Source organism: Antechinus flavipes, chromosome 1 (assembly GCF_016432865.1).
Source record: "Antechinus flavipes isolate AdamAnt ecotype Samford, QLD, Australia chromosome 1, AdamAnt_v2, whole genome shotgun sequence".
Lineage (NCBI taxonomy): Eukaryota > Metazoa > Chordata > Mammalia > Dasyuromorphia > Dasyuridae > Antechinus > Antechinus flavipes.
The window spans coordinates 359,326,413-360,479,845 of NC_067398.1; the positions used below are offsets into that span (position 1 = coordinate 359,326,413).

A 1,153,433-nucleotide genomic window follows, 5' to 3' on the forward strand; every position below is an offset into this window, starting at 1 on the left:
TGTGAATTCCGCCCCCATCCCATGTGTACATTATTATACTTGTTAACTTTACCCTTATTCTATCTAATTTTTACTATCCCTAACATTTAGAAGTATCAGTTCACCAAGGTCTGAATCCTCGGATGTCCGTGGAAGGTGATTGGCTCTGACAAACAGCAAATAAGATCAAAATAAGGCCGCCTAACTAATAATCTAAGATTGTCCTAGAAGCCTGACCTACTGAGATCCGAGTCAGGTTATTCCAAGAGTGAAGGCTTGAAGCCATTTACCAATTAGATGACCATATAAAACAAAATATAAAGGGCAGTTGTGGGAAGATGGCAGCATACAGACATTCACAAATCCCCTGTAAAAACTCCACTGGGACTGAGAGATAAAACCCTCTAATGGGAAACAGAATCACCTCTAGACTCCTCCATCCAATCCAAAAATACCCAAAGGGATCCAGAGAGTTCTTCAGAGATCCTGGGATAGACAAACCAGAACAGGTTGAAGACAAAGTCCTGAAAATATAGAGTAGTCATGTCTTTTATGCTGCTTGCAAGAACTTTCTGAGCAGAGCCTTCTCAGAATCCAAGGCACTAAGAGTGACTTGGGGGGGGGGAGGGGGGAAGATTGAGGAGGAGGTGGGCAGTAGTGCCTCTGGCATGTTCTGACTAAGCCAAACAGTGTCCTGAACTTGGCCTGAATCGTCAGAAATGTGCAAAATCCTGAAATCCACAGGAAAAGGGAAGGGTGAGGAAACATCCCAACTTTCCAATTGTGTTAAAGGCAGCTTCTGACTAAAAAAGATTGTCATTGTTAGTAACAATATTAAAAATAGCTAAGGAAGCATCCTGGAATAGTAGATAGAAAGCTGGAATCAAGACCAAGGTACTGGGAACAAGTGATTTAATTTCTCGGTGCTTCAAGGAATTCTCCAAAACCATCAGTTGCAGATTAGGCATCCAATCCATTTCAAAGATGCTGAAAGTGTGATTCAGAAAGATTAAGTACCTTTAAACCCAGATCTCTTCTTCAAGTGAGCATTAAAAGAAGTACTTTATATCACAATTTTTAAATTGAGGTTTTCCCCTCCTCTATCCAGAAGGTCTTCCCTTTAATCAATGATTTTTAAAAGAAAAAAAAAATCGGCAAAATGCACCAGTAGACTCCCCACACCTGAGAGCAAATGTTATATTCAACACCCGGTGTACCTCCCCTTTGAAACGAAGGGAGGCAAGTGCACTTTCTCATTTCCTTCTCCAAGGCCAAATTCAGCCACCATAAGTACACAGGTTTCAGTTATCTTTAATTGTATTTTCTCCCCATTTTGTTTTCCCTGTTGAGCTGACTTCCCTTTCCATCAGATCATCTGTGTATTCACATGTTTCTCTGAAATCTTAATTTCTTGTGGAGAGCAACCTTCTTGGCCACAGTTTCTTTAGCCATTCAGTCATCCAAGTACGTCATCCATTAAAAAAAAATTATTACAACGAATTACAACAGAAACCAAAGGTTGTTGAAAATAAAAAGGTAGATTTTTTTCAAATGTCCTCATCTAAGTTCATTGTCCCTTCTATTTCCCCTGAAAATCTATGAAATCATGAAGCCATGAACGCTAAGCTCTGGTCTAGAAGAAAGTGCTTAATGTTTTTTTTTTTCCCATGTCGGAGAACATTTGTCCTACTCCTTTTCTAATAATGCCTTTTTTTTTTTTAATTTTATATTTTTGAGGAAAAGTAGTCCTCTTTCCAACAAGATTCTTTGAAAAAAAAAAACAAAAACAAAAACAAAAACCAGTAACAACATCCTTTCCCCACCCACCCCGATCCCACGCCTCCCCGCTTCACTTTCCTGTTTTTCTAGTTTTTTTTTTTTTTTAAGGTAATTTTGAGATAATCCCTTCAGATAACTTTAGATCCTAGGTCTTTTAAAAACATTTTCCATCTTCCCTTTCTCCTCCCTTGCTCCTCCCTCTTCCTCTTCCTCCTCCCCCCTCCACGCCTCCAACCCTCTCGTTCCGGAACTAGAACTCTCGCGAGATTGCCGAGTTTTCTTCAAGGCTCCCGAAAGCCTTTGCTCTTCCTCTTCCCTTGAACCGTCCTAGGTGAGTAAAGCGCCGATTTTTGAGTCACGTCTCCAATCCGCTGGGTATCTCCCCCATCGGCCCCTCAACCCGGCCAAATTGAAGGCCTCCGTGAAGGGTAAACCCGAGGCTTCCTTCTGGGCCGCCCATTTGTCTCCCGATGCCTTGGGATGCGGTGTGGAGGAATGGGGGGAAGCCCGGGCCTCCCGTTTGCATCCCGCTCCCACCGAGGGCGGAGCCGGTAGGGTGAGGGAGCAGAGAAGGGGAAGGCGCGCTCGTTCACCCCCCCATTCCAGGCCTTTCTCCTTGCCCCCGTCCCCGGCGTTCCCGCGACCGTTGGAGCCTCTTGGGAGCAGGCGGTACTCCCGGCCTCGCGTCGGGATCCCACCGGTCTCCGCGTCCCTGCCGCGTGGAGGAAAGCAAGGTTTCGTTCTCGGACCTAGTGTGGGTCTCTGAGGGAGGTTAAGGCGGGCGGCTCTTGGCCACGAAGCTGTGTTTTACCAGCGTGGTGATGAGATTTTTCAAAGCTGGAAGTCTGGAGAGAATGAAACGAGTGCTTTTCCCTTGCTTGCCAAGGGAACGGGTCGGATTGGATTCCAGGTCTTGGCACCGTCATATACGAGGAGTGACCGTCTCCTGGATTTGTCGGATCTCGGTTTGTTCCTTAGACCTCATAAACCAGTGTTACTGGCCGTAAAGCCTTAGATAGGCTAAAATTAAGTCTTTTTAATCGTGCCTAACCTTTCGTGACTCCATTTTGGGATTTTCTTGGCAAAGATACTGGAGTCGTTTGTTATTTAGTCTTCTGGCTCGCTTTATAGATGAAGAAACGGAAGGTAAAAGTGACTCGCCCGGGGTCACATGGCTAGTGTCTTGAGGTTACATTTGACTTCAGTCCTGATGAATATTTCTAATTCCATGACTGAGGCTTTATACGCTGTTCCACATTGGTACCCAAAATTACTTCAGCTCTGTTTGTGTACGTTTGTTGTGCAGGTAGTATTTGTTGAGAGTGTACGCAATTAGGGCAGTTACAGCTTGAAGAAATTTAGATATTCTGGAATCGTTGGCTGCAGTGATGACTATTCTTAGGACACCTTTGGATTAACCATGAAAACAATCACATTCTGAGCAGCTACTTCATTTTAGCTTGATGTTGGGATTTTCATTTTTGTTTCCACAAATTCATTTTGGCTATTTAAATAACTACAAAATATGTAATTCCTCCTCCAGTATATTTACCCAGATGCCTATTTGTGAGCCTTGTGAAATTGTCTTTAGAAAGGATACTGAATTGTTGTCTTTTTCCCCTAGGTAATCAATTAAAATGGTGAGGTATTCTCTTGATCCAGAGAACCCCACAAAATGTAAGTGGAACATAAGATATTTTAAAGTGTTTTGTTTTTATTTAATGTGTTTCTTTTTATATCACATTCAAACATTAAGAATCAGTAATGGATCCTTCAGATGAGAAAATGCTGTAGCACTAAGACTACAGAAGTTTTTGCAATAAACACTTGCCCTCTACTAATTTGAATTTTTTTTTTTAAACTTCAGCATGCAAATCAAGGGGCTCAAATCTCCGGGTCCATTTCAAGGTATGTGAAATGGTTAGATTCTGAAGTGGCTTTTCATTTTGCATATATTTCATGGAATTAGGGCTATGTATTTGAAGCTGCAATGATGAGTTTTCTTAGGACACCTTTGGATTAACAATGAAAATAAAACAACACTGAGCAGCCACTTTTGTGAACTGAGGTCCCTAAAGTTATAGTAGGTGTTAAGTTAATCTTAATCAAAACATTGAAAACAGATGAGGCAAAAGTATAATAAAATAAAAACACTCAACTGAAAAGTCAGTTGCTCTACTAGATAGCACCAACATATTAAGGTGTGTAATTTTGAACATATTGTACAAATGCTGAGCTCAATTTGTGCTACATAATGCAAATAATTTTGACAGTGTCATATAGAAGAAATCTACAAAAATTCATAATGCAGTGCAACCATATAATATATTGGTCAACTAATATATTTCTTTAGGAAAATAAAACACGTATGATCTGAACAATGATATGTAGAAAATTGGGGTCTTGTGTCATTTATGCCCTCAAGATATACTTACCTAGGAACAAATGAAAACATACAAAGTAAGCTATGTACAGGATGAAAGCATTGGACTAGGAAAAGTGTTCTATAGAAGGTGGGGTTTTAGTTGAAGAATATTTGTTGGAAAGTGATCGTCTTTTTTTACAACTGCTTCTCTTGACTCACCAATTAAAAAATTTTTGTTTTTTTTACAGAATACCCGGGAAACAGCCCAAGCTATCAAGGGCATGCATATCAGAAAAGCTACCAAGTATTTGAAAGATGTCACATTGAAAAAACAATGTGTGCCTTTCCGCCGTTATAATGGTGGAGTTGGCAGGTGTGCTCAGGTAAGATTTTTTTATTTATTTGTGGAAATATGTGAAATTGTTTTCTAAATATACTGTTAAGTAATTAATTTGGTAGAATAAGTTTAAATAGTAAGCTTTGCTTTAAATACCCGTTGCTGTGATGACAATCTTAGGACACCTTTGGATTAATCATGAAAAGAAATCTGTTCTGAGCAACTTATAAAAGTGCAATTAACTGAAAACTAAGCAAATTTGTAATTATCAGAAAAATTGCTGAATAAAATGACAATGATTTTTTTTTTTGTTTTAATTTTCAGGCTAAGCAATGGGGTTGGACACAAGGTCGGTGGCCCAAAAAGAGTGCTGAGTTCTTGCTGCATATGCTTAAAAATGCAGAGAGTAATGCAGAACTGAAGGTAGGCTAAAACAATATGTCCATGCCAAATGAATGCTAAAAATTACTTATTTTGAAAAAAAGTAGCAACTATTAAATTCAATGTTACAATGGTCATGCTAGTGGTTAAGGAGAAAATTGATCTGATGGCAGTGATGACTCTCTTAGGACACCTTTGGATTAAACAATGAAAATAATCATGATCTGAGCCATCAAATTGGTAGCATAAGTTTCTGGAAGAGGTCAGTCTAATCCAAGGTCCAAATGGGATAACAAAGTCCCTAAAATTAAATGATTCTGTAACACAAGCAACTTGGTCAGATAATAAGCTGAAATTGAATCTTCATTTACAGATCTTTTTGATCTTGAACATCGCTTTGAACCTTAACTCATTTTATGTTTATTTTAACTCAAGGCATTAACTGAATTTCTTCATTTTTCTCCCCACATAGGGTCTGGATGTGGATTCTCTTGTCATTGAGCATATTCAGGTTAACAAGGCCCCCAAAATGCGACGGCGTACTTATAGGGCTCATGGTCGAATCAATCCATACATGAGTTCTCCTTGCCACATTGAGATGATCCTTACTGAAAAGGAACAAATTGTTCCTAAACCAGAAGAGGAAGTTGCTCAAAAGAAAAAGGTAAAAAAAAAGATTTTCATATTACTCTTAGATTACTGGTTGCTATGATGTCAATCTTAGGACACCTTTGGAATAACCATGAAAAAAACTTGTATTCTGAGCAACCCTGATTTCATTCTTGAACTTTATACTACATTGAAAGATCATTTAGTTTCTGGTTTGTGAAGAGTAAAATTTTGGTTTAGTAGTTGGGGCATAAAAGAATGAAGTCAGTTTTTATAGTGGAAAAAGTATATGATGGTTTCTTTTTTTTTTTTCCCCTCCAGATATCCCAAAAGAAATTGAAGAAGCAAAAGCTTATGGCACGAGAGTAAATACGACAGTGCAAATAAAAGTGAAATGAAATGTTACACTAAAATGTTTTTTACATATTTATTATATTTACGTCAAAATGCTGTACATATTTGGGTTTTTTTTTTTTTTTTAAGGTTTTCTCAAGTTTTTTTGTTATGATAGAACATTGAATTTGAGAGGTAAACTTGAGGGTTGTGACTTGACCCTACTGTGTTTTTGTGATTTTTTTTTTTTTTTTTTAACCACATGTAATCTAGCATTGGTTGGTAAATCATGTCCCTAGTATATATCATATAACTGGTATCGTAGAAAAGTATGACATTAGAGGTGGGTTGACATAAAATAGTTGGGGATAATCTCTGTTTTGGGTTAACTGAAAATTTTAAATGAGAAATCACTTTAGTCATGAGAGTAGTCAGTTTGAAAGGTGCTGACTTTTTTTTTTTTTAATAACTTATTGACAGAACCCATGCCAGGGTAATTTTTTACAACATTATCCTTTGCACTCACTTCTGTTCCGATATTTCCTCTCCCTACCTCCACCCCCTCCCCCAGATGGCAAGCAGTCCTATACATGTTAAATAAGTTACAGTATATCCTAGATACAATATATGTGTACAGAACTGAACAGTTCTCTTGTTGCACAGGGAGAATTGGATTCAGAAGGTATAAATAACCCGGGAAGAAAAAAATGCAGTTTATATTCATTTCCCAGTGTTCTTTCTTTGGGTGTAGCTGCTTCTGTCCATCCTTGATCAATTGAAACCGAATTAGATTTCTTTATCAAAGAGATCCACTTCCATCAGAATACATCCTCATACAGTATCATTTTTGAGGTATATAATGATCTCCTGGTTCTGCTCATTTCACTTAGGTGCTGACTGTCGTTTGTAGTCTTCCCTTTGTTACTGATTATACTCTTCATCTTCACTAGCTATAGAATAGTGGAAGTGAGTGAAATGGGAAAGAGTGTTGAAATGGTTTTAATGAAGATTATATGGGCAACATCAAAGTTGGAGAAAGTTGGCAAATTATGTACATTTGCCACAAAGCTTTATATAAATTTTTTTCTGCTTAAGAATGTATTTTGTTGGAGATAGTCTTGTTCAGCTCTTAAGACCTGGGATTGTGCTAATATCAGTGTAGGATCAAAAAGCTACAGACTATCATTGTCAAAGCTAATTGCTCTTCTCATATCCAGTTTAAATTCCTCTAAAATACTGAATGTGAATTACGATTTTGTACCATTTCCTCTCAATTTGCCTTAATCAAAACCTTGGAGATATTTAAAATTTTTATTCAGTATATTTGTTACACATCTAAAACCTTATTTCAGTATGATTGTTGCTTTCAAATCTTTTTCCATTATTTTGTTGAGTAATGAGGAGCCTTTTCTCAAATATTTCTCTGGTAATTTCTTGCTTTTGGCTGGAGGGTAATCCCCTTACATCCCCCCAAGATGGGGGATGGATGGGAAACTCAAAAGAGGACTAGCAACCTGTTGCGAGGACTTGCAAGAGCCAGATCCCTTTTCAGGCTGCTGAACCAACTTTGGTGTCTTATCTGACACTTCTGACTTATGGTTCCAAAAAGTTATTGGGACAGCAGGCACAATGGAAGTTCTGCAGAAGGCCTAAAACAAATTACTAAGTGATGGGCATCTCTTCGTTTCAGTTGGGTGTTTGCCTCAAACATGTGAAGACTTTTCCGCCCCCCTCCTCCCCATAAAAGAGGCCAGATGTGTTTAGAGCTTGTTCATACATCAAAGATACCAAGATCATGCGCTGTGTCCCAGACCATTTGTGTTAAATTTTATCTTACCATTGGATTTCAATAACTTGAAACTCTTGAGATTGACTGCTTTGCTCAATTCTACCTCACTTAAATCGAATTCAAGAAAACCCTTGGAAGGCCATTCTCCATCCAAGTGAGCCAGGGCCAGGACCCTTAGACCTCTGCAAGTTGCATAAAGTTTCTGGTGGTCATAACTCATTTGCTTATATAATTTGGGAAATTAGTATCGTAAGCCAAAAACTTTTAAATGTTGCAGATCACTAAATACTTTTCAGATTTCTAATCATGTAGTCCCACCGTTAAGAGCCTAATTCCAGTCTATCCTTTAAGACAACTTCCTCAAGGCCAATTAGTTTATCCCAAAATGCATGTGACCTATTCCAAAACACTTTTTGGTTTTTAAAATGGGTTGCTTCAAGATGATCCATTGTCATTTGTTGACTTAAGTTTGCTAGTAGAACAGAAGCGAGGCTGAAAAAACCATTGGGTGTGTACATATGTAGGAGCGGGCGAATCGAGGATGGAGACCCAGAAAGGACACTTGGGTCTGGAATTGGAGAAAACATGAGGAGGACCTCACTCCTACCGGGAACTGTCTGCATCATATTTCTACTTTTCTAAAGGGGAAAGGGAGACGGATCCGTGGGCACCAAGGTTGTGGGTGGTGCTGAGGAGGATGGGCTTTTTCTAACTTGGAGGCTGCACAAAAGCGGCCACCAACGGGGGAAGGGAGGAAAGTACTGAGACGGGCGTTTCTCCCGACTCCAAACTAAGTAATCCAACAAAGTATTAAGGCTTCCCGAGTCCGAGAGGTATCAAACTAAGTAACCCAAGCAATTATTAAGGTTCCGTCCAGCTCTAAACTTCACGGCTAATAATTCTCGAAAAGGAACGAAAGGAAAGTGATATATTCCAAGTAGGAAGCAGAGGTCCGGTAAAGTTTCGGGGGATTTACGATCCCCAAGAGAGGCCTGGGACAGATGCCCGCGATCGCAGGAATCCCGTTTAGCCCTTTCCCAGCAGCCATCCCATGCGTCCCAGATTGCCGCACCCTGTTGACGGCGTCCGAAGTCTAGCAATGGAAGTCCAGAGGGGCCGGAGCAATATGGGCGTTTGGGCTCCCGGAACGTCACCAAGACTACGGAGGGAGAGTTGACTCAGATCACGTGACAGGAGCAGGGCGGGCGCAGCGGTCTGACCGGCTTCTTCCTTCCGGCTACCCATTGGGCTCACTGTGGTCCCGGAAGTGGGGGCGCTTCCGTTCCTGTTTTACTGTCTCCTGGGTGAACTGGGCTGGGGCAAGCGGTTCATTCGATCTGTCGGTGGGTCCGTGGGCTGATGCGTGACAGGGGCTGGGGGCTGGGGATTGTGTGGGTCCCGCAGGGTGGGAGAGAGAAGAGGCGGCGTCAGTCCTAGAGACAGGCGGCCGTGGCTGGGAGCCGGCAGGCCTCGGCTTCAGCCGTTGTTAGGGCCCGGACCCCTTCCTCGGTGGGTTCGAAGGAGCCCGGGAGTTGGGAAGTAGCCTTCTCCGCTTGCCTGATAGTCCCTAAGGCAGGCTGTCATCTGGGCCTTTTCCCTCGCCTCCGATCTCCATGCCACCCCGATCTTGTCCTCTTGTCCCTGCCAAGCCTGTCACTTGTCTCCCTCTCCTTGTCTCATCTTCCTCTGTTATCTACCATTACCCTATTCTGCGTCTTTTACCGTTTCCATTTCATCTTCCCTCATCTCTCAAGGACCCCTAGGGTCGTAGCCTTAGAACTCTACCTTTCATCTCCTCCTTCATCCCATCAACTCTCCCTCACCCACTCTCATTGTTTAACCAGCTTCTCATCTTTCATTCTAATACTGGTATCAGCTTATATTTTAGTATACTTTGTGGTATTTAAACTGTTTTCCTCACAACAGTCCTTTGGGGTGAGTAGTGCAATTAACACCATTTTATAGGTAAGGATACTACTGAGGATCAGAGAATAACCTATAGTCACTTGGCAGAGGCTGAACTCGGAGCCTATGAACAGTCATGTTTTTCTCCATGAGCATAAGGTGTCATCGGAGAATAAATGGCAGTTTTAAAAGAATAGTATATGCAAACCCAATGTAAAAAGCAGACTTTTCTTTTTTAAGTTTTACAAAATTTTCACCAACACCTTTAACACATTCTTTAACAAAGTAAAAGAATCCAGCATATACAGTTTCTGTAATTTTGAATGCAGTTTAATACTTTGGCTTTTTGAAACAGCAAAATTAAAATCTTCCATGTCAGTTTTCACAGAACCATGCATTTCTCAATAACCCGTAAGATAGATTTAAAGGTTCAAGGTTGTAAAGTAATTTTTAAATAATAAAAATAGCTAATTTTTTCTAGTGTTTTGTATTTAATCCTATGAACGTCCTTGAAAGGGTAAATGGTACAGTTCTTATCCCATTTTATAGATAAGAATGAACTCAAGGTCTAGTTCAGCTACTAAGTATCAGAAGTTGTATTCAGATCTAGGTCTTATGATTGTATTTCCATTTGACCACATTTGCCCATATAGTTGAACTTACACAAAGTTTTTCATCTAGTATAACCCCCTCATTTTACAGGTTTGGAAGCTAAGATCCAGAGAAATGTCTGTCAACTTGCTGGAAGTTGCAGAGTCGGTATAGGAGACAGAATTTTAATCCATGTTCTCTTGACAAGTTTAGCACTCTTTCCAGTATCATTTATCTTTAAAATTTCATAAATTTAAAAATCTTTCCTTGGAAAAAAATTTTTTTTTCTATTTTTAAAGATTTTGTGAAATCAGGTATAAACCAAGCTTTAGCCCTTTTTCTCTTCCCTTGATCCTTTTTTGGGATTTAGGGAAGGTCACAGGGCATCTTTGGTTCTATACCAAGTAGACAGCAGAACTTTTCCTTAGCTTTTGACAAGAACATAGCTTTTCTCTTGTTACTTTCTCCTATTGATGAGATTGGTGCTGAATAAAGAAAACTTTTTCCAAGTTTAGAAGTTTTCACTCATTTAGAATTCAAACTCTCTTGGCACATATGAGAAATCTGTTTATAACTGATTTTAACGAAAGGCACTTAGTAGTAAATTTATTTCCTTTTTCCAACTGTGACTTCCTAGACAATCATTTTATATACTTTCTGTAAACATTAATTCAAATTCTGGATATAGTGATAGAAAACAAAATCATTTTTATCACTTACTATTTTAATTATGAAATATTTTGTGTTTAAAATTCTTAGCCACTTCTCTCTATCCCTGCCCTCAGTACAATCCCTAACTAAAGGTTTGAAGTTTAGTATACTTTCTTTTCTGCCATGCTGCTCCCAGACAGAGCAAGAAGTCTCCTTGGTACCAATGCATATTTGGAAAAATATAAAGACAGGTTTTTTTCAGTTCTCTTAGTCTGCCTAATAACTAGTTTCAGAAATTTACATTAAAATATACAATTTTATCTTAATTCATTAGCTTTTCCATCTTAAAAATATATTTTAAAAATATTACAGCTGTTTCTTGTGTATATGTGTATACATGTATATATGTGTATGTATATATGGATGTATGGACACACACCTATCACCTTTTTTCAAAAATATTCCTCTGCCCTGTTCCTACAATGAGAATTACAATTTTTCTAGGCCTTAATTTCCTTCACTTTAAAATGAAAGGGTTGTACTAAATGGCCTTGAAGGTTCTTTTCTGCTCTAGATTCTGTGTTTTTAGTGGACAGACTTTTATAGATTCTTTCAAATAACCATTTACTTGCTATTTCTTTCTGAAGCAGCTTTTGACATAAACATGGCATAAGATTGAATGGGTTTTGTTTATGAAACCTAAATTCTCCTGTTATGGTCAGTTCTACATTTTTTTGGAGATTTTTTTTCATTCTTTTCTCTACTCACCCACCCCCTTCTTCCACCATGTTTATCTGGCATGTTATCAGAATCCAAATTTCAATATTAGCTAACCAAAGCATAGGATTGTTAATTGGATCATGAATTTAGGCTAATTTAAGTAGGTAAAAAATTGCAAATGTAATCATATTTATATAATGCTGAAAGACATGCTTTCTATTAACACTAATTTCCAACTACACATTTTGTTTTAAGAAGCTTTGTTTAAAAAGAGGCAAAAATAGAGGCTTGGTCAGGGCATTTCAGGCAAATCAAAGAACTTAAGAGATCTTTTAATCTAATCCCCTCATTTTACATGTGAGGAAACTGAGAATTAGATTCAGTGACTTTATGAAGGTTATACAATTAATAAGTAGCAATCCAAGAGAATTTAAAGAGAAAATAAGTATGCTGGAAAAATATACATGGGTATATTTCTTCAAAATTGTATGTAAATTGAACTATCACAAATTGCTAAGGGAATTTAGTATTTAAAAATAATTCTCTTGTGAATCCTTTTATAAAGAAACCAATACTTTTATAAAGTATTCCACCATCCCATCTTCCCCGCCCCCCCCACCCCCCGAAATCCAGATAGATATTCATATGTTTTGGTTTAGATTTGCCTGTAATATTTTTTCCAAAGCCTCAAATCTGCTGTTATATGCAACTATTGATTATGTACTTATAGTATTTTTGCATTTGCTACTTGTGTTATGCAATATTAAAAATGCTTTCTTAGCCATAGTTTTGAAATTTTTAAAATCTTGGTAGGAATTTCCAAATTTTGCTTATGAAACTGAAAAATTCCCAGAAAACTAAAAAATTTTTGTTGAAATTTCCAAATATAATGTTATGGTATAGCATTGAGTTAGTGTTACATGTTAGCTTCTTGAAAAGTCATAATTGCATTACAATAAAAAAAAGTCATTTCAAATACATTGATAATCCCTAGGCATTCTAAGATGATATAGTAGTTTTCTAATTTGTTCCTCAGTGTCAGGTCGGTCTCCTTACCAATCTATCCTCTGTATAACTGCCAAATTGATTTTTGTAAATCAGAAGTCTAATTATATCACTCTTCTATTCAAGAAACTCCCTCTTGATTCAGATTAACTATGAATTCCTATTGGTTTTAAAGCTCTTGAAAATCTGCCTCCAATCTGCCTCTCCAGGGTTATTGTACATTATTTTCCTTCATACACTATTTATTCTACTCAATTTTCCTTCTTACTATTTTCTCAAAACATCCCATTTCCCATTTCTATACCTTTGTACAACCCATCCCCATTCCTAAATGTCTTCTTCCATAAAATTTCTAGCTTCTTACAAGCTAGAGGAAACAGAGCTTGATCCATTCTCCCTTTCTCCCCATGTGTGTTTGCTAATACCTTCCTCTGGAAATTACTCTATACATAGTTTGTATTTAGGGTTTTTTTGTATTTTTTTTCCTCAATAGAATAACTTCTTGAGGAGAGGAAATAGTTCTCATTTTTGTCTTTGTGATCACAGTACCAGGAATATAGTATGTACTTAATTAATGCTAGTTGAACCAAATGTTATCCCCTGAATCAGCAAAACATACAATTCTATTAGTGATGTTTGATTTTATTCACATTTTTAAAAAATGAATAACTCATTAATCTCTTAGGACTTCAGTTTCCTGAGCTTGGCATAAAAGGTAGTATATTAGACTTGGAATAGTAAAACAAATTTAAAGCTTTAACTCTTAATATTCATGTGACCATAGTCAGGTCATTTAACTTCTGTGAATCTTAGTTTCTTCATCTGTAAAATACAGTAGGTAGTCCCATAAGGTTTCTTATGGCATTAATGTTATCTATTTCTTCTACATACAATACATTTATGGTTATTCTTGCTTAACCAGAATTTAATAGGACACTCCATAACCATTTTAAGTAACAGTGTACTGTATTTAATTGGCACATAGAGTTCTTGTTTTTAACCCAATTTATTTTTAGATTTATCTAGGTTCTTTTCTTTCAAAAGTAATATTAAGCTTTAAAAAGTATAAATGTAGAAAAAACAATTAAGGCATTACTTCATTATAAATTATATCATTTGCACTTTTACATCTACAGTTAAGAGCAGTCAAGTCTGAGGAAATGGTGTGCATTCCTTGTATCGTCATTCCTGTCCTCCTTTGGGTCTACAAAAAATTCCTGGAGCCATATGTATATCATCTAATCTCACCCTTTGTTAGTCGTCTATGGCCTAAAAAAAGTCTGAAAGAAAGTCCTGCTGAGAAACTAAGCAAAGGAGACTATAAGGTAAAAACATAATAATATACAAATGACAAGTAAACTAAATACTTTTGACCTTGTTTTAAGACAAGTTTTAGAAGTTTTCTCTAATAACTGTCAATAATGTTTTGAATTCAGTTAGTTTTCTTTGTAAAATATCTACCAGAAAGCAGAAATAGGGCATTAAAAATATTTAACATTTCCTTATTCAAGAATTGTTCTTTGAAAGATTAATATCTTTTAAATAAACAATATGCATATTTTTTGTTTTTTCATCAGTTTTCTGCTGATTTTCACAAAAAAGCCATACGTAGATGGAAAGTTAGTTATATTTATCCTAGTTGGTTAGTGTGAAGTAAAAGAAATGATATTAAAATTAATCAATTTTTCTATGTGGTAACCACTTGGTTGAGTGAGTGAGATATAGAAATTTTCTTGAATTGAAATGATTAAATTATTTCTAGATCTTATAGTCTCTTGCACAAATACATATGTGTTTATAATTCTAGTCTTTATCATGTATGATTTTAAGTTGCTTGTGCTGTATTGAATCATTTTTAGCTTTTCAGTGTTAACTATTTGGAAGTAAAATTTTGTTCAGATTTACTGCTCTAATTTATTTTTAAAGAAGCCTCCTGTACAAGTGTTGATGCTGTAATAAATTTATATCACTGTTTCTTCTTACAGATTGCAGACACAAATGGAATCTCTACACCAGAACCAACAGAAAGCTGCAACAAAAAGATAGATTAAAGCAAATTGTCCAAAGGATATCTTTGCTTTAAAATGGAACTGATGATATGCAGCAACAACTCTGATATTGTCTTTCACACTTTTCTCTGAGACCAGATGTGGGGTAGATATTTTAGAGATCTCCCTAATATACATAGTATTTCTATTTAAATGTTTAAATTATATTTAATTACCTCATTCCTGTTCTTTTTCCTTACTGAAATAGTTTTCATCTCTATTATTGCAAATAACCTAAAGTTTCTACTTTAGGCTAACTTGTTTTAACAATATAAATAAATAGAAATTCACTTTAATAATACTTTGCCTCTCAGTATTTATAAATCCTCAAATCACTTGCATTCATGTGAATTTAACCACAACCCTATCCTACTACTTAGGATTCTTATGAAACATAGTTGAAAGTAATTTCAGATGATAAAAGTTTTGATTATGAAACTGCATCTGAGGTGTATGCTAGTTTTTTCTGTGAAATACAATGATGTGGAAAAATTTGCTATTGAAGAATATTGAAGAAAAAAATATTGCCCAGTTTACCTGTGAAAAGAGTAGTGAGATATATAGAACTTGAGTCTTTTGCTATTTTGAGAAGAAAGAGATAATGTGGATGAATGAGAGACTACTTTAAGAAGGAAAACATCTATATGTTCATATTGATCTGGATGTGGATGTTGATTCCAGTGATTCCCAATTGCAACCCATCTTTTACAAGTAAATTCCCTGAGGCAGTGAATCTAATGTACTAGGAATCCTCTTCATTTTCACTTGAAATCATGAGAGAACCAACAGAACAAGTGTAATATTTGCTAGTTATCTTATTATCATCACACAACTAGCCCTGTTTTTTTCATATCATTTCCTAATATGTTTTATGCCAGTTCTTCAAAGTTACTTATTAATGTATTTCATCCTCCCTATTCAACCCACCATGTACTTTTTCATTGCTCTCTGATTTATATTCATTTTTAATTTTTCAAAGACTAGTGTTGCAATACTCAATATGAAACTAAGAGAATATTGATATTAAGATGACAAACTTTTGATTCTGGGAGAAATTTGAGGATATTAAAAAAGCTTTGCAATTTCCCAGAGTCAGTCAAGCCACTTCTCTACTTCCTAATTCTAGGCTTCACCTACCTTTTTCATTTGTGTGGGTGTGTTTGTTACACACAAATGAACAAATGCCACAGGTTTTTGCGTTTGACTAAATATAATAATGTGAACAAGAGACATTTGGCATCTAGTTAGGTTTTCTCTTATGGATAGTTGTGGCTAAATATTTTTTTAGTGGTTATAAACCTTCCAGGAAATTCTAAAATGTAGAGACATCTTTTGTATAAGCATTCAGTATGAAGTATAAAAATCTACTTCTGTTTTCATGATTACATTTCCCAGAAATTTAATAAACATTCTCATAGCTTACACTTTTCTCTTCCAATATTTAGATACTTGTAAAATGAAAATTTTCCTCATATCATTCAGCATATTTGAAATGAACATTTTTCCTAATTTCTAACGACAGTTATTAAATCCACTGAAAGTCTTCTAGATCATCTGCAAAGCAGCAGCCTGTCAATTTCCTTGACTAATTACAGAGAAGGAAATAATCTTAATGAGAATATTTACTTAATATTCCAGAAAAAGGAAAGGGAAAGTAATAGGATAGCAATAAGTTTCCTTTAGGAGAAAAAAAAAAATACCTACAGACAGTATATGTCACATAAAGAACAAGTTCTCTGTTTATAGATTATCTGTTTACATTTCAATATTTAAGATATATTGGATGTAGACAACTTTCAGAAGCCTAGAGCTAAGTACAAAACTGCCAGTTTTGCAAATAAACTAATCAGTTCGGCAAAATTCAACAGAGTATAACCTATCTCCAGTTACAGACATTTAATGAAAATTTAAATGTTGCACCAAAATAACAAACTTTATTTAAGAATCCAATTTTTGATGTCAGAGAAAATAGTTGCTGTGAAGGAAATGTTCAGACCTTGGGAGAATTGATGATAGAGGAAAGGAAAACTGGAAACATTCTGATGTGTGTACTCAATAGGGAGAAAGATTATGAATAGTTCAGAAAAATGATGGGTAAGGACTCTGCACTAATAATCTTAGGTTTGGAGTCAGCCTTAAGAAAGATAAAAAGCCCTCAAGAATGAAATTCTAAAGGTACAAAGAGAATTCTATTCATAATGGGAAAAAAAAAGGAGTTGTCTGAACAAAATGATGCAGATGCAAAGAAAAACTATTACCAATTAATTTATATCTCTTAAAGTGTTCACAGAAGAAGGCATGCATCTGTCTAGCATCTCTGCTGGACTGAGCTTTGTTGCTTGATCACTTCTGTCTTCTAAGTTGCAATGCAAGAGCACTGTTGAGGTCTAATCAGGGAGAAATAGAACCCACACTCTAGAACTAGGAAGAAAGCCCCACTTCCTTTTCCTCTGTGACTCATCAGACACACCTCTTCCTTCCATCCCTTTACTGTAAATTCTATCCACTACTCAGAAACAAGTCCATTGTGTCTGTTGGCTTGAGTCATGTCCTTTACAAGCTGAAAATGGATTATCCTAGGTTCATACCCCTACATATCCTATTTGGTTTTTAAAAATCAACTCACATGGGGAGGTGTGGCTAGGCAACAGTTTATCTGAAAAAAAAGGTGAGACATTTTAATAGGTTGTAAATTGAATGAATCAGCACCATCCTAGGCTGCATTAAGAAAAGCACAAAAATAAACCTTCACTAAGTTTGACAGACCACATTTGGATTTTAATGTCTAGATCTGAATATCAGACAATCTGAAGCTCAAAGCTCAGAAGCCCAGAACACCAGGAAAAGCAATGAAAAGCTAGAAAACAACCAGAGTGGTGAAGAGCTTTATATACCATTGTAGCTTAAACAAATCGTGGGTACAGTTAGGATCATTGCAGGTTCAATGGATTGTGGTGGTAATTAGGAGCAAAAAATTCATGAATATTCAACAAGGATGACTTGTGGCTAGCAGCCAACTCCATCTTGATTGAACATTTATGTGTGCTGCTCCCTCCATCAGTGATATAGTGTATATATCCTGCATATTTCACCCAATTCACTCGTTAAGCATTTTAGGTAAAAACACATGAATACCAAGTATAAAGCCCCTGCATGGATTTGGCCCTGCTGTCCATGGTGTGTGCCTGTTGCTGTGCATCTCCTGTAAATAAATAGCTTGGGCTGATCACCCTGATTTTTTGTGGGGCTTTCCTTGGAATTCCTGCTTCCCAAGGAGATACAACAGGGTACTCCCATGTCTTGGTGTACCCAGGCCAAATAAAGGACTGAACATATTTAACCTGGAGAGAATGCTTTGTGGGTAATAGTCTTGAGATGTTTGAATGTCTCTTGATATTCATGTGAATTTGTTTTACTTAATTTTAAGTGGAAGAACTGCTAGCAAAGACACAAAATCAGAGTTGGAATAAAGAAAATCTCCTAATTAAAGTGATCACAAAGTAGAATGGATTACTGTGAATTGGTTTTTCCTCAATAGTTTTCAAGCAAGGACTAGATAACTACTTGTCAGATATGATTTAGAGGAGACTGTGGCTATAAACCACATTTTGTGGTGACTTAGAATTGGAAATTGGAAATCAAAAGGATGTCCATCAACTGAGAAATGGCTTAACAGGCATATTATTGTGCTCTAAAAAATGACAAGCAGGATGATTTCAGAAAAAACCTGGAAAGATTTACATGAACTAATGAATAGTAAAGTGAACAGAACCAAGAGAATACTGTGCATAGTAAAGCAGTATTGTTCCATGAAGAATTGTGAATGATTCTCAGCAGTGCAATGATCTGAGACAATCCCAAAGGATGATGATAAAGCATACTACCCAACCCTAGAGAGGTGACATTGAATACAAATTGAAGCAGGCCATTTTTCACTTTTTTTCTTTTATTTGAGTCTTTTTGTACAAAGTTACTAACATGAAAATGTTTTACATAATTTGCACATATTTGACATATCTGATTACTTACAATCTGGGGAAAGGGGAAGGGAGAAAGGGATAAAATTTGGAACTCAAAACTTTAAATTACAATGTTAAAAAATTTGAAATAATTTTTTTAAATTCTTGATACAAACCCCACTTTGTTTTCTTCTCCAATAGTCTTTGTTAATGAGGTTATTCTTCTTGCAAATGTCAACCCTTCTCCATATGTCTTATGATCCCATACCTTCCCATTACTCCCTTAGGAATATGGAGTAAAGTTGATGAATAGATTTAAAGGATTAGATCTGAAAAACTATGCCCAGAGGTATTGTGTAAGAGGTGGCAACAAAAAGCATTTCAAAGAAAAAGAGCGAGAAAGCAGAAAGGCCTTGTGGAGGCTTCACAAGCCCCAGAGCCGAGGGCTTCTGATTCGTGGGTCAGCTGGAGTGAGTCAGCCCGTGTCCAGGGGTGGGGCAGTCAAGACCTTGAGGATGACTCAGGATGCCGCCCGTGACCTGGGTATCTGACAGCTCCAAACGCTTCACAACCCCTTCTCCTGCCTCCCTGGCTGCTGGAACAAACTGTTCCAAATTTGGAGCTGACCATCCAAAGGATAATAAGAGGAAAATAGAAATGATCGGCAAATAGAAGGAACAGCATATCTAGATTTCCAGTTATATGTCAATAATAAATCTATTTGGTGATTATTAAAAATAGAGTCGGGGAAAGAAAGATTGGTGAAACTGAGTAGATAGGAAAGGATCAAAAAATCTGATCAATAATCCAATATTAATAATACTAAGAACATAAATAAATTGGAAATTTATGTTATGAAAACAGCTAGGATTTGATAGAAATTAATTTGATAGAAATTAAGTTCAACATTTTACAAAAATAAATTTTTGTAAATTTAAAATTTTTTCATTTATTTTATTATTATGTTATATATAATATATTGTATACATTATATTAAATAAATTTAATTTAAAATGAATATGCTTAAATGAATATGCAGCTAAAATGAATATGCAGCATAAATGTAACACATGAACACCATTAAAAAAAACTCTTATAGTTAGGAGAAGAATTTCTTATACAAACAAGAGTTAGAGAAGATTGATTACCTGAAATTGAAATGGTGGTTCAGTGTCACAGAGGTAATTTAGGTAAAGCCAAGATTGAAATCAGAGTCTTCTGGCTACTAGTTAAATTATAAAATCATATACAGTTATCTCTTCCATATCAGCAGAGTGAAGGGCAGAGTGCTCATCCTCTACACCCCATTTGGAAAATCAATATAAAATTTTTTTGACCCTTTCCTCATACCTGAGAAGCAGTCTAAATTATTATGACATCAAAAGATAAAATATGTGACTTATACCATATTATACATATATTTTATTCATTTCTGAGTTTCTAAACTTTTTCTGTGTCATTCGAATGATCTTCATATGTCATCTGCAACTCACAAAACTGCCCCCATCCCATTTAATTTCTTTTGCTGACTTGTGATATATTAAAACCATGATTGGGGAAAATCTCAATGTAGAATGAATAATTACAGTCTCAAAGTTGTAAGAGACCAAAGTGATCATGAGTGCATATGGTACCCAAACAGCATTCTCCTCCACATTATACTTGATAAGGAATCAAGTCTTTGCTTGAAGACTTCACTGCTCTTGTCTCTATAACATACTTCATCTCAATTTCATTGATGCATTTTTGGCCAGCAAACTGAATTATACTCAAATACAATGGGTAGATTATAAATTATAAACATATTTGAGTACAATGATCTTAAAGCTCTCCCCAATCAGTTTAAAGTTTTAATGTTTCTCAGGTAAGAGTTTTTTGGTGTCACATATACATCTATCTTTGCAACTTTAAAAATTCATAACTCATTTAGCAAAATTTTTTTTGAGATTGGAGTGAACTTGTTCTCAGATCACTTAATAACTTTAAGAAGATTTCCAAGTAATAGTTGACTGAAAATATGTTATGGAAAAAGTAGTTTTCACTGAGGAATTGAATAAAGAATATAGGGCTCTACCTGGGACCTCCCCATCATTTAGGGCCATGGTTTCATAGAATTGTGTATTTGTTTTGTTTTTCTTGAGGAAATTGAGGAAATTTCTAGGATTTATCTGAAGTTCCTAATGAAGTTCCTATTCACCTATTTTTGAGTCTTAATTGTGCTGACCTCAGAAAACCACCAATGCTAACAAACTCTTATTTTGCTTTACTCATGTTTTCTGTAATTGAGTTATGTCTTAGTGAATTGTAAGGACATTTTTGGGTCCTTTTTGCTGATTAAGCCCAGATAAGAGAGATTTGTTTTCCCAGGTAATTAGTTGATGTTTGCATGATATATTCCCAGTGCTTTGTTTAATCTCCTAACTCATTAAGAAGTCCTTGGCTTTCCTCTCCTTCTTTTCCCCAAACTTGGATGAATCAGCACCTTTGGAAAATTAATCCCCTTGAGGGGAATTTCTCTGAGACTAGATTGAAAAGAACTGACTTCACTAATATTAAGCTTTCCTGATTCCTTGGAGCTAACATTCCTGGGTTCTAGGCAAAGATTGTGCCAACCTATACAAGGTGCTATGTATATACATGACTGGAATATTCTGTACCCCCTATTAATTTTTTCTTTTCATCTTTATTTATAACCATTTTGTTATTTTTATTTATTATTATTTATTGTATTTATTTAGTGCAATTTGTACAGTAAGTAGAGCATTATATCTGGAGTAAGGAAGACCAGTTCAAATTTGGCATCAGACTGTGTGTTTCCCTAAGCAAGACATTTATAACCCCTTTTTGTTTCAGTTTCCTCATCTGTAAAATCAGAATAATAATAGTACCTACCTCCTGCGGTTATTGTAAAGGGGTGAATGAAGTATATTTATAAAGTGCTATATAAATGATAACTATTGTTACTACCATCATCATTTATTTTGATTTTAAACATGAACCTGAAAGAATATTTCCAAGCACATAGTAGTAAAAAGGAAGATTCTTTATGAAACTAGAAATCTCCATTTAATACTGTTTATCTTTAAATATATATGATAAATTCTATATATTATGGAATGTTATTGTTCTATAAGAAATGACCAACAGGATGATTTCAGAAAGCCCTGGAGAGACTTACATGAACTGATGCTGAATGAAATGAACAGGACCAGGAGATTATTATACACAGCAACAAGAAGACTATACACGATGATCAATTCTCATGGACATGGATCTCTTCAACACTGAGATGACTTAGACCAGTTCCAATGTCTTGTGATAAAGAGAGCCATTTGCACCCAGAGAGAGGACTGTGGAAACTGAGTGTAGACCACAACAAAGCATTTTCACTCTTTCTGTTATTGTTTGCTTATATTTTTGTTTTCCTTCTCAAGGTTTTTTTTTTCTTTCTAAATATGATTTTTCTTGTGCAGCAAGATAACTGCATAAATATGTATACATATATTGGATTTAACATGAAAAAAACCAAAGTGTGATATGAAAAGAAAACTGCCAATTTGAAAAAAAATCTATATATTATTTTCAAAACTGTCCTTGTCTATGCTTCCTTCTGCAATTATTTCTGTTCTCTTTCATATATTTTAAATAATATTACAATGGCATCTCTTCTTTTCTCCCCCATTATTATTGCTAACTTCCTGTCCCTCATCTTCCTATCCCAATCAAAAACAGAAAGAAAAAAATTAGAAACCATTATAACATATAAGCGTAGGCAAGCAAAATTTATTCACACAGTGGCTATGTCCAAAAGAGAACATTATTGAATCTTATGAGTATCATTTCTCTATTAGGAAGTGGGTAATATAATTTCTCAAAGATCTTCTAGAGATGTGATTGGTTGTTGTGTTAATCAAAGTTCTTAAGTCTTTCAAAGTTGTTTTCCTTTACTAAGTTGTTGTCCTTGTGGAAATTGTTCTCCTAGGTCTGCTCACTTCACACTGCATCAGTTCATACTATCAATTTTTCTCTGAAATTGTCTCTTTTGCCATTTCTTAAGGCACAATAATATTCCTGTAGTAAGTTTGGGACACAAAATGATGCCATCCACAGGAATTATGATTTGTGGTTTGGGGGAGATTAGAGAACAGATGTATGTGTGGAAATCTTACACGAGGATTACCTTTTGCTCTAGCTAAGTATCCAAAAATTGATTTCCACTTTAAAACTACCTGTTCTTTCTTCGCAGTCTCTTTCTTCGCAGCATTTGCACTGAAGGATCTGGGAAGAATGCTTTATTATTTATTTTTTATTAATATTATTTGAACCTAGCTTTGTCGCTAGAAATTGTGTAACCCAAAGCTTACAGCAGAGGTCAGACTTAACAAGTTCAGAGCTCCCAGAAGCTGGATTGCTGCAAAAAATGCTTAGATCTCATTTAGATCTTGTTGCAGGGCTAACTAAAGTCTGTGTTTTGGATTTCTCAAATATATTTTTTAATATTTATTTCTTAATAATAAACATCCCAAACTGCTTTTCTCTGGAAATTACATAATACCAATGTCTTCACGTCCTTGTCTGAATTCTATATAATGTAACATCACAAAAACTGGGAAGGGGATTGTTCATTTGTCCAACTCTCTCCTTTCTCAAATGAATGAATAAAATTCTTTGTAAAACTATTTCCAGTTTTGTGATTTGTTCTCATGACTAACAATTATGGTGTAACCAATGAGATTCTCTGTTGGTTCCCTTGAATAAACCCAAAGGCTCTTCAAGACTTTGAAAGCTCTATGATTTTAGGATTGAGATGGCCAAGACTTGACCAACACAGGATCAATTTGAATGTGGTGAGAGCCCCCTAAATCCCCTAAAGTTCAAGTCAGATACCATCAAGAGTTAGGACTGAAGACTACAGTTATCCAGAAAATTAAAGACTGTATTTGGCTTTAACCAAAATAAAGACTTGGCTGAGTAAGAATTACCCCATGCTATTCTAATCCACAATTGATCAAATAACAGGCTTGATAAGCATCAACAATAGGCTAAAATTTGGTTAAAATTAAATTAGTCCTTTCACAGAACTCGCTCTCTTTCTTCTCTCTCTTTCTCTCTTTCTCTCTCTCTCTCTGTCCATCTCTCTGTCCATCTCTCTCCTTTTTGTCTCTCTCTCTCTTTCTCTGTCTCTGTCTGTGTCTGTCTGTCTGCTTGTCTATCTGTCTGTCTCTCTCGCTTTCTCTCTATTTTCTTGTATTTCTCCTCAACCCTCCCATGATATCTGATCTGTGACTGTCTCATATCTGTTCTAATATACTGGTGAACATGATGCTATGATTCAGGTATCAAAAGCAAAGTCTGGCAATTAAACATTGTGACTTCCTGAAAGGGAGTAGAACTATTTAAGATAGATCTTCTAGTGAGCTTAATGAGGTACTCTATTCTTATCTTCATAGTGCATATAAGGTCATATTGATTTTGGTGAATTTTGCAGAGGAAAGTTGGGTCACCCATAAAAACTACTGTGAAAAAGTACAAAAAGGGAACTTAGAAGGGTAGAGAAGATGAAGTCTCAGATCTATAATAGTTTTCCCAGCTATCTATAATATTAAGCAGGAACTTACTTCCACTGACTCTTTGATTAGACTTTCAGTAGGAGATCAGAGGAGAAAACTGCAAAATGCCTTCTTTTTCGCTGCCTTAATAACCTTAGACAGGTTGAAGATTGCAAAGAGAAAAAGCAGAAGAAAAAAGAAAGGAAATCCTTTTCCTGATTTGTGAACATTTATGGCACTAGACACTAGAGACTAAAATTGTAATTGAAATATAATATCTTTACTGTAAATTTCTGCATTGTAGTTTGAAAGTTTTTGTAACTACTAAAATATTTTGATGGATTTAGGGGAGATTTGTGACTAAGATTAAGATTATATGAAAATTATCCTTTGATCCAGCAGAGTCCCTACTTGGGTTTATATCTCAAAGAGATTATAAAAGAGGAAAAAATGTGTGCAAAAATGTTTGTAGTAGTCATTTTAATAATAGCAAGGAACTGGAAATTGAATGGATGCCCTCAGTTGGGGAATGGCTGAATAAGTTGTATGTATATGAATGTAATGGAATATTATTGTCCTATAAGAAATGATGAGCAGACTGATTGCAGAAAAGCCTGGAAAGACTTATGTGAATTAATGCTAAATGAACTGAGTAGAACTAAGGAAACACTGCACACAGCAACAAGAAGATTATGTGATAATCAATTGTGATGAACTTGGCTTTTTTTAAAAATGAGGTGATTCAAGGCAATTCCTGAGGTGTTGTGATGGAAAGTAGCATCTGCATCCAGAGAAGGAAATGTGGAGACTGCATGTAGATCAAAGCATAGTATTTTCCCCCTTTTTTTATTATTGTTTGTTATTGTTTACTTGTTTTTCCCCTTTTGATATGATTTTTCTCGGGCAATATAACAAATATGGAAATATGTTTAGAAGAAATTGCACATGTTTAACCTATATCAGATTGCTTGCTATCTTGGGAAGAAGAGAAGTAAAAAGGGAGAAAAATTTGGAACATGAGGTTTTGCAAAGGTGAATGTTGAAAATTATCTTCACATGTATTTGGACCAATAAAATATTATTTTTAAAAATTTGCTTAAAGATTACATGCAAATAGTACAGATCTCTATTGCTTTCTCCCCTACTTGGAGGGCGCAGATGTATTGTTTTAATAGAAGTTAACTATTACTAGAAATAATTACTTTTGGTTTTTTAATGTTATTAGTACAGAATATCAAATTGAATGATTGATGAAGTAATTTTCTCTAGAAGAGGATTTGGAAATGCATTTAATTGAATTATGTTTCACTGATATTACTTGACAGGCAAAAAATTTTTTATGTTTTAAAAACCCATAATGTTGTTGATGTTATTAGGCTTTTAATTTTTTTGTATTGTGAATTTTGGGAAACCATTATACATGAAAGGTTGTTAATTTGAAAAATGATACCCAAAGGGTAATACAAATATTACATTAATAAACATTAGAAATCAACTGGATGCTATTAGTTTATGAGTTGAGCTGTTAAAGAATGTGGTCACAATTTTGAAAACTTAAGTATTTAATTGGATATATTTTGCTTTAAAATGGATAAAGTTTTGTGATCATTTTATTTGGATAGGATCATAAGGGCCTATGAGAGAAACTGCTGAGAGCATGTTGTGAAGTCTTTAAGTAATGAAGTGGTTTGAAAAACTAGGACTATTCTCAAAGTGGGGAGGACTTAGATATTTGCTTATAGTAAATAAGTTTGGGACAACTAGATGGGGCAGTGGATGGAGTAGTGGCCCTGGAGACATGAGGATTTAAGTTAAAATATAGCTTCAAACACTTACCAGCTGTGTGATTCTAGGCAAGTCACTTAACCCTAACTGCCTACAAAATTTAAAAAAAATTTTTGAGTAGTAGTAGATTGAGTAGTAGATTGTTTGGTCATTATTTATGAGAACTATACTTGGAATGGCATGCTTTGAAATTGTATCTTTTGAGTCAACTTAAAATAAATAGACCTTGGTTTTAAAGATATTTTTCCTTTGGGGTCAATAGACAATACAGATATCTGTTAATCTGAAGGCTTATAGTAGTCAGCATTTTTTTCTGGTTTGGTTATTTCTTTGAATGAACTATTATGTATTTACTATATGTGTAAAGCTCCAGAACATAAATATTCTTAATTTCTTTATGATTGATTTCTGTTTCAGGATGTATTTACATTAGAAATGTAATAATTTATAGATAAATAATATAAAACTTTTAAAGTATTTATATGTTCTTATAAAGAAATTATTTAAATAGCATTTTTTTTTTTTCCATTCTGGCCAGAAACACTGAGGATCATCACCTCCCAGTTTAACTGGGTTTTTTTGAGTAGGCAAACTAGAACATCTTTTGCCTCATTTCTTACCCAGCCTTAAATCACTGAAAAGGTATTGTCTGAGACAAATTCAGATCTTAACTTAAAAAGGCCAAGTTTTCCCATTGTATCCAGGATCATCTCTAATCATCCTGATTGTCTTGCCTCTGAACTCACATGATGCTGGAAGAGAGAGTGAAATTGATGACTTTCCACAGCCCTGATTCACTTAGATACAATTCACTTGCAAGTCAAGACATTCTGATTGGTCCTCTTTGAGAATGAAGGACAAACAACATCTCCATTGTGTTATTTTTTTTCTGAATGGGAAATTCTCCCATCTGGTTAATTCTGAACCTGGCTATATTATACCCTGTGAATAATGTGAAACTTTAATACATTCATGGCTATTCCAAATAAATGTTATCTAGAAACAGAGTTAAGGAAGCTTTATCCTATTGTGCTTATGTCAGCTAAGTCTATACTCTTGAAAGGACAATCTTAATATTGTCATAATTATATCCTTTCCTTTCTTTTCATAGCAAATTTTTATAATCAGGGAAGGTAGAAATATTGTTGTTTTGCAACATTAAAACATCTCTGAGTCATTGTGATAGATTGCCAGTATGAAGGATCTTATAGTTTTTTAATCTGAATTTGTGGTTAACTCCCAGGTCTAAGCAACTAGGTAAAGACTTTTTACACTTGTCTTTCCCTTTTTTAGTTAAATATTCATGCATAAGATTGAATATCTAAAGCATCTCATTCTTTCAGGATGTTATGAATTTAACATGTATTCTCAAAAGTAGGAAGGATAAAAATATAAACATTTTAAATTTTAATTGAATACTAAACTTCATTTTGAGAAATCAATAAGATTTCTGTTTTTTCTATAAACTAGTACTATACACATATATGTGTATGTATATTTGCTTTTGTATATGTATGTATGTGTGTATACACATATATATATACATATTTGGCTTCCAAATGTTTCTAATGGCATATACATAATAGGCTTTGAGTATGTTTTAATAAGTTTTCAAATTGGATTAAGGATTTTATATTTAAAATTGTGTTAATCATTGCATAAAGAAAATTTTAAATCATGAGGTTTTCCTGTTTTGAAGTCTCTCATAATATTAAGAAACAGAAGGGCTCATTTTATAAGTCTTGTCCTCATGAATCCTTTTTAAGATTCTTCCTTCAACCTGTAGGTGGTATTGTTCATATCAAATAAAGGGTTTAAACAAAGATAGAATAAGTGGTATATAAAAATTGAAATTCTCTGAACTTACAGGTGAATGATAGGTTTCTAATCTGGTGTTCTTCTTATAGTTATATTTTTTTTAACAGATTAGTTCAATAAAGTTTTAGGTTTTAGCAGAATTTCTTAAGGAAGCTCTTTGAGTGATTTGAAACCAGAGAAGTAAAGCTACTAGAAAGAATTCTATCCAGAGGTTCCCTGATAATGAGGCCTATTCCATAATTCCCAAGGGAAGAGGTTTCCAGGAACCAGATGATTACCTGTGACAACTGGGACTCAAGAAGAAATATGCTGATTAAATGAACATTAAGAATAGATTACCAGGCAAAAATATTATTGAATATTGATAACAATTATCATATTACTTTGGTTTTAGTGTTTCTTAGTATTAATATTTGCCTGCAAGAAGGGTATGTCCAAATTCCTTTTTTATTATTCTGGGATCAGGGCCATTCCTTTTTTTTTTTTTTTTTAAATAACTTTGTATTGACATACCTGGATAATTTTTTTACAACATTATCCCTTGCATTCACTTCTGTTCTGATTTTTCCCCTCCCTCCCTCCATCCCCTCCCCCAGATGACAAGCAGTCCTATACATGTTAAATATGTCACAATATATCCTAGATACAATATATGTGTGCAGAACCGAACAGTTCTCTTGTTGCACAGGAAGAATTGGATTCAGAAGGTAAAAATAACCCAGGAAGAAAAACAAAAATGCAAGCAGTTTATACATTTCCCAGTGTTCTTTCTTTGTCCATCATTTATCAATTGAAACTGAGTCTTTGTCAAAGAAAGCCACTTCCATCAGAATACATCTTCATACAGTATTGTTGTTGAAGTGTATAATGATCTCTTGGTTCTGCCCATTTCACTCAGCATCAGTTCATGTAAGTCTCTCGAAGCCTCTTTGTATTCATCCTGCTGGTCATTTCTTACAAAACAATAATATTCCATAACATTCATATACCACAATTTACCAACCATTCTCCAACTGATGGGCATCCATTCATTTTCTAGTTTCTAGCCACTACAAACAGGGCTGCCACAAACATTTTGAAGGCCATTCCTCTTGTGACTTTTTGCTTAACTGAAAGTCTGACAAAAACCTTATTTATAGAATAATGTTAATTGATATTTCTCAGGTAAATGCCAAAAGGAAATTTCAGCTTCCTAAAGTGATTCTGTTATTCCCTTAGCTGAGTAAGAAAGAATTGCCCTGACATAGAAGTTTTCTTGGTTACTTTGGTGACAAAAAAATCTCCCTTCTCAATTAATCCATTGAGAATCCTCTAAATGTAATTTAATCTGTAATTTATTTATCTATAAAGTCTGCTTTAATTTATTTATAGAATTTACTTAACAGGATATGTCTCTTTAAGGGATAAATGAGATTATGATTCTCTTTAAGTTTATTCAATTTTTATGGACACTTGTGGTTGTATGTATTTTTCTCAACTTTTGCTTTCCATGCCTGAGAAATCTCCCTGTATTGTATAAGTTTGTCACCATTCTAACTCTTACCTTTCCTTAAAAGAATTCTGTCAAAATTTTATAAAAATGAATGTTGAAGACTATCTTTACATGTAATTGGGGGAGAGGAACTGTTATTAAGTGAAATAAAAAAAGCATTTTGTCAAATTGTATACAACATAAATAAGTACTGAGGAGGATATCTCTATTGAATTGAATTATTTTAATGAAATTCTTTGAGATCTTAACCCACCTTTTTGCTTATGGAGATCCTGGGCTTTAAAAAACTCCAAAAGAAGGAAAGTGTGAGAAAAATAATTTATTGTTTATTCTTTGCTAATATTACTTGAACTTAGATTTATGTAACTAGAAATTTTATCTAAGCCAAAGTTACAATAAAGCTCAGGCTGACAAACTTCAAAGCTCTGGGGAAGGCTGCAGGGAATGCTTTGATCTCACCTACATCTTATTTTGGGGTTCCCAGAATTTGGGTGTTTGTTTATCTGTTAATTTCCATCTCAAACTGCCCTTCTCTAGAAACTTTCTACTGCCTACATGCAGCTAATCAGACAAATATCCCTTAGCCCTTTTCTGAACTCTATATAATTTAACCCCACAAAGCTTCAGAAGGGAGCCATAGCTTTTTTATGGCTATCTCCTTTGCCAAATGACCTAATAAAATCCTTTTAATAACTATTTCAGGTTGTGCGGCTTGTTCTCACAGCTAACAAAAGTAAAGGAATCCTTCACTCACAGCAAATAAAAACACTCAGTAATGAGGGGGTGGGAGGGGCAGTAAGCCACCTAAGAGCCAATCTTCAATCCAGCTACGTGGTCCCAAGAAACAGGTTTGTGGTTTTGATCTTTTCCATGTGTCCCTTTTTAGTTTTAGGTATAGTGGTAGAGTATTGGACTCGGGCGCTTGAGCCCATGGGAACTTGGAGTCCAGAATTCCAGGTCAGATGTTGAAGTTCGTTGAACAGAGTAGCCATGAAGAATAATAATTTGGGATGTCAGTCCAGCAGAATTTTGGACTTGAACTTTGTGAGACTAATGCTATGTAGTAACTGAGCTAAATTTTGAGCTTCGTTCTCTTTCAGTCTACAAAGACCAAGTTGATGTGTTAGAGGGGTTGATTATACCCAACATATTAGGGAAATATATGTTTGTGTATGTTATTTGGGTAAATATTCCTTTGTAAAAATTAGTCTGATGTTACATAATTAAATGGAACTAAGGTGCTGGTCAGTGGGCTCTTCAAAAGAGGGAAAGAGGCAGTTAGCTGGCTTAATGGATAGAGTGATGGGCTGAAGCCAGGAAGACTCACCTAATTGAGTTAATCCAGCCTCACACACTGACTAGCTCTGTGACTCTGGGCAAGGCACTTAACCCTGTTTGCCTTGGTTCTCTTTCTGTAAAATGAACTGGAGAAGGAAATGGCAAAGGACACTAGTGCTTTTGCTAAGAAAACCCTAAATGGGATCAGGAAGAGTTATACCAAAGAAAAGAAGGGCATAGTTGAAGAGAGTTTAAGCCACTGGAAGGGAAGAGAGACCACAAATACTCTTAGAGTAACTTCTTTGGGATGTGGGATTTGGCGGGGATTGGTCTTGGGATCCCTGGATTTCCTAGAGTTAAATCTTCCTGGACCTTTAAAGTTCAAACCTTTGGATCTTAGGGATTCCTTCTGCCATCCCAGTCCAGAATGTTAGCAGCTTTAGTGCCCTGGTCAGACTATCTCTCTGTGCCAAACCAGTTGCTGACCACTGTCACCACTTAGGGACCTTTCCCAAGTCTCCACCCCGAGGATTTCTGCCTCCTTTGAGATATCTTTTGCCTTCAAACAGAATCTTGCAGGCCACCAATGCTTGTGGCCATCCATGGCCAGGAGGCTCTAGTTTTGTTGTAGAGCCCCTTTCCTACTGTACTTGAGGTTCCAGTTGACAGATTATACAGTTCTGGTACAGAAGAAATTTCATATTATAGTTTCTCTTTAAATATCTCTTTTTTAAAAATTATTTTAAAGGATCAAAAATAAACATTACATTTATACATATGAGAAAACCCACCAGCAGTTATGTTCTTCGATGCACAGTTTTACTACACGACACTTTTGTAATATTTAGAAAGTAAGTGATTATTGACCATAACTGGCGTGCATGGTTTTTGTGATTCTGGCAAATAACCAAGTGTCCAATATATGTAATAAAGTTGGAATGCCAAGGTTAACTACTTGGAGAGCAATTAAGTTATCTTGTTAGCCCAGAGTCTATCAGGAGATCTTGGAGCTGTGGTTCTTATTGAAAGGGAAGCAGCTAGTATAGAGAACAAAGAAGTTGGCTCCCTGTATGACCCAATTAAGTGGGAGAGGCTAAACTGGTCACTGTGCATGGTACTGCAGAGGATGGGGAAGTAGGTCTCAGTGGGGCAGGGCTGCTGCACCTCCAGCACAGGTGCTGTCCAGCAGCAGCCATAGTCACAGGGTAGCTTCTAAAGACTGCCTTTGCAATCTCATTGATATTCCTTCTCCAGGAAAGAAACTCCTGGTGGTGGAGAGCCACTCACAAGTGCCTCCAATTTTTTTCTTGATTATTATTTTCTCTGGTGTAAGTTCTGGAGTTTTGCAGATGTACCTGCTACCCCCTCAGGTGAGATTTTTCAGACCATACAAGTGCTAGCACCCCAAGTCTTCCAGTTGCTACTCAGCTCAGCTTGTCCCCCACAGAAAGGTTATTTGGGGCCAGGCTGGGCATCTTCCATATACCAGAAATCACTTCCACTTGTGCCAGCACAAGGCATCTTTCACCTCTTTCTGCTAGCCCAATGTCCCAACATTGGTGTGAAAAAACTCCAGTACAAAGAAAAGCAACCTTACCCTCAACCACCTCCTGTGCCTATTCTTATCATGTGGATTTCATCTACTCACATCCACATTGTGAATTCCAATACTTATCCTACTCCATTCTTTCAGCTGACATCCAATATTGCATCTATAACTGCCTTCCAGAAAAGGATGTACAGTAAGCCAAGTAAACATAAACATATCCAAAACAGAATCCTCCCAAGCCCTTTCCTTTCCTACCTATAGGCAATATCATTCTCCATTCCCCGAGACTATCAACCTAGGAGTTATTCTGGATTTATGATTATATTTCACTTGTTATCCAAGCTGTTGCCAAGATCTGTTGATTTTACCTTTTCAGGACTTGATAAATCTGCCTCTTCTTCTTTAGCACTGCCATCACTCTAGTAAAGGCCCTTATCATCTCATACCTGGATTATTATAATAGCCTGCTGGTGACTGATTCTGTCTTCCTCGAGTCTTTCCTCACTCCAATCCTGTCTCCATTCAGCCACTAAAGTTATTTTTCTAAAGTGCTGGTCCAATTAGTAATTTTCCCACTCTACTTCACCCATTCCCAACTAAATTTATTCCAGTGGCTTCCTGTTGCCTCCAAGACAAAATACAAAATATTCTGTTGATAATCAAAGATTTTTATAATATAACCCTCTCCAATCTTTCTGGTTTTCTTGCACCTTACTTTCCCCCACATATTCTTCAGTCCTATGATACCGACCTCCTGGCTGTTGCACAACAAGACGCTCCATCTCTCAGTTGTGGGCATTTTTCTTTGGCTGTATCTCATGTCTGGAATGCTCTCACTCTTCCATTCTGACTGCTCATGTTTTTGGCTTCTTTTAAGTCTCAACTAAAATCCCACTTTATACAGGAATCCTTTTCTAATTCCTCTTAATTTCACCTTCTTTTGCCTTTGTTTTATTTTCAGAATTTAGCATGGTGCCTGTGAAGAGTAGGCACTTAATAAATGTTTATTGCTTGAGTGAGTAGGTAGGGAGTCTGTCTCCATTTAGTCCATTTTGATCTAAAGTGACTTTGCTATTGATTTTAATGAATCTTCAATCCTCAAATAAAATCCTATTTTCTAATCTCCAATCCTTTGTGGCAAGGGTAATTGTAGAGGGCTGAAACTCTTGAGTCGATTCACTGAGGTCGGTTCGAGCACTTAAGGATAATTACCGATTGGAAAATAGTCTATGGGCATGTGCTTGGGGAATGGCCCTTCTCACTATCCTGTGCTGGCTCGATAATTGGTGTATATAGAGAATTGTAGGAGGGACTAGGGAGTGGAGTAAGACAAGCCAGGGTCACTTTGGCGGTAGATGAGGGAGAAGGAAGGTCGCGGAGATTCTGCTTCCATCCAATTCAATCCTAACTCTAAAGACGAAGAATAAAGACTAAGGACTTTTTTGCTTATCCTGACTCTGGCTGATTCTAAGGTATCCAGGGTGCTAATGCAGTCATCACATTTGGCGCCCCAGCATGGGGCCAACGACCCCACTTTCACTGAAGAAGTCTCTGGTGACCAGGAAATTGGGTGAGTATTTAACAAACAGGGAACTTACTTTGTTAAGGGCTAAATTAGTAATCTTTTCTACCTACAATGCGGCAGATATTGGGAAAAGATTCTCCCACAACCCCAGTTCCACCCCCATCCCAAAGGAGATCTGCAGGAAGCATACTCAGACTGATAAAGAGACAGTACTTATTTATGACTTGTGAGCAGATTCCTGAATACATTAGAATTTACATCCCCTTGGTTCTTAGAGGAAGAAGAGATAAGCCTAAATAATTGGAAACTTGTAGGAGATCAGCTATGTGAATATTATAATGATAATGGTGCCGAGTCAATTTCCAAAGAAACACTATATATATATATATATATATATATTATATATATATATATATATATATATTATATATATATATATACACACACACACACATACATACACATACATATGTACAACATAATATAATTGGCCTTAAAAAAAATCCTGCAAGTTATAGGAAAAGTTTTCAGAACAGCCAGATGAGAAAGTATGACGAAACTGAGGAGGACAAAGGAGAGATTAAAAGCGATATCACAGGAGGACATGGGGAGTTAAGTGAGGATGAAGGACATGGTAAAGGGCATGATGAAGAGTGTGGTGATTCTCACTCTCACAAAGCTGCTTCAACCCCGCCTAAACTGGAACTGCTTCTTGACATGCTCCCATCAACTTCACCTTCTGGGATGGAGTGGGGAGGAGTAGTGGGAGGAGCAGTGATTCCAGCAGCACTTCACCCCTTCTCCCCCCCCCCCCCCATCACTCCCTCCTATGACTAGATTGCAAAAGGCAGTACTTAAAGCCACAGAAGAAGGGCAGGATATAGCTGATTTGAAAATAGGAATGTATCCTGTGATTCAACAGTTCAACTCTTCAGGTCAAGAAAGTAGAAGATACACTCCTTTTGATATAGAAATCCTCAAAGACCTGAAAAAGGCTTTCACTCTTTATGGGGCTACATCAGCTTATGTTAAGGTGTTATTACAGAATTTGGTTTATGAAGTCTTAACCCCTAGGGACTGGAAATCTATAGCAAGGACATGCTTAGAACCTGGACAAAACTTGTTGTGGCTTTTTGAATATAGTGAACTCTGTAGGATACAAGCCCAACAAAATAGTCATAGTGGAGTTAATTCTCCAATCACCTGTGACCAACTAACAGGTGTAGATAAGAACCTACAGAAATTTCAGTACAGATTAATTATCCCTTAGCAGCATATGAGCAAATTGCTGTTGCTGCTATCAAAGCATGGGCTTCTCTCCCCAATAAAAATGACAAGGGTGAAACCGTCACAAAAATAACACAAGGGCCAAATGAACCCTTTGTTGATTTTGTGGGAAGTTTGCAGACAGCTATCATACGAACTAATGATGAAAATACAGTAACAGACATTTTGATAAGGCAACTTACTAAAGAAAATGCTAATGAGGTTTGTAGAAGAATTATTCTAGGACTACACAAGGATGCTCCTTTAGAGAAGATCATAAGATGCTGTGCCAGAGTGGGCACAACTACCTTTTATAGCCAGGCTATGATGCAGACTTCCCAAGATCCAAACATGGGAAGGAAGACAGGGTCCCTTTTGGCAAGGGAGTTCCAGAGAAACTTGTCAATGCTTTCAATGTGGTAAAGTAGGGCATCTCAAAGCTCAATGTTGTCATAGAGACAGAGTGAGAAACCAGGGTAGGAGAACAAGACCCAAAACCCCATGTCCAAAATGCAACAAAGGCTTCCATTGGGCATCATCAGAATGTAGACTGATTCAGGGAAACGGGATAAGGGACTCAGCCCCAGGGCCCAAGGCAAAAAACACTTGGGACATGATGGCAGCCAATGGTACACCCAGAGAGTGCCTAGAAGTCCAGTACCCAGACGTTACCAATCAGCCAGGAAGCCATCTGATGGGAGAGGGGCATTATACAATCAACCAGCCAGGAAGCAACCTGATAGGAAAAAGGGATTACAATTGGGGAGAATAGAGTTATATGCAGCTGGGACAACTGAGATACCCCCTGGAGAGGTGAAATCTGTTCCTCTCCAGCCTATGGATCCCTTGCCTCCAGGCACAGTAGGCTTGACCATTTCACCTCCTGAGAGTACATACAAAACAGTGTCCATCCATATACTGATGTGAGAAACTGGGGAATGTGTAGATACTATCCTAGTCACTAGTACAGGTAGAAAATATGTGACTTATCACCCAGGAGAAGTAGTAGCATCAGGTTTACTGATACAGACTCATAATAAGCAATCTGGTGATAGTCGCCCAGATTCTAACTCCAAGCAACAAAATCCAGGAATATACTGGACAGCAGCTATGACAGCTGACTGACCTATGCTCACTATCTATATAAATGGCCTACCATTAGAAGGATTGGTAGACACAGGTGCAGATCGTACAGTCATTAGAGGTGCCAGCTGGCCCAGTCACTGGCCAAAGATTAAGGTAGACATCTACATGTCTGGCATAGGAGAATCAATAGTAGCTGAAGTTAGTGCTACCCCTTTGAGATGGACTTTTGAAAGTGAAACAGGAGTTTTTTCTCCTTTTATAGTTGAAAAAATCCCCATCAATCTGTGGGGAAGAGACATTTTACAACAATTAGGATTGAAAATGAGTACCTCAGTTTTTTAGGCAAGGCTGCTGTTGAAGGCCTGCCAACACTTTCACCTATTCCTATCCGGAAAATTGATACACAGTGTGGATAGAACAGTGGCCCTTAGGTAGTGATAAAATTCAAGCCGTATTAGATATAGTACAGGAGCAACTTGACTAAGGACACTTACAACCTTCTCTAAGGCCTTGGAATTCCCCAATATTTGTTGTAAGAAAGAAATCTGGAAAATGGAGAATGTTGACTGATTTAAGAAAGGTAAATGAACAGATGGAAACTATGGGAACTCTTCAGCCTGGACTTCCATCTCCTACTCAATTGCCTAGAGAGTGGCCTCTTTGGGTTACAGACACTAAGGATTGTTTCTATTCTATCCCTCTAGATAAGAAGGATATGAAAAGATTTGCCTTTTCAGTGCTCAGCATTAGCTGAGCCTTAAAAAAGATATGAATGGACAGTTTTGCCACAGGGAATGAAAAACAGCCCTATTATGTGTCAAATGTATGTTGCTGCTGCTCTTACTCCTGTAAGAAAAGCATTTCCAAAAGTAATGTTATTACATTACATGGATGATATACTGGGATGTGTACCTGAGGAACAAATGTTAGAAGCATGTCTACAAAAAACCATGGAAACACTAAGGTACTACAAATTGCACATAGCTCCAGAAAAAATTCAAAGACATACTCCTTTTCAATATTTAGGATACAAAATTTATCCTAAGGTACTTACAGTACAAATACTTTCCTTAAGAACAGAGAAGCTAAACACCTTAAATGACTTTCAGAAAGTGATAGGAGATATCCAATGGATGCGTCCAGTGTTAGGCTTGACTACTTATCAGTTAAAACCATTATATAACATTTTAAGGGGAGACAGTGCTTTAAACTTACCATGCCACCTTACAAAAGAAACTCAAGAGGCTTTGAGAGAAGTTGAACTGGATTTATCCAATATGGTTGAAAGAATCACTCAAAAACCCTTGGAAATATCAGTTTTTGTTACACAAGAGGTACTCACAGCAGTCCTTCATCAAGGAGACAGTGTGATAGAGTGGGTGAACCTCCCAGCACAACCAGAACAAAGCCTTACTCCTTATCCAGTGTTTGTGGCTAGAGTTTTATTAAAGGCCATTAAGTGAGCAGTACAATTATCTGGGATAAGACCTAACAAGCTATACACCTTTTATAATTGGTGTACAGGAAATTGGTGTAAGGAAAGTCGAGGAGATTCTGCTTTCATCCAATTCAATTCTACCTCTAAAGACGAAGAATAAAGACTAAGGACTTTTGCTTATCCTGACTCTGATTCTAAGGTATCCAGGGTGCTAAAGCAGTCATCACAGGTAATGACGATAATAGCTTAATATGTATTTTTTTTTTAAAAAAAAACAAAGACATATTTACTTCTGAAAGCATAGTCAGAAATATATAAATTTACTCCCCCCAACATCAACATGTAGGAGATATAATCCTTCTTTTCCATTCTGCCTTAGTCTCTAGGAAAGGGAAGGGAATATTAAATTAATAGTTTAATTCAGTTCCTATAGAACAGTCCCAGTTCCAAATATAAAGTGTACCTGAAGCTCAAGTTCCAGATATCTTGACTTTTCAAAGTTTCCATGCCAAGTTATCCAACTGTACTACTCCACCTGAAATCCTGGTTGTAAGACTACCATGGCTGAAGTTCCAGGTCCTATGAGGTGATAATTAGGTATTTGAGATTGAAGAAAAACAACACAACAGGGCCTAATTCTCAGATCCAGGGCAATCATGACATACACACCAGGCTAGCAAATAGGAGTCACCCCAAAGAATACAGCTGAAAAATGAAGGGAAAGAAACATATTTAGAAAGGACAGATATATTCAGCTTCTTCAGCTTTAAAGACCTGCAGCAGCCAATCAAAGAGACTGCTCCCATCTACAGAAAGGGGACAACAAACTCCATGCTAGACAAACTGCGTGTGCTCAATAGAAATTCCCTCTCATCATGGAGAACTTTTGTGAGAACATGGGCAAAAGAGTTACCCAGGCTGGGCAGGCATGGATAATGTGCAATCAGCATCATTGGAGGAAACTCAAGAATCTGTGAGATTGATGGGATGAATAAAACCCCAGATCCTTGGTAGTTAGATGGACCCTAGGAAGGGCAGAACAGAAGACTTTAATTGACTTTAAATGGAATTTAAGTGGGCCCTTATTGAATTCCTTGTATTCCTTACATTGACAAAAATTATCATAACCCTATAGTTACTGTATCCACTCAGAAATAGATGTCAACCCCCAGGTTATCTTTTTCCTATAAATGAACCTACTGGTATCCTGATTCTTTGCTAACTCCTTTTTAGAAAGTTACCTCTATGACTAAGCATCACAATGGCTAATTCAATAAGAATTTAGCCCAGACTTATGGCATCATCCCTCTTGTTAATCGTGAGTTCTGCTAGGAAATTTAGCCTGAGTCCCTTTGTTAATTGTTAAATTTCTTTTTGGAACTTAGCCTGCTGCGAACAGCATAATCAATTCTTTGTCTCTTGATTTGGAGATGGTCTAAGCCAACAAATTATTTTGAGACACCTCAAGACACCAGCCCCAAATCCCAACATATTTGTTCATCTTGTGCCCCAACATTTGGTGGCCCATTCAGGGAGATCCTAGAACCCCAAGCTATTTTGGAAGGTTCAGCACTTCTCTACCCCTGTATTCCATCAAAATCAGATACACATTTTAGTAAGATAATTTTTGCCCTAAATAAATTTGCATTATGCAAATTAAGTTTTATATAAAAATTCTAAAAGAAATATGAATTCCAAACAAAAACAAAAACAAACTATGCTAACTTCACTGTATAGTATTATTTTCTTTCTCTCTTTGCTTTTGCCCCTCAGCTGAACACTCCTTGGGCCTCTTACACTTACAACCACCTCTTCCAAAAAAAAATCCTCTAAGTGACTGCAGAAGAAAAGTCACCGGAGGAAATAGACTTTAGCTACTCTCTACCTATCTCCTGGCTACTCCATGTCTATCTCACCATGCGTTCTTTGGGGTTCAGATTAGACCCCCATGAGTGACTGGTCTACCCCACATGTTCTTCTTCCTGCTCTTGATTTTTTGTCTTCCAAGAGGAGATCCCAATAATAAAACTTTCCCTACTAATTTAGTTTAGTGTCTACTCTTTAATTAAAAGCTTAAGAGTTATGTGAGGCACTCAGAGGTTAAGTGACTTGAAAAGACTCAGGATCAATCAGCAAACATATTATACGTCAGAGAGTAATACAAGATAAGAAGTGTGTCCCTAAGAAGTTTGTATGCTAACGGGGGAGACAATTAATACTCTACAATGGGTGCAACTGAACTGCTCTTCCCTAGCTCTCCTTACAAGCTTCCCCACAGGAATGACTTTTCTCTTAGTGAAATCTTTCTCTATTGCTCAGTACGAAGAGGGTGGAATGTGCTGCAAGGTAGAAGACAATTAAGGAAAATGTACCTAAGGACACAGCCTTATAACAGGTTTTTCCAGTTTCCATTAACCTCTTTCACCAGAAAGTTGCTGAGTCATTTTGTGTTGGGGCATCTGAGACATTTTGAATTAGTTTAATATTTTTCTTGTGACTTCCAAATTTATAGAGAATTAAATAAGGGATTAAATAAGGGAATGGCAACAAAGGAGTCCCTTTAGGTTGAGTGGGGGCAAGTACCTCAGGTTCTTTGGATATTTGCAAGGAAAGATCATGATAGCTGCAAGTTTAGATTAATGTTCCAATGAATAAGACATAAAAACAAACAACATTGTAGGGGGATAGAAGCAGAAGTCATGGGGATAGGTATGATGTGGTGGAGGGAGGCAGGCAGTTGGGAAAGCCAATAGGAAGGCATAAAGGGTCACTTAAGTAACCATGGTTTAGAGATGCAACCACTTGGGGAGCATGGACACAGAGATGGGCAGCAAGTATGAGGTCTCATTTGTAGGGTTTTGGAGAGAGACAGATTAACTTTTTTTCTTACCATCTTGGGGTGAATTCATTAACATATCCACATCATCTCAAATTTATCAGCAACATCTGGTGTTTTGTTGGTCTTACAGAGGATCTCTGGCTTATCTGAGGTTTACAGATGACAGGCAATTTACAGGGCAAAAGGACATTAAAATAAGGGCTAGCTGGCTTTCCCTGGTGTAGCACATAGGTTTAGGATGTGGCTTTTAGTTAATTTATGAGACAATTTATAAATGTTCCCTTTATCCAAGGAACAGTCAGTAAGTGACTTCTTGGTTCCCCTTTGCAGTCTTATTTCCTGCTATTGCTACTTTAACCTGGCTATTCATAAACTTACTATAGAAGGGATGGTGGTGATGGTAAGTTTTACCTTTTTATAATTTTAACATATCTTGCTTTTGACCAGCTATGAAAATAGTATCAGTAAAATTTCTTTGATTTGTCTTAATTCCCGACTTGGTAATCTCAGAATTTAGAAAGAGAGTTCTTTCTTTCTTTTTCTTTCTCGATGTCTCTCTCCCTCTATGACTCTGAATTCTCTGTGTGACTGAACAACCACAGCTTCACTCAGTTGCTGCTTATTTTATCAAAGACACATTAAATAGACAGTGATATCTTAGAGAAAACAGTAGGCAAATACACCAAGGAGGCTATCAATAAGAAAAAAAATCTCCTAATACACCAAAATATTTATAGCAGGACTTTCTGTGATTGTAAAGAATTAGAAATAAAGTGAATGCCCATGGATTGGGAATATGATAAATACAAAGAAACATGGAAAAACTTCATATGAATTGATGTAGTATAAAGTAAGCAGGACCAATAAAATATTTAAATGATTACAACCATATAAATGGAAAATACAATCACAAAATAATCAAAACTGAATGTTGCAAAATTATAAAGAACAAGTATGGCTAGAAAAGGAGAAGATGCAACAATCTCAGTCCTTCATAGAGGTGGGAGTTCTATATAGCAGGGGTATGCTGCTTAGATTTTCAGACTTTTTTTCTTAGAGTGATCAGTTTTGCTGATTTTCTTCTTTTTTCTTTAAAATATAATTTATTATATGGGATGGATCTCTGGAATGAGGATGAGAAGAAATATTAGAGGAACTTTTGGTGATAAAACTCCAAATTTGTTTAGTCATTTTTAGTCACGTATGACTCTTTGTGACACCAACTGAGGTTTTCTTAGCAAAGATATTAGAGTGGTTATCCCTTTCCTTCTTTGGTTCATTTCACAGATGGAGAAATTGAAACAAAAAGGATCACATGGCTAGTCTTTGTCTGAAGCCAGATTTTAACTTGGGAAGATGAGTCTTTCTGACTCCAGATCCAGCAGTCTATCCACTGTACCATCTAGCTGCCCCCTCACACCCACCTCAAAAAAAATCAATAAAAATTAAGAAAATATATGGCAGCCATTTTGAAAAAAATTGGAACTATGCCTCCAGATTTATTAAATTATCCATACTCTTTTATCTAGTGATACCACTACCAAATTGGTAATCTAAATAAAGACAAAAAATGCATTTAATATGTACAAAAATATTATAGGAGTGCTTTTTTTCTGACAAAGAGCTGGAAACTGAGAGATACCCACCAATTGTAGAATGGCCAAACAAATTATGATATATGAACATAATGAAATTCTATTGTGTTATAAGAAATGATAAAGAGGACTGTTTCAGAGAAACTTGAGAAAAATTGTATGAATTGCTGCAAAGTGAGCAGCACCTAGAGAATAATTTATATAATGACAATATCAAAACAAATGACTTTGAAAAACTTAAAAACTATTGTTACCACAAAGACCAATCACAATTCCAGAGAAATAATGATGAAACATGATACTCATCTCCAGAAAAAAAGGGCCCAGAGTGGAATGAGTCATATAATTTTTGCACACAGCTAATGGAGGAATTTGTTTTATTTTTTGTATTTTTTTGTATTTATATTTATTTACATATTTGTTACAAGAGTTTTGATTTTTTTTTTCTTTTTCAAGTGGAGGGAGAAAAAGTCAAAAGTGGGAAAGAGTTAAGGTAGATTTTTATTAAATAAATTTAATTTGATTTAAAAAGAAAATACATGGTAAGTAGAAAGAAAGCAAATTCTTAATGAAATAAATGAAAAAAAACATTTGTTAAGAATTATGTGTCAAGCATTGTACTAAATTTTGAGGATATGAAGAGAGAAACTTCTAGGGCTCTCAAGGAGTTCATATTATAATTGGAAGAATCAATTTTAAAAAAGAAAAGAAAATTGATTCCTGGTGCAGATTAAAAGGTGGAAGTGGTAAGAGTAAAATGGTTGGGCAGATAGGTCTTTAGGTTAGATAAAATGGGTTGGGGTTTTTATGGTGCCAGGGGATGGGAGCATGAGGGAGACAGGTAAGAAAGGGCTTCCTTGACAGGGGTAGTTCTTCCTGATCCTGAGCAAGAAATGTAGTGAAGAGGTAGGATTATCTTAATTGATGTCTTTTTCTTTCTTTCCTTTCTTTCTTTCTTTCTTTCTTTCTTTCTTTCTTCTTTCTTTCTTTCTTTCTTCTTTCTTTCTTCTTTCTTTCTTTCTTTCTTTCTTTCTTTCTTTCTTTCTTTCTTTCTTTCTTCCTTTCTTCCTTCTTTCTTTTTTTATATATTTCTTTCTTTCTTTCTTCCTTCCTTCTTTCCTTCCTTCCTTCCTTCCTTCCTTCTTTCCTTCCTCCTTCCCTTCCTCTCTTTCTCTCTTCCTCCCTCCCTCCCTCTCTCCCTTCCTTTCTTCCTTCCTTTCTTTCCTTCTTACTTCCTTCTTTCCTTCTTCCGTCCTTCCTTCTTTCCTTCCTTTTTTTCTTTCTTTTTTCCTTTCTTTCCTTTCTTTCTTTCTCTCTCTCTTTGTCTCTTTCTTTTTTTCACCATGTTAATCCTTTATTATGAAAAGAAATGTTATGTATGGACATTGCAACACTATCCATAGACATTGATCATTATGAAAAAAGTAACAACATAATCTAATAAGTATTCAGAAATAAGCATTAAATGTTAAAGCTTTTTTATGGTTTTATGTGATTTTCCCTTCATTGCTAATGATAGTTAAGTTTATAATAAAAAAAAAATTTTCAAAATGTTAATCAAGGCAGTATTTTGAGCAACAGTGTATAGTCAAAGTGTAGCACTCTCTTAGCAGTGCTCTCAGATAGCAGAGAATTTGATATCACTAATTGACATTTTCATGAGCAGGAAAAGTCTCCTTGTGTCATTTGATTCCTGGTTGGGGTATCACAATAGCAACAGCAACAATAATTCTCTTTTTTTCTCCATTCAGTCTTATTACTTACACTTCTGGAATTTCTCCTATAACTACTACTGTGGAAGACTTTATGGACAACCATCCTACTTTTTGATTCTTGTGAGATTTTCACTTTTCTTTTCAGGACAGCAGAGCAAGGGAAGACGCTCTCATTTCAGATTCAGTTGTAGTCATCATGGTCCTTGGATCATATTACACTGATAACTTCAATGCCATCTTTCAGATAGTCATTTCAACTACATTCAAACTCTGGGTAAAGGAATGTTACATTTCTTCCTGCATTAAGAATTTTTCAACCCTTTGAAAAATTAGCTGTTTACATTTGACACATGAATTTGTTCATTACAATATCAAAATAATACACTTAACAGAACAAAGATAATTAAGCCAGCTTTCCAGATAATCATCTCAGAGTACCATTCATAGCAAATATTTATCAATTATACATGTAGTTGACATAACACATTGTAAAACAACACTTGATAAGTTGCTTTAATGGCTATGTGTCTGGATTAAAAGCATATTACAAATATAGTTTGTACTCTTCATAACTCTATCTCAAAGTCAAAGCACTTTAGTCCCTCCTCAAGATTCTAGGGAGTACCTCTGAAGGACTGTGATTTCTCTTTTCTAATGCTATAGCTCAACCTCCAATACTAGGTATGTTTTTTGCCAGGATTCCTCAGTCATATAATTTCTCCTATACCATGTCATTCCTTGGAAGAAATACGTTCAGATTTAGCATAGTTTCTTGATAATGTTGTTTCTATCACATTTATGTCAAAGGTGACATTATTGCTATATGAGTCCTTGTCTCAGCAACCAATGTCCATTTTCTGTGACATTATCCACTGGGCTGGGGGTGGGAGGAATGTCATTTGATTAGGAGTATACTTCTCCCACTACATCAAAATAAAATTTGCCTCATATTAAAGAAATTTTTGGCCAAGAAGTTAAAAGATTCTAGTTTAGCTGTCACATTTAAGATTTGTTCCTCCCTGGATATATCACTTAACACTCAGTTCTCTTTTTGGTAAAATGGAAATAATGATAGCATTTACCTCAGAGGGTTGTTTTGCCAACTACTACACAAATGAGATAAGGTCTACTAAGTAATTTCCTAAAATATTAGCAATTACTGTTACTATTACTTAATTTCTCTGAGGCCTCATGAAGTTATTAGGTGGTGCCATTGATACAGCACAGTCCAGAATTTAAATCTTACCTCAGACACTTGATAGTTGTGTGACCCTGAGCAAGTCACTTAACCTTGTTTGTATCTGTTTTCTTAACTGTAAAATGGAGATAATAGCAACACCTATGTTGCTTACCATTGTGCCTGGTCTAGGATTTACTAGGCTCTATGTAAATGCTTATTCCCTTCCTTGTGGACAAAATATAAAAACTACTATCAGTAATGCCTACCTTAGACATATGGAAGAAAAACTCAGTTTTCTGCCATTTAGGTTCAAATTTGTCAAAAACAAATTTATTAATTAAATTCTAGAGAGTTTTGAATTTAGAAAGATAATCAAGTATAGAGTTTCTTCTTTCTTGTTGAAATTCTACCTCACCCAACTCATTTTTCTTTATAACTTATAATGTTCAGTAAACAAAAGGCAAATTTCATAGAATGATCAAAACAAGGGTACAAAGTTCCATGTTAGAATTTGACTTACCAAATAGAACTATATTAGCATTGAAAAGTGTACTCTTGGAAATGAAGTTTGGAAAAACCAGGTCCAGGATATAACACGAGGGTCTCTTCTATCAAGTTAGTCTACAACAAAATAAAGAACAACCATCTTTGATTAACAAAGGACCCCACTTAAGACATTCATTCTAGGCTGAGATCTAGTTCTACTCAGAGTTTGGCCATAAGTTTTTAGGGAGATCTCTTTCTGAACTTAAGTCTTCTTAAGGTCTTTGATGAGAATTCTAGTCAGGAATTTATACTAATACGTTATTTTCCTTGGAATTTGGCTAAGTACTGATAAGATTTGGGACCAAAACTTTAGACAAAGATATCTTAATAAAAATCATTTAAAAATATTTTCTAAAGAGGAAAAGGGTCAGGGGATAAAGGGAATATGCCTTAGTTTACTTCCATATGGCATTATTTTGGAGATTAAGTAAAATTATACTTGAAAGATATTTTATCATCTATATAATATATTAAACATGAGAAGTAACCTGATGTTAGAAAAAGAGGTCTAAGACAAGAAGACAAGGCTTTAAACCCTGCTTTTGGCATGTTCTGACTATCTGGGAGAAATAGTTTATAAACCTCAAAGGATTATACAAATACAGTGAGAGACTTCCCAACAAACTTAGTTCCTAAGAGCATGTACGGAATACTGCTAGGACAATTCCCCATGTGGAAGAAACGGGGGACTCTGTTTCCAAGAGTCATGGGAGCTGAATAAAGCTTGTCAACTGATTGGTAAGAGAGGCATTGGAAAGATTTTGGAGTGTGCATAGATGTTTTGTAAACTAGCCACATTCTTTTGACTTGTTAAAATTTGCAAATTCTTAAGTTCAGTATTAATCCCCTTCATCTAAAGAAAGAAGAAAAGAACACCAAGGCAAAGGACCGAAGTCACATATTGTTCTTGGATGGAGAAGAGATCTAAAGCCTTTTTTTTTTTTTTTTTTTAGCAGTGTCTTTTACTGGATGCTGTCAGAGAAGAATCAAATTAGTGAATGGCAGTTTCTTTGATTGGCAATAGATATAAAATGGTGACTGGAGGAGATTTCAAAAAGTCTCCCTCAGTCTTGACTTCTCATTGTTGGTTGAACTTCTTTTCTTTGTTTGATTCTTCTCTGACAGCATCCAGTAAAAGACACTGCTTAAAAAAAAAAAAAAAAAAAAAAGGCTTTAGGTCTCTTCTCCATCCAAGAACAATATGTGACTTCGGTCCTTTGCCTTGGTGTTCTTTTCTTCATTCTTTAGATGAAAGGGATTAATACTGAACTTAAGAATTTGCAAATTTTAACAAGTCAAAAGAATGAGAGAACAGGGGTATCAGTAGTCTAAGAGCTTGAGAATTTTGCCACAGTCCAGCATTAATGTGTAGAGGAGCAAGAAATGACCTTCCAGAGCAAGTTCAATGGTTGAAATGAGGATTTATCCAGCGTCAATACCACATTTTGATATGAATGTGAATTACTTTAGTCACATGTGCTTCTTTATAAGTAAACTCTATGTATAGGACTACCTTTTCCATTGACAGCGAATAGTTATGGAGCATGTGCCTCCTCTTTGTGGAGAAAATATTTTGTCGTTGCTGTTCATGCTATGATCTCTTATGAGATGCTTTTGTTCTGGGCTAATTGTGTCTTCTGACTCACAATTAAAGGTACCTATGGTAACCGTCCCCAGGAGACCAATCTTCAAGTGCTAATTGGAAGTTTGCACATAGAGTAGGGACAACACTAATAAAACGCAAGCTCATGGAATATCAGTATTAAAGATCTGGGGCAAAGTTTGGAGCAGATTTGAACTAAATTTCCACCATTCACTTTTTAAAATTTTATTGAATACCTTCTTTGTAATGGGAACTGTTCAGCATACTATAGATATAAAGATGAAACGATACAGTAACCGTACTCAAATACTTTGTAAATTTCTACTTTACCTGGAAACTTAGTGGTGATGGTAGAAATAATACATATGTATATATGTATGCATACATATCTATACATGTATATAAACACACATAATTTGCATTGTTCTAAGACAAATGCACAGAAAGGTCCCCTGATACTTCTGTCCCGGACTACTGTAATAGTTTCCTTCCTCCAGTCTCTGCCCTAAGAAGAAATACGACCTTTCTGTTTAGATATAGGATGATTCTGTAAGAATTTTAAGAGTGGGAAGATAAAGAAAAAAGAGAAGGTCAAGAAGAGAAACTTGAGAGATGATTATGTTTATAGGATAGTAGTGGTAGAACAATAGATATAGTGTAATGCCAGAGAAACTGAGGCAGGAGAAGATTAGAGAGTTTTTAATATTTTATTAATGGAAGAGTATAATTGACTGGACAGGATTCTCGTCTCAAATTATCCAGTCAGACAGAGATAAAGATATACTGGGACCAAGGAATCCATGTTGGTCCCAGGGCTGGAGGAGACTGTCATCTCAAAGAATCCAGTGGATAGCATCCAGCTGCCAGCCACCAGCCTCCAGCAATGAATGGAGGAACCCAATTTCTTAAACACCTTTTCTCTAAACAAAGGAAGGGGTGAGAAGCGCGGGAAAACTTCTGTCAGGATGGGGGAGGCCATAAATCCTAAAAACCCAGAGACAGGATGTCTGAATACACAGAGATAAAGATATCAGTGAGGTATCTTGGAATATTTTAGAGGGGTATTGCAAATTCTTGAAGACAGAAAAGAGTCAGGAGGTCTACTCTCTTGTTTATCTTGCTAACAATTTATAACCTTAGAGCAAATGGTCCTCAGTCTTAGTGGCCCAGAGGGAGAGTTTATTTAGGAGATTGAGACAGAACAGTTAAGGAAACTGAGACAAGGGAAACTAGAACAGGGAAACGAAGACAGGACAGCTAAAGAGAACTGTGACATAACATTCCACATTCTCTCTCCTAAATATTCAAACCTTAGTATATTAGCACCTTCCTCTAGATACTCAGGAGGTCTTTGATCCACCCTATGTAAAGCAAATGAGTAAAAATAAAACTAGAAAAATGTAAGGACTCATATGGCAAGAGCAAGTCTCTCCCTGCTAACACTAGAGTTAACAGCTCTACAAAGGCTCCCTTGTTGCAAGCATGTTGGGTCCTCTACAATTCTGGAGCACCATCTCATCCAGAGAATCCAGTTCCAGACAGACAGTTAGGTCTGTAGTCATCTGTGCACCCAACTAGCAGCAGGACTCAAGGGCTCATTCAAAGGGCAACCCACTCCAGCAGAGAAGCGTAAGAAAGAGAAGCTTCACCTGTCCCCGCCCAGAGCTGCTGCTACTAGAATACAGATTTCTGAGCACATTATGCACAGTTAGACCATCAAGGCAGGCAAACCCCAAACTTTTTAGGTGACTCATGCCAAACTTCAAGATCCTTTGAAATGCTGAAATACTTAATGAACTGGGGTTACAGGAATGGAAAAACAGATCAGAGAGACTGCCAGTCCCAGGACAAGTGTCTGATTTCTAAAACTTTTCTAACCAAAATAATCCCCAAAACTGAGTCTGCCAGGGCAATTCCAAGAAAATAAGAGATTTGAAAGCTAAAACATCCAAATTCAGTCTGAACTAGTGAGATAGGGGTGAGGCAGAAGCACCTAAGGCAAAGTGAATAGGAGCTATGGGTTCCCAATCTTTCAGGTATTTTGAAAAAAAATATTTCCCCAATGTTCTATCTCTTCCTCCCCTTTTTTTCCTCACAGAAAGGAATTATCAAATGACCATTCCCCATATAAATCCCAAGAGTGAATCAAAATACCTATACATAACAGACTAGTACAGTAGCATTTCCTAAAAAGCCCTGAAACATAACGGCAATAATTACACAGTTTCAACAAATCCCATCCCAAATCTTAAACACACAGTAATAGATGATCCAGGCAAGGTTCAACAGTCATCAACTATTCCCAAGGTCCCTCATATCAGTCCAAAGTACATTAGATGATGATGGACAGAAGCAGCTACACTCACAGAAAGAACACTGGGAAACGAATGTGAACTATCTGCATTTTTGTTTTTCTTCCCGGGTTATTTTTACCTTCTGAGTCCAATTCTCCCTGTGCAACAAGAGAACTGTTCAGTTCTGCACACATATATTGTATCTAGGATATACTGCAACATATCTAACATATATAGGACTGCTTGCCATCTGGGGCAGGGGGTGGAGGGAGGGAGGGGAAAAATCAGAACAGAAATGAGTGCAAGGGATAATGTTGTAAAAAAAAAATTACCCTGGCATGGATTCTGTCAATATAAAGTTATTATTAAATAAAATAAAATAAAATATTAAAAAAAAAGTACATTACATGCAAGGTCCAGTCCATGGTCTCATTTAAAAAACTGCTCCAGACTGTGAAGTGATAGGAAGCTCTCATTCCATGCAGAGTGGGTGTATCATGCTGACAATCAAAGCTGATCAAAGCTGATCCAGGTTCCAGAAGCAAGCCAATATCTGTAATTTGACCAAAATCTAGAACAAAACACACAAATCTAACAAAGATTAGACCAGTCTCAGATAGAAAGACTCAGTTCACGACTGCTGCAAAATTCAAGGAGGCCAAAATAAATTATTTCCTATGTGAAGAGATGAGTTTGCTTTACAGGCCAAGCAAACGGGTGCAGTCCTAAGTTGCAACATCAGTGACATCTCACAGACCCCTGTTAATTGTCCACTTATCATGTAGAAACCTTAAAGAAACAAAACACAAATATCCAATAACAGAGAGATGACCAGGCGAAATACTCAGTTGCCCAAGCATTTAGGATACAATGATTACATATAACTAGACTGAAAATAGCAAGGCATGACATAATTGAATTGCATTAACAATTCTATTGACTATTGCTCTGATCATAGAGATCAGTTACAGAAGGAAAAATGCAAGAACATAACTATAACATAACATAAGCAGTTAAAACTCAACCTTCAGCACATACAGAATAAAATAGCCTAATAATAAAAAATAAGAATAAAATACCCTTTTTATTCCAGTCAATCGTCTCAGTAACTGTCAGAGGGTGGAGCTTTAAAACTCCCAAATAGAATTAACTAATTAATTCTAAGCCCCAAAAAAATTTACCTCCAATAACAAATTCCATTAATCAAATTTCTGATAACTCCTAAACAAAGATTTATCCTAACCTTATAGTAATAACAGAAAGAAATTTTGTCTCAGTAAGTTCACAACTTAGAACAATTATCATATCTAGGTAGATGTTACATGAGTGAACATTATACATGCAAATCATTTTGCTTTTAAAATACCCAATACATAGAAAAATATCCCAAATTGCATATTGTCTATAACAGAAACATTTTCAAAAGGACAAAGAAAAAACTATTATTTTCGGAGGCCCTTTAAATAACCTCAGAATGACCCAATACAATCAATTTAAACTTATACAAAAGACCCAATTCCACATAAAAGAATTCAAGAAGTTTTTTTTTTAAATAGCAATTTAACTTTTAGAAATATTCCTACCAAAGTATGGATCACATTTATGACCATATCTCTTAACCAAGAAAACATTTGTATCAAGAAACAAATATTCAATCAATTAATCTAAAAGAAAGCATGCCCTTAAAAAATCACAGTTTGCTGCACTGGCCGTAATCAGATAAGGAAAAATGGCAGGAACACACTTAGAGAGGAGAGGGGAGAGGATTCCACATGGCCATCCTTCCCCCACTCCTGCCCCCTAGGAAAAAACTTCCCTCAGGTTCCTCACTCAATTTCCTACATGGGGATCCTTTTCAAGATTTAGCCCATCAGTTTCCCAACATCAGATTTCTTCCCAAATCCACCCATTTCCAACTTTATCTTTCTCCCTGGCTACATACTTGAACAATCTCCTTAAAGAACTTTCCTACCACATGCTCCTTTGGTAAAATAGCAGAGGCAGTGGGAGTGGGTGGTTCCCTCCCCCACCTCTTCACCTACTCCCAAAAGTCTTTCTTTCACTTTCCTAAAACCATGCAAACCTCTAATTGCCCCTACAAATCAGTTCTTCCTAAATCACCTGTTCCTCTTTCCTTTTTCCTTCAAAAACCTGTAGGATTCATACTATAGCGAATAGCCCAAACCTCCACAAAACCCACACATGTCCAGCAGAGCTGGAATTTAAAGTATAAAGTATAACTTATGTTAACAAATAACTCAATATATTTCAGAAGGTAACAAACTGAATCAAACTAATACAGCTGTTTTTAAAAGTTTTTTTTTCTTTTCTTTTCTTTTCCACCATATTTCTTCTAACAGCTATTAGCTTCTTATCTCCAGAGCTTTTTATTGCCCAGGCCAGGCTAAGCTTGAATTTTATTGCTCTTTACTCTAGTAGGTTTTTCCTTAAAAAAGCTTAAAATCACAAGCAAATTTCCTTTTTTTATTTTGTCCCTTCTCTCCCTTTTCTCCCTTTTCCCCCACAAGACTGCTATAGTCAGCCAGAGACAGAGGGAGGGAGAGAGAAAGATTTTTCATACTTCTTGATATTTTCTAAGTCTGCAACACAGAGGCTGAATTCTTATCTCTTACAAGTATAACTTTTAACTTTTAACTTTTAACACAGACACACACAGACACACTCGGAGCTCCATTTTACTAAGCACTTACTAAGCACAGTTGCAACGTTGTTCTTAAAAATTTTTCCAACCAACAAAATAGACAAATCACACAGAACATAGAAAACACATCACACAGACTACACAGTTACAACATTAAACAAACACGTAACACATACCCAGAGGATATTTTCCAGCGACCCAGAAAATACCCGTCTCAGAACTTTTAAACCCGTCGAAATTTATTCTGAGACCACAGGTTGCTAGCGACAGACCAGACCAAAACCAGAACCAGAACCAGATGGTACCCCAGAAGGTACCCAGACAGATTTACTCTCCCAAATGCCGAATCGATTCCGTTGTCCACTGTAGGCCAGATTGAGTCTGAAGAACTGCTTCCTTTTCCCGGGAGGCTCTGGAGATATCCAGAGTGCTGATTTTTCCCCAAGGAATAGACCAAAATCCTGAGCCTCCTCAAGCCTAAGTGGAGATGGAGAGGTCTCTAATCTCTAATCCAGTTCTCAGTTTCTATTATCTTGGGGGGGGGGGAGAACGACCTCCAAAGTGTAATGCCAGAGAAACTGAGGCAGGAGAGAGATTAGAGAATTTTTAATATTTTATTAATAGGAGAGTATAATTGACTGGACAGGACTCTCGTCTCAAATATCCAGACAGACAGAGATAAAGATATAATGGGACCAAGGAATCAGTGTTGGTCCCAGGGCTGAAGGAGACTATCATCCCAAAGAATCCAGCGTCCAGCATCCAGCATCCAGTCGTCAGCCTCCAGCAATGAATGGAGGAACCCCAATTTCTTAAATACCTTTTCTCTAAACAAAGGAAGGGGTGAAAAGTGCGGGAAAACTTCTGTCAGGATGGGGGAGGCCATAAATCCTAAAAACCCAGAGACAGGATGTCTGAATACACAGAGATAAAGATATCAGTGAGATATCTTGGAATATTTTAGAGGGATATTGTAAATTTTTGAGGACAGAAAAGAGTCAGGAAGTCTACTCTCTTGTTTAGCTTGCTAACAATTTATAACCTTAGAGCAAATGGTTCTCAGTCTTAATGGATCAGGGAGGAGGTGGGGGTTACAGTTTAGGGGATTGACACAGAACAGATAATAGAAATTGAGACAAGGGAAACTAGTGCAGGGAAACTGAATCAGGACAGCTAAAGAGAACTGTGGCATAACAATAGATATAGAAAGTAGGATAGAATCAAGAAGAAAAGAAAAGAACAATATCAGGAAAGATCAGTGACAAGGAAAGCAATCAACAAAAGCGTATCAAGAAGGATGGAATGCTTCACAATGTCAAATGATGCAAAGAGATCAAAGAAGATAAAGTTATTGAATTTGTTAATTTGAAAGTCATTTGTTACTTTGGGAAAAGTTTTAATACAGTAGTGGGGATGAAGGATAATTACATTTCAACAAAAAATAAATATATACTAGTTGCATAACCCTTGAGCAAGATGCTAAAGAAGTCTGGATAAAATGAAAATTGCAACTCATAGAAACCTCATGGAATTACAACTGAATAAGATTAGGCTACCAAATCAGATAGTTACAGTATACAATAATTAGTACCGTTGGTGGGTTGGTCAGTTGTTGTCTTTTGTTCTTGAAGAGGACCAAAATGACATCATTATGTTAGAAGCATATTATGTGTCTAACTGAGGATGATCAGATTTTTGAGCTAGGACTGCTGTGCCACAGGTTGGACACAAATAGTCCCTATGAACATTTGGGTGGTTTCTCTAACTTTATTCATCTTGCATTTCTTCTGAGCTAATTTAATCCTACCGGGTTTATAGAGCACAGTGCCTTCTCTGATAAGGGCACATCATGCTGGATGGTCCTGTGCCAGTGTCTCCCAAAGACTAAAGAGCAATTGATAAAGAAGTAGAGAAAGAGATGAAGAGCTACTTTTGATTTAAGATTAGAACTTAATTGTGGCTTCCTGCTTAATCTCCCATTACTAAATTTCCAGAGTGAGAATCAGGTCGGCCTCAATTCAAGTCTTGTTTTTGATGTGGGCCACTAGTAAACTATCCTGGCCCACAAGCTTAGAAGGCCAGGAAGACTGCTTTTTTCCTCCCTCCAGGGTTCTCCGATGCCCTTAAAGGAATGGGAGGCATTTAGGCTCTCTATCAGCAATTACTGTCCCAAGAGATAGCATTCCCTTAATTATAGGGTGCAAATTTCCTGTTCCCCAATTTCATTTAGTCACTAAACAGTTGGATTAACTTTTACAAAGAAATATTTACCTCACACATATACAAATTTAAGCTTCTCCTATGTGGTAGGAGGAAAGGAGGCTGCTTTCCTTTAGTATTATCTCATACTCTGGGAATGAGAAAGGGATTAAGTTCATAGCTTAACTCAGTTCCTATAGAGTACAATCTAATCAAAGAGTTGCCCTTCCCCACCCCCATATTGGGCTGAATGCCAGAAACCCTAGAATCTCAAGGTTTTTCTTCTGGGATAGTTGGCTATACCATCCTTCCTGAAATCCTGTTTTCAGAGTCAATATAGCTGGCCTGATAGAGGTCTCTGGCACCTGAAAACTGGGAAGAATAAATGAAACAAAATAAAAACAAACACCCTTAGACCCATTTCTCTAAGCTGGATTTTAAAAAGGGGGAGCAGTGGAAGGAAAATCAGTCTTTCAGGAGTTGGCCCCCATCTCTGGGCCAAAGATCAAAGCAAGCCCCAATATATCTAGGACTATATGCCCAGATATTTTTTGCAGATGTCTTAACAGACCATGTCCAGGTGAAGATATTCTCTTCTCAGTGTTAACTTTTGCTATCTTCCTAATAGGACTTTTTGCCTAAAGGCAGACTAAAGGAAGACAGATTCCTAGCAAGCTGGCTTCTCAGTGCTAATAAACCCCTTTTTGTCATACAGATTTAGGGGTTTGTGAATTCTTTCACATAGGACCTGCTCAAACTAGAGGGGATTTCCCACCCCAATTCTCAAACCTCATCACAACTACCACTAACCTCATCATTTGCACCTCATCAAAAGAACTGGAATCTGAATTCAGATTGAAGCATATTTTTTCTTTATTTTTCTTGTTGGGTTTTTTTTTTTTTTTTGGTTTTCTTTCACAATATGACTATCATGTAAATATGTTTTGCATGACTGCATATGTATAACCTATATCAAATTGCTTGCCTTCTCACTGAGAGGCAGGGGGGAGAGGAGGAAGAAAGAGAAAGAATCTGGAACTCAAATAATTTTTTTAAAAATCATGTCAAAAATTGTTTTTATACATAATGAGGGGAAGAGAAATAAAATATTAGATTAAAATATTTATAATTTTCACATCTTGCTTAAATAGTACTGGCTCTTTAGCTTTTTAGAGATCAAGTTATGGATTATGGGTTTAGAGCTGAAACTACATATAGGAGTATTATCTAGCTATTTCTACTTTCCCCTTTTAAATTCATATAGTTATCTCTTCATGTTTCCTCTCTCCTACATAATGGCTGAGTGAAAATCATTTCACTTTTGACTTTGGATAAGAAGGCAGAGATAGAGATTATAGGCAAGTCAGAGAAAGGGTAGTAGCCTACTTGCTGGTTTCCCTACCTCAAGTCTCTCCCTCATTCCAGTCTGTTTTCCAATAAATTGTCAAATGATTATTCCTAAAACACAGGTCTGACCACGTCAGGCTTTTTCTTTGAAATTTAAACTTTTTAAAACATGGCACCTACTTTTTTCTTCTTCATATACTTTATATTCCAGTTAAACTGACACTTGGTATGTTTCATCTCCTGTCTTTATGTCTTTAGTCTGGTGTCCCTTTCCAGCTCTCCCTCATGGATTCCAGGTCCAAATTATTGCCCTCCCCCTCCCCTTACACACACACACACACACACACACACACACACACACACACACACACACACACTTTATTTATTACTCCTAGCTTCCTTGTTTTCATTCAACACAGCACAAATTCCATCCTATGTAGCAGGCTTTCCTGCTCCTCCCTATAGCTTTTGGTGCCATAGATTACCTTCAATTGAATTTTTATATGTACCTCTTTTATTTACATGTTATTTCCTCCATTAGAATCATATCTTTTTGGAAACAGGTTTCCCTGCCTCTTCCTCCAAATGGATTGGTCGCATGAAGAGCTCACTGTGCAAGCTAAGAAGATGGGGCTTCCATTGCTAGTCCTTTTGTTATATATTTAAAACTGCTTTTTAAAATTAAAAAATGCTATATAAATGTGAACTATTACTAAGTAGATTCTATTAGAATGACAAGTAATAGAATAGCCTCATTCTGTAACTTGCTGTGTTCTTTATCCTTCCCAAGTTAGGCAAATATGTTGAGATTTATTGGCCAGTCATTGAGTCCCTCTTTTCCAAAGAACACAAAATCAAAGTTACCCTTAACCCAGCACATGGGCACTATATGTGACATCTCTGCAGGTTCTTGCATACCAGAGGAAATTTCAGTTTTGTAAAATGCAATCATGTTATGTCTATATACTAATACACATTTGGTCTCCAGTGGTTTAATTCTCACTATTTATCATTGGAAACCTCTTCCACTTGGGGCTTGATGTCAGTGTCCCTTGCTTTAGGAAGGATTCCAAATGGATAATCTAACTTTGTGATCTTACTAACTCTCATTTGAGCTATTTCTGGGTCTATAGTCCAGAATAAAGAAAAGAGTGGACAAGTTTAGCAAGCATAGTTATTTGGACCAAAGATTAGGCACAGTAATTTGTACTAGAGAACTGTGGGATAAAATGGCTTTAGAGGAGGAATATTGTCTAAGCCCCTCATTGTATAAGTGAGAAAAAGGAATTCCTCTCTAGAGGTGAAGTAATTTATCATAAGGATCATAGACTTAAAGCTAGAAGGGACCTTTTGTAGTAAAGATGAGGAGACTAAGAACCAGAGAGGTTACATGACTTGTCAAGATCACATAGGTATTGGAGAGTGATTTGGATCTATGCTCAAAAAGTTATCAAACTGTGCATACCCTTTGATCCAGCAGTGTTTCTACTGGGCTTATACCCCAAAGAGATACTAAAGAAGGGAAAGGGACCTGTATGTGCCAAGATGTTTGTGGCAGCCCTGTTTGTGGTGGCTAGAAACTGGAAAATGAATGGATGCCCATCAATTGGAGAATGGCTGGGTAAATTGTGGTATATGAATGTTATGGAATATTATTGTTCTGTAAGAAATGACCAGCAGGAGGATTTCAGAAAAACCTGGAGAGACTTACCTGAACTGATGGTGAGTGAAATGATCAGGACCAGGAGATCATTATATACTTCAACAACAATACTATATGATTATCAATTCTGATGGACCTGGCCATCTTCAACAATGAGATGAACCAAATCAGTTCCAAGGGAGCAGTAATGAACTGAACCAGCTACGCCCAGAGAAAGAACTCTGGGAGATGACTAAGAACCATTACATAGAATTCCCAATCCCTCTATTTTTATCCACCTACATTTTTTATTTCCTTCACAGGCTAATTGTTCGCTATTTCAAAGTCCGATTCTTTTTGTACAGCAAAATAACTGTTTGGACATCTATACGTATATTGTATTTAACTTATGCTTAAACATGTTCAACATGTATTGGTCAACCTGCCATCTGGGGGAAGGGTGGGGGGAAGGAGGGAAAAAATTGGAACAAAGGGTTTTGCAGTTGTCAATGCTGAAAACTTACCCATACATATAACTTGTAAATAAAAAGCTAAAATAAAAAAAATCACATAGGTATTAAATAAAACCAGGATTCTGAGTCAATATTTCAGCCGGTATCATCTGATTCCAAATGGAGACCTGTTGTCATCATACCACAGATAATAAGTAGTAGAGCCAATAACCTACTACCCCAAGCATGTAAAGACATTCCCCTATAGAAGTGATGGAATGAGAACATTTTGTTCCCATAGCCATGAAGGCAGCTTAGAGCTTGGTGAGGGATCAAATACATTAAAGTAATTTACTACATCTTGGGCAATTGCCAGTCATCTTGACTATTATTTTGCTCCTGAACTTCAATGACACTGGAAGAGAATGTGAAGCTGATGATTTTGTGTCACTGCCTCACTTGAAGCCACTTCACATGCAAGTCAAAATAGCACACTGATGTGTCCTGTCCTATTTGGAAATGGATAAACAATAACATCAACAAGACCAGCAGCAGCAGAGCCAAAATTTGAATCCATGTCTACCAACTCCAAATGCTTTGCCCTTTAAACTAACTATATCGTGCTGGTTTTTCATCTTTGGCCAATTTCTTATAATCAAAGATGTGCTAGTCAGCTCAAACTGGCTCAGGAAAGGATTATTAAGTGTTCTGTGTAAGCATTTACACCTTGGAATTAGACAAAGACTACAAATGTGTTGTTAGTCTGAACTCAAGAAAGTGATGATGAAACATTAATAATGCAGATTAAATATAAAAGTGTTTCATGGGTATATTTCTTGCCTCCTCTTACCCCCAACTGATTGTTAAACATTTGCCTGCACACTACGCCTATGATCTAGCACTCTGACTGCAATCAGATGATGTGTATTCAGGGAATGCAAACTCATTTTAAAATTAACACTCTAAAAATATCACAGGCCTCAAAATAAAATATAACTATTATTGGATTTCTTGTGCCACTTCCTTTTCTCTTGAGTAGCATGTATAATTAATATAATTATATTTTAAATGTTAAAGGGAAACAAGCAGATATTTGAAAAGCACTCTATGAGTGATCATAGATGTATCATTTTAATGGAGAGATTCCCCACATTCCCCACATGGAACAGGGGATTACCCACTTTATGACTATAACAAACAAGTGGATTTATGTCATATCCAAATGTCAATCTAGGTCAGGGTAAGGGAAAGCTCAGGGATCCTTCCTAACAAAAGGCCACAAGCTGATCTTTTTCAGGTTACAAAATTGTGGCTCTTACTTGTGGGGAGTGTTATCACCCTTCTAGATAGGTGACTACCCCCTTCCTGGGCTTGGGATACTTTTGCCTTGATGTAATAGAACTGTATCTCCCTGATCTTTGTGAAAGGCGGGCTACCTGGCCTGGGGAAATTTCTAAAAATGATCCCCACCCTCCAACCTGGTTCCCAGGGGAATCTCCCACTTTTTAATTGATCTGGAAATCACTTTGGTCTGGAAAACAATCATCATTTGGAAATTAGCCCCTAATTGCTCTCTAGCCCAAATCATAGAAGGCTAAAAAAACCCCCCCAAAAACAAACAAACAAAAAAAAAAAAAAACAAGATTCTGTACTCAAACTTTTGCTATCTTCCTAATCAAGAAGCAGCCCACTGAGGGAAAGAGTTTTTCAGTGAAAAACCCATTTTGCCAAAAACCTCACTTGCAGATCGGGGCTGTGAATTCTTTCTCAAAAACCTGTGACACCAGTCTGGGGACTCATCTCTGTTAGAGTATCTCTCACCCCTCAACAGCCTCAAGGGCTTATTGCTATTAGGTCTAGAGATATGTGTCTGTATGCATATTAGTTTACATACATAGATATATGCATAGACTATTGTGTGGGAGTATATCTATATATATGAGTTTGCATATATGTACAGTATATATTAATATATTTCTTATGCGTATAGGTTATCCTATTTATAGAAACTTGTTCTTGCCTAGGTGTATGATTTTAATATGCCTCCCCCCATTTGAGACTTTCAAATGAAATCAGTGCTTGTTCTTCCTTCCCTTGCGCTTCTGCTATACTAAAGTGAGGATGTTTCTGTTGCTCTTCTCTAGAGACTGCCTCATATCTGTTCATGATAACATCAACCAAAGCAAATAAGGATTTAGATGTTTCTCAATTTTCTTTTATTTAAAAGGGAATACAGCAAAAGTTTGAAAGGACAACAGCAAATAAATCATTTTTGTATTCAAATTAACTATAAAGGACATATGAAAGAAGATGCCGTCTACATCCAGAGAAAGAATTGACAAATAAATATAATGATTTTACATACACACGCACATATACATATATGTGTGTGTCTAATGGTAGCCATCTCTAGGATGGGAGAGGAGTGAAGAAAAAATAAAAAAATTTATGAATGGGAGTGATTGAAGTATTTCTCAGTATTGAGTCACATGATCCTTGTTGCCAGAAGTGGGACCTTGAGGAGGTCATTTGATCTCTGGAGGGATGAACTTTGAATCTGGAGATACAGGAAGTCGCAGGAAATGATGTGACCTGTGAGAGGCAGACAACATTGGTGACCATTGGTCAAGGATGGTTCCGTCCTTTTAGTCTATCCAATGAGAAGGCTCAGGTCTTTTGCTTTTAAACCCTGGACAAGCTGGAAGCTGGCTAGGTCCCAGGGGCACATGGCAGAAGTTGGGATGCCTCCCAGGTGTGTCTGGGCCTCTCCCTGCAGGGATTAAATAAATGCTTTCTCTTTGTACCTGAAGATGTCTCTGATTAGTTAATTGGGAAGGGAGTCTTGCACCCCACCTGACCCCCACAATTACATGATAACTTTATTATATATATTTTAAGGAATAGTAAGCTGTTTATAATAGATTTGTAGTTTCATGTACAAGCATATTTTTCTTTATTATCCTGTTATAGAAATGCTTGTTTTAGTCCATAAATTAAAAATAAAATAAAAAATTAAAAAATAGAATAGTGAACAATTGGGGTGGGAGAAGAGAATATGGAATGGATAATACTTTGGATAGGAAGAAGCCAATAACTTTGCAGGCTCAAAATCAGCTTCTCCTCATTTAACTCCTTTTCTTTCTAGGAACGGAGGAGATAGAACTTGAATGAATTTGCAGCTAATGAGGTGTAGCTCCCTCACCTGGATAGGAAACAGGGTCATAAAGACTCTACTACTTCCTGGCTTGCCTTTTCAGGTGAACTGCTTGCTTTCCATCTCTTGCTGGGCTCATCCTCTGAGGCAGCAAGGGGCTACGTTATTTGTTTTCCACCTTCCCCAAAAGTTTCCCCTGTTCCACAGCTCATGATCCATCTATGCCAGTGGTTCTCAAACTTTTGTTTTCAGTATCTTCATGTTGTTTAAAAACTATCGAGGATCTGTTCAAAGAGTTTTTGTTCACATGGGTTATATTTATAGCTATTTACTATATTAGAAATAAAAAATAATTTTGAATTTGTAGACCCTCTGAAAGTGTTTCAGAGACCCCAACAATTCTTTGGACTACACTTTGAAGACTACTGATCTATGCTAATACAAGGCAACTTCTGGAACCTCCTGGTATCAACTAAATCTTCCATCTATTGTATGGAGAATTTCTGGCATAAAAAGGAACAATTTACTTTTTTACTTCATGTCTTCCATCTCTTGCTGTTCCTGTCCATTGAGGGAAGAAGAAGAGGAGAGTTAGTGGGAATGGGATTTCTTTCTCATACTGTATAGATTTAACCTTGATCTTTTGCTGTATCCTTTTCTTATTTAATCTTCACTCTTTGGAGGGAAGAGGAGTAGTAAATCATATATACATATACATATGCATTCTATATATAAACTATCTGATCATGCCTTATGCTGTATTTACCTCCAGCCTGATCTCCAACTTTCGTTGGAAAGGGAGCGTCCTTCACTCACTGATGAACATTCTAGATATACTCTTCATAGTCCAGTGATTCTGAACACTTGTAGACCAACTTTCAAATCCTATTCCCCAGCTCCCATCATCTAACTCTTTATTCCCATCCTTCTCAACCTTCCCACCTTAATATTACCTAGCCTATTTACTGTATTGTGTGCATTACTTTTTCCATAGCAACAAATTTCCTTTCCTCCTTAATCTTTTAATTTTTTCTACCATTCTACTCATCTACCAGCTGTTACTGAAATGGGGATTCTCTCAGATGACAGTCTCCCTGGCTATCCTTTCTATTACTATCTGCACCTTTACTCATTTTTCCTTACAGGCTGAGTTAGGGGACTTGAAATACTCTCTGTCCCCCACTGATATTTCTCATTTCTCCCCTACCTCCATCAATCAGTTACCTCTTTTCCTCTGAGAGTCATACTATTCATATTTACAATTCAATTAAATCCCAGTTTACTCTCCTCCTTAATGAGTTCAGTACCTGGTTCACAATTTTTCTCTCTTTCCTAAATCCTGTCCTTATACTAGGAGACTTCAACATATATATTGCCTCTCTCTCAAATTCTCTAGCTACTTAACTTACTTCCCATGAGCTGCTTCGAGCTGGCAAGGGTCGTAGAGATATCCTTAGTTCATTTGGGGTTCGTGCCAGGAGGGGAGGTGTGAGGTCCCAAAAACAGCACCAGAGCATCTGATTGTGTCCTGTGTCCCAATCAGTCCCAGTCAGGAGGGCAGTTAAAAATTCACAGCTTGAAGCCTAGAGAAAACAGATCTCAGGAGCAGATTAAAAGTGGGGTGTCCTTCAGGGTTGAGATGGTGACATCTGAGAATGGGGCCTTTTGCAGAAAATGCATCAAGTCCCATCTCCGGGCTGCCTTTAAGAATGCGGAAGGCCCATCTAACAATACAGAATGCCCCCACTGCCCACAGAGCTCCCCAACTGAAGGTAGTTAAGGACTTAATTGCTGGCTGGGGTATTAGAATGCTAATCAAAGAAAAATAGCTGCTGTGGGAAAAGCAGGAGAGAAAATACTAGGAGCAAAAAGTCCTAGTCTTTAGTCACCGTGTAGCCTAGAGTTTAAGGTGTCATTGAGAATCACCATTGAATAAACCGCCCTTTCTTTCCGATTTCCAGGAAAGCTAAATTCTCGTGGGGTGGAGTCAGGGAGCTAGGAGGTGAGATTAAGGTGTGCCGGACTCAGAGAATCAGGTCAGGTAGGAGATTTAATGGCTGTCCCAGAGTTAATTTTGAGGCCTCTTCAATCAAAAAGGCCCTTTCAATCAAAAGCAGCTACTGCTCTAAGACAGGATGGCAAACACACAGCTGCTGTGAGGCAGGGTCTGGAGGATGGGCGTGGTCCTGCCGGCGAGGGCTGCAGATCATTATAAGAATGCAGTTAAGCTTCTCCAAGTCTGTTAACTTTAACTAAAAGTTTGTGCTTCAAAAAAAAAAAAAAATTCCTTTGGAAGTCTGAGAAAGAGAGTTGGGTCTCACCATAAAATCACCAAACTGGCTTAGGCAGAGGGGAGATCTCAAGACAGCTGCTGAGCACCCCCTCCCCCCTGCCATCCCCACATCTCTTGGGGGAGGAGTGGGAGAGACCAGCCGGCCAGAGCAAGAGTGAAGAAGCCCCACCCATCTTATTGGCTACCAGGTGTTCCCGCTGGTGGAGCAAGGGGGAACTTGATCAAGCCCCAAATTTCTGCCAGAAGGCAGGACATTGGGGGGGGGGAGGAGAGACAGCTCAACCCCTGTACCCAGCAGCCACCAGGTGTTCGCTGTCATGCTGGAAAGGCAGTCCCTCCAGTGTTCCTCCTGCTCGAACTCAGGACAGGGACTGGGGAGTCTCCTTGGACAGTTTCCGTGACACCTACAGCATGAGCCTTCTGGGGTTCCCGGCCTAAGTCTGGGAAGTATTTGCATTATAAGGTACCTCTGCCCTGAGTGTCTTTCCCAGGAGGTAGAAATTGTTCTGAGGAGAAGATAAGAGCTGGGAGTGTCAGGTTTTTAGTTCAGGTGAAAGAGAGTTAAAGAGCCAACAGCTGTTTGTCACAGCAGAGTGGGAGAAACATGAAGGCTAAAAATTGGACCCCTGAAAAAGTTGGGTGGGATCTCCAGAGTACCTAGGTTTCTCCTTAGGCAGGGAGAGGATCGGCTTTGAAAAGGCACTTCCTCTCAGAATGTCTTGGCCAGCCACTTCTGAGGGCAGAGATCAAAATCAGTCCCAGCATTTGAGAGAAAAAAGGCGCTTTAGGAATGTATTGAGATTCAAAGGCTTCTGCTGTTACAAACAGCTGTTGGCTCCTTAACTCTATCTCTCTCACCTGGACTAAAACCTGAGACCCTCAGGGGTCATTTTTTCTTCTCCTTGGGGCAACTTCTGCCTCCTAGGAAAAACACTCAGAGCAGAGGTGCCTCTTTATTGCAAATCCCTCCCACACTGAGGCTGGGAACCCCAGAGGTCGTGCTGTAGGTGTCACGGAAACTGTCCAAGGAGACTCCCCAGTCCCTGTCCTGAGCTCGAGCAGGAGGAGCGCTGGAGGGACTGCCTTTCCAGCATGACAGCGAACACCTGGTGGTTGCTGGGTACCAGGGTTGAGCTGCCTTCCCCCCTCCCCATCTCCCCTTCTCCTCCAGCAGAAATTTGGGGCTTGATCAAGTTCCCCCTTGTTCCACCAGCGGGAACACCTAGTAGGTGGGGAGGGAGTCTGAGTTTTTTCAGCTAATCTAAACAGCGTTTTAGGCTTTTAAATTTTGGGTTTTTTCTCAATCCAAATATCTGTGCTTTTTAAAGAGACAGACTAAAGGTGAATCTTTTTGGATAGAGGAAATAAACTGTCCTATTCTTGCCACAGGCCCCAAGTCCCAAGCTTTCCCAACTCTATAGCTTTTTCGTTCTCTATAGGCATCCCTAAGAGAGAGAAAGATGTGATAAAAGCTCTCCTCAGTAAAACAGCTCAACTGTGCCCTGGGGAGTTTGAGCTATATCCTCCCCATCTCCCATAGAAAGGGTGGGGTGGTGGGCTTACCTCAGTCAGAAAAAAACCCGTGAACGGGCCACCAAATGGGAAGTCAGCCTTCACTAGAAAGACTGAATTCTTTGGTTTTTGCCTCATTTTTTTCTGGGAAAAAAAAGCTTAAGTATTCTTGATTCTATAGCTCCTCATCCTTCTCTAGAGAAGGAGAGGGACAAAATGCTCCCTGAGCAAGGGAGAATTGTCTGGCAATTCAAAGTTTGAGTGTCCTAGTTGTAGAGTAGACAACAAGTCTAGAGAGAGAGAGACCACAGGAATCCCTATAAAGGAATTCTGCTGGAGGCTGGGGCTCCTGATAATTCATAGTTTGAGTGTCCAGCTAGAGAACAGGCAACAAAAAGAAAGGCTTTTTTTTTTTTTTTTAACTTTGTCCAGATTTTGGGGTTCTGTTCGGTCAGGGAACCAAATGAGGAGGTTAGCCTCCTCTCGATTCCCGGTGGTCAGGGAACCAACAATGATGAGGTTAGTGTCCCTGGTGGTCAGCAGGAATTTACCAACCCGAAAAGTTAGAATGGTAAAAGAAGTTTATTATTGTCATTGGGAAGTCAGCCTTTGCTGTGCATGAATAGAAAGACTGAATTCCTTGGTGGCAAGGTCCTGGCAGAGAAGTAGTTTCTAGCAGAGAAATCCTGACAGAGAGGTATAAAGGAAATAGGTGAGGAAGATGAAGAGAGGGTAATGCTGAAAGAGAATATCATTTCAACGGGCAGAGGGTTGCTGCTGCTACTACAGAAAGAGAGATTCCTTGGCATAGCATGGCATGGCATGTTAGGTCCTTTGCAAGGACTGAGTCCCAAGTTGTCTCATTTTATGGCTAGAAGCTGGAGACAGTTCTCAATGCTGGACTAGGTACAGCCTGGGCTGGAATCAGAATAGAAAATCTTGGAATCTTCACCTCAATAGGGAGCTTAATCAGTAGTGAATGTTGTCAATGGGGGTCATGCCCGTCTCTCAGGATAACAGAATGAAGCTGTTTATCCTGTTTCCCTTGGGCGAGGTCTTTTACAGAGGCTAGAATTCAAGGAGACTTTCTCCTTGAAGGAATTTGAGAGTTTTGGGGTCCCCCCTTCACTTTTAGGTTCCCCTCATCACTCCTTGTATTCCACTGCAGCCATATACAATGATGATCATACACTTGATCATGCTATCACTCACAAATGTATCAGCTCTATGTTCAAGAATTCCAAAATTTCCTTATCTAATCATAATGTTGACTTTTCACTTCTCCTTTTTCCCTTACAAAATTCTACTCTTCATGGACACCTTGGCTTCTAATACCTTGAGCTCCTCAATTCTCTCCCAAGCCACCTTCCCTTGTATTAGCTACGCTCTCTTTCCCCCATCTTGGTGATCCATTTTAACTATATTCTGTCCTCTCTTAAATTAGTAGCTAAAACTAAGACAGCTTTAGATTGTTTTCATCATTCACCATCTTTCCTGAACAAAGATAGAGGAAATAATGTTGCTGTTTTGATTATGTCACCTACAAATTTATAATACACAACAAAAGTCCTAAACGTACATATTTTAATAAATAAATTTAAAAAAGAATGATGATACTGAGAACCAAGGCATTCAGAGATTTCAAAAGCATGACAAAATTGCATCAACTAAGTTTTTCAAGTTTGTTTAGAGCAAACGTTACTCATAAATGTCACACATATATTTCATACACTTATTTTCTTTTTTCTTTTTCTTTTTGCTGAGGCAATTGGGGTTAAGTGACTTGCCCAGGCTCACACAGTTAGGAAGTATTAAGTGTCTGAGATCAGATTTGAACTCAGGTCCTCCTGAATTCAGGGCTGATCCACTGCACCACCTAGCTGCCCCCATATACTTACTTTCTTCCCAATAAAAGACCTTTGATTAACATCTAAAATGTCTAGGTTTATCATAGTTGAGATGAAACTGGAATAAACATTGGTATCATTTTTAGCAAACTTCTCCTCAAATGTTATGAGTGTTGCAAGTTTATCCAACCAACCAAAATAAAAATTAAAATGACATAGCACATATCAGCTGAGAGAATGGGAGGAGGAGAAACTCTAGGAGATTTGAGGAGGGATGAAAAGATTAGGAAGAATATAACATTACATATGTAACAGGAAAGCAAACTGGTAGCACATTAAACAAAAGCTAGCTGAATATAAAGTGATGAATGTCTATTGCATAGTAAATAAACTGAAAATCATTTCTAAGTTTTACTGCTGATCTTTGATTAAAAGTTGTCTCACTCTTACATTCTAGCTTCTGACCCTATCATTCCACTGAAATGGTTGTCTCCAAAGTTACCAATGAAAAACCCAAGAGACAGACTTTTTGAGTAATTATTAATCAATATATTAATCAGACTAGCAAATAATGAATTGATCAGTAGTTTCTCTCTATAACCAAAGATAAAAGACCCTGAACATCATTGAATACTTAAATAGCTTTGGAAAAATGGATGCCTCTGACAGAGATCAACCCTAATTGGTGAACAATCAATGAGAAAGTGAACATATTAATGAGGAGATGGGTCAAGAGTTTTCAGCTCCTCCTTCTGAGAATTTGAGGTGACCATGAAATTTAAATATTTGTTGATGTTGACTCTGAGTGTAAAGAGGATGTTTTCATTCCTGCCTCTAGAATCCAACAGAATGCTTTGCTTACAGGTGGCACAAAGATAGGGGTGTGTGTGAGTGTGAGTGTGTGTGTGTGTGTGTGTGTGTGTGTGCGCGCACGTGTGCATACTACATCCAATTGAAAGGATCTTTGTAAAGAAAGAAATTGCCCCTTTGTCTCACTAAGGTGATCTATAAAAGATGCTTAGCACTGATGTTTGTCAACTCAGGATGGAGCAAAATCATGAAGTAGGCTGAACTTGTTTCAAGGACATACATCTTGTTATTCAACTTCCCAGGAAAGCAATTTGCTTCCTAATTCTGCATATTGTCATGACTATTCTTGAAGGTCTTCCTTTCAGGGGTCCTATTCATCCCAATTCCAGAGTCTTTAATCCCAATTATTCAGGGTCCTATTGGATAATTGGTTATATTATTTTATTAAATAATTATAATTAAGATGTTATGTGTGATAATAGCTTCATGTGTTACACCTCCTCAGGACTTCCTGCCCCTAGTATCTCTTACTCCTCTGATTATAGGGAGTGGAAAACGGACATCAGATAACCTCTCTTGGGTCTTCTATTTAAGGTGGGGACCCAAGGCAACAACCTCATCAATTCCTATCTGGCAGCTGGACTTTATCATACTCGCTTAAGAAAAACTTTCCTCTCCCTTTTCACCCCAGCTTTTCATTTTTTAATGTGTTATCTTTCCCTCTATTTGATTAGGAATTGCTAGAGGACAGGGACTGTCTTTTGCATTTCTCTGTATCCCTAGAATTTAACACAATGCCTGTCATACAGTAGGAACTTAAAGTTAATAAAAATAAAAATGGTAATAAAATTTTTAAAAGGAGTTAATAAATAAAAAGACTGATGTTTCTCTTAGCCTTAGGCAATGCAGTTGCATATTGATTAGGGATTTATATGCTTTAAGCCTGGGAAAGGGCTAATAAGAATTTCAGTCTTAGCATGTGGGAAGTGGAAGCTTGGGGGTTGTCTGTGTGATACTTTGGTATTTTGGTTATCTTCAAATTGCTCCTAGCAAATAACTATTCTAGTTCTAGCTCTGATAGGAACTTCCTGTGTAAACTGGGTACTTTGGTCTTCATTTAAACTAGATAATCTGTAAACTTCCTTCTAGTGTGCTACAAGACTCTGAATCCATTAGAAGAGATGGAATAATAGGAAAGGGGGTTGTTACAGATTTTAGGGAAGTCTTCCAGTTCAATCCCCTCATGTTTCAGATGAAGAAACTAAGTGACTATGAATTGACTTCCCAATTACAATTCTCACTGGCAAAACTGAGATCCCAAATCACATTCTCCCAGTCCAGTATTTTTTTGTTCCAGAGGGCATAAGTAGAAACGATATATGGAATTTTAAAAGAAGGGACAAATTTTAACTCAATATAATCAAGAGTTAAGATAGATAATACTTCTCCACATTGGAATGGATTTGCTTTTTAATAGAGAACTACCTGTCATTGAATGAATTCAGGCAGAGAACGTATGACCGTCCTGAACTATGTATATATTTCTACATAGGATGACAGGATGGATTTTCCAATTATATCTCAGATTTCCAGATTCGATGGCAGTGCAGAATCTGTAGATAGATCACTATGCAGAGAAGGAGGAATTATGACTAAGCAGTAGTTGGAAAAGGTGCTGAATTTGGAGTTAGAGACTGAGCTCAAAACTCTGATCTACTTTTTGGGAAATTTGGAAAATGATAATGATGAGGTTTAAGTTTTGGGGTTCCCTTTAGTAAGGGAACCAAATGATAAGGTCTAGATTTAGGGAACCAAAATGAGATTAGGGTTTCTGGTGGTCAGGGAGTTAAATGATTTTTCTACATAACAGAATATGTAACTGTCTTGTTTGCTTTCCCTTGGGTGGGGTCCCTCACTGAGGCAGAGTTGAAGATTTTCTCCTTCAAGGATTTTTAGAGTTTCAGGGTCCCTTCTTCAGTAATAATAATGATAGCTGAAATTTATATAGTACTTTAAGATTTGCAAGCACTTTACATATATGATCTTATTTGATTCTCACAGTAATTCTTTGAAGTAGACACTACTCCCTCATTTCATAGATGAGGAAATAGGTTAGAAGAGAGCTCCCCTGTGGAATTTAAAAATATTTTAAAATATCTAGCATTTATTTTTTCTTTCCCCCATTCTTACAAAATGTGTGATTCACCTGCACATTAAATCTATCACCTGTCTGTCATAAAGTGGCTAGCTTTTCTCATCATTTGAGGTGACATTTGAATCTAAATCATATTCCCTCCAGATTCAGTACTCTTTCCACTCTCCTGAAGACCCTTGATTAGGAAATTCACTTAGCCTTTCTGGGTTCCCTTTTCTTCAGTTGTAAAGTGAGAAACTGGGTCCAGTCTGGCTTTTAAAGGATCTTGCTCTCAGGGGCATACCGGAGTCAGCTCCTACCGACTTCAGCTCCTTACAGTTCCTAGGCATTCATAATACGGAAATCGGCAAACGCTACAAATAGGGGCTCTGTTGATTGTCTAACTTAAGAAAGGGATGGAGAAACTGAAAAGTGTGTCGCAAGTAAGTCACCCGCCCAGAACCGGATGATAAACATTAACGGCACGCAGCTGTTTGTTCCTGGCCATCTGTGATCCTGGGATCCTATGACAGGTGCCATGCACACGTGGGTATCTTCCCAAGCGGACTCCATTTCCCAGCATCCTGCAGGGCACAGAAAGCGGAGCTCGGCGCTTAGCCCACGTGACTCCCCAAGCCGTGACTCCCCAAGCCCCGCCTCCCCAATCCTCTCCGGCAGTTTATTCGCGTCGTCACCTCGCTCCGCTCGGCCCGCCCCCTTCCCCACGGAGAGACCAAGACCTAAAGAGAGAGGGACAGGACGGGTGGACGCAGGCAAGCGGGCGGGCTGCGAGAGAGAGCCGGGCTACGTGGAAAGATGGAGGACTGAGCAGGCGCGCGCCTCCTCGGACCGGCGGCGGCGGCGTCGACGGCGTCGGAGGCGTCGGCGGCCTCTCTAACTCAACTACCCTTCTCAGAGCCCGCGGTGCGGCAGACGGGACTCACCCGAGTCAGGTGAGGAGGGAACGCGGCGGCGGTGGCAGAGCTGTCCCTGCCCGCGGAGCCTGCGGGGATCCGGGGACCTGTCATACCGCCAGGGGAGAGGTCCGGGGAACCTCTGCCCAGCGGGGTGCGGGAGCGGGGGGGGAGGGGGAAGAAGCGGGGAGGACTGAGCCCGAGTCCTGAGAAGGCAGATGTGGAGGGGGAGGTGGTCCGGAGGAGGCAGATGTAGGAGGAGGGTGCCGAGGAGACAGATATGGATGGAGGAAGTCCACGAGAAGGCAGATGTGGAGGGAGGAAGGGAGGGATATGGGGAGGGTCTGAAGGTATGATAGAAGTGGCACATGATGGACTGAAAGGACAGAATTTGGCTTCAGGAGTCGTGGATTGAGGAGAGCTATAAGGAAAAAGGATAGGGAACTGAATTAGCGTTTGAGGGACAGTGGTAAGTGGGTGCATTGGGTGGTTTGGAGGCTGCTTCGGATGAGTCGTCAGATGGGGGAGTGGGAGAGTGAAGGAGGAAAGTTACAGGAGAAGAGTAGGTAGGGTGGTTGCTGATACTGATGTGAGTGGAAAAGGTGACAGGAGATTATAACAGTAGGAGAGTGAGAAGTGGAGCTCGGAAAGGCTGATTGAAGGGTGATAAAAGAACGTTCTGAGGTGCTAGAAAATTCAATCTATGAGAGGTTGGGGATTATAAGGAGAAAGGAGGGACAGCTTTTTGGAATTGAAGTGAACTCAAGATGTAGATGGAGAAAATTATGGGTATGGATTGTATTAAGAAGAGGATGAAGTAGTTACCAGGGATATGGAAAGAGGTGCATCAAATGGAATTGAGGGAAACTAAAACAATAATATTAAAGTGCAGTGGGAGATTGAAAAATTGGTGAGGCTATGGCAGTTGATTGGGATACAGAGAATTCATTTAATTGGGCTGGGATAACCTTGGAGAACAGAAAATAAGTTACTAGCAATATTAAAAATAGATGTATTTAATTTGACTTATAGAATGTGCAATCCATTGAGTATTAGGTGAGTAGATGGTATAAATTCTCTTGTTTAACAGAGGAAAATATTTCATCTAGTTATTTCCTAGTCTTTCTAGTTGGTCCTGCTAACCTTATTGTTTCATATTGTTTACCTAGGACTATACATCTGTAAGATAAGGGCAAGAACTTTAGATCCCTTTAGTAGTTGTAGGTGTGAAGGAAAAGCACTGGAGAGAAAGAAAACTGCCACATTGCTACCTTAAATATTGGTTGTTTCTTTTTATATTAATTGATAATGAAGAGCAGGCTAATTGTATATGTTTAATGTCTTTTTCTCCACAATTGGGTCTAGAAAGAAATATTGTAGATGATTTCGTTCAGTCCTGTTTTGTAATGAAAGTGTCATCTATTCATTTTATTAAGAATGAGAATTGCCAAAGCTAGTAAAGGTAGTTTTATTTTGTGAAACATTTTATAAAAAAGGATGAGAAAAACTCATGAATTTACAAATTTTGAATGTATATAGCATTGCTATAGATACATTCTTGAAATTATGATATTGTGATTCCTATCAGTTGGGTTGCCCTACGTCTTTGTGGGAGAATGTTTGGCATGTGTAGCCTGGCTCCCCTATGGAACATGGCATTACTACATAGGTGACCACTTGGGAGGTATGATAGCCTCTATATTAGAGATGAGATAGAAATGATAAGATAACTTGTGTAGTTTAAGTAGGGTGATTGCGATAAGAGACACCAACATTCAAGTCTCCTTAGCTGACCTGAGTTAGCCTAAATGAGGATTGCATTGATCCTGAAAAGCCAAGTAAAAAATGGGCATCAGCTTCTTGGCTTTTTTTGGCAGGGAGAGAATGCACTGACTCCCAAAGGTGAAAAGATCTTTTTTTAAAGAGGAAGTTACTGACTCTCAGAAAGGTGAAGAGACTTGGGCCAAAATCTAATAAATGGTAGAACTAAGACCTAATTCCTTCCTATATAAATGTTAACACCAAATTTACTCTGAACTGTGATTTCCAGAATATAGCCCTCATAGTTTACCTCTTCTTTTTTAAGATAACTAAAACTCAGTACTACCTTTCCTGATCTCTACTTTCTTGTACTGCCTATCTTGTACCCCACTATTTTGTTTGTATTTATAGTTATTCACTTGATATCTGTTCTGTATTCTTTGTACTTGTACTGCATTGCTTAATGTGGTATCTGATATACAGCAGAACTTTAATAAATGCTTGTTAAATGGAAAAAAAGAAAAAGAAAAGAGCCTTAAAAAGTCATCCAGTTCAGTGCTTTGCTTCCTGATAGGACTATATTTTCCGGTTCTCATGTCTGTCTTCCTCTCCAGGAATTTAGTTCCATAGTTTCAGTAGTCAATTCCAATGTTCATCTTCTAATCAGAAAATTTTTTTCCCCTTCAGTTTTGTCTGAATGTTTGTTGCTACTAATTCTTCTTTTATCCAATATCTTTCACTTTTATTCTTTCCACTTTATTCTCCTTGCAATACAGGTGAGTCTGTCACCAGTTTCTTTCTTCTCTAGTCCATCATAAGTAGTGCTATCAGATTAATCTTCCTAAAACATTGGTTTCATTACATGGTTCTCTTGAGGCCAGTGGAGATTTCTGAGCCAACAAAAGTTTCAAAATTTCAATGTGGCTTTCAAGGATGTTTATGATCCAGCCTCTCCCCACCTATCTTTATCTCTTTCTTAACTTATTCTCAATATGAATTTTCTATATAAGCCAGATACTTATCATAGACCTTTCAAGGCACCATCCTCATTTGATAATTGAAGATTTTGCTCATGTTCTTCCTTTTCTATTTTAAAGCAGAGCTGTAAGTATAAATTCTGGCACCTTAGGTAGGAATGGGTTGATTGGGAGAAGAAGCTTTAGGAATTAATCTTGGGGAGTTGCCAAAAGGGCATTGCTGTAGGAAAGAGCAGGGTGAATAGGGGCATGGGAAAGAACTCTCAGAGAGTTCTGGAAGGCCTTTGGATCCCCCATTTCCAGTGTATATTAACCTTTATTTTCATTGTGATAATATGTGGAATTTTTGTGAGCCATTTATGGTAGGGAAGTGGTGATCTGTCACTCAGTCTTGCCCTAGCTAGTACTGTGACCCTCTTCCCTAAGAAGGACATGGAAGGGGGAGAGAATATAGACAGGAGAGAAGGGCAGAGATGATTGTCATCCTTGATCCTTGCACTAATCACAAGGCTATTGAGGCAATGATGTATATTTAATCTTTGTTGGGGGTAGTGATGAAGTTGATGTGGACGCCAGGAATGATAATAGGGGACTAGTAGAAGGCCACCAGGCTTGGGAACCATATGAAAATTGCCTGGAGAGGAGTTGTGTTCTTCTAAATTTTGACACTCAGAGACAGTGCTCTGGTTGTCTTGTCTTAGGTCTGTCTTCCTTTCCTAGAGGTGGGGTACTACTGTGGATAAAGTGCTAGGTCTGTGAACAAGAAGAATGAATTCATATCCAGCCTCAGATAACTTCCTATTTGTGTGATCCTGGGCAAGTCAGTTAACCTTTTTACCCCCTCAATTTCCTGAGCTGTATAATGGGGATAATAAAGCAACTACTTCCCAGGATTGTTGTGAAAATTAAATGAGATGTTTTTAAAATACTTAGTTCAGTCTGATACATAAAGCAGGCACTTAATAAATGTTTATTACCTCCCCCCCCCTTTTCTTCTTTCTCTCACTGTTATTCTTCCCCCTTCAAAAACCTATCCATTATTTCAAAAAGCAGCTTAGTCTTACTTTTTTCCATAAAGCCATCAGATTGCTTCAGACCATGGTGAACAACCCACCCTCTGAACTTATTGTTGGTATATATTTTTTGATCTTTATTTGTATACAATGTCCCAAAAGCCTTGGTGAAATTTTAAGCATTATTTATTAGGACTTATTTAACAAATTTATATTTATTTATAAATAATGTGAATGATTTATAAGCTTACTTAAGCTTTAATAAATAAGGTTTAAAATTTCACTTAGACTTTTGGAATGTTGCTTTTTATACAGCTTTTCATGAGTTCACTGTATGTGTTTTATATTTCCTTTATCTCTTTTCCCCTCCTGCTCAATGCTATATACATAGGGGGCACTAAATAATTTTTTTGCTAACCGAATATATAAAACTCAGTATCATGGTTGGTCCCCTAAATCCTTCCTAATCCTTCCTGGACCTTCCTGACCCTTTTCCCCTCAATCCCAAAGACTTTTTCTGTTGAATCATGCCTATCTCTTGTCCTAAAAAACAAAACAAACAACAAAAAACCACCATTGCGTGAATTGCTATATTATATCATTCTATTAAAAATTTTTTTAAATTTGTCAAGGTCATCTTGAATTTGATTCCTGTCCCCTAAGATGTTAATTATTCCCAATTTTGTGCCACTTAGATACTTGAAGGTATGGTCAATTTCATCCTCTAGATAAAAGAAAGGTATCTGTGTGTGTGTGTGTGTGTGTGTGTGTGTGTGTGTGTGTGTGTATGGGGAGTGTGGCACTTCTTTATATGTATATCTGACTTGACTTTGAAGAACATTAGTCATCACTCTGTGGATATATATTTTTTTTTATTTGTTTGATTTGTGAGATCCAGCTTATGTGCCATTCATTTGTAGATTATAAATGTCATGTTAGACAAAAGAAAAAAAATCTTACTATATTTTTGTATATATGTTTACAAATTGGATTATTTTATTTTCCTTTACAATTGTTGTCTTAAAGTTGATTTGTAACTTCAGAAATTATGCTCATTCCCCTTTAAAAATGATGAAAATTTTTAATTTCTTTTGGTCAGCCACTTTTGAATTTTGAATTGTCATCAGTCATCTCTAGGATATAGTGAATCCAACTAATCATTTTAGATGCTGAATAATGAAGGGTTTTCCTCAGTTTTTGGTAGTTGGTCCATGACTCAAGGAAGTAATGGGTAAAGAAAATAAGAAGTCACATTCTTAAATATGTTCATTCTGTGAACTCACTAGCATCATCACACAGGCATATAGAGATGGAATTGTTCTTCCCAACTTGCATGTAAACACCTGTACCATCCTTTTGAGACTTATTTTTTATTTTATGGATCCCCTTGACCATTTAAATTTCATTTCACCTGGAAAAAATGTTAATGAGAGGTATGGAAGGGAAAATAGCCAACAATATGATTTGTGTAGGAAATAATGCTTGTTGCAATGATATTCTATATTAACAATGTATTTTTTGCACCTTTTTATGTATATGTATTTTTTCCTTATATGTCTTTGATGGAATGGAATTCAACAATTATGTGCTCTTCAAATCTGAAAAAATATTTCCAGTTTTAAGATCTTTTAAAAAATCTTGGATAAATTATTAAGTAAATAGTGGAGAGCACTAAGCTATAGTTACATGCACTTATTAGGTAATAATAATAATAGCTAGTATTTATAAAGTGTTTTCAGGTTTGCAAAGAGCTTCACAAACAACTTATATTAGATACTTTATCAATTTAGATACTTTTTCAATTTAATTAGCAGATTTTAATGAGTATTAAATATAAAACATTTAAGTTCTATGAGGGATTAAAAAAAAGGCTAATTTTTATTCTCTTTTGGAGCTTATAACCTAATTGGAAAGGAAAGACATAAGCATAAAATTATGTAAAAATAAGGCAATTATGTAAAAAAAAAAAAGACAATAATATAATGGCTATACTAAATTTAATTGTTAGGCAAAAAGTGCTAAGGGAGTTAAGAAGAAGAGATCCTAATAGACTAGAACAATCAGGAAAGACTTTGGGTGGAGATAGGACTGAAACTGGCCCTTAAATGAGAAGAAGAATATTTGTAAATAAAATATTTTTAAAATGAAAAAACAAAATCTCTTATCAGCAAAAACAAGTACTTAAAGAAAAATGAAATCATACCTAGAAATAGAAGTCTCTAACCTCTAAAACACTTACTGTTTGTTAAAAATATGTATTAACAGAAGTAGCTTGTTTGATTTTGACTTTTGACCACCTCCTTTTCCTTAATATTGTTTCTTTCTTCTCTTAGCTTCCATATTTTTATTTCCTAGTTCCTCATTTGTCCATTTGACTACTACTTTTATTTTTTCCTTAAAATGTTTTTTGATGTCTTTTTTCTTTATTTTATTTCTTTCCACTTCTACTGTTTGATTCTTCATATTTGACTGAGTTAAAACATTTTATTGGAAACCATATCTAGACAGTATGTAGAAGTCTATTTTTCTATGAAGGTAGATAAATATATGCAGATTTGTATGTAGATATAGTGTTTGATCTTGGTAGTCCTCAGATTTTTCAAGTTGCTCAGTTTGATTTCATTTTAGTGATCTTTTGTATTGTTGTACTACTTTTTTTTAGGCTCCTTTACTATAGTATTGTCAATCTCCTGCCCCTTAACTGTGGTGTCCTCCTAAAGCTTTTTCTACAGTCTTTCTTCTAAGTTGATCTATCTCATATCTGTTCTGTCAATCAGCAATCAAGTGCTGGGGAGACAGCATGCAAATAACCACGAGCATACAAGATACACAAATATACATTGTAAATAGAAAGTGAGAAGACTTTAAGAAGTGGGAGGAAAGGGAATTGGGAAAGACCTCTTCCTGAAGATAAGATTTGAGTTAATCTTGGAGGAGGCCAGAGAAGCCTGTACACAGAGATAGAAGGAGGATCATCCTAAGGGCTTGGGGCATGTGCACTGAAAAGGCCCAGAGTCTTAAGGTGGAGTACCTAATGTGCTGGGAAGAGCAAGTAGGCCACTGTCACTGTGTCTTTCAGGATGGGACTGAGAAGATGAAAGACTAGAAAGGTAGGAAAGTGCCAAGTTGTGAAGGGCTTTAAATGTCAAACACAAACAGAAAATTTTATATTTGATCCGAAAGAGAGGGGGGAAGGGGGAGAAAGAGAGAGAGAGAGAGAGAAGAGAGAGAGAGAGAGAGAGTGTGTGTGTGTGTGTGTGTGTGTGTGTGTGTGTGTGTGTATGTGTATGTGTAGGAGTATGATCATAGCTTTGAAAATTTCATTTCTGTCGAATGGAGTGGAGAATGGATTGTAGCCTGGAAAGACTTGAGGCAGGGAGACTAAGCAATAGGCTTTTGGAGTAATCTAGGTATAAAGTGAGGAAGGTCTGCAGCAAGGTGGTGGCTATGTAAGTGGAGGGAAGAGCATATATAAGGGGAATTTTGTAAAATGGAAACAATAAGGTTTGATAATAGATTACGTCTGTAGGGTAAGTGTGACTAAGAAGTAAAGGATTTCAATGGAATTATGTATCTGTGTCTGAGAAGGTAGTGGAGACCATAATAGTACTAGAAGAAATGGGAAGAGGAGAAGATTTGGGGGAAGAGACAATTCTGTTTTTGGTATGTGATTTTGAACTGCTCATGGGTCTTTCTAGTTTAAGAAGTACAAAAAGCTAGTTAACAGGTAATTCCAGTTTGGAGCTCAGAAGAGAAATTAGAGCCTCTCTAGGCATGGAAATCCCAAATCTCTCAATGTCCAGTTTTAGTTTCTACCCCAAAATTCAGTTCTGTGTTGTTAACTGCCTGTTATGTGTCTATCAATTTCTGGTTATCCTAGTGCCATTTTCCTTCCAAATGTCTAAGCTGATTATCTTTCCTTCTAAACCAAACCCTTGTGAAGACTTACCTAATCTCTTAATGGCACCATTTTCTGTTATGGTCACTTAGATTTGCAATCTCCCTGTCATCACTGTACTTGAAGTTGGAAGAGCAGTCTGGGTTTGAGTCTGTCCTCTAGGATTTTGTTTGTGTGCCTCTAGGTGAAACTTCCCTGAGCCCCAGATTCCTTATCTCTGAAATAGGAGTAATGATGCTAACAATTATGCCCCACATGATTGAGGACCAATAATTTAATGTAGTTAAAGTGCTTTTTAAACATTAAACATCAGCTTTGTTGTTATTTTCATTATCATCCTTATCAAGGCTTTCTCATTTCCCATAAATAATCAGTGATCAATTCTTATTAGTTTTGCCTCCACAGCATTCTTCATATCCATCACTTTTCTATCTTTGCCAATTTGCTTGTGCAGTTTCTCATCTGCCCTCATCTGGGACTGTTACAATAGCCTCCTACTTGGTGTCTGTCTCAAGTCTTTCCCCTTTTCAATCCATTCTATGTATAATTCATGCAAGACAAATAGTCTGATTTTATCATTTGTGTTAGTGTCCTGGATGCATCAGTGTACCAGTGCCTAGCATAATCCTGGTAGATAGTAGGTATTTAATAAATGCTGCTGATTATGTCATTCTCAGCTTGTAATGTTCTCTTCTCTAAAGTATAATGTTCTCTGGGAGCAGGTTTCTTGGAGGGCTTTTGGAGGCAGCCTTAGTTTCAGTTCAGTGTAATAATCACCTCAAATGCAGCCAGGCGTTAAAGTCCAGATCCTTTATTGTCTCCTTCAAAATAGCCCGGTTAACTTTCTTAGAGGCCTATCTCTCTCCTTGGTTCTGAGAGCTCTTGCCGCTAGTTCTTTGTCTCTTCTAGCTTCTGCCTCTAGCTCCCTCGAATCCAAAGCCTCCAGCCAGCACAAAGGTGGAATATGGAATGAATCTGACTCCGCCTCCAAGAGTGGGCTTCTGGGTTTCTGTGTCTTCCTCAGTTCTGCCCGACTGAGTTCTCTGATTTCTGAATCTCCTCGACTAAATCCTGGCTCTGAATCTCTGGAAGTCCCCAGCCAGCACAAAGGTGGAAGTTGGAATGAATCTGACTCCACCTCACAGAAAGTGGGCTTGTGGGAGTGCCTCCTTATATATGCTCTCTTAAAGGTGTGAACTCTAATAAGTACTACTGTGTTTCCCCGGTAATAAGACCTATCCCGAAAATAAGCCCTCCCCTTACTGTGTAAAATTCCTCTAAAATAAGCCCTCCCCCGAAAATAAGCCCTATTGAGATTGCTACTGTAGTGAAGGTGATCCCCTGCGCTACATGCTACATTACGGTACCCTCTATATGCACTGTTCCCCCCGCCCCCCCCCCCCCAGTGAAACGCACTCCGAGCTGCATCCAGTCAGAGCTACAGCAGTGAACACGTCATCCTGTTCTTCCCCAGTGATTTGCTTGCTGGAGCCATTAAGAGCATTAAAATAAGTCCTCCCCTGAAAATAAGCCCTCTGGTGGTTTTTCTGTCCAACAAAATAATAAGACAGTGTCTTATTATCGGGGAACCATGGTAAGTACATAAGCATTGTCTCTATCAATTCCAGTGCCTTAGCACCTTGTTTCAAGTTAAGGCCCATAACATCAGCTCTTCACTTTTCTTCAACCCTTCCTCTCTTCAGTATCCAGTCACTTGCCAAGTCTTGTCAATTTTAACTGCAGAACATCTCTCATATGTAAACCCCTTCTCCCTGTTCAGACTCCCACTATTCTAACATAGGCCGTTATCACGTCTTGCTTTTATTGTGATAGATCCCTGATTGATCTCTCTGCTGTCTGTCTCTTTTCAATCCACTCTCCACATCACAATTATCTTTTTAAAGCATGATTTATGACCATATCATTCTTTAACTTGAGAAATGTTAGTACCTCCTTATTGCCTGCAGGATGAAGTATGAACTCCTTAGCTCAGTATTTATTTAAAGCCTAACATAGTCTGTTTGGTCTACAGTCTCCTTTTCTAGATTAATTTTTCTTTACTTCTATTTATGCCTTCTCTGTGGTATCCAAATCAGCTAAATTGCTACACTTTGCCTTTGCCACACAGGTTGTCTTTGAGGCCTAGAGTTCACTTCTTCTACATTAGAATTTTTAGCTTCCTTCATAGCTTAACTCAGCTAAGTCCTACTAATAAGAAACTTTTCCCAATAAGTTTAGCTGTAAAACCACTTTTCCTCCTCAGGTTATACTGCATTTTAGAATTTGTTTTATACCACTCTATTCTTCAGCAAGTTATAAATTAATTGAGGCCTTCTTTTTATCTTTGCCATTTAGCACAATATCCTACATTGTAGACACTTAATAAATGCTGATTGAATTGAATAAAATTCCCTATTTAAGCATCTTGGATAAAATAAATTCCTCAGATTGTCACTTAAGATTCTCCACAAATTGTGACTTGATTTTTCATTAGTTATCTTAATGTTCTCTGTGCTCTATTAAATTGTCTACTAGGGACCTTTTAGGGTTTACATTCCATTTCCTCTCTCTTCATTTTTGCACAAAATATCCTATGCATCCACATTCTAATTCCTCCTCTTTTGTGCCTTAAAGAATGTCTCAGTCTTACCCAGTTGTTACTTTAGTTTTCCTTCTCAGATTACTTTCGTTTTATTTATCTTATGTATATGAGATGTGGGCAGCTAGGTGCCCAGTAGTTAAGATTGCCAGACTTGAACTCAGAAAGACTTCCCAAGTTGAAATCTGAATAGCATTGTGATCTGGGCAAGTTACTTCATTATTTTTGTCTCAATTTTTTCATCTGTAAAAATAAGCCAGAGAAGGAAATTATAAACCACTCCATTATCTCTATCAAGAAAACCCTAAATGGGGTCATGAAGAGTTTGGACAAGACTAAACAACAATGACATCATGAGATACCAGCCTATGGCATTTCAGCTCTTTGAGGGCAAGGACATTTTTAGGGTTTGTATTTGTGCTTATATCCTCAATGTCTAACATAAACCCTTAAGTATGTAGGCATGGGATAGAAGTTTGGAAAATTGCACTGAATTGCTTCTTTGGGATAGGAAGGAGTAGGATAGGAATAGAGGGAATCAAGAAATAAGAGGGGAAATGAATTGGGTATATTTGGATGATCATAAGTAGTAATTGTTGATGTTGAGTTATTTCAGTCATGTCCAACTCTTTGTGACCCCATTTGGGGTTTTCTTGCCAGAGATACTGGAGGACTTTGCCATTTCCTTTTCCGGGTATTTTAGATGGGAAACCTAAGGCAAACAGGGTTCAGTGACTTGCCCAGGCTCACATCTAGTGAGTATCTGATGTGAAATATCACCAAAAAAAAAAAAAATTTTTTTTTTGAATTTAGGTTTGACTCCAGGATTGGCGCTCTATCTGGTGGTCTTTGTAGTAAGTAGACCAGTTGTTTAGATTGAAGTTGTTGGAGGATGATAGTAGGAGGTAGATTCGAAAGGTCAGATTGTATTAGGCTTTGAATAAAGAAATGGTAAAGAGCCATTGAAGGTTTTGAAGAATAGGGGGAAATTTGGAAGAGAGAGTGTTTTAGAAAGATCAACTATATTGTAGTTCCCAAATGTGAGAGATTAGAGGCCAGAAATGTTATTAGAAGAAGTTGCAGTAACCCAGATATTAGAGTAGGATAATATTAGTGGATATTAAAAGAACAAGTGGCTTAAAGAGACAGTTTGCAGAATGAATCACTTCATTAGATTTGATGATTGACTTTGGGTCAATAGAGAGGGAAGGAAATGTTTTGTTTTTTGGGAGAAAAGATTATGTGTTTTAGAGGTGTTGATTTTGAAGTGAGGAAACAATTCAGTAGCAAGTTGAAGTCATTTATGACTAGATTTAGGGACAGGTCAGGGCTGGAGATATAGTTCTTTAAGTCAGCAAACAGAAGAAATTGTTGAAGACATGAGAGTAGAAATTTTTGGAAGACCAAGTTTTTATTGATTTTATCCTGCCTTTTATTTCATTTTGACTGCTTAGCAGGATAATATGATAGGAAGGCTTCTTTATAATTCACTTGTGAGCAATAAAATAAAGTTTAGAAAAATTAAAATTAAAATGGATTTCAATCTTAGGCTTTCAAGGTAAGTTCTGTAGTTATCTCTGAGGTTTGCTAAGTGGTTAGAAATGCTTAGAAGATGCTAATATATGAAGAAAAATGCTAGTAGCTAAGTCAAATTTTACAAAGACAAGAGTGGAATGTCTTTCTTTGCAAACAAATCAATTTCTGGCTTCCTCTGCTGGAGGAGATATTCAAATTAAGTACTTTGAGGACAGAAGATTGCAAAAGTGGAATTAACATTTCCATTTTAGCATTAAAAAGCCCCAAATTTCCTTAAAGGATTCTTTTGAAAGTTGGGAGATCTTGTCAGTTTGATATAGTCATATGATGAAGTAAACTTTTTAACACATTATTTTTGGATTAGTTTTAATCCAGCTTAAGTTGAACCTTACAGAAAAAGGAATGGATCAATAAAAATCACTCTATCCTTGTTAATACTGTTAGACTTTAAGTGAAGGGATAATAATAATTTTTCTAATATGTAGAAATAAGTAGATATAGCTTTGGAGACTTCCATTTTTTAATCTATTTTATATTCTTGATCTACCTTATGTTGCTGTTCAAAAAAAGTTTCAGAGTGATGCTGAATTGAACAGTTATTTCCATTCCCCATTTCCTCTGTGGTCTACTCTAGTAGCTGGGAAAGTGAAACTTAAAAGTTTGACTAGGACAATCTGTCAAAGTTGTTTTTTGGTGCTGTTGTTCCTTGAAGCATCATAATTATTCCAGAGGAGAAAAAAATGGGAAAGAAAACAAAATGCAAGCAAACAACAGAAAGAGTGAAAATGCTATGTTGTGATTCCATACTCAGTTCCCACAGTCCTCTCTCTGGGTGCAAATGGCTCTCTTCATCACAAGATCATTGAAACTGGCCTGAATCATCTCATTGTTGAAGAGAGCCACGTCTATCAGAATTGATCATCATTTGTTGCCATGTATAATGGTTCTGCTCATTTTACTTAGCATCAGTTCATGTAAGTTCTCTCCAGAACACTCTGAAATCAATGGATCATATTTTCGAAGAAATCATATCCTATTTGAGGATTATGATATTAGTGAATATCTACTCAGTGAATCTATCCCTTTCTAATTTTTTAGTCTTAACCATTACTCCCCTTCATACACTCTCACTGGTTTTTGTGATTGTTGCATCCTCAACTCTTCTCTAAAACTATATATCCAGTCAGTAACTTGATTTTTTTTTCTTTTGCTTTCTTTTTTCTGAGGCAATTGAGGTTGTGACAATTAGTAAAGGCATTCTCTTATTAGATAATTAATGAAGTATCTGAGGCCTGATTTAAATTCAGGTCCTCTTGACTCCAGGGCTGGCTCTATCTACTGTGCCATCTAGTTGCCCTTTAATTTTTTTCATTTTTCTTTCTCTGTAATTCTCTTATTTATTGCTCTTCTTTTCATCCTTTTTTTATTGCTTTTATTTATTTTTTTGTATTGTTATTTTTTTATTATAGCTTTTTATTTACAAGATATATGCATAAGTAATCTTTCAGCATTGACAATTGCAAAACCTTTTGTTCCAATTTTTCCCTTCCTTCCCCTCCCCTCCTCCCCCAGATGTCAGGTTGACCAATATATTCCATCTATCTTAGTACAAATCCTTATCTCTTTTCATCTGTATTTTCACTATAATCTTTTTTTTTTTTAATTAAATTTTTATTGTTGTCTTCTGTTTCTTACTTTGTTACAGTTATCCCTTGTATATCTCCCAATAAGCCATCCTATGAAATCACTAGTATTTTTTTGGAGGAGAAAAAAATAATCACAATAGATTGAAACATTGAAAAAATCTGAAAATATGTGCAGTGGATAACACCTATGGACACTGTGAAGGAGTGGGTTGTGAGATGTGTCCTCTCATTTTTTTATTTGGATCCGGCTTGCTTCATTTTTTTTTTTTTTGCATTCACTTTTGAATTTTTTTGGTCTATAGTGGTTCTTTCAGTTTACATTGTTGGAGTTAGTATGTATATTGCTTTCTTTGCTCTGCTTATTTCACTGTATATCAGTTTATATAGATTTTTCCATGCTTCTCTGTATTTATAATACTTACCTTTGCTTAAATACAATATTCTTTTACCTTAAAGTTCCACAATTTGTTTACCCATTCTTCCATTATTTCCAATTCTTTGCTATAATACAAAATGGTACTGGAAATATTTTGGTATATATGGGGACTTTGTTCTTATTCATGACCCAGTAATGGAGACTTGTTCAAAGAGTAAAGACATTTTAGTCACTTTATTTATGTAATTCCAAATTATTTTCCAAAATGATTATACCATTTCATAGCTTCACTAACAATGTATTAATTTTTTTTATTATAGCCTTTTATTTACAAGATATATGCATGGGTAATTTTTCATTATTGACCCTTGCAAAACCTTCTGTTCCAACTTTTCCCCTTCTTTGCTCCAGTTCCTCCCCTAGATGGCAGGTAGACCAATATATGTTAAATATGTTAAAGTATAACTAACAATGTATTAATAATGAATACATCTAATTGAAATTAATAATGGTTTATTTAATTATTTATTATTCCACAAATCTTTCCAATATTGTTACCATTTTGGCAAATCTACAGGGTGTAAGGTAATGTACATAATATACATAGTTTGTTTTGTACAAATAAAATTGAGAAACTGGAGAAAAGTTTTTTTTTTTTTTTTTTTTTTTGGGCAGTATCTCTGATAAACATCTCATTTTTCTTTTCTTTTCTTTTTTTTTTTTCTTTATTAAAGCTTTTTATTTTTCAAAACATATGTGTGGACCATTATTCAGCATTAGCCTTTGCGAAACCTTGTGTTCCAATTTGCCCCCCTTTCCTAGATGGCAAACAGTCCAATATAAAACATCTCATTTTTCAAATATTTAGAGGGACCTGAGACAAATTGGCAGAAAGAACCATTCCTCAATTAATAAATTGTTGAGGAATATGAACAGGCAGTTTTCATAGGAAGAAATCAAAGTTATCAATAGGTATATGAAAAAAAATGCTCACTCATTAATAGTTAATGAAATGCAAATTAAAACAATTGTAATGTAACATCAGATTGGTCAAGAAGACATACTGGAGGAAATATGCAAAAATAAATATATTAACATATTGTTGGTAGAGTTGTGAAATAGTTCAGCCATTCAGGAGAAGAGTTTGGCATTATGCCTACAAAGCTTAAAAAACTGCATACTCTTCTGAATTAGTCATATTAGTCATTCCTTACTGCACAATAATATTACATTATATTCATATGCTAGTTTGTTCATCATTCGCTGGGTGATAAGCCTATTTTGTTTCCAGTTTCCAAAAAAGTATTGTTAATGAGTATTTTGCTAATGACTTTTGCTTTTTGTCTTTAACCTACCTGCAGAATGTGATCAGTAATGAAATCATTCAGTCATCTAATACTGCTTGTATTAGGACCTTGTCACACTTGTATTTTCAAACTTTGTTTCCTTTCTTTGCTTTTTCCATCTTTTGTACAAATCTTTAAAAAAAATTTTTCTAATTTTGAATGAAATCCAACTGAAGAAAAGGTTTTGAATACCATTAGGCTATTTTCATGTGATAAAGCACTGGGTGCTGATTTGGTTTCATCTGAGATTTACAAGGTAGGGTCCATTGCCTATACAAAAGCTGATTGAAATTTTCCAGGTTAAATAGAAAGAAGTTAAGCCCTAGGAGTTCAAGGATACTTCCTTTGTTCATCTTTATAAAGATAAAAGGAATAGATTATCCTGTGACAATCATAGCGGAAGTCCCATTCTTAGTCATTGCTGGCCATATTCTTTTTTTTTTTTTTTTTTTTTTTTAATTTAAATTTTATTTTATTTAATAATAACTTTGTATTGACAGAATCCATGCCAGGGTAATTTTTTACAACATTATCCCTTGCACTCGCTTATGTTTCGTTTTTTCCCCTCCCTCCCTCCACACACCCCCCCCTCCCCCAAGATGGCAAGCAGTCCTATATATGTTAAGTATGTTGCAGTATATCCTAGATATAATACATATTTGCAGAACCAAACAGTTCTCCTGTTGCACAGGGAGAATTGGATTCAGAAGGTAAAAATAACTCGGAAGAAAATCAAAAATGCAAATAGTTCACATTCGTTTCCCAGTGTTCCTTCTCTGGGTGTAGCTGTCTTTGTCCATCATTTATCCATTGAAACTCAGTTAGGTCTCTTTGTCATAGAAATCCACTTCCATCAGAATACATCCTCATACAATATCGTTGTCGAAGTGTATAATGATCTCCTGGTTGTGCTCATCTCACTTAGCATCAGTCCATGTAGGTCTCTCCAAGCCTCTCTGTATTCATCCTGCTGGTCATTCCTTACAGAGCAATAATATTCCATAACATTCATATACCACAATTTACCCAGCCATTCTCCAATTGATGGGCATCCATTCATTTTCCAGTTTCTAGCCACTACAAACAGGGCTGCTACAAACATTTTGGCACATACAGGTCCCTTTCCCTTCTTTAGCACCTCTTTGGGATATAAGCCCAATAGAAACACTGCTGGATCAAAGGGTATGCACAGTTTGATAACTTTTTGGGCATAATTCCAGATTGCTGGCCATATTCTTGCCAGAGTCCTCCTTAATAGGCTTATTACCCTGCACCTAGAAAAAGGTCATCTACCTGAGAGTCAGTGTGGCTTCAGAAAGGGCCAAGGAACAGATTAAATGGTATTTATTGCCTGACAACTCCAGAAGAAATTCCAGGAGCAGAACAGAGGTCTATGTACAACACTTGTAGACCTGACCAAGGCCTTTGATACTGTCAGTTGTGAGGGCTTGTGAAAAATTACGTCAAAATCTGGTTGCCCAGTGAAGTTTATCAGTATAGTATGTCAGTTCCATCATGGATGCTTGCCTGAATTCTGGACAATGGGCAATGCTCTCGAGCTTTCCCACTCACCAATGGAGTGAAACAAGGCTGTGTGTTTGCTCCTGTGATTTTTACCATTATTTCAGCCATGTTGTCAAATGGCTTCAATGAGGACAAACATGGAATCAAAGTCAGCGATTGCATTGACGGTATATTCTTTAGCTTGTAAAGGCTTCTAGTGAAAATCAAAGTGGAGAGAGTGTTGATGCATAATTTTTTTGTTTGCAAATGACTGTATACTCAATGCAGTGTCCAAAGCAGAGATGCAACAATCTAATCTCTGCTGCTTGTGCTAATTTTGACCCAATAATTAACACCAAGAAAACACAGGTGCCCCATCAGCCAGCACTATATCATCCATATGTGGAGCCATTAGTTACAGTAAATGATGGAGTTTTGAATGCTGTGGATAAGTTCACTTAGCTTGACAAAATACTTTCTAGGAATGTTCACATTGGTAATGAGATTGACACATGCAGTGTTAGAGCGAACTGCATTTGGAAGGCTTCAAAGGAAAGTGTGGGAGAGAAGAGGTTTTAGACTAACTATCCAACTGAAGGTTTACAGAACCATTGTGCTGACCTAATTGTTACATGCCTATGAAACCTGAACAGTATACCAGTGCCACGACAAGAAACTAAATTGCTTCCATTTGAATTGTCTTAGGAAGATTCTGAAGATCTCCTGGCAGGATAAGATACCAGACACCAAGGTCCTTTCTTGAACTAAATTGCCAAGCATTCCAACTGTACTGCGGAGAACACAGCTCTATTGGGCTAGGCACATTTTTCAAATGCCAAATGTACTCTTGCCAAAAAAAATGATTTTATGGAGAACTCACACAGGACAAATGTTCATAAGGTGGTCAGAAAAAGTGATATAAGGACACCCTCAAGGTATCTCTTAAGAACTTTAGAATTTATTGTATGACATGGGAGACACTGGCACAAGACTGCTCTGCGTGGCAGGCCCTCATCAGAGAAGATGCAAAAGAAGAATTGAATTAGCCCAAGGAAATGCGAAACATGAAGAATTAGAGAAGCCACCCCAAATGTTCTGTGGCAGAGCATACTGAGCTTGTATTGGTCTGATCAGCCATAGTCGGACACACTGTAACTTGATTTTAACATAGTGATGTCATTTTGATCCTCTTTGAAAATGAATGACAACACGTATCCCAAAGAGATAAAAGAAAAAGGAAAAGGACTCATATATACCAAAATATTTATAGCAGCTCTTTTTGTAGTGACAAATGCTCTTCAGTTGGGAATTGGCTCAACAAGTTAGGGTATATGAACATGATAGAACAGTATTGTTCTTTAAGAAATAACAAAGGGAATTGTTGCAGAAAAACTTGGGAAGACACATAAACTAATTGATGCAAAGTGAAATGAGCAGAACCAGGAGAATAATTAACAGAATAATTAATTATTAACAGTTAACAGAAATATCATATTGATAATCAATTGTTAAAGACTTAGTAACACAATGATCTACCATAGTTCTGAAGGATTTGTGTTGAGAAAGACTATCTATCTCCCAATAGAGAACTGATGAACTCAGAGTGCAGATTAAAGCATAACTTTTCTCTTTCTTTTCCTTTTTTAGGATATGACTAATATGGAAATATATTTAGCCTAAGTTCATATATATAATGGGTATTGTATTTTTTTTTTTTTGCCTTTTGATTGGGTAAGAGAGAGAGAACATTTCAAAATTAAAATAAAATTGAACTTCCAAATGGGAGAAAAAATTTCTAGCACCATAAAAATGTGAAAATATTTTTATGCATACAGTATTAGAAGTTGAGAGGCTTTTAAAAAATGTTCAGTGTAACCTAGAATGAAATTGGAAAAAGAAATAACAAAAAATGGAGATAAATTTCTTATTGGATCTGACATTTACTTGAATCTGATAAATTTGGTCATAAACTTTCTGAGAGATTAATTTGGTACATATATTATCTGTATTTGGAGGCAGAAGAACTCGGTTTGGATTCCATAACATCCTTTTTAGAAGATATTTGTTGAATGGAGGTATCTGATTGTTCTTAGAATAAAATACAGTAGTTTGACTTAATCAAATTTATAATGCCATTTATAGTATAGATTACAAGTAGTTTCATATAAATATAAGGGAATAGAGACCCATTAGTTAACTTTTGAGCAGAGAAGTGACATGACCAAAGATCTGTTTCAAGAAGATCAGTCCTGTTAGTATTCTATAGGATAGTTTGGCAGAGTGCAAAGGTTTAAGGTAGGAAGAACAGTTAGGAATCTATTACAGTAGAGCTAGGTAAATGATAATGATTACCTGAGCAAGAGTGGTGGCAAAGAAGAATGAAAAGTGATCAAATTTGTGACATTAAAGTTCCTTGAAATTCTAATTTGTGATCACATATGTGGGCTTCCAGACTTATACGATATTTAGTGTTCTTTACCAACTGAGAACATAGTTTGTTTAAACCAAGCAAAAGTAAGCATTTATTAAGCACCTACCAAGTACTGTGGTAGGTTCTGGGGGTCAATTACAAAGAATGAAACAATCTTTTGTCTAAAGGAACTTAGCTTTTATAGGAGATAAAGAGGAGTATTTATATGAGTATAGGGAAAATAAATATACGGTAGTTTCACAGGGAAAGCACAAACAATTGGGAGGATCATGGAAAAAATCACAACAAATCCCCGTAATATTTGATCTGTATCTTAAAGGAAGAGAGTAAATTTACAAAGAAGAGGTGATGCTAGAATACAGTATCAGGAAGATTCACAGTAGTAAGGCATAGAAACAAGAGGATGAAGTGCTCTGGTGGGAAAGGCCAATTTGGTTGGACCTTAAGGAATTGGAAGGGGAATAATGTACAGAGAAGTTGATTGGTGATGATGATAACTAGAATAATTTTTATGTCATATATCTCAAAGTACATTGTTATCAACACGAGAAATTTTCTGATCAAGTTCATATGAAACATGATTTGTAACTGCTTTAAAATGGTTTTGTTGATCATAATAGAAATATTCAGTGGTCACTAAAGTTACTAGTTTGCCCTCTGCTGGCCAAGAATAAATAGTAAACATTGAGGAGCCCAGTTAATTTTATTATGTGAAAATTAGTTTCTTTTAAATACTCTTTTTTAGGAAGTGATTTCTGTATATTTCTCTGTGACCTATGAATTTGGCTTAGAAATTAGAAAATTAGAAAAAATAGAATAATGATTTATACTTGTGTTATATACATTTAAAAAAGCTAAGTTAGAAAATTAGATGAATGTGTTTCTAATGTCTTGGTATCTGACAATGCTAATTAATGAAACTGATCATGTAAGCATGAAAACGTGTAAGTATTAAAACAATAACAGAAGCATTTTATGTTCTCAAAGTGTCAAGCAGCTTTTTTATAATTCAAGTATATAAAAAACACTTTGTCTCTAGTGATATTTGAACAACTATGCATCTTTTTTTGTTTTTGTTTTTGTTTTTTTTTTGGTGGGGCTCATTTATCACAGTTGTAAAATGAGAGGGTTGAAATAGATGAACTCTAAAGTATTTTCTAAGTCTAAATCTATAATTTTATGATAATGAGATTAATTCCAATCCTTAACTGTTTTTTAATTCAGTAGATGTGGCCCCTTCATCAGTCTAGTTTATAACATACCTGTAACTTAATAGTTTTGAAGCATTCCTATGGATATCACATTTATCACTGTGTGGTTAACTTAGTGATGAGCTGTCTTGAATTTAGCTAGGTTGTTCCTTAAATAATTGACATCCATTCTGTCACCTGGAATACATTGGAAACTTTTTCAGCTTGATATGGAACCTGCCCCAGTATTTATGCTTTGTTGACATAGTCTTTGAGAACTCCAGAGTCACTTTATCTGCAGTATTACCTATATATTATATTAAATTGGTTCATTAACTTAAGAAGATGAAAATTTCCTAGCAAGTTTGTTTGAAGAAGGAGGACTCCCATCTCTTTGTGAAGATCATATTCTCTTTTGTTTTATGTGGCAAATTAATGTGGTTGGACAATTAGGTGTCTTAATAGCAGCCAGCTACTTTTGCCATGAAAGTCAGAATCAAACTTAATGATGGTGATCACTAATTTTCATTCTCTTACATGGTAAATAACTAGCATCATCTTATTTCTTGCTGGGCCAGACCCTCAGCAGCCAAGCTGGTTTATGGTTCCTTACAACAGGTATTGCATGTTTTCCTCTTTGACTCTTTTTGTACTTAGGTTTCTTTGATTCTCTGTGTTATGAAGTTTTTTTTTTTTTTTTTTTTTTTTTTTTTTAAGAACATGGTTAACTTCATTTTAAAGAATTTTTTTTCGTAGAGGAATCATTAATTGGCATATACAGATATGTTTTCAAGAGATTATTGTATGAGAAATGTTCTTTGAACAATGGAATTCTACCTGTAGTTCATGAAGTATCACTTTGATCTTTATTCCTGATTCCTCATTGCTGTTAGTTAAGGAAGATTTTAATATTTTAATTTCTGATTTCTTAATTTGTCTCTTATCAAAGAGACATATAATTTTGCCTTAAAATTTTTAATGTATTTTCTGAGTAAATTTGTGATAGTTTTTTAATAGATTTAAAATCTCTTTCCTAAATTTGTAGGTTTTCTTGAAGAAATGAAGGTTTAAGCGATATTTATCTACCAGATCAAAAAATGGGAGCAAACAGCAGCAACATTAGTGACCTTTCAGAAAATGAGTATCTAAAAAGATTATCTGGAACAGAATCTATCTCTGAGAATGACCCATTTTGGAATCAACTTCTTTCTTTTTCCTTTACTACACCAACTAACAGGTAAGATATTTCTTAAAGTTCTGAAGATTTTTATCAGTGAAAGCTACATTTTCTTTGGTAATATTTGGAATATTGTCAATTTGAAATCATTTCATTTGGAATTGCAAAGGTTTCTGTGAACATTAAAGTACATTATTCATGTATAATTATTTTAAAGTTGCATTTTTGCTGTTTGTTTTATATGAAAAAGTAAAACAGGTAATGCTTCTTGAATTACTCACATTTCATACTGTCATTTGTAGATTATTGTATAAGATGTACTTTTGTGAGAAGAGGCTTCATTATGGTGAGGAAAAAGGGAAGTTACTTTAGTATTACATTAAATTTTTTTAAAAAAGCTTCTTATGTCCAAAACAGATACATAGTTTTCAACATTCACCTTTGCAGAAACCTTTTGTTTCAAATTTTTTTTCTCCCTTCCTTCTCCTCACTCTCCCCTAGATAATAAGTAATCTAATGTATGTTAAACATGTGCAATTCTTCTATATATATTTTTACATTTATCATGCTGTACAAGAAAAATATCAGATCAAAAAGGAAAAAAAAAGAAAGGAAAAAAATGAGGAAGAAAAAAACCCCAAGCAAATAACAACAAAAAAGGTGCAAATACTATGTTGTGATCCACATTCACTCCCCACCATCCTGTGAGTGCAGATGGCTTTCTCCATCACAAAACCATTGAAACTGTTCTGAAACACCTTGTAGCTGAAAAGAGCTATGTCCATCAGAATTCATCATTGCATAATTTTCTTGTTGCTATGTACAATGTTCTGATTCTGTTCACTTCACTTAGCATCAGTTCATGTAAGTCTCTCCAGACCTCTCTGAAATCATTTTGCTGATTGTTTCTTAGAGAACAATAATATTCCATAACATTCATATATCATAACTTATTCAGCTATTCTCCAACTGATGGGCAGCCACTCAGTTTCTAGTTTCTTGCCACTACAAAAAGGACTGCCACAAACATTTATGAACATGTGGGCCCTTTTCTCTTTTTTATTATCTCTTTGGGGTATAAGCCCAGTAGAAACATTGCTGGATTAAAGGGTATGCATAGTTTGATAGCCCTTTGGATATAGTTCCATATTGCTCTCATTAGATCAGTTCACAACTCCAGCAATCAAAACTCCAGTTTTCCCACATCCCCTCCAACAATCATCATTATCTTTTTCCTGTCATCTTAGCCAGTCTGAGAGGTATGGAGTAGTACCTCAGAGTTGTCTTAATTTACATTTCTCTGACCAATAGTGATTTAGAGCATTTTTTCATATGACTAAAATGGTTTTAATTTTGTCCTTTGAAAATTGTCTGTACAATTTGACCATTTATCGTTTGGAGAATGGCTTGTATTCTTATAAATTTGAGTCAGCATTACATTAAATTGATAGAGTTGAAAGAAAAGAAGTGATTAATCTCTTCTGTCCATGTTTGCTATGATTGAATAGCGGATACCTCCTGAATTAGGATTTTTTTTTTTTTAATAAATTTTATTTTAATTTAATAATAACTTCGCATTGACAGAATCCATGCCAGGATAATTTCTACACGACATTATCCCTTGCAATCACTTATGTTTCGTTTTTTTCCCCTCCCTCCCTCCCTCCTCCCCCCCCCTCCCCCCCCCGGATGGCAAGCAGTCCTATATATGCTAAACATGTTGCAGTATATCCTAGATACAATACATATTTGCAGAACCGAACAGTTCTCTTGTTGCACAGGGAGAATTGGATTCAGAAGGTAAAAATAACTCGGGAAGAAAATCAAAAATGCAAATAGTTCACATTCATTTCCCAGTATTCCTTCTTTGGGTGTAGCTGTTTCTGTCCATCATTTCTCCAATGAATCTCAGTTAAGTCTCTTTGTCAGAGAAATCCACTTCCATCAGAATACATCCTCATACAATATCGTTGTCGAAGTGTATAATGATCTCCTGGTTGTGCTCATCTCACTTAGCATCAGTCCATGTAGGTCTCTCCAAGCCTCTCTGTATTCATCCTGCTGGTCATTCCTTACAGAGCAATAATCTGAATTAGGATTATTGACTGCTGAAGTTTGAATGATTGCTGTCATTGTGAGTCTTGAAATCAGAAAGAGACTTAATTAATTTCTCGTCCCCATTTTATTTCCTAAATTTGTCAGCAATGGCTTCTCTACTTCACTGTACATAGTAGTAAAAAAAGTAGTAGGAAAAAAAAGAGGAAAATCTCATGTATGTCTTAGGTGTTCAAAAGAATTTTATTAAAGCATATTCTCTATGACCAACTAGTTCTTTAGAGGGAGTGATGAGGGGAGGTAGAGAGTGATCATGGTCTTGCAAGTTAGTGTTCAACTTGAGTGTGACAATTCTGGAGAAAGGGCTTCTCAGCTTTCTCCTTTTTTATACAAAAAAAGTCCTACTTACTTTTTAGGTGTAATATTCCCTTCTTTTCCAAGATTGCAGCATGGTGATTGTAAGGGAACAAAATGTTATCAGTTACTTTCCATTTCATATCTACACTTTGGGTTTTTTGAGTACTGAAATTGGTTGAGGGGATAAGAATCATAGCATTAGAATATTTCTCTTATCTTCCCCTTTCTCCCATTCAAAGAGGGTTAATAAGGGGGGTGTGAGGTATTTTATCAATGATCCCAGATATTATGGGATATTTGGGGAGCTGTAAGACATTTATTTGTGAAGCTATAATTGGGGAAGCAACCTTCTTGATTGGTTTTAGATATCAAAACAAAAGAAAGCAGAAAACAAAACCATACAAGTGTACAGATTAGTTAGCAATTAGTGTGGGATTGAGTTTTCATATATTAGAGAGAGAACCTCTAAATTGCTTGGCCATTGCCAGTAGGATATTAGTTTGTTTTCTCAGTTGAGGATAAAAAATATAATGCAGTTTCTTAGAGAATTTTTCCTTGTAAAATTCTACATAGGTATGCTAATTCTTATTTTATAGGGAAGCAGAGAATAAAATACAGAAGAGTCCCAGCATGGGAAAGTAACTTCAATTATAGTATTTTATTTTTTGTATGTATAAGTTATAGTCAAATCCCCCAAAAGGAAGGATGATATTTTCAACTACAGAATTCTGAGAAGCAAACATGCCCACGGGCATATCATAAGAAGGATTGTAAGGATCATAAACTAAGCACTGTGGAAAAATCATGTCAAAGAGACCTAACTCAGTTTCAATTGAACAATGATGGACAGAAGCAGCTACACCCAAAGAAAGAACACTGGGAAATGAATGTAAACTGTTTGCATTTTTGTTTTTCTTCCTGGGTTATTTCTACCTTCTGAATCCAATTCTCCCTGTGCAACAAGAGATCTGTTTGGTTCTGCACACATATATTGTATCTAGGATATACTGCGACGTATTTAACATATATAGGACTGCTTGCCATCTAGGGGAGAGGGTGGAGGGAGAGAGGGCAAAAATCGGAATAGAAGTGAGTGCAAGGGATAATGTAAAAAATTACCCTGGCATGAGTTCTGTCAACAAAAAGTTATTATGAAAAAAAAAAAGTAGTTATGTAAGTAGCACTAACTCAATTTTACAAAGAAATTAGCACTCAGAAAAGTTGAGTGATTTGTCCAAGATTACCATATCATTAAGTGACAGAATTCAAATCTAGTGCTTTGAAGTCAATAGATATTTATTAACAACTCTTATGTTTGCAGTAGGGTAATAGGATGATGTAGGAGATAGACAACAGGCTTCAGAGTCAGAAATATCTTAGTTGAAATCACTTCTTTTATCTATATTTTCTTGTGACCTTGGACAAGTCCTATAATTACACTGGCTGTTAATAAATTAACATATGTTGCAAAACAAAAAAAAAGAAAAAGAAAAATCATGTCAGTCATAATTTAGTGAATTGTACAATGTGCTAAAAAAATGATTTTCTTTTTCTTTTGTCATAAGTCAGTGTTAATACTTGAGAAGGGAAAAAAAGAGTTCCCATATAAAACTTACCTATTCAAAAAAGATTTGTTGAAAGATATTCTTTATCAGATACTGAGGCCTCAGGAGGGTTGGAGTTGGAGCATATTGAAAGTCTTTAAGCCTGTGACTTGATATAGGCTGCCAGAGAGCTCATGACTACTTGTGAAGTCAGAAGAACTTATGGAGAAGCTGCAACAAGGATGGCTTATCGGTTTTCCCTTTTATACAGAAAATGGCTCATCTCTGATATATATCAGCAATGATTTGCCAGATTTCCTTGGTTTCTAGGGGTTTTAGGATATATGAACATTGTAATTGGTTGAGGGAAGAAAGAAATGGGTAGAGTTTAGTTTCCTTCATGGTTAACTTTGTAAATATAGGGTGTCTTATATTTGTGCAATTTTAAACTATTCTAAAGCTTAAATTTTATAAAAGCTTTGCCCATAAGTTACTAATGCTTAAAATGGTACAAAAACTTTGGGAACACTATGTCTGATTCTCATGGCCTTGTCTGGACTTGGTGAGACATTTATTTGGAAACCCTTTGGAGATTAGACTTACTGTCAGTGAAACAATTGAATACCATCTAAAAATCATATCCTCTAATTTGTTTTGGATGGAATCTGCCAGAAAGACGAGACAGTCAGAGTTGGGTAGCTAAAGGATTCTGGGATCAGTATTAAAGTTCTTCTATGTTGACACTATTATGATGAAGAGATGAGCCTTGGGAGGTCCAGACCTTGGGGTATTACAGTTCTGGAAGCACAGGTTATATGACCCTGATTTGGAAACACCAGTGTCACAAGTGCTTGTGTTATAAGTGGTAAAGCTGTGAAAAGAGAGAGACAAAACAAATTGGCAGCATCAGTAGTTGGCCAGAATAATATGTTTCTCTCATTTTGAAAACTATAGAACCTTTTAAATAAAATTGAGACACTTTAGAATTAAATAGTTATTAGATTATGCTTTGTGAAATCACTTATGTTCCATTTGTCTGGTATTCTAAACAAAAATAATTTTTCCTTTTTTTTTTGACAAGAATATCATTGTCATAATCTGCTTTTGTTTCTGAAAAGATCACAATTGTACTTTTGTTTATATGCTTACATTACCATGATTTTGGCTTGAAATTAATTCCTGTGGTTGATACAGAAAACTTTATTATAGTATAACTAAACTATTTCAAATTTGGAAATGCCAGCATTTAATCCAGTTTTATATCAGGAAAATAATACTGTTCTGAGCAGTTTCAAAGTGAATTTTCAGTCTTTTATGAGCTCGCTTTATAAGGCAGCTGCTGAGTGGTGTGATGGCTGGAACACTGAAAGAAGACCTGAGTACAAATCCAGTATAACATATTTATTAGTTGTGTGATCCTGGAAAAGTAACTTCTGTTTGCCTTAGTTTTCCTCAATTATGAAATGGGAGTAATAATGGTACCTATTTCATTGTTGTGAGGATCAGATTAGATAATGTTTTTTAAAAGTGCTTAATTTTCTATATCTTATCTGAATGATCCTTTGATAACTTACTCCCAATTGGGGGGGGAGGGAGTCACTCTTTATGATTTAGTAGATAAGTCTTTTGGAAGTTGAATATGGCATATAGAAGTTAAGTTGATTCTCTAGTTAGTGAGGGTCCAAAGCAAAATTTGAAGTCATAAGTTAACAAGTATTTATTAAATGCTTACAATGTACACTATTCTGAATGCAGGTAGGATATAAGAGGAATGCAAAAGCTTGTCGTCAAGAATCTGGGAGGAACTCCGTGTCCAGCCTTCTAATTATTAGGCCTCCATCTCTTCTTATTAACACAGTATTGTAAAATAGTTAGCAGTACATTAATAATGATAAATTAATTTGCACATTCCAGGTAAGAATAGTTTGACAAGCAGCATATCTTTTCTTTTAGAAGTGAACCTCTTCAAGGGCTTTTTGTTTGATGTTTTGGTTTGATTTTTTGGCCTTTTGTATCAGAAAACCTTATTACACTTCCAGACACATGGCAGTCACTTAATAAATTCTTGTTGACTTAGGGAGGAAAAAAAAAAAGAAGTGAACTTCTTAATTATGCTTGAGAAAGCACTTATATTGATTGGTATAATATTAGAAATTAGTCTATCATCTTTACAGATTATCTGACTTAATACAAACCTACCAAATGCCTGTTTGTCAGAGTTTCTTGTTCTATCCTGTAGTTCCCTAGTTGACTACTTTCAGAGGCCGTGATTGCTCATCCACCCCTTCTCACAGAGTATGTACTTTCATGGAAACTAAACAATACTGAGGTGTAGTGCCTGCTAAATTTCTTTTAGATCTTTGGGCAGTTTATTTTGTATTTGCTTGTTTTATAGTATAATTTTAATAAGTTAGTAATGTATTCTAGTTTATGCTACAGAAAGAAGAGATTAATTACATTGAAATAATGTTAACAATGGTTTATGTTAGTTTATGCTATCATTTCTTTTGAAGAGCTCAGATTAATTATTCTATTTTGTAGAAGAAAGCAATTATTCTGTGTCCCAAAATTTAATTATTTACACATTAATAATTATTAAAAATAGTAATGTCCTTGTATTTCTTTATTGTTTCAAATCAATTATTTTTAGGTTGGTGACCCTTTATTTTTTAGGCATCATTAGAAAATGAATTGTTCTCTATATATTAGTATTATAAGTACTTAAAAACCACACTTTTTCCAAGAACCTAAAAAAATATATATATTGTTCATTTTAATAAAAATGTTTCTAAAATACATTAATTATATTTTTCCTTGTTTTCATAAGCAGAAGATAGCAAACATTACTTTGCTGCTCTTGATTACTTAGGGTCATCATTTTAAGCAGTAATTATACTGTGTTATCAATATTTTCACTGTTACAAGCATTTTTTTAAAAATAGTATAAGCTAGAATATTACTTTTATTCTATGCAGTTGTTTGGCTTAAATTTATTTTCTAAATAATGAGCTAATTATGTATCACAATGTAATTTCAACATTAATCATGTTGATTGATACTGACTAATTAAAAAAAAGAAAAGCCCACAATGCTCACTTTCATTTTAGCATAAGGTCTTTCATATTTTATATGTTTTATATGAATCAATACATTTGATTATCCAGAATCATCGAGGAAATAAGTTATTGCATATAAAATAATTTTTAAGTACCAAAAGTTGCTGACACAGTGACTATGTTCAATGTACATAACATTCTCCACTTTTAGTCCCCTCTTTGCTAAGAAGGGAGTTTATTTTTTATTTTCTGTTCTCTGACCCCAAGATTGTTCATTTCATTCAGTCTGATTAAATTGTAGAAGTTTTGTAGATCCCTGAAGATCATACCCTGAATTTGCTTCTTAGTGCACTTAGCACCTCTCTAAAGGTATAAATTGATGACTCACATTGGTAGGAGTTTCCTTATCCAGTAGTTTCTATACCAATGAAATCCGCACATCCCAGTCCCACTTTACAAAACAAAGACAGTATAGTCTAGAGCAATGACAGAAACTATGAGAATGTAGAGCTATTTTTATCAGTGTTTTCTCTACCAAGAAGAATGATTTACAAACTGAAAAAGTAAAGGACAAAAGTGGTTAACAGGAAATTGGAACTCAGAATGAGCTAAGATATGTTAAAAGAATTTATAGTTAAGTATTTGACACAATGGTTTCAGATATCCTTATGGACAAGGTAGAAAAATATTGAATGGATGGTAGTAATAATAGCTAACAGTTTAGGCTTTAAGGTTTGCAAAATGCTTTACATATCTCCTTTGATAATAGTCACACAGATAGTGGCAAAAGCAGGTGTATGGCTCCTGAGCTGGTTGAATGACTGAGTCAGTTCAGTTGTCTGATATGACTACCCACTCAGGAACCACTATTACCAGCCACTCATAATTCCCAGGCCCTCAGAAGAATCTCTGGCCACTGTCTAGCACAGTGCTTATACCAATCTTACCTCAGTCGGAGGTCTTCAGAGATCTTTGGCCACCACTTCATCTAGTGATGGTTTAGCATTATGATAGAGCACCCAAAGACAGTCATGTGCAAGCTCAAGATCTATTATTCCATGTGTTCACATCTTATCCTTCTGACCTCTTGTTCAGTCCTAGTGAGCCCCTTACTAGGTCCTAGTAAACTGCTAGTAAAACTCCATCTCCTTCCTGGTCTCCACAGCTTATATCATGTCTATGAGGTCACATGCACAGCCAATTAGAGAAGGAGACACTTCCTATTGATGATGCGGATCTCAATACGACCAGAGCTCCTGCCCATGAGGTGGTCCTTTTCTGATCACAGAAAACCACATCTGGGGATCTCAGGCTTTAAGACCTTTATATTTCCTATTGTGCCATGCATGGCTCCTCCCCCAATCTTTACAGTCTAATATTAGCGAATCATTTTCCTTCTAAAGGAAGATCATTAATAGAGAAATTGAAGATGATGTCATTAATTCTGTTCAGCATTTTTATCAACAACTTGGAGAAAAGCATAGTATGTGTGTATATATATATATATATATATATATATATATATATATATTGCATTTTCAATTGGAAGATGACAGAAACTAGGGGGGAATAGTTAATATGTTAGGTAAATAGAACCAGAGTCTAAAGAGATCTCAGATTATAGAATAACGGGAGCAAATTTAAAATAGAATTGAATAGGGATAAGGAAAAGGTTCACTGTAGGTTTTAAATCTGTACAAAGGAAGTGTGGGAGAATATGTGGCTAAATATCAGTGCATGTGAAACAATTCTGGAAGTTTTAGTGAATTGTAATCCCAATACTGATGAATGGAAATACATAACTACTGCAGCAGTATTTAATGTGATCTTAGGTCAAGTGACTAGAAATACAGATTGGAGAGATAATAGCCATGTATTATGCTATAGTTGAACTATTGGGAGTTTCGTCCTATCAGTTCTAGGAACTTTGAATTATAGTATTTCGGGAAGGAAGTTGACAAGCTAGAATTTATCCACCAAAAGGTGGCTATGATGGTGAATGAACTTAGAACCAAATGATAAAAATTACTTGAAAAAACTGGAGATGTTTAGTTGGTAAAAGAAAAAATTTAGAGGAAATATGATAGCTTGGCCTCAGCTTTTAAAATCCAGTTTGTATAGGTTTATTAGACTTATTTTACTTAACCCTAGGAGTCAGAATAAGTACTAATAGCTGAAAATTAAGAGAGGCAGATTTTGGCTCAGGATAAAGAAAAGCTTCATAATATTTATTACTGATTGAAAGTGGAATGGGTTGTCTTAGTAATCAATCAGTTAATCAACAAGTTTTTATTAAGTTCCTACTATGTATTAGCATCTTAACTAAGCATTGATAGGCCAAAAAATGAAAGTGCTCCTGCTCTTTAAGGAGTTTTACTTTTGATTAGAGAAGACAATATCTACTATATATATGAGAATGTACAGAATAAATGTGCAGAATCCCTATGCAATAGAAGTACAAAAACAATTATAAGGTAATTAAATACAAAATAGCTGGGGAATAGGGCAGTAGCAGTTGAGATACCCAAAAAGCCTTTCTGAGAAGGTGGTGTTTGACCTTGGGTTTGAAGAACTGTGGGATTCTGAGGTTAAAGTGAAGAAGGAATATATGGGAGAGTCATTATAAAGACCCAGAGAAGAAAGGGAGTACTCTGTTAGAAACAGGCCATTTTGTTTGGCCTATGTACCAGTGTCAAAATGTGAGAAAAAAAGTCACATACCATGATTTTGTAAAGACTGTCTGGAACTGAGTTCTGAAGGGCCTTCATAGCTCAGTAGAAAAATTTGTATTTTACCCTAGAGACAATAGGGAGCAACTGGAGTTTATTAAGTAGATGTTCTTTTATCAAATCTTCATTTCTTTTATGAAAATCATATCATTCTCCTAGATAGAGAAAAACATAAATAATTTTTTTTTCTCACCATAGACTTGTGTTTAAGGAAAGTCAGATTGGCAGCTAATGTGGAGGGAATGAATTAGAATGAGGGAAACAAATCAGGGAGACTAATTAGGAGGCAATTACATTGGTTTTAGTGAAAGGAGCTGAGGGCTTGAACTAATGTGATTGTATGAGTAGCAAGAAGGAGACATGCGAAAGATAATGTTGGAGGAAGAATTGAAGAAAATACTGATTTTGTGAACCTAAGAGACTAAAAGAGTGGTAGGTGCCCTTTATGAAAATAATATTTTTGTTTCCTATCCATGATATCTATCTAGGAACTATAAAACAATTTTATTACAAACAGGATAAACAAACTGTCAATATGGAAAGGATAATTAAAAATGTAGGTAGTTACAATAAGCCAATGATGTGACTTCTAAGGAAATTTCTGGGGAAAGATAATAGGTTCTTTTTAGGTCATAATGAGTTTGAATTCTCCTTGGGTATGTAATGAGGTCCCAGCTGTAGATACACTTTTCTTGAGGTTTTAGAAGTTATTAATTATTTCAAATATAGGTTGACCTTTGGGTATGGCTTGGCCTAGGTGACCTTGGAGACCCTGACAGCTCTTAAATATGTTTTTAAGTTCTTAGATAAGATTTTCTTTATCTTCAGAAAATTGTTTGATTATATAGATCTGGAAGGGACTGTAGAAGGGTCTTCTAGCCACAACCTTTAAACGTATAATAGAAAACTGAGGCTTTGCAATTGTAAAGGCAAGATTCAAATCCAGGTTCTCAGATTCAGAATCTCTGGAGTTCTTTGACAGGAGGATAACAGCAGGAGGTCAGATCTACACTTGAGAGAAATCACATTGGTAGTTGAATGGAGGTTGACAAAAGATCTAGTTTTTCTAGAAATTAATTATCAGGGAAAAGCCATGATGATTAATTAGGGACAACTACCCAACTGAACTCTTTCAACATTCCCCTCTAGACAACTTTAAAATAATTCTCCAAATGAGATTTTGGAGTAGCAAAACCAGCAAAGGTCAGGACGAGACATTTTTCCAGCCCAAGAAACCTTATGAAAGGAGAAGTTTTTGACACTGGGATGGAGGTCTATCTGGAGTCTACACATAAAACAGCAGCAGAAGCGGCCATAGCAGCAGCAGCTTTGGGAGCTCTCAGGCTGAAGATGGAAAGGGGGTCAAACAACTTCCCAGAAAGATTACATGGAGCAGAGCCAAGATGGCAGAGAGTAGACAGATCTTCATCTGAGCTCTTCCTGGCGTCCCTCAGATCAACATGATCAAGCCTCTGCTTTTGGAGTGACGCAACCCACGAGTATTTGAAGTATAACAAATTTCCAGCAGAAGATATTTTGGAAGAACTTCAGAAAAGATCTGTTTCAATTGGGCAGAGGTGGCGAAGGTGGAGGAGTTGAGCACAGGTGCAGTGCAGGGCCCCAGGGTGATGTAGCATCTGCAGGCAGGGGAATCTACCGGCTCTTAGCCAAAATACAGCACCATTGACTGCTCTGTCCTGGTTCAGAAGCCAGTGGATCAGCAGATTAGCTTTCAGACATCCAGTGCAAATACAAAGGGCAAATAGTGAATCTTTGAACCCCAGAATAAGTGGGCGTTGGCCATGCTCACTCAGTACTGGAAGGAAATGAGCAGGAAATGAGCAGCACTGGAAGGAAGCAGCACTGGCCCAGAGCAATGTAAATCCTGTAGAGGAAGCTTGGGACAATCTCCCCTTTGCCCTAAGAACAGACCTCAATCTTTAAAAAATGAGCAAAAAAGCAAAAAGAACTCTGACCATAAATAGCTTTTATGGAGACAGAGAACAGACCTCAAACCCTGAGGACACTAAAGGTAAATCATCTCCAGATAAGCCCCAAAGGGTGATATGAGTTAGTCCCCATCTCACAAGGCTTTCTTGGAAGAATTCAAAAAAGATCTTAAAAGAGTTAGAAGAAAAACGGGGAAAGGAAATGAGAACAAGAGAGTTTGGAAAAGGAAACACAGAAATTATCTGAAAAAAACTCCTTAAAATAGATTCTGTGGAATAGAAAGATTATAAGGGACCCCTTATTGTCATCAAGTACAACTAGGGCTGGTTGACTACTCTGTTTTCCATACTTACTTCTGGGGTACAATTCCAGGATGGAGCATAGTGCTGGTGGTTAGTCACAAAGGGGCAGGGCCTCTGGTTATAATTCCAAGGCAAAGAGGAACACTAGAGCATGCAGCTGTAAGAGATCAGAGTCCCTTTCTGGATAAAATCCAGAGCACAAGGAGGGAGGGAGAAAAATTTGGAATGCAACATTTTGTAGGGGTAAATGTTGAAAACCATCTTTGCATGTGTTTTGAAAAATAAAATGCTATTATAAATAAAATAAAAAAATAAAATGTTATTAATGCAATTAAAAAAAAAAAGACCCGGAGCACAGAGCAGAAGAGGAGTGACCACTCCTCTTTCCTGATCACACCATCTTGGAAGCATCAAAAAGTTGCAGGACCCCTCCTCCTTCTACCCCCCAGAACTAGCTCAGAAAATATCAATAAAAAAAAAACCTGAAGCTTGGCATAGTGCCTCCCCACCTTTAGGTGAGCAGATCCCAATTTTAACATAAAGTTCAAAGTCAAGAAATATGTTGGAAAAATGGGCAAATAACACAAAAATAATTTAAACATAAACATCTACTAAGTAGTAAAGAAGACCAAGACAGAAATTCAGAAGATAGCAATATGAAAATAGCTACCCAAATAAGCTTTAAAGAAAAATATTAATTGGACTCAAACTCAGCAAGAGTTCCTGGAAGGGCTAAAGAAAGGAATAAGAATTGTAGAGGAAAGAATGAGAAAAGTAGTAAGAGTGATGTAAGAAAATTAACTGTGGTAAAAGAGGCACCAAAAATGCTGAAAAAAAATATTTTTAAAAACAGATTGACAACAATACTATATGGTGATCAATTCTGATGGAAGTGGCCTTCTTGAACAATAAGATGAATCAAATCAGTTCCAAAGGAGCAGTAATGAATTGAACCATCTCCACCCAGTGAAAGAACTCTGGGAAATGAGTATAAACTACTACATAGAATTCCCAATCCCTCTATTTTTGTCCATCTGCATTTTTTATTTCACTTTCACTTTTAATTGTACACTATTTCAAAGTCCGATTCTTTTTGTACAGCAAAATAACTGTATGAACATGTATACATATATTGTATTTAACATATACTTTAACATTTAACATGTTTTGGTCAACCTGCCATCTAGGGAGAGGGGGAAAGGAGAGAAAAAATTGGAACAAAAGGTTTTGCAATCATCAATGCTGAAAAATTACCCATGCATATATTTTGTAAATAAAAAGCTATTTTAAAAAATTGCCAAAAGGCAAAAGGCACAAAAATTCACCGAAGAAAAGACCTGCTTAAAAAGTAGAATTGGCTAAATGGAAGATGAAGTATGATGAAAAAAAATAGTTCTTTAAAAATTAGAAAGAAGCAAATGGAAGCTTATGACTCCATGAGACATCAAGAAACACTAAAAAAAAAAAAAAAAAAAAAAAAGGTTAAAAAAATAAAAGAAAATGTAAAATATTTAATAGAAAAATAACAACTGAACTGGAAAATAGATTGAGAAGAGAAGAATTATTGAACTATTTTAAAGTTATGAAGACCGAGCCTAGACATCATATTTCAAGAAATTATAAAGGAAACCTGATATTTTAGATGCAGAGGGTAAAATAGATATTGAAAGAATCTACAAATCACTTCCTGAAAAAAGATCCCCAAATGAAAACTTCCAGGAATAGCATAGCCTAATTCCAGAGCTTCTAAGTCAAAGAGAAAATATTTTAAATGGCCAGAAAGAATCTACTATTATGGAACCACAGTCAAGATCCCCCAAGATTTAATGACTTCCATGTTAAAAAGAATGTAGGACTTAAAATGTGGTATTCTGAAAGGTAAAGGATCTAGGATTATAACCAAGAATCACCTACCCAGCAAAACTGAGTGTAATCTTTTAGGCAAAAATATTGATATTTAGTGAAATTAAAGTATTCTTGAAGAAAAGATAGGTGGCACAGTGGATAAAGCACCAGTCAGGAGGACCCGAGTTCAAATCTGATTTTAGACACTTAACCCTGACTAGCTGTGTAACCCACAGTTGCCTCAGAAAAAAAAAAAAAAAGATAAACACAAAAGAGTAATCATAAGGGACTTAATAGTGTTAAACTGTTTACAATCCTATATGGGAAGATGATACATAACTCCTGTCATTTTTAGGATAAGTCTATATAGAGAACACAGGTATTAGTTGATTATATTTGAATGATCTTCCCCAAAAAATAAGACGTGAGAAAGGGGGATGAAAAGAGGGAAGGGAGAGATAGGATGAGGAACATATCACATAAAAGAGACATGTAAAGAAGAGCTTTTACAATCGAGAGGAAAATGGCAGGGAGGAGGTACATGGTAAGTAGTGCTTGAACCTCCTTTTCATCAAAATTGATTCAAAGAGCGAAGAATACTTATTCACACTTAGTTGTGTATAGAAATGTAATTTATCCAATAGAGAAATAGGAAAAGGGGGTACGAGAAAGGGAAAATTATAAAGGAAAGGGCAGATTAAGAAAAGTAGCTAGAAGCAAAATAGACTTTTGAAGAGGGATAGGATAAAAAGAGAAAATAAACAGAAGAAAAAGATATAGAGGGAAATAAATGTAACTGTGAATATGAGTGGGATGAACTCATAAGTAAAATGGAAGCAAGTAGCAGAATGGATTTGAAACCAGTATCCAATACTATGTTGTTTATAAGAACACATTTGAAACAGAAACAAACAGTTAACATAAAGGGCTTTGCAGAATCTAATATGCTTTATATATAATAGTATTTTATTATTTCCCCCCAAATACATTACAAGAAAATTTTTAGCTTCATTTTTACAATATTTTGAGTTCCAGATTTTTCTTTTCTTCCCCTTCTTCCAAAGAAGGTAGCAGTTTGATCTAGTTTGTACATATGCTATCATGTAAAACATTTTCATATTAGTCACAGTTTGAAAGAAAAAACAAATCAAAAGAAAAAAAAAAACACAAAAAAGAATAAAGTAAGTGAAAAAAATGCTTTGACCTGCATTCAGAGTCTATCAGTTCTTTTTCTGGAGATGGGTAATGTTTTTTGTCATAAGTCCTTCAGAATTGTTTTGGGTCATTGGATTGCTAGAAAATAGTTATATCATTTATAACTGATCCTCTTACAATATTGCTGTTACTTTGTACACCGTAATTTTACTTTGCTTTAGTTTGTGGAAGTCTTTCCAGATTTTCTAAATCTAGAGCATCCTGCTCATTATTTCTTATATAATTACATATAACAATTTATGCAGTTATTCCCCAACTGATAGGTATTTCCTCAATTTCCAATTCTTTGCCCTCAGAAAAGACAACTATATTTTTTGTATATAGAGGTCTTTTTTTTTTTTTTTTAAATCTCTTTTGAGGTAGTAGACATAACAGTGGTATTACATCAAAGGGTAGGAATGACTTTATAGCTCTTCAGGCATAGTTTGAATTGCCTTATGAGATTATTTATCAGTTCACTGTTACACCAATAGTTTGTCTCATTTTTCCCATATCCTCTCTAATACTTTCCACCTTTCTTTTCTGTCTCATTAGCCAATCTAATAAGCATGTGTAATACCTCTAATAAGTAGTTTTTATTTTTCCAAAGAGGATTAGAAATTTTTTTCACATAGTTATAGATAGCTATGATTCTTCATCTGAAACCTGTATTTATCTTTTGATCACTTATCAGTTGGAAAATGGCTCTTATTTTTATAAATTTGACTCAGTTCTCTATATATTTGAGAAAAGAGGCCTTTATTAGAGAAAGCAACTTCAAATGTTTTTCATTTCTGCCCTATTCTCTCTCCTCTTTCACTCTGTTCCTCATCAAAAGTGTTTTGCTTCAATTGGTCCTCTTTTGTCACCCATGACTCCCATCCCTTTTTTCTCCTACTATTCTGTAGGATAGGCTATTTCTTTACTTAATTAAGGGTATTTCTTATTCCCTTTTTGAGTCAATTCTGATGAGTGTAAGTTTCACTCACTCCCCCTCATTTCTTCCTTCTTCTTGAATGTAAAATCATTTCCTTGCTTATTTTATATAAGAAAATTTATCCTATTTTATCTCTCCTTTTCCCTTTCTCCTAGTATATTCTTCTCTCACCACTTCATTTTTTTTTTTTTTTTTTTTTTTAGATATTAACCTTTCCACTAACATACCTGTTATATAAGGTCTGTCTATATAAGGAATTTTCTAAATGCCTTAATAATGAGAAAGTTCTTTTGAGTTACAAGAATCATCTTCCCATGTGTAAATGTAAACAGTTTAACTTTATATTAAGTTCTCATGATTTCCCTTTCCTGTTATCTTTTTATACTTCTCTAGAGTTTTATATTTGAAAGTAAAAATTTCAGTTCTGGCCCTTCTTCAAGAATGCTTGAAAATCTTTTATTTCATTGAATATCCATTTTTTTTCCCCTGAAGGATTATACTCAGTTTTGCTAAATAGGTAATTCATGGTTGTAATCCTACTTCTTTGCCATCTGGAATATCATATTCCAAACCTTCCCATCCTTTAATGTAGAACTTACTATATATATCTTGTTTTATCCTGACTGTGGCTTTGCAATATTAGAATTGTTTCTTTCTGGCTGCTTGCAATATTGTCTCCTTGACCTAGGATTTCTGGAATTAGCTATAATATTCCTGGGAGTTTTCATTTTAGGATGTCTTTCAGGAAGTGATTGGTACCTTTTTTTTTTTTTTTTTTAAATTATGTTCTGTTTTATTTTTTAAAATACTAGTTTTTATTTTCAAACTTACATGCAAAGATAGTTTTCAACATTCAACCTTGCAAAACCTTATGTTCCAAATTTTTCTCCATTCCTTCCACCCCCTTTTTAAAAAAATAACTTTTTATTGATAAGAACCCATGCCAGGGTAATTTTTTTACAGCATTATCCCTTGCACTCACTTCTGTTCCGATTTTCCCCCTCCCTCCTTCCACCCCCTCCCCCAGATGGCAAGCAGTCCTTTACATGTTGACTAGGTTACAGTATATCCTAGATATCTACAGTGTGCAGAACTGAACAGTTTTCTTGTTGCACAGGGAGAATTGGATTCAGAAGGTATAAATAACCCGGAAAGAAAAACAAAAATGCAAACAGTTTATATTCATTTCCCAGTGTTCTTTCTTTGGGTATAGCTGCTTCTGTCCAACCTTTTTGTGGGTTCTGACACTAGATTTTTTTTTTTTTAGAAAAATTATTTAAAGGTGTTTGGAAGAGTTTGAGGGCAAGTCATTGCATTTACTCTGCCATCTTGGCTCTGCCTTTTTAATATGCTTCAGCTGAAGTAAAAAAGGAAGGAATAGCAATCATGATCTCAGATAAAGCCAATGAAAAAATAGAACTAATTAAAAGGGATAATCAGGAAAACTACATTTCCTCATCCTGGAACTGCCACCTAGAACTACATCTTGGATCCAGGTATAGGCAAAATAATAGAAGCCTGTCTCAGTGGGTTGAAAGCTTCAGAAACAGCCACTGCTGCTGCTGATTCTATGGCTTTCAAGGCCTGTTCCTGGTTTGCTGGGGATAGGGGTTATGCTGGCATAGTTTGTGCTAGATTGTGCTCCACTTTCACCCAAGTACAAATAAACCTATCCTGCTTATCTTCTAAATTGTCTTTGGCCTCGGCAGTCTGAGAAATCTGGAAACCACCACTGCTCTTATTGATTCACTTGTGACAGTGCCTCTTTCTAGTTTGTTGGGGCGAGGGGTTGTGCTGGTGGGGCCCAGGCTATATTCCACTCTCACTCTAGTGTGACAGACTGTTCTGCAGATCCTCCAAGCTGTCCTCAGCTGGAAAATTGTTTTACCCTGTCTTTTTGTGGGTTCTGACACTAGATTTTTTTTTTTTTTTTTTTTTTTAGAAAAATTATTTAAAGGTGTTTGGAAGAGTTGGAGGGCAAGTCATCGCATTTACTCTGCCATCTTGGCTCTGCCTCTTTAATATGCTTCAGCTGAAGTAAAAAAGGAAGGAGTAGCAATCATGATCTCAGATAAAGCCAATGAAAAAATAGAACTAATTAAAAGGGATAATCAAGAAAACTACATTTTGTTAAAAGATACCATATGCAATGAAGTAATTTTTTTTTTTTTTTTACTGCAGGTTTCTCTGATAAAGGCCTCATTTCTCAAATATCTACAGAATATAGAACTTTTAAAGTAGGAATTTATAAAAATAAGAGCCATTCCTCAGTTGATAACTGCCTATTTATTATCTTTTGACCTTTTTTTAAGGAAAAGAAATCACAGCTATCTGTATTCATTTGAAAAAGTGTTCAAAATCACTTTTGATTAGAGAAATGCAAATTAAAACAATTCTAAGGTACCACATCATACCTATCAAATTGGCTGATGTGACAAAAAAGGTAAATGATGGATGGGTATTGGAAAGATTGTAGGAAAACTGGGGCACTAATGTACTGTTGTCGGAGTTGTAAACTGATCCAAACATTCTTGAGAGCAATTTGAAGCTGTGTCCAAAAGGTTATAAAACTGTGCATACTCTTTGAACAATACCATTGCTAGGTCTATATCCTAAAAGCATTCCCCCCCCGCCTTTTCCCATCTCCCCCCCCAAAAAAGGGGGGGAAGAACCTCCTTTTTTTTTTTTTAAATAACTTTTTATTGATAGAACCCATGCCAGGGTAATTTTTTACAGCATTATCCCTTGCACTCACTTCTGTTCTGATTTTTCCCCTCCCTCCCTCCACCCCCTCCCCCAGATGGCAAGCAGTCCTTTACATGTTGACTAGGTTACAGTATATCCTAGATACAATATATGTGTGCAGAACTGAACAGTTTTCTTGTTGCACAGGGAGAATTGGATTCAGAAGGTATAAATAACCCGGAAAGAAAAACAAAAATGCAAACAGTTTATATTCATTTCCCAGTGTTCTTTCTTTCGGTATAGCTGCTTCTGTCCATCCTTGATCAATTGAAACTGAATTAGCTCTCTTTATTGAAGAGATCCACTTCCATCAGAATACATCCTCAAACAGTATCATCGTTGTTGAGGTATATAATGATCTCCTGAGGACCTCCTTGTATAAAAAAAAAAAATTAAAACAGCTAAGAATTGGAAATTGAAAGGCTGTTCACTAAACAAGTTTTGATTTGTGATTGTAATGGTATATTGTTATGTTATAAGAAATAAGCAGGGTGATTTCAGAACAACTTGGAAAGTCTTATGTAAATTTATATGACGTGAAGTGAGCAGAACCAAGAACATTTTTCATAGTAATAGCAATATTGTTTGATGAAGAACTGTGGTCAACTTAGCAATACAATGATACAGGACAATCCCAAAGGACTGATGATAAAATATGCTATTTGTCTCCAGAGAAAGAACTAATATTGCCTGAATATAGAGCAAAGTATGCTATTTTTCCACTTTCTTTCATTTTTTTTCTTTTATTCAAATCATCTTGTACAAAATGACTAATATGGAAATGTTTTACATGATTATTATACTTGTGTAATCTTTACCTGATTACTTATAGTTTAGGGAAGGTATAAGAAGGGAGTGCAGGAAAAAAGGGGGATATAAGAGTTTAGAATTTAGAAAACCCCCAAATTTTGTGATTGGGGGAAAATAAAATGCACACATGTATATATGTGCACATACATATTAATATAATGAAATAACAAATACTGGAGATGATGAGGGAAAAATAGGTACACTAATGGTAGTAGAATAGCTAGTATAATAGTGAACTGGTCCAACCATTCTGAAACTGTTTTGGAGCTGTGGCTTAAGGGCTTTCAAACTGTGCATGCCCTTTGACCCAGCAATATGTATCACTATTAGGTCTGTATCCCTTAGAGATCAAAGAAAAAAAGAAAAAGGACCTCATGTGCAAAAATATTCATAGCAGCTTTTTTTGTAGTGGTGAAGAATTGGAAGTTGAGAGAATGCTCATCAATCAAGGAATGGGGGAACAAGTTGTGGTATTAGATCATGATAGAGTATTAATGTGTTATAAGAAATGATGATGGGGTGATTTCAGAAAAGCATGGCAAGATCTTTGTTAATGGATACAAAGTGAAGTGAGAAGAACCAGGAAATTATGATGCCTAGTTACAGCAATATTATAGTGTTCTCTTCTTTTTTATAATATAATAGTTTTTGGTGAGAGCAGGTTTCTTGGGGAGGTTTTCTGGAGACAGCCTTAGTTTCAGTTCAGTTCAGAGTAATAATCACTTCAAATTCAGCCAGCTGATAAAATCCAAATGTTTATTTTCTCCTTCCAAGTCTTATCTTTTTCCTTGGGCCTGGTTAGCTTTCTTAGAGGCCTCTTTCCCTTCTTGGTTCCAAGAGCTCTTGCAGCTTGCCTTTTGTCGATTCTAGCTCCCTCTGACTCTTGGTTCTCCTCCTCTGAATCCTTCGTTGTGCCCAACTGCAGTCTCTAGCTTGTCAATCTCTCAAATTGACTGACTTCACTAACTCAGCTCCTTTTTATGCTCTTTTAGTGATTTTTATTAGTGATTTGCAACAAGTTTCATTTATTTATAGTTTATAATCATTTTGGAGGAAAAATTTCTTCTTGTTTTTTGACCATTTATCATTTGCTTTTATATATTTATGTTTTAAATATCTCTTTATCATTGAATGTCCATTTTTATCATTTATGTTTACACTCTCATTTGCAGGATGCATCACCTGGGATTGCCTGCTGAAATGAATTGCTCTTTAGAACATATTATTCTATTTTGTCCTGAGTTTCTGAATTGATTTGTTAAATTAATTACTATGGTCTCTATATATTCTATCTTCAAAATCAGTATATTTTGCTCATATAGAAAGCATATTTCTTTTAATATTATTGATTTTTCCCCTCTTCTTTTAGATTGGCTCTCAATTTTGTGTATTTGCATTTGTATTTGTATTTCCAAATTTTTTTATTTTCTCTTCTGTTTCTTTGGTGACATTTGTCATCAAAGATTCCGGATTCTTTCTATTCTGCCCCTAATTTTTGTGGTGTAGGCAATAAATTTTGCCTTTATAATTCTCATTTCTCACAAGGTTCTCTGTCTTATCAAGTTTTGGATCATTTTCCTTCATTTTTCCATTGCTGTGACCTTTTCCAGTGTTCATCCCTTCTCCCTCTGTTCTTCCATTCTCTGGCTTGTATTTCAAAACTTTGCTATGCTTGATGGTTCAAGGTTGATTTATGTAGTTTGGATCTCTGAAGCTCTGGAAATAGTGGATGGAGTGGAATATGGTATTCAGCTCTTTTTCCAGTCTAGTCATGTCTACTGCTCTTTCTCTTTGTTGATTGTTATTCAGAGATCTTTTGAAGCACATACCACTCACTACCTGTGGTGGTGAGATTGACTTTGTAACTCTAATAGCTTCTGTCGTCAGGAGCATTGTAGAGGTAGGCTGGCCATCTGTCCTTCTGGCCAGGATCTCTAAGGCATTGGAAACAGGGAACAGATAAGGAGTACGGGATTGGGTTTCATTGGGAACTTCTGTTATTTGGCTAGTATAGACTGGTTATCAATGACATGGGCATGTTAGGAAATGGTGCTGAGTGAGCTCCGTGTAGCTATGAGTTCATTTTTTTTTTAACCTTTTGGATTCTAGGTGTCCCAAGTCATGGAGACATCTGAAGATTCTTTTATCTGTTTTGAAGAAGTTTGAAAGGTGGAAGGAATCAGAAAAACTGTTTAGTACATTTGTTTATTTATGTTTATTATGTGGCTCAAAACTTTAATCTCCTTATTCCTCATTCTCATCTGATTTTTTTGTGGCTATCCCTCATTGCTGTAATCTTCTCTTCTCTGCTTTCTGGTTTCCCTGGATTTCTTCAAGTTTGAACTAAAATTTGATCTTCTACTGGAAGCCTTTCTTAATCTTCCCTCTCATGTTTCCAATACTTCCCGTCTTTGAATTCCTTCTTTCTTTCTTTCTTTCTTTCTTTCTTTTTTCTTTCTTTTTTCTTTCTTTTTTCTTTCTTTCCTTCTTTCTTTCTTTCTTCTTTCTTCTTTCTTCTTTCCTTCTTTCCTTCCTTCTTTCTTTCCTTCTTTCCTTCTTTCCTTCTTTCCTTCCTTCTTTCTTTCCTTCTTTCTTTCCTTTTTTCTTTCTTTTTTTCCCCATGTATAGCACATTGATATTTGTTTACTGTTGTGGCCTCCATTCGATTGTGAGCTCATTGAGGGCAAGGACTATGTTCTGTCTTAAAAAAAATTTTTTTTTTTTGTATTTTTCTTAGTTAAGTACACTGCTTGGCACTTAGTAGGTGAGAACTTATTTATTGACTGACAGAGTATACTATTTTAGATATTTGTGTACATATGTAGAATTGTAAAAGAATAATTTCAGAGGGGCAGCTAGATGGTACAGTAGGTTATTATCTACTATATGGATTATCTTAACTACAGCATGGATTCTGAAGACTTGAGTTCAAATTCAGCTTCAGACATTGATTAGCTGTGTGACCGTAGGCAAGTCACTTAACCCTAATTGTTTCTGCAAAAATTATAATTATTATTACTATTGTTTCAGAAAGGGAATAACTGCACATGAAACAAACTATCTGTCATCAACAAGGGGATTAAAATGGGAAAAGAAAAGAAATTAACGACAACTTTTTTTAAATCTCTGGACAGTTAGGGAATAAATTATAGTAAATGAATGTAATGCAACATTATTGCATTCTGAGATGCAAAAAAGAAATGGTTTCTAATAAACCTGGATAGTAGGAACTGATTCAAAGGGAAGTGAGCAGAGCTAGGAGAATGGTTTATTCAAGAATAGCAACTTAATTTTTAAAAAAAGGAAATGAAAGAGAAAAACATGAAAGCCTTTTAAGCACTCTCATCAGTGCAGTGATCAGAATGAATATTCTTGGACATTCCCAGCATGTGTATTCGTGTTGATTAAGTATGCTCCATTTATAACAGATTTTTTTCCCCTTCTTTCAATTAATTGGGAGTAAAGGAGTTAGAAATAGTGATGCCAAAAAAAAAAAAAATGGGTGCTGAAATATTTCTTGGCATGTATGGAAGCAAACAAAAGTATGTTCAGAAAAAAGCTTGGACAGGAAGGATAGTTTTGTAAGGGAGAAAATTTATTACATCTTTTAAAAAGATAAGGATGGAGTTTATACTTTTTTCTTCTATTATCTGTGTGAAAATGATCCTTTTAAAATCATTTATTACAATGAAAAACAAAATAAAATCTCTAGATGTAGAAGAGCGTTCTTCTAAGTGGAGAATAGTATAGTGTTGTGGAAAGCGCCATTTAGCAGAATCATAAGACCAAAATTCTAGTTTATTGCAACCAAACTAGTTGAGTGACTTTGGCAAATCACTTTATCTTGTTTGGCTAAAATTTCTATAGCTACAGAATGAAGAGTTGGTCATAATGTATGAAGTTCCATTTAGCTCTAATATTATCCCTTTTACAGTGGTTGGAATGTAAATACATGGTTTGTGACAGGATTTAGAAAATAAAATCTCTTGTACAAAGTTGTAAAATGATTCAACTTATTCAACACTAGATGGTGCTCTTGTAAGGCAAGAAGGCATGTTTTGAGTCATTTAAAAAAACATTTGGATGAAAATGAATAGCAATATGTAATTTATGAAGTAAATTATATACTGTAGTAGAAATATTCATTATTTCCCCCAAATTCCATCCACTATCAATAATTTTAGATTTTTAGGTTCCTTAAGATGTCTTCCATTTGTAGCTGTTAGTAGTTTCTAGTTGTTTTTTACCTAGTATTTTAAAAATAACCTCAGTGTTTTCAAGCTGTTCTTATGTATCACAAACAGGGGAAGCTGACATATGAGACCTACTCAGAGAAAGCCTCAAACTGCAAGTTTTACCTTTTTAGATGTTTGGAAAAGAATCACAATTTGTGCAATATTTTATTAAATACATGTATTATTGCATATGCATATTCATATATTATTATTTTGTCTACCTAACAAGCCATCAGTGATGACTACATCATTGATAGCTTCAGGCTTATGATAAATATGTACAGGTTGGAAAAAAATTTACCTAGCATTTTAATGTCTGCTTCATGAAAACCTTACATGACTAAAAAAAATTCTTTCTAATTCAGTTGGCATATTATTCATTCATTTCATGACTTTATTCAACATAGAATATGATTAAGACTTTTTTGAATTATCTTCCTTTTTTGAAATACTATTGAATAAATGTAAGATTATATTCTCTTTTATTTGCGTAGGAAAATATTGATTGTACCTCACATTTATATAAATGCTTTAATTGCAGTTACAAAATACTATCCACTTTCCTATTTAGTTCTTAGAGGGATCCTAGGAAGTAGGTAGCTTAAAAACCATGATCTTTATTTTATAGATAAGGAAACTGAGTTTTAGAGGGATTGGTATTTGCATACAATCATGCAGCTAAAACATGATTGTCAGGACTGGAATACAAGTCTAACAAATTCTCTTGATGTTAGGTTCTGGGAACTTAAGAAGTTACTTTCATATAGTATTTTACCCTTGGGACAGATCCTTGTATTTTTGGATATTTCTTATTTTTAAGAAGTTTTTTTCTTTGCATCAGATCTAAATTTGCTTCTTTATAAGTTGCATCCAGTGCTCATTGTTCTGTACTTTGGCCAAAAAGAATCCATTCTTTTTTTCTTGTGCGAGGAATAGGTGATGTCACTGGTATAGGGAGCTTCTCTTTCCAGTAGGTAAATACCTTCTCTGTACCTTAAGAGATGTAGTGAGTTGTCTGGAGAACTGTGTAGGTTAGAACCTTGAAGAGGATTGGCCAGCCAATGTATTTAGAAGGATGATTAGGGTGTCCTGCTTTGGAGTCCAGCTTTTTTTCTTTCCATGCATTACACTGCCTCTTCCTTGTGATAGTCCTGAGATCCTGATGATCTTTTAAGCTGGAAGAGACATCAGGAGCCATCTAAGTGGTACAGTACATAAGGGGGTTTGATTGGAAGTTAGGAAGACCTGAGTTTGAATCCTCCTTAGTATAGTTATTTAACAGCGTGCCCCTGAGCAAGCTACTTTTATTTCTTTGTCTCAGTTTCTTCATCTATAAAATGAAAATCATAGCACCCAATGTAAAGGAATGTGGTAAAGACTAAATGAAAGAACACATGTAAAGTGCTTTACAGAAGTGAAAAGGCTATATGAATGTTGTTATTATTGTTCTAATTATTATTTAACTGTGTAGACCAATTCTCATGTTCTCTGAGCGACAAATCATCCCATTAAACATCCTTCTACTGATTTTCATAGGACACAGTTTCTAGGTGTTTCACAATTTTACTTGCCTTCTCCTGGACGGTCTTCAGCTTTTCAGTATTAATTTAAAATGTGGGCTTGATCAGGGCCCAAATACAGAGGGGCTGTTACTTCCTTAATTCTAGATTCAATACCTTTCAGAGCAGCCCTAAGATGGCATTAGCTCTTTTGGTTGCTGTGTCATACTGTGTTCTAGCCAATCTTCCCTCCAATCTTCACCTATTGATTTTTCGACTCTATATATGATATTATATTTATCTTGATTAAATATCATCTTACTAGATTTGGTCCCGTGTTCTAGTCTGTCAAGAGCTTTTGGGATTCTGACTTGTTATGTATTAGTTCTTTCCCCTAGCTACTTGTTTCTTTTAATGAAAATGAAAATTAGCTAAGTCACTGGTAAAACTGCTAAGCCTCATTGGGCTAGGCAATGAGCCTAGGACATATTCTTCCTTAATGACTACTCTCTAGGTCTAGCCATTTAACCCATTTTAATTCTAACTAATTGATCCTGTGATCTAGCCACTTCTCTCCATCTCATCCATAAGAATAGAAGCAGAGACTCAGATAAATGCTTTGTCACTTTCTATAACTATGTCTACTTCTCAGTAGTCCTACTCTAAAGGAAAGGAAGTTCTGTTTATGTTTTGTATTTTGTTCCTATTGGGATAAATACATTTATATACAGATTTTATATGTTGAAACTATATATAAAATCCTCCCAAATGCTTTTTAGGGCAGGCATTACCCTTTTTTAGTTATTTTACTACAGACTTTGCTTGAATTAGTGATTATTTCACTTGAGAAAGTAAATAGACTGTGTCATTCTTTTGTGATTGTTTTCTGAAATTACAGAGTTAAACCTTTCTTTTATCTCTAACCTCAGTTTTGAAGATTTCTCATGGAATCATAATAAAAATCTGGAGAACTACTCTTATTTTTTTCCCCCTAATATAAATGGCAAATTTGTTAGTTCTGCTTTTTAATAATATTTAGTGAATGCAAAAAATACTCTAGGACACAAAGTTTGTCCAGAAACAAGCTTTCAGTATAAAAATGCAAATATCTTCTGAGTTATAAATACTATAATTTTGTAGTTTGTTTTTTAAAAGGGATAAATATCATTAGCATTAGGTAGAATGAATGGGAAAACTTTAAGTGAATTTATAGTTGTAATTGCCTATTTCATCCTCCTTATTGATATGAGAAATATCACATTTCCTAAAATTTTAAACTTTTACTTTCTATATTTCCTCAGATTTTAGCAATTAAATGACAGTTGTCTAACTTAAAGATACAAATTTGAAAACTTTCTAGGTTCTGCTCTAGTATATTTACACTGCTACAATTAATTTTATGTGAATTGTTTTTTTGAATTTTTTCTTGTGAATGGTTCTTTTTTTAAAAAAGTCAACATTCTCACAGCTTAACTATTGAATGGACTGATTCTTCTCAGTTTAGTGAATGGCTGTCATAATTCCTTTATTACTTTGATAAGAAGTAAAAGTTGTATGGTAGTTGTTGCTCAGTTGTTTGCATCATTTTAAAATCTTCTTGTATCTGAAAATTTTCTAAAACAGTTGATGTGTTCATTATTATTTATTATGAACCATTTGAAGTATGTATGTACACTTACTTCAATACTTAGTCTTTGATTTCATTGGTGTGAAATGAGTTTACTCCTTCAACTAAAACTCCAGACATCCACTAGTTCTCTTATTAGAGTATCTTCATGAAGTACTATTGAAGCGGGTCCCTTTAAGAAACTGTATTTCCTATTGATCTGTGATTCCTTTCAGATTCCCAGCCCCTCTAGCTGAGGCATATACTCCCCAGACAAGTTGTCTTTCCAGGATACCAGAGCCTTTGATTCAATTACAAATCCTGGTCAAAAAGAATCCCTTTGAATTCCAATAGGAGATCCAGACTCTCCCAGCCTCTACTAGGTCTGAGCCCACTTGGGCTGTCCCAGCCCGTTTAAGACACTCAATATAAAAGAGCTAAACTAAAATCCTCTCTTTGCAGAAGTTCTAAACATGCCAGCTGTACCATGCTTGCTATGTCAAGGGCCTCTCTCCACTGGAATATTCTTTTCCAGTGCCACTCTTTCTTTACCCTCACCTATTTCCCGAACCAGATTTTATGCCTCTCTGTCAGGATTTCTAACCTTACTTCCAATCCCCATAATAAACCTCTTTTATCAATCTAGACCAATTGGGTCTGTAAATTCCTTTACAGAGAATCCCTATGCCACCAGAATGGAGTTTCCCAAGCTCCCTACCCTTGTGCTGAATCGCAAGGGGTGCAGGGGAGCCAAAACTCTCCCTTTGGTTCCCTGAACCCCAAATCTGCCACTAGATCTTATAGAAGAGGGGACCCCGAAACTCTGAAAATCCTTAAAGGAGAAAATCTCCTTCAACTCTGCCTCTGTGATGGACTCCATCCCGAAGGATAAACAGTTTCATCTTTGTTGTGTGGGTGGGGTTGGCTCAGTCCTGAAACACGTTGAATTCAATTCATATTCCAGCTCGAAGCTGAAACCCAGCTGGGAGCCAACTTGAGATTCCACCCTTGAGCCCCCTTCAGCTTGTAGCCAAAGCCCCCTATTGTAAAAGAGCCAAACAAAAACCCTCTCTTTGCAGAGGTTCTAAACATGCCAGTCCTATGTTTGGCACCCCAAGGAGCTACTGCTCACTGGAATATTCTTTTTCAGTGCCCTCTTCTCTTTACTCTTACCTTTTTCCTTAACCAGACTTTAACCTTACTTCCAATCCCCATAATAAACCTCTTTTATCAATCTAGGTTTTCAGGTCTGTAAATTCCTTTACAGAGAACTCTTCGCCACCAGAAGGGAGTCCCCAAAACTCCTTCCCCTTGCACTGAATCCACAGGGATTGCAGGGGAGCTCCATTTGACTCCCTGAACCCCAGACCTGCCACTAGACCTCATTTAACTCCCTGACCACCAGAAACCCTAATTTCATTTGGTACCCCAAATCTAAACCTCATTATTATCATTATTTTTGATTTTTTTTAACTAGGTGGATATAAACTAGCACCTTAATATTATACTTAAAATGTGTTTCATTCTTTTCCCCAAACCCATTCTTTTAAGAACTTTTTATTGTCTTTTAAAATTTAAATTTTCAATTAACAGGTAGTTGTTTTCTTTGTTTCATCTATCTCCATTGGAAAGGGAAAAAAAAGAACAACAAAATCCTTATAAAAAGTGTGGGTAGTCAAGCAGAAAAATTTTTTTTCAAATTGTACATATCTGATAGAGAATGGGAGTGCAGAAATGTTAGGACTCCCTCTATAGGTCACCAAATATTGGGGTATAAAATGAACCTTCAAATATATTGCTGTTGGGATCAGTGTCTCATGTCTCAGAAGAATTTATAGCTTTAGACCTCCAAATCAAGAGGCAAAGATTTTATTATGATGCTGTTGACTGGTGGTATAAGTTTCAAAAGGAATTTTAGCTGTTAACTAGGGAAAAGACTTATGTTACTTTCTGTAGGAAACTTGCCATTTACTAGGGGGTAAATGCCATATGATGAGACTGAGCTCCTAATGGACTAGCCATTGTGATGCTTACTAAGGGAGCTAAGATGCTAAACAACAAAGAAATGGGGTATCTGTACGTTCTATTATAGTAGAAAAATAACCTTGGGGATTGGATATAGTAACTGAGATTGTGGTAATTTTGTCTATATAAGGAATTTGCTAGGATAGTGGGCCCACTTAAGGCCAAGATAATTTATACCCCTCCCTGCTTGCCCCAAGGAATTCCACTAGGGTCCACTACAAGGAAGGCTCACATATTGAACAAAAACCTTCTATCAATGTCCTTTCCTGTGGCCCACCTAGCTACTAGGACCTGGGATTTTATTTATCCCATAGTATCCAAAAGTGTATATCTCATTTTATATCATGAATCTATCACCTTTCTGTCAGGATCTATATCTAATGCTTTATCAAAGGTCCCATGGGATGTTTCCCTATTATTGTTAGAACCACTGTGATCTTTCTAGTCACCCAGATTTACATTCTTGATATTATCCTTACATATACTCATCCAGGATATTCATCTAGTTGCCAGGTCTTTTCATTTCATTCTCCTCATCTTCTTTGGGATGTATTTACTCTTTTCCCCATTTTTATGTTTACCTCTGTAATTCAGTCTCTTCAACTTTCTTGCTTGGACTTTTTCAGTAGTCTCATAATTGGGCTTCTGGCTCAAAGGTTCTTGAATACACCTTCCACACAGTTAACAAAGTGAATGTAAATAGCAATTGTTTCTATCTTACCCTGTCCATACTTTTTTATCTTATTTAAGCATTTAAAAAATATCTCCTCTGTGCTAGATATTATGGTAGGCGATGAGGTTACAAAGAAAGGCAAAAGAAAACCTCCCCTCAAGGATTTCACAATCTAATCCTGTGCTGTTTTTGTCCATGCTTTCCTACAAATCCTACATAGAGAGTCTACCCCACCTAGAGGCCTTGCTCTAGAATTTTTTTGTTTCTTGGATATTGTCTCTCATTTAATACTTGGTTGACTTAACGTCTTTTGCTTTTTTTTCACATAGTTTGTTGATAAGAAATTGAGAAAATTTTAAGATATTTAAGTATATGCAGTAATTGTAATTAATTGCTGAATGTTTCTAAGAGGAGGGTTTATTTTGTTTTGGCTATTAATTAGAGTTTCATTGATTTTGAATAATGGAAAGAGTGCTCCTGACCAATGACTTCTTGTTTATAATAAATTATTTGCCTTCTCTGACACATTGTTGCTATTTGTTAAAAAACAAAGTAGATAATAACACTATTTCTATCAACATATAAAATTCTTGTCAACATCAAATGAAATAATGGAGATGAAAGTTCTTATTGAAAAGTAAGGACTTGATTTACATGCATAAAATTGCTATCCTTACTCCTTAATTATTTTATCTTAAAGAGATTAATACAACTAGTTAAGCAAAACTGTAAAATATTGTTTATTCTAATTTTTATGGTACACTTGTTTTTATTAGAAGTAAATCTAGACACATTACCATAAATGCTCAGTGATGCTTTGCTACATATATTATTTGAAGTTAATGTGTTATTTTTCATTTTTCTGTGACTCATTCATCTTTGTGGTTTTGCAAAAAAAAAAAAAAAAGAGAGAGAGAGAGAAAGAAAGCTATTTTGGCACCTTAAATCCTTCCAGATTCAGAGAAAACAAGCCATTTTTTCCTAGTCTTCAGAATTGCTTCATAACCATTTGGTAAGCTGTAATCAATTATAGCACGAGTAGACTCCTTCTGTTTGAGTTGTAATTCAAATCAACAGTCTTTTTTACTCCAAGGGTCAACAGTGGGACCAAGCAATTTGTAAGGATGCCTCTGTGTCTATCACTTTGAAAACTAAGGTATAATAAGTAGAACAGAGGGAAAAGAGAGAGGAGAAAGAAGAATATAGTGGATAAGAGAAAAGAAAAGCAAGGATAAGAAAGATTGATGTGAAGGAAAGTGGTTGAGTGCCCTAGCAATTGCCTTCTGTGACAATGATTGTTGCCTACAATTAATTTTGTAAGTTACTTTTGGGCATTACTTCTTTTAAGTTCAAATAGTAGTTTTCTTACCAACCTAAGGGTCTTTTTGTATGATCTATTAATTGAGCTGCTATACAAGTTAATAGAGATAGAAAATAAATTTCATCTCATTTGGGATAGTATTCTGAAATATTTATTTAGTTTATTGGTTGACTTTATTTTGGTTATGGAAACTAGAATTTTTCAGTTGCAGTTCAGTTGACAAACCAGATATGTCACAAGTAAATGTTCCTTTTTGTTTGTTTTTTCATTTTTGGAAAACTGCTTAAAGTCTTAACAGTGTACATTGGTTTTTAAAAATTATTATTATTATTTATTATTATTATTATAGCTTTTTATTTACAAAACATATGCATGGATAATTTTTCAACACTGACCCTTGCAAAACTTTCTGCTCCAAATTTTCCCTTCCTTCCCCTTACTCCCTTCCTTAGATGGCAGGTATTCCAATACATGTTAAAATATATGTTAAATCCAATATATATATATATATATATATATATATATATATATATATATACACACACACACACACACACATGTCCATATAGTTATCTTGCTGCAGAAAAATTGAATCTAGAAAGAAAAAAAACAACCTGAGAAGGAAAACAAAAATGAAAGCAAACAACAACAGAAAGAATGAAAATGCTAATTGTGGTCCACACTCAGTTCCCACAGTCCTCTCCCTGGGTGTAGATGACTCTCTTCATTGCTGAACTAGTCTAAATCAATTTATTGTTGAAGAGAGCCATGTCTGTCTATCAGAAATGATCATCATATAGTCTTCTTTTTGTGTACAATGAGCTCCTGGTTCTGCTTATTTCACTTAGCATCAGTTCATGTAAATCTCTCTAGACCTCTCTGAAATCATCTTGTTGGTCATTTCTTACAAAACAATAATATTCCATAACGTTCATATACCATAATTTATTTAGCCATTCTCCAATTGATGGGCATCCATTCAGTTTCCATTTTCTGGCCACTATGAAAAGGGATTTTTGCACATGTGGGTTCCTTTCCCTCCTTTAAGATCTTTTAGGATATAAGCCCAGTAATAACACTGCTGGGTCAAAGGGTATATAGAGTTTGATAACTTTTTGCTGGTCATTATGTCTTATAGCACAATAATATTCCATCATAATTACAAACCACAACTTTTTAGCCATTCCCCAATGATGGGAATCTCCTCAATTTCTACTTCTTTGTCTCCATAAAAGAACAATTATAAATATTTTCCTCTGTTTCATTGAATGTTTATCCTCCCACCTCTTTCTTCCCCTCCCCCCAAAGAATTATATTCAGTTTTGCTGAATAGGTTATTCTTGTATTCTTGATTGTAATCCTCATTTTTCCTCTTGAATACCATATTCCAGACCCTCCCATCTTTAAATGTAGAAGCTATTAAATCTTGTGCTATCCTGACTATAGCTCCATGGTACTTGATTTGTTTTTTTTTTCTAGCTTGTAATTTTGTCTTTTTGACCTGGAAGCTCTGGAATTTAGCTGTGATATTCTTGGGAATTTTTATTTTGGAATATTTTTCAGGACGTGATTGGTAGATTCTTTCAATGTTTATTTTACTCTTTGTTTCTAAAATATCAGGTCAATTTTCTTTTTAAAAAATTTTTTTTATTATAAATTTTTATTGACAGAACATATGCCTGGGTAATTTTTTTTTTTTTACAATATTATTCCTTATATTCACTTCTATTCCAATTTTTCCCTTCCCTCCCTCCATCTCCTCCCCTAGATGGTAGGCAGTCTTATACATGTTAAATATGTTATAATATATCCTATATACAATATATGAGTGCAGAACCATACAGTTCTCTTATAGTACAAGAAAAATTGGATTCAGAAGGTAAAATTAACCTGGGAAGAAAAACAAAAATGCAAGTATTCCACATTCTTTTCCCAGTGTTCCTTCTCTGGGTGTAGCTGATTCTGTCCATCACTGATCAATTGGAACTGAATTAGATCTTTGTTGAAGATATCCACTTCCATCAGACTACATACATCCTCATACAGTATTGTTGTTGAAGTATATAATGATCTCCTGGTTCTGCTCATTTCACTGAACATCAGTTCATGTAAGTGTTTCCAAGCCTCTCTGTATTCATCCTGCTGGTCATTTCTTACAGAACAATAATATTCCATAACATTCATATACCACAATTTACCAACCATTCTCCAATTGATGGGCATCCATTCATTTTCCAGTTTCTAGCCACTACAGAAAGGGCTGCCACAAACATTTTGGCACATACAGGTTCCTTTCCCTTCCTTAATATTTCTTTGGGATATAATCCTAGTAGTAACACTGCTAGATCAAAGGGTATGCACAATTTGATAACTTTTTGGGCATAATTCCAGATTGCTCTCCAGAATGGTTGAATTCGTTCACAACTCCACCAACAATGCATCGGTGTCCCAATTTTCCTGCATCTCCTCCAACATTCATCATTGTTTTTTCCTGTCATCTTAGCCAATCTGACAGGTGTGTAGTAGTATCTCAAAGTTGTCTTAATTTCTCTGATCAATAGTGATTTGGATCACCCTTTCATATGAGTAGAAATAGTTTCAATTTTATCATCTGAAAATTGTCTGTTCATATCTATTGACCATTTATCAATTAGAGAATGGCTTGATTTCTTACAAATTAGAGCCAATTCTCTATATATTTTGGAAATGAAACCTTTATCAGAACCTTTAACTGTAAAAATGTGTTCCCAGGTTGTTGCTTCCCTTCTAATCTTGTTTGCATTAGTTTTGTTTGTTCAAAGGCTTTTTAATTTGATATAATCAAAATTTTCTATTTTGTGGTCAATAATGATCTCTAGTTTGCGGTGTTCTTTTTTCTTCTTTAAAATAAATAATATAGATTCTCTCTGGGAGAGAGAGGTTTCTTGGGGAGGTTTTCTGGAGGTAGCCTTAGTGTCAGTTCAGATCAATAATTACCCCAAAATGCAGCCAGGTGATAAAAGTTCAGATCTTTTATTGTCTCCAATATAGCCTGGTTAGCTATCCAAGAACGCTTGCAGATTGTCCTTTGCTTCTGCCTCTGCTTTCTTCAGCCACCAGCCAGCCAAGTGGAAAAATGGAATGGATCTCTTTTGCCTCGGAGAGAGGGCTTCTGGCGTAATTCCACTGAAATTTAACCGAGAGCCTCTGTCTGTCTCTTTTATAGGAGAGAGGAATTGTGGGATACAAAAGAGAGGGATTATGGGTTTTCTTCCATAGTGCTCTCTGGCCCTAAGAGCTTCAAGGGAGGTGTGAATTCACAAAGTTACACAGTTAACTTTGTGAATCTCCCATACTTATGAACTCCAATGAGTAAAAGTGTGAACATAAGCATTGTATCAATTAGTTCTACTTAGTACCTTGTTTCAGGTTCTGGCCCAAAACATCTTCTTGTAAGATCGGATCAATAATCTATCAACTCTATTTACAACTTCTGAATCCAATTCTCCCTGTGCAACAAGAAAAGTGTTTGGTTCTGCACACATATATTGTATCTAGGATATACTGTAACCTATTCAACATGTATAGGACTGCTTGCCATCTGGGGGAGGGGGTAGAGAAAGGGAGGGGAAAAATTGGAACAGAAGTGAGTGCAAGGGATAATGCTGTAAAAAATTACCCTGGCATGGGTTCTATCAATAAAAAGTTATAATAAATAACTCTAATGATTTAGCAGTTTGTAAAGATTCCAACACTAGTTCTTCTTAGATCACAAATTTCTTCCTCCTCCACAAGTCTGAGAAGTAAACTATCCTATGTTCCTCTAATTTATTTATAATCTCATTCTTTATGTCTAAATCATGGACTCATTTTGATCTTACCTTGGTGTATGGTGTTAAGTGTGGGTCCATGCCTAATTTCTGCCATATTAATTTCCAGTTATCCCAGCAGTTTTGTCAAATAATGAATTCTTATCCCAAAAGTTAGGATCTTTGGGTTTGTCAAACACTAGATTGCTATAGTGGATTATTTTGTCCTGTGAACCTAACCTATTCCACTGATCAACTAATCTATTTCTTAGCCAATACCAAATGGTTTTGGTGACCGCTGCTTTATAATATAGTTTTAAATCAGGTATAGCTAGGCCCCCTTCATTTGATTTTTTTTTTTTTCATCAATTCCCTTGAAATTCTTGACCTTTTGTTCTTTCATATGAATTTTGTTGTTATTTTTTTTTTTTAGGTCATTAAATGGAATTTTGTATTTCTTGCTGTTGGATTCTGTTAGTGATGTATAAAAATGCTAGGGATTTATATGGATTTATTTTGTATCCTGCAACTTTGCTAAAGTTGTTGAGTTATTTCCAATAGCTTTTTAGTAGAATCTCTGGGGTTCTCTAACCTGCAAAGAGTGATAATTTAGTTTCCTCATTACCTACTTTAATTCCTCTAATCTCTTTCTCAACTCTTATTGCCGAGGCTAGCATTTCTAATACAATATTGAATAATAATGTGATAGTGGGCATCCTTGTTTCACTCCTGATCTTACTGGGAATGGTTCCACTTTATCCTCATTACATATGATGCTTACTGACAGTTTTAAATATATGCTCTTGACTATTTTAAGGAAAAGTCCATTTATTCCTATACTCTCAAGTGTTTTTACTAGGAATGGATGTTGGATTTTTATCAAATGCTTTTTCTGCATCTATTGAGATGATCATATGGTTTTTGTTATTTTAGTTATTGATATAGTCAATTATACTTATTGTTTTCCTAATATCGAACCAGCCCTGCATTCCTGGTATAACTCCTACTTGGTCATAGTGTATTTTCCTGGGGATGATTTTCCTGTAATTTTTTGCTAATATTTTATTTAAGATTTTAGCATCAATATTCATTAGGGAGATTGGTGTATAATTTTCTTTCTCTGTTTTCAACCTACCTGGTTTAGATATCAGTACCATGTTTGTGTCATAAAAGGAATTTGGTAGAACTCCGTCAATTCCTAATTTTTCAAAATAGCAAATTTTTTCAAAAAAAATTTTCAAATTTTCAAATCAAAATTTTTTCAAATTTTTATATAGCATCGAAGTTAATTGTTTTTTAAATATTTGGTAGAAGTCACATATAAATCCATCTGGTCCTGGGGATTTTTTCTTAGGGCGTTGTTCTATTTCTTTTTCTAAGATGGGAGTGTTTAACCAATTTACTTCTTTCTCTATTAATCTGGTTAAGCTATATTTTTGAAGGCATTCTTCCATTTCATTTAAGTTATCGAATTTATTAGCATAAAGTTGGGCAAAGTAACTCCTAATTATTGCTCTAATTTCCTGTTCATTAGTGGCAAGTTCTCCCTTTTCATTTTTATGACTTAACAATTTGATTTTTCTCTTTCCTTTTTTAAATCTGATTTACTAAGGGTTTATCTATTTTGTTGGTTTTTTATAGAACCAACTTTTAGTTTTATTAATTCAATAATTTTTTTACTTTCAATTTTATTAATCTCTCCTTTTATTTTTAGAATTTCAAGTTTAGTGTTTGGCTGGGGGTTTTTAATTTGTTACTTTTCTAGCATTTTTAGTTGCAAGACCATTTCATCAACCTTCTCTTTCTCCACTTTATGCAAGTAAGACCAATTTTCTTTGATAATTTTTTGAAAGACAATGTCTTGGGGTGTCTCTCTCTCTCTCTCTCTCTCTCTCTCTCTCTCACACACACACACACACACACACATACACACACACGATGGCTTTCAGGTAATCCGAGGATTTTTAAATTATTTCTCCTAGAAATATTTTATAGGTTATTTATTTTTCCAATATTTCATGTTGCCTTCCATTCTACTCCATTCTTTTGGTTCTATTGAATTGTTTCTTGATTTCTTATAAAGTGAATAGCTCAACTCCAATTTTTAAAATATTTTTTTTCAGTAAGCTTTTGTATCTTTTTTTCCCATTTGTCCAATTCTGCTTTTTGGTAAGCTTTTTTTCTGCAGTGAATTTCTGTATTTCTTTTTCATTTGTCAACTTTAGCTTTTTAAAGCATTCTTCTCTTCATTGACTTTTTTTCCCTCCTTTACAATTTGCTCGAGTCTGTTTTTTAAGGGGTTATTTTTCAGTCAGAACTTTTTCCTTGACTTTTCCCTCTTTGTTAAAGTAAGACTCTGCTTTCAGGGCAGAGGATTTACTGTCCCAAGCTTCAAGACTTGTATGCAACTTTTTTCAGAGATTCTTCTAGGGACTTGTGAGTTTTCAGTTCTTTCTAGGTGGTATGATCTAAGGAGAAGTGTGTTTACTTGTGCTTTGCTCTATAAGTGACCACAAACACTCTTTTTATCCTGGAACTGTGTGAGGAGGAATCCTCCTCCAATGTGACTGCTCCCTCACCCAGGGAATGCAGTCCTGGACTGTTACTGAGATCTGTGTGTAGGCAAAGCAATATAGTCCTGCCTCAGTGCTAGGAAAGAGACCCTTGTAACATACTTCTGAGCAATTTGACTGCCTACTCTGAGTAGAGAGCGCCAGAAACAGCTGCTACTACTGCTGATTCAGTGGTTCTCCAAGGCCTGCTTCGGATTTGATGAGGCTATTATAGCATAACTTGTGCTTGACTAGGTTCCATTCTCACCCAGGTGTGATAGATTTTTTCTGCTGACCTTTTAAGTTGTTTTGGTCCGCAAAATTGTTTCACTCCATTTTTTTTTTTTTTTTTTGTGGGTTTTTCTGCTTTAGAATTTGTTTAGTGTAATTATTTTGAAAGTATTTGGTGGCATTTGGGGGAGACCTCAGTTGAGTTCCTGCCTTAACTTTACTATCTTGGCTCTGCCTCCGGTCTTTTTGATTAATTCAGCAAAGGGTCATAATGAGAAGTCTTAGGGGAATGATTCTCTAGATCAGGGCTTCTTAAACCTTTTCCATTCATGACCACTTTACGTCTAAGAAATTTTTTCATGACCATGGGCAGGTAGGTATATAAGATAGATTATACAAATCAAACATTTACAGATAACAAATCATAATTTTGTGACTCCTCACACATTTTGCATTTTAAAATATTTATATTTCAGGGAATGATGCTTTGAAGATCTGGTCATGCAAAAACTGGTTTTTAGGTCAATTTTGGTCATAGTTTGCTGGTATCTGCTTTTTGATATGACTTTTCAAAACTATGTTGCATATCCATTTGGAGTCTTTTCTGGCATATGATATTTGAATACAAATATAATTCAAGTTAAATGGTCGCATCAGTGGAAGCATGGTGATGGTTGGAAGTGAGGTGAGTGGGAGAGGCAAGAATGGCTTTTGAACTGTATTTTTATCCAGAAAAATATAAGGGTCAAAGGAGTCAAATGAATAAGTAAAAATCAAGACAAACTAACAGTTTAAATAAACTCAAGCACCCTGGGATAGGGCAAATAAAAGAGGATATGTATAGGTGCTTCACAGAGGCCAAAAAAAAAAAGACTAGGATCAAATTAGTGTTAGAAGAATTAATCATAGGGATTAATTATCATAGTGCCTGGAACATGTAAGTAGATACTCAAAAATACTTGTTGGATTGCTTTAAAGGAACAATAGGAATGAATCAGTGCAAAAGAAATATACAGACAAATGCAGACTTAACAGTTATATTCTTACGTGTGATTAACTCTCCAGGAAAACACTGTTTTTGACTAAGAAGACAAATTAAACAATTTGGTGAATAAAGAAACATTGAAAAAATAAGGATAGGAACAATCAGAAAATAAGAGACTGGAATAACAATTTAAAAAAATATATTAATTCTAAAACAGAAAATTTGTAAACTATCAGAAAAGGCAAATTTAAGATTTCCATTGTTAAAGGAGACAAACAGAACAACTATATTATGTTTAAAGATTAACATAGTCCATGAAATAATATCATTATTTGATGTCTATTCAGTAAATGGCATAGCATCTAAATTCATAAAGGCAAAACTAGCTGAAATACACAATGACAGATAATACCATAATTGACTATGGTATTGTTTTCAGAGCATAAATCTAAAAACAAAAAGGAAAACAGAAATAAACAAATTTGAAAAGTTAGATTTGAAAGACAGTGTATGTTTTGAATGGGCACATAAAAGAATATTTCTCCTCAACATCATATATCCTTTTTTTTTTTTTTCAGAAAGCTTTTTATTTTCAAAACATATGCATCGTTTTCAACATTTACCCTTGTTAAACCTTGTGTTCCAATTTTTTCCCCTCCCTTTCTTCCCCCCTTGTCCCGTTTCCTAGATGGCAAGTAATCTAATATGTTAAACATGTGAAGTTCTTCTATGCATATTTCCACAATATCATGCTGCACAAGAAATATCAGATCAAAAAGAAAACGATGAGAAAACAAAATGCAAGCAAATGGAAACAAAAAGTGAAAATACAATGTTGTAATCTACACTCAGTCCTCTCTTGGGGTACAGATGGCTCTCTCCATCACAAGACAATTGGAAATGGTCTAAATTACCTTATTGTTGAAAAGATCCTCATCTGTCAGAATTGATTATTATATAATCTTGTATTTGCTGTATACAATGTTTTCTTGGTCCTACTCACTTCACTTAGACATCAATTTATGTCTCTCCAGGCCTCTCTGAAATCATCCTGCTGATTGTTTCTTAGAGAACAATCATATTCCATAACAATTCATATACTATAACTTATAAAGCCATTCTCCAACTGATGGGCAGCCACTTAGTTTCTAGTTTTTTGCTACTACAAACATTTATGAACATGTGGGTCCTTTTCTCTTTTTTATGATCTCTTTGGGGTTCAAGCCCAGGAGAAACACTGCTGTGTCAAAGAGTATGCACAAGTTGATAGCCCTTTGGGCATCGTTCTAAATTGCTTTCCAGAATGGTTAGATCAGTTCACAACTCCACCAACAATGTATTAGTGTCCCTGTTTTCCCACATCCCCTCCAACATTCATCATTATCTTTTCCTGTCATCTTAGCCTATCTAAGAACTGTGTAATAGTACCTCAGAGTTGTCTTAATTTGGATTTCTCTGACCAATAGTGATCTAGAGCATTTTTTCTTGTGATTTGAAATGGTTTTCGTTTCTTTATCTAAAAATTGTCTGTTCATATCCTTTGACCATTTATCAATCGGAGAATGACGTTTTTCTTAGAAATTTATGTTGGTTCTCTATATATTTTAGAAATGAAACTTTTATTAGACCCCTTAGATGTAAAATTTTTTTTTTTACAGTTTACTGCTTCCCTTCTTGTCTTGTCTGCATTAGTTTTGTTTGTACAAAACCTTTTTAATTTAATATACTCAAAATTATCCATTTTGCATTCCATAATGTACAATTCTGTAATATTCTTCTTTGGCCACAAATTCCTTCTTTCTCCATAGATCTGAGAGGTAGACTATCCTTTATTCTCTAATTTGCTTCTAGTGTCACTTTTATGTCTAAATCATGAACCCATTTCAACCTTATCTTGGTTATAGGATATTAGGTGTGGATCAATGCCTATTTTCTGCCATACTAATTTCCAAATTTCCCAGCAATTTTTGTCAAATAGTGAATTCTTATTCTAGAAGTTGGGGTCTGGGGTTTATCATACATTAGCTTACTATAGTTATTGACTGTTGTGTCTGATGAGCCTAATCTATTCCACTGATTGACTACTCTATTTCTTACCCAGTACCAAATGATTTTGATAACTGCTGCTTTGTTTCAGGTCTGGTACAGCTACACCACCTTCATTTGCATTTTTTTTCTTTAATTCCTTTGAAATTTTTGACCTTTTTTTCTTCCAGATGAACTTTGTTGTTATTTTTTCTAGCTCTGTAAAGTGAATAAGTAGATTAATTTAGGTAGAATTTTTATTTTTTTATATTACCTTGGCCTACCTATGAGCACTTGATATTCTCTCAATTTATTAGATCTGACTTTATTTGTGTGGAAAGTGTTTTGTAATTGTATTCATATATTTCTTGATTTTGTCTTGGCCAGTAGACTTCCAAATATTTTATATTATCTACAGTTATTTTAAATGGAGTTTCTCTTTGTATTTCTTGCTGTTAGACTTTGTTGGTAATATATAGAAATGCTAATGATGTATATGAATTTATTTTGTATCCTGCAAATTTGCTAAATTTGTGAAATATTTCTTATAATTTTTTAGTTGATTCTCTAGGGTTCTCTGTAGAATATCATGTCATTTGCAAAGATTGATAATTTGGTTTTCTCATTACTTACTCCAGTTTCTTTAATTTTTTTTTCTTCTTTTATTGCTAACACTAACATTTTTAATATAAGGTTGAATAATAATGGTACTAGGGGAAATCTTGTTTCACTTCCCATCTTATTGAGAATTGTTGTAATTTATCCCCATTATATGTGATACATGCTGATGGTTTTAAATAGATACTACTGATTATTTTAAAGACATTTATTCCTATACTCTCTAGTGTTTTTAATAGGAGTGGAGGTATGATTTTGTCAAATGCTTTCTTTGCATTTATTGAGATAATCATGATTTCTGTTAGTTTGGTTATTGGATATAATCAATTATTCCAATAGTTTTCCTAATATTGAATTAGTCCTGCATTCCTGGTATAAATCCTACTTGGTCATGGTATTATCCTGGGGGTAATTTACTGTAATCTCTTTGTTAATATTTTATTTAAGATTTTTGGCATCAATATTCATTAGGGAAATTGGTTTATAATTTTCTTTGTCTATTTTGACCCTACCTGATTTCGGTATCAGCACCATATCTATGTCAAAAAAGGAATTTTGTAGGACTCCTTTCTCTATTTTTCCAAATAGTTTGCATAGAATTGGAATTAATTGTTCTTTAAATATTTGGTAAAATTCACAATCACATAATTCTTTTACGAAAATAGGCTATGGGCTAGACTATAGAAAAACAATACATTATTTTTAAAGAAGAGAAAAAATGAACTTTGTAGATCTTATTCAGAATTCTCAAATGGTTTTGTAGTCCCATCAATTTGGAAGTTCCCTTCAGTGATAGAAATCACAACCACATCTGTGTCTTTCTGTTTACTGAGACTCTTGTTCCCATGATCAAAAATATCTGCCTCACGTTCAGTCAACAAACTGAAAGCTTTTCTTTCTTTCTCCATATAGTGATAGCATTCTTTCCTCTTTATCATCTGACATATCCATCTTCTCTTTCTGTCATTGAATCCCTATTGTCCTTTGAGATACTACTTGGTTTTTATAGTCTATTCAAAATCACCATGTGCCTCTCCATTATCCTGAATGTGATATTCATCTTAAGATTTTTGGACATAGTACTGTTCACTGACTTGCTGCCATATAGCAACACCAGTAAAATGTGAATTTTTAAAAGAATGATCTTTGCTATCATAGAAAACAATCCCTCCTTTTCACCTCTGGGCTTAATTCATTGTTCATTTGTAGTCTATGTTAGGGGTGTGTGTGTGTGTGTGTGTGTGTGTGTGTGTGTGTGTGTGTGTGTTTCTGGAAAAAATTTAACTCTAGAGGTATGAAAATTCAAATATATATTCTATATAATCTGCAAGTCTTTCTTATCTCTAATTTCTTTTTCAGGACCTATATTTTCCATTTCTCCCCATTTAATCCTTTCCTCTCTTTTTCATTGACGTCACCAAGTATCAGAGGATATGTTGATTAGAGTACATATGACTTGATATGGAAAGACTTAGCCACATTTTCCACACATTATTTTAACCATTTCAGTTCTCAACAAATGATACTGATGCATAAATTTCAGTTATTTTTATAATAGTCTTTTTGTAAATATTTGATCAGACCATGCACAGTAAATATACTAATTTATTCTAGAGTATAAGCCTTAATAGAGATTTTAAAATGTCATCTCGAACAGTCATTCAGCAACATTCATTAAACACCTGCTGTTTATCAGATACTGTTATTGGTACTGGCGATATGAAGAAAAAAATACTCATGTGAAAAGTTTATATTTTAATACAGGAGAGAGAAAGTACATATATGATTATATATAATGTAGATATTAAGAGAGTAAATAAATGCATAATAGTATAGGAGAGCACTAGCAATTAGGAAGATCACGGAAGGCTTCATGAAGATATATCTTAAAGAAAGAGAGGAACTGCAGAGGTAACAAGGAAACACATTCATTGTATCTTGTGAGATGGCCAGTGCAAATGAGTTAAAGCCAGTTTGACTGTATTACAGAGTGTGGGAAGGATAGCAGTGTTAAATAAGAATAAAAGATTAAAAATTAAGAGTTAGAAACCAAGTTGTGAAAGGCTTTAAAAGCTAAACGCAGGAGTTTATTTTTTATCTTAGACATAACAAGTAGAAAGTCATTGAAGTTGATTGAGAGTAGGAAGGTGATATATTCAGATGTTCACTTAAGGAGAATTACTTTGGCATCATTGTGTAGTATGGGTTGAAATGATGAGGAATTTAAGCCAGGGAGATCACTTAAGAAGCTATTGCAGATATCCTGAGAGGTGATGAGATCCTGATCTAAGATGATTACTGTCTGGGTTGAGAGAAAATATTGGGTGTGTATTTTGGAGTGATTGGATATGTAAGAGGGAATGAGGAGTTGGGGACAATGCCAAAAATATAAATCTCATCACCCGAAAGAATGATGTCTTTGACAGAAAAAGGGAAATTTGGAAAAGGGGAAGATTTAAAGGTAAAAATGAATTTAGTTTGGTACATTTTGAGTTGTAGATATCTCTGGTACATTCAGTTTTCCATTTCCAATAGACCATTGACAATGTGAGACTGGAAAGCAGGAAGAGTCTAGGGACGCATAAGTATATTTGTGAATCATTTACATAGAGATGATAGTTAAAAATCACCCGATCATAACTGCAGAGGGACAAAGTTTTGGGGGAAATTATAATATTTATACTCAGATCTTTGAAACAGCACAGACATGGAAGGGACCTTTTAAAAGGGAATTTGGGTATCAAGTCCAATCCTTCCATTTTGTAGATGAAGGAACTAAAGCCCAGGAGATAGTTATTTTTCTCAAGGTCATATGGGTAATAAGAGCTGAGATTTAAACCCAGGTCTTCTTACTCCAACTTAATTTTTTTTTTAAGTATATGAAAAAAGATTAAATGGGGCAAGAAGAAAATGCTGCAATTCAGTATTTCAGGGTTTAGTCAGCCTAATTGAGGGAAGAACTCTATCTCACAACTTTTGATTTGGCAGAAAATAGGTTTAAAGCAGTATGTTGCATTGTATAACATAAGTTCCATATGGATACATGCCTTAACAATTAGAAGAGAATAAAAAAGAGCCTTTCATAATTATGGCTAGTGGGAGAATATTTAGTGAAACAAGGAAGGAAAGTGACAGTGTGTATGTCATCATCATCATCTGATACAAATCATTCTGAGTACAGGATTTGTAGGTAGAGAACTTTGGCTTAAATCTGTCTTCTTCTTTCATAAAATTTGATATCTAAATTTTCTAGGGAATTAATACATAAAACTAAGAGCCTTTCCCCAAAAGGTAAGATGTGAATAATTTTCAAAATGAATCATAAACTGTCAATAAATATATGAAAAATTGTGCTAAATCTCTCATATTAAGAGAAATGCTACTTAAAACAACTCTGACATTTCACCTCACATGTAACAAGTTGGGTGGAAAATTGATAAAAAATGAAAAATAGTGTTCAGAGGATTGTAGGAAAATGGACATAGTAGTGAAGCTATGAATTGGTCAGTCAGTAAGTAATTACATATATTATATGTTAAGGACCTATTATGTGCCAGGTACTGTATTAAGTAACGAGATTACCAAAAAAAAAAGAAAAGAAAAACACAGCCTCTGCACTCAAAGAGCTCCGACTATTCTGGAAATAAATTTAGAATTATATAAGCAATATCACTAAACTGTTGACCCAGAGATCCAGCTTTTGGGTGTATATCTTAAATAGTCCAAAAAGAGGAAAAAGAGGTGCCATATATACTCAAATTTTCATGGTAAAACATTTTGTGGCAGTAAACTGGAAACAAAATGGGTACTTATTGTTTGAGGGAATTACTGAACAAGTTGTGGTATGTGAATGTCTTAGAATATGTATGTGGTTTAATATATGATAAGCTGGTAGACTATAGTGAAAGGAACCTGAACAACATTATACAAGTGATTACAATAATGTAAAATGAAAGAAGTTTAAAATGAAGCTGATTGTTGAGTAATTTTAATAACCACTTTGGACTTGGAAGAAGAGATAACAAAATATACTTCTCTGCTTTTTGTAGTGATTGTCTTTCTGGGAATAGAATCTTCAGGATGTGATCATAGGGAGTCTTTTTTTTTTTCCCCCCTTTCTTTTTCTTACTAGTTAGAGTTTATTGAGAGGGGGCAGCTTGTGGATATGTCGAAATGACTATGACATAGAAACAAATCATCAATAAAATTTATTATTAAAAAAATAAAGGATAGTATCTCTACTCAATGGCAAAGTATAAAATAAAATTATCCCTGAAATTGTAATGTAAATCTCTGGAAAAATAAAGTTTCATTTAAATTTTCAGGAATAACAAATTCAGGAATACTCCATTTCCTGCCTCTGGTACTTTATGTTGGTTTCTTCCCATTTTCTTCTGTTAGTTTCTTTGGCTTCCTTCAAGATTCAGTTCAATTCCTACCTTCTGCAAGGAGCCTTTCCTACTCTTCTCTATTGTTTGTGCTGTTTCCCCTCAAAGATTACCTTCTAGTTATCTAGTGAGTAAGTGACTGTGTGTGTGTGTGTGCACATGCACATATGTTTCAAGTTATTTACATGTCATCTCTCCTTGTCTCTTTTCCCCCCAAATTCTTTTCTTTCTCTTCTTCTTCCTCCTCCCTCCTTTTCTGCTTTTTCTAATAAAGGTCAGTTAACTTTTATCTGATTAAAAAATACAAACTAGTTAACAAACTAATAGTTAGCAATATGGTCTTACTGATAGTGGAGATCTTTCTACTTACGACAGTTATTTATGTGAAAATACCAAAGTACTCTTGCACATAGTGATTATTTAATCAATCTTTATAATTGATTGACTAGTAGCTATAAGTAAAACATTAAGCATACTTTTTGCTGTGAGTATTGTTTTCCTGTTCCAGTTCCAATTCCATACAGTAAATAATTTTGAAATATTTATGTTCCAGTAAAATGATAAACTTCTAAAAATTAAGTATTAAGAAAAGTCCACCAAATATTTTGTATACATATTATGTTCCAACCAGTCACTTCCCTTTTATATTCTTCCCAGTGCTGAACTGAAGCTTTTGGAGGAAGCCACGGTCTCAGTCTGCAAGTCTTTAGGTAAGAGAATTAATATCGGTTAATGAGCAGGTTTTATTTCAGCTTTTAAATAAATACATACAGTATGCATACAGGATTCCTCAGATGTGGATTATGTACCCATTCATAAAGTAATCTTTCTCAGGTAGGTAGTCCACTAGTCTATATTTCTATAAACAACTGAATAATTTTAATCTTAGGGCAGTCAAGGGTTAAAGCTGAATTATTTAACAAGGTGTTTAATGATATTCTTTTTTTTTTTTTTTAAAGTATTGTTCTAAAATCCTTTGCTGCTTTAGGAGGAAAGCAAATTATAGAAGAATTGTCCATTATTAGGATTCAGCAGCTTCCTTGAACTATAGTGACAATATTGACTATGAGAATTATATGCATAGTAGAATGTGCTTAAGAAGGATAATAGTGAATGTCATTTTGCAGCTAAAAGTTCCTGGAGTAATGAGTATGCTGGAGGTAGTTAAGGTGCTTCTAGAAAATAGGCAAACATAGGACTAGATTTGGATGGAGGAGATGTGTGTGTATCAGTGGAAAAAGAGATTCAGACATGAGGAAGGGCAGGAGATCAGCAAGGTGTATGTAGGAAGTAGCATCATTTTCTTTGTTCTGTGCCATATTTTGTCATTGGAGTGAAAAAACAGTAGCTGTATAGAGCTATATGATATAGTATCAGGTGTCAGATAAAATGAGTTAATCAATCTATAAGTATTTATTAAGTGCTCCAGTCAGTTGACAGTAAGCATTTATTAAGTGCCTACTGTGTGCCACATACTGTGCACTGAAGATGCAGAGAAAGTTAAAAAAAAAAACAAAAAAAACAACAACAATACAACAGTCCCTGCTTTCAAGGGTTCACGTTTTAATGAGGGAGATAGGATAAAAACACCCATGTACAAACAAAATATATATTGGATAAATTAGATGTAGTTTTAGAGATGGGGGGAGGGCACTAAGATCGAGGTCAGGAAAGGCTTCTTGCAGAAGATAAGATTTTTAAGTGGGCTTCTAAGGAGGTTAGAAGACCAGGCCAGGAGGCAGAGGAGGACAGGGAGAATTTCAGGCATGGGGACAGTTACTGAAGAAGTTTGCAATCTTTTGTTATCAGAAGGGAATACAGATTTTAGTCCATTCAAAAGATGGAAGGAGAGGGAAAAGAACAGACTTAAGATGAAAGCATGTTTATTATCTATGGAGCAGACATTCCAAAGAGCATAGTGGTAGGGGTGGGTAACTTTAGAGTAGTACATTAATTGGGTTAAGGGAGAACAGAATAGAGGCATAGACAGGGAAAGGAACAGAAAATAGGATTTAAATAATGGGTGCTGGGATTTGACTAAGAGTTTGTAAAATTGGTTAAATAGTCAATAAGAATTTATTAAGTACCATCAGGTACTGTGCCAAGTACTGGAGATATAAAAAGAGGCAAAAGATAATTCTTGCTATCAAGAAACTTATAGTCTAAGGAATGCAGGTAGGTTAGCAATAGACCCAGGGGAGATTTGGCCTTAGACAAAAAAGCTAGGAAATTAGCATTTATTAATCACTTACTATATATGGCAGACACTGTGCTAAGTTCTGGAAGATAGAAATACAAGCAAAAAGAAAGAGAATGGGGTTGAGAGAAAAAATGAAAGTATTTGGCTAGGGCTTGTGCTTTGAAATCACAAAGTCAAAAATGGGACCAGGAAGAACATGAATCTTCAAGGGGTTAGGCAGCAAGGTATAACTGAAAAAGAAGGGGAAGGGGTACTTTACTATATTTTTGGGATATGAAGAGAAGCGTATTCTGTTCTTGCAGTCAAGGGGCTTATGTTCTATGAGAGGGAGACAATGTATGTATGTATATACATATATGTGTATGTCTGTGTGTGGGTATATACATACCACATGATGTTTTGGGAGGAGAGGGTTCTAGAAACCGAGAAGATCAGGATTGTGGAGACCCTGGAATGTTTGTAGACAGTGGGGAGAAAACATGAAGTTTTGTGGTTAAAGTTACCCATAGAAAGGTTGGCCTTAGCAGGGAGAAGGGCCACCTCTTTATCAGAGATGGCAATAAAAGAGAAGAAGGTTGGGAGATGAAGAGAAGAGAAAAGGAACCTCATGTGAATGGCTTTTATTTTCTTAAAATCTGAGAGCAGATTGTCTGCTGAGCTAATAGGCGTAGGGGATATATAGGAGATTTGAGGGGGGAAAAATTTTGAAATAGCCACTGCAGAAAGAATGATGAAGATCATTTACGGAAAGGATCAAAAGATTACCTTTTTTTCAGTGACAAACTAATTGAGATTATTATTTAGGAAAAAGAGCCAGATGGCTTCATGGATAGAGCACTGTCCCTGGAATCAGGAGGATCTGACTTCAAATTTGGTCTCACATACTTACGAGTTGTATGATATCTGGGCAAGTCACTTAACCTCTATTTACCTTAATCCACTGGAGAGGAAAATGGCAAACCTTTCTAGTAACTTTGCCAAGAAAACCTTATAGATAGCATTGGTGTACTTTGGTCCACAGGATCATGAAGCAGAAGATAGGATTGAACAATAACAGCAAAGAGATTTGCAGTAGACCTACTGTCCATAATTGATTGCTTGATTTCCTCTAACACCATTCAGTATATATGTGTATATAGCATCTTCATTGATAAAATATATGCTTATTGATGGCAGGAATTGTTTTGCTTCTCTTTGTAGCATTAATGCCTGGGCATGTAATTGGTGTTTAATGAATGCTAAAGAATCTTTACTATGTTTAAAGCATTTTGGATTAATAAACTTAATAAATATCTGTTGACTTTACAACAATCCCATGTAGGTTAATGCAAATGTTAAAGGCCTTTGAAATCTTTTAGTCTAACCTAGAGCAAGAATTTTTTCTATATCTAGAGCAAGAATTGCCATATAGGCATTCAGCCTATCTATGTCCAAATGTTTCCAGCGATTTTTAGATAGTACAAAATATTTGAAAGATTAATTGGTGTTACATTGAACTGAAATTTCCCTCCTTGAAATTTCTACCCCTTGGTTCCACTTTTACTGTTTGCACAAAACAAATCAGTTCTTCAGCAGCCTGACAGCTTGCCAAATATTTTACAATAGTTACACAACCCTTACTCATGTCCATGATCATATTTATTGCTAGTTCCAGACCCCTTAATGTTTTATTTTCACTCCTCTAGTTGAAACCATTTTTTCAGCTTCTTCCTAAAGTGTGGAACCAAGAATTGAACATAGTGTTTCAGGTTTGGTCTGATCAGCCTAGAGACCAAAGGTATCATAATTTCTCTTTTTATTGGAGGTACTATACATCTATTAATGAAGGGCATAGGTTTTTGTTTGCCATATTAATCAAACATATTTGATTTCATGAACTTGAAGTCAACTAGAAAACTTAATTTTATGAATGTCTATTAAGCCACATCTCCTCCATCTTATTTTTGTTCATTTTCCTTTCTGAAGCCATATGTGGGAGTTTATTACTTATTTATTCATTGGTATCCTTTGGGGACAATTATTTTAACTAGTTATGTATAGGGAAAATAGTAAGGTTCAGTGGAAAGAGTGCTGAATTTGGAGTCAGAATTGATTTTGAACCCCAACTTTGTAACTTAATACTTACATGATCTTAGTTCTCTTTTTTATAAAATGTTAAGGTTGGAGTAGGTGACCTCTAAGGTCCCTTCCTCTTCTAAAAATTATTATCCAATGAAAATACAAGGCTCCTTTCTCCATATTGTCCATAAGGATAGTTTGAGATTTTGTCAAATTGTTTCTGTGATCTGCTTGCACAATAAATGCATTTTTAAAAAGAAAATTTTATTATTATAATTCATCACTTAGGTTGTCATGATATCTAATTATCACAATTTCTATTCCTTAACGTGCATTATATCAAAGTATTTGTAAACATTTACTTTGATTAAAATGTCATGTCTAATGTATTCAAAATTTTTTATACTTTTCCAAATCCTTGCTTTTTTTTTTCTTTTGAAAATTGGGACAATATTTTCCTCTTTTCAGTCTACTGGTATCTCTCATTCTTTAGGATTAGTGAAATAAAATTAACAGCTGTTTAGTCAGTTCTCATATGTGTAGGTTATTTCATTGTTCTAGGATAGAGTTCATCTGAGCCAAGAAATCAGAACTCATTTCCCAAACACTTTCTTTTTCCATCTTAAAGATTTGATTGACTCTTGTGCTTGTTTATTCTATTCTTTTTGGCTTCAAGATAATTCCTTATTCTCTGATAATATTTAATTTGAGTTAAGCTTCTGTCTCTTTGTTGTTCTTACTCTTTGCATACCTTTCTTTCCTCTTTGTCTTAGTCATACTCCACTCTAAGCAAATGAATCAACAAACAAAGCTCCATTTATTGTCATAATATTTTTTAGAACTTCCCCTTGGCATTAGTCATTTTAACATTCATATAGGTAAGTGTGAGTTTTTTTTTTTTTTAATTGCCTTTGTTTAAAGAAACTAAAGAAATGCATGTGGCTTCACAAGGAAGCTGGGGAACATATTCAAATTCTCAGCATTCCTTTTGTAGGTTTATATAAACTGTAAGAGCATACCGTATTTCCCACCTTCTCCCTAACACCTTCAATCCTCTTTCCATACATTTTCATATCTCTAATCAGTTTTCCCCACTTTGGCTAGCATTATGTCTAGAGTAGCAGTTTTTCTTATTGTTCCCTTTAACTTCTGAGTATTGAAATTATTTATCAGTAAGCGACACCGAGATTCTTAGATTTGAGGTGAACAAGACTTTTAGCAGATGTCTTAACAGTTGAAGTTCCTTTTGGTTCTCTTGGTTCTGTGTTAATTTTGGAATTCACCAGCATTCTATGGTGGATAGAAAACATGTAGATTGTTTTCTTCCATCATATAGAACCTGGGCAAGTCACTTAAATCTTTCAGAGTGCTTCTAACATCTAAGACTATAGGTTGTAGAGAAGGTGCCCAACCTTTATTAATAGAGAAAATTTCCTCAGCTGAGAATTTCATACCAGTGAAATAACAGCTAGTCCTTAATTGAAATTCTACATTATTGTGAATGGGTTTTGATTCTTAAATTTTTTTTTTTTTTTTTATTTGCAGTTGAAAATAATCCTCGAACAGGCAACCTTGGAGCACTCATAAAGGTCTTCCTTTCTAGAACCAAAGAATTAAAAATTTCAGCAGAATGTCAAAAGTAAGTTGCACAATGAAATTCTGGTGCTTTAATATTTAACATAATGCCATGAAGGTTTTAATTATTAATTTATTTGTTGAAATAGCCTGCGGTTGTTTCTTTGTTTGTCCATCTGGTGGCATTATGCCATTATTATAATGCCATTTATGATAAAGTAAATCCTTAGTTGTCTAGTATTAAAAAGAACTGAAACAACCCAGATAAGTGAATATTTAGTATAACTGAAATTTAATCCTTTTCTTAGAAGCTGATTTTAACCACTTTTTGAAGAATATTTTAAAAATATGCTTCCCTGGTTTCTTATAGTTACATTAATGACAGAAGGTTATCTTAGTAAAACCAGTTTGTAGCTATTTTGTAATTATTGTTGTGCTAAATGAAGTGATATATGACCTAGGTTTTTAGGTTCTAATACCAGGAAGGTACTGGATAACCACCTTTATTCAAAAAGTCCCTAATGTCATCTGATCACTTCTTTTTAATTATTTGCCTTTAAAAAAAAACAAAACAAAACTGAAATGAAGCATACCCAGCTGCATGCTTTCTATTTTTTCTGCAAAATTAATTATTGAAGTAAAAAGAGGAATCCAGCTTTTCCCAAGTAGTCATCTTGCCTTCTCATAAAATCTTTTCTTTGCTATTATTATCAGTATTTTTGACTTATCGTTGTTACTCAAAAGAATGACCTATTATTTCTGATTCACTAACAAATCGGGCACTGGAGCTCCTCTTTAGTTTGTATTCATTCCTTTCTCTTAAACTATTTGTTGCTAGAGAAGGTAGGGGATATTATTTACCATTTCAAGAATTTGTGCTTGAGTAGTTTGGGGAACATTTACTACAAATCTTAAAAATTCACAGAATCACAGAGAAGAAAATGCTTCTGCCAACTTGATATCTAGGTGAAGGTGGAGTTTTAATTTTTGCCAGAATTTCAGATAAAGTCAACAGTACAAATTAAATCTTCAATATTATAGCAACTATGAAAAAACTTGCAAAAAGCCTCCATGACGGATCAGTTTATTTATTTATTTTTTATAGCTTTTTATTTAGAAGTTATATGCATGGGTAATTTTATAGCATTGACAATTGCCAAACCTTTTGTTCTAATTTTTCCCCTTCTTCCCCTCTTCCCCTCCCCCAGATGGCAGGTTGACCAATACATGTATGTTAAAGTATAAATTAAATACAAAATAAGTATACATGTTCAAACAGTTATTTTGCTGTACAAAAAGAATCGGACTGAAATAGTGTACAATTAGCCTGTGAAGGAAATAAAAAATACAGGTAGACAAAAATAGAGGGATTGGGAATTCTATGTAATGGTTCTTAGTCATCTTCCAGAGTTCTTTCGCTGGGTGTAGCTGGTTCAAGTCATTTCTGCTTCATTGGAACTGATTTAGTTCATCTCATTGCTGAAGATGACCAGGTCCATTAGAATTGATCATCATATAGTATTGTTGTTGAAGTATATAATGATCTTCTGGTCCTGCTCATTTCACTCAGCAGATGGATCAGTTGTTTCATGAAATCTCTTCTGTGTTAACATTTAATGTTTTGAATTTAGATCAGTAAGGTAACATTGGTAGGAAAGAAAATGGTAAAAATATTTCCGGACACTGATCTTTCTTCAGGATGAGACCTATACTTATTTAACATTAGAACTCCAGGATGTTGAAAATTTCTTAATATTTCAATTTCATAGAAATATGCAGCATTAATTCACATAGGAATAGTCTATTATTTCTTTTAAACTAGGAGGATCTGATTTACTGTTACCTGTAAGAGTAAAAATTGGGAAATGTTGCTATTGTAGACCAGTTTTGTCAGCATTATAAAACTTTTGTGTGGATAGATCATTCCAAAATGAGTCCTCTGAAAAAGACACAGTATTCATTAGCATGACACTGCAATTTGCTGATTATTTTCACCAGCTATAGTTAGAATTCTAATGCTTTGCCTCATTTTCAAAAAATAAAAGCCTCCCAATTAAAAATATAGACTGCTTGATCAGCAGAATTTTTCTTTCTTTTTAAATGTTTTATTGATTTTTTAAAAAATATTTTGTCACTTTACAGTGACTATCTTTCCTCCCCTCTTTCTCCCCTTCTACTTCCATTTTCCTTTATATCAAATAAATACAATCAAGCAAAACAAATCAACATTTGTGTTATTCTGCACCTGTAGTATACTCCTCTCTTTGCTGAAGGAGGCAGGGCATATTTCATCATCAGTCTACTGAAGTTAGAATTAGTCATTTTATTAATCAGGGTTCAGAAGTTTGTTTTCCTTTATATTATTATAGTAATTATGCTAATTTTTCTTAGCATCAATTCATTTAAGTTTTCTTTATTTTCTTTACAGAGATTTTTTTCTTAAAAAATACTGTTCAGAGGTCCTGATTGGTCTGGGGACCTGCTATGTGGTGGTGCTCAATGATTTTTAGTTGGTGTATTAAAAAAAAAATCTGAGCATCCTGAAACTTAATAAAATATGAATGTAAGGTAGCTAACATCATTTTCCTATGTTTTGAGTTGTGGACAAAATTCTTCTTTTTCTTTTCTCAAGATTAAGACAATTATGTATGTATGTTTCTCCCTCCCCTCCATTTTTCCTGGTTTTTTTTTTTTTTTTTTTTTTTTTTTTGTGCATTTCATTTGAATACTTTTGGAATATATCCTGGAATGACTTCTATCTAGTTCTCTTTTTTTATATATTTAATATTGTATATGTAAGAATCTTCTGCTGTATTGTAACTTCATTTATCATTATATATAATCTCTTTGAAAACTATACTGTCTTGATTTCTGTACTTTAAGTGTGCTGCTGCTTAAATGTATTGATGCTGTCTAAGATTACAGAATGAAAACCTTGTCTTTAAAAAATCATCATTCCCATCCCAAAGGGTGACTGATGCCCATTTGTAGAATAGGGATGCTTTCCAAAATTGCTGACATTTATGTTTACTGAACATATGATAATTGGGAGAGAGGCATATGCAAATCATTTAGTACTGGTCAGAATATGATACAATGTAAAAGAATAGAAAAAAACAGTGAGCTAAGAAATTCAAAGGAGGAAGAAAAGTTGTAAGTAGGGGTGAGCAGAAAAGATTTTCGTAGAGGAGATTTTGTGAGGAGGATCTAAAAGTAGAATTTCACTAAGTGGAGAGAAGATCTGGGAAGAGAGATCTAAAGAGAGATGTTCTGTTTGCAGTTTTACCATTTTATATTCTTTATGGCTGTTGAGACGTAGTTGACTATATAGTGGTGGTATGTTTGTATGTATGTGTGTAGAGGGATATATGTGTATACTTTCCACCTTTTTATCTGACTGAAGTATTTTTTTTTAAATCATTCTCTCTTTTTCTCTAATGACAGAGTTCTGCTGCTTGCCAGTTTTCTCTTAATTTTTAAGCTTTGCTGCTACAATTGCTGCTGCTTTTGTGTATCATAGCTCTTTTTTGCTGTCTGTGCTGTTGGCTGTATTCTTCTGTATACTTTTTCCTGTTCTCTCCTCTGCATCCTTTTTTTGTTATTTGGTTTTTGTGCCAAGAATCTTCTTTTTTTCTGATTGATAAATTATCTGATCACAGCATCTCAGTTATTATCTTTAGTTCTTGGATTCTAATCAGCTGTTGTCACTGATTGTTTTTTTTTTTAAATAACTTTTTATTGATTAGAACCCATGCCAGGGTAATTTTTTACAGCATTATCCCTTGCATTCACTTCTGTTCCGATTTTTCCCCTCCCTCCTTCCACCTCCTCCCCCAGATGGCAAGCAGTCCTTTACATGTTGAATAGGTTACAGCATATCCTAGATACAATATATGTGTGCAGAACCGAACAGTTTTCTTGTTGCACAGGGAGAATTGAATTCAGAAGGTATAAATAACCCGGGAAGAAAAACAAAAATGCAAACAATTTACACTCATTTCTCAGTGTTCTTTCTTTGGGTGTAGCTGCTTCTGTCCATCACTGATCAATTGAAACTGAATTAGCTCCCTTTATCGAAAAGATCCACTTCCATCAGAATACATCCTCAAACAGTATCATTGTTGAGGTATACAATGATCTCCTGGTTCTGCTCATTTCACTTAGCATCAGTTCATGTAAGTCTCGCCAGTCCTCTCTGTATTCATCCTGCTGGTCATTCCTTACAGAACAATAATATTCCATAACGTTCATATACCACAATTTATTCAACCATTCTCCAATTGATGGGCATCTTTTCATTTTCCAGCTTCTAGCCACTACAAACAGGGCTGCCACAAACATTTTGGCACATACAGGTTCCTTTCCCTTCTTTAGTATCTCTTTGGGGGCTAAGCCCAGTAGAAACACTGCTGGATCAAAGGATATGCACAGTTTGATAACTTTTTGAGCATAGTTCCAAATTGCTCTCCAGAATGGCTGGATGTGTTCACAATTCCACCAACAATGTATCAGTGTCCCTGTTTTCCCACATCCCCTGCAACATTCCGCATTATCTTTCCCTGTCACTCTAGCCAATCTGACAGGTGTGTAATGGTATCTCAGAGTTGTCTTAATTTGCATTTCTGTGATTAATAATGATTTGGAGCATATTTTCATATGTCTATAAATAGTTTCAATTTCTTTGTCTGAGAGTTGTCTGTTTATATCCTTTGACCATTTATCAATTGGAGAATGGTTTGATTTCTTATAAATTAGAGTCAATCACTGATTGTTTAGGGACTATTCCGCTGACACTTAAAAAAACAAAGCAAAACACTCAATCAAACTTCTGAGTTTTTGGTTTGGGTTGAATCTGACTTCATTAACTGTATTACTATTCTCAGTCTAGGACTTTCTTTTGATGCTTGAACTATCTTTCTAATGTGATCATTTTTGGATGCTCTCTTGGGTTTTTATTATGTGTGTTCAGCTATTCATTGCCTTTGCTGAGAATACTTGTAAAACAATTAAAGAATCAAAAACAAAAGAACAAAGCTTTCTCCTAGGGGTCACCAGAGACTGAATTAATTTTGAATCATTTTTGAAAACTCAGATCACTTCATGTCAGTTGCAAAATTATGATTCTGCATAAAAAATATCTTTGGCCTTATAATTACTAAATGTAATTAACGGGGGATGCATATCCCAAATGTCAATAGAACAGGTGCAATGCTTGATAGAATGAGAAGGATTCAGGGAATAGACATAAGATGTTTTTGCTCATGTTTTTTTTTTTTTTCTCTCCTTTTCTTTATAGCCACCTCTTTATTTGGCAAGCCCACAATGCTTTGTTTCTTATTTCTTGTTTGCTGAAAGTTTTCATCTCTCAAATGCCCGAAGAGGAAATGCAGCTTCATTTTACTTATGAAGAAAAATCTCCAGTCACTTATCGTAAGTATTCCTTTGTAAAGGATAAAAAGTACATGGATAAACAAGACGTCTGTTTAAAAAAAAAAAAAAAAAAGAAAAACGTAAGATTAGAGGAGGAAGGCTAGTTAAAGGTTATTTTTCTTATATCCATGTAGTCCTGCATATATGCTACATTCCTGTCCCCTACAACATCTGCATTCTACACCTTTCCTTTCCTCTTACAATATTAGTATTGCCAAATTTGCTTTAGGATTTAACTAATATTGATTGTATTTCTTTCATTTATTAGGGAATATGCTGTAACAGTAAAGCCTTATCTTTTTGTGGGTAGGATATATGTTGGTGTTTTTTTTCTTTCTGAAATTTAAATATTGGTAGGGAGAGATTATAGGTAAGCATTTGCATAATAAAATCCTTGAATGGGGAGGGTGGTAAATTGATATCAATCCAAGAGGAGTTTGAATTTTGGTCAGTTGTGGATGTAAGGGTTTTTATTAGTATCAAATCATACCCTTTTTACTGGAAATCTTAAAAAGGGATTGGGCTTGGCAGTATCCTCTTCTCTAATGACCACCATATCTAAGTGAATTGCTTTTCAGCTTTAATACTGCCTTTATTTTTCTTTTCTTCTTCTTTGAGTCTGATTCATAATTTTATATATTTATACATATATGTATTTATATATGCATATGTTTATATATCTGCCTAGATTTAATATTGAAATAGAAGCTTTCATGCTTGTGTACAAAGCCTCAGTAACAAGGAAAAAATATTTTTCTCCCTTTTATTAAAATGAATATTAGTTATCTAAAATCAGATTAGGGACTTACTTTCCTTTCTTTTCAATCTTCTTTTCCTTTTCTGTAGTGTTCTGGTTGGTTTTCTATAGGTCTCTGGACCAGCCTTTGTTTTAGCAGAGTAATCACCACAAGAATAGCCAGGTGTTAAGTCCAAATTCTTTATTATCTCCTTCCTTTATTATCTCCTTCAAAGTCTAGTTTATTTTTAATTTAACAGACTCTATCAGTACTCATAGTCCTCTGACATAACTTTAAGAAATGATCACTTCCACACTAGGAAGTATTAGAATAGGATTTTAGTGAAAGAAGCATGAAAATAATGAAAAGCGTACAGTAATAGTTAAAGCTCAATCATTCTTGGCTACTTAGTATAAATTTCATTTGTCCAACGTATTTGCAGCAGTTCTTTAGGACATCTCTTTATATTCAGTAATAGAAAAGTTATAATAATGATCCTGTATCACTGGGCAAAGGTTCAGTTGGACTCGTACTTTTTTAAGAAGCCAAAGAAATTTTTAACAGTGATTTTATTTTACGCCATCTGCATTTCTTAGTCTATCCCTTCCCCGTACTTTTCCAGAGAACCAATAGGAGGAAAAAAAGTTAAGTAAAATTAAGAAATCAAAAAAGGTTGATAATATATGTATGATACCCATAATTCTGAAACTCTACAAAGAGTGGGGAGGCATATTTTATTTCTAAACTGTTTGCTTTTGTAGGCACTATGGTTAGCTTCTTCTCAATTCACCTTCAAAAGGAATTTCTTTTTTTTTAACAAAGATTTCTAAGACAAATGTTAAAGGTAATAAAAGAATTGGCTATGTATATAGCTTTAGTGATTTGTGAAATTCAACTTCTCATTTTTCTGTGCTGGATCAAAGAGAGATTTAATGCACTTTACCATAGAAGTATTTTCAGGAAGGGTTAATTTCTTTTTAAAAAATCTGCTCTTGTTAACAGTGTAAGCTATGTCTCAGTTTCTAGATTTCTGTGATGAAGGTGGATATTCATATAGGTAACATAATTTTAAGGCTATCATTCAACAAATATTTATTAAAATCCCACTATTTACCATGTGTGTTAGATGGCAGAAATACAAAGACAGAAGCAAAAATAGTCTTTTCCCTCAAAGTTCTTACATTTTTTTGGAGAGACACACATGTTCGTACATACACACATCTGCAGAATAAAGGAGGAAGGCTCTAATAGTTGGAAGTATTAGGAAAGGCTTTGTGTTGAAGATAGTGCTTGAGTCTTGAGAAAGAACTAGGTGCTGTAAGAGATGAAAATGAGAAAGAAATGCATTCTAGGTACGGAGGAAGACAATGGAGTGCATCAATGAAGAGATTTCATTGCCAAATTGAGTACCTTCTCTTTAGTCTTAGTGATGATAGTCTATGGAGTATGGGAGTGATATGGTCAGACCTCCCTTTTAGGAAAATCACTGTGGCGTCTGTGTGGAGTATGGATTGAAATGGGGATAGACTTAAAGCAAGGGGACTACTTAATAGACAATTGATATTGCTGATGGGTCCTGAATTAGGGTGGTGGCATATATGAATGAAGAGAAAGGGAATAGATGTTGCAGAGGTAGGACTGGCAACTTATTTAATATGTGGGATGAGGAATTGAGGATGATGACACTGAACTTGTGAACTTAAATCATTAGAAGTATGGCTCTCTCTTAGTAGAAATGGGGAAGTCTACAAGGCAAGGGTAGAATGGGGATGGGAGTGGGATTGGGAAAGGTAATGAATTCTGTATTATAGTCGTTGAATTTGAGATGTTTATGGGACATCCAGTTCCAGATGTTCAATAAGAAATTGGTGATAAAGTACTGGAGCTCAGAAAGAGATCTTCCTAATATAGCTTAGTTTTTTGCTCTTTAATGATATACTTCCTTAGGTAGTTATAATAGCAGTTCAGGGAATAGTATCATGATTTGTGTTTTGAATTCATGTATTTTATCCAAGGCTGGATATATAGACTTGGGGGTCATTTGCAAGAAGGTAGTACTTAAAGCCATGAGATATGATATCATCAAGTGAAAAAAATAAAGAGAAGAAAGAAATAAGAAATACCTCAGTTAGGAGGTATGATAGGAATCCAGCCAAGAAGGCTCAGAAGGAATCATTAGTTAAGTTTAAGAGAAGAGCCCAGAGAAAACAGTGTCATGAAAATAGAAAAAAAAAATCTTGTCTTTTATTCATATTATGCCCGAGTAGTGGTAATTATAATCATAACCTCTGTAATGCAAGTAAATAAGAATGTTAGAAATAAGCTAAACAGACTCCTCCATTTGACTGATAAAGAAACTGAGGCCCAGGGAAGTCAAGTGATATGTCCATGTTTACTCAACTACTTAGTAGTTCATTAAAAAAAAATTGAACTTATAGTTCATAAATGTAGGCAAATATTGCAAGAAGTTATGAACAATTGTAGAATTATTTTTCTTTTTGTCAGGATAAATGAAACTGAGTAGCTTATCCTCCCTGATGTTGTTAACTGGTTCTGCAAAAATCTGATACTAGGTGAAACGATATTAGAAAGGTAGATTAATTTGTTAAGAATGTTACAAATGGAATGGGGACAAAAATGACTGACATATTAGGGGAGTTAATGTACCTGCAGCTAGCTTGTTTTGTTGTAAAGGAAATTTTTCTTCAGATATTGGTTGGACTGTATGGTCACTAAGAATCTTTTTTTTTTTTTTTTTTTTTTAAATAGCAGATTCTTTGATTATCACTGTATGTTAAAATATTAAGCCATAATGAATATATTCATTCAATTTTTTTTTTGATTGCCTATGTTATTCTTTAGAAAAAACATTTTTCCTGTGGAATTCTGAGTGACATAATACCAGGTTTGGACTCCAGGGCTAAGAGTTTTAGTGGAGAAAAGAATGTTGTATGGGCCTAATTTTTTTGCCTAATAAATAGTTTTTCCCCTTTCCAATTATAATGGTGTGATCACCAGGTATTTGGAGAGTTCTGTGTGTATTTCCTTTGATGAAAATATTTACGGGAGAATTTTGCTTCCCAAGGAAAGTGACTTTGCAGTTCCTTTGTGGGTCAAGAATTCCTTCCTATTATTTCATTCTGTCTACTTTGAGCGATACCTTTTGCATCATGTAGATTCTGGCAGTGAGAAGGAACCCAGCCAAATTCAATCAAACTCAACTTTAAACCACCCTGGAAGTGAAGAGACCATAGAAAGCAAAACTCAGCTGTACTTCTCAAAGGGTGAGAGCATTAGTTTATTAAATACAAAGTTCAAGTTATAAAATAGATGTTATTTGTATAATGCTTAAGCCTTTTCTTGGCTCCAGACACATTCATTGTTTTAATTGAAAGCAAAAATATAATAGATTTGTGTTGAGACCCATACATAGGGTAGAACCCAGAAAGCCTATAAAAAAGCTTCTCTCCTCATTTACCCTTAAGAAAAAAGGATACTTTTTTCTTATCTCTCTTTTTCTTCTACCCATATAAAAAGGACCTACTCAGCCTTTCCCTCTTTTTTTTCCTTCTGGAAATAAATCTAATAAATCCTGAGGTAGGGGAGTTGTAAGATATTTCTGAATATAGCTCAGTTTTCTGCTGTTATTAATGTTCTTCCATAGGTAGTCTACAATAGCAATTCAGAGAATAGCATTTTGATTTGTATGTTTTATTTATATATTTATCCAAGGTATTTGGGTCTAGTGACCAAATTAGCCAAGGAATTCTTCAAAAAGTTCAGCTATTCAAAGAGTTTTATAAACCTTATTTCATTGCTAGTGGGAATTATGGAAAAGGTTATGCAATGTTTTATCAAAGTGAAGTCAGGAGATGTGGGTTTGATGCTTAGAGGCTGTGAAACTAAGAAAATACCAGTTTTCCTCATCTGTGCAATAGTGGTAACTACATTGCCTGCCTTATTGTGGAGAAAGTACTTTGCAAATTTTAACTATATCACTATAACCAATTATTAGATAGAAAAGATAGATCTGTGGGGTCGATATCATCAAACTAGACTATTTTCTTACACCATCATTATTTATTAGCTTTTTAAAAATCAGTGTTTTCCAGTTATGGTGATACAGGTACTAAGTTTGAATTTAAATGAGGAAAAAATATAATCTTTTATGCTTTGATTACAAAAGGAGAGTGTAATGTATTGGCAAATGGCATTTTTGCTTACCTAGCTAAGGTTTGAAAATTTTACCCTCCCAGATATTTTTTCCACTAAAATCTTCTCTATAAAACACATGACTCATCTTCAAATAACTCTCCTCCTTTTACACAGACTGGAATTTTCTGGCATCCAAAATGTGTGATTTTTTTAATTAAAAAACTAATATTAGAAAATGCCTTTTATTTATCCCCCTACTCCCATCCATGTTGCAATGTAGTTGACTTTAAATGATATGTTTAAGATATTTTAAATGCCTGTTTCATATGTTTAACTCATAATCAACATGCTTAATTACAATTTATATTGGATTATTGAAAGTTCATTTTGCTTTGGTCCTATTGTTTTTTTTTTTTTTAAATTTTAATTTTATTTAATAATAACTTTGTATTGACAGAATCCATGCCAGGATAATTTTTACACGACATTATCCCTTGCAATCACTTATGTTTCGTTTTTTCCCCTCCCTCCCCCCCCCCCCCCAGGATGGCAAGCAGTCCTATATATGTTAAATATGTTGCAGTATATCCTAGATACAATACATATTTGCAGAACCGAACAGTTCTCTTGCTGCACAGGGAGAATTGGATTCAGAAGGTAAAAATAACTCGGGAAGAAAATCAAAATTGCAAATAGTTCACATTCATTTCCCAGTATTCCTTCTTTGGGTGTAGCTGTTTCTGTCCATCATTTCTCCAATGAAACTCAGTTAAGTCTCTTTGTCAGAGAAATCCACTTCCATCAGAATATATCCTCATACAATATCGTTGTCGAAGTGTATAATGATCTCCTGGTTGTGCTCATCTCACTTAGCATCAGTCCATGTAGGTCTCTCCAAGCCTCTCTGTATTCATCCTGCTGGTCATTCCTTACAGAGCAATAATATTCCATAACATTCATATACCACAATTTACCCAGCCATTCTCCAATTGATGGGCATCCATTCATTTTCCAGTTTCTAGCCACTACAAACAGGGCTGCTACAAACATTTTGGCACATACAGGTCCCCTTCCCTTTTTTAGTATCTCTTTGGGGTATAAGCCCAATAGAAACACTGCTGGATCAAAGGGTATGCACAGTTTGATAACTTTTTGGGCATAATTCCAGATTGCTCTCCAGAATGGCTGGATTCGTTCACAACTCCACCAATAATGCATCAGTGTCCCCGTTTTCCTGCATCCCCTCCAACATTCATCATTATTTTTTCCTGTCATCTTAGCCAATCTGACAGGTGTGTAGTGATATCTCAGAGTTGTCTTAATTTGCATTTCTCTGATCAATAGTGATTTGGAACACTCTTTCATGTGAGTGGTAATAGTTTCAATTTCTTCATCTGAAAATTGTCTGTTCATATCCTTTGGCTTTGGTCCTATTGTTAATGCCAAAGAAATAGTAGCTCTCCTATTTTCCAAAACAGCATTTATAATGAACAGTACCAAGCAGGTGACTGTATGATAACTCCAAGATCTTTGTGGTACAGATTTACATTTTTGTTACAGTGCTAGAGTCAGTCATCTATGAGTATTGCCTATGAGTGAATCAGTCCATGTATGCAACCGAGCAAATTATTCTGCTGAAGATATCAGATAGCTTGGTAATAATTTAATATACTTGGTAGACATATATAGTGTGCTTTATCCCTAATCAATCTAAAATCCATTATCTATATTGTGTTGTAATTGCCTTGGATATGAGTATTTGGTGAAATATTTTTGGGATTTCTAGTGGGAACTGATGCTAATGTAAATATGACATGACTGTCAAACTATGAATATCCAATCAAAACCCAGAATACTGTTGGTTGAAATTTGACTAGAATGTATGCAACAAAACACTTTAAAATGATTTTTAAAAAAGACTTCTAATGATTTCATATATCATAGGACTGAGTAGAAAAACAAATAAGCAAACAGACAAAAAGAATTCTTCAGTATTCAAGTATCTATGACATCATCTTTATGCATTCTCCTATATGTTTTATATATGTTATCATTTTACAGATATATGTATATCTGTATAAATACACACATACACATATATACATATGTATAGCAGACAATACTATTAGATAATTGCTTCATCATTATTTTTTTGGGATTGATTGGATCATTATATTGCTGAGAATAGCTAAGTCATTCACTGTGCTTTATGGAACAATATTACTATTATTGTGTACAACATTCTCCGGTTCTGCTTACTTCACTTTGCATCAGTTCATGTAAGTCTTTCCAGGTTTTTTGAAATCATCTTGCTTGTCATTTCTTATAGCACAATAATATTCCATCATAATCATATACTACAACTTGTTTAGCCATTACCCATCAATTGGATATCAATCAGCCATTATCCAATTGATGGGCAGCCTCTTAATTTCTAATTCTTAACCACCACAAGAAACGCTGCTATGAAAATTTTTTGTACAAATAGATCCCTTTTTCCTCCTCTCCTCCCCTTTTATATCTGGGATAGAGACCTAGCAGTGGTATGGTGGATCAAAGGGCATGCACAGTTTTATAGTCCTTTGGACATAGTTCCAAATTAAACTCTGAGTAAATTTATGTGAGAATTTTTCTTTGCATTTACCATCTGTAAATTAATTGGTAATAGTGAGAAGTAGACCAAGGGAAAATTAGTGTGCATTATTTTTCATATTTATTGGAAGTTATTTGAATTTTGTAGTGATTAATTCTAATAGATAATTCATGATTTATTCCAAAACTAGTTCTCTCCTGAGACTTACGGTTTGAACTCCTAAATATTTCTCTCTTAATCTTCTCTGAAGATCAATGTTTAGTCACTTAAGTAATGGGAAGTGGGAGACTACATACAATCTGCAGGTAAATTAAGAAGACAGCCCTAGTTTCTTTCTCTTCTTCTTTTTCCATGTATAATAATAGAACCAACATCACTAATGTCTCTTCTTCTTATCTGTTATCATTATTATTAGTGTATTAATGTTTGATTTTAATTACTTGAAAATTGTGTAGAAGTAGTTTATCCTCTGTATTTTAACACTTAATATTGGCTGCAAGAACTCTGAACCAGAGCTACTTAAACTTTTCCCACTTACAACCCCTTTTATCTTGAGAAATTTTTATGCAATCTCATCTCAAATCTGAGCCAAGGTATTTCTGACAGTGTTTGTGCATGTGCATTGCATATGCTGCAGTGAAGCTGTAATGAAGTTGTGCAGCATAACATGGGCAAGCACTGCCAAAAACACCTTGAATTTGTTACGTGTTGGATTTCAAAAAAGATTTTTGGTAATATATATAGAAACCTTTTACTGTTCCTAAATTTTTTGCAATCCTCACATTCATTTCTATAACCCCAAAGTGGCTGGCTGGAAACTTCCTTACCTCAAATGCCTTTCCCAGGGCTGGTCTGTGACATGTATTTGAGAAGGCTTTGGGAAACAGCCTCACTTCACATGGGCCAGCAATTTGCTTGGCCATTATTCTCCTTGTATCATAGAAACTTCAGGAAACAATCATAGAATGGGTTTTCTGAGTTCTGAATTTCAGGAATATGAGATATAATAGTTTTCTTTCAGAGCTAATAGAGCACTGGATAGCTCATGCAAAGCACTCATGGTAGAGTAAATCATATCTTCTAAATCTATCCATTGTCACTTTTTTAGTTCAGTGGGATGATTGAGAAATAGTAGAAAGTGACCAGACATTTCCTCAAGGAACTTCTAGCTCATGATTTTAAAGGAGTTGCATTAACTTCATCCTCCAGGACAAATAAGTTTTTCTGGAGAAGCTTTTACCTTCTCTTCTCCATCTTCTCTTGCCCAGTGTAGTATTCAGTTCAGGCTTTTCACACCTTAGAAAAAACCAAGCTTTAGTCATGTGTGAGAAGCTAGAACCCGGTGAAAATGGACTCACACCCTGGTGTTTATGGTAGGTGTTACTTTAATATTATGCTTTTGCTGAGCAATTGTGATCCTGCTTTAATGTGTTTTGGGGAATTTATGCTGTTCATGTAAAACTTAAAAGACATCTCGTCCTTTTATTTTGACATAGCTCAAAGAATAGGCTATTAAAATCCTGAAGGACACTGGCACTTTTTAGGAAGTTCGTTTAAAAAAAAAAGTTGCCTTATAACATAGAGGGCCATAGATTTAGAGCTAAAAGGAAGTTTAGAGGATATGTAAATATATATCTATTTCTATGTTTGTGTACCTATATATGTATGTATTATATAAGATAATGTTTGTAAAAACTATTCTGTACAGTGCCTGACACATAGTAAGAACTATATAAATACTTTCCATGCCTAGGACCTCTACATCTATTTGCCATTTTACCAAGTGAACCAGAAATTTATTATTATATCAATATATTCACATGCCTGACAAAAAGCCAATGCCTCCAAAGAAAAAGGAGCCAAGACAAAATTAGTTACTTCTGTGATGAAACACACATAAGTCTCTACCAATCTACTATCATTTTATAGAATAATATAAATAATCCCAATTTCCCATAAAACTTTGTGAAAGAAAAAAAGGAAGTGCTTTGAAATCTTATATCTATACTCTTTCATACTTACTTTCCCAGCTTATGCTCAAAATACAATACCCTTGGAACCTAACTAGTCAGAAGGGATATGCTTAAGATCTCAGATGAATGGATGTTAAGCGTTCAGAATCCAGTTTTGTTGGCCATCCAATATTCATTGTTTTCTCTATCTCCAACCACTCTATTCCTTTTCCCTAAAGCCATAGAACACTGAGTCCCTCATCATTGGTTGCTTCCATTACTGAATAGGAATTTTGATGAAACAACCATTGAAAAACTAGAATCATCTAGGATACATTGTTGTTGTACATACATTTTTAAATCATGTCTGATTCTTTATGACCCTTTTTGAGGATTTTTTGCAAGGATACTGAAGTGCTTTGCCAATTCTTTTTCCTTCATTTTACTGATGAAGAAACTAAGTCAAACAGGATTACACAACTTTCTTAGTGTCATGTAAGATGTCATGGAAGATGAGTTTTCCTGACTCCAGGTCTAGCACTCTATCTAATGTACCATATAGTGCCAATTTTAATGTACAGAATATCTTAAAATTCCTTTTTAAAAATTTAAGGACTCAAGCAAATATAAGATTTTCATTAGGTGGCTGTGGGGTTATTGTTTTTCACTTTGGGCTATTTTAAGATATATGTCACATCACTGTTAGCCTGGGAACAATTAATATTTCAACGCACACAATAATTTTAAACACCTGAAATAAAAATCAGTGTTAATGAAGGGAGGTTACACTTGAACATGATTTAAATATTATCTTTAGATTTTAACACCAAAGGATAGTTACAAAGGTGAGAATATTATACCAAGGTCTTTCTGCTATTTTCAACATTGACTCTTTTTTTTTTTTTTTTTTTTTTTTTAAATAAGGTTGACTCTGCTTTTCTTGATTCTAGGCCCCCGCTGATTATCCATTATCCATCAGTGCATAATCAGTGGCCTCTATTTATGTTACTTTTAATACGGGGCTTCAGTGAGTGCCGCTTTTCCTTTAGTTGCTTTGTGGGTCCTCAGAAAAGAACAGTGAAAAATAAAAAGTTTGATGGATATTTTGCCATACTTGAGCTTTCAAAGTGCTAGACAAAATGCAAAAATTAAATGAAATCGGGTCCTTTTACATCATCAAACTTATCGCCTAGTAGCACAACATGAAATACATATAATTACAAAATAATCACACAAGAGAGATACAAACTGAATGCTTTGTATCTATCTGTTTGCTTAAGATCATTATTATTTAAAGTGAAGGATCAAAGAAGACTTTGTGGAAGTGGCATTTTAATTGTACTTTAAAGGATCAACAGGAATTCAGCAGATTGAGAATAGAGGTGGGCACTGGGAACAATATAAGCAAAGGCATGGCAGTAGAAAGATATGAGGGTGGTAGGATGACTAGTTGTTCATTTTGGCTGGAACGTAGATTACAGGGATGGAATAGTATGAGATAAAGCTGGACAGTTAGAGCGGCACAGTTAAGAGTATTTGAATGCCAGATGAAGGGGTTTGAAATTTAATTTGTAAACAATAAGAGACGTTTGGAGAGTTTTGTGCATAAAAGTAACTTGAAAATACTTATGTATAGGAATATTGGTTTTGCAATTGTATTTAGATTAAAGAGAAATTGTTACTGCCATACCTGTAATATTAAGTTGGAAGCTATATGGAGGATGATTTAGAAGAGTAGAGAAAACCATTTTAGAGGGCATTATGTTAGCAGAGAAGGATAATATTAAAGGCCTTATTAGATGTAGTGAGAGAGTACTGAACAGATAAGCTGTAGGTAGAATCAGCAGGCTCAATAACTATTTGAATACAGAAGATCAGAGAGAGAAAATGGGACAGTATGTAAATAGTGGCATCACTGAAAAAAATGATGAAGTCGGAGACTTGGTTTAAACATTTTGAGTTTGAGGTATTTATGACACTTAGGTGGAGATGGAAGAGATTTGGGTCTGGAATTCAGGTCAAGGTTGGAGATATAATTTTTGGAATAATTTGCTTGAAAGTGATTGTTGATGTTGTGGTAGGGAATGAGATTATCAAGGCAGAGATGATTAAAAAGAAGAAAGAGTATTGAGAACTAATCTGTAAAAGAGATTGGAAAACAAATGAGAAAACAGGGGAGGTGCAATTCAAATGGTAGGAAGAGAACCAGAGGAGTGTGTGGTGTCTTTGAAGTTTAGAGAAAAGATATCTAGTGAAATAAATTTTAAATACTGCAGAAAAGTCAAGGAAGATGAGAATTGAGAAAAATATTTTTTTAATTCACCATTGAGAGTCATTTGTTAATTTGAGATGGAGCAGCTTCCAAAGTTAAGTGGTAATGATACAAACCAGATTGCAAGTGGTTAAGGATAAATAGATAGGAAGAAGTGGAAACACTGGATTTGAACTTTTTTTCAAGTTTGATATTGAAGAGGAAATGAGAAATGAGATGAGAGCTTGAGAGATGGTCTTGGAGAAAGGCAATACTTTATGTGGAAAAGTTCACAAAAAGAATTAATGATGTAAATTTAAAGTTTTATTGTGAATGATACTAATTCAGTTGTGTCTGCAATAATGTATTAATTATTTATATGATCAGCATATAATTATTTCTTGTTTCCCTCTTTTCCTTTCTATTTTTCCCCTTGTTACTTCTCCGCCTTCTTTGGTAATGTTTGCTTCCTTGCCCAATGAAATGTCTTCATAGGGTGATAGAATTAGATTTAGAGCTGGAAGGAACCTTAAACACTATCTCACTGAAGGTTTATTATTGCAGTTTTAAGCAGAGGAAGATACAAAAATATCACTTGAAAAATAACTCTGTAAACTGTATCAAAGAGATCAAAGAAAAAGGAAAAACTCCTATATTTACAAAAGTATTTCTAGCAACTTGGTTTGTGGTAGCAAAGAATTGGAAACCAAAGAAATGCCTATCAATTCAGGAATGGCTGGGCAATTTCAGATATCTGAATATGATGGAATATTATTGTGCAGGAAGAAATGATGAAGGAAAATGAATTTCAGAAAAACCTGGGATGACTTGGATGGAACTGATATAAAACAGTGTAAACAGAATCAGTAGAATAATTGCTTGGAGGCTTTGGATATAGGAGCTTTGATTTTGTTATTTTCTTGTGTGTTTTGATCTTCCTTTTCACCATAGTAAATTTCTATCTTAGAATCTTTTTCTGTTATTTGCTCATTTTCCCAGCCTATTACTCAACTATTTCTTTTAACTCTGTTAAAGCCAGACTCTGTTTCTAGGATTGAGGGTGCAATGTCCCAAGCATCAGGGGTTTTGTGCTATCTTCAGAGATCTTTCCATGGACCTGTAAATTTTTAGTAAGTAGTATGATCTAAAGAAAAGTGTCTTTACTACTCTCCTGGCTATGCTCTAGCCTGTGAATGACCATAAATACTTGTTTTGTGGAACTGTGAAGAAGGTCCCTGCTTCTCTGTGGCTGTAAGTTCCAGTATGCTAAGTGTTCCTTCTTACCCTGGGATTGTAAGTTAGCACTGCAAGCTGAATCTGAATATGGGCAAAGCAGTAGAATCCTGCCTCATTGCTAGTAAAGAGACCCCTGTAATGTTCTTCTGACCAGTTGTTCGACCCTTACTATCTGTGGGCTGAAATGCTGCTTCTGCAGCTGCCACTACTACTGCAGATTGAGTGACTCCCAAGGCCTGCTCTTGGTTTGCTGGGGCTCTCCTCACATCCTAGTGTGACAAACCTTTCCTTGCTACCTTCTAAGTTGTTTTTGGTGTTTATGGGTTGAGAAATCTTGAAACTGTTGCTGATGCTACTGATTCAGATGCCCCCAAATCCACTCCTGATTTGATGGCTGACTCAGGGCTGTGCTGGTAAGATTTGTCCTGGATTGCACTGCATTATCCCTTGATGAAGCAGACCTTTCCTTCTACCTTCTAAGTTGTTTTTAGTTGGAAAAATGTTCCACTCTGTCTTTTTGTGTGTTCTTAAGCTCTAAAATTTGCTTTGAATCATTATTTAAAGATATTTGGAGGAATTTGGGGGAGAGCTTAGACTAATCCATGTCTTTACTTTGTCATCCTGGCTCTGCCTTTAGGAGAAAAATTTCTAAGATAACAGCAATATTCTAAAGATAAACTTTGTAAGACTTAGATTCTCTGATCAGCACCATGATTAATCACAGTTCAACAGATTCATGATGAAACTGATGGACTTAGAGCATAGTTTAAACCTATATTCTTTGCTTTCTTGCTTCTTTCCTTTCTCTCTTCCTTTTCTTCCTCTCTTTCCTTTATTTCTTTTCTGTCTCCCTCCCTATTTCCTCTTGCCTTCCTTCTCTTTGAATTTGTTCAGCATGAATGAATATTTTACATGGGTTTTGTATTGGGGTGGAGGCAGAAAAGCATGGAGAGAATTAAAAACTGAAAATAAAATAAAATTGAATTAAAACAAATTTTAAAATATATCTCTGTATATGTATATGTATATACAAATTTAAAAACAAAAGAAAATAGCTCATAATATAATTAGTCTGTCTTAAGAAATCAGTTCCTTTGTGTGAGACTAATAAGATTTTGGTTAAAATGTAATTGATTAGAACATTTAAATCAAGGGTCATGTTTTCCAAAACAACAATAAAAGTAGTTAAACTTGATTTTATAGTTGCTGATTTTTTTTTGTGTTATTGTAGAATATGGGTCTGTAGATTAAGTCAATTTTATTTCCAGAGGTATTTTAAAATAGGGCATAACTTTTTCAAAGAATAATTTGTAATTTATTTTGGCAGAAATTAACTTAAAATTAATTGCTTTCAAGTTACTTAGATATTCTTAACTTACTATTAAGATTGGCAGCAACCTAGTACATATTACCATGATTTTCTGAATACAGGTTTTTAAGGAATGTCAGCCAGCTATCTGTTTGGTTTTAATTTCAAGAAAATTAAGTTGTGCTCTGAGCTTGTCAGACACTCTATTAACATTTTTTGGAATGTAATTCTGTCATTTCATGGTGTGTTTTTCAGTATTTATGATGCTTGGCACTATATAGTAATGGGCAATGGTGATTAACTGGCAGTTTGAGTTTCTGAATGCAAATTTAAAGAAAATAACAATTAGCTCATTCTCTTTTAATGCTCTTTTAAAATTATTGCATCTAGCCTAACTTATATCATCACATACTTATTTCCTCTGTCTATGTTCTTTTTCTTCTTTACTTCTCACCTTTTTGGTAATTCTTCCTTCTCTGTCCAAGGAAAGGATGTCATAGGATTATATATGGAATCATAGATTGAATCTAGAGGGATCTAAGAGATAGTTATCTCTGTAGTTCTTCACTTTTTTCATGTCATGGACCCCTTTGGGAGTTTAGTGAGGCCTAAGGGCCCCTTCTCAGGATAGTGTCTGAATAATTAAAGGATATGTTAACTTTCAGCTAGAGGTGAATGAAAATAAAGGTGTAATTTTTTTCCCACATTCATTGAAGGCCTTAAATCTAATCACAGATATTTTTACCCCTACTTATTCATTTTACAGATCAGAAAGCTGATGTCTAGAAAGGTGAAATAATTCGCTCAGGATTTTGAACACATATTCCTGATGCAAAGTTTAACACAATCTTCTACACTGTGATACTTCTTGAATCCACATCTTTGATTCAAGAATAGAAACTCACCATCACACTGATGTTTTGTTGTTGTTTGGCTACCTACTCACAGTTAGAATAGGAACTGGGAAACTCCATGTGGTGATGGACTTGTAATGGAAGAGAAAAGGAGAAATGTGTGTTGTGGAGGCAGAAATAACAAAGCTTGCAACCAATTGAATATGTTGGGTGAGATAGGGTTAAAAATTGAGGATGACTATGAGATTGTGAAACTTGATGACTGAAAGGATAGTTGTGCCTTTAATGAAAATAGGGAAATTTGGCAAAGCAGTGAGTTAATAATGGGGAAAGATTGTTAGTTATGTTTTGGACACATTGAGTTTAAGGGATCTACTGCAATGCCAGTAGGCATATACAGTAAATGTGGATTGAATAGTCTCAGTAATTTATTCTTGAGTATTGTGAAACCATAACTATCTGTTTTTTGAGGAATTAGATTGTAAGTTTGGATTTTGATGTTTGTTCAGTTTTTCTTCATGAAAAGAAAATCAACTATCCTTCAAATGTCATGATAATGCTAAGTTGTGTCTTTTGGTTTCCTTTTTCTGATAGTCACTTTGGGTTTGTTCTGAGTTTTTCCTTTAGCCAAGAACATACTTTCTAGGATAGCTGGCTTAGATAGAGGTTGTTTTGGCTTTAGAATAATTTTCTTTTGTGAAGCTAATTGTTCTGTTGTCTTATCAAAGGCCAGTCTTGGCTTCCATAGAGCTGTATAATGCCCAGATGAACCGAAAATTTAGTTACCCTATGTATTCAAATGGGTTGAATCAAGGGTATGAAAAGTGAAAAAGTATAAGAGGCATTTCTGCTCCTCCTACCTGAACTATTGCAGGTCTGCAGAGGGTAAGTGATTTTTTTTCAGGCATGATTCAGCTAGTAATTGTCAGAGGCAAGATTTGAGTCCTGTTCTTATTAATGTCAAGTCCAGGGCTCCCTATCCACTATACCATACTGCTTTTCTTAGAACCAAGGAAGATATATATTTGACCTTGTGTGAAAACTTTGAAAGTTCCTTTAAAAATTATGGTATTTTGTATGTCTTAAGTTACTTGGGCTTCCCTGTGAATTCAAGAAACATTCAGTAATTGAAGATTTTTTACATAGAAATTGAACCCTACCATTTATCTGCCCCCCAAATAAGAGGAGAAACTTGATCTTTTGAAGGAATGTTCTTTTAGCAAAAGAACACTTTTAATAATTTCATTTGGAAAATGCTTATTCTTGACATGAACTGCTGTTATATTTTTGGCCTTGAAATTCCACATTTCATTTGCACTAAAATCTATTTTTCATTATCATTTTTTTAAAAATGGCACTAAAGCTGTGGTTACATTGCTTAATTGACTCAGCTGTAAACTTTGTTCATGAGGAGATGAGGTCATGCTTTAAAAGAGTGATGCTTGGAATACAGAGTAGGGAATCCTTGCCACCATTTTTATGTTTAAAATCAGGATTTTTTTCCCTCTTGGGAGAAAAAGGCTCAATCAGGCAGTCTTTGGGTTTCCAGAATCTGTTCTTTCACCTTTGGTGATAAACAAGCTCTTCTGGCTGCTTTGCTGACTAGTGGGATGTTATTAAACTGGCAAAGTTATTTGGTTTGAAATCCCCTTTAGGGATTCAGTGAGTGATTTTTAAATGATGCTTCTCAGATCTGGGTCACTGCATTTGGGAGGGTGAGCCAGAGGGTGACATTTATAACAAATCAACTTAGAAATAGATTGTTAAGTCATATCTTTTAAACTGGGCAGCTTTGGTAAAGAGAGCCTTTTTCATCAAAAATCTGTTTATTAACTGCTTTTCCTGTCATAGTAGGAGTAAATGCTGATTATATACTTTCTTGTCTGCTAAATTAAGTTAGGTCCTTTGTCTTTCTTTGACTCAGCTTTTGTACAACATAATTCTTGCAGTATACCCCTCCTAAACATTTTCTTCTCAGAAGACTACTGTCTAAGTCCTGTTCATGGTGAGGCAGAATGCAATTAAAATCAAAATCTACATATATGTGCCCCTCCAGAAAAAAAAAAAAAAGGAATTGTTCAAAATTTTGGAGAATATAAGTGGTTTAATTTATGACACTAAATTCTCATACCAGGGATTGATTATCACAGATTTTAATTAGATTCATAATTTGGGTTTCATTAAAAGATGAACATGTTTTTGATAGCTCTTTTTTTTTAATTATAGCTTTTTATTGACAAGATATATGCATGAGTAATTTTTCAGCATTGACCCTTGCAAAACCTTCTGTTCCAACTTTTCCACTCTTTCCCTCATTCTCTCCCCTAGATGGCAGGTAGACTAATACATGTTAAATATGTTAAAATATATGTTAAATACAATATATGTATACATATCCATACAGTTATTTTGCTGCACAAGAAAAATCAGAATTAGAAATAAGGTAAAATTAACCTGTAGCTCTTATTTGTATTTGAATGAAGAATAATCTGACTTTGAGATGAGAGATGCCTGTATTCTTGTTTTCTGATGAATCTTTGATGTATCTTACCAGAAGCTGACTCTGAAGATCTCATAGAAGAACTGCTTTGCTGCTTAATCAAGTTAATCATTGACATCCCTCTCTTGTAAGTTCTGATCATCAGGATTTGTTTATTTATTTATTTTTTTTGTATTCTCAAAATGATCAATTTGGTAGCATTTTATATTTTGTAGAACTAGATATAGAACTTTTATTTTGTCTTTCAAAGCCATATATTCACAATATACTTTTTTTTTGTGTGTTGGCCCAGGAGCATTCTAATTGTGTCTATACAATATGAAAACTGTTGGTCAAACTAGTCAACAGATTATAATGTTCAATGGAGTAAAAAAAAAAAAAGCTAAACCAATTTTTTGACTAAATTTGGCATTTGATTTCCACTCAGATTTATTCACTTAAGTCATCAGTTGTCTTGTTGACTTAGTATATTTCTCTCCTTTGTAGAGAATAATTATTTGAAAATTAAAAATCAGATACTTTGCCATAATAATTCTGATCCCAGTCTTTGCTAATCTCTCTATGTGTAATGGGCTGAGGCTTGAGTTGATGCACTGAGGTCCCAAGCACATGAGGCTAAATAGTAATTGGGCCATACTCTATTACTAAATAAGCTTGGAGAAAGAATGGCCTCCGCCCTCTCTTTGTGCAAGTCCTGATGTGTTGTATAGGAAATGATGATTCTGGTGGGTGGAGGCAGGGGAGTGAAAAAGGAAGGGGAGGAGAGCTCAGACCTCTCTCTCTGCTAGCATTTTTTTTTTTTTTTTTGCGATTGCCATTGTGACAACCTTTCTGTTTGTTTCTCTTCTTTTTGCTTTTTGCTGAGGCAGTTGGGGTTAAGTGACTTGCCCATGGTCACACAACCAGGAATTGTTAAGTGTCTGAGGCTGGGGCTGGTGCTTTACCCACTGAGCCATCTCCTCCTCTTCCACCCACCAGAATCGTCATTTCCTATACAACACATCAGGATTTGCACAAAGAGTGGGCGGGGGCCATTCTTTCTCCAAGCTTATATATTAATAGAGTATGGTCCAATTACTATTTAGCCTCATGTGCTTGGGACCTCAGTGCATCAACTCAAGCCTCAGCCCATTACATCTGTGTGTGGTTTTTGTTTTTTTTTGTGATTTCTTTTTTGGGTAAGGATCTGTCTTAGGGTCTTTAGTTAAATAACTTAGCAACTCATGTCTGAATATTATTGTTTATAGTTCAGAAATATTGATGCTACTCTACATTCTGTTCTGTCTTCTTTGTGTAAGTTGAAGCTGTGAGGTTAGTGTATCGCATAGGCTTCACTAAAAACTGTTTTGATTGTATCAGAGGATAGCAGAGTTAAGAGTTATTGTGAGTTATTTCTAGCCATGGAGATGCCAGGTCATTTGTTAGCTTTGGCTAGACCTTAAAACTAAAGGAAATTCATCAATGAACAAGTATGAATTTTGAGTAACAATCTTGTGTTATGTTTATCTTTATTGCCAAATGGTAATTATTCATTAAAAAATCATTTTCAAACAATACCATCAATAGATCTTAAAACTTTCTTAGTATATTAAATATTTCTTTTCTTTTATATCCCATTGTGTTTAATAGTTTGCTTTTTATATGATGAATGCCCAATTAATATTGATGAACTAATTGGAATTTTAACTCATTTCCAGGAAATTTTATTTTAGGTTTTTTAGTTTATAAAAATCTATTTTTTCTTCATTTTAGAAAACTTAAACTATAACTCCCCAAAACCAAAATCTAAAACCTTTGTAACAGTTATGCATAATCAAACAAAACTAATTCTTCCATTGGTCATTTCCAAAAAAAATATATCTCATTCTCTATCCTATGTCATTACCTCTATGACAGGAGGTGCGTGTTTCGTTATGGGTACTCTGGAATTGTAAGTGGTCATTGCATTGATCAAATTGATTTTCTTTTAAAGTTATTTGTCTTTACAATGTTTTTATGGAATTTTTTTCCTCTTGATTCTGTGTAATTTGCTCTGTATTCATACAAGCCTCCCCAATTCTCTGAATTGATTCTTTTAAAATCATTTCTTGTACCACAATGCATAAAACTGTGTATGCTAGAATTTGTATAAATGTTTCCCAGTTGATGAGCACCTTCTAGTTTCCATTTTTCTGCCAGAACAAAATGAACTGCTATAAATACTTCTGCATATATGAGTCATATTCTCCTTTCTTTGATCTCTTTGGTGGTTTTATTAGGTCAAAGGGCATGTATAGCTTAGTATCTTTCAAAATAATGCTCTTCCTATTTTCTCACAAGTCACTCAACATAAAGATTTTTAGTTTTTGTCAGTTTTATTAATCTATTTAGTGCAAGGTGGAACCTCAGAGTTACTTTAATGTGTATTTCTTAAATTATTAGTGGTTTGGATATTGATGACTTGGATTTCTTCCTTTGAAACAGCTTGTTCATGTTCTTTGGACATTTATCAATTGGATTATAGATTTGAATCGGTTCTTTATGTATTCTGGAAATTAGATATTTATTAGAGAAACATGTTACAAAGATTTTCCCCCATCTTCACATTTATAATTTTGGTCATTAATTGTAGATACCTCTCCAATGTATTTTCCTATACATTTTCCTCTCTTTGCTTCTCATCCTTCTTTACAAAGAAGAAAAGATTACCAAATCAAGAAAGAGTGTGCTGAACATTCTCTCCTCTTCCCTCTCCTCATTCTCTCCTATTTTCCTGGTGAGCAAATTTATTTCTGCACCCAATTTTATGTATGTACATATGTTTGCATATGCTTATGTGTGTATATGTAAGTTTGTATATATGTATGTATGTTCTACCCTTTTTGACCATTCAAATGAAAATGAAATTCTAGTATTGCCTACTCCTCCATTCCTTCCTCCTTTTTGAATAGTGTTCTACTTGAATACTCCAATTATATGATAGAATTTTATCTTTTCTCTCTCATTTTCTTCTCTGTTTTATGCCTTTTCCCTTTTCTTTCCATTCTTTTTTTAAGATCACAAAAACATAGCCAAAGTACTCCTAGATTCTCTGTCTCATTTAACTCCCTCCATGACTTTTGAAGATATTTTAGAGTTCTGACTTGTCACCTTTCTTATTTGAATGTGATTACTTCACCCTTGCTTGTTGTTTAGGTATTTGAACTTGTTCAATTCTTTGTAATCCTGTAGACCATACTATCTGTGGGATTTTCTTGACAAAGATACTCTAGTTCCATTTTCTTCTCTATTGGGTTAATATAAACAGAAATTAAGTGACTTGCTGGGAATCATACAGTTGGTAAGTGTCTTGAGGCTGGATTTAAACTCAGGTCTTCTTGTCTTGAGGGCCAGCTCTTTATCTATTGAGTAATTAAGCTGTCTTTTTACCTTTGTTTAATCTGTTCTAATTGCTTGCTAGTATTTACCTTTTTATGTTTGTTGACTGCTATATTTGAATTTGAAGTTCTCTATTTCAAATAAGGTTTATTTCTCCCTTTATAGATATTATATTTAATTTTTTTTGACTAACTTATTGATTTTAAACTTCTTTCTCTTACATTTTTCTGACTATGCTTCCTTTGTTGTGATTTTTTTGTTCTGACTGCTTTCAGTACTTTTTTTTTTGATGAAGATTTTGATTTTTTTGTATGGGCTTATTTTATATCTTGCAACTTGGTTAAAGTTGTTGATTGTTTCACCTAGGTTTTTGGATGACTTTTTAGGATCCTTTAAGTATATCATCATTATCATCTGCAAAGAGTGAGTTTTATCTTCTCATTGTCTATCCCTTTAATTTCTTTTTCTTTTCTTATTTGCTAAAACCAACATTTTTAGTACAATATTAAATAATAGTGGTGATAATGGACATCTTTGTTTCACCCCTGATTTTACTGGGAATGTGTCCAGCTTCTCTTCATTACAAATAATGCCTGCTGTTGGTTTTAGATAGATACTGATCATTATTTAAAGGAAAACTCCATTTTTCCCTATGCTCTCTAGTGTTTTTATTGGGAGTGGGTGCTGTATTTGGTCACAAAAGCTTTTTCTGCATCTATTGAGATGACCATATGATTTCTGTTGGTTTTGTTATTGATGTGGTCAATTATAGCAATAGTTTTCCTGATACCGAACAGCCTGGTATATCTCTTACTTGGTCATAGTGTATTATCCTGCTAATAGAAGATCTTGATTTTTTTTTATTGTGACATTCTTGGAAATTTTCCGTGAGGGATTTCAGGGGATGACTGGTAGATTCTTTCTATTTTCACTTTGTCCCTTATTTCTAAGAGACCTGGGCAGTTTTATTTCTTTTTTCAAACTTTTTAATAATAGCTTTTAATTTTCAAAATACATATAAAGATAGTTTTCAGCATTCACCTCATATTCTGAATTTTTTCCCTTCCTTTCTCCCCACCCCCTCTCCCCTAGATAAATAATCCATTATAGGTTAAGCATGTGCCATTCTTCTTAACATTTCCACATTTATCATGCTGCACAAGAAAATTTATTATTTCTTGAAATGTGATGTGTGTTGTTTGGGGATTTGTTTTTTTTTTGGGGGGGGAATCATGTCTTTTCAGGTAGTTCAGTGATTCTTAAATTTTTTTCTTTTTCACTTGTTTTGGGAGTTTTATTTCTCTCATGAGATAACATTTTTTCCAGCTTTTTAAAGTCTTTTTGACTTGGTTTTAATATATTTTTATTGTTTAGTGGAATAATTTACTTCTCTTTGTCCCATTTTAATTTTCATAAACTCTTATTGCTTGTCTAAAGTTTTGGATCTTTTTCATTTTTATAGTTGTCGTTAATCTTTAGTGTATTGCTCTTATTTCTTTTCCATTTCTTTTTAGCACTTTTGTTTTTTATAAAATAACTTATTTCTCTTTTTAAATTCTTGCTTCATTTCTTCCAGGAATTCTGGGAGGAATTGTGTCCAAGCCTTGTTTTTCTTTTAGGCCTTGTTTAGAGATATTTTGAAGATATTTTATTCTTTTGGATTTGTGTCTTGGGTATCAGTGTCTCCATAATAGCTTTTTATGGTATTTGTTCACTCATTGTCGAAGGAGCAGCTTGTATCTCTTTTGTATTCTTTTGGGTCCTGATTTCTTGGGAATATTGAGTTCTGTGTTCTTCAAGGATTTCAGAGGTGGCTTAGACTGTAGACCTGCAAGCTTTCAGCATACTCAAGAGTTATCTGAGTCAAAGATAATTGATTGTAGCCCTTCTGGTTTAAGTTTTTGCAAGTTTCTGACCCCAGTTTTAACCTTGACAAAACAACTATAGAACTGCCTCTATTTGGAGCGCTAGTAAACTGTTGCTAGCCTTAGTCACTCTCTATTACTTAAGAAGTTCTGTAGATTTGATGTGATATGATGTGTCATGATGTGACTCAATGTGATTGATTATTTGCAGGTTTCAGATTATGCCCAGGGCTGCACCTGAGATTTGACTTTTCCAAGGTTATAACTATATACTTGTTCCTCATTTTTGTTCTTTATCTTTGGTCAGTACACTGAAGCTTCAGGTCCTATGACTTCTCTCTGCCTTGAACAACCATCCCTCTATATAACCTTGTTAACAGCCTTATGGCAATGACGCAGCATCCTGTTGCCACTTTTTCCTACTCTCTGAACCATATTAGGCCTATCAATGCTGGCTTCTATCCTCCTTCTTGCCTTAGTGAACTTTTGCAGGTGCCAGTTCAGTCTTTGTGCTTTAGGCTCCATAAGGGAAGGAATCTGGGCTGGCCCTATTCTCTTGTCACCAGGCCTCTTTCTTCTAGACCTGTTTCGGCTGGAAATGGGAGTAACTCGTTCCTCATATTCCCTAGTAGAATTTGTCCCCCGTACCCTTGCTACATTTTTGTGGAGTAGTTGTGGGAAAAAGTTGGACTCTGATGCACATTTTGTCTGGTCATTTGCTTGTGACTATTACCCATAATAGGTCTGTCATAGGAAATGCCATTCATTGCCCACCTACTTTACTTCCTAATTCAGTGATAACTTCACTAAGTTTAGATAATTGATACTCAGCATGTTGTTTTGGAAATTGCCTTCTATTTGGAATTGGACAGATCTAAGTTCATTTTTTATATAGGATCTGTGTGGTCCTGGACAACCCACTTAATGTGCCTGGGGTATTTATTTTCCTGTAAATGGAGGAGTTTGGACTAGGTGGTCTCTAAAATTGCATCTTGTTTTAAATTCAGTGAAAATTATATGTTTGAGAAATAGATCTAACTTTTCTCTTTATATATGTAGGAAAGAAAGCAGATTTATATCTTTATATTTTGGAAGTGGTAGTATAAAGAAACAATAACATGTAGCATGTTTTCTTGCATGTGTAAATGTCTTAAGTTTTCTTTTTAAAGGTGATTCAGTAGTGGATGGAGGAAGACATCTTTAACATATTTGAACTCATGAAGAGATAGGGCATTTTTTGGTCTGGGCATGTGATGATTTCATTGATTTAAGTAGTTTCTTGGCAACTTTATGATCTTAGAGAGTTGTTTGGGACATCAACACATATAGCCAGTGTTTTATCAGAGGTGATATTTCAACTTCCATTGTTTTATCAAAGGTGATGTTTCAACCCAGGTCTTCCTGAGTTCTAGGTATATCTCTCTACACCACACAATGATGCCTATGTATGTATATGTTATAAATGTATATGTAATTAAAAATCAATTTATACTTATGCTTAATAAGATTTATTATCTACAAATAACATGGATATACGTGTGTTCCAAATAAATATACATTTTAATTTCATATACTATACACACACACATATTTACATACACAGAAGCACATACATAATGAATTCGATTCTCAACATGCTGAGTTTAAGATGTCTATGAGCCATATATAGTTTGAATTGTCCAGTGAATGGGTAGGGATTCCAAACTGAGATGGGAAGAGTTTAGGAGTTTAGATTGATTTTTTTTTTAACTAAAGTATAGAATTTCACATTTATCTTTATAATTTAATTCTGTTCAATTTGGTGCATAATTTTAACTGGTCATGATATTTTTTTTTTTTGGTATCAAAGCTGTCTTTTAGTGTTTTAGTTATCCCCCCAGTTTTATGTCATCTACATTTTTGATATCCCATTTTTATGGATTCTTCTTTTACTATTAAATCTTATATGGTAAATTTGTAAAATGCAATTAAAAGAAAAACATCATTAGAAGAATAATGTTTAATTGGAAAAAATGCAAAGACTTAGAATTATTTGGTAATGGGTACATCCAGAAAGAAATCTTAGACTACAACTGTATCAGGGGAGTTGATGAGTACAAGTTCTTTTAAAGAACATGGAATATTAGCCTGGCATATTGAACACATTAAATAATTTACAAGTCTGAAGTGCTGTTTGTAACTACTCTCTTATAATTTTGTAATGTGCCAGCATGATGTCTAAGGCCATGCTGGCTGACTGGAAAAATTTTGGAACTCAATTAACCAACTTGTGATCTTTTTGGTGTTAGGCATTTTCTGCGGAGTTGAAGAATCAAATAGTGGTTTTCATGTTTTTCTATTTCATCTAATATTCTTGTATTCATATTTCTATGGTATTCCTTCATCTTTACAGAAATTTGAATTCTCTAAAAATAATTTCCAATAAAAAATTTCAGTGTTGAGTGGCATTGGTTTGACATTTTATTGTTTGCCTCTGTGAAAATTGTAATCAATTAAAGGTTTAATTTCTTTCTCCCACAATACTGTGTCTGGAGCTTTCATAGCAGGCAGAATGGGGCAATGTTACTAATGTTGGAATAAAATCCTGGCTCTGCTACATTAGTTCTGCGACCATTTGTGAGCTCAGTTAACCTCTTTTGTTCTCAGTTTCATAATCTATAAAATAAAGAGGTTGGATTTACCCTTCCCACCATATTTTTGAAGTAAAAACCAAGATAAGGATTACATTAGCATTCTTAGAGTCTAGTTGAGTTGTAATTCTGCTATTTTTTCTGTTACCTTTGATAAGGCTGACATATGTACCAAAGAAGATGTTGACATTTGATTTTTTGTTCTCTTCTTTTCCCTGAGTAGGTATAGTGTAGCTCCTGGCTCTGGGAATAAACATAATGAAATTACTGTTTGATGCCCTTTTATCCTCCTCTTAAAGCATGTAACTCATTTTGTGCATGATTTGCTTTTAAACATCTGAAGATCTACTTTGAGGCATTGATCGAGACATTCTTGAATAAGAAAAAAATTTTGTTTTGTTTTAAACTCTAAAATCATCTGCAAATTTTTTTTAACCAATCTTAATAGTAACATAGAAAATATAATCAGAAAGGCCTCATTACCAAAATATATAGAGAACTGACTCTAATTTATAAGAAATCAAGCCATTCTTTAACTGATAAATGGTCAAAGGATATGAACTAGACAATTGAAACTATTTCTAGCCATATGAAAAGATGTTCCAAGTCATTATTAATCAGAGAAATGCAAATTAAGACAACTCTGAAATACCACTACACACCTGTCAGATTGGCTAGAATGACAGGGAAAGATAATACAGAATGTTAGAGGGGATGTGGGAAAACAGGGACACAAATACATTGTTGGTGGAATTGTGAATGCATCCAGCCATTCTGGAGAGCAATTTGGAACTATGCTCAAAAAGTTATCAAACTGTGTGTACCCTTTGATCCAGCAGTGCTACTACTGGGCTTATACCCCCAAGAGATACTAAAGAAGGGAAAGGGACTTGTATGTGCCAAAGTGTTTGTGGCAGCCCTGTTTGTAGTGGCTAGAAACTGGAAAATGAATGGATGCCCATCAATTGGAGAATGGTTGAGTAAATTGTGGTATATGAATGTTATGGAATATTATTGTTCAGTAAGAAATGACCAGCAGGATGAATACAGAGAGACTTGGAGAGACTTACATGAACTGATGCTAAGTGAAATGAGCAGAAGCAGGAGATCATTATATACTTCAACAACGATACTGTATGAGGATGTATTCTGATGGAAGTGGATTTCTTCGACAAAGAGATCTAACTCAGTTTCAATTGATCAATGATGAACAGAAGCAGCTACACCCAAAGAAAGAACACTGGGAAATGAGTGTAAATTGTTAGCATTTTTGTTTTTCTTCCTGTGCTGTTTTTACCTTCTGAATTCAATTCTCCCTGTGCAAGAGAACTGTTCGGTTCTGCACATATATATTGTACCTAGGATATACTGTGACATATTTAACATATAAAGGACTGCTTGCCATCTGGGGGAGGGGGTGCAGGGAGGGAGGGGAAAAGTTGGAACAGAATTGAGCGCAAGGGATAATGTTGTAAAAAATTATCCTGGCATGGGTTCTGTCAATAAAAAGTTATAATTATGAAAAAATAAAAATAAAAAAAAAGAAATATAATCAAGATCTAACTGTTTTAGAGGTCAAGATCAGTCTGTTGCTCAGCAGAGGTTATTAGGGATTTCAGAATATATAAGTAAAGTGTATGGTTTGAAGGGGAGGAAGGTGCTTCTTCTTCTTTCTGGAGTTGGGATCCTGTTTTGCTTAACCCTTCCTTATCCTATGCCTTTCTGTCCTCTGGATATGTTACTAAATTGTTTTTTAATTTTTCTTTGCAGTTGCTCTATTGTCTATATGCCTTGTCAAAAGAAAATATTTCATGTTGGGTAGATTCAAGCTTGGTTTTCTCTTGTTTTAAACAAGTCCTTTAATGTAAATAACATGGTTAACTCTGAAGAATTTCTCCCTTTTCTTCATGTTATTTCTTTCCAAATATTTTCTGCTTGTTAATTTATATATTTATGCTTAATAGTATTCTTATAATCATAGATCAGTCCATTGATCATTATTGCAAGTTATATGCTTGTTTTTAAAACTTCTTTTAAAAGGATACTTTTCTTTGGCTTAAATGATTAAAGACATTTTAAAAATAATAGAATATAGTTATACTTAATAATTTTTTTTTTGTTAAGCTTCTAGGTACCTTGTTTGTGAAATCGTGTATTAGAGTTTTAATTGTTTTTCTTTTGATTAGTGAATAGAGAAAATTCTAAGAGTGGTATAATACATTCTATCCCAAAAATGAATTAACTTTACATTTTTATAGGATGAATGAATTTTGTAATAACTCAGGAAATAATTGCCAGAATTATCTTAAGTTGTAAGGAATCCAACTAAATTAGAATTAAGTAACTAGATAATATTCAAGGAAGAAATCTGTTCCTGGATACTCAGTCTAAGATCTGAGTTCTTTGATTTCTATTAAAGGTAAAACATTTGCATAATATTTTATAGTCATTATATAATTAATGACTGGTATGATTTAGTTTTGTTTCACTCTGCAAAGAAACTTAGGTAAAATAATGGTTTCTTTGATGAGGTTTCTCAGATATATAGAGAATTTATTCAAATTTATGAGAATATAAGTCATTCCCCAAATGATAAATGGTCAGCAATTTTCAGATGAAGAAATTAAAACCATTTCTAGTCATATGAAAAAATGCTCTAAATCACTATTGATCAGAGGAATGGAAATTAAGACAACTCTGAGGTACCACTATACACTTCTCAGATTGGCTAAGATGACAGGAAAAAATAATGACAAATGTTGGAGGGAATGTGGAAAAACTGGGATACTAATACATTGTTGGAGTTGTGAAATGATCTAACCATTTTAGAAAGCAATTTGGAACTATGCCCAAAGGGTTATCAAACTGTGTATACCACACTCTTTGATCAGGGCAGTGTCTCTACTGAACCTATATCCTAAAGAGATCATAAAAAAAGGAAAAGGGCCCATATGTGAAAAAATGTTTGTGGCAGCCCTTTTTGTAGTGGCAAGGAACTGGAAACTGGGTGGATGCCCATCAATTGGAGAATGGCTGAATAAGTTAGGATATAAGAATGTTATGGAATCTTATTGTTCTATAAGAAATAATCATCAGGATGATTTCAGAAAGGTTTGAAAAGACTTACATGAACTGATGCTAAGTGAAATGAGCAGAACCAGGAGATCATTATATACACCAAAAAGATTATGTGATGATCAACTGTGATGTACATGGCTCTTTTCAACAATGAGATGATTTAGGCCAGTTCCAATGGTCTCGTGATGGAGAGAGCCATCTGCACCCAGAAAGAGGACCGTGGGGACTGAATGTGAATCACAACATTATATTTTCACTCTTTTTGTTGTTGTTTGCTTGAATTTTGTTTTGTTTCTCATTTTTTTCTCTTTTTGATATGATTTTTCTTGTGCAGCATGATAATTGTGGAAATATATATGGAAGAATTGTGCATTTTTACTTGCTGTCTAGGGGAGGGTGTGGGGAGAAGGGAAGGAGACATAATTTGGAACACAAGGTTTTAAAAGGGTGAATGTTGAAAATTATCATAGATTTTAAAAATAAAAAGCTGTTATTTAAAAAGACAAAAAGAGATGAGAAAAATTATTCTAAGGTGAAAGGCTGAAATATCTAGATATATTCATTATTTTCTTGGAAGGTATCATAGTGCTTTTGTGGTTAGTACCATAAGTCTAAGGTATTAGTTCACAAAATCTATGCATTCTATAAAAGTAAGTGAATGTTTTAACTTTTTTTTGGGGGGGGGGAATTTGAATTTTTCTAATGTGCTCTGGATTTGAATGTGAACAGCTGTTCCAAGACTCATCTACATAAACAGCAATAAAAAAGTTTGGTTTTTAGATGAAGTATACTTTCCTAAATATTTGACTCATAAAAAATTGCTTGCCCTCTTTTGCTTGCGCTATTTCTCTCTCTCTCTTTTCCTCTCTCTCTCTCTCTCTCTCTCTCTCTCTCTCTCTCTCTCTCCCTTTCTCTCTCTCTCTCTCCTTCCCTCCTGTACTCCTTCCTTTATCTCTGCCTGTTTTCTTTATCTCTCTGCTTCATCATTTTTGTGTTTATTTATAAATGTCTTAGACACAAAAATTACTGACTTTAGTTTGTGGACTACAGATTAGCCAGGAGAAAAAGGATCCATGACTTGTGACTTTCTCCCTGAAAAGTCTTTGACATTACAACTTCTCATATTCTTTATTATCTCAAACGGGGTGAAAAACATAAGTGAACTGATAATGAAAGGGAATACTCCTGTTATAAAATAATTTTTAAAAATAATTTATTTATGTGGACCTCATGAATGTATTTTCCTTTCATTACTTATGGGACATATAATTTCATAGTCAAGATTCCTGTAACTATTAGAATTTTTGGTGGGAAAATGATATTTTGGTTCCATAGAAAAATATGAAAGCTAGTTTTAATTTTTGTGAAATCGATTCATTTAAAATCTATGAAAAAGTTTAGTGAAAGTTCAGTTCTGTGAAAAAGACAAAATCAAAAACTAAATATTTAAACTCTTGTGTATAGAATACTTTATAAAATATTGCATCATCTTTCTTTGCCTTTTGTCTTCTGAAGAATATTTTAAGCTGACAGAAAAAATATCTCACCTCTATTTCTGTTGTTGTTTAGTCATTTTTCAGTCATTCTGACTCTTCATGACCCATTTGAGGTTTTTCTTGGCAAAGATACTGGAGTGTTTTGCCATTCTCTAGCCCATTTTACAGATAAGAAAATTGAGGCAAACAATGTTAAGTGACTTGCTAAGGGTCACACAGCTAATATGTGTCAGGCCAGGTTTGAGCTCAAGGAGATGACTCTTCCTGGCTCTGGAGCTTTTTTGTGCCATCTAGATGCCTTCTTATTTCTTTTGTATCCCCCCTAACTCCTATAGTAGTAGTAGTAGTCTTAATAGATTTAATACCAGAATTAACTATGGTAAATACTTAATAAATGATGAAGAAATGTATATGGTAGATATACTTGCCTCTCTTCCCAAATAAAGGTTTTTAGACTCTCAGAGGCTTCTGATCAAATTGAGTGGTAGTCAACTCCACTGTTCACTGCTCCTTCTATGAGGACCTGCAATCATTATTTTTTGATTATTGTTGACTCTACTTTAGTCTCTTCCTCTTCCAATCTATCCCACATACAGTCGACAATAGTATACTGAAGGTATACAGATCTTTATTTTGCTGACTTCTCTATTATATGCCTGTGAAACCTGAACAGTCTGTCGTCACTATGCCAGAAAACTGAGCTGTGTCCACTTGAGTTATCTTAGGAAGATTTTGAAGATTAACTGGCATGATAAGGTACTAGACATTGAAGCTTTCTCATGAACTGAACTGCCAGCATTCAAACTGCTTCAGAGAGCATTGCTCTGATGGACTGGTCACATAGCATGTTTACCTAAAGGACTATTTTACTGAGAACTTAACCCAAGTCAAGTGTTCACATGGTGGTCAGAAGAATCTGTACTCTCAAAAAAAGGCTACTCTTGAGGTCTTTCTACAGAACTTTAGTATTGATTGTGAGACACGAGAGATTCTGACACAGTTCCATCCAGCATGGTGACCTGCTTCAAAGAAGTATGCTTCTTGAGAAGCACAGATCTAGAGAAGTCTTCATTCCAGATATTCTAATAAACTACTTGTGCCGATCTGTAGTAGAATCTTCTGAGTCGGTATTGTACTGATTGGGCACAACCAAGCATGCTGTACATTCAGATATCCATCATTGATCTTCAGAAACAAAAGATGAGCAATACTGGAAGTAGAGCTCTGATTATATTAGAATGTAATTCAAAATCATTGTCAGAATTTTCATTATCTTCTGTGATGTGAGTCTATATAAAGTGTATTTTAATAAAGTCAACTGCTTCAGTTTCTTCAGCTATAAAATGGGGATCATAATAGTTACCTCCTGAAGTTATTGAAAGGATCAAATGAAATGATTGAATTAAATATTAAGAATTACTTAGTATAGTGCCTGACACATAGTAGTTACTTAAATGTTTGTTTCCTTCCCTTTCTTACCTATATCTATGCATTTTGTTTTTTTGTTTTCTCCCACATAGATCCTTTCTTCTTCTTGCTTCCTAATGAAGTCTCGCCTTCAAGGCTTAGCTCAAACTCTTCATGGAGATTTCCTTGACCTCTACAACTTTTACCAGAAGTAATAATTTTCTCTTTATTTCTATAGAGCGTTGTACATCCTTTTATGTTACTTGTCTCTTGGGCACATTGTATATTTATTAATTATTTGTATAAATCTTCACTCTTAGAGTATAAATTTATTATTATTAGGCAGCATTGGGTTTTATTCATCTTTGTTATTCACTATAGTACCTAAACATAAGCACCATGTATGAAGTAAGAGTTTACTTTCCTCTCATCATTATAAAGGTTGGAGAGGAGGGAAAAGTTTTCTTTGTTGACAGACACAGTTGCTTCTTTGATTTTGGCTGGCTGCTTTTCTTTATTACGATCAAGAGTTCAGTGAGGCAGTGATAATGTCAGGAAATGGTGGTTTAAAAAAAAAGCATCAATAATTAAAAAAAAAAAAGTAGTTTACCAAAAAACTCTGCTCAAGTCTTTTTTTCAGTCATATCTAATTCTTTGTGACCCCATTTATATGATTTTCTTGGAAAAAAATTTTCCAGCTTATTTTATAAATGTGTTGAGGCAAAAAAGTGAAGTGACTTGCCCAGGATCACATACCTAGTAAATATCTGAAGGCAAATTTGAACTCAGTAAAATAATTCCTCTTGACTCCAGGGTTGGAATTCTATCCATTTTCCCAACTAATACTAATTAGAAGTAGTTATTTTAAAATAATATGAGACAATAGAAAAACAACAACATGAAAATAGTTTAGACTGACATAAGGAATAAGAAAATTACCAGGGAGACTTCCTTAAAGAATTAAAATTTAAACTTATCTTCTTTAAATTTATTTTCTAATTAGCAAAAATCTGTCCTATTTTCCTGCCTCACTTCTAGTTAAAAACAAAAGACAACAAAGTCCATAATATCTGTGCATAATCAAGCAAAATAAAATTTCACCCATATTCAAATATATATATGTATGCACACACACACATACTCCTCATTCTTCATTGACTGGCTTATGCATCTTTTATTAGGACATGGGTAGCAAATTTCATCTTTAGTCCTCTGGAATTATGGTTAATCATTATACTGGTCAAAGTTCCTAAGTCTTTCAGAGTTGTTTACCATATTGTCATATAAATTATCTTCCTGGTTCTGTTTATTTCACTCTGCATCAGCTCATAAAAAATCCCTTTCATCTTTTCTTACAGCACAATAATGTTCCATCACATTTCTTTCCCATAACTTGTTGAGCAACTTCTCAATTGATGGACACTCTCTTCAGATTTTCATTTGTTGCCATTTCAAAAAGATCTCTTTATATTTTTGTCCATACTCATTTAATGTTTCTTTTGTATAAGATGAGCCTCTCCCTTAATATCCCTTTCATCTCAGTCTCCTATCCCACTTATTCCTTTTCATCCTGTTTCCATGTTTTTCTGACCCAGTTGTATGTGTAATATATTCTTTGCTGCTTTGATGAGTTCAGGTAAGATTGAGATTTTTTTCATTCTCTCATTAACCCTAGAATTCTATTCTTGTGTGGAGTTTTCTTCCTCAGTTTTCCCTGTATCTATGATCCCAAACTGGGAGGGAATTTTGGTTATGGTACTACTAATGTACTATGGTACATACTAATAGAATATGATACTCTAAATTATATGTTTAGTTCCCTCTATGCTGAATCTATGACCTCTGCTTTCTCTGGCACATAGCCATTTCCTTTGCTAGAATACTCTTATCTCCCTAATTGGACCCCATCATTAGTATCTATAGACTTCTCTTGTCCATGTCTCTATGCCAGTCTCAATTGGAAAAGTTACTTTCAATGGTTCTTTCCTCTTGGATTTCCTGATTAGGAATCAGTTTGGTGTATTTTTGAGATTGTTTGGAAGAGTTCTTTGGCAGGGAGGAATTCATTGTATTCCTTTCTACTACTCTGCCATCTAGACTCCTCCTTGAACTAGACTTTGAAAGAGAATATGTATATTGCTTGGATGATTGTTGTTTTAGCATCATGACAGAACTCAAAGATAATTACTATCATTATTATTTAAAATTATTTTATATTTGCATATTGGCAATTTAATAATGTCTTTTTCAGATCTTTAAGTTGTTATCTTGATATAGAGTATCATTTAGATTTAGTATATAAATCACTAATAATAATTTTCTTTTTCTATGAATAGTAGAATGATTTAACACAAAATATGTGTTCTCTTACAGTTTTCTCTCATTGCCCATTAAGTGAGATATCTATATTATTATAGAAATACATTTGTTAAATAGTGTAAATCTATTTTGGGAAGTTGAGAGTGGGAATTGAGGGTGAAGAAGGTTGCCTTTTGATTGCCTCAGATATTATCCCTTTTCTGTTTATCCTCTTATGTTACATTTACATTTTAAATTATAGACTGGTCAGCATTGCTCTATATACCATTGTAATGGATGACCCACATAAAAAGTAGCAATGTTTCATGTAGCAACAGTAACCAAGACAAATCTTATTATATGAAGGAGTTCCAAGAATCTAAATCCCAGGAACTTTTTTTCAACAGCTGGTTAAAGCTGAATATATGTAATAGAAGACATCTGGCTGGCTGAAAATTTTTAGTTCATTAAAAAAGTATAAACACATTAAAATACTGAGTTATTTATTGTAACATTATCAACTAATTCCTTGTTTGTATCTAACCTTGGTGTGTTCCTGGGATCTACAGAGTTCTAGCCTGATGCCTAATTGTGTTGTAGACGTGATGAGAGGATCTTGAAAGCTATATCAACACAGAGTACAAACTCTTGTAGACTCTACCATGCTGAAAATACATGCATTATATAATTCTGGTAACAGTCTGCTATTCAAGGATCAGCTTAGTTAAGTAGTGAGACCATCCTCACCAATAGGCAGCAAAGAAAACAGCATAGTAATCATGAAGATTATCTTGAACTAGTTAAAAAAAATAGGAAAATTCATCAGTGGAACATATTACATACATAATACCCAGAAACAAACATAGTAGCATAGTCTTTCATAAACCCAAGTAAGAAATACCTTATTCTAACAAATAAGGTAAGAATTTGAGTGGTCACAATTCAGCAGAAGTTAGGTTGAGACCAACATTTCACATATACCACATTAAGTGCCAAATGGATAGAAGACCCTGGTATAAAAATTAGTATCACAAACAAATAAGAATAGCAGAGGAGATACTTTTCATAACTCAGAGGAAGACTCCTTCCTCTTTGAAGAGGCTTTTTATTTCCCTGCCTTGTTTTACAAGTATCTGCTAATGTCCCACTTTCTACAAGAAATCATTTCCCATCTTTCTTAATCTTAGTGAGACTATATCCAATATATTCAATATCTTGTTTTAACATAGTTGTTTACATAGTGTCTTTCTCCATTAGATTATGGGCTCCTTGAGAGCAAGGACTATTTATTGCCTTTCTTTGTACTCCAGTGCTTAACACAGTTCCTGGTATGTAGTAGTTATTTAATAAATATTAGTTGGCTAATGACTAATCAAGAGATATAGATGATCACAGAAATTAAAATGTATAATTTTGATTACAGGACATTGAAACATTTTCCTATAAACAAAATTAATGCAATTAAAATTAAAAAGGAAACACATAACTAGGAAAAATATTTGCAATAAGTTCTGATAAACACCTCATATCTAGAATGAATTTGGAATTGATTCATATATTTAAAAATAAGAGCCATTTGTCAATAGATAAATGATGAAAGGATATATATATATAAATAGGGAGGTTTTCAAAAGAAGACCAAGATATCAATAACCATAAGGAAAAAGTTCAAATAGCAAATAACAAGAAAAGTACTAATTATTAAAATAACTCTCGAATTCTGCCTCATACTTACTAGATTGACAAAGATGATAACAATGTAGAAATTAAATTGTTAGAGGAACTCTGACAGAACCATTTATGCCATGTTGATTAAGCTGTGAAATAGCTAACCATCTGGTAAAGCAGTTTTGGAACTGTATCTAAAAAGTCATTGAACTGTGTATATTACCTTTAACCTAGCAATGTCATTATTAGATCTATAGCCCCAAAACAAATAGAAAAAGGATTTTTTTCCTCAATAGTATTTTATTTTTCCAAATACATATAAAAATAGTTTTTAGCATTCACTTTTGTAAGATTTTGTGTTCTAAATTTTCTTCTTCCCTCCCTTACTTCCTCTATCCCCGAGAATGCAGGCTGATATAGATATTCATATCCAGTCCTTTTAAACATAATTCCAATATTTGTTATGTTGTGCAAGAAAAGGAAAGAAAAAAGCAAACAAACAAAAAAGATGAAAATACTATGTTTTGATCCACATTTGGTCTTCGTAGCTCTCCATTTGGATATGGACATAGCTTATTCAGCCATTCCCCAACTGATGGGCATCCATTCAATTTCCAGTTCCTTGCCACTACAGAAAGAGTTGCTTCAAACATTTTTGTACATGTGGGGCAAAGGATCATATTCAAAGCAGCACTTTTTATTGTACTTCTTATAATAGGTATATGATGTTGGCTCCCTTATTATCCCAATTTTATCAGCTCGTCCCAATCTAGTACTTGATCCCCAAAGCCATGCCAGCTTTCCATGCTTCTTTACATATGACAGCTCAAATTATTTCTCTTTCTTGGTTACTGCTTTCTTCCTTGTATTTGGCATTTACACTAGTGGTGTTAGCAGCAGGTATGAAGCCAGAGATGCCTTCAAGCTTAGTAAGTCATACCTCAGCCTATTTCAGTCATTGGCTTCCTATATTTTGCTCAAAGACTAGAAATCTGCCAACTGCACTACACATTTTATCTTAGAGAATTTGGTTTCATCTTTTTAGCATCAGAATTCTTTTAATCATGTTGTATGACTATCATGTACTGTGATTCATTCTGAAGAATTAGAATTAGGATTTATGTGAAGGGATATAGAGAAATGCATGAAAAGCATGAGAAGGATTACAAATCATTGTATTATTTTAGATGACAGACTTTGTATCAGAGATTCTTGATGCAAATATTTTTCCCCAATTGATAACTTTCTTTTTATTCTAACTGTATTGACGAAAAATAAATTTTGATGATTTCTTTACTTTCCCCAGTGTCAATTATGGATATTTTCTCTTCCTTCTGAGTGGAATGTTACTTTTGAAAAAACAAATGCAATGAAGCAAAAATAACTGACACAAGTATCACATCTGAAAATGGAAGCAGTATTCTGCTCTTGTTAATTTCCTGTCTCTCTGCCAAGAGGAGAGGGAAGGGCAGCTGGGTGGCGCAGTGGATAGAGCAGCAACTCTGAATTCAGGAGGACCTGAATTCAAATCAGATCTCGGATACTTAACACTTCCTAGCTGTGTGACCCTGGGCAAGTCACTTAACCCCAATTGCCTCAGCCTCCCCCCCCCCCCAAAAAAAAATAGGAGAGAGAGAAGTTTTATTATGTTTTCTTGGGATATTATTGGATTTTCTATTACTAGTTAGGTGTCCTTTTAGGATCTTTTCATTTGCTTGCAATGTAATGTGTCCACACCTGTTGCCTTCTATTTTTTCTCACATATACTTCTTAATGTGTTTTAAAACTGCTTTCTTTTTGTACTACTGAACAGAAATTGCCATCTCCAAGGCCATCATTGTCTCTTGATTACTAAATCTAAAGACTGTTTCTTAGACTTTGTACCTCTGTGCTATGTTTAATATTGTTGATCCTACTTCCTGAGTCCTCTTTTTCTCTCCGAGTTTTTATAACATTGCTCTGTCATAGTTCTCTTTTTTGTTGGTCAGATTACTCCTTCTTGGTCTCCTTTGCCTGGGAGCCAGGAGAGATAGAGTAGTAGGCCTGGAATCAGGAAGTCTTGACTTCAGATTCAACCTCAGAAACTAATTACCTGGGTGAGTCTGGGCAAGACTCAATCTCAGTTTCCTTAACTGTAAAATGCGAAAATTCTAAATTCAGTAGTTATCTCCAGGGCTTGTGGTAAAGATCAAATGAGGTATTTGTAAAGTGCTTAGCATAGTGCCTGGGACTTGGTGAGTGCTATATAAGTGCTGTGGTAGTGGTGGTGGTGGTGATGATGAGTCTTTTATCCAGGGTCTACTTCCTAAATATGAATATTCTTCAGGCTTATGCCTTAATATTTCTTTCTTTTCTTTCTAGGATTTTTTGTTTATTTTATCAGTGCCCATGGCTTGAGCTTTCATCTTTTTTTTTAGTGGTATTTTATTTTCCCCCAATTATGTGTAAGTTTTTAACATTAACTTTTTAAAATTTTGAATTGCAAATTTTCTTCCTTCCTCTCTCTTTTATCCCCTCCCCCCCACCCTGAGAGAGCAAGCAATTTGATATGTTATATCTGTACAATCATATAAAACATTTGTACATTTCAACTATTGTCTTTATGTAGCTGAGTTCAAAATCAGCATCTTCAGCTTTCATCTTTCTCCAGAGGTATCTAGCTGGCTCAGTGGATAAAGCACTAGGTCTTTAGTCAGGCATATTTGAATTCAATTTTAGACACTTAATAGCTGTAAGTGTCCTAATCAAGTCACTTAACTTCTGCTCGCCTCACTTTCCTAAGCTGTAAAATGAGGATCATAACAGCACTAACCCTTCACCTCCTGCTATACATCTATTCCACAAGAATTCATTTTGTGGGGTTTGTTTACAAGGGTAAAGAGAAAATGTAAATTCATAAATTATTGGCAGAATAATTAGAAATTGTGTAGAAAATTGATCTACATCAATCTAAATTAGAGTGGCCCTACCTTCTTTAAGCTTTCTTATGCTAATATTTCTTTAGGCCCAGCCTGACCATCTTCATTCTTTCTAGGTCAGGTGGCTCTTCTGCTCTTCTGTGCTGCTCTTCTCCATTGTGACATGAAATGAGACATTCTCCTTTTCAGAAAACACACACACACACACACAGAATCTTGGAACTGTTCCTCTGAGCTAATTGGACCATTTTTCCAATTTCAGGTTCATTTTTAGCTACTTGAGAAATCTCCCAACATCTTAGATTGTGATAGTCACCCAAATTGCCAAAAGTCAAACTTAACTTTTTAGTCATCTCTCCTACCAAATCAATAACAAGGTAAATTTTAACAATTCTGTTTACTTCACAGAGTTCAACCTGGTACACTAGTTTCCTCCACTATTCATAAATGACAGCTTAATTTTTAACAGTGGTAGATTGATTTTAGTTTTGAATGCCAGATGCTTACAGACAGTAAGGAAATTGAAAGCAACCACTTTAGGAAGGCTTATTTGGTAGTGATAAGTGGTAAATGGAGTTGATGCACTGAGATGATTTAGATTAAAGACTGCATTTTATTCAGTTGATTAAAATGAGTTTGCTTTGGAATCTGAACAATTCACTTATATCTTTCATCTCATTTTATGACAGTTCTGGCTAAATTCAGTGTAAGTACATATGAATATCAAAATTTAAAAAACACATGCATTTTTTACTGTTGAAAAGGATGCAGTAAACTCAGGCAGAGTTGAAAAAATTCTTTATGTATGTTTAATCATATAAAAAATTTGAAGTATGTACATATTCCTTAGTCTGTAAGGAAAGTGATCTCAGCTTATATCTCTTGCTTAAATGTTATATATGGAGCATTTAAAAATATATTTATTGCTGGTTTGTAGCACTAGCTCTGAGTTTATTATAAGGAACCTTAAGAGTCATAAACAATTTGTACTTGGAAGACCTCAAGCTATTGTAAGAGACTGAAGATATTGACACAAACCTATCAGTAGGCAGTGAGTTTTACCATATTACATATTGATATTTAATAAAATTCCCATTGGATTTAGCCTCAATAGAAATGTGCAGCTGAAGTAGGTTCGAATTTGGCCTGTGTGTAGATGTATTAATTTTGTATTTGACAAATACCAAGTGCCAATCTTATGCCCAACACAGCTTCTAGGATAAATGTGATATTCTGGATACAGTATGGAATTGAAAATTGTAGCCCTTTCAAGTATACAGATGGAAGCAAAGTCATACATTGATCATCAGTAATTTTTTAAAATGATGTCATAAGACAAAGACTATAGTTTACAGTTAACTTTATTTAAATCTCTATATATGCATTAGCAAAATAATTCTTCTTGACTGTATGAAGTAAGCAGTAGGCCCTTAGTAAAAATCTGAATTGATTTTCATTTAAAATTTGTAATTTATTTCTAAATGATTTTCCTTGCTACGAAGTATTAAAAAAAACAACTATTTCTGCTATTCTTAATCTACTAATAAGTATTGATATCACAATAGTATGTGATTCATCTGGAATTTTCTGAATTTCTAGGGGAATGTTTAAGGCACAACATGTAGCATATGCATCATAATCAGTAAGTAAATGCTTATTAAGCACATACTACGCATCATTCACTGTGTTTAGTTCTGAGAATAAAAGAAAGACAAAAGAAAGTGCCTGCCTTCTTTGAGTAAGCTCAATTTCTTACAGCTTGTAAACAACTATGTGCAAACTAACTTAAGGCATACATATATTACATAGTATACATAGTAAAGAACTGACAAGACTTAAAAAGAATTAAGAAAGGATCCCTTTGAAAGGTGAGATTTTAGATGGGATTTAAAGGATTCTAAGAGGCAGAATTACAAAGGGAGAGCATTTTGGGGATGGTTCAGACTGAAAATGCTCAGAGGCATTTTCTCCTGTGTGAGGTCAGCTAGGAGATCAAGGCCCCTGAAATGGAGAGAGAGAGACAGAGAGACAGAAAGAGACAGAGAGAGTGAGTGTGTTGAGGAGATGGGGTAGAAAGAACATAAAGTACACTACAAAGGCAAGAGGGGACTAGGTTATAGAAGGCTTTATACACTAAACAGATTTCATATTTAATTTTAGAGGTGATAAGAACATCTACACACAGGCCAAATTCGAACCTACTTCAGCTATACATTTCTCTTTGAGGCTAACTCCAATGGGAATTTTATTAAATATCAATATGTAATATGGTAAAACTCACTGCCTACTGATAGGTTTGTGCCAATATCTTCAGTCTCTTACAATAGCTTGAGGTCTTCCAAGTACAAATTGTTTATGACTCTTAAAGTTCCTTATAGTCCTCTAAACTCAGAGCTAGCGCTACAATAAGATTATAGTTAATTGAGTAGGGGATTGATATGGTCAGTCCATGCTTTAGGAAAATCACTTTCTTAGTGGAATGAAAGATGGATTACAGTGGAGAAGAGACTTGAGGTAGAGAAATCAACTAGGAGGATATTGCATTGGCTTCAACAAGAAGTGATGAAGGTATTCACCAGGGGAGTGACAGTCAGAAGAAAGGGTATTTTCAAAAAATGTAATTTAGTTAGACCTTGACAACACATTGGATTTGGAGGATGAGAGATAGGAGTTGATGGTGACATGTTTTGAGATGGTGACATGTTTTGAGCTTGAGAGAATGGGAGGATGATGGTGTCTTTGATATTAATAGGAAATAGGAAAGGAAGGATTGAGAATTTGGAGAGACAGTTTGGGAGGGGGTGGCAAAATAAAGAGCCAAGTTTTAGATATGTTGAATTTAAGATGTCTACAAGTTAATCAGTTTGAAATGTCAGATAAGTAGTAGGAGATGTGAGACTGGAGCTCATGAGAGAGTTTAGGGATGGTTAGGGACAGATAGGTTATGCAGTCTTAATCAGGAAGAGCTGAGTAAAAATCTAGCCTCATGAATCAATTGTGGTATTATGAAAGTAATGGAATATTATTAATCTATAAAAAATGATGAACAAGCTGATTTTAGAAAGACCTGGAAAGATTTATATGAACCAATGCTGAACAAAACAAGCAGAAGCACGAATACATTGTATACAGTAATAGCAAAAATGTGCAGTGATCAACTGTGAAAGACTTGGTTCTTCTCAGTGGTTTCAGTGACCAAAAGCAAACCCAATAGATTTGGACAGAAAATGCCATCTGCATCCAGAAAAAGAATGAAGGAGTCTGAGTGTAAATCAACACATGCTATGCTCACTTTTTTTTTTTTTTATTTCTCCTATCGTTTTTCCCTTTTGCTCTGTTTTTTCCCTCTCAAAATGACTCATAATGCAATATTGCTCAGATAATAGCTATATGAACTTAACCTATTTTCCTTATTTTATGCATCTGTAAAAAAAGGATAATATCACTTACCTTCTAGGGTTATTGTGGGGATCAAATGAGTTAGCACAGTATGTGGCACATAGTAAGTGCTATGTAAATGTTAGTTAGTAATGGTAATAGTAGTGATAGACTTAAGAATCATCTGGATATAAAAAAATCATTAAATTCGTGGGAGCTGATACATTCATCAAGTGAAATAATACAGAGACAGAAGAGAAGTAGGCTCAATTCAGAGTCCTGTGGGATACCCATGAGTAATGAGAATGATTTGAACATCTTGCAAAGATGGCAGAAGGGAGAAGAGTGTGATTGACTGTGCCAAAGTTTGCTGAGAAGTCAAGAAGGATGAGGATTAGGAAAAGGCCATTGGATCTGACAATTAAGAAATCAAAGATAACTAGAAATAGCAGATTCATTTGAATGTGAAGTTGGAAGTTAGACTGCAGAGATTTGAGAAGAGAGTGAGAGGTGAGGAAGTAGAGATACCTATTGTAGATAACTTTCTCAAAGAGTTTAGCCACAAAAGACATGAAAAATATAGGGTGATAATTGTCAAGGATAGATGAATAAAGTAAAGTCTTTTTGAGAATGGATGAGACATGAACATGTTTGTGGATTTTTAAGGAAGTATTTGAGAGACAGAGAGAGATTGAAGATAACTGAAAGAGTAGTAATAAAAGGGGTAGTTCCTGGGAGAAAATCGTATTAAATGGGATCACTTGTATATAAAGCTTTGACAAAGAAAAAAACTAACTCTTCATGTGAGACAAGGATGAAGATGGAAGTAGTGATAGAAGGAGAAAAAAGTTCCTTGATGAATGGCTTCAAGTTTTTCAGTTAAATTAAATCACGGTTCTCAGCTGAGAGGGTGAGGAAAGTTACCATGGAAAGTCTTAGGAGGACTGATTGAAAAGATTCAAAAAAGATGTTGTGGTGAGTAGGGGAATTAGTTAATTAGGAGATGAAGAGCCATTTGAGGTCATGTAACATAAATATGTAGTGGATGCAGTCAGCAAAGTTTTATAAAGATTTTTTATGCTTTTGTTTATCAATATGTGCATAAGAACTAAGGCAATGTTATTAGGAAAGAACCAAGGCTAAGACTTGACTGAGTACAATCAGTAGAATGATAAGCACCCTTAGTATTTGAGAAGAGGACAGTGTAGAGTTAACTAGTTCACTAAAAGAACAACATGGGGAAAGGAGAAGAGGGATTGTAGGTCACAGTGTGAAAAAAGAGCAGGGTTTGGTATTGGAAGGCAGAGAAAGAGGTGGGCACCCAATAGGACATTTGATCAGATAAGGGCATTTCAGCATTCATGAACATGGAAGTAATGACTTTGTGGGTGACCATCCTTGTGTATTTCTGAGATGGAGTGGAGGAACAGGTCATTGGAAATGAGTAAGTTGGGGATTGGGAAGTTAAGAGTATTTGAGGGAGCCTCGATCCTCATGTTGAAGTTTCCTCATAGAGGCAGGAGTTGCAAAGAAAAGATTTTGAACCATATGTTGAACTCTGAGGAAGGAAGGAGAGTGTCCTAGAGGCCTGTGGGTAACAGCTGCCTAGCCTAGATCAGCTAAGTACAGATCATAGTTCACAGGATTATAGATTTAGAAACTGGAAGAAACTTTTGTTTTCATCTAATTCAGTCCTCACTTTTTTTTTTTTTTTTAACATTTTTTTCATATGAGGAAAGTGAGACTCAAAGAATTTAAACATTTTCCTATGTTTATATAGGTAATTATTGCCAGAATGGTACCTAACTCAAAATTACATCTCTTTCCTCTGTGTTGAAGAGAACAAAATTGAATGTCTCTTTGCCAAAAATCTGTTGTGTCAAACTGCAGAATTTCACTTCTTTGGCTGTTTCCTGAAATAGGTGACACCTTGGATGATGTTTTTAGGATGGGGATTTCTATTTCTTGTAGCAGTAGAACTTGATAGAAGTTACCACTCTGCTCATTTACCTAAAACTTTTTAGAAAATTGTAGACTGTTTAAAAAGGATCCAGCATTTTAACTTCATAAATGAGGACACTGAGGTCAAAAGAGGTAAACCAAATTGCCTAGGATTACTTGATGGGACATACAAAAAGGTGACCAAATGCTCCCAGATGTGATACTGTTCACTTAGTGAACATCTTCAAAGAATTTTTTGTTTACAAAAGACTGATAAGCAACGTTCATCATTATTAGCATTTTTGTATGGAAAGTGCTATCTCAAGATTTCAAATAGAAAATTTTAACCAGATCAAGTCATATAGGAGGATCAACTTAATATTTTAAGAATTAATTGCAAACAATGCATCATAATGTTTTCAGATGATTGCTTTTTTTCCTAGGTAAAATCACAAATGTCACATTTGGATGCTGACACTTGTCATTAACAGCAAATTTAGTGATATTGACCTTAGGATATATAGAGCAGCTGTACATTTCTGAGATATATTATTGAATTTGCCCATTATAGCTTTGTGCTATTCATGAATAGTAAAATGTTGTTAACAAATCTGCATTAAATGTCTTCCATATTAGCAAATTTATTTTAGTTTATTTGAGTTTTGAATTTTTTTTTTAATTTAGGTTAAAAAATTTTTAAATTAACTATATGATACCTAGTATAAGCCTTTGATCAAGTTTTAATCAAGGTGTATGGAGACAAAATACTTGAAGGGGATCATAGATTGAGAGCTAGAAAAGATCCCAGAAGTTATTTAACTAAATTCTCCCTACCCCATCTTCCACATGACAAAATTGAGACCCATTGAGTATGTGTGACTTATCTTTGTAGGTTAGCACTAGTAGGTTCTGAGCAAGGATTTGGACCAAAGTCTTGCTGCCAAGTCCTTCACCTGATCCACTTAGCACAATGCTGCCTTACTCTAGAGTAATTCCTTTCTTTTATTATTAGGAAGTTTAATTCGATGTTCAGAGGATAGATGTTTATCCCACATTATAATTTTTGGAGTTTATGGAGCTAATGAAATGAAACTCTGAGGTGTATTTTATCACCCTATGTATATTCTTTTCCATGGTGAAAAATTAAAAATCTTTATGTTAACAAAAAAAAATTGCTTTTGAAACCTATAGTTTTCTTTTTTCTTTTCTTTTTTTTTTAAATAACTTTTTATTGAACCCATGTCAGGGTAATTTTTTACAACATTATCCCTTGCACTCACTTCTGTTCCGATTTTTCCCCTCCCTCCCTCCACCCTCTCCCCTAGATGGCAAGCAGTCCTTTACATGTTAAATAGGTTACAGTATATCTTAGATACAATATATGTGTGCAGAACTGAACAGTTCTCTTGTTGCACAGTAAGAATTGGATTCAGAAGGTATAAATAACCCGGGAAGAAAAACAAAAGTGCAAGCAGTTTATATTTATTTCCCAGTGTGAAACCTATAGTTTTCAACTACTTAAATCTCAAGACTGTAGCTAAATAGTCTTAATTTTTAATAAATATAACTGTCACATTATTTTGTCTAAATGGTAAATTTTCAGCAATTAAAAGTAATTTGCTCTAGTTTTAAATAGAAATGCTGTTTCTTGGAAAATGAATGAATGCCCATCAATTGGAGAATGGTTGGGTAAATTGAGGTATATGAATGTTATGGAATATTATTGTTCAGTAAGAAATGACCAGCAGGATGAATACAGAGAGGCTTGGAGAGACTTAGATGAACTGATGCTGTGAAATGAAGCAGAACCAAGAGATCATTATATACTTCAACAACGATACTATATGAGAATGTATTCTGATAGAAAGGGATTTCTTCAACAAAGAGAAGAACTAATTCAGTTCCAATTGATCAATGATAGACAGAATCAGCTACACCCAGAGAAGGAACACTGGGCAATGAGTGTAAACTGTTTGCATTTTTGTTTTTCTTTCCGGGTTATTTTTACCTTCTGAATCCAATTCTTCCTGTGCAACAAGAGAACTGTTCGGTTCTGCACACGTATATTGTATCTAGGATATACTGTGACATATTTTAACATGTATAGGACTGCTTGCCATCTAGGAGAGAGAGTGGAGGGAGGGAGAGGGAAAATCGGAACAGAAGTGAGTGCAGGATAATGTAAAAAATTACCCTGGCATGGGTTCTGTCAATAAAAATTATAATTATTAAAAAAATAAAAATAAAGAAATAAATTTTAAAAAAAGAAATGTTGTTTCTGCATCTAATACAATTAGATTCTTATGTTTTAATATGGGTAAATATAGCCTAGCATGTGGTCATGATCATATATACACGACAGAATATTTTTCCTTAGAAAAATAGGAAACTTAAAATATCATATCTGTTTTTTCCTCCTAGTCATTTATTTATTTATTTGTTTTAATGCACAATGAATCATGTTGGGAGAGAAAAATCAGAACAAAAGGGAGAAACCTTGGGAGAGAAGGAAAAAAAGGCAGAAAAAAGAAGTGAACATAACATGTGTTAATTTACATTCAAATGTCACAGTTCTTTTTCTAGATGCAAATGGCATTTCCTATCCAAAGTCTTATTGGGATTGCTTTGGATCACTGAACCACTGAGAAAAACCAGGTCTTTCATAGTTGATCATCTCACATTCTTGCTGTTATTGTGTACAATGTTTTCCTGACTCTGGTTGTTTTGCTCAGTATCAGTACATGTAAATCTCTGCAGGCCTTTTAAAAATCATTGTTCATCATTTTTTATAGAACAATAATATTCCATTACCTTCATATACCATAGCTTATTTACCCATTCCCCAATTGATGGACATCTATTCATTTTCAAATTCTTTGTTACCACCAAAAGAACTACTGCAAATATTTTTGCACATGTGGGTCTTTTACCTCTATGAGTTCCTTGTGTTACAGATCCAGTAATAGTACTGCTGGGCCAAAGAGTATGCACAGTTTTATAGCTCTTTGAGCATAGTTCCAGATTGCTCTCCAGATTGGTTGGATCATTTCACAACTCCAACCAACAATGTCCCAGTTTTCCCACATCCCCTCTAACATTTATCATTATCTTTTTCTGTCATCTTATCCAATCTGAGAAGTGTGAGATGATACCTCAGAGTTGTTTTAATTTGCATTTCTCTAATCAATAGTAATATAGAGCATTTTTTTCATATGACTATAGATGGCTTGAATTTTGTCATCTGAAAGTTGTTCATTCATATTCTTTGATCATTTATCAATTAGAGATTAACTTGTACTCTTATAAATTTGACACAGTTCTTTATCATCAATACTGGCTGTAAAGATTTTTTTCTAGCTTTGTACTCCCCTTTTAATCTTGTTTCTGTTGGTTTTATTCTTCATTGGTCATAAATTCCCTCCTTCTCCAAAGACCTGATAAGTAAATTATTCCTTGCTTTCGTAATTTGTTTAGAGAATCATCCTTTATCCCCAAATCATGTGCCCATTTTGACCTTATTTTAGTATCAAGTGTGTGATGTAGGTCATAGCAAATTTCTGACATATTATTTTCCAATTTTCCCAGCAATTTTTGTTATTTAATGAGTTTTTATTCTAGAAACTGGAATTTCATAGTTGATCATCTCACATTCTTGCTGTTATTGTGTACAATGTTTTCCTGACTCTGGTTGTTTTGCTCAGTATCAGTACATGTAAATCTCTCCAGGCCTTTTTAAAATCATTGTTCATCATTTTTTATAGAACGATAATATTCCATTACCTTCATATACCATAGCTTATTTACCCATTCCCCAATTGATCAAATTAGATCAAATACTAAACTACTATAGGTCTTGATTATTGTGTTGTGTGTATCTAATCTGTTTCACTGATCCACCACTCTTTTCTTAGCTAATACCAAATGGTTTTGAAATTTTATTTTGTCTAATTTTAAATACAATTTCTCTATCTCTTGCTGATAGGTAAAACATCATATCTTTCTTAATTTATTCATGCTTGCATATGCAAAATATTATCAGCTAAAAATATCAATTAGATCATGACTTTTTAAAATGCTTTGTCTTCAGTTTCATTCAAGAAACATTTTTTTGTGATTTGCATAATAAGGTTGTAATCATAGAATAAATTCAGACTGGAAAGATACCTTAATTATTATTTTATAGACTCCTATAATGTTGTGACTGGAAAGTAAATTTGGAGGTCATCTAATACTTCCTTTGCATCTTGTAGATGAGAAAAGTAAAGCCCAGAGAACTTCAGTCTCATGCTAACAGTCTCATTCTAAAAGCCTTTTATAGTTAATTAGTTATAAAGCCAGGTCTTCTAACTTTCAATTGTACTTTTGATCTCACTTCATTTTGTTTTTTCTAGCAGATTGCCCTACTATGTTTATACTCTTTCTAGGGTTCATTCTCTGTTCTCTGCCTTATTTCCTACTGCCTTCAAACATGCCCTTGACTTTCTAATCCTTAAAAAAATATCCTCACTTAAGCCTTCCACACTAGTTGCCTCCATTTGTTTTAGTCTCACTTGCTTCTAAACATTTTGTAAACTGTCTTTTTTTTTTTTTTTTCAAATGTTGCAGACATGAAAAAGGGTAAGGACTGAGAAAAGGTCATTAAGAGATCATTGGAAATTTGGAGAGGGTAAATATAATTGAATGATGTGGACAGAAGACAGCTTGGGCAGCTAGGTGGCACAGTGATAGAGCACTAGCCCTGAAGTCAGGAGGACCTTGGTTCAAATGTGGCCTCAGACACTTAACACTTCCTGGATGTGGGACCCTGGGCAAGTCACTTAACCCCAATTGCCTCAGAGGGAAAAAAGGCAGTTTACAAAAGTTTAGAAGCAGCTCTTCATCACTTCTCATCTGAACTATTGAGGTACCCTTCTAATTGGTCTTCCTGTCTCTCACGGTTCCATAGTCCTATTCATCCTTTATGTAATTGCCAAGAGAATTTTTCTAAAGTGTAGGCTAAAAATGTTTGTAGCAGCCCTGTTTGTAGTGGCTAGAAACTGGAAAATGAATGGATGCCCATCAATTGGAGAATGGCTGGGTAAATTGTGGTATATGAATGTTATGGAATATTATTGTTCTGTAAGAAATGACCAGCAGGATGAATACAGAGAGGCTTGGAGAGACCTACATGAACTGATGCTAAGTGAAATGAGCAGAACCAGGAGATCATTATACACTTCGACAACGATATTGTATGAGGACATATTTTGATGGAAGTGGATGTCTTTGACAAAGAGACCTGAGTTTCAATTGATAAATGACGGACAAAAGCAGCTACACCCAAAGAAAGAACACTGGGAAACGAATGTGAACTATCTGCATTTTTGTTTTTCTTCCCGGATTATTTATACCTTCTGAATCCAATTCTCCCTACGCAACAAGAGAACTGTTCGGTTCTGCAAACATATATTGTATCTAGGATATACTGCAACATATCCAACATATAAAGGACTGCTTGCCATCTAGGGGAGGGGGTGGAGGGAGGGAGGGGAAAAAAAATCGGAACAGAAATGAGTGTCAATATAATGTAATTATTAAATAAAAAATTAAAAAAAAAAAAAGAAAAACAACAAAAAAAAATAAATTAGATTAAAATTCACTTAGAAAAAAGTTTTCTCTATAATAATATATAATTACATATAACATCTAGTAAATATATAATTAACATTATTTTATACTATTTGTATATGTATTTTTGTATATGTATATAGTATTGTATACTATATAAGTATATAATATACTTATAATACAATTTTATGTAATAATACAATCCTTGTCTCCATTTCTCTCCTCCTGTCCCTCCTTATCTTCTCTCTTTTTTTCTTACTGTATTCTCTTCTCCTTTCTCTATCTCTTTTAAGGTTTAGTTTTATCATTTGTAAAATAGAAATAATCACATTTTTCTCAAAGATTTGTTACAAAGAGTGAATAAAATGTATTTAAAGAAAAAAAAAATAAAGTGTAGGCTAAACACAGAGATAGCTAGGTGGCATAATAGACGTAGCATTGGACTTAGAATCAAGAAGATGCATCTTCTTAAGTTCAAATCTGCCTTTAGACACTTAAGTGTGACCTTGGGTAAGTAAGTCACTTAACTCTGCTTGTCTCAGTTTCCTCATCTGAATTCAAATGAGCAGGAAAAGGAAATGGCAAACCATTGTAGTATCTTTTCAAGAAAACTTCAAAATGGGGTCACTGAAATGACTGAACAAAATCCTGACTACATCACCTCTCGTACTCAATAAGCTTCCAGATAGAAAATTCTGTTTATGGGACACTGATGCATTGTTGGTGGAACTGTGAACGGATCTTACCCATTCTGGAGAGCAATTTGGAACTATGATCAAAAAGTTATCAAACTGTGCATACCCTTTGATCCAGCAGTGTTACTACTGGGCTTATATCCCAAAGAGATACTAAAGAAGGGAAAGGGACCCACATGTGCAAGAATGTTTGTGGCAGCCCTGTTTGTAGTGGCCAGAAACTGGAAATTGAATGGATGCCCATCAATTGGAGAATGGCTGAATAAATTGTGGTATATGAATATTATGGAATATCATTGTTCGGTAAGAAATGACCAACAGGATGATTTCAGAAAGGCCTAGAGATACTTACATGAATTGATGCTGAGTGAAATGAGCAGAACCAGGAGATCATTTTATACCTCAACAACAATACTACATGAGAATTAAATCTGATGACATGGCTGTCTTTGGCAATGAGAGGATCCAATTCAGTTACAATTGATCAGTGATAAACAGAACCAGCTATGCCCAGTGAAAGAACACTGGGAAATGAGTGTGGACTGCTGCATTTTTGTTTTTCTTCCTAAGTTGTTTTTACCTTTCTAAATCCGATTTTCCTTGTGCAACAAGAGAAGTTTAAATATATATTGTATTTAAGATATACTTAAACATGTTTAACATGTATGGGACTGCCTGCCATCTAGGGGAGAAGGTAGAGAGAAGGAAGGGAAAAGTTGGAATAGAAGTGATTGCAAGGGTCAATGTTGAAAAACTATTGCTAACACACACACACACACACACACACACACACACACACACACACACACACACACACACACACACTTTGTCCAGGTTTATTTGAAGTCAATACAAATCCAGGCTTATACTTATGCCTCTACTTTGTTCTTTCTTATATGTCATGAGCCTGGCTTTCTCTTGCCCTCTGCTTCAGTTATAATATCAGTTTGAGAAAAGTTTTGTTCCCCTCCTTCATAGCTATTGTAATGCAAGCTACTCTCATAATACTGTCTATCCCTATTAATGTTTCAGTGTACCAAATTTGATCTTTGGAGGTATGACCATTTCATACCATAAAGAAGGTATTTTTTTAATGAGCTATATGTAAATGGATTAAAAAAAAAAAAGGAACAGAAAGAAGAGTAGAAGAATTTGAATTGATCGGAAGCCTTCAATAACTCCTTCAGAATAAATTTAATCCCTTGGCCTGGCATTCAAATGTATCTTCTTGACATATTTGATATCAATATATCTATAACAACATTTCTAGCTATGGTTTCCCATCACATCTCTCTAAAAACTCTATGGAGTCCAATCTGTATGGGTCTATTCTGCGTTCCCTTTAGTGCACTCTGCCTTTTTGTCTCCCTCTGTCATTAAATCTTATACATTCTTTGTTTCTTTGAAATAGGTTTTCTTGCTGTCTTTTATTTTTATGTCATTTTATATTACTATATTTCTGGATATAATTTCTACCATCACCACCCCTTTTCTCCTGTCCCCAACCAAGTACAACAAAGAAAAATAGTTAAACAAAACTTATCAACATAATCATCCCTGAAATTTGCAACATCATCTGCTTGTATTCCTCTATTTTTATTAGGCAGCTTGGTATACATTATTCCACGGGCAGACCTGGGCAGAGAATAGTAGGGTTATCACTTTCTTATTCCTAGAAGCTATCTTCTATAATGTAGCTCAAGAGCGTTAGGTTTTTTTGACTGCCATGTTACTCACATTGAACTTGATGTACACTAGAATGATCAGTTCATTTTCAGTTGAATTGATGTTTTCTTTGCTTTCTCCATCTTGTCCTTGTGAAATTGATTTTGGGAACCCAAGTGTAATAAGACTTTACATTTTTACAATTAAATTTCTTTCTGTTGATTCAGCTCAGTTCTTTTATCTAATCATTTTGAATTCTGATCTTTCTGTTAGCCATTTCTGTCAGCTTTGGGTATGCAAATTTAGTAAACAAATGCCTTTGTCTGTCAATTTCATTAAGAAACAATATTAGAGAAAAAATTCACTAATTCTGTTACCACTAATTAATAACTATTAATTTTTGACAGTGTTTGTTGACTAATGGGATTATCACTTGTGTGTGTGTGTGCATGTGCACACACTATGCACACACACACACACACACACACATGCACACATCCTCACACACATACATCTACCTTCAGAATTCAGTCATTAGAAGATAGATAACTTTTAGATTGTTATTTCATAGACTTTTCAGTTTAAAACAAAAATTCATTTTCTAATGGGTAGAAACTGAATTTAATTACTTTGTTATGTGATTATTCCTGATTATAAACTAAATTTAATTGGGTATATTCAGCATTGTTTTAGTTTAATTTTTGTAGATTCTTAATTTCTTTTTGCTGGAAAGTCTATAGATTTCAGTGAGAAATTGAATTATGAAATGAGTACCATAGTTTCTGGCCTTAAACTGAAAATGGACATCATATGTAGCTCATCCTTCGTATCTTGTGACTTTCTGAATATTGATAGTTCTTATTAAGTTTAACAGATCATGTAGATGGAGATCTAGGATATGATGAATGTTTCTGTAATTCCTGTGCAAGAAGAGAAAACTTCTTGTATCATTTACTCACCAGATTGAGAATTTTCCTAATGCCTGTGTACAAATAGGCATTGCTGTTGTTTATCAAATTGTTCTGTATGTAGCTGCTTTTTTCTCAAGCTTACCTTACAAGATTTAAAAAAAAAAAAAACATTTCTTCCATCCAGTTTTTTTAGTTGTGACATTCTAGCTTGAGTTAAAACTGTTCTCTGGATGTCATGTGGTCTAAGTATTTAGCTGAGTTTATCTAGTTGCAAGAATATTTGAGTGCTTGTCAATTGGCTGCTTATTTGAAGTTTACCACTTGCTACTTACTGTTAAATATGACTAATAACAGGCACGAATGAAAATGTAAGAGAAGTTGGGTATGATCTCTTAATTTTGTTTTATTTAAAACTTCACAAATATCAAATAAAACTAGCATTTTCAAATATAGTAGAACTGGAAAAAAAATTTGGATTTAGAGTTAGTTATAGCTTTCTTGAATGTTGCTAAAAATTTTATCTGGGAATCCTCTCTGAATCTTTTGAGGTTCAAAGCATTGGACCATTTAAAGCATCACAGACAGTCTATTAGGGAACTTAGAGCTCTGAGGGGCTTTGGGTCACGATCTTTCCCCTAAACTTCTAAGGCCTTCATCCTACCTCTCTCTGGAGGCTGAGCTTGTTTGCTTGGGCTGTCACTGGCTTTGCTGATTGTTCCTTTTTTTTCTTTTCTTTCTTTTCTTTTCTTTTCTTTTCTTTTTTTTTTTTTTTAACTATTTGTAAACTTCTAGGTGACGTTTTTGGTGCAGTCTTGGAATGGTTAGTATAACTTCTTGTTTTTTTTGGTTTTCAGGTTTTTCTGGAATGAGGCAGGAAAAAAGGAGAGAGATGTAGAGGAGGGAAGGAAGTAGAAAGAGAAAGGGAGGAAGAGAGAAAGAGAGAGAAATCTAGAGAGATTCAGAGAGATGGAGGGAGAGAGAGAAAGCAGGGAAGAGAAAGAGAGACAGACAGAGACAGAGACAAAGAGACAAACAGCAGGGGAGAAGGAGAGTGGGAGTGGAGAGAAGGATAAGGGGGAAGGAGAAGAAAAAAGAAAGGGATTTATTAAGTACTCTCTGGTTTCCATATACTTGACTGCATTTTGCCCTCTTGTTCAGGTGTCCATCTTGGTTAGAAGTTTTTCCCTTTTCATCCTAATTGCACTGATTTGATTTGTTCAGGAGCTTTTCAATTTTGTTATTTAAATTGTACATTTTCTCAAATACAAAGGCAGTATACTGTGTTTGATTGCTTCTAGGTCTTTGTATACCTTATCTATTTCTCTGATTGACAGTTCTACTTTTTAAACCAATACCAAATGTTTTAAAATACTGTTTTTGTGGCATAATTTGAGATCTCATACTCCTCATCCCCTTTCCTTGCCACTTTTCTCCTGTTATTTTCTTTAAGATCTGTGACTCTTTGTTTCTCCAGATGAAATTTCCTTCTTCTCTCATTCTATTATTCTCTGGCAGTTTGATTGGTCTGACACTGATCTGTAAATTAATTTCAGTAGTATTGTCATTTTTATTATATTGGCTTGTGCTAAACGTGAGCATTTAATATCTCCAATTACTTAAGTATTTTTTCTGCAAATAGTGCTTTTCAATTTTATTTCTCTGATTTGTTTTTGCATCTTGGTAACTAGAATCTCAGTTATTTCATAGTTTCTATATTTATTTTGAAAGGAATTTTCAGAAAAGCTCTATGTACTGGGTCTTTTTGGTAATATACAAAAGCATTATTATTTTGTTGGTATAATAATTGTATCTTTTTTATATCCTACAGCTTCACTAAAGTAAGGTTTAAGTGAATTTAAGTTGAATTTCTAGAGCTTTCTATATTATCTTTAAAAAGTAAGTCTTGTTTCCTCTTTGCTTGTGTTCAAGTTACTCAATTTATTTTTTCTATGTATAATAGCAATAGCTAGCATTTCTAGAACTTAATCAAATAATGTGTGATGGTAAAGGACAGTTTTTTCAATCCTGATCTTATTGGAAAGACCTTTGGCATTTCTTCATTTCACAAAATACTAGCTCTTAGTTTTAGATAGATATGGTATAACATTCTATTCCTATACTTGATATTTTTTTAACATCAGTAGATATATTTTTGAACATCTTTTTAAAAATGTGTTGATATAATTTTTACAATACCTTGATCTTTTAACTGTTTGATTTCATTAACATGTGCTTCTTCTACTCATGCAGATTAAGGATAAGTCTTTCTATATCATCTTTCTGTGTAATTTCTTGTGTGTCTTCAAATTCTTCATAGAAGATCCATTCAGTGAACTGGAGGTGTGCATCTGATTCTTTTGATATTTTAATAATTTAATCAAAGACTTCTTGTTAGTAGTATTGTCTTTTTATTGAGTTTCTTTCTTATTATATCATTGGCATGCCTCCTTTTCTAATCATGTATGTTTTCAGTGTTGGCTTTTATGGCATTTCTGGTTTATTAGTCATTCTTGAGTATAGGCTACATTCTATTTATATTCTCTCTATATCTTTCTAGTGCCCTTTGGGCTCCTTGATCTCAATATTTCAGTAACCATTTGTTAAGTATCTACGAAAGGCACTATTTTAGGCCTAAATTAAAATTTTAATATGTCATATCAGATACTTGATTGGCTTTTGTCTTTTTACTTCATTGGACTTTAATTTCCTCATCTGTAGCATGACAGTTAGACTAAATGATGTAATATGATCTTCTTATACTAAGTATTGTTAAAATTCAAATAAGGAGAGTCCTTTACCAAGTAAGGTGGCTAGGAAAGGTTTCCTCTAGATTTTATTACATGAAGTATACCTTAACCAGAAGAACTAGGATGGATAGGAGATGGATAATTGGAAGGAATACCTTTCAGCCATTTAGATCAGCCTGAAGCACAGAGGTTAGATGGAAATGGCATGTTAGTTGAGTGAGCAGTTTGTCTGAAAGACAAAAAGAATAACATATTATAAACCTAGAAAGTTCTTTCTCAGTTGTTGAAAGCCTTTAAATGCTTAGCTGAAGAATTTGTATTTTATTTGCAAGGTAGTAGGTAACCAGTGGAGGTTCTTTTTTTTTTTTTTAAATTTTATTTTATTTAATAATAACTTTGTATTGAAAGAATCCATGCCAGGGTAATTTTTTACAACATTATCCCTTGCACTCACTTATGTTTTGATTTTTTCCCCTCCCTCCCTCCACCCCCCCCCCCATTCCCCCAAGATGGCAAGCAGTCCTATAAATGTTAAATATGTTGCAGTATATCCTAGATACAATACATATTTGCAGAACCGAACAGTTCTCCTGTTGCACAGGGAGAATTGGATTCAGAAGGTAAAAATAACTCGGGAAGAAAATCAAAAATGCAAATAGTTCACATTCGTTTCCCAGTGTTCCTTCTTTGGGTGTAGCTGTTTCTGTCCATCATTTATCCATTGAAACTCAGTTAGGTCTCTTTGTCATAGAAATCAACTTCCATCAGAATACATGCTCATACAGTATTGTTGTCGAAGTGTATAATGATCTCCTGGTTCTGCTCATCTCACTTAGCATCAGTCCATGTAGGTGTCTCCAAGCCTCTCTGTATTCATCCTGCTGGTCATTCCTTGCAGAGCAATAATATTCCATAACATTCATATACCACAATTTACCCAGCCATTCTCCAATTGATGGGCATCCATTCATTTTCCAGTTTCTAGCCACTACAAACAGAGCTGCTACAAATATTTTGGCACATACAAGTCCCTTTCCCTTTTTTAGTATCTCTTTGGGGTATAAGCCCAATAGAAACACTGCTGGATCAAAGGGTATGCACATTTTGATAACTTTTGGGGCATAATTCCAGATTGCTCTCCAGAATGGTTGAGTTCGTTCACAACTCCACCAACAATGCATCAGTGTCCCAGTTTTCCCGCATCCCCTCCAACATTCATCATTATTTTTTCCTGTCATCTTAGCCAATCTGACAGGTGTGTAGTGATATCTCAGAGTTGTCTTAATTTTCATTTCTCTGATCAATAGTGATTTGGAACACTCTTTCATGTGAGTGGTAATAGTTTCAATTTCATCCTCTGAAAATTGTCTGTTCATATCCTTTGACCATTTATCAATTGGAGAATGGCTTGATTTCTTATAAATTTGTGTCAGTTCTCTATATATTTTGGAAATGAGGCCTTTATCAGAACCTTTAACTATAAAGATGTTTTCCCAGTTTGTTGCTTCCCTTCCAATCTTGTTTGCATTCGTTCTGTTTGTACAAAGGCTTTTTAATTTGATATAATCAAAATTTTCTATCTTGTGATCAGTAATGGTCTCTAGTTCATCTTTGGTCACAAATTTCTTTTTCCTCCACAAGTCTGAGAGATAAACTATCCTATGTTCCTCTAAGTTATTTATAATCTCATTCTTTATGCCTAGGTCATGGACCCATTTTGATCTTATCTTGGTATATGGTGTTAAGTGTGGGTCCTTGCCTAATTTCTGCCATACTAATTTCCAGTTATCCCAGCAGTTTTTATCAAATAATGAATTCTTATCCCAAAAGTTAGAATCTTTGGGTTTGTCAAACACTAGATTGCTATAGTTGACTATTCTGTCTTGTGAACCTAACCTTTTCCACGGATCAACTAATCTATTTCTTAGCCAATACCAAATGGTTTTGGTGACTGCTGCTTTATAATATAATTTTAGATCAGGTACAGCTAGACCACCTTCATTTGATTTTTTTTTTCATTAATTCCCTTGAGATTCTCGACTTTTTATTGTTCCATATGAATTTTGTTGTTATTTTTTCTAGATCATTAAAATATTTTCTTGGAAGTCTGATTGGTATAGCACTAAATAAATAGATTAGTTTAGGGAGTATTGTCATCTTTATTATATTCGCTTGGCCTATCCAAGAGCAGTTAATATTTTTCCAATTATTTAAGTCTGACTTTATTTGTGTGGAAACTTTTTTTGTAATTTTGCTCAAATAATTCCTGACTTTCCTTTGGTAGGTAGATTCCCAAATATTTTATGCTATCAAGAGTTATTTTGAATGGAATTTCTCTTTGTATCTCTTGCTCTTGGATTTTGTTGGTGGTGTATAAAAATGCTGAGGATTTATGGGGATTTATTTTGTATCCTGCTACTTTGTTAAAATTATGAATTATTTCTAATAGCTTTTTAGTAGAATCTCTGGGGTTCTCTAGGTATACCATCATATCATCTGCAAAGAGTGATAGTTTGGTTTCCTCATTGCCTACTCTAATTCCTTTAATCTCTTTTTCGACTCTTATTGCAGAGGCTAGTGTTTCTAATACAATATTGAATAATAATGGTGATAGTGGGCAACCTTGCTTCACCCCAGATCTTACTGGGAAAGGTTCCAGTTTTTCCCCATTGCATATGATGCTTACTGAAGGTTTTAAATATATGCTCCTGACTATTTTAAGGAAAAGTCCTTTTATTCCTATGCTCTCAAGTGTTTTAATTAGGAATGGCTGTTGGATTTTATCAAATGCTTTTTCTGCATCTATTGAGATGATCATATGGTTTTTGTTTGTTTGGTTATTGATATAGTCAATTATGCTAATAGTTTTCCTAATATTGAACCAGCCCTGCATTCCTGGTATAAATCCTACTTGGTCATAGTGTATTATCCTGGGGATGATTTTCTGTAATCTTTTTGCTAATATTTTATTTAAGATTTTAGCATCAATATTCATTAGGGAGATTGGTCTATAATTTTCTTTCTCTGTTTTCAGCCTACCTGGTTTAGGTATCAGTACCATGTCTGTGTCATAAAAGGAGTTTGGTAGGACTCCTTCAATCCCTATTTTTTCAAATAGTTTATTTAGCATTGGAGTTAATTGATCTTTAAATGTTTGATAGAATTCACATGTAAATCCATCTGGTCCTGGGGATTTTTTCTTAGGGAGTTGATTGATAGTTTGTTCTATTTCTTTTTCTGAGATGGGAGTGTTTAGGATATTTACTTCTTCCTCTGTTAGTTTAGGCAAGCTATATTTTTGGAGGTATTTTTCTATTTCATTTAAGTTGTCGAATTTATTAGCGTAAAATTGGGCAAAGTAACTCCTAATTATTGCTCTGATTTCCTCTTCGTTAGTGGTGAGTTCTCCCTTTTCATTTTGAAGACTAACAATTTGATTTTCCTCTTTCCTTTTTTTAATCAGATTTACTAAGGGTTTGTCTATTTTGTTGGTTTTTTCATAGAACCAACTCTTAGTTTTATTAATTAATTCAATAGTTTTTTTACTTTCAATTTTATTGATCTCTCCTTTTATTTTTAGAATTTCAAGTTTAGTGTTTGACTGGGGGGTTTTAATTTGTTCCTTTTCTAGCATTTTTAGTTGCAAGCCCAATTCATTGACCTTCTCTTTCTCTATTTTATACAAATAGGCCTCTAGAGATATGAAATTTCCCCTTATTACCACTTTGGCTGCATCCCATACATTTTGGTATGATGTCTCATTATTATCGTTTTCTTGGGTGAAGTTATTAATTATGTCTATGATTTGCTGTTTCACCCAATCATTCTTTAGTATGAGATTATTTAGTTTCCAATTATTTTTTGGTCTACTTCCCCCTGGCTTTTTGTTGAATGTAATTTTCATTGCATCGTAGTCTGAAAAGGAAGCATTTACTATTTCTGCCTTACTGCATTTGAGTTTGAGGTTTTTATGTCCTAATATATGGTCAATTTTTGTATAGGTTCCATGAACTGCTGAAAAGAAAGTGTTTTCCTTTCTGTCTCCATTACATTTTCTCCAGAGATCTATCATATCTAACTTTTCTAGTATTCTATTTACCTCTTTGACTTCTTTCTTATTTATTTTATGGTTTGATTTATCTAATTCTGAGAGTGCAAGGTTAAGATCTCCCACTATTATAGTTTTACTGTCTATTTCTTCTTGCAGCTCTCTTAATTTCTCTTTTAAGAATTTAGATGCCACACCACTTGGTGCATATATGTTTAATATAGATAGTGCTTCATTATCCATGCTACCCTTTAGCAAGATATAGTGCCCTTCCTTATCTCTTTTGATTAGATCAATTTTTGCTTTAGCTTGATCTGAGATCAGGATGGCTACCCCTGCTTTTTTGACTTCACCTGAATCATAGTAGATTTTGCTCCAGTCTTTTACCTTTAATTTGCATGTATCTCCCCGCTTCAGGTGTGTTTCCTGTAAACAACATATTGTAGGATTCTGGCTTTTAATCCATTCTGCTAACCACTTCCTCTGTATGAGGGAGCTTACCCCGTTCACATTTATGGTTAGAATGACCAATTCTGTATTACTTGCCATCTTGTTAACCCCTGTTTAGGCTTTTCTCCCTTCTTACTCCCTTACCCCCCTTCCCAGTATTAAGCGTGTGAGCACCACTTGCTTCTCACAGCCCTCCCTTTTTTAGTATTCCCCCCCCCCTTAGAGTTCCTCCCCTTATCTTACCCCTTTCCCTCCCAGTTACCGTATTCCCTAAATCAGTGGAGGTTCTTGAGCAGCAGAAGAACAGAGTTGTACTTTGGTAGAGTTATTTTGGTCACTATGCAGAGGATGGTTTGAAGAGGGGAGAGAATGGAAGTCTGGAGTCTGGTGAGGATTCTATTACAATAATTCAGGTGAGAGGTGATGACCTAAGGTAGTGGCTACATGAGAACTGAGAGAAAATTAGAGTTGGGATATGTTGTGGATGTAGAAATGTTAAGATTTGGCAACTGCTTAATTATGGGGAAAGAAAAATTGTGAAGTCTGGGATGACTGTGTGGTTGCAAGGCTGGTTGACTATGAAGATAGTTGTGTGCTCAAAAGAAACAGGCAAATTTGAAGTAGGGGCATTTTATGAATTCTCTTGGATTTTTTGATTTTGATATACTGATGTCATATGCAATTAGAGATATCTAGTAGGTGATTCAGAAAGGAAGATCAAAAGAGAAATAAAGACTGAATAGGTAGATTTGGGAATTATATACTTGAAGATAAATTGAATGCATGGGAGCTGCATGATTAAGATGGAGGGTGTAGAGGAGGAGGAGAAGGCCTGGTTCAGAGACTTTGAAACACCCATGATTAAAGGTTAGTAAGTACATGGATGATAATATCACAAAGGAGACTGAACAGGAACATTCAGAAAGATAGGAGGATAACTGGAAAATTAGTGTCAGGAAAACTGAAAAAGAAAATATATATAGCAGATGATATTGAAAAAATTGGAATTGGTGAAATTGCCTTTATCATCTAATTTTAGATTATATGGTCTTATACTATAGATTTTCTCAAATTATGTTAATACATTTATGGTTCTTTTTAGTTCTTAAACATTTTCTCTTTTATCACCTCTCCCCAAGAAATCATTGATGACATTTTAAAAGGCATAAAGTGGTGCAAGAATGATTTTTTAAAATCATAATCACACAGTAATTTGACAACTCTCAATTGCCTAACATGTTCATATTCTTTTATCTTGGACATAGAAAGTAACTAAAATGTCATTTGCTTTATATCATTGGTTTTTGGTCACCATTATGTTGATATTGATTTTCCTATGTCAACATTTCCATTGCACCTTTAAATTTGAAAAAAAATATTGCATATATTATCTCATTTGGGCCTTATCAACAGCTCGATGAGGGAAATGCAAGTACTGTTTTCCCTATTTTGCAGCCCTGGAAACAGGCTTACAAAGGTCTGATTGAAATGTAGCATTTCTCAGTAGCATGCTCATTTTATATTCTATAGAATTAGGGTTGCTATGTAGGTTTTTCTCTCTAAGCATGTATGTGTGTATATAGTTTGCATTAAAAATATGTGTCATCAACAAGTTATCAAACTGTGCATCTCCTTTGATCCAACAGTGTTACTACTGGGCTTATATCCCAAAGAGATCTTAAAGAAGGGAAAGGGACTTGTATGTGCAAGAATGTTTGTGGCAGGTCTCTTTGTAGTGGCCAGAAACTGGAAACTGAGTGGATGCCCATCAATTGGAGAATGGCTGAATAAATTGTGGTATATGAATGTTAGGGAATATTATTGTTCTGTAAGAAATGATCAGCAGGAGGATTTCAGAAAAACCTGGAGAGACTTACCTGAGCTGATGTTGAGTGAAATGAACAGGACCAGGAGATCATTATATATTTCAACAACAGTACTATATGATGATCAATTGTGATGGACGTGGCCCTCTTCAACAATGAGATGAAACAAATCAGCTCCAATAGAACAGTAATATATTGAACCAGCTATACCCCGCGAAAGAATTCAGGGAAATGAGTGTGAACCACTACATAGAATTCCCAATCCCTCTATTTTTGTCCACCTACATTTTTGATTTCCTTCACAGGTTAATTGTACACTGTTTCAGAGTCTGATTCTTTTTGTGCATCAAAATAACTCTATGGACATGTATACATACATTGTATTTAACATATACTTTAACATATTTAACATGTATTAGTTAACCTGCCATCTGGGGGAGAGAGTGGGGGAAAGGAGGGGAAAAACTGGAACAAAAGGTTTTGCAACTGTCAATGCTGAAAAATTACCCATGCATATGTCTTGTAAATAAAAAACTATAAGAAAAAAAGAAATATGGATCAAGAACTGTAATAAGAGGGTCAGGAACTGTGCACTTTGATTTCAGTCATTGATTCTTGAGTACATATTTGGGATATTTCCCAAATCTTTCTAGGCAGCTATTCTTGGTGTATTATATAGTTGCCAGCATGTAATATTTGCCATCAGCAGATGTGTTTGGGACTGAATCCAAGAGGAATGATTATGTTTTTTTTCTAGCTTTTGTACTTTATGTTCTGAAACTGATAACCAGATACTTCTGAGGGTTCAAAATTTAATAGTCTCAGCACTAAAACTTTATTTTTTTATTTTTTTATTTTTTGCATTATTGATGGGTAGTCCTGACATGGCATAGACAGAATCCAAGTTCAGTGGAATTTAAAATTAATGAATAATTTTTTTGGCTGCCAACCTTAATTAGGAAATATGCTCTGAAATGTAATTTTATAAAACTTTGCATAAAAAAGAATTGATATTTAGTAATTATAATATTCCCACCAGAGCAACCAAGGTGTTAGTTGATAGATTTTGCACTTCAACCCTTGTCAATATTGAATGAACATGTGTGGTATTTGCTGTTTTGAAATAATACTTGCAGTAGCTAAGTAGGTCCCTGAAAAACTCAAAACTTTCCCAGATGTTCTTGAGCTTTACTGGGTAGTGAGTATCATAGAGGATCTGAAGATGTTTCCATTTTTTCTATGCCTTAAGTGGATATTACCAAAAGTTGATAAAATTTTGGAAAATTTCATGATTCTGGTTACATTGTATTATTACCTGTCCTAGGTCACATACAGGTCAGTGGTAGAAAGAAATTACACGTTTCTCATATTAAGAAACTATGTCATCAGATTTATGTCAGTCAGCAGGCCCTATGCTAACCGGATGGGGAAGGGAGGCAGAATTTACAAAGACATAAAAGCAAACAATCCCTTCCCTCAAAGATTTTGTAGTTTTATGAGGAGACAACATGTACACATATAACAGAATATTCAGAAAAATGCTAGATAGTTCAAGGGCAAATAGGCGGCTTAGTAGATAAAATACCAGATCTAGAGTCAGAAGCACTCATCTTGCTGAGTTCAAATCTGGCTTCAGACACTTAGTCAGCTGTGTGATCCTGGCCAAATCATGTAACCCTCTTTGCCTCAGATTCCTTATCTGTAAAATAAGTTGGAGAAGGCGGCAAACCATTCCAATATCTCTGCCAAGAAAATGTTAAATGAGGTCATGAAGCATCAGATTAGATTGAAAAGTGACTGTAAAACATTTAAAGAAAAGTTGAAAAGCACCAGCAGTTGGGATTCAGTTCAGGCATTGTATAGAAGAACACATTTGATCTGAGCCTTGGGGGGGAAATGGGCTTCTAAAAAACTAAGAAGAGGAAGAGAGTACATGGGGACTACCCTAGGTGAAGGCATGCAGATGCAGTGCTTTGTGATAAAAAACCAAAGCCTCAATTTCATCAGATAACAGAGAGCATGAAGGAGAGTCCTGTATAATAAGACTGTAAAAATAGGTTGGAACCAAGTTGTACCAGTTATATTGGATCCTAGAGTTAATAAATAAAGCATCATTGAAGTTGATTGAGCAGTGGGAGGCAAGTCAGATTTGCACTTAAAGACAAGTGCACTTTTGGCAGTTTTGTGGAGGATGCATTGAAGAGGGGAACAGGCAAGACAGAACTAAGAAACTGTTATAGTAGTCTGGAAAGTTAGTAGGCTATGAGTAGAGAGACAGAAGGTAACTGATTGGATATTTGGGGTGCAGGGAGTTAGGAGTTGAGGTTGACATCAAATTTGTGATCTTGAGTGACTAGAGGAATCCTGATGTCATTGACTGAGATAGGAGCATTTTTAGGGGATGAGTGGATTTACATGGACCAAAATGTTACCCAGACTCCAGTTTTATTGTTGGATAAACTATAAAGCTCACAGGTGATAGGGTGTTTACACAGGTGTATCTGGCCACCTAGCCAATAGTGGTTGTCTGCAGAAGTTTTTTTTTAATACCAGAAAAATTAAATTTGATAAATATTAAGATTTTTTCTTTGTTCAATCAACAGATATTTATTAAGAACATACTTTGCTATGTTGTGGAGGTACAAAGACAAAAATAAGATAGTCCCTGCCCTTCAGTTTGTATTCTTTCAGTGAGAAAACAGAGGTTAAATGCCATGCATGGGGTTGCTTGTCATTATATGTCACAGGTAGGAATTGAACCTAGTCCTGATTTACTTGGAGGCTAACTCTCTATTTGCTGTGCTCCCACTGTTCTAAGATTTTGCGGGGTATTCTGTGTATAATGTTTAGGCAAATGACTTTGAGAAACAGTGTGAAGAGAGGTAGGAAAGATAACCAGCAGAATTTCTGGTGTCCCAAAGTCCAGAGAGTAATAAGTATCCAAGGGGAGTGGGTAATCAGTAGTGTCTGAGGCTACAGCAAAGTCAAAAAGGAGAGAGAGTGAGAGAAGGCCATTATATTTGTCAGTTAGGAAGTCATTGGTTTCATTTGAGCATTGAAATTGGAAGCTAGATTATGGAGAATTAAGAGTAGTAAATCAGAGGAGAGGAAAAGGAAACAATTTTTGCAGCTTTCCCCCTAGGAATATGGTAGTAAAAGGGAAGAAAAAGTATGATAGTTTCATAGTCTAGTGAGGGGTGTATGTACGTGCGTGCATGCATGTGTGTGTGTGTGTGTGTGTGTGTGTGTGTGTGTGTGTGTGTGTGTTTGGATGGAATATGTTGAGGAAAGTGGTATTTTTGTAGGTTATATAGAAATCAATAGATAGAGATTGAAGATTAAAGAGAGAAAGGGATGGGATTACTGTTGTTATAGTCTACTAGAAATAAAAGTATGAAATCAAGGGTTGCATAATTTATAGGAGGCCGTCAATCCTAGATGCTTTCTAGCATTAAAATTGTGTTATGCTACTGTGAGATGTAGAAACCAAAGAAAGAATGCTTTAAAAAAAAAAAAAACAACTTGTAAAATTATGTCATAGTGTTGATATCATGAATGGTATAGTAGATAAGAGTGTTGGACCTGAACTCAGGAAGACTTGTCTTCCTGAGTTCAAATCTATCGTTAGACAGTTCCTAGCTGTCTATGTATATCACTTAACCCTGTTTGCCTCAGTTTCCTCATCTGTAAAATGAGCTGGAGAAGGAAATGGTAAACTATTCCAGTATCTTTGTCAAAAAATTCCCAAATGGGGGACATGACTGAATAACAAAATTTTGCAGAGTTCATGTCAAATATGTTTTATATACAGGACATTCCACTAATCTTAGTGGAGTTTTATTTTCATTTATTTATTTTGATTGTAGCTTTTTATTCACAAAACTTATGCATGGGTAATTTTTCAACACGACCTTTGCAAAACCTTCTGTTCCAAATTTTCCCCTCTTCATCCCTACCCTCTCCCCTAGATGGCAGGTATTCCAATATATGTTAAATTATATGTTAAATCCAATGTATGTATACATATCCATACAGCTGTAGAAGAAAAATCGGATCTAGAAAGAAAAAAAACCTGAGAAGGAAAACAAAAATGCAAGCAAAAAACAACACAGAGTGAAAATGATATGTTGTGGTACCACTTAATTCCCACCATATTCTCCCTGGGTGTAGATGGTGTCTTCATTACTGAACAATTGGAACTGGTCTGAATCAATTCATTGTTGAAGAGAGCCATGTCCATCAGAATTGATCATCCTAATGTTTTGTTGTCATGTACAATGATCTCCTGGTTCTGCTCCATTCACTCAGTATCAGTTCATGTAAGTTTCTCCAGGCCTCTCTGAAATCATTCTTACAGAATAATAATTTTCCATAACATTCATATGCCATAATTTATTCAGCCATTCTCCAATTGATGGGCATCCATTCAGTTTCTAGTTTCTAGCTACTATGAAAAGGGCTGCCACAAACATTTTTGCACATGTGGATCTCCTTTCCTCCTTTAAGATCTCTTTGGGATATAAGCCTAGTAGTAACACTTCTGGGTCAAAGGCTATGCATAATTTAATAAGTTTTTGAGCATACTTCCAAATTACTCTCCAGAATGGTTGGATTCATTCACAACAATGTATCAGTGTCCCAGTTTTCCCACATCCCCTCCATCATTCATCATTATCTTTTCCTGTTATTTTAGCCAATCTGAGAGATGTGTAGTTGTATCTCAGAGTTATCTTAATTTGCATTTCTCTGATCAATAGTGATTTGGAGCACCTTTTCATATGACTAGAAATAGTTTCAATTTCTTCATCTGAAAATTGTCTGTTCATATCCTTTGACCATTTATCAATTGGAGAATGGCTTGATATCTTATAAATTTGAGTCAATTCTCTATATATTTTGGAAAGGAGTCCTTTATCAGAACTTCTGAATGTAAAAAAATGTTTTCTCAGTTTATTGCTTTCCTTCTAATCTTGTCTGCATTAGTTTTGATTGTACAAAAAATTTTTCACTTAATATAATCTAAATTATCTATTTTGTGATCAATAATGATCTCTAGTTCTTTGGTCACAAATTCCTTCCTCCTCCACAGGCCTGTTCTTCTAACTTATTTATAATATCATTCTTTATGCCTAGATTATGAACTCATTTTGACCTTATCTTGGTATACAGTGTTAAGTGTGGGTCAATGCCTAGTTTCTGCCATACTAGTTTTTAATTTTCACAACAGTTTTTGTCAAATAGTGAATTCTCATCCCCAAAGCTGGGGTCTTTGGGTTTTTCAAACACTAGGTTGCTATAGTTATTGACTATTTTGTCCTATGAACCTAACCTATTCCAATGATCAACTAGTCTCTTTCTTAGCTAGTACCAAATAATTTTGGTGATCGCTGCTTTATAATATAGTTTTATATCTGATATAGCTAGACCCCCTTCATTTGATTTTTTTTCATTAATTCCCTTGAAATTCTTGACCTTTTGTTCTTTCATATGAATTTTGCTGTTATTTTTTCTAGGTCAGTAAAATAGTTTCTTGGGAATCTGATTGGTATAGCACTAAATAAATAGAGTAGTTTAGGTAGTATTGTCATCTTTGCTATATTTGCTCGACCTCTCCAAGAGCATTTATATTTTTCCAATTATTTAGATCTGACTTTATTTTGTGGAAAGTGTTTTGTAGTTTTGCTCATATAATTCCTCATTTTCCCTTGGCAGATAGATTCCCAAATATTTTATACTATCGGCAGTTATTTTAAATGGAATTTCTCTTTGTATTTCTTGCTGTTCAATCTTGTTAGTGAAGTATAAACATGCTAATGATTTACGTGGATTTATTTTGTACCCTGAAACTTTGCTAAAGTTGTAGATTATTTCTAATAGCTTTTTAGATGATTCTCTGGGTTCTCTAAGTATAGCATCATATCATTTGCAAAGAGTGGTAATTTGGTTTCCTCATTACCTACTCTAATTCCTTTAACTCATTTTCATCTTTTATTGCCAAAGCTAGTATTTCTTGTACAATATTGAATAATAATGGTGATAGTTGGCAACCTTGTTTCACCCCTGATCTTATTGGGAACAGTTCCAGTTTATCCCCATTACATATGCTATTACTGATGGTTTTAAATAGATGCTACATTTCTTTTAAGGAAAAGAACATTTATTCCTATGTTTGCTGGTGTTTTTAATAGGAATGGGTTTTAGATTTTATCAAATGCTTTTTCTGCATCTATTAAGCTAATTATATGGTTTTTGTTAATTTGGTTATTGATATAGTCAATTATGTTAATAGTTTTCCTAATATTAAACCAGCCCTGTATCAGGAATACAATATAAATTCTATTTGGTCATAGTATATTATCTTAGGATGATTTTTTGTAATCTCTTTGCTAATATTTTATTTAAGATTTTTGCATCAATATTCATTAGGGAGATTCATCTATAGTTTTCTTTCTCTGTTTTTGTCCTACCTGGTTTAGGTATCAGTACCATGTCTGTGTCATAAAAGGAATTTGGTAGGAATTCTTCATTCCATATTTTTTCAAATAGTTTACATAGTATTGGACTTAATTGTTCTTTAAATGTTTAGTAGAATTCACATGTAAATCCATCTCATCCTGGGGATTTTTTCTTAGGGAGTTGATTAATAGCTTGTTCTATTTCTTTTTCTGAAATAGGACTATTCAAGTAATTTACTTCCTCTGTTAATCTGGGCAGTCTATATTTTTATAGACATTCCTCCATTTCACTTAGGTTATCAAATTTATTGGCATAAAGTTGGACAAAGTAATTCCTAATTATTTCTCTAATTTCTTCTTCATTGGTGGAAAGTTTTCCCTTTTCATTTTTAAGACTAACAATTCGATTTTCCTCTTTCCTTTTTCTAATTAAATTTACTAAAGGTTTTTCTATTTTGTTAGTTTTTTCATAAAACCAACTCTTAGTTTTATTTATTAATTCAGTAGTTTTTTTAGCTTCATTTTTATTAATCTCTCCTTTTATTTTTAGCATTTTAAGTTTGGTATTTGATTGGAGTTTTAAAATTTGCTCTTTTTCTAGATTTTTTAGGTTGTAAGCCCAATTCAAATTTCCCTTTATTACTGCTTTGACTGCATTCCATAAATTTTGGTATGTTGTTTCATTACTGTTATTCTCTTGGATGAAATTATTAATTGTGTTTATAATTTGCTGTTTCACCCATTCATTCTTTAGGATGAGATTATTTAGTTTCCAATTATTTTTTTGGTCTGTTTTCCTCTGGCTTTTTATTGAATGTAACTTACTTTGCATTGTGATCTGAAAAGGATGCATTTACTATTTCTGCCTTTCTGCATTTGAATTTGAGGTTTTTTATGTCCTTATATATGGTCAGTTTTTGTATAGGTTCCATGAACTGCTGAGAAGAAAGTGCACCCCTTTCTGTCTCCATTTTTCTCCAAAGATCTATCATACCTAACTTTTCTAGTATTCTTTTTAAGTTCTTTAAGTTCTTTCTTATTTATTTTGTGGTTTGATTTATCTAGTTCTGAGAGTACAAAGTTGAGATCTCCTTTATTATAGTTTTGCTGTCTATTTCTTCTTGTAGCTCTCTTAAATTCTCCTTTAGGAATTTCCATGCGATAACACTTGCTGCATATATATTTAATATTGATTATTGCTTCATTATCTATGATACCCTTTAGCAAGATATAGTTTGCTTTATTATCTCTTTTAATTAGATCAATTTTTGCTTTTGCTTAATCTAAGATCAGGATGGCTTTTTTTTTTTCCCAACTTTCTCTTTTTTTTTTTTTTTTTTTTTTTTAATACTTCATTTGGAGCATAATAGATTCTGCTCTAGCCTTTTATCTTTACTTTATATGTATCAATCTTCTTTATAATGTGGGATTCTGGCTTTTAATCCAGTCTGCTATCCACTTCAGCTTTATGGGAGAGTTCACCCCATTCACATTTACAGTTAAAATGACTATTTTTGTATTTATTTCCTGTCATCTTCTTATCCCCAGATTATACTTTTTCTTTTCCCCTTTCCTTCCTCCCAGTATTTAACTTATGAGCTCCACTTGTCTCAAGCAGCCCTCCCCCTTTAGAATCCCTACCCCTTTTCTACGCCTTTCCCCTACTATTTATGTTTTCCCTTCTATTTAGCCTGCCCCTTCCCTTTTCACCTTTCTTCTCCCTCTTCAATAAGGTGAGAGAAGTTTCTTGTACCAAATATGGCTAATATTTTCTCTTTGAGCCAAATCTGAGGAGAGTAAGATTCACACAATGTTCATCCCCCTCCCTTTTTTCCCTCAAGTGAATAGGGTTGGGTTTTTTTTTTTTTTTTTTGGCCTCTTTGTGAAATGTAATCTCCCTCATTTTACCTCCACTTTTCCCTTTTTCTGGTACTACCCCCTTTCTACCTCTAATTCCTTTTTTTATATTATAACAGTAAAATCAAATTATACATGCATTCTCTGTATACCCATAACAGAAATACAGTTCTCAAGAGTTCTTTTTATCTTTTTATTTTTCTCTTGAGTCCTATATTTGGAGGTCAATTTTTTTGTTTAACTTTGGTCTTTTCATCAGAAATACATGGAATTTACCTGTTTCATTGAATGCCCATCTTCTTCCCTAGAAGAAAATGCTCAGTTTAACATCATAGTTTATTCTTGTCTGCTTTCCAAGTTCCTTTGCCTTTGGGATATCAGATTCCAGGTCCTTTAAGGTGGAAGCTGCTAGATCCTGGGTAATCCTTATTATGGCTCCTCTGTATTTGAGTGATTTTTTTTTTGGCTGCTTATAATATTTTTTCCTTGGTGTGATCGTTTTGAAATTTAACCCTGATATTCCTTGGAGTTTTAATTTTGGGATCTCTTTCAGGATGTTTGGTAATTCTTCTCTTTGATAATTTCCTGAAAAAATAGGCTCTTTTTTTTATCATGTTTTTCAGGGAGTCCAATAATCCTTAGATTATCTCTCCTAGATCTATTTTCCAATTCACTTGTTTTCCCAAGTAGGCATTTTACTTTTTCTTTCTATTTTTTCCTTTTTTTTGTTTTGCTTTACTGATTTTTGATATCTCATTGAGTCATTCATTTCCATTTGTTCAATTCTGATTTTTAGTGGATTATTTTCTTCATTTAATTTTTAAACTTATTTTTGTACTTGTTCAATTTTTAAATGTTTTGTTCTGTGGAATTTTTTTCCATTTCATAAATTCTGTTTTTAAGGGAAAAGTATAATCTAGGGATAAGAAGATGGCAGGAAATACAAAAATAGTAATTTTAACTGTAAATGTGAGTGGGGTACACTCTCCCATAAAGCTGAAGTGGATAGCAGATTGGATTAAAAGTCAGAATCCCACATTATATTGTTCACAAGAAACACATATAAAGCAGAGTGATACATATAGAGTAAAGATAAAAGGTATTTTCTTTTACCATTCCACAAATTGTTTTTTAGGGAGTTGTTTTCTTTTTCCACTTTATCAAATCTATTTTTTAATGTGTTATATGCCTTTTCTAAATTCTCTTGCGGAGTTTTCCTTTCCTTTTGCCATTATTCTTCTAGCTCTTTTTTGAGATCCTTTTTAATTTCTTCTAGGAGAGCCTTGTGTGGTAGGGATCAGGTTATATCACCCTTTGGGGCTTTATATGGAGACAATCAGCTTTTAGTCATCTCAGGGTTTGAAATCTGTTCTTCTCTTTCACCATAGAAGCTGTCTGTAGTTAGAACTCACTTTGCCTTTTTATTCATTTTTTAAAAAATGTTGGGATCTGTTTTTGTGGCTAGGAAGGTTTTCCAAGTTTCCTCTGCAGGCACTGCTGTGCTGGATCAGCTGCTGTGCTGGATCAGTGCTAACTCACTCCCGGTGCTGAGTGGGTGTGGCCAGATCCCGTGAAATCCTGGTGTTTCAAGGTTCATTATTTACCTTTTGTGTTTGTGTTGGATGTTTTATATCTTCTCTGCTGATCTACTGGCTTGCAACACTGTGATACAATCCTCCCCGTAGATTCTCCATCACAGGGAGTCTGCATCGCCCCACAGAGACCACACCCACTCTGGGTCTGCACAGCATGGCCTGGCATCAAGCCCCTGGCCTCCCTCCATGTCCAACCAAAACAGACCTCTTCTGGCGCTCTTCAAAATTATCTTGTCCTGTTAATTTGCTGCACTCCCAATATTTGTGAATTTTGTAGGTCTAGAACTAATTCACACACTGATTTTGGTAATTAGTTGAGGGTCCAGAGAGAAGTTCAGAAAGAAGCCTCTGTCTTCTCCACCATCTTATCTCCACCGTTGATCAGGCTATCAGGAATGTCTTCACATCCAGATAGCTTTTTCTAGTATAAATATCAAAGAACATTTCCCTGATAATCCCACTTTTGTCTCAAAAGGATTGGAGATAATAGGTAGAATAGAATAATTATACACCGTCAAAGGAGTGCTCAGGTGGTTCAAAGTGCAGGCACCATAAAAAGACATTAAGCATTGGGTACAGAGGATGATATGAAGAGTGGAGATAATAGTTAATCTTAAATGAGTTTGATCTCCTTTAAAAAAAAGCCTGAGCCTTTTCAGTTTTATTAGGGAAGGCTTTTACCCAATTAGTACAGGTTTCAACAAAAACCAAAAGCAACTTGAAACCGCTGAGAGGAGGGGACATGTGTAAAATTTATCTGCCAAAACTATCCTGGGTGTCTACCCCTTCTCCAGATGGGCTTCATGAAGGGAGGTGGGCGACGGTTTAAAAGCCCTCTCAGGCTTTACTTGGGCACAATCTGGGCAGGCCTGACAGACTTGTTTAATTGTTTGTCCTAGCTTGTGACCAGTGAAAATAGGTTTCCCAAGTGAGTGCGACGGGTGCAAGAGCTGCATTCCCAAATTAACTAATTAGAGACATCTTCAGGTACAAAGAAAAAACATTTATTTAATCCCTGCAAAGAGAAACCCAGACACACTTGGGAGCCATCTCAACTCCTGCCATGTGCTGCTGGAACCTGGCCAGCTTCCGGCTTGTCCAGAACTTAAAAGCAAAAGACCACAAGCAACTGAATCGGCAAGCCTTGATACCTTGGCTTGACAAGTGAATCCCCCTCTAGTGTTTTTACAAAACACCTAACAGAAACCTTTTTAGATCCATGGAAAGCTTACAATAATTTTAGAATTTGTCCTGCCTACTTAATGGGGAATCTTTTTGTTTGTTTATTTATTTTTTTACTATCAAAAATGCCTTTTCTTTCCATTAAGCTCCAAGAGCATGAAAGCCATATTTGGAGTCAGTATAGATATTCATTCTCATTCCGTTCTCCAATTCTAAAACTTTGTGAGGACAAAAATTCTCTGAACCTGGAGGAGGGTTAGAACCTCCAATGGTTGATCTAGAATGAACTTAGAGGCTTCTTCAATTAGAAGGGCTATGGTAGCCATTGTTCTTAGGCAGGGGGGGGTCCTCTGTCCAAAGATATAAAGTTTCTTTGAGAAGTAAACAAGGGGTATGGGATAAGATTCCAGAGACTGAGTCCATACCCTTGGGACCTAACAATGCCTTCCATCAATGTACAGTGTAAAAGGCTTTAGGATCAGCTTAGCTTTCAGGGTCTTAAATCCTCAGCCTGATCGGGGCCTCCTTTCGAGGGGAATTGTGTCAGGGCTTTGTATAGAATCACAGAGGGGCTTGGCACTAACTAAAGTTAGGTATAAAAGCCAGGCATGCCCAGGAAAGTACACAGCTGTTTCTTTGAGGAAGGTTCAGAGAGTGATTAACAAACTGATAGACAATGTTTGGCCTTTAGAGAAAGAAACTTCATAGGCCTGGGTAGAGGAGGAGAGCTGCAAATTAGGGATTTCTATGGCTGCAGCCAGAGAAGCCTCTTAATGGGGCTGCAGATCAAGATATCATCTCCATCCTGTATAGCCAGGGTCTGTCCAAATATGTGGGGGCTATCTCTATCTTATAGTCATGACTGCCTGTATTAATTAGTGGGGGTTATATTCTCCTGGATTTGTTCCTTCAAAGGCAAAATGAAATTGTGAATCTTTTTGGAAAGCATCTTTAAAATCTAAGATAGAAAACCATTTTGTCCCCTAGGATATCTGGTATTGGGGTCCTGGCTCCTACTGACCATTTGATCTGATTATAGAAACTTAGTATAAGAGGAAAAAGCAGAGACATGATTATAATAGTATTAAAATAGTATTAAAAACAGGTCCTTCAAGCTTCAGATTGAGAGCACATACATGACAGGATAAAGCATGCTTAGCTGTGTTTAACAACCAGTCATGCAGTAATAATTCTACCTCATAGCCAGGCTCAGGAATAATCAGGAAACCAAGAAATAGAACTGGGAAACTGAGGCAGAAGGATCCCATCTTGTGCAGAGGCTAAGGTTGTCTTCCCACCTCTTGTCCATATAAGACATCCACTTATGACAGTTCAGGAAGGCATTCCTCTGAGTAACAACATTTTTCTCGAATGGTGGGTTACTGACTTAATGATCAGATTCAAATCTCCTTTAAAAGAATATCCGTTACAGTTCCAAGAGATTTTATCTCAAATAGCATATTCTACTAATTGCAGTTTAGGGCTATATACATTATTTTAAAAGTTTATCAGGAATTACATAGGAGATTTTGTTTTTTAACATGTTTTATATGTTTAAACTTATCCTGGTGCAAAGAATCAATCATTAAACAAGCTTATAGATGCTTAGTAAATACATTCTTTAACAACTATAAATACTAAACAGACTCATTTCTCAGGGCTGATGACCTTGCTTAGCCTGATGACTTCAGAAAAACTGGCAAGCTTATAAATTAAGGGATCTTGACAGACTCCAGAGAAAGGGCTGAGTTTGCTGTTGCCCATTCCAAATATTCTTAGTGTTGTCATGGGCTGGGTTATTTGATACCCCCTCTCACTCTGTGCTGGGAGAAAAGGTGTTACACACCTCATACTTGGAGGTGAACTGATAAAGCTCTCACCTCATCCCTCTTGTTCCACACACATTGATTACCAATTTTAGGTTTAACATGATGGAAATAATTCCAAATAACTTAGTTAACAATTTTAGAATTTTCCTGATAGCCAAATAGTCTTGCAATAATTTCTATTTCCTTAAATAAGTTTGCTTTTGTTTTAGGAGAAAACAAGAGAATTCTTAAAATTGAGGTAGAACAGATTTTAAAATTGACTTTAGTTAATGAGATTTCTTAAATTCTGATTAAATGTGCTAGACAAATGGAATGACCATTGTTATTTCCATTTCATAAAAATTATTTCTCTCTTGTGAGCCAGGAAAAGGGTTAAGGTTCCAGTTACTGACAGAGCCCTCAGAAGTCTGATTCTAGATGATTCAAAAGAAAGCTGTTTGTTACCAGTCTTTAAAGTAGTAGGACCTGCTTTTCTGCTTTCCTAAAATTCTCAAACTCTTAAATTTTCTGTTACATATCCCTTTAGTTGGCTTTGATTAGAATTCCTTTTAAACTATTTTTACTATTACATCTCAAATAACAAATTAGAAATAATTTATCTCAACATTGGCATTGTATATTGGTCACATCTAAAAACCCCAAAAGTTAACAAATATGAAGCAATTATATCCATTTTATTCATACAGCATGTTTTATGCTAAGCATTTTTGCAATTGTGATCTTCATAATAAAAATTATTATTATTTATCTTTACAAATCAGAAAACTGGGCAGAGATAAAATAATTTGCCATGAATTACATAGCTGACACAGCTGATACAGAGAAAACCAAATGCAGAGGTCGACTGGCTTTCACATCTCACATTGCCATGCCGGGTGCCACCAAGTACCCAGATTCTTCCCAGGCAGTTGCTAGATAGAACCTGTCGTAGGCTGGGATGACTGGTACCAGGATATCCCTTTGATAGTAATTTTAGATGCCAGGGCTCAGGGAATGCTGACTATGGAGCTTGACATTCACTCCATCTCCATTCCTTTAAGCTGGATTGGGGAGGTATGTAGGCAAGACTATGTGGGGTCTCCATATTTTGCTGCTTCCACTATTTCTACAGGTGAGGCAGAATTTGAGTTTCCCTATAGTTCCCTAGCATTCTTTTTTCTTAATCTATTCTGAGATGAGAGGAGTTAGAAATGGGCTTGGGCTATTATCTATCTTGTTAGCAATCCCCACAATTGATATACACACTGGACTCTGGGGAGTGGAGTGAATAAGGTCCCTTAATACCTTCTGGAGTGCTCTCCAAAAGGAGCAGAAGGGGATTCCTAACAAGATAGGAATCAAGGAAGTGTTAACAAAAAGTTGCTATTTACCTAGTTTGTTTTTTTTCTTTTCTTTCAGAAGGGGGTAAATTCCTGGAATTATCCCCAATATTTCAAGAATTTTTTCTTGCAATCTTAAAATGACTAATCGCCAAACTTCTTAACTTCTTAAAACTAAGAGGCTATTTTAATTTTAATTAACTAATTTTATTTCTATAGCCCCCATCTTGGCTAGACCTGAGGTCCACAGGAAAAAGTTAGATTTTTTCCCTTTTAAGGTGGGAATCAAGGATATTGAGAAATCTTTCCCAGCATTCTAACTACAGCATGGAAGATTTTTCTTTTTGGTTTCATTTTAAATCTTTTCAGGTAACAAAATCTAGCTCACAGAACAAAATGACATTCTGCAGAGACACAGATACAGACAAAAATGGCATGAAAGTGGATTGTCCCATCTTTGCCAAAAGCCATTCTATAGTACTTTGTCTCCTCTGGTGTCCTAGAGAGGATGAAAAGGTGGCAAAGATTCTCTAAAAACTTTGCCAAAAATTGTAAGAATTTCCAAGTCTAGGTGTCCCTAGTTAAAGCAAACTTGCTAAGTGTGGAGCTCATGATGATTCAGAAAAACTTCTCCTAGTTGTTTGGGGTGTCACAGCTATAGGATTTAAGGAGAAAAAAAAAATGGGAGGTTTACCTTGATAAGGAGGGAATCAAGCCAGGTGAGGCCAGACTCTCCCCATATTGGGCCACCCAATGTTGAAGTTGTAAAGGAACTCCAAAAGGTTGGGTGTCACAGACAAGTGTCAAGAAGTGACTCAAAAGAATTTGCTGGCTTGAACCTATATCCAAGTCAAGGGGCAATTTATTGTAATTGTAATGCTAATTGAGCAGGCTAAGCTCCAAAAGAATTTAGCAAAGGACCATGAGAAAGGAGGGGCATTTATCCAGTTCTTCATGTTATTGATATGCTAATTTTATAGTCTAGAGGTAGAACTGAGGAGTGATTTCAGGAATTTGGTTATCATTGACCAGCAGATCTAAGATTATCCTAAGACTAGAAGACTTTAGAATCTTTGACAGACAAGATTGTCAGAACAATAGCATTCTAAGGTTAGGAAGTTTAAGATCACTAATATATCTTCCCTAAAGTCTAAGGGAAGAAATATATATTCTTAGGCCACAAGACTTTTACAATCATTGATGGACGGGTTGTTAGAACAGAAGCACTCTTAAGATCAAGGAACCTTAAAATTATTGCTATATTTCCCTTTAGAGAAGCTATACCATGTCACCTGGATTCTTTTAAATTTCAACTAAAAGCCTACTCTTCACAGGAAATCCTTCTATATTCTTGTTATTTACAGTGTCTGTAATTATTATTATTTCTTACTTATTAATTATCTCCTACTTATTCTATCTGTAACTTGATGTGTATATATTTGTTTGCTGCAGGAGGTGATCTTCCTAAGGATTGTCTTTTGCTGGCACTTAATGGGTACTTAATAAATGTTTATTGATTGATTGAATAAAAGTTTCTACTAGAAAGGCATGGGAGGGATAAGTTATAAAGGTTTTTAAATGCAAAATAGAAAATTTTTTTTATTTGATTCTGGTGGTAAAACCTGGACAGGAAATAGTATAATTAATTTCTTAAGCAGTCTTTTTAAAAGCCTTAATGATTGGGTAGCATCTTATAATCCAGGGTAATTTTTTTTGTAGCATATACCTAGGGAAAGAGGACATTGAGGTATTTTGTATGTGATGCAGTTAGTCTTGATAAAACAAATATTAGAGGTGTTTGAGAAATGGCTTTATTTAGTAATTATCATCTTTAAAAATCATTGGGGTTTTTTAAAATTGTTTTTTATCTTTTGACTTCAATTTATTTTTTGCTTTTAAGTAGTAAAGTTGTAAAAGTGGAATAGAGTAGAATTTCTATAAATATTAGAATGGATTCCCAAAGCTCAATTTCCCTTATTGATGAGGTATAGATATGGAGTACCTAAATGAAATTAGGGTTTAATTGAGGTCTAGTGGCAGGTTCAGAGTACAGGGAGTCAAATAGAGTTTCCCTGCAACCCCTTTGGATTCGGCGCAAGGATACTCATTAAATGAAGTCTAGTAGCAGCTTGAGTTCCCAATAAAAGCATTTATTGGCCCAAAAAGCTAGATTGATAAAACAGGTTTATTATGGGATTTGGAAGTAAGGAAGGAAATAGGTGAAGGTAGAAATAAGAAGGGCGCCGAACAGAGGGTCCAGTGGACAGAGGGTTCTGACATGGCTAGCACGTTTGAGACCTCTTCAAAGAGAGGGTCCCAGCTTGGTCCCCATTTATAATGGGAGATTTAGCTAGAGGGGCTTATGGGTGTAGCCCCAAAGTTGGCTCAGATCCGGGTTTGGGTGGGACAAGTCTGTATCTTCTATTGGAATTCAAAGGGATCAGGATTTGTGAATCAAAAGGTCCTTAGCTGATAATTACATTAACTAGGAGGGGTTGGGAATCAGAAAGAAAGGAATCTTAAAGGGACTACACCCACATAATTACTAATGTAAAAAACAAAATAACTTATCAAGAACTCAACTGACTCACTGATAAATACAGGAAGGATTTATTTTACATGCAAGAATAAGTGTCTAGGTTAGTAGACCCACTTTTGGAATCACAAAGGCAGTGTTTTATTTCTTGTCCTGAAGATCAGTCCCTCCTCCTATTCTCCATTGATTGAGTGTTACTGAAATTACCGAATGTGAGTCTTCATCTCTCATTATGTAGACAGTCCCTCCCCTAGAGAATTTACTTTTTTTAGAGAGAAGACCAAGGGCATGGCAAAAGTCCAAAGGATTCTTTTTTTCCCTCAAAAAATCTGAGACCATCACCCTTGCTTTCAAAAGATAGGCTCTAATCCCCAAGGTACTTAGATTCTTATGGAGCCAAAGTTCAAAGGGCTTCTTTTCTAAAATCCCTGCCCCAATTATTCTTTGTCCTTGTGGGGTTCAGTTTTCTAATTTGTTTCATTTTTCCAAATTAATTTTCCTAATTCTATGGAAACCTGCTAAGTTCTACCCATTTCTCACACTAATATAGGGAAAGGAATTTTGAACCTATAAAAAACGTTGAGGCAGAAAACATCTCAACAATATTAGGGTCTCCAGGTTGATGTCAGGCGCAGGATGAAAGAATTCACAAACTATCTCCAAGTTAAGGGGCAACAATTTATTATACTGCTTATAAAAGTCTGAATCCAGAGGAATTTAGCAAAGAGCCAGAAACAAGAAGATAATTTCTAGGAATGAGAAACAAAAATCAGATTTAAATCACTGATATGCTAATTTTATGGCTTAAAGGTACAATTGAGTAATAGTAGGGGTGGGGTTACACCCTTCATTGAGTTCTTTGGTTTTTTGAAGAATATTGAATGGAGGTGGAACAGCTCCCGTCATTAAATTCTATGGCTTACTATGATTGTTCTCCCACAGCCAGTGTTTGTAGCACTCTCGAGGCTTGGTAGCCTTAGGATTTCTCAGAAATTGCTACATTCTCCCCAGGAGCTACATTTATCAAAATAATGAATGAGGTAATTGAAACCTATGTAATAATTAAAAGCTGGAAAAAGATTTTAATCTTTTTCTTTGTTGATTTTCAGATTTATCAAATATCAAATTTATCAAATATTTATGAATAGAAAAAAGTTTCAAATTTGACATTGGCATTTTCTTCAGTTTTTTAAATGTCCAATTCATTTTAGAAATCAGAAATAGCTTAATACTTCAAAATGATAACTATCTTGTTATCTCTTTTCTCCACAGAGATATAACATATGGAATATCACTAGAGGCTGTGTCAACACTGGTTGTTTTCCTTTCCTGCCAACTCTTCCATAAGGAAATTTTGAGACAGAGCATAAGCCACAAATACCTGATGCATGGGCAGTGGTATGTTTCAGTCTTGAAGAGCTTTTCTTAGAATTTTTTTTTATGCTTTCTATTGTGTAAATCCTTTTCTCAATAACTGCAGATCCCTGGTTATACATTTTCACTCAGGCCTGCCACTCTCATATCTATCTTAATAATTCAAAGCCAAATTGATCATTCTCTTTAAACTAGATCTTCTTTCTGCCTTTGTCATATTGGTCAGTGGTATTATTGTATTCTCTGATTATTCTTATCCCAAATCTTTGACGATATTTTGATGTGTGTTTTTGTATGCAAACATTCACACATATATTTATATGTGTGTTCATATATATACAACATATACATATACATATGTATATACACATATATATTTATCATTTCCCCTGCTTGAAGACTGGTCCTGTTTAATCTCCTCTCATTAAATCCCTTGATTACTTCAGGATTTTATTTCTACTGTGACAGTGACTCACTTGACTTTAGTTCATGTCCTGACAGAGAATGTTTGTAAAAATTTGTTAGTATTATGTTGCTGTAGTCATAATAACGAAGTGCTAGAATTGGAATGGGAGATCCCCTCAAGTCGGAGGTGCAGGTCCTATGCAAAAGAAATTGCAAACCCAAAATCTGTGTGGCAAAAAGGAATTTATTGGCACAGAGAAGTCAGCTTGCTAGGAAGACAGACTTCTTAGTGGGCAAGGAATATAGCAAAGGTCAGTTACACTGAGAAGAAGATATCTTAATAGTGGGCAAGGCCTTGTTTAGGATGTCTTCAAAGATTCTGGATTAAGAGTTGTCTTTTATTATCTGTCTGAGGCTCTGGCTTCAATTCAAAATTGAATGAGATTCTCTCAGTGTTGACAGTGCCCCAGGGCCTAGATACCCAATTGAAAAAAGATTATTTATCTTGGGAGTTTGAGGTACTGGAAGTGGTTCTGGACTAATCTTCAACTCAATAGAGGGTGCAACCAGGTCCCTGGCCATGATCTCCAACTGAATGAGACCACTTAACTGGCTTCCCTGAAGAGTGGGCCTCTTTCAGAGGAGAGTTTTGGACAGTTTCAGGGTTCGTCCCCATCATTTCCCTTCAAAAGATTTCAAGTTTACATCAATAACACAATTTTAAGAACTAAAGATGTTAGTGAAGTACAATTGAAATCAGATGAAGATCACTGATACAGAGTCGATAGTTTTAACAAACATTTTTGTGACTCACAACAGTAGAAGGAGAAAAATTACTAGCAGAGATAGTTTTAGTCTGTACTCTTCATACCTGAAGTGTTAAGTTTTCTAAATAATTTAATTAGGAGCTAAGAATTGGGAGCAGTGAAGTAGCAATGAACAATAGGAAAGTAGGAACTTCATCCTTATGGATACTAGCTCAGCAAGAGGCTGAAAAGGGTGAGTAAGAAGTAGTTAAATAGTCAGTTTTTGTTGACGCAAAGAAATGAGAAATTTTTTTACAGAGATTAAGGAAATATGTAACTTCTCTTCTTGTCTCCAAAATTAAATAGAAAAGAAAAAGTTAAAAAAAACAAGGAAAATTCATTCATGTAGAAGAAAGTAGCATGACATAGTAGAATTAGAGAAAGTGAGCTTTAAATCCTGTCATACCACTCATTACCAGGGACTTTGGGTGAGCCACAAGCTTTCTGTGGCTTAATTATTTTTATATTTAAATTAATTAGACAAGATCATTTGTTAAATCTTTTTATGTGAAAGTATGCTCTGTAATATGTGAGACAAATAATATGGAAATTAGTAGTCTGTCAACAAGCTAAATCCTTTCTGTGGGCAAGGCACTGTGTTACAAAGAAAGGCAAAAACCATGGAAAGGTGGGTCAGGAAAGGCATAAGCATTTATATAGTGCCTACTATGTGCCAGATACTGTGCTAAATATTTTACAAATCTTTCATTTGATTGAAAAAAATTGAAATTAGAATTTTGTACTTATTTATTACTTTGTTTAAATTTTTTTTTTACTTTTTTCAATCAGGAAAAAAAGCTATCTTTTTATCAGGAAGTAAGTAGTATGTTTTATCATTAATCCTTTGGAAATGTAATTGGGCATTACACTTATCAGAGTCCCTGATTCTTTCATGGTTGTTCATCTTTACCATATTGGTGGTATTTGTAAATTGTTCTCCTACTTCCATTTACTTTACTCTGTATCAGTTCACACAAGTTTTCCCTGTTTTTTTTGAAACTATCCGTGTCATTTTTTAAAAGTGATATTATGTATATATTTATACATAAATATCCATTACCATTTTGATACTGTAATTTGTTCAGCCATTCCTAAGTTGATGGACATGCTTCTGATTCATATTTTTATACAGCTCCTGTCATTTCATCAGGGATACTTGGGTCACTTCTGTTGCATTAAAGGCCCATTTACTCTCCTATAGAATTATATTCATTTTTGCTGGGTATTTATTCTTAGTTATAATAGCCTGCTAAGTGACACAGGGAGTAGATCACTAGGCCTGAAGTTAGAAAGAATTGAATACCAATCCAGTCGTAGTTGTGTTACTCACTACTAAATCTAGGTCCTCTGAATTTATATCCAGTACTTTTTTCATATAGTAGTAATCAATGTTGGTTGAAATAGGTTGGGAAAATTTTGTGGAGAAGCTTAGAGTTGAGCTAAACCTGGAGGGAGAAGATGAAGCTTCTTAGTGCCATTATGCATAGATTATTGGATCCATTGTTAGGCAGACCTGAGTTCAGATGGGACCTAGGTGAGTAAATTAGCCTCTTTGTGCCTCTATTTGCTTAACTGAAAATGGGGAGAATAATAGCACTGTAGCATTTACCGTTAAATGTTGTGGTAAGTATCAAATGAGATAATTATTTGTAAAATGCTTTGCTTAGTGCATAACACTATATGTACACATTATGTAAATGTTTATTCCCATCCTTCACTTTCCCCAATATCCTTTGCCCTTTGTTAGATGTATTCCAACCTCTGTTCTTCTTTATAGGGCTGGCTATTAAGTCATGTCTGATTCTGATTGCCACTCCTTGAATTCTTTTTTATTCACTGCTTGCAGGGTTTTTTGTTTGTTTGTTTGTTTGTTTTTTTTTATTTTGAATTTCTTGCTTTTGGCTGGGCTATATTCCTTGTTGTGGTGTTCTCTTCTTTAAAATATAATGGTTCTCTCTGGGAGCAGGCTTCTCAGAGAGGTTTTCTGGAGGCAACCTTAGTTTCAGTTAAAAGTAATAATCACTCCAAAATGCAGCCAGCCGATAAAATGCAAAAGTTTATTTTCTCCTTCCAAAATAGCCTGGTTAGTTTTCTTGGTGGCCTATCTTTCTGCTTGGTTCCAAGAGCTCTTGCAGTTTTCCTTTGCCTCTGCTTTCTTCAGCCTCCAGCCAGCACAAAGGTGGAAGATGTAATGAATCTCTCTTGCCTCTGAGAGAGGACTTCTGGCTCTCAACCTCCCAGAGTGCTCCTTTCGAGTCTTGTCTCCTTGCCTGGGGCTGGGCAGCTTTCTGGAGAGCCTTTCAGACCAGCCTTGGTCTCAGTGGGGGAAGTGCAGAAGGCCAGCCACCACGGTGGGATGAATGAATCTGGTTGCGTCTCCTAGAGAGAGCGCTTCTCCTGAACTGACTTGACTGGCTCACTGAAGCTTTATTTATGCTCCTTCTCCGAGAGTGGGATTGTGGAATCCGAGAGTGGGATTATGGGTTTCCTCCCAGAGTGCTCTCTGGCCCTAAGAGCTTCTTGCTTATATGAGCTCTCTAAAGATGTGAACACAAGCATTGTTTCTATCAATTCCACTTCGCGCCTTGTTTCAAGTTCTGGCCCATAACATCTCCTCCTTGGATCAGATCAATCATACTGAACCATGCTAAATTCGATAATTATTGTCTCTATCAACTCTAATGACTTAACACTTTGTAAGGATTCCAACACCTTGGCCTTTATATTTTGGGATTTCCTTCAGAAGGTGATTGGTAGTTTTTCATCTTTGTACTTTAGCTTCTGGTTATGAGATAATCTGGGCAGTTTCCTTTCAATATTTCTTGAAATATGATGTTTGTCATAGTGTTCAGCTAGTTCATTGGTTATAAAATTTTTTCTTCTCAGTATTTTTTCTAGGTCAGTTGTTTTTGCCATGAGAGTCCTTATATTTTCTTTCTTTTTTTCCCCCCAACTATTTGACTTTTATTATTCTTTGTTGCCTCATGAAGTCCTTTTTTCAGAAATAGTATCATTTACATCTTTTATAGGTCTTTCTTCCATAGCTCTTATTTTTTTTTCAATTTCTTTTTTGCTTCAATGCTTTCATTCATTCATAAAAAAAGTTTTTTTAAACTTAAAAAAAGGCAACTCTTGTTCCATCTCTTTCATTTGTTTCTAAACTGTGTTTTTCATTATTGCTTTGCTTATGGATGTTTTGGAGTCATTTTTTTTCTGGTTCTCCCTATCACTTTTAATAATTTTTTATAGTATTTTTATTGTTGTTTTTTGCATATTTTTCTAATTATCTGGAAGATGACTTAGAATTTCATGTTAGGGTCAACTTTGACCACTTCTTTTATTGAATGTCTCAGGTAAACTTTTTGTTTTGTTTTGTTTTGCTGCTTTTTGGAGGTATTTATTGTTATTTTTCCTGGACCACAGAGACACTTCAGACTGGGAATTGATTTCCCATTGATCTAGGATTCTTGCTTTGATTCTTCCTTTTCAGGGTACAGACTGGGCTAGAAGGTGAATCTGAGAACTCTTTCTGCTTCTGGGATCTGAGCCATGGGGCTTCTGGTTGTTTCTGAACTGGCTTCTCTCTAAGTACATATCCTAAGGCCTATAGACTACTCTTAGCCTTGAATACCATCCTTGGGTTCAGGTTCTGTCTGCTCTTGATCTGTGACCTTTGATAAAGCTGCCAGATGACAGGAGTTCTTGTTAGAGTGCCCAACGTGAGTGTATAACTTTCTATTGCCCTTTCTTGGAGCTAGTGTGCTCCAAGAGAAACTCCTGAATATGGACTCCCTTCCCTAGTGTCAGCAGACTTCTCTGTCTGTTTTATCTGTGCTGACTTAGGCTTGAAAAAAGGCTCATAACAATTTTTTTCTTGGATTTTCTCTTCAGGATTCAGTTTCTTTTATTTTTTAGAATTAGTTTGGAGTGTGGTGGAGAGTTTTTTTTTTTTTTTTTTTCTTTTTAGTGGGGAGAGAGGAGAGGTTAATACTATTTCTGCAACTCTTGCCATCTTGATTATTATTTTTTAAAAAATTGATGATCTTAGACAGATTTGTTCTTTGATTAGTTTTGTGTTTATTTACCCAAGGATATTTTGAGGAAAAAATAAATTAATTTTGAAGATCCAGACTATTTGTTGTCTTTTAAGTTCTTAATGGGCCAAAAAGAACTAATTTTTAAATCTCTCCATGTACACTGTGTTCCAGCCAAACTGAACTAGTCATTGTTTGATGATCATGTTCTGCCACCTTTTGTATTTGCATTTTTTTCACTCTCTCCCCTTTCCTTAGACATTAATTATTTTCCTTCTGCTCCATCTGTTTTTTGAAATTTTTTCTTTTAGTCAGTGCCTATTTGGAGCCTTTTCCATCCATAAAATCTTCCCTTATCATTGGACTTGATCTCTTTCCCCAAGCTTCACTGGACCATTCTTTTGGATTTATATTCAATTTTCTTTCTAGTAGATATCTATTAGATTTGTATTGACTATCTTTTACTGGCTCATTCTCCCTGGATTGTAAATTAGTTTAGGCCGTGGATTTTTATCTGACTTGATTTTTTTTTTTTTATCACTACCTTGTAACTAATCTAAGAGTCTTATTTATATGTAAGTTGTTATTTCATAGGATCAAAGGCTTAGAACATTACTTTAAAGATTATCTAGTCTAGTGGTTCTCAAAATATGATCTGTAGATTATATTGGAGTCCCTAAGTCTCTTTAAGAGAGTCTGCAAAGTCAAAACTGTTTTCATCATAAAAACATCTTATTTGCTTATTAAAATAGTCTTCCTTTTCCCAACTATTTACCTGTGTGGGATCAAATTTTTTTCATAGTGCAATAGATTGAATGCAGAAGGGGATATAAGAATACAGCAGACTGGGGCAGCTAGATGGCACAGTGCATAGAGTACCAGCGCTGAAGTCAGAAGGATCTGAGTTCAAATGTGGCCTCAGTCACTTAACACTTCTTAGCTGTGTAATCCTGGGAAAGTCACTTAACTCCAATTGCCTCAGCCCAAAATAAATAAATAAATAAGACTACAGCAGATTTCTTTCAAGCCAGCCATTGAAAATATGTGAAAAATTACATTCTTTGCGGTAAATGTTTTTTGTTTTGGAAAATATATTTTAAAATTTCTAATGTGATAAATCCTTCTCTTCCCCTCCTCTCTTGTCCCTCTCCTTTTATTCCCCCCATATGGGATACGGACACACACACACATACGTGTGTGTGAGTGTGTGTATATGTGTGTGTATCTCCATTCCACACAAACAAAAGCTCTTTGAGTTCCTCATTAATTTTTAATAGTATAAAGAAGTCTTGAGACCAGAAAGTTTTGAGAATCTTTTAACTTTCTCATTTACTTAGGAGCAAACTAAAGCCCAGAGAGATTAACCAGCTTGATCTGAGAGACATGGTTGGCATTTGAACATAGCTATTCCAATTCTAAATCTATCCCTCTTTTCATTATATTTCATTGTCTCATGTGTGTAGATACTATATCTATTGATCTAGATTGAAACCTATACATACCTTTTCATCCCATGTGATTTTCTTTTATGTTCTTCTATAAATGTTCTAATGAAAACCTCCTGAACCCATTGTAGGCTTTCTTTAGATTTTTTAACATTCTTTGCAGTCTAGTATAACAGTAGTGTCATTAGTGGCATACCTCCTTTTCTGAGCATGAGTTACTTGATGGATATTTTTTATATCACTTCTTATCTCAAAGTCATTGCAATGTGCTGTCTCCTGACACATCTTATTGGCCATCTACAATTTTGGTTGACTCTGATTTCAGCTTTGTGGAATCAGCAGGGTATTAATGGTATTTGAGGGAACTAGAGCAGACAAAAATGTACTCTGTGCTAGAAATCCATTCTAGAGATGGTATGATCTTGGAAATGTTAACAGATCAATTTTCATGATATTTGAAAGTCTATTGGATGATCTCCCTGCCTCATGTCTCTCCTCACTCCAGTCTGTCCTGTACTAACTTACCAAAATGATCTTCCTAAAGTACAGTTCTGACCATGCCACTTTTCCCATTTATCAACTGTAATGGCTCTCCTTTACCTTCAAGATCAGAATCTATAATCCTTTTGTGGTGTTTTTAAAGACTTTCATAATCTGTCTCCTTTTTACCTTTCTAGGCTTATACTTTTCTTTCCTCCATGTATTTGCTGATTCAGTGATCATGGTCTCCTTGTTATTTGTTGAATATGACTCTCTGTCTCCTACCTGTACATTATCATTGGCTACCCACCACCCCTTGAATTCTTCCTCTTCTTCATCTCCAACTTCTGGCTCCTTTGGATCCTTTCAGGTCCTAGCTAAAATCCCACATTCTTTAAGAATTCTTTCCTGGTCCCTATTAATTCCCTGCCCCTCCCCCCAATTTTTTTAGTATTCCCTGTGTTTAGCATAGTATCTATCTTACAGTAAACACTTCAGCAATTTTTTGTTTGCCTTTTCTTTGTCAAATAGCATGATTGCAATTTCTGTTTTTTTTTTAATTTGACACGTAGCAAATTTTTTTTCTATCCCTGCATTTTTATTTTTATTATGTCTTTTAAATATGAGTTCTGTAAATAACAAATTGTAGAATTTTGTTTTCTTTTCCAAACTGTTACTCTTTTTAGTTTTTATTGGATTATTTAATCCCTTTACATTTAAGGTTAAGAGAGTTAGTTTTATATTTTTCTCCATCTTTTTCTAATACTGTAATACTTTTTGCTTTTTAATTTTATAAAGTTAAGATTTCCATTCCTTCTGCTATAAACACTATAATGTTAAAAGTACTATATGTCTCCAATTAATTTACTTTAATCTTTATTTTAAGATTACCTTATTTCCCCTGTCTTTCTTCCTCTCATCCCTGGTCTCCATCTTTTATTTATTACTCCTTTCCCTTTGGGGTTTTGCTTTTTAGTTCTTTTTTCCCATCTTGTTTTTATTTGGTTATGTATATATTTTTTCTTCTTTTTCTCTTTCTGTTAAATGGATTTTCATTTCTCTCCTTCCCTTCAACTAGCCTTCATTAATTTTTAAAATTTCAGTTTCTGTATGATTTTTCTTATTCTCTTCATTATCCATTCTTTATGTTCTACTCCAGACCATCATTCTCTGATTAATGAGCTCTGTGATAATTATCTAGTCTCTCTCTTTTCTCTGGAGAAGATTCCTTATAGAATCATAGTATCCAAAGTATCCATTTTAGGTCCTCCTCTGAAAACGATTTCTGTCACTAACTTGTATTTCCCTTTTTCATTGTGCCTCATTCCCAGAACAATGCCAATTATTTCAGGTGTAAGAGAGAACACTGCCATATGTTAGGGCCCCTCCCCTATCATATTTTTAATAGTGCTTCCTACCACTGATTTTATCCCTTCCCTTCTCTCCTTGCATATGTTTGCCTCAAAATCTCCTCCTTGGGTTCATGATATCCCATTTCCCCAGCTGCCAGTTTCCCTATGGATTCCAGTTCCTCCTTCTCAACACTGTAGTCTCGTTTTTTTCTCACAGATCTTCTCTCTTCATCTATATGAGCATTCATATAGGACCTCCCTTTCCCACTACCAAAGTAAGGCCTCCTTTCTCTGCATTCCCCCTTTTCAATTTTTCTCCTCCTTACCTACTCTTCTGTAGGTTCTGTGACCACAGAGTTTACCTTTCCTTCATCGCTAGTCTCCCTTTTCTTGCTCACCTTTCATGTACCCTCCATGTTGCAGTTCAGTCCCACAAAACATCAATTCATCTGTTTGCAAGGTGTCGCCAGCTTCTCTCTACATTGCCCCCTCTCTAGCTCTTCACTGTTAGCTCCATCTAATGTTGGTTTTCATCCCTATCGCCTTGTGCAATTTAGAAAGCCACTGTTGTTTTTGCTGTCCTTGAACTGATGTCTTCATTAACTCTTCCTGCATTTCTGTTGGAAGACAACTGAGCATAAATGGCTTGGATTGTTTACAAAAGGGGGTCCCAGATAGATAGGAGGTCTGATAGGATAGGTCAGGGCAGGGAACCATTGAATAGAAGACATTTTTATGGTAAAATGCTTTCACAAAGTGGTAGAAAACTCTAGAGAGTCAGAAATATATTTTCTGTTTGCCATTTTAGTTGCTTTCTACAAAATCTCAATAAAGTTGGAATAGATTTTAAAAAGTGATATATTTGGAAGAACTTAAAGTGGAAAGGAATTGTCATTCTTGGCTCTTGAGGAAGTCAAAGGCTATTGCATGGATGATGTTTTATAAATAAAAGATACTGTATTTTCACTTTTTTAAAACTACAAAGTGCAGAAAAGGTGCCAGTCCACACTAGCAAGGGAATTTCCTCACTGGGAACTCTGAGGAAACTTACGTCTGATTTATTAAAAAGTATATTGTTTATCTCTGCACACTGTAGTCCAGCTAAACTAGCCTTCTTGATGTTCCTTGTAAGTAATAATGATAACAGTGATAATAATTTGCTTTTTATAGTATTTTAAGATTTGCAAAATGCTTTACAGATATCAGCTCATATTATCCTTGCAATAACTCTGTGAAGTAGTTGCTATTTATACCCTCTGTTTTACAGATGAGGATGCCAAGGTTAAGTAGCTTCCTTGAAAATGTCTCAAGTTGGATTTGAGCTCTGTTCTTCTTGACTCCAGCTCTAGGACTCTTTCTGCTGCTCAACCTGATTGCCTCCTTCTTTGCTCATTCCCAGCATTCCACTTCCTACCACCAAGCCTCTGTAAGGGCCAAAGTATCTCTAGCAGCATTTCTGCCCCATCCCCATCTCTTTGTATTCACCTCAAAATCCTTTTCTGATTCTTTAGAATCTTCTGATTATGACTCTGTGATCCTGTGCATTATATACTTCATGGGGTTTTCTTGGCAAAGACATCAGAGTGGTTTGAAATGAAATTTTTTTTTAGTGGATTGCGATAGTTAGAGCTAAGTGACCTTTCCAGGTTCACCCAGCCAGTAAGAGTCTATAGTCAGATTTGAACTTGGATCTTTCTGCCTCTACACTCCATGCTCTATCCAGTGAACTATCTGGTTGTTTTATTTGGCATGTAATAGGCATTTAACAAATGTAACTTCATTAATTGATTAATATTAGCAGCTGATTCTTCATTTTCACCAAGTATAAGTAACCCAAAATTGGATAAATTTAAATTATAGTTTGGGAGATTTATCTTAGACATTAACAAAAATTTCTATTATATAATAATTGTTAACTAATGAGTTATCAAAAGAGATAGTAGCATCTAATTTATATATTTTTCACAAATAGAGGATGGGAGGATGTAGTTTCAGATTTGATAGAAGACAATGAGACAGACTTCATATTCTTTCCCAACTAATTTTGAATGTTGGTACAGGGAGTTCAAATTTCTCTTATCATTGCTTTCTGCAATATTGAGATTCATTTTATTATCTATTTTCGAGTTACTGAGTTTTCTTCTTTTTTCAATTCATTTTATGTCTTTTTTTCAGAATATATGAGCTATGTCCAGTATCATGCCTCTTTTTATGATGACTAGTTTTGGTTTTTTTTTTTTTTTTGGTGGCAATACTTTGATCCTATATTTGAAAAATTCCTTTGGGCCTTTGGAATTCAAGAAATTAGGCCTGATTTGGAGGAGCTAATTCAACAGCACTTTGGGGATATTTTTATTATGTCTTCTTACTTCCACTCCCCACAAATGGATGTAACCTCTCTCTAAGGAGTTACATATCAAATGTCACTCATGTGTTGATGTTCCCCAGGAGACAATTATTGCCTGAGAGTTTTAGGGAACTCTGGAGTGTCCTTTTACACTATTGTTCATAAACCTCGACTGGTGAACTTAATTTAAGGAGCTAGTACACACAGGTTAGCTAATTTACTGATGTGTTACAATAAAATGAGTGGCTACAAAATATCCTTCCTTCTCTCTTCTCCCCCAGCTCCTGCCTATAAACTTAGGATACATTCTTTTACAAATATACCTAAGGCCTATAGGAAGAGTTGGCAAACTTAAGAGTACAGTAGTATCAAGGCATACATATAATAAATAGATATAGTCAAGACAACTTATTTGGTACTCCATTCTCTTGTGGAGTCCTCATGGTACTTTTTCTTGGATTAAGCATTTCTGTCATGGGTCACTCAGCTAGGCTTTAAAACAATATGCAGGGGCAGCTAGGTGGTGCAGTGGATAGAGCACCAGCACTGAAGTCAGGAGGACTTTAGTTCAAATCTGGCTTCAGACACTTAACATGTCCTAGCTATGTGACTTTGGGCAAGTCACTTAATCCTGATTGCCGCAGCAAAACAAGCAAACAAAAGAATGAAAATATATATTTTTTAAAATGTAGCAACCCTTTATATTATTCATCTATTTCAGTAATAAACCATCTAAATTGGATAAATGTTAAAATGTTCCTTTTTTTTTTTTTTTAAAACAGTCTTCCTTACACCAGCAGACTTGTGAAGACCTTATTGTATAATTTCATCAGACAAGAAAAGAGACCTCCCCCTGGAACCCATATCTTTGAGCAGCAATCAGATGGTGGAGGATTGCTTTATGGCCTTGCATCAGGAGTAGCAAGTAAGTTTTTGCTAAGACTTATTGAATACTGAGATAATTGTACATAACTGTTTTCTCGTGTTTTCTATGGATTTGAGAATATTTGTTCATTTGGAAGTAGCTGTATAATGTCTGAACCTAACTGAATATAAAATATTCAAAATAAGTATAAATTTTTTTGTTCTAATTTTCTGTAGTTTTGATCCTAACTCAATGTGTTAAAATAATGACTAAGTTATTTGCCTATAATTAAAACAGTGTTTCAAAAAGACTTTTGGTAAATAAATTTGCCACTTTCTTAAGTTTAGGTACCTGAGAGAGGCATGTAAATAATACAGTCGATAGAACACCAAGTGTAGAGTCAGAAGGACTTGAGTTCGAAACCTGCCTCAGTCACTTTCTAGCTTTGCAATCCTGGATAACTCATTTTTCCACTCCCAATCTCAGTTGCTTCATTTGTAAAAGACATAAAATGATAGAATCTACTTGTCAGGGTTATTGTAAAGCTCAAATGTGATAATAATTATAAAGCATTTCACAAATTTTAACATATTGTGTAAATGATAGATATTACTATTATTGTAATATAAATCAAATTAATCATTGAAAACACAGTTTGCTTGCTGTTTATGTTTGGATAGCTGTATTAACAGCTAGTCTTTGCTGAAACCTAAATTGGTTAGTAAAGGTTCGTATGTTACTTCCAGGTGAAAAGTCCATTTATATTACATTATTATATAGTATTCAGCTCCCTCAAATAGATACTAGTTTAATAAATTGAGGAATTTTTATTGAATTTTGAATATCAGCAAACTTGGGTTTTACCAGTCAATAAGTTAGTCAGTAAACACTTATCTATTATGTGCCAGGTACTGTGCTAAGTACTGGAACGTGAAGAAAGGGATAAGATAATTCCCATTCTTAGGGATTGCAACTGTAATAGAGGAGACAACTTGCAAGCAATTATATACAAATAAGATATAGAAAGTAAAAATTGGGGGTATTCAGTAGAGTGGGGAAGGAATCAGTACAAATTTCCATATAGAAGATGAAATTTTAGCTGAGGCTTAAAGTAAGTAATGAAAGCTAAAAGGCAGAGAGGAAGATGGGGATTCTAGATATGGGGTAGAGTCAGTGAAAATGCCTGGATTTGGAAGATGGAGCATCTTGATTGGAGTACAAAAAAACTAACATCAAAGAAATGGAGAATATGTTGGGTGTGGGCTATAAGTTGTGAGGTGACTGGAATGATGGAGGAGGGGGACTAAATTGTGAAGGACTCTGAGCATCAAACAGAACATTTTATATTTGATCTTGGAGCTAATGGGAGGGTTATTGAATGGGAGAATGATGTGATTAGGATTTTAGGAATATCATTTTGACAGTTGAAAGGACTGGAGTCAGAAGAAACTTGTGGCAATGGAGCAACCAATAGGCTCTTGTTTTAATCCAGATGTGAGGTGATGAGGACCCATATCCAGTGGTCCCAGGGTCAGAGGAGAGAAGTAGGCATATACAAGAGATATTACAAAGGTAAAATTGACCTGCTTTGTCTATAGATCGCATATGGTGTGTGAGAGAGTGAGGAGTGTAGGATGAAACTTGGGTTGCAAACTTGGGAGATTGGGATGATGATGGCATCCTCAAAAATAATAGGGAAGTTTGGAAGAGGCATGAGTTTGGGGGAGAAACCGGTGAGTTCAGTTTTGGACTTTTCGAATTTAAGATGTTTTACAGGACATCTACTTTGAGATGTCTAATAGGCAATTGGGTATATGAAATTGGGAGTCAGTCACTAGAAATTAGTAATTGGTTTTGAGAATTATCAATATAGATATGATAATTGAATCTGTGGGAGCTTATGTGGTCACTAACTGAAATAGTAGCAAGAGAGAAAATAAGAGTGCCCAGGATAGAGCTCCTTTGGACTCCTAAAGTAAGTGGGCACATTAGTAGTGAATTTCATAATCAAAGCCTTCTCAGAGAAGGTTTTGTTTCTCTTCATTAAGGCTGCCTCCCATACTTTCAGTATCATTCTTAAGGAAAATAGCAAGAAGTAGTCACATATAGTTTTACAAAATGTATTTCTACTTGTTGCTTTCTCTGGAAGGAAAAAAAAAATGTCTGTTGAAGTGTTTGGATATTCATTTGGTTGTGCCTTAAATCAGTTTTCCTAAACTAGCCACTTGTTTCTATCTAATGAAAAAAAACTTTTATAGATAACTTTAGCAGTACCTTGAGACCTGGAGACATTTTTCTCTAGCCATAAAGATACTTTGAGTTTGACCATTTTAGCATCTAAAATGAAAGGATGATAATCTTCTTCTGTTTTTATAAATAGAAAAAGGTTCTGTGAATTAATCCCATAAAAGTAAAATACAGATCCACTCAATATACTTTAATAGTAATTGTGTGGATTCATGAACCCACCTGAATATTTTCTTTACTTATTTTCATCTTATAGTATATATTTAATATTAATCACACCATCTTTGTTAGTAGAGTATGGAGAATCATAAATAATAGAGCTAGAATGGACTTCCTTCCCATTAGATCCCATTAGATTCCAGCCCTTTGAATTTATGTTTGAAAAAACTGTAGCCCAAAAACTTTGAGTGACTTGCTTAAAGTGATTCAGGTATGTAGTAGCAAGGTAGGACAAGAGCTCAAGCCTATTAACTTAGAGTTTTGATTCTGTTATGTTTGTTTCACATTTTTCCTCTGAATCATTCATAGGAAATACATAGTTTTGTTTCTCTACAACTTTTTATTTTCTATATCATTGGATCCACTTTGGTAACTTCTTTTGAAAATTAGACATGGAGATAATTTACTCCAGTTTAAATAACTCCAATATGAAATCTAGTCAGTGAGTACTTTAATTAAATTATGACAAGTTGTTTTTTATAGCTTATTCCTTAAACAGTCTTTTAAAAAGCCTATGTTAAAATTCTGTCATGAAATAATCATAATTTTGTAATTGCACAATTTTAATTAGACTATTTTGAAACATAGCAAAACTATTCCTTAAAGTACTTCTATTAGGCTACTAAGATAGTAGAAAATAGCTGTTGTGAACTTTGAACTTTTTGCATACAAAGAACAATCCACTTTCAAAAATAAGTATAATTCTACAATAGTTAGCTCTGTTATCTTGGTGTGAAATTTTTCACTAGGGAGAGACCTCCAAGTTGGATACCAATGCAGGAGGGAGGGGGGGGAGAAGGGGAAAAGTAGATTTTCCACAGGGGGACAGTTGTTTAAGCTTAAGATATGTGCTTCTTCCCAGATAAGTTTCTATATCACTTTCTACCACCACCAGTTTGCTTTTAATTTAATATTAGCTCACTTTTATATTGGGCTAGGTAAAACATTAGATGATCTGATGCTTAAAATGATATTGTACAAGGCAAAATATAAACTTTTAAATTGTTTTATGATTTAGGTTTGCTAAATTTATTACTAATGGGATATATTCCTCATATATTTTGGTGTGCTGTGTGTGTGTGTTTTTTTTTTCCTGGAAAGTCTCTTATTTTAGAATCTGATTCCATTCCTCTAAACAGTGACATGTAGTAGTATTATACCTTGAGGCCATCCTTCTTTAATTACAGATTTCATCAAGCAACAAACTTCATTTATTTATTTATGTATTTTTGCAGAGGCAGTTGGGGTTAAGTGGCTAGCCCAGAGTCACACAACTAGGAGATATTAAATGTCTAAAGTCAAATTTAGACTTCAAGGCTGCTGCTCTATTCCACTGTGCCAGCTAGCCACCCATTTTATGCCAGACACTTTGGTATTGAGGCTACAAATAAAAAAATGATATATCCCCTGTTATCAAGTAGCAGATATTTTATAGTTGGGAAGGGATTAGAGTATACTTATATTTAATAAATAGAAAAGATATACAAGATGAATGTATAATTACTGAGATAGTTTAAAACAAAAAAATTTACATAATTTTCGTTAATTTTTGTGAGAATCTTAATTTTCAGGATAGAATTTGGACAGAGGGAATGATAGTGATGTAGTCTCTATATTAGGTCTTATTGGTTTTGAAATATATTTTGGTCTGGTATTTGCATATTAACATGTTTAAATCTGATTTTTTTTTTCATTTTTAACATGAATATAGAGTCTAGCCTGATTGAGAAAGAACTTGGAATCTACTTTTCCCCTTTTCTCTCCCCCCGCATTGGTATCCAACTTGGAGGTCTCTCCTTAGTGGATAAGAACAGACTGTTTTTAGATATACATGAGACATTTTTCTCTTAGAGATATTTTGGAATAGGGAAAGTTAAACTATATGACAGATAAATTCATTTAGTAATGAGATCATCAAAGTTGTCATTTAAGAGATTAAATTGTAACTTCTAAAAGTAAGATGCTTTAAAAAAAAAAAAAAGATGTAAATGTAGAAACAGAGGAGTTATCTTCTAGCAGCCTCAATCCTTTCAAAACATTTTGCTAGCCTTATGTTACGAGTATACAAAAAGTCCTCTGATGGGGGAAACAAAAAACTGCACTAAAGCAACGCATTTTTCTTAGGGCATTATTCTGAACTTTATCAATTTATAAACAGTTTAATTATCTGTGTTCTCAATTGTTGGAAAATTAGTAACAGTGCTATAGAAGAAGGGAGGTTAGAGAAGCAGAAAGGTGATGAAAGAAGTTAACAGCCAATAACTTAATATTTAAAATGGAGAGAAGAAAACTATAACCTTGTTTTATTATATTAATAATGTGTTCTATAACTTCAGTTTGTCATGTGCATTAGTTATAAAGTTATAATAATTATAAAAATATAATAAGCTTTAAAGGAATAAAATTCAATTACATGACAAATTTGCATATACTTATGGAATACTTAATTCTTAGGATTATATATAAATGTGATGGATCTGTAATTAGAATAGTGTCAGTTAATAAATTTTACTCAATAAGCATTTATTAAGTACCTACTATTTTCAGGCACTATGCTGAGTGTTGGAGACAACCCCCCTCAAAAAAAAAAAAAAAAGAATGATAATGTGGGGGCATGCTACAGAAAGTTAGAGAAGTCCCAAAGTGTATTGTTGAAGATTCAGAAAGGAGGAGATTTTCTTTGCTTATCTCTTTCCTTATGTGGAAGTTTTGTATTTCATGTCTTCACTTTCCAGTGGGAGATATAGTGGGTGGTAATAAGACAATACCAAGGCTGCTGTAATCTTTTAGGATGATGAGGTTTTCCAAATAATGGGTTTCCTGGGGTATGGTCAAAGAAGCCTCAAAGTCATACAGTCTGGTAAAAAATGAGATATTAAGATATTCCATTTTGAAAGCAAACTATATTTGAAGGTTACATGTTAACTATGCTGCATTAAATATTAATCATATCTATTAGCAATTAGTAGTTACTATATAGGCACAAAAATGCCTAATGATACTCAAAGTTATCCTTAGTAATAATTGAAATGATTAATGTGAAACATGCTTATAGTTGTTAAATCAATATATTAAATGCTATTTAAGACCAGGCATTAATTTTCTTTATATCTTCACGAAAATCATTCACAGTGCTTTGAGTACATAGATGTTTAACAATTGTTCTCTGTGTGAATCAGTGTTGAATTAATTTTGTGCTCTAAATCTTTAGGAACTAGAAACTATAACATCATTTTGTATTAATGTGTTTGAGAAAGGAAGTTGTCTCTTAGAAGTACCTACTTTTGTCAGTCTGTTTTTGATGAAGGATAATGTATTAGGGATTGTGTGTTTCTCCTGTAAAGCATTGGAGTGTATTATAGTGACATCTCTTTCTCTTAAATTTTAAAATTCATTAAGCACTAATCCCTTTAGAATATTAGAATTAAAATTTCTTTCAGCTCTAATATGCTACAATATTAAATATAGTTCTGCTTTGTAAGTCAGGGTTGGGTAGAAGGAAGGAACTAGATAACATAAAATTCATTTCAGGCTCATTAATTTAATGATAAAGCATTTCATATTTATGGAAAATGAAGCAGAAAGATTCTGGAAGAAAGAAACTATTGAAGCAGGTGATTTGTCCCATGGATAAAGCAAGAATGCATACATACATACATACATATTTACATACATACACACACACATTTACTAGATATGTTAGTCATTGTTCTTTAAAGGATATCTTATTTGGAGTCAAATGGAAATGGAATTCACTGTAAATCATGAATTTCTTCAGATCCTTTTCTTTGAAGATGACATGCTACTGACTTCAGCGAACCTTCTCTGTGATAGTCACAGTTACTCAAAGCAGATCCTACTGACTGTCCATGTTGAAATACTAAAACGAATAGGAAACCCTGTTGTCCAGACTGACTAGTGTCCAGATGCTGGAAGGGGGTACCAGGTCATTGAATCAGTTTATCAACATGCAAAATTTTGGTACTGCAGATAGACAGTAAGCCAGAACTAGAATTTAATGCAAGAAAAAGTAGATAGAATGAATTGCATTTTTTTTTCATAAGTTTTTATTATCTTTTAAAAAATTAACATTTAGAGAACCATCTAATATTTAAAAAGTGTTTTTTAAGACATAAAAAGAGAAAGAAAAAAAAATCAACATAACTGACTTACCAACACATTGAAATCTGAGAAATAATATGCAATATACAATACTTGTGAACGTCCCACCTCTACAAAGAGATGAGTCTTCTCATCTCCTTTCTACCCATACTGCTTAATTGTTTTTTGTTTGTTTATGTTTTGTTGCCATTATCTGTAATACTTTTTTGACTCTGCTTCATTTTTGCATCAGCTCATGCTGCTCTTTCTATTTTCTGCATCTATCATATTTATCTTTTCATATAACACAATAATATTCCATTACAGTTGTGTACCACGATTTGTTTATCCATCCCCCGAAATGATGGACATTTATTTTGTTTCTAAATCCATTCTATCACTGAAAATACTGCCGTAAATATTTTGGTATATATAGAGACTTTCTCATTATCAATGGCCTTTTGGGATTACAAGTTCAGTAATGAAATCTCTGGGTCAGGCAGTCTTGAAATTTTAGTCATTTTAGTTGTAGAATTGGACATTGCATTCCAAAATAGCTATACTAATTCATATTTCTGCCAACAATGCACTAGTAGCCTTATCTTCCTACATTCCCACAACATTAACTATTGACATCTTTTGTCATCTTTGTCACTTTGTAGGGTGTAAGATAAAACGTGTTATTTTGAATTACAATTCTCTTAATGATTTGGAGCATTTGTTTATATGACTATTAAATAGCTTGTATTTTTCTTTTAAGAACGATTCAAATCCTTTAATCAGTAGTCTCTCACTACTGATCCAGATTTATCTCCAGTCGTCCTGATCTATATTTTTCCACTGGATTCAGATGGCTCTGAAGGAGAAAATAAGGTTGGTGACTTTGCACAGCCACCCTCACTTAAATCCAGTTCATTTTCCTGTCATGTCATCCCCTCTATAATGTCATGGTTCTTTTTAAGAACAAAGAACAACATGATTTAAACATAAAGGGTGATACTATAAGCAAATTAGGAGAAAAGGGATAGTTTACTTCTTAGATCTATGAAGAAAGGAATTTGTAGCCAAAGAAGAACTAGAGAACATTATAAAATGTAAAGTGTATAATTTTTAATATATTAAATTAAAAAGTGTTTGTACAAACAAAACTATTGCAGCCAAAATTAGAAGGGAAGCAGAAAACTGGGGAAAAAATTTACATCCAGTATGTCTGATAAAGGTCTCATTTCTAAAATACATAGAGAATTGGCTAAAATGTATAAGAATACAAACCATTCCCCAACTGATAAATGTTCAAAGAATATGAACAGACAATTTTCAGACAAAGAAATTAAAGCCATTTGTAGTAATAGTGCATTTTTAGTGTACTATCAATTAGAGAAATGCAAAGTAAGATAACTCAGATACCACTTCACATTTGACTAAGATGACAGGAAAAGATAAGATAAATGTTAGAGGGGATATGGAAAACTGGGAGACTAATGCATTGTTTTTTTTTTTTTTTTTAATTTTTTATTTAATAATTATATTATATTGACATTCGTTTCTGTTCCGATTTTTTTTTTCCCCTCCCTCCCTCCACCCCCTCCCCTAGATGGCAAGCAGTCCTTTATATGTTGGATATGTTGCAGTATATCCTAGATACAATATATGTTTGCAGAACCGAACAGTTCTCTTGTTGCATAGGGAGAATTGGATTCAGAAGGTATAAATAATCCGGGAAGAAAAACAAAAATGCAGATAGTTTACATTCGTTTCCCAGTGTTCTTTCTTTGGGTGTAGCTGCTTTTGTCCGTCATTTATCAAGACTAATGCATTGTTGATGAAATTGTGAATTGATCTAACCATTCTGGAGAGCAATTTGGAACTGTACCCAAAGGCCTATCAAACTATGCATATCCTTTGATCCAGCAGTCTCTACTGGGTCTGTATCCCAAAGAAATCATAAAAAAAGGGAAAACAGCTCATATGTGTAAAAATGTTTGTAGCAGCCCCTTTTTGAAGTGGCAAGGAACTGGAAACTGAGTGGAGGCCCATCAGTTAGGGAATGGCTGAATAAATTATGGTATGTGAATGTGATGATATATTATTTTTCTATAAGAAATGATGAGTAGATTGATTTCAAAAAAAGCTTGGAGAGACTTATGTGAACTGATGCTAAATGGAGTGAGTAGAACCAAGAAAATATTGTACATAGCAACAGTAAAAATATGTGATGATCAACTTGGCTCTTTTCAGTAATGAGATGATTTAAGGCAGTTCCAATAGACCTGTGATGGAAAGAGCTATCTGTATCCAGAGAGGGGTATAGACATCAAGTGCAGATCATAGTATGGTATTTTTACCTTTTTTATTGTTATTGTTGTTTGTTTGCTTTTTTTTTTTCTTTCTCATTTTTCCCCCTTTTGATCTGATTTTTCTTGCATAGCATGATTAATATGGAAATATGTGTAGAAGAATTGCACATATTTTTAACCTATATTGGATTGCTTGTTATCTAGGGGAGGGAATAAGGAAGAGGGAAAGAGAAAAACTTAGACACAAGTTTTGCAAGGCTGAATGTTGAAAACTTTATTTGTGTGTCTTTTGAAAAATGAAAAGCTATTATTTAAAAAAAAGAATGAAGAACAAACAACAACAGCATCCTTTGACTACTTGTCTATATAGGAATGACTTTTGTTCTGATAGATAGATAAATAGATATTTCTATATCTGTTTATCTGTGAGGAAGTTTCAAATGCTGTAGACAAGTTTATTTACCTTGGCAGTATTCTTTCCAGGGATGTACACATTATTAGTAAGGTTGGCACACACATTGCCAGAACTTGCTTAGTGTTTGGGAGGTTCCAGAGGAAAGTATGGGAGAGGTGCGGTATTAGACTGACTACCAACCTGAAGGTCTACAGAGCATTTGTGCTGACCTCATTGTTGTATGCCTGTGAAAAGTTTACTAGCCCCCTGCCAGGAAATGGAATCATTTCTATTTAAATTGTCTTGACACTGAGGTCCTTTCTCAAACTAAAGTACCAAGCATCCAAATTGTACTGCAGAGAGCACAACTGTATTAGGTGGACCACATTGTTCGAATGCCAAATGTAAACTTGCCAAAAAAATTATTTTATGTAGAACTTACACAGGGCAAGTGCTATATAAGGTTGTCAGAAAAAGCAATACAAAGAATCTCTCAAAGTCTCTCTTAAGAACTTTAGAATTGATTGTATGACGTGGATCACATTGGCACAAGACCGTGCCTTCATGGGAGAAGGTGCTATGCTCTATGAGCAAAGTAGAATTGAATTAGCTCAGAAAAAATGCAAGCTGTGCAAAGTTAGAAAATCTACCTCAAATGGTCATAGGCACTATTTGTATTTGACATATGGGAAGGCATTCTGAGCTTGTATAGGTCTGAGTAGCCACAGTTGGACACTCTAGTTTGACTCTAACTTAGTGATGTTATTTTATACTTCTTTGAGAAGGAAGGATAAGATCAGATCAATCAATTGATCTCTCTCTCTTCCCCTCTCTTCTCACTTTCTTTCCCCCTGTCTCTCCTTCTCTCTCTCCCCCTTTTTTCCCTCCTCTCTCTCCCCTTTTTTCCCTCTTCTCCCTCCCCCAATCTTTCTCTCTCTCTCTCTCCCCCTCTCCCCCTCCCTCTCTTATATGTATATGTGTATAGATATCTGTATGTATGTTAATTATTTATGTATCTTTGATATAAACTCTTCTTAGAGAAATTTGATTTAAAGATTTTTTTTTCCATTTGGCCATTTTCCTTTATATCATAAAGGATTTTACTGATTTTATTTGTGCAGAACTTCTTCCATTCCACATAGACAGTTTTATTTATTTTATCTTTTGTAATTATTTCTATCTTTTGTTGGATTAGGAATTTGTCTTCTACCACTGCTTTGAGAGGTATATGATCCACTTCTTTAATTATTTAGTATAGTATTTAATAGTATGATCTTTAATTATAATTGTAGTTCCTTCCCTCTGTTAATTATTACTTAGTCATTCTGTATATGGCTTGTTTTGCATTTATTTATTTGATTGTTGTCTCCTCCTTTAGACTATAAGCTCCTTGAGGGCAGGAACTATCTTTTGCCTCTTTGTATCCTCAAATCTTAGCCTATAGTAAAAGCTTAATAAATGTTTATTGATTGATTACTGCTCCTGTACAGTCATGAGTGTTTTTATGTTAATAAGTACTTAAGCATCTGATATAGTCAGATACTTATGAACTGATAAAACATACCCACATGTATAGGTTTGTAACTTATAAAGTATTGTGTAAATGCTAGTTGGTGATAGAAGAGAAGGAGGAGGAAGGGATAAGAGAATGAGTTTTTTGTTTTGACTAAATTAATCCATTGACTAAAATAATAAGTATCCTGATAATTTTTAAATGTGGTTATTAAATTCCCAGTCATTTAAATTAGGAGTTGGCTAACAGAGCTTTATTGTATTTGCATAAAAACTATTATTGGCTTGTGAGTTGTACAAAAGTTGGCATTGGTCAGAGTTGGCCCAAGTTTGCCAACACTTGATTTAAAGAACTTTAATAATAGAATATGGTCGAAGCCTATTCTTTACCCTGAAGAGATTTTCGGGAATGTCACTGAAAACTGATATTGTCCCTCCGTTTCATCACAGTCAAATTACTTGTTATAGCTAGGTTTCAGGCAAATAATTTATTAATGAAAATTGTCAGGCTAGAAGATGTTGGATTGTTGTGTGGCAGGAGAAGGGGATGGGATGGATGGCATTTATTAGAATTCTTGTGAAGTCTTAGGCTCACTGTTTTGGACTTGGGTCTTTGTGTTTTTTCAAGGTCTTTGAGGCCCTGTAATTCTTTTTTTTTTTTTTTTTAAATTTTTTACATTTATATTTTATTTTATTTTATAATAACTTTATATTGACAGAATCCATGCCAGGGTAATTTTTTTTACAACATTATCTCTTGCACTCGCTTCTGTTCCGATTTTTCCCCTCCCTCCTTCCACCCCCTCCCCTAGATGGCAAGTAGTCCTATATATGTGAGATATGTTGCAGTATATCCTAGATACAATATAAGTTTGCAAAACTGAACAGTTCTCTTGTTGCACCAGGAGAATTGGATTCAGAAGGTAAAAATAACCCGGGAAGAAAAACAAAAATGCAAATAGTTCACATTGTTTCCCAGTGTTCTTTCTTTGGGTGTAGCTGCTTCTGTCCATCATTTATCAGTTGAAACTCAGTTAGGTCTCTTTGTCAAAGAAATCCACTTCCATCAGAATACATCCTCATACAACATCATTGTCGAAGTGTATAATGATCTCCTGGTTCTGCTCATTTCACTCAGCATCAGTTCATGTAAGTCTCTCCAAGCCTCTCTGTATTCATCCTGCTGGTCATTGCTTACAGAACAATAATATTCCATAACATTCATATACCACAATTTACCCAGCCATTCTCCAAATGATGGGCATCCATTCAATTTCCAGTTTCTAGCCACTACAAACAGGGCTGCCACAAACATTTTGCCACATACAGGTCCCTTTCCCTTCTTTGGTATCTCTTTGGGGTATAAGCCCAGTAGTAGCACTGCTGGATCAAAGGATATGCACAGTTTGATAACTTTTTGAGGCCTTGTAATTCTTTAAAAGTTTTAAGGCTGAAGTAAGGATATAATAAAGGGTTTAACTAAAATTTCTTGTTTTCTTAATTTTAAGACAAAACTGAAATGTGATTAAACTCTTAGTATTTGAGTGTCAATGTGTTCTGCCAAACTATAATTTCCATCACTAATACTAAGGCTTTACATAATTGTCTCTGGTATATGACTCTACCCTCCCCCCACCCCCAACCCCCACCCCAACATCTTTTTTAAGAGATATAAAAAATATTTTTTACTTTTCTGCTATGATGGGCATTCCAGCTCAATTATTAGGCCTAAATAGTGGTTTGTTCAAACAGGTAACAGTGTAGGAATACTTGGCAATTAAATATTAAACTTATTGTCATAAGTTGAGGAAATTATTAAATCATCACCGTGGTTGTGATATATAGTAATAGTGATTTATTTTATATGACAGTGGTTTTGCTTATCAGTTTTAATATTTTTCAAGAGTTACTATTTAGGGGGAGGGAAACTACAGTAAGAGAACAGAAATGGTGTATTTAGTAATAGATATGTTCATGAAAAAAAAGGTCAGTAATTTAAATGCTGAATTTTCAAGATTATTTTGTTACCAATCATTTTAGTCTTGCCATTTAATAGTTTTCTTATTATTAGCTATTCTTTAGCAAAGAGTGACTTTCTACTCTTGAAAAAAAATTTTTTTTGCATGAATTTAGGCAGGAAAATTGAAAAAAATTGGTTAACCTTTTAGTTATTATTATTTTTTAATTTTTTATTTTTTTGCTAAGGTAATTAGGGTTAAGTGACTTGCCCAGGTCATACAGCCAGGAAGTGGTAAGTGTCTGAGGCCAGATTTGAACTCAGGTCATCTTGACTTCAGGGCTGGTGCTCTATCCATTACACCAACTAGCTGCCCCAACCTTTTAATTCTTATCATAAGTCCCCAGTATCTAGTTCAGAGGGAACTTGTGGGAATCCTTTTGCTGAATTTCAAAGCAGCTACTTTTCTTAAAGGGACCAAGTGTCTTTTTTGAAGTTATTTTGATTTAAGAATAAGAACTCATTTCTAAAACTGTTGTATTTTTATCTGATGTAGCTAGACAGCACAGTAGCTAACAGGCTTTATTTGGAGACTAGAAGATCAAAGTTCAAATCCTGCCTCAGATATTTATTAGCTGAATGCTCATGGCAAAACATTTCAGCTCTGTCAGACTTGGTTTCTATATCTGTAAAATGGGGACAATAATCACAACTATTTTAAGGATTATTGTGAAGATCAAATGATGATGATGTGTGCGTGTGTGTATGTGTGTGTATTTATATGCATATATATAAGTACATATATACATACCCGCATGTATAGGTTTGTAAATTATAAAGTATTATATAAATGTTAGTTGGTAAGAGATAGAGAAGAAAGAGGAAGAAGGGTAAGAGAATGTGTTTTTTATTTTTAGCTCTCCATTAATCTATTGACTAAAATAATAAGTATCTTGATAATTTAAAAATAGTGGTTGTTAAATTCCCAGTCACTTAAATTAGGAGTTGGCTAACAACGTTTTATTGTATTTACATAAAAGTTATTGTTGGTTTGTACAAAAGTTGGCAGTGGTCAGATTTGGCCCAAGTTTGCCAACACTTGATTTAAAGAACTTTAATAATAGAATATGGTCTAAGACTATTCTTTTCCCCCAAAGAGATTTTCAGGAATGTTATTGAAAACTGATATTGTCCCTCCTTCATTTCATCACAGTCAAATTACTTGTTATACCTAGCTTTCAGGCAAAATAAAGAATTACAGAAGGACCAAGGAATTGTGGGAAATAACTGTTTAGTCTTTTGAATGAAGTGCTATTCCTTGAATATCCATGTCAGCTTATGTTTCTAAGAGTTTTGTCTAAAACTCTTACAGTGAAATAGTTTATTTAATTAAAATATTTTTATTTATTTATTTTTAAAAATAAAAACACAGTATCATGGGTTCTTAATGTTAGGAGGAAATTTACCTTCCATCTAGTTCAATATATATCCAAAGAAAAATTTCTGTTGTTATTTCACACATTGGTTGTCTGATTTATGCTTGGAGATTTCAAATATGGAAAAATCTATTTCCTCTTTAGGGAGCTTACTGTACTCTGGAGTAGCTGCATTAAGAAATCTTTCCTTATGTTAAGCCTAAATGTCCTGTGACTTCTTTACCATTTCTTCTTCTACTCTCTGAGGTCATCAAAGCTTCATTAAGTGCTTAATATGTATTTGTGACTGTGTAGAGTATGAGGATTCACAGAAAAGCAAAAAATGTCTCTGCTCTCAAGGAGCTCACATTTCATACACAATAATTATATTTATACAAGATGTAAACACTAAAGATAGAAGGTTGAGGGACATATACTAACAGACCAGGGCACTGAGAAAAGTTTGCTGCAGAAAATGGGCTTTGAATTACCAGCAAGGAAGGAAACCAGGAGGTGGAGGTATAGAGGGAATAGAACCACAGAATCCATAGATGATGGAGTATCCTGTGAAAGAAATAGCAAATAATTGACTCATACAGTGGGGAGATTAAGTTATAGGAATACTGAGACTAACGGAAGGTATGACGTTTTGAAGTACTTTAAGTGCCAAACTTAAGATTTTATATTTGATCCTAGAGATAATAGGAAGATACTGTCATTTACTGAGAAGGGGAGCGATATGGTCAGACATGTACTTTAGGAAAAATATTTTGGAAACTGATTATAGTTTTTTTCTCCTCTAGTGCCATTTGGGTCCAGTGGCAAGATAAAGATCAGGATGATTGTAGAGGCCCCAGATGCAGTGAGAAACCTAGATCTTTTTAAGCTAAGGACTTTCCCAGATCTCAATGAGTAAAGGCACATTCAGTGAGTTAGGTTGGTAAGAAATGAAGCAAAGGGTGGCTTCTTTCACTTAATCAAAAAAATAAAAAGTCAGTCTGGGAGAGGGAGATCCTCAGAGTTACTGGCCCAAAAAGAAACTCTTATTATTTACACTATGAGCCATCAGGACCCAAACAATGATCAAGTAAAGCTTGGATTGGGAGTTATCGTTGTTCTAATCACTGAGAACCACAGCATTTTGAGTTTAAGGCTTGGGACTTAAAAAAAGAAATCTAGCCTACAGACCCCAAGATATCTTGCAAGGTTTCAGTAATTAAAGATCAAAATTTATATTTCTTTGATCAGAGCACCCACAGGTAAGGGTATGTAGACAGAGAAAAAAGGGGGAGAAAGAGGAAAGGGGGAGAAGAAAGAAGGAAAGAAGTTGGGAGAGAGGGAAAAAGGAAAAGATAGAAAGATAAAGGAAGTGGGAAGAGCAAAAAGAAATTGGGAGCCTACTTCCATAATTCAAGTGAGAGGTGATATGGTTAGTAAATATACATGTCACACAACACTGGAAGGATTACTTAGCATGTCAGATAACAGAGATAGGATTCAAAAAAGATCCAGAAAAGAAGACTGAGAAGTAGCTGGATAGATGGGAGGAGAACCAGGAGAGAGCATATTTTAGAAACTTAGAAAAGAGATAGTATTCAGGAAAAGAATATTTTCAGGGGTATCAGAGGCTGAAGAGGGATTTAGAAGGATGAGAAAAATCCACTGAATTTGTCAACTTGAGTCATTGATAATTTTGAAGAGTGTGGTTTTAATTTTCTTGTGATAAATTTTTAGATCCAGAATCAGCAATTAGAGCCAAATCTAATCTCACTGCATGTTTTTATATAGCTTGTGAGTTAAGAATGGGTTTTATATTTTTAAATGCAATAAAATTTTATTGATTCTTAACTAGTAGGCTATTTTTAAAAAATCATGCTTTAAGATCTGTAGGTATAGTTTTAGATACTTAAAAACTGTTTTTGTCTTTTCCTAAGTCTTCTCTAAAACATTTTCAGTTCAGAAGATTCTTTTATGGTCTAGTCTTGAGGTCTCTCACCATCTTGATTTTATTTTCTAGTTTATCTGTGCCTTCTTAAAACATGGTGCCTAGAATTCAATACAATACTCCTTCCAGATATGATCTGACCAGAAGTAAGTTCAGTGAAATGATTATTTCCTATGTTCTGAAAACCATTCTTCTTTTAGTGAAGCCTAAGATTATATTACGTTTTTTGATTTCCATGCTGTATTCTTGACAACATTAGGACTTGGGCACTTAGCCTGTGTGGCCCTGGGCAAGTCATTTAACTTCACTCAAGCATTTTTTTCCTCACCTCAGAAATGGAGATAATAATAGTACCTGTTTCTCAGAGTAGTTTGTTAAGAATGAATTCCAAATTGCTTTCCAGAATGGTTGTAAAAATTCACAGCTCTGTCCACAGTGTGTGTGTGTCATTGATGTATCTGTGACCAGTCTTTCTCTCTTTTTTAGATAATAAATTTCCTATATGATATCTTTTATGCCACTTATTACATGCAAGTCATTATTGATAATTTATTGTAATCTGCTTATGTTTATCAGACATATCCTGTGTAATTTGTGTTACTTAGGATTTTGATCCTCAACAGAATGTGGTATTATTCCATGATTCATAAATATTGTTAAAAGGACATGTTTTTGGATCAGGGATGAACTTGAAGTTACTAAAAATACTGCATGGATTTGTGAATGCAGTTCACTTTGTTCTCGTTTTCCTACTGCTTTCAGATCCAGTTCATCACCCATCTTCAGTGCTTGTCTAATATAGAAGCACTGATGGGCTAATTCAATGAACTGCCTGTACAATTGCATGGTATATTCTAGGATGTAAGTATGTTTTATCCATTTTTTTCCTTGTATAGATTGACAGAATAATCTCCTTCAAGTGAATTTAGTTGAAGAATTCATATAGTATTTGTCTTGATGGAAGTCATTACAATAGTCTCTACAAATAGGAACCTCAAAACCTGTAGGCAAGCTTTCATCCATTTAGACTTAATGAGGGACATCTTTCATAATACAGGGATAACACAGAGTTTATGACTCTTCTTATATTGGTAGAAGGTTATTCAACAAAATTGTCTCTGAGATTTCATCTTTTGAGGTAGGAGGAGAGTAGAGAATCTTGTATTTTCTTCACATATACTTGCTTAGTAGAGAGAGAGCTTTTAGATTGCATTTTGTCATAGTTTGTCAGTTTTTAAAAACAAATAATAAAAGTAGTGGAATCTGCTATTCTTTATAACTGTCAAACAGTTGTATGACTATGAATAAGGAAGACTGTAAAACATTGTTTACAGAAATATCCTTATTCCATATGTGTATTTTCATTAATTTATTCTCATAAAGATTAAAAAAAATAAAACATTAAGCATAAGAATGGGAAATTATTGTTGCCCTCTCTATCTCCTTTTGGGGATATTACAATAGCCTGTGATTTTCTTCCCCCTCTCCCACCCACTTAATAGTATTTTTTTTTAATTTTGCCAGTTGTAAAGATTTCAACATTGGTTTTTGTAAGATTCTGAGTTCCACATTTTTTTCTCCTTCCTTTCGTTCTTTACAACAAGTGATGTAATTTAGGTTATACATGTATACTCATTTATTAGTCATGTTGTAAATAAATAAAAACAAAATAGAAAAGCCAAGAGAAAGAAAAAACAAAAAGATGAAAATATTATCCTTTGATCCATAATCAGTCTTATATAGTCTGTGATTTTCCTCTTCAATTTTTTGATATTTTTCTAGACTTAATGACTCAATACTTTTAGAATTGTGTTGCTTACTGAAAACAACTCTTAAGATATCACCACATAGCTGTCAGATTGGTTAACATGACAGAAAAGAAAAAATAACAAATGCTAGAAGGGATATAGTAAAATAGGAATACCAATGTACTGTTGATGGAGTTTTGAACTGGTTCAAACATTCTAAAGAACAATTTGCCCAAAGGCCTTTAAAATTGTGCATACTCAGCAATATCATTATTAGATCTTTGTCTCAAAGAGATCAAAGAAACAAGTAAAGAGCCTATTTACACAAAAAATATTTGTGGCAGCTCTTCTTGTGGTGGCAAAGAATTGGAAATAGAGGGCATGCCCATCAGCTGGAAATGATTAAACAAGTTGTGTACAATTGTGTTGGAATACTGTTGTGCTATAAGAAATGATTAAGGGGTGGGTTTGGAAAAACCTGGGAGAACTTATTGGGAACTAAAACTTTTTAAAAACACATAGTAAAAATAAATACTTAAAATAAGTAAAATAAAATAAAAATTGCATTGCCTATATCACAGAATTCTTTTTTGAGCATTTGATCTGTTTAGCTCTTCTTCCTAGTTCTATTTTCTTATGTACCATTTCTATTCAACAAATACTCAATTCAACAAATATTTATTTATCTATTATATGTGTGCAAAGAAGTGGATTTTTTCCACTTTGTGAAATTGAACTGTTGTTAAGAATTGTTGTAGGAGGTCAAAGGAAAGAGAGGCCATTTTAGGTTAGAGAGGTCAGGAAAGGATAGAGTCCAAGCTCCTGTTCCTAATTTGCGTTGGTGGTCACTAATTTATGTTGGCCTTAGCTGTTATTTTTTTTCCTCATTCTTTTCTTTTCATAGTTTGCATTTTGGATAATTTCCCTATAATCTTGTTTTTTAGTTGTTCTCTTCTTATGTTTGTAGGCCAATATATTCATTTTCTTTACTCTTTCTGGTTTCAGCATAATCTATAAAATTAAGGTGATATTTATTCTCTTTTCCAGATCATTAAAAAATGTTAAAATAAATTCAGATCCAACATTGGCCTCTTTAGGATAACTTCAGCCAGTTGGATGTCTTGCCAGCTATCTTTACTGTTTTTAGTTCATTTGACTGTTTTCTTATCCAGGCCAAATTGAGCTAATTTTTCAGTTAAAAATTTCATAAGAAGCCAAGTCACATGCTTTCTTACATTTGAACACATACTGCCTTCGCTAGAGTCCATTATTTTAATGTACTTGATTTTTAAAAGCACATCAGTAACAAAACATTTGTTTTTAATGCTTGCTTCCTTTAGTTGTCAGGCTTTTTTTTCCCCCTCTTTTAACAATAGTTGTTGGTTTTAGTAATCCTTGATAAATTCACAGATTTGACTTCTATGACAGACATTATTTTTAACATTTATATTATTAACTTTTAGAATTTAAATAATATACAATGTATTTGAAGATCTTGTGTACTAAAAAGTATTCAGAAGAAAAATGTTATCTAGGTATTTAAAAATGCCGTTAGTTTGGAAAATTCTCTGAATTACTACTTCTTATGAACATACATTTTTCTCATTAACTCCTTATAACTTTCTGCTTGCTCCACTTGTTTTTACCTCACTTATCATTCTTGGCTCTTAGTAGCCACAATTCCATATAACTGGATATACTGGTGCTTCTAACTGTGGTCAATACTGCTAACTTTAATAGACGTTTAGGGCTGGCACAGTGGTTCGAGTTGGCATAAGTTGGGACTTTGAGTTTGATAGTATAGCTCTGGACCAGCCTGAAAATCATTACTTATCCTTCCCTAGAGCTGGCTTAGGATCTGTGGTGGCACACTGTGTTTGGGAGCAGTGAGTGCGGAGGGAATGGAGAATGGAAATTAGATTAGAACAGCTTGAAGTTAGAATAAAGAACAAGCTGCTTTTCCCTACTCAGTTGCCTCCCTTCTGTCTTTTCCCCTGGCTCTTAATTTCTGAAAAATAGTATAATGTAGTTAAATTGGAAGAGGAGATGAGTAAGATCAGAGTAGGCAAGCTTTCACTGTATGCTGTCTAAGAGTTGTTCAAAAAGTAAATTTATAAGTTTGTTTAGAAAGACAAAAATTTTTTGTAAGCACATCAAAATTACTCATATTTCAACAACTTTCCACCTCATTTCTTAATAGATTTGTTGCTAGCTTGATGAGAGTCTTGTGAAATACTTTGTCTTTCTTTATTGTGTGTATTTTGCTGTTCTTTCTTATAATACTGCATCATTAGTGCTCTCTTCCTTCCTGAATTATTATGCATTGCTTCATATGAAAACATCCTCTTCTTAAAGTTTAATAAGATGACAATTAATTTTTGCAATGGAAACTTCCCCTCTGACTTTTTTGTTTAAAAATGAACTCATACATATGCTATTACTTTGAAAGCCAGGTTCACAGGACTACTGAGTTAGATTTGGAAGGAACTTGAAGTTTTCTAGACCAGCTTCTTCATTTTCCCAATAGAAAGCTGAGACCTCAGAGAAATCAAGTAACTTGCCTAGTCTGCATAGCTAAGGAATAGCAGAACTGAGATTTAAACTTTCATTGTCCGACTCAAATTCCTTTGCTGTTTCTAACAGAAATTTTATTTAAGATACATAGTTACAAAATTATAGCTGTACTACTTTATACTGTAGCCACAAATGTCTGATTTTTGTGCCTCTTGTTGTCAAATTTCCTAGCTGAAATCAGATCTATGACTCAATTGAGCCAATTAGACTTTATCAGGCTAAGGAATTAAAGCTGGAAATTTTGCCCTTGGATTGAGAATTGAAACCTTAGGTAACACTTGAGTTCTATGTTAATCTGTGATATAAGTCTGAGACTGGAAGGTGAGAATGCAGTTGAAATCAGACTGCTACTGAGATGGTTTTTATTTTATTTTAATTAATTAATTAAATTTACTTCTTACTGCAACTTTTGAAAGCTAGACACTTCATCCAGGACTTTCATTGTCAACAAATGAGAGAGAAAGATGCTTAGCAACCAGAATTAGTCTGTGAAGGGCTCTTCCATTTCTATCCTTGATTGGCTTGTAGTAGGGAGAACCTTTAAAGAAAGATTTGGAAGTAGAGGAGGTAGATAGAGTTTTTGCTTTTGTTGGTAGTCTTTTCCTTTCTGGAAATACCTCTCGTCTCTTCTACACTGGGCAACTTTTTTTTTCCTCCTCATGTTTTATCTACCTCCGTTTTAATTTTTATTTATTTATTTATTTATTTATTTTTTTGGTAATCTGAGGCCTGGAGTGTAAAGTCTGTGAAGAAAGACCAAGTTGAAGATGTTGATAGATCGCATTGAGAAAGCTGAAAGAGGAATTTTTTTAGTTTCTCTCACCCTTATAAGCTATAGCTTGCCCCAAGTAGTTGAAAACTCTTTTCCAGAGCTAAGAGTTCATTGTCACCTCTAAGCAAGATATACCCAGTCAGTTATGAGGTAATGACACTTAAGACAGGGCAAGAGTCAGGGAGGGGCCAGCTCCTTAGACCCAGCTAAGAGATCATACTTTTCTAAGGAATAATTACCTATGCTTTTTCCATCCCAAGAACTTTTCTTTCCCTAAAGATTTTATCTTCCTCAAATAGCTTAATCATGCCTTGTTTTAGTTTAGAATTGGGGGTGGGAGAAGTAAGTAGAGTAAGCTTGGAGCCAGGGTTCTCCAAGTACTGAAAAGTTTCTTTATCAATTCATTTGCTTGTTTTAAATCATAAAAGAGGTACCTTTGTTTTGAAAAGTTTAGTTCCTCTATTTTCCAGGTAGATGTTGCAGTGAATATTGTTGACTTCAAGATCTGCCTCAGAAAATTACTTAGCTATGTGACCTTGGAAAATAATTTAGCATTTCTCGGCCTCTGTTTCCTCTCTGTAAAATAGTTCCAATAATACCCCCTACCTTACATTGTGGATAGTAATGATAAAATGAATCAACATATATAAAGTGCTTTGCAAACTTAAAGCACTATATAAATACTCTCACTATTTCCACCACTACTACTACTATCAATTAATATTATTCTTGAGGGTTAACCAGGTTTCTTCAAGTTGCCTGCAAATAACTGGCCATTCTAAAGTTGCCTTGCTGTAGGTTTTCTCCTATTCACCAATAACTTCTAGAAAAAGTTGTCTATACTTGCGACCTCTACTTTCTTACTTCTCAACCCTTTATATTTATTTCATAGTCTGGTTTTTGGCCTCATTACTCAAGTGACACTTTTTTTCAAACTTACTAATTATGTACTAATTATATGATTTAATTACCTTTTCTCAGTCCTTAAACTTCTTAGCCATATTTAATACTATTAGTCACCTTCTTCTAGACATTCTTTCCTAAGTTTTAAAGATACTACTTTCTCCCACTATTATAGTTTAGCTATCTGATTGCTTTTCTCATCTCTTTTACATCTCAGGGTTCTGTGTTGGGGCCTCTTTTCTCTTTAACCTCTTCTCAGTTCTCATGGTTTCAGCTAGCTGTTGTATGCCAGCGACTATCAGATCTATTTATCCAGTCCTGATTTCTCTCCTGTATTACTGTTCTATATCATCAGCTGCCAGTTAGACATCTCTAATAGATTGTTTCTTAAACATCTCAAATCCAGCATGTTCAAAATAGAACTTAACTGTCTTTCCCCCAGAACCTTCCTTTATGTCCTTTTTTTTTTTTTTTTTTGACATCACCATTGTCCTTCAAGTCAACAGAGTTCACAATGTATATAATACGTTATATAGAGTGTCCCAAAAGTCCTAGGGCAATTTTAAGCATATATATATTTAAAGATATTTTAATTGTCATAACTTTCATACATATGTGTATACACACATATATACACAAACATACATGTCAATACTTTATCATAGAACTCAAAACATTAAATCTTTTCCTATGAGAATTCAAAATTATACTTATTTTTTCTGTTTTGTTCCATTTATTTTTTCTTTATCGTTGAAGATAGTTTACTTGATCTCTCTCAGGAGAAGAAAGTAATGAAATAGGAATTCCTACCTTTACCATCTCTCCTAGATTATTTTAATACAGCTTTTTCTTGTTCTTAGTTTTTCTATCCAGTCCATTGTTTGAATCACTCTCTATATAACAAAAGTTGTTTCAAACCTCTTCTTTCCTCAGATGTCTTCCCATGCTATTTTCTTCCTTTTCTCCATCAGAACAATAATCATCTCATACTTTACTGAGAAACTAGAGACCATTTTCAGTGAACCACTTCTTCCCTTCTTTACCTCTCATTTATCTTTGCATATTCTCTCACATCCACTTTTCTGTCATTTACTCTACATTACAGATTATTTTTGTTCCTTTATTCTCACTTTCTCCAATTCATTTTCTCTCATTCTTTCTGCCTTTATTCACATTGATTCCCACTTTTGGAGTGTGCTTTTCCTGTCCTTCTCTGTATAAACACTTTTCAAATGCTTTTCCTCAAAATTCTACTCCATTAAGGTTTACCAGATATCCCTTTCCTCCAATTAGAGGGTGTGTGTGTGTGTGTGTGTGTGTAAATCTGTAATACAAAACATAGGAAAGTAAACTTTCACTTAAATCGTGATACATCCAACTTTGTGGAATTCATGTGCTCTTTTTTATATAGATAGTTCCCCCCCCCCCCAATTACATGTAAAGACAATTTTCAACATTCAATTTTTATAATTTTTGAGTTCAAATTTTTCAATCGCTGTCCCCCTCCCTCATCTTCAAAGGGGTAAGCAATCTGATTAATCATGTAAAACATAATTGTACTTTAGTCATGATGGGACTAGTGAAACAGAACAAAAGAAAAACAAACTAATAAACAAATAAAGTGAAAATAGTGTCGTTTGATCTGTATTCACACTCCATCAGTTCTTTCCCTGGCTGTGGATAGCATTCTCTATCGTGAGTCTTTTGGAATTGTCTTGGATCATTGTATTGCTGAGAAGAACAAAGTCATAGCTAATCGTCATATAATGTTGATGTTTCTGTGTACAGTGGTTCTCCTCACTTCACTCAGTATTAGTTCACATAAGTCTTTCTGCATTTTTCTGAAATTTGCCTGCTCTTCATTTATCATACTGCAATAGTATTTCATTACATTTATACACCACAACTTATTCAACTATTCCCATTCAGTATTTTATACAGGATAAAGCTATCTGTAGGAATTACTTATCCTCCAAGTGATCTCTGGTTTTAGCAGTGTGGGTTCTATCTCCAAATGAAAATCATAATCATAATCATGCTTAACAGTGAATGTTCATGAATTATTTATGTCTCCCCTCTATCCCCCAAATTAGTACCAAGTCGATTATTCTAACTTAAATATTCTATTCCTTAGTTCATATTTGGAATCTTTTGGGAGTTAAGGACTTGACTGAATTTGAGTTGTGCCTTTATGAACCATTAACATTGGATATGATGGTTTTTAGGAATATTGCTTTTATCTTACTGCTTCTATGAAATTGACATATTTGTAGTTCAAACAAATATATAACTTTTGGTAGCTTAATAACTTAAATTTTTGCTTACCTGAATCCACTGATGCTTTAGTTTTATAGAAATAATAGTTTCAGTAAAAGAGTGAAAGTTCTAGATTATTATAAGATTTTACTTTTATTTAGCTTAAAAAAAAAGATAATGTATATTGTTGGTGGAGTTATGAACTGATCCAACCATTCTGTAGAACAATTTGGAACTAAGTCCAAAAGGCTATCAAACTGTGCATACTCTTTGATTCAGCAATGTTTTTTACTAGGCTTGTTTTATCCCAAAGAGATCTTAATGAAGGGAAAAGGACCCACTTGTGCAAAAATTTCTTATGGCAAGAAACTGGAAACTGAATGGACACCCATCAGTTGGGGAATGGTTGAATAAATTATGGTATATGAATATAATGGAATATTATTGTTCTTTAAGAAACTATTTGTGACCTGTCAGATTGGCTAGAATGCTAGGGAAAGATAATGTGGAATGTTGGAGGGGATGTGGGAAAACAGAAACATTGTTGGTGGAATTGTGAATATATCCAGCCATTCTGGAGAGCAATTTGGAACTGTGCTCAAAAAGTTGTCAAACTCTGCATACCCTTTGATCCAGCAGTGTTTCTGCTGGGCTTATATCGCAAAGAAATCTTAAGAAGGGAAAGGGACGTGTATGTACAAGAATGTTTGTCGCAGGTCTCTTTGTAGTGGCCAGAAACTAAAAACTGAGTGGATGTCCATCAGTTGGAGAATGGCTGAATAAATTGTGGTATATGAATATTATGGAATATTATTGTTAGGTAAGAAATGACCAGCAGGATGATTTCAGAAAGACCTGGAGAGACTTACATGAACTGATTGATGCTGAGTAAAATGAGTAGGACCAAGAGATCATTATATACTTCAACAATACTGTATGAAGATCAATTCTGATGGATGTGGCCATCTCCAGCAATGAGATGAACCAAATAAGTTCCAATAGAACAGTAATGAATTGAACCAGCTACACCCAGTGAAAGAACTCTGGGAGATGACTATGAACCACTATATAGAATTCCCAATCCCTCTATTTTTGTCCGCCTTCATTTTTTATTTCCTTCACAGGCTAATAGTACATTCTTTCAAAGTCCAATTCTTTTTGTATAGCAAAATAACTGTTTGGACATGTATACTTATATTGTATTTAATTTATACGCCATCTGGGGGAGGGGATGGGAGGAAGGAGGGGAAAAATTGGTCCAAAGGTTTGGCAATTGTCAATGCTGTAAAATTACCCATGCATATAACTTGTAAATGAAAAGCTATTTAAAAAAAAAAAAAGAAAGAAAGAAACTATTTGTGGGATGATTTCAGAAAGACCTGGAGAGACTTATATGAATTAATGATATGTGAAGTGAGTAGAACCAAAAGAATATTGTACACAGAAGCAACAGATGATTAACTGTGATAGACTTGGTTCTTTTAACAGTAGGGTGACTTAGGCCAAATCTAATAGATTTGTGATGGAGAAAACCATCTGCATCCAGAGAGAGGACTATGGAGCCTGAATGTGGATCACAACATAGTATTTTCATTTTTTTGTTGTTATTTGCTTGCTTTTTTTTCCTAATTTTTTCTTTTTTTGAGTTGATTTTTCTTGTGCTGTATGATAAATGTGGAAATGTGTTTAGAAGAACTGTACATGTTTAACCTTTATTGGATTGTATGCTGTCTAGGGGAGATGGGTGTGGGAAAGGTTGGGAGAAAAATTTGGAACACAAGGTTTTGCAAAAGTGAATGTTGAAAACTATTTTTGCATGTATTTTGAAAATAAAAGCTAATATAAATTTAAAAAAAAATGTAATGTGAAATATATCAGTATAGAACCATAGAAGAAAGGCTAAGTCCCTAAATTTTAATAATTTTTAGTATTTAGTAGAAATGAAACAGGTTATTCAATGAACATGACTTTAAAAAAATATTTATTGTTAAAACAATCATTGTTGAAAATATGGAACAATGCTTTCAACAGTCTAGTTTTTTAAAAACACATGGCATAGTGCCCAATAATTACTTAATTTATATTTTTGTTGAAAAATATTTCAAAAGGTTGTCTTCATGCTTGAGGGTTTGTTCCCCTGTTATTAAACTTTTCAGAATTTCATTGTAAATTGAGTTAAAGAAAATTTGCTTTGGCTTCCAAACTCTTATCTCAGAAGTTGAGCTTTTCTTTCTTAAAGTAATTTGCAAAAAAATCTATTTGGTTGTATTTACATAGTGGGACAGCAAAATAATTGCTTTCAGATGCTTCTAATGTTCTTTAGAATTCAAGAAATGCTTTATTCTATAAAATTAAATTTTGCATGTTATTAGTAATGTACTTTGAAAAAATGGTTTTAAATGACCTTCAAACATTATTCATTAGTACATGACTGAATTTTGTTTTCTTTTAATACTGTTTTCCTTTATATTGTCATAGTCATTTTATATATTATCATTTAGATTTTGTTATCTTCACTGTTCCTTTTTATACAAATTCTTCCTATTTATATTCCTTATTACTTGATCACAAGTGTGATTGAACACAATATCACTTGAATATTACATTATTTCACATACCACAATTTCTTTAGCCACTCCTCAATTACTAGGCACATATATTGCTTCTAATTTACTGCTGTTACAAAAAGAGATGCAAATTCTCTCTGTTTCTCTCTCTCTCTCTTTTCTCTCTCTGTCTCTCTCTGTATATGTGTGTGTTTGTACATAAATAAATTTGCAAAGGGCTATTGTGTTGCTTCATTGTGAAATGATGATTTTTCTGTGTTATTGATAGGCATGTCAGGAGAGTATACTCTTTAAGGATCAGTCTAACTACATTTGATTCTTCTCACTAGTACAATGTCTCTTTGGTGATGGATTCTTGACCATCATGGCACCTCATGAAATTAAAAAAAAATTATCCTTTTTCTTTCTTTTTCAAGGTTAACAGAATAGTACATAAATAATAACTTAGTTCTTGATACTCTAAATGTGAGACTTTTTTCCTTGTGATCAAGGAATACTGTTAGAGAAACTGACTTAAAATATTTTAAAATCCTCACCAGATAAAGGATTCTTAGCCTGGAGACTTTGAATTTGTATGTATATTTTAAATATTTTGATAACTTTATATCAGTTTCTTTGTAATCTTATAAATTTTATTTTATATATTTAAAAATATTGTTCTCAAAAATGAATCCTTAGACTTCACCACGCTGATAGAGAAGTCCATGATACAGTTTAAGAAAGCTCTGTCATGATGAAAGCACTTTACAAAACAAAGTTACAGTTAAATGGAATGATGGCTCATTTACTATTGCCAGATGAATAAGATTCTCGCACAGATATTTTTCATTTGGTTTGACATATGCTTTCCCCCTTAGTTTTTCTAACAAAGAAACCAAATGTAGAGATTCAATAGTAATGTTAATGTATGTATAGAAATCATATACAATTAGAATGTTTTAAATAAATATCTAGATATAATTCAGTATGTCCTTCATAACCCTTAACTCTTAATAGTGATTTTTTTAATGGAACCCTAGTTTCTTTCTCTCTAACTTGAATAGATCTTTTTCATCCCATATTTTTGGGAGCTAGTTATAATCTAGAACTGAGATTTCAACTTAGTTTATTAAACATTTATTAAATACATACTAAATACAGGATGGTTAGCTAGGTGGCCCAGTGTTATCAAAAGAGAGCTGCTCCTGGAATCAGAAAGACTCACTTTCCTCAGTTTAAATCTGGCTTCAGACACTTACTAGCTGTGTGATCCTGGGCAAGTCACTTAACCCTGTTCTCCTCAGTTTCCTCATCTGTAAAGTAACCTGGAGAAAGAAATGGCAAACCACTCCACTGTCTTTACCATGAAAACCCCAAATGGATCATAAAGAGTTGAATATGACTGAAAAATGACTGAACAACAATATACAAAACACAATGCTAAGAAATCAGAAGAATAAATTAATTTTTCCTCCTAAGAAATTTAAGTTCCTTTGAGTGGGAGCAGGAGATGCAGATTATGCAGAGATTGGTAAGAATGAAATAACTTGAAAGAGAGAACCAAATACTATTTGGGAAGAGGCAAATCAGGGTAGGCTTTATTCAGGCCAACCTGGTGCCAAAAATCCCATACATTTCCTCTGTCTTTTCTGTGTTGCAGTTTGTCTCTGCTATATTCATCCTATATAACTAGTTAATGGAATCCCTAACTTTTCTTTCCTTTGTAGCCACGGGAAATCACTTCCCAGGCCAAAAGGTTTACACATCTCATTCTACCCCTTCTGTTCATTATTCATTTAAAAAAAAAAAATTGTCAAGCACCTACTGTGATAACTCATTTCCTCTTTCCCATCTGTCCACTTCCTTAATTCCATTTCTTTCATACATAAACCCCAAGTGCCTTACCCCAGATTTAACCTTTCCCTTCTTTTTATTTTGTTTTCTCAACAGGATTACTTACATCTTCAAACTTTTTTTTCCCCTCACTCAATTAATTTATTGGCATTTGTTTATATCTGGCTCCCTCCTAATGACACGGCATCCTAGGTTTATCTTTCCAGTGCTACCTTGCCATTCTCCCTACCCTCACCTTATTGGTCCCTATTACCACTTCAGATATTCTACTATTATTCAGAAACCTCTCCTATCTTAATACCCCTTACTCAAATTTATCACCAATCTAGATACTGGTGGCTATTATCTATTGACTCCATGGACATTTTGCTTTCTGTGCCTGACTCACAGTCTTTCCACCACAAATCATTACCTTATTCTAGGGAACTTAAACTTTTTGAAGATCCTTGCTGTCCTTACTTCTCAGTTCCTATCTACTTAATTCTCCTGAACTATTCCTCCATTCAACCTCAGTTTCGTACAGTATTATTATCATTATAACCTTGATCTTGCCATCACTTAGAAGGTTCCACTTCTCTGAACTCTGAAATTCCTTTATCTGATCATAATCTTTTATTTTCCCTTGTACTTTGCTATCCACAACTCTGTTTTTATCCTCAGTGTGACACCCAATCTCCCAACTCCTCAGTTGTTTCTTTTTTTCCCCCTAGGTTCTATACCCTCTACTTTGCTCCATTTACCTTCTTGACTCCCTAGTGAGCCAGTCCAACTCTACACTTCTCTTTTGTCATGTCCCTTATCCTTTAAAATTTTTAAAAATTACGTGTGTGTGTATGTGTGTTTATAACATTCATTTTTACATGTTTCCATATGAGTAATGAGAGAAAAATCATAATAAAAGGGAAAAACTATGAGGAAAAAAACAAGGTGAGAACAGTGTGCTTTGATCTGCATTCAGTTTCCATAAATTCTGTCTGTGCATGCTGATAGCATTTTCCATCCAAAGTTTATTGGAATTGCCTTGGATCAATGAATTGCTGAGAAGAGCTAAGTCTATTAAAGCTGATTATCACAGTCTTGTTACTATATATAATGTTTTCCTGATTTTTCTTACTTCATTCTTTCCCTGGGTTCTCACTTCATTCTGCATCAGTTCATGTAAGTCTTTTCAGACTTCAGACTATCAGCTTGTTTATCATTTCTTGTAGAAAAATAATATTCCATTACTTTTATATATTAGGTCTTATTTAGCTATTCCCCAATTGATGGACATCCATTCTTTTTCCAACTCTTTGCCACCACAAAAAGGGCTGATACAGATATTTTTATATATGGATCCTTTTCCTTCTTTTATGATCTCTTTAGAATATAACGCCAGTAGTGGCATTGCTGGATCAAAGTATTTGCATAGTTTTATAGCCTTTTGGGCATAGTTCCAAATGGTTCTCCAGAATGGTTAGATCAGTTCACAGCTCCATCAACAATGCATTAGTATTCCAGTTTTACCTTTCCTATCTTTATCTTTTTCTGTCTTCTTAGCCAGTCTGATAGGTAAGAGGTGGAACTTCAGAGTTGTTTTAATTTGCATTTCTCTGTTTAATAGTGATTTAGAGCATTTTTTCATATGACTGTAGATGGCTTTAATTTCTCCATCTGAAAATTGTCTGTTCATATATCTGTAATAATCGCTTTAAAATGTAATCTTCTCCGTTGAGGTTCTCTTGAGATCTCTGGGAGCAGCCTTCGTTTCAGTTCAATAATCACCACAAGTGCAGCCAGGGGTTAAAATCCAAATCCTTTATTGTCTCCTTCAAAGTCTTGTCTCCTTCACTTGGAGCTCGGCTAGTTTTTCTGGAGGCCTTCTGGATCTTGGTTTCAGTGGAGAAGTAAAGGAGGAGAGCCTGCCACCACTTCTCTGGTCTTCCCTCGTTCTCATTATGGATGAGTTTGTCCAAGTTTATATGGTCTCTTATCAAAGGTGTGAATCTTGTAGAACTATATAGTAAGTACTAAGTACATGTACTGAACTAGAGAACTGTTAAAAGCACCAGGCTAAATTAGATAACTATTGTCTCTATCAATTCCACTGAGTTAGCACCTTGTTTCAAGTTCTGGCCCATAACATATATCCTTTGACCATTTATCAATTGGGAAATGTATAACTCTTATGCTATTGCCATTCTTACCCTATAAAGCCCTAGCCTTGACTTATGCCCACCATTCACTGCCCATATTCAAATACTATTGGACAGAGTTTGAATAGATCACAAAACTGGCAACTCATTCAATTACAAATTTTTAATATATAATCTCATCCACAGTAGCTGTTCAGAATATTCTCTCCTCTCCTTCAGTTCTCTTCCACCCTACCTAAATTTTTAAAAAATATTTTATTTTATTTTATTTAATAATAACTTTATATTGACAGAATCCATGCCAGGGTAATTTTTTTTTTTTACAACATTATCCCTTGCACTCGCTTCTGTTCCGATTTTTTTCCCTCCCTCCACCCCCTTCCCTAGATGGCAAGCAGTTCTATATATATTAGATACGTTGCAGTATATCCTAGATACAATATATGTTTGCAGAACCAAACAGTTCTCTTGTTGCACAGGGAGAATTGGATTCAGAAGGTAAAAATAACCCGGGAAGAAAAACAAAAATGCAAATAGTTCACATTCGTTTCCCAGTGTTCTTTCTTTGGGTGTAGCTGCTTCTGTCCATCATTTATCAATTGAAACTCAGTTAGGTCTCTTTGTCAAAGAAATCCACTTCCATCAGAATACATCCTCATACAATATCATTGTCGAAGCTTACCCCCTAAATTGAGAACCTTGCTTCATATTTCTTTGGAAAAATTCAGGTCATTTACTTAGATCTCCCTGTTCTTTTCTCCTTATCCCATAGAATAGCTTACCCTACTGTCTAGTCCTTCAACTTTATTACATGATGAGTTGGTCCTTCTTGCCAAGACAGCTCCCTCAACATGTACCCTTAGTTCCCCTTCCTCCCATTTTCCTCCAGTACTTTCTCTTATCCTGTTTCTTATCTTCATTATTTCCTAATTATATAATTCTTTTCCCAATGCCCATATCTCTTCTTCTTTTTTAAAAATTATAGCTTTTTACATACAAAACATGTGTATGGGTAATTTTTCAATATTGATCCCTGAAAAAAACCTCTGTTTTAACTTTTCACCTCCTTCCCTCCATGCCCTCTCCCTTAGATGGCAGGTAATCCCATCGATGTTAAATATGTTAAAGTATATGTTAAATATAATATATGTATACATATTTATACAGTTATCTTATTGCATAGGAAAGGTCAGATTTAGAAAGAAGGTAAAAATAATCTTAGAAGAAAAAATAAAAATGCAAGCAAACAATAACATAGTGGAAATGTTATGTTGTGGTCCATACTCATTTCCCAGTGTTCTTTCTCTGGGTGTAGTTGGTTCTGTTCATGACAGATCAATTGGAACTGATTTGGATTCTCTCAATGTTGAAGAGAGTGACGTCCATCAGAATTGATCTTCATATAGTTATTGCTGTTGAAGTCTCTCTGTAGTCATCCTGCTGGTCATTACTTGCAGAACAATAATATTCCATAATATTCATATACCACAATTTATTCAGCCATTCTTCTATTGGTGGACATCCATTAATTTCCAGTTTCTATCCACTACAAAAAGGGCTGCCACAAACATTTTTGCACTTACAGGTCCCTTTCCCTTCTTTAATATCTCTTTGGGATATAAGCCCAGTGGTAACACTGCTGGGTCAAAGAGTATGTACAGTTTGATAACTTTTTGAGTATAGTTCCAAATTGTACTCCAGAATGTTTGGATCCGTTCACAACTCCACCAACAATGCATCAGTGTCCCAGGTTTCCCACATCCCCTCCAACATTCAGCATTATCTTTTCCTGTCATCTTAGCCAATCTGACAGACGTGTAGTGGTATTTCAGAGTTGTCTTAATTTGTATTTCTCTGATCAATAGTCTTTCAGAGCACCTTTTCATATGACTAGAAATAGTTTCAATTTCTTCATCTGAAAATTGTCTGTTCGTATCCTTTGACCATTTATCAGTTGGAGAATGGCTTTAATTCTTAAAAATTTGAGTCAATTCTCTTATATATTTTGGTAAAGTGACTTTTCTAAAGCACATATCTGACTTTCAAAATTCAGAGAACACCACAAAGAAGCCAAGGCTATATGGTAACCAATAAGAATTAGAGAAATGCTTTCTTTTACCATATACTGAAAATCATCTTCAAATGAATGTAGGGATATTCTTTTCAAATGTAGATTGGACTAGATTTCTTCTGAGGTATGTTCAAATATGGAAAACATTCTGATGGAATATTATTGTATAGTGAGAAATGAAAAGAAAGATGAGGCAAAACCTAGGGAATATTTATTTGAACTATTATAGCACACAGTAAACAGAATCAAGAACATAATATACACTGACTTTGCTAAATTTTAGTTAATGTCAATAAATAATTTTATTTTCCATTCCAAATTCTATTTCTTCCTCCACTCATTTCCCACCCATTGAGAAGACAAGAAATATGATACCCATTATACATATGAAGTCATGCAAAACATATTTCCATATTAGCCATGTTGTGGAGAAAAAAAAACAATAAAAATAAAATTTTAAAAATGCTTTAATCTGTACTCAGAGTATATTCGTTATTTCTGTCAGATAGCTTTTTTTTTTTTTTTAATCTTGGAATTGTTGTGGATCATTATATTGATCAGAGTAGCTAAGTCTTTCAGAGTTGGTTATCATTACAAAACTGCTGTGACTATGTACAATTTTGTCTTCATTCTACTCACTTCAATTTGCTTCAGCTCATATAAAATGAATACTCTATTGATGGGAGAGGTGTGGACTACATGTCTGCCAAGAAGCAAGTGTTGTCATACATGATTAGATAGCTATTCACTTTGCTTAATTGTAGTTCTTTGTTACAAAGGAGGGTTGTATTAAGGGATTGAGGAGTTAGTTATTGGGAAATGACTTTGATGGGGAAAAGCAAGTATAAAATATTATAAGGAGAAAGGACACTTTTTAAAAAAAATTGAAGAGATTGAGCAGGAACATTGGAAGAGTAGAAAATAGATAAAAGTTCTAAAGTATAGAGGATAGAACTTGAAGCAATTGGCAACTAATAACCTCAATGATTTTTGGAAAGTAGAAATTGAGATAATTTATAAAGCGTAAAGGAGCCTGTAGTAGGGAATGAAAAAAAAATATGTTGGAAGAGTTAGTTGGTCTGGGTAATGGGATTAGTTATGTACAAAACTGAATCCATTTAGATGAGCAGAGCAGCATTGATAGGTTAGTTTTTCATTTTTCTCAATCCACAGGCTTCTGAAGCATAAATATTGACTAGTATTCACAAATCAATAGATGAAAATAATACAATTATACTAAGGTACAGTGTTTCACATATACTTGTCATTCATAAAATAGTTATAATACCTTATTAATATGTTTTGTTACATATGCTGTTTATTCTATCTTTCTCAGAGTCCAGTTTCTTCAGCTATTTTCTTTTAATTTTTCTTTTTACAGTAACAAATAGCCACTACACATGAAATGTGGCCAAAGAGTTGCATGCTAAGTTATTGTTGCCCATTTCCAATGTGTGTGTGTGTGTGTATACCTTCAATGATTTGCCCAGTTGTTTTGATATTTTTGTATTGAATTGTTTGTACTCCTTAGCCTGATTTCTTTTGTGAAGTTAATGGATATTCATTTGATTTTATAATTAACACAATGTGTCACTTTAACAAAGATGTGAAATTAATACCTTACAAACTCTCAATATGATGAGCTAGATAAATTATATAATTGGATTTCAAGGAAAATTAACAAGCATCTCTTCTTATATGATAACAGTCAATAATTATCATTGAGGGGAAATAGAGAATAGAGATGACTTGTAGGTATATTTTATAGGAAGATTTCTGAAGAAAGAAAACTAGACAAACAACAAAATTACCCAAATTGTATGTTTTATATGTTTTTTTATTGTATGCATGAGTAGGAGTTGCTATAAGAAGGTCTTGAATTGAGAAGGAAATAATTTCATATGTTTGAAATCCCAAATGTTTCCAATTGAAATTGAACATGAGCTATCACCCACAAATTACAGTCATGGATATATGCGAGAATCTTTATCCACCATTATCACCTCTTCATTTCAGAAGTGTGGGTGGCCAAAAAAAAAAAAAATAAGAAGCATTAAGGTGTAGTAGTTAATATACTAAAAATTATCCAGTAACAATATGTGGAGAATATTACCTCAGAAAGTGTAATCTTTCTCATTTATATCTGTGCAGTAGATTGAACACTTTTTGTTTTGATTTCCTTAAAACTGATCAATTCTTGTATGAAACTTTTAGGCATTTGGGAGAACATCTTATATTAGAGCATTTGGATCTTATGAGGTGCCAATGATACTATGGGAAAATAGAGAGAAAGAGATCCCCTAACAGCAATGGGATCTCCTTGGCTGGTGTTAGGCTTTGTGAAAGATTTTGCAAAGCCCAATGAATACAGGCACAAGGTTTGTGGCAGAGAATGGAATTTTAATTACACTAAGAAGCCAGCTTGCCAGGAAGACAGACTTCTTAATGGGCAAGGAATATAGCAAATGTGGATTACACTGGAAGAAAATATCTTCAACAGTGGACAAGGTCTTATTAGGACATCTGCCCAGATTTGAGGTTCAGAGTCACCTTTTATTTAGCCTTCTGAGACTTTTTGGAAGTTTTCCCAGGCACCTGTCTCTCTCCCCTTCCCTCTCTCCCCCTTCCTCCCCCAGCTGGGAGCAACTGCTCCTAGGAACTAATTTCCAATTCAATAGTGGGTAGTGATTATGTTATGTACCTGGTCACAATCTCCAATTGAATGAGACTACTTAACTTGGAAAGGGTGTAGTCTGGGAAAGGTGTGCTTTTCCTTGGGAAGAGCTTGAGCCCTGAATCACCCTTTCCCCACAGATTAAAGGGGACACAATTTACATCAGATCCATCATTAATTCATTGGCAGAATGAATTGTTATGCTTCTGGAATTTCTTTCACATTCAAAGTGATTTCCTTATGTATATTGAGTGGTTTTTTTTTTTTTTTAATTTACTCTCTTTATTCTGATGACCTAATGAATTAATTCCCCAAAACACATCACATTATAATGATTTTAAAGGGAAAATATTACCATTCCCCTCCCCACCTTTAATCCCATTGTTTTTGTGAATGGCATCATTTTATGAATTCAAGATCAGCAAAGGAGTATTTTCTAGCATTTTGCATGTTGGAGTTTTACTCTGTTTAAAATTTTTCTTTGATAAATCATGGTCTCCTGATTAAATTAACTGTAATATAATTTGAGCTTGTTCGAAGTGAGATTCTTTTGTTCAATGTAATAAATTGTCATATTCATGATAATTTTACTAAAATGCATTGCCTAGTATATGTCTTGTCAATTGTGTGTATTTTCTGAATAATTTTTAAGAGAAAGAAGCATACTTTTGTGTACCAGAGTATTTCATAAAATTTCGCTTCCTGTTCCTTCCCTGATTCCTTCACTCCACAAAATTTTCCCCCGTTATAATATTATTTGAAAATGTATTCAGTGAATCTTAATTTTGGAGTAAAATAAGTCAACCTGCATATTTTTCTGGCTTGTATATTTAAAAAACAACAACACTGATTATATACTGAGAAAGTAATAATGGAAAAAAGTTGAAGTTCTGGTTTAGATAGGATAGTAGATAAGAGCACTGAACCTGGAGTTAAGAACCTGAGTTGAAATCCAGCTTCAGACACTTAGAAGCTGGGTGGCCTGAGCAAGTCACTTAACTTGTTTGCTCTTCCTCTTTTGTAAAAGAGAGGTAATGATAGCACTAGCTATCATATCCCAGGGTTGCTGTGAAAATCAAGAGATAATATTTATAAAGTACTTAGTAAACCTTAGGGCACTAGATAAAAGTTAGCTATTAATGATGATGATAATAATAAATGACATTTACAAAGAAACAACATAGATTAATATCTTTTGAGTAAAGGTGAACTTTATGGTCCATGTGCAGGAAACATGGCTATATGGCGATAGCCCTGAGAACAGAAGATGGAGCAAGTGGTGTCAGGAATGTAAACTCTTGTTTCTGTTCTTTAGCACTTTTTTTACTCTTAATTTTGTCCCCATTGCTCTGATATAATTATTAGTCATTTTGATGAATATTGTTTTATTTCTAAAAGCTTAACTAGGGGGGGAGAAAAAATTCATTTCTTTGATCTTTTTGCAGCATTTATATGGCTGAGAACCTGTTGAATTCTATAATTACTGAACAATGAAATTTTCTTATCTTTCTGGCAGTTCTTATTGTGTTTTGGATATCTAGAATTGGATGTCTTATAAACTCATTATTTTCCTTTCAAACTCACTTCTTTTACTACTCTATCAATCTCAAGGAAATGATCATCCTCCCAATTGCTCAGCCTCATAACCTAGACACCATCTCTATTTCTCAGTTTCTCTTCTTCCCCCCCATCTGTAATTATTGATTGTTATAATGTTAAAAGAGATCTTTTTTAATTCCCCCGAGAATTTTATCAAAATAATTAATGTAAAAAAATAATAATAATTAATGTGTTGTTTGAATAATGATAGGAAAGAAAGCATGCCTGTGTATTTCTTACTTTTACTTTACTTTTTTTTACTTTCTTAAGAAATCAGGAAATACATATTATACATATCTAATGTGGTTAAAATTATTCCCCCAAACTTTCAGAAGTATTATTCGTGTTATTTGCTTCACTTTTTCATTTTTCATATTGATAAATAGTATTATATTAAAACATGATTGAGATTGATGTCACTTCCCAGGAAACTCACCAATTAGCTGATATTTTTAAAAGTGATAGAAGATGGAAATAAAGTAACCGAATGAATACAGAATTTTGCTGTGATGATGTAAAATAATGTCAGATTTGAAGTTCAAATGCCTGTAAGCATGGTAAAGATGATGAGTTTAGGATCCCTGGTGGTCAGGGAACCAAATGATGATGTTAGTGGCAATTTTGGGATTTAGGGAACCAAACGAAGAGATTTGGCTTTCCTTGGATTCATGCAGGACAAGGAGTTGTGGAAACCCCCTTTTGATGGCACAGAGGTCCTTTGTAAAGGAACTTACAAACTCCCAAAGCTAGACTAATAAAAGAAGTTTATTATTGGCATTGGGAAGTAAGCCTTTGCTATGCATGAATAGAAAGACTGGATTCCTTGGTGGCAAGGTCCTGACAGAGAAGTAAAGTTTCTAGTAAAGAAATCCTAACAGAGAGGTATAAAGTCTTGTTAGGGAAATAGGTGAGAAAGAGATAAAAGAGGGGGTAACGCTGAAAGAAAATATCATTTCAGTGGGCTAAAGTTGCTGCTAGGCCAGGGAGAGAGAGAGGTTCCTTGGCATGTTAGGTCCTCTGCAAGGACTGAGCCCCAAGTAAGCTCATTTTATAATAGAAGCCTAGGCTAGCAACTCTTGATGGGGCCTGGGGGCAGTTTGAGCTGGAATCAGAGACAATCTTGGAATTGAATGGGCTTATTTCCTTTTTTTTTTTTTTTTTAAATTTTTATTTAATAATTACTTTATATTGACAGAATCCATGTCAGGGTAATTTTTTTACAACATTATCCCTTGCACTCATTTCTGTTCCGATTTTTCCCCTCCCTCCCTCCACCCTCTCCCCTAGATGGTAAGCAGTCCTATATATGTTGGATATGTCGCAGTATATCCTAGATACAATATATGTTTGCAGAACCGAACAGTTCTCTTGTTGCACAGGGAGAATTGGATTCAGAAGGTATAAATAACCCGGGAAGAAAAACAAAAATGCAGATAGTTCACATTCGTTTCCCAGTGTTCTTTATTTGGGTGTAGCTGCTTCTGTCCATCATTTATCAATTGAAACTCAGTTAGGTCTCTTTGTCAAAGAAATCCACTTCCATCAAAATAAGTCCTCATACAATATCATTGTCGAGGTATATAATGATCTCCTGGTTCTGCTCATTTCACTTAGCATCAGTTCGTGTAAGTCTTGCCAGTCCTCTCTGTATTCATCCTGCTGGTCATTCCTTACAGAACAATAATATTCCATAACATTCATATACCACAATTTACCCAGCCATTCTCCAATTGATGGGCATCGAATGGGCTAATTTCCAATTCAATAGGGTTGGAATCTCCAGCTCAGCCTCGACTAGCCCCACCTAGATAACAGAACGAAGCTGTTTGTCCTGTTTCTCTCAGGTGGAGTCTTTTACAGAGCCCAGAATTCAAAGAATTCTCCTTGAAGGAATTTCAGAGAGAGAGTTTTGGGGTCCTTCTTCAAGTTTCAGGCTCCCGTCATGAAAGGTAACTAAGGGTAATAATGTTTTTAAGATGCCTTGTGCCTCTGTACTCCTAAAACTAGTTCATTCATTTCATCTGTTGACTTCTTTTGACAGTATTTCTAGAAACACAGTTATGTCTTGGCAGAGAGGTTTATTTATTAAGATGATATAATAACAGTTGTTTCAAAACTCCCTTCAAAACACGCAGGCTCACTCTCCCATAAATACAGACATCATTCCTGGGATGATTTTGTGTACAGTAAGTATAGTAATGATTAGGCAAGGATGTGAGTAATATATGTGAAGGCAACTCTTCTTGCCTTTGGTGCTACTGGACGTTGAAGTCTTTCTTATGCTTATGGAGAAGGTCTCCACAGCTGAACTCTCAATTATCAGGCCTAATTTTTGATGCCAACGATTATGTTCTTTGAAGTTGTTTCTGCATTTCAAGGACTGCTGTCTTGAATCTATATATTTCTAAAAAGGATGTCATGATGCTATTTGTAAGCATCTTTGTATTCTTGTCTTTTTGGAGAATGCTTCTGTTTCCTCAAGTATGCCTTGAACTCTCTCAAATTGACTTAACTTTTGAATTGTTGGTTGTGGTGTCCTTTGTCTACTACTAAGCGAATAGCTCTGCTGCTAAATGGTAAGGCTAAAGGGGAAAGAGAGAAAAAGAGAGAACTTTACTTTTCTCATACCCCTTGGTAACTCCCTTGACTCCTGCATTCCATTTAGTGATTCAGAAAGCAATATGATTGTTGTAGATAACTTAACGCAACTAAAATTACTGCTAGCAAGATTAAAATATACTATATCAGAAGGTTAAAAAGATACTGATTTTGTTCAGCACACAGTGCAACCAAAATTTCCCTAGTTGATCAATGTTGACAGTGACAGAGCACCAGAGTATTTCAAGTAGAAGTTAGAATTCATGCCTCTCTCCCCCCTCTCTCCATTCCTTCTTACAAGGATTAGCAAGCCAACTTAAAAAAAAAATTTAACCTTATAAAAGTCCAAGAATGGTATGAGACTCCCAAAAAGAAATTATGTATCTGGGGTTCATTGTTTAGGATTTTTATACCATGGGTTCTATGAATTTTTGTAGCCCATAAGGATCTCTGATAAACTTCCTAGTAGATGTCATAAGATAATACACAGTTACATGATAGATATTGTTATTTAAACATTAAACCATCCAGAAAGTATCTCAAAAATAACTTAAGGCTTGTAAAGGAAACAATGGAAAATTCATTGTTCAATTACACTCTAATACAAATGGAGCAAAGGAGGCTTATCAAAGAAGGGGTTGCATTGTTGCTTTGGCTGATTTGGTCAGTAATAACTGATGTCAGAAAGAACACGTTGCTGTTTGATTTTGATTTTGCCAATTTTTTCTTTGAAAAAGTGAATGACTTTTGGACTGGAAAGGATAGAACAAAAATAAATGATAGGGAGCTGATACCCAGGACAAGTAGCAAGCACTAGGATCTTAATGAGTTAAAATTAACTGACTTAGGTACCTATTTCCTTAAGTACTTGGAGATCTATAAAGTATAACTAACAAGTTTTATCAGTGATAGTTAAAAGATTGTGAAGAGCAGATGAGATACTCCAGGCCTGAAAGATGGAAAATGTATTGATTTTCAAATAAGATAAGTGAATTAAATTTGCACTTTGCAAACCAGTACTTACTTTTAGTTCCTGACAAAATTCTAGATTTATTACATTATTTTTCCTTTTTTTTTTTTTTTTTTTTTTGGTTCATTTTTTTCTTTTGCCAATTTTTATATCTATTTTTTTCTTTTAAATGTGTTCTGTTATTAAAAGGATGGTTAGTGAATATATTGAAAATAAAAGTGAATGCAAAAAGCCATTATGGCTTTATCAGTAATGAGTCATGCCAGATTAATATTATTTTTCTATTTTTGATAGAATTATTAACCTGGAATATCAGGAGATGTTAGAGACATAGTTTACTTTGGCTCTATAAAAGTTTTTGATAAAGTCTTTCATGGACTTCCAGGAGCAAGATGGTATTGTAAGCAGTTGATTGGCTTAATTTTCCCACATTCACCTCCAACCAACCATAAAATAATGTCCCCAAACAAATTCAGGAACAATATAACCAGCAAAAAGATGAGAGAAACAATTTTTGAGACCAAGAAACTTGTAAGATTGTCAAGAAATGTCTATCTTGTTTGTCTAAAAGGGGAATATAATCCAAGACAGGAAGCATTTCCGCAAGGGATCAGTAAGTGCCCCCTCAGCAAACCAGCAGTAGATCCTAAATCCCAGTGTGATAGAGCATGACTGTGATGGAGCAGGCAAATACCAACATTAGGAACCCCCACATGCTTCATTATAGTCAGGGGAATGAACAGACTTAACTCTGAAAACTATCCTATACTTTGACTTAACCCTAGACAGAGAGGCATCCTCCAAAGATCAAACTAGATATGCATTAGCAAAGGCATGGACAAACAGGCAGCCACCAGCAACCTGATCTCCATGTGCTTCAGTGTAGCCCTGAGTAAATGCAGATGTACCCCATTGGCCTCAGGACATTCTAGACACCATGTCTGGGTGTCTAAGACCCTAGCTCAGCACTAGGTCAACTGTCAGACCTCTATAGTCTTCAGCAATGCCAGCCATCCCCTTTCCCACTCTCTCAACAAAGCACTAGATATGAGGGTCTTCCATGAGCCTCAAGGCACCTTGAGTGCAAGACCAGGTAAACATCAAATGACTGCAGCCTGAGACAGTGTGCTTCCATCCTGGAATTAGAGATCAAATTTAAATGGAAGAGAAAGGCCAAAAAATATGAGCAAAAGAAAAAAACGATAAAAAAGAATCTGACCCTAGAAAGTTATTATGGTAATCAGGAAGATCAGGACACAAAACTCAAAAGAGGGCAAGAGTGACAAAAACACCTATGGGCAAAACCCCAAAAGAAAAAGAGAAGTAGTCTCAAGTCCAGAAATAACTCATGGAAAAGCTCAAAAAAAGGAGCTTAAAAATCAGATAAAAAGGTAGAAGAAAAATTGAGAAATACAAGAGAATTATTAAAAAAAAAAAAAAAAGAAGCAATAGCTTAGGGAAAAAATGGCTTAAAAACATATTTGGCCAAAGAAAAAAGGGGACACAAAAATCCACTGAAGAAAACAACTCCTTAAAAGAGCACAATTGGCCAAATGTAAAAGAAAATACAAAATTGTATTTGAGGGAAACTACTTATTTTTAAAGTTAGAATGCGCAAGTAGAAGCTAATGGTCCTATGAGACATCAAGAACAAATCAGATTCAAAAGAATGAAAAAGTGGACGAAAATGTAAAATACTTCATGAGAAAAACAATTGATCCAGAAAATAGATACAGAAGAGACAATATCAGAATTATTGGTACTACCTGAAAGTTATAATTAAAAGAAGGAACTGTACAACATCTTTCAATAAATTATCAAGGAAAAATGCCATGATATACTGGAACCAGAAGACAAAATAGGCATTGAAAGAATCTACACCAATCACCTCAGGAAAAAGATCCCAAAATAAAAATTTCAAGGAGCATTGTCTCCATATTTCAGTATTATCAGGACCAGGAAAAAAATACTACAACTAGTAGAAAGAATTTAAGTATCAGATAGCCACAATCAGTATTACACAGAATCTGGCAGCTGTAGCATTAAAATATTGGGAGTTATGGAACACAATATACCAGAAAGCAAAAGAGGACTACAGCCAAGAATCACTTACCCAGGAAAATTAAGTAGAATACATCAAAGGAAAAGATGGTCACTCAATGAAGTAGAATTTCAAGTTTTTATAAGAAGAAGATCAGAATTAAATCAAAAATTGTTCTTCAATATCAAATTCAAGGGAAGCATAAATAGATAAAATAGGAAAAGAAAATATAAAAGATTCAATAGAACTAAATGCTTTACATCTCTATATAAGAAAATGATGCTTTTAATTCTTAAAAAGTGTATCATTAATAATACGACTAATACTTGGACGGTATCAATTTAAGGCGAATTTGAAGGAATGATGTAAAAAAATTTAAGGGATGAGAGGAGACTACTGAGTTCAGGAGGAAAGGACAGATAAAATAGTGTAAATTATTTCACATGAAGAAACATGAAAATCCCATTATAGAAGAGGGTAAGATAGGAGGGTTGGACAGTGTGCATTACTTGAAACTTATTCTCAAAAGTATATTCCTCCAAGAGCAAATAATATACATGATCAATTACATGATCAATTAAATGTAGAAATCTGTTTTACCCAGCAGAAAAGTAGGAAGAGAGGAGATTAAGTAAAGTTGGTAGGGATTGGGAACTGACAGAAAGGAGGTCGGGGATGTGGTAGACAGAAACAAAACACCAGTGAGAGGAAAAAAGATGAAAGGAGAGGACAAACAGGAAAAAGAATAGAATGGAGGGGAAATACACAGTAATCATTTTTTGTTGGTTAGTTTTGTTTTTAATTTTCCCAAATTACATGTAGCGACAACTTTTGGGGGGGAGAATTCTGCATATATATTAATACATATTTCCTTATGAATCTGTTGGGAGAGAAAAATCAGAACAAAAAGGAAAAACCATAGAGAAGGGGGAAAAAAAGTGAACATAATGTGTTTTATATTCAGTCTCCATAGTTCTGTCTCTGTTTGAAAGATATTTTCCATCCAAAATTTATTTGAATTGCCTTGGATCACTGAACCACTGAGAAGAAGCAAGTCCACTATAGTTGATCATTATACAATCTTGTTGCTGTATACAGTGTTTTCTTGATTTTGTTTGTTTTGCTTAGCATTAATTCAAGTAAATCTTTCCAAGCCTTTCTAAAATCAGCCTGTTCGTCATTTTTTATAGAAAAATAATATTTCAATCCTTTCCTATACTGTACTTATTAAGCCATTCCCCAATTGTTGGTTATTTACTCATTAGAAAATGAGTTTGCTACCTCAAGTAGAGCTGCTACAAACAATTTTACACATTCAGGTCCTTTTCCCTCTTTTTTGATTTCTTTGGGATACAGTCCCAATAGTTACAACTCCCCCAGCAATGTATTAGTTTCCCAGTTTTCACACATCCTCTCCAGAATTTATCATTATCTTTTCCTGTCATCTTAGCCAGTCTGAGGGCTATGAGATGATACCTCAGAGTTGTTTTAATTTGCATTCCTCTAATCTGTAGTGATTTAGAATATTTTTAAATGTAATTATAATTTCTTTATCTGAAAATTGTCATAGTAATTATAACTGTGAATGTGAATGGAATGAACTCTTCCATAAAATCTAAATGGATAGTAGAGTGGAGCAAAATTCAGAATCCTACAATATATTGTTTACAAGAAACATAGTTAAGGCTGAGAGAGGCACAGAAAATAAATTTAAAGGGCTGGAGTAGTATCGATTATACTTCAGCTGAAGTAAAAATTTAAAAAAAAAAAAAAAAAAAAGCAGGGGTAGCAATCCTGATTTCAGACAAAGAAAAAAAATAGACCTAACTAAAATAGATAAGGAAGGAACTTGCATCTTGCTGAAAGGTACCATAGACAATAAAGCAATATCAATAACAAACTATATGTAATAAGTGACATGGCATCCAAACTCCTAAAGGAGAACTTAAGTGAGTTACATGAAGAAATGGACAGCAAAAACTATATTATTGGTGACCTCAACTGTCTCCTCTCAGAACTTGATAAATCCGACCAAAAAATAAACAAGAATAAAACAGAGGAAGTAAATAAAATATAAGAAAAGTTAGATATGACAGACCTTTGGAAAAAAACTGAATGGAAACAAAAAGGAATATGCCTTTTTCTTAGTAGCTCATGGTACAAAAATTGAACATGTAATAGGGCATAAGAACTTTAAAATCAAATATAGAAGGGCAGAAATATTAAATGTATTCTTTTCAGATTACAATTCATAAAAATTACAATCAACAAAGGGCAGTAGAAAGATTGATTATTTTTATCCAAATTCTAAAACATATGTGAGTCAAAGAACAAATCATAAAAACAATAATTTCATTAAAAGAAATAACAAGGTAATGTACCAAAATTTATGGGATATGGTCAAAGCAGTCTTCAAAGTAAATTTTTTATTTCTCTCAGTTCTTCCATTAGCAAAATGAAAAAACAAAAAAACAGCAGGTTAGTGAATTGGGCATTCAGCTAAAAAAAATTTAGAAAAAGATCAAATTAACCCCTCCCCCCCCCAGTTGAGCACCAAATTGGAAATCCTGAAAATCACAGTGAAGATTGAAAGTATAAAAAAAACTACTATTGATTTAATAAATAAATCTAGACACTGGTTTTATTGGGGGGAAAAACAACTCCAATCACAATAAGATAGATAAACCATTTGTTAATTTGATTAAAGAGAGAAATAAAAATTTCTAGTATTAAAAATGAAAAGAATGAATCACCATCAATGAAGAAGAAATTATAGCAATCAGGGAATATTTTGCCCAATTATCATCCTACAAATGTAACAATTTGAGTGAAATCAGTGAAAATTTACAAAAACATAAATTACCTAAATTAAACGATCAAGAAATAGATTGTGTAAATAATCCCATTTTAGGGGGGAAAAAACGTGAACAAGACATTAAAGAGCTCTCTAGAAAAATATTCCCAGGACCAGATGAATTCATGAGTGAATTCTGCAAAGCATTTAAAAACCAATTAATTCTAATACTTATATAAACTATTTTTTAAAACAGGTAAAGAAGGAATCCTATCAACTTATTTTTATGATACAAATATGGTGGTTATACCTAAATCAGTGCTAAAATGGAGAAAGAAAATTATAAACTAATTTCCCTAATGAATGTTGATGACAAAAATTTTGTACAGGAGCAGTTAGATGGTGTAGTGAATAGAGCACTGGCCCTGACATCAAATGTGGTCTCAGATACTTAACACTTAACACTTATTAGGTGTGTGACCCTGAGCAAGTCACTTAACCCCAGTTAAATATAAGAAAACTGGTTAACTTGTGCCCTCAGAACGAAGTCCAGGATGGTGATAGTATTCATGCTTTTGGAAGAATCACTTGGAACAATTAAAGGTACATTACTCAGAGAGATATTTATTTGATACATGAAGATTACAACATATATATTCAAGTACTTGAAGGCCTATCATATAGAGACCTGATTGAGCTTTTTTTGCTTAATCCCAGCAGGCATGTCTGGGAGCAGTGGTAGAATTGGCTGAATATGCTGACCTTGAGGAAAACCTTCCTAGCTATCAAAGTGATGTAAAAATAGAATAGGCCTTTCTATGGACAAGAAATTTTCTTATATTGGAGTGAAGTCTTTAAACAAAAATTAGGTGAATACTTTTCAGTCGTGTTGTACAGGGACTTTCTTGTCACATCAGGGTGGGTCTCAGTGACCATTCTGATTTTGTGAATTACATTCTATTAATATGATCTTACTGTCTTTAAAAGTGCATAGTTTGCCTTATTTTGTTTGATGAGTGAGAGATAAAATTAAAAATAGAATGCATTCCCCTAGAGTTCAATTGAAATCCACAGAATGTGCTTCTTTAAGACATATTAATATAACAGTAGGACAGAATACTTGCTGGTTGGGTCAGATTCCTATTGTCATATTGTGTAATATGACTTTGACAGTGGTCCTTAGGAATATCTTATTAGAGACACATTTCTTTTTATTATACCTGCTTTAGAAGGTCAGTAGAGTCTGTCCCAAATAGCTTAAGCTTTTCTCAGTAAACTTTTAAATTTAAACTAAACTTGTAATTTAATTTTAGTCCTTTTGGAATCTTATTTTTATTTTCCATTTATCTTGAATGTATTAATGAGATAAAATAATTTTACATGGAAATATTTGAGCTCAATTTTGCAATAAGGAATTAATGTTGAAAGCTTTGGGAAAAGAAGTAATGCTTGGAACTTTTATGTTTCGTCTTTGTCCCTTGAAGATTATTCTCTATATATTGTGCTCACTTACTCTGGCTGGGAATTTCAGGGAAAGAAAGATGAGTAACTTATATTTCCCAGAAAGAAGCAGGATTTTAGAACTAACCTATATCTGGCACCAAAGTCCCTTTATGTACTCAACAGCACAAAATCTGAAAGTATAAAAAAAATCTCTCATAGATACATTGTCTTTTAGCAGTTATTTTTGGTCAGGCAAGAAAAAGAACAAAGCGTAGTAAGTACAATGCCTGAAACATTATTGTGACTTAAAAAAAAAAAATTAAGTGACATCACAAATCACAATTCTGATATACATAAATAATTGTGCCACTACTAGAGATGATATTTTAAAGGGATTAGTCACAAAATTAATTGTCTCAGCTTTTTGTGGAAGTACCTTAGAAAATATTTCTGAAATGAATAATTTGTTTTCTGCTACTTGTAATTCATCAGTTCAGTAACCATTAATTAAATACCAGCTGTGTGGAAAACACTATGTTGCTTCATTTTTCTTGAATATCTATCTATCTATCTATATTTTAACAGGGGAAGGCCTCCATTATATAGGAAGGGAGGAAGAATTGTAGATTAGTGTATACTGATAGATTTGATAAATAAAATTAATGAAAAAGTTTTTTTAAACACACAAAAGAAACTGCAGATTTTTCCATTAAAATTTGTTATTTTATCTCATTGTTATCACATTATAGTAAGGCAGTCTTTTCTTTTCCTTACTAGTTGATTCTTTCTCCCACTTACTCTAGCAGTTTTTCCAAACCATTTTTCCTTTCCTCACACCTCAGAATTATCTCACTTTTCCTTTCTTCTCCTTAGCTAAGTGTTAGAATCCTAGTGTTAACTCAACTTGAAACAAGGTGACAACTCAAGGGAGATGTTAGAATCCTAGTGTTAACTCAATGTAATTGATACAATGCTTGTGTTCACACCTTTACTCATTGGAGTTCACACATTTGGGAGATTTCAGGGTTTAATATGAGATATCTGAATTCACACCTCCCTTGAAGCTCTTAGGGCCAGAGAGCACTCTAGGAGAAAACCCATAATCCCATTCTCTCAGAATATAAACCCAGTCGAGGGAGTTCAGCTGAATTATTATATTGGAGAAGAGCACTCTGGGCCAGACACAGAGCACTCTGGGAGAACCAGAAGCCCTCTCTTGGAGGCAAGAAAGTTTCATTACAACTTTTACCTTGGTGTTGGCTGAAAGCAGAAGCAAAGGACAAAGCTGCAAGAGCTCCTTGAAGGCAAGACAGATTCAATTGGTTCTGGCTCTGGACGCTGAAGAAAACAGAGGCAGAAGCAAAGGACAAAGCTGCAAGAGCTCTTAGAACCAATCAGAGAGATAGGCCTAAGCTAACCGTGCTATATTGGAGGCAATAAAAGATCTGAAACTTGGCTTCATTTTGAGGTGATTATTACTTTCAACTGCAACTAAGGCTGCCTCCAGAAAACCTCCCTGAGAAACCTGCTTTCTCCCAGAGAGAACCATCATATATTATTATATTTTAAAGAAGAAAAACACCACAGCTAAGGATGTTGGTTCAAACTTCATCAAAAAAACAAGGTGACTTTCTGTTAATTCTCTCTTCACTTCTTTCTTTCTCATCTCACTCTCCTATCTCCCTTTTTCTTTTCCTTACTGCAATCATATCTCCTTCACAATTCATCTCCTTGCTTGGGGCTCAGCTAGCTTTCTGGAAGGCCTTAGTACAGGACTTGGTTTCAGTGGAGAAATGATGGAGAACCACTAGGAGCCTGATCAAAGATGGAGTATCTCTCTCTGGCTCTGAGAACTCTAGTCCTCTGGTTTTCTCTGAGTTTGTCTCCAAGTCTTCTCTAGGTCTGACTCTGACCTCTTAAGATACTCTATTACAATTAAATCCATTCATCATAGTAGGGAACCATTATTTGTTGTAGGGTTAATTTAATCATACTGAACTAGAGAACTATTAATTACCATGCTAAACTAGATAACCATTGTCTTATCAATTCCATTGAGTTAACACCTTGTTATAAGAATCCTTGTTTCAAGTATACTTCTTCAGAATTCTGGCCCATTATAGGTAGGACCCTCTAATTTTTATTTCATATTAAATTTCCTTGTAGTACTTCATAATTTTATGACTGCTCAGAAGCTTTACTAATTACCCAGTCTTTGAAGTAAAAATTTGATAATTAGATTCTTTCATGGATTCTTTCCCCTCGCTCCTTCTCCCTCTCCCTCTTTATCTCCCTCTTCCTCTCTTTCTCTCTCTCTCTCCCCTCCTCCTCCTCCTTATGTTTACCTCTTCTCCCTATATTCTCCTCAGAATTGCTCTATTGATTATTCAACTTCTATCCTATATTTCTTCAAATTCTGTTGACTCTGGTATGGATTGCTAAATTAAGAGTTAAAAAATTCCCCTCGACTTATCCTTCTCCATCACCAAAAACCTCCCAGTCTTCTATTTCTCCATTTATCATTCCCTAGGTCTTTTCTGTAATCCTGTCAACATTAGCATTTGTTTTTCTTGGTTGGTGGAGGATGTTTCCATACTGGGATGTCCTACACCCTTGAACTCACAGATCTGGTCCAAAATAGAAAATACCACCTTAACTCTTTCCAAGTTTAGTGCTGGCTGTGGTGGTCAATTCAAGGTGAATAGATTCTTTTCCTGCTGGTGATTTACACTGAAGCCATGAAGTGAGTATTTTCTTATTCTCCCAGTTTGAACAAACAAGAACTTGTATTCACTCCATGGCAAAATTTCCTGAGCATAACCAATTCCCAGTTTGGCTGACCACCCCAGAAGGGAAGCTCTGGTTGGGTTCAGAAAGAGTAGCTGGTGATTAGCAGCCCTGGCCTGCAGCCAGAAACCTATTCTTCTCTCTTCAATTCATCCTTGCAGTTTTATCAAGGTATGTAGATTGAAAAGTTCTTAGTATTTTGTCCCTCAAGTTTTGGTCCTTCAGGCTAATAATGTAAGGTTCTTTTGCCCATTATCAAAGACTTAAACTATAAAAAGGGTACTATTTTGATGTCCAATTCTTTCAAACATAAACTGATCTCTTTAGCCTAAAAGGCTTTTTTACTCTCAGCAGATTTACTCACAAGTAGAAAATTAATATTAAAATGATTTTTTTTTTTTAGTTTAGCCAGATCACTTGGTTTAATGATTGAGGTGTCAAGTTTGTCCATATTATAGTTTCCTTCAAAGTATACTATGTTAAGGTTTTACTATTTGGACATAATAAAACAACAGTAATTTTAGGTATCATACATCCTTTTCAAATCTCATGTATTTAACTAACCAGACAAACTATTTAAGATTTATTAATTTTAATATTTGGGTTGCTATTTCAAAATTGGCAAATATAATTAATCTGTACTATTCATTATATATGCTCTTTGGATAGTATTCTATAAGAGAAATAATAGTGTAACTATTAGGATTACTATACCAAAATCGACATTATTTTGGTTTTTGACAACAAGAGTCTCTGATCCTCATATCTATACTTTTGTTATAGCCTTGTACCTTATGTTCCTGAATTGAACATGCACGTCCTTTTGCCAGATTTACCATAAGTTGTGATCCTGAGCTTGCTCTTTAGCCTCTGAGCCCTCATCTGTAAAATGAGCATTGTTATGTTCAATTCAAACAGTTACATAAAATCACACTCAACTCCACTTCTCCTTCTTTGATATTTGTTTGAGTTTAACTGTTAGGATTCTTACAAGGTGCTAAGTCAGTTATCTAATTTCACATGATGCTTAACAGTTCTCTAGTTCACTAATGTACTTAGTACTTATTAGAGTTCTACAAGAGCATATATAAGTTAGGAGCCTCAACCAGGATTCAATCGGGGACATTCAGAAGTCAGAAAGCATAAGCTCACTCTCGGAGGCTAAGACAGATTCATTCCATTTTTCACCTTTGTGCTGGCTGGAAGCTGAAGTACAGACCTTTATATTCCAAGACCTTTGGAGGGAGCTAGAGATGGAAGCTGGCAGAGGCAAAGGACTAGAGGGGAGGTCCAGAAGGCTTTCAGAAAACTAGCCAAGCCCCAAGTGAAGGAGATAAGATTTTGACTGAAACAATAAAGGATTTGGACTTTAATCCCTGGCTGCATTTGAGGTGATTATTACTTTGAACTGAAACTAAGGCTGTTCTCAGAAGCCCACCAAGAAACCTACTCCCAGAGAAGATTATATTTTAGAGAACATTACATTTAACAATACGTATTAATAGATGAGGAATAGGATTGATGCTGGGATTCAGAGTCAGGAAGATCTGAATTCATCTCTGATCTTAGACTCTTGTTGTGTTTTCCTGGGCATGTCACTTCCTTTGTTTACCTCATTCTCCCCATATGGTTCCTTTTAAGATGAATCTGGCAGGGGAAGACAGAAAAAAGATTTCAAGACAGGAATGTGTCAAAACAGGAAGGTTATGACAAAAGTATAGATGTGAAAGATACTCCTATGTTGTCAAAAAAACAAAATAATGTCTACTTTAGTGCAGATAACCTTAGTGGTTATACTACTTTATCTTAAAGAATTTTCTCCATTTAGCCTAGAATTTGAGACCTTTCCTGATCTGACTTTGACTTGCCTTTCTGGTCTTATCTAATAATAATAATAGTATTAATAACAACAATAATAGCTAATGTATATATAAAGCCTATCGTGGGTTAAATACTTCACAAATATTTTTATCACTTGATTCTTACAACAACTTTGGTAGTTAGGTTCTATCATTATCCCTATTTTACAGATGAAAAAACTGAGGCAGATAGCAGTAAAATAATTTGTTCAGGACCGCATAGCTAGTGAATGTTGACTTTGAACTCTATTCACTGCCTCTTCCTACTTTTTATACTAGCTTCAGCCAAGTGGTAATTGACTCTTCTCCCAAGAGTTTACTGCCTTCTCTCATTCTCTCCTTCAGGGAATATGTCCATTCACCTTTTCTGTCATTTAAAAATCGTCCTCATCTTTCAAGACTTAAGTTCAAAAATTATACCTAACATGATCACAGGTTGGAAGGAACTCCTTTATTTACAAATGGAGAAACTGAGGAGAAAAAAATTAAACTAAGTTATCTAAAACTATTCAAATAGTAAGGGGCAGTGTTGATTTGGGAAGCCAAGCTAGTGAATCTTAAATCCTCAGCCATCTAGGGAAATTGCACAGGGTCTATAAAGATTATTGTAGATCACAGGAGTTTTGTTTAATGCTGTCTAAAAAAGAGCATGTCACATTCCCAAACTCCAAACTTGGAGCTTCTGACCAGAATCCCCATGTGGCATGCTACTTGTTCCCTCATTATCCTTTCCTCTCCTTCCCCATTATTGCAGCTATGCTCTGATTACTATTAATCAGGAGTCCTCAAACTTTTTAAATAGGGGGCCAGTTCACTGTCCCTCAGATTGTTGGAGGGCCGGACTATAGTAAAAACAAAAACTTTGTTTTGTGGGCCTTTAAATAAAGAAACTTCATATCCCTGGGTGAGGGGGATAAACGTCCTCAGTTGCTGCATCTGGCCCATAGGCCATAGTTTGAGGACCCTTGCTATTAATTCTCCCTTTTCCCTTCTTTCTCCTCTCTCCACCCTCCAGCCTTCAAGGAATGACATGCCAAACATCTACTAAGGTGTTAAGAGCTTCTTCCCTTTGGCAACTTGAGGATGTTTTGTTCACTCTTTCAGGCAGTCTGAGTATTTCACTGAAACCTTGTTTTCATGTAACTAAAAAAAATGTTTAAGAAAACCAGCCCCTCCTATTTGTAGTGGATAGTAGTAGCCTTGTTTATTTCAAAGACCCTGTATCTGCCAATATTCCAGAAGCTTTTAATGCCATTAAAGGACTTCTTGACCAGAAGGCTCTTCTTTCTAAACTTTGTACCTCTTTTAACATAGCTTTTCTCCTTATACATTTTCATAGTGATTTTTATTTGCCTGAAATTTGGCCATCCCTAGTCTGGCTCTGGTCTACTTTTTCAACCTTACTTAACATAATTTTCCTTGATGCACTTGTTTTTTTCAGCTGGACTGGAATATCTGCTCTTCCCTGAAGTCGGGGGACCATTTCCTTCCTCATTGCACTTAACAAAGATGCCTCCCAGCTGGAACTAGGTTACTATGTGGACTTTCAAATATCTTATCTTGCCTTATGATTCAAATCAAGTGTCACCTTTTCTGACAGCCTTCTTCAATCTCTGCCTGTAATACTATTCTTTCTCTCTTCAGAAATTCCTAGAGGATTTTGATCTTTGTTTAGCATTTTTACATCATAACTTGTTCTTCTGTTTCTCCTCATTTCTCTTCATTTTTATTCATATACCCAGGATTCTGTGTAATTTCCTATTAGGTCACTACTTATGGTGCAGTAATATTCGATTACTCTTGTTACACATTTTGTTTAGCTCCTCCTTATTTCTTTTAGAAATAATCTAAGACATGCTGCTAGATTCTAATACCTTTCTTTTTTCCCTTTTTATTTCCTTCTTTAGGATCAGGAAGAGTGTTTTGCATGTAACTGAAGAGGGAACCCCCAACCTGAAAATACTTAAAGGAGAAAACCTCCTTTGACTCTGCCTCAGTAAAGAGGACTCCTCCTCAAGCACAAACAATTTCATCTTTGTTATCTGGATGGGGTTGGCTCAGTCCAATGGATTTTTAGTTTGGGGGTTCCCTCTTCATAACTATTTACTCCCTTCCGTTGTCCTTCTTTTTAATATCCATTGCCTTTCTCCCTGTTTTTCCAAGGTAAGTATGATGTATTTTTAAAAATGAGGTTCATATGATACCCTACCCCTGCATCATTTCCTTCTCCAATTACCCATTTTACTTCTTTCTACATTTGTTCTTCCTTTTATCTTCCGTTCTTTTTCTCATCCAAATCCTCAGAACAATTAGTAAATAGACATTTGTTATGCACCTATTATATTCTGAGCACATGACTTTAAGAACCAGTCTCCTCCCAGGAACTTGGTTTATCTTTTTTATTCTCTAAATTTTCTTTGAAATCATTGTAGTTCTGAAAGGACACTTGTTTCCCCTTCTTCTATTAATATGCTAGTATTACATTATCATATAATTTCTTTCAATTGACTCAAATAAAATTTTTTTCCTAGATTTCTGTCTCTTGTGTTTGTACTTTTAAGTTTCTATACATAAGAAATGCTCAAAAGTTTTTTATTCTGTTAAAGATCTCTTCCTTACTCTGCCCTCCATTCTAAATCTTAAATTTATCTTTTTTGTCTTTTGGAATACTAATCCAGTCAACCCTGACAAAAAGAATTAAAGCTCATCTTCCTGAAATTAAGTGAGCTATTGTAGAACAGTTATTAGAACGAACTTGTCTGTGTAGCAAAATAGTGAGATGATTTTACAATACTACTTAGCTGTCTTTAAGATGTCTTCTTCACATCCAGTTTGAAATGTCCAGTAGGTGATTGGTGATAGGTTGATGGAGTTCAGGGGAAGAGACTAGAGCTGAATCTATAGATATGACAGTCATTTACATAGAGATGATTGTTAAACCTGAGAGCTCATGAAGTGATTTAGACAGAATATAGAGGGAAAACAGAAGTGGACCCAGGATGGAACTTTGAAGAACACTTAGGTGATAAAGATGGTGAGTTAATAAAGATGATGGAGGAGTTTAGTTTATTATAAATATTTAGTGGGGGGGGGGAAATCCTCTTTTTTAAAATAGCTCTCAGGATTGTCAATATTTATTATATGAATAAAAGTTTATTAAAATGTAAAGAAACATTTTAATTCATTTGATTAAATGAAAATTTAAATACATTTAGTTAAATATATTTAATTTATTCTATCTGTCCTTTACTACTTGGTTGACTCGTCACAGAACTAAGAAATTGGGAAAGATGGTTAAAAATGTGTTGAGAAATAAATATCAGTAAAGAATTCAAGAGATCAAAGACTTTGTGATTAAACAAAATCAATGAGTAATTAAATATTTATTGTTAATGTCATATCTACATATGTTAGGAATTATGCTAAGTACTGCAGATACAAAGAAAGACAAAAACCAGTCCTTATCCTCAAGAGGTTCCTGTTGTAGTTGAGGAGACTACATACAAACAGCTTTATGATGGGGAATCATTGGAGATTATTCAGTAAATTGGGGGGAGGGTCCTATAATCAGATGTGTTCATTAGGATGATCACTCTGAAAGATGAGTGAAGGATGGACTCCCATGAGAAGAGATTTGTGTCAGGGAGACCAACCAACAAACTATTCCACTTATACAGGTGTAAGGTGGTAAGGAGGGCCTATACCAGGATGGTGGTAGTTTCAAAAGAGAAAAGAGGATGTATGCTAAGCCTTGGTAACAAATAGAGTACAAAAAATTCCTACTTATATATCATAAATATTTTTCACAAGTAGAAAGTTGAGAGGTGCTGGTCCTGGCAAGCATCAAATAACATTAAAAATAAAATTGATTATATTTTGACAGACTGGAAATCACTTCTTGCCATTGTGAAAGTAATTTCCAAAAGAGCTGTCATCCTATCAACTTAATACAGCAATGTTAAACATTAAAAGAAAGAATTGAGAAGATAAAGTATTGAGGCAACTCCAATATAATGGTACTTAAAGAAGCTGAGAAATTAGGGAATGGATAAATGAAGAGGCATTAATGTAGATTGTGATCATTTTCTAAATTTAACAAATATAAATCAGTTGCCACAATGAGAAGACTAAAAAAACCACCTCAGCCAGGAAAAACTTGATGTTCTTGCTAATGAAGGTAATATGGCTTCCAAAGGCAACAGTGCTTGAGTCTATAAAATTGTTTATAATATATTATTGAGGAGAATGGTGGAATATTATGAGCAGTATCATGTCATAAAACAGCAAGAAATCAGTGGAGGAAAAATACAAGTTTATAGAAAGTTTGGCAAGAGACTTAAGCCAGATCATCTTGAACATGCATAAAATTGAATCTTAGAAGAAGCCATCAGAAAGTTCTGTAACAAAGTCTTTACTTGTAGACTCACAGCTGTAGAGCTATAAGGATTCCCTTCATTTTCTAGATGAGGGAACTGAGGCCTGGAGAGCTTGATTAAATGACTTATTCTAGGCCTTACCAGTTACCTAGACTTACCACCTTAAGAAGTGACAGAAAACCCAGGTCTTCAAGTGAAATCTGTGACCTTTCTTGCTATTCCTTACTGTTTTTTGATGATAGAAGAACCATCATTTTTTGGTAAGTGTAACTCCCAAACTTTCCAATATCTTGCATGAATTGCAAAGGGAAAAGGGAAGAGGTAGGTAAATCACTTAGGAAGTGATTGCAATAGACAAGATAAGAGATTGTGAAGATCTTAAGATCAAGACTGTGGGTTAGAAGGGTTGGAGAGATAGTAAGAGGACTTGACAGCTGATTTGCTACGGTAGTTAAGGGAGAAAGAAGCATGGTGGTGCAATCAGTAGGAATAGGGAAGTGCCAAGGAGAGACAGGTTATGAATATCACGTTGAATGTGAAGTACTCCAGAGGCATCAAGATGGAGATATCTAGCAGCCAGTTAGTAGTTCAAGGTAAAGATAAGTTCTCGATGTATTGATTCTAGTATTATCTGGTGTTATCAGGGTCATAATTGAAGCATTTATGAATGTGCTTTGAGTACATCCTTGAACCTTGATAGATGTAAAATCAAAGGTCACATTGTTCCTCAACCTTCTGCTTTATTACTCTCAAGAAAGATTGATCCAGGGAGACAAATGTTTTCCAAAAAGTCTGTCAATAAGCATTTATTAAACACCTGCTATCTGTCAAACATTTTGCTGAGGGCTCCAGCTTTCACAGACGATATCCAGTGTAGAATCCAAAAGGAGAGTGATTCTCTAGACATACACATGTACTGCATTGTCCCAAATTGTTCTCACTCAGTTGTAGATTATATTGGCCTGATTGCTTCAAGCTTATACTATCAGCTAAATGAGAATCATAAGTCACTAAGCATTTGTTAATTATCTATTTTTGTCTGATGCTGTGCTAAGTTCTGAAGATGAAAAAAGGAAAGCCAGTTTCTTAAATTGTAAGATCTTTAGCATCTTACAATCTAATGGGAAAAGACAAAACACAAAAGGAAGCAAAAAACAATACACCAAAGAAAACTGAAAGAAAGGAGGGAAGGGAAGGTACCTGACATAAGAGCATAGTGGAAAAGTCAAAGAAATCCCAAATAATGCAGATATTCTTCCTCCTTACGTGAAGATTTTAGAATTTATGGTTCCACACTCCAATCAAAAGGATAAAGGGGATGAGTAGTAAACCAAAGCTGGTGAGGATCATTCAGAATATTTCCCCAGTAGTTAGGTTCCTGAGACATGGTAAAAAAGTCAATAAGAGAAGTCCCAAATAATACAGCAACGTGAAAAATGATTAGCCAAAATATCCAGGCTACCTAGATTTATAGGAAAAACTAACTGGATCCTTAAAAAATATTGTTGCGTTCCATTATTTGTAGCCATATGATTCTCTGAAAGGCTGTCTATGTTTTTTAAAAAAGAGAGAAAGAAAAAATTGATTTGACTCTACACAATTTGGAATTGCTGATATATGCAGTTTCTCAGATAGACTGTAGTCATTTGTAAATATTTTATGTTTAAAACAATTTTAACCAATCTAGGAAGTTTCCTTTTTATGACAAAGTTTTCTTTTATTGTTGTTGGAAGTCTGAACAAGCATGTTTTTAGTTTATTTTCAGTTAATGATTTTTTTTTAGATAATTGAGCCACCAAAACACAACTGCTGAGTTTTTGTTATTGAAGAAGTTCACAAATTTCATAATGCTTAGACTTTTGGGGCACCCCATATAGCATCTCTTTAATTCTATCACCTTCTCCATTCTCCAAGACCTTACTTCATAAATTATTTCTTCTTTCAGTTTTAATATTACTCTATTTCTCAGCTCCTTCTTTCTACCTGTAAATATGAAACCTAGTCCAAGAGCTGCTATCTACTTATGCTATTATTTCTTTTCTCTTCCAAATTTAAGAAAGTAGCCCAATACTTTTTTATTTGAATTCCTCAACCCTGCTCATTCTTTAGTTCCTTTAAGTCTTATTTCCTGAAGGTTGCTGGTGGCTAACTGGATAGAGAAGGGGGCCTGGAGTCAGGAAGACCTGAGTTCAAATCCAACCTCAGAAACTTATTAGCTGTGGGACTCTGGATAAGTTCCTTAACCTCTGGTTGCCTGACAAGATGAAGCCATTAGAGAAGGAAAGGGCAAATCACTCCAGTGTCTTTGACAAGAAAATCCCAAATAGCATCACAAAAGATCGAACATGATTGAAACTATTTACAACAGACCTTCTTTCTATCTTTCTAACCAAAAGTTATCCTTTCAAAGGTTGCCATAGACTCTCTGAACATCAAACCATTTTCTCTTTCTTCATTTGCCTTGATCTCTTTCCTTCAGGGCAAGTGACTAAGTGGCTAGTAAGTCATAGGGTCCAGGACAAAGAGGTATTTTCAAGTACTTATAGGACTGCTCTGGAAGAAGAATTGCAATTCTGCTTGCCTCACATAGCAGAACTAGCAGCAATGAGTGGAAGTTTCAGGGATGCACACTTAGGTTGCAAAGAGAAAACCTTTCTAACAATGTCTTCCTAGAATGGAGCAGCGTGTTTGTAGAGGCCATAAACTTAACCTCATTGGAGGTCTTCAAACAAAGGTCAGATATTGGAGGATGCTGGAAATGTTCCAGAGAGATTTCTAATTTAAGTACTAATTGGACTAGATGATATCTGAGGTCCCTTATATCTCTGTGGTTTGCTGGTAACTACAATAATGGTGGGGCTTTGATGGAGAAACATGACAGGGACTTTTCAGGAGAAAAGAAAAATGAGCTTAGTCATCTTAGCTTCACCTAAGTGACAAGGCTAGACAGAAAGCAAAGATAGACCACTGCTACAGTAGTAGAGTTGGTAGAGAGAAAGGTCTGACTCTCAAACTCACAAGTTTTGTAGGAACAAAATCCACAAGAGGAGTGCTATCATTTAGGAAACTTGGGATGTAATGTCCTATAGAAAGCAATTTTGCCAGATGGTGGTTGAACTCACAGTAGATCAAATGCCACAGTGACATATGCCATAATTACCATCAATCAAAAAATGGGAGATATTCCCTACATGACTGCTAATTCCTTGCTATTTATTTTTTTGCTTGCTTCCTCTTCCTTCTAAATATGTTTCCTGCAGAGCCTTGCTCTAATGTCATTCTTTCTATGAAACTTTTTTTGTGATTTCCCACAACTTCAAGTGATTTTTCTATACTCTAATTACAATGGTATTTTGGATCCTAATTACTGAAATTTTTACTTTTGTTTTATATTAAGCTAATTCTATATGTTTCATCTTCCTTGCTACTTGATAAACTCCATGTATATAGGATTGTCTTATCCATCTTTGTATCTTTCAGAAGGCATAGCATGAATTTCTATAAAATAAAAGTTGCTAAGTATAATGTGAATGAATTAATACAGTCTCATGCTTTGGCTGGTAACATACTTAATGTTATAATACAGTAATCATTTGGTTTTATACGTATTCAATTAAAATATTCTTATAAGTATAGTTATTGTGTTCTTGATAATTTTGTTTTTGTGTGTTCAGAATGTGTTTTCAGTGATGATAGATTATTTGCATTTAATAATCATTGTCTCATTAGATTTGTATTATCATTCCTGCAAATCATCATTCTGATTTCTTTCCCAAGATTAAATGTCCCTAAATTATTTTATTCTTTAACCCATAGTAAATATTGAATTAACCTTTTTCATTCTTTCACTTCTGAAATTCCAAATTTATTTTAATTTTAAGTGTTATTTTTATTCCAGAAACATAAGAGATGCTACTTTAAATTTTCTTGATCCCAAACTAAAAATCTTTGAAGCAGAAGAAAATATTGTAACTTTCCCTTTGTTTTTTTTAAAAACAATCTTGCCAACAGGAAAATATAGTTCTAGTAGAATTCTTGGGTAAGAGATCAGACACTTGGATCATATGAAGACATGAACTTTTTTTTTTTTTGGCAGGGTGAAGAGTTCTAGCTGCATCTATAGGCTGGTTTATACTATCATGTGGACAATTAGTGGCAGGTTGCCAAGTTTTCCCCTACAGTGAAAGAAGATGCCTCAGTTGCATTTGCCAAAAAAAGCAAGAAAGGGGATTTCAAATGAAATGCATAGAAAACAGGCTGATTCATTGCAATGTAGAAAAACTTATAAATGTACTAAGATTCAAATGAATTTTTAAAAAAAGAAACAAGCTAATAAGTTAACATTTAAAAATGAGATTCTTTTGGTCACATTCATCCAACAATTTGTAGTCAGTTTTTATTGAATCACACTAATGAAGGTGAGCAGTGTTGCATATTAAATTTTAAAAAAATTTTATATTTTCCTTTGGAAAGCAAAATTTAATTTCCTGATTATTTGGTGGGAAGGGAAAAGAACATATAACCAAGGAACTTACTAAATAAAGCTTCTTTCCTTCCATCTATCCTTCCTTCTTCCTACTTTCTTTCCTCCCCTCCCCTCTTATCCTTTCCTCACCTTTTCTTTTTCCATCTCATATTTATTAATTGTATATTGTGCTCAAGATACTGTGCTATTCACTTAAAACAAAAACATCAAAAATGTAGTTAGTTCATGTTTGCAAGGGAATTATAATCTATGATCTACATTAAGAGAATAATTCTAATACCTATATATTCTAAAATAAGTGTAATACAAGTTAGAAAATGATTAAGTATATAAAGGACAAAGAATTTTAAAGTTCTGGAATCACTTCTATTTAGGAGGGTCAAAATTTTTCAGTTCCTAGCTAAATAATGGCCTTGAAGGATATGGCTCCCGTAGTTTGTACCTTTTCTTCATGTTCTTTGTTCAATTTATACTCTAATCAAACCAAAATATTCCACCTTTCATCATCTCATCTTACCCTTTCTTAGCTCCAAGTGTTTGTGTATACTGCATACTGCCATGACAAGAAAAGACTCCATACCTCTCCTGATTTGTAACTATCAACAGTGTTTTTTCATCCTTCAAGTTGCCAACTATGAGAAATTCTAAACTGATAATACAAATGCAGGAGTCATCTCAATAGAAATAATGAAGTAAGAGGAGTAGATGATATTACCAGTGAATTTAAAGAGAAGAGGACCAAGGACAGAACTTTGAGTGATGCGAAATAAAGGAAAAAAGAGGAACTTTTGAAAGAGCTCAGGAAGGAGTGGTCAGAGAATAAAGAAGCTTCCTGAGAGAACCAGTGTCACAGTAGCCAAAAGAAAGAGTGGCCTAATTCAGCCTCAGATTCAAAGGGTGTAAGAAGTAAGACTAACTGATTTCATAATTGTTCATCAGTAATCTAGCAGAGAGCAGTTTTGGTAGAGTGACAGGGAGTAGAGGTCAAATTGCAAAGTATTTGTGGAATTGGCAAGTGGTGAAGAAGAGTAACTGAAGAATTGTACTTCTAAAAAAGGATTGCTCTTTCTTGAAGTTTAACAGTGAATGAGAGGAGAAATATGATATTAGAGTGATTTGTAATGTTAAAAGAAGATATGGCCGAATATAAAGGAGAAAAATATCTATACCTGGCTCATACTAAGCATTTAAGAAATGCTTGTTGATTGAATATTTCTATAGTTAGATAAGAGAAGACTGAATATAAGAGATGGATTGATATATGGTATAAGGTACTAGAGGAGATAGGTTATGAGACATTGGGGGAGAGATAGAAAGGTTTAGCCTTGGCAAGGAGGATGGCAATCTAATCTTAGAATAGAGACCATAATTGAATATAATAAAAGAATTTTGAGAAGTAGAGAAAATAAAGAAGTTTAAATCTAATTAGCTTCAATTTTCCCAGCAATAATGAACACGGTATTTGAAGTCAGAGTCTGATTCTGTTACCATGAGAAAATCATTTAACTTCTCCTAGTTTCATTTTTCTCATGTGTAAAAGAGGAATATCACTACAATATTACATACTGTTTAGAGTTGGGAAAAACTATTCTTACATCTTTTTTTAGTAGCTGTATTTTCTTTTAATTTGAATTTTTGCAGGGAAAACATACATTTTACAATATCTGTAAACATAGGAATATGTTTACACTGACTTTTGAATTCAGTACATTTTGGAATGTTGAAATACTCATCAAACCCAATATAATATCCAAAAGAGAGAGATGCATTAGATTGACATTTTATGATTAAAAATACATATAGCAACAGCTTTGGAAAGTAGATTTATTAAATCAAAGCATTGCACTTAGTCATTTTATTACTATAGCAAAATAAGACCATTATATCATTGTAACCATTTGTATCATTGCTTTTATTTCTGAGTATAACTAGTTGTCTTATTCTGCTCATTCATTGTAAACTTTCATGTGAACAAAACATTTAAAGATAATTTGCAGCACATTTTGTTGCATTATGATCACAGTGAGAAAATAGAAAATAAATTTCTATGACATCAAGCCTACTTTTCTATTTTTATCATCAGACAAATCTTAATACTAAAAAAAATTAGACAACAGATTTTTTTAAATTGGGAATATTCATTTTTGATGTCTTTAGGAAGATATGTGAATACTGAAACAGTGCATTACATGTCAAAAATTGTGGCATACCTATATATATTCAATACATTCTCAGATATTTCAGCATTTTAAATGGTTACCATAGATATCACACAGTTGACTCAGAGCTTTGTGCTTATGTGTGCACATTTGACAAGAACATTTAATCAATGCATGAAAATTGCACCCCTTTCAGAATGTAAACTCCACATTCCTATATAAAATAATATGGTGATATAACTCTTATGAACATTTTCATATATCTAAAAGAGCTATATTAATATGAGCTATTATTATAATAATAATATAGGAGATGTCTTTTTAGTTTTTTTAAACTTTTTTTGTTTTAGCTTCAGATTATCTCCCTTCTTTCCCCCATTCCCATCGAGAAAGCAAGAAATACAAAACCCATTATACATATGAAGTCATGCTAAGCGTTTTCACATTAGCTATATTGTGTATGTGTATGTGTGGGAGGAGTCAAAATTTTAAAAAGTGAAAAAAATATGGTTCAACTGTTTTCAGAATTTATTAGTTCTCCCTTTGTAAATGACTTGTGTTTTTTTCATTATGAGTCCTTTTTGGAATGGTCATGGATTATCATATTTTAGCTAAGTCTTTCATAGTTGATCATTTTATAATATTGCTGCTACTGTGTATAGTGTTTTCCTAGTTTTGTTCACTTTGCATCAATTCATATAAATTTTCCCAGGTTTTTCTGAAACTATCCCTTTTGTCATTCCTCATATCACATTAATATTCCATCAAAATCATATACTACAACTTGTTCAAGCGTTCTCCAATTGATGGGCAACTCCTCATTTTCCAATTCTTTGCCGCCACAAAAAAAGAGCTGATGAAAATGCTTTTGTACATATAGTACCTTTTCCCTTTTCTTTGATCTCTTTGGGATACAGGTCTAGGAGAGGTAGTACTGCCTCAGAGTCACAGTTTTATAGCCCTTTGGGCATAGTTCCAAATTGTTCTCTAAAATGGTTGGACCAGTTCACAGTTCTACCAAAAATATATTAATATCCCTATTTTCCCTACATTCCCTCCTGCGTTTATCTTTTTTTTTTTCTGTTGTATTAGCCAATCTGATGGGTTTGAGATGATACCTCAGAGCTACTTTAATTTGCATTCCTCTAATTATTAGTGAAGAATATATCTTTTGAAAGAGAAGGCAGAATTCCAGTCAAACATCTTGAGAAGAGCGGAATAAGTTTTTAACAGACACTAAAGAATGTAATTAGTCAATATGCCTACTGATGAATTAAGCGAATTAAAGGATCATAATGTAGCCATGAAAATCCTATTAGCTAATACATTGTTTTATATTATTAGCAAATATTTCAAATAACCACAAAAATTGTGAACAAAAATTCATTTGCAAATGTATCGTATAGAACTAGTAACATTTTTCCATAGGAAAAAAATTATAAATGATAATTAAGTGCCTAATTGAACAATTAATTTTTTATTAATTCCACTCATTATATAATTGAAACATTAATTTGTAAAGAAAATCATTAAATACCTTCTATATATAAAGCACCATGAATACAAATGGGAAAGCAATGTTTGTTCTCAAATAGATCACATTCTTTTTTTAAATAGTATTTTATTTTTCCAAATATATGGAAAGAGAGTGTTCATCATTAACTTTTGCAAAACCTTGTGTTCCAAATTTGTCTCCCTCCCCCTCCCAAAAAACAGAAAGCAATCTGATATAGGTTAAGCATATACAATTCCTTTAAACATATTTCCACATTCATCATGCTGCATAAGAAAAATCAGATCAAAAGTGAAAAAAAAACGGCAGAAAGAAAAAAAGCACAATTAAATAAATAGCAACAGCCACCACCACCACCCCCTTCAAAAAAAAAAAAAAGATGAAATACTATGCTTTGATCTATTTTCAGTCTCCAGAGTTCTCTCTCTTTTGGTATGGATAGCACATTTCAATTACAGATCTATTCGAATTCCGTTGAATCACCTCATTGTTGAAAAGCAGCTCACCTTTTAATAGGAATCAAAGTAGGAGGGTGAAGCTATAGAATTGATTTAGAAGCCCAGTTGTCCTTTGAATCAGCTGAAGAGAAGATAAGGCCCAATGTAGAGTCCAATAAGCTGCTATGTAGAAATGAGAAAAGTCTGACTTGTATTGTCAAGTTTGCTGTTTTAATTCATTCTTGAAGAAGACTGGCATCACTATGTTGGAGTTGACGCATAGGGTGTCCAACTATGACTGATTGGACCAATATCAACTTTGAAGTCTTTACCACAGTTCAGGCCCGAATAGTCCATATGAACATTTGGAATAGAAATGTCTCTAAGTGTGCACATCTCATATTTCTTTTGGGCTACTGCAGTTTTGCTTTGCTCGCAGAGCATAGTGCCTTTGATTCAGTATGCTATGCTAGGTGGTTAGTGTCTTCCATATCCCACAATCAATTCCAAAGTTCTTCAGGGAGTCCTTGAAAGTATTCTTATATTGCTTCTTCCAACCACCATATGTTTGCTTTGTGTGAATTTTCCATAAAATAGTCTTTTAGACAAATTTATTTGGGATTCAGGCAGCGTGGCCAGCCCATTGAAGTTGTGCTTTCTGCTGCAAGTTTTAATGCTTAACAGTTTAGCTTGAGAAAGGATCCTCTCTCCCTCCCCCCATCTGTGCCTTATTTTGCCAGGTAATCTTTAGAATCTTTTTAAGGCAACTCAAATGGAAGTTATTTAATTTCTTAGCATGGCACTGCTATATGTCCAAGTTTCACAGGCATACAACAGTGAGGTCAGTACAGCGACTCTGTAAACCTTCAGTTTGGTAGGCGGTCTGATACTTCATTTCTCCTATGATTTTTTTTTTTTTTTTTGGAGCTTCACAAACACTGAGCTTACTCTGGAATTGTGTGATCCAACCTCATCATCTATGTATATTTCCCTGCTTTGTATTGTTAGCATATATTCCATGTATTTAAGAAGTCCCTAATGTACACAGCCACAAAAATTGTGAACAAGGTAAGTGAACTTACCCACATTATTCACACTTGCCATAACTAGTATTAGCATGGCATCTGGATGGTGTGATGGTAGCTGGTGGAGAAGCTATATTTTCTTGGTTTTAATTGTTGACCCGAATAAATAGAACCTACTTTGTGGCAGTGCAGCTTCAGAAGTTGCATTAAATGCATATTCAATTGCAAAGAAATCATGCTTCAATTCTTCCTTTACTTTAATCTTGACTTATAGCCTTTTCAAGTTAAATAACTTACCATCATTGTGATAGTTGACCTTGATGCTATTTTTGTGCTTGATGATGGCATCTGACAACATTGCTAAAAAAAATTATGCAAAAAAAGCATAGGAGCAGACACAGTTTTATTTTATTTTGTCAATGACTGGAAAAGTACAAGAGCATCATCCATTATTCAGAACTTAGGCAAGCATACCATCATAAAATTGGCCTACAATACTGATGAACTACTCTGGGTAATGAACTTCCCTGGGCAATCAAATTTAACCTACTTTTCCACAACCCCTAATGAATGATGCTGTCAAAGGTCTTGATCAGATTGACGAATATTGTATATAGACTTCTATTCTACTCCTGGCATTTCTCTTGAAGTTGTCAGAGAGCAAACAGCACATCATATGGTCCTTAACCCTTTCTGAAACTGCATTGGCTTTTAGGTAGATCTCCTAGTTGAAGAATCAGCCTATTAAAGAAGATCCTGGCAAGAATATTGCCAGCAGTGACTGAGAGCCACTAAACTTGTGATTGGTCACAGGACAATCTTGCCATTATAATGATGGGCAATGGAGGCATACTTGAATCCCAGAGCGATATCCTTCTCTTGCCATATAACTCAGAAAATTTCAGTCAGTTTTTATATTTAAAGTGGACCTCCTGCCTTGTAAATATCAACCAGAACAGAATCAACACAAGGTGCTTTGACACCCAAGAGGAGCCTGATGGCATTCAAAATCTCTTCTTCAGTTGAAAATTTGACTAGAGAGAGATTGACTCAGCCTGAGTTATATGATCACTGGCTTTAGCATTGATTGAAGATGATGTTGAGAAAACTGTGGAAGTGTTCAGCCCATCTCTCCAAATTCATGTCTGTATCACTGATCAATGTGGCTCCATCAGCACTGAGTATTTGAGATGTAGCATATGTCTTTGGCCTATAATTAGCCCTTAGGGAGTCATAAAAGTGCTTTGGATTGTTTCTATCAGCATACAGCTGAATTTCATCTGTCTTCTTGTTGAGCCAAGAATCCCACATCTCTCTAAACTTTGTTTGCACTTTACTTTTAATGGAATTAAATGTTGTTTTCGTAAAGATGGATGAGCTATCATGTTGGTAAACCCATTGGAGTAGTCATTTTTCATTTAACCTAGATGAGTAAATGCAGTATACCAAATCTCTCTGAAAATCGCCCAGTCATTTTCTGCTCCATTGTTGCCAACTGTGTTGATTTAACTTTCCCTCCAAGTTAGCCATGAATTGTTCTTGCTATTGACATTAAGTCTTCTTTTGGCTTGGGGCTGCTGGTTTTTTTGGGTGCAAATGTTTAACTTGGAGGATGAATATGTGATCAGTCTTGCACTCTGAGCCTTTGAGTCTCCTTTGTCACTTTCATATCTTGCTCATCTTTTCTCCTTACAATAACCTATTCTATTAAATGCCATTGGTTACTGAGAATTCATCCATAAAGTTTTATCACACTTAGGCTAATGAAAGTATTGGTGATGCTGATACATTGTTGGTGGAATTACGAACACATCCAGCCCTTCTGGAGAGCAATTTGGAACTGTGCTCAAAAAGTTAATCAAACTGTGCATATCCTTTGATCCATCAGTGTTTCTACTGGGCTGGTATCCCAAAGAGATCTTAAAGAAGGGAAAGAGACCCATATGTACAACAATGTTTGTGGCAGCTCTCTTTGTAGTGACCAGAAACTGGAAACTGAGTACATGCCCATCAATTGGAGAATGTCTGAATAAATAGTGGTATATGAAAATTATGGAATATTATTGTTGTATAAGAAATGACCAGCAGGATGATTTCAGAAAGACCTGGAGAGACTTAGGGATGCTGAAAGAAATGAGCAGGACCAGGAGATCATTATGTACTTCAACAACAATACTATATGATGATCAATTCTAATGGATGTGGCCATCTTCAACATGAGATGAACCAAATCAGTTCCAGTAGAACAGTAATGAACTGAACCAGCTACACCCAGCAAAAGAACTCTGAGAGATGACTGTGAACCACTATATAGAATTCCCTATCCCTCTATTTTTGTCCGCTTGCACTTTTGATTTCCTTCACAAGCTAATTATATACTATTTCAAAGTTCGATTCTTTTTGTACAGCAAAACAACTGTTTGGACATGTATACATATATTGTATTTAACTTATACTTCAACATATTTAACATGTATTGGTCAACCTGCCATCTGGAGGAAGGGGTGGGGGGAAAGAGGAGAAAAGTTGGAACAAAAGGTCTTGCAATTGTTGATGCTGAAAAATTATCCATGCATATATCTTGTAAATAAAAAGCTATAATTTAAAAAAAAGTATTGGTGATGAAAAGGTAATAAAGCATAAGTTTTCAGGAGTAATTGCCTATTGCTATTGCTGTTTCTGGCTCTATCCCTCCCAAGGACTGCTAGTCTGCTTCCATGTCTGCTAGTCTATGCCTACTTTTGTATTAAAGTCACCCAGGATTATAAGCTTATCCTCTTTTGGCACATGGATGATGAGAATCTCCTGGTCTTCATGAAGTTTTTCTTTGACCTCCTCAGGGTTTGTCTTGGGGGAGTGGGGCATGATGATGGTAGCATGGTGCTTTTCCACAAATGGCAGTCACATTTTCTTCATGGCTGTCAGAATAGAGTGTTCTTATCCATCCACTCTGCTGGGGAAGTCGTCATATATGTAGGCTAAATATTTTTCTAACTTGCCAGAGGGGTTGAGATCCCTCACTTATCCATAGTCTGATATAGTCCATCTGATGAAATGGTTTCCCAGATTGTGACTTTTATATATACTATAGCTTCTTGGAGGCACAAGAGAGACTTGGGTAAGTCAGGTAAACACCAAAGCTGGATGATTTGCTTTGTAAAAGGTTCCGCAACCTTCACGCCAGTAACTTGTTTTTCCCCGAATACACCCTATTCCTCATCATTTCCATTGATTTATCCATATTTATTTGATATTGAAGTGTTGAACAGTATAAAGGATTTGGTGTTAAGAACTTTCTTTTCTAGGTCTTTAGAGTGTCTCTTGAGAAGGCAATGGCTATAGCACCAGCAAGGAGGTACCTGGCTGAATTTCAACGGACTTGCTTCCCTGGATGATGGAGGTGGAGGAGTGGGGAGGGTCCATCAGACAGCATTTGCAGTGGCTATTATTCCAGAGCTCATATGGGCTGTGTCTATCATGATCTGAGGTGGTAGTTGTGGCAGCAGCGGTTTGGCCTTTCTTCTTCATTTTGCTCTGCTGTCTTTCCCACAAAGATGTCTTTTCACTTATGGTCAATTTACTTGTCTCACTTGTTGGTAGTAGCAATGATGATTGTCATTGAGACTGTTTCCCTGAAACATTCCCTTGAAGGGAATGGTGAACATACTAATGTTGGTTCGATTCACTGGTGTTGCAGTAACAGTAGTTAAAGCAGAAAAATTGAATGAAATATTTTATTTCTCATCAACACTATTACGTCAGGATAAATAATTTTGAACAGAAAGAAAAGAATAGGGGTTAGAGATTCTGAAGGGAAACCTTTGATTCCTTTAAATCTGGGGGCAATTAAGTAGCACAGTGAATAGAGCACTAGCCCTGAAGTCAGGAGGACCTGAGTTCAAATCCAGCCTCAGACACGTAACATTTCCTAGCCTCAACCAAAAAACAAAAAAAAAAAATTTTAATTTGCTGACTCTTTCTTCTTTGGAATATTTTAGTATTTCCAGGAAATTATGGATTGCTGCCTTCTAATTCTGAAAATAAATTTTCTGGTAATATATGAGAGAATTGACAACATTTTTAATATGGTGATAAGATAATATGGTAAAATTATGATAATATGATGATAAGATAGCGTAAATCCTCAGAAAGAAGTATCATGGATCTCTTAATCATCTGAGAGTTTCAAACGTTTAAAAAATTTGAATTTTGGAGGAAACGGCATCTTTTTTTTTTTTTTTACTTTAGTAATATCATTTTTAAAAATTAATCAATTAATTTTAATAATTATGACTTTTTATTGACAGAACTCATGCCAGGGTAATTTTTTACATTATCCCTTGCATTCACTTCTGTTCTGACTTTTCCCCTCCCTCCTTCCACTCCCTCCCCCAGATGGCAAGCAGTCCTATACATGTTAAATATGTCACAGTATATCCTTGATACAATAGTTGTGTGCAGAACTGAACAGTTCTCTTGTTGCACAGGGAGAATTGGATTCAGAAGGTAGAAATAACCTGGGAAGAAAAACAAAAATGCCAGTAGTTTACATTCATTTTCCAGTGTTCTTTCTTTGGGTGTAGCTGCTTCTGTCCATCATTGTTCAATTGAAACTGAGTTAGATCTTCTCTTTGTCAAAGAAATCCACTTCCATCAGAATACATTCTCATACAGTATCGTTGTCAAAGTGTATAATGATCTCCTGGTTCTGCTCATTTCACTCAGCATCAGTTCATGTAAGTCTCTCCAAGCCTCTCTGTATTCATCCTGCTGGTCATTTTTTACTGAACAATAATATTCCATAACATTCATATACCACAATTTACCCAACCATTCTCCAATTGATGGGCATCCATTCATTTTCCAGTTTCTAGCCACTACAAACAGGGCTGCCACAAACATTTTGGCACATACAGGTCCCTTTCCCTTCTTTAGTATTTCTTTGGGATATAAGCCCAGAAGTAGCACTGCTGGATCAAAGGGTATGCACAGTTTGATAACTTTTTGGGCATAATTCCAGATTGCTCTCCAGAATGGTTGGATTCGTTCACAACTCCACCAATAATGCATCAATGTCCCAGTTTTCCTGCATCCCCTCCAACATTCATCATTATTTTTTCCTGTCATCTTAGCCAATCTGACAGTGTGTAGTAGTATCTCAGAGTTGTCTTAATTTGCATTTCTCTGATCAATAGTGATTTGGAACATTCTTTCATATGAGTGGAAATAGTTTCAATTTTATCATCTGAAAATTGTCTGTTCATATCCTTTGACCATTTATCAATTGGAGAATGGCTTAATTTCTTATAAATTAGAGTCAATTCTCTATATATTTTGGAAATGAGAACTTTATCAGAACCTTTAATTGTGAAAATGTTTCCCCAGGTTGTTGCTTGAAAGGGCATCTTTTCCAATGTCTCAGCAGATTCTATTTCTGAAAACTATCATTCCTTTTTTTTTTTTTTTTAATGAAGCCTATCATTTCTCAAAGGAATTTTTAAAAATTACAAAACTTATCTGCATATAAAACCAATTCTCCTGCCTCATCTATCTCAAGTACAAAACCAAATTGTTTTCCTTTGCCAATAATATTTCTAGTAAAATTCTTCTCTCTCTAGACCCCTTAAGTCATTAAAACTAAAGGCAATGCTTTGTTTTTCCAACTCTCATTCATGTTGGTCTCCTAAGATTGCATGCCAAAATTTCCTAGTATTTTTTTTACAGTTATTATTTGCCTCCTTATATTGAAAAATGTCTATGTATCTCTCATATATGGGAAAATATTGCCAAAGTATAACTAGTTGGTGGATGTGGTTATGGGCAGTGGATGAATAACTGATTTTTATGAAGAAATTTCAGAAATAATGTCTCCTTTTTAAAATATGATAATCTGGTTAATACTTTTATGTGGAGAAAAAAGTGATTATCTGGCAGATTATCAAATAGTTTATCCTCAATAATTTAATTTAATCGACCCTCTTTTTTCACTTCCCATCTCACACCCTAATTGTTGTTCCTCTTCCTCCTCCTCTTCGTCTTCCTTTTCCTCATTTTCCTCTTCTTCCTTCTCATTCTTCTTTTTCCAGTGGTCGTTATTGTTTATCCTTCTCCTCCCTCTTATTGTAAATGGGTGTCCTCTTATTCTTTCATTAGATAATTTCATTCTTCACACTGCTCTTAAGAAAACTTTCTAATGTATGGGCCTGGTTGTATCACATTTTAGATCAAAAAAACTTCATTGTATCTAGAGCTATTACCTCCTGAGAAAAATTCAAATTCCTCATCTTATCATTTAAGACCCTTACTCCATCATGCGGATCAAGTCATCTATTTAGGTTTTATTTTGAGCCTTTTGAATATTTTAATTATTGCTATTCCTTTGTAATCAGAGTTCTTTGGATTGAGTGAATGTCCTACGATTCATCTTCTTTGTGCTTTGGTGTGAGGGCTTACCTAACCCTTTTCAGGGATACTCAACCACCTTTGGTGTCCACTTGTCACTCAGCTCTCACTTGTGACTCCAAAGAGCTGTAGCATGTGGCCACCCCCTGCAATACTGTTTTGGCAGGTGGACTGAACCAGGCTTAGAGTAACTGACAGGCCTCAAACTCTGTGAGTTAAAGGGATGTCTAACCCAAGAATTTGAGCACTTCTTCCAGTGCAGTGGCAGAAGAGAACAATTTGTCCCAATTGTTACAAAGCACTATAAAGTGCTTGAAGCCTAGTCAGTCTTCAAAGACACGAATGTCTACTGCATTGCTAGTCATTTTGCTTCTGGGTTCAAATAACTGTGTAAGAGTGAGTGATGCTTACAACTTTCTGCAATTCTTCCTCACTTAATCCAATTCACAAGCAAGTCAACAATAGCACCCTATGATGTCATTGGTCCTCTTCAAAAATGAAGGAGAAACAATAGCAGAAATAATATGGTTCATAAATGTATGAGGAAGAATTCAAACTCAGGTTTTCTGATTCCAAAATTCCCATTCTTTATAAGGTACCATTTAGTTGTTCCATATATTTATATGGGGGCAAGTGGTGGCACAGTGGCCAGACTGGCACTGGAACCAGACTTAGGAAGACTCATTTTCCTCAGTTCAGATCTAGCCTCAGATACTTACTAGCTGGTGACCCTGGACAACTTACCTAACCCTGTTTGCCTCAGTTTACTTGTCAGTAAAATAAGCTATAGATGGAAATAATTTCAATATCTTTGTTAAGAAAACTCCAGAAGGGCTCATAGAGTCAGGCACAATTGGAAGAACTGAACAAATATATTGATGTTAACTAGGTCATTTAATAGGATTAATTCTGTTTTTTTATGCCTTCTCTTTGCCAATAGCAATTGGTTGGGAAGAGTGGCATGGATTTTCATCCAATTACTTAAATGAGTTAAAATACATAGATATATTAAGTCATCAACTACAAACCTTCCAGTTAGATAGAATATCACCAGTTCTTACTGTCGGTCCTGATGCAGCAGTCTCTAGGCTGTTAGCCATTGTCATCTGTACAACCAAAGGATACCTGAGCCTTGTCATCCAAATCCCCTGTATTTGTTGTATCTCTGGGCCTTTTTACCTTCCCTGTAGCTAACCTCTTTCATATCTTTCACTTCTTCAATTAGAGAGAGTGCTTCTTGAGAGTAGATATTGTCTAATTTTTCTAATTTACACATTTCTGGTGTTTAACAATACTTAAAAAACTACATAATTTTTTTTGGTTCATTCTAGGTAATTTTGAATGACCTTAAGGTAAAGCTAGGCAGCACCTTGGTAGTAAAAGTCTTTTAGTGTTTTTATTCTACTGAATCAAATGTCCAGTAATTACATAGGAATTATCTCCTTTATATTGTATATAACCACTTTTGTTATAGGGCTGCAGAGTTCAAGCCAGGTGCTATCTCAAACAAACTTATTATTTGCAATATATCACTTATCGTAGTATGAATAGGAATAGCCTTTCTGAGCAACTATAAGTCATTGGGGAACAGCTAGATGGCACAGTAGATAAAAGAATTGGGTCTAAAGTCAGGAATAGCTGTGTGTCCCAGGGCAAGTTACCTGATTGCTGTTTGCCTCTGTATCCTTGTCTGTAAAATGGAGGTAACAGCACCTTCCCAGGTTTGCTATGAAGAGTAAATGAGATAACCTATATTTAGTGCCTGGCACATAGTAAACACTGATAGAAATGTTAACTAATATCATCATAATTATTACTTTTGTCTTAGAAATTTTAGCAACCAAATAAAGTAAAAGAAGGCTCTGTAGACATTTTTGGAAATGAAGATGACAATATTTGGAGTGTTAGGGGTATATGGTAGTGTGGCTCCTTAAATATGATAATGTGATATGGTACTTATTGTGCTTCTGAATATTGGAATAAGATAATGGATTTTAAATTTTATACATAAACCAGAAGCTATTGAATGTGGGGCTTTTTTAAAAGTCCTAATGCTATATGGTAGAGGACAGATGTAAATTTTAATGCCTTAAATTAGATAGAAAGATCAGTATGTCAGAATACTCTAAAATAGTCTGTGTCTAATCTCTCTCTCTCTCTCTCTCTCTCTCTCTCTCTCTCTCTCTCTCTCTCTTTCTCTCTCTCTCTCTTTCTCTCTCAGTCTCTCTCTCTCCCTCTTTCCCCACTCTTTTCTCCTTCCCTCCCCTCCCATCTCCTTCCCTCCCTTCCCCTCCCCTGTATCTAATGTCTAAAACTAAAATTTTGAAGGTAATTTAAAACAGAATATTCTCACTATCCCACAATTATCTCTGCCTTTTAAGAGAAATTTCCAGTATTAACTTTCTTGGTTTAAAAAGATAAAATGAAAAAGTGAGTATAAAAATCTCATAACCACTACCCTTTTAATGGAATTCACAGTAAACTCTAGAGAAAGGTAGTGAATAAAATGCCAGGCAATCATTATTATTAATATTATTATTATTAGGAATAATTAGAGAGAAGACTTTGTGCTTCCATTTAATTATTCCATTTGGGGCATTTTTTAAAACTTAAATGACCAGAAAAGGATTATTATTACTATGGTAAAAAATAAAAATTACTGAGGAAAGTTCTTAAGAATCATTTTGTCCAAGAAATTTGTCTTTTGTTTGTGTCTAGAATAGTCATGTAATTATAATTTGTCAGAACTTTCAGGTCTTTTGAAATTTTCTTATAATTATCAAACAATACAAGTAACAACTCCAGTAAAGCTAAAAGTAAAAAATACAAATTCAAAGATGACAGAAGATATCATTCATACAATTAATATTTTAGTGATGATTGGTAGGGATGCTTTTTGGCAAAACAAAATGCAACAAAAATGCAAAAATGCAAAAAAAAAAAAAAGCAACAATAAAAAAAGGTGCAAATGCTATGTTGTGATCCCACATTCAATTCCCACTGTCCTCTCTCTGGATGCAGATGGTTCTCTTCATCACAAGACCATTGGAACTGACTTGAAATAGTTGAAAAGAGCCATGTCTGTCAGAATTGATCATCGCATAATCTTGTTCTTGCTGTGTACCATGAGTAACCAGTTTTTTAATGAGAAATTTAAAGGACTGGATTCTTAAATCCAGGAGCTTGTTTAATCCTGAGGTGTCAAACATGCACTTGGTAGACTACATTGCTTACAACACTCCTCACAATGAATGAACCAGAAGAAAATATAATTGTGAAATATTTAACAAAATAAATAAAAGTAACTAGAACAGTGTTAATACATGGGTTTCCAAGTCAATATATGCCCATAGGGATTCTTAAGTACAGTTTGGTGACCTTTGTTTTTATTGGACTTTCACCCTTGCTTCTAAGTACCTTGGTTTGAAATTTGTTCAGTTGTATTCCTGAGGTACTGGATCTCTTTTTCTTTGTGACTACTTCAACAGATTGCAGTTTAGAATCCCGACTTTCTATTTTGATTTAGACATTCTACTGCATCAAAGAGTTTATATACAAACAGAACTAAATTCAGATCTTCTGATATAATAAATTGAATTATTTATTGATTGTGTTTTCATTGGTCAGAAAAAGCAAACTTGAATGATACAAAAATATCATAAAGTCAGTTAAACTTCCTAAAATTAAAAAAAAGTATTTCTGATTATAAAATGTTACGTGTCATAATATTTGTATTCTTCAATAAGTTATGACTTAAAACACCATCTCTTCCTTTTTAGCCGGCCTTTGGACAGTCTTCACCCTGGGTGGAGTAGGAAGTAAACCAGCACCTCATCAGGAACAGTCTTCCCCTCTTGCTAGTCAGAGCCTCCTGCTCCTACTTGTCCTGGCCAATCTCACTGATGCTCCTGATAGCCCAAACCCCTACAGACAAGCCATTATGTCATTTAAGAACACACAAGGTTTGTAATGCTTTTCTGATTCTTATCAATTTTGTTTTGTTCTCCATCTCCTTATTTCCGATACTGGCGGTTTTAACTGTGGAATGCAGTCATAATCATGAGAAATTTTAAAGACTACTAAACCAAATCTCCATTATTGAAATAATTACATGAATTTGATTTGAGGACTGTAGTTCTTTAAATTCAAATTAAATTTAAATTAAATGAAAATATTTTGATTTACTCTTGTACCTTTTTGAATAATACCAAGATTGAAGACATTCTGTATAATAGTAACATTAAGTCGACTTTGGATATATCCACTAATAAATAGTTGCGTAAATAATAGAAAATATTAGATGGTCTAAGATTCATACTTTAGGTTATAATATCATTTGTATTGTTATTATTTAATTTTTGATTAGTATGTGACCAAGATCTAAGTTTCTCATTTTTAGTATGAATTCAGGGTCTTAACAATTTTCTTTCCAAACTCAAGAAATATGTCCATAGTAACAGATCAACTAAGTAGCATAATCTAGATCCAAGCCCAGGTCTTCTGATGCTCAAATCCAAAACTCTCTGTGACTTTTGCAAAGGATTTGAAGGTGATATTTTTTTCTATAGCAAATATATTTGAGTTGATCTATAATATGAACCAAGTCAATATATATTCAAATATGATGATTTTTTCCCTCAGACCAAAATATACTTAAACAGAAAAAAAAATTGTTCCATTGTACCTTTATATAATTTGGGTTTGTATTGTTTATTTCAGACAGCACTGCTTTTCCCTCTTCAAATCCACATGCTTTCCAGATTAACTTTAATAGTTTATATACAGCTCTGTGTGAGCAGCAGAAGTCAGATCAAGCAACTCTTCTTTTGTATATGTTACTACATCAAAATAGTAATGTGAGGACATACATGTTGGCTCGCACAGATATGGAAAATCTTGTAAGTATCATACTTCATATTTCATACCTTATATTTTTTGATACTTTTGAATTATAATTTTTAAGAGAGAATTAATCATTATTTTAAAGCACTTTTATTAAACATATATTAAATATAACAAAGATATTTCATAATGGTAAATTGACCAGTGATTTTTTTGTATCATTTTTGACTGTCAAGTATAGTAAAGACTATGTAGTCACAAAGATATCAACTTGGGATCACATAAGTTTCATGTTAGGAGATAGACAAAATATTTCTATTAAAATAAACACAACTAGGATAAGAAAGAAAACAGTAGTTTTGGGAGATGGAATCTTTGTATCCTATGTCTTTGATGAGATATATTGAAAATTGCTACAGAACTAATACAAATGTAAAAAATTAAGAGCCATTTCTATTGGAGGTTATCAAAGGATATAAGGCAACAATTATCAAAATAATTGCAATCTGTTATCAACCACATGAACAACTACTCCAAATTTATTAGTAATAAAAAAAATTCAGCTCTAAACAACTGTAAGGTATTTTACACCCAGAAAATTGGTAATAATGACAAAAGATTGAAATATTCATTATTGGAGGAATTTTAGAAACCCCATCATATATTTGGTGTAGCTATGGTTATATCAGCTATTCTGGAAAGCTATTTGGAATTACACTAAAAAACAAAAATGAATAAAATGTCCATTTCCTTTGACCATAGTGTCCATTACTAGCCATATGTCCCAAGAAGGTAAAGGATAGAATTTAAAAAAAGTTCCAGTGTACACAAATACTTGTTATTTTTTTTAATTTACTACTTTTTATTTAAAATAATTTTTGTTTCTTCTTTATCTCATGTTTAAAAAAAATTTTAAAGTAGATTTTTATTGGCATATTTTATTTTTCTGTCACTTAGATTTCATATCTTGCCTATTTCCCTATCTCAAAGAACCAATTTTTTTAAATAACAAAGACTTATTTTAAAAGAAAAAAGAAAATTCAAACCAAAATAAATAAATATATCCAAAAAATCTGATTCTATATGCATTGTTAACACATTAATAGAAATCCTTTCCTATTCTTCTATTCTTACAAAAGTAAAGGAGTAAGTATCTTCTCATATCTGTCTGTTCTTTGGGGCCAAGCTTTTTCTTTATAATTTTGTAATATGCATTTTAAAATGTTTTATGATACTTTTCTTTTCATATATATTATTGTAGTTATTGAACATGTTGTTTTCCTGGCTGTTTATTGGTATTAAATGTAAGTCTGTATTCATCATATTAATGTTAATGTAATGTAAGTCTATATTCATCATATTAATTATTACAGCATAGAGATATTCTGTACCATTCATGCACCACAGTTTGTTTAAATATTCCCAAATCTATCTTGTTTCCAGTTTTTTGCTGCCAAAATGTATACATCAAAAAACTTAAAGCATATTGATGTCCATCAGTGAAGGGATAGTTAGAGAAACAATGCTTAATCTGAATATAATGGAAATCACTACCATGTTATAACAAACGTCACAACCAGAAAAACAGTATTTACCATGGTTTCCTACATCAAGATAAATTGAATAGCAAGTCAAATCTAAATATTATGTTATGTTTTAATGACCAAGCTTGATCCTAAATAAGAAACAAAAAAATGTAAGTCCTCTTTTTTGGTAGAGAAGGAACCTACTTTATATTCTTGGAGTTGATTGATTTATTGCTTAATTCTTCTCAACTGCTTCCTCCCCCTCTTTCTCTCCACCCCCCCCCCCCTTTTATTTTTCTCTTTCTGGTTAATTTTTTGTTTCAGGGATGATCCTTTGGATTGGAGAGGGAAAACCAATATATGGAGAAATGAAGGTGTTCTGAAAACAAAATTTGGGTTGTTTCAATAGAAGAAACTCATACACATCATATGTCAATAGATATTAGAAAAGCCATTGACAAAATCCAACAATCATCTCTGTTTAAAAAAATATACTAAAAAAGCATTGAGTAATCAGACATTTTCTCAATATTATAACATTTGTGTAAAAGAGATAGGTTTTCCATTAAGATTAGAGATAAAACAAGGATGCTCATTGTTACCATTATTTAATAAAATAAGTCTTAAAAAACTAGTCATAGCAATATAACAAGAAAAGGAAGTTGAAAAATAAACATAAGATGAAACAAAATGTTTACATTTTGTAGATATGTTTATATTTTTATAGATAGATAATCATATCATCTATGAGTAGAGGTGTCAGATATGTAGCACAATCCTAAATGGGGAATTGATTAAAAAGTCATTAGAAAATACACAAAAATAAATTTTAAAAAACAATATAATGATAATTTGTGGTTTTCTAAATCAATATGCAGCCTCAGAGACTATCTATTTGAGTTCAACATCATTGATGTAGAAAATCCAAAAGAGATAACTAAAACTTAAACACTATAGAAAGGCATTAAAAAATTCACATAAATCACCAGGAATTTGCATGTTACAAGTAAAATACAGATTTCTGATTTTTAAATTTCCAGGGATTTTTTGGAGACATAGAAAGAAATTCCATTCAAAATAACTGAGAATATACAAAATATTTTAGAGTCTTTCTCTTTGGATACAACAATAAAAATGTCAATATGTCTTCAAAATTCACTTTTCTGAAATAACAGACAGACTTAAATAATCAAGTAAATAAATAATAAAATATAATAAAAAGACAAAAGCGCCTGAATTAATTTACACTATTCAATGCCATAACAATCAAACTACCAAACAAAGACTTTATAATGGTGGTGTCAAACTCAAATAAAATTGGAGGCCTATCTTCTGCATATTGATTTAGAAAAATACAAATTAATATTATCTGTATTGTGTTATATTGTTATATAATTTGCTAAATGCTTCCTAATTACATTTTGATTTGGTTTCTCTGGGTCTTCTCTAGGATGCCATGTGCTTTTATAGAAGCATAAATCTACAGGGTAAAAAAATCAAAAAATCTTGAGAAAAAAATGAAAAAATGTAGAAACTATTAGTACCAGATCTCAAACTATATAAGAACAAGAGTCTTTACCCCAAAAGATGAAGAGCCAAAAAATGTGAATGAACAGTTTTCAAAACCATTAACAACTTTAGGGAAATATAATCAAAATAATTAATAAAAGAAACACACTTCAAATAAGTTCTAAAATTCTACCTCATTCTCATCAGACTACAAAAAATGACAGAACAATGACAATTGTTAGAAGGATTGTAGGCAAATAGGCAAATTAATGATTTGGTAAGGCTTTGAATTGATCCAGCCATTATGGACCAGTTCCAGTTATTCTGGAATTATATCTTAGTGTCAATAAGTCCTTAAATATTACTACTAGATCTACTTTTCAAAGAAGAATGAACCATTCATTTATGCAAAAAAAAAATTGTAGCAACAATTTTTTTGTAGAAAAAACTGGAAACTGAGGGCATACCTATAAGATGAGGAATCACTAAATAAATTATAGCATAAAATGTACTAGAACATCATCAGGTAGTAAGGCAAAGACAAAAGGAATAGATTTAGAATAACTTAGGAAGACTTGTTTGAACTGATGAAGAGCAAATCGAGTGGAGCTAAGAGAACTATTTATATAATAACAACATTGTAATAATAAAACACCTTTGAAAAATCAAGAATGCTAACATTTTGCTGATATTTATTTCATTGTTCTTTATTACTATGAAGGGAATGTTTGCCATTTTATTTAAAATAATAACTTTCTGTTCTTCAAGGTTTCATTAGCTTTATAAACAGTCCTGTGCTCACATTATTATTTGGCATGACTTGATATATTAACCCCTGTCTGATTTACAAAGACTTGCTTTATTTTATATTTGATGACCCCCCCTTCCTCTCCCTCTCTCCCCCTTCCTCCCTCCCTTTTTTTTTCTCTCCTTTCCCCCCTCCCTCCTCTTTTATGACTATATATCTATAGTTGGCACCTGTTGGAATAAAAACCACACTAATATGACTACTCAGATTCATTTTGGTCCAAATTAATTACATTATAGTTATGTCACCCCGAAAATTGTGTAGTCAAGTCACAATTTTCTATTTACATCCATTAGTTTTCTAGAGATAGATAGGATAGGTTTAGAATGTGAATGAATTGAGTTCAAGCAACTACTTATTAGCTATGTATTCCTGGGCAAGTACTTAATTATCTGCCATAGTTTTCTTCATGATCAAATAGGATAATATTTTTAAAGGGCTTAGTACAGTGTATGACACATAGTAAATACTTAATAAATACTTATTCCTTTTCTCTTCCCATTTCTAATTCCTAATTTCAGAGATGTTTACACAGAAATAAATTTTGGCTCCAAAATATCATTTTACATATAACACATAAATTTATTTTCAAACTACAAAAAAATTGTTTCTTTAATTGTACCACTTAAGATCATTTGTCTTCCATAAAGTTCTTTTGATAAGTGGCAGCCATAATGAATTATAGTTCTTGGGTTTGTTGTTGTTATTTTTGATACTTTTAAAAATTACATTGTTTTAATCAGTAAAAATCTGTTTTCTCTCTGCTCTCCCCTGAAAAAAAAAATTGAGAAAAAAATAAAACACTAGCTATGAACATATTATCAAGCAAAACAAGGCTTCACATTCACCACATCCATAAAAACAGTATATCTAACTCTGTCTGAGTCTTTATCAAGAGGTGGGTAGCATACACATTTTTAGTCATGGTTGGTTATTATACTCATCAGAGTTCCTGTGTTTTTCAGAATGGTTTGTCTTTTCATTAGTATTCTCATTGTATAAATGGTCCCTATCATCCTGCTTATTTTACTCTATATCAATTTATCTAAGATTTCCCAAATTTCTCTGAAACTATCCTCCTTATCATTTTTTCTTTTCTCTTCCTCCCTCCCTGCTTCTCTGTCTCTTCACTCCTTCTCTGCCCCCTTCCTTCCTCCATTTGTCCCTTCCTTCCTTCCTTCCTCTCTCCCTTTCTCCCTCCCTCTCTCCCTCCCTGCCTTCTTCTTTCCCTCTCTCCCTCCTTTTCTTTCTCTTTTCTTCCTTTTTTCCCTCCTTCCCTCCCTTCTTCCCTCCTCCCCTCCTCTCTTCCTTCATTTCTTCCCACCTCCCTCATTTCCTCTTTCCCTTCTTCCTTTTCTTCCTTCCTTCCTTCTTTCTTTTCTTCTTCCTTCGCTCCCTTCCTCCCTTACTTTCTTCCTCTTTCCTTCCGCCTTCTTCCTTTCCTTCCTCCCTTTCTTTCTCTCTTCTTCCCTCCTTTCTTTCCTCCTTCCCTCCTTCCCTCCTTCATTCTTTTTTTCCTTTCTTTCTCTCTCTGCCTCTGTCTCTGCCCATCTCTCTTTTTAAACACAGTTGTGTTCTATCATATAACTTCTTTGTTTATTCCCCAGGAAGGAATGGGCAGTAATGGGTACTTCTTCAGTTTTCAGTTCTTTGCCACTTGAAAAAGTTCTATAAATATTTTTATACATCCTTAGTTAGAATTACTTTTACTCAGGATTAATATTTCCATGAATCTATTTTCTCTCTTCTCTCTTCTCTTTCCCTCTGTTTCTCTATTGAATAAAGTATATTTCTGTACTCAATTCTGTGTATATGTATGTGTTATGAGTTCAAATGTTGGAGGTTCTTGTTCTTCTCAAAACACAGCCGGTTTAGCTCAGGGCTCTCCGAATATCTCCAAATCCAAAGGTTCTGTCCTTCAGCCTCTGCCTCTGCTTTCTTCAGCCTCCAGGGGTGTGAGATGAAGATGAATCTGGTTGTCCACTGAACTCTCACTCGTAGCTTTATCCTCTGAAAGCTCTTCGTCTGCCACCAGCCAGCCAAGTGGAAAAAATGTATTCTCTCTTGCCTTGCCTCGGAGAGAGGGCTTCTGGCGTAACTCCGCTGAAATCTCGACTTGTAGCTTCTTTACTCTGAAGAACTTCTTTGACTGGCCCATTGAAGCTCTATTTATGCTCCTTCAAGAGAGGGATTGTGGGTTTTCTCCCATAGTGCTCTCTGGCCCAAAGAGCTTCAAGGAAGGTGTGAACTCATTGAACTCCAATGAGTAAAGGTGTGAACACAAGCCTTGTATTAATTAGTTCTACTTAGTACCTTGTTTCAGGTTCTGCCCAAAACATCTTCTTGTAAGATTAGATCAACTCTAATTAGTTAGCAGTTAGTAAGGATTCCAACATGTATGCATTTGTATGTGTATATGTAATCTTCCCTATTTCTCTCTGACCCCTGAAAATGATATATAATTCAGAGGGGACACAAATATCATCTTTTCATAACTACAATATAGACAATTTATCTTTATTCATTTATTAGTTTGTTTATTCCTTTATTTTTTGTCATTGTTGTTTGTCATTATTCCTTTATGTTTATCTTTTATATTTCTCTTATATCTTTGTTTGAATTTAAATTTTTTTAATGAAGTTCTAATAATTTCATGAAGGAAGCTTTGAAGTCTATTATTTCATCAAACTCCTTGTTTCCTTTGTAGGATAATATGTACTCAGTTTTTCTGACTAAATAATTCTTTACTTTAATAATCCTATATGTTTTGCTTTCTGGATACTGGGGTTTAAGGCATACAACTGTTATTTGCTTTAGATCATGCTCCTTTCTCAGTATACAACCTAGGCCAGTTACTTAAGTTCATCTCTGTTAGCTTCTTGTAAGTGCTGGTTCCCTCTTCATTACTCTTGTATCAGTAGCCTAGAACTTGGTAAAGAGTAACAAAGCTGTCCTTTGACACCTGTTCTTCAACCCCATATAAGTTTAGGAATCAGGAACTCCCTCTTGCTGTGGTGTATTACTTCTCCTTGAGCTAGAATCTTCTTCTCAGCTTGCTCCTAGGTAGACACCCCTCCTCCCCATCCTCAGGGTCTGCAGGCCTCTGTTTGTTCTGGTGCATTTTCAGGAGTTTTTTCTTTTCTTTTTTTTTCTTCTTTTTTGATTTGTTTTGTGGGAGAAGGAATTGAGAAGGAACTCAATGTATTTCTATTTCACTATCTTGGCTCTCATCGTATGCTACTTTTTTACCTCTTGTCGTTATACACTATTAAAAATATGTATGTGTATACACAAATGCCTTTTAATTAATCTGCACTCTTGATAATATTCAAACTACTTATATGTTTAACTATTCTAACTGCTATTAGTGTAAGTTACTCTATCATACATTCATCAAACATTTGTATGACACCTGTTATTTGCAGAACAAGATGAACTATCTTTTCAAAAAGAACTAGAACAATACAAACCAACTACTTTGCACTGATATATAAGAAAGCTTTTTTATATTTTGCAAGATGTTCATATCATAGGATCATAGATTTAGAAGTGGAAAGCACCTTCACAGTCATCTTGTTCAATCATCTCATTTTACAGATAAAAAAACTAAGGGTCAGAGAGACCGAGTTTCCCAAAATTATCAAATTGATAAGTAGAGCTAGAATTTGTATTCAGGTTTTGTATCTCCAGATAGTATTGTTTCTACCAGACAATACTTTCTCCCTCAATTAAATTTCTTTTAAACTCTTTCACTGTTTGTTACAAAAATGCCTAGAATTTATATAACATTGGTTAGGGATCAGAAACTGTACTAAATACTTGACAATGATTATCTCATTTGATCTTCACAAAAAACTCTGGAAGAAAAGTGCTATTTTTATCTCCTTTTAAGGAGATAAGGAAGGTGAGGCAAACAGGGCTAACAGAATTATCCAAAGTTACACAGCTAGTAAGTTTTTGAGACCATATTTGAACTTGTGTCTTCCTGATTTCAGACCTGGAATTCTAAGTACTTTTAAGTTTAAATAAGAGTTTTGAGCAATGTGTTTTCATTCTGGCATCTATCTTATTGTTTCAGTCTAGCTTATGCATTTACTTTCAGATACTTGAGTTATATAAAATGCTTAAAATTCAAATTGGGCTTAATGACCACGGGGGAAAATGTGATTTTCTTTATAATGCCATATATCCGGTGTGCTGTCATTAGTATCAATTGAATTGTATAATTATTGTTAGATCTTTCCAATTGATTTAGAGACCTACATTCCTTGATCATCTGGTCATTGTCATTAAGATTACTAAAGTATCTCACTATTCTGTTTTGTGAATGGTAATGGCAGAATATGGTATATTTTGCCATGAGGACTAAAAAAAACCTATGTGGATCACAATATGACTTTGTTCTTGGGTGTACAGACCCAAATTGATCATCTTTTGACATTTCAGTTCAGTTTATGAGAAGACACAAAGGTCAGTTTACTTTTGTTTATAGATTAGGAAGCTAAATTCTTTGTCATGTTAACTGAGAAGTCAAAGAATGATTTTTTTTTTTTTTTCCTGGCATACTGTACTGGGAAGTAATGGCCTTCCATTTTTAGAAAGCTAGAAGTTTAATTGGGCAAATCAAAGCCAGTTCAGTGTATCAACAGACACTTATTAAGCACCTACCATGTATCAGACCCAAGCAATAAAAAGAAAAAGCAAGAACAATCCTTGGATTTGAGGAGCTTATATTTTACTGGGGAAACCAATGCATAGAAATAAATAGAAATAAAAACATCCAACAAAGATGGAAGATAGCCCTAGAGGAGAAGCCAATGGCAATTATGGAGACTCAAAGAAGTCTTCTAGAGAAGACATTATTTGGGCCAAGTGTAAAAGAAAGCTCCTGAGTGGTTTCTCTCAGCAAGTTTACGTTCTCTTAGGGCAGATAGCATGTATATATTTTCTTTCTTTTCACCTTTTTCTTTTTCTTTCCCTCCTTATCCTTTTGTCTATCTCAGTTCCTCTCTATCTGCTTATATGTCTGTCTCTCCTCTCTCTCTCTCCACACACACACACACAAACACACACAAACACACACACACACACTTTTTGTGAGAGGCTTTGAAAGAATTTTTATTTATTCTTAAAGACAAGTATGAGCCATCAAATGTTATTGGGTTGAAAAGTGATATGGGCAAGTCTATATTTTGCGAAAATCTCTTTGGAATTTGTGTGACTGATGCATTGAAATGGAAAGAGATGAAGTAGGAATACTAATTACAAGAATATTGCAATAATCCTAGTAAGAGGTTCTGATGACTTGAAGACATTTTTGTATGAATAGAGGGGAGGAGACATATCCCATATAAGGTTGAAACATTAAAATTTGGCATCTGACTTCAAATTTATAATCTGACTTTGGATTTATAGGGTATGGATGAGTGTGGAGGTGTAGGTGATGCTTAAGTTGTATACCTGGATGACTTAAAAGATCCTGGTGCCCTTAACAGAAATTGAGAAGTTTAAACATATCTGTTTTGGATGAAAGATAATGAATTCTGTTTTGGAACATAATTTGAGGTCCCTATGAGACATCTGGTTCATGATTGTCAATAGGCATAGTTTGTGACTTGGAGTTAAAATTATGTTGCAAATACTGATAGCAGGTAAAGTTATTTGACTCCAGTTTAGGCTTCTTATGAGGAATTGTAATTGTCTAAAAACCAGTTGATATCTGGAACTTGATATGGGATACTCAGCATTGTATTTTAAATTAGTATAATTTTCCCAATAAATTACAATTTATTCTTTCTTTCCTTTTTTCTTTCCTTCTTTCCTTCCTTCTTTCCTTCTTTCTTCCTTTATAATTTATTTTTTCTTTCTTTGCTTCTCTTTCCTTCCTTCCTTCTTTCCTTCTTTCTTTTATAATTTATTTTTCTTTCTTTCCTTCTTTTTCTTTCTTTTCTTTTCTTCTTTCTTTCTTTTATACTTTATTTTTTCTTTCTTTTCTTCTTTCCTTCCTTCTTTCTTTCTTTTATAACTTATTTTTTCTTTCTTTCCTTTCTTTCCTTCCTTTCTTTTCTTCTTTCTTTCCTTTCTTTCCTTCCTTTCTTTCCTTCCTTTCTTTCCTTTCTTTCTTTCCTTTCTTTCCTTTCTTTCTTTCTTTCGCTGAGGTAATTGGGGTTAAGCAATTTGCCCAGGGTCACACAGCTAAGAAGTGTTAAGTGTCTGAGACCAGATTTGAACTTAGGTCCTCCTGACTTCGGGGCTGGTGTTCTATCTACTGCACCACCTAGCTGCCACTATAATTTATTTTCAGCAGCATCTTCACAAAGAAATGTTCCACTTAAAATCCTTGAAGAATAAACAAACTAGAAAATTATAAAAAAGGAAAAGCCATAAAATGAAATTTTAGGTTCATATGTGCTTTATGAAAACCACAATTCCTAATGCAGAGAATTGAGTGATTTTTGTTTGCTTGTGTATCGGGATACCTTATTTTCTACTTTTTTTTTTTGTGAATGCTTTCTCCCACTCTGAAAAGTCTCAACTAATTTATTTGCTATACCTCAAGCTGCATGTTTCCACCTCTTTTTCTTACCCCTTCTTTGGCCTGGGAAGCAAAATTGGCAGCCTTTATATGCAATTTTCTTACTTTTGAAAATGATTTTTTTTTTTTTTTTTGGCCTGAGCCTTCACATACTTATAACTTTTTTTAGTTGAAAATTTTAAATTATTTCAGTATGTTTTAAATTGGAATATAGCCTAATTCTCTTTCAAATCCATGTGTTTGTAAGTACTTATATCACAATTTAGCCTGTCTTAAGTCATAGTGTTTCTCTATTGGAAATAAGTGAATTATACTTGTTTTATATTAAAGCTGTCTACTCTTTTTGATTTTTTTTAACATAGTATTTTAGTTTAAAACCACAGTGTATCATTTTTTCCCCAATTAATTACTAAGTGAAACCGTTCAAAAATAATCCCAACAGTCTCCACAATTTGTTCTCAGATATTATAAATTTTATAAGATCAGTATTGGATACAATAGCATTGGAGACCTTGACAAATTCCTGAAGAAAATAATCACATTGATTCAATAAATACTAATTGAACTACTGGTAGGTTAGTGCACTCAGGTGAAGATGGGGTGTCTTGAAGAAATAGTTTAATCCCTGCACACTTGTTGAAATCTCTGTATTCTAAAATACTTAAAGATATCTAAAAAAAATTGTCAAGAGAGATACCTTGTTTACAGAGGTGGTTTATTGTGTGCCTAAGGTTTATAATATGTTCTATATATATGGATGCCTTTGATTTTTTCCATATACAATGAGAAGCTGTTAGGTATAGTGCAGAGAGCTTACCTGAGTTTCAAGCCTTAGCAATGACACATATTGGCCATATATCCCTGCGCAAGTCATTTAACTTCTCAGTGTTATAGGCAATAAGATGTAAAAAATGTGTTAATCTGAGTTGGTTTCAAGGAATGTTTTCTCAATAGAAGCTTCTCATACTAATGAAATCACAGGTGTGAACATCCCTAATCCTGACAAATACTCTCAGATGAATATTTATGAAATGGGATTTCTATCTCTCCACATACACACACTCATATATGCTTCACTGTAATATTACAAGCTTTTATTAGCTAATAATCTGGGAAATAGTATTTTTTCTTCCTTTAGGGAAACATTGTGGACAAAGATTTTTTATTGATTCCATATCTGTCAAATTCAAATTGGCTAATTACAATATTCCTATTTAGATTTCCCCCTGCCATTTGAATTGAATACTATATGTTGCAGTTTGGATATGAGCATCTGCCCAGTGGCACTGCCTAACCTGGAACACTCTCACACGGTTGCGCTTTTCAGGAGACTTGGATCTAAGTCCTGGGGTATCTGGATTTGAATTGGACTAGCATGTTAGCTGTCATTTAAAGTGACTTTGAAATCACTCTATATCACATATAATCTTGATTCAATTATTATCTGTGAAAAGCTGATTGAATATTCTTCCCAGTCCAAGACTTTAGCTCTTTTTTTGTAGGTGCTACTTACTTTGGAATCACTATGATCTTTAACTTGAATCTAAACTTTCTCATCACCTTGGAATCAACTTAAAACCAATTCACTTTCACAAATGTTGTTGAACCTCCTGCTATGTATAGAACTGAACAGAAAATGTTAGTGGAGATATAAAAACATGATATGTATCATCAAAGAGCTTACAGTTTAGTGGAGAAGATATAATATTTACAAGAATAACTGTAATATCTTTCTGTTCTTTGAATTAAAGATGATCATTCCTTCATTTGTAGTCTTGTTATCCCAGTGAATATACTTAATACTATTATTGTTTGATTAAAAGTATGTAAACTTGACAGAGCCCAATTGTACAGAGTATAATTATCAAATTAAACCATACTTTAACTTAAAAAAAAAAACTCCATGTTTCCAATATATGTGAATTAAAATTATCTGTATGTATATGACTAAATATATATGCATATATATAGTTATGATATTTAAAAATTACTATCAGGAAACTTGCTTTGTGGAATTAATTATAATGGAACATGCAAATTACTATTATTCATTGCATTGTAGTTGAGTGATTTTTCATCTTATGTCAATATCTCATAATAGTATTTGTGTACATATGTGTGTGTGTGTGTGTGTGTGTGTGTGTATGAAAATAATAAAGGCATAATTTTGAGCCCCAATTAAGGATATGGAGCCTTGGATGTTTATAGGAAGCAATTAGGTGATTCTTTAATGTTATGAAAATTCCATGACAGAATCCCTTGCTGTAAGGCTGGTTTATGTTTTAATTCATTCTCTTCAAAAATTCACTTGGTTAAGATGGAAAAGATTGCATATTCGATTTATATTTCTAAGTATAAATATAAAATGAAAAAAAAATGCTGTTAAAAAACAATTTGCATTTATTTTTACATGGTTTTCCTTAAGCTTACTTGTGTCTTATAATCTATATGAGGATGCTTATAAATACAATGTTGTATCACTTACTCTATTTTAGTTATTTTTTTCGTTTCGTTTTCACTGATAAGAGTTCTATGATCAATAGTTTTTGACAACAGAATATACTTTCATTCACAAAATAAACTTTCTTGTCACTCTGCTTTTTCAGAATGTTCACTTGAAAAGGACTCTAGTGAAAAGTACAGATCTACCCTGATTTTAGCAAATATCTATGTGAAAATGGAAATTTTCTTTAAAAAATAATTTTGGCAACAATTTCCCTTTAAAAGAATCTATGGTGGATTTTCTTTAAATAATTGTACATTTAATGTGCCTTGTACTGCTATTTCATTGGTGTTCAATTTCCCAATGAAAAAAAGATAATTTAGAGTGGCAAATTTTCTCCATCTTTAATTCTTAAAGAGTGGCCTGGGACATTGAAGCATTTAATTAACTTGTCCAGGATACCACAAATAGGATCTGTAGCAGAAGCAATATTTGAACCAACTATTTATCCAGTATCCCACACTTTCTCTCACATTTAATATATTAATAGTGCCCTTAATATGTCCAAAAATCAAAACTCAACTTTCAAGAAATTCACAGATTCCTCACATGAAGACCAATGGGATCATAGCCATGTTCTAGTTAGAAAAGACTTCAGAAACCTTCTATCCAATTTATACCTGACCAGGTATAGCATATTCTCTCTTTTTTTAAATTTTTTTAATTTTTTTTAATTTTTATTTAATAATTACTTTATATTGACAGAATCCATGCCAGGGTAATTTTTTTTACAACATTATCCCTTGCACTCGTTTCTGTTCCGATTTTTCCCCTCCCTCTCTCTACGCCCTCCCCTAGATGGCAAGCAGTCCTATATATGTTAGATATGTTGCAGTATATCCTAGATACAATATATGTTTGCAGAACTGAACAGTTCTCTTGTTGCACAGGGAGAATTGGATTCAGAAGGTATAAATAACCCGGGAAGAAAAACAAAAATGCAGATAGTTCACATTCGTTTCCCAGTGTTCTTTCTTTGGGTGTAGCTGCTTCTGTCCGTCATTTATCAATTGAAACTCAGTTAGGTCTCTTTGTCAAAGAAATCCACTTCCATCAAAATATGTCCTCATACAATATCATTGTCGAAGTGTATAATGATCTCCTGGTTCTGCTCATTTCACTTAGCATCAGTTCATGTAAGTCTCACCAGTCCTCTCTGTATTCATCCTGCTGGTCATTTCTTACAGAACAATAATATTCCATAACATTCATATACCACAATTTACCCAGCCATTCTCCAATTGATGGGCATCCATTCATTTTCCAGTTTCTAGCCACTACAAACAGGGCTGCTACAAACATTTTGGCACATACAGGTCCCTTTCCCTTCTTTAGTATTTCTTTGGGATATAAGCCCAATAGAAACACTGCTGGATCAAAGGGTATGCACAATTTGATAACTTTTTGGGCATAATTCCAGATTGCTCTCCAGAATGGTTGGATTCGTTCACAACTCCACCAACAATGCATTAGTGTCCCAGTTTTCCCGCATCCCCTCCAACATTCATCATTATTTTTTCCTGTCATCTTAGCCAATCTGACAGGTGTGTAGTGGTATCTCAGAGTTGTCTTATTTTGCATTTCTCTGATCAATAATGATTTGGAACACTCTTTCATATGAGTGGTAATAGTTTCAATTTCATCCTCTGAAAATTGTCTGTTCATATCCTTTGACCATTTATCAATTGGAGAATGGCTTGATTTCTTATAAATTTGAGTCAGTTCTCTATATATTTTGGAAATGAGGCCTTTATCAGAACCTTTAACTGTGAAGATGTTTTCTTAGTTTGTTGCTTCCCTGCTAATCTTGTTTGCATTAGTTTTATTTGTACAAAGGCTTTTTAATTTGATGTAATCAAAATTTTCTATTTTGTGATCAGTAATGGTCTGTAGTTCATCTTTGGTCACAAATTTCTTTCTCCTCCACAAGTCTGAGAGATAAACTTATCCTATGTGCCTCTAATTTATTTATAATCTCATTCTTTATGCCTAGGTCATGGACCCATTTTGATCTTATCTTGGTATATGGTGTTAAGTGTGGGTCCATGCCTAATTTCTGCCATACTAATTTCCAATTATCCCAGCAGTTTTTATCAAATAATGAATTCTTTTCCCAGAAGTTAGGGGCTTTGGGTTTGTCAAACACTAGATTGCTATAGTTGACTATTCTGTCTTGTGAACCTAACCTTTTCCACTGATCCACTAATCTATTTCTTAGCCAATACCAAATGGTTTTGGTGACTGCTGCTTTATAATATAATTTTAGATCAGGTACAGCTAGGCCACCTTCATTTGATTTTTTTTTCATTAATTCCCTTGAGATTCTCAACTTTTTATTGTTCCATATGAATTTTGTTGTTATTTTTTCTAGATCATTAAAATATTTTCTTGGAAGTCTGATTGGTATAGCACTAAATAAATAGATTAGTTTAGGGAGTTTTTGTCATCTTTATTATGTTCGCTCGGCCGATCCAAGAGCACTTAATATTTTTCCAATTATTTAAGTCTGACTTTATTTGTGTGGAGACTTTTTTATAATTTTGCTCATATAATTCCTGACTTTACTTTGGTAGATAGATTCCCAAATATTTTATGGTATCAACAGTTATTCTGAATGGAATCTCTCTTTGTATCTCTTGCTGTTGGGTTTTGTTGGTGATGTATAAAAATGCTGAGGATTTATGGGGATTTATTTTGTATCCAGCTACTTTGCTAAAATTATGAATTATTTCTAATAGCTTTTTAGTAGAATCTCTGGGGTTCTCTAGGTGTACCATCATATCATCTGCAAAGAGTGATAGTTTGGTTTCCTCATTGCCTACTCTAATTCCTTTAATATCTTTCTCGACTCTTATTGCCGAGGCTAGTGTTTCTAATACGATATTAAATAATAATGGTGATAGTGGGCAACTTTGCTTCACTCCAGATCTTACTGGGAAAGATTCCAGTTTTTCCCCATTGCATATGATGCTTACTGACGGTTTTAAATATATGCTCCTGACGATTTTAAGGAAAAGTCCATTTATTCCTATGCTCTCAAGTGTTTTTATTAGGAATGGATGTTGGATTTTATCAGATGCTTTTTCTGCATCTATTGAGATGATCATATGGTTTTTGTTTGGTTGGTTATTGATATAGTCAATTATGTAAATAGTTTTCCTAATATTGAACCAGCCCTTCATTCCTGGTATAAATCCTACTTGGTCATAGTGTATTATCCTGGGGATGATTTTCTGTAATCTTTTTGCTAATATTTTATTTAAGATTTTAGCATCAATATTCATTAGGGAGATTGGTCTATAATTTTCTTTTTCTGTTTTCAGCCTACCTGGTTTAGGTATCAGTACCATGTCTGTGTCATAAAAGGAGTTTGGTAGGACTCCTTCAATCCCTATTTTTTCAAATAGTTTATTTAGCATTGGAGTTAATTGTTCTTTAAATGTTTGGTAGAATTCACATGTAAATCCATCTGGTCCTGGGGATTTTTTCTTAGGGAGTTGATTGATAGTTTGTTCTATTTCCTTTTCTGAGATGGGACTGTTTAGGATATTTATTTACTTCTTCCTCTGTTAGTTTGGGCAAGCTATATTTTTGGAGGTATTTTTCTATATCATTTAAGTTGTCAAATTTATTGGCATAAAGTTGGGCAAAGTAACTCCTAATTATTGCTCTAATTTCCTCTTCATTAGTGGCGAGTTCTCCCTTTTCATTTTGAAGACTAACAATTTGATTTTCCTCTTTCCTTTTTTTAATCAGATTTACTAAGGGTTTGTCTATTTTGTTGGTTTTTTCATAGAACCAACTCTTAGTTTTATTAATTAATTCAATAGTTTTTTTACTTTCAATTTTATTGATCTCTCCTTTTATTTTTAGAATTTCAAGTTTAGTGTTTGACAGGGGGGTTTTAATTTGTTCATTTTCTAGCATTTTTAGTTGCAAGACCAATTCACTGACCTTCTCTTTCTCTATTTTATACAAATAGGCCTCTAGAGATATGAAATTTCCCCTTATTACTGCTTTGGCTGCATCTCATACATTTTGGTATGATGTCTCATTATTATCATTTTCTTGGGTGAAGTTATTAATTATGTCTATGATTTGCTGTTTCACCCAATCATTCTTTAGTATGAGATTATTTAATTTCCAATTGTTTTTTGGTCTACTTCCCCCTGGCTTTTTGTTGAATGTAATTTTCATTGCATTGTGGTCTGAAAAGGATGCATTTACTATTTCTGCCTTACTGCATTTGAGTTTGAGGTTTTTATGTCCTAATATATGGTCAATGAACTGCTGAAAAGAAAGTGTTTTCCTTTCTGTCTCCATTACATTTTCTCCAGAGATCTATCATATCTAACTTTTCTAGTATTCTATTTATCTCTTTGACTTCTTTCTTATTTATTTTATGGTTTGATTTATCTAATTCTGAGAGTGCAAGGTTAAGATCTCCCACTATTATAGTTTTACTGTCTATTTCTTCTTGCAGCTCTCTTAATTTCTCTTTTAAGAATTTAGATGCTACCCTATTTGGTGCATATATATATGTTTAATATAGAAAGTGCTTCATTATCCATGCTACCCTTTAGCAAGATATAGTGCCCTTCCTTATCTCTTTTAATCAAATCAATTTTTGCTTTAGCTTGATCTGCGATCAGGATGGCTACCCCTGCTTTTTTGACTTCACCTGAAGCATAGTAGATTTTGCTCCAACCTTTTACCTTTAATCTGCATGTATCTCCCCGCTTTAGGTGTGTTTCCTGTAAACAACATATTGTAGGATTCTGGCTTTTAATCCATTCTGCTAACCACTTCCTCTTTATGGGGGAGTTTACCCCGTTCACATTTATAGTTAGAATGACCAATTCTGTATTACTTGCCATCTTGTTAACCCTGGTTTATGCTTTTCTCCCTTCTTTCCCCTTTACCCCCCTTCCCAGTATTAAGCTTGTGAGCACCACTTGCTTCTCGTATCCCTCCCCCCGCCTTAGAGTTCCTCCCCCTATCTTACCCCTTTCCCTCCCAGTTCCCGTATTCCCTTCCTCTTAGCTTATTCCTTCCCTTTTCACTTTTCCCTTCTCACTTTTCAATGAGGTGGGAGAAGTTTCACCATAGATTGAATATGTCTAAAATTTTTCTCTTAAAGCCAATTCTGAAGGCAGTAAGATACCCACTATATTCATCCCCCTCCATTCTTTCTCTCAGATATAATAGGTTTCCTTTGCCTCTTCATGAGATGTACTATTCCCACTTTACCCTTTTTCTGATACAATGTCCTTTCCACATCTACTTTCTAGAACAAGGTATGCATGTATTCTTTATACATCTTTATAGACGAAATATAGTTCCCAAGATTAATATTTACCTTTTTAGATTTCTCTTGAGTTCTATATTTGTAGATCAAATTTTTTGTTAAGTTCTGGCTTTTTCATCAAAAATAGGTGAAATTCGCTTACTTCGTTGAATGTCCATCTTCTTCCCTGGAAAAAGATGCTCATTCTCGCTGGGTTAAGTTATTTTTCGTTGCATACCAAGTTCCTTAGCCTTTTGGAATATCATATTCCAGTCCCTACGATCCTTTAATGTGGATGCTGCCAGATCCTGGGTGATCCTTATTGTGGCTCCTCGATACTTGAATTGGGTTTTTCTAGCCGCTTACAATATTTTTTCCTTCGTCTGAGGGTTCTGGCATTTGGCCACTATATTCCTTGGTGTTTTGATTTTAGGATCCCTTTCAGTGGGTGATCGATGAATCCTTTCAATGTCTATTTTATCCTCTGTTCCTATGACTTCTGGGCAGTTCTCTTTGATAATTTCCTGGAAAATAGTTTCCAGGCTCTTTTTTTCATCATGCTTTTCTGGGAGTCCAATGATTCTCAGATTGTCTCTCCTGGATATGTTTTCCAAGTCTGTTGTCTTCCCCAGAAGGTATTTCACATTCTTTTCCATTGTTTGATTTTTTTGGATTTGCTTGACTGATTCTTCTTGTCTCCTCGAGTCATTCAATTCCACTTGTTCAATTCTGATTTTCAGTGAAGTATTTTCTTCACTCACTTTTTAAAGATCTTTTTCTAATTGTCCCATTGAGTTCTTTTGTTCTGTGGAATTTTTTTCCATTTCGCCAATTTTGTTTTTTAGAGAGCTATTTTCTGTTTCCAGTTCACTAATCCTATTTTTCAAGGATTTTACTTCTTTATCCAGTCTCTCTTTAACTGACTTCTCCAGGCTCTTTTGCCAAGCCTCCCTCTCCTTTTGCCAAGCCTCCCTCTCCTTTTCCCATTTGTCTTCTAGCTCCCTTGTGAGAGACTTTTTAATTTTCTCCATGAGATTCATCTGTGCTGAGGAACATATGATCTCCTCCTTTGGGGATTCACCTGGAGACAGTCTGTTTTTAGTCTCCTCAGGATTTAGAGTCTGCTCTCTATCTGTATAGAAGCTGTCAAGGGTTAAAGTCCTCTTCAGCTTCTTGCTCATTCTGTCTAATAATCAAAGACAAACTAGCAAAGAAAAACAGAAAAAACTGGAGTCTTTCTTTGGGGGAGGGGCTGGTTGTGTTACCGAGCTTCCTCTACAGACTGTGGGGGGCACCAGTGAGGCACTAGCAGGACTGTGCTGCGCCTGCGCTCTGAGATCCCAGAGCGTGCTGAGTCACTGTTGCGGGGCGGGGGGGGGAAGGAGAGGGGCGGCCAGGTCCCGAGAGACTCCAGCTGTTTGGGGTTGTGTTCTTCACACACACACCCCACCCCACCCCCCTCCCTCCCCCTGGTGTTTTTAGCTTCTCTGCTGGGCTGCTGACTTGCTGCCAGGGTAAAAGTATCCAGTCCTGTAGCAAAGCTCTCCCCGCAGAGATGGCTGTGATCACTCCCCACCCCCTCTCCAGTCTGCTCCCGTGCTCTCACTGCCGCTGCCCGCTGCCTGCGCCCCATCTAAGTCCCAGCCCTCCAGTAAAAACAGACCTTTCTTGGCGAATCTCAAGGATGTCTTCTCTTGGTAACTATTTGTGGGTTTTTTTTTTTCAGTCAAGCATTAATTCAGAGGCTTGTAATGAAATGGATAGTGAGAGAAAACACGGAGCTACACAGCTATGTGCCTCCTCTCCACCATCTGTATAGCATATTCTCGATAATATATGCAGCAAGTAGTTATCTTCCCTTTGCATCAAGATGTCCACTGAGGTAAAATCTTGTATAACCCTAGCTGTTAGGAAGCTTTTCCTTACCTCAGGACTAAATTCCTCACTTGTTTCTAGTTCTTCCCTCAGGGACTAAGCATGACAACTTTTTACATATTTGTCAACAGCTGTTATGTCCCCCCTTATTCTCTCCTCCAATATAAACATTAATTGTTTTTTTAAGTGATATTCATATGTCACAATCTTTTCATTCTGGCCACATTCCTCTGGAAATTTTTGAATATCTTAATGTTCTTTTTAAACTATAGTGCCCAGAACAGAATCCAATGTTCCAGATGTGATTTGAGTTCCTTCATCCTTCTCTATATAACTTTAAAGAGTCCTCCACAGTTAACTTCCTTTCCCACATTATAATTTGTCACCTATGTTTTTAAATCATTGTTCAGAAAGCCACATTCTCCCAAATCTGCAGTTACATGTAGGCATTATAAAGGCATATACTCTTAGGTATATTTTTCATTTACGACCTGTCAACATTTTATAGATATAAATTAATTAAAAATATTTCCTTTTTTAGATTGAACTCTTGAAATAATAAGACCTCTTGGTCTACATTATAAATAGGACTTTTGGCAACACTGAGAGCAAGCTGTCAGTGTTCCATCAAATTTTGATGTTTTCTCTCTAGGATATACTGATGTAATATAGGCCCCTTAAGTGAAGTGGCATAATAACTTTAGTAAGAATTGGCAAGAGTGTTGATTATAATGCCATTTTAGTGGAATTTGATCTCTTCATGATACTAATGATGTGTTTGCTACTTAATTATTAAAAATTCTGTAAAAATTGAAAAAAAATTCCAACATTTCTTACTTTAGTTAATAATTCAGTATACTCAGTAGGCTTTTGGAAATTTCTCATTAAAATTGCCTCAAGTTATATGGAGAATTTGCCAACTCTTATGTTTCATGGCAGTTTGAGGATTAGGAAATTACTTGGGCACTGAGGATATTCAGCACAAAGCAGTTTCAAAAAAGATTGTTTTAGTTGGATGTAATTGGAGCAATTCTGGGCTGTTGCAATAAGGTTCACACTTTATAGGGAGCTTCAGCTAGAACTTGTAAAAGGAAAAAACCCTAGGGTGACATTTTTAAAGGCTCATGCAATAGGCGTGCCACAAAAACTCACATGTCCCATTATGCAGGCAACAGCTTATTTATATGGCTAAACATGGGCTTTGGCCTCTGTTGAGAGATTGTGCTCTCTGAAGTTCATTCAGAACTGAAGGAGAGGCTTAAACCTATAAAGTTATTTCATTTAGAGTATGACTGTGCTTTTCTGCATGTTACAATTTAGCACATTCATTTAGTTTTTTATAGGTGGAGGTGGCTATATAGACCAAATGATGCATGTCAGTTATATTTCTGACTTTTGTCAAAGGTATTTACCAGACTAAATTTTTTAGAAAACATGTTTAGTTCCTTAACTGAACATAATAATATTTCTGAAACTTTTAAAACTAAATACTAATGCATATATATTTTAATTTTTTTTTATTTATTTATTTATTATTTAATTATTTATTATTATTTTATTATTTAATAATTATTTTTTTAGTAGATTTCTTTCAATATTGTCATTGAAATGTATTTAGAAATATTTGAAATTTTTCTTTTGTCTTCTGTTAATTTTAAGTTACATCTTTCTTCCCTAACAGTGTGTCAAATTTCACTATTCATTTATTATAATAGATAATCATATTAGAAAACCTTTTCATTGTATTGTGTGAGTGATAAAGTAAACTCTAAATCATATTTTATGCATATCTTGTTTCAAATTTTGTTTATATCAGTCAACTTCAGGAATTGTAAAAGTGAACAAACAGAAACTCATCAGAGGAGTAGTGTTGAAATAAATAATTATTCATTCCACTAACTAGTAACCTTTGTTCATTAGAACAGAATATTATTCCCGTTTTAGAGATGTAGAAATTGAACCAAAAAGCTTAATACTTTGCATAAGATACTAGAGAAAATGGGTAGGACAATAGGAGTGAGATTTGAAAACCTCAATGACCTGTGACCATTTCTAAACCTCTGTAAGAAATTCCTAGCACACCTTCTGTGTATGGAAGTAGAAACCCTGATTTGGGGAGTTCTCATTGATTCTGAGCTAGAAAAATAGGACCTTGGACTTGTGGTTGGTACAAAATGGTGGTGTACTTTGTGGTATTTTTATTGGTTAGGGCTAATATTCTTTTTCCCGGTCCTTAATCCGCAGGGTAAAGACATTTTAAGTATTTTTCAAAACGACAATGACCAATTTGCATTTCTTATAGCAGCCCCAAAATAGTCTTCTATTTTTTTATATCCTTGATATCTACATTTGTCAGATGATATTTTATTACAAAATATTTCCAAACATGTGGATGTTGTGGTCCTGTCACTTCTGTGTTATTTGAAAACTTGTGAAAATGGTCTTTTATGCATTCTGCCAAAACAAGCCCTCTTAGAACTGAGTGAGTTCAGTGGAATGTTTCTGGTAACTAAAAAAAAAAAAAAAAAAAAAAAAAAATCAAACATGATCCTTTTGAGCTCTTGGCATTGTTTTAGAAGACTGTCCTAGCTTTCATCTTCCATATTCAGTTTTGTTGTTAAAAAATAGAAGCTGGGGGTTTTAGTACTATTGAAGATGTTATGTGAAATTTATGCTTTTTTTGTATTCTCTGAGCCAAACACCAGACACACTCACACTCTGTGTCTTGGCATATGATTTTGATTGTTTGGTGATTATATAAAAGTTTGAGAGCTGTGATAATTGATTAAGGTAGGACCTCATATTAGAATGTGAAATTCTGTCATAATAAGGCAATTTCTTAGATTTTGATAGCTCTTTAGTAAACTAAGGTTATCTAGCAATCCTATAACTAACTGAAGCAGAAGATAGAATTAAATATGTCAGCCTGCCCTTCAAAAGGGTGGCACACAATCAAAGCCTAGATAGACCAGAAAGTGTACAGGATGGTGCTCATCTAGTCATCAATATAGTTAAGTAACTATACTTATGATAACAGTTGATAGAATGTTTTGATCTGTTTTAATCAGTTTCACCAGAAGCACATAAGAGCCAAATTTTTATACTATTGCTGAGATTTTAAACTTTAGCCACCAATCTGTCAAGACAGAGTTAATATTCTTAACAAACCTTTCCCTTTGGTACAGTGTATAAAGAGTTAATCTAACACAATTGTGAATTGAATTGAGGTGCAATGTTTATAGGAAATTGTTGTTCAGTCATGTGCCATCCTTCGTGACCCCATTTGGGGTTTTGTTGCCAGATTTACTGGCATTTCCTTCTCCAGCTCATTTTCCAAATAAGAAAATTAAGACAAAAAGGGTTAAGTGACTTGCTCAGGGTCACACAACTAGTAAATGACTGAGACCAGATTTCAACTAGGAGAGATGAGTCTTTCTAACTCCAGACTCTATGCACTGGACCACTTAGATGTCCCAGAAGGGGAATTAAATGCAAGATTCCAATCACCATTGTCAATAGCATAAAGTTGTATGTAATAATTGCAAGCAAAGAGTCCACAGACAACTTCTCTGTTTACATAATATATGTGGGAAAGTCTTCAGACATGCTTGAATGAAATAGTCTGTAAATTACATCTGAGTTCAAAGGAGAATGATAACCAGTTTATAGAAAGATGATATTTTGTTAGTTTTTCTCCAAAGAAAAAATTATTTTATGATATTAAAGGAGAAAGTAAAGAAAGAAGGTTTATACTTGTAAGCTAATGTTGTTGAAATAATGATGTTGATTATTTTTCTCCTCCACAGGTTGTACCAATTCTTGAGATTCTATATCATGTTGAAGAAAGAAATTCACACCATGTGTACATGGCTCTAATTATTTTGTTGATCCTGACAGAAGATGATGGGTTCAATCGATCCATTCATGAAGTGGTGAGGCATGGTTGCTTTGGGTCCATTTACAGAATCAGTTTTTATTTTCTATATTGATCATATAGCACTTTATTAATATTCCATTTCATTGACAGCTATCTTCCTATTAATATTCTTTTCTCTAACTAAACTAAAAATTCCTAGAGATTAGAAACTCTGTTTTCTTAATCTTTTATTGCTTAAAAGCATGGTACTTTGCACATATTAGGCATTCCCTTAATATTCAGTTGATGAAGATAGAAATGTATCACTATAAAATTAACTGCTGCAGTAGCTTTTGTTCTATTTTCCCTCCTTTCTGGGAGATGTTTTTAGGGGACCTGACATGGAAATGCAGTATGTTTCTCTAGATTAATGAAGTGCTATTCTCCTTAGGCATAGTTATTAACCACTGGCATAAATTTCCTTTCAAAACTGTTTTTTAGTGATATATGCAAATGTTTATTTTACTTTTCTTCTGAAGTTCATTTCCTCTTTTCAATTGAGAATGGAACTGGGGAGGCAGGTTGACTCATGTATGCTTGATAAGTCAGAGAAAGGAGATTGGGGAGAACAGAAGGAGATGAATAGCTACCTGTTTTATGCCATTGTAATATCCTTAAATGACTTCAATAATGTCACACACATTTCAGTTTAAAGTTCTTTTCTGAATATTCCTGTTTGTCAACTAGATATTGCTTCTTTCTTTGTATAACTTTTATTCTTCTTTGCTAGATTAATTTAAACCTTTTTTGTGCCAGTTATACAATGAAACCCAAATTTCCACTAGGTATGGATCCTGAACTTCTGTAGTAGAGGATAATAAGCACAAATATCTGTCGTTCTCATTTTTGGGCAAGTTATCGCAAGATAGAAATTATTTTCATCAGTTCTTATTTGTTCAAGCGGTTATCTTGTTTTATATGAAAAGAGAAAATGTTATTTTGGAAAAAGATGTAAAATTTTGGGAGAATTAATAAATGAAATAGTTTTTTCCTTATTGGTTGCATATATATTAGATACAAACTGCCTTTTAATATACAAAAGCTGAGGTCATAAAACACTATGACCTAGTTTAAAATATACAAGAAGAATTTAACCCTAAATTTATGAAAGTGAAAATTAGTTTTAGGACTGAAAATTGAAACTTTTTAAGTCAACATTTAATACTACATATGTTTATTCTCTCCATAAATTTTATTTATCAATAAGTAACAATATAAAAAGTGTAATTATTTAACTTCAAAATTTGAATCATCTTCGTCCAGCTTCTTAAATCTCTAAAAGAATTTTACATTGTACAAAGAAATCATTTTCTTGAATGTTAGGTCTTAATGGATCTTAGAGCTTATCTGCTCTATTCATTTCATTTTACATTTTAGGAAAATGAGGCCATTGTGTCTTGTGAAGGGATATGTATTATTTAGTGATAGAACCAGAGCAAAATCCATATCAAAATGACTTCTGTCAGAAAACACTAAGCCCTATTATATATTTATATTAATATATTATAAGTGATTAAGCCCCAAATTATGACTAGTTCTGGGGATACAAATAAAAAAGCAGTTTCTATACTTAAGGAGCTTACATTCTACATAGAGAAGTAACATAAAAAGGTCTAAGCAAGATAGATGCAAAGTAGATGGAAGATAACTTTATAGAGGAGAAGACCATTGCATGATGGGAACTAGGGAAAGGCTTGCTATGAAAGGTTAATTTTGAACTGAGGCCCAAAGGAAGGCAGAGATTCTAAGAGGTGAGATAAAGAGAAAGTATTCCTGGTATAGACGATAATATTTCCAAAGGCATAAAGACAAGAGATTATGTCATCTGTGCAAGAAGCAACAAATAGAACAATATGGCTACTCAATGGAATGGGTAAAGGGGAGTAAAGTATAAAGAGAGTGGAAAGGAATGCAGGGAGTGAAGGGGGCTATCATTGCCAAATGAAGGAACTTATTTGGTCCTATAAGAAATAGGAAGCTAATGGAACTTCTTGGGGCCAAAGGGCAGTATTTACCTGCTTCATTAAAGATGAATTGGAGTGTGGAGAGACTTGAGTTGGGAAACTTTATTAAAAATCTATAGCATAAGACCAAGAAAGAAATAATGAGGGTTTGAACTAAAGTAATGGGTTATATTAATAATGGTGAAAGAGACAAATGGGAAATATATTGAGGAGGTAGAATCAGTTCTTTCAAGAAATAATCGTCATAAACCCAAAGACTCCACTTTTGGGATAAGAATTCACTATTTGACAAAAATTGTTGGGAAAATTGGAAATTAGTATGACAAAAACTAGGCATTGACCCACACTTTACACTATACACCAAGATAAGGTCAAAATGAGTTCATGATCTAGATATAAAGAATGAGATTATAAATAAATTAGAAGAACATAGGATAGTTTACCTCTCAGACCTATGGAGAAAGAAGGAATTTGTGACCAAAGAAGAACTAGAGATCATTATTGATCACAAAATAGAAAATTTTGATTATATCAAGTTAAAAAGTTTTTGTACAAACAAAACTAATTTAGACAGGATTACAAGGGAAGCAATAAACTGGGGAAACATTTTTACAGTCAAAGATCCCATTTCCAAAATATATAGAGAATTGACTCAAATTTATAAGAAATCAAGCCATTCTCCAATTGATAAATGGTCAAAGGATATGAACAGACAATTTTCAGATGAAGAAATTGAAATTATTTCTAGTCATATGAAAAGATGCTCCAAGTCATTATTGATCAGAGAAATGCAAATTAAGACAACTGTGAGATACCACTATACACCTGTTAGATTGGCTAGGATGACAGGAAAAGATAATGCTGAAAGTTGGAGGGGATGTGGGAAAACTGGGACACTGATGCATTGTTGGTGGAATTGTGAATACATACAGCCATTCTAGAGAGCAATTTGGAATTTAGCTCAAAAAATTATCAAACTGCATCATACCCTTTGATCCAACAGTGTTACTATTGGGCTTATACCCCAAAAGAGATCTTTAAAAAGGGAAAGGGACCTGTGTATGCAAAAATGTTTGTGGCAGCCCTTTTTGTAGTGGCTAGAAACTGGAAATTGAATGGATATCCATCGATTGGAGAATGGCTGAATAAATTGTGGTATATGAATGTTATGGAATATTATTGTTCTATAAGAAACAACCAGCAGGAGGATTTCAGAGAGGCCTGGAGAGACTTAACATGAACTGATGCTAAGTGAAATGAGCAGAACTAAGAGATCATTCTGCACTTCAACAACAATATGATGATCAAATCTGATGGAAGTGGCTCTCTTCAATAATGAGATGATCCAAATCAGTTCTAATTGTTCAATAATGAAGAGAGTCAGGTACACCCAGTGAAAGAATATGGGAAATGAGTATAGACCACAACATAGCATTTCCACTTTTTCTGTTATTGTTTGCTTGCATTTTTATTTTTCTTCTCAGGTTATTTTTACATTTTTTCTAAATGCCATTTTTCTTGTGCAGCAAGATAACTGTATAAATATGTATATATATGTTGTATTTAATATATTTAACATGTATTGGACTGCCTGCCATCTAGGGAAGAGGGTAGGGGGAAGGAGGGGAAAAGTTGAAACAGAAGGTTTTGCAAGAGTCAATGATGAAGAATTACCCATGCATATGTTTTGTAAAAAAAAAAGCTATAATATAAAAAAAAAAGAAAGAAAGAACCATCATGCAAAAATAACTGATTTACCTAAACTTCTTGAACTGCTTAGCTCTAGTAATACCTCATTTTCTGGAAGAAATATTAAAAATTTGGATGAAACTCTATGGATTACCCAGTGGTAACACTATCAGGCATATTCACTGTGGAAATTAGAGAAAGATGAAAAGGACTGATAAGCACAAAAACATTTTAGTGACCAACTGAACTAATTGTGGTATACTAATGTAATGTAGTATTATTGTGACATAAAAAAAAAGATAAAATAGTTTCAGAGAAACCTGGGAAAACTTATATCAACTAATATGAGTGATGGAAATAGAATCAGAAGTGCAATATATACAAGAATAATAATACTCTTAAGGACAAATGACTGAGAGACTTAAGAATTTTGATCAATATAACGACCAGTGATGGTTTCTGAAGATTGATAATGAAACATGTTTACCTACCTCCTGACAGAGAAATGAAAAATACAGAATATAACATGTTATCTTCTGCATGTGACCTAAGCAGGAATTGGTTTTGCTTAATACTACATATTTGTTAAAATTGATTTTGTTTTTAATTAATTTAATTTTTAAAAATAGTATTTCCAACCCCTAATCAATTGAAATACTCATAGTCCACATAATGAAATTTCACAATGTGTAAGGGGCAAGCAGTAGAAACAATAATATTTTAAAGTACATATTTTCATTGATATATGAAAAAGGTAAAGAAAGCTCTTTCAGATTTTGAGTGGATTAATTTGTAACTTGTAAAGTGTGAGAACTTAAATGGTTCAGATATTGAATGATCTATTTGTAGATTGTAAAGGGTGAGAAACTGGAAGTAATCTAGTCCTAGCTTATAAAGGAAGTTTAAAGAAGTGTTTACTTTTTTTGGAGGTATGAAAAAGTTCCTCTACCATTTTGATGAAATTTTAAGGCATGTAAACATTTATTGGTTAAAGGATTGGCCACACATCTGGTAACCTTTAAAAAACCATTTGACTGACTATAGACATGGCAAGCATTTGAGTTGAGAGTTCTTACTCTTAGGCGTGTCATAGTTCCCTTAAGCAGTCTGGTAGAATCTATGGACTTCTTAAAATAAGATTTTTAATTTCATAAATTAAAAAATAAAGGATTATAAAGAAAAGGAAATTATACTGAAATACAGTTATCGTGACATTTTTAAAAAGTTTTACAATCCTTTAAGGAATAAGTTGAGTTAGGGAAGATTTTCTTTAATGAGTCATTTATTTCTGGTGGTTAAAAATCAATTAGTCAACAAACATTTATTAAGGGCAAAGAGAGAAAAGACACCTCCTTTCTCTGAAATAGTTCACAATCTAATAGAGGATATTAATTATCAAAAATGTATACACACATACACACACACACGGATTTAAAAAGTGCCACAGAATTAAGTAAGTAAAGATGAGGAAAGGGAGGATTTCAGACTTGATGTACAATCGGAGAAAATTCTCAGAGCCAAGAGATGAGTGTCTTGATTGTGCAACTATGAGCAGGACAAGAGTTGAGTGAGGTAAAGAGCTCCTTGGAGCAGCCCACCCAGCAGTTGTATGTATATAGGAGGAGCATCAGGAGGACACTACAAGAAAAAAAAGAATGTTGAGTCCGAGTTGCCTTAGCATTCTTTCTTCCCCCTGTTACTGTACTGTTTGTTCTTTCCACTGATGCTCTTTGTATTTGAAGTGGAAAGGGTATATTTTTTGCGTGGTACTTGTTTATTTTGTTACTGGTCGTGCATTTTGGTATTTGTGATTTTTGACTTTTATGTTTAAGTTGTCTCTGTACATCTTGTCCTCAAGATTGCGGTATTTTGCTTGAATAGATATCATATTATCTTTTAATGGTATTTATTGCTTTTTTGCTTCTCTATTCAAGATCGTCCTTTGTTTCTGTATTTATACATTCCCACTCAGTTACTGTCTTTTGGTTCTTTGGTAAAAGGATGATCTCTGGGATCAAATGCAAAATCCATTTGGTATTCAAAGCCCTTATAACATGCTCACTCTTCCACCTACCATATGCCATGCTATCACAACCTTCCAGCTTTCTTATACCTTCATCTTTATCACATACTTTGGATCCAGTGGATCCTTTACATCCATTCTCAGCTCCAGGCATATTCTCTGGCTTTCCCTCATACCTAGAATGTTCTCCTTCCTCATCTCTTCCTGCTGGTTTCCATGGCTTCCTTCAAGTTCTAATTAAAATTTCATCTTATACAGAAAGCCTTTTCCAAATCCTCTTGATTCTAGTAACTTTTCTTTCTTAATTATTTCTTATTTATCTTCCATATTGCTCATTTGTACATATTTGTTTATCTCCTCCATTTGACTGTGAGCTTCTCTGGTAGGCAGGGTCTATCTTTTACCTCTTTTTGTATACCTAGCATTTAGCACATTTCCTAGTACATAGAAGGAGTTTAATAAGTATTTATTGTTTGATTAGACTGTGAGCTCCTTGAGGACAAATACTGGTTTTTGCCTCTTTTTTGTATCTCTAGAACTTAACATAGTGCCTGGCACATAATTGATGCTCATTGAATATTTATTAACTGACTAACTGGTGGGACTTGCCACCATGGATTCACATTTTTCAATTGTCCCATTTATTTCTTCTGTGTAAGTCATAAATTTTCCTGTTTTTTACTTTTGACTCTTTCACCTTTCATTAAGGTTTCCCTGGAGACAGGACCCCAAAGCTATCTTAGTCTTCTCTCATGCTGAGCAGTTTATGCTTCAAAGGCCTCATCCTCTGCCCCTAGCAAATTCTGGGGGAATAGAACTGGCTCCTGGTAGATGCTAGGCTCTTTGTTTCATGCTTCCTGGTGAATCCACATACATTCAGTAATCCTTCCTCTGTTCTTCAGTTCTCTCTCTGAATACTGTTGTGGCACAGAGTACTGGAGTCCAAGCCAGTGAAAGTCTTTTGGTTTTCCATTGCACTGAGAGGATGTGAGTTCTTTTGAAAGCTGTTGAGTTAGCTTATTTAACCTTGGAGCTAGAACTTAGTAGCCAGTGGGGGAAGGGTAGCTGAGTAATTAGATCATTCTTCTCTGTTGTGAATTTATTGATTTTTTTTTTAAACCTCATTTGGCTACTTGGTGTCTTTAATGTGCAACAATTGCTTTGTATCTTGAGCATACCTCCTTTTTTGGAGAAGTCTTTTGAATCTGAGAAAATGGCTAGTCCTCCATCTTCTTGGTTGTGTCCAATTTTAAACTAAACTTCAGAGAACAACTCTCTTTTCGATCTTTTTCAATTCAGTAAGACATTTTGATATACTTGAATATTCAAACTTTTCATTAGCATTTTCTGAGATCCCTCTTTGATTTATTTAGTTCTTTCCTCTCTCTTATGTCTCACCTATTACAAATTGTATCTGTAGCTTAGCAAATAAAAGAGAATAATATTTTAGGAATTTTTCATATAACTTTTTATTAGATGTCACATGAATTTGGTGGGTTACTGATGTCTGAACACTTAGTCCTACCTAACAGTGAGTTTTTGTTGAGGAAGTTTGACAGAATTCTCTTTTTTAAGACATATTAGATCTCTCCAGGGTGAGAGTCTAGTTAATGTGTAGTTAAATGCAATGAGTACTGCACTGACTTAGAATTTTGGAAATTTGAGATCAGCTTCCAATTCTGTCACTAGCTGTGTGACCTTCATAGTCACTTTTTCACTCTGGGTCACAATTTCCTTATCATTTTCAGGATGGATTTTAATTAGGTGATATTAAAGATCCCTTCTGGATCTATTGATTGATTTAGTTTAAGTAAATAGAGTATTGACATTAGTTTTGTTGAAAAGTAACATGACATAATGGAGAAAGCCCTAACTTCGGTCAGGAGACAACTGAGGCCCCAACTCACCTTTGCCATTGTTAATCCATGCTGTATAGAGATTAAACTTTGTTGATGATAGGAGGAAGGAACTGCAGTAGGGAATAATAAGGAACATTATGTTCAACAGAGAATAAAGTTCAGATACGGCATGGTAGAAAAGGAGATAGTCAAACATTTATTTGACCATAGTTAATCCAGTATTTGGCTGTAGAATTGACTTTTTCCCTTTTTCCAGTTGAATTATTCTTAATTTGGAAATACACACACACAGATGGCTCTGCTCATCATTTCATCTCTCCTATCTTTTTCCTATCATCATCCATCTTAACAATATTTGACACACTGTTCTACTGGATACTTTGTCTTTTTTAGGGTTTCCTGACACTGTTCAATTCTGCTTACCTTTTTGCCTATATCTCTTTTGCAACATCTTCATTCAGGTGACTCTTAATTCCCCAGGGTTCTGTTCTGAGCGATTTTCTGTTCTTCTTCTTTATTATTTTATATGGTAATCTGTTGGAATCTTTACAAACTGTTAAGTCATTAGAGTTGATAGAGACAACAATTATCTAACTTAGCATGGTTCAGTATCACTGATCTGATCTTACAAGATGTTTTGGGCCAGAACTTGAAACAAGGTACTAAGTAGAAATAATTGATACAGTGCTTGTGCTCATACCAGTACTCATTGGAGTTCACAAGTATGGAAGATTCACAAAGCAAACTTTGTAACTTTGTGAATTCACACCTCCCTTAGGTGTGCCTTCAGAAGGAGTCAACCTTTGGGAAATGATATATAAGAAGCAGACTCAGTCGAGAGATCAGCTGAATTAGATTGGAGAGGAGCACTCTGGGCCAGACACAGAGCAGCACTCTGGGAGAGTCAGAAACCCTCTCTCAGAGGCAAAAAAGATTCATTACAGCTTTTACCTTGGTGCTGGCTGGAGGCAGAGGCAGAAGCAAAGGACAAAGCTGCAAGAGCTCTTAGAACCAAGGAGAGAGAGAGAAGCCTCTAAGAAAAGCTAACCGGGCTATAGTGGAGACAATAAAAGATCTGAACTTTTATCACCTGGCTGCTTTTTGGGTGATTATTACTTTCAACTGATACTAAGGCTGCCTCCAGAAAACCTCCCCAAGAAACCTGCTTTCTCCCAGAGAGAATCTTTATATTATTTTAAAGAAGAACAAGAACTCCACAGTAATCTCATGTTTTCATGGGTTCAGTTTTCAGCTCTATGCACATGGTTCCTGTGTGTGTGTGTATAACATATACATTCTGATATCATTGTCCTATTTATTAAACTTCAGTAGTTCATTGTTATTGATATATATATATGTATATATATATATATAAACATATACATTCTGATATCATTGTCCGATTTAATAAACTTCAGTAGTTCATTGTTATTGGCAGGATCAAATATAGAGTAATCCATTTGTCATTTAAAGAATTTTGCGTGGCAGAAACTAGGCATTGACCCACACTTTACACTATATACCAAGATAAGGTCAAAATGAGTTCATGATCTAGGTATGAAGAATGAGATTATAAATAAATTAGAAGAATATAGGATAGTTACCTCTCAGACCTGTGGAGGAGGAAGGAATTTGTGACCAAAGAAGAACTAGAGATCATTATTGATCACAAAATAGAAAATTTTGATTATATCAAATTAAAAAGCTTTTGTACAAACAAAACTAATGCAGACAAGATTAGAAGGGAAGCAATAAACTGGGAAAACATTTTTATAGTCAAAGGTTTTGATAAAGGCCTCATTTCCAAAATATATAGAGAATTGACTCTTAATATATAAAAAATCAAGCCATTCTCCAGTTAATAGTCAAAGGATATAAACAATTTTCAGATGAAGAAATTGAAACTTTCTAGTCATATGAAAAGATGCTCCAAATCATTATTAATCAGAGAAATGCAAATTAAGACAACTCTGAGATAGCACTACACACCTGTGAGATTGGCTAGGGTGGCAGAAAAAGATAATGCTGAATGTTGGAGGGGATGTGGGAAAAGTAGGACACCAATGCATTGTTGGTAGAATTGTGAATGAATCCAACTATTCTGGAGAGCAATCTGGAACTATGTTCAAAAAGTTATCAAACTGTAAATACTCTTTGATTCAGAAGTGTTACTACTGGCTTATCCCCCAAAAGAGATCTTTAAAAAGGCAAAGGGACCTATATATGCAAAAATGTTTGGGCAGCTCTTTTTGTAGTGGCCAGAAACTGGAAATTGAATGGATGCCCATCAATTGGCGAATGGCTGAATAAATTGTGGTATGTGAATGTTATGAAATATTATTGTTCTGTAAGAAACGACCAGCAGAATGATTTCAGAAAGGCCTGGAGAGACTTACATGAACTGATGCTGAGTGAAATGAGCAGGACCAAGAGATCATTATGTACTTCAACAACAATATTATATGATGATCGGTTCTTATGAACATGACTCTCTTCAACAATTAGATGGACCAAATCGGTTCCATCTGTTTAAAGATGAAGAGTATCAGCTACACCCAGCGAAAGAACTATGGGAAATGAGTGTGGATTACTATATAGCATTTCCACTCTCTGTTTTTGTCTGCTTGCATTTTTGATTGCCTTCTCAGGTTTTTTTTCTTGTACAGCAAAATAACTATGGATATATATATATATATACACACACACATATTGTATTTAACATATACTTTAACATATTTAATATGTATTGGTCTACCTGCCATCTAGGGGAGAGGGTAGGGGGAAGGAGGGGAAAAGTTGGAACAGAAGGTTTTGCAAGGATCAATGCTGAAAAATTACCCATGCTTATATCTTGTAAATAAAAAGCTATAATAAAAAAATAAAAAAGTATTCCCCCAAAAAAAAAAAAGTAGCAGTGCCTAATGACACTAAGCTTAATGGTCTACTCGAAATGGAAGATTACAAATTCCCAATTCCATATGGGTCTGGCTCTGAAGCCCACTGTCCTTTACTTATTAATAAAATGATACTATATAGTAAAAAAATATAATTTTGCAACCTGGCTCCTTCCTTTATTTTAGAAATACCTTCCAGCCTTCTTAGACTTTATTCCCCTCCATAAATTCTGTGACTCAGCTCTACTCAGCTCCTTGCCATCTCTCATCTCCATGGCTTTGCATTAGCTGTACACTAGGCTTAGAATACTCTCTTTCCTCAACCTGTTCATCCTGGCTTCTTCAGTTTCTTTTAATACAATTTAAATCCAATCTTCTATAGAAGTATTTTTATTCTCTTCAGTACTGCTAGTATCTTCCCTCTGATATTACTTTCTATTTACATAATAATATGTCTTTTATTTACCCAGGTATTTTCATGCTTTTTCTCTCAATAGTAGGTAGAATACAGAGGACCATATTTTTACCTTTCTTTACATCCCTATGAACCATAGCTTAGCACAGTGCATAGTATGTAGGCAGTCATTAATGCTTGTTGACAAACTTACTTTACTTTCCTTATCTGAATTGAGGATTGTAGAGAAGATAATCCTTTATATACCTTTTAACTCTTACATTCTGTAATCCTGTAATACTTTTCCTCTAAAGAACCAGACTTTCTTGTAGAGTATCTTACCTGTCTTCCTGATTCCTTCTTAAAGTTTGTAGAGGAAGTAGAAAAAGGAAGATTGAAAAATCTATACATGACATGCATACACATGATAATTCTGTGATGTGTGTGGGTCAACATGTCCCAAGGTTAATTTGTGAATAGAAACTTTTTATTTTTTTATTTTTTAGTCCTAATAACACTTTGACTCCTTTGAGACTTATATAAAGAATTAAATTAAAAACTTTCTGAAATGATGGATAAAAACATAAAATGTCAATGTGGTAAGATGATATCTTAATGAGAAATTTCTTTGATTCTAGGTAACTGGAACTGTTTGACATTTGTAAGTTAATTTGGTCCATCATATGTTGATCTAACATGCTAACTACCTTAAACTTCTTGTCTCAATCAGCCATCAATGACAAATGATCATAAAGTGAACAATAGTGAATTGAATCGAAAAGATTGAAATATGTTGACTCACCATCTGAATTATTTATCTTGAAGGAAATATGATTGATAGGAAAAACATTTTGAAATCTTGTACTCCATTTGTTTTCCTGATTAGAAAACAAATGTCCCTTTTGAAAACTTACGGTTAATTACTCATGTTTCAAAATACAAGTATATATAAAAAAGACAAGGTAAATCTTGCCAAGATATCTTTGAAAACAAAAATAAGTTTCCACTTTATCACAATATGTATGGAGATTTGAACTTAAGAAAATTTGAGGTATAGAAATAATAGAATCTTATAATCTGAGTGTTGGAATGTAGTCTAGGATATCGCCAAATCCAAGAACAACTAAGGATTGTTTGCAAAGATTTGCAGTATTTACAAATACTTAATAAAAAGTTTTAATAAGTTCTTTAAAGGTTGAATTATGTTAGATTAACCATAATATAATAATATAAAAATATAATTTGAGCTACCAGAATTCTGTATATCTACAGCATTTGGGAGAATTATTATTTACAACTAATATTTAATTGTATTAAGATGTTAAAAATAACTTTAAAAATTCTGAAGCATTTTTCTTTAAAATATAAAATGTTAGCAATAAATCAAATTTTATTTATCACAAATTTCACAAAAGTTCTCCACTTAAAAACTTTTTCTGGGTGCCTTCCTTTAGAAAACCTTGAGACTTCATTTTCAACAATAACTTAAGCAATACTACAATCCACATGATTCTTCCATTCCCAGTTTTTCTTCTCTATATTCATATCAATTTGCCCACTTTCAGGTTTAGAATATATAAGAACTTAGAGTTGTTTGCTGTATTTTGAATTTTTAAGAACTAAAAATATTGGAGAATGTTAATGGAACTATTTTATATTTTAGAATAGAATTATAGAAATTTAGAGCTGATAAATGCCTGAGAGTCACATCATTTTATTTTTGAGAAAATAGAAGCTTGGTCACAGAATCACAAAAATGAATAAATCTCAGAGTTTGGAAGGACAAGAGTGGCCATCTGCTTTAATCTATACATGGGCAAAATTCCCTTTGCAATATATATGCCAAACAGTTATCTAGATTTTTCTTCTTGTGAGGACGAAATGACTGTCCTAGGCAGTTCATTCAGCTTTAATATAATTCCAAATGTTAGTTTGCTTTTTCTTATATCAAGCCTAAATTTTTCCATTTCTTCCATTTTTTGATCCAAGTTCTGCCCTTTGGGCCAAAGAGAACCAATCTAAACCTCTTCATTGAAATCATGCCTATTTCCCATTGCTCCCCTCCTAGCTCTGTCCTTGGTCCTCTTTTATTCTATACTATTTTACTTGATGATCTCCTCAGTTTGAGTGGTTTCAGTTATTTTTGCAGATAACTCTCAGAGCTTTTTACCTAGCCTTAAGGTATCTTCAATCTCCATTTTCAAATCTCCAACCATTTCAAACTAGACATCCCATAGACATCTTAAACTCAATATGTCCAAAATTTAACTCATTATTGCTCCCACTGCCACCACCTGAAACCTTTCCTTTTGCCTGTCTTTACTGTTACTGTCAAGGTAACCACCCTCCTTAGAATTAGCCCAAGTTCCAACATAAGTGTCATCTACTTTATCTCACTTCTCCTCCAAGCCCTTAAGTCTTGTTTCTCCTACCATAGTAACATGTTTTGGATATACCCCCTTCTCTTTTCTGATACTGCCACAATCATAGTATAAGCACTCATTACTTCCTGCTCATATTACTGTAATAACTTTTTGGTTGGTCTCTCTGCTTCAGTTCTTCCAACTCCTGTCCATCCTCCACTGAGCTATCACATTCTTACCTCTATAAGTATGACCATGTTACCTGTCCTTTTTGATCAATTCCAATGACTCTATCACCTCCAAAATAAAATTAAAATCATCTTTCTTTTAAAGCCCTGATGATCTGATTCCCTCCTGCTTTTTTAGTGTTCTTACTCCCCTGAATTTATTCTTCGATACAGTGGTACTAGGCACTTATGTATTCCTCTAACAAGACATGATCTTCTAGCTGTGGACATTTTCATTAGTTGTCTTGCCTGGAATTCTCTCCTTCCTCATCCCTGCCTCCTGAATTTTTTAGTTTGCTTTAATTCTCAGCTAACATCCTATCTTGTTTTTCTTGCTAGTTCCTGTAATAAATACTTAGACCTTTGTGTTTACTGATATTTATTTGAATGCCCACAATTATTTTCAGCCATTAATATAAATCCTTTCTAGCACATCATTTTTTGGAAAAGACTAAAAAAAAGTACTAAACTTTGATTTATAGCTACTTTTACTTATGAGTTCTTTATAGAAAGACAAAAGTTTAAATTTTTGCGAGAACATTATATTGATACTATTTTTCTTTATCATAGTTCCTTGGTAAGGAAGTTTTGGCAGGGGTTCAACCTAATTTCTTTATTAATTGCAGTCATCGGAAAATTTATACATAGTGTCTTCATACTCTTTTTTTTCTCTTTTTTTCCCTTTTTCCTTCTTCCTATCTTCCTCTCCCTCTCTTTTTCTTGCTACCACCATAATAACATTATTGTATTTTACAAGGTATAGTTTACAAGTTAAGATGAACATTAAATTGATGAAACTCTTTGTTCATGTTTTGGTATGTGATTAGTACAAGAACATGAACAAAGAGTTTCATTAATTAAATTAGCAAATCATTCAGTTACAAATATTTAGATTTTACTTTCTTGCTTCATACATGCTTCATACTAAAGTATGGATATTATATCTTTGTGTTTTCTATGAAGGATGGAGAATCTTTAATTCTTTCCATGATTTCATCAAGCTCTAAGACTAAAGGGATAGTTGGTCAATGAGAAAGGATCTGAATGGACCTTAGAGAAAATTTAGTTGAACATTCTCAATTTACAAAGAAGGGAACTGAGGTTAAATGAGAGATCTAATGGCGGCCTAGCATTTTGAGCATTCTATATGTGAATATGGATTATTTCATAAAAGATAGAGGAATCAGTAGTCTATGAAAACAAACCAAAAAAAAAAAGGAAAAAACCAAAAACTCAGTAGGAATCTTTTTTTTTTTTTTTTTTTTTTTTTTTTTTTTTTTTTGTGAAATCTAATTAATAATTGTCCAGGGAAACTGGGAAAGTCAGAATCTGGGGCTTCCATCTTTATCTCTGGTTGAGAAATTGTAGAATGACTTTAAATGTTTTGGCAATCATGCCACAACTTTCTTGATATAGAAAAAGTTTCTGCATTAATGAATTTCTTTTCTTACTCTGCTCTCTATCCCATAACCTTTTCTTTATTTGTTTTTAACTCCTGTTTTCCCTATCTCATGATTTTATTCTTCTACTCATATCCTGACACCTTTACCCTTTAACTAGCCATATTATAGATCTAAAATATATCAGGCATTTTCTTCCATTTATTAAATGATTAGTCATTTTTTCATTTGAACCCTATTGAGTAACTTCATCTACTAATATAGATTAACAATTTCTCAGCTACTTAGATCCTGAGGGAGCTGCCTAAAGTGCTAAGGTGACTGACTTGTCCACAGCCAGGATATCTTAGAGGTAGGAGCAGAACTAGATATTCCTGGCCCTAACACGGGCTAGACATCCATCCTACTACCTTTTTTTTTTTTTTTTTTGGTTTTTATTTTTTCTTAAAATGATTCCACGATTTTGCTTGCGGCAAAGAATTCTTTTCCACACTGGTATTCTTATCAGTGGTCTTATCTGGCTGTGAATACATTGGCCTTTGAAAAATTGAAGTTAGGTTTTAGACCAACATGGTAGATTATATAAATCACAATAAGCACAAAATGAGCTAAATATGAAAGATTTCATCATTTTAAAAAATTAGAGGAAAATAGAAGCAACTTCGGTGACTATGGCTTTGAGAGATAATTTCCAACCATTTAAAATAAAAGGAGAGGAAATAATAAATTTAAAAATAAGCAATGAGTAGTGTACATTAAGAGACTCTTGTTTTATATAGAACCAACTATATATACACACACGCGCATGCGCAATATTAGGAAATTTGGATGTGACATTATGGGAAACCACATGAAATGCTTTAGGAGGGAAATAAAGTGTGTATATACATATATAGTTTTAAATACCCCTCTTAATAAAACTATCTTCAACTCATATTCTATGATTTTTTTTCATTTCTAGATTAATCATCTTAAAATATGAATTCATCTTTCTAATTTTTCTCCTAAAATATGGCTTCCCACATTTGCTCTCTAATCTCTAATCTGAGTGTAAAGTGTAATGTAAAAATGCTTTTGGAAAAGTAAAAAACTGTACAATGCAAAATGTTGGGGTGCAGCTTAAACTGTGGCATAAATGTACTGGTGGAATGGCAAAGTGCTTTTGACCATTTCTGCTATATTACTACATACCATTTTTTCAACAAATATTGATCATGTTCATTTAGAGACTCATTGATGTACATTCATTTGTGAGGTATAAAGTATCTAGAATAAAAATTGGTCAGAAGTTTCAAAGATTTGATTAAAAACTAAATTTTGTATGAGAAATCCATCTGCATGGACTTTGGAACACATGAACCTGTGTTTAATTACATGTTCTACAGGTTACAATTGAAAATGAAACCTTGACTTTAGACAAAGTAATTTGTTCTCCATTCTTTTAATATGTTTTAGAGTTTTCTCTACACTTGTACTTATTCTGATCTTCCAAGGCAGAGACCCTCTAGGTAAAAATAAAAAAAAAAAAAAAAAAAGGATTTATTATGATCTAACCTGAAAGGATTTTATAGACCCTAATTCACTTCCCAATAGCCAAGTTGAGGATTTTCAGAATTGGCTAAGTTGGTCCCCTGGAAACAGGCATAGCCCTGGGCTTCAATGGATGTTCCTATCAAGGAACTTTAATATATGTTTCTAATAAGAGGAATGTCAGAATATTTATCTACTAGACATTGATATATGATGTAAAAATAAAAACTAAGACTCCTAACATCTTAGGAACTTATAGAACTTTAGAAATACTTTTGTCCATATATTATATCTAGGATATACTGCAACATATTTAACATATATAGGCCTGCTTGCCATCTAGAGGAAGGGGTGGAGGAAGGGAAGGGAAAAATCGGAACAGAAGCGAGTGCAAGGGATAATGTAAAAAAAAATTACCCTGGCATGAGTTCTGTCAATAAAAAGTTGTTATAAAATTAAATTAAATTTAAAAAAAAAGAAATACTTTTGTCTGACCTTTGCATCTTGCAAATGAAGAAACTGGTAGTAGTGAAGATGTCACTTTCCTAAGGCCACATAGTAGCAAATACAGGATAAAAATCCTGATCTCTTAGATCTCTCTGTGGTATTCTTTCTACTACCAGCTATTTCCACATTTTTATTCTTCCAGGAAAATATTATTCAGCCATATTTTTCATGGCTCTTGAAAGTATTTTTTCCCTAAGAAAACAGTTTCTTTGCAGCCTTGCAAATATATTCTCAGTTAAAGAAAGTAACAAGTTATTTAGGACAAGTAGACTAGAATGAGAATTTTTCTAGTTTTTTTCCTCTTTGGTTACTTTGATTAGTAAATGATGAATAGATATAGAGAAAATTGTTTTTGCAAAAAACTATATGCATATATTTATATATTTACTTGGAAGGGGGTGTTGTGTGTGTGTGACTAAAATATTCTGTATATTACTTAAAAGGTTGCCTTATTGAGTTAAGGAGGCATAACTTTATTTTTTTGCTGAGACAATTGAGATTAAGTGACTTGCTCAGGATCACATAGCCAGTAAATGTTGAGTGTCTGAGGTCAAATTTGAACTCAGATCCTCCTGATTTCAGGGCTGGTGCTCTATCCACATAACTTTAAAATGAAAAACCTCTTTGTATATAGGGAATTATACTTTTCCAAAAAGGAAAACGTTCTTCTCTTTTTCTTTCTCTCATTTTAAAATTTCCCACAATTTCTCATTTATAAAGCTTGCCAGTTTGATGAATAATTCTTCAGTGGACAATGAAATTTCACTATGTCATCCTGAAACATTTACTGAATATAGTGAACTGGGTAAAATTCTGTAGCTCAGTAGATAGAGTGGGGTCATGAGGGATATCAAGTACAATTGTATTTAAATCTTGCATCAGACATTCAGGTATATGCAATTCTCTTCTGTGTTTCAGGCAACACTGAGATTATAAATTAGTGATGACATTGTAGGCTAAATTGATGAAAGGAATTTCCATAGCTAGAGTTCTCCACATTTATGAAAGCCCAGATCTGTCAGTCAAGCATCAAGAATTTATGTATTAAGTATTTTCTATATGCTTACTAGACATTATGTTAAGCGCTAAAAATATAAAGAAAAGTCAAACTAGTCTCTGCTCTCAAGGAGCTTTCCTTTTTTTAAAAAAATTTTTTTTATTTAAAGCTTTTTATTTTTCAAAACATATGCATGGATAATTCAGCATTAACCCTTGCAAAACCTTGTTTTCTAATTCCCTTCCCTTCCCCTAAATGGCAAGCAGTCCATTATATGTTAAATCCAATATATGCATACATATTTATACAAGTTATCTTGCTGCACAAAAAAATTTAAAGCAGAAAAAAGTTGAGAAAATAAAATGCAAACAAACAACAAAAAAAGAGTGAAAATGCTATGTTGTGAACCATACTCAGTTCCCGCAGTCCTCTCTCTGGGTGTAGATGGCTCTTTTCATCACAAGATCATTGGAACTGGTCTGAGTCATCTCATTGTTGAAAAGAACCAAGGAGGAGCTTACATTGTGGAGATGGAAGGTCCTCTCAGATAGAAAGTGCTATCTGCAGAGAGGAGGAGAGCCAAATCTTGAAGGAAGCCAATGAGACAAGATTTGCACTCAGGTCCTCCTGACTTCAGGACTGGTGCTCTATCCACTGCACCACTTAGCTGCCCCTGGCTTAATTTATTCTTTTGGAATTTGTATGATATATTGGTGCATATACATTTAATATCATTACTATTTCATTGTTTATCAAGATATATTTTCCTTCCTTATCTCTTTTAAGTAGGTCTATTTTACTTTTGCTTTATCTGAGATCAGAATTGCCACCCCTGATTTTTTCCTTTAGGTGAGGCATAATAAATTCTGTCCCAGTCTTTTACCTTTACTTTTTCTGTATTTCTCTCTTTCAAATGTGTTTCTTGTAAACAGTATATTATAGGAATCTTTTTTTTAATCCATTCTGCTATTCACTTCTGTTTTATGAGAAAGTTCATCCCATTCACACACAGTTAGGATTACCAGCTCTGTATTTCCTTCCATCCTGTTTTCTCCCCTGTATATCCTTTGGTTCTCTAGTTCCACCCTATCCTTAATAGTGATTTTTTTTTTAACTTACCCTACCCACTATCTTATCTTCTATCAACCCTTCCCCCTTTCTCTTACCTTTTTTCCTTAGTGTTTCTGCCCTCCCTTCTGTCCTGTCCCCTCCCTTTTCTTTCTTCTTTCTTCTCCTAATTCTTTACAGGATTAGATAAATTTCTATACCTCACTTTTTTTTCATAATCAATTTCTAGTTGAGAAACAGCTTATTCTATTGTACTTACTTTCCAATTTGGCTTTACTAATTTTTTCTCTAAGTTTAATTATGTCTTTACAATTTAGATATTGCCACGTTCCCCCCAATATATTAGAGAGTAAGGACAGAAGATGTTCATAAAGCTTCAAACTTTAAAATATTTGTACCATGTTCACAAAGATTCCAACTTTTATGTTGGGGAAAGGGAAGAACTAGAATAAATTGTATTTGCAAAGTATAAGAATAATTATCGAGATTAAATTTTCATATATGGATGCAAATTTATTATTTAGTAATGTTTCATACACTATTCATAATTTAATATATCATTTTTGGTAGCCATTTTTTCTTACCCTTTTCAAATTTGTCCAAATCCACTCTTTGAAAATGAATAGACATAATATTGACTTTTTCATTGATTTTAAAAATATATCACACTAGGTTTACTTCTTTTTCTAGAAGATGAAATTCTGTTTTTGATTAATGTTTTTATTTATCAAATGTGTGTCTTAGACTTTGATTTCATATATTTTAAAGCATTTGGTCAGGCTGTTGAATAATAAGACACCTGAAATCTTATAACTTTTAATATAGATTAAGCGTTTACCTTATTAGCCATCCAAAAATCTTTACTGGTAAAAACCAAATACTCAGCTACTATTCTGATTGACTTAAATCTAAAGTGATAGGAAAAATGCCTTGCATTTTAAAATCTCTTATTGAAAGTTCATTTTTAATACAAATTATTTGCTTTAGATTAATTTGGTGTTTTCAGGGAATCTGGTGTTGTGGATCCCATAAATCATATCATTTCTGTTCTCTATTCTGTGATTAAATCTTAAGCTTTATAAATATCCAAGGCTACATGAGGAGGGCATAGACTCTCTGACTAGGCCTGTCATTAAACAAGTCATTCCTTGGCTTTGGGGTTTGATTCAGACCCCTTTGTCCAGTTCTGGGCTAACTCATGATCCTCTTAAAACTTCTTGAAATCAGATGAATCAATATCCAAATCTTTATTCAGACCCCCACATCCCTAAAGCTATTAAATTTTACCTTTTCATTGCCAGAATGGTAAAAAAAAAAAAAAAAAAAAAAAATTATTATATAGGAAAAAAGTGCCTAAAGAATAAAAATGCATAGACAGGGTGCAGTTATGAATTAACATTATATTTGTGGATGATACATTATTTTAAGGGAAATATGTTAATGATGGAAGAAGTTTAAAAATAGTTTAGCAACTTCAATGTCAGCCAAAACCTTAGAAGTGATTTTTTAAGACCCTTTAAATGCCAATAACAATAATGCCAATAATGACAATTAATAGAACTTTAAAGTTTACAAAACATTTAACATATATTATCCCAATTGAGCCTCCCAAAAACCTTTGAGGGTAGGCATTATTATCTCCATTTTACAGATGAAGAAACTAGAGTACAGTGCTTAAATCATGCAGCTGGTTATGGTCAGGGGTCCTCCAGACTTACCTCTCTAGATTCCTTACACTATTCTTTAACCAATATAACCTGTGGAAATTTAGGTAAGCTACTTAACTATCAATTTCATTTTCTTTATCTATAAAATGACCAGGTGGTCTTTATGATCGCAGCTCTTAATCTATGATCCTATAGCCTCAAAAATGGGAATAATATTTTCATAAACCTTAAAATGCTTTTTAAATATGAACTATTATCCTATAAGTCTCTAGTATAAAATAAATAAATAAATAGTTTTCTTGGTTACTATTGACATATAAGATATCGCCAAATCCAAGGATAAAAAGGGAAAGATAGAAACCTATAGACCATTGTCACTAATGAATTTTTAAATATAAAACTCTAATGAAAAAGAGTACAACAATATCTTCAAGCTTGTTTTCACTATGATCAAATTAGATTTAAACCAGTGATTCAAGGATGATCTTTAGGAACATTGTTTATCATGTTAAAAAGGAAAGCACTCCAAAACAAATGATTATGTTCATAGATGAGCGGAAAGCCTTTGACAAAAAGATAGTAGTCATTGTATTTTAAACACAGGTAGCATATTTAAGTACAGGTAGATCATTTTTGATATACTTAAAAATGTCAAAATAACATCTATAAATCTATCTACTGAGGCACACTTAAAACTTGTATAAATACATTTGCCAAACATTCTTTAAGGAAATAAAAAGTAATTTTAAACAATGCATGGGCTATTCATTGGCCCATGATTGGGCCCTGCTAATATAACAAAAGTGATATTAAATCTATAAATTAATTAAGGTACTATCATACCTATCAAAACACCAAAAGCTAATTCAAAGTTAGATGAAATAATTTTCATAATTCACTTGGAAGAATGGAAAGTATAGAAATATCAAGAGAAGTAATAGTAATGAAGGCAAATTAGCAGTTTTCCTTTTACCAGGATGTTCTCTTGAACTTAACCATGGTTACCAAAACAAATCATCATCTTAAGAGGTTACCTCAAACCTAGAACCCTCTGACTGGAAAGGGTGAAGCTAGATAGGAGAATTTCTTCCAAATCCTTTATTTCAAGAGGTGCTCAGACCAGCCAATTCCTCATTTCCCATTTGGCTACAAGATGTTGTCATGTCATCAAAAGAAAGGGGGGAGGGTACAGGGGGAGCGAGCGGGAGAGGAAGGGAAGAAAGACAGAACTAAGGGGAAAATTAGCAACCAATTTGGCAGAAATTAGGTTTTAGTCAATACTATAATCATATAAAATATATATGCGAATTGTATATCAAAGATAACACACCATAGCTAAGGAGAAAATTCTTAAAACTTCTTAAACAGATGATTGAGAAGATGACAAAAAGCTTTTAGAGGACTTCCGGTTAAGATGGCGGAGAGGAGGCTCACAGCTGCATAAGCTCCACGCTTTCTCTCACTATCCATTTCATTACAAGCCTCTGAATCAATGCTTGACTGAAAAAAAACCCACAAATAGTTACCAAGAGAAGCCATCTTTGAGATTCGCCAAGAAAGGTCTGTCTTTACTGGAGGGCTGGGGCGGTTTTAGATCGGGCGCAGGCTGAGGGCAGCGGCAGTGAGAGCACAAGAGCAGACTGGAGAGGGGGTGGGGAGTGATCGCAGCCGTCTCTGCGGTGAGAGCTTCGCTACAGGTTTGGATACTTTGCTCCGGCAGCAAGTCAGCAGCCTAGCAGAGAAGCTAAAAACACCGGGGCTGAAGAATACAACCCCAAACAGCTGGAGTCTCTCGGGACCTGGCCGCCCCTCCTTCCCCCCCCACAGTGACTCGGCACGCTTTGGGATCTCAGAGCGCAGGCGCAGCACAGTCCTGCTAGTGCCTCACTGCTGCCCCCGCAGTCTGGAGAGGAAGCTCAATAACACACCCAGCCCCCCCCCCCAAAGAAAGACTCCAGTTTTTTCTGTTTTTCTTTCGTAGTTTGTCTTTGATTATTAGACAGAATGAGCAAGAAACTGAAGAGGACTTTAACCCTTGACAGCTTCTATACAGATAGAGAGCAGACTCTAAATCCTGAGGAGACTAAAAACAGACAGTCCCCAGGTGAATCCCCAAAGGAGGAGATCGTCTGTTCCTCAGCACAGATGAACCTCATAGAAGTAATTAAAAAGGCTCTCACAAGGGAGCTAGAAGAAAAATGGGAAAAGGAGAGGGAGGCTTGGCAAAAGAGCCTGGAGAAGTCAGTTAAAGAGAGAGTGGATAAAGAAGTAAAATCCTTGAAAAATAGGATTGGTGAACTGGAAAACAAAATTGGCGAAATGGAAAAAATTCCACAGAACAAAAGAATTCAATGGGACAATTAGAAAAAGATATTTAAAAAGTGAGTGAAGAAAATACTTCACTGAAAATCAGAATTGAACAAGTGGAATTGAATGACTCGAGGAGACAAGAAGAATCAGTCAAGCAAATCCAAAAAAATCAAACAATGGAAAAGAATGTGAAATACCTTCTGGGGAAGACAACAGACCTGGAAAACAGATCCAGGAGAGACAATCTGAGAATCATTGGACTTCCAGAAAAACATGATGAAAAAAAGAGCCTGGACACTATTTTCCAGGAAATTATCAAAGAGAACTCCCCAGAAGTCATAGGAACAGAGGAAAAAATAAACGTTGAAAGGATTCATCGATCACCCACTGAAAGGGATCCTAAAATCAAAACACCAAGGAATATAGTGGCCAAATGCCAGAACCCTCAGACGAAGGAAAAAATATTGCAAGCGGCTAGAAAAACCCAATTCAAGTATCAAGGAGCCACAATAAGGATCACCCAGGATCTGGCAGCATCCACATTAAAAGATCGAAGGGCCTGGAATATGATATTCCAAAAGGCTAAGGAACTTGGTATGCAACCAAAAATAACTTACCCAGCGAGAATGAGCATCTTTTTCCAGGGAAGAAGATGGACATTCAACGAAGTAAGCGAATTTCATCTATTTCTGATGAAAAAGCCAGAACTTAACAAAAAGTTTGATCTACAAATATAGAACTCAAGAGAAATCTAAAAAGGTAAAGATTAATCTTGGGAACTATATTTCGACTATATAGATGTATAAAGAATACATGTATACCTTGTTCTAGAAACTGATGTGGAAAGGACATTGTACCAGAAAAAGGGTAAAGTGGGGGTAGTACATCTCATGAAGAGGCATAGGAAACCTATTATATCTGAGAGAAAGAATGGAGGGGGATGAATATAGTGGGTATCTTACTGCCTTCAGAATTGGCTTTAAGTGAAAAATCTTAAGACATATTCAATCTATGGTGAAACTTCTCCCACCTCATTGAAAAGTGAGAAGGGAAAAGTGAAAAGGGAAGGAATAAGCTAAGCGGAAGGGAATACGGAAACTGGGAGGGAAAGGGGTAAGATAGGGGGAGGAACTCTAAGGCAGGGGGAGGGATACTAAAAAGGGAGAGCTGTGAGAAGCAAGTGGTGCTCACAAGCTTAATACTGGGAAGGGGGGAAAGAGGAAAGAAGGGAGAAAAGCATAAACCGGGGTTAACAAGATGGCAAGTAATACAGAATTGGTCATTCTAACCATAAATGTGAACGGGGTAAACTCCCCCATAAAGAAGAAGCGGTTAGCAGAATGGATTAAAAGCCAGAATCCTACAATATGTTGTTTACAGGAAACACACCTGAAGCAGGGAGATACATGCAGGTTAAAGGTAAAAGGTTGGAGCAAAATCTACTATGCTTCAGGTGAAGTCAAAAAAGCAGGGGTAGCCATCCTGATGTCAGATCAAGCTAAAGCAAAAATTGATCTAATTAAAAGAGATAAGGAAGGGCACTATATCTTGCTAAAGGGTAGCATGGATAATGAAGCACTATCTATATTAAACATATATGCACCAAATAGGGTAGCATCTAAATTCTTAAAAGAGAAATTAAGAGAGCTGCAAGAAGAAATAGACAGTAAAACTATAATAGTGGGAGATCTTAACCTTGCACTCTCAGAATTAGATAAATCAAACCACAAAATAAATAAGAAAGAAGTCAAAGAGATAAATAGAATACTAGAAAAGTTAGATATGATAGATCTCTGGAGAAAATGTAATGGAGACAGAAAGGAATACACTTTCTTTTCAGCAGTTCATGGAACCTATACAAAAACTGACCATATATTAGGACATAAAAACCTCAAACTCAAATGCAGTAAGGCAGAAATAGTAAATACATCCTTTTCAGACCACGATGCAATGAAAATTACATTCAACAAAAACCCAGGGGGAAGTAGACCAAAAAATAATTGGAAACTAAATAATCTCATACTAAAGAATGATTGGGTGAAACACCAAATCATAGACATAATTAATAACTTCACCCAAGAAAATGATAATAATGAGACATCATACCAAAATGTGTGGGATGCAGCCAAAGCGGTAATAAGGGGAAATTTCATATCTCTAGAGAAGATGACAAAAAAAATTGACAATTTTCTCCATGAATTGGAATAGCTTTTTCATAAACAAAATCATTGTCATGAGTTAAAAAAGAAATACTTTCAACAGGGGGAAAATGACTTTTCATCATTTATCTCTCTCAGATCTCTAGATCTAGATCAGAATCTAAAATATAAGAAACTAACACAATTGTGCAGTCTATTCCCTAGTGGTCAGAGCATTATGAACAGGCATTTTTAAAGAACTCCAGCCTATTTCTAATTTCATGAAATATTACTTAAAATTATTCATTAAAGAAATACAAATGAAACCACTGAAATTTTATCTCGTATCCCAACACAACACTACAGATATACTTCTATATATGAATGAAACTCTAAATTGGTCCAGCCATTTTAAAAATTAATTTGGAATTATGCTACAAAAGTCACTAAAACATTTCCTATCCTTTGGCTCAGAGAGATCTCACTAATGGGCATATGTTCAGGGCATTTATACACTAAAAATATTTGTAGCATCCTTTTTTGTAATGTAGCAAAGAAATGGAAACAGTTGTGATGCTCATTGAATAGAGAATGACTAAACAAATTGTCGCGCATGAATATTATGTAACCACAAGAAATTATAATTATGTAAGATTTAGGGAAGTATGGGAAAGTGTGTATATTGCTGAAGTGTGAAGTAGAAAGACAAGCCTAGTGACTATAAAAATGTAAATGGAAAGAAGGTAGAGAAATGAAACTGGTTGTTCTGAAGTTATACTTATCAACCTTGACCTTGGAAAAGAGAAAGGAAAATGCACTTCTTTGAAGAGGTGAGTTACTATGGTTATAGAACACTGCTTTATACTATCATATTCTTTTGATGACATATTTAGTTTTACTGAATTTTTTTTCTTTGAAGATACAGTTCATACACTGCCTTGTTTCTATATGATTCTTTTCCTATTCTTTCCAGCTGCTAGTACTCCAACCTATTTTATATTTAAGAACTTTGTGTGTTTATATGATATAGATGTTCCCATCCTCTCTCCCATTAGCATATATGCTTCTTGTGAGTAGGAAAATGTTTCATTCTATTTTTGTTCCTAGTAATTAACACAGTACTCAGCACATGGCAGGTACTTAATAAATGATTAATTAACCAATTTGAGTTTAGAATTATATATCAGAAACTTGCTCTCTTTCTAGGACTGACATCGAGTTCCCAAAGAAATACAAATTGTCCTAGCAAATTCAACCATTAAACTATTCTGGAACTCTGCTATCATCACAGATCACAGTGTTACTCACAATTGCCTAGAGAGATTACTGATCTATAAAAATTTTTAAAAAGCAATCTGTTTATAAGTATTAGGAATCTCCAAGATACATGGGATGAGAAATTATCAAATTATAGAGAACTGACCAGTGAAATGAATATTATGTAAGAAGAGATTGAGAGGTAACACTGTTCCTCTTGTCTTATCTGTGACTGGAGGTATACCAAGAATGCCCTCAGTGAACATATTAAGAATGAGTTTCCATACTGACACTTTGATTTGGCTTGGAAAAGTAGTTATTTTATCCTTCTATGTGTAATACTCCAAAGGATAGTGATGAATTAGGAATCAATAACAAATTAGCAGCACTCCATTTTTCCATTGAAAGTTGACAAAAATATAAGATTTCACAATTCTCTATACATATTATTCCATTTGAAATCTTTAATCCTTAGTCTAGACAGAGTTACTGTTTCTTTGTCTCAATGATAATTTATACTAAATGGTTGTAGTCTCATAATTTTAAGAAATTGACTATGTCTTTCTTGTACTTTATATTACCTGATATCAGTTTGAGCCTGAATTTAGAATTAAGCTTTTCTTTTCTTTATTCAAATAGCCAGAAAGTAATGGAAACAAAGAGGTGAGAGAGAAAGATAGTAATATGTAATTATAGATTTTTTTTAATGTAGAGATTTTGGAGTCATATAGGATCCCCAAGGTGTTATAGATTTTTTCTGGGAAGTTCTAAGCCGTAGCACTCCTTTTCAATTGCCTTCAGTCTGTAGTAGTTGTGATTTAAAACGGTTACTGGCACAAGATATGGTCCCTTTTTTCTGTAAAACATCATAAATTGTAACTGTATTGAAGTACATTGTAGATCATTTCAATCCCCCAGTGAGTTCAAGGGAAAAGTTTAAAGGGAATGCATGACAACCAGGATGAAGGGTACCACTGTTGAAGAAAAAATATTCACCACCACCAAAACAAATAAAACCCATATGAGAACAAAGCTTTTGTAGTAAGTCCTATCTTCTCCATGATCTGTGTTATAACAAGCACTGTGGGTCCCCACTTAGTAACCTGGTTCCAGAACAATGAACTAAAGAGAAGAGATAACTCTGCCTTCATAGATCTTCCAGAACACAAGCATTTCTTTTGACTTTTTATATCTCAGTTTGGGGGGAAAAAAATTTAATATGGTTCTCCACACTAGTTCTTAATCCCAGGAAATAAGGGATGTAGATATAGTGTTCTGGGAAGCTTAGAAATTAAATCCCATTATAAAATTTTAAAAACCTAAGAACAGATCTATCATGATGCTGTTAGCCTGGGGGAAAATAAAATAAGTTAATTAGAATTTTAGGAGTATCTAAACTTAATATGAATGTAAGATATCTAAAAGTATGATAATGTTCTGCCCTACTATAAAAAGACAAAAACAAAGCCCAAATCCATTTTAAGGGGAGGAAAAAACTCACAACAGCATTACTGCAAATCTTTAACTATCATTTGATTTAATATGTTCTGTTCTTGGCATTTGGGTCATACTTGCTAATGAATGCACATGACTTTGAGTATTCATAAATAACTTCTTTAGGTCAATTATTATTTTAGAAAGTAGATCTTTTCATTTAATTGTTTGTAGACTTATCACAACAATTATCTTTATATCATTACAAGGGGATTTTAGTGTATTTGAACATCTGTAGAAAACTGCATGTATGATTGAGTTTCCTAAAAAAAGAAAATTGAAAATGTTGCCACTATTTAAAACTTTTCAAGAATAAGATAATAAGTGCTTCATAGTAGTACTCCATAAATATTAAATGACTGACTGTGAACATTTCCTACAAAAATGTTCATTTTTTCAATTCTAAAAGAGTTATGTTGAAAAATACTATCTATATTCAGAGAAAGAACTGATGGTATCTAAATTCAGATTAAAGCATACTTTTTTATTTTATTTCTCTTGAGGATTTTATTTTTGTTTATGCTTTATTTGACAACATTACTACAGAAATATTTTGCATAATTACATATGTATTTGCATTCTCAAAGAGGTGAGTTGGGGAGGGAGAAAGGGAGAAAATCTGAAACTCAAAGTTTTAAAAACATATTAAAATTGTTTTTACATGTATTTGGGGGGAAATAATAAAAATTTTAAAAAAGAAATTAAAAAAAAAGATTTTTTTTAAATGTTCATTTTTCTCTTAAAGAGTCTGGGTAGGCAAAATTTGGAAGCCAAGAAAAGATAAATTCATGGACCTATTGGTAAAATGCTAAGAACACTTGAAATAAAGAATATACTGAACTTTCGCTTTTTGTACTATCCACAGTTAATTACTGATCCCTTTTGATTTCCCAGTACTGGTGTTGGAATCAGATGACCCAAATTTCATCTCTGTCTCTGCCATTAACTATCAGTGTAGCTATTTCCTTCTTTGCGTTTGTTTCTAAATCTAAAAAAATAAGAGTAAATGATATCTAAGATCCCTGCCAAACTCTAGTATTATCTTTTTTATGCGAACACATATAACAATCTACTGCCCAGCTGACAGTTGGTAGCTAGTATTAATTTAAGCTGTGTATTAATTAATTATTAATTTAGAAATTAATTAGTTTTTAACATTACTCTAAGCAAATCATAATTTAGAAAGTAAATTTATTATAAAATATATATATATATATATATATCCCCAAAGTAATTTTAAATTCCTGTTCCATTATCTTGTCTTTTTAGATAAAAAGTGCTATTGTTAACATAAGAAATAAAGTAACCTAGTAGTTTTTAGAAGAACTAATTGATTTAAGATCTGGAACACTTCCAAATTATTAGTTAATATGGAAGAAAACAACATGTATTTTAATCTCAGAAATGTCTTTGAGTATACACAGACCAATTTAAATCTTTTTTTGCTTTTTCCTCTTCTAGGATGTCTACTGGGAATAAATCAGTTCAGTTCATATATAGTTCTTTACTAAAAAGGGAGGAGTTGGGCTTAGGGACCTTACTCCCAGACAAACACTTAAGTTAACAAAACATTGAATATAGAATAGGCTTTATTTAACTTAGCTCCCTAAAAAGCAAATAGCTCACATTTAAGACCACAAATAGTAAATATATATATCCTCCTCTCACTAGTATACCAAGCATCTATAGAATTTTTCAGCCTTAGAATATTGTCCTTGTTAAAGATTTCTAGGATCAAACAACCTACCCTATCTAGTAAAGCTTCATTTGCTAGGGATATATTTGGTTTTTAGCTTTCAAAGAAATTGTGTATCTTAAATACCTTTTTCCCCCAAAAAGGGGAAAACCAGATTGATATCCCCATCCTCTGCTCCCCTTTCTGTCTTCAAATGTAAATTATTGAAGGCAAAGACTGGCTTTTTGGTATTGGTGTTCCTAGTGCTTGTCACAATATCTGGACATAATAAGTGCTTAATAAATGCTTTATATTCACTCATTCATCATTTAAGTGAGTTGAAACCTTATCAAGAATTTAACCTTTTGAAGAGAACTTCACCCCAAATTTACATCAATATCAGAATAGAAGGTCATATAAATAGGAAAACAAGGATCTAGGACAGTGCTTAGTCTCTCATACACACATATCTGTAAACATAACATATGATATGTTAGAATGGACCCCAAAAAGACATTTTGATAGTTTATATTTATAATATCAACATGTAATAAGGCAGATATTAAAACAGAAAAAATCTACAAGAAATTCCTTATCTCTTATCATCTCTTAAATACTTTCTTCCCATTTCTTTAGAGGTTTGCAGGGCTGGATAGGATAAATTTTACCTTGTAGCATGTGACTTTGTCTTTCAATCAGGGATATTTCCTGAATGCTTTATGATGAAAGATGTTACAGTGTTTCCAATGGTAAGAAAATGAAGAGAAAACAGTAGTAGAGAAAGAACTAGGGAGCTGTGATAGTTTTCATCCAATTTACTTTAACTTTTCAAATCATAATAAGAGTCAGCTCTCAAATTTCTGTAGTACCTAAGGTTGCTCTTTACCCACTGTAGCCTGGTGAAATGGGTATCACAAACAATATTATCCTTATTTTATTAATGGGGAAGTGTACAGAAAAAATATCAGACCAGCTGTTCTTTTTTGTCAGACTATATTGTAATACTTGCTTGTAGTTTTTGGACTGCTTGGCAATAGGAAAAATATCAGCAAATAAGAAGATTAAAAAATTAATTAAAAACTCCAGGACAATAAAACCACCTAAAGAGTATAAACAATGAAAAGGGAGTTGGGATGAATGGAATAAATAGCAGGATGAATTGAGTAAAAGAAATTAAGCAAATATGCTTTCTCTATTTTTTTTTCTTATCCTGATTTTTCAGTTCTTTAGTCAAATCAGTCCCATGACATACTCCTCTACTCAGTACACAGGGTTAATAATACTTGTAATATAACCATCTCCCACAAGTGTTCCACTTTCCTATTCAAGAACTCTGAAATTCCTTTATCAGATCAAAATGTTCTCTAATTTCCATCTTCTCTTATGCCTTTCTTCTCCTAAATCTGTTCTCTGTCCTCAAAGTGACATCCATGTCTTCCATCCTTCATTACCCCTACTTTGGATATATAATCTTAGGTCTTTAGTGAGGTATTTCACCTCTATATTATTTTCTTTCAAGTCCCATGTCCCCTTGCCTCATTAATCCTCTATCATGGACTTCCATGAACTGATGCTAAGTGAAATGAGCCGAACCAGGAGATCATTATACACTTCAACAACGATACTGTATGAGGATGTATTCTGATGGAAGTGGATTTCTTTGACAAAGAGACCTAACTCAGTTTCAGTTGATAAATGATGGACAGAAGCAGCTACACCCAAAGAAAGAACACTGGGAAATGAATGTAAACTATTTGCATTTTTGTTTTTCTTTCCGGATTATTTTTACCTTCTGAATCCAATTTTCCCTGTGCAACAAGAGAACTGTTCGGTTCTGCACACATATATTGTATCTAGGATATACTGCAACATATCTCACATATATAGGACTACTTGCCATCTAGGGGAGGGGGTGGAGGGAGAGAGGGGAAAAATCGGAACAGAAGGGAGTGCAAGGAATAATGTTATAAAAAAATTACCCTGGCATGGGTTCTGTCAATAAAAAGTTATTATAAAATAAAAAATAATATAAAAAAAATCCTCTATCATGTCAAGTACCAACCCTGGATTTTGCTTATCAGCCAATCCTGTATTACAACATGTAATATTGACGAACTTAACCAATTTTTTTTTTGTCATTTTACAAATTGTTATCTAATCACAATTGGATGTAATATTCTCTGTAAAATGTAATGTTCTCTGTTTCAATTTCCTTGGGGTCTCTGGGAGCAGCCTTCATTTCAATTCAGTAATCACCACACAAGTACAGCCGGGGTTAAAGTCCAAATCCTTTATTGTCTCTTTCAAAGTCCTGTCTCCTGCACTTGGGGCTTGGCTAGTTTTCTGGGGGCCTTTCGGAGTCTTGGTTTCAGTGGAGAAGCGAAAGAGGACAGCTTGCCACCAAGGTGGTGTGAGACAGGATGAATCTGTCTGAGTTCAAGGGCTTGGACTTGTGCTCCAGCCTTCAGCCTCCAGCCTTCTGTCTACTTGTCTCTGAATCTCTCTGGCTGAGGCTTCCAGCTTATAAACTCTGCACTGAATACAAACCAATCATTATATTACTAGGAAACCATTATTTATTGTAGTATTAAATCAGTGCTAAACTAGATTTAACTCCTCAGTTCCATTTAGTACCTTGTTTCAAGTTCTGGCCCATAACATCTCCTTGTAGGATTAAATCAATCATACTGAACCATGCTAAATTAGATAACTATTGTCTCTATCAATTCCACTGACTTAGTATCTTGTAAGAATACTTTGTTTCAAGTTCAGAGTTCTGGCCCATAACAATTGGACCCCCACTAAAGCAAGGCAAGCCATTAATTCTTCCCTACTTCTCTATTATACTGAAGCAACTATTCCAAACTTTCTCTTCTCAAGCCTTCTACAATATTTTTCTTCTCACCTTCTTATTTGAGTGCTTTGCCTCATTCTTTACTAAGAAAATCCAGGGTCTTTGCTGAGAACTCCCTCTTCTCCTTTTTACCATTTCACATCCCTTAACAGTATCCCGCATTATCTTCACTTGTATCCCTCTACATCTCTTCCCATCTTCTTCAGAATATATTATGTACTTCCCTCCCCAACCCCTGCTTTTTCTCTCCCCAATCTTTTGTCTCCTTTCTGCTAGTTCTTTACCTGTTCCCTTCAAATGAATTCATGCTTCTCTCATTCTTTAAAGTCTTACACCAGATCCTATCATCTTCACTTGCAGTATGACTGCCTTAACATCATTAAATTAGTTGGTGGCAGAGATGAAACCAATTGGATTTCCTATCTACAGTGCTTTTTCCTTTCTTGGGCAGGGCCACCTATACCCAAGTATCTCCCAAAGATTGAAAAGAAGAGAAATAAGAATGAAAATTATAGAGGACTGGAATGCTACACCTAAAATTTTGGGGATTACTGCTGACTAGCAGACAGTCACTAAGATTTTTAAGTTGGTGACTGAATGCATATATCAGTGTTTTGGAGGAAATTAATCTCATTTTCAATTAATATTAGGTGAAAGCCAGTATGTTCCTCTTTATTATTTAACATAGTTCTGGAAATATAAGTGGTATTAATAATACAGGAAATAAATTAAAAGCATAATAAGCATTATTGATGGTGAAGTGAAGTTATCCCCTTTTGCATTTTACATGATGGTTTACCTAAAAAAAATTCCATTAGGTATATTATTTCCAGTAGATATACGTTATACCATTCCTTCCTATCTTCTCCAGCAGATTTTATCATTGATTTCTCCCTTTTCTATAAAATCTTCAACCTCTTCATTATTTCACCCCTAAACTTTCCCACTTAACAAATTTCCCTTATTGTCTCCCACTTAACAAATCTCCTTATTGTCAAGGAGACTACCACTTTCTTAGTCTTCCAGTTCAAATCTTAAGTTTCATCCTCAAGTTCTCACTTCCACCCTCATATTCAACATCACACAGGCCAAGGCATGCTGATTTCACCTTTGTAATCTCTCCTGTACGTGTTCTTTTCTGTGACCACTTTCATCAGGTATGGGTCCTCATCAATTCATACTTGGATTATTATAACATCCTGTTGGTAGGTCTCCCTCCCACAAATATTTCCCAAATCTAATCTATCCTGCAAAAGTGATTGATTTTCTTAAAGTACAAATCCAACTATGTCACTCCTATATCCATTAAACTTTAAAAGCTCCCTATCATCTTTGGGATCAAATACAAAATCCTCTGTATTTAGTCTGTAATATTCCTGGGAATTTTCAATTTGATTTTTTTTTCAGGAGGCAACCAGGGAATTTTTCAATTTCCCCTCTCTTTTTATCCTAAGCTACATGGGTCATTTTATGATTTTATGATTTCTTGAAATAATTTATTTAGGCTCTATTTGCATTCATGGCTTTCATGATATTTCATGATATTCATGGCTTAAATGATATTTCAGCAAAGACTGAAGGATAAAAGATTGAAGGGGTATGAAAGAAAGTGGTCCAAAATAAAAAAAAAAATGAGAATTTCAGAGAGTATCGTGAAAGAAATGGGCAATGTTGGGTTGGGATATGTGTGAAGTGTGGCTGAAGGGTATGCAGATTAGAAATCTAAGGATAGCTGAGTTATTGATATTGATTCCAGGATAGGGGAGAAGCCAAAGTGTATTAGTATATAAGCTCACTTCAAGGAGTGTTAACAGAGGGAAATAAATGTGTTCCTTCCCTTAGGGTTTGGGGATCAGGTCTGTGTTTTTGTTAGTATCATGAATATAATGGACAAAGACCTTATCTTTTCATTTCCATTTAAGTAAAATTTATAAATAGAGTTTAATTATTTATATTTGGGAATGAAGAATATATAATGATAATAAAAGGTTTTTGCCAATATATTGTTTCTTCTGTATATTCTTGCTAATTTTAGAAAATATGTTGAAGCACTATTTTACGAAAATAAAATAGAAATAGAAATAGAAATAGAAAAACATTTTAAAAATATAAATCTATTCCTACAACTGAAAACCTGTTTTAATGTAATTTAACTATCATTCTTTGCCCCTTGTTCTTCCCAGCATTTTTGTATTAAAGATTCCTCATTGTCAAGAAAAGAAGCATGCTCTGCCTGACATTATTAATTGGTTTCATGAAAACACAATATCTTTAGTGAAATGATATTGCATGGAATTGTCAGTGCTGTAGAAATGTCATAAATGAGTGAATGACTACATGACTTTATAACATGGGATTTGGTTTAATGCATCAATTATAAGATAGATTGGTATATTGTTATGGGTGATGTGTCTATATATGATTATGAAACAGAAAAAAACCCCAAAACTTGAGAAGTTGTATTAAGCTTTATACCTCCAATTGATTGAAAACACAACATATTTAATTTTCAATTCAGTCCATACTAGGCTTTCTTAATATATTTATTTGCAATATAATCTTATTTCTAGCTTTTTACTTCACTTATTTGAGTAGGAGCAAGAAAGTTAAGACTGTCAAGGCTCCTAAGTTTTACAATACCACTGTAGTTCTTTTTAATGCTATCATACAAATCTACTCTTGAATATAGTTGTTCACAAATTTATTAATCTCTTGAATAGAGCAACAAACAACCAATAGAAAATTGGGCATTGAAAATTCTCTTTCCTAATCTCATTATGTTTAACTTTTTCCCCTCCTTTTCAGATACTCAAAAATATTACCTGGTATTCAGAACGAGTTTTAACAGAGATTTCACTGGGTAGTCTTCTGATATTGGTGGTAATAAGAACCATTCAGTACAACATGACAAGAACAAGGGTATGTATGCATTTTCAACAATTTCCTTTAACATAATTTATCTTTTTGCTTCTCCAAGTAAAACTAGAATTTTAAAAATGCTAATACTTTAAACAAATAAAATATATATAGAAGTTAGATTGTCTCATGATCATTGTATTACATGATTCTTTGCTTTTCTGAGAGTAATGGCTATATACATACAGTGCCTTTATTCAACAACTATCTTCAGTATCTTTACTCAATAATACTTGATTAAAAGGATTTAACACAAGAGTTGGGGTAAAGCATTCATTTTAAACTTAGAAGGAAGAATGTATAAATATATTTGTGAAGCATGGTGAGAGATTATTCCTCTTTTTATTTTGTGTAGGAGGTCACTGCTGAACTAAGAAAGCTAATTTGCCTTCACTAAGTGTCAGCAATGAAATATCCAAAGGAAAAAATGCTGATGGAGGAAGTGGGAGGTAGAAAGCAGGAACTTTCAAGAAGAAAAGGAAAATTTGTAGCTCAAGAGACCTTGAGTTAGCTATGTTTACAGTAGTTCTGAAGATAGCTTAAAGTGCTGATGAATTCAGAATTATTCCCCCTAATGTAGACAAATATAAAATGTGGTTACAGTTGGACTTACTTCTTCCATAATTCACTTTTTATAAAGTATAACTAAGTTCACTTTTCATTTCTGTTTTCTGGCAGGACAAATACCTCCACACAAATTGTTTGGCAGCTTTAGCAAATATGTCAGCACAGTTTCGTTCACTTCATCAATATGCTGCTCAAAGAATTATCAGGTAAATAAGTTTTTGTAAAAGTGTGAAATTTCATTTTAAAACTGAGACCTCTTTTATATTAAATATTATGTTTTCTCAATCTTGTTTATTTGTATTTGGGGGTTGGATTGAAACTTCATCTTTATGTTCGTCTCTAAGTTTTTCCCGAAATACAACAGTATTAAATTTCTTTCAATAATTCTCCCCCTTTTTTGTTTGTAATAACTTTCATTAATTCTGTATTCCTCAGTGGCAATCTGAATTAAACTTGTTATCTGTGTTTTTCATTAATTTTATACAGCACTTGAAATATTTACTTGTAATTATTTCGAAGATAATCTTTTTTAGGTTTTTTTCCCCTCAGACTTATATTGACAAGTTAACAGATTATCGAGTAAATTATAAATCTCGGGAATTAATAATGAGATGATTCATGACTCCTGTTTTTCCCTTTCTCCCAAAATATTCATTATAATTTTGATATTTTCCAAATTAAATGTTTTATAACTCAATTTAATAAGAGTGGATATGTATGCATAGGATATATATATTGCTTTGAGAGAATTGTGGTTTTCCTCCTAGTAATCCATCACCAAGTAAACATTTTGTAAGTCCCTGTTATGTGCCAGGCACTGTGCTACCTCAGGATACAGAAAGAAGCAAAAAATGGTCCCCAAGTCACTTACAATTTAATGGAAGAACTTACAATCTCATGATTCCTGATCCCTCACCTTTGTGTTTCTAGCCATTATAGGTGAGCAGCAGAACACTGGTCTTCACTTAATAAAAATCTCACCGTTAGTTAACTTGGATTTTTTTTGACAATTGCTTTGACTGATTCCATTCTTAAACAGCTGTGAATCTATCTGCCATACCTCTTGGTTAAATTTAGACATACCTAGCCTTAGGTCTGGAAATGCTTGTGAGTTTCAAACTAGTTTAAGAGATAATATAGTTGGATGTTTTTGTTCTAACCTACATTTAGAGATTTAAAAAATACTTAACAGCCCATTTAGAGACTTATAGGTAATTGGGCCTCTATGTGGTTCAATGGATAAAGCATTGAGTATTGAGGCAGGAAGGACTAAATTCAGATCCAACTTTACATTCTTTCTAGCTATGTAAGTAAGTCTGGGTAGATCCCTGCATTTCAGTTTCCTAAATTACGAAATGGGAATAATAATAAACACATCTCCCAGAATTGTTGTGAGGATCAAATGAGATAATATTTGTTTTTTAAAAAGGTGAGGGGGAAAGCGGTTAGCACATTGTCTTTCACATAGTGGGTACTATAGAAATGTTTATTCACTTCCCTCCTCTTTCTTAGGGATTCTTTTGCCTTTCTAAAGGTCATGGAACTTTTATGGTCCTAAGTGTATAAAATAAAATATAGGATTGCACAAAAAGCCAACAATATTGAAATACAGCTAGTAGATGAAAAGACAGCAACCATATATGATTTAGTAGCAGGTCTAGTAACTACAATAATTTTTAAGTAGTAATGAGCATAAATCATATCTGAGATATATCTAGCAATAGTAATATGTTATAAAAATATCTGTTATTTATGTTGGTGACAGTCATTGTGGTTTATTGCTTACATTCATAACAAAAGAAAATACTAAATTTCTGTTAAAATTTGGTGAAAATAAATATGCAGGGTTTTTTTCTCTTTCAGGTTCATGGACTCTTTAAAATCCTTGGACCTTAGGATTCTTGTGTTAGATAGTGAAAGTATAATGTCGCTTACAAAACTTTGTCCTTTGGAGGCCTGAAGAATCCTGATTACCTTGCCATTGTTCAGTGGTTCAATTGTGATTCTTTGTGACCCTGTTTGGGGTCTTCTTGGAAAGAATACTGTAGTGGTTTGCCATTTCCTTCTCCATAGATTAAGGCAGCTAGGTAGCCCCAGAGTGCATAGAGCACTGAGTCTGGAGTCAGCAAAATTCATTTCCCTGAGTTCAAATTTATTCTCACTTACTTACTAGTTATGAGACCTTGAGCAAGTCATTTAATTCTCTTTGCCTCAGTTTCCATTTTTGTAAAATAATCTGCAGAAGAAAATGGCAGAAAACTACTCCAGTTTCTCAGCCAAGAAAATCCCAATGGGATGGGGTCACAAAGGATTGGACACAATTGAACAACAGCAATACCTTTAGCAGATTAAGGCAAACAGAGGTTAAATGGCTTGCCCAATGTCCATGGCTGAATTTGAACTGAGTTTTCAAAATCATCTTCTCCTTTCTTCCTTACTCCAGCCCAGGTTTAAAATCATTGTTTAGTGATTGAATTATTTAAAATTAAAATGGATCTTAAATTAACCATAAGAATTCTTAAAAGAATTCTGAAAATGTCAAATTAGTAATTGTCATTGATTTACTTTGCAGGTTTAAGTTATTTCATTAATCAATATAAGACTTTGTTCAGCTCCTTTACCACATACCAGGCCTAAAGGTAATACAAATGTAAAAACAAACAGCTTTTTTTGCCTTCAAGAAACTTACATTGTATTAAGGAAAACAATTCTAAAAATAATTTATAAAATATGTGCAAAATAAAGCAAGAACAATTTGGCAGTGTCTCTTTGTAGAAACGGATGTGCAAACTGACTTCTGAAATAAACAAGGGTTGATTTTTAAGAAAGATGAAAATAGAGGACATTCTAGACAAGAGGAACAGGGACAGGGAGAGGGACATAGCCAGAATAAAAGCATAAGAGAGTAAACATTCAGTATTATTTGTGGGGAGAGGCACAAAGGCCTTTTTACCTTGGATCATATAGGTTGTGAGAAAAGGATAATAAGACTGAAAAAGGGAGGGTAGGCCTAAGTTGCAAAATGTTTTAAATGCCAAAAAAAAAAAAGAAATTTATATTTTATTCCTAAAAACAATAAGGACCTAATGAAGTTTACTGAATAGAGAAATGATTAGGCTTATTCTCTAGGAAAATCATTTAGATGACTATGTAAAGGATAAATTAGAGAGAGGAGAGATTTAAGGCAGGAGATCAAAGAGAAGATAAGGGTATAAACCAGCCTATTGGGGGCCCTAGAGGTAGACAAAAAGCTATGCGTGTAAGAAATTTTGTAGATATAGGAAGGTGTGATAAGTCAAGGATAACCTGGGGTTCATGGCAAGATCAAAATCTAGGTCTTCCTGACCCTAAGTCTAGTATTCTTACCAATAAGCCATACTGCTTCTCATAATCATAACAAACATTGATCAATTAATGAAGAGAATGGAAGTGGGTTTCTTAGGTTTTTAATCTGGAATACACAATCATATTTTCAGTATGATTAGTGCAAATAGCTTAAACTCTTTGTTGCACTTGCCCTTCAATAAAAAAATGTGGTAAAATTTCATGCTCTCACATCCTTAAGTTGCTTTGAACCTCTTAAAATGAGATACCTTATAATGAGAGAGATTAGTTTTGCCTAACTAGAAGTAAAGGGGGCCTTAGAAGACATCTAGTCTGATCTCGTTTTATAAAGAGACTAAGTCCCAGAGAAGTTTGATAATTTGTGGTCACATAGGCATTAAATTAGCAAAGCTGGGATTTGGGCCTTCTACTCTGACTTTACCACCCTGTATTGTGCTGCACTTTGTTAGGCTGCTTATCCCGTCTCTTTATGTAGAAGGCATATAATTTGGGGTATATTTTTAACCATATATATTTTTTAATGGAGCCACCCCGGTTTTTTGTAAAATTAGTTTAGTAAGAAATTTAACTTTAAATTTTTGATGCCATGATTCATGCTTTTTATCTTTCCCACCTCCAAATTAGAATGATCTATAGAAAAGTTCATAGTAGATTATACTGTTTAGAATTTATTTTACTTTTTATATTAATTTTTCAGGATTTTCTTTCTCTATTTTTTCTCCATCCAAATTAGTACAGTTTGGCACTGTACTAAAAAAAAGTTTAAAAAAAAGTTAGTTTTTAAAAAAAAAATCTCTGAGCAGCCACATTTATTCTAAACCAAATATACATGAGCATCTAACTATGATTATCAGAGTCTTTTTACCTACTTAGAGTATTCTACAGTTTGGGCTTTTTTTTTTCCTTGAGGCAATTGGAGTTAAATGACTTGCCCTGGGTCAGCTAAGAAGTGTTAAGTATCTGAGATCAGATTTGAACTCAGGTCCTCCTGACTTCAGGGCTGGTGCTCTATTCACTGCACCACTTAGCTGCACCCATGTTTGGGCATTTTAAAAACTACCTTTGTGATGATTTTGTAAGAAACAGCTGGGATGATATGGGGTTTCTTTAATACTTTTATACTAATTCTTTTGATCAGTTTCTCACCAAGGCTTATTAGTGAATGAGCACAACTAAATAATAAGATAATTGGCATCTTGAGCTGTTGGAGCTGTGCCTTTATTGCCTTTTCTTTCCTCATCCCTTTCCCCAGGGAAAGGAAAGATTTATAGTACATAGTGACACAGATGCAACAACATAGAAGACACAACCACAGCATGAGTGGTAAAAATTACTTCTGGAAGTGTTCACCAAGGATATTGCTGTGAATCTTTTCTAGAGATTTGCTCTGAGGTAGGCTGTATCTCTGGGGTCTTGGGCAGTCCTGGGGTCAGCAATTCCTATTGACTCATTTCCTCCCTTCTCACTGCTCCCATCTGCCCCCTAATATGAATACATCACCTAAACTGTATTGGCAGAAATAGTAACCTGATTTTATTGACATTTCTTAGAAATAGACAAATGAAACAAAAATGGAGTGCTCAGGTCACATTTATCAATCAGTCATTTAGCTAACATTTATTAAGTGCTTATTTTGTGCCACCATAAGCTTTAAGGATACAGAAAAAGAAAAAAAAAAAAAGTCTTGTTCCAAGGATCTCACCATCTACTGGAAAAGACAATATGCAGACAACTATGTACAAACATGACATATATGTGACAAATTAGGGGTAGTAATCTGAGAAGAAAGATCTTAAAATCAAAGAGGCTGGGGGAAGTTTCTAGCGTAAAGAACTTGAAGGAAACTAGGGAAGCTAGGAGGGAGAGCATTCCTAGTATGGAGGACAACCAGTGAAAATGCTTGGAATTAGGAGATGGAGTATCATGTGAAAGGAAGAGCAAGAAATTACAGAGTATGTGGCCTTGGGGGAGGGGAGGGTATAAATAGTGAGAAGCATGGAAAATAGCAGAATTATTTTATGTTCAAAGTCTCTAATATGAAGGGGACTTCTTCCCTTTGGAGAGGAAGTAAGTTTCTTACTTGTAAGTTTCTTAGGTGATAAATAAGAATTGAATGTGAACCTTCAAAAAGAAAAAAAAAGACCTTTGAAGTAATAATGAGAAACAACAATTCCTTTGCCATGACTAGTAAATAAGGGCTAATAAGTGAAAATGCAGCCAGTGCTGGGCAAGGCAGTCAGGAAAGCTATGTAATCAGGAGGGAACCAGATCTCAGTGCTTGCAAGAAGATGGAGGGAGCAAAAAAAGAAATGATAAAATAAAAATATATTTTAGATCTATATTAAAGCAATAAGTAGAATAAAATAAAAAAATGATGACTTTACATGTGGTTTCTTACTTGTGGGTGGGGATAACAGAGAATCTAGAACTCAGAAATTTTAAAAACAAATGTTTAAAAAAAGTTTTGAATATAACTGGGGAAAAAATGTTAAAAAAGCAAATACCAAAAATATAAAATAAAACAAAGTAAGATAAAAAATGAATTTAGATTCAGGTATTCCAGAAAGCATAGTTATATAGTATGTAGTCTAACAGTGTTAATTATATTTATGAAAATACAGTATTAGAGAAAGTAGTGCTATTAGGGACTATCAAATTATCTACTAATTTGTTTCTTGGTGATCAACTAGATTTTGTTTAATTTTGATAAGATTTGGCTATTGATATATGAATCACATAGTTATACATTTATTGTTGATTGAGGACTCTTTTAGTTTAACAGTATTATACCTTCTTCTCAGTGATCTCCATAATAAATTTTAAGGTCAATTCATTATGTCAGTTATATGCCTGTAATTCTTGCCATCCATATTTTAATTTTAAACTAAACTAATATCAGTGGTCCTATCAGCAGTTGTATTGTTAATGTTCTTAAAATTGCAAATTTGAATTGTCCTCAGAATTAAGGACAGTTCTTCATTTACAGAAAATAAGAGCCTGATTAAATTAGGTCTTAAAAAATTCATTTATGGATATAGTATCCCTGTTGGTCTGAGCATTTAAATTCGATTCTCCATCTTTACATGAACTTCATAAGAGTTCAATGAGTGTTGTAAAAAAACAAAAGTTTGCATTCATCAAATGAATTGCTCTAGGATTTGTCTAGTGTTTATGATTTTTAAAATAAAATTTTATTGATGTAATTTAACTTTTACATCATCAGTATTTCCCACTCTATTGTTTCCCTTATTTCAGAAGCTGATCTTTTAAATAAAATGTGAGAGAAGGAAGAAGGAAAAAAAGTTCAGCAAAATTAAACTCTATTAAAAATATCTGATGTTTTGTCTAATATACACTCAAAAATTTCTTCAAAGGATCTTCTCATCTTTTCTTTGGAGCAAAACTTAATCTTTACAATTCCTTGACTTTCAGTTTTAATTATTTTGTTGCTATTATTATAATTGGAAACATTTATATTGTTGTTGGTCATGGTACATATTATTTTTCTGGCTCTGTTTACTTCACTTTGCATCCATTCATACAAGTCTTTCCATGCTTCTCTGTAATCATTATGTCTATCATTTCTTATAGCAGATAAATGTTCCATTATGTTCGTATTCCAGTGTATTTTCTAAGTTTTAAATTGGCTATGTAATATATCTGCAAAAGAAATCAGTGTCCTGAAAGATGCAAGAAAACAGATGGTGAAATAAAAGTTTAGATGAGCTAGTATCTATCATTCTTCATTCCTTGCCAATGGGTTATCCAACTACTTCTATTTCCAGCTATTTTAGTAAGGGACATCTGAGGAGGACTTCATGCAGAGTAGAAGGCAAGATTTAATGATAATGTGTTTTATCTTAGATTGGCAAGGAGGCGTTCTGAGCAGTGGATTTACAATATAACTATTTCTTTTGAACTTGTGATTAATTTTTTAAAAGTCAGAATTAACTTTCTGTTTCTCATTGCCTAGCCAATAAAGGGATTCCAGTTTTTCTGCCTTTTTTTGGTCTTTAGTGATTCTTGTTTGATGTTGGCATAGCACTGGGCTGGCCAGCCAGGGAAATAGTAGTGTTTTGCCTTCAAAAATCTGGCTTCCTGTGTTTCTTGAAGCCAATGGTACTTTGAAGGCAGCTAAATTTTGAAGTTTCAGTTCTACCAACATATAAATGTGTTTAACTTGCTTTCTAGATTAGGTACATTTAGATAGCTATTGGATTATGATCAACTTAAAACTTGTTCAACTTTCAGAAATGCACAGTATTTACAAAGCAGGCCTGCATAACCAAATTAATAGAAAATTTGACAACTAGAAAAGTCAACTTAATTGCAGGTGTTTTTCCACCTTAATTTTTTGTTCAAAAACTTTTTAGTGTACCATATATTAGAAGCATTGTGCTTTAATTAAATTTTTATTTCACATTTTAGAGTAACAAAATATTTTACATGGTGTTTCAATAGTTGTAGTTAAAATATTTGCATAGAGCTTTTTATAATATCAGTGACTTGTAATGTGGTTCAAGTTGGGGAATGATATTATATACTTTGTGCATTTAACCATGAATTTTTAATCTTCTACCTCAGCTCTACAAGGATAGACATATGGAAATTATATACAACTGTTAACATGTCAAACTGCTATTTTTTAAGATAGCTAGTTGCTACTGCATGAAATTTTTGTAATATAAAGTAAAAAATTAGCTGGTTTATTCAATGTCTATACTATGCATCATAATGCACAAGAATCATTGGTAAGAACACTAAACCTTATAAACATTACTTCAACATACTCAGTCATTTGGAAATTTCAAAAATAGATAATAGAATCCTGTGTTTGGAAGGAACCTTAAAGATCATCATTTAATTCCTTTATTTCACAGATGAAGAAATTAAGGCCTAAATAAGTAAAATAATTTACCAAATACAAAATACAGCTGTTTGAAGGTAAAGTTGGCACTATAGCCTATCTTCTGACTTCTACTACACTATTCTTTTTATTATATCACACTGCCTCCCTATGTATTTGACATGTATCTGGATGGTTATATGAGCAAGTATTTGATTCATACCTTTAATGTTTTTCTTTTTTTTTAATTTTATTTTATAATAACTTTATATTGACAGAATCCATGCCAGGGTAATTTTTTTACAACATTATCCCTTGCACTCGCTTCTGTTCCGATTTTTCCCCTCCCTCCCTCTACCCCTTCCCCTAGATGGCAAGCAGTCCTATATATGTTAAATATGTTACAGTATCTCCTAGATACAATATATATTTGCAGAACCGAACAGTTCTCTTGTTGCACAGGGAGAATTGGATTCAGAAGGTAAAAATAACACGGGAAGAAAAACAAAAACGCAAATAGTTCACATTCATTTCCCAGTGTTCTTTCTTTGAATGTAGCTGCTTCTGTCCATCATTTATCAATTGAAACTGAGTTAGGTCTCTTTGTCAAAGAAATCCACTTCCATCAGAATACATCCTCATACAATATCGTTGTCGAAGTGTATAATGATCTCCTGGTTCTGCTCATCTCACTTAGCATCAGTTCATGTAAGTTTCTCCAAGCCTCTCTGTATTCATCCTGCTGGTCATTTCTTACAGAACAATAATATTCCATAACATTCACATACCACAATTTACCCAACTATTCTCCAATTGATGGGCATCCATTCAATTTCCAATTTCTAGCCACTACAAACAGGGCTGCCACAAACATTTTGGCACATACAGTTCCTTTCCCTTCTTTAGTATCTCTTTGGGATATAAGCCCAATAGAAACACTACTTGATCCAGGGGTATGCACAGTTTGATAACTTTTTGGGCATAATTCCAGATTGCTCTCCAGAATGGTTGATTCCATTCACAACTCCACCAACCATGCACCAGTGTCCCAGTTTTCTCGCATCCTCTCCAACATTCATCATTATTTTTTCCTGTCATCTTAGCCAATCTGACAGGTGTGTAGTGGTATCTCAGAGTTGTCTTAATTTGCATTTCTCTGATCAATAGTGATTTGGAACACTCTTTCATATGAGTGGTAATAGTTTCAATTTCATTATCTGAAAATTGTCTGTTCATGTCCTTTGACCATTTATCAATTGGAGAATGGCTTGATTTCTTATAAATTTGAGTCAGTTCTCTATATATTTTGGAAATGAGGCCTTTATCAGAACCTTTAACTGTGAAGATGTTTTCCCAGTTTGTTGCTTCCCTTCTAATCTTGTTTGCATTAGTTTGTTTGTACAAAGGCTTTTTAATTTGATATAATCAAAATTTTCTATTTTGTGATCAGTAATGGTCTCTAGTTCATCTTTGGTCACAAATTTCTTTCTCCTCCACAAGTCTGAGAGATAAACTATCCTATGTTCCTCTAATTTATTTATAATCTCGTTCTTTATGCCTAGGTCATGGACCCATTTTGATCTTATCTTGGTATATATGGTGTTAAGTGTGGGTCCATGCCTGATTTCTGCCATACTAATTTCCAGTTATCCCAGCAGTTTTTATCAAATAATGAATTCTTAACCCAAAAGTTAGGATCCTTGGGTTTGTCAAACACTAGATTGTTATATTTGACTATTCTGTCTTGTGAAACTAACCTTTTCCACTGATCAACTAATCTATTTCTTAGCCAATACTAAATGGTTTTGGTGACTGCTGCTTTATAATATAGTTTTAGATCAGGTACAGCTAGGCCACCTTCATTTGATTTTTTTTTTCATTAATTCCCTTGAGATTCTCAACTTTTTATTGTTCCATATGAATTTTGTTGTTATTTTTTTCTAGATCGTTAAAATATTTTCTTGGAAGTCTGATTGATAGGTATAGCACTAAATAAATAGATTAGTTTAGGGAGTATTGTCATCTTTATTATATTTGCTCAGTCTATCCAAGAGCACTTAATATTTTTCCAATTATTTAAGTCTGACTTTATTTGTGTGGAAAGTTTTTTGTAATTTTGCTCTTATAATTCCTGACTTTACTTTGGTAGATAGATTCCCAAATATTTTATGCTATCAACAGTTATTTTGAATGGAATTTCTCTTTGTATCTCTTGCTGTTGGATTTTGTTGATGATATATAAAAATGCTGAGGATTTATGGGAATTTATTTTGTATCCTGCTACTTTGCTAAAATTATGAATTATTTCTAATAGCTTTTTAGTAGAATCTCTGGGATTCTCTAGGTACACCATCATATCATCTGCAAAGAGTGATAGTTTGGTTTCCTCATTGCCTACTCTAATTCCTTTAATCTCTTTCTCGACTCTTATTGCAGAGGCTAGTGTTTCTAATACAATATTAAATAATAATGGTGATAGTGGGCAACCTTGCTTCACTCCAGATTTTACTGGGAAAGGTTCCAGTTTTTCCCCATTGCATATGATGCTTACTGACGGTTTTAAATATATGCTCCTGACGATTTTAAGGAAAAGTCCATTTATTCCTATGCTCTCAAGTGTTTTTATTAGGAATGGATGTTGGATTTTATCAAATGCTTTTTCTGCATCTATTGAAATGATCATATGGTTTTTGTTTGTTTGGTTATTGATATAGTCAATTATGCTAATAGTTTTCCTAATATTGAACTAGCCCTGCATTCCTGGTATAAATCGTACTTGGTCATAGTGTATTATCCTGGGGATGATTTTCTGTAATCTTTTTGCTAATATTTTATTTAAGATTTTAGCATCAATATTCATTAGGGAGATTGGTCTATAATTTTCTTTCTCTATTTTCAACCTACGTGGTTTAGGTATCAGTACCATGTCTGTGTCATAAAAGGAGTTTGGTAGGACTCCTTCAATCCCTGTTTTTTTTTTTTAATTATATTTTATTTAATAATAACTTTATATTGACAGAATCCATGCCAGGGTAATTTTTTACAACATTATCCCTTGCACTCACTTCTGTTTTGATTTTTCCCCTCCTCCCTCCACCCCCTCCCCTAGATGGCAAGCAGTCCTATACATGTTAGATATGTTGCAGTATATCCTAGATACAATATATGTTTGCAGAAACGAACAGTTCTCTTGTTGCACAGGGAGAATTGCAATCCCTATTTTTTCAAATAGTTTATTTAGCATTGGAGTTAATTCTTCTTTAAATGTTTGGTAGAATTTACTTGTAAATCCATCTGGTCCTGGGGATTTTTTCTTAGGGAGTTGGTTGATAGTTTGTTCTATTTCTTTTTCTGAGATGGGACTGTTTAGGATATTTATTTCTTCCTCTGTTAGTTTCGGCAAGCTATATTTTTGGAGGTATTCTTCTATTTCATTTAAGTTGTCGAATTTATTGGCATAAAGTTGGGCAGAATAACTCCTAATTATTGCTCTAATTTCCTCTTCGTTAGTGGCGAGTTCTCCTTTTTCATTTTGAAGACTAACAATTTGATTTTCCTCTTTCCTTTTTTTAATCAGATTTACTAAGGGTTTGTCTATTTTGTTGGTTTTTTCATAGAACCACCTCTTAGTTTTATTAATTAATTCAATAGTTTTTTTTTTACTTTCAATTTTATTGATCTCTCCTTTTATTTTTAGAATTTCAAGATTAGTGTTTGACTGGAGGTTTTTAATTTGTTCATTTTCTAGCATTTTTAGTTGCAAGCCTAATTCATTGACCTTCTCTTTCTCTATTTTATGCAAATAGGCCTCTAGAGATATGAAATTTCCCCTTGTTACCGCTTTGACTGCATCCCATACATTTTGGTATGATGTCTCATTATTATCATTTTCTTGGGTGAAGTTATTAATTATGTCTATGATTTGCCGTTTCACCCAATCATTCTTTAGTATGAGATTATTTAGTTTCCAATTTTTTTTTGGTCTACTTTCCCCTGGCTTTTTGTGGAATGTAATTTTCATTGCATCGTGGTCTGAAAAGGATACATTTACTATTTCTGCCTTACTGCATTTGAGTTTGAGGTTTTTATGTCCTAATATATGGTCAATTTTTGTATAGGTTCCATGAACTGGTGAAAAGAAAGTATACTCCTTTCTGTCTCCATTATGTTTTCTCCAGAGATCTATCATATCTAATTTTTCTAGTATTCTATTTCCCTCTTTGACTTCTTTCTTATTTATTTTGTGGTTTGATTTACCCTTTTCTGGTACAATGTCCTTTCTACATCAATTTCTAGAACAAGGTATACATGTATTCTTTATACATCTATATAGTCGAAATATAGTTCCCAAGATTAATCTTTACCTTTTTAGATTTCTCTTGAGTTCTATATTTGTAGATCAAACTTTTTGTTAAGTACTGGCTTTTTTATCAAAAATAGGTGAAATTCGCTTACTTCCTTGAATGTCCATCTTCTTCCCTGGAAAAAGATGTTCATTCTGGCTGGGTAAGTTATTTTTGGTTGCATACCGAGTTCTTTAGTCTTTCGGAATATCATATTCCAGTCCCTTCGATCTTTTAATGTGGATGCTGCTAGATCCTGAATGATCCTTATTGTGGCTCCTCGATACTTGAATTGGGTTTTTCTAGCCGCTTGCAGTATTTTTTCCTTCATCTGAGAGAGCTGGCATTTGGCCACTATATTTTTTGGTGTTTTGATTTTAGGATCCCTTTCAGTAGGTGATTGATGAATTCTTTCAATGTTTATTTTACCCTCTGTTTCTATGACTTCTGGGCAGTTCTCTTTGATAATTGCTTGGAAAATAGTGTCCAGGCTCTTTTTTTCATCATGCTTTTCTGGGAGTCCAATGATTCTCAGATTGTCTCTCCTGGATCTGTTTTCTAGGTCTGTTGTCTTGCCCAGAAGGTATTTCATATTCTTTTCCATTGTTTGATTTTTTGGATTTGCTTGACTGATTCTTCTTGTCTCCTCGAGTCATTCAGTTCCATTTGTTCGATTCTGATTTTCAATGAAGTATTTTCTTCACTCACTTTTTTAATATCTTTTTCTAATTGTCCAATCGAGTTCTTTTGTTCTATGGAATTTTTTTCCATTTCGCCAATTTTGTTTTTTAGAGAGCTATTTTCTGTTTCCAGTTCACTAATCCTATTTTTCAAGGATTTGAGTTCTTTTTCCACTCTGTCTTTAAATGAGGGGGATGACTTCTCCAGACTCTCTTGCCAAGCCCTCCCTCTCCTTTTCCCATTTTTCTTCTAGCTCTCTAGTGAGAGCCTTTTTAATTTCTTCTATGAGATTCATCTGTGCTGGGGAACAGATGATCTCCTCCTTTGGGGTTCACCTGGAGACAGTCTGTTTTTAGTCTTCTCAGGATTTAGAGTCTGCTCTCTATCTGTATAGAAGCTGTCAAGGGGTAAGGTCCTTTTCAATTTTTTGCTCATTTTGTCAGAAAAGAATCAAAGACAAACTAGCAAAAAGAAAAAAAGAAAGAACCCCTAAATGGAGTCTGCTTTTTGGGGGGAGGGGCTGGGTGGTGTTACCGAGCTTCCTCTACAGACTGCGGGGGCAGCAGTGAGGCACTAGCCCGACTGTGCTGCGTCTGCGCTCTGAGACTCGGAAAGCGTGCTGAGTCACTGGGGGGGAAGCAGTGGGGGAGGGGTTTGGGGGGGAGGGGTGGCTAGGTCCCGAGAGACTCCAGCTGTTCCCGGTTGTATTCTTCACCCCCCCCCCCCCAAGGTGTTTTTAGCTTCTCTGCTGGGCTACAGACTTGCTGCCAGAGCAAAGTTTCCAATCCTGCAGCAAAGCTCCCCCCCTCCCCCCCCCCCCAGCAGAGATGGCTGAGATCACACCCCACCCCCTCTCCGGTCTGCTTGGCTGTGAGCTGCCTGCCTGGCTCTCGCTGCTGCTGCCCGCCGCCCGCCGCCTGGGCTCGATCTAAAACCGTACCCGCCCTCGAGCAAAAACAGATCTTTCCTGGTGAATTTCAAGGATGGCTTCTCTTGGTAACTATTTGTGGGTTTTTTTTTTTTTCTTCAGTCAAGCACTAATTCAGAGGCTTGTAATGAAATGGATAGTGAGAGAAAGCGTGGAGCTTACACAGCTGTGTGCCTCCTCTCCGCCATCTTGTCCGGAAGTCCACCTTTAATGTTTTTTCAAAGCTTTAAGCATGTTATTTTATCAGTATAGATGTCAATAGCATGGCTCTGTAAAAATTTGGAGAAAGTTTTAAGACTTATTCTGACTGAAAAATTCATTTTCTCCTTTTCACTTAGGGACTAACATATAGGTGAATTAAGCTAAGCCAGGCCTGTCTTCTGATGACAGGCATGTTGTCCATCGTGTAACTCATGTTTCAGTAGCTGAAGTTGAAACGTCATTGCCTACTAAATTATCTCCCTGCTACATTGAGACTACCTGATTAAGACTATCAGGAGGAATATAATACTGAGAAATACTAGTGTTTTAGTAAAATACTTTTGAAATATTCAGTATTATTTACAGACATTTATTTTATCAATATGTCTATGAATGAGAAGACTTCTCAATACTTGTCAAGGAGAAATAGTAATTAAATTTTCTTAACAAAAGTATTTTAAAGAGCTTGAACTAAAGTAATGTTTATATATCCTGGTTGCCAAGTAAATAATTGCTGAAGGAATGAATGATAGATTTGAAGGAAGGAAGGAACTTAAGAGGGAATCTCCTGCCTTTTTACTCTGTATCATCTAATGCCTTACAAAGGCACTAGATATGGGATTTATTCAGTTGCAAGGCCTTAGCAGACATAGAGGGAAAAAAAAATTGAATCAAACAATCTCAAAGTTATAAGGAACCTAATCATCTAGTCAGTCCTGTACATGGAAGGTAAATCCAATCACAGCATACCTCAAAAGGTATCTAGCCTTCTCTGCTTCTTGAGGAACTTACTCCCTCTTGAGGCAACCTATTTTATTTTTGTATAGTTCTGTCAGTAAATTCTTCCTAATATACTATTGAAACCTTCCTGAAACTTCTACCAGTTAGTCTTTTCTCTATATGCTGTAGCAAAAAAGAAAAGTCTCTTCCCTCTTTCACAAGACTATCTTTGCAAATATTTGTCCTTTGAAAGTCTTGTCTTTTTAACATCTTCACATTAAGGACTTTGAACATAAATATTCTTCTGCCTACTTTTCCAGGCTTCTCACAACTTATATATATCCTTCCGTACCCCAAGGCCACATACTCTGTCATTTCTTGCTATTCCTTCCACATGATACTCTATCTCCTAATTCCAAGCATTTTTCACTGGTTGTCCTCCATACTAGGAATGCGCTCCCTCCTAGCTTCCTGTCTTCCTTCAAGTTCTTTATGCAGGAAACTTCCCCCAATCTCCTTGATTTTAAAGTCTTTTTCCTGAGATTACTAGCCCTAATTTGTCATATATATGACATGTTTGTACATAATTGTCTGCATATTGTCTTTTCCAATAGACGGTGAAATTCTTGAGAACAAGATTTTTTTTCCCTTTTTCTGTATTCTTAGATCACAAAATAGGCACTTAATAAATGCCAGCTAAATGACTGATAAATGTGACCTGAGCACTTCATTTTTATTTCACTTGTGTATTTCAAAGAAATATCACTAAAATCAGGTTACTATTTCTGCCAATATAGTTTAGGTGATGTATTCATATTAGGTGGCAGATGGGAGCCATGAGAAGGGAGGAAATGACTTAATAGGAATTACTGATACTGCCAAAGACAAAGAAAAGTTGGTTTCACTGTACCTTTTTATTTATAAGATTACCTGCATCTCAGTTCTCTAAACTCACTTATTAATTGAAGACAGTTGATTGAAGTCTGGAATCCTCCATGTTGTTCCTGTAAGAGATACTCATCAAAATTAACAGATGTTCAGCACAGTTGTAATTTTTAGTGATCCTTTCTCCTACCTCCTATCTTAGCTTTTTGGCTATTAATTCTAATACTGAAGAAGTTCACTGATAATTCTTTTGTTAAGATGTTTCTTTTCCCCAGAAAATGTTTTATGTCAGAATTATCATCATATTCCACTTAGGGAGGCAGTCTTCTGTAATCAGTCACAAGTATTTTTTAAACATCATGCTGTATGGGTTGTGCTAAACCCTGAGGATACCAAAAAGTTAAAAAAATTTAAAAAAAAATAAAAAAAACATGGTCTTTGCCCTCAAGATTTTGACATTCTGATGGGAAAACCAACATTAATTTTTTTTTCATATAGAGGCATGGTCTTTGCCCTCAAGATTTTGACATTCTGATGGGAAAACCAACATTAATTTTTTTTTTCATACAGAGGTAGGGGTGTGTGTAGTGAGTCCTTGATTTTGAAAACCTAGGTTCAAGACCCAGGTCTAGCCATTATTATTAGCTGCTCTGTTTTCTGAGCCATACTTTTGTTACCTATAAAATGGAGATGATAACTCTTATACTACTTGCTGCCTTAAGGAAGGCACTTTATAAACTGAAAAGTGTGTTACAAATGTTCATTATTATTACTACTGTTGCTACCTGAAACAAAACATTTTTCAACACTAAATTTGTTTTAAACACTAGATCTGTAGATATGGAAATATTATTTGTCTTAACTTAGGTATGGATTTTTCTTTGAAAGAACAAACTTTGAAAATTTGATCCATTTGGTAAAGAATAAAAGTCATCCTTTTAAATTACCTTCTTTGAACTTCAGTAAACTGTGTATAATTATGTAGTAATTTGATGGGATTCTTATCCTATTCCTCATCTATGAAATGAGTCAGTTGGACCTGATAGTCTCTAAGGCTTATTTTGGTTCTATAATCCAATGAGTTAATATTTATTGTTGAGAGAAATTCTTTAAAGCCAAATAATAGCAGAAATATGGAAACTGTAAAATGAAAATTTTGAGTGCCAGTGAATACACACCTATGAGACTTGAAGGGATTTTTGTCAGTCATCTAGTTCAGTCCCCTCATTTTACAAATAAGGAAACTAAAGCCCAGAGATATAAAATTAATTGGTCCAAAGTAACACAATAAATCATAGATCTGGCCATAAGGATAAGTTCTTTTGACTTTATATCTTTCTCCTATACTTTCTTGACTATCATCATAAGGATAGTTAACCAGGTGGCCATAATGAAAAAAGACTCATTGAGATGAGGTTATACTTTGTTTATTATTGTGACTATTGCCTTTGTGATTATTTTCAATTCACTTAAACAAGAATTTATTAAATACCTACTTGATATGAGCCATTGAATGAGTTTCTGGTAATGCAGAAGTAATCCTCGCCCTCTAAAAGCATTATTGCATACTGTAACCTATTCAACATGTAAAGGACTGCTTGCCATCGGGGGGAGGGGGTGGAGGGAGGGAGGGGAAAAATAAAAAATAATAAAATAAATAAAAATAAAAGCATTATTGCTGGCTTAGTGGAAAAGTAGGGGAAAAGTTATTATTAAGTCCCCTCAAAAAATGAAGAACTTTTTCATTTTTCTAGCAAAAGTGCTAGATTTACTTAAAAAGTACTTTGAAGGAAGAGAAACAGGGAAAGTTTCTTTTCTTTTTTTTTTTTTTTTTTGATAACTTTTTATTGATAGAACCCATGCCAGGGTAATGTTTTACAGCATTATCCCTTGCATTCACTTCTGTTCCGATTTTTCCCCTCCCTTTACCCCCTTCCCCAGATGGCAAGCAGTCCTTTACATGTTGAATAGATTATAGTATATCCTAGATACAATATATGTGTGCAGAACCGAACAGTTTTCTTGTTGCACAGGGAGAATTGAATTCAGAAGGTATAAATAACCCGGGAAGAAAAACAAAAATGCAAGCTGTTTATATTCATTTCCCAGTGTTCTTTCTTTGGGTGTAGCTGCTTCTGTCCATCTTTGATCAATTGAAACTGAATTAGCTCTCTTTATCGAAGAGATCCACTTCAATCAGAATACATCCTCAAACAGTATCATTGTTGAGGTGTATAATGATCTCCTGGTTCTGCTCATTTCACTTAGTATCAGTTCATGTAAGTCTCGCCAGTCCTCTCTGTATTCATCCCGCTGGTCATTCCTTACAGAATAATAATATAGGAAAAGTTTCTTAATATGCAGGAGGTGGCACCTGAGCTGAGTTTTTGAAAGTAAAGAATTTGACAGATGGGAAAAAACTACTATCAGAAGTATGGGGGACAGTTTATGTAAAGTAACAGAAACAAGAATGTCTGGTCCAATTCTGAGGATAGCTAATAATCCTGTTTGGCTCAAATGTAGTTTGTATAAAGGCAATATAACTTAAAATAAGCTGGAAATATAGGCTATTGCCAAATGTAAAAAGTCTTAAATGCCCACCTGAGGAATTTGTATTTAGTCTTAGAGACAATAGGAGATCACAGGAAATTTTTGGTCAGAAATGTAGCATTGTGGGGATATAAGTTTATAGTTCTGAATAGAGATTAGATTGGGATTAATAGATTTAGCCGTCACTTTCCCTAAGGATATCAATGTCATAATAGTCTGAAAGCTAATGTGAGTCTTGCTTCTACCAAATGCCATACCCTCCTCACACCCAGATTTCTTCATTTCTAAAATAATAATAATAATAATAATAATAATGCATGTACTCCATAGCTCACTGGATTAGTGTGACATAAGTATAGAAATCAAGACTGAGCTGATTTCTTTAAGGAACTATCACATGAAGACAAGCAAATTGACTTCTCTCTGCATTTGATAGACTTAGAGAGCTACCTTGAGCTCTAAGGAGCTAAATGAATTTGTTTGAAGCTGTTAGAAGCTGAGCTTGAATTTACTCCAAGGACAAGATTCCTTTCTGTTACACTGCCACCCTTTGTGAGGAAATTACTTTGTAAAAATTACAAACCACCTGTAAATGTGAAAAATTTTTTGCCTCTTTTCCACATTTACAGAAAAAAAAAAATCCTAGTTTTTTTTTAAATCAGTATTGCTATTTATACATTCCCAAATCTTGGTTATTGAAACCAGAAGCTATTGCAAAAATAAAGATTTGAGGAGATTGCACATGAAGAGGGGAGCAGAGAAGGAACTTTTATAGTTCTTATACTCGTGAGAGGCGTAGGGTTAAATTCCAGGTCTTTGGAGGCATTTTTCTGTGGAGAACAAAACAAGCTTGTGTGTTGTATTAAGCAATTGCTCTAATTAGTTTTCAAATGTCAGTTAACTGTTTTGTTTTTTTTTTTTTTAACTAAAATCTTGGATTAATTTCTTGTTCTGTAGAGAAAAGAGAAATGAAACCTTGTAAATTCAAGGTTTCCGCAGCCTACTGATATATCCTAATTATCTCATTATTCTTTTATTTAGTCTTAATTAGGGAAGAGTTGGTATGATAGTAGGGGGCCTTTTTCTGGATCATGTAGATGGCTATTTCAAATGAAAGGAAGCATCTTTAAATCAAATTAATTTGTTAGACCCAGCAACCTCTTTTTTTTTTTTCTTCTTTGGTTTAGAATTACTTATCATTAGATCTTTTTTACATGGTCAATGGTGATTTTTTTTTCTTTTTTGCTAAAAATATAAGGGGAAGGAGCGGTCTTTATGTGTATTTTAACACATTGTAGAAATTGGCAATATTATAATCTTTTTTTTTCCCTTTTCCTGTGAAGACTTAAATGGGAAAGCTAAGGAAGATGCAACTAAAAAATATTTTTGAAGCTTCCCTCTGAGTGATCAAGCTCAAATAAGCTTTCAGTTATTTGTTGTTTCACAAACTACTTCTGTTTATTATCATCCCAGTTGTTTAAATGATGTATCAATTGCACCTAATCTGGTACCCATTCAATGACAAAGCTCTAATTGAAACTCAGAATTCATTTACCACGACCTCAGTGATTTCCAGGTACAGTTAGTTTTAATCTAGATAGAACATTGTATGAAAAGAACAGTGAGCCAAATTTCCGGATAACTGGGTTCTAACTTTAACTTTCTGTTTCTTGGATAATAATAGTATAAAAACTAACATTGTATGGCACTTTAAATTTGGCAGACATGTAAAGTATTCTTTTGTCCTTACTTTCTATATTCATAAAAATGAGATTTAAATTAGATGGTCTTTAAAGGTATTTTCAAGTCTTATAATTCCATGGTGCTGTAGAAAATTAGTGCATATATCTTATATTTTTCAGAAGTAGATTCTTCAGTCCAACTTTGTTGCTGACTTTGTCCCACTTTCCCCATTGTAATAATGGGAACATTTATGGCATGGTTTACTTTATATAATAGTGGTATAAATTGTATTTTTGTTGAGTTCATAAATATTTGCATATGGAATTTTTGAAAAATATAATATTTGAAATGTACTAGAAGAGCTTGATTTAAACAAACATAAGGAAAGAATTAACTCTGCTTTATAAATTTAACCTTTTCTCATTGGGTTTACATAAATTAAGGAATAACTTAAGAAAAACACTACCAGCTAGGTCCCAATTAGTACAAATAATAAATCTTATTAAGTGGTCATATATTTTTGAATTCTTTTTTTTAATTAAAAGTTTTTATTTACAAAAAAAAAATTATGCACGGGTAATTTTTCAAAAGTGAATTCTTACCATTTTAAGTGTGGTCATTGATTCTATTCTAAAAATACTCCTAGGGCTTCTTGCTGAGCAATCGTTCTCAAACTTTGACCCTATGGTCAGGCACCATGGAAAAAGAGAAGGATTAATCAAACCAGATTTTTCCATTTCTTTATATAAAATTAAAATGTCTAAAATAAATGGTCACATTTATTTTTATCATTCTCTAATAGGTAAGCATTTTAACAATTTAGCCTCTCTTTGCTTCTTTTCTTTTTCCCTTTCTATCTCTTTTTTTCTACCTCTCTCCTCATTCTCTTCTTCCCTCTTTGTATTCTTCCCCTCTTCCTCTTCTCCATTTTCCTTCAGTTAGATTTTTGAATGTTTAGATTATTCATATTTTGTTTTACATTAAATAAGAAATATCCTTACTGAACTACTATTAATATTATCCTAAGAAACAAATTAATAAAAGTGAGACTAGGTTTATATTCACTTATATATGTGTAAATATTCAGAAATGGACATAGAAATTTGCTCTTTTCAGACAAAAAGGAGACCTAGAATTTTTTAGAGTAAATTCTTGTAAATTATAATCTCTTTTCCCATATATTCAGGAGATTGACAAACTGGAACATATTAAAAAGGAAGACCTTCCACATAATTCATCAAAATATAGTGTACCAAAAGGGCAATTAGCATATTTGTGCAAGTTATGCTACTTGTACAAATAGAAATTAGATTTCCTTGTATGTAAAAGTTCCTTTAATAAATAGACTTCTGGGGAAAGCACTTATATAAGTACAAAAATATTTATAGGAGCTTTCCTCTCAGAGCAAAGATTTGAAAATTGAGGGGAGCCCCTCAATTGAGGAATGACTGAATAAATTGTCGTATATGGTTATGATGGAATATTACTGTTTTTTGGGAAATGATAAGCAGGATGCTCTCAGAAAAAACCTGGAAAGTCCATCTTGAACTCAATGTGAAATGTACTTGCTACAAAGTAATAGCAGTGTTTTAGAGTTGTTGTTGCTGCTGTTGTTTGTCCTTCATTCTCGGAGGACCATGACATTGGAGAAGTGATGCCACGACATGCAAGTGAATTGGATTTAAGTGAAGGAGGGCTGGGCAAATGTTGTAAGACAATCAGCTTTGAATGAATCACTTTGCTATTCTCAGCAATACAATGATCCAAGACTACTCTGAAGGACTTATGATGAATAATGCTATTTATTCCCAGAGAGAGAACTAATAGTGTCTGAATACAGATTGAAACATATTCTTTTTTTTTTTTTTAACCTTATTTTTCTTGAGTTTTTTTTGGGGAGGAGGGAAATCTGTATTTTTGTTCGTGACATGAATTTTATGGACATGTTTTACGTAACTTAATCTGTACATTAATAGAGGGGGTAGGGTAAGCAAAGAAGGGACAGAATCTGAAACTAAGTTTTTTTTTTTTTTTTTTAATTAGCTTTGTTTTTTTCTCCTTTTTGAATTTTTTTTTTCGGCATGGGAATATGGTGATTTTTTTTTTAAATTTAATTTTATTTTATAATAACTTTATATTGACAGAATCCATGTCAGGGTAATTTTTTTTACAACATTATCCCTTGCACTCGCTTCTGTTCCAATTTTTCCCCTCCCTCCCTCCACCCCCTCTCCTAGATGGCAAGCAGTCCTATATATGTTAAATATGTTGCAGTATATCCTAGATACAATATATGTGTGCAGAACCAAACAGTTCTCTTGTTGCACAGGGAGAATTGGATTCAGAAGGTAAAAACAACTCGGAAAGAAAAACAAAAATGCAAATAGTTCACATTCGTTTCCCAGTGTTCTTTCTTTGGGTGTAGCTGCTTCTGTCCATCATTTATCAAGTGAAATTGAGTCTTTGTCAAAGAAATCCACTTCCATCAGAATACATCCTCATACAATATCGTTGTCGAAGTGTAAAGTGATCTCCTGGTTCTGCTCATTTCACTTAGCATCAGTTCATGTAAGTCTCTCCAAGCTTCTCTGTATTCATCCTGCTGGTCATTTCTTACAGAGCAATAATATTCCATAACATTCATACACCACAATTTACCCAGCCATTCTCCAATTGATGGGCATCCATTCAATTTCCAGTTTCTAGCTACTACAAACAGGGCTGCCAAACATTTTAGCACATACAGGTCCCTTTCCCTTCTTTAGTATTTCTTTGGGATATAAGCCCAATAGAAACACTGCTGGATCAAAGGGTATGCACAATTTGGTAACTTTTTGGGCATAATTCCAGGTTGCTCTCCGGAATGGTTGAATTCGTTCACAGTTCCACTAACAATGCATCATCGTCCCAGTTTTCCCCCATCCCCTCCAACATTCATCATTATTTTTTCCTGTCACCTTAGCCAATCTGACAGGTGTGTAGTGGTATCTCAGTGTTGTCTTAATTTGCATTTCTCTGATCAATAATGATTTGGAACACTCTTGGAACTAAGTTTTAAAAACAAATTAAAAATTGATTTATAGGTAATTGGAGAAAATGAAAATAATTAATATTAGAAAACAAATAAATAAATTTCTTTCAAATTAGTTTTAGCAAAATTTTATCCACAGTATATCCCATGGAAGTTAAATAACAAGTATGAACCAGAATCTTGATATGTAGCTCTTTCTGTGACAGGACAAAAGGAAATAAAGGTGATATCCATGGGGACCAAACATAGTATATGAATATAATAGCATATCAAGGTATGTTTAAAAGTAATAAATGTGAGAAATTCAGAGAAACATAGAAACACTTATAAACTGATGCAAAGAAAACAGAAACAAACAATAGGAGGATGCCAATAATATAACATCACAAAGTGATAACTAAACAAAATTTAACTGAAATGAACATTACCAGTCTTAAAGGGCAAATATACTTCCCTTTTTTTTTTTTTCCTGAGACAGTTGGGACTTCTCTTCTTTTGAAAGAAGCATAGTAAACATCAGATTCTGAATATTGCCATAACACTGTCATGTGATTCTACTTAACAGTCTTAGAAGGGTTCTTGTGTATGCAGATAGATGGGGGTGACAGTAGTAGAAGTCTGTTGGAAAATAACTTACGTTAAAAAAAAATTAAAGGTAAATAGTAAAATTTCAAAAAATTATGTTTGTAAAAGAATTTTTTTGGACAGTAATTTTGAGGTGTCTTGAAGACATATTTCAAGGTGTTCAATAGGACACATGACACGATGTCAGTAGAAAGGATAGGGCTAGATAACTGTATTTGAGAATCATCAGTGTTGATATAATTTAATCCATGGAAATCCTTGAAATCGGTAAGTGAAATAGTATAGAGAGAGAAGAAAAAAAAGAGCCCAGAACAGAGGCCTTTGGGACATCTACTTTTAGCAAGCAAAAATCTATCAGTGGAGACTAAAGAACAGTCAGATAGTTAGGAGGAGATCTGGGAGAGATAGGTGTCCCAGAAAGCTAAGATGATCAACAGTTTACTAAGAAGTCAAGAAAAGACCATTCGATTTTACAATAGGGAGATAACTTTGAAGAAAGCGGTTTTAGTTGAATGTAAAGACTTGGGTCTTTTGAGAGTCAGTAGAGAAAAAACCAATGAATAGGGACAGATTAAAGTTCAGTGAGAGATTAGGGATGTTTGAGGAGCCTAGAGAAGATGGGATGATCTGAGATCCCTTGGCATAAGAAGAGCTTTGCCTTGGAAAGGAGAAGGGCTGCTTAATTTTGTGAAACGGGTGAAATCAGAGATTGGCAGGAGGCATATCTCAGGAGTTATCATTTGAAGCATGACATCTGCATTATATTTATGATATATAGGGCATAAATGAAGATCTAACTTGAATTTCTTCATGAGTTTCCTTCAAGACTATCCAAGTATACAGTTAAATATATATGTAAAGAATATGTTCTTAGCTACTTAGAACCATATTTGTCTGTGTCTCTTATTCTTCACCTTTTAACAGAGGCGATGTGATGATGTTGAAAGGTTTCTGCTATTTCCAGTTGTCATCAAGAAAGACATGAAAATCAGTTGCAGTTGGTAGATGAAAAAAAGAGGGAAGTAACTATTCAAAGGGAAAGTAATGCATAGGCAGTAAGGGACAAAATTTTTAAAATTCCCTGAATAAACACTGTGCCCTGGATCCCAGTAGTGGTAACTTCTCCAAGGGCCTCATTCCACTTCTGATATTCTTTGACTCTGATGCCTTAGAAACATTTAGGAAATGAAAAACAAAAGAATGAAAATGGTAATAATTCAGAATAATTTTTACTTACAGATTTTCAGAGTTAAAAAAGAACTCAGAGGTCATATAGTCCAACCAATTCCTAAACAGAAATCCCCTATATTACATCCTAGGCAAGTGATAAGTCTCCTTGACTGCTAAGGTAGCCTAGTCTACTTTGGGAGGAGAGCTGGAATCATCAGGAAGTTTTTTTGTTTTTTTTCTGATTACATAAACCTTTATTGAATTCTTCAGTTTCTCCACACTCTTTTAAATGTTGCCCTTCTTTTGCCAAACAAATCCCTCTTCTACATAATTCTTGAAGATGTCTATTGTATCCTCCCTGGAAACTGCAAAGATGATCAGATTTGGAGGACACATTGTATACTAGCTGCCTGCTATACTTTGTGCTATACTTTTATTGTTCAAGTACATGCTAAACTATAACCTTTCGTTCAGTAAGGAGCAATTTAAATTTGTAGAATCTATGAAATAGCATAGTTTGGTTGCTGTAGTCCGGACAGCTTTTCTGTCACTAACTTACTGTTGGATGCTTAATCTGGCTGTGTCTTAGGGTCTCAGCTTGTGAAATGGGAACAATTATACAACACTAAAATTAAAAAATTATGACTGCTGTCAGGTATTTGAAGGTCTGCCCTATATAAACAGAAGTTTTTCCATAATACTGAACTAGAACCAAGAAGGAAAATTGGAGGAAAGTAGAAATGTCAGTTTATTATAAAATAGCACTAGAACAATTAGCCCCAGTTAGTGCCAGTGGGGTACATAGGCTTCTCATTGGCAGTCCCTCCAGTGAATGACCTACCTCCTCTTTCAATCACATATTTTTCTGATAACATATACCACTTCTCTTGTACAATTACTTTTTGTTAATATGTTGCAATCTGTTGATGCCAGCCATGTATGTCTCCATAACTCTTTAAGTAACCTGTCATCTAAATTCTTTGTAAATTGCTTTGCCAATCATAGAATAATCCAAAAAGGATTGGTATTCAAAATATTCATTTCAGGGAGGAGCCTGGGATCATTATAAGTATCATATAATTTCCCAGATATAATTCATCCTACTTTACTTTTCCGATTTAATTTTGGGTCCTGGTGATTGTCCAGCTAAAGTGTTTGCCAGTATGAATATAGAAAAAATAATATGGGGGGGGAGAGGAATCAGATCTGTGGGCTTATCCATCTAAATGTATATTTTGTCACCTGTAAAAAGGCATTCTTTATTTGATTTTTCTAGTGTAGATAAAATGTTTTCTTTTGAGTGTTTCTGATCTTACTTTAAAAGGGTCTTCATTGTTCTAATTCTAAGCAATTAGCCTAATGTAATTTGTCCAGAGTGCAGCTAGCTGGTTTGGTGCATAGAAAGCTGGGCCTGGAGTCTGGAAGACACATCTTAATGAATTCAAATTTGGCCTCAGACATCTACTAGTTTGTGATTCTGGAAAAGTCACTTAACAGTGTTTGTTTGTCATCTGTAAAATGAACTGGAGGAGGAAATACCAAACCACTCCAGTATCTTTGCCAAAGAAAACCCAAACAGAGTCATAAAGTGTTGGACACGACTGAAAAGACTCAGCAATAAAAAATTTGTTCACAGGAGTGTCCTCATCCATAAGTAATATCTCTTTCATTTGGATTTTGCATTAGACACATTTTTCGTGATGATGACAAACAGCTTTGACAAGTATATCTCCCTTTTTATGCTTTATTTGCTATTTATAATCAGTGAGTTATCAAAGCTAAATGTTTTGTATATTTCAAGGAAAGTACCATCATTTTAACATATCCATGAGAGAGAGCTTATTGAGGATATCTGTAAAAACTTATTCTACCAGATAAAATGTTTTTTTTAGTCAATAGCTAATAAGCAGTCTCTACATCTTTCAGCCAGTTGTGTGGCTATGATAAATAGATCTCCAGTGAATATTGGTTTCAGAAGCCTGCATGTTCCCATTACATACTTTCTTCAAAGATACTTTCAACATATAAATGAATTATTCTCATAAAGATTTTTTAGAGATAGAAAAGTAAGAATATGGATCAGTAATTAGTACTGGTTTCTGGATTTTTTTTTTCCAGTTGTAGTAATAATGCTTATGAAAGGGGGTTTGAAATAGTGGTCTCCGACTAAGGAAGTTCAAGTCTCTCCTCTGACATCTGCTAGCTAGACTACATAGTCTGAAAAAGTCTCTCTCAGTGCACCTAGCAACTCTTTATGATTGTAAATTGGAGGGAAAGTATCAGTTTGTTTTAGGAGAGGAAGCATTTCCCTGGGAGAAATTAATGAAATCTTATCAATGGAATCACCAGTCCAGTACAAAATATAACAATCATGATTTTTTTTTTTTTACCAATTTAATATCTTTCTTTTCAACCACTTCTATCTCAGTTCCCTCCTGTGATACCTACCACATGGGCTTCCTGTATTTGTACTCCACATATTCTTTGTTTCCTTAGTGCCATTTCTATTTTCTTAAGTATCACATTAGGAACTATCATATTAAACTCTAAATATAGTGATCCTATCACAGATATAAAAAATAGTTTCTTATAGTAACTCTGCCAGTTATTTACATTTGCTCTTTCATTTTCATCTTTTAAATTTTTTCAGGATTACTTGCTTTAATTAGGTGTCTTGGTAAACTTTCTGTAAACTTATTTTTTCTCCTATTAATTTCACTGAAGCAGTATAATTCATAATCTACCAACTTGTTTCATAAGATTTTACTGGTGAGTTTATATTCTTAAAAAGTACTGCTTTCAAGTGCCATTTTTCTCTATTTGGCAAATAGGTATTTGCTGGCTGAGGTAGTGATAGATTCTTTTGCTACAATTATGGTAATTGACTTACATGATTTAAACTGTCTTGGGATATGGTGATAATGTCAATATCTGTTTTTTTTTTAAATTTGACCATCAATAACGCATTTAAATGAGTCAGTCTAGAATTGTTCTAATTTGTATGGCTTATTTTATTTTTAGTCTAATAATTTGGCATTGATTTTTGTCTTTGCATTTACAACCTATCTGTATAGCTGATTCAAAAACGATCCCTATATGGATAGTCTATCACTTTCTATTAAGATATAATCAGTTTCTTTTTTTTAATGATTTTTTTGTGGTTCATCATATAGAGTTGAGCTACAGTCTTTTCTTGAGGAAAGTTTTCATGATATATAAATTTACAGCTTCTACTTATATAAGCCTTTAACTTCTTTCATATCTTATTTTCCTTAATCTTTTTTTTTTTTTTTGAAGATGGAGAGGAGAGACAGAGTGTCCTTATTTTGCCCATGCTAAAAAGGCAGGGGCCATTCATAGGCTTGCCCCATTATTGGACAGCACAGAAGCTTTGTTGTCCATTTCCAGCATAGGTTGATTTGCCCCTCTTAGGGAATCTTGTGGCTCCCTATCTGCAAGGCATCATTTTGATGGCAGCCTTAGTATGGATAAGATTTAATGTGGATATCTGATTGGCTTTAAAAATAAAGTATTTTTAAGCACTTACTTTGTATAAAACAAGGCAGCTAGGTGGGCTTGGAATTTGGGAAACTTCCTGAGTTCAAACCTACCTGAGTTCAGACTTATTAGCTGGGAGACATGTCAGACAGCCTCTGTCCTCAAGGAACTCCTGTTCTAAAGGGAAGACAACACACATGGAAGGTGCCAGCAGCAAATCGGATAGAAATGACCTGTGATCCTTAAGGCATAACAGCAAAGCTGCTAATAATGCCTCTTCTTTTTAATGTCATTTCAGTGTTAAAGTCATATCAGTGTCTGATGTTGAACCACTTGGTGGTACCTGGGACAGATCATCAATAAGAGGAAGAGTCAGATAATAAGAAGAGAATAATGTCATGAAAGCAAAGAGATTATATTAAATAATGGGGGAGGTGATAAGCAAATGGAGTTGTTGAAGAAAGATTAAGGAAAATGAAATCAAAGGAAACATTGTTGGGGGATTTAAGAGATCAGTGATGACTTTAGAGAATTTCAGTAGAATAATGATGAAAGAAATCAGATTTCAGGGAGATTCAGATAGTAGGAATATAATGATGAGAGATAAAAAGATACATATAGATATTTTTTAAACATTCTTCAGGCCTGCATAAGATTCTTAACTCGGAGTTGCTATTAATTCCAATCCAAATTGTGGAGAGATTCAATATACTAAAAAAGTAACACTTTCTTATAGCATCCTTAAATTAATTTAGAAACATACTTTCCAAATAAGGGATTCTCCCCCACACCCATAATCAAACTTTATATGCTTTTGCTAGCATATTTATGTGATATAAAAATCTTCTATTGTCCTTTTTATCTTCCTACTTAAGATTGACCAGTTTTACTCTAATATTGAAAAAATTTTATTTTATCCCTTCTATAGAATTTCATCTGCAGATAAAGCATGAATTCATGGAGAAATTGTTTTATTAATTATGAGACATGTGTTTCAAGCTACCAAAGAGAATACTTTGAGTGTTTTGATTAAATATTTAGTGTGTCATTGACCATTTCCTCTTTTACTTCCATTAAGAACCCCTAGAAGTAATTCTTCTCTGATAAGTCTTTTGTTTGTTTTGGGTCAATCTGCAGACCTATGTGGCATGAACCACTGGTATAGTATTTAGGGTGTGGTAATCTTTTCTCAGTAACTTGTCTGACTGCAATGCAAGTAATTTCTTTTTGAGACATTAACAGTTTCTGTCATTGCAGGAAATAATGTGGAAATATTTGGTTTTGTTCCCAGATCTCTGACATAAGTTCTGTTTTGAAGTAGTGAATTATAAGAGTTTTCTGAACGCTCAAATGAAAAATGAGAGAATTTTTGGTGAAAATTAAGAGATTTGATACTGTGATTTTGGGGCAAAATTTTCTTGCTTGAGCAAATTTTACAGGACTAAATTATTCTGTTATGACACTAAATCAAAGTTTAGAAGGTATAAGGATGTGAACTTATCCATGCTATCTATCTCTGTGTGTGTGTGTGTGTGTGTGTGTGTGTGTGTGTGTGTGTATGTGAATGTGTGTGTTGCTACTTCAAAAATGTAACAAATACATATAGGAGAAAAAGTGAGAAATTAGAAAAAAATCACCTTGATTTTCTTCTTTTGCTTTTGAAATGTGTGGTGGATTATGTGGATTGATTTTTTTTTTTAATTGCTATTACCAAAAAAAAATCCTTATTCTCATAGTGTAAAATTGAATCATGAAATCAAATAAAACTACATTAAAAGTTGAGACCACCTTCATTATTCTCCATGTCAATGAAATTACAAGTCTAAACTAAAAATTGAAAACAAACAAAACATAACACCTGAAAACTCTTAGAATATGTACAAGAAGAATGGGGTATGTCTCTGTATGCATGTGTGTACTGGAAAGAGCAGGATTCTTAGAGAAACAGATTGATGTTAAAATAAACAATCTTATACTATCTGAGAAGTCAAAATATGTGTAGTAGATTTCATATCACCTTTTAAATTTTACTGTTAAAGGACAGTGGCTATATTGTATGATGTTAAATGCAATGCTGATACATGCTCCATGCTGATAAATACTAAACCATTGAGCAGAAGAAATGAATTCTGGAAATTTGTAGTTTAATTTCAAAAATACTTGTGGAGATTCATATTTGAAGATGATATTTCTAATTCCCTGGTTTTTGTTTGTTTATTTGTTTTTTATTGCACAGGACAATTTGGACCACAGATAGCACAGTGCTATTTGATGGGTTCTATATCTTGTATATCAAAGCCTATAGGTACATATAAAAATTCATTTGGGGCTGCTGAAGACAAATCTGCTTTGATTTCTTGACTTCTGATGCTTGACTTCTGCCAAGATTGTGATACAATTGTCATACATTCCTACACCTGAAGCTTATGCTAAGGAAAATTGATTAACTTGTAGCCACTGCAGAACAAGCAACTTGTACCTGACTGATTCTGCTACTGCCCAGTTCTGTAATTTTAGACAAGCCCTTCAATGTCTCCCTCCTTCAATTCATTTACCTCATCTACAAAGGAAGAGAATGAGAGAGATTCCTTAATTCAAAATGATAGCAGAAATTGACATAAATAGGAAAAAAAAGCCCAGAATGTTCATTCCAACAAGCTTCCTACTATTCCTATTGTTTCATTTTAATTACCAATCAATATCTTCCCCCACCCTTCATTTCCTACTCCCATTTTTTCTTTTACTTTAATCAGTCCTGAAGCCGAAGCATGCTGGTTTAGAAGATACCATAATTATTGACTTTTTCCACCTCTACCACTACTTTTTCTCCTACACATAAAGTCTGACAGCTTGCTGCCCTTTTAGAGGGGAAAGTGGGGTTGTTGATCCTTCTCTTCCTTCCCCATCCCCACCCTCATTTCTCCCTACACATTTCTTTTAGACCCTTAGGTGGTACAGAGCCAGGAAGACCTGAGTTCAAATCCAGCCTCAGGCACTTAATAACTATGTGACCCTAGGCAAGGCACTTAACTTCTGTTTACCTCAATTTCCACAATTATAAAATGGACATAATAGCAGTATCTACTTCCCTATATCAAATGAGATAATATTTGTTAGCAATATTTGATAACAGTGAAGACAATATAACAAAGTACAAAAATACAGGCACAACACTATTGTCATAAACTTTTCCAGGGAATACAGTGAATATGACAATTTCCATGGTGGCTAAATGAAATTCTACCTAGGTTGGGTAGAATATTTTGATGTTAATGAGACCAGAATCACAAGGCCCATCTCCGTACATGTTGATTAATAGCTAAGAAAATCTTCAACTATAACTACATGTTACAATGGACTATTTTCCTAGACTCAACCAACTCTTCCTATGTCAGATTACTCTCCTTAAATTCACCATTCAGAAAAGAACAGCCCCTGTTGATGTTCTATGGAGAGTAGGTTGATAGCATCAACCCATATTCATTGAAGCAGAACAGTTATTCTTTAACGACCCTAGAAGTGTTCTAATTCTGCAAGCCATTTATCTAGGATATATCACTCTATTACTATCCCTCTTACAGATATAATATGAAGTAAATATTTAATCATACTTAGCAGCATTAGACTTTTTATGGCTTTACATGATTTACCTTCTCTGACTTAACATGTGTGGAATATATTGTCAAGGATTGAAGCTAGGTGATTTAGTGGATAAAGTACCAGCCCTGAAGTCAGGAGGACCTGAGTTCAAATGTGGCCTCAGACACTTAACACTTCCTAGCTGTGTGACCCTGGTCCAGTCATTTAACCCCAATTGCCTCAGCCAAAAAAAAAAAAAATTGAAGCTTACAATTTGATTTTCCTGAATAATTTTATTATGGTTCTAGATCTGCATATATTTTTATTAAAAGGGAATTTATGAAATATAACTTTGCAGTTTAACTTTTTGATGGACTTTTGTTAATAACTATTCATCAGTAAATATAAATTTTTAGACTCCCTCATGTTTTGCTATTTATATTTCAGTTTTAGTAAACTAAATCATATAACTTAAAATCATATAGTATTAAAAATCATTAACTTTTCAGAAGATTAGATTTAAGAAATGTCTCTTTAAATCATATTTTATAATAAATGAAATTAGAAGATAAAATTTTTCTGAATTTAAAAACTAGTTATTTTAGAATTGAGAATGTGCTTAGTTATTTTTATTTTATTATTTTTAAAAATCGAACCCCCCATATACATAGAAATGATTTTGTATTAGGGGCCATGTATTGTCACATATCATTCTCCAAAGAATATTTATTATATATATTTAGTGAAAAATTGGGCTCCTCTCTTCCATGGAACTTCTTGACCAGAATTGAATGCATAGATGAGATGATTATTAGGATCATTATATTTAAACATTAAGACAATGTTAGAGAAAGGAAATGCAGTTCTTATTTGCCTCAGTTACTTATCAGTCTAGTTAAATATATTTATCCTTTTTTTTTTATCTAAACTCCTGACAACTTACAAAATTAGCTTGTGCTAACATATTTCTGCCTATTTTGTCCTAGTTATTCTGGAAATGTTGAACATATTCTTTCTTTGATATGTACTGATGCTTTACAAAAGACAGTAGTTATATAGATATACATGCACTTGAGCCTAGCAAAGGAAGATATTCTATTTGAGGAATTTATAAAACAACCTCAAAGAAAAAATAAACCAGTATAAATTTTTATATCATCTAACCAGATTTATTTGGATTCCATTGAATATTGCAGAATTGACTTTTGTATAAGCAAAAATTAACTTCATAAAATGGCATTAGGTTTATGAGTTAGCTAAAATATTTGTCCTTACTTGAAAACTATGTGAAACAATGACTTTTTTTATCTTTTGTAATTTGATATACACATTATTTCAAAATTTAAGTTCAAAAAATCCTGATTTAGGATGATATTGCTCTGTATCTTATGTCACAGGGTTGATTCATGTTCAAAATGATATGATACTGTATATTTTAGCTGATCTTTTTTATAGTTGTGGTCAAAGTGACTCCATATTGAATTGCTTTTTTAAAAAAAAATTGAAATGATTAAGATGATGAAAATATATTATCAAAGACGTAACATTTATTTAGGTTGAGTTGTTTGGGGAGGTGGGTCTTGTTTTGTTTACTTATTTGCTTGACTTTCCCCTTTTTTAAAAATCCAGAATGTCTACAGATTTATTTTTTAAGACCTGGCAGTGGTTTATTAGGTCATCTCATTCCCATTGGGCCAATGATGGATACATTTTCCAATGCCTAGGCCAGTCTGATGGTAATCCTTATTTGCTGGTGATTCCCAGAGTGTTCATTGTTGGCAATGAATTTTGTTCCAGGAAAATTGCTTCTACTGCCAAGGAGTTAAATGACTCAAATTATAGAGGTTTCACCACTATAAGGACAACTTTCATGATATTCCTCCCAGATTTGCTTTGCTTAATTTTGTCATAGCATTCTGGTTTTACTGGCATCCTATTGAAAACCCATATAATAAGTAATTTTATATGTGAGAAACTTCTTACAAATTTTCAATCTTTTAAAATTCTTCCCTTATAACTTTGAACTTAATTAGAATGGAATGTGTAGAGAAATTAAAGGAAAAAACATAGAAGAACTTCTTTATTTGAAATGATTATGATCATGGGTATTTTAGTATTTTATTGCTTTTTTGTGTTTAGATATTTAGTATTTAAGCATTTAGATATTTTAGTATCTCATTACATTTTTGCATTTTATGATAATACACTATTACTAATGATAGGAATTTTGTAGTCATTATTCTGACTATTATATTATTGACTAATAATATTGACTAATATTATGACTAATAATATTATTATGACTTTGAAATGGAACTAAGTAACTAAGAACTGTTATGCTTTAACCCAACATTGAGTTGGGTTAAAAACTATGTGTAAAGGTCAATGGACTAATCTTAAGAGGGTAATAACTCTAGTAAAATTGCATTTTGTTTTTGTTGTCTGTGAAAGTGACAATCTAGTATTCTTTCCAATGGGAAACCATCAGTCTGAATGTAATTATGGCCAAAGGGAAAAAAAAGTGGTCAGATATCTGGAAATACAGAGAGAAAATAGCAATCAATAAGCAAGGATCTACTATGTGCTAAGCATGGTGCTATGTACTTTGGATACAAATACAAAGAATTTGACAATCACTGTTCTCAAAAAACTTACTCTAAGGAGGAGAGACATTTTTTAAAGTGTGGAGCTTAGAGCCAAAAAAGACATGAATTCAAATCTTGTCCCAAATACTAGTTCTCTGACCCCAGATAAGTCACTTATCTTTTCAGCCAGAGATTCCTTAGTCTCCCAAGGCTTTTGTCCTGTGCTTTCTTCTGTTCGCTCTCTACATTATTTCTCTTGAAAACATTACTCATTCCCATGAAGCCATTTATCATTTCTTTGCAGATGATTATAGACCATTTTTTCTAACCATTTTTTCTGCAAATGATTCTTAAATCTATTTATCTAGCTCTAATCTTTCTGCTAACTAACAAACTTATCTCCAGTGATCTGACAATGGCACAAATCAAACTAAATATTCTGTAGGCACCTCAAAATCAACATATCAAAAATTGAACAGAGTTCCTTTCTTCAAAAATCATCCAGTATTGAGAGGCAGAGCCAACAAGGCAAAGAATGGTAAGGGACTCATCTTAGGTTTCCCAAATTCTCCTTCAAACAATTTCGAAATAATGCCTCAAAGCAAATTTTGGAGCATCAAAATCCCTAAAAGGACAAGGTTAAACAGTTTCCCAAGCAACTAGACAGTTTCCCAACTAAATTAGACAATTTAGAACATGAGCAGGAAAGAGCATTTTCACTAGGGTGAGAATAGAGAACATTACAGATAAGCCTTGCCCTGAAAGCCAGCAGGTGGTTTTGAGATCATGTCCATCTTAGATAATGGAGGCAATGGCTTGAAAAGATGTTAGCCCACAGATAGTAAGACAACTGACCAAAAGATTATAGGAAACCCTTTACTAGCACTGGGAGCAGAACTCTGTTGTATTGCCCAGACAAAGAGGAGCACTAGGGTTCTAGTACTTATGGGCCAGGGTACCTGGGACCTAGGTTACAGTACTAATGTGAAGAGGAGGATTTATGACCACTCACTGACCAGAACATAGGTGAGCAGAACACACACCTTTCCTTAGATCATTGCCTTGAAAACAGTGCTGAAAACTGCAGCACAAGACCCTGATGCTTGGGATAGTACTTCCTCCACCCCAGAAGCAGGAACCAACTTTAACATAAAGTTGAAAATCAAAGTAATAAACTGAGAAAATGAGAAATGTTTGTTTTCAACAACAAAAAAAGTTACTATAGTGACAGGAAAGAACACTACAAGCTTGGAGTAAAACAATAAAATCAAAGCAGCTAAGGGCAGTGCCTGAAAGAAAACTGATTTGGTCGCAAGCTGGAAAATAATTCCTGGAAGAACTCAAAAATGATTTTAAAAATCAAATTAGGTGGAGAAAAAAATTAGAAAAAGAAATGAAAGTGATGCAGATAAGTCATGAAAAAAGAGTCAACAGCTTGGTAAAAGAGGCGCAAGAAATTCACTGGGAAAAGAATTGGCCAAATATAAAAGAAAATACAAAATTCCACTGAAGAAAATAATTTATTAAAATTTAGAATTGAGGAAGTAGAAGCTAGTGACTCCAGGAGATATCAAGAAACAACAAAGCAAAATCAAAGGAACGAAGAAAATAGAAGAAAATGTAAAATATCTCATTAGAAAAACAATGGAAAATAGATCTAGGAGAGAGAATCTAAGAATTGTTAGACTGTCTGAGTGTTATGATCCAAAAAAGGACCTAAAGATCATCTTACAAGAAATTATCAAGAAAAATTGTTGGGATATTCTAAAAAATAGAGTAAAATATAAATTGAAAGAATCCATTTCCTGAAAGAGATCCCCAAATGAACCCCCCCCCCAGAAATATTATAGCCAAATTCTAGAACTTTCATGGCAAAGAGAAAATAATTGCAAACATCCAGAAAGAAAAAATTCATATATCAGTCAGAGAAACCCAAGATTTAGCAACTTTTACCTTAAATAAAGAGCTTGAAATATTCTGGAGGGCCAAGAAGTTAAGATTACAACCAAGAATTACCTACCTGGTAAATTGAATATAATCCTTCAAAGGGAAAAGTGGATGTTTAATAAAATAGATTTTCAAGTATTCTTGTTGAAATGACCAGAACTGAAAAGAAAATTTGATTTCCAATCAAATATAAGATTCAAGAGAAGTATTAAAAAGATAGCAAGAAAACAAAATCATAAGGGATTCAATAATATTAAACTGTTTACTTTCCTACGAGGGAAAATACTTATAACTGTTAAAAATGTTATCATGATTAGGGTAGTTAGAAAGGATATATATATATAAACAGAAGGCATGGGTGTGGATTGACGAGGATGCAATGATTTTTTAAAAATGCATTGGGAGAAGGGAAAAGAAAGAGATATAGTGAAGTAAATGGTCTCACATAAATTAAACATGAAAGGAAGTTTTACAATGGAGGGAAAGATGGGAAGAGGACATATTGAATAATACTTGAAGCTTACTTTCATTTGAATTGGCTCAAACAGGGAATTAAAGTTAAGTATAAAAATCTATCATGCCCAACAGGGAAGTAGGAGGGAAAGGGGATAACAGAAGTGATCATCTAATAGATAGAAGGGAGGTCAAGTTGGGGGAGGCAGTGGGCAGAAGGCAAACACTTGAGGAAAGGGAGGAAGAGAGGGAGAGAAGGATAATAATGATAGGGAAGAAATAGAATAGAGGGAAATAAACAGTAATCATAATTGTGAATATGAAAGGGGTGAACTCAACCATAAAACAAATAAATAGTACAGTAGATTAAAAACCAGAATCTGGCATGTTGTTTACATGAAACACACTAGAAGCAAAGAGACATACACAGAAGAGATTAAAGCAAAATCTGTTATATCTGAGATGAATTTTTTTTTAAAGAATTGTAGAAATCATTACAAAGCAAAAATAGGTCTTAATTAAGAGATGAAGAAGTACTATTTTCACCTTTTTTTTTGTTTGCTTTTTTCTTTCTTGTGATTTTTTTTCTTTTCTGATTTTTCTTTCATAATTTGACTAATATGGAAATATGTTTAAAATGATTGTATGTATATTGTAATGTCCTGGTTTACTTTCTGGAGGTCTTGGGACCAGTCTTCATTTCAGCAGAATAATCATCACAAAAATAGTTAGGAATAAAGTCCAAAAGTCTTTATTGTCTCCTTCATAGTCTGTCTCCTTCACCTGGGACTCAGTTAATTTTCTGAAGGCCCTCTGGAATGGGTCTTGGTTTCGGTGGAGAAAGCAGGAGAACCACCATGTCGGGTCTCTGTCTTGAAGTCTCCCTCTGGCTGAGTTTGTCCCCAGTTTATATGCTCTGTTACAATTACATCATTACAGTATACTGAGTATATAAACCAATCACTATATCACTAGGGAACCATTATTTGTTAAGATTAAATCAGTCATATTGAACTATAAAACTCACATGCTAAACTAGATAACCATTGTCTTATCAATTCTACTAACACCTTAAATCAATCATACTGAGCCTTAAGTATATTTCTCCAAAATTCCTGTCTCTTACAATATATAACCTATATCAGATTGTTTGCTCTCTTGGGAAAGGAAGAGATAAAGGAGAGTCAAAGAAAAAAATTTGAAACTCAGAATCTTATAAAAATGAATGTTGAAAACCATCTTCATATGTAATTGGAAAAATAAAATGTTGAGGAAAAAAAAGAGATGAGGAAGAAAACTACATCTTGCTAAAAGTTGCCATAGACAATGAAGTAATATCAATAGTATATGTATGTATCAAATGATATAGCATCCACATTCTTAAAGGAAAAGTTAAATGAGCTACAGAAAGAAAATAGATAGTAGAACTATACTATTGGAGACCTCAACTTTCCCTTCTCAGAACTAGATAAAACTAACCACAAAATAAACAAGAAAGAAGTTAAGGAGATGAGTAGAATTTTAGAAAAATTAGATAAGATAGACTTATAAAGAAAATTAGATAGGGATAGAAAGGAATCTAATTTTTTCTCAGCAATACATGGCATCAGCACAAAAATTGATCATGAATTAGGTCATTAATAATCATAAACAAAATAATCATAATCAAATGCAAAAAAGGCAAAAGTAAATACATTCTTTTCAGATCATGATGCAGTAAAATATGAATATATTCATGCATGTATATATAATATTTAATAAAGGGCACCAAATTGGAAATCCTGAAAAATCAAAGAAATAAGATCATTGAATTTCACATATAATTAAAAAACTTCTAAAAGCACAAATTAAAAACCCCAAATTGAGCACCAAATTGGAAATCCTGAAAATCAAAGAACAATTAATAAAGTTGAAAGTAAAATAACTACTTGAACTAACAAAACAAGCAACTAATTTTTATGAAAAATCCAATGAAATAGATAAGCCATTGGCTAATTTAATTTAAAAAAAAGAAATGAAAACCAAATTTATTACAATGATTATGCATTATGACAAGGTGGGATTAATATCAGGAATATAGAGCTAATTCAATATTAGGAAAACTTGCAGCATAATTGACTCAATCAACAATAAAACCAACAAAAATCATATAGATGTAGAAAAGCTTTTGACAAAATATAGTATTCATTCCCGTTAATAACACTAGACGTCATAAGAATAAATGGAGCTTTCCTTAAAATGATAATTTATATGAAACCATCAGCAAGTATTATGTATAATAGGGATAAGCTACAAGCCTTCTTATTAATAAAAGATCAGTGGTGAAGCAAGGATATCCATTCTCAACACTATTATTCAGGATTGTACTAAAGATGCTAGCTGTAATAAGAAAATAAAAAGAAATTGAAAGAATTAGAATAGATGAGAAGACAAGACTCTCTTTTTGTTAAATTTTTACCTCTTCCACCTTACCTCCCTCAAATAGGTTTAAAAGTCAAATATATTTATGTTTATATATACACACACATACATATATATGCATACACATATACATATATCCACACATATGCATTATCTCCATTTTTCTGTCCCTTCTAACTCTTCTTTATTTCTATGTGCTGGCTTGCTTTTTCTATTAAATAGCTCTCTATCTCAAGGATCCTCCCAAATCCTCTTCAGCACTTTTCCTCTCTCTCTTTATTCCTTTTCCAATAAGTTGTGCATACCTTCTATACTCTATCTTGTCTTATTCTCTCCTCTTATTTTTTTAAATAGATTTTGGAGGCTATTATACCATTCTCAGTATATACATATATGCAGATATATATGATATAGCATCCACATTCTTAAAGGAAAAGTTAAATGAGCTACAGAAAGAAAATAGATAGTAGAACTATACTATTGAGACCTCAACTTTCCCTTCTCAGAACTAGATAAACACGCATATGTATTGTTCCCTCTTTAACCTATTTTTTATGTAAGATTTCAAAACTATCAGCCTTCCTTCCCCATCTAATTCCTCTGTATTGGTTCTTGCTTTTATATCTTTTTCACTTAGCATAATTACTGTTTTTATCTTTTTCCATGTGGTTTTGCATTTTAGAATCTTATACTTAGCTCTACCTCAGTTTTTTTTTTGAACGATCCAATTATTAATAACAATCTTAGATATATGGTTTCATTTCCACGTATAATGCACAAACAATTTGTCATTATTGAGTCCCTTGAAATTATTCTTTGATGTTGGCTCTTATATGTCAAATTTCCTATTGAGTTCAGGTTTGTTTGCATTAAAATCCTGAAAACCCAACAGTTCATTGAATGTCTTTTTTTTTTAATTCAGTATGTCCTTTTTTTCTTATTCTGTATTATACTTGTTTTGCTGAAAATAATATTTTCAACTGCAATCCTAGTTCTATTGATTGTTGATATATAGTACTGTAATATCTTCAGTCTTATTATAGCTAGCTGATAGATCTTATGTGATTCTAAATGTAGCTCCAGAATATTTGAATTTGTGGTGGTTGTTATTCTTGCTTGTAGAATTTTCTCTTTGATTTGGGGAATTCAAAATTTAGCAATGTTGTTCTTGAATATTTTCCTTGGATCTCTTTCAAGTGGTGATGGATGGATTTTTTTCTATTTCTACTTTCCCCTCTTGTTCTATGATTTCAGGACAATTTTCTTTATTTCTTTTATTTTTGTATCAAAAGGTTTTTTTTTGGTCATAACTTTCAGGTAGCCCAGTTTATTCTCATGTTTTTCTCTTCTTCATCTGTTCTCTAAGTCTGTTGTTTTTCTTATAAAATGTCTCACATTCTCTTATATTTTTTTCATTCTTTATATTATGTTTTATTGTTTCTTGGTCTCTTATAACTTCACTGACTTTCCCTTGCCTAAATCTATTTCAGAATAATTTTCTTCCTTAAGACTCTGGATCTCCTTTTCTAGTTAGTTGGCTTCCTTTTCATAATTTTGTTTTTCTTGGATTGTTCTTATGATAATGATTTTTTTTTTTGTTTTTTCCTCAGTCTTCATTTGATTTTTAAAGTGTTTTTTGAGTTCTTCTATGAATTCTTTTGGGTCAAGTAACCATTAAAGAGCACTCTTTGGAGCAGGAGAGGTAAATTTTTTTTCCTTCAGTATCCTCCTCCGAAGATGAACCCTCAAGTCTTCCCTATATAGTAACTTTCTATAGTTGGGTTTTTGTCCTTCGGTTACTCATTTTTAATTTTTTTTTTTTAATTTACGAACTTGTCAGTGAAATTATTTTTAGTCCTGGATGGGGTGATGGTATCTCTAGTTTTAGGTCTTCCCTCAGTTCTCCTTTCTGTCCTGGAACCAGAAGTCAAGAGTTCCCTGTTTCTGGGCAGGCAGCAGCATCCCTGGCCCACTGCCTCTGCACTTAGGGTGTGCTGGCTCCTTCTCATCAAACACTGTGCCTCAGCAGTACTGCTGAGCCAGAGGTGTTCCTGAGCAGCTGAGATTCACTCAGTCTTCCCAGACTCAGACACCTCTCTCAGTCCCCCATCCTAACCTTCCAACCCTTGCCATCCTGGAGATGAAATTTCCTGTGCTGAGACTACCTCAGAGCCTAGCTAGCTCCAGGGCTCTACCTTGCGGTTTCCTCAGAGCTATCCTGGACATGTTTTCGTTTCACACTGGCCAAACTCTGGCCTTGGATCTCTCTTTAGATCTTCTCGGGATGTCATAAAAAGGCCCAAGTTCTGTCCCAACTCTTATTTGGTTTTTTTTACCAGACTAAATTTTGTTTTGTCTGTCAGGGAAAGCTTGAAATTTTCTGGCAACAATCGCTCTTTTCTGATAATATGATAATATACTTTGAGAATCTAAAGAAATCTTTAAAAAGTAAAACCTAATTGTCATAATTAACTATATAATCAAGGTAAATATGGAGCAATAGTGTAAAGTAGATTAATCTTCCTATTTATTGTTTCCTCTTATTTGCAAAGCATTGTTCTAAGTTTTGAAGAAGATATAAAAATATACAAAGCACAATCCTCTACCTTTTTGAGAGGAATATAACAGATACACAAATAACCAATATAAAATAGAATATAACAAGTAACAAGAAGAATAAAGATAAAATGTTAGGTGAGTTGTTGGAATAAGAAGATCCTTTCTACTGGTAGGATTTTGAGAGATTTTTTTGAAGATTTTTATTTCAGTTTTGAAGGATGGGTTGTATTTTAGCAGATGAAGATATAGAGTTTAAATAATGTTAAAGCAATGGTATGGAATGTATATAGAACTAGAAAATTATGAACAGTTTGTTTTAAGAAGCATCAGAGTATCTCGAAGGCAATAAATAATGCATGTGGGGTCATCATGGGAATGTTGACAGACACGTTTCATGTAAGGCTTTAATTGCTAGGATAAGAATTTTGAATGTTATTTTGTAGGTAATTTGAAAGTCATTGAAGAATTTTGAATGGAGGAGTGTACCATGTCTAAATTACTCTAGTAGCAATGGAAAAAAGAGACAAACAGAAAGAATGGTGAGGAGACTATTAGAAAATATGAGGCAAATAGCCTTGAGGGCCTATGTTAATGATTATTTCGGAAGCAATGGGGAAAAAATGGAAAAGACAAGTAAAAGAGATATCAAAAGTTAGATGTCTAGAATTAGATAAGAGAGGCAAAAATGAAAATAGAAAACCCTAAGGTTTGAACAAAGATTCCTAGGTAAATAGGGATACCATTAACAGAAATATGGAAGTTAGAAAGAAGAAAACATTTGGGGCTAAGAGTGAGCTGAGGATTTTAATTAATACAAAGATTAACAGAAAATGTTGGGATTTTTTTCCTTAGTGTTTGAAGTAAGAACAAAGAAACAATATGATGAAAAAATCTCCAGACTGGAGCCCGAACACTTGGGGGTTTTATAGACTACAAGCTTAACATGAGTCAATAGCATGATGTGGCATTAAAAAAAATTAATATGATCTCAGGCTGTGTCAAAAGAACCATCTTGTACAGAACACTAGAGGTGAACATCCTGCTACACTCCAGCATATCCAGATGACATTAGAAGCAACATGTTCAGTCTTGGGTGCAACATCTTAAGAAGGACATTGTCTAGCTGAAACACATCTAGAGACAAGTAGTAGTGGGGCATCATTTCAGTCAGACTCCATGTAAGGGTTGATTGAAGAAACAGATGGTGTTTAGCTTAGAGAAGAAAAGACTTGAGACATGATAGTTTCTTCTAATAGATGAAGCAATATCTTGTGGAAGAAGGGTCAGATTTGTGCTTCTTAATTTGAGTGGACAGAATAAGGAATTGTGGTAGAAGCTACAGAAAAGCAAATTTTGACTTTATATAAGGAGAAACTTGTTAATTATCCAAAAGTAAAATGTTCTATCTCAGGAGATAATAAATTCTCCATTACTATAGGACTTCAAGGAAATGCTAGATGGCACTCATTGACTTTTGTTAAGAAAAGATTTTTGTTCAGATAAATAATTTCAAACTCCAAGATTCTGCACTTTCTAATAAAAACATAAAAAAGCACTGAGGTATGGGGTATAATTTAAATTTCCTGACTTTTATTTTGCTCATTTTTATAATGAGGAGATTGCTGAATTCTCAGTGATTATTAAGTTCCTTTCCAAATGTAACATTCCGTAAAATATCTTTGTGAAATACATATTAGTATATCTATAAGGCATATAATATAATGGTAACTACTGAGAGAAGGAAGGCAGAATCACTCAACTCCTATTTTTCATTCTTTTCTAAATGAGAAACAATCTGACGATTGAAAGAGATTTTAAACGTGTAAGAGGATTAGAGTCCACAATAGATGGAGATATAAAAGAAGAGCAGCTAAATCAGTTCAAATGTCTAAGCCCAGTTGAATGACATCCTAGAATATTGAAAGAACTTGAAGAAATGATCACATAACCATTGTTAATAAGCTTTATTAAATTCTAGATAAAGAAAATGATATTAGAATTTTAGAAATAGGTTGTCCCAGTTTCCAAAAAGGTAAACACTATAGGTCTTGGAAACTGCCAATTAAAAGCTTGACACCAATTCACAAATTATTGAACTGATACATATGTATGCTTTTAAAAAAGAGAGAAATATAAATATATGAGGGGTTTGTAACAATAAATCCCACAACATGAAATTTTTCTTTTGAACGGTATTATTTGAAGAATAGATTGGGGAAGAGAAGAGAAGGGGAAAGGGAGGGAGAAAAGGAGGGAAGAATAAAGGGAGAGGGAAAGGGGGTAAGGAAGAAAACAGAAGAGAGGAGAATGGAGAAAAGGGAAAGGAAGAAAGGAAAAGTAGGGGGAAACCACATTGACTGTTGGTCAGAATTGGTGACTTACAATCAATACAAGATTGGGATCCTATGGGATCATGAACAAATCATTTAATCTCCCAGCACCTCAATTTCCCCATTTAAACTTTGGACAGTAATAAAATTTAGCATTCATTCTGGCATCCTACAGGTCACAAAGCACTTTACACAATTTTTTTTTCATGTTGGCCTTTCAAAAAATCCTGTGAGGTAGGTAATTTTCTGATATTTTTATGGACCAGGGATGTCACAACTTTGATGCAAAATGGACAGTAGTTTTATTAATTTAACCATCCATGGCTGTCCTCCTTGGTTTTATCCTGATAGTATGCAAAGAACAGTGCCTTGTGAATACAATGCATCTTAGATAAATTTGGCAAGTAGTCGGTTTTTGTGCCAGAGACTGTCCAAGTCTAGCTATTTTATTTCATTCTCTTTGTTTTACTATTTGTAAGAGCTCTAGAAAAGAAAATGAGTAGTCTGAATTTCACTTTCTCTTTGCTCTCTACTATGTCTCATGTTTATCAGAGGTGTCAGTTAACAGTGATTTGCTAGAATGTGAACTTCAAAAAAGAGATTGAAGAAGAAAATAATGACGTCAGGGGAAAAACTATTCACTGGATAATAAGAAACTGTTTTCAACTATAAAATGTGCTGATCTAGAATAGATATTTATTTATGGAGCTATCATCTATCTCTCTTAGTTACATAAAATAAATGAGGCAACTCTTTATATTTGCTACTTAGTAATGAAATGGAAAAAAAAAAAAGGAAGCCAAAGAAAGGGAAATAGAAGAAGAAATAAAGGTCTTTGCCTAATTCTTAGCCTGCATATAATAAGATTAAGACACTCTTCCATTCAAATCCCTCATTTTACAAATGAGAGAAGTGAAGCCAACATAAATGAGATGGTTAGCCTAAGGTCACACTGGGCCCAGGGTTGAAACCTAAATTGGATTGACCTCAAGTCCTGTGCCCTTCTAATACATAGCACTATACTATTGTTTGTCCTTCCTTTTCAAGGTGGATCAATAACATCCCAGGTGATGACTTGTCCATGAATTGGATTAAAGTGAAGCAGAGTTATACAACATCATCAGCAGCACTCTTTTTCTATATCACTGAAGTCTGGTGGCAGGATAAAAGCCAAAGAGCCTGTGGATGGTCTAAGATGCAATACATGACCTTGGGGTCTTCAGTGCTCCACAGCACCTGCTTTAGCCACTGAAAGAAATTGTTTTCATCTGCCCATTCCACTGGGGAAAATCCTCATTCACTTGTGTAGGGTAGACATCTCCTTAATTTACCAATATGGTTGAAGTTGGTTCCTTTCAACCTGGTTTAGCTTAGTTTAGTTTTATTGTAACAGCTTCTTGGAGCCCAGATGAGAAATAAGTTAATCTGTTTTCATGCTTGTAATGTCTATGTATGCCAACATGTCTTATGTGATATATACATACTATGTATTATGTACCACATGAGTAATATTAGGTTAAGATATGCATGTATTGAAACACCTCTGAGCTGGGTTGTTGGTTAAGTTAACTTGCTGGTATGAATTAACATTGATAGAAATTAGGTCTTCCCTGATTGTATCCACTGCACCACACACATTCATTGCATTTTAGTATAAAATAAAAATGACAAAATATTTCATTTAAATAACTTTATACTAGGATCTTTTTTAGCAACATTTTCAGGTTGTTGTTTTTCCAGTGGAGTTGAGCAGTGTTTTAAGAGGATATGTTTTCATAATTTGATTTAGTTGGGAATGACAAGATTTAAAAACATTTTGGATCTATACATTGCATAATCTTGGAAATTTTGTTCTGGAAAAAGACATGAGGAGATTTTGTTTTTCTCTTTCATTCTTAAGAAGTAGCAAATGTTTTTAATGGGATAACTCCAGACCACATTTACTGATTTCCCAGGCTCTAATTTTCAAAATTTTCCAGACATTAACTATAAAGGTCAAATTGACATCTTAGAGCTTTAGTATTGAATCTCACTTTATTAAGATTCATGTTGTTTTTGTTTATCAGAAAGAAATGTTGACTTGTATCTGCTTTCTCTAGTTTGGATAAAGAACGAAAATTATGCCATAACTTTTTTTTTCTTCAAACCATTCATTTGCTTTTAAAAGTATAGTTTCTATTGTTTTAAGTTTCCTTGCTTTCCTTTGGTAGGCTTGGTGCCCAATGCACTATTACTGCCAAAAAGAAGGAACTACTTTAAAAAGGAACAGAGGAGATTTGGGGGGAAGAGAGATTGCTTGTTTTCACCAACCTTTTCTGCTTCTAAAGCATTTTCCTGATGAAATTGGACCTGAAGTATCCCTCAAATAACAAAAGATTTGCTATAGAAAATCTTTTTTTTTTGTTTAGTTCTTACCTATGAATTCAATTTGTCCTTTTTCTAAGCATCATAAGGTATTTTTAATAAATATAATAGCATTAATCTCAGTCTTTTATCACTGATTGACAGTTTTCTTTGAGCAAGAAATATAATGTCTTTTCACAGTTCTCTGTCTAATATGGGAATGATTATTTCCATTAATATCTAATTGATAGAGATATTGTGAGGGTAAAACATAGGACTTGAAAGAAAACTTGCAACAAAGTCATGATTTCCTTGTGAATTGGGGGTAAACTGTGAACTGAATTATAGTACTGTTATATGGATTTGTAGCTAGTTAAATAAGTGTATTCAAAAAGCATTTGTTGAGAACTTTGACATTTTACAGAACAATTAGGTGGAAGAGTGAATAGAGTGCTGGACTCAGATACTCAGACAAACTAGCTGGGCAAGTTTGCCTCAATTTCTTCATCTGTAAAACGTGCTGGAGAAGAAAATGGCAAACTACTTTAGTATCTTTACCAAGAAAATCCCAAATGGGATCATAAAGAGTCAGATACAACTGAATAAACAATGACAGTCTACTACAGAGCACCAATCACTTAGGAGACCTCAATTAATGATTATTAAATTGAATCTGAAGAGATTTTTTACTATCATTATTTTAATATGTTTCAATTGTTTTAATAGCATTCAGTCCTTGTCTAGTTTAACAATTGCATTAAAGACTTAGATATGTTTACCAAAATTGTTGTAAAGACATATTTTAGTATTTTGTATTTCGTATTTGAAGATGACATAAAGTAGAAGAGATAATTTATTGTGAAAATGGTAAAATACTTAAATGAACCCAAGATCTCATTGATCTCTAAAGATACAAATCAAAACCTATTTGTATCATCACATCCTATTCATCTCGTGATATACTCTCATAATTTTTCCATATGGAATTCATAGAACAAGATTAGAAAATGATTGAATAGGCTGAAAGCTGGAGCCAACCCAATAAGATGACTATAATGCTTAATGACTTATATTGATCTAGAATTCAACAAGTTTTTTTAAAGTACTTTATCATACTATATTTTGCTTAATTTTCACAAAATATCTAAAAGTTCAACTAGGCAGACAATGTTGTTCCCTTTTTATAGAGATGGAAATTGAGGATCAAAGAAATTAACAAACTTGATTCTTAATTTACTAATATGACTAATTAGTCACATGACTCTTAAGGAACTTAGCCAAATTATTAGAACTTAGGGTTTCTGACAGTTAATTTCATGTGCTTTATATTTGTAGCATGTTACAAAGACTTGGATTTGAATTAAAGAAAATAAAACATACAAGTACAACATGAGGATACACCTGACTTGACAGAATTTCATGGTAAAAAGATCTTAGGATTTTAGTTGACCACATCACAATATAATCAAAGAGTGAGATGCAGTTGTTAAAGGGACTAATGTAGTTTTAGGCTGCATTAAGACAAGCATAATGTCTAGATGATGGGAAGCAATAATGCTATTGGCTCATGGGGAAAGAGACATAGTGGAGAATATCCATAGTCAGGAGTGGATCCTAGAGAGAAATGAAGACATGGCTAGGTTGGGGGCATTTTCCTTGAAATGGAGATTCTGGGAGGAACTGACCAAGAGAAAAAGGATTGCAGGGCTAGACAACTTCCAAGAAGGTCTTGTTTCAAGGCCTGCCTCTGACACATACTAGTTGTGTAATCTTAGACAAATCATTTAACTTCTGAGGCTCCAGAAAAGTTGCTAAGCTCCTCAATTTCTGATAAATTGACAATCTACATTGTCAGAAGAAGTTTCAACAATTACAGTTCTCATACAAATAAAAACCACAAGGGATGGAAAGAATATATGAACTTTAAAACAGCTAAAGGTATCCAAAATTGAAATGGGCTGCTTTCCTTTCAGTGGAGTTATTCAGAATGATTCTGGATGACTAGTCTTTTAGGGATGTTATAGAAAGGGTTTTTATAGTAGATATTTTTGAATTTTGAATATTATCTGGCACTGCCACTTTCCAGTTCTGTAGAGATGCTAGAATTTCAGGTACTTCCCTTGATGTGGATGTTCTTTTTCCTCTTTATATTCATAATAATTCAACTTTTTGTTTCATATTGATCTAGTTTCCCTTTTTTGTGGGCTTCTTTTGACTTATAGACAAGCAAAAATATTCAGGGATTCTTTCTATCAAATCTGTCTTCTAACTCCTTTGTCTCACAAGTCTTTGTAGTATAGGTTTTGATTGATGCTGAATTTTTTGTTGTTGAAGTTAAATTAAACTTTAACAACTGCTTCCAATCTTAAAATTTTATAATTCAACTGTGAGTTCAGTGAGAATAAAGGCAGTATGGCATTGTTATCCCTAATTTTATAATTGTACCTTAAATATGTTTGAAAATGTGAATAATTTTGCTAACTACCTTTTTTTTTTTTTTTTTTTTTTTTGGCTCGGCAATTGGGGTTAAGTGACTTGCTTAGGATTACACACTTAAGAAGTGTTAAGTGTCTGAGGCCAAATTTGAACTCAGGTCCTCCTAACTTCAGGGCTGGTGTTCTATCCACTGTACCACCTAGTTGTCACCCTTTTTTTCTTGTTTTTCACTCTTTTTTAGAGGAATAGTTTTCTGTGGAGAGGAGGAAGGTAGAAGGATATTTTTGAAAATAAGATAATAAAAGATAAAAAAAAACCTTCTAAAACAGAAAATATTGTATTGATTTCATTAATTAAAAATTTAAAATTCTTAATTAAAACTTTGCTAAAAACTTATATTAATTGAGAATGTACTGTAAACCTAGTAGACTTTTTACATATCATTTGTTAATGAAAATATTGTATCAAAAGCTAATTTTGAAAACCAAGAACCATTAAGGAATTCCAATTGATTACGAGACGAATACAGAATGGCAATTTCAGTTTCCATATTTGTCTAAATTAGTAATTGAACCAACTCCACTAGTGTTGCAATGATATGTAAATATCAAAAGAAACATTCATAGTGAATTACATATAATTTTCATCAACAGTATTCATTCCATAGTATCATAAAAACATAGATTTGGAGCTGAAAGGAACTTCAGAGGTAATCTTGTTTAATATCTTCATTTCTTGAAATAATAAAAAATGCAATTAATATGAAATTAAAATGAATTATCCTTTAAACATATTGATTTGTATTTTTCTAAGAAAAACACTTGAGAATGTTTGGAAATTGAAAAATATTTGTTCAAATAAAGTCGAAATACACCAGATTAAATTATTTAAAAAAAAAAAAACAACTATGCAATATATCTTAAATATTTTTATTTGAGAAATAATTATCTACTGTATTAGTGGGCATAGTGGACAGAATGCCAGGCCTAGAGTCAGAAAGATCTGAGTTCAGATGTGGCCTCAGACACTTCATAGCTATGTGACCATGGGCAACTCACTTCACTCTGTCTATCTTGGTTTCCTCATCTGTAAAATGAGCTGGAGAAGGGAATAACAAACCATTTCTGTATTTCTGCTAAGAAAACTCCAAATGGGGTCATGGTGAATCAAACATGGTAGAAATGACTAAACAATAGCAACCACTTGTTCCAGAGGTGAAAAAAACTATTGTACTAAGATTTCAGAGCAGTTTTTTCTCCTGTGTGAGGAAGTAGGTATTGTAATGGAAAGAACACTGGGTTTGGGATCAGATGACCTGGGTTCAAAACTTGGGACTGCCATTTTCCCTGGTGACTTTTGTGTAGGCAAATCACTTTATCTCTGAATCTCAGTTTCCTCTTCTGCAGGATAGATTCCAATAAGGTTTAACATGTGATACTGGTTTTATGGTGTGCAGAAGTATAAAATGCTTTTCCTAATGTAAAGTTCTTTTTGCCATATTTGAAAATAGAAAACATGATACATTTTCTCAAGATGTCTCTCATTCTGATGATTGTTTTTCATGGTTATTATTTTCATAATGGGACAGTGTAGTGTAAATACAGTAATCATTAAAAGTATCCTAAAAAGATTCTTTAGAGAAATCCTATGTTTCATATGATTTTCATATGATTAAAAAGCTCATGAAGCTGAACAGTAGATACATTTCAAATAAAATTACTGTTCAGTATTTTATTAGGGATAAGTATATTATTTCAGTAATTAGAGAGATTTGTTAAAGTTTGTTTCTAATACCAGAACTGTACAGGATTAAATAGAGAAATATGTACAAGTAATTATATGAGATTGAAAAGTAGTTATAAAAAAGTTATAATATTCCTTCAAGTTTTATAATGCAACTTGGAACCAAACTGATTTTTAATGAAGCAAAAGAAGCCACTCTGTCTCTCTTCTGCCTGTTAACTGCCTGGGCCATTTGGAATCTTAATCCAAGATTCCAAGTCCAAAGGAACAATGTAGGAAGCCCTTTATTTACATAGCCCTGAGAATATTAAGCCAGGAAGGAGGCAAGACCAAAGAGTTGAACTGCAACTCAATGTTAAAGAGTAATAAATGCTGCCTAATTTCATCTTGTTTTAAAGGATTTTTAATTGACCAGTCAGCATTAAAAAATCTTTTTATATAGTGTTTCCCCTTTTTACTTGTTTAAATGATTGATATGATCAAATTAATTTAAATATATAAATATTGTCCATATATGGGAAGTTGCCTATTTGTAGATTTCAGAACTGTTTGGACTATTATAATTTCTTTTGAGATAAGCAGATTTTAAAACTTATGCCCATGTTGAAATGAGTTCTACTGCCTTTCATAATTATCAAAGAAGGTTCTCAATTGAATGTCTCAAGTGAATCATCTAATATGTTCATTGTTTATTTATTCTGCCTGTCAGCCAGACAGCACATTCACATTGATAACATGGACCTATTTCAAAATGCAGTTGATTTTGAATATCCTGCGATGGTTCTTGCACCAGGAGTTGATCTGAATAAAATAATATTTCTAATATAATTTCTCCTGTGTATTTCTGTATTATGTATGTGCAGAGAAAGAAAAAGAGAGACAGATTGTTTTCTAAGAACTTTTACAAACATTTCTTTTGATCCTTACAATAACCCCGTGTAGCAGTCTAAGTGATGTAGTATAAACCTCATTTTATAAATTAAGAAACTGAGACTGAAAGTAGTTAAGTACCCTGCTTCCAGAGCCTTGAATCAGAGACCAGATTTTTAGATTGTTTTCATCCAGTGTTCTTTCCTATCTCAGTGGATCAGTTTGCCTATGTGGAAAACTTATTTTCAGAATACCAGAGAGAGATAGTAGCTTCAACAGTTTTGCCTAGAGGCTTATGTGTTTAATAGTAGCATCAATTTATCTATTTTTCTCTGCCATTTTAACTTTATTTTTCTTTTTAAAACCACTTACTTTCTTTAGCATCGTCCACGGATGGCACAAAACTTTCTAGATATAAAACATTAATGTCTGAAAGGAAATATCCTCTCTTTCTTTTTTTCTCCCTTCACCTTTGTCTTTCAGTTATACCTGCCGCCACTTGCGGAGATATGTCTCTGTCCTGGACAAACTGTATTTCCCCCACTCTCACTGCTCTACGCTGCAGCATTGCTTCTCGACCCTCAGTGACAATGGAGAGGAACTCCTGTCTTTAACTTGCTCTCACATTCTCAGATCCTATGCTTCCAGGTTATTAACCTCTGCTGTCCATTGACTGCATGCTGCATGCTTTGTGGGACAAATCTTTGCATGCTTTTTAAGGGAACAGATGATAACTAAATGTTTAAAGGGGGATATTTGTAAATTAATTCTAGCTGATATGTTATGAATAATTATTGGATTTTGCTTCCTTAGAAATGTTGCACTGAGTACTTCATGCCATGCTTCACAGTAGAGAGAAAAACATTTAGTGTCAGCATATTATACATATAGAAAGAGGCATATATATATATAATCTATGTGTGTATGTGTGCACAGATAGTATTTCCCAGAATTTTCATGCAGTGATGCCATTTGGAAGCCCTTTGATTATGCTTATAACAATAAAAATTCCTCTACCTTTCTGCATTTTAAATGAACTGTACAACTAATAGCAATTACAGCCTAATTTTGAACCATGCACCTGGCCCAGAGAGCATTCTTTTTAGCTATAACAAGGCTCTGTTCTCTGATGGAAGCTAATAAGATTGAGCAGATTTGATTTATAAGAATGAAGAAATGGTCGCTTTGGTTTCTTGTATTTCATATTCATATAGATCACTTAAAAGAGTGATAGCTTGACTAGATCATGGAAGAATTTAGATCAGAAGTACTGATTGTGGGAAACATGAACAAGTATAAGACAATCCATCAAACTCAAATATCAGAGTCAACATCTCTTGCATAGTGTTGCATGTGCCAGAAGAAAGCAGCACCATAGCATTAATGCATTATCCTTTGCAGATAACATTTTAATAAGCATTTGTTATAAATCAAGAGAAATTATACCCACCCTATACTGTTAGCAAGATAGATGATTTAATATAATATTCACCTTGCCAAATGTTTAGAGACTGGAGGGAAAAAAAATCACATGATATACTTAACCAGAACATGGAAATCCTCCAAAATAAAATCACGACTTTCCAGGATAAAAAAAAAGCATACAGTATTAATAAACCATATAATAAAACAGCTTATTTGTCAGGAAAAGACAACCAAGTGTCATACAGATGGACAGAACTTTCAGTTTGTAAGAAAGAAGATTTATAGTACTCCACAGTATTGATTTGTTTTCTGAGGAGATAAAATTATTATAAGCCATTGAAAAACTAATTAAAAAGAAAAAACTTGCTAATCTAGAAATATACTACCCTGAAATATGTATTTGAAAAAAAAAAAAACACAGCACATTGACTTAAGCAAATACATATTCTTTGAATGGACCTTTTATGGCCTGATTAACTTTTCAGAGAAGCCAGGAAAGGACTGGGAAATTGAAACACTCCTGGTGAGTGTTATACAGGTGGAAGGATGCAGAGAAAAACCTGCCTTAAAGGCACTGCAGTAGGTACAAAACTGACCTGAGTCTTTAGCCTCTTCCACGTAGCACTGACACTTTCTGATTTCTTTGTCGACCAAGCAGGTCAGTGTGGTAGAGGAGGGAGCAGAGGTGCATGAAATTTGAGAGAAGCCAAGAAGAGAAGGGAAGAGCAGCAGTCCGGGTGGCAGTAGAGCTGACCTCTGTTTCTGGCCCGGGCTGCTGAGTGCTGCTGGCTTGCTTCTGCCTCAGACTTGACTGTTTACCTTCTCTGAACCTTCTTCGCGAAGTCCTGGTAGCTAGGGCTAACTCTGTGGGGGGAAAATAAGTAGCACTTATATATAACTCTGTAAGGTTGGCAAAACACTTAGTATGTATTATTTCATTTGGTCTTCAGGTGTAAGGTAAATGGAATTTGTTTCCCACCCTATTATTTCCCCTTTTAGCATCTCTTTCCCTTCTCATGGCATCCCTTCATTCTCCTGTGCCTCTTTCCCAAATGTAGACCTATTTTACCTTTAACTATCAAACAATTCTTAATTAATTCTCCAAAAATGCTTTTAAGAACTTTCCTCAGTAGGGAACTCTGTAAGAAGTAAAAAGTAGAGTATGATAAATATGTGGGGTACCTTCCTTGTGAATCGGTCCCTAGAGACAATCCTGTCAGCTTTCCGTTCCTCTCCCTCTTCTTCCTAACAATTCCACATCAGTCTTATGGTTCATAGCCTCCTCCTGCAACCCTGCTAAACTTTTCTCACAATTGCTTTGTCTTTTGATCATGCTGAGCCACATAGTGCTGAAGCTCATCCCTTATCATTTGTTCCCCAATTCCCCATTTTTTCCCTGTGCCTCTACTTCTCCCTGCTACTTGTCTTCTAGATTACAGCTGCTTCTAGAACTTGGCATTGAGGAAGATGTGACCCTTCATTCTTTGAGATTCCTTCTCTTCTGCATGTAGACTATTTTAATTTTCTTTCTTTGGTCTACTTAGTCTCTTGCTAGTCTTTATGCCCTCTTGGATATGGAGGAGGTTTGGGAATGAGGCTGTAATGAGAAAAGGGGATAATATAGTAAAACTGGACCAGAAATCATGAGACCTGTATTTTCATCTCATTCCTGCCAACTAAATTGTGGGTTTAAGCAAACCATTTAATCACTTTCTAAATCTTCAATTTCCTTATCTATAAAATGAAGGAGTAAACTGAATTTTCTCAGTTTCTATCTAAGAAATTATAATTCTATAAGAAACAAATACTCCATCCCATGCTTGCATTAAAGACAACTTATTGGCCACCCAGCTGGAATGTGGGTGTGCTCTGACTAAAACAAGGCATAAGTATTCATTTGCAAATGACTAACATCCTGTATGCACAGTGATACATAGATGTAATATGGTCTCTGAAATTGAGAAATTGTCTAATAATACTTACAAAAAAAGAACAAACTCAGTCAAATATCTAAATGGAGCAATCACATGCTCACTTTATTGACTCTAAAAAGCAAAGTATATATGCCTTTTGGTTATTATCAAGAGTGTTCTGAAAGAAAAAACCAAAAGATATCAATATCATTTATTTTTAAAGAATATTATAAAGTAGAACTAGTTATTGAGAGAAAATGCACATTTGTTCTTCACAATACTATGTCTACACCAACTGTCTCTATTCCTAAAAATAGGACCCATAGATTTTTAAATTCAAAAGGATTAGAACTTAGAACCATCATTTCATTCTGTCTTCCAACCAATGCAGTCATTTCTACAGCATCCTTGAAAGATGTTCATCCAGCAACTTCTTAAACATCTCTAGTGACAGAGTAAGTCACTCTTCCAGCCTAAACCATTACACAATAGCTCTCTTTGTGTGATATTTTTAACTGCAGTTTACCCATTGGTCATAATTTTGTTCCCGAGAGTAATCTTAAACTAATTTATTCCTTATATGTGACAATTTTAAAATACTTGAAGATAGCTATTCTGTCTCCCCTTAATTTTTTTTTCTAAGCTAAATGTTTCCAGCTTTCCTATGAGACAGCTTCTATATCCCCCATCATGTGGGCTACCATTATATGGACGATGTCTAGTTTGCTCATATTGCTTTTTAAAATGTAGTATCTAGAACTAAAACATTATTTCCCGGCTGTGTTCTGGAGACCTGAGAAAAGTAGAATTATTGCTTGTGATGAGGTTACTATGCTTCTTTTAAAATGGTCTTTAAAATATATTCAGTTTTTAAACAGCTAAATAAATACTCATTGTTCATATTGCAGACTCTCTATCCTCCATCTCTTTCCCATTGATGCCAAGCCAGACAGCCCCTAGTAAAAGTGTGCTTGTGCTTGGAGTTTTAAAAATTTTGAATGTTGTACTTAACGTTCATTTCTGTTAAGTTTTTAAAATGTCTATTTGGACACAGCATTTTTCTGCTCTAAGTGTTATGCATTAAAAACTATAAACTTCTCAATCCCACATAATCATATTCAGCCTTTAATTTGTTTCTTACTTTGGATTTGGTTAAGAACAAACCTGAGCAGGTACATGTTGGAGTCAGTGCTTATTAGCTAGAAAGAGCCAATTGTTAAAATTTTCAGTGTGAGCCTTAGCATCTTGAAAACTGGCAGATACTACAGATAAGGGCTTGACTTTCTATTTTACTAGCTTATTGATTGTCTAGATTTTTAAACTAGACAATTTAAGTTAAAATTAACAGTATACATGTTCTCCAACCAGTTCTTCTAAAAGTTGTAAGGTAGAGAACTAGTCGTTAAATATTTACTAGCATTCCACTGGGACTGATGATTTGAATTCATGGAGATAATTTGTTATATATAGAATTAAACCTTGGACACATATTCAGAAAGGATGAGATATGTTTCAAGGGTACAGCAAAATGTTTGTATCTTTATTGATTAGAAATCATTTTGGAGTTTCTGGTTATTACAGAGATCAATTAACTCATCTTTCATTTGTTTCATTGTTGATCATGTATGTAGCTCAATGTGAAAAAAGTTTTCTATCCAAATCTTATTTATTTGGTTTGGTCAATAATTATTCCTTCAACTTTCTTTTTTAAAGTTTTCTTTCCCTTTCTATTCTGCCCCAATCTTATTACCATTCTCCATCCAGTTCACCAATTTGTTTACTGATGCTACTACTTTTGGAATATTTTAGTAGGATTGTATAGTTACTATCCATATATTCCCTATAACTCTTTGGCAAGCCTTGAAGGTAATTAAATCCTTTAGGTTAGGAAATCCTGGCTTAAGTGATATGCAGTACCTATTATGTGCAAGGAGAAAGCTGGTAGAGTTGAGAGAACTTTGAATTTAAAGATGATAGATAACTGGAGTTTGTATCTCCAATTGCTTGCACATGCCTGCCTGTGTATTTAAAAAATATTTGCCATTAAATGAATAGGAATCACTGTTTTAGATGCTAATGGAGGTACTAAAAAACATAACTAGTAAAGTATGCTAATAACTAAGACTAGTAACATGGACAGAGAGAGAAGGCAAATAAATATGAAAAGATAACTAATGTGTTGTATAGACAGTGGGTGTTAGAGGAGTTACAGAAAATCACTTCCATTTAGAATGCCAGGGAAGGTCTCATAAAGGTGAGATCTGAACTTAATCTTAAAGACGATTGTAGGAAATCTAAGTCAAGGGCTTTCCAGATGAAACTCTTACACATGCAGGTGAATAGAAATAGGAAAGAACCAATTTTGGTCTTGGGACAATGAGAAAGTTCTTTTGGCCAAAAAGAAAGTTTTTGTGTGAGTCTGTTAAGGTCAGATTCTAGATTGCCTGAATTGCCAAACTAAGGAGTTTGAACTTCATTCTTTTGGCAGTTTAGAATGATTTAATAATTTTGAAGAGAATAGTGCCATGATCAAAATGCTACTTAGAAAGAGAATGAATACATGTGATATACTGAGAGAATAGACAGTAATTGTGAACTGGATGTGAAGGCCAAAAGAGAGTGAATAGTCAAACATGACCAAAGCATCACACTGAAGTGATGAAATGTCATGGTACTATTAAAAGAAATAGGAAAATACAAAATTAATTCAACTAAATGGCCATTATGAGCCCTTATAGTTCTAAGAGTCTGTGGAACACTGTTTTGGAGCATAAAATAAGTTGTTGGGGTTTTTTTAATATATTTATTTTTTAGTGACAGTGGAGTATACATCAAGCATTTGAAAATGTAGAATAGGAACTCGTGTGATCTGATTGGTGGGGTCATATTTCTAGAACTGAAAAGGATATTAGAGATAATCTAGCCTTACCCTCTTATTTTACAGACAAGAAAATGGAGGATTGAGCTATATCTAGTTGAACCCTCACTGTTTCAGATCATTTTTAGTCTAATTAAGTAATCTCTCAGAGCCTCATTTTCCTTATCCTATGACCTTGATAGTCTCTGTCCAGCCCTAAATCTATTACCAAGTAATTTGGTGTCTGATTTTTTAACAGAGTTTATTCTGTATTGAGGAAGCAAAAGTAACATGCTGTTAGAATAAGAACTTAAAGAAAAGTGCTTATATATCATATTAAATTGTGTTTATATTTTTATCCATCATTAATCAAGTATTTATAAGTGGCTTCACATATCTAGACCTCTATTATGTTCTATAGCATAACAATAGATTTGCATTCTTATCGACAAGTAATATAAAATATTTTGCAAAGTATTTAGATGTAATAAATTTGTTCCCAGAATTATTTTTAAATAATTATTGAATCATTGAAAAAATATTCTAAAATAAAAGCAACATGATTTTCTAATAACTGGGTTCATGTGTTCAAAAAGGGAAAGTGAAAAAGAATGTAATTTTAATGACTTAAATAAAATATATGAAATTACCTTTTAGATAATATTTTGAGAAAAGAGGTCATATTTGCTACCAAGAAACTACCTATCAAATAAACTATAATTATCTCAAAGTAAAATGTTCTCATTGTTCTTTTTGAATAATCCAAATGCATTTGTCCATGTTTGCCCAATGGCTAATTGAATGCTATGGGATGAAAAAGTTTTGAAATGTGTTCTTTGCTCATTAGCTCAGGAAGGCTCTATTAAAATGAAAGGAAAGAGAACAAAAAAAAAAAAGCATAAAATTCAGAAAAGGTTTAATATCCTGTTTTTGCTTCTTATGGTTTTGGTTTTTTTTCCCTTTCATTCCTTAAGAAGATGGCCTAGAACCCTGAGAGACAGTGCAGAAAAGTCATAGCCTTCATGTGTTAGAGGCAGGACTTGAATCCAGATTTTGTGTTAATGAAGCTAACTCATAACCACTACACATTAAAGAGAAATAAGACAAGAATGTCTGCAATCAACAAATGTTTTCATATTTTGGAATTCTAGTAATTCAAAACTATAAAAAATTTAGGTTTGGTTTTGTTTTGTTTTGAAGTAATAGTGCCTTCCCTTAAGAATCTTGCAATCTACTGGGTTTGGAGAATAAGATTGTAGGAAAGAGAGAGGTAGGGAATGGGGAGGGAAGGAGGGAATCTGTATACATTCACACTTAGATATAATCTAAGGTAAGGTAAAATGGTGATTAAAGGAAAAAAAAAACAAACAAATTTAGTTGAGAGAATTTGAGAAAGAAGGGCCTATTTTCAGCTAGAGAATCATCAAAAAAAAGTTTTCACCACAGAGGTAGTTAAATAAGCCTTAAAAGGATTCTAGAAAACAAAAATGAAAAAGGAGGGGCATTTCAAACATGGAGAAAAATTTATATGAAAGTTTGAAGAGACATCACATTTGGGAAAAAGCTAATAATCTTGTTTGACAAGAATATTGATACTGTAGAACCAAGTCTGACAAAGGAAAATAGACCTTTTTTTGGCGTGTGAAATTAACTCTTTTGGCAGTTAATTGACTGATTAAGCCAATATACCCTTCTCAAAATAAAATAAAATGCATAAAATAAAATACATAGACTTTCAGAAGAAACTAATTGTTCTGAAATACAGTTCGGGGTAATCAGATGGCACAGTGGATAAGGAAGAAAAATCTGAAACAATTCATATCTGGCCTCAGATACTTACTAACAGATACTGACTGAAGATACCCCATTTCCTCAGTTTCTTAATCTGTAATATAAACTAGAGAAGGAAATGGCAGACCACTGCAGTATCCCTGCCAAGAAAAACCCAAATAAAATCATAAAAGAGCCAAACATGATTGAACAACAAGCTATCAATTTTTTTTTTTAATTATTAGATCTCAGGTTAAGATCTCTGCTATATGAGTATCAGGGGTCCTCAAACTACGGCCCACGGGCCAAATGTGGCAGCTGAGACGATTATCCCCCTCACCCAGAGCTATGAAGTTTCTTTATTTAAAGGCCCACAAAACAAAGTTTTTGTTTTTACTATAGTCCGGCCCTCCAACAGTCTGAGGGACAGTGAACTGGCCCCCTATTTAAAAAGTTTGAGGACCCCTGGAGTAGATAATAATGTCTTAGAAACAACAGTGAACCAATGACAAAAGGTATTTGATCAGAGGAACAATAATCCTTTCCACAAAAATTGTTATTCTGCTAGGTGTATAAATGATAGATTGACAAGAGAAAGGGCTAAGAGAGAAAGCCTACCAGTTAGAGAACTGTTAACAGTAGTTCAGGGAAGTGGTAAAGGCCTAGTTTGATAGCATTTGAGTGGAGGAGGTATTGACGAGAGATACTATGAGAAGGGAAATGGGGAAGTTCGGATTGACTGCTGAGGTCCCTCTTACCTGGAAATCTATAAACCTATGAAGTCTGAGCACATAATTATTGGAAGGGAACAAGAAGAGTCAGAGATAATTTTGATATTTCAACCAATTAGGAAACTGGGAGAAGGAATACATTTAGGGAAGAAAATTAAGACTTTGGTTTTGTTTGCATTGAAGAAGATGATGCAGTTAGTGATAGTGTAAAGAGTTGTGTGAGAATCCCCTTCTGGTAGGCGCAGATTCAACATGAAAGAATTTACGAACTTGATAAGTTTGACTGGCAAAAGAAAGTTTTATTGGCACTACAGAAGTCACCTTTGCTAGGAAACTGACTTCTTTAATGGCAAGATCCCTGGCAAGTCCTCAAGGCAAGAGTAGAGAATGTCTTCACAGCGAGCAAGAGTCCTGACAGGCAGCTATGCCAAGGACAGAGATTCCTTGACAAGGCAGGTCCTTTGGGCCTCTGCAAAGAAATGAGGAAATATGAGACTGAAGTTTCAATTGAATGAGGTCACTGCCCCCAAGCCTAAATTTCCAGTAGAATGAGACCACTTAAGAATGAGACCATATATATATGTATATATATATATATATATATATATATATATATATATATATATATATATATATATACATATATATATATATATGTATAACGTGTGTCTAAGGCCTTTCTTTGTTAGGTTCCTTATAAAAGTATTAAGGTATTGTTATAAAAAAATTGGGAAGAGAAATAGCAACCATGGACAATCCACAAAACTTGACTCTCATTTCAGAGTTAACTATAAGTAAAGCCAGAACTTTATTGTTTGAAATTAAGGGACTTGGAGTAGTCATTTTCAGCTTATGAAGGGCTGAGACTTTGAGAAGTCTATTTGCATGTGGGCAGACACATTTGACTCCTTCCTGGACATTGGTAGCCTTAAAACTGTGAACATAACCTTGGAGATGTTTTTGTCAGAGAAAGAACTCAGTTCCTTGAATGTTGAGCAATGTAAAAGCAATTGGCACTAATTCCTAAAGTTGTCTATTCTCTTTCCCCTCTTTATTTGTGTTTCTTTCTTAACCTCCATTGTGCTGGGGTTGTAAGACTTTGACCTCTCATATACATTTACTTATTAGTTACTTGCTAGTAAAGAACTGAAGTTGTAACAATTACTGTGTTCCTGGAATAAAGGAAGTTGAACCAAAGGTGGGAAACCTGAAAGGAACACATCTTGAATATTATTTCCATCTTTAGATATATATAGATTACCTTCCTCTCATATGGGAAACGTAGCGTAAAGCCAAGTTGATATAAGAAAGGAGAAATATTAGTAGTTCTAGATTTCAGTTAGTTTTATTGCTGATTGTTGAGTCACTTTTCCTGAGTAAATAAAGATTAGGATTTCTGAGTTTAATAAAGACTCCTCAGAGGGACAGGGGTTAGCTTGATCACACCTCTTCACCAATTCTACTACATTCCAATTAAAGTATAATCATGATTTGAAGAGGGAGGTTTGAGAGGACAAAAAATCAGAACTATAGGATTTAGAGTTAAAGAATCTTACAGAGGTTTTTATCCATTTGACAAATGATAAAGGGAAGATCAAGAAAAATTTTGACTTAGCCAAATTTACAGAAGTATAAACAGTAAAATCAGAGTTAGAAGCCAAGTCTTCTGCCTCCAGATCGTCAGCTTTTTCACTCTACTACACTTAATAACTGTGAAAATAAATATAATTATTACTTTGGAAATTATATCAAGATATCTTAAGGGAAAGGGACTAGGGAGTTTGTAAATGACATCCAAGTCAGGCACAGTAAAAAGAAAGCTACTTGAAAAATGAGTTAAAATGTCCATGTATTTTATTCTTTGCAAATTTTTCCTTAGATCGTTTCAAAAATCTAATGTCTCTTTTTTATAATAGCTTTTTATTTTTCAAAATACATGCAAAAATAGTTTTTAGCATTCACTCTTGTATTTGTTCCACATTTTTCTTGTGTTCCATATTTTTCTTCCTCCCTCCCCATCTTTTCCCTTCCCTAGACAACAAGCAATCAAATATAAGTTGAACGTGCGCAATTCTAAACATATTTCCACATTTATGGTGCTACACAAGAAAAATCAGATCAAAAAGGAAAAAAGAGAGAGAGAAAAAAAAAAAACAAGCAAGCAAACAACAACAATAATGAAGGTGATAATACTACTATGTTCCACATTCGATCCCCACAGTCCTCTCTCTGGATGAAGACAGCTCTAGAGCCTGGGTTAACATTTTGGATAAATATATAAATTTGTTCTTAGGTTATAAAAATATTTTTATTCCTTTATTACAGATTAGCTCACTACAGCAAATGGGTACACACACTTGACAACATACTTAAAGCTTTCAAGAGAATGCTGTTTCAACTAATTCTAAAAAAATAAAAAAGTATATTCTGATAAATTTTCTTGAACACTTTTCTTTAAAATTGGTGCTGAACCCTTCATATTATTCATTCCTAAATATCAGTAATGCATGAAGGTTTAAAAGCAGAGTAATAATTTTCCACTCATTTGATACTGTCTTAATAATTCTGTTGTGGCTATGAGACTTATTGATTTCAGGGCCATTTCTAAGGGATAAAATGAAATTTATCATCCCACTTAAACCATTATGGTTTCCCTTTGAATTACATGTGCCCTGGGTGATCTAATCATCAGGTTTCCTTTTTCCCAAAAAAAAATTTCCCCTGCTTTGCTTAGCCTTAGTCATTTGCATTTTGTTTGGCAGAGTATAAACTAAATAAGATAGAGTTACAAGGTAGATTGATGTAGAAATAAAGTCATTCTAAATTGATAATAAAAATAGTTACCATAGATCTTATAAGTTCACTAATTCACAAAAATTAGAGGCATAAATTGGTATCTCCTTTTAGAGGAGAAATAAAAGCTTATTTTGATAGTTCCTTTGGTGGTTTTTAGGTTATTTTCAATTCAGTAAGGATTAATAGTTAATAATAATAGCTAACATCTAACAGTTATGAAGAGTTTACTGTCTATCAGGCACTGTATTAAGCATTAGTATCTCTTTTTTTTATTTTATTATTTGTTATTATCTAAATATCATCGTTTATTATCTCATTTAATCCTCACAACTACTTAGAGAGATAGGTACTGTTATTATCCTTATAATACAGTTGACAAAATTGAACCTTAACAGAAGTTAAGTGTTTTGCCCAAGATCATAGAACTCATGATTGTCTGAGACTGTATTTGAATTCAGGTCTTCCTGACTAGGATCATTTCTCTATTCTCTGTACCACCTACATGCCCCAAACTAAGCTATAAGTATAAATTATTTGTAAATCTTTCTTCCTTGCTATTCTGGACCAGCAGTGGGTAGAATAATCCTGTCATATTCTCTTTTTCTTAATCTTCTTATACTTTTAAAATAATGATCAAATGCAGAGAAGTAACTTGCTGATCCAATTTCTTGACCAGTTAACACTTCTGTTAACTAGGATAATTAATTTGGGGTTTCCTCACTTCCACAATTACTATCTCAGGTCAGGATAAAGGCACCCTTAAAGAGGACCTACTTCCCACAGTCCTGTTGGTTTTGATTTTAAGTAGTTATCTTTAGAAATGTAGCACTTTATCTAATGATTTCTGACAGATTCAGCATGCTTTCATGTAGAAAACTTAATTTATGAGAAACGACAAGTTATTTCCTTTCAAAATGAAGTTTGATTAGAAATATAAAAAGATAGTACTTTTGAAAAAAGTAAGATAAAAATGTAACTCCAAACTACTGGTGTATCTATTAACTATAATAGAATATCTAAACTAAAATTCCAGCTGTTCTAAATTGACCTCCTTCCCCACTCCTCTTTCAAATCATAGTTATAAAGCCAAATCTTTATAAATTCTGAAGAAATCTGACTAACTGATGATATATTAGCCTAATTGTTATGGATATGACCTGTGCTGGAAGCCTATCTTGGCTTTGTGCTTTTAATGAACTTTCTAAAACTTTTCTCTTTAATTTGAAGGTTTCCAACAGGTATTTTTTGAATGTAGGTCTCTTAAAACATGACTATATTTCTGAACTCAGAATATAATAGTGAAATATCCCCTTTAGGAGTCCCCAAGTGCTGCAGCAAAATTGTTTTAGAAGTATGGATGAAAAATAACAAAACCAAAATGAATCACCCTGTTGCTGAAAATTCAGACTTTATACTACTCATTTTCCAAAAGAAAAAAAAATGACATTACCTAATAATAGACTATTCTGGTTTGTGTATCATGAATTATTTGAAAGTTTCAAAAGTATTTGTGTAAAGCAGCTGATTTTTTTTATCAGAAAATCAGGAAATTTTGTAATTACTGTAGACAACCAGAAAGAAACCAAAAATGAAACAAAAATACCAAATATTAAACAGTATCATGCTTTTTGCCTGCTGTGGAAATCCACATAGAGAATGCACAAAATCATGTTATACTATTTATCTTTAAAAAGGAAACAGAATAAAAATAAAATATATAAACAAAACAAAAAAGATATTACCAAACAAATTGTTATTATAATCTATGAGCAGAGTTTCACCAGATTGTTGGCACATAAATATAAAGACTAAAGAACTGATACAATCTAATAAAAGAACATGAAATCTGAGTCTGAGCCAAATGGTAATATTCCTGTATTCCAAGTTGGCCACAGGTTGTGTTAGTAAGAAAAGGCTCCAGATTATTTTAATATCTGCATATCAGGGTTCCCAGAGGTGAGCTATATAAAAAACAAAAGTAAAAATTTCCCATGAAATTCAGACTGCCATCATGGGGAATTTTTTGGTGGGCAGAGAATTCTCCAAGTTGGATTTAGCCATTCCCCTGAGGCTGCCATTTGCAAAGAATTTTGTACACATATATCAGATGTGCAGACTTGCTTAACTATGTCTAATACACTTATACATTCAAGATTTCTTGTATATGTATATGGGTGAATGTCTTCTCACCCACTCTCCATGCCTTGCCCTGTAAATATGCAGGCCCTTGCACAATGATTTGATTTCTATGGATTAAAAGATTAAATGCTATAAACCAAATCAGAAGCCAGTGTTCTGATTTCTAGCACTGAGGACCTAAATTATCATTCAGGTAAATCTGACATATAATACCATTCACCTTTGACTACAGAATCTAAGTTGTTCTTGTGCTATAAGCCCAAGTGATTGCAAAATCATTTGTTTTCACTTGACCCAAAAAAGGGATTTTGAGCTAGAGAGAAATTAAGTGGTTGCCTAGTGTCACACAGCAAACCAGAAGTAGAGCCCTTTTCTGTAAAATCCAGACTTTGAACTAGAGCTTCAGATTACTGAATGTCATCTTATAAAATAAGATAATGATCTCTTGAAATGGACTGTACAGGAGGACTTTATTCTTTATTTTTCTTATATTAAAGCTTGCTATTTACAAAACATACACGGGTAATTTTTCCCTTGCAAAATATCTTTTCTTCCAAATTTTCCTCTCCTTCCCCTCACTCCCTCCCCTAGCTGGCAGATAGTTCAGTCATATTAGACATGTTAAAATATATGTTAGATCCAATATACCTATACATATTTATACAGTTATCTTGTTGCACAAGAAAAATCAGATCAAGATGGAAGAAAAAAAAATGCAAGCAAACAACAGAGAGAGTGAGAATGCTATGTTGTAGTCCACATTTGTTTCCCATGGTCCTCTCTCTGGATGTAGATGGCTCTCCATCACTGAACAAGTGGCACTGATTTGAATCATCTCATTATTGAAGAGAGCCACGCCCATCAGAATTGATCATTGTTGAGTCTTGTCACCGTGTATAATGATTTCCTGGTCCTGCTCATTTCACTTAGCTTCAGTTCATTTAAGTCTCTCCGGCTTCTCTGAAATCATCCTGCTGATAGTTTCTTATAGAACAATAATATTCTATAACATTCATGTGCCATAATTTATTCAGTCATTCTCCAATTGAGAGCATCCACTCAGTTTCCAGTTTCTAGCCACTACAAAAAGGGTTGCCACAAACATTTTTGCACATGTGGGTCCCTTTCCCTCCTTTGAGATCTCTTTGTAATATAATCCAAGTAGAAACACTGCTGGATCAATGGGTATGCACAGTTTGTTAACTTTTTGAGCATAGTTTCAAATTGTTCTCCAGAATAGTTGGATCCGTTCACAGTTCCACCAACAATTTATCAATGTCCCAGTTTTCCCACATCCCCTCCAACATTGGTCATTATTGTTTCCTGTCATTTTAGCTAATCTGAGAGGTGTACAGTAGTACCTCAGAGTTGTCTTAATTTGCATTTCTCTGATCAATACTGATTTGGAGCACCTTTTCATGTGATTACAATTAGTTTCAATTCCTTCATCTGAAAATTGTTCATTTCCTTTGACCATTTATCAATTGGAGAATAGCTTGAACTATTATAAATTTGAGTTAATTCTCTATATATTTTAGAAATGAGGCCTTTATTAGAACCTTTGAAGGTAAAAATGTCTTCCCAGTTTATTGTTTCCCTTCTAATTTCATCTGCCTTAGTTTTATTTGTACAAAAACTTTTTGACTTAATATAATCAAAATTATCTATTTTGTGATCAGTAATGATCTCTAGTTCTTCTTTGGTCACAAATTCCTTCTCCTCTACAGGTGTGAGAGGTAAACTATCCTATGTTCTTCTAATTTGTTTATAATATCATTTTTTATGTTTGGAGCATGAATCCATTTCAACCTTATCTTGATATATGATATTAGGTGTGGATCAATGCCTAGTTTCTGCCCTACTAATTTCCAGTTTTCCCAACAGTTTTAGTCAAGTAGTGAATTCTTATCCCAAAAGCTTGGATCTTTGGGTTTGTCAAATACTACATTGCCAAAGTCATTGACTATTTTGTTCTGTGAACCTAACCTATTCCACTGATCAATTTCTCTATTTCTAAGTCAGTACCAAATGGTTTGGATGACTGCTGCTTTATAATATAGTTTTAGATCTGGTACAACTAGGCCACCTTCATTTGCTTTTCTTTTCATTAATTCCCTTGAAATTCATGACTTTTTGTTCTTCCAGATGAATTTTGTTGTTACTTTTTCTAGGTCAATAAAATAGTTTCTTGGGAGTTTGATTGGTATAGCACTAAATAAATAGATTACTTTAGGTAGTATTGTCATCTTTATTATATTCACTCAGCCCATCCAAGAGCACTTGATATTTTTTCAGTTGCTTAGATCTGACTTTATTTGTGTGGAAAGTGTTTTGTAGTTTTGCTCATATAGTTCCTGACCCTTCCTTGGCAGATAGATTCCCAAATATCCCAAATATTTTATCCTATTGACAGTTATTTTAAATGGAATTTTTGTTTACATCTCTTGCTTTTGGCTTTTGTTAGTGATATATAAAAATGCTGATGATTTATGTGGATTTATTTTTTATCCTGCAACTTTGCTAAAGTTGTAGATTACTTCTAATAATTTTTTAGTTGATTCTCTAGGGTTCTCTAAGTATACCATCATATCATTTGCAGAGAGTGATGATTTGATTTCCTCTTTATCTACTCTAATTCCTTTAATCTCTTTCTCAACTCTTATTGCCAAGGCTAATGTTTCTAATACAATATTGAATAATAATGGTGATAGTGGGCAACCTTGTTTCACTTCTGATCTTACTGGGAATGGCTTCAGTTTATTCCCATTACATATGATGCTTGCTGATAGTTTTAAATAAATGCTACTGACTGTTTTAAGGAAAAGTCCATTTATTCCTATCTTTCTAGAGTTTTTAATAGGAATGGGTATTGGATTTTATCAAATGTTTTTCTGATTTATTGAGTATCAGTTCCATATTGGAGTTAATTGTTCTTTAAAGGTTTGGTAGAATTCACATGTAAATCAATCTGGTTCTGGAGATTTTTTCTTAAGGAGTTGATTAATATCTTGTTGTATTTCTTTTTCTAATGGGATTATTTAAGTAATTTATTTCCTCATCTGTTAATCTGGGCAATCTATATTTTTGTAGCTATTCCTCAATTTCACTTAGGTTATCAAATTTATTAATTTAGGCATAAAGTTAGGCAAAGTAACTCCTAATTATTGCTCTAATTTCTTCTTCATTGGTGGAAAGTTCTCCCTTTTCATTTTTGAGACAAACAATTTGATTTTTCTCTTAACTTTTTCTAATCAAATTAACTAAGAGTTTATCTATTTTGTTGGGATTTTTTTTCATAAAACCAACTCCTTTATTAATGCTATAGTTTTGGTTTTCTTTTTACTTTCAATTTTATTGAGGTTTCCTTTTGTTTTTAGAATTTCAAGTTTGGTATTTGATTGGGGATTTTTAATTTTTTCTTTTTTTAGCTTTTTTAGGTGCAAGCCCAATTCATTGATCTTCTCTTTCTCTAGTTTATGCAAATAAGCATCTTGAGATATAAATTTCCCCCTCATTACCGCTTTGGCTGCATACCACAAATTTTGGTATGTTGTCTCATTACTGTCATTCTCTTGGATGAAATGATTGATTGTGTCTATGATTTGCTGTTTCACCCATTCATTCTTTAGGATGAGATTATTTAGTTTCCAATTTTCTTTTGGTCTATTTTCCCCTGGCCCTTTATTGAATGTAATTTTTACTGCATCGTGAAAAAATGCAATTACTATTTCTGCCTTTCTTCATTTGATTTTGAGGTCTTTATATCCTAATATATGGACATATGGGTAGGTTCCATGAATTGCTAAGATGAATATGTACTCCTTTCTCCTTTCAATTTTCTCCAAAGATCTATCATACTTAACTTTTCTAGTATTCTATTTACCTCTTTAACTTCTTTCTTATTTATGTTGTAGTTTCATTTGTCTAGTTCTGAGAGTGCAAGGTTGAGATCTCCCACTATTATGATTTTGGTGTCTTATTTCTTCTTGCAACTCTCTTATCTTTTCCTTTACGAATTTAGATGCTACACCACTTGATACATATATGCTTAATATTGCTATTGCTTCATTATTTATGGTACCCTTTAGCAAGATATAGTTTCTTTCCCTATCTCTTTTAATTAGATCAATTTTTGCTTTTGTTTGATTTGAGATAAGGATGGCCATCCCTGCTTTTTTTTTTTTTTTTTTTTTTTTTTTTTTTACTTCACCTGAAGCATAATAGATTCTGCTCCAGCTTTTTATCTTTACTCTGTGTGTATCACTCTGCTTTAAATGTGTTTCTTGTAAACAACATAGTGTAGGATTCTGGCTTTTAATCCAGTCTGCCATCCGCTTATGTTTATGGAAGAGTTCACCCCATTCAAATTTATGGTTAAAATTTACTAATTCTGTTATTTCCTGCCATCTTATTAACTTCAAATTATACTTTTCTCTTTCCTTTTCCCTTTTCCCTCCTCCTCAGTATTTTACTTATGAGCACTACTTGCCTCAAGCAGTCCTCTTCCTTTAGAGACCCTTCCCTTTTGTTACCCCTACTATTTCTGTTCTCCCTTCTATTTAGCCTACTTTTCCCCTCAAACTTTTCTATAAGGTGAGAGAAATTTCTCGGTGAAACCAAATATGTCTAATATTCTTTCTTTGAGCCAAATCTGATGAGAGTAAGATTCACACAATGTTCATCCCCTTCCCTTCTTTCCCTCAGTTATAATAGGTTTTCCCTGCCTCTTCCTGAGATGTAATTTCCCTCATTTTACCTACACTTTCCACTTTTTTTCCGGTATATTCCCCTTTCTATTTCTAGTTTCTTTTTTGTATTATAACAATAAAATCAGATTATGCATGCACTCTCTATGTATACCTATAACAGAAATACAATTCTCAAGAATTCTTTTTTTTTTTTTTTAATCTTTATATGCTTCTCTTGAGTTCTATATTTGGAGTTCAAGTTTTTTATTTAGCTCTAGTCTTTTCATTAGAAATAAATGGAAATCACCTGTTTCATTGAATGTCCATCATCCCTTAAGAAAATGCTCAGTTTAGCAGGGTCTTTTATTCTTGGCTGCATTTCAAGTTCCTTCTCCTTTTGGAATTCAGATTCCAGGCCCTTTGATCTTTTAAAGTGGAAGCAGATAGGTCTTGGGTAATCCTTATTGTGTCTCCTTGGTATTTGAATTGATTTTTCTGGCTGCTTGTAATATTTTTCCTTGGTCTAATAATTCTGAAATTTAGCCACAATATTCCTTGAAGTTTTAATTTTGGCATCTCTTTCAGGAGGGGTTTGGTGAATTCTTTTGATGGTTATTTTACCTTCTGATTCTGTGACATCTGGGTAGTTCTCTTTGATGATTTCCTGAAAATAGTGTCTAGGCTCTTCTTTTCCACCATGGTTTTCAGGGAATCCAATAAACCTTAGATTGTTTCTCCTAGATCTGTTTTCCAGGTCAGTTGTTTTCCCAATTAGGTATTTTACATTTTTTTCTAATTAAAAAAAAAAAAAACTTTTTTTTTTGGTTTTGCTTGACTGATTCTTGTTGTTTCAGTGAGTCATTCGTTTCCATTTGTTCAGTTCTGAATTTTAGTGAATTATTTCCTTCATTTACTTTTTTTTACTTCTTTTTGGATTTGTCCAATTGAATTTTTAAATGAGTTGTTTTGTTCTTTGGAATTTTTTTCCATTTCACAAATTCTGTTTTTAAGGAGTTATTTTCTTTTTCTGTTTCACAAATTCTGGTTTTCTAGAAATTGTTTTCTTTTTCCATTTTATCAAATCTATTTTTAATGAGTTCTTTTCCAAGCCCTCTTGCAAAGTTTTCATGTCCTTTTCCCATTTTTCTTCTAGCTCTCTTTTAAGATCCCTTTTATTTTCTTCTAGGAAAACTTTGTGTGATAGGGACCAGGTTATATCACCTTTTGGGATTTCATCTAGAGATGATCTGCTTTTAGTCTCCCTTAGGGATTGAAATCTGTTTTTTTCTCTTTCACCATAAAAACTGTCTATTGTCAGAGTTCTCTTTACTTTTTTCCTCATTAAAAAAAAAAAAGTTAAGATCTGCTTTTAGGGCTGGGGAGGTTTTCCAAGCTTCCTATACAAGCAGCAGCTTCCTCTATAAGCAGGCACAGCTATGTTGAGTCAGTGCTAACTCATTTTTGGTGCTGGGTGAGCATGGCCAGGTCCTGTGAGATTCTGGTGTTTGGGGTTCACTCTTTAACTTTTGTGTTTGTGTTGGATGTTTTATCTCTGATGATCTACTGGCTAGCATCTAGGGCAGAGTGGCCAACACTGCTATAGATTCCTCCGTGTAGATTCTCCACCACATGTAGTCCGCATCACCTGGGACCCTGCGTTGTCTGCACTGGTGTCTGTGCTCAGCCTGGTTGCACTAGCTGCCTCCCTCCATTCCTGATTAAAATAGACCTTTTCTAACGGTCTTCGAAATATCTTCTGCTGGTAATTTGTTGCACTCCCAATATTTGTGGATTCTACTGGCCCAGAGAATTCAGAAGCTGGACTTGCTAATTAGTCTGAAGGTTGTAGGAGGTCAGAAAGAAATGTGTGTCCCCTCTGCCATATTGGCTCCACCCCTATAAGTCCAGGACTTTATTTATTTTATTATTATTATTATTTTTTTTTTTGCTAAGGCAATTAGGGTTAAGTGACTTGCTCAGGGTCACACAGCTAAGATGTATTAAGTATCTGAGGCCAGATTTGAACTCAGGTCCTCCTAACGTCAGGACTAGTTCTCTACCCACTGTACCACCTACCTGCCACCCAGAACTTTATTTTTTAAAGGCATTTTTAGCTAAAAAGCTAAAACTTCATAATGACAAACTATTCGTCCTAAAGTTTTAACCTGACTGATATATGTATAGACTCTGTGAGTATAGTTGTAGAAGTTCTAGACTCAGAATCAGAATTCTGGATTCAAATCTGCCTCTGACATTACCTTTGTGACCTCAAACAATTCTATATTCTCTAAGCCTCAATTTCCTTGATCCTAAAGTAAATATAAATCATATCTATAGTTGTCATAGATGTTGTATTAAATTAAATAATGTATGTAAAATTCTTTCTAATCTTAAAGATACTGTGTAAATATCAGCTAATACTAATTTTTTAATTAATAAGTAAATATCTCCTTTAATGCTTCATATTTTTCTGGATGAGTAAAAGTAGGCTTGCCAAAGGGTTGGTTTGGTTGTAGGTTTTTTTGGTTGTTGTAATATGTTTGTTTAAATCCAGTTACAAATCCTCAGTCATGCAGTTTAAAACCCCTGTATTCCAAATCTAAGGTGAAATTACCATTTAAGAGTTACTGGCTTTCAGTCTTAATATTGATCTTAAAGAATGCCAGTTGGAAATTTTTCTAGTCATATACAAACTACAAGAGAAAAATTGATTAAACTGTAAAGCAATGAGCAAAAACCCTACATCATTTTATATATACTAATTTAATGAGTTTGTTTCTTCACATTAAACAAAATATAATTTTGTAATTTTAAAAATGTGGTCAATTATATTGATAGTGTTAAAGTTCTGTGAAGTCTTATATTATTAGATTCTGATTTCAGCAATTGGGTCTTCCTGTTGTCTTTCTTTGTATCATCAGCTCTTATACACAGTTCCTTGCACATAATAGGCACTTAATAAATGCTTATTAACTAACTGACTGGAAACTTAGTTAATGTGGATAAAATGTATGTTAGTATATAAATATTGTAAAAATTATCTGTAGTAGGAATATCTATGCTTCCCTCATAACCTTTTGGTTTTTCACAAACAATATTAGCATCAACAAACTTTGATTTAATGGGTTCTAATAGTTCTTGTTTAAAAAAAGACACTTCAAATTATTTTCTGAGCTATCCCTTTCAGGAACACAGATAATCTATCACCTTGGCATTTTGAATCAACTACAAATGATGTTTGGATTACCAGACTTTGCATAATAGATGATACAAGTTTTTGATGTTTGCCCTTATCAAGAATGATTTCCATCTGACTTTCTCCAAACTTCCTTTTGCCAGTGTATTAGCCAGTGTATTTGCCAGTATACATTGTCTCTTTTTTCTGCTAACAATTTGTAGCTCTGCTAAAGATGACCAAGTTTGAACTAAGCCTGTTTCACATTTATCATAGATAAACCCTTTAAGAAAAATGAAGTAAAAAAAAGTAAGGAAGCAATCATGTTTCAAGAAATTATAATAGAAAACTTCCCCAATATCCTAGAACCATAGAGTAAAATAGAAATTGAAAGAATATACCTTTGCTTATATCTCTTCACTTCATTCTCTTTCCTCTTTTAAAACTTCAGCACAGAACAGTTAGCTAGGTCTTCTGTTTTTATTGTTAAATTCCTTCGATACCTTTGGAACACATTAAGATTTCTGAAGGAACAATAGTTTTTTCTTCCCCATTAGAAGGTGCATACTACATCTCTTCCAATTGCTCATATAAATTTATCTTTCTAGATTTCCCTTGAACTTCTATATTTATTTTTCAGAGTTTCTACTCTGCTCTGGACTTTTAATCAGATTTCTTAATAATTACTTGGTCTGATTCCATCTTTAGAGTTTTTTCTGGATTGTGCAGATGGGAGTTGAGTGCCTTGCTTCCAAAAGATATCATCTTGGAAGAGTCTTGAAATAGTGCTGTCTCACTATAGTTCTCACATTTTCTCACTTGACTGTACCTTCTTAAACTACCCTTCCCTACACTTTTTTCTATATTGGTTTGTTTTTGTTTTTTTTTAAATAAAGTATCCAGAGCCATAGTTCAGTTACCAATTTTATCCCACAAAATCTCAGTGATGCCTGTCATCTGGTTTCTTTTGCTTGTTGGGTATTTGAGACCATGTTACATAGGAATTTTTTTCCTATGAACTTCTGGTTGTCTACTTTGAAACATTTGTTCTCTGAAATTTTTAAATTGAAATGTGTCATCATAGTTACTTGCTAAATATTTTCTTTTTTAATACATAACTTAGTCAATTTTCACTTCACCACCCTCTTTTTAAAGGCCCTTTTTATTTCAGAGGCCCTGTTATTAGATTATCACTTTATTATACACAGTAAGTCTCTGGTCAATTACCTGTTATTTCTCTATTTCAAGCCATGATCCAAAAATCTAATTACCATTCTCAGAGGCCATTTACTTAGCTGAATTTTTGTATTTCCTAAGTCAACTTTTTTCTTCTGCATCCCTTCTCTTCCGGGGATACAAGTAAGGAAAACAGAATTTAAATCCTTATAATCTTCAGTTATTTGCCCAAAATATTGCAACATCTGTGGCATTGCTGGCTGGGATACTTCTGGAAGTATTATTTGTGCCTTTGTGAATCACAAGAAGTAGGTAGCAGACATCCATTTGACTCTTGGGAGTTTTTCATTTATGTCTTAAATACATGGCCTGGGAAGACAACCTTTTAATTATTGTCATCAGATATGCAAATAGCTGCTAAGGTAGCCCTGAACAAGGAGATACCAGTTACTTAATATTGAGACAATAATGGCACAGTACATAGAGTAATAGAAATCAAGAAGCCTGAATTCAAATCCAACCTCATGTCACTTACAGTGACCCTATGCAACACATTGAACCTCCATTTGACTGAGTTTTTTCAACTGTAAAAAGAGAATAAAAACAGTCCCTACTTCACAAGGTTGTTGTGAGGATCAAATGAGATAATATTAGTTTAAAAAAATGTTTTTGAAGAGCTTAGCATAGTGCCTGGAACATACTAGGTGTTTTATATAAATGATTATTTCTCTCCCTTTTCTTATTCTTTTCTTTCTTTGATGCTTAATGGATGATTACTTGCCAATTAGTTTTTATGACTGTGCTTTATCCCTCAGAATTACAAGTAGCTTTTTCTCCCTGAAAAGATCCAACTTCTTAAGGACAGCATCAAATTTATATTTTGACACTAGGCCAAATAACTAGTAAGATTCTTTTGCATTCCCTTCTTCTCTCTGTGAAATAAATATAAACAATAATTAAAGAAAAAGAAAAAACAGGTCCTGACTTAAAGGAGTTGACATTCTAATGGAGAAATGTACTTCTTACTGGAAGACAAAAGGAAGAAAGAAATAGGGTAAATACTTTCCTGTGCATCTTCTGTTCTCTCAGTTGCTTAGTTTTGAAACTTCAGATTATCTGATTCTTCTCTCTCTCACCCTCATTCTCTACATCTCTTGCCAGTTTCTGTTCTGAAGATAAAGGTGACAGCATCTGTCACCTGAAAAGTTATGTGATCTGACTGAAAGTAAGGAGTCGAGCTGAGTGATTAGAATTACATGATGCCCTCAACAGAAAGATATCTTGCATGCATGACTTACTTTTTGCTTACATTGCCTTGCTGAAACAACTTTGCAAGAATACCAGCCACCACATATTAATCTTTTAATTACTAAATCCAAATGTCTTCATCTTTGACTTCATCTGGCAATCTTGACCGTCCCTTTTTCTAGGTGCTGTCATTTCCTTGGGTTTTTGTCATGCTTCTCTTCCCAAATGTCAGGTCCTGCTTATTCTTCTTTGCCGCATTATTATCCATGTCTCCTTCCCAGCAGAGGCATTTCTGTAATTCTAGTCGCCCAGATACTTAACATAGGAATCATTGTCAAGGCTTCACCCTCCATGCCATAGCCCAGGATTCCTCAAACTTTTTAAATAGGGGACCAGTTCACTGTCCCTCAGACTGTGGGAGGGCCGGACTATAGTAAAAACAAAAATTTTGTTTTGTGGGCCTTTAAATAAAGAAACTTCATAGCCCTGGGTGAGGGGGATAATTGTCCTCAGCTGCTGCATCTGGCCCGCGGGCCATAGTTTGAGGACCCCTGCCATAGCCAGTCACTTACCAGATTTTGTCAGTATTGTCCATGGCATTTTCTTGACACAGATATTGGAGTGGATTGCTATTTCCTTCTTCAGCATATTAAGGCAAATAGAGATTCAGTGCTTGCCCAGGATCACGCAGTAAATGGCTGAGGTTGGATTTGAACAGAGGTCTTCTTGATTCTTAGCCCAACACTCTATCCACTGAGCCATCTAGACTTTCACTTACTTACCTTTAAATGTTATATACCCCTTCCAGTAGATTATCAACTTCTAGAGATCAGGGACTGTCTTTTTTGTCTGCGCATTTGCATCACTGCCCCCTGGACAGTGACTAGTACATAGTAGATATTGATTGATTCATTGATATATTACTTGGACTTTTTTTTTAAGTGGTCATCAGGGCTAAATGACTTTGCAGGACTACTCACCTTGTTAAGTATCAAGTGTCTGAGGCCAGATTTGAAATCGGGTCCCCCAGGTATTCATCCATTTAACTGCCTTCTATTGCTTGGACTTTCTGAACAGAACTTAATCCCTCAGGGATCTTCAGATTCTCCCTTGTCCAGTCCATTCTTCATGTGAAAGTATCTCTGTGTGTATAAGTTTGATCGTGTTTGTTTACTGAATAAAATATTGAGTATCTTAGCCTAGAATTCAAGGTATTCCATTAGTTGTTTATAATTTACCTTCCCAACTTCATATTCACTCCTCCTCCTATTAGATGTTCTTAACAAAACTTGATTATTTGTCACTCTCTACTTTCTGCTACTGTATAAATATCATCCCATGTGATTAGTAAGGACTCCCTTCCCATCCTGTTGTGTTCAAATTCTTTTTCGTCTTTCAAGACCCAGTTTACATAGTGATTTCTTCCATTTCAAATCTTTATTCTCTGTTAGCCATTGACTATATTATTAATTCTAGCTTATATCATAGTTATTTTGTACATGTTCCATTGACCATTCTTTACTTTTTTCTTTTTCTCTCCATTCTTTTTTCCTTAAGGACAAGAATTAGTTCATATTTTATGTTGGTGTCCTTTGAGTGTAACATAGGAGGTATTTAATAAATGTCTGTTGAATTGCCCTATGTGCCAAATATATCATTTAGAAGTTTCCTCATTCCAGTAAAACAGAACTTTTCCACCATGTACCCTTTCCCCCCTGACCCTTTCCAAAAAGGGATCATGTTCTTAGAGTCCATTTTAAGCTCTTTCAGTCTTGCTCACTGTTCCCATTGCCCTTCAATCAAAAGAATCACAACATCTAGCCTAATAAATCCTTTCCTCTGATTGCCTATGGAGAACTTTGGGAAGCCATATTTGACAAGAAGCATATTCTCAACTCTATGCACCTCCTTTCTACATTTTCATTTTCTATTCCAGATGTTTCCAGATCAGTTTAACTTATATTTTTATGGCTGGGGTCCTCCCAAAATAATCATTACCTTCTATCAGCCTAGGGAAGCTATAAAAACTAAAAAGAAATCAATGCTTTACTAATCCATTGACCTATTGACTCTGATTGATTGGCACAGTGTGCTGATAGTTTATTAAGGCTTTTGTAGCTCTTTAAATTTTTCACAGATAAATGAAATAAAAACTTTTTTTAAAAAAATAACTTTTTATTGACAGAATCCATGCCGGGGTGATTTTTTACAATACTATCTCTTGCACTCACTTCTGTTCTGATTTTTCCGCTCCCTCCCTCCACCCCCTCCCCCAGATGGCAAGCAGTCCTATACATGTTAAATAGGTTACAGTATATCCTAGATACAATATATGTGTGCAGAACCGAACAGTTCTCTTGTTGCACAGGGAGAATTGGATTCAGAAGGTAGAAATAACCTGGGAAGAAAAACAAAAATGCAAGCAGTTTACATTCATTTCCCAGTGTTCTTTCTTTGGGTGTAGCTGCTTCTGTCCATCTTTGATCAATTGAAACTGAGTTAGATCTCTTTGTCGAAGGAATCCACTTCCATCAGAATACATTCTCAAAAAGTATCGTTGTTGAGATATATAATGATCTCCTGGTTCTGCTCATTTCACTTAGCATCAGTTCACGTAAGTCTTGCCAGTCCTCTCTGTATTCATCCTGCTGCTCATTTCTTACAGAACAATAATATTCCATAACATTCATATGCCACAATTTACCCAGCCATTCTCCAATTGATGGGCATACATTCATTTTCCAGTTTCTAGCCACTACAAACAGGGCTGCCACAAACATTTTGGCACATACAGGTCTCTTTCCCTTCTTTAGTATCTCTTTGGGATATAAGCCCAGTAGTGACACTGCTGGATCAAAGGGTATGCACAGTATGATAACTTTTTGAGCATAGCTCCAAAATGCTCTCCAGAATGGCTGGATGTGTTCACAATTCCACCAACAATGTATCAGTGTCCCCTGTTTTCCCACATCCCCTCCAACATTCCGCTTTATCTTTCTCTGTCATTCTAGCCAATCTGACAGGTGTGTAGTGGTATCTCAGAGTAGTCTTAATTTGCATTTCTCTGATTAATAATGATTTGGAGCATATTTTCATGTATCTATAAATAGTTTCAATTTCTTCGTCTGAGAATTGTCTGCTCATATCCTTTGACCATTTATCAGTTGGAGAATGGCTTGATTTCTTATAAATTAGAGTCAATTCTTTATATATTTTGGAAATGAGGCCTTTATCAGAACCTTTGACTGTAAAAATGTTTTTCCAGTTTATTGGTTCCCTTCTAATCTTGTCTGCATTAGTTTTGTTTATACAAAAACTTTTCAATTTGATATAATCAAAATTTTCTGTTTTATAGTCAATAGTGATCTCTAGTTCTTCTTTGGTCATTAATTCCTTCCTCTTCCACAGGTCTGAGAGGTAAACTATCCTATGTTCTTCCAATTTATTTATAATCTCATTCTTTATGCCTAGGTCATGAACCCATTTTGACCTTATCTTGGTGTACGGTGTTAAGTGTGAGTCAATGCCTAGTTTCTGCCATACTAATTTCCAATTTTCAGCAATTTTTGTCAAATAATGCATTCTTATCCCAAAAATTGGGGTCTTTGGGTTTGTCATTCACTAGATTATTAAAGTTATTGGCTGTTTTGTCCTTTGAACCTAACCTATTCCATTGATCAACTAGTTTATTTCTTAGCCAATACCAGATGGTTTTAGTAACTGCTGCTTTATAATATAATTTTAGATCTGATACAGCTAGGCCACCTTCATTTGATTTTTTTTTTTCATTAATTCCCTTGAAATTCTTGACCTTCTGTTTTTCCATATGAACTTTGTTGTTATTTTTTTCTAGGTTATCAAAATAGTTTTTTGGGAGTCTGATTGGTATAGCGCTAAATAAATAGATTAGTTTAGGTAGTATTGTCATCTTTATTATTTTTGCTCGCCCAATCCAAGAGCATTTAATATTTTTCCAGTTGGTTAGCTCAGACTTAATTTGTGTGGAAGAAATAAAGACTTTTTGAATTAGAAGATCAAAAAAGTGATAACAAATTAATGAGTTTTTGCAAGAGTGAAATGGCCTCATTTTACTATGAAATGTCTGTCCACAATCAAAACTATAGACCTTGCTGAGTGAAATGAGCAGGACCAGGAGATCATTATATACTTCAATAATACTATATGATGATCAATTCTGATGGACCTGGCCATCTTCAACAATGAGATGAACCAAATCAATTCCAATAGAGCAGTAATGAATTGAATCAGCTATACCCAGTGAAAGAACTCTGGGAGATGACTATGAACCACTATATAGAATTCCCAATCTCTCTATTTTTATCCGTCTGCATTTTTTATTTCCTTCACAGGCTAATTGTACACTATTTCAAAGTCCGATTCTTTTTGTACAGCAAAATAACTATTTGGACATGTATACATATATCGTATTTAACTTATACTTTAACATATTTAGCATGTATTGGTCAACCTGCCATCTGGGGGAGGGGATGGGGGGGAAAGAGGGGAAAAATTGGAACAAAAGGTTTGGCAATTGTCAATGCTGTAAAATTACCCATGCATATAACTTGTAAATAAAAGGCTATAATTTTTTTAAAATGATTAAATTTCTAATCTGAACATTTTTTTAAATTTCCATTTTGTTTAAATAAGTTGATTAAATGGTACTTACTCAACAACCAAAAAAAACTATAGACTTCATTCATAGATTTCATGGTTACATTTTCCAGTTAAGACTAATAAAGTATATGCATATTATATTCTTATGTATTAAGACATACATTACGTGACAGCATAGTACAATAGGGAAAAGAAATCAATGTCAGATCAGAGGAGTAGACTTCAAATCCTGCCTTGAACACTTATTATTATCAATATGACTTTGGGCAAGTCTTTTAGGTAGCTGCAAGAGTAAAGAGGAGACAGTTGTGAGAGACTGTTGTGAACAAAGAAATTCCTGAATTAGTCTTTGATTAGTCTTGTGGAAGAGGAAAAGGGAATGGTGACGGTACCTTAGTCAGTCAACAAGCATTTTTGATGCACCTATTTTGCACCAAGCACTGTATTAAGCTCTGAGGATTAAAAAAAAAAAAAAAAAAGCCAAAAACATTCTCTGCTTTCAAGGAACTCACATTCTAATAAGGGAGATTTTCCCTAGAAATAGGGAAATTTGGAAGAGGGTGAAGTTTAGTAGGAAAGAGAATGAGTTCAGACTGAAACATGTTGAGTTTGCAGATTCTTTATTGTATAGTGATTTTGTTTGTTTCATCTTTGAGCTTTGGCTAACTTCTACTTTACCTGATTAATGTAGTTTTAAAGCATTATTTCATTGGATGTTCTCACTCAGAACAGTCATCATTGTGTAGTGATTTTATATTTAGTAGGTTTTCTAGCTTCATATCAACTGCTTTATTTACTCTCTCGGGATTATTGTGTATTGAGGTATCTGGTAGGATAGTGACATCTCTAATGTAGAAATTCATTTGGACTCAAAAGAACCTTTGTTCTAGTTCTATCATTTATTACTAGTGTTACTTTAGACAAGTCATTAACCTCTACACTCCTGTTTCTTAATCAGTAGAATTGGATTATATGATCTTAAAAAATATGATTTTATCCCAGTTCAAAATCTTCTAATCCTTATTTTACATAAAGAACCTGAGGCACAGAGAAATAAGCGATTTTGAAATTGTTTTGAAATTAATTTGTGAAAGATTGAATTAGATTTGGCATCTAATCCAATAGTTTCTAACATTACTATCTCATTTCCCCCCTCTACTTTTCTTGTCCTTTCCATCCCAGTGAGTGATAAACTGTGCCCTAACAATGAATCTCATATTTATATGACAGTGACATATTAATATGATATTTCTCAATTCCTCTCTGCATCATTTGAAACATGCCATATCTAGCATTCTTTGGAAGATCATGCCTAATTTCAGCCTTGCTTTATCAACATACTTTTTGTCAATAGACCTAGAAGTTTTGTTATTTTAAATTTATCTGTATTAACATCTCTGTTGTGAATTAAAATATGATGAACTTCATAGTATTTTTGAGTTCCCAATTTTTTAAATTATTGTCTAAAGAATTCAGTCTAGAAATAAATAAAAGAGATGGGATATCAAGTGGAAGGTAAGTCAAGTAGGCTGCACTGAAAAAAAAAATGGCTTCTATAAGTGATTTGAGAACAATTTGGTGGATTCTGTAGGCTGTTCCAGTCTTGAAAGAAGACTTGGGCTAGAGTGGGTGAGAGACAAAGACTGCATTTAGAAGAAAAGAATGAGGAGGGACAGGGGTAGGAGGAACTGAGATCAGACACATAAATTAGAGTACAATTGTGGAGCCATTAAAAAGGAGGAAAAAAATTTGAACTTTCTATGTTGAGAAAGCCACTACTCTAATTAGAGAGAAAAATATGGCAAGCACATGAAAACAAAGAGAGAAGGCTGGTAGGCCTCGCCATTAAAAAAAAAAAAAAAAAACTGTAAAACAGGCAAAGAAATGATGATCCAGAGGGGTGGTACAAAAATGTTAATAATCAATTACAGAGTATCTACAGCATATTGGTAAGAAAACTTCTGGGAGAGAAAAAAATTACTTAAGAAAACTTTAAATAATTAAATGTTTGTAGATCACACTAGAACATACATTTTATAAAGGTAATGGAGAGATGTTAGTATTCTCATTGCATTAATTCAGGTCATTTTGTGCCATTGAGAATGAATACCATTTAAATCTCTTGTAGATGTTAAAGGTAACTTCTGTCCTGGATTTTAATAGGAAATTCTGAAAATGAGAAAATATTCTGGTAGTATAAAATATATTTTTTCTCATCCCATTTTAATGCTTCATTATTCCCAGTTTAATTTCTTTTCCTCTAAACTTGTTCTCACATTTTGGAATGTGGAGACTCTTCTACATTTGGGCACCACTTATCATCCTTACTTTACTTTCTGGGAAAAGAAACATTTGAGCTAGAATTTCCAGTTTGATATTTCTTGAATCCCATACTTGTTCTCCTTCCACTAGAGCTTCAAGGGAAGCTACATATTAACATCATGGCAGGCAGAATGATACACTATGTTCAAACTGAAGAATAATCATTTCATTTTTCTTTGATATGGAGAAAATGAAACTCTGAGTGTTTTTTTTGTGGAAAAAATTATTAAGACAATGTAGCAAAAATAGTATGTATTATTAAATGTGAAATGATCACTTGAAAAGAATTTTAAGATAGTTATTGGTAATTCAATTTATAATAGCTTGCCTAACTTTTGAAGACTTGCAGAAATTTATAAACTGATTTTAATTAAGCATATTAATTTGGATATAAATACTACCACCATGAAATTTTTTCATTATTAATTTTAAAGTATAATTGCAATAGCATCATCTTTTTCTCTACAGTTCTGAGGTTGCTTTTTCTACACTGTAAATATTCTGTGTAACAAATCCTTTGTAGATGGGGGGAAACACACAAAAAAACAAAAGTCACATTGGTTTAAGTAGCTGAGGAAGGAGCAATGGTGATGACTAAGTAACAGAGCAATGTTATCCAGGCTAAGAAGGCCTCATTCTTGGAGCTTTATGCCTTGAGAGTATAGAAAGCAAACAGGGCCCTGCTTTATGCAATTAATTCCCTCACCATTGGAATCTGCAGGACTTGAGCCCTCCTCTGGCCTCAGGTATTTACTAGCTGTGTGATCCTTTGTCTCTAGTTTTTCTCATTTTTAAAATGGAAAAATATAGTACTTATATCACAGGATTATTGTGAGGGTTAAATGAGTTTACCTTTGTAAAGCATTTTGCAAACTTTAAATATATGTAAATGCTAGCTAAGATGATGATGAGTGAAAAATTGGTTTAAATGAGTCACCTAATTCTGTGGTTTCTAGCAGGCTTCATTATTTTCTCACTTTTCCCTCTGTCCTATCAATAAATCTTATTTTTTATAAGACAGTAAGGAACCCATTTTTCTACATTCTCATAAATATGCCATATCTCATAGTCTTTGGGAGATCATGCTTAATTTCAGCCTTGTGTCAAGTCAGCAACCTTTTTTCCCAACAAACCTAAAAGTTTTGTCATTGTAAAGTATTCATATTCTCTGGTATGAATGAATTTAAAATTATTAATAAAAAATCCAGATCTTAAATAGAGGGGTAAGGAAATACCAGGTGTGAGGCAAATTATGGACAGCAATGGCTAGAATCAGAAAGACCTGAATTCAGATCTGGCCTTAGATGCTAGATATATAACCTCAACAAGTCTCTGTTTGCCTCAGTTTCCTCAAATGTAAAATAGCTATAACAATAACATCTACATCCAAATGTTGTTGTAAGGATTAGATGAGATATTATTTGTAAAATGCTTAGCACAGAGTCTGACATATAGTAGGTACTTAATAAATACTTAACCTCCTTACTATAGAGAAATCATTTTCTTTGCTTCCAAATCCTCCTCTTTTCCAAAATCTCAACTCCATCCTTCCACTCACTAGATTTATGATCTTAATGTTATTCTCCACTCCCCAAAGGCATTAACAACACTTATCCAAATTAATGCTGTCTTGTCATTTCTACTTTAATATCTCTCACGTGTATCACCTTGTCTCTGCTTATCCAGCTGCTTCCTCTTACCTGGACAATGGCAGTTTGCCTTCTTAACTGGTCTCCATGCCTCAAGTCTTTGCTTACAACAATCAGTCTTCCATTAAACCACCAAAGTGATTTTTCTAAAGCATAGGACTGCTCCTGTCAACATGCCCCAGATTAATGGGTTCCACTGGCTCTCTATTACCACCAGGTCAAAGCTATTCACAATCTGGTACCTTCTTATGCTTCCCATCTTATAGTTGATCTCCCTGCCCCTCCTCCACTTTCTGGGATTGATCTACCTTGGTATACTTGTTCTTTCTCAAACCCTGTCTCTCAGTACTCTTCCCTCACCTCTACCTCTTAGCTTCCTTGCCTTCCATCAAGACTCAGTTTACAACCCATTTTCTGCAAGACACCTCTGCTGGTTTCTGCTGCTAGTAGTACCTCTTCAGATGCTGTTATGTTCTGTGTGTTTCTTATGTAGATCTAACACAGTCCTTATTTAAAGTTTCCCTCATGCAAACTCAGAGTTCTTCAGATCAGGAACTGTTGTGCCATTCTGTGAATCCCCAGTATTTAACATAGCATTCGCCCCATAGTAAGCATTTACTAAAGGTTCGTTCACTGTCTGACTCAAATATTTCTACCTTTCTAAATTTCTTGACTGAAATTTGCATTTCAAAATTGCTTTTCAGCTCTTAGCTTTTCAGCAGGAATCCTTGAAAGACCTCTAGTTCAGAAAAAAGTCAACCTCCCATCCCATAACATTATGCTCAGCTTTTTATAGGATATATTCTTGTTGTATAATCTTTTATCTCTTGCCTTTTAGAATATTGCATTCTGAGATTTTCTCTACTTTATAGTTCCTGCCAAGTTTTTTGTTAACCTGTTTCCTTAATACTTGATTTTTTTTTCTTTCATGTAGAAGCTCAGGGTTTGGTCTATGTCATTCCTAGGAGTTTTCATTTTGAGGTATTAGGATGTAAAAATGAATTATTTCCATTTCACATTGCCCTCTAGTTCTAATATATCTGGGCAGTTTCCTTTTATGATTTTTTTTTTAAATATTAAAGTCAGGGTTTTTTTGTTTGTTTGGTCATTGTTTTCAGGGAAACTAATGATTCTTAATTGATCTCTTCTTGAGCTATTTTCCAGACCATTTGTTTTTTATAGTATATACTTTACAGTTTCTGTTTTTTACTGTTTTGAGTTTGTTCTATTTTGTTGTTGTTGTTGTTGTTGTTGTCTCAGGAAGTCCACGTTCTTTTTGCTCTATTCTTACTCTCAAGGATTTCATTACTTTCATAAGGTTGTCCATCCTTTGTTCAGACCTATTTTTCCTCTTCTAGCTTTTACCTTCAGAGCTCTTTATTTCACTTATAATTTAATATTTTATGTTTTCCTTTTTTGTTCAGGTATTCATGCATCTTGAGCCATTTATTTTTCTCTAACTGCTTTGGAATTTCACTTAAGACCTGCAACCATGATATTTCTTTAACATGTTTAGTTTTTTTTTTTCTGTTTATTCCTATCTCCAGCCACATTTTCTAATTTGGAATGTTTTGCCATAACCAGGCTCTACCTCCTCGAGGAAGGGGCTCATACTTTATTTGCTCCTCACTATCATTTCCTGAGCTCCTTTCCTCTGGTTTCCACTTTATCATGTGGGACTGTACTCAGAATCATATAGGGGTCTTTTCTTTCCCCTGAGAAAATAACATTACAAGCCTCAGGTACTTCTGTAGCATTTCTGATCAGAATTTTGATAGACTTCTGACATCCTTTTCTCAGTGTCCTTAGGCTTCTAGGTGTCTGAGTTCAGTCAGACCTGGGCTAGATAAAATTGTATAGTATTTTTTCTCTTTAGATTTCTTGTTCATTCCTCAAACTGATGCCCTTTTTAAAGCTTTGTTGTATTGTATTTGGAAGAGGTTAGCTCCTCTGAAGTCCTTCAGTTTACTATCTTAAAGTGGAACTCAGTAGCATCAAGTGCTTACTGCCTTCTGCTTTCATTAATAATATGCCATTTTGTCTTAACTCTGCAGACTTTCAGTTCATTGATCTCAGTATCCAATACCAAAGACCTCACATTTATAGTGCCAACAGTCAATGTTTGTAGATGGCCGAAAAGTGTGATTCATAACTTAGTCTTGCCTCCTTTTCCTCTACTCTGCCATCATCATTGCAGATTATATTCTTCACATTAAATTATTTTTCTAAGGCCATGAAACAATGTGGCTAACAAAATTCTTCAGTGATTCCCCTACTCTCTGGGTAATAAAATATAGATCCCTTAGCCTGACACTGATTCACAATTGATGGAGATTTTCCAATCTTACTCCACCTTGCTTTCCATCACACTCCCTAAAAAGCCAATTCAAAATGGAACATCTGATATATTCCTGCCCTCTTTTGCAACTATGTAGTCATACAGACCATTCCTTCTGCAATGAACATGCACTCTTCATCTTTCTATCTGTGTAATCATTTTCCTTCAAGGTCAAACAAATATAAATATTCAAAAAAAAAGCCTTGAAAATCATCTATCCCTACTTATCTTTCTCATTGTACTGTCTTGACCTTTAAAGCAATTTCTCTGTGGCCTAGGTATAACAGGCCACTAGATGGTGTGGTGGATAGAGTTCCAGACCTGGAGTCAGGAAGACTTCATGAGTTCAAATTTGACCTCCAATATTTACGAGCTGTGTGACCCTGGACAAATCCCTTTAACCTTGCTTTTCTCAGTTCCTCATCTGTAAAATGAGCTGGTGAAGGAAATGGAAACCACCCCATTGTCTTTGCAAGAAAACCCCAAACCAGGGCCCCAAAGAGTCAAAAAGGCCTGAAAAAAGACAGAACAACAGTCCTGAGTGTCAAACCTGCTGCCAAAGAGTCTGAGGCTGATGGACTGATTAAATTTGGGAGTTCTGAGTTTAGGATTAAAGCTGATTGGTGCCTGTACTAAATTTGGCATCAATGTAATGAGTCTATGGGAGTAGAGATTACCAGGCTCTCTAAGAAGGGATGAATTTGTTAGAAATAAAGAGTATTAAAATGTTTGTGCCAATCTATATCGGTATCAGCTTGTGAGTGCTTATGTGAAAGAGACCCAGTCACATCTCCCTCCCCACCAGATTCTCTCTTGTGTCATAGTAATTTGCACACATATTCTACTTCCCCCCACCTCTCACCTTTAGAGTATAATTTCCTCAAGGGTAGCATCAGTGCTTTATTTCAACTTTATTCCTAATGTCCAACAGAGAGTCTTGCTCGTTATAGATGCTTACCATATTTTTGTTCAGTTGAATTTAATTAAATAAACTAATAAAAAATAATAAACGTGAAATTTAAACTTGTAAGATAGTAGACACTTAATGTTTACAACTGTTACTGAAGACAAGGAGATTGATATTTTTGACCCCAGTAGATTTCAGTAGTATTGCTGAACTTTTTCTCCCTTTTTCTAAGGTCAACTAATAATTGTTAGGTTTGGTTCCCTCCTCTGGGTAAACTAAGACTGTGTTTCATTGTTTAGTTTCAAAGGTGACAACAGAGACATAGGATGGTGAATAATAGATCTGTCCAGCTACAGTTTCAGTAAAGTATTCATTTTATGTTAAATAATATATAATTGTTTAAAAGGGGATGATTCAAGTGTGTCAGGCATTCTTTCTGAGGAAAATGAAATGATTTAAATATAATATCTATGTCATCAGATATATAATTTCTGATAAATGCTGGAGTCTTTTCCTTTGAGATTAATATTTCAAGTGAAGATGTTGTTCAAGCTTCTTTATCTTGTTTTTCTGACTCTCAGAGCTCTCTTATTAGTTCTAATTTTACAGAAATCTGAGGAAAGAGGAAAAGAAATTCTGAGACAACATTTAAAATCATTTGTGGGAAATTAAAAGATTATATTAATATATGAACTAGAAATAAATCTAATATCAATCTATTATCCCAAAACCTGAGCAACAAAATTTAAAATGTGGCTATCTCCTATTTGTCCAAACTTTTATCACACATTTTTCCTCTTACATTCTTATATTCCAACAAAACTGGACTCCTCATCATCCTCCTCCTCCTGTTTCTTTGTCTTTCTCAAGAGCAGTAAGATCAAAGTCATAGAGCAATGGGGCCACAACCCTACAGGATTTCTGCAATTCGACTTAGAAGACCACAAATTAACATATCTGTGTTCTATTATATTTGAAGTTATTTTGTTAAATTTTCCCAAGTACATTTTTAACTTGTTTGGGTTGTGGGCAGTATTTGAATGCCTCTGATGTAGAGAGTTAAGAGACTTCTGCTGGTTGAAGTCTGTCCCTGCAAATCCAAACCCTGAAATCATTGCTGTTGTCACAGAGTCTTCTAGGATGCCCTTTTAGGGAGTTCTCCATCTTTTTTGTGAGTCTTGTACCTCCAGAAGTCTGATAAAGCTTATGGGCTCCATCTCCAAATAATGTTTTCAAATAAATTAAACAAAATCCATAGCATAGCAAAGAAAATCAACTGTATTGCTACAGTGATCAAAATTTTTAAAAATCACAGATTTCTTGAAATCTATTTTTGATCCCAGTTTAAAAATCCCTCTTCTAAAAGTAATCTCTCAAAATTCTTATAGCACCTTCTCTGAATCTCTGCTTTACACTCATAAAATTCTGTGTTATTTCAGCTATTTCTGGGAAAAGTCTTTTACTTGTGTTCTCTTACAGATTTATTTTGAAGAAGAATTTGTGTTTTATTTCCATTTTCTAAGATCAATGCCTTGCACATAATTGGCACTTAATAGATGTTTGCTGGCTTTAAGTAAAACAGTTTGGAATTTGAATCTTCTATATTATCATAATAATAACAGTTAGCATTTATATAGCACATTAATGCTATTGGACCTCAGTGATATGCCTTAGGGGTCTCAGATGCACTGCCTCATGCTGAAGAAGAGTGATAAAGATCTTCAGTTTGCAATTGGAGTTTCAATTTCTATTTTATTTCAGTGCTGTTTTATTAAATGTTTGACCATTTAAGTATTAATAAAAATTAGAACTTCCTTCTTCTTTGAATCTCAGTATTACACTATTGTTAGATTGGAATTTATTGATACCAGTAATGTGCTGTTATAGGTCATTTATAGAATAACCTATAATATAGATTATTTGCATTATAGAAAATTTCCTAAAAGTATGCAGGAACAAAATGTCTAACCAAAAAGTTTAGGGCTAACAGTCATTGTCTGATCTAGGCCTTTCATTTTATAAAGGAAAAAAAAAACTGCAATCTAGAGTTTGTAACTTTCATGATTTTACATTTCTTGATAATATAGCCAGAACTAAGCCTTAAGATCTCTCTAGATTTCCTATGTGACAGTCTTTCTATTCCAGTATACTAAATCTATGACAGAAAAGCTAAAGGAAATAATGTAAACTGAGTTACATTGGTTGATAATTCTTATCCTTTCTAATCAGATTCCTTAAAGCTACCTATAACCTTAAATATAATCTCATTTATGAACTGTTGAAGTAATTTGTTTGGTCATCTTGTCTATGGAGGTAAATGAGTTTTCATTTACAATTAATAGGGGAATCAGCAAGCATCATATGTAATAGGGACAAACAAGAACCATTCCCAATAAGCTCAGGGGTGAAATAAGGTTGCCCACTATCATCATAACTCTTCGATATTGTATTAGGAATGTTGGTTTTGGCAATAAGAGAAGAAAAAGAGATTAAAAGAATTAGAATAGGTAATGAGGAAACCAAATTATTACAATTAACAGGGGAAACATTTAAACACTGATGTTTTTTCTATTGAACATCTTTTTTAAAAATATTTTTTGTGATGTAGCTTCTTAGAGAAATAACAAGACAAAAAGAGAACTGCTTTTGGAAGAAGGCCAAATCTGGTTCAAGTCTTTGGATTCATCATTAACTAGCAACATGACCTTCAGCAAGTCACTTAACTTCACTAACTACATCTGGAATTATAGCAGTAATAATACTTCCATTATCTGATACTTTCTATGTTATTGAAAGGATCAGATGTGTTTATGTAAAGCAGCTTATAAATGTTAAAATGCTATGTGTATAATATTAGTTGTTATTAAGCTGTAGATGGGATACTGTTGTTGGATGAGTCTCATTGGATGTCTTTGATTCTTCTGAGTCTAGGTTTTCAGAAATATTAAAGAATCTAAGCAATCATACTTTGAAAATGTATGGGAAATTGCCATGATCTAGATAACTATCTGCACCTTTTACTGAAAAATAAATGCCTTTTCCTTTGAAAATGGGACTTGTATATTCTAGATTAACAAACATTTGTTATTTAACCAAATCATATTCTTGGGTTCCATATTCTGTCCAGATTGCTGGTTTCCATTTCAAGTAATAATGATGTTGCTCCAAAGCTGTAGTGTTTTCATTTCTCCCTCATCAGACTAAGTGAAGGCATGTTGAAACTGAGACAGTTAGAATAGAATCAATCCATTTTCATTATTGCTACCATGTTGTGAAACTATTTCTGTGATGATATGTTTATTTAATATTGATGAAGTAGCTAGTGTTAGATAGTATATAGACAAAAGAAAAGCATTCCTACCCACAATGAGCTTAAGTATGGGAGCTGAGGATGACCACAAAATTAAATATAAAGGCATTTAGTACAAAGCTTTTCAATTCAAAAATTAAAAGTTATTTAATGAGAGGCAGCTAAATGGCTCAATGGACACAGCACTGGTCCTGGAGGGCCTGAATTCAAATCTGCCCTCAGACACTTAACACTTACTAGCTGTGTGCCCCTGAGCAAATCACTTAATTCCAGTTACTTCCCCTCCAAAAAAAACAATAATAATCACATTTAGAAAAAATTATTTATTGACTGGATAATATGGTAGCTTATCTCATTAGATCTGTTTTCCAATATCATTAAATTTAATGTCAGGAGAAAATAACTTAAATTTAAACTGAAAGTGTTTTCCTCTGTATAATAATAATATAAAAATAATTCATTTCCATACTGTATTATACTTTAGAAATCTTTTTCCTCAAACAATCTTTTTAAATACTTAAGTATTATTACCCCCATTTTGTATCTAAGGAAGCTGAGGCTCAGAGAGAATAATAACTTGCTCATATCATACAATTAGCAAGTATTAGAGATGCAATTCACATTCTGACTCCAGGTCAGACCTTTAGCCACTATGTGACACTACCACTTAAGAGAGGTTAAGACATGAGTCTTAACTCAGCTAGTTCAAGCAATGTGCATTACTAGGCTATTCTTTTTTATTTAATTTAGTATTTTATTTTCCCCAGTTACATGTAAGAATAATTTAAATTTTTTTTTAATTTAGAGTTCCAAATTCTCCCTCATTTCTCCGTTTCCTGAGACTGAATGCAGTTTAATAACATTTATATGTGTGCAGTCATCCAAAACATATTTCCTTATTACTCATGTTATGAAAGAAAACACAGACCAAAACCAAAAAAACAAAGCAAGAAAAATAAAGTTTTTAAAAATATGTTTTGATCTGGTCAGACTTCAGTTCTTTCTCTGGAGATGGATATCATTGTTATCATAAGTCCTTTGGAATTGTCTTAGATCATTTTACTGCTGAGAATAAGTCATTCACAATTGAGCTCACTACAGTATTCAAGTAAAAGAAAAGATGTAGAATAGGAAGAAGGCTAATATAGTGAAAAGAACACAAGGCCTAAAATCTGAGTTCTACTATTGCTCCTCTTGAAATTACTGTGGCAAGTCACTTAATTTCGCTAACTTTCAGTCAATTCCTAATAATTTATTGTAATGGAGTTTTACAGTATTGTGCCACAGTTCCCTTTTATTGTTCTGACTCAGTTTCCCTGAATAGTTCTGCCTTAATCCCCCTGGTTTATGGCCTCCCTCCTGATCATTGGGACTGATATAATTTAGGGCTAGTTACTCTAAGGTTATAAATTATCAATGTGTAAACTCAAGATAAAGGGAAGTTCAGACTGGCTCCCAACTCCTCCTAAGTCATCAAGAATTTATGGTGCCTCCCCCCACCCTGTCAGAACCGGATTGATAGTCCATTCCACTCTCAGTGCTCTTCCTTTGCCTCTGCCTTTGTCTATCCCCTGGTAGCTTGGAGCCATATGTCATTAAGAACTTGCATTGTTTGCTGGATTCTTGGAGATGATAATCTCATTCAGCCCTGGGACCAAACCATGGATCCATTTGGTCCCAGTAAATCTCTCCCTTTCAAATAAAATATTAAAAACTCTTTCATCTTTATCCTGCCTCAGTTTCTCCAGCATTACAGCAGGTACAATGGATTTCTGTGATGAGAATGAGATTTAATTTAGCCATGGAAACAGTAGAGGGAGCACAAAGAATGGAATTTTATGAAGGTACTTTGTAAAATTGGAAGTTTTATATAGAAATGTATGGGAAATAACCAAAGTTACTAAATATTTATACAGAGTATATTCCCCACACATTATGCTAATCTTTAATTGACTTATAATTTAGGTCTGAAATAATTGACATTATGCAACTAAAGTCAGAATACTAAACATACTATTTGGCAGTTATGAAGACATCCTATGAACATGATGGTCATTTAATCCTCATTAATGAGAAACATCATAATTTATATTTTAATATGTTCATATTTTGTTCACTGAAAACTTTTTTGAAGTTAATTTCAACATAATACCAAAATCATTAGATTTAATTTTAAGAGTATTTCCAGTATTTAGAATATCCCCAAATTCCCCTTTTATATATGAGAAAGTTCAAACACAGACAAATTTAAGTCATTATCCAAGCCCCATGTTTTGGGTCTTATACTTCAAGATTGGATGCAGTGTGAAACAAATATATTCTCCCTAACTATCCTGAAGGTGTGAATTAAAAGAAAAACTCTGTCATTCAAATTCATATGAGATTTAGTATTTGTACAAATATATACTTAAGTCTATGAAAGGTAAGCCTTCTGGATCATCATTTTAATTTTGACATTCTGTGAAAAAATATAATTAGTGCTTTTAAAAGCACCAAATTGACTCCTTAAGCAAAAAACAGAGTATTTAAAACCATGACTGAATCTCTTAAATGTATTCAATTATTATCGAACTTAGAAGTCTATAATTTTCCTAAGAGATTAAGATGCCTTCTTTATCAAAATCAGGAGATAAGTGGGTAGTATTGCCCATATTATGATGAAGACAATCACAAAGCACAAAGAAAGGATTTTTACATAGAGGCGCTATAAAATTCTCTAATGGCAGTCATTGCATTGATTTGTGTGCTTTTTTTTTTTTTTTTTTTTTTTTTGGAGTCTTTTTAATTATATAAATTTTTTCCTGGTTCTGCTTATTTCACTTTGTATTGGTTTGTATGAGTTTTTCCACGTTTTCTCTGAAATCATCTCTTTGGTCATTTCTTATGGTACAATGATAATCTATTACATTCATATAGGATATCCAGAAAGTCTCTGTTGCAGGTTTAAACTTATTAATAATTTCAAAAAGCATAAATGTTGCAGACTTACCAAAAAAAAACCCCATTATTTAAAGATTTACTTAAATGTATCATTTTATTAATTTTGAATAATGAACTTTTTATTTTAACAAGTTAGAGTCATGTCATTATTCATCAAATGTGCAGCAGTTTCTGGATGACACTTTTTCCAGATCTGAGGTGGATTGGTAGACAAGGTTCTCATGCTTGGCCCTTATAGTTACTTGATCTCTATTAGACTTTTTCTTATGAGATCACATATACACTGGATGATCTAATGCATTCCTTTCAGTCACTATATGACTGAAGTTTGTAATACAAAGTTTGAAAATTAACTAGAGCAATGAAAACCCAAAATGGCAGTTATGTTGAATTTGAGTAAAAAAAAATATATTGGTATTTTAAATTTTCAAATAATCTTTCAAATATCTGGAGCTCTTAAAAGCTTAAAACTGCACTAAGGCTTTTGGGATATCCTGTATACCATAGTTTATTCAGCCATTCCTCAACTGAAGAGTACCTCTTTTGCTTCTAATGCTTTGTCCCTACAAAAAATACTGGAACATATGTGTACATATCAGTTTTTTTCCTTTTCTTTCATTTGTAATGTAGGCCTAGAAATTTTATCATTTAGTCTAAGGATATGCATAGTTTATTTTCATTGCAGACATAATTCCAAATTGCTTTTCAGAATGGCTAGATGAACTCACATTTTCATCTACAGGGCATTGTTGTGCCTATTTTACTACCGACTCTTCAACATTTATCAATCTGAGAAGTATACAGTGAAATTGCATTTCTCTAATTCTTAGTAATTTGGAGCATTTTTATATGGCTATTAATAGCTAGAATTTATTCCTTTAAAAACTGTTTGTTCATATTCTTTGCTCAATTATACATTGAAGAATGGCTCTTTTAAATTTTAATCTGTTCCTTATATACCTTGGTAATGAGATCTTTATCAGATAATTTTTTTCTGCTTAACTGTTTCTCTTCTAATCCCTTTTTAAAATAACTTTTTTTATTTATTCCAAATACATGTAAATATAGTTTTCAACATTCACCTTTGCAAAACATTGTTTTCTAAATTTTTCTCCTCTTTACTATCAGTTCATTGAATTGTTACTTCATTAGGTTTTATTATGTTCTAAATTGTAAAGACAGCTGAAATTGTTTTATCTCTTGCACATAATTCCTATTATGGCGAGCTCTCCATTGCCACTAGAATATATTACACCCATCAGCTTGCCATTTAAAGCTCTACACATTCTGACTCTTGCTTATCTTTCCAGCTTTTATTTTCTTTCACATACTCTGCATTCAAACAAAATAGCTTAAACATACTTCCCTAAATTTTGCCTTTCATCTCCTTTCTTTTTTCTTTACAGAGTGACCCTATGCTTTTAGCTTCCCATCCCAACCTCCACTTTTTATAATCTTTCCCTTCATTTAAGATTGTTAGTTGTCTCTGTCTCCTCAAATTATTATGCGTATACTTAACTGCTTACATGCTCTAAACAGTCAGACATAAGCTCCTTAAGGTCAGGGAATGTTTTTAATTTTCTCTCTATCTCAAGTGCCTTGCATGTAGGCATTTAATACATGCATGTTGGATTGGGTTGGAAAATGCTTTTCAACTGTATAATCACTGTAGAATCCTGTACTCTTTTACATCCTTTCCATTCATTCTATGGCTGTGAAAATGTCTTCTGTTGTAGAAAATGATTAGTGAAAAACCACCTATTTCTTTTTCATTCTATGGCTGTGAAAATGTCTTCTGTTGTAGAAAATGATTAGTGAAAAACCACCTATTTCTTTTTCATATTCTCATCTAAGAATGCTTTTGATACCTGTCTAGATTATTCTCATAAACAATTTGTAGTTATTAAAAGATATGTCTTTTGCAACTGATGTCCTTATTTGCCTTTTTTAGCAACTAAACTGAATGTGATTTTTCAGTCTTTTGGTATTTATTTCCACCTCCTCCCTAGATATCCTGAAAATTTGTATCCCCCTATGGCTCTTCTCTGTGTGGTTGGTTTAGTTAGCTGCTTTTCCAGACTTCATTTTCTTGCATGCCATTTTTAGTTCCTTATATTGCACATCAGGGTTTGAAGTCCAGATGTGAACATTCCCTATCATCAGTGGTAAAAATTAGTTGTTTGTAAACATGTTGGCATTTTTATTACATTTTTCATTCATTTGTTGTTCTCCTTCCATTTTTGCCTATAAAAGCTCTTGGTGTAAGCTAGTTTAATTGTGCCTCACACCAAAGTTTCCACAGATTCATTTTTCCTTCTATAGCGCTTTACTATTTTATGAGGCATTATTCTCCATAATATTTTCCAAATGAGTTTCTATTCTAAACCAGTGTTGCTACTTGGCAAAGAAATGAAGTGTTTCCTGCCTGAGGCAGTTTCTTGGCTCTTTTGACTTCCCCCTTTTGGCTTTTGCTTTTTATCAATTAAATTTCTAAGGAAATGGTGATAATCAGAGTTAATGTTTTCGTCTTTATCCATTTGCATCAGGAGTTTATTTGAATAGGTCAGGTTAAAGCTATTATAATTGCAAGTGATATCTTATCATTTTAATCCTTCAAGTTTGATATTGAGTTTGACCTTTATTTGAACTAATCATTGTTCTTACTACATATATACTATTGTTTCAGAAATGATTCCCATGTTGGTATTGTGTAGGACAAGTTGGGTGCAAGACCCCCTTCCCAATTAACTAATCAGAGACATCATCAGGTACAAAGAGAAGGCATTTATTTAGTCCCTGCAGGAAGAGGCCCAGCACACCTGGGAGCCATCCCAACTCCGACCTTGTGCTCCTGAACCTGGCCAGTTTCCAGTTTGTCCAGGGTTTAAAAGCAAAAGACCCAGGCTTCTCATTGGATAGACTAAAAGGATGTAACCAGTCTTGACTAATGGTCACCAATGTTGGCTACCTCCTACAGTTCATGTCCCTTCCTGCAACTTCCTTTATCCCAGGATTCAAAGTTCATCTCTCCAGAGATCATGACTTCCCCCAGCATTCCAGTTCTGGGAACAGGGATCATGTGACTCAATACTGAGAAATACTTCATCCAATCAGTCCCATTCAGTATCTAAGTATTTCCTGCTTATTATGATATGTAAGCTCCATTTTCTTTAATGTCAGTTGGTGCTTCCATATCCAGAATGTTATTATATTAGGAAAGTATTCATGATTTAGCGACATAAAAGTTTGGGCTTTGGCCCCTTTCACTTTTTAATCCAGAATCATGTTTTCCAATTTATTTTTCACCATCTTCCCCTATCTCCACCTTTTCATTGACATCACTAAGCACCATGGTATATATTGACTTATTCTGGAGGATCTTATTAAAGTCCTGAAGAGGTAGGGAAATTCATGTGTTTGCAGTTGGTATTGTTGAATAAACTGCTGTTATCTTCATATCTTTTTCTTATATGCTCTTCATATACACCACAAGATTAGAAGACATTGTGTTGTGGAGTGATGTTTTTTGTTGCCTTTATGCACATAATGAAGTCAACTCTATCAATTCCTTCATTTCAATATGTCAAAAAATATTAAGTGCCAGGCACTGTGCTACACCTCAACAGGGAGGATCTAGGAGCCATGCTGGAAGAAAATGCAGTGGAGCAGAATGGATTAAGTTGGGGGTTTAGAATCAGGAAGACTTTGTTGCCAATTACAATTATAGTTAATGGTACCCAAATATAGTTAACTAACTTTATGATCATGAACAAATCATTCAATTGTTATCTTTTCCTCATCTTTAAAATGAGAATAATATCTTTAATGCCTGTCTCATACTCTGAGGCAAATAAAAAAATGTATGTGAAGTATTTCAGAAATCTTAATGCACTATATAATTCTGTATGAATGTTCTTATTGTTTGATGCAACTTCCTTATATCTTCTAGTTTCACATATAGCAAGAATTTCAATATTGATATGGTCATTCCATTCACAAAGGTCACAGTGATGCATTATATAGAAATGACCCTGAGTACGCCAGATCTTTGCTTGGAGAGCATAAACTCAGATTCAGTCAAGTTCTGTATATGGTCTGGATTACATTTTCTGATGATTCATCAACAGACTATTCACTAGGGAATAAATTCTTGGGACATGGCATCTCATGAAAAAAAATAGTAAATGGACTATATGATCTGTTTTAGCTTCTCCAGTAACTGTAATGAAGTCATGGAAAAGTAGTACAATAAACATTCATATACTCTTGGCGCTATCAATGTGAGATTCTTGCCTAGCACCCAAAAAGTTGGCATTTTACTCAAGGAAGATAGCAAACTTTCAACATCACCTATCTTTGGGCTGTCCTCTATGTTTGGAATAGACATCCCCTTCACCTCTTCCTTTGAGGTGTCAAATTCCTTTAGAGATTAGTTCTAGATACCCTCTAGCTGAGGCCTTTCCTGATCACTCCCCCAATGTCTCTTCTGCAAATTAATTTGTATTTACTTTACATATTTTTGTATGGATTTTAGATGTATTTATTGTTTCCCTCATAAAATATCAACTCCTTAAGGACAATAATTTTCGTTTTTTTATGTTGTATCCCCAATACCTAGCACAATGCATATATAGTAGATATTTAATGATGGGTGGGTGAAATGGCTTTTTTTTTTTTTTTTTGCTTTTGTTGCTCAGATCTAAAAAGAAAATATGCCCATAGCCCATAGCCTCCTAATTCTACAATTCTAAAAATTGTCAATACAGTTTCTCATGTTCTGATTTAAAAGATCAGTGCTTCTTTGTTTGTTAAACTATGAATGTAGGAGTTTAACTTTGTTGAGTGTTTGAAACCTATTCTCTTTTTAATGAACCCTAGTGCCACAGAAACCATAAAAGATTTGTTCAATTATCCAGTTATCTTGTATGGCAAAAATTTGTTTCTCTTACCCATGGTAATGAGCTTTTCTGACATCAAAGCATATGTGAAAATAAAAGTATCTTTTAGTATACACAGTTTTTCCCCCTTATTTTGAGTTCTTTTATCTAGTAACTATCAAAATTGATCTTGCAGTTTACATACTGAAACTTTTATTAGAGATGTTATTTCGATATTTACTATAAAAAATCATCACATAGTGCTATTAAATATGAATATATTTATAAATGAGAGATAAAGAAGAGGAATAGTTCGCATCTGGAGCCCCTCTTTCTAGGGGAGAAGTTGACCTTTATTTGACAACTCAGAAGACATGGAAAATAATTTGCCTACAGTGTCTGTAATTGTGGTATAGTGGGGAAAAAAATCCTGGATTTGAAATCAAGATGTACCAGTTTACCAGTTTTGTAACCCTGGACAAGTCACTTTGACCTACAAAGCCTTAGTTTTTGCTTCTGTAGATAAGTCAGAAGTTAGAACTAGTTCTTTTGACTCCAAATTTCTTTTTTCTTCTTTTTAAATTGTATTTTATTTTTTTCTAATTACATCTAAAGAAAATTTTAAATATATTTTTAAAAATTGTGAGTTCCAAAATTTTCTCCCTAAAATAATAAGCAATTTGATTTAGGTTATATATATTCAACATGTAAAACATATTTCCATATGATTCAAATTGTGAAAAAAGAAACAGACCAAAAGGAAACACACACACACACACACACACAGAGTGAAATGAATATGCTTTCATCTGTCACTTCTTTTTCTGAATGTGGATAATATTTTTCATCATGAGTCCTTTGGAATTATCATAGATCATTATATTTCTGAGAAGAGCTAGGTTATTCATAATTGAACTTTGCACAATGTTGCTGTTATTATATCTAATGTTACCCTGATTCTTCTCATTTCACTGTGGATCAGTTCATGCAAGGAGAGCCTCCTGCTTGTCATTTCTTCAAGCACAATAGTATTCCCTCACAAGTTTATACCATAATTCGTTCAGGCATTCCTAATTGATGGATATTCCCCTCATTTCCTGTTCTTTGACACCACAAAAAGAGTTGCTGTACATTTTTTTAAATTTAGTACTGTTTCCCTTTTTTATAATATCTTTGGTATATACACCTAGTCGTCGTACTGCTACCATTTGATTGCCCTTTGAGCATCATTCAAAATGTTCTCTAAAATGGTTGGATCAATTTGTAATTCCATCAACAATGCATTAGTGTCAAAATTTTCCCACATCCTCTCTAGCATTTACCAGTTTCCTTTTCTGTCATATTAGCCAAGGTGTAAAGTAGTAACCCTTTGCATTTCTATAATCAATTGTAATTTTAGAGCATGTTTTCATACAATTGTAATTTTGCCATCATCTGAAAACTGCCTTTTCACATGCTTTGACCATTTATTAATTGAGGAATATCTTGCATTTGGCTCAATTCTTTACATATTTATAGATATACATATACATATATATAAACTGATATATACGTATCTATTTCCCCAAAAATTTCTTTCTTGTTTACTAGTGGAATAAGGAAGTATGTTTATAACCACAGATTCTGTGCCTCTTCCCACAACTGTCCTAAAATCATAGCATCATAAAAACCAAAGAATGTTAGAACTAGAAGTCAATTTAAATATTTTCTAAATGAACATTTTTGTTTTACATATTAAGCAGAAAAGTCATGCGTCCACAAAGTCACACAAAGTAGCAGACCTTAGTTTGAACACAAATCCCCTGAATCACAATGCTTTGGTTGCTATGCAATTTGAGAATATTCCATTCCCAAATTGGAGCAACCTAGGAAAAGATACTAATAATATAGTAAAATGGGGAAAAAAAATAACAGTTGACATGGAGCAAAAATACCTAAATAAATAACTCTGACTCTTACTTGATGTATGACACTAGACAAATCAGTCTCAATTTACTCATCTTTAAAATGGAATTTTTGAAAATACTTGTACTACTTATTCCAAGGTTTCTTTTAAGTCTTTATGGGGAAGTGCAGTATAAATGTAAAATGTTATCTTGAATAGACAGACAAAATCATATTAATTTAGCAAATTAATCTTAAGCACTTAATGAATGCTTAATAGTCAAAGTATGTTTTGGAAAAATGTTGAAAAAAGTGAGGAAGAATGAGAAATAAGCAAGCATCTAACTCTCTAGAAATAGATGGAATTTCTTAGGAAGATCATAGATAACCATGGGTGGTTTAAAGGTCATTTATGACAACAAATTAAAAGTGGAGAAAATAGAACAGGGGCTTTTCTGGGGCCCAAGATAGGACCTCAATTACATATGGTAAGAAGACAACTACTGGTATTATTTGAAACCACTGCTAGCTGAGGGATAAGGAGGGACTTAAACAGAATAAAATACTCACCTTGTCCATCAAAGTAGATAAGATGATTCATAATACATTATTTTAAAATAACTAGCAACCCAAGGCAGTAAATAAATTCAGATGAATACTTAGATTTTTAAGGAACTGAGATCTGACTATAACCCTACCCGTATTCGTTTTTAAATATTGTTTTTAATAACATTAACCAGAGCAGACATTTATCTAACATTTAGAAATTTACAAAGTCCTTTATATATTAATAAATGAAAAACATTTATTAAACACTTACTATGTTCTAATCACTATGCTAAAACACTGGAGGTAAAGTTAAAATAATAATAATAGTAACTCTGCCCTAAAGAGGCTTAAGCCTCTTTAGCTAAGCCTCTTAGCTAAGTATGTAAATACAAAAAAAATATAAAGTGATTTTATGGATGAAGCACTAAAAGTTGAAGGAAGAAGGAAAGCTCTTGCATAGAAGCTGGTATTTGAACTGAATTTTAAAGGAAATTAGGAATCTGAGAGAAAGAGTTGAAGAAAGAGCGGGTCCCAGGCTTGATGGGACAACCAAGACAACAGCATGGAGGTGGTAAATGGAGTCTCCTGTAGGAAAACTTAATAAGACCAGTTTAGTTGAGACACAGTTAGTTGGATTTGGGGAAGTAACATTATCACAATCTATCCTCAAAACAATATATAGAAGTTCTCATATGCTCTCTGGAATGAATTTATCCTCACTTTACAGATGAGGAAAATGAAGGTTTTTAGCAAATATCGGAGTTAAAATTCAGGCCCAAATTTTCTTCTCAAGTAGAAAAAAATCCATTTTTTTTCTTTTTATTATTCTAGAAGAAGTCATCTTATATGACATGAAAGCCAGACTGAAGTCTGTGTAAGGTTGACATGGGCAGAGGAAAGGAAAAAGGCATTTGGGGGAAAGACAGGAAGGTGGCATGATATAAGAAAAAATTAATGAATATATAGGTGACCTGAAATCCAGCTTTGACTCTATCACTAAATTTATCACCTTCAATATGTCACTTCACCTCTGTTATGCTTCAGATTTCTTAGGATGCAATTTGAATGGGTTGGACTAGATAAGGAGTGAGAAATTTCTTTGTGGGAATGAATTATTTTTTAATGATTCAGAGGCAGTATAGCACAGTGAATAGAGAAATGACTTCGAGCCAGGAAGACTAATTTAAATCACATCATTGACAAATACTAGTTTTGTGACTCTGAACATTTCAGTAATAATCATACTAATAATAGCTGCTATTTATTTATTGCTTTAAGATTTGGAAAGTCCTTTACATATATTAACTAATTTGATCTCATTGTTCTATCCAACTTTCTGAGACTATAATTTGAAGGGAAGGTACCAACCTACATTAGTAGAGGGATTTTCCTCACTAGGGGTTTTCTATACCAGCTTAGTCCTTATCCCTGTCTCTTTAGCATGAACAGAGTCAGGAGTAACAAAGTCAAATTTCTAAATTTGTTTCTAAATTTCACAGGATAATGACTAGCAGCAACTCCAAGATACCTTCTCCACACTGATCATGCAAAACATCTGTTAGCCTATAAAAGAGCAGATCTAGCTGATTTCTTGCTGTTTTAGTTAATTGGTCAATTGCAGTTGACCAATAACTAACTCTTATACTATACAATGCCTAGGGTCTATTCTAGCTCTTACTTTCTTTTGTTGATTTGACTTGTCGACTTTGGTTCTTTAATTGAATTAGTCTCTTAGAACTTTTCCAGATTATTCTCCTTAGTAGAGAAAATAGAAGCAAAATAGGAGTAGTTCTCCCTTTTTTTTATCATTCACAAAATCCCATCTGTCTTCCCCCTCCCCCAAAAAAGGTTTTTTTAAGCAATGTTAGAAAAAGAAGCAGCAAAAGACTGTTACTTGAGATAGAAGGCCAATTATAAAAGATGTTGTTGTTTATCCTTTATTCTCTAAGAGGAACATGACTTCAGGAAAGTAATGCCACGACATGCAGGTGATTTGCATTTAATTGAGGGAGAGTTAGACAAGGTCACATGCCTCACTTTCCCTCCCATAGCCATCTAAGTCCAGTGGCCAAATCTAGATCAAAATGACTGGAAAAAGCCCTCGATCTATTAAGAGAGATTGGCCTTTTTAAGTGAAGGTCTACAACAGGTCTCAGTTTGACTGAGGCAACTGGGCCATTCAGTGATTAAGGGTAGGTAAAAAATGAGGCAGAGAATGGACTGTTTTTCCTAGTCCAGAAAAAAAAAAAATTACTTTGGGAGAAAATCTTCAAAGTTTCTAGCCAAAACAGCAGCAATTACTGAGGCAATCAGGGCCAAAAACAAAGACCCTGTTTGGGACCTTTTATTGATCAATTCATGAGAGCTAAAATGATTTGGGTTTAAGGAAGGGTTCTTAAGAAAAAAATCTAGCTCAGAAACTCCCAAGATATCTAGGAAAGAAGGAAGCAAGTAAGCAAAATATGTGGCCTGGTCCTCACTGAGGTAGCTCATACTCTCAGAGGTGGGTGGGTATCCTTTCTTAAACAACTATGACATCAGGGAGGTGATATTTTACTAAGTTGTCATCTTTCAAATTGAGTATTATTTAGTCATATCACTTCCACTTTTTATTTAGGCAGTTAACTATGTAAAACAAACTATATGATTTATTATAACGAAATTTCATTTTATCTTATATAGCCTATTATTTTAGGCATCTGACAGTTTTTAAAAAATAATTTGGTTCTATTATTCACTGTGCTACTCTAGTTTCTTATAATATGTAACTTTGATAAGCACACTATTATTCATATGTTTGTTAATAGCCAGTGACAAAATATTAAACAAAATAAGGTCAAGAACAAAGCCCCGTGGCTTAATAAAGACTTTGCTTCAGGACTGACAAACAATCCATCACTCAATATTCATATTTTGCTTTTGCTTCCATACTGAAGTTCTTGGTTCCCTGGAAATAGCATGCTATGGAGGAAAAAATACTAGTACATTCAGTGAACCTACTCAAATCCCATCTCCAATACTTATTAGCTATGTAAACATGTACAAATTTGCCTAATCTCTCTCAACTTCAGTTACTTCACCTGTTTTGTTCTGGATGTTCAACCAATTCTTAATATACACTAATATATTATTATGTGATCTTTATCTATTCTATCCACAATGTATACTATGAAAGACTCAAGTATGGATCATCTATATGATCTTTGTATAATTGGAAATGTTCATACTCAGAGTTGGCGCCTAGATGGTCCAGCAAACTCCTCCTCTACACACATCTGCACCTCCTCTAAAGAGATCTAAAAACACACCAGTAATAGTGAATTCATTTTTTCCTACTCCAGGACAATGAAGGAAGAGAGAGGGTCTGTGGTCTAGCCAGAGGAATGGGGCTACAGAGTACTCCAACACCCAGGAAGAGTCAAAAAAGGGGTCCCAGATGCAGAGGGTGATGAGAATAGGTGCTAAATGGTAACTTTGTCAACCACTACCCAGTTTCAGATGATGGATGTAGAAGAGATTGAAAAGGAGTCCTACATCCTGAAGTGCTGCCTTCTGGGATAGGAAGTACTGCCTTCTCTAGGCAAGTTAAGTAACTCTGACTCTTACCCCAGGAGCAGAGCAAGGTGTCAATTTCAGCTTCTAGACCAATGGGAAGTCTTCAGGGCAATAAAAAAGACCGGAAGCCTACAGTTTTATCACTCTAAATTAGGGTTTCCTAAACTTTTCCTACTCATACTCCTTTTTCTTTCAAGAACTTTTTATGCAACTCCAGGTATATAAGTATATAAAATAGGTATATGAATCAAACATTTACTCATAACAAATCATAGTTTCACAACCGCCGCATTCAGTTATGTGACCCCCATATGGAGTCTCAACTCACAGTTTAAGAAGCTTTGTTCTAAACCAACAGAACTTTTTAGCTGGTCAGTAGGAGCTATATCTAGCAGCATCTTCTGTTACTCAGGCCCACAATTAGGTCAGGAACTTTGAGAGCTAAGATCAGTGATTCAGAAATCAGACTTTGTGACGAACCAGACCTCTTTGAAAGCACTACAATCATATAGGTTTCCAGCTTGAAGTTTCCCTAAAAATCCTAGAATATCACAATATTTGGTACCCCAAGAAAGCAGCAATATGACCAGCCCAAGAATTCTCTCTAGAAGTGTGGGTAGGGCAGCACCCTAACAACAGGTTCAAAGTGAAGGAATAGACTCAAAGAATGAGCAAGCAAACAAAAAAAGTCTTGCGATAAAAGACCATTATAGTCACTTGAGTAACACTCAAGACATAAATCCAAAAAAAGAATATTAACTAAAACATCTATGACCAAAGCCTCAAAGTAAAATACAGTTTGAGCATAAGTTCCACTAGAATTCCTGAAAGAGAACAAGCCAAAAGGGATTTTTTTTTTAAGAGCTTAAAATGTTTTGATAAATTAAGAATGCTTCAGGAGAAAAAAATGAATAAGAAATCAAAGATTATAAAAGAAAAGAAATTAATAATAATTTGATATAGACATAGAAAACTTTGCCAAAGGAAGAAACTCCTTGAAAATTAGAATCGACCAAAAGAAAACAATAAATCCATGAGAAAATAACAACCTGTAAAACATAGTCAGAAGACTTTGAAGGAGATATGTTATCTCATAATAAAAGCAACTGATTTGAAAGACAAAGAAAAAAGGAAAAAAATTTAAGAATCATTGGACTACCTGAAAACATGAACAGAAAAACTATCCTGGTTATCATATTTTAAGAACTCTTTAAAGAAAACTGCTCTGATCGAAGTGGAAATTTAAAGAATATACTTGTCACCTCCTGAAAGAAATCCCCAAATGAAAACTCTAAGGAATTTCATAACCAAAATCAGGGCTTCCAAATTCCAGAAATACTGCAAACAGCCCAAAAGAAAGAATTCAAGTAACAAGGAGCCACAATTAGGATCACATGTAATCTAACAACCACCACTGTAAATGAGTAAAGGTCTTGAAATATAGATTGGATATTCCAGAAGGCATAGGATTGTAGCCTTCAACTAAGTAACTCACCCAGAAAAACTGAGTTTAACCCTAGAGAGCAAAATTGGACTTGAATAAAATAGACAATTTCCAGACATTCCTGCTAAAAAGACCAGAACAGAGTAAACATACAAATACAGGAGTGGAGAGGAGCATTGAAGAAAAAAAAAAAAAAAAAAGTAAATATGAGCAAGCAATCATGTGGGATTAACCAAAGTTGATTTTTTTATTTTATATTTTATATGGGGAGATGAAATATGTATCCCCTCAGAACTATGTCATCATCAGAGATCAAAGACTGACTCTATTTGGAAAAGGTATTAGTGAACCCAAGTTCAAATCCCATCTTCAAAATTTATTAACTGCATGATTATATATAATAAAGTGCTATTTCAAATGTTTAAGTAAAATCTGAAAGCATTTTACATAGATAAAACTGTTGGAAAGATTGGAATACAAGAATTATTAGCTTCATTTTACAGATGAAGGAAATAAAGCTTAGGAAGATTACGTGACTTGCTCTATAATCACCCAACTAAAAACATGGAAGTTGGAATTTGACTTCTTTATTTCAACTCCAATATCCATCCACTCATGCAGTGTCATTTACCATAACAAAATAATTGTAAGCCAGTGTATATTTTCTTTGTTTCCCTAATGCTTAGCATAGTGACTGGCAAGGTAGGTGATTAATAGATACTTGTTGACTTGGCTTATTAATCCATTACCAGAAGAGATAAAGCTGAACAAATAAATCCTATGATCTTACTTTCCATTAAATCAATAAAATATGCTCGACTACTACTTCTTTATTTTTTCCTACTTTCCCTCAATCCACATGTATTTCCTCCATGCCAGTTTATTCAAAATCCTCTTTTTGCCTGTACTGTGTCCAGTACTGACTCTGAATCTTCTCCCAAGCAATGTTTCATGCCTGTGAGACCCTGAAAAATTCATTTCCATTAGTTAAGGTACTCCTGAAATTCCAGCCATTCCAGGATATATTTCACAGTTAACACAGTGAATGCCTTTGCATAGCAAGCTCAAATGCTTGTTGAATTACATTGTACTGATAAATTGAAAAATGATAGCTATTTCTCTTGTTAAATAGTTCTAGTTGCTCCTCTTCATTCAACAAATTCACTATATAACCCTTTTGCTTTTATTTCATGTAAATAAGATATATTGGCTGCATGTCAGTATATAAAGTATATAAACTCCATATCCACCCTTATTACCCCCTTAGCTCCTAACTTATGATATCCTCCCCAATGTGCTTATCATCTTTTGCACAGAACATGCCTATTCTTAATTTGTTTAGAGGCTGCTACTTCATGAAATACCTTTCTTGGCTCCTTTATCTAACTCCTGCTTAATAACAATAGTTAGCATTTATCTAGCATCAAAAGGTTTGTCAAAGTGCTTCAAATATATTGTTTCACCTCTTCACAACCACTCAGGGAAGTAGGTGCTATTGTTATTCCCATTTTATAGGTGGGAAAACTGAGGCTGACCCAAAGTGATTGCCATCCAATAGTGACTGGACAAATCAGTGTGTTTTTCTGCATCTCAGTTTTCTTTTCCATAAAATAAGAAGGTAGGACTAGTTCAAAGGTATCAAAATTGGAGTGCATCTCAACCAGATTAAAATGTAATGGAAAAGCTACACCCAAGGGAAAGAACTCTGGGAGATGACTATGAACCACTACATAGAATTCCCCGTCCCTTTTGTCCACCTGCATTTTCGATTTCCTTCACAGGCCAATAACATGATTTCAAAGTCCGACTCTTTTTATACAGTAAAATAACTGTTTGGACATGTATACATATATTATATTTAACTTATACCTTAATATATTTAACATGTATTAGTCAACCTGCCATCTCGGGGAAGGGATTGGGGGAAGAAGGGGAAAAAATGGAACAAAAGGATTTGCAACAGTCAATGCTGAAAAATTACTTATTCATATATCTTGTAAATAAAAAGCTATAATAATAAAAAAATGTAATGGAAATATTTAACCAAATAAATAAAAATACAGTACCATATAAGTGATATTAATTTGAGGTTTTCTAAGTCTATGCAATCCATTAGGGATCATTTCTATTTGAACTTGACCTTACTGTACCAGATGACCTCTAAGGTTTCTGCCAACTCTAAATCAAAGATCTTGTGAACCTGAATTTTAGAACTATTATAATTTGTCATCTTCCATTTTAACACTGGAAGTACTCTTTAGTACTGTTGTGTATATTATGTCTGTCTCTGATTAATTATAAGTTCTTTCAGGGCAGAAATTATGTCTTTTACTTATTCTCAGTTCTCTAGAGTTCCTGGATACTTACATGATACCCAGTATGCATTTTTTTTTGCATAATTACACTATGACCTTAATATCTGGCTCATACTTATTGATTTTTAAGTAATCAGTTTCTAAAGCAATGATTTGTTTTGCTTTTATTTATGTAACATCTACCATAATGGGACACATAAAGGCTTTTTCTAAGAATTGTCACAGGCCTAGAAAAGAACATTCACAGCCAATCTGGTGCCACATTTAATTATTCTAATACTAAATTCAGTTTTAAAATAAAGCCCCGGTAGTATTTTGAAGAAAGATGTCAAGAAGTAACAAATATATTTTTCAGTTGATGGAAAAAATATATGCTTAATTGAAAAGATAAGGATAATTTATTGGATTTTTTAAAATATATTTTTAAAAATTCTCTAGGTAAGTGTACCTACACCTTTCTCCAGCTTAATCCTCACACACATGAAATGTAAGAGAGGTCATAATTCACTAACAGAATATCAACTTTAAGATCAAATTCTTGGCATGTTAATAGTTTATCATTTCCTAGAAAAGTAATCACATGAAATCAGAGTTCTTCTGGCTATTAATCTGCCATCTTCTTTAAGTCAAAAGGAAAAGTATTTTTATTAACTAAATTATTGTTTTTATTATTGTTATTGTTTTTACAGTATCATTATAGTTTTGATGCATATTTTAATAGGTAGATTCTGAACTGGAAACATAAAACTATAACCTTTTAAACCTCTAGTAAATAATTTTCCCAAATGTACAACAAAATTTGTAATCTGTCAAACTTCTTCCTATTGTCATTGTGCCCTTATAATTTAAACATATATCTAGTTTCTGATTACATAGAAAGTATTAATATTCAGCTAACAGAAACCTAAATAGACATGTACATTTTAAAAGACTGCCATACAAGAAATAATATGGTTTTATCTAGAAACTAGATCATTTGAACTTTGGTTTTCTTAAACTTTTTTCTTTTGCTTTGTTTTTTTTTTTTTTTTTTTTTTTTTTTTTTAGTTTGTTTTCTTTGCTATCTAAAAAACACAACAAAGTTCTGGAACAAGCCACACAGTCCCTGAGGGGTTCTCTGAGTTCTGATGATGTTCCTCTGCCAGATTATGTAAGTATTTACCTTAACTTACTTTAACTGTGTTAAAGTATTTTCTTTTAAACATCAAACTAACAAATGGCAACATCTCTTTTCCTCTAAAAAAGTCTGAAATTGTGATGACCCAGCAACCACCAATAGCTAAATAAAGGAACTTCTAAGGAATGATATCATGTCTGAAATTGAAGGGAAAAAACAAAAATGCATGTACAAATGGGGTGGGGGTGGAATCCAACACCACCTAACAACCCTATGCAACAAGACTTCATAATTAGGCACCTTCTGGGGCTTTATTCAGTAAGTTCATAGTTTTCAAATGATATTGTTAGAAAAATACATGACTTTCATAGGTTTTACAGGATTATTCTTTTTTTTAATTTTATAATAACTTTTTATTGACAGAATCTATGCCAGGGTAATTTTTTACAACATTATCCCTTGCACTCACTTCTGTTCCAATTTTTCCCCTCCCTCCCTCCACCCCCTCCCCTAGATGGCAAGCAGTCCTATATATGTTAAATGTGTCACAGTATATCCTAGATACAATATATGTGTGCAGAACCAAACAGTTCTCTTGTTGCATAGGGAGAATTGGATTCAGAAGGGTTTTGCAGGATTATGAGGTTAGAGTAAGTCTCCTGTCCAACCCCTTGAAAGTTGAGAATACTGCGGCCTAGATATATCACTAGATTGCACATAGTAATCTATTTATTGATTGAATTACTATAGCACTTTAATATCCCTGGCTCATATTTCTTTGTTAAGTTATCAGCTTCTGGAGCAATATGACTATTCTACCTCTTTTTTTTAGATGGCATTTAGCATAGCATTACCTATAAAGGCTCTATGCCACCTGTAATTATTTCAGCACATCTATTAAACATTCTCTTTTTTATGTCACTCCATAGATTAAAACTTGCAGCAAACTAAAATTCATGTTTCCATTGTATCTTTGGACCTTTTTTATTGTTAAAGCTTTTATTAGATTTTTTTTAGATGATGAGAAAAATCAAAATAATAAGTGGCTTATCCATCTTTTAAAGCTGGGTCATGGCATAGAAATTAAGTTTCCTGGCTCACTGAATATTATGCTAGAACTATGCTTTCTTCCCTATCACTCTTTTAGCATGCATCATCAGAACTGATCTTGACCATGCACAAATCATTGTTCAAATGATTTATAAAACAGACGTATCAGTCATCTGGAATAGCATATAGCTTATTCGATCAATTTTTTTCTTCGATTCACAATACAAACATACAGATTATAAGAGAAGTCATAGTTCACTGACAGAATATTCAACTTTAAGACCAAATTCTTGGCATGTTAATAGTTTATCATTTAAACCAAAAATTTTAGCCAATTATCACTACAGATTTGAAAAACAGTATCTGTAAAAATCATTTTCAAAAATCATATGCAAATCTATAGAAAGCATTAATCATCACCAAGTAGAAAATTACCTAGAGAGAGAATTTTCTTTATGGTTCTAAGAGTAGAGTCCTCATTTTTTTTTTTCCTTTTACATAATATAAATACTCTTCTAGCACCAATTGAAAAAGGAAGGAAAGGAACTTATGACTTTGTGCTTCTGAGAAGATGGAAACAATTCTAATGTATTTTGTTTTCCCCATTTGGGGAAATAAAGAAATTAAACAGTTTTTAGAGCTGCTGTGAACTGTCTCTGGGCAGTGCATACACAAAGCAATGGCAAACGGTGCCTTAATGTTTCACTTTGTCATCTTTATGCTTTCTGGACATGAAAGCATCTGAAAAAGATGAATTTTTGTCATTGCTTTTTTTTTCTTCTCCATCCTACTCTTTAATGGAAATGATAATAAACTATGAAGTAACAAGTAGACAAAGCAAAAGTCATGCTCCTCTATCCATAGTTGGATTCATCCATTCCTAACCATTTAAATCAAAGATTTAAATGAATGAATATATTTATCTCTCTACCTATTTATATAATATTGTTGTTACATTATATATATTTTTGTGTATTTTATAATTGTATTTCAATGTAACATTTCTTTAATAATACTGTGCGTTTCACTTAATATATTTAAAAAGAGTATTGATTCATAGACTTCCAACCTGCCAGAAGAGTCCTTGAAACAAAAAAGGTTAAGAACCTCTGTTGGAATCGTTACAAACTGCTAACTTATTAGTTCCAACAAACCTCTAGTTTAAGTTGATGGTGTTTTCACTTGAAATTTAAACTGCCACTTGTCTATTGTCTTATTTTATTCTAGGTCCAGACTAATTTCTTTTGGGCTATGGAATGTATATTCACATGGCTGAAATGCCAATCATATAATGCCTTAAGCTTGGTGTAACAGTCAACAAACACTTAAGTTCCTCCCAGCACTATACTAAGTATTGGGAATACAGAGAAAGACAAAAACAGCGTTTGCTTTCCAAAGCCATGTATATATGCAAGGGGAAGAAGAACCTTCTGTGCATGGGGGATAGCCAGTGAAAAGGCAGGGTTAGGAGTTGGAATGTCCTCAGTAAGAAGCAACAGGAGAGTGGAAATATATAAGAACATTGATGAAGTTGGAAAGAGCCTAGTTGCAAAGGACCTTAAAAACTAAACAGAGGGTTTTATGGAGATAATCAGGAGCCACCGGAGTTTGTCTGGGGGCCAGATTTGCATTTTAGGAAACTCATGTAGACAGCTAGCTGGAAAATGGAATGGAGTGGGAGGAGATTCCTGATAGTGATAAGATATCACTGGAGTTTATTAAGAAGGGAGGTAGGAAGAATATGACAGAGTGGGAATGTTGGGAGTATGCTAACCTTTGAGAGTTGAATTCAGGCACATTATCAATGGTCCACTAAAGAAGACAGATGTTTAAACTGTTTAGGGCCTTCCCTCAACATCCATCCTAGCAACAATTTGAATCAACCTGAATATGAGATTCAGGAGACCAAGATAACAGTCAGAAACAGGTAAAGGAATATCTTGAGAAAGTCCAGATGAGGCAGGAGTGGGCAACTGGATCTGATCCAAGAACATATTCTGGAACAGAAACCTGATGCTTGGATCCAAGACTGATACAGAGATTTCTTAAAAAGTCTCAAGAGCAAGAAGACAGACAGGCTATATCTGTGACTAATACAAGGGTCCCTTGAAATTTTTCTTGAAATTATGTCTTGAATTAATGATTGAATTTGAATATGAATATGAAATTGAATGTGAATATGAATTTCTTAAAATATGATTACATTTTATAAGAGAAGGTGCATACTTCTACTTAAAATATCTATCTTTAATTAATAATACAAAACATAATCCTCAAAGTCCTTTTTCTTGAACAAAATGCATGTGTGAATGTTAAAAAAAACCTTTTATTGGTTTTCATAGTGCCAAATTAAAGATATTTCTCCATTTTTGTTGACCAAAAGTTGACATGATGGAAGGCCATGGTGGAAAGATAGGGAGATTATGCACCTAAAAGATGATGGATAAAAGTATGGAAGAAGGCAAGACAACCCAATGTCTCAGAGACTCACTTAATGATAAGATAAAACCTGTAAAATCGTCAAAAGGTCTTATTGGTTGGAATAGAAGATGGCAATCATTCAAGTATCTTTGCTAAGAAAACCCTAAATGGTGACGCCAAGAGTCGGACATGACTGATGTCAACAATAATGACTTGTTGGCTGAGAAGAACAAAGATCGTTTAGGGAAGATTAAAGGAGTGTAAAACAAAATTAGTTATTTAAGAAGAAGTATAATCATCATAAATAAAACTTTAGGGATGATGGTGAGAGATCTACAGTAGGCCTTGAGTTTTTAGACTGTCTTAGATCAAAAATTGAGATTCTATTCCTGAAATCTAGTTCTCTCTTAGGGCCTTGTAGCATATGAAGGAAGTTATGTTTAGCTTGGCACTCATGAAAGACTCCACCCAAAAGGAGTGAAAAATCTTGTCTTTGGTTCTAAACCTAATAAAGGAGGATTTTTAAATCCAGTAGCCAGAAATGTCCTGCAGCCAAAGCCCATCATTTTCTGTAAGGAACTAGTGGTCAGTGAGCACAGAAAAGATAAATTAAAACTGGTTGCCCTTTAGTAATTTTATAAAAAATGATGTGTAAAGTCTTCACTTGAAAGGCTTTATGCATACTAGGCAGCATTGAGGTTATTTTGCCTGTCTCCTGTGATTTACATTATATTTCTGAGTCTTAGAGCAGTACTGATATAAGACTGTGGGAACAACATTCAGTCTTGACATCAGCTGCTGATAAACAAAGTTTGCTATGTGCATCTATGACTTGAATAGATCCAGTTTTCTTTCTTTTTTTTAATTTTGGTAATAGCGTGCCACCCCATTGAGGTGTTATGTTTATGGTTCCATTGTGTCTCCTTTCTCCTATGAATCATGGAAACTATTTTTGAGGTTTTCTGTAGGAATTCAGCAATTGCATCACATATACTAAGCTCTTTTCAGACCAATATAATCTCTCAGTTCATTCTGCACCTGTGTTGACTTGGTTATAAGACAAATCTTCATAACTGTATTCTGGCAAACTACATATATTCTTGATGGAAATAAGTGAGTAAAGCTAAGAAGAAAGTATCAAGTTAGAATTCCTTTTGTTTGCCTGATAATATTGTGTTTGCTCTTTTCACTTTAGTTATTTGGAGTATCATAGTGTTCCTATGTTCCATTTCTGCCCGTTTAAATCTTAATTAACTAAAATTCTGAAGGTTCATCATCAGCATTTGTTACTATTTCAGGGGGCCATGAAACCACTTGGTTTCTCTAGTCAACCAAAAAATGAGGCATTTGTAACACTGAAAACTCTGAAGGTAATTATTAATAAAAGGACAGCAGGTTAAGTTGAACTTCTGGCAGATGTTTAAATTAAATAACTTAATTTTATCATACTTTGAGTTACTTAAAACTGTTTTCTCTAGATCGAAAACAAAAGGAAAGAATTTTCATGAAATGTGAATGGGATTCTTAGAGCATCTGTTTTCTAAAGATGATATTTAAAATTCTATTCTGCATCAGCCATTAAAATTTCTACTTTTGATAGTTGTGGACAAAAACACGCTGAAATGGGAGATGCTTCATATTGTGAACTTGAATTTTGCAACATCTCTGAGAGAAGTCATCAAGATTAGCTTAGGAATAGTGACAGTTGCTAAGAAACATTCTATGTTTCTTTGATCTGAAACATGATAAAGGGAGACATTAATCATCTCAGAAGAAACTTAGCACTTAAAAAGCACTGAAATTTTGGCTTCTTCAGTGATAACGAAGTGTTTTATTGATAAATTTCAGTACTCAAAGACTGCATGAGGGAATTTCATTTTTGAACCTACCTTCTCATCATTCTCTTTTTAAAAATTGGATGAAATAAGCTATTTTTTCCTCAGAATTTTTACCTGACAATATCCAATGCACTTTTTTCTTAGTATTAATCCTTTAACTAAATTTTTGTTGTTGTCTTGTTTTTCTTTATATGGAAAAGAATTGAAAGGTTCTTCAACATTGGAGTTCCTGAATGCATACTTTTTGCACCAGGAATGAATGAAGTATATTAGGAAAAAGTTCAAACAAGTACTTAAAAATAAGTATATGTTTTTTCTTTTCACTGCAGTACATAGAGTACTTTTACTGTACCCAAAGATTTTTTTAGTTTTTAAGAAAATATTTATCTGCACTATCTGCACTATACTGTATAATTCACAAGTCAGTTGAGTTGTTACTCAATCCAGAAGACAGGTAGCAAGTTACAAAAACATTAGTATCAACACTTTAGCATACCTTTGTTTGACCGAGTATCTCAGAGAACACCAGAAGCTGCATCTCAACTGAGCCTTGGATAATGAGAAAACTAGCTTAATGAGGGCAAGAATTACATTTTCACTCTAGGTTCCCCTCCACATGGTGCAAGTCAGAGAAGATGGGAAAGCAAGTTCCTTTAGTGTATCCCCTGGAAACATACCAAATTTTGATTAACTTGAGTATACTTATTTGCTTGTGAGATTGAAAGAGATGTATCTCTAGTAGTAACAATAATACTACCAGAGGCCTCTTCTTGGAATGCAAACAACCCCAAGTTCTCACCAGCCTATCAGCAAAGTATAGGATCTGTAGGCTTTACTCACTGAGGAAAAGCTTCCATTAAAGCCCCAAGGACAGTTTTGCTTATTGGTCTTTCAAAGATAGCCTAGCTATTGAAGTCTTATTAGCTAGCCATGGAATGATGTATTTGGAGAGCACAGCAGCTCCCAGCAATTCTTCCCTGAGTTGTAGAAGAGTTGCCTTATACATCAGTTAAATGAAGGTCCACACAGACTCAATTATAGCTTCTTGAAGTCAGATCACCTTGCATGTAGGATTGCTTTAGAGTTTACAAGTCATTTCCACATACATTATTTTATTCCATTTACCTCATAAAATTGCTGTGAGAAAAATGCTTTAAAACTTTGAAGAGAAGCTCTGTGGAGGAGAGGAATAGCACTGCATTTGAAGTAAAAAGATTGAGTTTGGAATCTGAGCTGTAATATTTGCTAGCTATGCAACCAGGAACAAATCACAGGACCATAGATTTAGAGCTGCAAGGGACCTTCAAGTCTGATCTGTTCACTTTGGATAGGTTAGTTAACTTGCCCGAGATAGTAAAAGAGCCAGGACTCAAATCTAAAACTTCTAAATTCAGATCCAAATTTCTCTCCCATAAACCATCAAGCACTCTCTCTCTCTTTGCCCTCCAACACTCAGTTTTCTCATATTTAAAAATATACAGTGATATTTGCTCAACCTCCTTAAGTTTATTGCAAATGCTATCTAAATCTTTAAAGTGTTGAATCAAGTATCCCAAAAGTCTTGGTGCATTACAAATATGAATTATTGCTCTATATAAATGTGAGTTATTACTTGCCCTATAGAAATGTGAACTAATTGATCACATAATGTATAGAATCTTAACTTTGAAGATTCTTATATGAAACATATGCCTGATACTTAGGATCTTAGTTCTTATTGTTTTATTAATAATAATGTTATTTTATTATTTCAGTAATATATCTTTCTTCAACCAGTTCCAAGAGACCTCATAACAAATATATGAACAAGATGAATGTTATCACCTTATATTATATGAAAATATAGAAGAGCAAATAAATACTGCCATTTGTTTTACTTCAGGTGTCTTTTCCAATAAGGAAAAGAAGTAAATTGGCCTGGCCCAGAGAAATTCAATAACTATATCTGAGTCACCCAGCATCAGTAGAAGAAATAGAAATAGTATGCAAGAATCTCCAGTGCTATTACTCTCAATCTATTACTTACTTAAATACTGACTCCTGACCTTATGAAATAAATATGATGCTATTATAATCCTATCAGTAATCCTGGGACTTTTGAATTATTTTCTTAATAATGATAATGGATTTATTTTAAATGTCCAAGCCAACTTGGTAGGTTCTCTTTGCTAGTAATGTTAAGAATTTGTCAGACTGGCTAAGATTAATAAATACAGTGTGTCATTTTAGAGGAAACTTTCTGAAGGTAAAACTCAATTACATTAAGCTTCATTTGTACCATGCTACTGTACTTTTAACTTCTAAAAAAACTTGCACAAATTCTTTATTTTTTCTTGCTGATATTACATTGTTTCATTGATATTAAAACAGTACTGAATTCTATTTATAAATTTAAAAAATGATAGACTTAGCTTTTCTCAGAAATTCAGTGATTCAATGTAATTCCAATAAAATTTGGATGGAAAATGCCATCTACATCCAGAGAGAAAAAAAATTTACACAAGATGATTTTGTTAGTTACAAATTATTTCTTCCTCAGTTTTAATAAGAAATTCTCAAAATTAATGATCCTCATCCCAGTTAAATGCTTTGCTTTACTATCAGCCATTAATGACTTTACTCCAGTCCCATATTTTGTTACCAGTCCCATATTTTAAGCTATCCTGTAAACAGATTATTCATGATTTAACAGAGCCTATACTTCACTAACTGGCATAGCTACTACCATACTCTGAGAAGATGTCAAAAGGAACCTTTGGTGGAAGAACAATATATTGGTAGTAGAAGACATGTCTCTATGGTCCAAGATTGGAAAAGGATTTTATGAAGGGTCTGCATTTTAGGTGCTCAGGTCAATTTGCTTAAGCAATTCTTCCTTATTGACCAAAGATCAGTTTCTAGCTAGTAACTAGGAAAAGCAATACCAAAGCCAAAATAGTAAGGTGCTTCTTGAATCAATCTATATATAGTTATAAATCAGCGAGCATTTATTAAGCACCCTCTATGTACTAGGAGCTAAGTGCTGGAGCTGTATAAAAAAAGGGCAAGATCAGTCCCTTCTCTTAAGGAGCTCACAGAATAGATTGTCTGAGCTGCTAAGATGGCAAAGTAAGTGAATTGCTAGCACTTCCCCATGTTTACCTTTTAGGCAACCCAGATTATTGTAAAATACCTCATGGGAAAAACAACTGACCTGGAAAATAGATCCAGGAGAGACATAGAATCGTTGGACTACCATGGCTGAAAACCATTATCAAAAAGAGGATCTGACTATCCTTTTTAAAGAAATTTAAAGAAACTGCCCTGATATCCTATAACCAGAAGACAGAATAAACATTGAAAGAATCCATCAATCATCTCAGAAAAGACATCCCAAAACAAAAACTTCAAGGAACATTCTAGCCAAATATAAGAACTATCATGTCAAGGGGGAAAAAGTACTACAAGTGGCTAGAAAGAAACAATTCAGTTATCAGGGAGTCGTAATCAGGATTACATGGGACTTGGGATCTGCAACATTAAAGAATCAGAGGCCATGGAACATGATATTTTGGAAGACAAAGGTCCTAGGATTACAACCAAAATTCACTTACCCAGCAAAACTAGAGATAATATACCAAGGGGGAGAAAGTGGTTATTCAATGAAATAGAAGGATTTCAAGTTTTCATAAAGAGAAGACCAGAACTAAATTTAACAGTTTGACCTCCAATATCAAGATCCAAAGGAGGCATAACCAAGTAAAAAGGAAAATGTAAGGGATTCAAAAGAGATAAATTGTTTCCATCCTCACACAGGAAGATGATACTTGTAATTCAAGGAGCTCGAAGTCTAATAGGGAAAGCAGCATGTAAACAACTACATATAAACAAGTTATATACAAGGTAAAACTGGAAATAATCACATAAAAAGGCAAGAGTATGAAAAATTATTGGGAAAAGTTTCTTGAAGAAGGTAAGATTTTGCTTGAGACTGTGAGTTTTATAACTGCATTGTTAGAGGATATTTCTTCACCTGGAAGTTCCTTATACCAACAAAAATCACAAGTCCAGTTTCTGATATTGCCTTATAGGATTTTTTACATCAAAGTATATCCCAATTTATACCTCAAGATCATTCAGGATCATTACATTTCTAGAAAATATAACATTAAAAATAACTCCAGTTCAATGACCCTCTATAAAATGAGATTTATGTTCACCAAAGGTATTTGCCACCATAATGGAGATAATCTTCTAGGATCAGTTCTCAGTTTTAAAAATGGGAAAATAAATCATTGAGATTTACATATTGAAGAAGAAATATGTACCTAACAAGTAATCTAGCTCACCCAGCTATCCATATCTAGTTCTAGAGAGGAGCAAAAAAAGTAAAACCAAGTCCCCAAAAAAGCAGTTGTAGTTTCTGGCCATAATAAATCAATAAGTCATAATATCTGACAGATTTTTATGAAATGTACCTCTTTCACACCTTCACTTACCCGAGACTCTTTCCCCAGTAGAATCTAAGCAATACTTAATTAAGAACAATACTACTTCTATATTCAGGATCTCAGTATGAATTTTTTTTTGGTCCAACATGAGAAGAAAATGTACAGTTTCTAATTGAACCTTTTTAAAATTATTTATTTTTAAGCAGTTGGGGGTAAGTAACTTGCCTAGAATCACACAACTATTAAGTGTTAAGTCTGTGAGACCAAATTTCCTAACTTTAGGACCAGTGCTCTATCCACTAAACCTTCTAGTTGCCCCTGAACCTACTTTAAAAGTATTACTTTTGATTGTGAAGTTCCAAATGAACAGGAACCAAATCTTTAAAATGGTACATGATACAAAATATGATTCCATATAAAAGGATAATGACGAACTAAGTTACTGCTAAATCCAGAGAATATCCTTTAAAACCTAATATTTGTATTTGTTATCCTAATAATTTAGTATTTCCTTAAGGGATCCTCATCATAATCCATCTGTTCATGTCTTTCATATGATACCATGATCTCATGTTAGCAGCCTCCCTTACATCCTCTGTAAAAGGCATGTGTATCAGTGGATTACTCTCCTGGCCATATGTCATCCTTTATTCTTTCCACATGACCACATTTTTCTCTTCCTGTATACAATTCTTTTGTGGCATCTTTGGTTCTGGTTCTTGAGAATTCTTCATTGACTATATGATGTAATGTGTTTACATTGATTTTCCCTCTATTGTCCTCTGTGGGATGCTTATTTTTAGTTCTTTGGAGGAAATAATGTTCCACAATAATGCTGCTACGTAGCAGTAAAATGTTAATATTAAAAGGATAGGCCTTTGTTATTATGGGAATTTTAGGATTAGTAAAAGAGCTATGCAATTTCCTGAAGATAATCCAACACACTCTTGTCTTCCTCATCTTCCACTCTGGATAGAACTTATTGTCCATGTCCACTAAAATCTACTGTCTCTAGAATAGATACTGTTGTTTGGGCTCTTCCCAAATGCATATTGAAATCTGTCTAATAGAATAATCTTCATCCACTTGGTGTTTCCTTTGTGCTGTAATAGCTTTTTTTTTTGAGGCATTACAGATTTCTTATATACAAATAGGAGTATTAATTGTGCCCTTAACATCCATAGAGAATCTCCCTGCCTTGAACTTTGCAGCTCCATTTTTATGGTGGCAAATGATTTTTATAAACATATATCTTCCTGTGTTATGCCTCACCTGAAGTTTATTCTCAAAGGATCGTTGTACAGGAGTTTTTTCTGTTGTTACATCTTCCAAGGGATCCTGAATGATCTTGTGATGTGAATAGGGATACACTTTGCTTTAAAAGATTCTATGTGGCAACTTTTTTTTCTACCAAGTTAAATGCTTTTTCTGGTCAAGCCTAATGGGATCTTATGCAATTTCCATCTTTTAGAGAATTGTGAAATGGTAAAGATGTGGTTCATTTTTGTTGTTGATGTTTTTCAGTCATTTTAGTCATGTCCAAATTTTGTCACCCCATTTGGGGTTTTCTGTGCAAAGATACTGGAGTGGTTTGCCATTTCCCTCTTCAGCTCTTTTTTTGCACATGGGGAAACTGAAACAAACAGGTTAAAATGACTTGCCCAGAATCACATAGCCAATAAGCGTTTGAGGCCAGAATAGAACTTAGGAAGATGAGTCTTTCTGACTCCAGGCCCAGCACTGTGCCTTATGGCACCATCTAGCTTCCCCCATTCTGCCTTATTACTTGCAAAACTCTATTTTTTTCCTGCTAATATCCTTATTTGATGATATCCTTTATTATTATTATAACTTTTTTATTTACAAAACATATGCACAGGTAATTTTTCAACATTGACCCTTGCAAAATCTTCTGTTCCAATTTTTCCCCTCCTTCCCTCCCCTAGCTTGCAGGTAGTTCAATACATGCTAGATATATTAAAGTATATGTTAAATACAATATATGTATACATATTTATACAGTTATCTTGCTGCACAAGAAAAATCAGATCTAGAAAGAAGGAAAAATACCTAGAAGGAAAACAAAAATGCAAGCAAACAATAACAGAAAGAGTGCAAATGCTATATTGTGGTCCACATTCATTTCCCATAGTCCTCTCTCTGGGTGTAGCTGACTTTTTTCATTAATGAATAATTGGAACTGGTTTGAATCATCTCATTGTTGAAGAGAGCCCATGTATAATGATCCCCTGGTGTATAATGATCCCCTGGTTCTGCTCATTTCATTTAGCATCAGTTCATGTAAGTCTCTCTAGGTCCCTTTAAAATCATCCTGTTGATCATTTCTTACAGAACAATAATGTTCCATAACATTCATATACCACAATTTTTTCAGCCATTCTCCAATTGATGGGCACCCACTCAGTTTCCAGTTACTAGCCACTACAAAAAGGGCTGCCATAAACATTCTTGCACATACGGGTTTCTTTCCCTCCTTTAATATCTCTTTAGGATATAAGCCCAGTAGTAACACTGCTGGATCAAAGGGTATACACAGTTTGATAACTTTTTGAGCATAGTTCCAAATTGCTCTCCAGAATGGCTGAATCTGTTCACAATTCCACCAACAATGCATCAGTGTCCCAGTTTTCCCGGATCCCCTCCACCATCCAGCATTATCTTTTCCTGTCACCCTAGCCAATCTGATAGGTGTGTAGTGGTATCTCAGAGTTGTCTTAATTTACATTTCTCTGATAAATAGTGATTTAGAGCACCTTTTCATATGACTAGAAATAGTTTCAATTTCTTCATCTGAAAATTGTTTATATCCTTTGACTATCAATTGGAGAGTGGCTTGATTTCTTATAAATTTGAGTCAATTCTCTATATAATTTAGAAATGAGGCCTTTATCAGAACTATTGAATGTAAAAATGTTTTCCCAGTTTATTGCTTTCCTTCTAATCTTGTCTGCATTAGTTTTGTTTGTACAAAAAGTTTTTAATATAACCAAAATTAGAAGATATCCTTTATTTGTAATAACTTTCACAAAGATTTTTATCTTACTTTCCATCATATACTTTATATATCATTTCCTCAATATTGTGTCATGCTCAGCAGACATCTTTTCTCTATATACCTGGTCCAGTGTGGCTGTTTTTCCCATCTTTGTTCACTTTAAGGCTATTAATACCTGTTCTCTAAGCACTTCAAGAACTCTGGTGTTAAGGTCCAAATGTGGTAGTTCCACTCTCACTAATAAAGAAAATAGTTTATTGAAATGGTTTCTACAAATCTTTTCCATTTTTCTTCTGTGTATAGTTTTTCTTCCATTTTTATCTTTGAATGCCCCTAGGGTGACTTTATTTCATTAGATATCTTACCAAGATTTTTTTTAGAATGGTTTTACTCACCATCATTTCTCTCTGCTTTATGAGAGGATTTCATTTGTAATCATTTATCATCATTCTACGTAAGATTTTATAGGTGAATTTTATATTGTAACTTGTTTTTGCCTTTAAAGCTCTTATTTGATGATACCGCCTATCATTTTAAAAACACATTGAAATTTTATTTTTAAAATTAATCATTTATTTTTAACATTCATTTTTTTCAATTTTGAGTTCTGAATTCTCTCCTCTCACGTCCCTCCCAGACCCTTGAGAAGGAAAACGATATACTATCAATTACATGTGTGAAATCATACAAAATATAAAGAAAGCCTAAAAAAATTATACTTCATTCTGCACTCTTCATCAGTTCTTTCTCTGGTGATAACATTTTTTATGATGAGTCCTTTGGAATGATCTTGAGTCAGTGTGTTGATCAGAATAGCTAACTCTTTTACATAGTCAGTTGTCTGTATTCTCCTGATTCTGCTCACTTCCCTTTGCATCAGTTCATACACATCTTCCCATGTTTTTCTGAGATCATCCTATTCAACATTTCTTATGGCACAGGAGTATTTCATCACAACCACCTATTACAACCTGTTCAGCCATTCCTCACAATTTCTAATTCTTGCCACCATAAAAGGGGCTGGTATAGATATTTATGTACAAATAGACTTTTTTCCTTTTCTTTGATGGTCCTGCTGGATCAAAGGATATGTATAGTTTGGTTGCCCTTTGAACATTATTCCAAATTACTCTCCAGAATGACTGGAGCAGTTTACAAGTCCACCACCAGTGCATTAGTGTCCCAATTTTTCTGTAACAATACTAACATTTGTCATTTTCCTTTTCTGATGTGCTAGTCAATGTGATAGATGTGAGGTACCTCAAAGTTATTTGAATTTGCATTTTTCTAAGCAATAGTAATAGAGCATTTTTTTTTCATAGACTACAGATAGCCTTTATTTCTTCTTCTGAAATCTACCCTATCATAGCCTTCGAATGTTTTTCAGTTGAAGAACAGTTCTTATTTTTCTTCAATAGTATTTTATTATTCCAAATACACATAAAGATAGTTCCCACCATTTATTTTTGTAAGATTTTGTGTTATAAATTTTTCTCCCTCCTTTCCTTTGCCTACCCCTCCCCAAAACAGCAATCTAATATCTATTAAACTGTACAATCCTTTAAATATATTTTCATATTTGTCATGTTGTACAAAAGGGAAAAACCATGAGAAAGAAAAATCAAACAAACAAAAAAAAGTAAAAATATGCTTTGATCCACATTCAGACTCCCTAGTTATTTTTTGGATGCAGGTGATATTTTCATCCCAAGACTATTGAAATTGTCTTGAATCATCACATTGCTGAGAAGAGTTAAATGTATCACAGTTGATAGTCACATAATTTTGCTGTTACTGTGTACAATGTTTTCTTAGTTCTGCTCACTTATCTCAGGAGCAATTCAAGCAAATCTTTCTAGGCTTTTGTGGAATTCACCTGCTTTAATTTCTTAAAAAACAGTAATATTGAGCAGCGAGGTGGCGCAGTGGATAGAGCATCAGCTCTGAAGTCAGGAGGACCTGAGTTCAAATTTAGTCCGAGACACTTAACACTTCGTAGCTGTGTGACCTTGGGCAAGTCACTTAACCCCAATTGCCTCAGCAAACAAACACACAATAATATTCTATTACATTCCTATACCATAACTTATTCAGCCATTCCCCAGGTGATGAGCATCTTCTCAATTTGGGTATTTTCTATATCTAGTATCTATCAATTCCTTTCTTTAAGACAGTATTCATGACAGAGATTTAAGCTACAAGTCTTTTGAATTATATGTTCCTATATGTTTTTCCCCCATATTCTCTTTTTTCTGTCTTTGCCTTGAAGTTACTAAATATCAGAGTGTTAGTGTTGATTTGAACTGGAGCATCTTTTCAAGTTCTTTGCAGAATTTCTCTATCACTTCATCTTCAGCAATCACTGTTGGTACATAAGCAACATTTCTTCTCATGATAGTCTTCATGTCAATACTTCATGTAAATTTTTACTACAGTGGTCTGGTTACTCCCGTAGTATGTCCACTAGTTGATCATTAGACTTGTATCTCAGTTTTAGAGTACCTGTAATCAAATAGAAAAGTATTGATTGTCTAAAAGTGGTGTTTATTCTTAATATGTCACCATCCCTGTAAAGCTAGAGAGGACTGTACAGGACTGACATCCATTTTAAATTTTTTCTTTATTTCATGGGTTATCAGAGTCAAAAAAATTCCATCACTAGTAACTTGTGAATTTCCTATTAATGTGACTCTCCATAATTAATTAGTCTTCAGAAAACAAATTCTTTCTTTCACCAGGGATATGACAGAATCTATCAGAGCTGGTATTCTACTGTCATCGCTCACAATGGAGAACCTAGGATTACATCCACATTATAATGAAGCAATGCAACAAGAGTTAGGGAACAAAAGTTAAATATTCTCTTCTCCTATTATTAACCTGTTAGTCTCCCTAGATTATTATGCTTTTATCTTCTTCAGACTAATCCTATGAAAATAAGGTGTTTTAACTTCATTGACTCTTCTACTTTTTTCCCTTCTTAATTCTTGAGGCTCATCCATAAAAGTTTCTTGTAGTTACTCTATAATTTAACTTTTTGATTTTTTTTCTTGAATGGACAGAAGTCTTCAGAAAATTCCTCCAGTTATTTGTCTCTTATAATTGCTTCCTTTTTAGTTAGCATTAAAATAAATAATTTTTTTTAAATCTTTCTCAGTTTTAATTCTTTAATGGAACTGCCATTTGGATGTTTATCTATGTATCTTTGAAGTCTCAACAGTGTATTAGCAGAAGTCTGATCCATCTTTTGAAATATGTAGAGCAAAAATATAATTATATATATGTATATATAAGTAAAGGGAGAGAGATTAGACATGTTTATTTAACTATATAGTATACCTTGAACTTACTGTTGTCTCCATCAAAGCAGTTACTATCAGATAACATATTTATTCCAAAGATGTTATCTTGACTTAATTTTTTTGTAAATTTTTCTTTTGGAATTATTGACAGAACTTGTTCCTTTTTAAATTTTTAAAAAGATATCTCTAGCTAAATCAGCAAACATATTAAGCACTTAAGGGGGAGTAATTAATGGGGCATAATCCCTGCCCTCAAGGAGCATAGTCTAATAAGAGAAGATAGGATAATTAAATAAGTAAATATGGTACAGAGTAGAATGTGGTAAGTACAAAGGACCTAGTCTGAACCTTTTATTCCATTAGTATGGAAAATGCCTGCTGAAGAATCCCCCTATAACAATTCATTTCAGCAGCTCCTTTACAATTTATAGTCTTAGAAAGTTGCCTAAAGTACTGAGATTATTAGTTAAATGATTTATCATGAGTCACACAGCCAGTTTATGTTCAGAAGTGGATCTTAAAATACAGGTTTTCCTGACCTCAAGGAATATTCTCTGTCTACACTATGCCCTGCTGCCTCTACATTCAAACAAGTTAAATAGGAGTTCAGAGTAAAGAGAATATGCTGGGATCTAAAATTATCACATCTTCATAGAGAAAACAGCACTTGAACTGGACCTTGAAGAGTTTTGATACATAGACATTCTGAGGAGGACATTCTAGATAAAGGAATCAGAAATAGTAAAGGTACAAAAGTAGGAAAACAGAGGGCCCCTCGAGGAACAGTGGTTAGTCTTAAGTCAACTGAAGCACAAGACACAATATGAAAGAAAAGTAATGAGAGGCAAAGTTACAGATCCAGGTCCCAATTACAAAATGTAAAAATTGAATATCTTCATGATGGCAAAATTTTACTTTTGATTGAATTTGATTATTTTTTAAATAACCAGAAATAACATAGACCAATATCTAGATGGTCAAGTTGGGGAAGGTACCAAACATATATAGATATATAGATATGAATGTATATATATATATATATCTGCAAGATTGATTTTCTTGGTTTACTTGTAACTTGCACTGACAACTAAGTTTATAAAAGTCATTAGTATAAAAGTACTAATATAACATACATGTATTAGTACATTTGTTTAAAACATTATACCATGTAAGATCAGAAAAAAAATTTTTTTCTCTTTCCTACCTAGGCTGGAAGTTGGCCAGTCCTAACAACTACAGAGATGACTTAGCCCCCTCTCTTCAAGATTTTTCTTTTTAATTATCTTTTAAAATGCTGAAAGAACTTTTATGTTCTTTCCTTCAGCTTATAAAAGAAAATAGGATGTTTCTGCATTGAAGTCTGGCAATGATTAATTAACTTTCCAAGTAGAGTTTAAAGAATACAGACAAAATAAGCCATGCATATTAAATTCAGTAGCAATGTGCGATGGATTTGTGAGAAACATTGATCAGAAGCTTATTTTTCTTGGCTTCTTACCATTACAGTGAAAAATTTCTTACCTGCTGTGCAGAGCTAATGTTGTTTGAAAACCTCATGTCCTACAGTGTCACCAAATTGCCTTCCTTTTAATGAAATACCATTTTTGCTAGTACCTTCACGAAGTTTTTCTCTCCTTTTCTTCCCTTTCTGCCTCAGTTCATATTCTGTCATAGGAGCAAATCAAGTCCACTATTTAGAGTTTTCTTTGATTTATCCTTGATTTATATGGTAAATAGAAAGCAGCTGTCTATTTAAGCATCTAATTCTTGAAACCATAGGCCCCTCGAGCATCATCTGGAAATAATGTAACTTGTAAAACAAAGCTAAGAAGAAAAAGCAATGTTTGTTTTATGTGGGATGAATGATTTCAGTTGGGGTCCTTTAATTCGGCCATTATGAGGGTTATTAAAAAACAGTATTACAAAAGTGGTTTAAACGAAAAGAATTTTTTTGTAGCTAGTATCTTATTATTATAGTTGATTATAGTCAATGCAGCAAATACTTTATAAATGGTCCTTCATTTTAGTTCCCCCAACAGAGATACAAAGGACTAGTAATCTTCTCCTTTACTATGTGATTAGAAATTTTCTTTCTTTGATTAATTTCTACAAACAAGTTATATTTGAAAATTCAGTTCTGCAGTTTTAAAGTGAAAATTCTGTGGAGCATTGAATAATGCTTAAAAGAAGAATTCAGAATAAGAATAGTTGTGGATCAGTTTATGAACACACAGAAACAATCTAAAGAATTTCAATACCTCTAATGTATACATATATACATGTGTGTCTATATATACACACACACACTCTTATACATGCATATATTTGCACATGTATATATCTATGGTATATGTATATAATTATTGACAGACTAGCTGGTGATTCATTAAGGTTAAGTGAAGGGAGATTTTATGGTAGTAGATGAAATTGACATGGAGATGTATAGGGAATTGTTTATAACATAAAATTCAAAATTTAAAATCTTGGCATTATCTTTGATTTTCCCTTCTTCCCTACTTCTCAGAAAACAATTTACCACCAAGTAGAACTGGATCAACTTAAGTAGTATCCCTCCCCTGGAGTCATTTCCTCTCTTTTCCCATTACCACCACATTATTACAAGCCTTTAACTACTTTTCTGGACTATTTATTGCAAGTTTCCTACTGAATACTGAATTCCTCTCCCCCCCTGTTTTAATCCATATTCTATACCATTGCCAAATCAATCATCCTTATGCAGAGATCGCTCAGGTCATTCTTCTCTTCAAAAATATTGTGTCTCCCTGTTCCCTGCCAACTGGAATTTAAACTCCTTTTTCTCATATTCAAGATCCTCCTCAACTCATTGCACCCGCTCTTTCTTTCCAGCCTTATAGACATATACACACTGCACACATATACAGTCACTTGCCAAATATTGCCAATTCCATCTTCATAGCATCTCTCCATCAGACTCTTTCTTTCTCTTCACACAGCTATCACCTTAGTGCTTACCCTCATCTCTTCTCATTGGACTATTGCAGAAGCTTTCTAATAGTTTGTCCCTGATTCAAGTGCCTCCCTTTTTTAATTCATTCTTCAAAAGGCTGCCAAAGTGATATTCCTAAAGCACAGGCCTAACTAATCATGTCAAGAAAAGAATTCCAAATGCCCCCTTACCTCTAAAACAAATATAAACTCCCTTGTTCTTTTTAAAGCTCTTTGCAACTTGGCTCCAACCTTGGCTTCTGTCTTAGTAAGCATTATGTTCTTCAACATCCTGTGGTCTAACAAAATTGTACTGTTCTGTACCTCATGCAGCATTCCATCTCCCTTCTTCATGCCTTTTCACAGATTGTTTCTGGAAGCCTGGCACATGTGCCCTTTTCACTTTTGCCTCTTAGAAACGCTGGTTTCCTTTAGGGCTCATCTAAAGTTCTGCCTTCTACAGGAGTCCTCTTCTCATTCTCTCAGTAGTAAATCCCTTACCTAAAAAAATTACTTATATTTATTTTATACATTTTATACATACTTATGTACATTTTATTTTTCTGAAATTTAAACTTCCTGAGAGCAAGAACTATTTCATTTTTTTCTTCCTATTCATCTCCACTGCCTAGCTTATGGTGAACATTTATTACAATCTTTAATGATTACTCAAACTAAGTTAGACAACTCATTGTCTTCCCACATGTTACCTGTGTTTTCTCATTTCCATAGATTTATTCATAGTATTCTCCATGCCTCATGCCCTCTCTTCCCTACTTCCTCCTTAATTTTCCACCATCTTTTAAAATTCTAGTCACATGTCATCTCATCCAGCTTCATATTCCTAATCCCACCCATGGGTTATGACCTTTTCCCTCCGCTGGCCTCACAAAGCAATATGTTTATATTCCTCTTATATATATATATATGATAAATTGTTTTAGCGTAACATGATTTTATTTTTTTATTAAGTTGTATTTTACTTTCAGTTCCAAATTCTCTTTTTCATCCTTTCCTATCTATTGAGAAGAAAAACAAAATCTGTTACAGATATGTATAGTCATGCTTCATATGTATAATGGGTGTCATATTGCTTACCTTCTCAATTAGGGGTGGAGTGAAGTTGCAAAGAGGGAATTTGGAACTCAGAATTATTAAATGACTATTAAAAATAAACATCATAATTTTTTGAAAAATAAAATTACTAAAAGTTTCACTTATTTGGTCTTATGATGAAAAATTAAAACATGTACCTTTTATTTATCAGCTCCACACAGATGACTCTCAGATTTATATACATAGCCCACATCTCTTTCCTGATCTGCACTCTTAGATCATCATCTGCCTTCTGGATATATTAAATTGGATTTCCCATAGACATTTTAAACTGAATTTTTTATTTCCCAAAACTTTCTTTTCTCAACTTTGCTTTTTGTTGTTTTTTGTTTAGTCATTTCAGTTGTGACTGTTTCTTCCTGATCCCATTCGAGGTCTCCAGTGGTTTTCCATTTCCTTCTCTAGTTCAGTGTATAAGATGAGGAAATTGAGGCAGAGTAAGTGACTGATTTAGGGCCACACAGCTAGTAAATGTATGAGGCCAGATTTGAATTTAGGAAAATGAATCTTCCATAAACTCATGACTTCCCTTTTATTTTTGAGGAAATCACTATCCACTCATCAATCTTGATCTAATACTCAAGTTCTCATTCATATTTAGACCTCATAGTCCATCTGTTGTCAAGTCTTATCATTTCTAACTTCCTTTCTCCTGAATACATCCTCCTGCCTCTCTGCCCATTCCACTCGCCAAACACATACTCATACAGGGCTGCTGCCCTGATAGTCCTCTATTCCCTAGTCAGATATCAAAGTGATTTTTTCTAAACTGTGGATTTGGTTTTATCACCTCCTCTTTTCACTAAGCTCTAGGAGCTCCCTATTACTTCTGGGACAAATGTAAAATGCTATTTGACTTTTAAGACCCTTTACAATCTGATACCTTCCTGCCTTTCCAGTTTTATTATACTTTATGTACCTTCCACATATTCTGTGATCCAGAGACATTGTTGTACTTACTATCCCTTACCCATAGTATTCCATCTGCCATCTCTTTGTCCTTTAACTGATGACCTCCATGCCTGGAATTTTCTCCCTTCTTATTTTTATTCTGACTTTTTTCAAGACTTAGCTCAAATCCTTTCTTCAAGACGTCCAACAGCACCCACCATGTGCTTCCCCTGAACATTAGCTTCCAATTATACTATATGTTTTGTAAATAGTCATTCACATGTTGATTCATTAAAATGTCAGTTCCTTGAGGACAGGGATTATGTTTTCTTTTTGTTTTTGTTTTTTGCCTTTCTTTGTATCAAGAACTTAGCACTGTATCTGGAATTTAGTAAAGATTTATTAAATGCTTACTGACTGAGTGAAAGTTCCTGCCCTCAGGAATCTTACATTTGTCTAGGGAAATCAACTCATAATATCAGACCTAATTTGAGGATGAAAAAGAGTACTAAGCTAAATCAATGCTTGCAGAATAGTAATAAGTCAGAACAGGAAAGGCTTGTCAACTGTCAGAGATGACACCTTAGTAGAGCTTTAAAAGATGTTAATGATTCTAAAAAGCAAAGGTAAAAAAGTATTCTAGATTTAGAACTGGAAGAGACTTGCCAGGCTGAGTAAAAGCTCCTTGTTTTATAAAGGAGACTGAGGCACAGATAGGTTAAGTGAATTTCTGGGATCACACAGCTAGAGTGTCTTTGAGGTAGGATTCAGACTGAGGCTTTACTGAGGCTATGCTGCAACCCATAGTCAGGATTTGAGGAAATAACAAATAGTATGAACTGGAATTTAAAATATCCTTAAAGGGAAATAATGTGAAATAAATCTAAAAAGGGAGACTTGGTCCAGTTTATACAGGACTTTAAAAGGCAAGTTGAGGAGTTGGGGATTTGTTCTAGAAACAATAGGGAACCACTAAAGATACTTAAGCAGAAGAAATGAGTAGCATCACGTAGTAGAAAGAAAGATAGCTCTGTTACGTACTCCTTGTACAACCTTGGACATATTGCCTAAGCCCTCTAGATCATGGCTTTCAATAAATAACTTGGATTGGATAGTTTCTAAGATCCCTTCTAGCTCTAAATTTTTGATCTCATGATATGACTTTTGCTCTAAGAAGATTGCTTTGGCATCTGTGTGAAGAATGATTGGCAGAAGGCAAAGACTGGAAGTAGAGAGGCCATGTACATATCTAATGTCATAGTCCAGAAAGAAGATGAAGGTTTGAACTGGAGTGTTGGCTTGCATGAGTACAAAAACAAAAACAAAAAATGGATTGAGAAATATTGTTGAGGCAAATTTGACCATATTTTGCAACTTATTAGATATGATGAGTGAGAGATACAGAACATCTGAGAATGACTCTTGAGATTATGAATCTGCATGACTAGAAGAATGGTGGTGCTCTCCATTGAGAATTGGAATTGGTTAAGAGATAACGGTATAGAGTACTATTTTGAAGTTGGCATTTGAAATGCCAACAAAATATCTAGATAGAGATGTACAGTAGGCAAGTAACTGGTGATGTAGAACTGGAGTTCAAGATCAGACTTAGAGCCTGATATGTAGTTGTTATAATTATCAGCATTGAACTAAATTTTGAAACCAGTGAAGCTAATGACATAATCAAGAGAGAGGATACAGAGCCAGGATGTCCTTTCCAGGACAGGAAAGATAGAGACACCTATTGTGAAGGTTATAAATGGTGATAAAGCAAAGGAGATAATAAAACCAAGGAAGCCAGGGGAAGAAAAATATACAGATGACAAAGGCTAAAGAGAGGTCAAGAAATGATGGGGATTGGGAAAGCCCAGTTAAGAGATAACAGCTTTAAAAAGAGCATTTTCATAGGTTCATGGATGCCAAGGATGCCATCTCCTCAGTTCCCTTAGAGGAAAGACAACTGAAGCCTAAGACCTTAAATAATTTGTTTAAGGTCATATAAAAAATAAATGATGAAACGGGTCATCAAGACCCCAATTCAGCATGCTTCCCAGCACACCATACTACCCCTTTTTCATCAAGGGATGGGGTCAAAAGCTAGATGGCAAGAAGTTGAGAGAAAAAAAAAAGAAGCAACAACCGTAGATAGCTTGTTATAGGAATTTAGTTATATAAGGAAAGAAAGATTCCATCTAGCTCTGCTACATGAAATTTTAGGAGTCTAGTTGGTTTTGCTTTTGTTTTTGTTTTTAGTTGGCTTATTTAAAATTTATAAGTAAATACATATTGAAATTAGAGTTTGTTTTGCTACCTGCAAGTTTGAAAACCTATGGGAAAACTCATAAACTAGTTTTGTCCCCTATTTATTGAACTATCAGACAATTATTAATGCTTTCTGAAACTGTAGTGAATAACAATTTTTTAGAGGGGGAATTTCATTGGCATAAAGAACTCCTAATGTGAAAACACCTTTCACTGATTCAGATTGGTAACTTTGCAACTTATAAATTTGATTTTTGCTTGCCACACTGAGAAGTTAATTTGTTTGCCAATGATAACACAGCTGGTATGTGTCTGGTTATGGTTGATCATATGAACTTGAAAGCTTTACCACAAGTTGAGCACAAATAGTCCATATAATCACTTGGGAGGAAGATGTTCCAAAACTTGCACATTTCTTTTGAGCTACCACAATTCTCTTTTACTTGTAGAGCATTGCACCTTCTTTGATCTGTACTTGAAATCTTTGGTTATAACAAATGGAGAAATTTTGAATACTTTGGATAAGTTCAGTATTATTTTCCAGGGATGTAAACATAGATGATGAAATGGATACTTGAATTGCCAAAGCTAGCTCAGAATTTGAAGTATTAGATTGTCTATCAAGGCCTACAGAGCCATTGTGCTGACCTCATTAATGTGTTTTTATGAAACTTGGACAGTCAACTATGCTTGAAAACTGAGCCATTTTCATTTGAATTGTCTTAGGAAGATTTAGAAGATCACCTGGCAAGATAAGGTACTAGACACTAAGCCTTTTTCAGGCTGAACTGCCAAGCATTAAAATTCTGTTGGAGAGAGTACAACTCAGATGAGCTGCCCATATTGTTGGAATTCAGACATACATTTGCCTATTTTACAAAGAATTCACATAAGGAAAGTAGTCACACAGAAGTCAGAAGAGGTGATACAAGGGCATTCTCAAAGTCTCTCTGAAGAATTTTAGAATTGATTATGCAATATGAGAGACAGTGGGATAGGACTATCCTACATGGTATCACGCCACTCATGTATATATATTTCAATAGTTAATCAATTAGCATTAATTTCTTATTTTGTGCTGGACACTTTGCTAAGTGCCAGGGAGACAAGAAAAATACAAAACAATAAGCCAAGATTCTTGCCCTCAAGGAGCTCACATTCTCATGGGGAGATAACATGTAAAACACATGATTTATACAGTGTAAATCAAAGGAAATCTCAATGAGAAGGCACCAGCAGGGAGAATGTGGGAAGACCAGTGGCATTTGAACTGACTATTAAAGGAAGTCAAGGGATAGAGGTGAGAGAATATTATAGGCATAGGAGCTCAGCTATTGCAAAGGCAGAGTCAAGAGACAGTATCATGTGTGACAGGCTGGTCAGTGTCTGGATCATAGAGTAAAACCTTAAGGAGACTGGGGTGCAGGATACAAAATAAACCCACATAAGTCATCAGCATTCTTATATATCACTAACAAAACCCAACAGTTAGAGTTACAAAGAGAAATTCCATTTAAAGTAACTACTGATTGTATAAAATATTTAGGAATCTATCTGCCAAGGGAAAATCAGAAACTTTATGAGCAAAACTACAAAACACTTTCCACACAAATTAAGTCTAATCTAACCAACCGGAAAAATATTAAATGCTCTGGGATTGGGCGAGCAAATATAATAAAGATGACCATACTACCTAAACTAATCTATTTATTTAGCTCTATATCAGACTCCCAAAAAACTATTTTGATGACCTAGAAAAAATAACAACAAAGTTCATATGGAAAAACAAAAGGTCAAGAATTTCAAGGGAATTAAGTAAAAAAAAAAAATCAAATGAAGGTGGCCTAGCTGCACCAGATCTAAAATTATATTATAAAGCAGCAGTTACTAAAACCATCTGGTATTGGCTAAGAAATAGACTAGTTGATCAATGGAATAGGTTAGGTTCAAAGGACAAAACAGCCAATAACTTTAATAATCTAGTGTTTGACAAATCTAGAGACCCCAGTTTTTGGGATAAGCGTATTATTTGACAAAAATTGCTGGGGAAATTGGAAATTAGTATGGCAGAAACTAGGCATTGACCCATACTTAACACCGTACACCAAGATACGGTCAAAATGGTTCATGACCTAGGCATAAAGAATGAGATTTTAAATAAATTGGAAGAGCATAGGATAGTTTACCTCTCAGACCTGTGGGAGAGGGAGGAATTTATGACCAAAGAAGAACTAGAGATCACTATTGACCACAAAATAGAAAATTTTGATTATATCAAATTGAAAAGTTTTTGTACAAACAAAACAAATGCAGACAAGATTAGAAGGGAAACAATAAACTGGAAAAACATTTTTACAGTCAAAGGTTCTGATAAAGGCCTCATTTCCAAAATATATAGAGAATTGACTCTAATTTATAAGAAATCAAACCATTCTCCAATTGATAAATGGTCAAAGGATATGAACAGATAATTCTCAGATGAAGATATTGAAACTATTCATAGCCATATGAAAATGTGCTCCAAAATCATTATTAATCAGAGAAATGCAAATTAAGACAACTCTGAAATACCACTACATACCTGTCAGATTGGCTAGAATGACAGGGAAAGATAATGCGAAATGTTGGAGGGGATGTGGGAAAACAGGGACACTGATACATTGTTGGTGGAATTGTGAACACATCCAGCCATTCTGGAGAGCAATTTGGAACTATGCTCAAAAAGTTATCAAACTGTGCATACCCTTTGATCCAGCAGTGTTTCTACTGGGCTTATACCCCAAAGAGATACTAAAGAAGGGAAAGGGACCTGTATGTGCCAAAATGTTTGTGGCAGCCCTGTTTGTAGTGGCTAGAAGCTGGAAAATGAATGGATGCCCATCAATTGGAGAATGGTTGAGTAAATTGTGCTATATGAATGTTATGGAACATGATTGTTCTGTTAGAAATGACCAGCAGGATGAATACAGAGAAAACTGGCGAGACTTACATGAACTGATGCTGAGTGAAATGAGCAGAACCAGGAGATCATTATATACCTCAACAATGATACTATATGAGGATGTATTCTGATGGAAGTGGATCTCTTCGATAAAGAGAGCTAATTCAGTTTCAATTGATCAAAGATGGACAGAAGCAGCTACACCCAAAGAAAGAACACTGGGAAATGAATATAAACTACTTGCATTTTTGTTTTTCTTCCCGGGTTATTTATACCTTCTGGACCCAATTCTCCCTGTGCAACAAGAGAACTGTTTGGTTCTGCAAACATATATTGTATCTAGGATATACTGTAACCTATTCAACATGTAAAGGACTGCTTTACATCTGGGGGAGAAGGGGGGAGGGAGGAAGGGAAAAAATCGGAACAGAAGTGAGTGCAAGGGATAATGCTGTAAAAATTACCTTGACATGGGTTCTGTCAATAAAAAGTTATTTAAAAAAAAAAAAAGGAGACTGGAGTGGTAGGAAATAACTAATTTAAATGATCTTATCTAGTCTTATAGGTGATACGGATTCACTTCCATTTACTGAGGACAATGACATAGACAATTGATGGGGGGGAGGGGTTGACAGCTGAGTGGAAGATGGATTGGGGAGAAAACAACAAGAAGAGTAAGGTAGTAATCCAGAACATGTAGTGTAGCCTACACCAGGGTGGCATTAGGATATAGGAAAGATGCTGGAAAGGTAGAAGCATCACAAATTTGCAACAGATTGAATATATGGAGGAAGATTAAATGAGGAAGAATCAAGGATGACATTGAGAGTGTGAGCCCAAAGTGGAAATATTTTGGAAGATGTGAGGCAGTTGGTAGCAGTAGATTAAACCAGATGTTGAATTTTGAGTTGGTTTCTTGGCTGGGAGAAATATGAAGTAGATTCTGGTTTTCGCTTTATGTGATATCTTTCTTTACCACATAACATCTCTTTGGTTCTGTTTCTTCATAACCAACTTCACAGAATCCTTGTAAGAAATGATGATGGATTAACTCTTTGCAAATGCAAATGCTTGTTATTGCTAATCATAATAGAGTTCTTAATTGAACACTTCAATCCATTTAAGCCTATACAAGCAGTTCAGATTTTAAATGCGTGTGTGCTGACAAAGCCAAATGAAAAAGACCAAGATAAAAGTATGCTAAAACTACTCAAGTTGTAGGAAGCCTCAATCTGTCTCATCCTTCATGGTATTTGTAGCAGTGGTAGAGAAAAAAAGCAGCACATGACAGTTTGTTCTGCTTCCATGTGTCTTGAGACATGGAGATTGCATTGTATATTTTAGAATCTCTGTCACATTATGTAATAAACTGGAGCTAAAAATCATAATACCGTGCATGGTTCAGAGGAAACTCTCCTTGAAAGCATCCATAAATATGTTTTCACTTTACAAATGTTTGTTATTTTTTCCCCTCATTAATACATTGAGAAGGAGATTTTGAGAACTGAACACAAATGAAGGAAATGAGTACTGTGCAACAAAGGATGAATGCTACTATGTATGTATGTGTGTGTGTGTGTGTGTTTTCAGGCTTTTAGGAAAAGCTTTAAATGTTTTTTTTTTCTTTTTAATCTTTTATCTCAGTATAGTTAGTGTTGCTATTACTTATGTAGAGCTTTCTGTCTTTTGAATTCGAAGCTTGTACAAACATCAAGTCATTTCTTTCTTAGATTCATTGAATGTATGCCCATTGTACAAAAGCCTCTGGGCATAAGCATTGTATTATAAAAGCACACAAATTAAATGTAATAGCACAGCAGCAAGATAGAAAGCCAGCAGGATCATTCTTTCTATTGGGGAATGCCAGATCATCCCTCCCCCCCAAAAAAAAATGGGCCTTGTACCATACCCTGAAGGATTAAAAAAAAATGAGGACTCTGGTCAAAGGGAAAAGTAATTGCGACTAAGGCAAAGGAGGGACGTTTAAATTTAAAGAAAAAGACATATTCTAAGAAATTTCCTGCTTCTGGTAATTCAGATTCTAATTTAGAAACTTTAAGCCAAAGAGTGTACCGATAATGGAATCAAAATTTAGTTTAAACAGAGTGATATTATTTCCATTTTACAAATGGAAATACAAAGGGATTCATTGACTTTCCAAGGTTATCAAATAACTTGGTGAAATCAAGAATAGAATCTTTATTCCTAATCTCCCTATCCAATAATTTAACAGAGTAATTGTATCATCTTGTTTCAGTAATTTCTTAAAAGAAATCACCCATACATTATTTTTCAGTTTTCTCCTTTAAGCAGTGATTTGCCAATCAAGAAAAAGGATAGAATATGATTTCTCAACATTTAGATCTCACTGTAACAAAACTAGCACGTGTCTTAAATTGTTTGGGATGATGACAGCAACAGACAAAAGAGTTTTGGGTAATTTCTTTAGAAATTCACGCCTTGAAGAATTACATTGGTGATAGTATAAAATTTGATTATTTGTACATATATGTTTGTTTGAATACCCATAATGTACTGAGAAGAGTAGAAAATGGAAAGCATAGTCTTTTCTAGAAAGTTTATAATTCAGAATAAACAAAACATAAACTACTATATAATTTTTAAGGTTTTTTCTTTAATAATTACTCTCATTATTTCTCAACTACTGAAAAAAGGTTATGCATTATTTTAACCTGAAAACCAGAGAATTCTTAATCTTTCCAAATCAACTTCAGCATGATTTCTGAAATAAATGAGATTTCAGTTAGATTTTAAGTGAAAGGAGAATGAGGGATGTCAATTGGCCAATTTAGAGACCTATTTGGAGAATGAAAAAGCATAAAAGAAAGTATGAATGAGAGGAGAGCAGTAAAGTTTTTATGTGGAATAAAGATATTTGGAGGGATCTTTAAAATTTAGTTTAAAGCCATGGATTCTCAGTTTTCAAAATGTTTTTAGACCATTATTACTGAATTCTCTGTTAAAAATATGAGTAGGTAGATTAGCTAAAACTGTTAATAATCGTTACATGAAATTATCAGATCACTCTCTGATTTATTGTCCATGTGTCCCTTTATTTTTGAAATTGACCAGTCACAGGGCAGTTAGGTGGTGCAGTGGATAGAGCACCAGTCCTGAAGTCAGGAGGAGTTCAAACCTGGTCCCAGACACTTAATACTTCCTAGCTGTGTGACCCTGGGCAAGTTAATTGCCTCAGCCAAAAAAAAAAAGAAGAAGAAGAAGAAAAGAAAAGAAATTGGATCAATCAGCATTAATCAGTTAGTAAATTCCTAAAATTATCATATATAACCCATCAATCTATAGGAACAAGGCACTTGTTCTCAAGGCTAGGATTCATTCTTAATCTTTATTTAAAAAGGAGATCTCTAGGGACATTGTGCTAGACAGTTTATATACACTAAATGGATAAATAAAATTACTTCATGTACCCTATTAGTCTAAAAAAATAGAATGTTATAGTTGGAGAGGCTTTAGAAATAATCTAATTCAGCATCAAAATCTCCTCCTAACTTGATGCAGGACTCCCCTCTATAATATTCCAAGGGTTATCTATTTGAATACTATAATAATGAAAAACTCTACCTCACAAGGCAGCTCATTCAATTTTTTAAACAGATTCATTTGTTAGCAAGGTTTTCCTTATACTATGTTGAATCAAGATCTATCTCCCTCTATCTTCCACCCTTTGTTCATACTTCTACTCTCAGAAACTACATGATCAATCTAATCCCTCTGACATATGGCAAAAACCCTTTAATAGTTTAAAGAGAACTTCCCTAGTTGACTTAACTACTTTTAAAATCACAGTTTTCAGACTCTTCACTATGCTAATTCAATCCTTTAGACTCTCTGTGCTATCTTACCTAATTAGAACTAAAACTTCCTAAGGGCAGGGACTTTATCACTCCTTTCTTGGTATCCCTGTGCTCAACAATGGCATTTATCAGTGTCTTCTTAAAGAGTGGGCTCCCTACATCTGGACACAGTACTCTTGGGTTGGGCAAGCCAACACAGAGATAATAGTGAAAGTGGTGGGTACTATGTTTCTTTTAATTACTGACCAAGATCATATCCCCTTTTGGAAATCACACTATACTGCTGACTCATACTAAGCTTTATTTAACCAAAACCTCAATCCTTTTTTCGTATCAAAGATGCTATTTTCCCTAAGTTCTTAAAATTTCCACAATTCTTAAAAATCAGTTCTGTAAATTCTTTCAGAACCCTGAGGTACAGAGAGCAGAGCTGTCAAATATAGCTCCCACATTGTAATAGCTCTGTTGCTGCCCAAAGGAGATTAAAATACAATTGGACTTCCCAATTTAGCCAAAAGAACCCCAACCCAATAAAACACACATACACACACACACACACACACACACACACACACACACACACACACACACACACACGGAGTTAGTTAATATGTGGTTTTTCAAATCAATGTGCAGCCAGAAGACATCCTAATTATGATTTAGTGACCCTGTTTCTATCGAAGCTTAACACTACTTTGCCAAGTCAAAATGGGCCAATAGATTTGCCTTCACATAAGTAAGTTACTTTTTCTATTATCTAGTTACTTGTCTTGGACTCCAGTACTCCCTTAGCCATTGTTATTCTATACTTTCCAGCTTCATCAGCATTATGGTTGCCTTTCTCTGAGTAATCTCAAGTATGACATTTTTCTTCTTAAATTATATAATATACAAAGCAAGGCACAAAACTCCAGATGTGGTCTGACTAGCCCAAAATAAGATGTGATTAAGATAGTTCTCGCTGAGAAAATGGAAGCAGAAAAGAAATTGAGTGGCCCTGATTTCTTTATCATTAATTAATATCATATATCAATTGAAGAGAGTTATGACTAGAAAAAGGGTGAAGGACAACAAATTGATATCTCAAAAGGTATCCATAAAATATTAAAAACAAACAATAACAAACCCTAAGGCAAGATTCCCATTGAGCAGGCAGTCAATAAACGTTTATTAATTATCTGCTTTATGTCAGACGTTATGCTAAGCATGAAGGATATAAAGAAAAGCAAAAGATGGATCCTACCCTCAAGAATCTTACAGTCTATTGAGAAAAGGCAAAAGAAAGCTAAGGGGTAGTGCTAAACTAGATTAGTTCTAAAGCCTCCCCAAGTAAAATATTCTTTTTTCTTTTTCTTTTTTTTTTTTTTTTTTTTTACTAATAGGGTACTTGAGGTGATTTTATTTATCTACCTAATGTATATTGACATTTTAATAGGCTCTGGGAATATGAAAACAAAATAGACAGTAATGTCTTAAATGAGAATTTCTATCAGCTGAGGGGAACAGAAAAGTTGAAGAAGGAAAGCAATCTAGCAATGAGAGAAGTCAGGAGAGGCCAAATTATGACGAGATTTAAATGACAAAGAGGAATTTATATTTGAGGTAACTAGGAGCCACCAGAATTTAGAGAATGGGATCAATACAGTGGAGTTTGTGCTTTAAAAAGAACATCACATCCATGGCTCTATAAAGAATGGATCAGGAGGAAAGTCTTGAGGCTGAGAAATCATTAAAAGGCTGTTGCAATAGTTTAGGCAGTAGGTGATGAGGGCCTGCATTAGGATGGTAGCTGTTGTGAGTAGAGCAAATTCAAAATTAGAAAGGCTTTCCCTAATATTTAGGATAATAAGCCTAATTCTTTTAGAAATTATTTTGCCATAAAAGTCAAGCTGAAGTTAAATGAATATGTAGACTGTTTATGAAACATATGATACCCACTCTAAAAAGGCCTCTTGCTCTTTTGTAATATTGTACATATAGATTATTCCACTTAAGCCTGCCTGTGTAAATTTATACGGTCAAACAATCATTCTTAGAGAGAAGTTGGTTTTGCTATTAAGAAAAATTAAAGTACCCTGCTGCTGCTTTCAAAAATTAACAGAACAAAAAAAGTCATATCACTGGCATTTCATCCTCAAGTCAGTAATACTTTTTTTTAAGTACATGAAGATATAACAGCTCTAGAATGAATCCTTAAATATGAATAATAAAGAATCATAAATATCAGAACTGTAATGAATCTTGGGAATCAGCTAGTTCAGTCCCTTCATTTTACAAAGAAACTGGGGCCCAGAGAAGACACAAAACTGATAAGTAAAAGAGCCAACATTCTGGAGTGAGGGGAAAACGGATATGTGTGAAGAAAGCTCTTCTTTCTGCTACACTAATCTGCTTCTTTATTTCCCAGATCAATTCCTTCTTTGTCACTCTCTTAAAGCTTTTTTGAGCTCTAGTTTATGTTTTAAATTTGTCTCAAACTATAAGTTTCTTGGGAACAGTCTATGGAACTAGGGAATCTGGTACTTACCAGGCTCGTGATCTTTAGGATGGTTTCCTGAGAGTTAAATTCAATGAAGTTAAATAGCTTAACATCTGAGAAAGTATACCCTTTGAAATAATACACATAATCTAAATGTTTCTCCAGACAATTCATACTACTATTGACTTAATAAGAATCATTCAAGATAGAGTTGGGGTAAGCAAATAAGGGATATGTTCAGGGAGGGCTGAAATGGAAGATATTAAATTTCCTAGGAAAATGACAGCTTTAGTATCAAAGACCACAATAAGGGAGAGAACTGCTGTATGTAGAAGAATACTACAAACAAACAAATAGAAATATGAGAATTTTAGATTTTTTTTTTTTTGCATACCAAGGATGGTCATCTATTTTTAGGATATGATTTCGTGAGAGAAGAAACAAGGTCATCATGGAGCTGAGCAAGTTTGGTTAGATACTAAAATGATTTGGATATAGAGGTTGAATGGATGAACTTTGGTGGTTCTCAGGATTTTATCAAAACTGACTTAGAATACTAATATTCTGACTCTTCAGCCAGCTTCAGAACCTACCTGCATCCTACCTTTTATTCTTCAACTAGCTACAACCACTGAACTTATCACATCTTCAGGGCCAGATCTGCCCACATCCTCATGATAGAAAATTCTTCCTATATAAAAATGTGTGCCTAGAACTCCAAAATCAGACAACCTTCATTTTCATTTCCACATCAATTTCACATTCCTGTGTTCTGGCTGTTGATGGCTTAATTTAAATGACTCATAAACCATATTTTTGACATTTTAATACCTCTTTACACAAGCCCAAGCCTTCCCTAAATAAATTCCTAATCTCTTATCTTTTTCTCAGTTCTTATAACTGCAAACTACTTATCCCTCACTTTTTGCCTACAAGTCTTAGCTTCTGATTGGCTCATCTTGAGTTTTAGCTTTTTTTTAATCCCTCTATTACCGTTTACCCTAATATGACAACGTGATTCTTTTGGAAAGAATCCCAGTTGACCTTCCATTTACAATTTTAAAAACTTAAAAGTATTTGAATGAATAATACTACATGATGATCAATTCTGATAGACGTGGCCCTCTTCAATAATGAGAGGATCCAAATCAGTTCCAATTGATCTTTAATGAACAGAACCAGCTACACCCAGAGAAAGAACACTGGGAAATGATTGTGGACCACAACATAACATTTCCACTCTTTTTGTTATTGTTTGCTCGCATTTTTGTTTTTTCTCAGGCTATTTTTACCTTCTTTCTAAATCCGGTCTTTCATATGCACCAAGATAACTGTATAAATATGTATACATATATTGTATTTAATATATATTTATAGTGTTCTCATTATAAATTTCTCTCCTTGGTTCTGAGAGCTTGAGCTCCTACCTCCAGTCCTCTTGTCTTCTTTGGCTCTGAGTCTGAGTTTGTCACAGCTTTATATGCTCTATTCTAAGTATAAACCATTTTATAATGGTCTAAGTATAAACCAATAATTCTATCACTAGGAAACCATTATTTGTTGTGAGATTAAATCAATCATATTGAACTAGAGAACTATTAATCACCAGGCTAAACTAGATAACCATTGTCTCATCAATTCCACCGAATTAGCACCTTGTATAAATCCTTATTATTTAAGTATAGAATTCTGGCCCATAACATCACTTTAACATATTTAACATGTATGGCACTACCTGCCATCTAGGGGAGGGGATGGAGGGAAGGAGAGGAAAAATTGAAACAAAAGGTTTTGCAAGGGTCAATATTGAAACATTACCCATGCATATGTTTTATATATAAAAAGCTATAATAATAATAATAATAATAATAAAAGTACTTGAATGAGTTCCCAATGTGGAATTCCACACAACACAAAGTATATGCCACTGATGAAGAAGAGCCAGAATTGCACTGACGGCCATCATTACTCATTCAGCTTAGAAACAGTATGAAACCTATTGACCAAACCCAAAGTCTTGACTTTCCCAAAGTCCCATAGTTCTTTCATCTTTCTCTATGCTTATATGACAGGCAAACTCATATAATACTACTCAGAGAAAATGTAACATTTAAAATTCAAAATTTGATCATGGCACAAATGTCATCCCTCTATTCATCATTTTCCATTATCCATTCAGCAGATCAAAAAGATCTGCTTAAAGGGCAGGTCTGACCATGTCTATATTTTTAGTATACTCCAATGGTTCCTTATCACCTCCTTATCACCTCCAGGATCAAATTTAAAATCCCCTAAGTGTCAACCTTCCACACATCTATATCACTTTTCAAGTCTTCTTTTACCTTATTTCTCATGACATTCCCTCCTTGCCATTCCTAGAAAATGACACTTGTTCTCTTGGCTTAGGTATTTTCTCTAATTGTCCCCCATGAGTGTTCTTCCTCTTCATCTCTATCTCTTGACTTTCCTAGACTGCCTTCAAATTTCAACTAAAATCTCACCTTCTTCAGGAAGCCTTTTGCTATCCTACCTTCTTTCCTTCCCATTTATGTTGTATATATCATGTATATTTTCCTTTTTTTAATGTAATTTCTTTATTAGATTGTAAATTATTTGAGAGCAGAATCTGCTTTTATCTCCAGCACTTAGCACAGTGCCTGGCACAAAATAAGTCCTTAATAAATGTTTATTTACTGACTGAGTTTTTCTGTTTTCTAAATCAGTTTTTATGTGAGACACCTTACATTTTCTTCTAATTTTTTTCAGACTTTTGCTTGTTTTAACATTTCTTATTGACTCATGGATTCATCTTCTGTTTAACTATTCTAATTTTCAAAAGTTGTTGCTTAGGTAAAGTTTTGTACCTCTTATGTTAATTAATCTGTCCACTTCTTTCTTATATAGCTCTTGTTTATTTTTTAGTTATTTACCCTAGCACTTTTACCTGTCAAAACATTTTAAATCTCCTTTAAAAAATTCATTTCCTTGAGTATGGACCACAACATAGCATGTCCACTCTTTCTGTTATTGTTTGCTTGCATTTTTGTTTTTCTTCTCAGGTCTTTTTAACCTTCTTTCTAGATCTGATCTTTCTTGAGCAGCAAGATACTGTATAAATATGTATATGTATATTGTATTTAACATATACTTGAACATACTTAACATGCATTGGACTACCTGCCATCTAGGGGAGGGGATGGGGGGAAGAAGGGGAAAAGTTGGAACTGAAGGTTTTAATGAAAGGGTCAGTGTTGAAAAACTACCCATGCATGTTTTGTCAATAAAAAGCTATAATAATAAAAATATATATATTCATTTCCCAGGGTAGCTAAGTGGAGCAGTGGATAGAGTACCAGATCTGAAGTCAGGAGGACCTGAGTTCATATCTGGTCTCTGACACTTAACACTTCCTAACTGTGTGACCCTGGGCAAGTCATTTGACTCTGATTGCCTGAAGAAAAAAAATTTCATTTCCCCCAAGAATTCTAGTTAAATTTGTTCTCAAACTGTAGTTTTATTTTCTTTGAGGCTTTTTTTTTTTTGATTCATTCCCTTCTTCTGGGTTTGTGTCTCTAATGTCCCTATCATTATATATTTATAGTTATATTCTTCTTGTTTGTGTTTGTTTGCTTTTTCTTCCTGATTACTTCCTACCCATAGAGGGTTATGATAAATCTAACATTTGTGCATTTCTGGGCTGAACTTGAGCCCTCTAGGGTACTGCTGCTGTTTTCTTATGTTCTTGAGTGTTATCCTCTCTCTCGAGTCCAGTTCAGAATGGGAACATACAAATTTTGAGTGCTTACAGAATGGTCTTATATCTGGGGTAGGATCTAATTGCCAACCCTCCTAATCTGAGCTCTGCAAGTTCCTGATTGGATTTGGTTTTAAACAACATACCTGTAGACATGCCACTGAATGGAGACATTTTCCAAACTCTCCCATCCTTTAATGTAGAAGAATTTCAGTAGTCTGCTGCTGGTCTCAGCCATTTAATCAGCAGGAAAACTCTGCTAGTTCTTATTCTTTTTCAAAATTTATTTAATATTTTATTTTCCTCAGTTAGATGTAAAAGCAATTTTTAACATTCATTTTTAAAACTGTGTGCGTTCCAAATTGTCTTTCTTCCTTGTTTCCCACATCACTCTCTTCATTGAGAAGGCAAGCAACTCAATACAGGGTATGTATGTATAATCATGCAAAACATTTCAATAAGTCATGTGAAAAAAATAGGCCCCAAAAAAGTATGCTTTCAGCATTGTATTGCTGAGAATAGCTAAGTCTCTCATAGCTGATCATTTTACAGGATTGCTGCTGCTTTGTACACAGTACATTTCACTTTGCATCAGTTTGTGGAAGTCTTTCTAAGTTTTTTGAGAGCATCCTACTCATCATTTCTTACAACACAATAATATTCTATCATAATTACATACCACATTTTATTCAGCCATTCCCTAATTTAACGGACTTTCCCTCAATTTACCATTCTTTGCCCCCAGGGAGAAAAAAGTTGCTATAAGTATTTTTGTACATAAAGATCCTTTTATTTTATTTTTTTGTCTCTTTTGAGATATAGACCTAGTGGTATTCCTAGGTCAAAAGATATGCAGGGTTTTATAGTCCTTTGGATATTGTCCCAGATTGCTCTTCAAAATGGTTGAATCAGTTTACAACTCCACCAGCAGCATGTTAATGTCTCATTTTTCCCACATCTTTTTGTCATTTTCCTTTTCTGATCTATTAACCAATCTAATAGAAATGGAATTGTGTTAAATTTTAATGAATACAATCAATAGTGAGTTACAGCCTTTTTTAATATGTCTGTAGTTAGCTTTGATTACTTCATCTGAAAACTGTTCATATCTTTTGATCATTATCAAATGGGGAATGGCTCTTATTTTTACAAATTTAACTGAGTTCTCTATACATTTGAGAAATAAGGCCTTTATCAGAGAAAGCTTCAATTTTTTTTTCAGTTACTATTCCTAACTGTATTTCCCTCCATTTTATTCCCCCCACACACACACACATTTATTTATTCTACTCAATCTCTCCTTTCACTCTATTCTCCATCAAAAGTGTTTTGCTTCTGGCTACCTTCTCCTTCAATCTGCCCTTCCCTTCTGTCACCTCCTCTTACTCCTTTCCCCTCCTACTTTCCTGTCGTATAAGATAGATTTATATATCCAATTGAATGTGTATGTTATTCTCTTGTTGAGCCAATTTTGATGAGAGAGAAAGGTTCACTTATTCCCCCTTATATCCTTTCCCTTTCCCCTCCACTAACAAAGCTTTTTCTTACCTCTTTTATGTGAGATAATTTAGCCCACTCTACCTGTCCCTTTCCCTTTCTCCCAATATCTCTAATTTTATTTTTTTCAGATATCATCCCTTCATATTCAATTCACATCTGTGTCCTCTGTCTATATTTACTCCTTCTAATTGCTCTAATAATGAAAAAGTTCTTATGAGTATCATCTTCCCTTAAGAATGTAAACAATTCAACTTTATTAAGTCCTTTATTATTTCCCTTTGTTAATTTACCTTTTTATGTTTCTCTTGATTCTTGCATTTGCATGTCACATTTTCTATTCAATTATAATCTGTACATCAAGAAACCTTGGAAAGGCCTCTATTTCATTAAATTTCCATACCCCCCTGCCCAAAAAGATTATACTCAGTTTTGCTTGGTTGTGATCCCAACTTTTTTGTCCTCCATAATATCACATTCCAAATCCTCCCATCTTTTAATGTAATATTCTAGTGTAATCTTGACTGTGACTCCATGACATTTGAATTGTTTCTTTCTGGCTGTTTGTTGCAATATTTTCTCCTTGATCTGGGTGCTCTGGAATTTGGCTATTATAGTTCCTGGAGTTTTCATTTTGGGATCTCTTTTAGGAGATGATTGATGGATTCTTTCAATTTCTATTTTATCCTCTAATTCTAGAATGTCAGAAGGTCAATTTCATTGATCATTTCTTGAAAGATGATGTCTAGTCTCTTTCTATGTCTGTAGTTTTCAGATAGTCCAATAATTTTTAAATTATCCCTCCTAGATCTGTTTTCTAAGCTAATTGTTTTTCCAGTGAGATATTTTACATTGTTTACAATTTTGTCATTTTGTCAGTTTTGATTGTTTCTTGATTTCTCAAAAAATGATTTATATCTATTTGCTCAATTCTAATTTTAAGGAATTATTTTCTTTTTTGTATCTGCTATTCCACTTGGACAATTCTACTTTTTAAGGAGTTTTTTCCTTCAACAAAATTTTTATGTTTCTCTTTCCATTTGGCTAATTCTGCTTTTTAAAACATTATTCTTCTCATGGGCTTTTTATGTACCTCCTTTACCATTTGATCTAGTCTTTTTTTTTTTTTAAAGGTAATTTTCTTCAGGATTTTTTTGTTTCTCTTCACTAAGCTATTGACTTGTATTTTGTGATTTTTTTTTCCAATTTCTTTTTGAGCTCTTTTTAGGGCCTGGAAGAATTTCTATGTTTCTTGGAGGCTTTAGATGTAAGTACTTTTGCTTTTGTTATCATCTTCTGATAACCACAGTAACTTTCTATGGTCAGAATTTTTTTCTGTTGTTTGCTCATTTTTCCAGCTCATTACTTTATTTTTAGCTATTTGTTAAGGTATGGTTCTCCTTCTAGAGTAGAGGGTACCACTGTCTCAAGTTTTTGTGCAGCTATTTTCAGAGATTCTTCTAGGGACATATAAATTTTCAGTTCTTTTAAGGTGGTATGATCTAAGAAGAGATGTTTGTCTCCTGGCCTGTGTTCTGGTTTCTGAGTTGAGCACAAGCACTCTTTTCTGACCTGAAACTGTGAGAAGAGTCTCTGGGCTTCTGGGGTTGCAAGCTCCAGTATGCTACTGCTCTTCCTTGCCCTGACACTACCACCCAGGACTGTGATCCAGATCCAAGTATGGACAAAGCAAGAGAGTCCTGCATCAGTGCTAGTAAAGAGACCTCTGTAATCTCCTTATCAGTTCTACCCCTTTTCCATCTTAGACTCAGTATAGAAGCAATCGCTGACACTGCTCAGTGGCTCCGAAGGCCTGTTCCTCATTATATGGGGCCCAGTTTGTGCTGGCACCTTGCACTGAACTGCACTCCACTCTTGCTGGAAAATTGTTTCACTCCATCTTTTTGTGTGTTCTGACCCTCTAGAATTTGTTTCAGGTCACTACTTATAAGTATTTATAGGGATTTGGAGAAGAACTCTAGCAACTCCATGGCTTTTCTCTACTTTCTTGGCTCTGCCCCTCACCTCTGCTGTTTGAAAGTAAACTGAACTATGTGTTCTATTCAATATTCTTACCGTAGTTAATCCTCTACAAACCCCAAACTGGTTTTGAGGTTAGAACTTGGACCTCTCTCTTCTTCTAGAATCCAAATCATATAGTTCTTCCTTGCTTGTGATCTTGGTCCTTGCTCAGTACACAATCTAAGGCCTCTAGCAGTGCCCCACTTTGAAGTACTGTTTCTAGATGCAGGTACCCTCCTTGGCTCAATTTGGATCTGTAGCTCAAAACTCCAAACTGCCAGTTGGCCCCTCTCACTTTACTCTATACAAGATTATGTACCTCTGCAGGAAATTTAAAGACTCTTCTTATCTTCATACACAGCAGTGCCTTAAGCTGGCTTTGGGATACTCCATATGGTATTTCCCCATCCCCAGTGTCCACAGACCCCTCCATATGTTTTCTCATTCTGAACTAGGCTAGGAAAATGGCTCACAGTAGCTTTTTTTCCCTAGCTTTACTAATAAGGACTTGATCTGGTGCATTTTATTTCTTTTCCTTGAGGAATTGTTGGGGAGATGTCAGTTTTATTTCTATCATGCCCTCTACTTCGAAGATTTTGTTTAAAAACAAAACAAATTTGAGAGCTGTGATTTTTACTAAGTTGATATAAGAAAATGCCAAAAATGAGTTCTTTGTTAATTAAGATTAGATTTTAAATATATCCTGCAAAATGGGATGCGATGTTTACTACCCTTCTAGCCTATGCTCTGGTTTCTGAATGACCATAAGCATTCTTTTCTTCCCTAAAACTAAGAGAAGAGTCCTTGCTCTACTCAGAGACAAAAATTGACTTTAGACTAATATCTCATGCCAGATATTAAGATAAGCTCCTAATGGTTATCTGTCCTAGATATAAAAGGTTACATCATAAAGAAATTAGAAAAGTAATAAAGAAATTGCCTTCCAGATCCATGAATAGGGAGGAGTTCATGACTAAATGGCAATAGAAAAGATCACACAAGATAAAAAGGACAGTTTTGATTGCATAAATTTAAGGTTTCAAATTAATATAGTTTACATTAGAAGGAAAATAGGTAAATGGGAAAAATATTTGCAACAAGTTTCTCTAATAAAAGTCTCATTCTCCAATAGAAGAATGGTTAAAGACTATATAAACAGGCAGTTTTCAATGGAGGAAATCTGAATTGTCAGCAATTGTATGGAAAATTATCTAAATCACTAATAATTTGAATGTAAATTAAAGCAATTTTCAAGATCTAGAATAAAAAAGAGGGCAAAAGAGGCAACTGAAAAATGTTGGAAATTCTCTGGGAAGGCAACCATTCTAATGCACTGATAGAGCTATGAATTGTTCTAGGCAACTGGAAAGCAAATTAGAACTATTCCCAAAAAAATCACAAAAATAGGTCTACACTGACCTAGCTATACCACTAGTAGGTCATAAACCAAGAGATCAAAGGAAGAAAAAAAAATGACCTGCATTTCTAAATATGTATACACACACACACACACACACAAGGATGTGCTCGTGCCTTTTCAAAGTAACCAAAAATTAGAAATTAAAGAGCTATCATCCATTTGGGAATGACCAAATAAATTATAAGAATGTAATGAAATGACTATTGTACCATAAGAAATGATGAGATAGATAATTTCAGAGGAAACATCTCTACAAAATAATGCAAAGTAAAGTGATCAAAACTAAGAGAATATATTATGACAATACTATAGAGAAAAACAAATTTGAAGGAATTTAGAACTCTGATCAATACAATGATAAACCATGAATCCAGACAACTAAAGATTTAGCCTGCCTCCTACTGTAATGGGCTGAGGCTTGAGTTGATGCACTGAGGTCCCAAGCACATGAGGCTAAATAGTAATTGGACCATACTCTATTAATATATATGCTTGGAGAAAGAATGGCCCCTGCCCACTCTTTGTGCAAGTCCTGATGTATTGTATAGGAAATGATGATTTTGGTGGGTGGAGGCAGGGGAGTGAAAAAGGAAGGGGAGGAGAGACTGCTTGCACTGCCATTGCCACGGCTTTTCAGCTCAGATCCCCCTCTGTTAGCTGGCTTCCTGTCGCAGCTGCCCATATTGCTATCGCAATCCTTATTCACTTCTTCACTTCAATAAGATTGAAGATTTTTCCCTTAACCTGAATTCCTGACTCCGGCTGATTCTAAATACGCGGTCATTACATCCTACCATAAAAATGATGAACTTAAAATGCAGAAAGTCACATATATTTGGGAGCATGGCCAATGTGGAAATTTGTTTTGCTAGATACTGCTGTTTATATTGAGTTTTTTTAATTTCCTTATTTTCTTCAAGAAAGGAGAGCAATGGGAAGGATAGACTATAAATACATGTAAAAATAAATAAATTTTGAAAGAAAAAAAAACAAACATTTCCAGTATCCCAGCTACCTGTTGGACATTTCAAATTGCATATTCCTTAGTCATCTTAAACTCTCTCTTTCCATCCAAACTTGCCATTCTCCCAAATTTTCCCATTACTTTTGATCCTACCACATTCCCTGGTTCCCAGGCTCACCTGCTGTGACTTCTCTCATCCCACATTCCCAGCCTGTTGCCAGGCTGGACACTTCCCCCTTCACAATTTATCTCATGTACATCTCTTTCCTTGGACTCACAGGCACCCTTGATGCTAGCCCTCGTCCACTCTGGCCTAGACTGCTGCAGTAGGAGAAGGCAGACGTGTGATGCGCCTCTGCCTCTACACTCTCTCTTCACCCTAAGCCATTCTTCATCCAGCTGCCAAAGTGACTTTTTTACAGCCTAGCTCTAAACCTTCTTCCCTTCACCCCTGGACAGGTACACCTCGGGGCTCCCTGTTATGGCCAGCATTAAATAGAAAGCCCTCCATTTGCCGTTTACAGCTCTTCACAACCAGGACTATGCTTGCCTTTCCAGTTTTCTCATTTTTTACTCTCCTCCATGTATTTTATGGTCTGTTGATTGACAGTGACCTACTTGCTATTCCTGACACAGCATTCCTCTTAGCTCTGTGCTTTTGCATTGTCTGTTCCTCAAACTCCCTCCTCATCTCTCCCTTTTGACATCCCTGGCTTCTTTTAAGACTCAGCTCAAATGCTGCCTTCTTTCAGGAGTCACTTCCTGATAGCCCCCACCTTCTCATTCTTGTTTGGGGCTCCCTTCTAATCTGAGTGTGTCTTGTATGTACCTGTTTCTTCCATGTTATTTGTTCCATTAGCTTATAAAGTCCTTCAGGGCTTGCCCTGAAGGACAAGGATTGTTGTTTTTGTGTCTTTTCCCCTCCTTTGTATATCCCCAGTACTTAATACACTTCCTGGCACAGAGTAAGTGCTTTATAAGTCTTACCGATTTATTGATACTAGTCATTTTTAGTTGGATTTGGGGGAAGGTTATGTCTTTTGCTCTTTGACTTGATTGTTATGTGTTATCAACCCATTCAAAAGTAAGTAGCATTCTCTCCTCTTTGTAATATAGTTATCTTGTGCTTAAGAGAGAGTTGTAGAATGTAAAATTTGCAATATTTTAGTTAAAAATGTGTCCTCTTCATTCACTTTATTGTCAGTTAATTCTCAGAAATCTCCCTCCCGTATCTTTCCTGTTTTTGCTTTATGATCTACAGTGAAATATTGGAATTTGTCCATCTTTTGTGGTTATTTTCAAATCGGTCCCTGGCTGAGATGATTAAAAAAACAAAAGTAATTAAACCGAGACTGTGCTTGAAGAGGTGAAAAGATTTTAGTAAAGAAATAAAACCACATCAGCAGCCCTTTACAAGGATATACCTGTAGGCATTTTGTATTTGTAGCCACTTCAAAAGATTTCAGTTTGGCTTCTTAATAAGGCACATTGCTAATGTCCAAGACTAGTCCAACAATTTTCTAAATTGCTAATAACTCTTCAGAAGAAGGGTTAGTTTGGGTAGAATGCGTGGGCCAGCTTCTCTCTGAAAATTCTGAATTCATTTTGGAACATTCAGTTTATTGCCACATTAGAACAAGAACCATTTGCAGTATAAAGTAACTAGAAACAAATGATTTCTGATTCAGCGAACCTAATTTGTGTATATATGTTCATAGAGAAGCTTTAGGCACCTCCCTGAGTCACAGAGAGAGCAAGTGAGCTCCCATCTTACAGTAGAGAACAAGAGTCTAGCATGGAACTAGTCACTTAGTGAATCCCTTCTTAAGTTCAGAGGTTTAAAAGAGAAAAATATTTTTGACATCATCAAGTCCAAACCCCAAACTAAGGTTTCTTCCTTTATAAAATGGATTAATGTCCTGCTCAGGTCCATATAACAAGATTTGAATATAAGATTTCCAATTCCAAGTTCAGCATCCTATCCTCTAAAAGGATGTTGCAGAAAACAGCTGGCAACGATATTCAAGTTGGATTGAAAGAGAAAACTGAGGGTCAGGGCAGTTAGTCAATAAACAATTAAGTACTTACTATATGCCAGGTACTGGGAATACATAAAAAGGCAAAAGACAATCCCTCTTCTCAAAGAACTGACAACTTAATGGAGGAGACAACATATAAGCAACTATTTATGAACAAGCTAATACAGGATGAGTTGTAGAAAATCAGCAGTGAAGCACTAACATCAAGAAAGATCAAGAAAAAATGTCTTATAGAAGGTGGGATTTGAAGGAAGCCCAAAGCTTTACAGTCAGGAAAATATTAAACCTAGACAGGTGACTCTGATGAGAGGGACAGAAGTGGAGCTGAATGTCTGGTTTCTGGAGATGTAGGAAAGTCATGAGTCAAACAGGTTTCCAAAGTTTCAAGTCTGGGTGAGTTGGAGAATCATCATAGCAATGCCAATTGTAAAGTTTAGTAGAGGAACTAAATATGGGAGGAAAGTGGTTTGTCTTTAGAGAAATGATTTTGGAATGATTATGAAAGAAAATACTAAATGTATATTATTTGTTGGAATTGGAGGATGAATTCCCTCATCTCTCCACCTTTATACTTCATATCACCTCAATATCATCCTTCATTTTTTCCTCTTTGCTCCAATGCTATGAAAGTGTTGACTCTTCTTGCAAACCATATTCTCTCTACTCGAACTCAAAATTCTAACTCCTCCAACCTTTTCTATAAGAATGCCCTTTCAGTCACTCCTTCACTGTCTCTAATTTTCACTTTCTCCTTATTCCATGATTTCTTCTATATAACTTAGAAATATCCCCACATTTCACACACACACCAAAAGACTTCACCCAGCCCTACTAGCCAACTAATTATCATCTTCCTCTCATAGCCAAACTCCCAGGAAAAAAAAAAAGTTGTTTATTTTCATAGTCTCTCCTTTTTCACTCATTTGTCAGCACCATGTACCTTGGTTTCAGATCTCATCATTAAAGTGAAAATCCTTTCTAGGATTATCAGTAATCTTTAAATTGGCAAATCCTATTGCCTTTCCTCAGTCCTGATACTTCTTGTCCTCTCTATAGTGCTTGAGACTTTTGATATCCCCTCTACCTTAATAATTTCCTCCCTTCTTCATGCCATCACTCTCACCTGTCTCTGTTCCTATTGACCTGGCTATCCCTCAATATATTTTGTTGGGACACTATCTATAAAGGGTCACAATCAGTGGGGGAACTCTGGGTAAAGTATAAGACCTTTCAGCCCAGAGGAAACCTGCTGACAATGTCTGATTCGGCTCCCCATCTCCCCTAAGGGCTCTCAGCCTTCCTGAGCAGTCAAGGGATGTTGACAGCTGGGTTAAGATTGAAGCAGAGTGAGACCAGGTGGCAAACTGTAATGGGCTGAGGCTTGAGTTGATGCACTGAGGTCCCAAGCACATGAGGCTAAATAGTAATTGGACCATACTCTATTAATATATAAGCTTGCACAAAGACTGGGCGGGGGCCATTCTTTCTCCAAGCTTATATATTAATAGCCCATTACAGCAAACTATGTACAATAGCAAGTTGTTTATGTGGTCCCACATGCACAGTGTTGTTTTAGTTACATTATATAAAGGGGAAAGCCCTTGAAATAAATGGACTCCATTTTTCCACCATCCTCAGGAGTCCCACCTCATCACTTCTCCACTAGGAAGGTATATTTTAATCATCCTGGCACGGGGGCTCTAGAAAGCAGGATATTTCAATCACTCCAACTTGGGGGCTCTAGAAGCAGGACACAACAACTATCCATATCATACCTTTTCCCTATGGCTATATATCTCAGCTCTGTCTTTAGCTCTCTTCCATCTGTCTCTGTACTCTAGGTGAGCACATCAGCTTCCAGAGTTTCAGCTCTTATCTCTGCACATTGCTTCCAGATGGGTATATCTAGCCTCAGTCTCCTTGGAGCTCTAATCCTATGCCATCAGAGTCTTATCAAACATACTGAACTAACAGATATCTCAATCTCGGCATTTCTAAAAGAAAACCCATTATCTTTTTTTGGTTTATTTTTAAAGTCCTGTTCTCATATTTCCTTTTTTTTTCTTTTAAGGGTGCTATAATTCTTACATTTGCCTTAATTTATGACAAAAGTCATCCTCAACTCCTTCTCCTCCCTTATTTCTCATAGTAGGTCAGGTACCAAGTTTTATAGATTCTCCCTCTACTATATCTCTCATCTGCCCTCTTCTTTATGCTCATCCCTGGCTCAGGTCCTCTTTGCCTCTTGTCTAGATTATTGCAGTAATGCCCAATTGGTCTCTCTGTCTTCATTTTCACCCATCTTCTCGTCTAGCTACCAGATTGATAAGCCTATGAGAGGTCTGATCACTTCACTTCCCTACTTACAAAGGTTCAGTGGCTCCTTCTTTATTTAAAAAATAAGCTCCTTGTCTGACTTCCAAAACTCCATTACAATGTGATCTCAGCCTACCTGTCCAGACTTCTTATACTCTTGTTTCTTTTCACATACTCTGAGTTCTAAGTAAACTGATTTTTTTTTTTTTGCTGTTTTACAAGAGATTGAGTTTCTGATATCTGCCAAGATATTGGTAGTAAAATATATAGCAAATGAAATAAGTAGAGGAATAAGTCAGAGATTGGTTATTTATTAAAGGAACTACCAAGTCTTTTATGACTCTTATCAGATTTGACAAATGATAAATGAAATAGGTAATAAAATTAAAATAAATATGAAACACAATTCATTGTCTGGCACTCTACATTCCTAACTAGACTACTGTCTTTGAGTCAGGAAGATCTAAGTTCAAAACCAGTCTCAAATACTTATAGGAAGAATTTGGTTCAAGTTAACAGTATGGCTGAGGAATGAAGATAAGACCCACAGCATTTAAATTTACCTCTGAAAAGCAGAGGTAAGAAAGAATTATATTGCAGTTATGAGACGAAGACCCAAAGGCCTTGGTTTTTCAAATTCAGAGAACTACTTGTAATATTCCAACTTACCTGAATATAGAGTACATGAAAAGAAATAATATAGAATGAGACTGGAAAAGTAATGCCTGCTTGTGGAATACTTCAAATGCTAGCCAAAAGTATATGCAGATATGGCATAAAAATGGTCAGAGTGCATTGTGGTAGATTGGTGGATAAACTCTCATCAATGAGAAGTATGTAGGGCCCCAGAATCAGCTGAGAAGAAGGCAGAATGCCCAGAAGGACAGTCAGATGATCAGCATGCTAATATTTATTAACAAAAAGAGCATGATTGAAAAGCTAAATCCTAACCAATGTTAAGCTAATCACATATGAGTAAAGGATTCTATCTTCCAATGTCTTATAATTTTGTCATATGAAATTTTAAATTTTAAGGTTGTGATGTCTTAATCTTTTTAAAATTTGAATTATTTTCATAGCTCATGGTCATTTATCCTCATCTGAGTACTTGGTTTTTGACTACCCATTTATAAGAATGGAGTTATTGCTGTAAAAAAAATTTTTTTAAATCGCAACCTAAATCTTGTTAGGATTTTCATTACCAGTTTAGTTTTCCTTCATAACAATCCAGATCATTATCAACCATTTTTTTAATGAACAGGCATATTTTGTGAATGTCACAGAAAAGAGAATCAGACAGTTTTTGGTTTCCTAATACAAATAAAAATTATGTTTATACAATATTGTAGTCTATTAAGTGTGCAATAATGTTATATGTAAGAAAAACAATGCACATGCCTTCATTACAAAATAATTTATTGCTGAAAAAAAAACTTAAAAAAATTTAATCAGTATGATCTTTTTGCATTTATAGAAGGTCTTGCCTCAGTGTCATGCTGCTGACTGATCAGAGTGGTAATTGTTGAAGAATGAAATCATTGGGACAATTTCTTAAAATAAGAGAACAATGAAGATTGCCACATCAATTCACTTCTCCTTCCATAAAAGGAAGATTTCTGTATAGCATGTGATACTGTTTGGTAGCATTTTACGCACAGTAAAATTTATTTCAAAGTTGAAATCAATTCCTTCAAAGCCTTCCACTGCTTTATGAGCTTTTATTCAATATCATTGTGTTTTAGAGAATAGGAAGGCCCAACATGAGGGAGAGAGAGAGGAAAATGGCAGTTCACTAGAGTGGTTAGAACACACACATTTTTCAATTAGGTTTGATGTCTTATATGGTTCGTGGTACACCAAAACAATCACTATTATAATATCAAAGATCACTGATCATAGATCACCATACCAACTTAAATAATAATGAAAATGTCTGAAACATTGCAAAAATTAACAAAATGTGATATAGAGACACAATATGCACATAGGCTCTTAGGAAAATGGCACCAAAAGCCTTGCTTGATACAAGATTTTCGCAGACTTTCAATTTGTTTAAAACACACACACACACATGTACTATAATGAGATGTATCTGTTTGCAAATGGAAAGAATTCAAGATTCTTTAAAAGATGTTACCTTTTCAACTTAATTCCTATAATGGATTATAATTCATTTGTAAAGCCTCACACCACATAAGTGTAGCATTTAACTTGAAATGTGCTATATCTTCTAGTTCAACATATTTTTAATTAATTTTGCCCAGTATATTAGTTTATTAAATGGCATATTTCTATGTATGGACAAAAAAAATTTATGTTGCATCTGTAGCCAGTTCAACTACTTCAGTGAAATATTTGTGGTAAAGTATATGCTCAGAAGATTTGAGATATTTAGTCATTTCCATATTTGTTATCCTGTAACAGGCATAATATAAGGGTTTGTGCTGCCTATTAATGCTTTGAGTGTTTCATCTATCATCTCAACATTTACTACATTGATCAGATTTTTTCAACTTAATGTAATGTCTTACCTTCACGAATGATTAATTTATCTTTTAATTAAAATTAGCATTTAATTGATTTTGAGGCATAGTTCATATTTTTTGATCATTTATCAATTGGGGAATGGATCTTTTTAACATAAATCTGATTCAGTTCCCTATACATTTGAGAGATGAGACCTGCATCAGAGAAATTTGCTTAAACATTCTTTCCCCAGTTACTATTGCTAACTGTATTTTCCCCCCTGTTATTTCTGTTCTTGCTCTCTTTTCACCCTGACCTTCCTCAAAAGTGTTTTGCTACTGAATAGCAAATATGCTCTCCTCCTAATATGCTCTCTTTTCTATCACCCTTCTCCCTTCCCATATCTCCTTTCTCTCCTGTTTTCCTGCAATATAAGATAGATTTTTATACCCAATTGAATGTGTTATTTCCTCTTTGAGCCAATTCTGATGAGAGTAAGGTTAACTCACTCTCCCTCCCTTCTTTCTCTTCTCATCTCCAGTGTAAAAGCTTTTTTTTTTTTTTTTTTTGCCTCTTATGGGGCATAATTTATAACATTCCAACTCTTCCTTTCCCCTTTTCCCAGTACATTCCTCTTTCACTCCTTAATTTTCTTTTCTTTTTTAGATATCATCCCTTCATATTCAATTTACACTTGTATTCTCTCTCTATATATATGCTACTTCTGACTACCACAATAATGAGAAAATTCTTATGAGTTACAAGTATCATCCTCCCATGTAGGAATGTAAACAGATAAACCTTATTAAATTCTATATGATATCCTTTTCCTATTAACCTTCTTATGCTTCTCCTGAGTCCTATATTTGAAAACATACTTTGTATTCAGCTTTGAGCTTTTCATCACAAATGCTTGAAAGTTCTCTATATCGTTGAATTTCCACCTTTTCCCCAAAAGATTATACTCAGCTTTGCTGGGTAGATAATTCTTGTTTGTAATCCTAGTTCCATTGCTCTCCAAAATATCATATTCCAAGCCCTCTGGTTCTTTAATATAGAAGTTGCTAAATCTTCTATTATTCTGACTGTGGCTCCACTGTACTTGAATTGGTTTTTTCTGGTTGCTGCATTATTTAACTTTGACCAGAGAGTTCCAGAATTTGGCTATAATATCCCTGGGAGTTTTCATTTGGGGTTCTTTTTTGAAAGGTAATTGGTAGATTCTTGAAATTCCTATTTTACCCTCTGGATCTAGAATATCAGGGCAGTTTTTCTTGAAAGATATCTAGACTCTTTTTTTGAGCATGGTTTTCATTTTCAGGTAGACCAATAATTTTTAAATTATTTCTTCTGTGTGGTTCTTTTCAACAATGAGGAGATCAGAACAGACAATTTTCAGATGAAGAAATTGAAACTATTTCTACCCATATAAAAAGATGCTCCAAGTCATTATTAATCAGAGAAATGCAAATGAAGGCAACTTTGAGATATTACTACACCCCTGTCAGATTGGCTAGAATGACAGGGAAAGATAATGTGGAATGTTGGAGGGGATGTGGGAAAATTGGGACACTGATACATTGTTGGTGGAATTGTGAATGTATCCAGCCATTCTGGAGAGCAATTTGGAATTATGCCCAAAATGTTATCAAACTGTGCATACCCTTTGATCTAGCAGTGTTACTATTGGGCTTATATGCCAAAGAGAGTTTACAGGAGGGAAAGTGTGCAAGAATGTTTGTGGCACTGGGAAATGAATGTAAACTGTTTGCATTTTTGTTTTTCTTCCCGAGTTATTTCTACCTTCTGGATCCAATTCTCTCTGTGCAACAAGAAAACTGTTCGGTTCTGCACACATATATTGTATCTAGGATATACTGTAACCTATTTAACATGTAAAGGACTGCTTGCCATATGGGGGAGAGGGTGGAGGGAGGGAGAGGAAAAATCGGAACAGAAGTGAGTACAAGGGATAATGTTGTTAAAAACTAATCCTGGCATGGATTCTTGTCATTAAAAAGTTATTAAAAAAAAAAAAAAGAAGAAGAAGAAGAAGAAGGTTTGTGGCAGCCCTCTTTGTAGTGACTAGGAAAAAAAAAAAAAAAAGAGGAGACCAGGCCAATTCCACTAGATTTATGATGAAAAGAGCCATTTACATCCAAAGAGGGGACTATGGAAACTGAATGTGGATCACAACATAGTAGTTTCACTTTTTTTGTTGTTTGCTTGCGCTTTTTTCTTTCTCAAAATTTTTTTCCTTTTTTATGTGATTTTTCTTGTGCAACATAATAAATATGGAAATACATATAGAAGAATTGCAAAACACAAATATATATATATATATATATATATATATATATATATATATATATATATATATTTCTCCTGGATGTATTTTCCAGGTCAGTTGTTTTTCCAATGAGATATTTCGCTTTTTTTTTTTTTTCATTTTCTTGGTTTTGTTTGTTTCTTGATTTCTCATAAAGTTATTAGCTTCCATTTGCTTAATTCTAATTTTCAAGGAATTATTTTCCTCAGTGAGATTTTGTATTTAATTTAATTTTGTATTTAATTTGTATAAATTTTGGCCAATTTTGTCTTTTAAGTCATTTTCCTTTCATTAACTTTTTATATTTCCTTTTGAATCACTCTCAATTGTCTTCCTAATTTTTCTTTGCCAAGAAAGCTCCAAATAGGGACACAGTCAGACACAACTGAAAACAAGTCAGCAAAAATGGAAGACATTAACTGTCAGATATGAGTCTAGGGGAAGAGTTCGTGACCTAACAAGAGATTAAAAAGGTTAATAATAGGTTAAATGGACAATTTTGGTTGCAAAAAATAAAAAATATTTGAATCAAAAAATGCTCTAAAATTAAATGAGAAGCAGGAAATTGAAAAAAAATCTTTACAGCAAGTTTGTCTGATAAAGTTCTTATAAGTATTTAGGGAACTGATTCAAATTTATAAGAATAAGATACATTCCCTAATGGCCAATGGACATGAATAGATAGTTTTCAGAAGAAAAGAGAATGAAACTATCAATAGCTTTAAAAAAAAAAATGCATACTTGCTTCGATATCAGGAGGACCTGAGTTCAAATATGGCCTCAGATACTTTCAAGCTGTGTAACCCTGGGCAAGTCACTTAAGCCTAATTGCCTTTCATTACCACCCCATATGCTTAAAAAAAAATAGACTCTAAATCATTAATAATTAAATGCAAATTAGAATAGCTCTGAGGCACTACCTCATACCCATCAAACTGGCAAAGTTGACAAAATAAAAAATGATAAATGAAAGCTAGAAAACTATGGGAAAGCAAGAATATTACTACACATTGTTGGTGAGGCTGTGAACCAATTGAACCATTCTTGAAAGCAGTTTGAATCTGTGCTCCAAAAGCTATTAGACCTTACATATACTTTGACTCAGCAATATCGCTATTGAGTCTGTATCCCAAAAAAATAAAAGAAAAGGGCCTATATGTATAAAAATATACTAGAGTACAAATGTACAAAAAAGGCCTTGGAATAAGTCTTTTCATGGTGACAAAAATTGGAAGTTGAGGAGGTGTTCTTTAATTGAGTAATGAGTTCAATTTATGGTATGTTAACATGATGGAATACTATTATGCTGTAAGAAATGATGGAGATAGTTTCAGAAAAACTTGGAAAGACTTATATGAACTGATGCAAAGTGAAATCAAAACAAGAAGAACATGTTATATTATAATAACAATGTTGTAAAGACAGCAACTTTGAAAGATTGAGGAGCCACCATTCCAGAGGATTCATGATAAAACATGGTATTCACAGTCAAATCGAAAGAGATGGACTGAGAGTGCAAATTCTAATTTTTTTTTTTTGCATGACTAATGCCCCCTAGCCATGAGTCTTATTAATCCTTTCCTGTAAATAAAATAAGTTATTAGGAATTTGTGAATTTTCTGATGGTTATATTCACACATTTTACATAACAATTCCTGAATTTTACTCTTGAATTTCTATATAAGCCTTTCATTATTTAAGTAATTTATTATTTAATTTTATAAGTAATTTTTATTTATTTACTATTAGGGTTATACATATATGGGGGGAACATGGTATAGTGAATAGAGAACTTGACTTGGAATCAAGGGTCATACCCTAAAACTATAGTACTTAATAGCCTCATGGGTTTGGAGGAATTCATGTAATTCTCTGAGCCTCAGGTTGCTGATATATAAAAAGATGGATAATTCCTATGGTATCAATCTCAAAAAGTTGTGATAATAATATGTGGGAAACACTTTGAAAATCATAACATACTGTGAAAATATTTGCAATTATTTTACCTTATTTATGAGATTCATGACATAATATGAATTTTCAATTATTTAACTTAATAATTTAAATTTTTACAACAAATGAAAGATTATTTGGAAATAGGAGTTCCAAGCAATAACATCTTCCTTGGACCAAAAAGTGAAGCAAAAATTCAGTCTCTTTGCTGTGTCCTATAAATTCCTGATCTTTTGCATACATGACACTCAGATATTCTCTAATCTTTAAAAAAAAAAAAATTCAGTAGTATTTTGTTTTTCCAATTATATGTAAAGATAATTTTTAGCATTCATTTTTGTAAGACTGTGAGTTCTAAATTTTTTTCTTCCTTTCCCTTTCCCCTCTCCAAAATAGCCAGCAATTTAATGTAGGTTATACATAAATAATCATTTTAAACATATTTTCATATTAGTCACATTGAGAAAGAAAAATCATATCTAGTTTTCAAGCTTGTTTCTCACTTTGCATGTATTTAAACAACTTTTATTATTGACTTTGGAATTCTCTTTGCTAATGTTCATTAATTTAATGAGGGTATGTTCAATTTGTAATTTTTGTGTGATGCTTCACAATCTTGTGTGATCTACGAGGAATATTTTCACCATTTCTCTTACAGGAAGACTGTATTTTCATCTTCATTACCTACCCTTTTTTCAGTCTTTTGCACATTTCTTGATTAATTTTTGTATTCTGAACTAAAACACTGAAAAAAAGAGCATTTCCATATTTGCAACATAACATAAAAGAGCTTTCTATAGAAACCATGAATCTCTATTTTGTACTGCTTGCATTTTTTAAAAGGATAAATTATACTTGTTACCTGGTTAATGAGTTCCCTGTGCATCTGTACTGGCCTGTTAAAACAACTTAGCTTTTTTTTTTCCTCCACACCAAATTTTTTTCTCTTTGTATTCTTCAGAATTACATTCTTATGAGTTTCCCATACTGCCTAGGCAGACTTCTACAAATATTAGTGTGTGATATCCAACTTAGAGTTGAAGAATGATTCTTTTTATCTTCTTTTCACAAGACTCATCCTTTCAAAATACAGTGACATCTTTTGTGAACATGAGCAGTGAAGAGATTTGTTTTGGTTGATTATGCACATCTGTAAATAGCTTTTGGTTTTTCTTTCTCATTGGGGAAGTAGAAATAGGAAAAAGAGGAGGTAGATTTTTTCATTAATTATAAAAAAAATTTTCACTTTAAAAATTCATTCAGAAGACCCTTCCTATTGTGTGAATTATCTGAAGTTTTCTGAAGATTGAGGAGAAACTTCAGTCTTCTCATATTAATTGTAGTCATACTTTTTGTTGCAAATTCTTTGATACTTTATCATCTTAGAATGCTGAGAGAATACTTGATCATATTTTACATTTATGGAATCTGTCTCTTATAAATTCTTTCTTGTTTTTGTTAATTTAATTTTTTTTTATTCTTAACCAAACCAAATAAGATGAATATTTCTATTCAGAACAGAAAAAGAGGGTTGCACATTTAGCTGCAAATACTATAGCTTCTTCAGTGTCAAAATCTTAACTATTTAGAAAGGCTTTCCTATGGTCTTAGAGGGTCTTTTCTCAAATATGAATTTTCTAACTTAGCTCCTTGAGGGAAAAAGTTTTCACATCCTTAATAGAATCAGGATTTGGAATAGGGAAGAATCTTAGACTTATCTTCCTGAGTTCAAATCAGCCCTCAAACATTTATTAGCTATATGATCCTGTCTGGCTAAATCACTTAGCCCTGTTTTCCTCAGTTCCTCATCTATAAAATGAGCTGGAGAAGGAAATGGCAAACCATTCCAGTATCTTTGCCCAGAAAAACCCAAAAGGGGTCATAAAGAGTCAGACATGACTGAAATGACTGAACAACAACAAATCTCCTCATCTAGTTTCTTGAGAAGAATGTGAGATATTTAAAACTTAAAATACGGTAGCCATGCCACAAGTAGTTTGCCTCCCTGTAATGAAGTAGCATCTCCTATCATCTAGATGACAAGAGTTTCTTTCTCAAGATTCTCATTTAGTCTAGTGAGTCACAAATTGAATGATACAAAGGAAGGGAGAAATGGAACAGATTTTTGAACCTTTCCACAAATGAATATTTTATGGCACAGGAAATATGATAGGGAGATAGATTCATAAAATAAGAAGACTATTCAATGTAGCTCCCTTTCCTAGACACATTTTTCAGGCAGCTTTCATTATCTCAATTAGGTGATGGGATTCATTCTTCAAATGTGACATTGCATAAAATATAAAGCAACTTCTTCCTAGCAGAAGCTCAGTCTCATGGCTGACATATAGACCTGTTTTGGAGTAAAACAACCACGAAACAATGCAGCTTACGTGACAACAAATTAGTAACTCATAGATAACAGAGCTCCAAATGCTTGGCTTTGGAGGCCATTTGTGCATTGACTTTAAAGGGGGCTTTCTTTGTACATTTCCTCCTTTTTTTTTCCCTTCTTGGCAAAGTCCCATTAATTTTGTTGAAGGTTTTATTTTCAGTTGAAAATGCAGGAACTTTAGACAACTCTCTTGGAATTCTCCCAAAACTAATACAAACAAGATACATATGCTTCTCTTAAAGTACCTAAAAATAAATGATTCAAAATCATTTAACTATATAAATTCCCTCTAAAAAGGAAAGGGAAGTTTAGATAATGCGAAAAGCAATTGTAAATGCTGTTAACAAGGTAAAAAAATTCCTGCAAGTGCCAACTTGTCTATTTTATATTAAATTACAGGTTGATAAAGAATATGTAGGGTTTGCATTGCCAACATGTAAAGAAGAGCTATCGGGAACATCTGAAAATGTGATCATTCTCTCTTGGGCGTTTTTTTGGCTACTAAAATAAGCTGAAAGGGAAAAGGGAAGTGAATTTCTTAAGAAGGCTGTTTGATCTGGGATTCATTCATACTATGAAAGTTGTAAGAACTGAAAAGGGAATATTCTGAAGGATAAAGACATAATACCTTATGCAGTTTGGCCAATCTAAAATATTAATGAGTTGCTGAATTTTATTTGTCTAAATTATCTGGCAAGAACTAATTTTTATATGGGGTTTTACTGCTGAACCAAAAATCTTCTCGAACAAAAATTACTCCTCAGGAAGTTAACTCTTATGTACGTTTTCAGACATTAATTGACAATTGACCAAGGCCACTAAGTCACAAATGTAAAGTGCCCACCATACAGGAAGTAACCTGTACGTTCTTCTCAGGAAGAACAGCAAAAGTTCTGATTACCCATTAAATGAATGCTGAAATAACATTTAGCATTTAATTAATAACTGGCTCTTTAAATAATAGCATTGAATTAGCTGTTGTGTTTTTAAAATATAGAAACACACCTTCATCTTTGCCAAGCAACCAACAAGCGTTTTTAAAGGTCTGTTATATGCTAGTTACCATGTTGGACACTGAGAATACAAGAGTATAAAGAATACCTACTTTTAATGAGGTTATATTGTAATGAGAGACAAGTAGTTATAAATAAAAATACAAACAGCAAAAATATAAAGTTAGTAAATGCAGAATAATTAAGCACGAGGTAGTTTAGTAGGGAGAGCTATATTAAAAGAAGAAAGTGACTTTATAAGGTGGAAGGAAGGAAGGAAGGAATGCTCCAAGCATGAGGAAAGAAAAGAATTTACATTTCATCCTAAAGGCAATAAAAATAACATTGGAACTGATTGAATAGGGGAATCACATAATCAGATTTGCCCTTAAAAAAATTATTTTGACAACAGTTATAAGGTGGACTGGTGTCAAAAGGACCAATTAGTGATGAGTGAAGCCTGAAACTGAAGGGGGGACCCCAAAACTCTGAAACTCCTTCAAGGAGGAAGTCTCCTTAAATTCTGGCCTCTGGAAAAGACCTTGCTCAAGGGAAACAGGATAAACAGCTTCATTCTGTTATCCTGAGAGACAGAGTACCACCCCCATTGATAACACTCACTACTGATTAAGCTCCCTATTGAGATGGAGATTAGCCCAAAGATACTCCTTCAATTCCAAGATTTTCTATTCTAATTCCAGCTCAAACTGCTCCCAGCCCCCACTAAGAGCTGCTAACCTAGGCTTCTATAATAAAATGAGCCAACTTGAGGTTTAGTCCTTACAGAGGACCTAACATGCCATGTCATACTATGCCAAGGAACCTCTCTCTCCCTGGCATAGCAGCAACCCTCTGCCTGCTGAAATGATATTCTCTTTCAACATTACCCTCCTCTTTATCTCTTTCTCACCTATTTCCCTAACAAGACTTTATACCTCTCTATTGGGATTTCTTTACTAGAAACTTTACTTCTCTGGCAGGACCTTGCCACCAAGGAATCAGTCTTTCTATTCATGCATAGCAAAGGCTGACTTCCCAATGCCAATAATAAACTTCTTATACCAGTCTAGCTTTTTGGGTTTGTAAATTCCTTTACAAAGGATCTCTGCCCCACCATAAGGGGGTTCCCACAACTCCTTGCCTTGTTCCAAATCCTAAGGGAATCTAGGGGAGCCAAATCTTTTCATTTGGTTCCCTGAACCCAGAACCTGCCACTAACCTCATCATTAGGAGGCTGTTGCAATAATCTAAGCAAGAAATGATGGAGATTGAACTAAGGCGACAATGATTTAAATGGAGAGAAGAGATTAGATGTAGGAGATGTTACAAAGGTAGAAAGAGATTTAATAGAAATGAATTCTCTTCTGCAATTAGTTATTAAGCATCTACTGCGTGCTGATTATCTGTTTGGAGCCCTAAAAAAGGATAAACATTTCTCACTTCTAGGGATTTTAGGAATATTTGGAAATTTGTACCTGAACTAATGTTTGAGTTGGAATTCTGGACAGAGATGCTGAGTTCCAGCTAAGTAGATTGTGACTGAATTCTTTAGTATTCAAGATTTATATTTTTATTAAGCCAATAAATATAGACTTTTTGCTCTCAGCTTAGAGAAAACTTTTTGTCTCATTCTGTGAAATATACATCTTTCATAGTAGATAAATATGGGCAATAACTAGAAAATAATAAAATCTTATAGAAGAAAGGATGTTGTTGTGATGTGAGGGTATGTACATAAATTACTCATCAATTAAAAGTGTCATAGACTTATTATTACAATTTTGCTATTTTCCTATTTTAAGTTATTTTAAATTGCCTTTTTTCCCCTAAATAGCCCTTCAAGAATAAGATAAAGAATTTGCTACTCAATATTCAGTACAAAACTGGTATTTTATAAAATTTTCAATGGTAAATAACACCACAAATCTGATAATTGCTTTTATATATTTTTTAAAAAAAAACTACATCTAAAAAATGGAAAAAACATCTAGACTAAACCTCTGAAACTAAAGTTTAATTGTCACAAGAATTATTTATGAGTTGAGTATTTAGATAAAACTCTTGCAATCCATAAAAACATAGACTAGATGATATAATTCTTAAAGACCCATCAACTAAAATAATGAGTGCTAAGTGAAAGTAGAATAATGTCTATGAAATTTATATTTATGCCAGAGAAATAAGAATCAGTATTTTGATTTAAAAGGATTATCTTTCAGGTCTTATAAAAGGAAAGATCCTGTTGCTGTCAACAAATTTTTAAGAAAATTAAGTGTGTGTGTATATATTATATGCATACATATTCCTTAATTAATGGTGAAATCAGTTAAAATACCTCACCAAATTTTTCTTAAATTCTCACCAGATGGAATTCTGAAGTCTATCATCTTGGTCATAACTGAATACATAATTTCATTTATTTTTTAAAGTATTGTAGATTACAACATAGGGCAAAAATATAGTTAAACATTAATTTTCACTGAAATTTAATGGTTCGAGGTGTCAGTTTTTTGACATACAAAATTAATACAATCTCTTCTTTGTTCTAATTCAAAAAGTTCTCCTCTACCTATTTTCCTTCTTATCCTCTGTCCATTTTCTCCTTGTTCCTCAATTTCCTCCCAACCTTCAGCAGCATAAGTTCTGATAATTTGTATTTTCTTAGACCATAATCTCATCAGGTCCCCATAACTACCACGATGGACTAAGGGCACACATTTGTGGCTTCTGCTTTACCAATTCATTAGTGAACCTAATATAGTGTGCACAGGGAACCCAGCCTACCATTTCTGAGACTTGAAGGAGCACTTAGTACATTTCTGTCAATATTGGAATGAATATAAATAACTATGGTATCATTCTTATCTTTTTCATTATTAATTGTGGTGTTCTTTGCCCAAATATACAATAGAATGACACAGATGTACTATATGACTTTTAATAACTCTCTTCCATGAATGAGAGGGAATGCAGAAAAGAAGAGATAGTCTTCTAGTCAAAAAAAAATTATCCCCAAAAAAGATATATAGGTCTTATAGCTAATCTAAAGGCTGTGGCTCTCCTCCTTAATTAGCTTTAAAAGCCTAAACAGAGGTAATAAAGTGATTTTAGTTCTGCGGTGGGAAAACAACCTGACGACATTTTAATACTAAACTGAATTAAAACCCCAGAGCTATCTTGGGAACAGTCCAGCTTTAATTTAAGGATTCAAAGTGAGTTAAAGGAGAGTTCCATCCACACTTAGGCATAAACCAGAAATGAATCAAACAAATTAATAACAGTTAAGGAATATCAAGGAAGCTATCAACATGTTCTTCATTAATCTAAATATACATCACATTTTCCCCTCAAATTTCCATTTACTAATGCACTACATATGTAACTTTTATGCCATTTCTATTATCATCTTTAAATAGAGCACATTTATTATTATTGACCATTACCATCTCTACCCCCTCTACTCCCACCCTCACCACCATACTTCCAAATCTCCAGTAAAATGTAAGCTTCTTGAAGGGAAGGAATATCTGTGTATCTGTATGCATCTCTGGTAAGTACTTAGTTGTTCTAATAGCAGCTATTCAATAATATTAAGTAAATAATAAAAATTCCTTGAATAATATTCTTTAAGGTTCCTATGTTTAATTTAGAATTAATGAAAATTAATTTTAAAAAATATATAGTAACAGGACAGCTAGGTGGTGCAGTGGATAGAACACTGGCCCAGAAGTCAGGAGGCCCTGAAGTCAAATCTGGTCTCAGACACTAAACACTTCCTGGCTATGTGGCCCTGGGCAAGTCACTTAATCTCTATTGCCTCAGCAAAAACTAAGGAACAAAACAGACAAAAAATATAGTAATTAAAAAATAATGCCATTCTGTTCATTATGCTTTGAGCTGAAGTCTACTGATTCTCTCCCCCAATTTATGTGCCCATAATGAAGATACTTACTTGCTGACACTATAGGCAAATTATACATATTTCATCTGCATAATTGTAGATTATAACCAATTAGACATAAACAGCTTCTTGAATGTTCATCTGGGTTGCCACATTGTAGAATGAGAAATGGATTGAAATTCAGGAGCTTCATCGTGTATAGACATAATAACTTGAATACATTTGAGGGGCTGTCATGTGTAAAAGGGATTGGATGGACTTGTTCTGTATGACTCCAAAGGACAACATAAAAAGCAATTAATGGGTAGAAGATGGAAAGAGGAAAATTAAAATTTTATTTCAGGAAATGATTCCAAACAATTATTATCAGAAAATAGAATAGGTAAAAATGGTGGATATCCCTGACTAACCGACCTTAGAAGTCTATAAGGAGAGACAAGATAACGAACTGTCCCCTATATCATAATGAATGTTTCTTTGGGAGAGGAGTTAAATTATGTGATTCTTTCCCAATACAATTTCACTGATATTTGCATAAAGATTTAAACAAGCTTAAATACTCATAGATCTTTGATCTCAGGAATTCAAAAGTTCTTCCCAATGTTGTAGCTCACCACTTATCTGATCAAGGGGCATTCATGAACAATTCTCCCTCAAATTCATTTAAGCTTGTTCTGCAGTATGAGTTTATGTGTGCTATGAGTACAACACAAAATCAAGGCGCACAAGGATTCTTTGACAATTCTTTGATATGATTTTTATCAACAGTTGTTGGTAGATGTGTTATAGTCTGCCAATATTTGTGTTGTTTTCCCTAAAAACTTTAAACTTTTATAACTATTTAAAGAAGTGTTTATAAGTGAAGGGAGGGGATTTTTAGTACTTTATGATATTTATGTTTCTTGTTTTAAATTGAGAAACTTGAGAATAATTAAAGTCCAATATATCAGTTTTACAGATTAGTGATTAAGTGTGTTTTAATTGATAGTTTTAGTTCTTGATTTTACCAAATACAGTGTACTTTTTTTTTAATGTGTCCAAAAACCCTCACTGTTCTCACAGTAATTGGGGCATCTATTTGGTGTAGTGGATAGAGTATCAGCCCTGAAATAAGAAGAATTTTAGTTCAAATCTGGGCTCAGACATTTAATACTTCCTGGCTGTGTGACCCTGGGCAAGTCACTTAACCCCAATTGCCTCCGGGGGGGGAAAAGTAACATAAATTTGTATTGTAAATTATGCTCATATATCATAAATGTATGTCCTTACTGCCGTATTACGTTTTGAAATTGCCTCGCCTAAATAGAAATGAATCAAATGACAAAATTAATAAAGTAGCAACAATATCTTCTTGCCTTTTTTTTTTTTTAAACTTTAAGCTTTGTTTTGTTTATATATTAGCTGCTGCTTGCAGGGAAATGAGATTATTGCTCAGATTTATCTTTATAAAAAAGTATAAATAACTTCACCTGAGTTTAGAAGGAATAGGTCAAAATGGAAATGCTACATCTAACTCTGTTTTTATCAACTTTAATTAAAAAATATCTCCAAATTATAATTTTTTAAAAGTGTCATGCTTAATGTACTTTTCTAAAATTTATATACTTTTTTCTTTCTTCCTCCCTTCTTCCTTCCCTTTCTACCCCACCTTCTAGGTATTCTTTTAGTCAACAGGGTTACTAGTTTTTTCTGTGAATAAATTGTGTGTGTGTGTGTGTGTGTGTGTGTGTGTGTGTGTGTGTATGTGTGTGTGTGTATGTGTACTAGGAGTGCCAACATTTTCATTGAAAATGAGCATTTTTTAAAATATAAACTTTTGTTTTTAAAATAAGACTAAGTTAGTGGTATCTGCTGAGAAATCCCCCTCTACTGCAGATTTGTATATCAGAGTGTATACTCCCTCCCACCCCATTGAATGAAAACTTTTTTAACCACTCATGTACTTACTAGTTTTATAAACTTCCAGTCTAAAACTTTTTATAATTCATCTGTAATTTAGGAAATAGTTATTCCACAAGTTGATCAAACCCTTTCACTTAAGCTCACCAAGTAGGCCTTAATTTATGTCAGAGATTGAATAAAATAGTGTAACCAATTAAAATCATTTGTCCCCACAGCTATTGGTTAAAAAAAATTCAATTTTACTTTAAAATTGTTTTGAATATATCAAATCAGTGATTTTTTAAATGAAATTTCACAAGAAATTCTTCCATACAAACTAATACATATGTGAAAGCAAAATAAAATCAAAGAACTAAAGTCAAATTATAAAGATGTTTAAGGAATCTGCCAATTAAGCCAGCAGCCAGATCCAGTAGTAGTAGTAGCAGCAGCAGCAGCAATAGTAATAATAGTAAGAGGTGGTGATAGTAGTAGTTGTTGTAGTTTTTTTTAAAGGCTCATTGTTGTGATTCATTTAATTAATAGTTCTATTTAGCATTATAAATTGTTTTATTCTTCTCAATTTAGTCTATCTAAAATAAAACTATCTTTCCCAAAAAATCTACATTTCCCTACTTCCTATTGCTGCATTTCTATTGAAACTGTTTTTTGGTGTTTTGGTCAGCTATATAATGCAGTGTATAGCGCATGGTCCCTGGAGTGAGGAGGACCTAAATCTGTCCTCAGACACATTTCTTAGTTGTGTGATTCTGGGCAAGTCACTTAATAACAATTGCCTCTCAAAAAAAAAAAAAGAAAAAGTGTCCTCTCCAGCACCCAAGTTCACCTCCTTATCTCTTCAGACTTCTTTATATCTCATATCCATATAGCAATTGTTAATTTTGTCTCCACAGCATCTCTTACACATCTTTCTGTTTTTCTAGTGACTATCTTTATTCAGGCCCCTCACCTCTTAGAAGGACTCTTGTAAATACTCTCCCAATTAGTCCCTTCAAGTCTTTACCTTTTCCTTTCCTGCACACAGCTACAAAATAACATTTCTGAAGCAAAATATGAACGTCATCTCTCTGCTCAAAAAAAGCTCCAGTGGCTCCTTAGTTTTAAAAGTGGAGCCATATTTATTAGCAGAACTATTCCAAACTCCTCCTATAGGTCATCATCCTCTTCTCTTTAAGAACAACAATGCTTCTGATTGCATCCCTTCCTTTCCAGGCCTCTTAGACATTATTTCCCTTCATACTATATCCTAGTTGCCCTGGCCTTCTTTCTGTTCCACATGTACACAAATGCATATTCTATCTCCTTGACTTTGCACAAATCATCTCTCTTACCAGATGTACTTCCTCCCTTCTGCATTGCAGAACAAACACTAGCTCTTTTTCTCCCCAGATGCTTGGGCTTTTGCCCCCAGCAAAAAAAAAAAAAGTATTACCACTCATCTATTTTGTATATGTTTTATTTATTTATATTTTTACACATTGTTTCCCTGACTTAGCTCCTCAAAGGCAAAAGACTGTTTTGTTTTTGTTTTCATAGTTCCAGGATGGCATGTACTACAGTATATGCTTATGAAATATTTGTTGATTGAATCATTGAACTGTAAAATTTTAAAACTAAAACAGATTTTAGAAATCATTTAACCTAGTCCCTTTATTTTACAGATGAGTCCTAGAGGTTCAGTAACTTAATTAAGATCATGCAACTAGAAAATGACAGAACTAAAACTCAGTTCTCCTGACTTCTTATCTAAGTTCCTTGTTCTGACTGTGTGCCTTGTGCCTTCTTACTGGGTACAACACATTCCCTAAAGGAAAGAACTTGGTATCTCCAAAAGTCACAAAGCAACAACTTCCATCTGTGCTGGCACAAGGCAATTTCCAATTTTTGCTACCTTCCCAGGATCTTGATAGCCATGGAAGTTTTCCACATCCCACAGAGGAAAAGTCTTCCCTTTAACCTCAGATCTTTTGTCTCCTGCTGCCACTTGTCCCTAGTGGGAAGAGGAAAACATAAATTAGTGGGCACTAGAACTTCTTTCTCCTATAGTGCGTTCCACTTTCATCTTCTGCTATGCCCTTTCCTACCTAATATACTTTCTTTGAAGGGAAAAGGAGTAGTGAAGTGGGACCTCCCATCTGATCATCTGACATATGCCTTTTGGTGGTGATTTTCTTCTTTTAAAATAAAATAATGGTTCTCTCTGGGAGAGAGCAGGTTTCTCGGGGAAGTTTTCTGGAGGCATTCTTAGTATCAGTTAAGAGTAAATAATCACCCAAAACACAGATAGGTGAGAAAAGTTCAGATCTTTTACTATCTCCAATATAGCCCGGTTAGCTTAGAGGCCTATCTCTCTGCTTGGTTCTAAGAGCTCCCTCCGAATGTTTCCAAATCCAAAAGTTTGTCCTTCAGTCCTCCAGCCAGCCAAGTGGAAAATGGAATAGAAAATGGAATGGATCTCTCTTGCCTCGGAGAGAGGGCTTCTGGCTCTCAATCTCCAATATAGCCTGGTTAGCTTTTCTTAGAGGCCCCTCTCTCTTCTTGGTTCTAAGAGCTCTTGCAGCTTTGTCCTTTGCTTCTGCCTCTGCTTTCTTCAGCCTCCAATTCAGCTCCACTCTCCATGTAATTCAGTTGAATTCTCTCAACTGGGCTTATATATGACTCTTCTGAGAGAATGGGATTATAAGTTTACTCCCAGAGTGCTCTCTGGCCCTAAGAGCTTCAAGGGAGGTGTGAATTCAGATATCTCATATTAAACCCTGAAATCTCCCAAATGTGTGAACTCCAATGAGTAAAGGTGTGAACACAAGCATTGTATCAATTACATTGAGTTAACACTAGAATTCTAACATCTCCCTTGAGTTATCTATCACCTTGTTTCAAGTTGAGTTAACACTAGGATTCTAATACCTTTTATCTCATCTGTATTTGCCTTCAGCTCAGTCTTTTAGGAAGTGGTTCATTGCTCCAGGATGAACATTTTCACACCTGATCATACTCTCTAAGTCCCAGTGATTCTGAACTTCTATCATCCAAGTCTTATTCCTCACCCCACCTCCTTAATCTTTTTTCCATTCCCTTCAATGCTTCCCACCAAAAGTTTCAACCAAACACCATGCAGCCTTTCAGGTAACCAACTTTCCTTCTTTATCTCTTCCATCTACTAATCATTACTGAACCTTGGCTTCCCTCCAAAGACACAACCTCTTCCTAGCTATCTTTTCCACTGTTGACTGCACTTCCATTCATTACCTAGCCTTATTGGTCAAGATGGAGGAATTGAAACACTTCTGGCTCCCTATTGTTACTTTCAGGTTCTTTCCCCCTTGCCTCCCACCCTGCCCCAACCTCTATCATTTAGTAACTTTTCACCTTTAGGCTACTCATATATTGTGACCCAGTCAGAATACCAGTTGGGATTCCTTCCAAATGTCCATGCTTTCTTTCCTTCCTCAGTAAGTCTAGGACATGACTTAGAGTTTTTCTCTCCTCCCCAATACCTGCCCTCATACTCAGGGACTTTCCTTTGACTACCCTGACCATTCAGTTCCTATACCTATTTTCTTCCTATGATTTACACTCTCTCCCCCACTTCAGCCACACAAAAAAAATAATTTCCCCTTTAATCATGCTGTCACTTCCATGTTCATGAATACTATCAACCCTTTATCTGACCATAATCTATTGGCTTTTTATCGCTCCCTATCTTCCCTTACAAAACTCAACTGTCAACACCTGATCTGATCTTTCTCAAACTATCTTCCCTGCCCTAGCCACTCTCTCCTCTTGACCTGTTGGTGAACTGATTCAGCTCTCTCCAGTCTTCCTTTCTTGAATCCCTAGCTCCTTTATTGTCTAATTTTGCCCTGCCAAGTCTTGGCCTTGGACCATCTCTACCATTTTCCATCTTTACTTCAACACAGATGCTGCTGAATGATGTGGAGAAAAATCACACAACCATTCTGTCTGGATCTACTACCAATTTATGTTTCACAGTCTCAACTGAGCCCTCACAACTGTTACACATTCCTTCTATACCTATCTTGTTAATTCACTATTTTATTCTCCACAATAGCCATTTTTTCGTCCTTCCCCAAAGCTTTTCATCTCTTTCTCATGAGTCTCCCTCCTTGTTACTTCCAGGATCAAATACGAAATCCTCTGTTTGGCATTCAGAGCCCTTCATAACCTATCTCCCTTCTATCTTTCCAGACTTAGTACTTTTTCTTCCTACTACATGCCCTTTTATTCAGTGACATTAGCCTTCAGGATGTTCTACAAACTAGTTGGTTTCTCTCTCATTATCTGGTCATTTTCTCATACTGTTCCCAATGTCTACATCTCTACCTCCTGGCTTTCTTCAAGTCCCAGCTAAGATCTCATGTTCTACAGGAAGTCTTTCCCAAACCCTCTTAATTTTAGTGCCTCCCTTTTTTAAAGTATTTTTTATTTGTAATCTAAATAGATTGTTTGTACATATTTGTTTTGTTTTATTTTGTTTTTTGTTTTGTTTTGTCTCTCTTATTAGATTGTGTCTTAAGGGCTGGGAGTATCTTGTTTCTTTTTATATCCCCATTGCTTAGCAGAACCTGGTACTGAATCATTGCTTAGTAAGTGTTGGTTGTCACTTATGTTGTTTCTATTATAATAATGTTGTATTTGGCCCTACTTGAGGTAGAGATTTAGTTCATTTAACTTGAGGGATGGGAGGAAGTGAGTTTATTATTATTTCATGTGAAAATGTCTTTCTCTATATTACCTATCAATGACTATTAATTCCTTCTCCACATAAGGGACTTAACTCCTTCAGAGTAATGCAGATTATTTCTCTAGAAGGCAGAAGACCAGGGTCTTAGTCTGAGAACTCTGCCACTATTTAGTTGTTTGGCTTTAACTAGGTCATTTAACCTCTCTGGGACCCAGTTTTCAAATACACAAAACATGGGAAAAGATGATCTGTATGTTTCCTCACAACTCTGTGGCTCTTTTTGTTATTTTTATGGTATCCCAAATTATTTCCACTTTGAGTTCAAGAATGAAACAGGTCTATTTTTTAAGCCAAAACTAACAACCCCAATTACTAAGTTTATTGAACAAAGCACTTGAAATCACTTCTCCTAAATGGTCTTTCTAGTGCTGTTACATATAAAAAGGTTGTTCTCATTCTTTCAAATTATTTATTTTAAAGACCACTTCAGTAATGGAAATATGTTTTAAAAGAATACACAGATTTAACCTATATCAGGCTGCTTATAATCTTGGGGAGAAGGGGAGAAAAGGAAAGGAGGGAAAAATTTGGAACACAAAGTTTAATAAAAGTGAATGTTGAAAGCTATCTTTTTATGTATTTAGAAAAAAATTATATTATTAAGACTATTTCATTTAACCTGTAATATTTCCTTTTGTTTTCAAAGGCACAGGACCTGAATGTGATTGAGGAAGTGATTCGAATGATGTTAGAGATCATCAATTCCTGCCTGACAAATTCTCTCCACCACAACCCAAACCTGGTTTATGCATTGCTTTACAAACGGGACCTCTTTGAACAGTTTCGAACTCACCCTTCATTTCAGGATATAATGCAAAACATAGACCTGGTAAGTATGATCAGAGCTTGCAATCATTTTACAAGAGGTTATTTTTAAAAGTGGAGACATGTTCAGACTACAAAGAAGGTTTGGATTAGCAAACCTTGATCAGAACTATAGCAATGACATTGCAGCCACTCTTTTCAATTCTAGGAAAACAAGAATGCTTTAACTTTCACCATAGTAGTGTTTTACCCTTTATTTGTGAAATGTCTTTTTTTATGTCCCTTTAGCTCACTCAGGTTGAATCAAGTAGAATCATGGTTTCTGGATCTTTTTTTTTTCCTTAGAGGCTTGGCATCTGTCCTATCTTAGAGGCTTGGCATCTGTCCTATCTGTCCCTTACAAATTCACCCCTCTTTTTTTCCTCTTTTTATTTTTCTATGTATAAATTTCTTATTCTGCTACCTTATCTGACCTTGTTACATGCAAATTACTGTATTTATCTTACTTTACTCCATTGGTCCTCTTCCTTGTAGCATTTTCTGATGCTTCTTATCTACACAGAAGAGTACGCAGCTCCCCCTTGGAAAGCATTGAATTAGATAAAACAGAACTGTAATAAAGTCTATAGAAAGAACATATTTTTCCCCAAAGGCTTCTATTAGATTTGCCCCCATTGCACCTAGGGACTTATGAACTGAATGTTTTACACTTGATGCTAGTAAATGAATCATTTTACCGTAAATCCATTAGGCATTAAACCAGGCCCTTGACCTGTAATAGTAAGAACACTGTGTGGTTACCAGACAGCAGATTTAATAAAATTAAATAACAAGTGAAATGAACCATTAAAAAAATGCATTAAACATGTAACAAATTTTACAACAGAGACATTCATTGTCTACCAAAATCTCTGAACTATAGATTAATGTATTTACCTAGAAACATTGTTATCCTAAGAATATTCTTTGGATTTAAAAGTAATTTGATATCAGGGAAATTTTTTCCAGCTTTTGAATTCAGGTCCTCCTGATTTCAGGACTGGTGCTCTATCTACTGTGCCATCTAGCTGCCCCCAAAAAACATCTTTAATAATATTTCTCTCATCTCATGGTTAGGTGAACATCTGATTTATTTTAAATTGCTATTTTTCCTCACAGAAATGATTGTAGACTTTTAAGGTACTTGCTCTCTTCATGGATTGAAGAAATTAGCAATATGTAGGACTGTGAAGTGGGGTTCTAACACATTTGGATAAGTACTATTTTCCTTTTGCACCATAAAGTACTGTTATTTACCTTGAATTACCAAGAATCTTAAATACTCTACTTTTTGAATAGTGTCCTCTGCTAAGAGTCAACACAGGAACCATGCTATTGATCCTTCACTTTCATGAGTCCCATTTTTTGGTCTCTAAAATATAGTCTTTATATTTCTATAATAAATATGTTTAACTTATCTCATATTATCTGCTATCTTGGGAAGAGGACTTGGGGGGAGAGATAGAGGAAAAATTTAAGACACAAGGTCAAAACCTTGTCAAAGGTGAATGTTGAAAGCTATCTTTCAATGTATTTGGAAAAATAAAATACTATTAAAAAATAAAAAGGAAATAAATAAAATAAGATATAGAAAATCACATTTCCATATTAAAGAATTTCAAGATCCTCATATGAAGTACAATAAGGAAGTCCAAATGAAAGGTCCAACTTTTATAGGGTCTTTCCATGAGAAACTTTTCTCTCTAAGCTGCACTGACATAAGAGATGGAAACTTGTATGCATCATTTTAAAAAATGAAATTGTTGGGACTACTCAAGAATAGATTTTTCTCTTTCAACCAGCCAAAGGAAAAAAGAAAATATGTTATTTTCTCTTCCATAAATATTATACTCAGATTTCCTATTAATATTTCTTAAATATTAATTAAAATTAAATTCTTATTTAATAAGATATTAATAATAAAAATTATTTAAAATTTTAAATTATAAATAAATTTATTAATAAATATAAGATAATATAAATTATAAATAATTAAATTAATAAAAATTAAATTCTTTATTTATGCCAACTTCTTGGACTTTATCTTATGTTTTCAAAACACGCTATAATTCCTCTGTCTGTAGTAAATTTTTTATACTAAAATTCATAAAATTTGTATTAAATTTATACTAATTTATAAAAGATATTAAAATAATAATTTTATACAGTGAATGCATATATTTTCCTCTTTAGTTGTATAGGATTAACTATTGGCAAAATGCTATCCTGTTTTATGAAGTTTATTACATTTTATGTGACAAAAGAATTATCTTTTAAGCATTTTGATCCTAGATCATAAATTTAACTCTACCTTGAATATATTTATCAGATGAATGATCTTTTAATTCCACCCACACTTTATCATTATTAAAGTAAAAAATAATTCCTACTGCTCACTCTTATTTTAAGATTAGTCATTAACTATTACTGTTTCTAATGCTTAGATAAATCTAAATAAATACATTATCTTGAATACTTTTATCAACTGAATGATCTCTTAATCTCATCTACATTAAAGCCAAAGAGAGCCTCTGGAACTTTTTGAGCTGAGGACTGACATAGTCATGAAGTCAAAGGTGACACTGAGTTGTTAACTTGAATAGCCAGAAGGAATAATTGTCAGGCAGCATTTATTGATGACTTTTCTGTGGGAGGCACTATGCTAGGCACTAGAAATATAAATACAAAATGTGAAACAATCCCTGCTCATAAAGAGCTTTATATTCTAACAGGGCTGACAACAAGTACATAAACTAGTGCATAGAGAATACATATAAAGTGGTTAGATTAAGGTACTTTGAGAGGACAGGTTCAAACAGCTGAAGGAATCAAGAAAGGTTTCACATAAAAGGTTGTGCTTGGGGGTCCTAGTGCCTTTAACAGAAATTGGGAAGTTAGGAAGAGGGGCAAATTTGGGAGAAGAAATCTGAATTCTGTTTTGAACTTGCTGGGTTTGAGATTCCAAAAGGACAGCCAATTAAAAATATATAATAGGTAGTTGGTGATGTGGACCTGGGGTTCTTGGGATATCTATTTAAGAAGTCTTAGGGCGGGAGAGAATATGGATCTCAAAATTTGAAAAAAAAAATTAAGAATTATTTTACATGTAATTCAGGAAAAAAATAAAATAGAATAGGAAAAAGAGGGAGAGAATGTGGAACTAAGAGTAAATAAAATAAATGCTAAAAAAAAAAAAAAGAAAAAAAGAAAAAAAAAAAAAACAGTCTAATCCAGAATAACATATAAGGATCGATCCTTATATGACTATAATTCACTTTTTTGCTGAGCCCCTTATTTACTACATACTTAGTTATATGTTAATGCTATGTAGAAGAAACCTGGCTTACTTCAACAATGTGTAATCTAGTGCATAAGAATTTTGTTTTGTTTTATTTATCTCAAGTTCGGCATAAGCCAACAACAACCAATGGCTACCCATAAGACTAATGCATCTTTGGACTGTGACAACATGCTGTTCCAAACTATTGAGATATTAGCCCCAGTGTGCTCTGCACTACACAGTACATATTTCAACAAGTATATACATATCTTGGAGCAGCTAGGTGGTACAGTGATTAAAGCACCGGAACTGAAGTCAGGAGGGCCTGAATTTATATGTGGTCTGAGAAACTTAACATGTCCCAGCTGTGTAACCCTGGGCAAGTTACTTAACCCCAGTTGCCTCAAGGGAAAAAAACAAAAAACAACTCTCTTTTTTTTTTTTTTTTTTTTTTGGGGGGGGGGGGGGGGAGTGTGCCCAGGCAACTGGAATTAAGTGACTTGACCAAGGTCACACAACTGGGGAGTATTGAGTGTCTGTAATCAGATTTGAACTCAGGTCCTCCCCAGTGCTCTATCCACTGCACCATCTAGCAGCCCCTAACAAATACATATATTAAACACCATCATACTATCTTCACTGGCCTCTCATTCCTCAAGTTCCCACATTGCTTCTCAGTAGATGTCTTGACCTACTGGTTGAAGGACCTGGAGATGTCTGTTCTGAAGGAGGGAAGAGGTAGGAATCACATCCTGACTATCTTTGAGGATCCGAATGGCTGTCCTATGAAAAAGGATTAGATTTGTTCAACTTGGCTCCACAAGGCAAAACTAGAATCAAGAAATGGAAGTTGCAAAGGCAAATCTAGGCTTGCTGTTAAGAAAATTTTGTAACAATTAGCAATCAAAAATGAAATGAATATGTTTCCCCACAATAGAGGTATTTGGTCAAAAACTGAATAAACCACTTCTTGCATATTATTCTAGTATTAGATTCTTGTTTACATATCACTTAATCTAGATGGTTCAGAAATTGTCTTCCAACTGTTGAGATTCTGTGGTTTTGAGAAAAATAGAATAGAATCATTCACTAGGAGCTCTCACACTTTATACTTTCTCTCTTTTTTCTTCCTTTTTCTAAGGCAAAGTGGCCTTCTTGCCAGGTTACCATTTCTCCTTTTGTCCTCAGTCCTATCCTGTCTAGAATCTTTCAGACCCTGCCATTAATATTCAAGCCCTCATAGTTGAATTCTAATACTATCACTCAAATGAAACTGCTTACTCAAAAGTTATCAGCAATCATTCATACTGTAACTGAAAAAAAATACTGAATTCACTACTGATCAAAGAAATGCAAATTAAAACAATTCTGAGATACAGCCTCATATCTGTTAGATTGGCCAATAGGCCAGAAAAGAAAAATGACAAAAATTGAAGGAAATGTGGGGGAAATGATTGTTCCCTTGTTGGTGGAATTGTGAACTGATTCAACTAGTCTGTAGAGCAATTTGGAAATATGCTCAAAGGGCTATAGAATCATGTATATCCTTTGACCTGACAATGACATTACTGGGCAAATCTCTTAAAAGAGATTTTAAAAACAAATGAAAAAAAAAAAAATGTGCAAAGATGTTTATAACAACTCTTTTCTCAGGGTAAAGAGTAAGAAATTGGGGAGAGGATCATCAATTTGGGGAATGGTTAAATAAATTGTGGTATATGATTATGATAGTATATTATTGTTCCAATAGAAACAATGAGCAGAATGTTCTCAGAAAAATCTGGAAAGACTTCCAAGAACTCACGCAAAGCGAAATGCTTTATGTACAAAGTAATAGCAATATTGTAAGATGATCAGATATAAATGATTTTGCTATTCTCAGGAATCCAGGACTACTTTGAAAGATTTATGATGAAAGACATTATTCATACCCAGAGAAGGAATTGATTGTGTCTAAATATAGATTGAAGCATATTTTTTAAATTGTATTTTTCTTGGGGGGGGGGGGAGGATCTGTTTTATTTCACAACATGATTTTTATGTGTTTTGCATAACTTTACATGAGCCTTCTCAGTGCAGGGGAGCTGGGGAGGAAGGGAGAGAATCTGAATGTCAAAGTTTTAAAAATAAATGTTAAAATTTGTTTTACATGTAACTTGGGGGGGGAATAAAAAATATTAAATAAAAAATGTTAACAGCAGTCTCTAAAACTGAAACTCTAAAGGCTTTTTCTTAGTCCTTATTTTTCTTGACCTTTCTGAAATCTTTACTACTATTGAATACTTCTTCCTCATAACCTTTTTCCTTTCTTGTCTTCTTTGGCACTTCCCATCATTCTCCCTTTTACCTTTCTCATTACTCCTCAGTAACCTTTCCTGGGACATTTTTTCTTTTTACATACATTTTCTTGGAGATCTCATCAGCTTCTAGGAGCTAAAACATCATCTCTATGCAAAGAATTCCAAAATTTCTATGTCTAGATAGAATTTTTCCAAATTTCAAGGACAATTTCAACATTGTTAAAACCCTGCTACATTTCTCTTCCTGAATACCCCACTAGTACCTTAAACACAAAAGATCCAAAACAGAACTAATTGTTCTCCCCCCCAAACCTACTCTTTCTTCAGATTTCTATTTTTGTGGAGGGTAGCACTGTCTTTCCATTTATTCAGATTTATAAACCCAAAGTCATTTTTGACTTTACTCCTCCCTCCATTTTCCTTATGTAATCTGTTGTCAGAATTTGTCAGGTCTTACCTCTAAATGGCTCTCACTTCAATTTCTTTCTCTTTACTCAAGAAGCATCATTCTGATTCAGGCTCTCTTCAGTTTAAACTTGAAATACTGTAGTAGACTCTTGGTCGGACTTCCTGCTTCCAGAACCTACCCTCTACAATTCATTCTGCCAAAACAGTCTCCCTCAGCCACAAACTCACATGCTTGATTTCTCATTGGCTAGATAAAATGCAAAAGCCTTCTACAATCTGACTTCTCTCTAATTTTCCAATCTTATTTCATTCAACTCCACATCACAAATTTTACCTTCCAGCCAAACTGGCCTGCTAATTTTTTCTCAAACAGGATCCTCCATTTCCTAGCTCCATCCATTCTCTGAGCCCTTAGAATGAGTTCCTCCTTCATCTCCACTTCTCATACTACTTACCTTCTTTCAAGGCTCAAATCAAATGCCGTTTTCTATCGGAAGCCTTTCCTAATCCCTAACTCTTGTTCTCTCCCTCCTCAGCCCATAAGTATTCATTGATTGACTCACTGACTGACCTGTTAAATCCTCTCAGTAGAATGGAAAACCCGGAGCACAAGAAGACATTTTGGGGAGCCTAGCAAAGGCTAATTTGTACCTGCTGCCTGTACTTTAGTCAGGTCCCAAACTATAGTGTCCTAGGAAGAGAGTGATGTGATCTGTACCTACTCATGATTTTAAAGGGAGAGAAGATTGCAGAGGAGTCTCAGATGCTAAAGCTGATACTGAGCAGAACTATCACCTTCCCAGAGCTTGTGGAAGTTTACCACCTCTTCACCCCTCACAGAGTAAAATTATGATTTTATGCATGTTCTATCAGTCTGGAGAGAGAATGGGTAAGAGGCTCTAGCTCCTCCCCAAAGACTTAACCAAAATAAATTGAATTCTGTAGTTCCAATGTGAGGGAAAGGAATCATGGGCATTATTACTGAGGTACCACTGGACCCACCAATTAAAAGGTCAAGATTTAACTTACATATCATTTCTTTTTTTTTAAGCTTTTTATTTTCAAAACCTATGCATAGATAATTTTCAACATTCACCCTTGCAAAACCTCATGTTCCAATTTTTTCTCCCTCCCCTAGACAGCAAGTAATCCAATATATGTTATATATGTGCAGTGCTTCTATACATATTTCCACAATTATCATGTTGCCTAAGAAAATCAGATCAAAAAGAAAAAAAGAGAGAGAGAGAAAACAGAATGAAAGCAACAGCAACAAAAAAAAGTAAAAATAATACTATGGTGTGATCCACACACAGTCCCCACAGTCCTCTCTTGGGTTATAGATGACTATCTCCAACACAAGGACTTTGCAACTGACCTGAATGATCTCATTATTGAAAAGAGCCACGTCCATCAGAATTGATCCTCATATAATGTTCTTGTTGCCGCGTATACAGATCTCCTGGTCCTGCTCATTTCATTCAGCATCAGTTCATGTAAGTCCCTCCAGGCCTCTCTGAAATCATCCTGCTAGTCCTTTCTTACAGAACAATAATATTCCATAGCATTCATATACCATAATTTATTCAGCCATGCTTCAACTAAAAGGCATTCACTCAGTTTCTAGTCTTTCATTGAATGGGATGCTAGACTAGCTAACTTCTATTATTCCCAAGCCAAAAAATCCATGGATCTATGATTTTTTTTTTAAATTTTTTATTTAATAATTACATTATATTGACACTCGTTTCTATTCCGATTTTTTTCCCCCTCCCTCCCTCCACCCCCTCCCCTAGATGGCAAGCAGTCCTTTATATGTTGGATATGTTGCAGTATATCCTAGATACAATATATGTTTGCAGAACCGAACAGTTCTCTTGTTGCATAGGGAGAATTGGATTCAGAAGGTATAAATAATCCGGGAAGAAAAACAAAAATGCAGATAGTTTACATTCGTTTCCCAGTGTTCTTTCTTTGGGTGTAGCTGCTTTTGTCCGTCATTTATCAATTGAAACTCAGGTCTCTTTGTCAAAGAAATCCACTTCCATCAAAATATGTCCTCATACAATATCGTTGTCGAAGTGTATAATGATCTCCTGGTTCTGCTCATTTCACTTAGCATCAGTTCATGTAAGTCTCGCCAGTCCTCTCTGTATTCATCCTGCTGGTCATTTCTTACAGAACAATAATATTCCATAACATTCATATACCACAATTTACCCAGCCATTCTCCAATTGATGGGCATCCATTCATTTTCCAGTGTCTAGCCACTACAAACAGGGCTGCTACAAACATTTTGGCATATACAGGTCCCTTTCCCTTCTTTAGTATTTCTTTGGGATATAAGCCCAATAGAAACACTGCTGGATCAAAGGGTATGCACAATTTGATAATTTTTGGGGCATAATTCCAGATTGCTCCATGGATCTATGATTAACTCCCTTTCTGTATCTTTGTAAAACCTTTGAAATGGGTAAGACCTTTAAATAAGGGTAGAACTTCAACAGGAATAAGTACTGGCCCGGTAGAATGGTCCAGTTTTTGCTCAATGAAAGTAAGGCTCTTACCTTCCTCAGTCACTAACATTCTTCATGTCATGTTAAACTCTGTGCTGTTGTCCCACCCAATGAGACCTCGCCATCTCTCTCATCTGGATGTTTCTCTTCCATGAAGGTTCAGCTCACCTTCTGTTTCCCACACCTTTCCTGGCCAGAGATCATCTCTGCCTCTGACAGACCCTTGATGCTTCATGCCTCTCCTATGTGTGTACTATATTCTAACAATTATTTTTACAGTTTGTGAACATGATAGTTTCCTTACTAAGAGGAAAACTTGTTGTTGTCAGGAACATCTTATTTCTCTCAAAGAAGTAAGAGCTAGAAATGGAGCTTTGAAAATTGTCTCTGTAGAGATGGCTGAAGCCTTTGGAGTAGATGAAATCTTCAACAAAGAGACTGTAGAGTGAAAGAGCCAGATGTCAGAAGATTGAACCTTGAGGATAATGATATTGAAGAAGCAGACCCACTTAAAGTAACTGAAGAGGGAACTGAGGAGGAAAGCTAGAGGGTAGAGTCTCAGGGAGAGAGCAAGGGAGGAAAGACACTCTGTTAAACATGGCAGAGAACAGAGAATAAAGAATCATGGGACTTAGGGCTGGAAAGGAACTTGTCATATTCTCTTTAAAATGTAATCTTTTCTGTTGACGTTTTCTTGGGATTTCTGGGAGCAGTCTTCTTTTCAGTTCAGTAATCACCACACGAGTACAGCCAGGGGTTAAAGTCCAAATTCTTTATCGTCTCCTTCACTTGGGGCTAGGCTAGTTTTTCTGGAGGCCTTCCAGATCTTGGTTTCAGTGGAGAAGCGAAGGAAAACCTGCCACCACTTCTCTGTCTTCCCTAGTTCTGATTCTGGCTGAATTTGTCGGAGCTTATATGGTCTCTTATCAAAGGTGTGAATCTTGTGGAACTATAGTAAGTACTAAGTACATATACTGAACTAGAGAATTGTTAAGCACCATGCTAAATAATCATTGTCTCTATCAATTCCACTGACTTAGTACCTTGTTTTTTTTTTTTTTTTTTTTTTTTTTTTTTTTTTTTTTTTTTTGAGGGGGCTTGTTTATTTTTTTTTATTTATTTATTTTTTTAATTTTATTTTATTTAATAATAACTTTGTATTGACAGAATCCATGCCAGGATAATTTTTACACGACATTATCCCTTGCAATCACTTATGTTTCGTTTTTTCCCCTCCCTCCCTCCTCCCCCCCCCCCCCAGGATGGCAAGCAGTCCTATATATGTTAAATATGTTGCAGTATATCCTAGATACAATACATATTTGCAGAACCGAACAGTTCTCTTGTTGCACAGGGAGAATTGGATTCAGAAGGTAAAAATAACTCGGGAAGAAAATCAAAAATGCAAATAGTTCACATTCATTTCCCAGTATTCCTTCTTTGGGTGTAGCTGTTTCTGTCCATCATTTCTCCAATGAAACTCAGTTAAGTCTCTTTGTCAGAGAAATCCACTTCCATCAGAATACATCCTCATACAATATCGTTGTCGAAGTATATAATGATCTCCTGGTTCTGCTCATCTCACTTAGCATCAGTCCATGTAGGTCTCTCCAAGCCTCTCTGTATTCATCCTGCTGGTCATTCCTTACAGAGCAATAATATTCCATAACATTCATATACCACAATTTACCCAACCATTCTCCAATTGATGGGCATCCATTCATTTTCCAGTTTCTAGCCACTACAAACAGGGCTGCTACAAACATTTTGGCACATACAGGTCCCTTTCCCTTCTTTAGTATCTCTTTGGGATATAAGCCCAATAGAAACACTGCTGGATCAAAGGGTATGCACAGTTTGATAACTTAGTACCTTGTAATAATCCTTTGTTTCAAGTTCAGAGTTCTGGCCCATAACAGGAACTCAGGGATTTTTTTGTTCCAACCTCTTCATTATAAAATGGGGATGCAGGAGGCAGCTGGATGGCACAGTGGATAGAGCACAGCCCTAAAGTTAGGAGGATCTGAGTTCAGATCCAGCCCCAGATAATTAATACTAGCTGTTGAGTGACCCTAGACAAGTTACTTAACCCCAATTGCCTCAACCCCCCCCAAAAAAAAAAAAAATGAAGGGGCAGAGTTATAAAAACCCTGTGGCTTGCCTAAGAAAACTGAGATTTGTGGGGCAGCTAGGTGGTGCAGTGGATAGAGCACTAACCCTGAAGTCAGGAGGACCTGAGTTCAAATCTGGTCTCAGACACTTTAAACACTTCCTAGCTGTCACCCTGGGCAAGTCACTTAACCCCAGTAGCCTCAGCCAAAAAAAAACAAAAACAAAAAAAACAACTAAGATTTGATACCAATTCTTTGGATTCCAAATCCAGTTACTAGGAACTAAGTAGACATATGTAGTAATATATAATTAATAGGAGTAACATGTATTATAATAATCATATGCATAATAATAAGCATGTATAATAATCTGGTCAAAAATTTTACCAATGAGCACTTTCCTTACTAATCTATAATGTGCAAAATACTGACTTCTTTCTCTTTTATGAAAATTGAGACATTTACCTATCTCCCGCCTCTCCCACCCTCCATAAATTCCCAAAGATTTCCGGCTGTGGCCCTGAGATAATAGTCCATTTCTGTGACAGTTTATGGTTTACACATTGTGTAAACTGTCACATAAACTGTCACAGAAATGGACTTTTGGTTTACACAATGTGTTTTTCCCTCTAATTAAACCAGAGAAGTGAACTGTACAATATTATCCCCATTTTACAAATGGACCACAGTGTTAAGGAAGTAAAATGATTTTGCTCAAGGTCAACCTACTAGAAAGAATCAACTTAAACCCAATTCTTATTCCAAGTACCACATTCTTTCTGTTATATCATGGCTCAGATCACATCTACAAATTCCTTTAGGAACTGGGATATAATTCATTTGAGGAAAGTAGGTACATTCAGTATCTTCTTATGACCTTTGGTCACAATGTTGGTTATATTCTCTCAGATCTAAGTGTCTTTTTTCTTAATGGAGAAGACCAAAACAAAATGGAGGCTGAGCAGTTTTTCCTACGCTCATGTTTACACATTATTCTGTCTTCTTCAAACACTTCAGATCCTTTTCTTGATATTGCCTTGGACAAAACTAAAGGAAAAAAAAAAGAAAACTTTTTATTTCCTCTAGCATTTTGTGAGCCTCAGATTTCCTGGCTCTTCTTTCAGTTTTACTTTCTCTTTTCTATTCATCCTTGATTTGGGGGCCCCTCCTTCTGCCTTTTATACAAGTGCTTAAAGAGTCTGTACTCATTCAGAGTATTGGAACAATACAGACATGAAATGACTAGAGAACAATTGCAAATAGAAAACATTGCAGTTTACAAACAAATGTTATGAAGATGCCAAGTGCAGGAAAGGTCAGTGCAATATAGATTTAGTCAGGAAAAGGCTCTCCAAAGGCAGTGCATCTATGGTTCCCTATTTTTATTTCCTTTAATCACATGCCCTTTTATTCTTCTTGATGTACTCAGTAGCAAATTGATGATAAAAAACTTAATTTTTTTCCATTCCAATTTTTTAGGGTAGGTAACTCCCTAGCAGATATCCTGTCATTTATATTGTTAACAAAGCATGATCCTTTGTTGTTTGTTTGAGCTGATCAAAAAATTTCCTTAGTGCAATATTAAAATTGTATTCTAAACCAATACAATTTTGATTTATAGTTTAAAAAAAAAAAGTAACCTCTACCTTCTTTGCCTTCATCCAAATAAAAACCCACTTGTTTTATAATTTCCAAGCGTCACTCAGAAACAATTTTTTTTTTGCTTTATCAATCAAAACCATTCTGTTACTTTCATACTAGTTTGTCAAATTCTCTTCTCATATTTCATGTCTGAAAAATATCAAAGTAAAATGACAAGTCATGATACTATATGCTGGGTACACCTTTAATATTCCCTTCAAATTGTTTTAAGCTGCAAAAAGTTAGTCTTTCTTGTGAATTTTCATGGTTTGACTGGCTTGCATTTTTCATATTTTCTTTTAACTACAAATATTTGTGGATGTTAGAGTTTTCCATTTTTACAAAATAGTATTTTGATTTAATGATCATTTTAACAATGTTCATTCCTTTCAGAAATTAACAGACTTTAGCAACTATTTGTTCTTTGAATTAAATGAATTTTTTAAAATTGAAAATAGTTTCATACTGGACTTTCATATTAATAATAAAGCTAATAAGTAAAGGAGAGCAATAACTTGTATAATTTTTGCCATTTTAAAACTCACTTTCAAGAAACTAATAATTATTCTCAGTAAATCTATTATTGAGTCTTGTCTCTAAGGATTTCAGAACAGTTTTTGTCCTTTTTTAAATGAAATAGGACAAATGGGTAAAAAAAATTGCAGCTTGTTTTAGAATTAAGAACTCTGACATTTTTTATAATAATACTTAAGCATTACTTAGACCATGTCAACCTCGAGAAAGGTCAGCATATTTTAAATTAATAGACTAAGTCATAAAGAGTTATACCAGTAATGAGTCTGGTCCTTTTCCATTTGGCCTTTGAAGTGTTAGACAATAGCAGGCACACTATTTATTATTGCTATGTTGAAAAGAGCAACAGTCTTGGATTCAGATAATATGGGTTGTATCCCAGCTCTCTGCCTTACTGGCTGTGTAATCCTGAGAAGTCAGTTACCTTTGCTGTACCTAGATGTGGTGTTAAGAGACTCTGGACTAGTGGCTTCTCTCAGAATCTCAAACCCTTTATTTGAAATATAAGTGAATTTATCATCTTGGAAATTCTTTGAGTGTTTAAAAAAAAAATTTCACTAATTCTTCTTGTACTTGCTCTGTACTTGCCAACAAGGGTTCTCTAAACTTGAACTGGCCTGCAGAGTGAAATTGTCTTTGACAGTCTTTAAAAAGTAAGCTTGATAAACTAGTCCCTGAAAAAAGATGAGAAAACAATTTCCTGCCTTCTTTGCAGAGGTGGAAGATTATGGGTATAGAATATTGCAAATAGTGTTGTATTAGTTGTTATGTTGGTTAGTTTTTCTGAACTGCTTTTTAAAATCTTTTTTTTTTAATTCTTTGTTAGAAGAGACAATTCACAAGGGAAGGAAGGAAGAGAGCTATATTCAGAAATAAAGATGATAGAAACACAAAAGATATCAACAATTTTTTAATTTAAAAATTCATTTAAAAAAGTAATCTAGGGCCTCCATTTCTATCATCAGTTTATTATGAGAAAATAAAATTCCAGCATATAAAATATGCTTTCATGGGTATAATTATCAAGGTGGTTGTGAAAGTTGTTGTAAAGAAGGTGCATTATAAATCTTACTCAAATAGATCTGTGATCCATATCTATGATCTCATTAATGTGGATATGACATCATTGATGATGATGATGACTTCAAAACCAAGCAGAACAGCTGGTGATGAAAGAAGAGACAACTGGGATTCTGAGCTCTTTGTAAAGAGAGGCTCTGGGAGAAGTTTTTTGCTCCATTCTCCAGAGGAAAAGAAATGAGGATACTGATGAGGCACTTGAGTATCAGGGCTAAAGCAGTCTCCATAATGAGTTTCCTAATGTTAAGTTTATCTGGGATGATGATGATGGGTAGAATTGAAACCAGGCAGAGTAGCACATGCCCATCTTTTATCACTTTTTTTCACATGTGAACAACTTATCTTCCTTTTTATATAACATTTATTTGATGATATCCTTTTAGACTACTTCTCTTACATAATTCCTCATTCATCCCATGCTGCAGTGTACTCATGCCCAGTAGGCACTGGGTGCCTTTGCTCTTTGCTCCTCTTCATCCATTCTCTTGAGAATTGAAATTATGTTCATTGTGGTCTTTCTGTAGATACTTAGAGTGAGGCTGGCAATATACAACCACCACACACTCCATAAATTGTTTCCTGTTGCCTGTGGTCACACAATGAAATCAGTTTTTCCAATGTTTTTGCCTCTTCAAGAAGAACTTGTGAATATCCTTTTCTTTAGCTACAGCTTTCTTTAGTTGTCTGGTTTCATTTAAATTGAGAATGTCAAAATTGAGGCAATTGAGTTACTTCAGATGTTATACTAAATGGTGAATAGAAGTGGATAAAGGACTAAACATAAGATCAAGAAGACCTGAATTTGGATTCAGCTTCAGACAATTGGTAGCTAGCTATGTGAACCTGAGCAAGTAACTTTACCTTTGTCTTCTTTAGTTTCTTCATCCATAAAATGGACACATTCATGCTTATTTCATGGGGACATTGTGAAGATCAAATGAAATAATATTTGTAGATCAAATGAAATATTATTTGTAAATCACTATATAAATTATTATTGTTACTATCATGTCCATTAAATCCAAAAGAAATTCATTGAATTTCATTGAATAGGTTCTCACATTTATATGCCAACAGCTGAGTTGCTGCTAAAAACAAATCTAAAAACTTTTCTCTCTATTGCGTTGTTATATGTGATGATAAGTTCTTCCAGATTTCTTATGAAATAGATTCATCATAACAACAGATAACATTTATAGAGCATTATAAAACTTGCAAAGCATTTGACATATATTTTTCTATCTTAGACCATAATGCCAGCTTAATAATACCAGAAGGGGAATCTATAATGTTCCTAGTCTCTAAAGTTTTCATGTTCTTGATATTTCCAGGTGTCTTAAATAGTCATATAAAAAGCTGCTTTACTTGGTCTGCCCTGAAGATTACCATTGTGGGGAGGGGAAAAGGATTTTTTTTTTCCTGTGCTCCTAGTAGTCAAAAACTTAAAAAATTTTCACTATTCTTTTTTTTGGATTTCTTCCTTCCTTCAAGACTTTTGAAAGTTCCATTTTCTTAATTTATCACCTTATTTTCTTATACTTCAGGGTTATATTTTTTTTCTGTCAGTTCTACCTATATCTCTTACTTATATATTGTAAAACCATCTGTTCTCCATATATCCAATTTTCTCTTGCTAAGACAATTGAGAAAAGTTCTTCATTGTCTTCATCTTGTCTGCCTAATTTTTGATTGTTGTTGTTATCTTTGTCAATAAGTTCTTGCATGTTTTTTAGATGTTGCTATCAAAAAGTGAAAAACCAACTACCTAAAGTTCTTTTAAAATTCAGCAACTATTTCTGAATGCCTAAAATAAATAAGCAAATATTCGTGGCATCCAATTCACTAAAATTCCTGGTAATATTTATCTTTCTTTAACATTTTCCAAGCATCTTTTTTTCTTTCTCATCCTTTATCTTCCTTATTTTCTTCTGCCTCAAAACATCTCTGAAATGTTTGCTTATGTTTACCCTGGCTATTTTCTTCCTTCACAGACCTAACCTTGAAAAGAATGGGTAGTGGAAGAGGCCAAATGTCTTCCATTATTTTTAGCAGATTGGAAGTTGAGAGTTGACATTACTAGTTAAGGCATTCAGTAATGCTTAGACTAACCTTGAAGTACATTTAACTTCTCTTGAAAGAGTCAGACATAAAAAATCTGCATTTATTTTCTAACTAACCTTGACTCCAACTTTCTCTTTTGTCATTCTTGGTGTCCAGCCTGTAGCAGTGCCGTTTCCACAGAATGATTAGGACTTGCATCTTATCACCAATAAAGCTCATGGAAAAAGAACCAGGTTTTATCCTGTACAGCACATTACACAGAATTGCTATTCAATATATATTAGATTGTGACCAATACATTGATAATAGAAAATGTTTATCTCCATTCTGTCTATCTCAGATGGAAAATTTGGTAGATTATTTCAATACCTAACTGAATTCTGCAGCAGGACTAAAGAGAAATGGAGGCAAATAATACTGCAAGAAAATCTTATTAGCTGAAAATAACGGGCAGACAGTGCAATATGAATTACATGAAAGCCTACATAGGTAATATTTTTAAAGATGGAGAAGTTTACAACTTTCTAAGTATGGCATATATTATATAAACTATTAGATAAATAGTAAAATTAAGAAAGTTAATTTTTCAAAGTTATCCTTTTAAAAGTCTGCCTATAAAATAATAAATACTAAATTCCAACAACAGATAATATACTAGTTAATTGTTAACCTACAAATTACAGACACTTTGAAGGAATAGTTGTCTATTCCTCCATTTGAAGAATCCTGTGGTTTCAAAATGCATCCCATCCTTCAAGGAAAACATTTTTTAAATGTTTATTCTTTTTAAGAATTGTGTCATTTTTAAAGTGAGCTTTTTAATATGAAATTTTCCTATGCCAATGAAATCACAGATTCCAGCCCTATATCCAGGAAGTTTATATGCCATGTCAGATAGAATTTGAAATGTTTAGTTTTACTACATGCAAAAAGACTATGGTATCTCAGGTCAGGGGGGAAAAGCCAGACTTTAAGTTAAAATTTACATTCTACCTCTAAATTTGACAAGAAAGATAAGCCTGAGGAATATCCTTTGATGTAAATTTTATATCCCAAGTTGTGGCTGTTTTCATACAGTGCAGACTTATACTGTTTTTGATATCTTTGTCATTTGCAAAGGGGATAACTTCAATTTGTATTCATTGGGGACTACCATTTCCTGCTGATTAAAAATGAAATTAAAATAATAAGAATAAGAATAATTGCAATGGATAGTTGTATAGTGCTTCAAAGTTTTCCAAGCATATTACTGATACATTATATCATTTAATCCTGCGAAAAGTATTTTCTCCATTTTACAGATGATAGAACTAAGGCTCAGAAAGGATTAACCAGATTGTCCAGAGTTTCAGAGATAGTAGTTGCCCAAAGTATGAACTTCAACTCTGGTCTTTTTGACTCCAGGCCCAGTGCTTTCCACTTTATTCCATCACTTTACCCAATATATTTTTCCATAGGTTATAGTTACCACACAGTTTAGAGGGGTTGCTGAGGTGATATGAGGTATTAGGAAGAGTATTGGAGTCTAGAGATACCCACCAACTTAGAGACCAATAAATCACTGAATATGGTTCTGTTTTAGTCTTCTTCAAAGATGGAGACACTACCACCTGCCCTCACCTGTCATCCTTCACATGGTTCCCTACATACCTTATTTATGTAGCACTTTATAATTTACAGAACAATTGTATCAGCCTTGTGAGGAAGGGTGTCCAGGCACCATTATGCCCTTTACAGATAAAGACTCTCAGGGTCCCAGCAGCTAAGTGACTGTCCCATAGTCAAACAGAGAGTGCCCCCACGAGGATTTGGACCCAGCTCTTATGACTCCTAGCGCAGGCCTGGGTGTGCCAATATCTCTGCCCCTAGATAACATCAGCTGAAAAAGCACTTTGAAAACTCTTCTGAAAACCCCAGTATCCAAATGTAAGACAGTGGTGTCTGTCTTACATCTCGACACTCAACTTCCAGTGGCCAATGCTTTCTTCTATAAAATTATTTTGTAGTTACATATTTACTTTGTATATATTTATATGTTTATATATGTCTCTTGCCAAAGAGAATGTAAGAAACAAGGACTGGGGGTTTTTTGTTTGTTTTTGTTTTTGTCTTTTGCCCTCCAGTGCCTAGCACACAATAATCATTTAATAAATATTTGTTCATTACTTGAGTGATAAATGATTTTTGGATAGATGAGTATGCTAGTAGGAGCGATATTTATATTATATATTGTCCTTAATACCTGCACTAGTTACTGGATTCCAGATGAAGTTAGCCATTCTAGGATTATCACTCCAATGCCAGAAAGAATCTTACAGACCTCAGCTTTCAGATGAGGAAACTAGGGCCCAGAGAAGTAAGATGATTTAACCCAAACTCACATGGCTTTGAACCCAAGTCCTCTGACTCCAAATCCCATCATTCAATCCATGACACTAATTCTGAATTTTATAATTAATCCATGAGAAATGAATTCATTTTCCATTCCTGCTACCAAAAAAATAAAGTGATCTTAATCCTATTGAAATCTTATCTTCTCCTAAATTAGTTCTTAAGGTAACCTTATGTGGAATAATGCTCTAGATTTACCTATCTATAAGGGACAGGGACTGTTCTGTATTCTACATAAAGTTCTCTTTTATGCCATGATCAAAATAGACATTCTCTAAGTCCTGGCCTCAGGTAAAGATAATAAGTAGAATATAAAGTAACCTAGTAGTTTAATTTAAGCTAATGGATAAAACTTTAATTTAAGCAAGTGCATGAGATTAAACTAAAGGGTGCCTGTTCAGAATGGGAACATTGAAATTCATTGATATTTTGAGCACTCTAAACAGCAGAAATTTTGTACAAATTTTAGCATTTTTTGAAAACAAGGAATTTGTGCCTGGCATTTTTTAGTATATTGAGCCATTAAGTGCCAGAGTTATTCAGTTTTTATGTGTCATCTTTTCATGAGTTTCCTCTGAATAGAATCCCAGCTGTACCATGTGTAGAATTAAATCACCTTTATTATCAAGCTCATGTCTTTCAATACTAGTTCTTACGTGCCTCTGTATGTAAAGGTGAATTAGTGTGCTCATCTGTTACCAGTTTATTGTTTCATACACAAACCAGTATGTGTTTCATAATTTTTGTTTTGATGCAAAGTTCTGTGCCCCATTCTTCTCCCCACATTGTGTTCTCTTCCCCTTCCCCCAATCAGATACATAGCTGTAGTTTCCTCAAGAACTATGAATATATATGTATGTATATATATATATACACTATATGCCAACTACCTATGGAATTCTTCATACTAGGACAGTGGCTACAACTGACTTGTCTCAATACTTCTGTTCAATGAAATTTGAGAACTTATGAAAGAAAAGAATAGTGATACAACTCACAAGCACTTCATTTTTTTTAACTCCACTACCATTGTTTAAATATCCAACCCTTTATTGAGAAAATAACCTTTTACCAGCCAGGAGGGAGGGCTTGCCTGGCAGGTTCTAACCTCCCTTATATATATTCATACCCCAGAAAAGCACAAAGCTTCACATTTCTGTAAATCTGTGATCTGGTGAACGTCATCCACAGGTTTCTTGACAGGGGGTTAAACGTGACTTTGACATTACTCGAAAAGTCTAGCTGACTAATCAGAACATGACATTGAACAATTACTGTTCAAAGCCAATAGGATAATTGAAGGTAATGTACTGTACTTAGGTTTCATGAGTTGCAGCCAAGGTCTGCTCTGAAATATGGTAGACAGAGGAAGGTTGTAAAACACCCACTGTGGAAAAATATGTTCCTTTGAAATGTGGGCTTTGAGTTAGACTAACAAAGCATTCATTTTTATTTTGCTTTAAAATTTTTCTATTCTTGGCAATTATTGGGGTGGGGGAGATTAGAGGAAAGGATTGACCTCCTTGAACAGTTTTGATGGGTTGCTATGGCAAATGATAATAGCTAGAGCTGTGTTGTTATCATCACTAAAATTACTGTTGTCTACAATATCTGATTTGGTTGGGGAAAATAGGCTGAAATCCTTGAATGAATGAGATTGTTAGTTACATATATTCTGACCTCACAGTTTTACCCATTTGAAATGTTTTGACTAAGCTAAAAAATCAGCAAGAAAATGTTGATTACAATCCATTTGATTGTATAGTCATGTCAGTTAAATGAATGATGATAATTTTAACTTTTAAAAAATATGCAGAAAATATGTTTGAAAAGAAGAGTATCTTATTTTAAGACTATTGTTTCATTTGAGTAAGTTGATCTTCTGTGCATATAGCTCTTCTAGTAATGAGGATTCCTTGTGATCCAATAATCTTTTGACCCAATAAAATCAAAATGATCAAAAAATATAATTTAATGTTGCTCCATTTTAGTCATTTCTATCTACATATGAATTCTACAATTAAACCTTATCTTGGATTATTTAGATATATTATACAAATATTCGAAAGAGCCCAAGAACATTCTGTAGAAAGTTGAAATATATGTACTCTTACAAGCAAATACAAAAAAGGTAGAAATTGCATGTATGAGCCTCAAACATAGAGTAACCTTTAAAATATAAAATTTCACTTTTAAGATGCTTTTAACATTGTTTTGGCATTTGTATTGTCCACTTTTCAATCTCTGTATTCAAATCGAATAGTTTTGAAAACTTATCACTTCATTTAAAAGCAATGTTAGTTTAACTAAATCATATGTGTGTTCTCCTCTAAAATATCCAAAAATTAAATGCAAAATAAAATTGTTAACATATAATCATTAAAATTTTGCTTTAAAGAGGTCTTAAGAAATCCTAGATATCATAGACAACATTTTGATTAGTTTTTATTATTACATTATCTTTCATCTATATTATGCTTCTCTTTTCAATTATAATCATATACAATATGCCAAGCACCTCTTCTGGCAAGACATAGCCAGTCCTACACACCATGGACATGATCCTAGATCTGGATCATACCCAAAGGAGCTTTTGGTAAATGGGGGAAAGCAGTAATGACTGGCCCATATTGAAAGACCAGCACTGTGTAGACAAAACAAACTTCTCTCCCACGTTGCTGAAGAGCTGGTGTTAGCAAATTGTTTAAGATAAAAGAATGAATTAGTAGAATCAAAAGTAATCGAGCCATCAGCTGTTTTTGTTTTCACTAACTCCAGTGGAGTTGTGAGACATAATTATGTTAATGGTCCCTGGCTCCAGCTGGGTCTCTTGGCTTTCCAGAACAAAAGCAGTTCAACAGAGTTTATGGGATGCAGTTCACTTGTTCTATTAGAATGGCGTTGGGGAAAAATTACTGGTGAAGAGTTAATATTCAAAATAGAATAACCTTTTAAGTTTTAAAAAGAAAACATGCAAGAGGTTGTGCGTATCAATTGTGTGGGTTTATATGAAAAATTAAATTGCTGCTATTTTTTTAAAAATAAACTTTTAACTGGAAACACCACAAAAAAAAGTTTACTCTAAACAAACACATTAGAATCTAGCGTTTCCTAATAGAATAGTATTTCTAAGTCTTTGATTTCCCCCTGAATAAAACTTTGCATCTATGATGTAATTGTGACATTTAAGTTGTTGTTTTAAAAGACTTTTGTATAATAATGATTTCATTGTGTTAGGTGAAAAAAAAATCTGAAAAGAGTTGTTGCCTACAGGATGCTACTATTTTATTAGCAAATTCTGGTATGGTTTTGCTTCATACTGGATGTAGACTGCCAAAATTTTCAATTAACTCTAGTAGGTATGTGAGTGAATGATAGAGATAAAAAATAAAATTCAGAGCCAGTTCTGAAAACATAATTGTAGCCATTAGTTTCTTCCTATGTTTCTTTTCTTGGCATTGCTGTTAAACCACTAAACTGAAGCATTTGTTTGTTATCTACCTTCTGGGGAAAATGAAATGGAGAACACCAAACAAACAAAGACAGAAAGAAGAGCTGGAACCAGAGGAGTAGCCTCTTAATAAATGTTGATTGATAGATTGACTGTTGGAATAATCTGAAGACCCATGGTGCAGTCATTAGCCCTGTAGCCAAAGAAGTATATTTTCAGGATTATGAGGCAAAGATCACTTTTCTTTAGAGGCAGCATTATATTTTCTGAAGTAGTGTTTCCTACATCAACTTGTTTAAATCATATTGCTTTCCATTCCAGGTAATCACCTTCTTTAGCTCAAGACTACAACAAGCTGGAGCCGAGCTGTCAGTGGAAAGAGTCCTGGAAATCATCAAGCAAGGAGCTGTTGCACTGCCCAAAGACAGATTGAGGGTAAGAGCTTTCAAAGAAAAAAAGTCAATTAGAACTTGGTTCAGATACATTTATGCAAATATTTGTGTTTGAGCAGTTTAGTCTGTCAGTCAACAGGCCTTTATTAAGGTCTGTTACTGTGGACCAAGCACTGTTCTCAGCACTAGGATACAAAGAAAGGCAAAAACTATTCCCTGCCTTCAGGCAGCTCACAGTCTACAACAGCATGCATAAAACTATGTACATACAAGAAAGTGCAAATAGAAGGTTTTCTAAGAGGAAAGACACTGAGAGAAGGAGAGAGGATCTTTTCCAAAGATGGGATTTGATCTTGCAATAAGACAAAATGGGTTAAAGAGCTGAGAAGGGAGAGAATTCTAGATAGGTAACAGTCAGTGAAAACTCATAGTCCAGAGTTGAAATATACTGCAAGAGGGTAAAGAATATCAAGAAAACCAGCATACAAATATGAAGACAATGGAGGCAGGGAATGGAGGACCATATGTGAAGAACAGAGTGAGACCAGTTTAGTTAGACCATAGAGACAGGAAAAGGAGAAATGTATAAAGAGGCTGGAAAAACAGGCTGAAGCCAGGTTATGAAGGATTCTAAAAGTCGAACAGGAATTTTTATTTTATCTTAGAAGGAATAAGTAGCCAGAGGTTTTGTTGAGTAGAGCAGAGACATGGTCAGATTCTTGCCAAAGGTAAATCATGTGGATAACTGATTGGATGGATTGGAGCAATGAAAGACTTAAAGGACAAAATCAAGAGGTTATTGCAGTGCTGTAGACTAGTGATAATAAGGGCCTGACCTAAGATGGTGGCTGTATTAGTAGAGAGAAGGGATTAGATGCATGAGATATGTGAAGATAGAAAGAACTACATTCCATGACAGATGTCCATTTTGTGGTGCCTGGAGTAAGAAAGGGTAGGAATAATATCCTAGTTATAACCCTGAGAGCCTGAAAGAATGGGTGGCATCTTCGGGAAGTTTAGAGGCTAGTGGTAGATTTGAAAGGAAAGATTGAGTTCAATTTTAGACATTTTGAGTTTGAGTTATCTCCCATATATAATTTGAAATATCTGTTGGCAGTCAGTAACACCAGACTAAAACTCAGAGGTGAGACTGAATTATATATACATCTAAGAGTTACTTGCTTAGAGTTAATGCAGTTATCAAGAGAGAACATGTATAAAATTAAAAGAAGAGGATCTAACACAGAATCTTGACAAATATCTACGGTTAGGTGGCAAGCTATTAATGATGAACCAGCAAAAGAGACCAAAAACATCAGTATGGTAAATGTTGTTGGCCCCTCAGTCATCCTGTCCTCCAAGGTTATCAGATTCTTTCACTTCCATGTCCTATACTTTGACTCCACCTTAGCAAGACTGATCATAACTTAAATCTCACCATTACCATAAATATTTTGTTTCCATGTTCAATAACTCTGAAATTCTTTATATAATCATAACTGCCTATCCTTCCATCTCTTCCTGGTCTTCATTATTAAACCTATTCTTTAACATTGCTATGGTCTCCAATCTACCAAGACGCATCCAGGAACTATATTAACACAATTACAAAACTTTTCATACAAATAAAGTTAGATCTAAATAACATGCTAATATAATAAAACTGACAATTCTGCCTAAATTAATCTACTTATTCAATGCCATACCAATCATACTGCCAAGAAATTACTTGATAGAGCTTAAAAAAAAAAAAAAAGTAATAACAAAATTCATCTGGAAGAACAAAAGGTCAAGAATTTCAAGGGCATTAATAACATCACCATGGTCTCTAGTTCCTTCATCCCTCAGTTTTCGTGAGGTCATCATCCACATTCTGCTTTCCCTTTATTTTTTCTGCATTCTTGAACAATTCTCTCCATGAGTTGCCTTGCCCTCTTGTCCTGGCATTGCTCACAACTTGCCATGCTGCTACCCCAGATGACCTTCATCATGTCCATCCTTCCCCTGGAAGAAGGCAGACCGCCATGTTGCCTGGGCTCTCGCTGATCCAGGTCAGTACTTCTGCACTTCTCACACTTCCTCCCAGTGACTCAGATTTTCTCTTCCTTGTCCCAGGTTCCCATGCCATCCCTTTTCTTTCTGTTGCCACACCTTATAGGAAATGATTTGAACTTCTTTTCCCCTATTCTTTATCTCAATATCTATTGACCATTCCCCATTCTTTTCTCTTTTGTTTCCATCTGCTTGTGCCCTTTGGTTCCATTCCCTGCTTGTCTTCTTCAGTTCATTCTCACATTCATCCTTTATGTCTTACTGTCTCCTGGCTTCTTTTATGCCGTCTTCAATCATAGTCAAATCTCCCTCATCCTTTAAAAGTGTTTACTTTACCCTAACATTCCTCCTAGAGATCATCTTATATTCTCTCCTCTTTTTTTCAGGACATTTTGAGGAAAAAACAGTATTCTTTGTCTTCCTTCCTCTCTTCTCTCGCTTCCAATCTGGCTGCTTATCTCACCATTTAACCAAAAACAATTTTATTCTCCCCTATATTATCTATGATCTTTTAATTGCCAAATCCAGTGACCTTTAACATTCATCATCCTTATTGACCTCACTTTAATATTAGCCATCCCTTTCTTCTAGACAGATAGATGTAACATTTATTAAGTATTCACTATGTACCAGGCATTATATTAAGAAATGATAATACAAATACAAGCAAAAATAATAATCTCTATCCTCAAGGAGTTCATATTCTGTTGGGAGAAAGCAACATATAAAGGGGAACTGGAATGGAGGGAGAGAGTACCCATATGGTACAAGGCTGCTCAGGAGAGGGTGGGAATCAGCAGCAGAGCTGGGAGAGAAGTGAGTTTATATGACCTGGGCATTTCATGAAATGACAGCCCTTGCCAGGGACTCAAAAATCCGAGTGGGCCAGAGAAACAGAGAAAGCATCTCCCATGCTGAGAACCGGACTAAGGAGAAAGAATAAATCCTCCTTTATAAGGAGGTTGAAAAGTCCTAGAGTCAGATGTGGAACTGGGAGAGAAACTCTCCTCCCTGGGTTCTCTGAGCTCTCCTGCCTGCCTAGTCTTCCCTCAGTCTCCCCTGCTAACACAGCTCCCAATACATAGTATATAAACCAAAGTGTGCTCTAATTCAAAGAGCCCCTGCCTATAATTCAGAAAACCTGAGTTCTTCTACTGACCATACCAGCTACTAACTACTATGTGCATCATTTTGAGTAAGACATTTCACTTTTCTGGCCCTATAAAAATGATGAGTGTGAACCTCTAAGGTCCTTTCTAGATCTGATATTGGCAGTGAAATTTGAATCCACATTTCTATTGTGCCCAAGATCAGTCTTTTCCCCACTGTTCCATCCTTCTGTTAATAGTATTCCAACATATCAACACTTTAATCTTTTTAATAAATAACTAACACATATCAGTAAAAAAGATTATAGAACATATATTGTAGCAACTTTATATGTAAGATTGACATAAAAGAGAAGTAACTTCAAAATGGAAATGCTTATTTAATATACATTTCAAAGTTTGGAATACAATATGGCTTGTTGATTTATTCTTTCTTAGGGCATAAATTAAACATGGAAAATTTCAAAGTTATTTCCAACCACAATTTGGATTTCTGAGAGAATTATTCTTGCCTCTTACACATGAGAAATTGATATGCTGATGGGCACTGAAAGTAGATTTGCCATAACTTTTAAAATGCCATTCAGCTTGGAGAACTGGAAGCCACATTCATGGAAGAATCTCTTCCAACTTGAGGGAGATAAACAAAAAGATTTGGAGGATCCTGTCATAGTAATTGACTTTCAACCAAATAAAATATTTTTCAATCAAATGTTATTTGACATAACCCTGTAAAATATTTATATAATTTCTTGCGTAGTAATATATTCTCTTTGGATAAGTCCGTCTATACAGTTAAACAACTTGGCTGTTCAGAATAAATAGAATTAATATCATTTTAAACATTTTCCTCTTACTACTATATTGTAAAATCCTGGATAGGCAGATCTAGGTAGTTTTTTCAGACTTTTTTACATAAATAGAGACATAAAGAACAGGCAAAGTTGCTTATTTCTCCTTTTAGTCTGTGGAAAGAAATAGATGAAGCTAATGGACCTTCCTGGTACTTACGTAGAAGCTGCAGCTCAAAGATATCATTGTTTTCATTATAGGCAAGCAGTGTATAATCTAGGCTCCTGTTATGTTTATTAACAGCAATTTAAAGATCACTATGATATGTGAAAATTGGCCCCCAGTACTCATTGATTCTTCTTCATCACCACCCTCACCTCCTTTTTTTGTGAAGTTTACAGTCTTTCACTTACTTCCTTTTAGTGAATCATCTATTTAGTTTGAGGATTAGGAATGTGAGAAAGGTAATACTCTGGTGTCCGGGAATTAACTCCTGATTTTCAGTGACAAGTAGCTAGGAGAATAATCCCTTTTGCATTAAGTAGGAAAACTTGATAGGAACACAAGTGATTACCTGAAATAAATTATTTCAGTTCAGAAACCAAATGCACTCATCATTTTCAGAAAAATTCAGTAGCCAGTTTCATAAAAAATTATTTTTATATCTCAGAGAACTTTACATTTTTATTCTACAAAACAAATAGAAAAATCAGCTAAACTGAAATTTTAGGCGTTTTTTAAAAACTCCATATTTTGGTTGGCTCTCAAAATTTTTGTTGCTTTTTTTTTTTTTTTGGAGGAGTGGGAAGTCTCTTTTCTTAACTTTAGTGTCATTGTTCATTTAATCTTGATTCCAAAATATCAGTATCAATTACAATCAACTATAATTTAGTGTCCCTTATTTCCCCTCAATGTTTCGAAACATTAATGTCTCTCTCCAAACTTTGGCCTTCAACTGACACTCAAAGTTGTATTGTGTCAGAATAGAAGTAGGAAATTTTCAATTTCCAATGCTTTAAGTAGTATTCTTCTCTCTATAGAATTAGCATTTCTTTTAGCATCCGTTACTTATATGTAACCCAAATTCCTGAGTGAATGATGATAGAATGGGGCTCTACCATTTCTTCCCTTTTCTTTATATTCTTCAGTTCATTTTCCTTTATTCTCAATTAGTTCCTGCTTCTCCAAACCCTCCACATCAAAGACTGTTCACTCATCCTTTACTCTGGATTCATTTCTTTCTCATATGTGATAAAAGATGGTATGAAGAAGCAATACTGAATCTGATCTTAGAAGATTTAGGTTTGATCTCAGATGTACTGCTTTTTACCATATTCGTCATGCTGTACAAGAAAAATCAAATGAAAAGTGGGAAAAAAAAAACATGATAAAGGAAAATAAGCAAACAACAAAAAGTACAAATACTAAGTTTTGAGCCACATTCAGTCTCCATAGTTCTCTTTCTGGATGTGGCTGGCACTTTCTACCACAAGTCTATTGGATCACCTCATTATTGAAAAGAACCAAGTCCATAACAGTAGATCATCATGCAATCTTGTTGTTATTGTGTACAGTGTTCTCTTGATTCTATTCACTTAGCATCAGTTCATGTAAGTCTCTCCAGGTGTCTCTGAAATCGTCTACTGATCGTTTCTTATAGAACAATAATATTCCATAACATTTATATACCATAATTTATTCAGCCATTCTCCAACTGATGGTCATCCACTCAGTTTCAAATTCCTTATCATGACAAAAAGGGCTGCCACAAAATTTTTGCACATGTGAGTCCTTTTCCCTCTTTTATGATTTCTTTGGTATACAGGCCCAAAAGAAATACTCTTGGATCAAAAGCGAACGCAGAGTTTGATATCTCTTTGGGCATAGTTCTAAATTGCTCTCCAGAGTGGTTGGATTTTTTCTTAACTCCACCAACAATGCATTTCCACATCTCTTCCAACAGTTTTCATTACTTTAACCTGTCATCTTAGCCAGTCTGAGAGGTGTAATCAAGATGCTTTTTGGAAATAATCAGAGAGCCCATAAAATTGTTTCTTCTTGCAATTAAAAAGTTACCTCCACCAACTCTTTTATTTGTCTCACCAAGGAAAACTGATGAGCTGGCTTACAATTTCCTTTTATCTTTTGACTTATTTTAGAGCAACAATATCAATTTTGCTAAGATTCCATTCTTTTAATAATATATCCACTAACTGATCATTAAATAACTGATTTTACATTTAAACTGCCAATAGCTACATTGTTTGCAAACTGTATGAAAATAGTGGGTTTTAGCTCTCTCTGCATCATCTTCTATAACTTTGCTACCATCATTGTAAAATCAGAAGGGAGCCACACAGAAATAAAGATTGGTCTTATATTTTTCTTTTTTTCATATGTTGCTTTTATCAAAGAATCAAGTGTTCCATATTAATGCTGAGTCTCTCCATATTTAGTATCTAAATAGGCTGGGATAGAAAACTTGGTATAATTACTGGAACAATACTCCAAATTTTTCCAACATGGTTGAACTAGCCAGGATATATGCATTTGCTCCTTTAGCATACCTTTTGAAAACTTGTTCTTTTCTCCATGCTACAGTGAGGCACTGAAATATGATTGTGGAGGGATTCAAATAAAGGTGACTAAAGTTTCTCAAAATCTAGATCAATTATATATACTACAGGTTGTTTTAAATTGATGTTTGATGTAATGAATAACCAAATTTAATTCTATACTGTGCATGGTTTGTTTCTTTTGAGAGATTTTGAGCCTTCCTTTTGTGTATATCCTTTGAAGTTGTGCTGTATTGTATTCACTTTAAAAAGCATTGATACAAAATAGATATATTTGTAATATCTACCCTTAATATGTTCAGTTTGAGTGTCTTATATTCATTGTGCTTCTCAGTGTTAGTCATTTTTTAAAAAATCTTTATACAGATTTTTCTTTCATGTGGAGAAAATAAAGGAAAAACTAATCCAACTTTCTTCTTTTTACTTATGACAAGTTAAAAGCTTTTTATTTTAACATGTTTGTAAAAAAATTATTTTTATATTTTATAAGTTTTGATATAATGTGATGATGTGTGTATTTACCCAAGTTAACAAAGTAATTCTCCCCCCAAGTCTTTAACCAAGTGCATAAGTTAGAGAAAAGGCCTTTGTAAATATATATTTTGAAAGAAATCTACCCCTTTAACTCCAGCTTTCCATAGCAGCAGAAGTCAGAATTTTTTCTTTCCAGAAGATTGTTTCTTCATATCTAAAAGGTGATAGTTTCTTCAGATTTAGAAAATGATAGTTCCTTCAGATCTAGAAGTATGCCACTATTGAGTAATTTTTCCTTTTGATATCCACTGTAACTTAGAGAGTCTTGGTGTTTTGGCAGACTTTTTTTATTTAGAGTGAGGCATGTTCTTTGCATCCACAGGGCAAAAGATTTAGAATTAGATGAGACCTTCGAAGCCACCTAACCCCACAAAGTTTCAGCTTCCTGTGGGTTTTGGTGGGGGTGTTCTTAACCAAGCACACTTCCCCAGAGCTTCCAGAAACTTACCAGAGCATGTCAAACTTTGAAGGAGACTCAAGTCTGGTACCTAAAATACAGATGTGCTCTTTACATGCAGCAAAACTAGTCTTTGGGGGGAATATATAAAAATGAGCTCACAGAGGGAAAATGTGTACATGACTGCTTTCTTTGTACCAGGTTTCATTTGGGGGGCAGCTGGGAAAATGTGGAATGAATAACCATACCAAAGATGCCCTTAAGCATCCGGCTCTGTCAGTAACAAGTTTCTTGGCACCAAATTTGTTAGTTTTTTAGGATCTGAAGCCTTGAGAGCATAGCCTGATTCTATAGACAGTATGAATACTGTTGATGCCTGGAAGTGAGTTTTAGATAATTAATTAGCATAATTTCCTTTTTCCTGGCAATGGGGACTATACAGGTACTATACAACATTTCCAAAAACTTTTAAGGAAAATGAAAAGCATCTATGGCCTCTGTGTCATCTAATGTGTTAAAAATTCACAGATACCTAGTCTATTTTGAAAACTTAGAAATAGTAAGAAGTTCTTTAGCCGAAATCTAACTTAAACTAATAATTAGAACATATGTTTCAGGGGATTTCCTAGTTCTTGGATGACATAATATCGATTATATTTTTCAAAATCATTGTAAATGCAGCACTTTTAAATATGTACAAAGATATGTGCTTATAAAGCAAATTAAGCAGAAATTATTTATGTCACAAAATGGCCCAAAGCATTTGCCACAGATTTCATTAAATAGTAAAGTCCTCAACTATATTAAAAAATTAAATTTCAAAAAAATATTTTTGGGCTCTCTGATTATTTCCAAAAAATTCTGGGGTTCTCGTAGAAAAAGGGGGCAAAGTTTAGCTCTTTTATCTAGAGAGGTAAATCAAGTTACTAGTAACCTAATCTAGGGTACAGTAATGACTTGGAATTTGTCTCCACATTCTTAATCTAAAAGATGTTACATTTTCTTCAGCATTTTTGAGTGATAGTGATAACTTCCACTCTTTGCTTATTCGTGACCCTGCACTCCAGCCAAACTGGGCCCCCCTGATCTTGCTCCCATTGTCTTTGCTGCCTCATTTCTATGCCTTTACTGAAGCTGTTGCCTTCTCTTAGAATAATGCCTCTCTCCCCGCCCCCTCTGTGTCCCCCCCAGCCCTAAACTCTATTAAAAAATTTACCCTTTGAACAAGCTGATTATACAAAGACCTGGAAAGATTTACATGAACTGATGCTGAGCAAAACAAGCAGAACCAGGAATACATTATATACAGTAACAGCAAGATTGTGCTATGATCAACTATGAAAGACTTGGTTCTTCTCAATAATTCAGTGATCCGAGGCAATCCCAATAGACTTTGGACAGAAAATGTCATCTGCATCCAGAAAAAGAGCTAAGGAGACTGAATATAAATCAGCACATACTATGTTCATTTCTTTTTTCTGTTTTTTCATCTCTCCCATGGTTTTTCCTTTTTGCTCTGATTTTTCTCTCTCAACATGATTCATAAAACAGTGTGTATTAAAAATAAATAAACTTACTACAATTAAAAAAAAAAAAGAAAGAAAAAAAAGAGAAATCTACTCTTTCTTTGAGACCTCACCCACATTTCCAAAGTCACTTCCTCATTGAAATATCCTTTCATCTCCCAGGGAAAAGTAGGTCCAATTTGATTCCCAAAGCCCTTTGCTCACATCTCTTAAGATTTTTGGCACACACTTCCCTACTTAATTTTAAACTTCTTGAGGGAGCTTGTTCAACTCAGAAATTATCTAGTCAAACTCTTTCATTTTACCAGAGAAAAGTAAAGGAGAGAAATTATGTGACTTTCCTAGGTCACACAAGTATCCTGTAGCACTGGGAATCCAAATCCTCTGACTCCAAATACCAAGACATTTTGTCCTTGGATAGCTATTTGTAAAGATTTCTAAAATCACTTTGGCTATTTGCACCGAACAAGTGTCCTCCAGTTTACAGAAATTGTAGGGTAATGAGAGGGCACTGCAGAGAAGGAAGCTTACATTTGTGGAGCTTCCCAGTTGTACAGAAAGGGGTCATTTTCACTACCTGAAAAGGCAGTTTACATTTACATAACTTAGGGAGCTGAGATTTTTTTCAAAAGAGAATTATAAAAGCCAAAGGATTTAGAGTATTCTTTATCTCTTCCCAAATACTCTAATAATATTTCATGAAACAGAAATTGAGAACTGCATCTTTCACACCCAATCAACTCACTTCCTTCTCCAATAATACTCCAATAATAGAGCTTCTTTAGGTGGTAGTACCAAAGCATATCCTTTTCATTCTAGCATATTATTTCTTCTCAGAAACCAACCCAGTCTAAGAGCAGCAGTATATCCTGTGACATTCATTACCTCTCTGTCCAGCTCCTAAAGAGAATTAGTGTTGTAACTAATACCATATTTATGAATTGCCTTCAAGGAGCTTTTTCAAGTGAGATGTACAAATTACTTTTCCTCAGATATTTTCAGGTTATGAATACTATATACTTTATATTATTATTACATTCCATTTTCAGAAGTCAGTTCTTTACATGAAAAACTAAAATGGCTTCCCAAAACACTAAGCCAAACTGTAATCTCAAAATCTAAAAAAGCATTGGGTTTGCTTTTGTACTATAGCCACCATTTGCTCATGGAATCAAAATAGCATTTTCAGTGAAACATTTTAAGAGTTTCCTTCTGGCATATTTTTTTATAATATGGAAAAGGGGGGAGGGAGGCATAAAGAGAATAAGGGAGGAATTCGCAATGATATCTAACAGTGAAAGGAAAAAGCACTTTTCATTTTATGTGTCTTCCTGGCATGAAGTTAAAAACATACTAATGCTTTTCTGACACCTTCCTATCAAAACAGTCTAAACATTACTACAGCACTAACAGAGGAAAATATGCGTTAGCAAGCTCTGAAGTGTCTAAAGTTTAAACTCTTCCCATGTAATATCATATTCTTACTGTAAACTAGCCAGAATGTTTTCCAGCAGAAAATAATAATTATGTCTTCAACTGGAAAGAGCACTTCATCAAAGTTTTTCTTTACAGAAGAAAGTAAACAGTCTCTCAACCCTTTCTGCCATCTCCCCCACTCCCTCCGCCCCCCTCCAACACTTAGATTGCTTTTCCTTGTTTCCCAGATTCACTATAGTAAAGGGGTTGCGTTTACTACATTGTAGAAATTCCTTCTTTTCACAGCCACGCTTCTCTCAGAATGAGGATGAAATTGCATGCAAATTATTTAGTTCATCTATGAGAGCCAGTTTCCAGTGGTGAGGCCCAGGAAATCTTTTCTTTTTTGCCTGTCCTGTTTAATCTTAAGAAAATCACTTAATCTTTCTGTGTCTCCATTTTTTCATAAGTAAGTTAATAGACTTTGGGGGAGAGAGGCATGGAAGAGAGATGTAAAATGTGTTTTCCTGCTTTGATGAAAGTTTCTACAAAGTATGAAATTGGGAATTAAGGTGAAGGGAGAAGGGGGAAAACAGTATTTGGGCCTAATATGCCTTATGCCAGCAATTTTTGTCCTGTGTAAACAACATGATTCACCTTTGCCAGGGGAACTGTTGTGAGTCACATTGATCAACAAGAATTTGGCTGAATGATTAAGAAGCCTCTATGGAGCCAAGGAAAAGCATACTTAAAGAGGGAATTTCCCTGGTTCCTCCTCTCTATAAATATCTCCAATATCCAATGATCCAGTCTCTTAGGATCATGGGTCCTCATCTATTGTCCATGTATAATTTTTTTAAGCCCTGTATTCTCCTACCACATCTAGAAGGGGGAGACTAATGTTCAAGCCTGGCCCTTAGTTGCCTGGGATTTTAGTTGGTGTGCATCAAAGGGAAATCCTGTCCCGTTTACCTTGGCTTCCTCCCCTCATAGACAAAACGGCAGCTCTTATCAGAGCTATATGAGTCCAGTCACGTCAGGCCTTTTCCAAAAACACCTTTAATAATCATTCTTAAGAGCAACCTTCTTTGCCCCTGCACTACAGTACTCCTCTTTCCCCTACCTCACTATAGTGCAGAGTTCCCTAGAGAGTCACTAAAAAGGGCCAGTGCTGAAGAGAAACCAAAGGAAAATTTTTACTTGTGTTTTAGGTGATTATATATGAAATTCTTGTGCTTTGCAAGATATTTACATAACTCTTGAGATTAGTAAAAAACCTAAATTTTTCTTTTGGCTATTTATGTTGGTTGTCATTTGTAGCCATGTTTGCTACAAGGTTGGTTGAAGATGGTCCTTTAAATAACCCAGTTTTTACTGAATGCACAAGACTGATTTATATTAGTAGCATAATTATTCTCATGTCATGGGTAATGATCCTTAGTTTTTCAATTAAAACTTATAATTTTTCCATCACTTGAAAATTTTCTGAATTTAAAAAGACTGCATGTATGTTATATATTATGGATAATTAATACACATTATAGTTCATAATCATGATATCCATAAACCTTTTTTTTTCATTCCTTTCTTATGAGATGGAGACAGCAGATGGGCCTTTGTACCAAAGCAGTTACTTCTCTTTTTCGTTGATGTCACAATCACAGTTAAGATGATTTTAAAGTAATCTAGGAAACTCCCTCTCCCTTCTATTTTTCCTTGTGTTTCTCAAATTATTTATTCTGATGAAGCAAACTTCACTTTAATCATACCACCTAACCTTTAACACATTCTCACAAGTCATCTCCCCAGTCTAGGCCTAGGAACAAAACATTTATTTATTTATTTATTTAGCAAAACATCAGCAAAGAAAAAAATGTATCTTATCATTCCAAAACCATAGGAAAAAAGAAAATGGATTCAGATTCTTAGTTACATAGGAAACATAATGATTCACTAGTTTGACTCCCTTTTTCTCTTTTAAACATTTTTAGAGGGTGAAATTCACGTTCTCCTTCCTTGTACACCCTAGAACCTGCATTTTTCTCACTGTTGCTATGACATGTGTTTGTAAGAGTGTAGTTAATCAACTGCAGATTCCTTCCTGCTAATCTAAGCCTGCAAGCCACTTAAAAAGCTCGTTGGTTTAGGGGTGTGTTTGTGTGTGTGTGTGTGTGTGTGTGTGTGTGTGTGTGTGTGTTTTAATAATGAAGAGCCTGAAGCTATTATTCAAGAATATTTTTCCCTTTTTCCTTCCCTTGAGGAGCATGTGATTTTTTTTATGTGTTTTGACCTGTTTTCCTTTTTAACAAACTAAAATCTTGAATTTTAAATCTTAAATTTTTGTTCATTTTGTCCCCCAAAAAAGATTAGAAATATGGACCATTGAGAGATCACCTATAAAAGATAGTGAATTTTAAAAGAAAACTACAGAAAAACTATACATAAGGTTCTTTATGGAAGAACAAATGACAACTGTTGTGAGGACCACATGTGTTAACCTCACATAAAAGTGAAGTTTCTAATAGTTTTCTTTAACCAGTAGATGTATAGTTCATAACTTCTTTAGATGGTAAAATTATCTCACCAATTAATTAGTTTATTAAAGTTTCAAGTAGACTTTTCCACTACTTTTCATTTTAAAATTACTAAATAAAAATCCCTTTGGAAATGTCTTGGCTTTTCATAAACAGTATTGGCCACTCAAGTTGACATTCTACTTTTAGTTTTCTTTTATCTAGGTATCTCATTTATTTTTGTTCAGCACACACTCCAATCTGGGTGGGAAAAAATGCCTAAATCAAGACAGTCGAATTTTTTAGAGTTTTAAGTTTAAATGATGAAGACTGTTAGATTTTTTTTTTTCTAAATATAACTTTAACAGCCATGTGTTTCTTGCTCTACTGGTTGAAGTATATAATAGAAGGGGTGTACTAAAGAAGTTTCCTTTTTTTAAAGAGATACCACATGTTTGTGAAGTACTGTCACGTTGTGCTTCAGGAAAAGCTGTAAATGGAATCTGGCAGTTCCACTGTTTGCATGGTGCTATTTGGCTCAGCAGTGATAAGCAAGAGACAGGCTGGCTCCTTCAAGGAGTCTTTCAGTAATGTCTAAGCACTCGACAGTTCCGAAACCCGCTGGCTGACTTTCCCCTGTGGACCATTCATTTATCAGGAAATGAAATTGGTTACAGGATTTCTCACGTTGCCAAACCTCACTGACGAAATATGGTTTGTTCCTAAATTCAGGAGTAGCAAGAACATATTAACCCTTTAATGCTGCTCATCTCATCATGTCTTTGACAATGGACTCCCGTGTTTTTTAGGATTTTGAGCAGTAGGAGAATAGAGGAAGGGTTATTTCCAAAGAACAACTTTGGGGATTTTTTTTTTTTTGATCTCAGTTTGATATACAGTACTGATATATAATAAAGTTTCAGTTGATTTTACTTGTATAAAAACTAAAACCTTTGCTACAAAATGAGCCAGCCGATTGCCAAAATAACCTTATAATTTATACTATTGATCATTGTTTAATTTATGCTGAAAGTAAAAGGAACAAAAATGAAGAGCAGAAGCATGTAGTTGGATAACACAGACTGTTTGGGTATGGGAAGGTTAAATTATTACAAAGTATATAATCTAGTTCATATGTTTAAGGAACGGAACTGGGCTAAATTATCTAAAATATTCTGACATACTGAATCATTTCATTCTGTAAAACAGAATATGACAGGAGAGCATTTCTGTTATAGATCTCTATGTTCAGAACAATCTGTAGCTGCAAGCTTCTATGTTTGAAATTAACAGGCCCAGAGGTAACCCAGGCTGCATGTGGCAGCTATTAGGAGTGTGGAAGTGGTGGCTGCGTTAATTGATAGCAGTAGCAACTAGAAACAGCCTTATTTAATTATCATTAGTTTTCATGACAAGATGCTGTAAACAGGATCCTTTGTAATCTTACAATTATTATTCTTTCTCTCTTTTTCATTAATTATGAGATATCTGATGAGCCGGATTAAAAATACTTAGGAATTGATTTCTTGGACTATTGTTTGCAAAAAAGTCTCTATTTTTCTATAACTTTTTAGACCTTGCAATTAGGGTTTCTTAGTTCTTAAAGACTATTTCCATTTGAATGTCATGTTTCATATTTGCTTTAAAAAAAAAGTTTTTATAATCACAAACCCAACCTTTAGCCTGTGACAACCAGTGGTCTCCTAAAGAGACAAACTGGTTTCATAAAGGGTAGAAAAATGAATCATTCCCACCATTCATCAATGGAAGATAAGCTTTTATGATTTTCAATTTCAATCAGAGAATTGGATCTGTGATTTCCATTGTATCCCAAAATGTTCCCAGATTGAAGTAGATAGTTGTTTTCTTTTGGGGTGCTCTCATTTTCTTCTATTCATTTTTTTCATGTATGTATAGCAAAAGAATACATTCCTAGAAATGAAAACAGGGTCTTTAAAAAATGGAACTTGAGAGATATTTCACTGATGAAAGTATCAGACTGTTTTATCCTTTTTTTTTTCATTTGTTTGCAGCAAATATTTCTATCAAGTAAATATAGGTCTTATCAACACTGTGCATTCGACATTCTTCCTGTTATTAGACATGAGAAATAAGAGTGCATAGATATGCTTTCATCTCCAGTGGCCTGCTTCCCAGCCCTGACCTACCTGACACATGAAAATGAAGTTTGCAGACTTCAATGCCAGTCCTCTTCATATATTTCCCCATATTCTACCATACACTGTGACATACAACCCCATTGAAGAAAATACAACAAATATTGTGGATATTGCATATCAGGACACAGTGGGTTATGTTAGGAAAGAGTGTGGGCTCCTAATCCACTTCATTTATTTACAGTGTTCCCACTGCCCTTGGACATCTGAACATTGTGAATAAATTATTTCAGCATTTTAACTAAATCCTCATTTAAAAAATACAAATATTTGTAAGCTAAGTTTCTTTGCCATTCACTCAGCAAGTATTCAAGAATACTTGCTAGAGGACAACTTAGGCCTTCCCCAAAACTTCCTTCTTCCATTTCTCTTCAAATTTTGCTGATGGGTAACTTTAAGAAAACTGTGACTGATTTTAACTGGTATCATGATACACAGTTAGAATTGGAATTGGGCCAATGATAGAGAGTGTTATGAAGCATCTTAATTTGTACTGGTGAGGAAATAGCAATTCATTTTATAGAAAACATGCTTCACATAACCAGCATTTAATTATTAAATTTAATTATCAAATTTAATAAAATAAATTATACTATCTCATGCCAGTCTGATATTCTCTTAAAGAACTGATGACAGTAGTCTAATTTTAGCATGCTAGATTATTTAATAAAGGTTTAGAGCACTGTGGATAGTTCCATATATCACCTGTTTGGAATTCAACTATTCCAGAACAGAACCATGAGTGAGAAAGAAAGTTTAAAAAAAAAATCTTCTCATCTTCCAGAATAGATATCATAAAATCAATTAAGTTCATGTACTTTACTGTGGAATTTCCCTCTGTTTTCACTCTTGTTTTATGCACAATCCTAATAAGTTCTAATAAGCTTGATCTTTTGACATCTTCAAGCAGATTAAGAGAAGTCGAGAAGTTGCTACCTACAGCAAAACACACTAACATCAGAAAGAAATGATGGTTGATTGATAGTGAGGGAAGAGACTAAAATAAATCTATAAAAGGCAAACCCCTAAAATAAAAAAATCTCAACAGTCTGGGACCATTTGGAACAAGGGGAAACAAAACCCTGACCACTTAAAGACACTCTAAGGACATCACTAGAGAGTGTAAAAATAGATGCTTATAAATACTGTCTCTGTGCCATGAAGAAAATATTATGTATGTTCTGTAGAAGTGTATAATAATGTTTGGAAAAGATCCCATGTAAAATTATTAAAATGAAATAAAAATTTGTATTTAAAATAAGTTTCTGACTCAACTGTCCAAAAAAATCAACTATCCAGAGCAATTCATTCCTCTGTGGTTCTGGATAGTTAAGATTTTATTGGAAAGTAATGTCATTTATCACACATTTATGTAATAGTCATGGTTATGTATATATGCCTATTGGAACCCCTTATCTCCCAGACTTTATGAAGCTTATAGTGCAAAGGAGACAAAAGAATCAAGATAAATAAATACACATATGCACAAATGCATACATACTCAATATAGAAATTAGCAGGCATATTTGGAGTTACTGGCAAACCTCACTCTCAAGATTTGTAATTCCAATTTGATATTTATCCTATATGCTAATTACCTTCTAATTTAACTATTTCTTCCCTCTCCCCGCCAGAAATAACTATCTAGCACTGTTTATACAGACTTTCTTTTTTTTTCCCTTAGATATATGTTTTGAACATTTAATTTTCCTAAGTGAGTATGTAATCATCTAAAGCCTAAGATGAAGCTCATTTTCCCATACAGACACAAGACTCATCTTCTATCTAAGCTTCCGACTACCTAGGTAAATGCTCAGATACTAAAGTGGATCTTTTATCTAACCAGTTGGAACAGTTCATTCCATGCACTAGTCCTTCCATAAGTTCACCTCAAGGACTCCTCTAAATGTGATGGAGATCTTCTTTACTTTCTCTTGACATGTGGATACTGATGTTAATGTCATTTTTATAATATCCCTGAATACATGCTCATTTTAACCCAATTTTCTGATCTCCAGTTGGGATAGTGGTTTGGGATCATTTATATGGATTTGGGGACTTCGGTTGGGGGAATACTATTCAAGTGACTTATGTACATAAGAGCTTTTGTTTTTCATGGGATATATCATTTTATTCTATGGAGTCAGAATGGGAGAATCATTCTTATTAATTAGCTTTGATTCAAAACTTACCAAGCACGTACCATCTGTAGGGTGCTGGATATTTAATATGCAGACATGAAAGATGAAGAGAATCTCCCAGAGAGCTTGCAGACAGGGATAAAGCGTGAACACAGATAATGAGAACACTGGATGGAGGATGACAAATGCCTAGGAAAGCTTTTGACACAGAGATGAGACACTGAGTGGGCAGGAAGAATTCTGGCTGCAGAACTTAAGCAAGGCATTGTTACTAAGATAGCACCTAAACTATCCCTTGAAAGACAAAGGAAACCATCTGGGCAGGACAGTTAGACTATGCAAATTCAGAAAGGTGCCAGAAGGCAGGACAAAATCAAAGTGGTCCAGTAAATTACCTTAAGCTAGAAAGGGTAGTTTGAAGGCAGGTTGTGGGGCCCAAGGATACTGCTGACAGGACTTCTGTTCATAGAGGTGGGACCAGATGACATTGAAGTCCCTTCTCATTTTGAGAGTCTGTGATTCTGAAAAAAGCCAGAATAAAAAATTGGGGTTTCATTAGATGGACAAGGAGGACTTACTGAAAGATTTCTGATAGAGGAGGAATATGAACAAATCTGCACACTGGGAGATTATTTTTTAGTAGTGTGAAGTTGGTTTACAGAAGGCAGAGACTGAAAGCAATAAACAATTATCATTGCTTAGATTAGAAATAATAAGGATGCCAGGGTGGAGAGTCTTTGGAAAGCGCTGGGAGTAGAAAAAGAGGAAGGGGAAAGTTAAAAAAGATATTAAGGAGACAAAATTAAACAGCTAATAAGCTCTTGAAGAGGTATGGTAAAGTTTTTTACAAAGTTTAGCTGAAAATGACTTCAAGATTTTGTCAAGGTTACTAAAGCAATGACTGTCCTCATCAACAGAATTAGGAAAATTAGGATAAGGAGCAGATGGAAAGAAAGATTATAAGTTCACTTTGAGACTTGTATTCAAGGCATGGTTTAGAGGGAAGGGACCTTAAAGATCATAAAAGCCAGACTATTCATTTCATTGCTAAGGAGGTTGAGGTCCAGATCTAATGCTGGAGAAACTGAGGCAAGATAGAGATTAGAGAGTTTTTAATATATTAATATTTTAATAATATTAATATTATTTATTATATGTTATATGATTACATATATTATATTATATTATAATAAACAAAATAAAAATATTTTATTTGAAAGGGAGAGATTTACTGGGACCAAGTGGATCCATGGTTTGGTCCCAGAGCTGAATGAGATTATGTCTCCAAGAATCCAACCAACAATGTGAGTTCTCAATGACATATACACGTGGCTCAGATTCAGGGGTAGACTGAGGCAGGGGTGGAGTCAGATTACTGAGAGCAGGAACGGGACTAACAATCCAGTTCTGACAGGGTGGAGGGGAGGCATTCTGATAAATTGGGATTACGGAATGGGGAGAGGCACTAGACATTCTGATGGTGTCTAAAATAGTAGGTCTTTCTCTTTATCTGGATCATCATGATTAGGAGGGAGAAGTGGTGTTGTAGGATTGAACAGAACAATTAGAAACTGAGGCAGAACAATCAGGGAAACTGAGGCAGGACAATTTAGGCAAACTGAGGACAATTAGGGAAACTGAGTCAGGATAATAAAAGAACTGTGGCACAACACAAAGGCATTAAATCATTTGCTTAAAGTAATACAGATAATAAGGACTAAGTGGCTTCTGACTTCAAATTCATTGTTCTTGTAACAGTGCCTTTCCCAGTTCAGCAAAAAAAAAAATTTATACTTTTATGACCAACTTTAATTATTTCAATCAAAGACTTATAACTACAATACAATATAATTAATATCTGTTGGTAACTGATGATATTTGATTTCTCGGGAGTATTTTTGAATTTCATCTCTTGAATTTAGAGAGAAAATTGGCTTCAGTAAATGTTTCTCCATTCTGATTCCTGGGTTTGGTTGTATTGTAGGTTAAGTTATATCCCTCTTTCCTCAAGTTCAGACACCTCTGTGCCATATTTTCCATCATAATAAGGAAAACTGATAACATGAATGTTTAATTTTGTTAACAAGCGTTCAGTGTGGTAATGAAATTGCATAGTTCTGAGAAGTCTCGAAAATCCCATGCATATCAATCTATGACATTTTTGGTTAGTTTCTTCAGACTCAAGTGACAAAATGAAATGGGATGAAAATTATGAACTTCCTCCCTCAAACCCTCAATGTGTTTTCAATTAGGATTAAAACATTAATAACAGAAATTTATAGTTACGTGGTGCTTTCTTAACAACCCTAATGAGATTGAGCAATTGTTATCCTCATTTTTCTAGATGAGGAATAGAAATCCAGAGAGACAAAGTATGAGTGACATGAGCTATCATGTCTTTGCTTTTTCTGCTGGACCACATTCACAGTGGGAAAATAAATTTAATCAGGAAGACAAATAACTTTAGAGCTCAGAGGGACCCTGTAGGTTATCTGAGACATAGTAAATGAGGAAAATGGGGACCATAAAGAAAAGGTCATTTGCCTAAGGTCACAGAGGTAGGGAATAAGTAATAGAGCTAGAATTCTACCTTGGGTCCTCAGCCTCCAAATCTGGCATTTAACTTAGTATAGCATCACATGGTATGTTAATTATGCATTTATTTGTAGAGTCAGATTTTATTTCCTGAAGAATTTTTTTTTTGTATTCAAAACTATATAGGTTAAATAAGCTAGTAATTAATACAGTAGTTATTAAGATATTTATTTCAAATGGTTAGAAGTTGAGCTTTTTGACAGAAAAGAAAATGAGAATTGTAACATTGACATCATGAGCATTACAAGATTCAGAAGACACTGTCCACTTTTCATGTGCCACCCATCTCTCTGCTGCAAATCCTTCCTTATTTCCTACAGGATCAATTCCAATTTATAACTGCCATTCAGGGCCTTCACTATCTAAATCATATCTTCCTCTTTAACTGTATTTCCTACTGTTCCCTTGCACAAATTTTCCCCAAAACCATTTTTAAATGAATAAATATTTATTTTCTTTTCCATCCCCTCAGCTACTCCCCCCACTCACCACTACTGGAGAAAAAGAAAAAGAAAATCTTATATAACAGTTATGCATAATCTAGCAAACTAAATTACTTTATTGTTAAGTCCATAAATTTGTGTCTGTATATTGAATTCACTACCGCTCTGTCAGGAGGTATGTAAAGTTGGTACTATGAAATTATTGGTACTCTGAAATTATAACTAGTCATTGCATTGATCAGAGCTGTTAGGCTTTATAATGTTGTTATTGTATAAATTGTTCGGGTTCCTGTTCCTCCTCATTGTTTCACAAACATATCATGTGCTTGTAAACTACATGGAATGTCATCACTACCTCTTGCCTTTCAGGATTCAGTTCTAGCTCTTCCTCATGGCCGTCCTCAGTCATCCCCATCTCTTAATAATGTTAGTGATTATTTCTTTGTGTTTGTTATTTTATTTGTTTATTTTTTCTCAATAATATTTTATTTGTCCAAATATATGTAAAGATAGTTTTCAGCATTCATTTTTGTAAGACTTCTCTCCAAATTTTTCTCCCTCTCTCCCTTATCTCCTCCCTCCCCAAGACAGAAAGCAATCTGGTAGTATAGATTAAAATGTACAATCCTTTTAAACATATTTCCATATTTGCCATGTTGTACAAGAAAAATCAGACTAAAAGGGGGAAAAGGACAAGAAAGAAAAAGCAAACAAACAGAAAAGGTCGGGGGGGAGGGAGGAGGGGGAAAAGAATATTCAGTCTCCATGGTTCTCACTCTGGATGCAGATGGCATTTTCCAGACCAATTCTGTTGGAATTGTCTTGGTGATCACTTCTAAATTTCTATAGTAATTGCTATCTCTACCACTGATAGGGCATTTAACATAATGCTCTTGCTCTCTATCTTCTGCACTTGAAATTCCATAGCCCTAGTCTGTCCAAATTTGGGCTCTTGAAAGGGAAGAATACAGTGGTTCTAGCGCTGTATTATTCTTATTATGCCATAATGCATTAGAAAAATACAACATAATATAATATAATATAATATACAATTTTATAACATATAGCATGTTTTTATTGTACATTCAATCTCCATAGATCTTTTTCTGGATGCAGGTGGCATTTTCTATCCTAACTCAATTGGGATTGCTTTGTGCACTGAACCACTGAGAAGAACCAAGTCTTTCATAATTGATCATCACACATTCTTGCTATTATTGTGTATAGCGTACTCCTGGTTCTGCCTGTTTTTCTCAGCATCAGTTTGTGTAAATCTTTCCAGGCCTTTCTATCTCAGAATTGTTTTAATTTGCATTTCTCTAGTCAATGATGATTTTGAACATTTTTTCATATGACTATAGATCATCTGAAAATTGTCTGTTTATATTCTTTGACCATTTATCAATTAGGGAATGACTTATGTTTTTATAAATTTGATACAGTTCTTTATATATTTTAAATATATATTTTATATCTAAAATATATAGAATGAGACCTTTATCAGGAACACTGGCTGTAAAGATTTTTTTTTCCCCAGCTTTGTATTTCCCTTTTAATCTTGTTTCTGTTGGTTTTGTTTGTGCAAAAACCTTTTAATTTAATGTAATCAAAATAGTTCATTCTATCTTTCATAATGTTCTCTAGTTCTTCAGTCATAAATTCCTTCCTTTTTAGGGAGAGAATTCTTTCTTTTTTATATATCTTTTTATTTACGAGACATATGCATGGGTAATTTTTCAGTATTGATCCTTGCAAAACTTTCTGTTTCAACTTTTTTTTTTGTAATTTAAAAATTTTTTATTATAGCTTTTTATTTACAAGATATATGCATGGGTAAATTTTCAGCATTGATAGTTGCAAAACCTTTTGTTTCAACTTTTCCCCTCATTTTCCCCATTCCTTCCCCCAGATGGCAAGTTGACCAATACATGTTAAATATGTTAAAGTGCAAGTTAAATACAATATATGTATATATGTCCATACAGTAATTTTGCTGTACAAAAAGAATCGGACTTTGAAATAGTATACAATTAGCCTGTGAAGGAAATCAAAACTGCAGGCAGACAGAAATAGAGGATTTGGTCAGGAGCATATATTTAAAACCATCAGTAAGCATCATATGCAATGGAGAAAAACTGGAACCTTTCCCAGTAAGATCTGGAGTGAAGCAAGGTTGCCCTCTATCACCATTATTATTTAATATCGTATTAGAAACACTAGCCTCGGCAATAAGAGTCGAGAAAGATATTAAAGGAATTAGAGTAGGTAATGAAGAAACCAAACTATCACTCTTTGCAGATGATATGATGGTATACCTAGAGAACCCCAGAGATTCTACTAAAAAGCTATTAGAAATAATTCATAATTTTAGCAAAGTAGCTGGCTACAAAATAAATCCCCATAAATCCTCAGCATTTTTATACATCTCCAACAAAACTCAACAGCAAGAGATACAAAGAGAAATTCCATTCAGAATAACTGTTGATACCATAAAATATTTGGGAATCTATCTACCAAAGGAAAGTCAGGAATTATATGAGCAAAATTATAAAAAAGTCTCCACACAAATAAAGTCAGACTTAAATAATTGGAAAAATATTAAGTGCTCTTGGATCGGCCGAGCGAACGTAATAAAGATGACAATACTCCCTAAACTAATCTATTTATTTAGTGCTATACCAATCAGACTTCCAAGAAAATATTTTAATGATCTAGAAAAAATAACAACAAAATTCATATGGAACAATAAAAAGTCGAGAATCTCAAGGGAATTAATGAAAAAAAAAATCAAATGAAGGTGGCCTTCATTTATTATATTATATTATATTATATAATCTAAATTATATTATAAAGCAGCAGTCACCAAAACCATTTGGTATTGGCTAAGAAATAGATTAGTTGATCCGTGGAAAAGGTTAGGTTCACAAGACAGAATAGTCAACTATAGCAATCTAGTGTTTGACAAACCCAAAGCCCCTAACTTCTGGGAAAAGAATTCATTATTTGATAAAAACTGCTGGGATAATTGGAAATTAGTATGGCAGAAATTAGGCATGGACCCACACCTAACACCATATACCAAGATAAGATCAAAATGGGTCCATGACCTAGGCATAAAGAACGAGATTATAAATAAATTAGAGGAACATAGGATAGTTTATCTCTCAGACTTGTGGAGGAGAAAGAAATTTGTGACCAAAGATGAACTAGAGACCATTACTGATCACAAAATAGAAAATTTTGATTACATCAAATTAAAAAGCCTTTGTACAAACAAAACTAATGCAAACAAGATTAGAAGGGAAGCAACAAATTGGGAAAACATCTTCACAGTTAAAGGTTCTGATAAAGGCCTCTCTAAAATATATAGAGAACTGACTCAAATTTATAAGAAATCAAGCCATTCTCCAATTGATAAATGGTCAAAGGATATGAACAGACAATTTTCAGAGGATGAAATTGAAACTATTACCACTCATATGAAAGAGTGTTCCAAATCATTATTGATCAGAGAAATGCAAATTAAGACAACTCTGAGATACCACTACACACCTGTCAGATTGGCTAAGATGACAGGAAAAAATAATGATGAATGTTGGAGGGGATGCGGGAAAACTGGGACACCGATGGATTGTTGGTGAAGTTGTGAACGAATCCAACCATTCTGGAGAGCAATCTGGAATTATGCCCAAAAAATTATCAAATTGTGCATACCCTTTGATCCAGCAGTGTTTCTATTGGGCTTATATCCCAAAGAAATACTAAAGAAGGGAAAGGGACCTGTATGTGCCAAAATGTTTGTAGCAGCCCTATTTGTAGTGGCTAGAAACTGGAAAATGAATGGATGCCCATCAATTGGAGAATGGCTGGGTAAATTGTGGTATATGAATGTTATGGAATATTATTGTTCTGTAAGAAATGACCAGCAGGATGAATACAGAGAGGACTGGCGAGACTTACATGAACTGATGCTAAGTGAAATGAGCAGAACCAAGAGATCATTATACACTTCGACAACGATATTGTATGAGGACATATTTTGATGGAAGTGGATTTCTTTGACAAAGAGACCTAAGTTTCAATTGATAAATGACGGACATAAGCAGCTACACCCAAAGAACGAACACTGGGAAACAAATGTGAACTATCTGCATTTAGTTTTTCTTCCCAGGTTATTTATACCTTCTGAATCCAATTCTCCCTATGCAACAAGAGAACTGTTCGGTTCTGCAAACATATATTGTATCTAGGATATACTGCAACATATCCAACATATAAAGGACCGCTTGCCATCTAGGGGAGGGGGTGGAGGCAGGGAGGGGGAAAAAAAATCGGAAAAGAAACGAGTGCAAGGAATAATGTTGTCATTATAAAGTAATCATTAAATAAATAAAAAAATAGTATCCCAAAAAAAAAAAAAAATAGAGGATTTGGGAATTCTATGTAATGGTTCAGTCATCTCCCAGAGTTCTTTTGCTAGGTGTAGCTGGTTCAGTTCATTACTGCTCTATTGGATCTGTTCCAACTTTTCCCCTCCTTCCCCTCACCCCTTCCCCTAGATGGCAGGTTGACCAATACATATTAAATATGTTAAAGTATATGTTAGATGCAATATATATATGCATATATATATATTTAGACACACACACACAAAGTTATTTTGCTGCACAAGAAAAATTGGATTTAGAAATAAGGTAAAAAACTTGAGAAGGAAAACAAAAATGCAAGCGGACAAAAACAGAGGGAATGGAAATGCTATGTTCTGGTTCACACTCATTTCCCATAGTTCTTTATCTGGGTGTAGCTGGTTCTCTTCATTACTGAACTGCTGGAACTGATTTAATTCATCTCATTGTTGAAGAAAGCCACATCCATCAGAATTGATCATCATATAGTATTGTTGTTGAAGTGTATAATGATCTCCTGGTTCTCTCATTTCACTCAGCATCAGTTCATGTAAGTCTCTCCAGGCCTTTCTGAAATCATCCTGTTGGTCATTTCCTTACAGAACAATAATATTCCATAACATTCATATACCACAATTTACCCAACCATTTTCCAACTGATGGGCATCCATTCAATTTCCAGTTTCTAGCCACTACAAATAGGGCCGCCACAAACATTTTTGCTTATACAGGTCCTTTTCCTTTCTTTTAAGATCTCTTTGGGATATAAGCCCAGTAGTAACACTGCTAGGGAGAGAATTTTTAACCAAACCAGAAACAGGAAAATACTTAATACAAAATAGATCATTTAAATTTCATAACATTGTAAAGCTCTTGCAAAAACAAAATTAATCAGCTGGGTTTAAAAGGGAAATTCTATTGTGTAGAAGTCTTTACATCAAATGTCTTCAGTAAGAGTTCAATTTCCAGAATGTGTAGGAAATAAATATATAATCAAAAGCCATGATTAAATAGGCAAAGGAGATGAATAAATACTTCTTAAAAGAATTTTCAAGATATTAGCATTCTTATAAAAGAATGATCTAAATTACTATTGATAGGAAGAATACAAAGCAAATCAGCCCTGAAGTTTTACCTTACACCCAGAAAAATGACAAGATGACAAAAAATAGAAATAGTCAATGTTGGGGGAGCTTTGAGAAGATAGGCACTAATGCACTATTGAAGTTATGAATTGGTCCAACTGTTATGGGAAGCAGTTTTGAATTATGCTTTTTTTTAAGTGACTGAAATTTCTAGTGTTAGAAGTGATAGAAATTTTAATGAATGAAATTTCTGTGTGAAGAATCACTCCTCCATAAATGGAAACATGAATTCTTATCATCTGAGATTCTCCTTGCCTCCTCCCCTTCCACATCCCACATAAAATGCACCATATTTTGTCTCTTTAAAATTTCTAAATGTAATTGTAAATGTTACCCATAACACTGAGGGAGAGAACATCATAATGAATGAAAAGTTAGCAGTTAATCCTTTGAAAGGGAGTGTGTGGGAAAGAAAAAAGATAAAACAAGTCTTCTGTTTTTTAGCAAATTGTACAGATATCGTAGGCTAGTCTTCTGATTGCATTTTGAGTGGTGCGCTAAAAAAGAATTACCTTTTTAATTACATTTACAGCTAAATTACAGCTAAAGACAATTTTTGGTATTTTTTTTAAGTTTTAAATTCCAATTTCTATGCCTTCCTCCTTTTCCCTTCCCTCTCCCTGAGAATTTAAGCAATATGATATAGATTATACATGTGCACTCTCGTAAAATACATGAAAAAGCCTCATCTTAAAATGAGCAAGACAGAAGAAAAAATTGTATTTAGTGCTGTATGATTTGTTTATTTGGTTAACTCCATTAATCTATATAGTCTAGCATTGATTTGTCTAACTTGCACACTGTTTACAGTATATCTTAAACTATTCAGTACTTTCAAACAGGAGCATAGCCAATCTTGTACTATAACAGATACAGTAAAAACACAAGATTAAAAAAAGTCTTATTTCCTACAGGTATACAGATGTGCATCACAACCCCCAGTGATGTGGTTTCAATCTTTGGACATAAATTGACTTAAAGAAAAATAGCTACCAGAAGACATTATGATAACTAGGTAGTGAATATGTGTAATAAAACTATTTTTACAGGTAAAGGTACCAGAGAAGTATAGCAAAAATTATTTCAGTTTTGATCATTCCAGAAAGGCTGCCTAAAAAAAGTTAATTTCTTTCAGAAATGAACTTGGTGCTTCTGAAATTTTCATCCAGATTTTGGTCCAGTATCCTGATTTCTAACTTTACTTTTTTGCTTAGGATTTTAAATATTTGCTGGAGCTAATAATATAATGACATAATAAAGGCTTCTTTATTATTTTTAAGTTTTAAGTAGGATTTGAAGTACTAGAAAACAAACTGACCCTAATGTCTTCACTGATCCTCACAATGAAGATTATGAAAAAATATGCTGGTTTTTTTCTCCTCTACCTTAAGCTTACCTTTGGAAATATAAAATCACAATGTGAAGTTTAACAAAGAAAAAATTGGACTTTAAAAATTATTTGATCTGTACATTTATTTTCAAAAGTGTTTTGTTTTTATTCAATAAATAGCTTTTCCAAAGCTAGTTTTTCTGTGATTTGCATTTACTTCTCAAAGCAAAAGAAAAAAAATAGTCTTGTAAAAGTTTCCAGATAATCAAGGGTAACATGGTGCAAAGAAAAGAGTGATAAGTTTGGAGTCACAGTACCTGAGGTTAAATCCAGTTCTGTCTCTTTTTACCCCTGAAACCTTGAAAAATTCAAGTTACCATCCTGAGCCTCCACTTCTTTATCTGCAAAATGAGAGAGTTAGAGTAGATAACCTCTAATATCGCTTCCAGTACTAAGTCTTTGCCCAAAGGATCTTAGCATTTTTCCTCTAGTTGGTGGAGCAATACGGACTGAATAATCTTCTACTTCAGAGCAGAACACAGGCAAAGACAGTTTTGATTTTGATTTTGTGGACCCAGAATATAGCTAACATGGTATGCAAGTTATAAATATTTTTGTTTGCTGAGCTATACTTAAGGTTCAGGACAGTCTTCCTTTTCTCTGTAACTTAAAGGAGCAAACTGGCTGAGTTCATACTTTCTAAGTACTAATCATTAGCCCCAGCAGAACATTCTTTTGCTTTTCAAAAAGTCAATGACTGGGAGAAATGCCAACAAAGCATACAACCATTGATTGAAAGTTTTTACATATAGGATACATGAGCAGTTGAAATTCTGTTTTTGACACCAACCATCTATAGTAATACCAGTTATTTTTTTATCTTGAATTTTAATGAACAGCTAGTTATCCCCAACTATAAAATTCATCATTTATTGAGAATTTATCATAATGTATCTGAAATACATCAGAAACTGTGTGTGCATTTCCCAGCCCTCAAAGATTTCAGAGCCAAAGGTCCAGGAACTGAATAGGGGCATTATTTGGCATGTCCTGAACTGAACAGAGATAAGAGTTTACTTCCTAGATTTTCTGAGCAAAAAGTTAACAATTGTTGACAATAAGTCCGTCTCTTTCTAAGTCATCGTTAACATTTAATGCTTTCCAGATTGGCAATCTAAGATTGAAATGTTCACATTCAAGTAATATACCTTCCTTTGCAATTATGAAAACTTTCTCCCAGGCTTTTTTTTTTCCTAGTTCTATTATATTTTAAGAAGTTGGGACAAGAGAACTATAAATTTGGCAAGCTATCCAGGCAACATATTTAATCTGGAGATAATAAGATATCAGAACTGGCAGCTGCTCTCAGCAGCAACTATCAATGAAATGAATATAAAAGTAATATGACGTTAGTTAAATAGAGCCCCTTTCCCACAGGCCAACCAGCTGGAATAAACCATATTAGATAGATAGGGATTCATTAGAATGAAGTCAATAGGAGGAAGAGAGAATAGAATAAGATCTTTAGTCCTTTGTTATTGGTGGAAAAGGAAGAATTAAATAAATGACAGATGGATACTTAGACGTTTTCTGAACATAATAGTCAGTAGTTGAGATCCCCACCTTGAAACACACCAAAAATTAACATGCTATGTCAATTGTGTAATTTCCCTTTGCAGCCTTCTTTCTGTTAAGTATGTACCCTGCATACCTGTGTATATTTCCTTGATCTCTTCTCTCTACCATAATGAAACTGCTGTTGCCATGGAGATTTTGGTCACTTTGTCCATCAGAAAAAGGAAAAACAAGCCAAGTTCCTCTGCCCTAGACTAGTTTCTTTTTAATAACTTCAGTATTTCAATTTTAAATTTATTTATTAAGCACCTGCCATATGTGAAGTGCTATCAAGAAATACAAAGACAGAAGCAAAACAATCTCTTGTTTTTAAGGCACTTACAGCCTACCTGGAGCAGAGAGAGGAAGGCACTAGCAGCAAAGGAAATAATGCCTTAATATACATTTGAAATTGGTCTTTCCCTAGAAATTGTGGCAGTAGAAAAGATCTCAAGAGATAGGGAGTTTGGCCCCTATTCTGTAATAAAGGGCAACCAAAAAGAGAGGTATTTTCATTAAGAATCACTCTCAATATATATGTAAGACAGTGCCATAAGGTTTTGTAAAGATGGAAAAGTGGGTATGCCAGTCAATAATTGTTGATATTTTCTCCTGCATCTTAATTTGGAGAACCAATGATATTTTTCTCTTCTTTTAGTATCTTCCTGTTGGAATCCTTACAAAGTATCGACTCTAATGAGTTAACACTTTGTAAGGATTCCAAAATGTGGTGTTCTCTTCTTTAAAATATAATGGTTCTTGGGGAAGTTTTCTGGAAGTAGCTTTAGTTTCAGTTAAAAGTAATAATCACGCCAAACGCAGCCAGGTGATAAAAGTTCAAACGTTTATTTCTTATTTCTTTCCAAGCCCGGTTAGCTTTCTTAGAGGCCTCTCTCTCTCTCTCTCCTTGGTTCTAAGAGCTCTTGCAGCTTTGTCCTTTGCTTCTGCCTCTGCTTCCTTCAGCCTCCCAGCCATCTTCCAAAAATGGAAGATGGAATGAATCTGTCTTGCCTCCAAGAAAGGACTTCTCTCTGAATTGACTTGACTGGCTCACTGAAGCTTTATTTATGCTCCTTCTCCAAGAGTGAGATTGTGGGATACAAGAGTGGGATTATGGGTTTCCTCCCAGAGTGCTCTCTGGCCTTAAGAGCTTCTTGATTATATGAGCTCTCTAAAGGTGTGAACACAAGCATTGTTTCTATCCATTCCACTTAGTACTTTGTTTCTTCTGGCCCATAATATCTCCTTGTAAGATCAGATCAATCATACTGAACCATGCTAAATTAGATAATTATTATCTCTATCAACTCTAATGAGTTAACACTTTGTAAGGATTCCAACATCTTCCTATCTTTGAGATAACTCAAAAAACTGCTTTGTCGTTATCATCAAAATTCATTCACTTCCAATATAAATTTGTTCTGTGCATATTACATCAGATATATCTTTTCTCTCCAACCTCATCCATTATAAGTATCATTTCTACTTCCTCCTATTATTAGGATTTGAGATATTAACATTCAAATGTGGTGGTTCCTCTCTGATAAATTTTGAAATTCTAGTATAAAATGGGGGCAAGCCTCTTATTGTCATTTTAATTCAACCAACACTTATTAAGTATTACTACATAAAAGGCACTGCATTAGATACTGTATACAGATCAGTAATTCAAGGAGTGAGGTGGCATATAAAAACTGAAAGAATCAACATCATATATAAAGTGATGTTCCCTATTGAACATTGCTCTCTACAGACTGCGGTCACAACATATTTCTTCTGGTAGGTGTCATAACTGTTCCTCCTCTGATTATGGAACCTCTTCTTTTTTTATAAGAGCTTTTTATTTTTCCAAATATATGTAAAGATAGTTTTCAACATTCATCTTCAAACAAGATGAATTTTTCTCCTTCCTTCCCCCCTTCCCAGACAGCAGGCAATCCAATATAGGTTAAATGTGCAAGTCTTTTAAACATATTTCCATATTAGTTATGCTGCAGAAAAACATCAGATCAAAAGGAGGAAAAAATGAGAAGGAAAGAAAAAGCAAGAAACCACCACCAGCAGCAACAATTTTAAAAAAGATTAAAATATTGTGCTTTGATACACTTTCAGTATCCATAGTTCTCTTTCTTTGGATACAGATGGTTCTTGCCATCACAAGTTCATCTGAATCACTTCATTGTTGAAAAGAGTCAAGTTATGGAATGTTTTCTACATGTCACTCTGCTGGTCTCCTGATTTATACTGAATATTATTTTCTGTTACCAGCTTATACACTTCATTTCCTGAGAACCTTTGCCTTTGGCTCTCTTCTGCTAGAGTGCTATGAATATGAGCCACTACTAAAGTGCAAACTTAAGCCTCTCTTCCTCCCTCTTCCCCAAGACAGCAAACAAGCTGATATAAGTTATGCTTGTATAATCATTTTAAACATATTTCTATATTTGTCATGTGAAAGAAAAATCAGAACAAAGAAAACCATGAGAAAGAAAAAGCAAACATCAAAAAATTAGTCAATTGCTTCACAGAAACCTGGGAAAAAATTTTACATCTAAGGGTTCTGATAAAGGCCTCATTTCTTTTTTTTTTTTTAATAACTTTTTATTGACAGCACCCATGCCAGGGTAATTTTTTACAGCATTATCCCTTGCACTCACTTCTGTTCCGATTTTTCCCCTCCACCCCCTCCCCCAGATGGTAAGCAGTCCTTTACATGTTAAATAGGTTACAGTATATTCTAGATACAATGTATGTGTGTAGAACCAAACAGTTTTCTTGTTGCACAGGGAGAATTGGATTCAGAAGGTATAAATAACCTGGGAAGAAAAACAAAAATGCAAGCAGTTTATATTCATTTACCAGTGTTCTTTCTTTGGGTGTAGCTGCTTCTGTTCATCATTGATCAATTGAAACTGAGTTAGATCTCTTTATCGAAGAGAACCACTTCCATCAGAATATGTCCTCATACAGTATTGTTATTGAGGTATATAATGATCTCCTAGTTCTGCTCATTTCACTTAGCATCAGTTCATGTAAGTCTCTCCAGGCCTTTCTGAAATCATCCTGCAGGTCATTTCTAACAGAACAATCATATTCCATAACATTCATATACCACAATTTACCCAGCCATTCTCCAGTTGATGGGCATCCATTCATTTTCCAGCTTCTAGCCACTACAAACAGGGCTGTCACAAACATTTTGACACATACAGGTCCCTTTCCCTTCTTTAGTATTTCTTTGGGGTATAAGCCCAGTAGAAACACTGCTTGATCAAAGGGTATGCACAGTTTGATAACTTTTTGAGCATAGTTCTAAATTGCTCTCCAGAATGGCTGGATGTGTTCACAATTCCACCAACAATGTATCAGTGTCCCTGTTTTCCCACATCCCTTCCAACATTCCGCATTACCTTTCCCTGTCATTCTAGCCAATCTGACAGGTGTGTAGTGGTATCTCAGAGTTGTCTTAATTTGCATTTCTCTGATTAATAATGATTTTGGAGCACATTTTCATATGGCTATGAATAGTTTCGATATCTTCATCTGAGAATTGTCTGTTCATATCCTTTGACCATTTATCAATTGGAGAATGGTTTGATTTCTTATAAATTAGAGTCAATTCTCTATATATTTTGGAAATAAAGGCCTCATTTCTAAAATATATAGAGAATTAGCTCAAATTTATCAGAATACAAGTCATTCTCCAGTTGATAAATGGACAAAAGATATGAACAGGCAATTTTCATTTGAAGAAATTAAAACCATTTCTACACACATGAAAAAATGCTCTAAATTACTATTGATCAGAGAGAAGCAAATTAAGACGACTCTAAGGTACTACTACCCACCTCTCAGATTGGCTAAAGGAAAAGATAATGATAAATATTGGAGGGGATGTGAAAAAATTGGGACACTAATACATTGTTGGATGAGTTGTAAAATGATCCAAACATTCTGGAGAACAATTTGAAACTATGCCCAAAGGGCTTTCATTTGACCCAGCAGTGTCTTTACTGGACTTATATCCCAAAGAGATCATAAAGGAGGGAAAGGGACCCACATGTGCAAAAATGTTTGTAGCAGCTCTTTTTGTAGTGGTTAGGAACTAGAAACTGAGTAGATGCCCATTTGTTGGGGAATGACAGAGTGTTATAGAATATTGTTCTATAAGAAATGATCAGCAGAATGATTTCAGAGAGGACTGGAGAGACTTACATGAGTTAATGCTGAGTGAAATGAGCAGAACCAGGAGATCATTATACATGGCAACAAGAATAAATGAAGATCAATTCTGATGGACATGGCTCTTTTCAACAATGAGATGATTCAGGCCAGTTCCAATGACCTTGTGATGAAGAGAACCAACTACACCCAGACTGCAGGAACTGAGTATGGTTTGCTTGCATTTTTTTTCTTTCTTATTTTTTTCCTTTTAGATCTGATTTTTCTTGTGCAGCATGATAATTGGGGAAATATGTATAGAAGAATTGCACATGTTTAACATATATTGTATTATTTCATGTCTAGGGTAGGGAGTGGGGAGGGGTGGGAATATTTGCAAGGGTGAATTTTTTTTTTAATTTTAATAGCCTTTTATTTACAGATTATATGTATGGGTAACTTTACAGCATTGACAATTGCCAAACCTCTTGTTTCAATTTTTCCCCTCCTTCCCCCCACCCCCTCCCTGAGATGGCAGGATGCCCAGTAGATGTTAAATATATTAAAGTATAAATTAGATACACAATGATCAAACCATCATTTTGCGAATAATACAAAAAGAATCAGACTCTGAAATTTGTACAGTTAGCCTGTGAAGGAAATCAAAAATGCAGGCAGACAAAAATATAGGGATTGGGAATTCAGTGTAATGGTTCTTAGTCATCTCCCAGAGTTCTTTCTCTGGGTGTATCTGGTTCAGTTCATTACTGTTCCATTGGAACTGATTTGGTTCATCTCATTGCTGAGGATGGCCAGGTCCATCAGAATTGGTATCATATAGTATCGTTGTTGAAGTATATAATGATCTCCTGGTCCTGCTCGTTTCATTCAGCATCAGTTCATGTAAGCCTCTCCAGGCCTTTCTGAAATCCTCCTGTTGGTCATTTCTTACGGAACAATAATATTCCATAATATTCATATACCACAATTTATTCAGCCATTCTCCAACTGATGGGCATCCACTCAGTTTCCAGTTTCTGGCCACTACAAAGAGACCTGCCACAAACATTCGTGCACATACAAATCTGCAAGGATGAATGTTGAAAACTATCTTTACATATATTTTGAAAACAAAAAACTATTATTAAAAAAAAATCCATATTCAGTCTCCATAGTTCTCTCTCTGGATGTGGACGGCTTTTTCCATCCCAAGTCTATTGTAATTCTCTTGGATCACAGCATTGCTGAAAAGAGCCACATCTATCACAGCTGATCATCACATAATCTTGCTGTTACTGTGTACAATGTTTTCCTGGTTCTGCTTATTTCATTCAGTCATCAGTTCATGTAATTCTTAGAAAATATAATTTCAAGCAGTGTATATATTATCATTATATTCCTTCTGATAATCTAAAAAAGTCAAAACAGCTCTTTTTGTGTGTCTCACATTTTCCACCCTCATAATCTTTGCATCTGTTATGCCCATACCTAGAATTTTCTCCCTCTTCTTTCTATCTCTTAAAATCCTTAGTTTCTTTCACTAAGGGAAGGGCTCCTTTCTGAATGAAGCTTTTAATTTCCCTCCCCAAGCTACTACTGCTCTAGCTCCCAAAATTATCTTACATCTCTTTTTTGTATTATTATTATAGCTTCTTATTTACAAGATATATGCATGGATAATTTTTCTACATTGACCCTTGCAAAACCTTCTGTTCCAACTTTTCCCTCCTTCTCCCCACCCTTTCCCCTAGATGGCAGATAGTCTTATACATGCTAAATATGTTAAAAATATATGTTAGATACAATATGTTATACACACACACACACACACACACACACACACACACACAGTTATTTTGCTGCAAAAGAAAGATCTAGAAAGAAAGAAAAAATCTGAGAAGGAAAACAAAAAATCTTGCATCTCTTTTGATATGTGCATGTTATCTTTCTTAGTGACTTATAAGATGCTGGAGGACAAGAACAATTTCACTTTTACCTCTGAATCCTAATTGTCTAGCAAAGTGTTTGGTGCATAGTAGGTATTTAATGAATACTTGTTGATTGCTTGTTTTTCTGTCCTTGCATTTCTTGGCCCCCACTTTGTATTTCATTAGTTTGTTTTCAGTACAATCTCAGACTCGCCCACACAGTATCATCATCTGCACGGTCCTCCCACAACCACTAGTCCTTGGAGCAGGTCAGTTGCAGTGAAAGAACACCAAACTTGTCATACCTGAATATCCATGGCAAAACTGATGCTCAGTCACAGTGTTCCCAACAATTCAACAGTGTTGATAAACAAAACACTTCAGTGCATTTAATACAAAATAGCACAGTATTGATTTTACAGTAGCTAGTCTGATCTATAAATACACATGTGCACATAAATACGCATACACATCCAGAAACTTTGCTATCACAGCCTAAAGAACAAAGAGGAAAAAATCTCAATAAGACCTGCAATAAGTATTAGAACATCCACAATGAATATCTCAAACCCAAAAAAATGTAGTCCGTATGACATTCTGCTCTCCCACATGGATCCTTCCAGAAAAGCTGTTGTAAGTTCAAGGATGCTATGGTCCACCCTTTTCATTCTAGTCCATAGTTCACTAGCCTCTACCAGGCTGTTGATTTTACTAGTCAACCTGAAGGTACAATTACTTAAATGCAGAAGCATTTAATGAAATGATACAGTAAGAGAAGCAGTAATCAAATATTTTCTCCCTTCTACCTTCTATGCAATCATACCACATGACTCCCATCCCCCCAACCTGGAGAACATTCTTCAGAAAATATACACATTTCAGTGGGAAGCTTAGTCACATACCAGTCATGCATAGGAGCACCATTGTGAAAAGTATGTACAAAGGGGCAAGATATAGGGAGTACATGGCAGGGCTCACACATAAAGGGCAACTCTAGCACTACAAGGCCATCATGGAGAATTCTGGTAATTTAATCATACTTCTCACTAGTCTTGCACATAGTCTTGCATCCCAGTATCTCTGATAATTCCTGTTGAGTGTCACCATTACTTCCTATGTGAATACCTTGCTCTGTTGATCAGAATGATGTTCTGTCTTGGGGCTCCCTACTGTTCAGGGCACATACTAGCTAGCTTGGCTCTATTCCTCTAAGGTACAAGTCTGAAAAGTCATTTTCTTAATCTCATACATCTAAGACTATAGCACACAATTCTTTATACTAGATATATATATATATGTCATCGGACATCGCCTCAGAAATTTCTAAGATCCTTTCCAGAATGCAAATGAATTTGCAACAAAGCAAAATCTAGTCAAGGGAGACCAGTTCATTGTTCTCTATTTACCTGGCCCACATTCCTGCCATTATTAAGTGTGCACATGTATGTGTTTGTGTGTGTGCATGCAGTTAGATTATCTTTTATTATTAAGTTTAACTATAAAAAGACCTTTATTTCTGCATTTTATCATTTTTCTTTTGTCTCTGGTCAGATTTGAAATCCTTGCAGTCAGAGGCCATGTTTTATCTTTCTTTTTAAACCCATGAGTCATCTACCATAGTACTTTGTGCATCATAAATGATTAAATATTTGTTGATATTTGGTTGATTCTTTGGAAAAGAAAGAATTAGTCCTATATGATGGACAAGTCATTTGTCTTTCATTCCCTCTACCAAAAGAAAGGAGTGTTTGTTTTGAAGGGAATGAAGTTTGGTTAACCTAACATAAAGATAAATTAGTTAGTTTATAAATAGAAAACCTTACCACACTAAATGTTTCTGTCTTACCGATTAAACTCACTTTATATAACTTTTGTGAGAAACTATTCTGGGGAAGTTGTCTACCAGCTACAGTAGGTTTTTAAAAGTGCCATTTAAAGAGATTTTGCCTGTGAACCTTTGCAGTTCAAAGACTTGCCCCTGATTTCATTGTTTTTCAAATATCTCAAGCCACCTTCAACTTGGGACACATGTACTGATACTAGACAAGTCTGATTAACAATTATCAGAAATTTAATTCCTTGATTCTGTTTTCACTATAATATGTCAAATCCAGATTCCTTTCCCCTTACTAATTGTGGGACCTTTGGACCCCAGCAGCTACCAGGATATTTGGACAAAGGTACAAGATTAAGCTGTTTGGTTTAATCTTTGAACATTCTTGGATAAATCATGTCATGTGTTCTTTTCAACTCAATCCTGTTTTAGTGATCATACATGGCAAAGTAATTATTTGAAAAATCTCTGGTAAAATTACATATTAAAGTATCTGTGCTAATAGTGATAGCAAAAATAGGTAAGAAAGAAAGACACATGAATGAGCAGTTCAGTTTGCAAATGTTGAAGAATTTGATCTTTTAATTCCTTCATTTCGAAAATGAAATACATTTATTTCAAATACTTATCATATGGATGATACTAGGTGAAGTTCTGAAGGAGATGTATAAATATAAATGAAGCCATCTAAAGCTCCTACCCTTAGTTTACAAACAATCGGGGAGATATAAAATTATAAATAGTGTATACATACACACATATATGTATGTATATAAAAATATACATATACACACACATTTATGAATATATACACATATATAACAACATGGAATATAATTATAAGCAGAGAAGAGACAGAACACTATCAGAATTCAGAAGAGGATATGATCACTATACTGATTTGGGGAGTGAGAATCAGAAAAAGAGTTTTGTAAGGCAGACATTTGAACAAAAGGAAGTGAAAACAAGGGCACTAAACATAGTACATAGTAACTTAATTTGTTTCAGCTTCAAACCCAGGGAATAGAGTAGGTGAAATAGATATGTTTATTAAGAGGACTTAGTTTTTATAATAAACTATATGAAGAAGAGAAGCTTTTAAAAAAAAAAAAAAAAAAACAAGACTGAAGAAAGTAAAGTTGAAACTAGATTATGGAGGACTTCCAATGCAAAACTAAGCTTGGATCTTGTAACTTAACTTTTTTCATCTGTGAATGTATTTTATTTTCATCACAATAGGATAACCCTCAAAAATGGCTTTGTAATGTAAGATATTTTTGCAGCAAGCAATCTTCCTATCTTCTCTACCTTTCTCTTCTAAAAATGTTATCTTTTCAAAAGCAATCTTAATTCTAAAAGCTGTATTTAAAATGATTTAGAGTTCAGATATTATCATTCTTTTCATTTTGATCATATAAAATACTTGTCTATAGATGAGACTTTGAATATTCTAGTTTTCTTCTTTATACCAACTTGTGAGTTTTTTTTTTTTTTTAAGAAAAGGCATGTATATCACATCCTCTAATTTTGAATAAATACATATGTATGGAAAAGCATTTTCATTATTCAAGTATTTCCTGTACCCAAATCCTACACTATAGTGTGGTATTTACATTTACATTTGAAAAGCCTTTATAACATGCTTTGTAAAATTTTCAGGGTAAACTTAGATTTTGTTTAATTTTCATGCTTGTGATGTGTAATAAATTGAGTTATCTTTAATAACTAGATGAGTCTTCTGAAAAATTGAACAGATTATTAAATATAAAATGTGAATGGCCTTTGTTATTTTTCATTTTAAAGCCATATAAAGAAACTTAGAGTATAAATTATGAGGCATCTGCTTCTGGAACACTCGAATTTTTGTAGGTGACCTAGGTCTTCAAATGATGTCAACTAACAGATGTTTTGTTCCGTTTCTAATGCTTAAAATTGAAAAAACAGCCACATAGTTTTTGGGGGAAGTGGAGGGGATGGGATTTATCTCACTTATTATTTCTTATTAATGATAGCCTTTCATCAACAGTTGTGAGGCACAAAATGGGCTCTTCTTGATGACCTCCAAGTGATACAGCTTAGAAAAGCACAGACAGTGTACTGACATTGGGCTGGTAATGGCCTATTAGTCTCTTTTACATATACCTTCAACCCATCCTACCTTTTGTGTGAGTCAAATATTGTCAGGTTTCCAATGCAGTGGTCTTATACTTAAAGAACTAACTTCATTGTCATCAACAAATAGTTGTGGAGTGTCTGCACTATATGCTTTCTTGGCAATATAGAAGGATAGAAAACATAAACCCTAAACTCAAGGACATAAAAACTACATTAGACTACTTGGATAACAAGTTAAGTAACAATACAAATTGTGACACATCGGTATCCATATGAGCACAATGGCCAGTGAGTTCTACGGATTCATATGCCTGCCTTCTCTAGTCCTGATTGCAAAGGAGAAATTTTCATCCAGGTTTCCAAAATGATGATTATATTATATGTCCTCCCTCTCCCAAGCCCATGTTTGTCTGAGGGGGCATAAAGTGTGACCCAAGATCTTCTTGCCTTGCCTCTTCTGATTCTCCTATCTCTCTGTTCTTTGGTTTTTGAGACTATGTTCCCATTTGCACCTGTTGTTTTGCCTGACCCATTTGTGAGTGCCAGAGGGAAGTGATAGATGAGTAGCTGTCTGGGATTGGAATAACTAGGAGAGCCTTCACAACATTTAAGTTTGCTCCCTTTCTGTGGCATCATTGTCTTCAAATTAGTACAGAGCAGCTCCTCATCTCTTAGCTGACTTTATTTCACCCTTATTATAGTATTCTAATTTATTTGTAAAATTGTAAGACTTTAAAGTTTCAAACCAATGGAATTTAAATGGGTGTAATTAAATTTCTCCTCTTTCTATTTAATTCAAGAAACATTTATTAGGTACCTACTATGTCTACTAGGCTTTTACAAAAACCCAAACAAAGTCATCCCTGACCTAAACAAAGAGCTTCCATTTTACCAGGTGAAAACAGCATATCCAGAGACAAATAAATGTGAATACATACAAGATAGTTTTAGAAGGAAGCATGCTAGCACCTAAGGAGATGAGGAAATGCCTTCTAGAGGATGTTGAACTTGAGCTAAGTAAGTCTGGAAGGGAGCTGAGCAAATCAGAAACAGTATTGGGCACATGAATGTAAAAAAACTCAATGTGATGTTAACAGATAACAAAGGTTAGTATGAGGTGTTTGTTAAGAAAAGCCAACATAAATTAAAATATACTTATACTCGTAAGTAGGTCTGCTCCAGCCCTATATTTATTCCAGTGAGAGGGAATGAATCTTTCCTGAAGAGTTCTTATTAAGAATTTACCTAAGTCTTAGACTTCTAAATTCAGTTTTAGAAGAGACTGATTTTTTTTTTATTTTTAATACACATTGCTTTATGAATCATGTTGAGAGAAAAACCATAGGAGAGAGATTAAAAAACAGAAAAAAGAAATGAACGTAGCATGTATTGATTGTCTCCTTAGATCTTTTTCTGGATGCCCTAGATGGCGTTTTCTGTCCAAAGACTATTGGGATTAGTTTAGATCACTGAACCACAGGGAAGAACCAATACTTTCATAACTGATCATTGCACATTCTTGCTGTTATTGTGAACACCGTGCTCCTGGTTCTGCTTGTTTCATTCAGCATCAGCTCCTGTAAATCTTTCCAGGCCTTTCTATAATTGGCTTGTTCATCTTTTTTTTTTTTTTTTTTTTGCTGAGGCATTTGGGGTTAATAACTTGCCCAGGCCCACACAACTAGAAAGTGTTAAGTGTCTGAGGCCAGATTTGTTGTTCATCATTTTTTTAGAATAATATTCTATTACCTAAATGTATCACAATTTGTTCAACCATTCCCCAATTGATGGGCATCTACTCCTTTTCTAATTCTTTGTTTCCAAAAAAAGAGCTGCCACAAACATTTTTGCACATGTGGGGCCTTTTCCCTCTTTTAAGATTTCCTTGGAATACAGACCCAGTAATGGTACTACTGGGTCAAAGAGTATGCACAGTTTTATAGCCCTTTGGGCATAGTTCCAGATTACTCTCCAGAATGGTTGGATCAGAAGAGACTGATTTTTAAACTGTAAAACATAGTAATAATGAAATGCAAAATTTCTGTTTCTGTACATGAAGGCATTGAGAACAGAAAAAAATGTATAAATAGTATAACACATTATATACTTCAACATTTAGAACATGATTAATTTATGATCCTTAATGTATTCATTGTCAAATATTCTTTTCTTATATTGCCTGTGGAAATAAGTGATATTGAAATGTATTTTCATAAACTTAGAAACAGCAGGATGTTACAGATAGAGGGCTGGCCTTCGAATCAGGAAAAGCTGGGTTATTCAAATCCTTCCTTGGGATACCTCAGTGTTCTAAACAATTCTCTTAAGATGAAAAGGTACATAAAAGTTGTCTACCTACTTTGGTAAAGAGAATTTCCGATTCTGGGTGAGTTACATATCATTACAAGTCCATTTCTTATAACCTATTCAAAAACTTAGCAAGTTAGAGCTGAAGGAGAATGTTATGATTACCTAGTTAAAACTTCTCATTTTACAGAAAGGCTCAAAAAGATGGTAATTTGTCCATAATTACAAATAGTGCCCACATCCTAATTTAGACCAATATCCTCCTCTGTGTCACACTGCTCTCTTGCCACTCAATCCATCTTCACCCATATCTAGCTTTTACTCTGCAGCAGCCCTGGGCTAGGTTCTGGAGATGCTACAGTGAAAATAAAAACAGTCCTTCTCCCTCAAGTAGTTTATCATGGACACTGACATTATCTTCATTAGCATCATTATATATCTCCCAATCTTCTCACTTTGCCCTTTTTGACCTGCTCTCTCTAAATGAGTATTATATTCCAGTCATTGTTTTAGTATGTGACTGCTGTTCTAGGGGCAAAGGGGAAGGAATCAGCATTTAAATAGTGCTAACCACATGCCTGCTGAGGATGTGCTATTATTATCCCCATTTTTATAGTTAAGGAAACTGAGGCCAGCAGAAATTAAATGATTTGCCCAGAGTCACACAGTCAGTGAATATCTTAAGGCCGGCCTTGAAATCAAGTCTTCCTTATTCCAGGCCAACCACTCTATCCATTGCACCACCTACCTGCTTCATAATAATAGCTAGCATTTATTTGTACCTACTATATTCTAGGCACTGTGTTAAGTGCCTTACAAATATTATCTCATTTTACTCTCACAACAACCCTGGAAGAATGCTATTATTAATTCCTTTTTTACAGTTGACAAAATTGAGGCAAACAGAGATTAACTTATCCAAGATCACACAAACTGTCTAAGACTGGATTTGAATTCAGGTCTTCCTGACTCCAGTTCATGTGTATCCAGAGCACCACCTAGCTACCTATTCAACTGATTAGGTATTGTGAACAATCCTAGAAAAAGGAGATGGATAAATGAGGTTGGAGCATCTGTTACTTTTGGAGCATATAGTTTTGTCTAAGTTCAGTCTCTTCACAGCTGTTCATGAGTTAAGGACCCATGGGAGTTCATGGGAGCTTGGGTTTTTTCTTATTTAGTTTTATCATCCTATTTAAACTTCTGGAAAGAAGGAGCAGTAAATCATCAGTTAAGGGGTTTTTTCCCCCCATGCCAGCAGAATGATTTTCTGATTCTCTGTTTTTCCTCCCAATATCCAAACCCCCACACAAACACCCCATAATTTTCCTAACTCCAACACACATTGATGTTTAGACATTGAGTCAGTTTCAGCTTCAGGAGGGCATGGCATCCGCAATGTCAGTGATTAGTACCAACTGAGACATTTTTAATCATTTAGCTGCTTTGCTGCTTTTTTATTTGTTGTATATAAAGCTCTCTCAGGAACTGTTTCCCAGTACTCCAGAGGGAAACCTTTCTTCAAACAGCTTTCATCAGTTTCATCAGAAGCGTCACAATTGTATTACCTTCCCACAGTCATTATTAGGTAGACCTTTTCCCTAAGGGTGAGAATGGAAATTATTTCCCTTGAGATCCTTAAATATACTATTTCAGTGGATTGCATTAATGTAAAATTGTGTGTTTTTTTTTTGGGGGGGGGGAGGGGGTTGGTCACATTGTGGCACAGATATGAACTGCTAGGAAACAATGGCAACAGATAATAAATGGCAGGGTCGGGGAAAGCTCTCTGAGCAAATTAAGTGAACAAACAATTGCGGCCTTTCCTAAAACCAATTGGAACCCCAAGCAGAGCATTCTGAATGCAAGAACAGCATAAAAAGGATTCTTAATTGCATACATTAAGATTGTGGTCACCAGTATCATCTTTGGGATTGTATGGTAATTTTCATTCTGGTGAATCTTCTCACTTTCTTTTCCCCGAGGAGAACTAGGTTTTAAACATTATTCCTATTCTAGTTCTCACTTATGACGTTATAAACAATTCAATTCAACAAGTGTTTATTGTGCTCTTATTTGCTCATTTTAGGTATGCTGGAAAGCACACACACACAAAAATCATGTTGTCCTAAATATTTTTGCCAAGTTCATTAGTAGTAAAAGAAATCAGTGTGTGCTAAAAACAGTGCAAGCAGCCATAATGAAGAAAGGGGAATTTGATCTGGGCCTTTTTTCAGATGGGCAGTCAGGACAATTCAATCGAGGAGAATAAAATGGGCCAAAAAATTGTGGCAGAAGAATGAGCATGGTGTGTAGAGGAGACATTTCATGCTGTATAGTAATAGGAGATAAAACTGGCAGGATATAATAAAGACGTTACAAAGAGCCCAGGATGAGGAGCTTAGAATAGGCCTGGTTATAGGAATTAGAGGAAATAGAGGAAGGTTATAGGAAGCTTTCTGAATAGGGTTGTGATATGATGAAAATCATATATTACAAAGATAGGTCTAGTATTTTATGGCAGAAAATATCATTTATTCATGCTCTCCAACTCTATGCCCTTGCCACTGATCACAAATCTATTCTTTTACATTGATTTCCTAGTATATTCTCCACAGCAGCTGTTGTACACATTTTCTTCTCTTAAATACCACCCTTCATCTTAGCTCTCTTTTACTTATTCTCAGTAAATAACCTTATCCTCCATTACTAGGAAGAAAAGACTTTCAGGATGAGCTCTTTTATCTGTCTGTCTCTTTCCCTCCTTATATTCAATTCATACAATTCTGCAAATATTTGAATGCCTACCATGTGCAGACTCTCTACCTATCCTCTCCTTCCTCACAGTCCAAAGAAGATGATGCTCCACCACTCAGAGGGCTGGGTCTTGCCGCTTGTGCCCTGAATTCTTTGTGACAGTCATTTATTTGCCAATGACTTGGGCAAGTCATTTTATTTTTCTTGGCTTTCAGTCTCTTCAGTTTAAAAAAGTGAGCTAGAACTAAAGTGATTGGTACTTTCTTGCTCTTTATATATATAATGTATATGTATATGTATATGTATATGTATATGTATATGTATATATATGATTCTTATGAAATTCTAAGTTCCATTTCTTCCATATTCCTGAGGACATAGACTCTTCAAAAAACTTTAGTCTTTTATTCAGTCCTTCTACTTATAAATATTTATTAAATACCTACTATGTACCAGGCGTTGTGCTAAGTTTTGGGGATACAAAAAGAGGCAGAACACAGTCTCTGGCCTCAAGGAGCTTACAGTAATGGGAGAGACAACATAATATATACAGATATATACAAAACAGGCTATTTACAGCATTAAATAGGAAATAATTAAAAGAGGGAAGGCACTGTGATTAAGAGTAGTTTAATGAAAGAATCTATTTGTAAAATTTGTAAAAGGGAAAAATGTATCTGTACAAAAAATATTTATAGTTCTCCTTTTGTGGTGACTAAGAATTGGAAATTGAAGGGATGCCCATCAATTGGGAAATAGCTAAATAAGCTATAGTATATTGTTGTGATGGAATTTTATTTTACTATAAGAAATGACAAATCATTTCTGGAAAGATTTACATGAACTGATATAAAGTGAAACAAGAAGAACCAGAAGACTGTTGTACACAATAACAGCAGTTTTATACAATGAAGAATTGTAAATGACTTCACTATTCTCAGCAGTACAGTGATCCAAGAGAATCCCAAAGGACTAACAATGAATGAAGTATGTTATCAGCCTCCAGAGAAAGAATTGATATTGTTTGAATACAGACTAAAGCATTCTATTTTTCACTTTCATTCTTTTTCTTTTATTTGAGTCTTTTTGTACAAAATGACTAATATAGAAATGTTTTATATGCTTGAACATATATAACTTATATCTGCTTACCATCTCAGAGAGGGGAGAAGGGAGGGAGAGAAAGAGGGATGGAATATAGAACTCAAACTTATGAAAAAAAAGTTAATCATTTTAACATGTAATTGGGAAAAAAGAAAATATTATATATTAAAAACGAAAAAGAATGTGTGGTTGGGGAAGACTTTCTGTAGAAGATCAGATTTTAATTTGGATTAAAAGAAGCCAAGGAGATTAGTATTCAGAGCAGAGAGCATTCTAGACATGGAGAATTTTCAAAGAAAATTTCCAAGGCCAAAGAGATTAATCATGTTGTTGATGGAAATGCCAGGAAGCCAGTGTCACTGGATCTAAGAGTATGTATTGAGAAGTAAGGTGTAACCTCTCAGATTGGCTAAGATGATAGAAAAAGATAATGATGAATGTTGGTAAACTGGGACACTGATATATTGTTGGTGGAGTTGTGAAGATTAAGCCATTCTGGAGAACAATTTGAAACTTCGCCCAAAACTTAATCAAACTGTACATACCCTTTGATCCAGCAGTGTTTCTACTGGGCTTCTATCCCAATGAAATCTTTAATAAGGGAAAGGGACCTACATGTGCAAAAATGTTTGTGGCAGCCCTTTTTATAGTGGCAAGAAACTGGAAACTGAGTGGATGTCTGTCAGTTGGAGAATGGTAAGTTATGGTATGTGGTATATGAATGTTATGGAATATTATTGTTCTGTAAGAAACAACGAGCAGGATGGTTTCAGAAAGGCTTGGAGAGACTTACATGAACTGATGCTGAGTGAAATGAGCAGAACCAGGAGATCATTGTACATAGCAACTGCAAGATTATGTGATAATCAGTTTTGATGGCCATGGCACTTTTCAACAATGAGATGATTGAGGCCAGTTTCAATGGTGTTGTGATGAACAAAGCCATCTGCACCCAGAGAGAAGACTGTGGGAACTGTGGATCACAACATAACATTTTCCCTCTCTTTCTTGTTGTTTGTTTTCATTTCTTTTTTTGATCTGATTTTTCTTGTGTAGCAAGAGAATTGTATAAATGTTTATACATATTGGATTTAATATATATTTTAACATGTTTAAATAAAAAGAGAGAAGTAAGGTATAAGAAGAATGGAAAGGTAGGAGGGGGCTAAGTTAAGAAGGGTGTTGGAAAATGGCAAACAGAGAGAATTTTGTGTTTGCTCCTAGAGGCACTAGGGAGCCATTGGAGTTTATTGAGTTGGGGTGGGGAGAGAATAAGGAATCCAGAATGACTCTTAGATTGCAAACTTGAGGGACTGGGAGAATGGTGTTACCCTTCACAGTAATAGGGAAAATAGGAAGGGGAGTGGGGTTAAGGGTAAAGAATAAGAGTTTTTAGACATGTTTAGTTAAAGATGTCTTATGGATATACAGTTGAAGATGTCTGAAAGGCAGAGATGTAAAATCAGAGGTCAACTGAGAGTTTAGGGCCAAAAAGGTAGAGCTGAGAACCATTAGCATAAGATGAAACTTAAAAACCATGGGAGCTAATGAATTCACCAATGGAAATAGTATAGAGAGAAAAGAGAAGAGGGCCCTGAAAGACACCTATGATTAGAGTATGTGATCCAGAGGTGGATCCAGCAAAGGAGAAAGTGAAAAAGAAATCAGATGGGAGGAGAACTAAGAGAGAGTGGGATTCTGGAAACCTAGAGAGAGGAGAGTATCAAGGAAGAGACCCTTCAAACATATCTACAGCTTCCCTCCTTTGAAAAAAATCCATTTTTTTTAAACTTCTCAAGCTAGTGTGTACACAATATTAAACTATAAGTACTTGAGTTGCTCCCCAGGCTCTGTTACACCATCATCACTATTCACGATGATAGTGAGCAAGAAACATATCTTCTAGTCACCCTTCTTCATACTATGTTCCCCCTCCACCTGACAGGCACTTTCCTTCTGGGTCAGAAACCTAAGAGCAAGATGCCCATAATTCAAATCAAGTTATATTAGATAATCAATCAATATTTATTGAGTACCCATTATGTGTCAGGCCCTGTTTTAAGCACTGGACATATAAAGGCAAAAATCTGCTCTTCCAGTTTTATTAACCACCTGCTTCGTGCTGGCTTGCATTGCAGTGAGACTGATTAGCAACCAGGTCGAACACCCCCATTGCACACAGGGTGAAGGGTGCCATGGCAAGGTCTGCACCCCTCTTTTCATCTTCACCTGTCAGGACACCATCTAACTAGATGTTCAAGATGACAAAGTCTCAGTCCCCCTCAGCTGTAATAGCATACACATGTCCAAGACACCTAAGCCTCAGGCACAGCTTCTCCTTCTATGTTATCATGTTTACAATATCCAGTCCATTCTCCAACCATTGGAGAGCCCTATACTCCGATTCTCTGCCTACTTTATCACTAGATACTTTCTAACCACCCCTGAAAAATTATAATCCTTTGCTCCCCTTTAGAGCTACCTCCACCTCAGGAAGAGTTAAGGAAATCTTCCTTCCCAGTGGGGAACACCTTCAGCCATACTTCCTCTCTCAGACACTTAGCATTCCAAGCTCTTATCACTCAAGTTTTTTGTCCTCTTACCACCAAATTCAGTCCTCCATGCTCTCTTCTCTTTCTCTTCCTCATCTTATATTTTAAAATATTCCTTCTTCATAAAATGCATTTTTTATTACTTCAAATAATACCAGAATTTATATAATCAATCTTGTTATCTCAAAAGTGTCTACTATTCATTTCTACTTAAATGTTCTCTTCACTGTCCCCTCATTGTACCGTGTTCTTTCTTGCTTCCATTCTTGTGCCTAAAAGGCATTCTGTATAATTCTAAACTTGACTCAAACTTCAAAACTCAGCTTAAATTCTAACTGCTCCATGAAGCTTTCCATGGTCCTTACAGTCTGGAATTATCAGTCCTATCACTAACCTCTCATATTGTCCTTGTTGTCCTCATCTTGTTTATAAATTGAATTGTTTAATGAAATATTGCTGTATTATTTAAATGTTTCATGTTTATATTTGTTTCATGTATGTCTCTCTTCAACTAAACTATCATTTCCTTAAGTTATGCTACATTTACTTTGTATCCCCTGCTTCTGTATTGATCCCTGTTTAAAACTGCAGGAAAAGTAGAATAATATAATAGAGCCCAAAAATTTAGAGTTGAGAAATCTCAGTTCAAATCCTAGCTGCCTTTTACTTGCTGCTTGTAAAGCAGAGGCACCTAAATAATACAATGTGTAGAGCACTGGACCTGAAATCACAGTGAAGATCCAACCTCAGATTTTACTATTTATGTGTCTGGGAAAGTCACATAGCCTCTACTTCAGTATCCTGAACTATAAAATAGGGAGACCACCACCTCACATCACAAGGTTGTTGTTGTGAGAGTCAAATGAGATAATAATTGTAAGGTACCTAACATAGTTCCCACCATGTCATAGGTGTTATACAAGTTTTATTCCCTTCCCTTTCCCTTTATTAAGTCATTAATGTACTAACATAATTTCTCTAATTACCTAAGTTTCCTCATTTGTAAAATGGGGATAATAAAGCCTATAATTACCTCCTTCAAAAGGTTACTATAAGGAAAGCACTTTACAAATGTGAAAGCACATGGGATATTCTCAATAATTTATTTTTAAATGAATGAGTGACAGTTTCAATTGATAAATGATGGACAGAAGCAGCTACATCCAAAGAAAGAACACTGGGAAATGAATGTGAAAATTCATTTTTATTTTTCTTCCCGGGTTATTTTTACCTTTTGAATCCAATTCTCCCTCAACAAGAGAACTGTTCAGTTCTGCAAACATATATTGTATCTAGAATATACTGCAACATATCTAACATATATAGGACTGCTTGCCATCTAGGGGAGGGAGGGGAAAAATCAGAATAGAAGCGAGTGCAAGAGATAATGTTGTAAAAAAAAAAAAAAATTACCCTGGCATGGATTCTGTCAATATAAAGTTATTATAAAATAAAATAAAATACATATATAAAAAAATAGATGAATGAATGAATGAATGAGTGAGTGAGTGAATGCCTGGATGGGGGAGAAATGAAAGGCATAGTAAAAACAAAAACTTTGTTTTGTTGGCCTTTAAATAAATAAACTTCGTAGCCCTGGGTGAGGGGGATAGATGTCCTCTATGCTGCTGCATCTGGCCCGCAAGCCATAGTTTGAGGACCCCTGAGTTAGAAGATCATTTCAGTCAATCGGGTATCAAGTGATAAAAGGTTGGACTTATATGAGAGCAAAGAGAAGCAAAATGTTAAAGATGACTTTAAGATAAGGCACTTGTGCCAGAAATTAAAAAAAAAAAAAAAAGTTGTGAGAATAGTAAATTTGAGGAGGATATAGTAAGTTCTATTAAGTTTTAATGTAGCAGTGGAACATTCCAATTGAAAATATCCTGGACATTTGTGACCAGAGCTAAAAAGAAAATTTTAAGTTAAGAATTATCTTATCATAAATATGATTGATTGGAGTTTTTTTTAATGACCTGATAGAGCACTTCAGATTATGTTCTCCATTATATTCTTTTCATATTCGATTCCTAAATATAAAACTCAAGACTTCTTCAGGTTTCTTCTTAGTCTAAAGTAGATGATAATTTAAAGAGGATTTGACAAATTACATTTTGAACATTTCTTGATTGGTAGAAATATTGTATAGGACACAAATATGTCTGTTATATGAGTGCTATATTGTCCATTTAATCTTAAACTCAGTAATAAGTTCTTAAACTTTTTGTGATATGGACCCCTTTAGCTGCCTGGAGACTGTTCAGAATAATTTTTCCTAATCATTGAAGGAATTATTAAATTTCAATTAGAGGCTACTAAAAATAAAGATTTAATATTTTTTCCCATCCAAGTTCATGAACCTCTGGTTAAGAACTCCTATTCTAAATCATATCATTTACTTAGTTTCTTTGAGACCTTAATGTATATATTAGTTATATTGCTACTTTTTGGCTAGTATCCAACCATCCTCATATATAATGATAAAAGAATCTATGATCTAAAATCTGCATAAAATTATAAAAACGTTTGCAAATAGTCCACTTAAAGGAGACTACAGTAGATTGAATGCTCCTTGAAAGCCAGAATTGTATTTTTACTATCTATATGTATTTTATAGCAATAGACACTATAAATTGAACAGAATAAATGTTCCTTGAATTAATAAAAAAGGCTTCATCTTAAGAAAAAATTAAAGCATGTCCTTAAATCAAGTGTTACATAGAACTGCATTGTAGCCATTTTTTCCTTATTACTTCCTCTTTTCTTTGGTATACTCTACCATTTTCCTCTTTGATTTTCCATTTCTTTTTCTGCTATTCTCTGAGATAGAAACATTGCATTTTGCTCTGTCCTAGTAGAACCATACTGTATGTTGCCCCATATTGAGCCCTTTGAGCAGTGAAGCCTTTCACAATTGATATCTATTTTGTAAGCCTGAAGAGCCCATCACAATAATAGCAAACAGATGTCATACATACCATAAAACCACCCTGCAGGATCAGTTTAACAAAATAGACTTGCTGGAATAAAAAAGAAAATAATGTAACAGCTTATTTATTGCCAACAAAACCTTCTTGGAAAGAGTATTATCCCCCCCTTCCCTGATCTGTGATTTAACGAAATATTTGGCTGAGGTAGTTTGAGTTCCATTTACTAATACAATTTCTCTACCAGGAAGGTTTAAAAAGAAAACCATAGAATCTTCATAATCTTATATGTATTCCAACAATTTGGTAGACCTGCTAGCTTTTATTTTTGTTTTTCTTTTTTAAATGAAAGGAGTCCTGATTAATACTAAAAAGATAGCTTGGACCCACAGGCCCAAGAAAAGGCAGTGTGGATTATCTACTTTTTACGCTGGAGTATCACTATCTTTGAGGTCTACTATGATAACACTTCACAGGTAAAAATGCCTTGTGATAGGTATTTTGGTATTTCAGGACAAGTGCTCTGGATTAGAGTCAAGTTGAACCTTACTTCGTGTGAAATGGATACAGAGGAAATGACATTCATGCTTATATGTACTGTGTACCTCTGGCCCACACCTGCCCACAAGTTTACTAGAGAAAGTCTATCCAAGGAGCTAAGGACTTCTTTAATTTTTCCTGATACCACAAGGATATCAGAGAAGCACTAAGTCTTTTTTACCTGTTATGTCTTGACAGATGACCATCCCATCCTCTATTTTACTGTACATTTCCCTGACAACCCTGACTCCTGTTCTTTTTAGTTCCTTATTTGTCATATATTGCAGCTTCCTCACACCCATCCTGTGCCTTTCCATTATTCTTAGTATGATACTAATTTCAATTTTTCACAGACAACTGTGTCTCATGTCTCACAGCCCGTTAGCACTGTAATATCTTGGTATTAAAAAACTGTGCCTTTGTTTCTTAGAGAAGTTTCAGAACATTAAAAGAGTTTTGCAGTTTCTTAAAAGCAATCCAACTGCTCTGCTCCTCCTTTGTAATTCTGTTTCCAACTCACTAAACAGTTATACAATCTGTACCAGATATCTATAACAAGCTTTATAAGTTATCCATCCAACTTCAAGTCATAGTCTCAGCAATAGTCTTCATCCATTAAATTTTTCTTATTTAGATGCTTATATGTCTTTCCTAAGTGATTTTGCAGTGCTGCAGAGCTTAAGAAGCAAGTACAATACAATCAGTAAACAGGAGTATCTAGAGCAGGAGTCCATGAGGTCCGTGAACTTGGATGGGGGTGAAAGTATTTTTTCATTAATCTTAACTGAAATTTATAATTTCTTTCAATTATTTAAAAACATTATTCTGAAAAGTGGTCCATAAGATTGTCTTTGTCTTTCTCTTCCTCTTCACGCTTTTCTTTCTACCTCCTCCCCCCTTCACACACACACACACACACACACACACACACACACACACACACACACACACACAGAATCTCTAATCTGCATAAAAAAGGGGAAAGGACCCACATGTGCACAAATGTTTGTGGGAGCCCTTTGTGTAATGAGAAGGAACTGGAAACTGAATGGCTGTCCATCAATTGGAGAATAGCTGAATAAGTTTTGGTATATGTTATGGAATATTATCGTTCCACAAGAAATGATCAGGAGGATGATTTTAGAAAGGCGTAGAGAAATTTACATGAACTGATGCTGAATGAAATGAGCAGAACCAGGAGATCATTGTCTACATGGCAACAAGATTATACTATGATCAACTCTGATGGACATGGCTCTTTCCAACAATGAGATGATTCATTCAGGTCAGTTCCAATGGTTTTATGATGGAGAGAGCTATCTGTACCCAGAGAGAGGACTGTAGGACTGAGTGTGGATCACAATATGTATTTTCAGCTTTTTGTTGTTGTTTTCTTGGGGTTTTTTTCTCATTTTTTCCCTTTCTGATCTGTTTTTCTTGTGCAGCATGATAATTGTGGAAATATGTATAGAAGAATTGCACATGTTTAACATATATTAAATTGCTTGCTGTCTAAGAGAAGGGATGGAGGGAAGTAAAGAAAAATTTGGAATACAAGGTTTTGTAGGAGTGAATGTTGAAAACTATCTTTGGATGTATTATATAAAAACCTGATCTAAAACATTTCACCATTGATAGGAAATCCCCCTCATCTTGGTTTCTGTGTTAGATCTGTCTTTTTTAACCCCAGTACTTAGCATTTAATAAATGTATGTTAATTGATTAATCCCTTCTACACACTGGCAAAAACCCTTGGTGATCATGTCTCTCTTTTATGCCTCACTTGATGTTTTTGATCAGAGAGTCATTAAGCAAGGTTATTTCTGTTATATCTCTCATGGAGTCATCATTTTAATGAAAAATGAGAGGCACCTTGGTAGAAGTGAGTCTTCAAGGTGACATTTTATTCTACTGAGTTCCAACACAGTGGAGCTAGTATTCTCTATTTTCAGTCATTTGCAAGATTGTAAAATGTGAGCTTCAGAAATTCTCTTGCAAAAGTCTGCCTTTTTCCTATTAATAATCCTCACTAAGGATGCCTTCAATTGTGAGAAAATAGTTTGTATAAAAACTATATAGATGGGTATAATAGGCATATCTCCTGGAAACTGTTATTCTCTTAGCCACATTTTTTTCATATTAATAATATTCTATTTTTCTTACACTTTTAGTATCTTCCTCTTCTCCAGATACTTTGCAAATCAGTCCTTGAGTGTCCTCATAATTGTATCACCTTCAGTAGATTTCTGTGTGTACTTGACTTGATCCAGCTGTTTTCCCCATCTTTGTTCCCTTTGATATCATTACTATCTTCCCTATAGCACACCTCAGCCTGTGATATTAGATTCCCAGGGAAGGCTTGACTCTTCCTAAAGATTCAAGGAAAACATTTCATTTTTAAAATTCTTGCAGATCTTTTCTATTTTTCTCCTTTTTTGTCATTCCTTCTGGTCTTTGGGCCTCTGGCTAAGCTTTCTTTTAAGTGATTTTACCTTCCACGGCTCTTCCTGTAGTATATAAAACAATACTGCTCAAAATCTTCCAGTATTCTTCTCCATGAGATTTTGCAAATGAGCTTATGTTTGAAAGTGATTCTACTCTTGGCTACCAGTATCTCTCTAGTTGATAAATAAGTCAAATTTTTGCTAACACTTTTTTAGTTTCTTTTGATTTCTAGATTATAGCTATTAATTTAAATTGGTTAAATGTCAATATGAAATTATCATAATCAATGTCAATATCTTTTTTATCCTCTATTACTCATTTTTCATTTTCAAAACTCGTTTGAATAAGTCAGGATTGAATTGTTTAAATGGCATACGTAACATGTTTCTCATTTTTATTCTTTGTGCTCATACTTATCTGTAACATGTAAATAATCTAATTGACAAATTAATAACAAGTTGCTTCTTTACTGTTAAAATTTAATGGTGGGGTTTTGTATGTCATATCATTTGGAGCCAGCTATGTCTAGCACTTTCAGTTCTCTTCTCTTTGGCTCAAAATGTCTGAATTTTCTCTGAAATGTCAATAGAAGTTTCCTTTTAAGGGTTTCTTTCAAGAAATAATTGGTGAATTCTTTGACCTCTGGTTCTAAAAAAAAAAAAAAAATTAAATAATATGCAGTTTTCTTTTAAAATGTAAACTTAAAAAATAAAATACCTGGCTAGGGTTTTTTTTTTTTTTTGTCATGATGTTTGAACATTGATTCTTAAATTTTTTTTCCTTGCAACCTATTTTCCAGGTCAGTTGTTTTTGCTGTGAAAAACATTGGCTTCTATTTGGAACATTCAAACTTTCAGAGAATTTGTTGTTTGTACCAAGTGTTGCTAATTCTTTTTTCTGTAATTCTCATTTCTTTTCCAATTTTCTCTTCCAAAATTGTAATATCATTGACAAAAAATTTTAAACTCTTTTCAATCTCTTGCTTCATCTCTTCCAAGAATTATAGTTGAAGTTGTGCCTGAACTATATATTTTTTTTCTTTGAGACTTTGCTTGCAGCTGTTTGAGAGTCATTCTTTTCTTTCTAGCTTTGTGCTTAATCATCCCTGCCTGTAGCCATAATAGTTCTTTTATAGTGAGATTTCATTTTTGTTTGCTCCTTCTTCCAACTTGCTTTCTGACTTTAGACTTAATTTTAAGGGCAATGTGCTGCCCATTTGTGGAGGGAAGTTCTGGACTGGTCCTATTGTGGCTTTCTTAGTGATATTGAGGAAGGGAACTAAAAGCTTTCAGTATTCCCAAAGTGTTCTGATCCAGAGCAGAGTGTAAGAAGCAGAGTTGCTGCTTCATTGTCTGAGCTCTGCAAGTTTCTGACCTGGGTTTGGATCTGATTAAATGTTCTTGGATTTATCAGTCCCCTGGAAAGCTCTGCTGATTCTGAGTGAACAGAATTAGACTCTCCTTTGGTCTGAGATTCCTGCCCTGATAATTTCTCTATAGGCTGCAACCTGGGCTAGAAGCTGAATATAAAACAGCTATATGCTACTATGTCTGGTGTCTAAGGATTATAGCTGCTGTTTGCTTCTGAATATCTTCCTCCCTCTTATACAACCCAAAACCCAAGACCAATTCTTATTGTGGAATACCACTCCTAAGTACAGCTCCTCTCTTCCTTCTACCCTGGATCTGTAACCTGAAAATGGAGAGTGGGCCCTACCTCCAGATGGCACCCATTCTATCATGATGTCCAGGGAGATCTGAGACCTCCTCACATCCTGAACTGCAAAACCGTGGGCTTTGTAGTCTCAAGCAGCCACTTATCCTTAGTATCCACAGACCTCTCTGTGTCTCCCTCTGCTGACCTAGGGTTGAAAAATTATTTACTGTGACTTTTTCTTGGCTATCCTCATCACAGTTTGGTCTGGCACATTTCCTAAATCTATTTGGAAGAATTAGGGGAGGTGGGCAGAACAGAGGGAAGACTTCACTGTCCTTTCTGTTCTTCTGCTGTCTTGGCTCCTCTTCTTCAGTTCTCTTCTAAAGGTATTCATGATATAAAGGTAAAAGACTTCTGTGTAGTCTTAAAATTCTCTGGTTTATCTCATTCCTTATTTTTTTTAATACTAGATTCCTATTCATGTGAATAAGATATCTCCTGAAGTGGTCCTATGTATTTGAATTTGCACTATTCAGATCATAATTATATTAAAAATTATCATTGATTTTATTACAATTGATTACATACAATACAGTATATTGTATACTTAATAGCCATTTATAAACATAAACTTTCCAATATACAAAAAAAGAAAAAAATTTTAAAAGCTTGTTTAAAAAATTGTGAGCATCTTTTATATATAGATTTGTAAATATATACACATACATATATGTATGTATGTACATGTATAAATGTATATAAATATGTATTTAACTTAAATTTAACAGAATAGCAACAAAAATTGCTTTTTTCCCCTTCTATATTTTTCTATGCATTTTTAAAAAATGTATTGATATTCTGTCTTTTGTGTATGTATCACTACTGTTAATTTGCCACCCCATCTCCCAAAGCAGAAGTGGTCACCAATATGTATAGTTCTAACAAATTAGCACATTATCACTCTTTATTCATGACATATATCTTCTGATATATTTCATCCTATTTATAACTTCACCCTTTTCATTGAAGTCACCAAGTATCAAAGCATATGTTTATTTAATTTAGAAGGTTTTAATAGAATTCTATATAGTTCTTCATCGAATGTCTCTAATTTCTCATTCTCTGGGGTATATTGTAACCCGTATGTATGCTGCTGTTGTTGTGCAAATACTCACCAGCACAGTGGTACAAGATGACAGAATTTCCCAAGAGCTCACATGCCTTTGGGCATGTGATAAAAATTCACTCTGCAAAATTCTTTCTTTACTTCTCCAGTGGGTATCTATGAACCACTTAGCTGGAATCTTCTTTCATCTGACTTCAAGATCAATATGATTAAGCTTCTCATATCCTCTTATTGATCATTGGACAAGAGCCTCTCATTTAGAGTGAGGCAACAGCCAAGTAAATGTATGTAAATAGTCTAAAAACTGACATCTTTCCTATTCTCTACCACCTTTCTATAACTCTGCCACCATAAGAAGCAGCTAGATTGTGCAGCAGATAGTTTGTTGGGCTTGGAATCAGAAAACTACTAATACAAGTACTTGCAGCTTCTAAATGGCAAAGTCAGGACTAAACCCCAGGATTTCTGACATTACATTCATTGCTCATGTCGATTTCCTCTCTACCTTCTCTAATCAGAAGAGTGGGTCATATATAATGGCTCTCCTGGAATGTTCATATACGAAGTTAGTTAGGAATAATCAAGTGCTAATGTTTGCCAGCATTGATTGATGTCCCCTGCATACCTGAAGCTTAATTGCTCTCAAACTTAATTGCTAAAAATGCTAGAAGAGGGCTTTCAAGAAAGCAAAAACTTTTCCTTATCACCAAAACTGCCTCAGTAGTTCTCTCCCCATTCATTGCTTACGACAGAGTTTCCCACCTAATAGTCATCCAAGTTTCTCCTTGGATTCAGTGGAATGCCATGCCAGCACTTAGAAAAAAACTTAAGAGTTTTTAGTCTTATTGGAGACCTTAGATATTTTACCATATGTATATTTAGATTTCATACCATATATAACTCCCAGAATAACATGTCTGATATAGTTAGAAAATATGGTTTCCATAATTTGTCTAAATGCAAAACAAAATATTTATTATCCCAATGCCCCCCCATGCTTGAACTTTGTAAAAATTAAACAAAAGAAGAGAATATTCTAGATACTAGTTCTAATTAAGGCTTAATCATTTTATTATAAAATGCTCTGATTGTAAGCCATGACAAAGCTTAAAGGTACATGTCAAAAAATAATTTATTCTGCAATCCACTCATCAGTCTGGTCCATAAATGATGATCCATTATTGATATTTATTATATGTTTCTCCCAGCATTATTTTGATTCATTGATCAAAATTATTGAAATATAAAATATCATTGACACCATAGGCATTCTAGTACCAACATAATAGGAAAACATTTTGAACAAATGAACCAGCTCTTCCCCTTAACTTTTACAATTGAAGATTAGTAGAAATCTTGCTGTAGTGTTCTGAGAGAGTGTTTTTTCTTTTTTGGGGGGGGTTGGGTTTTTTTTTTTTTTTTGAAAATTAGTATTTTATTTTGCAAGCATATTTGGGTATATATGCTTTGGAGTTAATTTTAATATCTTTGTAACTTACTGGTAACCACAGAGTTGTAATTGTTGTTGTACAAAGTCATTCTACTTTTGCTCACAACCCAGGGCATTCATTCATGTCTTTTTCTTGCCGGAATTTTAGATTTAGCCATAAGCTCCAAAGTTATCTGTTTACTACTGATCATTTACTTAAATCATTGTGCCATAAAAATCCTGCTTTTTCACAGTCTTCTCGCCCTGGCATTTCTCCTGTCCAAATTGCTAGTAGAAAAAGTCCTCCTTTTTATACTCTATGTCTTTTTCACTTTTCCATTTCTGGGAATAAAAATGTCTCTCCCACTAGTATTTTGAATTAGTCCCAGGCTTGCCTTGCTTACAGGTAATCTGCATCTTCTAATCTTAGATTCTCTTATCTCCATCTTGCTAGTAGCAATCAAGAACCCATTGCCCTTTTTTAGAATAGTAGAATTTCAGAATTATAAGGGATTATCAGACATAATAAGAATTATCAAAAATTATCTAGCCTAGAGATTCTTAAACTTGGGTCCATAAACATGCTTATAAAAATATTTTTATAACAGCATTTCAATATGATTGCCTTCCTATATAATTTTATCCATAAAAAACAAAACAAAACAAAACACATTATTCTAAACTGAACATGGTAGTACACATTAGAAACCTTTGCTTCTGGGTAGGCCAAGGCTGGTTGATTTCTTGAGTTTGGGAGAAATTTCTATAATTTTCTTGAGAGTACTGTGCCACAGTAGGACTACAGTATATAAGTACTAAGTCTATCCTAAGCCCGGTACCAACATGGTGAGCTTTTAGAGCAGGAGACTACCAGGATACCCAAGTAGGGGCAAACAGATCTAAATCAGAAACAAAATGGGTCAGAGCCTTCATGCCAATCAAGAGTAGGGCTGAGCCTGTGAGTGGAAGTAAAACTAAAGTAAAATATAAAAACATTGTTCACCAGACTGCCATAGGCTTCCATGACTCAAAAAAGGTTAAGAACTTTTAATCTAATTCAACCTCCACTCAAAGCATGAATTCTACTCTAAAATTTCCATCATCTTTCTTCTTTATTCATTGCAGTGGCAGAGAACTCATTATCTTTTCAAAACAATTTATTCCAATTTTAGATGGCTTTTTTTTTTTAAAAAGATGTTTTCCTTATGTTGAACAAAAATTTCCTTTCCTGAATCTTCCAAATATTTGTCCTAATTCTGCCCCCCCAGAGCTATGAGGATTGTCTAATCCTGCTTCCACTTAACAATCCTTCAAACAATTGAAGACAGTAACTTGTCCCACTCATTTATGCAAAGTACTCTGCAGGCCTTAAAGTACTATGAAAATAACAGTATTATCATTATCATCATTGCTATTGTATTCATTTTTTTAAACTAAAAGAGAAACAGGTCAAGATCAAGTCACTATATTGTTACTCTTATATTTAATACTGTATGCTATTTCTAAGGTGAACAAAATGATTACTTACATAATTAATTAATGTCTCAATAGATACATCACGGCCTGGAGTCAGAAGACCTGAGTTTGAATCCGACCTCCCACACTGTCTCTTTGCCTTAACACACCTAAAAAGGAAATGGCAAACCACAGTGTCTTTGCCAAGAAAATCCATTGACAGTATGGTCTGTGAGGCCCAAAAAGTCAGTAGCAGTGGGGATGTAAAGTCATCTGTAGATTCACTAAAAGCATCTTTGGGGGCTCCAATAGCAAACAGGATGACAAAGATAACATGTACCTCAATTTTTCGCATGTGTTTTTAATTTCACTTTGCCAGGTCTTTATATTTTAAAAACTCTTTATTCCATGCAGTTTGGAGGTTGTGAGTATTCAGAATGGCAACATCAAATTTAAAATGTTATTCTCATATTTTCATGGATCACAATTGTAGCCAGGTTTTTGTGGACAACAATTCTTTCAGCAAAGCACCTGTTCCAGTATAGTTTATAATGAACTCTATATTTGGAGGTTTGTCTACGTAGTATGGAGATCTATTATCTGTTAGCTGATAAAGAGTGGTGACCTTCTACTGTATAATTTCTAACCACCTAATTGTGACTTTCTAAGTATCTTATAGATACCTAGCTATTCCTCCTATATTAGATTAACGCTTGCAATCTGCAGGGGTATTTTTTCACAGCTTTTCTGCTATTTCATTACACACTCTCAAGCAGTAGGTCTGAGCTCCTTAAGTATAAACTGTCTATAATTTCTGTTAGCAATGTCCTGATCTTGAAACACTATCATAAATTCCATTTCTATAAGCAAATTTGTATGACTCGGGTGTTTGTTGAGTGCCTCTTTGTTAGAATTTTGTTGGTTAAATTTATGTGAATAGAACACGTTTTGATTCTACTGTTCAGTCTCACTTTGTTCGATGGAGTTCAGATAGAAATAGTCCTGGGACAAATTGCTGTTCTACTATTATACTTTTATATTCTGTATCTTGTATAGGTGAATAAAAGAACTGCTTTTTGTAAATGAATAAAAATGTTATGATTCCATCTTATCTTTCCCATTAAGCTTTGATTTCAAGATACCAGTTGGTCTCTTAATATATTCAACCAGCGTTTTTCTTCTTGCTAAATTTTGTTTGATGTGGCTTAACAAAAAAGAGACCAAGCTGTTTAAATGGCTAGATGGCCTAATGGATAGATTGCTGGACCTGGAGTTAGGAAAACCTGAGATTACCTGCAGCCTTGTCCACTTACGAGCTATGTAATCCTGAGCAAGTCCCTTAACTTCGGTCTGCCTCAGTTTTCTTCATCTGTGAAACAGGGATAAGAATAACTCCTACTTCCCAGGGTTATTGTAAGGATCAGGTGAAATTAAATGAAATGAAGTAAAACACTTTGCAAATTTTAAATGTACTTTAATCCTCACTTTATTGCTTATATAACTCTTGTTATTTGTGTGTCTTGTCACCTTTGTCCATTGGTTCAATTTGACTTCTAGATTCAAGCTCAAAAGCCTTTAAGTCTCTATCATTCGTTGGCCTATAAAGAATTTTACACTTATTTAGTTCAAATAACATTTTTATACCATCAGAGAAAGATTTTACAAGATGAAGGAGCTGTTTAACAGGTTTTTCAATGAGCCCATTTTTAGCATATCATTCATGTATATTATGATTTGTAAGATGTTTTGGTTCAACTACCTCTTTAACTTGGAGATTATATTTGGTTATATTTAAGAGTAGTGATGCATCTAACACTTGATATAACCACAATGGAGAAGCTAGGTGGCGCCATAGTGCATGGAGTGCTGGCCTTGCAGTCAGGAAGACTCAACTCACCTTCCTGAGTTCAAATTGCCTCAGACACTGACTAGCTGTGTGACCTTGGGCAAGTCACTTCACCCTTTGGGACTCAGTTTCCTCCTCTGTAAAATGAGCTAGAGAAGGAAATGGTAAACCGCTCCAGTATTTTTGCTAAGAAAACCCCAAATGGGTCACAAAGTCAGGCCCTGAAACAGCTAAACCACAACACTCATTAAGGACTTAGAGAAGTTTTCCATGTTGACACCAAATATTGTAGTATTCTCAGTATCCTGGGTTCTGTTTTGCATATTTTGAACAAGCTGTAGTATGAAACTGAATCAGAGGCTTTGATTATGGTAGGCCATTTTGCTATAGACCTTTCTTGTTCAATAGTTTCCAAGTGGGTTGTTTTTTATGCCCATAGGAGTTTTTAGCATATCTTTTTTGCTTCTCAGCTAATCATATTTTATTTTAAAAGTTTATATTTCTTTTTGAACCAATAATATGATTAATATATTCAACTAGAGAATGTCTTGTGATATAGTACATACACATTATTGTACCATAATTGTTTTTTCTTTTTGTTTTTTAAATCAAAGTTTATTTTTCTAATAAAAAAAAAACTAACTTTTCTCCCTTTTACAGTCTCCCCCAACCCCAGTTAAGAAAAAATGAAAAACAAAACTTCTTGTTATAAACACGTATAGTCAAGCAACACAGAAAAAAAATGTTTTTCTTTTCTTTTTTTTTAGATTGATAAAAGAGGTTTATTATTGGGTAAGCAAGGTTAAAGTATAGGCGAAGGTAGAGATAACGAGGACACCGGACAGCGGGTCCAGTGGACCAGAGGGTCCTCACATGGCTAGCATGTTTGGAATCTCTGCCAGAATGTTTTTCAAAGATGAAATTCTAAAGACAAAAAAAAGAAATAATTTCAACAGATAAAAAAAGAATAAGTTAAAGAAACTTGTTTCTCATCAAGTAACTTAAATTTTTTAAAACATTTATTCAAAAGATGGAAACAAAGACGTGTCAGAGGGCAAACAAAAGAGTATGACATAACCCTGTAAGAGTAGGGTTAGGAGTGCTAACACCCAGGATGAGCTCAACTGGGAGAGGAAAACTAATACAACAAAAAGGGGAGTAAAGTGGATTGGACATCACCTAGTCCTCACACCCTTATTGTACAGGGGAAGAACTGAGGCTCAGAGCAGACTTTGCCCAGAGTCATTCAGGCTCTTAAGTGGCAGAGCCATTAGAGTGGTCCTCCAGTTCCAAATGCTTTGCAATCTATTTTTTTTTTATTCTGTTATTTTCTGCCAGGGAAAATGACCTTTTAGGCTGGAAATGCTGAAATACAAATGACTAACAGACAGTTAATATCCAAGATAATCAAGAAGATTATAAGAGAGGAATCAGAGTCTGGCCCAGATAAAAGTATTGAAAGCACTGGCAGTGGTAACAGTTAAGCTCCTGCAAGAGGCCTTCAAAGTCCTTTTCTTTCTTCTCTACTCCTCATTTTCCTTCTCTTCTCTGCTAGTGCCTTCCTTCTAAAATTATCTTCCATTTGCATTGTCTATCCTCTTGTATGTGCAACTTTTTCAATGTGGTCTCCTCCATTACAATGTGAGTTCCTAGAGGTCATGAACTGTGTTTTTGCCTTTCTTTGTATCTCCAGCACTTAGCACAGTGCCTGGCAATTAATAAATGTTGATTTTATGACTGGCTGACAAAGCCAGTGTTAGAGATAGTTGAAGGATTACAGAGAGTAGAAGAGGGTACCACAGTATTGTGAAAGGTCAGATGAATTAATTTTTTAAGGGTGGGGTTGGGGGGAAGAGGAGAAGAAAATAGAATCTATAAACTATAATAATCACTAAACTTGAATTCAATTCTAAGGATAATTTTCAATTGACTCATTAAAGAATAGGAAAGATGTCAAGAAGGAAGCTTTGATATCAACATTGCTTCATCAAGAGCAGGTCTTGTTATACTTTTTATGGCCCTTTTTCCTTTTTTGACTAGTTTACTAAATTAGTAAGTCAGAGAAATACTTTCAGTGTAGTCAACCTAGATTTTTAAAAATAAAAATTTCAGTAGTATTTTATTCTCCAAACATATGTACAGATAGTCTTCAACATTTCATCCTTGTAAAACTTTGTGTTCCAAATTCCTCTCCTTCCCTTTTCCCTCCTTCCTCAAGACAACAAGCAATCTGATATAAGTTCTTTTAACATTCTTTTAAACATATTTCCATATTTGTCACGTGTACAAGAAAAATGAGACCAAAAAGGTAAAAACCATGAGAAAAAAACAGAAACAAAAAGCAAAATACTATGATTCAATCCATAATCAGAATTTCTGGATGAGATTGGCATTTTCCATCCCACATCTATTGAAATTGCCTTAAATTACCACATAGTTGAGAAGAGCTAATCCATCACAGTTGATATCACATAATCTTGTTATTACTGTGTACAATGTTCTTCTGGTTCTGTTCACTTCACTTGGCATCAGCTCATATAAGTCTTTCCAGGCTTTTCTGAAATCAGCCTGTTCATCATTTCTTATAGAACAATAATATTTCATTACATCCATATACTATAACTTATGCAGACATTCCCCAAGTGAGGGGCATCCACTCAATTTCCACATCCTTGCCACTACAATAAGGGCTGATACAAACATTTTTGCAATGTTGGTCCTTTTCCACTCTTTTATGATCTTTTTGGGATACAATAGCCCTTTGAGCATAGTTCCAAATTGCTCTCCAGAATAATTCGATCATTTCACAACTCCATCAACAATGTATAAGTATCTCAGTTTTCCAGCATTCCTTCCAACATTTATCATTATCTTTTCCTTTCCTCTTAGCCAGTCTGAGAGCTGTGAAGTAATACCTCATAGTTGTCTTAATTTGCATTTCTCTAATCAACAGTGATTTAGAACATTTTTTAATATGACTAGTAATGGCTTCAGTTTCTTCATCTAAAAATTGTCTCTTTATATCCTTTCACCATTTATCAATTGGGGAATGAGTTGTATTCTTATAAATTTAATCAGATCTCCATATAATTTAGAAATGAGGCCTTTATCAGAAACACTGACTGTAAAATGTTTTCCTCAGCTTTCTGTTTCCCTTCTAAACTTGGCTGCATTAGTTTTGTTTATACAAAAAAAAATTTTTTAACTTAATGTAATCAAAGTTATTTATTTTGCATTTCATAATGTTCTCTAGTTCTTTGGCCATAAATTCCTCCCTTCTCCACAGATCTGCTATTCTACCTAAATTTTAGGAAAGCGCCTGATAAAACATTTGATACTATCCTTGTGGAAAAGTCAAAGAAATATGGAACAGACAATAATGCAATTAGATGAATTCAGAATTATTTGTTGTTGTTCAGTTGTGTCTGACTCTTTGTGACCCCACTTGTGGTTTTCTTGACAAAGGTATTGAAGTGGGGGAGGAGGGGGTTGTTGGGTTGTTGGTTTGTTGGTTTGTTTGTTTTACCATTTCTTTCTCCAGTTCATTTTTACAGATGAGGAAACAGAGGCAAACAAGTTTGAGGGACTTGTATATATATCTGAGGCTGGATTTGAACTTAGGTCTTCCTAACTTCAGGCCCTGATTATATCCACTGAGCCATCCAGCTGCTGCTATTTGGATGAATAGATTCAAAGAAATCTTTCATTTAATTCAGTGACAGTTAGGCAGGAGGTCTTCAGTGGATGGAGTCAAGTCCTATTGGGATCTGTAGATAACTTCATAAATAGTATACTTATAAATTTGCAAACAACCCAAAGCCAGGAAGAATAGTACTAATAATGAGAGAATCCAAAAAAACTCTTGAAAGAGTAGTATTGGGCTGAATGTAATAAGATCAAATTCAGTAGAGATGAATGTAAAGTCTTACACCTGGATTCAAAAAAATCTACTTCCCATGTACAAAATGAGGGAGTTACAGTTAAAAGAGCAGTTTATCTGGGGTAATTGAAGATCTGTGGTTTTAGTGGTCTGCAAGTTCACAATGAGCCAGCACCATGCTGTAGCAACCAAAAAAATTACTGTGTTCTTGGGCAGCACCAAGAAAGGTAGAGATTACAAGAATAAAAAGGATAGTCCATCTGTACTCTTTCCTGATTATAACATATCTCGAGTACTATTCAATTATGGCTACCATAATTTAAGAAAGAGAATGATAAGCTAGATGTCCAGGAGATGGAAAGGAAGATACAGATGAACCTTAAATCTGTCATAGGTGGATCAGTTGAAAGAGCTTTTAGCCTAGAAAATAAAAGGTTTAGGGGGATAGATAGCTCTCTTCTGTGAAAGTCTGTCACGTGGAGGAGTTCACTGCCCCGAAAGACGGTGAATGGAAGAGAAAGACGGCAGAGAAGCAAATAGCTTGATATCAGAAAAAAAATTTTAATAATATAAGCCTGATGGTAAAATGGTTTACCAAGAAAACTATTAGATTCTTTCTGACTAGAGGTCTTTAAGAAGTTGAAATATCATTTGCTAGGAATTTGTTCCCTTCCAGAAATTTCCCTTGTAGTTCTGAATTTATGATCCAATGATCCTAGTAGGGATTCTGTTTCAGATATAGTATGAATCTAGTAGTTACTGAAATCTCACAGAATCTGAAAGTTGGAATGAACTTCATTGGTGATAGCCCAAAGAAATCTCCATCATAATCTACCCAACAAGTAGTCAAATAGTTTTTGCTTGAAGACATCCAAGGAAGAGGAAGCTAGAACTTTTATAGGCTTGTTTGTTATACTTTCTAACAGCTCTATAAGTTTTCCAGTGGATGTCCAAATAATTGAAATCTTCCATCATGATATCCTGCCTCCATTTCAGCTTTGTGGTTTGGATCAGGATTTCCTCCAGCTGGCCTAAATGCCTATTTTACCCAGCTTCTTAAACTATGGGTTGTGGTCCCATTTAGGGTCTCCTAACTGAATGTGAGGTTTGCGAAATTATGATTACCAGTAAATATTTAATTTCTATACCTATTTTATATTCCTGTATACCCAAAGTCATGTAAAACTTTCTTGGGCAAAAAAGGAATCACAAGCGGAAAAAGTTTAAGAAGCTTTGACATTGTGTACACTCACAGCATTTTATAAGATTAAAAATCTTCCTCCTTTGATACTCATCCCTAATGCTTTGATCTTTACCTTTGTGTTTCCCCATCTTAAGTCCATGGATTTCTACATAAGAAAATAACTTTGATGCAATCTGTTCCTTTGGAACACTGTATACTTTTCCATTGGTATATTCTAGTCATATCCCATCAAGTGTCAGCAATACTTTATCTCTTTGAAAGTCTTGATCTTGTTATTACCCCTGTTCTATGTATTGGGAGAGGGGTGGTGTTATATACACACATATGCATATAAAAATACATACATATAAAAGGCCTAAGTACAACTCCTTTCTTCTCTTTTTTATCATTGTTTTATCATTTTTTCTGTCATACCTATGGAATTGTGTCTGTACCTGGCTACTTTTTTCCCTTCCTTTTCAGGTTATATCCTTTTTAACAAAATCTGCCAGTCTTCTCAGCTTTATTTAAATGTATTCCATCCTTTGACCAGAATCCTAATTCCCATTCTCTAATGCCATCTTCCTACCCAACTGTTCACAGACCATAATCTACATTCCCTTAAAAGTTTTTATCTTTCCTTATGATCAGCAAGGAAAACAGTATCTTTACTGTTGCCTGCCTAGGTCTTCATAATCCCAACAAATTATTTCCAATCTCCTTCTGACAGTGTCATTTGTTATGACCTGAATCCCAGAAGTGGATTGTGTGGATTTAATAAGTCCCAAAAAGCTCTCTACCACATCCTAAATGCATGTACTTAGAAAACAAACACACTTTCCAGTTGTTCATAAACTTTAAACATAATCATCTACCACCACAATCCACCTTTTTTTCTTGAAGTTGGTGAAAAACAACCTTACTTTCTAGTTTGTCCCTGTGTTCATAGAATTAAAGAAGCTAAGCTGTTTGTTACTCAGAAATAAGTATCAAAATTATCTTCTCTAGGAGAATATCAAGGCCAATATTCCCTATTTCCTTCTCTGTGGTCCATTCATCTAACTAGTAACCTCTTGGTCCTCCTGATCCTGATTTGGAGTCTTCTTTCTAATTAAAATCATACTCTTTGAATCTTATCTTCTCTCCAGCCTGGGAACACGTCATCTTCCTTGATAAGCTTGAGAGTCGAGTCTCCATTACTACTTAATACCCAAATTTTACTGAAGACTCCTCATTCCCATTTTCATTTTCTTAGTCAAATCTTTTCAAAAACCTAATGATCCCTCTTCAGACAGTCCAGAGTCAATTTAGAAATATATTGATCCGTATGGTCAAACATGTTACCCACTATATAGCTCCTGACAGAGAGATGTGATAAACTTAGGGAACAGAATAAGAAATATTTTTTTTGGACGTGATCAATAAGAGAATTTGGAGTTTTTTATCATGCATGTTGTTACAAGGGTTTGGTTTGTTTATTTTTTCCCCAATGGAGGAATGATAAGTGGGAGGGAGAGAAAATAAACAATTAATTTTTAAAATGTACAATAAATAGCTAGAAATTTTTTAATGTACTAAAAATGGGAAAAAATTGATGTGACACTCACATAACCACTCTTCCCATCTCCAACACTGAAATCACAATTGTCCTGCTTTTGTGACTAATTCTTTATGTTCTCCCAAAAGATGAACACTATGCATTATATTTCCATTTATCATTGATTATTTAACTTGTTCTGAAGTTGAAGAAATTCTCCCATTTTCTAAGTAGAAGTTCTTCATTTATAACTAAGTTTTGGCATTTGGGCAGTATTACATGGATATAATTAAAATTCTCATAATCCAAAAACTTTCCTATTCAACAATTAGTTTCAGCCTTTATGACCTCCTCCCTCTAGAAATCCAACATTCTCTATTGGTATTCTAGTAATCAGCTGAGGAACCCTAAGGCAGTATTTGACAGAACAAGTCTCTGGATAACCAAGAATTAGCTGTATCTAAATACCTACCTTGTCATCTTTCTGGCAATAGCTTGCAACTATGATTTTTCATTTAAGCAAGTGCCTACATACATGCCATAAGACTCCCCTTTTGCTAGTTACAGTAATTTATTTAGTCAATACTAACCAGTACCATTTGCCATTAGTTATATGGGTTGGCTAGCCACAGAGGATCACCCATCAACATGTCAATAAAAGGTCTTAATCTGGTCTTTAATTTTTTTAAATGTGCCACATACCTATTTGATTTTAAATTGCATTAAACTTTTTGGAGCTATGCCAGGTGCTTGCTAGAATTTCCAGTGCTATCTGTATAATCTTTAGGTGGAAGGAGGAAAAACTCCATTGAACTTTTATGGTAATAAACTTATTGCAGTTTAGCTCTCTGTCTGTTCATTGAACTTCCTGTGGGTTTTCATCTGATCACATGATTGACAGCACAGTCTTTAAAGCCTTTGGTCTGTCTCGTTATACCAAAGTCCCAACCACTAAATCAGACCTTTGCTTTGTCTATGAGACAGGAGTCAGGATGTCCCACTGTGGTAGGTTGATTCACTGAGGCTAATAAAATCTTCTGGCCTAAGCTTGAGATTCTAGCATTACCTCTGGCTCCAAAAATCAGAACAACAAAATTACTATAAAAATAGCTTTGGTTTGAGACCAGATACAGGAGATGGGTTATCTCTTCCCTTTGAGATGAGTGACAGAGCAAAGGCCCCCCACTGAAGAGAGACAGAGACTGGCTGGGGAGGCCTGGGGCAAACTTCCTCAACGTAGCAGGGAATAGACATGCTGGGTTTTCCCCATTAGTTACCGAAAAGATTCTTACTTTAGAACTTGTCAGCTCAAAACCCCCCAGTCCCACCCTCAAAACCAGACCTCCTGCCTTTCCATCTCCCCAAAACCCAGCATATAAAACCAGTAGTGAAGAGCTAAGAGGGTTAAATGATAAAGACTTCCCTGGACATATTTCATTATTCTTAACTGAGCTGAAGAACAGAATAAGGAAAGAATGACTTTTCTCACATGTTGATTTTATCAATGCGGTATAGTAGAAAGTGCTGGACTTGGAAGCAGAAGACTAGGCTGAAATCCTGGTTCTACTACTTAACTGTCATGCAGTTCCTACATCCTTCCTACATACAAGTAACTTTCCTGAACTTCTGTTTCTTCATCTCTAAAATGAGAGGAGGCGGAATATTGAATTAGATGATCCTATGAGCAGATAAAGGGATTTCATGAGAAACACCATGATAAGACATGTCTAAATGCTTTTGTCTTTTTCTTCCTAAACATTTCAGCTTCCTGGGACATATGAAAAGCTTTGAGATATTTTCCCAAATTCTTACTTAATCCTATAATTTTATGAAGGATGCTTTTATTTAGTATTTAAATGTCATCTCCCCAGCTCCTTTCAAGGCTCTGCACAAGTGTCACTTTCCAGAATTTGCTTTTTCTGATTCCCCTGAGTTGTTAGTGCTTTCACCATAGCCACACCAACACCCTGAAATTATTTTGTATTTATTGGTATATAGTTTACATTTACTTCTCTATGTATATATGGTATCCTCCAGAGGAATGCAAGGTCCCAAGAGGCAGAGTCTATTTCATTTTGTCTTTATATTCTCATCGCTGAGTACATATCAAACACTTAGTAAATGCTAATTGAATTGAATTAAATTGAACTAATTTTAAAGCTGCATTCTTAATCAGATTAGCTAAAGAATATTTTTTCAATTATGAATAATTTACATCTACTTTTAAAAAGCATATGGCAAACCTTTGAGAAATGCTTTATTGCAAGAAAGAAAAAATGGGCAAACTCATTCAAATTCTCTATCTCCTACTCTCCCTTACCCATATAAGAAGGTAATCAATATGATATTAGACATGTGAAGTAATGCAAAACATTTCTATATTAGCCACATTATGGGGCTTCAAAAGTTGGGTGATTAACCCCAGAAGGCATATTGGGGTCTTTTTTTTTCCTTTCTTTTTTTTTTGCGGGGAGGGGCCTGTTTCAGAATTTTCCTAATGGTTCTAAATACTTTTGAAAAGTGCCTGACAAAAAAATCCAGCAAAGAGCAGCTTTTCCTAACACATTAGGACTCTTCCAGGGGAGAGTAAAAATAGTTCAAGAGTGTAGCACTGTGACCTAAACAAAGCTTAGGGTACAAACTTTGAGTTGTTTTTCTGAAATAAGGATGAATTTGTAATACTCCAGTCATCAGTCAAGTCAGTTGTGATATATACTTGCAAGATATACTTAAAAGTAACAGAGAACAGTCCAAAACTAGTTAGTATATACAAAGATTTAAACTTGTGATTTTGGTTTGTTAGTTCTCTAAACAAATAAGTTAACAAGCTACAGACCATTTACACAAAAGCTATAGAATCATAGCATTTTGATCTAGAAGAGACCTTGAAGGCTACCTATCCCCATCCCCCTCATTTTATAGATGAGAAAGCTTTATCTTTTTTTTTTTCAAGTTTTGGAGGAAAAAATTCTTTGCTTTTAAAGAAGTTTGTGGCCTCATACAACAACTGTGTATCCATAGAACCATGTAATTGTAATAGCCATGTAATATATGCAATTTGCCCACTGGATCAAGATTGCCACCTTAAGATTGAACAAATGCAGTTATAAACAACAAATTAAAATATAAATTAAATAACAAATAAGTTAATAAATTAAACTGACACCAGAGTTGCAGAGGAGAGTAGGTGAAAGCTACTTAACTAGTGATATTTTTTAAAATGTTTTATTCATGTTTTTTCCTTTTTTTTTTTAACTTCAATGGCATATTCCAATGTTCACTTTCCTTACTCTTGTAATTAAAAAAAAAAAAAAAAAAGATAGCCAGGCAAAACAAATCATTCTATTAGCCATGTCTGAAAAAAGTTTATATTTCATTCCCTACTTATAGTCTGACATCTCCCTGCCAAGAAGATGCTGCCATATTTTTCTGTCCATCTTCTGAGTCAAAATTAATTACTGTATTGATCAAATTATGAAGTTTTTCTTTATTTCATCATTTAAATTTTTTCTGACTGCCTATTTCATTGTGCATCAGTTCCTATATATCTTCCCTTTTTCTTAATTCCTCATGTTCATATTTTCCTTGGGAATAACACTATTTCATCACATTCATATATCACAGTTTATTCAACCATTTTCTAACAGATGGCCATCCACTTTCTGTTCAGTTTTGGTTTTTATACCACAAAAAATGTTCTGCTGTTTCTGACTTGAATCCTTCATTTTGCAGATAAAGAGCCTGACATTGAGAAAGATCAAATTATTTACCCAGGAACTTAAAGAAAGCTATAGGGAATATTGACAGTAAATGGAAAACAGGCAAATTATATTGAAATCCTAAACAAACATATTATGTCTTTGGGGTTTTTTTTAAATAATACCATGTGGAGAGGATCATAAAAGATAAAATGAAAAAGTTTTGTTATATAAAATGTAAAAAAGCTTTGCATAAACAAAACTAATGCGGTTAAATTTAGAAAGGGTAACATATACCTGAGGAAAAAATCTTTGCAACAAGCTTCTCAAAAGTGTCATATTGAATGTGTATAAAAAAACTCATTAAAATATGTAAGAATGTTATGAATCATCAGTTTTCAAAGGAAGAAATCCAAGCAATTGACAATCCTGTGAGGAAAATGCCCCAATTCACTAATAATTAGAAAAATGCAAATTGAAGCAACTCAGATTGGTAAATATGGTACAAGAGGAAAATGACAGATATTTAAAAGGGCTTCAGAAAACAGGTACTTAATGCACCATTGGTGAGGCTGTCAATTGGTCAATTTCTGGAAAATAATGTGGAACTGTGCTCCCAAAGCTCTTATATTATATATATACTTTGATCCACTACTTAGCCTGGACCCCAGAGAGATCAAAGGAAGAGGGACAGGACCCAATTGTACAAAAATATGTGTAGCAGCTCTTTTTGAAGTGGTAAAGAACTGGAAAATGAGATATCCATCTCCTGGGAAATAATTAAATAAATTATGATATATGGATATAATAGAATATTGTTGCATCATAGAAATGACTAAACGGATAGTTTCAGTGAAAGCTATAAAGACCTCTATAAACTAATACAAATTAAAGCAAATAGAACCAGAAGAAAATTTATCCAGTGATAAGTTTATAAAGAAAACAACTTTGAAAGATTTTAGAATTCTGTTCAATACATGATACCCATGGTTCCATATTAATGTTATGTGCCATCAACCTGTCACAGAGGTGTTACTCAGTTTTCAGAATAAGATACATTCTTAGACATAACCAATGAAGAAATTTGTTTTAATTGATTATGCATATTCATTGTGGGTTTTTTTTCTTTTTCTATTTTGTTATTGTTATTGCTGCTCTTGTGATTCAGAGGGAGACAGGATAGAAGTGGTAAGGAGAAAAAATGAACATTATTGGGAGAGGGAAATTAAGAAATATCACAAAAATATATAAAATAATACTGTGAATATTTTTATAAGAATTCTGTCACACCACCTGATGGATGGTAAGCTTAGGCCCTGAGCTCCTGCTGTAGGTTTGCTTCAGTTGACAACAGGTGGAAGAATCATCATCTTTACTCCCAATTCACTATTTAGTTCCAAATGTGTATTGGTTTCTGGCTCCTTATCTTCAGTTATCTTCTTTTTCTGTATTTGTATCACATAATCTCTCCAAAAGGTAATTTACATGTAGTTCATACTCTATGGTCAGGCCAAGTGATTAATGAAGTAGAAAGGAGTGTGAGTTTAAATCTGAATTCTGGCATTTACTTATAATGTTACCACAGAAGTCACTGAAATTTTGTAAGCCTCAGTTTCCTTGTATATAAAATATTTATTTTACCTACTACAAAGCACTCTGTAAACTTTTAAGTGCAATAAAAAATGTGAGCTACTATTAATGAGTATTTTACTCAATTAATGTGCTATATAAATATAATTGATTGTTATTATTATGATATGTAGCCCTCTTTTACTCAGCAGCAAAACCAAAATTTTACTTATCTTTTACCCTTTAGGAAAATGTTACCAAATCTGAAAGTCTTATCCTTTCCTAAGGTATTTGTATAAATGACTCTGTTATTTTAAATTTCTTCAGTACAATTTGGAACTATGTCCAAGTCAGTCAAACTATGTGTACCCTTTGAGGAAACAATATTATTCCTTGGTCTGTGAATTCCAAAGAGCTCAAAGAAAAGGGAAAAGGACTTATGTGTACAAAAGTATTTATAGTAGCTCTTTTTGTAGTGTCTAAGAATTGGAACTGAGGGGATGCCTATTAATTGGAGAATGGCTGAATAAGTTGTGATATATGATTTTAATGGAATACTATTATGCTTTAAGAAATGACATGCAGACAAGATTATACAATGATTATTCCTGATGAACATGACTCTTTTCAAAAATGAAATGATTCTGACCAGTTTCAATGATCTTGGGATGAAGAGAGCCATCTCCATTCAGAGAGAGGACTGTGGGAACTGAGTGTGGATCACAACATAGCAATTTCACTCTTTTTGTTGTTGTTTACTTACATTTTGTTTTCTTTCTCATTTTTTCCCCTTTTTGATTTTTCTTGTGCAGCAAAATAATTGTATAAATGTGTATTCATATGTTGGATTTAACATTTTTTTTATCATGTTTAACATTTATTGGATTACTTGCTATCTGGGGGAGGGGGTGGGAAATTGGAACACAAGGCTTTACAAGGGTTAATACATATCTTTTGAAAATCAAAAGGCTTTAATAAAAAAAAAAGGAAAGAAATTACATTCAGGATGGTTTCAGAAAAACATGGAAAGACTTAATGAATTGATGCAAACTAAAGTGAGAACCAAAACATTGTACACAATAACAGCAATTTTGTAACAGTGATCAAATATGAAAGACTTAGCTACTCTGATCAATGTAACGATCCAAGACAATTCCAAAAGACCAGTGATCAAAAATATTCTCCACCTCAGGAGAGAGAACCAATAAACTCTGAGTGTAGATTGAAGCATTTTTTAAATTTTTCTTTAGATTCTTACCTTTTTTCCCCATAATGTGGCTAATATAGAAATGTTTTGCATTACTTCACATGTTTTCACAATATCATATTGATTACCTTCTTATATGGGTAAGGGAGAGTAGTAGATAGAGAATTTGAAATCAAAGATTTTTTAAATGAATGTTAAGAAGAAAGAAAACAAATGAACAAAACAAATAAACTTCTTCAGTTCTTTTATCTTAAGTTTTCAGCCAAGAAATTTCCAGATTCATGCCCATCATTTTTTCTTTATTCACATGGGTGTACAAATGAGGCTGCCAAATGGGAAAATGTACCTTTGAAAATATATAGGAAATTTGATACTTCATTTTTTAGACTATATTGGTACAGTTTTTAGCAGCCCAACAGAACCATTAAAATTTAATTACTTCAAGATCATAGCATCATAAAGTTAAACCTAAAGGGGACCTTGGAGATTAGGCATAATATAAGATTTCAAATTTAGAGATCATCTAGTCTAATTTTACAAATGATGAAACTGAGACTGAAAGATTTTGATTTACCAAAGATGATATTCAAACCTAGCTTTACTCACTTCATACTCAGCATTTTTTCCACCACACTAGCCCTTCATATGTGAATAATGCTTTATAATTTTCCAAGAAAGTTCACATATATGCTCTCTCACTTGATCCTCACAAAACTGTCAATTGGACAAAATTGATGTTATCTTCATTGTTACAAATTGGGAGAAGTATTATTCTTTCATGTTCAAAATGACTTCTCCCAAGTGACATAACTAAGTAAGAATTGGGACTTGATCCCATATTTCTTGATTCCCGCTTCACCCTTCTTTCCATGATCACTAAATTGATTATTAAATTACCACTGAAAAGCTGTCATAGATATCATCATTGATCAATGTGAAGACTTGATAGTAAAATCAGGATATGATGATTACTGGTAGATAAACTGAATGGAAACTAGAATATACTTTCTTTTTTTTTTTTTTTTAATTTTATTTTATTTAGTAATAACTTTGTATTGACAGAATCCATGCCAGGATAATTTTTACACGACATTATCCCTTGCAATCACTTATGTTTCATTTTTTCCCCTCCCTCCCTCCTCTCCCCCCCTCCAAGATGGCAAGCAGTCCTATATATGTTAAATATGTTGCAGTATATCCTAGATACAATACATATTTGCAGAACCGAACAGTTCTCCCGCTGCACAGGGAGAATTGGATTCAGAAGGTAAAAATAACTCGGGAAGAAAATCAAAAATGCAAATAGTTCACATCCATTTCCCAGTATTCCTTCTTTGGGTGTAGCTGTTTCTGTCCATCATTTCTCCAATGAAACTCAGTTAAGTCTCTTTGTCAGAGAAATCCACTTCCATCAGAATACATCCTCATACAATATCGTTGTCGAAGCGTATAATGATCTCCTGGTTCTGCTCATCTCACTTAGCATCAGTCCATGTAGGTCTCTCCAAGCCTCTCTGTATTCATCCTGCTGGTCATAGAATATACTTTCTAAAAAAAAAAATTAATGTGGAAATCAACTAATATGGAGAAAGGGCCCTTTCACTACTCCCTAACACAAAAGATTTTGGCTATTGAAAAAACCATAGCAGTTATTTACCCAGCCAATGTGAAATGTGTAATTTACTTTCAGATTAATGTAACAGTCATGAAGTCATTCTTGCTGCTGCTAAAAAGTATCCTTTCCTTTGTGGGCCGTCCATAGATGGTAAAATGAGTATTATTTCAGATATAAACACAAGCCAAAGTAAAGAATGAGGCAGTCTCACCTCCCTTTTCACCATAATATTAGAGGAATTTAATTGTTTGACAGGTGAAGTTATTTTCAGAATTGCTCCATGTTTAGTGATCCAGAAAGTGTTTCATTCAAACACCCTTTTATTTAGCATTTTTAATTAGCTAATCATCAGTGTTTCCCCGAGTGTCATAAAGAAACATGAACAGTTTTCCATGTCAGATCATTAAATATTTCCTGCTAACATAGCTTAATTGCAAATAATTTCTGTATAAGCAGTTTCAAATTGTTTGAGTTCCCCATTTTACAGCTCTTAGAGACTACACATGGCAGGCTTAGATGTATTTTCCCACATCCTTGAACAAAACCCTTCAGAGGAAACTCCCCCAAATATGTCACTGGATGGAAAAGATCTTTCATCTTCTTGAGTCATTTCATTTCAAAAAACATCTTTTGTAGTGTTCTTAGTGGTTTTCTGGAGGTCTTGGAAGCAGCCTTCTTTTCAGTTGAGTATTCACCATGAGAATAGCCAGGTGTTAAAGTCCAAATTCTTTATTGCCTCTTTGCCTGGGGTTGGGCAGCTTTCTGGAGAGCCTTTCAGACCAGTCTTGGTCTCAGTGAGGGAAGTGCAGGAGGCCAGGCCAGCCACCAGGAGCCTGACCGAGACTGGAATTGAATCTCTCTCTCTCCTTCCCTCCAAGAGCTTGAGCTCCCAACTTATATGCTCTACACTGAGTATAAACCAATCATTATATCACTAGGAAACCAATATTTGTTGTAAGATTAAATCAATCATACTGAATTTAGAGAACTATTAATCGAGTGCTAAACTAGATAACCATTGTCTCATCAATTCCACTGACTTAACACCTTGTAAGAAAGTGTGAAGTGGAGAAAAACTCTTGGACCTTTTATGTATGAATTTCTAGGATGCTGATATTCTAAGTGAAAAAGAAAAAGTATTGAAGTTTTTTCCCCTATACATATTGCCTGTCAAAACCACTTCCTGTTCCCAGGAAGAATTGAGGTATAGGGGGAAAGTAAAACACTAAATTATTAACCTTTCCATTTATAAGAGGAATATAACTTCCCCTCTTCAAATGTAGGATCCCTCAAGATTTCTTTATTATCTCATTATTATGGTTATATCTGCTATTATTTTATTCAGAATTTGGTATTAACTGGTGATAATTCAGAATTTGATAATAATTTTTGGCCCTAAAAAGTTATTCTCACTTGAAAAGTTGGGGAAAGGGAGAGAGAAAAATCTAGGGCACCAGGGGACATCTAAAAATTTCTTTTTCTTTAATTCTTTAATCCAGGGTGTGAAAGGGGTCTTCAAGGGAAGGGCTTTACTGATACCACAGTTGATGGGTATCTGTCAGTAAGCAAGCTAAAAACAATGAAGAATCCCTGAACAAATACAGTTAGAAGAACAATATTGAATGTGATTCTTTAAATTTCCCTAAAAATCTCCTGTGATCCTTAAAATTTGTCTTTCTTTTCATAATAAGAAGTAAGTTATAAGCTTGTTTGAGGTAAAGAAAGCCCGGGATTTTGCAAATATTGATGTGGAAAGGAAGAATGGAGGTAGGGGCAAAGAGAATGCTTGGGTGTGGGCCATCTTTAAAATCTTAACAGAATACTCTCCAAGCTCATACCTAGAGTCATCTGGGTTTGGTTTTAATTGTAGTTGTATAGGTAGGTGTTATTTGTGTTAAGCTGATGTGTTAAATTAACATGGATGAATACACAAGGAAGGTGTCTAAATACTTATTTCCATGTTTTTGTTGCTCCCTCCGGCACAATCAAGCACTAGGAGTCAATGTAAAAATACATCTTAATACCAGTTAGTCAAAGGAGGAGTGTGCTTTTGGCCTAGCAAAAAGCTATACAAACACTGAGCTAGCAGGAAGCCAGAAGGAATTTCATTGCCATTCTTAGTCAAAACCAGCCCCTGGCTCTTTTCTTCCTTATCTAACTCCAAATTATAAGTGGTAGTTTATTCCCAGTCTTTTTCTTTTTTTTTTTTTTTTTTTTTTTTTTTTTTTTGGGTGAGGCAATTGGGGTTGAGTGACTTGCCCAGGGTCACACAGCCAGGAAATGTTAAGTGTCTGAGATCAAATTTGAACTCAGATCCTCTTGACTTCAGGGCTGGTGCTGTATCCCTGTGCCATCTAGCTGCACCATTTATTTCTAGTTTTAATCATATCTTTATAACTAATGAAATGACTACAATTTTATCTTCTGTTGACCCTGTAGCTTTGAGTTGAGTTTCTGCCAAATAATTGGAACAGGTTGGAACTCTTCTCTGTCGAAGCAGGTATTATAAGGTAGAGGCAGTAGGCAGGATAGCAGAGAAGTCTGGCTGTTTTTTTCTCACCCAGGGCCCTAACCAATCCTGACTTTCCTAGAACAAGTGACCGCCCACTTGCCACTACATAGCTGATACCTACACTATAGGTACATCAAAACTGGCCTAGAGCAAAGTTTCTTAAACTGGGGATTGAGACCCCTTATGGGTCTCATAAGTGGGGTTTGTGAAATTATGATTTATTATCAGTAATTGTTTGGTTTGTATACCTATTTTATATATCCATATATCCTATATAAAGGGTCATATAAAAATTTTGGAGATGAAAAGGGGTTGTGAGTGGAAAATGTTTAAGAAGCCTTGGTCTAGAGCGCTTCCAAGCCTGTGAGCACAACCAGGAACTGGGACTGTAGTCTAAGCTATCCTGTGGCTGAGCAGAAGAGCCTGCTTCTATCTGTTACTCTTAACAGAGGATACTCCTAAAATATGGGACTTAGGGATCTGAAGAGTCCCATACTGTACATACATCTTGCTGCTTGGTAGGATCATGATTTTAAAGCTGGAGGGAACTTTAGAGGTCATCTCTACCCAGGTCTTTTTTCTCACTTGGAATGCCCCCTTCTCTGGCAACCTGTGGCCAGTTTCTTTAAGATCTGCCTCAAAACAACTTCCTTTGAAAACTTTTCCCCACTCTAAAGGGCAGCTACATGATGCAGCAGATAGACTTGTGGGCCAAGAATCAAGAAGAACCAAATTCAAACCTTGCCTTACCCATTTGCCTCAGTTTCTTCATCTATAAAATGGGGATAATAATGGTACCTACCTACTAGGATCATTGTGCAGAACAAATGAGATGATAATTGTAAAAGGGCAAAGCATAATGTCTAGCACCTAGTAAGCCACATATAAATGTTGTCTGTTGTTTTTCCTATTGTTATTATTCTTTATGGTATACTGTTGGTGCCCACTACATTTATCACTATTTGATGTAATATTAACATATATTAATTACCCTGAATGGTTCTGAATCGATTTTATATTCACCTATTTATCCTCACCCTGCAAGAATGTAAACACTTCAAAGGGAGAGACAATATTCCCATTTTTTGTATTGTCACTGACCCATCCAAAGTACTTACAGTCCAGGGGTCTCAAACTTCAACCTGCAGGCCAGATGCGGCAGCTGAGGACGCTTATCCCCCTCATCCAGGGCTATGAAGTTTCTTTATTTAAAGGCCCACAAAACAAAGCTTTTGTTTTTACTATAGTCTGGCCCTCCAACAGTCTGAGGGACAGTGAACTGGCCCCCTATTTTAAAAGTTTGAGGACCCCTGATAGTCATTAGTACTCTGGAGGACACAGTCATTTCTTGAATGAAGGCCTAAAAGTGCATAGGAGCACAAGGTGAGACAGGAAGGTTTCTGCATCTCATAGGTAGCTGGTGGATCAAATCCAACCCCAATAATTTGCTAGCTATGTGACCCTGAGCACATAACTCTTTGCTTCAGTTCCTCAACTGTAAAATGAAAATAATAGCAGCATCTATCTCCCAAGATTGTTGTGAGGATCAAATGAAATAAAATTTGCAAAAACATTTAGTGGCATAGTGCCTGGTACATAATAGGTACCATATACATTTTTATATTCTCTTTCCCCCTGCCTCCATTCTCTCTTTCTGTATCTAGGGCAATATTTTAAAATTACATATTCTCCACAAAGAGTTAACTGGAATAAGATCTGGCCCACACCTTGGACTAAGTTATCCAATAACTACCTACACAAACATCCACAATAGTCCAAGCTGCACCACCTTTCAGGCCCTGGAACAGGATTAAGTGATTTGGGCTACTCCTCACCTTACCTAGAACTCCTCCACAGCCCTACTCCCTCCTCCTGGTCCTCCAGATCCTTAGGCATACCTGGAGACATAGGTCAGCCTGCCTCTACATGAGACAACTGAGAAAAAAACCACCTTCTCCGGGCCTGGGAAGCCAGCTGCTCTAGTTTTTACTCAGTTAGCAGAAGTAGGTTAGCAGTAAAAATAGAAAATCAAAAGCCCCAAATCGTGATCAGGTGCTAAAACCCAAGTGCTACCTTGGGATTGCTATACCTCACACATTCTCACTTGTCAGACAATTGGAACTGAAAGATACAAATTTTTTCACGTGGAAATTGGTTGGCAGAAAAATGAGGACATCATTTATCTCTGAGCTCCTCTACCAACTCCAGCCCTTCCAGCCATCCAGCATGCAATGGGATTGTCTCCTCCCCAAATGAAAAGCAGAGGTCACTGCCTTTCGGTCCCACACAGTACCCAGAATCGTAGCAGCAAGGGTTCCTCTGACCTAGATGGGTGTCAGAGACCCTGTCAGTCTTACCAACTACTGCCACACTTACATTAACTTTATCTTGAGCTCAGACTTAAGAAAACCTTTCAACTCCTAGCCGGTTGTGCCCTGAATAACATGTCTCCCAGCTAAAGCAGATTTAAGTTGCAGAGTCCGTGATGTATACTGGAGCTTTCACCTGTTTCCCTTCTTGGCATTGTCCTGCCTCCTCCTGAGGCCCCCATCCTCGCAGGTATCCATTCCTAAACTCTTGCTCTCAGCTAGCTGTCAGCTAATTCCTTTTGTTGTTGTTGTTGTTCAGTCATTCGGTCATGTCTGACTCTCCATGGCCTCATTTGGAGTCTCCTTGGCAAAAACTGGAATGGTTTGCCATTTCCTTCTTCAGCTCATTTTCCAGATGAGGAAACTGAAACAAACAAGTTAAGTGTGAGTGTAAAGTCTGGGCTAGCTCCCTGGAGGCCTCGGGATCAGCCAGAGTCAGGATAAGCAAAAGTCCTTGGTCTTCAGGGGGAGAAGTGAAAGGGATGGACAAACTGCCACAAGCTCTCTACCGACCCCCCCACCTCCATCCCTCCTTCTCCTGGTCCTACTGCAAAGTGAAGTTCTCTCCCTCTCTCATTCCACTCCTTAATCCTTACCTACAGTTCTCTTAACCCCAAGCATTGAGCCAGCATCAACTGTGAGAAGAGCAATTCCAAACATGCTAATAGTCATTGTCAAATAGGTAATTAGGCTTAAGTGCTCGGTTGTCTGATTCAGGCACACCTTTTAAGAGTTTCAACCCTTTATGAAGGGCTGAAGTATATGAGTATATGAAGTCAGATTTGAACTCAGGTCTTCTTGACTCCAGGTATTTACATTTTCACCAGAAATGCTTGAAAACCGGAATGCTTCAAGGATCCTCAGGCATAACTTTCTAATGGAAGAGGAGGCCTGAGTCCTGCCCACAGATCACATCACACAGGCTACAGCCTATCTGCCTACACATGGTTACAACCTTGCACCTACAAAGGATTAATTCTATTCCTCATCACTGTTGTCCCTGTGCAGAGGGAGGGTTGGAGAGGGCACATTGACTGATAGTGAGAACAGTTTGGTATTGTCATTTTTCTTGTTGTTTTTGTTATGGGAGATGAGGGGTACAGAAAATATTCAAGTATAACAGGGAATTACATTTATATTGTTCTATTTTCAGAAATTTCCAGAGCTGAAGTTCAAGTATGTAGAAGAGGAACAGCCTGAGGAATTCTTCATCCCCTACGTCTGGTCTCTTGTGTACAACTCAGCTGTTGCCCTATACTGGAACCCCCAGGACATCCAGTTATTTACAATGGATTCAGGCTGAGGGCCTGGCCCTGGCCTTCTTCCCTCCCTACCCCATCCCACCCCATGCAAAGCGACTCTTCTAGTTACCTATTCCTGGAGGAGACAGGCCTGTGCATACTCTAGACCTGAGGCTTACAACCTTGTATAGTTTTTGACTTTGACATTTCACACCAGATAGTAGGAAAGCACCAAGTATAGAATGTGGCACAAAAAAAGAAAAGGACAAAAAACACAATAAGAATAAAAGTATGATATGTGACCTTTAATTTTATTTCTCAACAGAAAACTTAGAGCTTATCCAGAAAATTGATGCTTTAGGAACTCAGCATAATACTGCTTACAACTTGTTCAAGTGTTCAGAGAAACTTTGAGATGGGATGGGGAAAGAGGTCGTTTGGGGTATTTTGTTTGGTTTTTGTTTTTGGGGGGGGGGTTTTAATGCTAAGAATGGGTAAATGAGAAAAAGCCAAGTTAACAAACTGACTGGACAGGGATTCAAGGAAATGAAACTTAAAATCATATAAATCTGGTTACCTTTCAAGGAGGCCTTCTTTTATTTAACCAGCTTTGAGTATTTATTTTCCTTTGCTTCTATGCAAATCATCCTCTCAAAGAAAAAAAGGATTCCTTTCTCTAAAGCTGTCCTTGCTCTCTGAACTGGAAGTAAAATAGAGGCCAAGGGGAATGCCTGTGAATTGATCTACTGTGTATTGGGCATTGGGAGAGGTTAATTTTTAAAAGCAACTAATTCTGTTGCTTTCGGGGAGTCGGGAGGAAGGAGGTGAGTTCAATTCAATTCATTCAGTGAACATTGATTAAGCCCTAAGTTAGGTACTTTGCTGGGCTGGGGTTACAGAAATAAAAACTACCACAATCCCCTCCTCTCCCCACCGACCTCCTAGGGATCATGCCTGATGGGGGAAACAGCCATGTACACAAATAACTGAGTCAGGGTGGAATAAAGTCAAAGGAGAGTGCCAAAGGGCTCTAAGAAATTTAAGGGAGACTGTTGAAGCTAGGGTGGGATTAGAGAGGCCTTCATGATGGAGGTGGCTCTAACAGCCAAATCCTTTTGAAGACGAAAACCATGTGTTTCTCTTCTTCCCCCCCTCCCCTCCAATCGAACTGATTCAGCCAAAAAGGGAATGTTCAGGAAGGAGCTTCGCTGAAGGAGACAGAGGCGGGCCTCTTGGCCGCCGTCTAACTTCAGCCTCTACCATCTGCAGCTTGTTCATCTCAGAAGCTATAGACTTGGGAGAAAAGGGGGGAAATATCCAGACTGATATCTTTTTTTAAAAAATATTTAGACTTGCAGTGTTCTTTTCAGTGAAAAAAGCAAAATGTCAGGCAGTTAATGTTATACGGGAGTCTCCTTTTTCAAACCTGTTCTCATTTGGTGTCTTTCTGGGAACAACATCCTTCAGGATCAGAGATCCAGAATGACTTGGGGCTACTGGCTTTTTCAGATGACCTTCTAACCAGCTTTTTTCATTCAATCTCTCCCCACTTAAAAAAATAAGAAGATCAGCTACATTGTGATAGTTAGCATCCACGTAGAGTTATCTGCTGTCCAAACTCCTTTTCTCTCTTCCCCAACGTGAGCTTCCCAACAGCCACAGGAGTTAAGAGCAGGTCGGCCATCGTGTTTGAGCATGACCATCCAGAGGCAGCGGCACTCACCTCACTGACCTAGTTAGGGGCAGCCTAGTCAGCCAGCATTCCTCCCCGCAAGGGCCGAGGCTCCTTCCCTGCTCCTGTGTTAGGTAAGCACCAATAGTATTGGTGCCCTTAGCTACTTTTCTCTTCCATCTCTAGCTTTGGGAAAGAGGCCTCTCCCTGTAGAAAGAGGAAATCTTCCGATTATCGGCTTAAGTAAAAGTTACATTTAGGGTGGGCTTAGAAAATGGTTCACAGCTTTGAAAACGATGAGCAGAATGGCTGATGTGGTGGTTTGAGCTTTGGCCTTTCCCCATCGGAAGCACTAAGAAGTTTGACAAGGCCGACCTCTCCCCCACCCCACCTGAATGGGACTGTTGGGCCTTCACTCAAGTATAAGAGAAGAGTTACTTAAAGGCTTCAGCAGGAATAAAATCGTGAGTGGAGCTCAATGGCCTTACTGGTCATTAAAGCTAAGGAGCTAAGGGAGGCAGGACACAGCCGGACTGACCAAGCTTCCCCTCCCCCTGCCATCTGGCTTCTCCCAGCTGATGTTCTCCTGAGCTTAAGAGGAGCAAGTCGGCGCCCCAGCAAATCATTTTCTTTCTGTTTCTCTTTTTTAATTAACCACACAGTAGAGGGATTCAGCCGACCAGCCACACAGCTGGGACCAAAGCCTCCAACTGAAGCAGGAGAGAGGGACAATTACCAGAGCTACGTTGCCAGCCTAAGAGTGGTGGAGGCTGGGAGCCAAGGTGCATGAGTCTGCCCAGCTTCTCACTCACACTCGCCCTCGCTCTGCTCTGAAAAAACTGGCCATCTAGAACACCCTTCCTTCCATACTCTGTGTGAGAGACTTATTGTCTCAAAATAAAAAAAGGGGGACAAACAACTCAGATTACTCTACTGTATTCATTTTGTATGCCAATTTGCTTGCGATGCATGATGGGGAGGGAGGACAGGGTGGAAACAGATGAAATTTTTCTACTTATTTATTTTACACACAGTAGGAGATAATAAAATTATATTGCTTTCATTGGGCAGGGCTCTTGTGCTCAGGTGGGAATTATTTACCTCTTATTTGGCCAAGAAAATGAAGTGATGGTGGATTATAGTTCCACGCAGCACTCTGTCACAGTATTTGTTTTTATGCCTTTTCTTCCCCTTTCAGCAGCTCAGTCCCTATCAAGAGTTCAAGACATTTTTGTGCTTTGTGGTTTCTTTAAAGAACAAAATTTTGCTCTGACCAACTCACCTCTGCAGCCTAATGTGATTGGTAATATTGTGCTTATTAAATGGAATTCCATTTACAGATCAGAAGTTTATTGGGATGGATGTAAGTTTTCTTCCTCTGAATCCATAGGACATGTTGCTGAGGTGGATGAAGAAGCCAGGTACCAGTGAGATTCCTGAGGAGTCAGAACTGGCAATAGTTAGGAGAGTAGGGACTCAAGGGTGAGAGTGAAGAACTAGGAAGAAGATCCGGAAAGATGAGAGAAGGAGAAAATGGAGGGAAAATAGAGGATCACACCTACCCCTTCCCTCACCCCCTTCAGAAGCTCTGAAAAAGAAGGAACACAAGCTAAAGAAAAAAAACACTTTTGCAAAAATAAAAAACTCAATAAACTTCTTCAAAAGCATGCTTATGAAGGACATCGTGCTTTGGGGTCTATTTAGTACAGGATTTAAGCCAGATCTGCCATTCTTCAAGGTTAGTAATCCAGCTATTTTGGGGGAGGTTTGTGATACATCACATCCCTTTGAGAGGAAGTCACTTCTATACTGAATTACCAAGCTGTGAAACTGCTCTCATCCAACAGTGGTTAGAGGGCTGGGCTTGGAGTTCAAACCCTGCCTCAGACACTTCCTAGGGATAATAATAGCACCCACTTCCCAAGATGATTGTGAGAATCAAATGAGAATTGCAAAGGGCTCAGACACGAAAAGGGCTGTACAAATGTTAGCTGTTTCTTTTTATTATCTACTCTAACCACTGAAAAGGCATCTCCCTCTACCATCCCCCACAGACAGACATCCTCAGAGCTGTACCTAGCCATCTGGGCACTCACTGCAAGGACCGTGAGAGACTGGACACCTATGGCCCAAGAAAGACTCACCTGGGCTTTGGTCAGGTGGCCTGTCTTCATCATCCTTACTAAATAGGTATTAAGTGGGTCAGTGAGCATTTCTTAAGGCCAACTATGCCCCAAGCACTGCCAAATGCTGGCCATACAAAAAGAGTCCAATGTCAGCCTTTCTTGATTTCAGCCTCTGGGGCTGCCCTGCTCTAATTATTGTTCTGACCTAATCTCTCCTGGAGGACCAGCTAGGTGGCACAATGGATAGAACTCTGGGCCCAGCCAGGAATACCTCAGTTCAAATCTGGCCTTACACACATACTAGTTGCATGACTCTGGGCAAGTCACATAACCCTGTTTGCCTCAATATTCTCATCTGTAAAATGGGCTGGAGAAGGAAATGAAAACTACTCTAGTGTCTTTGCCAACACACGAAAAGTTGGAAATGAATGGACAACAAAAGACTCTCCTTGGAGATGGCAAAAGAAGGGAAATCCATTACCTCCCTAGGCAGCTGGTTTCATTTCTTCCCTAATATCTCTTTTTCTGAATTTTACTTTACATTGAACTTAAATCTGCCTCTTTCCAACTTCCTCTTATAGCTTCATATTTTAACTTCTTGGGGTCAGGCTAAAGAAGTTTTAATTCCTCTTCCACATGAGAATCCTTCATATACTGAAGAGACCTCTTATGATGCCCCTGAGTCTTTTCTAGATGAAACATCCTAAATTCTTTCAATGCTTTTATTCTTTTACCAGTTATCACTGTTTTCTCTGAATGAATTTCCAAATACCAGTGACCTGATCACAGTGCCCCATCAAAGTGGAGTATGGAGGGACTTTCACTTCTCTGGTACTTGATGTTTTCTCTGCTTCTATAATGCATGCAGCCTGAGATCCCCTTTTTGATTGCTATGTCATCCCGCTAACTCAGTGGGTTACAAGTGACTAAATCCCCGCCCAGTTTGATTAGGTTTGGTTTGGTTTCAGGTTGTCTAGCCATTTCTTCCCCTTCTTTACTTGTGCAGCTAATTTTTTTCTTAACCCCCAAAGGTAGGATTTTTGCTTTATCCAGTTTAATTTCATATTCAAATCAGTCCCAAGTATCACTTGTTGGACTTTAGGGGGATCCTGTTATCCAGTGTGTTCCCTATTAGTTTTAGTATCATTTGCAGAATCAGTAAGCATGTGGGGGGGAGGGGGGAGTCCTCAAACTGCGGCAGCTGAAGATGATTATCCCCCTCACCCAGGGCTATGAAGTTTCTTTATTTAAAGGCCCACAAAACAAAGTTTTTGTTTTTACTATAGTCCGGCCCTCCAACAGTCTGGGGGATAGTGAACTAGCCCCCTATTTAAAAAGTTTGAGGACCCCTGAAATTATTCTAAACTTTCATCCAAATCACTGCTAAAAAGTGGGATAGAACAGATCTAGCAACAAACTCCTGGGACACTTCACTCCCAATCCCCATTAGGGTTCCATAATCATCTCTGAAAGCTCCTTCCTCCTAGACATTGCCCACAGCTTAGGAGGCAGACAACTAATGGAGTCCAAAGTATGATTCATGCTCCCAAACAGTCAAGGTGTCTATGTACACGAATGACTGAGAACATAGAGAACGTAATCTGCTCAACCATACTTTCTTTTTTAAAAATCAAGAGCATATACTGCCTATCTCAAGGTATTTAATCACCTTATGGCCAACCTTCCGAGGCTAGGTTCTTCTCAAGCTTACAAGGCTGGCTGGGAGAGAGCAGCACAGCTGTGGCAGAAGAAGCTGTCAGGGAAGGCATGAGCTGGTGCCCTTCAACAAAGCTGGCCCCTTGCCATTCTAGGATGGAGAAGTGTTGGGCTGGAAGACGGAGGATCTGGGGAAACCCACAGCACTCTTCCACTTTTGTGAACACAGCCGAGCTCTGTGGTGCTGGTCTGTGACCACAGTATTTACAAATAACAAGCCATACCTCCAAGACAATGACAGTCCCGACCATCATTGAGTACATATCATATTGGGCTACTTGTTTGCTCAGTGACATACTCAGAGTCTTCAAAGCATTTAAATACTGCTTAAGAACTTTTCTGCCAAGGTTTAAAAGAACTTCTGAATTATTTCCCTCCAAGTAGAGCTTGATCCAATTCCCATGCAACTTCTCTGATACTTTAAACTGTTGATATCCAGGATCTAATATGAGAAGAAAAAAAGTTTGAAAACAGCAAATTATAAGAAGAAAATTTGTCACTTATCTTCAAATCCTTATATCTGACAAATGGAAGTCATTTTGAAAATTGATACTTTGTATAGTTTAATGAAAACTGCTTTAAAAAAAAATAAAAACCTAAGATATTTCTGCAAAAAATTAAAAAAAAATCAAGAGCATAACAAATAGCAGGTATACTTCAGAGTGAGAAGTCCATTGCATTTGCAATCTTATTTGAGCTATCCCAAAATCCTTTGAGGTAGACAGAGGTGTATTTTGTCAGCGCTTATTTAGATCTCTAGGAAACTGCTGGCTCCTACCTTCAAGGAAGGGCAAATGATGGTGGTGTCCCCAGTTACTGGCCCTACCAATTACCTTTCCCTTATACAGACCTAATTTCCTGATGGCATAGTCTGAACCTATCCTATCCCTCATTACTCCATATCATCCTGAATAGTCCATGAGAATTATTCCTAAATCTATGACTTTTGTTTCTTAACCAATCAATAAACATTTAAGTGATTACTATGTGCCAGGCACTGTACTAAGCATTGGTGATATAAAAAGAGGCGAAAGACAATCCTTGCTCTAAAAGAAGAGACAAAAATTTGAATAAATTAATACAAAGCAAATTATATGCAGAAAATGAGAGAGATGGCATTAGAACTAAGGATTGAGTAAAGTTTTCTGTAAAACATAGAATTTGGATTGGGAAGCCAAAGAGGTCAGTAGTCAGAATGTTCCAGGCATGGGGGACAGCTGGACCAAAAAAATGCCTTAAGTGGAAATGGAGTATCTTGTTTGAGGAATAACCAGGAGATCAGGGTCACTGGTTTCAGCAATGTAGCATGTGGAAACAGCCATGTAGGAGGGGGCTAAGCTATGAAGGGCTTCAAATGCCTCCCCCCCAAAAAAGACCACTTTGTATTTGATTCTCGAGGCAATGGGGAATCCCTGAATGCCCTCTCCGTTGCTCCAATTTCTACTCATGCTTTTTTTTCTCCCCCTGAGGCAATTGGGGTTAAGTGACTTACCCAGGGTCACACACACAACTTCAGGGCTATGGTTCTATCCACTGTACCACCTGGCTGCCCCTCATGTTTTAAGGGTATCTCTGCCTTCCCTACAAAGCCTTCTCTGGAGACTTCAGAGAACAGAGCCAATATGACAGAGTATAGGAAGCAGTTGAACTCTCTCAACATCCCCTCCAAAAATGTTAAAATAATGTCTCAAGTCAAATACTGGAGCAGCAGAGCCAAGAGAAGGTCAATGTGAGGCAATCTAGGAAGTAAAAAAGAGGGCTGTCACAATGAATTGGGAATTTGGGTCTGGCACAGTGCCTACTGGCAGCAACACCCACTGTGGGCCTTGGAGGCAGCAGCGGCAGCTTGGGGAGCTCCCAAGCCGGGGACAGTAAGGGGAGCTGGCACCTGGTCAGAGAGAGCTTACAGAGGATTCCAGGGCAGCACTCAAAGCAGGACAAGGCACTTTTGGCCACTCCATTGACTATACCCACTTCCAGGTCACAGTTCCAAGCCAAAGAGAAATACTGTCAATCCCAAGAGAGCAGGGACCCTGAGAAGTAATATTGCTTTTGGTCCCAAGGGAGCAGAAACCCTGAGGTGTAGAATTGCTTGTGGCTGCAAGGGATCAGAGTCCCTTCCTAGATGAGGACTAAGAGAGCAGTGACCACACCTTTGCCTGGATCACACTTTGAAAGCACTGAAAACATCCAAACAACCCTCCAGAACTAGTTCTGAAAACAGCAGTGCCAAAAAGTCTGAAGCATGGAACGATGTATCCCTCCCACCATCCTCCGGCCTCCACTTCAATCCCAGAAAGAGAGTCCAACTTTAACTTAAAGTTCAAAATCAAGAAATGGCCTGAAAAATGAGCAAACGAACAAAAAAAAAAAAAAAAAAAAAAAAAAAGAACCTGACTGTAAAAAGCTACTCTGGTGGCAAGACACAAACTCGGGAAGAAGACAATGGCATCAAAAGAACTAAGCAAAGCTTCAAAATAAAACTTGTGAATTGGACACAAACCCAACAAGAATTCCTAGAAGAGCTTAAAAAATTATTTTCAAACTGAAACTCAAATGAGGAAAATATGGGGAAAGAAATTAGAGCAGTACAAGAAAATTTTGAAGATAATTAACAGCTTAGTAAAAGAGGAACAAAAAATACTGGAAAAAAATTGGCAGAATTGGCCAAATGTCTAAAAAAGATATGAAATATACTAATGAAAATAACTCTTAAAAAGTAAAGTTGGCCAGTAGAGTTAGGAAAATAGGTACAAAAGTTCCCTGAAGAAAATAATTCCTTAAAAATTAGAATTAGGCAACTGGAAGCCAATGCTTCCATGAAACAACAAGAAATAATAAAATCAAAAGCACAAAAAAATAAAAGAAAATATGAAATGCCTCCTTAGGGAAAAAAATTACCTGGGAAATAGATGAGAGCCATAGTCAAAGAAAGAACCTAGCCATCATATTTCAAGAAATTTAATAAAAACTACCCTGATAGCCTAAAACCAAGGGCAAAATGGAAATTGAAAAAAATTCACTCATCAAACTGAGTGAATGCCCATCAGTTGGAGAATAGCTGAGTAAGTTATGGTATATGAATGTTATAGAATGTTAATTTTCTATAAGAAATGATCAGGAGGATGATTTCAGAAAGGCCTAGAGAGACTTACATGAACTGATGCTGAGTGAAATGAACAGAACCAGGAGATTATTGCACATGGCGACAAGACTATATGATGATCAATTCTGATGGACGTGACTCTTTCCAACAATGAGGTGATTCAGGCCAGTTCCAATGATTTTGTGATGAAAAGAGCCATCTGCACCCAGAGAGAGAGAACTGAATGTGGATCACAACACAGCATTTTCACCCTTTCTGTTGTTGTTTGCTTGCATTTTGTTTTCTTACTTGTTTACTTTCTTTTTTTGATGTGATTTTTCTTGTGCAGCAAGAGAATTGTATAAATATGGTTACACATATTGGATTTAACATATTTTAACATGTTTAATATATATTGGACTGCTTGCCATCTAGGGGAAGGGGTGAGGGGAAGGAGGAGAAAATCTGAAACACAAGGCTATGAAAGGGTCAATGTTGTCAAATTATCTGTACATATGTTTTAAAAAGCTTTATTAAAAAATAAAAAAGTCACTATTAAAAAATTAAATAGCTACTATTTACCATATTAATAAAAGGCACATTTATTCCTATGATTTTTAATGTTTGTTAGCATAAATAAGTTTTTTATTTTTTCAAGTGTTTCCTGTATTCATTGATATAATCATTTATTTATTATTCTTAACATGATTGTAGCTTTATTATTTATGTTTATCTCAATATTTTGCATCAATATTCATTAGAGATACTGATTTAATGGGTTTTTTCTCTATCTTTCCCTTGTTTAGTCATTGGGACTGTGTTTTGCTCATAGAAGGAATTTTGTTGCATTCATTTTTCTTCATTTTTCAGAAATTAAATTTTCAATGTTGTAACTAAAAAAAATTCACTCATCAATTCCTGAAAGGGATCCTAAAATGAAAGTCAAGGAGAAAAATATTGCAAGTAGCCAGGAAAAAAAAATTCAAATATTGCAGAGTCACAGGATTACAACCAAAAATTATCTATCCAGCAAAATTAAATGTAATCCTTCAGAAGGGAAAGTAGATATTTAATGAAATAGAGTTCTTTTAAGCATTCTTTATGAAAAGATTAGGGCTAAATAGAAAATTTGACTTCCAAATCCAAGACTCTAGCATAAAAGAGTAAACATGAAAGAGAAATTATAAAGAACTCAATAAGGTTAAACTGTTTACATTCCTATATGGGAATATGATCCATGTAATTCCTAAGAACTTTTATCATTATTAGGGCAGCTAGAAGGATTCTACATAGACACAAAGTACAGGAGTGAGTCAATTATGTTAGGATAATCTTAAAAAAAAAATGGGTGAGAAAGAAGAATACCCTGAGAGAAGAAGGAAGAGAAAGGAAAGAAATAGAAGAAATTATCTTATATAAGAGACATAGCTTAAATAAGAGGAAAATGATGGAGGGACAGACAACACTTGAATCTCACTCTCATCTGAAATGATTCAAAGAAGGAAGAGTGTGTGTGTGTGTGTGTATGTGTGTGTGTGTGTTGTGTGTGTGTGTACACACTCAATTAGATATAGAAATCTATCTTACCCTTGTAAATACATATACTATATTAAATTGCTTGCTGTCTTGGGGAGGGGAGAAGGAAAGGAGGAAGTGAGAAAAATTTGGGGCTCAAAATCTTACAGAGATTAATGTTGAAAACTATCTTTACATGTTATTAAGAAAAAACTATCTTATTGAAAAGGAAAATAGGAAGGGAAATGAATAATTGAAAGGAGGGGGTGATAAAAGAAAGGAAGGATTAGGAGAAGCAATCATCAGAAGAAAAGAAAAAAAATTTTTTTGATTAAGGACAAGTAAAAAGAAAAAAATAAAGAGAAGAAAATAGAATGGAAGGAAGTGCACATTTGGTAATCATGAAGTGAATGAGATTTATTCACCCATAAAACAGAAGTGGATAACAGAATGAATTAGAAACAAAAATCCAACAAAATAGTGTTTATTTACAAGAAGATACTTAAAACAGAGAGATATACAGTTAAAATAAGGTGCTAAAGCAAAATTTATCATGCTTCAGCTGAAGTTAAAAAAGGAGAGGGGGCAAGAGTAGTAATCATAATCTCAAACAAAGCAAAACCAATTCCAAAAATAGACCCAATTAAAAGAAATAAGTAAGAAAACTGCATCTTACTAAAAAGCACCATAGACAATGAAATAAAATCACCAGTTCTAAACATAGATACATCAAATGGCACAGATGCACCAAATTCATAAAGAAAAGTTAAAATGAATTACGGGAAGAAACAATAAAACTACTTGGGGGGAGGGGGGGGACTTCAAATTTCTCCTCTCAAAGCTAGAAAAATCTAGCCATAAAATAAATAAGGAAGAAGTTAAGGAGATTAATAGAATTCTAGAAAAAAATAGATATGATAGACCTTTGAGAAAACTGAATGGGAATAGAAAGGAGTGTATCCTTTTCTCAGCTATATGTGGTATGTTCCCAAAACTTAACCATATATTAGAATGTAAAAACCTCACCCAAAAAAATGCAGAAATATTTCAGAAAATTTCAGAAATCCTTTCAGACCATAAAGCAATAAAAATTATCAAATTATATTGAATCTGAGGGCAATAGCACTAACATTGCTAACTGGCAGGTCTTCTTTTGGAAAACTATGGAAGCATAGATTAAAAATTAGTCAGAATTAGTGGACAGAGCACCAGCTCTGAAGTCAGGAGGACCTGAGTTCAAATCTGATTTCAGACATTTAACACTGCCTAGCTGTGTGACCCTGGGCAAGTCCCTTAACCCCACTTGCCTCAGGGGGAAAAAAAAGTCAGAATTTAAATAATCTAATTCTAAAGAATGAGCAGGTTAAAGAACAAATTATAGGAGCAATCAAAATTTTATTAAAGAGAATAATAGCAATGAGACAACATACTAAAATCTGGGAGGATGCAGCCAAAGCAGTATTCAGGGAAGTTATAGCTCTAAAAGTATACATCGAGAGCAACTAGGTGGGCGCAGTGAATAGAGCACCAGCTCTGAAGTCAGGAGGACCTGAGTTCAAATGTGACCTCAGATATAACACTTACTAGCTGTGTGACCCTGGGCAAGTCACTTAATCCTAATTGCCTCAGCCAAAACAAAACAAAACAAAACAAACAAAAAAAAAGTATACATCAATAAAAGGGAGAAAACGCAGATTAATGAATTAGGAAAGCAACTTTTAAAAAAATAGCTTAAGAACAAATTAAAAATCCTTAAATAAATGCCAAAATGAAAATCTTGAGAAAAGGAGAGATATATTTTAAATGAAAGTTTTAAAAATCATTGAACTAATGAAAATGAAAGCAATTATTAAGACTTATTTTACTCAATTTTATGACAATGAAACTGACAATCCAAATGAGATAGATGAATATTTAGAAAAAATATAAATGTAAATATATTTATAAATATATAAACTAAATGTTGTATAGGGTGAAAAATATAAACTGTCTATCTAGTTTAACAGAAGAGGAAATAAAATACTTAAATAACCCTACCTCCAAAAAAGAAATTGATCAAGCCATCAATGTGTTTCCTAAGAAAAAATCCCCAGGACCAGATAGATTTACAAGTTAATTCTACCAAACATTTAAGGAACAATTAATCCCAATACTATATGAACTATTTGAAAAGATAGGTAAAGAAGGAGCCCTTCTAAATTCCATTTATAACACAACTATGGTTTTAATACCCAAACCAAGAAGAACAAAAAGAGAAAGAAAACCATAGATCAATTTTCCTAATGAATATTGCTGCCAAAATTTTAAATAAAATGCTATCAAAGAGATTGCAGCAATAGGTAACCAAGATCCTATCCTATGAGCAAGTGAGATTTATACCAGAAATTCAAGACTGGTTCAATATTATAAGCATAATTGAGCATATTAGTTTTAAAGAACAACAAAAATCATATGATTATATACAAAGCCTTCTCTGAGCTCTTCAGCCCAGGGACCTTTCCCTCCTCAGAACCCAGAGTATCATTGTCTCTACCCACTATCCACCCTTAACCCAAACCCATAAATCAACCAAAGACATTTACATTATTATTTTATTGCCATTTAATTCTTTTGTTATTCTTTAACTTTTCATAAGTACATATCTTCCCAACTAGATAATAAATTCCTTCCCCACCCCCAATTATGAAGAATTTTTTTCTTCTTACTTCCCTGAGGTTAAGAAAAAACAAAATCCTTGTAACATATTGGCAAAGTGAAGCAAAACAAATTTCCACATAGGCCACCCCTAAAAATGTTTGTCTCATTTTTTGTGTTTAGTCCATCATCACTTTGTCAAGAAGTACGTAGTCTTCCTCATAAGTGGTCCTCTGGAAGTATAGTTGATCAGAATTCTTAAGCCTTCCAGAATTGCTTTTATAATGTTGTTATAATATAAATTGTTCTGATCATTTCTCTCTGCATCAATTCATATAAATCTTTCAAAGTTTCTTTAAAACCAACTCCACTTTTGAGATAGCATTCAGGGGAAGGGACAGATCTTGTGCTTATTTCCACCAGGGTCTAATATAGTTTCTTATAAATAGTATGTCCTCAATAAACATTTGTTGACTGAATTTTTAAAAATGAATGAATCGTCTGTCGTGTATATAAACTATCTCATTATAACAGATAAAATCCCTCAAGATGAGGAAAAAAGTGAATCTACCCATAAACCCTCATGACTCCTTTGAACATCATTTCTCCTTCCTCTGTTCTCTGACACTTGTCATTGGGTGCAATTTAGGAAAAAAAAAAACAGCAGGCTCTGACTCCACAAGCTGATTCTGAGGGCAACAGCACCTGGATTGAAAGCTAACATTGTGAACTGGCAGATCCTCCTTTGGAAGAGTCCCATCAGTGTTCCTCTGTACAGCAGAGCACCTCCAAAGCTCTGTAAGCTGTCTTCTTAATGAGAAAGTTGTTCTGGAAATCCAGCTGTTTCCCTGCGATGGAAACGAACTTGTAAATTCTCAAATAGGAAATTTTATAAAGCATCTGGCAGCCACTGGCCTAGTTTATGACTGGAAATGAAAAGGGATTTACATCCACTGCTGGGTCCTGAAAGCCATTCCTGACCCTGCTGGATAGACCTGGGTCTTTTAGCAGACAGCCAAATTGTTTAGCAAACAAACAATTGAACATTTGAACCAGGGACTCTGTGCTTTTGCTGGTGTCTTTTGCCATGGCCTAAGAGGAGGCAGATCCCACCACTGCCAGGTTTAGAAGGTGAATTGCATAGTTTGTCTCTGACACTGACTACCTAAGTGACTTTAGGAAAGTCACAACCAAATTATTCTCTGGATTAAAGTAGTCTCATCTGGATAGATATGTCATCTGTGAAATGGAGACACCTGCTTCATCTATTTTTTGGACAATGTTGAGTAGATCAAATGGATGATAGGTAAAAGTATGCTTTGAGAAGCATAAAACTAAAATAAATGAGCCAAGTATCAAGCTTTAGGAGAAATAGGAGAAAATGTAAGGATTTTTTTTTGATGTAAAGCCCATTTCCCATGGCACAAAGCCTTTGTCAGGAAGAACTGGCTTTGACCCTTCCCCACCCCAACTCAGAGCTTTCAGAAATAGCTGGGGATAGTTCGCCAGCAATCTTCCTACAGGAGGAAAGAGGGATTGGAGTATCTCTCTGGACCTCAAATCTCAGATAGAGCCATAACTAAGAAGTTGGTTTGTACCCAACGAATCACAAATTATAGCCAGACACGTTTAATCTATATTGGATTACTTGCTATCTAGGAAGGGGAAGAGGGAGGAAAGAGGGAGAAAAATATGGAACACAAGATTTTGCAAGGGTGAATGTTGAAAGCTATCTTTGCATGTATTTGGAAAAATAAAAAGTTATTATCAAAAAGGAACCATCATCTGTGTTGATATAGAGAAACAAAAAACAAAACATAGCCAGAGGAAAGTTGCTTACTCTTAATGGGTAAGTAGAAGAGATGATCCAGAGGTTGGAAGAGAGAAAGAGACCTCAGGACTTAGCTGTTGATGTTGGAGAGGTTAGATGTCAAAGCTTTTGTGGGGCAGGAGAGGAGCTGATCTTAGCCTGCCATCTGATGTCCCATTTTAGCTGTTTGCCCCAACTAGCTGTTAAAGTTCCAGGGGTCCTCAAACTACGGCCCACCGGCCAGATGCAACAGCTGAGGACGTTTATCCCTCTCACCCAGGGCTATGAAGTTTCTTTATTTAAAGGCCCACAAAACACAGTTTTTGTTTTTACTATAGTCCAGCCCTCCCACAGTCTGAGGGACAGTGAACTGGCCCCTATTTAAAAAGTTTGAGGACCCTTAACTGTTACTTCTTCTGAGAGATAACAAATTCCAACAGGATCCTCTAAATTCAACACCGTGGGGCAAAACCCTAATCAGCCTTCTTTGGCTTTAATTAGGAGGTGCTAAGGCAAGCATGGAGCACACACCAGAGCATCAGGAAAGGGAAGTGCTCTCTCCTACCTAGCTGCCATTAGATTTAGGGTAAGAGAGAGTGAGGAGCTCAAGGAGGAACTGAGATGCTGATGTAGTAGGGTGTGGGGGGGGGGGGTGTATGAACATCACCATCTACCCCAACTTCAGACCCAGGAAGGATAGCACAGAACTCAGGACCGGAACTTGATGTACTTGTTCTTCACTGGGGAGAAAAGACAGAAAAAATGCGTAAGGAATAGAAATAACTAAGCGAGAATGAACTTCACTTAAGAGCTGAGGACTGGTCAGAGGTTCTGCTGGAGAGAAAGCCAGGAGATCTGGGCTCCAACCCCAGTTTGGCTACTTAATAAGCCAGGTAGCCTTGGACAAGTCATTGAAATTCAGCTTTCTCATTGTAAAATGTTGTGAAATAGCCACCCTGCTCATAGAGACATTGCAAAGATGTGACAGTGTTTTCAAAAGGAAAGGGGGAAAATGTTATGTACACATGGCAAGAGATTATTAATTACTAGCATTATTGCTTTGAGTTTCCCTCGGGTGGCTGCTGAGGTAAGTGTCTGTAGGCAGCAGCCCGCGTGGTGGAGAGCTCCAGCTCTCCCTTGGGGTTGGCCCCAGTTGCTTGCTTCCAAAGCCATGGGCAAGCGGCTTCTGCAGGTAATGGGAAATCCTCCTCTGGACTCAGCCCCCCCCCTTACCATTCTGGGACCCGAGTCCATTATACATAACCCTGTGAGCAGTCCCTTAGCGTCAGAAAGGCAGCCAGAACTTGCAGTCCAAGAAAGAGTGGGCCAATGGGTTGGCTAATCCATTCCCCCTCAAGTCAACAAAATAGGACTTTATTATTATTATTATTGCTATTAATCACACACACAAAAAGGAAAAAAAAAAAACATAACCCTCTGCTTTGGCAGGGACCTTTGGATTCCATGTCTGTGAGCAGCGCTGACAATTCCTCTTGGCTCAGAAGTAACTAGCTGAGCTCAGCATGTTTCCACCAAGGGGACACACCCTGCACCCCATCAGACCCACGCCTTGCTGTGCTCACCCTCCGACCAGGTCACTGGCCGGTCAAGCTCTCTGCCGGCTGAGGAAGGCCCATCCGTGGCCCAGAGAGCCCTTCTCTGCTGACTGCTTCCCTTCTCTCTCTCTCTCTCCCAGTTGGTTCTTTTATCATTCCCTTCATCATCTCCTGTCATCTCTTCATTACTTCTTTCTCCTCAAATCTTCTTTCTCTTTCTCTTTCCTTCTCCTCCTCATTTTTCCTTCTATCTGATTACTCCTTCGTTCTTTTTTTCTCTGCTCTCATTTCCCCCCTTGTTCTTTCTCCTCCTAGAACTTAGAGAACACCCAATTGAACTCCCACAAAGAAGGAGAGGGAATGGGCAGAGGTTGCATGGGTAGTGAGTAGCAAAATTAGGATTAAAAGGAAGATCTTTCTCTTCCAAATACTTAGAGCTGGAATGAAATGAGCAGGACCAGGAGATCATTATACACGGCAACAACAAGATTATACAGTGATCAATTCTGATGGACGTGGCTCTCTTCCACAATGAGATGATTCAGTTCCAACGAGCTTGTGATGAAGAGAGCCATCTACACCCAGAGACAGGCTTGTGGGATCTGAGTGTGGATCACAACATAACATTTTTGTTATTTGCTTGCATTTTGTTTTGGTTTTTTTTTTGTCATTTTTTCCCTTTTTGATCTGATTTTTCATGTATAGCATGATAATTGTAGAAATATATGTAGAAGAATTACACATTTTTAACATATATTGGATCACTTATCATCTAGGGGATGATATGGGGCAGGGAAGGAAGGGAGAAAACAATTTAGAACATAAAATTTTGCAAGGGTGGATGCTAAAAATTATCTGTGCATATGTTTTGAAAATAAAAGGCTTTAATTTTTAAAAGTTTGCAAAATGCTTTTGAAAAAGAAAAAAGTTTTAATAACAAATAATGCAAATTTTAAAACCTAAATACTTATACCTCTCTTCCATGCTGCTTCTCCATCTCCTTTCTTTCATTCTCTATGTTCCTCTCCCTCATTTCTCTTTTCATTCTTCTCTCCTCCATGCTGCTTCTCCATCTCCTTTTTTTCATTCTCCATGTTCCTCTCCCTCATTTCTCTTTTCATTCTTCCCTCCCTCTTTCTTCTTCATTTTCTCTCATTATTTTGTCTCTTTCATTTTGCCTTTTTCATTCTCTCTTCTCTCATTTTTCCCTTGAATATTTTTCCTTACTTTGTTTTCCTTCCCTTAACTCCCCTCTCCCATATCTCTCTTTCACAATTTTCTCCCCTGCTTCCTTATTTCCTCCCCTCTCTCCTTCACCAATTCAGACTCTTCCTTCTGCTCTTTACTCAGGCAGTCAGGTGGTACAGTAACTAGAGTGCTAGATCTGGAGAAAGAAAGATGTAATTTCAAATCCTGATTCAGACACTGATAAGTCCTCGATGTGACCTTGAACAAGGCACTTAATTCCTCAACTTCCTCCTCTTTAAAAAGGGAATAATAATAGCACCTTCCATATCAAATTATCAGGATCAAATGAAATTACGTGTGTAAAGTGTTTTGCAAATCTTAATGCACTATGTTACTATCATTATTAATATTACTATTCTGTCATATCCCAGTTTTTTCCCCTTGGTTTATACCTTGACCCTGCTTTTTTGTTTGTTTGTTTGTTTCCAATTTTCTAGATAGGAAAACCTGAAGATAGTATGTGTGCAGGAGAGCAGCAGGACTGGAGACTTCAAGAGGGGCAGCTTGGTTGCTCAGTGGATAGAGCACCAGCCCTGGAGTCAGAAGGATCTAAATTAAAATTTGGCCTTAGACCTCAGATACTTATTAGCTTTATAACCCTGAGCAAGTCATTTAACCCCAATTGCCTCAAAAAAAAAAAAAGAAAAGAAAAGAAAAGAAAAGAAAGGGATAGAAGTAGGGATAGAAACAAATAAGTGGTCCATCTCCCCAACTCTCCCTTTGACTCATGTCATTTGACTCTGAGTGAGTACCATAGCAAGCTCTTAATAGAGGCTGGGAATAAGATATTGTGGTCCTATAGTATGAGTATGTTAGAGAGGTCTATCAAGAAATGTATTCAGCAAAATGCTCTAAATGACTATTGATTAGAGAAATGCAAATTAAGACAACTCTGAGGTATCACTACACACCTTTCAAATTGGCTAAAATGACAGGAAAAGATAATTATAAATGCTGGAGGGGGTGTGGGAGAACTGGGACATATACATTGTTGAGGGAATTGTAAAATGATCTACCCTCTCTGGATAGCGATTTGGAACTAACTATACCCAAAGGGCTATTAAATTGTGCAAACCCTTTATCCAGAAGTGTATCTACTGGGTCTGTATCCCAAAGAGATCATTAAAAAGGGGAAAGAACCTACATGTGCAAAAATATTTGTATAGTGGCAAGGGATACCCATCAGTTGGGGAATGGCTGAATAAATTATGACATATGAATGTACTGGAATATTATTCTTCTATGTGAAATGATGAGCAGGCTGATTTCAGAAAAGCCTATGGAAAGGGTTACATGAATTAATGGTAAGTGAATTGAATAGAACCAAGAGAACATTGACATAGAAACAAGACAATTGTGTGATGATCGATTGTGATTGACTTGGCTCTTTTCAACAATGAAGTGACTCAAGCCAGTTCCAATGGTATTGTGATGGAGCCACCTGCCTCCAGAGAGGAAACTATGAAAATTAAATGAAAACTGAAGCATACAATTTTCACCTTTATTATTGTTGTTTGCTTGGTTTTTTTCTTTTCTCATTTTTTTACCTTTTGATATGCTTTTTCTTGAACAGCATGATATATGTGAAAATATATTTAGAAGAATTGCACGTGTTTAAACTATATTGTAATACTTGCTGTCCAGGGGAGTATGGTAGGAGGAAAGGGAGAGAGAAAAATTTGGAACACAAGGATTTGCAAAAGTGAATGTTGAAAACTATCTTTGCATATATTTTGAAAAATAAAAGGCTATTATAATTTTAAAAAAACTCAGAAAAGGCAGAGTGGAATAGTAAAAATTGAGTTGGCTCCTAAATCAAGGAGAATTGGGTTCAAATCCTACCTCTCAATCATTAGGGGTATGTGATACTAGTCAAATAATTGCATTCCTGTTTCTTTTGCAACTCTTTAAGTTGTAAATTTTCTGATCTAAATAGTAGAGATTCCTCACTGGTTGTTCCCTAGACCAATGAAATCTCAGACAAACAAACACACACACACACACACACACACACACACACACACACACACAAAATTAACTAGGAAATAGGGGCAGGTATGGTTGACTGAAAAACTTTGACATAAGATTCCTGTGCAGTAAAAAAAATTATAAAGTCAGAGAATTCAAAAAAACACTGGAAATTGTGTGAAAAACTAATGCAAAGCAAAATAAATAGAACCAAGACAACAAACATGCAGCCTTTGTTGCTTTTCAGTCAAGTCTGACTCGTCTTGACCCCATCTGAGTTTTTCTTGGCAAAGATACTAGAGTGCTTTGCCATTTTATTCTCCAGCTCATTTTACCTTTGAAGAACTGAGGCAAACAAGTTTAAGCGACTTGCCCAGAGTTATACAGTTAGTAAATGTCTAAGGCCAGATTTGAACTTAAGAAGATGAGTCTCATTACAAAACACTTCTCACACAAATAAGATCTAAACAATTGGAAGAATATTAAGTGCTCATGAGTAGACTGAGCTAATATAATAAAAATGACAATTCTACTTATTCTACTTATTCGATGCAATACCAATCAAATCAACTAGAAATTATTTTATAGTTAGAAAAAAATAATAACAAAGTTCATCTGGAAGAACAAAATGGTCAAGAATTTCAAGGGAATTAATTTTTAAAAATGCAACAAAGGTGGCCTAGTTGTACAAAACATAAAACTATATTATGCCCTGTATGAAAAGAAATCAACACACTGGAAATGCAGAAGCAGTGAGGAAGGGACACTGCCGGCTGTGGGCACTGGCTAGAGGGGAGAGCTCTTGATTTGGGTTTCCTGGTCAAAGGGGAGAGCTGAGGTAAAACTTGAGGCACCATCTCCTCACCCCACAATTAGAGATGCTTATACTAATACTTCTTATTAGAAAAAAAATGAGCTGGCAAAGAAGGAGGAACCCTATTATAAAAACCTATTATGGGAATAGGGAAAACAGGGGTTCTTCAGAGGAGGACACTGATGTTAAAAAAAGCTTGTTTCCCAAAAAGTAATGTGAAATGGTTCCCTGCCTAGAGAGAATTTATAGACGAACTCAAAAAAAGAATATAAAAATCAAATGAAAGACATTGAGGAAATTTTTTTTTGAACATCCAATAAAAACAAGATTATGGGGGAAAAAAAAGATACAGAGTTCCAAAGACAAAAATAATTCTTTGAAAATTAGAATTGGGCAAGGAGAAGTCAGTGAAGCTAAAAGAGACCAAGAAATAACAAATTATAAAAAATGAAAAAATAGAATAGAATGTGAAATGTCAGAAAAATGACAGATTTAGAGAACAGATCAAAAAAAAGAAAATATAAGAATAATTGGACTGCCTGAAAGTTATGACCAAAAAAAGAAATAATCCAATATTATTGAATGAAAGAAATAATTCAAGAAATTTGTCCTGGAGTGATAGAACATGAGAGGAAAGGAGAAACAGAAAAAAAAAATAATGAAAATAATAATAATGAAAGAAATAATCCAAGAAATTTGTCCTGGAGTGATAGAACATGAGAGGAAAGGAGAAACAGAAAAGAAAAAAAAAAAAATCCACCAATCATCACCTCAACAAGATCTTTTGTAAAAAACACTTAGGTACATTATTGCCAAATTTCTAAACCCCAAATCAAAGAGAAAATTTTGCAAGAACCAAGAAAAAATAATCCAAATATGCTGGACCTACAAATAGAATACTAGAGGATTTATCAGCAAACACAATAAAAGACTGCAGGTCCTGGAATTAAAACTACCAACAATCAAAAGAACTAGGCCAATGGCCAAAAATATCATATCCACCAATATCTGTAATATTGAATGAGAAAAAATGGACAGTCAGTGAACTTGCAGATTTTCAGGACTTTCTATCAACCAAATCCAAACTTAATAGAAAATTTAACATATAAGAGCCAATATCAAAGATTAATTTCAAAGAACTCAACATAAACAAATTGTTTATGTTTTTTTCCACATGGAAAATGAATACCATATATTTAAGACTGATATCAACAATAGGGAGGCTCAAAAGAAAGATTGGGACAGAGTTGTAATGGGCTGAAACTGAGCAGATGCACTGAGGTTCAGACAAGCAAGCACTTAAGGCTCATTACCAATTGGACAATACTCTATTAGCATTTGCTTGGAAAATGCCCCCCCCATTCTGTGTGGGCTCAATCTGTTGGTGTATAGAGAGATGAGGAGGAGGGAGAAAAGAATGGAGTAAGAAAGCCAGAGTGACTCCTGGCTGGATTCGTGTCATCATTCCTCTCACATCCACAAAGACTAAAGATCAAGGACTTTTGCTTATTCTGACTCTGGCTGATTCTAAAGTATCCAGGGTGCTAACGTTGTCATTACATAGAATTAAGGTAAAAATAGTCTATTATTGTTCTGTAAGAAATGACCAGCAGGATGATTTCAGAAAGGCCTGGAGAGACTTACACGAACTGATGCTGAGTGAAATGAGTAGGACCAGATCATTATATACTTCAACAACAATACTATGTGATGATCAATTCTGATGGACATGGCCATCTTCAGCAATGAGATGAACCAAATCAGTTCCAATAGAGCAGTAATGAACTGAACCAGCTACGCCCAGCGAAAGAATTCTGGGAAATGACTATGAAACACTACATAGATCTCAATCCCTCTATTTTTGTCCACCTGCATTTTTTATTTCCCTCACAGGCTAATTGTTTGCTACTTCAAAGTCCGACTCTTTTTGTACAGCAAAATAACTGTTTGGACATGTATACATATATTGTATTTAACTTATACTTCAACATATTTAACATGTATTGGTCAACCTCCCATCTGGGGGAGAGGGGGGGGGAAGGAGGGGAAAAATTGGAACAAAAGGTTTGGCAATTGTCAATGCTGTAAAATTACCCATGCATATAACTTGTAAATAAAAAGCTATAATAATAATTTTTTTAAAAAGTAAAAATAGACATTCTGTTATACAAATGAGGTGCAGAGGAAGAATAGACACAGAGGCATTGGGGGGGAGAGGAGGGCTCATAGTTCTGCACATATTAAATCTATATTGGATTGCATATTGTCTAGGAGAGGGAGAAGAGAAGAGAGAGGGAGAAAAAATTGGAACACAAGATATTATTTTTAAAAAGTTAAAAAGATGAGTCTCCTTGACTCCAAGTTTGGCATTCTATCCACTGCTGCCCCAAAGCTAAAACAATATAAATGAAGAAACTATAAAAAGTAATTCAGACTCTGAGCAATTGAAAAACCATTGGTCAGTGATAGCAGTATTAGGTATATACCATAAGAAAATCAAAGATGGAAGGAAATGTCCTAGATATACAAAAATATTTATAATCACAGTTTTTGTAATAGCAAAGAACTAAAGACCAAAAGAATCCCCACAATTATAGAATGACTGAACAAACTATAACATAAAAATGTAAAGGAACATAGCAATCATAAGAAATGAAAGGCAGTATAGTGGATAGGGTGTCAGACCTGAATTCAGGAAGTCATCTTTCTGAATTCAAATCCAGCCTCACATACTTATTAATTTTGTGACCATGGACTAGTCACTCAACCATGTTACCTCTTTCCTCATCCAAAAAATGAGCTGCAGTAGAAATGGCAAATTGCTCTATTATCCCTGCTAAGAAAATTCCAAATGGGATCAAGAGGAAATGGACATGACTCGACAATAACAAATAGAACAATGTAGCTGGATCATAGGGAGAAATAAAATTTTAAAAAGAGCTTTAAATGCCAAATGCTATACAGAGAAGAAATAATGTTAAATTCACTCATCCTCCCAAGAGTAAGTAACTTGCTTAAGCACTTACTAATGTGCTAGATATGATGTACTGGGGATTCAAAAAAATAAAAATTAAAAATATAGTTCTTGCCTCAAGGAGTTTACATTGTAATAGGGGGCCCAGCACACAAAAAAAAGATGTTACACTATGTATAGAGTATAAAAGGTAAATAATCTCAAAGTGAAGACTCTGAAAGTAAGAATAATTAATGTCGAATTAATGTCACTTTAATTTTTTTTAATTCGATGCAGTGAACATTTATTATGTATCTATGTGCAAAACACTAGGAATCAAAGACAAAGTAAGGAGAATCACTTATAATAAGGAAACACAAACTGAAAAAACTCTGAGGTTCACTTTACAACCAGAAAATTGATAAAGAAGACTAATGATAAGAAAATTCAATGTTGGAGAAGCTATGAGAAAACAGGAATATTAATAAGACAATGTAATTGGAGGAAAACTAACAAGACATTGTTAGTGGAGATCTGAGTTGATAGAATCATTCTGTAAAGCAGTTTGGAATTATGCTAAGAAAGTGACTAAAATGTTCATATCCTTTGGCCTTAGAGATTCTACTTTTTCCCTAAGGCAGTCAAAACTGGAAAGGTCTCCTGCACATTAAAATAGTCATAGCAATACTTTTAGTGGTAATAAAGAAGAGGAAGCAAAGTAGATGTTCATCACTTTGGAGAATGGTTAAACAAGTTGTGGTATTCAAAATGTATTTGAATATTGTCCTCTGACAAACAATAAATCTGAAGAATTCAGAGAAAATGAGAGGATTTGTGTGAACTGATAAAAAGTAAAGTAAGTAAAACCAAGAAACTAATATTCCAATGACTACACCAATGCAAATAGAAATAATAACCAAAAAAAGAAATCTGAATATGGAAAATAAATTATAAAGATCAAGCTTGGCCCTTAGAATTATATATCTAGAGGTGGAAAAGACCTCAAAAATTTTCTACCAATGTCTTCATTTTACAACTGAGGAAATCAGAGCCCATAAAAGATAATGATTTGGGCAAGATCACACAAGTATTGTAAGAGGTAGAGTTGAACTCAGGACCCCTAATCCCAAAGGCACTGTTCTTTCCCCTGTATTCTAATATCTTATTAGATGATTAGAGATGGGATGCCCTGGGTGTGGAGATATGAGGTCAGATACAATCGGCTTTGCTAGAATATTTTTGTTTTGTTTTCTTTTGGTTTTGAGTTGTATTACTAGGGATAGCTTCCTAGGAGAAGGAAGGGAAGAGTATATTCAAAAATGAATGTGTTACAAAAACATAAGACATCAATAAAATATTTATTTACAAAAAAAGTAAGGGCAAGGGCAGCTATTTGGTGTAGTGGATAGAGTACTAGACCTGAAGTCAAGAGGACCTGAGTTCAAATTTGACCTTAGACACTTGACATTTCCTTGTATGACCCTGGGCAAATCACTTAATCCCAATTGCCTCAGCAAAAAAAAAAAAAAAAAAGTAAGTACAGCGAGGTGGCTCAGTGGATAATACACAAGATCTGGGTTCAAGAAGCCCTCAGTTAAAATCTGGCTTCAGACACTAGCCATGTGACCCTGGGCAAGTCACTTGACCCTGTAAAATAAGCTGGAGGAGGAAATAGCAAACCACTCCAATATCTTTGCCAAGAAAAACTCCAAATGGGGTCATCAAGAGCTGTACATACATAACTGAAAAATGACTGACCCCCACACACAAAAAAAGCAATGGATAGAGAAAGCTTGATGGGAGATAAAAAAAAACCATCCTTATGTCATTTGTGGATGAAAATGAAAGAATACTAAAGAGACTCCCCCCAAAATAGAAAAGATTAATAAAGATTTTGGTAGCAAACTATCCCCAGTAAAGCTGCTATATTAAGACTACAATTGCTTCACTCCAGATCTTACTGGGAAAGGTTCCAGTTTTTCCCCATTGCATATGATGCTTACTGATGGTTTTAAATATATGCTCCTGACTATTTTAAGGAAAAGTCCATTTATTCCTATGCTCTCAAGTGTTTTTATTAGGAATGGATGTTGGATTTTATCAAATGCTTTTTCTGCATCTATTGAGATGATCATGTGGTTTTTGTTTGTTTGGTTATTGATATAGTCAATTATGCTAATAGTTTTCCTAATATTGAACCAGCCCTGCATTCCTGGTATAAATCCTACTTGGTCATAGTGTATTATCCTGGTGACAATTTTCTGTAATCTTTTTGCTAATATTTTATTTAAGATTTTAGCATCAATATTCATTAGGGAGATTGGTCTATAATTTTCTTTCTCTGTTTTCAGCCTACCTGGTTTAGGTATCAGTACCATGTCTGTGTCATAAAAGGAGTTTGGTAGGACTCCTTCAATCCCTATTTTTTCAAATAGTTTATATAACATTGGAGTTAATTGTTCTTTAAATGTTTGGTAGAATTCACATGTAAATCCATCTGGTCCTGGGGATTTTTTCTTAGGGAGTTGATTGATAATTTGTTCTATTTCTTTTTCTGAGATGGGACTGTTTAGGATATTTACTTCTTCCTCTGTTAGTTTGGGCAAGCTGTATTTTTGGAGGTATTTTTCTATTTCATTTAAGTTGTCGAATTTATTGGCATAAAGTTGGGCTAATTATTGCTCTAATTTCCTCTTCGTTAGTGGTGAGTTCTCCCTTTTCATTTTTAAGACTAACAATTTGATTTTCCTCTTTCCTTTTTTTAATCAGATTTACTAAGGGTTTGTCTATTTTGTTGGTTTTTTCATAGAACCAACTCTTAGTTTTATTAATCAATTCAATAGTTTTTTTACTTTCAATTTTATTGATCTCACCTTTTATTTTTAGAATTTCAAGTTTAGTGTTTGACTGGGGGTTTTTAATTTGTTCCTTTTCTAGCATTTTTAATTGCAAACCCAATTCATTGACCTTCTCTTTCTCTATTTTATACAAATAGGCCTCTAGAGATATGAAATTTCCCCTTATTACCGCTTTGGCTGCATCCCATACATTTTGGTATGATGTCTCATTATTATCGTTTTCTTGGGTGAAGTTATTAATTATGTCTATGATTTGCTGTTTCACCCAATCATTCTTTAGTATGAGATTATTTAGTTTCCAATTATTTTTTGGTCTACTTCCCCCTGCTTTTTTGTTGAATGTAATTTTCATTGTATCATGGTCTGAAAAGGATGCATTTACTATTTCTGCCTTACTACATTTGAGTTTGAGGTTTTTATGTCCTAATATATGGTCAATTTTTGTATAGGTTCCATGAACTGCTGAAAAGAAAGTGTATTCCTTTCTGTCTCCATTACATTTTCTCCAGAGATCTATCATATCTAACTTTTTTAGTATTCTATTTACCTCTTTGACTTCTTTCTTATTTATTTTGTGGTTTGATTTATCTAATTCTGAGAGTGCAAGGTTAAGATCTCCCACTATTATAGTTTTACTGTCTATTTCTTCTTGTAGCTCTCTTAGTTTCTCTTTTAAGAATTTAGATGCTACCCCACTTGGTGCATATATGTTTAATATAGATAGTGCTTCATTATCCATGCTACCCTTTAGCAAGATATAGTGTCCTTCCTTATCTCTTTTAATTAGATCAATTTTTGCTTTAGCTTGATCTGAGATCAGGATGGCTACCCCTGCTTTTTTGACTTCACCTGAAGCATAGTAGATTTTGCTCCAACCTTTTACCTTTAACCTGCAGTGTTTCTATTGGGCTTATATCCCAAAGAAATACTAAAGAAGGGAAAGGGACCTGTATGTGCCAAAATGTTTGTAGCAGCCCTGTTTGTAGTGGCTAGAAACTGGAAAATGAATGGATGCCCATCAATTGGAGAATGGCTGGGTAAATTGTGGTATATGAATGTTATGGAATATTATTGTTCTGTAAGAAATGACCAGCAGGATGAATACAGAGAGGACTGGTGAGACTTACATGAACTGATGCTAAGTGAAATGAGCAGAACCAGGAGATCATTATACACTTCGACAACGATATTGTATGAGGACATATTTTGATGGAAGTGGATTTCTTTGACAAAGAGACCTGAGTTTCAATTGATAAATGACGGACAAAAGCAGCTACACCCAAAGAAAGAACACTGGGAAACGAATGTAAACTATCTGCATTTTTGTTTTTCTTCCCGGGTTATTTATACCTTCTGAATCCAATTCTCCCTAAGCAACAAGAGAACTGTTCGGTTCTGCAAACATATATTGTATCTAGGATATACTGCAACATATCCAACATATAAAGGACTGCTTGCCATCTAGGGGAGGGGGTGGAGGAAGGGAGGGGGGAAAAAATCGGAACAGAAATGAGTGTCAATATAAAGTAATTATTAAATAAAAAATTAAAAAAAAAAAAAAGAAAGAAAGAAAGAATACTGGGAAATGAAGGCAAAAAAAAAAAAAAAGACTACAATTGAATAAGCATTTTTATGTGCCGGACATTGTGCTATGTTGTTGAGGAGACAAAGACCCCCCTCCCAAAAGGCTTACATTCTAATAGGGATGTATGCAAGAAATGTTACAGAGGTAGAGATAATAAGATTTGGCCATTGATTTGGATATATGGGATGAGAGAGACTGAGAAGTGTGAGATCACCCAAAGTGTAGGAGCTTGGATGAATGTAAGAATAGTGATTCCTTCTAAGAAATGGTTGGTTGCCATCCTTTGTTCTCAAGGGGACCAAAATGTTATCCCTGTGTCAGGATAGAGTTACAATGTGTCCAACTACGGCTGCTCAAACCAATAGAGACCAGGAAGTTTCTGCCGCAGTTGGACCCAACTTTAGAACAGGATGTCTGGTTCAAAATGTCTAATAAATCATTGGTGATATCTAACTCAATCTCAGGAAAGAAACTGGAGTGGGATTTCTAGATCTTGGAGTCATCAATATTAAGAGATAATTACCATTATAATCAAACCCACCAATCAAAGATGGGAAGAGACTAGATGAAGTATAAATAGGAGAGATGATGGGGAGGGGGGGGGAGGGCACTGAAACCCACACACTATCTGAAAGAAAGGATAGAAACCAGAAAAAAAAATGAGGGAGGCTCAAATCACCAATGCTCTCGCTGAAAAAAAGTGACCAAGAAAATATCAGTAACTACAGATCCAAACAAGTATCTAAGTGGTGCCATAGTGCCCAAAGCACAACCTGGAGTCAGGAAGATTCACTTTTTAAAGTTCAGTTCTGGCTTCAGACTCTCACTAGTTGTGTGACCTGAACAAATCATTTAATGCTGTTTGCCTCAGTTTCCTCATTTGTACAATGAGCTGGAAAAGGAAATGGCAAACCACTAAAGCATCTCTGCCAAGAAAACCCCAAAAGGGGTCATGAAAAGTGACACAAATGAAAACAGCAAACAGCCATTTTCTACATATACAAAATTTTTATTAGAATAACCTACACATATACAAAAGGTATCATTGATGATAAAAAGAAATAATAAGCAAATCTTATCCTAGAGCAGAGGTTCTTTATCTCTACTTTGAGAGGCTGCCAAAGCTGATGGATTCCTCCAAATAATGCTTTCAAATGCATAAAATAAAATACATAAAATTACAAAGAAAATCAATTACATTGAAACACAATTGCCAAAAAGAAAAAATAACCATTCAAATTAACTAAGCCCAGATTAAGAACACTTGTTCTAGACAAGAGTGTGGTATAGTGAATAGACTGGCCCAGAAGATCTGTGTTCAAGTGCTGCCTGGGATATAGATTAGTTTTGTGACCCCTAGACAGTTACTTAACCTGATGCACAAGAGCAATTGTTCCAAACTTTTTCAGAATAGTAAAATCCTTCAGTTTAAACAAAATTTTTGTATCTGGAAAAACAAAATACTATTATAAAAAAAATTGGCAGAATAAATCTAGTAAAATTCTCTAAAATTCTTATTTTAGTGCCTAAAAGAAACAACAAATAATTCATTTTATTTTTTTAAATGGAGTGTTTTAAGGTTTTTAGCAGTATAATCTGGGAAAGACTGGTCTACACCAGTGGCGTCAAACTCAAATAAAAACGGGGGCCACTAAACTGTACATAAGGATCCCTGTGGGCTTCATATTGACTTAGAAAACCACACATGTTTATATATTTCTTTTTTTCACTAATACATCAACATATTAAAATCAGAGAGGAACTACATTTTATTCTGGTTCAGGCCACAGTCAGGAGTGTTTGGGACCACAAGATGCCCGTGGGTTTGCCACATCTGGAAGAATATAAGGAGCACAGAAGATACCAACCTGTTTTGGCAGAGGGGTTACCTTTCTTGGAGATTTCCTAAGCCAGTGAAATCACAGACCCAATTAAGTCCCTTTCCTATTATAATATATAATATAATGATATTAAATATGCCATATTAAATAAATACAAAATAAAAGATCTCACTCTGCTTATTATTTGTTGACTGTTACTATCCCTCACCCATCATATCCAGGTGTAGCCAATGCCTGTTGATTTCACCTTTACAACATCTCTCCATTACACTCCTTTCCTCCTGTGACATTGCACCCCATGCCCAGACAACTGCAAAGAACAGCTTGCTGGTGGGTTTGTCTGCCTCAAGTCTTTCTCCACTCCAATCTGTCCTCCATTTAGACAGCAAAATATTTTCCCTAAAATTTAGGTCTGGTCTTGTCAATATACACCATACTCAGTCAACTGGAGTGGTTTTCTGTTGTCTACAGGATCAAATACAAAATATTCTATTTGGCATCAAAGCCCCTCCTGAATTGGTCCCCTCATACTTTTTCAGTCTTCTTACACTTTATTCCCCAACACAGACTCTTTGATCCAATGCCACCGATCTCCTGTCTGTTCCATGAATGGACACTCATCTCTTCGCTTGGGGCATAGCAGTCTCTTTGACTATCCCCCATGCTTGAAACATTCTCCCACCTTCACTCTGACTACTGACCTTCCAATTTCCCTTTAAGTCCCAAATAAAATCCCATTTTCTATAGAAGTCTTTCCCAATCCTGCTTTATTCTAGTGCCTTCCCTCTGTTAATTATTTCCTGTTTATCTTGTACTTCCCTACCTTTGTATATATTTGTTTGCATGTTTTCTCCTCCATTAGATTGTAAATTGCTCAGAGGCATAAACTGTCTGTCTTTTGCCTCTTTTTGTATCCAGAGCTTAGCCCAGTGCCTAGCACAGAAAAGGAACTTAATAAATGTTTATTGATTGATTATTTTTTAAATTTGATTCAGAACAAAATATTGTAAAGTCTCTCCAAGGTAGTATCCATGAATGTGTTAAATTAAATTCAATAAACTTTTATTAAATAACTAGTTCACAAAGGATGTGTAACTCTGGACAAGTTTTTTGTTTTGTTTTGTTTTGTTTTGTTTTTTGCCTTTATCCAGAAGAGAAGGAAATGGCAAACCATTCTAGTTGTTTGCCAAGAAAACTCCATGAATAGCATTGGTGTGATATGATCCATAGAATCACAAAGAATCAGATTTTACTAAATGACTGAACAACAACCAAAAAAGTACAGCTCTCAGTGCCGGGGATAAGAGGACAAAAGTCAAAAAATGATTACTGCCTTTAAGAAACTCTTATTTTCCTGGGCCATAAATAAAAAATTCCTTAGAGACGAAACAGCATAGACACCTTCAATAATAACAAGGGAGAGCTAAAATAGGGATACTCATGTCCTTTGTTACTGTCAGAAATTCCCAGCATGAAGTTCAAATAGAAGAGGGATGCTTTTCTATACACAGTGAGATTCTCCTGCTGCTGCTATTTGCATATGGTGATGGTACCAAATCCTGGAATGGGACAAAGCCTCAAAAAGCTTCAGCTTTTTGCAGACTTCTTGTTGCTTGTTTTTCCTTCACTGCTTCTTTAAATAATAATAATAATAATTCTAGACTACAAGAAAAAAAGCATTTGGTATTAAAAACATCTTTCACAATCTGATTCTAGTGGACCTTTCCAGATGTATTACTCTCTTCTCCCCTCTTCTCTCCCCTTCTTTTCTTTAAGTTTCTTTTCTCTTTTTCTTTTTCTATCTCTATCTCTTTTGTATTTCTCTCTGTCTTTGTCTCCCTGCCTCTGTCTCTGTCTCTGTCTCTCTATCTTCTACACACACACACACACACACACACACACACACACACTATTCCATCTCCTATCTTTGCCTTTGCATTGACTGCCCCTCATAACTAGAATGTATTCCTTAATTCTACCTCTAAGAATTTTTAGCCTTTGTCAAAATTTAATCAAGTACCATCTCCAGCAAAAAGATTCTTTTCATCAACTTGGTACCTAGTATCTTCTTCCCCCCAACTCCCAGCTATAACTGATTTGTAATTATATATGTGTGTGTTTATACTTACATATTTGCATATTTTCTCTCCCAAAAGAAGGCAAGTTCCATTAAGAAAATAGCATTTTTGTCTTGGTTTTTCTAGTATCTAATATAGTACTCAGCATATAGTAGGTGCTTAATAAGTGCTTGTTAGTTTATTGAATCTCCTAATGAAATCCATAATCAATCAAAACTGCAAAGGAACAAAACAAATAGATGAAAAATTTCCTTATCCAGACTATAGCATACAATTGGATGGACAGATATTATAGAAAAACAATGTTTCGAAATGAATAGAAAGGAAAGAGTGGGCTATATTGTTTTGGGGAAATCACCTAGTGCTTTTAATAGCTCCGTGTTTTTCCTTGAAAATAAAGACCTAATTTTTTGACACTAATGTTTTCCTGGGTTTGCTATGTGGCTAACATGAAGAATAAAACTTTCATCCAAAAGCAAAGAAGGGATTCACAGTGTGTGTAAATAGGCATCAGTATCTTTTTAATGAAGAACTGCTCACCATTAAAGATTTAAAAGACGTCATTAGAGATGTGAAAGATCAGAAAAAGAAAATAGAGTAGTCATATTCTGAAATTGAGGAGTTCTAGGACCTTGCACATGGCCAGCACTTAATAAATAAATTTCTGTTGAGCTGAATTGCCTAATAGATGGAAAGTGAATGCGTTCCATTAGTTCCCAAGATAAATGGGGGAAGAAAGAGATCATTAAAAAGGGAAAAGGACCCATATGTGCAAAAATGTTTGTAGTAGCCCTTTTTGTAGTAATAAAGAACTGAAAACTGAGTGGATACTCATCAGTTGGGGAATGGCTGAATAAGTTATGGTATATGAATGTTATGGAATATTATTGTTCTGTAAGAAACAATCAACAGGATGATTTCAGAGAAGCCTGGAGAGACTTATGTGAACTAATGTTAAGTGAAGTGAGTAGAACCAAGAGAACACTGTACATAACAACAAAAAGATTATGTGATGATTAACTCTAATGGAATCGGCTCTTTTCAATGATGAAGTGATTGGGGCCAATTTCAATAGACTTGTGTTGGAGAGAACCATCTACACCCAAAGAGAGGAGTAGGGGGACTGAGTGTGGATCAGAACACAGTATTTTCACCTTTTTGGTTGTTGTTTGCGTGCTTGTTTTTTCTTTCTCTTTTTCCTTTTTGATCTGATTTTTCTTGGACAGCATGATAAATGTGGAAATATGTTTAGAAGAATTGCATGTGTTTAACCCATTTTAGATTATTTTCTTCTAGAAAAGAGGGAGAAATGAAGGGAGAAAAAAATTGGAACACAAGGTTTTGCATTTGAAGACTATTTTTGTATGTATTTTGAAAAACAAAAGGCTAAAAATAAATTATTATAAAATTAAATTTTAAAAAGACAATTAGGGGAAGACTCCCAGCACACTGGGCTGACCTCTTGTGGAAGATTTATAGGAGAACATGGACAGATGGGAAGAGAAGATATAGTCTGGGATGGATCTGAGATGCATCAAAGTAACATAAGCTTAGGATCACATAGCTAGTGAGTGTCCAAGGCAGGATTTGAACTTGAGTCTGCTCGACGGAAAGTTCAGCATACTAGACACTATACCACAAGTGGCCTTTGAAATGAGGATGTACAAGAAGGTCTGGGATTTTAACCCAGGTCTTCAGGCTGTGATCTCTTTGCCGGTTTCATTGTACTGTAATCTCCGTCACTAATCTTATTGTCTTCCCTTCGGCTCCCTTTAGTTTTTTGTTTTGTTTTATTTTGTTGGAAGAGGTGTCACTGGGATGGAGAGAACAGTGGGAGTGTTGTTAGATAGAGAGGCTGGCTAGCAGAGGAGAAAAAGGCTGCTCAGGAGCACTTTCTATTCATTCCATTCTAATAAAAGACAAGTTTTCTATTAGAATCCTACTTACAGCTGAAAGGGACTTCAGAGGTTAGTTTGTCCAATCTCATTTTACAGATAAGGAAATTGAGACCCAGAACTTGTGAAAACTAATAGAACTATGATTGGAGTCCAGATTGACTTTACATTTGAGAACTCTTGCCACTTCATCAAGTTTGTCTCATGACTTTGTATGTTGTCTTTCCGAGCAGTCTCTGAATCCCTTGAGTTCTCTCTGCATCCAGGGCCATCTCCAGTTGTCCTGATCTATATCTGTCCATCAGACCCAGGAGGCTCCAGAGGGGAAACTGAGGCAAGTGACTTTGCATAATCCTCCCTCATTTCATTCCAATTCACTTGCATGTCATAGCATCACCTCTCTGAAATCATGGTCCTCTTCGAGAATGAGAGACAAACAACAGCAAAGAATTCCTTGAGAGCAAAGGCCATCCTTGTATTCCTTAAGGAAAACAGCAAATAGTTTCTGCTTAGTATAAATGTTAATTAATACTTACTGAGTCTGCAAAGAGTAGGGGATAGAGATTAGGCCCAAGTCTCAACCAAAGGTGGGAGTGGGACAGTTCCCATCCTCAGGTAGTACTGGCCAACAGCCTAAATCGAGATCCTGAAGACAGGAGGAGAGACCCAAATGGCACTGATCTCAACAGCCTAATGTCCTAAATTGAAATCTCCTAAAGAAATAGTTGCTCCATATTTAACCTATATCACATTGTTTGCTGTCTTGGGGAGGTAAAGGAGGGATGGAGAAAAATTTGGAACACAAAATCTTACAAAAATGAATGTTGAAAACTATCATTACATGTAGTTGGAAAGAATATTTTAAAACAAAGGGGAAAAAAAAAGAAACAGGTGCTCTCTTCTCTCATCTCCCCCTACCCTAGCCCAGGGAATGGAGTAAGTATACTACAAATGCTTAAGGAAAATAGGTAATCTGAATCTACCCATCCCCAGCCACACTTGAAGTCAAGGAAGTTGGGGCTGTGCCATTCAGTCAAACTACCAGGAATTCCAAGTGCTGAGTTCTGGGCTCCAAGTCCAGGAAGAAGACTAAAACTCACTTCACATCATTTATTCCAAAGACCCCCCTCTCCTGCAAATGCAGCTGGGAATAAGTAGCATTATTTATCCTCATTAAACATTTATGGCACATTTATTATATGCTCAGTTCAGGGCTGGGGAGAAAAAAAAGAGAGAGAAGAAAACTCCTATTTCTTTAGGGGAAAATGAAGTGCTCTCCGGTGCTTTGGCCAAAGGCTCTCCTGATGGAAGGCAGGGTGGTAGCTAGAAAAGCAAAAGGAGACTCCGTGAAGGGGTGGGCCCATACTAGTCACTTCAGATTTTTCCCCCCAAGCAGAAGTCCAGCCCCCCAGAGCGTCTGCTCTTACAGGAGCTCAGGACTTCTTTCTATCCTGCAGCAATCTGCCAGTCTTGTGGTTAGATATGTCTCAGGAAAAAGAAAGTAAGGGATGGCCTGGGTGGACACGTGGAAGGACAAAGGGGGGGTGGAGATAGAAGTCTGGGGGGTGTCCTAGTGCCCCATTTCCTTCCCCTACCACTGACAGAAAACAATTAGGGACCCCAAAGCACAACCTTAACCACACAGCAGGGAAACTAGGAAACCAGATGTGGGCCATAGTCATTCCTGAATTGTACACATCTTCAAAGGCAGATTATATTCCATGTTCCTTTGGGCAATTTTAGAACAAGTTTGTAAGACTGGAATTTTAATGGGTGACATGTTGGGAGTGTGTGTGTGTGTGTGTGTGTGTGTGTGTTGCTGGGCTGGGGATTTCTTGTTTGTGGGGCTTTTTGGTTGCTGTGGCCTCAGCTGGAGGTAGGAGGGGGGAGAAGAGGGCCTGAATGTGACTTAAGGCTTTGGAGCTGGAGGCTCAGGGAAGACCTACCCACACAGCCAGGAGGCAGAAGTCTGAGGGTGGGACCTGAGGAGGCCTCCTGCCTAGGCGAAAGTGGGACACAAGCACATTGGGGGGGCGGGGAGGCTTCCTAACTCCTATGCACTCTTTCATCGCTCCCACATCCAGAGTCCCTTTCAGTTCTTTCTAAAATTGCGAAATCTGTCTTTGGTAGCCTCCCACCAGCCATTTGAACACCCCATCTCCTGCTCCAAAGGCACTCCAAGAAGTTGGCTGATCCATGGGTCCCAAGGCAGCCATTCTCCCAGCAGCCTGCCAAAATGGCCAAAAGGAAGAGCCACTTCCTTTTTCTCATCTCACCATAAACACTCCCAGGAGAGGCGGTGGGTTTAAGGCTCTGGGATCTTGTTAAAGAGCCTGAACCGGAGCAGCCACACTGGACAGTTTGGGGACCTCCTCCAACCGAGGAATGGGGAAGAGACCCAAGGCCAGGCAGGGCCAGAGAATACAAGACAAATGAAGGTGGCAGAGGACCTTCGAGGGGTGGCAGGCTGATCCATCAGCTCCCTGGGCTTCCTCCTCCTTCTTAAGGAATTATTTCATCCTTTTCCAATAATCCCCTTCCTTGCCCCTTCCCTTAAGCGAGAAGTTCTGAATAGAGTTCTTTAGTAAAAAAAGCTGAGATTGGGGAGTATAAGTGAAGTCATCCCATGCTCAAAGGACCCCAGGTCTCTATTCCTGGATAGCAGCAGCCTGAACCTCTCCTTCTGACTGGGGAGTCTCTCTCTAAGGCAGCTCCATCCACTCACTCTCCACACTTTACTTCCTCACCAGAGACCTTTCCCCCAATTCCTAACTCTTCTTTTGGTGTTTGTGAGTTTTATTTGAATGTTATTTGAATATATTTGAATACTGAATTTGAATATTATTTGAATATAAGATCCTTGAGGGTAGGAGACGTTTGATTTACTAGTATATGCATCCCCATTGCTTGGCATTGTGTCTGATATAACCATTTAATAAATACTTGCTCAATCCAATTAACTGACTATCCTTAGGGATCTTGTCCTTAGCTGTCTTAGAATAAGAAAGGAGGAAGAGGAGGAGAAAGAGAAGGAGGAAAAAGAAGAGAAGAGGAGAAGAAAGGGGGAGGAAGAGAAGAAGAAGAGAAAGGGGGAGGAAGAGAAGAAGAGAAAGGGGAAGAGAAGAGAAGAGGAGAAGAAAAGGGGGAAGAGAAGAATAGGATGAGGAAGAAAAAGAGGAGAAAGAGGAGGAAGAAAGAAGTGGAGGAGGAGGAGAAAGAGGAGGAGGGAAAGGAGGAAGAGAAGAAAAAGAAGAGAAGGAAGAAGAGAAAGAGGAGAAAAGAAGAGGAGGAGGAGGAAGAAGAAGAAGAGAAGATGGGGGAAGAAGAAGAGGAAAAGGAGGAAGATCAGAAAGAGAAGAAGAGGAGGAAGAAAAGGAGGAAAAGAAAAAGAAGAGAAGGAAGAGGAAGAGGAAGAAAAGATGAGAAAAAGAGGAGAAGGAAGAAGAGGAGGAAGAGGAGAAGAAAGAAGGAAAAAGAGGAGGAAGGGAGGTCCTAGACATTTTCTTCTCAGTTCTCTCATAAGTCTACTTTGTAAAGACTCCCTAGTCTTTTAAACTATACATCCTCTAAACAAACCTGCCCAGAATCCATAATAATGACCTCACCATACTACAAAGCTTAACTAAACTTCCTTGCTATGTAGTCTAAAGAAGATTGACTACAATGATTAAGCCTTTCTTGGTCCCAAACATTTGGGGAACATGGGGTCCATACATCTTCACCCTTCTTCCCTAACAACTACTCCATCGAATTTAGAGATGGAGAAGCCAGCTTAGAGAAACTAAATGACTTTGATATAAAGTACTGATATCCAAAATATAAAAAGAATTTACATAATCCTTATATATATTATCTTTTTTAATTATAGCTTTTTGACAGAACATATGCATGGGTAATTTTTCAACATTGTCCCTTGCAATCACTTCTGTTCCAACTTTTCCCTTCTCTCCCTCCACCCCCTCCCCTAGATGGCAGGTAGTCCCATACATGTTAAACATGTTAAAGTATATCTTAAATACAATATATATATATGTATATATATATATATATAACCTTTATATAATTATATAAATATTTAAGAGATAGAGCCACTCTATAATAAATTAGTAGTCAAAGGATATGATTGAGTAGTTCTCAAAAACAGAAATACAAGCTACAGACACCCATATGAATCAATGCTCCAAATTGTCAGTAATTATAAAAATATGCATTAAAACAAAGCTTCTACCTCGAGTCTATCAATTAGTATCTTATTCAGTCATGCCCAACTCTTCTTGACTTTATTTGGGGTTTTCTTGGCATGGATGCTAAAGTGGTTTGCCATTTCTCCAACTCATTTTACAGATGAGGAAACTAAGACAAACAAGGTTAAGTGACTTGCCCAGAGTCACACCTACTAAATGTCTGAAGCCAAATTTGAATTCAGGAAGATTTAGTTTCCTGGCTTCAGTCCTGGGACTCTATCCCCTGTACCACCTAGCTGCCCCAATCAAGTTGGCATGACAAATGACAAATGATGGGATGATTGTCACACTAGTGACTTAGTGAGTAGGGCTAAGAATTATACTATACTGGAAAACAATTTCAATTTATATTTTTAAAATCACTGAACTATACTTACCCTTTATTCTTATTTCATTTTTATTGTGAACTTTATCACCATAAAAAGAGCATTTCTATATAAATTAAACACAAGAGGGTCTTACAAGAAATTGTGAATATTCACTTGCTTTTAAAAAATATATAATAAATCCCACATGTTATTTGTAAAACTGTTTTCCTTGTCTGTACTTATCTCATAACTTCTGTTCTGTGCCTTGTTTAAAATGTCTCTGCTCCTCTTTTTTTGATAGCACTAATGCTAAGCCCCCCCTCCCCCAACACTCCTAATTAAAAAGAAAAAGCGAAACAAAAACCCATCTTTGTAACAAATAAATAATAGTGAAGCAAACAAATCCATGTAGCAGCGAACTCAAAAAATTGCATCCCATTTTACACCTTGAATACCTCAGCTGTCAGGAAGTAACATGTTACATCACGGTCCTCTGGAGACATGGTTGTTTTATTGATCAGATGATTTAAATCTCTCAAAGTAATACAAAATGTTCTCTTGATTCTGCTCACTTTACTCTGCAACAGGTTGTGCTACCCAGAGTTCTCTGAAGTCATCTCTTTCAAAGTTTTTTTTTTTTTTTTTTTTCTTCAGACGAGGTCTCCATATCTTACCCAGGCTGGAAATATAGTGGCCATTATCATTTGTATTCCACTACTGATTGGAGTAGGAACTTTTGCTCCATTTCCAGCCTGGGAACATGTTCCTCCTCCATAGGCAGCCCGGTGGTCTCTGTGGGGTACCATATTGGTTCCAGAAACTTTATTGGCAGTAGCCTTACTTCATTCAGCTCAGAACTTCTTAGCCCAAAGCAATCCACTAACCTCAGCTTCCACAGTAGCAGAAATTATAGGGCTATGCCAAAATACTCAGTTCTTTTGTAATTTCTTACAACACAAAAATATTACGTTACATTCATAGACCATAATGAATTCAGTCATTCCTCAATAGATGGGTACCATCCCTTCCCTTTGGATTCTGGCTTTTCCTTTTATCCATTTTATACCCCCCATATCCCCCTTTAAGATCAGAAAGTTTATTTTCCTTGCAACTATTCCTTCCCCAGTTTCAGCCTCCTTTTAAAAATTAATTCTTTTAAACTAACGAGTATTTATTTTCTTTCCCTCCCATTGAAAAATAAGAGAAATAAAGCTCCTTTAACAAATGTGCTTTGTCAAGCAAAACAAATTGCTAAATTGTCCACAAATGGTCTCATTCTGCACATTTTAGTCCATCAGCTTCTTGCAGGAGGAGGTCAGAACTCTCAAACATAGCTCCACTGGAATTGTGGTTGCTCATTGCATTGATCAGACATCTTAAGTCTCTCAGAATTATTCTTTCTACTATGTTGTTATCATAATATAAATTATGCTGCTAGTTCTGTTCACTTTACTCTTCATTATTTTTTCTGTTTTTCTAGGCTTCTCTAAACCATCCCCTTTGTCATTTCTCGCAACACAATAGAATTACAATACATGAATATATCATGATTTGTTCAGCCATTGCCCCATCAATAGGTACTCCCTTAGTTTCTAGTTTGTTACCACTGCAAAAAAAAAAAAAAGAAAGAAAGAAAGAAGAAAGAAGGAAGAAGGAAGGAAGGAAGGAAGGAAGGAAGGAAGGAAGGAAGGAAGGAAGGAAGGAAGGAAGGAAGGAAGGAAGGAAGGAAGGAAGGGAGGGAGGGAGGAAAGGAAGGAAGGAAGGAAGGAACGGAAGAAAAAGAAAGAAAGAAGGAAAGAAAGAAAGAGGAAGGAAGGAAGGAAGGAAGCAAGGAAGGAAGGAAGGAAAGAAAAAGAAAGAAAGAAAGAAAGAAAGAAAGAAAGAAAGAAAGAAAGAAAGAAAGAAAGAAAGAAAGAAAGAAAGAAAGAAAGAAAGAAAGAAAGAAGGAAGGAAGGAAGGAAGGAAGGAAGGAAGGAAGGAAGGAAGGAAGGAAGGAAGGAAGGAAGGAAGGAAGAGAGAAAGAAAGAAAGAAAAAAAAAGCAAAGGCTGTTATAAATATTTTCACAGGTACAAGTCTTTTTCCCTTTGCTTGATATCTTTGGGGATAGAGGCTAGTTGTGGTATCCCTGGGAGTGCACAGGTTAGTGGCTTTGGGGGCATGGTTGCAAATTGCTTTCCAGAATGTATGTACCCATTCACAGCTCCGCCCACAATGCATTAATGAATTAGCTTCCCTCTTAACCACCCTCTCCATATATCCCAGCTTGTTACCCTGCTGAGTTTGAGGTATTTTTACATGAAACTAGTTGTGTGTTGAGAAAACATATACACTAATGTCATTCCTGATGCCTTCCAAAGTCCCTGACTCCCTGGAACTCTCTAGTTTTCTCTCTATTTCCCTCCATTCTATCTGTACACCAAGCTTAACAGGACTGTCTCTGATCACAAGTCAGTCACAAACTGATAAGTCTATCAGTGGATTTGTGCTGGTGCTTACCTTACAGGAAGCCCCCTTTTCTTTGACCATAGATCAACATTTTGTGCGTTTATGTGATAAGAAGTCATTTACTGTAGTTCTCATTGGATTTTTTGATCATTATTCAGTCTAAGATTTTGAGGGTTTTGCAGGACATAGGTATGTAGGAGTTGGATGCCTGCCACCATTTAAGCAGCATCTGAAAAGTCAAAACCCTTTGGCCAAGCAAAACCACTACTAGGCAAGTCAAAGAAAAAGAAAAAGTTCTCAAACAGAGAGAGAGAAAAAAAAAAAAAAGACAGAGACAGAGAGACAGGGACACAGAGAGAGCTTGAACATTTATTAATCAGTCATCCAGTTTGCTAAGCCCAGGAAATATTAATAAAAACAAATAAAATAGTCTCTCACCTCAAGAAGTTGACTTCTTTTTTAATTATTATAGCTTTTTATTTACAAAACATATGCACAGATAATTTTTCTGTGGCCTGAGCCTCTGTAAGTGTCATGTATGGGAGTGACTCGCCTTTAAAAAGACAAGTTCTTAAAAGCATAAATTCCTATACAGGTGGGGCAGCTAGATGGACAGCACTCTGGTAGAGCACCAGCATTGCAGTTAGAAGGACCTGCGTTCAAATCAGACCTCAGACACAAAAGTCATTAGCTATGTTATGTTGGGCAATTCACTAAACCCCAGTTGCCTCGTGTGTATCTGTGTGTGTATATATATGTATGTATGTATACATATATGTATATATGTATGTGACCATTTCTTCATCTCTTTGAAGAATATAGACCTAGTAACAATATTGATGGGTCAAAGGGGTATACAAAATAGTATAGTAATATGGAGGGCATTCCAAATTCTTTCCAGAATGGCTGGATCAATTCATAGTTCCACCCATGTAACAGTGCATTTATATGTCTTTTCCTACAATACCACAAGCATCTGTCATTTTCCTTATTTCATAATTTTTGCTATTCTGATGAATGGGTGGGTTTAAGTTGGCTTAATTTGCATTTATCTAATTATTAGTGATTTAGAACATTTCTTAACATGTTGGTATTATTATTGTTCAGTTATTCATTAACATGACTATAGAGCTTGAATTTCTTTCCTTGGGGAACTGCCTCAGCCTATCCTTTGTCCATTTGTCAGTTGTGGAATGGTTCTTAGTCATATGAATTTGAATCAATTCTTTATTTATCTTGAGAATGAGATCTTTTGTTAAAGAAACTTCCTACCAAGATTTTCTCCATTTACGTTTTCCTTCTAATTTTAGCTGCATTGATTTTGTCTGTGTAAACATATTTAAACATTATGTAATCTAAATTGTCCTATATTCTATGTTCCTCTCTATCCCTTGTTTGATCATGGATTCTCCTGTCATTTTCTTTTTTTTTTTTTTCTTAAAAGTATTTTTATTTTTCCAAATACACATATAATTTTCCTTTTCTTTGGGAGTTTCTGTTTTTCCATTTCCTGCTGAAGCTCATTTTTATAGATGAGGAAATGGAGGCAAATAGGTAGAAATGACTTGGCCAAAGTCACATAATTAATAAATGTCTGAAGCCATATTTGAACCCAAGAAGAGGAGTCTTCCTGCTCCTTGAGTAGAAGGACACTTATGTAAATCAGAAATGTGAAGATGGAAGGGACAAGAGCTGACATTGTATTGGATAGATGGAGTGAGTGAAAGTGAGAAGATGGGGATAAAACAGAAATTTCAAATATGAAGTTGCAAATATTCTCATTTAAGTCTAAATTCCATGATCCATTCGTTTTTATATGTCAGGAAATTAAGGTCAGAGAAACAAAGTCCTTTGTCGAAGATCTTAAAGCCCAGTCACCTTTCATCCACACCATAATTTGTGAGTGTGTGAGACAAGTGGGATTAAGTGACTTACCCAGCGTCACCCAGCTAGGCAGTGTTAAGTGTCTGAGCCTGAATTTTAGTCCTCCTAATTCGGGGCTGGTGCTCTATCCACTGCCATCCCGCCGATCCTATATCATGCTTTAAAAAAAAATTCTACATCTTAGAAATTCTAAACTTAAAGAAAGAACGGATGAAACAATCGCTTTCATACAGTATACCATTGAACTGTGGGCAGGAACTGCCTTTCTTTCCGTGCGCAGCTGTAAGTAGTTGAGTTTTGAGGTTACAGCGAGGACTGATCCGGGAGGGCCTTCAGTACCGGGGATCGGCTGGGGCGGGAGGGCTGCTCATCGGGGAGATGGCACAGGGAAGCCCACAGCGCCGGCCCGGACTGGGAAAAGCTTTGGAAGGGAGGGCCCTGGTCTGCCCAGCCCCATGGGTCTAAGCGCCCCATTCTTGCTCCAGGAAAGAAAGCCACAAAGGGGTGAAGGGGTGTTTTCCCTTTCCCTTTCTCCCCCAGCAGCCCAGCCCAAGGCGGCGAGCTCCTAGGAAGCCGGTATTTATAGCTAGGGAATGCAGACAAGTTGGACCAGCTCAGGGCCAGGCGGGAGGGCCCGCCGAGAGCTCTCCGCCCCTGCCCCGGGCCCGCAGGGTCCAGCCGCTGTCTGCCTGCCTGCCTCCCACCGACCGCCCCGGGCCTGCCCTGCGATCCAGGCCCGGCCTGCGCACAGCCTGGGGAATGGGTGGCTACGGGCTGGGGGAGGGAGCGGGAGTCGTCCAGCTTTCCTTCAAGTCCCACCCCTTCTCCGAAGCCTCCGGAGCCAGGCCGGCCCCCAAGGGTCTCTCCCCGCCTGACTCACCCTGGCTCTTTATCCTCCTTGCCGCGGATCTTGGCCCTGTTCCAGGAGGGGAGAGCTCATCGGTCCGATCCCCTGCTCTCCGGAGGCCCGGCGCGGGGACGCTGGGAGCTGGGGGCAAGGCCTGGGGCTGCCGGCCAGGGCCCTTCCCCACTAACAGGTTCCTTACTTCCCTGGTGGCTTCAGTCGGGAGGTCGTATCTCAGGACGGTCCAGACAACCTTCGCCCTCTCTTACTGCGTCCTTGGGCACCTGGGCCACCACGTCCTCGGTGCTCGCAGAGCGCTTGGCCAGTCAGCCCCGTACTCCCTCCGCAGGCCCCAGCCTGGGCCCGGGAGCAGGATGGCCCCCAACCAGGCGCCCCCTCTACGCGTCTCCCTTTCCCCGGCTCAGCTGAGGGAGGCCTTTCACCCTCCCCCTGGCAGGACTGGCTCCCCCAGGGCTTAAAGAGCTCAACTGGGTTCTAATTTGAATTCAAACTGAGTTCAAATCTGGTCTCAGACAGTTAACACTTCCTGGCTGTGTGACCCTGGGCAAGTCACATAACTCTAATTGCCTCAGCAAAAAAAAAAAAAAAAGAGTCAATTGGGAGAACATCAGGTTTTTTTTTTTTCTTTTTAATTTAAGGGTCCAGGATTTAAGCTTTTTAGAGTTTTTTAGAGGCAGATAAATGGCAGAGTAGATTGAGCAATGGGTCTAGAGCCAAGAAAATCTAAGTTCAAATGTAGCCTCAAGCTATGTAGCTCTGGGTAGGTCACTCAATCTCTGCCTCAGTTTCCTCTGCGGTAAAGTGGGAATGATCCTAGGGTTGTTGTGAGAGTCAAATGAGTTAATATTTGTAAAATGCTTGGAGCCCTCCACCTCAGTCTTTTGTACTCAACTTTCTCCTGGCCATTTTCTTCACCCTCTTCCTGGCAGCTAGGGGTACTTAAAGCTTAGATGTCCAGTACTAAAGAAAGCTTGGCTGACTTTAAAGAAACTTTCCATCCCAGAGCTGCCCATTCCAGGCCTGCCACCCAGGTGGATGTTGGGAGAAATACGTGGAAGAGTCTGGGTTGGACATTAAGTGTGAAACCATTCTATCATTCTATCATGGCTTTATATGAGCCTGCGGGCCTCCCCAAAGCTCCCACCATGCAGGTCAAGGCTTGGGGCCCTAGAACTGCCAAAAGCCAGGCCATTAACAATTTACTACGGTCAGGAGGTGCCTCAGAAGTAGAGAACAGGCCCTGAAAGTCAGGAAAAATCTTCTTCCTTGGTTTGAATCCGGCTCAGACACTCACTGGCTATGCGATTGTAGGCAGGGTGCCTCAGTTTCCTTATCTGTAAAATGAGCTGGAGAAAGAAATGACAAACTATTCCAGTATCTTGATTAAAAAACCTAACATGGGCTCACAGAGAGGCAGATGACTGAAATTCCTGAACAACAACATGTGCTGAATGCTGTGCTAAACGCTGGGGAAAGAAAGGCCAAAATGTGGTCTCTGCCCCCAGGAAGCTCTCATTCTGAGAGGGAGGAGGATGTGTAAATTATGGGTGTGTAGGTATGTATGTAGCATGTACATATGTGTGTGTGCATCATACATGCACATATTATATACTATACCCACCAATACAGTATACATACAATGTATATACATACAATGTATATAGTGTGTGTATGTACATCAGTGATACGTGTGTACCCCCAGAAGGACAGACGTCTCAGAGGGGCTCCTGCTCAGCCTCATGGCCAAAGTGTCTGGCACAGATAGTGATCAGGGGCGAGCCTAAAGCTGCTGCCCGAAAAGTGGGGACCAGCTACTCTCCCATGGGAGAACTTTTCGATGCTCATTCTCCCCCTCCCTTTCTGCCCCCCCCCCCTCCCCGAGCCCTGCTCTTCTGCTTCTGTTCTCCTTCAGCGTGGCTGGGACCTTCCTCCCCTTCCCTTGGTGTCATGATCAGGGGCCAGACCTCTCCCTGAACTTGTCCAGGGCTGGGACTGGGTCTTTTATTCCTTCTGACACCCCCCCCCCCATGTCTAGAACAGGGCTAGCCGTATCATTTGTCTACAGCATTAATACAGGTTTCTCTAGTTCATCTGGATGAAGCTAAGGGGTAAGGAGGTGATCTGGCAAAAAGGGAAGGAGGGATTCTGCTTGTAAGTAGAAGGATGGGGCTCAGCAACTTTATACTTTCCTTAGAAAAATGGGAATAATAAAACTGATCCTTCTCCTTTCTGCAAGAGGTCTCTCCCCTGCCGGCCAGGGGGTAATAGCTGCCCTCCCTCTGAGATTACCTTCCATGGCTTCTGTGTGTATCTCAGACAAAGACACTTTCCTTTTTCTCCTTACCTTAATACAAGGGATGTGAAGAGGGCCTCCGACTATCGCCTCTGCTCCCAACCCCTCCCCCCCATTCGCAGAGATTTTAATCCAGTTTGATTAATTAATTAATCCAGATAAATTAGCATCTATTGGACACATGCCATCCCCCCCCTCTCTGGACCTCAGTTTCCTCCTCTGGAAAATCGGGCTGCTCCACCTCTTTCGCCTTGGGGGCCAGTGTGGAGAGCAGTGAGGTCATGTCTGGGAATGACTGGGAGCTGCTCACCAGGAAGACGCTCTATAAATACATCATCATCCTCATTATCATCATTAGGGCCCAGGGAGAGCCCAGGCTTGACTGAGAGATTCAGAGACTTCAGCATGAGTCGCTCTAAAAGAATGAATGGGAGGCTGGACTTCCAGGGACCAGAGAAAACCTAAGGATGGAGTCCCAAGTGTGAGAAGCGTGGGAACTATTGGCTGAAGGAGGCACCTCATCTCCCCAGCCCCCATTCCTGATAGTCTCCCAACAGCCCCCTTTTCCCCCACCACCGTCACCACTCTCCTAACCAGATCACTATTTCTGATCTCCAAACCTCCATCTTCCCTCTTCCCTACCTTCCCACTCCTTTAATCATACTATTTGTTTCTCTTGGCCCTTTCTAAATCCAGCTCAAAACTTACCACTCTACCGACCCAGACTTGTGCAAGTCTGTTTTTTTTTGTTCAATAAATATGTTGATTTATGGGGATGACAAGGAAGACCTAGTGATGGATTAGTGCAAACCCATCCCCATTTCTGGATCTTAGGACGATAGATTGACAGCCGGAAGGGATCTCAGGGGTGATCTAATAGGACCCCCTTGTTATAAAGAGGGGGATTGGAGAACTTGCAGCAGTTTAAGTGACAGAACCAAGATTCTAACCCCAGTCTCTTGTTCCAAAGCCAGCATCCTTTGACAACCACACTGCCCTCTCCATTCTCAGGACAACACAACAAAACAAAACAAAAACCCCCATCTTAAACATCCACTCTATGCAAGGCACTGTGCCAAGTGATCAGGATTCAAGGTAGCCATAACACAGATCCTATCCTCAAGGAGTTTACAGTCTAACAGGGAAAAGGCAAGCATCCAAATATTGCGATCGAGAATGAGATCAGTGCTATGGAAGGACCTGGGAAGACTGCTAAGAGAAATAGAAGGAACACTAACCAATTTAATTAATAAAATGTAACTATCCATTTTTTACATGGCTTTGCCCTAAAGTCCTCTTCATTAAGGTAACTCAGGGGATCTTGAAGCCTAAACCAGTAGAGTAGAGTAGCACTCACAGGTTGAGGGAGCAATCATTAGACAAATATTTATTTTATATCTATCATAGTATCAAACACTGCATAAATGAAAGTGAAATAGATCCTGCCTTCAAGGAGCTTACAATCTAGTTGAGGAGATTTAGACTGTGAAATGGAGAAAGCACAGGACTAGGAGGAAGACCCAAGTTCAAACCTTTTCTCTATCACTTAGCTAGCTATAAAATCCTGGGCGTATGACTTAACCTCTCTCAGACTCAGTATCCTTCTTTGTAAAATGAAAGGGTTGGAACCTATTGGAATCAATGAAAGGGTTCTTTCCAGCTTTACATAAATGAATGAATGAATGAATGAAAAAAAATCTTTTTTTTCTCCCAGGAAAGATTTCTTTGGGATGGAGATGGTTGAGCTGACTCTAAGGAAATGATGAATTCCAAGAGGCAGAAGTGAGGAGGGAGGGCTTGCCAAGAGTGAGAGACAGCTAACACAAAGGCATAAAGAAACAGCAATTAAATCACCATATCTGGATTATAGAGCATATAGAGGGTACTAATATCTTTTTTTAATGAAGATAATGATATCTACCTCAATGAGCTATTGTGAAGCTCAGATAAAGTGATCCATGGAACATATTTTGTGACCTCAAAGGATGACAGGGTACTAATTTTTAAGAAGAATAGAAAAGTAGAAAGTGACCAATTTATACAGTTATCCTTGTCATACCATAACTTTTTCTATCACTGTTTCAATATATCATGGATAGAAATTTAATGAGAATTTTGGGGTAGTTTTGCAGAAACTCAGATGTGTTAACATGGGAAGATCAGCAAATGACAGAAAAAGTTTAGAAATTCAGAAATGTATAAAATATACGTATGACATTATAGAATGTCAACATATTTTATTTTTTAATAGAGCATTCACAAAAGAAAAAAATTCAGACTTCTCTAGGACGAGAGGAGGACCAAAAAAATGTACATACATTTTCCAGATTGTGGGATATCATGCCCTCGTGCCCATATTAGGGAACTGTTCATTGGTAATAGTTTTGGATGCCAGATAACTTATTTAATCCTGAGAGCAAGAGGTAGCCATTGCAGCTTACTGAGTAGGGGAGAGACATGGTCAGAACTGTGATTTAGAAATATCAGACCTGTTGCTCTGTGGAGGGGGTTGAATTGGAATGGAAGAGGCTTGAAGCAAGGAGGCCAGTCAACAGATAAAATATAAGAAAGAGGCAATGAAGGCCTGAACTTAGAGGCTGACTGTGTGAATAAAGAGAAGAGGATATATGTGAGAAATGTTGTGGAAGTAGGGGGAAAGAAAAAAATTAAGTATATATATAAAACACCTACTATGTGCCAGCCACTATATTTGGAGAGCCTAGAACAAATACGCACAAAAGTGTACAAAGTATGCTTTTACAAATATTATTTCATTTAATCCCCCCCAAAACCCTGCAAGGTATATACATTTCAGAAAATTAAGGTTAAGTGATTTGTACATGGTTACATAGCTAGTAAGTATCTCAGTCCAGATTGCTGTTTAGCATTTAGCAAAAGATTAGATATGTGAAGTAAACAAGAGGAAGTGTAAAGGATGACAGAGGTTTGGGAGCTGGGTGAGTAAAAAGATGGTGACAGTAATAGGGAAATTTGGAAAGAGGGGAGGTTTGAGGAAAACAATAACTGGCCTATTTTGGATATTATGAATTTGAGGTAGTTACAGGACATCCAGTTGAAAATATCCCAAAGGCAGGTAATGATTCAGAAGTGGAGCTGAGGAGAGAGTCTAGGGCTGGACATATAGATCTGAAAGTCACCTAGAAAGATTTCTAGTAGACCTAGAGGCAGACTTTATCTATCATCTATTCATCTGGCTCTTTATCCAACTATCCATCTCTCTATATAGCTAGCTCTCTATTTATCTGTTATTGCTTTCTGCCTATCTATCCATGTCTGTCTTTCTAGCCATCTAGTTCTATCATCTATTTTTCTAGCCATCTCTCTGTCTCTATTTCTTGTCTCTGTCTGTCTGTCTGTCTCCTTTCTCTGTCCCCATCTCTCTGTCTGCCTCCTTTCTCTGTCTGTCTCCCCTATCTCTGTTATGTGTATCTCTCTCTGTTTTTCTCTGTCTCTGTGTCTCTATCTTTATCTCTGTGTGTGTGTGTGTGTGTGTGTGTGTGTGTGTGTGTGTGTTTCTGTGTCTCTCTGTCTGTCTGTCTGTTTCTCTCTGTGTCTGTTTCTCTGTCTCTCTCTGTCTTTGTCTCTCTGTCTCTCTGTTTCTGTGTCTCTCTGTCTGTCCGTCTCTCTGTTTCTCTCTGTGTCTCTCTTTCTGTTTCTCTGTGTCTCTCTATCTCTCTGTTTCTGTATCTCTCTCTGTCTCTCTGTTTCTGTGTCTCTCTGTCTGTCTCTCTGTTTCTCTCTGTCTCTCTGTGTCTCTGTCTCTCTATCTCTCTGTCTCTCTCTCTATCTGTCTCTCTGTCTCTCTGTGTGTCTCTCTGTCTCTGTCTCTCTCTTGACCATAAGCAACATTAAGAGAGGCTTGTAAGGACTAAGGCTTTCTACATCTGGGGCACAATCATTCTAAGAGCCATATTTTTTCAGTCTTCCTATTTCCTATAGAGAAGTCTATACTCCTCAGTCTGAATTCAGTGCCTTCCACAATCAGCCACCCCACTCTATCTTTCTAATCTAATGTTCAGATATTAATTCCCACACAGTAGAATCAATTAATTCCCACACAGTAGATCAATCTCTTTATGCTTCTCAAATGATCACTTTTTTAAGTCTGGAGTATTTAATCTGCCTCCAAACTGTGCCCCCTCATGTGGAATGCCTGCTTCTCCTTTCACCTCTTCCTTCAGTCCATCCAAACCTTACTTAGCTTTCAGCCTTCCAAGATGCAGCTTAAGCCCTGCTTCCTCCAGGATGCTCTCCCAGAGGTTGCTGAGAGCCTCTCCTTCCAGTGAACTCCCCAATTTCACTTGCCTTACATGCCAAGCACTGTTATTATTTTTTTGTTGTTGTTATCTTTTCTGTAAATTCCAACTAAACTGTGAATTCCCCCAAGGCCAAGGACCATGGGAAGAGATTTCTTTGTATTCCCCTCTTACATCTTAGCATCCTACTTGGTAGGTACTCAAGAAAGACTTATTACACAGATACTAGTTCAGAACTCCTCACCTCTGGTCTGGATTACTTAGAAACAACTTCCTAATTGACCTCCCCAGCTGGCCTTGCCCTTCTTCAATCCCCCCTCCACACAGTTGCCAAAGTGATCTTTTGATGCACAGATTTGATTTTGCCACTGCCCAGCTCAAGTAGTTTCAATGGCTCTCTGTGTCTGAAAATTCTGCCTTTTCATCCTGGCCCATCCCCTCAATTGGAATCTGTAGCCCTCTTGATGGTTCAGTTCCAGGGTCACTTTCTATAAAAGGCCTCCACTGATTTTCCTCCCTCTCCCAAAGTACTCAAGTATTTCCTCCCCACCTGAAATGATTTTATATATAAAGATGGAATTTATCAACACCCCAGAGAATATAAACTTCTTGAGATCAGGGACTTAGCAGACATTTAATACTCTGCCCAGACTCATTCTTCAAAAGCTCACACACTCCCACCCCTTTATACTCTCCACATTTCAGTAGTTCTGAACCCTCCAATGGCCAAGATACAAACTCCATTCTCTAAGCCCAATTCTTTTACTTTTATGTCCATTCTTTTACTCCCATTCATCTCAATTCTAGCCCCTCAATGTTCCACTTCAGATCTTCCCATCCTTTCCAGTGTGATCTCTGGAATGCTTTTATCATAAGTAATAAACCTCCCTTCCTTTTAAATCTTGAATCTCTTCCTTTTCCCTTCCTATCTCTGGCACTCAGGGGGACCTGGCTCTTTCCTGATGAGATTGCTTCCTTCTATATCATTTCATTCGTACTTTCTTTTCTCTTACCCCCTCCCCACCTCACTGGAGAGGGGGAGATGTCAGAATACTCCTGGCTTTCCATTGCCACTTCCAGAATCTACCTTTATTATCATTTCTGCTCCTTTGAAATTCATACTACCAAAATTTATTAAATGAAAACCATATCAGAATTTGGCCCTTTGTCATAGATGTTAAGATGCTTTTCCAGGATTCGTTGGCTATTGAGATTATGATCTGTGTAAACATTTCTGGGACTGTCCATGAAAGAAACATCAGAAGGGAAAGGAGAAAGCAAGGACACTGGAATGGAAGGCGAGGCTGCCATCACATTGAAGCCATGTGGACTTCACAGGGTCAAGCATTTAGCATCAGATCTGTATTTCTCTACTATTCTCTTCAAAGACTGAAAACTTTGAAAGGCTGAAGAACTCTGATCATATAATAATCAACTCCAAATCCAAAGGATTGATGACAACCCAAGCTACCTACTTCTTAACAGAGAGATGTTCTACATCCAAAGCCTTCAAAAAAAAAAAAAAAAAAAAAAAGAATTGGTCTCAGGCTATGGAAGAGCTCAAAAGGGATTTTTAGAATCAAGTAAGAGAGGTAGAGAAAAGCTGGAGAGAAAATTGAGAACGGAGAGATGATGGACATGGTGTATGTGGGAATTTGTTTTGCTTGACTATGCATGTTATAAGTTTTATTTTTCTTTCTTTTTTCCCAATGTGGACAGAGATATTGGAAAAGAAAGAAAATAAGTGCCTGTTAATTGAAAAAATAATTCTTTTTTTTTTTTTAAATGCAAAGACTCTGAAAGAAGAGGTTGTTGTGTGCACTGTCAGCCACCCATTTAATAATGCAATTGAGGCAGGTTTAGAAGGGCTGTGACCAGTGAGTGCTGAGTCCACTGACTCAGTTGGACTGGATGACCCCAGGTACCCCTAAAGACAAATGGCTCTGAGCTTGGGAAAAGGCAGCTGCTATTAATTACGACACTCCTCTGGGATTTATGCTTCACTTCTCTGTGAGAAGAATTTAAAGCGGGAAAATCCTGGTTCCTGGGGCAGTGGGCTGTCTACTTTCAGTCTAAATCAAGAGCAGTTCTTCCTTTTCCCCAACTTTCGGTCAGATCTTCTGTAGAGATTGGGCAGTTATGCCGTCTGGAGAAAGCAGAAGATCCATTCTTCCAGCATGTAGTGTGACAATGGAAAATGGGTAGACAGTCCAGAAATAGGAGATCAATCCCGTTTAGCTGCTTGCAAGAGCCTTCTAAACCAGACCACGGGGGCTTAGTGATAAGCTACTTTGAGTGGACAAGGTGATAAGCAGAACTAAAAGCAGAGAAAAAGATTTTTATCTGAAACTTCATTCCTCTAGACCACACACACACACACACACACACACAGAGTATTTTAGCCAGTCCAGATGCCAAGGAAAGAAAGGAAGAAGGCTGTCTCACATGAGGCTTTCCTGGGCTCTGGCATCTGAGCCTGAAGGCTACACATCCTGGTGGGCATCTGTAGACTTTCAGCATTTCTTTCCCCAGTGATTTCCTTATCTGACTCCTATTCCTTCTTTCCATCTCAACTCTTGCCTTCATATTAATAAAATGATTTCAATATACGTTTTAATATTCCTTCAAATCCCCTAATTTTCCAGTTTCTTTCTCTGCTTAGCTACCTCAGCCATACAGAATGCTGGTCATACCCTTGACTTTACCCTCACAAACAAATGTTCCACTTGCATGTTTATGAACTCTGAAAGCCCTTTATTTAATTGTGATCTTTTAATTTTCCTTTTCTTCCCATGCCTTAGTGCTTTTAACCTTGTTCTTCATTCTCACAGTGATCTCTGTTCCTACCTTCTCTCAGGTCTTTCCCAGGCTACCACTCACTCTTCTCCTTTCCTTGTCTCTTTATAAACCAATTCAACTTTACATTATCCTCCACTCTCCAAGCCTTCTCTCTTTGTTCTGTTTTCAATCATGCTTTATGAAATCCTGACTAGATTTCTCCCATCCTCTAGCTCCTTCCCTCATATTCACATATGCTAAAGGGAGCCAGATGAAATCAGAAAATCATCATAATTGGGTCTATCTAAGCTCTACTGGGTCCTTGCTGTATCAAGGCAATTCTGCTATTCCTTCATGTTCAATTCGATATCCTTCTCTCACTTGTTGCTATTCTAAACCTCCTCCTCTCTCCTGAAGCTTCCCCTTGCCCACTCCATTATCATTATTTCCCCATCTCCTTTCCAGCCCCAGCTTCTCTGCTGAAGACCTAGCCTGATATTTCATTGAAAAAAATTGTTTTTCCTCTCTTCTTCAACTTACAACATTGAAACATTTTCCCCAACTATCTCCTTCTTCATTCTAGTGGCTTGAAGAGGGGGCCCTTTTCTTTGCCAAGGTTAGCTCTTCTACTTATACTTTTTTTTTTATTTTAAAGCTTTTTATTTTAAAAACGTGTATAGATAATTTTTCAACATTGCCCCTTGCATAGCCTTGTGTTTCAGATTTTCCCCTCCTTCTCCCCATTTCCTCCCCTAGATGGCAAGCAATCCAATATGTGTTATACACGTTAAAATATTACATATACTTTAAGAAACAGCAGACAGAATACTAGATGAAGAGTCAGGAAGAAATAACTTCACACCTAATCTCAGATACCTATTATCTATGTGACTCTGCCCAAATCGCTTAATTTCTGTCTGCCTCATTTTTTAAAACTGTAAAATGGGAATGATAATAACATCTACCTCACAGAATTGTTGTGATCTTCAAATAGGATATTTGTAAAGCTCTTAATAGAGTACCTGATAAGTATTAGGAGTTAATTAAATGCTTTTTCACTTTTTTTTTTTCCTTTCTCAAGGTTTTCCTCTTTTGTTCCAAGTCTTCTCTTACAACATGATTATTGTGGAAATATGTTGATTGATTGGCATTTTGGGGAAGGAAGAAGGGAAAGAGGGAGGAAAAATAGAAATCAAAATATTATAAAGGTAAATATTGAAAACTAATAAATACATTTTTAAAAGAAGAAAATAAATAAATAAATGTTTATTTTAATCATAATCCTATTTCCTCTAGGTTTCTCCAGCAAATTGACTATATTATCACTCCTACTCCCTCTTTATCTACTGGCTCCTTCCCTCCTTCCTACACACACACATTTCTTCTCCAAACTTTTAAAAGAAAAAACAAACGTTAAAAAAAAAAAAAACCTCTTGTAAAGGAATAAAGTAAAAGAACTGGGAGGTAGGAGAATGGAGGGGAGGTGTAAAGGGGATAAAAGATATTTTTAAAAGCATGTACATTGCTGTTTTTTGATATTGCCTCATTAAAATCATGCCTTTCAATCCTGGCAATGTTTTTTAATCTTGAAAGAGATACTGAACACCTTCGATATTCACCCTTTATTAGTGTTCTGCACATATACAAAATAAACTGTACACAGCAACTGTTAATTATGTAAAAAATTTCTTATTTTGAAACAAAGGAAAATATATTAACTTTTTTTTTTAATGTGTCATTAAAGTCAATAAAACCAGCTTTGTTTTTAAGGAAATGCTGAAACTTACCTTAAGGTTTTCAGTAAAAAAAAAAAAACTCTCATTTTACCCTACAGTCTCCAGTAATTGTTGTCTCACATCTCTCTTATTGTTTTTTAGATAAATTCCTTGAGAAAGCTAGCTATCTACATAAGGGACTCCACTTCCTTACATTTCTCTCTTCATACTCTTATTTTCTCCTTAGTCTCCTCTTACTTGTCAGTCTCCTTTGCCAGTTCTCCATCCACAACATAGGGAGTGTCCCCAGGCCTGGTCCAGGGCTTTCTTGCAGAAAGTGAAATTGGAGCAGTTTTAAAGGAGGACAGGAAAGATAAGATTCAGGAGATGCAGAGGGAAAGCCATTCCAGGCATGGGAAACAAACAGAAGATGGAGTGACTCCATATGGTGATCTAATCAGCTCCCCTGAATTCACTTATCATTTCTATGCAGATCCTTCACAGACCTATATACCCAATCCTAATCTCTCTCTTGAGCTACAGACCCACATCTCCAGCTGGCTTTTGGAGGTCTCAAAGTGGAAGAGGTGGACGAGTGGACCAAGAATCAGACGTGACTAAATAACAACAAAATTTTTAATACAAGATCTGATATCTATAAGCTTTTGAAAGATAACAAGAAGAGGGAAGGGGTGGGGGAAAGGAGGGGAAAAGTTGGAACAAAAGGCTTGGCAATTGCCAATGCTGAAAAATTACCCATATATATAACTCGTAAATAAAAAGCTATTATAAAAAAATAAATTTAAAAAAAAAAAAAAAGAAAGGAAACAAGATTCTGGTTGTATCTTTCTAGGTATTTGCTAGGTGCTAAATTATTCCAGCCTGCAGTCCTAGATTGTCCAGTTTCTATTGTTTCCTTGAAGAAGCTGCATTAATCTAATCGATTATTTTTTATTATTATATAAGAAATAAAAATGAAGATGATGAAGGCTGCCTGAAAGTTATTATCGCTCTCCAAGTCAGTAAGGAGTTGCCAGTGTAGATTTTCCTTGAATGTGACTTAAGGCTCCATGAGGGCAGGCTCTGGGGCTATTCTTCCCTTGAATTCTCACCCTAGAACAGGACTTTATGCTTAATAAGCTCTTGGTACAAATCTGATGGAATGAATGAATGAATGCATTTTCTGGCAAGAAAAATCTAATAATGACAAAATAATAATAATATCCATTTCTCACTTCGGCAGAGTGAGGGCCAGTTTACAAAGCACTTTCCCGGAAGTTAATATATTTGCTCTTTAAACCTAAATCTTTAAATCTTGGAAATGAGTTCTAAGAGAACACTGATGGCTCAGTGACCAGAGGGGGCAGTGTTGTATAGGGAAAATGATGTTGCACTAGGAGTCAGCCCCCAGAAGCCGGGTCTAGCTTGGATTTTGCCACGATTTGCTGTGTGACCTTAGGCAAGGTGATTTGCCTCTCTGGGCCTCTCAGTTTCCTCCTATGTAAACCAATGATGCATCCCTTTGCCTCTTTTCACTAGCTTTTTTGAGGCTCAAAAAGAATAGCTAGTGAGGACATATTTTTCTTTTTTTTTTTAATATTTTATTTTTCCAAATACATGCAAAAATAGTTTTCAACCTTCACCTTTGCAAAATCTTGTGTTCCAAATTTTCTTCCCCACCCAAGGCAGCAAGAAGTCTGATATAGATTAAACATTTGCTATTTTTCTAAATATATTTCCATATTTGTCACGCTGCACAAGAAAAATCAGATTAAAAAATGAGAAAGAAAAAAACCCCAAAAAGGTGAAAATACTACACTTTGAACCACATTCAGGCTCCATAGTTCTCTCTGGATGCGGATGACACTTTCCACACAAGTCTACTGGGACTGGTGAGGGCATATTTTTCGAGATTAAATACAATATTATTTTCTAATCTAATATTTCTAACAGAGGCAATGTGGTAGATGGAGAGCTAGTCTTGGACTTAGGAAAACCCAAGCTCAGATCCTACTTCTGACTCAGGGCTTTGTAACTGTGCACAAATCAATGAGCCTCTGCTAACTCTGGAAGACTTCTTTACTGTGGAATTCCCCAGAGCTAGAAAACCACAGATCCTTCACACCTTTGAGACTGTTGCTTAATGTCTCAGGCAGAGACATCCTAGGCCTCCCAACCTACCTTTTGAGCCTGTGCTCCATCAATCCCTTGCATAATCTCTGCAGCTGGTGATTTACTCATATGCACTAAACATGTCTTATTATCTGCTTTTTCTCATTTACAAGCCTTTGTCCATGATGCTCTCTGCCTGGGACACAGTCTCAAATGTTTGTCTGTTGCTCAAAATCCACCCCAGGGTCCCCCCTCCCTTGGAAGTCTTCCCTGATCACTCCGGGGGCCCCTAGATTCTCAGGCCTGATTCTCAATCTGTACCTCTTAGGGAGCTCTTCAAATAGATTTTTGTTGTCATTCAGTCATGTCCAACTCCCTTTGGGGTTTTCTTGGCAAAGAGGCTGGAGCCATTTCTGATTCCTTGCTCCGGCTCCCTTTACAGATGGGGAAACTGAGGTAAATTGCCTAGGATCACACAACTAATTGTGTGAACTAATCTGAGGCTGAATTTGAAATTAGGTGTTAACTGTGTAATAGATACAGGTCTATGTTTACTTTTAATTTTTATTATTATTTTGAACGCCATGTTAAAGTTTGAAGCTACAGTCTCTTTTGAGACAGAAAACAGTATTTATGGCAAAATCCTCTGTTGCTCATATATTTTAACATGTATAACATATATTGAATGTAAGGGATTCCCCATCTAGGGGAGGCAGTGGGGGGAGGGGAGAAGAAGGAAAAAATTTAGCACACAAGACTGTGCAAGGATCAGTATTGAAAAATTATCCATGCATATGTTTCAAAAATAAAAAAAAAAAACTTTAATAATATAAATAAATAAATGAAAGCCTCTGTTGTTGGCAATAAAAGCCTGCTATTTCAGCTTTTTAAAATTAGATATAGGTCTAAATACTCCCATCTCCAAACCAAATCATAAACTCCCTGTAGGCAGGGAGAGTATCTCAGAGTGATTTTGTCTTTCATTGGTCAGACTCAGTGGCAGACTGGTTGTCTCCAAGCTGATTGAAATGGATTCCAAAGGAGCTCCAGTTTGCCGGGCAGAAACTGCATTCCTCTACAAGCCAGCAGCTCTGAAAATGTGGATTCTGAGCCCAGAGGAATTCCCAAGTTGGAATGACAATGATCTTGTGCATAATGGGGACTGCTTCTCATTTCAGCTTTAGCAGGGCCACAAAGTTCTTTTTAATCAAGAAAGATAGAAATTATCATTCCCATTTTGCAGATGTGACTTCTGAGACCCAGAGCGGGTGGAGAAACCCACAGGCCTAGGGTTTCCTGATTTCTAGTCCCCTATGCTAAAGTCCCATTCTCAGGGCAAAAACTGCTTATAAACTGCCTGCTCAGCCTCTTGGTTTGGTGGCGAGAGCCCTACACAAGACATCGGAAGAGGTACAACTGTCCACTGGGATTGGGCAAGTTCTTTCCCCTTTAAGGCATTAATCTCCCCAGTCCGTAAACAGGCTGGCCCAGATAAGGCTCCCTTCTGGGTCAGGATTCACTCCATCTCTCTCACTCTTGTCTCTGTCTCCCTCTATCTCTCTCTGCCTCTCTGTCTGTCTCTCTTTCTCCCTCCCTGCTTGCCTAACTCGAAGATTTGCAGGGCCTTCTTTTCCCCCGGATTCGTCTCCCTTTGTCCCTCCGTCTCCGTCCCTTCCCCCGCCCCTGCCTCCCAGGATCTGGCCAGCTTAGCAGTAGGTATGGAATGTGCAGGCCCCTACCCCTCCCAGGCCTGCTAATTGTAACTTGTCTGGCCTTTCCCCTCCCTTCTCTTACCCACTTGTAAAAGAACAAAATCGGGGCGGTGGAGGGCAGGAGGGCAGAGCGGGGCAGGTCGGAGGCCTCCATTCTAGACATTCCTCCAGCCCTACCTGGGCCAGGGTTACCCCCCGGGGCCAGGACGGCTTTGAGGGGGAATGGAAAGGGTGAAATTAGGCAAAGCCATCCAGACTAAACAAGGACCCAGCTCTCAAATAGTCACTCCTTAATGGAACCTAGGTCCTACCCTTTCAGGCTGGGGGTTCATGCTGCAATTGAGCAAAGAGGAGGTGTCTGGTGAATGTGCATTAATACTTTTAATTGTGGGACTACTGAAGCATGTTTAAAGTCTGGAGCAGCAATCTTCCCTCCATTCCATACCCCTAAATCTGACCTCATGGGGAGGGTCCAACTCTTCCTGATGTCATCTGACTTGTTGCTGGCAAAGATCCTGAAGCGTTTCGCCGGTTCCTTCTCCTTTTTTACAGAGGAGGAAACTGAGGGAAACAATGCTAAGTGACTTGCCCAGGATTGCACAAACCAAAGGCGTCTGAGGCCTTTGAACTCAGACCTTCCTGGCTTCAGACCTGGCACTGTATCTGTCGTACCCCTGGCTGCCCTATAAGACAATAACCGTATGTTCCCAAACCGTGGAGGGCTACTTTTTTTTTGGTGACCACAGAACTACTTCTGCAGATCCTCTCCACCTAGAATCAGCCCTGGGATGGTCACATGGAGATTCCTTAGACTTCCCTGTTCTATTCTCCTTTTCTTCATTCACATATCACCCCGCACCTCCCTCCACACACAAACACACCACAAACTACAGAGAAATTTCCTTTCGTTCTACTTCTCTTATGTAGTACCAGGGGTCCTCAAACTAGGGCCCGCGGGCCAGATGCAGCAGCTGAGGAGTTTATCCCCCTCACCCAGGGCGATGAAGTTTCTTTATTTAAAGGCCCACAAAACAAAGCTTTTGTTTTTACCATAGTCCGGCCCTCCCACAGTCTGAGGGACAGTGAACTGGCCCCTTATTTAAAAAGTTTGAGGACCTAAGTTTGAGGAAACTTAGTTTGACTGATAGATTCTGATCCCAAATACAATCATTTCTTAAACACTCCAGAAGGGCCGTCTAAGGGAGAGGATCTCCTTGGGTCATAGGACTATGAGCACATTTCCTAGAAATAAGAGTGCCAGATGGATCCATCCTTATGCCCTCATCTCCCAGAGCATCTAAAATGTCATTGGGAAGGTTTTCCCTCCAACCTTGCAGGTCACAGGCCATCCAGTGCCCCCCTTTACAAATACCATAAAATAATTTTTGTTAAGTGCTTTGTACAGAGCCTGGGATAGAGTGTTGGGCCTGGAGCTAGGAAGAGTTAAAACCTGGCCTCAGACACTTGTTAGCTGGACAAGTTACTTAACCCTGTGTGCTTCAGTTTCCTCATCTGTAAAATCAGTTGGAGAAGGAAGTGGCAAACCACTCAGGTATTTTTGCCAAGAAAATGTCAAACGGGACCAAGAAGAGTCAGACACAATTGAAAAGTGCCTGAATAACAAGTTCTTCTCTCCTTCCTTTTCCTTTCCCTTTTCTCTCCTCTCCTTTCCTTTCCTCTTTCACTTTTTTCCCTCCTATAAATTTGCTGCAAAGTATTCTTTCAATGCATAAAAAGGGCTAAAGGTCTTTCTTTAGTTCTCTTGGTATTGCCAAGATGCCAGTGTAGCCCCCCAGGCTTTTCTATCCCTTACTTCTAGTATCTGTACACCCGTATTCTTCTCTCCTAACTTTCATTGGTGGTATCCTTTGCACCACTTTTCTCTCGTAATTCCTTGCTTGGAATGTGTTTTAGCCCATTCACCCTCCTTCACCCACCATAGACCTCTCCGTTGACCTTTGGGTGATCCTTAGCTTTAATAGTTCCGAGACTGTCGTGTTCTATGACTCAGCCATCCATCATCACTGCAAGAATCCTGGTGTTAAAAAGGTGGGCCGCTGGCTCAGGGAGAAGCTTCATAATAATAGCTTTGCTCTCGTACTGCTAAAAAGTAATACTAACTCACTTCTTCGGGATCTTAAAGTTTTTTGTTTTTTCCTCACCACATTCCATGAAACAGAGAGGGCAAGTACTATTATCCTACTTTACAGATAAGAAAACTGAGACTTTGAGCTAGCACTTGAGGTATGCTGCAACCACCTCAGGGGGGAAAGCTAAGGTGACATTTTCAGTGAGCATTTACATCTCAGAAATCAGCAAAAGCTATAAACCAGGACTTGATTTATTGTTTTCTTGACAGTCTAGCCTTAAGAAAATGCTAGAGAAAAATGTTAATAATGCAAATTAAATTTAAAAGTGGGTTGTGGGCACATTTCCCCACCTCCCCCCCAGAATACTAGTTGTTTCTAAACCTTTACAAGCACACCTTTGGTCAGTAGCTCTTCTATTTTTAGTCACTCTTGGAGCCTATGCCCCATTTGACCCCTCCTCTCATTCCATATTCCCACACCATTTCCTTTCATACTTAAAAACTTTTCCTCCTTCTTTGCCCCCAACTCCTTTGTTCCTCCCTCCAGATGCACACCCTTACACCTCCCTTCTTCTCTGCCCTCAACCCTTTCTCCTATTATTCCGAGCCTCCCCAATTCCCTATCTTACACTTTTGTCCCTAGTCTCCCCACCCCAATACTTTCTCACAGCCTTCTCTCATCCTTAACTTTCCTTCATCCTCCATCCATGAAGATGGAGAAGGAGAGGAAAGCTATCCACAAGTAGAATGAGCGCCCCATCACCAGCGGCCTTCAAGTGGCCTAGCTATGGATGAAGTAAAAGAGAGCCCTTTCCCTCTCATTTAAGTTATTTTAGAGATTCCTTCCAAGTCTGAGATTCTGTGATTCCATATAATGTCCCCACTGGCATCCCCAAGCAGAAGGCGCAGCCTGGGAAATTAGTTCAACTGTAGCTTAAGCCAGACCCAAGAACTACTGGGTGGGAAAAGGTGACCTCGAGTCCCTGGGTATCTAAGAAGAGACTCACATATCCAGTCAAGCTAGTCTCACTCTCTCCAAAGAAGTTGCTGCCATTGAGTGGATGCCCATCAGTTGGAGAATGGCTAAGTAAATTATGCTACATGAATGTTATGGAATATTTTTGTTCTATAAGAAATAATCAGCAGGATGATTTCAGAGAGACTTTGAGAGACAAGAACTGATGCTGAATGAAATGAGCAGAACCAGGAGATCATTATACACAGCAACAAGAATATTATATGATGATCAACTCTGATGGACTTGGCTTTTTTCAACAATGAAGTGATTCAGGCCAGTTCCAATAGACTCGTGTTGGAGAGAGCCATCTGCATCCAGAGTGAGGTCTGTGGGGATTGAATGTGGATCATAACCTAGTATTTTCACCTTTTTTGTTGTTGTTTGCTTGGTTTTTTCTTTCTCTTTTTTTAAATCTGATTTTTCTTGTGCAGCATGATAAACGTGGAAATATCTAAAGAACTGCACATATATAACCTATATTGGATTACTTGCTGTTTAGAGGGAGGGAAAATTTTGTAACATAAGGTTTTGCAAGGGTGAATGTTAAAAAACTATCTTTGCATGTATTTTGAAAATAAAAAGCTATTATTAAAAAAAAAGAATGTAAGTTCTTTGAAGATAGGGGGAAAAAAGAAAACTTGCACATGTTTAAACTATGTTGGATTACTTGCTGTCTAAGAAGAGGGAAGTGGGGGAGAAGGGAGAAAAATTTGTAACACAAGGTTTTGCAAAGGTGAATGTTAAAAACTATCTTTGCATGTATTTTGAAAAACAAAAAGCTTAAAATTTTTTTTTTACTAAAGTAAACAAACAAGTTGCTTCCAGAAGGCTAGAAAAAAAGCATTTTCAATAAACTTTGCACCTCCCTTTCCATCCCACCCCCAGTTCAAAGTTCTTAATCAACCAATTAACAAACATTTATTACTAAGTATGGAAACACTTTTCTAGTTATGGAAATAAAGGCAAAAGGAAAGTAGTCCCTGCCTTCAAGGAGCTTGCATTCTAAAGTAATTCTAAAGTTTGTGGAATTGGGCAAATCCTCCCACAAAAACTGTCTGGAGTCAGTCCTCTCCAGGAACCCCACCCCAGACTAAATCTTCCTGTAAAATCTATTAGCATGTCTCCTCTTTTCTTAGTCCTAGGACCCAGCCCAAAGAGAGATAGAGAGATAATCTTAAAGCAGTCCTAGAAATTTTAACTTGTGACCCACTCCCATTCCTAGTCTAATGGGTAAATGGAAGATCTTTATCCCCCACTCCACCTACCCTACAAAGACCTAAACAAAAAAACCAGAGGACCCCTGGATCCTAGAATAATTCTCCCCCAAAGGGCAGAGTTCCCAGAAGATGCAGAAATCTCCATGTTAGGAGTTTGATGGTGGGGCTCTGTGCCAGGACTGTTACAAGTCCAATTCTCAGTCTGTGCTTTACTAGGGTGATTTCTCCAGCTCTCCTGGATTTACATCTTTCCTGTGACCTTTTCTCCCTCTTCATTCTACTTGGCTCCTCATAACCTCGGACACATTGCTCCCTCTTGATTCTCCTTCCAGTCCATCTGAACACTCTTCAGTCTCCCATTACAATGGATATATCCCAAAGCTTTGAGCTACATGTCCTTCTCTCTGTGCTTCTTTCTAATAGCGGTTCTAATGAGAGGCTGATGTTCAGGCATAAAATGATGAGATCTAAGAGCGCAATTGGTACCAAATGTTGGGGTTTGGTGGGATGATAAATTCACAATGGACATTCCCTTTGGCAAACAGGACCTTCATTTAGAAGAGGTTACAGACAAAATAGACACCAGGAATGGTAAATATGAAATAGAGTTGGGAGAGTACATAAAATTGAACAATGGAAAAGACAAGTTCCCTAGTGGAGCTCACAATTAACCAGGAGAAAGGGACTAGAACTTGGAGTGGGGTGGGGATTTTTACCATTGACTGGTCAGCAAAAATCCATAGGAGTTTAGCACCCTAAGAGAGTGAGCTATAATGAGCAGAAAGATACAATAAAAGATGGAGAGGGGGTGAGAGGAAAAACACCAGGAGGGATGGGGGAGGGAGAGGAGAAGGGCACCAGGAGGCAGAGTGCCATGGAGAGCTTAACCCAAAAAGGGCTCAGCAAAAATGGCGCTAGGGGAAATGTAATCTTGGGGATTTGACTTACCTAGGTTTTCTGATTAGATACAATAAGGTAGTTACTCATGATCTCCCCATGGGGTGGGACTGTAAGGCTGACCCCATCCGTGCCCTTCCCTGCTTGCCTTAGGGACTAATCTTATCAGTAAGTCAGGTTTCTCTGCCAACCCCACCCAATGACCCAGGACCTCATCAGTTCTATCGACTCCCTGTATTTGGTTACTCATAAATCTATCCATGCAGGCCTTATCCCTTTGACTTTTTTAAAATAACTTTTTATTTTTCCAAATACATGCAAAGATAATTGTCAGCATTCATCTTTGTAAAACTTTGTGCTCCAAATTTTTTTCCCTCCCCTCTCATACAGCAAGCAATTTGATATAAGTTAAAACACTTATTTGCAATTCTTCTAAACATCATTCTATATTTGTCATGCTGCACAAGAAAAATCAGATCAAAGTGGGAAAAAAACACAAGAAAGAAAAAAAAACAAGCACACACATACAAAAAGGCAAAAATACTATGCTTTGATCCACATTCAGTCTCCATAGTTCTTTCTCTAGATAAAGATGGTACTTTCCATCCCAAGTCTGTTGGAATTGCCTTGAATCACCTCATGTTGAGAAGACTCAAGTCCATCACCATTGATCATCACATAATTTTTCTTGGAAAAGATATTACAGAGGTTTGCCATTTCTTTCTCCAGTAATTTAAGACAAATAGGGTTAAATGACTTGCCTAGAATCCCACAACTAGTAAGTTTCTGAGGCAAGTTTTGAACCCAGTGTCTAGCCACTGAGCCGCCTAGCTGTTCCTTTCTTGCATCTGTAGTCTTCTCTATACTTGTACAGTCATCACTCTGGTTCAGACCTTCTACCTCTTGCCTAGACAACTATAATAACCTCCTAACTGACCCCCGTTCCCTCATCTTTCCCCTCTCCAATCCATCCTCCACACTTGCCAAAGTAATTTTCCTATTGGTTTAAGCATCTTATTCCCTTGCTCAAGAAGCCCCCAAAGTTCCCAGCTGCTCCCTTTCTTTAAGTCCCAACTAAAATCTCACCTTCTGCAGGAAGCCTTCCCAAGCTTCTCTTAATTCTAATGATTTCTGTCTTTTAATTAAGTCCTATTTATCCTCTTTAAAGTTTGCTTTTTATATATATTTGTTTGCATACTGCCTCTCCCATTGGATTGAGTTTGAAAAAACAGAATTAGATGACCCCAGAGGTTTCCTCCAACCCTAATGCTATGATCTTACATTTCTTAGGGTCTAGAGCTATAAGAATGTTATAAAGAAGTAGATGCCTTGCCTTGATATACACCATGAGTTCATCATGTTTGTGTCAGATGTTCCATCCATTACTGGTGCTTTGGAATCTTAACTGGCTTACACTGTTCTTAAGGGTTTGAATGCTGCTTGTTTTTTTCCAATGTTGTCAAATGACTAACTTAAGTTCAAATCTCTCATCAGATACTTGTATGGTTTCAACATTGAGGAAGTCATTTAACCATTCTCTGCCTCAGTTTCCTTATCTGTAAAATAGGGATAAAAATAATTCCTACTTCCTAGGTTTGTTTGGAGAATGGAATGAGACCAAGTTTGGAAAGCCATTTGCAATTATTATCCCCATTTTATAAATGAGGAAATTGAAGTTCAGTGAGAGAAGCATCTAGTCAGGGTCATGCAATTATAATTGTCTGAGATAAGATTTGAATGTAGATCCAAATCTAACACTCAGTCTCTATTAAATTTCTTGGGGGCAGATCTATCTTGATGCCTCCAAGTATCACTCAAGGAGCTCCTAGGATGGACTGGGTCAAATGGATCCTCCACAAATACTTGATTGGTTTAAATTGTAGACTGAGTGAATTCCACATGTGGAGGACTGGAAAAAAGGAAGAGGAGAAAGAAGGGAGGAAGGCTCAGTGGGGCAAAAAGTAAATGATGAAGGGACCCGACCCATTGGTTCCAGCTTCCTACTGAGCCATTGGGCATTTCTTTCCCCACCCCCCCTCCTGCTTTCTCCCTCACTGATGGATGATATTGTTGCTTAGAGATTGGATGAGAGGGGAACACCAGATAAAGAACTGGGAGCACCTTTGTTTAATAGCTCAGATCTGGGTCTCAGCACTCAGAGCCCTCACCCCCAAAGACACACACTAGAGAGTTTTGTGCTGAGCTTATCTCTATTTATCTCTGTTATCTCCTGTTTAGGTGGGCCCTTGATTTTGTCCATTATCATCTCCATCACCTTATTGATAAGTATGTTAACAAACATTTCTTAAGTACCTCCTTTGGGCTGGGCATTGGCCACAGACAAACACAATTAAGATAAAGTGCCTGCCCTCAAGGAACATACGTTCTTCTGGAGGGAAGGGCAGGTCATGGGGAATGTCATTGGAATAAGAGATCCTGGACTTTTGCAATCTCTTAAGGGAGAGTTCTGTGTGCTTGCTCCTAGCTGCTGATTGTTTTTTAGCTGCCTTGTGGCTTTTTTGAGGGATTATTGGATTTGTGCAGGTTGGGAGGGAGGGAGGGGGCAGTGGAAGGAAGTTTCTTTTCTTGCTGTTTTAAAATCTATAAGAGGTATTTAATTATAAAAAACCCTCTCTCTACAAGCCCTGAAATAGTAGAAAGCCCTGGGCTAGTCTGGATTCAAAGACCTTTCTTTTAGTCTCTAACTCTTCGACTGTGTTCAATTCTTTTCGACCCTTTTCTTTGCCCATCTTGGCAAAGATAATGGAATAATTTGCTATTTCCTTCATTTTACAGATGAGGAAGTGAGATTAAATGACTCACCTAGCATCATACAGCTAGTGTCTAAGGTCACATTTGAACTCTGGACTCTGGTTGTGTGTGTGCTCTATCTACTGCCACCATCTAGCTGCTTCATCTCTGGTTCTAACACTAGCTCTTGAGCAAATCATTTTTCCTCTCTATGACTCAGTTTTCTTCTCTGTAAAATCTGGAAAGGAGAAACAAGTTGGACTAGATCAGTGTTTTTCACCTTTTTTTTTTTTAAACAAAAGGTATTTTGCCCCCAGATGCTTTCCTTCCCTCTCCAAAAGAATCTTCTTTCAAACAAGAAAAAAGAAAAAGAGGAAGAAAAAAATCAGCAAAACTAATAATATATGGAAAAGAAAAAAGAAAAAAAAAGACCCAAACTTGTCATTAAATATAATGTCCCACATATGGGCACTACACAAGGAAGCTTCTCATATTTTCTTAGGGGCCAACCTAGTTCTTTATAATTCTACGTTATTTTCTTCTTCTTCTTTTTTTTAATAGCTTTTTATTGACAGAACATATGCACGGGTAATTTTTCAACATTGTCCCTTGCAATCACTTCTGTTCCAACTTTTCCCTTCCTTCCCTCCATTCTCTCCCCTAGGTGGGAGGCAGTCTCATATGTGTTAAACATCACAATATTATTTTCAGCTGGTTTGAAGCTTTTTTTTTCTTTTTACATTTTGTAGTCATTGTATATATTGTTTTCCTGACTTTATTGCATCAATTAATGGAAGTCTTCCCATCCTTCTCTGATTTCAATATGTTCCCAAATTTTTTAAATACCAGGAATCCATTTTTAACATAAAAGCATTTTGTAGACCCTCCATATGATAGGAATTATACTATTAGTGTACATAAAGAAACACAGAATTAATCATTCAGCAAATATTTATTTAAGGATTACTAAAAGTTAAGCACTGTGCTAATCTGAGAATACAGAGACAAAAATGATATAATCCCTGCCCTCAAGAGTTTACATTCTAGCACGTGAAGCAAGTAGCCCTTGTACATATAAATAAATATAAAGTGCACACAAAGTAAGTACAAGGTCATTTGGTGGGGGCACTAGCATCTGGGGAGCATGAGAAAGCAAGAGCTGCCTTTCTATGTTATGAATTCAGTAATGTCTTTAATAAAATTGGTCCTCCATTCATGTCAATACCATCTACATAAATCTGAAAAATAGTAATACACATTTCATACACAATCCTCTCTTTCTGTTAAAATGTTTGAGGATTTTTTGGAATACTATGTTTACCATAAATAAGAAAATGGGGGAAAAATGAGAAAAAATAGTTGTATAAATATGGGTAAGACATTATTATTTCATCAGTCAGTAGAAAATATGTTTACTCATCATATTGCATGTTGCATTGGAACCAAATGAACCAGGCTGTGACAATGCCCGAAGAGCTCCCCCAAGAACTCTACAGCCTGCCAGGAGTCCCAGCTTTCTGGGAATCATGGGACTCCCTAGTGTCCAAGGTCCCTTTCATCTGACATTCTATGACTCTAGGGATCAGCATGGAACTTCTTTTTAAACATCACGCTCATGAAAATTAAATCAGAGAGTACCTGTTTCACTTGAGAGGGACACTGGCCTGAATTCTGCACTGAGCTATCAGGAGCCTCCAGAGAAGTTAAATTCCAAGAGAGCAAGTTTTGTTGTTGATGTTGTTGTTTTAACAATAGCTTTTTATTTTCAAAATACATGCAAAGACAGGTCTCAGCATTCACTCTTGCAATACCTTGTGTTCCAAATTTTTCTCTCTCCCTTCCCCCCACGCCTCTCCCCTAGAGCAAGTAATCCAATATATGTTAAACATCTGCGATTTTTCTATACTTATTTCCACATTTATCATGCTGCATAAGAAAAATCAGATCAAAAAGAAAAAAAAATGGGAAAAAAAGCCAGCAAACAACAACAAAAAAGTGAAAATACTGCACAAATCATTTAATCTCTCAGTAAAATGTGGGAATTAAAATTGATGACTTCCAATTCCTTCCACCTCAATATCACAGAATTTGATCCCAGGTTCCTGACTCTAAATCCAGGCAGTGTTCTTTCCATTACAGTATTAATTCAACAAATATTTATTAAAGATTTAGTACAAGACATTGGCTAATAGTAACAATAATATTATTAATAACATTGAATCGAATTAAATGAATGAATTGAGCACTTACAATAAGCACTTAATGTGTGTGCTAAGCCCTGGTGATAGAAATGAAAAGGATTATCCTGGCTCATATTTTTAATCAAGAAGACAACACATAGGGAAGGTTTCGGCTGCAAGTCTAGCAGATGTAATTAATCTTCTTCAATGTCATTTCTACTGATAACATCATATCTGTTTTTTTCTTTTGATTATTTTTTGACATAGCTGATATTTTTGCTGATAGCATCATAGTTCCTTTACATATATATGTGTAATAGCTTTTTATTTTTCCAAATATCTGCAAAGATAGTTTTCAACATTCACCTTTGCAAAGCCTTGTTCCAAATTTTTCTCTTCTCCACATGGCAAGCAAGTCAATATAAGCTATTTGACAGTGACAAGAACTTTCTTTTCTAGGTCTTTAACAGATGTGATTATAGTACCTGCAGGAGAAACAGTTGCTAAACTGCATCTCTACAGGATATGGCCCATAATTCCTAAGATATGGCTGGGGGCACTGGGCTAGAAGCATAGCTATTCCTAAATTCTTGGGTTCAGTATTGGGAGAGAAATGGGTGACAAAGGAAGCCCCCAACATTTTAGGGAGGCTGACTCACCTGCTCTGTGAGTGGCACTTAGTTTGTACTTGATGGACAGCTCTACAAGAGCTACCTCCTGGGATGGATGAAGGCTGGAGTCTGGGCTGGAGGCAGGAATACTGACCTGGGGGTGTCCTAACCCTCTTAGGGTTCTTGGTTTTCTCTGCCTGTCACTGACTTTCAGCAGTTGTTGCTAGTGGTGATAAGGAAAGTGATTTCTTCTTTCACATTATTTATAAGTCCTGATGTTGAGATGGTGCTTTTATAATTTATAAAGAATTTTCTTTTTTGAAAAATAGTATTTATTGACTTTTTTTTTACATCACCAAAATTTCTCCCAATATCTCCCCAATAACTCTGAGGACATATATTAAGAAATAACATTTTTAAAGAGAAAAACAAAAATAAAATTGATCACTACATCAGAAATATTTGAAAATATGTGTAATCTTTCACCTCAGTAAAAGAATAGCATGGGGATGTTTTCTCTTTTCTCTTCAGTGGAGTCCCACTGGTTCTTGCAAAAGCACTTTCAACCTTATGTCACTTCACACTCAGAATAATCTGGTGAAATGGTCTGAGTAGAGAGGATGTCTGCAACCTCTGTGTATTCAGGCTGGAGAACAGACGATACATTTCTCAGATAAATACTTGAATTGTGTAGGATTTCTACCAGCCGGGGCCCTAAGGGCCCCTCTTCTAGGAGAATCCCCTTTATCCTTACTCCTCAGCATAGAGATAGGGATATATGCAAGAACCTGCTATCTGCGCATTTCCATTTGAATCTGAATCCACCTTTACTCAGACTTCAGTAATGGGAGGATTGTGACTGGAGAGGGTGAGTAGGTAGCACTTCCTATGGACTGTCTGGTTAGAGGCAGACCAGAGGCAAACAAATTCCAAAAAGGGGATTCTTAGTGGGTAGGGGAAGCTGACCAGGAATATAAGAATTCTCATTCTTTACATCGAATTCTCAATCCCTATATTTTTGCCCGCCTGCATTTTTTATTTCCTTCACAGGCTAACTATACAATATTTCGGAATCTGATTCTTTTTGTACAGCAAAATAATGGTTTGGACATGCATACTTATTTTGTATTTAATTTATACTCTAATATTTAAGATGTATTAGTCATCTAGGAGGAGGGGGAAGGAGGAGAAAAATTGGAACAAAAGGTTTGGCAATTGTCAATGCTGTAAAATTACCCATGCATATAACTTGTAAATAAAAAGCTATTAAAAAAAAAAAAAAAAAAAAAAAGAAGAATTCTCATTCTTGCTCTTCACAGCCCTAGTGGAAATGAGTACAAAAGAGGAAATGTCAATACATATCCCTGGGTCTGGAGAAGTCCAGAGGAATTGTTTTATGTCTACTAACTGGGAGGGAACTAAAGATTTTGAGACTCAGAAGATTGAGCTGGAAACCATAGTCCATACCCCAAAACCTCCTATTGTCCCTAGAGGCCAAGCACAAGAATAATAACATTTCTACAGTCCTTAAAGATTTATATAGGACTTCCCTCCCTATCAATAGATAGTGCTATTACTTTTAGTCCTATTTTACAGATTGGACCACTGAGGCTCTGATCAGTGTATCTATCTAATATCAGACATTGACTTCTCTGGACCTCAGTTACATCATCTGTAAAATGAAGGGTTTAGACTAGATGACCTCGCAGATTCTTTTCAACTCTGTGTCTATGATCCTAAGAAGGAACTGACTCACTCAGCCTTCCATATTATTGCCCTTCTCCTTCTTTCCTAGCACATGAAAGATTTCCTGAATTAAGGTTGAATAAATACCCCATACTACATATTACCAATGAGGATTTATGTACAAAAAGAAAATTTAAGCTTGATGTCAGGAAAGGCTGTGAAAAAGTCTGCCTCTTGAGTTAGGGACTTCCTCATCACTGGGGATCTTCAAGCACAGATGGGATGACCAATTGTTAGGTACCTTCCTTAGGTAAAGGTTAAAGAAAGATTCCTTTGGGGTTTGGTTAGATTTGCTTACTGCCAACTTTTTGGATTCTTTCTGGACTTCAAATTTTGTGATTCTGTTGAATTCTGTAATATATATCACTATATATATAATTATATAAATATGTTTATATATTATATAATAATTTTAATATTGAATAAATATATACTATATAAATATTTATATAAAATACACAATATAAATATGCTAATATTTATACATTGCTTTAAGGTTTGAAAAGTGTTTTGCAAATAGCATTTCCTTCAGTCCATGAAATAAACCTGTGAGGCAGCTGCCATTATTATCATGATCACCACCTTTGTTTTTAAAAACAAATGAGTAAATTGAGAGTTAAGAGGGATGAAGTCATTTGTCTATGTTAGCATTGCAAGTAAACATCAGAGGTGAGATTTGAATCCAGGTCTTTCTGACTACACGGTCAGTGCCCAGTCCACTACCCCACCTTGCCTCTCCTAGGGCAGCGCTATAATACAGTACCAAGAACATTCGTGGCCCAGAAGGATGGTGTTTCTGATTCTGTGGCTGGAGAACGATGCCGTGGGAAGAGAACTGGATTTGGAATCTCAGAGGATGGAGCTTGAGTGCAGGTTCAGTCATTTACTACCAATGTGACCCCTGGGACAGGCCCCTTAACATCTCTGAATATCAGATTCTTCATCAATAAGACAATAAAATGAGAAAGTAAATTAGCTGACTTTTAAAGGAAGAAGAAGGAGCATTTATTAAGTACTTCCTATGTGTCAGGAACTATGCTAAGTGCTTTATAATACTATCTCATTTGTTTCTCACAACAGCCCTGTGAGGTAGGTAACATAATATTTTATGATCCCCATTTTACAGTTGGGTAAACCAAGTCAGATGGGAGGTTAAGTGACTTTGCCAAGCTAAGTGTCTAAAGCCAGATTTGACCAAGACAAGTATAGTCAGGGCTTGCTGACTTTAGGCCCTGGAGGGGCTATTTTTCACAGCCTCGCTGGAGTGGCTCTTAGGTCTCTCCTGGTTCTAAACATGATCCTAAATGACAAGTACAAAGGATAATAGACATCCAGCTTTTGTGCTGCACTAGTATGTAGAAATGGTAAAGGATGGAGTGGTTCCTCAGCGGGAGAGCCACAGAAAGGCTCCATTTGACAAAGATGGCAAGGTGCTAAAAGCGGTGATGGGATTTAATTAAGGCCATGCAGCTGCTTAATGGCTTCACTCAAACCCTTCCCTCCCACCACATCATTCAGTTGCCAAATCCTGTCTATTCTACTATAAGACATCCCTTGCATCAGCCTCCTTTTCTCCATTCACACAGCCACCACCTATTTCAGGCACTTGCCTGAGTACAGTAATAGCCTCCTAATTGGGTCTCTTTCCAGTCTCTCCTCCAACCCATCCTTTGAACAGCTGCAAAAGACTCTCTCCAAGACCTAGGCCTGGCGTTATTACTCCGGTCCTTCAGGGTGATGGCCATAGTAATATGAATAATAAGCATTAATATACCTTAAAAACACTTTACAAATATGTTTAAAAGCATTGCACATATTTAATTTATATCAGAAAGCTTGCTGTCTTGAGAGGAGAGAAAAGGAAAGGAGGGAGAAAAATTTGGAACACAGTCTTACACAAATGAATGTTGGAAACTATATGTGTGTTTGTAAAAATAAAATGCTATTGAGAAAAAAATAAAATAAAAATACTTTCAAAGTGAAGTAGGAAGAGAGGATTAAAAACTATAATAAAGTGAACAAATGAAACTTGCAAATTATTAATCAGTCAGTCAATAAGCATCTATTAAAATGCTTATTATATGCTAGAAATTGTGCTAAGCATCAGGGGTCCAAAAAAAAAAATCACTTGCCCTGCCTTCAGACAACTCACATTCAAATGGGCCATTCTAAACCTTAGGAGGATGATGAATGTCATTCAATTGGGAAATAATAAGATTAGAGGAGATGAAGTTCTAGGGATAAAAACAGCAAAGGTGGAGCCAATGACTGGAATGAAAAAAAAGCTGCTGGGGAGGTATTGAATAAAAGCTGCAATGGCCTGGGAAAACGAGGATGCATCAAAGAAGCCAATAATTGTGACTGAGAGGAGACTGGAGGAGGTAGGAGGATAGAACATCAGTGGAGAACTTTTAGTGATTTAGAAGCTCAGAAGCAAAACATCATCAAGTCACGAAGAAGAGTGAAGAGGGACCAATCTTGTGGGTATCTGAGATTGAGAAGAGATAGCTGCCATAGAAATTTAGAAAACCTAGAGTGGACACACCTGTCAGATTGGCTAAGATGACAGGAAAAGATAATGACAACTGTTGGAGGGGATGTGGGAAAACTGGGACCCTAATTCATTGTTGGTGGAGTTGTGAACAGATCCAGCCATTCTGGAGAGCAATTTGGAATGATGCCCAAAAAATTATCAAATTGTGCATACCCTTTGACCCAGCAGTGCTACTACTGGGCTTATACCCCAAAGAGATACTAAAGGAGGGAAAGGGACCTGTATTTGTCAAAATGTTTGTGGCAGCCCTGTTTGTAGTGGCCAGAAACTGGAAACTGAGTGGATGCCCATCAATTGGAGAATGGCTGAATAAATTGTGGTACATGAATATTATGGAATATTATTGTTCTGTAAGAAATGACCAGCAGGATGAATACAGAGAGGTCTGGGAGACTTACATGAACTGATGCTGAGTGAAATGATCAGAACCAGGAGATTATTGTACACGGCAACAAGAAGATTATACAGTGATCAATTCTGACAGACGCGGCTCTCTTCAACAATGAGATGATTCAAATCAGTTCCAATTGATCTGTGATGAAGAGAGCCATTTACACCCAGAGAAAGAACTGTGGGGACTGAGTGTGGACCACAACATAGTATTCTCATTCTTTCTGTTTTTGTTTGCTTACACTTTTGTTTTCTCTCTCAGTTTTTTTTCTTTCTTGATCTGATTTTTCTTGTGCAGCAAGATAACTGTATAAATATGTATACATATATTGGATTTAACATATAATTTAACATATTTAATATGTATTGGACTACCTGCTATCGAGGGGTAGGGATGGAAGGAAGGAGGGGAAAATTTGGAACAAAAGGTTTTGCAAGGGTCAATGCTGACAAAATTACTCATGCATATGTCTTGTAAATAAAAAGATATAACAATTAAAAAAATTTTTTAAAGAAATTATTATAAATTCTTCAAAAAAAGAAAAAAATCTAGATTGCAGAATTCAGAATATATTTAGAGCATTCTAGAGATCATTAATCCAAATTTTACAAATGAGGAAAATAAGTCAATGGTGTCAAACTCAAATAAAAATAGAAATTCCTAACGGACACATCAGGATTCTGGTGGGTACCTATGGACTTAACTTTTAAAATGTAACATTATCTATGCCCAAAGGGTTATAAAATGGTGTATACTCTTTGATCCAGCAGTGTCTCTACTGGGTCTGTATCTCAAAGAGATCATAAAAAAGAGAAAAGGACCCACATGTGCAAAAATGTTTGTAGCAGTAATTTTTGTACTGACAAGGGACTTGAAATTGAGTGGATACCCATCAGTTGGAGAATGGCTGAATAACTGATGACATATGAATGTAATGGAATATTATTATTTTATAAGAAATGATGAGCAGGCTGATTTCAGAAAAGCCTGAAAAGATCAATATGAATTGATGTAAGTGAAGTGAGCAGAACCAGAAGAAAATTGTATGCAGTAACAGCAAGATTATGTGATGATCAACTGTGGTGGACTTGGCTTTTCTCAATAATGAATGAGGTGATTCAAGGAAACTTGATCCAAGGATGGAAAGTGCCAAGTGCATCCAGTGAGGGAACTATGGAGCCTGAATGTAGATCGAAGAACAGTATTTTTGCCTTTTGTTTGTTTATTTGCTTTTTTTCTTTCTCATAGTTTTTTTCCCTTTTGGACTGATTTGTATTGCACAATATGACAAATATGGAAATATGTTTAAGGATTGCACATATTTAACCTATATCAAATCTCTGTCTTGGGGAGGGAAGAAGGAAGGGAAGGAAGGAAAAAAATTAGAACACAAAATTTTACAAAATGAATGTTGAAAACTATCTTTATATGTATTTGGAAAAATAAAAATACTATTAAAATTAATGTTATCTATGCTTCTCATTTTTTTGCATCTTATTAAATATTTTTCAATTCCATTTTAATCGGTTTCCAATTGAACTTGGGAAGATTGCAGGTCCCTTGCAGCTTGGTATTTGAAACAAGATTCATACAGCAAGTATCCAGACTGGGATTTGAATCCACATCTCCTGGCTTCCCCTTCCAAGTTTTTCCACAGTTATCTTCTAGACAACTTAATGTAATCAATTTGAGGCAATCTGTGCTGCCCGGGATCCTCCTCCCTGACTCCCTGCACTCCTCTGGGCACCAGCAGAATTGGTTGCTTCTGTAACTTCGTGGTCCACTTTAGTACAGAGAAAGGTGCTCAAGGCAGCAGGAAGAAACACACCGAGCTCAGCTCCTGTCGCCGCCTGGACCTGGAGCCGTTGGGATACTGGACAAAACCTCTTCTGGTATGACTCCGAATGCTGAGTCCTTCGCCATTGTTCAGCTGAGAGAAGAGAGAAAGAGAAGGGAAGAGGGCTGATTTTGTGCGTGAATGTGAGGGAGTGGAGAATGTGTGAGGGAGTGGAGAAATATGTACGTGGGGATGAGAGTGGGTTAGAGAGTGAGGCAGGGACAGGCAGCCCCATCATGGCAGGAAGGACAGGTTTGTTCCCCGTTCCACTCTTTGTCTCCAAGTTCCCAGGTGTATTGTCGAATGCAGTGCTTGAATTGAGGCCCCATCCTCTGCCGGGGGAGAAGAGGAAAGGAAGAGGTTATCCTGGGTTAAGCTAGGGGAGCCTCAGCATCTGTGTACAGGGTCAAATAAACTTTGGTCTGGTTATTGGGAGCAGAAGCTCCCAAGGGCTGCTGGAGGTCACCATGGACCTTATGCAATTTAGCTGATTAGTGAGCCCCTGAAGGAACTGACCCACAAGCTTCACTGAGATGCAGCTGCACAGCCTGCCCGTAAACCCACCCCACTGCACCTCTTTGGGTGGAATCTGTACAATGGAGATTTAATTACTTACGATAACACTTCACGGCTCAGGAATAACTGAATTATTTGGAAAGTTCAAGTTCAGGGAGTCCAAGCAACTCCTTCTCCTTCCAACCTGGTCTTCCCCCATTTCTTCTTTTGCCTGAGTAACAATCCTTGACATTAATCTGCTGCAGAATCTAGCTCTGATGCCTCATTATGACATGGAGTCAACCCTGAGGTTGGCTATGCCAGTGGAACCCAAGCTCTGACAAGTTCTGCTGAACTAGACAGACTTCCAACATAGACATACTGGCCAAGGACTGGGTCTGCGCTCTAAAAACTGGCTTACCTTTTTGTACAGACTAGGAAATGGAAACTGGGTGGATGCCCACCAGTAGGGGAATGGCTGAATAAGTTTTATGGTATATGAATGTCATGAAATATAATTGTTCTATAAGTAATGATCAGCAGGATGATTTCAGAAAGAGCTGGTGAGACTTACATGAACTGATGCTGAGTGAAATGAGTAGAACCAGGAGATCGTTATACACGTCAACAACAATACTATATGATGATCAATTCTGATGGAAATGGATACCTTCGACAAAGAGAAGATCCAATTCAGTCCCAATTGATCAATGATGGACAGAAGTAGCTACACTCAGAGAAGAAACACTGGGAAATGAATGTAAATTGTTTGCATTTTTGTTTTTCTTCCCAAGCTATTTTTATCTTCTGAATCTGATTTTTCTTGTGCAACAAGAGAACTGTACAGATCTGTACATATATATTGTATTTAAGATATACTTTAACATGTTTAACATGTATGAGACTGCCTGCGTTCTAAGGGAGAGGGTGAAGGGAAAGAAAGGAAAAGTTGGAACGGAAGTGAGTGCAAGGGATAATGTTGTAAAAAATTACCCACGAATATGTACTGTCAATAAAAAGCTATTAAAAAAAAACTCTGAAGGTACTTGGCTGCTTTCAACAAGAAGGTGATTCAGGCCAATTCCAATAGACGTGTGATGGAGAGAATCATCTGCATGAGGACTGAATGTAGAGCACCACATATTATTTTCACCTTTTGTTGTTATTGTTGTTTGCTTACTTGTTGTTTTTTCATCTCATTTGTTTCTCTTGATCTGATTTTTCTTGTGCCGCATGATAAATGTGGAAATACATTTAGAAAAATTGTACATATTTAACCTATATTAGATTGCTTATTGTCTGGGGGAGGGGGTTGAGGGGAAGAAGGGAGAAAAATGTGGAACACAAGGTTTTGCAGGCGTGAATGGTGAAAACTATCTTTGCATATATTTTGAAAAATAAAAAGCTATTATTATAAAAGAAAAGAAGAAAAGAAAAGAAAATTATTGAGGAACCACCCCCTTCCAAAAAACAAACAAACAAATCTAGCTTAGCACTAGAAGCTTCTCACTAACAGGTTATTCATTTGGAATGAATTCATTGGCTATGATATCCCACAAAATGAATTTGAAACAGGGCTCAACCCTGTAATCCCTTTTCACAAGGATGCTGGCCATGGAGTGATTGAAAGAAAGAAAGGAAAGAAGGAAGGAAGAAAGGAAGGAAGGAAGGAAGGAAAGAAGGAAGGAAGGAAGGAAGGAAGGAAGGAAGGAAGGAAGGAAGGAAGGAAGGAAGGAAGGAAGGAAGGAAGGAAGGAAGAAAAAGAAAAAAACAGAAAGGCAGCTGTTATCTTCCCCATCCTGGCATCTTGAACAGCTAAATAGCAGTTTCTCCAGCAGAAACACACACACACACACACACACACACACACACACACACACGAGAGAGAGAGAGAGAAAGAGAGAGAGAGAGAGAGAGAAGGAGAGAGAGAGAGAAAGAGAAGAAGAAAGGGAAAGCGACAAGAAGTAAAATAGAAATAGAGAGAAATAAAGGGAAAGAGAGAAAATGGAGGGATAGAAAGGGAGATAGCAAAAGAAGGAAAGGGAAAAGAAAACAAAAGGAAGGAGTGGGAGAGAGGGACAGAAAGGAAAGAAAAAGAGAAGGACGAGAGATAAAGAGAGAAGTGAGAGAACTAGGGACAGAAGAAGGGAAAGAGATAAAAAGAAAAAAAGGAGAGATAAGGGAGAAAGAGAGAAAGAAAAAGAAGAATAGAAAGAGAAAAAGAAAAAGGAAAGAGATATAGAGAAAAAGAAGAAGAAGAAGAAGAGAGAGAGAGAGAGAGAGAGAGAGAGAGAGAGAGAGAGAGAGAGAGAGAGAAACCACCCAAAATAAAAAGGACATTAACTGCTGATCCCACTATGGTCAGGAGAAGTGAAATGTGAACTGAATCATTAGCCGCCTAGCAAAGAAATCATGTCCCAATGAGGCTTAAAAAAAGAGCCTCTTTACGGATTGTACTTGTAGTGATAAGTTACTGTATTCTGCTAATGCTTGACATCCCCTTTTCAATGTGAAATTAAACTGCTGCTTCCATATCTAGGAATATGGAACTTTTTTTTTTTTTAATGACTTAATAGCTTTTTTTAAGACAAATGATGACAAGCTAATATTTAGCAATGGGCTTTGCAACAGATATAAAAACCTACTTGGCCAGGACTTTATTTCTCAGGGGACTGCGTCCTGGGCAGAAGAAATGTTTCATCACTAGGAAGAGAGGGAAGTCCTAGGGAAGAGGAAAAGGAAGTGGAGTAAACCCAGAGGGAGCTGCGTGAAGATGACTAGACATGACTCCTGAGGAGTCCTGACCTGCTGAGGGCAAACAAATCAAGCAGAGGGCAGGCACGGATGGATTTCTGGATAGGATGCCACTGTGGTCAGGTGAGGCAGACTATAGACTGTCTAGTACCACTAAGAGAGCTGCAACCAGAGGGCAGAATTATGACCAAGGAGCACAGCGGACAGCTACCAAGATGGTACACTATTTCCTTCAGTTTGCAGGTGGGAATCTGGATGGGAAGGGGAAGGTACTTCCTTGCCAGACTCTTTTGGGGAAGAAGAGAATGGGAATGAGGGCACTCCTTTAGAAAATGGAAGATGAGAGTGTTTCTGATTTTTTTTTTAAAGGATAGTAGGCTGTCTCACATGGCTTTCGACAGACCACATTTTAACCAACACACTGTCCAGAGCAATGTACTGACCCTGATCCATACCTAAGTAAGAATCTTATTAATATCATCCCTTACAAGGTCATCCACCTTTCAAGTGAAGCTTGAGAAGGGAGAACCCATTCTTTCTTTAAGTAATCCATGTCATTTTTGAATGGCTCTAATTAATGGAAAGTTTTTCTTTACATGGAGCTAAAATCTGACTTCCTGTAACTTTCACTCATTGCTTCTGTTCTCCAGGTTCAAATACAAAACTTTTAATTCCTCTTCGATGTTATATAGCCCTTTAGAGACTTGAATGCCCCAAAGCTTTTCTTTCCCAGGCTAAGCATCTCTAATTCCTTTAAACAATCCTCCTACAGCATAGTCTTAAACTCCCTTACCACATTTTATTTTATTTCAATTAACAAACATTTGTTTTCTCTCCTTCCTTTCCTCCTTTCCCCATCACTGGGGAAAAAAGGAAAAAACAAAATACTTTAAATAAATATGTATCAACAAATCAATTAACTCAACAAATGTTTATTAAGTGTCTATTGTCTGCCAGTAACTGCAAAAACAGATTCCTGATATTGGTCATATTTCAAAATATATATCTCCTTGCATGCCCTAAATATATATATTTTTTTTCTTTTAAGAGATGAAATTCATGTTTCAGTCTCAATCCTCTGGAATAAGAGTTGGTCACTGCACTGATTAGAGTTCTTAAATTTTCCAAAGCTCCTTGTTTTGTTATTACATATATTGTTCTCCTGGTTTTCTACTTATTTCCCTCTGCAATAGTTAATATTTCCTCCCAGGTTTCTAAAAAAAAATATTTCTTTATATCTTTATGGCACAATAATACTTGATATTCATATAATTTATTTAGCCATTCCCCAATTGATGGGCATCCCTTCAGTTTCTAATTCCTTGCTATCATGACAAGAGCTACTATAATTTTTTTTATATATATATAGGATCTTTTCCTATTTTTTTATTTTTTAAAAAACTAATAAAACTGATAAATCTTTAATATGATAATTATGGAATGGAGGGAATAAAGTATAAAAATAAATGTAATAAGACAAAATCACATAAATAAAGAGGAAATATAAAAGAATTGTTGGTACTCACTATATATAATCATATGATAACATATAAGATAATTTTTAAAAAATAAGTTTTTATTGATGTATTGTTTTTAACATTATCATAAGCTACTATCCTCATTATCCTTCCCCCTCATTATCCCAGAAAGGCTTTCCATATGATAAATATATAAAAGAGGAAATAGAATCAGCACAACTGATCAATACATAGAAAAAATCCAAATACATGTGCAATGTGCAACTGTGTGAGTCTCCCACTTTCACAAAAGAATAGTTTGGGATATTTTTTCATATCAATTCGTTTGAGTTCATCTTGATCTTTTTTTTTTTTTTAATTTAAGCCTTGTGCAGCAAGATAACTGTATGGATTTATATACATATATTGGATTTAACATATATTTTTAACATGTATTGGAATAGCTGCCATCTTGGGAAGGGGGTAAGGGGAAGGAGGGGAAATTTTAGAACAGAAGATTTTGCAAGGGTCAGTGTTGAAAAATTATTCATGCATCTGTTTTGTAAATAAAAAGCTATAATAAAAAAATTTTAAGCTTTTTATTTTCTTCTTTTTTATTATAGCTTTTTATTTTCAAAACATATGCATAATTTTTACCTTGTGTTTCAATTTTTTTCCTTCCTCTTTTCTGTCCACTTCTCTCCTAGATGACAAGTAATTCAATATATATTAAACGAGCAATTCTTCTATACATAATTCCACAATTATCATGCTGCACAAGAGAAATCAGAGCAAAAAGGAAAAAATGAGAAGGAAAACAAAATGCAAGCAAAAAAACAAGAAGAAAGTGAAAATATTATGTTGTGATTTACACTCATAGTCCTTGCTCTGAATGCAGATGGCTTTCTCCTTCACAAGTCCATTGGAACTGGCTTGAATCACTTCATAGTTGAAAAGAGCCAAACCCTCAGAATTAATCATGACATAATCTTGTTGTTGCTGTATACAATATTCTTTTGGTTCTACTCATTTCGCTTAGCATCAGTTCGTGTAAGTCTCTTCAGGCCTCTCTGAAATCATCCTGCTGATCATTTCTTATAGAACAATAATATTCTATCACATTCACATACCCTAACTTATTCTGCCATTCCCCAACGGTTGGACATCCACTCAGTTTCCAGTTCCTTGCCTCTACAAAAAAGGAAAACAGGGAAAAGAACCCACATGTGCAAAAATGTTGCGACATAATAATATTCACTTTTTTGTTATTTGTTTGTATTTTGTTTTCTTTCTCATTTTTTTCCTTTTTGACCTGCTATTTCTTGTGCAGCACAATAACTGTGAAAATATGTATAAAAGAATTGCACATGTTTAACATATGTTGAATTAATTGTCATGTAGGGGAGGGGATGAGGGGGAAAAATGAAAAAATTTGGACACAAAGTTATGCAAGAGTGAATGTTGAAAATTATCAATGTATATGTTTTGAAAATCAAAAGCCTTAATTTTTTTTTTTAAAGGGCTGCTACAAACATTTTTGTATATATGGATCCTTTTTTATAATTTCTTTGAAATACAGATCCAGTAGAGACACTGCTGGATCAAAAGATATGCACAAAGGATCAATATAGCTTATAAATAAAAAGTATAATAATAATTTATTTAAAAAGATATGCACAGCTTGATAACCCTTTGGACATAATTCCAAATTGCTCTCCAGAATGGTTGAATCAGTTCATAACTTCACCAACAATGTATTATTGTCCCAGTTTTCCCACATCCTCTCCAGTATTTATCAGTATCTTTTCCTCTCATCTTAGCCAATCTAAGAGATGTGTAGTGGTACTTCAGAGTTATCTTCATTTGCATTTCTCTGCTCAATAATGATCTTTTCCTATTTCTTAATTTCTATATAGGCACAAATCTAGTAGTAGTATTGTTGGGTCAAGGGGCATGCACTACTTAGTACAAAATTCATCAACTACTCTTCGAATCTTGCCATCTGACCAGTTTTGAATCTAATTGATTGTAGAATAGCCTAATCTATATCCTTTTACTTTCTTCATAATAATAATATGAGATATCTTGTCAAAAGCTTTGCTAAAATCTAAATAAATTATATCCACAGTATTCTCATCTACTAATTTAGTAGTTATCTGAAAAAATGAAGTTATTCTGGCATGACATACTTTTGATTTAGTCATGATGGCTCTTAATTTTGCCCCTTTGCTATCTAAATGTTTGCTAACCATTTCTTTAATGACCAGCAGTAGAATTTTCTCAGTTGAAATCATTCATGATAAGCTCAAAAAGGTTTTTTTGAAATTCTACTCAAGCATATTCATCTCCTTTTCAAAGTTATTAAAGAATATTGTCATCAGGTATAATTTCTGGAGTTTGCATGAAGTAAAGATTGTTGGGAACTCTTCAGACTTCCTCAGTTTCATCTCTGATTTTGTCTAATCTAGGCTAATGATGTTTTTGTTATATTTTGTTGTTTTTAAATCATTATCCTACACTGAGTATTGGGAATGTTGTTGTATAACTTCGAGCTGAGGGTATTATTGACAAAAAGAAATAAGAAGCCCTTGTCTATTAGTGAAAGAAATGTTTCTTATTTTGTTATGATACAATATTGGTTCAAAATGAAAGTGTTCATGCCTTCAGTCTAATTCTTGTACACTTGTTATATGCCTTCCTTAATACTCAGTCTTAATTGCACAGAAACATTTTCAGCAGATATGATAATAGCACTTCTGATTTATTCTAATGCATTTTGATTTCTTGTGGTACCACAGTACAAAGAAGTGTCATCATTCCACTCTCCTCAAAGCTAAGCTGGTGGTCATTGTAATGGTTTCAAAGAAGGATCAGCAAACAATCCAACCAACCAACCTCTCTTTCTTAGATGCATGGAAGCAGATTCATCTTATTGAATAGGGATGCTAATCCAATCAGTAGAATTACCAGAGTCCCCTGGTCACTTGTCAGGGTTTCTGCCAAGCCTTTATAGTTACCTTTATAATCTCAGGACATTCACCGTGGGTGAAACTATCAGACTTGATTGTTGTCCAACCCTACCTCCTCACATCTTGAACTTCAAGGAGAATTAAGATGATGATGTTGATGATTTTTTTTTCTGGGAATTCCTGTGAATTATCGTGAGTGCTCTACAATCTCATCCTTTATTAGACAATGTCTGCCATTGTTTTCTACATATTTAATTTTTATATCTCTTTGATCACTGTCTTTGCTCCTTAAGGACAGAGATTTTTATTATATTTTCTATTTCTTGTACCATAATACTTTGGCATTTGTTAGATATTGGAGAGAAAAAAAAAAAAACTAGGGCAAATTGAAAAGAAAACTTAAGACGCAAAGACAAGGTAGGAACCAAAAATGAGGTACAAAATGAATCCAGTTGGTAAGATGGGTGGCCCCTGATCAGAATCTCCTTAAACCAAAAGACTAATCAAGCAGGGAATTAGGAAGGTTTACTAGAAGTTTAAATGGACACTAAACTCAGAAAGGAGAGATTATTGGATAAATAAATCAGAGAAGACTATAGTGGAGAAGCTAGTAAGGTGATTGAGTATGGGGAACATTTTTTCCTTTATATTTCTCTTGATGACTAGGACAGTGCTCTGAATACAGTAGGTTTTATGAATGGTGATTGATGCACTGAGCAGGAAGGAGAAAGAGCCTTCATTAGCAATAGTATCTAGTAAATCTTGTGTGGGTTGAAATTCCTGAATCACTAATTTCCAAGATTTCAGCCTCCCAGATCCCAAAGATTCTGGATCCAACTCTCCGAGGCACCTGAACTTGGCCCTACATTTCCTGGCACCAGAAACCCCTCCTGCCTAAAATTCCAAGACTATGACAAGGTCTCCTTCCCCACCCCTCCCTTAGGCAGTGGGTATTACATCATTCTGATGTCACCACCATCCAGAATGTCTCAGGTGATAGACAGAGAAGGGAAACACCATTCTGGGAAGCAGAGAGATGTAAGCACTTGGCTTCCATCCTTACTCTCTCCGAGCAACCCTGTAAACAGGGGTGGGCGCTATTTTAAGGAAATAAGATCAAATGTGGATATCAATTCCCTTAGCTACTTTTGACTGTGTACTTCTATCTATTTTGGTGAATGCCGATGATGGTAACACTACACATTACTAAGCACTCTGGGTTTGAAATTCAATCATGAGTCTGGCACTAGAAGAATGATTGTGAATTCCTATAGGATAGATGGTTGCCTAGCAACCAGAGTTTGAAGGCAAACACAATATCAGACAGGGCACTATATACAAGGGAATAAATCACAGTTTGGTTAAGTTTGAAAAGTGTCAACTCCAGAATCTGTGAAGGTTTCAAGGGTCCCTCACTCTCCAAATATTTATAAGTGTCAAGGAATATAGTAGGCAAAAAGCATGGCTTTTAACTGCAGAAGAAAATGTTCCCTGATAGGAATAGTTATGTTGTCCAAATTCCACAATGACAAATACCTTTATAAAGGAAACTCTATATAACAAAAATATTTCCAAACTCCTGCTAACAATAGGTTTGCTCACTGAAAGCAGTATTTGAATGGGAAGGGCAGCTGGGGGAAAAGGAATATAGAGTGCTGGGGGGTAATGTTCAAATAAGGTCCTACAGCAAGTAAGAACGAAAATTGTTCTCAACTTAATTTGGATATTATGTTGGAAGAGAAATATGGAACATAAGGTATGGAGGGTTTTTTTAATTGTTGTGATGTCATAATTTTGCTGTGCTTATCTGTATACACATCTCCCCACCCAAAACAACAGAGGCAATTTAAAAGAGGAAAGCCCTGGAATGAACTGTTTGTTTCAATGGTTGCTTAGCAAGGAAAGGTCTGGTCTCCAGATTCTAAAATTATTGGCCAGCAAAGACCTTCAAAGACTACCTAAGTCAGAGCCTAGGCACCTCTTTAGTTCCAAGGGTCCCTCAACAGTACTAAGTTGGATGCCTGAAGACCACTGGCAAGAATGAGGCTTAGAAAGAAATGTGATAGGAGAGAAAAAAAAGAGAGCAATCTCCTAATCGGGATGGAAGAGCACAGCTCAGGAAGAACTTGTTTTAGGTTAGCATCTTATTTACAAAACAAGGTGGAAAAAAAGTAAAGAATGTTTTAACAGTTTGGGGGCTTTGTTATAGCCTAAAAGATATCCCTCTTGAAGGGGGCAAATATTCTCATGAACCTCATATTTCATGGGGCTCTGGGGATATTCCCTTAAGAATCTCTGAACTCTCTTCGACCTGGGTGTTGGTTAGCCCATGATACCATAGGATAAAAGATTTATTCAAAGCCATTTCAAACCCTCTGAGCTATATTTGGAGGGGGCCTTTAAAAGGCAAGAGAAGGAGACAGCCAAAGAGAAGCAGATTGTATATAACACACATTCAGGTGGGAGCTATGTGGTCCCAGGAGGAGAGAGAACATCATGGCCCTAGAACTGGCTAGGAATAGAGGCAGCTGTGAAGTGAGGAGAAGCTGATGTAAGAGCATAGATTTAGAGCTGGAAGGGACCTTAGAAGGCCATTGAGTCTACTCTCCTCTCCTCCTTTTACAGACAAGGAGAGGTCAAGTGACTTGTTTGGGATCACACAATAAGTTTCTGAGGCAGGATTTGAACCAATCTTCCTGTCCAGTCTAGTGTCCTATCAATTACACAGACAAAAGAATATGTAATACGGAGTTTATCCAGTCAATGCTGGGTAGTGGTGGGGAAAAGAGAGACTAAGTAGGACAGCCCATCTTCTCATTATCTTCCCTTAATTCAGTTGGTGACTGGAAAGCCCAGCATGGATTGAATTTGTCCCTCCTAGATAACCTACCACTTTCCAATCAAATACTTATTGATAGCTCAGGGAATTCAGCTGACGTGTGTGTTCTATCCTCTCATCTTAAGAGAGATAAGGGAAGAAGGCAAGACCCACCCCTCAAGATAGGTAGGATCATCAGTGACTACAGAAAGTCTAGAGGTGATCTAAAGGTCTAGGGCAAGAAGTCCTCTTAATAAATGATGGACAGGAAAAGATAATGGTAGGTGTTGGAGATGTGGGAAAGCTGGGACACTGGCGCATGTTGGTGGAGTTATGGGGTGATCCAGCCATTCTGGAGAGCAATTTAGAGCTATGGAGCTGTGTATGCCCTTTCATCCATCAGTGTCACTGCTGAGTCTGTGTCTCAGGGAGATTATGGAAGGGAAGTGGGGACCCACATGTGCAGAAATGTTTGTAGCAGCTCTTTTTATAGAGGCAGGAACTGAAGATTGAGTGAATGTCCATCAGTTGGAGAATGGCTGAATGGGTATATGAATGTGATGCAATATTATTGTTCTATAAGAAATGATCAGCAGGATGATTTCAGAGAGGCCTGGAGAGGCTTACATGAACTGATGCTAAGTGAAGTGAGCAGAACCAGGAAAACATTGTACATGGTAACAGCAAAATTATGTGATGATCAACTGTGATGGACATAGTTCTTCTCAGCAATACACTGATTCAAGACAATTCCAATAGACTTGGAATGGAAAATGCTAATTGCATCTGAGAGAAAACTATGGAGACTGAGGGTGAATTGAAGCATAGTATTTTCACATTTTTTGTTTGTTTTCTTGCTTTTTTCCTTCTCATGTTTGTTTGTTTGTTTTCTCTTTTGGTCTAATTTTTGTTGTGCAATATGCTAAATATGGAAATATGTTTAACACAATTGCACATTTAACCTAAATCACGTTGTTTGCTGTCTTGGAGAGAGGGAAAGGAGGGAAGAAGAAAAATTTGGAACACAAAATATTACAAAAATGAATGTTGGAAACTAAAAAAGAGAGAGAAAGAGATGGTAGCAGGGGAATCTAGCGAACTGGACAAAATGGACTTCAGAAAAGGGTTCCTTTTTCATCTTCCACACCATGCTGCCAGTCACTCATCAAAGAATCCTCCAGTCTCAGATTTAAAAGAGTTTTTAGAGAACTAGATCAATTCCTTTATTTTTCCAGAGAAGGAATGGGATGAAAAGATAAAAAGAGAGGGGCTCATGATTGCACAACCAGTTGCAAATAGTGACAGATCTAAGATTGGAAACAAGCTTTCCTGGCTGCCATTCCATTGCCTTTCCCCATAGCTGTGCCACCCCTGATGCTGCTTTTTTACCCCAATGTTCCAGACTCCACCCTGAATTTCAGAATTTTCCTGACTCCTTTATTTCCCCCATCAAAATTTATCTGTTAATGTGATGATTCAAGACAATTCCAATTGACTTGGGATGGAAAATGCCATCTGTATCCAGAGAAAAAACTATGGAGACTGAATGTGGATCAAAGCAAAGTATTTTCATTTTTTCTTGTTTCTTTGTCTCTTTTTTATTGTTTTTTTTTCCCCTTTTGATCTTATTTTTCTTACATAACATGACAAATATGGGAATATGATCAAATTACACATAGAAAATTTTTTTTCTTTTAAGAAACATTATTTAAACATTGAAACTTTTAAAAAGACAACAAAGCATTTTAAAAATAGAAGAAAATTCAGAAGGAGAACAGGCAGGCAAAGCAATCTTGGCACTACTATGTTTATGTGTACATGTATACACACATGATTATATACATGTAACAATATGTACTTATAAATACATGTGTACAGTTATACATTATATATATACAAATGCTAATATATAAATAATATGGATTATATTAAAATAACAGATTACATATATATATAAAACTCTATTTTTAAACTGTACATAATATATACATACTTTCATACAAGTTTAGTCTTCTTTGTACATGGAAAAGTTCACATTTGTTGATGATCTAGTTCATAATACTTTTTTTTTAAAACCCTCAATATGATTAAAAAAAAAAAAAAAAAAAACATTTGATCTATATCCCAGGCCTTTAGTCATATTGAGATGGGGGATGGGAACTACAGCTAGATCTGTGATTTCATTTGTGAAGGGAATTCCCAGTGAGAAAATTCCCTCTCCTAAGAGATATTTTGCCATCTTGTCACAACAGCTGCTATGTACTTTTCCTATGATAAAATCATTCTTTGATGAATGTATTTCTCTTTTCCAAAGAGTTTTCTTATTTAGTCAAATGTCACTGTAAAAAACATGTTACTTTTCAGGCAGAGCAAGGTCAGTATCTTTTTTCCCCATTCAAAACAATATGGAAAGATTTTGGTCTCTGTTCAATGCAATGGTCAGTGATGGTTTCAGAAGACCTAGTGTCTCCTACCTCCCATTAGAGAAGTGTGCAATGCGCTATCTATTGTCAGACATGGCCAGTACAATGAGTTGTTTGATTTAAGTGTGCTTCTTCATCATAAAGGAAGGTTCTTTTGTGGGGAAAGAAGCAGGAAGCCTTGAGAAGTAACAACAATGTAAAAAAAAAAAAATCAAAAATGTTTCAAGCAATTCATTTAAACAAAATGTTTATTGCAAACAGCATCTGCCATTTGCAAGGAATAACAATGGACGCAGGATACAAAGATGAAATTAGTTACAGTACCTATCCTCCACAAGTTTATAATCTAATAGGCCAGATATATGAATAGCTATAAGACATGGTAGAGGTTTGATAAGTACAAAGAAGAAATTCCAGGGAAAATGCTATTAAATTTTTGTGGAGGGAGAGATGACATCTAGATATAGGGATCAGAGAAGGAAAATTTCAATGGAATAAATGGCACTTGATTTGGGCCTTGAATGTCTCTGAAGGAGATTCTAACCAATGTAATAGGAGAACTTAAATCCAGCACAGAAAGACAGTATGAGAAAAGAGACAGGGATGGGAAGAGACAGAATGAGAACAGAAGACAGAATTAGAGAATCAGAGTATCACAAGAGGTAAGAGCTAAAGGGACTTTAGATGTCATCTAGTTCATTCACTTTACAGATGAGGAAACTGAGGCTTACAGACTAAGGTTTTTTTTAAAAGTGGCCATCTTCTGAATCCTTATCTACTGTTCTCTGATCTAATTTAGTTAAAAGGTCAAATATGTGAAGTAGTATGGTGGGGGAAAAAAGGTACAAAGATTTGTTGAAGCCAGATTGTAGAAGCCTTTGAATGTCAGGATCAAGAGTTCCTATCTAATTCATTTGAAATAGTAAGCCAATGAATGCTTCTGAATAGTGACATAATACATTTAGAGTGATGTACTGGGAAGATTCTTTAGGCTGTGGTATGAAAGATGGGTTGATGAGAGTAAAATATGGAAGAAGAAAGAGCAATTAAGAGGCTATTCTAATTATGTAAAGAAAATAAAAAGAGAGAGGAGAGCTTGGATACAAGAATGACCACAGAAGTAAAATGGGTAGTCACTTAATTGGTGATTGAATTGGGGATTAGCTGAGGGACAGGCAAGACCCAAAAGCAGCTAAGATTTTGAGCCTTGATGACTGAGAGATTGTGATACCATCCACAGAAACAGAGAAATTAGAGAGGGTCAGAAGGTGTTGCTAGAAGTTCTAGGTGGAACAGAAGGCCTGGAACTCAGGAGATGCAAATATAAGATTGAAGGTCACATGCATTGAAATGATTATGGAAAACCCAGGAATGGATGAGATCTCCAATGAAAAGGATTTAAGGAGATGAAAATAGAGGGAAGGATGGAGCCTTAAGGGAACTTTTACAATTCAACATTTAAAGAGCATTAATTTTTTTATCTGTGTGAATACTGCATTTATGAAGGCAGATTGAGAGCTCTCTGTAATTTCAACAGATGGTCTTTGAGGATTGCTAGGGCTGAAAAATTCATCAATTCATCCATACCCAAGCCAACCTGGTGAGCTGCTTCTCCAAGTTTCACTTGGCTGACCTGATCCTCAGAGGACATACTGGCCGGCACACAAAGCCTTTCCAGACAGAAACTGCCAGAGTTTGAACTCTTTGAGAAGGCAGGGTCACCTCCACACTACAATGAGGCATCCATGGTCATAGGACTTGCTTAGTTTAAAGAAAGAGAAGAGAATGAAGAAAACAGAAAAGCCACAGAAAGATATAACTCATAATTCAAAGTCTCTGAAGGAGAAAGAGTGTGGGGGGAAAAAGGGCCTTTAATGGCATAGTGCAGAAAGATCAGGGAGGATGAGGTTTGAAAAAGAGCTTATTATTTGGTGATAAGGAAATCACTAGAGTCAATAAGTTATCTAGTTTACCAAGAACCCACTAAATGAGAACCATGGTGCTAAACATTGGTATACAAAGAAAGGCAAAAGAAAGTTTCTACTTTCAAGGGGCTTTCACTATAGAGGATGAAGTAATGTGCAAATTATGGGTGTATAAACAAAATGTAAATTGAGGAAAAATTAGGGGAAATAAATCAATGGATGACATTAAGATTAAAGAGGGCTGGGGTACCTTTCTTGAAGATAGAAACTTTAGCTGAGAACTAAAGGATGCCAGGGAAGCTAGAAGCCAGAGTAAAGGAAGGACTGAGTTCTAGATTTGGAGGTCAGACAGGGAATATGGTGAAGAAAGAAGATGGAGTCTCTTTTGTAAGGAACATCAAAGCAGGCCAGTGCTGATGGATCAGAATATGTGGAGGGTAGTAAAATATAAGAAGACTGGGAAGGTAGGAAAGAAACAGTTTATGAAAAAAAAAAACAGTTTATGAAAAGCTTTAAAAATGAAACAGAGAATTTTATATTTGATCTTGGAAGTAATAGGGAGCCATTGGATTTATCGAGTAAGGGATGGTATGTGAGAGTGTGTGTGTGTGTGTGTGACAGAGACAGAGAAAGACAGAGACAGAGACAGAGACAGAGAAAGAATTCTTTTAAAACAAAGGAAACTAGAACTAGTGGCTGGCCTACAGAGAAAGAGTCTTCTGAGAGGGACATAGAAAGGATGCATAGGGATGAATGGGACAGAACCTAGAGCCAAAGTGGAGATTTGCAAAGCACTATACTTAAAGGATGGGCAGTTAAGAGGTCTTGAATGCTGGGCCTGGAGTGAAGAAAACCTGAGTTCAAATCCTATCTCAAACACTAGCTGTGTGACCCTGGGCAAGTCTCTTAATCCTGTTTGCCTGAGTTTCCTCATCTGTAAAATGAACTGGAAGAAGAAATGGCAAACCACTCCAATACTGTTGCCAGGAAAACCCCAAATAGGTCATGAAGAGCTGGACATGATTGAAAAACAACAACAATTAGATTTGTTAACTCATTTAAGTTAACCTCACAAATGAGGGTTTATATTTGAAAGTAGGAAGCAGGAATTAGAGTTGAGGGTCTGAGGATAAAAGATAGGATTTGGAAAAGAGGATCTTGGCCTATTCACCTATGAGTCAACGTCCCTCTGTTAACCCAGTGAAGAAGGGGGGAAAATGGAGAGTGGATAAGAGTAGTAAGAGCTCTGGATAGAGAGAGAGATTCTGAGCTACACCATTCATAACTAGAATGACTTGGGCAAGTCACTTAACCTCAAGGAAATTTGTAAATTAAAGAGATTAAATTAGGTCCCTCTCTGTTCCTCCTTCCTAAATTATAAATGTGATTTCTCAAGTAACCTTCAAGATAGTTAAAATGATAATCATGTTTCTAGAGCCATGATATCATATATTACCCTGAAAATCTATCACAAGAGATTTTAGGGCCCACTTTTTTTTTCTTTTCCTTTCCTCTTTCTCTCTTTCTTTCTTTCTTTCTTTCTTTCTTTCTTTCTTTCTTTCTTTCTTTGAGATACTCATTGCTGGCTACCAAATTCCAGCCAATAGTTAAGAATTCAGTCAATCCCACAGGGTTTTGTCAAAACAGGACTTGCCCTGTAAGAACTGCACTTTTGTGGGGTGGAGAAAGAAGCTCCTGGGATGGTATTTTTATTCAAGCCAGTTACTATTTTAGTTTCATTGTTGGGTAAGAAGCTAAGTGCCAATTAAAATTTTTCACTCAAGAGAAAATATATTTGTTATATTTCTTAATCTCTATTCTCAGCCCATTGGTAGCAATCTATCTGTCCTTTGATGACTGTGGCAGGGTGAATTGTGAATGTGTGTTTGTATTCACATGTGAAATGTTATAGAAGTACAATACACATGTATGTATATGTATACATGTATCCAAACATGTGAAGTCCTTTCCAAATGTGAAAAAACATACTTTCTTAAACCAGCTCAGTTAGAAACGATTGGATTTGGTATTTTTATCATGAAATGATAGAAGGCGATGGTGATATGTGTCCCCTTGACATGCCATTTCCCACGAGGACTAAAAAGCTCATCACATTTTATTTTATGATCAACAAGTCATTCATCTCGATCTGCTTTTTAAAGCCCCCGTGGACATTTTGCCAATCACTAATAGAAACTAAATAAACACAGCCAAACAGTGTCATCTATCTGTGGCTGAGTAATTATGAGGAATTCCTCCTTAAATAGATGTTTAAGTAAATATAGAAATATCATTTTACAAAGGGCGGCTCAGGAAGAAGGGGTATGTAGACTGGGAGTGGGGGCAAAGGACAGTGAAGACAATTAAGGGACTCCTTACATACAAATGTGGATATAAAGCTAAGGTACAGTAAGTGGTAAGTAGGCAGAGGGATTTGGTCTTTAAAAGACCACCTTACTTCTAGGAGCATCAGTCAGTAAGTAGGCTGTCATCTTCTTAGTGACCGTGTTGAATTTCAGCAGCTTCATTCATAAAAGTGGCTTCTTTAGGCTTTCATTCCAGACTCAGTCCTCCAGTCCAAGAATCAGAATGACAGGGTTGGGAAGGGACATCTGAGAGGAAGAACCAATCAATAGCTCACATTTTATAGTTTACATAATATAGCTTCTTACCACCTGTTTCCTTCACAGCAGTCCTGGATGTATTATTATCCCCATTTTACAGATAAGGAAATCAAAAAGTTTACCCAGAATCAAAGATCAGAGTCAAGATTCAAATCCATAGTAAGTGCTTAATTAATTTTTTTAATTGATTAAATTGATTCTGACTACTATGCCCAGTTTGACTTTTAAAATGGATATCTATTATGTGAAGGATAGTCACCATGACAAGTGTTGGGAGGAAGAGATGGATAGATACAAAAATATATAAGACATGACTCCTATCCACATACAGCTTGTTATTGTTTAGACATGACTAAACTCTTTGTGACCTCATTTGCAGTTTTCTTGGCAGAGATACTGGAGTGATTTGCCATTTATTTACTTCTCCAATTCATTTTCAGATGAGAAAACTGAGGCATACCAAGTTAAGAGTCACACATCTAGTTGGTGTCTGTGGCTGGATTTGAACTCGGGTTTTCCATGTAACTTATTAGAAGTCAAAAGTTGTAGCTTTTAATCTCAGCTTCCTCTGTGACTGTTTGACCTTATACAAGTTATTGAATTTTTTCTAGGTGTCAATCTCCTCATCTACGAGGGAGAAAATATATGGCAGCTTGGGGCTAGAGGGAGGTTACACTCCTTTTATATTCTTAGATTTTATCCCATAGATCTATGATCTTAGTTCTGGGACATTGATTGTCCCAGTTCAGTCATGTCTGACTCTTTGTGACCCCATTTGGAGTTTTTTTGGCAAAAATACTCAAGTAATTTGCCATTTTCTTCTCCAGCTCATTTTACATCTGAGGAAACTGAGGCAAACAGGATTAAGTGACTTATCCAGCGTTACTCAGCTAGGAAATGTCTGAAGTCAGATTTGAACTCAGAAAGATGTCTTCCTTACTCCTGGTTTAGCACTCTTTCCACTGTACCACCTAGCTATCTCATATAAGAGAGTAACAGAGAAAAATACTGAAGAATAAGTGCCTTGAATATCAACTTAATTTTCTGTCCAAGAATTCATCACAAAGTCCAATTTGATTTACCAATCCAAAAAATTTTCATCAGCCCTACCTTTGCTGGGGGCATGGCAGCAGTGACTATTTTAAACGTCCCATTTGTGATCTTTCCCCAACATATGTCTTTGTCTTACTTAGGGGCATAATTTACTTATAGACTTCTGACCTCCCTTTGGCTTCAACTTTCATTTGTCTTGGTATTCTAAAACAGGCTAAAACTGGCTTAAGAATCCTTACAGGCCTGGTGATCACCCTTTAGCTGATTTTCTTGAACTTTACTACTTGCTGTCCTGAAATGATTCCACCAAGGCAGATTCCCTACTTAGTTCTTCTTGGGCAACTCCAGTACTTTTGAAGTGGTAACCCAGGAACCAGAAATGGTAATGGACTAGTAATATGAAATAGATTTTGGAGAGCATAATTGTAAAAGAAGAAGAATAACATAATAGACATTTGGTTCACAACATGGAGAGACCATGACAAGACATCCATCACAAGTAACAGATATTTGTTATTTCATTACATGAATAGCTCATGGCCTCAAACCAACCACAATTAAACAAGGCTAAGTCAAAGGTGTTTGAGTAATTTGCTTTTGGAGGGATACAAATTTAAAAGCTCCAGGAGGAGAAGATGGGAAGGGGGGTGGGCAGGATTTAGGGATAAAAGGGAAAGAGTTTAGTAGCTAAGAAAGGAGCTTGGTGGCTCAGAAGGAGGAGGGAAAAATAAAGGCAGGACCTAGGGAAAGACAAAATTGTATATTAAGATGTTGTGATGATCTTTAAAGATGTTACTAGACACTCTGGGAAAACTGAGTTTCCATCAAGATTGCCTCAAAAATTGGAGACCAGATAGATTAAATTAACTATAGATTCCAGCTTCTCATAATTCTATACAACAGAATAGTCTAGAACAGACCTGATTATGATAAATAAAGGAACAGGATAAGCTCATTTTTTTTTCAGCAATTCCTGAAAATAACCTAGTTTAGGGTTCATATCACTATAACCATCCTCCTGCAGCTACCTATTCAATTCATGTGACAGAGTGTCATTTTGAACAGAAGTCCAAGTTTCTAACCCTAATCCGAGACAATCCTGGCATTCCAGCAAAATCCTTCCACTTATGCCATCCCCTTCTCTTTAATAGAGTAACAAAATCCCCCAAAATGTAGTGACTAGATGGTTTAAAAGGATAGGCCATAGAGAATCCATAGCCCAACTAGGACATCTTAGATCAAGACCAGGAGGGGATGTCTCTCAGAGGTGCTCTATCTTCTGTATTTGTTACTGATTTTGAGTCAATGATGAAGAAAAAGGTGTGAAAAGCACTTGTGGGAACTAGGACAATTGAATTGCATCTAAAACTTTCTCACCCTTACCCTCAAAGCCTAGCATAGTGTTTTTCACATAGTGAACATTTAATGCATCTTCACTGAAAAGAACAGAACAAAATTGATTATGGGATGGATTGAAGACCTTTGTATCTTGTGAACTAGCTCATGGATGCCTTTGATGCTGGCTTGTTTGTAGGGCTATGAATTGGTTCAGCCATTCTGGAAAGCCATTTGGACCCCTGCTCCAAAGTTACTGAACTCTATATTACCTTTGACCCAGCAATACAAGTTTGCATCCCAAAGAGATCAAATGAAGAGGAAAAGAATTCATATGTACAAAAATATTTGTAGCAGCTCTCTTTGTGGTAGCAAAGAACAGGGGATACCCGGCAATTTGGGAATGACTGACCAATTTATGTAATAGAATAATGCTGTACTCTGAGAATTGATGAAGAGCATAGTCTCTGAGAACCCAAGGCAGATTGATGCAAAGTAATATGAACAGAACCAGAAGAGTAATCTAGATAATACATAATACATCTATGTAAATAATGCAGATATATGATAAATATAACAAATATGCAATAAATATGTAATGTGTAATAAATCTATATAACATAAATATTTAATATGTAATAAATATATATAACATAATAGATGTTTAATGTGTAATATATAATACAACATTATAATGACAAACATCTTTGAAAGACTTAAAAATTCTGATTACCCAATAATCAAATACAATCCTGGGGATTCCTAACAAAATATTCTACTTACCTCTTAGCAGAAAGGTGATAGATTCAAAATGAAGAACAAATATTTATTGAGCAATGGCAATGTAGGAATTTGTTTTGCCTGATTAAGCATATTTGTTAGAAGGATTTTGTGTTTTTTCTTTTTAATGGGAGAAAGAGGGACAAGGAAAGAGGATGATGGGAAGATGTTACACTGGATTTTTGTCAGCTGAAAAAATTCAATTTTAAAAAGTAAAGGAAGATACTAGCAGTAGGATCACTTGGGCCAATAGAATCAACTAGCCTATACTGGGGTGAACAGTTAATGAACAAACACAGACTGAACACTTACTAAATAAGAAACAAATGCCCTCCACTATTGATGGATTATACTTTATGGACTTATCTTAGAGAAAATGCACACATGAAAAGAAAACTAAAAACATAAAGGCAATGAGCAATACAGAAAATTTAAAAAGAGAGAAAGAAACCAGTGTGACCAGAAATAGTCAAAAAGAAAGGGGTGGAGCTAAATTTTGAATGATAGGATTTGAACAGGCAAAGGCAATCTATAGGGGGTACAGCTTAAGCAAAGCACTGAAGATAGGAAAGTATAAAACTCTTTGGAGACTGGTTTCACAGCACATTTTTTGGTTGGTTGTTTTTTTTTTTTTTTTGGCTCCTTTCCTTAACCCACTCTTCTCTGAGTTTATCCCTTGCCAAACTAAGATTGAACTTGCAGTTCTTTTATTGACAAAAGCTCTTCTAGTTTGGGATAGTTTGGTTCCCTTAGTTTATCTCTAAGTCTGGACAATCTGGACAGCTGGATAGTGAAATAGAGCACTAAACCAAGAGTTAGGAAGACTCATCTTCCTGAGTTCAAATCCAACCTCAGATGATCCTGGGTAGTCACTTAATCCTGTTTGCCTCAGTTTCCTTACCTGTAAAGGTTGGAAAAGGAAATCAATTTCCCTCTCTCTCTCTTTTTTTTTTTTGTAAATAGAGTTCGAAAAGGAAATGCCTAATCACTCCAGTGTCTGTATCAAGAAAACCCCAAATGGGTTAGGAAGTCAGATACAACTAAACAACTGTAACAACCAAAGTAAAATTTGCTTCCTGCTGCTATTGCTTCAGCTCTCTTTCTTTCCCAAGCTTTAATTAGAGCTGTAAAGATAGAAAATCACAGAGTACAGGAGAAAATTCTGTGATAGGGGAATAAAAGAGTTGAGGCTATGCGTTAATGTCAAGATTTTGGAGAGAAATTAAGCCTTACTAATTGTCAACTCTTACCCAGGCCTGGAGTCTATGGAAAGAATTTGAGACATAATCTTATCCATTCTGCTCTGAGGAATTTGCCCCTGTGGGCAAAAGAGAAAACAAATAACATACAGAATCTATCTTAAACACCCTGGACCAAGAGGCCCTCCTTCTGTGATATAAACAGTAACAGTGTAAAAGCCCCTAATAAGCAGAGTCCCCTACAATTGGGAAAGTTCTTCAAGGAATTTGGGAACCCAAGGTTCAGAAAAATGCTTACTCATTTTTCCTCTAGTTACTGGGTTTAGACAGCACCCTTGAACCTACATGCTTTTGTATGGCTTTGGGTTTCCCAGCAAAACCTCCTTCTGGAGTTTGTCTCTCACTCTCCCCACAGAGATGGATGGTTTATTTCCTGCTTCCATGCTTTCCCTTAAAACTGTTCTAACCACCTGAGATTCTCTCTTCTCTCTTCTTGGTTCAGAGGAATGAGAAGATTTCTAGGAACTGATAAGACAGTAGAAAAACAGAAAGAGCAGGACATAAAGTGACTCTACCAAAAAGGAAATAAAAGGAAGTCAAACTTTGGGTAAATGAAAAAACAATAATGGTCTTCAATGCCTCCTCTTGGCAGAAAGGTGGAGTTCTCAGAGGGAAGGAAGAATACTGCAGACATTGGCACAGTAAATCCTTGAATTAGATTATTTTTCCTTTGCTGATGTTATGATGCACTGTTTAATATAGGTTGAACCAGAGTAGTCTATACAGAAATAGAGAAATAAAAAACACCTTTGAGAAGGAAGTAGAAAAGGTACATTTGAAAAACAATGCCTTTGGAGGCCAAGGACCTGGTTTCAAACTTTAGTTCTGCTACTTTCTACATGTGTGTGACCTTATGCAATTTATTAATTTCTGAACCTGAAGGTTGTCATAATATTAATAGTAACTAGTTCTTATATAAGTTGTCAAGGTTTGCAAAACATTTTACAAGTATTATCTCATTTTGATCTTCACAACAACCCTGAAATGTAGGTACTGTTATTTATAGATGAGGAGACTGGAGACAGATAGTTTAGTGATTTGCCCAGTATAGCATAGCTTTTAAGCGTGTAAGGTTGAATTTGAACTCTTCCTTGCTTCAGTCCCAAAGTTCTAATCACCACCGGTGTCAGCTGCAAAAACAGGAGTTCATACTAGATGGCCTCTTAGCTTCCTTTTAGCTGTAAATTAAAAATCTAAAATATTTTAAAAATAAATCACCCCTACTTGTTTTTCAAGAACTAGTATGACACTTCTCAATGAAGCCTTCCTTGATCACTGAAGTCTGTAGTTATTTTTCCTTCCTCAGAATTTCTAGACTAGAACACTTAGTACTATTAATTAACACTTACTAGTATTTTTAGGTATGACAAATCCATGCCAATGTGGGATGGTTTTGGACTCAGGAAACTTGAATTTGTATCATGGCATTGCCACTTAGTAATTGTTTGATCTTGGGCCAACCTTTGAACCACTATAGACCTAAGTCTTATTTGTAAAATGGTTACAAAGCTACCTCAACTATCCACTTCATACAACCTTTGTAAAGAAATCACTTTGTGAACTTTATAGCACCACTTAAATGAATTCTTCTCATTGGTTCCACCTCCCTCTAGTAGATTTTTCTGTGATAAGTTTATTTTTAATACACATCGTTTTATGAATCATGTTGGGAGAGAAAAATCAGAGCAAAAGGGAAAAACCATGAGAGAGATTAAAAAAAAGAAAAAGAAGTGAATTTAATAAGTGTTGATTTACATTCAGTCTCCTTAATTCTTTTTCTTAATCCAAATGGCATTTTCTGTCCAGAGTCTATTTGGATCATAGAACCATTGAAAAGAATCAAGCCTTTCATAGTTGATCATCATACATTCTTGCTGTTATTGTGTATGAAGTATTCTTGATTCTGCTCATCTTGCTTAACATAAGTTCATGTAAATCTTTCCAGGCCTTTCTATAATCAGCTTGTTCGTCATTTTTTATAGAAAAAATAATATTCCTTTACCTTCATGTATTACAGCTTGTTCATCCATTCCGCAATTGAGGGGCATCCACTCCTTTTCCAATTCATTGCTACCACAAAAAGAGCTGCTACAAACATTTTTGCACATATGGATCCTTTTCCTTCCTTTATGATTTCCTTGGGACAGAGACTCCGTAATGACACTGTTGGATCAAAGGATATGTACACTTTGGTACATAGTTCCTTTGGGCATAGTTTCAAATTGTTCTCCAGAATTTCACAATAACACCAGCAATATATTACTGTCCCAGTTTTCCCCACATTCTCTTCAACATTTACCATTATTTTTTCCTGTCATCTTAGCTGAACTAAGAGGTGTGAAGTAGTACTTCAGAGTTGTTTTAATTTGCATTTCTCTAATCAATAGTGATTTAGAGCATTTTTTTATATAATTATAAATGGCTTTAATTTCTTCATCTGAAAATTGTCTGTTTATATCCTTTGACTATTTATCAATTGGGGAATGACTTGTATTCTTATAAATGACACCATTTTTTACATATTTTAGAAATGAGATCTTTATCAGAAATATTGGCTGTAAAGATTCCCCCCCTCCTTCCCCCCACTTTGTACTTCCCTTTTACTCTTGTTTCTGTTGGTTTTGTTTATGCAAAAGCTTTTTAATTTAATGTAAGTGAAGTTGTCCATGTTTCCTTTCATAATGTTCTCTTGTTCTTTGGTCATAAGTTCCTCCCTTCTCCAAAGATCTGACAGGTAAATTATCCTTTGTTCTCCTATTATAAACAACCAAAACAAATGTGTTTATGGTATCATCCTTTGTGCCCAAACCATGTATCCATTTTGACCTTATTTTGGTATGGCATGTGAGATGTATGTCTATGCTGATTTTCTGACATATTCTTTTCCAATTATCCCAGCAATTTTTATCAAATAGTGAGTTCTTATTCTAGAAGCTGGAGTTTGGGGATTTATCAAATACTAGATTGCTATTAGTCTTGATTATTGTGCTGTGTATATCTAATCTATTCCACTGATCCACCACTCTATTTTTTATCCAGTAACAAATGATTTTGTTTCCTGCTGCTTTATATTATAGTTTTAGATTTCAAATAAACCATTTGAAGGCAGGAACTATTGTAATGTTCTGGTTAGCTTTCTGGAGGTCTTTGGACCAGCCTTCTTCAGCTGAGTAATCACCATAAGAATAGCCAGAGATAAAGTCCAAATACTTTATTATCTCCTTCACAGTCTGTCTCCTTGCTTGGGGCTCAGCTAGTTTCTGGAGGGTCTTCAGACGGGAGGGACTTGGTTTCAGTGGAGAAATGAAGGAGAGCCACCAGAAGCTTGTTCAAAGATGGAATGTCTCTCTCCAGTCCTTGTTGGACTGTCCTTATATAGTCTATTATAATTACATTACTGTAGGTGTGAATCTTGTAGAACTATGTTAAGTACTAAGTACATGTACTGAACTAGAGAACTATTAAGCACCATGATAAATTAGATATCCATTGTCTTTATCAGTTCCACTGAGTTAACACTTTGTTGTAAGAATCCTTGTTTCAAGTATACTTCTCCAGAGTTCTAGTCCATTACAGATTATGTTTTATGTTTTATATATTTATGTATCTTCTTTGCTCCACTCAATAAATGTTTAAATCAACTTGAAAGTTGGAAGATCATCTCTATGGTCCTTTTTTTAGGAAGAAAATTGAAGCTCAGAAATTAGCAGTGACTAGGTGTGAAGTCATATACCTTATTAATGACCACATTGGAAGTATAACCCAAATCTATTAAGCAGGTGTCCTTCTTTCTTGTATAGTCAATATTAATTAATTACTTAATTGATTAATTGAGAAGTCATGTTACTGGACCAGACTTCCTCCACTGATAATTAAAGGTCACCTTAGAAGGGGTTGGGGTAGAAGATAGGAGAAGGGAAAGAGCTATGAGAACAAGGAGTGGGTGATATTGGTGAATGGAGGAAAATATGAAAGGCTAAAGTGGGCACCCCCAGACAGAGTTCTTGTGCTTTGGGTAGTGTTGGGATAAAGCCAATAATTAAGGATTTGATCATGAATCAGATTATTCAACACAAAAGTACACCATTCTTTAAATGCCACTGACTCCAGGCAGTCTTCCTTAAAGAAGCCTAGTTTTCATACTTTTACTTACCTTAGGCAGCTAACTGGGACAATGGGTCTGGAGTCTAGATGACTTCAGTCCAAATTCTATCAGACGTTTACTAGCTATGTGACTCTTGGAGAGTCATTTGACCTATCTGCCTCAGTTTCTACAATTGTAAAATGGGGATCTTGATAGCACATCCCTTCAAAGGTTGTTGTGATAATAAATTATAATGAACTTAGCTCTTTTCTGCTCTATCGAAGCATAGTGTTTTCACCTTTTGTTGTTGCTGTTTTTGTTTTCTTGTAGTTTCCCCCTTTTATTGTTTTTTCTTTCCCAACATAACTCATGGTAATATGGTAAAAAATGATTACATGTATAACTTATATCAGATTGCTTGCTGTAAAGGAGAAAAAAAATTGGAACTCAAAATCTTACAAAAAATAAATGTTGAAAACTTTTCATATAATTGGAAAAAAAAATATTCCACTAAAATTTTAAAAAGCATTTTACAAAGAAAAAGAAATGATGAGCAGACTGATTTCAGAAAAGGAAAAGGAAAGACTTGAATGAACTGATACTGAGTGAAGTGAAAAGAACCAGAACATTGTACATAGTAACAAGATTATGTGTTGATCAACTGTGACAGACTTGGCTCTTCCCAGCAATGTGGCAATCCAAGATAATTCGATTGGAGTCAGGATAGAGCAGGTCATTCTCATCCAGAGAAAGAACTATGGAGAATGAATGTGGATTGAAGCATAGTATTTTCTTTTTTTGTTTGTTTTTTGTTTTTTCTTTCTCATTTTCCCCCTTTTGTTGATTTTTCTTTCACAACATGATTAATATGGAAATGTGTTTTAAAATATTGTATACATATAGCCTATATCAGATTGCTTGTAGAACGAAGATATAAGGAAAGGAAGAAGAAAAAAATTGGAATTCAAAATCTTACAAAAGTGAATGCTAAAAACTATCTTTACATAGAATTGGAAAAAAATACTATTATATTAAAAAATAATAATGATGTTTGTGCCCTTCCCTTTCACACAACACGATTTACGCTTTTATGTTTGTTGCGTGCTATCATGAATTATGCTATATTAGAATTATCTGTGTAAACCAACTTCCCCATTTGATGGACTACAAGCTCCTCAAAGGCAGGAATCATCAGATTAATAGCTTTTGGTTAATACCATGACTAGTAGAGAGCTAAGCATATAAGCCACTCCCTACATCTGTAAGTGAAAAGAATTAAATGAGACATACCTTGTTTCCTCCCTCTTTGAAGTTCAGTTTCCTTTTATGAATTGTATGCCTCTTGAGCTTAGAGTCCTTGAGGTCAGAGCTCCAATCTATAAATTTTGCAGAAAGTAGGTAATCAATTCATATTTTGCTGAAAGAGGATGCCTGTATTATCATGTGCTCACTCCCTGGATAACCCATGTTATTCTCTAAGGTCTTTTCCAGCTCTGAGATTCTGGGAGTCTGTGAAAACTGAAAGAAGGCAGTTGTCTCATTACCTCGAAGTGATCTTCCTGGAAAGCCGGGACCACATCTTATGCAAAGGATATCTCAGGGTCCCAGCCTGAATTTGTTGGGGAGAGCCCGGCAGCAGCACTCTATCCATAGTTCATTCCATCACATTTGCCCCAGGGAACTTTTGGACACTGGTTCTATGGTAGAGCTGGCCTGAGTAGGCTTTTTTCCAAAAAGAAGACATGACTCTCTTCCTCAATACAAGCCAAATTCTGGAAAACTTTAAAACACAGAAACCGACATGAGTAGGGACAGAGAAGGGGAAGAGGGTGAGGCTAGGAGAGCTGGGAGATTGCAGCTTTTTTTCTGAGAACTTATTTCTCTCTGAGTAGCAAGCTCTAGTCCCAGCAATTTTAGGGCCAGATTCAATAAAAACTCTGTCTGCAGAGGGCTGCTCAAAGCCACAGAAAATAAATATTTCATGACTCGTCCAGCCTTCTGCAACATGAAGCCCAGTGAGAGGTTCTATTGACTCTTGGACTGAGTGGGATATGGACACGGTTTGGAATTCACTGCCCGGCCAATCAACTTCCTACCACCAGTTAAAACCATTTAAAATTGTTAAGTAGAGGTTCCGATTTGGAGGGGGGAAAACAGAGAGACAGAGGAAGAAATAGAGAAACTCAGAAAGGCCAATTTATTTTAGGTCAAGTCCAGAAGCTGTTGGGTCCTCTTGTTTGTTTAAAATACCATTTGGGGTTAGGTCCTTCCCCTTGCTTTCACACTTTTACCTCATTTCTCCTCCAAAAAGTGCCAGTCACTTCAGTAGAAATCTTATAGTCATTGGAGAAGATGACCAACTTAGGAAACTCCATTATCTATGTCTTCAAGCTCTTAGTTCTTCTGGAGAAAGATCATGGTTTTTGGATGTCAATATGGTGAAGAAAAAAATATCAGTTCATCATGGTTTCAGATTTCATAATTTAGTTTAATCATAACAGCTAGCATTTATATAGGACTTTGGGACTGATAAATCACTTTGCACAAGTGATTTTTTTCCCCCAAGAGTCAGCCAATCCTATGCCCTCATTTTTCAGCTGAGGAGACTGAGACCTGACAGTTTAAATGACCTAAAGAGGTAGTTGGGTGGTACAATAGAGTGCTGGGCCTTTAGTAAGGACAGACCTGAGTCTGAGCTTTGTGGCTATGTAACTCTGGCAATTTATTTCATCTCTACCTCAGTATCTCCAATTTATAAAGTTTTGTTTTGGTTTTTTTAGGAGACAATCAGGGGTAAATGACTTGCTAAGAGTCATGTCAAGGGTCTCAGGTCAAATTTGAATTCAGGCTGCTCTAGCTACTGTTCCCCCTCATAGGGTTATTTTGAAGATAAAATGAAATAAAATGTGTAAAGCACTCAGCACAGTGCCTGGCATATAGTAGGTACCTAAAAATACTTGCTCCCTTCCCCTTTTTTCCTTAAGGTCACATGGGTAATAAATAATAGAGCTGAGACTTGAACCAAGAACTTGAGTCTTAAAAGACTGGCTGCTGAAATAATTTTATACACACACAAATATACATATAGATATAAACAAAATTCAATTTTTTAAAATGGGAGCGATTAGGAAAATTCACAATAGAAAAACACCCAAAGTCACATAGTCTCTATTTCATACTTAGAGTGGGAAGCAAGGGATATATAGAGACTAGTAATGAATGCTCCTCTTTCCCAGGAAACAGGAAAATATTTTATCATGAATCTTTGGAATGGTGATTGGTCATTTAATCATTGTATAGATTATTCTTCTGGTTCTGCTCACTTTATATCAGTTGATACCAATCTGCTCAGCTTCCTCCAAAATCATTCTCCTTATCCATTCTTATTGCACAATAGCATTCCAACACATTCATATGTCATACTTTGTTCAGCCATTACTCAGATTACGAACATCTCTTTAGTTCCCATTTCTTTGCTGATATTAAAAAATATATAAATATTTTTCTCCATATGGATTCTTTTTCCCTTTTTTAAAATCTCTTTGGAGTATAGATCTACTACTAGTATACTGCTAGGTCAAAGGTTATGCATAGTTTAGCAACTTTTGGGGGGCATAATTCCAAATTTATTTTCAAAATAGCTAATCAGTTCAGAGTTCCACAAAGAGTGCATTAACATCCCTCTTTTCCCATATTCCCTCCAGAATTTTGAGTCAACCTTTCCAAATCAAATGGTATAAGACAGAACATCAGAGGTTTTTTAATTTGCAATTATCTAATTATTAGTGAGTTACAGCATTTTGAGTTATTTCTATTAATAATATCCTATGATGGCTATCAGTTGGGGAATGGCTTTTATTTCTATAAATTTGGTTCAATTCCACATATATTTGAGAAATTAAGCCTTTTCAGAAAAATTTTCTGTTAATTTCCCCCCTCAATTTCCTTCTAATTTTCACTGCATTCATTTTGTTTGTGCAAAAACCTTTTCTTTTTCAAGTAATCAAAATAAGTAATGTATACATTTAACCTATATCAGATTGCTTGCTGTTTTGGGCAAAGGGGAAGTAAGGAAGGGAAATTTGGAACATAAAAAATCTTACAAAAACAAATGTTGAAAACTATCTTTATGTGCATTTTGAAAAAAAAAGTCATACACACACACACACACACACACACACACACACACACACACACACAAGGTTCATATAGAGTAGTTGAAAAAATAACCTTAGCGGGAAAGATTATGGGGTGGGGGGGAGTGAGGGGAGAAGACTGGAAAAGGCCTCCTGCAGAAAGTGGAGTTAAAACTAGGTCTTGAAGAAAGCCAGGAATGATAAGCAAAAACTTTCCATACAATGACCTTATTTGATCCAGACTGGACTTGTGAATTAATGAATGAAGGGAAATTCCAGATGAGAAAACTTTTATCTATCAATACAGAATTGTAACTGTTTGTCTTAATTGTTATCAATAGCAGGATCAAAATGTGCTCTAAATCCTATTAACCAATCTGATGGGTATGAGGTGGTACCTCAGAATTGTTTTAATTTGCATTTCTGTAATCATTAGTGATATAGAGTACTTTTTAATTTGACAATCCACAGGCACTTCCTTCTGAAAATTCCATCAAAGATCAAAGGAAAAGGAAAAAGACCTATATGCGATAAAAATATTTATACTTTTTGGAGTGGCAAAGAATTGGACATTGAGGTGATGCCCATCAATAGAGAGATGTATAAATGATGAAAAAAAGAAAGAAAGGTGACAAATTCTGGAGGGGCTGTGGGAAAAGAAGTAAATTAATATACTGTGGAGAAAGCAGCACCTTGAAAACCTAGAGAGATTGAGGAAAAAGGGTAAAAGGCTCTAAAAAGGTCAAGAAGAATGAAAATTGAGAAAAGATCTTTAGATTCGATAATTAAGAGATCATTAGTAACTTTAAAGAGAAGACTTTGAATTGAGTGATGAGGTTGGAAGGTAGAATGCAGTCAGAAGAGAGGGGAAGGGAAGTAAAAGTACTTAGTGAAGATAATCTCTATGAGTTTAACCACAAAAAGGAGGAGAAACATGGGATGATAGCCAGCAGGTATAGATGTAGAAAATGAGCATATTTTGAGGATAGGGAAGGTATGGACAAGTTTATAAACAGTAGGGAAACAGCTGAAAGACAATAATTGAAGATTAGTGAGAGTTGGGATGATAGAACAATCTGCCAACAAAGACATGGTGGAATAGGATCATTCATACACATAGAGGATTTTTTGCCTTTGTAGCAAGGAGAATAGCTACCACTTCATATTTAATAGGGGCAAGGGAAGAGACTGTTGTGGAATGTGTCTCAGCAATATTAAAATGAACAAAAGGGAAAAAGAAAGAGCTCCCTGTGAATTACTTCAGTTATTTCAGTGAAATATAAGGCAAGATTCTCAGTTGAGAGGATTGGGGAAAGGGAACTAAGAAAGTTGGAAGAGGGATGAAATGGGAAAGATGATGTGGTAAATAGGATAGTAAATTGATTAGGGAGGTGTAAAAGAATGCTTTGCTGCAATGAGGGTCCAATTAAGATTATGTAACATAAATTTGTAGTGAGTGGATCTAGTCAACCATTTCATGATTTTTCTCCAGTTTCATTTGACAGCACAAGTATAGTAGCAAAAGTAATGTATGGTGGAAGTGATTCTAGTCAGAGGTTTGGCAAGGCAAGATCTTGAATCAGAAAAGAGGGCAAGGGACTTGAGAGAAGACAGTGTCCAACAGAACTAGTTTACCAAGATGTAAATTGAGGAAGAAAAGAGAGTGTTGCCATTACAGGGGTAATGGCCTAGTAAAGGATTAAAGGCTGATGGGAATAAATATTTTAGTAACCATGGTTTGGAGTTGCAAGGCACAGAGTGAGACAATTCTGTCTCAATGACAATGTTGTCATTCAACAACAGATTATGGTCAAATAAATGAATTTCAGAGTTCTTGAATGAGATCAAAGATGTAACCATTTCTGTGTATGGCTGTGGAGGAGTAGAAGATCATGAGAAATGACCCTTGCTTGCCTTTTACCCACAAAGGATGTATTATTGTGTTTTATGGTTGTTTGTATATGTGCATTAAATTGCATGCTCCATGAGGGCATGGACCTCTTTTGTAACCTTTACATATACTCTAGTTCCTAAAATAGTTCTCTCTGCCTAAAAGACAACTAAGAAATGTCTGTTGAAATTCCCAGAAATGAAAATTGCTTCAATTTTTAGTTTTTGCAGTCACTGTGACACCTATTTGGGACATGGTCAAGAACCCAGAAAAAAGTAGGAGAAGCTTCTGAATAATCCAAAGTGAGACACAAACTCCCTTGCATTTTATTCACAGGAAACTCTTCAAGGCCCTCAAACAGACTGTATAATGCTACTTGTATTCTTGTTATTTTAAAAATTATATATTTTTCAATCAGCAAAAATTCTTTCTTTCCCACCCACCCCAAAGACTACTTCCTCCTCCTATTGAGAATGAAAGAAAAACAAAATCCTTGTCACAAGGATATATAATCAAGAAAAATTCATTTTTCTATTGGCTATGTCCCAGAAAAATATATGTCTCATCTTGCACTTTGAGTCTTTCACCTCCATATCAAGAGCAAGGTAATATGTTTCATCATGTGTCCTTCAGAATTGTAGTTAGTCATTACACAGATCAGAGTTTGTAATTCTTTCAAAGTTGTTTGTCTTTAACATATTATTGTTTGTATAAATTTTTCTCCTGGTACTGTTCACTATATTCTGTAACATTTCATCTAACTGTTCCCAGGTTTCTCTGAAACCATCCTTTTCATCATTTCTTATAATTCAATAGTATTCCATCATATTTACATACCATAATTTGTTCATCTATTCTCTAATTTGTGGGCACTCCCTCAGATTCTTGTTCTTTACTACCTCAAAAGGGTCTATAAGTATTTTTGTATAGCCTTATGTTTTATTTTACTTAAAACTAATTCTTCCCTTAATCTATCCTTCCTCTAAATCCTCATTCCTTTCTCTCCTTTCTGTGATTTCCCTGTTGAGTGAAATGTATTTCTGTACCTAACTGGTTATATGTAGTCTTCTCTTTGACCAATTCAGACGAAAAAATGAGATCCAAGTGTCTGCCATTGTCCTCCCTCCTCCTCCTTATCTGTATAGCCTTCTATTTGTTTATGAGTGATATGTTCATATTTGTCATGTGGGAGTTATAAACAGTAAGGAAGCAGCTGGAAGACAAAGAATAATTGAAGATTAGTGAGAGTTGGGATGATAGAACAATCTGTCAGCAAAAACATGATGGAATAGGATCATTCATACATATAGAGGATTTTGCCTTTCTTTTTCCTTTTGCCTCTAGTGTATTTCTCTTCTCCTTTTCCATTCTTCTCTTCAGATCATCAAAACATAACTATTCCCAATTCTCTTCTAATAAGCACTCTCTCTATGACCCCTGACATTGCTAAGGCTTGGAGGAAACACATTTATCATCTCCACATATTAGAATGTAAAAATTTTTCCTTGTTTAAGCCTTTACCACCATTCACGTTGATCTTTTCATGTTTCTCAACTTCTTTGTTTGAACTTCAACGTTTCTGCACATCTCTGATTTTTTTCAACAGGAATATTTAGAAGTTCTTTACTTCATGAAAAGTTCTAAGCCAGGGTGGGAAAGGTTTATTATAGATTTTCCCCATCAGAATTTGTTCAGATTCATTTTCTAGATCTGTTTGGAGGAATTGGGGGTGAACGCTAGCTGTTCTGCTTCCTACTACTCTATCTTCTTTGCTTATATCTCCATATGTAATTTTAATAAGTTGGTCTCGAGTAGGGAACGAAACAGGAGCAGAAGATGGTAAAAGAGACAATCAGGAAAGAACATCTGGAGATGTGAGAACATAGGGGCTTTTTGTAGATTGTCCTGTTATTCTTAATAACTGACTCTTTTTTTTTTTATAATAACTTTTTATTGACAGAATAACTGACTCTTGATTCTAAGGGCATAACTAGAAGGATTTGCCCACATAAAATATAAATATTTATGAAATTTAGAAATAAATTAAATACAATTTATAAAATATTTTATGAATTTTTTTAAAAATATAGAATGTTAGGGTGAAAGGGAACTTGAGATATCACCCAGCACAAATCTCTACCTTTAAAGATCTGAAGTTCATTAGTGCAGGGGATACTATACATCCGAAAATGCCTTTAAGTCATCACTATATGTGAACTATGTTATATGAACAGCACAGAAATAGCTGTTCATGATTACTCTGAGTTATCAAAAAAGGATTTAAATATGTCTAATGGTACAATCTATCTAAGAAGGCAAGGAAATATATGATATATTTTAAATGTGTTTCAGTTAAAACTCAAAATTAAATGGCAATGCAAACTATCAGTAACCTAGACAATTAGCCAAGGAGAATAAACAGCTCAGTGTAGTAGAAAGAAAGCTAGATTTGGAATTCAAGGGGTTGGGTTAGAATTCCAGCTCAGTTACTCTTTATCAGTGTAACTTGGAGTTATTCACTTCTCCCCTCTGGTCCTGAATTTCTTATCTCTAAAGAAAGACTCTGAACTAGGAGATCTTGAAAACCTTTTTCAGTTCTAATCTTCTAATACTGTAATTCTTGAGGTTGTTCATAATCAAATAAGGATTCCTTATTCCCACTGCTTCCTAAAGTGTGGAGTGCCATGCCCCTAATCCAAAGTGCCCCTCAGCAGTATCCTTGCATGAGGCATGTAAAGGTAAGGTCAAAAAACACTTCCTGCCCTCCCTTAGTTTAAGCAATAACTCCACAGATATTCATGGGGCACCTAACCCATGCCTTGTAATATCCCTTATCATGGGAGCAAAGAATCAATAATGCCATGCCTTTTTTCCCCAAGTAGAGAGCTCTGAGGACATGGACCACTGCCCTTTGGCCCAAGAAAAAAGATATTTCTTTTGGGTACAACAGTAAGTTATAGACTTCTTCATACACTTTATATTCTGTTTTCTGTGGGTGCTTATCTCCTTAAATTTCATCATTAAATTAAAATTAATAATAAACACATTTAAGTTTAATTTAAATTCATCTTTTGATTTCATTTATTAGACAACAAGGTGGCTAGGTGGCATAGTAGATAGAGTGCAGGGCCTGAAGTCAAAGAGACTTTTCTGAGTTCAAATTTGATCTTGGACACAACTTACCTGTGTGTTCCTGGGCAAGTCACTTAATCCTGTTTGTCTCAATTTCCACATCTGTAAAATGAGCTGGAGAAGGAAATGACAAAGCATTCCAGTATTTCTGCCAAGGAAACTTCAAATGGGGTCACAAAGAATCAGACAGGACTTATAAGGACTGAATCACAAGAAGAACTTTATATTATGCAGTAATGTAAGGCTCACTTTCATTTCTTTTTCTTTATATGGTACATCAGATACTGAGAAGTAAAAATCCAAATGTTGTTTATCCTGGCCACTGAGAGGATGTACTTCTCTTTCTTTCAGTGTGACTTCTTCTTCAAAGAACTTTTATGTTTGGATACAATAGACATTTTCCAACAAAACACTTGAACATCCCCTTATAAAAAATATTATCTGAAGTAGACTAATGATAGTGATGTCAAAAACAAACATAAGGAAAGTCATTGAACATTTTTTAAATGAAAAAAGCAACAGATGAATGGACAATTAGAACAGCTCCAAAAGTCATATTGTAAAATTATTATAGTCTTGGATGTAAAAAGCAAGCTATAGGTAATAGCTATTTGCAGTTTGGTGTGATTGCTGTATGTAAGGCAATATTTGTTGTTAATATTTGTTAATATCATTTTTAAAAATGTTTAACTTCCTTGAAAAGAGTTTTTAAAAATGAGTTGCAGAGGTAAAGGTACAATAGTGAGTCAAGGATAAGTGTTTTCAGAATCCAGCTTTTAATTTTCATTCATCATAGCAGGTAGTGACTTATATAATGACTGAGTAGATACAGGAAAAATCAAAGGGGAAAAAAACACTTATTAAGCTTTACTACTTGCCAGACACTGTTCTAAGCTCAGGGGTCACAAAGCAAGGTGAAAGACAAGCCTTTGCTTAAAAAGAGCTCACAACTTAATGGAGGAGTCAACAAGTGAATAATTTGACACAAACAAGATAAATTTGGAGATAATCTGGGCAGTAGCTTTAAGGGGGAAAGGGAAAGTCTTCTAGAGGAAGATGGGATTTTAGCCAGAGCTTGAAGGAAGCCAGGAAAGCCTGAAGGCAGAAGTCCTCCCTTTTCTCTTGGATCTCCACTGAGCTTCCTCACCCAATCCAGAAAGTAAAACTGAGAATGCTTTTATGCTCCAGCCCTGAGGGCCGTACCATGTTGATTTGGAGTTGCCTCAGTTACCCTCTAAAGTTTATTTCACTTCTACTTCTACTTTTTACCAGTCTTCCTTTCATTGTCTCCCTTTCCTCTCACCTTCTATTATGGAACCAAAATCAAATCAATAAATTTTGTTCCAGGAAAAATATGTCAAATCTTTTTCCTCAAAGTTCCAAATTATCCCTCCCTAGATACTATTCCAATCATTGGAAGACAGGAACTGTTTTCTTTCTTCCTTCCCTTCCTTCCTTCCTTCCTTCCTTCCTTCCTTCCTTCCTTCCTTCCTTCCTTCCTTCCTTCCTTCCTTCCTTCCTTCCTTCCTTCCTTCCCTCCTCTTAAATCCATAGAATCAAGGAATTCGAAGACCAAAATGCCTTGATCTTTTAATATCTTAAGGGCATTAATTGATCAGGTTACTTCCGTTTTTGGACAACTAGAAGTGAGAGTCTGTGTATTTTAGAAAGACTTTGAAATTCAGAAGGGAGAGAAAGGCTCTGAAAGTGCATTTTTGTATATTTCAAGGCCCACACAGTAGAAAATAAGCCACTTGAGGGAGGGATTATGTATATGTTTCAAGGCCCACATAGTAGAAAATAAGCCACTTGAGGGAGGGATTTTTTCCATTTTCATTTCTATATATTCCATTTAATAAAAGCTCATTACATTGAATTCAATGAAATGTTGAGTGTTGTGGAGTAACTTTATGTACTCACATTGTACTGTGAGTACCTTTACCTCTGCAACTCAAGATTTAACTGAGCTGGTCTTCATCAAGTACTTAGAGAAAAGAAGTTGTTACGATGTTCTGGATTTGCACAAGTTCAATTTGTTTTTAGGAAACACAGGTTTGCAATGTTTTACACCTTCTACCCGCAAAAAGTCAAAGTCAATATGTAACCCAAATAGGATGGATTGGAACACAAAGATTTAGAACAACATCAGGTTCCTTGTAGAAGTCTTAACCAAACAAGGTTATCAGAATGAGGTAATCAGAACCAAGAAAACAATCATAAAAATCTAAAGAACAAATATTCTTAATATTATCCCTTCCTCCTTTAAAAAAAATATGTATGTATATATATGTATATGTATGTATATATATATATGTATGTATATATATATATATATATATATATATAGAATTATGATCCCAGAAAACAAATAATGAAATATACTCTTTTTTTGGAATAAGGAAAGAATGTTATTGTAATTTTCTAATATAATTTGCTTTCTGTGTTTCCTTCCACATTTTCTTTTATTCTTTGAAGTTTGTTTTTTATATTTCACACCCCCCCAAATATGGATACCATTAAACACAAATGTGTGTGTACACACATGTGTGTATATATACATATACATATGTGTACATATTATATATAATATGCATATATATTTGCCAACCCACATTATAGCACTTCTATTTATTATTATCTCAGGCAGCAGATAGCATCTTCCTTCATAAGTCCTTTGTAGTTAATTGGGTATGGAGGGCTCCATTTCTCAAAGTGGAAGAAAGGAAGAAGTATATTAAGAAAAAACTAATTTAAAAAACCTCAGAAAATCAAGAAAGGTGATTTTATTTCTAAAATAGTAGTAATAATATAGGGATAATCTAGCCTTTTAAGATTTTTTCTTTTTTCTGCCTTTTAAGATTTTCAAAATACTTCACATCATCTCATTTCATCCTCATGAAAATCTTGTTAGGCTATGTGCTATTATTACTCCCTTCTACAGATGAGAAGACTGAGACTCAGAGATGTTAAGATTTTCCCATAGTCACACAAATAAGCTCTCTTTTATTTGAGAAGTAGCAAGTTTCTGAAATGGAATTTGAACCTAGCCAGCCCAGGATTTCCTGAGTTCATAAAATATATTGATCCAATTCTGGCTCTTATGGTTTCATTGAGTGCTTTTGAGAAAATTTTGACTCTGTTCATGAGACAGAAAAAATAATAATGTTTGTATATGGGCTGTTCAATACATTAGTGAGACAGGTTTAAGTTTTTGTTTCAGTAATTCAATTCAAGTCCCTGGGCTCAGACATGCTCCCTATGTGTGCTTGGAGAATTTGTAATCTAGCTTGGAACAAGTAGTCAATTTGAAAGAGAAGAGATAGGATGTAGAGATCAGCTGCTATGAAGTATCTGAGTGGGGAAGCAACAGGAATCAGGGAAAGCCAGGTCAATGGTGTGTCCTTCAGGGATGAAGAAAGGCCAGTAGAGATGACCCATGTTCTCAGAGACTCAGCATTGGACATCTCACATATTCTTACTCCAGAGAGAGTGCCAGCTGTAACTCAAACAATAAATCCTCCCAATATAGAAGTTTTTTTTTTTTTTTTCCCTGCAGCCAAGAACCATATAAAAAGACACAAATAAATTGCCTAAATTTGCTGATGTTATGAATGTGGGCCAGCTGAAGGAATTGGAATCTATAAGCTTTAGTGATACTATCCATACATATACCATTTAGGGAGAGATCAGTAGCATCTTATCCAAATATAGGTAGTAAAGATAGGTGCTGAGCCCTGAGATGGCTTCTGAGATAGCCAAGGGAAAGTCTTAGTGAAAACAGACAAACAAAAAAATAATCTTAAGATTGAATAGATAGAATATTTCACTGATTCCTTTGATGCCTCTAAAAACTTAGGAAATCAGAAAAACTCTGGATTAATCAGGAAAGGCTTTTATGATAAAAATAGGAATGGTATAATAGTAATAATCACTGACATTTATATACATACAGGATGGCTCAAAAGTCTTAATGCAGTTTTAATCTCTTGAAACTTAGAAACTGGCAAAGATTTTTGGGGACACCTTGTAGCTCATTGGGAAGTTTACAAAACATTATTTCATTTGATTCTCCCAACAACAATGCTTGTTGGTATTATCATCCCCAATTTATGTGAAGAAAACTCCAACTGGGGACACAAAGAGTAAAGCATGACTGAAAACAACCAAACAATAAAAATGAAGCCAGGAGGCAGAGATAAGGAAGGAGGAAATTCCAAGAGTAAGGAACAGACAGGAAAAAAAAAAGATACAGGAAAAAAATTTTTTTTTACTTGTAATCTATGAATTGGATGCTTGAGGGGTGGAAATTCTATGGATTGTTTTGTTTCTGAATTTGAGAAAATGTACTAGGTAAATTTCGTAGGAGCTCAATTGGAACTTAGAAAAAGATGGGGTTAATGAACTTTAAAATCTCTGCCCAGGACCATTCATAATACCATAGCGATGATAACAGATATAATCAGTAAGCATTTATTATGGCCACATCATAGATGCTATGCTAGGCACTAAGAGACAGGCCCAATTAAGGCCCATGGTACTTTAATAAGAACTCTTAGGAAGAAGTCTCATAGGATGGGCAAGTCACTTAATCACTTTGAACCAGTTTCCTCATCTATAAATTGGGGATAATAATACCAGTTGCACATACTTACAGTACTGTTGTGAGGATCGAGTAAAATAATGTTTGGAAAGTGTTTTGTAAGCATTTCAGCAAGCTACAGGATATCCTCAAAATCATAGAATAGCTTAAAGTTTCAATAGAACATTCAACTTGATATCCAGGAATTATGAATATCAAGGGATTTGTTTCATTGACCTTGAGAAATACATGTTATATGTGTTGGTCTACCTGCCATCTGGGGGAGGAGGTGGGAGGAACAAGGGGAAAAATTGGAACAAAAGGTTTGCAATTGTCAACGTTGAAAAATTACCCATGCATATATCTTGTAAATAAAAAGCTATAATAAAAAAAAAGGGAGAGAGAGAGAAATTCATGTATTTTGTCTTCCTCTGAGAGGTAGTAAACAATTATATGGGCAACAGGTGCTAGATGATCTCTCTTCTAGAGGGAAGATCTTCAGGATGTCTATTCCTTCCAGATTTTAGAGAAAATGAAGAATTCTTAGATTCACTGAAGGAAACAATTCAGGAAGCCAAGAAAAAAGCTACTGTCAAAAGGGTTGTAGAATGGAAGAATCAGTCACAGAGAAAAAAAGTGAAGGATATTGGTATTATTGGAATTATATAAATTATGAGAGTCTGCCCAATAGAGAGTAAATTCATAAGAAGTCAAGGCAACCAAATTCAATACAGATACCAAGGATTAGCAAAATTAAATTATCCTATGAACACATTGACAGGGAAAAAAAAGTCTGGACAAGAGGATTGATGATCTTTCCCTTCCTCTACTCCCAGAGGTATAGAGATATCCATATGAGGATATGAAATGGATAATTAAGAGGAGAATCATCTTTCTAAAGTCTTTATCAGAAATATGCTGAACTAGGTAGAAAATTAGGGCCCCTTTCTAGTCTATCTCATCCTCCATTTCGCCCCCATCTTCTTTTCTCCCACTCAATTCCCATGATTACTTTGTCTTTCACTTCCCTTTTCGTTCTGGATTTGTGCATTCAAAGACAGAGGGGGTTCCCAGGTGAGGAAATTCCCACTCCCAAAGCAGATGGTAGTTAGTACAATTTATCATCTTATGGAGTTTCCTGGAGCACAGCTTGGGATCATGTAACAAATATGTACCAGAGGCCAAAGGAGGTAAATCGCTTAATTAACAATGATGATGACGGGATTTTCTCCTTTTTTGAAATAGTATTTTATTTTTCCAAATACATGCAATGATAATTTTCCTCATTCACCTTTGCAAAACCTTGTGTTCCAAATTTTATTTCCCTTCCTCCTTTCTTCTCCCCAGAACAGCAAGCATAAAGATAAAGGTTAAACATGTGCAATTCTTCTAAACATATTTCCATATTCATCATGCTGCACATATATACAAAAAAATCAAGAGAAAAAAAAAACATGAGAATGAAAAAAGAAACAAGCAAAGAACAACAATAAAAAAGTTGGAAATGTTATGCTTTGATCCACATTCAGTCTTCAAAGTTTTCTCTCTGGATATGATTGACACTTTTCATCAAAAGTCTATTGGAATTCCCTTGAATCACCTCATTGTTGAAAAACACCAAATCCATCACAGGTGAACATGATGAGATTTTCTTTAGCTGTCCTCCACTCTTAGATTAATATTCTTCCCTCTTTATTTTTGTCTCTTGGCTTTCCTGGCTTCCTTAAATCCCACCTATTATGAAAAACCTTTCCCAGAGCTTCTTAATTCTTGTGCCTTCCCTCAGTTATTTTCTATATGTATTTTGTACATAATTGTTTTCAAGTTGGCTCCCCCATTAGATTGTGAATTCTTTTTTGCCTTTATTTATATCCTGAGCTCTTAGCACAGTGCTTGATATTTATTGACTGACTGATGATGAATGATAATTATAATAATACCTTACTTATTAACTTATATGCAGAGCATATTATGTGAAATACCAGGATGGAAAAATCAAAAGTCAAAATTAAGATTTCTGGGAGAAATATCAATAATTTCAAATATGCAGATGTAACCACTCTTATGTTAGAAAATGAAGAAAAAATAAGGAGCCTCTTGATTTGGGTGAAAGAGGAGAACGTAAAAGTAGGCTTAAAGTTTAACATTTTTTAAAAAAGAATTAAAATCATAGCAACTGGATCCATAATTTCCTGTCAAACAGAGGGAGAAAAAAATGGAAGAAGTGTTGGATTTTACATTCTTAGAATCAAAGATCACCGCAAACAGTAACTGCCACTATGAAATTAAGGGACTTTGTTCCTTGAAAGAAAGCTGTAGCAAACCTGGACAGTGTACTAAAAAGCAGAGACATCATCTTGTTGACAAAGGTCTGAATAGTCAGAGATATGATTTTTCCAATAGTAATGTGTGGCTATGAGGGTTGGACTACAAAGAAAGCTGAGTGCTACAGAATGGATGCTTTTGAACTGTGTTGCTAGAGAAGACCTTTGAGAGTCCTTTAGACAAGAGGGAAATCACAGACTGTTCATTGGAAGGACAAATACTGAAACTAAAGCTTAAATTCTTTAGTCATATGATGAGAATACAGGATTAATTGGAAAATACCTTGATGTAGGAAAGATTAAAGGCTAGAAGAAAAAAAAGAAGAGCAGATAAGATAGATACATAAGTGTCATGGAAGCCACAAACAAAAGTGTGCAACAGACATCAGGGAGATAGTGGAAGACAGAAGGGCCAGGCATGATATGGTTGATGGGTTCAGGAAGAAAAATGACTGAACAACAAAGTTTTTTTGATTTGATTTTTGAAACAAAAGGATTAATCACTAAGTGGATTAAATGAAAGAATAAATGAGCCTTTATTTATTTATTTGTTTGTTTGTTTATTTATTTATTAAGCCTTTAGTATGCTCAAAACATTGGAAACACAAACAGAAGAGTGAAAATAGTTTCCTGTTCTTGGGGAACTTATATTTTAATGAGACAATCTATATAGGAGGTTTCAGACAAATGGCATGGAAAAGTCCCATAGTTCTTAGGACACAGCAATCAAAGAAAGAGTAATTTCATTTCCGTTGATAAAATCATATCCCTTGCTAGTGTTCTGAATTCTGAGTGCAAATAAGTTTATATTTTTAAAACTTATTTTTCTTGTCTCTTTTTTTCCATATGGCTGGTATGTAAAAATGTTTTGTAAGATAGCACATGTATTACTGACATATTGCTTCTCAAAGGAAGATAGTGATGGGAGGGAAGAAGAAAATTTGAAACTTAAAAATTTTTTAAATTAATGTCAAAATTAAAGTATAATTGTAAAAAAAATTAATAAACTATTCCAAAATAACCTAATTTCCTTCCTCCCCATGTAGGCTAAGTAGACTGATAGATCAGATGAATGCCTTTCTTGGGTACTTTGATTTCAGTAATTTGTAAGTAATTTGACCAAGTCGTTCATCATTGCCTTCTGGACAAGATGAAGAAATGTTAACTGGCTGTTGGTACAATTAGTCATAGTTCCAGCTAGTTAAACAACTGCAACCATTGAGTTTTGCTTAATCCTTCAGCATCAACTTGAAGGCACAAGGCTCTGTCCTTGACCTGACCTAGTCAACAATTTTACAAGGACTTGAAGACATAGAGGGCATGCTCTTTGAGTTATTATATAAGACATGAAATTTGGGTGAATATCTAATACAACTAATGATAAAATTGGGATCTTAAAAGATCTCAAAATGTGGAAAAGATTTACTTATTAATTAGATGAAAATTCATAAGTATAAATACAGATTTCTGTCCTTAATATCAGAAAATCGTCTGCAAGTTGAGAATGACAGGACTGAAAAATTATGGAAGGGAAAAAAAGCCTCTATGGACATTAGTTGGCTATAAGCCTAATAGAAATTGAACAGATATGTGATAGTAGTCAAGAAAGTTGATTTAATCTCAGCCTGCATATTGAATAAGGCAACTAGATGAAGCAGTGGATAGAACACTGGGTCTGGAATCAGTAACACTTATCTTCAGGGGATCAAAACTTGTCTCAAGCACTTAATAGCTGTGTCATTGTCAAGGCATTGTTTGCCTCAGTTTCTTCATCTGTAAAATGAGCTGAAGAAGAGAAAGGCAAATCACTTTAGTATCTTTGAAAAAAACAAAAACAATTCCAAATGGGATCAGGGAGAGTCAGACAAACCATTAATAATAAAGTTATTAGTACTAAATTAGTTATTTAGTTACAAATAACAAGAAGTGTATAGTACTGTGAAACTCTTTAATTCAGAAAACATTTCTTAAGCACCTAATTACGTGAAAGGCATTATGCTAGGTTCTCATAATACAAGGCTAAAATAGAAATAACCCCATCCTCAAAGAGCTTATATTCGACTGGGGAAAATGTTATGTACAGTATCATATAAATGCAGATAAATTAATATAAAGTATATACAAAGTAATAAAAATTTCAAGAGAGGCAGAGTTAATGGACTATGAGATTTCTGGGAAAGGCTAGCAGGCCCCTTTTACTTTAATAGGAAAAAGACAAAGGAATATTTTTTTTTCACCAATTACTTGTGTCTGACTGGGGTTTACTTAGCAAAGATATTGAAGTGATTTGCCTTTTCATCCTCCAATTTATTTTAGAGATGAGGAAACTGAGGCAAACAGTGATTTATCCAGGGTCACATACCTAGAAAGTGTCTGCAATCAAATTTGAATTCACGAAAAGGCGCGTATTCCCCTCTGCAGATCCTGCTCTCTGTTTACTGCACCATATAGCTGCCCCATGAAGGAGTATAATAATAAATAAGGCTGTTACAATAACTGGATTGTGGAATACTACAAATGTGGAGATGAAGATTTTGATTTTACCCTAAAGGCCTTAAGGAGCCATTGAGGATTTTTGAGTAGAGAAGTAGCATACATAACAAGATCTGTTTTGAGACTATCAATTTAGCAATAGTGAAGAGGATGGATTGTAGAAAGGAGGGATCAGAATCAAGGAGATCAAATAAGTTCTTGTAATGGTTCAAACAAGACCTGAATCAAGATAGTAAGTGTATAAGTTGACAGGAGGACATAAATGTGAGAAATATGGAGACAAAATCAACAAAACTTAGCAATTGATTAGTATGCCAGTTAACTAGGACTCATCAAGCACCTACTGTATGCTAGCACTGTGTGGAGCTCCGGGAAAAGCAAATAATAATAATAATAATACCCATTCTCAAGAAGCCCACAGTCTGATGGAAGGAGATAACATGCAAAAACCTATTACAATGAAGATATATTTGTAATAAATTGAAGATGATGAAAAGTGAGATTAGATATGTAGGGTATGAGAATAAAGAGTTGAGGATAACTATATAGGTTGGGAACTTGGGTGATTGGGAAAATGGTAGTGCTCTCCACAAACCTGGAAAGTTAAAAGAACTAGGTTTGGAGGAAAACATCGAGTGGGCTTGTAGATATGGACTTTTGAGATTCCTGGAATAACTAGGATGAAATGCCTTGCAAGCATTTGGTAACATAGGGCTGGAATTTGGGAAAGAAACTTTGGGATGTTATATAGGTTTGGAAGTAGTCTGCATAAGAAATATGCAAGCCTTTGGCATTTTTAAGAGTCAGATCATATCTGAAGATATTTTGTTCCCTGGCAAGAGGGAGCAAGGGGGGATGGGGTGGAGGAGGATTGACCAAAGCAGAAGTGATTTGACATAAGTGTAGAAAGTAAATTACACTTGAACTCGACTTCAGTGTTTTTTCCATTATAACACTGTCTTTCCTAAAGCCAGAATCTTCAGTTTGAAAAATGAAAAATATCCTACAGCCAACTCGGCAGGTTTAGGGACGCTGGATGCCTCAGTTACCTGGTATCTCTTTCTTCTCCCAAGTGACAGAAGGCTTTGGAGATCATTTGGTAAATATAGTGGGAGAAGCTGTGAATTAGCCAAAACCTCCTTGAATATCAGTTTCTTCACCTACAAAATGCAAAAAGTAACAACTTTCCTGGTTACTGTCCAAGTTTGCTGAAATTATGGAGTGTGTGAATCTTGTGTTAATTGTAAAGCACTAATAAAAATATAACGTGATTTTAATACATTATATATAAATATTATATAAAAATAAAATATACCGTGAGCTACTGCATTGCTCTTTTTTAAAGTTCGGCTAGATTTAAGGGAAAGGAGTAAAGCTCAAATCTGGTTAGGTGAGATTAGATGTTTAAACTAACCCCCTTTCTCCTCCCCCTGCCCCCATCAAAAACAAACCAACCAATCTCCAAGATTTGAGGATTATTTCCCAAGATAAAGAAATCCAAGGAATACCTTCCTTCCTATGTTCGGTTGAAAAGATTCCCTCCATGCTCCAGACAGGGATCTGGGATATAATGTGAATGTGCTCTGGGGAAAACGAACTAACAACTGTCCTTTGTTCATCAGCTGGGGAAACTGAGGCCCGAGGGCGGCAGGGAGGGAGCGGAGGTGACTCGAGGCTGGGTCACCGGGTGAGTCAGTGCTGGAGCCAGGCAAGATTGCAGTCATTAACATTTACTGGCCCGCCGCCGCCGCGACTCGGGGGCCCCCGCCCAGACACTGACACTCCGAACCCAGAAGTCCTCGAGTCCCCGTCCGACTCATTCTCCTTCCTAAGTCCTTAGGTCACTAGGGGAAAGGTGTCACTGGGTGCAGTTCACCCGGCACCCACTGCGATAATGGGGGGTGGGCGGGGACCCTTGCTCTCTCTCCCCAGCTGGCTCCACCTCCATTCCCCCGCTCCCTCCCTCGCGCCGAGGGAAGCTTGGCCCCTGGCCCGGCTCGCCCGCAGCTGGCGCGGGACGCTTGCTCAGCCGCGCGCAGAGCTCGGCGAGGGCGCGCGAGAAGGCGGGGACACGGCTCAGCAGGGAGCCCGGCCCCGCCCCCTCCCTCCCTGCCCCCATCAGCCCGAGCCTCCCCTGCCCCGCAGCTACGCTTCCCGGGCCACCGCGAGCGCGAGCGCGAGCGCGCGCATTGAGAAAGCTCTGCGGCAGCTGAGTAATTGCAGCCAAGCCGCCGCCGCCGAGACCCGGGGCCCGTGAAGCTGCTGCCGCCACGGAGCTGAGTCACAGACAGACTGCCGCCGGGGATGTGGCATTTGGGACTGCGCGCGCGCGCGCACACGCACGCATACACACACGCATGCACGTGATTCTCAGTCCTGGGCGAAGGAGGACTCCTTGCACGCACAGGAACACGCACATATACCCCGAGCCAAGGGAAGGGTTCAAGGCTTTGCTCTCCCCCTCCCCTCCCCCCTCCGGGGATTGTTGTTGCCGGAGTGTGCTTTTCTGGAAACTTCGTAGAGTTGAGAGTGGAGAAGGAAAGTCAACTCCTGCGGATACTCGTGCATCCGTATCCCTCCTCTCCCGGGGCCGTTACCTTCCCTTTTTCCAACTTCGACACTTTCTTCTCCACCCAACCCTGCCAGGAGCCCAGTAAACAGCACCATCCTGCTATTTCTCCCTCTCGACCCCCCTCTTTCTAACTTCTCCAACATCTCCCTCCCCTCCACCTGGGAGCTAACTTTCCTGTTTTGGTTTGGGGCTGAATTCTGACAAAGTGCCGTTCTATCCCCAAAGTCCTCTTCCAATATCCCTGGGGTAATGGGGAGGGGGATGGGCGGAGGGTAGAGAGCCACTGGGAAATGGCAAAGGATATCCCGTCCCTAAGGCTTACGCCTCCCCCTGTAATCAGACTGGCTGGTGCCGCCTGGTGTGTTGGGAGCCAGGGTCACCCAGAGGAGAATGGAGCAAAAGAAAGGGAATGTTCTCTGAGCACCCCCTCGGGAAGGGAAGTGAGCTGTCAAGACTTCACACTGGTGTAGACGGCTGGCTGGGTCCCTGTGGCCAGGGTGCCTGGGGGTGGCCCGCACTGGTGCTGTCAGCAGTCTTTGGAGAATGGTAGAACTAGTACTTAAAAACTTAAAAATAGTCCTGCTGTATGGAGAACACTGAGACTTTAACTCAAATCTTCATAGCGCTGGGGGAGCTTAGTCTGAGTTGGTCTAGACCAAATCCAAAGTAATGTGAAACATAGTTATTAAGAAACTATTACTTTGCTTGAACTAGTCTACTAAAAATTTCCCATTTCTTTTCTTGAATAGTGGCAATGATGGTCCAGTGGAAATCCTGAAAATAAGCTTTAATAAAGCCAGAGCTCTTGGGAGGTATCTGAATTTGTCTGGGAGTTGAGTGCTGAATTCTAGTTCTTACTGGTCCATTAAACAGCTGTTCTTTGTTGGATTATCTGCTTAAAGTTATTGGTCTAGCTGCATGATTTATGAGAAACCAGACACATAGACATAAACAGGTACTCCAAACTTGTCCCTGGAAACAGGGACACCTTAAAAGCCCGTGAGTAAGTTTATGTTTCTGTCCTCCCTCTCACTTCCCTTTAAGTTCAGGTGGATACAAAAGAAAAATACCTTGCAGATGACATAGAAAATTAAAAGCTGTTTGCTTTTCTGAATTGTATGTTATATTTGGTAAGAAGGCACAGACGCTGTATTTATAACTCGTATGAGGTCATGATAACCTTCGCATTTTGTTCAGTTCCATCAATTATTTCTGGAGCACCTATAAACACTAGGAAAAGTCATTCTGCTGATAAACCCTCTTGTTTCCTAAATCGTCTTTAAACGCTTCAGATTTCCCTACTAAATAAATCTCGTTGAAATGAACGATGATCCCAAAATGGAAGAACTGTGAGGAAGATTTTTTTTTTTTTTTAATAGAGAGTGAGAAGAATGAAGACCAACAGGTGATGTCAACTAAGTATGTCATAGTGTGGAGTGCCATAAAGGTTTTATTGCCCTGTCTCAGGGAGGGCCTGCCTCCTTAACTCACCTGCATGGCTCCACTGAGGGTGAGTAATCTGGACATCCCGAGTTAGTGCCAGGAAATAAACCTTTTACTGCATCCTCAGGATCTCTTCTCCTGTTCTCCCTCTCCCTAAGCAACTCCCCCCACCCCATGAGGCATGAGAGAACAGCCCAAGGGGGTGTAGGACAAAGCTGTGCCCCAAACCTGTCTGATGTCGGCTTCCTGGCAAAAGGAAAGGGAATGAGCCTTTCTGTTATGGGTGGTAAAGGAATAAATTTCACCTAAGTAAGGTGGGGGGAAGGGGAGAGAGGGAGATGGCTGAGACAAATGAAAGAGGCTATTAGAACCAAACTTTGAAAAAAGTCAAGGGAACAATTTATTTAAAAGATTTTAATTGGTCCTCTTCTGGAGAACTCACTCCTCCTTTGCTAAAATCCCTGTGCTTTCCAGACTAGCTCAGACCTGCATTACAGGATTACCTGAACTGCCTCCCTTTTTTTTTTTTTTTTTTTTAACTTTTCTTTGAACACTACAAGAGTGATTGTATGTCCTTCTTACTCTCTACCTAGTTCTCACTATTAGTAAGTTTTCTGTTTGTGTGAATGTGCAGTTTTGTATATCTACCTGTTGATCTAATTCTCTCTCTCTTTATATTCTTTACCATTGATCAGATGACTGACCTTAGGCCTTGCCTGCTGGTTTTCCCAGCCTCACTGACTGTTTCACTGACTCATTTGGGGCGGGTCTGCAGTACAACCAAAGCACCAAAAGGAATAGGCACAAACTCAGAGTCATTTGGGGGAGGAGAAGATGTGAGGACATAGCTCCTCTCAATTAAAAAAGAGAGGTTAGAACATACCCTTCCAGGCTCTGCTCCCTTCTGCATTCCCTGTTCTAGTCAACCTGGACTGGATGTTGTTTGTCATATTCATATACAATCATCTCCCCTCTGTGTCGTTGTTCAAACTGCTGGAATGAACCCTTCTCACTTCTGACTTCCCTAGTCCTAGTTTCCTTTAAAGCCTCTCATACACCTGCAAAATAATTTCTGGTCTCAGTTATTAGTGTTCCTCACCCCAAAAAGTCTTTCATTATGTATTTTCTACATATTATATTTATATGTGTATGTATATTTTCTCAGCAAATAGATGGTAAGTTCTTTGAGGGCAGGGGATGTTTCTTTTCTGTCTTTCTTTTTTTTGGGGGGCGGGGGGGGGTTTGTATCTCCAATTCCTGTTGCTTTTCAACTTTTTAAGAGTCCAGAATTGTCATTTCTCATTGTAGATAACTCCAAGCAAGGAAATGCTTCTAACTTTTTACATCTGATAGTCTTGGAGAGTTACCTCTGCCACTGAAAACTGCTCAAACCCACAAAATCAGTGGTTTTCAGAGGCAGTTGTATTACTAAACCTATTGTTTAGTCCAGATGCCTCTAGTCTCTACTCCGCTCTATTTCATTCTCCACTCAGCTGCCAAAATGCTCTTCCTAAAGCACAGGTCTTAACATATCTCTTCTTCATATTAAAAAACTCCAGTGGTTTGAAAAATGAAGGACGAACAACAATTATCTCCAGGTTCAAGTATAAAATGCTCTCTTTGGAATTTAAAACCCTTCCCAACCTGGCCCTTTGCCTTTCCAGTCTCTTTTTTTTTTATTAATAAAAAAGTGTAATTATTATTATTTTTTAAACTTCCAGTCTTTATTCTGCTTTATTCTCTCCAGTGATACTGGCTCCTTGTTCCTTGCAAAAGACAATCTACTATCTGATGGTGACTTTTTACCATTGTAAATGATGCCTGATTTACATCCTCACCTATGCATCCTGATCCTCTAGCTTCCTTTCAGATTTGGCTCCCATCCCACCTTCTGGAGCAGGCCTTTCCTAGTCCTTTAGTCCCTCACCCCAGGCTTTTCTCCAAGATTACCTTCTATTTATACTGTACATATGTTATATGTAGGTAAAAATTTTAGCAGATTATCTCTCATTAGAATATGACCTCCTTGAGATCAGGAACCTTTTTTTTTTTTTTTTTTTTTTTTTTTTTGCATTTCTTTGTATCTCCAGTGCTTATCTTATTGCCTGGCACAAATTAAGTCCTTAATAAATGTTTGTTGACTGAATTGAGATTATTCTGCCTCTGAGACTGATATTTTTTTGATTGTCATATTGTTTTTTAATATCTACTAAGAGATTTCAATGAAGTGATTTTTTTTTTTTTTGCTTCATTTATCCTGTATGATCCTTAGACAATCCATTTAGTAGTCAGTTCCTCAGTTTATCCCATTGAAAGAAACTTAAAGAGTTATTGGCTGGTAAAATTAGTGTCTGTAACATTCCTTCCTGTGTGCTCAAGCTCACACTTCAAAAATGCACATTTTCATCAGTGTAGGTCCATCTCATACTGCAACCTATTCATGAGTTGTTGTTGTGGTTGAAAAAGTTCTGTCACTTGGTGGCCAAGGCACTGGTGACAGACTATTTTGATGAGTAGAACCAAGAGAACATTGTACACAGCAACAAGAAGATTATGTGATGATCAACTGATGGACTTGGCTCTTTTCAATAATGAGGTGATTCAGGCCAAACCAATAGACTTGTGACAGAGAGGGCTGTCTGCTTTCAGAGAGAGTACTATGGTGACTGAATATGTAGTTTTTTGTAGTTGTTGTTGGCTTGTTTTTTTTTTTTTTTCTTTCTAATTTTTTCCCTTTTTAATCTGATTTTTCTTTTGCAGCATAATAAATGTAGAAACATGTTTAGAAAAATTGTACATGTTAACATATATTGTATTACTTGCTGTCTAGAGGAAGAGAATGGGAGGAAGGGAGGGAGAAAAATTTGGAACACAAGGTTTTGCAAAAGTGAATGTTGAAAACTTTTTGTATATATTTTGAAAATAAGCAGTTATTAAAAAAAAAACTACTTTGAATTTGGCTAGTCTGGCCTTCAGGACACAGAAACAGGACATATCATTGGACTTTACTGGAAGCCTTTCTACTTTGGTAGAACCATAGTTGGGCTCAACTAGCAAAGCTCTCTATAGCTCAGTTCCATCCTTTTTAACACAGAAGGTTTGTTGGAGATAGCTTCAAATTTATAATGCCTATGATCTCCATGTTTCTGAGAAGTCATCAAAAGAGAACTTTTGTCTTTGTAGCTCAAGGACTTAGCCCAGTATCTCCACACTGCTGTATTGTAGGTGCTATTAGATACTTACTGACTGATGTATAAATGTATGTATGTGTGTGTACATATGCATATATATCCATACCTATCTCTTTACCAGCATGGGCTGGGGGTAGGAAGCTAACCTCAGAGTCAGAAAGAATGGAATCCAAGTTCTGCCTCTGACATATCCTGGCTGTGTAACCATGAACTCATTTTCTGGCTTCTCCATGCTCCCCTGACAACTGTCTAAAACTATAGATTGCAGAATTGCAGTTATTTGCTGATTTGCATAAAAGGGAGTTTCTGTCACAGATGAAATTACAGATCTGGAATATATGTACCCACATTGTGCAGATAATATGTATATGTTCATATATGTGTGTGTTCATACATGTAAACATGTATTAATGTACGTGCACATCATGAAAAACATCCATAGAGGTGGAGAGAAGTAAAAAGTACTGACGGACACCAGAGTACCCACATTGATGAAACCATAAACCTGAAGTGCTCAGTAGGTGTGACCATGTAGATATCTAATTGTTGGGTGTAGTGAAAATAGAACTGGACTAGGTAGGGGCCAGTCAAGGGCAAAAGGCAAGGTTCCTTCCAGGTCTAGAATTTTATGATGCTATGAATCATACCTATCCTTAAAGCCCCAGCTCAAATGCTGAGCCCTCTCTGACTCTTCACTGGTAACAACCAACCCCTCATGCCTCACACAATGCTTTGTTTTGAATTTCTCTATTAATATAATGTTGTATGTTATAGCTGGATATGAGAAACAGCTTCAAAGAAGCCTACAAGAACTGAGTTAGAGTCTTGCCTTTGATACATTATTGGCTGTGTGACCTTAAGCATATGACTTAATCTCTCAGTGCTATAGGAAACTCTTTAAGATTATAAACTGTGGAGAAGATGCCAATCTTCTTAGCATACTGCCTGGCATATTGAACTTAATAAATGCTTAATCAGTACTAGTTGATTGATAACCAGAATTGGTAGATTACCTAGCAGTTAGTTCCCTATTATGATGAAATGACAAGTCCAGTCCCTTATTCTTATCCCTATAACTATGTACTTGTGTCTCATCCCCCTCCTGGATACTGCCCTTTCATGATCAAATTAGCTAATGGATGTAAGGTAAGTTTTGTTTGTTTTTTGCTTCATAGGACAGTGCTTTACACATAGTTGGGGTGCTTTATATATGTTTTTAAACAAATTAAAACATTATATAAATGTCAGCTATCATTATTATCATCTTATTCTCACCTTTTCCAATGGGATTCATCAGAAAAGATGGCTGGCTCCATGATAAATGACTTAGTTCAGAAAATCAGACGCTTTCCCTTATTATTCTTGTTACAAAAAGATAAAAGAAATCTTGAATCCTTCTGAAATTTGGATCGTGTTTGGTAGCTAAACTTAGGCCACTGGACACAAGTAGAAATATATACATTTCAGAGATTTCCACATTCCATACTTTCTTGAACTGATTATAATTTGTGTCAATTATTATAAAGTCTGATCTCTTTCTAAGATAACTTTTTTGTGGGTCGGAGCAAAGGATACTTTCATCTGGTTTCTATATTTGGGGAAGACACTTGACATATGTATAAATAACACTTTGTACTTTTCAAAAGGCTCTCATAGCCTTTTTTTCTTCCCATTTTACAAATGAAGAAACTGAGACCTAGAGAGATGCTCCAAAATCACAATTATTTCATGAAAGAGTTAGTTCTGGAAGCCAGATCTCCTGATTCCCAAACCTGGATTCCTAGACCTCATTACTCCTAGAAAAGACCCACTTTCAATTTGGGAAATCTTGCTTTTTTTTTTAATCTCCATGAATCTGATGGTTAAAGTATGCCAGTCAAGTAATCAATTCAGCATTTCATTGAGGGAAGTATAATGCTAAGCATTGAAGTTACAAAGAAAGGCAGAACTAATAACTCTCTTCACATTCTAAGTTCACATTCAAATAGATGAGACAATAAAATTAGTAGACTCATAGAAAATATAAATAGGGGAGAGAGAAGATACCAATGTAAGGGGTGTGGAGAAGGGAGACTTTCTGCAGAAGCTGGGGAGATAAGCAGAGTTTTGAAGTGTCCAGGGAAGGAGGTTGGAAGGAGAGCATTCCAAGCATGGGAAATAGCCAATGCAAAGTCATGGTATTAGAATATAGTGAGTGAGAAAATGAGGAAACCAAGAGTGGACTAGAATTAAGGATGTAGGCTAGGGAGTAGAGGATATGCCTTGCTTGAAAGATGAATGAACCTCTTTGTGATATCCTTTCCCATGCATTTTACACACTGATTCCTGTGCTGGCAGCAGGAAAACTAAATTAACAGTTGCAGACTGGCAGAAATGGCCATTTTTTTTTCAATTGTGTCAGACTCTTCTTGACCCCATTTAAGGTTTTTTTGACAGATACTGGAGTGTTTTGCCATTTCCTTCTCCAAATCATTTTACAGTTGAGAAAACTGAGGCAAATAGAGTTAAGAGATTTGTCCAAGATCACATAGCCAGTAAGGCCATATTTAAACTTAAATTTTTCCTTATTCCAGGCCTGATATTCTATAAACCTAGCTCCCCATGTCAATTTTAATTCAATTCAACAAATATTGATTAAACCTATAATGTGCAAAAAATTCTATCAGGTGCTAAAGAAATAAAAATGAAACAGTTCTAGCCTCAAGGGGTCTGTGATGGGGTAAGATAAATAAGCCAACAAGTACAAAAAAAAAGTGCATGGTAAAGGGTGACAAAGAAAAATTAGACAAATAAATCAATTTGAGGAGAGAGAAAATGACAACAGCTTGGATAAGGCTTCACTTGGGTGGTATCTGAATTGGGCCATGAAGGAAAGTCAAGATTTTTAAAGGTACAAATGAGAAAGAGAGTGCCAGGCATGGCTGAATGTCCTGAGGTCATTGGCATCTTTAATTCAGAGAAATGCTAATAGTTTCTGTTGGTTGGAATGTAGAGTTTTTGAAAGGAAGAAGTAGATGTGGAGTCAGAAGAAATTAGTTTAGGAAGTGAGAAGAACCAGGAGAACTGTACACAGCAAGAGCAACATTGTATAAGATGATCAACTTTGATAGATCTAGTTCTTCTCGGTAATACAATGATTTAAGACAATCCAAAAAGACTCATGGTGGAAAATGCTATCCTTGGCCAGGGAAAGAACAATAGAGTCTGAATATATATCAAAGCAAACTATTTTCACTTTTTTTTCCTTTCTTGTGTTTTTTCCATTTTGTTCTGATTCTTCTTTCACAATATGACTAGTATAGAAATTTGTTTAATATGATTGTACTTTTATAACCTATATCATATTGTTTGCTATCTTGGGGTGGGGGAGAAAAAAAGATCAAAAGAGAAAAAATCAAAATCAAAATATTATAAAAGTAAATGTTGAAAAGCAATAAATGAAAATTTAAAAATAAGTTTAAATTGAACTCTGTCATTTTCTACCTGTGTGACCTTGGTTCCATTGACTTTAAAGATTACTTAAGTCTCTGGGAGCTTCTGTATCCTCACCTGTCATTACTCCCCTCCATTAACTTTGTGGTCCAATTACACTTGCCTACTTTCTGATTCTCCCACAGGATTCTCTAGGTTATTTATTAGTTGTTTAAACTGGGGTCATAGAAGGTGAGATTTGACCCTTAAAGACCATCTATTCCAATCCTTTCATCTTTCAAATGAAAAAACTGAAGAGTTTTGGGAATTTGTCCAAGGTCAAACCCCAAGTTAGTTGGAGAGTCAAGGATTAGAACCTGCAGTTCCAGATTTTTACTAGAACCCTGGTCTCTGGATTTGCAAGACTAGGGCCCATTCTTTTCAAAGTGCATTCCCAAACATTTTCTTTAGAGCCTTCCAACAGTTTGGAAAATAAATATACAGATGCTATTGAACCATGATTCCCATTTGACCCAAAGGAAATTGAGGAAAAAAATGAGAAGGTCTCCAAAATCTTATCCTCAAGCCTGTGGTGCTTTGATATTATAGCCAATATGAAATAATGATGAAAAGGTAGGTTGGAGCCAACCTGTGAATGGAACCAAGAGAACTTAGTGTCAGGTTGGTACTTGCAGTTGCATAAAACGACTAATTAAAGAGAGAGCAAAGAGAATGGACATAGTGTTTCCCCTTAATGGAGCTCAGAGTATTTACTTTCCATCTTTGCATCTGTAACATTGGAACACAGGGCCTGATACTACATAGACAAGTTAATGTAGTCAGTAAGCATTTATTAAGTGCTTACTCTTTGCCAGATACTGTGCTTAGGTCCTGGTGAGGCAAAGAGAGGTAAGAGACAATTCTTGCTGTCAAAAGACTTCACAGTCTAAGGAGAGAGGCAACATGTAAAGAACTCCATACAAATAAGATATATACAAGATGAATCGGAGGTAGTCTCAGGGAAAAGACCCAGGCATTAAAGGGGCCTGGGGAAAAAGAAAAAAAAAAAAAACTTCTGGTAGATGGTAGGATCTTAGAGGAGACTTGAAGGAAGCAGGAATTGGAGGAGAGAGACGACTTTCAGGGAAACACTCAAAGCTGAAAGACAGAGTGCCTTGTGTCATTGTATCTAAGAGGTTGGGAGACAGTGTTTTCTAGGAAGAACAGTATCACTGTATCTACTAAATGTAAGTAGTATGTAACAAGAATGGAAAAATAGGAAGAAGCTGGGTTATAAAGGTTTAAAGATGTGGAGAAAGTCGATGAATCAATCAATAAGGCCAAAGGATTTTTATATTTTATCCTGAATAGTATAGGGAGCCTGGGGTTCTGTGAATAGAGGGGTAACACTGTTAGACTTTCACTTTAAGAAACTGACCTTGGTAGCTGAGTTGAAGTTGGATTGGAGTTGGGAGAGATTTGGGGCAAGGGAGACCCATCACCAGCAGGCAATTGCAATAGTTCAGAAATGAGGTGATGAGAGCCTGTGCCAGAGTGGTGACAGTTTCAGAGGAGAAAGGAGGGCAAGTACAAGAGATGTGTTGGGAAGGCAGGATCAACAGGCTGTGGCAACAGACTGGATATGAGGGGGAGGAGTGTGAGAGAGCAAAGACTTGAGGATAATAAGTAGATTGTGAGCCTGGCTGACTGGGAGGATGGTGGTGCCCTCAATAGTAACAGGAAGAGGGGAGTGTTTGGTGTAGGGGTTGGGAGAGAAAGTATTTAGTTTGGGACATGTTAGTTTTAAAAATCTGCAGGATATCTAGTTCAAGATGTCCAACGGCATTTGGAGATGTGAGATCAGGATTCCAAAGAGACATTATAGTTGGAAATGTTCTGCATAAATATTCAGTAATCCTTGTTGATTGAATGATTTTTTTTTTTACTCTAAAGATGAGAAAATGAGACTCCTGACCCCCCTCATTTCTCTGCAGGACATTCTGGGCTAGCCAGAATCTGTCCTTGATTGTGGAGTAGAACAAATTTCATTGGGAAGTAGTATAGATAGGAGAAAGAGAATGGAACTTGTAAGACAAAATAAATGACCTGGAATCACATTCAAGTTCTGCCATTTACTAGCCATGTGATCTTGGGATGGAAATGATTTCATTTCACCTCCATTCACTTATATGTAAAATGAAAGCATTAGATCTTTCAGCTGTTGATTTCAGGAAACTTGTGGGTCTCAAACTCCTGACTTTGCCCTCTGGGCCACATAGTACCAACAGAAATGACTTGAAATGAGATCCCTCATACCCACTTTTTTATTTTGGTGGTTAGACAAGAAAAGAAGAAGACTGCTCAAATGGACTGTGGTAATTACTACTGGCTGCTGAGCACAGAATAACTTCCATTTAAATGAATCTAAAAGTCCCAAATTTACCTTATCTCGGGACAACCCTGCTAGGGAGAACAAATTTTATTATCCATACTTTATAGATGAAAGAACTGAAGCTGAAAGAAGTTAGAAGACTGGCCCAGGGCTACCTACCTAGTCAATATCGGAACTAGGATTCCAAGCCTACCAACTTCAAATCTGATTCTCTTTTCAGGTAGAGCCTAAAGGCATAGAATTAGGAAGAGGCTAGGCGGTGCTAGGAGAGCTTTGTAAGAATAACAGTCCAAGTGGGGGAAGATAAAGCTTGGGTGGGGAAGGATTTCAGCCAGGTGGAGTCGAGGTAGTCGCAGACTGGAGCTAAGCTACAAAGGTAAAGATAGGCAAATTTGCAGACAACTGGAGATAAGGGAAGGGGAGTGATGTGCCAAGCCTGGAGTCTCTGGCAGGACTACAGACTGCTAAAGAAAATAGGAGTCTCTGCTGAAGGGAGGAAGAGAGGAGAGGAGATTGGTATCAACCCCAGCCTCTGGGCTCCAAGTCTCTTTTTTGAATAAGGACCTTTTAGATGCAAAAATAAATATGTGCATTCTAAATGATGGCTCCTTCTATTACCTCCTGTTTTCTATCTTTTACCTCCTGTTTTTGGTGGAAGGCCCATATTAAGGAAGTTATTTAAATTTATTCTATATCTTTGCACAGACTGTACTAAGTAATTTTTCTTGAGTTTTATACTAAGATCGAGTTTTCTTTGTGGAATTTTGAACAAATGTGCCTGGTTTCAAATCTCAACCTTCATAAAAAGAAGAGAAAGGGAGAAATAATAGAAGTTTAAATCATAAAATGTTAAAGATAGATGATTGCTTAGAGAATATCTTATGCAGTTTAACTTGATGCATGGGGAAACTGAAGCCAAATAGCCTGACAGGTAAGGAACAATCAGGATTTAAACCTAATCCTTCTGACACTGTGACACACATATGATGCCCTTGTGAGCATCCTGTAATACTGTCCCATTTGGGTTAATAACCAAATCCCAGGATATTAAAACAAAAAAGAATAGATCCTATTTATTTTCCAACTGAGACTCAGGAACTGCGGATTCTAGTCCATGACTCTCCCACTAACTTGGAGTTTGACTATGGACAAATCCTATAACTTTTTAGGGTCACAGTTTCCTCATTTGCAAGATGAGAGGGTTGGACTAGATGGTCTTTAAGGTCCAAGTCTCACATTCTACGACTCCAGGTTAAATAGCTAGTAAGAGACCTAGTTTGCACCAGGCTTCAGGATTTGCAAAACTAGGATCCATTCTTTTAGAAGTGTTTTTCCAAACATTCTCTTTGGAGCCTCCCAACAATTTAGAGAAGTACATATGCAGATATTCTTATTTGCATTTGACCCAAAGGAAATTGATGCTCCAAGTGGTTTAGAGATTGTGGAGGGAGGAGGTGGAGAGGAAGAGGAATGGAAGGTTGAAGACTGGGGGATGGGAATAGAAGAATTAAGTTTATAGATTTTTTTTTTTTTTACTGAGTTCCTAGCCTCTATACTTCCTTAGCAATGACTTAAAGTAGAACAAGATTTTCATTACTGATCTTCACAGGGTTGTTGTGAGGAGGGCACTTTGTAACTCTTAAAATGTGAGGGAAATAAGAGCAATTATGTTATTAAGAAGGTTTGGAAATGACTAAATTTGTGAGTTCCCTGGAAACATCATGGAGTCTATAACTTAAAATGTTGGCCAGCCTTCTCTAGAATTTGGACTCAATGAACAGAATACTGATCATCTATTCAGAGGTAGCTCTCTAGACAAAATAATCATCTGCTTCCCTATATTAACAGGCCTACAGTCTATCAATAGTATTTATTAATCTTTTTCAGGATCTATGCTAAGCACAGAGGATAAAAAGAAAGGCAAAAACATAATTCATACTTTCAAAAAGCTCACCTTCTAAGGGGGACAATAAACTGAGATATGTAGATAATGTGAATAGCTGGGTAAATATAACATGTACTGAATAGATGGAAGACAATCTCTCTTTTTTTTTTTTAATTTTTTATTTAATAATTACTTTATATTGACACTCGTTTCTGTTCCGATTTTTTTTTCCCCGCCCTCCCTCCACCCCCTCCCCTAGATGGCAAGCAGTCCTTTATATGTTGGATATGTTGCAGTATATCCTAGATACAATATATGTTTGCAGAACCGAACAGTTCTCTTGTTGCATAGGGAGAATTGGATTCAGAAGGTATAAATAACCCGGGAAGTAAAACAAAAATGCAGATAGTTCACATTCGTTTCCCAGTGTTCTTTCTTTGGGTGTAGCTGCTTTTGTCCGTCATTTATCAATTGAAACTCAGGTCTCTTTGTCAAAGAAATCCACTTCCATCAAAATATGTCCTCATACAATATCGTTGTCGAAGTGTATAATGATCTCCTGGTTCTACTCATTTCACTTAGCATCAGTTCATGTAAGTCTCGCCAGTCCTCTCTGTATTCATCCTGCTGGTCATTTCTTACAGAACAATAATATTCCATAACATTCATATACCACAATTTACCCAGCCATTCTCCAAATGGAAGACAATCTCAAAGGGAAAGGCTCTGGTAGATGGGGGAATCAGGAAAGTCCTCTTACAAAAGGTGAGATTTGAACTTAGTTTTGAAGGAATCAAGGGAAACTAAAAGCCATTCTAGGTGTGAGGTGCAGGTAGTATAAAAACATAAAAATAGAAGATGGAATATCCTGTGGGAAAATTAGAAATTAGACAAGCATAACTGAAAAATAGGTTAGTGTAAAAGTTCATAGAGGGAAGTAAAATAAAAGAAGACAGGAAAGGCCAGGTCATGAAGAACTTTTAAAGGCCAAACAGAGGAATTCATAATTGGTTCTAGAGGTTGTAGGGAGTTTGGAGTTCATTAGCAGGAATCAAGGAAAGGACCATTTATTGAGCCCTTAAGATGTTTTAGACACCATGTTAAGTGCTAGAGATACAAATACAAGCAAAAGTTAAGACATTCTTTGCCCTCAAGGTGTTTATTATCTTAGGAGAGAAGACTTCAGGCAAAGGAAAGGAGGGGTTGGGGTAGGGAAGAATAGAGCCCTGAGGGGAATGAAGGCCTAGGATCCTTGACAAAATGGAGGCCAAAGGAGGAACTCATCAGTGGGAAAATCTAGAATATTCCAAGATGAGAGGGTCATGGGAATATGCAGAACATATATCAAAGGAAAATCATTTTGGCCCTTTAGTGGAACATGAATTGTAGTGGGTAGAAACTTTGGGAACATGGTGGCAATTAGAAGTCTAGGCAAGAAATAATGGAGGGTTGAATTAGGATTCTGTCTGTGTAAGTGGAGAGCAGTAGACATCTATAACAACTGTGAAGATAGAAACATCAAGATCTAGCACAAAAAAATGGCTATATGAGGTTAGTGAGAGTGAGGAGTTCAGGATCTCTATTTTCATTCTGTGGATTGTCCCTTCTGTCTTTGCTATTTATCTCTTCTCTCTTCTAAATCTATCCATTTTTTTTCAACACCCCAATCCAACTCCTGTTGTTCAATTGTTTCAGTCTAGTCTAATTCTTCATCAACCCTTTTGGGATTTTCATGGCAAAAACACTAGAATACATTGTCATTTTTTCTCCAGCTCATTTTGACTTGTTCAGGGTCCCACAGCTAGTAAGTATCTGAGGCCAGATTTGATCTCATGAAGGTAAGTCTTCCTGACTCCAGAACTGGCGAGCTATGCATTGTACCACCTAGGGGCCATACAACTATATTCGATCAACTTCTACCTCCCTTAATATTTCCCTAACTACTCTCACCCAATTTGATTATTGTTATTTTTGAATACCTATATCCATGTAATTTAGCATTTGATAATATTTTGTCTTGTACTATTATTAACCCTTCCCCTGAGTGTAAGTCCTGTTTCCTAACACATTAGAGTGTTGAGGGAATATTCCCTTGAGAATAAGGATCTGTCAGCAGGATGATTTTAGAGAGGCCTGGAGAGACTTAAATGAACTGATGCTAAGTGAAATGAGCAGAACCAGGAGATCATTGTACACAGCAACAAGACTATAGGATGATCAATTCTGATGGACATGGCTCTTCTCAACAACGAGATGGCTGAGATCAGTTTCAAGGATCTTGTGATGAAGAGAGCCATCTACAACTAGACAGAGGACTGTGGGAACTGAATGTGGATCACAATATTGAATTCTCACTCTTTTTGTTGTTGTTTGTTTGCAATTTGTTTTCTTACTCATTTTCTTTCTTTTTTGATCTTATCTTTTTTGTTCAGCAAGATAATTGTACAGATATGTTTACACATATTGAATTTAACATATATTTTAACATGTATAACACATATTGGATTACTTGTCATCCAGGGGAGGGAGTGGGGGGAAAGGGGAAAATTTGGAACATAAGGCTGTGCAAGAATCAATGTTGAAAAATTATCCATGCATATGTTTTGAAAATAAAAAGCTTAGTAATAATAAAAAAAAAAGAGAAAGAGAGAGAATAGTGTTCTGTGATTCCCTCCCACTCCCACTCCCATTACTATGGAAATGGAGATGTTTCATGAGCAATGAAAAAAAATGTTTTGTGGATAAAAAGGAAGAGAAGAGAGACAAATTGCAAAAGATCTAAAGAAGGATCAAAGGATAATGAGAGGGCTAAAGACCACAGCATTCAAGAAATAATTGAAAGAATGAGGTAGGTTTTTTTAAACTCAGAAAAAAAAGACAATTTAGACCACTATAACTGTCTTCAAGTATTAGCTGTGATTTTGAATGATGGAAACTTCAGAAAGGAAGATTGAGGCTTAGATGAAAGGAAAAACTTTCTGGTTATCAGAGTTAAGTTAAAAAGGAATGGATTGACTTGGGAAATAGTAGATTTCCCCCTCACCTGAAGGTCTTTAGGCAAAAACTAGATTATCACTTGTCAGTTGTGCAATAGAGAGAATTCTTGTTCAGGTACAAATTGGACTACATGGTTTCTGAAATCTCTTACAACTCAGATTCTGTGAGTCTGTGACTTGCCAAAAAGGGAAAAATGACTATGAGTCCACACTCCTAAAACTATAGCTCATAAGTTTCCAGTGGTAAGCCACTCAGTCAGTTAATAAATGTTTATTAAGTGCTTACCATGATGCCAGGCATTGTGGTAAGTACTGGTAAGAGAGAGGAAAAAACAAATAGACAGACACAGGAATACAACATACAAAAAGAAGCTGAAAAGATAGGGGTGACTTATCTACTTACCCTGGGGGTGAGGAGAAAGGAGAGAAAAAAGGATGGCAAAGTCCAGAGGAGTACAGCCAGATGGGAAATGAATCAGTGATTGGCATGAGTCACTTTCTTAAATGAAGATTTTTGGAAGAACTTTCCATTTCTGCCCTCTTGGATTAGAAGGAGGAACCCAAGAGTAAGGGTTACTGTTTAGTATTACTTCTAGGTTTGAAGCTTATCTTTAATAGTCACAATGAGTTCAATGCAAAGGCAACAAAACATTCTCTCCCTTAAATGTGAGGTGTGCTTTTCCAAAGTTGTGTGTGTGTGTATATATATATATATATATATATATACCCATGGGAAGAATAAGTACCAACTTAGAGAATTCCTTTCTTCTGTTATGTAATCTTCATGTCACACTCTATGGACATAAAATCTCTTTACTCAGCTGGGATCTCTGGATCTATTCCTCTCCACAGCTCTACTCTTAATTGTCAGAGCTACTTCTCTCTTCATATTTGACTATCTTCAGCAAGAATCAATGCTTCTTCTTTTTAAAATTTTTCAATAGAATTTTATTTTTCCACATACAAGTAAAGATAGTTTTAAACATTTATTTTTGTAAGATTTTGTGTTCCAAAGTTTTCTCCCTCTTTTACTTCCCCAAGACAGCAAGCAATATAATATAGATTTAAATATATGCAATTATTTTATTTTTAATTATAGCTTTTTATTTACAAGATATATGCATAGGTAATTTTTCAGCATTGACACTTGCAAATCCTTTTGTTCCAACTTTTCCCCTCTTTCCCCCTACCCCTTCCCTCAGATGGCAGGTTGACCAATAGATGTTAAATATGTTAAAGTATAAATATAATACACACACACACACACACACACATGTCCAAGCAGTTAATTTGCTGTGTAAAAAGAGTCGGACTTTGAAATAGTGAACAGTTAGCCTGTGAAGGAAATCAAAAAATGCAGGCAGACAAAAATAGAGGGATTGGGAACTCTATGTAGTGGTTCATAGTCACCTCCCAGAGTTCTTTCTCTGGATATAGGTGGTTCAATTCATTACTGCTCTATTGGAACTGATTTGGTTCGTCTCATTGCTGAAGATGGCCAGGTCCATCAGAATTGATCATCATATAGTATTGTTGATGTATATAATGATCTCCTGGCCCTGCTCGTTTCACTCAGCATCAGTTCGTGTAAGTCTCTCCAGGCCTTTCTGAAATCGTACCACTAGTCATTTCTTACTGAACAATAATATTCCATAATATTCATATACCACAATTTATTCAGCCATTCTCCCATTGATGGATATCCACTCAATTTCCAGTTTCTGGCCACTACAAAGAGGGCTGCCCCAAACATTTTTTTTTTTTTTTTGTAGAAGTACTTTATTTCATGAATTATCATTCTTTTATATAAATGTTTTCATTTATATAAATGTTAATATAAGTGTTTTGGTGTTTTATTCTTTTTTTTTAATTTTTTAATAACTTTTATTGATAGAACGCATGCCAGGGTAATTTTTTACAGCATTATCCCTTGCATTCACTTCTGTTCCGATTTTTCCCCTCCCTCCCTCCACCCCTTCCCCCAGATGGCAAGAGTCCTTTACATGTTGAATGGGTTGCAGTATATCCTAGATACAATATATGTGTGCAGAACCGAACAGTTTTCTTGTTGCACAGGGAGAATTGAATTCAGAAGGTATAAATAACCCGGGAAGAAAAACAAAAATGCAAGCAGTTTATATTCATTTTCCAGTGTTCTTTCTCTGGGTGTAGCTGCTTCTGTCCATCTTTGATCAATTAAGGCTCTCTTTATCGAAGAGGTCCACTTCCATCAGAATACATCCTCAAATAGTATCATTGTTGAGGTATATAATGATCTCCTGGTTCTGCTCATTTCACTCAGCATCAGTTCATGTAAGTCTCACCAGTCCTCTCTGTATTCATCCTGCTGGTCATTCCTTACAGAACAATAATATTCCATAACATTCATATACCACAATTTACTCAACCATTCTCCAATTGATGGGCATCCTTTCATTTTCCAGCTTCTAGCCACTACAAACAGGGCTGCCACAAACATTTTGCCACAAACGTTTTTGCACATACAGTATGCAATTATTTTAAACATTTTTTTATTTCATGTTGTGCAAGAAAAATAAGACCAAAAAGGAAAAAATCATGAGAAAGGGAAAAAACCAACCAACCAACCAACCAACCCCCCAAAAACCCAAACAGTGAAAATACTATGTTTTATTACATATTTTGTCTCCATAGTTCTTTTCTGTGGATGAGGATAGCATTTTCTATCAAGTCTACTGGAATTGTCTTGAATCACCTCATTGTTAAGAAGAGCCAAGTCCATCACAGTTTATCATAACAGAATCTTCTTGTTATCATGTATAGTATTCTGCTTCTGCTATTTCATTCAGCATCAATTCATGTAAGTCTTAGGGATCACATTTTTTGAAGATGTTTCCTGCCCCTGAGTCTGTGTCTTTGTGTTTTTCTCTGCTCCTGGCTATTTCCTACTGAGCAAGTGGCTAAGCTGCAAGATTTTAAATTGTCTGGGCTTGGGATGGCAGTAGGGGGTGAGGAAGAGCCTCTTCCCTTTCCTTCCCTGCTGCTTTCTCAGAATAAAATAAGGGACATATCACACAGCTGTTCTTTATCTCAGTCACTGAGATTTGTAACCTCCATGTTGACACTATATCCCTGGTCATCCTTTCATTGGAAATAATGATTATATCTTTTATTGTACCTCATGCCTCCATGGCTGGTCCCTGTAAAGGAATCAGAATACTCCTTGCTCCCAATGAGTATTTCCAAACTCTTCTATCATGATTATTTCTCCTTTGAGGTTCTCTTTATCTAAATTTATCACCTAACCCAGATCCTGGTGGCCTTATTCACTGATCTCCAGAATATTCTTTCTCATTTTCAATGAGTTTAGTGCCTAGGTAACAGTCTCTTCATCATATCACTTGCCCTCATACTAATGAACTTCAACATATATGTTGGTGTTCTCTCAAATACCCTAACTTCCCAGTTCCTCAATTTATTCAACTCTTATTACCTATTCCATTCTACTTCAGCCACATAGAGATAATCATATTTTGCCATCACCCACAGGTGTTCTATTTCCATGTTCATTATATTCAAAATTCCTTTCTTTAATCATAATTTTTAACCATTCCATTTATCCCTATTCCTTAATACTCCTAAACCTAGACTTCATTCTCATCATGACTTAAAATCCTTCTAAATTTAAATTTAATACTGCCCCCTGCCGCGCTCCCCCCCCACCCCAATCCTTTTTTGGATATATTATTTTCCCTTACCAATTTTAACTGATTGGTGAACCATTTTAACTTCACACTATCTTCTACTCTTAAATCCCTTGTTCTGTGGTTTTACTTCTGATCACACTTTTGCAACTTCCTACTTTGGATTAATCCTGCCATCTATCTCTTTTGCTCATATACTGCTGAATAGAGTTGGAAGCAGCCACAAAATCATACTGACTGGTTCCATTACAAATTTATGCTATTTAATCTCAATGGTGCCTGCACTGCAGTAAGCCAATCCTTCTAGTCCTCCCTAATTGATTTTCTATCCTACTTACCACATTAATTTTTCCAAATTTTCTCTTTTCTCTTTAAGCATCTCATAGCACTTCTTCCTCTAGTCTCAAGTTCCCTCTCCTCTCCTTTTCTTCACCTCAATTTGAAATTCTCATCTACTTTCATGTTTCATCATTTTTCAGTCATGTCTGATTCTTCATCATCCCTATTGGTGTTTTCTTGGCAAATGATACTGGAGTGATTTGCTGCCATTTCCTTCTCTAGTTCATTTTACAGATGAGAAAACTGAAGCAAACAAGGTTAAGTGACTTACCCAGAGTCACACAGCTATTAAGTGGCTGAGGACAGATTTGAATTCAGGAAGGTGAGTCCTCCTAATTTCCTAATTACTTCACCAACTAGATGCCATTTGTCATCTACTCCAGTCAGTGATTCAAAGGTGGCCCTTCTTCTTGCCAAGACCACTCTCTTTATACATGCTCTTAATCCCATCCCTTCTTATCTTTTTCTTTCTCTGTCTCTGTCTCTGTGTCTCTGTCTCTGTCTCTCTCTCTCTCTCTCTCTCTCTTGTCTCTCTCTCTCTCATACTGTCTTCCCTAATACCTAAAAACATACCTTTGTCCCGTCCATATTTTAAAAACTCTCAGGACATCATCCTACTATCCCCTCTAGTCATTGTCCATTCTCTCTTCTCAGGAAAATTCATTTATTAAGCTATCTACCATATCTCCTCTTCATCTCTTTTCATTCTCTTCTAAATCCTGAGCAATTTATCTTCTATCTCATTATTCAACTGAAATTGCTCTCTACAAAAGTTGATGATTTCTTAATTGCTAAATTCAATGGTCTTTTCTCAACCCTCACCCTTCTTGACCTCTCATCATCATTTGGCATGTTGATCACCTCTTTCTGATGCTCTTTCCTCTCAAGGTTTTTCATAGCTTTCCTCCTATTTGATGGCTCCTTCTCATTTGACCAATCCTCAATCTCTCTAATGCCTTCAAGTTGGGCTTCTTTGCTGCCATGTTCTAAAGCTAGTAAAACATACACACACACACACACACACACACACACACACACACACACAGAGAGAAAGAGAACTTGTTAAGCCTTTCCCCTCTGCACAGAAAATACCAAGCAGCCAGCCTTATTTTAAAATGAAGGATTGTAGAGGTATTTATTTGTAACTGAAAGGACAAGAAATTTCTTTCTTGAAGGTTTTCTCTTGATGCCGGTTACTCTTCTCTTCAAAGGCACCAAGAAGATCTTTAATTGTTAGATCTAATAAGTTGGAAAAATATTAAGTGCTCATGGAGTGAATATAATAAAAATGACAATATTACCTAAATTAATCTATTTATTTAGTGCCATACCAATCAAATTCCTAATAAATTATTTTACAGATCTAGAAAAAATAATAACAAAATTCATCTGGAAGAATAAAAGGTCAAGAATTTCAAGAGAATTTAAAAAAAAAAATGCTAGTGAAGGTGGCCTACCTGCGCCAGAACTAAAACAATATTATAAAGCAACAGTCATCAAAACCATTTGGTACTGGCTAAGAAATAGAATGGTCTTATTAGTGAAATAGGTTAGATTCACAGGACAAAATAGTCAATAACTATAGCAATCTAGTGTATGATAAACCCAAAGACACCACCTTTTGGGATAAGAACTCTCATTATTTGACAAAAACTGTTGGGAAAATTGAAAACTAGTATGGCAGAAACTAGGCATTGACCCATACCTAACACCCTATGCCAAGATAAAGTCTAAATGGGTTCATTATGTAAAGTTAAAGTGATATTATAAGTAAATTAGAAGAACATAGGACAGTTTATCTGTCAGATCTGTGGAGGAGGAAGGAATTTGTGACCAAAGAAGAACTGAAACTCATAACTGAACACCAAATAGATAATTTTGATTATATTAAGTTAAAAAGTTTTTGTCAAACAAATCTAATGCAGACAAGACTAGAAAGGGAGCGATAAATTGGGAAAACAGTTTTACATTTAAGGGTTCTGATAAAGGCCCCATTTCTAAAATACATAGAGAATTGACTCAAATTTATAAGAATTCAAGCCATTCTCCAATTGATAAATGCCAAAGGATATGAACAGACAATTTTCAGATGAAATTAAAATAGAAATTTTCATTTCTAGTCATATGAAAAGGTGCTCTAAATCACTATTGATCAGAGAAATGCAAATTAAGGCAACTCTGAGATATCACTATATGGCTCTCAGATTGGCTAAGATGACAGGAAAAGATAATGTGGAATGTTGGAGAGGATGTAGGAAAACAGGGACACTAATACATTGTTGGTGGAATTGTGAATACATCCAACCATTCTGGAGAGCAGTTTGGAGATATGCTCAAAAAGTTATCAAATTGTGCTTACCCTTTTTAAAAAAAATAATTATAACCTTTATTGACAGAACTCATGCCTGGGTAATTTTTTACAGCATTTTCCCTTGTACTCACTTTTGTTCCCCCTTTCCCCTCCCTCCCTCCACCCCCTCCCCCAGATGTCAAGCAGTCCTATACATGTTAAATATGTCACAGTATATCCTAGGTACAATATATATGTGCAGAACCGAACAGTTCTCTTGTTGCTGTGCATACCCTTTGACCCAGCAGTATTTCTACTGGAATTATATCCCAAAGAAATCCTAAAGGAGGGAAAGGGACCTGTATGTGCCAAAATGTTTGTGGCAGCCCTCTTTGTTGTGGCAAGAAACAGAAAACTGAGTGGATGTCCATCAGTTGGAGAATTGTAGTGTTCTCCTCTCTAGAAATATAATGTTCTCTGGGAGCAGGTTCTTGGGGAGCTTCTGGAGGCAAACTTAGTTTTAGTTCAAAGTAATAATCACCTCAAATGCAGCCAGCTGTTAAAAGTTTAAATCCTTTATTTTCTCCTTCCATGGACTCTGTTAGCTTTCTTAGAGACCTCTTTCCTTAGTTCCTAGAGCTCTTGTTGCTAGTCCTTTGCCTCTGCCTCTAATTCTGCCAGCTTCAGCCTCTCCTCTTCCGAATCCCCAATTCTGCCCAACTGCAGTCTCTGGCTTCTCAATCTCCTCAACTGACTCCTGACTGAGGCTCGTCCTTTTATATGCTCTTTCAGAGGTGTGAATTCAAAGATTGACTCCTCCTCCAAGAGAGTGGGATTGTGGGAGTTGTGATTTGTGAATCTCTTTCACTGAACTTGTGAATCTCCCAATTGAATCCTGACTTGTGAATCTTGAATGCTATTGTGTGAACTAATGTGTGAACTCTTAAAGGTGTGAACTTAAGTACATAAGCATTGTTTCTATCAATTCCAGTGAGTTAGCACCTTGTTTCAAGTTCTGGCCCATAATAGAGAAGGGCTGAATAAATTATGGTATATGAATGTTATGGAATATTATTGTTCTATAAGAAATGACCAGTAGAATGATTTTGAAGCCTGGAGAGATTTACATGAAGTGATGCTAAGTGAAATGAGCAGAACCAGGAGATCATTGTACACGGCAACAAGATTATATGACAATCAATTGCAATGGATGTGACTCTTTCCAACAATGAGATGATTGAGACCAGTTCCAATAATCTTGTGACAAAGAGAGCCATCTACACCCAGAGAGAGAACTGTGGGAACTGAGTGTGGTTTACATCATAGTATTCTCACTCTTTTTGTTGTTGTTTTCTTCCTTTTTGTTTTCTTACTCATTTTCTTTCCTTTTTGATCTGATTTTTCTTGTGCAGCAAGAAAATTATATAAATGTGTTTTCATATATTGGATTTAACATATATTTTAATATGTATAACATATACATAGAGATTGCTTGCCAGGGGAGGGAATGGGGGAAAAGAGGGGAAAATATGGAACACAAGGCTGTGCAAGGATCAATGTTGAAAAATTATCCATGTATATGTTTTGAAAATAAAAAGCTTTAATAAATAATATTTAAAAACCAACCAAAGAGAGCTTTAATTTGAGGAAAACAACAGTATTGGTCATGTTGATTAGAAAATGCTATTCTACAGAGAGGACTGGCGAGACTTACATGAACTGATGCTAAGTGAAATGAGCAGAACCAGGAGATCATTATATACCTCAACAACGATACTGTTTGAGGATGTATTCTGATGGAAGTGGATCTCTTCGATAAGGAGAGCTAATTCAGTTTCAATTGATCAAGGATGGACAGAAGCAGCTACACCCAAAGAAGGAACACTGGGAAATGAATATAAACTGCTTGCATTTTTGTTTTTCTTCCCGGGTTATTTATACCTTCTGAATCCAATTCTCCCTGTACAACAAGAAAACTGTTCTGTTCTACACACATATATTGTATCTAGGATATACTGTAACCTATTCAACATGTAAAGGACTGCATGCCATCTGGGGGAGGGGGAGGAGAGAGGGAGGGGAAAAATCAGAACAGAAGTGAGTGCAAGGGATAATGCTGTAAAAAATTACCCTGGCATGGGTTCTGTCAATAAAAAGTTATTAAAAAATAAAATTAAATTAAATTAAATTTTTTAAAAAAAGAAAGTGCTATTCTAAGACCCTTATCGGACTTTAATCAATCACCTATTTGATCAATCATTAAATACCTACCTACTTATGCTCAACTAAGTGTATACTTCAATTTCTCTTGCCAAAGTAGAAAGAGCACATTTTTTGGAAAGAACATTGAGCTTGGAATTAGAGAACTGTTTTCAAATTCTGACTTTGCCACCATATTGTGAGCTTAGGCAAGTCATTTGAACTCTGATTTGTCTTCTTATCTTTAAAATAAGGAGGTTGGAGTAAATAGCCTCTAAAGGCCCTTAAAATTCTAAATTTACCATATATGATTCAGTCCTTCCATGTCCCCTCCACTCTTCATCTCATACTATCCCTATCCCCACCTTAACTCCTGCTATTAAAATCTTTCACAACTTCATCCTTTCCTAGGTTTTAAGTTTCCTTACACTTGCCTTCTCTCAATGTACTTTACTGTCCAGCAACTCTAGTTTTCTTGCTGTTTTTCCCAGAAGACCATCCATCTCTTGGCTCCTTCATCTTCACTACTGATCTGGCTTTCTTCAAGACTTAACTCAAAATCCCACCTTCTAAAAGAAGCCTTTCTTAGTTCTGCTCCATTCTCAGTGTCTTCCCTCTGAGAAAGCTGAGACATGACTAAAGAACAACAATAACATAATATTAATTGTAGTATAGGCAGATATATTATTTGGAGCCAATTGGAGTTAAGTAACTTGCCCAGGATAACACAGTTAATAAGTATTTGAGGTCACATTTGAATTCAGGTCCTCCTGACTTCAGGGCTAATACTCTATCCATTGTTCCACTTAGCCACCTCCTCAAAAAATAAGTTTTATTATTATAATTCATATGTCAAATTCCAAATTTCCCTCCCAAATTTTTTTTGAAGGGTAACATTTTTTTCATTAAATTTTATTTTATTTTCAATTCTAAATTCTCTTCCTCCCTCCAACTTTTCTTCACCAGTGGAAAAGGCAAGAAATACAAAATCCATTACAAAAATAAAGTTATAATTTTTTTTCATATTATTCATGTTCTTTTTTTTTTTTTTTTTTAATTTGGAATTTTTTTTTTCAATAACTTTTTATTGAGAGAATCCATGCCAGGGTAATTTTTTACAACATTATCCCTTGCATTCACTTCTGTTCTGACTTTTCCCCTCCCTCCTTTCACCCCCTTCCCCAGATGGTAAGCAGTCCTATACAAATTAAATGTCACAGTGTATCCTAGATACAATATATGTGTGCAGAACCCAATAGTTCTCTTGTTGCACAGGAAGAATTGGATTCAGAAGGTAAAAATAACCCGGGAAGAAAAACAAAAATGCAAGCAGTTTACATTCATTTCCCAGTGTTCTTTCTTTGGGTGTAGCTGCTTCTGTCCATCACTGATCAATTGAAACTGAGTTAGATCTTCTCTTTGTCGAAGAAATCCACTTCCATCAGAATACATCCTCATACAGTATCGTTGTTGAAGTGTATAATGATCTCCTGGTTCTGCTCATTTCACTTAGCATCAGTTCATGTAAGTCTCGCCAGTCCTCTCTATATTCATCCTGCTGGTCATTTCTTACAGATCAATAATATTCCATAACATTCATATACCACAATTTACCCAGCCATTCTCCAATTGATGGGCATCCATTTATTTTCCAGCTTCTAGCCACTACAAACAGGGCTGCCACAAACATTTTGGCACAAACAGGTCCCTTTCCCTTCTTTAGTATCTCTTTGGGGTAGTCCAGTAGAAACACTGTTGGATCAAAGGGTATGCACAGCTTGATAACTTTTTGAGCATAGTTCCAAATTGCTCTCCAGAATGGCTGGATGTATTCGAAGTTTCAAAACATATAAGGACAATTTTTCCACATTAACTCTTGAAAAACCTTGTGTTCCAATTTCTATCTCCTTCCTTCCACATCTTCCCCTAGATGGTACTTAATCCAAAATATGTTTAGACATGGTAAAAATATATGTTAAATTCCAAATTTCCCTCCCAAATTTTTTTTGAAGGGTAACATTTTTTTCATTAAATTTTATTTTATTTTCAATTCTAAATTCTCTTCCTCCCTCCAACTTTTCTTCACCAGTGGAAAAGGCAAGAAATACAAAATCCATTACAAAAATAAAGTTATAATTTTTTTTCATATTATTCATGTTCTTTTTTTTTTTTAATTTGGAATTTTTTTTTTCAATAACTTTTTATTGAGAGAACCCATGCCAGGGTAATTTTTTACAACATTATCCCTTGCATTCACTTCTGTTCTGACTTTTCCCCTCCCTCCTTTCACCCCCTTCCCCAGATGGTAAGCAGTCCTATACAAATTAAATGTCACAGTGTATCCTAGATACAATATATGTGTGCAGAACCCAATAGTTCTCTTGTTGCACAGGAAGAATTGGATTCAGAAGGTAAAAATAACCCGGGAAGAAAAACAAAAATGCAAGCAGTTTACATTCATTTCCCAGTGTTCTTTCTTTGGGTGTAGCTGCTTCTGTCCATCACTGATCAATTGAAACTGAGTTAGATCTTCTCTTTGTCGAAGAAATCCACTTCCATCAGAATACATCCTCATACAGTATCGTTGTTGAAGTGTATAATGATCTCCTGGTTCTGCTCATTTCACTCAGCATCAGTTCATGTAAGTCTCGCCAGTCCTCTCTGTATTCATCCTGCTGGTCATTTCTTACAGAACAATAATATTCCATAACATTCATATACCACAATTTATTCAGCCATTCTCCAACTGATGGGTATCCACTCAGTTTGCAGTTTCTTGCCATGTAGTTGGTTATTTTTTATAATTTTGCTGTTTCTATGTAGATTGTTCTCCTGATTCTGTTCACTTCTTACTGCATTAGTTCACGAGTCGTCTCAGGTTTTTCTGAAACCATTCCCTTTATTATAGGACAGATAATCCAAATAACTTTCAGTGTTAAAGCTAATCCTAAACCTTCAAATTTTTTATTCATTTTTCTCTACTAGCTATATGAATATGGACAATAATTTAATCTCTGAGTCTCAGTTTCTTTGTTGGTATGATGGGGATAATAATATATATAATATCTACTGCCTGGAATTCTGACAATTAAATGAGATAAAGCATGTCAAATGTGTTTTCAGTATCTTCCTCCTTGGGGTCCATTCACATAAAATTCCATCTTCTTTCTCCATGCCTTTCTTTCTAAAGGTTTTCCTCTGTGCCCAGCATATACTCCTCTTCACCCCAGCTTTTTAGAATTCTTAGCTTCTTCAAAGCCTGATCTAATGCCACTTCTTACATGAAGAGCTTCCTGATCCCTTTTGCTGTCCATAGTTAAATAATCTCAACTATTTTGTATATAGTTTGATTTCACAGGTGTATATGTTATTTCTCCAAAAGAACAGAATGTAAGTTCCTTGAGACAAAGAAATGCTTTGGTTTTGTCCTCGTACTCCTGGGCTAGTGAGTGCTGGGCTAGCAAATATTTAATAAACACTGATTCAGTAGTCATTAAATAATTAATAAACATCTATTAAGTGCCTACTGTGCTAGACCCTGTGTTAAGTACTGTGGATAAAATTATGGAAAGTCAGTCCTTGCCTTTAAGGACTTTACAATCTAATAGGATGCTGAAAAATTGGGGTGGGGAAGGTATAGTGGGGAAGTCAGAGAAATCTCAAAGTAGGGCAACCAAGTGGGAAATGAGAAAATGATTTAGATTATTATAATTATTGATAACATTTATAACAATAATGTTAATTATATATAATAATACACACACACATGCACAAATACACACACACTCATATACACATAATAATCACAAACTTTGTTTTGATGCTTTTGGTAGTTCTTCTTTCCCTTGGTAGTTCTTCCAATAGAATGCAAATTTCATGAGGCCACAGACTCAAGTTTTTTTCTGCATATTTATTCTTCAAGATCTAGGAGAGTGCCCATCACATTGAAAAAATGGTTGTTAATTGTAACAGAGTACACTTTGGGGGAAGCAAGGGTTTTTAAACAATTATTCAGTAAAAGCATATTTAGTCTCATTTTTGTATGAATAGAAAATAGTCTGATGTTGACTATTATCAGGACAACACCCTACCTCTCCTTCCCCCAAGAAAAACTCCCTTTCATTGAATTGACAATTTTGGCTTTATAACGTTAGAAGCCTAGAGGTCAGCACTGAACTGACCTATAGAAATGTATTCTCCATTGCTCCCTGATTTAGTTAGAAGAACATACACTTTTGCAGAGGCCAGTATCATTCTATTCCTAATTGGCAGGGAGACCAAAGTTTTTTGTTGTTCTCTCTCCCACCATTACCGCTAACATCACTGAACACTTCTTGTTTCAAAAACAAAGCCATACTACCTGTTTGATCAAGGGTCCAGGCTCCTTTTGATTGAGCCACCTTCAAATTTTGAATCTTATTAAGCGTTATTTCTAGGGCTGAAGAACTTCTTTGGTGAACTTTGATTCTTTAACAATCGCTGGGTCTTGACTATGAAAACAAGCTACCTTACACTCTTATTGTCCTTTTGGAGACTATGATATAATCAGTTTTCCTATCTTAATTGCCTCGAAAAAGCAGAAGAGGTCTCTGAGCAATGGGAGCTTGACACCCAGCTTTCCTTCAACCAGCAGTTTGCTCAGTTTTGACAGACATCTGCTGACTCCAGTGAGAAAAGATAGGACAATTTTTTAAAAAATTAGGACACCTTTGCATTAAAAACCAAACTAAATAAAAACTTCAGCTAAAATTTAAAATCATAAGGAGGTATTGAATCTACCAGAAAACTAAAAAGGAATCTGAGGAATAGGTCATTTCTAGTTCAGCTACCTCATTTTATAGGTAAATAAATTCATTCATTCATTTATTTATTTATTTTAGTTTCTTACATTTTTTATTTATTATTTTATAATTTAATAGAAAATAGAAAGACAAAGTAAAAACAAAACAAAACAAAACAAAGCAGAACATTGTCATGTGCCCAGCAGAATGTCAGGGAGGATTCAAAATATAACAATGAATTTCCAGTTCATATATAATAGTAAAAGAAATTATGTGTCCATCGTTACTTCCTTGGTAGTTTTTTTCCCCACACATATCTTTATTTATTTATTTATTTATTTACTTTTTAAAAATAACTTTTTATTGACAGAACCCATACCAGGGTAATTTTTTACTGCATTAGTTCACGAGTCGTCTCAGGTTTTTCTGAAACATTCCCTTTATTATAGGACAGATAATCCAAATAACTTTCAGTGTTAAAGCTAATCCTAAACCTTCAAATTTTTTATTCATTTTTCTCTACTAGCTATATGAATATGGACAATAATTTAATCTCTGAGTCTCAGTTTCTTTGTTGGTATGATGGGGATAATAATATATATAATATCTACTGCTGGAATTCTGACAATTAAATGAGATAAAGCATGTCAAATGTGTTTTCAGTATCTTCCTCCTTGGGGTCCATTCACATAAAATTCCATCTTCTTTCTCCATGCCTTTCTTTCTAAAGGTTTTCCTCTGTGCCCAGCATATACTCCTCTTCACCCCAGCTTTTTAGAATTCTTAGCTTCTTCAAAGCCTGATCTAATGCCACTTCTTACATGAAGAGCTTCCTGATCCCTTTTGCTGTCCATAGTTAAATAATCTCAACTATTTTGTATATAGTTTGATTTCACAGGTGTATATGTTATTTCTCCAAAAGAACAGAATGTAAGTTCCTTGAGACAAAGAAATGCTTTGGTTTTGTCCTCGTACTCCTGGGCTAGTGAGTGCTGGGCTAGCAAATATTTAATAAACACTGATTCAGTAGTCATTAAATAATTAATAAACATCTATTAAGTGCCTACTGTGCTAGACCCTGTGTTAAGTACTGTGGATAAAATTATGGAAAGTCAGTCCTTGCCTTTAAGGACTTTACAATCTAATAGGATGCTGAAAAATTGGGGTGGGGAAGGTATAGTGGGGAAGTCAGAGAAATCTCAAAGTAGGGCAACCAAGTGGGAAATGAGAAAATGATTTAGATTATTATAATTATTGATAACATTTATAACAATAATGTTAATTATATATAATAATACACACACACATGCACAAATACACACACACTCATATACACATAATAATCACAAACTTTGTTTTGATGCTTTTGGTAGTTCTTCTTTCCCTTGGTAGTTCTTCCAATAGAATGCAAATTTCATGAGGCCACAGACTCAAGTTTTTTTCTGCATATTTATTCTTCAAGATCTAGGAGAGTGCCCATCACATTGAAAAAATGGTTGTTAATTGTAACAGAGTACACTTTGGGGGAAGCAAGGGTTTTTAAACAATTATTCAGTAAAAGCATATTTAGTCTCATTTTTGTATGAATAGAAAATAGTCTGATGTTGACTATTATCAGGACAACACCCTACCTCTCCTTCCCCCAAGAAAAACTCCCTTTCATTGAATTGACAATTTTGGCTTTATAACGTTAGAAGCCTAGAGGTCAGCACTGAACTGACCTATAGAAATGTATTCTCCATTGCTCCCTGATTTAGTTAGAAGAACATACACTTTTGCAGAGGCCAGTATCATTCTATTCCTAATTGGCAGGGAGACCAAAGTTTTTTGTTGTTCTCTCTCCCACCATTACCGCTAACATCACTGAACACTTCTTGTTTCAAAAACAAAGCCATACTACCTGTTTGATCAAGGGTCCAGGCTCCTTTTGATTGAGCCACCTTCAAATTTTGAATCTTATTAAGCGTTATTTCTAGGGCTGAAGAACTTCTTTGGTGAACTTTGATTCTTTAACAATCGCTGGGTCTTGACTATGAAAACAAGCTACCTTACACTCTTATTGTCCTTTTGGAGACTATGATATAATCAGTTTTCCTATCTTAATTGCCTCGAAAAAGCAGAAGAGGTCTCTGAGCAATGGGAGCTTGACACCCAGCTTTCCTTCAACCAGCAGTTTGCTCAGTTTTGACAGACATCTGCTGACTCCAGTGAGAAAAGATAGGACAATTTTTAAAAAAAATTAGGACACCTTTGCATTAAAAACCAAACTAAATAAAAACTTCAGCTAAAATTTAAAATCATAAGGAGGTATTGAATCTACCAGAAAACTAAAAAGGAATCTGAGGAATAGGTCATTTCTAGTTCAGCTACCTCATTTTATAGGTAAATAAATTCATTCATTCATTTATTTATTATTTTAGTTTCTTACATTTTTTATTTATTATTTTATAATTTAATAGAAAATAGAAAGACAAAGTAAAAACAAAACAAAACAAAACAAAGCAGAACATTGTCATGTGCCCAGCAGAATGTCAGGGAGGATTCAAAATATAACAATGAATTTCCAGTTCATATATAATAGTAAAAGAAATTATGTGTCCATCGTTACTTCCTTGGTAGTTTTTTTTCCCACACATATCTTTATTTATTTATTTACTTTTTTAAAATAACTTTTTATTGACAGAACCCATACCAGGGTAATTTTTTACAGCATTATCCCTTGTACTCACTTCTGTTCGATTTTTCCCCTTCCTCCCTCCACCCCATTCCCCAGATGGCAAGTAGTCCTTTACATGTTAAATAGGTTACAGTATATCCTATATTGCATCTAGGATATACTGTAACCTATTTAACATGTAAAGGACACAATATATGTGTGCAGAACTGAACAGTTCTCTTGTTGCACAGGGAGAATTGGATTCAGAAGGTAGAAATAATCTGGAAAGAAAAACAAAAATGCAAGCAGTTTATATTCATTTCCCAGTGTTCTTTCTTTAGGTGCAACTGCTTCTGTCCATCCTTGATCAATTGAAACTGAATTAGATCTCTTTATCAAAGAGAACCACTTCCATCAGAATACATCCTCAAACAGTATCGTTGCTGAGGTATATAATGATCTCCTGGTTCTGCTCATTTCACTTAGCATCAGTTCATGTAAGTCTCTCCAAGCCTCTCTGTATTCATCCTGCTGGTCATTTCTTACAGAACAATAATATTCCATAACATTCATATACCATAATTTACTCAACCATTCTCCAGTTGGAGAATCCATCCATTCATTTTCCAGCTTTTAACCACTACAAACAGGGGGCCACAAACATTTTGGCACATACAGGTCCCTTTCCCTTCTTTAGTATCTCTTTGGGGTATAAATCCAGTAGAAACACTGCTGGATTAAAGGGTAGGTAAATAAATTTAAATGAAAGATTATCTATCTACCCCAAACATCCCAGACTTCTTCATTCATCTTCTGTTGAGAATATCATCCTCCTTTTAGTCACCCAAGTTAGCCAACTTGAAGGATGTACTTCTCTTTATTCTTCCTTGCCCCTCATCTCTGAGCTGCAAAAGGAAATGGTAAACTCTTATAATATCTTTGCCAAAAACAAAACAAATAAAAAACCCACTTCAAAAGGGGTTGCAAAGAATCAAACATAACTGAAAAACAACTAAACAACAACCATCCCTCTTATTGAATTATTTGCAAATTTTATAAATTTTAACTCTGTATTTCCCTCATCTTCCCTTTCACAAAGCCACTATCCTTTACTCTGAAGGTATCAAACATGCTTTCTCTGCCATATAGTAAGTTGCTAGCAACATTCCTAAGTTCAGCCAGAACTAAGAGAAAATGTAATTGAGAAATATTTAACAAAATAAATAAAAATACATTAGGACATAGATAATGTTAAGATGTGATTTTCAAAGTCAAAATGCAGTTGTCAGGGATCATTATAGTTTATATATAAACTTCTATTTGAGTTTGACATCATTCTTCTACCCCATTAACTTTTTCCTTAACTAATGAAATTGCCTCTTAGAGAAAACTATAGAGACTGAATGTAGATCAAAAACTAGTATTTTCACCTTTTTTTGTTCTTGTTGTTTGCTTGTTTTTTTCTTTTTTGTTCTTTCACCTTTTGATCTGATTTTTCTTGCACAGCATGACAAATATGAAAATTTGTTTAGTAGAATTGCACATGTTTAACCTACATTGGATTGTTTGCTGTCTATGGAAGGGGTTGGGGGGAAGAAAGGACAAAAAAAAAGGGAGCACAAGGTTTTGCAAAGGTGAATTTTGAAAACTATCTTTGCATGTATTTGGAAAAATGAAAAAAAAAGTATTTTTAAAAAAAGAAAGAAAAAGGAAATGCCTCTTAATTGGGCTCCTTGTTTCAGGTCTTTTCTTTCTATAGTCTATTTTCCACACAGTTACCAAAAGGATATAGTCCCACACAACATGTCATTTTCTGATTCTGAAAGTTCTGCCTTTCTTCCTATAGAATTGAAAATAAAGTACAAAAGTCCATCATAATCTGACTCCCGTTGATATTTTTAGGCTTATTTAATATTGTTCTCCTTTGTGAAGTGTGTGGTCCAATCAGACTTGATTTTTTATTGTTCCTCATACACAATATTACTTTGCATATGTCTTTGTATAGTCCCCTTGGTTGAAATACACTCTCTTTATCTTTTTACCTTTTAGAATTTCTAATTCCTTTCAAAACTCAGCTCAAGAATCACCCACTATATTTCTACCTTCAGTCTTTCCAAATCTTATTTGCTACTAGTATCTCCCTCCTATTCCACCTCTTGAGTTACCCTACATTTATTTTGTATACATTTTTTGGTACTTATATATGTATAAGTTGCTTCTCTCATAGGACCTAAGCTCTTTAAGGTCATTTTGTTTTCTTCTGTAGACACAGAGCCAAGCCCAGGATTTGAGTTAAATAAATGCTTATTGATTGATTTGTTGTGCATAGTAACAGATAATAAATAGGTGAGGCTCCAGCAAACTCAGATCTCCTGAATCTCCTTCCAATTCTCTTTCCCCACCATCAATCAATCAAAATAATGAGCGTTTATCAAATGCCTACTATTTACTAGGTGCTAAATATAAAAGTAGACATGATCTTCACCCTCTAGAACTTATATTCTATCAGGTTGTTTCCCTAGGATTCTTTTCATCAAATAAGCATTTGCTAAGATGTTATTATGTCAGACACTGGGCTTATATCTGGACATAACAGAAAAAAACAAAAACAAAAACATTACCAGTCTTTGCCCTCAAGGAGCTTATCTGTTAATGAGAGCAAAAACATGTATATAATTAGATTTATACGATATATATATATGCAAAATAAATGAAATATAACCTTAGAGGGAAAGACAATATTAGCTGGGGTGATCCTGGAGGAACTAAAAAAGGCCCCATGAAAAAATTGGCATTTAAGTTGAAAATTGAAAGCACTTAAGACATGAGGGTTGAGAATGGGCAGCAAGTACAAAGATAGAGGTGTTATATATCAGGAACAAGTGGGTTAATATGTCTGGAGGCATACTAGGTAGAAGGAAGTCTTAAGTAAAGAAGACAGGAAGATGAGGAGTCAGATTGTCAAAAACTTTAAATACCAACTAGAGGAGTTTATAATTGATCTTAGAGATAGTTATAAAATGGAAGTTTGTTGAGTTTGGAGGAATGACATGATCAATACTATGGATCTGGCAATAATCTATCTAGAAATGATAACTAAATCCATGGGAGCTGATAATGTCAATTTTCTCCCCAGAAAAAAAAAAGAAGTCCTTACTAACACAGTCCCTGATACATTCAGATACTTCAACATCATAAACAGATGTGGTATCATCAATACTAATTATATTAAGCAAAATTAATTCCCCAATCACAAATTACCCCCCTCCTTTCTGTCCCTAAGCAGCAGACTATAAACTAGGGGAATGGCTGAACAAATTGAAATATTTGGACATGGCCAAAGAGAAAATTTGTTTTGTTTAACTGTGCATATTTATTACAAGAATTTTGTTTTTGTTTTTTTTTCCCAATGGGAGGTAGAAAGATGGGTGTGTATCACACACACACATACACATTTTTTGTTGATTGACAAAATTAAGTTGCTAAAAAAAAACTTAAAAACTCTGATCAATGTAATGACTAACCAGTATCTCGAGAGAATCTGTTACGAAGCACATTATCTATCTTCTGAGAGAATTAATGGATTCAGCATGCAGAGAACATTCACTTTTGGACATGGACGTTATATAGATCTATTTTGATTGACTGCTTATTTTTACAAATTTCTTTTTCTTTTTGTTTCTTAAGGGCTGTATGAGGGGTCTGAAGAGTACGGGTATTAGCAATACCTTTGAAACTTTTTTTTTTTTAACGTATAGGGGAGACAGGAGCAAATTCAGAAGGAAGCACAGACTAGCAAGATAGTCTTTTTTTTTTTTTTTTTTGCTTTTTATTTTCAAAACATATGCATGGATAATTTGACAACATTGATCCTTGCATAGCCTTGTGTTTCAGATTTTCTCCTTCTTTCCCCCACCCCCTCTCCTAGATGGCAAGCAATCCAGTATATGTTAATCATGTTAAAATAAATGTTAAATCTAATATGTATAAACATACTTATACAATTCTCTTGCTACAGAAGAAAAATCAGATCAAAAAAAGAAAGTAAGGAAGAAAACAAAATTCAAGTGAACAACAACAAAAAAGAATGAGAATGTTATGTTGTGATCCACACTCACTTCCCCCAATCCTCTCTCTGGGTGCAGATGGCTCTCTTCATCACAAGATCATTGGAACTGGCATCAATCATCTTGTTGTTGGAAAGAGTCACATTCATCAGAATTGATTGTTGCATAGTATTGATGTTGCTGTGTACAATGATCTCCTGGTTCCTAGCAAGACAGTCTTGAAAATAATAGGAATGTATGACATAGTTAAAAATAAATACAAGTAGAAGTATATTTATATTTTCCTATATAATTTTCTTTTTTTGTGCTCTGCTCTATGTAAAGAAAAGTACTTTTTTGTTGTTTAAGTTCAAAATACAATTTTTTTTAAATAAAGAAAATGTATTACCATCTGTTTTTCCACTCCACCTTAAGAATTATGGAACCTTTCCATTCAACTTTTTAATACATGTTGTCATCCTGACTGTTTCCAACTTTCTATTATGTATGTAGTCAGTAGGATTGCTTTTTCATTCATTAATTCAGCCATTTATTCATTCTTCGATCTTCTCAAGGAACTTTGCATTGGTTATCCCTTAATCGAGATTGTTCTTTTTCACCTGTGCTGGTTAGAATCTCTGACTTCCTTCAAGACTCTCAGCTCATCTTCTTTAGAAGATTTGTAATAGTTTATTTTCTTTCTTACAATTACTAGAGTCTTCTCTAAAGTGATGTAGTAGATAGAATGGTGGGCCGAAAGTCAGAAAGACTTACCTTCCTGAGTTCAAATCTGGTCCCAGACATTTATTATTATTAATTAACTTGGGCAAATCACTTACCCCTTTTTGCCTTGGTTTCCTCATCTGTAAAGAGAGCTGGAGAAGTAAATGGCAAATACTCCCATATCTTTGCCAGGAAAACCCCAAATGGGGTCACAAAGAGTCAGATATGACTGAAAAATGACTCAGCAACAATACTTTTAACATCTTGTATACAACCAACTTTCTGATAGAATGTAAGTTCTTGGTGCAGGGACTGCAGGGACTGTTTGTGACTTCTCAGTATGTGGTACATATTAAATCCTTAATAAATGTTTGTGAATGGAGGGAGAGATTGTGTTGAATTTTTTCTTTTTCAAGCTTTTTTTTTTTTTTCTTCTGATTTCCTCCATTAGAAAAGGAACTTCTAACTAATAAAGCAAGTTTTGTTACTGCTTTGTCTTTTTCATATCTCCTTCATATCCCCAAGTGCTTAGGAAGATACTCTGGTTAACAGGGTTCAGCTGTGGTTATTGACCTACTTCTATATCTGCAGTGCAAAAGCATTTGATGACTTTGGGTTTGGAGTATTTTGCTTTGATTGTGAATTAGATACATTTTTCATTCACTTTCAGTTCTTATTCAGCAGAGTCAAGAATATAGAGAGTAACAGTCTCAGTAATATTGTCTTCCTTTGTGAAATGATTTCTTTCATTTGTATTATTGCCAGAATAAAATGGCTTCAGTGAATGATTGTGCAATAAATATTGATTATTTTATAACACTTTTTTTGGTCCATTTAAACCTAAAAATTTTTTAACCTCTTTAAATCTTTAAATGAAGAATTTTTTCTCCCCCTTTTCTTTGTTGCTTTTCCTACTCCTAAACTTTACCTTTTACTCTCTAAGTTATTTATTGTAAAGCAAGCAGGTCAGGAATTCTATTGCCTAATTTTTATTATTAACATTTTATATTCTGTTGTTTAGGATTTTTCTAAATTTTTGTTTTTTTTGTAAATAGTTCTTTTCCACCTAACCAGAACCAAAATCAGAACCATCCCTCTACCCTTCTTACTCTTTGTGGGGTGCAATGAACACAGTTAAGAAAGACTTGAATTCAAATTCTGCTTCTAACATTTAGTATTTGTGTGACCATGATATAGGAGAAGAAGTGAAATCAAGGAAAAACTGACTTCAAATTTTATTTGACACTTACTATCTATGTGATCTTGGGCATAGTATTTAGCCTCCTGATTCTCAGTTTCCTTATCACTGAAAAATGGTGATAATACCTATAATATGTACCTTAGAATTCAAATTAGATAATATGTGTAAAATGTTTTGTTATATACACATCACCTGTCATTACAGTATTTGCTCCACTGCTTTTCAGAGTCCCATTTTCTCCTCGCTTTTGCTTCCTAATCACTAATAACCTTCTGGTGGGATTGGGAGCAGTATTTTAAGGATCAGAGGCCTGCTTCTGTTAAAGGGGAGGTTTCCAAACACAGATGCTCTTATTCTGATTCATTTTTTACAATATGACTAATGTGGAAATATATTTAATATGATTGTATGTATATAACCTGTATCACATTGATTGCCATCTTGGAGAGATTAGAGAGGAGGGAAGGAAGAAAAAAAAAATTGGAAATCAAAGTATTATAAAAGGGAATGCTGAAAATTTAAAAAGTGAATTTTTAAAAAAAGAAAGAAGAAAAAGAACCAGAATCTTGGTGACCCATGAATGCTGGGATGGGATACTTGCTCGAATTCTTCTTAGGGCAGTTGAAGTATAGAAGATTAAATAGCCAGTTTCTTTAGATGATTCCATCCTTGTTTGTCATAACTCTGCTGCTAGTTATTTTGGTCTCTGTGACTTGTGGCTGTACCATGATTAGTGTTTGATTACTATCACCAAAGTGACTAAAAGATGAAAATAGAAGCCACAACAGGAAATAAACAACTGCAAATGAGATATTTTATTCCATATTCCCTGCCAGCAACTGATTAGAATCAAATTCATTCATAATTGTTAAGGGAACTTTTAAACTTTTTTACAAAAGGCCTAAAGGAAGCAGGAAAGGTACACATATCCCTCACATTTATATTTATGAATGAGAATGGAAAGGAAACTTTCCAAGGACTAACACAAATCCTCTCCAGTAGGACCTATCCTACCCCAGTAGTTTCAGACTCAAATTTCTTGTTTGTTTTAAGTTTAATACCATTAATCTATTCACACAACTATCTAAAACTTTGTTTGCCTTTACTGAGATTTGTTAATCCAGTTATTTAGTCTCTTATTCAAAAGGATACATAATATGGGGGGAAGGGGAGCCACTAAGTTGCCTAAAATTCTGGTTTGAGATTTTGTCTTATCTGCCAGTTTCTTTGAAAGGAACCATAAAGGAGAGGAAAGACACAAGGGAGAATTGGAAATTGCTAATATCAAGATGAAGGGTCATTGATGTAGAAAGAGTAGAGAATTAATAATGGCAGATGCCTGCCCCTATAAATCTATTTTTTTTTAAAGTTTTTGGTTCAGTGAATTCAGTGGAAACAGAGAAGCAATGGCCAGGATGAAATAGCTGTCTAAAGTCTGGATTAAAATACAGTGTAAACTAGAAAGAAAGGCAGTGTGATATAAATGTCCAAAAAATGACACTTTAGGAAGAACTGTATTCAAGTCCCAGCCCTGACATGTGATGTGTGAACCCAGGGAACTGTGTGAACCCAGGGAAGCTACTCACCTTCTTAGTTCCCCAGACAACTCTCTAATTCAGCAAAATTGCTGGACAGGGGCCAATTTGCTTTGGTTGTGGAAATTTCTGCATCAGGAGTTTCTTATGACAGGGAAATAAAATTCTCTCTCACTAACAAAAAAAAAAAAAATCATTACCCCCCACCCAAATAACCCATCTCTAGAACAGGACATATAAACATTTACATATAAATGGTACAATGCCTGTGAGTTGTCTAGCTCTTGATTTAATAATATAGCATTTGATCTTCAATACAACCCTCTGACATAGGTACTGTTATCATGCCCATTTTGTAGATAAGTAAATTGAGAGACATTCAATGACCAGCTCAGAGTCACATAACTAGTAATTACTGGGGATAGAATTTGAATTCAGGTGTTTCTCAACTCTAGGACTCTCTGAACTTTGCCACCTTGATGATATCAGATTAAACTTTTATTAAATCTGTGAAACTTGCCTATCATATATATATATATATATATAATTTATATTTCTATTAGAAGGAGAAAAATACACAATTTTCCAAAATTTTTGAAATAAGGAAACATTTTTTGTTAAGATTCTCAAGTTAGCCAAGAAATATGTTAGAGTTAGGACATATGTTTTCTACTTACCTAAATTCAATCCTAACATCTGATGGTCAGCCTTACAACATCTTAGAACTGGGAAAAGACCTCAGAAATAATTTAGACCAATGTCTTAATTTTATAGATGAGAAAACCAAGGTCCAAATAGGTGAACTGGCTTGCCTAACTCACAGCTAATTAAGTAACAAGTGTAAACTTCAAATGTAATGTTCTTTCCCTTAATGGATTGCCTTTGGAAGGTGAATGTGCCTTATTTCTTTTTTTCTGAACCCTTAAGAATACTATTCTTGGCTTTTCATAATTCTAAAGGATATTCTTTAGGGGATTGAACTGAAAAATCTGAGTTGTCAAGGTTCAGATTCTTTGTTCCCATCTCCACTTTTGTGTTATAACCTAGCTAGATTTCTGGTTAAAACTCACACATATTTTGTTGGTTCATTTGTGGGTTAACACTTTGTGACTCCATTCAGAGTTTTCTTGACAAAGATACCATTTCCTTCTCTCGCTCTTTTTTACAAACAAGGAAATTGAGGCATACAGGGTTAAGTGACTTGCCCAGAGTCATACAGCTAATAAGTGACAGTGGTTAGATTAGAACTCAGGAAGATGAGTCTTCCTGACTGCAGGTCCATTGCTCTATGAACTACACCTTCTAGGTGCCTTATATTTGCCAAGATATTTCATTAGATGTTAGAGTTGGAAGAAATCTTGAAGATTTACAGGTGAGGAAAATCAAAATCTAGAAAATAAATGACTTGGGCAAAGTGACCCAGTTTTCTGATTCTAAATCCAGGGTTCTTTTCACAATGATAGGATATTTTTCCTGTTTTCAGTGAAAGTTTAATCAAAGTACATAATTTAGAAAAACATGTTCTCTAGGCATTTTGTAGACTGATATATCTATTTGTAAATTCCCTGTTCTTGAACTACTCTTTTAGAAATGTGTTTATATGATTTCAGCCAGAGGTTGATCACACAACCTAAAAGGATAATGTCTGTTGGCTATTTAGTTTTTTCCACTCTCATCTCATTCTATCATGTAGTCTTTTTGAAGGCATTTCGAAACTATTAAAATATTTGAATCTCTTAATCTCAAGAAGTTAACAGGCTAATGAGGGAGATATAAAATTCCTGCCTTCTAATAATGGCTTAAAATTCACATTTTTTGTTTAGTCAGATAAAATCTTCCCATTTTGAATTTAAGAAACTCATATTGGGATTTATTTCCTGTCTATATCAACTGGGCAGGTAGTTGGTGCAAGTGGATAAATCATTGGGCTGGAACTCAGGAAGATTTATCATGAGTTCAATCTGACAATTATTAGCTGAGTCAACCTGGATAAGTCACTTAATCCAGTTGGCCTCAGAGCCACATCTGTAAAATGGGCTGGAGAAGGAAATGGCAAACCATCCCAGAATCTCTGCAAGAAGACATCGAATGGGGCCAGGAAGTCAGACACAATTCAAAAATATGCTATGTTAGATTTTCTAATGTTTGTTTTTGCTTTTGTTTTTTAAATCAACAAATACTAAACTTCTAGATGAATTTGAAAGTATCAACTTAACTGTCACCTGCCAAAAGGATTCTTTTCTGAACCCCTTCTCCAAACTTCTTACACATCTCCACACCCCTACGCCCAGATATTGCTTTGTATCTAATAGATATTTAGTATTTACTTATGTGCATTCTGGTTGTTTTCCTTCTCTAGAATATAAGCCCACCGAGGGCAGAAAATAATTTAAAATTTGTCTAAGGACCCCTAGAAAATGTACTTGGAGCAAACGTTTGTAGAATGAAATGGAACATTTGTCTTGTGTAAACATTTTATTAAGATTCTCTGAATTCCGTGTGACCCAGGGCAAGCAGCTTAACCTTTCAGTGCCCCAGGCAACTTTCTAAATTGCAGAGAAGGTGCTGATCTGCTTTGGAAGTGGGAGTTCCTTTCAGGAAGCTCCTTACCCAGATACGATCAAAGGTCTTGTCCAAAAAAGAAAAAAAAAAAACAAAAAACATCTGAATGTTCAGTTCGTCACTCTTATCACTAGCTTTCACGTTTATTACAGCTGGCTGCCGGGGTAGTTGGGGAGTTTTTCGTGGCTGCAGTACTTAGCACAATGTTCGGCATATCGTAGGTGCTTAATAAGTGCTGTTAGTTGGTTTACAGAGGAAGTTTTGAAAAGATAACACTCCTGATCCTCGGCATCTTTATATCTAAGAGAAGCTCATCGTCCATGTCACTAAGCATATAAGCATGGGTTGCGTATATGCATTTTTTTTTTTTTTTTTTTTGTATACAGCCATACACTGCAGGGCAGCCGATTCAACTTTAGGTTAAGTCGTGGGGGGGAGAGAGGAGGGGTTTGAATGTTGTCTATATATTTACTTACGAAACAAGAAATGTCCAGGTCTCTATAGCCAGCACCGTGTCCCTCCCTTCATTCACCCACCTCTTCGCGTGGGGAGCTGCCAAGATCCAGGGCAAGCTCCACTCTACACATCACAACCCTAAACACATTCCAGAGCTGTTCACAATACACACTTCCCATGTAATCACCGAAACAAGAACGTGGAGGGGAGCGAGAGGACTGAGGTCACATTCTCGTCCGGCTCCCCACCCCTTGGCCGGAGCTCTGCCCGTTCCCCTCCAGCATAGACTTCCTGGGGCTTCAGTCCAGTCCCGTTTTAAATGTCTTCTTAAAAGAGGACAGAGATCCCCCTTCCCCCTCCCCCTCTTCCTCCTCCCTCTGGAGACTGCTGCGCAACAAATCCAATAGATCTCACCGTCAGGACTCTCGATCTCTTTAAATGAATGAAGTACTGGGAGGGGGGGGGGGAGTGAAGAGGAAAGATCGGGCGGGGGTGTGTGTGATACAAATCCTGTATTGTACAGGGGCAATCAACACCCAGTTCTGCTGATGCAACCCCATTCTCGACTTTTTTTTTTTTGGTTTTGCTTTAAAAAAATTTCCTTGCTGTAACTCTTCCAGCCGGCTTCTATAGATAGAGATATATGTATATATCTATATGGAGATACCTATACGCACGCACACATATAGGGAGTCTTTTTTTCTCTCCACCTCCTCTTTTCTTCCTTTCTTTCTCTTCTCCTCAGTTTCTCTTTCTCCTCTCTTCAGAATTAAGGAGGAGGGAGTAGGAAGGGAAGGGGGGGTAAGGAGAAGAAAAAGAAATAGCTTTTAGAAACCCGATCTGTTGTTTGCGAAACACAATCGCTTTTTTTTTTTTTTAAAGCGACAGGGTGTCTAGACGGTCACGTGTCCAGGCCGGAGCCGGGCGCGCCACTGCGCAGTGGAACCAGCGAAGCAGAGAGAGCCAGGGAGAAGTGGGAGGGGGGGTTGTGGGGGAAGGAGCTGGAGCAGGAGGAGGAGGAGGTGGAGGAGGAGGGGCGGGGGAGGAGGAAGAGAAGAAGGGGGGAGGTTGGGAGGGAGGGAGAGAGAGTGTGCTGGAGGCGGTGAGCTTTAGACACGCACACACACACACACATACACATACACACATACACACGCTTACACGGGAGCTAGGTCCGCGAGTAGAGCGAGGTGAGAGCCAATACAGGCGGGAGGCAGGAGCTGTTCGGATCCCTCTCTGCCCCCTCGCCCTCCCGGAGTCTTACCCTTCTCTCGGGATTGCAAAGCACCGGAGCCTGGCCCCAGAAGCCAAAGGCAAAGACTAAGAAGAAGGACACCCCACATTTAAAAAAAAATTCCCTTCTGCCTCCTGCAAGGCAAAGCCTGCTGGTCCCCTCCCTCCCCAGAAGAAGGAGGAAAAAAAAAAAAACAAAAAGGGAGGAGAAAACAGGAGAGAAGAAGGGAGCCTAAGATTTTTTTTTTCTTGCTGCTTGCTGCCCGGCGCATTAGGAGGAAAATAAAAGTCGGAGAGGCCAGAGGAGAAGAGAAGGAGGCGGAAAGTAAGCAGCCACCCTCGAGGGAGCCCCGAGCCCAGACAAGCGACTGCCTGCCGTGCTTTTTTTGATCTTTCCTCCTCCTCCTTCTCCTCCTCCTCCTGCTTGCTTGCGTGTCTGCAGCCGAGACGAGGAGCCTGGGCGAGAAGCAACCCCGGGAGGAGGAAGACACGGCTGCAGTAGCGTTTGCTAGAGAGCCAGCCAGCCTGCGAGCTAGAGAGCGAAGCCGACGCCAGTCTCACCTCCTGTCAGCCTCGGCATCACCCCCTCTCAGATCTGTTTTTTCTCTCGTCTCCCTCCTGCCAGCAGTGGGGCCTGGAGGAAGTGGAGACGGGGACAGGGTCGGGGCGGGGGGAGCAAGGCTATCTCGGAGATCCACCTCAAAAACCAGGAGAGCCAGTGAAGGCTGGTGTATTTTTTTTGGAGGAGGGGGAAGTGGGTGGCTTTCCCCACCTCTTTTTTCGCTGGGGTGTACCGTGTAGGAGGTAGGAAAGACGAGAGACTCACTTAAAATAATCAGACGAGCATGGTGGAAGCAGCCGATTCAAAGCTTTCTTTGGATTAAAAAAAGATACATATACATTTATGTATATATCTTTGGCAGAAAAAAAGAAGAGGAAGACGAAAGGAGCTCCTGGAAGAAAAAAAAGGATGATAACTCGTGGATATATTTTTTTTCCACCAAATTTTTTTTTGTGACACTTTGTAAACGTCTTTTTTTCCTTCCTTTAAAACAAACAAACAAAAAAAACTCCAATACAACCGGACGTCTCCAGGGCTGCGCCTTGCAGTGGTGATTGTTTTAAATTTTTATTTAGAATATTTGGGCTCCCCCCCCCTTTTTTTTTATTGAAAAATAATTCTTTGGCCAGGCACCTCATGCGGGTTGAAATTCACTTTGTTCCCCTCCCCCGAACCTTCGAGTGGATGGAATTCGTGGAGATCCGGTTACTAAGGATATAGTGCAAAAAAATTAAATCGCGTGCCTGTTTTTTTTTTAATTGCCAGTTTCTCACCTCCAAATTAAGTTGCTTAGAGGAGAAAAGAGCATTTTCTCTTGATTCAATCAAGAAAACAAAACCTTAATTTTCATTCTCCTGAGATTCTTAGCCTCAATAAGGAGCTGAGGCTGGAGGTGTTGACATTCAAAAGCTACTCCTCTTCTTTCAGCGTTTGGGGGGCAGTGAAGAGAGAAAGGAAAACTATTCCTCCCGAATCCCCGGTTTTTCTCGCTTTTCCTTTGTATCTTCCCTTGGTCAGCTCGGTCTGTTTCCTCTGCGGGGCTGGACAAGACGACCTGAATCGGGTGCCAGTGGAGCGGGGTGGGGAAGCCGGAGAGGAGCCGTCCCTCCCCTGCCAGGCCCCCCCAAACCCCTCCACTCCCTCCGGGCTCCGAGAGACTGGCGCATGTTACGGAGCGTCCCTCCTGCCACTGCCGCTCCTGCTCGGGCTCCTGCTGCTGCTGCTGCTGCTGCCGCCTGCGACTGCTGCCTCAACTCGGCGCCCAAATTCTTCATGGTGTGCGGAGGTCATGTTCGCTCCTTAGCCGGGGAACGACTTTTCTCCTCGCCTCCTCGTCCCGCATGTTCAGGACCAAACGATCGGTGCTCGTCCGGCGTCTCTGGAGGAGCCGTGCGCCCGGCGGGGAGGACGAGGAGGAAGGCGCAGGAGGAGGCGGAGGCGGAGGAGGAGGAGGGGAGCCGAGGGGGGAAGGGGCGACGGACAGCCGGGCGCATGGGGCTGGAGGAGGAGGCGCTGGTAGGGGTGGCTGTTGCCTGGGCAAGTCGGTCAAAGGTGCCAAAGGTCACCACCACCACCATCACCACCACCCCTCCTTGGGCGCCGGCGCTGCCGGGGGCTCGGAGGCGGAATTGAAGGCGCTAACCCACTCGGTGTTGAAGAAACTGAAGGAGCGGCAGCTGGAGTTGTTGCTGCAGGCGGTGGAGTCCCGCGGGGGCACCCGCACCGCCTGCCTCCTCCTGCCAGGCAGAGTGGACTCCAGGCTGGCGCTGGGGCAGGGGCCCCCCGCGTCCCCTCTCCAGACCCAGCCTACCCAGCCTCAGCCGCTGCCGCCGTCTTCTTACTCGCTCCCCTTGTTGTTGTGCAAAGTGTTCAGGTGGCCAGATCTCAGGCATTCCTCGGAAGTCAAGAGGTTGTGTTGCTGTGAATCTTACGGGAAGAACAACCCGGAGCTGGTCTGCTGCAACCCTCACCACCTTAGTAGGCTCTGCGAACTAGGTAAGGAGTTTCCACTTGCTTCTAGTATAGCTTCCCCACTCCCCCGTGATGGAGCAAACAGTATTGGAATATATAGTTTTTGCAGCTGTGTGACTGCATTCTTTTCATCATGCATAGCTAGTGGGGAAAAATGTTTATAATGAGGATGCATTGTGGGGGGGGGACCCTGGGGAAGGTCTTGGACTGAGGTGTACTGTGTCTTCCTTTTCTCCACTGCTCAGGCCCATGAGTATGATTTGGAGCGAATATTATTGATGTAAACCATTTCAAAATTAAGAGACCAAAAAAGGGGGAAAGTGGAAAAAAAGTTGTCTTTGCTCCCACTTGCCCTCCTCCCCTCTTAAGAGAAAGGAGTATGAGATGTCTGAGGATGCAGACTAATTGATTCCAAGAGAAGTGGAAGTGTTCCGAATGACGTGACTTTCCTAGCCCTTGGTAAATAAGGAAAGTCAAGTCTGATCTATGTGACTGGACTACGAGGCTTGCAAAGGCAGCTTGGGGGGATTAAAAAAACCCCGAAAAACTACATCCAGATTCTACTATAGATTTCCATCTGGATTAAGGAAAGAACAAGAAGCCACTTGGACATTGGGATTTCAATTTTCCCCCTCCTTTTCTCCAGAAGAGAGGGAGAGTCCATACAATTATAGACTCTGGTTTTTATCAATGACATTTGTTGCCCCTTTACAGAGCTGTAGTCCATATGATAAACGTAAGCTGTCATTTAGTCCTCTACTCCCTTCCCCCATTTTTGCTTTTGGTGTACGAGGGGGCATACTGATTTTGGAGTGTTTTCCAATTTAAAACTCCCTTCCCATTGAAGCAGTCCCAGAGTTTTGCGCAGCTCCTAGAAACTTAGAAACTTTGTTGTTCTTGGGTGGTTGGGTTATGAAATGGATATCATCCGGTAGCAGGCAAATCGATAGAACTTTTCTTTTTTTTTCCTTTGTGTGGCTCTGTAACTAGGGGAAGAGATGAGTGTGGGGTTATGAGGAGAGTTGAGAGTGAAGGGGGATTTTCTTTATTTCCCTTTTTTCCGTGAAATGTTCTGCGTGCTGCTCGGGAGGATTATCCAGCAGTCTGAATCCGTGGTGATTTCCAGAGCTGGAGTGTTTCAGCTGAGCCAGGGAGGCCGGATCAGACAGTCAGGGTAGCAGATAGCAGTGAGTCTGGCGCCAGGCGGCCTCTTTTGTTTATCTGACAGCAAAATATCAAGGCAATCGCCGCCTCCCGGCCCTGCCTCCAACCCCCAGAGCTAAGACAAACAGTTTTGCTAAAAGAATGCCACTGTTATCATAAGTTTCTATCTCTTTTTCTCATGGCTCTGCCTTATTTTCTCTTTACTTTTTTAATTCCAGAGTCTCCCCCTCCTCCTTACTCCAGATACCCAATGGATTTTCTCAAACCAACTGGTGAGTAAGATGATTTTTAAAGTACATTTACTGTCTTAGGAATAGAATAGTTAAGCCGGGTGTGTAGTAAGGGCAGCAGGGAATCGTTACGCTTGTTGAGTATAGAATGTGTTCCTCATTTTTGCAAGTTTGAGTTTTCCCCGGCAATTTAGAGCTCAGAGCCTTTTTAAAAAAATTATGTTTGGTTTTTAGACATATATTAGACATATTGTTTTGTTCCTTTGAAGTGTTTTGGCACTCTGTGACTTAAAAGTTTTTAAATGCATAGGATGTGATGTGTACCAGAAAGTGTCAGGGAATCAACAGGTAACAGGTTGTTAGAAGGATTCACAAATTTCTAAAATGCCAGGACCCAAGGGGAGGGAGGAGGAGAAAAGAAACGATCACGAACTCCAGCATTTTTAATTTTGGTGGATACAGTTTGGCAAGCAAAGTAGCCAGAGGAGATGTTATTTTCTATATTTGCAAAAGTGATTTGTAGTACAGTTGAGTCTTTAGGAAAACAATAATAACAACAAAATCCTTCCCCTTTTTCATGTGTTACTTCCTATCCCTAGTCACCTGTAAGTCAGTTTTCTCCATGTTTTCTTAAGAATTCTTGGTGGGGGCCATAAAAGTTTCTCAGCCTTCTCTCTGCATGCCTGTTGCTTTATAATTGAATGGCAGGATGCCAGGGCAGAAGCCCATTTGAAGCTGGCACCAGCTCTGTTGCGGTTGTCTGCATAAACTTCTGGTTGGCAGCAGGCTTGGCCGTGTGGAGATAAGTAGGACTGGCATTGTAGAAGTAGAGAAGAGCAGGGGAAATAAGAATGGTGGATAACATCAGGGAGGAGTCCCAGTTTCGTGGAGCCACTTCATATCTCTCTCAAGATTAATTGGCTAAAAGTATTGATTGTAGAACAATTTTCTTTGTGCTTGTGTCCCAGGGTTGGAAGTTTTCAAGCTTTTACTTGACCAAATGTATGTATATGTGAGAAAAGGACTCTTAAGATCTGAAGAGGGGCAGAATTGGGGGAAGGGGGTAAGCAAACCTCTTTGGAGTTCTCAAAGAGTCCTCTGAGCATCTTTTAACCTTCTGGAATTAAAACAGCTCCACCACATCATGCGTTTTGTCTGATGGAACTTCTAATTAAAAGTTTTGCTGAGGCGTAGTCATGAATGAAAATACTTTAATGAACAGTGTTCCTGAAGCCCAGATTCCACAGCTTGGGCCTCCTCCTCCTGATCTCCCTCAAGTTTAGAGAGGCGTTCCTCCCCTCTAATAAATGGCCTACAAAGCATGTGATATTTTGCTTTCGATTTACAAAATATAGATAAATGGTCATTAATGAGGAGATAACTTAGAGCACTGTATTCTTAAAGTGTTAGCTGAAATTCACCAGTCTCCTATTTGCCAAAGAAGGTTATTTGACTGACTTTCTAAGTCACAGAATAAGGGGGGTAGTGTGGTATAATGGGAAAAAGCTCTGGATTTCTGTTAACAGACCAGGATTCAGGATTCTCATCCCACATATGCCCCATACTTGACATTGTGCTAGGAATTCACTGTTGAACCTCAATTTCCTCATCTGTCGGAAGAAGACTAGATCATTAGGTCAATGATTCTGTATTTAAAAGTTTTTCAAAAATAATTTTGATAAGTGTACTTTAGTAGAATTGGAATTTGTTCCCATTGTTAGTTTATCTATCTATCTATCTATGTATTATATATATATTTTTTTCTTTAAAAGCGTCCTTCTAAGAGAAGATACCTAAGCTTCTGACCAAAGAGGCCCTTGAAACAAAAACATAAAGAATGCTTGGTGTTGTCTCTTAAATTTTCCTTCTAACTCAAATTATTATTTCTTTCTTAGTATTAGATTTATGGACACTTTGCTAATGTATCCCACTCTTACTTTTTCTTGAAATTGAGGTTTGCTATTTTTTAATTAACAAAATTTAGCATCACCATTTGACCTTAGTGTGTCTCCTCCTTTTGCAAAAGGGCAAACTAACATCTTGAAACTTCTAAGGAAGGCCAGCTGCCCGCATAAACCTTTAGAAAAGGGGAGTGATTGCCTGCTTGTATATAAGCATCTTGCAAAAAGACTAGGATAAATCTATTAACAGGATTTGAGCATCCAATTTGCTTTGCCAGTACCTCATTTTCAGTTGGTGGAGTGATACATTTATTCATTAGCAAGTGTTGACATTAGGTAGCAAAATGTGTGTAAACAGACAAGCCACAAGAACATGAATGGGCTACTTTGGAAAGGGGGGGGGGAAGAGTTCTCAAGATCAGCCAATAGGAAATAATCAACACTGCCAATCGGAAACTCAAAAACAACTGGTTATTCACCCAAAAAGTTTTCAGAAAAAGGGGGGAAGAGTGTGTGAGAGAGTTGGGGGGTGGGGAGCAGAGAAGGAGGGAACTTATTCCATATGAATCTGGGGGCAGTGACAATGAGGAGAGGAAGCCCCAGATGAAAGGGTCTGTCATTGTAAATGGCCATTAAAGAGGCGTGCAGGTCTGGGACGGAGCTGACCTTTTACTGACAGCTCTTGGGGAGTGAGTGAAGGGACACAGAGACAGAAGGGGAGGGGAACTGGCCTGCTCAGGGCTGTCCCCGGCTTTCATCAACACCTTGTATATTCCTGAGTCTCTTTGACCTGGGAATTTCATTCTCCCACATTCTTAAGTTTCTAAGCCCTAGGTTGAATTTGTTTGTCTTAGGTTACTAGGTGAGAACGAGGAACACGGTTTTACAATGGAAAACTGTTAAAATCATAACCAGTTTAACAACTAAGAGTCCCTACCCTGGAGACTCGGGCTTGGGAAGAGGATGTTGGGGGGTGAAGGGGAAGGGTTGGGGCCCTGGCTAAGGCAGGCAGACAGGCCTTTCTTTGGAAGACATATAGGCTTCAAAGCTGGGGAAAGCCATTTTATTGCTATAGTTAAAAAATAATCAACTGCAGTTCACAAACGCTAGAGCACAGGGCAGTTTCTGTTGGTACCCAGTTTCCTGGCCTGTGTTGGGGCAGTCACAGCATTTATACAGCACTTTAAGTCGACCACATTTGTTATCTCCCTCACTCTAATCTTGTGAGGCAAGGTGGTTTTATATCCCATTTTAAGATGAAAACACTGACGTTGAGAGTGAGTGAAAGTGAGTTATCTAAGGTCAGTCAGCTAGTTGAGCATCCGAGCAGAATTGGAACCCAGGGCTGCTATTTGTTGTGAGCGTGTTGAGAGATGCTGGACACATCCATCTGGAGAGAATGAGGCTGCTTCAGCTGCTTAGCACGGTGAGATGGGACTAAGGGTCACAGGTGTGTGTCCTGTATCTAGAGAGAGTAAGTCATCTCTTGCCCTTTGCTTCATCTCTAACAGAATTCTGAAGGACTGAAGGGTCGGGATTGGGAGTGGAGGTAGAGGTGAGTTGGGAAGTATTGATGAATGAGGTTTTTTATTTCCCTTTCCTTGGCCCTCATTGCTAATCCCTGCTTGTAGAGGAATGAGTTTCAAACCTGTGACTTAGGAAGAAGGAAAGAATATTGAGCAGGTGGCCTGGGTACTTAGTCCCAGATTTTGTTATTAACTAGTAGTGTGTCCTTGACTACGTAGTCTCAGATTTTGTTATTAACTAGTAGTGTGTCCTTGACTTTTCCTGGCCTCAGTTTACTTGGCTGTTAAATGAGAGAGTTGGGAGAAACTAAATCGTACAGATAGAGATTCTAGCTTAGGTGTTTCATCAGTTCCCCTTTCTGATACTTAGGGACTATGTGACTGACTGCGGGAGCAAATAGTCATTTAACCCTCAAGTTCTGGAACAGTTGTTCACTTGCAACTCCTGATCGGCCCTGTTCGAATGAGTTTCTTTACCAGAGTTGTCAGGATTCTCACTCTTCCCTCTCTCTCCAAATGGAAAGGATGATTGCTATGGTTGCCTTTAATTCTAAAACTGGAGCATCCTCTGATCAGAAGAATGCTATCACAGAGAAGAGCTCTCATGATACCTTTCATCCCTTTATGGATTAGCCTGGTTTACTAGTTTGGGTCCATGCTGCATAGACCTGTAAGTTGCTTGAGGATTTCTGCCCCTAGCAGTGCTTTAGAGTTTCTCTTCAGGCCTCCCAAGAAATTTTGTGAGAGAAAACTACTGACCTCTGTTTCTCTCATTAAGATTTTGAAAGTCTATTGAAAAGACATCATTGTCTACTGTGGTACCCATGGGGGGGAGAAGAGAGGCTAGTTAGTGGACTCTTTCGACTGAAATCTGTTTTCCTCTGTGACCTGTTGGCTTCCCGAGGAAGACCTCTGACCTGAGAGGTCAGGGCATTTTGAAGGATCTGTTGAGGCACGTGGAAGGAAATGCCTTCTATTTTCCTCACAGCCTCTTGTATACATTAGTTGCTTGATAAATATTGATTGTTTTGAAGGTAGGAGTGACACAGACCTTTATTGTGCTTTGGGGGACCATAGTCGTCCTTAGCTGGAGTAACAGGCAAGGTCAAGTCAGTGCTTTTCTTTGGGACATGCCTTTGAGAGGTATGAGTTAGATTTTGAATGGGTTTTGAAAGCAGTTTTTTCAGGCAACATCTAAAACTTACTATCATTCTGTGATAGAATGGACTGGTCCTGGATTAGAATCCTCCAAAGTGAGCAAATCACAAAACTTCCTTAGGTCTTCGTTTACTCACCTATAAAATGGGGAGAATTAGGAGAAGATGAAGGCAGTTACAGGGCTCAGTGGATAAAACCTGAGTTCAAATCTGGCGGCAGATACTCATTAATGATTCTAGACAAATCACTTAACCTCTGTTTGCCTTAATCCACAAGAAAAGGAAATGGCAAAGCTCTCCAGCATCTTTATCAAGAAAACCCATACTGGGTTATAAAGAGATGAACAATTGAACCAACAACAAAGGGAAGACTAGACTGCAGCTCTGGGTCTATGATCCTCTGATATATAAGGGAAGGGAAAGGAATATATGTTTGGTTTGATTAACCAGAGGAAGAGAGCCATGGGGTGGGAAGTCTGGATACCTGAGTGAGTTCTGACTCACTGGGTGGCCCTTTGGGCTAGCCACTACGGCCTCAGTTTACTTCAGGGTGTGTGTCAAACCAGGTATACTTGGCTATTTCACAGGGTGGTAGAGAGAACTAATTAACGTTTGTAAATCTCTTCCTGAGATCAAAGGTGCTGTCTAAGTGCAAAATACTATTTCATAAAAACCCTTGTGGTTTGCCAGTGGAGGGCCACGTTACCTTTGATCTGAGACATGGTTGACACTCTGGAGGGTACCACTTCTTCCCTAAAGTGCTTAAGGGTCCAAATTTGCCTGTAGTGTACATGGAACCATGTAGTAAGAAAAACTAGGAAATCTGGAATTGCTCCGTTTCTAGATATAATTTTAAGAACAGTCTTTTGAGGGGGGAGTCTGTAGAGGAAAGGGTTAAAGAGCCTGTCTTTTTGGAACATAGTAAACTCTCTAAATGCCTATGGCATTTAGAAAGTGTAGGGTATACAGTATTTCACAAGTAACTTCATTTCCTGTCTCCCCTATTGTTTTCCATTTGATTAAGTGTATCCTGTTAAACTGTATATTCCTGTTACGAGTTATACTTTGCCCTGATAAAATGAGATTACACACATTCTTCTTGCCCCCCCACCTCCTGCTTTTTAGGAGAGAATTCTTGAAAAGGAACTTTGTGGTGGGTTAGGAGGAGATTGCTACAGTCCTGTGATAGCCCTGGGTAGTGGAGGGAGAGGAAGAAGCATGTAACCTTTCTAGTCTGGAGGTGGGTTTAAACTCTAGATACTACATTTCAAGAAAGCGCCAGCCTTAGGAAAGCCCAGTTCCTAGCATAGAGAATTCTCAGTTAACAGGCACTCCTAGAGCTTGTAAGTTGTCTTTTGCATGCCCTTATCATACTTGTTGGGCAGAGGTCAGCACTTCAAGTTGAAAATATCATCCACCCATATACAGAGATGGGTGAATTTTTTGGAGGGCCTATAGTATCCAACAGGCACCTAATACTTGCAGCGTTTCTTTTTTTTTAATTATAGCTTTTTATTTACAAGATATATGTATATGTAATTTTTCAACGTTGACAGTTGCAAATCCTTTTGTTCCAACTTTTTCTCTCCTTTCCCCCATCCTTTCCCCAGAGGGTAGGTTGACCAATGCATGTTAAATATGTTAAAGTATAAGTTAAATACAATATCCGTATACATGTCCAACAGTTAATTTGCTGTATAAAAAGAGTTGGACTTTGAAATGATGTACAATTAGCCTATGAAGGAAATCAAAGATGCAGGCAGACAAAAATAGAGAGATTGGGAATTCTCTGTAGTGGTTCATAATCATCTCCCAGAGTTGTAGGTGTAGCAGCATTTCTCCTGAGTCAGTATTGCATTTGGGATTAGTTGCATTTCAGGGAGCAAGAATTGAACTACAAATTTGCCATGTCTGGGTCCCATCACTGACTTGCTTCCTTGTTACACATAGTTCCCTTTTTTGTCCCAGTTCAGGACAAGAGAGGTTATAGGTTTTTTGAGGTTTGCCTATAAATTTTTACATTTATATTCAGTCCCTCGATTTGCGCTTTTAGCTCCCAGTAGGCACTTATTAATGAATGAATATCTTTCTTTGAGGATCTTTGCCCAAGTTTCCCCTGAAGTATAAGTGACTTTGGCATCATCATTAATATTTATTGAATGTGTTAGTGTTGGGCGCTTGGGATACAAAGCAGCATGAAAGGTTTACAATCTTAGCTGGAAGATAGGCTATATAATATGTTAAGCACACTTGTGAAGACAGGATCTGATAAAATGAGACTAAAAAGGAAGGGGGGAGGTCTGGGGTGACCAAAGAAAGCTTCTCAAAGAATAATTTGATTAGAAATGACTTGAGCTTTGCAGTATATATAGTATAGAGATTTTTGGAAATAAATCTTTCCTCTATTTGTCAGTAAGACATTGAGGAAACTTGAACCCTTCATTTGTCCAGCCTGCTGAATTTTTCTCCCAGATTTACTTTCTCTTCTAAAGCTTGAGGCTCCAGGTAGATAGAAGATAGAAGGAAGACAAAGGAAGCTTCAATCTAACAGCTTTGAGTTCTGTGCACAACTTTAGGCACAAGAATAGTGACCAACTGCACAATAGGCTAGTGTTTTCCCTTGAAAGAGACTTAATATTTAAACGTAGTTTGGAAATGGGTATCCATATATATCTAGAGATAGAGGCTAGCAGTCTAAACTGCCTCTGACCTTGGCCTCAAAAGGAAAGATGGCCGACTTGATTTTTTCAATGGAGAACTTGTAATAAAAGAGATTCCAGTCAGTCTGTAATTTTGCATGACTTGGACTAATGATTAACTGGGTAGCATGGAGCCCAGACAGGGTGACAAACTAATGTGGTCCGTCTCATGATGTACAGCGATCCTGAAGCAGATAATTAGTGATAAGCATCATTTCCTGGAGTAAACAGTTTGGAATGTATGGTTTCTCTTTAACACTGTTTGAGAGTGCTTAAAAAAAATGATAATCTCTCTTGTTTTTTTCTTTTTGCAACTCTCCTCCTGCCACCCTTGATGCAGCAGAGTGTCCAGATGCTGTGCCTTCCTCCACTGAAACAGGGGGAACTAATTATCTGGCCCCTGGGGGGCTTTCAGGTAAGACCTGTTAACTTATTCACCCAAATATTTCCTGACCCACATGGAAAAAAAACAGACAAATGGGATGGTCTTTTTGGTTCTTGGATTGGTAGTCATTTTACTTTTAAGTGTGTTACCTGGTAGCAGTGATGATGAGCATTTTTATCATAGATCATTGGGCCAGTTCTGTAGATATTGTAAACGGAGGCTTCAAGTTGTAGCTCTCTAGTAAGTGTTGGTTTGTTTGGAAGCCAGTTTATTTGATGTTGCCAGTGTATTGGGGGGAAGATGGCGAGCGTCCCTGCCCCACCAACATTGAAGATCAATGATTGTTGTTGTGGTACTTGAGAGATCTAGTAAAGGCAAAGTGGATGGTTTTCTGTTAGCCCTCTCCATTGCTGTTCTGAGTGAAGGAAGGAAGGGGGGGAAATTCTGAGATTCAAATCCAGAAAAGATGACTGGGCAAGGAAGTTGCCTAGTATTCTTGGCAGTTGGGTTAGAGAGACTGGTGGACCCTTTGAAATATTTTGTCTGATGGTCTGGAATTTGGGATGTTTCATCCAATAGAGTAATGGGGGATTGTGGGACTGATGCCCTCTTGAATGTTAGACTGAAATGGAAATACATAATTGCTGTCTTCTGGCCCCGAGAGAATGAATTTCAGTGGACTATCTCTCTGTCTTCCTCTATGTCTGTTGATGTGGGAAAACTCATTGTAGGCCCTGATGTGTAGTACTAATTTCTTAAGTTTTTTTCTACAAGTGACTTCCTGGTATATCTCTGCCTCTGAGATAAAAAATAAGATTAATCAAGAGGACAATTAGCTACCTGTGTCCTAAAAGCTAACAAGTGCCAAGTTAACCAGCAGCAAGTACCAGCATTGCCAGGTCTTTCTATTCTGAGAGTCCTGTTACTGTCTTAAGGGAATCTTGACTACTCATGATCCAAGTGTGTTAAGTTAAAACCCACTTAGGGCACCTCCTGAAGACCCTTCCCCCCTTTCAATCAGCCTGTCTTTCTGCCAGAATTTTTGTTGCATGGTTATCCCTTATTTATTGCCCTGGGGCAGGATTGAAGGATGGAGGGTGTCTATTTCTCTTACTTCTAACACTTCTTTTCCTTCAGTGGATCATTCTCCCCCAGTCTCTTTTTCAGGAATTGCTGTTGGTGTGGCTGTCTCCTTTGTTTGTGTTTATTTCTCTGGAATATATATCCTGACTGATTTTTTTTTTCTTTGGAGGGGGAAGAATGTATTGTTTACTCGAAGACCCTAATAAGAACTGAAGTTTAAAAAGGGAGGGAAAGTGGGAGCATTGGATTGGAGGTTATGTAGGGATTGAGAGAAGGAAGTAAAAGATCCAGCTTGTGGATCTTTTTTTGGTTTTTTAAGGCTGGAGAAGGATTCCAGAGACAAAAAGAAGGCCAACCAGGGAGAAAGAACCAAGACCAAAAAGAAAAAAAAGGCAGCATAGTAAGGATGTTGTTAGATAATTTTGTTTTTAAAATCATGAAATATGCAGGGAGGAGGCCCTGTTCCCTAGGACCACATGAAATAAGCAAAGGAAGTAAGTAGTAGCTTTTGAAAGGGGGCTCTTCGAGAGGTTTGTGTTATTGATAACATCTTGTCTGTCTAGTCTGCTGAAGGAAAGGGTGGGGGTAGGGGGGAAGAGGGGGCCCCTGGCTACAGGAAATGACACAACTGGCTGGTTGAGTGCCTTCTTAATAAGGGGGCTCTCTAGGGTTGCTTAATCTTAAAAAAGTGGCAGCAAATATTTTCCATCTCTTCTCCCTGCTGCTCCACCCCTTCTTTCTCTCCCCCCTCTCCCCCCATGGCAATCCCAGTTCTCTGGGGGTTTGGTGCTCTTTTTGTTCCCAAAGGATTTCTCCAACCCAGCAAAGAAACTTTTTTTTTTAAACAATCATTAACCACTTTTTTTTCCCTTCTCAGAGAAGGTAATTGCAGCCATTTAGTTTAATGAGGAGCTGATACCAGAGTTGTGGGTTTCAGAAGGGGGATGGGCCAGGGGCTTGGGGGATTTTAAAGCAAAGGCAAAAGCTGAGGGCTTCCACATGAAAGAGCACTTGTTTTGAATTTTAGGTCTTGATTGACTAATTCCCAAGGCTTCAAAGTTCCAACTCAGACCCACCTTTCTTCTTTACTTAGGGAGATAGAGCATTAATTAGGTACATTGTCAGGATGACTGCAAGTGTAACTTCTCAGCTTTGGAGGGAAGAAAATTATGCTGGTAATGGGGATGCAGAAACTGCTTTTTAAATGGGTCTTATTGGGTTAAAAAGGGGGAAGGGGGTGGGGAAAGTTCAGCTTCACAAACTGTAGTAGTCAGAACTCATCAAAAAGATTGTTTGAATGGCCCATCTCCAGGGCTTTGAGTGCTTTCAAATAGAAAAACCCCAAACCTCTCCTCCTTTTAAGAAGTTTGTCTTTCCATTCCAACTGGGCTGGGTGTGTCTGCAGATGATGAGGAAAGTAGCCTGGTTATAATGTCTCCTAGGATCTTAAGGACTCGGGGTGGGGGTGGAAAGGGGTGTTTTAATGGAGAAGTTGACTGCTTTGTAGGGAGGAGAGAGCAGTAAAAAATTGTCTGTAAGTGTTCTTCTCTACCTCCCTCACCCTTGAAATAACCAATCTGACTGTCTCTTTCACATGCCTTGTGCTCTGTTTTCCTTCCTGGCCTAGGCGTGAGCAGGCTTAATGAATGGGGCTCAGTTCAGGGTGGGAGGAAGGTCGGGGAGGCCGGAGCCAGGGCCTTGATTCTTTTGGCAAAGGAAGAAGGAGAAGAAGAAGAAGAAGGGGGGGGGGTGGGTGCGGAGAGCTGAATGTGAAAATGAAATGCCTTTGGGAGGTCTTTACAAAGGAGCAGTCCCATGCCCACGTTGACCTGCCAGTCAATGCTCTTGCTATTTCATTCTGTATGGATGTGACACTTTAAAAAGGTAATGCTCAAAGGAAAGGGCTCTTGTCTGATGTATTTCAAATATCCAGATAACTTTAATAACATTTATTACTAAGGTCCTTCCTACACATGGAGCCTCATTCAGTTCAGTTCAGCCCTCATGATGGCTTTCTTAGAAAATAATCATTATTTTGAGATTCCTCAAAAGAAAATCATCTCCTCTCTCACCATGAGGTTTTTTCCTTTCATTTCCCAAATTATAGTCATCAGCAAACCCATTATTGCAGAAAGAGTTACTAGTGGGGAGAAAGCCCCCCCCCCCTTTTTAATGTATTCATCCATTCTGGAAGTTGGTCTTTATTTTTTTTGACAGATCTTTTTGACAGAAATATTGCTCAACTTATGCAGGAGAGATGCAAACATGACACTTGGCACTCACAAAAAAGGTTCTTCTCGAACTGTTTGGTTCTGCAAATATGTATTATATCTAGGATATACTGCAACATATTTAACATATATAGGACTGCTTGCCATCTTGGGGGGGGTGGAGGGAGGGAGGGGAAAAAACGAAACATAAGCGAGTGCAAGGGATAATGTTGTAAAAAATTATCCTGGCATGGATTCTGTCAATACAAAGTTATTATTAAATAAAATAAAATTAAAAAAAAAAAAAGGTTCTCCTCTGAGAATGGGATGAGTAGATTGTTAGAAAGGTCAGTTTCTCTTCTAAGATTCTTAAATTTTAAAGGGATTTTTTTTAGGGAAGGGGAGTGGATTTTAGTCCTAAAATCTGCTTTAGCTAATATGTATAGGTAGGTCGCATCTCAGTGGGGATGGGTCATCTTTCAAAAAGTCAGGAAACTCCAGAGAACATTCTCCTTATTCATTGGGAAAGTTAGACGTTTGGCTCAGCTATAGAAGCCTCATCTTAGGAGGGAGGGCCCAGAGACCACAGGAAGCTGTTTCATTAAATTCCACGATCAGGGAATGAAAAGTCTTTTCTCTGGGAGCCCTCACTTGAATCACTGCTTAATTAAGGAACAATGTTCAAAATAGATTTGTCTGCATCCACCTGTGTCAGAAGGGACCTGCTAACATTAGGTTAGCCCATCTCCATGGATGGGCATGTTAGGAAGAAAGCACTTTTTGTAAACCTTTCAAGTGATATACAAGTACAAGCAATTACTTACTGTCTTTGATCCAGGGATGGTTAAATGGGGGCCTCTTATTTTAAGAATTCTAGGTATATTTTTCTCAGTTCAACTTAGAGAGAATATTTGGGAGTTATATGGCCCCTATTCAAATCTCCAAGCTTCTGAAGCTGGATAGCAATCAACAATCTTTGTTTCTGCTTGGATATCATCTTATTAAATTTATAAAGACTGAGATCTGTGTTACCTGGATGACAGGTTCCTGATGGATTTTTAAGGAAGATACATAAAAGGTGTAGATCTTGAATTTTATGGATAGGTATCATTAGTGGGTTGTGTTGAGGACTTCTGCAATCAGGTTTTCTTACATTTGAGGCAATATCCTGACTTCTTTAAAGGAATATGTACATTTCCCTTTGATTCATCTTTTGGAAGAAAAGTTCCAAAGTCTGGCTGACCAGCATTTCAACAACAGGATACATGACAGGAATATGTCATTATGCCTTTGAGGCATACTAGTATTTGTGTCAACTCAAGAGAAGTACCTTTCAGGTAGATAAATACACCCCGCCCCTGTGTGTGTATATATTTTTGAAAATATACATATATATGTACATATATATTCATGCATATGAATATTTCAATATCAATATGAGAAACTACATAGAAATGAAAATAGTTCACAAGGAAGGTGCTTTCTGTCATGGCTTTGTTAACCCCTGGCAGCTGGGGCTCAGAAATTCTTAGTGAGAAGGATTGTTTGAGAGTCCTACTTTGTATCTCAGGTCCATTTCTGTTTTCTTTCACTCTAACACCTTATAGGAATCACAGGAAATTTTTAAACTGTAAAAATATAATTTGGCATGGAGTCAAAAGTGAGATTCAACCAGTTCTTTATCACAGTTGTACGTTTTTGTGGAAACCAACCAGTGGGTTGTGATTTACTGAGGATAAATCATATATAGATAGACTTTTAAGGTGAGAATAGCTGAATTGAGGGCATTTGAGGGTTCTGACCATAATTTTAGAACTGAAAAGGACCTTAGAAGTTCTATAAGGCAGACCTTTGCTTTGAACAGAGAAAGAAAATCAGGCAAGAGGTGACACTGTTTGGTCTTTTTTTTGTTGGCCTAGTGAAGCAGAGGTTGTGTTTGGCTCTTTCTCCTAGCATGGGCTTGCCTATTAGCCTACCCCTTGTTGTCTCTTTAGAAGGAGAGGACTTTCAGGGGTTAACAGCCATATGACAGCATGTGAAGAGTCTAGAGCAGACCCAGCTGCTGGGCCAGACTAGAGCATCAGAGTTCTCCTCACACATCATCTGACTAAGGCAGAATGTAGCCAGGCCAGTGAAGTGGGGGAGCTACTGGGCTAGAGCCAGGTTTCTGTGTAGCTTTTGGCCTCTGACACTTCATTCTAACTCCTCCTCCTCCTCACAGGCCTTTTTCTTGGCAGAGTTCTTTCGGAGGCAGGGTGGGCTTCTTAAAGAGCAGTCTCTGAAAACAGCCAGAATCCCAGAATTCACCAGCACCGTTGGGGAAGGGGGGAAGAAGGGAAGAAGGAAAATGGAAACACTGGGATGGGTGGGGTTTTGGGTAGTGTTTTTATGCTGGAATAATTCTTTTAAAAAATCAGCAAATATAATCATTTAACCTCAGTGGAGACACTGGGAACAGCAATAGTCTTTCAAAGGAGATTCATTAACCTGCCCTTTTGGGGGAGGGGTGAGGTGAGGAAGACATAAAATGATTTCTTTGTTGGATTTTCCTTAGAGAGGCTTTTTTAATGCAGGAGCAGGATGGTTGTGTGTTCTTAGGGGATTTCGGATATATGCAAAGCAGACATTAGAAGTAGGAAAGTTCTCTTGGATTTATTTTTCTAACCTAACTTTTTTGCCAGAGGAAGTTCACCAGATTTTGTTCTGTTCTCTTATGGATTTCTCCACATTTCCCCCCGCCCCCAGCTCTGCCCGGTCTGGGTTTTAAGGTCACTGCTGTCCCAGCCCATGCTGCAATGACGATGGCCCTCCATTGACCATTAACTAAGGTTAATAGAAGGGTTATCTTCAAAAGTCCCAGAGTCAGGATGATCCTCAAATTGGGTGATATCGACTCCTCCTCCTTTTTTGGACAGAGCAAGGGCCCAGGGTTCAGTGCTAATGTCTCTAGAGGACTCCAGAAGCGGAACTTCTGGTCCCTGCTGTAGCCTTCTTACCTTGTGGCCTGTGTTGGCCCGGTGAATACTATTGCTGTAACAGGCTGCTAGGAAGTCATCGCTGGCAGGACCATCTTTCCCTTTCTCCTTTCTGAATTGAATGACCAACACAGCAGTTGGGCTGCCTGCCTACTGTCACAAGTAGCCTCCTTTTCTAGCTTATTTTCACCTTGAAGATGCGATTAACAACTGAGGCACAGGTCTCATGTAGTTAACAGAACAAAGAAGTTACCACAAAAAAAAAAAAAAAGCCTTTTTGGGCACTTCATTTCTACCTAAATCTTGGGTTACTCTCCCACTTCTAACCTATTCTAGTTTTCCATTGGGAGTATCTGAGCCAGTGGCAGAATATTCCTGGGACAGTGATTAGTAATGACTAGTAGAGGCTTTTCCTCCATGCTACATATTTGTCTGGTATAAACAGGAATGGGTGTTTTTAAACTATCTCCTTGTTAGAAATCTAACAAATGGTCTCAAACCTCATTGGGGATGGGGAGGGGGTGCTATCTGTCCTGGGTACATAGGTGGAAAAAGGGACTTTCTGTTGTATTTAGGACAGTGTTTTAATATAGGGTGATAACTTTCACCTTGTAAGTTAACAGGAAACATTGGGACAAGACAGGAAATTGCATCATTCCTTTTATGAGAAAAGACCTTAAAAAAAAGGCAGCTATTCGAGAAAGGTAGTCTCAGAGAGAAAGCAAGGCTTTCTGTTTCCCTCTCCCCCTCCCCTTCACTCCCACGAGAACTTTCAGGTCATTTTCTTTAAGAAAGAGGCTGTTTGAGGACTTTATGTTATTTTTATTATTTTAAAAAATATTTTCCTAGAAGGGTCACCTTCAGTTGAAACGTTCCTGCAGCCTTATTTCTTAGTTTACTAAAGAATCTTTCATGACTTTTCCAGCTTCCTTCCCCAATGGTGAAGCCAAGCCAGCTCTTGGCTGGGAGCTAATTTTGGTTTGGCTGCTCAGCCCTCAAAATTGGTCCCCCACCCAGTGTCATTATCTTGGTTTTAACTTGCAAAAATGATTGGGGGGGAGGAAGGGAGGTAAGAGTTTGCACTTGTGCCCTTACCCTTTTCACCTCCAAGTTGTCTTCGGTGCAGGGTTCTCTGTGTTTTGCATGTTTGCATTTTTTTTTTTTAAACATTGCTTTTTTCCTGCTAACTTCTGTTTCTCCCAATATTTCCTTGATGTTTCCTAAGAGTCTTTCCAGGGTTCCAAGTACAGCTGGGGTGCAGTTGAAAAGGAACCTTGAGGGTTGCAGAATTTCCCTAGTAATTATGTATTCTAGTTTAGGGGAGTGAGTGAGGGGGGTACACTAAGGCTTTGGGGAGCCACCTAAAAGCCTGGCAGTAGGAGTCTATTTGCAGTTAACCGAGTCTTCATCATTAGATGAGTGATGAAGGGAGGAACAATCTACACATCACTGGGTGTGAGAACCCAGTTGTCTCTACTTTGATAGTTTCTCTGAGTCTTGCTGTTTTTTATTTTCATGCATAGAGCAGTCACTAAACTTATGGTCAGCTTTGGGATCCCTTGCTCTTTTATTTGCATAGCCCACCGAGAACCTTAAGGTATCTGTACATAAAAGCATTGCTGAATATCTCCTGGGGTAGTTGTGGGAAGAGTACTTAGCAGTCTGTATGCAGTCGTTGCTTTCTATAATAATAGCTAACATTTCTATTGGGGCTTTAAAGTTGGCAAAATGTTTGCATTGCATCTGTTATCTTGTTTGATCCTCATAACAGTCTTGAGAGGTAGGTGCTTTTATTAACCCTCATATAGAGAGGAAGAAGTTGTTTGGGAGAGATTTGAGGAACTTGAGGTCCCACAGCTGGTAAGTGCGTTGTCACTTGTCACTAAGGGGATCCATTTGTTTGGGTTCAAATTCTGGTTCCTGTTATTTCCTGTGAGTTTGAGCAAGCCACTTCCTGTCCCTGTCTCTCAAATTTCTTTGTTAGATAAGAGGGTTGGACCAGATTAGCTCCAAGGTCCCTGTCTGCTCTAGTTCCTAGGTGAGTGGCAGAAGTCAGTAGGCTTCCTGATGAAATTGAAATTGAAAGGCACAAGGAAACATGGCATTTAGGGCTCTAAGGAGATGAGGTGAGAATTAATGGGAGGAAATAGGCCTCTGGGGCCAGCTTTTTTGTTACCATTGGCCCATGCCATGGTTTGGTCTGAAAACTGGTATTGGGTGGCCCCAAGGAAGTTGAGATTGGGAGGAAAAGGGAGAGTGGGACAAATGCCATTTACCATTAAGGTTTAGGATTTGCTTTTGCGCAGCATTTGGAAGAAGAGCATGGGAATGACAATGATTTAGTTTCCCTAACCTGAAAGTGATAAATCTGGGAGGGCACTTAAGTTACTAGGGTTTTAATGCAAGGAAGGACCATGCAGCAGAAGGGGAATTCAAGTTGTCTCTTAATCAGATTGTGGGAAAATGGAATTGTATAAACTCTAGGTTCTCTGCTTTGAACTGAGGGGCTTCATTAACACATCTTAGTGTTATTTAGTATCTAAGGGAAAGTAAAGGGATGGGTTGATAGAGATACACCAGAAATTCCTACCTCTTCATTCTTTCTTTTCTTTCTCTCAGTTGTTGATTATCAGGTGACTGTAAATAAGTATAATTTATTTTTAAAAGAATTAGTCCCAAATGCTGAATTTGTGAGGAGCTGTGATAAATTAAGCCCCATTCTAGTAAATGTATAGCCCAGTGGTGGTCATGGGGCATAGTTGGATATTCATTAACATCTGGAACACTATTATTTAATGCCTCAATAGTGCAGACATGAGAGGAGGGAAAAGAACTGGGGAGTCCATGTGTTCAACTGTGATTGGAGTCCTCTTAGGTGATGAAATTTGCTTTAAGATTTATGAGTCTCCATGATGAGAACCTTTTTCTGGAAATTACTACCAAATCTATAAGTCCTCCCACCTGTTTGTTCCAAGCTGGAGATGACAAAAAGACAGCAAGGTATTTCAGTTTTGTGTCCACCTCCTGCTGTCCTTTTACAAATGTCTTAATAGATCCCTGAGTTCTTATTCTAAGACAGGCAGTGAGTACTCAGCCAGTAACCCTACAGAATTCTCATAGGGAAGGCAAAGACATTTAGGAGTGAGCGGGAAGATTCCAACCCAAGTCTGTGTGGTAGTTTCTTAGCTGAGAATTTCTTTTTCAGTGCAACTCAGACATTGAGGCTTGTGGCTTCCTGGTGACTTTGTGATTAGGATCACAGATAGATTTAGAGCTGGAAGGAACTAAAGAGGAGTCGCCTCCCTTTTCTCTATAACTGAGAAAACTAACTGAGAAAGATAATATAGGTGATTAGACACTTGAACCTGTACCCCCAGCTTCAAATCACATCATTCTTTTATATTGCTTAATCCTGCCACTGCCATTTCACATGTTGATGATAAAGGTTGAGTATTTTGTGTGTTCATGTAAGAGTTAAAAACAAAATAATTCAGCTCCTTTCCATTGATTTAACTTATCTCTCCTTCCCTCCCATCATTAGATCATTGAAATCACCCAGAAAAGAGCTCTTTAAAATGGGGGTTGGTCAAGGACATTTTTCAAAGTAAAGCCCCCAGTCCCCATGGAACTCTTTGAAAACAGCAATAACTTGATGCTGTTCAGTTCTAGGTACTATACAGCATTACCAAGAGGTGAAAGTCTTTATAATCTGTAAATAATTTGAGCCCTCTATCTATGGAAGAGAATCATGGGAAGTCAGTGGAAGATTCTTTACAGCCCATGATCTTAACTAAGAAATCCAGAGAGTTTGCCCCATGGTGGAAAAAGGAATTATGCTAACATTTATGTTCAGATCACAAAGACTACTCCTTTCCTTCTGATTATGGGTTTCTGGGGGGTTTTTTGAAGGGAGAGAGCTGAGGCCCAAACAGATAGAACCATATGTGTGACACTTGAAAACCCTTGAAATCCTGTCTGGATTTGCTCATTTGTAAAACTTGGTTGCGGGACTAGCTCTTTTGAATCTGTAACATTGGGGAAGAGGATTACTGAGTTTCTGAGGATATCTTGAATTGACATTAAATTTTGTACAAAGTTTATTAAGAGTTGGGAGTCTTTAGGCAGAAGCAATACAGCCTTCTGGGGAAAACTTGGCACATCAGAGAGTAATAATGTGTGTGTGACTTGATTGCCAAAGTTAGTGGATATGTCCACATGTCCGTATGGATTAGGAATGGCAGACAAAGTTTAATCTCAGACTGAATTAAATTTGAGGTGGCTTTGAGGATTCACTGAATTGAGGTTTTATCTATGGCAGGATGAGTGAAACAACTGACAGAGAACAAATAGTGGCTATGTATTTAGAAAGAGGAACAGTGTTTCTCTGCAGAAGCAAGAAATCCACGTGTACAATTAGCCCCAGCTCCCAGGCTTGGATTTTTTTTTTTTCCCTTGAGATATTGGGACATGGGAGCACAGTAAACCAGAACAGGTGGACTCTGGTGGCCTGGAGGAACGTGTGTGTGTGTGTGTGTGAGAGAGAGAGAGAGAGAGAGAGAGAGAGAGAGAGAGAGAGAGAGAGAGAGATCGAGATCGACCTTATCCTCTAATCCTGGTATTAGTTCATTTGTCATTCATTTGGGGTCATGGGCATTTGGGGCTGGGGGAGTGGGAGTGTATAGAGGGAATCTGGTCCTAAGAGGTCATGGGTGCTTTTGGGGTGGAGGGGTGGAGGGGTGGGAGGGCCCAACTGGCTGGACAGCTTGAGTTTAGGAATAGAAGTGATTAGATTATGAAGGCAGACAGAAGTAATGATTAACTTTCTCAGTCTGCATACTGTCTCCAGTCTGGCGTTCTGTTGTTTTTCCCTGTAAGTACAGCCCTGGCCTCCAGTCGACAGGGTATTAGGTTGTAAAGAAAGACAGAAGGAATGAAAGCAGGGAGTGAGCAGAGGGAGGAGGGAAAGAGGGAGGGAAGGAAGGAGGGAAGGAGGAAAAGAGGGAGGGAGGGAGGAGGGGAGAAAAAGAAGAGAGAGTGAGAGAGAGGGAAAGGAAAGGAGGAGGGGGACCGCCGGACCGCCTTTTCCATCAGATTCAGGAATGGAATTTATTGGCTGGAATGCAGTAAATGTTCAAAATGCCATCCCATCCAAACAGTTTTCATAATTGTTAGGGAACAAGAGGAGCCGGGGGAGGGTAGAGATGAAAAGGACTTTTGTTTCTCACTGTATTTTTCCACGTCTTCAAATGGTTTCCCTATCCTCTAGAAAAAATAGTATTGAACTGGAGCCGTGCTCTTTTCAGGAGCGTAGGGGATAGGAGGGGGGGGAAGGGCACTGTCTAATTTTTGGACTTGTAATAACTTTCAGAGTACTGTAGGTCAGTGCAGTGCAGAGCTTTATTAAAAACCCACATCGAAAGAACAGCTATATGGAAAGCATTTAGGTATGTAGGAAAAAATTGTCCGGTGCTCTTGGACTTCTGTCTACTTGGAATACTGGTCTTTTATGCATCAATTTTTATTGAGAATTTTTACAAGACTTTCTGTGTAGCCAGCATACCTGTAAGTTGTCGGTTTTTTCAAAAGAGAAAGACTTACATCTAGAAGTATTGGGATTTTGTTGTTGTTTGGAGTGCATTTGGAAATATATTTTAAGGTAGTTATAAAATTTAGTATTCTATTTAGCAAGAACAGTGGAATGGGAACTAGAGAGTTGTTCCCACAGTGAAATGGGAACTAAAAGATACTGGGTGAGTGGGTAAGTGGGGGGAAGGAGAATGTCTGGCTTGGAAGACAGAATCAAGAAGGCTTTGGCTTTCTGCGAGCTTATCTTTACAGTGTGGGGTTGTTATTTTCTTGGGAGAAGAGGAAGAGATAGGGAGCCAAGACTATATCCACTTCAGAAAGCAGATAAGTAAATGCAGTGCACATCCAGAGAGGGAAGGGAGTGAGGAGGGGATGTGTAAAGGTGGAGCTCTCTTTCCTGAAGAGGTCTGAGATACTTCTCTAGTGGGGGCCGGGGGGGGGGGGAGAAGAAGAAGGGGATAGGTAGAAAAGTTGAGACTTTGGTAAGACAGAGAAGATTCTTGAAATTCAGACTTCAAAAAATAATTAAGCTGGATGCATACAAAACAACAGCCAGAGAGGCCCATTTACTGTAAATATTATGAATGGATTTGGCTGACTTTGGAGTCCCCACCCTTCCTTTAAGGCTTTCTCTGAGCTAAGTCAGAATTCGGCCTTCAGACAGCAGCCAGTACACTCTATAATTTGCATGGCTGATGAGGGCTGAATGCTGGGACAGAGGAAGCAGGAGTCAGCCCAACCACTGGAGACAGACAGGCGGTTTTGATTTGTGCCCCTCCCCCTCCCCCCTCTAAATTGTATTCTTTGACTATAAAGCACTGTTTTATATTGGGGTTTTTTTTTTGGAGGGGGGCACAAAGGTTTGGTTTGGTGGTTATAGGACTTAAACCTTGAGCTGAACATCTAAGAAGTTTTGAGGAGTGGGGAGAACAGGGCAATTGTTAGCCCTTGTAATTGATTAATCATCACTTTTAGCTGTAATGTCACATTTATGAATTAATCTTGATAACAAAAAAAAATCTTCATTGCTAGCTACTCAGGCTGTGCTTATGAAAGTTTTGGGGTGAAAATGCAAATGAAAAGGATGATTTGATGGAGAGAAATGTTGAGGGGATGTAATGACTTGGGAGAAAGGAATTTCTTTTAGGACCCTCCCTTGGAATGATGAATGACAAGGAAGAAAAACATGTTTGTAACAGTTTTTTATTTTTGTTTTTGTTTTATGTTAAGATACAGTAAAGCCACATGTCTAGCTTTCCTGGTGGCTATTCATCCACCTTTTCTTTGGTAAATAATTGCAAGAACTCTACTACCTCTGATAACTTTTTAAAATAGCTAGTTAAATATAACCTTTCTTTCCTCCCCTCCCTTTTGCCAAGGTAGTAAAATAAATGAAATCAACATTCTTTATTACAAATCTAGCACAAATTAGAATACAATAATAATGTTAATGCAGGAAGGAAGGGGAAGTCTTAGAGATCATCTAGACAAATTCCTTTAGTTTATAGACCAGAAAACTTGAGTCCCAGAAATGGAAATTGGCTTTCCCCAAGTCACAAGCTATTATAGTATCAGATCTTGGTCAAGTTAATTAACCTTTTATTACCTGTCCTGAGTAGTCCCTTTCTTCAAGGTTAACAGGGTCCTAGGAGGGAAAGGCCAGAAGCATTTCTACTGACCCTGTTCTTGGCAAAGAAAACAAGTAATGAAGGCTAGTCCAAGGTTGGATTATTGCATTGGACTGTCAAATTTAAAAGCCTCAAATATTAAGCACTGTCTATTCACCCAGTTCTCTGGTAAGATTAGGGGGACATACAAAGAGGCACAGGAGGAAAGATTTTTCCAGTTCATTTTCTTGGAAACTTCTAAAACAGGAATCTACTTTCCACTTTTGATAAGTAGAGTATACTAATAAGTATCATAGAAGCTGGTGATTTGAGGATCTTGGAGACACTCCAGGGAAATCACTTTCAAATACCAATGATCATTGAGAAATACAGAGTGAGTAGAGATTGGACTGATTCTGGTTTAGCTCCAGGAAAGATCCCAAATAGCTTTATTTTCTTTTCTTCCTTTGATTTCAAAAATTATGCTTACTTGGATTGAACTTTTATAGTATAAACTGACATTCTTATAAATTTAACCTGCTTTGGACCTCAGATTTTGTTTTTGTAAAAGAAAAGAGGATTGAGCTCTATGATCTCTCTTCTAGGATTCCATATAAGAATATCCATCCGGGGCATTTTACCCCTACCCTGACACACTTTCTCCCCTCATGCAATAATACTAAAGTATGGTGATAAATGGTGATGATGACTCTTAAACAGAATACAGCAAGATCAAAAGTAACTCTGAGCCTAAAAGATCTTTGTTACATTTAGGCTAATTTTAGCATTGAGTTGATTTTATATAAACTTATCTTTTGGAGAGGACCTGGATTTGAAGCCTTGTTCTAATAGTTACTAATTGGGTGACCTGGTGTGACAAGTCATTTCTCTTCAGAATCTCAATCAGTCATGGAATATGAACATCTATTTTAAAGGATTATTATGAGAGGGGAAATTTTGCAAGCCTTTTGAAGTGCTATGAAAAAAGGAATTATTGTCACTCTTTGGAAGTTGGCAATTCTAGTGCAGGATAATAGGACCCTTACATTTCATCTTGGCCAAATGATCATTTTATGGCTATATGCAGCTGAGAGTAGAAGTGACATTTCAAAATTAGAATTTAAAGTCAAATTCCCTGAATCCAAATCCTATGTTCTTTCCATTCCCACATGCTTCCAACTCCCCTCAAATTCCTCACTGGTAAACTTCTCATATTCTTTCTTGGTATAGTAACATCTGTATGCACTTGCCTACCTGGCTGGAAGCTTCCTGAAGAAAGGAGCCTTGTTGCATCACTTATATACTTCCCACTGCATTTAATTCCGTAGTGCTTTTGAGTAAAATTTTAAAAGTGAAGCATTATAAATGTTTTTGGTTGGTTGGTTGAATGGATTAGTGGATTTTTTTGGATGAAACAGAACATCTCATTCCTAGATTATGTTAGATAACTTTTTGGAAGGGAGGAGATAATAATCTTGAGGTTTAATATGTTGTATTTGGTGTGAGTATTAAAGTAAGGGCAGAATAGTCATTGGATTTAAGTGATTCCTGTGTATGTATAGTTGGGAAACCCTGGAGCTTCTGTGTTTGGGCATCAACTTGCAGGGCTGTGGACTTGAAGCTTTCTTTCATGCTTTTATACACTAATTGGCAAATTGGGGTGAGGGTTGGGGTCTACTCTGACTGTTAGAGTTAATCTTCCTGACTAAATGTTTCCTCTTTAACCTTCTGTACCCTTTAGGGTGAATAGGACTTCTAAAGAAAAATGGCAGTCCTCCTTATAATAAGGGAGGCTTGTTGACTTAAACTTTTTAGGAGTTTTACATACTTTGTCTCATAAGCAATTTGGTGGTTCTCTCACTTTCACACATTCCTCATTTCTCCTCTCACTAGTCTCAGGTATTATTTTATCTTCCCCTCCCATGATTACATACAATTTACACTTTTCCAAAGCAGGAGTTCTTAATATAGGGATTCCATGGATAATCTGTGGGACACAGTTTATGAATGCCTTCTAAAATTTTTTTAAGCATTCATTTTTATCCGTCATCCTATCTTCCATCACATAAAGGAAAAAAAAAAAACCCTGTATCACATAAATTTAGTCAAGCAAAACATATATTTTAATATAGCTGTTTGCTTTGTAACCTTATTTATTTTATTTTATGCTTTTTAATATTCTAAGAAAGTGCCAAAGGGAACAATGGCACATTAAAAAGTTATAGCCCAGTCAGCGTTTGTTGCTCTTGAGGAGCATATATAGAGAATGAGGGGTGACAGTTCTGTGAACCCACTCTTTCTTGTGAACCCACTCTTTCCTCTGTACAACCTTTTCCCTTGCCCCCATACTTTGGCAATATGAGAGAAAGCCCTGACTGGACACTTTGAGGATTTTCCTGCCCAACATCCCAGTTTCTATCCCAGTAGTGTGGTGGTAATATTGGTGGGGGTGGGATGGGGGAGCCTCTTGCTCCTCCCCATCTTCCCCTCCTTATACCATCAGACAAAAAGGAAAAACTCCTCCCTTGCCTAAAATGTGGCCTTGAGGTCTGGTCACCCCATGTCATTGAAAAGCCCCCAAGTGAGATTCATTCATGAACTTTTGGTCTTCTATAAAGGTCTGTTCATTCATGACCAGGGCAATTAAATAACTCTTTGTAAGTGGTAGCAAGCGACTTGCTACTTATTAAGTGGTTGTTACTAATGCTAGTGCAAACACAGGTAAAATAGCCTTCTCCCCTTCCTCCCTTTTTCCTTTTCTTGTAAAGGGGGATTTTATATTTTAAGGGATAGGGGGTGGGGAGGAAAAATACCTTAAAGGAATTTCAGTCAGATTCTGCATTTTCCTGGTGGTGTTCCAAAAATTCCCTAAACCGTAGTAAAATGAAAAATTGTTAGCAGGCATCTGATCGCTTTTTACAGCACAGTCTTTTTTTCCCTAGTTTAAAAACAAACAACTACAACCCAGCAACAGTAATAATAACAATACCTCTTTTGTGGTAGGGAGGGGAGGTCTGAGTTGAAAGAAGTAATCAAATTGACCAGATCTTCTTAAAACAGTATTAAGGCAGATTGTAGAATGGAAGTGGTTAGCACTCTTGAGTTACTAACCTGCCTTCTCCAGGAATGATTTTTGAAGCCCCCTTGTCAGATGTGACTTATACACAAATCCTCATTTGGAGAGCTACTGCAGGAGAATTGGGTCTCTCTATAGACAGTGCCAAGCATTTTACTTACAGCTTGTCTGGGATTCTGCTTTTCAGGACTGTTCCTATGTTATTTCAACTATCAAGCATGACTGAGAATCAGGCAAATTGTGGGAAATGCCATTCGAGCTGAGGAAACACAGGGAATTGGCTACATAGGATCTGTATTGGGTTTCCCCAAAGTTGTAAACTGTGGGAGAAATGTCAATGCTGATACAAATAAGGATTTGCTAAACTGCTCTACAGAGAAGCTCATTTGGGCAGGCCAGGATAGGATAGTCAAATCCCATTTGCTTAATTTGGATTTTTCTTGTGGGTGGGGAAAGGTCAGAGGAGAGACTCTTTACCAAAAACTTACTTTAATAGAGAACAGGTGAGAAGAAAGCACACTGCACATATAACCCCACTACACATTTTTTTTTTTTTTTTGCATGAGGGAATTAGCTTTAAAGGTCTTTATACTTAACAGACAGATAACTTACACTCTGCAGTTTATTTGGGCTAAGGCTATTAACATAATCGGGAAACTTCCCTTTCCTGGGGTATGTCTGGCTGAAAATTGCAGGGTGGACTGGCTGGTCTACAAAGAAAATTCAGTCTGAGATTGCAAGACTTCTCTCTCTGTCTCTTACACATTCTAAGTGGGAGGCAGAAAGTGTATTATGCCCTGAACAACTGTAGAAAAAGAGTACCTAACAGACTGTTGGTGGAATGTAGTTATGGGCCCCCTTCCCCTTTCTAAAATGGAAGCTGGTTTTCCCTTTTGGTGTACATCTTTCCCTCCCACCCCCAACTCCCTAAACTTCCCTTGAGGTGGTTTCGCAGGACTAGGTTGGAGGTAATTTGATCCCTGGCTCTCCTCTCAGCCTGCCCCTCTACCTTCCTTGCCTTTCCCCCTTCTCTCTCTCTCTAGGCTTTTTACTTCCCTGCTGTTTATTTGGTGCCAGGTTTCAGTGGGACAGAAGTATATGAAACAAAGTATTGTGGGGCTCAGAAAAGGGGAGGTTTTGAGGCGAACAATCTGAAAGGAGGCAGAATTCACCCTTCAAAAGGAAAAAATAATTTTCTCCCATACCTTGGCTGTGTATTCTTTCTTAATCACTTCTTCATTCCTTTTCTGATCTCTCAATCATCAGACCTAAGACTTAGGATTCCCTCATTTTCACCCTCCAACTTATTATCTCTTATATCCTTTCTGCTTTTCCAGAACTCCCATGGTTAAGCCCCAGTTCCCAGTGAGAGTTGGTTTTCCAAGGTTATGTTCACACATTTCAGAAAGCACCCCATCTTACCCCTTCTGAACTGGGGTTTCCAAGGGAAAATTAGCATCTAGCAGTATTAGTAATTATAACTGTTATTATCTGCCACAAGTGAACTTCTGAGAATTCAGTGATGGTGGATGTTCACTCTCCTGTTTGGCAGCCAATGGATGCTCTTCAGGAACAAGTTACCGTCCTGAGAATTCAGCTACTGTGCTTGTTCCTTTGTTGGGGGCAATGTGAGAGAAAGAGACATAGACAGATGGACCCTCCATATTGTCCCTTTGAGGCTATGTTACCAATTTATTCAAAAGGGACTGAAATCCAAGGCTAAATGCTGCTGTATCTTTTTTTTTTTTTTTTTTTTAAGTTTATAGACCTGAATAGTTCCCAGGTCTTAACATGTCTGTAAAAGTTGGAAGGAGGTTGACTGGGCTGAACTACACTCCGATCCTCACCCTGCCGGCAATAGTCCTTTTCAAGGGGGTGGGGGTGGGCACCGGAACCCACTCCCTATTTTCCTCCTGTCTGGTCTGGCTGATGATCAGTTTATCTGTCCCCCAGTTGCTTGAAAAGGCTGTAGGGAGGAGGGAGGGTTAAAGGAAAAACCATTCTTCCCCCTCCCCCCAACCCACTATACACTTCCCCCCCTTCCCAATTTTTGTTAACAAATACAAAACTTCCGGTCCCCACCCTGCCGCCAAAAACCACAGCTATTCCTGCAGCTCAGGCAGATTTATAGTTCTCTGTCTGAACCTTACATTTATTACTCCAGCTCCAGGCATGAGGAGGAGAGGTAAATTACAGCTGTAGCCACCCGGACGATCCCCCCTTTTTAATGTGCACAAACATCTATTTAAAGAAACATGCACCCTAAACACCAAAAACACTCCTGGACTGGTGACTTTCTTAAAGAGGTCCAGGAAACTTTCTTCATGTCAGCCCATGGGGCGGAGCTTAGAGGAGGTGGAGGAAAGGAGCAAAGCATGGAGGGAGAGCAACCTGAATGTTGAAATGCCGCTCTTCTGGACCTTCCAATCATCCTCCCTGCGTAGGGAGACTTGCTGGACTTGAAGGCCATTTCTATGTCATGCACTTTCTTTCTGAGATATAGACCAAGCTTCTCAGACCATAGAGTATTACTATCTTTCAGTCTCAGTCAGTCCAGATTTAAATTTAAAGAACAAAAACATTTTCTAGCATAGTTCTAGTGTTGTCTTCTGTGAACAATACTGGTTTCTACGTACCATAGAATTTATTTCTTTGAGTTGTTTCTCTACCAGTGGGGCTGGATTGGTGCTGAGTGAGCCACATATCCTCATCTAACTCTTGTGACTAAATAGATAGTGAACCCAGTAGATGGCCAGGGTAGGGATCCTGGCAGGCAGATAGGCAGTGTGCCGTATTAAATCGACCACTGGATTGTTTTGGGAGATCAGGATTTTAGCTTCCAATCTGACATTAACTACCTATGTGTGATTTTGGAACAGGTATTTCTTCTCTCTGAGCTTTAGTTCCCTTATTGGTAAGGGGAGGAGATTGGACTAGATGAATTGTAATATCCTAGCTCTTCTACTTCTTACTCATGTGACTTGGGCAAATTACTTAGCTTCTCAATTTTTTATTTGTAAAATCGGATGATCTCTAAGGTTCTATGCATGACTGAGATTCAGTTAGAATAAAACAAAAAGTCCCTTGCAGCTGAATTTTGTGAACTACAATCTTAATCTAACCAGAACTGTGTCCTGATCAGTCATATAGTTAGATGATTACCTCCTAACTCACATTTGGGTTTTGGTTAGTATGTTTCTTGAAGAAATAAGAATATGCCTGTGTTATATGTCTGTCTAGAGCCCAAATGATGTCCTCTTACAGTCTCAGAATGGGCTGAAGTGATGCCTTAGCATGCTACTTTGTAAAAGATAGGGACCTTCAAAAATTGAGTTGCATTTTGCTCATCAGTCCTGACAGTCTGGAAATCCACTGGGGGAACTTTGTCTCCCACCATTTGGAGGTTTCTGCCAGAGATGATTGCTTCTAGTTCTCTCTCTAGGGATCTGACATCTTTTGGAGGTTCTCATTAAAAAAAGGATGGAGGCTTGCTTAGATGAGTGTTGCTGCTTCCTTTTTCGTGATTCAGTATACTTTCACAAGGGACTATGGAGAAATAAGGGAGAAGATAGCAAGTAGTGAATGAATTAGCTATGTGTTCATATATATCAAAGTTCTTGGGGTTTCTCTATTAAGAAAAATCATCTCATGAAAAATATAAGCTCTCTGAAGGCAAGAACCCATCTCTCTGTCTTGTATATGTATGTATGTATGTATGTCTCTCACATATATGCTATGTAATATGCTCGACTTTGGAGATATAAAGAAGGGCAAAAACATTGGCTCTTACCCCTCAGGGAGTTCACATTCTAAATCAAATATACATACATACACACACACACACATACATATACATACATATACATGAAATATATATATGCATACACATCCTGAGACTGTAAGAGGACATTATTTGGGCTCTAGACAGACACACACACACACACACACACACACACACACACACACACACACACACACACACACATATATATATATACACAAATCAAGTGTATGTGTGTGTGTATATATATATGTATGTATGTATAAATATACATATTTATGTATATACTTAGTTTGGATAGATATGTTTATATCTAAATACATCTATATCTCTCTCTACAAGAAAGACAACATGAGCAGACACTTATTCAATGATTGCTTATTGAATGCAAGTAAATTGAGTTGAATCATGAAAAGAATACAACAGCAAATGCTGTTGCCTTGTCCTGAATGGGGCCTATGATAGAGATGAAGTTGCAGTTAAATGATTTTTTCTGATTTTGGGAAGGTGATTCCCTTCTGACAGCTGTGATTTTTCTTTCTTCTCTAGATTCCCAACTTCTTCAGGAGCCTGGGGATCAGTCACACTGGTGCGTGGTAGCATATTGGGAGGAGAAAACAAGAGTGGGTCGGCTCTACTCTGTCCAAGAGCCCTCCTTGGATATCTTCTATGATCTACCTCAGGGGAATGGCTTTTGCCTCGGACAGCTCAATTCGGACAACAAGAGTCAGCTGGTGCAGAAAGTCCGCAGCAAGATTGGCTGCGGCATCCAGTTGACTCGAGAAGTAGACGGCGTTTGGGTGTATAACCGCAGTAGTTACCCCATCTTTATCAAGTCGGCCACACTGGATAACCCCGACTCCAGGACGTTGTTGGTGCACAAGGTGTTTCCGGGTTTTTCCATCAAGGCTTTTGACTATGAGAAAGCGTACAGTTTGCAGCGGCCCAACGACCATGAGTTCATGCAGCAGCCATGGACGGGCTTCACCGTGCAGATCAGCTTTGTGAAAGGCTGGGGCCAGTGTTACACAAGGCAGTTCATCAGCAGCTGCCCGTGCTGGTTGGAGGTCATATTCAACAATCGATAACGCAACAGGAACGGAGGGGACTAGATGATGTTTAAAACTACTTTGCTGCTAATATTTTCCTTCTGAGTGCTTGCTTTTCATGTAAACTCTTTGGTTGTTTTATTTTTAATTGTTGTTTATGGTTTTCTGTTTGTTTTGTTCTCGAGAAATAGCTTATGGAAAGAATTATTGGGGGGGGAGGGAAATAAGATGGGGAGGGCTACCTGGTAAGTTGAGAATTCATAAGTGGAGTAAAAACCAACAACACCAAACAAAAAGGTATAAATGACCAACGAGTCACAAGAGAATAGAGGGGAGTCACTTTCCCTGTCCCAAATCGCCATTTCATAAGTCCAATCTGTATGGGTAAGAGAGGGATGCGGTAATCTAGATGGGGAGGGTATTTCTCTCGAGGAGGAACCTCCAGTGACAATGTGTATAGCTCTTTAGCCCTTTGGAAATGTTTGAGGGGTCGGGATGTTAGTGCCCTATTAGGTTCTATTGGTTGGTCAGGTGTTCCCTTATAATAGGGCCACCTCCACGATAGAGCCCCCTTGACCTGACCCCTCCCCAGGTACTTCTCCCCCTTTTATAATTGGCTTGGAATAGAAGGCCAAGGGCCCACGCACACACAGGTCTCTTGGAAACAAATATAGAAGATTCTGAACAAGAACCGACCCTCGTCATCCTAACCTTTTCTACCCTCATTGCTGCCATAATTATTATTTTTTCTTTTTTTCCTATTTTTTGGACATCTTGGTTTTTCTGTGAGTTTGACTTCCCTGAAGTATTGCTTATAAAGTGCCCATTTTCCCAGACCTGCTATTCCTACCACAGGAAAAAATTGACTCAGCCTCTCTCCTCCCCAAAACCACACTGTTTAGACCAGTGAGTTGGGGAAGAGAGGGAAAGAGAAGTTCCCTAAGTGGGAAGGAATGGAATGGAAACTAACCCCCCACCCCCACTCCTATTGCACCACCCCTTTCCTTCCCTTCCCTTTCACTACCCTTCAACGGTCCATCTTAACCCAAAGCCGGTTATCAAGGTACCACTTGTGTCCCAGAATACTGTGTTTTCATTTCTTCTACAACTCATACACTTGTATGATACTTTTACACTGTTCTTAGCTCAATGAGCATGTTTAGACCTTAACATAAGCTATTTTTCTAACTACAAAGGTTTAAATGAACAAGAGAAGCATTCTCATTGGAACTTTAGCATTGTAGTGCTTGGTGAGAGAGAAAGGACTCCTGAAAAAAACTGAGATTTATTAAAGAAAAAAATGTATTTTATGTTATATATAAATATATTATTACTTGTAAATACAAAGACGTTTTATAAGCATCATTATTTATGTATTGTGCAATGTGTATAAACAAGAAAAATAAAGAAAGATGCACTTTGCTTTAATATAAATGCAAATAACAAATGCCAAATTAAAAAAAGATAAACACAAGATTGGTGTTTTTTCTATGGGTGTTATCACCTAGCTGAATGTTTTTCTAAAGGAGTTTATGTTCCATTAAACAATTTTTAAAATGTACACTTGACTTGATGTTGTGCACCAGCTTCTGTTTCATTGATTGGGATTGAGGTGGATCATGAGCCCCCTGGGCTTGTTGAAGGACTAGAGGGAGGTGGGACATAAAAACTTGGGTCACTTCCCAATGGGGGAAGGCATGGTAGAGTGGGTTGATGAGCCCTCCAAAAGCGAGGGATACAGTTCTTGACCCTCAGATAAAGTGCAAAACTATTCACAACAGACTTTTTCCGAGCTCTTTGCCAATCAGGTATCTAAAGTGGAAGTGAGCAGCTTGGAATTCTAAGGCCAAATTTATGGAAATCCCCTGTCCTATGACAAACTAAGGTGATTTGTAGAATAATAATTTCATGAGTTGGAGGGAAAAGGTACCTGAATCTACCCTGTGAATTGGAAGGATGACAAATTCTGATTTTCTTTAATTTAGGTTAATTTTTTCAAATAAGTATAAGAAGATATTTCCCAATCTCATCCCCAAGTAAATCTTTTTTTCAGGGCTAAAAATTCCCATTTTCTTCAAATGACATGAACGCAAGGATCTTCACCATCCTGACTACCTTGTCAATGTCCTTAAAATGTAGGGAGTCCTTTGAACTTAATATAATACTCCAGATGTGGAATCACCAGGACGGAGATCAGGGCAACATTCCCTCCCTGTTCTGCTTACTAAGTCCTTCTTCAGCAGTGTAGCCTGAGGTCTCCCACTGTGTCCCTGGCCATCCCCAAACATCCTGATCTATGTTTTGCCACTGGATCCAGATGGCTCTGGCGGAGATAACAAGGCTGGTGACTTTGCACAGTCCTGCCTCACTTAGATCCAATTCACTTGCAAGTCATGACATTTTCCTGATGTTACTAGTCCTCTTTGAGAATAAAGGATGCGTAATAGTAGAGTTGAAGATTGAGAATTCAAAAGTGGAGTAAAAACTTTCTATCTCACTGCTGGTTCAAATTGAGCTCATAGTTCACTAAAACCCTAAGATCTTTTTTGCTCAACAAAAACTATCAATGCTTCCTCAAATGGGACTTGTGAAGTTTACTTTTTATTTTTTTTTTTAAATAATAGCTTTTTATTTTCAAAATATATGAAAAGACAATTTTTAATATTCACTCTTGCAAAACTTTGTGTTTCAGATTTTTTCTCCTACCATTCCCTCACCCTTTCCCCAGACAGTAATCCAATATATGTTAAACATGTGCAATTTTTCTATATATATTTCCACAATTATCATGATACACAAGAAAAATCAGTTCAAAAAGGAAAAAAATGACACCACCAAACATTCAGTCCCCATTGTCCTCTTTGTGGCTGCAGCTGGCTCTCTCCATCACAAGTATATTAGAACTGGCCTGCATCACGTTGAAAAGAGCCAAGTCCATCAGAACTGATCATCACATAATCTTGTTCTGTGTACAATGTTCTTTTGGTTCTACTCACTTCACTTAGCATCATTTCATGTAAATCTCTCCAGGACTCTTCTGAAATCATCCTCCCGATTGTTCTTAAAGAACAATAATATTCCATAACATTCATATATCATAACTTATTAGCCATTCCCCAATTGATGGGCATCCACTCAGTTTCCAGTTCCTTGCCACTACAAAAAAGACTGCTACATTTTTGCACATATGGGTCCTTTTCCTTTTTTAATTATTTCTTTGGGATACAAGTCCAATAGACACTACTAGATCAAAGGGTATCACCTATCTTCATTCAATATTCAATAAGCATTTATTAAATACCTGTAATGGGCTACATTCTGCCAGGAACTAGAGATGCAAAATCTAAAAAAGAAATAATCTTCAAAGGGCTTACTTTCCATGGAAAGGGAACAATATGCACGCAGAGAAGTAACCACCTAATAGTTGCACAGTCATTCTTGATAGGGAGGGCACTAGCAAACAGGGACAGAAATAGACTTCCTATAGGCAGTAGAATTTGAGGGTTAAAAGAAGCCAGGGATTGGTAAGAATAGGAAGATACCTCAGAGGAATGCTGGGAAGATTAAATGAAATTTCATAACTATAAATACAAAGTGCTTTGTACGTGTATGTATATATATGTGTTTTGTGTGTATATACGTGTACTTATCACACGTGCACATATAGTCACATGTAGTTTCACAAACTTTAAAGCTTTCTATGAAAGTCAGTTGATATTAGAGAATAAAGAGATACTTAAAGAGTTTTCTGTTAGGAGAAACAGTTGGAACATCAGAAGTAAAAGTATTTTGATTGAAGGGCATGAAGAGGCAGGGGAAGCAAATATAAAAGCAGACTCAGAAGAATTGTTAAACACAGATGCTATGAGGAATCTGGTCAATAGCTGGAAACTAATCTGTTCACTGAAAAATGCATACAGCATATTCCCATGGTATCTTAGCTTATGTTGAAAAGGAAGGGAGTTTTACCAAAAATTCTGTTTCCTGACCACTGGAAACATGCTCATTTTAGACTACCATATTGATTGAGGCTAGAACTATTGAGAACTCTCAAAGTTTGTGTAGGGAGGAAGAGACAATGCTTTTTGGCACTATCTACAGGGCTGGATTTGAGTTCAAGTCCTGGCTCTGTTATGACATGTGTGACCTTAGTTCACTTTACATCTATGTGCTGATTTCTTATCTTTCAAAGGCATGTTGATTTATGTACCCTATCTCTATTTTAGGTTGTTGTTCAGCCACTCCAATTGTTTTTTTTTTTTTTTTTTTTGCATTTTTGAAGGATTATTGTTATTGTTGTTGTTTTTTTTTTCATTTTTTTTATTTTTTATTTAATGATTACTTTATAATGACAACATTATTCCTTGCACTTGTTTCTTTTCCGATTTTTTTTCCCCCTCCCTCCCTCCACCCCCTCCCCTAGATGGCAAGCAGTCCTTTATATGTTGGATATGTTGCAGTATATCCTAGATACAATATATGTTTGCAGAACCGAACAGTTCTCTTGTTGCATAGGGAGAATTGGATTCAGAAGGTATAAATAACCCGGGAAGAAAAACTAAAATGCAGATAATTCACATTTGTTTCCCAGTGTTCGTTCTTTGGGTGTAGCTGCTTATGTCCGTCATTTATCAATTGAAACTTAGTTAGGTCTCTTTGTCAAAGAAATCCACTTCCATCAAAATATGTCCTCATACAATATCGTTGTCGAAGTGTATAATGATCTCCTGGTTCTGCTCATTTCACTTAGCATCAGTTCATGTAAGTCTCTCCAAGCTTCTCTGTATTCATCCTGCTGGTCATTTCTTACAGAACAATAATATTCCATAACATTCATATACCACAATTTACCCAGCCATTCTCCAATTGATGAGCATCCATTCATTTTCCAGTTTCTAGCCACTACAAATAGGGCTGCTACAAACATTTTCAGCCACTCCAATTGTGTCCAACTCTTTGTGACCCTATTCGGGGTTTTCCTGGCGAAGATACTGGTTTGGCTTGTCATTTCCATTTACAGATGAGGAAACTGAGATGAACAGGGTTAAGTGACTTGCCCAGGATCACATAGCTAGTAAGTGTCTGAGACCTGATTTAAACTCAGGAAGATGAATCTTTCCATTGGACCAAGTAGCTGCCTACTATATTTTATAGTCTTAGAGATTTGTCTAGGAACATGGAGAGGATGAGGGAGTCAGATCTGACTCCCAGATCTGTCAGGGCTCCCTGACTTGAAGTTCACTATCCACTCAACTCTATTTTTACTCTATGCCTGATTTTCATTATCTGTAAAATGAATGTAATCATATTTTAAATATCCACTCCATTATTGATTAAAAGGATTTAAAGCATTATATGAATGTGAATTTTTGTCCTTTTAAAGTTCAACCTAGGATGTCAACACTTTATAAAACTTGACTTAGTCCCTGCTGCTTATGTCTTCTTCCTCAAATGTTTTTAGAGGAAGAGCCCTCTTATTAAATTCTAAATTTAATCATCTTTGCTTTGTATACACACCATATTCCCATCTCACCTGCTCCTGCCCCCAGTAAATTGTAAGCTTCTCTGGAACAACCACAGTCACATTCTTTTTTTTTTTTTTTTTTTTAAACATATTTATTATTTAGCAGAGTGCCTTATATGTAGTAATAATTCACATCTCTATAACATTTTTATTGTTACAAAAAGTTTCCCTTATAAGAAACTTGTGAAGTTGGTAGTTTAAGTTCCATTATCTCCATTTTACAATTAAGGAGCCTGAGACTTGAAAAGGTTAAGTGATTTGCTGAAATCATAAAGCCAATAATTATCAGAGCTTGGCTTTGAACTCAACTCTTGGATCTCCTCTGAATTTAAGGCCAATAATTTTTTTATTTCTCAAAATTTTATTCTTTAAGTATAAAACATCATCATTCCTTTAACTAATAAGTAATAATCAGAGTAACAATCACTTTCTTTTTTAAAAAATCAATCAACAAACATTTATTATTAAGCATCTGTGATGCTCTAGTAACTGGCCAACAGGCTCTTAATAAATCCTTTTTGATTCCTTCGAATTTAAATGGAATGACTAAAGGACTGAAGGCTATTAGTCAATGTTTATTAACTGAATGATCAAAGAAGAGCATCAGAGAGCATGAATAATATAATTTACACTGATAGTCAAGGAGTTTACAGCAGAATGGATGATGAGGCCTGTATCCAAATCTAAACTGAATTTTTTCTTCTAGATATTCCAGTAATGGCAAAGGCTTTTCTAAAGAGTTGGAAGGGACCCAAGAGGCCACCTTGTTCATCCTTCTTCCGATGTAAGCATCCCCTCTACAACACTACAACAGTCTTCTACTTGAATACTTCTAGTGATGGAGAGCTTCTGAATTCAGCTGATTCCATTGTTGGGTAGCTCCATTTATTATAAAATTCACCAAACAAAATCTATCTGCCATTGAACTTGGTTGTTACTTAATGAAATTCTATTTTGACTCTTTGAATATTTTGCAAACATAGTAAAATTCTGTATCTTGATTTGCCTGAGGTAATAAGGTCTCGATGAAAGTATCCCCAACTCTGATTTGGCAAATATCCTTAATAATCTCTTTTTTATAGGATAGGAATGGGTTGGAACAAGGGATTTCTTTGAAATTGTTTTTAAAAAAAACCATTCTATTTTGCTTTAAATAAGCATTCAATGGAATATCTTTTAGAGGTGACAAAAGAAAGGATTAATAAATTGAGTCTACAATTTTTATAAAACTTGGAAAACAAAGCTAATCTTCCTCAAAGAAGCATAAAAAATCTTGAAAATTAAAAGCTCAATAGAATTAAAAATAAAAACAATTGGAACTAAGACAAATTTTTAAGGGTAAAAATATTGATAAGCTATTAGCTAATTTGATTTTTAAAAAGAAAGGAAGAATTTAACAAAATAAAAAATGAAAAGCGAGAATTTACAGCCACTGGAGAGGAAACAAAAAAAAATGATTAGAAACCACTATTCCTGAATTATATGCCAATTGAACTAAAAATATCAAAAAGAGCAAAATCAACAAAAAAAGAATTAGCACAAACAACTCATACTCAGAAAGAAATGAATGAATTTCTATGGAAGAAAATTCTGTTTATAAATCCTGATACATTTAGAAATACAATCTTTCAAACATCTGGAGAATCTATGCTATATAAACTATTAAACTATTTTCAGAAATAAAGAGAGAAGACATTTATCAACATTTCTATGAAACAGGTATGGTTCTAGTTTCCTAATCAGGAGGGATAAAGCAGAGAAAGAAAACTGTAGGTTAATGCCACTAAATTACAAGAAGGTAAAATTTCTTTCTCCTCTGAGGCAATGGAGTTAAGTGACTTGTCCATGGTGACACAGCTAGAAAGTGTTAAGTGTCTGAGGCCAGATTTGAACTCAGGTCCTCTTGACTTCAGGACTGGTTCTAACCACTGCACCAACTAGCTGCTCCCAAAGAAAGGTAAAATTTCTAAGTAAAATATTGGCAGAGATTAGAGCAGTGTACTCCCAAATTATTAATTATGTGTAACTTCAATTTACATAAAGAATAGTCAAAATTAAGAAAACAATTAGTATAACATATTAATAACAAATACCGTATGATCATACTAAAAATGCAGAAAAGACTTTTTGATAAAATACAGACCTTGTTTAGATTAAAATAATTTAAAAATTATTAAAAAGAATTAATTAATTAGAATTAGAATTAATGCACATTCACTCAATGTGATCCAAAACATTTATCTAACATCTAAAGCTAGCATTACTTGCAATGGAAAAACACTAGAAGGCTTCCAAATAAGATTAGAATTGAAGCAAAGATGATCACTGTTTCCAGTATTATTTGATATAATGCTGGAAATACTAGTCTTATCATGTTTTTGTTTATTTGTTTTTAGTGTAAAAAAGAGAGAAAGATAGACTTGTGATTTTACCAGCCACATGATATCATGGACAAAGGGCAGGCCATGGAATCAGGAAGACCTGAATGCTAATTTTCTCTTTGACTCAAAGCAGTTATATAGACAAATCATTTAACTTCTCAGAACCTTAGACAATTCTCTAACATAGTAGTCACAGAAAATTTGCTGATCTGTATCAGTAGGAGTTCTCATAACAGGAGATTCCCATACTTATGAAATCACAACTATGTTAATAAGATAAGAGAAAGAAATGAATAATCATTGGCAAAGAGGAGCAAAAATTATTTATTTGCAGATATAATAGTTTATTTAGAAAATTGTGCAGAATGAACAAAAATAAATCATACAATTACTGACTTTGGTAAAGTAACAGGATACAAAACAAATATTTCAAAAGCAATCAGGAGGAAAAAAAAGCAAAATGCCATTTTAAAAACCAAGAAAATGTGTTAAATATATTGGCATTAATGTAGCAACATGCATAGTATAAAAACCAGAATAGAATAGAACAAAAGTTCTTTGAAAACAGCAACTGTTGATTTTACACACACACACACACACACACACACACACACACACACACACACACACACACATACACACACATTTGTGCCTAATAGGAGCCATTTCTGGAGTGGGGAGAGGGAAGAAAAAAAAGAAATTTACATAATAATGTTAATATATATTTAAAAAGAATAGTAGGCTGTACATAATAGATTTATAGTTTTATGTATAATCATCTTTAAAAAATTATAATACGTTAGGGAAATACTTGTTGTATACCATAAATTTAAAACTAAATATATTTTTTTAAAATATTGGGAGGCTGAACTGCAGTTTGACAGAAAAGAAATTCAAACCAGCACTTTAATTGTAGCATGTGCCATTGTAACAAATACCAAATATTTAAACAAGCTATACGTGAGAAATTCTACCCCGAACAACTTGGAAGAGAATAAAGTACTAAAATTTTCATAACTTTGAATAGAGCATCAACTTATAACCAGTCATGACATAAAGAATATTATAAAAGACAACACTGATTGCAATGATTAAAAACAAAAATAAAACCTTTTTGAACAAATACAGCTAGAATATGAAGAAAGGATATAGAATGGGATAAAAAGACTTTGCATGAAATATCTCTATTGATGATTGACATGCAAAATCTTGTGGGAAATGCCAAACATTTGTAAGATTGAGAGCTGTTATCTAATAGATAAGTGATCAAATGATATGAACTAATATTTATCAAAAGAAAAAATAGACTTAAGAATCATCTTAAAAAGTATTCCAAATGTCTAATTATCAGAGAACTGAACATGAAAATATATCACTTTACACTCATCAAATTGTTGAAAGTGAAAAAATTTAATATGGTAAAATAGATGTGTTATTATATGCATATAAAAAAATTGTGCTCTTTTACCTAGTAATCCTCATATTGGCTTTCTTCACTGAGATGTGATAACAAGAAACCCATTTTATGAAAACAAGTATGGTAGTATTATTTGTAACAGCAGGAAATTTTGAAATAAAACATGTACCAAAGGATTGGGAAATGGCTGACCAAATAGTGATGTGGAAAAGAAATGCTATATTATTATGTGGTAACAAATGCTGAATATAAAGAATTCAAAGAAATATGGGAATATGCAAATGAATATGCACTTGAGTAGATGCTGTGTAAACAAAGTGGAACCAAAAGAACAATTTACATAATTACTACAACTACATAAATGAAAATAACTTTAAATAGCAACCAAATGGATGAAAAACATTGGTATTAACTTTTAAAGCACAAACCTACTCTTTTTTTATTTTATTTTTCCTCCAATAAATGTTTTAAAAAACATATCATATTGAAATCTTTTGTCTTTATATCACAATCTTTTCCCACTCTCTTCAAATCTGATTGAATCCTCCATTTAAACTAAGGAAAATAATTTAGAAAAAAAATCACAAACAGAAACCTTGCCTCACAATACATGTAATTTCTGTTCTAATAGCACATCATACCTCTCCCCTTTCCCCAGTAAAAAAGAAGTTTGCTTCATTTTTTCTTCTTTGGGACTTCAGTGATTTTTTCTGCTTATATATTTACAGTCATTGTGTATGTTCTTTTGCTTCTGCATATTTGTTTAGTAGCAGTTCATAAAAATCTCTCATATTTTTCTGAATTCTTCAGTCATCATTTTTCATTTATAAGTAAGTTCATTACATTCATATTGCATATTTTTTAAGCCATTTCCCAATTAATGAACACCTACTTTGTTTCTATTTCTTTACACCCTTGGAGTGCTGCTATGAATATTTTTGATTTAGATTTTTTTTTTAGTTTAATAACTATCTTTGATTTATTTAAGATAAGTATTTAAGATAAGTACCTAGTTGTGTTATGGCTGGGTCAAATATGATGGACTCTTTGAGGAACTTTTCTGTCTTTTCTTTAGTAAATGGAAACCCACTGAAGTGTAAGGTTCATAGGATCATAGATTTTTAGTGGTTTCACTTTGTGGAAAGGATCTCAAATGTGCAGTCCCTTAATTTGATGTCTGAGCAATCTGAGACTTGGGGAAGTTAAATAAATCAAGTAAATAAGCTTACTATTTGTCAGGCACTGTGATAAGCAAGTACAAAGGTAGTGATTGGTAGTAAAGTTCCAACCTCAGGTACCCTGACCCAAAATATAACACTCTTCTCACTCTGCTATGAATGTATTATCACCACAAATCACTCTTTTATGACATTAGATATAACTATTTTTTTGGGGAGGAATTTCATAATGTGGGGAATTTAATCATGAAGACATATACTTTGTATGGTATGTTTGAGCAATATTTCTCAACCTAAAAAAATTAGACCCTTTACTGTAACTAAGATTCTGTTAGTGTCTGGAGGATAATATTCTTCAAGGAAAGATACCTTTCAAACTGTGTTTTGGCTATATCCACCTCTTTACTTTCATTGTATGTTGTAAAGGATATTAGACTTGGAAGCAAAAGACCAGGCTTAAAAGTGTTGTCATAGATAATTAATGTTGATCATTGGGAAGAGGAGAAAAGAGGCAAGTAATTAGACTAACCGGCTAAATCCTCCTAGGCCATTGTATTTCTGCTGAAGACCACCTCATAGAGGACAGAAAGCCCAGGCCAATTTCTGTTTGCAATAGGGCTTTATAGGAATCTATTAATTGCTAATCAAAGGCAGCTGAGCAAACTAGCATTCATATGGGAATAAGCAATTCAGTCCAGGGAATTATCCATATAAATCAAAGAGCTCTGGGATTCTTTGTTACTATAAGTTATGAAGGGCAAGCAGCATTTTGCAATGTATTTGTGTTTCTGACAGTATCAAGTACCAAGCAATATGCACAAGGAACAGACTGATATTCCTCCTAGAGAAGAATCTGAAAGAGCTAAATAAATGCCTCTCTCCTTTGTAGGTTACCAGGCAGAATGAAGAGTTCCTTGAAAGAATAAAGGAAATGCTTTAAAAAGAAAATGGATCTGAAAAGACTGACACTTCAATTTGTTTCAGGAGGTTGGAGTATGCAAGAAAGTGACACAGACAACATGATCCCAGATGGAACTAGAGCTGGAAGAGATCTTAAAGACCATTGAGTCCAACTCCCTTATTTTACAGATGAGAAAACTGAGACCCACATAAAGTTACATGACTTGCCCAGGGTCATACAGATAATTATCTAAAGGAAGGGTAAAAATAAAGAATCATTGAACATTTGGAGGCAATAGATACAAGAGTTCCTCAGGAGAGAGTAGCCTATTATGTTTCAAAGAGTAATGATGTGGATACAAAGTTGCCATGCAGAAAGACATCATCTTGGAGATAATGAAGAGCATGTGGAGAAGAAAGAAGTGATAGGTGATAACTTTTTACGAAAGGTTACTCAGACTGATATTTGTCTTTCCAATATAAACAAAATACAGCAATCTGCTGTCTTCTCAGGGCACATATATGGAGGGTATGAGAAAGTCTCCTAAGAACTGTTGAACTTATTGATCACTACCCACTGTTGGTGATTGTTGTGGGGACAAAGAATACTTTAAAAAGGGTTTAGGGAGGCTTTGGCTAGAAGTTGAGAATGTTAAGGACATAGATAATATTTTTATGTTTGCCGCTGATTGGATGGAAAAACTTTAGAAGAAAAAGACAGATGTGGGAAGTGAATAGCTAATTCAGAAGAAGTTGTTTGAAAATGGGATTTGAATTTTTGAACCACAGCAACTTAAACTATAGGAATTATGGACTGTTGGCCAGGAATAGCATGTGCTTAATGAGGGACAGTTCAAAACACTGCTCTCCCCACACATACACTCCCATATAGATTTGTCTAGATTCTTGAGAAACTGAGAGGGTTTGTAAAGTGGTAGTCAGTATATTTTATATATTTATATATTTTGCATACATCGTGCCTACCAGATGCTATAATAGATAAAACAAAGGAAGAAGAATAGCGGTAATGAGAAATTATAACACACAGGAGACAATATCAAAAAAAAAAAAAAAAAAAAAAAAAAAGCAAATGACACAACTGCAGACATGATATATCTGTATACAGATATTGTTCAGTTATTCAGTAGTGTCTAATGCTTCATGATCCCATATGGGTTTTCTAGGCAGAGGTCACAGAATGAATTGCCATTTCCTTTTCTAGTGGGTTAAAGAAAATAGAAGTTAAATTATTTCCAGGATCACACAGCTAGTGTTTGTGGCCAAATTTTAACTCAATTCTTCCTGTCTCCATGCCCCGTGTTCTATCCACTGAGCTACCTTGCTACCTTCTTCAAATGTATTAGGATTTCTATTTCATCTTGTTTTGTTATTAATATTTTTTTTTGCATTTATGGGCAAGATAGAGAAATGTGGCTTAGATGATAGTACAGTTGGGGAGGGAGGAATAAAGAATAGGTTGAATGAGTCAACAAAAAATTGTCGTTAATGGGACCACATAAGGAAATGGAATGTCCTATGATTTTGGCCTTGGCCTTGGCTGTTCAATATATATTTTTTAAATCAATGATGGATGATGAAGGAATGGATCACATTTGTAGATAGAATGAAGCTTATAATCAAAATTCAGTAAGACTTTGATAAACTAGAACATTGTTCTAATAAGTTGATATTTAATACAATATAAAATCCTACACTTTGATTTTTAAAAAGTTAACTTCACACAAATGACAAGAGATGTGTCACTAGACAAAGGGTAATTTAAAAAACTTCTTCAAAGTACTATATTTTTCAACTTTAATTCTTAAATTAATTAATTAATTTTTAATCGATTTAATTAACAAAGGTGTATGTTTCTACGAAGAGGAAAGTAAATAAAATATGAATCTTCATTGCATACAGCTTGATTTTTAAATAAATATATTTTTAAAAACATATTTTAAAAGTAACACAATCATATCAACATTACCCTGCCTAATATTAGTTTGTGTGGGAAAAGATCTAAGTATTTTGCTAGACTGGAAGTTGAATGTGAGTCAACAGCTTCTTATGACAGACAACATGTTTAATGTAATTTTAGATTACATGAAGAGAAGACATGGTGTCCAGGACTATGGAGTTAATAGCAACAACATTTATGTGGTGCCTACTACATTGCAGGTACTTTGCTAGATATTTTACAAATATTATCTTATTTGATTTTTACAACAATTTAAAGATAAATGCTATTGTTATCGCTATTTTACAATTGAGAAAACTGATGCAGACAGAAAGTTAAATGACTTGCCCAATATCATACAGCTAGTATGTGTCTGAAACCAGATTTGAACTTAGATTTTCCTCACTCTAGGCTTAGCATAATAACCACTATACCACTTGGGTGCCTGTGATACTGTGTTTCTGTACTCTGCCTTGGATAATGAAAAATTATCATGAATTATTATAATTATCATTATTATATAATGAAAAAATGAAGGCAATGAAAATGCTGAGGCTATTGGAAATGATGCCATGTGGAGATTGATTGAAGAAACTAGGAATATATAGTTTAGAGAACAACAGAATTAAGGATTATATTCAGGTACTTGAAGTGTTTGGAGGGTTGTTATGTGAAAGGGAATTACACTTGTTCTGATTGGTTCCAAATAGCAGTACAAAGAATCATGGACAGAAGTTAGGGAGAGGCCTATTTCTTTTTTAGGAAAAATTTCCTAACTATTAAAGTTGTTTGGTTTGAAGAAATGAGGTATATGAAGAATTCAAAGAAATGTGGGAAGATTGTGTGATTTGTATGAATTGATGCAAAACAAAATAAGAAAACCAATGATTACAACCACTTACAAGAAAAGATTCCTAAAAAGAAGTTGAGCTCTGAGTCATGGAAAAGCCAAGGAAAATTTGAGAGAAGAAATAATAAGATATACCTTCCCCTTCCCTGAAGAGAGATGAGGGAATATGAGAATAGAATAGTGTATACATTGTCAGACATTTCCTATAGTTAATGTTTTGCTTAACTTTTTTCTCAATAGCATTTAACTTTTCCAGGTATTTGTAAAAATACTGTTCAACATTCACTTTTGTAAGATTTTGTATTCCAAAATTTTCTCTTTCCCTCTTCTTCTCTTCCCCCTCCCTAAGACATCATTGCTTAATTAAAACAACAACAACTTTGTCAATAGTGAGGATTTAGTCTGGAGCAAGGTTGGAAGTGCCCATGATAAAAACAAATACACAAATCCAAAGTAGTATAGGGTATGTCAGCTCCTCCTTCACTGGAAGTCTTCTAGGAAAAAAGTAGATGATTATTTTTCATAACTAACTGATCAATCAATCAACAAGTATTTATTAAATAATTACTGTAACAGTGACTGAGTTGTTATGAGTTTTGGAAGGGGGCATACAACCAAATGAAAATTAAGCAGTACTAGGTTCAGACCTGAATGAATTTGAACTATTTTGCTCCTTATTACCTATATAATTTTGGGCAACCATTCTTTCCCATTACTTCTCTAGACCTCTGTTGTCATACCTATAAAATAAGAGTATCGGATCTGATCAGTGATGTCTGGCTTTGTGGCCACTAATGACTAAGAAAATCACATATTAACATTGTTTATGTTTAACTACATTTCTATTTTGTGAAATATTTTCTAGTTTTTTATTTTATTTTATTTTATTTTATTTGGTTGGGTTGAGTGATAGAATCACATAGCTAGTAAATGTCAAGTGCTTCAAGTCCTCTTGGCTGATGCTGTATCTATTGTTCTTCTTGTTGGTCCCATGTTTGACACTTCTGGATTTAATGATCAAAGTTCCTTCCACTTTCAGATGGATAATTCAATTATCCCAAAATCTATATACAGACATTTCTTGTTTTATATAAATTCACATCATGCAAATTCAACTTTATGGTGAAGAAAATTAAATCAATGCTGTTTTGTTTCTTAATATTATTCTTTCATGTCCTTGAGTTGAGCTCAGTAATTTATCTTTCCCTCTGAGTTAGTGTAAAAAGAAAAGTTGTTATCTCTCATAGTGGTAGTTCCATAATATTTCCAGGATATGGGTTTGCTATCTTTAAGTCCTACAAATTAACTTGGTATCATTCCCCCAAAATATATTGTTTGTTCTTGTGTAATTAGGGAAACTTTTATTCCTTCCAAGGAGATAGCACTTCTGATAGTTTTGATCCCCTAGCAAAAACTACAATATATGATTAATTCCATAAGACAATTAATATTCCTTAATTGAGAAAGAGAAGTTATTAGCTTCTTGTGAATTTCAGAACATCTTTTTTTTTTTTTTTTTTTTAGTATAGCCAATAGTAATGTTCCTACTCCAATCCTATAATCTTTCACTTTTTCTTCATGTCTACAAAGACCCCTTCTATATTGTGTGTCAATAAGGAAGGTCTTCTCCTTGTTGGGGTTGTTGGTTTTAGTGAAATTGCCAGTCTAATCCACTTTGTTAAGAGTTTATATGTGTCACTGATAACAAACTGATTTTGCTTGGAGTTCTGTACCAAGTTTACCTTTATTAGTTTCATTTATCACAATATAAAGAGATTTTTTCCTTGTATTGAAAAAATGAATTTAAATATTTCAAGATTTTTTAAAATTCAAAGACTAGTTGGGAATAATATTGTTCAGGGGAAGAGGTGGGGGATAAGGGGGAGAGAAAAAAGGGGGAATGTTGAAAATTATCTTTGCATATATTTTGAAAATAAAAAGCTATTATTTTTAGGAAAAGATGTGGTAACCTTGAATTGATGCTGAGGAAAGTGAGCATAGCCAAAAGAATATTGTACACTGTAACAAGATTATGTGATGAAACGAAGGTAATTCCAGTAGATTATAATGGAAAATACCATACGGGATGCATCTGCATTCAGAGAGAGAATTATGAAGACTGAATGTGAATTGAAGCATAGTATTTTTACCTTTTTGTTGTTATTATTCTTTGCTTTTTTTTCTTATACTTTTTCCCCCTTTGAACTGATATTTCTTGCATAACATGGCAAATATGAAAATGTGTTTAAAAGACTTGATCATATTTAACTTATATAAGATTGTTTGTTGTCTTGGGAAGGGGAGAGGTAGGGGAGGGAGGGAGGGAGAAAAATTTGGAACACAAAGTTTTACACACATAAATGTTGAAAACTATCTTTACATGTATTGGGGAAAAATAAAGTACTATTGCAAATTTTAAAAAAAGAGAATAATATTGCTCATTATTATCAGACATAAAAGGAAAAAAAGAGCCATTATCCAAATATCTCTCCATAGGCAAAAAAAAAAAAAAAAAGTTGCACAGCCAGCTCACAGTGATAAAGCCTAGTGCAGTGGATAAGAAAGTGGCAACATACTTTTCACACCTATGTTAACCTTACTATAAGTACTGTGAACATTTTATCATTGACATTATTTTTCATTTCATAATTCCATTTATCATAACATAGTATTTAATGTTTGCATTTTGGTGAATTTTATGACATGCAAAAAGGTATTATTTTGCATATTTTTTTTGTTTATAAAGGCTAAGTGTTGTGAGTGGATAGGGACAAATTCACATTACATAAAAATTACATAGAGTTCTGGGGAATGGTTTATTTATGTAAAATGAGAACTATCTAAAGTCTCTTCCAGTTCTAAATTTATGGTCTTCAGATACTTTGTCTTTAGATCAGATCTGTCCATGGCTCCAGGGGCATAGTTCCCAGATATAAAGGGGCTTCAGAATTAGAACATTCTAATCCTCATCTCACAGGAATAAAGATAAAGGTTTTTTATGGAAGGGAGTGGATAATAGCAAAACATTTGTAAAACAGGGATAAGAATAGCATCTCCTTACCAGGATTGTTGTGAAGATCAAATGAAATAATAATTGTAAAACACATAGCATAATCGCTTAATAATTTTTAATAAATTGCTTTAATAAATGAATAAAATGTTTAATGTTAGCTATATGATTGCACTTATATAATTTATATCAAATTGCTTATTGTCTTAGGGATAGGAGGGAGAGAAGGATTTGGAACTTAAATTTTAAAAAATGAATATTAAAGTTTTAACTGTAATTATGAAAAATAAAATATTCAAAATGAAAATTATTACATATGTATACATGCTAGAAGCATGGAGATCGAGTGTAGTATAGTACATGAAGAGCTGGCTTCAGAGTCAGGAAATCTGGATTCAAGTCATGGCTATGACACATACTAGTTCTGTGACCTTGGTCAAGTCACTTAACCTCTTACTGCTCCTGGGAATGCTCATAGCATAAAAGTTATGGAGCATTGGTCCATCACCAACATAAGAAGGAGTTCCATCAGTTAAATCATAGGTCTGGTTAAAACTCATGCATCCATACATGTATTTACTAATTTGTGCACATGATGCTTCCCTTAGGAGAATGTAAACAATTTGAGGACAGAAAGTTTTTCTTTTTTGTGTGTGTCGTTCACCTTTAGAATAATTTGGGATTAATAAAGCCCTTATTATCTTATTATATTAGAAGGCCTTTTTTGAGTCCATATAGAACAAAAGTCTTAATGATATGACCTTTGCCCTTCCAGACCTTCTAATTAGTAGGAGAAAAGGAGACAAACGTGGATAAGTGTCATATACCACATCATCTGATAACTGCATTTTAGTGAAGAAGGGACTCGATCTGGACCTTGCTTAAAGATATCAATTCCACACAAGGGAAGATAATTCCTACAGAAAGAAGCAACCAATTCCTTCTCTCTTGGAAATCTGCTAATCAGCAAGCATTTATTAAACACTTAACCATGTACCAGGCACTGTGCTAAGCACTGGGAATACAAATACAAGCAGAAAGAGACAGTCCCTACCCTCATGGAGTTTACGTTCATTCTAAACTTACATTGTAAGGATAAAACAACATATTAAAAGAAAATAGAAAAGGAGGAGGCAGGTAAGGAAGAGAAGGTACTGCAGGGACCCAGGATTAAACTCGACATCAATTTTATTATTATATTATATTATATTAAATTTAATATGTACTTAATCCCCTCCCCTCCCTCCAAACTATACCTGAGAGAAGTTCATGGTTCATTAGTTTTTCTTTGCATATTGAAGTGTTTGTATTTGTTGATGACTATTAAATTCATGATAAAAAAAGCACACACATATATGTGCATAGACATGAATATGTATATACACATATTACAGATATATATATACACACACAAGTATATATATACAAATTTTTTTCAAAAGGCAGGATGCCACAGGCTGGCATATAGTGAGTTTCCAGTGGGGCAGAGAGAGGGCAAGCTATGTTTAGGAAGGTGTCAAACCAGCTTTCTTGACACAGGCAAGCTGTCTGACACTCCCCTGACTCTCATTCACCTCCCATCTGTAGGGGTTAATAATAGAGCATATGGTATGTGCTCAAAAAATATTTGATGATTGACTGATCAAGCAACAGTTCTGGAATATAGCAGCTCCCCTCATCACATAAATATAGATATATCATGGGTATGCTCAGCCTTACACATGGATGGAGTAGGCAGCTGCCTAAATAGGATGATTTGACAGATATGAGAAGGACTTCCTGCCTTTATGATTCATTCCTTTGGGTTCAACATTGCCTTCTGTGTAGTCTAGGGGTTTTTTTCCTTTGAGAATTGAATTCTCCCAAGAAAAGTATATTAAGTTTCTAACACTTTGGTGGCGTGTGAATGAATATATCAGACACTTTTGCTCTGGAGGGACCCAGTCCCAGTAAGAAAATCCTGAGGGTATAAAGGGATTGTATGTGTGTGTGAGTATGCTGGGAAATAATGCTCCTGTCAGCCCTCCCCTGGTCCTAGCAGAGGGAAGGGAACCTGTTGTCCAAGATGAAGAAGACTAATTTATTGCAGAGCTTCCTCACTGGGATAGAGACAGCCAGAGATGCCAACTCAGCATTTTACCCCCACGATAAAGAGCCCCCTCTTCAAAGTAATGATTTTCAAAAAATTGATTTTTCCCCCCTGCCCAATGCTGTAATTAATTCACCTAAAACAAATTGGTCACTGGAGGAAACCCCAGAACAGTTAGGACTAGAGAAGACACTCTGATTAATTCAGTGAATATCTGCTGACGATCAGCAGCAAGGGTTAGGGGTGACTCCTGGATTGGGTGAGTGAGACTACAGAGCAAGAGGAAAATGGAGCTCTGCTGTACTGAGAATTATGGCTTAATTGGAGGCAGTCAAATCAGACTAAGACTAATCCTCACAGATCATGTATTAACATAGCCAAGAGAGCCTCTCTTTAAGCAAATGTAAAATACAAACATCTGGACATAGCTAGACTCATAGCATTCACATCTGGAAGTACCCTTAGAGATCATCGAGTCTAGCTCCCTCATTTTATAACTAGGGAGACCAAGGGCCAGAAGGGCAAATGACTTGTCCAATATCATCTAGCTAATTATTGGTTGAGCTGGGAGTTAACTTAGGTCTCCTGACTTTGAATGCAATGGGCTTTCCACTCTATCCTTCTCAACAAAACACTTAAATTAAGAAGTACTGATTTACTCCGTAAACATTTCTTTTGAGTTTTCAATTCAAGCTTTTCTTGAATTTTTCTCTATTGTATTTACAAGGCATAAATTATAGGAGCATATTATTTTAGACTTGTATAGAGATAAGGATTAGATTTATTGTTAGAGAGCATTCCTGGATAAAAAATTCCCATAACCATGGAAATAGGTACCTTCTCTGCAACCTTCAGACTTAGAGAGATGCCTAAGCAGAGGTGTCAGACAAACAAGTGGCTGGCCACATGTGCCCCATAACACTCCTGAGTGTAGCCTGAACTAGATTAAAATGTAATTGAGAACTATTTAACAAAATAAATAAAAATACAATAAAACATAGATAATATCACATATTAAAACTAAGTCAATATGCATCCTGCACTTATCTTTTTGTATAGTTTAGTGGCTCTCGGGTTCTATTTGAGTTGGACACCATTGGCTGGGAATCCCGAGAAGTTAAGACTTCCCTAGGTCACATAACCAGCATGTGTCAGAAGTGGGATTTGAACCCAGGTCATTAGGTCTAATGCTGGTTCTCTATTTTATTGCCGAATTCTACCTCTCATGACTTTCACACACACACACACACACACACACACACACACACACACACACACATACACACACAACTAGTAGTTATGGAGGCTGACCCTTCTCTTTTTATAGAGGAGTTTCAAATTGTTTTCCAGAATGGTGGGATTAGTTTATAGCATCACCAACAATGTGTCACTATGCCTCTTGTCCTGTCTCTCTTTCTCTTTCTCTCTTTCTCTCTCTCTCTCTCTCTCTCTCTCTGTGTGTGTGTGTGAACAATGGAGTAGGTAGTGACTGTCCTGTTAAGATCTTTTATCCACAATTCTTTGTAACCTAATGTGCTCTAATGTGAAGAGCAGTTTTCCCATGAAATACCTTTTGCCTATATTTAGGTCCATCTCAATTCTTGACTCCTCACAGAATCTTAAAATTGGAAAGGATCTCAGGTTATCCATTCAAATTGCTACCTTAATAGGAATCCATTCTTTGACAACCCAGAGAGTAATCATTCAGTCTCCTCAAAGACCTTCAGCAATTAAGAGTCCAATATCTTAGTAATGCCTTTCATCCCCATTTCTGGGTGGCTCTGGCTATTAGGAAGATTTCCCCTTAATTCCAGATATCTGCCCTCCTATAACCTCCACCCATTTCTCCTAGCTCTGCCCTCTGGCTCAAGTTCTTCTTCACATGAAGAGAATTCCAGCCCACATTGATGGCTCCCATCCTGACCCTCCCACAGCCATTATTATCTGTCCTGCACATTTTGTCACTTGGTTACATCCTGTCTTGTATTGTTCTTTGTTCCATGAATTTAAGTCTTGTTAACCCCTCTTTTGTTGCCTGCAGGGCCCTTGGCAGAGGGTTGTGTATATAGCGAGTAGATGGCTCACAAGAATAAGTCACCAAGTCTAAGTGCTGGAAAGGACTTCAGAAGTGGGATGACATGTCACTTAGGACATTTAGACCTGGCCGGACCTTTAGAGATCATCTAGGCTGACCCCTTCCTTTTACAGATGAAGAATCTGAAGGCAGGAGAGGTGAAAGGAAAGATGTGGCTGGAACTGTGAGGTAGTGAATAACTTGCTGGTAAGTGTAGTGAACCTAGAGGTAGAGGATCAGAGTTCAAACCTTACTTGTGACCTGGGAAAATTCTCTTAATTTCTGGGCACTCCAGGTTATTGGTCAGTTGTTTTTTTGGTTGTGCCCAAGCATTCATGACCCCATTTGGTGTTTTCTTGACAGAAGTACCAGAGTGGTTTGCCATTTCCTTCTCCAGCTCATTTTACAGATGAAGAAATTGAGGCAAACGGGGTGAAGTGACTTGCCCAGGATCACACAACTAGGAAGTGTCTGAGACCAGATTTGAACTCAGGTCTTCCTGACTCCAGATCTGGCACTCAATCTACTGTTTCACTTAGCTGCCCTTGGGACTCAGTTTCCCCTCTTATAAAATAAAGGGTATTATACCAGATGACCTCAAAGGTCTATCCTAGATTGTGATTCTATGGATTTAAGGTACATCCTAGCTCTCCATCTATGATTCTAAAGTTCACCGGTGGAATTCTTACTCCAATCAGAACTCTTTCCAATACTTGTATTAAATTGGGTGGAAGTGAGTAGAGATCAATTAAATGAAACTGAATTGAATTGCAATAAGTTTAAAGGCATCTCTAAGACATCAGAGCCAAAGAGCAAGTCACTCTGAGGATTCCTTTGGGAATCCTCAGAGCCGGAGTGGTCCCTTGGGAAAGCCCCACCAGCATCCCCCGAGCAGGGCCAGGGTGGGAGCCCCCTGGGCTTGGCCAGAGTCCTGCTCGGGTAATTGCCATGTGCCCTGCCTAGATTCCTCCAGCGACTGCTGACTGAATGTGGCATTGTTCACTTCCTGTCTCAACCTGCCAGCCGGGTGCTGCCGAGCAGCCTTCCCCAGCCCCGACGTGGGCGTGCCTTCCTCTAGGAGGCTGCCCCAGGGGAGAGAGGGCAGCTTCCCGACTGTGTTGGAGCCTGACTGGGCCTGGGGACCGAGGGCTCCGCTGGGCACTGGGCAGGCGGGCCCCTGGGGCCAGGCCAGGGAGCTCGGAGCCCTTTACAATTTAAGGCTTTTTTGTTGCCTTTGCTTCTCTCCCACCCCTCTCACCCCATTCAGTCTCCTCCAACTGTATGTACCCTTTTGTGCTTCTGGGAAAGGAAAGTTTCCCTACTGAGAACCAGAACAAGAAGATGGGTGAATTCTGGCTCAGTTACTGGACCCCTCAAGTCTTAGTTTCCTCCTCTGTAAAATGGGGTCATTAAGATGCCCAAACCTCTTTAGAGATAGAATTTAGATTTTGAAGAGGCTGAGGAGATCATATCGGCCAACCTTTCCATTTTACAGATTAATAAACTGAAACCCAGAGAAAGGGAAGTGATTTGCAAGATCACACAAATAGTACTCACTAAAGCCAAGGTTCAAACCCTGATTTTCTGATGTTCTGGTTGTCATATCTCTAAATTTAGCCCCGAAATGCTCTCTCTAAATGAATCAGCAGCAGCAGCACCATCGCAAAGTAGGAGTAACAAGAGCTATACAGTCTACTTCAGAGGCTTGTTGGAATAGTTGGAAACCTGGAATTGCTGTGTAAATTATGATTATCATTTTGTAATAAAACCATTCTAGGATCTCCACTCTGAAGGAGTCTGGGACTCACATGAGTTCCAGTATTTATTCATCAAACATTTACTAAATGTGCCTGGTGAGATTAGTCCTGAGCTGGCACTAGAGTTACAAAGACAAAATAAAAAGAAGTCTTTTACTCAAGGAGTTCAAATTCTATAGGAAATTTCTATTCACAAGTAGTCCTGAGTAGTTTGCAGAGATTTCTCTTTCTTGTCTTTTCCTTTCTCTCTCTTCTCCTTTCTCTTTTCCTGTTTTCCTTCTTTCTTTTTCTTTCCTCCCTCCCTCCCTTCTTTTTTCCTTCCTTCCTTCCTTCCTCTTTTCTTTCTTTCTTTCTTTCTTCTTTCTTTCTTTTCTTTCTTTCTCTTTCTTTCTTTCTTTTTCTTTCTTTCTTTCTTTCTTTCTTTCTTTTTCTTTCTTTCTTTCTTCCTTCCTTCCTTCTTTTTTCCTTCCTTCCTTCCTTCCTTCCTCCCTTCCTCCCTCCCTCCCTTTCTTCCTTCCTTCCTCCCTCCCTCCCTCCCTTTCTTTCTTTCTTTCTTTCTTTCTCTTCTTCCTTCCTTTTTTCTTTCTCCTTCCCTCTTCTTTCCTGTCTTTCTCCCTCCCTTTTTTCTTCCTTTCCTTTCATACCTTCTTTCTTTTTTTCTCTTTCTTTCTTCTGTTCTATTTCTTCTACTTGTCCCCCCACCTTTCTCTGATATCATTATTTTTTTTAATGTTCTGAAAACAGGTGGGAAAGGAGTTATACTATTTCAACATCCACAGTCCTTAAAGACATTCCATGAAGGCTATCAGACTCATTTCTTTGGCCTTTTAAAATCTAGACCTGGGGTCTTTCTGCCTGGCTATTAGAGGTTTCCTTGGATAATATAATATAATTGTGATTCCTTCTTATTGCCTCATTGCTTTTGTTCCCATCTATAGTGGTAAGTTGAGAGTCAAGAAACCTAGTTTAAGCCCTAGAGCTACAATAAATAAAAGCTGTGACATGTTACTTATCTGGTCTAAGTCCCAGTGTCCCCATCTGTACAATGAATAGATTGAAATTCAAGTGTCTTTTCTGACTCTGTGATTCCATGATTATTTCTCCCATGAGCTATCATCTGAGAAATCTGGAACTTCCATTACCAACATTTAAAATAGCAATAGACCTATGGATGGGTATTTGGTGCACTCTGATCTTTTGGAAATAAAGGGAATGGACCAGTAGAGAATTGGAGGAGGTAAAGTCAGAGTCCCTGGGAGTCCCAACATTCCTGAATCAAAGAATTGTCTCATGGCTCTCCTGGAAAGCAGCATCACATCACCCTTTTCCTGTTGCGACCTGTAATCTTGGTTTTGTTGGGGACTCCCAGGTTTTTTAAACCTTCTAGTGATACCCTGCTGTGGAGGATGTAATAAAATAAGGGCCAATGTACAGTTTTTTGGTTTCATTTTTTGCTTCAGAGTTACAAGTAAGAAATTAGCCAGATAGAGCAGGGAGAATGTAGGCTGAATTGCAGTAGTCTTTATTTACAACTGTGAATACTCAGAAAAGGACTTTTTCCTTGGCCTCTGAAAGGGATGGGATGAATCTTGCCCCCTCTAATCTTTCAGGCCACTCTGCTTGGCTTCTCTGTACTCAAGGGTCATTGGATTTAGAATAGGTAGGAATCTTAGACACCACTTATTCTAGCTCTGTCACTTAAATTAAAAAAATTTAATTTGAAAAAATTTTAAGAATTTAATTTTAAAAATTAACTGATGATTTTTTTCTTTCATTCTCATTTCTTTTTTATTTTTTGAAATCTAAGTAGCATGTTATTTTTTCCAATTACACGTAAAGACAATTTTCAACATTCGTGTTTTATAAGATTTTGAATTCCAAATTTTTCTCCTTCCCTTTTCCTCTCCCCAAGACAGTAAGCAATCTGATAGAGGTTATGTATGTATCACCCTCATTTCTGAACATATTTTTTTTCTGCTATGGAGACTTGTGACAAAGATTTAACAAAAAGAAAAAGAAACCAGTTCAGCAAAACCAACCCAAGCATCATCTATGTGTCTCACAGTATATGTAACATTCCACACCCATAGCCCCCACCTATGAAAGGAGGGAGGTGTATTTTCTCAACCCTTCTGTGGAGACAAGCTTCAACCTGCTCATTTAAATTTTTAAAAAAGTTTTTATTGATGCTTTTTGTTTTTACAACACAGTCATTTCCAGATATCCCACTCCCTCCTTCCCTTGAACCTCCCTGGTAACAAAGAAAAGCAGTTAAAGGAAAAGAGCAGAATGATCATATGTGGTCTGAAATGCATGGATGCACCATTCCATTTTAGTAGAACTGCAATAGAACACCCAAATAAAACTACCTTTCCCAGGAAGGGTAAAATGAATGTCTTATTTTCTCTTCTCCAGAATCATTATTGGCTTTTCAGGTACTCAGATTTCCTTTCTGTGATCTTTTCATGTACATGGTTATAGTGACTGTCTATAATAGTGTTCTTAACCTCTACATTTTATATTCAAAAGAACTGAGACCCAGGAGAGGAATTTATTTGCCAAAGGATTTGAAGCAAACTCTTAAATTTTTTTTTTTGTAAATAAGATTTTATTTTTTTACAATTATTATAAAGATAGTTTTCAACTTTCACTTTTTTACAAGATTTTGAGTTCCAAAATTTTTTCTCCTTTCTTCCCTCTCATTCCCCAACCCAAGATGGCAAGCAGTCTGATAGAGGTTATACATGTGCAATCATGTAAACATATTTCCACGTCAGGTTGTGGAAGAAGAAACAGAACAAAAGGGAAAAGCCACAAAAACATCACAAAAAATGAAAATGGCATATTTTAGTCTGCATTCAGATTCCTTAGATCATTCTCTGGATGTGGGTAGCATTCTGTCATGAGTCCATTGGAATTGTCTTGGATCATTGTATTGTTGAGAAGAGCTAGATTAATCATAGTTTACTGTTGCACAGTGTTACTGTAAGAGAATACACTGTTCTCTTGGTTCTGCTCATTTCACTCAACATCAGTTCAGGTTTTTTTTTTAAATCCATCTATTCATCATTTCTTAAAGTACAATAGCATTCCACTATATTCAAATGCCATAACTTTGAATCCAGATCTTTTTTCCCCCTCAATAATATTTTATTTTTCCAAATTACACATAATATTCATTTTTTTGTATTGTATTCCAATTGTATTCCAAATTTTTCTCTCTTTTCCCCTTACTTTTCCCCTCTCTAAGGTAGCAAAAATCTGATATAGGTTAAATAAACTTTTAGGCATATTTCCATATTTATCATGTTGTGCAAGAAATATCAAATCAAAAGGGTAAAAAAAAAAAAAACACGAGAAAGAAAAAGCAAACAAATAGCAAAAGGTGAAAATAATATGCTTCATTCTACATTCACTTTCCATAATCCTCTCTCTGGATGTGGATGGCATTTTCCATCCCAGGTCTATTGGAATTGTCTAGGATCACTGTATTGCTGAGAAGAGCTGTCGGTCATAGTTGATCATCAACAGAATCTTGCTGATACTGTGTACAATGTTTTCTTGGTTCTATTTACCCTGGAAAAGTCTAAAGTGGTTGTCTGTCCTCAGTCTTTGGAGAAGGAAGAATCTCATGTTTTCTTGTTTTTGGTGACAGGGCTATGACACAGAAGGTGGGAGAGGGCCAGAAAGAAGACAATTAGATACTCTTATTGGGTAGGTTAGCGTCCCAAATACTAGCAGATACTAGGATGGAGTCCCTTGACTTAGGATACAGAGCAATTTGTTTCTATCATACTACACAAATTATTTCATGAATTGATAATTGTAAAGATGAGGTTTGCAGAATAAGATCCCTTATGGACAGAACAGAATGAAAGAAAACATGGGAAAGAAAGGGGTAGTTGAAATCTGTAATTTTAATATGGGATAGAGGAAGAAGCAAATCTTTTGTCTTCTGAAAGTTTTATATTGGATAAGGAATTTAGAATGAGAAAGAACATGTGAGGATTTATATCATGAATGGAAGAAAGGTTTCATAATATTCAAATGATAAAAAAAATAAGGAGGGATATTTGATAAATGAGTGCTTCTTAAAAAATGAGACAATAAACAAATGTTACCTAAATTAGGAGGATGGATGGATGTAAAATTCTGAACCATGCTTTTTGGGGGGAGGGGCAGAGAGGGGAAAGGTTAAAAAGAAAAATATATTAAAAGGAAGAAGAATAAGAGTTTAATTGAAATCAAGAACTTGGGATAAGATAGAGAAATGAGAGGTAGGAGAGGGAGGGAAAGGATCTTTGGGAGAAGAGAAACCTGGGATCAAATTAATATAAGCATAATTGGTCACCAGGATAAAGGGATGATGAAATAAGAGGGAGGATGAATTTAAAATAATTAAATGGAGGAAAACATAAACCTAACAATTGCAACTGCATTAAACTCCTAAAAAAGAAAAGAGAAAAGCAGAATCAATAAGAAAACAAACACTAGCATTTGCTGTATATAGGAAATACATTTTAATAATAAGATACATAAAGGATTAAAATGAAGAAACCGAACAAAAATTTGCCATACATCAAAATTTTAAGACTTTCAGTTGTGATTTCAGATAAGGCAACAAACACAAAAATAATGTAAAGAGAGTTAAACAGGGAAATTGCATTAGACCTAAAAGCACTTGATGATGAAGTAATATTATCTTGAAATATATATTTACCAAGTAACAGCACATTTAAATTTATAAAATAATTCCTCAACCCTCATCAGCTAAATTACTCAGGTAAAAGGGTGGAATTACTTTTTTCCAATCCTTGGAATTATTTTTTTCTGGATAAGAATGGTGGACAGTGTGAATTTTGGAACTAGTATCCTCTAAAGATGGTCCTGCTCCCTTTTTATAGCTCTGACTCCTGGAAGTAGTACTTTTAAAAAATAGTTGTCAGTCATATCTCAGTGTGAATAGAATTGAGCGGTGGAGAAGAGAGAGAAAGAGAGAGAGAGAGAGAGAGAGAGAGAGAGAGAGAGAGAGAGAGAGAGAGAGAGAGAGAGAGAGAGAGAGAGAGAGAGAGAATGATTTTTAAGGAGCATGGAAAATGGGTTCAGAGCTGGGAGACTGGGACCGAAAGAAAAAATCTATCTACTTCAAAAATTTGTTCAAAGCTTGAACCTGAGACAATAGAATGAGTGTTATAATTAAGTATGTGGGTTGAGTCTGGTGGTAGAGTGAGAATAGTGGGGAAGAGTTGGCTGAATCACCAATGGACATTTTAGGGCTGGTTGGATTAAGATTAACTTCATTATCCAAACCCAGGGAACAACCAGGGACAGACTTCATCCTTCCTCTGTTTTTACTATGTCCTGAGGTCACACATGAAATTCTCTTCATTCTCTGTCATAGTTTCCTCACTTCCCTGTAGTGTTGTATGCACCAATTCACCAGTTCTGCAAAAATGGAGGAGCAGATCATCTGCTTGTCTGTTATTAGGAGAGTCCTTAAGATGTTATCAGAATGGCATTTTACAGGTCCTTCTTGCACTCAAAGGCTGACTACAGAGGACACAAGCCAGACCAGACTTGGTGGTCTGGATAGTGAGAATATCTGTAGTGGTAAAGATACATTATGTTAATGATCCGTCTGCAAGTTTCTGGTTGTAAGGGAAGACCAGAATAATTTTTTTTTTCTTGGCAAATGGGACTTTGTACTTACTGGACTAGCTGTTTAATAGCTTGCCCCAGGCAAAATTGTTGTGGAACAGTTTTTGCACAGTGTTTCTTTCTGGATGTCCTCTCCTTCGGTTTTCTCCCTCCCCCACTTCAGTATCTCTTAGTCTCTTGAGAGTGACCTAAAATGTTAATTCACAGTAAGGTGTTAATGATTTCATGCTTTATCTCCTGTAAACTCTCTTTTGTTTCTGGTTCACTACACTAAGTTCTGGTTTTCTTAATTCTCTACTACTCTCTCTTTCAGTGATTTTCCTACTTCTTTCCTGGTTTGAATCTTTATTCTTCTGGAATCTGGAATTCTGCAAATCAATTTTCTTCTGGGGACTTTCATCATTAAGGGATTGTATTTTTTTTTAAAAAGTGGAAAAATTCCACAGAGGTACTTCAGTTGGGAGACAATTGAATACACTGTAGTATATTGTAGTAATGGAATATTGTTGTGCCATAAGAAGTAAAAAATATGAAATCTATGAAGAAAAGTCAGTGAGGTAGGTGGTATACATAGTATCTCTCCCCATTTTATGGCTGTGGAAACTGAGGCTCTAAATTACATGATGAAGTTCACCCATTTAGAGTTTTAATTTTTTGAATTAAACATAAAATTATATGTGGTCTCTCTCCTATTTTCTCTCCTATTAAAATGTGAACTCCTTGAAGATAAGGTCTGTCTTTTTTCCTTTTAAAATTAATTTATTCATAAAACATAGTTTACCATGATTTGAAGCTATATTGCATTAATGGAAGAATATTGGTTCTAAAAATAATGAAGAAACACATTCTGAAAAGACTAACATATTATGAACAAGTAATTATGAATGGATGAATCAATCAATAAGTATTTATTGTGTACCTTTTATGTGCTAGGCTCTGAGCTACAGTTCTCATATGAAGGAGAAGTAGTATAATGAATGGCATCCAAAAAAAGTAAGAGAAAAAAAAGGTGGTATTAAGATTAGGGTCAGAGTTGGTGGTTCCCCTTCCCCCCCTTATCTGGTGAAATTTTATTTCTAATTATTTTATTTTACGTTCCTCTTAATTATATGTAAACACAATTTTAAATACTTATTTTAAAAAAATTTGAGTTCCAAAACCTCTCTCTTTCTCCCGTTCCTCTCCCTTCATTGAGAAGGTAAGCAATTTGATAGGAATTATACATGTACAATCATGCCAAATATATTTCCATATTGGAGTTGTTGGTCTTTAAGGTCCTTTAAGTCAGGATTTGAACACATATCTCCTTGATCACATGTCCAATGCCTTATATTACAATGCTAGGTGACCAGCCAGCCGCCTTACCACTTAACTAGGATACTGAGCCTTCTTTGGATTTCTATAAGTAAGCAAGGAAGGGATCAGCACATTGGACTATGGTTTAGAATTGGAGAATTGATTCTTGCCTAGCTTTTTAGACTGCATCTTTCTTTCTTTCTTTTTTAAAAAATTTGTTTGTTTTTTCAACTTGGAGTTGTGATTTTATTGATTTAATTAATTGATATAAGGAGATTAGCAATGTCCTGAAAGTCAGTCAAATAAGTATTTGTTAAGGGCTTACTATACTATGTACCAGCTGCTGTGCCAAGCTTTGAGGATACAAAAGAAGGCAAAAAAAATTACTCTGCCTTTAAGAAGTTCAGAGTTTGGTGGGGGAATTATTTAATATACAATTAACTAGCCATATATATGTATGTATGTATGTATGTATATACATACACACAGATTAGACTGAAGGGAATCAGAAAGGAAAAGAAGTTAGCCGCTGGGATGGTAGCGGAGGGCCAAGAAAAGCTTCCTATAAAAGGTGGCATTTAAACTGACTCCTGAAGGAAGCCAAAGACTAAGAGCTATAGGTGAGGGAGGAAAGCATTTCAGCTATGGGGTAACCCTTGTATAATGGAATATTATAACTGCAAGAAGGGAAGCAATGATGGATTGAAAGGTGAATAGAGAAAAGAAAGGTATAAGATGGGAAAGGTAGGAAGAGCCCAGGTTATGAAAGCTTTAAAGGTCAGGCAGAAATTTACATTTAATCTTTCTTGGAAGTAAGAGGAAACCACTAGAACACACTGAGTTGATTGAAACAGACTCACACTTTAGAAAAATTATGTTGAAACTTGAATGGGGAAAGACTTGAGACAAGAAAACTTTTTTTTTTTTGCTCTTAAAAATGTCATTACTTAATAAATGGGATAAGGAGACTTTTTAGAAGGCTATTTGCAATAGTCCTGAAGAGAGATGGATAGAGCCTGAACTAGGATGATGTAGAGGTGGCTTTGGTTTTTTTTTTTTCCTTCTGCAAGCTACTTATTTATAACATTTTTAAAATTAATATTTTTAGTATTTATATTTTCCAACAGTATTTTATTTTTCCAAATACATGTAAAAATAGTTTTCAACATTCATTTTTGTAAAACTTTGTGTTCCATAATTTTCTCCTTCCTTCTCTTACTTTACCCCTCCCCAATATTAGCTAGCAGTCTGATATAGTTTAATTTTATTTAAAAATTGTTTTTGAGTTCTAAATTTTCTCCTTCTCTGCAGCCCCTCTTCTGCTCATTGAGAAGCAAGCAATATGATATTCATTATACATGTGAAGTCATGCAAAACATTTCCACGTTAGCCATATTGCAGAGGAAAAAGTAAAAAATAATATGCTTCAATTTTCATTCAGAATTCATCAGTTCTCTCTGGAGGTATGTATAGCATTTTTTACAAGTGCCGTGGATTTGTCTTGGATCATTATATTGATCACAATAGCTAAGTCTTTTACAGCGGATCATTACTGTAATGTTACTGTGTGTGATGTTCTGGTTCTTCTCACTTTGAACAATTCATATAAGTCTTCCCTGGTTTTTCTGAAACCATGAGGTTTTGTGAATGGAGAGGAGATATATATGAGATGTAGGGATGGTAGAACTGACAAGATTTGGCAATAGATTAGATATATAGAGTGAGGATGATACTGAGGGGATGGTTCTAGGTGATGAAGAAGTTGGCAGTGACCTCCACAATAGCAGAGACATTTAAAGATATTAAAAGTATAAAGGAGAAGAATGAATTTTGTCTACTAGACATCTTAAACTCTATAATTTATAGTCTGGGAGAATAGCCTGGGGTATTGAAAGGATAAGTGACTTGCCTAGAGTTATATAGACTTTGTCAATATATGTCAGATACTAGATTGAAACTACAATCAGTATCTTCCTGAGTTGGAAGTCATCTCTCCATCTACTATTTAGTATAGTACTTTTTGTCTTTTAAATCTAATAAGTCAGCACTTTCCTCTTAATCTCTTACTCCCTCTCCCTCTTCCACCTTCTCCTTCCTCCATACCAAAGAGGATTAGAATCTGTTATCCTTGTTACCAGAAGTCACAATTATTTCTCAGATTTGCTTGATTTAGAGCCTAGATAAAGGGTGATTCAGTAGAAGGAAGCAGGGATCAGGAATCAGAGAATTGAGTTTAGATTTTAGCTCTTCCAATGACAAACTATATATTCTTTTTTTTTTTCCTTTTAGTTTTCAACATTCACTTTTGTAAGATTTTGAGTTCCAAAATTTTCTCCTTCCCTCTTTTCTCTCCCCTCCAATTCCCAATATATATGGAGATTTATATCCCCCCATATAGCAACAATTTATATATTCTTGAGTAAATTCCTTCATTCTCTGGGCTTTGGTTTCCTCATCTGTAATTGAGGGGATTGTTCAAGGTGGCCTTTAAGGTCTTCTGAACAACCAGACTGAGAGAAGAGGAAAACATAGGATCATGGACATAGATGGGATCTCAGAAGCCATCTACTCCAAGAGTGAAAAAAACCCATTTATTCTAGAGTCAGAGGATCTGGGTTCAAATCCCTGCACGGATGTTAACTACCTGTGCGACCGTAAGCAAATCATTTCACTTGGACATTTAGGTAGTAGCAGAATTGAGATGTGAATTCAAATCCTTTGATTCTAGAGTCAGTGTTTTTCTCCTACTTGGAAGAGAACAGAATCTAGATTTCCTGGTAGGATCTCAAGCCACCATTTTGCTCTTACCATCTTCTCTATCAACTCAGAAACACTAACCATAATTTCATAGTTGATGATTCTGTAACTAGTTATTGAGGAAAGATTGCAATATTTGGGTTGAGCAAGCCTCAGGTTCTTCATTTGTAAAATAAGAACAATATCTATTGACACATATGTAAGCTACTTATGTTAAGTAGCTTCCATGTAATGTTGATATTATGTATATAATATTGATATTCTATGTAAGCTATTTATATTACGTAAGTTCTGTGGGAGTTATGAGAAGGTAATGGTAGAGTTTTTGTACCCAAGAAATTTTTTTCTAGTTAGGAAAGAGGAAGGGATGCTCATAAATCTCTAATCAAATAGTATAAGACAATAGAATAGGAGAGCTAGTTAAGGACTTCAGTTCAGAGGAAGATAGATTTGTTGCAGAATGAATGGTCAAGGAAGAGGAGGTGAGACTTGGGTGGGCAGGATTATGATAAATGGAGAGAAGAAGTCTGGGCATCTAGAGAAGAATGAATGATGAGAGCAAAACTCAAAGATAAGAACAGGAAGAAGGATGTGCTCAGGAAATAGTCTGGGGTCCAGTTTGGCTGCAGGGAAGGGAGTTTTAATGAAGCAACAGCAAGAGATAACGTCTGGTCAGGAAAGACAACCACTTCCCACAAACTGATCCTGATGACATTTCTGTCCCCACCACTACCACCACTCTAGTGAGACTTCTTTCAAAAGCAAATGAACCTTTGTTTTTACTGGTAAATTTTTGTTTCAGCATTATACAAGATCCCCTGGATTCCTGGATAAATCCTGTACATCATACAATCCCTGAAAAGGGTAAAACACAGCTATTCAAAATTGGGTTGTGACTGATAATACAGAAGCATTAGGAGTTACCCATACGATAACGGAAAAGAGGAGTGTGGGCTTTATAAGTCAGTCACAGTATTGTCTAATATTTTTGTTCTGTGTTTGCTGCCTAAGGCAGCTTTCAGTTTTTAGTCCTTACCATTGTGTACAGTGATCCTTTGGTTCAGCTTTGTTCACCTCTTGTTACTTCTCCCTGGGCTTCCCAAGTTCTTTGAATTCTTCAAATATGTTGCTTTTTTAATAACTGAGTATCTGATGATCTTATCTATGTCTTTTAAGAGCTAAGAACAAGCAGCATGCACAAGAAAACTTTCTTCCATCTAAGTTAGCTTCTCCCTTAGCTGTAAAGGCTACCTGCTGCCCCTGACTTCTGGGAGTGATGCCTTTGGGGCAATGTCATGTGGTCTATTAATGATACTGTAGGTTGTCTGATGAATATTCTTTGTTAGGAATTGAACCCCTTATTCATGGGATCTGGTGGGGGGCTCTATATCCTGCTTCAAGGATGTTTCTCCCTTAGAGCAGGGGGAAATAGGGACTCTGGGATGAGAGAGGGAGAGAGGAAGAAGAAGAAAAAGAGAGGTGAGAGAAACAGACAGAAACAGAGAGAAGATATGGGGCCTATATGAGAAGGGGAAACCACAAGCCCTCCCACCCCAATGAAATGGGGGAGATGCCTTATGGTCTTGGGAAAGGTTTACCTTACATTTTCAAACATCCCCGCAAGCCCTCTCCGTGTTCCAACTTGTTGAAAAGGCTCTGCAAGATGATGGCATGGTAACAGTTTCAATTGCAGATTAAGAAGTCATTTTTAGCAAAAAGGAAGACAACTCTGCACTGGAAGAAAATCACCTGCTATCAAAGGGTGCTTGTCCAATGTTTGATGTTCTTTGTGCTGAATTCTGACTTTTAGAAAAATGATTAAGATGATGATGATAAATAATACAGATCCCTGTCTGACATGTGGGCCTTCCTTTGGGGTAATGATAATGGGACTTGCCTTTGGAGAAGGCAAGTTTGGATATGTGAAGGAATGAGAAGGGATCTATTTGTATTTCTCTATAGAGGTAGGTGAGTAGGGGGTAATATGTCTGAGTTTGTGGCTTTTCCAGTCTGTGGGTTTCTGTATTTTTTGTATTTGTGAGTGTGAACAGGTGCATATACTGTTACTTAGCTGTATGACTGCAGAAAAATCATTAGTCTTCTCTGGAACTCTTTTTTTTTCTTTTTTAATATTAAAACATGTGCAGTTCTTCTATATGTATTTCCACAATTATTATGCTACACAAGAAAAATCAGATCAAAAAGGAAAAAAGTGAGAAAGAAAACAAAATGCAAGCAAACAACAACAAAGAGTTAAAATACTATATTGTGATCCACACTCAGGCCCCACAGTTCTCTCTCTAGATGTAGATGGCTCTCTCCATCACAATTTTGGGATTATTTTCTTACCTGTATGTAAAATGGGGATAATACTACATTAATTACTCCATAGCACAAGTATGAAGAAAGAACTTTGTAAAACTTAAAACACTATAGAAATGTGAATATTAATTTTATTATAGACTCTCTGGGTGTGTTTCTGTTGATACAAGAGTAATCTTAACTCTCATTTATATGCTGTCTTGTTTTAAGATTTATGTCTTTCCTGAGGTACTGTAGCATTTTCTGCTTAACACACAAATGGCTTACATCATGGAAATACAATTCACATCTATGGTCTTTGAAATTTTACAAAGCACTTTCTTTGCCACAGCTTAATAAGATAGACAACACACATATTATTTTTCTTTTGAAAATTATTTTATTTTTAAAGTAACATTTTTTATCCCTCTTAACTACCAATTAACTTTTCTTTTTTTAAAATTAATTTTATTTTTTGAATTTACAAAAAGATATAAATGTAATAATAAAAAAAGTCAAGAAAAACTAATTTCCACATTGACTATATCTAAAAAATACATCTCATTTTGCACTCCATGTCCATCGTCTCTCTCTATCTTGAAGGTGAAGAGCATGTTTCATAGGTCCTCTAGAGAGACTGGTTGCATTGATGATAGTTCTCACACTTTTCAAATTTTTTTGTCTTTATTATGCTGTTGTTCTATTAAAATTTTTCTCCTGGTTCTGTTCACTTCACTTTACATGAATTAATGCAAGTCTTTCCAGATTTGAAACTGTTCTTATAATCCTTACAACACAACAGTATTCCATTATATTCACATCATGTCTTGTTTGTCCATTCCCCAAGTGATGGGCATCTCCTTCAGTTTCCAATACTTTGCCATCACAAGAGATGCAGTAAATACTTTTGTCCTTTTCAAACTTTTTTTACTCTGTTTAGGTGGATATAGACCTAATTATGTTGTTGTTGAAAGTACTATTATTCCCATTTTATAAAGTGAGAGAGAATTCAAGAGAGTTAAGAGAAAGAGACAGACAAAGAGGAAACATGGGACCTGTATGAGAAGGGGAAACCACAAGCCCTCCTACTCTGATGAAACAGGAGAGATGCCTTGTGGTCATGAGGAAAGTCTAGCTCACATTTTCAAACATCTCTGCACATAGATAGTAAAGAGTGAGAACTCAACACTACTTTCTATTCCCAGGTTCAGGACTTTTCTACCCCATATCTCTGCCTCCCTTGACAAACTGATTTGATTCCAAAGATTAAAAACAACTGGCCCAAGTTATTCTTCTAGTTGATGTTAGGGTGCGGGAGCTTCTACTAGGTTCCAATTTAGGCTGACTCCCTTAGAATAAAAACTCTTTTACATGAGTATAGTGCTGTATTTATTCCAACAAGATTCATTTTCCTTACCTTATTTGATCCCCTCAACAATTCTAATAGAGAAATAGAGCAGATCTTATTATCTATTCTTTTAAAAATATATATACATACATATATTATGAAGAGTCACATGTGTATACATATTTAATATAAAGGATTTTTAAAAAAATTTATTTTTCCCAGTTACATGTAGAAACAACTTTTTTTTTTTTGGTTACGTGTGTATATTCATTTTTTAAAAAAAACATTTTCTTATGAATCATGTTGGGAGAGAAAAATCAGAACAAAAGGGAAAAACAAGAGAAAAAAACAACAGAAGAAAAAGGGGGGGGGGGGAAGTGAACATAGCATGTGTTGATTTACATTGTCTCCATAGTTTTTGCTATATATTTGGGTGGCATTTTCCATTTAAATTTTATTGGGGTTGTCTTGGATCACTGAACTGCTGAGAAAAAGCAAGTCCATCATAATTGATCATCACACAATCTTACTGTAGTGTATAATGTTTTCTTGGTTCTGCTTGTTTCACTCAGCATTAATTCACATAAATATTTCCTTTCTAAAATCAACCTATTCATCATTTTTTATAGAATAATAATATTCCAGTACTTTCATATACCATAACTTATTTAGCCATTTTCCAATTGAGGGGCACCTAATCATTTTCCAAATTTTGCCACCACTAAAAGAGCTGCTACAAACATTTATGCACATGTGGGTCCTTTTCCCCCCTTTTTTTTGACATCTTTGGGATACAGGAGTCAGATTTCTTTATCTGAAAATTGTTCATATCTATCTCCATCCTTTTAAACATGTATGTTTATTTTAATATGTTGTAATTAACTTGGGAAACAATGATTCAACATAAGCCTTTCCATAGAAAAAAGAATAGAGAACCTAGCATCTCCATTATATTATATCCATTTGACAAACTGAAACCAGAGGCAACTTATTAGACACACAAATAAATCATGGCAGTCTTATTTGTGTAAAACCCAGTCTCTTGGATCTCACATGGTTTCTCTGCCTTTTCTGGAAAGTATTTAATGAAATAAATTAAAAAAAATAAAAGAAAGAGTACTGGACATAGAGTCAAAACATCTGGTTTTAGATACAAGTTTTACTATCAGTCTGTCAACTGGTCTTGGGAAACCTATTGCATTTCTTTATGCCTTGTTTGTCAGATAAGCCATTAGATTTGATGATCTCTAAGACTCTTTCTGACTCTGACATTTTATGGTGCTATATTTTCAGACCATTCTTTGCCATCCAGGCTCCAGTTTTAAGTAACTGCTTATTCCTTATTAGGGGCAGTTAGATCAATAGGGAGTTGGCAAATTGCTACAAACTCAGGACCCAACACAGGAGATCCTGTAGGGTTCTGGAGGCTCCAAGACCCACCCTGCCATGGGAGAGCTCCTCAGGTGTGCTTGTTCTCCAGCATACCAACCTCTGGCTTCCCCTTTGTGGGTACCCTACAGGCAACTTTGGGTGCTCCGGTGTTTGACAACACCATGGGTGTGGTTCCTGAGCTCCTGTAAAGCTGCCAAGCTCCAGCTCACAAAGGGAAGACTATGGGGACCCAGGATCAGGGAAAGAAGTGGGTAGAGAATCAATAAAGGGTGTTTGCATGTAACAAGGTCTCCCGAGCTGACATCAGTCAAGTCTAATGTTAGTTTAATGTTTCATTTTGGTGGCTTTTTTTTTTTGGCTAGGAGAGATACTGGAGACTCTTTGCTTGGTGTTATTGTTTGTGGGGTTGTCATACTGGGTGTTAACTTTATTACAAGATGGGGTGTTGTGTTGTTGTTCTTTCTACCCACTAAGTGGCCTGTCTTCCACGAAGTTCAAAGTGATTATCATACAACATCTAATTACACCTGGGGAGGGTCCTCCTGTGGTCAGGTGGGACTGGGGACTGTCCCCATTTCCCAGCTGGGAAGACTGAGGTGGAGCAATTTGCCTAAGGCCAGAGTATGAATCAGGGGAAATACTATGAGTGGGATGGTGTTATTGACTCCTCAAGATTTTGCTAAATCATATAGTCATTCATCCATTTGTTCATTCTTTCATTCACCAACTATTTACTCTGTGCTTTTTTTGTACCCAGACCTATGCCTTGGTGGGGATACAAAAAGTAAAACACATGGTCTTTTCTCACCTCTATCCCTGACCCCCAACCCGAACAGCAGCTTCATATAGCCTTGGAGAAACATGTTCGTATACATGGACCCTGAAGCTCATGTAGTCCAACCTGCTTATTTCATATAGGAGGAATTGGGAGGTCTGATGACCTTCTTCATTCTATCACACCAGTAGTAAACATCAGAATCCTGGTTCTGAGTCTCTAATTCTATCATTTATTCCACTGTCTCCTAGGATGAATTACAGAGGAGAGACAGCTTTTGAGGGAGGGCTGCATTTAGTAAAGCTGTCCCACAGGATTGCAACAGAGCTAAATACTCATCTATTCCTGGGCCAAAAGTCCATTAATGGCTCTCCCATTAATTATCCGTGTGACCTTGTACTAGAACAAATCACATTTCTCTAGCCTTTAAAGTTACAAAGAACTCTCATGTTCATTACTGAGTTTAATTTCATCATTCCCATTTTACAGATGAGGAATCTAAGACTCAGAGATTAAACTAGGTATGTCACTGTAAGTGACAGGATAAGGACCCCAAGTCTCTTGACTCCACGGCCAGTGCAATTTCCTCTGTAGCTCACAGCCTCCTGTCATGGTTATTACAATCTCTAAAATGGAATTGAGTATTATTCTCTGGAGAAATATATAGACAAGAGTGAAGAAATGAGGCTAATAAGGAAAGAGATCAAAGGGAAGGGAAGGGAACACACATTTACATAGTGACTACTCTGGGCCAGATACTGTGTTAAGTGCTAGTATTAATATCTCATTTTAGGGGCAGCTAGATGGCACAGGGGATAGAGCACGGAATCAGGAGGATCTTAGTTCAAATCCAGCCTCAGACACTTAGCACTTACTAGATGTGTGAACCAGGGCAAGTCACTTAACTACAACTGCCTTGCAAAAAAACAAAAACAAAAAGAATCTCACTTGATCCTCACCACCACCCTGGGAATTAGGTGCTGTTATTATCTTCTTTTGACAATTGAGGAAATTGAAGCAAACAGATTATATGACTTGCCCAGGATCACATAGCCAAATCTGAGGAGTCATCTTCCCTGAACAAATGTTGGACAGGTAATGGACAGCAGAACTGAGATATAAGAAGTACTGAGGAGGGTCTGGGATAGGATGGGAGACCATCTTGGAAGGAAGTAAACAAATGAAATCAGAAACCTCCAGACAGATTAGAAGGGTAGAAATCATTAAGAAGTAGATGGCAGAGTAGGGAGAATAGTAGGGTTAAAGTCAGGAAGATCAGGGTTCAAATAATCCTACCTTAGCCACCTACAACCTGTGATTCTAGGCAAGTCATTTAATCTCTCTGTGTCTTGGATTTCTCATCTGCAAAACAAGGATTTTAATAGCACCTACCTCACAAGGTTGTAATGATCCAATGAGACAGCATATGTAAAACACTTGGCAAACCTGAATGTGCTATATAAATACTAGTTCTTGTGAGGGAGGCTACCTACTTGCCTTTCCATATCCTCTTCTCGTCAGCTGCTTGTTTTGGAAGAAGGAAGTGGATCTAATCAAAGACCTACAGTGGAACTAGACAGGGTCACTAATATACTAGAAAGAAAGGGGGAGTCATTCAGGCATCTGTAAGAAGAAGCAAGAACCATTTTGGTTCAGGACCAACAAGGTCTCTCAGACTTGCCTACCAGAAGAGCAGACTAGTATGTGCAAGTATCCAGTATACAAATAGGAAACCAAGACAATGCAATGTCTCTGAGGTTGGTTGTCATGGACTTCTGGTGATGTTTGAGAAGGTTATTGTAGGAGTACGAACCTGGAGGAAGGCAAGGCAACCCAGGGCCATGGATCTTACCAGTGCAGCCAGTGGCTGATGCTAGGAGCAGACAGAAGAGTTGTTTTTCAAAGAGAGCTAGGGCAGGAAGGCCAATACCTCTGGTGAGGAGTAACCATTGAGATCTCTCTAAAGGGAGTGAATTGTGTTAATGACATCACTAGGGACCTGGTGATCTGTGAAAGGCAGTACCTTTCAGTACCAGTTCTTCAGGTCTATTTTGTCTAAGATTCAGATATCTCTTTTCAAAAATTATTTTAAAATTTTCCCGATTTAAAAATTCTAAACTGCATAACTGTCAACCAAAACAATCTATTCTATATCCACAATATAACAGAGATTGCTAATCTCTATGATATAGACATTCCTTTTCTTTTTAAATACACATAGCATTATTTCAATATGTTGCTTTCAAAACTGTCCTGTTTGCCTGATTCCCTTGGGTCTTTCTTCTAGCTCTTTGAACATTTCAAGAGCATGTTTTAATAACCTTCTCTTCTTTCTTTTCTTTTTCCTCCTTGGTCTGAGCCCCTCAGGAGTTACAACTTCACTAACACATAGCTTTCATCTTCTTTGCTCAGAGACTCTTCAGAGTCTGAAAACCAGGTCAGAAGGATTCTAGCTGTCATGGGCTCTAAAGAAGATATTTTATCCCTGCTGCATTTTCAGAGTCCAGTCTTTTGGGGCAAGAGCAGGAGACTTTTAGTTCAGGCACTTGGCCAAGACCATGGCAAATGGAGTAGTGTCAAGAAGCCTGTGAGCAAGTTGGATGATCAACTGAATCCAGAGGTCCTATAGGTGAACCAAAGAAAGGGATAAACATAGTTAAATAAGAGAAGAAAGAAGAATCACAGAATCTTTAAAAAAAATGTTCTCATCATTTATTTTTGTGATATTTTGATTTCCATTTTTTCTTCTTTCCCTTCTCCTCTCTCCTTTCCCAAGATGGCAATCAAACTGATATAGATTGTACACGTGCAATCACGTTAAACATTTCCACATTAGCCATATTGTGAAAGAAGAATCAGAACAAGAGCAAAAAACGACGAGAAAGGAAAAACAACAAAAAGTGAAAATAGTGTGATTTGATCTACATTCAGATTTTATAGATCTTTCTCTGGATATGGATAGCATTTGCCATTATGAGTCTTTTGGAGTTGTTTTAGATCCATATTCAGTCTCCATAGTTCTCTCTCTGGATGTGGATGGCAGTTTCCATCTCAAGTCTATAGGAATTGCCTTGCATCATTGTACTGCTGAGAAGAACAAAGTATATCAAAGTTGATCATCTACATAATGTCGCTATTACTATATACAATGATCTCCTGGTTCTACTCACTTTCCTCAGCATCAGTTCATGTAAGTCTTTCCAGGCTTTTCTGAAATCCATCTGCTCATCATTTCTTACAGAACAAAAATTTTCCATTACATTCATATCCCACAGTTTGTACATCCTTTCTCCACTTGGGAATCTGCTCAATTTCCAATTCCTTCCCACCACAAAGAAAGTTGCTATAAACATTTTTGTACATGTGGGTCCTTTTCCATTTTTTATGATCTCTTTGGGACACAGACCTAGTAGTGAGAACCACAGCCATCTAGTCCAAACTTCTACCAAAAAGTAGGGAATACTCCTTTTTTTTTTTTGTCTTTGCATCCTTAAATGCCTAGCACTGGAATTAGCAGATAGTAGAGGCTTTGTATTTTTAAAAAATTAATTGATTGGCCCTTGCTATAGCCTCTCCACCTAATGACCATCTAACCTCTGCTTGAGCATTTTCAGTAACCTGAGCTTACTCTCTCCCCAGTTTATAGCTAGGGGTATTCACTGGAGAATGGATGATATTCTCTCCAGAAGAGATGCTGTAAAGGAAATTCCTACATCACAGAAGAAGTATTTGTCCCACCAGACTGGAATGTTCTTCTCCCATTAAGAGGCTATCACTCCATAGTACCCAATACTGGGCACCCAGTAGGCTCTTAATAAAGACTTCTTGAAATGAATTAAAGTGAACTTTAAAGTCCCGGGCAGGAAACGTTGCTTTCTGCCTGGCAGGGAGCCCATGAGGGGAATTACCAATGTTGGCTTTGCCCTAGCAACTCACATTCCAGGTCTGTAAGTATATTCCTCAGGGAGGGGCAGTGGCAGGATGAAGACATTTGGGGCTTCAGCAGCTCATGCCAGCTGCCCCTTTCTAGACCTGAGGCAGTCCCCGCCGTCTGGATGGGGAATTATCCCCTAACCTTGGGTGTTGCCTTTGGCTAGGAGGGGAGCACAGCCTGGAGAAGGGTGGATGGATGGGGAAGGTGTGTCCTAGAGACCCAGAGATGTCTTCCTCACCTGCACTCAGTCAGTGACCAGCTTGAATGGCAGGCTGCAGGGTATATTTGCCTTGGCCTCCGGCCAGGGCCGCCTAGCCAGTGAGTAATGCACAAGGACTGCTTGGCTTCAGTTCAAGGGAAATGGGCTGGAGACGGGGCCTCCTCAGCCTGCTGGGGCTCGGTTCCGGGGGGTGGGAGGGTGCTTCCCAGAAAGTTGTTTCTGTGGCTGCTGCTGCTGCTGACAAGGCCACCTCCACCTCCTCTCCTTTTAGAAGGGCAAGGGAGGTCAGCATGGGTCCCAGGGAGGAAGCCCGAGCCCAGCCCAGGATCCAGGGTGGGAGTCCCCAAGGAGGCTCTGGACACACAGTTAAAGATCTTTCTTAGAGCCCAAGAATATCGGCCTTGGAAGAGGCCTTGACATTCACCTAAGTCCAGTTCCCAACTTTCAGAGAGGAAAAGGCTGAGACCCAGAGAGGGAAGTCCCTTAGCCAAAGCTGAACAGACAAAGCTGGGAGCAGGGACCAGGTCCCCTGTTTTCTAGCACACCATTTTGCCTTCACTTCTCTGTTGCAGGTTTCAAGGTTTTCTTAGTGGTTTTTTCTTGAGTATTGACCTTAGCAAAATTTAAATCTGCTCTAGTCCTTCTGCCTGCTGGATTAATGGCTGTCTCCTCCCTGCCCCCTGCATTATCCCCCATCAGGATAAACAAAGATAATGTTAACTTACACTAATATTCATTAATTATACTACTACTACTAATAATAGATTAGGGTCAGAAAAGTAAATCTGTTTCCCTTTTCATCCACCCCAATCCCTCAAATTAATAAAAAAAAAATTTGGATTAATTGTGGCTAAAAGGGGGCAGTTAGGTGTTGAAATGTATAAAGTGCTAAATGTGGAGTTACCAGGATCTGAGTGTGAATGCTAGGTAAAGCACTTACTTAGCTCTTTGGGCAAGTGACTTAACCTCCTTCAGTCTTGGTTTTTTCATCCATAGAAGGGAGAGAATAATAACATCTGCCTCTTAGTTTTATTGTGAAGATCAAATAAGATCACATGTAAACAGCTTTGTAAAACTTAAAACATGATTACAAATGTTGCTCTTCTTCCTCCTCCTTTTCCTCCTCCTCTGCTTCACTCTCTCCTCAAATTTTCTTTTTTTTGCTATAATCTTTTTTAAAATAGTATTTTATTTTTCCAAATACAGGCAAAAATAGTTTTCAGTATTCACCTTTGCAAAACTTTGTTTCAGATTTTCTCCCCCTTCTCTCTCATCCTCCTCAATACAACAAGCAATCCGATGTAAGTTAAACATATTGTAATTCTTCTAAATATATTTCCATATTAGTCATGCTACACAAGAAAAATCAAATCAAAACGGAAAAAAACACGAGAATGAAAAAAATAATAAACACACATAAAAGGGGGAAATACTTTGATATATTTTCAGTCTCCATAGTTCTCTCTCTGGATACATATGGCTATCTCCATTCCAAGTCTTTTGGAATTGGCCTGAATCTCATCATTATTGAAAAGAGTCACATCCATCACAATTGATCTTGTTACTGTGTACAATGTTCTCTTGGTTCTATTCACTTCACTCAGCATCAAGTTCTTGTAAGTCTCTCTAGGCTTCTCTAAAATCATTGTGCTGATTGTTTTTTATAGAACAATAATATTCCACAATATTCATATACCATAACTTATTCAGACATTCCCCAAATGATGGGCATCCACTCAGCTTCCACTTCCTTGCCATTACAAAAAGGCTGCTATATTGTATTTAATCTTGAAAATCAACCTGCTCATCATTTCTTAAAGCACTTTAAATGTCTACTTTGTATTATGTTGATTTCTGTACTAGTGCGTCTCCAGTTAGACTAGAGGATCTTTGAAATTGTCTTGTCTTGTGTTTCCCTAGCTCCTAGCATAGTGTCTGACTCACTGATCTGTGGAGACATCTCAGTGTATAGAGAGAGCCTTAATCCTGGAGTCTGAGTTGAAATCCTGCCTCACACTTAAAATCTGTGTGCTCCTGTTTGTTTTAGTTTCCTCATCTGCTAAACAGAATTTACCTCAAAGGGATGTGAGGTTCAAGTGGTTGCTAAATGTTAGTTATAATAATAATGTGCCCACTATTTGTAGCACCCATTATTTTTCCATGCACTCTGTAGGCAATGGGGATAAAAATACAAAGAGGAGACAGCATGGTACTAAACAAAGTGGAATTTAATTAGGGATCCTGCCTTCATGAAGCCATGGTGACCACGGGTGATGGGGAATCAGGGTTCAATTCTGGAGAGAGAGCTTGAGAAATGGGCAGCGATGACCCATTCGAATGTCTGCCCTATTAACTTTCTTTTTTTTAAAAATTAAATATTTTATTTTATTTTATAATAACTTTATATTGACAGAATCCATGCCAGGGTAATTTTTTTACAACATTATCCCTTGCACTCGCTTCTGTTCTGATTTTTCCCCTCCCTCTCCACCCCCTCCCCTAGATGGCAAGCAGTCCTATATATGTTAGATATGTTGCAGTATATCCTAGATACAATATATGTTTGCAGAACCGAACAGTTCTCTTGTAGCACAGGGAGAATTGGATTCAGAAGATAAAAATAACCCGGGAAGAAAAACAAAAATGCAAATAGTTCACATTCGTTTCCCAGTGTTTTTTCTTTGGGTGTAGCTGCTTCTGTCCATCATTTATCAATTGAAATTGAGTCTTTGTCAAAGAAATCCACTTCCATCAGAATACATCCTCATACAGTATCGTTGTCGAAGAGTAAAGCGATCTCCTGGTTCTGCTCATTTCACTTAGCATCAGTTCATGTAAGTCTCGCCAGTCCTCTCTGTATTCATCCTGCTGGTCATTTCTTACAGAACAATAATATTCCATAACATTCATATACCACAATTTACCCAGCCATTCTCCAATTGATGGGCTGCCCTATTAACTTTCAATGGTACTTGCTGTGCCTACTATCTAAACTGAAGATACTGAATAAGATGACTTCTGAGATCCATTCACCTCTAGAATTTTCCAATTTCTTTTTAGACTTCAGTTTCTACATCTACAGAATGGCCTTTGAAATCATTTCTGGCTCTAGGTCTATTATATGGAATGGAAACTTTGAATCAGATTATACTTGTAACTGAGGATGAACTGTATCATATATTTATATACTACCTTTCACCTTGGGGGAGCAAAAAATACTTTTGTTTTTAAACATAAAAGTTCAATCATACATACCCATAATTCTTTCTACTGTTGAGGGGACCAATAACAAACAATAACATTAATTCTAAAAACCCTATCATTGTATGTACTAATGGCACCTCTGAGCTAGTTTAGTGTGCATAAGCTTTGATTTGTCTCCCCAAGGATGAGGGTGGGTTTTACTTGGGTCCATCACCCAGTTCTAGCACTAGTTCCCTAAGGTGGCTTATTGCTTAGGATTGGGAAGGGCCAGAAGCTGGGTTTCCACTGGGAAGCAAAGTCCAGGAATGCTTCCCTTGCTTGTGAACAGTATTCACTCGGCATGGTAGGTATAATTGTCTTGTCTACCTAGCAACTGGCAGTCCATGGGGGCTTTTTCTATTTCCACCCTTTTGTCCTTGAACTAAGTAAACTTATCATCACCAAGAACACACATTTTAGAAAACTTAATTATTTTTTCAAAGAACAAAAATTGCTTTCCTTTCCCTCTGCACTCTTAATCATTGGGGGGGGGGGGAAGAGGGAAGAAAAGAAAAGAAAAACAATGCATTTGAAACAAATATGCACAATCAAGCAAAATAAATTCTCACAATGGCAAGGTCATAAACATGTTAGATGATTGGCTAGAAGTAGGGGCATAGTCTGAGTCTTGTGACAGAATATATCCAGCCAGTGCCTGGGTCTCAGACCTGTGATTCTGACTTTTGTCACTGGATTTAGGGCATGGAAAGTACCTTCCAGATTATAGGATTCTACAATTAGATCTAGAAGAGGCCCTTAGTGGTCATCTAGTCCAACATCTTCTTTTTATATAGGAATCAATTAAAGCCTAGAAAAGTGAAATGATTCTTAAATTTACATAGGTAGCAAAGAGTAGATTCAGGATTTGAATCCAGATCTTTGTGATCCAAGATTCACCAAGTTCCACATGCTCTTCCCACCATACCACATGATTCCACTTAATCACCCCTATATCCTTGGAGACATAAAGTAACACTTCCTTGAATGTGAGGTGGGGACAATGACACCTGGGTCATTATGGTATGAAAGGAGATATGGACAGCTATAGTGGGGGCAGAAAGATAGTCTTAATTTCAGAAAGGCAAAGAAGAAAGCACTATAATTATCCCCAGAGAATGCTGAGGATATCTTATCCATGGTCTGCTTATGCCTCAAAGACCCGGTTCATGGTAAAATTGGGAAACCAGCAAAATTTGTCTTGGGGTGGAAGTGGGAGAGGAGGAGAGATACATTTTCCCTTTTCTGCACTTTCTCTTTATATGACACCCTTCCTTCCTCTCCAAAGCATTTCCCTAGTGTCCTCTTATATTTTTTCTGTACAGCCCTACCAAACACTATTCTGGACAAAAATGTCAAAATCTGTTACTTACGCTTCAAAATAAATGTCGCTATTAAAAACAGGCGGGACTTAGACCAGATGATCTCTAAGGTCTTTCCTTGCCTGTGACCATATTGTAACTGGTTAAACTTCAAGCAAGTTAGTTCCCAAAATTGCCACCACCCATCTGGTAGTAGGTATGATAGCTAAGAAGAATCTATCAATGTCATTATCTGAACTTCAGGTAGGATTTGTTCCTATAAGATGCCATTCTAGGTGCTGATGGAGATATAATAAGATATAAGATGAAATCACTAACCTTAAGGAGCTTAATGACTGTCATCCATGCATTTTCAGATGTGTAGAATTTTGGAGCTGGTCCTTAGAGAACATCTGCAATCCAATCCAATTGAACCCAATCCCATAAATATTTAACAAGCATTTTCTATGTGCCAGCTACTTACACTAAGTGCTGGGAATACAAAAAGAAACAAAAGACAGTCTCTGTCCTCAAGGAGTTTACAGTCTAATGAGAGAAAGAACATGCAAACAAATATATATATATATAAAGCTAGCTATGCATAGCGTCAATAGGAAGTAATAGAAGGATGGCACTGAAATTAGAAGGTCAGGGAAGACTCCCTCTAAAGGTAGGATTTTTATTAGGATTTAAAGGAAGCCAGAGAAGTCAGGAGTCAGAGAGGAGATGGGAAAGTGTTCCAGGCTTAGGAGACAGAAAATGAGTATACACACACACACACACACACACACACACACACACACACACACACACATTCATCTTCTACTTATGCTTTTATATGCACTTGTTTTCTCCTTTAAAATGTTTCTTGTAAATAGAGATGATTTCATTCTTTATACTTTTATCCCCACAGCTTAGCATAGTGCTTAGTACATAGTAGGAGCTTAATAAATACTTATTGATTAATCAATTGATTCATATGGCTTTAATTTTAAAAAAAGGAAAAGGACTCATATATACAGAAATATTTGCAGCAGCTCTTTTTTGTATTTTGTATTAACAAAGAACTGCAAATGAAAGTGGTGCCCATAAATTCAGGAATGCTTAAACAAATTATTGGACATGTATACCATACATGGAATAATATTCCATTATTGTATTATAAAAATGACAGAAAGGATGATTTCTGAGAAACCTTCAAAAACTGATGATCAAAAAGCAAAATGAGCAGAATCATAAGAACAGTTCATACAATCACAATATTGTAAAGAAGAATGACTTGGAAAGACAATGGTGATCAATGAAATGAACCATCATGAATCTAGGACAGGAGGAAGCATATTATCCACTTCCTGACAGAAAGGTCATGATAGGCTCAAAGTGCAGGAGACATATGTTTTTGGACACGGTCAATGTGGGAATTTATATTGACAGACTATGCATATTTGTAAATCTGTTGTGAGGATTTTGTTCTTATTTTTTCAAACGAGGAGGTGAGATGAGAGGAAGAGGGGATATTTTTAACTCCCCAAAACAAAACAAAACAAAAAAGAAATGGGGAGGAGGTCATTGAAGTATTTTTTTAAAATGCACAACAGAGATCAGATGGAAAGCGAGAAAGAAACTTATTTTGAAAGTTACATGCTGAATTTATTATAACCTTAAAAGGAAAAGTGAAATGTATTTAATAAAGATTAATAGTTTCAAATACAGTTGTATTTTTTTTTTGTTCTACTTTGTATTTGGAAATGCTCATTTTATTTTATTCTTGTTAAGCTTGAAATTAAAAAAATAATTTTTTAAAAGAAAAAAGTCCCACAGTTTGAAAATAAATTATATTTTAATAAATGTTTTACCGATGCTTTTTTCTTTTCTTTTCTTTTTTATATTTCTGTCACAGCTGACTTCCCTGAAACCCTCAAATACCCTTTCATAAAAAATGTGTAGTGAAGCAAAATAAATCACTGCAATGACTATGCCTGAGAATATATGTCTCAACTTGTATTTCTAAGCTCTATGGATCGACTCTGCAGACTTGGGGTCTCTATTGCTAAGGTTGTAGGCTAAAAAGGTACTGCTTCTGGTCTAGCCCTTCTTCTCTGCCTGAATTGGCAAGCCCTTCAGCCAGGCAAGTTTGTTGGCTTTCTGTAACATAGCATCTTTTTTTTTTTTTTTTTAAGGGAAGATCACCATCTGAGTTCTTGTGTAGCTCCATCTCATCCTCAGACCTTATTTAGCTAAATGCCCATCCTTTCTATCCTTCTTCTCATGAGGAAGTCCCAATAATTCCTGTGGGTCACAAATAGTTGTTATGGATTATATTATCTGAACACCAAGGTTTCTCAGCAAAAGTCTGTCATCTTGCTGCAATTACAGATGATAAACTCAATTATTCACTATCATGTGTTTCTATCCAGGATCTTCTGAGCTGAAATCATAGCAAATTGTTTTATATATATATATATATATATATATATATATATATATATATATATATATATATATATATATATATATATATATATAATGTGGGACACTTAGATGATGCAGTGGGTTGGGTGCCAGTTCTGGAGTCAGGAAGACTTGAGTTCAAATACTGCCTTAGCCACTTGCTAGTTGTGTGACCCTAGGCAAATTACCTACTCCTGATTACCTTAGTTTCCTCATCTGTAAAATGAGTTGGAGAAGGAAATGGTAAATCACTCCAGTATCTTTGCCAAGAAAACCCTAAATGCTGTCACTGAAAGTAGGACACAGCTGAAAAGACTGAACAACAACGATATAAAGTAAATATGTCAGGAGGAAGGGGCCCACAAGTAGGAAAGACCTCACGTTATGAAGTGGCCCTGAAGCTGAGCTTTAATGGGAGCTGGAGCTAGGGATTGTTAAGAATCAGAGATGAGGAAGGAGAGCATTTTGAGCTTGGAGGACAGTCTGTGCAAATGCACAAATACTGAAGATGGAATGTTGTGTACCAGGAAGATGAGGGAAGTCCAGTTTGGCTAGGCTATAGAGGGCAGTAATGTGCAATAAGCCTGGAAAGAGAGGTCGGAGCCAGGTAGTGAAGGGCTTTTCACGTAGAGGAGTTTTTTTTTTTTTTTTTTGTTTTTGTTTTTTTTTTTTTTGAGGCAATAGGGAGCCACAAGGTGATGTGGCAGCCAAGAAAGCTAATGCAATACTAGGCTGGGGGTGGAGGGTGGGGGGGGGGGGGGGAGAGAGACAAGATATCTGTTTTCAAGACTTGAAGAGTTGTCATGGGAAAAAGGGATTAGATTACTGTTACTTGGCCCCAGAGGGCAGAACTGGGAACATTCAGTGGGAAGAAATTGTAAAGTAGAATATTTAGGGGCCACATAAGGCAAAAATTCCTAAGGGAGCAACCCCAAAGAGATGGCTTTGGGTCTTCAAGCAAAGGTTTGAATTTACAGCAGAAGAGTTTCCTATCAGATAAAATAGTCCGCAGCCTTGGAGCCTCTGAGCCTGGCCGAGGCTTCTTCCAACTCTGGGCTTGTGAGTTGGTGGGGAGAAAAAACATTTAACCTAGAACCAGGAGCTCTGGGTTCCAAATCTTGTCCCCCTACTTAGTGAAGGATATCCTGGCACAAGATGCTTTTTTGGACCTCAGTTGCCTTCTCACCCCAATTCTCTGCCACTACCCACCGGATTTTAGTCAAGAAGTTTAATCTGGCTTTTTGTTTTATAATTTGTTTACCTTCTAAATGGGGGTTAGGGGTGGGAATGGGGAGGGGTTAATGATCTTCAAAGTCTCTCATTCAGTTTGCCCGAGGTCTCACAACTAGTTGGTGGCAAAGCTGTTCTAATCCACAAAACCCACGGATCTACGAGATTCGTAGCAAGAATCTTTGAGGTCGCTTCTAAACCAAACTCCTGGATTTCTGTTTATTTTACAGAAGGGGAAAAAAAAGTACTTTTCAGACATTTTTACTCTCGGACGGGTTGGGTTTGATTTAAATGAATGTCATGATTCTAATTTAGTATTTCCTTGGACAGAAGAGGGGGTGAAAATTGGGACATTAAAAAGAAGTTGCGCCGCGTATTCTGGTAAATACGGTAGCCAGCATCCTTTTTCTCTGCACACCCTCCACCCCCTACCCCCAACTAGGCATCAGGCCTAATCCTTCCCCTCCCCCTTCCCCCAGGGGAAAGAGGGAGGAAAAAAATTGTACATTTTGTTCCACTCTGGCCTCTTTCTGGACGGGTCTGGCGTCGCGTTCCTGGGGTGATCTATGTGACAGGCTGAGCCGGGCTTCCCTGCGGCGGGAGGAAAGATAGTGCGTCTGGACTGAGCTAGTCCAAGACCCGGGATCTTGTTCGAGCTCCTGGGGGAGGGGAGAGGAGAAAGGAAGGAGGGGGTTGGAAGGAGGGGGATGGAGAGAGGGGGGCGCGCGTTCTCGCGCGCGCAGCCGGTGTCTGGCGGTGATGGATGGATGGCTGTAGCCTGCCAGGAGCCCGGAGGCTTGTCTGGGAACCGACGCCCCGACAGGACGCGCCAACCAGGAGCCGAAGGTGGCAGGTCAGATAGCTGGCGGCCTCGCCGAGGCCCCTGCCAATCCCCAGCCGCTAGGTGGGTCGGCTCTCAGAGCACTGACCAGGCACTTAGAGTGTGCCCGAAGCCCTGGGCTGAGAACCAAGGAAGGATGGGGTCAGCAAGAGAAACGGGCCGGACTCCTCGCCTCGTTACTCAACCAAATCCTAGGCCACCTCCACATTTCCACCTCCACCTGCGGCAAAGCTTTCCCTGACCTGAGGAAGCGCCCATGAGAGAAATGACTTGCTCAGAGCCACTAAGCTTTGTAAAGTCATTTTTTAAAAAATAGTGATCAAATTGGATTTGATTTTTAATTTTTTTCACCTGAGGTAACTCTCAGGTGAGAAAATTCCTAACAGCACCTTTTCGTGAATTAATATTCCTAAAGACTTGCCTCGACTACTGAACGGTGAAATGGCTTGCCCAGATTCACACAGTCTGTGTCGGACAGGACTCGAATCCAGATTTTCCCCACTAGGTGACCCATTCTCCATCCACTGTTATACTGCTTCTCAGTATCTTATATATGAAGATCATCTAATCCAACCCACTCCTTTTAAAGATGAAGAAATTGTCACTCAAAGGGTGGATCGCCCAAGTTCACACAGGTTTTAGTAGCAGCGCTGAAAGGGAGCTGGAGTCATAGCTCTATGTGGTTTGGAGTGCCCTCCGCCACATCTCTGACAAGTGGTCATTTTAAAAACTGGGAGTGCCTCCCGAGGCCCATTTCTCTCATATGAAGAGACTCCTCTAATTCTTGGGAATTTTCCCTTGATATTTGTCTAACCACCTCTCAGTGGATTATTAGGTGTAAATTATTAGCAGTAACTTCTCCTGTGGCATCATTCATTTTTCCTCATCTTGGGAGTAGTTATTAATCGTCTGTTATCATTGCTTTCTAAAATGTAAATTGTGTTAATTAGCCTCTGTTCTCAGCTCTTTATTTCTTATCCTTAAATATTTTGAGCTGATCATATGGCCATGACAGTACTATAAAATGCAAACAATACCAGAATGTTTATTAAACCTACGATTCTAGGTTGAGGGATGAGGGACACTAACAGCTAGTAGACTTCCATATACTTTTCAGTTATCAAGTTTTGTCAATTCAACCTAAGAGACATTTCACTCCGTCCTTTTCTCTGTAATAAAGGGTAATAAAGACTTTTCACTTTTCTCATAGACTATTACTATAGTTTTCTAACTTTCTTTTCTCTCCAAACAGCTATTAAAATCATCTTCCTAAAGCACATCTCACCATGTCATTACACTCCTCAAGAGCTTTCAGTGATTCCCAATTGCCTCTGAAATAACATACTCCTCACTTTATTCTTGAAAGCCCTTCACGAATCTATGTAAAGCCTATTTTTGAAGTTTACTTCTATTTTTGAATTCTTTTTACAGCTAAACCTGCCTCTTTGTTGTTTCCACACTCAACATTGCACCTCTTGCCTCTATGTCTTTGCACAGACTGCTGCCAATCTCTGGAATGTATTTCCTTTTCACCTCAGACTCTTAGATTCTTTAACTTCATTCAAGGCTCAGTTAATATATAATTATATTTGGAAAACTTTTCCTGCTTTCCCAAATTGTTAGGATTCTCTCTTCACATTATGCTGTATTTACATTTTATCTATTTACATTTTATATTGCTCCTCCCTCCCCCAGAATGTAAGCCCTTTGAAGGCAGTGACTACTTTTCATTTTGCTATTTGATCCCTAACATCTAGAACAGTGACTTGCACATAGTAGGCACTATATAAATACTTGTTGGGTTGGTTTGGTTTATTGGACCACAAATAATAAGATTGATAAAGGTAATTTTGTGCAATGATTAGATGAAAGATTCTTATCTTTTTTTTTTGGGGGGGGGGCTCATAGATCCCATGAATCTCTTCTCAGAATAATGTTTTTATTAGCACCATACTCTAACCAACTGAGCTCACAGGCCACACTTAGAATACTGTTTTTAAATGCAAAAACTAAAATATGTAAGATTAATAAAGTGAACCAAAATGCTAGTGAAAATAATGTTTCCTCATTCAAGTTTCATGAACATCTTGAGATCTTAGCAGGGAGTTCAGGAGAATATCTGGGTTCAAGTCTTTGTTCTAGTATGTACATCACCAAATATTAAGCAACTATTCACCTATGGCTCTAGTGCAATCCAAAGTAACAAGATGGGTCTTTGTCTGGTGGAGAACAAAGTCTGAGACAGTCCTGTCTAAAACAAAAGAAATATAACACAAAGAGACACAAAACTGCATACATGTACAGTTTTCAGAAAACAACAACTTTACATGTATATACATAACCACTCTCTCAGATAGTTAATATAAGTATTTTGTGGATTTTACAGATGAAGAAATTGAGGCAGTTGAGAGGCAGAAATTGAGGAGTTGTTTCCCCCAGAAAGCTATCTCATAGCATAAATTTTCTTTAAAAAAAAAAGAGGAAAAAATTCAGTAAAATAGATCAATGAAAGAGCAAAAATGTGATAACATACACAACATTCAACATCCAAAAACCCTTCCCTCCCTCTCACCTCTGCAAAGTAATGAGTAGAGGTGATTTCCCATTTCTTCTTTGGGCCAAGCTTGTTCTTTGTAAGTTTGCAACATTAATTTTGTATTGTTTTGTTTAGTCTTTAAATTATTTTCTTGGTTCTTGTTACTTCACTTTTGCATTTGTTCATTATGTATTTCTGTTCTCTGTGTTTATGATATTCATGACTTCTTACAGCCCATGTTTATGTATTGAAATTTGGTTATTCCTGTGTATGGGTATATATAGGAGTGACTACTTTCAGTTCTTTATAACCATAAAGTGTTGCTATCATTTATTTTGGTATAAATATAGGGTTCTTTAATATAAATAATATCTGAAATAAAATATATACTTTATATATAAAATAATATGTAATTATATAACATACAATCTATTATGTTGACTTATATAACATTATCATAACATATAACATAAAATATGGTATATGTCACACATAATACATAATAAAATTATATATTTTGATGTCTTTTCAACTATTCATGTTCCTAATAGATAGAGTATTGGATTTGTAGTCAGAAAGATATGAGTTAAAATCCTACCTCAGACAATTAGTAGCTGTGTGACTCTTGGAATTCACTTAACCTGAACCTCACCTTCTTTATCTGTAAAATAGGAACAATAGTCCCTACCTTTAAGAGTTATTGTGAGTATCAGATTAAATTGGGTGATTTATATGAAATGCTCTGTAAACTCTTAAAGCACGATGTGAATAGGCTCTATTATGCTGTTCCTTTTTTTCCTCATTTTTCTACTCCATATGATTATTGTTATTACCTCATACTTCTCTTTTAAAAGTGTTTTTTGGAGATAAGAAAAGGTCATAGGATAAGTTTTTATCTTGCTATTATTCTTTTATATTCATGGTGTACAAGGGGATAAAATGACTCCTTTTATTAGTAGTACTTTTACTGATGAATAAACTGAGACCTGAAGGTGAAGCAAGTTGGCCAAAAATCCCTTTTGGAGATGGAACTAGAACTCAGGTCTATTCTAGACATGTTCTCTCCCTCTTCCTACTTTCCCCCAAGGCAGAATTCCCTCTGACAGAATTTCTGATCAATCCCACTCACACTTGTATCTAGAACAGAGTATCAAATTCAAATAGAAATAGGGGCCAAGTACATTAGAATTCCTGTGGACCACATATTGACTTAGTTTTTAAATGTAATGTTAACCATTTTAATTGTATTTTTATTTATTTTATTAAATATTTCCCATTTAACATCTTAATTTGGTTCCTGTTACCAAGAGGCCCACTGAGGTCTGTTGACACTTCTGCTTTGGATTAACAAATTGTTATAGTGGAAAGAGACCTTAACCATCATCCAGCCCAACTCCCTCATCTTTCAAATGGCCCTGCCAAAATCCCTCTTCAAGGTCATCCCTCTCTAGTTCAGAGGAAATCACACAATGTGAAGATGGGAGGGAGCTCTTCTCCCTCACTCTGCCCCACCTTAAACATTTGATGCTGGCCAAATCTAGTTCAAATGAACACTGATGGGCAGCTTCTGTCTATGGACTAGTGGGAGGTGATTAAGGAAGAAATTGTCTGGATCACGATGTCTGTGAAAGGGAGGAAGGTGAGGATTTATATGCTGGGCTAATTATTTTTGTTCATTGTATTCTATTATATTTAATTACGTAGTAGGAGTGGAGAAAAGAGGGAGGTCAGTGTGGGTCAGATTAACCTAAAAAGTGTCATAGACTAGAGGCCTGAAGAAATCAACTGGAGCTGGAAATGCTGGGGGAGGAATTGGAGAGACAGAAAGAGCAGGGAGAGAATTCTAAGAAACTGGATAGCCCTTGCTGCAAAAAAGACTGGTGGCTGGATATAACATTCAGGATATTGATGGCAACATTCATTAGTGCTAGATTCCCAGTCCCCCATTACATAGAATTGTCTCTTTAGTCTTTCTCAGCCTAAAATTGGCCAGAATAGACAGTTGACCTCTAAGAGAAACAACTTCAGAGATTTTTTGGTCTTCTTTCTTCCCTGGTTTAGTATTCTTTTCAACAAACTCTCTAGATCCAGAGAAGCAAATCCTACAAACTTTCAGACTGAAAACAGCCAATTAGCAGGGATAGACGTCTCTTCCAGAGTGGCCCAGTTCTCAGAATGCCTCTGGGTAGAATTTCCAAGGCATCCAGCCACTTAGCTTCTGCCTTTGCTTCAGAAAAATGGAAAAAGAGTACAATTCACCTTCCTCCCTCCCTGCTTTTTCCCTCCTCCTTCCCCCCTTCCCCCCCACCCCCACCCCTTTCCAAGCCACTGGAAAGAAATCTGAATGTCATTTGGAGGAACTGTTCCTGCCAGTCCAAAAAGTCTGTTTGTGGTCCGCTCAAGGGGAAGAAGGCATCAGTTCCTTGATTAAATAGGGCAGATGCTGGAACAGATGTCCCATAGAAACTCTTTATCTTTTCCTGTTTCCTTTCCCATTCCACAGGTCAGGGGGATTTAAGCAAAAGCTCTAAGTAGTTACTTCACTGCCCTCTTATCTCAGGTGGCAGCCTTTGATGATGACCCGTGAAAAGGCCAGTTAATAACATTTGTCCAGTGAATGAAATTATACATGCCCGTATGTTAGGGAAAGATCAGAATCTAATAGCTGCAGGGGACTAGGCAGATGGTCAGGGGAAATAGGAGACCACCCATGGAAAGAGTGGACATTGAATCCCTTAGCTTGAGATACTAGGAAAGATCACAGGTCTTCAAGTTTGAGGCTGTGCTTTTACTTACCGTGGAAACTTTGATAAGTAGCTTCACCATCCTGAACATCAGTTTCCCTATCTCTAACATGGAAATAAATAATATTTTTTCTACTTGTCTCTCTAAGTTGTTGAGGTGACCTAATAATTAACTTAAGCACCAAGTATCTGAAGTTTTGACCTAAATATGGAAATCCCAAGGGGGGAGAGGAATTCCTCCTGTGGGGACAACTTTTTGTCCTTAATTTCTCCAAACTACTTCCCCACCCCAACAAGTGCTGACCGTTTAACCATTCTTACTCTCTTGTAAGGCTTTCAAGTTGCTACTTCCCAGGGTCCCCACTTATCAAAATGGATGCTACTCAAAGGGCACTTTATATAGCCCCCCAGCCTGGAGATATGAGCCATCTGGAATTGCTACCCTTATGGTAAACTCAGTCCTAGTCCTTATTCCCATAACTCTCCCTTCCCATTGAATCTTCTGGAATATCTTTTCTATTGTGGTGCAGTGAAAATTGTGAGAGGTCCTTAGTGTGACTATTGATTCTTCTGTTTAGTGGCTATATGAGCTTGACCGCAAGGTTCCTCATCTGTAATACGAGGAGGTTGGATGAGACAGTTTACAAGGTCTCTTTCTAGCTCTGTCTAGGAGTATATGATCCTAGATCTCTGGCTGTTACATTCCTTCCATCTTTTGATGTTCATTAAAATCTGCCTTTCTCTTAAAGATACTGTATCTCTTGGCAAATTCTAGGTTCCAGACAGGTGGCTCTTTCTCTCACACCCTTTTACATCCAGGCTGGAGGAGACCCTTTGGACTCACTTGATTGTCCATTTTTGAAGAGGACCAATGACGTCTTGTTGTGCTGTCTTAACTTTCAGGGAATTGGATTTAAGTGAGACAGAGCCATAGAAGTTTAATGGTAAGACAGAAGTCAGGACAACTGGAAATGGTCCAAGATTCAGTGGATGATCTTGGCTTCTTCAGTGTCTGACCAAGCTCTAAGCAGTCCAAAGCCACCTTTGTGGTTGCTGGAACAAGTTGATTCTCATTTGCCTGTTCCACTGGGGAAAGTCTTCACATGCTTGGGGAAGTCACTCCCTCAGTCATCAATAGGTTGGAGGTCTTTCAGTTTCTCTCTCAACCTGTTTTAGCCCATCTGTTAAGATGGTTTACTGGGGTGTGGCCACTGTACATGCTACAGCTACTGGGAGCCACAGGTGAGAATTAAGTGCCAGGTAGACACCAAAGGCAAATGAGCAGCCCTGGAAAGGACTCGGCAAGCCCTCTCATTAGAAGTGCTAGTCCTTCTTGAACATCCATGTACTTGAACAGACTCACTTATAGACCCATTAAGTTCATTCTATCCAATCCTGTCCAGATTCTTGTTGCCATTTTAGGGACTTCTGGGTCACTGTCCCTCCTCCCCAATAACTTCAGTACCTGGCTCATAGACCTAGTATTGGTTGGGACTTAGACACTGTGTAGCCCAACATCTTGATTTTACAATTGAGGAATGTGGGACCAAAGTCACATAGGTAAGAGGTAGAATTTGAATCCAGATTGTCTGACTCCAAAGGCACTGCTTTTCTACTGTGCCACATGGTCTTCTCCACTGCTGTCCCCTCACTTCTGGTGAGTGGAACTCCTGAGTTTCTCCTCTCCTTTCAACTCAACCATGCACAAGAATGACCCCAATTTAGTGGTATCACCATTGCCACAAGTCAATCAGTCGATAGACATTTTTTAAGGCAAAATATATTTTTACTAAAGCTTTTTATTTACAAAACATATACATGGATAATTTTTCAACACTGACCCTTGCAAAAACTTCTGTTCCCAAATTTTTCCCTCCTTCCCCCTACTCCATCCCCTAGATAGCTGGTAGTCCAATACATGTTAAATATGTTAAAATATATGTTAAATCCAATATATGTATTTATACAGTTATCTTGCTGCACAAGAAAAATCAGATCAAGAAAGAAAAAAACTGAAAAAGAAAACAAAATGCAAGCAAACAACAACAGAAAGAGTGAAAATGTTGTGTTGTGGTCTACACTTAGTTCTCACAGTCCTCTTTCTGGGTGTAGATGGCTCTCTTCATCACTGAACAATTGGAATTGATTTGAATCATCTCATTGTTGAAGAGAGCCACGTCCATCAGAATTTATCATCATGTAGTATTGTTGTTGAAGTGTATGACTTCCTGATTCTGCTCCTTTCACTCAGCATCAGTTCATGTAAGTCTCTCCAGCCCTTTCTGAAATCATCCTGCTGGTTTCTTACAGAACAGTAATATTCCATAATATTCATATGCCACAATTTATTTAGTCATTCTCCAACTGATGGCATCCACTCAGTTTCCAGTTTCTGGCCACTACAAAGAGAGCTGCCACAAACATTTTTGCACATGTAGGTTCCTTTCCCTCCTTTAAGATCTCTTTGGGATATAAGTCCAGTAGTAACACTGCTGAGTCAAAGGGTATGCACATTTAAAAAAAAATTTTTTTATTGACAGAACCCATGCCAGGGTAATTTTTTACAACATTATCCCTTGCACTCATTTCTGTTCCGATTTTTCCCCTCCTTCCCTCCACCCCCTCCCCCAGATGGCAAGCAGTCCTATACATGTTAAATAGGTTACAGTATATCCTAGATACAATATATGTGTGCAGAACCAAAAAGTTCTCTTCTTGCACAGGGAGAATTGGATTCAGAAAGTATAAATAACCTGGGAAGAAAAACAAAAATGCAAACAGTTTACACTCATTTCCCAGTGTTCTTTCTTTGGGTGTAGCTGCTTCTGTCCATCTCTAATCAATTGAAACTAAGTTTGATCTTCTCTTTGTTGAAGAAATCCATTTCCATCAGAATACATCCTCATACAGTATCATTGTTGAGGTATATAATGATCTCCTGGTTCTGCTCATTTCACTTAGCATCAGTTCATGTAAATCTCACCAGTCCTCTCTGTATTCATCCTGCTGGTCATTTCTTACAGAACAATAATATTACATAACATTCATATACCACAATTTACCCAACCATTCTCCAGTTGATGGGCATCCATTCATTTTCCAGCTTCTAGCCTCTACAAACAGGGCTGCCACAAACATTCTGGCACATACAGGTCCCTTTCCCTTCTTTAGTATCTCTTTGGGGTATAAGCCCAGTAGTAGCACTGCTGGATCAAAGAGTATGCACAGTTTGATAACTTTTTGAGCATAGTTCCAAATTGCTCTCCAGAATGGCTGGATGCATTCACAATTCCACCAACAATGTATCAGTGTCCCAGTTTCCCACATCCCCTCCAACATTCCTCATTATCTTTTCCTGTCATCTGAGCCAATCTGACAGGTATGTAGTGGTATCTTAATTTGCATTTCTCTGATCAATAGTGATTTAGAGTACCTTTTCATATGATTAGAAATGGTTTTAATTTCTTCATCTGGAAATTGTCTGTTCATATCCTTTGACCATTTATCAATTAGAGAATGGCTTGATTGCTTATAAATTTGAGCCAGTTATCTATATGTTTTAGAAATGAGGCCTTTATCAGAGCCTTTGTATGTAAAAATGTTTCCCCAGTTTTCAATAAACATTTTTTTAAGCACTTACTCCATGCTAGGCACTGTGCTAACCTATCCTCACCTTCCCCCCTCTCCCAGTTATATTTGTCCTGGATCCTAGAATTCTCAGTTAGAACCACCCAAAAGAAGTCTTGAATGACAATCCATTTCAGCACAATTCAATGACCATCAAATCTTAGAATTAAAATTCATGTTCTTGCTTCCCTAGCAGCTTTCTCACGTTCTCTCCCCTCCAGCCATCCCTCTTTCTGTTCTTCAGACGCCATGTCCAGGATCCCAGGACCTTTCTATAAAAGCAGCCATTCTGGCAAATATATGTTCTCTTTTCTCTCTCCAAGCCAGGGTGGAGCCTGAGCTCTTGGGGCTGCTGCCTATGGTGCACAGCACCCCTACTAGAGGTGGGGCTTTCTAAACAATCCCATCTGCTCTGAGTTAGCTATCTGAAGAATAACCAAAGTATAATGCACAGTATTACAGGCAGAAGAAAACCAGCAGCAACAACAAAAAATTTAATTATTAGTGTTAGGAAAAACATTCTTTCCTTTCACAAAAATTAGGCAGCTTGGTGGAAATAAATTTCCTAGTGGAAACAGCAATGATTCTAGAGTCAAAAGATCCGAATCCCAGCTCTGACATTTTCTTCCATAGCTTTGTGATCATTTACTTAATCTCTCTGAACCTCAGTTTCTCCATTTGTAAGTGAGTGTAATAAAAATTGCATTCCTTCCCTCATAGATTTATCATGAGTAATGCACTTTTCAAATTCAAAACATTGGTTTACTTTTAAAAAAAATCAATCCATTTGCTATAAGTATCTGCTAAAATCAGGGTCCCCTGACTGGGTACTGCTTATAAACAATCAATCAGTTAATCAAGAGTCATAGAAAAAACCCAACAGCAAGTTGTAGCAGATAGAATGCTGACTTTGGAATTAGAAAGACCAGGGTTTGAATATTACCTCAAATGTTTCCCAGCTGTGTGACAATAAGGAAGTCACTTGACTGAGGATTCAAGTCACATCATCTTGATGCAGGATCCCTTCTAGATTCCCACCCTCTCCTAGTTAATAATACAAATTGCCCTTTAACTCACAAATCCTGGTCCCTTTGAATTCCAATAGAAGATGGGGACCTGTCCCAGCCCTACCCGGATCTGAACCAACTTTGGGGCTACACCCCAAAGCCCCTCGAGCTAAGTCTCCTATTATAAAAAGGCCATGCTGGGAACCCCTCTTTGCAGAGATTCCAAACATGGTAGCCATGTGACGACCCTCTGTCCACTGGACCCTTTGTCCAGTGCCCTCCTTATCTCTATCTTCACCTATCTCCTTACTTCCAAACCTAATAATAAACCTCTTTTATCAATCTAGCTCTCCAGGCCAATAAATGCTTTTATTGGGAACTCGTGCCGCTACTAGACCCCATTTACCGCCATATCCTTGCGCCTAATCCAAGGGGGTTGCAGAGGATCTTTGCTTGACTCCCTGTACCCCAAACCTGCTACTAGACCTCAACTAAACCCTAATTTCATTTAGGTACCCCAAAGCTAGACCTCAACAGTCTTTACATGGACCATCTTCTCTACTTCCTCCCCACTGGAAGCCTGGACTCTGTCCCTCCCTCTAAAAAAAACCTTGATTTTTATCAGTGAAATGGTATAAAAGATAACAAGGATTCAAACAAAATTTGCTCATAAAAAAGACAGTTACTGCAAAATATACAATCCACACAAATTAATTTTTATGAGAATAAGCTGTTTTACCAGCCAATTGAATGTGACTGAAGCCTTAAAAATGACCATTTGTACTTTATACAGTACAGCATTTTACAAACTTTTAATGTTCACAGTGGCAAAAACTATAATTCTGAACATGAGAAGTGATTAAGCAACTTCATAAGCAAACCAGGATTCATTACTTGAAATATGAATAACTTTCCATTCTCCTCAAAATTTTAGTTTCAATTGTAATTAACATTAGGAAGTTGGTATCAATGACTTAGATGGACCTTTCAGCTCCAAATTTATGAGCCTATAGTTTCTGCCTTTAAAGGACCTTGTAATTTAAGAAGATTCCCAGGAGTTCTTTGAGACTAGATCAATTTTGGAATCCACATCTCATCAGTACCGTCAGCAGCTTCTACCCTTATGATTAGAGGGATTGAGAATAGAGTCAAGAACTCCTCCTAAAGCCTTCATCTAAAGAGGGCTCCCAGACTAGCCATCTCTGCATATCCCTTTAGTTTTCTTCTCCTTCCCCTTCCTTTCAGTTTTCCTTCAGTGTGCTGTCTTCCCCAATAGATCGCAAACCCTTTGAGGACAGAGACTTTCCTTTTCATATGTACATCCCAGTTTAGAGTGCAAGGAAGAAAATTCCAACAAGGAGAAATGAAGAAGGCATGAATTCCTTCCTCCCTGAAAAGAGAATTCAGTATAGGGCAAAGAATCTAGGAGCCTAGTTCAAGTAAAAAGCCGGGATGGTAGAATGAAATAAGACTGGAAAGGGATAGTCAGCTTGGGTTTGATTCATAGGGTACTCCTTGAAGGTTTCTGAGCAGGAGAATGGCATGATGGGGGCAGATCTGTAAAGAAAGAAGAAAGAAGATTGCTTTTAAAAGTGGTGTGAAGTGTGGACTGGAGAAAGGGGACTAGAACCAAGAGGATTAGCTATGAGAGCAGTCTAGACTAAAGGGATTGAGGGTCTGAACTAGGCTGATAGTAGTGGAGAAGAGGAGCAAAGAAAAGTAGAATGAACAGATCTTGACAATTGATTGGATGTGGGAGTTGAGAGAAAGGCAAGAGTCAAAGAATTGTTGAGCATTAAAGAGGATTCCCTATCAATCAATAAATAAAGTATGTTTGATAGATCCTTGTAAAACCCCACAGTGGGCTCAGCATCCTGCAAGGGGTTTGCCTTCTGACTGATGTAGCAAGACATTTGAGAAATGTTATAACTAATTACCATCCTTCCTTCTGAGAATCTAGGTGTTGGCAAATCTTACTTTTTTCTCTTACTCAATATTGACCCAGCCCTTCCTCTCTTTGCATTTATGCTTTAAGACAGAAACATTTATACTAACATCAGGGCTTGCTGACATTTCTCAACAAACTACAAAAATAAATTATGCTTTTAGTGCTTCCTCCCCCACCAGTCTTTTGGCTCCTCCTGCTTCCCTTTCCTCATCTCATCACCAGCTAAATCCAACACTCCCTAGTTGTTGTGCTTTGGCTGTCTAGGGTCTACCACACCTGTCTGCCCTTGCCAGGCAGTCTCCCATGGTTTGTACCTATCTTTCTATCCTTCCCCTAAAAAAAAAACACCAAACAAAACAACACAAAAAACCCTTGCACTCAAAGCCTTGGAAAAGCTCCAATAAATTAATTTATGCTAAGATGTTAATGATTGGTGGAAACCAAGTTTGTTATTTCCTCTGGGGAATATTTATACTTAACAGGGAGCAAAACCTTAGCCCAAAGGAATAAATTCCAGACATCCATGACAAACTGGGAGGGGGAAGAGTAATTATTAGAGGGTAGAAGTAAGAATATTCTTGCTGCTTCTCTAATCATACTATGAAAGTACAAAGTAGAATGGTTTAGTGAAGGATAGAAGACCTCAGCTATAGTATAGACTTTGCCATGTGTTTGCTGTGTGGTTTTGGATAAGTCAATTGACTTCTCAGAGTTCTAAAGGATCACAACTTTACAGTTGGGAGGACCTTGGAGACTATATAATCCAACCAGGGGTCCTCAAACTTTTGAAATAGGGAGTCAGTTCACTATCCCTCAGACCGTTGGAGGGTCGGACTATAATAAAAACAAAAACTTTGTTTTGTGGGCCTTTAAATAAAGAAACTTCATATCCCTGGGTGAGGGGGATAAACGTCCTCAGCTGCCACATCTGGCCCTCGGGCTGTAGTTTGAGGATCCCTAAACCTCTTCATTTGAAGATGAGATAAAGAAAGCCCAGAGAAGTGAAACAATTGACTTAAGATAATGAAGGTAGTAGTAAGACACCTCAGCAAAAACAAAAAACAAAAAACAAAAACAAAAACAAAACAAACAAGCGCAACAATCAGTAGTTTATGGATTTCCCTCTCATTCTTCTTTGGAAATCAAGTCAACACTTGTTCTCCCGTCCTACCACACTTCTCCCAATGTCCATAGTCTTTCAAAGATCATGAACACTGACTCGGCAGTCACATTTTCCAGTTTCTGCTATGTCCAAAGGTTATTTTCCCAGGCAGGAAAAAAAAAAGACATAGAAACAAAATAAGATTTGAGTCATTCTGTCTCTTCTCCATGATCTGCTATTATTGTCTCCAAGAGTGGATTGTACTCTCATGGGAACAACATGGCACAGTAGAAAGAATGCTGGATTTCATGTCAAAGGAGCTAGGTTTGAATTGCAGTTCTGTAACTTAAAGTGTTTGTTCCTTTTCCTCTCTGGACCTCAGTTTCCTCATTCATAAAGTGAAGTACTAGATAGCTATTCAAATCTTTTCCAGCTCAAAATCTATCACCTCCTTCCTAATCTCCCAGCCAATAGTCTTGTGTTTGGTCTTCTTCCCTCCCCACTCCTAATAGAGTGAAAATGCCATTTTTATTATTAGCATTCTGCTCATCTGGGGTTTTAGCACTCTTGATTCTCTTCTTCTAAGACTGTCATGCTTTTGTTTATCATTTTGCCTTTAAAATATCAATATGAAACTGAGGCACGGGAAGGAAAGGAACACTTCCAGCCAGGCTGGAGCAAGTTAGTGAGGTAAGGAGGATATGCTGAAAAAGTTATCAGGATCAAGGTCCCCAAGGATTTCCTGGTGTTCTTTGCATGGACAAGGGTTGCTATGGTGTTGCTGGCTTAAAGTCAGCTTCCTTGGCTGATTGGTGGCTTCCCCTATAAATGCTAATTTTACTCTTTTAAGGACAGTCATGCATTAAAGGGAGCGGGTGTTCTTGGGAAGGTGTGGTTTTATCTAGGAGACTGATGAGTCAGAAAGCACAGTCATCTTCAGCTTTGTTTGACCCTAGCATCTCCCAGTCAGAGGACAAAGAAGGTCCCCCTAAAGCTTCTGGAACAGAAAGTGATAGAGAAAGTTGGGTACTAAGTGTAAGAGTGGAAACTAGGAAGTCAGGAGACATGGGTTCAAGTCCCAACCCTACCAGTGTGTGATTCGAGGCAGACTCTTATGTTCCAAGCTTCAGTTTCTTCAGTGTATTTCATCTTCAGTTCTGCCATTTTAAAATTCTATGATATTGGCCTTTGTGACAAATATTTGAAGATCATGGGAAGGTTTTCCAAAGAGTTCCTGTTTCTTCCTTCAGAAGATCAGCTCCCAGATAGTTGATGGGTTGGTGTAAGAAGTATAAGAAATGATGAGCAAGCAGATTTCAGAAAAACCTGAAAAGACCTATATGAACTGATGCAAGATGAAGTAAGCAGAACCAGGAGAACATTGTACATAGTAAGAGCAACATTGTGTAATAATCAACTATGATAGACTTATCAATGATTTAAGACAATTCCAAAGGATTCATAATGAAAAATGCTATCCACCTCCAGTATGAAATCTGAATACAAGTTAAAATATACTATTTTGCACTATTGTGTGTGTGTGTGTGTGTGTGTGTGTGTGTGTATTTGTGTGTTCTTTCTCCTCTGGGTCTGTCTTCTTTGACAACATGACTAATGGTGACATGTTTTACATGATTGAACATGTATAACTATATCAAATTATTTACTATCTCAGGGAAGGGAAAGGTAAGAGAGGGAGAGGGAAAATTGGAAACTCTAAAATTTTAAACATCATTGTTAAATTGTTAAAAATCATCTTTACCAGGGAATCAGGGAAAAATAAAAAAATTTTTAAAAGAGAAAAAAGTATAGTCCCACTTAACTATGATAGGTACTTACAACACAATGGATTTTTAAAATGCATCCTTTGTTCTATAAACATGTTAAGATTGAGTAGAAGCAAGGGAACATGGTATGACTTATAACAGGATTTCATAGTTTCATAGAGCTAGACCTGGAAAGGACCTTAGATGTTCTGGCTATCTTCACTTTTGCTACTAGGTACAAAACAACTGTTGAGCTCCCTAAGCTATCATTTCCTTTTGAGGTACTGAGTTCCATGTTTTATGGTACCAGCTAAAATGATGGTCAGCAGCTGCTCTATGGAAGTTGAAAAAGGAAAGGAAGACAGTAATATTATTAGGAAAGACAGTGTGATATAAATGGATTCTGGGATTTGATCTCTGTTTTGTGACATTATATGAACTTTGATAAATCACTTAACTTCCCTTTTAATAGGGTATCTGGAGATCATAATATAAGCACTCCTGCCTCTCAAGATCTATTAGAAGAAAAATCCTTTTACTTAATCAGTCATTATCTATTAAATACTTTATGCAGATTTTATGAAAGGCTCTGGGAATTAGAGTACAATAAGTGAACATTCTCTGCTCTCAGGGTGCTTATATTCTACTTCTAAAACTTTAACCATTATAAAAATAAGTTATTATTAATCTAGGAGGGATTCTCAGAGGAAAGGGGATTATAAAAGTAGGACCTCAAGGTCTTACTAACGATGGGTGGTAGGTGAGAAGAGTGTTTATCTTTTTGAAAGAAAGAAAGGAGTCATGATTTGAAGGACAGTGACATAGAATGCAGCTGTTTCTTTCTTAGCATCATTGCCATACTTTAACATTTTTTTAAATTAATTTTATTTTAGTGATCTTACTTCTTACAACTATCGGTCAATCAATTAACATTTATTAAGTATTTATCATGTGCCAATGACTGTGTTAGGGGAGAAAGCAAAAAAAAAAAAAAAGGCAAAAGACATTTTCTGCCCTCAAAGGCAATCAAATGAGGGAGAGAACAAGCAAATAAATACTTCCAACAAGGTATTTATAGAATAAAAAAATAATTAAGAGATTTTGAGGCATTAAAATTAACAGGGATTGGGAAAGACTTCCTCTAGAAGATAGGATTTTAATTGAAACTTAAAGGAAGCCAGGGAAATCAGTAGGCAGAAATAAGGAGAGAAGAAGAACATTTCAAGCATGGGTAACAACCAAAGAAAAATGGTGGAAAGTAAGTTATAAGAGGATTGGAAAACAAGGGGGTAGGATGTTAGGTTATGAAATGCTTTGAATGACAAACAGGATTTCATATTTGATCCCAGAGGCAATTGGGAGATCCTGTTTATTGAATAATGAGGAATAATATGGACAGACCTATATTTTAGGAAAATCACTTTGATCTCTGACCCTTGAATTATAGGAATTATATGACAGGCAGACAGGAAGTAGGTTTTTGAGATCATGAGTGTTACAGAAACCATGAAGGTAAAGGATTTCCATGTAGGAGGGAAATGGAAGTCCTGTGGTAGAACATAGTAGACTTGTAGAAATAACAGACAGCTTCTACTGAAGGATGGTGGCTCTTGGAAAGATCTACTTTTCATTCTCAACCATCAACCAGAGGCCTTCCCAATGAATTAGATTACAAAGCTATTCCCTAAATATGGGCCTCTGCTAAATCATAATGTTGACAAAGTTTGACATCCCTCTATTTCTTTTTCCTTTGCCCTTTCTTTATTTGGGGATAGTATTAAGTTCATGAGGACCTTCTAAGTGTAGAAATCTGATGACTTCATACACACTGAGGAATACTGTAGAAGGCACTTGGACTGATTCTAATGGGAAAAGGTAAAGAGGGAATACATTTTAGCCATGGGAATAGAAGATGGAATGTTATGTGTGGGTTAACAGTAAGCTGGTTTGGCTCTATCTTATATTATATGCAAGGGAATAACACACAGGAAGTCTGGAAAGTTAGAGTCTGAGACTAGATAATGAAGTCTTCATGGAGGAAATAAGAGATAGCAGAAAAGGGAGCCTCTGGAGTTTTACAAGCTAAGTAGTCATAGGGCCAGATCTGGGCTTTAGGAATGGGTGTTTGTTCAGATCATGCAACTTCTAAATGGTGGCTATTTGGAGGATGTATTGGAAAGGGAAAAATTTGAGGCAAGATGAATAATTCGGAGCTTAGTGTTGTAGTCCAGGTGGGAGATGTTGCTTTTACACAGCATTTTGAGCCAATGGTTTGATGCTTCATGATAGGGTAAATGTAAAGGTTTCCTATTTCCTGGAAGCCCCAATTAAAGGCTTCCTCCACCCTGGGAAGTATTGTCATCTTACCAAAAAACAATTTATCCCTAGAACAGATGTTAGGGATCTAGATGGAAAGTGAGTTCCAGAAGAGGAAAGAGACTTGCCCATTATCTTCCAAGTTCTTAGGGAGACTCTTCTTTCTCAGGTTACACAGTTATCTTCTTCTCTGGGGGAGGTAGCTGCATCTTCAGTCCTTCTCCAGACTTTTTAGAGAGTCTTAGACTCTTTGAGATTATTTTTTCTTTCTTTCTTTCTTTCTTTCTTTCTTTCTTTCTTTCTTTCTTTCTTCTTTCTTTCTTTCTTTGCTGAGGCAATTGAGGTTAAATAACTTGCCCAGGGTCACACAAGTAGGAAGTGTTAAGTCTGAGATCAGATCCTGACTTTAGGGCTGGTACTCTATCCACTGCACCACCTAGCTGGCTCATCTTAGAGAATCTTAAATCAAAGATTAGATAAAACATTTGTGGTCAAGGTTTAAAAACTTCTTCTGTTCTCCTCTCTTTTCTTGCCCTCCTTCACCATTTGCTTTATGAACAATTACCTATTTTGTACAGTGAATGGAGTATTGGCCCTGGAGTCAGGAGGACCTGAGTTCAAATTTAGTCTATGGGGACTGAATCAATGGCAGCAGTGGAGGTTTCCAGATTTCTCAGTCCACAGATGGCAAAGAGATAGGAAAATGGGTCAGAAGAATATACAAGAGATCCTTTGCTGACATCAGCAGTAGATCTTTGTTATATTGCCTGTACTTAGATATAGGTCATAATCCTGGGTCTTGTTCACACTTCCAGGATAAGCACTAGCACATCCGAACTTGTAGCCCAGGGGACCAAGGACCCTGGTAACAGTTCCAGGGTTGAAAAGAGTGCTTGTAAATGACCAGCAGGATGATTTCAGAAAGGCCTGGAGAGACTCACATGAACTGATGCTGAGTGAAATGAGCAGGAACAGGAGATTATTATATACTTCAACAACAATACTATATGATGATCAATTCTGATAGACATGGCTCTCTTCAACAATGAGACGAAACAAATCAGTTCCATTTGTTCAATAATGAATAGAATCAGCTACACCCAGCGAAAGAACTCTAGGAGATGACTATAAACCACTACATAGAATTCCCAATCCCTCTATTTTTGCCCACCTGCATTTTTGATTTCTTTCACAGATTAATTGTACACTATTTCAAAGTCCGATTCTTCTTATGCAGCAAAATAACTGTTTGGACATGTATACATATATTGTATTTAACTTATACTTTAATATATTTAACATGTATTGGTCAACCTGCCATCTGGGGGAAGGGATGGGGGGAAGGAGGGAAAAAGTTGGAACAAAAGGTCTTGCAATTGTTTATGCTGAAAAATTACCCATGTATCTTGTAAATAAAAAGCTATAATAAAAAAAAGAAAAGAGTGCTTGTGATCTCTCACAAATCAGTACACAGTACAGGAGAATGGAAACACATCTTTGCCTATATCATACCAGATTGGAAGAGCCAAAATCTTACAGATCCTCAGAATTACCTCTGAAAACAGTTGCACAAAAAACTTGAAGCTTGGGACAGTGTCCCTTCCCCTTTAGGATTTAGGTGAGGGGAGATCTGGGTAAGGTCCCCTGCCTTACTCTCTCCTCCCCCAAGCTGTGTATCCTTTAGGCTACATTATGGATCCCCTTCCAGATGTGTGCAACTGGCTCAAAACTCCTCTCCCTGAGGTAAGATGCTGCTGCTGCTGCTGCTGCTGCTGCTGCTGCTATAGGGGCATCAGTCCAGGCTCTGAGTGATCCTCAGAATGAGAAGAGTATTTTACTCTTCTCACATTAGCCTCATATCTACATATACTAAGGGAAGAAGTATCCTTTGCCCCAAGTCTCAACTGGCCTGTCCCAAACCCAAAATATTTACAAGATATGAAATGAATGCTTTTTCCACTTTTTCCAAGGAAAAAACATTGAAAGTCAAAGGACCCAGATAAAAGTAGCTATTGCTATTAGACAAAGGATCTATACATCTAGAAATATTGATAATGGCTCTCTTTATAGTGGCAAAAAACTGAAAACTAAGGAGTGCCCATCATATGGGAAATTACTGAACAAATTGCTTATGGGAATGTAATGGAGTATTATTGTGCAATAAGAAATGATGAAAGGAACAATTCCAGAAAAAACTGGGAAGGTTTGTATGAATTGATGCCCAGTGAAATGAGCAGAATAATTTGTATGATAACAATAACATTTGAAAAAGCAAACAACTTTGAAAGACTTAAGACCTCTGATTAAGGCAATGACCAGCCATGATTCCAGAGGATAATAATAATAGCTACATTTATATAGCCTTTACTAAGTACCAGCCACTGTGCTAAATACTTTACAATTATTATCTTCTTTGATCCTCATAACAACCTTGGGAGGAAAGGCATATAATTATTTCCATTTTACAGATGAGTAAACTGAGGCAAAGGTTAAATGACTTGCTTAAGATCATACAACTAGTTAAGTATGAGGCAAGATTTTAACTTTAGTTTTCCTAAGTCCAGGTCCATCACTCTGCCATCGTACCACCTAACTGCCTCAGGTAACTGGGACATGCTACCCACCTCCCCCAGAATGAAGATAGGCTCAGGATGCAAAATGAGATAGACATTTTTGGATTTGGCTAATGTAGAAATTAAATTTACTTGACTGCATATTTGTTAACAAAGATTTTGGTTTTTGTTTTTTATTGAAGGGGGAGGTAGGAGAGGAAATAGTTTTTTATAAAATAAATAAATAAAATTAAACCAAATCAAAAACCCGAACTAGAAGGTGCTGCTGCCTGTGGCTTGGCCGTGTTGGGACCCTACCTGGCAACGCCCTTCCCTCTCAGTCAAAACCAAAACCAGCCTCTCCCCTTCTCAATTGCTCACCATTGGCTCGGGCCTTTCTCTCTTCAGGGTGATTCTCCCAAGTGGGGAGGCTCAGGGCCCTCCCTCCACCTCCTTTTTGCCCATCACAGATCTTGGATCTAAGCCCCTCCTTCCCTGTTCTGCTGTAGCTCGCTTCGGCTCCGGGCCTGTAATTATCCCAGGAGGGAATTGGCAGCCTAATTAGTGTTTGCAGAGGGCTTCAAGAACCTTTGATGAAAGCAAGAAGAGCAGAGCTCCCAGAGTAGAGAAAAGACCTCTGGCCCTGTCCTGTTGGTACTGGGTACCACCCAGGGTGGGGAGTTTCAGATGCCTGTGGGGCTGGGCTGAGGGACAAGGGGCCTGGTGCTGGATTTTTGAGAACTCCCTGGGACTTCACTGGAACTGAACTAGTCCATTCCCTGGTTGTCAGTTTCCCCTTCCTAATGCCTCCTTCTCCTCTCCCCCTCTCTTCCTCCCAACAGGACTCCTTTCTGGCTTCATCTCCCACTGTGTCCTCACAAAAACTCTACTTTGCCAGGCTAGTCTATTCACTGTACCATAGACACGACATACACACTTTCTCCTGAAAAAGTGATTCAGCCACTTTTTCTTGTCTGCTGTGCCCTTCTCTTCCTTTCTCTCCATCTACCTATTATTCAAATAACATTTTAGGACCCACTTTCTCTGTAGTTTCCTCCTTATTTGCTCCACTTTATAGTGATTTTTCATAGGCTCATAGCATTTAGAGTTGGAAGAAACTTGGAGATCATTTAAATCAGTCCCCCTCTTTTTATATAGGGGAAATCTGAGGCTCTCTATCCCCTATACTATGCTGCCCCTTAATCACATGAAGCCAGTTTGGTTGTGACACTTAGCATCTCACTGAACAGTAACTTTGATTCAGTATATTGGGCTTCCTTTCTCACTACTCCACATGTGTCCCTCTCAAAGAAACCAAAAAAAGGAATTTATTTCTTCCCTCAGAATGACAAAGTTGCATTCCTTTACTAGAGCAATCTCCAAAGCCCAATAAATTTGTTTTGAATAATCATTTAAGAAAGATGGGCACAATTGGGCAAAGATACAACCAAGCTCAGTTTGAATAGTGGTGGAGGAAAGGGGGTAAACAGAGTTTGGGAATATCATGGAGGAGCTTGTGGCTGGCCTTCAGAACAGAACTTTCTAACTACAGATGGGCTCCTTGGCCTTTTAACCCAGCTGAATAGTACCCTTTACAGAGAAGCTTTAAAATAATGACCAACTCTCTCTCTTGGAAAAGTGGCCCCACTGGACAAGCTACATATTTGTCTCAAGGTACCTGCAGCCAGTCCTGTTTCCCTCAGGTAATTCCCAGGCCCACTTGTGTGGGAGGAGGAAGGAGTGGAGGTCAGAATGATATCTGGTTGGGGAAATTGGGGGGGGGGGATGAATCAGGGGTCATTTTGTCTAGCTCCATGTCTCCAGGCAAGTTTGTGCTACTACCATCTCCTGAGACCAGAAGAAAATCTCCATTGCTCTTAAAAATACTTCCTTCAGTCACCCAGTAATTAACAACTCCACCCAGATGAAAGTTTTTCTTTAGAAGCTTAGGATGTTAGACCTGGAAGGGACCTTAGAGATAATCTCATTTAAGTACTTTTTTTTTTCTTTTAAAAGATTGTATTGATATCTATTATGTTATACCCCAGACCTTCCCCAATATTCCTTTTAACCCCAAAGAAGTGTAACATTATGTGTATGTGGGGGAAGTGGAACCTTCTCTTAGCATGAAGAAAAACAATCAAGCAAAAGCTACTGATACAGTGACTTGTTTGTCAGCATTGGACCCATCCTGTCCCATCTCTCCCAGAGGAGGGTGGTATGTTTGGTCACCTGTCTTCTGGAACTAACATTGGCTACTACCCTTACTCTGTGTTTTACTTCCTTTTGGTGTCAATTTGTGTGGTTGCTTTATTTACTTCACTGTCAAGTCTTCCTATTATAAGAATAAGGAATATCTAGTATTTATTGTTTCTTACTGCATAGTAATATTTTATTTATATATATTTTCTGTAGTATGTTTAGCTATTCTCCAAATGATGGGTAGATATCTAGCTTGTTTTCTTTTTAAATTTTCTATTACAAAAATACTATTACAAGATTTTGGTGTAAAGGCAACTTTTCCTTATGACCTCTTTAGGAATATGTGCATAGTATCTGGATCTCTGACTCAAGCACTTCCTATTTTAAACATTGTTCTTGTCGAACTAGCTGCCTCCCTAAAATGTTGTTTACATAATGTTATCATTGTGTGTAACTGATGCATGTTGGGCAAGTTAAGGGAAGACAAACTAAGGGTTTTTTTTTTAAACAATTTAACATAACAATTTGATACAATAACAATTTAACAAAAGGATTGCTTTGTTCCTTATGTAACTGAGTTTCCTCCCTTTCTCCACCTCCTCACTTTTGATTGGTTCCTGATTATACTTATGTCTGACCAAGTGAGGAGATTTTGAATGCTTCCCATATTGAAGGAAGAAGTTCCCAATAGGATCTAGGACTGATTTAGCTCCAGAAGTGCTCAGGACCTCTAGAAAAGCAAAATCTCCCTCCTTCCAGCTGCAGAAATGAGCTTGGCTGCTGGAGGCTATAAAGAAACCCAGCAGGATTAGGAGTGGCCAGACTTGTTCACTTTGTTGATATTTAAAACTAAGTTATCAGTTCCTGGAGAATGGCTTACTGAGTATTGCAGTAGAGAACATTTGGTAATTAACTTACATATATGGTTTCACAATATAGTTTGCATAAGATGGATTTTTCTGGTTGGTATCATACCCCAACTCCTATTAGATTATACACTCCTTGTGGACAGGGACTGTCTTTTGCCTCTTTTTGTATTCCCGGCATTTTGGACAGTCCCTGGCGTATGGAAGGCTGGTCATAAATGTTTATTTATTGGTTAATTGATCTATAAAGTCCCTTAAGTGAACTGAGAAACTGAGAAACAGTTATATTTGATGGTAAACAGAAGCCTGTGGTGAGCATGGGAGGAAGGAAGGAGATAATTTGAAAGGGGTGGGATTAATGATACATAAGAAATGGGAGAGATTCCTTGCCTTCCAGGTCCTTACAAGTCTTTCTAGGAAGGTGGGGCATGTATGTATATGGGGAGAGCAAATGAAAAATATAGTTTTTTATTTGGAAAAATATTTATTGAGTAACAGTTTAACAGTTATAAATTAATATAATCAAACTTCATCTGCATTCAAGGGATGACTATATAGCATCTTATGCATGAATTTGTTAACAAAAATTTCTTATAATTGTATTCCATTATAGTTGATTTCACTTGTAATCCTATGTGCTTTGTTTCATTCATTTAAAACTTACTTAGAAGAGGTCCCTAGGCTTCATCTGATTAGTAAAGGGTTAATGATATGAAATAGGTTAAAAATGCCCACTCTAAAGCCAATTCTGAAAGGTTTCCAGGTAGAAGTTAATCATCCTTTCTGTTCCCTTCTCCATTCCTTAAATTCACCAGCAGATTCAGAGAAAAATGACCCCCAAATTTTGATTATTTAGATTATTTAGATTAGATTAGACTTTTTCTAAGCCTTTTGCTTTTTTTCCACATTAGGGGCTAATTGGTTATTACTGGCTCTTTGATGGGAGGAAAGGACTAAAGAGTGTAAATCAGGACCTTTTTTGTTTGTTTGTTTTTTGCTGAGGCAATTGGAGTTAAGTGACTTGCACAGGGTCATATGCCTAGGAAGTGTTAAATGTCTGAGACCAGATTTGAACCCTGAAGTCAGGGCTGGTGCTCTATCCACTGCACCATCTAGCTGCCCCCAGAATCTTTCTTTACCCACATCCAGAATAAATTCGCTGAGGAGGAGTATCAAGTAATTGAATAAAATGTGGATTTTTCTCCCACATCTGAAGTAGTCTTCAGACAGACAGTGTCAAATTTTACAACTGCCAAAAATCAATTGTCCAACTGGACCCATAAATATAGGAAAGGAAGGGCCTTTCCCTGTTTTTCAGTACAAACTCTCACCTCTATTCAGGCAAGTTTCATGTGTGCTTCACAAATGCAATATCCTTAATCACACCTCTGTAACTTTGTTTACACTGTGTCCCCTGCCCACAATGATCTTTAATCTTCATTGCATTCTATTTGATCCTCAGATTTCCCCTCTAGCTTGATCTCCTGTGGGAGTGAAGCCTTCCAGAGATATTGTATCTTTCCATCTGCATTGGTGGGTCTGGGGCATAAAGGACAGCTTCTGTTTCTCTTTCCCAGGATTCTAGAGATAACTATGAGGGTCCCTGAGGTTTCTAGTGTTGTCATTCATGAGTTCCCACCAGTGTGTTTTCCTTTGATTATTAAGCAGATTTAAAGTAGTTCCTGCCCTTTAGCTTACAATCTAATGGGGGGAAGACAACAGACACAAAAACCTGGAAAGTAGGAGAAGAATACACCAGAGGGTATCTAGTTCAGTAGAGTGAAAATCAAGCAGAACTATGGATGGAAAATGTAGAATTAGCTGAAAAGTCCAGGGAAACTTTGCAAGGACTTCATAAAGGGACTTCCAGAAACCAGGAATTGTAACATTGTTTTGATATATGGATTCCTTATACTTGTGCCTTCCTATAAGACTTTACAAGTGATTGGATGAAGGGGATGAGGGAGAAGAAAGAAATAAAGCTCATTCTGGGGTTTCTCTCTAAAGCTGGTTCAACCTAAATTTCCCCAAGTAGCAAGTAGCCAACTCCCATAGATATGGCATCCCAGAAAAGTATGATCCACATCAGCAACAGTTAAAAAAAAAAAATCCCTTGAATAAGTTCAATTGATAGCAGCCCAGTTATGCTATTAGATTAGACAGCACCCTGGGAAAAAAACTGGGTTTTCACCAAGGGCCCTGCTACATGGAGGAATGGGACTTAAAATTGGTGGGGGAGAGGGAATACTTACTTTTAGATAAGGAGAAGGCCAGCAGGTTTTAGAGCACTAGATGATGAGACTGGGGAGAGCAGTGATTTAAACAAGGCACAACGATTGTGAAAAATTCTCAGTGAGGCATTCTTCCTCCTAAAAGGTACTTTTATTGATGAGAAAAGGTCATGGACAAAATCCAAATATGATTTTGTGATATGTTTCGGGAAAGTGCAATTTTTATAAACAGAAGGAAGCGGGGGAGACACTAGGAAAGAATTGGAGCGATAAAAAATGTTTGAAGGAATTCAGGAGGAGTTGAGGAGATGCTTGAAGGATAAAATCAGGGAAGAGTTGGGGGAGATGGTCTCAAAGTAGAATTTTGGCCTTAAAGAGAGAACAAACTGGCTTCATTTCCCATCACTAACTTTATTTTTTTAAACTATAAGTTTGAATCCACTCTCCCTAGGGACAATTTATGTATATAAATTCTCCTCTTCTTTAAATAATCACAAGATATTTCCTGTGTGGTGCCTCTTTCTTTATTCTTTATTCAAGACACAAGGCCCCTATGATCCTTTCAAACTGATTAAAAATTTATCCTGGAATCAGGAGGATCTGTATTCAGATGTGACCTCAGACATGAGCTAGCTGTGTGATTCTGGACAAGTCACTTAACCTGGTTTGCCAAGAAAGACAGAGACAGAGAGAGAAAAGAAAAGAAAAACACAGGAAAGAAAGTGATTTGTCTACATTTAGTGAATTGAATGGAATAGAATTGAACTGGATGATTCCTGAATCTTATCTTATGAATGAATAGTGAAATGGTTAATATTTCTCCATAGCCTTTGATCTTACAGGGTCTTACTAACTCTATGGGACCTCCAACTTAGCAATTGGTCAAAAGACAAAACATCTCCCACTAGAAGGTGCCAGGGCTGTCTCTGGAGTGAATCTCCTACCCGATTCCCTCTGCCCACACTGCAACCTAAGATTCTGAACCTTCTCCTTTGAGGTGGGCCATGAGTAAAGGCTGAAAGCACCAGTCAGGTGACTGGGTCCAAGTCAGTCATCTGGGTACCTTTGGGAAATTAATTAACTTTCTATGCCTCTGTAAAATAAAAGGGTAGAATTCAATAATATCTAAGAAATCTCTGATTCTGTGAACTCGCTATTTGTCAGTCAGCCTGTTCTGATGCTCAAGGGTCAAAGTGCAGGGATTGTACCTGCTTCTATAGCATTCCTCCCTCCTACCCCAACTGAAAGCCCTAAGCTTACTCTGTGGCCACCTCAGGGACTATTTTCTCTCTTGTTTTCTTGGTTTCTTAAGCATTTCCTCTTTCTTATCCAAGTCAGGCATAAGCCAGCTGCCCCTTCCCACCATCCCTCCCCGAGTTCCTTCTGTCTCAGACTAAGCCTGCCTTGGCTGGGCCATGGGTAGGGTGAGAATGCAAAGAGGGAGAAGTTTCCCCTGTAGAATCAGTCCAACTGCGGCTGCAGTTCAGGCCAGTTAGATGTACAAGTATTGAAGTGGCTCCAAGGCTCACATTAGATCCATGATTTAAGCAGCCACTCTCTCCCTCTCTCTCCCTCCTCCTTTTCTCTCTCCCTCCCTCCGTCTCTTCCTCTTTCCTTCTCTCCCTCTCCTTCCCTCTTTCCCTCTCCTTCTCTCTCTCCCTCTTCTTCTCTCTCTTCCTCCCTTCTTCTCTCTCTTCCTCCCTTCCTCCCTCTCTTCTTCCTCCTCCTCCTTCCTCCCCCCTCTTTTTTTTCTTCTTCTCCGATCTCTCTTTCTCTCTCTGTCTTTCTTTTTGTCTTTGAAGGTGAAGGTATTGACTTATAATTCTCTTTCTCACATGGACTCTTTGAAGCCCTGGCCAGATGCATTTTTGCCTGTGTTTATATTGACTCATATGGTGAGAGGCCATATGGCATAGGAGGTAGAAAGCCTGCTTCTTAGTTTCAGAGTTAGGAAGGACTCTTCCTTCCCAAATATAAGGGACAACTAGGTGATGCACTGGGTAGAGAACTGGGCTTGAAATCAGAAAGAGTCTCATCTTTCTGAATTCAAATCTGGCCTCATACACTTACCAGCCATGTGACTGATTCTGGACAAGTCACTTAACCCTGTTTGCCTCAGTTTACTCATCTATAAAATGAGCTAGAGAAGGAAATGGCAAACCACTTGTGTAGCTTTGCCCAGAAAACCCCATATGGGATCACAAAAAGTCTGATAGGACTAGTCAGACACATAATGGCTATTTGATGGATGGCAAGTATTTAACATCTTAGTACCTTAGGCATCTCTTTAAGATTGTAAATTAACCTTGATGAAGGGAGTTTCCTCACTGGGAATTCCTGATTGTACCAGAATGGAGTAGATGGCCCCTGAGTCTCTTAGAACTCTGAGATCCTAAGATTTATTATCTGATTCACATTTTACCACTTATTGCCATTTAGGAAATAGTAGGACTCTCAAGGAATGGTAGACTGAAGGTCTAGTTTTAAATAAAGACAGGAAGCATGAGGCAGTATTGACCTAATAAAGGGTGATGGATTTGTTGAAGGAACTGAGGAAATTTAGAGTGGGGAAGAGAGGATGAAGGAAGGTATACATTGAAGGGTATACATGGACAAATAGAAAGCAAGACTGCATTAGTTCCAAAAAAAGTGGAAGAATGCCAGATAAGTTGCCCAGAAGGAACAGAAATTACTATTTCTCCTCCTGTCTTTCAAGATCTCCACCTCTGTCCCCCATAAATGGATTGTGAGCTTGTCTGTCTGTCTCACTTCTGCTTAGCCAGACCTCCTCCCTCCCTCTCTTCCTGCTGTCCTTGTCTCCACCAACCTTCCTGTCTCTGTCTCTAACTCTCTCTATGTTTGTTTCTTTCTTCATCTCTGCCTGATTCTGTCCCTCTCCTCACTTCTGTTTTTTGTTAGAGAATTCTCCATCTCAGCACAGAGACATACATTGAATCTGTCTGTCGCCTTCACACACTACTCTCCTGGGGAACATTCCCTTCCAGCTTTGTGCTCAGCTTGCCCACGCACCTTCTTTCTGTGGGTGGCAATTTGACACTCCTTTCTTGGTTCAGTCTAGGACCCTGATGCCAAAAATCAGTACTTCCATTTTGGCCATTTGGGCACTTTCTGTCTTCTAGCAGATATGGAAGGAAAGGATCAGATACGGTAACACTCCTCATTCTCACTCTCAGCCTCATGTAATAACCCACTCCCCTTTACAGAAGTTTAATCTAAATATCTTTTTCTGTTTACACTGGGTCTCCTTGCACAGAACCCTGCACATAGTGGTAAGCTGGCAAATATTGGGTGATTAATGGATTCTAACAATGTCGCCAGCATTTTATGAAGAAAATGACCTTGTCAGGGTTGATGAGAGAGGGGAACAATATTGAGAAAACACAAATTAGAAAATGAGCATCATCCAGGATCCTGAAATATACAATTTATCTTCATTCTACCTACTGGAAACCTATGTTCATTCATTTATTCAAATGGAGGCAGCTATGGAACACTAAGAGCACACTGATCTCTCCAAACAGCCCTATTTAGGTTGGAGAAAAAAACGTAATATGTGCAAAATCTTTATAAATCTTAAAGTATTATATAAATTTTAAGTTTAAAATACCTATTACTAAAAAAAAAAAACTACTAGAAATAATTAACAACTTTACCAAAGTTGCAGAATATAGAATGAACCCACATAAATCATTGGCATTTCAATGTTACCAACAAAGCTCAGCAGCAAGAGATAGAGAAATTCCATTTAAAATAAGTGTAGATAATATAAAATATTTGGGAGTCTACCTGCCAAGACAAAGTCAGGAATTATATAAACACAATTATAAAACATTTTTCACAAAAATAAAATTAGATCTAAATATTTGGAAGAATATCATATGCTCATGGGTAAGCCATGTTAATCTAATAAAAATGGCAATTCTACCTAAATGAATCTACTTTTTCAGTGCCATACTAATCAAACTGCCAAGAAATTAATTTATAGAGCTAGAAAAAAGAATAACAAAATTCACTCAGAAGAACAAAAGGTCAAGAATTTCAAGGGAATTAATGAAAAAAAATTCAAAGGAAGGTAGCCTAACCATTTCAGAGCTAACACTATATTATAAAGCAGTGGTCATCAAAACCATCTGGTACTGGCTGAGAAATAAAGTAGTGAATCAGTGGAAAAAGTTAGGTTCACAAAACACAATAGTCAATAACAATAGTAATTTAATGTTTGATAAAACCAAAGACCCAAGCTTCTGGGATCAGAATTCACATTTGACAAATATTGCTGGGAAAACTGGAAAATCATATGGTAGAAACTATGCATCGACCATCCTCTAATATACTAATCCAAGATAAGGTCAAAATGGATTTAGACATAAAGAGTGATACTATAGGTAAGTTAGGAGAACAAAAGATAGTCAGATCTATGGAGAAGAGAAGAATTTGTGGCCAAAGAATAACTAGAAATCATTATGAAATGCAAAATGGATAATTGTGATTATATTAAGTTAAAAAAGATTTTGCACAAACAAAACCACTGCAGCCAAGATAAGAAGGGAAGCAGAAAGCTGAGAAAAATTTTTTTACAGCCAGTGTTTCTGATAAAGGCCTCATTTCTAAACAATATAGAGAATTGACTCAAATTACAAGCCATTCCTCAATTGATGAATGGTCAAAAGATATGAACTGACAATTTTCAGATGAAGAATTTTTTTTGTTTTATTAAAGTTTTTATTTTTCAAAACATATGTGTGGACAATTCTTCAACATTAGCACTTGCAAAACCTTATGTTCCAATTCCCCTCCCTCCCCCTTCTCTCACACCCTCCCTTAGATTGCAAGTAGTTCAATATATGTTAAACATGATAGAAATATATGTTAAATCCAATATATATATACATATTTATAGAATTATCACACCACACAAGAAAAAAAGAAAAGCAAAATAAAATTCAAGCAAACCACAACAAAAAGTGAAAATGCCAAGTTGTGATCCACACTCAGTTCCCACAGTCCTCTCTCAAAAGATCATTGGGACTGGCCTGAATCATCTCAATGTTGAAGAGGACCACGTCCATCAGAAATGATCATCATATAGTCTTGTTGCCATGTACAATGATTTCCTGGTTCTGCTCATTTCACTTAGGATCAATTCATGTAAATCTCTCCAGGCCTCTCTGAAATCATTCTGTTGATTATTTCTTATAGAACAATAATATTCCATAGCACTCATGTCATAACTTATGGCATCAAAGAGGGCCGCCACAAACATTCTTGCACATGCAGGTCCCTTTCCCTTCTTTAAGATCTCTTTGAGATATAAGCCCAGAGAAATACTGCTGGATCAAAGGGTATAGTTTGATAACTTTTTGAGCATAGTTTCAAATTGCTCTCCAGAAGGGTTAGATCCATTCACAATTCCACCAACAATGTATCAGTATCCCAGTTTTCCCACATCCCATCCAACATTCGTCCATTATTTTTTCTTATCATCCTAGTCAATTTGAGAAGTGTGTAGTGGTATGTCAGAGCTGTCTTAATTTGTTTTTTTCTGATCAATAGTGATTTAGAGCACTTTTTCATATGATTACAGATGATGAAATTAAAACCATTCCTAGTCACATGAAAAAAATGCTCTAACTCATTATTGATTAAGAAATGCAAATTAAGACAACTCAGAGGTACCACTTTACTTTAGGATATATGAATGTACTATAATATTATTGTTCTTTTAGAAATAATGGGCAAGCTGATTCCAAAAAAGTCTGGAGAGACTAATGCTAAGTGAAATGAGCAGAACCAAGAGAACAGTGCATAATAACAACAAGATTGTGCATTGATCAAATGTGAGAGAGTTGATTCTTTTCAACAATGAGGTGATTCAAGGCAATTCCAATAGACTTAAGATGGAAAATGTCATCCTCATCCAGATGAGAACTATGGAGACTGAAGGTGGATCCAAGAATAACATTTTCACGATTTTTGTTGTCGCTGTTGCTTGTTTGCTTAGTTTTTTCCCTTTTGATTTGATTTTTCTTGCACAACATGACAAATATGCAAACGTGTTTAGAAGAACTGCACATATTTAACCTATATCAGATTACTTGCTGTCTTGAGGAGAGGAGAGGTAAGGGAGAAAGGAAGAAAAATTTGGAACATGGATTTTTACAAAAATGAATGTAAAAAACAATCTTTACATGTATTTGGAAAAATAAAATACTGTTGAAGAAAAAAAGAAATGTATCCTTATATTGAGTTAAAATCTGCCCTCTGGTAACTTTGACCATTGCTCCTACTTCTTCCCTCTGGGGCCAAGCAATTCTCCAAATGTTTAAAGATAGTATCACACCTTCCCTAAGTCTGATCTGGTCTTTTTTTTGGGTTAAAAATCCTTAGTTCCTTCCAAGTATCATTTAAAGTATAATTCTGAGTCCTTTTTAACCACTGTGTGTGTCTTAGATGAAAGATTCTTTACTTAGTATCAGGAAAACTCATTTTTTGAAAAAATGATAATTATTTTATAATATAATATAAATCTTATGTAGTTATATCAATTTATATTATATATAAATATATGTTATATATTTAAATTATTATTCTATTATTGCTCTATAAGTAATAACCAACAGGATAATTTTAAAAAGGCCTGGAGAAACTTACATGAACTGATGTTGTGAAGTGAGTAGAACTAAAAGAACGCTGTACACAACAACAATAATAACAAGATTATGTGATAATCAACTATGATGGACTTGGCTCTTTTCAACAATGAGGTGATTCAGACCAATTCCAATAGACTTAGAGACATCTGCATCCAGAAAGAGGACAATGGGGACTGAATGTGGATCACAACATATATTTTTACCTTTTTTTGTTGCTGTTTGCTTTCCTTTTTTTTTTTTTTCTTTTTTTTTTTTTTCCTTTTTGATCTGATTTTTTCAATGGGGCATGATAAATGTGGAAATATGTTTAGAAGAATTGCTTGTGTTTAACCTATATTAGATTACTTGCTGTCCAGGGGAGGGGACAAGGGAAAGGGAGGGATAAAAATTTGGAGCACAAGGTTTACACGGGTAAATGTTGAAAACTCTTTGCATGTATTTTGAAAATAAAAAGCTATTATCTTAAAAAATCATTATTCAAAGAAGATGCCTATGAGTTTCACCAGACTTCCAAAGGAATTTATTATAGTAAAAAAAAGGTTAAAAATCTTTTAAAATATCTTTTACAGGTTAACAGCATCTCTCCACTCAACATCTATGAAAAAAAATATGATTAGCTGACTAGAGTAATTCATACTAAACTGTGAATGACTTTTGGGAGCGACATTTGTATTTTAAAAGAGGAATTTATTAGCCTAAAAGCATTTTCTGTTGATGAAATTTGGTGGTGATAATGGCTAGGAGTACATTCATGATCAGAAACAGCAAGGGTCTTTTGTTTACTTTGTAGTCCTCATCACAAAAACAGAAGACAGTAATTTGACCCTTTGCTTTTGTCAGGAACACATGAATCAGCTAGATAATAACATATAAACCAGTTAGAAACTGTGGCTAAAATTGTTTATTGGCTCTATAAACATACAATATTAAGAGAAAGAACATTTCAGGAAATTAGTTTCAGTGTTGGAAATGGGGGAGTTGCCTTATGATTTTATATTGAAGCAATACATGACTTCTCAAGATCACGGGAGAGCTTTGGGGAAAATGTGTTAATACCCTTGTTGCCAAATGACATTCTTCAGACAAGTCGGGGTCCATGCCTGTGAACAATGAGATGGGAAGCCTTGTGAGTCGTAGGACAAGGTTGTGCAATGGGATGGACACTAGACCTGGAATCAGAAAGATTAGGCTCATCTACAGGTTTTACCTCTCACAAACTGGATGATTAGGCAAATGAAAAGGTTTACTATATATTTATCTATTCTAGGCCCATCATTTCACATATGAGAAAACTGATGTCCAGAAAAGTGAAATCACATGTCTAAAATCACAAAGGAGAAATATATTTCATATCTCTGAATTTTGACATTTAATGAAAAATGGGACTATTGACGCTTGTATGACCAGTGTTACAAGGTTGTTGCAAGATAGATATAGATATAGATAAGAAATAGGTATGTAGATGCATAGGTACTCAGATAAACAAGTAGCTACTAGAAGATAGATTAATAGGTAGGTAGGTAAGTAAGTAGATGACAAGTAGGTAGATAGATAAAGAGATGTTAGATGATTGATAGATTATAGGTAGATTAATAGGTAGGTAAACAGACAGATAAGTAGATAGAAAGATACATACATACACAGATAGAAGCATAGATAGATAAAGAACTTATTAAATGCTTACTATTTGTAAGGCACTGGGCTAAGCTCTAGGAGATCACAAATAGAAACAAGGAAGACAACCTCTACTCTCAAGAAGCTTATATTCTAATAGAGAAAACCACAAACATAAGGGAACTAGAAACAATTATTAACTTTAAAATACGCACCTAAATAGGAATATTGTTCTAGGGGGAAGAAAAGAAAATGAATTGGTTTGTTTCTTTTTTAGAATTTTTAGAATTATGAAAAATTGATAAATCTTAGTCCCTGAAATATTCCCCTTTTATTCCTTGTGATTTTGATATCTCATCATACATCTTTCCTTTGGCTCCTAAAAGATCTTGTGGGATGTAGGAAATCCTGGGGTGATTCTGAACCCACAAGGCTTTCACACTTGCCCTCAAGTGATTTATTTCCTTGGCATCTGGACCAGCTGGGAGAGAAAAGGTTGAAAAAGAAAATTAAATATCTTGCCCTTCAATTTCCTCTCCTCCCCCCAAACATAGCATAGGCATGGAGGGGTGGGGAGAAGCATGTCAGTTGAGAGATGGAGGATTAAAATGTTCAGTAACTTGCTATCACACTTGGAGAATGTTTTGTTACCGTTGCAGAGCCACAAATTAGTTTGGACCAAATGGCAAGGAAAAACAATCAATTCTGTGACTTTGACATTGATTGAACCCTCTCATTGACCTCCATGTTGTTAGTTTAGGGCATCAATGTCAAATCCAGTGGTTCAATCCAGACTTGAGGCTGGGAGGAAGCAGGAATCAGTTATTTCCCCCAGAGATGGAGAAATGTAAACAAAGACAGGTCAGTTCCCAAGTATCTAAGTAGCTCTGAGACTAAACTGGGACTAATAGAAATCCTGCCCTGTTGGTTACTCTCATCTGTCTGCCAAAACACCAGGGTGTTGGTACCTGAGGTGTATGGGCTGTACAAGGAGCACTTGCACTTCTGTTGTGAGAGCTTGTTGAGCCCTTTTCAGGACACTCAACCCTCTTTGGTATCTATCTGGCAGTCAGTCAGTAAGCATTTATTAAAAGCTATCCATTCAGTGTTGTGCTAAGTATTGAAGCTACAAAGAAAAAGCAAAGGACATTTTCTGTTCTCAAGGACTTCACAATCTTAATTAGAGAGAAAACTGTGAACAACTATATACAAATAAGCTACAAACAGGAGAAGCAGAAAACAATCGACAAGGGAAAAAGATTAAAAAGGATAAAAGAGAAGCTTTCTGTAAAAAGTGAATTTTAGCTGGATTTAAAGGAGGCTAAGGAGAAAGGAATGCTACTTGTAGTACCTATGTGACTTTAAATAAGTCACTTAACCTTTCTGAGGCTCAGTTACCTCATTTGTAAAAGGAGGATATTGGATTCAACCTCTAAAATCTCTTCTATATAGATATTTTATATATAATTTATTTACATTTATTTTATATAATTTATTATGAAATTAAATAAATTATATTATTAAATATATATTTATTTCATATGTATAAATATAATTAATTTGTATTTCTATAAAATCAGAGTTTTTATGATCTTACAAATCCTTCCCATTTACTTACCATATGACCCTTGGTAGATCTCAATTTTTCTTACCTCCATTTACCCTCCTGTCAATTGTAAAAATGCCTTTTCTTCCTTCACAGGATCGCTCTTTAGGATATGTGAAATTCTTGAAAATAGCAATTTGATGCTATTACAAAGTATTAAAAACACTAACAGCAATAACTGGTTTGCCTACAGAGACTGGAGCTGGGACTCAGCTCTGTTGGCTGGCTGACAAGTTCATTTCATCTGTGGGCCTCAGTTCTCTTCCCGGTAACATGAAGACACTGGGCACTTCTGATGGTCTCTAAGGTCTCTTCCAACTCTGAGATCCTAATTAGAGAGCCATTCATTTAAGCCTTATTTTCATCAGTCAAGGGCCACAAGAGGCTCAGGTATATTAGACAGAAATTAATGTCAGCATTATTTCTTTTGAATTCTTTCTATATAAACGTTTCTCTCTCAGCCCACATCAGGAAGATATTGTGCATAATGTTTTCTGTTGTAAATTTTGTAAATGACCCATATATTGGGTTAATTCAAGGAAATGGTAACCTTGTAAAAACTTGCAGCATTTTCTTATTTTCCCTTAATTGAGGGTGGGGGCAAAGGAAGAATATGAATATGATTCTCTTTTTTTGCTTTGGTCTTTGAGGAAGACTTTTTGTTTGCACCAAGTCTTCTCCATGTAATTCTTGATCCCTTCTCCTCCCATCTTCCCTAAGATCTTGCCCTCTGGATTCAAACTTCTCTTTCTCTCACATCCAATCTTGCATCTGTGATAACTATCTATAAACCTTCCTAAGTCTCTTCCCCTTTGAAAACCTTTCACCTGATACTTCTCTCTCCTCAAACTATCATCCTTGTTATCTCTTCTTCATTTCGCAACCAAACTCTTAAAAAATTATGTTCTACATCAAATCTCTATTTTCTCATCTCTTGTCAACATCTCACCTACTTAATCTGACTATAGAATCCAACCCTTAGTTTAAACTTCTTGTTCCAAAGTTATAAACGATCTCTTAGCTCCTAACGTTAAACTTAGATTTCTTGGCCTCTCTGCAGCTTTTGCCAGTGCTGGCTCCCTTCTGGATATTCTCTCCTCCCTTGGCTCCTGGTATACTGATGTTTTGGTTCTCCTCCTACATGTCTGAATGTTCCTTCTTGATCTTCTTTGCTGGGTCACTATCCAACTTTATTTCTGCCTTCTAGCTTCCCTGACTTCCCTTAATCACAGCTTAAATCCCACTGTCTCTTCCAAAGCTTTCCCCAAACTCCTTTAATTCTAGTACCTTCCCTTTCTTGATTAGTCCCTTCTTATTCTATATATAGCTTGTTTGTCTATAACTGTTTGCGTGTTGTCTCCTCCATGGGCAGGGACTGTCCTTTGCCTTTGTTTGTCTCCTCAGTGCTTAGAAGAGTGCCTAGCACATAATATGTGCTTTAAAAATATTAATTGACTGATTCTCCTTTTAAAGCCTTTTCTATTCCCCACTTCCTCTGAGATTATTTTCTTTTTGCACTCTCTTATATATCTTGAATATATATGTGTATATGTATATATATAACTATAAATATACATATACAATTATATATATACAAATTACATATATGCATACTACATGTACTTTCTTCATCCATCCACCCATATGTATGAAAATGTATATATATATATATGTATATATATATATTTCTATATACCCACACATACACACAACTTTTATATACACACAATTACTTACATGTTGTATAGAACTCTTTGAGGGCAAGGACTGTTTTTATCCTTTTTTGTATCCTAGTAACTGTTTAATAAATTCTTATTAATTGGAATGATTAACATTCTGTCTTATTAACCTAATCAGCCTCTTTGTGTTCAATGATCATTTTTTATGTAGATGGCTTTTGGCTCTTTATATCTATCCTTAATATCTCTCCTGAATTCTTGATATATGCATGTACATATTCATATATGCACCATTGCCAATTATCTAGTGAACATCTCTGTCTGACCATCCATCCAAATCTGAAATTTATGGGAAGCAGAATGGTATCATAGAAAGACCATTGTTTCTGGAGTCAGATTTGTGTTCAAAAGAGTTTGTTCTTTACCCACATGTGGCCTTGGGAAAGCTACTAATTTCCCTTCATTCCTTTCTCGTGAAAATGAGGGGATTAGACTAAGACAAGATGAGGTTTGATCAAGATCTATGATTCCATCTCTGAGTTGAGCACTTCAGACTATAACTATTAACTATAAAGCTTTGTTTAGAGATTGCTACTATGTGGATTTTTTAATGGTATTTTATTTTTTCCAATTACATGTAAAGGCAATTTTTAACATTCATTTCAAAATTTTAGTTTCAAACTTTTCTTCCTCTCTTCCCTCCATCTTCTCTAAAATGGTAAGCAATTTTTGATATAATTACATATGTGCAATGTATGGGTTGATCTAAAGGGCTATGGAGGTCTATTCCAACTCTGAGATTCTGTGAGAATTTGTTCTGGTTTTTGTTGATGTCCCTTAGATCAGGTATGAACTTTGCTAGGATGCCCAATGTCCCACTGGCACCACATAAAAGAGAAATGAATGATTGGCATTTTCAGAGGGCCACATGCTTGGGTTGGCTAGATCTTAAAAAATGGGAGCTAGATCTTTTCAGCAATACAATGAACCAAGATAATCCCAAAAGACCTATGATGGAAAATGCTCTCCATACCCTGAGAAAGAACTGATTGAACACATCCATATAAGATGGTGAATTTAATTGATAAATGTTGTATGTGTTTTAACTGCTCCCCTGACTAGCAATTTGATCTCTTTCTTCTTCCCCTTCTTCAGGTCTTCCTTTTCTCTGAGACAAAACAATATTAAAATTGGGTCAATTAATTGCCTTAAATGGCCTCTAAGTGTTCACGTGAAAGGAAGAATCCCAAGATCATTTAGCCAGTTTTGTCCAAAATAAGACTTGAGCCTCTCTTCCTTGCTTTGAAGGATGGTTCTCTAATCACTCTTCTAGGTTGCCTCTCCCAACCTTTATGTAGATACTTTGCACCATCCTTTACCAAAGCCTTCTCTGATATCTGAATAGTTTTTTTTTTTTAACTTTCAATTTTATTAATGTCTCCTTTTGTTTTTAGAATTTCAAGTTTGATATTTGATTTGGGTTTTTAATTTGTTGTTTTTCTAGCTTTTTTAGTTGCAAGCCCAATTCATTGATTTTCTCTTTATTTTATGCATCTAGATTTTTTCTTTCTCTATTTTATGCATCTAGAGATATAAAATTTCCCCTTATTACCACTTTGGCTGCATCCCACACATTTTGGTATGTTGTTTCATTATTGTCATTCTCTTGGATGAAATTATTAATTGTGTCTATGATTTGCTGTTTTACCCATTCATTCTTTAGGATGAGATTATTTAGTTTCCAATTATTTTTGGTCTATTTTCTCCTGGCCTTTTATTGCATGTGATTTTTCAGATCATGATCTTAAAAAAAAACGCATTTACTTTCTACATGTGATTTTGGGGATTTTATACTCTAATGCATGATCAATTTTTGTATAGGTTCCATGAACCACTGAGAAAAAAGTAAAAGCCTTTCTGTCTCCATTCAATTTTTTCCTTTTTTAACCTCCTTAACCTCTTTCTTATTTCCTTCTTTGATATCTCAACAAAGTGTGGGAATGCTAGTGGGGTCAAGCTGTAGTAGTTCTTACTGAGCTGGAATGACTTTTCTTGGAGCATAGCAGGGAACCATAGGGCCTTCCTCTGAGGACCATAGTTCCTTCCTCTGGGGACTTGTCCAGTTAATAGTAGAGAAGGCCATCTGCAGAGAGTTGGATACTATAAGATGAATTTCTTTTTTGGTATCAGGAACTAATTAAGCCTATCAAAGCATGGCAGGGACTGCCATCTATCTTGGCAGAGACATTGCCCACATCATGAGATTCTGACGCTTGAGGAGTATTACATGAAGCTGCTCCTAGGGTTTACTTGTGTTCTTCTTCACATTTTATAGATGCAGAAATCCACAGAATTTCTTTAGTCTTTGTCTAGAAGTCATTCCCCTCCCCACCTTGGTACTTCTGTGAACAGCCCTCAGAGTGGGATTGCCTACATAGAGATCAGATTTTATGTGGAGCTCCAGTGATGGGTTGCAGCCTTCTGCGCTCCAGCTTGCATGACTTTCAATCAAATACCAATCAACAAATATTTATGTAATAATGTGCCCAGGTGCTGGGGCAAGATCAGAGAAGACTAGACAGGGTTGGGTTGGGTAAGATGTCCACTAACCAGAATGGAGATACTGAAGGACACAGAAATGACCCAGCACTACACTCAATTTCATTTCAGAGACATTGCTTAAAGGCCAGTTTCAGGCATTGTACTAGATACTAGCGCTATAATGTCAAAAAATGAAATAATGTTTGCCCTCAAGGACATTATTCTACTAATTTCCTCATATTTAGGGGAAATTCTTACCTAGTAATTAAGAGAACTCCATAAAGCAGAGATAGTATTTGGAGGGAAGATAGTATGAGAACAGGGAGGTAGAAGCAAGAACTTTCTACCTCCCAGGTTTAGTTGGAACTGGTACTTCCAAGGAAGAAAGAAAGCATGGATAGCAATAAAATGCCAGACTTGGACTCAAGAAGTCACATCCTACTTCTGATTCTTACTATGTGACCATGGTTAAGTCATTTAATCTTTCAGAATCTTCTTAGTTATTTCTATAAAAAGGAGTTCAAGATAGCATCTACCTCCCAGATCAAATAAGATAGATAATGTATTTAAAGCACTTTGCAAGCAAACATGAGCTAATGATATCTCTTCCATAAGACATTTCCTGACCTCTTCCCCCCAACTATTAGTGCCCTGCCCAATATTATGTATATATATGCATATTTACTTACTTGTGTACATACCTTGTCCTCTGGTAGAATGTAAACTGCCTGAGGACAGGGACTATTTCATAGTATCTCAGAGCCTAGTCTAATGCCTGACACATAGTAGGTGCTTGATAACTATTTCGTGATTAAGAGGTGAATTGTGTAGTTAAAGAAAGTGGGAGGAAAACAAATACAGGAAAGACAGTAATGGGTTTTCATATCTTCCAAAAGCCAACTTACATTTGTTTTTATTAAGCATCCTTTTTTGTCTGCAGAGAGTTCCAGATCCAACTTCAAGAAAGCTTTGCTTATCTACTCACTGCTGAACCAGGACCAACTTTACCTAGCTGCCAAAAAAATAGCTCTTTTAAAAATTAAATTTTGTGGGTTTTTTTTTTTAGTTAAACAAACTCAGACTTAACTCCTCCTTTCCCTCCCATCTTCTTGAGAAAGAGAGAAAAACAAACTCTAATTATGAACATGTATGATCAAGAAATACAGTCAGTGATCATGTACACAACACAGATACACATGTGTATATATGTATGCCCACATGTTGTAAGCTATGCAATATACACACAAATACATATATGTACATATACTTACATGTATATATGTATACTATGTATAGGTATAGGATGCTCACATGTATATATGTGTGTGTAATGTATATACATACACACACCCCCTTCCTGAATTTATTACCTCTCTCTCAAGAAGTGGGATGTTTCTTCAAAAGTCGTCTGGTATAGTTATGGTTAGTGATTGTGTTGATGAAAGTTCTTAACTTTTCAAAGTTGTCTGTTTTTACAAAATTCTTATTGTAGAAATTGTTCTCCTTGTTCTGCCCATTTTACATTAGTTCATATAAGTTGTCCCACTTTTCTCTGAAACCATCCCCTTCATTGTTTTTTATACCATATTAGCATTTCATCACATTCATATGCCATAGCTTGTTTAGCCTTTCGCAAATTGACAGACCCCTTTCAAATGGCATTACAAAAAAAGCTGCTATAAACATTTTTGTACCCTAGATCTTTTTCCTTTTTCTTTGATTTCTTTAGGGGTATAAATGAAGTAGGATCAATAGCTTCTGGGTTAGGTTCAAAATTGCTAGTTCACAGCTTCATAAATGCCCCAGGATGTTTTCCCCTTCTCCAAGGTGTTTGTATTATGTCCCTCACCCTCAAAATACTTAAAATAGTAGCATTCTGACATAGTGGACAGAATATTAAGTATACTCTCCAAGAGAATGTATTAAGCTTCATATCCTGCCAAATGTAACTCCTCCATCATTTGTCATTTTCCTTTTTTGTCAACTTTGCCAATCCGATTGATATTATTTTAACCTCAGAGTTATTTTGATTTACATTCTTCCAATTATTAGTGATTTTGATAATTTAGAGTTCTTCCTTAGGCTATTTATCAGTTGAAGCATGGCTCTTATTCTTGTAAATTTTAATCAGTTCTCTATATATCTTAGAAACTGAACTATCATCATTCTGCAAAGATTTCCCCCATATACTTGTTTCTCTTTTAATTTAGCTGCATTGTTTTTGTTTGTGCAAGATTATCTATATTTTATGCAACCAGAATTGTCCATTCTACTTTCTGTGAAAGGTTCATATGATTTAGAGCTGGGAAGGACTTTAGAGACCATGGACTCTAAACTCTTCATTTACAGAGGAGAAAACTGAGGCCCAGAAAGCTAACAAAACTTATTCAATGTCACATAGCAATGGGCACAGAGCTAGACTATGAACTCAGATTCAGAAACTCCAAATTCAGTGTTCTTTCTCCAGGGCCAGCTCCACAAACTGTTAGGGATAGAAAGGGCCTTAGAGATTGTTTAGTGCAATCCTCTCAAGAGGAATGACAGAGAGGCAACTACATGATTCAGTGGATCCACTGGCCTTGGAGTCAGGAGGACCTGAGCTCAAGGATTTGAACTTCAGACACTTAAAGCTTCTTAGCTTAGCTTGGGCAAATCATTTAATTCCAATTGTCTCACATACAAAAGGAGGAATGACAGAAAGAACTTCAGAATTGGACATTTTATATTTGTATAGAATTAAGGGAAGCCAGAGTGACACCTTAGTGCATAGAATGCCAGGATTAGAATCAGGAAACTTGAGTTCAAATATGTGCTGACTATGTGACCCTAGACAAGTCACTTTACCCTGTTTACCTCGATTTCCTCATCTTGTAAAATGAGCTAGAGAAGGAAATGGCAGCAAACTGCTCCAATCTCTGCTAAGAAAACCCCAAATGAGATAGCAAAGAATAGAACAGGACTGAAACAACTCAACAACAACATACAGTTGTGTGACCTCTAGGTCTCAACTTCTTCCCTTGTAAAATGAGGGTTGGACCATTCAGTCAAGAAGCATTTATTCCCTAGAGTTCCTTTAAACTCTAAATCTAGGACTCAGTAACATTCTGAAGCTTTACAAGAGCTGAGGCATGTAAAAGCTGCATGGATGTATTCCAGAAGGGGATCCTGGAGGAGGTGAACATGGAACAAATTTTGAAATGAGGGACTAAGCTAGCTCAGGAAGGGTAAATTAGGAGGACCATAGAGAGTCCTAAAGTTTGTAGGCAGCAGCCAACAAACAAGCAAACAAATATGTTTTTTTGAAAGGCATCACATGTATAATATAATTGCTTGCTTTTTCCATATAGTAAATACATACATACACATTATCTATCTGTCTGTCTGTCTGTCTATCTACTGGACATCATATTATAGCTTATATCCAATTGCTTGCCTTCTTCATGAAGGGAAGAAGGAAATAAGAGAGAAAATTTGGAAAAAAGAATATTAAAATTGTTTTCATATGTAATTGGAAAAATATTAAAATATTATTATTTTTAAAAGAGGCATTAAATTCCAATCAGAGGGCAGTAATAACTATGATTTTACAATTATCTAATTCACTGAAATAAGAGGAGATACTGTTTGAAAAATAAAATGCAATGACTATAAAATAAGAGGAGATACTGTTTGAAAAATAAAATGCAATGATTATAAATTGCATTAAAAAAACTAGCAAATAAGATATGGAATTAACTCATATCACCATCCATTGGTGCAATGTTTTTCTCAAGAAGGTTTCTAAGGTAGGGGTAGAGGAGGCAGTGAGGGGTCCTGGGAAAATGGAGACGTTTTCCTTGAAACACCAGAGACAGCTTGAGGATTTATAGTCAGCACTGAAAATTCTCTAAGCTTTTTATGAAGTGCTTGACATAAGTTATCTCAATATATTCTCCCAACCGAGGCAAGTCATTTGACTTTTCTGGGCCTCAGTTTCCCCATTAGCAAAATGAGGAAGTAAGTCTCCAGAGCCTCCAAAGTTCCTTTCAAGTCTAATTTTACTATTATTATAAACATATGAAGTGAGGTAGGTGGTGCAAGAATATATCATTCACATTTTATAGGTAAGGAAATAGGGGCAGCAAGAAGGGATTTATTTGCTTGAAGTCACATGGCTCCAGACCTCCTGACCCCAGATCCCTTGCTTTAATTATTCTCTTAACTGTCCCTAGAAAGATCATTGCCAACTTTCCCTTGAAGCCTTCCCTGGTTTCCCCAGTTATGTATATTATGCATTCCCTCATATTTCAGACCTTGATTGTGCCCTCAAATATAACACAAGTTAGAATATCCCTGGGGTAGCTGAGGGGCAAAGCCTCCATTACTTCCTAGCTGTGGGACCCTGGGCAAGTCACTTAACCCCAATTGCCTGAGGGGGGAAAAAAAAAGAGGCTGAATTCACTCAAATAACAGAATGCTGGCTTGTTCCTCCTCTGACCTACTCTATGGCGCTGGATAAATCACAGACCGGAAAAGCTGCCAGGAAACTCGGAGCTCACCTAGTTCAATGCCATCATTTTACAGATGGGAAAACTGAGGCTCGGGGAGATTGTAACTTGTTCCACAGCCTCGGCGCTCTCCTACTCCGATCCCATCATTTTACAGACGGGGAAACTGAGGCTCGGGGAGATTGTAACTTGTTCCACAGCCTCGGCGCTCTCCTACTCCGATCCCATCATTTTACAGACGGGGAAACTGAGGCTCGGGGAGATTGTAACTTGTTCCACAGCCTCGCGCTCTCCTAGTCCGATCCCATCATTTTACAGACGGGGAAACTGAGGCTCGGGGAGATTGTAACTTGTTCCACAGCCTCGGCGCTCTCCTAGTCCGATCCCATCATTTTACAGACGGGGAAACTGAGGCTCGGGGAGATTGTAACTTGTTCCACAGCCTCGGCGCTCTCCTAGTCCGATCCCATCATTTTACAGACGGGGAAACTGAGGCTCGGGGAGATTGTAACTTGTTCCACAGCCTCGGCGCTCACCTAGTCCGATCCCATCATTTTACAGACGGGGAAACTGAGGTTCGGGGAGATTGTAACTTGTTCCACAGCCTCGGCGCTCACCTAGTCCGATCCCATCATTTTACAGACGGGGAAACTGAGGCTCGGGGAGATTGTAACTTGTTCCACAGCCTCGGCGCTCTCCTAGTCCGATCCCATCATTTTACAGACGGGGAAACCGAGGCTCGGGGAGATTGTAACTTGTTCCACAGCCTCGGCGCTCACCTAGTCCGATGCCATCATTTTACAGACGGGGAAACTGAGGCTCGGGGAGATTGTAACTTAACTAGTCCATGGCAGAGTTGGGACTAGATTTCAGATCCCGTCCCTCTTTCTGATGTAGATTTGTAGAAATCTTCCAGCCTAATTTAAACTCTCTGGGTCTCAGTTTCCCTGTCTGTAAAGTGCGAAGGGCGGGCCAGATAGATGACTCCTAAAACTCCTCCCACCTAGCGGCCCCTGCATCCACATCCCTGCCCTGTAGATTCCTAGGACTCCAGATCCTCCTAGCCGAGGCTTGCCCTGCTCCTCCCCCCGTCTCGTTTCCTGCGCATGCTCTTCCCCGCGCTGGGAGCCCGGCCGGGCAGGCCCGTATTGAGGGCCATGTGGGTGCCCCTGCCCTAGGCAATGACAGGAATGCAGGGGATCTCAGTGCATGGAGAGATTTTACTGGAAAGCCGAAAGGAAATTGCCTCTTTAATAATTCACTCAGCCGGGTTTGGTGGGAGGCAGGTTGGCGGTGCTGGAGCCGCCGGGCGATCCCACCATCTGTTCCTGGAAATCTGGCCGGCTCCGGGGGACCACAGGGGGCTCCATCTTCTCCTTTCAAAGGGACAGCGGAAACTGAAGTGCGTCTAGACTAGGGTGAGAGGTTAAAATGCAGTAATCCCAGGAACACACCAGACTGATATCCCGAGCAAAAAAGAGACTGAAAGAATCGATATTGCAGCAACCGAGGAACGCGTCCAAGATCAATCCCCCTGGCCCCACTGCATCACTTCAGAAACACAATGGCTGAAGTTCTGGGCAAACCGCTGAAGGGGCTCTGGCTGAGTAAGATCGGGAGTTTCTTAGAGGAACTAAAAAAACACAACGCCCGAACAACACCTGTTTCTGCTTTGGGGAAAACCAGCAGGCTCTGGGGATGGGGCGACTCCAAAAATGGCCACAGAGCCGAAGTCGGTGGTCAAATCTATATTTGTGATTTGAGGGGATCTGAGAAAATCCCCTTATTCACAAAAAGGAGAAAAAACTCTCCAAAGGGCCTAAGATCCCACAATTATAGCTTCAGTCCTTCAGATTAAACATTATAGAAATTCAGCATTGGGAAGCACCCCCGAGGGCTTCTAGTCCAATCAAGTCATACCTGAATAGGAGTGTCTCTACATCCCTAATGAGGGGTCTTCTGCCTCCTCTTAAGGCCCCTCAGTCGCAGGGGAATCATTATTTTATGAAACAGTCCATTCCATTTTGAGGGCAGTTATAATCGTTAGGAAAATTTTCCATATGGCGAGCCAGAATTTGCCTCCTCTATACTCCTCTTGTAAAATGCAAATATCCCTAGAGGGGAATCACACTGAACTAACACATACTAAAGAGATGGGGATTGGTTAAGGCTTTGTTTCTAACAGGACAGGCTTCCTATCAGCCTCTTGTTCATCACAGTGAGCTGCCCACCTGCCATTTTATTGGCACCCTGCTCCAGGACCATTTCCAGAACCAAGACATTATTCAGAAATAAAATCGGTCCTTTCTTCTCTTCCCCCACCCCCATCCCCAGGCCTTCTTCAGGACAAGCAGGAGTATTCTGGCATCCCAACCAAGTTTGTCTCACCTTATCTCCTCCTGCTTGCCCTGATTCAGGCCTTCTGGAGTCTGCATGGGACAAAGTATCACCACCTGCCACCATATTGAACCTCAAGGGAACATTTATACTGTTTCATTTCCTGTTTCACTCGACTGGTTCCTTTCCATTCAACCACTGATGCTCTGCTTAGACTCATTCCTTAATGGTTATCACTCCACCAGATCTTTATACATTTCCAGTCCTATGATTCTGAATCTGTGGCTTCCAGTGTACACCCCCAATCTGCTGCTCCCTCAGACCTATCCACCTCCCAAAATCCTGCTCCAGATTCTCCTGATTCTTCTATCAGGCCCTTTAGAATGTCTTCTTCATTTTTGAACAACTTCCTGTCATTACTTCTTCTATCTTATGGATCTCATTGAGACTTGACTTCTACCACTTTTCTTGCTTCCCTTTCCTCCTCTTTTCTCTCATATCTCTCAAGTCCTTGTTTGTTCCTTTCTCCCTTTGCCATTTCCAGATTCTCCTTCTACCGTCTTTACTAAATAATCTCTTCTCTTTTGATCTTTGTACTCTAAATTTATCATGCTTTCCAGATCATGATGGCGGTTGTCTTTTAATCATCAGGATATTCTCCTTTCTTAGTGATTTCATTACTTGGATCACAATTTGTTTCTCTTTTTCATCTCCTGTCCTCACAGTGGGATACTTCAACCTACATGTTTCCTCAAATACCCTAACTTTTTAATTCCTTAATCTACTCAATTTTTATATCCTACTTCTCTATCCATAATCTTCTACCCACAAAGATGATTTTGTCCTTGATCTTGACAAATTTTTTTTTTACTTCCATGTTCATGAATTCTGGAATTTCTTTATCTGATCCTAATCTTTTATCATTCTACCTTTCCCTTTGATTTACGATTCCTAAATCTGTGACTTCCATTCTCTTAAGCCCTGGATTCTTTCTAGATCATCATCTTCTTTTCTTCTTTTTCTAATCAAATTAACCAAAAGTTTATCTATTTTGTTGTTTTTTTTCCTCATAAAATCAGCTATTAACTCTGACAATACTCTCTTTCAATCTCAATCTCTTCTTCAATGAAACTAGTCAACTCTACCTATCTTCCCTTCTTGAATCTTTCTCTTCTTTCATCTTCTCTATGTATATATGGTGTCTACCTAGTTATTTATGTACTGTCTCCTCAAATAAAAAGGAAGGTCTTTGAAGGCAGGGGATGCTTTTGACTTTCTCTTAATTCCCTATGTTTCGCATAGAATAAGTGGTTAAAAATGCTTTTTTGGCATGAGATGGGCAGCATCAAAAGTTAAATTGTGGAGGGGACACTCAAAAAGGAAGAAAGAAAAGAGGAAGAAGGCAAAAAGGCTTCAGGGACAAATTAGCACCTTCCTGATTTGGCCCTAGGTGGCCACTGACTCACTCATAGGTGAGTTCCTCAGACCCTTTTTCATAACCTATTGCTTTTTATTTTGAACTTCTAGCAAATTCAGCTATCTAGTTTATAAGGACATAATGTATTAGAAATGGGAAATGCAAAGATGCTATGGAGTTGTTAGAGGCAGGCACTCTAACAATAGTGAAAATTGACTGTGAAATTCCTAACAATGAAAGAGAAGACAAAAATTACAGATAGTGGATAAAACTCAGATAAAAAACTTTCTTTGCTCAGAACACAGTGCTCACTGTTTGTTAATTGAAAACTGCCATGAATAATTGACTTTTCCTCCCTATCTTGCACCAACAATCTTTCCTTGACATCCTTTCTGCCAAGAAAAATTAAAAGTTTCTGCCACCAGGCCAACATTGGAGAGAATTATTCCAAATGGACATTCCCACCTCTATATCACCCCCAGTTATGCAAAGAAATACTATTCAGTCCATTTTATCCTCATTGAGCTTTCCCAGTTGATCCCACCTATTTTTTACTATATAAAAAATGTATAATGTGGAATGATATGGGATACTGCCGTGAGAGCTGTCACCAGTAGCAATGTATAGAGAGTGTTAGAAGTTGGGTTAATTTTATATGGCACAAAAATATGAAAAAAGCTGAGTGTGGCAAATTCAAGGAAGTTGAGAAACTTAGACCCCTGTTGTTATCTCAGACTCAAATCCCTGCAGCCTGAATCCAAGTCATGTCTCTGTTCACTATCTTGGCCCCACTTTTTTATTTTGGTGATAAATAATAATAGTACTTAACATTTTAGCATTTTGCATGGTGATATTTTCACAACAATCTTGTGAAGTAGGCAGTCTACATATTGTCATTCCCATTTTATAAATGAAGAACAAAAGACTCAAACTTATTTGAGTGACTTTAACAGGGTCACACAATTAGATGTTTATGTATTTCTTCTTTCAACAAATATATAATAAGTTCATGCTCTGTGCAAGAAACTTGTGGATACAAATGTCTATATGACATAGACCTTGCTCTCAGAAAGATTATTATCTAAATGAAGAAGACACTTATAAATAACTGTATCTTATAAGAAAGAGTACAATAAGCTCAGCTGGACCTTTTATTTGGACAGAGATTTGCAATATTTGACTTAGAGAAACAATCTTCAATCTGGTTCAGTTTAAAATTTATTTTTGTATTTTGATTAAAACAAGGGTAAAAAGAAAATGCTTGCTCACATAAAATTCTTGCTCTATGTAGTAGAAAATGATAGGAGAATTTTACAGACTCTCTTATTGAGATATGGAAATTTAATTTTTAAAAATTTTAGTGACTTAACCAATCAAAAAGATTGGTTTTGAAGAGCTAGTTACAAAATAAAACATTAATTTTTCTATTGGCTAATCATAAGTACTGTATTAAATGATTAATGTATTTAATGTTCAATTTTATATGTTGATTCGTTTGTTGTTTTTAGCCATGCTTGAATAGTAATTAATCTTTGTTTTAATTTGTTCTTCATTACTTGTAAGTTTACCCTTTTCATTTCTTTTTGGCAAGGCAATTGGGGTTAAGTGACTTTCCCAGGGCCACACAACTAGTAAGTGTTAAGTGTCTGAGGCCAGATTTGAATTCAGGCTCTTCTGACTTCAGGGCCAGTGGTCTACTCACTGTGCCATCTAGCTGCCGCTACCCTTTTCATTTTTGATGGTTTTCTTTCTTTTCTAATTAAATTAACCAAAAGTTTTCTATGTTGTTGGGATTTTTTCATAAAACCAACTTTTTATTAGTTCAATAGTTTCTTAAATTTCAATTTTATTAATCTCTCCTTTGATTTTCAGAATTTCTAATTTGATATTTAATTAGGGGTTTTTAATTTGTTCTTTTTCTAGCTTTTTTAGTTGCATTACCAGTTCTGAGCTAAAGATATATTCCTTTTTATCCCCATTCAATATTCCCCAAGGTCTATTATATATCTAAGTTTTCTAAGATTCTATTAACCTCCCTAACTTCTTTCTTGTTTATTTTGTGGTTAGAATTATCTACTTCTGAGAGGAGATGGTTGAATTTAGCTTTGCTAGCTATTTCTTTCTATAACTGACAATTTATTCTCTAATATTTTGGATGCTGTACCACTTGGTGAATATATATTTAGTATTGATATTACTTCAATATCTATGGTGCCTTTTAACAACATGTTGCTTCCTTCCTTATCTCTTTTAGTTAGATCTCATTTTGCTTTTGCTTGCCATATCAGAATTGCTACCCCTGCTTTTTTTGTTTCAGTTCAAGCATAATATATTTTGTTCTAGTCTTTTACCCTTACTCTATGTGTATCTCTTAGTTTCAAATGTATTTCTTGTTAACAACATATTGTAGGATTCTGGTTTTAATCCAATCTGTTGTCTACTTCTGTTTTATGGGAGAGTTCATCCCATTCACATTCACAGTTTATTAACTAAACTTGTAAGAAAAGAATTTGTTCAGATTATGATTTTCATCTCTTCTATTACTCTATTTTGGCTATATTCTCACATAACAAACTGTTGCAGTTCACTTGGAAATTCACCAGATAGAAAAATAGTAACAGTTAAGTGTGGGATAAGTTTACATCAGAAAACAGTCATAAAACTACAAATGAGAGAGATATCAGGTTTATGTCTGCAGAATGGTTGTGATGGTCCTGATAGTTTCAAAATGGCATGTCATAATGGTTTTCAAACAGCTTGACATTTGATATATATAAACATATTGATCATATGATTACACAGTTGATGACATAGCAAAGTAGCAGAAGGGAATGAAGGAGCTATTCTGATGCAGTGTACAGAATGAAACTGAGTCTACACAGGTAACTGACCATCCACAGAAAATCAGTTTACATTTGAGTGTCAGAACCATGTGGCATTTTGGAAACAATTTGATTACAGGTTGAGAAACTGCATGAAAATATTATCCTTAGAAGCAGTCAAAGTTTGATGTAATCATTGAACAAACACTAAATCATTGCACACATGATCATGACAGTTTTGAATTGCTATAGAAACAAACCTATAATTCTTCCAACATGTACATGTTTGTTATCACAAAGGGAAACATACATTTGTAATATATCTGGGCAGTTATTTATTGCAGGTAAGATTTAAATTTAGGTCTTCCTGAATCCAGGTATGGCCCTATCCACTGAGCCACCTAGGATGTTGATAAACCTTGAGTTAAGCCTTGACATTATATGAGGATAGGCTGAAAAATGGGGGGTGGTCAGGTTGGAGATGAAAAGACCATTTTCTTCATGTATTTGAAGCAGTGTCACAAAGAGGGGTTTGTGCACAGAGGATGAAACTAGGAGAAATGGTAGAAGTTGCAAAGGAACAAATTTAGGCTAGATGTTAGAAAAAACTTTCTGATCATCAGAGCAGTCCAAAAGTAAAATGGATTTCTTTGAGAGGAGTGGATTCTCTTTCACTGGAAAGTCTTCATGAAAGTGCTGGATAACCATTTCCTGGATATGCTTTAATAATGATTCATTTCCTGTTTGGATTGGACTCAATGATCGTTAAGATCCCTTCCAACTCTATAGAGTTCTGTCCTTCTGTGAGTCTGTTCATGAAAATCTTTTCCCATTTCATTGAATTCTTCATATTCATTGTCTCTTGTAATGTACTAACATTCACGTACCACAATATATTTTGCCATTCTTCAATAGATGGGCATCAGCTTTATTTCTCTTTACTACCACAAAAAGTTCTATAATGATGAATATTTTATGGGGTGTTCTTTCTGTAGTTGTGGGATTTCTGGGTCAAAGAATATAAATTTTAACTTTTTTTCATATCACCTGATCTCATTTTAAATATGTAACTCAAAGCACATTTTCACAACTCCTTTAGTTGTTATTTTTGCTGTTGTTCATCCTTCATTTTCAAAGAGGACTAATGACATTCTAGGTTCATGTCTACTTTTGTGTGAATTGGACTTAAGCAAGGCAGAGTAGCACAAAGTTGTCATTGTTATGCTCTTCATGGAAGTCCAGTAGCAAGATAAGAGTCAGGATGACTGGTAATGATCTTGCATGCAATGGAGTATTCTCCAGCACCTGCTTCACTTGTGTGACTGCTGGAACAAATTGTTCTCATCCATCTATTCCTCTGGGTGAAGTCTTCACAAGTTTGGGCTAGACACCATCCTAACTCACCTATGGATTTAAGATCTTTCAGTTACCCTTAACCTGATTTACACCATCTGTTAAGATAGTTTACTATGCTGAGGCTTCTTGGCATTTGAAAACTAATTTGAGTCTAAATTACAACTAGATAGTAGAAATGGGGATGTATGTGTATCACAGGATTTCAGATAAAACAAGGGAAAAAGGACAGAGCCATGGATTCTTGAATGACTTGGGATAATAAGGATCTAGTAAGATTTTCTTTTGCCTTTTTAATATTCCCTGTAGATTTTACTGTAAAATCATAGAATATTAAGGTTGAGAGGGACTTTTAAATAGTAGCTTTTTATTTTAAAAATATATGCCAAGATAGTTTTCGACATTCACAAAATGCAAAACTTTATGTTTCAAATTTTTCTCCCTTCCTTTCTCTACTTGCCTCTCCTAGACAGTTCTTTTTTTCTTTTTTTAAAAATGTATACATTTAATTTTCAAAACACATGCATAGTTTTTAACATTTAAGTTTGCAAAACCTTGTGTTCCATTTTTTTCCTACCTCCCTTCTCTTTACCCCCTCCCCTAGATGACAAGCAATCCAACCTGTAAGAAACAATCAGTTTGCTTGCTTTTTGTTTTCTTTTTTCCCCTTTTTGATCTGATTTTTCTTGTGCAGCATAAGTACAGAAATACTGTTAAACAAACAAACAATAATTTAAAAAAGGTGAAAATGCAATGTTGTGGTCCACATTCAGTCCCCACAGTCCTGACTCTAGGTGCAGATGGCTCTCTCCATCACAAAATCATTGGAGCTGGTCTTAATCAACTCATTGTTGGAAAGTGCCTGGTCTTTCAGAATAGATCATCGTATAATTTTCTTGTTGCTGTGTATAATGATCTCTTGGTTCTGCTCATTTCACTCAGCATCAGTTCATGTAAGTCTCTCCAGGCTTTTCTGAAATCATTCTGCTGATCGTTTCTTACAGAGCAATAATATTCCATAACATTCATATTTTATACTTTATTCGGCCATTCTCCACTCAATTTCCAGTTCCTTGCCTCTACAAAACATTTCTGGTATGATTCTGTCATAAGACAGCTTGATCATAGGCAGAGCCATTACTAGCAAGGAGGCTATCACCCTGTGCTGCACCCAGATCAGGCCACTTCCGAGTACCACTTTTTAGGAAGGACACTGATTAATTGGAGTGCATTCAGGATGGCAGGATGACCATATCATAGGAGGCTTGGTTAAGAGCAGTAGGGACATTTAGTCTGAAAAAAAGAATATTCTAGATGGAGGACATAGAAGGGATGGTGCATGAAAACTTTTAATGTATTTAAAAGACTCACATGTGACAGAAATTGTAGGATTATCAGGTCAGAGGATTGAGAATTAGAAGAGATTTTCTGAGGTCATCTAGTCCAACCATCTCATTTATCAATAGAATTCCTGCCCAATAGAGGGCAAGAACTGGCTTTTGCTGCCTTTTGTATCTTCAGGGTTTAAGTGGTGCAAAATACATGTTTATTGATTTATTTTACAATGAGGAAACTGAGACTTCTCTAGTTAAGGGGGTGGCCTAAGTTTCATTCAAGTTGTAAGAGCCTTTTTTCTGCTTTACTGAATCAGGAATGACAGGCTTTATGGGAAAGTAGGTTTGGGCTCAACTAAGGAGAAATAAAAACAAATTCTTCCCTAGTATAGACTAAAATTACAAAAGGCTGCCTTGGTGGGTAGTAAGTTTTTCTAAATAGGAGGTATTTAATTGTGGCTGGACCTAGCAAGAAATAGGTCTGGGTCACAGTTTAGAGAGATATTGATTGTAAGTTCTCTGAGGGCAATGACTATTTTTAAAAAATATCCACAGCATTTATAACAGTGCTATAATATAGCTTGCTTATAGTAAGCACTTGATAAATATTTGTTGATTGGTTGAACTGTATGGCCTCAGAGCTTGGGGAGAACAGTTTGTTGAGGATATAAAATGTGTGCTGGGGTGTGATTTCAGATGTCTGGAAAAGTCCCATTGGTTCCAGATTGTGAAGAATTTTGAATGCCAAATAGAGGAATTAGAATACTAGAGAGTCATTGACATTTTTTTTTGAGTAGGGAAGTAACTTTGTCACAATAGTGTTTTGGGAATATGTATCAATCCATTGACTAATCTATTTATCACACATTTGTTAATAATTTATTATGTGCCAGACATTGAGCTAAGGAATAAAGCCAAAGTAATACCTCCCCTCAATAAGTTTACATTCAAATGGTGGAGACAACATACACATAAATAGATGTATAGAAAATCAGGTATATACATTTAAAATAGATGGAAAATACTAGCAGTTGGACTGAGCTGGGAGAGGAGGTGGAGAGAACCAGGAAAAAGCCTCTGTTAAGATGTTCAATTATTGTTATTATAGAATTAAATTACTCAAACATTTCAACATAATGGGGGGTGATAATTTGGGGTTCTTCCTTGATTTGCCGGTCTAAGGAATCTCCTGTGGTTTTGGATGAGTGCTGTGGTTTTCTGGGGATGGGCATTCTGGGGATGGGAGATTCCTCCATCTTCTCTATCATAATTAGATTGCCTTTCTGTGAATGCATTCTGGGTACACGCTGTTGCAAGAGTCTCCTGAAGGCTTTTGACCTTGCAGTGACTACAAAAGTTAATCAAAGATGATTAGCCAAGGAGTCATAAGCAAACTCCTCATCAGTAAGTTATAAATGCTAGCTAGAGGCTCTAGCCCCTTTCTTTTGATATGTGGCTCAAGATTCTGCCCACTGTCTCTGGAGTTTCTAGCAAAGGGAGAAAGGGAGAGCGAAATCCCAACAACACAAGCAGATCAGGTGGCTGTGAGAATATGGATTTGTCTAGGACTGGGCTTCAAGCCCCTGACTCTCTCTTTTTGTTATGTGTTTTCTCAGTCCAGGTTCATGAATGATGTCCTGAGAACATGGACATTTTTAGCTCTCAGGTTAAGATGATTTTGAGAGGTTGGGAGTTCCTAACTAATACTGGCTGCCTACTGGGCAGCAACTGCAATCTTCTTGTTCCTGAGAGAAGACTATGACCAATGACAGGATCATCTGGAACCCAAAGAAACTACATATTGATTATCCAGAATATCTGGATGGGGTGAGTTGCTCAGACTCAGTATAGAGTTGAGATGATTGTTAAATATCTATGTAGTAGTCTCATAAAATTGTACCTCCTACTAGTCCATAATAGGTGTGATTTTTTAAAAATGTTTTAAGTATTTACTAATGTTCACTTAAGAGTCTTTTGAGTTTCAAGCATTTCTTTTGTTGGTAGAAAAATGAATTAGCTATCCTATATCTGGTTTTGACTTTGAGTTCCTTGTCTAGAAGGGCTTTTTAATTCCTCTTTGGGAAGCCATGCTTAAGTTTTGTAGAAATTTTCCTCAGAACTCTGAGGTAAGGACATCAGAGGAACCCAAGAATATGGGATCAGGTTTTCTTGGGGATGAATCTGGGTCCACTTGATCCCTGAGCCAAAAATCTTTTGTGGAAGGGAAGCCCTTGGGCTTTAGATGGCATTAATGAGGTCAATTTGTAGTTTTTTATGGAACACATATACCATGTAACTTTACAAACATAAAATCCATTGTTACTGAGATTTCTCCATCTTCTCTACCAGAATTAGATTGCTCTTCTGTGAATGCATTCTGGATACACACTGTTGCAAGAGTCTCCTGAAGGCTTTTGACCTTGGCATTATTTCATCAGGACAGATTGTCCCCAACATGCAAAGGATTTTCCAATGCGCAGACATTTCTCCTTAAAATACACTTATTGAATGTCTATTATTAAAATAGACACTGACTAATTTGGAGAAAACTTTTACACTCAAAGTTAAGCCTTGAACTAATTCCAACTTCTATGTAACATCTTTACATGGGAGATTTAGTTCCAGTCAAATGCCAACAATCTCTTGAATGGCACAGCTACACAGCAGACAATATATGTATAAAGGAAATGAATTCAATTATACCTTTCCAGGGGTCCAAGAATTTGGGGTTTGTTGCCCACAAGTATAGAAAAGTTCAAGGCAGTCCTGATGACCACAGTAGTAAGACTTGAAGTCAGTCAGGCAAGGAAAAGTCCAGAAAAAGAGAGAACTAAAATGTCCTATACACCCTTAAAGTTTTAGGAGCTTTAAAAATATTACACATTCTGGTCTTTTCATTTTTCTTCCCATGAGATAGAAATTCTGAGTTTTGTGACATCGCCTTATGAGGGAGGGCGGAAAGGAAAGAATAAGAGGGAGAAGAGTCAGGGATTTTAAAAATTACTTAAGGAGAAGAGGTTGAAAGATTCTCCCTTCTTTTTCTATCTCCCCCCTCCCACCCATCTCCCATCCACCCTGTCATTCCTGGAGTAAAAATTACTTTTATTTACCTCCTATGTATGATCTAATGAGCTTTAACCTTTCTCTACACAGAATTATTTTTTGGGGGTGGGGAGGAGGGTGGGAAGTAATGGCACATAGATGGGTAGATTAATGGAAAAAGTAATGGAACCAGGACCTGGGTCCCAGACCTCTTCTACTTACTATCTATGTAGTCCTATGTAAATAATTTCACTTTGTGCAGTTCTCAGTTACCTCTTCTTTAAAGTGAGAAGGTTGGACCCTCTTAAATAATCACTAAGGGCTCTTCCTGCATTATCCTATGGATTATATTTTGTACATCTTTCTGTTAAATCCTATATGCTTCAACATAACAAATATGGAAATAGGTTTAAAAGGATCGCACATATTTAACTATATCAGGTTGCTTGCTGTCTTGGAGAGGAGCAAGGTAAGGGAGGAAGGGAGAAAAATCTGAAACACAAAATCTTATAAAAATGAATGTTGAAAACTATATGTATATTTAGGAAAATAAAATACTATTGAGAAAAAAAAATCAATGCTATGTGTTTAATAGGTGGAGTGTGTTCCCCTTGATTAATCAGTCATTCAATAAACATTTATTAAGTGCCTGTGATATTCCAGGCACTTTTCTAGGTGCTGGGGGAATGAAGTAAGGATGGACTTCAAGGGGCTTATATTTTATTGGGAGAGGGTGATGTGATAATGAGGAAGGACCAGGAGTTGAAGGTGGAAAGAGCACCATATAGGAAGAAGGAGGAATTAGGCTTTTTATCATTGTTGTTGTTGTTTTAAGTTTGTAAGTTTTAAGAAATAAGGACTTTTGGTGGGAAGAGTTTTTAAGACTAATAAAAAGTCACTATGGATGAGTACAATGAAAAACATTTCTGCTTCCAGATGGCCATCAAGAAGGAAAACATCTGGTAAACTGATTTACATTAAACGGGGTGGGGGAAGAGGAAGATAATGGAGATATGTTTTTCCAGAGGGAAAATGCTTTCAGTCAAAGGAATAAAGTAATGGGGGTATCTCAGGCATTGTGACAATTCTTCTTCAGGGGGTGGGAGCTCCCCAGAGCTCTAAGATCCTTCACAAGGTCCCCTGCCTGTGCCAGCCTCTCCTAATGATGGTTTTTGCCTGGCAGAGAGACTTCTTCCTGGCATAGTATGAATGATCATCATAATTCACCAAGGCTCCAGCCTGGTCTCTCCAAATTGCCTTTAGAGTGGCGCCTCATTGTTCCTTGGGATAGAGCTGCTGCTGGAGGGGTGGGTGAGCCACCCCGGGGTCTGATGGAAGCTGGCTATTGCAAGTCCCAGAGGGCAACCAGAGATGGCTGAGGTTATCCCGAGTAAACATCAGACTGACTTCTTTGCAGTACATTCAATGCCCGGCTCCTTCTTCCTCCTTCACAATGGCCAGAACATAAAGGATTTAAATTTGTGAAGGGTATAATGGACTAGGTGACTTACTGGACCTAGTGTTAGATCTGAGTTCAAATCCTGCCCCAGATACTTATCAGTTGTGTGCCCCTGAACAACACAGTAATTCTCAGTCTCAGTTTTCACATCTGTAAAATGGGGATAATAATAGCATCTACCTCTAAGGGTTGTTGTGAAGATCAGAGATAACATATAAAAGCCCTTTGAAAATCTTAAAGTGGTAGATAAATTCTAGCTATTATTATTATTCTAGCCTCAGCCCTGCTATTTATTAGCTATGCAAATTTGAGCACCTAACTCACTATAACTCTAAGCCCCAGTTTTTTCATTTGTGTAAGGCGGATAATATCTGCTTTGTCTACCTGTAAAATTATAGGTAAATGTAAGCAACTTCAGTTTTTTTGTTTTTGTTTTTTACCTTTTTGATCTAGATGTGATGTTACTGATATAGGAAGGTCTTGCTATAAGGAAACTCTGCTTTTAACAAAGTGAGAGAATGACCACACCTTAGCCATTTAACTGAAATAACTTCACACAGGTCTTTTCCAGGTGGGGAGGGGAAAATGGAAAATCTGGAATTCAGTATCAAAAACAAATATAAAAAATTGTTTTACATGAAACTGAGGAAAATAAAAATATTAAAATCCACATGTATAACTGAAATAAAATAAAGAGATTCTTGGCCTTTTTTTGTTTTTGCCTCTTCTTCCACCTACTTTCCCCAAGGGGATTTCACAGAACTTGGAGGTACAACTTCTGGGGGGGGAGGAAAGGAAAACTATTCAGCAATCTAGTCTTAGAGAATTGCCCAGAATATTGAGGGTTTAAGTGACTTACCCACACAGCCAAAATGTGCCACATGTGACTTGACCCTAGGTCTTTTTGACTCCACCGGTGGCTCACTATGCACTATGCTATATTTCATCACATGTGAAATTCTGATTCTTTTATATTGAATATATTACATTATATTATCATAATATATTATATTATCATATATCATGTTATTTTATATTGAATATATCATATTTCTACATTCTAGCAAGATTGCAACAACTTGGGCATGGTACTGATTTTAGTGTCTGGTGCTACATTATGTGATACCCACAGATCCCTCTAGACTAGGTTTTCTTAACTTGGGCTCCATATACTCTCAAGGAATTGATTAATAGAAAGATTTCAGGGGATGCTTGAACTTTGATGGAAATAAAAAGTTTTTCCTAATCTTTAACTGAAATTTAACATTTTTTTCCAATTGCAAATGTAGGTAACATATTTTTCCTGAGAAGCAGTCCATAGGCCAAAAATGTCCAAAACACACAAAGATTAACAAGCCCTATTCTAGTCTTTGGTGATCGATTCTGTTTGTTTTATAGAAAAGGAGATGTATTCTGGGTTAAGGGACATGTGATTATGCTAGTACTGAAAGTGGTTTGCTCAGACTGAAATACAAAGGCCACAGAATTCCTGATACAAGCAAAAACAGGACAGGGCACAGAAATATATGCTCATGAACAAAGGACATGGATCTTTTCCATTGCTGAGATTCCCATGACAAAGAAAGATCTCTGGATAAGAATAATAAGCCCTGTGTTCTAGCTGTGGTTCTATTGTTACTCAGTTGTTTCAGAACTCTTGGTAGCCCCATTTGGGATTTTCTTGGCAGAGATATTGGAGTGGTTTGTCATTTCTTCCCCCAGCTTATTTTACACATAAGGAAACTGAGGCAGACAGGGTTAAGTGACTTTCCCAGAATCACCCAGCTAGTAAGTGTCTGAGATTAGATTTGAATTCAAATCCTCCTGACTCCAGGTCCAATTCTAACCACTACACAATCTAGTTGTGACTCTATTGCCAGGATTTTGTTGCTAAAATATCTTGCTTTGAGATCTTGAGCAGGTCGATTTATTTTTTTAAGACTCAATTTTTTTCATGTGTATGTTTTTAGATATGTCTGATAGATAGGCAATGGATAGTGCAGTGGGACTGGATTAAGAAAGATAGGAGTTAAAATCTGGTCTTGGGCACTTACTAGCTGAATTATTCTGGGCAAATTATTTAAATTCTCTTTGCCTCAGTTTCCTCATCTGTAGAATAGGGACAATAACAGTTACAACCTTTCACCTAATGAAATAATTCCAAATTACTCTTTAGAATTTAGATTAATTTACAACTCCACCAAGGGTGTATTAGTGTCCCAATTTTCCCAAATCCTCTTCAACATCCAACATTTTTTTTTTGGTCCACTCTGATGGGTTAGAGATGGTGCCTCAGAGTTGCTTTGATTTGCATATCTCTAATCAATAATGATTTAGAACACTTTTTCATATGATTATAGATAACCTTGATTTCTCTGTCTGAAAAACTGCCTATTCATATCCTTTGACCATTTATCAATTGGGGAATGAGTTATATTTTTCTAAATTTGACTTAGTTTTCTATATATCTGAGAAATGAGGCCTTTGCCAGAGATACTTGTTGCAAAAATTTCCCCCCAGTATTCTGCTTTCCTTATAATTTTGTTTGCATTGGTTTTGTTTCCTTTTAAATTTTGTGTACTCAAAATGATTTATTTTATATTTTATAATGATCTTTATATTTTCTTTGGTCCTAAATTCTTCCCTTATCCATATCCTGACAGAGAAACTACTCTATGCTTTCTCTATGTGCTTATAGTATTACTATATGTAAATCATGTACCTATTTTGACCTTAGGTTGGTATACTGTGTGAGATGTCAGTCTATACTTTGTTTCTGCCATATTGTTTTCCAGTTTTCCCAGTGGTTTTTGTCAAATAATGAGTTTTTGTTCCAAAAGCTTATGTCTTTGGGTTTATCATATATTAGATTACTGTGGTCATTTATGGTAATATAATTTATACCTAATCTATTCCACTGATCCACCACTCTGTTTCTTAGCCAATACCAGACTGTTTTGATAATTACTACTTTATAATACAGTTTGAGATGTGGTATGACTAGATTACTTTCTTTTGTATTTTTTCATCGATTCCCTTGTTATCCTTGAACTTTTGTTCTTCCAGATGAATTCTATTACTTTTTTTTTTAACTCCACAAAGTAATTTTTGATAGTTTGATTAGTAAGGCACTGAATAAATAGATTAATTTAGGAAGAATTGTCATTTTTATTATATTGAATCTATCTACTTTTGAGCAATGGATATTTTTCCAGTTGTCTAGATCTGATTTTATTTGTGTGAAAAATGTTTTATAGTTGTGTTCATATAATTCCTGGGTTTGTCTTGGCAGGTAGCCTCCCCCTTATTTTATATTGTCTACAGTTATTTTAAATAGAATTTCTCTTTCTATCTCTTGCTGCTAGACTTTATTGGTAATATATAGAAATCTTAATGAGTTATGTGGGTTTACAATATATTCTTCAACTTTGCTAAAGTTGTTAATTTCAGTTTTAGGGTTGATTTTCTTGATATAACATTGTATCATCTACATAGAATACGCCTAAATTCTTAGGTTTCCAAGTGCTGCCATTGCCACTTCAAATTGTCTCCCTAACAAAGTATCTCTGTATGCTTCCAAACCCCAGCAAAAAATCTCCATTAAACTATTTTTTCTTTCCCAGAAGTTGTGTTACACCATCTTTAGCTGTGCCTTTGGCTCAAGGGAAATGGAATACTGAGAACTTCCCCAGTGAATTATCAGACTCCTAATCCAGACATTCTAGGAAATGTAGTCTTACTATGACATGACTGTAATAACATTATCATAACAGTATTATCATTAAATGACATGCCGATTATCAAGGCTACCCATTGCTTCTGCTGTAATTGGTACCTTCAGCTGATGGCAGCATGAGTGGTCATTATTATTCTATCATCACTCACTCCAATCATGGATAATGGGTCAGGTGGGATAGATTACCCTAGTTATGACTGCCCTTAGGATGGGCAACTAGTTCCAAGCTCAGGCTCCTAACTAAATAACTCTTGCTACAATCAAGTGTGCCTTATTGTGGTATGGAGATGGGTTGTGGTTTGAGGGGTTCCCCAAGTCTTTGTCTGGGAAGCAGAGTAAAAGTGCTGGCAAATCTTACTAAACAGGAAGTGCTTCAAACATGAGTCAGTCCAGTGCTAGACATCATGCTTATTGTCTAAGAACCAACCTAATTAAAATCTGAGAAGCTCATCACCCAAGTGATAAATTTTTTGGCCAAAGTTATTCACAAAGACCATATATTAATGTGTAGAGGGTTTTTGATACGGATTAGTAGAGGGAAACCTCCCTCCCTCCCCCAACTTTGATGATGATGTGGCCTGAAAAACCTGTTTTATGGGAAAGGGAACCTTTCTTCATCCTTCCCCAACCCCCAGCAGGTGTCAGCTTTAGAAATGTCTCTTCCTCTTGGCTGACAGCCTGCCTTTCCCTTTTTCTGGAGGCCTTTAGATCTGGATTCTTCTTTGCTGGAAATCTCCAGCTTCTTGACTAATTGGCATTTACTTCTTTATGACTGTGGAAGTGAGAAGGCAACCGGAGGTGGCTGAATGAGATGCCCTTCCTTCTCCTCTTCCACTTGCTGTGTGGGTTTACCTGCACCAAACTGGGGAGGAGGGAGCTGGTATAATCTGGTCATTTAATCTAAAGGCTAATTTCCACATCATCATTTATCCCCTTTCTTTCACTATAACTTCAAGGTCGTTTTACCAAATGCCTTTACCTTTGACAGACTGGTGGATAGAAGTTTGGTAATATCCTTTCTTGTTGAGTGACTGTAACTTCAATGTAGTCTTGCTTCCTCTTCTCATCCCTCCTGCCTCATGACCTTTGGGGTGTTTCCAGTTAAATGCCTTGCTTCGTTGAGGGGGTAAAATGATTCTAATAATAAAGACCTATTGCTTTTAGCATGTTGGCTGGTTTGCTTCTTCTGTGGAAATCTCTTTGTTTTCCCAAAGCAGCTGCAATAAATTGGGGCAATAATAATTACAGATCTTTATAGTTCTGAATAATGAACACTTAAAAAAAAGGCAGGATAGTCATCCGAGTGCATTCTCAGTTTTAAGCAATGATCTCAGATTTATTTGTTCTGTGATTTATGCTACTTCATCACTTCTTGGTCATCAGTGTGGAGAAAACTATACTCTAAGAAAACCCAGGGTATTAGCATAAAGCAGTTTATTATGTATTAAATATGTATTGTTATGTAGTAAATGAATTATATTTATGCTAGTGATAAATGTGCGCAGCACCTCACTCTCCCATTTCAAGAAGTCCTTATATTGAACTATTTAGAGATCTGCTTTTCACTTGAGGATAGGGAATGAAGAAGAAATCATTCAGTCCATTTAGAAATAGACCAGTTATAAGAGCTGGCCCATCTGGGAGTGGGCCTGATCCCTTGAGAATGGCTTCCAGCTGTGGGGAATTTGAATGATCCCAGTTCTAAACATCACTCAATGGAGAAGAAGAATTCCCTTCTTAGGGAATATTTCAATTTCCTGAAATTCACCAAATATTTATTAAACTCCTAATTTTATCATTTTTTATCAGGTTTTGTGCTAGGAGCTGGGGATAGAAAGATGAAAAACAAACCATTGAAGCAAATCTTTCTTCTTTATGTCTGCCATTTTTTCTCCAGGGATTCTTCCATCCGCACAGGGAAGATGGCACTGATACAATGTCAGTTCTTTGGGGGTTAGGTGCCACTGGTCCACTTGGGCTTGTTGACCCATCTACAGGGTTCAGTAAAGATTTCTTGATTGATTCACATCCTTCTAGGTGGAAACTGAAATTTAGGATCAAGAGAAAAATCCTAGGAAGGGGCCTTTCCCTCCAGTCCAGAAACAGCAGAATCATAGAATGTTAGAACTGACGGACTTTAGGAATAATCCACTTCAGCCCTCTCATCTTCTAGACAAAGGAAAAGGATCAACTTGATCAAAAGGACTCTGCTAGCACTGGTAGAGTCAGCTCTCCAAAGCAGGTCTTTAGGCCTTGGGCCACACGGCCCTACTGCCCCCTTGTCCTTGAGGCTGCTTGTGATGACCACTGTTCTACACTGCTCAGCAACAGTCTCTTCCCTCTCCCTCCACAAAGCCCTTCCAACAAGCAGAAGTAAAGCACATTTCAACAGCGATGATGAAATGTCAGGGCTGAAACCTTAATTACTCAGACAACGTGTTTCATAGCATACAGCATTTTAGAACTGCCTTGTCTCAGGATCAGCAGTCCTCAGTAGGATTTATCCTTCCCAGGCCCTTCCTTATACAACTGCTTCCCCCTCCTTCCCACCCTACCCTTGCATTTTCTTTTTAAAAATGTATTTAGTTTAACAAATATGATCTATGATTAAATTGTTATAAAATGTTATCTTCTTCAACACAATATATATGTGTGTATGTATATATATATGTGTGTTTATGTATGTATGTATGTATATATATATATATATATATATATATATATATATATATATATATCTCCTTCCCTGGATTCTCTCATGTGCATGATTTCATGGTTGAGTTAGAGCAAGTTGGACCTTCTCCTCCCCACTTACTGCCTCCACCCCCACCCCACTGCAGTGTTCTTGTCTCCTTGCTCCAGGGGCATCTTTGGAGAGGAATGAGAGTGGGGATGCCCCCTGTGACCAGCTCTGTGAAATTATGGGGCAAGCAGTTAAGTCTGAGAGGAAGCCTAGAGGGAGAGGCTCTGACCAAAAGGAAGGTTTCTTCAGAGCTCTGCTGGGGGAGGGTTGCTGCAAAAATAAAGTAAATGTCATCATAGGAAAATAAATGGCCAGGCCTTTTGGGGATGATCAGTCTTTGCAGACTTATCTGCTTGAAGCTGGAGAACCAACCACTTGCCCTTCCAAGAACCTCAATTCATCTCCTTTCTTTTGAATCACAACCTTCTTGAAATGAGCCGCTTCTTGCCTGCATGAAAACATTGCTCTGGGGAAAAACAGACCGAGTGACTGTGAGGAAACACAAACCTGCTGTCTGGAAACCCTTCCCCATTAGCTGAACCAATCTGATTCTGTGCTGGGTAGATTTTCTGCTGCCAGCTTGTCGGCTCTGCCGTCCAAGTCTGGCTCAGCTCTCCATGTATTCTCTCCCTCCCCATGCCCTATGCTCCGCTCATCACCCTGGCATTCACCTCTGGCCCCCAACCCTAGATGGAAACTGGCTACTTTCAGTCTTAAAGCACCTCCCGAGTCTTCAGCAGCGTCTCCCCCGAGGTCCCCACAAACGCCACTAGATGTGTTTGAATGTTTGTGGGAGAGATCCCTCCTTCAGCACACACACACACAAATACACACAGGGTCGTTTTTTTTTTTTTTTGTGGGGTTTTGATTTATTATTATTAATTAAACCCACTGGTACCTGGGGTCCAGCTGAAAAGTGGTACATATTGAGGAAGAGGTCATCCATCGTGTGTCTAAAATTCATGAAGAAGCTTTAACAGGGATCCTTTGAACCCCCAGAGATAAGTCCTTAGGGGATCATGGACATACTTCTGGCAGGTATGGGAGCTCAGGACTCCCTGTGCAAATGCTTACAAGCAGAGGGGAATTTGTCTGTCTTTTGTCCTCTTTTGCATTTCCATTCTCAGTTTCCCCAACACGGGGCATCTTAAATCGGGTAGGTGATTTTCAGTCCCCACTGTTCTGGCTTCCAGCAGAGACAGTTCATAAGAGAAGAGCCGACTAGTTCCTGCTGCCAGATAACAGCTTCTGACCATAGCCTTGGGGATACTTTCCCCACCCTGTGTCATGATCCAGGCCCTGGCTGATGGCCTTGGTATCTGGAGATTTTCCATGGCGTGAACAGTGAGGACATATTTCTAGTCCCTCCCACCCCTTAGAAAAATAAAATAGAATAAAAATAAGAAATAAATACCACCTTGGCCAACAATTACATTTACACAGATAGACAGGACAATGCAAAAACTTGAAGTTTACAAAGCAGCTGACAGCAAGACAAAAGTCGGCAGACTGTATTAACTGGAGAGTAACTCCAGAAGAAGGTGGGTTTCCAGTGTCTCAGGGGTTCTCTCGGGTCTCGTCTAATAAAGGTTAGAAGTCAGTGTGGGCTGTAGTCCAAAGAAATGGACTGAAACTCTTCAGCCTGATGTCTGGTACTACAGCTAGAAGGCAATGCCATATCTCTTGAAGGGAAACTGTATAAAAGCTGACCCTTGCATTGGCTGGCCCACTAGGGAAAAGTGCTTAAATAGAATGACCACTGGCTGGCGTGGCTTAGTTTCATAGCTGTTCTCAGAAAGTTGTGGTCAACTGGGCATGGATTTGAAGCCTTAGAAATAAAAGATTCAGTTTCCCTCTGCTTGGGGTTTCCCTTGAATACATTCAGAGGTCAAACTGGGCCTACCAGAGTTCACCAGTAGAAAGCCAGAAATGGCCCCAAAACTAGAGATTTGGGGGCTCTCTGAGGCTGGGCAGCTTAGACCTGCCCATGTTTTCATCAGATGATTCTCCCTTAGGATGGCTCCCCAGAGTTTAGGCTTATTATTTTAAATCTCTGAAGCACTTTTCACAAGTCTGTAAGAGTAGCAGCAACTAGATAGAGAAAACGGCTTAAATGGTTATTCAGAGTGGCCAGGAAGCGCTTTAAAGCAACAGATTGACCTGTGTAAACCGTATGCCGGAAGCTACCATGACATAATATGTAATTAAAAATATATTTATATGTATATATATTTATATATATGTATAATATTTTACTTCTTCCACATTATCACCACGAGAGGTAAGGAGCTTCACTCACAGGGTTAGTGTGGGAGAACTGGAGGAAGTAAACCTCCCAGTCCTAGTGGGGACCCTTCCAAGAGCCCATGGGGATATACCCCCCTAGCTCCTGCAGAGAACCTTGTCCACAAAAAGGTCTTCTGAGAAAGTCCCCCTATACTTCTCGTCTTGCTTTTACAATGTCCTTCTTCTCTGGGTTTCTCCCCTCCCCATTCTTCCTCTCTGAACTTACAGCTCTTGGATGGTTCATACCTAGCTATTTACCCTGGTTTTCACCAGAGCTTTAGGACCAGATCCACTCTCTTTACACATTATTTGTAGCTTTAGAAGATCTCTTTTGATTACTCTTTTTGGGTGGATCAATGCTTTCTGCCCCTTATTGTTCTCTCCTGGCTGACTCCATTAGGAAACTGTCTGTCTTCTGGCCTTCTCCAAGTATTCTGTCACTGAACAACCAAAGTCAACAGTAATCTCTCTACAACACAGCCTCCGGTTAGGGCTGAGCAAGTCCCCAGGGAGCAGTGGCAAATTTAAAGACTTGGGGAGAGAGAAAGAGAAAAGAATGGGAGATGGGTGAAAAAACAAGAAGAGAAAAAAACAAAGAGAAAAAAGAAATAGAAAGGTGCATATGGAAGGGAGGACAGTTGCCTCATTAGTTCCTGGTACAGTCAGAGAGCTCTGGGGTGAGAGAAGACCTCTATTCTTCTCTCTTCACATATGAGTGGGTAGGCTTGTTTTGGGGAAATGGGCATGCAAAATTATCTGCCAGGGAGTGGGCCTGGGGGAATGTTTGTCCCCTGACTCAGGTGAGTGTGAATTCTCTGGGAAAGTGATTCTGAGATTTGGTCAGAATGAGGCAGGAGGAAACTTTTCTTTACTAATCCTCTCCTTAGCTCCAAATAACAACAAAAAAGGGAAAACCTCCTTTCTCAAGTCTACCAGGCTGGTGACCTGAGCAGCTGGAGAGATGATTTAGTGAATGACAAGCCTTAATAAAGGAGCAAATAAGCTGCTGAAATCTGGTATCATTTCCTGGTCCTTATACAGGTCTCTTGTCCCCAGAAAGTGAGTTGTCGAACAGCCCATTGAAAATGTTTAATTAGAATTGTCCTAGACAGGCTCCTGGCTTCCAAGAAACAGATCCAAGTCCATCTATAAGATTTTTCTATCTGGTCCATTTTACTATTACTCAAAACAATACATACTGAACTTGATGAAGCCAGATAGAAGTATGGGGGGGTAGGACAGGGTTTTTAGGAGAAAAATGGGCTGTGAATACAGGCGATCCCAGCTGAGCCTCAGAAACCTAGAAAGCTGTTCACTAATACTGGTTGCGACACTGGCTCTGGAATATCTCCATCCTGAAATGCCCACTTTCATCCTCTTCCTTATAATACTGTGCTCCAGTGGGCACTTGCTTGGTCTTAAGATACCCTCCTCCTCTGGCCACAGACAAACCCCTGGCCTGGCTTTTCCTTCCATGGAAAGGAAATGGGGTATCATGGTATAGGCCCAATCATTGAGAGGGGCTAGTCAGACCTACACCTCAGGAAATGTCATTCTTCTTGTAACCTGAGGTCCTGAGAACAGACTGTCATATATAGCAGTGGAGATGCTTCCTTAGAGCCATGATGCTCCCCATCCCCAGTTACCAGCCTCTTTTTCTTGTATTTTCCAAAGTTCTTTGAAGCTAGGGCCAAATTAGCTGAGCAGTCCTATGGACTAAGTACTAAGGACTCTGGTACAGAACTTAGAAAGGAGGGATAATCACAGATCAGTGCCCAAAGGACATGGCACAGCACAGGGTTCTTGGGGGAAGCCCCTGCTGGACCAGAAGTATCTGAGTATCTTAAATGACTACTATAGCGATGAGGTCTGCAGACCTGCTCTTCCCTGCTGACCCCAGGGGGTGCTCACAGAGTGTACCCTGGAGATTCTCCTCACAGAGAAAAGAGACTACAAAGCCACTGTCTTTGTTTTTATAAAAACAGCCTCCCAAGAGTGCAAATACAACTGCAAACATCTCTTCTTCTGTTTTTCAGGAATTAAAGGGAAGACAACTAAAGTCAGTCCGGTGGAGGGTGAGGGGCTGGGGAGACCCCCAAGCCCTACCCAAACTAAGCCCTGCTGGACAAAAGTCGCCAATTACAAGCGTCTGGTGTGGACCTTGTGTTCTTTTGTCCTCCCGAGACATCTGCCATGTGTCGCCTCCGCCAGTTGGCTACTGCAAACTGACATAATGGGGAATGGGGGTGGGGTGGGGTGGGAGACAATACCAGATCAGACTCGGACGCCTGCTTTCCACCCTTTGTGGTCTTTTTTGACCCAAATGGTGTCCCAGGGTGAGTGAGCGTCTGTCACGGTCGCGATGGAGTCATAAGAATGAACCCCCTCCAAGAGAGACCCTGCAGGGGATGAGTGTGCACGGAGTGGGAAGGGGTAGGGAAGCTGGGGGACAAGGAATTTAGAAAATAGGTAAGGAGATGGCAGGGGGCCCCTGCTAAAAAGAGACATGCATCCTTTATGGATGTGTATTGCCGCATGCATGGAGCAGGGGGTGGTGGCTCCCATTAGGTACTGGATCCCAAGGGTTCTTCTCCCTTCCCTCTCCGGATTTGCCATCAGGCCTATTTGCCCTGCTTTTCTGCTTTCATTTAAGGTGCGTGGTCTTTCTCCTGCTCGGGCCATCCCCTTCCTCCTGGTCCTGCCCTGTCCTGCTCCATCCTGCTCCCTGCCCTCCTTAGGGCCCCCCCGGCCTGCCTGCCCTCCCAGCCCACCCCACCCTGCCTCCTCAGGCTGTCAGCTTCTGGATGGTTTTGTTGTAGTACTGGGTGATGGTTGGCGTCAGGGGGTTCCAGTTGTTGGCGTGCAGCTCGATGACCTCGAGAAGCAGCGACCGTGTCAGCATCGACTCCGAGGGGCACAGCATCTTGTCCCGGGCGCTGGCCAAGAGCTCTGTCATCATTTCGGGCAGCTGCTCTTCCAGAAGTCGACCTGTGCTCTGCAGCTGGTGACACAGAAGCACAGGAGTCAAAGCTCAGGAGAAAGATTGCATGGGGAGAGGAAGGGAGGAAATGGATGGTGCGAAGAAAGGGGGCAAGGGCAGCTGGATGGCACAGTGGACAGCGCCCTGCAGTCAGGAGCACTTGAGCTCAAAGGCTACCTCAGACACTTAGCCCTCCTAGCTGTGGCCCTGGGCACCTCACTTAAGCCCAATTGCTTTAAAAGGAAAAAAGAAAGAAAGAAGGAAATAGGACACATCAAAGAGTCTGGGCTGGTATTTCAATAGACTTGGGATGAAAAGAGCCATCCATACCCAATATCTGAGTATGGATCACAACATAGTAGTTTCACTTTTGTTGTTGTTTGCTTGCTTTTTCCCTTTTTGGTCTGATTTCTCTTGTGCAGGAAGATAATTGTGAAAATATGTATAGAAGAAGTGCACATGTTTAACATATATTGGATTACTTACTGACTAAGGGAAGGGTGGGGGGAAAGGAGGGAAAAAAAAATTAGAACACAAGGTTCTGCAAAAATTAATGTTGAAAATTATCTATGCATATGCTTTGAAAAGAAATACGTTTTTTAAAAAAAAGAGTCTGGGCTAGAAATAATTGACTTCTGTAGTTTTAAAATTGATCCTCCCAACCTGGGGAAAGGAGACCTCAATGCTATCATGCTGCCCAATGGATCCTTAGAATGGGAGTTCTAAAACAGCATTATTCATTCTAGATGCTAAAATGGGTTTCTGTGACTTATGTATTTTCAAAAAAAAAAAAAAAAAAACCAAACCAAATCAAACCTACCCTCCAAGAGCAAAGATCTGACTTCATTGAGCATGCTCGAGAAAATATGGCCCAGTCTTAGAAACTATTCATTTCCAAAGAGGAGATGTTAAAGAACCTTGGAAGCTATCTACTCCAATCTCCTCATTTTACAAGTGAGGAAACTGAGATAGACTTAGGTAATAATAATACCTACCTGCCAGGACTGTTCTGAGGATCAAATGAGATAATATTGTAAATAGCTATGCAAGCCTTAAAGTCATATTCTAAGTGCTAGCTACCACTAGTAGCTGTTGTGGTCCTAGCCCATTCACTAGCCCAGGATTACCCATGTTGGGGGACACTGCTGGGGAGGAGATTCTATCTGGAGGATAATTCCCCCTGGGGTAAGGGAAAACACCTGGAGCAGAAATTAGCTGGTAGAAAGGCTGTAAGCCGAGGATGCAAAGAACCTCAAAGTTCTCTCCTGCTGACCCCTCCATAAATTCTTATTCCCTGAGTCAAGCTTCAGTAAGCTTAGAAAGGGAGAAATAAGGAGTTTCTTCTGAGGAAGGAAGAAGAACAAGGAGTGAGAGTGTGTGTGATTAAGGTCAGGAGGAGACAGGAAGACCAGCAGGAATGCCTGGCATGGTAGTATGGACTGCTGCCCTGGCAAGGGAGAACTGGCTTGGAGTCCCAGGATAAAGAATAATGAGGCAACTAGAAAAGCTGGAGTGGGGGGGCAAATATATACACATGTGTATGTATACATGTATCTATGCAATGTGTCTGTATGTGCAAGGATGTATGTATGTATACAGATATGTATGTAGAAATGTATAGCATTCATGTAGCTCCTACTATGTGCCAGACTGTGTTAAGCACTTTATAGATATTTATGAGGAAAATAAGACATGACCAGGGTCATGCAGCACTTCCTTTCTCTGGGGCTGGATTTTAATTCAGTTTGTCTTAACTCCAGGCCCTCTCTCTCTGTATTCATTGAGCTTCCATGGGAAGATATCAGAGTTTGCTTTTGATGTCCTCCTCCCTCAGCTAGCTTTTATAGAAAGCAGTTGAAGAATTACAAAGCACTTTACAAATATTATCTCATTTGAAACAACAACCCCTGGGAGACAGGTGCTGTTATTATCCCCATTTTTACAGATAAGGAAATTGAGACAGAAAGTGGTTAAGTGACTTAGATAGGATGACACAGGTAGGAAGTTTGAAACAGGATTCAAACTCAGGTCTTCTTGACTTAATGCTATCCAAGGTGCTACCTAGGAATAAGGCCCTGGCAAGTCACTCAATCTCTCCATGATTCAGGCATTTGTAAGAGAGAAGATGCTCATGTGAATTGCTGGAGGAAATTCTAGAGTGTAGCAAGATATTCTCGGAGCTTGAGAGATTTCTTAATTTCTGGTGCTCATCTTCTGTCTTGTCTTATTCAGGATTAGTTATTTTTTTCTTTTTCCAAATATTCACTCTCTTACTTTCTGTAGTTGCTTCCCCAGCCTCTTCCCAACTAATTCCATTTATCTGTGTCAACCTCAGCCCAGAGAACATCCTTTTTATTATTTTAAAAATTATGTTAAATTCAATTTAATTCATTAATTTATTTGTCATTATTAAATTAACTTAAATTATTTTTTAAAACCAGACATGATTATATTGATATAGCTTAGAGAATTTCCATGAAAGAATCTCTCTCTACCAATGCAGATTAATGATCTCCTCTACAATTCAGTTTTAGATAGTTATCTGGTATACTCACTTTAAGTGGTTAATAGATTGGGTGAATTGTCCAGGGTCACACAGACAGTATGTGTTAACTGTGGGATTTGAACTCAGGGCTTCCCTACTCTGAAGGCAACTTTCCACATAGAAGTCTCCCAAAAAGGAGACTGGCACATGTGAAAAACTGAAGGATTCTACAGATTCTAATATCAACAGCTGGAGTACATCCATCTGTGCAGATGACAATCCCTCTTTGCCTTTGCATGCCTTGTAGCTACAGATGCAAAAAAAAAAAAAAAATCCACCAATCCCTCACCTGGGGCCCAATCTTTTGGTGTTGGTCTTCCCTGCCCTTTGCTGAACCAGCCCTCGGATGACAGTCCTGCTTTTGGTATCAGGCCTTTTCGGCTTGGCAGGGCTGGCACAACCTTCAAAACTAAGGGTTACTTCCTGTGGCAGGGCATTTCTACAGTGGATGTTAAAAGTATACCCACTATCCTAAATGGTGGAAGTCAGTTCTTTCAGAATTGGAAAAACACTGAAAAACAGAAAGCTTTGGAAGAGCATAGGACATAAAGCATAAAGGCATTTGATGTTTTGTTAAAAGTTCTAGGAGCTCTCTATCTCTGAGGGTTTCCAGGACCCATCCCCTGTAACTGCAGAGGGGCTTGTGCACAAAGCATCCTTCTGTAAGCCTGTGCTATTGAAGTCTGTTTGGCTTTTGGGTTGATTGTTATGTGTGTGTGTGGTGGAGTAGGAGTTACATATCTCATATTTGGGCTACTTAGGTAGAGTAGGGCAATCTCCAGACTCTCAGGACATGTAGGTAACATTTGGAACAGGAGGGACTAGGGATGTAAATACCTGAAATAAGAACTAGGCTGGGGAGGTATTCATTCCTGAGGGAAGGGGGAAAGAAATAAGCATTTGTACAGGATCCACTAGGTTAAGTGTTTTACAAATATTGTCTCATGGAATTCTGTAGAAGGGGAATCAGGGAACATTTGACAAGAGCTGAGTTGAGAAAGTTAAAGTAAGGAAGCGCAGCAAGAGGAAACTGGGCACATGGGAAATCATGTACCAGGAGCCTTGGGAAGCCTGTGCCTTAACACAAAGGAGTGACTCTAGAGAGGGGAACAGTCGGCACCATGGCAGGCTGATGATAGGGGAGATCATTTGGAACAGAAAAGGCTTTTTTGGAATCTTTCCAATGGCGCCAGGGTTGATACCAGCTCATTTGCAGAGGATTCTTTGCTTTGTATTCCCAGTGCCCAGCATACTACATGTGCTAATAAATGTTCCAAATGAACTCTGCTCTGAATAGAAGGTGAGCTGCTAGAAAGGGGTTAATAAGGCAAATTAGAGACTACTTCTACCCCTTACCAATATCTTGGATAACAGGTCTGCCCACCCTGGGACAGAAAGAGTTAAAGAGCTGTGAATCCTGTCTGCTGAAATATCTTCCTCCCTGATGGTGTGAAGGGTGATATTACAGGTTATCATCAGAAGACCTATCTGTTTGTTGGGTATACCAGAGTCAGAATTCCTTTTGGTTATAGATTGGATGAGGTAGCCGTTATTAAAATAGTTGTTTGACTTTGGTCAAGTCTTAATACTTAACTCTTCTAGGTCTTAGTTTTGTCTTCTATAAAATGGAGTGTTGTATCACATGACCTATAAAGACCTTTCCAACATTAGCCATCTATGCATCTCTAAGTTTAAATCTGTGGCAGTCTCCATAGGGTCAGAAGCCCCTTTCATTCTTGTAAGGGGTCAGAGAAGCAAAATGTCAGGCTAGTCTATCTCCCATTTTATCTTTGCACAGGTTTTCTCTAGGTGAAATTCTGTCATTTTCTTTTTTTTTTAAAAATATTTTATTTTGTTTTATTTAATAATAACTTTATATTGACAGAATCCATGCCAGGGTAATTTTTTTACAACATTATCCCTTGCACTCGCTTCTGTTCTGATTTTTCTCCTCCCTCCCTTCACCCCCTCCCCTAGATGGCAAGAACAGTCCTATATCTGTTAGATATGTTGCAGTATATCCTAGATACAATATATGTTTGCAGAACTGAACAGTTCTCTTGTTGCACAGGGAGAATTGGATTCAGAAGGTAAAAATAACCCGGGAAGAAAAACAAAGATGCAGATAGTTCACATTCGTTTTCCAGTGTTCTTTCTTTGGGTGTAGCTGCTTCTGTCCATCATTTATCAATTGAAACTCAGTTAGGTCTCTTTGTCAAAGAAGGAAATGCTATCATTTTCAACTGTGACTTTTGTTTTTCTTGGGACTGCTTCCTTCAAATCTTACCTCTCTCAAGAAGACTTTTCAATTGTTAGTTCTCCCTGCCCCCCACCAATGTGTATGTATATTATATGTATCCTATATTCATCTCTCTGTGAATACATTATAACCTTTCAGTAGAGTAGAAGCCCTAGGAAGGCAGTTACTTTTTCACTTTTGTGTTTTCTCATCTGTACAATGAAAAGGATGGATTAAATGACTTCTAATGGCCTTTTTAGCTGTGAATCTGTGATACTATGAGTGAATACATTGTAACCTTCCAGTAGAGTGGAAGCCCTAGGAGGGCAGTCACTTTTTCATTTTTGTGTTTTCTCATCTGTACAATGAAAGGGATGGATTAAATGATTTTTAATGGCCTTTTTAGCTGTGAATCTGTGATACTATGAGACCCGAAGTCTTATGCTGTACCCGATTTTCTTTACAATATTGTGAGGGTACAAATTGTTCTCCTGGTTCTGTTCACTTCATTCTATATCAGTTCATATAAGTCTTTCCAGATTCTCTGAGATCATCCCCTAGAAGGTACTTTGTAAAATATTTTTTGATGGACCAATAGGCACCTACCTCCATTGAACAGCAAAGGACTGCATCTTCCTTCACATCCTGAGATTGCAACAACTGTGGAGGGAGTGAAACAAAAGGTATCAGTCAGCAAAGTCCACTTCCACATCTTCCTGCACCCATATGGTGGGTCCACCCCTGGAAACTCCAAGAGATTTATAATAAACATCCAGTGCCAGGCCCAAAGAATCAATGATCTTAGTTTCTGAGGAAGCCGAGTCTGGGCCCTTTATTTTGTTTTTTGGGCCTTCATCTTTCACTAATTTTTAATTTTCTCTAATCATAGAAACATCAATTGGGCACCAAATGCTAGCTCTCTCTCATTCCTGGGCTTGCTTGGCTCACTGAGTTCAAATATAAGTCATACTTGATTTTATTTTATTTTTACCACCTTCTGCTGTTTATTGCCATAGAAGAATGACTTAGCCTGGCATCAGCTTCCAGCACTTGACTGTAGGATATTCAGAGGTTTCTGGAACAGAATTGCTCTGTACTTCTCTTTTTATATCTGTATATCCTATACCACAGAGCACAACAGTACATTTCCTTGAGTTTATTTCCAAAGGGAAGAGGTTGAATAATGGTTAGACTAGTCTTTGAGTCTGGAAGCCTAGGGCTAATGTTCGCCAATGGGCATCTGTCTCTTGGCAAATAATTTCATCCCTTAAGGCTCCAGGTAACTCCAGGTAAAAGTAGGATGCAGAAGAGCTATCACTTAACTTTGGAAAAAGGAGTACTCTACATTAACAAAAGCATAAATTCAAGAACTTCCACTGCCCAAAAAAAAATTTAAAAAATGTCAATGATATTTTATTTTTCTAATTGTACAGAAGGAATAGTTTCCAATATTAATTTTTGTAAAATTTTGAGTTACACTTTTTTCTCCCTCTCTTCCTTATCTCCCCCATCCACAAGATAGCAAACAATTTGGTATAAGTTATACATGTATAGTCATTTTAGACATATTTCCACATTAATCATGTTGTGAAAGAAAAACCAGAACAAAAGAGAAAAAACATGAGAAAATAAAAGCAAACAACCAAAAAAAGTAAAAATAGTATGTTCCAATTCATATTCAGTCTCCATAGTACTTTCTCTGGATGAGAATGGCATTTGGAAAAACAATTTACAATGGAAAAGAGTTTAGAAGTACTTTTTTTTTTATCATTCATTCATCAAACATTTATTAAGAACGCTAGCTGGAGAGATACAAAATCTAGATAAGGTGTACAGTCAAGGAAGAAGGGGATAACACACAAACAGTATTATATTAAGCATTTATGTTTTGTTGTTCAGTCATGGAGAGTTGGACATGACCTGCTTTGGGATTTTCTTGCCAAAGATAATGGAGTGGTTTGCCATTTTTTTCTCCAGCTCATTTACAAATGAAGAAACAGAGGCAAATAGGGTTAAGTCAATTGCCCAAGAGCCAGTAAGTGTCCAAAGCTGGATTTGAATTTTCTGACTCTAGGTCCAGTGTTCTACACATTGTGACATCTGGCTACTCTAAACATTCATAAGAGAGTTGTAAAATCAAATGTTATGTGAAGTCCAAGAAGGAAAGTCTCCTGCAGGATCAATTAACCATTCAATTTATAAATATTAAAAACTTTATTATTAATTAATTAATATTAAGCTTTAGAACTACAAAAGGGGCAAAAGACAATTCCTGGCCTCAAACAGCTTACAATCTAAAGGGGGTGACAACATGCAAATAAATATATGAGGGGGGATAAACTGGGACAATAGCGAGAAGTCAAGGAGCTACTGAAATAAGGGTGAAGAAATAGGGCCAATTTAAGAGTGGGAGAGGTAGGAGGAGGGGAGGTTGTAGAGGTAAATAATACACCAGAAGAAAATCATTGGAAATGTCTATAAAAACACTGAATGAATAGCACTAAACCTTCTACAAGTCCCTAGCCCTGGTCTACCCAATGATTGTCTCTGATTATAATCCTCATGCTATAGCAATCGACTCTTTTTAGGTTCTACCAGTGAATACTTATCTTCTGCCCCAGAACTATCAGGGCAATTTAGAATTTGCGCAGTTATGTCCTCTGGATCAAGATTAATTTGGTTCATTCTACAATCCCTGATTGAATATTAGTCAATCAGTAAGCTTTCCAACTACATGGTAGATTTTTGCATTTACATCCCTAGCTCCCCTTCCTCTTCTTAAAAGCAACATAAGGAAATTCAAACAAGCATAGAACAACATTCCTATTGTTTCAGAAATATCAGAATACTACAAAACAGGCAAAAACAAAAAGTTTGTGAAAGACAATGTCATTCATTCTGTAACTTTTAGCCCAGAGATTTGATAAGTTTATGAAAAGAGTTAGCATAGCATGCTAGAAAGATTGTTGGACCTCGAGTCAAGAAGAGTTGGTGACAGGGGATCGACACTTAGGCTTTTCTGGGCTTCAGTCTTCTCAACAAATAAATGGAAGGTATGAACTTGATGACCTCTAAGGTTCTTTTTAGATCTAGAACTATGATTCTTGCTTTGGACTTTTTCCAAATCTACTACATTCTTAAGGTCCAAGGGACAAAGTGACAGAAGGGGTGGGCACAGTAGTTTATGACAGGATTGCAGATTTAGAGTTGAAAGGGACCTTCAGAACCATCAAATCCAAACCTCTCATTTTGACAGGTGAGAAAACTGAGGCAAACAGATTAAATGAATTGTCCAAGGTGACACAGCTAATAAGTGTCTGAGGACTCATTTGAACTCACATCTTTTTAACTCCAGACCCATGTTTTACTTTGTATAACCTATTAAAAATGTGCTCTACCAAATTAAAAAAAAAATACTTTTACTTAATCCTGTTACCCTCAACTATTCTCTCTGTTCTGTCTGTTTCTGTCCCTCTGTCTCTCTCTTTCACTCTCTCCCCATCTTTCTCTCTCCTTTCTACTATCTTTCTTTCTCCTTGCTTTCTCTTCTCTGCCTCTGTGTGCCAATGTCTCTTCTTTCTCTCCCTCTGTTTCTATCTCTCTCTCCCTGTTTCTCTTCACTTTCTGTCTCTTTCTCTCTGTCTCCAATGTCTCTTCTCTCTCTCCCTATTCCTCCTCTCTCTCTGCTTGTCTCTTTCTATCTCTTTCTCTCTCTTCCTCTGCTCCTCTCTGTGTGTCTTCTTTTTCTGTCTCTCTCTCTTTCCTCTGTGTATCTCCTATTTTTTTCTTCTCTTTGTTTTTCTCTTCTCTCTGTCTCTGCCTCTCTCCTTTATCTGTCTCTCTCTCTTCCCTCTCTCTACCCCCTCTCCTTTTTCTCTGTCTCTCTGTGTTTCTTTCATCTTCTCCTAGAGCTCTGACCACTCCTTAGTCTTCTTTGTGAAATTATTGTTCTATTTCTGCATATGGGGGGGAGAGGGAGGGAACTCCAGGATTCTATCTGGAGCCTTCTTTTGTCATTTCTCTTCACTGCCAGTGATGGCACTGGTTCCAATGGGTTCCATTACCATCGCTAAGTAGAAGTCTCCTAAACCCAGCCCTCAGTTTTTTCTTGAGCTCCAACCCCACATCTCCAAATGCCTGCTGTACCTCTTCACTAAGAAGCCCACAGACATCTCAAACTCAGCTTGCTCAAAACAGAATGTACCTTACACACTCATTCCTAACTCATTATTTCAGTCACTCAAGTTTGAAACCTAAAGTCATTCCTGGTGCTTTCTGCTCTTTTACTCCCACGTGTCCAATCAGCTGCCAACTCTTGTCTATTTTACCTCCACAACAGAGATATAAGCTGTCCTCCTCTCTCTGCTCCCACCAGCACCCTGATATGGACCCTCATTACCTTTTGCTGAGACAATTACAATAGCTTTCTAATTGGTTTCCTTGCTTCCAGCCCCTTTACTTTCCCATCAGTCCTCCACACAGCTGCCAAAGTGACAGTCATTCTTTTAAAGCACAGTTGATATGATTGGGTCACTACCCTGCTCAGCATTTTCCTATTACCACCTGAGTAAGATACAAATTCTTTCATATGGCATTTAAATTCTGATTTTTATGCTTAATACCTCTGTGACCATTGGCAAATCTCTTAGTCTCTGTGGATCTCAGTTTCTTCACCTGTCAAATGAAAGAAGGTTGAACTAGATGGTCTCTGAGGTGCTTTCCAGGTCTAAATGTATCATCCTAGCTTTCTAGGCTGATTTCATATCATTCTGCCTCACAAATTTCCAGTCAAACTGGCTTAGGTATGTTCCCAATATAGACCCATTTCTTTTCATGAGTCCTCATGCCATGGATATTCGTCCTCACCTCTTGGAAATTCTAATTCTTTTAAAGGATCAGCTTCAGTGCTACATATTACCAGAAGTCTTTTCTGATATTTTCAGCTGTTACTGCTCTCTGCTTCTGAATTTGCTTCATATTCTTTTAATTAATTTTATTTTAAAATTAACCTTACTTCTTTTTAATTGATTGATATGTGTGCATGCCATTTTCCCTTGATAGAATGTAAGCTCTTTCAGGACAGGGATTGCTTCTTGTTTGTTTTTCTGCCTCTAGCACCCAGCTCAGTGTTTGGAATACAGTAATAACTTAAATGTCTGTTAATTTGAACTGAATCCTAATCCCTAGTTTTTTTCAATGACTATTTTCTACATCACACCTTTCCTGACCAATTGTTCATTATTTCCCCTCCTCCTTCCCCCATTACTTTTTCTATATATCAAATGGAACAACAGATTTGGATCCCTACTCCACCCCCCCCCCCCAAAGAAACAAACTTTGAATTAATTTTCCTGTTTACCTCTTTTCCCTCCTTCAAACTAGATTTTGTAAACTCCTTGAGGGAATTTTTTGAGGTCTGTTTTTATTTTGTCTTTTTATTCCCAACAATTAGCACAGTGCTTGACCCATAGTAGGTGCTTAAAAATGTTTGATGAATTGAGCATGAAAGAAACCCAGTGATTTATCTGATGGGACTGTGGTCCTAAGGAGGAGTTCTGTGATTTCATAGCAAGAATTCCCTGTTTTAAGTGACAGCTATGATTAGCTATAATCACAGGAGGAGGAGGGAGGTTGCTTAACACAAGACCTCAAACCTCTGACCCCCCACATAGGGCTCAGACTCCTTGAAAAGTATTACATACTCTTGGCCTCTTTGTTCAGACACATGTAATTAGACTAACAAGTCTTTCTGAAGAGAAACAAAGATGTAGATAGTGATACATGAGCCCAGGAATGAACATCAGAAGACTGGCTTCAAATCCTGCCTTAGCCACTTACTACCTGGGGGACCTAAAGCAAGAATCTTTGAACTTCGATTTCTAAATCTGCAAAAAGGAATGGTTTGAGCTTTTACAGTTCCTTCCAGGTCTTAATCCCTCTTGTGATCTTGAATCACTGGCAGAACGGCGTGGGCTTCCTTTCCTACTCTAGAAACCTAAATATGAGAGCGATGCAAACTTAGAACAAACCTGAAATCTAATTTTAATAACTTTAGCTTATAAAAATGACAGAGTTTATGGTGAAATCATAGGCTGTGAACAACTGGCTTAATGAGGATCCCAAGAGGAGATTAAATGAGCTCAAAACATTTTCAGATTTGTGACCAGGTATGTGAATATATGCAAGTCACAGATGCCCTAGTCTCTCCTTGATCCCATCTACACAACAGGTTTTCCATACCAACACTCTTGTCCCCTTAGAGAACACTTTATGTATTTTTCAAAGCACTTTCACAGCAATTATCTCATTTGACCTAAAACAGGCAGGCTGAAAATGAAAGGCCACTGACCACACATCACTGCAAATATTTTCCTTCCCCCAATCCACCATGACACTATATTAGCACAGTCTATGGCACAGTGGAAAGAGCCATATTTAACAGTGCCTTCTTTCTGCACATCCTGAGGTCCTACTAGGAAGCAGCCAATGGCACATATCCTACAAGGCTCTTCAGTGTCCCCTTGCACAAAGCATCTCCTTCTCTTGATCATTCATTGAAAGTGTCTGAAAAAGGTTAGTTAAACCTGGCATATTTTCTGATAGGAACTCTTGTCAAAAGCCTGTAGAAGATTCTCAAGGAAACTAGTTTGGGTCTTTTTTGTTTCATTGAGAAAATTTTTTTCCTTTCACTATCAAACCACAAAAAAGTAAAACTAGTAACAGATGAACTGTGATAGCTGGGGACTTAAGATAAGTTCCTCCTTCTAACTCTGACACTGGCTGGGAATTTCTGAATGGAGATTATAGAACCTTAACTTTGAAGAAACCTCTCATTTCACAGAGGTAGAACCCAGGAGTGGTATGGGGATCTAACTTGTTGAAGAATCCCACAAATCAGAGTTGGAAGAGGCTTAGAGAGCCATCTGTTCCAAGGATTCTTAATTTAGAGCCCATGATTGTAAAAGAAATATATTGATCACTGTATTTCAATATAACTTGTTTTCTTTGTAATCTTATTTATTTTAAATTTAAAACATTTATTTTCAGATAGATCTCACCAGATTGCTAGAGTGGTTTTATGACACAAAGGTTTTCCTGGCTCAAATCTCCATGTTTTGCAGATGAAGAATTGTCCCCCTTAGGTATGCCCCTTCACCAGGGGCAGGGCCAGATCAGAATCTTGTCTTTTTTCTACTATTTAATGATATTAGGTGCTTACTTCCTTGTCCAGGGCTGGCCATTGACAAAACTGTATAGTAGATATAGTTTTTGCTATCCTGTGAGCCTTTTAACACTCTCACCCAAGTGCTAAATGCCCTCTTGTCCTCTCCTAAATTCTCAGGCTGTTTTACTACAGAATCCCACCTGGGCCTGGATCCCTTGGACCTGTTCTTTGCTAAACTTTTCTTTTTCTTCTCTCTTCCCTTGCTTGCCTAACCCCTTCTCCTCCACTGCCATAGCCTGTTATTTATGCCAAGTCCCATTTCTTCAGGGTTCTGTTCCCTTCTTTAGCGGATCAATAAACCCTGAGACTATGATAAGGGGAACCTCTTTTCCACTGATATACTTTCCTGGGGACTTTCTAGTAAGAAATATTTAATAAAAATGAGTAATTCAAAAGACAGGTGACTAATATAGGCTGGCAGAAGAAATATTTTTTCCCCACACTACGCAAACAGCTACCTAGTCCTTATGGTGTGACAGCTCCCATCCTTTTCCATTGTCCTCTGAGATCCTATTGGATTATGGCATTGTGCCCTAGGGTTAGGACGAATAAGTTGACTGTAAAGTCCCAGAGGAATAGAAAGGGGTTTTTGTAAGCCACCAATGACCTGCAATGGCAATGACAACCAAGTGAAATGTGTTTCTTGGATGGGAATCCAAAGCAATTCTACTAGGCTTAAAATGTTTGCTCGGAAGCTTGTGCATTCCAGTCCTATTGTCTGTCCTAGAGGCTAGTTGTGGGCACGCCTATCACATCCTCCCTTGGGGATGAGAACCAGGGGCCAAGACACTCCAAACTTAGGGCTCCTGGAGGCTGGAAAGCAACTGGGGAAAAACCTGCCTCAAGAGTAGGCTGAGATGCAAGGGAATCCCTCTTTCTTTCTATGGTTGGATGGCCAAGAACAAAAATCCAAAGTGATTATGTTTTGTCCCCATGACAGTCACAAGGCAATATTTGTCCCAAAGCTCATCTGTCTGCAGGATTGGAGAAATGAGGCCCATTTAGGCCCACTTCATTTTATGGGGCAGACTGTGAGGTTATCTCATGGAATAGTTTAAGTTCCACAGCTTGGGTGGAAGCTACTAAGGTGAGGGCTGGCTTAGGAGATGGACAGCTTCACCTTATTTTAACCATCTCATCTCTTTCTCCCTCAGTTTGTGCACACACACACACATACACACACACACACACACACACAGAGAGAGAGAGAGAGAGAGAGAGAGAGAGAGAGAAAATGTTTATTTATATGTCTGGATGCATGTATTGTTGGCTCTTATTTACTACTATATCATTTCTAGTACTCAATATCTGGCTTATAGAAGCTACTTTGTAGGAAGTTTATTTATTCTCAGCTTAATGTTCAGCCCTCAGAAAGAGGAATCTGATGTCTTTTAATGTAACTTATTCCATTTCTGAATCACTCAAATTTCTCTCAACATTGAGCTGAAATGGTTATTAAATAAACTTACATGCTAGCCTTAATATTATAACATATTTGGCATGAAAAATTTAAGAAGTCTAATATTGCTAATACAGTTCCTGTAAAATCTATATTTCTCCATAACCTAGACCCTCTGAGACCTTGGAACAGAAAAGAGCCATCTTCCCTCTCCTAAGCATACCCTTCCCTAATTCAAAACAACCACAAAAGTAAACTGCCCCTCCAAATTCCACAGAATCAGAATCACAGAATGTCAAGGACTTTTGAAGGTCAACTCCTTATCTTATATTTGAAGAAACTGAGGCACAAGGGGAGGGAAGTGATTTGTCCAAATTTATACAGGATTAAATGGACTCCCCCTCCCCCCAATGGTCCCTTGGATTGAAGAAGCAGATCCTAAACATTGAACACAGCTGAGAAGCATCAGAGATACCTGAAGCCTCACAATTGGTCAAGTTGTTTTACAGGAGGAAAGGAGAGTTCTGGCTGTCTGATAACATATATGGAAGGCTATTCCTCCCCCTCCCCCGCCCCATCATGTCAAAAAGTATGGGAGAAGCAACAATAATAAGATAAGGAAGAATAATATAAGAGAAAGGAAGAAAAGTGGAGGGGATCAAAAAGAGTTAAGAGCAAAATACACTCTAATAGAGATTTCAAATGAGCAAACATTTATTAACTCCTTGCTATATACTATATACAAGGCCCTACACTAGGAATATAAAGACCTGGATTTCCAAGAGAATACAATCTCATATAAAGGGAAAGACATATCTATTAATAAATTGAATGTAAAGAATATGATCAAGCCTTATGGGAGAGATCAAGATTCAGGAATGGAAGGATGATTTTTAACTAGAGGGACTTGAGAAGACTGCTGTAACTGGGCCCTCAAAAGGAAAACTTATAATATATGATATAGCAGGGGAGTCTGTATTAAGCATGGGGATATCATAAGCAAAGACAAGGAATCTAGAGTCCATGACAAGAGGAAGCAGAGAATGATTGGGGAATAGCCCAGCTTGGCAGGAATGTAATGTCTAAAGAGGAAACAGTATAATCACAGGGTCACAGATCTAGAACTGGAAGGGATCTTGGAGACTCCCTCTCCTTGGACATTAGGTAACTAGAGAGATTAAGCTAAATGTGAATGTCACAAGCTCACCAAACACTAGAATCAGGTCTGAAACTCAAGTTCCTTGATTCCCTCTATGTGAAAGAGGCTAGAAAAATAAGTTAGGGAGCCTTTAATAAGTTAAACAGATGATGCTTTATTCAACAGGTAATGGGGAGCTGTGGAATGCTTTAAAAGAGAAGACAAAGCTGCTATTTTTTTCAGTTGTATCTGACTCTTCAAGACTCCATTTGGAGTTTTCTTGGCAAAGATACTAGAATGGTTTGTTGTTGTTTCCTTCTCCAGCTCATTTTACAGATGAGGAAACTGAGGTAAACAGGGTTAAGTGACTTGCCCAGAGTCATACAACTAGTGAGTGTCTCAGGCCATATTTGAACTCAGGAGATAAGTCACCTTGATTCCAGGTGCTGCACTTCTTCACATCTTCTTGGATAGGGGAGACAATATGCAATCAAATAGACATAAAGCAAGCTACCTATAGAATGGTCAATAATCAAGAGGGAAAGCACTAGAATTAAGAGGGGTTAAGGAAAGTTCAGGACAGCTAAATGGAGAATCCCAGGCCTGAGATCAGAAAAACCTAAGTTCACATGAGCTTTGTGACCCGTGACAAATTACTTAATCCTGCTTGCCTCAGTTTCCTCATCTGTAAAATGAGTTGGCAAAGGAAATGGCAAACTACTCCTGTATCTCTGCCAAGAAAATCCCAGAGTCCATTGAACACCACCACCAACAACAAAAAGGAAGGCTTCCTGTGCAAGTAATTCTTATATTTTTGCCTACCATCCACCACCATATTTGTGTATCACAGAGTTGTCCCCATAGGATGCCCCAATAACTGATGCTGATAATGGTGGCTAGAAAAAAGGAAAAATGGTGTTCAGGCTCATTGGGTTCCATTAAAGAGGGACTATTAGAACATACAGGAGTACTTCTAAAAGCATTTCAGTCCAAAATGATTAAAATAATGAAGTTACAGCATTTAAAGAGAGGATTTATTAAACACAAAGTGTGACTATGGACACTCAGAGTGGTAACGAGATTAGGCTTTCTGGTATAATAGATAACATCTTTTCCATACCTATATAAAGAGAAGCCATACCAAGATTCCTCATATTGCCAAAGGGCCATGAGCAGCCTCTGAGTGAGAAGACAGGACTTCTAACTCCAGCTCTAACACTGTCTTGCTGTCTTGCTTTATGACCCTGGGCAGTTCTCTGGGTTTCAGTTTCCTCATTTATAAAATTAATATAATAAAGCTTATCCTTCTTCCCTCCCAGAACTATTGGGAGGACCGAATGAGATCATGGCTGAGATACATGGCTGTACTTTTCAAAGTACAAAGTATGACACCAATGCAACATGTTATTATTGTTATTAAATATATCTCTACAAAGATATATCTTTATAATTAAATGTGTCACGTCAGTGGGCCACACTTTGCAAGTACCATCTCATTTATCCTCATACCATCCTTTTGGGGATAGAGAAAGGACAGAGGTGTTATTATCACTATTGGAGAAGGAGCTGAAGAAATTGTAGCACATTGAGATTAGGTGATATGCAGGTGATATGCCTCAGGTCACACAGCCTAACAGGATAAAATTAACATACAGAACACAGGCTTTTTAATTCAGCACAACACATTGCTTTCATTTAGTTAAGCAATATTCTTCAGTCTTGAATCTAGTCAGCAGTTTGTCTATGGTGGGATTTTTCCAGAAATAAATATAAGCACGGCTTATAGAAATTATGCATAGCCCTAGGAAGCAAATTAACTACCCTAGGGGATTGTGCTTATATCTAAAGTTTTGTCATCACGGGAACAGTAGCTTGGGTAAGCATAAGTCCACTAGTTAGGCTTTCTTCATGTAAGGTTAGCTGAGAGTAACAGAGATAAAATTTGCTTATGCTTTTTCTATAAATTTTTGTTTTTAACTTTTACTTGAATAGGAATAGAAGTATCCTTCTACTTTCTGTGAACATTTTATTTTCCCTTAATTAGCACGTACTCCTCATATACAAGCAAACACACCAGTTACAGGAAGGGTTAAAAGCAAAGCAAACCTCTAAAGACAAATTCAAACTCTTTCTCACTAGATAACTGCCATAAGCTCTAGTTTATAGAAACATTAGGTTCTACCGTCTTCTTATATCTTTCTCTTTTACCTACTGGCTATCTCAGGTTATTTTCATAGCTCCATATGTCTTTCTTTAACTGTCACTAGACCTTTCTTATTATCTTTTTATCACTTACTCCCTACTCCCCAGGAGAGACTTTTAATTTCTTCCAGTTTAGACCATTCTTACTCCTAGTCTGAAGTCACAGATCTTATTTCACTTCTAATGTGTATCCAGTGTGTATATTTTGCAACTTGGCCCAACTTCCTTTTTTTTTTTTTTTTTTTTTAAGGGGGCGGAAAATTTTTTTTCCTTTTTATCATTTTAATACCATTAAACTCTACAGAAGAAGTTTTAGACAAATTTATGTAATGAATTTGTTACACTAGGACAAAAGCTATTAGAGTTAAAGACATATCTTTAGACTGTCTTTGTGTAGGAATCATAGAATCTAGTAAATCTATAGGATGAAGAACTATCCTCTTTTCTTGTCAGCTTTTGAGAACTGTGATTTTACCACATACTGAATCTTCCAGTCAATCAGCTTCCAAAAGATTTTAAGGAGCCAGGACACCATCACACATAGATTTTCTTTTCCCCATGTGTGCCTGGCACATACATAGTAAAATAAATGCTTGCCTTGGCAATGCTTGCCTTCTCCATGGGTAGAGCTGGTAGTCAGCAGGTTGAACCAATTGTGATCTTCTTTAAAGTTAGTCAACAAACATTACTGAGTTTTGTGCCACATCCTGGAACACAGCAGCTGTTACAATGTTTGCTTCTCAGATCCCACCTCCCTCACTAAACTTTTTGGGATTGATCAGATGAAAGCTGATGATTTCCATGGCCTTGCTTAGGTCATGAATGTCCCTAGTCTTCCAACTTCTTGCACCAATCTCCTCCCTAATTATGTAGTTATCTCTAATTCCCAGCTCCCCTAAATTATACTTATGTTAAACATGGATTAAATTTACTGTCTACCTTTGTCCTGGTGAATGCTTTTTTTTTCTGCTGTCTGTACATCATTTATGTGTTTATGCACATCTGTGGAAATAGTTTTCCATTTTAATCTCCTTGGGAACAGGGATGGTCTATACACAGGGCTTCACACAGTGACATAAGCAATTGTGTACTTAATGAAGTCTTTTGGGCAATGATGAGAATTTAAAAACAATTTCTTGTTGGATCTCCATTTCAGAACAAAATACAAGTCTATGAGCCACCTAAGTGAGATACTATCACTTACTTGGCAGCACCAAAATCTTAATGATGGAGAAAGAATTCAGGAGGAAAGAATTCAAGAATTCAATAAGCATCTCAAATGCTGAGCCTGCAAACCCAAGGTAGGCTGATAAAATGGATAAAAAAATGGATTCACAATCAGGGGTCCTGGGTTTTTCCATTAACTTGCTATAGGACCCTGGCAAAGTCACATCTTCTTTTGTGAATCATTTTCCTCACTTGTTAAATGAGGATATTGGAAGAGATGATGTTTAAAGCCCCTTCTGTCTCTAATATTCTAAATTTTAGACTAGAAACTTTGGGATGAGCTAATGTTTTCCTCCATTAAGGGATACAGAGACAAAAAATGAATTCCCATCTCAGTTCAGAACATATCTGGGCAAGAGAATCAGGATGTCACTTTTTGGATCTTCTCATGCTTACTAAATTCCATGAAAATGAAACTAAAGAGATATCTGAGCTGGTAAGGAACAAGCTGCAGGTCAGTGTGGCCTGTCTGAAATGCAATGAATTAGGACATCTGGGTTTGGAATAAGAAGACCCTGAGCAGAATACTGCCTTTGTCCCTTATGACTAACTATAAATCCTCAGCAAGTGATTTCTTGTTTCTAGGCCTCAGATTCCTGTGAAATGAGGTGGCTGGATTATGTGAGTTCTGGAATTATAAAGAAGCTAAGGTGGTACAGTAAAAAACCTGCTGGGCTTGGGTGTCAGGAGGATCTGAATTCAAATTCAACCTTAGATATAATTAGTGCTCTATGATCCTAAGTCACTTGACCTCCACTTGCCTCAGTTTCCTCATCTGTAAATCAGGGATTTACAGTGCCTCCCTCCCAGGGTTTCTGTGAAGATCAAAAAAGACCATTTCTAAGGTCTCAGTACACAGTAGGTGCCATAGAAATTCATCTTCTTTCCTTCCATCCCCTCCTATTAGGTGTTACTTGAAGGTATCTCATGGCTATTCATGATTATGATTAATGATAATAATTTATGTTTCTGTAGTACTTTAAGGTTTTGTAAAGAATTTTTTCATATCAACCTTAGTAGTTTTTATGCAAATGTTATGTCATTTTACAGTTGGGGAAACTGAGGCTTAGAAGGGTAAAATGATTTGCCTAGATAACAGGAGTCAAAAGATCAAGTTTAACAATTTCAATGAATCCATTAAGCATTTATAAAGCACCCCGCTAGTATCTGAGAATACAAATATATACTTTTCTTCTCCAAGAGCTTTTGTGGCCCCAAGCCATCCATCATGGACCTCATTGTGGATAAGACACAGCCAGGTGTTGAGGAGAGTGATAGAATTGGAATTAGGAAGAACCGGGTAAACAGCAGCAGTTTGGCCTTTAGCAAATCCCTTGGATTCTCAGTTCCCTCAGCTGTAAAATGGGATAACAGTGATATCTATTTCAAAGTATTGTTTAAGGATTAAAGGAGATAATAGCAAACCTTGATGGTGCTATGTAAAGAAAAGCCAGGACGAGGGACCGAAGGTATTATTCCCGAGCTCTGCTGGTGCTGGTCCTAATAGGGAGAAGGCTTCAAAGGCTAAAGGGAAGAGAACCTCAACTTGAAATTTAGGGTACTCTTCCTAGGCCGGGGAGGGGTGGGGGGAAGAAAGTAACCCATTGGCTGACCGTAACCAGCCTCCATTATTTTTCCCCTTATAAATGGAGATAACAACACCTGACCTCCTTAATTTACGGGAGTATTATGAGGATCAAATGAGATAATAGATTGTAAGGCTTGGAAACGTGTAATGTGCAGTATCTGGGGAAGGGATTGCCGTTAAGGGGATCACACCACCTGTCCCTCTGGCGTGGTTCACGGGAGGGGCCGAGACCCGTAGATACTCCAGGCTCCTAAGCGGAATCCTGCAGAGAAACTGTTATTATTGTAACTTCGGAGAAAGCCTCCTTCGCTGGAGTGCACAGAGAGGCCCCTACGGGACGGCCGCCAGAAGAAAAATACGTGTAAACGCAGTTAATTTGTAAGGCTGCTCCCCCGGAGACTGCCAGCCTCGACTTCCCTCCTGGGCATTTGCCGTGATCAATTACTTGGCCATCCCCTCTCCCAGCTCTCCTTCCCGGGGGACGGTTCAGTTGCCCCCGTCCAGGGGGGAGGACTGCGGGCTGGCTCCGGGCCAGCGCCTGTCTGGGCCGGGCTACCCGATCCAACTAAGCCGGCCTTTCCCGGGGGCCGAACACTCCCGGAGCTGGCGGCCGGGCACCCGGGAGCCACTCATCTGCCAGTAACCCCCGGCCCCCCTCTCCCGCCCGCCCACCCAAGGCCCGGACTTGAACCTGCCAGAAGCGGGGGTGTGATAAGAGTCACAGCTCAGGGAGCGAGCTGCCTGCACCGGCATTTTCCGCCCTCTAAAGCAAACAATCAAACAGGAAATTAATCGAGAAACCCACATCCATGCAAGGTTCAGGTTGTGATTTTCACAGCCCCGGAGCCAGGAAATTCAAAGTTTTGGTCCCCATAGCAACCTGACCGTAACATCATTGACTAGAGGCTGGAAGGGGACTTGGAGAGGTCAACAAGACCAATCCCCAGCATCCAAGATAGGTTGCACCACCCTCCAACCCCGAGGCTGGGGGGAGGGATCTGGTTTGCTTCAGACATACGAAGGGGGTGGGGCAGGGTGGGGATGGGGAAAGACCTGGACGACCTCTCTTTACCTGACTTTCTCATCTGTGAAATAGGGATAAATAAGAGACTTAGGTGGCAAAGGGGATAGAGTGCAGTATCTGGAGTCAGGAAGACCGAGTTCGAATCCCACCTCAGAGATTATTTGTAAGTCACCTGACCACAGTTTGCCTGGCTTTCCCTATCCGCTAAATGGGGATAATAATAGCACCTTTCTCCCAGGGTTATTGTGAGGAGAAAATGTGATATTTGGCAAACATTTCAGCACATATAAATATGAGTTAATATTAACATCATCCTTATCCTGTCTATGACCTGACAGGGTTATTGTAAGACGACAAGAAGAAAATGAATGTAAAAGTGCTTTGTCAATGGAAAAACCACATAAAAATAGGAGGAATGATTATTAAGCCATCACTTAAAATGTTAACTTGGGCCCTCATTTAGCACGCCACTCTAATAAATAAAAGTGCAAAAAGTCCTGGGCAAATCCACTGTCCACATTCTGTGCATCTTCAAGGCCGATGCCAATTTTTGATAATCCTAATGAATTCTCCAATTCCTGTTGCATCTTTGGGAGCTCTATCACATTTGGTTACATGTCAGCAGCTATGTCTCTCCAACTAGACTTACAGACTTCTTGTCTAACCAATCACAGCAAAGAGCTCTTGCACACCGGAGGTGTCCAACTCCTAATAATAACAGCAGCCAACATTTATTGTGGTCCAGACCCAGGGTTTCATTGGTCTAGAACAATGATAATGATATCAAACTCCAATAAAAAATGGAGCCATTAAAACTGTATATAGTAAGGCTGGGGAATTTGAATTAGAAAACCACATAGGAAGATTATCTGTGTCCTATTGTAGTTTTACTTATTTGGTTAAATATTTCCCAATTACATTTTCATCTGATTCTGAGAATCAGAGTCAACCTCCTCCCTTCCCTCTCCCCTTACAGATTTCATCTCTAACTTAAAGAGTCTTAAAAAAGTTGCCTCTGGGTAGCTAAATGAATCACTCATGGTCACACAGCAAATATTCATCAGAGCAGGCCTTGCACCCAGTCTTACTGACTCCATGGAGGCCCAAGCTTCTTCTTGACATTTATTTAGTGCTCTCCATTTACAATCTCATTTGATCTTTACAACACACTTATTATAGACACATTTGTTGACTGACTGTAGATGAATAATCATATAGAAAGCAAAGCATTACAAGAAGAGTGTGTAAGAGAGTGTGTGTGTGTGTGTGTGTGTGTGTGTGTGTGTGTGTGTGTGGAAGCTGAGGAGTCCCTTAGCCTGGCAGGAAAGGAGATAAGAGGGAGTTGGAGCCTTACCCAAGAAGGAAACAAACCGGATCCTTCCCTACAAGTCACCGTCCTTCCATCAGAGATGGGCAGATAGCACTGGGGCCTGCAGGCCAATATCACAGGGATGGCCGGCTTATGGTGGTCTAGCTGAGAGAGATGGGGAGCTAGAGAGGTGGGGGGGGAGTGGAGGAGGAAGGAGAGCTCCCCCCACCAGTTGCCCCTGGAGCCAGTTCCCTCACATTGAGCAAACCAGTGGAAAGAGAGCAGTGACGGGTGCTGGAAAGCAGACAAAGAGTCTACTTTATTTCCTAACAGGCCAAGCCGCATGCCAGAATCTGACAGGCCCCGTCATCTAATACTCAGTCTTTGTTGCAAAAGAGTTCTTTCCTCTTTTGGGGCAGGCTCCCTGGGGCTGATGAGCCAGCGGCCAGGAGACACTTCCAACGCACTTGTCTGAGACTCAGCAGGGACACTTGACATGTCATAAGAGAGGGAACATGGTGCAAGAATGGGGCTGGATTTCGAGTCAAAGACCCTGGGTTCCAATCATCCTTCTGTCCATGTTATCTGTTTATTCTCTCTGGACCTCAGGGACCTTACTGGTAAAATGGCCTGAGCTCCTTTCCAGCTCCAAATCTATGATCCCATCCATGATCTTTTCTCTGCCTCTCATATTACAGAGGAGGAAACTGTGGCCCAGAGGAATCATCTGTTGCCTGGAAGCCTCTTAGCTAGTTAGTGGCAGAATTAGGCCTAAGAAACTAGGTCTCTGGACTCACAGCCCAGTACTCATTCTACTACCAAACACATCTTCCTTTCTGTAAATGATTATATATTTAGACAGAGGAGAGCTCTTCTAGGCATCTTGAGTCTGGTTTTGGGTGGCAATTACTTCTTTTCTTCAAAAACAAAGCATGACCCTCAGGAAAAAAAAAAGGTAGAGAAGATGGAAAGAAGGTGAAATAAACCACTTTCCCAGAATTTTCTGATACAATTGTTAGCCACAGCAGTGAAGATTCCCCTCCCTCCCACTGAGGATCAAATCTACAAGGCCATCCAGTTTATCTATCCAGGGGGGAAAAAAGAATATTCTGCTCTACTAGTTGACCACCCCATTTAGTTGCTCAGAGCAAATGATTATCTTCAAGAATGCCTTAATCCTTATTTTTTTTTTTAATTTTCTGTTGCTTTTGGGAAAAACCATATTATCTTTTAAGTTCTAGCAGATTTCCGTTCCAGACACATCAGTATGGTCATCCACCACTCTCACATTTGTAGTGTTGAGGGGTGGAGAGAGGGGCCTCCAGGAGACTGGAAGTGTCAGGAGACTAGAATCCAGGCTTATCAATCTGGTGCTCAGAATTCTGGGTATGACAGCTCTGATAAAATCTGCACATGCTTTGTTTAAATCATGTTATGCTTTGCTTGACGGTTAAAAATCTGGGAAAAAGCAAGGTCCCCTTTATGAAAACTCAAGTGGGGGGCTGGGTTTTGAGATGTAAGCACTATGTTTCAGAGGAAAGAGATGCAGGTTAAAATACAGGAGCAAGAAGCAGTGATGTCTTTTTAGTTTAGTTGGGATATAAGAATAGGAACAATTGAACAGAGTTAAAATTTAAAGAATGACAGGGAAGGTAATTAGTACTGTACCCCAAAGAACAACTGCCAATAATATGGGGCTAAACAGAAGGCTGTGAAAAGTGCCTAAAGCAGCCTGTGGGTGACACAAAGGATTAGCTAAATATTGTTTGCTAAAAGTTAGGTTGGAGATAAGAATTTTTAATAGTTACTTAAATGTTTATTTTCCTTTGTAACTTCAGTTCTTAGTGGGTGTGATGTTTTCCAAATAAAGATGATATTTTTGCATGAAAACCTATGAGTGCTGTGATGACAAAGGCCACTCTTTGAATAAGATGCTATGGTATGTATGGTGAGTACTCCAAAAGGGATGACCCTTTATTCTGTAAACCCCATTGGCTGATAACTCCAGAGATCTTTCAAAAATATGAAAGATTTTTTCTCTCTTAAGTTCCTCTCGTCACTGGAAGAGAACATGGCCCTGGTCCTGGGATTTCTGAATTCAGATTCTACTTGCCAGCTCTAATCAGACTTAGGGTTTTTGGTCAAATCATTCAAAATCTCTGCATCTACAGTTGTGTGGACTGAAAAATAACATTTTGGTGAAATGCTTGAGGCTCTTTGGATGAAGATATATCAAAAGTAGAAACCATTTTTGGTGGTATACAAGAACTTTTTTTGTTAATTGATCACCGAGAGGGACACAATATACAACAAGAGACTAAACAACTCTGAAGACAGGAACTATCAGTCTTGTTCTTGGTTGTCTCTATAATTTGAGGACAGCTAGGTGACAAAGTGGATATAGTGTCCTCTCTGGAATCAGGAACACTCCTCTTCTTGATTCAAATCTGGCCTCAAACACTTCCTAGCTATGTGACCCTGGGAAGTCACTTTACTCTGTTTGCCTCAGTTTCCTTATCTGTAAAATAAGCTAGAGAAGGAAATGACAAACTACTTCAATAATTTTGCCAGAATACCTCAAATGGTGTGCATGCAGGGTCGGATGGGATTGAAAATAGACCGAATAATGACAAAACAGAAGTGTGTGTGTGTGTGTGTGTGTGTGTGTGTGTGTGTGTGTGTTTAGGCTGGGACTAAAGTTCTACTATTTAATATCTATGTGATGTTGAGCATATTACTGATCTTTCTTTGGGTTTCAATTCTTAAAAAAGGAGGATGTTGGACTTTATGATCTCCAAGGTCCCTTCTAACTCTGAGTCTATGATCTTATAATCTCAGTTTCCCCATCTGTAAAAGGGGTGGGGGGTAGGGTTGCGTGTTCTCTCAGTTCCCTTCCAGCTAACATTCTATAGCTGTGAGTCAGTCTCAATTTATGACTCTATGTTTAAAGGATGGGGAAGTAAATGGAATAATGCTAAACGGTGGATAATTAAGGAAAAAAACCCTCAAGATATTTGGCTCCAGGACATCTGCTGAGATTCATTTAGGAGCTGAAGACTTTCCTTCTAGCTCTCCGGTTTACCCAGGATAATATTAAAATGAGTGCATGGTTGCTGAGCAATGTGTGAGTGTGTGTGTGTATGTGTTTATTTGTGCTTATTCTCTCTCTCTCTTCCCTCCCCTTCTCTGTCTCTCTCTGTCTGCCTGTTTCCCTCAATAGTGCCACAGAAACAACCTCCTGGAGCAGAACTGAGGGTTGAGAGGTGGTGAAGAAGTGGGTCCTTTGCTTTCCTGTCATTCACATTGGATAGGATGACTTTTTATCCCTCCCATCTCCCCCCAGTCCTCTCCCCTTCTATAAACCGAGAGGGAAAGTCCAACCCAAATCCTAGTGACCATTACCACCTTCCTCTCCATTCCTTCACCCTGCCCTGTCTCATTATGGTATTATTAATGATGTTCTTTGGCAGGGGATACAGCATTGTTGTATGTGGCTTTTTATTAGTAAGTGCCTGCAGTCGCTCTGGCCCTGGGTAGGGGAGCTGGTGGAGGACTCAGTCATCACCCAGCAGGAACTCCTTTGGCAGGCAGGAGAGGCTGTGCCTTTCTTTGATGGAAGGCTCCAGTGGGGGAAGGAGCAGAGCGGGTAAGGACTCTGTGTCTGGGACATTGCATTCTCCAGACATTTTGCCTCCAGATCATGGTATGATAAAAGAGGTCAGTCATAGGATCATAGCATCATAGATCTGGGGCTGGAAGGGACCGCAGAGGAAGCTAGTCAAACTCCCTCATTTTCAGAGGGGGAAATCGGGAACTCACCTAAGGCTGAGAGCTAAGACTCAAACTCAGGTCTTCTGCCTCAAAGCCATTTTCCTGGCACTGTAATAAGGTCCCTCTGTGGATGACTCAGAGAGATTCCTAGTTAAGCAGCAGGCAGAGTCACTTAAAGAAAGCAGGGAATTTTAAACAGTCCTGCTTATCCAAATGCTTTGTTCTTGTACCAGGTGGAGCACAGGCAGCCAAGAAGAAACCTCCCCCTGGCGATGGCAAGTCCCTCTAGTTTTCTCCCCTTTGCACAGATCTGGTTGTTTGACAAGGAGAAAAGTCTCAGTCTTGTTCTATACCTCCTAGGCATTTGCCGCTAACCAAACTCAGAAACTATTAACTTTATCTCACTTCTTCCTTCCTACTCCTCCTTGCCCCACCTGTTCTCAATCTCCTTCAAGTTGTCCCTTTGTCTAAAATGCCCTCTCCTGTCTTCCTCAACTCTGCACTCATTCTTCAAGTCTAAACCAAAATCCTTTCCTTTGGAAAGGCTTCCAACTCATCCTTCTTTTCCTCTGAATTTGCAGCATTTATAATTCGTACTATACAAGTTGGCACTTTTGCATTCATACATTCAGATTTGGAAGGAATCCTATTCAGTTTCATTTACTTTATATTTATTAGGTGCCACTAGGTCTAAAGTGGTATGATGAGGGCAGCGAGGTAGTGCAGTGGATAAAACACTGGTCTGGAATCAGGAATCAAATCTGGCCTCAGACACTTAACTACCTGTGTGATTCTGAGTCACTTAACCCTATTTGCCTCAGTTTCTTCATCTGTAAAATGCTCTGGAGAAGAAATCTTTGCCAAATGAACCCCTAAAGGGGTCATGAAGAGGTGGACATGACTGAAAAACAAACAACAACGTGTAAAGGGTATGGCAGGATCTTGGGATCACAGAGCTAAGGTTTGGAAACAATCTAGTCCAATTTCCTCATTTTACAGATGAGAGAACTGCCGCTTATGAAGAACATATGCCCAAGGTCATAAAGATAGTAAACATCACTGTGGAAGGAAACAGAGATGAACCAGACAGTCTCTATCATACATTTCATAGGCTTGTCCACGGTTACACAACACCAGCAGTAGGAATTAGAGGCAAGTGCCCAATGATTTTTTCTTCTTCTTCTTAATACGATTTTATTTTTCCAAATACAGTTAAAGATAGTTTTCAACACTCATCTTTGCAAAACTTGATGTTCTAAATTTTTCTCCCTCTCTTCCCCCTCCCCAAGACAGCAAGCAATTGATATAGATTAAACATATGCCATTCTTCCAAGCATATTTCATATTCGTCATGCTGAGCAAAAAGGGGAAAAAAGAAAACATAAGGAAAAACCCCTAAACAAACAACCACATAAAAAAAGATGAAAATACTTTACTTTGATCTCCATAGTTCTCTCTCTGGATGTGAATGGCACTTCTCATCCCTAGTCTGTTGGTATTGCATGAATCCCCACCCAATGATCTTTATATTGACAACTTTAATAGCCTTTTAATGACCCTCCTTTGCCCTGACTTCTCTATAGCACTTGATATTGTTGATCGATTTTTCCTCTTGGACATTTTCTTTTCTCTGAGGTTGTGTGACATTTTTTCATCTTATATGAAATTAGGGTCTCCTGACTTCCAAGCCTAGTGCTCTATCCACTGAAGAACATAGCTACTTCAGTGGCCTGATTTATTCAATGTCACATGGTAAATTAATCAAAGAACTAGGACTCAAATTCAGGACTTTTGACTCCTTTTCACCACATCAAGCTATTCAAAGTTCATCTCTTCAAGTGTCTTCTTTGAGGGCAGAAACAAAAACCCCTATTTCTTTTGTATTTTTCCTTTCAACAATAATCACTATGTTTGGCTATGGGTGATGGTACAGTGAATCTTAATTTACTTGTACACTTGGAATATACTTAATTAACAGAGTAGACCTTTAGCTCTGTACTGGAAGAGGGTTTCCCTCCTACATTCTAATCTGTGCTCCACCTCCAATCTTTCCATTATTATTATTATTTTTTTTTTTTACAGAATAAGATTATTATTAAGAACATAAAAATAGATCAAATTTGGGGGTGATAAGAAAAGTAAGAAGACTAATACCTTAACTTCCCAATTCCTTAATCTATTCTATTCCCATTATCTACCCTTCTATTTCACCTTTGCTATATAGAGATGGTCATATTCTTGATATCTGCCATCACCCATGAATTAGAGTTCTACTCCTCTGTTAACAAATTATGAAATCTTTTATCCTTTCATTCTTTCTCTGTGTAGCCTCCAATCCTTCTACCTCTCAGGATTTTCCCAGGCTATCACTCCAGTGCTGGTGACAGTCTCCTTCTTCCCAATCTTGACAATTTGGTTAAATAATTCAACTGGATTCCTTGTAATCTAGCCAAACCGCAATCTAGGATTTTTCCCCACCATCTACCTTCTCTGCTCTTATTCACAAGCTGAGGAATGGAGTTAAAGGAAGTAATGAAACAATTTAGTTTGAGCTCTGCACAGATTTATGTTATCTAATCTCAACTGGGATATCATTGCAGCAAGTCCCTTAGAATCCTCCCTTAGGATTCTTCCCTAATCTATTCTTTATCCACTAAATAGCTGCAGTTCCAAATCTTTGACTCAAAGGTTGAGGACCCTGCCTCATAATTTACTGAAAAACAAAACAAAACACAGGCTATTTACCAAGAGTTGCCTCTTCCTCATTTCTCACTTTATAAGCCTCTGATATCATTCCTTGAGATCTCTTCCGCTGATTCAGTTTATGATGATTAGGGAGCATCTTTAAACTCATCCCTTCTCATCTCTTCTTCAGCTGATTGCTCCCACTATCATCCCCACTTTCCCTCTAATCTTCAATCTCTCCCTATCTCCTGGCTCCCTCTCCTTCTGGTTATAAACACAGCCATGTCTTCCCTATCCTTAAAAAACCCTCACTTAATAGTACCTTCCCTTTAACTATCATCCTAAATTTCTTCTCTCCTCAGTTAAACTTCTTGCAAAAGCAGTCTGTGTTCAGCTCTTCCACTTCCTCTTCATCAATTAATATTTATTAAGTTCCTACTATGTTCCAGGCACTGTGTCAAGCGCTGAGGATGCAAAAAGAGGCAAAAGACATTTCCAGTCTTCAAGGAGCTTGGAAACTAATGGGGGACATAACATACAAACAAGTTTATATAAAATAAGCTATATACAAAATAAATAGAAAATGATTAATATAGGGAAGGCACTAGAATTAAGAGGAGTTGGTGAAGGCTTCTTGTAGAAGATGGGACTTTAGATTAGTAACTGGAACTGGGGAGGGAGAGTATTCTGGGCATGGGAGAGAGTCAGAGAAAATGCCAAAAAATAAGAGATGGATTGGCTTTTTGTGTGTGAAATTGCCAGAAGGTCAGTGTCATTGGATTGAAGAGTATATATTAAGAACTAAGATGTAAGAAAATTAGAAAAATAGGAGGAGGTTAGGAAGGGCTTTGAATACATCATTTTGTATTTCTGCCTAGAGGCAACAGTAAGTCCCTGGGATTGAGTGGGGGGTGTGTATGTGTGTGAGATATCCTTTTAGGAAAATCACTTGAGTGACTAAATAGAGTATGGACTAAGTGGGGAGATACTTGAGGCAGGCAGAACTACCAGCAGACTATTGCAGTAGTCTAGATGTGAGATGATGAGGGTCTACTCTAGAGTGATGGCAGAGAGAAGGCGATGTGTTGAGAGATGCTGCAAAGATGATATCGGCAAACTTTGGCAACAGCTTGGATATGGAAGGTGGTAGTGATGGTCCAGAATGACTCCTAGGTTGGGAGTCTGAGGGAGGAGGAGGATGGTATTGCCCTCTATAGTAAAAGTCTGGCTTCAGACTTTCTAATTCAACTGAAACTATTCTTTCCAAAGTTCCCAATGATCTCTTATTTGCCAAATTAAAAATATTATTATTATTAGTATTGTTGGAGAATAGGTCTCTCTATCTCCCTCAAGCTGTGAGTGCAACAGCCACACATAGACCAGATCCCAATACTGACTGGCATAGAAGCTTTTATGTATTCTCCATTTTTCACACCTGGACTAGTTCCTTCCTCTTTAGGCATCCCAATGGCTCTCAGCTTCTAGGGGTTTCACCATACTTGTGGTTGACATTATAAATGTCCAATTGGCCTTAGTCTTATTTTAGTTCAGAACTCCTGAACTCAAGAGATCCAAGCCCTCAGCAGCCCTAGCAGTGGGGATTATAGGCAAGTGCCCCATGATCTCTAAAATGACAAATTTATTGATCTTTAAAAAAAAAAAATCTTCCTCCTCGACTTCTCTGTAGCATTTGAGATTGTTAATCCCTTCTCCTTCTGGAAATTCTCTTTTCTGTTTTTGTGAGTCTTTTTTCTCTCTTGGTTTTTCTTCTATCTGGATGATTATTCCTTTTCAAACTTATTTGCTATATCTTCTTCCATGAACTATGGAGCTCCTAGGCTCTGTCCTGGATATATTATCTCTGCTGGTGAGAAATCCTTCTATATCCTTCTAATAATCATCTTTATGCAGATAACTTCTATATATGTTTATCCAGTTCCAGGTTCTCTATCAGCTTAAGTCCCACTTCAGCAACTGCCTATGGATACTTTCAACTGGATGTCCTATTATTTTTTCAGTCATTTTTCATTCATGTCCAGTTCTCTGTGATCCCTATTTGGATTTTCCTTGGCAAAGAGACTGGAATGGGTTGCTTTCTCTTTCTCCAGCTCATTTTACAGATGAAGAATCTGAGGCAAACTGGATTAAATGACTTGCCCAGAGTCACAAAGCAAATTAAGTGTCCAAGGCCAGATTTGAACTCAGGAAGAAGAGTCTTGTGATTCAGTGCTCTATCCACATTCTACCTATGTACTTCCAAAGATAAGTATTTACAGTGGAAAGAATACTATACTTAGGGTTGGAAAATCTGATTTTTTAGAATTTAGACTAGATTCTTTAGTCATTTTAGCCACATCTGACTCTTCATAACCCCATTTAGGTTTTTCTTGGCTAAGATATGGGAATGGTTTGCCATTTCTTTCTTTAGCTCATTTGACAGATAAATAAACTGAGGCCAGCAGGGTTAATTGACTTGCCTAGGTCAGAAAGCTCGTGTCTGAGGCCAGATTTGGACTCAGGAAGATGAGACTTCCTGACGTCTGCTCTGGTATTCTATTGACGGGGTCCCCTAGCTGCTCTCATAGACATCCTATAGGTACCTCAAACTCAACATGTCAAAAATAGAGCTCATTATCTTTCACTTCCCCAAACCCTCTCCTCTTCCCAACTTCTCCATTGCTGTTTGGGGAACCCCCATCATCACAGATATAACTCCTCACTCTTATTCATTACACATATTCATTCAATCCTGTCATTTCTATCTTTGTATCTTTCACATCTGTCCCATTCTCTCCAATCATACAACTATTGCTCCGACTCAGGCCCTCATCATGTCTTGCTTGGACTATTATAATGAGCTCCCTGTCTCAAATCTCTCTACTCCAATCCATCCTCCACTGTGTTGCCAAAGAGATTTTCTTATAGCTTCTGCTTAAGACCCAAAACATTACCCCCTCTGCAAACTCAATATACTCCAGGAGCTTCACTGTTATTTTCAGGATCAAAAATAAGTCCTTTGTTTGACACACCAACTTTTCACAACCTGTCATCTTCCTACCTTTATAGCCTTCTTTGCACATACTCTAAGATTCAGCCACACTCATCTATTTGCTGTTTCTTGTACATGACCTGCCAGGAATGTCCCCCACGCCTGGAATGATTTGCCTATGAACTTTGCCTCTCAGACTTCCTGGCTTTCTCTAAGATTCAGCTTAAATACCACCTACAAAAGAAGGCCTTTCAGGTCCCTCAAGATATTAGGAGCTTTCCTTTTAAGGTTATTTTCTACCTGCTTTGGATGTATCTTTTATGTATCTGAGTGTTCACATGTAGCCTCCTCCACTACAATTTAAGTCCCTTAAAAATTATTTATTTGTATGTCCAATTTAAGTCCCTTAAAAATTATTTATTTGTATGTCCAGTAATTTTCTGGCACATAGTAAGTGCTTTAAATAAATACTTATTGATATACCGGTTAATTGACATATTCTATATTTATATAGTACTTCATAGTTTTCGAGGTTCCATTAGCTATATTACATCATTTAATCCTCTTGAAGACATGATGATTTAAGCAGTGCAGGTATTATTATTTACATATGAAAGATAAGTATCTGAGGCTTTGAGAGGCAGTGCTTTGCCTAAATTTACCAGGTAAGTGGTAAGAGTGGTAATAACTGGTAGAGCCAAGATTATAAGTCAGAAAGTGGAAGGAAGGGGAAGAAGCAGAAAAGGACACAAGAAGAAGAAAAGGAGCAAAGAGCCTGAATAATCCACAAACTAAGTTTCAGGCACAGGTACTGAAATGTTGGCTAGAGACTCTAATGCCTTAATACTCTATCTGGCAAGTTTTGCTTGGGGAAACACATTAGGAGAGGCTGAGAGAAAAGGGTTAAAATCCAGGGTCTAGAATGAAAAGTGAGGTTGTGTCTTACTGTTATCTTTGGTTTCCAGGAGCTGTAAGGATCAAATGAGAAAACAATATATCTTTGCATTTTGCAAACCCATAAAAATACTAGTTCTTTTATTGTTATTATTATTATTGTTGTCGGTCTATGACTGCCCAGATGCCTGAATCTAGTATGTGATGAGGGAGGGCTTTGAAAGGGGGTTAAAGCCAAGTTAAGGGGCCTTCCTTGATGCTCTGCCTATCATAACTCACCTGTTCCTCCTTCTTACCAACTTGTATGCAATCTTCTATAATCCTAGGCTCAAACTTATCTATGAACAAGTCTTAAGAAGGACACCAGGGAAGTGCCTAAAGAGATGGATTGTAATTATAAAAATGCCCTGAGACAGCCTGTGGAGGAGATAAGATAAGAAAGCCACGACCAAGGTTTTTATAAGTAGAGTTTGATAATATCAATATTAATCTATTTTGCATTAATTTGATTTCAAGTAAAAAAAGGTATTTATTTGGAAAGCATTTAGCACAATGTCTGGCACACAGTAAACACTATATAAATGGTAGCTATCACCCTCATCCTCATCATTATTATTGTTTTTTAATATAAATTTGGAAACTATAAGAAATGGAATCTTCTTGGTAAAATTCATTCAAAATAAGTCTTCTCACTGGGTTTCTATATATATATAGTCCATGGTTGTTGATTCACCCAGCTAACAAAGGCTGGGTTGGCCCTGGGCCAGGGACTGTGCTAAGCCCTGGAAAGGCAAAAGACAATTTGTGTCTTCAAGGAGCTCACAATCTAATAGAGGAGAAAATAAGCAAACAGAAATGTATAAACAAGATCGATACAGAAGAAACAGTTATATTTATATAACTATATATACATATATATAGCTATATATACGTATACATAGTTATATATATATATATAATTAAAAGAGAGAAGGCACCGGAATTAAGAGGGAGGAGGTAGTGAATCTAATATTTATGAATATAACTACAAAGGTTTATAAAGGACATACTGTATACAAAGGGTCCACAAGGCAGCGAGGCAGAGAAAAATTCAGATAAGAGCCTTTTTGTGTCCAATGGACCTTACTGTTTAATAGGGAGATAATACATATTAAACTATAAGACATTATAGGATAAATTCATTGTGGTGTTTGATTCTTCATGAACAAATTGGGTTTTTTTGGCAAAGATAATGGATTTCCTTCTCCAGCTCTTTTTACAGATGAGGAAACTGAAGCAGACAAGGGACTTGCCCAGGGTCACACAACTAATAAGTATCTGAGGTTAGATCTGAATTCAGGAATTGAACCTTTTTTGACTTCAGGTCCAGAACTTTATCCACTGTGCCATCTAGCCACATTAAGTTCATTAGAGAAGTACAAAAGAAAGTGCTATATGAGGTCTGGATGAAGAGGCTCTTAACCATCAGGATAATTAATAAGGGAAGACTTCCTGGAGGATGCTGCATAATAAATAACTGGTAGAAATTCAACAATCCACAGGAGAGAGAACTGCACTCCAGGAACAGTGTGAACAAGGCTATGAGGTGTGAAACACTGTACATTTTAAAGAGGTAGTGAATTGTCTAGTATGGCTGAAAGTAGGTTCTGTGTAAGGATGTAATAAGAGATAAAGTTAGAAAGCTAGGAAAGAATCAAGTTGTGAAAGATCTTGAACACTGGACAAAGAATTATGAATTCCAGAGCCTTAACAAGTCGGACCATCAGGAGCACTTATTGTGCTTTTATAACTAGGGAGGTCAGCACCTGGTCATCAAGATCCGTTAGTAACACAAGAAACAAAAGATGGCAGACTGGATTGAGCTATCTTCCTCGCACAAGTTGGGCTATCCCTCGATTCAACGGTACCCTTTCTCAGGTACCAACACCTCTAGTTTTGACTCTTATTCTGTAAGAGTAGTAGGACACAGTAAAAAGAAAACTGACTCAGTAATGAGAGGATACAGGTTCAAATCCAACCTCTGACATCATCCAGATGAATTTGGGTGAGTCATTTAAATTAAACAATTAAAGCCTTAATTTTCTCATCTGTAAAATGAAAGTGTCAGGCCAGATAGCCTGTGAGATTAGTTCTGGATTTGTGATTCCAAGCCTCTGTAGGGACCCTCCTCATAGCTTTGGGATTTGTATCTGGTAAAAAGACTGTGGAAGTGTGCTTATAAAGAATTAGCCTATATCTGATTTACAATGCCAGTGATTATGGGCTCCGTCCATCCGTGGAGGGAGGGACCATTTAACTTTGCTCTCTTAACTAGCATGAACTTTATTCCCCAGAGAGTTATTTTGCCATATAAGCTTTTGGTCACAAGAGAGCTAGGCAGATAGCTTAATGTATTTCAGCTTCACTGCTGAGAAAATGATTCAAAGAAGCAGCATCAGCCTCGTATGTAGAGAACACGTTTCCTGTGTACAAAGATCACTTCCTGTGATCTCAACCGTAGCCATGGGAGACAAGGAGGGTGAATGGTGTGAAATTTCTGAAAACAGTTAAAGATAGACAGTTCATTTGAGCAAGCGGTGTTCCAGAAGGCTCTCCTTGGGATCTAGACTTATGTGGCCATAGACACCTCCCTGGGATTTATTCTCCTCATCTGGGAAATGGTGCTGTTCTATGAAAAAATATCCAAGGTCTCTATAAAGTTCTCTCTTTTGATAATTCCATGACAGGCTTTGAGGGAAAATCATCTGAAGAAATCAGGAAAGTTGACCCATAAACAGGAAGGCTTGGGGAGTTGACAATGTCAGCTCTGGAGAGGACATGTGAGCAGGCTGTGGGTGAAGGGGTGAGCTGCCTTCCCAGGAAGTAAATATGAGCTGTCTGGCTAAGGAGAGCCAGGGACTGGGGAATTCCCTAATGTGGGCCAGACTTGGAGGAGGTAAATGATCACTTCTGATGTAAAGAGTAATGGGAAGCCTCTCTACCAACCATAAATGCTTGGCATGAAGGCTAAAATTCTGCTATTAGATACTACTTGCTGAAATTCTGCTATTAGATATCTACATATTTATGGGTTGTTGGAACTAAAAAGGACCTCTGAGCCTATGTAGTTCAACCCTATTTGTTATACAGAATAGGAAATTGAGGCTCAGAAGGAGTAAAAGTACCTTGCTTGCTCAGTCATACATTATTTAGCAGCAGAGACAGGACTAGAGAACTCAGGTTTTTCTAACTCTTAATCAAAAATTCTTTCCATGACAGTACTTGGGGCCTTCGGCTAAGCATTTCTCTCTTTCTACTTGTTCATTTAAAAAACGTAAATGCTACTGAGAGAAAAAGCACAGTGAGCCTCTAACACTCGAGTGTGAAATGAGTTTATCTGATTAATTTCTTCGTTGAAAGGAAAGGCTCCATGAAGCCAAAGAAGACTGCCCAAATGAGGATGGGATGAAGAAGGGCTAAGGGGCCCTGAAGGAGAGAAATGACCTAGAAAGAGGAAGTGAATAATAGAGAAGACAGTCTATTTCAGCCCCAGTGTGGCTAGAGGTGGACTAGTCCCCCGACTCTCTCAGAGGTGGACCTCACGTGGCCTTTTAACCTCTCAATGTCTTCCTTTTTCAAACAATAAACTGCAGAATGTTTAAAGTCATTTGGGTCAATCATATGCAAGGGTCCAGCTGCCCTTTTCCCCCAGTGGTATTCATTTTCTCCAGGCCTCATAATGATTCTTCAATGCCTTTTACAAGGAAAACCTCAACTTCTAGGACAGATATTATCCCAGGAAGCCAGGCCTTATCCAATTACCTTCCTTTTGGCCCCACCCCGTCAGTCCCGGCCAGGCAAGCTGCCTTACTTAGTGTGTGACCCACTCCTACTTCCAAGTCTTCCCATGGCCAGCCTCCAAGCCTGGGGCAGCCTCTCAATTCCCACTGCCCAAACCACATCCTTCTTCCTCATCTCCACACCCTTAGAGTATAATCCCCAGCTCACCTCTTGATAAAGCACACAGTAGAATGTAGTTTGATTTAGACCAACGTAAGAGAGAGACAGAGACAGACAGACAAAGAATGAATGAGACAATAAATGAGAGAAAGAGAATAAAATTCAGAGAATAAGAAAAAAAAGAAGGATGAGAAAATGAAAGAGAAAGAGAAACGAGACAGAATGAGAGAGAGAAAATAGAAGAATTAGAGAAGGGGAAGAGAAAAAAGAATGATAGTGAGGGGGTAAAAATAGAGAATGAGAAAGAATATGAGAATACAAGAGAGAATATAAGAGAATGAGAGAGAAGAGAGAAAATGAGACGGGATGAAAGAATAAAAAAATTTGAAAATATGAGAGAAAATGAGAATGAGAAAAGTGAAAATGAGAAAATTAGAGGATATATATACATACATACACACACACACACACACACACACACACACACACACATATATATATATATATATACATGTGTGTATATATATATATTAACATACAGAAAGAGAGATTGTTTTTCTAATGAATGCCCACAACAATAGGAAAGGAAAATTAGTCAGCATATGAACTATTTACTCTTCTATTCCCAAAGCTAATTTGTCTAAGCATTCACTTCTGCCTTGATTAAGGTCATAGGTTGGTGCCAGGGTGTTTGTATTTCTGGAAGTATATTTGAATTTCACAGGTCTTGCAATTCACACTGGGGAGCTAGGCTCAGCAAATACATCTTCATCACCTGGGAAGCCTTCCCTGACTGACTCAATCCTGCATTGATTTCTTCCTTTATTGAATTACTTACTATAACACTTCAGGTTTTTAACAGCTGGGCCTGGCCAAGAGGCAGGACTGAATAAGTAATTCTTTTTTGAGACCAATTTGGGGGCCTTTGAACAAAGCTGAAAGGACCAAAGTGAGAAGAGACAGCTCCTGAGTTAGAGGAGAATGGGTGACCTCCACCTGCCACTTTGAGGTGCAGATTCATTACTGCACAAAAGGTCCCTTTTCCACTAAGCAGGTTTCTGTGACCCTTCTGCCTTCACTCCTTGGTTGTATCATCCCCATTACTCTCCTTCCATTTTTTCTCATAATTCCTTACTTTTGCCTTGTATTTATTTGAAAAGCAGGAAACCTCCCTGGATTCTTACAACAACCTATTGAGAAACCTTCTACTGGACAGAACACAAGAGCTGTCTCATGCCCCTCAGTCTGTCCAGGGCTGATACATAATTTCCACTAATTAGCTATTTAATCGAACAATCAACAAACATCTAAGTAATTGCCAAGCACTTGCTAAGTGCTGGAATATAAAAGACCAAAGTGAAACAGTCCCTGCCCTCGAGAACCTTATGTTCTCCATGAGGGAGTCAACATGTCTAATTTAAGTATATACACAAAATATTCAAAATTAACAAATGGTAACATGTCCTCTTAGTGATTCAGTGATTTAAAGCAAACCCAACAGTCTTTGGACAGAAAATGCCATCTTGCATCCAGAAAAAGAACTAAGGAGACTGAATGTAAATCAACACATGCTATGCTCACTTCTTTTTTTTCTGGTTTTTTTTTTTTTTAATCTCTCCCATGGTTGTTCCCTTTTGCTCTGATTTTTCCTTCCCAACATGATTCAGAAAGCAATGTGTGATAAAAATAATAAATTTAAAAAAACCAAATGGTTACTTGGAGGGGGGGCACTAACAATCTGAAATTTGGAAAGGGTGGTACTTGAACGGGATCTTGAAGGAAACCATGGATTCTGAGAGGTAGGGATGAGGAAGCAGTATATTCCAGGTATGGGGTATGGCCAGGACAAAGGCATAAAAATGGGCTGGTGTGTATGAATAATGGCAAATATTGAGAAGCAGCTAGATGGCTCAGGCCTAGAGTCAGGAATGACTGAGTTCAAATCCAGCCTCAGATGCTAACTAGCTGTATGATCCTGGGCAAGTCACTTAACTCTGGCCTTAGTTCACTGGAGGAGGAAACAGCGAACCATTCCAGTATCTTTGCCAACAAAACCATGGACCGTGTGGTCCACAAAGTCACAAAGAGTCAGACATGACTGAATAACCAACAATCCACAACATGGAAGCACAATCAATTAACCTTCTATGACTTCGTTTCTTCATCAGTAAAAGGGAGTTGCATTAGCGGACATTCCAGGTGTGAATCTATGATTTTATGCTTCCAAATGTTAAAATCAGAATAGTGGGGGAAAAAAGTCCACATAGTCTTCTTACATGGTAGGGTGCTTAACCTGGGCCTTGAGAGTGAGGAGAGATTTAGATAAACAAGCAAAAACAGCTTTCCAGAAATGAGATCACTCAGCCCACCTTGACAATAACAAAGCAGTCTCACATAGGAGGATGGTTATGGAGGGGGCAGGGAAAATATATTTTGAACATCTGGGTGAGAGTGGTGGTGGTGGGTCTCTAGTTTTTTGACGTTATTGATGGCAAATTTTATCCTTGCCTGAGCTTCTCTTAAAAATAAGTCAAGATGCTCCCACCTCTTCCCTCTTTCACCCACACCTACAGCTTGCATTGTATTGTAGGAGGGTACCTTGGAATATTTTTCTACTGGGAGCATAAACTCTAGGCTCTTCCAGGATGGACCTGCTATTATACTGTCATAGCTGTTCCTTAGCTGAAATCCTGGGTCTTATTATAATGAGGATTAAAAACATACATATAGCTGTGAATATAAATAGTGCATGTCCTATTCCAACAAGGTACAATTTTCTCCTCTTCACCAGTCCACCTGACAGTTTGGAGAGCTCTCCCTCTCACTTCTCCACCTCTTAATCTTTCCCCAGTGCCCACCCACCGCCAGGGCTGTACTACAGAAAGCAGTAGCCTCTTGAAGTTCAGACGTTAATTACCCATTTAGAATATTTTTCAAAATTACATGGTATAGCCCCGGGAGATAAGAGGAATGAGAAGGGGAATGGGGAGGGGGGCGGGGGCAGCTAAATCTATCCTACACTACAATGAAGGCTGGGGCTCTGTGGGTGGTGGGGAAAAGAAAGAGATACCCACAGAGGAACACCCCATCCTGCTGGTGAGCCTTCTCCCCCCCACCCCTGGGAGGGGACTAATGGGAAAGGAAATTCTTTACAAGGATTCCTAGTCATTCCCCCAAGTCCTCGAGTCTGAAAAGGTGACAAAGAGGAGAGGGATTTTTTGTTTTTCTTTTAATCTGAGAGGCTGCGATAAATGTCTCTCTTACTCTTCAATGTCTGTTCTGCTTTTCTTGTTTCATTAAATGTGTTAGCTATTGATTTCTCAATAGGCAATAGACAAAACAAGGACACTTTATTTCTTGAAAAGAATACCAACCACCCGCTATAATAAGGGGGCTGATGGGGTCTGGGAGCTCACCAAGAGCTGAAACTGTTGTGGTGTTTGTGTTACCATAGTTCAGCAGAGTTCAACAGTTCTTTCCAATAAAAGAGACAGAGAGAAAATCTGTTTGGTGAGCATGCTGGTTTACTTTTGGACCAGTTTAACTTTGCAAAAACACATATATTGAAGAATTTTGTCCCTTAATATGGAACACCCCATATTTCTTATATTTCTTCTTACTCTGTGTCTCGGTCTCAGTTTCAATCTGTCTCTCATATTTTTACCCACAATGTGATTTATTTCAAAGCAGGGGCTTTTTGCCTGGTCACTGAGAAAGCTAGAGATGTTATGAAACTTCTTTAAATAATCTGTTTGGAAACTTCAAGTTTTCTGTTTAAATGTTATTTAAAAACAGACTGTTCTGAAACAACTACTATTCCTTTTAGAAAACAGTTTCTGGCATAAGTGGATATTTTTGTAACTTCGATTTTTTAAAATCAGAAACAAGTAGGTATCTCAATCCTGGGTTAGAACAGTTGCTAAGAAGACCATTTGCTAGAAATAACAGTTTGCAACTGATCCAGATAAGGAAATTGAGAAGTTAAGGTGGGTGTGAGAATGGGGGGGGGGGGGGGGGAATTTCAGTTCTCTTCCTGAAAAGGTACATTATTCACAGGGAAATGTTTCATTGGATAAAAAAAGTTAGAGGTTTCATACATTATAAAAAAGTATGTATAACTTCTTTCTTTTGCCTTTTGCTGCATGGAAAAAGAAACAAGTCTGAAGGGCTGCACATCAGTAGGCTATGAAAGAAAGCAGCACCCATAATAGCAGCTGCAAGGAGATTTGAGGGTTTTTGATACTAAACTAGACTGAAGCCCCAGAAATAAGAACCTAGAAAGAGGTTTTGACTCTTATTAGAAATAAGAGAAATTTGCAAAGGAAATTCTAGTTAAAGTCTCTATATAGGATTAAAACTAGAATAATAAATCAGTATTCATAAGACATTTTCATCTTAGATTTTTTTTTGGGGAAACTTCCTCTATAAGACTATTTTGTCAAAAAACATTTATGCTCATCTGTTTTAATTAAAGGTTATACACAAGAGAGAAATAATAGTAGAAAAGTGTGCTAATCACTTTGGTAACTAAGCCTACTGCTACATTGCTCACTGCTTTGAGCATCTTTCTCTAGCTATAGGAAGTCAGAAACAAGTTTTGCAGGTAAAATTCAGTACTACCCTGGATCTGAGTTCATGCTTCTCATTATTTGTTTCTTTATGCTAGTACATACTGTGTACATAGGTACAAACATATACTACATATAAGCCACAAATCTAAACTTTCTCCATAAACCATGATAATGATATGAAGAGAAATAACCCAATATCAATATTTCTGCACCTCTCACCACAATGCCCACCAACTCATTAAATAAAAGCTCTAGAACTGTCGAGCTCTCCCACTATCAAGGCTGATTCCTACATTCATCAAACCTCTGATGTACTAGCAGCTTCTCTAGTTCCTGGCACTCCTAAATACTGTGGTGGAAATGCTGGCACCATAAACTGACAAGGGGAGCCTTGTCAGCTGCTCCTGCATCAGCGACAGCTGTGGTGGGAATATATTGTGAATGGAAGCACCTGTGCTGTTCACCTTCTGGCCCCTCCACTTCCTGAATCCCTTGATTCCTAGGGCTTAAAGACTGGTTGGTTAAGACCAGGGATGTCAAACACACTGGCTGCTCTTGAGTGCAATCCAAATCAAGATCAAATGAAATTGGGAAATATTTAACAAAATAAATAAAATACAATTAAACACAGACAATGTTAATATGTGGTTTTCTAAGTCAATATGTGGCCAGCAGGGATCATTAAAGACCAATAAGTGATTACCATTTCTAGTTATGTTTGATGATACTCCATAGAAAAGCCTCCCATGTGGGCAGCATATTCTAATTGTAAACAAGCACAAAAGAAAAAGAAAAAAAAAGTTTTTAAACAAAATATAAAATGTCTCCCTAAGCTTGAAAATTTAAAAAATTTAAAGTTGCAACATAAACATCTCAGAAAGGATTTATCTAAGAATACTACTCTCTCCCCTCAAAAAGAAAAAGAAAGAAAACAAAATAAAAATCCAACATCACTTAACGTTTTCTTTGGAGAAACTTTTTAGATGATTTGGAATATTTGGATAGAAGGGCTTTCATAATGATCATAACACTAAAATATCATTGATTCAGACCCTATTAATTCAGCCAGTGTGATAGTATGAACAAGGGCTGAACCAAAGATGACCTCTGCATTTTCTAAAACAAAAGATTTATCAAATTATTTGCTGGGGTAGGTTGGAGAGAAAGGACAGATGGTTTGTGTAATCAACTTAAGAGAAGAAACTCTTTTTAAGGACTTTACCACATCATACAACTGTATATAATTAAATGAGATGGCAAGGACAAAGAATTCAACCCCTAGAGCAGAGTTTCTTAAACTTTTTCCACTTACAATCCCTTTTGGCCAGAGAAATTTTTATGCAACTCTGGGTATATAGGTATATGAAATACATATACATAGCAAACATTTATTGATAATAAATCATTATTTTGTGACCCCAACATTCAGTTACAAAATCCCATATAGGGTCACAACTCAGTTTAAGAAGTTTTGCCTTAGTGGACAACCCACTAACATCTCAGAACTAATCTAGGTTGGACTTCAAATAGCTGACAATCTGTCACTAGCACTATATTTGAAATCTCTGCAGCTATTGCGGTTCATCCTTCATTTTTGACATCAAGGGGTGATATTTAGATTTGTGTATTTAAGTGATTTAAGTGTATTAAGTGTGAAGTGTATTTAAGTATTGCACAAAGTTATCAACCTTATGCTCTCTTCCAGAGTCATGTGGCAGGTCAAAAGTCAAAATGACTAACGATGGCCTGGGATGCAGCAGATGACCTTGAAGTGTCCCATAGTACCTACTTTGGCTGCCTCTATGGCCTTTGGAACAGACTGTTCTCATCTGCCTGTTCTTCTGCGGGAGATCTTCACATGATTGAGGTAGGCAACCCCTAACTCACTGAAGGGTTTGGGGCCTGTCAGTTATATTCAACCTGACCTAGCACATCAGCCAAGGTAGTTCACCGGGATGTGGCTGCTGCAAATAATACAATTCTTGGAGCCAGAAGTAAGAACTGAGCGCCAGGTATATGCCAAAGGTGGATGCCCAGCCCTGAAAAGGCCCCAGCAGCTGGGTAGATCCTGCCAGAGATTGGGCTCTATTGTTAACACTGACGCCAATTCAGGCTGCCTTCATACCATCATGGGTCACATTTAAATTCTTACTTTTCTGAGGTGAACATTATAAAAAGTCAAAATAACTATCTTGACAGATAGGGAGTGATTGGTTATTGGTGTGTGAATTGTTTCTGTCTGTAAGTAGTCAGATCACTGACCAGAGCAAAGGTCAAAGTCAGCACTAAATCAGGAGTGAACTGAGAAGACTCTATATCCAATTACAGCAGCTCCAACTATATGTACTCAAACAAGCTGTTAATTCTGGGACTGATGATAAAGACACTGCCTTTGACTAGGGATGTTTTATAAAGAAATTAAATAATATAAAAAAGAGACCCATCACCAGATGCTTCATTGGACAAAATGCTGGGCCTGGAGTTAGGAATTTAAGTTAAAATCTGGTCTCAGACATTTACTGGCTGTGTGACTCTGGCTTGGTCATTTAACTTGTTTGCCTTAATCCAATAGAGAAGGAAATGGCAAACCACTCTGGAAACTCCAGAAGAGAACTCCATTGAGAGTATGGTCCACAGGGTCACAAAGAGTTGGACATGACCCACTGGCTGAACAACCACAACAACCCATAGCATAGAGGCCTGAAGAGCTTAGAAATCACCTCACCTTGCTCCTTGCCAGGTAAGAGAATTATGGAAGTCAGTGACAACACAGATTATCAGGATAAACTCATTTGTAAAACATACTGGAGAAGAAGGCAGGAGATTACAAGCAGAATATCTCATAGAGACAGCTAGGTGGTACAGTAGATAAAACACTGGCCCTGAGTTCAAATGTGCCCTCAAACACTTGACACTAGCTTTGTGACTCAGGGCAAGTCACGTAACCCTGATTATTTCCCTCCCCTTCTCCCCCCACCCCAAATCTCCTCACAATGAAAAGCACAAAAGAAAAACAAAAAATTAATAAATAAAAATAAATTTTAAAAATACCAAATAAAAAAAGAAAGCAGTGGAGGAGAAAATAAGTTTACAGAAAGCCTGATATGAAGTCTAACCAATATTATGTTTGCTATTGAGTGTAGCCCAAACCAGATTAAAATGGAATTAGGAAATAATTAATAAAATAAGTAAAATACAACTGAATACAGATAATATTGATATATGGTTTTCTAGGTCAATATGTGACCAGCAGGTAAAAAATGACCAGCAGGATGATTTCAGAAAGGCCTGAAGAGACTTACATGAACTGCTGCTGAATTAAATGAGCAGGACCAGGAGATCATTATATACCTCAACAACAATACTATATGATGATCAATTCTGATGGACGTGAGTCTCTTCAACAATGAGATGAATCAAATCAGTTCCAACAGAACAGTAACGAACTGAACCAGCTACACCCAGGGAAAGAACTCTGGGAGATGACTATGAACCACTACATAGAATTCCCAATCCCTCTATTTTTGTCTGCCTGCATTTTTGATTTCTTTCACAGGCTAATTGTACACTATTTCAGAGTCCGATTCTTTTTGTACAGCAAAATAACTGTTTGGACATGTATACATATATTGTATTTAATTTATACTTTAACATATTTAACATGTACTGGTCAACCTGCCGTTTGGGGGAAGGGGTGGGGGGAAGGAGGGAAAAAGTTGGAACAAAAGGATTTGCAACTGTCAATGCTGAAAAATTACCTATGCATATATATCTTGTAAATAAAAAGCTATATTAAAAAAATTGTAACCAGCAGGATCTTTATGTACCATTTTAGTAGCCACCATTTCTAGTTAAGAGCATTCTGAGATGAACTTGTGAGGAGAAAGAGAAAGAGAAGAACAGTTATAAGTCACTTAGGGTCTTCTAGAGCACTTTCCTCAAAACAATCCTGTGAAGTAGGCAGTCCAAAAAGTACTATTACTATTCTTTTACAGATGAGGAAAACTGAGGCTCAAGGATATTAAATAATGTGATATAACTAATATGTAGTAGAGCTCAGATTCTGACTCTGGACTTCAATTCCCAGGCTCCAAGTATAGTGTGTTTTCTACTAAACCAAAGCTATACACAGATGGGAAAATGGAGATTTGTCAGCATTCCTATAATGATCTATTCTCATCATCAACAACAGCAAAATCCTGACATTTGGACTCTCAGCATTTCATTACTAGATGAAAAGGGTCCCAGGAGGCTTTTGCAATTGATTAACATGGTGGGCCACAATTCAGACACACAGATGACTGTGAGGAAATGTTATGTGGTAGAACCTGTGCAATGTCCTGTGGAAAATGGATTTTTGAAAGATGGTTTGGTTTCCTAGATACTCTTGTTTTGGGATAACACTGTACTCTTTGCATCAATCCCTAAAAAAATCTTCAGGTCCTACTCAGGGCAATCTAGGGCAACTCAAAAGAAATCATTTAACATCACCCAATTAAATTCAATCAACAATTGTTAACTACTTCTTCCTTGCAAGGTACCATGTTAGGTGCTAGGGATACAAAAGCAAAAACAAAACAATTTTTGCTCTCAAGGAGTTTATACTGTAATGGGAGATAAAATGTGTACATAAATAAATACAAGGTAATTCCTGGAATGAGTGAAAACTAACACTAAATGGGAAATACATTCTGAGAATAAGGGGGAAAGCCTCTACAAGGGGATAATAGTGGGTTGCAAGAATTTGAGGGAGAGATGGAATGCTAAGCACAGAAAAAGCTGAGTGGAAGAGTCCCCATTACCTAGACCATGACATGAAACTAGCCACGTAGGCTTAGTATATTATAGCACATATATCTTAAATGGATACTGCAGAGAGACACTAAGTGAACTCACATTTGAATAGTGAGAAGGCAGTCTGGGTTACATCTGTGAAATTATGTGGAAGTTTTAATTATTACAAGCCTCTCCCTGACACAGAAATCCATCTCCTTATTATTGATCTTCTCTCAATGATATGAAAAACATAGATTATTTTTTAAAAATTATTTTTAATTTGTGGAATAAAACAAACATTTCTAGCATTCAAAGGATCCAAACTGTGGGTTACCTAAAGTTACAATGCAGAGAGTGAATATAAGCTGACTTATACTGACACATGTCAATGCTGACTTGTGTGCAAAATGTTACATAAGGAAATGGCATCAGAACACATGATTAGAAAAGGAGGTAGGCTGATCATATAGAGAGTGAAGGATGATAGATGAGCAGCCCAGCTATTTCACTGGTATACATAATATACTAAAAGGGTCTGAAGCACACTGGGTAGATCCACTATGGAAAAATTTATGGAAGAAAATTGGCAAGAATCATATGAGATGAAATGGCATGGGGTGGACTGCAATTTAGAGTACTTACTTTATTCATAGAGTACCTACTTTGAGAATACTCTGAATTATTTAAATACTGAAAAAGGCAGAAGCTACTAATTCTAGATAAAGCTTAGCCTATTAGAACAGAACCCACAGGACCTCTATTTGGAAACAATTAGTAGTTAGTTGGATTAACATATACCTGAAAAAGTAATAAACCATAATTTTTTAATAACAAAGTTCCATAATTCATAATTTCCTTTAATTTGGCCTGGTCTTAGTCTGAACTAGTCCAGATCTGTGAGGGTATACATAGCTAATTTTTTTTAGTTTGCTGGTGGTGGTGGTGATTCACTAATTGATCAATCATTTACAAAGTGTTCCCCATTTGGGTGGGTAGGAGAGAGAGGTATATAAAGAACTGGATTTTGTTTCCCTGGGAGTCAATGTTCAGGAAAAGACTAGAAGGAAGAAGAAATGAAGGCATATAAAACCATCATCATTACTTATTTTATTATCTTATTTTTTCAATGTTTTAAATAACAGCATTTTAACTGCAATATTTTGGGGGCCATAATGAGACACTTGTTTTTGACATTAACTGCCCCTGTAATTCTAACATGTACTTGATATGTGGACCTTATTGGAGTCTAAGCCCCTTTATAGTACAGACTGGACCACGGATCTTTGCCCATGTTAAAGATTCAATTTGGGTGTGAATTGAATGGATATGCAATGATCAGTCTACTCTTCTTAAGTCTTGATTCTGCTTGGTCCAATTTTCTGCCCTCACTCTTTCCCAATACATGAGAAAAGACAAATTGTTTAAATGACTCTTTTCTGGTCTGGCAAAAAAGGAATAGGTCCTCTTCTCCATGCTTTAACGACTACAACAGCCTCCTGACTAGCTCCCCTGGTTCTCTTAGATGCATGTTATATATTATTGTCAGGTTAATTGTCCAAAAAACCACTTTCACTATAGGTACTATCTTGTTCAAAAGCCTTTGTAGCATGTGTTCTGGAAATACTCTCCTAACTCTCACTGGCACTGATTGGAAGGTTATATCCCCGGAGGGCAGTTACTACATTTCCCTTTGGGATTCTGCGGTAGACCTGATGGCTGGGGAGCATGTGAGTCCCCATAGGTGTTTCTTTCCATTATAATTGGTTGATATCAATTAGTCAGCTAGATACAATTAACTTTTTGAAATAGGTTTTACGATGGTGGTATGCAAAATGATACCCCCAAACATGTAACATTCTCCTTCAAATATATAGAGTCCAGAGGAGAATGCCCTCAGATTTAGGGCATATGTGGCAAAGGAGGAAACCTACTGTGTCTAGAAGTTTTTTGCTCAAGACTTCAAGATGTTTCCCTTAGCTACAGTGTAGTTTTCCTGCTGGGGTCCTTGAGGGCCTTAATTCCTTCTTTCCTCATTCAGTCCAGGCTGTCCTTGGTTCCTAATACAGAGACTTCTATTAGCTGTTCAAGGGATGCTGTTAGGTTGTGGTGAAATGTCCAGATTTCCAATCCTCTCTAATTCAAGGGGGTAAAAGTATTAGATCAGTTCTCCCTTCTATTTCCAAATCACTTTCTTCTTAGGGGTTCTCTCTTTTTTCTGTTTTTGTTGTCCAATTCTTTGTGACCCCATTTGTCGTTTTCTTGGCAAAGATACTGGAGTGGTTTGCCATGTCCTTCTCCAGCTCATTTTACAGTTGAGGAAACTGAGGCAAATTGGGTGAAGTGGCGTCCCCAGAGTCACATTTGAACTCTGGAAGATGTGCTATCTATTTACTGTATTTCCTGGCTTCTCTCCTTCTTTTTGTTTCTAGACACCCAAATCCCCCTTTCCAAATCAGCTCACAGGACAAGGCCAAGATACTCAAGCAATTCAAAAATCTTCCTGGTTGACTGATGTCCAGCCCATATCCATACAATCTGCTGATTCTTTTCATCTGACAAAGAGTATAGGATCTAGCAATTTGTTACTTTAAGCAGGAGGGGGGTGATTTGATTTATTCGATCATCCTTCCACTCTTTTGCCTCCATTAGTTCCCTACTTCTAACTGTAGCAAATTTAAATTCCTGTGTCAGTGGTTCTCAAAGTATGGTCTAGAGAATCCTGGGGATCTCTGAAATCCTTTTAGAAGGTCTACAAATTCAAAACTAGTTTTTATTTCCAATATGGTAAATGTCTATAAATAAAACTCAGATAAACAAAAACGCTTTGGAGAGATCCTCAATAATTTTTAATAGGATAAAGATACTGAAAACAAAAGTTTGAGAACCACTGGTCTAGGTGGTTTGAAGGTCCTACTTAATTTTATCTCAAGCAATCCTTTCTGTTCTAGTCAAGCCAGTCTTCTTAATATCCTATAGAAAAACCACAGTCATTTTGTCCTTTGTATTTTTTCTTTGATTTTGTTTCTGACACTTATCTAAAACTTTTTATTTTGACAAATTTTAATGATGGTTTATTTTGTTTTTTTCCTCCTTTACATCATACTTATATCATTTCCAATCAATCCTTCAAGATCTAATATACCATCTCATCTCCTCCATAAAGTACTGACTATCTCAAGCTACACTGATCTTTCTCTTCTCTAACTTCTCATCAATACTTCCAGTCTGTATCATGTAACCTAGATATTAATTTCTCTGTCAATGTTCCCTAATACTTCAGTTTCCTCTTGCATCCCCCATTAGACTGTAAGTTTTTTGATAGAAGTGATTCCATTTTATGCTTATTTGTCTTTTGGCAGCATAATGAAATATTTCAGCAGAATAACGACATAAACAAGGCTGGTTCAATATTAGGAAAACTATTAGCATACCTGACTAAATCAATAACCAAACTAACAAAAATCATATGATCACCTCAATAGATGCAAAAAAAGTATTTGATAAAATCCAATACCCATTCCTATCAAAAGCACTAGAGAGTATAGGAATAAATGGACTCTTACTTAAAATGATCAGAACAATAACATTAAACTTCTTTTCAAATACAACAATCCTGTCCTGGTGTTTACTTGATTGTAAAAAGGGATAGATGAAGTTACCTTGGTTCTTCTTGTGAAGGAACTTAAGTTTTAGGAAGACAAGGAATAAAGTTGATACTTGATAACAAAATGTTAAAATAAAAATAAAATGAAATAAATTGTTCTAAACAACAACAACAGTGATTGCCAGTTACTTAAAGCTTTAACATTTGCAAAGTTCTTTGGATACCTATTTTAGTTGACAGCAACTCCCAAAGAAAGAGATGATTAAATGACAGATGACTAAAAAGTGATTTTAGGAACTTAGAGGAAAAGATTATTGAATACTGGTTTTGAAAACCAAAAGAGCTTTCCTAAATGACTTAGTTTTGAAGAAACTAAGACAGGAAGATGAGGACGTTACCCAGGAGGATAATGCAAATCAAAGCTCACAGGTTGGAATGTAAAAGGAGGAGAAGGAAGAGCTATCAGTGACCATAGTAGAAGGATAGGAGGAATTAGAATGGAAAGATGGGGTAGACTTAATTATGAATACTTGGCCTTTTTTGTGTATGTTTGTGCCACGGAACACTTTGGGAGTACGGTAAAGCCTGGGGACCTTCTATCAGAGTAATGTTTTGGGTTTTATAAAATTCATAATTGAAGGAAATGCTAAATTTCAGTTAGCCTAACTTCCTCCATTCTATTTCATGAACCTTCTGTTATCTATCCATGGACCCCATTTATAGAGGAGACCTTGAATCTCAGGCAGGTCTTGAGACGTTATTCTGTATACAAGCCATCAGGAGACCTCTGAGCCACTGTTGACTTGACTTTCCATGCTTTTGCTGGTTATTTTATAAGCAACAAAAGTCCCAGAGTAGTACATTCTAAGCTGGCAAAGGAGCAGCCCAGTGGGATCTTACTTAGTCCTTTAGGGAGGAAGTGTGGTCTGGCAAGGAAGAAGAAAGAAGTGGGAGAGTCAGACTTTGTCTGGCTCAATCTCTGCTTTAGGGGACGTCTCTCAAGCTGCCAACATCTCAGTGTCTCTATTTTGAAACTAAAGGTTAGCACCAGCTGGACTGAAAGTGGGAAGGTGAATAATGGTCCTGGTTTCATATCCCTGAGAAAGAGCAGCCATACAAGAAGAGGAAGCACAGAGAGAAAAAGTTCTGAGAATGCAAAAGCATCCTGGAAAAGTCCGTCTAAAATATGCTCCTGACTCATCTTTCTGCCCAGTGAAATACCAGAGGATCCCCACCCACACCCACTTCATTTTACCCTTTCCCAAGGTCAGATTTCCCCTAGAGCCAAAACAATGTCGGCAATTGGACTGAGTGCAAGCCAAAGGGAAAAAAATGTGGCTCGCTCATTGTTGCAAGGAGCAATTTCCCTTCCTGAGAGACTCTGCCTGCCTGACCTCTGTGTTATCCTTCTCATTAGCCAGAAGTGTTCACTGTTCTCTGAGGAGCCCACCCAGTTCTTCTTAGGTGGGCTCCCAACCCCGCCTGCAATGGAACTGTTCCACCACATGCCTTTTCTTGGAAGCCTGATGGAGGGATGGAGGTGCTAGTGGACTTTCTGGAAAGAGAAGAGGAGAGTATAGGAAAGAAGAAGAGAGGAAGGGCCAGGAAGGAGAAGGGAGAAGATGGGAGAGGAAAGGAGAAGAGTGGAGAGAAAGAAAGGAGAGGATAAAAGACAGAGGAAAGAAAAGGAGAAGAGAGAAGTGCTGAAAAGAAGGTTCCGCTGGGGAAGGGTTGTACATAACCTAAGCGAGCGATGTTTCGGATATCAAGCATAATTTTTCAGCTCCCTTTTTCTCATTTCCTCTGTTCCTGTCCTTTGGTTGTGGTAGCCAAACCTTTCAAGGAGGCAGAGAGATTTTGAGGAATACTTAGGCTATGAGAAGAAGAACAGAGAGAGGAGAGATTGTCATGTTAGGAGGAAATGGGTGTAGAGATGAGAGGAAAAGGAAATATTGGTGAAGAAGTAGAGGAAAATAAAAGGGCGATTGAACGAGAAGAGAAGGAAAGTGGTGGGGGAAAGTACAAAGACACTTCAACTTTTCCTTGACCAGCCAGATTTTCAACAAATGTGCTCAAGAATGGGGAAGAGGGAAAAGTACTCTGTCCAAGTCCTAAAGGAGCCTCCCAGAAGAACTAACATGAAAGAATAATGCAATCATGAGTGAGGAGAGGAAATGAAGTGAGCAGGGTCAGCCATTGAGAGCAGGGTGTGTCAGACTAGATGAGAATTAGAAGGCTGGTCATAGGGGGCCAGGCTGGGATTGAGAGATGACCCTTAATTCAGATCCTACTAATTTAGAATTCATGAGAGTTAAGCTATGTCCATCTGAAGTTGACCTTTGCACTCTGGATGAAAAAAGAATTTGCCAAGCAAATGAATAGTGTGAATCTGGTTGCTGGGAAGCTAGCTTTTAGTCTACTTAAGATAGCCAATCATTTTCGAGTACTTTAAAAACCACTTTAGCAGTAACTCTTTGTATTTTCAAATAATGAATGGACTAATAATTGCAAGTGGTTCTTATTTATTCATTAAAGCAGAACCCCAGGTTTATAAAACTTTGTAAATCATTTGTCTCTGGATCCAAAATAGAGCTGTATTTTCTCCAAAGCCTAGGAAAAAAAGTACTGGTGTGAGAATTAGGAATCATGGATTCTGGTCTCAGCTTTGCCACTGTTTAGATATAAGATCTCGGGCAAGTGAACTATCCTATCAGAGTCTCAGTTTATCTAAAAATTGGGAGTTGAATTAGGATTTCCCTAAAGACCCTTCTGGCTATAAAACACCAGAAGTTTATAATTCAATTATCACAGACTCATATTTTCTTTTCAAGTAGTTTGATTTAGTGAGATTTGGCTATGTTCAAGTATAACTGAGAATAGAAATATCCCTCAGGGAACAGGACAGAAAATCTGTTTAAGGAGCAGTTTAAACCAGCAGGTTCAGCAACTGATAGAACCACTGCAGGCTGGATCCATTTCAGGGTCACTGCTGGCAAAAGGCTAAATGACCAGAGTATCACAGCAAATTATTCAGAGCTGGAAAAAGAACCTAAGAGATCACTTAAGCTACCCTCTTCCCCTCCCCTTCTCTAATCTCATTGCCATGTTTCAGATACAGAAACTGAGGCTTTGAGAAGGGAAGATGACACAATTAGGTGGCACAGAGGATTCTAACCCACATCTCCTAATGCCCAGACCTAGTAATCTTTCTTAAGGTTCTATTTACCTTACCTCAGTTTCTCCCTTTATTGAGGGTACTTCTCAGTTTCTCACTTTAGATGCTGACTTCTATTTTCTTTATACCTTTTTTTTTTGTTGTTGTTACTAATGTAATTAAAAACAAAACAGATCCTGTTTCACTGTCTCACTTTCCCAAAAGGGAAAACCTTCTGTATAACAAATGTAGGCAAAACTCAGTCATGAACAGCCCCTACTCCATCCTCCCTCATCAAGAACTCCAAGGCAATCTTCATTTTCCAGCTTAGTGGCTGGGCAGTGTCCCTGAAGCCCAGACCTTCAGTTCTCGCCAAGAATGGATCAACACAAGTCTCTTTTCATTACCAGAGATGATCCCATCACTCATCATGTCCCAAATTTGGGAGGACTGGGACAGTCCTACCTGATTTCACATCACTTGGAATAAACAGGCTGGCTGGGAAGATGCAGTGTCAGGGACCATCTACTTGAGCAGCTGACATAGGCTCTTTCATCCCCTCAGCTGGGTCTCATCACAGGAAAGCCACCTGTCATTTCTTCCTGCAGACTATGGGCAGGAGACATAAAAAGGAAACTCGGGGGAGACACAGCCAGGGCTCATCATTTGGAGTTCAGAGGAAAAATGGCAATATCTCAGGGAGATAAACTTTGAACCTTATTTCCTCTTTGCTTGCATGATCCACCTTCTGCTCTGCCAAATATACTCACTGATGGCTCCCTATTGCCTCCTATAACAAATCTGAACATACAAGTTCAGCTCAAAGCATCTCCAATTTGAACTCAACATTATGCCTTCCAGCTACTCAATATGTCTCTCTCAGAATCACAGAATTCCCAAACTGGAGGAGACTTCAGATGACATGTACTTTAATTCATATCTGATGGAAAAATCCCTTTATTAGATACAACAGGCAGTCACTCACCATATGAAGAATTCTAGTGAGGAAGGAACCCTCCATCTTTTGGGGCAGCTCATTTCATCTTTGGACAGCTCTGATTGTTAGTGAGTTTTTCTTTAAAAATAATGTCAATTTCTCTCTGCAACTACCTCTATTCTGTTGGTTCTGCCCTCTGGGGATAAATGGAACAATCTCTCTTCCATGTGATAGTCTTCCTATTAACTGAAGACAGGTATCCTGTTCCTGCAGGTGTGCTCCAGGGAAAATATCTGCAAGGGCAGCTAAATGGCTCAGTGGATAGAGTAATGCACCTGGAAGAAGACTCTTCTTTGTGAATTCAAATTGGCTTCAGGTATTTATTAGCTGAGATTTGAACCCACATCTTCTGATTGCTAGTGCATTCTTTCTGCTCTACTGAGCTGACTCTTATATGTCCTTATGAATTGTAGCACAGTACCACTGTAGCACAACTGCCAAGATGAATTCCAACTTCAGCAGAAGCAAGAGGGGCTGGAGCTGGTAAATCTTCTGGGTGTTTGGTTTCTTGACTCAAGCTTACTCTGATGAGCTCCCCAAACCCAAGAAATAGGTTCTACCCAGATAGTAAGTTGTATAATAGCTAAAAAATGCCTGGGATCATCTATACAGACCAGGACAGGGATAGCATCAGTACCTGATCCAGGCAAAGGGACATAGGAGAGGACTTCTCTGAGACCCCGCCTATCCATCCAGACTTCTAGAGAATCAATCATTCTAGGATCTGGGAAGAATTGATCAATAAGAGGAAGGGACAAGTGATTTTCCTAGGCTAATTCCCCAAGGAGAGAAGGAAGGTTCAACTCAAGACTCATGGCCTTAGTCCCACCAAGTTCCAAGTCCAAAGCCTCCTAGATCCTTGCTCCTCAGGGCATTCCCACAGGATGAGATATGGATCACACCCATGATGGGTGAGTGATATAATCAGGAAAAGAAGTCATATTCATGAAACAATAAATTAACAGAAGACAAACAACAAAGATCTAGATAGTGCAACAAGGCTAATTCAAGAACAAGATGGTATAAAATTCTGGTTGCCACATTGTAGGAAGGACATTAATAAATGTATTCATAAGGACACAGGAGAATAAAAGTCAAGAGTTTGTGCCATATGAGGATCAATAGAAAGCTGCTGTTCAGTCATTCCAGTCATGTCTGACTTCATGACTTAATTTGAGTTTTCTTGGCAAAAATACTGCTGTGGTTTGCCATTTCCTTCTCCAGCTCATTTTACAGACAAGGAAACTGAGGCAAACAGGGTACTTGTCTACAGTCACACAGATAGTGAGTGTCTGAGACCACATCTGAACTCAGGTCTTTTTAATTGTAGGCTTAGAATTCTATCAGGTAGCCATTTAGCTACCTGATAGGACTTCAAGGGTCAATAAAGAATTGTCAGGATTTCAACAGGTAGGAAGGACATTCTATGCCTAAGCAAAGACAAAAATCCAGAGGGGCAGAAAGTACAATTTGTCTATGAAGGGACAGTGAATAGTCCAGTTTGTTGGTGAAAATATGCTATAAATTATAACTATTCTAAAATTTCCCACTGCCTTTTGAATCACTAATAATTTTAATTCTTCAAAGGTAATAAAATTCTAACATTTGCTAAAGAACATCACATTGTTTTTTGTTTTTTGTTTTTTTTTAAAGGTGATTATTTGTGTTGGGAAGTACCTTGGGATTGTCAAAGACACTATACAACTTTCCAAATCCAATCCAATTTGCTTTGTTCCTCCTTAATAATTCTGAGCCCAATATATCTAAAGACCATTGAACTGATTTTTTTTTTTTTTTGGAGTAATCAAAGAACTAATTTAGAAGGCTCTGTCATGTTTTGAAGCTTGATGAAAAAGTACAATAACATTTGTGGATAGGAATATCATCAACTACAGGGATGTCTTTCCATATGGACTTTATCCAAGATATTCTCTATAACATCAGGGAATCCCTTGGGCATACATATGACTTTATACCTTGCTTAATAATCAGGAGGCCACTGAATATTTATTCTGTGCATTTATTAATACATCTTATATCATCTCAATATATGGCCTGATTCTACAGCATCACAAAAAAAACCACTCATTTTTCAAACTGGCAAGAGTTTAGCAAACAGATAGAAAAGGAATAGACCCATCTGTATTTCTCTAATAATCTACTTTGGGGAGAGATCTGAACAAGGGAGTCTACAGGGAGGCTACCCTCTATTTTTAAAAATAGCTTATAGTATTTTACTTTTACAATTATGTGTAAAGATCGTTTTCAACATTCATCTTTGTAAGATTTTGAATTCCAAATTTTTTTTCCTTTGTCCCTTCCCTTATTCCTCCCCAAGATAGCAATCTGATTTATGGTATACATGTACAATCATGTTAAATTAATAATCTACTTTTGGCATTAGTGACAGCATATCCATTAGCTATGCACCCTAATACATCAATCTCTGATATGCTATATGAGGAAGTCAAGATAAAATCAGGAAGATCAGATGGATCAGATTAAATATATACTGAAGAAAGAGCAGAGGAAATCATGTCTATTAATGTTAAGACCAGTAAAAATAAAAAAAAAATAGATATATATGTTTATACACACACACACACACAAAATCATCTCAAGGAGAGGAGGATACATCTCCCTCTCCAATTAAAACTACAAATGATTTTATTATTTAAAAAAAATGGTCAAGAAAACATTAACATACAGTAACAACAATATTATGTGATGATCAGGTATGGCAGACTTAGCTTTTCTCAGCAATGCGGTGATCCAAGACAATTCCAATAGACTTGGGATGGAAAATGCCATTGGCATCCAGAAAGAGAACTATGGAGATTAAATGTGGATCAAAACATACTATTTTTACCTTCTTGTGTGTGTTTGCTTTTTTTTCTAGTGGTTTTTCCTTTTTGTTCTGATTTTTCTTTCACAACATGACTAATATGGAAATATGTTTAAAATGATTGTACATATGTAATCTATATCAGATTGTCTGCTGTCTTAGGGAGGGGGCAATGAAGGGAGGGAGGAAGAAAAGTTTACAAGAAAATCTTATGAAAATGAATGCTGAAAACTGTCTTTACATGTAATTAGAAAGATAAAATACTTTTGAGCAAATAAAAAAAGAACAAAAAAAATGCCAATAATAACTAAATCATATGCCTTCTTTCTCACTTTTGTGACATTTTTGATAATGATTACTATATGTCATCATCATAATGGTAATAAAAACTCAAATTTATGTAACACTTTAAAGTTTAGAAAGTGATTTTTCTCACCATCATCCTGTGAGGGTAATAGTACAAGTATTATCCGTGTCTTATAATTAAGGGCAGCTAAACTTGGAGAGATTAATTTTCTCACAGGCACACAGCAAAGTGTCAGAGCTGGAGTTTAAATCTAGGTTTTCTTTCTCCAAAATCACTAGATCACTGCTATCTAGAAATAAAGAATTCCGTGCAGGATGGGATGAGAACATAAGAGGCCACCTGGTTCATCTCAGTGTCAGAGCATGAAAGAGTTCATCATCGTAAATCTTGTTCTGCTGCAAGAACCTCAGAAGCCATCCCTCAATCTATAGATTAAAAGATCATTCTAGTATAGTAGTTTTTGACCCTTTTCTTCCCAAAGAACTATATAAGGCAACCTCGCAAACTCCCTTGGTATTCTGAGAAAAACACACACACACACACACACACACACACACACACACACACACACACACACACCTATAAAGAAAGTAAAGACGGGGAGTTTCAAGGCTGACTACGTGACTTGGTCACTTGGACGCCTGAAGGATGAGACTGAGGGAGAGAATGGTTCAGTGTCTCTTACCTCCCTGAGGCAGGTGTAGATGGGACAGACAAGGACACGGAATGGTTCCCCAGTGCTGCTGCGCATGGTGCCGAACACCTCACAGAGGAAGGTGATGAATCCCAACCAGCGCTCCACGTCTTGGCGTTGCAGCTCCTCCCGCATGGTAAAGTCTTTCTGCAAAGAGATAGGAGACAAGACGTCAGCCACCCTTGGGGAAGGAGGAAGAAGGGAGAAAGGGAGGGATGAAAAATGAAAATGTGTGTGTGTGTGTATCTGTGAGAGAAAGAGGGACAAAGAGAGAGAGAGAAGAGAGAGGAGAGGAGAAGAGAAAGAGAGAGAGAGAGAGAGAGAGAGAGAGAGAGAGAGAGACAGACAGACAGACAGACAGACAGACAGACATGGGGTGGGGGGGAGTGTAAATGTCCCTGGTAGCAGAAGTTACCACAGAACAGGGCCATCCTTCAGAAAACAATGACCTAAATGTGTATAACTCATCTTTTGGTTCATTCATTTTAGTTTTTCTTGAAAATTGGTCTATTTTCCCCAGACTCAAAGTTCTGGAGTTACTAATTGGCTCTCTCCCCCTACTGATTGGCATGGCAACTCTGACTGTCTCTGACTGTTCCCTGATTTGGGGGGCTCAATGTATTGATGATGAATTTCATGTGAACACCTGATACACTTAGCTCTTTGTGGCAAGAGATCTTTCAGCTTCAGCTTCCCTAGTAACTGATATTATAGACTTATAACTCCATACTTGGTCACTTATTTTTTTGAAAAGTTGTTTTGGATTCCTTTTTTTTTTGTGTGTGTTCTTACACTACAATCATACCTGAATATATCTGTCCTTCTCTGTAATTACTAAGAAAAACTATTCAATGAAACTGAAATAGCTAATGTATGAGATGGCACATACAATATTCTTCAACCAAGCTCTCAACCTTCTATCCTGAGAGTATGAGGCTCTCCTGGTCCCGGAGGAATGTAATGGCAACTAGGAAGAATTTTATTGAAAATGGAAGACGGGCAGAGCCTAAAGGTCAAACTCATATTCGTAAGGGCTAGATTTTTCTAGGTATAGAGTTGTGGTAGTCAGAAGGCGATGAGAACTACGATTTGTTGCTAAAGCCGAGTTGATTAGGAGGGTTAGGGGGTGGGCTGCTTTTGGAGTGAGAAAGTATATGAGTTCAGAGCCCAGCTCTGCTACTCACTGTTTGCTTTGAGCTCAGCAAATCAATTTCTCTGGGTGTCATCCTTTTTAAATCATCAAATAAAGCTGTTGGACCAGATGATCTTTAATATCCCTTCCAGTTCTACTTTTATAATTTTGTTTTACAGAATTGAGATTGATAATGGTAATGAGTCTGAATTTAGTTGCCTTTTAGCATTGCTTTCATTTTCAAATACAGTCATTGTGTGCATTGTCCTCTTGATTGGTGTGTTTCAGATTTGTTGGACTTTATGTGATCCCATTTGGGGTTTTTCTTGGCAAAGAATTTAAGTAATTTGCCATTTCCTTCTCCAGCTCATTTTACAGATTAGGAAACTGAGGCAAACTGGGTTAAGTGACTTGCCCAGGTTTACACAGCTAATAAGGGTCTAAGGTCAGATTTGAACTTAGGAAAATGAATCATCCTGAGTCATATCCCTACCTGTCCTGTTCTCTTGGTTATGCTATTTTACATGCTCTGAATTTGTTGACATGAATCTTCCTATGTTTTTCAGGATTCATATTTATGATCTTTTATTTTAGAGCAGTATTTCCCAAACTTATTGGGTTACATAACATCTTGGAGCTTAAAATTTCCCAACCAGAATCCATAAATTTGATGTGGGGAAACTGAAGCTATGGAATGCTCCAAGGATAAATGGCATCTTGGAAAGTTCTGGAACAAAAAAGAGAAAATAAGCCTATTTTAAAACAACTGATGAATATATTTTGATATTTGTGATTTGTGTTTATGCTTGTGATTTAATGTCATATTTAATGTACATGTCCCTGATATCCTGGGCAAGTAATTTAACCTTTCAAGGCTTTATGTTATAATCAGCAAACAGTTTTTACCCAAATCTCCAACCATTTCATCTAAGATACTCAGCACCCCCTTCTGTGGATTTCAAATATTCACAGACATGATTTTGTTCTTTGGATAGTTCTTGCATATCCCTAATAGAATGTAATCTCAGGTGAAGAGATAAGGACTTCTCTTGATATCCCAATTAAAAAATTCCAAGTTTCTGATCATCTCAATGCTATGCAGTCTCTATTCAAGTCATCATCTCTTTCACTTTCCTTCCAGAACCGTGGATTCTACCCCTGTAACCAATCTAGGCTCTTACTGGCAGTTTTCACCTTATTTAGTTTGTTTGGATCTCCACCCAAGCTCCTGGATCTCTGTCTATCTATCCATTTATCCACATTCTTCCACAATAACAGAGTCTGAAAATGTGACAGCTGTGTGCCTCAGATGGAGAGGGACGTTTGGGTGTTTGGAGAATAGACAATGTTTGAGTTGAGCAACTGAACAGATGTTGATCAAAGTGTTGATCAATTTCCCCAAATAATAAATGATCAAAGGATATGAAGGAGAAATTCAAGCTATCAACAGTCATATGAAAAAATGCACCAAATCACTCATGATTAGAGAAATGCAAATTAAAGCCACTCTGAGATACTACCTCACATCCAATAGATTGACAAAACTGACAGAAAAGGAAAATGACTAAATTTTGGAGGGATTGGGAGAAAACTGGTACAATAATTCATGGTTGGTAGAATTATGAACTAGTCTAACCATTCTGGGAATTATGTCTCCAAAACTATTTATTACATTGTGCATATTTGACCCAATGATATTACTACTAGGTCTTTACCGCCCCCCCCCCAAAAAAAAAAAAAATCAAAGAAAGAGAAAAAGGACCCATGTGTACAAAACTTTTTTTTTTATCAGTTCTTTCTGTGTTGGCAAAAAACCAGAAGATAATTGAGGGATCAGATGAAGAAGTTATATTATAAAAATATAATGAAATACTATTATGCTGAAAGAAATAGTGAAGTTTCATGGAAACCTGAAAAGAACTGTATGAACTGATGCAAAGTGAAATGAGCAGAACCAGGAAAACAACTTATAACAACAACAATAATGTAAAACAAACAACTCTGGAAGACTTAGTAATTGATCAGTATGATGACCAACTACAATTCTGGAGAGCTCATGATGAATCATGCTGCCCATATATAAGTATCAGAAATGATAGACTCAAAGTGTAGATTTAGGCATCTTGCATTTTGGATCTAGGCAATGTGGGAAATTATTTTGCTTGACTATACATATTTGTAATGGGTTTTGTTTTGTTTTTTGTTTTTTCAATGGGGGTTGGAGAAAGGAAAGTGGAGAAGAAGAGAAAGAATCTGGACATTAAAAAGTAAAATAAAATAAAAATACCCTCAAAGTATTGATAAAAGTGAGAAAATATGAGGAAAACAGTAGTCTCCTAGAAATGAATATATGTGTGGTGTGTGTCTGATATATGAGAATTTTAAAATGGGATAACTGGGTAATATTTTTAGAGGCTGGATTAAGGTGTCATCTAGATTGGGGCTTCTTAAACTTTTTCCACTTGTGACCTGTTTTTGCCTAAGAAATTTTTATGTAATCTCGGGTTCATAGGTATATAAAATCAGTATGCAAATCAAACCTTTACTGATAATAAATCATAATTTTATGACCTCCATATTCAGTCACAAGATCCTATATGGTGTCACAAACCACAGATTAAGAGATTGGGATCTAGATCAACCTCTTCCTTTATAGGTGGAGAAAATGAGGCTCAGAGAAATATTTTGTACATTCATCTATAGATGCCTAAAGGGTTTGGGTTGTTCCTGAGAACAAACCTCAAGTTGGGAGGTGTGTGGAATGGGAACAACAAGGCAGTATTTGGAGGTGGGCACCTCCAGCCTAGAGCCAGCCAGCAAGATTGAGTGAATACTAAATTTTGGCCATATGGCACTCCTTTGCCCAGTGCAGCTTTTCTGTATCTCATTAGATGGTTTCATGAGTTGGTGTGGCTGAAAAAAAAAAAATCATCAATTGTTGACAGCCTTCTAGTGATGTGTCCAAGTGTATTTGAGAACCTAGCTTGGGAAAGCCAATTATTAACATACCAGTATGAACCTTTTTAATCTTGGAAATCAGAATTATCATTGATTAGAATCTGCTTTTTGACTGATTCATAAGAAAGTGATAGAGAAGATGTTAACAAAGTATATTAAAGTTAAATCATGTTATAGATTTTTAGAGATCTGGTTGTTAAACATTTATCAGCATACCTCTATTGAGTTTCTCTGAACTTAACGAATGTAAATTTTGTTGTTGATCCTCTATTTGAAGCTTTTATAGCTTGATAGGCTTTGTTAAATATTATGCTACACTGATGCTGAGGTAGTCAGGGCCACTTTTCCATCACATTGAAGCAAGTAAGACATCGATATAGGTGAATGAAATAAAAAAAAAAATTAGAATAACACCTAATACTGAACAGAGGCACAGGATTGAGCAGCAAAGTGGCCCAGAATAGAGTGTGCTGGGCTTGGAGTCAGGAAAAAATGAATTCAAATTCTACATCACATGCTTTCCACCTATATGACTATGGGCAAGTCACATAGCCTAAGTTTTAGCTTTGTCATCTCTAAATGAGGATAATAATAGTATATATCTAGCAGAGTTGTGAAAATCAAGGGAGATAAAAGTATGTAGAGCCCTTTGCAAACCTTAAATGCTATATAAATATTAGTTATTATCCAATTTTAAGATATCTTTAATCTAGCCATTAATGACTGTTACAAGCTGACTAGTTAAATCATTCTTTCATCTGCTTTAGTTGTCACATGGCCTGTCATCTTATATAGAGAAGAAAGCTCTAGAATTATTAATGCCCAACTTTAGGTTCTTCAGGACATTGGAATGTTGCTATTAGTACCTCTTCCTTGCAAAATTCCATTTAGAACAACTGCAGCATGGCCTACATTCTCTTTCTCAAGAAAAGGAATTTTCAGTTTTCCTGTATTACAGGTATAATGTACAGTCATATTGGAAGAGATTTCCTACAGTATCCAAGGCAAAGACATTTGTTCAAAAGGAGGCACACGATACTCATTGATGTCTCACTGATTTGCTTCATGGGAAGCCCTTGAAGCTTGTAATGATTGTGGATTATAAGAAATAGATTTTCACTTTTTATTGGAACTACCTGTGTGACTCTGGGCAAGTCACTTAATCCCAATTGCCTCAGCCAAAAAGAGAGAGAGAGAGAGAGAGAGAGAGAGAGAGAGAGAGAGAGAGAGGAGAGAGAGAGAGAGAGAAAGAGAGAGAAAGAGAGAGAGAGAGAGAGAGAGAGAGAGAGAGAGAGAGAGAGGGGAAGAGAGAGGGAGAGAGAGAAGGGAAGCCATTACCATCCTATATCAAAACAGGAGAAACCAAGATGACATAATCAGGCCTACATAATAGAGAAGCTAGAAGGAAAACATGAACTCTAAAGCCTCCCTTTCCCCCATATCTTATTTTTATTATATTTTTTTTTTACCTTTAGCATCACCTTCATTTCTGAATGAATAACCTTTCTAACATAGTGAGTCATCCCTTACAATGAATAATAAAAAAAATAGAAAGAAAAAAGCGATCCAGCAAAACCAATTAACACAATCATGACATCTAATAAATAGCATGTGCAACATTTCACATCCATAGTCTACTGCTTTTGAAAAGCAGGGAGAGATTTATTTTTCTCTTCTCTTTTCCAGGTTGTTATAATTATGCCTTTTTACTTCACTGTGGTCATAGGCCATGCTATTTTTTCTTGGTTCTGCTTACTGTACTCTGGGCCAGTTCACAAACATCTTCCTATGTTTCTCTGAATTCTTCATATCCTTGTTTCTTACAATAAAGTAATATTTCGTTATCCCCACATATCACAATTTGTTTAGTTTTTCTTTAACCGAAGGGCACTTTGTTTCTAGTTCTTTGCTCCTATAAAAAGTGTAACTATGAATATCTTGTTTTAGGTACCGCCCCTTTTCTTCCCTGTTATTGACCTCCTTGGGTTTATCGAGCAATGGGAGCTCTGAATCAATGGACATCCAATATCCCTCCTGTCTCGTTGAAGCAGGGGACTGAAAGCATTTAATGGCTGTGTCGATGATTTTCTCATGAAGTCCAGGGGTGGAGAGGGAAAGCTGACTCTCCTGGCAAATGGGGAAGGTCTCTAACGACGCGTGAACAGGGGCAGGTCTTATAAGGAGACCCAGAGCATGGTGTTGGCACCCAGTCTGCCCCCACCCCATGCCACAAAAAAGTCAACTCTTCTCTGTTACCTTTGGCATTCCTGCCCAGGTTGCCAATCCCTGCACTACACTAAGAAGCTCTGCCCTGTCCAGTGGAAACTGGCTGTTCCTTTTACCTCCCATTCTTCCATAAGCCTTTGTACCTTCTGCCAGCATACAATGCCTGGCTCCAGTTCAGTGGCTAGCCCTCTTCAAGCCAGGTATTTGGCTCTCAGCACTCATGACTTGTAGGCTCTCTCCCAGCAACCCCTTGTGCCTTTCCCCCAAACCCTAAGGCTACCATTTAAACCCCAGTTTCCTGACTAAAAATATTTATTGACGCACTGCTATTTCCTGGAGTGGACCACATCAATAAATGCTGAAAGCCATTCAATGTCTCAGGTTTCTCAAAGCATTCTGGGAAATTCTTTGCTGCTTTGGATAACCACATGAACTCTGGCATGGTGGTATCCATGGCCAAGCCAAAACCAGCTGCACGCAGGCAAGGAAAAAACAACATGCTGGGGCACATGACCACAGCTCCAGCAAACGGATGCTGGAGATGTAAGGGTTTCTTCAAGCGTGTACTCTACTGAGTATTTTTAAACATACTAGACAGACATCCCTTCCCCCCCTCCCCAACTCACCCGTGAAAACCCAGTCATTTTCTAGATTTAAAAACAAAACAAAATACTAGCCTGGAACATTTTACCACTCCAACCCCAACCCCTGTAGAATTGTCTTCTATTCAGAGACCACAATGTGGCCATCTCCCATCCTAGGGGAAGAAAATATACCTTCACTTTGTTCCAAAGGCCTCCTGGTCCTAGACAACAAATAGGGATAAAGGAATGAAAAAGATCAAGAGGGGTTTCTCTACAGAAAGAATGTGAAATTTTTGGAGTTAAAGGCCCACTGTATGATGAACTTACATTGATGGTAGTGTTACTGACAATGAGGCTGAGGAAATGCTATTAAAATGAAAAAGCACCACGCATGAGTGCCAAGTAATGATACATGTATTAAACATGGGGGCCCATCTGCCCAAGTCAGAATTAAGTCATGTCATCATGATCTTTTCATCTATTTTATTCATACTGAATATTGTGGGCAGATGCTTATTTTATCCATCTACTTTGTCATTTGAAGGCAAAATGTTTTTGATGAGGAATACTATTTCTGAGTTGTTAGGGTTTTTTTTTTCCCCTTTTGGGAATTTTGAATTCTCTCATCTTCATTTCAAAGACCACAAATGAATTTCAGAAGAGCTAGTGAGGGCTGTGGAATGACCAGCCTTGAACTCATGGGATCATAGATTTAGAACTGGAAAGAACCTTAAGAAGTCATTGAGTTGATCTTCCTTCTCACTTTACAGAAGAGGAAACTGAGGTACAGTGAGGTTAAGTCACTGAGCATTCTTGCTCAGGATCACATAGCTACAAATGTCAGAGGTAGGATTTGAAATCAGGTCTTCTGACTTCATGTACTGTACTCTATCAATTATATCAAGTCTTCTCTCTAACAGAATGGGGTTGGGACAAATTGATTTCTCATTTACAATATACTCCTTTAATTGGTCCATAAATGGGTATTGAATGTCTGCTACATGCAATGTACTTTGTGCCACATACAAAGAATCAGGAGTTCTCATAGTGCTTGGATCACTCCTCTGCCCAAGAAGCTTTGGTGGCTCCCTCTGGAATTACACTACATTCTTCTCTCTTTGGCATTTAAAGTCATTTACAGTCTAGCTCCAAGCTATATTTTCAGGCCAATTACATATTACTCTACTTCAAGCAGTCTGGGTTTCAGACAAACTCTGCGGCTTGCTGCTGCTATACAGAATATCCCACTTTCCATCTCTGTGCATCCTCCTCACGTCTGCCTCTTGGGACTCCCTTCAAGGCTCAGCTGAAGTGCCATCTCCAAGATGCCTTTTTTCATTCTCTCAAGTTGCTAGAGCATCTTGTATCTACGGATTTGTGCATACGCTGTTCTCCTATCCCTAGCAGAATATAAGTGAGCTCCCTCAAGTCAGAGGAACTTTCATTTTACTTTTTATTTCCAGAACACAAAAGATCTTTAAATAAATGCTTGTGGAAGTGAAGTAGTTTAGTTAGTCACTCTGCTCACTGTCAGAGGATGAAAGTTTGAATCCTATCTCTGTCACTTAAGGACAGAGTCACTTTCTCTATTTAAGCCCTATTTTCCTTTTTTTTTTTTTTAATTTTAATAGCCTTTTATTTATAGGTTATATGTATGGGTAACTTTACAGCATTGACAATTGACAAACCTCTTGTTCCAATTTTTCCCCTCCTTCCCTCCCCCAGATGTAAGCCCTATTTTCCTAATCTGAACAAAAGACATGGTTGGACTAGATGATGGCCAAGGTTCCTTTTAGCTCTTAATCCCATGATCCTTCATTCTTCTAAGAAAAATAGGTTTTATTTTGTTTTTAGGAAGAGTATTTCTAGGTTTTTTTGGTTGCTAGTATTATTGGGACTTAAAAAATTCTTTCATCTATACTTCAAAGGTTATGAAAGAAATACTGTGAAGCTGTAGTCTTTATTTCACAGATGAGGAAACTGAAAGTCTCTAACTGAATTGTAAGGTGTGAATGTCTGTCAATGCTCAACAAATGCTTGTTGATTGAGTGACTGACTAATTTGGCTGCTTAGATTGTTTCTCTGCTCCCTAACCAAATCCTCTATGAAGCTAACGGACAACATCCCTGCTGCTTCCCTAATACAAAATGAACAACTATTCCATCATTTAAGATCCAGATGAAGTAATAGATCTTTCATGAAGTATTCTTCAATTGCTCTAGCTCATGAGAATGTCATCTTCTCTGAAAGGGAAAAGGGTGGAAGGGGAATGAATGGATGCTCAATGTGAGTCAATCATGAGATTTGACATCTGAGAAAGTGAATACAATCTTAGACTGCACGGAGAGGTAGAGTGGTCAAAACTAGGGAGGAATTAATCCCACTGTACTCTATTCTGTTCAGGCAACATATGGAGTATCAAGTTCGGTTTAGAGTATTGTATCTAATGCAAGTCACTGATAAGCAAGAGATCATCCAGGATAGGAAATAATCTTGAGTCCATGTAATAAAAAGATTAGGTGAAGAACCTGGGAATACTTACTATCAGAGGAGACTTAGGAGCACAGGGCTGGTGGTGGTAGAATATTTGCTTCCAGGTATTTAAATAGCCATCATATATAATAAGGATTAGAGTTGCTAAGCTTGGCTTCAGTGGGCACAACCAACAATGGGTAGAAGTTGCAAAGAGATAAACTGAGGATTGATGTCAGGAAAAAAATTCCTAAACATTAGGACCATTCAAAAATGGCAAAAGTAGTTTGCCCCTGACTGGAGGGCTTCAGGCAGAGGCTGAATGACTACTTGTTAGGAACACTGTGGGGGAAAGGAATTGGTTTTCAGGGTCGGGTTGAACTACATGACTGCTGAAATCTGACCCTGAGAATCTATGATCCTAGGAATTTGAGGATATTCCAGGTTAAATAGTATCCAAATGTCTGCCCTCAGTCCACCTGAATAGCATTTGCTGGTGAACTATGACAGTTCTTCTTCAAAGAAAATATCTACTTAGACATTGTCTGACCCTGAGATGTACTTGGTTACAATAAGATATAAGAGACTTCTCTTTAGTGGCAGTATACATATTTTCATTACTTTCCCTCTCTGAGAATACATGCCCAAGAGCCTTTCCTGCCCACCTGGGAGGAAAATGATCTTTTTTTTTTAAATAATAGTTTTTTATTTACAAGTTATATGCATAGGTAATTTTACAGCACTGACAGTTGCCAAACCTTTTGTGAGGAAAATGACCTTACAAATTTACTCCTGCAAAAGAATTAGCCGCTGAGTCTCTTAACATCCCCCCTAAAACTCCCTGTGACTACTCACAGATAAAGATATTCAAGAAATGTTTTGGGTGATAATGACCAACACAGTGTGGTACATTGGAAAGAACCCTGATTTTGAAATCAGAGAATCTGTAATTGTGGGCAATTCACTTTTCTTTCTGGATCTCAATTTGAAGATCTGCAAAATGGGGGTTAGGTGCTGGGCTAAATGACCTCTGAGATCTCTTCTAGTTCTAAATCTGTGAGTCTACCAAAATATAAGCCAAATGAACAACATAGACAAGTGGTTGAATGATTCAGGAAAAAGAGAGAACAATTCAAAGTGAGGGTGATGAAGGAAGGCTTCATAGAGGAAGTAGGCCTTTTGCTGCTTTTCAACCATTTCCTATTATATCTGACTCTACATAACCCCTGTTTGGGGTTTTCTTGGCAAAGATACTGGAATGGTTTGCCATTTTCTTCTCCAGCTCATTTTACAGATGAGAAAACAAAGGCACACAGGGATAAGTGACTTCCCCAGGATCATATAACTAGTAAGTGTCTGAGGCTGGATTTGAAATCATGAAGATGAAACCATGAATACCACCTGATTCCTAGTGGTATAAGTTAGGCTAAATGTTGGTAGAGAGGATAAGAAGAGAAGAGAAGGTATCTTTTAGAAAACCAAGTTGCAGAATGTTATAAATGGAGACTAGAGACTGCAATGCTCTCAGTGAGTTCAGAAAACAGTGAGTTAATAAGTTTAGCCAGAGAAGAATGAGCCTTGGAAGGGAATGGGAGATAATATTGGAGTAACCACAAGTGGTCAAATTGCAAAGGCCTGGAATGCCAGGTTAAGGACTTTGGATTTGACTCTGAATAATTAGGAGCTGGACAGTCCTGACTGATAGACAGGGATGGTGGTACCATGCCCTTGCTTCTCTAAGGAAACAAAGGGACACTGTTGAAACCCTAATGTGACTCAAAGAAGCCTCTTTCTTTCTTTATGCAGTATCCAGGAGCAGAGCATCTCCCCAGTGGCTCACCCACCAGCCTGCACTATTCCCAGCTACATTTCTATGTTTTTCTTTTCCTTCCCGAAGACAACAACAATAAACACTTGTCTTTTTGTGACCTAGGAAACAGAATACAAAAATGTATGGCAAAAATAGCACTCTCTGGTACATACCCTGAGTGGAGGAAGTGAGAACAAAAATGGAAGCCCCAAATAGAGACTTCTGTCACTAAGGCAGGAGTGTCTTGGTCTCCCTGTGATCACCACTCAAGAGTTTCAGCTTACAACCTTAGATGGTCCATGGGTCTGAGAACTTTTGTCCCTCCTTCTGCTTATTCAGAAGGGATCTAGAGAAAGGAATGGGATTCTTTGGGGCTTGATGTCTCTTCCCTCAAATCCTGTGGCTAATTCTGTACATGATATTTAAGACCAGGACAATGATAGCGATGTCTTGAACAGGGCAGAAATTTATGAATAGGCAAAACACCCCCAATAGTTTTATTGACTTCCTTGATGCAAAGAAATAATCAAGTGAGATTGTAACTCATTGAAATTAGATAGCTTTAAAGAGAATGGGAGGCATTGGAGATTTATTTGTTATGGATTCCACCTAGGAGAGGTTTGGGGGAGAGAAAGGGATGTAAAAGAACTCTGTCGATCTAGTTGCTAAACCTGGAGGTACATGTTTTGCTATGAGGTACCTAAGGAAACATGAAGGTCAGGACAAATGTTGAGATTGAAAGAAATCTGTCAAAACTGTCTTCTATGATGGGAAGGGAATGACTTAAAATTATCAGGATCAGCTCTTAGCAAAAATTTTGTTTTTAGTCATTCTCTTCTTCCTTGTTCAGTGCCAGTCCCTTAACTCCCTTGTTCTGGCTCCACCCATATTCTAGGGTTTTCATATTGCTCAGTTAAATAAGGAAGAAGACATGTCCAAAAAACACATTAATATTAAGTTGGTGGTGACAATGTGAAACTACCAGAGGCCATTCTTGGGACTCTAATTCTGTATCTACTACAGTGACACTTTTTTTTCTCTTCAAATACAAAGTTGGAAATTTGGGGTAAATTTTGAATAATCTGTTGGTTGAATTATTTAAGGAGAAAACCTCAAAGTCAGAGATAATTGGAAAGAAGATAGAAACAGCTTAATAGTAAAAAGTAGCTCTCTAGAGTTCTCTAGGTTCTTAACTTTCTAAGGAAGGCTATTTGGTATCAATATACTGAGTTTGGAGATGGAAATGGTGGTGGTTGTTCAATGGTTTTTCAGCTGTGCTTGACTCTTTATAACCCCATTTTGGGATTTTCTTGGCAAAGATATTGGAGTGCGATGCTGTTTCCTTCTCCAGCTCATTTTACAAATGAGGAAACTCATCTGTAAACAGGGTTAAGTGACTTGCCCAGGATCACACAACTAGGTAGTGTCTGAGACCAGATCTGAACTCAGGAAGATGAGCTAAATCTATAATCTTGTATTTCTATTCTGATTTGACTCTAAATGCCAAAATAAAGTGGTCTTTATTCATTGACAACTTACTGGATACCTCTTACATATGAGGCCCCAAACAGAATAGGGAAACGTTGGGCTTTTGTCTGTATCTTTCCTCTTGTGATCTAAATTCAACCCCATTGCTTTGCTTCAGTCTGGCAGGACCTATATTTCTTGAATAAATAGATTATTATTATTTTTTAAACTGTTAATTGAATTCAATCACATCCAATTTAGTAGCATTTATTAAGTGCCTACTATGTATAAAGGCCCTGTGTAGGTTGCTAAAAACACAAGGAAGGAAGGAAGCATTTATCAAGTGCCTATGAGCTAAGTGCTTTATAAAAATCATCTCACTCGATGAAAACACTGACAACCTTGAAGGAATTCTGTTCAATACTATTAATAATGGAACAAAGACAACTGAGGTCTAGAAAGATGACACATAAGTATATCCAACGTGAGACAGAAAGCAATTTGGGCCTAGAACTCAGGGTTGGTATCAGGACCAAGGGCAGAGCTGACATCAAAAGCCATCAGCCACCAAAGCCCTGGCTTTCCAAACAGCAAATCTAACTGGGGAAGCATTAAAACAGGATATATTGAGGCAGAGTAGTACATGAGCTGGTATGAGTTGGTAGTTAAATTAAATTAAAAAAAAACATTTATTAAGTCGCTATAGTGACATGCATTGGGGAATACAATAAGAAAGTCAGTCCCAGACCTCGAGGACGCAACAACTGAAAATTGAAAAAGGAGAGAAAACCCCAAAGGGAGTGGTAGGGAACAGGGCCTCGAACTCTGCGTTTGAAGATCTTTAATAGGGAAGGTAGAGACCAAAGTCTTAGCAACAAAAACACACATGGATAGATAGAGTCTAATTCATTTCCACCTTAGACAAATACCATTAGAATAGCTAATACCAACCCTCCCAAAGAGTTAGCCATTAGTTAAATAACCAATTGTTGAGAATAAGACCGAGTGACTCAGCAGCAAAGGCAGAACTAAGTAATCTGCTGACTGTTCGCCCTCGGTGCCGAGGTCTCTCTCTCTCTCACAGAGCTTCCCCCCAAGGTTGGGCGGTTTCGCGCCGTCCTCCTGGAGGGGCAGGAGTGATAACATCTGCTCCGCCTCATTCCCCCGATAACCTTTGCCAGCTGGGCAGTCCGGCTTCTCCTTCCCCTTGGGTAGGGAGGAAGAGCCCGAGCCTCCGCCGAGGGCTTTCCAAGGCCACAGACTCCAGCTGGCTACAGGCGCCCTCCTCCCCACCCCCTCATCGGGGAATGAGTCTTCACTTCACGCTTACCTAAGCGAGAGACTCAAGTCTCACTCCCATCAGCTGTAGCTTCCCAGAGGTTCTCTCCCTCCCCGCGTCCCTCCTGCCGCCCCCGGCTCCCGGCACGAACGCAGCTCAGCAGAGCGAGCACATCTGACCCAATTTTTACCAGAATAAATATGCCGAATGTTCACCCACCTAGAATCGGTGAGAACACCTCCAGCACGGCTAGCTGCTGAGAGAAAGGGCGAGTGCTTCTAGCAAAGGCTCCTCTCAACGAGGGGGATAACCAGGGGCTCCACTACATCACCCTTGATCGGCGAGAGCAGCCCTGGGGAGCTCGTTTCCAAGCAGAGGTTGCTAGGTGTGCTAGACCTGAATTCAAATCCACCCTCAGAACCTGAGCTATATGACTCTAGGCAAGTCAGGGAACCTTTGTCTGCCTTGTAAAATGCCGTGAGAAGGGCACCCACTTTCCAGGTGAATGAAATGAAAACACATTTGTAAAGTTGTTAGCATTTGGAGCAGCTAAATAAATGCCTCTTTCCTTTTTGGTTCCTTCCAACTAACAGGGCTTAAGAGTCAGGAGAATGGCTGGCTGGCAAGGGGTTGCCCTGATGGCCTTTGAATAGGAACGTTTGAACCCATGCTCTTTGTTTAGCTGAATCCCCATTCAGCTCCTTTTGCAGCCAGAAACCAAGACCTTGCCTCTCTTGGATGTTCTATTGGTCCTTTGAACTGCTGGTTTTCACCTTCGTTCTATTTCTGATTCTGCTGCTAGCCTCTAGGTATTTATTTTTTGTTTTAATTTTATTTATTAACAATAATTATCAGATAAAATGGTGCATTTGCAAATATACAATGTAGCAGAGACAGGATTATACATGAAAATGTGAATTTCAATTTTGTAGAATTTGCTTTTTTCTTTTGTATATGTAGTGTACAGAAGTGTATAATAAATTCAATACATTACTTTCAGAGTTATTAACTCAAGTCTTCCCAGCTAAGTCAATCCATCTACTTGATTTCTGGTATCTACTCATAACTCTATATTAACTAACCCCATCTCTGCTGGAGTCCTGGGAATATCCTTCTTACCATCTCCCATCTTCCCCCCCTACTCCCAGATCAGGAGGAGGATTCAATTAGTACTAGGGTCTCTACCGAACACAATCCTCAACAAATTCTAGTCCAAGTCCTTTCTAGAGCTTGGCTCTATGGACTAGTATATATTGGAATGAGTTCTGGATTGATCAGAATAAGGTTTAGCTCCCTGCCTCACTTCTATTTTATGATTTAATGAATGTCCTTAAGCAAGTCTTTACCTAGCAGGGATGGGAAGCCTCTGGGGGACAGGGGACAAGCAAGGAGATGCCCTGGTACCCAGGGGGAAGAATCCATGCTTTGCATTTGTCCACTAAGATAAATTTTCTGCCAGCAAAACAGACAAAAACAAGCATATAATAGAAAGAACATTGAGAATCAAGTGGCTTAAGTTCTAGGCTCAACTCACTTTAATTCTCTGGGCCCAAATTTCTCAATTGCAAAATGAGAAAAGGGTCCCTTGATCCCTAAGTTCTCTTCTAGCTCAGTCATTCTGTGATATAATAGAACGCATGAAGTCCATGGAAAGATCAAAGGCCAGTTTAATAGTCCTGTCTTGGCCATGAACTTGTCGCATAACTTTAGACAAATTATTTTGTCTGTGTGCCTCAGTTCCTTCATTTGAGGAAAAAACCAGGGTTCAATAATACAGGAATGTTATGGGGAATGAAAAAGTTAAAAACACTATACAATTGTAGAGTATTTTATGTCATTGCCCACATTTGTAGTAAGGGAAAATGAAACAGAGTATGAGGCAAAAGGGAGTTTTGTCAAGAATATAGTTGTTTTAGACTCCTGAAGGAGAATTCCAGAGTGTGTAAGCTGGATTACTTTGACGACAAATTAAGCAAACAATTATTAAGCACCTACTAGTGCTGGGATGGATAAAAATTTTATACATATAAGACCTACTTCTTGCCCTAAGGAAGCTTAAGGTCAAGCAAAGGGATATGACATGTAGCTATCCTATTATTAGGATGCATGATGAATAATCACATGGGGTAGAGGAGGGGGATCTGGATTGGCTTCCTGTAGAAGGTACCATCTGAGGTGGGCTTGCTAGCATGGTTCAGAATTCAAGGTGTAGGGTCTGCTAGCCCAAGAGAGAGCAGGATCCAAGATTCCACTCCAGGGTCAAGCCCAAGTATTTCCAGAAAGTCACAGGAAATTATAGGAATGACTTGTGAATTTTTGTTTTCAATAAACACTCATTATTTCAGAAAATACCCAGGGGGCTGTGATTCTAAATAGATTATTAACCAGGAAATAATCAACTATTTGCACATTTTGAAATGTCTTCCAAAAGACTCATGAAAAGATTCAACTACTCACAGGGATTCCAAAATGAGTCAGCTTTAAAACCTCCAATGCATCAATGACTTTGAACTCTGCCACAGATTAATTCTTCAGAAGTAACTTCAGTTTATTGGTCCTTCTGTGTACAAGCAGATATGTTTCCCTGGAGACTCCCATTTTTAATCAAGGGTCTACTCTGAGATGTTGATAACACCACAGTGAGACAATAAAAGAGTGAGAAAAGGAGGCAAAATCCACAAGAATCAGCTTTTAAAGCCTCTGTTTGGCAGTCCTGGGCTGGGAGTATAAAGATCTGAGTTCAGATCTGTTTTCTTCTCCTAACTGTCTCTGATGCTTACTTGGGCAAATCATTTAATTTTTCTGGATCTTAATTTCTTCATCTGTAAAATGATGGGAATTGAATAAAATGAGTAGGGATAAAGTGGGAATTCATTCTTTATGTCTGTATCCCAAATGCCTGGCACAGGATTTAATAAATGTTTGTTGATTCACTGATGATGAATGGCTCAGAAATTTCCTCCAGTTTTAAGTTTCTGGCATTCTAGCATAATGGTACAGATTAGAAGCTCAATACATATTTCTTAATTTGATTTGAAAACAGGTGCTCAAGCAAGTAAATGTTTACTGATTGATGAGTTTGAGAAAAAAAAATGGAGGCAGCAGTGTAGAAAAGTTCATCTTGTCTCCAGATGCATATCTTCATGTATGGATGGAGCTGGATGGATTGGTGAAAAACTGTCTTCTCTTAGCCAGTCTCACCTGTATTATATATTATACATTGTTCTATTGTTGAATAATTTCAATTGTGTCCAACTTTTTGTGACTCCATTTGGGGTTTTCTTGGCAGACAGACCGGAGAGGTTTGTCATTTTCTTCTCCAGCTCATTTTACAGATGAGGAAACTGAGGCACACAGGGTTAAGGGACTTGCCCAGGGTTATACAGCTAATAAGTATCTGAGGCTGGATTCGAACTCAGGTCCTCCTGTTCCAGGGCTGGCATTCTATTTAATATGCCACCTAGGTGCCCCCATAGAAATATGGAAGGGAATCCTGAACCCTGAAGATCACTCTGATCTGCAGCCCATGGCCCAAATTATCCCTTTGACCCTCCTTCTCTGTCACTTTAAATAATTTCCCATTCTTGTCCAGGGCCAGATATCCCTTTATCTGACATTGTTGAGCCCTGTCCTTTTTTGGGTGAGAGGGGTGTGAGTGAGATCTATGATGGACTTCTCTCTCTTCCATTTCCTTCAATCCAGCTTAAACTCAACATTAGGGACAAGGCATGGGGCTAACACTGGAAATTTGAAAATAAAGATGACTTTATCCCTGCCTTCAGAGAACTTCTCTTCTGATAGAGAGATTCAGCATATACAAAGATAAGTAAAATGCAAAGTAGAGTGAATCAGGGGCAAAAAGAGATCTGAATTAAATGCTCTAGGAAAATTGGAAGAAGGGAAAAATACTTTCAGGATTGGTGATCCTAGAAAGCTTCATGGAAGTGGTGATCCCTGACATAAATGTTTTTAAGTTTGATAACAACTTTTTATTTTCAAAATACATGCTATATAGTTTTTAACATTCACTCCTGTAAAACCTTGTGTTCCAAATTTTTCTTCCTCCTTTTTTCCCCACCTCCTTCCCCTAGACATCAAGCAATCTAATAAAGGCTAAACACATGTAATTCTTCTAAACATATTTCCACATTTATCATACTGTACAAGAAAAATCAGATCAAAAATGAACAAAAAAGAGAAAGAAAAAATCGAGCAAACAACAAAAAATATGAAAATACCATGTTGTGACCCACATTCAGCCTGATATAAAATCTGAAGGATATATGTTATACAGAGTTGAAAAAGTAGTACATTCTAGGGATGGGGAGGGGAAAGGTAGCAGCAGGAGATAAACTATTAAGTTGGTGAATGGCTATCTAATAGTCTACTTTAGCTTGAATTTTAAACACAGGAAACACATTAATATGAACTAAAACTTAGAAAGGTAGGGTGGAGTCAAACTGAGGAGATCCTTAAAACCCAGGCTGAAATTATATTCTGCTAGAGTAGTAGCAGGGAGTCATTGAAGGTTTCTGAACAGAGGAGGGATATGGTCAGACTTTTGCTTTATGAAATTATTTTAACAGTAGAATGGGTGCAAGGATGTCAAACTCAAATAGAAATAGAACTATTAAACAGTATATTAAGATCCCCAATGGCCCCGATATTGACATAGAAAGCCATTATCTATATAATATTGTATTTTTACTTATTTTGTTAAAAATTTCCCAATTACATTTTAAACTGGTTCTTGAAGCACTTGAGTTGTAGTTCACTTACATATTTGACACCTTGGGTGCAATTTGGCAAGGGAGTGACTGGAGGCAGGGAGACCAGGAGGCTACTCATTACAAAAGTCAAGTTTCGAGTTGACAAGAGCCTTGATTAGGCAGCTGTTTTAGTGGAGCGAAGACAACAGATGCAAGAGCTATTGTGGAGGTGGAATCCACTGGGCCTGGCAATTTACTGGAACTGGGGAGTGAGAGGGAGGATGATGGTGTCATCCATAAAAGTAGGGAAGTTAAGACAAGGTTGGGGAGAAAGCTACGCTTGGTGCAACACGCAGATGGTGTCCAGCCAGCAATGGGAGGCACAGGACTGGCAACAAGGGCAAGAGACCGAGGCTAGACCTACACTGTGCTCGACTCTGATTGTCAGGGAAAAGGAAGACCTTAACCTAATTGACAATAAAATGTAATGACTCATAAATGACTCCTCAACCCTTCTCTCCCAAGGGCCTGGCTTTTAGCAAAGGATTCTTAAACATCCTCAGATAAAAGGAATGAAAGAATAACACTGTAATGATGGGAGTCTGGGCACCAATGACTAGACCCCAAGGAAGAGATATTTAGGGCATAAGGCAAGAGCCTGATGCTATTCCAATCACAGAACTCAAGAGGATGCTTCCTCTGCTGATCCTTAGCCTTGGTAAAGAGTCAGGGGTGGGGGAAGGACTCCATATAATTTTGGGTCTTATTAGGCCACATGGAAGGAACCTTAGGGACCTAGGGGAAAATGGAGATTCTGAGATATGGGACTATTCTGGAACTATTCCTCCTTCTGTCAACCCCTCCCGTAGCACCATCCTCAGTTGAAGACAAACGACAGATGGAGAAATGAAAGAACAAACTTCTTGATATAATGCGGGAAATGAGCAGGACTACAAGGAAGAAGCTGGAAATTGTGGTCAGAAATAGGTGTATTTAATGTTCAAAGATATGAACAGTGAATGACAACAAATGGGGTCAGCTGATTGGCTCATTCCTAATAATTATTTATTCCTAATACTCTCATTTTTAAGCTTTCTGTATCTAATTACTTACTTGGGTGCCATGTAGAATTAGGGAATATTAAATCTGGAAGAGTCTGAATATCATAAACCCCAAAATGTCAGAGTCTGGAGGCAGCTTAGTGATCTAACTAGTTTCAGGTCTTCAAATGACACTTTAGGGAACTGAGGCTGAGAAAAAATGAGGTGATTTTCCTCAAGGTCAAAAGCTGAAGTTTGAATCTTTTAGTCTTGTCTCTGAACCTCGAGTTACCCAAAGAGTATTCTGCTGTAAAAATGGTGAATGGAGTGGCAGAAACACAGGAAAATGGGCAGCTTGTTATACAATATGGCTAAGAGAAGCATCATCTTGAGCCTATAAGGGGAAATCCCTAAATTGACTTTAGAAACCTTTTTCTGGGGGGATTTCCTATGACACCCTGCCTGCCATCCACACCCTCTGCCTGGACTTGGATTTGAGGAAGTGTGAAAAGACAGCCACAGAAAATAACCGTGTATAAACTGCACATAATCTATAAAGTCTTCAGTATTTTTCCTTTTTGTCTGCCACGGGCATGAAATTATGGTTGTATATAAATAAAGCGAGCCCTCCTTTGTTAGGAGCAAAAAAACCTCAAGAGGGTAAAAATAAATGCTGGGCGCGGAAGCTGACAGCTCTGTGCTGAGGCTGTGATGTCAGCACCACGAGCAAATTATCTTTCATCAGTTTGACTGTATTTTTAAATGCGAACAGCTTAACACGACTTATTTGGTGATGCCTTGGACAACAGATAATTCAACTGCATTTACCAGATGACATCGACAAATACCTCCCACTCCAGTGCCCCCGGATTAAAATAAAGTGTGTTTGCTCAGAGTGCCTGACAAGTTTAACGACAGGAAACTCGGGGCACAAATCATACCTAACACATCCTCATCTGCTGGCCACCGCAGACAAGGAAGGTGTTACCCAAGTGTCACAGTGATGCTGATCCCGTAGCTCAGAAGGAGGTCAGAGGCCCTCGCGTGGCCTGCTCCCTCTCTCTCAGCAGGGTCTCGCTTCTGTATTTCAATAGAATTAGTTTCTTTTTTAATACTATGTATTTTATTTTGTGCCTTTTAGATTATTCTTATTTATTTATTTATTTTTATTATTATAACTTTTTATTGACAGAAGCCATGCCAGGGTAATTTTTTACAACATTATCCCTTGCACTCACTTCTGTTCTGACTTTTCCCCTCTTTCCCTTTACCCCCTTCCCCCAGATGGCAAGCAGTCCTATACATGTAAAACATTATTCTAAGATGGGGTCCCTAGGCTTAACTGTCAGATGGATTCATTACACACAACCACACACATACTAACTCCTACTTTTCCATCTATCCAAAATATTTTGAAAAACATCATAGCAAACACTAGCTCTGGAGTCAGACCACTCGTGTTCAAATTCTTGTTGTCTGTGTGCCTTAGGACTCAGTTTTCTCATCTTTAAATAAGAGGGTTGATGAGAAATTCCTTTTACTTCTTCATTTTTGATTTTATTATCTACACTTCTTAGAAGACCCAGGCCCTCATTCTGAATCTGATCCCTACTAACTGTAAAAATAGTTTCCCTTTTCTTTCCTCTGCTATAAAATAAGAATATTAACTGTCCTCCCAAGCTCACAAGGTATGGTCATGGTCAAAATCTAACTCCTCCTTGACCTGTGATTTCATTGGTGATTACAGAGGAAGGTTCTTAAGAGGGAACTTCCTGTACCCATGTGAGACTAACCCCTATTTTTCAACTTAGGACAAAGAAAATAAATGTGTTAAGAAACACACCTATAAAATAAAAAATACATATGCATATATACATATATCTACACTATAATAAATTTTAAAAATCAAATGGAAGGTAATTATTTGTCCCCCTAAAATGAATCAGAATTTAAAACATTTCACCGTATGACTCTTATCTATTGTATAAGGCAGTGCTCTCTAATAGAGCTGTAAGGAGCTCTATACATGGAACTGCCTGAATGGCTATAATGAAACGGTATGGAGAGAAGCTGAGATTCTGGGCAACTACCGGTTGGTTGTCATCAGGTCATCAAGAACACTGGTGGGATGATATGAATGCCTGGGAAGACTGGCAAACATGTGAATACATGGATCTAGGATCATAGCTAAGAGAAATGTCCCTGGAATTGATTGAGCTGTGGACGTGGAGAGGTCTATCCTGCAGGGAAACAGCAGCCTCCCCCTCCAAAGTCCCAAAATACCAGGCCAAATTTACCCTAGACAGGAATAACTCCACCTGCCCCTGAAATGCGGCTTATTCCTAGGGTGAAACCAACAGCCTGTGTGATATGGCTCAAGAGAAAAGGAAGTATGAGTCAGTCTCCTGACCCATAGGTCTTTATGTTCTCCTTCCCATAATTCTACACTGTACATGATGCAAGGTGGTGGAATAGAGCAATTATGGATCATGTGAGTTTTCTGGATTCAGTCAATATGAAAGGGACTTTCTGAAGTGATCCAGTCTACCCACCTCCCAGTCTCCAGGCTATATTTAATCTTAATTAAACTAGACAGATGGATATCTATGCTTTTTTTTTTCTTTTAAAATTTCTTTTGTTTATCCTATTTTCAAAATTTATAGGGAAAGTGTCATTTAACAACTTCTGTTAGCATCCTCCTACTTCTTTATTTTATATTTTCAAATAAAATCAGTTTTATTTTTCTTCAGGTCCCCCCACCTCCTTCCCCTTTCACACTTGAGAAAGCAAGAAATACAAAATTCCTGTTGTTAACAAATACAGTCAAGCAAAACAAATTCCCACACTATCCAGGTTCAAAAAAAAAAAGTAAGCCTTCATCTGGACTCATCTCACTTCTGTTAGGTGATGGTCACCCTGTGTGATTCTGAGTTGTCTGAAACTGTAGTTGGTCATTGTGTAGATTAGAATTCATGTTGTATAAACTGTCCTGATGGTTCTGTTCACTTAACGTTGCATCGGTTCATCCATATCTTCCCAGCTTTCTCCAAAACCAGTCCCTTCATATCTTACAACACAATAGTATTTCACTTCTCATTTATTTTAAATATTTTGGATATCTTCAAGGATATCCCCATTCAATATTTGATATTTATATTCATTGGAAATTGTAAGGAATCAGCAGCTAAGAGACTAAGGGAGTATGAATCAAGTGGCCACCTTGACTCTTGGATCTTGGGAAGCTTGGCTTTGTCATAATGAAATGAAATGGTAATCTCCTCTGTGTTTCAGAAATCTTGAGTGATCTTTAACTCTATGGCCAGGTGCAAGGCCACCCCTCTGCCTACGATGGAATATTATTGTAGTTTAAGAAGAGATGGATGTGAAGAATTGAAGGGGACATGGGAAATGGTTGACAATGAAGCAATAAAACCTAGGAGAATAACTTATAGAACTGAAATCATTTAAATGAAAACAACACTGAGGGACTAATCAACAGCAATGACCAATGGAGTCTTCACTAACAGAGAAATATGGCTTCCTCTTCATAGTCATGGTACAGGGATGGTAGACTAAAAGTGTGGGTTAAAGTGGAAGGAAGAAAACATTTATTAAAAAAGTACTAAGTGCCAGGGAATCTGCTTTATACATAGTAACTCATTCACTCCTCATGCCTCTAGGCGATAGGTGCTATTATTATCCCCATTTAACAGATAAGGAAACTGAGGCAGATAGGGGTTAAGTGACTTCTCCAAGTCACACAGCTGGTAAGCATCTGAGGCTGGATCTGAACTTAGCTTTTCCTGACTCTGAACCTGGTCTGCTGAACCACCTAGCTGTCTAGAAGATGGGGGTGGGGGAAATTATCACATAAAACAACAATAAATAACAAATTCTTACCTCTTTGCCTTCCTCAGTCATCCTAGCCTGGCTCTGCCTAAGACCCACAATCTAGGACAGAGTTGGTTTTTTGCCAGATGTGATTCAAGGCTGGTCATGAGCCCACCCTTTCAGACATCCCTTTGCCCAGCAGGGAGTAGTGATGCATGCTAAGTAAGTGGTGGAAAATGATAATATCATTATTTTACTGTCTGGGTACTTCCAGGAAAGAGATGGTTCAGCAAATAGGGCAAGACTGGAGTTGGGGGTCATAGTGAGGTAGATGTGTTTAATTCCACATCATTACTCTTTTGAAATCCATTCTGTCTCTCTGACAACAGACCTAAAGGAGAGTCGGTCCTTCTTTTCTGCTTTTACTCCTCCATTTTTCCTCCTCCTCCCCCTAATTCTCCTCTCCAAGCATCCCAAGAAGGATGATGTTGGGGAGCAATGGTATGTCTGGGTTTTGAAATATTTTATCCTTATTTGCAAGGGTGGGCTAACCTAGGCAGCTCTCTGTGGCTTAGGATTCCAAATTCTAGCCCCCTTAGTGAGATCTGGGCTCCAATGTCCCCCTTCCCAGCTCCCCTGCAGAAATGACTGGGCAGGTGATACTTCTGAATCTGATACAGCTCAGGAGACGGAAGACTGGCCATTCTGCATCTCCCTGCTCACGCCGTTGCTGAGGGCATCTGGGTTTGGCCCTTTGAGGGACATTTTTGACCCAGCACTCTGTGGTCCAGACTGACTCATCACAGAGTAGAAACATGGAGTTGAATGCCAAGCAGTCTAGTTACTGAAAGGGAAAAAAAAGGGGACCCTCTGAACATCACAGTTGAGAACTTGTTGCCACAAAAACATGTCTCTCTCCTTCCAACTATTCTGTTTACTGAGATATTGTCATGGAGGCAGGAAACATTTTGTCAGAAATACTGGGCACAAAATACAGTGGGCGCTAAATACTTAATCTTATTGGAGACACACTCCAGGGACTGGAGGCGTGAATGGCTGTGGGGAAAAGGTCTGGGTTATATAAAGCTGCCTGTCCCATCCACATGGCCAGCTTTCCAGATGCTGAAACTTAAAAGTGACACAAAGCTCACCCCTGTCCCCCCAAAGAAAACCACTGCTTTGGGAAAACACAGAAGAGACAGAAGTGAGAGGGGAAATACAGTTGTAGACTGCCTCCCACTGACTCTGTGTAATAGAATCTTGATTTTATTAATGTGTAAGATATGCCCAATCCTATGTTAAGCCTGATAGGGGAAATGAAATACAGTCTTTGTCCTAAGGGATCTTATACTTTAGTTATCATGACATATAAATAATATAATATATTTGTTATATATAATATATTATTTATGATATATTTATAATAATATAATTAATTGTAATACATAACAAAACTAAATTATATTTAGTTAATATGAGATAATTATAATATTTTCTACTATACACATTTGGATAGAAGATGGTCATAATATAAATATAACATACTATAACTCCATATGATAAAAGAGAAAAAAGCCTTTAATATAGATGAACTATTCTCTAATAGTTGACTAACAAAGGATTTCTCCCTTCTTGCTTTGGAGTAATAATGATGATGATGATGATGATGATGATGATGATGATGATAGCTATCATTTACACAGTACTTGCTATGTGCCAGGCTTTGGGCTAGATGCTTTACAATTATAATTCACTTGATTCTTACAACTCTGGGAGGTAGATGCTATTATTATTATTATTCCCCTTTGACAAATGAGGAAACTGAGGCAAACAGGAAGTTAAGTGACTTATCCAGGGTCATAAAGCTAGAAAGTGTCTGAAGCCACATATGAACTCAGATCTTTGTGACTCCAGGTCTAGCACTCTATCCACTCTATCCCCTAGATCAATTATGCCCTAGTCTCTCTCACTGGCCCTTACAAATGAAATAAGGGATTCAGTAATGTCAGGAGGAATAATTTATGGATTGATTCATTCATGGTTGAAAACAAGAATCAATAGCTATCAACCTATGACAAGTGATTAAGTTATTATTATCATTATATTTTGTTTACAATTCTTTTCTTTCTCCCCCTCCCCCCCCCCGAGGCAATTGGGTTAAGTGACTTGCCCAAGGTCACACAGCTAGGACATGTTAAGTATCTGAGATCTGATCTCTGTTTGAACTCAGATCCTCCTGACTGCAGGACTGGTGCTCTATCTACTGCACCAGTAGATAGCTGTCCCTACCAATATTATATTTTGCCAAAAGATCTCATAATTTTTAGAATATAAATTTCTTTAAGGGGGAGAATAATTTAATTTTTGTCTTCTTAATCCCAAATCCTAGCAGATTACCTGGCCTAAAGCCTGAATTTAAAAATGCCTGTTGAATGAATTGCATGAAAAATGTTTTTTTTTCATAACAACTTAAAAAAAAAAAAGATTTATTGTGAACAGTATTAAATGTCAATACAGTCAACTGTATACTGCTACATGAATTTTTACATTTAAATAAATGAATGCCACTACATATGTTATCATAACAATTTTTCAAACACTTCCTTCAAGTTTCCATCAGGATTCTTGTCTTCCTTAGTAGTATTTTCATTCTGATTTCTAAAATTTTACATTATTTCATATTTCTTTCCCAAATTCTTTTTAAAATTAAAATAATTTTTTCAATTATCAAGTATTTTTCTCTTCATCTCAACATCCCTACCCCAGTGGGAAGAAAAATATACACCAAAAAACAAAACCTAAAGGTATATATTTTTTAACGGAGCAAATTCTACTTCTAATGTGTTAACTCTGAATGTAGTCAACCTGGGGGAAAAATTTCAGTTTTCTAAACAAGGATCTAAGCAAAGCTTACCTATAAGGAGAAAAAAAATGAATAGGTAGATTAACCCAAGATTATTTTTAGAATTCTTTATCCCAAAGATCAGTCTGAAAGACTGCTATTCAATTTAATTCAATTCATCTTTTTAGGATTTCAAGGACTTCAAATTCCACAGGTAAGGTAGCCTCTTCTAGAAGGATTTACATTCTAATAGGGGAAGATGCCATATATATGAGACTGGCTAGGGAAGGGAAATGTGAGTGGAGCTCCAAAGCGGTCCACTATTACTCCCTTTTCAAAAATAACAGTAGTATTGACTTGAGTACTGTTTCCAAAAGGGAAAAAGGATACAATCCCTACAATCGTAGGCTCCCTGAGGAGACAGCAACACAATGGAACCATAATAGAACAACAGAAGGGAAGGTATCAGAGAAGGACCCAGTGAGCTGTAGGGACAATGAGCCCAGCAAATTTCACAAGGGAGAGGTCAGTGTGGGCTGGGGTGGACTAAGACGAGAAAGGGTTTAAGCCAGGCTTTAAAGGATTCAGTACCCACAGAAGCCACTCAATAAATGTTGTTGAGTGATGGAATGGAGAATAAAAATAACAATACCACTTTTCATTTATGAATTATTTTTGGCTTATTCAGTGTAGTTTCTCCTATGTTGACAGACTATTTGTTACATATGAGGAAAAAACAATTCTTGTTATTGGGGAAGCCTAAGACTAGGAGTAGGTGGAAGGCAGGGATCATCCTTCTAAAGGTCTCTAAATTTCCTCTCCTATGTGGGCCTCCTGAACATAATAAGGCAGATACAGAAGTCTATCTGCCAAATCCAGTGGCTTTCTCTTACTTAGCCTTAACAAGCAACGGACATTGTCAGTCATCCCTTCCAGCTTGATGTGCTCTCTTCCCCTGAATTGTGTCCCTGCTCATCTGACTGCTCTTTCTCTATTCTGTGGTCTTCCTCTTCTTCCTTCTACCTCTTAAGTGGGGGAAATTCCCCAAGATTCTGTCCCAGGTCCTGTGCTTTCTTTACTCTCTTTCTATCTATGTTATTTCTTCACACCCATGGCTCTAGTTATCACCTATATGCAGATGACTCGAAAATTTATATCTCCCTATGTATTTATTCATGTAAAATATCTTTTCCTTTCTATATTTGGCCATGATATCTCTCCTGAGCTTAAGTACTGCATCTCCATCTGTTCTGGGGACTTGCATTTGGATGTCCTGCTGTCACCTCAAATCCAACATGTCCAAAATTATACTCATTCTCTACCACCCCCGCCAAATCAGTCCCTCCTCCTGACTCTGTCATTTCTTTTGATGGTACCAAGATGCTCCCAGTCACTGATGCTCAGAATTTCAGTCATCCCGTACTCTTTCTTTTGCCTCACCTTTCATGTTTGAGAAGCTGCTAAGTCTTGCAACTTTGTAGTATCTCTTGTATGGTTCCTTCCTCTCTACTTCCACTGAAAGTAACCTGTCTTAGGCCCTTCATTACTCTTACCTGGACCCCTAAAACAGCTTCCTAATTGGTTTCTCAGAATTCATTCTTCCCTTTCCAAATTTATACTTCAAACAACCAAAATAATCTTCCTAAGATATCAATCTAACCTAACTTCCATGACATGACTTGAGGCCTATTGTTAAAAGGTTAAAAAAAATTTATATATATATATTTCTCTCCCCTCCCCCCCTGCTTTTTTCTTCCTCGAGTATCCCATACACTGTTTTTACAGAACCAGAATCTTGGTATTGGACAGCTGAGGCCATCTGGTCCACAGAAACTTCTCTACCTCTACCTTGTATATCTCTAGTGACAGGGAACTCACCACCTCCAAAAAGAGAATAAACTACATTCAGGATTTCAGAGGCCTGTTAGCTGTATGTGTAACCCTGTGATGAAGTCCTAGATTACAGAAAAAGCCTGACGTACTGCTATGATGACTCCCTGAGGCAAGCAGGGAAGGGCACTGATGGGGATCAGCTCAACCTTTCATTTCCATCCCTTACAGGTAACCCCACCTCACTGTATCCATCAGAAAGCCAAGTTATAATGTCAACCCCCGCCTCCCAAGGTTAAATTTCCCCTATAACTCTGCCCATGGCCTACCCCATCTTTGTGAATCTCCTCTGAGTTAGCCTTTTGGTGCCTTCCTCCTCTCCCTTCTCCCATTCCTCATGATGTCTTTCTCCTTGTTATAGCTAAATTTCTCTTTTAGGGTGCTAAACTCCTCGATGAATTTAGCCTGCCAGTCAGTGTCGTACTCCCACCTCATGACGTATTATTCCCTTTTTCCTGGTTAACTGTGAGTTCCACTGGGAAATTTGTCTTTTCCATTGTTAACTGTTAAAATCCCTTTTCTTGCTCTCACAAATCTATTTCATATTTACGACTCCAGGTATCTATTTTATCATTTCACTTTGTCCATAACCCTTCTCATAAACAAATGTACTTTTTACCAAAGAGAAAGAAAGCCCTTCTAAGCTATTCTCATGTGAATTGCTGCTGAATCCCATCATTTGGCATCTACATTTAATCTCATCACCTGGGCAAGTTACTCAATCCTCTTTGCCTCCGTTCCTCATTTATCAAATGAACTAGAGAAGGAAATGGCAAACCATTCCAGTATCTTTGCCAAGAAAACCCCATATGGGGTCATGAAGAATTGGACATGACTGTGAAACAACTGAATAACAACAACAGAGGAAAAGGGGGGTTAAGCTTGGTTTTAAAGGATAAATTGGATTCAGTACCCACAGAAGCCACTGAATAAATAAACTTTGTACTTATTTCTCCCAAATTTCATCTTACTAGATTTAGTCCATTATTCCAACTTGCCTAAATCTTAAAAAAAAAAAAAAAAAAACCCAAACCTCAATCCAACTGATTCTTGTCATCCAAAGTATTTCCTAATAGATTCATGCAATCTTCAAATTTGATAAATATGCCAACTATGCCTTCTCCAAAATAACAAATTAAAATATTGGCCAGACCAGGATTAGCAACAATTCTCTAAAGACCATTCCATGCTGACTTTGATCCTGAATCATTCATTACTCTTTGGATCCATTCATTCAACCACTTTTGTCTCTGCCTAACTGTAGCATTCCATCATCCAGCCCAAATTTGTCCATAAGTACATTATGAGAGAGTTATTGAAGGTTGCTAAATCCAACTACCTGATAAAATATAACATTACCCTGAGCCTCCAGTCTAATTACCTAATTAAAAAAGAAAAAAGAAAAGAAGCAATATTAGTCTTGGATCACAGATTACGAGAAAACATTGGTTTTGAGTTAGGGTCTCCACTCTGTTACTTACTTCCTGTGTAAACTTGGCTAATTTATTTTTATCTCTCTGGGCCTCAGTTTTCTCATCTATAGAAAGAGGGAGTTGGACCAGCTAAATTTGCGATTTTAATGATTTGTTTTTAATGAACCCATGCTAGACCACAGTGATTACTGCTTCCTTTTCTAAGTACTCATACACCATCTTTTTAAAAATGGATTTTGGAACTTTGTCAGGAATTTAAGTTCTCTAAATTACAGTTTGAAAACAATATAATTTTTTCTCTTTAAAAAATTAGAATATTTTCCTGTCTTTGGCACTTCTACTTTATGTGATTTTTCAAAGATTACAAAGAGCAGCTCAGTAATTACACCATCACATTCTCAGAGTGCCTTGGGATTTAGTTCCACAAGAATACTGGCATGACTGTCCCCCTCCTGATAGGGAGGTGATGGACTCAAGACAGTCTAGACTGTTTCTAGATTGGCCAATATAAGAATTTGTTTTGTTTAACTGTACGTGTTTGTTACAGGAGTTTGTATTTTTTGTTTTTCCAATGAGCAGAGGCGGGAGGAGAATGTAAACATGAAAATGAAATTTTTTTTTTAAAAGAACAGTGGTATGAATTCAGTGCTTTAAACTCTTTTCTTCCTTGTGACCCTCTTCTTCCAGCCCCGACTCTCAAGTATACTAGGCTTCCTGGAGATACTTGTAATTTAAAAATTTTTTTCATGTAAATAAATGTCTTATCTCTCCATGAAATTATGAACTTTTCAAAAGTGTCTCTTTTTATCTTTGTGTCTCCAGCCCAGTTCCTCTTAATAGTAAGTACATAACAAATGTTTGCTGAGTTAAACTAGGCTGATTTTGCCTAGAGTCACTGAGGGAATAATGTCAGGAAAATGGAGCCTGGCTTATGAAACTATTGACCTCAGAGAGAATTAACTCCTTCACTCCTGTTCTTCATCCTTCTCTTAGAAGCTGGAAAGTTAAATTTTCCACTGTCCCCAGGACTCCACACCCAAACCTCCGATAACAAAATGGCCTTCTTGAAAGTGCACGGAGCCCTGGGATTGGGGAATTCAGGGACAGTCTGCTACTAACTAGTTGTGAGACTGTGGGAAAATTCTGGCTCTGGGATTTGCTACCTATGACCTTACCCATCACCTTTGGGGATTTCGGTTTCTTTATTTGTAAAGAAAGGAAGCTGTACTAGTTCAGTCTTGAAATCCATTCCAGCCTGAAAACTCAAATATTCTGCAAATTAGTAAGCATCCCTGTGGCTCAGCGTCTGAAATCTGTCAAACAAGGGTGTTGGATCAGATTCTCTCGTAGGTTCCTTCCAGCTTTTCATGTTCTAGAAGTCTACGAGCCATTGATTCATAGTCATGGGGACATGAGGCATGGGAACTATTTTTGGATCTGTGTCCAGTCAGTGGCCAGCCCCAACCATTCTTTGTCTACACAGCCTCCCTTCCTGCGGCCTCCTTGGGGAGCCTCTGGGGTCTGACTGGGGCCTTCTGAGGACCGGCGAGGAGCCACATTCCCAGGAGAACCCAACCTTCCAGATGCAGGCCGACAGCCACACAAGGGAAACCCGGTGGGCGTGAGCAGGGGGCGTCCATTCAGAGAGCAGGGAGGCTCTTTGGGGAGAGGGAACCTCGCAGTCCCAGGATGCCCTGCAACCAAGAAAACGTGTCCTTGCTCACATGGGCCCGAGGACCACGGGCTTCTGGCTTCCAGGAGAGCCGCCGAGGAGTCCCTGGCTCCAGGCGGGTGGAGCCAGGATGGGAAACATCAGAGCCAGGGCTGGCTGAATTCCCCTGAAACCCTCCTCACTCTGAGAGTGAAACCCGCCTGTCACGTCCTCCACTCCACATCTCTCTGTGGGAGACCGAGCCTTCAGCTCCGGCTTTCTCTGCGTCCTTCAGGAAATGTCTCAAGGACTGGAGGGGAAGGGGGGTGCCGCGTCGAAGTGGAGGGAAAGAAGCCTCGGGCAGGTTCCCGGATTGGGACTGGGCCAAAGGTCTCTGCTGTGGCGTCCTGTGGGCCGTGTCTTCACACAGTCCCCATCCTGGCTTGGCAGCCAGACAGAGAAACTCCATGGGACCTCATGACTAATGTCTGATAAGGATCAGCCTACCTCTCCAGCTTTATCTGCCACTATTTGAACTCCACACGACAGTCAAAGTTACCTTGGCCCCCCACCCCCGCCCCTTCCCCAAACACACAGTAAAATGTCCTGGTGACTGTGCCTTTGCTCAGGCAGTTTCCCACTCCTCCCCACCGCCGCCCCAAACCTGAATGTTCTGCGAATACTTCTCCATGCTGTGTGACCCTGTTTGTGCTCATCATGAGAGGGTTTCTAAGACCCCTTCTACATTTATTGTTGTATGATTAATTCTGGGAAATCCTATCTATCCATCTCCTATGCCCCCTTACAAGAATGTGTGACACGGAGGGCAATTCCATCACTAAAGAATCTGACAAGGTACCGTGTGCATACTGGAATAATTCGATAAACACTGAAAGAATCAGTGAATGGATGAACAAAAGAAATTTCACTTTCTAATGAATATATGCTTGATTGCCCTAGAAGGCAATGATCTCTCTTCCCTGCAGTATTTTCAGTCTGACTCAATGGGACACTCACAGACCACCCTGAGCCGCTCAAATCAATTCATCTCAAGGAACTTGCTGAGTTCCTGCAAGGTGCCGGCCTAGGCCCTGGGAATAAAGAGGCAAAAACAAAACTCCCTTGCCCTCAAGAATGTTATGTGTATATGAAATGGCATTTCAATTACTTCAGTCTGTTTGATTCTTTGTCACCCCATTTGGGGTTTTCTTGGCAAAGATACCAGAATGGTTTGCCATTTCCTTCCCCAGCCCATTTACAGATGAGGAAACTGAGACAAACACGGTTAATATATGACTTGCCCAGGGTCACAGAGCTTGTAAGTATATAAGGCTGCATTTGAACTCAGATTTTCCGAGTCTAGATCTGGCACTCTATTCACTGTGCCATCTATACCCAGGAAGTATTCCTGATCACCCTGTACGTGTTGGCTTTCCTGGTGTCTCCAAATACTTTGGGGGTCATCTTCCCATGATGCCAGTTGGGGCATATTGAGGATTATGGATGTATGGATATCTGAGCAAGTCTAAACTCCTCTTCATGGGATTTTAACTCTTTATATTCTGGGTCTCATCTGAATTTCTCTCTCCATCCTAACATAAATTTTCCTTTTAAGCCAGACTGGGACTTTATTTCACAAGACATCCCGCCCCCAACCCGCCCTGATGAGAGGCCAAAGAAGAATTTTAGTCTGATTTCTGATTACAGATTCATTTGTATTATTCTCTAGTTATTTGGCTCTTTTCTTTAGATAGATCTTATTTTTCAAACTAGATTTCATACTGATTGAGGGCAGGAATTATTTTCTTATAGAACTATGATGGAGTCTGTGAAATACTTTCTTTAACACTTGAACATTTGTCCTTACAAGACTATGCTGCATAAAGTATCTGTTTGAAACCCTGATTGCCTTAGATAGTTACTTAATAGGTACTCAAGAAATACTCATTGAACTGATATGAAATTAAAATCCTTGGTAATATTAATCTGAATGTAATGTCATTTGGACATTTATATATTGTGGTGGTGGTGGGGGATCATTGAAGATCTCCCAAAGCCCAAAGATGATGAACTAGACATCATTTAATGGTCAATTTTCCACTGGTTCCCATTCCCACGCTACCCCCTCCCCCTAAGCCTAGCAAACAACAAAACGTCAGATTTCCCCCACAGGTCAGACACAGGGGGATGTTGAAAGGAAAACTTTTGGTTCAAGGTTAGTGTAGAATGTGTGGATTTCAGGATGGTAATTTTTAAAGGGAAGGGTCTGGCTCATCCCTCCTTGCTCCCCCAGCCCTCTTTCTTGGTGATATTCAAATGTAAAGAGCTGCTGGAATGGACTGGTCAGTCCTTTAGCAGTTGGGTTTTCTCACCTCAAGCATCAGCCTCAGCTTTGCTAGTCCCATGCAGGATACGGGGAAGCTGGTGAAAGGGTGCTAAAGCAGAGGGACATAGAAAATACCATTTATAGCCTGAAGCCATCACTTAAAACTGCAAAGGCTTCTCTGGAAGAGAACCAGACAGTGTTCGGTGAGACACTCTGTGTCTGGGGAGATGGAATGCAGAGTGTCCCCCCGCCTCCCCACACTCATTTTTCCCTTTCGCTGTGGAGGGAGCAGAATTCACAAGTAGCCGGATGCACAGAATATACTTCCCAAGGGAGGACTGGAATTGTGGCCGTATCACTGCCCATTGCCACAGCGCCCCGGGTTTGGGGAGAACACATTAGCATCCACAATAACGACGGAACGTGTGCTACATTGAGAATCTAGCTTCAGATGCCTGTAGGATAACACAGAGGCAGCAAACTTATGAAATTACATGGTGGCGGAGTGGGGAGAAGGAAATTACATGGGAGCAGGTAGGCCCTCACTTGGCAAGGGTATTTCATTTGCCCAGTCAGGGAAGTAAAGGGCTCCTGATTTTATTTTGTGTGTGTTTTTTTTAAATATATGAAGCCAAAGCAGCATGGAGACACTAAATCTCTGCCAGGCCCTCCCCCTGCCACACACATACAAACTGTCATCTGGGGCAGGAGCTGGGGACAAGGCTCCCTTTGGAACCCCTCACAGCTGCTGCCTGAGAGTCAGTCACCTGGCCTGACACCAGGCCCCGCCCCCACCACAATAGTCTGGATGCCTCAGACAATGTCCCCCTTCCACTGCCAGCTGAACCATATGGACGGACTGTGGCTGAGAGTAAGAAAGAAAATGAATGACAGAGGGAGCTTTTGTAGAGTCACTGGGCTGGAAGGAACCTGGAGAGGTCATCTCCTACACCCTCCTGCCTCTGACAGAAGACACCCATTAAACCGATGTTGGAACTGGGGTAACGAGGAAAACAATCATGATGGAGGAAGAGGAAGGAGGGGTTAGGTGGCCCCCTGACCCCATGTGTCCCTGCCTCAGTTTCTTTCTCTGTAAAAAAGGAATATTTGCCCTACCTGTTGTAAAGAAGGCATGTCAAAGTATTACATAACTGTGAGCTATTATTAGTGGGGGAAGGTATTTCCCCCTAGGCTTCATAAGTGAAGCAATATAACTTTAATTTTCTGAAAAAAAATTTTTTACTGCCATTTAGTGGAACAATAACCTATTTCAGTGCAATGGAGCTTGTAAATGAGTATTACCAACAACCTAAAAGGATGATTCTGCTTTTTCAGTAATGTCTTCATTTTTAAAATAAGATTTTTAAAAAGTAAAGAAGACACAATCAATAGGGGTTCAATGGGCTAACCTTCAAAGAAGACACATTAATATGCAAAAGGGGTTCCCCTAAAATGAGATTTCTTCCAAAGGAAAAAAAAGTCTTTGTGAATATGTTAAAAAAATAACAGGAATTATGGGCTGCATTCAGGTTTTATACAAGCTAGATTTTAGAGGAAAATTACAGTCTATCTTTGGAACAATATGGTGGGCATACATGGAAAGATAACAATTAAAGAGTCACTCAGGTTCTATATAAACTAGATTGGGGAAAACAAGTACAATATTGTAAGACAGGCCTGTAGCATTAGATAAAAAGCTTGGTGTAGCTGCAGAGAGACAAAGGCTGTTATTTCGAGGGAAAGGGGTGGGGGGAGCCGGGGTGGGGGCAGGGAGATATTTGGTAGAGCAGCTGAGTTTGGGGCAGGGAGGAGATGTGAGGGTAGAACAGAAAGGTACAGTGTAAAAGATCTCAGAGCTGCAGTTTGAGGGCCTAGGTTCAAAAGTTAGTTTAGCTATTAGCTTGTTATGTGAACAGAGGCAAATTTTCTCACTTCTTTCTCTGGTTCTCAATTTCCTTCTTTGTAAAGGTAGGGAGAGAAGTACTGCTAGATAAATATGTTCTCTAAGGTCCTTTCCAACTCTGAATCCTACTCTCTAATATTTTTAGAGGTTCAAACATTTTCTAGAGTACATGTGTGCACTATGCAAGAGTGAGTGGATGGAGAAGGCAACAATCAATAAATTGGAATGACACAGTGGCAGTGAGATTTCCCCCAAATTCCCTGGTGCCTAATGAAAGACACCTGGGTTACTGTGTGGGGAGCAATGAATCCAAAGCAATGTAGAAGGCTAAAACTAAAAAGCTTAAAACTGCTTGTTTTAACAACTTATAGGAAGTGCTGAATGGCTCCATCAAATTGGCCCCAGCCATAGGAAGTACCAACAAATAAACAGAAAAGCAAGACAAGCCCCACTCTCAAGGAGCTCACATCCAAAAGGGGAGATAGCACATATAAGAGATTTCAGCTTACAAGGAAGCTGGAAAAATCCCAGTGGTCCTGAGGGTTACCAAAGGGTAACCCACCATTTATATTGTCCCTTTCAGGGGTCCTCAAACTTTTTAAATAGGGGGGGCCAGTTCACTGTCCCTCAGACTGTTGGAGGGCCGGACTATAGTAAAAACAAAAACTGTTTTGTGGGCCTTTAAATAAAGAAACTTCATAGCCCTGGTTGAGGGGGATAAATGTCCTCAGCTGCTGCATCTGGCCCGTGGGCTGTAGTTTGAGGACCCCTGCTTTATATGAGCTCACAGTCCCTCACTATCTGGCCATCATGCCTGGAATCCCCCTCATTGGGGATGTTCCTCTGGGCTAAGGCATTATCTCCTAGGCCCTGGGTTTAATAATCTAATGCACTGCTTGGAAGTTAATATGGCGCAGTGCTACTTCTGACACGTAAAGGATGTATGACCCTAGGCAAGTCACTTAATCTCTTTCAGATTCACTAACAGCACCTGCCTCTTAGGGCTGACGTGAGGATCACATGAGATAGCACGACAGAGCTTCACAAACATCACCATGCTACGTGAACGCTTCAGGGAAGAAAAGGGCTCCTGGCAAACTTCCGTCCCCCTCTGGTTTTATTCCCTCTGTAAGATGGAGGGGTTTGCCCTTTAAGTCCTAGGAAGCAGATGAAGTTACCTCTGACTGGACAGAAGCGGAGGAGGGAAATTCAGAACCTTGGGGACTTTCCAGAAAGAGCAGAACTGGTGGGACCCTGGGAAGTAGGAGGGCCCGGGCACCTGGGGGGCACTGCCAAGGGAGCAGAGGAGGAAACAGAAAGGGGCTGAGGGCACAGAAGACAAACTGCCTACTCCACAATTTAGCCGAAGGCTGGCTGACCCTGGCCATCCAAGTCCTCTGCACTGGCCACGGGAAGGCTTGGGGGTAGAGGGAGGGCAGCTGCCCTCTGGGGCTCAGCATTCCCACTAAGCTCCACACACGCCCCAAGGCCCCTGAATAAGGCAGAGGGAGCCAAGGAGTCTGTGTGGGCTGGCCAGCTCAGCTGAGAGTGGCAAGAAGAGCTGAAATCGTAGCCCAAGTTGATGCTGAACCTTTGGAAAGGCCGGGGTGTCCCTTAACCTTGCCAGCTCCAAGTTCACCATTCCCCAAGGACTTGACAGCCTGTCGCTTCAGGGCCCCAGGCAGCTGATGCCAGCCTGTCTGGCCCTACCCAGCGGGCCAGAGACCCTGGGCATCCAAGGGGTAGGTGGGCACTGGCTGAATACCAACAGCACTCTGAGTCCCACTGTCCCTGCGTTCTCTCCAAGTCTTCAGGAGCCTTAAATACCTCCACTTCCATCTTGTCTTAGAAAATAATACAAGATTTCTTCTTTCCCCACACCTGTTGACTTCCCCTGAGGTGGCTGATTTCCAGGTCAGTCTGTTCCTCTAAGCAATGGATGAGGGGTGTGTCTGTGTCTGTGTACACACTTAACTACATGTATATATTTATGATGTGACCAGATCATCTTGAAAGTATTCCTCTTAGAAAGAACTGATGACATCTAAATGTAAATAGAAGCTTAATTTTTAAAATTTACTTTTCTTGATTTTTTCTTCAACATTACTAACATGGACATATGTTTTATATAATTTCACATGTAAAATTTATATCACATTTCTTGCTTTCAAAATGGGTGGGGAGAGGTAGAGTGAGGGAGAGAATTGGGGAGTGAAATTTTAAAAATAAATGTTAAAAATAATGAGTAATTTAAAAAAAACTTGTTAAAAAGAAGTGATATAATAGTATTGTACATTAATAAAATATAGTCATATGAGGAAAAAAAAAAGAAAGTATTCCTCTTAGTTGGATTTTTTACTTTTGGGATGTTCAGATTTTAATATTACCATGACTATTTAAGAGTTCCTTTGAATTCTTGTGGCTCTTATGGCTTATGGAATGAAGTTGAATTTCCATCTTGTTCAGAGCACCATAATTATATCTAAAAGGAAATGATATTGGAGATTTCTGCAGTAAGATTTCTTGTGGTATGGCTGGGCTCCCATAAGGAACCAGAGAGAACCAATTTCCCCAAATTGCAGCCTATACTCAGACTATTTAACTTTTTTTCACCTCTAGGCTGGGATGGTCTAGGTTAAATGCTCAGAGACCTTTGAACTATATCATGGCAGGTCTGCGGATCTAGAGCTGGGAGGATGGACAGCTCAAGGATCATTCAGTCCAATCTCTTCATGTACAGATGAGGAAACTGAAGCCTGGAGATGAATGACTTATTCCCCATCACCCAGGTACCAGGTGGGACAGCTGGGAGTATAACTCAGTCTGGAGCTTTAACATCAATGGTAAGTGTTCTTTACTTTGTATCATTCTAATCCTCTCATTATATAGATGACAAAATGGAGGTATAGAGACATGGAATAAGTTACTCAAAGACACTCAGGTCATGGAACTTGTCACGGGGAGGACTGAGGGTAAAACTTGCATTGTTTTTTATTTTACTTGAAAGTCAACATTCTTCCCCTATACCATGCTGCCTGAGGGGCTCAGCATGCAATTTTCGTTTTCCATTGGTTTTTCCTACTCTTTCTGGTTCAATGGCTACCTTGAAAATACGGAGGGAGTCTTCTCTCCTAAAGCCCATCATAGTGAAAACAGCCTACCCCACCCCCTACTGAGATTGCGCTCTCTCTCTCTCTCTCTCTCTCTCTCTCTCTCTCTCTCTCTCTCTCTCTCTCTCTCTCTCTCTCTCTCTTTCTCTCTCTCTCTCTCTCTCTCTCTCTCTTTGTCTCTCTCTCTCTCTCTCTCTCTCTCGAATCACACTGACTTAAAAACCAGCTTCTTAAGGAAATCAGGAGGTGTGAGAAAAGGAGCCATCAGACATTGCTAGAGAAGCTTAGAATCAGGAAAACTTGGGTTTGAAGCCCACCTCCAAGTGTTGGTGGGCAAGTTACATAATCTCTCAGGGCAGCCTCAGTGTTTTAATCTAAAAAAGCAGGGGTAATAGCAGCCACAGTTTCAACAAACTGTTGTGAGTCTCAGATCTTTGTAAAATATACGCTTTCTGACTGCTTTTTTTCCCCCTTCATTTTTTGCTTTGTAGCCCTGTCATCTAAGAGTACTGCCACACAGTAGGCACTTTAAAAATGCTTGCTTATTGATTGACTGCAAATTTTAGTATTACAGAGATGTCAGTCACTGATATGGACAGAACCACATATGTTCCTGAGATGAGAAGTCAAATCCTTCTCATTCCTAATAATAAGAACATTTATCATTTATATAGCACCTACTATGTGCCAGGGACTGTGCTAAACAATTTACAAATATTACTTCCTTTGAACTTGACAACAAACCAGATAGGTACTGTTATTATCTCCATTTTACAGATGAGGAAACTGAGGAAAACAGTGGGTCAAGTCAATAACTTATCTGAAGTCACAATTATTAAGTATCTGATTCTGGATTTGAATTTGGGTCGGCCTGACTCCAGACCCATCACTGTACCAACTGCTATCATTCAGACTTTTAGTTCTTCCTGTTTTTTTTATTTTTTAATGAATATTTGTCAATGTAATGATGACAGAAAGTGCTTGCGCTGATGAATCACTTTATGTCTTACAAAGTACTTTCAAATACAGCAAAATCATTTGGTTCCCCCCCCAAATCTCCGTGGTGAGCAGGTATCAATACTTCCATTTTACAGAAGTAGACACCGAGGCTCCTGATGAAAGGCAAAGTGACTTGCCTGAAAGGTAACTGAGTGAGAATTAAGATCCAGGTCTTCTGGCCATCAGACCACTGGTCTCTTCTCACTGCCCTATGAGTGTTTCCTTTCCAGTGACCCCGGGGGATGGGCCAGAGGAAGGGGGGTGCAATGAGGAGACAGACGTATCTCGCCTCCCTGCTCCCCCCTCCCTCCCGGGCTCTGGACTCTGTTGCTGGCTCCACAGGTCACTTTCACAACCCAGAACAAAAATCTCCCTAGATATGGCAACAGACCGGCTGGCTCCAGCCGCCCTCACTGGCCAGACGCAGACACACACAGAGAAGCAGGCCCTGTTATCTCCGTTCCCCAGCCCGTTTCCTATACTTCTCAAACACCAGATTTCTTTCAGTCTGGCCTGCCTCTCCCAGTCACCACCCACTGCCACCGGCCCCTGGGGCCCAGCCAAGTCTCCTGCTCCTTCTTGGCCCCCGAAGGACCCCCCCTCCCTCCCGGCCCAACTGCTCCTCCCCCCCCCCCCCCCAGCAGCAGCCAGGGTTCTCATCCAGCTGTACCCCTTTCTCCGGGTGCCTTGGCTCCCGTGTCATTCTGAATGCTGATAAGGGAAAATGGGATCAGGATCTTGTTAATAAAAACACTGCCGTGGCTTCTTCTGTACACAGTGAGTCAGGGCAATACCCTGCATGGGAAATCAGTCACGATTCATTGTCACAGGTAGATGAAGAAAGGAAGAGGAGAGTGCTGTGTGCCTTAAGTGTCAGGTACCCCCGGACCTGAGGATGGGAAGGATGGAGGGAGGATTTGGGTTTTCTTCCCCCCTTCCCTTCTTTTCCTTTTGCTTAGTTGGGCCTTGGCAAAGTCCTATGTCCTCCCTCCCTTCTGGCCCTGTTTGCAGACCTTACTGGCCCTAGGCAAAGCTTGACCTGCACGGCCACTTTTCACCAGGGAAAGAGAATGGGGAATCTCACAAGCTGCAGAAGATAACAGTGAACAATTGCTAAAGGCTTTTAAGGTTTACAAAGTTACTGTGACCTCATTTAATCCTCACAACAACCTCATGAAACATTATTATCCTCTTTATATGGCCAAATGACTTATCTAAGGGCATATATCTAGCTAGAATAGACCTAGACTTAAATTCAGGTATTCTCTCCTCATTTTTGCTTTTCTTACTCCTCCAGGTCTAATATGATGCTACCTCATGATAATCATTAAAAAAACAACACTTTCCCCCCCAAAACAACCCTGTTTCATCCTTCAACTCAACTTATACTGCTACCTAGACTTCATGGCAGGTGTCCCAGAAGAAGCAAAGTTGAATGGCTTGATATCCCCATTTATTTTTTATAGACACAGAGAGGCAGCATAATAGGGTGAAGAAAAATCTGGATTTGAATTCGGGCTCTGACAGTTCCTACTTATGTGACAAGTCAAAACCTCAGTTTTTCCCCCCACATTTTTAATGAGAGGGTAGGACTAGATGAATTCTCAGGTGACTCTATTATCCCATGGATAGGGAATGGAAAAGGGGTATACGGGGCACAGGACCATCTGGGAACTTCCCTTGGATGATGGAGAACAACTTCTCATTGTTTATATTACGGGCTGAAAGTGGACTCCAAGGAGGAGGGTAAGCAGTTAACAGCGCCCAGAGCCTCCTGCAGAGTTCCACTCTGGGTTTTTTCTGAATTCTTTTGGTTGTGAAAGGATGGGAAAGAGAACACTGCAACTGTTTAGTCTGCAGGGGGTGGGGGTGGCTCCTGCCCAGGCATCTGGATGTCCTGTCATTTAGCAAACATCACAGAGCGGAGCTGAATCAACCGTCTCTGGTCATCCGCTCCTTCCTAACCAGGCTGCTGCCCCTCATCAACAAACCTGGGAGGGAGGGAGTGCAAGGAATTTTATTTCTCTTTTACACAGCAAGGAAACTGAGGCCCTCAAAGGTCAAGTGACTTCCTGTTAGCCACATAGTTAATTGAATATTCAGTTAGGATTCAAGCTGAGGTCTCCTCATTCAAATCCTGCATGAAAAAAACACTTGGCCTGGGAGTCAAATGTGGCTTTAGACCACTAAATCTCTGTATGGTCTCAGCTGAATCATTTTACTGCTCTCAGCCTTGATTTCTTTGTTTTGAAAAAATAATGGCATCACTGAGTAAAGCAAAAAGCTAATAAAGATCCCGGAGAGAAGAAAATGAAATATATGCATCCTACTCTCAAAATGGAGAGGTTGGGGATTATTTGGACAGAATATTGTACACATTGTCAGATGCAGTCATTGTATGTTTTTTTGCTTGATTGCTTTTATTTGTCACAAGGGAGAAGGTATGTGTGTGTTTGTATGAGAGAGAGAGAAGGGGGGAAAGGAGAGCGAGAAAAGGGGAGGGAAAGGGGGTCAGAGCAGAAGAGAGAGCACAAAAGAGAGAGTGAGAGATCGAGTGCAAGAGTGGAAGCAAGAGAGAGAATGATTTATGTTAAGACCAAAAGCATCACAAAATGTATTTAAAATCTGCCCACAAAATGAAAGCATTATAGTGATCCCTAAGACCCTTTTAAACCCACTTTATGATACTAAGATTCTAGGTCAATCAGTCAATATCTCCCCCCCCCCCCCCATCCCAGATTGCTGAGATCCAGTTGGGAGGATTACCTCTTAGTCCTTGTCTAGTTCATTCTGAACTTCCTTGGATCATTGGGTTTTAAAAAGGTACTTTCCTATCACCCAAAATAAAAGTGAAATAAAATAAACTTATGGAGACTGGGATTGTCCCGTTACAGAGAGGCAGAGAAAAGTGTGGTGGAGCTGGGTCTGGGTCTCAGAAATAGCCACAACAGATCAGTCTCATTCCTGCCTTGGGCCCCTTTTCTTCAGAGAAAGAGTGACAGGCTAGATATTTCACACTCATTCCCACCTCCAAATCTTTGTTCATGTTGTTCCCTCAGCCTGGAATGTCCCCAGGAATGTCTCCCTCCCTCCCTGCTTAACCCAATCCTACCCCATCCTTTCTGATCTGGCTCAAGTCTCATCCTCTGCATGTAGCTTTCCTTAGCTATTCTTCCCCACCCCTGCACTTCCAGCTATTCTTGTAATAACAACTAGTGTGTATATGATACTTTAAGGTTTGCAAAATGGTTTACATGTTAACAGCACTGGCAGGTAGGTGCTGTGAACCCTAAAGGTACGTGTTACAGATGAGGAAACTGAGATACATCAAATTAAGTGACTCACCTAGGGTCAAAAAGCTAGTGAGCATCTGGGGTATTTGAAGTCACATCTTACTGAGTCCAAGTCCCAAGTACTTCAATCTACTATGTCCTCTATGACATGAATACAAGAGTTACATTTGGATTCCCACTCTACTATTTTTTGTATGGCTTTGGATAAGTGCTTGATCTTCAGATCCTGTATCTGCGAAATGAGGGACCTGGATGAACAAGAGCTAATGTCCCTTTGAGTTCACTCTACTACCTCTTCTCTAAAACCCCTAGAGCCCTTGATAGTAAATGTACAGTATTTTAAATGGCAATATTCAAGGCTTCTATACTGTTCTTGAACTTTTTTGGAGAGGGTTTCATATTTCATTTGTATAAGTATTCCCAAGGAGTCCCCCACTTTCCCCCTGCCAAGGTAACTAGTTGGCAATTTACTCTTTTAAGAAAATCGCCCTCAGACAGTTTCAATGACTTGCACAGTCAATGTCTATGTTGCTGAACCGAAATCTTGCTGCTTCTGTGGCCTGCTCTCTACGCACCATGACAAGCTGCCTCTCAGTCTCTAAACAGCCACTGATAGCACAGAATGATAGAGATGTTAGAGACCCTCCAGTCTAATGTTCTCAAAGACTTGACAGATCAGGAAACTAACAGATACAGAGGGGAACTAAACTGTCCAAATTTATATCATGATTTAGCAACATGGCTGCAGTTACAATCTGGGTCTTAGGACTCTTAAATCAATGTTCAATAAATATATACAGAACATCTATTATGTGAAGTGCTCTATTAGGACCCAAGGGAGTCAGAAGTTATAAGATAAGGTCATAGGATTATAGATTTAAAGCTGCAAGGAATTCAGTTTATGGGTTATACCAGGAGATTGAGGTTCACAGAATCAAGTGGCTTATTTCAGGTCACACCAGTAAGTAAATGACAGAACCAGGATTTGAATTCAAATTTCTGGCTCTGGAATGATCCTCTTTTCACTGTACCATGTTACTTTACCTTAAGAAGATTAGGATTTTTTTTTTGCAGTGGCAAGAGAACTGGAAATTGAATGGATGCTCATCAGTTCGGGAATGGTTGAATAAATTATGATATAAGAATGTAATGAAATATTATCGTTTTATAAGAAATCAAGAGGATGATTTCAGAAAAGCCTGGAAAGACTTGCATGAACTGATGAAGTGAAATGAGCAGAATCAAGACAATAGTGTACATAGCAGCAAGAAGATTATGTGATAATCAATTATGATGGACTTGGCTCTTCTCACCAATGTGGTAATTCAAGACAATTCAAACAGACTTAGGATGGAAAATGCCATCTGTATCCAGAGGGAAAGGTATGGAGACTGCACGTGGATCAAAGCACATTTTCATCTTTTTTTTTCTTTCTTTCTTTCTCCTGGTTTTCCTCTTTTGGTTTGATTCTTTCCCAATATGACTAACATGGAAATATGTTTAAAACAAATGCACATATACAATCTATATCTGATTGCTTTTTGTCTTGGGGAGGAGGAGGGAAAAATTGGAACTCAAAATTTTACAAAAGTAGATATTGAAAGCTATCTTTACATGTAATTGGAAAAAATAAGATGCTATTAAGTGAAAAAAAAAAGGTTTCAATTAAGTAGAGAAGATACAGATAATTATATAATGCAAAGTAGAATGGATAAGCAGAGGAGGGATGCAAAATGATATGAGAGTTGAAAGTGGAAGAGATCTCTTTCTTCCATCTGGGACAATCAAGAAAGGTTTCATGAAGGAAGGACCATGAGTTAGGCTTTGATAGAGAGCTAGGATCCAATAAGTGGAGATGGGTGTAAGTGGAAGGAGGAGCTTGAAGAATTCTGGGCTTAAGGAATGAAGTAACAAAGTTATAAAGAAAGAGAGTAGATAGAAGACAAGGTAAGTGAAGGGGAAAAGTGAGAGATATGGCAAAAAAGTTGACTGGGAGACAAATCTTTTTAAAGTAGGCAAGAAGAAGGCAGAAATTAAGTAACTTATCCAGGGTCAAACAGCTAATAAGTATCAAAGGCCACATTTGAACTCAGATATTTCTATCTTCAGACCTGGAGCTTCATCCATTGCCTCTACTTTTGAGATCTGGTGGCTATTTTCTAGTCTTCATATTTCTTGACATCTATGCAGTGTCTGAGATAGCTGACTATCCCCTCCTCCTAAACACTCTCCTCTTCCTCATTTTTTAGGACATTGTTCTCTTCTATCTAGCTGTCTGGCCACTATTCCCAGGCTCTCTTGGTGGACCATCAACTATGTTCTGTTTCTTCTTTGTGGTGGGATGCACCCCAGGACTCCATTCTAGGAGTTCTATACACTCTCAATGATCTCATCAGCTCCTACAAGTTTAACTCTCATCTCTACGTGACTGGCTCTGAGACTTGTATGTTCATCCCCATTATCTCTTGAGCTCCATCCATTCCTGATTCATCTTTTGGACATCTTCAACTGGAATCCCTAGAGATATGTCAAACTCTATGTGTTTACAATTAAGGGGTGTGTGTGTGTGTGTGTGTGAGAAAGAGAGAGACAGACAGACAGACAAGGAGACATATTTGTAGAAGGATGAACCACTGAAGAGAATGTAAGGAAGAGGAGGAAGGGAAGGAAGAAAGGAGGAAAGGGAGAGAAGGAGACAGACAGAGACAGAAAGACAGAGACTGACTAAGAGGCAGAGACAGTGACTGAATGATTAATGGAGCAAGATCTAGGAGGAGATACCAGGGATTGGGATCCAGGACAAAAAAGAGATATTAGCTTTAAGTAAGAAAGAATAAGCAAATACAGGATTTGAGGTGTAGAGTTTTTCATAGGATTGTTACATGGATTGGATAAAATTGTATAGTGAAAATGTCCTGAAAATTGCAAAGCAATCTATGTCTGTAAAATATCAGCTGTTGCTGCCAACAAAAAGGAAGGCTTCCTTACATATAAAGTGGGCAGATGACTACATGGTGTGATCTGAGAGGTAACAGAAAAGCCTCCTGTCCCCAATCTTTGTCACCATCATGTTACCTTGCTTTGGATCCTTGCTTTAACCACTCTGTTCGTTAAAGTACTATGTCTCTTTCACCTACATTATCTCCTTTGCTCTTAACAAACAACCTTGTGAGGCAAACTGGCTATTATTATCCCCATTTACGGGGGAAAACACTGAGATCCAGAGATGTTAAGGGATCACAAACACATAAGAAAGACACAAGCAAGTTTAGTCCCTTATTCTTCAGCTTCTAGTTGAGAGAGAAGAGGAGAAAGGGGGGAGGGGAGAGAGACAGAGACAGACAGACAGACAGACACAGAAAGAGGGAGAGAGAAAGAGAAAGAAAGAGAGAGAGAGGCAGAGAGACAAGAGAGACAGACACAGACAACAAACACAGAGAGAGACAGAGACAGAAGAAAGAGAAAGAAAAAGAGAGACAGAGGGTAACACACAGAGAGAATTAATGAGTTTAAACTTTATTTCCTAAGAATGAGTTGGGAACAGGGCATGAGAAGGGAGTTTAGGTGTGAGGGAGAAAGGAAGGGATAATTTGGAGACATGGATTGCCTGGGAAAGGCAGGCCAAGCATGAAGTTACTGGGTTCTTGGGCAGGAGGAGAATGCTGGGGAATGGATGAAAAGGAAGACAAAAAAAGAGAGGTAATTACTATCACTGAGATACATTTGGCTCTTTTCTTTCCTAATAGACTTTCTTGTAGTCTCCTTTCCTTCCCCAATTATTAATACATCCCCTAGGGCTCCTCCAGACCAATTGCAATGATGCAAAAGACCCAGTAGAAGGTAGGGGCTTTTCTTGTAAACTCTTTCCTTTAACACTAAGGAAAAACCTCCCAAAACTGACCATCTCCAGACTTAGCCAATCCCTATGCATCAGAAAAGCTGTCATGAAAACACTCTGGGTTTTGAAGTCCACACCTGTGCTCAGATTTTGGCTGTGATACTTGTTTCTTTTCTTTTCTTTTTCTTTGTTTCTTTGTTTCTTTTTTTCTTTTTTTGCTGAGGCAATTGGGATTAAGTGATTTGCCTAGGGTCACACAGCTAGAAGTATTAAGTGTCTGAGACCAGATTTGAGCTCAGGTCCTCCTGACTTCAGGGCTGGTGCTCTGTGCACTGCAACACCTAGCTGCTCTGTGCTACTTATTTCTTATAATTTTAAATATCATTTCATTTCACTGGGCCTCAGTTTCCTGTCTTGTCAGAGGAGGGGATTGGACCAGATAATCTCAAAAGCCCTTTGCATCTTGAAATCCAATGATTTTGCTCCCAAAGGCAGGAGAGTTCCCTGGGGATAAGTGAGCAGACTTGCTGGCATAAGGAACCCAGGGATAATTTCCTGTTCGGCTGTTGACTGGATGGAGGCAGGCTGCTCAACCTTTCTGTGTCTAAAATGCCTCATTCACCTAAAAGCAGAGAGAGGTCTGGATCTGGAGTCAGATGAGCTGCTCTGAATGCATGCTTTGCCACTCACCCCATGAATGACCTATAAAAAATTCCCTCTAACTAGGCCTCGGTTGCCTTATCTGGGCAGTTTGTATGATAACTAAAGTCCTTCCCACAACTGATTCATTCCCACCCCGAAATCCTGTGAGCTCGATGGGTCCAGGCTGGGTGACAGAAGCAGCCCAACTGGAACCACCTTTTTAGGTGGTTCGCTCTATATTGCCTGCTCTGAAAAACAGACACCTGATCATGCCCTCAACTTTTCCTCTGGAGGATCCTCAGGTCATAAAGGAGGGGGTGGGGCTTGTGGTGCAGGTGGGCTACGGAAACTTCTGCTGGTCCCAAATGGCCCTGGGCGTCTCCTTGTACGCTAGTGCCACCTACAGACTGTTCCCCTTATCCCAAGGGACACACCCAGCTGCCTGGACTGCTTGGACATCAGAGACCCTGGAGAGCCATTTAGGAAATGGAGAAGGGGGGCTCATCTTAAAAAAAAAAAGCTCTCGTCCCAGCCTGTCCTCCTTACCATCCTCCCATCACCATACCAACCAATTTACTGAGCATGCTTATAACATTGCTTTAATTTATATATTCCAGGGATGCACCTTTCTTACAGGTGAGCCTTCCAGACTTGAGTGGAGACATTTATAAGCTATAATGCAACATATGTCTAACTCTACCCTTTATTTCTATGAAAGGTTCTGGACAAACTGACTAAGGACCGTAAGCTGCATTCCTGTCATGTCCCTTGTAGTGAGTGGACAACTGGATCATTTGATAAACATTTAGCATTTCAACTGAAGAGATTTGGGAAGAGGAGAAAAGAAAGGTTATTTAAAGGCAAACAACAACTTTGACCCTCCTCACCAACCTTATAAATCTTTCCAAGAAGATTAAATGGCTTTCAGCATCTTGTTTTAGTGCAGAGATCTTCCCAAACATCTCCTCAGTTCTAATCCTCCCCCTCCTAGCTCTAAGAGCCAGCTGCCATTTCTGTGCTCTTCCACCAAAGATCTTCCTTCTCCATTCCCATAGTCATTGGCAGCCATGGGTAGCCATTATTCTAGATCTAAGGCTGTTGGAACTTCCGAAGCCATCAAGTGCAACCCCTTATTTTCCAGATAAGGCACAGGGCAGTTAAATGGCTCTTCTATAGTCACATAGGTAGGGTCAGAACCCAGGTCATCCTAACTTAGTTCAAGTCTGATGTCCTACCTATTATACCACACTGGGAGAAGATAGCAGTGACATGATAAGCTGAGACATGGGGCTGTACGGACAGGAATTTAACATGTAAAAATATAATTATACCAAGGATTATGCTAAACACTGGGAGAATAAATTTATGATATGTTCATAAATTTATATTATTGAGAAATATAAAACTGACAAATATGAATAGAAGACAGTGCATATGGGTTAGCCATTGTGGGATTAGAGGTAGAGCCACCAGGGGCAGCTAGTTTGATAGATTTCTGGCTTGTCAGAGCTGGCGGAGACCACAGCAATCCATCTAGTACAACCCTCTTCTTTTCCAGATAAAGAACCTGAGGTTGGCGAAGTGTAAAGCTCTACAGATAATTAGTCCCACAGGATTCGAACTCAAGTTTCCTAATTCCTGGAGGGATAAGAATGACAGTCCAGTCCTGGTAGGGAAACTGTTCTTGGGGTGGGAGTTTTAGTTTTAGGAATGAAAATAGAGATTTGCCCTTAAAATCCTATAAAACCGTGAGGATGGCAAAAAGATGACCCAAGGTCATCCCTATAATTCAGTGTAATTCCTTAGCAAAGACTTCCACACTCTGACTGCATTCTTAATGAACACCCTTGCAAATAATCTAACCTTAGTTCCTGTTACTCTGCTACACATATAGTCCATTGCAGAAGCTACGGGTGGAGGCAACTGGTGGCTCAGTGGATACAGCACTGGGTCCAGAGTCATAAAGATCTGAGTTCAAATCCATTCTCAGGTACTTATGAGCTGTGTGACCATGGACAAATCACTTGGTTGTGCCTCAGTTTCCTCATCTGTAAAATTGAGATAATAATAGCACCAGCTTCCCAGAGTTGTTCTAAGAACCAAATGAGATATTTCTAAGAAGTGCTTAACACAATGGCTGACACATAGTAGGTGCTTAATAAATGCTGACTTCCCACTATGGCATTTTTCGCCTGTGCCAGTTGGGCTTGGTAAACACCATCTCATATACCAGACCTAGAAATAAGAAAACTTGCCTTAATTGGTGGAGGGTGAAAGACAGACTATACAATTTTAAAGTTCCTCTTGGAATAGTTTTTTTTTTTGTTGTTGTTGTTTGTTTGGCTAGCATTTAGATTTTCTAAAACTCTTTCATAACTGACTCTGTAATACATTGTAAACGTTGCTGTTCCCATTTGACAGGTGAAAAGACTGATGTCTCAACAGGTTATAACTGTATTATGACAGAGGGAGGGCTACATCTTCCTTTTTCTTTGGAATTGCCCCTCAGCATTGATTCCATTCTAGTGATATGTATGGATTTAACCAGGATCAGGTACCATGGAGGACATTACTCCTTGTCCTGTTTTCCAGATATGATTCTCTAAAATCCTACACATTTAGAACTTTTTTCCTTCTAGAGAATTCATTCACTATTTTACAATGGAAATCAATAGGAAACCAGAATCCAATATCTTTCTACAGGTAACCATTCAGGAATGCATCTGATCTATTTATAGAATGATAGATATAATTCATCTATACTTAAAACTAACTCCTCCGTCCCAGTCATCTCTTAATAACACATAACAACCAACTTGTGCAAAGTCCACACTCACCACACCCTCAGCACAGCCGTGTTGCAAGAAGGGACTCTGTGGTTTGGTTCTACTCAAGGGATAAAACAGATCCAATGGCCTTGGTGAACTCCTGGCAGAGAGAGGCCATCTCTGTGCTGAAGGTGACTTGTGTAGGTATGTTAAGCAGCCCACGTGGACCTTATGTCGGGGAAGGTACAGGTAGGATACAGGCGCAAAGTTAGCCAAGAAGGAGGAAAGAACAAGTAGGGATGTGTGCATGTATGTGTGTGTGTGTCTAATCATATGTTCTGTATTCAACTGATCTCTTTTATCCCTTCATCTCCAAGTGAATTATAAAAACTGTAATTAGGGCTCTTGACACACCCTGTGAATGGGGCCAGGGTTACCAGCCCCACAGAACTAGGAAGAAAGCCTTGAGGGGTTCAGTGAGTCAGTGGGGCCCCATCCCCAGAAACACCACAGCCAAGAGATGGCAAGCTGACCCTTTGGTTTGGAGGACAGTTTACTTTCCCCTAATTTCCCCAGCTGATGCTCAGATAGATTAGGTAAGGAGCTTTCTCACAGACACAGAGTCCTTGCATTCATTATTATATTTTAAAACTGAAGTCTAGATTCCTGAATATGAGCGATAGGGACAGGAAAAAAAATCACCATCATTCTCAGTGAAGTGTTATGACACAATGAACAAAGCATTTGAGTAAAAATCTGGGTCCTAGTCTGGGATTTGCAATGAATTTACTGTATCATCTTGGCTAAGTCCTTTTTTTAAATAAGGGAGCTCTTTTTCTACAACTATAAAATAAGGGGGGAGGGAGGTAGATTTTTCCAAAGTACTCAATTCAAAGGTGTAATGCTATGCTGTGAATTTATTGGCACTATCTGTCTTTCAGGATCTTTTTAAAAAAATAAGGTCTTCCTGCATCTTAGAGCACATAAGAGTGAGCTAGCATTAATGTAGAATCTTGGGAGAAAATTCTCACTCGAACCAAAACTGAATATTCCTTGCTGGGGCTAAATCACTGGTAACCTAAGAATTTCTGAACTAGAAGTGATCTTGTGAAGTTTCCTATTTCTTTATTTTCATTACACTGTGTCTCCTTGATGGAGATAGCAGCAATTGGATAAATATTCCAAGAGCAGGCAAATGATTAAAAAAAAAAAAAAAAGAATTTAGCTGGGTCCTGGACAATCCCTTAAATAGCTATAAATAAATATAATCATGATAAATAAGAATAAATAATCATCAATTCCCTGAATAAGCATCAAGTAAGCTAAACAGTCTCCTTTTTCTATCCCCTGCCATGTGGAAGTATACTGAGTATCCATAACCTTAGATGCCATTTTGGTCATGTGGTATAATTTCAAAAATCCTTTTCAATTCAATTTAACTTTACAAGTTTCATCCAAGTTGTCCTGACCCCCAAGAAGCAAGTTGTATCCCTAACCCTTAGCAGCTTATCACCTAACTCCATCTTTTCCCAGTCCCTCACGATATAATAGGCTTTCCTCCCCTCCCCTAAAGCCCCATGCTTTAGGGGATTCTATAGGACCAAGCCACAAAAGAATTTTTCTCCCAACACTAAATCCCATCACTCTCCAACAGGAAAAATGTTTCTTAAGCCTCCATGTTTACTGTTTCAAATTCTCTCTCAGGAAATAACACTGGTAGTAGTACCTATCTCACAGAGTTGTTGTGAGGAGAGTGTTAACTCAATACAACTGCATTTTTTATTATTTCAAGGAGACTTTTATTTCTAGAAGGATATAGCAACCTGGACTGGAACTGGTAAGGTATAAATACTCACATCAAACCCTTAAATTCAAAGCATATTCTTTCTGGCTTCTTAAATACTTGTCCCTAGCTTCCTTCTACTTGATTCCATGACATTTTCTTACAATTTCCTGAAATTTTTTTCCCCACTTACAGCAGGCATTTGGAGTATAATGACTACATGTTGGAGGAGAGGGCTATGTATCAGAGAGGACCTGGGGTCTTGGAGTGGTACCAACTCCATTCTCATTATTTTACATTGGCAAAGTGTCTGCCCTGTGCTGTCCACACACCATGTCGGCCAGTCAGGGCCCCTGACTCCCAAGGAGACTCAAGTTAGAAGCAAGCCAGAAATACTCACTAGTAGTGGCCTGAATACATGGGAAATAAATACAAGGAGGAAAAGAGGAAGAGGAGAATGGGATGGAGGCAGAGGAAGGCATGGCCTTAACCTTGGCTAAAGAAAAGTCAGTTTTTCAGCTAAGTTTGCCTCCTGATGGCTGGGGTACCATTCCTAGAATGTCACTAATTGTGGGAAAGCACAACTTGATGTTAACAAGTTTGCTGGGCTATGGAGGACATAGGAGGATGGGTATCCATGTGAGCCTTTCTCCCACATGATGGGCCCCATCACCCTCACCTGTCTCTTTTAGTTCACCCTCCTGAATGGAGAAGCTCTTGGCCCCAGCATGTTCATTTTTATAAAACAGGGGAAAAAATCCCAAGATTTTGTTCCCTTTCTCTTTAGTCCGTCCTCCTCTTTAATAAAAAGGCATACTTTAAAATACCACATCCATTAACCCTTTAGTGCTCAGTTTTCTCTTCTTTAAAATGCAAGGACTGTACTAGATATTTCAGATTTCTTCCATTTCTAACATTGTCTCAGATTGTATTCATTCCAAGAAGGAGAAGTAAAATCAGATAGTATTAATTCTCTGTTCAAGACCCTATCTTACCTCCCAGTTTCCTAATATATCAACTGTAAACTGCTCGATTTTCAAGTCCCTTTATAATTATTTAAGCTCATTTTGTGCATCCCACAGTATGACATCCTTTGTTCTAGTTAGATCTTTGTTTCTACTGGTCCTAACTCAGGTGATATTCATTTATACCTCTATATCTTTAGGTATTCAGTCTATCAGATAAATCCTTTTTCCTTATCTTAATTTATTCCAAATTTTAAGATATTGTCCAGGTTCATTTTAAACCCTGCCTCTTCCAATAAGCTTCTGACTTCTCCAGTCCACACTAATATTTTTCTTTTTCTTTTTCTTTTTTTTTGATGTCTACTATATTAACAAATAGCCCTATCCATTTTAGCAATTATTTTTTTATAGAATGATTAATTATGATCATTTTATCCAAATCAACAGAATGATTTATTATTAATTTAAAATAAAATAGGAAATAACAATTATTTTTTTAAAGAAATCATGAGCTCCTTGAGGAAGGTACCATGTTTTATTCTTCGTATTCCTCATAGTATCTAGTCAAGTTTTAGACACTCAATAAATACCTGTTGGCTGATTTTTTTTCCTCTTTCAACAAAGTAACATTTAAGTCTCTCTTCTCCTTCCCTCTGTCCCATCCCTAATCATTTCCTCATCTCCATGGTACCCCCCCAGAGAACTCCAGGACACAAGAGGCCAGTGGTTACATAATCAGACCAGGAGATTTTTTTTCCACTGGGTTTGGGCTGGGCCAGCTCTCCAGTGACAGCTCCAGCAGGTACAGGCGCCCTGTCTCAGATGGCTGTGCCCGGGCAGGGTTGAGATGCTGGCAATCTGGAGCCGCTCAGCATAGTTTAGATTCCCTAGGTGGCTGGCCACTGCAGGAACGGATCTGCCGTCTCCTGCCTGTCCCTGGGAGGGGAGGAACACGGCAGGGGAGGGGAGGAGCTGCCAATAAGCAGGGGGCGGCTCACTGGGGCCTGAGAGGTACCGCCGTGCTGCTTACCGGCAAGGACAGTCTAAGGCACGCAGCCTGATACCTGATCTGGGCTTCTCCAATAACTCACTTATCTGCCCAGGGCCTGTTTTGGCGTGGCTGCTAGGGACAGTCTCAGAAAGACCCAGGGAGAGGTCTACTGGTGGACTTAAAAGGGTAAGTAGATAGACAGATACAGAGGTAGGGAGAAAGAGATGATACATATAAATAGAATGACAGGTAAAGAGGAAGAAAAATAAATGATACAAAGAAAGGGAGATAGTAAGAAAAAGACAGACAAAGAAAGATGATCGATTAATTCAAAAGGGTGGGGGCTAGAGAACAGAAACTATGTCTTGCTACTATGGAAAGATGATATTAGAAAGAAAAAAGTTTCTCCTGCCCAGCGGAGAATTTAAAACTCCAATTTATAATCTCTAAAACTAATTGAACCACAATCCCCTTTGGAAACTAAAATATATTGTTAGAATCTATAAATGTTGAATCTGGGGGAAAAAGAACAGTCTGGGAGTTGAGAAGATAAAAAAATTAAGTCTATTTTCATGGGAAAAAAGATATATAAAATATGTCTTTTTCACTTACAATTAAATGAATAATTTCAAAGAATATTTTAGAAAAAAATTATCAAACATCAACATTTTCTCATGGATCCCACACTTGTATATCTTGAAATTCCAGGGTTTCAGGGGAAGTCATTTGGGAAAACATTCTTTCCAATTATCTTCCTTTTCCTACTGATGGAATTTCTTCCCATTCCTCACCCCCCAAAACTCCAACACTCATGCCTATAACTCAAAGGAAGATATTGCTGACACCCCATTTGTAAAGGTTTGTTTATAATCAAATGATAAAAAATAACTGAAGATGACAATGACTATATGCCAGGTCCTTTGGTAGGCACTATGGAGTATACACAGGGGGATAAAGAAGTAAATTCCCTTTGCCCTCAAGGAAGTTCCTGTCTGTGATGGAGGCAAAGTACCAGTCAGATGACAAATTAAGTGAGTCCACAAGGCAGCTGAGCCAAATGAATGGTACAAGGCACAATATGTTTTGGAAGCATAAGGGAAAAAAAAAATCACAATGGGCAGGGGTGATCAGGGAAGGCTTCAGGGAGGAGGAGAGCTTTGAGTCCTTTCCCCTTTCTCCCTACTACCATCCTCCCAGTGTATGTAATGTCCTGTAGTGCTGTACAGGTTAGAAAAAAATATATCGATGTTCTCATTATAAGACCGAATTTACTTAGTAGAATCAAAGAATGGCTATATATGATTTTAAAAATATCTGTATCTAAGAGGCTGGTGGTTTTGATTTGTGCCTGGAAGGAAAGCCTCCAACACTGGCAAAAGGCATTTCTGGAGAGGGTGCTGTTGTTTCCAAAGCATGGATTGGTTAATCACCTTTTGATTGGTAATGAGTCACTAAATGCCCAGGTGTAGGACACACTGAGACTGGGCTCCTTCCTGTGCCAACTTCAAGGTCAATGATCATTTTATCCTCTGTTTTCCATTTCAATAGGTGAAATGTTTGTTTTTTCCCCAGGTCACTGATTCCCTGGTCTTTTCCCCTCCTACTCCTAGCCAGTTACACTTCAGCTGCCAAGTTCTGTGGAATCAACTTAAAACTTAGTATCTTTCAAAGGGTTAGACCTAAACCAGTCTGGAAAACTCAACTGAGCTACACAGTGTGGATCCTAGGCAGAAGATGAAACCAATTAAGTCTCTTTCCATCTCAGTGGTATCTCCTCATAGAAGAGCTCTGGATTTGGAGGCAGCAGAACTGGCTTGAGCCTTCAGTTGCAGCAATTGTAGGCACTTTACTTAATATTTGGTTTCGAATCTCGCCTTTCAAATTTTTCTACTTAAAATCATCAAATCTCTCTGATCTTCAGTTTTCTCATCTGTAAAAGGAGTAGGAGGAACTCTAAATTTCCTTCCAGCTCTTTAATTTATAATTTTATAATCATATGAGCCTCAGCTTCTTCATATGTAAAATAAGAAATAATTTCACAGGAATATTAGAAACCATGAACTCTCTGTAAGTGTGAGGTACCCATCTATCTCTTCTAGATGCCTAACATGCTTAGCCTTCCTCCTATCAGAATTCCCTCTCTTGAAAAAACCTCTACTGATGAGAGGAACATGTTCTAATCCTCTCAGTAGAAAGCTTAGGATCAAGGATATGGAATATGGTATATGCTATCAGACACAGTTGTTGTACTATTGGCTCTGCTTAAGTGGGAATGTGTGTATCTGTGTGTGTGTTACTACAAAAAAAGGTTTCAATGAGAGTATGTTAAGAAGAAATGATGAGAATATGAAACCTAAAGTAACAATAAAACTATTTTAAAATAAAAAATAATGTTTTCAGATAAAGTAAATGTCTTCATACTCTAAAGATGTCAATGATAAATAAAATAGTTGTATATATACCAAAACATTAATTTTTTTGTGGTTGAAAAGAATCAGAAAAAAGTAAGTGACCACTGATTTGGAATAACTAGAAAATGTGGGAGGCAGATGGATGTAATAGATTATTACTGCTCTATAAAAAAGGATAGATGCTAAGACTTCAGAGAAAAAAAAGGAAGACATAAGAATTGATATAAAACAAAATAAGTAAAACAAGGAAAAAATTATATGAAACATATATACGTATTTACTAATATTTGACTACAATAATATAAATGGAAATATCAGTAAAATGAAACTGAATGCTTAATAAAAAAAAAAAAGAAAAATGGTATGAGAAGATTTTGGCATAATGGGGGAAAAAGGGAAGAAAGGAGGGCTGTATAAGAATGCTGTGTACATTTGTGTGTCATAGTGACTTTCAAAGGTGGCAATGTCTGGTATTTACAGGGCAATGTGTCAACACTGCATAGGGCCTGAATGATGATGGCGTGCATGCTGAAGGTTACTAACCCCTACAAGAAAGCATATAGAGTAGAAGACACCTTAAACTATGACATCCATACCTATCTCCTCCTCCCAGGATGATATGTCTTATAATGATCAAAAAAAAAAAAAAAAAAAAAAAAGACATACTACTATGGCTTTTTAGGAGTCAGAGATTAGATAGGAACTATTTGGGGACCTGAAATTGTTTCACAATCCACTTAAACTAAAACCAACATTGAATTCTTTGGAGCTATTTACAATCTTGCTCAATGTTGATTTCTAGTAGCAATTCTCAATTAATGATACCAATGGAGAAGAACTGCAGTACAGGGATAAACCCAAATATTTGTCTCTCTTTGGTTTGGGAACGTATTAAGTAATGTTCATGAAACCTTGATTATTATTATTTTAATATTAAAGAATTAATCTTAAGATCTTGAGTATATACATGTATCAGCTTAACAGATACAAGAAATATTGTTCAAGGAAATGGAGTCTGTGTGTTTGTGTAGGTGTCTTAGATTAGACATTTGCCACATATAAATCAGGCAATGGTAAATTAGAGCCATTTTTTCAGATGATTTATCCTCTCTGTATTCTGGAAAAACACAAAAGTGATGATATGATGTATTTAACCAAGTTAATTGAAGTCAGATAGGGCATTTGATCTAACACTGACTTCCAGTTCCATTTTTTGATCTTGTAACTGAATCTTTGCTAGAAGAGTTTTTGAAAGTATTTAGGATTCAATTCTGCAATCCTAACTTAGCCCTTTGGTGTACTCTGTGCCATAAGACCTCATATAGCTTGTAGTAGAGCACAACAAGCTCTACTACAGGAAAAAAATTCCTGAGAACAATATAAGGGTTCACATAGTAGACACAGTGGAAATCACTCAAAGAATCAGCTCTGATAAGGCTGCTGCTTTGTCACAAAGTGATCATATTTGGCTTTTTTATTCTCCTTTTCAATACAGTTTTATTGTTCTAGTAAAGGAATTTAGGAACGATTTAGGACCAATTTTTTCAATTGTAAGAACAAACATTTATTGGAATCCCATGATGTTTTCAATACTTCTTTAGGCACTCTGGGAGACAGAGAAGATTCATGGTCCTTATCATCAAGGCAGTGCAGGGGAAAGATTTGGAATTATTAGTCTGGGGATAAAAATTTGGCCTGGTTGGGAAGCCTGTCTCAGACATTTACTAGCATTGTGGTCAGACTTTTCCTTTCTTAGTTTCCTCATCTGTAAAGTGTGAGTAGTAATATTTGTAGTTACATCACAGAGTTGTGAGATTCAAGTGAAATCATGGATAAAAACTATCAAGGGCTATAGAAATTTCAGTTTTTGTTATTCTTTTTTCTCCTTCATTTGAGCTCTCATTTTTTAGCACACAGTGAATCACAGAATTTTGAGTTGGAAGAAGATTTTTGAGATTGTCTAGTTTAACCTCTTCTTTTTACAGGTGAGGAAACTAAGATTCCCAGAAAAGAAGAGCAAACTTTCCTAGCTAGTCCTGACTTCCAGTTTGAATTGAATTGAAAATATAACACCTTCTGACTCTAAGTCAGAATTGAAAATATAACCTTCTGGCTCTAAGTCAGAGCTTTGTTATTTAGAAGGTGCCATGATTCAGTGGAAAGAACTTGGGGAATAGAAACCAGGTAACCTTGGTTTTAGTCCCAATTCTTTCCTGATCAAATCCCTTCATCTTTTAAAAGCTCAATTTTCTCATCTATAAAATGAGAGGATTCTCCAATTTTCAGGGAAGAGTACCGCCTATTCATTTCCTCGAATCCTTGAAATCACCGGAAGGCCAGGAGAAAGGAGATACTGTCCCTTAAGGGAGGCAAGGACATAGTTGCTACTTTATGGCTAAACTTTCCTCCTCCCTGGGAATCCATAGAAATTATTAAGAGATAAAGAGGAGTGGATGACAGAAGGTCATTTGACAAGGGAGTAAGTAGTCTACCAAGGCTTAGAGAAAGCCAAGCTAATATTGGTTAGAGAACCTCAGGTCTAGGTGACTTCTATCTAGGTTTATAAAATCACAGAATGATATGTCTACCCAGCCTAATTCATACCTCTAAACCAGGGGTCCTCAAACTATGGCCCACGGGCCAGATGCAGCAGCTGAGGACGATTATCCCCCTCACCCAGGGCTATGAAGTTTCTCTATTTAAAGGCCCACAAAACAAAGTTTTTGTTTTTACTACAGTGTGGCCTTCTAACAGTCTGAGGGACAGTGAACTGGCCCCCTATTTAAAAAGTTTGAGGACCCCTGCTCTAAACCAACCTCCACTTCAGTGGGCCAAGGGAGTAAATGGTAATAAGTGATCATCCAGTCTGCTTAAAGATCCCCCTCGAAGGGGAATCCTCTCCTTTGTGAGGTAATCATTCAACTTTTCATGAAAATTTATCCTAACATTAAACTTTCTACCTCATTCTACCTTCTGGGGCCAAACAAAACAGGTTGGATCCCTTTCCCACATGACAGCCTTTCCAGTACTTGAAGAAAGCTATCATGTCCTCCCTTATTTTTTTAATTAAAAAAACAAAACAAAAAAAAAAAAACTCGATGATTCTTTCAAGAGACTCCAGAAAAATTCCGTGTAGAAAGCTTCCAGCGCAGTTTAAGGGTGACAGGGTACAGTGGAACAGACGGCCTCTCTGCTCGCCACTTAGCCGGCTGGGCGCTAAGAAGAGAATGCCTTCTAGAAGGTAGCGGAGGGCTGTTTATTTCTAAAACTGTGCACGTGCCAGAATCTGAATTTGCCTGGATTCAGATTGCCTTTTCACAGCAGCCCTGCTGTGTTTATCAGTTGGTTGAGACATGTATTTTTTTTCCTTCAAAAAAGGTATCACATCCTTCTGTTAGATGTGTTGTTGGCAACGGTTGCTAAGGGGAATGGGGTTCAATTACAGATGCACTGATGCCCGCTCTAATAATACTTTGCTATGCATAGCTCAGATACAGACACCTCCTAGCTAAATGAAGCAAGTACATTTCAACAGAGAAGAGCTTGGTTACACATGCAGACATCAGGATAAAGATAAAAAGTCTCCCAGCCAAAATGGCAGGACCCAGGACCACCGGGGAAGAGGGGCTTCCAGACCAGGCGGAGCCTAATCTTCTATTTCTTTTAATTCCCACTTGGTTCCCCACTTGGGAATCGAGACCGTTAACAAGTACTGATGATCTGATCTTTCACCCCTGGCCTCTTACGTTGAAATTCTGGCTGTTCCCATGAAGAAATTTCAGTTTCTTCCTATAACCCCAGACTCCTGACGTTTTCCGATATCCCCTTTGTAATAAATAGAGGAGCAGGTGAATGAATAAATGAATGTAACAAATGTAAACAAGCCGAGAAGCTTTCTTCCACTGTGAATGGTCATTTACCTTCAGAATATAAAGCATGATAACTATCTTCAGATATATGAAGAGCATTCATGTCATGAAGAGACGAGATTTATTCTCTGTAAGAAGGTATCATTTGTTTACACTGCTGCCACATCTAACTGTCTTTATCCATGGATGCGATTTTACTATTCCTCTGCTCAAAATCCTTTCAAAGCTTCCAGTTTAGTCTACAAAATAAAGTCCAACATCCTTAGCCTGGCAATCAACCTCAAACCACTAACTTTCCAGTCTAATTTCAACCACTCCCTTTGATATGCATTATTTTCTAGCCACATGAGACTATTAGCAAGTTAGCATTTTCCAACCTCCATCTTTGTTTATACTGCTTTCTATGCCTAAAATGTGGTCCTCCCACCCCCTTTTCCTTTCTGTCTTTTGAAACTCTACTAATCCTTTAATTCAGATTCTGCAATCTTCCCTAATATTCACATTCAAAAGATTATATTTTCCTCTAATCTTACACTTACTGAACCATGTTATGCTTAAGCTACCATTTTCTACAATTATTATGTATAAATTATATATTTATTAAACAAGGTAATGTACTTTAGAGAGTCTGATTTGGATTCAGGGAGTTGGGTTTAAGTGCGGCCTCTGATACCTACTGATTGTGTGATCCCAGAAACTTAATGTCTCAGTACCACAGGTAAATTTCCACAACTTGATGGAATAGATATGAAATGACAGGAGGAGCTCCCTGCACTAAGGAAATCACAGATAAAAATCACATAATGTACATTACTATATTCCCACAGTTTGGATCTACGAACAAGTTGTGGTCTATATTTCAAGGCCCAAATTAATCATTCAGAAAGGGTTGTCTGTAAAACGATTTAATTTTTTAGTTAGAGAAACTATAGAACAATGAGTGTCTGGTGGGACAACTGGCAAAAATAATAAAGTCAGAAAAAGGAGTGTTGTTTTTTTTTTTTTTTGAGTAAAAATAATGAACTTTGTTTTAAGCAGTTTCAATTTTGAGTGCTCATGAAACATCCAAGTAGAAATGTCCTTAGGCAACAAGGAACATAGGTCTGGAACTCAAAAGAGAGATCAGGGCTGGAAAGACAGACCTAGAGTCATCTATGTAGATGTGGTGTTTGAGTATCAAGAAGACAATTTCAAATGGGTAAGGGGAGGAAGCCAGGAGGTCAGTCACTGAATCACAGAGAACATGGAAGGGAGTAAGGTATAAGAAGATTAGAAAAATAGTTGGGGTCAGGTTATGAAGGGCTTTGAATGCTAAACAGAGAGTTTTGTATTTGATCCTGGAGCCAATAAGGAGGCAATAAAGTTTATTGAGAGAGAGAGACAAAGAGAGACAAAGACAGAGAGTGAGATAGATAGAGACAGAGTGATCTCTCTCTCTCTCTCTCTCTCTCTCTCTCTCTCTCTCTCTCTCTCTCTGTCTCTTCCACAGAGAGAGAGAGAAACAGAGACAGACAGACATACACACACACAATTTAGGAAAATTCCTTTGGTGGAAGAATGCAGGATAGACTGGGGAAAGAAAAGACAGGGAGTGGTAACAGTGTCAGGGGAGAGAAGGGGACATATTTAAGAAATATTGCAAATGTAAAAATAGACAGGTCTTGATAAAAGATTGGATATGGGAAAGGTGAGAAATAGTGAGAAATTGAAGATGATCCCTAAACATGTTCCCCATGCTTGAGGGTCTGGGAATATGGTACTGCCTTCGACAAAAATAGGGAAAGTAGGAGGGGAGGGAGTTTAGGGGGAATGACAGTGAGTTCTGTTTTGGACATAACTGAGTTTAAGATGTCTATTGGACATCTAGTTTGAGATGTCTAAGAGATAGTTGGAGATGTGAGACTGGGGGCCAGCAGAGAAGCTGTGGAAGGATAGGACAAGCTACTTAATCTCCTTTGTAAAATGAGAGGGCTGAATAAGATGACTTTTAAGGACTTTTCTAAGATCCTAACGAGTATGGGGAAATGAGATGATTTTTAACAATTACTTTATATAGGAAAAGTGGAAGTTACCCAAGAAGATTCTCAGATCATCTCAGATTTTTAAGAATGTGAAAGGTCGGAGGGGAAGGGAATGCCAGTAAAACATTTCAGTGTCAGGCCATGGATTGAGACTGGGTATGGTTATGAAGTAGAGAGGGATTTGGAGAAGAGAAATGGGTCAAAGAAGCAATATTGTGATGATAAGGCTGAAGACAGATTTAGCAGGAGTGAAGGGGAGGGTAAAGTGAAGTTTTAAAGTTCTGGATTTTGGAGAGAATAATTGTAAAAGAGAGTGAGGTTTAAGATGTGGCCCTATTGATTTTCTGATGAAGATGGATGATAGAAAGATAGGTAACGAATTTATTAAGTGCTTATTATGTGCCAGGCACTGTGTGCTAAGTGCTGGTAATATAAATACAAGCCAAAAAAAAAAAAATCCTGATCTTTCAGGAGTTTGATTCTTCCAGACTCTCATTTCTTGATGTCATTCATTTTGATTGATGTCATTTTTTTGTCATGTCCAACTCTGTGACCCCATTTGAGGTTTTCTTGGCAAACAGACATGAATGGTTTGCTATTTCCTTCTCCAGCTCATTTTACAGATAAGGCAAACAGGGTTAAGTGACTTGCCCAACATCACACAGTAAGTGTCTGAGGCCAGATTTGAACTCAGGAAAATGAGTATTCCTGGTTTCAGGCCTAATACTACACTCCTGTACTATCTAGCTGCCCCAACTTCCTAAGGTAATCCATATTAGGATTTACAAAATATTAGGAAAGACAGACACATATTTTTCTAATTATGCATCTCATTCAGGCAGGAATTAGACATGGAGAACAGGAAGGAGTGGAGAAATGGTGAAGAGATGAAGAGCAAATATGCTATATCAACTTTCCTTCCCGTTCACTAACACAATTGCTATACTTTCTGGTAATGGGGTTTAGATAGAATACAAGCTCTACTAGTCACAAACTATTTTAGTCTTTGTATATCTGGTACTTGGCACAAGATATTTCAGATAGTAGGTGATAATAAATTAATAAATTGATTATTTAACGGACTAGAAGATATTTTAAGCCATTTAAATAATTACCCCATAATGTAATGGGGGAAGGGGTAAAAGAAAGGGATGGGGAAAATAGGTCAGAGGGAAAGTGGGTAGTAAAGACAAAGAATTTTTACAATTATCTTATTGTATACATATATTATCTCTCTCTCAAATAGATTTTAAACTCCTTGAATAGAACTTCAGAGATGAAAGTTGATCATTTAGATCAATGCCCTCATTTTAAAAAAGAATGAAACTGAGATCCAAAGAGATGTGACTTATTTAAAGTCACATAGCCAAAAAGAGACAGAACTTGAATCCCCTGACTTTTAGCCCTCACTGATTTGTATCTCTCCATCCCCTGCTGCTAGCACTCAGAATATCTTGCAAAAACAAGATAGATGCACAATAATCACATTGGGGGAGTGCCTGACAATCAGTAGCATTTGTGGCTTATAAATAACAACAGAATTATTTTAATCATGATAGTTCACAGTAAACCTCCCTTAGCCCAGGTCTCAATAATTTTAGGTTGGATCCCCAGATCTGTCAATGATTTCAATAACCCAATCTATATTTTAGATTATCCATAAGTAAAACAGACATATTCAATATAGTAGCATAGTGGACTGGGAGCTGATTTTGGAGTCCCACTTCTGATACATACTGGCTTTGTGACTCTAGGCAAATTATAACCTCTCAGGCAACTCCTAAGACTAGAAACTGTAGAGACAGATAGTGGCCCTGGAATCAGGACCTAAATTCAAATCCAGCATCACACACTTACTAGCTGTATGATCCCAGGTAAGTCACTTAATCCTGATTGCCTCCAAAACAAATAAAAAGGATAGAAGTTGCAGAAAATAAGATAGGGCTGGTAAATAATAACTGTTAATGTGAATGGGATGAACTCTCCCACAAAACGGAAGTAAATAGCAGAGTGGATTAAAAAAACAGACTCCTATAATATCTTGTTTATAAGAAACATATTTGACACAGAGAGACATATATAGAGTAAAGGTAAAAGGCTGGAACAGAATTTATTATGTTTCAGGTGAAATAAAAAACAAAACAAAACAGGGATAGCAATTCTGATCTCAGATAAAGCAAAAGTAAAAATAGATCTTATAAAACAAGATAAGGAGGGAAAGTACATCTTGATAAAGGGTACTGTAAACAATGAAGTAGTAAAGATATTAAATGTGTATGCACTAAGTAATAGAGCAGGCAAATTCCTAGAGAAGCTTTTAAGCCAATTATAGAAGATGCAGAAGATGTGCTCATTTGTATTTCTGGGGGAAGGAAGGGGTTCCTCACCTATAGCTCACAACACTAATTAAATCATAGATATATTAATTTAAAAAAACCCATCTTATAAGAAAGCTATCAGGAATGCATAGGGGACGGAGTTAAGCCCAGGCCCTAAGTGATATGGTACTGATGACTAAGGCTGGAGGAGACCTACATTGGAAGTAGGTCAGCTGAGGGCTTTAGGGCCTCTAAAATCTGGTTGAGATTTATTCTACTTGTGTCTACGGGCTCCCAAGGAGACTGGTGGCAAGGTGTCCTAACTCCCAGCTGAGAAGGGCCCAAGACCTTTCTGAGAGGGTTACCCTTCTCTGTTATGTCAGCTGCTTCATGATTCTTGGCCATCAAGCCTATGTCCCCTCAGATCCCTTCCCTTTTCACCTTGAACCTCTTCTCTTTAACCTTCTTCTGAATTATCCCCACCCTCGACCTAATCAAAAGCGAGGGAGCAATGAAGGACTCCCAGCCAAGGAGGGTGGAATCCTCACACATGGTGGTGGTTGACTTTGCACAAAACAGAGCAGCTGCTATAAGTCTGTCTCACAGGCCTGTCATACCCTGGCCAGAGTCATTAAGGATGGTTTCTGGATTGCTCTGTGTCAGCCAAGGCTGCCTGTGCTTATACCACAGAGCTGTTCTTGGGCTCACAAGCCAAATGGACCTTGTCCTGAGATAAGGTGTGAAGCTTGTATAGTCTGTGAGGGAAATAAGTCCTGGGGTGTGCAGGTGAGGGGATGGTGTCCACGTGTGGAGTGAGGCACAGGTAAGATGCGAAACATAAAAAATAAAAACAGGAGGTAGGGCTAATAAATGCTTTATGTTCCTGGAGAACAGAAGAAGGGAGGGCTTCTGCCCTTTCCATGAGTGCTTGAGACCAGGGAGTGAATCCCATCAGTTGGGCACGAGACCTAATCTTGATATCCTTCTCTGAAGCGTGGGGCAGGCTGAGGGGCTGGGTGGAGCTCGGATCCTGTCCCTGGCTTCTAGCATCCCTATCAGCCAAACCCTTCCAAAGGCACTCTTCCTCTCTGTGGCCAGAGGGCAGGAGGAGAGGAAGGGGCAGAGGGAAGGTGTTCTCATTCCCAGCACTCTGCCTTGCACCATGAGCCCTCAAGACAATACAAGAGGTCTAGTGTGCTCAAGAGATCGGCAGCATGAGCACTTGAATTAGAGAGCAGGGTCAGAATCCTGCCTGTGATACTTATTAGCTATGTGATCAATCAAGCAAGCAATCAAGGGTTTATTAAATACCTACGATGCGCTAATCACAAGAAATACAAACACAAAAATAGAACAAACCGCAGGCAACCATCTTTATTTCTCAGAGATTCAAGTTTTCTAATCCATAAAATAGAGATAATAACAACCAATCTCAACAGTTTTTTTTTTGTGAAGATCAGTTGAGATAATGTATATAAAGTACTTTGTAAATATTAAAGACCTATATTAATGTCAGCTTTTTTTTTTGGTGAGGCAATTAGAATTAAGTGACTTGCCCGGGGTCACACAGAACTTTTTTTTTTTTTTAAGAGCAAATGGAAAGAATAAATTCATGCAGAGTGAAATGAGTAGAATCAGAAATAAAATGTTTACTATGATATTCTATACTATCACCTTTTTTCCTTCTTTCACTCCTTTTATTCTTTTATTCTCTTTTCTTTCCTTCCTTTCCTCCTGCCTCCCTTCCCTCTCTTCTACCTTTATCTTCCTTTCTTTTGTTTTAGTGGGGAGTGGATTGGGAGGGAGAAAAATGCTTCATAAATGAAAAAAAAATGACATAAAAAAGAATAAATGAAAGACAATCTTTTCCTTGGTGGAGTCATTCAACATGTATCAATTCCTCAGATAATGTGGGGATTCATCATTAAGAATGTGGGAACAAGTCAGGAAATTGGATCCAGTAAGGATCTGGAAGCCATAGGGCAGCCCTGGGAACAGTTCACACTGCAGCAAGAGGGGTTCAGACTAGACAGAAGAAAGACATTTCAGAGAGAGAGAGAGCACTTCTGGACAGATACCAAAGGAAGTGGAGCATCTCCTTTCCTGGTGCTCTTTTGGGATAATACCGGCAAGTCATCCACCCAGAGAGAATTATCAGGGAGCCCCTTCTAAGCCTGCAACATAATGTCTGTGCTAATCGTAGGTTACCGCCTTCCCTTCAACTCATATCATAAACTCCCATCCCTCCAATTCATTCAACAAAGTCCAAAGATGAAATGTGGTTGATCACCAGATTGCCCCCCATGCCCTATCTTTCCCCACATCTTTAAAAAAGAAAAGCCTTTTTTGAACACCTTTTACTTTTCATACTACATTTGGTTTTTAAAATGTGTATTATTTTTTAAACAATAGTTTTTTATTTTCAAAATACACGCAAAGATAGTTTTCAACCTTCACCCTTGTAAAACTTTTATACTAATTTGTTCCCCATCACACTCTCTTGACACAAGAAAAACAGTTAACCAAAACCATTCAACCCCAGTGCCTGAGTCTAAAAGCCTAGGGGACATTCTGCACTCATCGTTCTCCACCTCTCCCAAGAGAAGTGAAGTGTGTGCCATTATCTGCAGGATCTCAACCTCCCTGAGAGATGTGTTCCACTCTTACACCATTAATGGACGTAGCCAAATGTTCTTCCACTGACACCCCATGCAGCCAGACCCCGGCCTACCCCACAGGCCCACCCAAATTATCTCTTCCCTTACTCATTACTCTCAAATCATGCCGAAGTCAGTCACTGATTCATATATGATACAGGTTAACAAGGCCCGGCGAGGGAAAGAGATTGAAGGAAAACTATACTTTTACAGAAATGTAATATAGCCTTCTGGTGCGAATTGATGGGGAACCAAATCATCTCCGTTTCCTCAGTGTCTAAACAGATCCAGCTCTTCCCAAACGCCATGACATAGGTTCTACTCAAAACCATATGGAGAAAAGCAATCCCAAAGGTTTATGGGATAGAAGTGGGAGCAAGGAATGAGGAGACAGCTCACACCCACTCCCTCAGACTCAGCCAGGGAGGTCAGACCATTGAGCCCGAGTTAAAATGGAAAGACCGCGTTCTTTTTAAAATAGAAGGAAGGATTGGCTTGTTAGACTTACAGTGCCTATAAAATTATATTGGTCCTTCGTAACCATGAGACGTGCATACAAACAAATAAACGCTCTGCCCCTCTCCTGTAGCTCTCACCCTCCCTGTGAGCTTTTTAATTTTCTATAATTAATTGGGCAAGAATGGAACTTGGGAAAAGCTCAACTATGGTTAGAATCTGCGGCCTTCTTTCTAGTGATATGTGCTAGGGGTGGCAGCTGGGACTATCCGATTACCTGCAGCACGTTGAGGAGAAGGCTCCGGAATTTGGTCCCTTCCACCATGAAGAGGGCCATTTTGTCGCAGAGTTTCGCGGCCGTGAAGGCAAAGCTGCGGTCCGTCACGGCCTTCTGGTAGATGGTTCGGACGATCTCCCCCAGCATCTCCTCGGAGTTGGTGGAGTTCTGGGCCTCCTCCATGAAGGTGGTGAGCTGGGCGTCCACGTCGCTGCTGTTGTTCCGCATGCTGTTCAGAATCTCTATCAGCTTGTCCATCTTGTTCCTCTGGGGATTAGGGGGCACCACCGTTACTTCTTCCTAGAGCCCCCCGGAAGGCAGGGGCGAGAAAGGACAACAACAAAGAAAATCACTATGGGGGGCAGAAGGGGGAGCAGGACTCCTTTTGGGGATCCCCACCAAGTAGACCACACACTTACCTGCCCTTTCCCAGCTGCACCAGGGTGCCCATCTGGCACGCTCCTCAGACACCCTTATCTTTTTAGATTTTGCCTTGCTTACATCATTCCTCAGTTCTCCTCCTTAGCCCTACCTTCTTCCATCACTGCTACGGCGTCTTAGATTGATTTTTCCTTGGGGCTCTTGTAATTTCCCAGGATCCCAATGAAGCATCCTTCCCTGCCCTTCATCTTGGTTACAATATACGTCTCTGAAGTCAGAGTACCAAGATGTGCGACTAAGAAAGTCACTTTAATTTTTTGGAGTTTCCTCATATGCAAAATTAGGGGGTTGGACTAGAGTGAAATCCCATATAGTTTTAGGGTTATAATTCTGTTAATTGGCAACTCCTTTGCTTTGAGGAATTAACTGTTATCCATGAGAGGCAGCAAGTTAAATGTAGTCAACACGAGGACATCTCCAAATGGCTTTCTCTTTATCACAATGGCTACTGGTCTCTGGAGGGCAAGTATATTTAAAAAAATAATAAAAACAAAAAAATTAATTGAGACTCTCATGAGTATTTGTTGTGGCTAGGGCTGAAATAGTAGGTGCAAAAAAGCCTGAAATGGCATTTTAGTTCTAAACTCTTTATTCTCAATTCCACATAACAATATTAGATTTTGAGTGACCAAGAGTTGAAAGATTCTGATTCTGATTCCACAATAACTACCTGTGTAACCCTGTCAAATCACCCCTCTCTGAGACTCATTTCCTCATCTCTAAGACAGAGAATCTCAGAGTAGTTATGAGGTTCAGATGAGCCACAAAAAACAGAAAAGTGGTTGTTCAAATAGGAGCTATTGTTACAAATAAAGAACACAGGATGGTGGGAGAACTCTAGAGCTGGGCTCAGGAGGACTGGATTCAATTCCCCATTCTTCTACTAACCGGTTATAGGCAACAGTCCTTGACTTTCCTGATCCTCAGCTTCCACATCTATAAAGTGGTAATAATAACACTTTGCACTATGTATCTCACAAACTTTGTATATAAAGCATCACATTATATATTTGTAAGCTGCCATTATTATTATCATCATTTTTATTACATTAAGTTATCCTGACTGACAGGAGATAGGGGACAGAGGGACAGGAACACAACAGCTATAAAGGGTGGTTGGCAAGGGCTTGGGATAGATTATCAAGTGTGAAATTTTCAAAGAATGAAAAATACATCTTTGCCCTCTCCTATTTCCCAAACTAAATATGTTACTCAGTTATATTTCAGGATTACTAGAGAAGTCTTGGCTAGGGTGGAGAGGGAAGGGATCAAGTCTAAATGTAGGGCTGGAAATAATTTCCTTCCAAGGTTACTTAGCTTCCCTTGCCTCCATCAGGCTCACACACTGAGCTGGCAGGGGTAGATGGAATAAAAAGGGGGGCTCAAGTGCTTGCTTTCATGAACTAGGCCTTTCTTATAAAAAAAAGTCCAGCAACAAAGGAAGACCATCAGGATATCTGGGTTCTAGTCTCAGTCCTATCACTAATCAGTCCTGTCTTGGGCAAAAGATGTTCTAACTCCAACTGTCTAGACTTTATTTAGCTTCCTTTGCTGAGATGGATGAAGAGCTTTGCTTTTAGTCAGGAAGACTGGTGTCCCTTTCGTTTACTAGCTACATCACATAGGATACTCAGGAGGAAGGGGTCTGCTCTGAAGCAGAGGCCCTTGGAGGCCCCATGAATCCACGAGGCAGGGGAGATTCTAAATTAAAGTGTGGCAGCCTCCAGCCTCACTAAAACACACCTGGGCTTTTGAATGTATACTACACCCACTGTCATCCAGAGCTCAGAAAGCTTTTTAGAACTTCTGAACACTGAGTTTTTAAACACAAGTTATTCATCTTATTGCATTTATTCAATTCTTCATAATTAGAAGCTTGATGCAAAACCTCCCAAGAGGAAGGTGATTTTTTTTTTTTGTTGACTGGGATAAACTGACACCCTCACTGTCACTTGCTTCACAAGATCCCCTGAAGCTGCCAGGTCGATGAGAGAGGATAAGGAGAAAGGAGTTTCTTCCCTGAAAAGACAGAATGATTTTGTCTTCTAGGATGTGTTTTGACTTGGTGGAGTCCTGGGGGAACCATGGGCATTCCAAGAGTATGCAGTATTGCTTAGATTCATGTGCTACCATTTCAGTTAAGAATCTGTCCCATTCAGAGCCTACATTTCTGGACTTACTCTGTCTTCTCTCACACTCAACGGGCTGCCATCCTGGTGCCAAGTGGCCATGAGGGGTGGAAAACCATACTGGAGAGTCCTAAGACCTTCAAGCCCTCCATGAATGTTTATGAACAGGACAACATGTGGAAATTCAATGCTAAGGAGCGAGCTGGGACATCAGGAAATTCTCTTCTCTGGGCAAGCAGGCGGCACCGGCCAGCCAGCAGGGAACGAATCTCCTCAAACAGATGCATGGGAGGAAGTATCTTGTGGACATTCCTGCAGTTTCCGTGCCATGAGAAGGTCAAGAGAGGAGTCCAGCTAGCAGCTAATAAGGCTGGGTGCTTCCAGAACCCTCAATTCCATTGTATCTGACTAAGGGATGTTTTGGGGCAGGAAGAGAACAATGTTTCACTTTCATTCTAGAATAAATCCTCTAAAAACCCAGTGGTGTCCCCAAAAGGGTGAGGATCTGTGAAATAAAAATCAAACAGGGGTCTAGGTTCCTTAAATTGATAAGCCCATCCTTTAACCCAAAGAGTGATATCAATGATCAAAAAGGAAACTTTAGTGAAATAATAATAATGATGATAATAATAACTCATATTTATATAGCCATTTAAGATCTGAAAGTGCTTTATATACAGTACTTCATCTGAAGTATATGTCTGAGATCAACACAGACAGACCGTAAGACCGACTAAAGACACCAGACACCATCACAAAAGTGAAATCAATTAAAAATGGAAGAAAAGGTTACAGGGATTATGGGAATTTATCCTTATTCCATTTCACAGCAATCCAAAAACAGAAAGAATACCCACCTTCCAAAATGACCTCTGCAGGTGCTCCTGAGAGGCCCTCAAAGACTGGACTGTTATTTACCTTGAATATAATGTCACCCCCCTCATCTCAGGGTTCAAGGTCTTCCCCCAAACAATGGACAATAGCCAGGAACACAGCTTCCTTCCCGAAGCCCCTCAGGCACAGTCTAATGGCCAGCGTCATGAGCCATGCAATGAAGGAGCCTACCTCTCCCGACCTGACCCCCATCTCAAAGTCTGTGACCCAGCGGGCATGGGATGGCACTTCTGGGGGTGTGGGCCCTTTACTTACCTCGCCTTCCAGACTGCCAGGCTCCCACCCCCCAGAAGCCCGTGGGCTGGCCTGTGCCATGACCCATGCAATGAAAGAGCCTACCTCGCCGCTGTCCTCCCAGAATAATTTAAAATTCAATTACCGGTACCTTTTCCTTTAGTCTTCGCCTCAGCCTGTCTTTAGAAGACTGGAGCAGATTAATTTTGGGCCGTTCCCCAATCCGATCATTAATAATACTGTCTTTGCGCTTGGCCTCCGCCTCCAGGCCCCCCGGAGGCCGGGGGGGCGACCTCTCTGTCGGTGGGGCGTCGGGGTTCCGGTGCATGTCCAGGGGGATGTGCACGGTGCACACGGGAGCATCCTCGATCTTCAGGCTCTCCGATTCTTTGGCGTTGTTGCGGTGGGGGGCAGCCTCCTTGTCGCCGGGGGGATGCTTCGAGTTGTTGTGGTGCCATCGTCGGTTCTGGCTGTAGCCATGGTGATTGGGCCGCCCTGAGGGGTGGGGTGCCTGGCCCCCCTGGTAGGACTTCTGGTGGTCCCTGTTGTGTTTGGCACTGCCTGGCTGGTGGTCACTGTGCTGCTGGGACTTGTTCCCACCTGGGGGCCTTTGCTGTCTCCTGCAAGACCCAAATTGGGAAGGGGAAGAAAAGAGAGGGGAGTGAAAAGGGATAGAGAGGAGGGGGGCAAACAAGGGAAGAAAGAAGGGAAAAAGAAAAAGGGGGAGAGAAAGAGAAAAGGACAGATGGAGAAAGGGGGAGAGAGAGACAGAAATGAGAAGTAAAGAACAGGATGGAGAGGGAGAAGGGAGAGAAGAAAGAACTGTCAATACATGGTCACAGAGCCTTTGTCCTGTTGGTTAGCCAAGCTTTGCCTCAAATGCATTATTTCTCACCCTAAAACCAGGAATTAGGGGAAAAGAACATGGCTGCCTATGTGGTATGACTGAAAAGACTCTCCTTACTGGGAAAACGTCTCCCTCGCTAGCATTTCCCCATACCTGGAAGACAGCTGGGCAAATAGCAGGTGCTCAATAAATGTTTGGAGAATGGGACTAAATCTTCATAGTGAGCTCTCCCGAATTTCTCAGATGTAGCCTTTAGAGCTTTCATTTCCCCTCCACAGACATTATCTCTCCTGTATTTGATAGACATTTTTTAATGCGTGTGTGTGTGTGTGTGTGTGTGTGTGTGTGTGTGTGTAGGGGATTAGCCATACCAGCATGTGATCTTACAGTAAGATCATGTAAATTGAAGGATATCAAAATCCCAATGCTTCTAATATCTCCCTAAACTGGCCGGAGGGTTGGGGGAGAGGGGAGGATGTAGCTAAAATGTCAAACGATCCCAAGGCTAAGAAAGTCTCTCCAAAGGAGACAAAGCTTTGACTGGGCTACGGTCAAGGCCATATTCTCTGGGAAGGGGAAGCACATCATCAGTCTCCCCAAGATAACTGAGATGGTACCAGTTGTCCTCAATGGGTCAAGTCACTAGACTAACATACACAGTGACTGACACTGCTAAGCGACAAATGGTGGTCTTGGAAGAGACATGGGGAAAAGGATAAGTTGGATTTTTAAAAATTATAGCCCAGTCAGGTATAAGAGTTTGGGTCTAATTTTTGAGGGATTTTTAGTTGTCTCAAATGATCATTAAATGATTTGTTAAGAATTAGTTTGGGTCCACTGAGAGCAGGTCACTGGCAGTACACTAGCCTCATTTCTTTTTTTGATAGGATTATTAGACTGACAGATCAAGAGAATTCATAGAGATGGTCTTCTTGCATTTCAGAAAGCATCTTCTTATATCCTCATGGACAAGTTGGGAAAATATGGGCTGGAATGTTATAAAGTTAGGCAGACTCAATAATGGTTAAATGGTCTAAAGTGAAGTATGGTGATTAACGTATTGATTGATATCAAACTAAAATAGGGTGTGTATATATATTATATTAGAGCATCCCAAGAGTCTGTCCTTCACTATTTGCTCAACCTTTTTATCAATGACTTAGACAGATGGTATGCTTTTCAAAACTGAAGATAACACATAGCTGGAAGAGTTTAACACGTTGTCTGGCAGAATCAGAATGCAAAAAGATCTCAATAGACTCATTATAAAAATGTGAAATTTAATAGGGATAAAATAAAAAGTCCTGCACTTGGTTTTGAAAAAAACAAATGTGAAATTATAGGATGATGGTGAAACAATGAGATAGTAGTTCACATGAAATAAAACTAAGGGTTTAAGTGAACAGTCTACTTTTATATAAAATGAGTGATGTAATATGGTCACCAAAAAAAAAAAACTAATGAAATCTTAGGCTGCATTAATAAAAGTATAACAAACAGAACAGGGAAGAAAAAATTTTGATTTCCATTCATTTTTTCTCATTTATGTTTATTACTGATCAGCTAGTTTCTCTTTTTCTACTCTTGCTGTTTCTCAGTGAGCTATTTTGAAGCTCTGATTGGAAAGAGGGAAATTCTTTGGCAAATAATGGTTGATTCCTTGCCATTTTGGCCATCTTTGTTTGGATTTTTATAATGCCCAGGGAACTACCAAAACAGAATCCATAAGGATGATTGACTAGTGCTTCCTGAATCTTCCAAAACTCATCATCCGGTCTCAGTTCAGCTTTGCTCTGGTTTTGCCTTCAAGAACTAAAGAGGTTTTTCTACTCTCAAGATCATTTTTAAAAAAAATATGTATTCTGGGTCAGAGGTTCTGTTGATTATCCATTTCTGCAGAAATAGGTCGAATATTTCTCAAGGATTCTAATGAAGATAAACTTTTAAAAAATAGCTTTATATTTTTCAAAATACATGTAAAGATAGTTTTCAACATTCACTCTTGCAAAAACTTGTATTCCAATTTTTTTTCTCTCCTTCACTACCTCCCTCTCTCACCTCCCTTTCCCCCTGGTAATCCAGCAAATAGTCCAATATAGATTAAACACGTGCAATTTTAATGAAGATAAATATTAGCCAAAAAATATTAAATCAATTGAATTGCTCATCTCCCAAAGAGTGGCCCTTAAAGAATCTGTATGACTTTTTAAACCTCACCTGTAAAATGAGAGGTAGAATATATTTCAAATAAATAGAAAAATTAAAAGTTATTATTTTAAATTGCCTCAAAGTTCCCTTTCAGCCTTAGATATAAGTTCTTAAAATACAACTCTCCATTTTTCATCACTGTTCTTTGCACAAGGCATGTTCTACCTACTGGGAATGTTCTATCTCATTACCCCTATCTCTTGGTTTCCCTGGTTGAAGACTCCGCTTAAATTCTATCTTCTACAGAAGATCTCTTCTATTCCTCAGCTGCTAGTACTTTGCATTCTCAGATTATCTTTTAACTACTCTCTCCTATAAACTTTGTACATATATAGAAGGGCAACTAGTTGCTAGATAGAGTGCCAGGTCAGAAACACTCCCCTTCCTGAGTTCAAATCCAGCTGCGTAACTGTATGATCCTAGAAAAGTTACTTAATACTGTCTGCCTTAGTTTCCTCATCTATAAAATGAGCTGGAGAAGCTCCACTTTAGTATCTTTGCCAAGAAAATCCCAAATGTGATTGCAAAGTGTCAGATATAACTGAATGACAAAAATAATGTGATTTTAAATAATTCTATGTTGTCTCTCTCATTAGAATATATGCTTCTTAAGGGCAGGAAGTTTTTAATCAATAAGCATTAATTAAATTCCTATTATGTATCAGATATTATGCTAAACAGTGGGGGACACAAAGAAAGACAAGGGTTTCTGAGCTTAATGGGGGAGATAACATATAAACAATTGTACAAACAAAATACAGAAAGTATAAATTAGAGAAGATAAAATGAAGAGAGGCACTGAAATTAAGGGGAATTGGACTTCCTATAAAAGGTGAGACTTGAAGAACTGGAATTTGAATGAATTCAAGGAGGTCAGAAGAAACAGATGAGGAAGAAGAGAATTCCAGGAACAGCTACTAGCTAACAGTAAAAATACAGAATTGGAAACGGAGTTTCTTGTTTAAGAAATAGGAAAGCAGTGGTTCACAACACAACACTCTTATTCTTTTTAATCTTGTTCACTTGCATTTTGTTTTCTTACTCATTTTCTTTCCTTTTTGATCTGACTTTTCTTGTGCAACAAGAGAATTATATAAATATGTTTACACATATTGGATTTAACATATATTTTAACATGTATAACATATACTGGATTGCTTGCCATCTGGGGAGGGGATGAGAGGAAGGAGAGGAAAATCTGAAACACAAGGCTATGCAAGGGTCAATGTTGAAAAATTACTCATGCATCTGTTTTGAAAATAAAAAACTTTAAGAAAAATGAAAAGAAAAGAAAGAAATAGGAGAGCAGAGTCACCAGAGTACAGAATACGTGGGAGTGAATAAGGGGTCAAAAGACTGAAAGGGTGGGAGGAGGCAGGTTACAGAGGGCTTTGAATATTGGAGGATTTTATATTGGATCCTGGAGGTGATAGGAAGCTACTGGAGTTGATTGAATAAGACATGCTCGGACCTGTGCTTTAGGAAGATCAATCTGACAGCTGAGTGATGGATGGGTTGGACTGGGGTGGTGCTAGTGTCAAGAGGAGAAAAAGGAGGTATATATAAAAAAATGCTACAAAGGTAGAAATGATAGATCTTGGTGACTGATTAGATATAGGGGAGGGAGAGGGAGAAGTTGAAGCTGACACTTAGGAGTAATCCTGATGACTAGGAAGATGGCAGAATACGCAATGGTAATGGGAAGATTAGAAAGAAAGGGGGAGCTGGGAAGAAACTGATCTCAGTTTTGGGACGTACTGAGCTTAAGCTGTCTACTGGACATCTACTTTGTCATTTCCAATAAGTAACTGGAGCTGTAAGAGTGAAGGTCAGGAGAGAAGATGAGGCTGGATAAGGGGACTTGGAAATCTCCAGCACAGAGATAAGAACTGAGTCTTACAGCTGATGAGATCACCAAACCAAACAGCATATGAGGAGAAGCGATGAGAATCCAAGACGGTCTTGGAGGGCATCACGGTTAGTGGGAGTGGTCTGGACAAAGACCCTGAGGAGGAGTCATACAGGCAGGAGAGGAACCAGCAGAGAAAACTTGGGGAGAAAAGATCAAGAGGATGAACTGACAATGTCAAAGGCTGCACAGAAGTGAAAAAGGATGAGGACTGAGAAAAGGCCATTTAGATTTTAGAAACAAGGTTCTCCAAATTCACTGGCCATGAATGCATTGCTTTTAATAATATGGAACTAAAAGTCTTAGAGCTGGAAGGATACTTAACATAATGTAGGAGAAAGAATCAATGCTCTTTTGGAGCATGAAAATTCGAAAAAAATTTTACATCTAAGGGTTCTGATAAAGGCCTCCTTTCAAAAATTATAGAGAATTGACTCAAAATTATAAGATTTTATGAAGCCACTCTTAAATTGATAAATGGTCAAAGAATATGAACAATTTTCAGAAAAAGAAATTAAAATCATTTCTAGTCATATGAAAAATGCTTTAAATCACTATTGATTAGAGAAATGTGAATTAAGACAACTTTGAGGTACTACTACACACCTCTCAGATTGGCTAAAATGACAGGAAAAGATAAATACTAAATAAATGTTGGAGGAGATGTGAGAAAACTGCAATACTAATACATTGTTGGTGGAGTTGTGAACCAATGCGACCATTCTGGAGAGCAATGTGGAACTATGTCCAAAGGGTTATCAAATTGTACATACTCTTTGATCAAGCAGTGTCTCCTGGATCTATATCCCAAAGAAATCATAAAAAAAGGAAAAGAACCCACATGTACAAAAATGTTTGTAGCAGTCCTTTTTATACTGGAAACCGAGTGGATGACCATCATTGGAGAATGGTTGAATAAGTTGTGGTATGTGAATGTTATGGAATATTATTGTTCTATAAGAAACATTCAGCAAATGATTTCAGAGAGGCCTGGAAAGACTTACATGAACTGATGCTAAGTGAAATGAATAGAACCAAGAGATCATTGTACACAGCAACAACAAGGTTATGTGATGATCAATTCTGATGGACTTGGTTCTTTGCAACAATGAGGTGATTCAGGTCAATTCCAATGGTCTTATGATGGAGAGAGCCATCTGCTCTCAGAGAGAGGGCTGTGGGGAGTGAATGTGGATCACAACATAGTATTTTCACCTTTTTTGTTGTCATTTTTTTTCTGATTTTTCTTGTGCAGCATGATAAATGTGTGTGTATATGTATATGTATATATATATATACACACACATGCATATATAAGAATTATTAAATTGGTATTTGTTGTTATATATTTTGAATCCTCCCTGATATTCTGCTGGGCACATGATAATGTTCCCTCTTTTTTTTTTTTTGTTTGTTTGTTTCATTTTGTTTTGTATTGCTTTTCTTTTTTTGTTTCTTCAAATAAAATAAATTTTTGGGGAAAAAAAGAAGTGTTACTAAAAAAAAGAAGTTATTTCTACGTTTATTTTATGACATGTATATAAACAAAGATCTAATGGAAGCAAATACTGTCTAGTCTAAATGCTGATATATTATGCTAACACCTGCCTGGCTTGAATAGTCACTCTAGAGAGAACTATGATGTCATAGATCATCATGAGCATGATTCATGTTATCTGTCCTTCAATAAAAGGGATTTTTAAAAAAAAAACATTTTTTTTTTAGTTTTTTTTTTTTTTAATTAAAGCCTTTTATTTACAAACATAAGCATGGATAACCTTTCAACATTGACCCTTGTAAAAATTTCTGTTCCAACTTTTCCCCTCTTTCCCCCTCACCCTTGCCCCTAACTGGCAGGTAGTCCAATACATGTTAAATATGTTAAATACAATATACATATACATATTTATACAGTTATCTTGCTCCATAAGAAAAATCAGATCTAGAAAGAAAATTTTAAAAAGCCTGAGGGGGAAAAACAAAAATGCAAGCAAACAACAAAAAGAGTGGAAATGCTATATCGTGGTCCACACTCATTTCCCATAGTTCTCTCTCTGGGTATAGTTGTTTCTCTTCATTACTGAACAGTTAGAATGGTGTGAATCATTTCATCGTTGAAGAGAGCCACATCCATCAGAGTTGATCAGCATATATTGTTGTTTAAGTGTACAACGATCTGGTTCTGCTCATTTCACTTAAATATCAGTTCATGTAAGTTTCTCCTACCCTCTCTGAAATCATCCTGCTGTAAACCATTATTTTCAATAGTTTTCTTTTCTTTTGTTTCATTTTGTTTTATAATACATTTCTGTTTTCTTTTTTCTCATTCTGTTTCTTTAAATAGAATAAATTTGGGGAAAAAAAAGAAAAGCTAGAATATGGATCATCAATAGATTTTAGTATTTAACGGTATTACATTTAAATAGATACAGATTATTGCTTATATTGATTTAAAGCTACAAATTGAAATTATGCCATTTTGTATTTTTATTAATGTTATGCCACAGTTCTTTTTTATTGTCCTGACTCAGTTTCCCTAATTACCCCAACTCAGTCTGCTTTGGTTTCCCTGCTTCTCAGTTCTGCAAAACCTCGCCTTCCACTTTTTCAGAATACTTGATAAGGAATAAAGATCTTATATTTTAGAATATCAGAATACCTCTCCCCATCCCAAGCTATTAGAATATCAGATACTATCTTATCAAGATGCCTCTTCCTATGTCTGGGGAGCCTCCCCCTGATTATGTCATCCCCTCTCACCCCACCCTGTCAGAATCCCACTCTCAATACCCCAACTCCACCCCTGCCTCAGGCTACCCTCTGCGTCTGAGCCACATGTATATATGTCATTGTTTGCTGGATTTTTGAGATGATAGTCTCATTCAGCTTTGGGACCAAACCATGGATCCATTTGATCCCAGTATATCTCTCCATTTAACAAACTATTAAATACTCTCTAATCTCTATCTTGCTCAGTTTCTCCGGCATTACATTTAATTTGTTAAATATTTCTCAATCAGATTTTAATCTGGTTCCAGTCATGCTTGGGAGTTTCACAGGCTGCCTATAACCCTCAGGAAGTAAGTTTTACAACTCTAATGTAGATTGCTTTTAAAAAAAAATAGTAACAAAGTATGATTTAAAAAAAAATAGAATTGCTCATGTTTAACATATTACATTACTTGCTGTCTAGGGAAGAAGAGTGGGAGGAAAGGAGGGAAAAAATTTGGAACACAAGGTTTTGTAAGGGTGAATGTTGAAAATTATCTTTGCATGTATTTTGAAAATAAAAAGTTATTATTTTTTAAAAAAAGAACTGGGGCTGAATTCTAGTTTTGCTAGTTATTATCTAAGTGACATTGAGGCCACTCACTTAACTTCTTTCAGTATCAAGTTCCTTAATCCAGATCTTTCCATCAAGAAACAAGACATATCCAAACTTTAACAAGAAAAGACCAAAAAGATGAAGAAGGAAAAAGGCCCAGTAAAAATTCAAGAAAATGATGATGAATAAGATGGCATCCTTGGAATCTCACATATTGGGCAATACTCAAATCCTTATCATTTCAGGTACTTTTTGCCTTGTTTTTTTTTTTTTTCCTCCTTTGGTTCAAGTGTGACCAAAATGGTGATGCTGGTCTGGTTCTCAGCCCCAGAGACAGACAGAAAACCATTCAGTCAATGTTTACTAAATGCCTACCATGTGTACCAAACAAGATTTTTCTTGTTGAATAAACTCAGAAATTTCCTTGTAAAAAAAACCCAAAACAAAAACAAAAAACAAAAATCCTTTCCAAATGCCCTGTTTAGAGTCCAGCTCAATTTCAAAAGAGAAAAGCATGTCTTGTGGAGGAGCACAATGATGATCCAAATTCTATGTGTTACTGAATACTGCTGCTGCTAAATTAATTTTCTGTCTTCTACTCAAGGAGTATGGCACGCTAATCTGCTTTCCATTGAACCAGCTCCCCAGTCCTGGTCATACACTTCTGTTGCCTTAAGTGCAAGAATGAAGTGTTCCCATCTGAGTCTCTCCTGAGCGCTCCTCCTTCTAATCACCTCCTACTCCTCCCCATTTCTACTTTAGTCTGGCTCAATGATTGCTTAGCTCATTCCATCATGTGCTCTGGAACACATGTTCCATTGCCAACAAACTGCCCTAACATCTTCACACTTTTCAACTTCATTTCCTCCACCTCCTCACTTTAATAGAAGTCTGGCTCTCCCTTATGGATTCTATTGGTAGACACTTCTCTCATTGTCTCCAATTCACATTCAATGTCAGGAGGACAAGGAAGAGATGCTTCCTACTTCCCACTGATGCTTCAGGACCATTCCTCTGTCATTATCCATCAATGACCTTTCTTTTTTTTGAGGTTCATATAGACAACAAAGAACAGCTAGTGTGGCACAGTAGATGGAAGGCTGATTTGAGATCCAACCTCAGAACACATACTAGTTGTTTGATCCTGGACAAGTTACTTAATCCTGTTTGCCTCAGTTTCCTCATTTGCAAAATGAGTTGGAAAAGAAAATAGCCAAGAAATCCCCAAATAGGATCATAAAGAGTTGGACACGACTGAAATGACTGAAAAAGAACAAATGGACCGCAAGTGTCCAGTTTGTGCCATTTTCTCCCTATTCTTGTTGTCATTTATCAACCATTTTTCCTATTTTAAATGATTTTAGGATCTAATTCAGTCTTCTCCTTTGCCCCATATTTCCTGCCTTCATCATCATTTATACTGCCAACATGTTCGATAAACTGACCACAATTATTCAATTATCACGAAATTTAAAAATAACTTTCTCTAACCCACTTAAGCCCCATATGATAGGGTTGAACTTTAGCACTTTCAAAAGTTGCACTACCTCTACAATATGGAACTTTGAAACTTTATTTTTTGATCAAATTAGCCACTTCTCCCTTTCTCTCCCACACATTCTCAAGGATCTTAATCAGAATACTAATGCCTTCACTTTAATTATCTTTAATCCCTCCCTTATCACTGACAAATTATTTAATGTCTTGTTGCCTCAGTTTCCTCATAAAATGATAGGGTTGCATTAGATGGCCTCAGTCTCTTTAGACCTGATCTATGATTCCCCCATCTCCAAATCTTTCCTTGACGTAACTATATCAGCAAGATACTATTAGACCTTCCCCCCCTCCATTGCTATCTTTCTTGATTAACTTTATTCTTGATGATTTTTCTACTAGATGTTCACTCATCCGTCTGCCTCAGAGACAATACACTTTTCCAATTTTCCTATTTGTCCAACCTTACCTTCTGGGCTTACTCAGTGATCTCTCATTCTTTCCCCAATTTCTTAATATGAGTCTTTGCCAATAATATTTATGTGTCACCGGGGAGGTCTACAGCTATTCTTTCTCCTGGCAATCTCATTTCTTCATCTGGCTTCATCTACCACCACTATGCAGATTACTCCCACTTCAGTATCTTTAATCCTGACCTTTTCTTCCCAGACCTGAACCTCCAATGACATGCAGTCATCTGAACATTCTGTTGGCACTTCAAAGTCAATATGCCCCAAAGCAGATCCATTATCTTTCCCCTTACGATGGTTTCTCTTTCTGACACCACTATGTTTGTCTGTTATAGCATCATTCATCCAGTCTCCAATGCTGGTAACTTTAGTGTTTACTCTGATTCATCCTTCTCCCTGGACTTTGATATGCAATCTGTTACCAGTTCCTGTTGAATGAATCTCTACTGTATCTCTAGAACTTGTTTCCTTTTCTTTTATGATCACTACTATCTGTTTAGACCATTACAATGGTGTTTTTTTCATGTCTTTCCACTTTTATGTCTTATCTCTTCATGCTACTACCAGAATAAACTTTTTTATACAAATAGCTGTATTTATATAACATTTTACTATTAATATTTCATTTTTTCATTATTTCAACTATCCTGGAAAGACAAGCAAAATGAAACAGAGAAAAATTAAGTCACATAATTTGGTAAATATCTGAGATTGAATTTTAATTTGGATCTTCTTGATTTCAGAGCAAGTAGGTAGTGCAGCAGATAGAGTGTTGTACTTGAAGTCAGGAAGACTCATTTTCCTGAATTCAAATGTGGCTTCAGACACTCACTAGATGTGTGACTGTAGACAAGTTACTTAATCCTGTTTGCCTCAGTTTCCTCATCTGTAAAATGAGCTGGAGAAGGAAACAGAAAAAACACTCCAGTATTTCTGCCAAGAAAGCCCCAAATAAGATCATGCAAAGTCAGGTGTGACTAAAATGACTGAACAATAACAAACTTCCTGACCTCAGGCCCAAGGCTCTATCCATTTCAGGTTGTGCTGCTTATCTATCTGCTCAGAAATCTTCAGTGGATCCCTACTGTTTACTAAGTTAAGCTCAAACTCCTTTGTCTGGCACTTGGGGCTCTCTGCAACCTTGGTGCCAGCCAATTTCTCCAAGATTATTTCACATTACTTCCCTCCATGTACCCAACCGGAGGCAACTCTTTGTCTCTAAAATATGAATTGTGGTCTTATGCTTCCAAATCTTTTAATACACTGTTCCCTATGCCTAGAATGTCCCCACCTTTCATTGAAACTGATAGCTGGCACAGGGGATAGAATTTTGTGTCTGGAGTCAAAAAGATCTGAATTCAAATCTGATCTCAGACATTACTAGTTGTATTAGCTAAGTCACTTTACTGCTATCTGCCTCAGTTTTTTAAAACTGCAAAATGGGGGCAATGGTAGTACCTATATCTCTGGGTCAATATGAATGAATTAATATTTGTAAAATCCTTAGCCAAGTGTCTGTAACATGAAAGGCATTTAATAAATGCTTATTCTTCTTCCCCTAATCTCTTTCCTAATTCTGATTTTTGAAAGTCCAGGGAGTTGGCAAGGTGGAGAAGAATTCTCTTATTGCTTTAGCTGGAAAGGATCTTCTCCTTCTGACTTTATATAATACTTTATTTCGTAAAATTGTAACACATTAATGTAATACAGAACATCATAATTATTTGTGTTATCATTCTCCTACTAAACTATAAACTTCATAAGGAAAGAAACTGGATCTTATCCAAGCCTTCTAGTCTTTCTGACTTCCAGTTCAATGCTTACTGCTCAGATAAAACAATAAATAACTGTTATGTGTATAAAATTATGTGGATTAGATGACCACTAAGATCCTTTCTACCTCTAAATCCTAGGGTCTCGTGGGAATCTGGCCTTACTTTGGCAAAGAAGATAGCACTTCCTTCATTTTAACAGATGCCAGAGGTTCAATGACTTGCCTGTAGTCACAAAGCTATTAATTGTATGAAAAGGGCTGGTTTGAAACCAGATTTTCTGCTCCTGCGATGAATGTTTTTTCTACCACGCTACATTATTCTACAAATTTTCAGAGCCAGTGACACTTGGCAATGGAGCCATCAACTGCCAATAGCAAACCAATGCTGACCCCAGGGCCTGGCACATGGTAGGCACTTAAAAATGTTTACTAAATTGAACTGACCCAATGGGTATATACCTGCAGTATGGGAAGGATGATGGGTCATTTGCTAAACCTTTCACAGTTCCACTGCTGCCTTTAGTAGGGTCAGCTTTTAAACAGTGGTGATACATGTGTCCACAGGGATGATAGCTTTAATGACATTTTTACTAGGCTGCCACAATTCCTTGTTGCGAGAGGCAAGGTTCAGTGCTTTAACTGCTGGGGCAGGTTTTAGGGTTGAAGGATTAGTTATTCCTCCCCTTCTCCCCCCTTCAACTCTCCATCCCATCCAATACTTATAACAGGCCAACAGATCACACTGAAGCTCTCAGGTTGGACGTGCTGAGCACAAGGAAATGGCCACTCACAAATATTTCTTTCAATGGTCGGCAACTAATCAGTTGTCTGAATTCTCCTGCCAAATCCAGCTGCTCATCAAAACCGTATTCCTTGGCGCTGGATTTCATTGATAACAACTTTCTGAAGCCAATTGGCTGCTTACTGTGGGTTTTAAACTTGGCTGGGTGGAGAGAGGTTAATCTTCATCTCTACTGGCCGTGGAAGGAATCTGTGTTTAGTCTCAGATCCCTGAATTCAGATTTCAGGGACATATTAGATACTTATTTTTTGCAAAATTTCAAGGCAAAAATAGTCCCCTCCAAAACCTCAACCTGCCAAACCATCTCAAAGTAAAAACTCTGCCATCTTTCTTGTTCATTATTTGGTCTCATTATGGGAAGACTTTTTCTCCTAAATGAACACATTGGGAAATAAAACATTCCATCTGTGCTGGAAGTGGCAAAGGGGAGAAAGGATTAGTCTTGGAGTTAGGAAGATCTGGATTCAAGTTCTACTTTAGACATATATTATTATGGGCAAATCACTTAAACTTTGAATGATCCCAAACAATTCTCTAAGATGATGGGTTATAGAGTAGTGGCTGATCTGCACTGGTAGAGGGAATTACACAACAGGAGTTCTAAAAAATAAAGCAATTACAGACTCTTGTTTCCCATCCTTTTTTCTTTCCTTCCTTCCTTCCCTTTTTTTGCTGTGTATTCACATTTCTCACTAGGAAAACAATACTTTTTCTTTTTAAAGAAAGAAAAGAACTATACATTTTTCAACTACTTGTTTTCATTTACTCGTTTTTCTTAAGATATGTGAAATTAGACACCCTTTATTTCAAGTGGACCATAAACAGCCAGAAGACAATAGGTCTTAGAGATACACCAATGTCATTATGCTTTTTGGAAGGAAGTGGGATTTCTGTTTTGGATTTTATTTAAAAATAGTTTTAATAGGAGGTCCAAATGTTGAAAAACCTCCCTCTATTAATTTTCTGTTTCATAATCATTTCATACCAGATAGCCACAGCACCATCCACTTACTGTGGCTTCTTCAATGTGGGTCATTTTCCCACATAATTTGTAGGTATGCTCAAGAATTTTAGAAAGCAAAATTCCTAGGGTGAGTGGTTTGAAAAAATATGCATGTGTTCATATTCTTTAACTTAAAGGAAAATTATGACTACTTATTATTACAATTTAGGTGCTTCCAATGCTGTCTACATAAAAACTATTGAAGGAACACTGTGTTCTCCAACACTTACCATCTCAAAATACTGTGGTGTAAAAACAAAAGCTGGACTAGGGATGATGGTTATAGAATGATACAAATGGAAAAGAAAGTTGGAGATCCTCTAGTTCAATCTTTTTATTTTACAGTGGAGGAAACTGAGGCACAAGCATGCAGCTAGTCTATAGCAAAGACTCAGAAAGAAATCAAGACTCCTGATGCCCAGCCTAGCCATGGCTTAAGAGGCTTGGTAGATGGTAGCTAAGGCAGCCAAGGTCAAAACAAAAATGCATCTCTTAGAGAATGTCTTATAAAGGAAGAGTGTCAAAGTGACTTTTTTTTTTCAGACAACCAACTTAAATGTGATTAATGAGCAAGCCTATCCGCAGTGGAAACATTAAAAAAAAAACAACTATGTACAAATTTTCTCAGGCTGGAGATGTTGAGCACTGGGAAATGGTCACTCACAAATGTTCTTCAATGGTTGGTAACTGAATTTAACAGGTGGTCCCTAAACTTTAGACAACAATATGCAAAATTCTTGGAGTATTCAATAATCATTTCAAAGAAAGATATAATTATTTTGAGGAGCAACATGGCAAAATGGAAGAAGTACTGATCTTAAAGTCAGAAAATCTAGATTTGTGTCCCAGTTTGAACACTTAGGTGTGTAGTCTTAAAAAAAGTCACAATCTTACTAAACCTCAATTTCCTCATCTGTAAATAAAAAAGGAATAATAAAATAAAATAAATAAAATAAAAAATTTAAAAGGGAACATCACAAATTATGGTGAGAAAAGTGTTTTAGAAATTGTAAAGTTCAAAGAAAAGTGAAATGATATCGATTATATGTTATTGATATTTTATAATATATGAATATTATAAGTTAATAATATAAATGGTAACAATACAGTATATAATAATAATAACACCCCAAATTCCTAGAAGGCAGGGACTGCAGCTCATCTCTTTTGTAGAACACATGCATTTTGTAAATGATATTTGAAGAACCCAACAGGATTGTACTATTATTATTTATTTTAGATTCCTTTTCTTTCAAAAAAAGATTTGGAAAAAAAAAACTTACACAAATTTTTTTTCTTCTTCTAAGAGTCCCAGATTTGAGTGGAACCTGCCTCCATCTGGCCATCTTGTACTTGATCAGGACTCCCTTCTCTAACAGCCCTAATAAGAACTCATTCATTCCCAACTTGAAGATCTTCAGTGATAAGACATTTTGAAGACACCCATCCCATTCTATTTTTTGATAACTCTAATCTTCAGTTTAGAAGGCATATTCCACCTGGGTTTGTATGTACTGAATAGGAGAGAGGGTGGAAGGGACAGAAAAGGCTTAAGGCCAACTCCAGAAGAGATGGATGTGCTAGAGACTGGTTAGTTTGCCTTCCAGTCTGGATGTAATCAGCAGAAGGCCAGATTAAATGAGTCAATGAGTCAAGGAGTCTATGGGAGGTTTGTTTGAATGAAAACAAAGTCAGAAGAAAGTCCACTGAGTTAAGAGACATGGTGGCAAAAACCATAATGAACACTACCAAGATTGGAGGTCAGTTAAAGTGAAGAGGGAAGAAATTAGGGACTAAGCAAACACAGTCAGAACCGAAGATGCAGGTGAAAGGTTGTAGAAATTCAAAACCACAGTAGGATTAGGAAACAATAGTTCCCAATATGAACAGCATTGTCATGGGATGTTAGTCAAAGGGAAGAAAGTCTTGGATGATCTTCATGTCTAAGATTTAGACTTAGAACTGGAAAGCATTCTAAGCATCATAGTTTGATCCCTTAATTTGGGAGATCAGGAAAAAATCTCTAAGTAAGGACAAGGGGTACTTCCAAAGTTAGAAAATGAGTGAGTGGTAAGGATCCCAATTTTTGCTGTAGTTGTTCTGCCATGTCCTACTTTGTGATTCTATTTTGGATTTTCATGGAGAAAATACTGGAGTGATTTGCTATTTCCTTCTCCAGCTCATTTCACAATTGAGGAAACTGAGGCAAACAGAGTTAAGTGACTTGTCCAGGGTCACACAGTGTCTGAGGCCAGATTTGAATTCAGGAAGATGAGTCTTTTTGATTCTAAGACTCTACAGTCTTAAAACTCATAGATCCTGTACTCTATCCACTGCACCATCTAGCTGCCAGAGAAACACTATCTAGAAACTCAGTTTCCTTACTTTCAGTCCATTGTCCTTTCCCTGACATTTACTATGAAGGACTGAAAACACTGTGCTATGTTAATGTGATAAAATATAATGCCATAAAGATACATATGAAGCATATAATAAGGATACAAATTGATAGTGAGTGAAGCAGGCAAATTAGTTCAATATATGCACTACTAATAAGGTATTGTTTTTAAAGCAGTAGCAAATTTTTATAACCACAAGAATGAAAAAGAAATTGGAAGAGGCTACATAGTAAAAAAAAAAAAAAAATTGCTATTTTTTAAAGGTTATGTATGTGTCTACACATTAAATCAATATGTAAATAGTTTAAAGTTAAAGATTTTAAAATATGAGATTTTATCTTAATTTTGTTTATTTAGTTGCTATATTTGTTGAAATTGTTGTTTATAAATTTACATGAAAAATAGAAATAAAAGAAAGCAACATGGAAGTCTATCCGATGTATCTGGGTGAAGATCTACTTTTTAGAAGGTTCAGCACAAGGCATTACTATTTTAACATCATGTGCCACTACTCACATACTTGTCTTACTGAAGGTAATTGTGGGACTGCCTGACTAAACCAATGTTTCCCAAACCATACTAAATTGTGAACCAGGATACTGGCATCATGTTACAGTGGAAAGAGCACTGGATTTGGACTCAGAGCTCCTGGATTCCAATCCAACTTTTGCCACTTACTACTGTGACCTTAGGCTTCTCTTCAGTCTTAGCTTCCTCCTTTGTAAAATGGGGAAGGGGATTAGCCTCCATAAAGTTTAAGGTTGCTTTCAGCATCAAATCTATGATTACCATGATGGATGTTCTCTATGTTGATACAGATTGTACTCTCCTCAGCCTCTATACCTTAGTAATTGGTCTTCACTGATTTTTAAAAGTAATATTTCCCCCCAATTAAGTGGAAAAGCAATTTAAAACCATTTTTTTTAAAGTTCTGAGTTTTAAATCCTATCCTTCCCTTCCCATCAGCAAGCAATCTGATATAGGTTAGACCATGTGCAATCACATAAAATATTCATAGATTGCTTTGAAATCCCCCACTCCCAATGGAGTTAGAACTTAAATAGGCTGGTTCCCACCTAACAGATACAAAATTTCATTAGCAGTCCTGTACTTTGGGTCTTTACAGCTTAGTGGGAGCTTCCAGATCTTGTACACCTCACACATGGTCTTTGAAAGCCAAGGTCACTTTCATGCCAAGATGAGACATCAAAGGAGGATGAGTAGTTGAAATATATCTTCCATCCTTCTGTAGCTTTGCTCACTGGAATATATCTCAGGGGCTGCGTGTGAACCAGGAATCAGGAGAGAAGCAAAGACAGATGTGAGGAGGAGAAGAAGAAAAGGGGGAAATTAGTTTTGAAAAAAAATTAATGGAAAAAAAAAAGATCTTCAATAATAAAATTTTTGTAGAACGGGTAATAACTTGCTAGAAGCTGGTGCTTCTGAGAATGAAAAGGAATAGCTGGGGTACACTGGAAGCATAATACATAATACAGAGTCCAATATATCGGGCTTAGAGAAATGAAGATGTGAGCCATGACCTCTCTAAACTTCATTTTCCTCATTTGTGAAATTAAGGGTTTGGACTTGACAAACAATAACTAAATCTACAATCCCAGGATTGGGATTTGGAAAAGCTAAGTACTCAATCTCTGTCACTGAATTTTGGCAACACACAAAATCTATGCTCTTTCTTTTTGACTTGTTTCTACTTATGGGTGGGCACTGAGTCTCTTAGTGCCCATGAATGAGATCAGATATGAAAAAAACCCTGAGAGGAGGTGCTCTCATTACTGGGAGGATTCCTGCTGGGTTGAGTAAAAACAAATATGGTCTCATTTCACAAGTGGAAAAATGGGATGTGAAAAACAATTAACTGACTTCCTGAAGTTATACGCCTAATTAATGGCAAAGCTGAGATTTAGAATACTAAATCAGAAGTCATCATCATTATCACCATCAGCATATACTGAATACCTAGGCAAGGCAGTACTCTAGTTGCTAGCCATACAGAGGTAAAAGACAAAGTCTTTCTATGTCAGTGAACAGTGACATTACCAAATAAATGGCAGGATGAAAAAGAATTCAGAAAGGGCATTGATTGACAAGATCTAGGTCAAAGAAGGCTACTTAAGGGAAGAAGGACTTAACTGAGCCTCAAAGGAAAAAAGGTAGGAGTGGGAAAAGTAAAGAGGAGTAGGGAAGAATGTTAGTAGAAGCAGAATTATACATAACATGCTTAGGAACCATTCTTCAATTTATAAATGGTCAAAGGAAATGAGCAGACAATTTTCAGATGAAGAAATTGAAACTATTTGTAGTCATATGAAAAGGTGTTCCAAATTACTGTTGATCAGAAAAATGCAAATTAAGACAACTCTGAGATACCACTACACACCTGTCAGATTGGCTTAAAAGACAGGAAAAGATAGTGACGAATGTTGGAGGGGGTGTGGGGAAATTGGGACACTGATGCATTGTTGGTGGAACTGTGAATGGATCCAGCCATTCTGGAGAACAATTTGGAACTATGTTCAAAAAATTATCAAACTGTGCATACCCTTTGATCCAGCAGTGTTACTACTGGGCTTATATCCCAAAGAGATATTAAAGAAGGGAAAGGGACCCACATGCGCAAAATGTTTGTGGCAGCCCTTTTATAGTGGCAAGAAACTGGACAAGGGTCAATGCTGACAAAATTGCTCATGCATATGTTTTGTAAATAAAAAGATTTAATAGAAAAAAATAACATGCTTAGGGAATGTATTATTTACCTGGAACAGAGAAAGTATGGTAGGAAAATATTGGGAGATAAGGCTGGGAAAATAAGTTAGGGTTAGACTGCAAAGGTCTTAAATTCCAGGTTAAGGAATTTGGACTTTTCCTAATTTCTAAATTGTAGGCAGGTAGAAGTAGGGATGCTAAAAGTGCAAATTGTTGACTTCATGAAGATAGCTAGATGGCAGACATCTCCATAAGTCATGAAAGAGGAATATGACAGTAGAAAAAGGCTTGTGATTGAGTAGGCAAGGATGTAATTACTTATCTGGTAGATCAGTATTGACCTACTGGGCACATGGGACCCCAAATTACTGTAATAAATATGATGGCACCCACAAACTACATACATGAGAAGAAAATGACAATCAGGAATATATGAGGGTGGCAGATGCTTTATAACTTTATAATTAACCACATGTGCCAGTGAATAAGATACCCATCCTAGAGTTGAATTAAAACCTTAGGGAGGGTCATTAGGTTACCAGATGATCATTTTATATTCTGTAGAAATATTTTCCCAAATAATGCCCCAGGGGCTTAAAAGAATTTGTGTCCCTCCCCTGAATGCCTGCTTGAAGTTAATCCATTTATTCTGGTAAAATCTTACTGCACCAGTTACTTGGCTAAGAAATCTGGGTAGTTGCCTGGATAGGATATGTGGTGAGGCAGGAAAAACACTGGGCAAAAGGTTAGGAAATCTAGGCTCTAGTCCTAGGCCTGTCATTAATTAGTTGTCTGATCTTGGTCAAGTCACTTCTCTTGGCCTCCTTTTTTTATCTGAAAAATGGATCTGGAGGTTGGACTTGGATGATCATTAAAATCTGTTTTCTGAACATTAATAGATTATTTTACTTTTCTGATCCATACTCTTCTTTGCATGAAACTAACTCTGGCTCTCTGAGGAGATTTTAATCTTCAACTTAAGTCTCCCAAAGATCTTTTTTAGAACTGGGACAGAAATCTACTTATCTTTCTATTCTCCCAAGTATATAGCACAGTGTGTTACCTATATCAGATAATCAATACATATTTGTTGACTTTGATTACATTTACTCCAATAAGATAATTTTTAAGATGAGCAAACTGAGTCCTAGACAATTAAGTGATTTGCTTACAGCCAGTCAACTAATATAATACAAAATCAGGGGTCCTATTATAGATACAAAGAGCTGGACACATATAAATTACCCATCAACATCAATAAACATTCCCTTATGTCTATTTCCATCCCATTCATCCTTCAAGATCCATTTTAAATTCCTTCCACTCAGCCTTCTCCAGCCCACAACTGATTTCACCTCTTGCCTGAATTTCTAAGATTTATTAATCAATTCAATTCTATCTTATACTACTATTTTATTGCTCCAAATGTGTTACTCTTGTTTCTCCAATAAGAATAGCATAAGTTTTTTGGAGCAGGTTTAGGTCTCTGACTTTTGTCTATTCCTCTCAGGAACTAGGTATAGGTTTAGGAACACAGTAATAAATACTTTCTGAGTTAAACTCAAAACATTCAACTAATATCTATAAAGTACCTACTATGCATAAGGCACTGTGTTTGGCTATGGGAATACAAAAATAAAGGGAAAAAAAAGCTGTTTCTGTCGTCAAGGTGTTTCTATTCTATTAAATGATATATCCTGTGCCCAAATAAGTAAATACAAAGTAATTTCAGAAAGGAAGAGACAGACCGACAGAAAGAGAGACAAAGAGAGACAGAGAGAGAGACAGAGAGAGAGACAGACAGAGACAGAGAGACAGAGACAGAGAGAGAGACAGACAGAGACAGAAAGAGAGAGAGACAGAGAAACAGAGACAGAGACAGAAACAGACCGAGAGAGGGAGAGGGAGGGAGGGAGATTGTGTGTGTACGTAAACCAACTGGGTGAGGAAATGGCACCTGAACAGTAGTGGATCCAACCCCAAAACTGAACAGGGCTCTGGCCTAGGCACAGCAGCAGCTTCCAAGCTTTTCCAGGGACATGCTAAGGTGCCAGAAGCCTCAGGGATAGTCCTGGAGTAGGCTGGACAAGATCTCTAATGAACAGCACAGAGAAGCTCTATTTCCCAGCTTCTTCACCAGAATGTAGCCCAGGACTGAGTCCAGTGTGAAAGGGACAGCCCAAAGCCCAGGCTGGAGAAGAAGACACCCATTTGTGGCTGGTGGAGGGAAGGAAGGCAGGAAAGGAAGGGACAAGCAGATGAAAAGGAAAGCAGCAAGAGAAGGAGCCAAGCCCTGCCGAGAGAGCTGGAAACCGGAGGCCAGCGGGAGGAGGCAGGCCCCTGGGAGGGCTGGGCTGGGCTGGCTTGGACGAGGCACTTCGGGCTGAGGTTTGAAGAGGCTGCCTTACAAACACCGATCCACTTCATTTCTAAAAACCGCAGAACCCACATGCAGTCACTGGGTTTCCATCAGTGCTGGGAACAATCCTCTCCCCACCACAACTGTTACTGAGTACACGGTTCCGGCCCTGCTCCTCATTGGCAAAGGCCGGGTTCCCAGGGCGGGCAGCAGCGCCCTGTGGCTTTAGCCATCTCCTACCTAGGCTTCTCTGGGACTGGGAGGCTGGCTAGTTAAGAGGCACTGGATCCCTGCATCTTGGGAATGGCAGAGAAATTCATGGGAGAATGGTTTTTCCTTGGAACACGAGATGAGAATTTGGAAAATATCTCGCTAGAGGAAATATACTTGAGGGCCCTGCCTCCTGGCCTCTCTGCTCTCCTGGATCCTAGATTCATTTTCCTTGGATTTGCTTAGTCTTGTGGAAAGAACATTGGGCTAGAAAGCCTGAGGTCCAGTCCTGGCTCTGCCTCTGGCTTGGGGGGTGATCTTGGGCATTTTGTTTAACCTCTTTTGGTCTCAGTAAGCCCGTCTGCACTTTGGGGATAATAATACCTGCCGCAGCTTGATTCCCAAGCCTGACAACCAAACAGATTTCTTAGATGAAGAGAAGTACCACATAAATAGAGGGTTTTATTTTTCAGTCTAATGCAGGGGAAGGCTTTGCATCTCTAACCTCCTCTCCCTCAAAGCTTCTGAGGAAGGAGGAAGTATGATCTGCCTCATTCTGGAAGCCATCTGGATTCAAACCATTCACAAACTGGCTGTTTGAAGGATTTCTCTCTAAACCTTGGCTCCTTCCATTGTAAAATAAAGAACTTAGGTTGATTAGTGGTTCTAATTCTGGGGTCCTATGAATTTGGAGCACAAATATCTTAATAACAAGTTTTCTTTATAATTTTGTGTATTTTTATTTTATGCACCTAAAAATGTTATTCTAAGAAAAGGGCCAAAGGCTTCATTGGGTTGTCAAAAGGGTCCATAATGCCCCCCAAAAGGTCAAAAACCAGGAGAATAATGGGTGATCTTCAAAATCTTTTCTGACTAGAATATTTCAAAACCACAGGGCGCTTTTTCCCCTATTAATTTCACTGGATGTCCCTCTTCCTTGAAGATCGTCAAGCAGGACCATCTGTTGGATCTGAAACAGTGGGCATTCCTTTCATGTGTGGGTCAGACTAGATAACTGCCATTCCTTTGCAACTCTCAAATCCTATGATTTTTCCCTGACAAAAATGTTGGATCCTCAAAGTAAACACAGTCACAATTTTAGTGATCAGGGAAATTGCAGAGACATGAATCAGACACCACATGGAAATGTAGCTCAATCATGCTTTGGCATCAGTTCAGAAGGTCTCCACTTCTAGACACCTGTTACCAGGAGATTTCTACACTAACAATAAGAATACAGTCATGGATGTGGCCAATAGAGTCATTACTGTCATATTAAGACCGTATTCATCTGTTCTATAACAGGAAATATGTCAATAATGTTTTGAATTTCTTTCTTTTTTTAACCACCATTTAAAGTACATTCATATTTGATCCTTCTAATAACCCTGTGAGGTTAGTCAAGAGAATATTATTAGATGGATGAGGAATCTGAAAGCCCTGTGTACTGAGCATCAGGCTGGGCTAACACAGACTTTTTCCATCTACCATTTTCTCCTGAATAGACATTTTACTTCCCAACTTCCCACCTTTGCTCACCTCTTTTCTGGAATATCTTCCCCCTTCTTCTCTACCAATCTAAGTGCAGTGTGGCTATAAATTCCAGCTTAAATCCCTCATTCTCTTCGAAGCCATCAAAGATGAAGTCATCTCAGTACGATCTTGGTCATACCATCCATTTGGATTATTTCATACTGTCCAGTGACAATTATTATATTTTTGTATTGATTACTATTTTCCTTGTTTAAGATTACAGATTTCAATTTGGAAATTAATTTTGAATTCATCTAATCCATCCTTCTGTTAGAAGTGAGAAAATTGAGATGCAGAGAATTTGAAGTCCAAAATGACATAAATAAGAATGTTCAGAATCAGAATTTGAATTCAGTTCTTCTGATACCAAATGAATGAATGATTGAAAAGGTATCCATTCAGTGTTTATTATGTACCAAGCACTGTGCTAAGCACTGGGGTTATAAATATAAAAATAAAGACAGATTCTGCTCTCAAGAAGCTCACATGCTAACTAGGGGAAATAATGGACACAAGAAATTTCCAAGGTGGGACAGTAGGAAAACCTTAGAAATCCTAAGTATATTGGAGTTGTGCAGACAATGAGATCCCTAAGGTTCTTAGGCTATGTAAATAAATCAGATAATAATGCCAGAGGATTGTAGACAGGCCAGATGGTAAGGTGTTAAGGACCTTAGATGGATGTTGACAATGGCATCAATTTCTCCTCCTACAGATCTTATGAGGTTGTTGAGGTGGGTGTAGGAAGATCCATTACTTTAAAAAAAATTATAAGAGTCTTGTATCATCCCCTGTACCTACTACAATTCTTGATAACAGGATATAGATGTGTGTTTATCTGTTGTAGTGGGTTCTCAATCTTTTTTGGTCTAAGGACCCCTTTGTACTCTTAAAAATTACTGAGGATCCTCAAAGAGCTTTTACTTATGTGGGTTATTTTTATCAATATTTACCATATTATAAATTAAAATACTTTTTTTGATGTTGATTTTGAAGGAGATTTGACCTCATAGACTTCCTGAGTCCTTAGGGATCTCTGGGGATCCCCAGATTATAGAACATTTGAGAACTCATTGATTTAGGATGAGTGTGTTATACGGTAGGCTAAGACAAGCAGACTGTCTTATACTTGTGGATCTGTTAGAAATCTCTAGCCAGATTATTGCCATTAGAGATATGATCAGTTCTCAGGATTTAGCTCTTTAGGAAAAAGGGGAACAAATCAAAAGGATTCTTCAGCTAGTTTTGGGATTGTGGCCCCTGTGAACATCATTCTGGAAGATGGAATCTCCATTACCTTAGAGGAGAAGGTAGTCTCCTACCATGTACTATGACCACTACTTTTATTTTTTTTGTTGTTCAAACTATTGGCCCTCTCCTGTGCTTTTCTCTTCACATTTTATTTAGTTCGAGTCAGTCTCACCTAATTCACAAAGTTGACCAGTGAAGAACCAAATGACCTCTTTCTCTGCATATTTAGTGTGCTTAAATCATTGATTGGCCACTTAAATACATGTGGTCTTGTTTGTTCACCGATTATCTTATGTCATTAAATTTTGTTTCCCTCACGATGCAGTAAACATCATGAAGGAAATGAGGGTTTGGAATTGTGGATCATGCCTGCTACTTCCCTTAATCTCTCTATGGCCATCAATTTGCTCATCTGTAAAATGAATGGGTTGGTTTAGACCAATAGTATTAAATTCAACTAGAAATGAAGCCATTAATTCATACATAAGGATATCTAGGGACTGCAAATTGACTTAGTTTTAAAATGTAATTTTATCCATATTTTGTTGTATTTTAAAATTTATTTTGTTAAATAAAAATGTAATTTAATCTATTTTATTGCATTAAAATTTTTATTTTATGGAATATAAAATGTAATTTTATTTATGTTTTATTGTGTTTTTTATTTTTAAAAAATAGTTCTAAATTACATTTTAATCTTTTTGGAGTCCCAGTGGGTAGCACTAGTCCTGTATTTGACAGCTTTGGTTTAAAACACCTCTAAATCTATGGTTTTATAATTTTTGAGTGTTCACATAGTGTTGAGCTCATGGAAAGTGTTCAGCAAATACTTGTGAGAGATAAATTTCTTAGAGATTCTCTGTTAGAATAAGCCAAGCCTAGAAGATGAAATTTAACAAGGAAAGTTTTAAAATTAGAGTCAAATGTTCAATTTTTTAACTATAAGAAAGAGCAACCAATCGATACAAATTTTTTACACAACTACTAAGTGCCAGGTACCATGCTAAGCACAGGGGTTATAAAGAGACAAATGGTATTTCCTATTGTCAAGGAACTTAAAATCTAATGGAGGAAATAACAAGCCCATATATACAAAGCAAGCTACACACAGGATAAATAGGAAATAATTGAGAAGGAATGCATTAGAATTAAAAAGAGTTGAAAAAGCCTTTCTAGATTTTAGTAGAAGATTTTAGTTGGAACTTAAAGGAAGTCAAAAAAGTCAGTAGAGCAGAAATGATTTAGCCATGTGTATAGGGATGAAAAAAAAACCAACCCAAGAACCAAAAAAACCCAACTGGTTTACATTGACTTCAAACTCAATATGAATCAACAGTATGATGTGGCTGCCCAAAGCAAACAAAAGGATAACAGGATTTTAGACTATATTAATGAAGGAATGCTGTTTAAGGCCACACTCAAAAGTACCAAATCCAATTCTTGGTGCCACATTTTAAGAGGGAAAGTGACAATTTGGAACATGTTTAGAGGATGGTTCAAAATCTTCTCATGTTAAGAATGCTCAAAGGAAAAAATCTAGCAGAGAGAAAAGAAGACTTAGGAAGCACATAATAGATGGATTTTTTGGTACTTACAAATTTGTTGAAAGATCTACGTTGCTTTGGAAGGTAGGAACAGGACCAATACATAGAAGTTTTGGGGAAGTAAATTTGGGCTCAGCTTAAAAAAACTTCCTAATAAACAGAGCTGTACGTTATTAATAAAGGTACATTGTTTTGAAAAGTAGCAGAAGGTTCTGAGTAGTATTTACATAGTGTCTTTCAACCTTTCCTCCATGCAGCCAGACTGATCTCTAAGTATTTACTGAAATTCTCCCTACCATCTATTTTTCAAGGACTAGGCCATTTCTCACTTCTTCCATGAAGCCTTCTCTGATTACTCCAAGTCTTGGGATATATCCATCTTCTGAATTCTTGACATTTATCCTAGTGACCACTCAATTGGGCACTTCATGATATAATTACCTTGTGACAGCTCTTGTATTATTGTCTCATACAGTGAATTAACTTTTAATATGCATATATATTAGCTCTCTCATCAAATTATAAACTCCTTGAGGGTAAGGGCTGTAGCTAATACACCTTTGTTTTCCCCACAGGTTTGGCCACAGGTAAGGTACTTAATAAAAACTTGTTGAATAAAGAAATTAAAGGAGAAAGTCACGTGAGTATAGGGATATGTGTGACAAATTTCTAGCTTCTATGAGACTGCAGGGTGGGTTTTGCAGAGATTTTGGTAAAGTTTTAATTGAGTAAAGTTGAAAATCTACATTTATAATATGAAGAATTACAATGAAACCCACCCATTTTTTTAACAGCCAGATTGGTTGTAACTTGCTGGAAATCCTTTCTTGCTGCTTGTCTAAGAGAACATTTAAGATAGGGGAGTTGAAAAGCAATGAGTTTAGTTCACTGGTCCCCACCCTGAAGATCTATGGAAATGGCTGCCCTCTTCATTATCAGTCAAATGATAATTTCACCAAGTTGGAAAGGAGTAGAGACTTCATATCCCCTGAACAAACTGAATTTTCTTCCCTCAGCCCTTCTGAATTAAGTGTTTCACATGCATAATTAAGCATGAAATTGAGAGATGACCCCTAGAAATCAGAAGTAAAAAGAGATCCCTGGGGGTTGATGCCCAGGATCCCCAGATCCTGGAGAGCTGGGCTCCAAGTTTATTTGCAGCTCTCCTCTCTACCTCTCCACTCCCAACTGTCAATTAGCTTTTACTGTGCTAAGGCATTCAAAGAGTAGAATTTCTAAACTTTTTCATTCACAGGTACTTCCTAGGTCTCTTCCTTGCTCATCTACTGCAGTTACCTACTCACTTCCATTTCCTACCACCAATCACTTTTTACAGGGAACTTTCCTTACTCTATTCCCACCACTCAGTAATTAATCAATCAATCAACTGAAAGAACCTTACCAACTTCTTTATCGGATATACCAGCTGGGACACAATATAGTAAGCCAGAAACCAATATCACTGCAGCAAGCAAGTAGTGCTTTTTGTCAGACTATTTAAAGCTAATCAATATTAATATAGAAGGAGAAAAGAACAGTTGCAATAATATTCTAGAATATTTTATCTTGAACACTTTCAGTGAAATATTATTATAAATATTCTAGTCTCAATTTCTGCCTTTTCTTAATTCTCTGGTTAACCTTAGAGGCAAGAGAGGTAACCACAGTAGATAAGAGCACCTAGTCTGGAGTCAGGTATTTGTGAATTCAAAGTATCAGTTTCATGCTTGCATTTTTGTTTTTCTTCCCGGGTTATTTATACCTTCTGAATTCAATTCTCCCTGTGCAACAAGAAAACTGTTCGGTTCTGCACACATATATTGTATCTAGGATATACTGCAACCCATTCAACATGTAAAGGACTGCTTGCCATCTGGGGGAGGGGGTGGAGGGAGGGAGGGGAAAAATCGGAACAGAAGTGAATGCAAGGGATAATGCTGTAAAAAATTACCCTGGCATGCGTTCTATCAATAAAAAGTTATTAAAAAAACAAAAAACAAAATATCAGTTTCAGATACTTATTAACCATGTGACTCTGGAAAAGTTAACTTCTGTTTGGCTCAGTTTCCTCAACTGTAAAATGGGAATAACAATAACACCTACTTTGAAAGGTTGTTATGAGGATCACATGAGATAATATTTGTAAAGTATATAGTGCTTGTCACATAGTAGGCCTTTAACAAGTGCTTCTTAACCCTTCTGCTTCTCTACCTTGGCCCCTCCAAATCCTGTCCGTGAAATTCCAGGACAAATCCCAAATCTTCCCTGATGTCTCTGATAATTCCAGCACACCGCCCATCAATGTGTGATGTCATCTATAAAAGAAGGGGCTGTGGACCACTCACTCTCTGGTTCTCTGATTTCTATCACTGGCACATGCTTATCTTCATATACTTTATACAGGAGTCCACAAACTTTTTAAATAGGGGGCCAGTTCACTGTCCCTCAGACTGCTGGAGGGCCAGACTATAGTAAAAACAAAAACTTTGTTTTGTGGACCTTTAAATTAAGAAACTTCATAGCCCTGGGTGAGGGGGTTAAACATCCTCAGCTGCCGAATCTGGCCTGCAGGCCATAGTTTGAGGACCCCTGAAGTCTTGTTCTCCTCTAATTGTTTCACCTGTATGAATGGAGGGACTGTAAGCTCCTTGAGGTCAGGGTCTGCATCTTAGAGTTTTTTGTTTGTTTTTTAATAGAATGTTCTACTTTTCACAAGGTAGGTAGGGCGGGATAGTAGTTTCATACTTAAGAAATCAGGAAATCTTGAGTTCAAATCAATACTGCCTCCATAATAACCGTGAAATCCCGAGAAAGTCACTTAATCTATATCAATTTCAGTTTCTTTATTCTATATAGGGAAGGATAAGGAGAGGATGTTAATGGCACCTACCTCAAAGAATAATTATGATCATCCAATGAGACAATATATATTTAAAGGGCTTTATAAACCTTAAAGTGCTCTATGAATGGCAGCTATTACTATTTACAGAATTTTCTTATCCAGTATCTCACTTGGTCCTCACAACCATTCAGCTATGGGGTAGGCAGGGCAGGAATTAAGATCTCCATTTTTTTTTTTTTTTAAATCCAGAGGAAGGCACCGAAGCCCTGTAAGGTTAAGCTGCAGCCTAAGGTCACATAACAAACCACGAGCACAGCTGGGGAATAAAGCCCAGGCTTCCATCCTACCCACCACTCTCTCCCAAGTCTGACTCACAGAGGATTAGCATATACATCTCTCAGGGGCAGAAGCTGAACATTATCTGGGTCAACCAGACTTTCACCCTAGTTAAAGTTATCCTGAATGCCTGCACACCCACCTTGGGTCAGAAAAAAGAGGGCTCTTTTTTTGGTACTTGCTTTTTTGGGGAGTGGAGAGGAAAGGGAAAGTCTTTCTAATGCAGGATGCTGGTTTGTTTTGTTTTCATTTTATTTCAAATCCAGCTAGCTAGGAGGAACAAACTATGTTTAAAAAAAAAAAACAGGAACTAATCAAAACAAACAAAAAAATATGACACTATCAGTCAATTATACTTATTTATCCTTCTTATAGCTTGCTTTGAATGTAGTATTTGTTTGTATGTAGTTTCCCCCATTAAACTCCTTGAGGAAGGAACTCTATTTTGTTTGTTTTTTTGTATCCCTAGTACTAAGCACAGTACCTGGCACAAATCAGGCACTTAATAAATATTTTTGTTATTGTTCAATCTTTTTCAGTTGTGTCCAATTCTTCCTAACCTCTTATGGGGTTTTCTGGGCAAAGATACTGCCATTTCCTTTTCCTCTTCCCTTCCTTCTCTTCATTTTACAGATCAGGAAACTGAAGCCAACAAGGTTAAGTGACTTGTCCAGAGTCACTTGGCTACTAAGTGTCTGAGACTGGATTTGAACTCAGAAAGATGAGTCTTCCTGACTCCAGGGCTGGCTCTCTATCCACTGAACCATCCTGCTGCCTTTGAAGTGCTTAGTATGTGCCAAACACTAAAAATCAAATAAATTGCTCTTATTTCTCTCTGGGCTCAGTTTCTTCATCTATGATAAAATTAAAGGAAAGATGTAAACACACTCCAAGGTTCCTTCCAATTCTATCCCATGATCCTGTTTTTGCTCCACTCCTACCAAAAAACAAAATAACTAAATAAAACTTAACAAATTAACACTAATAAATAAAGTAAGTAATTAAAATAAAAAATAAACACAAACTACTACACATATACAAAGCAATGATAATAACTGTTTAGGTGTCTGTTGTTTGAAGAGATTCACTTTTACTTCATCACCTTTTCTTCTGGTACCAAAAATCTCCTAATTGACCAAACTTTTTTCTTCAATTAATTCTCCACAAGGCTTGCATACTAATATTTCTATAATAGAGCTATCTGACCCAATTTGCCCACCTTCCCCTACCCAAAAATTCTATTGTTTCTTGGACAAATACACAATCTTCAGGCTGACAGTCAAAGATCTCTACAATCTGGCTTCCACTTTTACAGTCTAATTTCATATTACTCCCTTTCTTACACTCTCTAAATAAGTATCTCTGTTTTAGTGGAACAGGGGATTTCCTGTACATGACATTTCATTTGCCTTTGCACAAGTGGTCTCTCATGCCTGGAAAGTCCTTTCTCTACCCCTGCTTCATGGAATTTCTTACTTTCTTTCAAGCTTGACTCAAGTACCACCTCCTCCACACAAGGCTTTTAGGGATACCTCTTTCTTCCTTCTTCCCCCTTTACTAGCAATCTTTCCTTCTTAAAATCGTTTTGTATACATTCTGTATTTATTTGTGTACATGTTGTACCTTCTGCCTCCCCTCCACTCCAAGTAAAATATAAAAATGGAAGCTTCTTTTGGGCTGAGACTGGATCTTTTTTTTTTCTCTCTTTGTACTTACTAGCATCTTACTAGCATGTAGCACATGGTGGGACATAACACATAATAGGAGCTTATTATTTGTGTGTTCAGTTAAAATGCTAAATTGAAGTTCTACTTTGACAGGATTCATCAGAAACTGGATGCTTGGCCCCTCAGCACAAGGAATCTTACTCCAGACACATGGCTGATCTGCAAGCACTGCTATAAGGTTGAGGAATGAGCATAGCCAGGTGTTTGGGCTGGATTTTTGGCTACTCCCTCACCTCCTATAAAGGAAACTTCAATCTGTGCTGAGATAAAAAGTCTATGAGTTTCATGACCTCACTCAAGTTATTAGGTTATTTGAGGAAGGATGAGGGGGAGGGAGAAAGTGGGGCTGTGGTGGTTTTTTTTTTTTTTTTTTACCTCTCTATCAAAAGAATCACCACCACCTCAGATGGAGTTTGATGCAAAGGGAAGGCAATTTCTTGGAGGTGGGGACACTTGAGTTGTGATCTGACACAAGATAAGGGTCTTAGCAGAGAGAGATAAGGAAGGAGAACACATGGTAGAGTCTTTGCAGGAGACAAGAGAGGGCAAGACAACTTCTGGGAATAACTGCCAGTCCAGTGGTCCTAGTGCTAGAGAAACAATGAATTCACTGGAAGGTAAAGAGCATAAGTTCGGTTCTTGAGAATAGGTTTTGTTCTTGGTGCTGTTTGGTAAAAGTGATGAAAGGTAAAAGTGACGCTTTTTTTTTTTTTTTTTTCAGTTGGGCCCATCTGTTCTTTCTCTCCCCCTGCTTCACACCATTAGGCATCAGGTCCCATGCCTGTCTTCTTCTGAGGACCACCCCCCTCCAATTTCATTATCTGCACACTGACTTAGCCCCAAAGGAGTCATTACCCCCATCCTGGGAAGGATAAGGAAAAGCGAAATGACCTAGCTGAAGCAGGCTTTTCCCATGGGCAATATTTTTCACTTGGGCAGCCAGAGACTGACAAGCTGAAGGCAGGACATTATTGGAGCAGGGGCAGCGACTTGACACCTTCCTCAGTCACTAGAGTTTGACCCTTTCCCAATCAATCTCAGGGAACATCTTTTCTGCAGATGGTTTCCTAAGGATGGGTTAATGAAAATGTTGAACTGAGAAAAGGCGTTGAAAACTTTCCCTTAATTAAAAATAAATAAATAATAAATAGGTTGTCCTTATCTCCCAACCTCACCCACTGCTGAGCAGAGATGGAAACCTTAGAAAATCACAGATGTGGGGTAAGGACTTATTTGTCAAATTCCAGGATTGTAGAATAAGGTGGAGATCCTTCCTATAGAAAGAAGGTCCGACTTTACAAAGCAAAAAGCTAAAAGCACCTTACCTATGTGTGACCTGATCTCACATGTGAATGTATATGAAGAGTTTTAAAGTCCACAATCACATTTGAGAGTCCTAACAAAGCTGGAAGGTTGTCAATACAAGTATTATTCCCACTGCATATATGTAAGTATTAATACATATATATTGCTTTTGCTAAAATGCAGTTTGAGGATATAAAGCTGAGCTCAGTGTGGGGTGTAGTGCCTTGTCTAAAAGTCACATGGTAGCAGAATCCAGTCTTGTATCCAGGTTCCTGATTCTTAAGTTCGGATACAGCTCTTTCCACTACATCCCACTGGAACCCTTTAACCCCAGGAAGGTTTGGAAGTTGAAGCCAAAAATTCCTTTAAATAATCATTTAAAAAATTAATGCATGATAAAGCCAAAAAAGGAGGCTAGGCTATCTGGGGGAAGTTTCTGAACTTTGCAGTTGACATCGCTATTGTCCAAAAGGAGTCCCTTGCTTCCAGTGTCAGAGAAAGAATCCAGAGCTTATTAAAGGAACCAGGTGTTAGAGACAAATATGCTGAATATGATCTTGAGCCTATCCTCCTTTCCCTGGTAATTAAATCAGAATAATATTTACTGACAAAGTAATAGTTTACCTTGTGAAGGTATAAGAAATAGCATGGTTCAATGGGAGGAACTTACTAAATTTATTTAAACATATTTAAATCCAGATGGACCAGCTAGGTGGCACATTGCCTAGACTGAAGTCAGGAAGACTCATCGTCAGAAGTTCAAATCTGACCTCTGACACTTATTCATTGTGTGATCCTGGGCAAGTCACTTAATCCTGTTTGCCTCAGTTTCCTCATCAGTAAAATGAACTGGAGAAGGAAATGACAAACCATTTCACTATTTTTGCCAAGAAATCCTCAAATGGCCTCGTGAAGAGACAGACATGACTGAAATTACTGAACAACAAAATAATAATTCTACTGCTTTCAAAGTGGAAATGATATTATCGAAGGGATGTAGGACCAGAACTCAGAGGGCCTTTTTTTATAGAGAAACTAAATGATTTGTTCAAAGTAACAGATAGTAGAGATGACAGAACATGTACTTGGGTCTGCTGACTCCATTCTTTTTACATTCTCGATGTCCTATAGAAAGTAGAATGGTCAGTGATGCTGTGAGAATGAGGGATAATCAATCACTAGCCCATTTGTTCCATCAATACCCATATGATGACAAGAGATTGAGGCTCCCACTATACAGGGTGGCCCCACTGTGGGAGTTTCATTCATAGGAGGACGTGGATGAGAATCATAGAAGATGAGGTGTGTTTGGATCGTGAAACACACTGCTGGAAAGTCCATCAGAGTTCTAATGTGTACTATGTCCCTCAGAGGGCAGCTGTGAGAAAAGTGTTTTGTAAGCCAGAAAATACTGTAGAAATGTGAGCTCTCAGCATTATCACTAATAAAGGCCAGTCACCACACCTGTAAGAAATCTATTACCTCCTTCAATCCTTACAGAACTCTTGTGAGGGAAGGAGAGATTCCTGTGTCATTATCCCTGTGTGAGAAATGAATAAAGCAAGACAGGTATGCCCAAATACTCCTCAATCCCTATCACCTTCAAGATCAAATTTAAAAGCTTTTGTTGGCTTTTAAAGACTTTCACATCCGTCTGTTTCCCAGCTGCACTCCCCTTCCCCAGTCTTTTTTATACCTTTCCCCTAGCCCTCTCACTATACTTTGAGGTCCAGGATCTCAGATGGCCTTTTTGCCTTTCTTCACATGTTCCTGACTGGCCATCTTTACTGGTATAGCCCATGCCTAGTATGCTCTTCATCTCCATCTCCTAGCTTCTCTGGCTTCCTTCAAGTCCCAGCTAAAATCACACCTTCTGGTGCCTTCCCTCTGCTGATTATTTTCAATTGATCCTGTATGTCGATAGTACTCTTTGAGTGCTGTCTGCCCAGTTAGATGGGGATCTCTTTGAGGACAGGAACTGTCTTTTGCTTTTCTTTTTATTCTCAATGCACAGTGCCTGGCTTGTATGTAGAGGGTGCTTAACAAATGTTTATTGATTGTCTTCCACCCCCACCATTTAACTGAAGTTCTTCTAGGATCATTCATGACTTGTTGAGGTTTTGCTGTTTTCTATTTTACTGATCTCTTTTTGTCTCCTTAACGCTAAGGCTCCTTCTTCAGCCACCAGAACATTCTCTGTTCACTATTTTTTCTCAGTAATCTTTTTCATTCCCATAGACTCAGTGATCTCAGGGATACATTTGACAGTAATATTTTTCCTTCTCCCCTGCCTCTCAATGTGAACCTTCTGGATTTATCGCTACCTGGATGGTCATCATCTCTATTTTAATGTATCCCAAACTATATTAATCATCTTTCCTTCAAAATGATCCTTTCTATCAATCAGCAAGTGTATACAATGCTCTTACTATGATCCAGGTGACTGTGCTAAAGACTGAGGATACAAATGCAAAGAATAAAATGATTACTATTTATCTGTTTCCCTGTCTGTCTTTTTGGAGAAAAATCTGAAAATTTTTTCCCTCTGAACTTAATTCCTACGTTGTTACTGTTTAGCCATTTTTCAGTTTTTTCAAATTCTCCATGAATCTTTTTTGGGTTTTCTTGGCAAAAATACTGGAGGGATTTAGCTATTTCCTTCTCTAGCTTATCTTACAGATGAGGAAACTGAGACAAACAGGGTTAAGTGATTTGCCCAGGATCACAGAGCTAGTATGTGTCAGTATAGTGTAGTCAGGATGTCTTCCTGATTCTAAGCCTAATGCTCTATCCACTGTGCCCTTTAGCTAGTATGTGCTCCCCACAATCAATGGACAAAATATGGAGGGACTTGTGGCTCCCTGAGGGGCTACTGCCATCAAAGTGGTTTGCCTCTCCCCAAGCCAAGACAGGAGAATGGTAGAAGGTGGTGATGGAATTGGAAAGAGGATTTGGATTGAGTTAGAAAAGGGAAAAGATTCTTTGAGGTGGAGAAGGAACTTTTGTGTTTTCCCATTGGAAGGCCAAAAGGGAGAAGGGGACTCAAGACTTAGCTAAGGATGGAATTGTAGAGGGTGTAGGGTAGAGCTTGCTTTGGCAGAATGGAAGGGGAAAGAGGAGAGAGGAGGAGAGTTCCTGACTCTGCTAACTGATGACCTGCTAGGGTCAATTGTATCCTGATTGCCAGTCGGAGAGGCTCTCACCATTCTTGGTCACTGCCAAGCTGCCCAATGCCATGAGAGACCTGCAGGTCTTTACTTTCAACAGTCTGGAACATGTTAGACTCGGTGATCCCATGGTCCTTTCAGAAGTCTTTAAGAACTAAGCCACCCACTACACCTGCCTGAATAGCATGAGAAGTAGATTATGAGGTACTTTCATTAGCTTGGAAATGTCAAGGTACAGGCTATTCATTGGTTTGCTCAACATCACACCATTCCTCATTCAGCTTTGAAAGCCCAGCCATCCTTGGTCTGGGTGGCCAACATCAGTCTCAGGCTGCACAATGATATACTCTGTCGGCTCAGCCCCTCTTCCAGCTCATCATATTTCTTCTTGATCTGGGATTGTACTTCCTGTTCATTTCATAGGAAGGGCTTTTGTCTGCTAGGCTGGGGAATGGTAGGATTTCCCAGAGCCTGATGATGGAATGATGTTTTCTGGGCTTGGGACATAGGCAGACAGCAATAACCCCTATTTTAAAAGGAGCTTGGTGCCATTTGGGAATCATTCTACATATTTAATTTGTATATCAGTTCTTTGTGATCATGTAACATCTTTAAAGGCAGGGACTATACACTGTCTCAGCTCTGTAGCATCATTATGTACTACAATCAATATATATTGTATCTGTTGTTGAAATTACACATCCAGTCCTAACCTTTCTCCTAATCTCCAGTGTTGCACTGCCAACAGCCAGATAACTAACAATGGCTAGCATTTATAGAACATGTCAAGGTTTGCTAAATGTTTTTACAATTATCATCTCATTTGATCCTCACAACAACTCTGGCAGGTGGTGCTATTGTTATTCCCCTTTTATAGTTGAGGAATCAGGCAGACAGAGTTTAAATGATTTGCTCAGGGTCACACAGATGGTGGGTATCTGAGGTGGGTGGGTCCGGCATTTTATTCATCACCTGGCCAGATGGATATTTCTAACCTGATCCCTTGTCAGCACCTCCAGCTCAGAAATCACATAGTTACAATAGAAAGAGAATTTATAGGTTGTCTAGTTCAACCCTTTCATTTTATAGATGAGTAAATTGATATGTAGACAGGTTAAATGACTTGCCTAAAGTTACATAGCTAACAAGTGGAAGAACTAGGATTTGAATTCAAGTCTTCTGACTCCAAATTCAGTGTTCTTTCCAAAGCACCAAGCTTAGAATGTCCCAAGACTGAAGCCACCTTCCTTTTCCCCCAAGCTTCCTTCTTTTTGTTGAGAGTTTAGGGGACAGCTAGATGGCACAGTGTATAGAGCACTGCTCCTGAAGTTAGAAGGACTTGAATTCAAATCCAGCATTCAACACTTAACACTTACTAGCTGTGCGATCCTGGGCAAGTCACCTAACCCAAAATGAAAAAAGAAAAAAGAAATCCAGGTTTATAATATAGGAGTCGATCATGACTCTTCCCTTCCCATTAACCCTCTTCTCTTAATCACTAGTGTTCCAAATAATTGTCAGGTCGTCTTATCTTTATTTTCACTTTTCTTGAATCCTTCTCTTTATTCACATGGGCAAAACTCATTTGAAAAGATTTGTCCCCTCCTGTCTAGACTATTGCAATAGCCCTCTCATTGGTTTTCCTCTAGTTACTCCTTTCTTTAATTCATCCTCACACATAGCTGCCAAGATATTTCCCCTGAGGTATAAGTCTCATCATGTCACTCCTATGCGCAGAATTTTCCAGAGGATCCCAATGCTTTTAGGATGAATTGTATACTTCTCAGCCTGGCATTCAAACTCCTCCATCTTTGCTAATATTTTACTTCAGATTTTTGCATCAATATTCATTAAGGAAATTAGTCTATAATTTTCTTTCTGTTTTGACCCTTCCTAGTTTAGGTATTAGCACCAGATCTGTGTCATAAAAGGAATTTGTAAACTCCATCTTCTGGCTTCAGTTTTCTTTCCACTTATTTCACATTAAGAGGCATCTAGATGGCATAGTGGCACCCACTGAGAATAAGGAAGACCCAAATTCAAATCTGGTCTCAGACACTTAATAGCTGGGTAAGCCTGGGCAAGTCACTTAACCCTGTTTGCTTCAGTTTCCTCAACTGAAAAAATAATGAAAACTCCCAAGATTTTTGTGAAGATCAATTGAGGCAATAATTGTAAAGTGCTTAGCACAGTTCTTGGCACATAGTAAGTGTTATACAAACGTTAGACATATTTTATTATTATTACTCCTCTTCATATAATTCTGCTGGATTTACTAGCTTTCTCCTAGTCTCACCTACGTGTATCTGCCCAAGTCACTATCGCCTGTGCCTGGAATGAATTTCATTTACATCTTTGCCTTTTAGAATCTTCATATTCCTTCAAGGATTGGTTCTAGTGCCATCTCCTCTATGAAACCTTCCCAGTGCCTTCTCACTTTCAGTTATTAGTTCTCTGTCCACAAACTGTATTTATATTTACTTATCTATGTACATAGCATGTCCCTCTGGGAGAACATAAGCATCTTGAGAGCAGGGAAGGACTCTATTGCTTTTGTCCATTTTCCCAATGCCTTGTCTTCAGTATCTGACACATAGCAGCACTTATCAGTCACAAAGCCCACCATTTGTATTCTCTACATCCCATCCATAGAGTTCTGCCTGGAATAGTATTTAAGAGTCTGTGGATCATGAAGAGTGAGAGAGGGCCAAACCTACTGAGGAAGCTGTTCCTCCTCTTTCTCCTTTCTTAACAAAGCTCCAGGTGAGAGAGAGCCCACCCCATCCTTCAGCTTCACTTACCATCCCCACATTATTTGCCCATTGGCTGGTTGGCTGGTAATCAATGAACAACAGTTTCCAAATCCTGTGCTGAGCTTGCTTAAAAAGAACTCAATATAGGTCAGTCCAAATTGCAGCTTCCAGCTGCCTCTCTTTTGGCCTTTGCTACTGCCTGGTGGGTAATCTTAATCATGGATTATGGAGATGAGTTTAAAAAAAAATTCCAGGGTGGGGGAAATGGAGGAGATATTTTAGTGAGAACAGGGGAGTACTGTAACCTGGGAATGCTCCTGAGGCCTGGGAGCACTAAGGATCCAAAGAAGGGGCTACCAACAGCCTCCAAGGCCTAATTTGTGAGTTTTCCCGATAGCTTTAAAAGCTCCTTTATTTCCAACAGGATGACTGCATAAGCAAGGGGCACCACTTGTTTCCAGAATATAATTAAATTGTCACCAGAATGCTACTTGCTGACAGGTTTCCAGAGGACAGATTGTTTTTGCAATACTTTCCGGTTCTAAATGTCTGTGATTTTAGGATTCTTGGTGACAGGAGAAACACTGGGCTGCAAGCCTGGGGACATGGGTTCCAGCTCTGCTGTTAACTCATTGTGACCTTAGTGAAAAGCACAATCTTTCTGAGGTCTAGAAATTTCTTCATTTAGAAAACCTGAGGATTGAACTAAATGATTTCCAGCTTAAACTTTCTGCGATTCCACAAAAGGGATATTTCTATGGTGGGTACAAATCCTTTGCCAGAGGTAAAAATGAAAATTCTACCAAAAGCAGTAGCCTATTGCTCCTCAAATTTTTGTTTTGGTGGGGAGGGGGAAGGAAATGGAAAATCCTACATTCACATAATTGCTTTCCCTCCTTCTCCTTGTAGGATTAAATGGAATATTTGCTTCTTGGCTTCTTGAAACAAAGATAAGGTAGATGTTAAATTGAATAGTTCACAGAAGTGAGCCCAGAAAGTTAGTTCAGAAATTTGACATAGTTAAAATATCCCTGGTGGGTCAGGCACATGGACTGGCATATCAGGACTAGAACTCAGGTAAAAGTTGGAAATGATGAGTAATAGCAAATCTGGAAGGGATAAGGTCTAGGGGAATATCTAAAAGCTTGAGGTCACCGTGGGCCAGTGAACCAATGAACCAAAAAGAGGCAAGCAAGTAGGGCAGTAGAACCACATAAGACCCCTCCAGAGACATGAGGACTTAAGGCTGTCTCAGGAAGCCACTTGTAGTCCACCTGTCATAGTAGGAACCAATGACTAGCTTCTCAGGGTGTGGCCAACCTTGGGCCTGAAGGCTTAAGAGCTTCCATGCCAACAGTTCACTTGACACTTAAGTCTCATTTCCCCTTCAGAAAGAAAAAGTTAGATTTAAATCCTTTCATTCATGTAAGTACTTGGTGACCTCTTCAAGTTCCATCCATCCATCCATCCACCCAAAGCCTGGAGGGCTGGCCAAATGAAACTCTTGAGAGAGGTTTTAAAAATAACAAGAATCCTAGCCATCCTCAGTGCTCAAGTCTGGGCTTGGACCTCAAAAGGAAGCAAAGGAAGAGCTTCATTGTGCCAAAAGGCCTTGCTGTCCTTCCTACACAGGGGGTTCCAAGGAGATGTTGTTGATAGTTATATTTGGGATGCTGCTTGGCTAAAAAACTGTAATATAATTTGTTGTCTCACCTCTTTCCCCTCAATCCTGAGGAGAAAAGTGGTAAGAGAATAATCATATCCTAGAGGTGAGAGGAATCACCGAGGTCATTTAATTCAACCCTGTTGGACTCTTTGACAGATGAGACAATTCAGGCTCCAGAAGGCAAAGCCACTAGCTAGCTCAGTGAGTCAGGAGTGGGAACTGGATCAATAATAATAATCATTATAATACTTTGCATTTTTACAGTGCTTTTTATTTTCCAAAGTGATTCCATATCCCCATCATCACATTTGAGCCTTGTAATAAGCCTACAGGGTAAATAAAACTAGGATCATCAGAAGATCATAGATTTAGATTCTATTAATTCTATTAATTCCATCCTGTCCATAGCCCCACATTTTTTCTTGTTACCAGTCACTTTGAATTATATCTGACTTTTCATGACCCCACTGGGGGTTTTCTTGGCAAAGATACAGAAGTGATTTACTACTTCCTTCTCCAACCATTTTACAGATGAGGAAACCGAGGCAAACAGCATTAAGTGACTTGCCCGGGGTCACATGACTAGTAAGTCTGAGGATGAAATTGAAGTCAAGTCTTTCTGTGCCCAAGCCAAGCTCTAGCCACTGTGCCGCCTAGTTGCCTTCCCCATGATTTATAGATGAGCCTAAGAACTGGGTCCAGGATTTAACTACATGCGTTTCTGACCCCCTAAATCTGGTGCTCTAGCTGTCATTCCATGCTATTTCTGAACTATATCTGGCATACAAGGAAAATAAATCCCAGAAAGGAACTATTTGGGTGTCATCTCAAGACGGTCCTAAGATAAAGAAAAGAGAGGAAATGTCCCATGGAGGCAGCTAAGTAGTATAATGAATAAAGTGCCAAATTTGAGTCAAGAAGACCTGAGTTTGAATTCTTAGCTCAGACACTTATTAGTTATGTGATCCTGGACAAGTCATTTATATTCTCTCAGTTTCACTTTCCTCATCTGTAAAATGGGGGCAATATTAGCATGTACTTCTCAGGGTTATTATTAGGATCAAATGAGAGTACATAAAATGCTCTTCAAACTTTAAATACCTATATTTAAGCACTACAACTATTCTCTACTACTACCACTACCACCACCACCACCACTCCTACTGCTACTAATCTGTGACTAGGCACTACCTATCTTGGTATAACATGTCCATGTTTTTTCTACTTCTCGATTACACATTTATATTTTTTGTTAGTTTCCTCTTGGTTATTTATTCAAATTCCTTTGGAAAACCCCCAACTTCATCTTCAGTTGATCTAAGGGGAAAAGGAATCTTAGATATCACTTCGATAAAGAGAACTAGGAAACTGAGATTATCTTTAGAGATGAGGTGTCCCTAGGACAATTCAAGCGCCTGTTCAGAGGGAGGTGAAAAAGTTGAGGATTGAAGCTAGGGATTAGAGCCAGAAGTCACTATTTTAGTATACTAAACAATTGGCCTATAACCTATTTCCAAACTGCTTTATTATCTTTTCCCACACCTCTCTCACCAATCTTTCCCACCTTGGGTGGTAAGTGGTTCACTTTAAAAAGGTAGATTTTTAAAAAGTCCAGGGACTCTTTTAGAACCTAAAAGAGTTTTCTTGTTCCTGTGGCAAGTCCCTGCCCATGTTAGAGATATTTCTACACTTGGTCTAATGACACCGAGGGGCTCATAGAGTACATATGCAATGCCATATGACTTTTAAAAGCTCTATTTTAAAACTTTTAAACACATCTCTTTATGATGTCATACATAACACTCTAGAAGCTGCACCAGGTAAACATCATGGGAGTTCACCAAATTACTTAATGAGAATATCTAAAAAATACTCAATGTTGTACCTTGGAAAACTTTAAGAATGTCAGGATCTGAGGTCAGATTTGAACTGAATCAACAAGTATTTTGCTGGGTGCCTGTGTAAAGGACTATCTTCCTCACAGGATTGTGGTGAAGATCAAATGAAATAATATTTGTGAAGTGCTTAGTACAGTATCTGGCATACTGCAGGTACTTAATAATGCTTGTTCTACATAGGTTTAAAAGGGACCTTAAAGGCCATTTTATAGTTGAGGAAACTGAGGTGCAGACAGATTAAATGAATTAGTCACATGTTTAAAACTGGAAGGATCCTTAAAGGCCATTTTATAATTAGGGAAACTGAGGTGCAGACAGGTTAAATGAATTAGTCACATTGGTTACTAAGTGTCAGAAGCAGGATCTGAACATATGATTCCCTACCCTCAAGGAATTTACAGCTTAGTCAGAGGAAGGATTAGGGAGATTAAGACAAGTATACACAGAACATTATAGTAAAATGTATAAGTGACAGATGCCATAATTGAGATATAACATCCTTTGGGGGTGAAGAGGAGGGAAAAATCACTTTTGGATTGGGCTCTTTAGGAAGGCTTCATAGAGAAAGTGGCAATTTAGCTGGGCCATGATAAATCAACAGAATTTTGACAGGTATAGTAATCACTGGGAAAGCAGGAATTAGGACTAAGAGGAGAAAGGAGAGCTAGAATACAAGGGGAAAACTAACTGTTAACTAGCTATGGGACTCTGCATAAATCGGTTTGTCCTCTGGGTCTATTTCCTCCTTTGGAATAAGGCAGCTGGACTACATTATCTTTCAGGTCTCTTCCAATCTTAATGTCTATACAACTTTGTGCTCTCAGAAACAAGACACCACAGGTGATGAAGGAGGGTTGTTGACTTCATGACCCAAAGGGAAAATGAAAGAACACTTGGCCCTGGGTCCTGTTTTTGACATTTATTAAGTATGTGAATATTGAGAAGTCAACTCATTTGACCTTGCTGGGCTTCAATTTTCTCATCTCACAGGGGTGTTGGGAGAAGGGCTTTATAAAACATGGTAACAATAACTTCCATTTATATGTAAATATATGTATATATGTGTATATACACATATTATCCCCCTTCTCTAACTTCAAAGTAAAATGTGCTTTCCTTACAACAAATCTGTGAGATAGATAAAACTCAGTTGTAGAAATAAGGAAATGGGCTTGGAGAAACAAAACATTTTGCCTAAACTATATGGCAAGGCTTAGAACCTAGGTGGTCTGCCCTTAAACCCAGTGCTCATTTTACCAGGTGCCTCTCCCCATTTATTTTTTCCTGCAAATGTAAATGTTAGTTATCATAGGATTGCATAAAGCATGGCTGAGGCCATACAAATGGGTTCATTCTCCACGCATGCCTATTGTAGCTTTCATTAGTCTAGTTCTAATATCCTTCGCCTGCTTGACCCCATGTATCAGATGTATGATTAATTAAGCACACTAACTGAAGTTCTTTTAAATTACTGCTGGCCCTCTGACATTAGCTTTTGTGGGAAAGTAGCTTGGTGTTCCATTGTGACTAATTCTCACTGTGTCACATCTTCAACCAAAGGATTTGGAGAACTCTGAATCCATCCTCAAAACAATGACCTGCCCAATAATAATAGCTAATATTTATATAGTGCCTATTAGGTGCCAGATACAATTATTATCTTAATTGATCCTCACAACAACTCCGGGAAATAAGTGCTATTACTGCACAGATAAGGATATCAAGGCAGGAAGTTAAGTGATTTGCCCAAAGTCATACAGCTAGTATGGGAAACCAGACTTGAATTCAGTTTTCTGACTCTAAGCCTGGCACTCAATCGATTGTACCACTTACCTTCCTAACAAACCATGGTCTTCCCTAACACTTATTAGTAATGAGACTATGATTTTTGGTCTGGTCCACAATAATGATTTTCTTTGAGTCTTCTCTATTTCTTCTGGTACGCTAGTGGTCCTTCACAGATAAACAAAACAATACCTGAATTAATGGAGAAAGTCAACTGTGTTATTATGCCTATAGAATTATTGAATGAGAAGTTAGGAAAAATGGGACCTAGCCCTGGTTGGCCATCAATTCATTGCGTGAAATAATTTTACCTCTGTATACCTGTTTTCTTCCCTGAAAAAGAAGATGCATACAGCTATTTTTTCTATCATGGTTCTTAAGTGCAAATATAATTGGGGGGAGGGGCAGGTATAGGGTAAAGGGCACCAGATCTGGAGTGAGGAAACCTGGGTTTGAATTTTTATTCTGATGCTTTATACGTTTATGTGAGTTCATTTGGTCTCAGTTACCTTAGTTTTCTCATCTGTGAAATGTAGGGGGAGATGAGGGGATCTTTAAGGTTCTTTTCAGGTCTAAATCCAATGGCTTACAGAATTTAGAGAACAGAAGTGAAAATGCCTTAAAAAAATAAAATGTAATTATCCCTCTTTGGAAAGGGGCAGACCAAATTCGTCTTCAAAATGACCTCCTCTAAGTACAGAACAGAACTGATAATCAATCAATCAACAAACATTCATTAAACATTCATCATGTTTGAAGGAGGCCTTCTCTTAGGAACAAGGAACGATAAAGACCAATAATGAGATAATCCTTTCCTCAGTGAGTTTACATATTCAAAATAACAATGATTTTTGAGAAGCATTGACAAGTGGAAATCAGCAAAAAAATCTTGGAAGAAATGATATGCACTACACCATGTTTCTTCCACAATCAGTCTTCCTAATTATTACTTATTGTCTACCAATGTATCAGATGATGAGGGGGGTGGATCAAGAATAAAAGGATATATGAATTTTTAGTGGGATTTGGGAAATCACCATCAGGAAGATTCATTTTCCTGAGTTCAAATTTGGCCTCAGACATTTAACAGCTGTGTGACCTTGGGCAAGTCACTTAACCCTGTTTGCCTCCGTTTACTCATCTGTAAGATGAACTAGAGAAGAAAATGGTTAAACCATTTCAGAATCTTTGCCAAGAAAACCTCAAATGGGGTCCTGTTGGACATGACTGAAATGACTGAACAACAACAACCAATCAGAGAAATTTGGGCCAGAATCCTTCTGATGTCCTTGCAACTAACACTGAGAGAATACTGAAGATTGTTCCTTCCTTCCTCCCATTCCTAAAGTTCATTCTGGGAGAAGTGGTGGTGTTGGAACCAGACAGAAAAAGAGGAAAAGTCATGCATCTGAAAACCAACAGCTTGGGAAGGGCTAACAGCGACTCAGAGATGTTGAGGGACTGCAAGGAGATGATGGTAAATGTGTGGTTAATCATAGAAAGCTGCTAAAGGAAATAAGCTTAGGGATAGATTAGGAAAGAGGGGAGTTAATTCCTTGGTTAAAAAAAAAGAATCCCCTTGATAAGTGTGAGACTTGGGTGGGGTTCCCCTCACAGACCCTCTCCCTATGCTGCTCCTTTGGAAAAGAGATGTGGAGGCCATCCAGAGGGTACTAGCTCTCTGCAGGTAGTTCCTGGCTGGGACCAGACCCAGCAACACCCCCTGGTTCCCCAGTCACTTTTGTGCACTACTCTCTGTATCAGAAGCCAGCAGGAATGAACTGTAAGCTGTGGGTTCCATCAATCCATCAAAAAGCTGCTGCCCTGGATGACCTCGATTTCCCTTTGACAGCTGTTAATAGTCACTGCCAGCTCAGGGGAGGCCTTAAATAGGCTGGAAATGATGGCTTTGGGAGGAAGGGTGGGGCATGCATATGGAGGCCCTGATTTACTGATGTGGTTCCATCCTTCATCCTTTGATTTTTTTTTTCCTTCTGCTTTGCATCAGTAGGTAGGTTGCCTGGACTCAAGTCCTTGAAGGACAGAATGACTTATAAAACATTTATTAAGCACTTATTGTGTGTCTGCTGCACACTGTGCTAAGTGCTGGGGATATAAATACAAGGTAGCAAGAGAGTTCCTGCCCTCAAGGACTCACATTTAAATAGGGAAAGATCACACATGATGGGGAACTAAAGTGGGGGAGAGGGTGAAGAAAGGGCAAATGCTCAGTGATATGGTGTGAAAGTCACCCAGGATTGATGGGTTCTAAGAAAAATAAGGGGAAAACTCTTCTGTCAGAACCCAGGATGCTTCCAGGTTCAAAGGGTGAGATTCCATTGAGAGGGGGAATGTTTAGAATAATGGCTAGAGGTCAGGTGGCAGAGTCTGGAAATAGCTCATCAGGTCCATATTTCTCTTTTGCTTTCTAGATACTTTACATTCTCCTCCCCTTCCCATTAACTCTTCTTCTATTTTTTCCCAAATGATCTAGTTAGTCTGGCCTGTCTCACTACCTTCCCACACACATCATGCTCAACCCCATCACTATACCTTTGTCCATGCTGTTACCTCTACCTGGAACAGCCTCCTTCTTTTCTATTTATTCTGTCCTTTCCTGCTAAAATCCCATCTCCTCTATGAAGCCTTTGCTGACTCCTCCAAAGTCTTGATGATCTTTCCCTTCTTTGAACTACTCTGGCATTTACAGTTTTGGGGTCCTACTATTTGAAGCATAGGAAAACTCATACAATCAGTTATTGTTACTTTGCTGCCATAACTAAATATTTCTCTATATCTTTGCAGAGATGGGCACAGGGTAGGTGTTTAAGAAGCATTTACCCATTGTTGAAGACAATCCCTCCATGCTTCCTATAACTGGGGTACATATGCTCACTCCCTGCTCTTCCCTTGGGGTGTCACAGGCAAGGAAGGGAAAGGTGGGAGAGGAGATGAGGTAAAGTCTGAAAATTGCCTTGGACTCCTTAGAAATTACTCGTTTTCCTCATGTGTGGAAGCAAACCTAAGCAGTTTTAATACCCATAATAATAAATAGGATGCAGGCTAATCCAAATTAATCCTGGAATAAGAGTGATTTTTAAAGTTGTTCATCTGACACTATCAACTGCTCTTTCATAATGACATGTTTGACCGTGAGATCTGACATATATGAAGGTGGAAACTGTTTCCAGGAATGAAGGTTCAGACGGGGAAAAGGGCTCAAAGAAGAAAACAGTGAGGTCTTGGGATCTTTTCTCCACCCACCTTTGTATCCCTTTGTCTTCCTTTAGATGGCCTGAGTCTTCTATATAAACTCTGGGCTCACCAAACTTGGGTTTCCCAACTCCTAATCCAATTAAAAGTGAAATCTGCCAAGAATATTTTTAGTGTCAGCTTCAGATGTAGAAAAGTTGAGGAAAATCCAGTTCTAAGATATGATCTGAAAGATTTGGGGTCCTTACATGTCCCCAAAAGCCTCTGCCTTCTGCCACTACCCAATTTCTGCAGTCACTCATTTGGAAGACAAAGGCAAGGATCCAGACTTCAGGCAACAATAGAATAATGGAAGAAAGTGCTAAAAAATGACTTTCAACATCTGGATTCAGATTCTAGCTCAGCCACTTACTAGAAGTATGAAAACCAACATACCTTTTTCAGGTTTTTTAGTCTCTAAACCAAAGTTTCTACAAAAGGTTCAGAACATCCAAAGGAAGGCAAAATGATGTGAAAGGAGTCAGAGAGGGGTTCTGAGGTCTCACTACTTTCCTCTTTTAATAGACTCTGGCTTTCTTTCTGGAAATGATTATCAATTAGAAATATGTCAGGTACCATGGTCTATGTGTCCCTCTCTTCCCCATATCTCTGAAATAATCATGTTTACACTATCAATCTCATGGTATTTTTAAAAAAATTCAACTTAAGTTTACAATTCTGAATTTTCTCCCTCTACCATCCATGGAAAAGGCAAGAAAATAAAACTCATTACAAGCATGTATAGTCATGCAAAAATTAATGCTCAAATTAGTCATTTCCAAAAAAACAAAAAGAAAGCAAAACAAAGAAGAAAATATCCTTCAGTCAGACCCTTAAGACCCAAGCTCTCTATCTAGAGAGGATAGTATGTTTTGTCACGAGTCCTTTAGAATGATGTTGGGTCATTGTCTTGATTGTGATTATTTATATTAAGCCTTTCAAATTTGGTTATCTTTACAATATTGCTCTTATTACAGAAATTGCTCTTCTGATTCTGCTTACTTCATTTAGTATCAATTC

At 36.3% G+C, this 1,153,433-nt stretch overlaps 5 protein-coding genes, 2 long non-coding RNA genes and 5 other non-coding genes across 18 annotated transcripts in view; 9 read left to right on the plus strand and 3 right to left on the minus strand.

Moving 5' to 3' along the window:
• The first annotated feature begins 3,138 nt into the window (after positions 1-3,138).
• On the plus strand, positions 3,139-3,204 carry LOC127546084 (small nucleolar RNA SNORD58). The gene has a single exon (XR_007949945.1). It is a non-coding gene; the product is annotated as a small nucleolar RNA SNORD58 (small nucleolar RNA).
• A 176-nt stretch (positions 3,205-3,380) lies between these two features.
• Positions 3,381-5,855, plus strand: RPL17 (ribosomal protein L17). The gene is made up of 6 exons (XM_051969641.1): positions 3,381-3,435; positions 3,626-3,666; positions 4,372-4,506; positions 4,785-4,883; positions 5,314-5,505; positions 5,772-5,855. The coding sequence occupies exons 1-6, from the start codon at positions 3,396-3,398 to the stop codon at positions 5,817-5,819; spliced, it is 555 nt and encodes a 184-aa protein (XP_051825601.1). The 5' UTR covers positions 3,381-3,395; the 3' UTR covers positions 5,820-5,855.
• Positions 3,744-3,809, plus strand: LOC127546087 (small nucleolar RNA SNORD58). The gene has a single exon (XR_007949948.1). It is a non-coding gene; the product is annotated as a small nucleolar RNA SNORD58 (small nucleolar RNA).
• On the plus strand, positions 4,620-4,684 carry LOC127546083 (small nucleolar RNA SNORD58). The gene has a single exon (XR_007949944.1). It is a non-coding gene; the product is annotated as a small nucleolar RNA SNORD58 (small nucleolar RNA).
• On the plus strand, positions 5,009-5,074 carry LOC127546086 (small nucleolar RNA SNORD58). Its single transcript, XR_007949947.1, has one exon. It is a non-coding gene; the product is annotated as a small nucleolar RNA SNORD58 (small nucleolar RNA).
• On the plus strand, positions 5,545-5,610 carry LOC127546085 (small nucleolar RNA SNORD58). The gene has a single exon (XR_007949946.1). It is a non-coding gene; the product is annotated as a small nucleolar RNA SNORD58 (small nucleolar RNA).
• A 2,943-nt stretch (positions 5,856-8,798) lies between the features above and the next one.
• C1H18orf32 (chromosome 1 C18orf32 homolog) lies at positions 8,799-15,001 on the plus strand. Its single transcript, XM_051969643.1, has 3 exons — positions 8,799-8,915; positions 13,581-13,769; positions 14,430-15,001. The coding sequence occupies exons 2-3, from the start codon at positions 13,605-13,607 to the stop codon at positions 14,493-14,495; spliced, it is 231 nt and encodes a 76-aa protein (XP_051825603.1). The 5' UTR covers positions 8,799-8,915; positions 13,581-13,604; the 3' UTR covers positions 14,496-15,001.
• A 44,503-nt stretch (positions 15,002-59,504) lies between these two features.
• On the minus strand, positions 59,505-62,200 carry LOC127543512 (uncharacterized). Its single transcript, XR_007949247.1, has 2 exons — positions 61,875-62,200; positions 59,505-59,903 (listed from the first exon to the last, which is right to left on the minus strand). It is a non-coding gene; the product is annotated as an uncharacterized LOC127543512 (long non-coding RNA).
• Positions 62,201-69,764: 7,564 nt separating this feature from the next.
• Positions 69,765-660,400, plus strand: DYM (dymeclin). Of its 5 annotated transcripts, XM_051969632.1 has the most exons (18): positions 69,766-70,014; positions 91,297-91,488; positions 137,556-137,608; positions 142,702-142,795; positions 148,028-148,161; positions 165,803-165,875; positions 227,779-227,904; positions 239,532-239,674; positions 315,503-315,685; positions 316,443-316,621; positions 340,415-340,540; positions 375,640-375,753; positions 376,429-376,523; positions 428,533-428,697; positions 485,743-485,845; positions 553,723-553,905; positions 575,976-576,089; positions 657,718-660,400. In XM_051969632.1, the coding sequence occupies exons 2-18, from the start codon at positions 91,349-91,351 to the stop codon at positions 657,865-657,867; spliced, it is 2,175 nt and encodes a 724-aa protein (XP_051825592.1). In that variant the 5' UTR covers positions 69,766-70,014; positions 91,297-91,348; the 3' UTR covers positions 657,868-660,400. The 5 variants fall into 5 exon arrangements, with proteins under 5 accessions (XP_051825593.1, XP_051825592.1, XP_051825595.1 ...); XM_051969633.1 differs by lacking the exon at positions 227,779-227,904 and having other exon boundaries at positions 69,765-70,014; XM_051969635.1 differs by lacking the exon at positions 428,533-428,697 and having other exon boundaries at positions 69,768-70,014.
• Positions 660,401-825,104: 164,704 nt separating this feature from the next.
• On the plus strand, positions 825,105-857,732 carry SMAD7 (SMAD family member 7). Of its 2 annotated transcripts, none has more exons than XM_051969638.1 (4): positions 825,105-825,766; positions 827,125-827,178; positions 834,760-834,834; positions 855,672-857,732. In XM_051969638.1, the coding sequence occupies exons 1-4, from the start codon at positions 825,112-825,114 to the stop codon at positions 856,208-856,210; spliced, it is 1,323 nt and encodes a 440-aa protein (XP_051825598.1). In that variant the 5' UTR covers positions 825,105-825,111; the 3' UTR covers positions 856,211-857,732. The 2 variants fall into 2 exon arrangements, with proteins under 2 accessions (XP_051825598.1, XP_051825599.1); XM_051969639.1 differs by having other exon boundaries at positions 834,763-834,834.
• Positions 857,733-952,768: 95,036 nt separating this feature from the next.
• On the minus strand, positions 952,769-953,692 carry LOC127561035 (uncharacterized). The gene is made up of 2 exons (XR_007953454.1): positions 953,471-953,692; positions 952,769-952,963 (listed from the first exon to the last, which is right to left on the minus strand). It is a non-coding gene; the product is annotated as an uncharacterized LOC127561035 (long non-coding RNA).
• An 18,942-nt stretch (positions 953,693-972,634) lies between these two features.
• Positions 972,635-1,153,433, minus strand: part of CTIF (cap binding complex dependent translation initiation factor) — a 478,113-nt gene continuing 297,314 nt past the window's right edge. Inside the window, exons 8-12 of one of the 2 annotated variants that reach the window (XM_051969645.1) lie at positions 1,105,982-1,106,450; positions 1,102,133-1,102,432; positions 1,034,173-1,034,328; positions 982,450-982,503; positions 972,635-977,080 (exon numbers count right to left, since the gene is read on the minus strand). In XM_051969645.1, the coding sequence (XP_051825605.1) occupies positions 976,865-977,080; positions 982,450-982,503; positions 1,034,173-1,034,328; positions 1,102,133-1,102,432; positions 1,105,982-1,106,450 (1,195 nt within the window). In that variant the 3' untranslated portion in view covers positions 972,635-976,864. Of the gene's footprint in view, positions 977,081-982,449; positions 982,504-1,034,172; positions 1,034,329-1,102,132; positions 1,102,433-1,105,975; positions 1,106,451-1,153,433 lie in introns of both variants that reach the window. The other variant, XM_051969644.1, reaches the window with a different exon arrangement.

Coding starts and splice junctions, on each gene's coding strand:
- RPL17 (XM_051969641.1), top strand. CDS start 3,396: ATGGTGAGGTATTCTCTTGATCCAGAGAACCCCACAAAAT. Junction 3,436..3,625: donor TCCAGAGAACCCCACAAAAT/GTAAGTGGAACA, acceptor TTTAAACTTCAG/CATGCAAATCAAGGGGCTCA. Junction 5,506..5,771: donor AAGTTGCTCAAAAGAAAAAG/GTAAAAAAAAAG, acceptor TTTCCCCTCCAG/ATATCCCAAAAGAAATTGAA.
- DYM (XM_051969632.1), top strand. CDS start 91,349: ATGGGAGCAAACAGCAGCAACATTAGTGACCTTTCAGAAAATGAGTAT. Junction 340,541..375,639: donor ATCGATCCATTCATGAAGTG/GTGAGGCATGGT, acceptor CCTCCTTTTCAG/ATACTCAAAAATATTACCTG. Junction 553,906..575,975: donor TAATGCAAAACATAGACCTG/GTAAGTATGATC, acceptor TTTCCATTCCAG/GTAATCACCTTCTTTAGCTC.
- C1H18orf32 (XM_051969643.1), top strand. CDS start 13,605: ATGGTGTGCATTCCTTGTATCGTCATTCCTGTCCTCCTTTGGGTCTAC. Junction 13,770..14,429: donor TAAGCAAAGGAGACTATAAG/GTAAAAACATAA, acceptor TTCTTCTTACAG/ATTGCAGACACAAATGGAAT.
- SMAD7 (XM_051969638.1), top strand. CDS start 825,112: ATGTTCAGGACCAAACGATCGGTGCTCGTCCGGCGTCTCTGGAGGAGC. Junction 825,767..827,124: donor TAGTAGGCTCTGCGAACTAG/GTAAGGAGTTTC, acceptor TTTTAATTCCAG/AGTCTCCCCCTCCTCCTTAC. Junction 834,835..855,671: donor GGCCCCTGGGGGGCTTTCAG/GTAAGACCTGTT, acceptor TTTCTTCTCTAG/ATTCCCAACTTCTTCAGGAG.